The sequence below is a fragment of the Camponotus floridanus genome, unplaced genomic scaffold (assembly GCF_003227725.1).
Source record: "Camponotus floridanus strain SB8 unplaced genomic scaffold, Cflo_v7.5 scaffold1, whole genome shotgun sequence".
Lineage (NCBI taxonomy): Eukaryota > Metazoa > Arthropoda > Insecta > Hymenoptera > Formicidae > Camponotus > Camponotus floridanus.
The window spans coordinates 4,427,024-5,574,557 of record NW_020229214.1 but is presented as its reverse complement, the minus strand read 5'-3'; the positions used below and the strand labels follow the sequence as shown (position 1 = coordinate 5,574,557).

The following is a 1,147,534-nucleotide window of genomic DNA, read 5'->3' as shown; positions in this document are numbered from 1 at the left end:
AATGAAAAATAAATCATACATTTTTGCTTATTTATGTGCGAAGGGTAAATATTTTGAAAAATTTATAATCCAATTTTCATTTAAATAACGAATAATGTTTAGAATTCAGAATTAAAGCAAATCTCAATTTTAAAAAATCCATTAAATAAAAGTAATCTAAAATTTATTAGTTATAATTAAAAACTTTTTTAATTGCTCTTTTAATCCATCTGCCTGTTCTCGTATCATCAAGCGCAATTATTAAATTATTTATTAATTACTCGTCAAGTGGACAAATCGAATGACGGCGAGCTGTTAAGCGACACGCGTGCTTAATCGAGTGCATCGGCGAAACGATGCGATCAGAAGGCGAACGCCAATCTTGTCGCATCCACACCTGCATCCGTTGCATATGCACACGATTTATGATGTCCATATTGTCGTCGTGGGCGCGACAAAAAAGTGCTCTACTTTCGCTTTTCCATATTCAACTCTTTGTTACATCAACCCGATACTCATACACAACATTGCCCTCACCAGCCGAATAGGCTCGTGCCTGTATCGATTGGACATTAATAATTCAGCCAGTGAATATAGGAAACTTTTACTTATTCATCGTGTGACACTTTTTCGCTCGTCTTTGATTCGTCGAATGATAAATCGGCACTTCATTCCATTTCTTACAAGAATATATATTAATAAAGAAGAAGAAAAGAGAAAATATGTAAAATTCATATAATCAATAATAACAATTTTTTTGATATGATAAATAGTATTCCATCTTATTATAAAAAATACAGATATAAAAATTAATTGTACAAATGCAAATCAATTTGTTTTAAGATATGGCATATCGATTTGTGTGTGATTTCTTTGTAACACATAATGTTCGATATATATTATATTATATTATATTATATTGAATATTTATATATTTTACATAACCAGATTATGTCGAATCTTAAAATGAATAAAAGGAATTGAATAAATTGGAAAAATGATTTCAGTATAAAAATATAAAAATTTAAAAAATATATAAAAATGATTATTGTTATTAATTATTGATCTTTTCATTGCTATTACATATACATGTATAATAATTTTTTCGTACTCCTCTCTTTATATAATTATCATTTGTTAAAAAAAATTCGATGACAAAAACAATATCTATTTATGCTGCGTGAAAAAAAATTGTTCTCTTTTTTGTAAACACAAGAAGCCGTTTACGGTGAAGATAACGTCTTCTCATCCCTCAACGTTAAACATGACAGAAGTATGTCAAGAATTTAGCCGTGGGCTGTTTTCTCTAATAGTATACGATAATTACTTCGACACACGTTCGTTGCCGCGATTATGCCACGAAATGATGCGTGTCAAAAACGCAGACTGTTACGAATTATATGATTTTTTTTGTGTCGACCTTGAATCAATAATGATGATGAAGCCACGATCAATTGGGCAACAGATAGAAAAATAATAACAGATATACGTACATTGAGGAGAAAAAGTTGTTAACTTGACTAAACCATTCAACTAAATTATTATTTTTTTAATTGAAATATTTAAATTAAATAATATATATTAAATCTGATATGACATCTATTTAACTTAAATATTTAAATATTTCAATTAAAAAAATAATAATTTAGTTAAACGATTTGGTCAAGTTAACAACTTTTTTTCTCAGTGTATACACTTCCAAATTGCATACACTTTCGAATTATCATGTCCGATGTATGGATTAACAGTCTTTCTATGCATATTTCTAATCAATAGATATATAATCTAAAATACAATAAAATAAATTTAATTAGATCCATTAACGCAATAGCTAATTCTAGCCTTCTTTGCAACAGCGCGTTCCACTTGATAAAAGTTAGATATACTATCTGATGATGCTTGCGCAACAATCATGAATGATACGGAGTCGATGTATCGAATGACGGGAACCGTGTCTTACCGAAGGCTTTCTAAACTACTTTTTCTCGAAATCAAGCCTCTCTATTCGAAATAATGACGGCACTCGAACTCGCATTGGATTCATCGCAGAGCGCAGAATAAAAAAAAAACGTGAGTGCACTTATTCATTTTCTCGGGACGTGCGTCATTATCAGAAAAACCCACTGATAATGAAAAAGCAGGAGATAGGACGAAAAATATCTCTCGATAAAAATATTCGACACAGAATTAGATCTAGAAAAAAAATTCATATATTAAAAAATAGAAAAAAAGAAATGAATAACCACAAATTTATTATCAAAGATAAATAATTAATATATCAAAGTATACATTACACTTTGATTGACTAACTTTCAAAAATAACGATATGAAATATATAATAAAATTTCTACTATATTTTATTATTTCACGAAATATATTTATTTATTTAAATATATATTACATTTATTTTATTTTTTATTTTTATTTTTTATCTTGTAAATTTTAACGTTCTTCAAAATAAAGTGATGATAAATTGCGGCATATAAAATATCCTATCTTGATAAGCTGTTGTATAATGTAAGTACATATATAAAGTCAGTTTGTGAGTATAACGAGGTCAAAGCTATTGCGAAATTTTGTAAAGATTATTAAAATGAGTGCCTGAGTCGTTAGAGCTTGTTATTAATTTTTCTTTTTTTATCTTTCTTTAGAACTTTTTATAAAAGATATAACGTTCTCTGTCAAAGGTAAGTAATGAAAGTTCAAATTGCTTTTCACACAGGTACATTCACACTTACACACACGCGCACATATATACACACAAGTACCATTAATGTAATTTATTATAAGGATTAAAGTGACCTCATCATAGTGATAGTTATCCAAATTTAACCGTAGCAATTGAGGGTTAAACTAGTTGATTCTCATCTACAAGCACGACGAAACAATATGCCGCGTTTCCGCAACGCTCGAGAACCGAATGTTATAAACGGCCGATTCGAACAGCACGCAAGCCAGTATCAATCATCACAGTAGATCATATCATTCATCAGGAAAGTCAATCAAAGCTTCGCCAACGCGAGTGGATGCATAGTGAATCGATAAATCCTGAAAATGTCTCGATTAATAAACAACGTTGAACCTTTTATCCGAGGTAAAATTTGATAAAGATTCGTAGGACGAAGAAAAATAATTTTAATGTCAGTTTTAACTCTGCCGATGTTCATGTTTAATTCGTTGAACGAGATCGCGATCTAAAGTTGCACTCAATACCTTAAAAAATTCATTTCAGTTCAAACAGATATTTTGGGTATTTCAGTAGAATATTATTTATTAATTTTTTTCATTCGGTGAATTTTCATGAAAGAAAAGAAGAAAAGTTACATTATTTATTTAAGATTCTTTGACATTTTTTACGCGGCAAGGTGATCAAATATCAAAGAGAAAATAAGAAACGAAAGATTGTGAGGCGGGCTGAAAATCGAGAAGATTTTTTCCTTCTTTCAGAGTTTTAATCTCTACCGAAAGCTGGATATCATCATATCTATTCATATCTATATCATCATAGCTATTCTAATCGCGACGACAGCTGGCTTAAGCGGGTCATCGAGGCTAATGAATCGTTCGGGAAGAGATCGACGACGCGGAAAAAGAAGCAATCCGCCATCTGGATCGCTGATGATCTTATAAGCTGACGTGGTATGCGTGCGTTAAGTCATCGCGTTGCGTGTCCCACGATCAGTAGAGCCCGCGGAATCGTATGCGAAATGCGTGCATTATTTCCATACGATAAGACTTTTTGACTCTTCGAGGATTCATAGTGAAAAAACAGTCTGTAATTAAATTCTAAGTGTTCAGAAGATACTTTGTGACACATCGAACGTGCACACGATACACATATACAGAGTGCTGAAAAAATTATATATATAAAACAAATTGTATTTGCCCAAATTTTTCACGATTGTTTCTTTCTTACTAAAAAATATGATTTAAAATATCGTCGATTTATACTTTTTTAATTTTCGCATAAAATAAATTAGTAAAATTCAACGTTTTTTATTAAAATTTTTTTAAATAAAATACACGTAAATAAATTTGTAAATTATAAATCATTATGAAAAAGACCTCTTAGATTTACATTTAAAAAACCTTTTAATCTCCAATAGAATATTAAAGTTTGTATATATATAATTTTAATACATTTGTTGAACAGAATGATGCGCGTCGAAAATTCCAACAATCCTTTTGCATAAATTTTTTCGTTTTAAATAGACAGAAAATTGCAGTAATTGCGTTTACTCTCGTGGTTGAGAACATTAAGGTTTTCATAACGCGAGAAAAATGAAAGTGCAATTACGACGGATAAGAATTGCGTTTAGTTTGATAGTGCTGTTATCCATATTTGAGTTTTGTATGAGCAACAACGATACGAGGATCAGGAAGATGCGCATAATCAAAAAGTTAAAGAAGGATTTCCGAAGGCTGAAGAAGCAGGAGGGAGCTCTAAAGCTGATAGGAGGCGAAAATGGCGATTACGAAGGTGCTGCAATTAATTAGCTTCATCTAAAATTTAATTTGTGAAAAATTCAAAAATAAAGTGACAACGAAAAATATCAAGGGAAAAATATTAAGGGAAAAACTCATTTACAATTTATCTACTACTATCGAGTTATCTTATTGCGCGAATAATAAATAGTAATAATAAAAGTAATAATAACGGGGGAGGAGAGTCTATGGGGTATGTGAAAAAAAAAAGTTTTATCGCGCGTCGCATAAAGTTACAGGCGGAACAAGAGAACTTTATTGTGCAAGTTGGATCAATTGATGCGCCAATCAATTACGTACAGCATCCTCTCGATTTTTCTTACCACGACAGATCGATGCGGCGAGTGTATCGATTGCGTGCACCAGTGCGCTGCTTCGCGACGCATCTCATCCCGTAAATCCGGCCGGGATAAAAGCTCGACTCTCGTTCGGGGTTGATATTTTCCCCGCGATAAAGCGCGACTGCAATATAAACGGGTTATAAATCTAACTCTACCTCTCTCTCTCTCTCTCTTTCTCTCTTGCTGTCTGTCGCGAAGATAAAGAACGAAGCGCGAGTTTTATCGCGTGGTTGTGCAAGTCTCGCGCGCGCGCGCGAGCACGATGACGATTAAAAAGGGGTCAACTCGAGGAAGATTTATATCAACGACTATTTGTCAATGCGATACCCGGAATCCGTTGCCAGATGGCATGGTCACCGTAAAATCAGACCGTAAAATAGGGTCGCGATCCGTGACGCCGATCGGTTTGCCGATTTATATTGTTACTCCGCATATATTGTTATTATTGAGACAGAAGGCCGCGCGCGTTTTTCCACATGATTTTCTTCCTAATGCGACTTTTATTAAGTCGAGCATATCTCGGACATTATGTAGTTTTCAATGCGCGAACTGTTATAGCTAAAGTTTGTTATAACCAAAGTATTCAAACCAGCCAGACATGATCGAATTTAAAAATTGATAATGATGTATATTAAAGGAAATTATTTCTATCAATATAAATATACCTATGTAAGAAATGTTGAGCATTCTTTTCCTTTAGTTAATTTATATCATTTTTGAAATGATATGTATATACTTATAATTAAATATATATTATTAAATATATATATATATATATATATATATATATATATATTATAATTAATATAATATTAAGAGACAGAAGAAAATGTATAATTTAAAATTTATATAAATTGCATGTTTATATATATATATATATATATATATATATATAATATATATATTATATAATATATATATATATAATATATATATATATATATATATATATATATATAATATAATGCAATATATATTTTAACTTAAAAACTAATATATAATATAATATATGATATAACTTAAAAATTAATATAAAAAATATATATTTTAACTTAAAACTTAAATATATATTCTAATTTATTTAAAATGTGTTAATTTTTTAAAAGTAAAATATTATTAAACTATTAAGTAAAAATATTGAAATATTAAACGTTTTATAAATATCTTGATATTATGCTATTGAAATATAATGCTTTCCGCGGCAAGTCGGAAGTTTGTAAATCGATCATTTCCTTTCTGTTGGGCCGAGTTGCCGCAACAGGAAAAACGTAAGCACGAGATTTCATTGCTATATATGCGCAGGAAACGTGGAAATACTTCACGATGGAAAGTGGGGCGGTATATGCGATGACGAATGGGACGACTTGGAGGCACGTGTGGTTTGCAGGCAATTAGGCTTCAACGGGGCAATTAAAGCGACAACATACGGCCACTTCGGTCAGGCCAGAAGTGAGAGACGAGACATTATTGTCTTTTCATTGTAAAACGTCTTTCACGGTCGAGTGCAATCATTTGCATGTATCACTGATCTTCACATAACAAGCTGTTCATTTATTCCAATTTATCTGCAGACGCATGTCACAACTTTAGCGTTGGACATCTTTTTATTCTCCATAATAATAATATCATCTACATTATATCTCTTTTAATTTGTCTCAATTTAATTTATTTTATTCTTCACTTTATCTATTTTCCTTTACATCAACGATTAAATTCGAGCACATACACAGTAAAAAATTGCGTCCTTTGTTAAAATTTTCTTATGTTATCACGTTTTGATTAGTACTTTAATGTAAAATTAACATACAACTTATATGTTATTATTTTTATAACATTTTTATGTGTTACATTTATGTCAACTTCATAACTTAATACTTTATATATGTCTCTTAGAAATGAAATATTATTTTGAGTATTTTTAACATAATCATTTTAAACAATCAAGATGTTTCAAAGTTAGTTTAACATTCCAAGAAAAGTTAAAATGAATCTTCAAATAATTTTGAACTTTGACATACAAAATAATCAAATTTACTAAAATCAAATGTTTCTATTATAAATAATTTAAGTTAAAATAATTACTATTATATCCTACAACAATTCTTACGAGTTATTGTAACTATTTTTCATGTAATTTTTAATTAATTTGTATGTTATTTTTACATTACACTTAAAGTCACAATAACAAAAATAAATGTAAAGTATCGTGTCAATTATTTAACATTTTTAGTTTGTCAATAAGTAACATATGACGAATGAATTATTTTAATTTAAAATTTAAAGTGGACTTTCTGGGACATGTGAAAAATGTTAAAATTAACATTTTATTTTTTACTGTGTAATATGTAAGCGCATAATTTTTTTACATTAAAAACACCTCGAAGGAAGATACTGGATGGACAACGTTTACTGCGACGGATCGGAAGACGAAATTGCAAAATGTCGTTTCGACGGATGGGGTGTCTCCGATTGCGGTAGCAACGAAGCGGCCGGCGTCATTTGCTTGCACGATGAAAAAACGGAAGCATCATCGTCACCGAGCCCGCAGGAAGAATTATCGAAGGCTAGAATAAAGGATATATATGAGCAAGGTATGGCGTTACGATTATCCGGAGGACGCGTGCATTCCGAGGGCCAAGTGGAGATTAAATTAGGCAATAAAGGTAACGCGACAAAATTGTAAGATACAATATACAAGAAAAAAAAAGAAATTAATTGCAACTATATTTTTTAAATAATATCTCTCTTCATCTATTGTAAAATTTCCGAGACTTTCACAAATAAAACGAGAGACTAACTAATTAAAAAAAGATAAAGTTACATAAATGGATGAAAAAAGTTTTCTCTCGCAAATTACAACTGCTGTCGCATTTTTTTTATCGCGCTTGAATTACTGAAATAAAACGAAAAATGATATATGATATTTTTAAATTTTTTACTCTTAAAATCGTGACTGTTAAATGTCATTGACGAGAGAATGAACTCGACATGTTTAAATTTTCGCGACACACGTAAAGTTGACACGGCCACGTAATTTCAGAGTGGAGTACCGTCTGCGGTGACAGTTGGTCCATTCTCGAAGCTGCTGTGGTTTGCCGTCAATTGGGCCTCGGTTATGCTTCCGACGCGATACAGACTAATTTTTTCGACAATCGGAAGTCAATGCCGATATCGATCAGCGGAATACAGTGCAATGGAAACGAGGAAAATCTGGCTGAATGCCAGCACGACAAGATTGTAGATTGCCCAGGTATCTCTCTAACTCTATTTTTCACAAGATATTTATAAAATATTATTAATAATATATTTATGTGTAAAAGATGATTATAATAGTATTATCATGAGAATATTTATCTTATTTATAGCATGACAATATAAAGTTTTCGTAGAAATCAATAGCAGCATTACAAATTTCAATTATAAGAGATATATTTCATGAATATATGTATAAGAAATAAATGAGAAAAGTTTGCGAAAGTTGAATCTTTGCTATCAGATTTGCGTCAGAAATCAGTTATGACAGAAAAAATGTAAATCCTTAAACAAAGCAGAAATGTTCTTTCCAATCATATCATAATCCATTTCTTATGAAAATTATTCTTATGGAAATTATTAAACATCTTTAAGCATCGTATACAATGCTTCCTTTTAAATATGCCACTATAAATGTACTATAAATGTAACACAGTAAATAATTGTACCTCCATATGTTAAAATTTTCTTGTGTTACTACATTTTGATTAGTACTTTGTAAAGTTAACATACAACTGATATGTTATTATTTTTATAACGTTTTCATGTATTACATTTATGTCAACTTCATAATTTTGTTCAACACTTTGTATATGTCTCTTAGAAATGAAATATTATTTCGAGTATTTTTAATCATTTTAAACAATCAACATGTCTCAAAGTCAGTTTAACATTATAAGAAAAGTTAAAGTAAATCTTCAAATAATCCTGAACTTTTTCAACATACGACATACAACACAAAATAATCAAATTTACTAAAATCAAATGTTTCTATTACAAATAATTTAAGTTAAAATAATTACTTTAATAATTACTTATTATATGTTAATGTCCTACAACAATTCGTGCGAGTTATTGTAACTATTTTTTCGAGTAATTTTTAATTAATTTATATGTTATTTTTATACTACACTTAAAGTCACAATAACAAAAATAAATGTAAAGTATTGCATCAATTATTTAACATTTTTAGTTTGTCAATAAGTAACATAGGGCAAATGAGTTATTTTAATTTAAAATTTAAAGGAATTATCTGGGATATGTGAAAAATGTTAAAATTAACATTTTATTTTTTACTGTGTACATACTTGAGACAAAAAGTCATGTGACATATAAAGCGAGTATAAATATACTTTACTATATTCGTATACGTAATTATAATTACGATATTATGAAAGTTGACGCAAAATGACATTAATGACGATTTTTCAGGGACGGTGCAGAATGTGGCGGGGGTGATATGTCATCGAGAGATGGCCGATCTTGTGTTCGATCATATCGAGCTGATGCGCACCGCGCATCTTGAGGATCGTCAGCTTTATTGGCTGCAGTGCGCGATGGAGGAGAATTGCGTGGCCTCACAGGCCTATAAAGTGCAGCAGGAATCTGCGAATTGGCATCTAGAGACAAGACGATTGTTGCGTTTCACAGCGAGAATTTTGAACGCCGGCACCGCAGATTTCCGTCCGTCAGTACCCAAGCACTTGTGGGAATGGCACATGTGTCACATGTGAGTGATGCCATTGATAATGGCAGAAAATCGAGCAGAAGATCATTGTTATCACGTAAACTTTAATGAGTAATAGTGATACAAAGAAGATAGATTAGAATCGAAAAAATTTGTTAAAAGATTAAAAGGGAAAATTTTCTAAAATAAATAATTTTAATTAATACATAACAGTTAGATTTTCGATAAAGATAAAACATCCTGCCTAAAGTAAAATATAAAACGAAAAAATAGATTTCACAATAAACGATTTTTTAATTGATTCGTTTATTATTTAAAATATTGAAATTAAAAATTCGACAGTAATATTTTTAATTTAAGTTTTTATGAGACGAATAAAAATAAACTAACATGTTTTCCCTTTATAGGCATTATCACTCGATGGAAGTATTTGCTACTTTCGACATAATCGATTCAAGCGGCAATAAAGTAGCCGAAGGCCACAAAGCATCCTTCTGTCTCGAGGACAATCAATGTATGCCCGGTGTTCAACCCAGGTGAGAATCCTGATGGCGCATAATCAATCACACTTCCCTTTTTCACATGACACACAATTTATATATTTAATTTATTTCACTTTGTCATCTTTTTCATCATCTTTTTTTTTGTTTGTAATTGCATGATTATGTGTGTCTGCAAACCTTAATAAAGTTTATAATTTGAAACGGCGTTGCTATTTTAGATACAAATGCGCCAATTACGGAGACCAAGGTATTTCCGTTAATTGCAGTGACATTTACAAGCATAATATCGACTGCCAGTGGGTGGACATTTCCGAGCTCGAGCCAGGACATTACACACTCAAGGTACGGTAATAAAGCTACTTTCACAAGCACAAGACGCAAGAGATTCTCCCAGCTCTCCTCCTTTCTCCGAATAAATTAGGCATATCGCGAGTTTTTTGAATCCGGAAAATTTCAAAGAAGTTTTCTTATTTCCAGGTCGCAGTGAACCCCGAATTCAAAGTTGGCGAGATGTCGTTCGATAACAACGCAGCGATCTGCCGTCTGCTTTATACAGAAACTTTTGCAACAGTCCACAGTTGCATAATGGGACGTCCTTGACACGCTGCGCACGATTGCGGGGATTTTTCTAGTAGGCAATCCAGGGGGTGAGATTAATGCTGGCGTTGGCTGCGTGGACACGATGAACAAAAAGCTAGAATGCATCATGAATTTAATAAAATATTTTTGCAACGTACACAGATTTTCTCGTCCGCGCGCGTCAGTGAATTTAAATGGATTTCAGACAATATGCAAGATACATCATATGAGATTTAAAAAATAATTTTTGAAATGAATGGAAGAAAACCGGATTGTTGTTTTAACATTGTTACACTACTTTAAAAATTCATATTTAGGAATATGTAAAGTATTGTTATAATATATTCTATGACAAGTATTTCTATAAAAGATTGTACAAATTTAAAAAAAGTAAAAACGCAATTTTTATTATTATTATTCTTGAACTGTTACAAATAATGGATTTAAATCTAGCGACATTCTATTTTATTAATTATATTTCATGTTAAAAAAAGGTACTATATAAATCATATAAAAGATTATTTAATCTTTCATGAGATGTTTTACAATTTGTACCTTCTATACTTTACATTTCTTGAATACGCACGATGTTATATCGTATTTCTTTTCATGATTTCTATCAAAACCAGACCATCGACGATGCTGCAACGATGGTAAATCTTTGAAGAGGCACTCTTGGTGCCCATTGAATTCCTGACTTTCTAAACCCTATCGTCTCCATTCACGCGACTTTTCGAATAATTACAGAGCGTCGTGAGGCAGCCAGAGATAATTACTAGCCCAGCCTGCGGTTACAGGGGCATCTAGACTTGCGCCTAGCGGAAAGCAACCGGGTGAGCAGATCGAAGGTGCTTCGTTCGGCCACCTCTTCGAATAGCATGTTGGCCGCGTACGGAATCTCAAGTTTTGGAGTCTAGGACCGAATTTATAGACGTTCCGGCCGCGAACGTGGAACCGCTCGTCGCTCTAGATTCCCGCGAAGGCGACCGATCGCGAAGAATCCCTAGATGAATAGATGAATTTTCGAAAAGAATGGTTCGATGTGGCTTCGAAAAGCGTTTACGTTCTTCTTGTCTCTTTTGGGCATTCACTCGAAAGAGATCGCCCAATCTCGCGTACGTGAGACATTAATTATTCGTAGGAAAACGATTCGCAGGTACATCGAGGATTCCAAGCTCACACTCTACTAAACCGGGTCTAGGATAGGAGTCGGGTTACATCACGCTCGAGTATTATGTCGGCTATCTGCTACCTGTTCACAGGTATGCAGGAATGTAGCTAAGATAACTATATTTCATTCCTGTCTACAGGGTGTCTCGATATTACCGCTCGTTACAAAAATGATGAATTAAAAAACATATATAATAATCTCACACATGTGAAAAAATTAAAGTTTTCAGATTTCTACTATCATCCATTTGAAAAATAAAAAAAGAACGAGATCGATTTGCAAACAATTTTACGAATTCAAACGTAATCGATCAAAGTACGAGAAAAGTCAAATAAAATTAGATCAAAGTACGAGAAAGTTAAATAAAATTAAAATGCAAAATGTTGGCTTTTAAGTTACAACAAGCTACATAGCGTAAAATGATATTTTGACGATCAAATTGTCATAGAATAGATAAATAAATAGCATTAAATACTAAAATAATATTTATTATATATTAATTAAAAATAATATTTATTATATATTTATTATATATTAAATATTTATTATATATTAATATTTATTATATATTATATTAATCGGATAATATAATAATTAGATTAAACGTAAATAATCAGAAAAATAGTCTCTTGTTATGAATTTTGGGATTATGATAAAAGCCTAATGACATATATTGATCTAATCTTGAAACTTGCTTCTATTTAATTCTTTCGCATCTCAAAAAAACCTATTGTCGTTTATACGTCACGTCCAATGGCAACGTGACCGATCACGTAGATAATTCGTTTAAAAAAATATAGTAATAGCCTGACAGAGATATGGCTTCCGTCGACTTCACGTCGAACATCGCATAGTGTCACAACAACTTTTATTTCATACATCGCGGAAAAAAGGGTGCGAGATTTTGTGATAACCTTCACCTGGGGACCAAAATTGGGGAAAAATGTTTTGACAAAGTATCAAGAATTATTAACGACAACAGATTCGAGTGATAAAATTGTTTGAAACACCGAAACGAGGGGTAAAATTTTTTAACGACCTTGTCCGAAGAATAATCACTTACAAGAGTCTCGACAAGGATCTCATTCGCAAAGAGTAGAACTTTTTCGAGTGGCAAAATGTTGTTCAAGGGAAGATCGATAACGGACTTAGGACTTCTAATGCTTTAAATCTGTCACCGAGTGCGAGATAGGATGTTCACCGGTAATCGTAAAAATTGGAAGAGGAAGTGACAGAGGAGAGGAGCGCGTGTTCCGTGCTGATTATTAAACACCGAAGTGGCGTTTGTCACGCGATTTAATAAATACAATCGAAATTAATGGCCAAAGGAGAGCGGACGAGACTTACGTGAAGAATGCTCTGCGTGCTAAACGACGCTTTGCGCCCTGACATGACGTCACACGCATCCAGAATCACGATTACTAGATATCTTATCGTTCACAAAATCAAAAAACAGTTAATCATAGAATAACATTAATAAAGTAAATAACATATAAAATAACAAAAAAATTAACATATAAAGAATAATATAAAAAAAATAAATAACGAATTAATGTGTTGAGTGTCTTCTATTTAAAAATCTTATTGATATAAAATTACTAATTTATTTATCAGTATAAAGGGAGAAGGTCGCAATAATATAATTAAGTTAAATAAATGAAATAAATTGAAATTCATTAAAGAATCACATGAATCACATAAGATAAGAAGATTAATATGACAAACTAATATGATAAAGTAACAATAATTGATAATGACAATGAAATGTATAAAATAAGAACGAGAAGCGAAGAAATGTCGAATACATATTCTACTTGTCGGAGTTTATAGATTATTTAATTATACTTTACAAATATAAATTAAATGATGATGAGCAATATGCTGATAAAACTTTTATTTTTGTTGAGCGTCATTTTGTTAACTTTGAGTAAGAGCGAGCAGATTCTATGCTCTGAAAATAATACGTTATTGGAGACCATGGGTGACGCTATTTTAACAGGTAAGTCGTTAATTAATAAGATTCCAATCAATTTGACCAGAATGTAAGAATTATGATGCATAATTTATATTTACAATGAAATTAGTTTTCTATTTGTAACGCATTGTATAATTTTTAAATGATAAGAAATAGAACATACTTAAATAGAATTTTAAATAGAAATTAAATAAATAGCAAATAATTTAAGCAATTATTTGCGCGATCAAGATTATAATTATTTCTTTGACAAATTCGATCTCATTCCATAAATTTAAACTCTTATATTTTTACGTATATGTCTTTTTTATAATTCCAAGAATTTTATTTTAAAACTTTTTATTTTAATCAATAAAAGTGATTGGAAAGAAAACTTTCCATTAGTCTTTCGTGATATCTAATTTTTAATGACAATCATTGGTATTTAATCAGTCTTTGTGGACGCCAATTACGGACAATATTGCAATATATCATCACCCAAAGGTCTTCAGCAAGCCTCGACGGCATTACACGTAGTACAAACTTTAAACAAATATGATCACGTACCGAGTGTAAAATTGGGTAAGCAAAAAATTTTACATTTGTATTTTATATCTATTTGTAAAAATTAATTGTGTATCATACAACAAACTGCACAATACAAAATAACACAAAGAATATTACACATAAAATTATAATCAGTTAAAATTTATTATAAAAAATTAATAATTATTATAACATATATTGAAAAAATAATAAAATTTATTTATTAAGAACTCATGTTTATCGAATGCATTGCTACAATTTTTTTTATTCATGTATTTTTACACAATTGATTGCAACCATTAAAAATATCCGACTAAATATTAAATATCAAGTATTAAGAATTAATTTTCAAATTTGAGTTAAGAAATATAGATATAAATAAAATTAAAAATTAAAAAATATACTATATCAGTTATAAGATAATTTCAATATTATGTCATGAGATATAAAATTATATTGATATATTTATACACTTTATATACAGTGTTAAAGTATTTTAAGATATACTTCTATACGAATTCCCTCTAAATAAATACGTTATCTCTTTATGTAGGGATAAGAATACTTGATACATGTCACAATAGGATTATAGTGTTCAAACAAGTCTTGAGAATGATACATGAACAAAATTGCGCATCAAATTACGAAATGGGTGTTCTAGTGCCCTTCCAATACAGTTCCATGGTGAATTTTTTTCACGATTATGACGATTTGCCGATTGTCACTTATGGAGAACGAAATTTTACAATACCCGCAATCGACATCTTGACGCATTATCTGAGCACCGCGTATGAGGTCATCGATCTAGTTCACGCCAACGTAAATTCAGTTTTCGAGCGTTTCCTGGAAGTCAGCAGAGATGCTGGTGTGTGTGTAAAGCGACATGACAAACGCATCGAAGATGACAGGACTGAGAACATCGCGGAAACGGTGATAGTCGCGATCGGCGAGAGAGATGACATACAACGATGGCTGGGAGAAGGCGAGGACTCGAAGGATATCAGAAGGAAAACGTGGCTCCTGCTACCGCTCGATAATTCGAATATTGATGGCAAGTAATTTTACGTATCGACAGACGAGACGATAGAGATATTGCACGTACGAAACAGTTTGATCCCTGTGCGGATATTTTATAAAACGAAAGTAATATCTCTTTCCTTATTTTATTTAAACGAAAATTTAAACGAAAATTTTATTTTCCGACGTCTCTATAATTTTACGAAAGTGGCTATCTATTCGTTGTAAATGTAACAGTCGACCATTGCTTAAATTACAACTACTACGTTTAAAAGTCGCAGTCGGAGATCAGGTTTCTAACAATAGTTATGTTATTCAAGTTTAACATAGTAGTTAAGAATTAAGAGGGTAGTTTCTCTCCGACATCGCTAAAGTTCTTAGCCTTAGTTTGAACGACCCTTTATTTCTGTCCACAATTATTGCTAAGTCGAAGTAACGAGGCGATTAAACTATAAAGTCAACTAATGTTGTTGAAGCCATTAATGTAGATTAACTACGCGAATTTTATCTAAAACCGCAAGGAACTTTTAATAAATGCGTACATAAAAAAATCTACACTTTATATAAATCTTTTCGCTTTAGAAGATTTTTTAAATATAAATATTTGATTTAAAAAAAAATAACCTTACAGCAGCTCAAATATTAAAAATCTAAGCTAAAACTTGAATATCAAAACAATAATTAATATTAATCTAAATTTAGAGTTGACAACGTCTCTTAAACTTTTCAGATCTCATACCACCCGGATCGTACATCATCAAACCGGAAACATTTGGCTTCGGTCTCGATGAACTATCAAGCGTGAACGAATTCCTAGAGAAGGCCGGAGACTCTATAAACCATTCACCGTATCTCTTAGACATCGGCAAGGCCATTGTTGGGTTGACAAATGTTCTTCAAGAAGTCCAGAAAAAAGGTTGTCTCACCGATGATGACGATGATGGGAACTATGAAAACTGCATTATGACACAATTTCATCCGCAATCACACCGAGAAATACGCGATTCTGATGTCTACGAAGCTCTACGCATGCAATTGAAATCGTATTCGGTGAAATACGTGGTCGCCATGAAGACGCAGCAAGAGTTCGTCGATGTTGCTCTCTATGAAATCGAAGTGTCCGAGTTACGCGTATTTCCGGCGAAAATGACGATCCAAATGCCAGAGCTCTGTCTGGAGAATCTCATTGGGAATTGCGAGAATTGCATGAATTTTCAGAAACAAGAGATCATTACGAAAGGTATAAATAATATATGAATTTAATATGAATTTTTTTTTAAACTCTATTTAAAATTTATGAGACGCTCATTCAAATGTAGAGAAATATAAAAAGACGCAGGAGAGGAATATAAATTGTATATAGCATTATCTATAATAATGTGAGATGTATACGGTGCTAGTTATTTGTATGATATCTACTGTTTAAGAAATCTTGATGAATTTGTAATTCTAAATTAATTACGCATTTATTAAAAACCTCCTATATATTTTTCGCAATTTATTAAAATTTTTCTTGTGTCTTTTTATATTTATTTTATTAAAACCGATCTTGTGTCCTTTTGTGAATTTTACACAAGATTCAATTACAAGATTTAATTATATAATGCAATTTTTTTTATTTAATATCAACAGCAGTTATCAAAACATATTAAAGCATATATGTCTCTATAATGTGCAATTTCTTAAAGAAATAATTGCGCAAAAAGATCAATTTGATCCTCCAACAGACATCATCGGCAAAAACATCTTAAAGAATAGCGTCTACGTTCCTATTTTCCTGATCGCCGTCGTTTGCGGCACGTTTGCGTGCTGCGTCATCGTGATCTTCATCGTTCGTCGTTTCACGACGGAAAAGAGGTTCGACGGCAATCCGACCTTCACGATCGTCCTCGTCTTGGCCAACGTGTTTACTCTGTTGACGGTGCTACCCTTCTGCATGACGGATGATTATTTCGGCAAGACGAATCTAGACGCCCGAAAAATCCTCCACACCACTCTCGCATTCGGCTTCACATTCTCGATCATGCTCTCGAGAGCACTCTTTCTGGCCTTGTCTACGGGCGACGTTTTCATCATTCACATCAACGGATACTTGCACAGCCTCATGGCGTTCTTCATGTCCGGCGTCCAAGTCGCCATATCTGTCATGTATTTCGTTCTGAACGCGAAAAACTCGGTTGTGATCACCAGAAGCCCCATATTTATTGCATTGCTAGGTACATTGGCATTTCTTTTATTGATTTTAAACTGTAATAATATATATAATCCTTGAGTCTCTAAATAAATTGTAATATATTATTCAAAAAATTACAATAATTACAATAAAAAATTACAATAATTTATCTTATAAATTGCAGTCTCTGTTTACTTAAAAAAACTGATTCAATGTGATTTTTCTTAGTATTATATATATATCTTTTATATTTTGATATTTTATTTTACATCATAACAATTTATTAAAATTATTTAAAGTTAAACATGTGACAGCATTAATCTCTTGAAATTAAGATTCTTCTTCTTTTTAATATGTTTTCAGGATATGATATATTTCTATTGATCTCGTTATTCATCGCTTCTTGCTTCATCACCAAAATACAACGCAACTATTATGAAGGAAAATGCCTCTTCGGTACCTCTACTGGCCTGTTGGTAGTATGGGCGATATGGCTAATTTGTTTTATACTGATGCAACCAGAGAATCGCGACACAGTTGTCTCCTTTGGCATAATTGGCACAACTTACTCTATAATCTTCGGCATTTTAATACCAAAAATTTATTACATGATCACACACCTATCCAGAAGAAAAGATCTCGGACAAAGATTCAGTCCTGTCAATCTACCGACAGATTCGATTGCTAGGCAGGTTAGAACACTGCATGTTTCTATTAATTTTTGAAAATAATTAATAAAACGAAGAAATTTATTTCTTGCATTTGCGATTAATTATGTGAATTGTCAAATGTCACAATTTTAATTAAAAATTGAATTAATTTTTAATGGTTAATTATTTATGAGGTTACGAATTTAATACATCAGATAATTTATTTTTATCAGTAATGAAAAAATTTGCTCTTTATAGTCATGTAATGAATTTCATATACAGAATAATAATAATTTTTATCAGTAATATGAAAAAATTTGCTCTTTTTTTAGTCACGTTCTTCTTATGAATACGTTCATCCAGTTCAAGAAAACCAAATTTTACGAGTATCAACATATTCAGATTACGGCAATCCAAATCCGAGGTCACAACGTCTCGATCGATGCGAAAATTCCTATCACTGTGAAATGTCTGGATATGGTAATTATGGATTTCAAGCGGAAATGAAGGAGATCGATGTTGCTCATGTCGTGCCACAAATACACGTCGAGGTCTGTGTGTAAATAATCATTAAATTATGCTAGTTTAATCAGATATATATTTTTTATAGGCAACTGATAAACATGGTTTGGTAAAAAAAAATTAATAAAAATTGTTTTCTTATAACAGGTTTAAAAATGTAAAATCTCAAAATATAAAAAAATAATAGTTTATACACAATTACATATTAATTGTTAAATATGTGATTGCTGAATGTTAATTATTAAATTATATATAAAAATATTGCAAATTTAAATATATAATTTATATATACAGAATTGTTTTAAAATTTCTGTAAATTTCTAGTCTTTAAGAAATTTCGAAGTAGCATCAAATGGTGCCATCTACGAGCAGCCAAGGATCTATGGGTCGCAGAGGGTAGTTTTAGAAGAAGAGAACAACGTAGGAACCATTTGTGATAGAAATAATTCCTCACCTACTCTCAGAATATACAATGAAATTTATCCCATGAGATACGCCAGTCCAACAAATATGATAAGGGAGCAAAGGATCGATGAGGAGGACGAGAACGAGGACGAAGAAAACGAGGAGGAACAAAAGGATCGGTTAGACGACGAAGGTCTCAGCAGAATTACCCGTCTTTGAAATAAATATATATTTAATTTAGCGTTCATCTTGATGTGCTACATTATATTAAATTTATACAGATTTATAATTTTGCATGAAATAAATGAGTAAATTTCTAAATCAATTATTCTTTAAATAATTTGTCGATTTAAAAGGTTTCGAAAAATTCATGTTGTGTTAAACAAAGGATAGAATGTGATTCTTGTTATTCATTAAAAATCTTTAATAACTTCGAATTTTGTTAAATATTGAATTTTATAATAATTTTATGAAATTATTGGCGAGCACACTGGCCAATTCGATGACCAAAGTTTCTCGTTACATTAAGCGAGGAGGGGCATGAGCAGAAAGCTGCGCCGTGTGCGACGCAGAATCAATTTGGCATGTACCTCAACGCCAAAATTGCATTATGGTCGATCGTAATTTCGCAAGCAGGGCACAGGTGTATGTTCCGCGGGAATATCGATGACGAAATAGCGAGATAGTGGACACACAACAAAGGGACTCGCGAAAATGAAGTTTGCGTTCACCGCAGTACGACGTATGAGAGAACAATTCGTATGGATGAATTATATTATACTTATTTTATTTTTTAATTTTTATCTTTTTAAGGTAGTCGAATGTAAAATAATTTTCATTTTTTTTACAGAGATATCCGAGGATGTATTATTGTCTCTTTTAATAATAAATTGAATTGTATGTTATATATAAAATATCAATATATCATATAATATATTATCGATATGTCAATATATTAATATATTAATATATATATCAGTATCAATTTTATATCAAGAGAAATTTACGACGATAAAGATGTAAAAATAATATATATAAATAATTTTAATCTAGAGCAATCTTACATTACGTTCATACAAGAAAAAATATGTGACTTTCGAAAATTCTATCAAACGCGCGCAGTCCCTTCACCGATCCCGTTGACGACGTTCTTTGATGGTTTACGACCACGTGCGCCATGGTTTATTTCCACATCATAAGATCACCATAAAAACCGCTAAAATCAAACCGGCTGGCGACGGCCGATAAGCCACTATAATGGAGATAAATCGGAAAGTGCATCGGTTCGTGAAAGGATGCGCCATCCGAACCAATCTTCGCGTTGCCCCCATGAAAAAGCTTCTGCGCAAGGACGAGCTTCAAGCGGCTATAAAAGCCCGTACGAGACTCGTCCGCTTTCCAGTCACGTTTAGGGTCGTCTTTCAAGTGACGAAAAAAAAAAAGAAAAGAGAAATACGAAGGGACTACTTGAATTACGTGCGCTTATCAGGCCGACAAAAGGAAGGAAGGAAAGAGAAAGAGAGAGGATCAATCACGGAATTTTTTTCGACGTTTGGAAAAAAGATTCGTCCTAAATTTAGATAGATTAAAAAATGTAGACTGTTATGAATAGCACTTCTGAAATAACTAGGCCTAATGTGTTTAATTTGTATATTTCAATCTTTCTCCTCTCATGAAATCTATATTCAAAATTTAATCATTAAATCATTAAAGATTCAAAATTTTAATTTATATTTTATTCTTGCGTGTGCTTTATCTCTCCTAAACTATTATCTGATTATAATTGTACCAAGATATTCATTTATTATCGAGAATTAATAGAGATTACAACATAAATTTTCGCCAAAGAGAGGTCTCTCCGTTCTCCGAATATAGTGACTTGCTGTGTATTCGATCTCTCTTCGCTCTATCCATCGAGATCGATGATCAAGGATGAGGTTGGGCGACCTCAGAAACAGTCGAGTGATCACCGTCGTGATAGTCTATTTCAGCCTCTTCCTGGATAATGTCCTGTTGACGGTAGTTGGTAATTAACATGAAAGAGAAAAAGAGGGTCTAGGACCAGACAACTTGCTGATCCAGACATGTTTCAGTGCCGATTATTCCCGATTATCTGTGCACGCTCGACGCGAACACGACCGCGAACGCCGAGAAGGACGAAAACGGTCGAGTAGGATTACTATTGAGCTCGAAGGCTTTGGTTCAATTAATTTTAAATCCTGCCGTGGGCACCCTCACCGGCACCTTGGGTTACGCTAGACCTTTATTTCTGGGAAACCTGAGCCTCTTGCTGGCTGCTTTACGTAAGTTATGGACAACTTTTATCCGTGTCGTTATCCGACGAATAATCGGAGTCTTTTCTCATACGTTTTAAAAGAGATGTTATCAAAATAAAAGATAAAGTTTTAAATTGAATATGAAAGTTTTAAATTGATTATAATCGATTCATCAAATAAATATTTCTATTAAGTTCTAAAGATTTATCAAATTAATTACCCAATTATTTTTAATTGGTTATTATATTATTATGTTATATTATTACGTTTTATTATGTTATTTGTACGAGTTTATATTATTATAATAAATTATGTTCACGAAACCGTTTGTTAATTAAGTGTGTGACAATAGTTAAAGGGGTAAAGCTAACATAAACAGCGCTACTATATCTTCGTTGTTGTCGCAGTGTTCGCCTTTGGACAAACGTACGAGATACTGTTCTTGGCTCGGAGTATTCAAGGTATTGCCTCGGCATGTATAGCGGTCTCCGGCATGTCTCTGGTCGCCTCTCAGTATTCCAAGGAGGACGAAAGATCCAAGATCATGGGTTTCGTTCTCGGCAGCATCGCTCTTGGCGTCCTCCTGGGTTATCCAATCGGCTCCGTACTTTACGATCTCGAGGGCAAGATGGCACCTTTTCTATTAGTGTCTTGCTTCATCGTCGTAATAATTTGTAAATAATTTTCCGAAATTGAAATTGTGAGAAAATAATTTCTTCATGAGCAAGAATATAATAAGTTGATGATAAATAAATGTTGTTTTCAGGTTTGCAAATCTTGATGTTGGACGTTCAAATAACCGCCGAAGTGAGTACATGACTATTTTTTAAATATTTAATAAATAAAATTCGATTCAATATTATTAAATTAATATATGTTATTAAATTAATATTATTAAATTAATATATGTCAAAAAATAATGATTAACTTTAGTATTTCATGAAAATATTGTTGATGCATAAAGTTAAATTGTTTAATTAAATTTTTTTCATTTCATGTCATATTAGCCAAACGAGCAACAAAATACGTGGATGCACTTATTATCTAATCCACATATCCTTATCATCTCCGGAGCTATCTGGTGTTCGACATCACCAATGGCGATACTAGAACCTTGTCTACCCATCTGGCTTCGAACCCACATAAGACCCAAGGTTTGTACAATAAAGAATATTATTTTAAAATAAAAAATATTAATGAAACAAAAGTTTTATCAAGTTTGATTACCGTAAATTATGGTGTATAACTTTATTACTGTCTACATCATAATCATTAATGCGATCAATCTAGTTAAACAACGATTAAAAATAATTAACGCTGATTTGCCAAAGCATGAGAAAGAAGTTAGAATTCCAATTAAATCGTGATCGAAACCGATAGCATCGATTCCATAAATTTTCATAAAAAAAGAACATAAACTTTTAATTAATTTTTCTTGCAGAAATGGCAACTGGGCACAGTATTCATACCGGATAGCGTGGGCTACTTAATCGGGACCAACTTCTTTGGCGTGATAGCGTATCGTTACGGACGTAGTAAAGTGGCGATTCTGGCTGTGTTTGTGGTCGGTGTTAGCGCCATTCTCATCCCGTCAGCCAACACAATGTCGCAATTGATATTCCCGCATCTAGCAATGGGTTTGGGCATCGGCGTCGCTGATGCAGCTCTCGTGCCGCTGCTGGCCAGTTTGGTGGATCGAAATGGCAATTACGGACCCGTTTACTCGATTCAACAAGTAGCTGTCAGTTTAGCTTACTCCTTAGGTAAAGTAAAATTAAAACGTTTATTGGTAATATAAATAAAACTGAAATAAATAATGAAAAAAGGCATAAAATGTACGAGGTAAAATCATCTTTACATGCGGACTATTTACAATTAAAGCCAAAACATTAAAGAATATATGTCATACGTATCACAACCTTTTTCAAGGGCCCATCGTAGGCAGCGAAATGGTCAGAGCTATCGGATTCCCTTGGGTAATGAGAGTTGTGGGCATCGTGAACATGGCTTACTGTCCATTGCTGATATACCTCACGTTAGAACGGAGAAAATTGTTGACTAAGAAAGAAGAAAAGAAGGACTACGATACGTTCCCAAGATCCATCGCGACATACGAAAGATTTCACGATTCCGACGACGATCTTTGACAGTAAATAAAACATTAAGCAACAACGATAAATAAATCATTTAGCAACAATCATATATATAAAAAAGCTTTGTAAACCTTTATACACATCAACGTTCTATTCTTTGTATTTCAAGAGAGATATTGCGTTTGTCGATCATCAACTAATTATCGTAAGCCATTATTTCCGTTTCAATAGACAATCGCGTAGCGTTAAATATCGTTAAATCCCCTTTCAGACACTTCGGGCTAGCGTCTAGTAATATTATTGTGTCCCTAATTAAGCGCGCTATGCACCGGGTCCTCGTTGTAACTGGTAAACCAAGTGAATTATTGATGGAACAGCATCCCCGGGACCATCATCCGTGGTAACGTTCCCCGGATCGAAGAGCAGAAATCCGCTGAATTCGAGACACAGAGAATACGACAAGAAACGCGCACTTCCGATAATGGAAAACGACGATCGATCGATCGAACGATACGACGTAACCCCCTGAAAGCTTATTAATGCACTCAATCTACAGCGAAATTCATTTACGTTGCATTAACGATCTTGCCATCTGCCACAGGCATTGAGACCCCTCATTAGTTTACGTAGATCGCAATAGTACTTCATCAAAGCGCGTCTCACGATCCGTTGAATTCAAACGAATGTAAGAAGAATTCGAGCATGGAATTTTGAGAATAAATCTAAAAATAAATAATTTATTTGCATCTGCAAATGCAAATGAAAAAATTCTACAAAATTGTACTCTTGATATTTTAATTTCTTGTATTTAAATTTTAATATTCGACTGCTCTTTTAAAGTTTTACAGTTTTAATTGCTCATACGAAGTTTTCTTCCGGAAATATTCATAGAAAAAAAATCATTTTATATAAAAAATACATATACCCATACACACATACACGCTTTCTTTCTGATATAACATTTCTCCAAGATTATTGGAATTATTCGTCACATAATGTAGACTTGCCCTTTCGTTTATTGTTATTTATCGCTCGTGAACTTAAACATTGCACTCTGTTATCGGTATATAAATTGAATTGGATGTTATTTCCGATCTAAAGTGGAATTTTGTCCCAGCCGTGTTATCCGCCAAACAGCCTAATGATTTTTCGGTCTGTCTGATAAAGAAACGTAAATATTGATCATAGGAAAGTTCGAACGCATGGATAAATTCCAGTTGTTTTCCTCGAGAAAATCGGAAGCAGCAACGTAAACAGGACAAAGCGATGGTGCCATCGAGGAATTTCTAAATGAGGAACGAAGCGCGAAAGGAGACGAAATGGGGCGTAACTTTGCGCCCTAGGGATTTATTCGGTGAACAACGCCGATCATCATTAGCAAGGGTGTTGGATTAATCGCATCGTTGCCTCCGCCACCGCCGCGAGGGAAGTTAAATACGATCCCATAAACGTGTATGTGCGTACGCACGCGAATCTTTCTAAAAATGAAGTGTCCCCTCCTTGGGAACTTTGTACATCAATCTGGCAATGTTGAATTATTAATAGCGTAAAATTAATCAATGTTCAGTTATAATCAAAAAATTTATACGCCATAAGAAGCATTATCAATCATTTATCTCATTAATCTTTCAATGTAATCGTTCCCTCTGAAAGAACGGACGTCTATTTCTATTGCAAAATAATAAAATAAATTAGCGATTTTATTATTAAAAAAATATGAATATAAAAATAATTCATTGCGTATTAAAAATTGAGAAAAAATAATAACTAATATAATACAATTCTTTGTCTCTTCTTTTTAAAGTTATACATACAAGTCACATATTTGTTTTATTCTTACTTTACCCAAATTCATAATACTTTTCAATTTTGTATAAAGTGAATAATGATATACCTTTGCTGTGGCATCAGATTTCTCTTCAAGGATGATGAGAATATTCATTACAAAATAGATATTTACTCTTCCATTGATTACTTTCATTGTTACTTATCGTTTGAGAGCTTACGCTTCACTCTGTTTACAATCAATGTTGATAATAGACATACTTCCTTAATTGAAGAAGTCAAATCCCGCATGGTTCTCCGAATGTCCCAGCGAGTTAATAATTAAAGCTGGTTAAATTATACCCTATAGATAGAAAATCGATACGTGTATCGTGTCTGGGTGACTCTAATTCCGCACGAAATAAAACGCGTCAGGCAAAGTGCGTCGTACAAAGTATCTTGGCTGTGTTGTTAGTAGTAAGGTAGGCAAAGAGAATCATGATAAAAAAATAACAACGACGAAGAAATGTCAACAACTGAAAGAACGATAAAGCGTCACCTATATTTAATGGAAGAGCATAGTGATGATCCGATTTTCGACCACCTCCACGCGAAACATTGATAGTCTTCGTCTAGTGACGCAAAACTTCGGAGCAATATCGAGACAACTTGATAAGATAAATATTATGAGATATAATCATCTCATAAATGAAAGAGATGACGATCTTCTTTCTTGTGTAATCTTCTCAATATATTTTATTTTTAATAATTATAAAATAATATAGTAGTAAATAGGTATTTCTTATAAATAATTTGTATACAAAATTCGTATTTATTTATTTCGAGGTCTTAAAAAATATTAAGAGCTAATTTAAAATAACTATTTTCTCGTTCTTGTCATGAAAAGGCTTATAGCGAGGTGCGTCGCGCTCGTTTAACCTTCGCGCACGATGTCTTCATTATCTTTTCCTCCGGTGAAGGAGCCTTTTCAAGCTTTAAACATCCATTCCTCTCTCGCGCGCTGCCCCAATTCCGGTTCTCCATCTTTGTATTCGGTGATGTGGCAGAGATTAGTGGTGCGGCGTTGCATGAAAGATCGCGGAGTAAAACCCGCGATAAAGCGTGCCAGAGCCCTCGTCGTCGACCCTGAGCGAAATTTAATGCCCGTCCGTCCTCCGCCCGCGCAACTCCCGACTTTTTCTCCTCGTCATCACTAACGAGTCATTCAGCGCCCATCAAATCTCGATGGTCCTTCTCGTGTTTTTTTTTGCCCTGTTGTTCTCTCTCTCTCTCTCTCTCTCTCTCTCTCTCTCTCTCTCTCTCTCTCTCTCTCTCTCTCTCTCTCTCTCCTCTCTCTCTCTCTCTCTCCTCTCTCTCTCTCTCTCTCTCTCTCTCTCTCTCTCTCTCTCTCTCTCTCTCTTTCTCTCTCCCTCCGTTTCTATCCCATTTTCGAAACCATAATCCTGGCGGGCATCCAATGGAACGAGACATTTCTCCCTCCGTTTCTACATGATATCGGCGTCCCTGACATTTTGTCCACCTACGTCGGCTATGCCGCATATATTTTGCCATGATACGCAGCTCCGCAGGCTCGATCGGCCGATACGCACAAATCCAAATTGAACTCGGAATCCTCGGGATACCAAATTCTCCTCTGTATCTTAGATTAATCGAGAAAAAGGCAAAGAAAATGTTAAGAGGACGCAAGATGCGTATTATGTTTCATTTGTTCAAAATGAGTGAATCATCATTCTGTTGTAATCCAGGAAAATCTTGCGTTTTTAGATAAAATGTGTGAATTTTTCAAAAAACAATTACATCTTTAATAACGAATCTTGTACGTCAACATTATTTTTACTTTAAAATTGCGAATTTTAATTAAAATTTTAATTTTCTTTTGTTTGTTTTTACGTAAACTGGTTTGCTTAAATCTTTATTCTTAAATTAAAATTCACTTTTTTCAAAAAAAGGAAAAATAAGTATAAGATAAGTGAAAAAATCTCCTTTTGTCTTCGTAAAAACATAAAAAATAAAATAAGTATGTAAGTAGGTTTTCAGATAACGCAGGAGTTAATCGTCAATAAACAAGCACATAGTTAAAATTGTAAGTCTACGTTTGAAAAATGAAAGCGACATTAGATCTAAAGTAAAGAATGTTTTTTTATATTTTTATTCATTTATTCTTCTTGTGCGCACTTGCAGTCGTATTACAAAGTGTTTTCGCTATATTAAATCTGACTTTTAAATTATATAATGTTGTCGCGAAACAAAGACAAAGCAATCTTTTTATTTTAATATAAAAAGTAATAGAAAATATCTTGATATAATTTTACAAGTAATAATTAGATTTTGCAAATTCTTGTAAGGGAAACTCTTTGTCGAGCCTTTATTCGTGTCATCTATTGATTTCCATAACGTGACGGAGAGCAATCTCGTTGTATTAATTCCGTATATTACAAAGAAAATTAAAATCCAAATTAAAATCAAATTACAGACAAACTACGTGGATAATAAAAAGGGAAAAACAAAAACAGATTTATAACAGATGACCTCGGGGTGTCTGTTATGCGCAACGACTCGCGCTTTAAATCGAGACAGTCAATCGCCGACATTGTTTCAAAAAATATCTCGAGAAACGGAAACATAGAAGTAAACATAGAAACGCGTAATTTAGTTTCTCATTCCGTATAAATGGATATACATAACCACATGGATTTCGACGACGACATTACGTCATACAGATCTCGTCATAACAAACTTGTAAAACGTAACGTCAAAACATCGTTGGCTCGATCTATTTTCATTTTAAAGAAGCAAGATATATTTCGTTAATTATCTTAAAATCTCTCTCTCTCTCTCTCTCTCTCTCTCTCTTTGCGAGAATAAAAATTTTAATTTACAGGTAATAATAATAATAATAATAAATATGATAATAATAATAATGATAATAATGTTGATGAGAAGCCAGACTATGCAAACAGTGTTAACTGCATAATCTTTATTACATTTTATGCAAAATCGCTTTAAGAAAGAATATTTATTTTTTCGATTAGCATATCATTATTGTTTGAAAAAGGATTACGCCGAGTGTGAAAAGCATGCATTTTCTCGTAATTATTGTTTGAATTTTCGAACAATGCATAAATATTATATTTCCTCAGATAAATTTTGATGAGAAATCTAGATTAAAGTATATAAGAGATAAAAAATGTATTAATATTTAAAAACTAGAAATTAATATTTAATTGCAAAAGATAATTTTGATCTTTTAGTGCAAAGTCATCGGCACAAAGTTAATTAGAAAGCTTTTTATCAAAGTGTCTAATAAGTTGAAAGTTATGATGCTTTATCCGGTAATAATTCTAATTTATTTTTTGCAATTGAAAAAAAGGTAAAAACAGCAATTACATCTTGAAGAATGTATAGAGAAAAATGTGCGACACACACCTTATATGAAACATTGACATAATTCGATTTTACTTTTGTGCAATATACGTGTGTTGCATAATGAAACATGGAATATTAACGCGAAACGATTGCCAATTAGCATTGCTAAGGGCTTCACGTGTAATACCGGATGATTATACGATACCAAGAGCGACGAAGACACAATAGTCGATGCAAGTACAAAGAACATACCAATGCTGCTTATTTTGTCGACAATAGCAGAACTAATTAAAAGTTCGTAATTTACGTAATTTACTTTTAACTGTCAATTCATATCTATTAAAATAGATTTTGAGAATTTCTTTCTAATTTTCCTTATTTTTCATATACTCTTTACGATATTAGAAATTTTCATCAATATGTCCATCGTAAACGCAAGATCGAGAACCTAAGAATCGCCTCTCGCTTAATAAAAAAAAGAATCAACATTTAAGAGGCCATTACAAAGGATCTGTGGCCAATGATTACGTCGAATATCAAAGGGCATACACGTGTGTAAAGAAGTATCTCATTAATTTTGACACTCCAATATCAATACTCGATGATATCGAGTGGCTGCGGCAACTGCAGTTGAATTTTACAAAAATATCATTCGAGGGCTCGTCCTCGTCAATGTCGGAGGGTTGAAATCCACCACTATCGCATTAATAAACGTCGATACTCGTTGCAAATTTCTCGATTTACGCATTAGGCACAGGTGTTCGATTATCGGGGTATCCGCGCTCGTTAGCTTCCGCGAAGCGCGCGCGGGTAAGCGAGAGAAGGAAGCGGGTCGATCGATCGAGCGCGGCATCATCGGCATCAGCCTCGCCGGCCGGCGCTCGCGAAATTCCGAAGCCGAAAATCTGTCGCGCGCGGGCGGCAGGGGATGCTGCCTGCGTCTGGCCTGTTCGCCTGCCTGCCTGCCTGACTGCCTGACTGCCTGACTGCCTGACTGCCTGCCTGCCTGCCTGTCTGCGTGCCTGCTTGTCCGGGATACTCGCTCTCCGCCGGCCGTTATCGATCTTTCCCGGAGGGTTGAGAACGCGCGCGAGAGAGAGAAGACGTCTCCTCGGTATTCCTGCCGCACGTGCGCGCACACACACATACACCCGACGGAGATGTACATACACGCGTAATGTACGCGCGCGCGCGCAGCTTCACCCACACCAGCTGCGGGAGATAAGCGTCCGTGAGCATCCGCGCACACGCGCACATCGAGCGTGGCCACCTTACCACGAAGACGATGAGCGTTGGTGTGCGTCTCGCCGAGAGTGCCGAATGCACGAGGGAGATAATTCGCGAGTACGTAGCACTCGCACCACGATAAACGTCACGTGTCCTAATAGAGAGATGTACGGAGTACACGGGAGTATGATCGCGGGGATAACACTCGGATGAGCGTTCGATGCGACGATAGTACACCCCAAGACGATCGACGGACGACGCGCGCGGAGAAGAGAAACCGTGGGAGGCTCGAACGCGTAGCCAGCCGCGCCGCTCTCCTCCTCGAACCTACCCGCGTCCGCCTGACCCGAGAGGAAGACTTCAGTAAGCTCGGAGCTTTCGATCGGTCCGCACGCCATTCGACGTCCTCGCCGACCATCGTGTCGCGTCCCGGCGCGAGACGCAGCCGTCACGCGATTAGTGCTGCGTGATCGTCCCGGACTCCCGGTTTCTGTCGAATCCTTCCCGGGGTGTCGGGACGAGTCTCCTGAAATTAGAATGAAGATCGAGTGGTGTCTCGAGCGGATGCAAGTTGCGGAGGGTGTTTGCGAGCTGATCTTGAATCGTGACATTAACAAGACGGGCTGATTCTTCGAGGGGATGATGTCGTGAGTCGTTTGCCCCGTCGAGCTAATCGAAGAGATCTCCTCGACTTGTCGCTAGACGTCGATTGCCAGCCAACCAGTGCGAAGATCTAGAAGCCTCGTCTCTCTTGCGCGAGAAGTGGTTCTGTCGCGAGAAGGAGAAGGATGAGGAAGACGAGTTCGCGAGGAAGATGTACCGGTCGATGCGGTTTCGAGCTGATGATCGCGCGTTGATTCCGTTCCGCGCGAGAGATCGGAGCGATTCTACGATAAATAACTCGTGGGGAAGGCGCGGGGGAAGGGCTTTTCTATTTGCGAGGCCGACGACGTGGGGACGATCGAAGCCGCGTGCGGAGGAGGCGATGATCTCGCTCCCGGAAGCGACCGGAGATCCTCCCGTTTAAAGCTCATCGATCACGCGTGATCGCGACGATCCTATGGCTATTTTGACGAGGATGATGATATAGAGGGGTTCTAATCGGTCGATCAGTTTAATACGCTGAAAAGAGCAAAATGATATAGCAAAGAAATTATAATTAATGCGAAAAATAATGCAATGAAGTAAGAAAAGCACAAATCGATTGCGTCTGTCGTCGAGCGTGAAAACTTGCGATGGCAAAAGCGACGCGATAGAAGGACGATGGAGAACACGCCGTGACGGATATATCGAACGGCGACGAACTTGAACGTGAAAAAAAATACGCGAGTCACGAGTATGCGTCTGCGTGATCGCGCGGCGACGTTTCGCATCTCCGAATTTCTCTAAACGGCGGTCGCACTTTCATTCGACGAGCTTCCGTTCGGTCGATCGCGATTGAACGCTTTCGGAAGCACGTTGCGTTCGCGACGGATGCGACGAGGAAAACGTAACAAACAAATAGTCGACGTAATAAACAGTCATCTCTGACACACGCTTGCAAAGAAGGATGTTGACGCAGTGACAAGGGTATGTCTAATATCAAGAAAAAATTAAAAATAAAAATGAATAAAATGTGCGACTCGTGTGTACTTTCGTACGTTCGATGACGCTTATTTTAAAGATAAATAGTGACGGATTTCTCTGGGAAAGTGGTTGTAGTCTGATGAAATAATGTCCCTTGGATGGATCCGTAATTGTCGACGAAGGACTCCCGGTTGTACGTGAAGGGAGAGCTTTCACGTGCGAGAAACTACGAGTGACATTTTGCAGGAGTGATGGCTATTTCGGGCCAGACACGCGGGTGTGCTGCATTTATAAGACGATCCTCGCGAACGATTTACCGCAGGTGAGCAATGCAGGTGGCTGTGTTTGCGCTGATCGAGTTGGCGTATTTACTCTTGGTAGCGTGTAAGTAAGCAATCAAATTCGCGCACCAAAGATTTCTTCCTCGCAAATTCTTAAATGTATGAAATGTATAACAAGAAAATATGTAATATATCTAGAAAATATTACATGCATGTATATTTATATTTTTTGCGACATTAATTTGAGAAAATGGTCCTTTTAAATATAATGATATTAAATGTATAAACATACCATATCGAATAAATGAGCTATACATTGTAACATGTGATCCACTAATAGCTTTCGAGAGTTATAAGTTACTAGAGGTAAAGGGCTTTTATTAGATCCAACTTTATGACGCAAATAAGCTACGAAACGTGCCTTATTCGTCATTTAAATATAATTTTAAATATAATTTAAGAAATACCTGTTTATATATCACATATAAAAACATATATTTTTGTTTTTCAAAAATTCAGTAAAATAATAGTATAAATTCAAGGCACGTTCGATAGTACGTGCTTTAATTATAAAAATAACGATAACATATAACTTTATTTATCGTAATATGATACATGCGACGCATTTCATAAAAAAAATAATCATGATATACTGCACGATGTGCTTGAATGTAATAATACATTCGCAATATTACATATCTACGCATGACATTCCAATTATCCGCAGTCTCGGTTCCAATTTAGCGGGTAAAATGTCGGAGTCACGACAGCGAGAGATGCGCGCGGGAAGGATAATCATCGACAGGAAACATATTAACAAGGGACTTAATGCGAAGCGGTTATTCTCGTTGAGAATAGCAGACGACGGCGGCGGCTGGGCGGCTTCTTCATGAATATTGAATCGCATAATTTCATAATTCAGTGATTAGACGTGGATTTCCCCGGTGGGTCGTTGCCTTCGATCCCCCTCCCCCTGCCGCCCCCTGCTCTCCCCCGCGAGAGAGGACGAAGTAAAAAAGAAAACGCGCGAGGGGAAGAATTAATGAGGGAGGGAAAAGAGTCCCAGCGTACGCGAATTACACGAGTCGTACATGAAATATGAAATTTATGTAATCGCCCTTTGGGCCCTTGAAATTTGTTAACGACATCCTAAACATTCACGTATCATGAGGTCCTCAAACATTTTCTAACAGTCGTTACAGCAATTCGAGAAATCGCGAATTACATCAGCGTAAATTATGTTAATCAAACGCAAAACGATAATATGAAAGGTTTAATTCTTTACTTTACTATCACTCTGTATACATATTCATATATTAAAAACCGATACGAATTAAAGAGCATTCGTCTATAAATAAAGCGTTATAGCGGCTTTGCGCTATAACAGTGACAATCATGTGGCTGAATCTTTGTTGACGCGTGTAATATTGCGAATTGTTTATTTAAATTAATCTAATTCTCGTTATTCGATTTATTTTTGTCTGCTGATAAATCACAAAGAAAGGAAGAAAAAAACATCACGAGCTCATAAAATAAAATATATATAATAATGAAATATAATCGAAGAAAGAGATTTCGCGTCACGCAGAAATCGCGAATTTTTTTTCAGATACGAATTTTCGGGACCCGCAAAGTTAACGACGGAAAATGATGAGATGTGAAGCTTCTTCACTTTAGCACGGCTCTCGCGACAGACATAACTAAACGTTCCTATTACGCTCGATGCATATAACATTAAGCTCAAGGTGATATGGAAGCGGAAGACGAAGTGGATGATGAATTGTCAGAGACTGCCGACACGGAAGTAATTAAACAAGTAGCATTAATCTTTTTTGTCGTCATAATTATACAATTTTTAATAATATTTAAATAAATCAAGAATACTTTGTGAAGCAGTCCGAATATTTTAACGAATATTAATAATTTAAAAAAAAAACATATAAAAAGAAATGTTGAAGTACTGCTTTAGATACGTATTTTATAGAAAAATAATTCAAAAAATATTTATTTTTTTTAAGAAATATGTAAATCTCATAAAAAAGAGCTCTGATATATAAAAAAATTAAAAATTATATATGTTTAAATAATAATATCCAAATAATTAAAGAAAAAGAATAATTAAAGAACTAATATGTAAATATCTTTGAAATTATTTTTGAAAAATATAACCGCGAGTTCTGCTCACAAAGTAACAACATAAGCCAATATTAAATTCAATTTTTAAATATTTCTTATTTCTTATATCGTAAACTATATCGTCAGCTATATATCAAAGATAAGATTAAAAAATAAATATTATAGTATATAAACAGATAATTTTGTTATAATATTTTTTGTAGGCAAATCATAACAACAATCTCGAAAATTTCGAAACGATGAAGATCTCTACGAAACCGGTGTCCGATAGGACGCCGGAGAAAAACGACTGTCCTTTAGTGCGCTCCTCCAATCCTGAGCAATTGGAAAACATCGATTCCATCGATGATAGTCCCGGAAAATTAAGAATGTCTGCGCGACCAAAATCAAAAATATCTCTAAGTACAAGTACAAAGACTGACATGAAAGAGGTTGAGATCGCTAAGCTGTGCAAAAGTAAGAAAGTCAGCTGTCAGGATACTATACACGAGTACGATGAGGATGACAACCTCACTATGGATAGAGTTGGAAGGTAATTAATTCATATTAACTTCTTTAGTCCCCCCCCTCCCAACAAACGACAATATTATTAAATTAATTATTTTTAAAGCTTTCTAAAAAAAATTTAACATTAAAAACACATTTAAACGTTGTCCATATATTAGATTTAATGAATTATTTCAAATTATTTTATTTTTTTAATTATTTATGCAGACATATTTATTATCATTAATGTTATATTTAAAAAAATAAAATAAAAAGATTCATTGAACTTGACATTAATAAAGTTTTACGTATGGAAATTTGCACATATAAGTTTTCGCGTGCATTATATAATCAAATTTTTGAATGACAAAGATATCTGGAGGCGAATCCCGCTCTAGCCGAAACGTGGCTGCGGGAGAAAGCGAGCGTCCAACTTCGGCAACGATTGCAGAATACGTGTGCAAACAATAGCATGCAAACGATAACACCAAGGGTCCCGCGAGTACAACAAGAGGAAAGTCTTCTCAATCGTGGGAAACGCAACAGCGTTACATCCGATCTCTTTCAAACATGGTTGGCCTCGAGCTCACCTGCGAAGCGCAGCAGGAGCCCCAATAGGTAACCCGTGTAATAATAACGAAATAACGTATCGTAGTATCATACCTTCATATTACACAATTAAATCGTATTATATTAAAATAAATTGTTATATATTGCCTACATTTTTTTCATACATATTTAAATGAAATAATGGGCGTTGTTTAGTATTACAAAATTTTTTTGAATTTTGTAATACTAAATAATGCCCATTATTTCATTTAAAATTTTTAAAATTTTCTCTATGGCGTCGTTTTGCAATTAGAATCATGTACTATCATCTCTTCTAGGACTCATAGCTCGCTGATGGGTCGTCGCGAGGAACTTGGCAAGCTTGACGAGAGCGATCTGTTCATGGAGTTGATAAGAGATGTTGCAAACGAGCTGGATATAAACATCCTATGCCATAAGATCTTGGTGAATGTCGGCCTACTTACTCATGCCGATCGCGGCAGTCTATTTCTAGCGAAGGGACCTCTGGAAGATCGGTATCTCGTGGCAAAATTGTTTGATGTCAGGCAAGACACCGAGCTCGAGGAAGCCGTTCAACGGGCGAAGAACGAGGAGATCAAAATACCGTTCGGAGTCGGTATCGCCGGTTACGTGGCGCAAACCAAAGAGATTATCAACATCAAGGATGCTTATAAGGTTTCTTACATCTTATACGTGCCCTCCGGTTTTATCGATTCGCCCCGAGCCACTGAAGCCTTTTGATTTAATCTTACGACGTTAAAATTATTACAAGCGATAAAAAATAATCGCAATTAATTCTCTGAATAATTCCGTTTAACGGCCAATTAATCGACGATGAGTCTTACGCCTTCGATGTTGTTGAGATTAAAATGGATTATTCTGTTGACATTTATCAGGATCCGAGATTCAACAGCGCCATCGACATGCGCACCGGATATAAAACGACGTTGATCCTATCGATGCCGATCTGCAATTATGAAGGCGATGTCATCGGAGTCGCTCAAATCATCAATAAGACAAACGGCAACAACGAATTTACTGACAGAGATGTCGAGGTGTTTCAAAGGTAAGTATAAGAGAGGCGAAATTTACTGTAGAAAATATGTGAAGAAAATATGTAATCGTACTTGTAATAATAAGTATATCGGATGCTTAAGCAGACTCGTTTAGAGCGAAAGCATTAACTTGTTACATAATGATGCAAGGCCAGTTACAAGACTATGTTGTAATTGCCTAGTACGCAATTATAATCGGCGCCGCGCGCGATCGATACGTTTATTAATACAATCGCGCATCTAATTTTATCTAACGTATCGATTGTCATAGATACCTCACGTTCTGCGGTATCGGCATACAAAACGCGCAATTGTTCGAGCTGTCCGTGCAAGAATACCGGCGCAATCAAATCCTCCTCAATCTGGCGAGAAACATATTCGAGGAGCAGAACAATCTTGAGTGTCTCGTTACAAAGATCATGACCGAAGCGAAGGAGCTCCTCAAATGTGAGAGATGTGCTGTTTATTTGCTCGATTTGGATTGCGGTGAAGCAGTAAGTGTGTTTTCCATTAGTACACTGAGAAAAATCGTTTGATTGGACCAACAAGATCTGTATCTGATAGAAAGCATTTTGGTTAAACCAAGCAGAATTTCTAGTTATCATAATAAGACTCAATTTCTTATAACTAAAACGTTTAGATTTTACTACAAGAATTTGGTTAGTATTTTCTAGTTGGAATTATAAAACTTCTTGTTATATTAACTAAACACGGACATCATGGATACACATGTGATGCCATTTTTGTTGTAAGTTTATTACCAAAAAAATTTGGTAAATTTAACAGGAAGAAATTAATCATACTCATTTGATAATTTCTAAAAGAATTCTGATTCGTCCATTTTCCAACAGACATACTGGTTGAATCTATCAGATTTTTAATTAATGCAACCAGATTTTTTTCTCAGTATAAGAGAGATTTTAAATCCTTGTGGAATATACGTCATTGTTGAATTGAAATTTGAAATTCCATGATAAGTCACCATGGAAAATCTAGAGAACGAAATTAACTACGTGTATCGAAAACAGACAGACGCGTTCAATTAGCTGAATATTCGATTAACCAAACGCGTGGCTCGCGTGGCTATTAAAAGCACAATAAGAGATGCAAAGTCTCATATTTTAGGGGCATCTCGAGAAAATCGTCGAGCGGCCCGGGAAATCGGTGCAAGAGAGCAGAAAGCCGTTGTCGAGAAGAGAGGTGAGTGGCACCGTCACGTGTTACTCGAATTCGTAAGTCTGATGATCTTTTTCTCTTTCCTGGCGGCTCAGAGCAACAATATCGACATGGAGGACATTTTTCAACAGCACGTAAGTGATCCGATCGATTTTACAAATATAAATATAAATCAAATATAAATCAAAATGTGCAATTGTTTTTCAGCACTCTCCGATGAAGTAAACCGATATTTCATCGTTCCTTCGATTTATTTGCGTCACGTTAATCAAATTTATTTGAGAATTGAATTTTCCTAACAGCAGAAAATAAATTTCAATTAATTAAAATTATTAAGTCTAGAAAATATTCATATCAAGTAATTTGAGAATAATGTTACTTGAAAAAACAGCATTAAAGAGATATAAAAATGAAGTTAACGATTGAAATATGTTGCTCGATCATTTTTTTTATATTATCTTCGTTTTCCTCAGACATTGACCGAAGATACAAAATTCACTATGGTCTTCGAGATGGAAAACGAAACGCAGGAGGCTCGGATCTATCGGCCAAGCAACAACGACCTATCGAGTCCTTTGGGACAAATCGCGAGATACGTCGCCGCTACAGGTCAAATTCTCAATATTGGTGACGTCGCCACGTGGTTGAAGAAAGACGTAATGGAGAGCAGAAGAAAACCTATCAGGAGTATCCTGTGCATGCCGATTGTTAACGGACAGAGGATTGTCATCGGAGTTGCTCAATTGATCAACAAGGTTTGAACTAATCTCCTTTTCAATTTCTAATATTATAATACTCCAGAATAATCGTGAATAATCTATTATAATCTATTGTTGATAATTCGCATCATAGATACTTTGCATTTAATCTTTAATAATCCTTAATATAATATGCACGCTGCATATAACATGTACGCGATTATTATGTTATTGGTTTTTTGTAAATATGTTGCTTAAATATGCAAATCGCTAAGTATCAAACAATGATAATTTATGCACGTATGTTTTCGCATATTTCGAAAGAGAGAGAGAGAGACATGCAATTAAAATTATATAAAATTAAAATTATATAAAATTAAAATTATATAAAATTAAAATTATATAAAATTAAAAAAAAATATAATTTAAAATATAATTAGATTATTCATGTTTTTAATACCAATACTGCCAAAGAGATAAAAAAATATACATTAAAGAATGTCATATAAATATATCATATATGTATAAGAAGATAAAGCTATCTTCTTTACAATAAAAAAATCATTGCGAATGATTAATTGTTAACGGTGAAAAAAATTCCTTGCAGGATAACGGTACGTCTTTCACCGACTCGGATGTGTCGATATTCGAGGCATTCGCCATCTTCTGCGGCCTCGGCATTCACAATACGCAAATGTACGAGTCCGCATGCAAGCTGATGGCGAAGCAAAAGGTGGCTCTCGAATGTTTGAGTTATCACGCGACCGCCAACAACGAAGATGCTCTGCGACTCGTCTCCGACACCATCCCCTCCGCGGAAACATATAATCTTTACAGTTTCACGTTCATTGATTTCGATCTCACCGACGAAGATACGTGTCGCGCTACCATTAGGATGTTCAAACAGTGCGATCTCATACAGAAGTTTCATATACCTTACGACATCCTGTGCAGATGGATACTCAGTGTAAAGAAAAATTATAGGTAAATATATATATTTCCATCTCATTTTACACCTTGCAGATTTTTTTAATTACATTCATTATGCTAAATTCAGTTTTATCGTTTAAAATAACATTTTTAAAGATACTAAAGTACATAATAACATCATTTCAAATAAGATTATGAAAGTAGAAATTATTTTCGACAGGCCAGTGAAGTATCATAATTGGAGGCACGCGTTAAATGTCGCGCAGACGATGTTCGCGATGCTGAAGACCGGTAAAATGGAGCAATTCATGACCGATCTGGAAATTCTCGGTCTTCTGGTCGCCTGTCTCTGTCACGACCTGGACCATCGCGGCACCAACAACGCATTCCAAACGAAAACGGAATCTCCATTGGCGATTCTGTACTCGACCAGCACGATGGAACACCATCACTTCGATCAGTGTGTCATGATATTAAATTCCGACAGCAACAATATTTTTCAAAGTCTATCGATGGAGGATTATAGACGCGTGATGAAGGTCGTGGAAAGCGCTATCCTGTCGACCGATCTAGCGATGTACTTCAAAAAGAGGAATCGTTTCATGGAGGTGATCGACGAAGGTGAATTCGATTGGCAGAGCGAAGAGAAAAAAGAACGTAAGATTCTTTGATGTTCTATTTCATATTTGATTTATTCCCTAATTTTTTCTTTATCTCAAATATGACTAATTAATTAATCTTGATTGTTCTTTCGCAGTGCTATGTGGTATGATGATGACAGCGTGCGACGTGAGCGCGATAGCAAAGCCTTGGGATGTGCAGCATCGCGTGGCAAAGCTGGTAGCCGATGAGTTTTTCGATCAAGGCGATCTAGAGCGTCTACAGCTCAACCAACAGCCGGTGGCGATGATGGATCGCGAGAGACGGGACGAATTACCACAGATGCAGGTCGGTTTCATCGACGTCATTTGCCTGCCGCTCTACAAAGTCATGTCGGAGACATTCCCATGGATACTGCCACTCTACGAGGGTACCATGGAGAATCGAAAACATTGGCAGGACTTGGCGGAAAAAGTCGAGATGGGACTGACGTGGATCGATCGCGACACAATCGAGGAACCGGTAGAAGAATTCGTCTCTTATGAACCTCGAGATATCGAATTCACGGTTACAACGCTGAATTGTGCTCACGCTGACAAGAAGGAACAAGTACCGGAGAAGTCGACACTCGGTAGATTCGCTTCATTGAGGAAGGGTGGACGTACGTTAAGCAAAGGAGTCCGACATCGTATCAGCAGGTCTCTCTACGCTAGAAGCAGTTCGGAGGACGCCGGCAAATCGAAAGCGTTGCTCCCGGAAAGAAAGAATCGGAACAAACTGTGCCTGCTTATTTGACGGCTAACTTCAACAACGCTCGAGAGCATTCCCGAATGATGTCATATTAATAAGCGATGATTATATTTGGAAATAAACAAATATTTCAATGCGCATTGCGGTTTCTAGAGATCGTGGAAAATAAAATTTGCCGATGCGATTGTCTGGAAGCTAAACACATTTTGATGGATGAACCCATGACTGTCATTAAAAAAAGAGCTTTAGGATGAATTTCTAAAAAATTGCTCTTAAGAAAATAACATTATTTGGTCTAATGAAGTCATCGAATTACTCTCGAAATTACTCTCATGAATAACTAATGCCGGAAAAGTTATTTAAAAATATTTTAGCTACTGTTGCAATAGCGAAATATTTATAGGAAATGAATCCTTTCCGAAAACTCTGAGGAAAAAAAGAACATTGATATTTGTAGAAATTGTCATATCACGGCTACTATTTAAAATTCAAAATGATTGGTAAGATTTAAAATTAATCAAAATAAAAAAGAAATAGGAAAAAAAACAACAGTGAGGAGAAATAATGATTATAATAAATGTCACAATTTAAAAATTAAACACACAAAAAACGAGTTTAATTAAATTTAGAAAAATTGTGGGAATACTGATGAAATATTGTCAAAAAAAATTACAAACTAAAAAATATCTCAAAAGATTAGTTAAAACGAAAGAAAATTTAAATTTTTATTAAAAAGAATTAATCTTAATTTTTCATTCATGATTTTATACTCGCTTCATAATATGTATGAATATAAAAAAAATTAAATATCTTGATATTATTTAATAGAATTGAACACAAATTCAAATTAAGGTATTCAAAGAAAAACTTGACATTATATTAATGCGAAATTTATAATACGTGAAACAAGAATATATAACAAGAAAAGAAACAAACATATATATTAACATAATTATCGAGGAAGGAAATACACAAAGATGTCTTATATTGACTCTGACTACTCTTTATGCCATTGTCGGACGAATCAAAATCCGCAGTAATAACGTGACGAACTTTCGCGGTACAAAATCGACGAACTGAACCTAAGCAAAAAAGAAAATAAAAAAAAAAGAAAAAGAAAAGAGAGAAGGGAAGAATATTCGAGGTGATGTCTCACGAAAAAAATCGGATCCTGAGAAGACTGTTGTTCGTAGAACTTAAGGCGATAATACATAGACACTGTATTACGTAAACGTGTACATTTAGTCGATGGCTAGGTAACTAGAGAACTTGACGGTCGGTCGTTGCACCTCACAACGACATTGCTCATAATCGCAATCCCGTAGAGCGCGAGGAAGTGTGCTACATGTGTGCATGTGACTACGTTGGGCGTCGTCAGATGATAACGATGATGATGATGATGATGAAGAATTCAATTTTGACAATCTTTTTGTATGACATCTCGATGATATTCTAGGCTATATGTATTGTTCGGCGGACAAAGGGATCGATGACGTGATGTTTTGCAGATCGAGAATGTGCTAAGTCGGACTCGCGGACACGCTGCTCCATGATATGCAATTTAAATTAGAAACGAGTGCAATTTTTAACTGCTTTTGTTATTTTAGCTCTCCCCTCGCAAAGCGATCTCCGCGATAATAAAGATGAGAATTAAATTGATATGGTTAAGATAAAAAAAAATTGCTCAAATTGATTTCTTAATTTTAATCAAATCCGTGTTCTTAAATTTTTTTAGCAGAGTTTCGAGTAAATAAATTCAAAATATTTTAAATTTTGTAAATAGAAAATCTCGAGTAAATGCATCTAAAATATTTTAAATTCTGTAAGTAGCGAAGAGTTTCGCATTTACAATTTTGTAAAAACGAAATCTGAAGTAAGTAGAATTAAAATGTTTTAAAATCGTGTAGATAAAGAATTTTAACTCTAAGCGCAAAAATTTCAACGATTTTAAATTTTATAAAAATATATAAAGAATATATTTTAAAAAAAAGGATAAAGCATACATACAATCACGCGCAATCTTCAATTTCGTATGTGAGGAAATAAAAAATTTTCTTTTCTTTTATAGAACTTGTATAGCTAATTTGCATATATATATATTTGCGAACACGATCGCATATTCATCATTAACTCTCTCGTCATATATATGTACATAACGAGTCATATATAGGTGCATAGCGAGCGGCGGCACTTTGGTATCGCGGTTAATCAGCGCTCGTAAACGGAGGCAATGATAGGATTAAATCGTGCACGAATGCAAACCGTACGTAATCCGTGACGCAAGCATGAACGCGAGTCCACCGCGATTATTTCCAGCTCGAGTTTTGTACATTGACCTTTCGGGAGATCACGACAGAACGCGACTATTACGTTCGCTCATTTTGCATTTCCGTTATTCCGCATCATTACGCGTGTCCTGATCGAAGGACGAATCCGGGACAATTTCAATGCGCGGAGATAACATTTTTTCTTCCTCTTTCATTCGAATTATCGCATCGATTAAATTAAATGACAGATATCTCGGATGGAAAATATGCGCGTACGAAATCAGTTCTTACGGAATTTCTCAAGCGCATTGCGTTTTCGGATACGAGTCTGAAAGTTAAGCGACACGAGAGTGAGACTGGTTTCTAGTCTTTTGATATAGCTGCGAATCAATATGCCTATCAGAAATTGTTGCACATGGTCAAATAAAATCTGGATGTGCTCAAACAGCCGCGCGAATGTGCCGAATTATTTTAAAAACCCCTTGAGAATCAAAGTAAAATATGATTCTTACGAATACGATTCTTATAAATACGCTATTAATATTTAAATCTTGTTTTAAGCTGAATATTATACAATATTCGCATTATTTTAATACAAAAAATTTAATATTACAAAATCCGAAAAAATATTGTTAAGAAAAATTCATCTTAGGAATAATAATTTGTTTCCATTGTCATTATTTTAATAAAAAAATTAAATATTACTATCTGAAGGAAATGTCGTTTAACTAAAAAAAAATATGAAAAATTAATTGTTAATTTTTTCCATCATTATTATAATTCAATTAACTTCCTAAGAGCTTAGATCTTAGTTAGTCTAAAAAGTATCAAAGATAAAATATTAAAAATCCCGTAGAGCTTCCCATCAAATACCCTTTCTATTTTCTTTCAGGGAGAAAAGCTTTAATATCACCAATCATCGAACTTAAATTTGATTTCGTATAAACTTGAGGGACACTAGGTTTTTCACAGTTTCTACTCACGGTTTCAAAATGCTAATATTATAAATGACGAGATATAGAAATATAACACATACCTGATGATGATACATACCTGGTGTATTCATTGCGCTTTCACTACACATGTACTTCGAGGAAGATGGAAAGGACAAGAAAGTGATTTGACGATGATTTCGAGCTCGACGAACTCCACTCTAGGATGGCACGCAGAAGAGGATTCCGATGCTGAAATCACGATACCAGATAACAACGATAAACAACGACGGCGTTTAACACACGACACATCAGAGACACTTTACAAGAAACATTCGCGTTAATCTTTTGTGCGTAGAAATTCCCTTCGAAATCGCGAGAAAAGTATGAAGCGAATTAAAGACGCATATCATGGTATTAACTGTTATTCAAAGATTCGATATTGCAATTCTCGGAAAATCGAGACAAATCAAAATACTTCAAGCAAATCAATAACGAATTAGACGAAATAATGAATCATTAGAAAAAAACATAATCGTTGCAGTTTAATATAATGATACCTTATTTAATGAGATCCAAGCTTGCAGACTCCAGTTTGGCGGGAAAACATGGCGATGAAACGATACGTAACATCGAAGCGGATCGTGGTTACCGAGATCGCAATACGTATAATAACGATCGCGAATAATATTCAAATTACAAAAACACTTTACGAGACACTTCCGATAATAAATTCTTCGCGCGCGAGATTCACTTTTATAACGATAACGATCGCGGGAAATGTACAAATTTGTTACGATCCGCCGTGACGCGTTCCGTGACTGACTACGATTTGAAGATAGTCGAGAAGTACTGCTTGCGATTTTCAAAGTATCGAAGTGATTTCACCTACTTCCTCCAAGATACTAAAGAGGGCGTAGCGCATGATTAATTTTTCAAATATTATGAGCGGGTTTTTTAAATATATCACAGACTATGTTTATATATCTATATAAATAATCTATATAATAATCATATAAATATGAATCATACATATAATGAAATAAATATAAAAGCTATATTATATATATATATATATATATATATATATATATATATTCCTAAACAAAATTAACACAATTTTTTTTCACTTTTTCTTTAAAAGCTGATTGAATTTAAATTTTAACGAAAAATTTTAAATAAAAAGTGAAAAAAAATTATGCGTTAATTTTGTCCAGGAGTATATATAATATAGCTTTCATATTTATTTCATTATATGTATAATATATAGATATATAATCTATATGCATAATTACATCCTGCAATTTGTAATTATGCATATGTTATACATATGTTATATAGACTAAATAATATGCTTTACATCATATTTAGGTGCTATTATATATCTCCAATAATGCTACAAGCCAAACTATCGGCGGGGAATTAAAGACAGCCTTAAAGCAAGATATGTATGAGCTCTTATGCCGTTTTAATTATTAAAACATTTAGAAATTACACTCGTAACACGATGGTGTCCTTTACATTTTACGGATCATCAATCCAATATTGGTCCTACTAAATTAAATTAAGTATAAACAACGATTTGCTTCCTTTTCTTTTTCGTGTGTCGATGATTAATCCGCTATATATACATTATATGCAACATACGCATGTTGCATATAGTCAGAGCACCGTGTACGTCATATTGCGACGTGTAAAAGAATTAGGCAATAAAAAGAAAATCTTTCCATAATACCGCTTTCTGTTTCAAAAATCATGTTTCTTTCATTTGGAAAAATCGGCGGGTCTCCTTCAGTCATCTCTCTCTCTCTCTCTCTTTCTCTTTTTCTTCGATGTTCTCTAGCTCGTACGAGATTTCTTCTTCTACACACTCGTCCATGCTAGGAAATCGTACCCCAAGGCAGTGACACGCTGATTTGGCAAGATTCTTTTAGCAATACGTCGCATTACAACGTTAAACGGGCGCTCCGCACGCATTGTGACCAAGAACGAGAGAGATCGTTCGCCATTTGTATGCGATACCGCAATAAGTATATCATAAATCGCAATCTAAACTTGGTTCGACGTTCGCGATCTATGCCAATGCTTGATCAAGTGTAATGCTGTGTTAAAGAAAAATATGTGTTTTTCCTGACAACATTTGTTGTGACACTTTAGGCTCCCAAAGTGCGAGTAAAAGAAAATAAATGTGGACATGGTGTTGCGTCGTTGTATCGTTTGAGATCATCATTTACAACTAATTAATAGAGTAGAGAAAACATTCAGTATATCGCGAACGAATCTCGAGGACGCGCAAACGGAGATCGGCAACGATAGCCAACGGGCTTTAGTTTTCACTAAGAGAGCGGGCTAAAGTGACGAAATATCTCGTGCTGCATCGCAAATGGTTTCGGCTTATCCTTGATCACAATGCCAATCAACTTGAATTCATAATCTATTTTTTGCATCACCACGTTTATGCATTTTTTCTTTTTTCTCTTTAGCCAATCCTCGGGTTTTCCTATAGCGCAATGAGTGCTTGTGTCAATAATTTCGATCGAATTCTATTTTCTTTTGTCATCGAGAGACATCCATTCGCGCCGAAACACCACAACCGATATATATACGTAAGTATGCGAAATGACTTATGTTTTTTTTTGCACGCGAATACATAAGCGCAATGGAAGATACATCGCGGAAGATGAGAAGAATTTGGAATCATTTGTTTGAGCGTTCATCGAGAACGGAATTCATTGAAGTTTTCGGCTAGGTTTTTCGGTGGAATCTCTCTGAACAAAACATACGCACTGTAGAACTCGAATGCCATCTTTTCGTTAAAAATAATTCACGCAAACACGCATTTCATTCATGTCTTGTTAATTAAATGCAGATGATACGATAAAGTCATAAATGAACAGTAAAAAAATATGTAGACCCCATTGTATATATGACGAATGTTGCGGCTCGCGATAAATAATTTAGTTGTTTACTCACGTATACGAGTGCAAACAACAAGATTACTTTCTCCTTCTCCGCAACCTTTGATTTGCCATATATACTTCATATATACTTTCGTATGTTACATGTTCTGTACGCAGATAGAAAATTGAACTTATAGAAGTGCCACGGTTTCGTTACACATCCACGCGCTTCGATGCATACTTTCTCTCTCCCTAGAGAAGAAGCTGCCATTTAGGATCGAGACACCACGAACGCCAATGAACACGAGACTCTCTCGTTGCAATTAGGCCAACTTTGTGTAAGCTTGTTATTCTAATTAGATTGACAGGTAAATCTACAACAACAATAAAATCTCCACAAATTAGATTCGCTCCTGCAATATCTCTTTTTTGTGTGGATTTTCGCGCACGTATTTTATCGTTATTTACGATATTTTTAGGACTAAGTACGACTAAGTTCGACCCGATAGCAAGAGAGTTTCAGCTCATTGCGCGTATATTCGGCAAGATAAATCGTGCAAGATGCACCTGAGGCGACCTGCGGCTTGCAAGATACCACCGTTGATTCCTTCCAGTTTCGCAGGATTCCTGCACATTTCGTAACCGGCTCAAACCAACCGGTATGCCCCGTAGTCGTGCCGACAGGCACTCACGAGCGCGTGCATGTCCGTGATTCTGACAAGATAATGTCCAGAGTGCTGCGCGGGGGGTCACATGAAGAACTCCCTGGATCGGCTAATATGCAGTCACGACGCAGGTCTATCCAATACCGAGATCTCTATTAGCCTAAGTCCGCGGGTCGTTGGATCTGTCAGCAGGAGGCCACGCGGCTTGTACACCCGATCATTTTGCTCGCTGACGAATTTAGCGACTTTGCGCAGACATTTCTCATAATGCGTCTCGGTACATATGCTTATAAGATATCCCGTGAGACAATATAGGCAGCTCTCACAGTAGGTGGAACAGCTGGCACGCTCCGCTTCCGCGAAATAGTTGTTCAACTGATTGATTGTGTACTCGAACAACTGTCTGTCCAGCTAAATCGAGAGATATGTAATAAGTATTTCTCAATCATCTCTTTTCTGATTTTCGAAGAAAGTTTCGCATTAACCACGATTTTTAGAGATTATAGAGATCAAAATACTTGAGTCATCTCAAATACTCACTCTACTTTCCAGTTCTGTCGGAAATCGGGTTTGAAATTTAACCATCGTTCCTTCGCTGTAGTCACGCTGTATAAAAACCTTCTGACAATTCTGAGGAGGCCCTCCACCTGCCTGCCCTCGTCCTGCAGACATGTCTTCCAATGGCGTGAGGGCAGCATGGTTGCTCTGAAAAAATGATACAACCATGTATATTTTGATCTCATATTAGAAATATATGATTAAATCTGTTTTACTATTTATCTATTTAATCTACTACTTGATTTTTCACGCATATATAATATATGTATATATAAATATATATATATATATATATATATATATAATAAATTTTTATCCATATTAACTAATAACAAATAATAAATATTGATACTGCATATCATTTTTGATTTTGATAATAACGTTAATATTAAATTCTTTTGTACACTAACGTACTTTTTTCTCGTGAACAACATCTTCAGGCAGTACACATAATGACTTCTTCGAACTTGTACTCTATAAAATAAAACGTAATATTGATGTATCATACAATTCATCTTCAAATCTTTTCATTTAAAGATTTTATTGCTTTAACTTATCCCCATTTTTTCACAGACATCATGACATATGCTTCATATCTTTTCATACATTAGCTTCTACCAACTAATATATGCATACAACATTGTATGTACATTGCTAATATTAAGAATAGTCATTATTTGACATTAACATCAGCTCGCATACATTGACATACTTTTCTGACATTATTGACCCATTTAAACTGTACTCCTGACAAACTCTTTAATCTTGTTGCGCACGAAATACAACTTAATGATAACACTTGGAACTTTAATTTCTCGTTCGAATTATCTCATATTTCCTTTTATTTTTCTTGGAGCTAACCACAAAACCGCACCCAGGTCTGGTCTGGAAAATCGCGAAGATAAACAGTCGCGTTCTCGCTCGTCGATTAAGGATCGAATCGGCGGACAACGGAAAAATTTGTGAGGAACGAATCGTCAGGAGCAGACGAATGTTGAAAGAAAAAGCGTTTTCGGAGGATTTGACAGCCAGGATACGGGAAGCTTCCGAGCGAGAAGGAGCAGAGGACGGAGGACTCACCAGTGGCATTTTGAGCTTCGTCTTGCCGGCTGTGCTGTACGCTTTAGACGAAAGTCGAGCTCGACCCTTGTCGTCGCGCTCGAGGATCGTGCACCCGGTTTCTCAGATCGACGATTATCCGCCGAGGTAGTCGTAGGACCAGCAGCAGTGCACACGACGGATCCACACGACTCGCGATCGCCATTGAAGGATGCGCGCGCAGACAAACCATATAGCGGCCAGCTGTGCGACTCGATTCGCTTGCCGCTCCTTTCCCTCCTACGGCACTTTCTTATTCTTCGCTCTTCGTTCAACTAAAGAAAAGAATGAGAGTCATGGCCTGCTTTTAGATGATTCTAGAGATCCTAGGGTCTCTAGATGATCCAGATGATCCCCGAAAGATACGCCCTCTGTGAACAAAAAACATGAACATAAAGTCATTAATCCACGAATGTTTTCAGTGGGTAATTCATAATAGACACAATTTTGGTTGTGTTCCGTGCCACGTGCATGAATGTCGGTAACACATGAATGTTATAAATATAAATTATTGCAATGTAATGACAGAGAGAAGACTGAGAGATGTCATGGACCACTTTTAAAAGATCCCTGGAAGCGATATTTATATTGTGGACATTAAAAAACTACAAAACCAATGTCCACGAATGTTTTCAGAGGGTAACATATATGTCCCTTTGATAATATAAATAATCTAAATAAAAATATAAATAATTTAATTAATAATAATTTATTACTAATACTAATCTATTACTTTTCTAGACGCGATCGCGATCAACATCGAAAAATTATTTGCTGTATTAAAATATGTAAAATAATATAATATAAAATATATAATATAATATAATATGATATAATATAAATATGTATCGTTTATGTCAAGGTCGGTATTGTCTGTTCGTCATCGGAATATTTTACGTACTTTAACATATTTATATTCTATTATATTATAATTTAAAATATAATATAATATAATACAATAAAATATAATACAATATACTTCGATATGACGAACGGACAATAACACGATGTTCGGCCTTGACGATGTAAACAATAGCGCGCTAGTCATACGGTGTTGGTATTATTCACACGGCGACACTCGAGCAGTAAAGATCGTAGTGCGAAATACGTTGTATATTCTTAAATTAATTATTCATTAAACGATTATTATATCATGACTTTCAATTATATTAAACTTTCGATTCTATAATTCATATTAATATACATGTACTGCGTATATATTTCAATAATGAAAACAACATTTGTAATGAATTAGTATTTAATTTGATATCATAAAAACGTCGAGCGAATCATACTTCTCTATCCCTTATACGATATATTAAAATGGATTTCTCGTATTTATTCCCCGATCGGGAGTGCCGTGCAAAATGTCTCGCGATCGTTTCTATATATATATATATATATATATATATATATATATATATATATATATATATTCTATATATGTTCTATAAATAAATAATTTTATAATATATATTCTATAATTATTATATATATTTTATAATTTATTTTTTAATTAAAAGGCAAATTAATCGGGATTTGAAGCTTGTTTTTTTAGAAGCATATCTGCATCTTTCTCTTTTTAATCGAAAAAAAAGAAAGATGTTATATATAGATAATTTTTTAATTATAAAATAAATTCCTCACAAATTATACATTATATTATAAATGTATATAATCCACCTCTGTATGGGTACACCTTGACGCGGTGGGGTGGCTCAGTACTTGGATGGTGCCTTGAAGTTTATTTAAAATTTTTTAATTTAGGATAAATCTCCGAATTAGTTAGAATTGGATCGATTGCTCGGAATGGTCGTCAATGGGTTCCTTCTCTTTGCTCGTCTACAGCCACACGCACTACGTGTGTTAACCCTGTCGAGGAGTCGAGTGGATTCCCCTAAGCACGATTTTTGCTCGATAAAAGGGGTTGCCTCCCCATTTTCTAAATTGCTGAATGTTAGCATTTAAAAAATGTGGGTATCCTCTTCTTTTGCCGTCTACCAGCCTGGTGTAGCCATATCCTACAATCGCGAGAAACTTCGTGTTCCGGGCGAAGCACCTAAAATCGTGCTTAGCGAGTCCAGGTTCGATACGAGATAAGATAATTATGCGCGAAAAAGAGTTGGTGAACTTCATTTTTATCGTACCGAAATAATGCGGGAATGCCATTCAATATCGCGCGGAAATAGCGATATAAAAATATCGCGAGTGCGGGAGTGTCGTTAAAAGTATCGCGCGCCAACAACATGAGAGAGGGAGGAGACCTGGGAAAGGCATCTTACATCGGCGGAGCAACCTGATGGTGAATATCTATTATTTATATATTAATTGTTATCTTCTCGTTAACTTGTTATAAACGAACAATAATTCGATCTTATTATTTAAATGAATTAAAGAGAAAAATTTTTATAAAAGTCATATAGAATTTTCTATTTAAAAAACAGTTTCAAAAATTTATAAAATTTTTCCATACGTGTTTATCTGCTTATTGTTTTACACATCGGATATAAAATTCCACGTGATAAAAATTTTTTTAAATATTAATTGCATTTTGTGAGCATTATTATAAATAAATTTTATATTTGTATGTTACAGATAACTAGCTTCGATAACAACATCTCCGCTGTTGCGCATCAGTGCCGGTGAGTGAAAAAAACTTTTATTTAACTTTAAGGTAACGGATTCATAGAGATTGTAGATGTAGATGTAGATTGTAGATTGTAGATAAATCCGTTGCCTTAAAATGGATGAGCTAGGATGGATCAAATTAAATAAATTAAATTAAATAATTAAATTAAATTAAATAATTTTAATAAGTTCGAAAGAACTTATGCTTTGCATCTATTGCGAAAATATATTGAAATATTAATTAAAAAAAGAAGAGATTAAGAAAAGATTTTTTTGTAAAGATTTTGTCTAATTTATTAAATAAAGGACACCCATTAACAATTATCAATTTTATCAATTTTTAATGCTAATTTATACTTATAATACGCACTTATCTTTTAATTGCTCATAGCTCATCCATCGTAGAATTTGTTTGTATATATTGTTTTTAAACTTTACTTTAACTTAATATAAAGCCAAATAATTAATTAATTAAATAATTTGTAATATGATAAATACACACATTAATTTTATATTTTATTATAAAATATAATTTGTAATAGAAATTTGTAGTAATTTGGCTTTATTTCAGTTAAAATAGAGTTATATTCAATATTTAACGAACGATCGTGAAATCGAACGATCGTTACTAAATGAGCGTAAATATTTCACGCTCTTTTGCCGGTAATTAGTAAAAGAAGGAGTAATTATCTCCTTCTTTGTTCTCTGATTCGAGATCGAGAAAGAAAGCGGCCAGGATCAATGAAAGGTAGGTTCAACTGGCCTGAAAAGTACGATTATAATACGCAGTTAGGGCACGTGATTAAAATATATGATTAGGTGCGATGATAATTAGAGATAGGTTCCTCAAATCTCGAATAATTTTAGTTAATCAGGAAGTAGGGTTGTTATGGTTATTAAGTAAAATCATTAGAATTCTTCTATTAATATTAGGGTCGTTAGGTCGAGAATGAATTTCTCGTTCCGCTAATTGTCGGTTAAGTGTCGTTGGACATAGCGAGATGTTCGTGTCCTTTTCCGATGCGTTTTTTGTGTCCGATGCAACTTTACTTACGTCTTGTACCGTTAGGAGATTCATAGATCGGACGTGCGATTAAGATGGTCGCGTAATGTCGAACTATTTGACTGTATTTCACTGAAGAAGGTTCGAAAAGAGTCCGAAACATATGACTGATCATCAATAAAATGTGGATTATGGAAGTAGGTTTTTATTGCTTCATGCCTTACATCTGCGTTGGCTCGATATTGCCTAATTATTTAGTTAAATTTATATATTTTATACTTGAGTCGTCAAGTTAATTAATTTATTTTATATGTTAAATGTTAAATGTTAAATGTTAAATGTTAAATGTTAAATGCATAAACAGTAGAGTTTGTTCAAGTAGATTACTACTTATATTGCATAGTATTTTTCTTTTGATAGTTGGAGTGTTTCTTGTCATGCACATGTATTCCATTTATTTGGTTTTTTTCTATTCATCAGGACAAAAGTTCATGCATTCTCTCAGAATGCTATTTCTGTTTTTTCATAGACTTCACCTGCCTTTTAAGACAAAAACCGGTTTACTAACTATGTTATTAAAGCTAGCTGGTCTTTCTAGTATCATGTTGATAGGATAAGTAAAAAACATATCGATGGTTGTGAAAAGATATAAGTTATTATTTATTTATGTGTCAATGCTATATGTCAATTATGTAAAAATATCATATACGGTAACAAATTATTTGAAGATTAAATGTCCTAAAATATAAATTTAAAACTTCTAAACAAGTATCGGTATTGTAATATCATTTCTAACTTTTCTGTAACTTTAGATGTCAAATGACATATATTGTTAAATAAAAAAGAAGTATACGAGAAGGATTTTTCGTGATTCAAAAATTAAGATACTTTTTAAGCATTTTTTATTTTATCTGGAAAGAACTTATTTACAAAATTTGACCCAAATCGGAACATGATTTCGAAAGAACAGCCGATAAATGATTGCTACACAAAAAGCATAATACATATCATTTGACATCTAAAAGAAAGTTAGGAATGATATTACAATTCCGATACTTATTTAGAGGTTCTAAATTCATATTTTAAGTTAGGACATATTTTAAATTAGAAATTTTGAAATAATTTGTTACCATATATGATATTTTTACATAATTGCATTGACATATAGCATTGACACATATAAATAAATTATAAAATGTACTTTTCTACAAATATTGATATTTTTTATTTATGTTATCCACAAGATACTATAAAGACTAGTTAGCCTTATTATTAGCATATTAACATATATAACATATATAATAAATCGATCTCAATTCTAAGAGACAGGGGAAATCTATGAAAAACAGAAATAGCTGAATGCATAAACCTTTCTCTTTATTAATAGTAGAAAATCAAATATATCTTAAACAAAATATTTATAAGCACATTTATAGAGGAAAATTGTTTTCATGCGTTCCTAAAATTATATTTTAAATTAGGACATTTAACACATCCTGAAATATTCTGCATATATAAATATACATATATACATTTAATCTTTATATATATATATATATATAAAGATTAAATATATATATATATATATATATATAAACATACATATATGTACATATCTAATCTTCATGTATGTAAACATACATATATACAATACACATCCACAATGTTTATATAATATAATCCTAGAACAAGAAAGAGAGAGAGAGAAAGAGAGAGAGAGAGAGAACCAAAAGTAAGATTTATGTTGATTAATATTTTCATTCATATTTATCTTTTTCTTAAAATGACTTGAATTTTATTGAAAAATTTGATTTTCTTTCTTCAAAGATAAAGTAGATAAAATCTAACATTAAGTTAAAAGAATTTTAAAAAATAGCAGAGTGAAAATTATCATTTAAAATATAACATCAAAATTATTATCGTATAGAATCTTATAAAAAAACTGCATTTTAAATCAAAACTTATCTAATTTTTTTTTAACTGAAAAATTCTTGAAATCTTTTATGTGTGAGACTTGCTATTTCAATAAATTAATACATTTACTTTCTAATCTGAAGGACGCATTATGTAAATTGTGTTTTTGAATTTATTATAGTACGATTGGGTGGGGAACACATAATAAAAGTGTCCGCAGACAACATCCACAGCATAGTAGCAATATTAATATAATATACTATACTACAATTTTGTGGTTATCATTGTTCAATACCGTTCAATAATGTAATTTGTAAGTGATGTGTAAATTGCATTGGCAAGTATCGTCATAAGTTATTTAATTGTCACCGACAATTCAAGATGAAATAACTTATGACGATACAATTAACACATCACTTACAAATGACATTATTGAACGGTATTGAACAATGATAACCACAAAATACTAGTATAGTATATTATATTAATATTGCTACTATTCTGTGGATATTGTGGTCTTCTGTTAAAACGATAAACACCCTGTCTGATACAAAAATATTTCCGCTTATTGGAAGTGCTTATTATTTTCTTCGGCGGAATTTTGATGGTAATAATAAAAAGATAAAAATATTTATTCGAAAATTAATTATAGTTAATATTAATTATAATAAAATATTCATAAATTACTTTATATGATAAACCATAAAATTTATTTTTTAGAATTTTTAAATGTTATAATTAAATTGATAAATAATTATCCATCTCCATTTAAAATATTAATGGGAAACAAATTATTAATTGTTATTATATATTCATACATTGTCGATCGAAATATTAGCGTTAATAGAAAATTTGAAGTTTTATTAGACAGATATTCGATTTTCTATCTCGATATTTAATAGCTCTGTTCCATTATATAATTATCCTTAACACAAAGAAATGATGCTAACTTTCTAAATTAATTTTATAAAATAAAATCTACATTAATAAAAATCTTACTATATATCAGTAAATATTATAAATACCATAAATATCTAGAAAAATAAAGAAATTTTAGAAATTAAAGAAAAATAACATAAAAAGTGTCTGTTGAAGTGTCATCGTATGTATATATTAATATAGCTAATAATAAACAGAAAACTTCATTAATTTTGAAAATTGTTATTTTTACTCCCGACTGCTGCCAACCTACGGTTGGCAAAAGATGGAGAGAGTATGCGTTTCACCGAGCCCGGATCGATATTTACCATTTTTCTCGATAACAATAACATAGTTTGGTGTCATCTTTTACACATCAGTTTTTCATTAACCAAGGATGGTTTAGAATACATATAATTAGAAATAATAATTATATATATATACATATATATATATATATATATATATATATATATATATAGAGAGAGAGAGAGAGAGAGAGAGAGACGAAATAATACAATCGAATTTTAATACACCGTTTTAATTAAATTTAATATATACTATATAACATCCATTTGTTATATAGTACATTAAATTTAATTAAACAACAAAATTTCGAAACTTTTTATCCATCTTTTTTTACAATATCGTATATACTTCTTTCTTTTATATTGAATTATTATTTTATCTTATCTTATTATATAGATAGAATATATCATTTATTATCATTCATTTTTAGTTACACTACTAACTACAATAACATTCAATTGTTTCTTAATCAAGCGAAAAATGTTTCTTACCTGCGTGAAATTTAAATTCGGATACATGGAAACACTTTCTTTTTGGAGGCTGTTTGAAGTGGTATAATTCTTTGGCGTGATAGTTGCCTCTGTCAATACTAAACCTTTCAATAAAACACATAACATTGTTCCAAACATAATTTGCATTTTTCGTAAATGTTTGCACGCAATCAGTTTCCGTTGAATCCTCAGTTAGTTGTTTTTTCCACTCTACTAACTTCTGATGTGCTAATCGAATTGATATTAATTCATATATATATATATATATATATATATTTTTTTTTTTTTTTTTTTTTCGATAAATTCTTTAAAACTCAGTTTTAACGAATTGCAAATTATTATTTTCTAATATTATGTTTTTAGATTTCTCTTTATTTACGCGATCACAACATATATCTTAAAATTAAATTAGGAAATTTTTAGTAAGTAGATAATTTTTATTTTTTTAGGAGAATAAATGACAATTCAAAATGATACATATTCATTTGATTGTATCGCAAACACAAGAATATAATTATTATCAGCTTTCCTTTTTCATTAATATTATAGTAGAAAAAAGCAGTCGATAAAAAGATAATAATCGCAAACAAATTACAATGATCAAAGAAGTTATAGAATTATAGATCTTGTAGCATTTTCAGCCATATTCAAGCATACGCAGAGTGTAATTCACTTAAATATTTGCTATCTTTGGTTTTATTAAATATATAATTATGATAATTCGTTTGTACGATTATGTTACTACATGCTATGTTTTTTAAAATCCACTATTTGCATACAATTACACGTTTTCTATATTATTTATATGATGTAATTTGAATCAAGCGATAAATAACGCAGAAGTGTTTTTCGACTAGCGATCACAATAGTAATTGACTTCGAATGATCAATCTGATCATGTGTTGTCTGACGTCTTATTAGCGGCATTCCGTTTGTAATTTATTTTTCTCTACGGAGATACTCGGCGTTATTAAGAATTAAAATCTTTAAAATTATTTGATGAAGAAGTTATATATGTATAAAACAAAAATAGTTCCATATATAAATAAAAATAATTATGTATATATAACTGTTTAATGAATTTTATTAAACTTCTTATATTAACTTATTTCTGAGTATCTTTTCTTTGGTATACTTTCTTTGGTTTACTATATAAAAAGTTTACTATATAAAACGTTTACTATATAAAAAGATATTTTAATTATAAGAAAAGTAAGACTGTAAAGGGAAAAGAATTCCGGTCAGTTTAAATTAATTCAATTCTGCGTTTCATATTTTTTTCCTCTACGCAACGTTGATAAACAAAAAAATATATCAGAGTTTGCAATGTTTACAATTATATATAAAGAATTTATAAAATGTTTTAAATGATTTTATTTGATAGAACTATTCAAATTTGTGCAATTAATAAATGTTATCGGTATATAATCGATTATTGATAATTGATTGGATATATTGGTAACATTTCTTGTATAATGAGAATGCATAAACATTAGACACAGAATTGCATGACAAAGGGATAAAAATTGTAGAAAAAAGTGTAAAGATTATGTCTCAGTTTACAATAAGTTAATTTTCAATATAAAATATCTCAGCTTAGTAAGTCAAATATCTTCGAAATATTTATTTTAACGTAAAAAAGAATGCAGTAAAAGAGTAATTGTTAGTTGTTTTATTAGATACAATTCTACTACATTGCATTATATAATAAATTATAGAATAAATAAAGCTACAAATTTTTTTTCATTACAATTTGTTGATAGTAAGATTAAATAAAAATATATTGGTGAATTAACTGAAATTTCGATAGTCAATCTTTGAGTGACAAAAACGCTGTGAAGTAAGATACACCCATCCGTATTACCTTAAATCGAATATAGGGATGCGTAAATTGTTTTACATATAGACAATTTGTAAAATAAGAAATAAATATACTGCAAATAAATTTATAATTTTGCTATACTTACTGCCGCATAAGTCGCTATCGATAATGGAATTATATTACCTGCCTTTAATCCGCACGGTATATTGCTTCTGTAAAGAATTATAATTAGTAGAGATTTTAATCTAGGCGAGAAGTCGTACCATTTTGTTGCATACCTAAACAAAAGTTCCATAATTAATTTTAGTTAGATTTTCAAAAAGTTCTTTTTATATTTAAATTAATAAAATTGAATCAGTTATTACAGTTACATGTATTATAGTAAGACAGATATGAATAAATTTTTACAAATTAATTTTTTGAAAAAATTGAAAGTAAATCCTATGTTAGAAATGATTTTTATATTATTTATGTTTTTTAAACTACGATTTAATGAAACTAATCTAATCAATTATATAAATTCAATTAAGTTTTATATTGAGTTTTATATTTTTTATATCTAATTTATATCAAATTCGCTGATAAAAATTTTTAACGCATCTATATATATGTATATATGTATATTATATATACAGAGTGTCCCAGTTATCTTCCGTCATCTTTCACAGATTCCTGGGATCATTTGAAGCCGATTTTTCCTTAGCGAAAATGTCAATGAAGGCCATCATTTTTTACATGTTCCCGATTTTTGTCATCATATATCTTTGCAATTAAGTCTTAAATTAAAACTCAACTAAAGTAAACTCTACTTAAAATTCATCAAAGAATGTGGTTTTGTTAATATTTTATTTCTACGAAGCTTAGTTTACGAAAAACCCTTTATTTCCAATCACTTATAATTCGAAAATTATTAGTGCCTCGACATTTTCGTTGAGGAAAAATCGTCTTCAGATGATCCTAGGAATCTGTCTTTGAAAGATGACGGAGATAACTGGGACACCCTGTATATATATACATATATATATATATATATATATATATATATATATATATGTAAGTACATGTAAGTACATGTTAAAAAGTATAAAATAATAATTATTACACTTGATAAAATACATTCTGGCTTTCATCCATTAATTTCTGACCAGAATAACACACGATCAGCATAGAGAAAAATGCTCCGATAATTATGAATGCGAATCTTGCTACTTCTCCCAATTGATCTAACACATAAACAATCTAAACATATTAAAAATATGTAATTATCTTGACACAAAACATTATTTTACTATAAAATCAAAAATAGTAAGATTTTTATCTAGGAATATTAATTAACTGTTATTAGCATTGATGATGTATATTTATTTAGAATCAAAACGAAACTAGAGAGGAGAGGAGAAAGAGAGAGTTTGGTGGGGAGAATCTAACAGAGAAAACATATTAAATTATAAATTGTAAACCGAAGTCAAGAATAAACAAATTAATTTTAGAAAAATAAAGAATATAAAAATCTAATTGTGTATTATACAATTTATTACCTTAATATCTTTTATTTATATTTTATTCTTTAAAGATCATTTATATGAAAAATTTTATTTAAATATTTACTACTACTTACTCGAATTCCAGTTACACTTAAAACTCCAATAAATAATATTAATGTAACTAATGAAAGCTCTCGACACGATGACTCTAATATACTAACAAACCTATAGGATAGAAATGTTATTAATTTAGTTTCTAAATGTAGATACTAATATTATTACCGAGACATATTAGACATATAATTTTATGCATTCGATACATAAAGAAAATTGAGAAGTAACATAATTGAAAATGTCAAAATTGCTTACTTTATAGCAAGCTGATGTTTCTTTAAACACGTTATATATTCTCGATATACTGTTTCCTCGCTTGATGTGTCAAATGTATTCATGTAATATCCACATTTTCTGATTTCATTCTTATTACCTGTTTTCACAACTAAGCTCTCAATTTGCTTACTGCAAATTATATAATGCAAATTATTTTATAAAAAGTATATAAATATAAAATTTTATTTGCAGTACCTACCTAACAGCCGCAAATAAACTGCATGCATGAGAGGTGCACGTGATATGCATCGCGTCTACACTCACTACAATATTCATGCCCACTATAATTATAGCGGTAGTGTAACAGAAAATTGGTAGAAAATACTCATCTTTATTTATCCTAAATTCAACTTCAATGGCAAGAAATCGCGGACGTGACTTGTTAAGAGGCAGCACAATATCCAAAAACACCGGTGTTAATGGTATTATTACAAATCCCGATGTCAAAAAATACATCATTACTGTAATATCAGAAGAAAAATAAGTTGCTTATTCAATAATATCAATTTACAAGAGAAACTATTATCGGCTTTTTAACTAGATTAGAACGAGATACATGATTTTATTAAATATTATTAATTTCATACAGTATGCAAATTTTTAGAAAATACCTTAACAACTTAATTTTATTTTACTAAAATCATGAACTTTTTAATATTACATCATACATTTTCTATCAGCAGGTAATACATTACTCTAACAATATTATCACATATTGCTTTATACTCACTCGAATAGTATTTCGTAAATTTTCGCGCTAACGTAGAATAGTCTTTCAAAACTTGAATTTCTATATCACTCGTAAAAATGTCCCAATGCTCATCGATGATTTCATATAATCGTCGCAACTGATCGCGACAATGAAAAATCGATTTAATTAAACATGAAAAAACATTTTTAAAAAATTAAAAGATAGTGACACTTGTAGTTCTAATAACGTCATACCTTGTCATGGTTAAAGAACTCATTTGCAATTCTCATAAGAAAAGTGCTCGAAATGGCCATTTGATAACAGCCTTCAAAAATTGTTTGCATATCGTCCCAATGATCGTATATTAATAATATCTATATGTATATAATATTATATATATCCATAAAATATATAAAATATTCAATAAAATATATTAAAATATACAATACCTAAAATTCGTACGTGACCAATTACATATAAAAAATTATCATCATTTTATTCGATCAATTAAAAATCACACGTATCAAAATATATTTTGATAATATTTTATAACAAAAATATATTGTGAAAATATTTCATGATAAAAATACGCACTACATAATGTATAATAATAGACAATATTTTAGCTTGATAAGAATTTTTAAAATAAACATTTAAAAAATCTCAGATTAAAAAGTTGTCGATCGCATTACCTCGAACGGACAGTAACTTATTTCGACTAGAAAGCAGAAAGTCTGCAATGAATTTCTCGCGAGCTTATTTTGGAATGGCCAAAGACCTGTAATTGACAAGAATAATCGGTTGATATTATATTCTCGCAAAAAGTTTGCTAGCATGATGGAACTTATTTCTCGATCGAAAGACCGCCGCATAATGACACGTGTCGCGCATATGTTATCCGGTTCTTTGTATATAGTTGCTACGCAAGAAAGAAATTATAGGATGTCATACATCGTCAGCGTCGATATATCATTTGATGAGAGTAGATGAGATAGAGTGTATCATTTAACATTCAAAAAAAATGATCGACACAGCTATTTAATAACAGCCTTCAAAAATTGTTCCAAAGATCGTATAATAACATCTATAACATCTATGTATATCTACTTTTCAAAATTGAACCATCACTTTTCCCATCTATGAAATAATTAATATTGTAACATTGTTGAATAATATTGTTGGATCTTATTGTGGAATAGTGGGTTACAATAAGTATAGTGTAAAATCGGCAGAAACTTGAGGGCAAAAATAATAACGCTAAAAATACGCATTGATTTTCTGGCTTTACGATGATTATCTCTCTTCTATTTGCAGAGTATTTTTCAGTCAATTTGAAACATTTCTGGTGTTCGAATATATTTTTGAATGTAGGAAATAACGGATTAAAGAAGTAAAATTTACTTAGAAAAAATTAACTTTGGCGGAAGATATGCTCACAATCAGTTATACTATTTATAATCAATATTATACAGATTACTTGAATATATATACAGATACTGATCTTAATAATAAAATATCACATATGATGTAGAAAATATAATATTAAAAAAGGAATTGAAGGGTGATGAAAAATTCTTGCGTTTTTGCAAACGTTTTGGTACTCAATTGTCTTTTCCTCAAGACTCTCCTCTTTTGTGTTTCTGCAAAAAATTGTTCTAATAAAAATATAATATATTCGCAAGAGAAAAAAATCTCTTCTCATCTATTTAAGAATTCTAGCGTACCATTCTCTTCTCTCAAACAGCTCAGAATCTCGGAGACGAAAACATGTCTGCAGATGAAGATACGTCCTGAATTAAGGACTCTCGAAACGGATGAGCTCAGATACATCTTATTGTGGACAAACTCCGCATGTGGCCCTCCTCCAAAAGATCAGGTGGCAAATGCTCGCGACCTGGTGGTGGTCCACGTGGGGGGCTCGATGAATACCGTTCCACATCAAAGAACCTTTCAAGCTCCTCTGAATCGAAAGTAGGATATCTGTAAGGCACCTTGCGCCTCGATATATCGCGCATACTAATTTTTATCCTGGACACGACCGGAATATCCTCTTCCTCTTTCCAGGATATGTCACTCTCGCGTAAGAACTCCTCTTTGAATGGCACATCGAAGCGTAAATCTTCCGGTAACGGCTCCCTAGCGACTCTTTCGAACTCTTGTTCGGTTCTGCGAGCTGTCTCGCGCGCCCTGATACCGGCCATGCCCCTTTGAGCGAATTTCACAGGCTACGACACTTGGATGTTCCCGGCCATATTCGATACGGAACATTTCGCTCTCAATATCGGAGACTCTGCATTAATAGGATATTATTTTTAACTTTAAGACTAATGCTTTAAGACTAACTATCTAGAAAAGCAGTAAACGCATTTTCGGAAAATTTCTCTCTTATTTCTCTCTTATTTCCATTAATTTTTTATTCATTATTATAGATGAATAGAGAGTTTCTTTTCGATTGTTGCGATCTTTACAGACAATAATTGTTATTTTAATACTTAGAGTCAAGTATATTTCATCCGATTGATTGTGTCGCGCGCATTCGATATATCGAACTTATTGATACATATATCGTTTCGTAGACGCAATAATATATAAATATTTATCATTCATTATTTATTATAAATAAATTATTTATTATTAGCATATTATAAATCAGATAAATTTAAGTAAATATGTAATCAAAATTTGAAGGATGAAATTCCTTCACTTTCAAAGAAAAAAAAAAAGACTGTAGAGAGAAAAGAATTCCGATCAGTTTAAATTAATTCAATTCTGCGTTTTATATTTTTTTCATCTATCGTTGATACACAAAAAATATATTAGAGTTTGCAATGTTTATAATTATATGTATATAGAGAATTTATAAAATATTTTAAGTAATATTTTATAGAACTATTAGAATTTGTGCAATTGATAAATGTTATTGGTATATAATCGGTTATTGATAATTGATTAGATATATTGGTAACATTTCTTGTATAATGGGAGTGCATAGCCATTAGATTGTGATTACGTTTACACGACTTGATTTACGCCGAATTGCTAACATTGATGTTATAACTACTGACGTTAGATGCCGTGTAAATGCTCTTTTACGATGAAGTTATTACATCTTTGTAGTAACTCAAAATCATTTAGCGAAAAGGCTTAGCGTTATTACATCGACGTAAAAAGGACATGTAAACGGCCGCAGTGTAACGATGGCAATAATGCCAATCGTTAAAATTAAACATCTTAACTCTCTCTCTTGTTTGCAAATTTAATATCATTTCCTGGACTCACTTCACTCGAAAGTTATTAAGTTATTTTAGCTTGGTGGAAATAGGATAAGCTTGAAAGTATAAATACAACTTACTTTAAATAGGAGTTATAACATCAGCGTTATTAAATCGAAGTTAGAAGCCGTACGTGTAAACGTATAGTCACTGATTCGAAGTAAACAGAATTGCATACCGAAGGGATAAAAATTGTAGAAAAAAGTGTAAAGATTATGTCTCAGTTTACAATAAGGTAATTTTCAATATAAAATATCTCAGCTTAGTAAGTCAAATATCTTCGAAATATTTATTTTATCGTAAAAAAGAATGCAGTAAAAGAGTAATTGTTAGTTGTTTTATTAGATACAATTCTACTACATTGCATTATATAATAAATTATAGAATAAATAAGCTACAAATTTTTTTTCATTATAATTAATTGATAGTAAGATTGAATAAAAACATATTGGTGAATTAACTGAAATTTCGATAGTCAATCTTTGAGTGACAAAAACGCTGTGAAGTAAGATACACCCATCCGTATTACCTTAAATCGAATATAGGGATGCGTAAATTGTTTTGCATATAGACAATTTGTAAAATAAGAAATAAATATACTGCAAATAAATTTATAATTTTGCTATACTTACTGCCGCATAAGTCGCTATCGATAATGGAATTATATTACCTGCCTTTAATCCGCACGGTATATTGCTTCTGTAAAGAATTATAATTAGTAGAGATTTTAATCTAGGCGAGAAGTCGTACCATTTTGTTGCATACCTAAACAAAAGTTCCATAATTAATTTTAGTTAGATTTTCAAAAAGTTCTTTTTATATTTAAATTAATAAAATTGAATCAGTTATTACAGTTACATGTATTATAGTAAGACAGATATGAATAAATTTTTACAAATTAATTTTTTGAAAAAATTGAAAGTAAATCCTATGTTAGAAATGATTTTTATATTATTTATGTTTTTTAAACTACGATTTAATGAAACTAATTTAATCAATTATATAAATTCAATTAAGTTTTATATTGAGTTTTATATTTTTTATATCTAATTTATGTCAAATTCGCTGATAAAAATTTTTAATGCATCTATATATATGTATATATATATATTATATATACAGAGTGTCCCAGTTATCTTCCGTCATCTTTCAAAGACAGATTCCTGGTATCATTTGAAGCCGATTTTTCCTTAGCGAAAATGTCAATGAAAGCCATCATTTATTACATGTTCCCGATTTTTGTCATCATATATCTTTGCAATTAAGTTTTAAATTAAAACTCAACTAAAGTAAACTCTATTTAAAATTAATCAAAGAATGTGATTTTGTTAATATTTTATTTCTACAAAGCTTAGTTTACGAAAAACCCCTTATTTCCAATCACGTATAATTCGAAAATTATTAGTGCCTCAACATTTTCGTTAAGAAAAAATCGTCTTCAGATGATCCTAGGAATCTGTCTTTGAAAGATGACGGAAGATAACTGGGACACCCTGTATATATATACATATATATATATATATATATATATATATATATATATATATATATGTAAGTACATGTAAGTACATGTTAAAAAGTATAAAATAATAATTATTACACTTGATTAAATACATTCTGGCTTTCATCCATTAATTTCTGACCAGAATAACACACGATCAGCATAGAGAAAAATGCTCCGATAATTATGAATGCGAATCTTGCTACTTCTCCCAATTGATCTAACACATAAACAATCTAAACATATTAAAAATATGTAATTATCTTCCCACAAAACATTATTTTACTATAAAATCAAAAATAGTAAGATTTTTATCTAGGAATATTAATATTAATTAACTGTTATTAGCATTGATGATGTATATTTATTTAGAATCAAAACGAAACTAGAGAGGAGAAGAGAAAGAGAGAGTTTGGTGGGGAGAGTCTAACAGAGAAAACGTATTAAATTATAAATTGTAAACCGAAGTCAAGAATAAACAAATTAATTTTAGAAAAATAAAGAATATAAAAATCTAATTGTGTATTATACAATTTATTATCTTAATATCTTTTATTTATATTTTATTCTTTAAAGATCATTTATATGAAAAATTTTATTTAAATATTTACTAATACTTACTCGAATTCCAGTTAAACTTAAAATTCCAATAAATAATATTAATGTAACTAATGAAAGCTCTCGACACGATGACTCTAATATACTAACAAACCTATAGGATAGAAATGTTATTAATTTAGTTTCTAAATGTAGATACTAATATTATTACCGAGACATATTAGATATATAATTTTATGCATTCGATACATAAGATTTTATACATAAAGAAAATTGAGAAGTAACATAATTGAAAATGTCAAAATTGCTTACTTTATAGCAAGCTGATGTTTCTTTAAACACGTTATATATTCTCGATATACTGTTTCCTCGCTTGATGTGTCAAATGTATTCATGTAATATCCACATTTTCTGATTTCATTCTTATTATCTGTTTTCACAACTAAGCTCTCAATTTGCTTACTGCAAATTATATAATGCAAATTATTTTATAAAAAATATATAAATATAAAATTTTATTTGCAGTACCTACCTAACAGCTGCAAATAAACTGCATGCATGAGAGGTGCACGTGATATGCATCGCGTCTACACTCACTATAATATTCATGCCCACTATAATTACAGCGGTAGTGTAACAGAAAATTGGTAGAAAATACTCATCTTTATTTATTCTAAATTCAACTTCAATGGCAAGAAATCGCGGACGTGACTTGTTAAGAGGCAGCACAATATCCAAAAACACCGGTGTTAATGGTATTATTACAAATCCCGATGTCATAAAATACATCGTTACTGTAATATCAGAAGAAAAATAAGTTGCTTATTCAATAATACCAATTTACAAGAGAAACTATTATCGGTTTTTTAACTAGATTAGAACGAGATACATGATTTTATTAAATATTATTAATTTCATACAGTATGCAAATTTTTAGAAAATACCTTGACAACTTAATTTTATTTTACTAAAATCATGAACTTTTTGATATTACATCATACATTTTCTATCAGCAGGTAATACATTACTCTAACAATATTATCACATATTGCTTTATACTCACTCGAATAGTATTTCGTAAATTTTCGCGCTAACGTAGAATAGTCTTTCAAAACTTGAACTTCTATATCACTCGTAAAAATGTCCCAATGCTCATCGATGATCTCATATAATCGTCGCAACTGATCGCGACAATGCAAAATCGATTTAATTAAACATGAAAAAACATTTTTAAAAAATTAAAAGATAGTGACACTTTGTAATTCTAATAACGTCATACCTTGTCATGGTTAAAGAACTCATTTGTCATTCTCGCAAGGAAAGTGCCCGAGACGGCCATTTGATAACAGCCTTCAAAAATTGTTTGCATATCGTCCCAATGATCGTATATTAATAATATCTATATGTATATAATATTATATATCCATAAAATATATAAAATATTCAATAAAATATATTAAAATATACAATACCTAAAATTCGTACGTGACCAATTACATATAAAAAATTATCATCATTTTATTCGATCAATTAAAAATCACACGTATCAAAATATATTTTGATAATATTTTATAACAAAAATATATTGTGAAAATATTTCATGATAAAAATACGCACTACATAATGTATAATAATAGACAATATTTTAGCTTGATAAGAATTTTTAAAATAAACATTTAAAAAATCTCAGATTAAAAAGTTGTCGATCGCATTACCTCGAACGGACAGTAACTTATTTCGACTAGAAAGCAGAAAGTCTGCAATGAATTTCTCGCGAGCTTATTTTGGAATGGCCAAAGACCTGTAATTGACAAGAATAATCGGTTGATATTATATTCTCGTAAAAAGTTTGCTAGCATGATGGAACTTATTTCTCGATCGAAAGACCGCCGCATGACACGTGTCGCGCATATATTATCCGGTTCTTTGTATATTGTCGCTACGCAAGAAAGAAATTATAGGATGTCAAACATCGTCAGCGTCGATATATCATTTGATGAGATGAGATAGAGTGTATCATTTAACATTCAAGAAAAATGATCGACACAGCTATTTAATAACAGCCTTCAAAAATTGTTCCGAAGATCGTATAATAACATCTATAACATCTATGTATATCTACTTTTCAAAATTGAACCATCACTTTTCCCATCTATGAAATAATTAATATTGTAATATTGTTGAATAATATTGTTGCATCTTATTGTGGAATAGTGGGTTACAATAAGTATAGTGTAAAATCGGCAGAAACTTGAGGGCAAAAATAATAACGCTAAAAACACGCATTAATTTTCTGGCTTTACGATGATTATCTCTCTTCTATTTGCAGAATATTTTTCAGTCAATTTGAAACATTTCTGGTGTTCGAATATATTTTTGAATGTAGGAAATAACGGATTAAAGAAGTAAAATTTACTTAGAAAAAATTAACTTTGGCGGAATATATGCTCACAATCAGTTATACTATTTATAATTAATATTATACAGATTACTTGAATATATATACAGGTACTGATTTTAATAATAAAATATCACATATGATGTGGGAAAATATCATATTAAAAAAGGAATTGAAGGGTGATGAAAAATTTCTTGCGTTTTTGCAAACGTTTTGGTACTCAATTGTCTTTTCCTCAAGATTCTCCTCTTTTGTGTTTCTGCAAAAAATTGTTCCAATAAAAATATAATATATTCGCAAGAGAAAAAAATCTCTTCTCATCTATTTAAGAATTCGAGCGTACCATTTTCTTCTCTCAAACAGCTCAGAATCTAGGAGACGAAAACATGTCTGCAGATGAAGATACGTCCTGAATTAAGGACTCTCGAAACGGATGAGATCAGATACATCTTGTTGTGGACAAACTCCGCATGTGGCCCATCCTCCTGTTCCCAAAGATCAGGTGGCAAATGCTCGCGACCTGGTGATGGTCCACGTGGGGGACTCGATGAATACCGTTCCACATCAAAGAACCTTTCAAGCTCCTCTGAATCGAAGGTAGGATATCTGTAAGGCACCTTGCGCCTCGATATATCGCGCATACTAATTTTTATCCTGGACACGACCGGAATATTCTCTTCCTCTTCCTAGGATATGTCACCCTCGCGTAAGAACTCCTCTTTGAATGGCACATCGAAGCGTAAATCTTCCGATAACGGCTCCTTACCGACTCTTTCGAACTCTTTTTCGGTTTTGCGAGCTGTCTCGCGCGCCCTGATACCGGACATGCCCCTTTGAGCAAATTTCACAGGCTACGACACTTGGATATTCCCGGCCATATTCGATACGGAACATTTCACTCTTAATATCGGGGACTCTGCATTGAATAGGATATTATTTTCAACTTTAAGACTAACGCTTTAAGTATCTAGAAAAGCAGTAAACGCATTTTCGGAAAATGTCTCTCTTATTTCCATTAATTTTTTATTCGTTATTATAGATGAATAGAGAGTTTCTTTTTAATCGTTGCGATCTTTACAGACAATAATTGTTATTTTAATACTTAGAGTCAAATATATTTCATCCGTGTGTCGATTGGTTGTGTCGCGCGCATTCGATATATCGAACATATTGATACATATATCGTTTCGCAGACGCAATAATATATAAATATTTATCATTCATTATTTATTATAAATAAATTATTTATTATTAGCATATTATAAATCAGATAAATTTAAATAAATATGTAATCAAAATTTGAAGGATGAAATTCCTTCACTTTCAAAGAAAAAAAAAGACTATAAAGGGAAAAGAATTCCGGTCAGTTTAAATTAATTCAATTCTACGTTTTATATTTTTTTCATCTACGCATCGTTAATACACAAAAAATATATTAGAGTTTGCAATGTTTATAATTATATATAGAGAATTTTTAAAATATTTTAAGTGATATTTTATAGAACTATTAGAATTTGTGCAATTGATAAATGTTATTGGTATATAATCGGTTATTGATAATTGATTAGATATATTGGTAACATTTCTTGTATAATGAGAGTGCATAGACATTAGATTGTGATTACGCGACTGATTTACACGACTTGATTTACGCCGAATTGCTAACATTGATGTTATAACTACTGACGTTAGATGCCGTGTAAATGCTCTTTTACGATGAAGTTATTACATCTTTGTAGTAACTCAAAATCATTTAGCGAAAAGGCTTAGCGTTATTACATCGACGTAAAAAGGACATGTAAACGGCCGCAGTGTAACGATGGCAATAATGCCAATCGTTAAAATTAAACATCTTAACTCTCTCTCTTGTTTGCAAATTTAATATCATTTCCTGGACTCACTTCACTCGAAAGTTATTAAGTTATTTTAGCTTGGTGGAAATAGGATAAGCTTGAAAGTATAAATACAACTTACTTTAAATAGGAGTTATAACATCAGCGTTATTAAATCGAAGTTAGAAGCCGTACGTGTAAACGTATAGTCACTGATTCGAAGTAAACAGAATTGCATAACGAAGGGATAAAAATTGTAGAAAAAAGTGTAAAGATTATGTCTCAGTTTACAATAAGGTAATTTTCAATATAAAATATCTCAGCTTAGTAAGTCAAATATCTTCGAAATATTTATTTTATCGTAAAAAAGAATGCAGTAAAAGAGTAATTGTTAGTTGTTTTATTAGATACAATTCTACTACATTGCATTATATAATAAATTATGGAATAAATAAGCTACAAATTTTTTTTCATTATAATTTATTGATAGTAAGATTAAATAAAAACATATTGGTGAATTAACTGAAATTTCGATAGTCAATCTTTGAGTGATAAAAACGCTGTGAAGTAAGATACACCCATCTTTATTACCTTAAATCGAATATAGGGATGCGTAAATTGTTTTGCATATAGAAAGTTTGTAAACTAAGAAATAAATATACTGCAAATAAATTTATAATTTTGCTATACTTACTGCCGCATAAGTCGCTATCGATAATGAAATTAGATTACCTGCCTTTAATCCGCACGGTATATTGCTTCTGTAAAGAATTATAATCAGTAGAGATTTTAATCTAGGCGAGAAGTCATACCATTTTGTTGTATATCTATAAACAAAAGTTCCATAATTAATTTTAGTTGGATTTTCAAAAAGTTCTTTTTATATTTAAACTAATAAAATTGAATCAGTTATTACAGTTACATGTAGTAAGACAGATATGAATAAATTTTTACAAATTAATTTTTTCAAAAAATAGAAAGTAAATTCTATGTTAGAAATGATTTTTATATTATTTATGTTTTTTAAATTACGATTTAATGAGAATATTTAAGCAATTATATAAATTCAATTAAGTTTTATATTGAGTTTTATATTTTTTATATCTAATTTATGTCAAATTCTCTGATAAAAATTTTATACGCATCTATATATATGTATGTATGTATATTATATATATATATGTTAAAAAGTATAAAATAATTATTATTACACTTGATAAAATACATTCTGGCTTTCATCCATTAATTTCTGACCAGAATAACACACGATCAGCAGAGTGAAAAATGCTCCGACAATTATGAACGTGAATCTTGCTACTTCACCCAATTGATCTAACACATAAACAATCTAAACATATTACAAATATGTAATTATCTTGACACAAAACATTATTTTACTATAAAATTAAAAATAGTAAGATTTTTATCTAGGATTATTAATTAACTGTTATTAGCAAATGAAGTATATTTATTTAGAATCAAAACGAAACTAGAGAGGAGAGGAGAAAGAGAGAGTTTGGTGGAGAGAGTCTAACGGAGAAAACGCATTAAATTATAAATTGTAAACCGAAGTCAAGAATAAACAAATTAATTTTAGAAAAATAAAGAATATAAAAATCTAATTGTGTATTATACAATTTATTATCTTAATATCTTTTATTTATATTTTATTCTTTAAAAATCATTTATATGAAAAATTTTATTTAAATATTTACTAATACTTACTCGAATTCCAGTTAAACTTAAAATTCCAATAAATAATATTAATGTAAATAATGAAAGCTCTTGATACGATGATTCTAATATACCAACAAACCTATAGGATAGAAATGTTATTAATTTAGCTTCTAAATGTAGATACTAATATTATTACCAAGATATATTAGACATATAATTTTATGCATTGGATATATAAAGAAAATGGAGAAGTAACATAATTGAAAATGTCAAAATTGCTTACTTTATAGCGAGCTGATGTTTCTTTAAACACGTTATATATTCTCGATATACTGTTTCCTCGCTTAATGTGTCAAATGTATTCATGTATCCACATTTTCTGATTTCATTCTTATTACCTGTATATTCACATTTTCTGATTTCATTCTTATTACCTGTTTTCACAACTAAGCTCTCAATTTGCTTACTGCAAATTATATAATGCAAATTATTTTATAAAAAGTATATAAATGTAAAATTTTATTTGCGGTACCTACCTAACAGCCGCAAATAAACTGCATGCATGAGAGGTACACGTGATATGCATCGCGTCAACACTCACTACAATATTCATGCCCACTATAATTACAGCGGTAGTGTAACAGAAAATTGGTAGAAAGTACTCGTCTTTATTTATTCTAAATTCAACTTCAATCGCAAGAAATCGCGGACGTGACTTGTTAAGAGGCAGCACAATATCCAAAAACACCGGTATTATTACAAATCCCGATGTCAAAAAATACATCATTACTGTAATATCAGAAGAAAAATAAGTTGCTTATTCAATAATATCAATTTACAAGAGAAACTATTATCGGCTTTTTAACTAGATTAGAACGAGATACATGATTTTATTAAATATTATTAATTTCATACAGTATGCAAATTTTTAGAAAATATCTTGACATCTTAATTTTATTTTACTAAAATCATGAACTTTTTAATATTACATCATACATTTTCTATCAGCAGGTAATACATTGCTCTAACAATATTATCACATATTACTTTATACTCACTCGAATAGTATTTCGTAAATTTTCGCGCTAACGTAGAATAGTCTTTCAAAACTTGAACTTCTATATCACTCGTAAAAATGTCCCAATGCTCATCGATGATCTCATATAATCGTCGCAACTGATCGCGACAATGAAAAATCGATTTAATTAAATATGAAAAAACATTTTTAAAAAATTAAAAAATAGTGACACTTTGTAATTCTAATAACGTTATACCTTGTCATGGTTAAAGAACTCATTTGCCATTCTCACAAGGAAAGTGCCCGAGACGGCCATTTGATAACAGCCTTCAAAAATTGTTTGCATATCGTTCCAATGATCGTATATTAATAATATCTATATGTATATAATATTATATATCCATAAAATATATAAAATATTCAATAAAATATATTAAAATATACAATACCTAAAATTCGTACGTGACCAATTATATATAAAAAATTATCATCATTTTATTCGATCAATTAAGAATCAAACATCTCAAAATATATTTTGATAATATTTTATAACAAAAATATATTGTAAAAATATTTCATGATAAAAATACGCACTACATAATGTATAATAATAGACAATATTTTAGCTTGATAAAAATTTTTAAAATAAACATTTAAAAAATCTCAGATTAAAAAGTTGTCGATCGCATTACCTCGAACGGACAGTAACTTATTTCGACTAGAAAGCAGAAAGTCTGCAATGAATTTCTCGCGAGCTTATTTTGGAATGGCCAAAGACCTGTGATTGACAAGAATAGTCGGTTGATATTATATTCTCGCAAAAAGTTCGCTAGCATGATGGAACTTATTTCTCGATCGAAAGATCGCCATATAATGACACGTGTCGCGCATATGCTATCCGATTCTTTGATATATAAGTAGCTGCGCAAGAAAGAAATTATGGGATGTCATGTGATCACATGGTCAGCGTCGATATATCATTTCACTGATGAGAGTAGATGAGATAGAGTGTATCATTTAACATTCTCAAGGAAAATGATCGAGACAGCCATTTAATAACAGCCTTCAAAAATCGTTTCAATGATCGTATACTAAAACATCTAATAACATCTATGTATATCTACTGCTCAAAATTGAATCACTTTTCCCATCACTTTTCCAATCTATGAAATAACATAATGTTGGATCTTATTGTGGAATAGTGGGTTACAATAAGTATAGTGTAAAATCAGCAGAAACTTGAGGGCAAAAATAATAACGTTAAAAACACGCACTGATTTTCTGGCTTTACGATGATTATCTCTCTTTTATTTGCAGAGTCTTTTTCAGTCAATTTGAAACATTTCTGATGTTCGAATATATTTTTGAAGCTAGGAAATAACGAATTAAAGAAGTAAAATTTACTTAGAAAAAATTAATTTTGGCGGAAGATATACTCACAATCAGTTATACTATTTAGAAATATCAATATTATACAGATTACTTGAATATATATACAGGTACTGATTTTAATAATAAAATATCACATATGATGTGGGAAAATATCATATTAAAAAAGGAACTGAAGGGTGATGAAAAATTTCTTGCGTTTTTGCAAACATTTTGGCACTCAATTGTCTTTTCCTCAAGACTCTCCTCTTTTGTGTTTCTGCAAAAAATTGTTCCAATAAAATATAATATATTCGCAAAAGAAAAAAATCTCTTCTCATCTATTTAAGAATTCGAACGTACCATTCTCTTCTCTCAAATAGCTCAGAATCTCGGAGACGAAAACATGTCTGCAGATGAAGATACGTCCTGAATTAAGGACTCTCGAAACGGATGAGATCAGATACATCTTGTTGTGGACAAACTCCGCATGTGGCCCAAGGATCCTCCAGTTCCCAAAGATCAGGTGGCAAATGCTCGCGACCTGGTGGTGGTCCACGTGGCGGACTCGATGGATATCGTTCCACATCAAAGAACCTTTCAAGCTCCTCTGGATCGAAAGTAGGATATCTGTAAGGCACCTCGCGCCTCGGTATATCGCGCATACTAGTTTTTATCCTGGACACGACCGGAATATCCTCTTCCTCTTCCCAGGATATGTCATCCTCGCGTAAGAACTCCTCTTCGAATGGCACATCAAAGCGTAGATCTTCCGGTAACGGCTCCCTAGCGACTCTTTCGAACTCTTGTTCGGTTCTGCGAGCTGCCTCGCGCGCCCTGATACCGGCCATGCTCCTTTGAGCGAATTCACGGGCCGCTACGATACTTGGATGTTCCCGGCCATATTCGATACGGAACATTTCGCTCTCAATATCGGGGACTCTGCATTAAATAGGATATTATTTTCAATTTTAAGACTAACTCTTTAACTATCTAGAAAAGCAGTAAACGCATTTTCGGAAAATTTCTCTCTTATTTTCATTAATTTTTATATCGGTATTATAAATGAATAGAGAGTTTCTTGACATTAATTATTTTAAATTTCCTGTAATTAATTAATTTTTTAAATTTCAATTTATCGTCTTTCAAAAATTGACTAAATTTAATTCAAGATTAATATTGATTTACGTTACTTTATATTGATTACATGTTTCAATGTAAAAAATTGTAATTTTTTATCTTTTCTCTTTTTCAAAATATTTTAACCTGTATATGTATCTAGGCCTCTCTTCCTCCGTAAGTTGCACAGCGTTACCACCGACATTTGCCACTGCCATCACGAAGTCTCGTCTCGCTTGTTGCAAGTCCTCCAGCTTGCCCTGGACCGTAGCCGCTTCTGCTGCATCTTGCTCGTCAAGACTCTCGCTATTGAACAATATTTTCCATTAACATGTTATGTTATTATTTTACACAAGAAATAAATAATTAAATATATATATATATATATATATATATATATATATAAATTATCTAGAAGGAATAAACTTCTTAATATTTAAATCAAAAATTTAGCATCAATAGACATGCTTGTTTTTTGAACTAATTAAAAGTATGTGATATCGATTCTTGAGAAAATATTGAAATATATCTCGAAATAAATTCTTTTATATATTTTACATTTTCTTTATATTTAAACTAAAAAAAAGAGTCCAAAACTCTTCAATTCCATGGAAATAAAGTCACCTAATCACTTTGACCGAACGGTTCGCCACTTCGGATATCGGCACCTCGGCCGCAGGCGGTTGCGGGATGCTGACAATAGTGGTGCGATTTTCATTGACCGACCTCGGCGGTATCACGACACTGTCGATCGGACCCTCGCCAACCGGTTCGGCCTGGATCACCTGAGCATTCATGGACCTCGCCAATTCTCTGGTTCTTTCGGGAATAGCGGGAAGTCGTTCCGGCGGTCGTCTATCCGGTGCGACTCTCCTCTCCATCGGCATAGGTCTTCTCGCCGGCCTGACAGGCGGAGACGGAGCCCGTCTCGCGGGTGGAACTCTCTCTCTACCAAACCTAAGTAGGTAAAATAAATATATGAAAAATTGTAAAATGTTTAAGATACTAAATGTTTGCAAATTTGCTCCAATTATGTTTATAACGCGCAAGATAAATGACCATTCCAGATGGATTTTAAAGATCTTAAATAACGCAAAGATAATGTATAATTTTGAAAATTCACCTAGGATCACCGCCGACCGGCGCGGGTGTCCTCCTCGGCATCCTTCGCGTCGGAATCGTTTCTTCACGCTTACGCTCGTACTCTTGCTTGAACTTCTCCGCCTGTTTCACCCGTGCTATCATCGCTTTCGTCATGGCCGGTCTGGTGAACTCGACCTTTTTCGGTTCAGCTGGGATATATCTACGTCTTCTGCCTGGATCTATGACAGGCTCTGGCTGCCTCTTCGCTTCCTCTTTCCGCTCAATCTCTTTCATCAAAGCAGCACTCCTCGCCTGTCTTAGTGCCTCGGTCTTCGTGAGTCGCGGCCGGCTCGCCATCGTCGTTAATATCAGGTAATTCTTGACATTTAATAAAATTAATACGTAATATACAATTATTTTTAATTTCAATTTATTAAAATGTTATTTTACAATAAAAATATAATATACAATCGTCATATTTCTCTCTATTAACCGTCATTATTTTGATAATAGAGAAGAATCCTTGACAAATTTTTTTTTAATAAAAGCATTGAGTGATAATTTTTTGGCACCTGATAACTGCAAAGTAACTGAATGTTTATCAAGAATGCGATATAAAAAATTGAACGCGTTTTGATATATTGCGCTAAATTGATATATAATATGTATTAACAATAGAAACGATGATTAAAACTTATGACACACTTTGCACTAATATTTCTCAAATAGTTTAAGGTAATTTCAGAAAATAAGCCAAAATAAATAATGACCAGGATAAATGATTTTTAAAAAAGCATAAAGAACCTTTTAAAAATGTATTTTCTAAAATCTCTGAAGAATAAACTTTTTCGATCGATGCGACGATTTTCCTTGGCGCTCGAATAATGGATCCAGTACTTTTTCATTTTTCAAAAACTGTGATCTTAATAGCCCATTCTGGAGTATGCCCGGCTCTTAATTAAGGCCAGGTTAGATTAATTCGTCATTATTAACAGGAATTTTGAATTATGTCAAGCTTGAAGAATTTGAAAAAGTCACCGATGACAGATGTGGCAGCTTTTGTTTCGCTCTTATGAATTAGTCGAAAGGAACGAATCTCTGAAGTTGGCAAGAAAATCTTTTTTTCTACTATTTATATACTAACATTTAATTTTTAGAGTGATTGGGAATTTATAATGTTTAATTGAAATATTTATTTTATTTAATATTTTTGAAATATATTTCTTACTTTGACTATTCTAACTAAAACACATTTATTATCGTAGAAATGAGCTTTTACATATATATATTTACAATGAATACATAGGCCGGTATTCATAGTCCGATCTTATATTTGAGATCGTCTTAAGTTCGAGCTTGAAATGCTACGCAGCTATTTGATTGGTTGAATGAGGTCTTAAGTCAACTTCGGACCAGACTTAAGACAATCTTAAATATAAGATCGGACTATGAATACCGGCCATAGAAACTGTTTTATTTAAGACGTGCTGTTTAATAATCAGCAGCATTGCTGGCCAGATAATCGCGACGTCCGATATTGGACGCCTGTTTGTTCTGCACAGCTTCCAGTTTCGGACACTCTGTAATTCTGTGTCCGAGCCCGCCGCAATAACTGCAACCGCGTTCGTCTGCAATAAAACAAGAAAAATATTAAAATTTGCAAGAATATAAATAGTAACGAGGAATATAAATAGAATATAAATAGTAACAAAAGAGGAAATAAACATCAAGTAAAAGATAGATAAATTGCTGAATATTATCTTACCTCCAAGGTTCAGATATTTTTCGTTTTCTGAGCAAAGCTCCAACAAGAATGGTGGCACCTTTTGCTTTGCTTCCATCAATAGATGTTTAAGATCAAGTAATACTGACTCATCGTTCGCTTTATTGATAAAAGTCGTCGCTATACCGGTACGTCCAGAACGACCGGTTCGTCCTATCCTGTGCACTAAAAATATATAATACATTAAATATTTATCTCATATTTTATTTATTCGATATTATATTTTATGTATCACAATATATTACCATAATTTTCTACATCATCCGGCATATCATAATTGATAACGTGTTGCACATCGGCGAAATCAAGACCTTTTGATGCGACGTCTGTCGCCACAAGTACATCTTTTCGGCCTCCACGAAACGCTTCTACCGAACGTGATCTTTCTTCTTGATCTAAGAGTTTAATAAAAAATAAATAAGAAAGATATATTTAACATATTTAAATATTTTTTCGAAATATTAATACGATTTATTTCGTAATTCTACCATATTTTTCATCATAAAACTATATTGCATGACATAAAATTATAAATATTAATGTTTATAATATATCCAATAATTTTAGATTATATGTTATGGTTAAAAAAATATTCTTTATTCGTGAAATATATTTATAATTACCTATTCCTCCGTGTATCGCGACAGCTTCCACTCCTTTTATGAGCAGATATTCATGAATAGCGTCCACATCGCGCTTCTTCTCCGCGAATATTAAAACTGGTGGCGCAGTCTTCTGAAGGCATTCTAAGAGGTAAACAATTTTTGCCTCTTGTTTAACATATTCTACTTCCTGTATTACGTTCATTGATGCAGCACCGGCACGACCGACATTTATTGTCACAGGTTTTACTAACGCCGAACGCGCAAAATTTTGAATTCTTTTTGGCATAGTAGCAGAGAACAACAACGTTTGCCTTTGTCCCTATAACATGCAATTTATAGATAATTTTTATTATTGTAATAAATAAAAATATTTGATATTTTTTCGCTTGTCGCATAAATATTGAGATAAATAATAATTACTCTGAAGAATGAAAATATGGTCCGCACATCCTCCTCAAATCCCATATCTATCATGCGATCTGCCTCGTCCATGCAAAGGTAACGGCATACACTTAAAGTGACCATCTTTTTATGTAACATATCCATCAGTCGCCCCGGTGTCGCTACCATTATGTGCACGCCTCTATAAAATGTAGAATTTCTGTTATAGAATTTATGTTATAAATTTTTATGTGGCATGCATATATTAGAAATAGAAATATCGAAAATTAAATAACAATAAAAAAATATTAACTTGTTGATTATAGCTAATGATTCCGAAACCGGTACACCTCCAATCGCCAAGCAGCAACGTATTTCCGGACAGTCCACTTGTCTTAAGCTATTGGTGTAATGTCGAATTATGTCATAGGTTTGTTTAGCTAATTCCCTTGAAGGACATATTATCAAGCCTATAAATCGAAAAATATTAATATTAATATAAGAATATTGTATATTGTACATGATATTTGTGATATATATGTGGAGTATTGATATTTGTCAATTAAATATCACTCTACCTATTTACTGTCATAAATGTTTACCATAAGGTCCCTCTTTCTTAATGAATGGCATGTCGATTTCTTGTTCCAGGCAAAATTCAATGATAGGTAAAACAAACACTAATGTTTTACCACTACCAGTGGAAGCTATACCAATCATGTCACGACCAGACAACCTGTAATTACATAATATTTGTACTTTCTGCTCAATATATTATATAATTCATTGACATGATTATCAATATCATTGCAAATGAATTAATTGAAACATGAAGACTAACACTGTAGGTATTCCTTGAACTTGAATTGGAGTTGGCTTGATAATGCCTTTTTGTTCTAATCCATACAAGATCCCCTTGTGAAATTTCATTTCCTTAAAAGTCTTTAAAGGTGGTGGTACTTCATCACCCTCCACAAGTATCCTAAGTTTCCTTCGTACTCTTTCATGACGTGCCTCGCCAAAGCTGAGTATTATTCGCGGTGGTTGCCAATTGGTCTTGATAGGATCTTTATATTGAATACCCTTGGCTAATTCAGCCACACCCATTAAAGCTTTATTCTCAGCAACGCTTTCTAGAATTTTCTCTTCTTCCTTCAATTGCTTTTCCATAGCACTCTCCTTTTTGGCTAAAATATTACAATAAGAGTTTTACAAAACAATGTCCTTAAATTAGATTATATTATTCTTTGCTTTATGTATTTTATTAATAGGTTACACACCTTCAGCCAATTTCTTTAATTCGGTATGTTGGTCAAGAAGAGAAATGTTAGATTTTCTCCCCCAAACTTGTCCATCATCATTATCAGCATCATCTTTTTCATTCTCGCTGCTACTCTTTCCAACACCATTGGTAGCTTCTTCTTTCAATTCTCCAAGTTTGCCCAATTTTGCAAGCAATTGCTTTTTACGGTGTTTAACAGATACATATGGTACGTAATCATCATCTGTATTAGAACTCCCTTCTTCTTCCTCTCTTCTATATCGCTGTATCAGAAATAATTGTTCAATATAAGTACGGATATATAGTGACCACAAAAAGTATATATATATATTGTTTTTCAAATATATATATATACTTTTTAAATATATTTTTTAAATATATATATATACATATATTAAAATATATATATTAAATATATATTAAAATTTAATATGAAATAGCATATATTATAAAAAAATAAACTTGAGTTGACAAAATGTATTTAGGTTAACTAACCTTCATTGGAAGCTCGTTGTTATCCATTGGAGAGCCGATAATCTACTATTAACTATTGAGTCCACTATTAAGTTTTTTTTTAGCTGAACTGGCTGCTATAGAAAGAATCTAGAGGTTATCTCGTTTCTTCCAAGATTTCTTATTGTTTATTCATTTTTTCACTGTGTGGAAGTCTGTGTCTATCACAGGACAAGATTCGCGGAAATCCGTGGAAAACGAAGCTTCTTCTCTCGCGTTGATCGCGTCGTATATGTGTATTTTTGGACAAGTTTCTCGCTGCTTTAATTCGTTCGATGTTTCCAAGATGATGCAAAATAGTTGTTTATCAAGTTTCATTGATTACTAATCGAAGTGGGAAGAAATAATGTCTGTGGGAGCAGAACGACCAGCTCCGATGCTCTTTCAAGATAGTCAGTATAACTGGACGGATGATTTGCCCGTCTGCAAACAATCCGGTACATTTTTATAGTTCATTATTTTGATGATCTAGAATCAATATTTAGAAACATTAACATTATCGACAGAATTAATTTTTTGAAAAAAAATATTTATATATATATGTAATAAGGAATATATTTTTTAATTGATTAAATTACAACAATAAATAAATCTTTCAAAAATAAATAAATCTTTCAATAATAAATTTTTTTATATTTGACACTTTACAACATTGAAAATTTATTATAATTTGATGAATATATATTAAAGTATAATGACATAAATATATAGTCTAATATATAAAAGTTATTAAAATTCAATGATATTTCAGGAGTAGGTTTTTCTACTAATCAAATCTATCGAGAAAGTGGATATCGACAAGAAGAGCATCCATTTGAGGATCGTAGCTTTCATTGCAGATATGATGACTCCACATTTCTTTATGCAGTATTTGATGGTCACGAAGGCACTAAGGCAGCCAATTTTGCTATGCAAAGAGTGGCTGCAGAAATTCTGCTCGGACAATTGAACGGCAAATCAAGTGATGAGGAAGTGAAGGAAGTTCTTCGGTAAGAATCCTACCAATGTAATATATCATACAAAAAGCAAATTTCATGCAAATTTTATGCATATTTTATACTGAAACAATTTAAATACATTAATTATGCAAAAATTCTAAACATATTACAGTTTTATTTATATATATGTATATAAAGTTATAAATTATCTGCATGCAAGGTGTTTATTTTGCAGACAGGCTTTCATAGCAGTTGAAAAAGGGTATCTGGAATCAATTGGTGATTTATTAGCAGAACGGGCTAGTCTACAATTTGATCTACCCGATGGACTGAACTCTTATGAGACTTATCAAAAATTTCCAGATCTAGTTAGTTGCAAAATATATAAAATTATAGAACTATATTTTCCTTTTTTTTCAAATGTATATATATATTTTTTTTCAGGTTAACAAGCTAAATGCACTAAATTGCGAATTATCAGCTGGGACCAGTGCTGTAGTTGCCTTGGTTTATAGAGGAAAATTGTACGTTGCGAATGTTGGCGATAGTAGAGCACTGTTGTGCAAAACAGACAGCAATCAAGTTTTACGAGTCGTACAATTAAGCGTAGATCATGACTTGAGGAACGAAGATGAGCTTTTACGATTATCTCAACTAGGCTTGGATGTCGAATCAATCAGACAAGGTATATCTCATTTGCTAGCATTTATTTATGTTATTTATGTTATTTATGTTAAAAAGATATTCCAATAAATAAGAATATCTCAGGTTCTCATCTTGGAAATCAGGAAAATACGCGCTGTCTTGGCAACTACCTTGTCAAGGGAGGATACAGAGAATTTGAGGAGTTAGCAGCTTCCATAGCGGAACCGATCATCGCCGAACCAGAGATTCATGGTAGTATCGAACTGGACGATTCTTGTAGATTTCTATTGCTCATGTCACGCGGCTTATACAAGTCATTGGAGGAAGCGACCGGTACCGATCAAGTCAATAAGGAATTAGCTTTGATAGCCGTCGAACAGGTAATATACTTTGACTTAAATAATGTTAGATTAAGAAGTTTCCATGTACAATGTCACTTCTCTTTGCTTGCCTTAGTTTCGAGTACAATCAACTTTAACCGGCGTCGCTCAAGCGGTCGTCGATAAGGTTGTGAGAATTCACCATGATGTGAATATGAGCAACACGCAAAACACCATGATCACCAGTAAACGCGACGACATTACTCTTCTGGTGCGAAATTTCAACTTCCCACTGTCGCACGCCCTAAAGAGTCCCACTGGTCAATCTGTTAGATTCAATCCCGTGGTGCAGACCGCGCCGATCAGTATACCAGACGAAGATCTCTCGAGTACCAGCACTGGCATCACCGACGAAAACTTTGACTCATCAACGACTGAAACATCAACGACATCGGACATGTATCCGCCTGGTGCCAGAATAACGGAACGAAACGCCAGAATCAAGCCTTACGTAGATTTCTCGGAGTATTACGAAAATGTCGAGAAGAGAAGAAAAGAGGGAACTCTGCCGGAAGGTATAGACTTCTAACATGTTTTACTTATTTCTTATAGATAAGATATGTTTTACTTTATTTATTTTTTATAAATTAAATACTTTATAAATAAAGTATTTAAATTATCAAGATTGATATAGTATCAGTCATGTAACAAAGTTATAGTCATATAACATATAAGAAGTAACAAATATTTTTGTGCTGTAATATATGTATATTTTTAAAGAACTTTTGACAAAAATACATCACAAAGAATAAGACTTATTAATTTATAATACAATAAAAGTTTTCTCATCAAAATATATTCATTATTTCTTCATAAACTTATTTAATTTAGGATGCTTGTTACGTTTCAAAAGTAATTTATTATTTTAATTCATTTGATTCATTTAAACAATCTAATATTGAAAAAAATTAATATATGTATTTATCTTTAATTTTTGGACGCGGAATATTTATATATAATTAATTTTCAACTTAAATTAAAATACATGCTTTCTACTTTTCTTATGTATGAATTTAATACAATAGATTTAAGCTATCACATAATTCAAATATATTTACATATCACAAACGTTACAGATATTTTGTTGGATTAGATTTCAAACGATCAAACGCAGCCTTTTCGAGGCATTCTCTATGATCGGGATGCGCAATTTGAATCAATGCATTCGCCCTTTGTCGTAAGGTTTTACCGAAAAGATCGGCCACTCCATGTTCCGTGACTATGTAATGTGTGTGAGCTCTTGTAACCACCACTCCGGCTCCTGTAATAGATTCGACGACATATCAAAATTTTATCAAACAAATAAATAAATTTTATCGATTTATTGATAAATAATTATTTATCAATAAACTGATAAAATTTATTTATTATTATAATTATTATAATAATTATTTATCAAATAATTAAATAATTTTATCAATTAATAATTGATTAAATTATGTTACTAAATTGTATTACTAAGATAAAATTTATTCGCAACGATAGTTTTAATCTAATCTCGACCGTACCGAGTTTAAGCACTGGTTGTATTTTACTCTCTCCTGTGCTGGTAACTGAGGGAAACGCGATGATGGCCTTTCCACGACCGTCCTGACTAATCGCCGCGCCTCGAAGAAAATCCAACTGGCCGCCGAAACCGGAATACATCTTACAGCCTAAACTGTCCGAACACACCTGGCCAGTAAGGTCCATCTCGATGCAAGAGTTAATAGCCGTCATCTTTGGCTGCATCGAAATCACTCGGGGATCGTTCACATAATTGAGCGCTAACATCTCTAGCGACGAGATGATACAATTACAATTACAAAATAATGCAGGAACGTCTCCTTTCAATCAAGATAAGCCTATTGTCATAATTACCGATAAACGGATTGTTGTGCAAAAAGTCGTATAATCGTTTTGAGCCAATTCCGAAAGAACCAACCATACGTCCTCTATGCTTGATCTTACACTTGTTTGTAATGTTGCCGTGCTCGACAAGATCAACCATCGCATCGCAAAGAATTTCCGAGTGTATTCCTAAATCCTTGTGATTGACTAGGGCGCAGAGCACGGCGTCGGGAATATTACCGATGCCGAGCTGCAACGTCGCTCCATCCTCGATCAAACGCTGCGCGATGATTTTGCCAATTTCGACCTCGAGATCATTCGGCGGTGGACAGACCACGCAAGCTAAAGGACAATCATATCTCACTGCCCAGTCAAAATGGCTCGAGTGGATCACTGTGTCGCCGAAGGATCTTGGCATGTGCTCGTTTACTTGCGCTGGAAAAGGAAAAACATCCTTTTAATAATTTAATATTGCAGTTTTACGATTATATATGTAAGAAATTATTTTATTAAATGACACTTTTAAAATTATCGCTGACCGATAGATGTGTCAGGAAAGTATTCATCTTGTTATTTTAATATCGTCATCTATCTATATCTTAATTATCGTTATTATATGATAAATGATTCGATACCGATGAGAACTTTGGCGGTGCAAATCGCGGCGCGGGTGCAATCCGCGCTGACGCCGAGTGAACAGAATCCACGTGCGTCCGGCATGCTCACATGGATCAGCGCGATGTCCGGCACGATTCTCTTCTCATAAAACAGCCTCGGCACTTCGTGTAAAAATACCGGGATACAATCCGCCCGCCCCTCGTTCACCGCCTCCCTGAGATTAGTACCCACATACAGGCTGATGGACCTGAAGTGCTCTTTAATGTAACATCGTCGTAGGATATTATTTTCCATCATCAGATATCGTGAAATGGAGATTACGGCTATTATACGAATACCGTACTCTCAAATTCGGGGTTGGCGAACGGTGTATCTCCCTCGAGGCTCATATGCAACAACCTGACACCCCGCAAATTGTTACATACCCCGTGCTCGGTCATGGCACGCACGAGCTCCGTCGGCGTGGCCGCACCACCTTGTATGAAAACCAAATGTTCTGGAAAGAGAGATGATTTGTAAAGAGAATCTTTGCAGTAATATGTACATTCATAATAATGATTTATATTCGTTAAGTATTTAATGAAAAAATTATTTTGCTTTTTGAAATTTTCTCATATATATATATATATATATATATATATTACAGGTGCGATATCTTTAGAAAAATATTTTAAGCTATTATTTATTCACATATTAGAAAATAAGAAAAAAATTGAGTTAAGTTAAAAACATTATATATTCTTTTTTTCTTAATTAAGTTGAATTGATTAAAAAATTTATGAACCAATTATATTTTTTCAATAGAAAGTACAGAGAGTTTAAATATCGGTCTATTAAACTATAATAGAGCTGTAATAAATACCTGAATTTATGATTTTTACCGCATCTTCCACGCAAACCCATTTTGGACATCGTTTTAACGGTTGAGAGGGTTCCCTCAAACTTTGCAAGTATCGCTGTCCGCATAAATGGAAAGGTTTTGTCGTATTTTGTTGAATTTTGCCGAAGACTAATCTCAGACTTCGGAACATTTTTTCATTGTTCCGAAACTGACAACACCAAATTTGACAAGCTTTTATTGATGATACGGCAATAAATGTATAATGATCGTATAAAAATTTACGTGACACATAATAAAAAAAAAGAGATCTCGTTGACCGTATACGTCAAACGATACGAATCGGTTACCATCTCCACACTCCATACATTTGAACATCTAATTTGGCAGCGTTCGATTTTTCGAGATAATATTTATATAAATTGGCGGATGTACTATCGATTTGAATTTTTGTAATATATTCATAATTCGAATATATTTCAAAAATATAAATATATAAATACAAGTACACTCTAACTATTTCTTTTAAAAGAAAGAAAATATATCGAAGATATCGTGCACAATGAAATATCAACAGTATCAGTTCTTATTTTATATCTATATATTTTTATGCATATTCGTATTTCAAGAACTCGTCGTTACAATAGTAAAATACGGGAAATTATACAAAGAAACATTGATAGATTTAATATAAAAAATGCTTACACATTTCATAATGGCACTACGTAATGCTATTTTTTATTTGTCTAAAGCGCGTGTTTTTTTCTCTCTGGTAATATAAAATATATGTGTATGACTTAATTAATATTTATGTATACGAATGCAACCGATCGCATTATGAATTCTTCTTATATATACGTAATGTTACAATTTAGCATCTTAAATTCTCAATCTAGTTAATTAGCACATTATTCTCCATTTCTTTTATTTTAGGAAGAGGCCGACGAATTGTCTTCTGGTAAGAGAGCGCATATATCGTATAAGAAGAAGACACTACGTGACTCTTCGACTGTTGGTCATTGTACACGTGACTAGAACACGCAAACGACCCATTGTAAAATGCTATTGAATATGATTTTTCTGCTTTATTTTCTGCTTTATTTTATGGCGCAGGCATCATTTTCAAACGTTCAAATGCCGACTTCTCGAGCGCTTCTCTATGATCTGGATGAGCCACTTGGATTAATTCGTACGCTCGTTGCTGAAGACTTTTGCCAAACAAACTGGCGATGCCATGTTCGGTCACGACATATCGCGCCACCGCTCTGTTAGTAACTACTCCAGCACCTGTTAATATAATGTAAAATAATATAGCGAACGTATTGGATCACTACACAAACGAATTAATCCAAAATCTCATTTGATACGAATTCATGTTTAAATTAAAAAGCTTACTAAGTTTTATAATATGTTAAATCACTAATATACTATTATAACGATCTACATTATAGACTTCTTGTGTATATTTCAGCATAATATACTTATTAAGCAATAACTTCAAAAGTTGCCATATAATAAAATCCGATTATAATGGCATCATTTCACTTTATACAATTACATTTTTATTGCATCAATCGTTCAATTGTGGAACTCATGGAATTATGAATAACAGAAATCATTTGGATATTTATCTACTTACCTGATGTTAAAACTGGTTGTATCTTGCTCTGACCTTTAGAGGTGACCGACTTAAGAGCTATAATCGGCTTTCCTTGTCGATCCTCGCTCATCGCAGCACCCGTAATGAAATCCAGTTGTCCACCGAAACCGGAATACATTTTCGTACCAATACTGTCCGAGCAGATCTGACCGGTAATGTCCACTTCGATACACGAGTTGATGGCCGTCATTTTTGGTTGTTGGGCAACTATTCTAGGATCATTAACATAATCCACGACCAACATTTCTGTTAAAAACAAGTAAAAAATAAGTCATTAAAGAAGAAAGTTAAGATTACTGATATGAATTTCAATAATAATTTCAAAGACATGATAAATGCGGACGCAAACTGACCTATGAAAGGATTATTGTGCATGAAATCGTAAAGTTTTTCCGAGCCCACACAAAACGAACCGACAATCCGGCCCCGATGCATCGTCTTTTGATTATTTGTGATACAGCCTTTGTTCACGAGGTCCACTACGCCATCACTGAACATCTCGCTGTGAATTCCCAGATCTTTATGATTGGCCAACAATGATAGTACAGCGTCGGGTATACTGCCAATACCCAGTTGTAATGTGGCACCATCCACTACCAGGTTCTCAGCGATATACTTGCCGATCTGCTGTTCAGCCTTACTCGGTGTCGTCACCGGATGAACCGGTAATGGTTGATGATGTTCCACAGCAAAGTCCAAATGGCTTTCGTGAATAATAGCATCACCAAAAGTCCTAGGCATATACTTATTGACTAAAGCTGCAAAAAATTATTCTCTCTTTAAATTCTGCCTTTATATGAAGAAAAGCGAAGTATTCGCGAGGTTTCCGAGATTTACCTACGATACATTTGGAATGACTCACGGCGGACCGAACAGAATCTATGCTGGTACCAAGAGAGCAGTAACCCTTCTCGTCTGGCGGAGAAACGTGGATGAGCGAAATATGGGGCTTCAGGTAACCTTCTTTGAAGAGACGCGGGATTTCGTGCAGGAAAATAGGAATGCAGTCGGCGGTGCCTGCATTCACCGCGGCTCGTACATTACCGCCAATGAACAAGCTGATAGATCTGAAATGTTCTGAATATGCAAACATATTATAAGATATACACATTTGTGAAAAAAACAAATAATATCAGCTTTTCTTGGATTTTCTTTCATAATTAATTTTAACTAATTTTTTTAGAAAAAATGCAATTTTTTTAACACGTATCTCGCAAATTAAACTTTTGTTAAAATATAATTAAAAACTTTTACAACTAAAAGACAAATAATTTAAATACAATAATTATAATTTTCTATAGAGAACAAATTATGTAAAATAGATTCTTAAAATAGAGACAAAGTTGGAAGCGAGTCATGCGGCGCAAAAGAGCGCGAGAACAATATGCAACATATGACGAGTTGTTATTCAGATATTTTGAAAGAGAAAATTACGTCGACGTATGTACACCGTAACGTACTTGCATATTCTGGTTTAGCGAACGGAGCCGCTCCTTCGAGATGCATGTGATATAAACGGACATTCCTCACATCACATCGTACCCCGTAGTCGGTCATCGCTCTTAATGATTCAACGGGTGTCGCTGCAGCACCCTGGACATACACCAGCTGATCTGCAAATATATAATAAATCGAAGATTAAAAAAGAATTATTCGAGATAAATTAATATTAAAATTAAACAGAATAAAAAAATTTTGTAATCTATTTGCATACGTTAGGTTTAAACCTTCTGAAGAAAAGTTTTTTCTCATTCCTATTCCAAGAATAAATTTTTTATCAGTCTTTTCTTGTGACATTTATATAAGAAAAGATGAGTTAAATTGTTTATTTTTACTATAATTTAACATAATTTTAATGCTATTGCGATTTATATATAGCAATAACAATAACGTCTTTTCAATTACATCTTTGCGATAAATCATATGACGAATAATTAATTTTATTCAAAATATTATTATATTTACGTTTGTATTATGTTTGTGACTATATTATTATTCGGATATTATTTATACATGTAATGATATGCAATTACAAAAGTCAAGAACCAAGAAATTATTTTTTTTACTGTGCTGATAAGAACCTAATACATAATTCATAAAAGAAAACTTTGTACTTTGTACTTTGTAGAACATGACAATAACATATTGCAGAAAACGTTGCCTAATATTTACATGACTTATCACAATGATATCTTATGTAAATATTAAGAAATTTGTATCTCGATAATATTTATCTCATTCACTTATCATATCTAAATTTTATTTTAGGCCAGAAAATGCATTTTTGTTTAATACATTTTTATCTAGCTTAAAATAAAATTCCAAAAAATTTTATAGGCAGCAATTACGAAGTGTTAGAGTTATCTATATGCGAGAAAATACATCTATTTAATCAATTTTAATTAGCGAATGCTGCTCTTATCGTATGCATTTTATCTTATTAAACAAAAAGAAATCTTATTCTAAAGAATTCTTATTAGGCACGAGGAACATAAATATTACTACATTATTACATTATTATTATCAAATGAAGACATATATAAACATAAACGTACAATAATTATTACCATGATCAAATAAATGTTCTAAAATAGCGATTTTTATATTATTCATTTTATAACTATAATTCTAACTTTAATAGTAATTGCTCTTTCAATTCGCATAATATGACTAAAGAAATAGTTTAAAAAACGCCATATATAATTTCTAAAATGGCATTTTTAAAATCTAGAATAATATATAGAAATTATTGTAAGCGCGAACATTATATATATATATATTTTTTTTTTTGTATTATCCCGTGTAATAGAAGATATTTTTAGTCTGCGATTTATCTTATTGACGAAACGTGATCGTTACATACAATATGTTATGTGATCGTCATATGATATTACATCTCTCATATCCATACTATACAATACATTGTAACTACAAAATAACACATACATTGTAACTACAAAATAATACACGAATTTATTAAGAGCGTCATAAAAAAAATTCAAAAATTGAATATAAAAATAACAAATTAATTCGTATAAAAAGTACATATACAATTTTTTTATATAAAATACTGCAAGCGTCAATATCAGAAAAGAATTTAACGCAAGAAAAATATTTACATAAAAAAATCTTCATCCTAAATCTAATTTAGTGTGTTGGCAAATTTTTAGTTGTTAATAGTGGTGGACTATATTTAAACGAGAGCTAGATTTTATGATACGTATATGTATATATATGTTTGTAGATTCACGTATCGAGGTCAATGTTAGTTATCTGCTCGTTTGATATCATCTGCACAACTGTGAATTTTTTTTATCAGTCCTATCTAAAAAGCGTATTATAAAATTGCTCAAGCGAAACGAGGAACACACTTATAAATTTAGTAATGAGAAGTATGGTAAGGCAATTTCAAAGATAAGATTAGAAAGCTTATTTAACTTTACGGGAATCATTAGACGAGACATTAAGAATGACAAGGACATTTTACATCATTCCACAAAGCACCATATGCCAGAAGGACGACAACCGGTGTCATGGATGAATAATGAATTAATTTTACATAGCTTGCATTTATATAAGTTTTTTTAAGAATTTCTTTCTATAAAAATTAGGTTACATATAAATAAATTTTAAGCTACATATTGATTTATATAAATTTATTTTTCTATGTTTTTTTTTATAATGCGTATAAAAAAATATAAGACACATTTTGCACTTAATCACATATCATTAACAACAAAAACGTCAGTCAATTATAGGCTTCTTTTATCAGCAAAACAAGTGTTTTATTGACTCTCATATTTCTTATAATGAATAAAACAGCATTATAAAACGATGTATGTATCGAATCGATCTTTTCGATCTTATTAAGTAATTGTGTAAATATAATATATCATATACTTGTATAATGCAAGTAAATTTCTACTTCAATTTGTTAATCGAAAAAGGAAAAAATGTTGAGATATTCGATATGGCAAATCAATTTAAAATAAATTAGAAAAAATTGGTAAATGATATTTTATATTTTTGAGGCTATTAAATTTTCTTAAGGTTTAATTATCCTTGAAAAAATTTTAATTTTTCTAAATATATCTTATTAATTTTTATTATCAATTAAATGTCCTTAATATTTATATATTGAATGATATCTAAAATATACAATTCTGAAATTTTATCGTAGTGCTCTTAAGAAATAATTTTTTTAAATTTGATTTTAAATTATTAAATTTAAAAACTTATTAAATAAAATCTTTTTAAAGCATACGTTATACATAATACACATAATATAAACGGCGACATAAATTTTAATTCGCAACAAATACTAATTTGAAGCACATGAAACATCATTTTGCATGCTATTTAAAAAAAAATGTTTATTACCAAATTCCACATCGTTTTTCAAACATATTGCAAAATATCGATGCACGCGAAAAATAACATCGTTAACATTGAGCGTATTTATCGACATGTTTATTTATGAATAATTCAATAAGAGAATTGTGAAAAATACCGCGAATTCAAAGCGATTTTATTATAAATATATGCATATTCCTGGTTGGTACTAGCAATCAATTATTTCACAAGTGAGGTCTTGACGCGATGCGAAAGTTGGCCAAATATAAATCGATCAGCCACAATGAAAGCGAAGTAATAAGAGCATCTTGAGCTAAATTTTGCGCTAAACGCACAAATTCATTCGATTATTCGTCTATTTTAAGATTTAAACATTTTGTTTTTTATGTAAAAAATGTAAATATAATTATAAATATAAAAATTGTATTACGTCTACATAATTTTACGCATATTTGTAGCCAAAAAATTATTCTATATAAAAAGCTATAAAATGTTTGCTTAAAATTTGCATCCAAATCTCCGAATCAAAAACAAGAATTTGTATAAATGCTTACAAAAACTAGAATATATATAAAAAATTCCGCAGTACCTCATCGCATACATTGATGATATAAGCAGCTTGATTAGGAGGAAGTGCAATTTAATAGAAATCGCTCTTGCAAATAGATGATCAACTGATAACGTTATCTGCATAACTGTTCTGGCATTTACATTAATAGTCTCCAGGGTCCCCAGAGGTTATTTCATTATGAATATTTATGAAAAAAAAGATATAATGCTAAACAACATGTAACTCAAGCGTTATGCAAAGTAAATCTTATTGGAACAATAGACGAAATAAGTGAAATATGACAATAGTGTAAATATCATAAAGATTATAAATATCATAAATATTGTAAAATATCCGCAAAATTACATTTTCAAATAATTCCTAGATTGAAAAATTTCCAGTCTCATAACGAAATGATGACACAAATCTATTAAAAATCGTACGTCACGTAGACCTATGATCAAGATCTAATTGCATCAACAATTCGTGCTGTGCATATCTGATTCAGCGATTTTCTCTTTCTTTTTTCGTGTTATATTCATGTTATAATCTCACCTATGGTATTGACAGAGTGAAAGTGGCATAATATTAAATTAAAATTGATGGAATCAGCCGTGAAACTCTGTAAATCCGTGAAATATCATCGCATCGCTTTATTTGACCAAACAGACCGTCATCGATTACCTGAGTCGAGTTCGGCCTGTTCGATAGCCTCGTCGGCGGTCTTCAACCAACAAGGCTGCTTGCCGGGGATCGGCATGGATGGTTCATTCACGTAGGTGAAGTAGGTTTTTTTCGCGGCGCGATGAAAACAGGGTCGCGACGTGGACGTCGCCGTCGCCAGCGCCCGGGTTAGGCTGGTGATTCGTTTGAGAGCCGCCATCACTTGCTCGACCGATTTGCGTCGAGAAAACACTATCCTATTTGTGGAAAACGTAACCGACCACTAGCCCACCGCCCGCACCTGTACTGTCATGGGAACTGTCAGCGGCAAAGCCGCGTGAATGTAGCGTTATACCGCATGACTCGTGCCTGACTTCACGCGATAATTGCGCCACCTGCTGGCAATGCCTCAAGTTAATTCTTGTATCTATTGCATATATATATATATATATATATATATATATATATATATATATATCAACATTTTTATCTATATTTTAATAAAAGCGTCAATAAAAATAAATGTATATTTTTATATTGCGTACAAATATAAAATTATGTAATGTAAGAAATATTTTTAGGAATATTTGACGATTTTTATTCAAAATATTGATTTAATAAATTATCCAAAAAATCAAGCGTAATTAATTAATTATTTTGATTAATTATTATGATTAATTATATATTGCTATCAGATTGCTAACAATGTTGTATTACCTGTTGTCAACAATTCTTGGCAACAAAACAGCAATTTTATAGACAGTTGGCTATCTAAATATTTAAAATACATACTTGTATTGCAATATAATAAATGCCAATTTTCTCTACTACGAGAACAATTTTTCCTTTATAATATTATTAAAATTCAGGAATTAGACGTCTATCAATTGCGTTGAAAAAGCCGTCATTTTCCATTTACTCGATCTTAAGAAGCACTAGAAAATTGCGGACATTATTTCAGATCTTTGTAAGTAACCTTGTACCTGTCGACACTTTCCTCAATCAAATATATTTTCATTTGCGCGCCAAATATAGCTCCTTCTTTCGAGCTTCGAAGTGAACATTCAATGATTCACGTAGTCCAAGCCACGTGATTGCACGTGCCTCGTCTTCCATCCTTGTCTCCCTCTCTCGCGTGTCTCGCGCCTTACGATTTTTTCACAAATTGCTCCAGAAGCGCGCGATTTATTCCAAGACGCGAATCTTTGTCGAGAAAAAATCTCTTTCTCTCGTCTCGCACTATATATTTTTCGTTTTGCGTGTATTATATTTTTCGTTCACCGATATTCGGCCGAATCATCCCTCCTCCATCAATTGTCCTCCTCGATACGTTTCTCTTCTCTCTCTCTCTATCTCTCGACGTAGCGGCGAGCCAGTATCCTCTGCTATTCGTCGGAGTGAGCAGTGACAGCGGTAGATAACGTGCGATTGTAAGCTGTGGAGAAGTACAAGCCGACATGTATTCCAAAACCATCAGCAATCACCAGGCAAGCCAGGAACATGTGCTCGCCGTGTCCCGGGACTTCGTCGCGCAGCCCCGGCTCAGTAAGTAACGTTCGACGACGGAGATCGTGATGAGAACTCGGGACTCAATTGGGCGTAGCATCTGATCGATCCCCTGACTGCATCAGCTGATCCCCGAAATTCTCAATGATTCTTCCTACGCGAAGGATTTTGCGGGACAATAACGTCATCTGCAACGCTTGTAAATCCTTGACGGATTTTCTCGACGAGGAACGAGAAATTGTTCCCCGAAAACGTCCTCGCGAATTTGTCACTCCCGAGACCGAGCTTGTCATGTGACTGCAGACGACAATTCGTGTTTGCTCGAATGGTTTTCATAAACGCGCAATTTTGCTTTTATATGTTTCTAGAAAATATGTATTGAGGTAGTTTCTCGATTAATATTAAGAATTATAGATATGATTAAGATACAATTATTTAAATATTTGATGATGTTTGCCTACGGGCGTAACCTATGTCGGCAATATCTGGGAGATTATGACATAATATGGTACAAAAGAGATATATAAATGATGAACAATATGTGTGATCATCATATAATTTGTTTAAAGTTTTGATCAAATTAAAATAATGAGTTTTTAAAAGTCATGAATATAAATAAAAATTATTATACTTCAGAAGATTATTTTTTATTTTATTAACATAATTATATGAAATGTAAACTATATAGTATTTTTTATTCATTACATTCAAATGCATGTATCATGTAAAAATTTCCTTTCTTATTTATATATGGAAAAAATATAAAATTAAAGAATTATTTGGAAAATACAAATATATATAATCTTATATATTTCAAGGTCTTATATATTTCAAGATTTTCTTCATTTTCTATCAACCTTGAGAAAAAGTTGTTTAATATAATATATATAAAATTCTCTAACATATATGTTCCTATATTTTTTATTTAAGATATTTATAATTCCACTTAAAAAAATATGAACAATGAAAAACATTGAATTTTAATAAATAATTAACTTGCTATCGTTTGCTTTCCAGCTTATAAGACAGTATCTGGAGTAAATGGTCCACTGGTAATATTGGATGAAGTAAAATTCCCAAAGTATGCTGAAATCGTACAACTGAAGCTCGCTGATGGCTCTCTACGTTCTGGGCAAGTATTGGAAGTCTCTGGTTCCAAAGCTGTGGTTCAAGTCTTTGAGGGCACATCTGGCATTGATGCGAAAAACACTCACTGCGAATTCACCGGTGATATCCTGCGAACGCCAGTGTCCGAGGATATGTTGGGTCGTGTATTCAATGGATCGGGAAAACCGATCGACAAGGGACCACCGATCCTAGCGGAGGACTTTTTGGATATTCAGGGACAGCCTATTAATCCATGGTCACGTATTTATCCAGAGGAAATGATTCAAACTGGAATATCAGCCATCGACGTGATGAACTCTATCGCCCGTGGTCAGAAGATTCCTATCTTTTCCGCCGCTGGTCTCCCACATAATGAGGTATTACGATATTACTTATATAAATTACGCACAATTAATTTGTATAATTATCAAAATTGAATCATACTTTTTATAGTGAAAGTTTTTCTTTTCTTGATATTTTTAATCAAAATTTCATTCTTTGTGACAGATCGCTGCGCAAATCTGTCGTCAAGCAGGTCTCGTAAAGGTACCCGGTAAATCCGTCCTCGACTCACACGAGGACAACTTCGCCATTGTGTTTGCAGCCATGGGTGTTAACATGGAGACTGCACGTTTCTTCAAGCAGGACTTTGAAGAAAATGGTTCTATGGAGAATGTGTGCTTGTTTTTGAATCTGGCCAACGATCCGACGATCGAAAGAATCATCACGCCGCGTCTCGCCCTGACGGCAGCCGAGTTCCTGGCGTATCAGTGCGAAAAACACGTGCTGGTCATTCTCACGGACATGTCATCCTACGCCGAGGCGTTGCGTGAGGTATCGGCAGCTCGTGAAGAGGTACCGGGTAGACGTGGTTTCCCCGGTTACATGTACACCGATTTGGCCACCATTTACGAGCGTGCTGGCCGTGTGGAAGGTCGCAATGGTTCCATCACACAGATTCCCATTCTCACTATGCCCAACGACGATATTACTCACCCGATTCCCGATCTCACTGGCTACATCACCGAAGGTCAGATCTACGTAGATCGTCAGCTGCACAACAGACAAATCTATCCGCCCGTGAATGTGCTACCATCCTTATCGCGTCTCATGAAGTCCGCTATCGGCGAAGGCATGACGCGAAAGGATCACTCTGATGTATCTAATCAACTGGTGAGTCATCATATTAAATTGTGAAAAAAATAGAAATTTATTATTAAATTGCGAAATTACGAATTATGATATTCTTATATAATATATGTATCTTTTTTATATTTTTTATTCAATTACATAAATATATCTTTTTAGTATGCTTGCTATGCCATTGGAAAAGATGTCCAGGCGATGAAAGCCGTCGTAGGAGAGGAAGCATTGACGCCGGATGATTTATTGTACTTGGAATTCCTGTCAAAATTCGAGAAGAACTTCATTTCGCAGGGTAGCTACGAAAATCGCACGGTCTTTGAATCGTTAGATATCGGTTGGCAGCTACTGCGAATCTTCCCCAAGGAGATGCTCAAGCGAATTCCGGCCAGCACTCTTGCGGAATTCTATCCGCGGGATTCCCGCCATTAAACGCTTTTTTTATTTATGTGTCTCGCCTTACGCGTAAGCTTGTTCCAATTACTAATTAAATGGTGAAAATCACGCGTATAAGCTCGATATATCTTTTCATCGCCATTAATTGGAATATAAACACCTCTATTCTCGCGTATTTACAAAAAAGATTGACGTAATGTGACACGAGAATAATTAAAGAGAATAATTTTAACGTATATATAATGCATTGAATGAAAAGAAAAAGAATGGAAGAGTGTAACGCGTCTTGTTTACATACTATAAATATTAATGTTACAAGCTTACAAGGATCGTACACGTTTTTTGATGTTGTGCAATGAGAGATAAAATAAATAGCAATGATATTGATATGTAAAGTAAATTTAAAATTATAACAGATTTATTATGGAATCTTACGCGTGTGCATATGAGCAAATCGCAGATTCAAAACTACGCATGTTATTTATCATGAAAATAAACACTGTGAATATATATTGTTTCAATATTTGACGCATATAACATATATCTCTCGTTTTAAAACGACAGTGTTCACTCACACCAAACGACCATTGTAAAGTGTAATATATCATTCAGTATTAATGTAGACAAAAAGCATAGAAAAGTATCTACGATCACGTTGTATTTTTGCGTTCCCTACATTCCATTGTGAAATTCATATATAAGATTCTTTATGCATTGATGAATCAATTGAAACGAGAGAGATTTAACACAATATGTACAGTTACTTCTAGAGAATGTTTTGAGCGAAATATTATCATGTATTGTCTTGTGAAAGGCAAAATGTATATGTTAGAAATAGAAAATTAAAGAAGAATTGTTGTTTGAACCACTTTGTTTAAATGCTATTTAATCTATCATAAATATGTTATTCTATTTGATTAATTATTTAGTATATTAGATAATCTTATTTCATTATATTTTCTCTGTTCTTTTATAAAATTAATATCTTAATTTTTTATATTTTGTAATTTTAAGTATTTTTTTTCTTTCAATGTTTATATAGATACTGATAAACAAAGAAAAGATTTTCCTTTAATAATGTCTAATTTTCACAAACATTTATTATCGAATGATTATTATAAATAAATGATTATTATTACCGATTGAAATAAATAAAAATAATGTATTAGGAAGATCCTCAAAATGATTGAAGAAAATTTCAATCAAATTTGATTTGAATTTAGCGCTTATTCACTCTCGTATCGCTGGTAACTGCGTTCAAAAAACACAACACATGTTACATCTAGTATCGTTTTGTAGTTAATGACCATAATTTAGTCGAGGTTGGTTTTATTTAGCGGTTCGCGCCATTTTTGTATTCGATAAATTACGAGATATTTTGTTGATTTTCCAGCAAAATGAACGTTTAAAAGTGAAATGGTACTGATAATTGTAGAATATTTCTATTTTGTTTGTTAATATAATTTTCTAAAAAATATTTTTGTCAATATATGGAGTATAAAATTGTCATTCACATCACGTGTGTTTATATTGTATTTATAATTCATCGATAAAACGAATTTGATTTAATTTACCTAATAAAATGGAATAAAATATACAGTTTTATGAAAATAAGTCTAAAATATAATAATAAATATTCTTTCTTTATGTGTATTCAAGATTCGATCATTGGCACCTAGTCAACGAGGGAAACGTCCTTTACTTTTGGATATACCGCAGGATATTGCAGCAATAACTCTATCAGAAAATTGTCCTCCAGAATCAAAAAGAAGGACTGCCAAAAATGTCAAGGACGTGCAAATATCGGAACGCAAGGCTGTTCTTCTTTCCGATGATGGCATCAATGCGATGCAAAAGATAGTATCTGAACATGTAAGTTTATAAGAAATCTTATTTATTAGATTTTTGCTATAAAAATATAATGATATATGTATGATATTAATCAGGAAGAAAGAGTGAGGAAACTTCTTAGCAAACCATTTAAAATACCAGTGCCTGGTTATCAATTATCTGGGCGAGTTCTTGGATTACGTCTGCCAGGACCACGTAGACCATTGCACGATCCTAATGATCCTAATGCTTTAATTGTCTATTCGCCACCAGAATTATCTGAACATGAAAGATTGAAAATTGATTCGTATGTATATATATTTAATATAACATATGTTCAAATATTTTTAACCAAACCATTATGATATGTTTATTTCTTAAAATAAGATATAATTACATTATATATATAATTTTTGCAGGTGTAAGCAACTTGTACATGTAGTTGTAGATCCAATATTGTGCAATGTATTAAGGCCGCACCAACGTGAAGGAGTGAAATTTATGTATGAATGTGTAACGGGTAAACGTATAGAAAATGCATATGGTTGTATTATGGCAGATGAAATGGGTCTTGGCAAAACACTGCAATGTATAACATTATTATGGACATTATTGAAACAAGGTAAAAAAAATATCTATATAAAACTATTTAAAAAAATTAGGAAAAGATGAAAAGAATACAATTAAAAAATGTTTTCATAGGACCAGAAGCTAAACCATTAATAGACAAAGCAATTATCGTTGCACCTAGCTCTTTAGTGAAGAATTGGTATAATGAAATCAATAAATGGTTAAATAATATAGTTAACACCCTTGCTATCGATGGAGGAAAAAAAGCAGAAATTGACACAAAACTCCTCAGGTTTATGAAAACTTACGGCGGTAGATGTGTAACTCCTATTCTCATTATAAGTTATGAAACATTTCGCCTACACGCACATGTACTGCATCAAGATGAAGTAGGTCTTGTACTTTGTGATGAAGGTCATCGTTTAAAAAATTCTGAAAATCAAACATATCAATCCTTAATGGGTTTGAAGGCTAAGAGAAGAGTATTGCTAAGCGGGACGCCTATACAAAATGATCTTCTGGAGTACTTTTCCCTTGTACACTTTGTTAATCAAGGATTATTGGGAACTGCACAGGTAAATATGTATAACGAGGAAAACTAACATATATAATTTACTAAAAATTATATATGTGTTTTTAACTTTTATTTGAATTATTCTCTCAGGAATTCCGAAGAAAGTACGAAACGCCTATATTACGTGGTCAAGACGCAGCTGCGACAGACGATCAACGTAAACTCGCTCAAGAACGTTTATCTGATTTAGTATCAGTCGTTAATAAGTGCCTCATTAGACGTACTAGCGCTTTACTTTCGAAATATTTGCCACTGAAACACGAATTCGTAGTATGTATAAAAATGGGAGAGCTGCAAACCCGTCTCTATAAAAATTTCATACAGAGTGAGAGTATAAAAAGATCTATGGAAGGTATGTTTTTTAAAATTATTTAATTTGATAATTTTAAGAGCAACATATACATATATGTGTATGTATAAAATATATTTTTTTATATCCGTACATTTTATATAGAGGATGATAATCCAAAGAAAGGAGGCCATTTATCCGCTTTAGCTGCCATAACTCTTTTAAAAAAACTATGCAATCATCCCGATTTGATATACGATAAAATAATGGAAAAGTCAGAGGGATTTGAGAAAGCTGCACAATTGTTGCCATCGCATTACTCCACAAAGTAAGATTAAATTTTACTATGTTATGAAATAAAAGGAAATATTGATTTGATGATAGAGTTTTTGTTACAGACAATTGCTGCCAGAATTATCAGGCAAACTAATGGTTCTGGATTGTTTGTTGGCGTCCATTAAAACTACAACAAACGACAAAATAGTATTAGTTTCTAACTATACACAGACCCTCGATTTATTCGAAAAGCTGTGCAATAAACGTTCCTACAATTATGTGAGACTCGATGGTTCGATGACTATCAAGAAAAGATCGAAAGTAGTTGAGAATTTTAATAGCGATACTAGCAGCGATTTTATTTTCATGCTCAGTTCGAAAGCCGGCGGATGTGGCTTGAATCTCATCGGTGCGAATCGTCTTGTCATGTTCGATCCTGATTGGAATCCCGCAAATGATGATCAAGCGATGGCTCGAGTCTGGAGAGATGGCCAGAAGAAAACGTGCTTCGTCTATCGTTTTCTTTCTGTCAGTAATACAAATTTTACATTCATATCAAATAATAAGTTAATAAAATTATTTTCTGGAATTCATATTTTTATCATAAATAATATTTTTAAATTTTATATATATTTTATATATTTTTTATATTTTTTTTCAGACTGGAACAATAGAAGAAAAAATATTTCAGAGACAGGCTCATAAAAAAGCATTGAGTTCTACAGTGGTCGATCAAGAAGATGATGTAGCAAGGCATTTCACTATAAACGATCTTCGCGATTTATTCAAATTAGAACAAAATACTGTTTCAGATACGCACGACAAGTAAGTGCAATAGAATGATTTTAAATATTTCAAGGTGATTCTTGGAATGAGAGTAATATTATTTATTTAGGTTCAAATGCACACGTTGCGTCAATGGAATCGAGGTGAAGGGTCCACCGGAGCAATCCGATTGCAATTCCGATCTGTCCGAATGGCGGCATTCACATAATCCGCGAAATTTACCGGATATATCGTTACGACAATGTTGGGCTAGCGGTATTTCATTCGTTTTTCATCATCGCTCACATGAACATATAAAATAATCATGATTTGATTGATAATTTATTAGCATTTTGTTTCAAACTGTATTTTGTAACGGTATTTTAATAAATTTACAATACTTTATTCATCAATGCCATCAATGAAACAGCATCAAATATAGAAACTGCTTCAATTTTTTGAGAAACTTGTACAAAATTTATTTACAATAGTTTTTTTTTAAAATAAAAATATGAGAAATGTGGATTTATTCACGTACATGTAGTATAAAACTTTTTATTAAAAAGAAACAATGTTTATTTCTACATATAATTATTATAATCAAAATGGAAAAGACTGTTGCAAAACACATTTTGGCTTCAAAATGCAATTACAATGTGATTGATATAAATGTGCCTTATGTTTTGTATAAATTGTTTCATTTATAATATATTTCTAAAAAAGAAGTTAGATTATACATATATATATATATAAAAGATGCATATTTATTAAATAACTATTTTTTAATATCTCTAGGTGTGTAAATAAAAAAATTTTTGAGTAATAAAATACCTAGGATGTTAAAAAATTAATAAGTATTTAATTTATTGAATATAAAAAAATTCAGATATTTATTCATTAAATTATCAGAATTATAAATTTTCTAGCAATTAATCATTCCTTTTATCAATATATTATATTTTTTTCGTAATTTAATATTGTCATCTTTTACATTGCATACATGTAAGCGCTTATCTAATCAAAGAGAAAACAAATTTATCATCACGAGCACCTAATAATCTTTTTAATTATATAAAAGGAAAAGCACACACGCAAAGTTTATTTAAAGTTCAAATGACAAGAGCTACATCGTCATACGATCAATACGAGTAAGTAATCAAGAGTAATTTCATGGCGAGTATAAATGCTCTATTTATTAAAAATCTTTCGAGAAGACATCCCGCGCGCGCTCGAACGAGCAAATTGTCAAATCGCGCATCTTCATTTAAAGAACCGGGCCGGACGTTTTCATCACGGTTAGTAGTCTGCGCGTAATATCTTTCGCACGAGTTTCGCAGCATTCCTACTGTATCACGGCGAATATCGAGAAATCTTGTTCGACGAGAGAGAGAGAGAGAGAGAGAGAGAGAGAGAGAGAGAGAGAGAGAGAGAGAGAGAGAGAGAGAGAGAGAGAGGAAACGAGACGAGCGGTGGAAGAAACAATGATGCGGACGGTGGGTCGCGCGTCACGTGACCGAGCGACGAAGCGCCCGGATTGGCCGACGAGCGTCATTTTATCCCTCCTGGTCCGCTGCTAGCTTGTTCGCCGCCGCCATCGAAAGGTTTGCGTGACGGGCGTTTGGCTCACAGGCTCAGAATAGTTCCAGATGTGGCCATGTTTAGTTTGATCTCCGAAGTTTCGCTCATCGTCATATAGACTGCTACATTTTTATACTACCTGCTGAATAGTAAATACGCACCAGAGACCGATCGCGTTACTCTTCGTCTTTGCTTGCGGCTACAATAATCTCAAAAGTTTTTCCGCTGCATCCATATGTTGTTTATACCGAGCTCTTGCCGAGAGATCGAAATCTCCGAACGACGCGGGGACGCGTGCGAGAAAGAGAAGCACGCGTTCGTTGTCTGTCGTTGCCGCGTTGGCTATTGACAGAGGGAGGGTGCGTCTCCGAGAATAATTCGGTGAATATCCGGATCCAGTCCCGTATTCTCGGAGATTCCTCGAAAAAATTCTCGTTCTCGTTTTGCAATCCGCTCGTTCATCGATCTCTCAGTAAGGGTCGCGCGCATTCAAGCATCCATTTCGCTCCCTATCTCTGTCTCTCTCTGAAAAAAAGATAAACGTTATCGTCGTCGGCCGAAGAATCGTGCGGTTAAAATCGCAGGAGTGAAAGCGTCGTTATCAAAGAAGGGCGGGGGGGGTCGGGGTGAAGAAGAGAGGAGGCAGGCCTCCCTCTCTCTCCCTCTTGCCGCTCGAGGAATCGGGTTTTCTTTTTTTCCCCCCCCCCATTTTTTCCCAACGGAGGAGCACGCACGCGCGAGCGCGTTCCCATTTTCATCGCGTCGCACTTCCGTTTCGGACACGACGGGCGAGACGCAACCGTCGCGCGCGCGCGCACACGAGGTCGCACACGCAACGACGTAACACTCAGACACACAAACGGACGGCACGGGGGGCGGACGAGCGAGCAGGCGGATAGGGTGGGTAGGTAAAAAAGATAATCGCTACGCGGGAGAGAGAGAGGCGCCCACGACGAGCGTTCGTCGCCTGGGTCAGCCATATGCCACGTCAGCCAGAATGACGTCGTTCTCGCGACGGCGAGAAAAGGAGGATCGCGCGATCTGACCGAATTCCATTCTGCTTGTTGCGGGCTTTTTGAGAGAGAGAGATCGCGAGGTCGCTCGCGCGAGGGAGAGATCTCGCGCTATAGTGAAAATTGTATTCGCCGCCCTCTCGGCGAGGGAGAAAGAGAGAGAGAGAGAAAAGGGTAAAGGCAAAGTGCTAAACACTCATATCTCATTCAGTTCGGTAGGAGAAACTTTTCGGGAAAAATCCCGCCGAGAGGACTTCAAGGTCCTTTTGTGAAAAAAGAGACAGAGAGAGAGAGAAAAGCTCGTTTAAAGAACGTAACAAGGGCGTAACTGTTTTTTTCGGGATACGTAGAGAGAGAAAAGATCGTCGCGGTTAATCGCGTGAGAAAACGGGAGGAACGGAGACACGGAAAGACGGAGAAAGGGAGAGAAAAAGGAGACGTAGTCTTTCACAGAGTACGTTTCTACACGGGGAGCGTTGATTAAGCTCTCTCACAAATGCTAGCATTCATTCGGGCAGCGCGATTATTCCGCCAGAGCAAAGACCTGTCGAGTGTGGTCGGTCGAATCGATCGTACGATCGCCGTCCCGGCCGATCGGAAGGCCGCATAGTGCTGATATATAGGAAAAACAGACTCACTTGTTCACTCCGGGGTACCGAGAGCGAGACACGCACGTCGCAGATCGTGATCGATCTGCGGAACCGAAAGCGAAAATGGCAGTAGAGAGTGTTTCCGCGGCTGAGACTCTAATCCAAAGGTTTGCCTTCCTACATACTATGTACATATTACGTATTCTCTTTTATTCGCTTTACCGCCAATCGGACGGAAAACGAGAAAGGAGAATTTCGCGAGTGACTATCATCATTGACAATCATACGAGACGGAGGGACATACGTATACACGTACGAAACACGTAGCTCCCCTCGCTCTCCCTCCACCAGCATTCTTTTCTTCACCATGCCCCTCTTCCCCCTTCCCTCCGCCTCCGACTGCCTCTCTCTCTCTCTCTCTCTCTTTCTCCCTCCCCCTCTCCCTCCTTCCACCCTGTTTCGACCGATTTCACGAGACCTGGAAACTGGGAACGAAAAGAGCATTCGATTTCGAATACGCGTTCGTTTTTCCGAACGCTTCTCTTCGTAATCTTGTCTCTTCACCTGGCTTTAGGAGATGGGATATAGATTTCTTTTCGTGCGCTTATACCAAGCGAGAGAATGAGATGGACAGGAGCCGAGGCTGTTATCTTTCATGACGTTCGTCAAAAATGACGCCGCGATTATTATCGGAGTCGATTCCGCGGGAGTCCCGGCGAATTATTTTCAGAATTGGATCGCGGATGCAGTTTTGGCGAGAGAGAAAGAAACAGGTGGGCGAGTCGCATGATTGCGCGCGCACATAATTCGGCTCTTTCCTTTTTTTTTTTTTATTTATAGAAAATTGCTGGGACGAGATTAAGGGAGAGATATTTATCGGAATAGAATACTTCGACGAGCTTGGATCGCGAGAAATTATATTTATAAAAAGAGCCATGTGGCTCTGAGACTTTGATTTATACTAGTCTTTGATTTTGATTTATATTAGTCTTTGTAGAAACATAATTTGCATCGATCTAAAATTAGATTTCCCCATTTGAATTTTTGATTCGCGGATGCACACGAATCGGGACGATAAATGCCGCGAATCGATCTACTTTCGGTCGAGACAGGAATCTTTAGCTTTTTTCCCCTCCTTTACGACAGGTACTTAGACTGATTACATTCACGCACACAATAATGGACGTAAACAAGACGAAAGAGTATATATTCTTCAATTTTTTCTCTTGTGACGTGTGCCATATACTAGGTGTCTCGGATCTACCGCTCTTTTACCTTTTCGCGATGAATCCTCTTATTAAAATTAACAATTCTTTAAAAAATATATATTAACAGGTGAGATAATTTTGAATATTAAAATTAATCGATATAATAAATTAATCGATATAATAAATTAAATTATTAAAAAAATTAAGGATGAACGACTTAATATTTCGCTTAAATTTGGAGCAAGTCGTGATTAAAATCTCATTCTTGTCCGAGAAATGAATTTTATTTCAAGAGAATTTTTTTAACTCTGAATCTTAATTATCGAAACATCTAACACTAAATTCAATTTAAAAAAATCAAAAACGATATTACATATAAAAAATTAGAAAAATTGTCTTCACATTCTACGGAAAGGAATACTTTTCCACAGAGGTCATCGGAGGTTGAAGCGTGGTAGATCTGAGTCACTCTGTATACACGCTCTCTCCCACGCAGAGACAATCAGACGCTCGCGAGACCTTTAGTCTTTTTCCCCCTTGACACGCGAGACACGCGCGTCATGCACTTACGCACGCAACGCATACACAGCAGACAGAGAAAGAGAGAGAGAGACCCTTTGATGAACGAGAGTCGACACGCGAAGAGCTCTTGGACGTAATGTCCCCGTTTGACATCATCGGCTTTAATGTCACCCTTAAATCGACAATGCTGCAACGACGACGATGCTGGAAATGTGATGGTTTCTTCAATGCTATGATAATACTATGATGATTATGACGATTCGTCGTAATGATGATGAGCATGATCTGATGATGATAATTATAATGATAATGATGTCCCGATGAGATGCGGTAAGGCAATCTTTTATTTCCATTTCGAGATCCGCCATTTTTACGCGGCGACGTATCTCTATGCTCTAAAAAAATTGAGATTCGATATGATTAATTGACAGTTAGCAAATGATTTTTTGCACTATGTGAGTTTAAGAAAGAGATCGAGCATGATCTCGGTGAGTTCAATCTCCGATGCTGGAGGTAAACGAAAAAGAGGCACATCGTGCCAATTCGTTTCTCGAGAATTTTTCGCTCCATAAATAATCGTGTATATATATACTTATGATTTTTGCTCCATAAATAGTCGTATATATACTTATTATATTCAAGTTATATACTCTTACAATGAAATTACTTCAATTACGTTGATCGAAGGAGATTTTCTATCGCGGAAAATCGCTTCTCTTTTATTTTCAGAGCTTGAAACTCTTGAAATTTTTTTATCACTACGACGTAATTATTAGACTTTAGATCCTCGATTCTTTCTTAGCACGTTAAATATCGTCGATCGGAGTTTGAACTCGTCCAATTTGTAACGATATATTCTGTTTTCATTTTTTTCTCCTTTTCATCTGTTTTTATACATATAACCGAAAATTATATTTATATAAAAAAAATCCAAAGAATCTATTATTTAAACTCATAATTATCTAATATCTCTAATATAGATATATATTCGTGACATATAATTTTATTCGTGATATTTAATTTGATTTGTTAAATATAAATATTACAAATATGATTCATATATGATTCATACACGACTTGTAAAATTGCAATTGATACGACGTCTTTATATATACGTATAGTTGCATGTTTTCCTGCTGGGAATTGCCATCGATCGGTTTCTACCGGGTGTGCAATTGATACGCATGTAGTCTCTTTTTTCTCCGACTCATGTTTTCGACACGATCAGTAGCTTCGGATGCCGCCACGTTATAGTCCATTCGAGTCAAGTTTCTCGAGAGAGTTCTCCACCGTACGACGTACATGTAATTCGTCGGCTGCTTGCTATCAATTCATCCTTGACGAGTCCGTCCTCTTCATGATCTCCCCTCCGCTATCACTTTTAGCGTGTTTTTAATAAAACAACACGCATGCTATTTCGATAAACTATTATGAATCATGGTGATAACGTAGCGTGCGACTTAAGGATTTCTTTTTTATTTAGAGCCTCGTAAAATAAGATTGTGTTGATTTAGATGATTCTTTGCGAAGAATCATAGCTATCATTATCTCAATTTTGAATTTTAATGAACTGACTAAAAATATGTTTTCTCGAATGTATTCTTCATGTATTCTTATAGGAATTTAAAAACATCATCAGATCTAGCTCAGCTTTATGTCGTACAGCGATATTGAATAATATAATGAAACAATAAAAAAATTGTCTTTTATCGAAGACTACATGTTTGTTTAATAATTAATTATGCATAAAAAATCGTATATATATTGCAGAAACCATATACATATATCTAAATTAATAATAATGTAGTATATTAAACAAACTTATTGCACATTCTTTAGATGTAACAAAAAATAATAATTTGATATATTTCATAGTAAAAAATATTGAAAGTACAGAAGAGTTTTAAATGTATATATGTGAAAATAGTATTATGTCTTCGTTGCAGTCATTGAAGAAACAGAGAGAGAAAGAGAGAGAAAACACCTTGTTGTTTAAATCCATAATTATGTGATTATATTAGATATTAGAGTTTATGATTTGTAAAATACATAAATATATAAGTAGTTTTTTATACGATTTGTAAAAATTATATAATATTATTAATATCATAAAAATTAATAGAAAATAATTTAAAAATTTGCAATGTTTTTATAATTCTAACAATATTTTTTTTTAAATATGTACAGCAGTAATGACAATGATTTGGAAGATGGAGAAATTCCATCAGACGAGGACGACGAGGCAGTCGTTCCTGCAGCAAATGATGCAGCAGAGACTGCTAAACCAACTCTTAAATCAGATTCTGCAAAAAATAAAAATTTTGATGCAAAGTTTAACAAGAATAAAAAACAACAGTCTACACAGGCGACTGGTAAACATTATTTAAGGTACAAAAGTCCAACTGAAGATTGGGCTGGAGATGTTCAGAAAGCTATCAAGGCTGCAATGGAAGAGGATGGAGGGAAAAATCAGGAATCCAAAACAAAGAACAAGAATAACAGGAATAAAGCTCGGAAAAGAAATCGTGATGAGAAAGAAGATGATCGTAATAAGGATCAAAAGGTAATATACACATGAGATAACGAGTTTTATTTCACGAATGCAAATTAAAAATTATTTTTTCAATTTAAAAGTTACTTTTAAAGCTGTAGACTTAATATTGTCAATAATATTTATAGAAACGAAAATTGAGCGATGATGAAAACACCAACGAAGATGAAGACGAAATGCTTTTCGTGCGAGGAGCTTCCCCTACTAGAAAGGATTCTCAAGAAAATAATAATTCTCCTAAACGTACAAGCGAGCACGAAAATCTTGACAGCAATTCGGATTATGAGGAAAGACCTAATATAAATCGACATAGAGAAAATGAGAGTAAACGCGGCACTGGACGTGGAGGAGGGGGAGGGGGAGGGGGAGGAGGTACAAAAAGTATACTTTTATTTCTACTTTACTTAATTATGATTATATAACTAAGATATATTATATATGTAATTCTTATTTTTATTATACATGATTAAAGTTATTTAATTTATAATTTATATACACTATATTAATTACATTCGATTGTATTTTTAACTTTAACAATTTTTGTATATAATAGGGCGTCGCGGTGGCAAAAATGAACGTGGTAAGAACAAAACACGGAGTCAAATCCGAAACGAACGAAATAATCGTCGGCCACAGAATAATGATCATAATCAAGATGCAGATACAATTTGTGTATATTATATGCAAGGAAAGTGTCATAGGGGGGACGATTGTCCATATTCGCATAATGCTTTACCACCCAGAAAGATGGAATTATGCAAGTTTTATCTTATGGATTGTTGTGCTAAACGTGATAAATGTTTGTATATGCATCACGATTTCCCTTGCAAGTTCTTCCATACTGGTTTGAGATGTAATCAGGGCGATAATTGTAAATTCTCACATCAGCCTCTGAATGAACAGGTACATTTAATATAATCATATAGTTGCATATAATTTATGTTATCTTTTTACAATATATATTATAAGTAATATTATAATGTTAATAATATTAAAATATAAGCACATTTAAATTATAAGTAAAATAAAATAAATTGTGTTTTAAATTTATTGCTATTTTATTTAAATATGTTTCTGTTTAGGTAAAGGGTATTCTTTTGAAACACTTAGAAACTGCGCCAAAGGAAATTCTTGGTGATTTTCCAAGATTAAGTAGAGAGGGTGCAATAATAATGATAAATAAAACAGCACGTTCTTTGGCTCAAGGTCAAGATATAACAAATCAAAAGATTCCCAGTCTTTTCGAATTGAATCTATCAGCACCTACAGAAAAAATTGATGAAAAAGAAGACAAAGGTAATTATATATAAAGAAAATTTAATATATTTTTGTTATCAAATTTTTTTAAATTTTCATTTTGTTTATTTGTTAATCTTTATATTAATTTAAAATTGTTTAATTAAATAGAAGAACAAACAAGTCCACAAAAACAAGCCAACCAAGATAAGAGGGAGAGGAAGCCTACTGGAAAAAAGACACGATGGGGATCCGACGAGGACAGAGTTCCCTATGAGCATATTATGCTACTACAATCGGCAAATGAACTTGGTCTTCAACTTCCAAATGCTGCATTAGGTTTAGCTACGCAACAACAAGCACAAAAACAACCTACTGCACCATCAAATTTCTATAGTGAAAGAAATGCAGAATCAAATAAAACTGTACAAAAAACGAAAGAAGATTTTACAAAAGATGTAGGAGAAGATGATATACTAGACGAGGTATAACATTATATATGAATTTATAATAATAACAAGCACATTATATATGTGTATTATATATATATATATATATATATATATATATATATATATAATAAATTTTATTAGAAAATTTGAATTAAAAATATCTTAATATATTACGATTCTGTATCAGAATCTAGATATCATCATATATTTTGATATATGATCTTATTTTATTACATACAGACATTTGATGATATATTTTATTTATAAATTTGTAGTCGAAAAAGAGAAAAGATGTTGACTTAAGGCAGTTACTGAATGCAAAGAAACCACCGCCTGTTTATAGTATAGCTGATAAAGTGGCGAGTCTTACGAAAAATAAACTCGATGACGAGAGTGATCAAGATGAAGAAGCGGAACTCGTTATCGAAGTACCGACGGAAGATGAGGATAAAGAAAAAGAAAAGCATATTGATAACGAGCAAAGTAAGAATAATTATATTACATACCCCTTATATTACATGACTCTCTTTTTTCTTTTTTATATTCGATTTTATAAAGGATTTAATAATGTTTAAAATAAAAAATGTAACTTTATATTTATTTTATATCTCAATTTTGCTTACTATTTAGTAGTGTTTTTTATTTCTTATTTTCATTTATATAATTTATCTAAAAAATATATAACATAAATGATCAAAAAACTTAAACATGATATAAAATAATGACACAAAATAATTATTATATACTTGTCTTTAAAACAGGTGATCAAATCCACGACGTTTACTTTTCATCTACGGACGAACATGAAACGGTGCCGTCTCATTTGCCGAAAAAGGCGCAAGAGTTATTCATGCGAATACAGCAGCAGCAGCGCGCAGCACAGGACAGTTTCAAAAACATGGATAATGATTCCAGCGCACGTGCCGATCAAGTCGTCGAAGATTGGTATTCGGATGATGAAGACGAAGATGACGACGATGACGATGAAGGCGGCAATCTTACTATAGTGGACAGTTCAAAGGATGAGCTCGAGATCATCGAGAAAAACCAGAACGTCGTTGTCAAGGAAGAGATTCCGTCGCCGCCACCCACGTCCAATGTGCCCCAACCGGCCGCTATCGTGGATAAATTAGGCGACTTGAGCAAAATCGATATCAGTGCCGAAGTATCTAAGCTATTATCCACTATAAAAGCTCAAAGCTCAACGAGCAGTAAAACACAACAAACGACTAACTCGAATCAAGACGCATCCAAAACTAAATCAACACAAGATCCTAAATCGGACAACGAAATGTCGTCGAGTCCGAGACAATCACCGGGATTGAGTTCGGTTGCCGCACCAGTATCTAGAGATCCGCGCATGTCCCGAGATCCTAGGCAGCGTCGAGAAGTAGAGCAAAAGCCGAGCAGTCCAAGCATATCTGACGTTAAAAGGGAATCGCAGAAACCTCTTAGATTGGAAACTAGCATCTATAGTTCCGGTATTACTGCAATGGACGCGAATATGGACACCGATCTCCGAACAAGGGCAGATCAAGATCTCAGACGGCAGGATATGGATTTTCGGCAACGTTTTCAGACCAGCGAATTTGGCGACACAGATCTTCGCGTAAAATCTGATGTGGATCTGCGACAGATATTAAGTTTACCATTTAAACCGGCGCCTGCGCATAAGCCATGTACCGAGATCGACGCGAGTATCGCGTCGCATCCGCCAATGCCGTACAAAGTTTATGTGGTGGACATACCCAGACCAGACTATACCGGTCTCAAACTAACGAAGGAGGATGCGCAGGTCAAGTACGATCCGCGTCTTCGTAAGATCTTCCGTATTGTTCAACCTGAACTGGCCGACTCACCGATGTCGCCGCCACCGATCAAGCAGGAGACACCAAAATCGCCACCACAATGTACAATTCGTATGGATCCACGACGGAAGACGCTCGAGGCAGCTGCTTCAAATCAACAGTCCTCGCAAAACGCAATCAACGCTTCCAAAGGAATGCAGCCGCAACCGATGGAAGCTATGGGTCCCAATATGGGTCTTAATTCGGCCGGTATGCAAGTAGGACCGCCCGGTATGCCTGGACCACCACCCGGCGGCATGCCAGGCCCGCAGAACATGATGGGACCGATGGGTCCAAATTACCCGATGAATATGGGCCCCATGAGACCCATGATGAACCCCGGATCTATGCCGCCGCCCATGGGAATGCCACATGGTGCCGGCGGGATGGGTATGAACGGACCCGTCCCGATGCCGTCCCAGAATCAGATGAATTTCGATCCGCGTTTCAATGTGCAGCGTAACAACGGAGCTGGACTGTTGGGTCCCGCGCCTGTTCCTTCTTACGAAGGAGGTCCTCCTTATCCTCCATGTCCTAGCAGCTACAATAATTTTGGAGGACCTGGCGGCGGCGGAACTAGCGAGTCCGGCATGATGGGATTCAATCCAAATGGATCAAACGGGCCCAGCTTTGGACCGATGGGAGATGATTGGGGTCCGGGCAGCAATAGACAGCGTGGCGGTCGTATTCGCCGAAGGAACCGTAATAGGACCAATATAGTGACTAATAATTGAAAAAAACAGCAAGAGAAATGAATATATATATAGACTGAACACCTGATAATAATTCTCACGAGCGATCAAACTGCATATATGCATGTGTATTATACATATATACATACATACATATATATGCAACATGCTCGAGTGTATATTGGAGTCTTTCCAGTTAATTTTGATGGTATCGCTATAAAATTTATAGATTTATTATCACAAATTTATTTTTAAATTATAAATATTTATGTAAATATATATGAATATTTCTTATTCTCTTTGCTATTTACTATCGTTTATAAAGTTAAATCTGTAATAATTATTCAAGAAAGTTCTTATTTTGACGATTATTGTATTAATAACGAATGCGATCGACAATTGCAAATTGCAAACTAGTGACGAAGAAAATCGATAGCTCGCATCGTATGTAATTCTTTAATAAACGCAGTAGGAGAAACTGCGCTGCATGTAATGCTCACACGCGTGGTTCGTGTAAAAAAATCCATCATGATCTAAACGTTCGAAATGTATCATCACTGTTGAACGATGATCCATCACTCTAACTATAATTTGTCGCATAAAATTCTCAACACGTCGCTAGTGAAATATATAATCCGTCAAATAAAGAGTATAGATATATTTGATGCGTATCCACTAGTTTATAAATAGCCTGTATGAAGAAAAGACAGTATACAGAACGTAAGTCATGCCGAAATAATTAATTCGCAAACAAACGGAGCGAACGCGATGATAAAGATGTTGATTAAGTTGATAGTTTCTTTGTCTTCCATGCAAGTCGCAGAATGACTACGGTTTTTGCATACACGTTATCTCTTTGTACGACTCGCGAATCAAATGACATGCACGATCTTTATCCATATCACGGAGAGAATCTAATACGAAATGCAATATTTTATAAAGAAAGTAATATTAGTGCGCGAGAAATTTTGCGTCATATATGACACGAGATACTTTTCTACATAAAAAAAAGATATGTGCATGTAAATTCCGGCATTGTATCGATTTCTGTTTGAAATAATATAATGTATTATGCTCATTCTCGCGGATCTCCGATGCAAATTATTACTTACAGCTTTATTAAATTCTTACAGATTTGTGTGACTTTGAATAATAATAATAATAATAATAATGATGATAGATTCTGAGTAGACTCTGTGAGAAAACAATTTCTATAGGGTTGTACGTATATTTTCTTTAGGATAAATTTAAAAATAAATACGAAATATATTTAAAAATCCTTATTGAATTATTTAGATGTTATTCAATGTTAATCTATGGTGCGATTATATTTTCATCTATCACTATATTATAGAGCAAAATTACATTTGTAAAGAATAAAGTTTACTATTATATAGTAAGATTTTTGTACAGATGAGAATTGTTTTAATTGCAAATTCTTGCTGCTTTATCTCAATGATGTAAATAATACTATATTAAATCTACGCACTTTTTGAAATACAATTATATGTTACATATATATATATATATATATATATATATATATATATATATATATGCATATATATATATATATATATATCTTATATATAAGAAATGGAAAATTTTTATACGATATACAACTTGTATGAAGAGTTGTATTCTTTTCTTTTTATAACGTACAGTTGCTTTTATTTTAAATTTCGAATGAGAATGAGCGGCAATTTGAATTGCAATCCCAAATACGTTCGTCAATGTATAATGGAACTTAGAGGATCAGCACGTATCGCTGAAAGATCCAATCGTGCATCCATCTCATCATCTAATTCGCCTACTATCGCTCTGAAAGAAAAAAACCTTTATAATTAAGTAATATTTTTTACAAATATGTTTTATGTCCGTTATTTATTTTCTTACAAACAATGCAAAATAAAATTATTTTTCTATTTATATTGTGAATATAGATATATTAATAAAAGAAATAATCATGTTATGATGATTATTAAAGCTATTATTTGTTATTTCAAGAAATTATACTAACACATTGTCTCCTCTGATAATATGTAAACCTAAGACAACTTGTTCCACTCCCTGCGTTGTACTATATACCCGTTCATGTGATTCATCAAGAATTATGTTGATTGTCTGATCAAAACCTTTTAATGTGCCCTAAAATAAAACCTTGATTTGAAATTAAGCCAAATTATTAATCATATGAAAAATGTATCTCGATAATAATATTTTGATATGTGTAGAGTATAATTACAATTAAATTCTTTAAATATAAAATAATTGTTACATAAAATAAAATATTATATTAAGAAAAGAATAAAAAGATTATAAAAGAATTATATTAAGTTTAGCAATTATAAAATGCAGGAAAACAATGTAAACACAACATTGTAATGTATGCTTGTAATTGAAAGTATACCTTTATGCAAAGGCAGTTTAAACTATTTATTGTGTATTATTATAAATTCGTGCTGTCGCATAATTTCACAAAATTCGTATACTTACAATAAAATTTCTACCGTCCGACGTGATAATCGAAACCGTATCTAGATGGTGTTTAGGTTAATATATTTGTTATGCTTTTGAAAGGTAAACAATATAAAAAGGATACGATTCATGTAACTCTCTAATCCCGACGCCATTATTTGTTATCAATTATTTAATAAAAGATCGATATAAAACTGCATAAGTCAGTGAATCATCGGCTTTTTCGACACATGCAAATTAACGATTAGTGACAGTCATAACAAACTCCTACAGATATACTGCAGTGTAGACAGCAAACTGCATTCAAATCGCAGATCGCAGTCATTTTGCATGATTACCAAAACTGTTAAAAGAAAACTTAAATTTCCCTTTGATTAAAGTCATATTTACATTGGTACGTTTAAACGAGTGACATCCTATTGACCACGTCGCCAATTGGCCAATTCAAAATAGGATTCTCTGATTGGTCGTTCAATCGTTGCTGGTTACCCTAGGCACAGATCGATATAATTGGCTGTGCAATCGCAACGTGATCAAACAGGACGCTCCTCCTTTAAACTTATTGGTTATTTTTAAAAAATCCAAAAGGCGAATAGCCGGCTTTTAAAGAGATCTGATTGGTACACGTGTGATTTAAAAGTTACACAATCGTTATTCAAAAATTACACATCGTATACTGTTTTTTACAGTCTGATGTCGTTAATTGAGAAAGATAAAGTATGTATAATTATTTTTAGATTAAAACAAGAAACTGAAATTTAAAAAAAGCAAAATGTAAAGATTAGGATTGGATTAGTTCGTTCATTCCGACATTTATCGTCGTTTTTTTGCTTTAGCACAGGATATAACAAGGAAATCTTTGTCATTAAATAAACACAACTTTTTAGAAAAATTCAAATAATTTATATAGGGGTCGAACGTGTATCATTTTTTCATAATGTAAATGGATATCGTCGATGAAACAGACTCGAATTAAATTTTTATCTATATAATTATAATGAATAGATTAGAAGAAGGTCATATTAAAACTATTGGATCGTCGTTTTACAAAAATGTATCTTTGCTTACGCAAATGGAACCCCCGTTTATCGAATTTCAGCGATATTTTAGGCAGGTATAGAAAGATACATAAATTTTTATTTTGCTAATTTTATGTTATAACGTAAGTTATAAATTTTTGAGCATTTTTTTTCTTTTGAAAGGGCATGTTTGACAAACCCAATACGGCTGGTTTCTTGCATGTATCTCATTATCTATCAATCGTGTACGACGCGACACTTTTTAAGCAAATAGTCAGATGGCCGATCTCGTGTAAAAGGGATGAAGTGATGTATCGTATCGACATGAGAAACTTTCTTTCCATTTTATCGCATGATAATCCCGACGTTAACTTTCCACCAATATTGATGTCCCACTTGATTCAGTCGGGAGGTACCAAGTTTCTGATTATTATGTGGAAGCTATCTCAAGTCGCACTTAGAACTTACATTAAAAGAGAATGTAAGTAATATGTATTACATAAAAAGACAATAACTCTTTCTATTTCGGTGCAATCATGATTTATTCAAGTCAGATTCTTCAGTTCAAGGAGAATTGTGGAATGCACCATGTCCAAGTCCAATGGATCATTTAATTGTAACATACTTTAATAATGTAATTGCCAAAAAACACAGTATTATAATAGAAACTTACAAGGAGATACAAAGAATTCATGATACAGCAATTATCTTTCTCAAGTAAATTATTTTCATTTGTGTGATAAATGATATGGATGTATCAATTCATTTAACTGCATTTTATATTTCAGCAACGAGAATGAAATATTAAATATATATAAATCAGAGATTTTCGATAGGAAAGAAAATATAGAAAGATTAGTTCTTTATACACCAGTTCATCCATTAATTCAAAAACGACTTATAGATGTGGAGGATATAAATGTCATAAATTGTTAGTGTTCAGTAAGCATTTCTGTATATAAACTTTATAAAATTGTTAATTTTTACATTCTTTCTTCTATATTTCAGTATGGAAAAAAAGCATTCTTGAAAAGATACAATATATACGTAGAAAGAATAAAGAATTAAATGAATTGGAAGAATCTTGTAATTGCTTGTGCAAACTTGTCTTGAGAATAAACACAAATTCAGGAATACTTGATGCAAATAAATTTCCAAAAATTAATTACAATATTTTCTTATTGGAGGTAAGATAGAAATCATATAGAAAAATCTCTCTAAATTATGCAAAATTATTTTTTTTTAATTTAGCAAAAATTTAGCAATACAATCAACAACTTACACATGGATAGCTCCATCAATTCATTGTCCACTTTACTTACATTGCTCTATCTAATATCTGTACAAATGTTATATCATATAAATGCTGCTGATTTCTCAGATTTATCGCCATGCTTATTATTTATTCAAAATATTTGCAAAGAAATAAAATTTCAACAAATGCTACTTATGTCATTGAATACTAGAATTAATTATACATTTAGAAGTGAACAATGTGTATGTGTATGTAACTCTCAAGAAAATAAAAATGCTTATGCCAATACTGATATAGGCAAATTATTACGAACAAATTATAAAGTATTAATGCAATCTCCCAAAATTAATTTGAATTTTAATAAATGTGTGGATGATAATCTTTTCTATGAGAAATTGTGCTCATCTCTGACAGAAAAAGGTATTGTTTATTAGAATCTTATTTTTTCTCAGAATTTAACATCCACATTTGACAATTATTAATAATTCCCAGGCAAACATAAGGAGCTATTTAAAAGATACGCATCATCTCACAAGTTGTCTGCAACATTATCAGATGTTAGCAGTTCTTGGAGTAATATGAACGGATGGCTATCTCCTCGTCCACATTCCACTAAATATAAGCAGCTTTTGTTGAATGGAAAAGAGCTATCACCTTTTTCTAGATTGCTCCATCGTTCTAAATTGAATCTAAAACGTTTCAGAGGTTCTCTCTAATCTTTAATATTTTAACAATGAAATTTTAATTGCTCTTTTGCAATTTAAAAATAAATAGCATATTTCCTTTCAGAAAACGTATCATGCAGCTTGAGCGCAAGCTATGAAGGACTAAATTTAACACCAAGAAACCATCATTCTAAACATATAACAATGCAAAAATATGATGGAAGAAAGAGAAATTTCTTTAATTCTACTGCCACATCGTCTTTGTCATATGTATTCTCGGATTCAGAAAATTAACAGGATATAAATGTTCAACAAAAATTAGAATTCATAATATTAATATTGAATATATCTCCAGTTACTCTAATGCTGGAGAAGAAAACTGATAATATAAATTGTTAAAAGTGGACAATGTTAGCTATTTGAACTCATTAACGTTAATTTATATATTTATTTCGTTATGTATTCTTTTAAATCTTAAACTTGGAAAACTTAAATTTAAACTTAAATTGAACTTGAAAAACTTAAATTTTCACACACACACACATACATATACATACACAGAGCTATTTTTTTAAATTTTAGTCTTGCATATATAATACAAATGAAAGAGAGGTGAATAAATAGTTTGTAAAATTGCTTGGAAAATATTGGAACTCTTGAATCTGAGAAATATCTTTTATCAAACAGCGAGATTATCGCGTAGGGCCATAACCCTTCAATATTTCACACATGTCCACCAGAAGATAACCTTCGACCTATTCCCAGAGTGCGCTCGCACTTGTCGCCAAATTATTCAGATGTTCGAGCCTTTATTCTCGGACACATTAAAAAATTGGCGCGGTTAGAGATCAATCGCAATTTCGCAATGACGTGAGATCCGAGTAGGATACCGCAGTATGTTGCACATGCACTGAAGGAAAAAGAGACTGTGGGAAAGGAGGAGAAGGAGAGAGACGGAAAAGTGCATACGCGTCGCGCAAGTATGGCGGTAATCCTATCAGCTGATAGCGTCCGTCGTTGGGATGACGGACCAGATTTTGGTTAATCGGATTAGATTATAGCAAGTACCCCTCCTCCATCGCCGTAGATGACCGCAGGTTGCGTGTGCTGCTATTTTACGCTACGTATCTACCAGTATATATGAATACGAATGACGCATAGACGCATAGGATGCTGATGCACCTCGCATACGAGACACTACGACACCAGGAAGGAACCGACAACAAGTCAGTCACGTCGTTGACAAGCGGTGGAGAATCCGCGGGAATGTCGCAAGGTGTAAACAGGACATCGTCGAGTCGGAAACTGAAAGGTTAAGAACCTCGACCTCGACTTGACTACGTTTGAGAGAGAAACCGCGAGAGCGAGTCCGCTTTGATCGCGGATCAATCTGTGATGAGCGACTCCGAACAGCGGCAATTGCACGTGCCTTATCGAGAGTACCACAGTCAGAACAATACCAGTCCCGCGGTCACTCTCGTGGAGACCGATGCGCTGGTGGATCTGTCCATCGGCAATCACCATCAGCGCCTATCGTCGCAGAACGAGCGACAGTCGCCGGCGGCGCCGCCGCCGCCACCGTCATCGGGGGACCTCCTACCCGACGTCGAATTCATTCCCGGTTTGAGCAACGACCAAACCCTAGCCATAGATTCCTCCGGGATCGACCGGGAGAGCCAGCCTCTCCTCGGTCGTTTGGAGCTCGACGTTACGTTCAACAGATTTCCAGGTTCGTCGAATTACGCCTCGGTTCTCCTAACGCAGTTATTCGCAGCTGTGTCCTCTTCTAGTGCACGTTCGATCGTGATTCATGATCTAGTGACGTTCCGAGAATCCGTGATAGTGTTACCTTGTACATGGTATTATATTTCTGTATGTATTGTAGATGATCCACAGTTCACGGAACTGGTGTGGCAGGCTGAGTGTGCAATAGACAATGGGGTTTATCCAGAGAGGATATACCAGGGTTCCAGTGGTAGTTATTTTGTCAAAAATCCTGCAGGGGTAAGGTTTATTTATTTCTCTAATCTTTTTGCGATAGTAAGGAAATTTAGACTCCATTGTAGCTTTCAATGGAGTCAGTGATGCAAGTGTCATTGATCTTGTACTGTTCTCATCAGAAAATAATAGGTGTATTCAAGCCAAAGGACGAGGAGCCCTATGGCAGATTGAATCCAAAGTGGACAAAATGGATGCACAAACTTTGCTGTCCTTGCTGCTTCGGCAGGAGCTGTCTCATTCCAAATCAAGGATACTTGAGCGAAGCGGGAGCCAGTCTGGTCGATCGTAAACTAGGCCTCGGCATCGTACCAAACACTAGAGTAGTGAAACTCGTCAGCGAGGTATTCAATTATCCACGTCTGGATCGTCAAAAGGCACGCATGAAACAGGCTATCATGGATCAGTTTCCTACAGTGGGATCGCATTTCAATCGTATTGGTTTGCCGCCAAAGGTCGGTTCCTTTCAAGTCTTCGTAGACGGTTACAAGGACGCTGACTATTGGCTGAGGCGATGGGAAAACGAATCCATGCCGGCGCACCTGAGTCGAGAATTTCAACTTCAATTCGAGCGGTTGGTTATTCTGGATTATATCATCAGGAATACAGACAGAGGTAAATTCGATTGAGCCGTTTGCACTTGCTATAAGTTATACGCATCTTATATACACGCAACGGGATAATCTCGCTCTCGTAGGTAACGACAACTGGCTGATCAAATATGATACTAGCGTCAGTAAAAATGGATCTGAGCAGGGTGAGGTGAAGATTGCAGCAATCGACAACGGCCTGGCTTTTCCTTTCAAGCATCCGGACTCTTGGCGGGCGTATCCTTATCATTGGGCATGGCTGACTCAGGCAAAACAACCGTTTAGCGAGGTCACGAGAGAACTAGTTCTGCCGCAACTCTCGGATCAGAACTTTGTACAGGATCTTTGCGACGATCTATATCAATTGTTCAAAGTAAGTTACATTTATTATTTTTAGAGATTATATCATGTGTATGTGTATGTCTCACACATGCAACAAAGTATAATTTGTTCATCTATTTCAGCAAGATAAGGGCTTTGATCGTCATCACTTTGATAGGCAAATGAGTGTGATGCGTGGTCAGATCTTGAATCTACAACAGGCCTTGAAAGACGCCAAAAGTCCTGTACAATTGGTACAAATGCCGGCTGTAATTGTGGAAAAGTATATATTCTTATTTATATGTTCATTGAAAAGTACAACAAATTATATTCTGTATTAATGCATAATGTGTTTGTTTGATAAAATTTCATACGCGTTATTTTATTAGGGCCAAAGGAAACGGCGCTCCTAGGTTGTTTTCGTTCTCTGACACGTTTACTCAGCGCTTCCAAAACAAGAGTCCATTCTTCTCCTGGTGTTGAAGATAGGAGTTGAATCAAGTGTTTGTGAATCAGTGTCAGTCAAATGATGGAACTGTCCCATGCGTCGCGCGAATAATGTGTAATTAATTATTTTTCTAAGTTTATTGTATTACACATTTCTACCTCTCTTTTATTTTAGTGCGACTGCAGATTAATCAAGAGGAGATGGTTATCACATTTAGGCTGTATTTATAATCTCTTTTTTTCCTCAGTTTTTGAGATATAAGATATTCGTACAACTATATATTGTATACAGTAAATACATATATATATATATATATAATGTTAAACCAAATTCTTTTAATGAAAAGAAAATGTAAATTAGGCGCGTTTAAAATTTAGGTATATATATATAACCCATGAACAAGGCATAAGCCAAGTTGCACGCTTTGAAATACATCTCTCGTGTCTTCCACATACACGTACACATTGTAGCTTGTGCCAATTGGTGAAAAGAATGCATAGATCAACGCCTAGAGAACAACTAATGTCATATAGCTACAACTTAGAAAAGTCGAGAAACAAAATATCTTATATTCTTTTACATTTGAAGATATACGATATTTTCCTTTTTTCATCTTTCATATAAAAATGTGACGTTAATTTGTCACATATAAGAGGTATCGATTATTAGATACTTTAAAACGCTGTATACAATTTTTTAAAGTTAAACTGTGATCTTTCATAACACATACATCGTGTCACACATATATTGGTGAACGGAAAAATTCCAAGTAGTTATAACGCTCTACCCATTAAGTACAAATTAAATTGCTACTGAAATACATGAACGAAATAGAGTTTCTAGCAATTTTTATAACATTGTATTCTTGCCTATTTTCTCTTTTATACAAACATCGTTTGGAGAAAAAAAAATCATACGCGATCATATTTGAATCTAAATTGATATCTCGAGGAAAAACTCGATGACTCGACGATAAATTTTTCCGGCGAGAATATCACGAACTTAGTTTCTATTCTATGTCAGACGTATTTTATTAGATTTTTTACAATGTTATAAAAATCTGACTCTACAAGATATATATTATTTTAAATATTTTGATATTACAATATCATTTTTATGTAGAAGATCATTAGTGCATCGTTCATTGCATACATATATGTGTATGGAAAGAAAAGGGAAATTTAAAGCTGCAATATGGAGGTTGTCGAATCTTGTTCGAAGAGGAAAGCCTTATCATCTGCCAAAACAATAAAGTGTCCATGCAAAGCTAAAGTAATGTTTATCTCATCTTGTAAACTGAATTATTTTCTAATGATTTTTATATACAATGAAATCCATTATCAATTGACACCTCACCTGCAGTATTAAACTTTTCATTATAATAATTTAATTAATAAGTTGTTTATTCAAAAGTCATTAATATATATTCATAATTTATAACTGCTACTGGTTATTATTATTGCATATTGTAATATAATATACAATTCATTATCTTATATTTATGATTATTAATATTCGTACGCGTATATAGTATGCCAAAAGGTACGTGCAGCCTCCGCGTGCAAAATCCTTTGCACCGGAGCGATTGTACAAGGTGCCGTCGAAACAATTCGAGACCAATACAACTTATCACTTATCGTATCTAAATGTGGATCAACGTTATGCACGTTCGCAACCGATTCGGCCTGTCCACAGTCTTCAGAAAAGTACCGGAAAATTTGTCGATGAGACAACTAATCAATTATCCTACAAGCCCGTGTGGCAGATTGTTAAAGCAGAGCCTATTATACCGAAACATAGGTAGGTAAGAAAAAAGGATAATCTTGGATCTCTTTGTGCCATTAATATATTTGCAGTATGTAAAAAAAGGAAATTATTTTTTATACGAGCGTGAATAAGAATGCCAAAATTATATTTTTTGTACTTTTTACGTAATTTTATACCTTTTACGTAATTTTATACTTTTTACGTAATTTTATATCTTTATTAACTAATAATCAACTAATTAATAATATAAGTTTAATTAATACTTATTAAACTTGTATAATAATTATTAACTAATTTAAGTATAAAGTCAAACAAAAAAATTATTAATTATCCCGATAGGAAAACATCTATAAAATTACATGACAAATCTAGCATAAAATTTGTGATTTGTTTTATATAGAAATTATATAGAAATATATAGATATTATATGGAATTATTAATTATATAGACATTATATAGATTTGAATTATATAGAAATATTTTAAAAAATAGATTTAAAAATATTCATCTTTTATAAAATATTAATAACTGTTTGCAATTAATTTCTAAATAGTATTTCAACAAAATAATAACAGTGAATCATTTGCTAGTGCAATTATGGAAAAATTTTTTGTAAAGTCATGATGTCATTATATTATGTAAAATGTTTTCACAATTTTCCTATCAGAGTAATAATAATTATATAATTAATTTTCTAAGCACAAATTAATAATAATTCTATTTTAATAATAATATTCTAAATAATAATAATTAATTCCTGACAATTTAATTACGTTAATAATTATTAATAACTTATAATAATTATTATAGGTTATTTTCAATAAGCTACAAATAAAAATAAAAGACAAAAATTATTACTTATTCACCAATTATTACTAATTATGATTAATATTATTAAAAAAACTGAAGTGTATTAATACCTGATATCTCTGATGTTTACTACTACAGGATATAATTATCTCCGGCGTTTCAATTCATGCTTTAACATATACTTTATTTGCGCAGGATATAATCATCTCTGACTTCTCAATATGCTTCGGCGTATAATTATGACGTTATTACGATTTCCATTATACTCACACACAAAGTTATCATTTTAATAAGTAAAATATAATTATTGTGTGCTATAATTTTGCTAATGTAAACGCGTGACTTCTCTTTTTACTTTAAGAACTTGTACTTATTAATCTATTGAAATAATTAAAATTGAAAAAAGACTTATACACAAACATACATATATAATAATTATAATTTATATGAATCTATAGTCTCTATAATCTATAATATAATCCATAATAATTAATAATAATAAATTATTATAAATTCTAATATAAAAATAAAAATAATGACACATAATTATTAATTATATAATTAATGATAATTATTCATAATTAGTTATTAATTAGTCAAATTATTAATTCTAATATAAAGATAAAAACAAAGTATATGCCAAAACATGTTGAGAAGCCGGAGATGATTATATCTTGCGGAGTATAGATATGAGTAGTATCATGTATTAAAATACTTCAGTTTTATTTTGCTATCATAGAAATTAATATTAACTTTCATAATTTTTATTATCTAAATTGAAGTCAGTATTTTAAATAAAAAGAGATTATATTATTTCAAGGTAAGTTATTAAAGAAAAATTATTAATAATTATTAATTATTGATTTATATAACTAATTAAGTTTTTATAACTTTGCAAATTATATTCCAACTTTTAACTTTACAAATTATATTCATCATTTATTATTTTTTTACTTATTGTTAGAACGACAGTTCGGGGTGTAATGGAAACCGTAACAACGGTTCGTCGCGATTATACGCCGAAACATGTCGAAAAACCAGAGATGATTATACCTTGCGGAAGTATCCGCACAAGTTCAGCGCCCTTAGATGACAAAACGATGATGAGATTATCATATATTTCTCCTGGCCCTGTAGAACCAGCAATTAATTTCAAGCCGATAATAAAATATCGTCCCTCGAGCCAGCCGCTACTTAGTGAGACAACGCAGAAATTAAGTTATCAACCTTTTATTGTTGATAAAAAGGAACCCTATCCCTGGATAGAGAAACGTACATATAAGTATGTACTGCACATAAATCTGAATATTATATATATTTTGTGATACTGATGATATATATAATAATAAATTAAAATACTGCTTTCAATTTAAACAATAAAAATTATTCTACATAACGTTTATTTGTGTTTTAAAAAATATTGCTTCAAATTTATAACTTTATTTATATATATAATATAATTAACATAACTCTAACTTTATTTATAATATAATTAACATAATTCTTGAGAATGTATAAAATAAAAATTAAATTCTATATAAATATAATATTATAATATAATATTATATAAAAATATATTTTCCTTGTCTGTACGCTTATTTTGTTCTCTCTTTCTTTTTATTATATGTGTATCTACTTATATAATATAAAAAACAAAATTAACATATTTATATTTTTAAGATCCCCGGATATTGCAATGTGCGGTAAAACCACTTATTCCGAGAGTTATATGGAGAATGATATGGTTTCGATGGAAAAACCTTTTCTTCCTACAGCGACATATATATTTCCTTACGGCGCCGAATTCGCGAATAAAACGATCTACAAGGAGAGCTATTTGCCGGGTGATGCAAAGCGTGTGGAACCGTTTATTCCCTGCAGCAGTATCTCTATTCCTGACGTAAAGATGTCTATCGATACGACCAACAAGGTGAGTTCTCTCATTATGCTTGGATAAAAACAAATAATAGTTTTTATTCTAGCGTGATTTTTATTCTCTAATGAGTCATGTCACCTTGCAGCTAAGCTATCAACAAGTCCATGCCGAGAGACGGAAGCCGTTTGTGCCGTCACGTTCTAAAGGTATAGCAGCTGGTAGAATGCAATCGGAGACAACAACTCGTTGCGAATATATAGCAAAAATGACGTCGCGTCCGGATCTTGTCATTCCAAGCGACAATATTCGCATCGTCGACGTACCATTTGAGGGAAACACGACCACCGGGTTGTCTTATGTAAAGCTCGACGCAATAAAACCTGTTTGCAGTTACAAGCCCGCAATTATGCAATATCGTAGGTAAGAAAAAGCGTGAAGATATACATAAGAATAGACACGAAGCGTGTTAAATCAAGTATGACTATAAACGACTAGTATAAAAAAATCTATCTGTCTATGATATAAAAAAGGAGACTTTTAGAAAAGACGAGAAGAATCTTTTTCCTCTCGAAAGAAGAAATCTTTTCATCTGGTCTAACTTAAATAAATGTTTTACCTATTTAGCCTATTCTGCGAATTGTCGCATCGATCCTGCAATATATTTTTATTTTGTTCGCAGACCGGAAATTAAAATAGACTCTGAAACGATAAATAAATTATCGTATCAACCATGGACGTCGAAATCTAAAGAAGAACTGCCGTGGGCCCAGAAGAGTAAATATCGGCCACCCGAACATCCCATGACCAGTGATACAGTCTATCACATGAGTTATCCCGCACCAGGTCGTTATATCGAAAACGATACGTGCGTAGAGTGCTTGTGTCCAATTGACGAGCAAGATGACACCTCTGCATCTATTCCAGCAACAGCAACATCTTAAACACTCTTGAATTAGATGCAATATATACTTGTTGATATTATACGTCGCTTTAATTCATTAACGATCTGTTTTGAAGACTTTATATATTAGATAAGTAAAATTATTTTAGAGAGAATAAAACGAAAGATTCATTAAATTTCTTTATATAAATTTTCTAAAAAAAAAAATCCACGTATGTTCTCTGAATATATTAAGGGTTTCCGAAAAGAAACATAGATAGTTATTTCAATTAGTATTAATTATGAAATTCTTTACATATGTTAAAAAAATTTTAATGAGTTAATATCAGAGATGAATAAAAAGTAAGATTAAACGGGTTTATATTTTCCTCTTCAAGAATCATATGGTGCGTAATTTTATTTCAACAATAAGTACTCAGCAATAAATAGCCATTATTTGATTTACAATGTATTTTATTGCGTACACATGCATGTTATGTCAAATTTATGTAGCAATGTAGTAAACAAGGAGATGTGCATACTAGTAATATAATAGTTATTTCTCGCTTAATCATTCTCGATAATAAAATAAACTCTAATCTTTGATAAAAAGATCAATAGATGATGATGTCTATATCTATTCGAAATACACATTTTCGTACACATATAATAATATAAGGACGACGTTGTATGTGTATTCCTATTTACACGACGGATTCATGTTTTACATTATGAATACATATATAATAATTGACAAATTTTCTGTTGATAAAATATATAAGATATGTATATATATATATATATATATATATATATATATATGTATATGTATATATATATATATATGTCTATGTGTATGTGTGTATAGGGAAGAAAATAGACTATAGTAAGTTAACTTTAAGCTTAAAATATATATGTATACGTGTGTTGAATCTGTTCTGTATACATCTCCTTATTCTTTATACATTCTCTCTCTTTTCTCTCTAAAAATTAGATTATTCGCTAAATAACGGATATGAATCTTCGCGAAGAATCGTCTTCTCGATAAAATCATACATATGTATATATAATAACCTAATATTGCATGATAATGCTTAAGATACAAAATAAAAACTAATTAAAAAAATGTTAAAACTTATCTTCTTAAACCTGTGGCTAACATTTGCCGAAAAATTTAAGAATACAAGGTTTAAAGAACTATATAAGGCACTTAAAAGATCGTATCAAATTGTACATTATTACAATGTAGTCTTCACGATTTGACCTGATCTTTCCAAAACTCAAGTAGAATACAATCACAAATCAAAGATTTTTAATTGAATGAAAATTTTTGTTTTCATTCGATATCCTTTTCAAATCCAAAACACACATTCAATTGTAACTTGACCATACCATCATGTATATGAAGATGATTGTCTATTTCTTTAATAACATCTCTTGTACTCTCAAAATCTCTTCGGTGAATATCTAGCTTCTATATATATATCTAATTCTTAAATATATTTAAATTTGAAGATGATAATAACTTTGTTTTTCTTCTCTAAAGACGTCTCTAAAAAAATCAATTTGCGACTATCAAACATCGTATGAATTATTATTAAAAAAAAAAAAAGAAAAGAAAAAATGAGTACATTTGATAGATTATCCGATAACATTTTTTTTCTACAAAACGATGTAAGCATTTAATAAAAATAATTCTTATATGTACATAAATTTATATATATGTATATGCCATACAATGTCTAGACATTAATTAAATCGCTATTCTTACATATAAGTGTGCAATTATATTTATAATTACACAAGCCCTCTTAACGCTTCGTATATCGTAGATAATAACAATCTTTGTACGTGGATTTCTTTATATCCTACAAGAATTTAAATTAGAGTTAAACGATCGTTAAATGATAAATGTTGGAGGTGACATGAAAAACTTAAGAGAAAACAAGATTCGATAAAATATCATCAAAACATCAACTGTAGTGCGAACACAAATAAGTAATTTTTGGTCGCTTTCTCACTAGTATAAATTCAATATATATATATAAGAAATAAAAGATTAGGAAAAGAAGCATTTGACCGAACATTGAAGAAGAGTCCCCTGCTTTTCGAATCAGAAAGTTGTATTTACAAAGAAAAGAATTCACACAGAATTTCTGTTCCAATAAAATATTGTGAAAAAATAAACGTAAGAAGATATTTTCATACAGTCATGCTATTAGCATGTTTTGTGCAGAGACCCTCAAAACCTTATTACACTTATGCACGATTTATTTATGTGCATGATCAACAAATATATATTACTATTTTATATAAATGTATAGTGATTCCCGATTGTAAATACATATTGTTCAGCCATTTTTTTATTAATAAGACACCGGGCTTATTTAATCTTCAATAATTGCTCATTTTTAGCATCAAAACTTAAACGTTTAAATAAACTAAATAATCGGCTGAAGCTTTAGAATCACTCACAGTCAAAAATCGAATCGTTTACTTACAATAGAATTAAGAATCGTATTTACAATCAAGAGTCTCTCACTATATATAAATATAGATATGCGTAGAACACGCTTCTAATTCTGGAATGATCGAATTCTTCTTTTATTTTGGAATCTTCCCTCAATTCTCCCACTCTAATGGCACATTGCAGAACGAAAATACCATCGTTCTGAGTCTTTCGCTAGCTTTCTCACTCTAAGCATGATTAGATGACGAATAGCGGGAGAATAGAACAAAAGAAAAATTCCAAATGATTCAAAATGAGATGAAATTCAGAATAAAGATGATTAAGAATAGCGAGGTTCTAATAATAATTCTTTGTTTTTTATAATTTTCTAAACATACAAGAAAGTCATTTCTTTCTTAATTATATGTATGTATGTGATGAATTTCATTATAAAAAAAAGAGAAAAAAATAATTAGTTAACATATTTCACTTTAGGATTACAACATTAATTCCCTCCTTGTGTTAAATAATTCGCGCATCACTGATGCACGAAAATTGATACAACAATGATATATATATTACTGTTGCATCAATTTTCATATAAATCATTTGTTTGTGTAAAACAACAGACGTAAACAGAGATCGAAGAAAGATAAAAATTGCGCTTTATGATAATCATCATTCGTCGGATCTTTGCCAAACGATAAAGATATATTTCGCATACCTCTTACTGCAGCTTATTAGCGTTGTACGATATGAAGTCAAAGTTGAAGCTATTCAACGGGTCCAAGATTGATTGGTTAAGATTATCATCAATTGGCTGCATCAGTTCCAAGTCCAAGTCCGAGCTTTGTCCGATGTTTGATTGGCCGAGACCCGGAGCATAACTATCACAGATCAAAACACATCCCCAATCACTGGCAATTCGCTGATAATAAATTATCACAAACTTAAAAATCTCTTTCTCTCTTTCATATTTCTTTTCTTCTTTTTTTTGAGAGAAGTGCGTGTGCATTTATCTAATATTTTTTTTTTCAAAAAGATGACCGATTACAGCCGGTATAGCCGGTACAACACGGCAAAAAGGGGAATACGAATCATAAGAGTCCCGTCCGAGCCGAAATAGTTAATAGATATCGGTCATATTCTCGAGAAAAGCAAAAGAGGAAGTCGTGCGAGTGGTTTGTTTTTTTCCTAAATTCCTTGCGACTTGTGCATAACACAAGGCAACAAAATGACGATACATGTATATTTCGATGAGTTTGCAAATAACGACTTTACTCAATTGCCAGCTGCGAGTGATTGGAGCTGTATTTCGCAGGATAGTATCAAATTTTTTCATTAGTGTTGTAGCGGCTCGCTCCGGCTTTCTCGGACACAATTGTTATACTAAGATTGATATTCACTTATCCCATTCGTGATAAATGTGCATTTTTTTCAACATACGAACGTTTACACTCGTACACTCTATATACACAACTATGAGTTAATAATACGCAAAAATTCGTAATACAAAAGCTATATATTATATATTAAGCTATAATAAGCTGTTGTATTCGAAAAATGAGTCATAGAAAAATACTTGGCAGTCGAAAAATTAATTACGCATTAATGATATTTTTGATTGATTCACAATTGAGATATATAATTGTATCATAAAAATTGTTAAGATTGAGATGTCTCGTATAACAATAGAGAAATATAATCGACTTTTTCTATTCTATGTACATACATACGTGATACGTCATACCAAAACTGAGCATTTCCTCTATTTTAAAACACTCTCTCAGACACTACTTTTATTAATGATATACAAATGAAAAAAAATGTCGTTAGAAGAAAACCGCTAATTTATAATAAAAAGAGATCTAGAGGAATATTAGAATAGAAAAGAAATCGATTGCAATCCGCAAAAAATAACTATCTATCTTTATAAAGATAAATTTAAGGAAAAAATGAGAATCAAAGAGATTAATGAGAATCAAACGCAGAAAACAGAGTGCGAATCATTATCTTGGATAAAGAGTGTGAATCATTATCTTGAAATAAATTATCTCTTCTTTAATTATTTAGATAAGCGTTTCGATCTCTTTTCGGATTATCTTTAGTAATTAAATAAATGAATATCATCCGGACAAACATTATAAAAATTAAAAATTGAATACATGTGTAATATGTTCAAAATCGTATATTCTTACGTCCAAACAATCTCAAAGATTTTGATAGAAAATATAAACGTGGCAAGTTTTTTTATCCAGTCATTAGATACAACACTTTATGGTCGCAACAATAAATCATTGCAAAAATATCATTATGTATAATAATGCTAAAGAAATATGCTTGTAAAGAAAATAGAGAAAGACAATAGGAACGAGAAGATGATATATAACAAAATCAAGACAGAAGGAAAAAGATAAAGAATATAATCGTCAAAGATGTTCTAATAACCTTTGACATGATACAGCTCTACACAAATCATACATATATAGATAGATGTTGATACATAGAGAGATGACGTACTGTTTTGATTATAAAGTATTGTATTTAGCGATACTGGAATCAATGAAAGACTTACGATGTGTTCCTTTTTATTAAAATTATTGAGATTGTTTAAAAGTCAAAGCATACGCGATTTGTAATATACTATGTATATCACATGTGTATATCATATTCAATTTTCAAGTTTGTAATGTTTTTCCTCTCTGTATGAGATATATTATTTTATTAATAATTACGAAAGATAATTTAAAAAGGAATTAAAACATTTATATCTGAATAGTTAAAGAAATTTGTTAAAGATTATTATTCACAATCTGATTTTTCTATACTTAACTTTTTTAGCCAGTTTTTTTTTGCTCTTATATTATTTATTAGGGCCCCACATTTTATTTTTTTATATAATAAATTTATTTAGAAAATTGAATTTTCTGTTATAATTCTATTTGCTTGTACAATATAGATATTATAGTTATTTGATACTAATATGTACATATATTAATGTCAAAAAATAAACAATAAAAATTCGAGTAAAAAACAGAGATCGAACTTTTAATACCAATTATAAAACTTAATGCATTAATCGCTAACAATATCTAAAGTTAAAATATAATTGTATATAAAGGCACTTATTTGTAATATTATAGAGAATATATATATATGTATACTCTTTTTTACGATCAAATACTACGACAGCATCAGTTTGATAAATTAATATTTAATTTAATATAAAGTCACGTTATGGCACATGCAAAAACGTAGCATTAACGCATAAACAATAAGCAAATTGATTTTAATTGCTTGATTCAACGATTTATTTACTGTTTACGGCTTGCTGCATTTTTATGTGTACCATTGATTTAATATAATGCCCTTTAATACTAAATTTATAGATAGTTGGTCCAATTACTGTGATTATTGGATAAAAATACTGGAACAATAAATGTACACATATATATCGTAGGAAAATATCACGAAAATTATCAAAAGGGAAAAAGATGAATATTAGCAAAATTTTTTAACATGATTGTCATGAATGACCGGACCATCCATATATTCACACGTATTTTGATAAGTTATTTTTTGAATTTACTTGCGTTCTTCTGATAAGACTAGCAAGGAATAATCCAGTATCGTTCAATATACATATACAGTATCATTCACAAAATCAATTAATATTGTATATTTTGATGCATATTGATTTCTTCTGTCGTAGCTGAATTATGAAACTAAATATATCATAAAAATGTCTACAAAAATTATCTGCATGCTCGTAGTCGTCATTACATTTCTCTACAAAGCTTTATGTAAAAAAATCTTTATGAAAAAAAAAAGAAATAATACTGATGATTTTTATTCATAGTAGGAGATCCAGAAATATGCAAAGTGTGAGCTAGTTATAAGGAATGTTTATAATTCTTATTCTTTTTGAATTTAGTAATTGTGTTTTTAAATAAGTTCATATACATCTTTGTCCTCAATACTTATATTCGATAGAACATTCAATAGTCACATTCGTATTTTGCATATTCTGATACACATATAAAATGCACCTTAATAAAATAAAATAAAACAAAAAATAAATTTTTCAAAATTTTTGTCAAAATAAAAATAATTTATAAACAAAATTTAACAAACAATATAAATTTAATTATACTACACATTTTTGGAGCTGCGATTCAAATTTTTCTATCTTAAATTATAATTCACAAAATACAAGTAATGCACAGCATCCGAAAAATCGTACCACAAACATCAAAAAGAAATGCAAGAAAAAATATAGAATATCTTTTCTATTATCCGAATAAAGAAAACTAAAGAAAAATGATTTTTCTCGAAAATTATATGATTAATAAAAAATCTGCTATACTTTTATTTGATTTATCGAACATGTTATATAATCTGAGATTCGTTTTTTTTTTCAAAAAAATAATGAGATATGAATGCACTTCAACGAGCATATCTAGACATCTACACGTCTTAGTATTAGATTATCAATATGAGTCAATTTGAAAGATTTAATCAAGATTGTCGATTGGATATCATCCAAGGGACTGACCTTGATGCTACAGAGGCGGTGTCCCTTACAGAAGGATCGGGGCTGTGCGTTTGAAACATGGTTTGCGGGGTGGCAGGATAGCTTTCACTTGGTCTAGTTTGGATGTTGTTATTTACGCTCGCTATGGAGGAATGAGACGGCGTTTGTCCACCGAAACCGAGCGCGCTCAAAGCTGGCACTTGTGTTACTAATTGCGGCTTGATGTATCCATTAGGGTTCGTCGATGTTTGCTCTAAGAAAATCAATTAATTATTACTGATTGACTCACTCAATAATAGATTATATTAATTAGTTCATTCAAAATTCGATCCTTACCACTAACTGGAGTAGTGTATTTGTTAAAAACCTCTATTTTATTAAGAGTTGGATAGAGATATTTCAAGTGATGTAGATCGAAAAGGCGATCCGCCAAGCTACGAATAGCGAAATCTTTGCCCGTAAATGGCTGCAGCATAAAAATTTCTTTATTATCTGGAAAAACATTAAGATATAAGAAATTAATGATATGACATCTCAATATAAAGATCACATATAATATAATACTTTGATTTTTGTTTCGATATTTTACCTCCAACCCATGCGATAGTAATACCACCGAGTTCAGAATCGGAAAATCGCATCAAAAAAGTGCCCGATTCATAATCAGCTAGTATTTCTTCCGCTTGTTTCTTCCGAATGAATCCAAGAATACATCCGTCTATCCATGGATTTTTTAAATGTTCCCTGGTCAACTTCATGATAGCATAGAACCATTCCCAAAAAGTAAAGCTTCTCTCGGGCAATGGTTCCTTACAAAACTGAGCCCAGCTCAGTAGTGTATTCGAGTAATCTTGCGGTACAGTACCGCGAAATGCCTTTTCCGCAAGAAATTTAAGATGCTCCGGGGTCAAAGCGCGACCGGTAGCCGAGCGAAACTTCATGTCTAGAGCTTCTGCAACTTGTCGCCATTGTACTTTGTCGGGTACGAGAAACGGCACTCTACCTGCTTCAGAGAAAGCATTGTCCCAAGTAACTGTGGCCCAAGCATGCGGTTCTTGATTTCCATGTACAATTACAACTACGGGCAGACTCAGCGTCCAAACTTGAAATACTAATTCGCCGCCGCCAATAGTAAATTGCGATTGAAATAACAACGAGAATTTCTCATCCATTACAGATTCTGTGCCTTTTTTTTCAGCTCGCTTAATCTTCTTCAACTGCATGTTGCGAAAGCTCACCGAAAGTTGTCCAGCTGTCTATACAAAATAGCATTACAAAAATGTAATATTTTTAATTACATGACTAACGAATTAAGTAGTTGCTTTATATTATTCAAGATGTCTACTTATATCTTGTAAAAAAATTTCCTAGTCTTCCAAGTGTTTTTATTTAAAATTCTAGATAAAGAGAATATTCTGAAGATTTTGTTATGCAATTATTTAATCTATTAAAATCTATTAAAGTAAAACTTTTTATTGTATGTGTTTTCTAATATTTTTTTATTTATATAAAAGAAAAACACAGAGCCATTTAAGCTTTAAGTGTTTTGCATTTCTGCAAATATACCGTAAAAAAATTGAATAGTTTTCATTGAATTGAATAGTTTTCAGATATTTCATTTTTTTTAAATTCTCTAATAAAATTCTATAAGAATTCTATGAAATTCCCTGATTTTCCTAAAAAAAATTCGTGAAAATTCCAGGTTTTCCACATATCTAGAGCATGCTATTATTCGCCAAAAAAAACCATAAATAGATCTTGTTAAACCGAACCAAAAAGTCATATACTATTTTGAAAACCATCACGTAAAATTTCGAGATATTAATTAAAGAAGATCGACCAATCCGTGCAAGTATAAGCGGCGGGTGGGGCACTCTCCAAAACATGATGGCGGCGTACAGCACTTCAGCATTGCGTTGATGAGTAAGCCCCGCCTACTGCTTCGCCGCGCGCTTAGGCTGCGTTCGTTTTGACGCTTTTAGCGCTGAAACCATCGCTTTATCTTTGTTTGATATTCAATGTGCAATAAAGACAGAATGATGCTTATGAGCGTGCAAAGCGTTGAGCATGCAGCCTTGTATCAAGTTACAGTGGGACGGCTTTTCTCGCCACGTGCTTATTGGCCGATCTTCTTTAATTAATATCTCGAAATTTTACGTGGTGATTTTCAAAATGATATTACTTTTTAGTTTGGTTTAATGAAATCTACTTATGGTTTTTTTTTGGCGGATAATAGCACAGACGCCCTGTATATATAACATCAAATTTATAATATAAATTTAATATTAAATATTCTCACAAACCTGATGATATTCCATCGAACCAGTGTTATTTAAAATCTCGCCGCTGGCGTCGCCGTTTTTCATTTTATCGTTTTTCAGCAAAGCATTCGCTTGCAATTCGCTGATTATACTTGCTTTTACTTGCGGCGGTGTCATATGAACATTCAATTTGGTACCAACAAGAAGGCGAACTGTGCTTGTGAAACGAGTATTGGTCTTCATGACTTGCGGCGGTTGTTTCTCAATGATAAAAGTACTCGTGACTAACGAACTGAGTAATTGTGTAATTTGAGAGTTTAAAGTTGGAAAAATATTCTGTAGCATCGTCTGTGGTTCGAATGGTTGGAACTTGCTCTTCAAACGTTCCCCGTCTTTGATGTGTTGTCGAGTTGTCCAGATTATATCAGCAAGATTCTCGCACCAGTTCTGAATGAGGTCCAAATTACTGGTAAAAGTTGCTCCATTGCCCGCTAACTGTTGATCTCTCTTCCAACTGAGAGAAATATTAAAATCATATCAAAATTTGACAAAATAAATATATATAAACATATATATTTTGTACGTGTTAACATTTTACCTGATAAGTTCCTCATCGAGGATTCTTGATTGTAACATACTCAACCTATGAATTGTATCTTTCATCTTATCAACAGATTCCACACGTAAGTTGAATATATAAGCTATTTTATTATTCAATGATTGTTCTCCATGTTCTTTTTGTCTGTAATTTAAATAATATATCTACATTCACCCGCAAAAAAAAACAGGCCACTAAATTTTAATATAATTTTTTAACATCTTTCAATAGTAAAAAAATCATTGTATTGAGATGAAATAAAGTTCAAAGCTTGAACATTCCTCTTAAAAACCAAAAAAAAAAACCAAATTTGAAAGATATTAAGAAATTGTGCTAAAATTTAGTAGCCCGTTTTTTTCGCGGGCAAGTGTATCTAATAAAAGTAATAATAAAATTTATAACAAATACTTTGCAAAATCTTTTGACAGAGTAACTGGATTATCTTACCTTTTGAGTTGTTTTTTCTCTGATTCTAAATTTTGATGATTCTGTGAAAGAAGTTGTTGCAAATTAACGGTCACCTTTGTGCAGTCATGATAAAGGAGAGCAAAAGCTTCTTGCTGTTCTTCAATCATTCGTATAAAGTTCGCATTCGCATTCACATTTTGCCGCAAAATTCCAAACTGTTGTTTTATTTCTGTGCCTGAATTGTTTATTATACTCATCTTATCATTAGTCATGAATGTATTACCTAAATTTTCAACTTGTGCTACAAGTTTCATCTCTGCTCCTAAGCAATATCTAATTGTATGAAACAGCCTCATTGGATCTTCGCCATATTTTTGCTGTAATATAAGTATAATCATTTAAGAGCATCTCGATTTGGTTAAATTACAAAATGTAACACAAGATGATATAAAAAAAGATATATATAACTTACACGAAATAGTTTAGCAGCCTCCATCAACTTTAATTTTGTCAAAAACATTTCTCCGCTTTGTATATTATTTGCTTTTGTTTCTAATTCTTGAATCAGAGCTCCAATTAGATCAGATATATACTGTTCATTATGTATATTCGATTCTACAATATTCCTAAAATATAATTACTACATTAATTTAAAAAATAAAATTAAAAATTTTATAAAGATAAATAAATGTTAAAATTAAATATTAAAATGTATGTATATGTGTACAATACAAACTAAATAGAATAATTCATTTTTTTATTAAAATTGAAAGTTGTAGTAATATCAATATGTAAGATATTTAAGATATTTTAATATATATATCATGTATACATACATATATACATAGTATACAGTTACATACAAATATAAATATATTAATATAGTATATAGTATATAATATATATGTATATAGTATAAATTAATATATAAATTGTATATATCAGTGTAATATGTCAATTTACTGTTTGGCAGGTGTAAATAAGAAATGATACGAAGAAAAGAAGGCTGCAATACACGATAATACAGATGGATATGTGTGTGTATAAAAAGAGAGAAATATAAAAGATAGGAAGGTTGACAAAGATGAGATAACAAATGTAGTACAAGAATATAAAAGGACTACTACCTAAATATCTCTAAAGAAAAGATAGAAGGAAAACAGGTGGAAAAGGGTAACAAGTTTCAAAGTGGGAATGAAATGAGGGAGAGTAGATCAGTTTCAAAGTGCTGAATTTCCAAGTGTATTTAAAAATGATTTCTGTAAAATAAACATGCATATTCAATATTTTATTGTTTAAATATTGGCTAGCTCTATATATATAGCCAATATTTAAACAATAAAATATTGAATATGCATGTTTATTTTATTTTAGAAATCATTTGTATATATATATATATATATATATATATATATATATATATTTATTTATCTTTTGTATTTTATCTATATTCCAAAAAAATATGGAAATTCTCAGCTGTTGTCTTGTACTTGGATAAATCAAGGAATATTTATGGAATTTGATTAGAATTTAGAAAATATAAAAAAATTCTCTGGTCATTTTGCTGTTATATTGTAAGTAATCAAAAAATTAAACAAAAGTTATGCGTTTCAAATATATTTCTCAGGTTTTCTAAGGAATACATCCTCTGTATATAAATTTAATGTTTATAGTCTATACTTACAATAATTTTTCTTCTATCCATACTGACAAATAATGCCGTACTTCAATTGGAAATGTATTCTCTGCATACACAGCACGTATTTCTTCAAGTAAATCTTCCGGCAATTGTTGTGCTCTCGCCCACAACGACATACTTTATAGTAATATTAATCTGTGTTTAAAAAGAATAACTATTATGTTACATCAATTAAGTAATTTATTTTTGTTATATACACAAATATAGTCTTGTCATTTAGTGTTTGAAAGTTATACAAGATAAAATGTAATAATAAATGTAATACTAAGAAAGCTTTAAACAAACACTGTCCAAACTGTAATTAATTTATGTTAGCATCAAATTGAAAAGTTGCAGTTCAGTGTAAAATTTGGCTCACTATTTTGAAAAAGAAAGAAAATATGTATAAGTACAATTGTTTGACTCCAATGAAAAACGAATAGCATTTTTATTCATCCTCGAGCAAAATTGCAAGCGAAATACTGAGAAAAAAAAAGTAAAAAAAGAACGGAAAAAAGAAAGAAACGAAGAAAAGACTCGGGAATCTAAACGTGATTTATCATTCGTCTCATGTTCATCGGGATGGAGGCACGTCGGCGCGCGAAGTTCGCGATAGATGCTTGCTGCGTACGAGAATATCTGCTCCGAGAGGAGCGCTCGGAGATGCGCAAAACTTTGACGCGCGCATTTCACGCGATGCGGGATTCGAGATTCGGGCAGAATCGCTCGGGGCTCGTGAAAATTCGCGGCAATCGGGCATGTCGCGTGCGTAAACTCGCTCTTTCCTAAAGGGGAAGGGAAAAAAATCGCGTAAAACGCAGATAGATAAGAGGGAACGGAGCGGAAGCAGCAGAAGCGAGAAGGGAAGGAGGGAGGAAATAAAAAAGGAAGATGGAGAAGAGACGGAGCGAGCGAGGAGCTGGCGATGACTATCGCCAATTATTCTAGAAGTTGACGGACTTTATCCGCTCACCTTCTCGCTTCGATTTCGTAATAATCTCCGGCGGAGAGGTAACACGCAATTGCGTGTTCGCCACTGCCGCCACTACCGCAGGTCGATGTCTTCCGCCTCCGTCGTCGTAGTCGCCGCCTGATGTCTCCTCTCTTCCTGGTACTCGTCCTGCTGCTTTCGACGAAATGAACTCGCTTAGGCAATGACGTCGGTTAACCCCCAAGTAATCACGAAGCAACTTGGTAATTAGGGGAGGCGGTCACTTTCGCGCCCGCATTCATCCGCATCCATCAATAAGGTGCTCGGAAACACGTCCCTTCTCCTACAAGTTGTCCTTACCACGACGTCGTTCTCCAATCTCCGATGTCAGTTCTCGTTCTCCAATCGTTTTTCACGCTCGCGAAGCGCTGCGCCCGACAGGCGACGTGGGTGATGACAAAATGAACGGAGCCGACAAATTCCCGGAATCCTACTACCGTAAATGGCGCCGGTGGAGGGGTAATCGAGGAGTGGGTTGACCACGTGATCTACGGGAACATGCGCACTTGGCACGCGGACGTGATTTATCGATAAACAGCGACGACAGGTCAGTTCCTCTCGGCCGCTGTCTCTGTTTCTCTTCGCTTCTTCCTACTCCTTTCTGCGCAGAAACCGAGGGCTGCGTTTACGCTTGACGCGCAATCGGAGTCGCGAAGCGTTCGATTGGCTCATTAGTGCGAAAAAAAAGACTCTCTACCCCTTCCATTCTAACTGGTCAATTAAACGCTTCGAAACTTCCGTAGCGTTGAACGGAGCACATTCTGACAATGAGATAAATCGACTATCAGCGCGCGCACGGTGAATTAATTCCAGGTAAGGACAAGATTATCGACGTATCATTCATTGATAAATCACGACGGTGGGATTCCGCTCTTCTGCGCAATTCGTGTAAATATCAGTCTAATTTAGCTTTCAGGTTCCGGAAGATGTAAAAAGTATAATTACAATAAATAGATCTTGAAAATTAAATCGAATGTAACATTTATATAATACATATATAATAACAAGTTATGTATGAAATATATTTGTATATAATAATTTTATAAAAACTTTTTTTATAACTTTACATATAAAATCATATATGTGTAAATATATATAAATATCTATTTTTCATTCAAAATGAAAAAATATAAATGTAATATCCACTAAGAGTGTGATGTCCATTAATTAATTAATAATAGTATAATTATAATTTATATATTACTATTATAGCTACTATGTAGCTACTATTGTATTACTATGTAGCTACTATATATTATCTTTAAAAGGCAGCAGAGGCAATAATATATAATAAAAATACTGTCGGTCAAATAGGAATTATTTAAGATAAAAAGACATGATGAAATTCTATTTGATTTCGTCAAATATTATAGAGTATGCATGCCATGCAAAATGAGCGGCGGTAATATGAGAAATAGAGCGCCGATTAGATAGGTCAAGGTACTTCCAATACACCAAAATGCTGCAATAGAAACTTAAATGCATTCGAGAAAACGAAATCGATGAAATAGAAACATTTTCGCGCGAATTTCTATACCTGAAGATGCAACGATAGGTCCGCAAGCACGAGCTAACGCACCGAGAGAGCGAAATGTACCAGTAATTACACCTTTTTGATGTTCAGGTCCAATACGCGTTACTAGAGTCATCATACAAGTAACAACCATGGCAGTAGCTGAAATAAAAATAGTAAAATAATAATTATTGTGAGATGTATTATTGCGTATCGCGTGCTTAGCGATAAATTAATAATAAATTCGAGTAACTTGTGTGATACAGACAAATAAATAGATAAATAAATAAACATAATGCTCACAAACTGCAAAAAGAAAAATCCCGACACACAAAATCGGTACACCAGTAGCGATACCGATACATATAAATGCAGGAATTATTAGCCACAAACCCTAAAATAACAAAAACAATTTATAATAAAAAAATATTATTTGTAATATTTAAAAATGAAAAATTTACAGAAATGATTGTATAAATTAGAGTTTTCTACCAGTTCACTGATGGCTTTCGTTCTGTTTGGGGGGATATGTCGCACCCAACCACCTTGTAAGATTGCCATGATCAATCCAATTCCAAGAAACATCCAGCCCTGTTCCATGCTTGTAAATCCAAATGTATGATGGGTCAAGAATGTCAGAGTGAATTCTAAGCCACTATAGATAAACAGATATATAAAATATGTTCGACCCAATATTTTCAAATCTTGCTGATCTGAAAATTATACAATTATTCTAAATAATATTAATAATAATTAAATAATTATTAATAATTATTTAACTAGTAACAATAATTATTAAAGCTTAGAATTCTTATACTATTTGTATAATTGAGATGCGACAAATATATAAATGTTACAAATCAATTGATAAATGTTATAAAAATATTAATAACATTATTGTGCTCTGCTATGAAATATGTACAAGGATACATATGGTATAAGTTGTTTTTTATACCAGAAATATATACCTTGTTGACTCAAGCTGGACACTCCATTAAATTCAAAGAGATCAATAGGATTAATGTATGAAATTGCCCCAGATAATCCTTTTCCCAAAGTGGTTGCTCTATGTTTTAATTGTAGACTCTCTTCGAGATAATAAGCAACGAAAAATAAGTCACTTAAAGCCAGGAAAAATGCGAATAAGGCCGGTATCACATACCATGTGCCTTCCCTATTACCACTCGAGATCCAAGCAAAAAATGCTCCTATCATTGGTCCCACTACAAAACCTATGGAAAAAGCTATTCCCACAAGCGCCTGCAAAAAGCAAAAGAAAATAATTTAAGTAAATGGTATTAATTTTATATTTATTTATTGTTTTTTACCATTGCCTTTCCTCTTGTTTTTGGAGAAGTAACATCACTGATAATAGCCATGGATAGACTGATGTTTCCTTTACTGATACCACCTACGAATCTTGCCAATACAAATATACCAAAATTTGTGGAAAATGCCCACAATAGATATGATAGTGAAATGCCTGTGAGACATAAAAGCATTAGAGGTTTTCGTCCATAAATGTCAGATAGTGCTCCTATGATCGGCGATCCAAGAAATTGCAAGAAGGAATACATAGAGCCTAGAAAACCTGTAATAAAATTGGTATTTTACATCATATTTAATATCTCACAAAAAAATATGATTTTTAAATAAACATATATTACTTTACAGATTGCTTTTGAATAAAAATTTCTTGTGTTACCAACCTCCATACAGAACTGTACTGACTTTATCTGGCGCATCAAAAAATACTTGTATGCTCTTTATATAGTTAAAAATAGTAGAATATAATCCATGTCCATTTTCTATATCTTTGTAATGATCCAACAGAGCTGGTAACAGTGGTAGTATCATTGTAAATGCTAGGAGGTCCAGCAACAAAGATAGAAACACCACTCGCACTATATTATTTTTGGTTTCATTCATATTTGTTAATATTCAATATATTGTATATATATTTATTTTATAAATTGTATATAAATTTCATGTATATAAAAAACGATTTTTTTAAAGATTTATGAATCGTTCGTGTCTGAATAGAAACGAGTTTCGATGACAAACTGTTACGCAAATTTATCTAGGATTTCCCGAAGGTCTCAGGAAGTAGATTATGCTGTAATTTGCGAAATGATGACAGATGCTCTCGCGAACTTGAGTGGCACACTTGTTGTTGACTACATATTTAACAAACATTGTAATTTGACGTTTCTCAAGTATGAATCTTGCCCTATATGGAACATGGGACGCGAGAAAATAACGCTTTCTGGTCCTGTCATCGCGACACGAGATTGGCAACACAGATTCGTGTCGCCCAAAAGAGAAAGGCTCTAATCAATTGCACAACATCAGCATCCCGTTAGACACATGTACGTTATATACATTTAAACGTCCTGCAAATCTGTTGATAACATTGGATCAGGAATCTTGCGTAACTACGGTGAGTAAAGTAGGTAACGTCTATATCTAACGTCGATAAGTATTATTCATGTTTTTCCATCCGTCCGATGTCTCTTAATTCAATCTCAACGATTGGGTGAAATGAAAAAAATTCCAATTATATATCGATCTGCAAAAGTGCGGGAGAACCGCATCGCATCGTCGAAAGAACACGCCATGGTATTTTTCTGGATCTTCCTGGAATTTTCACCATTCACAGGTATTAAAAAAAAAATCTGTGACGAGGAAAGGGGGCTCATTTAGGGTGAAAATCTCGGCGGAAAAGGTGATTTTTTTTTAACGGAGCGAGTCGACGCCGCTTCGCTAAAATCCGAGATCGTTATATTGTTTTATATTTGCCAGTGAAGCGAAAAATAGCCGTCGAACGGGCGCACCCAGCAGGAGCATTATGTGCGTTTCGACTTCCGGTAGCGCGCCAACGCTTCGCTCACTCACACACACACACACACACGTGGGCACACATACGCACGTGGGCATCTCGCGCGCGCGCGCGCGCGGACAGACCTACTTCCTCCTCGCTCTCGAGACGCGAACAAAGCTTTTTCAAAACTCGTCCCGAACTGTAACATCGCCTGGTCGCGCGAGCGATCGTTTCTAATACACGATGCTGCAATTCAATACTCTGGACGCTATTTTCCCTGTCCTCCGTCGCTCTTTGACCACGATGCACGTCTCCTGCAAGATTCTCTCTCTTTCTCTATCTCTCTCACCGCGCGTTGCATATGCACGTGGAAATACGAGTTACGCGACGCGGCGGAAGGGAAAAAATCGAAGCGTGAGAAACGGTCCGCGTGCGATTGATCGGAGAATGCGGTTCTCTTTAGAAAAAATAAAAGGATTCCGCCGCGACGAAAAAGGGGAACCGTCTTCGAGAAGACGGATAAATCCCGAGCGATAACGTGCTTATCATCGATAATCCGTCTCTTTGTATTACATTATGTAATTTTTGTATTATACAGGGTGTCTGGAAAAGTAAGATCAATCGAATTGGAGGTGAAAGAGGAGCATGAGTAGAACACATAATGTAAATAAATTTTTTTCGTATTCGCTATGGTTTAGAAAATACAGCGCTTTATAGGGGTGCATAAAAAATGTTGAAATCCCTTAACATTTCGAAAAGTACGCATTTTCGAGAAAAATGTTTTATACGAAAATTGTAGGGTTTTAAGTGTAGCATTACACAGAAAAATTAATATGACTTTTCGAAATATTAAGGTGTTTCAACACTTTTTATGCATCCCTATAAAGCGTTGTATTTTCTAAACCATAGCGAACACGAAAAAAATTTATTTACATTATGTGTTCTACTCATGCTCCTCTTTCACCTCCTATTCGATTGACCTTACCTTTCCAGACCTTTCCACACCCTGTATAATTATTATCACCCATGCAACACAGAATATTGCAGAAATATTATTAACATTGCAGCAGTATTGCAATATTGCCGCAATATTACTGCAATATTCTATGCTGTATGGACATATATATAATTAAATATTATATTATCTTAAATAAATTAAATAAATTAAGTCCATATATATCTGCAAAATTAAGATAATAGCCGATTATTTCGATCGATCGCGCAAATATAATATTTTAAATGTGAATATCCCTCTCGCACGTGATAATAAAATAAAATTAATTGAATAAAGAGACAAGAAAGGGGAAACGCGAATGGAGAAAATTTGTAGAATTTTCGAACCATACTTTGAATTAAATATAATTGATTAGATGCGATTTATCATCGAAATTCTGCGCTTCATTCTGTAGGAAATCGTGACGTTTAACGAATAGGCCTGGCCTCTCTACGTGTCGAGCAGGTGGCATGGCACGGCACGAGGAGCAGCGCGGCGTCGTTGGTACCCGCGGTCAAAATTTAAGCAAGGGATCGGGCGCTTGCCATCTGTAGGCTCCTGCCTACCGTGCAAAGGTCCATACGGTGCATTGACGGTGGTACCCTGGCCATCTTGCCGTTGCCCCTCGAGATTTTCGAATAACATAAAGCGATAAGGGTCGGAATTGTAGGTTTTTCGATGTAACTGTGATTATTCGATACAAGTTTCATCGTTTATTAATAATTCGCTGTGAAAAGTCACGAAGTAACAATAGTACCTGTCACGTGTAATTTTTTTTTGGATAATAATTAATGTTATATTACGCAATTTATTTCACATAGTATTTTTTCGTGTCTAAATTTTAATGGAAATTTCACGTGAAATTTATATTTTGTACTTAAAATATACTCGATATACTTAATTTCGTCCCTTGGTTTAAAAAATATTCTTAAAAATATAAGCTTCATGATTACTGCATATAGTTGAGCCTGCGAACGAAAAGGGGCACGCGCCGATGACATTGAGCAGGTGTTGACATTGAACAAGCTTCACTCACCCCATGCTTTTCCTGCGTTTTCTCGATATCGTTCGATGTCGTTTTTTATTTCGAGCACATGGGACGGTTTTACTTTACTATTCTTTAATAACGTCGACTTGAGATAAACATTTTCATAGTTTTATATTTTTTATATAATTCCTTAGAGATATTTTTAGAAGATGCGAACCTTTTGTAAAATAACCTTGTATAAAATAGTACCGACTCACCCATAATAATGGTTTATTGCCAAGGGAGTCCGAAAACTAAAACTTGACAATAGTATCGGTTACGGTAACTTTTAAAAATTCTATAGAAATTGAAAAAAAAAGAAAGTTTAAGACCGAGAGGAAATCATTAGTTACAGGAAGAAATAAAAAAGAAAAAGAAATTTCATAAGTCAAAAAGATGTCCAAAAATGCAGTTATAATATTCATTGTTAGTTTTGTCAATATATACGATAAATAAATCATCCCAAGGCTAATTACATAAAAGAAGACGAATAATCTTTTAAATATACATATCTTCGAATTTTGCAACGAAATTCGAAATATAAACATGTATTCGACAACATTCGTATTTTTTTTTATTCTTGCATCTCACTTTATTCTGTATTATGTAAATTTGTCAATGTATATACAGTTAGAACGAATAGATGGATAGATAAAAAAGAGAAACAGGCTTTTCGAATCTCCATGGTGTAAAAAGTGCAAAAAACAGCTGTGTATAATATCATACCAGCAGCTTTCCTGCAAAAGAAACGGAAAACTCTCAGGGCACGCAAATTCCGGAGACACGCTCGTCGTCGATTATTGATGGGCTCCGTTCGGTCAATATAATCCAACAAAAACAGGCATGCTATAGGGTGTTCGAAAATATTCATCTCTCGTATCTAGAATTGTAAAACCCCAATTTACGAGAGTAATCTTTTTTTGGGAAAAATATCACGAAGAAACTTATTGCAAATTCATTATTGGTTTAATTCATTATTGTATCATATACTAGTAAAAGGAAATAAATTGTACATAATAAATAAGTATATAAACGTATTATGGAAAATAAAAGAAAGATAAGAAGAGAATCTGTTGAAGGAAATTTAAAAAATTTACACTTAATAATGATATGTTTGAAAATTGGTGATAATTTTATATAGGAATATTTATGATCTTTTAACTTATATAAGTCAGCATAATTTTCTGTATAATATTGTAAAAAAGATTAGGAATTTTCTTTTAATAACTTTCGAAATCGGTTTTTAAAAAGATAATTTGTTTTTTCTAAGTACTTTGTGATTAATGATTTTTATTTTCAGAAAACACACACACACAAACTTTTCTATTAGATATTTGACAAGTTTCAATTATTCAAAAAAAGAAATATCTCTAAACTGTCCTGAAGACGAAAATTCAAAATTCAAGCCAATATTCATGAAAATATCGTATATTGAATATTTTCATAAACTTAAATCATGTCTTGGTCTTGAATAAATTTTCGTAATAAAGATCTCGTCTTGTATTGTCTTGTCTCGATTTTATTAATAATTTTTATCTAATATTGAACAATTATTTAAAATAATATTTAACGTAATCTGTACAATATTGTTTATTTTGTTCATTATATATAATTATATCTAAATTTCTTAATATGAATATTTTTATTTATTACATAAAACTTTTTAAGTTTGTATAATATGATTTTTTTTCATCTAATTTGAACAGATATTTTAACTTTTTTTTTAAATCAATAATCTTGACAATCTTAGTTTGATATAATCTTGACAACTGATTAAAAATCTTGTCTTGAGCTTGTTTTCAATTTTGAGAAAGACAAGATAATCTTGAAAAAGATTGACCTTGATATATCGAACAATTCTACTTCTGTTTATTCTCTTAAATCGATTCAAATATTTTCAAATATAGGAGACTACTGTAGAAATATATGTACAAAGAAAATATAATTCTCTTCTCAAGATTGAAAGAAAGAGTAACATATATACATTTCTGATCCAGAGTTTTAATCCTCGAAACTTCTAAAAATGTATCGAGAAGCATCATTATAGTTAAGGAAAAGTTCTCTCTGGATCCATTCAAATTTTCGCACAGAAAATCAGGAACACACTATACACGGAGAGACAAAGGACTGCCCGCTGACATGATGGCGAGAGGGTGCCTGCGGAAAGCACGTGCGCGAAAGAGAGGAAACGAGTGGAGAAAAAAAAGGAGTGAGATAGCAAGAAAAAAGATACAAGAGGAGCCGGCGAAATCCAAAAATTTTCTCGGAAGCATAGACCCGTGAGCGTCACCATGAAAATCCTACGAACAATAGGAACAAAGGAAATTTTCGGCTGTGTACCCGGTGTTGTATACCGGCTGGCTGGCAAGCTGCACACCGCACCACATACCACTGTATTGGCGACGTGCGATGCACAAAGTCCCGCATAAGCCGCACGTTGCAGCAGGCCAGGTATACATATACAGGGTGTTCCGCAACCGTTAAAAAGAATTTTTTTAAATAAGAAAATGTTCTTTCCGAGGAAAGAAAAACATTCCTGATTCTTCCATATGAAAGATATTCAGAAGATTCTTAAATCTCAAATTTTAGGTTCGATTATCAAGATATTTTTCAAAGATATTTTCAAAAGATTTTAGATGTTGAGAATAAATTCTAGTTTGAATTGTCAAGAAATTTAATGACAATTCTAGTATAAAAGAATTCTAGGGTCTTAATTATTTTTGAATATTTGATTATTAAGAATAAAAAATAAATTAATTATTATAATTAATTATTAATACTGGTTATTAGTATTAATTGTTGAAAGAATTTTAAGAGATTGGTAAACGTTGTTTGAAATTTTTCTTGTAGGAATTTGTTTCGAATTAAGCTAACATCGCATTAACCATCAATCTCAAACATTACATAAACATTTACAAGATGTAGTAAAATTTTTATGTGAGAAAAAGAATTAATGTTTTGCATACAATTTCTAATAAGAGATTTTTTAACTTATAATTTTATATTTTTTTAAGATTTCGAGAAATCTTAAGCAAATTCCAAATAAATTTAAAAATAAAAGAGAAAAAAATGACATGCAATAGTCATAGTTTAATTTAAGACTTCAAATCCGTACAAATCAAAGATAACTTTAGATAAACATTCTCATAAAAGGATAAAAAATTTATTATTTGTCGAAATTTGTTAATTATATTAAATATCCTGGTGGATAAAAATAAATTCTTCTTACTTAACATTAAATATTACTCCAGTTAACTCACTTTTCGATTATTGTTAACATAAGAGATTTATCAGTGCTGTTCTAGTTTTCTTATACATTTATCATGGACACGCGTGCACGTGAGATATCTATATGCAATTCCTGTAGGAAAAAAAAACTAGGAAGAGATTTTTCAAATAGAGTTCAAAAGCAAAATTGAATAAAAGTTTGTGACGTTTTAAAAACTAAATTATGAATTATTTCGGCTTGTTGTTGGATATATAGTGACATCATGACATCAATTATATGTTTAACGATTTTACAATATTGACAAAGGAGAAAAGTACTTTTACACACTATGTACTGCTACTTGTGGCGAGTAATTATTTTGAAAAGAAGATAATATTTTTCCTATCTCACAATTCGAGAGTCCGACACATTGAAGGAACTATTATCGATTTCTTACGATTTTGTAATTTTCATGTATCTCACATTTTATTTTTAATAATTTTTTTCAATTATTTTCTTATATTTATTTAATATAATTATATTTTATTTAATTATATATAATTCAGCTAAAAAGATACTAATGAATGTCGAGATGTCGCACGTTTCTATAACGTTATTAAATATTAATTGAGCTTGATATATGTGTCATTAATAATAATTTTTAACAATTTTTCTATCTCTCACGATGGGCTTTTATTAATCCTATAAATTCTTTAAATATTTTTTAAATGTTAAGTTTTTTTTCAACTCTTATACATTTAAGAGATAATTTTAATCATATGTAGATTAAATTATCTCGATGTTCTTTCGCGAGAGAATTCTCATGTCGAATTCAGATCATATCAAATTCAGATGAGACAATTTGCCCTTGAACTTTCAATTTCAGTTGCGAATCACCCTATATACACAAAGGGGCTGCATGAGAAGGCTTTCCGAATGAAAAAGAAAAAGGGAGGGGGATGGAGAGCACGACGGTTTATATGCCATAAACGACCCGAGGTCTTGTTTCTTTCTGGATAGACGAGGTACCAGTTTCTCTTTTCGGAGTAAGAGGGATGCTAAAGGGCTCCGTCAACCCTCCGAATACAGGGATTGGTACACGTGGTATTCTCTGAAAAAAAAAATATATATATATATATATGTTCTCTCTCTCTCTCTCTCCCCTCTCCCTCTCTCTCTCTCTCTCCTCCTCTCTCTCTCCTAAGAAAAGGTTCACGCGGAAACGATATTTGCGACCAGTCTCGAGATGGTCAGTTTCAAATTTAAACGAGAAAGAAAAAGAGAAGAGAAAGCGTGCAGTTGAGATATATGCAGTTCCTGTAGGAGAAAAACTGTAGGAGGAAAAGATTTTTCAAACAGAGTTCAGAAGCAAAAGTTGAATGAGGTAGTATAGTTTATGTGATGTTTTATGGCATAAACTACTTTATAATACTTTATAAAGTCAAGAGAATAATAATAGAATCAAGTAGATACAAGAGAGTAATATGGCCTTTATAATATAGTCATATATATTATAAGGTACATTCTCTCTTCTTTAGGGGAAAAAAAGGGGGAAAAATATATACGAAATTAATATGCAGAAAAAAGGATAGGATAGGATTTATTGCGAGCTATATTTATTATATTGCGAGCTCTCTTTATAACATACACATTCTAAAATTTGCTTATGAAGCCAATAAGAGGAAAACACGAGGTAAGTAGAGAGGAAAAATGGAATAAATGAATAAAATTATCTTGGTAACGAAAAAGAGATCACCCTATAACTTTAAGAATAGCGAGGCATAAGATAATTACAATAAAACTCGATGAATTACTCACATTATTACGATTGTGTGTTCTAGAAAAATATGACGTGTCGAGAGAAGTAGCAAGAAGTTAGAGAAAGAGAGAGAAAGAGAGAGAGAGAGAGAGAGAGAGAGAAGAAAAAAAAGGGAGCGAGGACGATCGAAGAAAAACAGAAAAGAGGCATGAAAATACAGAGAGGAAAAAAAGAATGACGTGTAGGAGGAGGTCTCTCTCTGGTGTGTTTGTGCATGTAAGCGTACTTCTCTCATCGCAAGTAAGTATATGTGAGCGCGTGCCCGCGCAACCGGCAGCAGATGCGCTCGCAGAGCGCAGCTGTCCTCCTACAAGTGGTTCTCAATCATCCCTTTCCTCGATTTTTCCTTCCCCCTCTCCCCCCAGGAGCGCGCGAGTTTAGGCACAAAGGGAATCGCTGTGCGACGATTACACTACGTATCGATAAACGTCCGCAGCTGATAGATTTCTTTCTTTCCTCCTTCCTCGCTTCTACGATGGGACGCGAATGCTCTAGAAAAAGATAAGACAAATATGATGTATCTCTCGGGGTGAGACATCGCACGCGAGAGACGCGTGAGATCAAAGGATAATATATATGTTACGTATTTCTATAATAATCATGTTTCTTCCAATGGAAATTTTGTTTTGAATATTAGGAAGAATAACGGGAGTAAAGATTTTATGTAGATAAAATAAATGGACAAAAGAATAATACATTAAACATTTATAATATTTAGACTTTCATGAGAAATTCAGTAAATTATTACTTTTTTTCTGCGAGTCACTAATGTTTATTTTGAGAATTAGATTAGATAACGTTATAGATAGTAAGAGAAAATTAATCTTTTATAAAAGCATATTCTGCAAAATATTTTGTCTGATAAATAGAAATTAAATAAAATAATATAAAAACTCAATCCATAATAAAAATAGTAAATGATAACAGATTTTTTTTATAATAACTAGATAGATAGATAGATTCTTAGGATTTTTTCTTTTAAATCGGATCAATATATTCGCGCACAATCAATTTAATAATCAAATATTGATAAAATATTATTAATACGTAAGATTTGTTAAATAAGAAATGATAACGCAGGACAATGTACCGAAAGACGTTCTGCTATAATGTTGAGGAGCGTGCCAACCTGTTACAAAGTAGAGTCTACGTTTTTAATGACATGAACACGTGGTGAACGTAAGTTTCAGCTGTTCCAGGTGATACCGGGACGTGTGGTACGCGCAGCCTGACAAAAGCCGAACTGTTTAAAATCGGTATAACCGCATAATGTAGCTCCCGATTGCCGAGTGTGTCACCTTTTTCCCAGATTTACTTACATATTATTTCATCATATTTGCAATTCGTTAAGGAATTATTTTTTATATTAATGCTTGATTAATTTAAATTTTCTTTTACAATTTATTTTTACAATTCATAAGAATATACGGTATAATTTAGATTGATTGAGAGAAATTCTGAATTGATTTTTTTGAGAGGAAAAAGAAAACCATATTTGTGTCTTGTAAGTTTGACATTAATTTTTTAAGTTGAAAAAATAAAGGATATATTTTGTTATATTATGTTCAAATCTCGTCGAATTTAAATTGCTCCTTTAAATCTGCTTTCTATAATGTTGTATTTTGCAATTAATTATTTCAAAATTATTGTTTTATAATTAATTTCGGAACGAATCATAGATGAAATTAAGATAAATTTCTTATCCTGTCATCTTTTGGCTAGAGATGGCTGTATTTTATTTACATATATTTATCAGTGCATAATCAAATGTAGCAACTCAACGAGCATGTATACATTCTCCGATGCGTAAAATTACTAAGTAAACAGGACTAAACACCTTAGCGAAATGACGAGGCAACTGCGGATTACAAAGCATTATTTATAAAGTAGTAACGCAGAAGGCGTTTCATTTCCTAGCATGACAAATCAGTCTACGTTTTATCGCACGATAAAAAGAAATTTACCGGAAAAAACGCATATTAAATATAATACCAATAATATAATATTCTCATTGCGATTCGATGAGAATAATATATTGTGATTTATTACACTTTCAGTTACTCGCTTTAATATTTCTACATAGATTCTTATGCAGTTTTTTATTGAAAAATGTTATATATTTTTTAAGAAATTATTTCACATTTAATTATACATTTCTATTTATTTTCATATTATGGTGCATTTATATATAAATTTTCTTTTTTCTATTTTATATTACGTATTTATTCATATTCGAGAGAGAGAAAAAGAGAAGAGAGTTTCGTGACGTCTTACAACAATTAATGAAACCGAGTGGTCATTTGATCGATTCTCCTTCGTTCAGTTTCAACAATGATCTCGACATTTCAATAGTCATGATATATCTTACATTAGTTCACAAAATCTTTGTACACGTTATATATTGCAAAAACATTCGTCAAATCATTCGAAGCTCTTGTCCCGAGAGAGATTCTCAATTCTACCCCGGTGATAAATCACAAAGCGTTTAATCCTGTTCCGTTGAGGAGAGCGGACTTCCACCCATGGCACCCAGTCGCGCGGAAGGAAGGAAGGCAGGCAAGCGCAGGCAAGCAGGACGACTCGGGAGGACTCGTCCTGCCGCGGCGGATATCTGTCACATTCGTCGTAAATCACACATACACGAGCGAAACGCAAACCGTCGTTGTCGTCGCGCGCGTGTATAATCGCCGAGCGTTAATTATAATCGTTGCCTGATGCGCCAGTGGCGAGATTTCTCCCCCGGATCTTTTCCATACGTTGCTCTCCGATCTCCCATTGGTCGCCGGCCGCCTGTACCTGGACGGAAGAGCAACCTGGACGGAACTTGGACGGTGGACCTGGACGGAAGAAGAACAAGGGGCGGTCGTCGATGTTGGTGTGCGTCACGCCGCTGAAAGGAGCCGCAGGCGGAATCCAGGACAGCTGATACAATTTTGGCGGGCTCCGGACGACTGATCGCGGAACAATGCGAGAGAGACGGAGAGAAGGGAAAGGGAGAGAGAAAGAGACGCGCGAGGGATAAGAACGAGAAGAGGAATGGGAAGAGGGGGAGAGAGAAAGAAGTGAGAAGGGAAAAGAAGAGAGCCTCGAGAAAAGGGAGGAAGAGAGAGTCTCTCTCTTCGACATTCGGGATTGCGTTGCCGGCGTCGCTCTTGCGTTGCTGTTAAATAAGAATAAGTCCCCCCCACTACCTGGGGCCCAAAACGAATAAAGAGGCGGGACACCTGGCCACGGCCGCAGTTTGCTCGAGGTCCTCGCGCGATCCGGTCGGCCCATCGGTCTCCTCGTCTCCCGAATTCGCTTCGCACCCGGTGCCATTCCGTTCTTCATTTCATTCTCGTTCGCTCGGTATTGTGTTGTGCAGTGGAAGAGGAAGACTGTATAGAGGTAACATTCCTGATGAAAATCGATGAAGGAAGAAAAGTGTTCTACCGCGAGTGATGGACTATGATTCGCCTCCCGGCGCGGAATCTATCATCGCATCTGATTTATTTCCTGCGTGTGACGCACCTCGATCAAGCGCGCCGCTCGCCGACACGGTGCGTCACGTGCCGAAGAATCGACGAGGATCGACGAGGAAAAAGGAGAAGAAGAGGAGGCATTGTGCGAGGATTGAGAGAGAGAGAAGCGTCACGGCGAATTGACACGGCGATGATTGTCGGCGGCGTCGATCCGCATCTCCGATCTGTACGTCTGCTCGAGAAACCGATACCGCATGAGTGACGAATGGAGTTTTACCACGAGGAGGAAGCGGAAGATCTCGTATATCGTGTAAGATCGTGAAAACTTGCTTGGTCTCTGGGTAAGATAAAGCCAATTTCATTTTATGATAAATATATTCCCGTCTCTTGAAAACAGGATCAAAATTGATAATAAGACAGTTTATATCGTTAATACGAACAAACACTATAAATAATAGTTACAGTATATAAATAATAGTTTGAATTGTTTGTTTCACATTTATTGTTTGTAGCGCTTTGTTTTTCGTTCTTGCCTCGCATCTTGGTATTTGGGATCACGAGATGGGTTTTTCAAATCTCGACTATTGATCAATCGGAAGAGAATTGTATAGATCCTTCGAGAAGGTTTTTGTGAGAGGATTTCGATCGTTCCCGACAGTATTCTAGCGCGAGGTGCGAGACATTGTTTACGTTATACGCACCGAGTGTCGCGATAGAGGTCGAGTTACAAGTTACGGAGAAATGAGACATGGGCGATAAACAACATTATATGGACGGACGGACGGACCATTTTTGCGCGACTTATTTGTTCCATGTGGAAGATCCAATTTCGAAAATATTTGCATTGCACGGATCCTTAAAAAAAAAAAAAAATAGTTGTAGAGATCACGCATTTCTGTATCAGTTCCCTTTCAAAAGCGTGCTACTTTGAAACGAACGGATCGCGCGCGAGTGCGTGCGTGTCGCGTGATTGTGTGTGCGAATATATACGTATACAAGAAATTAGCGCGAGGCTCCGGTTTCTCGTTTCACAGAAATTCCGGCGGTGGGTCCCTATGGTTCCTATGGTCCCTATTTCTCGACGAGAGGCCCTATTTTTCGGGGACCGGCACGACCTTACGGTCCATGAGAATAGGCGACCTCGGGCTATGATTTGTGATTCGGAGTAGGTATGTTGAAGGCTCTACGATTTGGAGACTGACCGCCAAGGCCACGTCGGAGAGCCCCCTGTGCGCGCGAGCGAGCGAACGAGAGAGAGAGAGAGAGAGCGAGAAAGGAAGAGGGAGGGGGAGAGATGCGCGCGCGCGCGCACGCACATTTCTCGCCCTCATCAATGGACGAAGGCGTGTTACGCCGCGGCGTGCGTAATCTCTCGCGTAATCTAACGAGTTGTGCGTGTCGCGCGAAACGCGAGCAGACTGGTTTTCGCGCGCAATTTCCGGTGCCGATTGTCGAGACGTTAACAAAGTTCGTTGATATACATTCTTTTTTCTTCCCTTCAATAGTTTTCTTTCAAGGACCGCGCGCGTTTCATGATTTGACGCTTCGCGAAATCATCGACTCGAATTTATTGGCTTCGCACGTGTAGCACGTGCATCGTTTCTCTTTGTTCTCACCTCGTTATTAAATTTTCAATCAGAGAGACTTTTACCCGAAAAGCAGGTGTACGTGATTTTTAATTTAAATAATTTCTAAAACTTAATTTTATTTTCCTTTTATCGTTTAAATTTTAATTTTATGTGTTCCTTAGATAAAGCTTTCTTCAAAAAATTTTGAACTTTTTGAAATCTATTTTTCTCACTCTTTTCTGCTCTATTATTGAAATACATCCTTCTCAAGAGTAATTGTACACGTTGAACATTTTAATTGTGCATCACATGTGTATATGTAACTTTCTGTAATTTTTGCATTAAAATAGGCCAAGTCTTGTTTAGAATTGCTATTTTTTTTACAGTTTCTACAGAAAACCGAGCACGTGTTGAACACGAGACAACGAGAATCGCAACCAGGTCTACGGAGCCCTTTTAGACAGGTTCGGCCCTGGCTTCGACTCGCACGATCCTGCATCGCAAATTGGAGCGGAATGACTACCGTCGAGTCGAAAAGTATATATCGTTGTCTGTTCGGGCGATTCATCGACGCCGGAAAAGCCCCGTCACATTTTGCATAGGAGATAGGTCGAGATTCGTGTCAATATTTAGTGAGAATACAATATTTCAATATTGCACTTGTCCCGGCCTATCGGGATGCATTGTGTCCCGTCGTGGAACTTGAAACAAAGGGATCGACTGACGGCGGATGAGAGAGAAAAGAGGAGGAGAGAGAAAGAGAGAGGAAGAGGAAGAACGCTATTCGGCAGGATTTTAGCTTCTCGAGTAGTTCGAGATAAAGATCTTCGAGGATCAGGCAGGTAGGGATGAGGGCAATATTTGTCGATATTTGCTTTCATATTGCACTCGTCCCGGCCTGCTGGATTTGCTCGATATATCAACGTATCATCTAACATTAATTTCTGATAATGTATTTTCATCAAGATTCTAATAAAAATGCATCGCTGATGAATTTAGATCAAGATGCTACAAACGCGCGAAAATTTGTACATTAAGTTTGTACATTAATTTATTACACGTTTTACGGAAGAAAATGCTAATTTGTTGGATTAAATTTCCAGTTTCCAGTTTTACAGATTTTAAAACATTTTTACGATATTTGATAAAATATTTATAAAAGATTAAAAAGTATATCGATGTGTGTATAAGACTTTAATTTTATCCTTCTTCATTTCGAATTTTTCAAAGACAAAATTTTGTAAAATTTTTCATATTCGTTTGTATCTTAAATATGCTATAATCTTTTACGATTTTCCGCATTTTATGTAAAAAATGAATATGATATAAATTTTTACGCTTTACGTCTCAAAGAATAATATAAGAAGATATAAGATTATATGTATTATTATATAAATTTTAATTATATAATTTTATAACTTAATCTATTAATTATTCCTGAAATGTTTTCATTTATAGTATCGAGAATTTAATTCATCGAAATTAATTTTTACGCTCGTTTTTACGGTATTTGTTTATGAAATGGAAGCATTTTATAGCGTAATAACGTCTTAATAGCTAAATACACGTTTATATCAATGAAAATTAAATGTAATATATGATTTGATTGACAAGAATATAGCACAGTAGTATTGTAATTTCTTTCTCTCATACTCTTAATTTCATATCTTTTTACTTATATAATTTTTTCGGAGTAAATTAGATATAATTTCATATGTATCTATGTATACATTTTATTATAATTACCAAATCGTTGGAATCAAAAACCGCACGCGATTTAATCTGTGTGTTAATAATAATGTTATTATCATTATTATATTATTTTTAATTACCTAAATCTATTAGTAATGCCGTATGTGTTTAAGCTGCAAAGACAAAATAAAAAAGTGTGCCATTTGTAAAAAGTGCGCAAAAAATGAGAAGCAATAAAAATTTAATGATATTAGAATATATAATACCTAAGATATTAAATCGCTATTTACTTCTCCTTTTAATTTCTTCCATTCCTTTCGTTCGATTACATAATATTTCTCAAAAGAAGAAATACAAATATCTCAAAGTGGAAAATTGGATGATTTTTTTAATCGGACAAAAAATTAGAAAAATCCATTTTTCCTGCTGTAAAAATCATTTTTAAAAAGCCTTTATTTAATCATGAGGAGATCGCTGTTATATAGAAATGTCAAGATCCGCATTTCATTGGATTCGTAATAATACCAATACACATTTGCACTGCAATACGATTCTCTTTGAAAGAGCGTTTCTTCTCCAAGGTGTCGTCGATCTTTACATTTCCGGCTGAAATTCGAAAGAAAAGTAAATAACGTTCGCGCCACCTTCTTTATTAACGTTCGGAACGCACGAATTCGGAAGGAAGAAAGGGGGAAGAAAGAGGAAAAAGAAAAAAGGAAGTTGCGTATCTCTTTGTGCGACGTGGTGCTCACGTAACCGTTTCGTGAAACGGTCGCACGGCACAGGAAAGAAGGAAGAGGCCAGAAAAAAGGAAGGAAGGAAGGGGAAGGACGGGGTTCTCCCCACAGGATCTCCCGCTTACCCGCGAATTTGCGAGAGATGCGGGGATTCGGATTTCCTGTCCGCGAGAGAAAGATGTGCTCTCCTACAGATATAGCACATTTCTCTTTTCCTCGTCACGCTCTCGCCTCCCTTTTTCTCACCCCGTTCCTTTTCACATATGCCACGTGTAAAATGTGCCCCTGAAACGCCGCAAAGTGTTTTATAATACTCTCTCGATGGTACAAAGAAAACAGCGGGAAAAAAAGAAAGAGGAAAAACCCGATATATCAAAGAACGAAGGGCAAGCAAGAATTCGGCAAGGGAGAGGAGGAGGAGAAGGGGGGAGGGTTACGTTACGTTCGATCGAACAAGGAAACACAATAAAAATAGTGAGGTCCCCCGAAGCGTGGAGGGACGCGAATCCTGTTTTTCATTCGCCCTCTCCGTCCCTCTTCTTCCTTCGCTTCCGCGAGACGAGTACGCGCGCGCTGCGCGTCGCGCAAAAGCATCCCTCTTTAAGGAGAGAGTCCCACGGTTTGAAATAAAACACCTGGCTTCTCGCTCGCCTGCGTGTGTGCGTCCATGTACATGGATGCACGCGTCTCGGCCGTTTTTAGGCTGCCGGACGCACATCACAATAGAGCTCTAGTTGCCTAAAGGAATGTTTTTACTCTATCGTTTTGTATTCGACACGCATGACTACTTTTTTTGCGACATTAATAAAATATAAGTTTTTTAGTTTTACTCTCTTTTTTCTTGACACACACACGCATATATATTGATAAATTTAAATCCGTGCTCAATTTTGCGAATTTCAAAGAAAATTGCTTTACTCGCAATTGAAAGTGAAAACAAGAGACAGAAAATTTAAGTTATGAAAAAGAGAGAGAAAGAGAAACATAAGCTGTACAATATGTACAAATTGAAATAAGATAAGAGCGAAATAATTAATCTTTGTCATTTATATGTAAAATATATTAGGAATATAAAATAGAAAATATTATTTTTATCAACTATATTTATATTACTCGATACTTTTATTTTAAAGATAAATATAATACAAGAAAGTTTATACTACGCTCTAAAAAGTAGAACATTTCGTATTGAAATACGATATTGAGACATAAAATATTCTGAAAAATATACTCTATCGCAATATATGAAATATTGTGTTAAATTTTATCAAGCATATAGCTCTTACAGTTGCTTTATGAAAATAAAACGTTTCTCTTCGAGCACTTCTGCTCCCTATTGATGTGCGTAGAGTTGCTTAGCTTAAGGTACATGTTCTCACGACGAGAGAAGAAGGACTCGCGCGAGCTTTCTCTCTCCTCTCTCGTTTTTCTCCAACCGGAGACCCGGAGACTGGTTCCCTTCGGGCTTCCTTATAAACTTTATTGAATTCTTTGTAATATGTCAAAGGGTTCACCATGTGTGCAACCGTGAACGCGCGCTCGCGCTCGCACCATTCATATGCTAAACAATAAATTCGTTGAAAGAAACGAATCTCTATCTACCGTTCTTTCTCTTTCCTTCTCTCTCTTTCTTTTTGAGAGAGGAGAGCAGCTGGTACATACCTACATCGTCGTCCAGTTAAAAACCAAGGAGAGGATGATACCTTGAGCTATTTAATGAAGGGTGCAAGATGTACCCTCTGCCTGACGGCGATGATGGTGACGGTGATAGTGGTGGTGGTGAGACCAGCTGCTGCTAGAAAGAAGGAACAATGCATTCGCCAATGACGCACGATTCCGAACAAGCGCGTTTGTAAGTGGGTCATCGGGAATTCTAATATTATGCAGTGGGAATTCAATCTTTTTTCTTTTTTAACGAGATTAATTTTCGTGTCGTCCCGTAACATGTTATCATTACTGACGTGTGCGACGATGCACAGGTACGATGTTAACCCATCAAAGATAATAATTATTAACAACTTTTATGTTTTCTATACATATTGTATATGTAAAGAAAAAGTTCTTTATATTATAATTCAGTTTTATATTAAAATTTTGTACACATACATATTTAGATTGCATATGATTACAATAATTGCATTAATGCATACATTGTGCAAAGCATAAAGAATATATTTGCGAAAAATTTTAAATTAATTTTTAATTATAGATTTTTTGACAAACAATCGATTTGACGAAATGTCAAGACAATCTTTATGTAACATTATGTATCTTTATATAAAAATTCTGAATTCTGTTAAAATAAAATCATTTGATATTACATAAGAATATAATTTTTAGTAATTTTTTTCATCATAAATATTTTATTGTTAATTTTATTGTTAATAATTATTCAGAAAATATAAGTGCCTCAACAATTTCGTCGATTCGAAAAATTCGATTTTAAATTAATCGAAAATTTTTTTCTATCAGTGACATTTTGCATGCATTATGCGATGATATATATACATTTCTGTTACGTACTTTACACGAAGCAAACCCTGCAAATAGGCAACCAATTATGTTATCCCAGGATTGCTCTACTAAGGTTCGTCATAAGTTGATCGGACGATTCGTATCAATGCGGACTTGTAAATGCCAGATGGAATTAATATCGTGGAATGTAATCTGTTAACAGAAAAGTGGAAATGTCTGATGCATCGATTCTGAAATTCAATCATATGTAACGAATATATTCTGCGCGATATAATATTGGAGTTTAAAATTTCTTGTCATGAGACTTTTTTTTCGTAATAATGAAAATTAGTTTTTCTAAGAATTAAAACTAAATATCAGAGAACTACGTAAAGTTTATTCGATTCATTATAAAGCCATTATAACCCTAACAACACACATCCAAAAGATGTGCAAAGATCATCGAGAGGACATCTGGAGGACATAAAATATCCTTTGGCTGTCCTTTAGATATTCTATGGACATCTTTTGGACATGTGTGTTATTAGAGAAATTTTTTCATATTTTCTTTTTTGACATTTTTAAGAAAGGATATTGATATATATTATTACATATGCATATGTAAAATATTCGCCGCAATTTTATTTCCTATACGAATAAATAAACAATGTATATTAAAAAGACAAATTGTCGATTTGCACGGGTTGTTTATGCGAGCAATTGATATCAAAAATTTACATCAACTAACTTGAAATCTCAATTAACAAATTTATATTAATATATATTATCGATTAATTTTACCAACACATACCTAATTATCATGGAAATACATGCTTGTGGCATCAATTAAATATATAAAATACTGTATTCAATTCTGTGCACCATATTGTAATCCATTATTCGCCGCCATAACATAATTATGGATGGAGTCCACTTGTCATTACAAATGCTTCGAAGTGGACTGCGTATGATTTTGCGCATATATTTAATCCTAACCAAATCTGACTTAACCTCCAAACCTTCTGCTATAAAGAGGTTAAATGTAGACAAGAAATTGAGGGAAAATTAAATTTTTTTATTAAAAAAAAAGAAATTTATACAATGAATTCTTTAACGAGAATTTCAAGTAGGTATGTAACAAGTTATGATTCTCATTTGGTTTATCAATTAAATTATTTTTTGCAAATAAAATCACCAAACTATTCGAATATCATTTATCGTACAAATAACATTAGAAATTGACTTATTATTTTCCAAACAGATTAGAAAATAAATTTTGTTAATTTTAATTATCTCACGTGATTTACTTCAGTTTCAGTATTATTTAACTCAATCAAACATTGTTGATCCATTCAAAAACATATTTATATTTAAAATAATTTTGAAATGTTTACGAATGTGTAGAAATAAATTTTATTCTTACTTTAAATATTTGCAGGAAACTATGTCGAGAGTTAATAAGACTGCAATCAACAACTGCATCATCAACCTCGTCCTCGGATATTTATATTCCAAACAGAATAGAACGTAGCCCAACAGATATTTTAAAAGTGAGATAAAATTATACTGCACTTTATTTTACTATTGAAATTATATATATATATATAAGACTAAATATATTCATACAATGATATTTTTCCATCCATGATATAAATGTTATATAATTTATCTTGTAGGCTCTTGAGAGTACAATATCCAGGGATTATACAGCACCACATTATAAATTTCATGACGATCCTTACTTGACACCTCTGTCAAAATCACAGATTCGCAATTATGCTTTAGCAAAAGAGTCTGGAAAGAAAACTGCAATGTGGATTCGTGAAGAACATCATAATTTGTTTCAGCACAAAGTAGCAGATCCTGAAATCAAGGTAATATGTTAGAACTGATTCTATTATTCAAACATATGCATTAATATCTGATTTATCAATTTTTATATTTTACATTTATTTATATCAACAAATTATTATGTTCATATCATGATAAAACTTACCGTTTATAGGCATTTGTACCACCTCCTATTTATACGGAAGAGAGTAAAGTAACAGAGGAAACATTATTATATGAGATATCAAATGCACATGTTTCCAATTCTGTTTCGATATACAATTTATTAAAAGGCGAAGTGACAATACCAACAAAGCAGGCTCTCCTGGAATTGTTGTGTTTTTACAATCATGATGAACCTGCTAATGTTGAATTACTAGAGTCTCGTTGGTTTCAGCTTAGGGAGAAACGCATTAAGAATACATGGATGTGAGTTTATAGAAATTGAATATATTATTCTTTCCATGTATATAATAACTAAATATTCTCATATATAATGTGTTAAATTATATTTTTATATTTTATTGTGATTTGCAGAAGTCGTCCCGAAATCGATATATTGTTCCAATTTTTAAAGGAACAAGAACCTGCAGTAGCAGCCGCTGCATACAACGCAATGATATGCGGTTTGGCTAAATACTACAATGTAAGATATTTAGATTATGATCCTTGAATTGAATTATTATCCTACAGTACAACTTAATTAAAATGAATGTGTGTGTACTTGAATTATAGTAGTGATTAGTATTTTGAGTATTTTGTGTATATAGATTTATTGCAAAAATATTTTTTGTTTATTTATTTTGTTTATTTTTTGTTTATTTAGGGAGATAAGGTATGGCATATGTATAAAGAATGTCAAGAAAATAATATACCACTATGTATCGAAGCATATAATGGTATAATATCGATGGTGTCAATATTAAGAGAAGGAGAGGATAAAACAAAATCATTAATAACAGATATATATAAAGCAATGGCCACGAACGGAATTACTCCAAATATACATACATTTAATGCTGCTCTTAGCGCGACGTCTATGTTAAAAAACAAACGAATAATTCTCGATTTGACCTGCAATATATTCGCCGATATCGCAAAATTCAAACTGAAGCCGACATTAACTACGTATTATTATGTGCTACGAATTTTAAATAAATTCGGTAACTATATAATATTTTTATTTCGCAAAATGATTCCACGATAGATTGATAATATATAAGCTTATTTGATAAAACAGATGATGCGGCCTACACGCCGTTTATAAAAATTTTGAAGTCCTTGAAGGAAGAGACTCTTACCATTCAAAATGCAAAAGATTTATATTTCTTCTTTGTTGCGATGGAAATGGCTTCGAAACAGCTTTGCGAACGTCAAGCAGGCGAAATGGTTAATGAGCTTCTTCTCTCTGGTGACAATTACAAATTCATTGGCGATAGCTACAAAGTAAGTATTCTGAAATAAATCTTCACAATAGTAATTTCTATCCAGAAAAAATATATAACAAAATATATATATATATATATATATATATATAATATATATATATAATATATATAATATATATAATATATATATTGTATATATTCTTTAAAAAATTTGATAATTTTAATGAATTTTTTTTAAATAACATTATGGATAGAATTTGTGATATTTAACTGTATATATACACACACACACACATACACTTTATATTATGTATATTATAGTTATTATTTTCTTGTCTCTCAGGAAAGTTTATATTATCGAGCGTATTTAGAATTAATTTTGGCGACGGAAGAATTTGAAACATTTTACAAAATCTATAGCAAACTCGTACCACATGTGACTATACCGGAACCCAGTGTAATGAAAGCTATGCTAGAAACTCTTCAATTATATCCCGCGGAGACCGCCATACAATATATACCAAAACTCTGGTCACACATGATTATGTTCAATCATCTGGATACGCAATATTTATTGGAAAGCATATTGCATTTGATGAGCGTACATTGTAAACCTGTGTCTGATTCTTCACTGAATGCACAATTTGCAGAGATTGCACTCATCATCTGGGATCATATACAAGTAATTAAAAAATTAATTTTGTTAATTATACAGGCTGTTCTTTACAAAATTCACATTAATATAAGATTGATAAATTTAACATTAATTTTTGTTTAATAAAAAGTCAAGACATTAATATTAAAAATGTAACAAGTATAAAAGTATCATTATTTTTTATCTTAATCAATTTCAAGTAGATTTCATTTTAATAGAATTTTAATTTGAGGCTTGATGATCAAAAAACAGAAAATGCAATAAATGTGATGGTCTTCTTTAATATTTTCATTAAAATTTTATTTAAATTTCAAATTAATTCGTGAATTTGTAATTAAAATTAATTTTGTAAATTATAGAATTGTATTTTTATAATAAGATATGTTAAAGTGATATTTTTTTATCAATACAGACTCAAAATGCTAAAAAAATACAGCATATTATAATGTCCAATACAATAGTGGGCAATATTATAGTGCTGCTTCTACGCGGAGGTAACTTCGACAAAGTAAAAGAAATTTTGTCATTGTTAATTGAATCGCCGCATTTGATAGTCGGTATTCTTATGGAGGATTATGTACACGAGATATTCGAGCTGTGTTTAGCGCAAGCGCATACACCGATAATTTTCGTAAGTATATATATATCCTTTTTTTATTTAATTAAGTTTTATTAATCGATTTATACCATATTAACGTTATTGCATCTATGCTTCCAGAGTCTCTTAGAATATATTACCTCTAACCATCTAGAAGGAGCCGGTGAAATGGCTAGAAAGTTGGAAAAAACTATATCTCTTACGCCCACTCAGAAAGACATGTTAATTAACTTAGTTGGTAACGACATCCTCGAATTACAGCTCTCCAACGAATTAAATGAAGCCAAATGAAGTATAAAGTACACTTGGTCCTTGATTGCAATTTTGTAGTTAATACAATGATAGCACAGTGTAAAAATGAGCAGAGAAATACACATTTCAGACATTAAAAATTATAACATAAAAAAATATCCATAATATAAATATATCTTGAGATATATAAAAATATATCAGTCATTTTTTTAAATGTAAATTGCTCCCTAAATTGATACTCGGTTACTTAAATATATAAGATTGCTTTTAAGAATATTTATGTATTATAAATATTCTTTATACAAAATTGTAATACGTATATTATCCTGGAAGAGAACTTACTTGACAGAAAGCTTTTTGCATTATCATTATTTCGTAGCGCATTGCGTTTTAAAAAATTAAACGGGGAACCTTTAAACAACCAAGCATGATTGACATGTATTAATGTCCTTGTCTCTTGAGAGTTGGGGCGAAAATCATTAATAAATTAAATCGGTTACGGTGGGAGGCGGCAACCCTGTAGTCACTCAAATACTCATTTCCTGTGTTAGACTGCACAACTCTTCGGTCCACTGTAAAGCATAGAATGTTAAAGTTAGCTCTATCTGGAAAAATCGAGAAGGTATCGTCAGTATTATCGTCATAGAGATTGGAATTTCCGACAGATCTTTATTAGGATGATGGATAGCGGCGGCGATGGTAGCAATAAACTCACGCTCGACGATGTACGAGAGTTAATTATCAAAAATATCGAGCCTGATGTAGAAATTCATAGTTTAGACGAAGAACCAGGATCGGGAAGAGGAGACAATTATACTTCGATGTTGTACCGGATCCGAGCGAAGGGGCGTAAGCTGTTGAAAGAAGAATGGATTAATTATGAATGCACCATCATTTACAAGATTTTGCCGGAATCTAAAAAACGTCGTGAAGCTTTTAAAAGCGAATTGTTATTCAGAAATGAAGTCGTATTCTATAAGCACGTGTGGCCCGCATTGAACAGACTTCAATCGAATGATAAAAGGGTGTTTAGTGGAATACCTAAGATATACGCTGCTAGAGCCAATCTTATCGCTATGGAAGATCTGAGAGAGAGAGGCTTCAAGATGGCAGATAGACGGCAGGGGCTGGAAATGGAAAATTTGAAATATGTATTGAAGGCTTTAGCGGGATTTCACGCCCTTAGCTTAACGCTAAAGGAATCCAGGTGAGTACATCTGAAATTTCTGTAATTATAAAAATTAATAATAATAATAAATTTTAAATTAAAATAATTCGAAATAATTAATCAGGTTTTCAAAGGAATAGCATAGATGTGTTTGAGAATTAACTGCTGAAATTAAAAATATTAATATAAAATAGAAATATTAATAAAAAAGGATTATTTTTTTTTTCATTAACAAGCACGAATTGTTTTATCTCTTATTCTTATCTACTTTTAATGCAAAGAGATAAATTACTCTTTGAAGGCCAGAGGAGTTCGCGAAATTAACAAATCCGGAACATGATCAAAGTGTACGTGAAACATTTTTTCGACGAGACAATGAAGATTGGTATCGACAGTATTATCGTGTGGCTGTGAATAATGCTATCAAAATGGTGTCCGAAGCACTACCTTTGCATATGGATCATAGAAGAGAGGAGATAATGACGAAGCTGCATGCTTTCCTAGACGAGGACGTATTTTTTCGCACTATGAGTGAGCTCGTCTCGACGCAAGGACCTCTCTCTGTATTTTGTCACGGCGATTGTTGGACCAATAATTTCCTCTTTCAGGATGAACCAAGCTCAGATACGGAGGTGAATCTTTTATTTTATTATGAAAATGCGAAAAGTGTGAGCATGCATAGCATATTGCATCCTTGACGTATCTACGATAAAAGATTGCATATTCAATGAAAGATAATTCATTAAGAGAAACGATATTTTGTTTTTATAGATCTTATCTTTGTGCGAGATAACGAGACCGTTTTTGTTCCATATACACTTTTATTATATAAATTTATAAGATTCTTATATATGATTCAAATGCTTCTTTTCTATGATTTTATTAAAAAGACTCCAGTTTAGCGAAATTGGTCACACCTAGACTCGTGTAGCCGCGCGCGCAAAGAAAAGATTCTTGCATTATGTACAATTACAATTAATTTCCGACGATTTTCAGATAAGCATAACATAAAATTACATTCAAAAATATGAAAGTCAAGAGAAAATGTATAATGTACATTTTATATTTTTTAGTTTTTAATCATTCCCTTTTTCTACTTATCCCCTTTTTATACTTATAGTTTATTTTTCACTATTTAATTTCTTCATTTTCACGTTAATTCATAAATAATTTCAAACATCGATTTCAATTTCAATTATCTTAGAAAAATGAACTACGATATACATTGCAAGAATATTTATCTCGCGTTATAGATCGCAATTTATAAATCATATTCTGACATGTTGGCTGGCACGAGAGTGCGAGGTGCACCTCACCGCGAAACCTCCTAGACTTAACTTTTAATACTGTGCTTCTGCAGGCCGTTTATCTTGTCGACTTTCAACTAACGCGGGTTGGCTCCCTCGCTCTTGATCTTGCGAACTTGCTATACTGTTGCACAAGTGGTGTTGTTAGGCGGGCTTACATGACACAGCTTCTCCAGCATTATCATTCCCATCTGATGTCCTCCTTGCGTGTCCTCAATCCAGAACAGCCACCAAAAGATCCATCTGCCGTATGGGAATTGTAAGTAAGAAGTTACCGAATTGTAAAAGCGATGATTATAGTTATTATAATTTGGTTCGTTCAAAATCAAAGCTTATTTTTCCAAATTATCTTAATCTCATATTTAAAAAAATAAATATGCTATATAAAAAACTTTTCCCAATAACTAACCATTTTTATGAACTTGAATATAAATTGAAACAATTTGAAACAGTACATTAATTTTATTTATTTTAAATTCTTCAATATTATTTATTCAATTGATTATAGATTGAACGAAGAGATGCGAAGATGTGGTCGATTCGGATTGGGATTAGCATTGGATATGTTGCCGATTAGTACATGTGCTAGTCACGAAGCGCCGAATTTATACGAGACGAGTAGCGTGGAAACTAATCATAGCGAAGAGAAATATGTTATGATAGAACCACCACCTGGAGGCGCCGAGTGTGCTCGACTCATGACTGACTTAGTATTGGAATTAATAGATAACAAAGCTTTGTAGATTAAAATATATCGCATTAGCTTTGGTAACAATGCATATGTAATAATATGTATGATGTATATTATACATGTATACGTCTTACATTATTTTTATAAATTGCATCACTCTTATGATGTATCACTTCAGAAAAATAATATAAAGAATTATATGAAATTCAACATACATGTGCATGTAATGAAGAAAGAATGAAGAGAAATAGTTTTTCACTAATTGATCTAATATATACATCTATATAATAAAAATGAAACATTTAAATTTTCCTAAAAGATATGAAATCGTTCTGCATATAGATATAGCGTAAGGTAATGAAAATGACCTGTAGTTCAGAGACAGATAACCATTATATATTAATTAAAAATGGAGAAATGAGAAGGAATTGAAAAATAATAATGTAAAAATTAATTGATAACGTGTCGATTCTTCTGTAAAAGTATTTTGACAAAAGCATTTATATAGATTTATTATTAAAAAAATGTTAAACTCACGACAGAGTTATGTCTGTTGCGGCGGTGTATGCGGTGGCGGCTGTTGTGCTTGAGACTGCGGACTCGGAGGTTGCTGTTGCTGCTGTTGCGCGCCAGGTGGTTGCCAAGGTGGATGCTGTTGATTCTGTTGTTGTTGTTGTTGCTGTTGCTCTTGAGCCAATCGCTGGTGAGCCTGCTGCCGCGCCCTAAACTCGGCCGCCTTCAACTGCTCCAAATGGAACTGTTGTCGCTCAGTGATAAGCTGCTGCCGCTGATATTCGAGACCTTCGCGCTCGCGCTCCATCGTAGTTTCTAATTCCTCGAAGTGACGCAATTTGATCTCTAGCTTCTTCATCTGCGTTTCAACTAGTAATGCGACTAATGATTTTATCTTGCGTTCCTCTACAGCTGCCAAATGTTTAGCTTTAACAGCTGCAGCCGCTAGCGCCGCTGCTGCCGCGGATTGAAGCTGAGCATCTCTTACAACCTGTACCGAAAAATAAGATTTAATGTGTTACAATGTCTGATCGTCTAAAAATTTTAAAATTTATTAAAAATAAAATATTTAAATTTTTTTCAAGTCATGTGTCACGATGCCTTACCTTATCTTTCTTTTCCTTCGCTTCCGCAGCTTCTGGATCGGTGGTGGACTTTGCATCTTCTTCATTCTCTTTCGATTCGTCTTCCTTTTTCCCAATGTCCACCTGAGATGGTTCAACGTCCATTGCGTCTTTAGGTTTCTCTGGTTCTTCTTTCTTTGCTTCAGAAGTTGGCACTGCAGAGTGAGGCGAGCTAACGTGACCTGTCGTAGGAGTCGCAGCAGATGCTGTGTCATCAGGCGGTTCGGGTGGCCCTGTACCAGCGATGCCTGATTGTGCCAAGCCTGCTGCTGGATCAAATTTACCTATTAAAAAAAAATAAAAAATATTTATTTATTATATACATATATTTCGCACAAAATTATTTGCATTTTATTCTCTAAAATAAATCGTAGAGCATATTTAGACATGATATATGATTAGAAAAAAAAGAGTTACCGTCTGAATTAGCGCTAGCTTGGACGTTTCTTAAATGCTGATCCAACAATGCTGCTGGCACTTGGTCCTTTATCGCAGCAAACTCTTCCATGGCAGCCTTTGCCGCGCTCGCTGCTACTCTAGGATCAACGACCGATGCAAGAAAAGCAACCGTGCTCATGACAGGATTACCAGCTTTCGAAAAGGGTACTGGTTGATAAGCCAAAGGTCCCAATCCCTCAGGTCCACCTTCCTCCAGATACGGATCCTCTATAGGTAGACGTAAGAAGTGCAAGATACATTCGTCCTGTGTTCTCGAACCCACATGTTCGCATACTTTGTTCCAGTCGTCCTTATGCAGTTCCAATCCCTCCAATAGCAGAAGCGTCTCTTGTTCTGTCCAATCGCGTGTAGCGCCCGCCGCTTGCTTATTCTTCAGAACCGCCGGTTTTCTCGAATACTGATCGATCTTCAGACCAAAATTCGCCATCGCACCTGCCGCAACTTTTTCCTCCGGGACCGTCCCGACCACAGGTTTTTTCTCCAGATCAAGCAACATCTTCGCGGCGGACGGCTGTGGTGTTTTCGGTGGATTTGGATTAACTGGTGCCAAACCGGACGGCGTATCTGACAGAACATGGAAATGCGACGTAGGCGGAGGTCCCATGGGCGTTGGTCTAGATTCCGCGTCTACTTGATAATTGATGAGTCCCCATTGCTCCAAGAACGCGTGAACACGCATAATAGCGCATACATCTCCGGCTAAATTCCGCCTATAAAAATATACATGTAAAGAAACTGATTTTTTTTTTATTCATCGATAAAACAATTACATTAATATATTATAATATTATATTTTAAAGTAAATTAGTAAATTATATGATGAGTTGATATAAGTTACCTGCAAGCGGTCGATGTAATATATTCCGTTGGATTTAGTCGATAGGTATCAATCATAAAATTCCTATATGCAAGATAGATTTCTGGAGTTTTGGATTTATTTTTACCATTGAAAAATTCCGACAGAGCTCTCTTCTCGATAGTGTGAATCGAGTTATAATCGAACCAGGCAGAATAACTAGGAACAACAATGTGATGTGTCTGCTCTGTCACATTATCTTCCGGTTCATCGCCTTTGCCACCTTCACCCCTTTCTTTACTAGTATCTCTCTCTTCTCTGTCTTGGCCTCCTTGAGAACTACCTTTGTCTCCTATGTGATGTAAGTTTTTATAATTCAGAGTTTGTTAAATTAAAAAATATTTCTTCATGAATTATTGATTTGTCAACATTATGATAAATTAATGTGAAATACTACATTGCAAATTTGAATTTAATTTATCTAGATTTTTTACACACCTTCCATTTGTTCATCAAGATCGGTCAAATTGCCGGATTTGAGAGGTTGAAGCTCGCTATCTTGCTTTTTACTACCAGTAGATGCCAAAGTAGAATTTCCTGTTGTTGAATTACCCTGGCCTGTAATTGGTAGATTCGTGGGTGTAGCAACTACTTCAACGATGCGAGGCTCGGCTGGTGGATCCTCCATTCCCTGAGTTAAATCTTCCTCTTCGTCGCCGCCGCGTGATTTCTTCGGAACTGTTGCCGATGACGCGGACGCGCTTTGAATACCCGATGGAGCTCTGCTACTGTAAGTAATAATATAAAGTCAAAAATGAGAAAAGTTCTTGTTAAGATTCGAATTTGCTGTGAAAAATTTTCGCACCTTTTACGTTTTCCGAGCTTTGGAGGTGGGCTGGGTGATCGTTTTCTCTTAGGTTTCTTTGCGGGTGGCGGATGAGATGGCTGTGCCATCAAATCTTCTACAGAGAGTCTGTACTTGTGTACTCTTTTCTGACCATTATCATCTACCTCGTAATCTTCCTCATTCATCCACTCGTTATATTGATCCAAATCTAGAGCCCATGTAGCCGATACTTTGTACACTGACCTATAGAGAACAATTTACAAAATTTCTTTATTTAACTATATATTAAATAATATATAAATATAAATATATTTTACTAACAATGCTTCAAATTTAGCAATATTAAAATAACTGTAACTTTTCAGTCAATTTGTTAAAAAATTATTAAATACCTTGAATTTGTATTTGTGTAAGTTCCTTCAGGATAATCCCATGGAAGATCTAATGTTGACCAGGAATCATAACTGTCTGGAAAGTAGTACCAATGAATTAGAACCGATCTTTCGCGTCTCATACAAGGACGCGCATATTCTTCTTCCATTGGATCCACTGGAGGATAGATAATATGTGAAGCATCTGCTTCATTTTCAACAACAGTTCCCTGATGCTTTCTAACTATTTCTTTGACTTTTGCAGCTGTGTTTTTATCAACATCCGGTCTCACAAAAACACTTGGTACAGTCATACATCTATTCTGTATTAAAACACGTTCCGCTGCCATCAGCATATCTACTGTACGGTCCATACGCGATCCTGACTGTAATAAAAGTTTTCTAATTACTTTCTCTCTCTCTCTCTCTCTCTCTGTATATATGTTTTTTTTCAAGTTCTACATATTTTTATAAATTCTAAATATTTCTAAATATTCCTTACATATGTTAATAAGATTTCAAAAATAATTGTTAAAAATATATTTAGAAAAAAAGAAATTACTTTTCCACCAGGGAAATCGAAACGCCGCCATCCTTGCTCCTGCTTGAAACGATATGCAGTGGCTAATATATGACACACACCACCACCAGGTTTAAAATCTAAGAAACATTTCATCTGCAACAATTAAATTGTCAATTTAAGAGTACACAACAAAAGAATACTACTTTTATTATCTGACATTTCACGTACCGGAAGCCTGGTCATAGGTGGCTTTGATACATTTTTTCCTAGATTATCTTCCTGAAATTGCAGAAGCTGCACCACTAATGTAGCTAAACTCTTATTGGTGGGTGGATCCGTTTGCACGTACTATGGAATAAAAAATTTTTTCTTTTTAATGAACATTGTACAAAGGTATAAGAGAAGAGTATCAAACGTCAACTTTACTCGCAGCCAATACAGGTTAACAAAACATCGTTTTACGTTACTCCAATTTGCTTTTACAATAACAATCTGCTTTTCCCCTTAACGTTACGTCAATTTCCCGTTTATTTTACGCATATCCATACATGAAACCAAAGATAAGCGATAAATTAACGATCAATTAATTCCACGACCGCGTACAATTACGAGTCATCGAGACGACTCTCGCATACGCATTAATACTGTACGAGTTATATCGGCGCATATCGTGAAAATTGTCGCGAGATTCTTCGAAGAAACGTCGTATTTCAGCGATACGCACTGATTATCGGATAAATCGCGATCGACGAGAGAACGTGCGCCGAGAATAGAAGGGAGATAGAGAAAAGAGCGAAGCCGCGACGAGTTTCCGACGCCGGGTCCATGTTCGCACGAAACGAACGATACCTTTTTGCAATTCTTGAGAAGCCACTGTTTCACACCATCAAGCTGGGTAAGAATTTCCTGCGCCTCGAAGAACTTGGCGTTGGGTCCACCGTCCTTTTTCGGCCCTAACGACAGCATCTTTCATAGATCTTCGACGATGAAACTCGACGAAACCGATCGGGAAGTAACGCGCCGAGCGCAAACATGACACGCCTCTGAAGTTGGCTGTGCTTGTTTGTCGGGCGCACGTTTACCGCAACGAAAACACGTGTCACTATATATATGTATATGTAACGGGACGTATCGTGCATCCGATCTAGAGGTACGCGCGAGATTTTGTCGTCGCTCGTGCGATTTCGCGACGTCGCCTTCGAAAATTGAAGAAAATATTGTTATTTTGACGCGAAGCGAAGCGCGATGGTTGGTAAACGCGTCCTTAAAACATGGCTGCCATACGAGAAGCGCACTGCAAATGCTCGAGAGCCGAGTCGCTATTGGTCGCCACCGTTGGCAACAAGAAGGAGAGGAAGTGAAGGGAGGGGGGGGGGAATTGAGCGACAGTGCTGCCCCGAAATTCCGAGCCGATCAAGCTTCCGGAGTCTTATAGGGATATTCTTGAGAAGGGGGGAGCGCGGGAGGACACTTCAGGATGCGTTGGTACCAATGCACAACTGCCATTTGCAACGTGATGCATAATCGACGTCGAGAAGTCTGTTCGCGTCGCGATCAATCTGCTCGAGGGAGAAGGTCCAACTAGCACGGCAGGAAACGCCAGTCAACCTTGAAAATAACCAAGTCTATTTTTAATTAGCCTCTCGTTTTTTCGCTCGTTTTTATGTCATGTCTAGGCAATAGGAAAATGTTGGATCGATATTGCACTGTTCGCGTCACGTGTCGTGAACGTTTTCCGCACTTTTTGTTCTCGAATGGAGGCGACGCGAATACGTCGCGACGGGAAGGAAGGTGTAAACAGGGTGTATATAAAGTGCATATAAACTATTAACGTCCGATAGCTTCGCTATCGATATTGCATTAAACACGTTACATAAATTTTTCTCCATCGCAATCGAAAAGTTCCCCGCTTTTATTCACCGTTATTTTTTTCTTTTTATATCGCTTCGCAAATAATGCATCTTTAATAACGCCACTTGAAATCCCTGTTACGCTTGTATAATTTATCATTAATTAAGCGCCATAGTTATCTCTGTCTTTGTATCGTATATCCGTTTTTCATTGAATATACGAACCTAAATATAAATATTTGTAGGTTATTTTGTATTCGTTACATGTTTACGTATCATTCGTTTGTTTTTCTATTTTACAAAAAAAATGCGATATGAGAATTTTATATGATATTAAGTAGATATTATGACTATAAAATATGAATAAAATATCGACAGGTATTTAATGAGTAGCATTTTTCACTGCAGGTACTTGAATGACGCGATGATTATTAATTACAATTATGCATATGCTGTATAACAAAAAATATAAGCAAAAGAAAATAAATGATTCATTATTTAATTATTCTCGAATGAATAACAATCGCAATCGACGTGAGTGATGTTCGAGTTAGAGGGGTAATGGCGGAAATTCGTTACAACAACTTCCGCCATCGCGAGTGTCTCAATCCATAAAACTCAATAATACACACTCGCATAAATCCGATGTATATCGTATTGATTGGACGGGCTGAAATTACTTCCACTACATCGATGAAATTCAAGTCTTGATAGTAGTTGAAAATACATGCAAATCGCGAGATCGTGGGGTCAACGTCCTCCAACGCTTACAACCGGCTCGTGACTATTCGACGTTCGTCGTGTATATGTGATTATTTTTTTTTTTTTTTACGTAATCCTACACACTCGCGTATACATATGCATATACACACATGCGCGTCGCGATAAACCGCTCAGATTATTATTAATATCAGCGTATCTCGTGTTTCTCCTCTCGGTATTTATCGAGAGAATATTCACGTTTTTTCCAAGATACATTTATCGACGCACGCTGCTCCCTCGAATGAGGCACGCAACGTGCAATAGTCGTCCGCCATTGCTCCTTGTCGTTGGCGCCAAATCGCCGATCGCTCGATCCCGCGCGCCAAATTCCTCCGGCGCGAAAGATCCCGCTCCGCCTTCGCCTCCACCTCGTCCTCCTCCTCCCCCGCACGGCGAGGAGAGAAGAAGAGGAGGAGGAGGAGGAAAGGAAGAGATACCCGTCCGCGTCGCGATATCCGGCTTGGTTCTCGCGAGACAAAAGGACGATTTTTCGATACCGACGATACGCGGGCGATCTTTTGGCGGGAATTCGTTGGCGCGCTCCGATCCGCCGCTCTAGTGGGGGGGAGAGGCGCTCGGGACGGCTCGACGAATCGCGTCGCAGTACATCGTCGTCGGTCAGTTGCGCGGCTCCGTCACATTCTCCCGGTAAGTTAACTTCGTATATACGTGCGTGTGTGTGTCGCGTAAATCATAAGCGTATGTATATCGACGACTCGACTTAACGACGAACCGCCGCCTCCCGACAATAGAGAGCCCGAGGGAGAGAGCGAGAGAGTCTCTCCTCTCCGGAGAAACGGAGTAGCGCACATCGCTGCCGGCCGGCCCAGCGTCACGGAGGCAAGAGTGGTGGAGCTGTGTAGTATTCGGCGGGGCGTACGAGCGTACGTGTACGTGTATGTGTGCGTGGTACGCGCGCGCTTCGTATGTATGGCGGAGTGCACGGGGAGAGAGATAGAGAAAGAGAGAGAGAGAGAAAGCACAGCGGCGCCTACTAATATACGGCGATACGGCGGCGAAGCGAGCGAGAGTCGGGAAGCGTGCCGAGTGCACCGCATAACGCGAGTAGACGAGCGAGAGCGAGTAGCGTTTCGTAGCTAGAGTGGTGCGTTGGTGGAAGCCGCAGCATCCCGCGCGATACAGTACGGTTCGGTACGACGCGACGCGACGCGACGCGAGACGAGGCGACGTGACGTGACGTGACGTGACGTGACCGCGAGACACCGTCGCTGCCGTTGCCGCCGTTGCCGCCGCCACGCCACGACGCGTGCAACCAACCGGCGAAGCAACCGGAGCGCGATATCACCCTTTGTTCTCCGCGGGGAGGATTAGTGTCTGCCGTTTACGCGATATTTTCCCCGTTGACGCGAGTGAGGTGAGTGTGATGTGCGTGCAACGCCGCGTATCCCTCGCGCGCCTCCCTCGAATAAATTTCTCCACGGGACTATGGCTATGTATTTATTAAGGGCGATAAGCGCGCGCGAGACGTGAAAGAACGGGCCGGAAGATTGGCCGGGTCCGCGGAGGATTTTTCGGCGGCTCCCGCGACCACGTCGGGTCGTTACTTGCAGAGATATCGGCGGATGGGCAGCGGGCTCGACGCGCGCCGCGCGCCTTCCTACCGATCGGGAGAGACGCCGCCGCGGAGGTACACGCACACGACTCGCGACGCCATGATTCGCGCCTCTCTCATGGCGTCCCCGGCGAGCGCGAGCGTCCTGTCGCCTCGGGTCTCCCGGGGTTTCGCCTCTTGCCGCGCGGGCCGGCGGTTCCGCGGCCGCCAAAAATTCGGGAAAAAATCGCCGATCGCGAGGAACGCGATTTCGCCGCGCGAGACGCGCGACGTGACGTCGCGTTCGCGACCGCGACCTCGATGCGGCCGTTTGCCAAGTTTGAAAATGGCGGGCGCGGAACTTTTGGGGAGAGAGAGGCCGTCGCGTGACGCCGTTGCCTCTCGACGGTGCTTCGATACGATCGCCCGCTTTTCGCCCGCGATTCGTCCGTTTGACGCCGAGCGATTTTTCACCCGTCATCGTGGACGGTTTCGCGGGACGAAAATAAATCGTTGTCGGATTAATCGTGAGTGCGAGTTGTATTTTTTGGATCCCATCGGTGCCGCGTGCGCCATATCATTCGCGGCCACCGAGACCGTTTTTACAACGCAAATTATGCGCGCCGCCCGTACCGCGAGACGCGCAATTGATAGTACTGATTTTCGCGGCGAGTTTGCGCATCTCTCTCTTTCTCTCTTTCTCTCTCTCTCGTCGCGATCCCCAATACTCGGAGAAGCGCGCGAGAAGAAAATATCGGAAGATCGATAGTCATATTTGCTTTTTTTTATTTTGTTTGCTGTTTTTCTCAGATTCGGAGACTCATTATCGCTCGTATTTCAATAACAGCGATACAACGCGAGTTTGTTTTCTCGCTTCTCTCTCGCTATAAGATCACAATGTACCTTTGGAAAGATATATTTACATACATTTTGATGATATATATTTATTTTCTTTTTTTTTTTCTATATATATACGATATACGGCACTAATTTTGCAAGAACAATTATTCGCGAATAAAATCACATCTCTTTAGTATCTTGATAGAAATTAAATAAACTACTATTTTTTTACATTAATTGCACACATAATATACGTAGATGTATACACAGATGATTCGGAATTTTTTCACTTTCTAGTTTATCTTATTGGAGACGATACGATCTGAAAAGAGAGAAAACATTGCGTGAGATAATCGATATTGTTCTTATTTTACAGTGAAACAGGACAATAAATATGTCAGACGACAATTCGCCTGTGGTAGAGGAGCAAAAAAAGAAGAGGGGTAGGCCTGCCAAAGCGGACAAGAACGCAGTTAAAGAGCCCAAAAAGAGGGGTAGGCCCGCAGCAGAAAAAAATAACGCGGTACGTCCAGCGAAATCTGATAATGAGGACGATGCGCCACCTGGACCTGTTAAAAAAGGAAGGGGTCGACCTAAGGGCTCCCACAAGAAGAAGGTACATGGCAAATACTAGAATGTTAACACTTGCGTATAATATTTCAAAGAATGTAAATGCGCGATCTTTTCATATTAACGATTGGTCTATATTTACAAAAAAATTGTATTAAATTTACAGCAAGGACCACCAAAAGGCACAACTACTTCGCCACGTGGTCGCGGAAGACCGAAAAAAACAGAAGAAAAACCCGAGATTACTGGCGAGGATGAAGATGAACAAGAAGAGGAAGAAGAAGAAGAGGAAAATTGAAGAAGCATCTTCGGATGCAATAGGGGAGGATGAAACTAACACAGCTGACCTATCCTTCGAAGATCTTTAAACAAAGTCGTTTTAATTAAAGTTAAGTTCTTTTAAACTCTAATTTCTTGTTCTAACTCGGGAATTTTTGAGCAAATCGAGTGGTAGGCACTGTTCTATAACCAATTATTGGAATTTTCTCTAAGAAATTCTATAAAATATGGTGTACATTGCCACACGCTAACAAATTCAAAGAGAAACGTAGGATACAAAAGTTGTGTTACGCGAATTTATTAAGTTCTTTTTATATTTACTTGACATTACTACTATTAATAAATAATGAAATCATACTTTTAAGTGCTAAGACTACGTACGTGTAACTTTTTTCAACAGTAAAGGACTGGATTAAAATACAGATCTCAAAAACTTTTTTTAATTGACACTAAAAGTGAGATTTGATAATCTTATTAAAAAAAATCTCACAGTATAGATAGTATTGTCACATATTTGCTACCTCCTTTTCTCCTACATATGTGTATTACAATTCATGAAGCCAAAAGAAAAAAAAGAACTTCATACCAATCTAATATTGTAAGAGATAGAGAAAGATAAAAAAATACTTCTTGTATGTAACATATGCAGGGACTATTCTTTTTTAATTAATAACACTAATATTGTATTAGTGTTCTATTTCTAATTAATACATTTTCTTAATGAGTGTACATTACTGTCGTTTTTGAGGCAAGCATATGTGTGAATGTCAAATTTGTATTAAAGTAAATAAACTCAAAGTACTCTTATTAATTCTGTGTTTATATTTTTCCAAAAATTTTAATAGAAAAATTTTTTGATAGTTTGCAAAATTGTAGCGATACTTTATATAAACAATAATAGATAATTAATTTTCAATTATATACATTATATTTGTGAAGGACATTGTTTTTTAAAACTTATTCGTGCAAAAGAAGAAATTTTGATGGGAGAAAATAAAATGCAAAAAATGATACTAGGAAATATGAATATGATTAAAAAATATGTTACATATAAATAATAGAGTTGTGATAAATTTTATACTTGTATATTTTACTGTAATAATTACTGAAATAGTTGTGTAAAAATCAATATCCATGTACATAATATTGATTGGTTAATACTTCAAAATTTGCAAATGTGTATAATACTTGATATGACAAGATAGTAGGATGTGCGTATGGTCTAAATAAGAGTGACTAAGAAATGATTGAGGAATTGGAATTATTAAGTATATTTTTAATATATTATTTTTTTTTAATAAAACTTTGGTTCTTTTAAAGAATCTTTATATAAAAAAAATGTTTTTTTTAACTTCAAGTCATAAATTCCATTAATGTGTAAGAACTGTAGTTCATATATAGAATAGTAATAAATATTAAATAATTGATATTTAGAGTTTCTATGGTGGTAGTCATAGAGCATAAAAATGATTCAAATGCCATGCAAAAAATGTACTATTAATGACCACTGAACAGTTCTGCATTCTCTTCGGTATCCATGGATTGATATCCTTGCTGTAAAATTAATCAATTCTTATTTTCAAAGCACTTGCATGAATTGCAAGTGAAGATAATCTTACACACTCGTCTCTGATGTGTACTGTAGCATTCGTCCAACAGTTCAGTCTCCCAGTCATCCTCTTCCTCTTCTCCAGGATCAAAGTTGTACATTGGCATAAGTCTATGTCTTAAACGCTCCAACTTGCGCTTCCTCGATATAATCAATACCTTTAAAGACAAAGTTAAAGATAAGTTAAATAACAAGAAATCTTATTTATACCTAACAAAAAAGCAGGATAAAGCATTGTTAAAAAAAATATTTTATTGAAATTGTATAGTTATTAGTTGTATAGTTTATGTCTTGCATTTATATGCATTCCTTTCTTATAAAACAATATAGAATTACAACAAAAAAATTGTTAAAACATGTACATATTTACAATAATACGTGTCTCTTTAAATTTCTAATGATTAGTATTTAGAATGTTGCATTTAGAATGTTGTATGCTATTTTTCTATATCTTTCTATTACTAGTGTGTATTTATAAACAAAAATAGGGCAGGGTAAAAACGTCACGAAATAATGACAAAAGTGATATCGCTACCCATACCACAGCTGATAATATAATAACAGAGACGACCACACCGAGTGGCACAAAAATATATTCTACTCCTTCCGGTGGACCAAATTCATCGAAAGATTCAGTTGTTGAGGTGTATATTGCAGTACTTTTAGAAATATTAAATGGTATTGCTGTGGGTCCAGACAGTGAAGTTACAGCAGTTTTAGATAGATTCCATAATCGTTGGTTACTCTCATTTTCCTGCGTCAATTCTGCATATGTTGTCGTGGACGTGTTTTCATTGTAGATTGTACTTGCCATGTTTGTTGAGACTGTCTCGAGATCGTTTACCAATATAGTGTACAAAATAGAGTCAGTAACATCCGTCGCATTGAACTCTCTCATATCATTTGTACCATTATTCTCGTACATTTTATTATAGGAGACTTTGTTGTTAATTGTTAAGCTGTTAGAATTAGTCACACCGAATAATCATAGAAAACTCTATAGATGTGGCACATATTTACAATTTACTCCTGCATTAAGACATGTTGTTAATAAAATCTATATATAAAAGTTCTTTTAAGTTAAGTAGTCATGCATATAAAATAAGAAGCGTTTTCTCATTACGCATCGTTATTTCCCCGCGATTGGTGTTATATATCATTGGACTATCGTGTATTGAGATAGGTCTACGTACGTAATCTAGATTTTGTGCAAGACGTAGATATCACAAGTCGATTATCTATCAAGAGACACACTCTGTCAACAGACACGTGTACACTCAGTGTATTCTCCGTGACCACCTGCGACCAGCTACACATATCATGATCGCCGTAGATACTCTGTCATTCTTTGACTATATGTATCGATTTACGTATGTGTCGAGGAAATGATCATCGATGTCAATTCGTTCCAATCATACCTGATGGACTTATCAGTAATTGTTCGCACTGCAATGACAGACAGATAATTCGGAGATATCGGCTTTATTATCGTTAAATGGCAAGAAATCGCATAAGATTTTTCACAGCATTCTTCCAGATTGTCAGAGATCAAGCTCCATTGCGTCGCAATTATATTCTATCTGAATCGATACAATGATCCACGAGTTGTTCTACTACCGTCTTGGTCGTCGCTGCATCGTCGAAGGAGATGTTCTCGTTGGCGTTTCCTCGCGCCTCCATCAACGTCGCACACATCTCGACATCTTGACACTTCGCACTTCGGAGTACCTACGTATTTACTGCTGCGTACGTCGGTCTCAATTTGCGCATGCGCGGAAACTCCTCCGTGTTCCTCCAATACCATCTGACGTTTGCGCGTGACGACTATAAGGTGACTCGTTTGACAGGTGACTGGCCGATGCTCTCTTTAAATGCACCTTCATTTTCATTCGCTTCTTTTTATATGACTCTCTTATGTAATATATATGATATATATATATACATTATATAATTTATATATATATATATATTCATTTACTTATAATTCATCTCACTTTGAGGGCGCAAGATTTTTCGAATAACCTTGATAGAGCTAAATGGAAGAATCTGAAGAAATAGCGATATGTAAGAGTTTGAGAACCACTGTTTTTGAAGGCTAGGATAATTGTAGAGGTTAGGTTTGATTCCAAGAAGCAGACGACGGACTGATCGTGTAATATATGTACTATACAAAACACGTGTTTTCTTGCCGGCTTACATCATTTGTTGTGTCATGTCATCATGAACGATACATATTTTGAAGGTCACGTACGATCCAAAATATTCAATATTTTATAATAACTATAATACTTTATAATAACTGTGATATCGATCATCATGATTGTGCACGAAGTTTTCTACACCGAGAGATTTTAACGCACGACACGAGGTAGTCTTTTGATTAGAGATCACTTTTCACCTTATCAGCTCGATGACGCTTCTTGAAATCCCTGTGATCGGATCGGACGCCGAAGTAAAGTATTACATGGGGCAGAAATGTTTCACGAACAAGAGGAATCTGCTGCGAATCTCTCCAAGAGAAATATTTTGCTCACATCATTTATCGTAAGTGTCGTTTCATCTATTACTGATTATCCGTAACTTGATGTTTTACTATCTCTTGTGCTAATCTTGTATATTGACTTATTTATCAGATGTGCACCTTGCCTTGAATAAATTGTATACATCTACCATATATACTTTGTATAAAATAAATAATTATATAAATAAATTTTTATGAATTAAGCTAGTTATGTATTTTTTTGTGTCATAAATAACTTAGCATAGATATGTCATTTGTATTATTAAAGTTTCAAAATTTTATAAATCTTTTTAAACTTCTAAAACAAAAGTCAGTTTTTTATTTAAAAATAATCGCTATTTGATGTCAGTCAGGTGCTCTTGCAGGGATCATTTGTGACGTGACGCTTTATCCATTGGATACCCTTAAAACAAGACTACAAAGCCAGCATGGATTTTTCCAATCTGGTGGTTTCAAACAACTGTACAAAGGTGTAGGACCCGTAATATTAGGTTCTGCTCCATCAGGTACAATTTTGTATTAAAATATAGAATTATATATATTAGCAAAAAAAATTTTATTTAAAATAAATGAATATTGTTATTAGCTGCTATATTTTTTATCACTTATGAGGGAATAAAACAGTATTCACAACCATATATACCAGATCAGTATCACTCCTTTATACACATGATTGCGGCATCATCTTCTGAAGTAGTAAGTTATTGCAATATTAATCATTAGTAATATAATTGGAAAATTTTAACTTATTAAATTTTTGCTTAACATTAAATGATGTAAATATGTATTATTAGAAATAGCATTTTATATAAATTATATAATTTTAAAAGTATTACAAGTATTAAATATATCAAGGATTACTTAATTTCACTAGACTGCTTGCTTGGTTCGGGTACCAGTGGAAGTAATTAAGCAAAGAAAACAAGCGCTCTTATCAGACACACATCAGTTAAGATTAAAAACATTGTACCGCGGTTATGGAAGTACCGTTCTTCGGGATTTACCATTTGGCGTGATTCAGATGCCATTGTGGGAATATTTCAAGCTTTGTTGGACTCGACAAGTAGAGCGAGAGTGCAATCCTTTGGAAGGTGCAACGTGTGGGGCTGTATCGGGTAATAACTTGATGAAATAATTTTCTTTGAAAAGTTATGAAAAAAAACTTATTATGTGTATAATATTGGTTTTTCAGTTGCTATATCAGCTGCTTTAACAACCCCATTAGATGTCGCGAAGACAAGAATTATGTTGTCGAGCACTTCGGCGGAAAAAGAAGAAGTTAAAATATCTACAATGTTGAAAGATGTTTACAGAAATCATGGTGCTAAGGGGTAAGAATTGAGTAAAATATATATATCTCTCAGTCTAATCCTTAATATCAACTTATTTCCAATCTTTTAATAAAACAATTTTTTTTAGGCTGTTTGCAGGTTTTCTCCCGAGAGTAACCGGTTTTACTATTGGTGGTTTCATATTCTTTGGCGTTTACGAACAAGCCAGAGAATTTTGTATATCCTACTTTTCAAAATAGTCATTAATAGATTAACAAATTTGAAGTTAAATTATATTGATATCTCTAACAAAGATTTTATAAATACATTTTAGCAATTGAGCTTTTTTATTCAACATTTTCTGGGATCAATTTCAAAAGATTACAAGTTAACAAAATTGATTAAAGTAAAAATATTTTTTATTTAATTATTGTTAATATTCTGTCTAGTAAAATTAAAGATTAAATCTAATAACTATAAGCGATAATAGAGATATGATTGAGAGATGAAATATTACTTTTGATGACGAGAGATTAGTTTCTAAATTAAATGAAGATTTTGTATATTTAAGAATATTTTTTGTTATATATTGTGCAGCACTTAAATTATACATTTTTTACATACATATCTTGCACAACTTTCTGAAAATTTACTGTTTGTTCAGTATTTAATCCGGTTTTATAAATTTCCAATACTATGCTGATAATTAGCAACATTGCGATACAAAATTTTAAGCTAATTGAAAGTTATTAGACAAAATAATATCACATTGGTCTTTAACAATTACATTAAAATCTATTTTAATATTACATTATATTTATGTGTTACATTATATATAATCTCAGTGGGATAATTATCTGATGAAAAAATCGTATAACAATAGAAAATCAATACTGATCTTTTTAGATCACTGTACAACAATACCTTTTCTCAGGTTTTCTGCTTAAAACAATTGCTTCTTCCACTTGTTGTAAATTTTCTGGATTGGATACAAAATCTTGCACAATTTCGTCGAACAATTTGTCTGTAAGAAACAAGAAAAAGAAATGAAAAATAAATTTAGTTTTTTCCAAAAAAGGAAATATTTATTAATGATGCATCCTCACCTACATTCTCTCCCGTCTTACTGGATGTTATAAAAAGTTTAGTCTGTGTGCCCCTTGCATATTTTTCTACAGTATTTTGCAAATCTGGATCATCTGATACAAAACCTTCGTCGCATAAATCTTTTTTAGTAGCGCAAAGATATACTTTACAATTTTCCTCAATACTTCTGAGTTCTCTCACCCAATGCTTCGCCCTTTGGAATGTGCTAAACTTAGTAATGTCATAACATACTATAGCAGCTTTTGCACCACGATAGTATGTTCTAGTCATTGCATCATATCTAATAATTAAAATAATATTAACAACATATAATCTATATCATTTTCAAGTGTTTGAAAGTTTCAGAACAAAAGTATATATATACATATAATAATTTCTAATATACACTTACTTTTCACTACCCGCAGTATCCCATATTCCCATAACAAGAGACACTCCATTCACTTGTACTTGCTTCGCTGCAAACACAGTGCCTATTGTCTGCGGTATAATTTCAACTGCATTAATTTGTATATGATGCCCTCCCTTCCATTTAGAGACGATTCTCAGTGCAAATTATAATATTACTTTACAATTTTCTTTCCATAATGGCATAGACTAAGAGAAACAATGCGCCTTGTTAGTGCTCACAATTGACTAGGTCTATTCTTCTTAGCTGCATTAATAGATGCAAATAGGCTAAAGACGCCCATTAAAATATATATTACACATACTTTTCGTCAATGTGTCATCTCTTTCTCTTTCTTCAAAAATTTATATAATGTTAAATTTAAGCGAGCTAAAAAGAATAGTCCTATTATCGGGGAGGATTCTAAAAATTTTATAAAAAAAACTACCATTCTTCTGTTTCTTTTTGTGTGCTAATTGTTCCTTATCTCGAATCGTCTTTTCCTTCAGTGTAATAATATTCTAATCAAGGTACTTACGTTTTGATAGGGTCTGTTGCCGTTAAACGAATCATGTACGTATCGTTGCATAAGACTCGTCTTTCCCACCATTGCGTTACCCAGCAATACGATTTTTAAATCTACGCGATTCATGTTTACAGCATATGTATCACGAGGTTAGGCGTAAACCCACTTGTATCGACGCTGATTCAAGCGAAGGCTGAAGGACGCTGCTTGTCAGGCTATCGTTGATTGTTGATGAGTGACTAACTTTAAATGCGCGCGGAATGTAACTGAACCTAACTTTACATACGTAAACATGAAAATAATCCACTTGGCTAAATAAAATATTTTGTAAACTGTAAATATTTAATTTTTTCATTTTTTGTAAATATATATGTAAATATTTTTGAATATTAGATTATGTCGGCAAATGTTTCTCGATATTTACCAATTTATTTTCAGGATATTATTAAGTTGGCCGTCTCATGAATAAAGAAAATACGAAAGTTAAATATAAAAAAAATAAATAAATAATAATAATTTAACTTGAAACAAATAAAATAATGTACGCACAAAAATTTAATTACAAAAATAAGAATAATAACTGTATAAGAAAAATAAAGGTATAAATGTATAAATCTTGCTAAAAACGAAAATAAAGTGATCATATATAACATAAATATCTTTTCTTGAAAAATCAGATTATAATTAGTTGCGATAAACAATGATATTCCCAATCATGCTCGTGCATGCAGAAAACATTGTAAATTTTAAATTGCAGTTTGCCAAGAAAAGATATTTATGCTAAAATTATATTATTTGCTCTCTGCATTTGATAATTAGTTTTTACTATATACAGTAATAGAAATAGAGTATATAGAAATAATATATAGAAATAGTAAGAAATATTATATAAAAGATGAAGTCTTCCCTTTGCAAACAATTTAAAAGTTAGAAAATAGACTTTGCTATACAATAGATAAAAGTTTGTCAGATATATATTAACATGGATTACTGGCAGATATATACTACATGCATACTGGCAGTTATTAAAAAATAAAAACTGAAAAAAAAAGAGAATTAATTGAATGAATGCTATTTTTCACTTATATTAACAAATATTCAAATTTCTAAATACATGAAAAAAAATGCAGGAATTTTTAATTACGAATACTTGATGTTTAATAATCTGATTTATATATGTTTTATCAAAGCAAAAAGATATAAATAGATTTAAAACACAAACTTTTAAGTTTAATACATATATATATTTGTCTCTCTCACAATGGAGAACTAAGAATGTATCTATCATTCTTTTTTCAGTTACATTCTGTCGCGAAAAATCTAAGGATTAATTAATATAAATACTTTTAACAGAGTTAGATTAATACACTTAATAAATATACTTTTAACAGACATGTAACAAGTTCTTCAGAGATTGATATATAGATGTTTCTCATTTTAATAATTTATTTTGCCTTTCCTTGTGCGGCGACTGCAGCCATTGCTGCTTTAACCGTCTCTTCGTCACCCAAGAATTTCATAGAAACAACAGGCTTCAAGTTCTCATCCAATTCATACACAAATGGAATACCAGTCGGTAGATTCAATCCCATGATTTGATCATTGGTCATTTCTAAAAATCAGAAAGCATGTTTGTAAATTCGTACAATTACATTGATACAAATATATCAATAAAATTTCTTACGATCGAGATGTTTTACTATGCCGCGTAAACTGTTTCCATGGGCGGCTATTATAATTTTCTTGCCTTCCTTCAACTGAGGAATAATTGTATCGTTCCAATAAGGTAACGTTCTCTCGATTGTTAACTTGAGAGATTCAAACTTGGGGAATTCCTCAAGTTTAGGACCATCGGCATAACGCGGATCCTTTACTATTGTATCGTAATACTTGTGATCCGTTTCCATCGGTGGTGGTGGTACATCAAACGATCTCCGCCAGATTTGCACCTGCTCCTCGCCATACTTGGCAGCTGTCTCCGCTTTATTCATGCCGGTCAAGCCGCCATAATGTCGCTCATTTAAGCGCCATGTCTTTTGGACAGGTAGATCCTCTTGATTGATCTCCTTTAGGATTGCCTTGAGAGTTTCCTGCGCTCTCGTAAGCACCGATGTATGAGCTATATCGAACGTGAGGCCTGCATCTTTGAGAGCTTTTCCCGCAGACACAGCTTCGCTTTTACCTGCAAAAAGTTTCAAATGTCAGAACAATTTTTCCATGTGTGTATTTATGTACTGTGTGTGTATATAAAATATTTTATATTTCTAACAGTTTTCTCATGTCATAAAATATAGAAGATTTCAGAGGATATACAATCATATTGTCATTAATTCAAATTCATTCAATATCCGAAGCTCGTAAAATTGCGCGACCTTTTGCCCTTGAAAATGACGGATCAACCGGGCGAGATTCACACACCTTTGTCCGATAGATCGGCATCGTACCATCCGCAAAAGAGGTTCAACTTATTCCACTCGCTCTCACCGTGGCGAACCATAACAATCTTGTATTTCGACATGTTTTTTGTGAAATCGTGACTATTGCAGATAAGAAGATCTTGAGAGCGAAGTGTAAAAGTCGATACTCGTACTCAGCTGTTGAATTCTTCCCACTCCCGCTTCTCGAGAGAAGTCTAGCCTTTTTGAATTATTCTTACGACCGATTTATAGCGTTTTCGACTTGTCGGGTTCAATCGCTCCAAGGTAGTTTACTAGACGTTATTGACCAATCACAGTCATTCTTCAGAAGAATGTATGATTACATTCTTCAGAAGAATGGCTGCGATTGGTCATAACGTCTAGTAAACTACCTTGGAGCGATTAAATCCGACAAATCAAAAACGCTATTGGCTGCGGTCAGGGGCGCTGAAGATGCTTAGGAGCGTTTGATTAACCAATTAGGTTGAAGAAAATTTTACTCCTTTACCCTGATTGGTAAATCAAACGTTTTAAGTATATCCTATCATGTGGTATCCATTCCGATAAATCATTTTTTAGAGATCTTGCACGAAATATCACTAGCCAAACTCCCTAGAAAAGAAATCCTCCTATTGGATACCAGTCGCAATACGAATCCGGCAGAACAAGTTTCTGAACAGTCACCATTGATTGTCATCAACGTATTAATGCAATATGTGTGTGTGAAATATAACCTATAATTATGAATTTTATACATATAGATAACGAGAGATGTTAAATTTCAGACGTCGCACTTATAATATTAATTGAGATAAAAATTTATCGCATTCTTTATCTATAAAAATCATTACGCACCGAATAAAAAATTTTGTTACAATCTGTACTGTTTGACATTTGTGTTCAGCGTTTCGAGTGTTTGGTTAGAAAAAGTGTTCTTCGTGCACAGTCCTTTGAATGTCTAGTACAACATCTAATAAACATAATAAATATTGCGTAAAATAATTCATAGAAATATATATACTGGACATTATTTGAATCTCTACTGTCGAGCTCTGATGTGTAGCGTGATGTGACAGTAAAAATTCCATTGGACAAAATGCGGATATTCGCAGGTAGATTCGCGAGATTGCAAAATATAGTCGTTTCGTTCATAAAAAGGTGACTATCGATTATACATTTTTTTGATCATTCGAACATATTGGAATTATGGAGGTAATAAATACTAGAGATACTAGCGAATCACATACTTCTCTTTCCACAAAGCATCATGAGAATTCTATATTGGTTTCCTGCAATTGGCAGATTACCAATAATAAACAATTAATTGATGTTATCACCACTGCATCATTACAGCATGCACCTGCAAAGTAAGCGAATAAATTAGAACAAATTTATATATGTAATTTTCATACTATGGACTTTTAAAATAACAGAAGTAATATTGAAATGATTTATATATATATACATGTTTGTTTACAGAATAAACTGTGAAGATGTAGCTTTTCTGGATACCTGTATTGCTCTACAATCATCAAACTTTGAACCATGTATGTTGGATATCAAAGTAACAAACTGCCAAAAAGTAGCACGCATTGCTATTGTTTCTGAAGGCAATGTTCTAGAAATCTTTAAACAATATGGAGAATACGAAACAACGATACTTGCCGAATTTATAGATGAGTATGAAGAAAATGTTGTTTTTCTTGGAGACACAATGATACAACCTCCTACAACAGAAGCTAGTATTAAGGTAAGGTGATATATATTATTCATAATATTTTGTTTTGACATCATATAATAATTTTGTTTTTACCTTAGTTTACCAGAACAAAAAATAAAAGCTCTACTATGTGGATATATGGTATAAGACTGTTTTTGATAGACTCTACAAAAGAGGCAAAACCCAGTGCCTTCAACCCTGACATTATTCAGACTTTTCTCAGCAATTGCAATGGCAAGAAGAGTCAAGGGGCTGAAATGGCAATGAAATTACTTGGATGTTATAATAAGCAAGAAATTGTGAATGAAGAGCCATTTTACCCAAAAAAATTGGAATATTTTGCTTCAAACTCTGAGTATTCCGAAAGCAAAAATGGAATTGGAAGAAGAGATGATGAAGAAGACTGTTTAAACTGTGAAGATAACTATAAAAAGTCAAATTCTATTGAATGTAAAAGTGAAATTGAAAGGAGAGACAATGAAAATGAATGTTCAAATTGTGAAGATTATAAGAAACCAGATGGGAATATTGTAACTTGTATGAATAGTGAAGTGAAATCTATAAAAGAGGCAAAATCGGGTGCCTTCAATTACAAAAACTTTATTCAGACTTTTCTCAGTAATAGCAATGGCAACGTAAGTCAAGAGGCTGAAATGGCTTTAAAAATGCTTGGATATTATAATAAACAAAAAATTGTAAATAACGATGAATTATGCCAGGGAAATTTGAAAACTCTTGCTTCAACTCTTGCAAATTCAGAATATCTTGGATATGAAAGTACGAATGGAAAACCCAATAGTGAAAAAGAATGTTCAAATCATAGAGGTAAGCATGAAAGGTCAAATTCTTTTGAAAGCAGAAATATAAGACGAGCTAATAAAAAAGATTATCCAAACTGTGACGAAGATAAAAAATTTGATATAGATATTAAAACCTATATTGATAGTAAATTCTATGATATGGAGAATAAATTGATGCAAAGAATAGAGGAAATGGAAGTTAGTACCAATAAGAAATTGAATGCCATTTTGGAAAGACTTGAGACATTGAAATTATAGTGTAAATATTTTTTGTTAGGATTAATTTTTGATATTTAATAAAACAGAACATGAACACACACACACAAAGTAGAATCATAACAGGAGAGTAATATATTTGTTATAAATGCCTTTTGATTTTTATCTAAGGAAAAGAGATGAGCTATCTTAACAAAATATTTCATCTTTTTATGAGCTTTTTTTTTACTAGATAGAGATAAGTTTATATATTTTGTGTATATTATTATACCATCTGTACATCTTGTATCAAATCACATATAAAACATTGCATTTTTAGTTGGCCAAAACTTTTAATTTGTATGAATCCAACTTATCCTAAACTGTTTATGTAGCAATGAAAATTTGTAAACACTACTCCAAAAAAAACATTAATGTATACTTATATTATTGATATATAAATTTTATATTCATTAATTTATATAAATAAGTTTTCCAAAATGTGGTGAAACAAAATTACATATATAAATGGAAACAAAAATATTATTTCACATAATTTCTACATTAATTATTATATAATTATTTATATTATACAAAAGATATATAATGAGGTTTTTTTAAACACTCTAGAAATGATATGTGAACAAACAGTATAGGAAATAATGCAATTGCAATATAAATTAAAGAAATAATTGGCAGCATTTTAATAAAATAATTTTAGTATTTTTTTAATCAGCCTTGTCATTTTCCTGAGGAGGATCCCAAGAATGAAGTTGTTTTCGCCACAATTTCACCATACCATCCCAGCCTCTCCTACTGTATTTTATATATTTTGGTGGTGTCCTTGGATGTTCTCGTGTACGTTTCTCTCTGAAACAAAAATAAATAAATATGACATTTTAGGTTGGCACAAAATGCAATAAATCACATAGTAAACTCTTTGCTATCTTCATCTTTTATAAATTTAACTTAAACTATCTATGTAGAAATGGAAATTGCATCGTAACACTCACTTGGGGATTAGCTGAATGTATCTGTCGTATCCAATAGTGTTTTTGCCATAATCTATTTCCTTTTGTCTACGTGCTAATACAATCGGATCAGTTTCGAACTCTATGTGCTTTTTACTCTCTGACGAATTCGTGGTCGTGCTCGAGTCACTGGAATCACGTCTGGTACGAGATATCTTAGCATCTTCATTATCCATACTGTCTTGCCTCGTTCTTTTGCGCAGCGTATATGAATTCTCCGGCTTATTCTTTACATTGCCCTTGTACTCTACATATCTAATGTTGTCCTTATTTTTTCTATGCTCAGTTCGAGTATCGTCACTTTGTGCACTCGAATTTTCATAGTTTTGCGCGTTTCCGTAAACTTCTTCATTTATTTCGTCCTCATACCAAGGACTATTGTCTAAATCATTTCTTTCCACTTCATGTCTCGATTCGACAATTCCCTCATTATCCATACATATCACTATATCGAACAATTCGTCGTCCTCATTTATTTCCTTTTTTATTTCCACTGAAGAGTCACACGAAGGATTCATCTTAATGGATAATAACTAATTTTGCACTTCGATGAGCAAGAGGACTATCTAAAAAGATAAAAACATAACACTTTTTAAAAACAATCACTCTTGAATTTAATCACTTCGAAAATGCGATAACTTGTTCACTGTACACGTACAATTTTAGTCAAATATAACCTATTGTGCAGCCTCTGTTTCGCTTTGCAATTACGCGATATAAAACGCCTATTTACAATTCACTTTCATCAGCTGCCTCTGTTGATACTATTCATATAATTAAAGAATAAGAAAAAGAAAAATTCTCTCGTTATCGAACAAAGTGAAATTATACTTGTCAGTCTTCGAACATTTTCAATTCTCGTTCTCACTTCGCCCTGCGCGCCTTTTTGACTACTTGTAATTGTGTAATTAATTGCGATACATCGATGATCTCGATATCTCGATATTTCCTCTTCGATAAATTTCGAATACACTCGTGCGCGATTATATGAATTAGGCGAGTGAAAGATATATAAAATATAAAATTAATAAAATAAATCATTCGCAATTATAATATAATATATAATATATTAACACGGTATATATATATACAGGGTGAGGCATCTAAAACAGGCCACCTGAATAACTCCGTTGGTAAGCCGAATACAAAAAAATTGTTCAGACAAAAGTTGTATGTTTCAAGGGGGACATATGATGGTGTCATTAGTTTAATCTTGAAGAGCCACCCGAAGGTCACGTGAAGGTCAGCTCCAACTTTTTAAATGGGACACCTTATATGCGTTTGCATATTCTTGTAGCTCATCTCAAGAGCTTTCCAAAACACTACAATTATGTTAGTTTTCATTAAATACTTTCCAAGTTATGAGGCTTGAAATCATTTTTTAATTTTACATAAACCGTAAAATATCTTGTAAAATATTCATTTTTCGATTATTTTACCTTAATAATTTTATGTACAAAATAATGAGAAGAATCAATTGGTGTAAAGAAAACACATAATTGCTTCGAACAAAAAAATGTAATTTGCAATTAACAATTACATTTTTTTGTTCGAAGCAATTATGTGTTTTCTTTACACCAATTGATTCTTCTCATTATTTTGTACATAAAAGTATTAAGGTAAAATAATCGAAAAATGAATATTTTACAAGATATTTTACGGTTTATGTAAAATTAAAAAATGATTTCAAGCCTCATAACTTGGAAAGTATTTAATGAAAACTAACATAATTGTAGTGTTTTGGAAAGCTCTTGAGATGAGCTACAAGAATATGCAAACGCATATAAGGTGTCCCATTTAAAAAGTTGGAGCTGACCTTCACGTGACCTTCGGGTGGCTCTTCAAGATTAAACTAATGACACCATCATATGTCCCCCTTGAAACCATACAACTTTTGTCTGAACAATTTTTTTGTATTCGGCTTACCAACGGAGTTATTCAGGTGGCCTGTTTTAGATGCCTCACCCTGTATATATATATTCATGGAATTTTTTCTCTTATAAAACATCATGACATATCAAATATATTTTAATTATATACGTGCACATATAATCATTATTATACATCAATTATCGTAATTTTAATATTACTTAATATTAATTTTCAGAAATTTCTGCACTTAAAACAAGTTAAATATATATTCGAGTATTTTAAAGACAGAGAATGAAAAAAGTGTAAGAAAGGTTGGGTTAGGTTAGGTTGCATTAAAAGCATGTGCGATGGCTAACATCTGATGCACGTGACAAGTGTTGACACTCAAATCGAAACGAAAACACACATCGTTACCTGAAAAAATTTCTCCCGCGAATGTTGCGTATGATTAAATCAAGTTTGATTCAATCCGACTTTTGAGTAATTAAGATCCGAAGCCACACAAGCAAGTGGAAGAGGAAGAAAAAGAATGTCGAATGTGATCGTGCTAAGTGATTCGGACGAACCTGCGTCGCCCGCGTTTGTTGACAAATGCAACAAGAATGGATCTGAAATTAACGAAGAACATCGTTTCAACATTACAAGTGACTTCGACTTTCCGGAGGTACCGTTCTGTCGCGAGATCGCAGAAAACTCGACGTCGCAAAGCGAGGAGGATTCTCCCAATTTGAATGTTGACAATGGCTACAAGTATCCTGGACCATCGCATACCATGTCCGATTCTCACGACTCGGAAGATAATCGGGTCGAAAAGCCTTCGCGAAAAGCGACTACGCGTAAAAAAGATAAGACGACATTAAAGGAGGAACGACTGAGATGTCAACAAGCGCGAGCGAGAGAGAAGGCGTTGAAGGCGATCGAAAAGAAAAAGTCTAAAGACATAAAGCCCGGAGAATGCTTGAAATTTATGGAAGTTAATCTTGATCGAAATATTGCGTTTGCTTTTCGTACAGAAATTGAAAGCGCGTTGCAAAGTGCTGATATTAAAATTAACGTAACTACCGAGTTAATTCCAAACAGTATTACATGGCAAAGGAACATCGAAAAGAACTATGTCAGTGAAGATAATGAAGTGCATTCAAACAAAAGTGTACAGACAGAAGAATACGTTATCGTAATTTGGAACAATTATGAAGCAGTAAAACATGTGGCAGAAGGTACTGTCTGCACTTCCATCTCACGTATTAAGTCTCTGATTCCAAATTATAATATGACTCTGGTTATCTTTGGCATGGAAGAGTATTTCACGTATCGGAAGAAACAGAAAACGGATCAGAATTCTAAAAGTAAAGGATCGAGATATAACAGTAAAAGTAATCAGCATTTTGAAACATTCCCAACTATATCGAGACAGCAGTTGGAAATGTGCCTAACTGAAGTTCAGATAGTAGCCAAATGTAGCAGCAGATTAATTGAGAATGCACAGGATCTAGGTTTAATGGTGTATCAATATACAAAGTCTATTTCGGAAATACCATATAAATTACAGAAGAAGGAAAGTCAGGTAGATAAATTTGACTGGTATGTTATGGGAGACAATAAGAACACTGTGCGTGTGGACAAAGATGGAAATGGATTGAAGAGATTATGGCAGCAGCAGTTGTGCCAATTTAATTTAAGTAGCTTGGAAACATCAGAAGCGATATGTACAGTTTATCCTAGTCCAATGCAACTGATCAAGGTATCGTTAAATTTTACAATTAATATTTCATTTTACTATATTGCTAGAAAAAGAACTTTTCTTACTTTAATAAATATATAAGTACAATTTTTATTTTTATTCTTTTTTTTTAGGCTTATAGAAATTGTACACCTGACGAAGGCATGAATTTATTGAAAGACATACCAGTAAGTCTTAATCTTCCTTTATATATTGACCAATTAATATATAAAATAATAAAGTTATATTAAACATATATTTGAATTTTTTTTTCTTTATAATATATAGACAATTTCTGTATGATTTTTATCTTAATTATATCATCACATATACAAATATAGATTTAATTATTATATTTTATACACATACACATGATAAAATTTATATAAAATTATAAAATTTCTTCATATAAGCGCTAGTACTTTAAAAAGATAGTATAATTACTCACAATTTAATAATATAATAAAAAAAAAGTCTCGTTCTCTTTATAGATTAGGAGAGCAGTGGGACCTCTCACAGCTGTACGTAAAATCGGTCCTGAATTAAGTAAAAAGATATATGTGATGTTTACCTCGCAAAACGGAGATGCTCTATTAGGAACTGACATATAGGTAACTGCAAATTTTTATAGAAATTTTATTTATATTTATTTCAGTTATATCATTTCATTTGTGTAATTCTTGATACATTAAATATAAATCTATAATCTTAAAAAGTATTACATTCTCTATAGCTGAGATGTCAGTTCTGAGACATCTTTTCTACTACCTTAACTGTTATCATAATAATTTCAATACTTTAATGATAGATTTTTCAAAAGTCAGATTTCCATGTAATATTTAAAGCAGATAATATATAAGATAACTATATACATTTTCATTTTTAGTTTCTTTTTATTTTTCTCAAACATATACGAAAGAAACGACTATGTAAAAGAAATTAATTAAAAGAAATTGGCACAGTCTAGAGATACAATTTGTAAAATAGTGGCGTTTTTCTATTATTTAATATTATTTAGTTTTCGTTTTTTTCTTTCAAATTCTTTGGTTAATTTGGATAGCATGAACACTATATGTATATATGGAAGAATTTTATAATACTATTAAGCATGCATATAAATATAAACATAAATATATATATACATATATATGCATGTACATATATAATTGAATTAATAAATATATTTTTTAAGTTTTTATGTCTATATACGCACATGTCTTTTTTATACTATATGTATATACATAAAATATTGCACATGTAATACATAAAACCTTAAGATTGCATTATAATCTCATTGTAACAATAAAATACGTATTAATTATCACTATTAAAGCTTAGAGACCAGTGTGTGACTCATATAATAATGAATAATGTATTATTACTATAATATTATTGTATTATTCTTATAAAAATTATTATAATTAATATAATAGGAATGTATATATATATATATTTTAACATATTAATTATAAGTAATATATATATATATATATATATATATATATATATATATATTTAAAAAGATAACATAAACGCCTTGGAGAGATTTCACAACATATATATATATATATGTTGTGAAATCTCTTCAAAAGATTTATACTATCTTTTTAAAATAATATAGATGTTTTTTTATACGTTTTCTCGCAAATTGCACAATATATCATCAAGAACTTACGTCACATATCTTATGAAACAATTATGTATTTTATTGTATTTCATTGTTATCAAAAATGGACTGTTCTGAGTTGTATTTTTTATCGTGCTCCAGCTTCGTGTCGTCTAAAATATTGCAGTTGTCATCGTCGAGATTTGCAGATGACATCATATCAATCGTGGACACGTATTTACGTTCGATGATATTAGTCTTAATAGCGTCCTCGATTTCGAGTACGTTATCCATTAAAGAATCATCATAATTTATCGATGCTTTGGAAGATTGTGCTTGCACATATTTATGCTCGTCTTTCTCGAAAGTCAGAATTTTAGGTGTATTAACGTTTTCCGTAATCTTTGTTGTTACAACCATCTGTTGTTCACTTTTCTCGTTCTGTTGAGCAGGTTGAGAGCTTCTCTTCGCCAGAATGATCTTGGTATATTTTACAGCGGGTTGTATTAGTCGATTTTCTATCGGTACTCTGTTCTTCGTTGAGACGCCACTATTCTGAGATCGCGTTTGCAATATCAGCTGATTTAAATTTTGCATATTGGGACATATAACAGGTTTATTTGGCGTTTGCTTATCTTGCTTATTGCTAATTAAAACTACTTTAGTGGTGCTGCTTAATTTGGGTCTCTCCTGAGGTTCCTTAATCGATGTTGCTTGCGTTACTATCGGTATTTTGTCGATGTTATTTAAATTATCATCATCTTTGGCGAATATTATCGGTATATCCAGTATATTTCCCAGATCATCATCAATATCGTTTGTAACAATATTTTTCTTTTGAATATTTTGAACGACTTTCCCTTTTTGCAGTCTTTGTAAATTGTTGGCATTGACCGTGATCTTCGGCATCGTCTTCATCGACTTGTGAGAGAGCTTCAATTTGTTGGACAAAGGCAAAATGTTTCCAGAGTTTTGGCTGTTAAACGGAACTATTACTGATGAGGACGCGCTTCTGTTGTGAAGGGAATTCTCGACAATGACTATGTTACCGCACGATGTATTATGGGAATTGTCAGTATTGTTGGATGAGCCTCCTTGTCGTGGTAAATGTGTCGACTTGGACATCTCCAATAAGTGAGATTCACTGCTCATTCCCATTTCCTCCATCGCTATAAAATATAGATGTATGTATTTGCCTCAGATTCTCTCAGAAAAATATATAAGTATATATATATATATTATTAACATGCAAAAATATTCCAGAGACATTTCCAACACTATACCACGCAACACATTCACGTCTGACATATTAAATATATGAGTGTAAAACACTTTTATATATTTTTGATACTTAATCTGTGTTAAATATTTTTTATTAACAATTTTATATCTTTAGTTTAATTGTTCATTTTAATTGTTCATTAACATTTCATTTTGTGCATTGAAATGATATATTATTTTAACAATCTTATAATACTATTATTATTTTAATAATCTTATATAATTATATCAATAACATTAATATTAATTAAATGTGATGGGAGAGATAGAAATTTAAACTAAAAGAATTTTTATCTTATTAAAAACGAAAAATTCCAGCAAAAAAAATATAATATTAAGCAGTTCCTTTTACATCAAGGCCCTATTGTACTGAGTGCTTTTTTAAACCTGATATAATAAGCTTTTTTAAACCTGATATAATAAGTAAAGGCATTAATTAAACATCCCAAAACCAATTATGTTTTTGTTCACATATCTAAATTGATTAATGGTTTATATTTTATTCAATGGACGGGAATAATATAAGGTTGGGAATTAAACAAATTCGAATTATATATATATCACAAAAAAATATTTATTGAATACAAAATAAAAGGCAACCTGATATTGTATCTACAATATTCCTTTTTAATACGTACTTAAAGATCCACGATGATGCTTATCCACAAGTGTTAATAGCATTTAGGATATAATATGCATATATGTCTAAATATATTAACTATTTACATTCATGTTACCGATTAAGAGATAGATTGAAAATCCCCTTAGTTCCATGTATTTGAAATTTTTTATCTGAAGATAATTAAATAATTGAAAGTAATAGAAGCACATGGTCTTGTTAAACCCTTTTACTTACTTAAGCTAGAAAATTAAAGAAAATATATGAAGAGAGTTTCTACTAAATAAAATAAGTCTACTATCAAATTAATATTAAGCAGCTTTAGGAAAGAGGATATTTTGGTTTTATATAGGGAAAAATCATGATAAATGTGAGAGAGACTTGAGTGAATAAATACTTATAAATTCATAATCCGTATTATAAATTTAGAATCTATTTGTTATATATGATTCGTTTTCTTAATAATACACTAAAAGAATTTATTTTTAAAATATTTACACAATAATATTATATTAGATAAACGAAATCCATAAGGCTCTGAATATTACGAAATAAGACGAATAAAACTGAGCTAGTAAGAGTTAAGCACGTAAATAGCGTGTAAATAAAATAAAATTTCCAATGATCATTAAGCAAATTTATTAAGACATTTCGAGCATACTTCAGGCCATTTAGTTAAATAAATTTAAAAAATCGTACGATCGTCATTATATGATCGGAATAATGCGATTTTTTAAAATCACAGCAAACCTCTGGTGTTTTCTAATAGGTCCAGCTATTAGAAAAACAATATAATATACAATATATACAATGTGTTGCATTCCGTACATATTATAATATATTTTATATGTATGATTTTTTTGTTAATTTATTTAACTAAATAGCCCAAAATGTCTTAATTGCCTAATATAACTAGGCAGTTATATTAGGAATTTTATTTTATATCCACATTGTTTACTCACTTTGGTCTTATGAGCCCAATTTTATTTTTTTGCCTTATTTTGTAATATTATATTTAGTATTCTACTTTAACAGAAAAAAGTTATAAGCAATATAATCAGATATAAGTAATATAAGTATACATATGTGTATAGTTTAATATATATATATATATATATATATATATATATATATATATAGGGTGTTCTAAAAAGGTATGTCAAAAATTTAAGGAGATATTCCTCGCATCTGAAGGATGAAAAAATGTTATATAGATGTAGGTGCGGAAATGCTTATTTCAGGAGTTATGTTGAAAATATTGTAAAACCAAATGTAAATAAGCCTAATTAAACGATTGTTGTCTACAATAATTAATCCTAAATTTTTCCTTGTGTAAAAGTAATACAGCTAACAGTATTTTCAATATAATTCCTGAAATAAGCATTTCCGCACCTATGTCCATATAACATTTTTTCATCCTTCAGATGTAAGGAATATCTCCTGAAATTTTTGATATACCTTTTTAAAACATCCTGTGATATATGTGTATATGTGTATATATATATATATATATATATATATATATATATGTATATACACACACATATAGGTGATAACTTTTAACCCCTCTCTTTCCTATATATGTTGAAATTTGAAGTCTGTAAAATTTATCATAAAAAGATACTATTTAAATAAATTGTATGTAATACACAATTGTAATATATATATATATATATGTAAAAATATTTTATTACATAATATTTTAAAAAAAACTTCATAATAAATTATATTTTTTAATATTTCTTTCATGTGCTTCGTTTTAATGTTTATAATTTTATATACTAAATTATTAAAGATTATAAGAAACTGAGAGAATTTTTAGTCTATTCCTTTTAATTAATACAGTTATGTACTAGAATTACATGTAGTATCGCATAATTTTGAAAATTAAATAGTTTGTGCGTTTTATGTACAAGTGTAAAAATTTGGTATAAAAATTTATTATCGGTGTTATATATCTATATATAAATAAACTTTGCTGAAAGACAAAAAAAAGGAATGAAATTATAAAAAAATTATGAATTTATTAATCCTATACGATATTCATTATATGTAGATGTCACGCACTAAAGAAGTATCATAAACATGTAAATTTGCTTATTTGTGTTTGAAAAAATATAAATAGAAGTAAATTCTTAAAATTAATGGTTATATAAATGTAGCAAATATATTAATTATTCTCATATTATTAAGTGTATAGTGCCCATTTTGCTAAATATTCTTATTTGTATTTTAAAGTTACCAATGTTAAATGTGTATTATAAACTTTATATATATATATATATATATATATATATATATATGTATATATGTAAAAATATTTTATTATATAATTTTAGAAACTTTATAATAATTTATAATAAAATTATAATTTCTAAATTTTTTCCTTTCAATTTTCACTTTTATTTTAATGATACTCTAACAATACGCAGAATAAAAAATATCGTTTTATCTTTCGATCGTTTTTTTCTCTAATATGGTTTCATGATCACATGATAAATATATAAGTAATAAAAATCGCTAGAGAAGAACACCACTTTATAAGCAGATATCACTATATATGAATATTTGACTCTATAAGAATCAAAATTCTAAATAGACCCATAAAACAAATTGTAATATTAATTGTAATATTTGATATGATAGATCCATAAATTTTATATAGACTATAAATAAATATTTATCGCTATGTTTCAGATAAATTATTTAATAATTGATTAGATAATAATAATCTACCTTTTGCAGGAGTCGTTGTGGAGGATGTTATGCTACTCGCCAATGAATTGGTAGTCGTTAGTAGAATACTGGAAGCCGATGATACACGGGTGGAAGATGTACCACTCGTGAGCGCAATCGAACTCTTTCCACTTTGTAAAAGATTTGACAATGTGCCAGTTGTCGCACAGGCAGGTTTACTACTTCCCGCTATTTAATCGAGAAAGGAAGAATGTAAGTAATAAACACTTTCAGTTACTTTCCCCATATTCTAGCATAAACTAATTACAACATGTATTTTACCTGCGGTAGCTGTATTAACTCTAATTTGATTTCCTGCAGTAAAAACGTTCACTAATTTCGCGTCCCCACTCTTGTCAGCTACGTTGACTTGTCTATAATTATTCGACATTACATTCGAATAAGATTTGTTAGCAGACGCTATTTTCATCTTCGTAACATTCTGTAGTGGCACATTCGAAATGATCTTCGGTACTTTGATAGTCGCGGTCGCAGTTGCAGTTTTGGACATGTTAGTTGTTTTGGAAGGAGTGGTCGCAGATTGATTCACCGTAGTAGGTGCTAAACGTATCGGTCCTATCGGTGCTAAACTTGCTAGCGTACCTATATTGAGCGTTATGCCATTTTCTGCGTTAATATTTGTCTGTAATAAATGATATATAATTAATTAGTATTGCGATATTTGAAATGTATTACAATGCATTTATAAATATTTCAAGAAAGATTGCCTCGTTTTTTTCTTAGAATAGTCCAAGTGATATTTGCTAATCAAGTATTATTAATTATTTTAAATGTGTATATTATAAATTTTAGTTTTTGTATGATAATTACCTGTCCAGCAGGAAGCTTAGAAGTCTTCGGATGTTCTGCTAATTGATTTTTCTGATTGATCGTAGGTCGCTTCCGTTTCAAAGTGGAGATATGATTTGCGTGTTGTCCACTCACCTGCACAAGGTTAGACTGAGTACTGAAGGTACCAATTTTGGAAGGCGAATTTGTCGTCGTGTTTGTCGCAGCTGATGGCACAGAGGATACCGGTGTGTTTGGCCGGGATTTTTTCACGGTTGGCGAATTAGGTTCGCTTTCCATGGAACTACTCGTCGAGTTTCTTCGTTTATGAGATTCTTTTTTATTCTTGTTCTCGCAAACAGTTGGCATCGCGGATCGCAACGGTTGCGGTTGCAGTAGAATGCTACCGATAAAGTCGCCAATTTCGTCCAATATACATCTATCCACCATGCTCTGTGTGATACCCTCTAGTACTTTCTTGGACGTAGATATTCTGAGATAATCGTCGGCCGTACCTACGATCACTAGACTCGTCTCCACGAGCATCTTTTCCCGGAGATGCTCTAAATCATCTGGTCTAACGAGAGTGGCGTTTTGTCCGATAATAAACATAATAGGGCAGCGAATATCCATCAACATGTCGTCGGGTGTACCACGTTTTCCTTCGACCGTCGCGAAAGGAAATCCGATACAGATAACAGCGGTTACATGTTCCATTTGGGCAATCTACACCATGGAATAAGGAAAAATTAATAATAAGAAGAGAGAGAAAGAGTAAAATACATAAATGGAAAAGGGTAAAATAAACTTACCTGACAAGCAAGTGCTGCACCAGTATTGAAACCTACGAGGATGATGGATCTACCAGGACAATCGCTCCTAACATCTTGTATCTTGGCTCTCGTAGCTTGAACTAATTGATCAATGCATACCATCATGGTCATTCTGTTAGCTGCCAATCCCATTTGAGTATGAACAGTAGCAACCGTGCCTAACGATCCTAACTGCGTGATCCATTTATGTTGACGAGAAGAAACCATCGATGTGATACCAGAGGGTACTATTATCAAAATCGGATTTCCAGGCAGTTTCTTCTATAATCAATTATATTTGTCTTCATATATTAGAGCAATGTAATATAATATACATTAGTGATTAAATTATCATATTTACCAGTCGATTTCCGTTCAAACTCGGCGCAACTGGATCCCAAGATCGTTTCAAGAGCGATCCGAGTGTTTCCCATGTAATAGAACCTCCCCTAGCATTAATATTCGGTTGTACGGCAATCATTTTATCGATTAGCTGAGGAATTTTTGATCTCAAGGTCTGTAAGATATCGAGATAGATTGCCAAGTATTCTTGAGGGAGATGCTCAAACAATAAATTGTGCAGCCATTGAGCTAATCTCCAATCCCATCCAGTCGATGCTAACATTTCCCGAAATCGTCTTGCCGCGATATCGATGGATGTTCTTCGGAAGATGGGTTCCATTGTACTCTTAGCCTTGGCCAATCTCGCGAGTCTTTCTGAACTCAATATCCGAGTCACTTTGCTGAATATCCGATTTTGAACTGAAGACCATAAGGTTTTATTTATATTCTCCTCCCAATCCTCCTCCTTCTCAGGTCGTGCAAAACTTGCTAAACGTTGAAATTCGTCCATGAGATGTCGAGTTCTATTTAAATCAAAAAGTGGTATCGATGGTTCGCTGCCAATATCTTCCACATCAATTTCTTCATCCTTTCTATGTTTAAAATGTAAAAAATAATATAGTACAATAGTAGAACAATTTTATATTACATTACTTTTAAAGATTAATTTAATCTAGATATTATCGATAATCTTACTTTGTTGGAGTATTTTTTGAAAAAAATAACTTTTTTACAGGCTTGACATAATTGTTTTCTGGCTTCCAGTTCCAAGGTCGAGTATAACAATGATCTTTGAATATTACGTCAATGTCCATCTCACAATTTCCAGCAAGTTGATGTAAATATACTGTTATTTTATTTGAACTGTCATCAAACGTGTCAGCGGTTGGACTTGGTAGGCCAGAACTGCCTACAGAAGTAGATGGTGTCACAGGTACGGATGTTAACATTATGCTGTCTTCTATTTCCGATACTAAATTTATCAGCAGTGCTAAAATGAATAAATAAATTTTATTGACTTCTAAACATTTTATTGTATAATAATATCATATAAAAAAACTAATATACACATTGGTGGAACAGAATTCTCTGAAATGAATATTGTCAGTGATATATACTGTGTGCTAAAATAATCAGCTAACTGATATAAACTTATTACCACTATACCAAATAATTATATGTATTAATGCTAAAGTGCTATACGTATACATTTACACCTTTCTCTAAATTAAATTAAATGTAGATCTTTACACATCATCTGAAAACTAACCTATATCTACACCACGTTAGATAACGTTTAACGTTTTCTGAGTCATCAGTTTAATAATGGTCAATTGCTACCATTTGCTGCAATTTACTGAATATATTGCAGTTCGACATATTCTGGGACACTTCAATTGTATAACTTATATATGAATAAATCTTATTTAGTAGCACACGCAATTAAAACAGTAAAAATTAACATACATAAACATATGTATCTCTTTTCGAGTATCTCTAATCGACAATGATCGAATGATCCTTGCTTATGTGCGTAATATATATACATGAGCATGTATGCGAGTTTTATTACTTTATACGTGTACGTAAGCACATGTGGCCATTGTGAATTTACTCGCTTTAGCTGCACTTTTTTCATTTATAAAAGTGCACATAACTGAAACAATATCTTTACAATATCTTACACTTTCTAATCCATGATGTAAAAAGGAGGGGAGAATAAATAATGCAAGATATATAAAGAAATACAAGGGCATTTTTTGTAAAATAATATAAGAAAGATAGATGAAAATATTCACGTTTAACTGGAAAGGGGAAGAATACAGAGTACATATAGTCGAGATTTAATCGATTACGTTCGACTTGCATGACGATGTAATATCGACGTTTCATTTACCGGGTGTCCTAAATCCGACTGCACTTTCGCGTCGACGTTAGTCGTGTTATTACGATGAATTGTTTAAGTTTAATATTACGATTTATATCCTTTGTTTACAAAAAAGCGTGTGTTGATCTTAGTTTAAATGTGTAACGTGCTGAGATGACTAACGTACGCGGATTTAAGCTTTCGGCGGGAGTTTGGTTTGACGTTCTGCTACGTGTCTTTCTGGCAGTGCTATTCGTGTAAGTTGACATTTCGATAAGGAGTAATTATGTGTAATCATATGTAATAAAACACTTAAGCTGCTACACGTGTCATTAGACATATCATTAGACTAATGTTTACATGGGGGATGCAATTAATATTAATTAACAAAAATTGTCTGCAATTTTATGCATATTACATTACATCATTGCACAGGAACATTTGCTTTTGGAGTAATTAATATTTTTATTAATATAAGACATACATCATTAATATGATTATCAACAATTTTTCATTTTATCAATATTTTTTTCGAAAAATGAAAATCTGGTATATATATTGTATATTTATTTTTTTGACATACAATTGATAAGCAATTGCTTATTCTTTCTTATCATAGTAGTGTACTATTAATCAAGTGGAATATTTTGAATTTCATGACTTTTAGGGAGCTGGAAAAAGCAGAACCATTTACAAGAAAAATTCACGAAGATGAATTATGGTTGTACAAAAATCCAAGAACAGATTCTTTTGTGCCAACCACAGTATTATGGGTATATATATTTATAGATAATATATATATATATATATATATATATATATATATATTTATATTTATATATTAGAAATAATATATATTAAATAAAATACTTTTTTTTTAGCCTCTTGTATTTATGATGCCGATTATTGTTATTTGTTTCTTTTTTATAATGCACAAAGATAAAGTTGATCTTCAACAGTCAGTATTATCTGTAACATTAGCCCTAGGATTTAATGGTCTTATTACAGATATTTTGAAACTTATAGTAGGTATGTTAAATGATTAAAATTATTGATTATTTGAGAGAGAGTGAGAGAGAGAGAGAGAGAAAGAGAGAGTTGGATAGATCTATGTTAAATCAAATTAAAAAATTTTTTTAATATCAGTTACTTCATCATTCACTACTTTTAGGTCGTCCAAGGCCAGATTTCTTTTGGCGTTGTTTTCCAGATGGTCAAATAAATCCGGGATTTAAATGTACTGGAGATCCAATTGCTATTAGAGATGGAAAGAAGTCATTCCCAAGCGGACATTCCTCATGTATGTTAACACATCAGCAATAATACTTGCAAATATTTCCCTCTGTTTTGAATAAATTGATATTCATAATTATATTTGTATAAATGTATCAGTTAATTTGTTAAATAACATATTAAGATAACATACATTTCCTAATTAGGATGTTTTATTTACATAATTTATCTTCTAGTTGCGTTCGCTAGTTTTGGATTCATCTCCTTGTATCTAGCTGGAAAACTACATACATTTAGTCTGGCAGGAAAAGGACAATCATGGAGATTATGTATGTTCTTTCTACCATTCTGTATAGCTCTTACTATTGCATTAAGCAGAACCTGTGATTACCATCATCATTGGCAAGGTAAACTTTTATTTTTGAGATATTTTTGAACCTATCTCTTTATTGATATGCAATTTTTTTTTAGACGTAGCAGCAGGATCAATAATAGGTTATTGCTTAACATATATTTGCTACAGACATTATTATCCTCCGTTAGATTCACCATATTGTGATAAACCATACATTGCGCTTACGTTACAAATTCAATCAGACATCAAATATAAGAAGAGTGAAGAAATTAAGTGGATATAAAAGTGGAGTGTATTTCTATCTGTTTGTTGTATAAAAATATCTTAATCGGTATTTAACATTTTATTTAAACTCTTTCAAACCTGTATTTTATGTTGATATACAAAAGAGAATATATATATATCTCTATATCAGTGAAGAAACAGATTCTTAAATATATTGAAATATATTTGTATATATTACACATTTGTTTGTTTCGGTTCTATCATGTCTTTTTGTCTTTTTGTTTTATAAGATTTATAAGATAAGTTTTATAAGATTTTACTTTTTTCATTTTCTAGAAGAATTTCTATGCGCTTTTAATTTTTTCTTTCAATTATAGTTATATCAATATTAATTCTAAAATAATATAATAATTTTAATTATAGTATATGACAATAGTATTTATGACAAACGATCAATATAACAGATTTATTTTCCATAACTATGTGTTTAAATTTATGCAATCAAAATTGTAAAGGGAATTATCGTAAGTTGAAATAGGCGCCATTTTCGAGCTGTATTCGGAAATCGACTGGAAATAGAGCAGCTTCTGATCGACCAATCAGAATTCAAAGGAATTCTGCGTTCCTATTGGTCAACCGATTGCTCCTTTCCTCCGACGAGTAGGTTTCCGAACTCAATCTTGGAGCAGTCGATCGCATCGACGGTTCGCTGACGCATGCTCGCGTGCTTAATTGCACCCCAAGCCGTTTCTTCACGCCGTTTCCGACTGCAATCTCATCGCGTCGGCCAATCCTACTCTTGGCCATATCGAATTGCGCATTCTCGAGTAGCGTCTCGCGCGGCATCCGTGATCGCCCGTTTGTCCGTCCGTTTGTCCGTCTCTCCGATCGTTCGTTCGCTCGGCCCAGTTTGGCACTGTCTGTGCCACGAGCAAGTTCATGGATTGTGGTCTCGTGTCGACGAGGGAAGGAGATTGATATCTCATGCGATCTCGAGAGGAGATCCCGATACGTCATCGCAACGCGACGAAGAACAGAACCGAGAGACGCCCGCTGCTACCCAGGACATCGTGTGACATAGTTATTTGCGAGCTGTTGTGTTGGTGAAATGTTGTCCCGCCGACTTCCTGCGATGCATGGCGAGGACTCTTAGCAAGCGTCATCTGCCGTCATCTTCGTCTGTGCGCGATAAGCGGTTAAACACCTAGGACGTGTTCGGATCGCCCATCCTCTCGACGTGCTCGGAGCCTCTCTCGGCGGTCGGCCATTCTTGAGAGGGACTCACGAACACACATAATTGTCTGTCTCCTGTACAAGAGCCACACGCCGACTTGGTGCGAAACGCGTACGAGCCAGCGGCCAGAAGTTGCCGTAAGTTGCACGGCGGACGAGTTGTCATACGAGTGAGATGATCAACATGGAAACGGACAAGATTATCGACGACACGAACACGAGTCAGCAGGTGAGAGTGACTAGGCAATCTAGGTGTCCGCGACGTTTTCCCCTCGTTTGCGAAAAGAAAAAAAAAACTATCGCCATCTTGTGCCTCCCCGCGACCGACCGACCGAACGAATCGCCCGTCCGTTGACTCTTCCCTGCACGTGTTCTACCTCCGAGATATTCGAGGTGAAATTTGAATTATCGGAGCGTCGCGCGCGATTGTCCCTTGTATCGAAGAAAGAGAGAGGAGAGAGATTTAGATAACGAGATGAGTTTCGAGCGGACTCGAGTACACCTTGAGCACCTGTTTACGCCTGTCAACGTGTGACATTTGTCTAAATCGTTTCACATCACGATCTCCACTTTCGTGGTGAAATTACTGTCAGGGTTGTAATAGAAATTCGCGATTGACAAGCGCGTTTATTAATCCTTGAGATGTTGAATCTTTCAATTCTAACATCTACTTCACACATTTCCCTTCAAGTGTAGAGAAAAAATGAAGTAAATGAAATAAACGGACTCGTGTCTGGATGTTTACGTGTCGATCGACTTGAAGGACGACGTGAGGTTTAGTTGTCATCTCACGTGTAACGGCTACTGCAAGCGCGGATGCAAATTGCGAATCTTCGCAAAAACTCGCGTTCTCTTCCCTCTCGCTTTCTCAGGGTTTTTTCATGTAAATCGGCAATGCTTGACGCGACGCCTTTTACAGATCGTACGATCGTATGATATGCGGATGACGTATGTACATTAGGTGTTATAATAGATGCCTTGACATTCATTAAAACGACTTCATTTCGTTATATCTATAGATCGCGATACCGATCGCATAAGGAAAAATAGCCAATCGTGCTTCGTTAAATGACTAACCGCGGATGATTATTTATATCCAGATTATTGCTCAATCATTATCAGATTAAAGGTTCTTATCGGTTCTTATCGAAGAGGGATTCACGGAAAGATGAAAATTTTCAATCGCACTTTTTACGTTCGACTTTTAATCTTCCTCCCCTAAGATTTAATCGCGCGTCCGTATCTTACATGAAACGTGGGGAGAAATAGCAATAATATAGAATAAATCTAATAAAATGTCTCGCGAGTGACACATGTCTGATTAGCTAGAATCCGATTATCTCGAGCGCGCTACACAATCAATGTTTTAGCTCTACCCCTTCTTGTCTCTCGAGAGGTCTAATAACGCCCCTCCTGTCCTCCTCGATTCGATCCGTCATGACTTTTGACTTCGTCCATCGCTCCCTTATCTGCCTTTTTCACTTTCCTGGAAAAAAGGTGTCGATAATATCAAGAAAGTCTTGATATAGCTCCGACTCATGTTAAGTTGATCGTCTTGTCTTATACAAGGATAGAAACACTTCTCGAGTCTTGTTGTACAAAGGCAATATGCAGTCTCCCTTACTTCATTAATTTTAATCTGTCTATTATTTAAGGAAACATTTAATGAAAAGCAGACATATACGGATAATTAATTCTGCCTTCTGAGCTTTTTATTAAACATTTTTTTATTTCTTTATTTTTTATCTCTTTCATTCTAATTTAATGTGACAATAATGACAGATATATATGCATATGTATATTGTTATTGTCACATTAAATTAGAATGAAAAGAGATAAAAAAGAAATAAAAAAATGTTTAATAAATAAATAAATATATATATATATATATATATATATATATTTATTTATTTATTTTATTAAACATTTTTTTATTTCTTTATTTGTTATCTCTTTTATATATATATATATATATATATATATATATAATAAAATATATATATATATATGTCGATTATTTCTTATTTTATTTATTTCCCAAAGTTTACTTGTTTCTGTTTACTTGCACATTTAGATCCTAACGTGCGCATAACGAACATTAGATTAATCAGCAATTCAATCGTTCGCAATTAATCTATATGCAATCCACAATGCATCTCTGTGAGTGTATGTATGTGATAGTTTTGCGAGCGTGTGGACTCTTATCAACTGTGCACAATAATAGTCGTTATACATCGTAATTACATACGTTTGTTGCAACACGGCGCACCGGAAATGCACCTACGACTTCTTATCCCGTCCTCGGACGATGGTCCCTCCTACGCTCATTGTGCTCATAAGTCATGTATCATTCTGAATGTATTACATACGTTCGTATATCTTCCTGTATTGGAAAATACGTGTGAAAATCTTTATTTTACGAATCTTAAAGAAAGGATATAAATACAATTTAATTTTATATAATATACAAATATATATATTATGTATAAATTTTTATTTAAAATTTTGTAAAATTGTATCCAATACATTTTATCCAATTCTCTTCTCTCTCCTCTCTATATCTATATTTATGATTATGAAAACAGATCGAATATCACATATGACTTTCGTTTCAACATAACTAGATCTTTTTGTGTAATTAAAAAATATATTTTCTAAAATATATAAATTAATAAAAGACATTTGCGATATTTTAACATGTTAATTTTTAATCTCAATTAACTCGATTCCTCTACTTATGATAGATTAGCACATATGATTTAGACTAGCACATTTGTAATTTCCGCACATTTCTCAATGATGGATAACGCTATTTTAATAGAGAATACCAGCGGACAGGCTTTCAAACGTCAGTCTGTCGATAATAGAGATAAAAAGAGAGAGAGGGAGAGAGAAACAGATTGCGATCCTTGAGCGAGAAGGTCGCGCGAATTTACCTACGTCAATATTCACGGATTCGGATATCATTACTCTGGAGTATTAAAAACGCTCGCTGTAACAAGCAAATATTTCAAATTGAATGCTTCCGTAATCTTACTGATGAAATATATATATATATATATATATATATATATATATATATATATATATCCATTCTCTACTATGGATAAATTACATGGCATTAATCAATATAAAAATGGAAAGCTATACAGATAGTGTATCAGAGAACTTATTTTATTTATCAATGAAATTAATATTGTGTTTATCGTAATTTTTGAAAGAATTTTTCAAGGTAATTTATCGTACAAGGAGAAAATACGCGCGCGCATGCATACGTGTTTGTAATAAAATATTATTATTCTAGTAATAATGTACATAGTTATGCAACACATAGTGCCATTTCAAAAACTGATTCTGAAACTTTATACAACTACCTTTTAAAAAGATTTTGCTCCATTGATACCATTACTTTATACAAAATTTTTTCTTCTAAAATTTTATTTATATCGTAGCATATCTTTTATATTAGACAATTATTAAATATTAAAATATTAAAAAATATAATAATATTATACAATTATATTTAATATAATAGTATATAATTAATATATTAAAAATGAAAATTAAAACTAAATATTAAAAATTAAAATCGTAAAATTAAAATCGACTCCAAAAATAGACTCCAAAAAGTTTACTTTTTTAGTAATATAATTAACTCCGAAAAGCATTCTATTCTGAATTATAATAACGCCGTTTATACTCGATGTTAATGAACTTTACTCTACGTGAGAAGGACGAGAATAAGCGTCGAAAAAAGCGCGTTCATGATAACGGTAGTGGACCATCCACCGTTTCGCGAGTGGAGCGGATTTAGATTTTTACCTTGTCCGTATCCATCATCGCTGTTACCGAGACGGAAATCCATTTGCATCTCACAATCGGTGAGAGAAAATGAAATAAATAATAAGGAAGTGCGCACACATGCGCGCGCGCGTGTATGTGTGTAAATGTGTAATGGATATAAATTCTCGCCCTTCCGAGACTTTTGCGTAATGACGTGCGCGTGTAAATCCGCGTGCGCGAGCAATGTCAAGCGGGAGGTGCCTTTCCTTTTTAGGCGTCGCCACAACGTTTCGGTTTCGTTGCCCGAGATAAAAGAGACACTGCGAAACATGGTATCTGACCCTGTAGTCGTGGGATCGGCACAGCGAGAATATCGATTCTTTGTCCGTAATAAATAACACCTCTCTGTTTTCCTCCTCGAGTGATTTTCGCAATCTAAGTAAACATTTTCAAGTTGATTACATATACTCCTGGACAAAATTAACGCATAATTTTTTTTTTCACTTTTTCTTTAAAATTTAAATATCAGCTTTTAAAGAAAAAGTGAAAAAAGATTATGCGTTAATTTTGTCGAGGAATATATATCTCTTTTCCGGATTGGAAGATTTGCTTTTAAATTACTTAATTTTTGAGTCTGATTGTAAAACTGTAAATTTTTAGGGATAATTATTTTTGAGATTTTTTAGAATATCTCTTGGGTTTTTTCCTTTTACAAAAGATGTCGAAAGAATTTTTGAAATTGATGATATCTGACTTCGAGATTTCACAGATATTTGTGCAATGTGTCAGAGAAAGAGAGAGAGGGGAGTCCATTGTTAATTTTAATGTTCTCTTTACGCTTTCTAACGTCACGATCTCCGGCGGTCGCTTCTCTTAAACCTTCAGAAGTTGTCGACCTCTTTGTGCCAGAATAGATGAGTGAATTCGCAAAGCAAAAACTTGTTTCACGATTCATTCTGCGAAATCGTACATTTTGGTCTTGCGACACTACTTCTCTTGTAAACGCATTCAAAGCATCAAAAGAACGATCAAGTTTCTCTGAAATAAACCCATGATTGCCGCAATCTATTTAAAATATACCGAGAATATAAACATAATATGCGTCATTCAACATTTAAAAAAATTGAAAAATAGTATAGTTACATAAAACAAAATAATATTTGCAGATTTCATTTTAATTGCAATGTGCAAGATATTAAATAATAGTGTGATTCGTGGAAATTTTTGGTTAAAATTGAAATATATCTTCTTGAAAGATATACTGACGTGTAAATATTTTCTGAACTATAAATAACCGAAAAGAGAGAGAGAGAGAGAGAGAGAGAGAGAGAGAGAGAGAGAGAGAGAGAGAGAGAGAGAGAGAGAGAGAAGGATGCAGATATAATTAACAAATATAATTAATTTTTTATTATTTTTGGATATATTTTGAAAATTAACATTTTTTGAAGAGGAAAGCGATTCGCGTCACATTTATCAAGAATATTATACAAAAATGATTTGGTGACAAAAATGATTCTATTCGATAAAAGAGAGAAATCAATCATATCATCAGTCTAATCAGTCATCGTTCGGACACCCGGTATATGTATTGCTCGCTTTAGCCGTGGCAACAGGCGCATGAGGACGACATCCAGGAAGACAAAAGAATCAGGAGAGCGTAGATTCGACACGAGTTCGCGATACCGTTAACCGGGAGCACTCGAAGCGTTTTCAGGTGATTGCGTCGCGCGCGCACCGCTAGACTCGTCTCTCTTCGTGTTACAATAACACAAGGGACAACTACCACGAGGCAGTCTGCCTTTCGATAGGGGATCGCCATACAATAGATCGCGATCATAATGTACCATATAGTGTAGTTCTTGTAACATCAAAGTATTTATTTTTCAAACGATTTTTCGAAAAGATTTTCAATACTGACTTTAATTTAATTTATGTACAACTCTTTAATTTAAAGATATATTTCGGTTATAAAGATGTAATGTCTTATGGTATTTTATTGTTTCTTTTTAGGAGAAAGGGGCATGCATTTTTTGCTCGAAGATAATAGAGAAAATTGCCACGGAATTCGAGATTTTATTAAATAATGATTATCTTATATATATATATGCTTTTCGATACATGTATCGAGTTGTCTTTAAAGACGTAAAGTTGCTGTTTATTTATCAATCTCTAGCCGTAAAGTTGCTGTTTGTTTATCATTCTTTAGCCGTTTTTGTAATGAAGAGATTTTATAGTCTTCATTAATGAGTATTTAACACGATATGAGTCTTTTATGATGGTTTTCACTTCCTGGGGTAGGGGAGACGCCGTAGCAAGTAGGTCAGACGCGAAATATACGATTTCGCAGACTACAAATCGTTGCTGGTCTTAGAGTATAAAACGGGATTTTCCTGCATATCTCATCTGACACACTTCTACTGTATATGACATACGGCTTTATTACAGATAAAGAAACATTCAATAAGGTATTTTAGAATCGTTCCGGAATAGCACACGTATAATAGTATATCGGTTCTTATGAAATTTTAAATCAATCTCGATAAAAATGTCGACGGCATCCTTTTTTCATAACTTTTTTAAGCAATTGGATCTTAAAATTCAATTAAGAATCTAGAATGTATTTCATTATTTATTTCGTTGTCCTCGTTTAATTCAAGCATAAAACCTTTCATTTTCGGAGATAATAATTCGAAAGATATCGAAAGCACTTTCGCTGGCAAAGAATCAGAAATTTTATTCAGAATAGGTATTTTTCGCCGATTCTTAAACATTTTGTGGAGACTGTTACGATAGACAAAGATGAGAACGCTAAAATCGACGCGTCATTTGTATAGTTTTTCCTCTTTTTTTTGACAATAAATATTCGCTCTCAATTGTGTGTGCGTTGAGCATCCTTCTGACGTGGCATTCCCTGTTGCATTTGCGGATGCACTTTCTCCGCTCGCGCAAATATAATCTATCATTTATAAAAATATCGCCCACTTGTGATTTCGCCGTATATATCTATGTATATATCTATGTATACTTCTCGATTCAGTGATAAATTCATCGCTATTCTGTTAATAAGATTCGTTACAGGGGGAAAATTATGTAAATTTACGTGGGATGATAAACACCGATAATGTTTTTTTTTGCTCAATCGACTGCGAAAGGCTTTTCGAGTGTTAGGAGGAAAGAAAATTAATGCATAAATTAAAGTAGTATAAATTAAAAAAAAAGAATTAATGTGTAATATTAAAAAAAATCAGATATACATTAAAGAAATAAATTCATAATCTAGTGGTATATAATGAATATTTCAATAAAATAAAATTATTTTTAGCAATATTCCTAGCAATTTGACGCTAAATGTGGTATCCTTAAAATTAGATTAGCACAATAGTGTATTATTCAAATTCATATTTATTTAAATTATCTGATCTAATCGAATCGAATTCGAGTATAAGGACGATAAACTCTGATAGGCAAAATTTTGATAAGAAGTTTAAAGTTGCAAAAGAAAGAAACAATATTTTCTATCATATACATTTTTAATATAAAATTTGTGTATATAATATATAATTTTTTATATATATTTATATATATTTATATATTAAATTATATATTATATATATTTAATTTTTTTCTATATATATTTATATATTTTATTATTTTTTATTTATATTATTTTATATTTATTATTTTTATATTTCACCAAAATATATATAATATTTTTAATATATAATTTTTTAAAATACAATACACGTTATATATTTATGTTGTTAATTTGCTTTCTTTTTTTATTTGAATAGAAAACACTTTGAACGAAAAATATTATAATAGAAAGGATCTCAATAAAGTGGGGACTAGGTTTGATCAATACGTGTTCTTACATTCTATTCTTATCTATATCGAAGAATGTTTTTGATGATATCCCTTGTGGCTAACATTATCGGACATCGACAAGTATCGACAATAAGGATAATATAAATAGTGAAAGTGCAAAGTGTTGTGACACTGCTTTCCTTCACGAAAAGTGCATCTTATGCGCACTTACGCCATATGCCTGAATTTCTGTAAAATTCGATTAGTCATACTTGAATAGCATACGTCAACAATTTTAATACCACGTGACAACTGCATAAATTTACTTCGCATTCTGTTGGCGCTACACTATTTGCTCATATAATCGTATTTACATTTATGAATCGACTACATTTCAATTAAAATTTATAATAAAATTTTAAAATTTTTATCGAGGTGATTTCTCGCTAAATTTGGAATATTCGTGCGTTGCTTGAAATGTGATCATCGACGATTACGATATTAACGAAGAGTTGCTCGATATAAATCAGATGAAATGTAAAACGAATTAATTTATAAGAGTCCCGTATGAGATACGAGAGGTCAAGAACCCAATACTTTGTTCTGTCTCAAGAGACGTTCGTGCTTCTAGCAAATATATGAACTTTACGCTTATTTATTAAATCGCTTTATAAAGTCGACGCGTACTTTTTTGCAGAATTTTAAAATATAGTCTACTTTGTTTTTTGATCATTATAACTTTTCACTATAATATGTCTTTCCTTATACTTGAAAATGTTTCTAAATAATATATCTATTTTAGAATTTGTCTTTGATCGGTTGGATGAAAGCTGGATAAGCTATCTAATGATTTTTGCGCTATCTGAGTGGCGTATTGTGACTTTCCAGGTTTATCTAAATGTATCGTCATTTCGAGTGAGATAAATGAGATTAAAAAAATGAGACGTTGACAAGAAATCGATTATCTTTATTTGTTCAAGTGGAAAAGGGGAAGCAATTAACGTATATAATTAAAAATTTTTATTTTGCATTTTCTCGTTTGTACTATCGACAATATTGCTAATTTATGTGAAAAAATAAAGTTAAAAGCGACTCTCACTTCTATATTCAATTATCTATATTTCTCACTAGCGCATTTTTTTCTACATGCATAAATTATAGATTAACTGATTTAATTAGTGGGATAAAATGCAAATATTTTTGTTTTAAATAAAATATTTGTTTTATTTTTTAAATTTATATTTTATATTATTTTTTATATTATTTATATTATTTATATTATTTTTGTTAAGAATATCAGGTTATGCAGTTGACTAAGTAATTGTATTGCATATATAATGCATACAAATTTCATTTGCACAATAACTTCAATATCTTGAGTATTTTTCTCTTGGAAATTGCGTATTTGAGCGCGAACGCTTCACACAATTTCCATCCAATGCATGCCGTTTAGGCGATTAATCGAAAACAACAATGTATATACTGATACGATAATGCACATTATATGTCGTGATATTTTTAGTTACATTTATTTGCGTTCCGATTACTCGGAATATCGGTAACACAGTAAGAATAAATATTGTTATATGCACATATGGAAGATATTACTAAAGGAATTCAAATATATGATACATTTTCACGATCCATAAATAATAAATGAATATATGATAAATAAATGTATGATATATAATAAATGAATGTGATAATAAATAATAATAAGTAATCAATCGTTTTCGTCTTTATTAAATAATAATAAGTAATAAATCGAATTTCGTCTTTATTTTAATTTATTGTTGATAATGAGAAAGAGATATTATCATGCAAATTACATTTTAATCTCTCATAAAACGCGATTGCGATATACAATCAAAATTTTATTTTAAATTACATAATATATGAAAAAAAACGTATATGAAATTGTTAATAAATATTCTGTTACAGTATCCAATGACGATATTGTACGATCCAAGTTGCAAAAAGGAACCATCTACAGGAGTAACCACACAATATGGACAGGAAAAAGAAATTTGTATGAAGCTATTCGAAAGATGGAGCGAACCGGAACAAGTGCACTTTGTCGAACAGCTGTTAGCGCGAATGTGTCACTATCAACATGGACACATCAACGCGTATCTTAAACCGATGCTACAGAGAGATTTTATCTCTCTTTTGCCAAGTAAATTTTTACGCTTTGTCTCCAAAATTTTATATTTATAATTATATTTCGATTAACAATATTGAATATTTTACAGAAAAAGGATTGGACCATGTTGCAGAAAGTATTCTTTCATACTTAGATGCTAAATCACTTGTTTCTGCAGAGTTGGTATGCAAGGAATGGCATAGAGTAATTAGCGAAGGAATGCTTTGGAAAAAGTTGATTGAACGCAAAGTTCGGACGGATTCAGTTTGGAGAGGATTAGCTGAAAGAAGAGGATGGTGAGCAAGATTTATGAAACATAAAATTTAAAACTCTCGGCGATGATAAATATATATACGCGTAGAGCACTTTTACGAATCGTATGATAAACGTATAAATATATTTCTTTACATTTTTCTATATATCTTTTATAATTTCGCTTTCAGGATACAATATCTTTTTAAACCGAAACCGGGCGAGACATTTCCCAATCACAATTTTTATAGATCTCTTTATCCAAAAATTGTTAAAGATATTGAGAGCATAGAAAACAATTGGAGAATGGGTCGATTCAATCTTCAAAGAATTAATTGTCGCAGCGAGAATTCGAAAGGTGTTTACTGTCTACAATACGACGATCAGAAGATAGTTTCCGGACTTCGTGATAATACGATTAAAATCTGGGATAGAAATACTTTACAATGCATTAAGGTGTTAACGGGACATACAGGTTCTGTGTTGTGTTTGCAATACGATGATAAGGCTATAATATCTGGTTCCTCGGATAGCACTGTAAGAGTTTGGGATGCTAATACAGGCGAAATGGTTAATACGCTAATTCATCATTGTGAGGCAGTGTTGCATCTTAGATTTAACAATGGCATGATGGTTACATGCTCGAAGGTCAGTAGAATAAATAATAGATTTTTATATATTTTTTTAAATTTTATAATTAAATTATATATTTATTGATAATAATTATTATTCACAGGATCGTTCAATAGCGGTTTGGGATATGACGTCACAGACGGAGATTGCATTGAGAAGAGTTTTAGTGGGACATAGGGCAGCAGTGAATGTGGTTGATTTTGATGAGAAATACATAGTTTCTGCTAGTGGTGATAGGACTATTAAAGTATGGAATACATCTAATTGCGAATTCGTGCGAACGTTGAATGGACATAAGCGCGGTATAGCTTGTTTGCAATATAGGGATCGCTTAGTAGTTAGTGGTAGCAGTGATAATACCATACGACTGTGGGATATCGAATGTGGGGCATGTCTACGTGTTTTAGAAGGACACGAGGAACTAGTGAGATGTATTCGATTTGATAGTAAACACATTGTTAGTGGTGCTTATGATGGGTACGTATATAAAAATCTTACATCCTGAATTTAATTTTGTTTTGAATAATGTGGAATCAGCAATCCTTTTAGCAATTGTGTAGAAAATTTATGATGTTTACATATATACTCGAAGATTTTTATTTTTATAATTCTTATTTTTCTCTTTATATAGAAAAAATTAATAAATTTTATTTATAATACATTTTTCATATATATAAAAATATTTTCAATAATTTTATATTATGAACATTATTTGACATTATTTGACATAATTTTTCAAACATGATAAGAAAATGATATTGTATTATTTAATTTATATTTATTATCGTGTGTTACAGTAAAATTAAAGTTTGGGATTTAGTAGCAGCTTTAGATCCTCGTGCTGTTGCTAGTACACTATGTTTACGTACCTTAGTGGTAAGACATCTTTTTATGTATTTTGTGTATATATACATAAAATATATATATATATATATATATAATATAATATTATATTATATTATATTATATTATATTATATTATATTATATTATATTCATATTAGTAATATTTGTATTAAATTCTGAACAATTGTATTTTTATAGGAGCATACTGGACGCGTATTTCGCCTTCAGTTTGATGAGTTCCAAATCGTCTCATCCTCTCATGATGATACAATACTTATTTGGGATTTTCTTAATTATAATCCATCAAGTGGAAGTGTATGCAGTGGACGCTTACCAATGGATGGAGCGCCAACTCAAGCTGATACTAGATCTCCTTCCCGTAATACATAATAGATTTCCTTTAATTTTGCTATTAATATGGCTTTTAATGTATGTTAATTATTAATATGGCTTTTAATGTATGTTAATTATTAAACAAAAAATATTAAAAATACTTTTCTTAATAAAAATACTTTTCTTATTTATAGCATTTGAGTGACGCTATTTGAGAGTCAATATGGAGATTCTTTTAATGTGATATAATTGTAAGTATATTATATAAATTATTTATTATTCATTAAAAAACTTAGAAACATTTAATATGGATAACTGTACCATTAAAGAAATGTGTTAAAAGCGAATCATAAATCTTGCAAAATTTTATATTTTAGACAAGTGGTTAGTGAGTGAATTCAATGTGTTCACGATAATGTACACAAAGATTGAAATATTCAATGATGAGTGTCCAGTGTGAACGACAATTAAATAATCACAGTGACATCTGAAGGAAAAACTTGATTGGTCAATGACTTTAATTTATAGTTTGCTGGAACAACAAAAGAAATTTCCCAAAAAATAGGGAAGTAAAACCGACTGATCCTTCCTGTGTGAAACTATAAATTATAATTTATATATGTGCTTTTGACGCACTATGTTCAGGAACGAACAATATGTTAAAAAAGCCACATAAATACATCCCATGGATGTAAATGATGATTGTCGTCGTTTGCTTTGGTCATATCTGGAATTCTTCTACGCTCTGTGACATGATAGAAGTCGAGACCATTTTCCTAAGGTAAAGACAAAAAAAAAGAAAAAGAAAAAAAGAAAGACTTATAATACATAATAAATGAAGCGTTTTTAAGGAGGCTGGATATTATATATTTAATAAAATGTTAGATGTGTTATAGTAAATTAATTTTTTTATATAATTAATTTATAAAAAGTAAGAAAATATTGTAAAATGTTTGATTGGAGTACTTATTTTGTGTGAATGTGTAAGAGAAAATTGTTAAACGGGAAGATTATTGCACCATCTTTGGCGAATAATAGCAAACTACTACATATATCTATGTTTAGAATTGCAAACAATCATTAATTGTAAATGTATAATAATTTTAGTAGATATTTTCAATCTTTGTGAAGCTTGCGTTATTTAAAAAAGGAGTGAGGAACCAACTATCTTTGCACAGCCGTTTGATACAATATCATTTGCATTTAAATATAAAAATCATTACATCAGAATGTAAATATTATTATTATTATTATTATTATTAATATTATTATTATTATTATTATTATTATTATTATTATTATTATTATTATTATTATTATTATTCTCATACAAAGACAAATGTAGTGTTTGGTTCTAAAACAGCTACTAAAAAAGAAAGAAAATCTATTATATCTTAACTATTGATCTCGTTTTAGATCATTTTATTCACATTTTTGTATAATATTTTCGTTGTTATATCTCTCTAATTGTCAATTTATTGAAAATATGTATGATAAATATTATTTCTCATTCTGATAATATTAAATTTTAATGATTTGGTATTTCATTAAAATTTCAAAAAATATTCTTTAAATTTCTTTAAATTTAACAAATATGCAATTAAGCGCAAATATATAAATAAAATGTATTGCTACTCAATATTTATAATTATGTACATAGCTGAGTATATAAAATAAAGTTCATATGTAGTTGAATAGCATTGCTATGAAACACTCCAGTAGTTGTGATATTACGGAATAATTATCTATATTTTGTAAATATAATATATATATTAAAATACATATATATATAATATTATAAAATTATACATAATAGTATAATATACATAATAGTGTAATATTATAAAATTATATATAATATCTTAATATTATGTAATACAATATTATTAATATTTGCAAAATGGTTAAAACTCCGTGATATCACACAATACTTTGAGTGTTATCAGATATTTGATATCACAAATAGCTACAATGTTAGTAATTATGTGAAAGTGAGACACTGGGAAGAAAGTGAAATACCGAATTACGTTTTAAATATTTTGTTAATAATGGTCAGTAAAAATGCGCTCTAATATAATCATTTATAAACATTTATCAATATTGGGTTATACAGAATCGAATTATCATGGAAAATAATAATACATATTTCAAGATGTAACATTATAACCATTCAAATATTTCCAAAGTCCTATAATAAGATTTCCATTATAGAAGAAAGTATACATTTTGATTTCAGTTGCATATATGTATACATTAATTTCAGGTTTTGATACGAGCTATGTATACAGAATATAGTTTATATATTATATTAAGACACATGGAAAAAATAATAAGACATTATTAAAGTAAACATTTAAAATACGAATGAAATTTCTTTACTCTTATAATGTATAATTAAAAAGGAAAAGAAATATGTAGATTGCGGATATTTGTACACAATTCGTTTGCATTATAAATGTTTCTGGACAAAGTGGAAATGAGATAAAAATAGAAACTTAACGAGTTGCACGCGAACTGGGTACAAAGATTGTGATTTTTGAAAAATTAATACAATTTGATGGAAATTTTGTATAATTTTGAGGTATGTATATATTTATATATATATTATAGATATAGAGATATACTCTATCAGTATGCAAAAAAGCATACTTTTGTAGAATATTATATGGCATACATATAGTCTTTGAGTTTGTGACTCGTTTCAGCAAGTAGGCGAAGTAATAGTGATCGTAGTTAGGCATTAAAACGTACTCTTGCATTACAAACATTAATGTTCTCCATCGTCCTTTCACTATCTACAAATATGCATATGTAGGTATTATCAAAAGACATAATTGTGTGTGCGTGTGTGTTCTGTGTCTTCCTTACTGGGATATGGAAAGATCTTTTTTTTTCTTCTTTGCTTAAACTAAAATCTGAGATTTTAGTTGAACTTCTATCGCATCTTGTATAAAAATGCCGAAAACATCGTATCGAATTATTCTTCGATTGAACTGAAAACATAAATAATGTGAAACGTGGAGCTAAATATTTAGAGATATGTAATGATTAAGAAATTACATGAACTTATATCTCTTTCAAAATATACCACGTGCTACGATTTGATCGTAAAATGTGGATGTGTGAAAAACTATCGAAAATACCAGTGGAATATCCTTAAGAAGATATTGTGATGCTTTATTGTTAATATCGACATGAATCTTCGTGTATGAGAATAACTGAATAGAGAGGATACAAAGGCTGTGCAAAAGCTATATTCGAAATATAATACCTACACAAGGATAATCTAGATTTTAATGGATAAAAATTCATTGTGTTCCTTTTATCCTGCATGCAGTGTATACATATATACATTAATCACTCTATAAAATCGTGTTGAATAATCCAAGTGAAAATAAGCATGCAAAGTTACTTAATTTTTTTGATGATCATAATATGTAATTAAAATTTTGAAGAGCAATTTATTTTTATTGAATTTTCAATTTTATTATTGCGCCAAATTTATTAATAAGAATTTTTTTAATTATATCTATTGATCATTCCTTTCTAAAATACATATACATATATACAATCTGAAAAAAAAAAAAAAACAAATTACGCAAATTCTGCTAATTAAGTGTTTGAAAAAATGGACGATTATATTTACGATATAATTATATAATTGCAAGAGATTGAAGATTTTTAGAACATGCAAGTTTACGTACTTGTTTCCTAATATGTAATGATAATATAAAATATAAAAAAGCTTTTTATGATCTCGAAGAAACTATCTTATGTTCTTTTAAAATACGATTTAATTTATTCTAGTGATCTTGCTGCGCGCGCATTCTTGTGCGCAAATATTAGGGGATTTGTGATCCTAGATCCATAAACTGAGTGTATTTTAACATTGAGATAGGAAAGTCGAACCTGTGGCTCAACTAGTCGATACGAATCAAATGGAGCGCTATGATTGGTGCGGCCATGTTTGCCTCATCGAAACTAGAGGGCGTTCGGGGCATAATCTAAATACGAATATGCGTAACATCTAAACATTTGTGCATTTGTGGTTTGGGATTTTGGCGCAACGCTTCGATGCTTCGATGTTTGTAAGTATAAATCAAGAAATAAAAATAGTTTATGTGATATTAAATTAAGAGAAATATGATTTTGCATTGTTTTTCTAATCAACTGTCAGGATGCATGTCCATTTGTTTCGATTTTAACGTACATTTTCATAGTACGTTAATTTAAGATTCAATCGGAAAGCTGGTTCTTTTGCGATATGCGATCGATGACTGCGCATGCGCGACAAATTCATAGATCCTCCCTCTGACATTTTGTCGTTCAAAGTATTTTATCACGTACGAAAATTCGAGGATTCTGATGTTTTTTCGGTCGCTAAATTTCGAAACTTAGTAAGTCGAGTAGTATATTATATATCGAAATATATTAAAATCTTAAAATCTTGACAAAAAAACAATATAGGAGATTATGCCGGTATCGTGTAAAATTTAAAGAGATATATTAAACGTTTTTTACTTTGCCAAATTAATTATTGAAACTGCGGTACGCACTACAAATCTAAAAGATTTTAAAAATAACAAAAGATTCTGTATAGAATGTAATATAATTCGGTTTTATCTGAAAATTGTTTGCCTTATCATATCTCTCGACGAGCTTATGAAATATGAAAAGCGAGAATATTGAGAATAAAAACATAAGCATTCTTGCAAAAATTATATTCCAATTTAATGTGTAAAATGTTTTACTTTGTTATACCCATGAATATTTTGTTTATATACCAAGCATTTTATTTATTTCAAAAACTGAGGTATACTGAGGGACAGCAATATATAAATAATATAATTAATTTTTTATATTTTATTTTTTATTTATTACTTCTATATCATTATTTTTGTATTTTTATTTATTGTTATCCTCTCAATATTTAAGTTTATAGTGTATTTTCGTGAATATAGCAAAAAGTAAAATATTTTTCACAAATTCAAATATATACCCATATATATATACCCAGGTAGCAAGATAACGTCTAAAGACATCTTTAGACGTCATCTTGCTACCTGGGTATATATATATATATATTTTTTTTTTTTTTCAAATTCAAATATACATATATATGAATGTACGTATGTATGTATATATGTATATACGTATTTGTGTATATGTATAAAATATTAAATAATATTAAATGCAGAAAATAATTTAAGTTGATATTAATATTCATATTTTATAATTATTAAATATTTTAGATACATGCATATGGATTATCATAAATGAAATATCATCGAAATGTTTGGTGGAAAAGCGTCAGACGGCGGACAATCTTTCAAGTGAAACGTTGCTTGACATGGTCCTTGCGGAAATTCGATCCTGCAGAAATAATACGGCAACCCCGACGGGAGGGAGTAGACATATGAGTGTGCACATTGGAGCTTTCGATAACTACTATCAATCAACGCGTGATATCCGCGCGATAATACGGGGCGGCGAAGTGATAGGTGCGTGTTGGTGCTTGCTCGTCAGTCGGACAAGACGGTTCGCGTGATCGAGGTGCCAGTTTGTCCCTGGCAATCTCGATGTGAATCGCGATCTTTCGCTATCAAATATTCGTAGAATTGATGACGCTTTTATCTATAGTCTTAGTAGTAGTCTCTTATATTTTTTTGACTCTCTAAGCATTTGATTGCATCATGAAATTTGCTTTTTCTCCCCAAATATAGTTTGATGAAGCTCGAAACGTAACGCGTGAAACGATTTTTGGTACCTGTGTGCATCATCCAAATGCAAATAAATTGGCGAATTTAGATTTGGCAAAGTTTTGTGATAGCTTACTCGTAAAGATTTTCCGCATCGCATGTTCACTGATAAAATGCTTGAAGTGTTTGAAGATGCCGCACGATATCCGTTTTAAAAATATTAGCCGCGATATGAAGTGCTAAATAGAAAATTACGTTATGTTTTATGTTGGCATTAATTATAACGCCATTATAATTATTTGTAATTTTTTTCCATTTTTCAAAATAATAAATAATACATAGTAAGTTATGTTAGTGCCAAATAAACGCGTTATTTACAAGAATCTGTAAAAATAAATCAGAAATAATTGACAAATATTAATTTAATCAAATTATATTCTTATTTACAAAATTGACAATTAATGGTTCTTTTTTTTGGTTTAAACTTAATTGCAAATTTTATATTTCAAAGTTAATTTTTTTCTAACAACAAAGAAATAATCACATATATAAAATAAATTCTTTCATTTTTTTAAGATTATTATTGAACATATTAATATTGAATATAAAGATAATAGAAAATTATATGCAATTTTTGTATTTTTTATATTTTTTTATTATAATAAAGACAATTGTATAAGGTACGATAACGTATTTGGATAATCCATTTGTATAATTTATTAGAGAATAATTTATTTGAAAAAGCGTATGAAATTACTCGCTCTCTGCTAAAGAAAGCTAGTGAAATAGCTGTTGATATAGTCCGACACATTGTGAAAATGAATAAAAATGCATTACATAAGTGAATTTCAAAAATTGCAATACGGTGACGAGTGAGCTTATGAATCAGGATTTTATACGTATGGAGCATCTCGCGATGAGAAAAATACTTATCGAGTGATTGTGACAGATAGAGTGTTGTTGTACATAATGTCGAAACAATAATAATGTCGAAACAATAATATTTCGCGATTTTCGATTGGAATTAGTGAAAAGCCGATTAAAATTGTATCATTTTTCCATTCGTATCCATGGGGTCCTGTAAGATCGTTATGCTAGCGATGTTTTGGTTAATGCATCGAGTGGGAGGCAAAGTGACGTGTCGCGAAGTACAATTGCATCGCGATTGCGAGACGTTATGTAGTACAAGTCGCAATGGTACCGTTTCTTGCGAGCTGAGAGTTGCTGTTCTTCTACCAGCAGACCCAAAATTCGATATTTCATTACCTAAAGTTCTTCCGGTTCTTGGTGAGATTATTCAAACAAACGTTGAAATCAGCTAATTGCGGGGAGTTAAATAAAATCTAGAGTTTCGCGTATAATATTCTACAAAGAGTGTAACTATTGTTAGTTGTCCAAAATTTTCCTAACTCAAAATTGGATTTCCTTTTTGACCTAAAATAAAATTTATGACGCATAGAATATGCAAGCTTCCACATAAACCCAATTACCATTTTTAATATTTCCTTATAAAAATTTAAATTTAAATTTGTACCTTTATAAAAAATTTTTATTTTATCGGCCCTTTTCTTTGGATCGAGGTCCAATTAAAAATTTGTATATTCGTTAATTTACATATACTACAAGCCTAAGCACTTTTTAATTCTAATTTAAAGTTAAGTTTATAATACGTATAATTATAATCAAATTTTAGATCACATTTATTTTGTCTGTTTTATAAAATGCATTATATAAATGCATAAATTTATGTTACAAAGATTAGAAAAAAGAGCTATAATTATATTATTATTATTATATTTTAAATGATAAACAAAATTGAAATAGATGTATTATTAAATTATACATAAAAATTAATACATTAAAAGTTATGCATAAGAGACATTTTTTTTAATTTAATAAAATATTAAAAAAAAGTGTCGTGTTTTTTTCACAGATTTAGCGGTAAACGAAGCGAAATCGCGTAATTTGCTCCCTTCTTGGTTGAAGCTGGAATTTCTGCCGCAGGACGACCATTGCGATGCAATGTATGCACAAATCGGTGCAATTGATAGTTTTTCGCATTGTGTGCACTTATTTCTTGGGCCAGCGTGTGATTACTGTGTCGGTATGTTTAATACTTTAATTCCTTTTCTGAATTTTATTTTTTTTTAAAACATAATTATCCTATAAAAATGATGATGAGCCGGAAACGCTCTATTTGAAAATAAACGATCTAAAATTATCTTGATATTCTTCTTACGCTTTAATCTACATATAAATATCACATCAAAACTGTGAAAGCTCGTGTTTTATTAGATATAATATATATATATTGAAACTGTTATAAAATGATAATTAAATAATTTTAACACTGCAGGTTTTATACGAAGAATTATAAAAATTTTGATATATCAGAGTAAATATATATATATATATATATATATATATATAATATAAATATATTATATATATATATATATATATATATATATATTTACTCTGATATATCAAAATTTTTATAATTCTTCATATAAAACCTGCAGTGTTAGAATTATTTAATTACCATTTTATGACAGTAAATTTATTTTTTTATGTTTTGTATATTTTTTATTTTTTAATTTTCTTACACTATTTATTAAATCTCTTTCTCTCTTTTTCTATCTGTTTCTTTGATACATTCTTATATAAAATTCAGTAAATTCATATTTCCTATGGATTATATTTCTTCTCTCTGTTCTGTCTTCATTAATTGAGAGTTTTTTTTTTACGCAGCGGTTGTTGGCAGAGTTGTGAAATTCTTTGGAGCACCGTTAATTACCACAGGAGGTTTTACTTTCGATTTTACCGAGAAAAAAGTCGAATGTAAAGATGAATACTTTATGACTACAAGAATAGGAAATTTGGCCTTCAGGGACATCGCTGAATTTTTTGTAACTATAATGAATCGGTATGTATAATTCGAGTTTTAAAATAAAAAATCTATCCATTATATTTTATTGCTGTGTACTAAATATTTTATTTTTAATATATATATTTTTCCACATAATTTCATTGACTATTTTATTACAAATATAATTAGTTCTTGTACGAATAAACTGAAATGGCAATAAATCAACTTTTATGTAAAAAAAACTTTATTTGAATAAACAATAACAGAAAAGTATACACACGAAAGTTAAAAATTATTAATACATTATGTATGATAATGCATTCTAAATTCTTTATTTATTTATGACAAACACCACGTTTCGATCCATTTCGGATCCTTATCAATGTCAAAACAATGTTATAAATTTTACAAAAGTTTTTTCATAAATAAATAAAGAATTTAAAGTGCTTATTATCATACATAAAGTGTTAATAATTTTTAACTTTCGTATGTACACTTTATGCTTGGTCCAAGAAGCCTTCTGTTATTGTTTATTCGATTTTAATCTTACGGACCTTTTCACTGTTTAATTGGTTTTTGATAAAACTTTTATTATTTCTCTTTTTTGTGAATTAGGTACAACTGGCATAAAGTGCATCTCGTTTATGCAACGAACGGACAAAGTCAAGTTGCTGGTAGGCATACATGTCAGCTTATGATGAAATCAATGGTAGAATTTATCAAAAAAGACCACCACATCACTTATGGTACTTTCGATGTCGAAGCTACGACCCCCAACGATTATCCAGAAGCTTTAAGAGATCACGTTGGCAGTTCGTACGGTGGTGAGTGTAATTTTATTCATTAACTACATTATGTTATTAGTCATAAACTCCTTGAGAGTAAAGCAAAATAATTATTTATCAAATAATGATGCATTCAGAAGATATTTTAAAACGAATATATAGATATATATGCTCTATATAAATAATTTAAATTAATTTTTCATTTTTTATTATTTTATGTACATTATTTTATTCATTATAAAAAGATATATCTCTATGTAGATTTTACATATATCTTATTATCTATTTTAGAAATATTTGTGTGTAAATATTTGTGTGGAAGTATTTAAACTTTATTTAATAAATTATTTATTAATCATATTTATACACAAATATTTCCAAAATACATAGATAATATGAGATGTATAAAATTTACTTAGAGATATATATCTCTTTATAATGAATAAAAAAACATATATGTAAAATAATCACAAATGAAAAATTAAATTAAATTTTATGAAAATTGCAATAGAATATTTTTTGATTAATGAAAGCATATTGACATATTATAAACATTATATAAAATATATCAATTGATAAATTGATTAATACAATATTAGCAATGCAAAATAAAGTAATTACAAAGAAAATTATAAAATATAAAAAAAGTTTCATAAAAATACTTAAAGATTAATTATTGGAATGTATAATCATTCATATAACAATATAATTATCATATAGCATAAAGAATGTCATTGTTTCTCTTATAAAATATCGCACTATCGAATTCAGATTAAAAAGATAATAATCATCGTTTCGTGTTTATCCGTATTTATCGCATACTTCTGTTTTAACTGATTAAATCGTAGACAACGACGCTCCAAGTTGTAAACAAGTATATTTAAATATAATTATCATTATTCAAAATAATAATCCAATAGTAAGAGAATCCATCATTGTTACTTACATTTGCTTATCGATTTTTTTAATGAAAAATATATTATTGCAGTCGTATAAAAAATAATAGATATCATCTGATGAACAAACAATTCATAATTATAACGTTATAATTGATTTCCAAATTATATTTGCCATCTGACATTTCTCTAAAATTAATATGCATCTTATCAGAAGCTTATATGACAGGAAACAATGATTTTTATCTTGAAATGTTTTTAAATGCATTTATATATTTTTCATATATTTTTTTTGGAATTTTTTGGAATTATCAAATGAGTATTCATATTTTATAATAATAATGTAATAGAGATATCTTTATCAACAAATTATTAATGTTAATTACTAATTATATAATAATTAGTAATTAACATTAATAATTTGTTGATAAAAATATCTCTATTTTTATCTTTTCGAATCGCTCCATAACGTTAATGGCAGTGTTGCTATGAGCACTCACTATAAATTTGACAAGAATCAATATATCCCGAATGACGTGAAAGAAAGATGATACATTTCGTACATTAATCATCTCGAGAGGTTTTACTACAGTTATAATTTTCATTCTGTTTTATTTCGATGTAATCGTCCTTTTCTTAATGCCAAATTTATAATATAAATTTTATGAGATATAAATTTTGTGAGATTATATAAATATATTTCACAAGAATAAAATTAATTTTCCTTTTATAATAGCATTGAAGCTTTAAATAACGTTATCATATTATGAAAAATTTATTGATGCCAAATTTACTGTAAAAATACTAAAATATAAGTAAAAGAATTCATTTGTGTGGTATACGTGAAAAATATAATCTGTTAATAAATGACTTCTCGGATATTGTGTTCATTTATAATATTTTTAGCGAATAAGAAAGTATTTGCGTAATTTTTTGTTTAACTCTCTTTAATCATTAGATGATCAGTGTCTTATCATATCATTTATCGTTATCGTGTAACTTATCATGCTGGGATATTTCTATTATTGATATCTTCTCACACGGCTTTATACGTCACTACATCTATATTTAAACATTTCCTTAATGAACTTAAAAGATTACCGGTATCTATTTAAAGTGTTACAAGGATTTTCGTCCGGGATTATTTTTTTATTCGAAGATGATATCTGTCATATTTACGTCTGTCGTATGTACACGAAAATGTATTGTGAATAATGTATATATATATCGCGAATAATATATAAAAATTAATTTGATAAAGGTAGTTTTCCAGAAATAGCTATATAGTATATACTCGCATTTTGTATGTTGGATCAGTTTTATTAATATATTTCACCAGTTAAATATTTTTATTCGATATAAATTTGGCAGTATATCAGTGAATATTAATCAATATTTCGAATGCCAATGTACTTTATCGATTGTTGAAATTATCATCTCTTATTACATAAAATTCACGAGGCAAATCTTATATAATAAAAATTATTGGCAATAATTAATGCATTTGCAAAAACAAAATTAAAAAATTAAAATTTTCTAAAATTTTTTTTTTTAATATTGAGAAATGTTATTATTATTAAATGTTACATATATGTGTAGATATGTATATTTATATTTTCATTTATATATATTTAAAGTAATTTCTAAGATTTATTTTAAAACTTATATCCGCGCAACTTTACTTTGTAAAGAAAATCGTTCCAGTGTTTTCCGATTATTTTTAGGAGAAATAGTACTTAGATTAAAATTCTATAATTTCAACTTTTCTATTGTGCGTTTTATATTACATCATACAGAAAGTAACAATGTGCATAAGTTGTGCGAGAGACAAGAGATTAAATGTTTTCGTATACAGTTTAAAAATTGGAGAACTTTATAATGTGTAAAGTGGACGCGTCACTCGCACTCCTATGTCACCTTCATACAAAACGAGTATATATTTGTGAATGTTGTCGATAAATTATGCATAAAACGCTTATTTGCATGTGCTTTTAATATCGAACTACATCGTTTGATATATATATGTACTGAGAGCATATGTAAATAAACGTTTATGACAGTTTTTATGCTGTATAATATTGCAGTTCTACGGTATATATAGCAAAGTTGAATGTCATAAGAGCATTAAACTCGGGAGAGCAAGTACCGTCAAAAATGACATCTTTGATGATAAGGACATTAGCGAATGCTTTTAAGTTTTTCTGACTTGTCGGAAGAAATGGAGTCTTAAGAAAAATCCTTAATGACTATCAAATGAATCGTAATGCATCCACATGCTCTGATTTGATCGAAAAATATAGTGTTTTTTACATGACATTTTACATCTTCCATTTATATGACTTTTTTGATGAATATAGGACTCATTATTTTTCAGCAAAAATTTATATTTATTTGAATAGTTCTTTTTTTTTATATTTCTTTCTGTCGCATACGCTTTTAAATATTTTTAAAATCAACTATTAAATGTAAACAAACTGTACAGTTTTAAAATATTACACTTTTATTTTATATTTTTTAAGTTTTGTTTTTTTTTTATAAATATTCTGTATATAAATATTTTTAAACACTGTATTGACGATTGATTTGATTTAATCACATCGAATATATTTTAATACCGCTTATAGAGCAGAAATGTTAATAAATTCTTTCTCTCTCGTTCTCAATCCAGTTAGAAACTATTTTTAAACGATAAAAGGACTAGGCAACTCTTGCGTAAATGTTCAACAGTTCTTTCACTTTGTAAATCAGAGAGTTGACCTTCTTATATGATGGATGGAAAGAACATGCGACATTTGAAATGCATGATTACGAAAGTGTTTAGTATAAAATCGACAATAATTTCGGACTTAAAAAATATTTACACACACATTTTTAACATCTAACGAAATGAAATTACACATAATATTATGATTTTTTGAAGCATATATACGCTTTTTATTTCATTAAATGTTAAAAATCTGTGTGTAAATATTTTTTAAGTCCGAAATTATTCTCGATTTTATACTAAACACTTTCGTAATCATGCATTTCAAATACATATATACCTATACATATACACATATATACTCTTTACATACATATACATATACACATATATACTCTTTATGATAATAATTTTATTATACATATCTAGTTGAATACAAGAGCTTATACTTATTTAACGGCATTTTAAAATAACAATTCTTTATATATTCTTATAATTTTGTTTTTTGAAAATGTTTGATAATATCGTTATGTATGTTTTGCAAAAGTATTTATGTCGGAAATTGATGGGTAATAGATTTATTTAGGAAGGAAGTACATACACGCAGGAGATTGATGGTTGCAATATCCGATTTATCGATAATTCCCACCGAGTATTGTCATGTATGTGATTTCAGATCATATTGTAAAAAATATCTATTTCTCCATCAATATTTACAGCCATGCAGATAGAGCAGGTTATCAATAAAAGCGTGTTATACGGAGACATTATTACAATATTTTTGCTGAGATATTAGTGCTCTCCAAACTTTTTTTCTCACTTTTTAAAATACAAGATTTAGATATTCGTGAGATAAAATTTAATTAGCTAGTGACTATGACATCGTCTCGACCTATAAAGTTTGAATACTTTAGGAACATTACATAATTTTTAGAATAAAGAAATAGAAGAAAGAAAAGAATCTAAAAATTTATAGTACGACGCTACAAAATATTATAGAATACTGTTTTTTTTTCTATTTTATATTTTAGATTTCCTGAAAAATATTGTAGAATTCAGATTCTATCATGAGTTTGTGTGTAAGAAAAATTGATTTTTCTTTAACAAAATGTTGAATGCTAGTTTATTCACCGCTTTTTCACTATCAGCTTTGTATTTCTTGGCGCGAGAAAATTCCAAATAAAAATTCCAACTTCTTATTAAGAATTGCAGTTACTTAAAAGATCAACCAAATTGCGTTTCTAAATCCATTTTTAAAATCTAAAATTTGCACAAGTTTTTTTCTATTTATAATATTAACATGTGTTTCCAATCCTACCTATAAATTTCACATAAAGTTTATAAAATTTTTGTTATAAAAAATTATAACACCCTAAAGACTTTTACCCTGAGGTGATTTTTCATGAATTTAGAGATATATAATCACAGATGCGTATATTTTTTAAAAGAAAATGAGGTGTAAGAGATATGTAATATATTATCACTTCGAAGATTTAAACAGTTTGTCCATGCCTCGCGGCGATTCGGTACGGAATGAAAGGTGTGGTGCGCACGGGGGTATGCACAGAGAATCTCGACGCATGCGTTTCACTTCCTCGTTGGTTACCTTCGTGGAGGTTCACAACGACATCCACCTACACGATCTCGGAATGGCATATCTCGTGCTCGCCTAGAGCAAGCTGGCTGCGCGCGATGTGAGGGTGTGATAAAGAGAGACCGGTGGCAAAGATAGATAGACAGACAGATCAAAAGATGGATAAGGACAGAGCAGAGAGAAGAGGGCGGCGGGATCGAAGGGAGAAAAAGAGGGAGAGGGAGAGAGAGCTGGAGGCAGGAAGAGAGAAAGGGAGAGCGAGAGAGAAGAGAGAGAGAGAGAGATAGAGAAGATGAAACGGAGAGGAGGAATGATCGTCGACTTCGGTGGGCGATCCGGAGCACGGTGCTTTCCTTCGGTTCGCTCTCAGTTTCAATCGCGCGCTCCGAGCTTACTCCGAGAGAGCGCGAATCGAGGACCGGGGATCGAGATAACGATCGATCGAATAAAAAAGATACCGTAGATCGCGCTGGTTCGATGGACCGTTCGGAATGATAAGTTACTTCGAGATATGAGCATAGAGAGATTGGGAGTCACGATCGGCATCGATCGATCGCGATCGCGAAGCTATCGCCGGTCCATCCCCGGGACCGGCTGTCTCCGAGAGGTATCAACGCGTGCAACACGTGCTTTGTAATTAAATAAAAATTTTGCGAGATGGTGACGTTCGATTGATTCTATTTTCAAAGTATATAGTCGGATTATAGTGAGGATTACTTCTTGTCAATGAATAAGCTGCTAGAGAACGTCATGTACGAAAATATGATTTTTATACCGACCACATCTTACAATCGTGAAGGATGTGATTCGATATGCGCGTATTTTTCGCCGTTAAACAAATATCAATTTGATAAAATCTAATAATGATAGTGTGAGATTTTCTTCTCTATCTTTTTTATGGTAAAAGCATTGAAACATCTCGAGTTCGAAATTGCTTATCCGTGCACGTAGTCGTTCCTTTGCCGGCTCTCTCGGTCGAAAAACACGTGACATTTCTCCGCTGAACGCCTTTTCGTCTATATGAAAAAGAATCTGGATCCTTGATCTGTGTACGACTTGACCAGTCTGCTCAATTTTCGATTATCGAATCTTGTAAAGAACAAACAAAAATTAGTCTTAATTAATTGTAATAAAATCTTGAACTTTTCGTCACGAAATAATATTCAATTTTCTTTTTCTTTTTTTTGTAGAAAACATATCTCGCATTATTACAAAGAATTTAATCTCGTCTCGACAGTAACTATAGATTTAAATTAGAATTAGTTATAATTGAAAAATTTGAAGTAAAAATAGATTAATCTGTAATTTATAAAATTTAATTATAATTCACGCCAATTATATTATAAATTATATTATTTTAAATTTAATCCTTTAATTATATAAAAAATTCAAAACGTGAACTCTAAATAAATGTTATAGTATGTTAAATAATGCTAAAAACTTATACAATTTATATACAATTATAAAAAATACATATATTCAAATTCTTTTATTATAATTCCAAAAAAAACTGTTGATTGACGCATTAGCTACTTTCACGTATCAACTTTTACGATCAAACGGTATTTGAAATCGCGGTCGCGTTCGTAAAAATTGTTCTGTTTTTCTTCTCAGCAAAATTAATCAGGAGAATGAGTGTCAGGTCATCGTGCGATGTGAGTCGTAAAAAATCGTGCTAATGTTCCTTTCGCAGTGTTGTGAGTTGACGTGAGAACAGCTGCTACGATAATAAATTCTCAGAGACTTCTCTTACTTCTTGCTTTTTTGACGCTCATATTGGCAGCAGAAGTGAATATATTCGTATACACGTGATAGCTTTTACTTTGCTGCAAAATACCTTTTTTTCATCGCGATAAAGCGTGCTCCGAACCGATCTCCATTGATACGCTGAAGGGTTGTCCATTATTCGAATTTTATATGATCCTATCTTTGCCGCATATAAAAGTTTTAAGGTAGTTTTGTCCTGCAAAAAGATTAGTTCGTAACTATTATACGTAAAACAAAGAGTTATAACACAAGAGGTATAACACAAGAGGTATAACACAAAGTTCATGTTGAACTCTGTGCTTCGCATGCAATATGTTCAACTATTAGAATAAATCAATGAATAATTAATTAAAAAATATCGTCGAATAATTTATTTTATTTATCAGTCATTAAAAGCATAAATTTTGTTAACTTTACACAGAAAGTTTGAAATTAACAAATTTGAAATTAACAAAAATTAAACGAGAGTTAAAGGTCATTAAATGATAAAAACGAGAAAATAATAAAAACCAGAGTTAATGATTATTGATTCTAGTGTGTATGCGCATGTGAATTATTTATTTTACAACTCTATATGTATAATAATAAAAAACAAATGATATTTATATGAATGAGAGAAATTAGTCATTAGATCTATCTTTAAAAAAAATTCTGACTTTATCTTGAACATAAAATATCTTTTTCTCAGCAATAATTTCCAACATTGTACATTCATTATGTAATGCTGAGATGTTTCGTATTATGCGAATTTTATGTAATATATATCGCTTTGTAAACGACAACCTATAAGGCCGCTTAACTTACCTTACAGAGAAATTAGTCGGTACGTGCTTTCCGCAACTTAAACGTGATTATGTCATTCGAAGCTTTCAGTCCAATGAACGCTGCACTTTGAATGCAGTTTACCAAGTGTTGAGTACATTCGGATGTACACAGTCGAAATCTGATTGTCGGCGTGATCAAATTAATCAAATGAGCAACATTGTTCATAAATCTTAAAAAAAAGGCGATTCAATTTTTCACGAGACGTATTTTCTCCTGGATAAAATTTCCTCTTGCCCTAAATTTTAAAAACAGCCTTATTTGCGCTTCAATATGAAACTTTAAAGATTCTGTTATACATGTCGATTATAGTAAATTTTATTAAACGCATCCTATACATCTGGGAGTTTTATATGCGGACGTGCGCATGCATAAAATTAACTGTAAAATTGAGGCACGATCATATGTGCAATTCGACGTAACGTGATTTTAATTTAATTCCGATTCATGTGAATCTCTTATCTACTATATCAAAAATACATTTTCTTTGATGGTATACAAATATAAAAATGCAAAAATATTTCAATATAATTACGAGTGACACTTTTTATGTCGCGAAAGTAGTAGTTCTTCACGTTTCTCGTTTTCGACATGTATTTCAAAGAGATTACGGAGAAAACGGTAATAATGGCAAAATGTCAAAGTTACAATGATACCCATGTCGTTATTCCATCTTGTCGCGAGATCAGCCGAACCATATAGTTAGTCGAGAAACCCCGTCTTGCATTCGCGTTGCGTGTTATATAGTAAATGCGGACACGTGTAAACGTTGGGACGCAATCTCTCGCTCGAGAAATACGTGTGTCGAATGAAAATGCACATATACGCACACATTTATACATGAAAATGATATATGAAAATGATATAATCGCAAACAATTATAAGGTTCGCGTATTTGATAGACTCAGAAAATGCATGACGTAGGTAGAAATTGCTGCAATCAAACTGAAAAAAAAACGAGAAAATTCTTACAATTAGTAGTCTTTTTGCATTATTATCCATATCATAAGACAGAAAAATAAAGAGTTTATAGAAAAAAATGTATTTCTTCTTTGAAAAGATTACAAAAATATTTTAATTAACATAGCTTTTATTGATATTCTTTGATGAATATGCACAGAGCATATATTTGCTTTTCAGAAAAGTTCTGAGAGAATCACATACACACATGCACACATTTATATATATATATATATATTCTTTAAAAATCCTTATATTACTTGATTTAGACTCTGAGGAAAAGTGCTTTAGCTTCTTGTATTTATAAAAGGATCATAAATTCGTAACATCGTAAATTTTATATGAAAATAGTGGTTTCGGTTAAATTGGCTGAAATTGAAATATGTTGTAGTTTAGGTAATGCTGATTAAAAGTTTCCTCGGGTAATAAGTCCGAAAATCAAAAGTATAAAAGATACGATGATTTGAAGTGAGTGATATTGAAGTTTAAATAACGTTTGTTTTAATTATATATATATATATATATATATATATATATATATATATATATAATTTTATTATAGATATATAATTTTTTTTCAAACATTTATATATTAATTTAATTTATGTAATTTATGTTCAAAAACAGGCGTTTTTAAAACTTTAATATCACTTACTTCAAATTATTGTATCTTTTATACTTTTAATTTTCGACTTTTTATCCGAGGAAATTTTTGATCAGCATCACCTAAACTACAACATATTTCAATTTCAGCCAATTTGATGGAAGTCACTTTTTTCATATAAAATGCATGGAATCCTTTATATACACTTTCCCTTGTTAAATAACGTAGTAGATTAAAGTGTTCTTGAAATCTCTGCTTAGGTTCTCCATATTTGCATGCTCTTTATTTATGTATTTTGCGATTTGATATATGCGATCATTTCTTTTTAATTTGTCAATGGAAAATTTATAAGTTATTTTAACGAAAACAAGAAAATAACGGATATAAAGGAGCAAAGCATCCCTAATGTTTTGAAGCATATAAGATAAGAATATATAAGATAAGAATTATATATAATTTTTATTTTAAAATAAATTAAATGCGAAAAAATATGCAAAAGTCATATCTTGTATTTTCTTGTATATATTTTTTTGCTAAAAAATTTTATCTGTATATATATATTTATATTCTTTTTTCCCTGATTTCCATATTTATGAAAATTTCACACCAGATGGATCTTTTTGAATGTAAAGCTTTTACCATATATACGTTAATTTCTTATTATGATTTCTATTAAAATATTTATTAAATAGTTACATATACAAATTAAAGAGAGTTGCGTGTCTTTAAATTTTAGTTATTACTTTTTAGCTATCGTTAGTAAATCAAAGTTTTATATGTTTTTCTTCAACAGCAAATATATTTTCTAAATATATATGACATCGATATGATATCGAGTTAGTACTCAAAGAAAAAACATCTCATTCGCTTTCGGTTACTCAGTTATATATGTGCGTAAAGAGAGAAAATTCTTTTAACTTTTAGAAAATATATCCTAATTATATGTATATAACAAATCGTTATAAAAAAATACAAGAATACTTATATCAGGTAATTTAGCATGCATACAAAAATAAAAAAAATAAATAATAACAATTAGTATATAATTTTCTTTAAATATTAATTAAATAATATATAATAACAAATAACAAATATATATATATATATATATATATATATGGGCAAAAAAATAAGAACAAAATATGGTTTGTGTATGACTGAAAACTTGCGCGCCGATTATTTTTCAGAAAACTGAATAAAAGTTTAAAACGACATATAAATTCTTCAAATTTTTCTCTTCAAGCTATGGTATCGAGAACATGACATTTGCAAGTATTCCCCGAGTTTGCTTCATAACATTAGATATTTGCTTTGAGACATCATACATAACGACTTGCCGAGTACGCGACGAAAGATGACAGAACATTTGCGAGTAGAGAAGTTATTGAGATACAGGCGCGACAGATACGAAGCCACAAAGTTGAAAAAGATGGGATGGAGTCATCCTCGAGTATGAAATTTTTTATGGAACTGTAAACTCGAGTGTCACGCATTTTTCGGGCGATTTTTCGGCGTATTTTATGATAGCGCGACGGTCTATGCTAAAAGCTATCTGTAGTTTTCGAGCATATCTCGGGAATAAATTCGTTCGTCTCGTTTAAGTGCGCATTTAAATTGCATTAAATTGCACGCGGTGTGCATCACGGTTAATGTGACTAGGTATGAAATTAAATATATCGCGAATAATATCGATATGTACTTGTATAGGTATTTCAGAAAATAATGATATTATTCAGTGTAGCAAAATTGTCTGAACAACTTAATTAAAAATACACATTTTGCGGTTGAAAAGAAAGCTATCAAAATAAGATATAAAAATGTTTTACAACGAATGTTTTAACTCGACATATACATGATTCAAGTAGAATGATACTTCGAAATTATTACTGAATTGTTTTAGATTCGTAAGCGAGTTTCTATCGAAGCATGACGGGTTCAGACCCGTCAATTTAGACTTTAGACGATAATTGACGATGAAAATGGTTCTGTAAAATAAAATCGATAATAGTAAGCATTTCCGGAGCTCTATGCATGTCTGTTGCTTACTTTGTGTCGACGATGCACATTCCGAATGCAAACGTGCGCGAATGAGTATGTCATTCAAACATTGTTCAAAGCTTTTGACGATTTACACATTTGATATTCACACGATATATGAATAAAATTCAGGCGAGCAGAAGCGCATAAAGCGAAGTAATGTTCACAAGCTTTACAATGGCAATCTTTACGTGGCAGCATCGCACTCGGTTTTGCCATGCAGTTTTGTAAATTAATATCCTATTGACATTGAACGTGCAGTTTGCTTCGATTGCATATTGTTTCGCGAGCCGTTTGATGAATCATGTTCCTTTGCAGACAATAGAGATTTAATTAAATTTATTAATGAAAAACACCGATGTGGACACTTTTCTCTTCGTGATTGCGTTATTACGATTCCTCGATAATTGTAATATTTACTTTGGACGTTTCTTGCGCATCCTCGTTTCCAGGGAAAAACATAAATTCCGACAACGAGTCTTTAATAAGATCCGTCAACCGTGATTTAATCAAACGACGCATTGCCTGGCAACTGCTAATTAACTCGCCCGTTCGCGATTTCCGATGATCATTAATCCGTCGTTTCTCCCGCTTGAACATTGACAAGCAAGTCCAGCAGTTTATGCCGAGAATACGAGAGCGATATTCGACGATAATCGCAAATGATGCCGTATGAAAACTATTTTATTCCCAAAGTATAAATCCGTGTTATTGGCAAATAACCTCAGAATATAAAATCAAGTCTACCGACAGTATAATTGTGGCGTAATAGTGCGGATAATTGCAATCTGCAATATTATACGTAATTATCATGATCCTTTTTATCTTTATGTATACATATATGCATATATACGTGCCATTACATATGCATAATGCGATTATTATATTTATATCGCGATAAATACCTTTCCGTCACGAGCACAATGATTTTAATGCGTCCAATCGGAATTTTACAGCACGATATAAATTATATACAAAGCTGTTTATATTAACCACATCGCTCGTTCGGTGTAAATTAATTAACTGGCAAATGCAGAAAATTATTAATAAGGTAGGAGCCGATATCTATAATAATATTTACTATATCTCGATATGCGCAATCGTTTACCATATCAAATACATGATCTACATATATATCGTTATACGGATCATTTTACTCGTTAATAAGTTTCTTGAAAGTTTAAGTTAAATTGTAAATTTATCAAATCTGTAGATAATAATTACTTCGGAACCCTATTTGCATTTTCTCGTCATCAAGAACTTTGCATTATTAGTATGTTAAAACTTAAAATTAAAATTTTTATTCTTGTTAAGGATGAGAGAGAAACTCTTTTTGAGCGTTCAATTCCTGCCATCTTTTTCTTCTGCCCCTGATATTGGTTCTTGTTTCCAAAGAAGCTTACTTTTTGCCTCGCGAATTTAACTCGCTCATTTTTCTCGTCACTGACACTGGTTTATATATTTCAAGTTAAAATGTTTTCATATCTTTTATTCAAAATTGCTCACGGCGAAAGATACTAATCAAAGGTTAATTATAAGTTTTTTTCTTCTCATGGAAGTTCTTTACTAGGACAGTAATATTTCATAAATTGATAAAATCTCAAAGAATAGATAAGAATTACAACTCGTTAAGTGTGCCACTTGTTGCAGCATTATTCTTTTACAAACTTTATGAAAATTTAATTAAATTTCAAAAATAAACATACACGTTTATTCCACTTTTCTTTGATGATTTTACAGTATTTTTCAATATGATTCGAATTGTTCAGAATATAAAATATTTCCATCTTCTCCGTTAGATTTACTTATCTCCGCTCGTAGGTTCTATTTTTAACTCTTTATTGTTCATATTATTTTCTTTTATATACAGAAAGGTTTTAAGAAAAACATTTCAATTTATAGAGGAAAATACATGAAATAAAACAGTGATAGTGCACATACATTTTCTATGTCTCGTGTTTCTCTTAAGAATTTTCTTTCTGAAATATGCAATATTTTACGTGTCGTTTTGTAATCTTCTTTTGACAGTGCGAAATTATTCAATTTAAGGATCAACTTTGATGCATTTCTCTCACGGATACTACTTCTTACAATTAATTCCGAATAAAATCAATGCCTGTTTCGACAGGATAACTCGAATCGGATTCGGGTTTTTGTCTATCTGTGATTAATTTTCATTTACAGAAGGACGCCCAACTTGTAATGAAACCATTATCGGTCGTATTAGAAACTTAGTGAGCTCTGTTTCCGCGCGTCTTAATCTTAATTGCCGAGTGAATATGGAGCTTGCGAAAGTGCATCGCTCTATGTCGAGATTGATCAATGTCCGTTTCATAAAATGCATGAGTGCAGAATTACTTACTACACGAATCTCTATTGAACGCTTAACGATTATTCAACAACAAAACGTTAATACTTTTAATGTAAACTGTAACATATTATACTATATGTTGTCAATATCGTAAAATCATTTATCAGATACACGAGTGTAACAAATTTTATATAAGAAAATTTTTCACGTGATATATTACTTGGTATATCGATTAATTCGCATCATTCGAAATGTATCCTGAGTATTGCATCTCTCGTGAATACTTGTACATTTTTATCATGCAAAATCTATGCATAAAATATATGTAGGAGATTGATCGTACCGTGGCTGGAATCAAATATTAATGGACAGATGAAATTTCTGTTAGATTATGTAGAATGTAACCTGTTCCTTTGGTTTTTTCTTACATATTATGTGACTAAAATAGCAATATAATCTTATTATTTATTTTGCATTTGCGTTTAATGCGCGTATATCTAACGCGAACTGTATTATCGTAACATAAACAAAATATAATGCATAAATTGCAGGATATCGTTGTAACCAAAATAAAGTCATTAATGCTTAATTAACTATCGCAACAAAATATAATTTGCGTCAATAATGTTAATGTTACACAATGTGTTATAATATCTATTAATGTGATGACTTGCTGATGAACAATTTCTATTTTTTTAAACATAGTTTAAAAAACAATGTAGTTATACATACATATATATATATATATATATATATATATATATATATAACATTATAAAATCATCAAAAAATAAAAGATTTTATTATTTTTTTATACTTTATAAAACATCCATATTTAAATTACAATTTGCCATAGCAGTTGCGAGTTAAAAGGACCATGACGCACGTCCATCGCAAATGGAGAAATTTTCGACGTGCTCAGTCACGTACTCGGTTCCGTTCATCCAAACTGTCTCTGCCTCGTGTAATAATATTCTTCCATCCCTAATTCAAAAAGGTGCGTTCCATTCCGTAGTTCTGCTTTTACGCTCACGCTAAGAAAGCCCGGAAACTAAGAGAGAAGACGCAGAGACGCTTTATCTATCCTCATTACTTTCCGCGCAGTGAAAGGTCTGTCGTCGGCTTTCAGGTCGCGTGTCCTATTTCGTTCAATATAAGAAAGCTACCCGAAAACATACAGCCAATTGAATTGCCACTTTACAATTTCATGAGAACTAGCTCAGTCAATTTCGCGCCAAAGACATGTTAATCAATTATTTGTATCATGTCGGGTTTTTTTACTGCACATTGAATCATTGATTTATCAATTATTTTAATCAAATCAGGTATATAAGCGTTATATGAATATAACGGATTTTATTCAATTATGAATGCCTTGCATAATTTAATACACTTTATGTGAAAATTCTTTAAAATTGAATTAATCTCTATAAAAGAATGTAGCTTTTAGAAGACTCTACATATTAAGTTGATTGCTTTAAAAAATTATTATTATCCGGAAAAGTAATGAGAATATGTACTTTTCCTTTCTGTGTTCTAATTAATATATTCGATACAATTAACATTAAAAATATTTATAATTTTTCGAGAGAAAATAAATAAAAATTATATAAATATTAAGGAAATACGGTACGAGTTAAAATTAAAAGAGATATTTTTCATAGTATAAATGTGCTAATTTTGATTTGAAAATTAGAAATTATTTAAACGTGCAATTTATGGAAGAAGACTTTGGAACTGCATTAAAGAAATCATTAAAACATGACTTTACTCTTATCTTTATTAGAAACGCAGGCACGAACTCACTTACTCTGCTAAAACGCCTGGGAAACATTAGGGTCGTACGTGGCAACGATTTGTTGCGTTATCAGAGGGTTATTTCCGCCGCGCATTTTCTGAGGTATATTCCCCAGGATAATACGGCTAAACCGCGCTAAATATGCGAAATAAATTTTTGCATATAGTTATGTATACTTTTTTAGATAAGAAAGGAACGATCTTTTCTTTTAATTTTGCGATATAAAAACTTGATGTTATCTTACGATTTTTTTTACAAACTAAAATGCCTCCTGCGAGACTAAATCAAGTGTAATGGGATATTATGTATGTAGGTTAGGCTAATCTGGACAAATCTCACTTCCTAATTTTATACTCGTTTCACAGCCGAGCTTCTAAGGAACACGTGTATTTTATAATTAATAAAGTTACGATGCTCGGGATTACTAATGATTATCGTTGCATCGAAGTTAAATTGGAATGCACCGGAGACTGTAATGGACCCCTTTGATGGAGGATGATATCTGGCACCTCGGGAGAGAGGCGAAATTAGCTGTTAATTTTCGTATAAAGTCATTAATGCAGTGTCATTAGGCGCATGTTGCGTACATCATGCGAGTGGCCGCAAATGAAGATGGACATGCATATAACGCGTCTGTCAAAATCACAATCGGACGAGCAATGATCTGTGTACTGTTCCTTTGGAAAAAATATTTTTCACTGTATAGAAACAAGAAATACGAATCACGCAAGATATTAAATAACTTACAATATTTTTATAATCTTGTTCCTTGTTATCGCGTGTCAGACGTTTAACAAGGAAGCAAATTGTGTGAATTAAAATGTGATTAGCCACGTTGAAAGCAAATTATCATGAAACGTATATACAACGATTAAAGAGAATGCTTAGAGAAAAGTGGAAACCGAAGTGCGAAAAACAGTTAGCCCGTAAGCAGCCGCGGGTGACTTCTTTCCTCTCGTGGTGTCGACCGCATTCCGGCAAACGCGTCGCGATGTGTAAGAATTAGAGATAGAAATAATTGCGACGAGAGATAGAAGGGAAGAAGATTTAACGCGGTCGCGATGGCGTCGCGGACGAGAAAACGATGGTGCGCGAGTGATGTTCTAGTGCGATTGACGCTGATTCTATCGGGTCTGTGCATCGGTCGTTGTGCGGATTTTGACACGACGACGATGACATCGATGACGTCCACGACAATGATGACGATGACGACGATGACGACACCGATGATGCCGACGACATCGCCGACGATGTTGGTATCAGTTGCTGGTGCGAAGGAATGCGTCGATAGTACACAGACAACGCAGTCCGAGCGCAAGGTTAAGCTAGCGGTGATCGCACCAGGTGATCCTCACCACGAACAGAGCTTGCCGAGGGTATTGCCAGCGGTGTTGCTAGCGGTGGAATACGTCAGTTCACCCAAGGGACCCTTACCCGGATGGATCATCAAGGTGGACCATCGCGACTCGCATTGTTCCAGCACTTATGGTCCCCTCGCCGCATTCGAGTTTTACATCAACCAGACAGCAGGTCACAACGCACGATGCGTTTTTCAAACTACTCTCTCCCTCTATTTTCCCATTTCCTTCGCCTTTGCTTCTTTTTGCTCTTGCTTCCTTTTATCTCTCCATCTCAACGTAATCGAGAGACCCGGCGTATACTCTACTGCGATATAAAGTTTTTTATATCCGACCGTAAAGTTTATGTGTTAAGTACTAAGTTACTTTGACTCAATTTTTTAAGTTTATCATTAAATTGCAATTGATTCGATGATGTGACACAAAGATCATGGTAATTTGAAATATTTGAAAAGATTGAAATAATACAAATAATATTTTAAATATGGAATTCTCGATTATGTTAAAAAAATATTTGAAATTAAATTTATTAATTTTTAAATATCGAGCTTTTTCCCCTCGATTCTAATTAATATAATATATTATTGAACACACAAAAATTTGAAACGCTTGCGCTTTTACTAATTGATATTTTATGAATCATATGTATGCTTGAGAACGCTAGATTTAAAAATGAAAATATGTAGATTAAAGTTTGATAATTAATCCTTAAATAGTCACATATGAATCATTTTTGATATTTTAATAATAGACCATTAATCGAAATAAAAGGGTTTTAATCAATAACAAAATGTTTAAAATTTTATTTTTTAATTTTTCTTGTACATAATCATTGTTTATAGAGATGTCAATGAATATATATAATTTTTTTTAGATTTTTTTAAAGTACTTTGAGATAGCTAAAACTGCGACAAGACTTTATGACCCATATGTGACTAGAGCAAACAAAAATATATGACCTATAATCGTTAATGGAATGTTAGTTGCGCTGACAAACAAGCACAGCACATGACGTAAATAAGGTATATAATATATCGCGTACAAAGTCGGGAGGCCCATATATCAAGAAAAGCGATCCGCAAAGTTGTTTGCATTCGTTGCACGCTTAGCTTGTCGCGGAACACTCAGGTCACCAGTCGCTAAATGCATTTGCTCAGGTGATTGCCTGATGATGTATAACGTGATTTTATATTGTTTATTGCCAGCACGTCGAACTTCTAAAATGTAAAATATACGATAAAGTTTATATTACAGCATCGCTAGCTGTTTAAATCTTCAATAAAGCCCTGCCGCTTCTTGACAGCCAACCGGCTGTTTGTCTCGAGAGCTGTTTGTTTCGCATTCGAAACTCGATTGTCGATATAAAGAACAAAAAAGTACAAGAGGAAAGAGACAGGAGAATGCGAAAAGCACTCTCGATTCGCAATACAGTTGAATTTTCAGAGAAAAAGTCGATAAGGCTTGCTCGCTCGCTGAGACTTGTGTCTCTACTTGTGCGTTTCAACAGTCATTTTTTTCTTTTCTCGAATTTGAAAAGCGGATTAAGACCGGCGTATGGAAGTATAATTAATCTATTTATCCACCGCTGATGAGATTCATAAATTTTCTTGCATTGAGAGCATCTCCGGATTTGTGTAACAAACGGATTTCTGTTTTATTATGCTTAAGTGGATTTTCATTTCACAGAAATGAATACAGTAAGATAAGACAAAATATAATATGAATACAATATATATATATGCAACTTTAATGCAAAAATTGGAAATTGGAAATGTATATCTGTTATCGACATTTGTTTATAGTAGCAAACTTCGAAAATATTATTATTATCATATACTCATGCATACATTGCTATACTCATTTCTATGGATTCTAAATATTTGAACATTTTAGATATTTCATTATGAATATCTAAAATGTTCAAATATTAATAATATTATCTCGATAAAAAAAGATTATGAAAAAAATTCCTCTTCTTCTTTCCCCTCTTGGATAGTAAAAAAATGAATCTATTCTATATAAAATACATCGAATATATATGAAACATGCACAGAATTACAGGGAATATGTTTTAAAAATATATATGGAAATATATGTGAAAAAATATATATGAAATTGTAAAATTTTTTTCCTCTATTGACTTTTTCTACCAATTTTTATAATAAGTATTTTTTTGTAAAGATTTAATTGAAAACAAGTTTTTTTATATACATTTATTCGTATTATTGTAAAACATTCGTTATGAATTGGTTGATATAAATTTGATGGCTTAAAGATGGAATGTGCGAACATTAATTAGATATGGTTGTGACGAGCGATCGCATCGTAGAGACGGCGCATCGACCCCGCGATATGAGATTCCAAGGATCGTGCCTTAAAGCTCGCATCATTAATTGTACCAATTAATCGGCGACAGTGTTTCTCTAAAGACTCGTACGCGGCATGTTTTTAATTGGACCGTCTATCGTCGTTAAAGTCGCGCGGCTGTCGTCTTAGCAGAAACGCGCCTATTTTTATGAGGGGCTGACGTCAGCTACTGCCCGCTACTGCCGTGTCAATTTGCAGCTGCAAACTGTCGAAGCTGATACGACGGGAACGAACGAACGAACGACGATGACGACGACGAATTGTCGGTCAGTCAACCAAAGCTGACTCGCCGCGTCTTTTTTCGTCGAGTTCCCGCTTCGCATTTATGCACATCCCAGAGTCTGTTAAATATCGCTTTAATTCGGCTTAATTAATCTCGTTCGTGCCGGTGGCTCGCTCTTCTCTTCGGATTAATTGACCTCGCGCCCCCGCTCCTAAGCGAATCATTTACTTTCTCAGGAGTGCGTGCAATCGTTCATGAAAAATGTCACGTCTTTGCAGGGCTCCATACCCTTTTTTCTATTATATATAATAACAGATATGTTTAACTCGAAAAATTGTTAATCGTTAATTCTTTTCATTGAAGATTATAAAAGAGATTATAAAAAAGATTATAAAAAATAAATCTCAATTAATCTGACGAAAAATTTTATCTATTGATGAGTTATCTTTGTTTCATGTGATTGCGTAAAATTGAAAAATAAAAATATTTCTTAATGCGATCATGTCGTGCGTCTGTTACGCTTGCGATTAATATATTATAAAGAAAGTGCACCGATCTTCTCTATAAAAAAAAATGATTCAAGAACGAAGCGAATCGTTGCAGTAAAATTTTCAAGTGTCGCGTAGCTAGTCGTCACGATAATTTCGGTGAACGATGCTTAGGAGAGTTCTGTAATTACTTTCGTAATGAAAATTTATTCAAAACGTTGAGAGCGTATTTTCCATCGATTCCGTTCGATACTCGATTGGTGGTTCATTACAGCTTCAATTCTGCCAGTGTGATATTTTTAGAATTAATTTAATGCAAGTTGAAGCCTTCTTTCTTTTGACTTCGGCACGAAATTGATAAAAATATTTATAGTTAACTTTTATTTTTTTTCCCTTTACTCTTTCTCTTCGTGAAATTACTAGGAAACTTTTCAAATTTCTCATAATATCGCATATCTATGACTCTCTCTTCGATTTCAGTTAAGAAACTTATTGAGAAATGAATTTGAGCATTAACTTTATTCACTGATAAAAGTTCAGAACTTGCTTGATTGGTGTAAATCTGTCATTACCAATCCACTTCAATTTGAATATAAATTTTTCTTCGCATTCGTGAGTATTCCTGTGTAAGAATTTTGAAACTGTAAAACATTTCAAAAAAGAAAAAGTAATTATCTCTCTTTTTACCACTTTCTTCAAGCTGCTTCTTAATAACCCGTGGACTATTTAAAATGTACAAAGTCGAAATGTTTATTCTTCTCCATTTTAATTCAATGTTTAATTACCAATATCATTAAAGTTGAATGTTAAATAGTTGTAACAAATAATAGCTTTCCCTACTAGACGATTTTTGTAATAAAAAGTTGACTTTTCAAATGCTCTCTTCTTAAAATTAAACGTTAAGCGTTTCTGCGACATTCTGTGAAAAACTAACAAAATAGTATTTAAGATATTTCTCTGACTATATATTACAATATATATAAAATAAATTAATATATAAAATATATAAAATAATATATAAAATAAATTTGGTATTTATTTTCATACCCATATGGATCATGCATTATAACATTATAATCTTATAATTTAATTTCTTACATTTATACGTGTGTATTATATAATATATATTTCTAAATGAGAACTTATAGAAATAAAATACGTAATTTTAATTTCTGAGTGAAACGCATCGTCGATTTTGAATCTCAAAATGTGTAATAGCTGCCAAGTTAACGGTTTTGTTATGAAGGAAAAAGATTAATTCCATCGAACAGACTTCTCAATTATGCTAGAGAATTTAATCTTTTAGCTTTTTCATCTTTTTTTAACAGTTACTTATTACGTTGAGCTTGAATTGTAAGTTTAAAGTCGTAAAAAAAGGAGTAAAAAAAGCGCGAATTTATTTATAAATTTGCCGCTTGATGACGCAAGTTTATAATGATACTTTGAAGATAGAAGGATAAAGATTTCTTTTCTTGAAAAAAAATTGCTCGTAGATTCAGTGTATATTAGGCTCTTGTATGATAATAATTTTTTTGCAAATAAATTTGTGTGCTCGTAATATTGGCATGCGATTACTATTCACGGCGCGTTGCAAATTTACGAGATTGTAAATAATGTAGATCGAATCGCGTGAATGCGCTGTAAAATGCATTATCCGCTTACTGCGAGAAGAAGATAATATATGATGATATGCTGATAAAATAGTCACTCACTTGTTGATCTCGTCAAATACTATTCCTGAATAATTGTTTGCATTTAATGCACTTTACAGCTTTTACATTCCGTTTGAAATTTTGTTCTCACAAGACCAAGGAACAGAGAGGTGTCTCATTTTCTATGCCGTGTTTGAAACGTGCGAGTAATTCGTCTCTATAGTGAATTCATGATGATTATTTATGATCTCTTTGTTGAAGTGATCTACGCGTTTCGAGACTCACCAAGAGAATTTTTATTTTCCTTGCACAAAGAAGATAACGTATTTGTGTGTGTTTGTAGATTCTGCATAAAGTATATGATAAAAGGTCGCATGCGAGCTGCGGTAAACGAATCTGCTTTCTTATGGCGTTTGCCGGAGCTTTCTCGCCTTTCCTCGCGTTATAATGCGAGAAAGAGAGAAGAAAAAAGTGTCGGCGCTTCACGCTAAATTGCTCTCGGAATAACGTTCTTCTTTTCCTTTTTTTTCTCCCTATCTGTCCCTCGCGATAGTTTGAATTCACCGATTATTGCGAAAATAACGAGATTTTGCGTCGTCTGTCAAATTGGCGAAAGAAATCCCTTGCTGGATAAATTCAAGCTCGCGTCCAATATTTTTTTTCCTTTCTTGTTTGTGGTTTAGCGTGATCCGTCAATCAATATAACGTTGTTTTATACATATTTACTGAATGCGTTTATTTAATTTTTTGCGAAATGGATGGATTTATAAATGATGTGCGTGATCTTTTAGAATCTTAAAACCTTAATAATTTGCATATTCTACTCTTGATATACATACACATGGTACACAATATACGGATAAACAATATCTTTTAATTAATACAAAATTATATTATATAATTTAATGAATCACACACGAGAGTCTTAATATTTTAATCGTTTGTTTTTTGCAACAAATCTCTTGCAAAAGGGGAAATTGCTCCAGAGAACATCCTATGTAAGGCTTATCTCGTGTATTTCCTCTTTAATCAACATGATTGCCGGTTTAAATGGAAAAAACGAACGATTTCAATCGGCACGTTGCTAAGTGGGTCGAGGTAAAAGCGGAACGAAAGGGAAAAAAGGGAAGTGAAGTAGGAATGGTTTTAATACGGACAAACTCAATGGCCGACGACGTGTATGCGTTCTCGATGAAATTACTTCCTCGGCGTTCCGTTCCACGCAGAGATGCTCTTTGCTGTTCTCGCACAAACAACACCTGGCGGTCTCTTATTTGTCTTATTTTTGAATTTCGTTTCGGCGAAAAGATTTCAACTCTTACCTATTTACAACGATCGAACGCTTCTAGCGCTCTTTTTACACTGGGGTGTTAAACGCGTATATCGCTTTCGACATGTGTTTCTTGAATAGTTTCCGGGATTCGATATCACGCTGTACGCGGCTCCATCAAATTAAGTTATCTTCAATTTTCTCTTCGAGCGGCGAATCGGCCTCACATTATTGTTAAAAGTCACGATATATTTTATCGCTTCTATTTTCTCGATTTTACACGAGGAAATATGTATCCTTCGCAAATGTTCCAAATTTATTCAGTAAAGCTTGCGTTTCCTATAAAATTTTCGCTTTAACGTCGAATAAATAGCTCTCTTTATGGTAAATCATTCTTACTCATTTAAATAACAGTGTACAAACAATTCCAAATTGCAAATGTAGGCGAACACGATTCATGAATACAGTTAAAATATTTTATCCGCAAATATTAGTAAAGTCAAAAAAGCATTTTTTACTCTTTTGCGATTTTAAACATAAACCTTAGTCTTTAAAATTATAATTAATATAATTGACAAAACCAATCATCAAGATTGTTGTCTCGCAATTCTGGATTATCACTTGTGGTTCTTGCGGATTGTTGTTTTTCTTTCTATTCGCGCCCTTTTTTTCATCGCGTGCAAAAATTTTACGTTGCGATTCTGACGGTTTTATTACGCCGTGTGGGATATAATTTATTACAACGCTGAAAATAATTTTCCTACGCGGGAGGTGAATTCGTGTCATTTTATCGAAGTTATTCCGAGCGCTTGTTGCGCCTGCAGTCGCGATGCACTACTGTGTTTATGCGTTGCGCGGCAATAAATCCGGTTTAAATCGAAACAGGCGGAAGTCATTAGCGATCTCGACGCTTCGAACTGATGTCCACCTGGTAATAGACGATGAGTTTCCACGATGTAGCTTCAAAAGCGGCCTACTTTTTCCAATAAAATCTAAAAGCTACAGAAATGCTACAGAAATTTAAAACATCATTTGTGAGAACGATTCGATCAATAAGATTGCCGATGTAAATGATCAAATTTTGAAATCGTCATATATGTAATATATTCTGCCTTTCTATTAATTTATGTTTACGTCTTAAATCTTTATAAATCTATAAATTTTTTTTATATTAGAAGTTATATATGATTACTTTATGAAATTTATTAATTTCTAATTTTTTGCAATAACAGTATCTAATAGAATTTTAACTGCCTGTAGGAAAGATTTAAGTTTTAAATTTTATACAACATAAATTGTATGTATTGTACATTTTGCATTTAATATTGGTCACTGCGTATACATTTTCCGATATAACCTGTGAGAGATGGAATGGATGTAAACATCATTTATTCGATTTACCGGTAATCGAATAAAAATGGCAGTAATTTTATAATAATTCCCTACAAATGTTGGAGTGAAATGTTGGAGTGAATTCTTCGTGATTTTTATGACGGATGAGCTTACTTCTGCGAAGTATATCTCATTTTTCATTAAATTTAAAAATAAGCGTAGTTTCTTCTATAATTCTAAAGTTGGGATATACATATGTAGGTCACGTCAATGAAAATAGATAAAGTTAAAGCAAGCCATTGAATTGCGACTGAATAAAAACACATAATAATTGTGCATACATATATTCGAATAATGTACGGTATGTTTTATTTTTGCATTATGCAAGGAATAATCCTAGTGTCGTGATGCATATACAACATGCTTGAGATATTTTTTACACCAAAAAACTAAATTTTTCCGACAGTACCTTCTCGTTATAATTTCGTTATTATTAGAATTATAAATTCTAATAATATGAGGAAACAGAATAAAATAGAGATAAAATAATGCATCCAGTTTTTTCTACTTGAAATTAACTATTAAGCTATTGGTTTTTTCTTATATATATATATATATATATATATATATATATATATATATAAACTTAATATTAATATTATCTTAAAATATATTAATTTAAAATATAATGAATACAATTGTATACATCAAAATGATATTGTAGAATATTTTGGATATTTAATTTATCTGTATATTATTAATCTTTTTATCCTCTTAATTAAAAAATATTAGTCTCTGTATATAATAAATTTGTTCTCTTATTAAATATTTAACATTTCATTAATCTTTTAGATTTAAAATAAAATTGTATATGGAAAAATACTCAACAGTAATATTATGTATTAATATCCTATGAATCTTTTATGAAATACTTGGATACACAAAATAATAATATTCGACATCGTGCTTTAAATTCCGTGCTCGACCTCGCATGAAAAATATTAAGTTTGACTGAATTTATGAAAAATATGCACGTAATCCGAAGATTTTTTCACGAGAATAGATTTATGACAATTTTTATCATACAATATATACGTTACGTCTAATATTATGTAAAAGCAACGATCATTATTTTACAAAAACTTAAAGGTAGTAGATTTAATTTACTTATGGATGAAAATTCACGTCGATCTAAGTAGCATTTTTCTCATTGTTCCACATCTGTTTACAAGTCAGAATGAAAGAAAATATTCTTATTGGTTCAGAAGAGACGTATAAGTCTTTCGCTTTGAATGGCATTCAAGAATGGCATAGGATGTGAATATATACAATGATCGATAGGTGCAATGCCGAATACCGTGTACATTGTGTACCATGTCCATTATCTTTTTTTCGGTGAATACGCTGCTCATATATGACACGTGCGCATTCATTTCGTTCGGTGAATATGAAAGTTTGGTTAATGAAGATGAGAAAGCATATTTTAGATTCTCTCGACTCTTTTGTTTGATGAAATTATAATGCGAAAGAAAGTTGATAAATGTAAAAGTATATCAGGCATTACCTGATAACTAAAACATGTTTCCATTTATTTAACATATTTTTTTCTGAAGGATCTTTCTTTGTGATTTTTTAAAACTTGTCGGATATTTTCTTTAAACAGACTGCATCCATAATAAAACAACTAAACTCTATTGCGACTCTTCTCTCTTGTTTTACGCAGAATCTCCATTTTTACTATAGTGTTCGCAAATAAATTAGTTCGCGGTCTTGGTGTCGCCTTCGAATTCGAAGAATAGGAAAAGTCTTTTCTAACCCACTCAAAGGTCGAGACTCTAACTAGATGCAGCAGAGAAAAGAAACTTCCTTCTTTTCGTTGAAGTTTCTAAAGTATCATGCAAGATTACGGAAATTTATTCGCTAATCTTGTTTCGAATGTGATTGTGTTCTTCTGGTAAATTATACAACTTTACCAATTTCATTATTTTATGTAAATGTTAATTTAATGACGAAGTATATATTATTAGATATCTCACATTTTTCATTGCCAAAAATGGAACAAAAATTTAATTGTTTATTTTCTTAAAACTCATAATTTTGAAAATAATTACATTTTATGATCTTATTTCATCACACTTGTGTAGAAGAAGAGTGCATAAAATATCTGAATAATACATATATGATATACACAAGTGTATTTTTCTATGCTATCGTGCTTGTTGAGGAAGAAAGAAATATCGTGAATTGAATCGAGAAACAACCGTGAAAGATACAGTAGTAGTCTTTAATGAGATGTGGTCTCACGTTGCACGTTCTTTCAGAAACATCCTTTCACGGTTCGCTATTCACTTCAGGAACTTGGCATTTCATTCTCTTGCTTCTTGTTTGTATGTTTTCTTCTTTTTTGACAAAATGGGAGCTGGGTTGCTTTTCACTTTATGTACTTCTCTCAAAGACAGAAGAGTATCAATGTATATATGTGGAAGACGTGGTAATATCTATTGTCTTTTTTCATCTATCAGAATAGCAAGGAAAACAAATTTTCTTAGTCAATATCTTAGTCAAATTCAGAATTACTTTTAATGTTGTTAATATATTAATGGATAACATGAAATTTATTACAATAATCTATTCGTAATTCTCGTTCATGTGTTTGTTGTAGCGAAATAATTATTTTATCTTTGCTATTGCAACATTTTCACAGTAGAAGCAGAGTGCGCTTTCATGATTGCAGTATAGATCGCAAGAAGCATGAATTCACATTTGCAAGGATTTTAAGAGCAAAGTAGATAATGCAACATGAGTGCATAATTATTCTAAAAAACGAGAAAATTCTTTCATAAAAAGTTAATACGAGGATATTCAAAATCGATAGTACTTTTCAGAATTTTTTCAGAATTTCATTTAAAAATAGAAAACAAGAATATTCTGAAAGAATATAAAATTCTTTTTCCTTCACTTTCGTAACAAATACATTATACAAATTAAATTCTCATGTCAATTATTAATGTATAAATCAATTATAAATGATAGCTACACTGAAATATGATAATTGTTACAATACGATATTTTCCTATCCATTTACATTAAAATACAAGTAATAGTTTTATGCATAAAGATAATAATATAATAATTGTTAATTTTGCTAATTAAAAGTATTATGCAAATGATATAAGAAAAATTTTGGTGACTACATTTTTTACGCCGCAGTCGGGGAGAAATATAATTATTTTCTGCCACTGCATTGCAGTCATGCTATGGAAGTAATTGCGCAGTGATAATCCGCATGATATTATCTCTTACTCAACAAAAATCACGTAGAGACGTCGAGCAAGAAATAATGAAATTAAGTTTTCACATTAAAGCATATACGTGACGAGATAATCTTATCCCGAAACCAGTCGAGTTTCATAGACGAAACAGCACTTCCTCTCCCTTTTCTTTAGTGTAACGTTAACGGCGAATTCATTCCGAATATATCTACGCACTTAGAGGGTAGGTAGCCCTCGTATAATATAACACTTGTTGCTCCGTTCTGAAAGGCTAGGCTCGGAAAGCTACGAAAAAACGTCTGCAAAGGGAGATAAATCTGTCTTAATAGTATAATATATCATATGGTGTTTGAGTTCGATCTTTGAAAGTATTACGAGTCATTTCCTTTAATTTCAGAGAAAAGTTTGCGAAAGTTTTGATTGCTTTTTTTATAATTGTTAGAATGACACGATTTCATAAATTAAATTAATTTTGCACATACACACGTATACGTACACATATACATATACATGTTTTTATATATTATATTGCGTTTCTTAATATAAATTAAATTAAAAAATTTAATTTGAATTCTTATCTTCATTAACCGTTTTATATAACTACCCGCAGCTGTGATTAATTTATTTTTAAACATAATAAAAATCATATCTAAAATTACTTATGCTCTCATTCACATTTATCTTCTCAACTTAATATAAATTGTAGTGTAAAATTTTTTACTCGAGCTCATATTAAACATATTTCTACGTTGTAAATTTAAAATCTACGTAAAATTGTTGTCAATTTGTATAACATAAAACTATGTATGTTTACATGAAAATATTGTGGTATACCAAAATGTGCACGCGACTGCAATAACTCATGTCGTTGGAAATGTACTTCGTCATTCGCAGCTTAATTTTCAACCGAATTTATAGCTGAGTCATGTTTTTACGCTCTCACATTTTAGAATCGTGCGGGACGAGTTTTTATTCATCCGACGAAAAGAAAGTTCCAACGAATTGCTTCTAAAAAGTGCGTTTCGCATCAGACAACTGTTTACGACAAAATATTGTATATTTATATAAGAAAAATAAACTTTTCTAAAAAGAAATAAAAACCTGAAAGTATATATATATAAAAAATTAAGTCTAAATACTATTTATATGCAATAAATAGAAGTTAAAAAATTAAGAGGTATATATATTTTTATTTCTTTGTTTTTATTTATTACCTTTTTTAAAAGGGCATTTTTATAAAAATTAATCTATATAAATAAAATTCTTAACAATAAAATATCTAAAAAATAAAATATCTTGTCCATATCTATTATTGCAGTTCAATTTATCGTATGATGTAGGTGTCGTTTATATCACAAAGGATCATACATATATGTCATCAAAATAAATATAGCATTTTATTTTAAAATATAGTTTTTTCTTTTTTATCATGTAATATATAAATCATATTTTCAGAAAGAGAGAGAAACAATTTAAAATTATAATAAATTCAGACCTTTTTAATATAAAATTTTATTCTAAATATGTTTAAAAGAAATTTTAACATGGTTGTTACACTGCTGTTTGAGATTTAAGGCATTGCATCTAAGATAAGTCATATATTTGTATCTATCATATTTTTATGTGTTGTTTTTATCGGATCATATATCCAAACATATTATTTGAGATATAATTCTCACAAATCTATTGCTATAAAAATGAAAGTTTATCACCGAGCAATATGCAACAGTAGAAACTGTTTTGAAGTTATACTGATCTGTAGCATAAAAATAAATCTAAATTATAATAACAAATAATTATTTAAAAAATTACTACTGAAAATTTTATATTCGATATATACAATAATAAATAGATTAGTAAAATAATTTTATAAATTTTGAAAACTTTACTAATAATTTTATATAATAACTCTACTAATAACTCTATATATAATAATCTTCTAAAAATAGAAACTTTTATTTTTACTTTTGAAAATTATTGCTTTCAAAAGTCTTTCCTTCTCTCTTATTAAAATTATCTAAATACACATCTTATTAAAATTATCTAAATACACAAATCAAATTATGCAATTAATTACGTAATTTAAATTGTGTACGCGCGATTAATATATAAATAATTAACATACGAATAATATATTACTCACTTTAGAATTACTTCGCCGACTGCCGATGTTTCCTAGATTTGCTTCTCAGGTTGTCGAGATGATCAGTTGACGTATATATACGATATTTTAAACGGCATCCCCGCACTTTGATGCGCGACACTTTGCACGGCACTTTCGAATTCTTCGATCGCAAAGCAATATCCTGTTTCGCGTAAAGATTGCACTTCAAAAGTCGATGGGATAATTTCGAACAGAAAAATGCGACTACTCAGATGCGAAACTATCCGCGATATATCGAAAACTGATAATACATATATTTTGGGTACTTAGCTTTCCCTTCAGGATAATCTTCTAGGTACTGAGCCCTCCCATCAATGTCAAGATGTACCCGTTGAGAGGGTTGTATATAATTTTTATATAATTTTTTATGAAATTTAATATAATTTATGATTTATTTTATAATTAAAAGATTAAATTTCTGTCTATATTACATCTTTTTTTCGACACAGGGATATGCAATATACGAGTAAATATACTTCAAAAAACGAATACCGAATAGCAATTATTTCGTTCTTCCATTACAAAATATTTTTTTAATTATATAATATATATATATATATATATATATATATATAAATCATAAAATATATATGCATCATAAATATATGTTATATAATATAAATACCGAATGTTTCGTTCTGTGCATTAAAAATTAATTATTAATCACTTGAATCAATTGTTAATTGCGGTACGATATATACATATTTAAATAATGAATATAATCGCGATAATTATTGTAAATATTGTTTTAATACAATAATAATTTAATATTCCCATTTCTTTCCCATTTCTTAATATTCCCATTTCGCTCAAATTCCTACTTCAATTGGGATAAGTCGTATGTTTATTCTACGATATCGTATATTCTACGATATATATTAAATAAATAACCTTACCAAGTACATAAAAAGAGACTGGTCGTGCGATTATATCACATATATGTCACGATTATGTCGTCACGACGATGTCACATATATGTCGAGGCGTTATTAAATAATAATATCTAATGCAATCTTGCAATATATAAGTTTGAGATCAACTTATCTTTAACAATCGATACGAGAAGTTCGTCACGTTTATTAAATATTTTAATTAAATTAGTTTCGATGCAGAATATTATTAAAATTAAAATAAAAAGCTAAAAAATTTACTGTAAAAATTAAATTGAAGTAAATATACATATTCAGAATAGTCTACTAAGAAATATATATAAAAGAAAGTTAATATACATTATCCGTGGGCGAGATGAACTTATAAGTTCCCCGCGGAAATCTTCGTATGTAGTTGCCATAAACTTGACGGCAACTTCGGTAGTTTGCCCGGATAAAAGCGACCGCATGCAGAGTTGCGACATCGGTGGGAAGGGGCCGCATGCACGTTAATCGGCCGTAACCGCTTTACCCTGGAATTTGCAGCCACAATGACGCCGGATAACCTAACGCAGTTATTATCATATTAAACGGCGCGATCGATGAAGATTGAATGTCCCAAATTGGGCGAACCACGCGATTGGGAAGACGTCAGAGTAAATAGATGTTAGGCTTTACACGCAGACCTTATTGTTCGGCGGCTATTACGCGGGCAATGTTTGCCCTTATGCGGAAACTGCAGCGACGCAATATCACCTGTGATTGCTAATTAGAGCCGCGAGTCCATAGAAGCGCATTGCTTGCGGGCAAATAGAGAATCGGATTTAATGTGCTTTGGCATGGATATGCCATACAAATATAAATGAGACAAACATAAGCCTCTATGTACAAGTCAATTTAACTATGCGGCGAAAATACACGACATCACGTTTTTCTTCGTATTTTTCTAAGTTATTTCGCCAAATATACGCAAACTTTCGTATGCGTGAAAATGTTTGAAAAAAATCTGCCTCATTTGGAAAATATTTGTTTCGTTTGCGTCACGTCTCGTATGAATGTTTTTTCGCTAATTACGAGACACATTGTTTAGAAAATAATCGCTTTCGAAATACTGCAAAAAAAACAAGCGTATGTTTTTCTCATGTATCAAGGCAATCACAATCTATTTAATTAGGTAACGCATCTGTTCTATCATCCTCATGCGGTTTTGTATACACGTTGCACGTGTTGCATTGTACCTGGCCAACCGCGAACTCGCGATATTGAGTCAGTTAGCGGAATTTTAATTGCGCGCGTATATCCGAAATATCATATTGTGCCTGTGCATGTGTGCATGTGCACACACGGCAGAAACGAGTCGTGAAAATCATAAACTCCACGTGTAGCAATATAAAAAATAGCTATTTTCAGATATTTGTTTCGCGATATCCTATAGATCTGTTTTATACAAATGTCACGTATCAGAATTACATCAAAGACATCCGATATTATTAATTGATAAAAACAGGGCAGTTTATCGAAAATATACGTATCGACATATCGATACGTTGCGGTTTGATTCAAGTATATTCTCAGTAAGCGTGTGATGTACCAGCTTAATTTAATTGCTCACATGTACCACCAATCGATACGTTAATCAACCACGTGAACCATGTACATTCACCGCGTCTCTTGTAACCCAAGTTCTCCTTGATAAACAATAGACTTGTTATCGGCGTATCAGATTATAGGCGATCGTGATGGGATTATAACACGGAGTAGCCAATATTCGAATTCGCCGATAAATTCAGATTTGTGTTATCTATTTCGCGCACGTGGTCTCTATCTCGTTACGTTTCTCATCACCTCGCTCCGTCAGTCCGTGGACTCTAATTTATGTTCGAATCAGGCAAGAATTCTGCAACAAGAATAAATAATCGCGCAGATCTGATTTATATTATTTCTGTACGTATTTATATTATTTCTGTACGTATTTATATTATTTCTGTTTCAAATTAAACTTTCAGTTCAATTAACTTTCAGTAACTTTTCATATGAATGTATCTCGCGACAAAGAGAAACAGAACGCTTATTCGCGATGAATATACAAATTTATATACATACACATACAGAGTCTAAACAATAAAATATTAAATCTCGGTCTTAAAATGTTTTTGTAAAACGATGGAAAAAATCTTGATGCGATGGGCCTCCCGAATCTTGCGAGATCTTGAAAGAAAGCGATCAATTTCCGAACTTTTCTTCCCTAATTGCGAACAGACGCCTTCCTGGGTCCCGTGTGCGATTACGTGATCGCACCTGTGGCCAGATATGCGGGTGTATGGGGTATACCTGTGTTAACCGCGGGCGCACAAGCGGAGGCGTTTCGTCACAAAGGCGAGCATTATCCGACGCTAACCAGGATGATGGGCTCTCATCGCTTAGTGGGCGAAGCATTCAGACATATCCTACGGCGTTTCGGGTGGAAAATCGCCGGCCTACTCTTCCACAATCACGCAATGGCCAGCAGCAGAGGCAATTCCGAATGCCATTTCACGCTCAGCGCTGTATTCACGGCGCTCAATCAAACGCCCGTGCACAGAAGCTTTAATCAAGAGACGACCACCGCCGAGGATTACAGAAACTTGCTCACCTTCGTCTCGAAATCTGCAAGAAGTAAGTCTGTTCAATTTCGTGCGTATCGATATCGTTAATTTTTTATTCTCTTTATAATGTAAGGCACTCAAAAAAGCATATGTCAAACGTCAGAAGATATTGCAGCTCTGATGAAGTAGTTTTTGAAATAGTTTTATTCTATTCTATCATAAAAGGAAAGAATTTGGCTAAGTTGGAAGGAAAAAGCAGCGGAGAATATATATTAGAAGAACATATGTTTAGTTATGCCAGTACAAGGGAATAATATTTTTTTAAATAATAATAAAAATATTAAAAGTATTAAATTATTAACAAAATATTAGGTGAGTTGTTATTGTGAACAAGATTATTTTAAGCGCTCTAAAACAATGACATTATCAGGACTTAAAAAAGTATGTAAACTTTCAAAATACTCTGCTGTAAAATTAACCTGGCACATTTTTCTCCTAGACGCTTCATACTCTTGCCCGCGGGGATGAAAAATGGAGATGAGATTCTTATTATATACACAGATTATTTAAATACGCGTTAATATATAATTTAGAAAATACATTCAAAAAAATCATTATATGTAATAAAATTTTTAAAATCTTTTTTCGGAGAATTATTTTATATTTTACTAGTAGAAATTTAAATTGTTTTTCTCTAGCTGTACTATCGTATCGTAAGAGAAAAACACATCTCCTCTATATTAATATCTGGTTTTCTAATAGACATTCAAGACATTGAAGACGAATTCTGTAACGTTATTAAGCATTACTTAAGTAGTTCCGCATTGCGCCTTCTGCTTTGCGCAGACTTTGCATAAATCAATCAACCTTTATTACAGTCGACAAAGTGTGTAACGTATACCATTAAGGTACATCGTGTTACGAAACTGTGCTTGATAATACGAACGGTGAAACTTCGACATCGTCATTTAATTGATACCGTTTACGAAGTTTGCTTCTACAAATGCGCCCTCGTCTTTCATTCGTTGATCGCGTTTAAGACCATGAGCTCGTCAACCAAGTTTAGACGTGAACACCAAATAAATTTTCATTAGCAGCTTCATCCTGTGGGCAACGCAACTGTTGGCGAAAGATGTTCCGACAAACTTTAATATTATATCTCAAGAAAGAATCAAGAAACATACATTAGGTGCATGCACGTTATTTATCTTAATTATCGTATAATTAATTATTTTACATACTTTGCGAAAATTGGACATGTTGCAAACTGCATAATTAGGCGGAGAAACTTCTTACATGTAATTAATTAATTTAATATATCTCAACTGGATGTCATAATTGAGTTACGTTACAAATCACGTTAATTGAATCATCGTGTGTATTGTTACAAGCAAAATATCGAGCAGGTAATTTCCTATGTGAGTCGTATCTTGAAAATTTCTCTGCGTTCGTTTTCCGTTTATCTTTCCGTTTCGCTTTCAACGCTTCCGAATCGTATTACGTAAAGTTTACGGTAGACTTGTCTTCAATAGGAATGAAACAAGCTGCAGAGCATGTCTCTTCAATTTGATTCTATCCGCCAAACGTGCCCGTACTGTATTTGCGATTTTTGAGATAACGTATAAATATTTTTGATCCTATTACCAAGTAATATTTTGAATTTATCGATTATGATAAATACAATTAAGGAGATTAGTTTTTCTTAATAAAGTACTAAATATAATTAAAGGAATAATTTTTTTCTTATTTCTTTGTAATTAAAATTATTCTATAAAGAGCGATTCTATAAAGATATTTGCACATTTCAAAAAAATTAAGAAATTAACCTGAACTTTTTTTAAAGATTCTTTAAAACACAGTTACATAAAGAATAATTTTTTGGAGATAAAAATAATAGACAAAGTAAAAAAAATGCATATTTAATATATTTTCTGTGCATTTTTGCTTCGTAAATCATTCCCTATTATTAATGATTTATCATATGTTTATTATTTATATATTATTGCTATTATTAAATACATAAGATTATTAAATTGTGTTGTATTATATCGTATATGTTAATTACTTGTCTGATTACAAGATTCTTGGAACAAAACCGCGAGGAATTCGCGGGCGAGATCGAGACGCCGACGCCAACCGATTTTCGAGAATTCGACATTAACTCGAGACCGTGGCGTATTGTTATCAATATATCTATCAAAATTACTAGTAGATGCCACAAATCGCCGATCGATTGAGATTCTCAAAGTTTCGCTGTCTCGATATGGACTTAAGCTGTTATCGAATTTTTGTCATTATCCGCTTCGCGAAAAATGCGATGATTCAGATTCTTGCTGTCTCATCGAGTTCTCACGATTATGTCAAAAATAATCGAGAGACAATAAACTGATCCGATAAAAGAGGTATCTGCTTCATATTTAATGTCGCTTAGATATTAACCTCTATGTATTGTATTTAAAAAATGTTAATCTTAATATTACTGAAATAAAATCATTCAGAGGCATAGAGAGCTGGAAATTAATATTACTATCTATTAATATTACTGATCTGAATAAATAATATTAATAGTCTCGGAGAATTGATAACGATATATTAATGTTATAAATAGTATTAATATGTCGTTATTAATTTTATCAGACGTTTTGCGTAAGTGATGCAATGATATATGATTGTATTTATGTTTTTTTTTGCATGTAGGTTTATGTCATTTTAAAATAACTTCAAATTATTTTACACATTTAATATATATTATTATTATAAATATATATATATTATTTAATATATATTAATTATTGCGAGTAATTATTTTATGCATTTTATGAATATTAATGATGCGATTTTATAAAAACACCAAAGGGAAAATTATATACTAGCTCTTTTTTAATACATTATATATTAATGAAAAATTGTTTTTATTATAAGTTTATTTTTTTTAGAGAATATTATTTTATTAATAAATTATTTGTATATTTATTTTAGTAAGAGATTTTACTGCATTTCTTCAATTTTCTCGAAACAGATGTTACTACTTAGACACTCGTCGCGTCAGAATTATCACATTATCGTACCTGGAAAGAAAATTACACGACGAGTTTACATTTAACTCTATTCGAATGTCGTCTTGGAAACTCGTGTATCTCTGAGTATCGGACGTGAAAGACGAGCTATAAAAAAAGACATAGAAAGATAGTTCGATCTATGTGATAATGAGGCTATTCCCGATATACAGACGTGCCATGTAACATCGATCCGCCCATTTTACTCGCATCGACGACTGATATATCCGGCTTGTCCTTTCGTTTTACGCCTCGACTACTTTTTACTATTGTTCACATTCTCAGTCGATATAAGATGTCACGTTCTCGATACCTTGATCATTTATTAATTTTTATCGCAACTGGCTCAGCGATTGTTGAATTAAAAATTCCTTGCCAGCGATATTCTCTAGCTAGACTGCCCATTTAAAAGAGTGAAAATTCCTCATATTTTAATTTTCTTATCGAGTAAGTTCAAGATACTTTTGCAATTATTATAATGAATCTCTATGTATATAAAAAGAAAAAAGGAAAACATATTTGAACTTATGAATATTTTATGAAAAATTCTAGACCTCAAAAGAATATCAACAATGTTTATAATCGATTCATGTCAAGCTTCTTAGAGTTAATCTGTATTAAAGCCGCCTAAATCCGAGAGGAAGTACAGGGATAATGTACGACGAGATGCCAGATTACGATCAATATTCGCAACAATATTCTGCTATAATAGACGTTGAGGCATCAAGAGACAATGAAATACTCTATTGTCATCCATCATATATCTTGTGTATTCCACTCCAATCTCTACACGCTCTCATAATTGTATTTCCGGCTAATCGAAACATTTTAAACGGGGTAAGGAAATATGACTGCGAGTGCTTAAGTCGACGTCTTTGCGTTGACAGGATGCGTTCACATAATGGAGCGAACTTTATCCCTTTGTATCATGTAACTCTTGTTAGTCGTTGTCGGTGGCAATGGCGGGGTTAACTACAAGCGAGAAGCATCTCTAACGAGACAGCGAGTGGAATCGACCTGTAATAATGCAAGTACGACGTCATTTCGCATCTTATTGTACGCTTGACGCTACGATATAATGCATTTCGTTCGCTCGCCGTGTTCACAAATAATGCATTAGTATGACAGAACGCATCCTACGTCATAACAAATTTATATTTGATAATGCCAGACTAATGAGATGTTTCATCGCGTATCGATAAACAGAAAATGGAGCAATATATTTTGATAGTGAAAATAAAACACAAAGGTATCATTTTGATTGTCATCAATAAACTTCCTTACATTTATTATTCTTTTTTTACATTCTCTCTCGATCAGGTTTTCAAATTATTTTAAAAACTCTCAATTATCTTTTTCTTTTTTCCATTACATTTATTAATTTATACTTAATTATTTTGAAATATTGAGAAAGATGTGATAATTGCGCAAATTAAGCAAAATTAATTTTCTTGACCGGATGCAAAGCGTTGCTTCGGTTATTAAATTTTGTGAAATTCTTTAAATTGTGTCAAGATGCTTATGTGTCGCGTATTACATTCTGATAAATCGAGTTAGCATGATGTGTGCGAGCATTGCACTGATTAATGACGTGTATTTGTGACTTGTCATAAAAGTTACGACTTTGCTCGAATAAACGTTTATATTTCGCTTGGCGTGTTGCGGTACGAGCTATCGTGAATTGTTTCGCGAAAGCGTATTTCGTATTTATGTGTCTTAGAATTTATTTCCTTATCCGTTTCAAAGAAGCAAGATCTATTTATCAATATTCTAATACTCTTATTTTGACGATTTGACGAATTATAAATTCTAGTATATTCTAAATTTTAGTAGTTCGCATTAGATATTTATGAGTGAATCAATTCCTGAGAGCGCCGCTATTTCTCTTTAAAAAATTTAAATGGTCAATAAAACCGAGCATAAATCCGAGCGTGGATTTTACTTCGATTTCCGCGAAATGCGTAAAATATTGTCTGAAATGCAAGGAGGAAAATTACCTAGATTCTGTTTGATTTATAATATGTCTTTAATTTATTTAAATAATATATACTTTTCTCTCCTCGACAAAAGAGAAGATTATTAACTTTAGAAATGACGGGCACTTGTATAATCCTTTCAATTTATACTTTCAAAGAAAACTTTGTATATTTTTAATACAAGTTTCCTTCGCGCGCAATATCTTCGTTTTATGAAATTCGGGCAGTTTTACGGGTTCGCAGTTGATGTGCAAGAAGGAAATGAAATGTTCGTAGAACTCGACTGTGTAGAAGATTTTTCTGGATTTACGCAGGATTTTATCGCACTTGCGATATAATACGGATACGCTAGGGGAACATTCATCTTCGTGTTACTTGCAATGTTTGCAAAGTTGAAACTTCACAAGAAGATACATTTTGACGAAGCAGATAGAAATATTCGCACGTGAACTTCAGAGTGACTTTGGAACATCAATGTACATTCGATGTATCTCCCTTTAAAGCGAGATTGAAATTTCTTTGTCTTTTCCCATCTACTTGTATGTACATTTCTCCGGATACTGCGTTAAACCGGCTGGGCTTAAAGCTATTGAGCCAGAATAAAAATGTCAAAGTAAGATATATACGGCGATTATAGATCGCTAAAGTTGAGCTTTATGCACAGCATAATTTGTCATCTTTTTATTGTACCTAGGAAGTTTTATAATTTTACGTTTTATTTTTTACGTGTAGTTCAAAAATAAATTAATTTATCTATCTAATTTGAACAAGTGCATTTGGAAATAATTATCCATAAATTAATCAGAGTGAGCGATCATTCAATGTGATCATACTGACCTCTATGATTAAAGTTTACTCAATAAATAATTAACTGAAGTGCAAAGTTTATATAATTAGCACAAAGAAAAGAGTGTGAGAAAAGAATAACTATTTAACAAAAGCGTTCAATTATTTTTAATTGATTTACGATACTATTTTTTAATCAATCATTTACTGATACAACTAGACTATTTATCATTTATTTTTAGAAAAAATATTGTTATGTGTATATTAACGTATATTAATGTTTTCGTATTTACAGAAAATTATATAACCTTGCACCATATTTTATGTAGCAAACTCTCGATGCAATTGAATCGATCGTATATCGTCAAGTGACCTGACGGCAATAATATTTATACAGATCATATCTCCATCTATTTCTTTCTTTCTCTCTTTTTATTATCCTTTTTCCTACAAGAAACCTTTTTTCTTTTTTATTTCAGTCGTTGTAATGTGCGCTAATTCAACAACCATCCGGGAAATATTACTGGCTGCAGAAGAGCTCGGAATGGTGGACTCAGGAGAATACGTGTTCTTCTCTATAGAGCTTTCCTCCAGGTAAGTAAAATAAACTTGCAATTTTGTCGTCATAGGTAATTGCGTATGTTATTTGTTATGGCGCAATTAATGTCCCTGCGCAAGTTTCGTAAAAAGTATTGAGTAAAAAGTAAAGTAAATATATATATAACTGTGTAAAAATATCATGTGTGTGCAGTTAAATATACTGCATGTAATATATTACATGAAATATATTACATGTAAGATAATTATAAAAAAATTCATTAAAATTTAACACATATAGAAGTAAAAATTAAAAAAAAAATTAATCGAATCATGTAGTGCATTCCGAATATAATTATCTTTGTGTGTGTAATATATTTATTTTTCTCTTTTTAAATTCTTTTTATTAGATAGATAAATTAATTTATTTTTGATCTACACGATTTATTTCAACTAAAACATTCCGTATATTAATATTAAATTAATATTTACATCTTGCTTAACTATTTAATTCAGTCGTGTGTTATTTGGAAAATCTTGCACGCTACAAAGTAACGAGATAATGCATATACGAAGTCTGCACGGGAACAAGTCGCATGTCGAAAACTAGGACATAAATAATGGGCTTGTACAATAGCACGCTCGGACATTAAAGCCATAATTATAATTGAAACGAATGTGAGTTGTCAGTGCTACACAACTCGACCTTATGCAGAAGGCAGATTGACGTAAAATACATCGCGTCTATTTTCTCTAAAATTCTAAAGGGATAAAAAGCAAATAAAAAGACATTAATAAAAGATCTAACAAACATGCAGATCGAAGAAATATTTATTTTCTATGCATAAAAGAAAAGAATTTTTTTTTTCTCTAAATAGCTAAATAGCAAAAGCAAAAATAATTTTTCTATAAAAATAGATATTTTCTTTTATTAATTAATCACAGATATCACGATATATCTCCTTTAATGAATTATTTTGGTTAAATTTTATTTTGATTAAATATTCAGCACTAACTTCTACGGTTGTCCTAGAATAATATATACTAATATTAGTTTAACATAATACACCAGTGTAGTTACAATAACCGTATTTATTTTACTTATTTCAGGTTTGTTTGAAGATATTCTATGCGCTATTGAATCAAGTTTGAAAGAGCATTTATAGCCTAATTCAATTTAATTTATTCCTCGCCGCGCCGTCGACGTAGTCGTTTCACGATAAATTGTGAAGCATTCTGCTCGCTTAGATAAACTGCGTTTACGTATCTACTGTATATACAAAGGGCGGGTATTGTGCCATCGCGTCGTTTAACGAGGTCTTGAAAAACGTCGTCCCAGAAAATTGCTAATTTCAAAATGCGTCGTCGTGCGCGTAGTACGTGATTCCTCGCGGTCGTAAGTTTCTTACGATCACATTTTCGAATGCTGTCTTATTTTCTTGCTTATCTTATCCGCGGTGGTGATGGTCTTGTATATTTGCAGCCAAAATCAAAGCGGAATCTTGCATTTTAACGATTCCGAGATGGTACAGAGAGATTGTGCGTCATAAAAATATCTGCGCCTGTGAGTAAAAATGGTGTTATCGCATTCGGTACGATTCCCATTATATAATATTTTTGCTTCCTTCCCTGTTCTCATCGTTTTGTTTTCGTTAATAAATGATATCGCGCGATTTCGAATCAAGTTGAATCTCGATTCATCGTATCGTAAACCGCAAACCGCGATCCTTCATTTAGATTACAGTCAAGCCGGGATAGACAAATGCATTAATCTATCATCATTCACATAAAACTATTCGCATTGCGACCAGGACATTGGTAACAAGGAATTGATAGTAAATCTGCTTTTGGAAGAGGAAAACCGATAAATGAAAATTTCCGCACGAGTTTACCGTAGTCGTGGATCTTGTAAATTTTTCCGAAGTAAAACGATTTCAGTTTAACGAGATTTCCATGAGAACCCGATGCAAAGAATGAAAACTAGTTCAACTATCTCGTAATTTGAACAGTGATTAGCAGTGACTCTAACAGTAATTGGAATTTTTATTCAACCGTCTTTCGGTAAAATTAATCGAGCAGCTTTCCGATAACAGCTTGTCACGAATGACAAATGCGGAGCACGAAAAAGAAAACATCTCTTAAAATTACGCTCATTATGTAAAGAACTTTCTCTTGATTCTTTCTTGGATAATCGAGAGAGTACTCTTCGATACTTCTGTTGCAGATTAAAAAGTCGAAGAATTTCTAGAATGTTAAGAAGGAGAGAATTTTCTTGTGTGACTTGTGAGATTACTTTTGAGCTGTATTGGCTTATTTACTCATCTCAACACGGCAGAGAAAGAGAGAGAGGGAGAGAAAAAGAGAGAGAGAAAGAGGGAGGCGGGGGAGGCAATAAGATGCTGAAATAAAAAATATAATATAAAAATATAAGCAGTATCGTTGATGCAGGAATCATGTTGGCGATATATATATATTTATATATATATATATATATATATTGTATATATTCCAACATCACTTTATTTAATCACATACTTCGCGCAGACATATCGCTCCTCGGACATCATGTTTTCTGATTTTCGACAACGAATTTTCGCCCCTTTTGTAATTCGAGCGTTATACATATAGAATAGATACTTGCGGTTCCTATACGTCCCAATTATAACGTAACGATCGGTCATCATAAAATGAAAGTTATGATCTCTGGCACGGTATAAAGTCGAAAAGCTGTTCGGTCACAGCACATTCGAATAATTAATGTTTTATCGGAACGTAAATTAATTGGGTCGTTTTACGATATGTCATTTTAATATCAACAATTTCAGGTAATTGTCGGAGAAACAAAATATATACATAATGGGAACAATTCAATAATGATTTTCGCACGTGTGCGTCCCTCTGTATGAGAAAAGCTATATTTGTAGATTCATTTCATTCAAATGCAGAAAAATTAAGATAGGACAAATTGAAAATCATGAAAAAATTTTTTGCTTTTTATCTTTAATATTAAATGTTCTATACTGGTGCACATTATAATATGGCTTTTTAATATAAAATTTATATTTAAAAAATATATAATTATATTAAAGACTATATGACACATTCGATTTTTTTAATATAAAGATTTTTCTTATTTTCTTCTATTTTTATAAATTTACTGAAATTTAAAAAAATTTAAACATTTCGCAAAAATCAAAACATTCTATAAATATTATCGGTTGGGAAATATTTACTTCATAAAAACTGCATAAAATTGAATTTTGTGAAATTCTGCAATAATATCAATTTATTTTCTTTATAATAACGCACATTTTTATTGCATGAAATCAATGGTGCGAATGCGTTTCAGTGACAACGACTCTACAGAACCATGGAGAATCGATGGTGACACCGACGAGCGTAATGAAAAAGCCCGTAAGGCTTATCAGGCCCTAATAACAATGACGGCGCGTACCCCGGATAATCTGGAGTATCTAAACTTTTCACGCGAGGTCAAAAGCTTGGCGCAGAGCAAATACAACTTCACTTTTGGAAACAGCTCGGTCTCCACCTTTGTAACAGCATTTTATGACGCTGTGTTGCTTTATGCCCTTGCTCTCAAGGAGAGTTTGCCGGAGAAACCGTGGGATGTCAACCTGGACGGCGGTAATCTAACTCGAAGAATGTGGGGAAAGAGTTTCAAGGGTAAGCTTCAGTTATTTTTCTTTATCGTTACTTATATTTATAGTGAGAGAGAAAGTCGTGTCAATTATCTGAGTGAAATTTTAATTTAGACTTTTTTAATGAAAATGGAGAGTCGATCATCAAAGGGGAATTCTGTACTTTACGCGAGAAATTTGTATTACATTATTTTACTGCTGCTACATTAATTACATTTATTTATAACTAACTCGAACATAGAAGTACAGAAATTGTGACACGACAATGATAGAATTCTTTCATTGTGTACTTTCGATGAGATTGCTCAACAAACGCGTCATTAGCAGCACCAGTTTTTCAGCGAAACGTACAGTTTGGATTTTCAGAGAATTTACGATAGAAGTATGTTTATCGGTGGAAAATCGCGTTATCGGTGGTTTTTGTCGCGCCATCGCGTTGCAGTCGTTTATAATCCACGTCGAAAGTTAATCCTCGAACGAGAATTAGGCGTCAGCATTGTTGAAAAAGTGATGACTGATGATTTCGTCAGACATTGTTTAATTAGATATGTTTTGAACAGAGCCAAATTGATTATCTCGGTAAATTGTCATATCGGAGATCTGTCACTAACATTATCATGGCTTTTCAACTTCTGTAACTAATGATATCGATTTGCGTATTATTATCGCTTTTCTCTCTTCCTTCAAATCTCTTCTCAAATTTTATCCGAGCGTTTATAACTTATATTATAATTGTTGATATATTTTTAGTTTTTACAAAGATTTTTTTGTTTTAAAATTTTTTAATTAATTTCAAAGCGAATGTTTTTCTTGAATCATTTTGGTAAATAAATGTTTTCTGTACGGAAATAAATTTAGATTCTTGAAATATATGAAGTAATCTGAATATCTTATTTGGTTTTTATTTCGCAATATGAGACTGCAAAGTTGAGCTTGGCTCTTTGACTTTACATCTCATCTTTCCGACAATCTTTGAAGCATCGCGCACTTTGCCCTGTTATATTATGCTACTCCGTTTCAACCTTCGCGATCCTTGATTTTTCCGCAGGAAAACCTCACGGTCTCGATATAGCTGATGTGGAACGCGAGATTGCTAGTTTATTTTGTATTTTAATGCGTCCTTCTATGTGCGTAGAAAATTACATTTTTATATCGGTCATCGGAGCTCTCATCCACGCGAGATTTTATGCTGGATAAAATATGGCTTTTCTAAAATTAACAATCTCATACCTGCTTACTAGCTGTAATCTTCAATTCTAATAACTGCACGGAGTAATTTGAAATATATAATTACGTATAACGTTTTATGCTTTCGCATAATTATTAAATACGATTAATTCCAGGGATAACTGGCGACGTAAACATCGATGAGAATGGCGACAGAATCGCGGATTACTCTTTGTTGGATATGGATCCGGAAACATCCAGATTCGAAGTAAGATATCCTCAAGATTCTCATATTCTACAAATTCTTCATATTCTACCTCTAAAATGATGTAACTTTATCCAACATCTCGTCGTAGCAGCTCAAGAAATTTAATCCGCGACATTGTACGATGCTAACGTATTTAGCATGTCAAGCTAAGATTGAGTAAAATCTTACAGCACTTCTCTCTCAAGCGTGTCGTTTCGCTTCCATATGTTCGCTTGTATACATGCTTCTCATATCTTTTCTATGCTTTTCATCTTATTTGCAAAATAATTTTTCACAGATTGTAGCACATTATTACGGTGCGAACAAAACATTGGAATATATTCATGGAAAGGATATTCACTGGGCCGGAGGTCGTTCAGAGCCACCTCCAGATACGCCTACTTGCGGATTCGACGGATCGTTATGTCCCGATAATTGTGAGTTGGTAATACTTGTACAATCCATTGTAAGTATATATCAGTTTAAAAAAATAATATATTTATTAGATACATTATATAACGCATATAACGAGTGCGACAGAAATATGCAATCTCAGAGATGAGAAAAATATTTTACATAATTTAATAATTAATATTAGATCAACTGAGAGATATAATGTATAAGTTTTCTTTCTTATAATTATATTGACATAATTCTGTGTGCACTTTTTCTGATGCACGGAATTGTTTGACTCTTGGAAAGTATAATATTTTCTTTTATTAAAATTACTAATGTCTCGATAGCTCTTCCAGGGTACGCTATTCTCTCCATGGTATTGAGCTCCATTGTAGTCGTTCTTGTCGTTGGTTCAGTACTTGTTTATCGGTAAGTGAAATTTACTTTTTGAGTAGTAGCTAGCTTTTGTATTTCTTTACACCAATGTATTTTTGTCGGTATTAATAGAGTTATTGAATGATACGAATTGATGTTTGGATATTGAAAAACCAATTCAATATTCAAACTAGATAAATATAAATGTATTTGTATGCGAAAAGAAAAAATAGATCCATGGAATCGGTGCATTGTACATGTGCTTCAATAAAAATCGGCCAATAACAATTTTCACTTCAATCACCGACTGCGAATCTTTAGTTTAAATTATATGATGGTATAATAGCTGCTTTTTCTTTCTTTTTTTATCTCTTTTTCATTTTTAATTAGTGGAATTATTTTTTATTAAAAATTATTTTTCCTATTGATATAAAACGCTTCCTATTTTCAATCCCACACAATAATATATATTTACATATTGATCCATTAAAATATTTTGAAACAAGAAATGAAGATTTTTTACAAATTAATTATATAATGGCTTAATGGCTGATGGTCATAACTGACATCAAGTCAGATTAATTAATGCAAGTCTTGTATTAGAAATGTGCACATTTAGTACTTAAAAATATCGGTCGACATTTACGCTGATTCACGGGAATTGATATGCACATTAATTAACGTGGATTTACTGAATTAAAAATTTAAAAGAGTTTTTTTGCGCGAGAAGATTATCTCGATAATCTTCAAGTAGCATTCATCAAGTACATATACATATCAAGGATGAATAGCTGAAGCTTCTCAGCTTCCTCGAGTGTGCTACCATTAATAGGGCAAGGAGAGGCTAAAGAAGGTAGAAAGGAGTAGAGCGAGGTAACAAGGTAGACACGAACGAAGCGAGATAATACTTATCTGCGGTAAAATTCTAGCGTATACTGTTAATCGATTTATCTTGCCTGTCGGTTCTGTTATGCGACCTCTTCAAGTGTCTTTATCTATATGGCTTGTTGGTCACAAAAGCATTTCAAAACGCTTAAACGAAGTTGTTTCCTTTCATTTCGCAAGTGAATTTGGATCAATCGTATTGTTACGACATGATCTTAAACATCTTATGGGTAATAGTAATGGTCTCGAATAAATTGGTATACTACAACTAGTTTCGTCTATTTGATTGGCGATCTTCTGTCGAGTTACTACATTATTATTACTACATTATTTCGAATACAACTTTATTTTATACGCGTCGTATTTCCGCAAGATCTTAATTAGAGATTAATTGGAAATAGCGCAGTTGCTGCACGCTTTTAAAACTCCTTTAAGACACATTAAATTTGTCTATTTAATGAAATAAATTATTTTTGGAAAATAATGTCTATTTTCCAGCATATTGATTATTTTTGAAAACTTTTATCGAGCTTTCAACGAAAATCTCAATTTACAAACCTAATCGTAAAACGAATAAAATTATTTGCATTTTCTATTGAGGTCAATTTAATTTATGCGATATTAATAGAGCGCTGTAGAAATTCCGCGAGATAAATTAATCTTATAATCTGCGATGCGCGATCGAAATATATTTTTGGTATGATTTTGATATTCAGAAACATGAGCGAAGTGCAGAAAGTAGTTAAATTGCATTATATAATTTGAATTTTGTTTTCTGCTTTATAGGAAATGTCTTTTCATTCAGCAATTACGCGAGTGTTTTGCAATTCGCTTTGCACAATTTTCTGTGTACTCGAACTATGTGTAATTATTGTAAAGAAAATTATACAAGGAAAGAAAGAAAAATTATCATATACAAAGAGAGAAAGAGAGAGAGTGAGAAAGAGAGAACTACTTTACTTTTTTGAAAGTCAAACATTTTCACGTTTACATACTCGTGGAAAATGTAAATGTAAATGAAATTATCTCAAAAACAGTATACTTATTGCGAGAGAGAAAATTTCTTGATAATTTGCTAAATTATATAGAAATTATATATCTATGAAAATTTCAACAGCAACCACAGAAAATTATCAGCAATTATCGGCAATATTTTCTTGCGGCATATATTGCATTATTAGATAATTGGCGACACAAGTCGGATATACATTTCTCGATGCTATAACAAAAGAATCTGCTCATTCGCGAAAATTTGCATAAGATTGATCGTTCCTCCGAATCTATTAACATCGATAATGAAATTCGGTAATCACATTCTTGAAATTACACGTCACGATAAATTCCGAATGACGATTGCGTTTTCGTTCGCTTCGCGAATACGTGCTTCCGCGGTTATCCTACCCGATATAACTTCTGTTGTATATATATCAAACTCATTTAGTTCGAGAATTCCGTACAGGGAACCTTTATATACGGAATAATATCCCGTATAGGGACTGATAGGCATGCGGTTATGAGATACGCCAGCACGTAATTACCTCTTGCGTTGTTTGACGCACGTACACATCGACACACAGGGACTACGAACTTGTTTAGTTCGCCTATACAACTTTACGTATTTGTAGATATTGGAACATACGACATATGACATACGACATACGACAGTTTAACGAACTGATTAATTGCATTTCCGCAAAATATTTTCTTGTGATAGGATAATTGACGTTGATAAAAGAATGTCATTAATTAGCGAGAAAAGCGCGCGAAGATATTCTTTGTTGGAAAAAAGAATGAATGAATGACGTTGAAAATAATGTCTGAAATTAATTCGCGGCATGTACGCGTACAATTTATCATGCGTACAAACTGCAAAATATAACGCAAAATTTTTTAATAAGATTTCATCCCCTCTTTTGCCGATAATAATGCTGTCGTTTGTTGAAGCAGACGTTTCAAATTGGAAGCGGAAATTGTCTCCATGACGTGGAAGGTGCATTGGGACGACGTAATCGTAATACCGAACGCGAGGACAAGAGGCTCCATGTACTCTCTGGTTGCGAATAAGTTTCGCGGCAGCCAACTGGTAAATATGAGAGAATGCAATTCCCGCGTGAAATCGTTATACAAGACCCTTAATATAATTTTGTTAATATAATTTTGTTCGCGAAATGATAATTTGATTGCCCGACATTTCAAAAAGAATAAATCGAACAAAGGCAAATGTTTGCTACGCGACAAGCTACAATGGGTAAGATAAACAACAGCGAATCAACGCGACAACGATAAAATTTTTATTCCGCACATTTATTTCCAATAGTGTTATGTTTATTTCGACGATTCTGTTCTCGACGCGCTCATATCTTAACAGTTGAAGTTGGAAAAGAGAAAAGTGAACAATAGTGTAAGGTACCATTTCGAGTATAGTGCTCTCTTACCTACTTCCGAAATATTCACTGTTCTTTACTGTAGTGGAATAGTAAAACTTTTTATTTCATTTTACGTTATTCTGCATTTCGTATCGTTCTTTTATGATGTGCAAAAGCGAAAGGAAGTATCTTATGATTAAGTTTAACTTCAAAGCTCTTATATTTTAAGCGAGAAGTAAATTCCAAAAAGATTAACAATATGATTTAATTTTGACTTTAAATTTATTTGCATGGTCAAAATATTTTGGAATCTTCGATCTTAAACGAAATTTAACGACAGTTCTTGATCAGTTTGCAGTCAAACTTTGTTTAATGAGATGGTATATCAAATAGTCTTCGACTTTAAACGATCATGAGTGAAGATCTTGCTAACATGGTTTCAATATTATATTGAGTAACGAGTTTACTTTAAATTCACCCTTGCTTAGTTAAACTCACCTTTACTTTTAGTTAAAAGTTTGATTAACTGGAACACATTTAATATTTAGAGTTTTAAAGGAAAAGAAAAATTTTAGATTTGTCAAAAAAGCTGTCTTTCTGTAATATTTTCTTGCAATTAAGATAATTTGCTTTATGTATAGTTTGTCTTGCATACAAACAATAGTACAAACAAATCCATACAAATTATTTAAGGAATAATTTTTTCTTTCAGACGATGTATTCCGAGGATAATGCAAGTATGCCGGATGGTGTTGATAAAAATGTGTACGTTCCAACGGGATTTTATAAGGTTAGATTATATTTCATATTTTTATTTAAACGTACAATATTTAACTTGACGCACATAGTGTATCATCAATTATGCTAGATATAATTTCAGAGATTTAGAGAAAATAATGCGTGCATTACATCTGTAAATATGTATAAAAATATATATTTTTCGAGTCAACATCGCATTTTTCAGTACTGATAGGATTAGCCGGTATATATTATTCGCAATCGGATTACATGATAGAAGCGTCATATATGCAAGAGATTTATTTTGTTTACATCTACCAATCAATATTCATTTCAGTTTCTTCTAGAACAGAGATATTGCTTCAACATAACGATATATAATTGCGTGACAAGTGCACGTGAATGAAAAAGTAGCAACATTTTTAATCTATCAAATGATTTCATTTCTCGTATAACGAGCGCGGCTGTAACTTTAAAAAAGTTTTCTCATAAAATTTTCTATCGTGTCGCAATTGTCTTTTATCTTTCAATAACTCGAGCTGTTTCCTTTAAAGCTTCCGTACGTATACTACCGAGTAACAAAAAATTGTCGGATTTTATCAATATTCAACGTTGATTCAATTTGTATCTCTAGGCGTCGTTTTTTATAGAGAACGATATATATATATTTTTTTTACGGACAGTTTTCGAGGCAATCGCGAAGAATTGTCAGTCAATAATTCCGTTGACTGTAAAATCACAATTTGTTTCAGAACTCAAAAGTCGCTATAAAACATATACCGAGAAACAAAGTCGAGATCTCCAGGCCTTTATTGCTCGAATTAAAGCGGGTAAGTAAATTGCATTTACAAACAATGCTCATCTTTATGAGTTATTGCATGTCAATTTTAATATATACGTTAAACGCAATCTTTTGGCAGAACTCTAGAATATATTTTTCTCTTAATAACAATTCTCGATAAATCATCGATAAATCTCGATAAATCATCGATAAATCTCGATAAATCATCGATAAATCTTGATAAATCTTCTTACATAACTTCTTATCTAGTATACGATATTGCATGTAATAGGCTATAATTCATATGAGTGGTGATTTTGGTGACTTTCGCAGATGAAGGATCTTCAGCATGATCATCTTGTACGATTTTACGGTGCCTGTCTTGAGCCGCCGCATTGTTGCCTCTTAACCGAATACTGCCCTAAAGGATCTCTTCAGGTGAGAATCGCATTTCATATTTTAAATTAAAGTTTTGATAAGTTATTAAGAGGATTATATTCTGTATATCACTAAATTGAAACGAGATGGGTAAATGTGCATTCCTGCTGAATGTTTCGCAACTCGGAATCTTAATTTTAATTACAATGTGCGAATTTTCAAAGATATCAAAGTATTGTTTTGAATTTACAACTAATCGGTTTAATTAATTTTAATTAAATTTTAACAGGAGATATTAATTGGAAGTTTATTAAATATACTATAATATTTTAAAAATGTAAAAAAATAATAATTTTTCTTTCAACTTTTAATATTAATTGAAATATTTATAATTTATTTGTTACATGAATCACTGTAATATTCGAATCCATAATATCATATATTATCTATATAATACTAGGAACAATGTGCGACACATATAGGTGTTTTAATGCTCGAAAAGAAACTTGCAAGCACTGGCAAGCAATCGCTCGCACACCATTAATGCGTTTGTCTGGACAGTGTATTCTATATACGGAACAAAGGGTGCTCCACTTTATTGGATATCTGTTTTGTCTTATACTGCAACTTTAAGTGCTCGATTGAATCAGTCCATTTTGCCCGAAAGTGCAATTTCTTCTAACTAGAATAAAACTTGTATATAATACAATTGATAAAAGAAACTATATATATATATATATATATATATATATATATATATATATATAGGGTGTTTCTTAATTAAGGGGAGTTTTTCATATAAACATTAAGTTTCATATAAACATAAAAGTTCTAATAAAAGTTCTAATAAAAAATTGAATAGAGGTTGCTAGTTTCATCCCCATATAATAATACAGGAGGCTGAAAAAATATTAATAAATAACCTTTTTACTATAGAAAATATCCACCTAATTTCATTTCTTTAACTTGTTCTAAATTTGAGAAAAAAATAAAAATCTAATTTTTACGGCCATTTTTGAAGGAGTGTAACTCCACAGTGAGAGATGTAGGAATATATGTTTATATGAAAAATTCCCCTTAATTTTTGACAAAAAAATCATCTTCTAAAATTTTTCGTACTTACTAAGAAACACTCTGTACATATACAAATATTTTTTTGAAATATATAACACATACCGCGTATTCAGATAAAACGTATTTATAACAATAATATTTGAGCCCGTGTTGTATTCAAAGTTCGATCGAGATATAAAATTATATAGTATTCTTGCGCATTTCTCATCGCACTTTATTATCTTTATCTTTTGTCTGAGCAGGATATACTGGAGAACGAGCAGATAAAGCTCGATCGCGTGTTCCGGGGATCCCTGATACACGATATCGTCCGCGGCATGGTTTATCTCCACGCATCGGAAGTCAAGAGTCACGGTAATCTTAAGTCTTCGAACTGCGTAGTCGATTCGCGATTCGTCCTGAAAATCGCCGATTTCGGTTTGCACGAGCTCAGAAGAACAAACGTGGAAGCGGACGTCGATAGAAACAGCTACGCTTATTGGAGAAGTATGTGTTTTTATGAATCGAACTGTACGTTCCAACGCGCGTTCCATGATATTTTTGTGCTGCAAACGCAGTTGTAACGTTAAATATTTTCCAAGCACGTGCGGAATAACGCGGGCAAAAAGAAGAATGTGTGAAAGAACGCGAGAAACGAGACAATATTTGGAATAAACGTACAAAACTCTTGATTGTGCGATTGAACAGTATTCGAACAGTGATTTTATTGCGGGTATATACACATGCACATAGATATTTATGATAAAGTGTACGTATTGTGAAAAAGATATTGGTTTAGTCAATGAACGTATATCAGGAATTTTGAATGATGAATGTTTTTTATCTTTACTTTATTTTCGTCCAAATATTTGTGATGTATAATATCTCTGTTGCGCAATAACAGTTAAAACGTAGAAAAAGCAGAAACGAAAAAAGATTAAAAAAAAGAATAGTTCGGACACTCTGATTTTTCTTTTTTTAGAGCAGGAAATTTGGTATTTGCAGAACAGCTGTGGACAGCACCAGAGTTGCTGAGGATGGAAAGACGACCACCCGAGGGTACTCAGAAAGGCGATGTATATAGCTTTGCTATAATCGTTCACGAGATCGTGATGCGCCAAGGGCCATTCTACTTGGGAGACAATAACGATCTTTCTCCGAAGGGTGAGTCTTTAACGTCATTCGGGGCAATCGCGGGATACATGCAATTGCCTTTTGTCGTGTTTCGTTTAACATGATGGCGTTGCAACAAAAACGGCCTATTTTAATATCGTACCATAATAGTTTGCATCACAGTTACTAGAATCAAGTAGAAAGATAAACTTGATCATGCAATATATTATCTAGAAAAGATGATGCAATGATAGAAATAGAAATCGATATAATTTTGATAAAAATTATAAATTTTTTTTGTTATAAATAGGAAAAAATGTATATTACGTCAATTACATAAAGAATCTACGGAGTTTATTTTCATGTGTTTATAAAGAAATTGAGCTAAATGATTGTGATCTCATCAGAGCAAGAATGATAAAAAGCGAAAAGATAAAATGTTTTGTTTCTCATGAACACAATAATGCATTGTTTTGCTTCATAACGATGGCGCAAAGAGAAGCCTTGATAAACAATGCTTAACAATGCATTTCACTATTTATGGACGGAAATGAATTAAATGACGGACAGGATAGATTAAACTTGAGGTGATTATTTCTTCGATGTACCGGCAATCATTTTTGCAATCATTTTTCAAGTGCTTTCGCGTTTCGTTTAACTTTAGTATTTTAGTATTTTAAAACATATAATCACCGGAAAAACTTTAATCTCGTGCACAATATAAAATCATACTTATATTCCATCGCACACAATATTGACTTTTTGTGCCCTTGTTTTTAGAATCAGAGTGTGTTCCAGAGCTTAATCACGAATACGTCGCGTGACGCGATTGTAATGGTTCGCACGTTAGGATTTGACTTACAATAATCTATATTCTAATATATAAAGAGCAATGTATAATCCTCTCAGTTTTTGCATTATGCGAATTAAACAGCGGAAATAATAATATTTTCTTATGTACTTCGATAAAATTGTAAACATTCTATCACACATTGAGACTTTATTTATTTACTATTTTTCTGATTTTTTAAAGAGATTTAATGATAAATATTTTTCTTTTAAAAGCTTCAGATTATGCGAGAGAAATTATATTGTGTTTCCATAAAAAAAAAATCTTTTTATATAAATTATATTGACTATATAAAAAATCTTATTATATAAATTATATTGATGAATTTTTTTGACACAATCTCGCCAATATAATTCGAATTTTTTTACTTTCACAATTAATTTTCCAAATAAATTTTTTGTCTGCTGATAAGTGAAGTTTTTTGCTTACCGTTTTATCGGCCGCCAAGCGGATATCAAGGCTTGCTAAAGTTTTTCAAGAAATTTTATTGATCGAAACAGCGAGCTTGCAAGCTCTCGTTGGAATCTATATAGTCTGTTATCAACAGTCGAGCACGTGATAAAGAGAGAGCAAATGGCATATGCTATTTAAATCGTGTAAGGCAATGTATCCATTGTCACGCAGATACTACATTTTATTAAAATTCAAGAATATTACAAAATTTAAGATTATTGCTCCATGATTCATCAAACTTTTATTTCTTATCTGGATTTGACTGCATAAGACTTAGAAACAATAATTTCGTTTTTGCAGGAAATTGCCAACAAATTTCTATTGATAAAATATAAAAGAGAGATATTAATTTCATAATTCATAAATCTTCCAAAAAATCATCACATTGATATAAATATCTTATCGGGTAATATGATAAGAAGTGAAGACAAAGCTTGGTAACGCAGTTTGTGTCTTAGTCCGAGGACTTCTTTTCCGGAAGGTAGCGTCGATAAACCGATATCATATCTATGATACCAAGATCAAACTCGCAGTAGTTGTCGATACTCTATGATCAGACGGGAGAACCGAGTTTTACCGTCGAAGCTCGGGCTTCGAGTTTCCCAGGTAGAATCAACGGACGAACAATCGGTAACGATGCTCTCGCAAGCTCGCAAGCTGTCGGCTTGCCCACGAGGATCGATCGCAGGATGGAATGTATCGCGAGTTCCGTAGGAACATGCCGAAAGCTCAGTCGAGACTCTCACGCGTCCTAGAACGCACGCGGCTGTCGCGCGCGCTCCGCCGAGATTCTTCTCGATATCGCTTTCTCTCTCTTTCCCTCTTCCTCCTTCTCTTTCTATTCATTTTAATATATAAACCGCATTCTCAGCGAGTGAAACGGCAACGGGCATCACTTATGCCCGAGTTTACGGCCTAATAACGGAGTCGTACGTGTTATTTAAACCAAGGAAGAGAGATTCCTTGCCGAGCGGCATATCCGACAACAATGTGCGTGCATACCGTGCGTTGTGTTTTCTTCCCTTCTTTCTTTCCTTTTCTTTTTTTAATTATCTGTGATCACATGAAACGTGACGTTGCGTGAATTGCGAATCATTTGCATAATTTATCATCGTTTAATCACCATCGTCGTAATATCGATTTCGAAATACGAAAACAGAGTCTGCGGAGGTCGATGTACTTTTGTTTAATATCCGCGTTGCAGCCACGCGAGAGCAATTACTGTTCCATCGCAGCGGAAGGTGAAGAAAACGCGCACAGAATAAATCCCGGTGACCGTATTAGAGAAAAGAGGCCGGTGACCGTGTTAGAGGGTTCTCGCTAGAAGAAATAGAGCTTTAACTGTGTTAAAGTTTCACCATTGAGGGGAGTAAATTTCTGAAAGGGTTGGAGAAGAAACTCTGCTAAAGGGGAAATACATCTTTAATTGTGTTGGAGACACTCTATTCGAAAGAAAGAGAAGGAAAGAAGCGATTGTGTGTAGAAACGAACTCACTGACGAAGTTAAAAGTAAATCTTTGATGATGCCAGGGAAAGTAACTCGATGTCTTTCATCGTTCTGGTAGATAAAATAAACCGCTAAATGTCGCGTAAACTCTCCGCGGAATTAAAAGTTTACTTCCAATTTATGATGTTTCCGATATCAGCTTACGACTTAGCGCGAGTCGGATCATCCGTTTACTTGAATCACTGATCAAATGTAGCTTTATGTTCGACTGTCACGTTATACGCTGTGCGATCGCATCGATTAGGTGAACATGATCTACCGATAGATTTAGGAGAGACTCGACGCAGATTTCTAGGAGATAGAGCTCGTAATGATCCGACAAGTGATGCATCGTATAACCGATCAGACGGCTCGGAGTAACGGAGTCTCGCGTTCCACCACATTCGAGTTCACCGGCCGCAAGCACATTCCAGCATTTTACATATTTCCGGATCTGATTCCTGTCATTCTTGCGCATGTACAATATACGGACGAAATTTTTTTTTTCTTTCGCCCTGTATATCGCTCTAGATATACATCTGTATCTCTGTTTTTGTTGCGATAGAAATTCTCCATTTATTCTCTCTGCTGTTGCTATGCGCGTTGCCATGCTTACGATAGTGTGAAATTACAATGTACTTCAATGTCCTGTTTCTTATGTCCTTCTCGTATCTTTTTCCTCCTTTATGTCCAAAGTTTCTCGTCCGAGTTTCTTATTTATGCAACCACGATGAAAAGAAATACTTCCGAGCATTTCCTCAGAGAGAATATAAATTTCTTTTTAAGAAGAGTATTATGCACTTATATAAAGTCGCGACTAAATTTTTTATTTGGATAATAATGATTTTTTTGTGAAAAATTTTTAATAGAGTATTTGTAATTTTTCATCGCTTATGTTTAAATTTTTGTATTTGGCACTTTAATATAAATATTCAGGATTTTTTTAGTGAAAATAAAAGAGCTTAAAACGTGTGTTTGAAAAGTGTGTGTATTAAAAAAAATCGATATTTTATACATGTATATTATATAATAATTATAATTATGGTCGCACTTTAACGAGATGTCGAACGCATTTTTCTCGTACTTTTCTCGTGAATATTTCACTCACATTCCGACTTTATTTCCTGCAAAATAACTAGGTGAAGAGCATTTGCGCTAATTCGCTCGGAAGTGGAATCGAGGTTACGAGCTCGTAAGCTCCCGGTCATTAATTCGGCAAGACGTTCGAAACCGACAAAAGCAAAGCGAGGGAAACAATTTTCTTTTCCTCTCATTCTTAAACGATTTGTAATTCAGCGGACGCGTGTCGTATGGAAAATGTCGTGTCGTGTGTTATTGACGATGCGGCCGAAGTTAAAACTCGATGTTCGTAGCATAAGAGCAAAATTCGATGGGATCGATTGTACCATAAAGGCAAAGACCCGGAGTGGACCCGGCCAGGATGGAACGACAGAAACGCGCGTGTGCCCTAATGCGTCGAAATGGGGAGGAGAGGGACAGAGAGAGAGAGAGAGAGAGAGAGAGAGAGAGAGAGAGAGAGAGAGAGAGACAGCTGAGTTAGCACTTAGATTTTATCGGAAGCAACGATCGAATGATCCGCCTGCGTGACTTCCGGAAAGTTTCTCGCTGTTAACCGCCTTAACCGCGGCGAAAGGAATTATTTGCTAGTGTTACAATCAAGCGGTTACCCTCTCTTCGAGTTTGTTCGTTTTCGAAAATGCGTCCTTTCTCTCTCTCATCTCTCTTGCTATGTACGACTTTTAGTTATTTTTTAACTATAATATTTCTAACTTTCGTATTTCCATTTAAAGCTAAAAGTGTGAAAAGATCTATCTTCTTTTAAGTTTTCAAAGATGGTAAATTAAACAACGCTTATGCAATTTGTTCTAACGATCGCATTCACTCACGAAAATTGGCGCGTCTTTCTCAGCAAAATATCGAAAGCAATGACCTCGTGAACTCAGACGAAAAAGGGTCGTTGGTCGTAAAACGATTGTGTAGATATGTCGGAAGGGAAAAAATCAAAGTCGAGAGCGACGATCCAAGGCCATGAAGACTTAACTTTCCGGCAAAGTTCCGTCACATCAATTACTCTTATAATATCATTATACGCGATTTAAACTTTAAGATTATCATTACGCTTATTTCATCCACGAGCGCTTCGAGAATGTCTTTCGGGTAACAGCTTCATTAATTAGGGGATTGTATATAACATAACTTCTATAAATGAGATTAGTATGTCGCGTGGAGTAGATTTTGTTCAATATTAGATATTACATATATATTTTTAGTCTAACAAAACAATCGCTTTTCGCGGAAATGTCAGTTAATTTCAACGTCAGTTAATGTCAGTTAATTTCAACGTTTCCATTTGCTAATTACTCATTTATTTTAATTGTTGTCAGAATTGTCATTTGCAAAGTGTTTTTGATCATCATAAAAATAATAACGTGCAATTATAAGCAATTATTCAGTAATCAAAATTAAAGAAGTTGAAAAGAAATAAATTGATTTTTAAAATAATGAGAAGAAATAAAATGCAAGATATCTTATAAATATTATTTTAATTCGGAAAGTAATGCAAGCTTTTAAACAACACAAAGTAAATATATAAATATACACTCTTAGAAGAAAACAATATAAGCTTTTTAATAGTCCGAATACATTGACACTCCATTTCCCTTTGTATATATTATAAATAGCAAAGAAAATGAATTCTGCACATAAATATGCTTCTGTTGGATATGGAAAATACGTCATTATGGCCGTTAAGACATGTGTACTTGAATTAAATATATTTTCAAAAAGTGTGATATAAATTTACATACCGATGTTTTATTGATTCAGACTTGTTAAATTTTATATATATATATATATATATATATATATATATTTATAAACAATACATATCGTGTGTAAAAATACAAATACGCGGGAAATATTATTTATACACACAATAAAATCCGCAAAATTATTGTCTAATAACATGACACATAACATTCATGCGAAGATATACAACCTGTAACCATCTATATTTTCTATATTTGTTCTTGATGATATGGTCCAAAGGGCGCAATGCCTCTCTTCTTTATTTATATTTATATTTTCCCATTTCAACGCACGTCACAATTGGAAAACATTTTTTTTATTATTTCCGTTTATTAAAAAAAAAAACACGATACGATACAATCACAAGTTAAGTTTCTATTAACGTGTTCAACCATGCATATATTCGCAATCTCACGATCGCGAATACTATCTAATTCTGAAAATGTATTCACGCAAGTCAAGTTCTTTCTATCTTGTATGAAATTCCATCGTATTGTCGGATATGCCGATTCGTCGAATGTACAATATAATAAATGGCTTTCGCTGCGTGTGTGCGTATACGCGCACGTGGCAAAATAAAAAATGGAGACAAGAAAAAGGAGACAAGAGAGAGAAAGAGAGATTCAAAAGAAAAATCGCGACGATAAATTTTCAAGGGCTGTCCGGCGAGACAGTTTGGTTCTCCCTTGATCGACGACCAAAGGACAAAGACGGAATGGCAGAAAGGAGTAACGCTTCGAGTACCAGCAGTCTGACTTTGCCACCGATGCCGGGGGCGAGTCCTGACGGTGGGGCCAGTCCCAGGAGGGCCGTCAGTCCCCTGCTCGAGGTCCGCAGGCCTCATTGCACCCTCAACTGCGAGTCTTGCAGCTTGTTTCTCGAGGACATCTACAGGCACAGTACGTGTCCTTTGCGACGCGGATTTAGTTTCTCGTCTATAGCAGCGTCGCGTCGCGATCGAATTCGATACTCAATCAATTATATCTTGAGCGTACTTACGCGGGCACCACCCACTCGAGGGCGAATCCATCGGAGTATAACGCCTGATATTGACCTCGGGTAAAATTAGACAGCTTTGCAATGCTTTCGAGTTCCGTCATGAGAGATATTTCGGGCGAAATGTACACGTAAATATTACAAATTTATGCCGATTTTATATTATCAGGGAGAAGTTTCGCAAAATATGCAATGATGAATAGTGACTCTAATTATAATTGCACGGAAATGAGTTCATATTGCAATACTGCAATGTTTTGCGAATTTCAATGTATTTTTGCTACTTTTAATCAATGTCGACGTATTTTACATATTAAAATTCGTTAATATCCTTGTATATGTTATGAAATTTTTTATAATTAAGGGAAATCAGTTTGAGATATATATTATTATTATTAACTAATTATATTACATACACATGCCATACATATTATTTGTATTTTTTATATTTCACTATTGTGTGTACATACAATTATTGATTACTAACAAAATTATTTTTTAAACATCTTTTTTTAATCTTCCTTATCCGATCTTTTTTTGAAATGTGATATCATTGATTTCGCAGATGGAAATTTATGATGCGTAAAACGTGATGGTAAATGATATGTGAGAATCGAACTAGAACGTGCTTGGAGATTTTATATGTGTGGAATAGTGCTTAACAAATATTCCCTTCTTTCAGACTATCGAATCTCCTTAGTGAAATTCGAAACTGTGTAATTTATATATTCTTCATATCCAAATAAATAAAATCCAAAATAAAAATTTGATAAAAACAACATATTATTTTTGCTTTAGATAAAAATTTAAATTATTAAATATGACAAAAAACTAAGGAGCTAAAGAAATATTAGTTAACATTGAATAAACAAAAGTATGAATTGATTATTATATGTGTATTTTTATAATTGCTTATTTCAATTATGACAACTAATTTATGGATAATCTGTCAATTAAATAATAAGATTAATTTTAGTTTTAATAAAAAATAGCTCACAATCAGATGTGTGTGTGTGTGTGTGTGTGTGTGTGTGTGTGTGTGTGTGTGTGTGTGATGTGCAAGAAAAATCTATTTTCTCTTCTTAGGTACAAGTTAAATATAAATTCCGTTATTACCGAAATAATACACACCGTATTTTCTTTTGTCTATTAATTTATCTTGATTTTATTTCTTTGTGTACGTGATACTTCAAAATTATTTAGCTAATTCCACAATTCTATAGAATGGATATATCGATGTTACATCAATAATTTTGACAAGAACGTAACTATCGTGATTGCATTATTATAAATTGATATCTTTATCCCGTTCCGGTAAAATTCCTGCTTGTCATAAAATCGATGTACGTGACCGGAAACATAAATCGTATTATTGGATTAAATACATGGATTCGAATGTCCGCGGAATGTTTGATATTTTTTATAATTTGATTTAATCGATGATTTTATCTCAAATTCCTGTTAATTACACTCATTAATTTTATTCTCACGCATATATATAACCGCGCACTGTAATATAACTTTTATGAAAATAAATTTATATCGTAAAATACCCATATAAATATACACATATAAATTATACCTTGAGCAAACAAAGGACATTTAAAATTTAAAATCAATCTCTTCTTCTTTCTTTGACGGGAATAAAGATTATTTTCGCGATAAAAGGAAGAGTACAGATTTCACGATTTATCGAAATGTCTATAAATCTATAAACGTATCTTATTGAAAAATTTATGCTGATTTATATAGATGCAATAAGCTGTTGATATACGATATTGTACTCGAAAAGATCAAATGGTGATGCTTGTGTAACCGGCTATTTTTCGAAACGATATATGTAGACAGTAGTGAAGCTCGCTAGAAGGCGGACGAAGGAGAAAGTTCCTCGGGCTAGGCGGACCGTTTGACGTAACGTAAAGCTGTTTCACTGATTCCAGGATAAAGTAGGTTTACACTATTGCGTGTAGAGTTACTTCAACTCTGAGTAATTACAACTTTGCGGAATATTTCACGGCATTTCATTAATTGTCCCTTAACACGTTATCATGCTGCCCATAGCGAGGGCACGCCGTAATCGATAAATATTCTCATGCTCGACGAGCGAATTATTCTCCGCGCTCTTTACGAAGATTTTTCTTTTCACATTACTTTGTGAATTTTGATATCACGCGACACACACTTCCTCTTTGTTGCAGAAATAATAGAAGGCGTTAGAAGAGGTGGCGGTTCACCTTTAAGACCTGTAATTGACGACACTTCCGTTGAAGAAGAGGTAAATATTCTACGTAACAAGCATTCTAAATACGCTCGCATATTTGTATTTATATTTCGGTATATCTAATATTTATGCGAAATTTATCTACATATAATAATTAAATTAATATTATCAATCATCGCATTATTATCATTAAATAGATATCATAAATAATTGATATTATTCGCGAATTAGAACTATTTTTTCTCTAAAACAGTTTTCAATGCGAAAGCATAAATTTTCAAGAATAAAAAATCATAAATTTTTATTTTATAGGTAGCCACATTAATGAGACGATGCTGGGCGCAAGATTCCGCCGACCGACCGGATTTTCCTGCGCTGAAGCAGACCATTCGTAAAATTAATAAGTAAGTAATCTTTTTACCTGAATTACGTCGCTTGCGTTATTAATTTCTGCGATTTAATAGACAGCGTCGGTTTTTAATCACGCTTAAATCGATACTGACATCAGGAATGTCACGTAATTTGGCTGGCAATTTAAAGCAGAACCTCGAGCGAATTTTAATGATCCACTCTCTCTCTCATTAAGCTAAAAGCTTGCGTATCCAAGCCCGATAAAACAAACGCATATATCGTTCTTTAGAGTACCGATAAACTTCGAGCCCGAAGTGTAACGATAACGCGAACGCCGTAAAACTTCAACTATATCGTTTGAACTATCAAGAAAATGCATTAACTGCGTCATCGAGGTATTGTCCGTTTTACATTATTTTCATTTTGTCGCTTCTATCATGACTGCCAATTACGTCGACGCGAAATGTCAATGTATATCGGAAATATCGATAAGCGTGACCGTTTTCTTCGATATCAGCGGAAGTGACGCGTATAGATTATTCTTATATAATCGCTCGGATATCAATGCGGTCAAATAACACTCGTGTCTTTGCTAGATCTAGGATGATTTACGGATGTGATTTAGGTCGAACGAATTGCAAGATGGTTGACTGCGATCTGCGGTACAGTGATATCGTACAGCGTCGTTATTTATATTCAACTTGGCAAATTGTAAAGGTTATTGTGTCGACATAAAACGTCGCCAAAGAGCAAAACTCGTGATATCTCCGAGTATTTCTTTTTTTCTTCTCCTGGAGGCGGCTAATCATTTTTTCTTCCTCTTTCTCTCTTCTTTTATGTTCCTTTTCTCTCTCTTTCTCTCATTCTCCCGATCAGATATTGACATAGATGTCAACCTTCCGGAAGCTGTGCATGCATTATCTCATATTCGTCGAGAGAGAAATCGAGTTCAGGTGCACTAACTCGATAGGTCAATAACTGCACGCAAACGAGTGGCTTCCGGATGGCTGAGCGCGTCCCATGGAGGAATAGTAAACCGAGAAATAGGCGGAAAAGGTAAGAGGCTGAGTAGAGCGGAAAAGGGAAAGAAAAGAGCGCCAGCTGGAAGAAAATTCGAAAGAACCGTATTACCAGTAATCGATTACCGAGAGCGAAATTTCGCTCGACTTGCTCTTCTTCTCCGAGGAAAATTGCGTTCGCTTACAAGGCTGACTCTTTTCAGAGATTTATATACATAAATTGCGACTGAATTATCCGCGAGATTATCTTTTCCAAAGAAACTATGGGCTGAGCATGAGCGTGTTCTCTTAAAGGAGGTGAAAAGTTTCAAATTCTCGATCGTTGTTTTGCGATCAAAGTCAACGGTGAACTTGCGAGAAAATGTGTAAAAAAGGAAAGAGAGAGAGAGAGAGTTAAGAAAAGGATATAAAGAGGATGATATCGTTACTTAGCATAATTTTTATAAGCATAATTTTTCTCATCTTGTTTCCACCGTGCGCTAAAATTTAAATCGAATTCTCCAATCTCATGGGAAAACGATTTAATCGACATTCATCCAATATCTTCGACGGACGGCTGTTTCCACTGACGGCTTGTCGCCGTGGCTGATCGAGAGCTTTCGATCTCATTTAACTTTGACGTAGTTTTAACTAAACACTCGACAATTTTTATTTTGTTGATGATTTTACGCCTGAATGACTCATGAATTAAATCGACGTGACGATCGGTGATCGACTTTCATGAGAATTTTAGAACTTTGAGAACCTTTACAATATTTTTATATTTTTATATTTTTCATCTGATTTTTTTTTTAATATTGCGTAATATATTCGATCTATAAAGTGACATATTAATAAAGATATTAAATTTTATTAGAGAGATATTCACTACTCACAATTAATCGTTATTTTATGAAAAATGTAGCTTACCATATAATACACACACATACACACACACACACACACACACACACACACACACACACACACACACACATATATATATCGTTTAATAAGGATTAAATTTGAATATTTGTGCTAAGATTTGATATGTGTATTGTTCATGAAAGTTCCAAAGCTGCAACATTGCAAACTACACAGGTTCGCAGGACTGTGAGAATCTACTGTACTGTGAGAATCTCCTTTAAAGTTCCTATCTAAAGCTTATTGCTGATTCAGAAATGGTCGCGAACAACATGTTAAAAAAATCTAAGACGGCACTTTTTGATTAAATTTTTTATAACAATAATAAAATTTTTTATTATTATAATCCTGATTATATCATATATTAAATTTGAAGCAATATAATATAAATAGGATTCGCGAATGCGTACTCAAAACTTATTGATATCCGCAAGCCATTAATAATTACTGCGTGTACTTCCATATACATATTAATATAAGTCAATTCGTGTTAGTTGTATATTTAATGCGTAGTAAGCTTTTCGATACAATACGAGATTCTATAATATAAAGCCTTTTAACAATCATGATATATTTCGCCAATTTCAATTCCAATTTCATTGAAATTATAATTTAATCAGAATAATCATAATCATATTGCGAAGGTGAAAATGATTTTAGAATTTTTCAGCATACGAAATCTATTCCCATCGGTTGAATTAGATTATTTATTGTTTCGCGCACAATATGCAAATGAAATGTTAATGAATAATTTCAAACTATTTTCGCATAAATATAAATACATTATAAACGGAAGATCGATCAAAAATGGAGCGCGTCATTGCGGATTAATAATTGAGCAATTAATTGCCTTTAACGAAACAAACTGTTGCATATTGCGTAGCAATTGATTTAAAGTTTATAAAACAGGGACACAAACACAGGACAGGATCACAAACGTATGAAAGAGACAGAAAGGAAGAGGAAAGGCGAGAAAATTCATAACAATTGCAAAATACGTCCTGTTCGTGTAAATTCGAAATATTATTTTTGTCGCCCGATATACTTTTACGCGTGCGAATTTTACGACGCGCGTATTTTTCCAAAGAATTTTCCATTACACTCGCTTATTTGAATTACGCTTAGAAGAGAATTTCCATCTCACGACTTTCCGTCCCGTCCGAAATGCTGTAAAGCCGAATCCCGCACTCGATTGAAACGCATCACTCCGTACAGCTCTCGAGTGAATATCGGTGTAAAGACGATCGGATATATATGTATAGCACACGAAAGGCATTGAGCGGCTTCGATGTTCAATGCTGCTGCGAATAGTGTGATTGGCAGCGGTAGATTAAAGCGGCCGATAACGTCGTCGAGATTAGTTTGCTCATCAAAATGTTGGAAGCTGAATTCGCGACGACATCGTTCATACAAATTTTTTTTTTATTATTTAGACGTTCTGTCACGAGATTCTGTCGTCTCTTTAAAACATCATTGTTATGTGTATATATAATCAAGTGAGGTCAAACAAAATGCGTTAAATAAAAGATTACCCTCTCTCCGATAACGAAGCATTTCCTTCGATCAATGTATCGAAAATTATTGAGGCCAGATGAAAAGACAAATACGTCGCGACAGCGTCAACTCCATATATGTTCTCCATATTTTTTTTTGCATTATATTTTTTTATTCGCGTACATGCGAATCTATTTCCTGATATGAAATATGTTCGCTTCTCTTTTTGAGTTTATTCACATGAGTTATTAAATTACTCTGGTGCAGAAAGAAACAAAGGATCAAAAGGTAGAAAAGATGGAAAAAGGAAATGATTTCTATATAATTTTAAAGAAATAAAATTAATTAAATAAAATTAATTTTAAAGCACGAGAGAAATGAAAAGAGAGACGGAAAAGATGATAAATTGGGACATAAATAGAAATTAAAAAATTCAAACAACTTGTAAAGCGTACATGAGAGAAATGGAAAGAAGCGCGCAGGAAGCCAGTATCATCGATCAAGCATCTGAGAGGAATTTCCTTCGTTTCTTGAATGTCGCCAGACTTGCACAAAGTATGACAATTTAACTAAGCTAGTCATCTAAGTACATATGTACTTAGATGACTAACTTTGCGCGGTAATGAAGAGTTACTGTCGATATTTTTGTTTTAAAGGCAGATCATGGTTCTCAGGAACTTTCCTTGAGATTTAATTTCTGTCCACGAATTCTTTAAGACGAGGATTGACTCCCACGTAAGAAATCTTAGGGTTTTATGCATAACTCTTTCGTGCCGATATTACATTATAAATCTCGTCATATTCTATAAAGCTGCGTGGCAATGTGCGTGCGAGGAATATCTAATACCTTTTCACACAAAGGAGGACTGCTATAAACTCGTGTCTCTTGTATAATATTATTTCCCGAGCTATAAAATCGATATCGAAAATATTTCATAACATTTCACAGAGAGTACCTTACTACCGACTAGAAACGTTAATCTTTTTTTTATTTTTTCGCGTACACATGTCACGCGAGAATCATAAATTTTTTCCGATTAAAGGTATTTTAATAGAGAATATTCAACCTGAATAAAGGATCGATATTTTCTTAGCAAGAATTTTCAGGAAATGCATTCCAAAGATATTTGAGCTCGAAAGAGCTTTTCCGCCAATTATTTAAGTTTAAAAATTTTTTAAAATTAAAGTAAAACAAAATTTTTATTTTTTTTTAATTAATAAAAGATCTATTTGTTAAAATAGAAACTTTGATTAAGAAATTCCAAGAAAATCGAAAAATAGCAGCAAAAATGATAGTTTTCTCATGACAAATTTTTCTCAAGGAATTTTCATTTGTGAGATATTTTGAATCAATTTAGGAGAGGCATCCTTTACGTAATACTAGCATTTAATTAATGAAATAACATAGTGTGATCAGTAGAAGACAAGTTCCCATCGATTTTGCTGCAGCACAGAAACCGTGCTTAAAGAGGAGCGATTGATCACTAAGCACGTCTGTGTATGTTCTATTCATTAGGTTTTTTCTGCTGATTAAAATGTAGCTCGTGCATCAAATAGTCGCTAGTCTAATGAGGACAAAGAAGATTCGATTACGTTTCGGCAATTTGATACTCTTTGTTTTTATGAGCTTGAAAATAAATGTCGTTTCGTATTTTGAATCAGTGAGAAAATTACGCGAGAGAGATAGACATCTCAGTTTATCGGCGCATATATATGCATACGCTTCATGTTGTGCAGACTCTATTCGCTGTGCAATGTCAAACATCACTTTGTTTCTCCTTCGTATATCGCAACACATGCGTTGTTCATGTTTAACTTCAATGATGAGTTATAACTTTGAAAGTTAGTTATAGTTGGTGGTCATACTCGCTTTTCTACACAAAAGTTTCAAAACCGCTCATTGTATATTGCGGATTTAATTGGAGCCCCGTTTTTGAAAACATCATTAATTTCGATTCTTTTCATGAGAAAATATGCACATTCGCGGACACACAATATTATAATAAATATAATTTTAAAAAATGTTTATTTCTTATTTCTGTCGATTATGTCTTTCAAGCTTTTAAAATTTTTTTTATTCACATATGTTTTACGACATCGTAGTTACCATCGATGAAAATGATCATAAAATCATTTTGCGATATTTTTTGCAATAATTGCATTTGAGTTTCATTCTGAGAGCGTAGAACACCAATTTCTCTAAACTAACATAATTACGGTGTCTCTTTGAAAGACGATTATGTAGTGCGACTCTCTACATACGTGCACGTGCGCTTTATACGATAGGTTCGGCGTTAACATTAACGCACATGCGCTACGCTGCAAGTCGCAAACTAGATCGAGGGAGATAATTACGTTCAATATTTTGTAAAGGAATAACGAAAATAGAGGCTTTTTCCTGATATTAAGATTGTAAAGTGAAACGCGAGCCTTCCGATACTTATCGAGAATCTTGGATTCTTTGGATAACAAAATGACCGACATAATTTCTTTCCTTTTATTGTTGTTTTCAAAATTATAAAAAGAAATTAATAATTGCATAATTTATATTTAATATTATGATCACTATCGACTATGTTCCACTCGATTTGATTTACTATCAGTTTCATTAATGAAAATATTTACTAATAGTTACAATGGTTAATTGAAGGATTTTGCGTACATACAATTTCGCAAGTAAAGAGATTTCCCGCAAAATTTTCCGTCTCATAAATTATATAACTACTGCGACAGCGCAGTGAAGCAATTTGCGTATCATTTCAGTCACGGATTACGAGTAGGGCAGCAGGTTCTCTCGCTCTCGGTTTGGATTTATCCATCCACAGAGAAAATATCTTTCTTTGTAATAAAAAGCTATTTTTACAGTAAATTTAAAACAATATATTATTTTAAATATAACATATAAATTATATAAAACAATATTAAATATTATTTTTAGTTATAATCCTAGATAATAATATCGATTATAATATCAATTCTCATGCAACCCTATTGCATATTAATTTATCATAGGATTATTGCTTAATTGTTTTAAATAAAATATATGTTGTAAAATATAAATTGTTTTAAATAAAATATGTTATTGATTACATTACTGATTGATTATATACAATCGATCTTCATGATAATAATTATTTTTTTCAAATGATATTATGTGTGAATGCAAAATACAAATACAATGAAGAATATCAATTAAATGGAATATAGAGCCGTGTGTACTAAGCAAGAAAAAGAGATTCTTTTGAAAGATTTTAGAATTTTTTTCTGAGCAAAAAAGATTAAGAAAAGAAATAAAAACCTTACATGTACAATTCTTTTGAAAATATTGTTGAAAAGTACATAGCTCATGAAAAAACTTACGGATTTATTCAGAATCTCAGAAAAGTGATATTGTACAAAACGAATTTTGCCGCTTGTGTGAACCATGCAAAAAGCTACCTGCGCACTCAGCAATATGAATAATTAACGTTCAGCAAATTAACCCGTCGAGGTCTAAATCTCCTAGTTCCATAATTATTAATAAAGTTAGTTCATTTAACGCGCCGTAAATTTTATATCGGATAAATTTAAGAGTTCTTTTTTTATATTTTATAATTTTTAATAAAACGCGATTAACTATTATATATTGCTATAAAAAAGAGATACTCTATTATAAGCTTTAATTTTTCTGCTAGCAATGAAAAAGAACTTAGGATATTTTTAAAACAAAATTTTTTTAAATATACATATATATAATTCTATTTATATACGAAAATAATTATAAGACTTTATCTGATTTGCGGAAATAATTATCTCTGTGTGAAGTGATATCGATCAAATTAATTCTACATGCGGAAATGCTTATCATGTTTTATTAAAACCACCAAGATTAGATGAGCAATAAAAAGAATTTTATCAATATTTTATAATAAAATATAATCTTCAATTTTTTGATTGTATTATCCTTCTTATGTTATATTCTTTTTTGAAATTGAAATTGAACTCAAATTGAAAATATTAACATGTAATAGTTGTTATAATGTTTTCTTTGAACTGTATTGATTAATATCTACAATATATTTGTTGTTTTATTGCGCATCTTATTGTAAATTTCAATTTTAATATATGTTACTTGAAATTTATAAAAAATAAAAAATAATTATCACTCACCGATATGATGCCTGAGTGCTTCAGAATTGCTTCGTTTTCGCCTGATGCTTTCTTGGATTTTCTCTTTCTGGTTGGTTTGGTACTTTTTCATGGCACTTACACAACACTCGCGAAAAGATTGTTATTTATGATCACACGAGACTTTATACGATATTCCTGTGGCACGGCGGGAATCTTATTACACACAATAATGATACTAATAAATATATTATACATTCACTATAACATAAGTGCACAAATAAACAAATTAAAATTGAAAGTGAATATCCGCTTATTCGAAAATATAGTTGGATTTGTAAACCATTCGCACAGATTTCGATCAAATAAATCTCGCATTTTGACAATTTATAACGATGTACATACATTAAATTTATGGATATTTATATTTATTAGTTAAATATATCGCTCGACTGAAATCAATCCATCCTGCGTCACTTTATTAACAACCGAAAAATATATGAGAATGAGAGCGACTTTTTATCCTGATATCATACGAGCCGAATTAATGGTCAATTAAGATGCGCGATGAAACGTCAAAAAATACGTAATTCAATATTGCAGTATATATTTCTTAAACGCATATAAATCCTGACAATTTATTTTTATAAAACGAGAATACTACATCACGAATACACATCATTTTTCGATATTTCGATCATTCGTATTACCACACTTCGGTGAAGCATTATTAATCACGTGAAACATCTAGCAAATAGTCATTATCCCGACATATTTGTGAGTCCACTAATCGCGATATTTAATTAATTACGCTGATTATTCCTAATTGTAACGATTGTAGAGCATAATCGTATTTCAAGTGATAATACGCAACGCGGAATTTCACGACGCTACCTGCTTGCTCGAACTTCGTCGCACAAGAAACAAGGTCAGAGCAAGTATAAACAATAGCGCGCTATGCGAAGGCGAACATGAGAATATTTTATACATTGTTTCCTTCTACGCGAAATATTTAACGTACGACAGCATAAATATATGTGAAAGATTCTATTCTTTTAAATTGATTATTAAAAACAGATTAATTTATCATAATCTTTTTTTACTTGCATCTACATGTATTATTACGCGTTCTCAATCCTCAATTAATTGACATATTAAATCTCTGAAAATTTTTAAAGCGAAATATATTCGAACGAAAACATCGTTAAAGAAATTATGACATCCGTAGAGATGATAAGAAAATAATAATTCGTAACTTGTAATTCTATATCGTTTTGACTTACAATTAGAGTTGAAATATACATTTTAAATCGTTTGAAAATGAAATAACTACTTTAACTATTAATTATCGCTTCGGTTTAAAAATCGATACTTTAATTGTTCGTATAAAACAATCGCATTTAGTATTTGTCGCGATCATATTTCGACAGATAATACGATGAAGCACGGAGCGGATCACATGTTGCTCATTTGACTCTCATTGAGCGACTGATACGGCAAGTAAATATTAGCGCTGTATACATACCTCGCAAAGTTCGATATTTGTTTGTATTATGTCGCGTCTTATTAGGAGTAGGGGGATGAGAAGTCTAACAATTATTCCTTACACAATTATTCTCTCTGCAATTGATCATTCAAGAATATAGAGGCGTCGGCTTTTATCAAAGTAGTATTTTTCGCGATTTAATTATTGTAATTTTTTCAGACGATAATTATTGTAATTTTTTCAGACCATAATTATGCCTTAAAATATATTTCAAGTCTGATATATCTTGCATCAGTCTCTCTTATTTTTTCATCTACTTAAATATAATATGTCTTATTTTCAGATCGATAGATATTTTCGAGTTATTTATTAAACTCATTTATGTCGCGCAGACATATTTATAAATGTGATATTTTTTTATCAAATGGGACAAATTGTTTTCTTTTTACATGTTACAAACATTGTAAAACTATATTATTTCTTCTATTATATATCTTTTCTCGCAGTTTTGCAATAAGTAGCTTACTTTCGAAATAAAGCAGGCACGAATTTTAGCAGTAGCAGAAGCGAATTTTAAACATTATAAAGCAATAAGTTAGAAATACATATATTAAGTAATGCGGAGTATTGATTTAAGCAAATTTTTCAGAACAGGGTTTATATTGTGAAAATAAATGATTCAAATATATATGATGTTTGATAATATTCTTCGCCACGAGAGTTAAATAATGATTGTTAAATGAAAAGAAGATTGTTAAATGAAAAAGAAAATACAATTGCGTTCTACTTTTCCATATCATTCGAGAAAATAAATTACGCTCATCGATTATTTGAATATTCGTCACATTTTGTAATCCTCTTACTAGGAGAAATTTACGCTCACACACACATCGCATAAGCTATTGCAGAAGAATATTTCCATTAAATTCGTTATTTTATCAAGTCAAATTCGGTCGAAGAATCGATAGCCGTCGTCTACTAAATGATATTCTAGTGAAAACCGATATTTCATGCGTTCCCTTTTCATTATCCTCAAAAATGCGTGTCATATTATGTCAATTTATTCCGATCACCTGAGAAGTAGAATTTGTTATCGAAAATAGTCGATCTATTCGTTCTTGTATAAAAATGAATGAAAAAATCTTTCAAACTCATACATAGCGATTTTCAACGGAATCAATATCTCTGTCGATGCAATCGTGGTTAGTTTTTAATTAAATAATTCTAAATAACAAAAATTACATTTTCCATGACATATTAAAATAGTAAAATTTTATTTAGTCATTTTATTTGTTATCATTATACTTTTACTTTTGTATTAATATTTTTTTATCTTTTATGTTAATATTCTTCCAATAAATAATTAATTTTTATAAATTACCTGCAAGTTTTCATTAATAATTTTTAGAAAATTTGTTTAAAACTTGTTAAAATAATTATCGCGTAATTATGCTAATGCTTGTCTAAATTCTTGTTGTATCTTAAGATTTTTTGACTGAGTATACAAAGTTTTTTAATTATTTGATTTCCTGAGTTTTGCGTCAAAAGGAATCTGAACTTAAAAACAACCCGTTAATTCTGCATACTTCTTAGTAGAGATGTGATGTTATTTCTAAAAAGCATGGATGCCTTTCTTTCGCAATTTTCTTTTCGTAATTTTCATTTTGCTAAGAAATGCAGAGTTTTATTCCGAAATGATGGTTTTTTTATCACGCTGCAAGTTGTATTGAAATGTGTGCAAGTACAATATTATATATGTCGGAAAAATGTAAAACATTTTCTTTGATTGTATAGGGTCAGGATAATTATTCAGTATATTTCAGTATAAATATAATTTTTTTATGATTTAAACAGGATGAATAATCTCAACATTTGTAGATTGTCAAAAGATGCAATATAATTTTCGAATGATTTGATTTTCAATAATCTATAAGCAAATTGGTTACTTTGGTAACGACTTTCACAGGAGTCGATTATCAGGAGATTACAAACTGTTCTCGATATCGGTCTCTCATACCTGTTTGCGTGATACAGGCATGACGTTTGTCCGACCGCAATCGCGGCGATTGGATTAATTGTCTTTGTGATGGCTCGCTGTGTCTCGATTGCGGTTTATCCCATCCTCCATATATCCGATCGTGAATGCTTCTCTGAATTGAGCGATGTAGGTATAACTCATAGATTAAATCGAAGAAGCTGCCACATCATTGTTCACGATTGATATTCCGTTCTATCGATATTCAATATTGTGGCGGAAAAATTTAATATCACAATTTGAGTTTTTTCGATTCACTACTTGTTTTTTTAGTCTTTCCTTCTTTGCAAAATTATGATTAAACATGAAATATGTTTGGTTTGCTTGTTCATTTCAGAGACTACGAGAGCAGCAATATCTTGGACAATTTGCTGTCTCGTATGGAGCAATATGCCACGAATTTAGAAACATTGGTGGAGGAACGTACGGCAGATTATCTCGAGGAGAAACGTAAATGCGAGGAGCTCCTTTACCAGTTACTACCAAAGTAAGTTACATGGAACGTAAATAAAAAGAGAGCTGTCTTAGAAAGAACAAGATTATTCTGTCTGTATTTGTCACGGAGAATTCATTCCGAGTGTACTTTACGTGTTTGGTAGAAGGCTGTAAATATCAGATAATTATATTATACAAACACTTTGGACAAATTTGATGTAGATACCTGATTTGAAGAATATTTTAATGTCTAAAAAGAGAATGAATATTTGAGTTTCATTAAAGCGATTTTACTATTAATAATTTTGCTTGTTTATCAGATTGATTTTAACAAATTGAACAATTAAATTACATTCGAATTTATTGCGATCAGTTCGAATTAATTTTTTATTTGTTTTCGTGTCAGCGTCTGCGGCAACACTGCGGCGTTTTTCTCACGTAAATTATTTATTGGGCTTTATCGGTAGAAATATGTTAATTTAACACTGCACGTAAATTAGCCGGATATAAATCAGGCAACGCACGAAAGCTTACTATACACGAACATTAAACCGCTAATTACTGCAAATGCGAGGAATAATAATCGAGGTATAAAAAAATATCCTTTACATCAAAATGCGAAAACGCGATATAACGATATAAATTAAAACGATAATAAAACAATATAAATTAATGATTGGAGGAATCCCTTCGTGTTCCAAACGTGGTGTAAAATTGTGCGACGGAAATGGCCCGAATATGATATAAATCGACCGGATCGATTTGCTTCAATGACGGAGCATGATTGAACGATAAGAGTTATCGAAAATTGGTCAACCTTGAAATTGAAATTGATTTGGAAAAAATGCGATAAATAAAATAGAAACGCGTAAAGCAATAAGAAAATGGACGGAATAGTTTTCTGAGAGCGCAGTCGAGAAATATAATCCGCGGGACTGCGATGAGATTAATTATACGAGAAATTGCGTGTCGTTTTAATTCATTATATGTATTCAAGGCCGTGCGACGACTAGGATAACGCAAAACACAAGAAGCTTTGAGATGATTTGTTAACACGATGCAAGTGGCATGTCATCCGCATAATTATTATACGGTCGTTATAGCGTAATACAACGCTGGGTTTTCCATTTTTCTGAAAACGTTACGTAAGCAATCGGTGGTCGATCGAGTATACCGTGATATCGATGCGAAAACGTCAAAAACATTTTCTCTTCAAAGATTTTTCTTCAAAGAATGGATATACGCGATGGAAAGAGGCTTTACTCACTTTTAAAATGAGAATATCTCGTTTTACGCGACGCGGTTAAACATACTTTGTGTAACTTTTCGCGAGCAAGTGGGCGAAACCTTAATGAACTTTACGAAGATAAAAGAGACGCACGAGAAAATTTTGTTGAGAGCTTTGGAAACTTTATCATCGCTTGTCCCTTGTGAGTGATAACTCTTTTGTCGAGCGCCAATAATATAGTTAGCGAACCATTCCATCGCATTTAATCGATATTACATTATGATGCATTATTGTGTCGCACAAATCGATTTTTGCGAAATGATTCGAATTGCGCTTTTATGTGATTAATAACATTTTTTTTGTTTATTTTGGTGATATCGATTTTTATTTTTACAGAACTGTACAAGTAGGATCTATATTATAACACACACACACACACAAAATGTATTAATTTTTATTATATCATGTACTATCTATAATTCCTATTAATTTGCGTTAATCTACATATATTGATTTTTTAATCTGGTCAAAGGAAAGAGTATATATGTCAATTAAAACTTTTTCACTGCGTTTTAAATCTAAAATCTAATAGGAACGTGTGGGAAGCGCTAATCTCGCTCATGGTCATTTTTTTAATTAACTTTTGGAAACTCAGTTTTATATCGTGTGTTAAAACCATCATGTGCCATAAAATCAATCTTTTCTACAAAAGTTGTTCGTGAGAAAAAAATATTATGCTTTCCATATCTTAAAAGAAAAAGAAAACAATCGAGTTCACAAAAATTTATTATCAAAATTGAAATGACCAGAGTATTTTAATGCTATAATGTTATAATATCCAAATCATTTTATCACATTAGCCTCCTCGAAATTGTCTATTATTCCTTCGACCTTTTTCCCCGCCGTCTATGAAAGGCACATGTTTGTTTTGCAGATCGGTGGCGTCGCAGCTGATCCTCGGACAAAGCGTAATCGCTGAGACATACGACCAAGTGACAATCTACTTTAGCGACATCGTGGGTTTCACGAGTCTGTCAGCTGAGAGCACGCCTCTGCAGGTGGTCGATCTGTTGAATGACCTCTATACGTGTTTTGACTCCATTATCGAGAACTTCGATGTCTACAAGGTGAGTAGTATTGACTCGCTTTAACCATATCCGGGAGAGCAATGGAAATCATTCGATCCCTTGGTCGAAGGGGTGAATATTTTAAACGGGAGTACAAAGTCACGACATCGCACTGACTCGTGGAATAAACTTTCGTTGGTTCGCACGCGAACGAGGTATCGTCAATGGCACGTGATATACTCGCAATATCCAAGTTTTTCCAGCGTAGTTTTATCAGAATGATGAACAAAGCGTTGATCGTTTCGAGTTTTTCCCGTTCGCGAGTGAATCTGACTTCTTCAATTAGGAAACTTGGTTCCCGCTTCGACGGTTCTCTTTCCCTTTCTTCCGGTCTCTTTTTTTTCTTTATGCTTCTACGCCTTTGCTTTTTTCCGCTTTTTTTCTCAAACTAAAGATCATCAGAATAATACCGCTCGAGCAATATACCGTATTTCTCGTTAAAATCAAGCCTGAGAAATCTTGATTCTATATTTACAAAGTACTCCACGTGGCGTTATTTGGAATTTATCGTGAGATATTCGATACGTTAAGGTCAACGCGAGAAAAATAAAGATAAACACAGTAATTCCGGAAGACAAATTGGCCTTGATTCGAGCGATTTTCTATGAAAAGAACGAGATTACTGCGCGTGGAACTGAGAATCTTTTTATTACTGATAAAATATTCAAGTGCCATAGCGTCTGTGATAAATTAGAATTAGAACGATAGAAACGATAGAAAAAGTATCGCATATGATACATAAAAATTTAATTAAATTAAAATTTATAAATAAGCACGTGTAATATATAATATTTACGTAGGATAAATTCGCAATAATATTTTATCGTGTGAGCGAAAGAATATCTTACATATTATTTAATTAATAAAAAAAGAATAGTTGCATTAAGCGAGTCCGAAAGCACACGGAATTTTTGACCGATAAAAAAACGCTAGTGTCTTAGTTTCAGAGAACATTTTTATAATTTTACAGTCTAAAAAGCACCCCTTAGTGAAGCACGCTAGCCGGTATATGATTATCGTGACTATATATACCTATCCTTCCTACAGCAGCTTTTACCTCTTTTACTTCTTTTTTTTCTACTTACAGATTAAACAAATATTCTCTATTTTTTTAGAATATTAAATATTAGTGTTAATCATAAATTTTTGCTTATTATTCATACTGTCATGTAATATTTCAAAACTATTGTTTTGGAGAAGAGAATTATATACTTTTTTGTACATACTCTCAGTTTTAAATAAATTACTATTATAGGTGTACAGTTATAATAATTTTTAAAATTTCAATTATTTTACAATTATATTGACAATTGTAAAGATTTTTTTTAAGATAAAAAATCTAATAATTTTTGTTTATTTTTATAATATTCTTTTGTGTTTTATTCTGCAATACTTCTACATTTAAACTTACTTTGATCATCTATTTCTCTTTGATATTAAAAACTTTTAACATCTTAGTGTCCTTGTCATACATAAAAATGTTTCGCAGTCTTTTCTTCTTTTTTACGGTCTTTTCCTCGTAATTAATTTATTAATTTCGAATAGAAAATATAATAAACTGAGATAAATAAATTTAACGTGGAAATGTTTCACATAAAGGTATTCTCGTATAAAATAGATATTTTATTAAATTTAATATAAATGACGATGCTCAAATCGATGGATCACATTCGGAAAAACAGCCTTGAATTTTTTTTATTAAAGAGAAATTTCTTTCGATTTCTTTTCAGGTGGAAACGATAGGGGATGCTTATATGGTTGTATCGGGATTACCAGTGAGAAATGGCATGAATCACGCCAGAGAGATTGCAAGGATGAGTTTAGCTCTCAGGGATACGGTAATGACGTTCAGTATTCGCCACAGACCAAACGAGCAATTGAAGCTTCGCATTGGCATGCATTCTGGTGAGTCAACACTTTATCACATATATCTCTCCGCTTACGTAAAACGGAAGAAGATTAGTCTTAACATGATCCTAGGTTTCGTGGCAATTTTGACTCTTTCTATGGTTTTGTATACCACTTACATATACTGTTTTTCAGAATTTTTAACTTTACTTTTAGCGACAGATCAAAAGTTTGACAACAACTTGTATTATTATTTATTTTCGAGGATCAAATTTTCTTCACATTTTATTGTTCATTATTGTTTCGTAGATAGATTTCCTAGTTCTCTGTTATATATCGAGAATATTTTCAATATATTTTAAAAAACGATATTATAAATCGAAAGTTTTCACTTTTTATTACAAATTGATTTTCGTTTGCATGTAATGAAGGTTGAAGCATGAGTTGCACAGATTGATATCACACGAGTAACATGAATTAAATAAAAAACGGAGCACGATATTTTGAAATAACTTTTAGCGAAAATTTTTTCTAGAATTTATTTGTTTTTTTTATTGAAAATATTTTATGTGATTGGAACGATTGGAAATGGATTTGTTGAAAAGTCGACAATTATATCTGCCACTACGAAAGATTAAATTATTGTGTTTTTCCGATAAACAACATTTTTGCGTTTTTCAAATTTTATTTTCATTAATTTTGAAAGTCACAAGATGGTAACTTTTGAGAATTTACACTCGGAATATTACGAAACGAAAATCTCTATTTATCAGACACTATCCAAACTTTTCTGTACAATTTTTTTCAAATCGTTATCGTGCGAATATCATTTCATTTTTGAAATGCACAAACATTCTTCCAGATTGTATAAAACTTAGATTACGCTGTTCGCAAGAAGAAATAATTCTGTATGATTTACGTCAGACAGTTAGTTGGTGAAGTTAATTGCTTTTTAAATGGACTTAAAATGCAACGCTGCTTTCGTATCGCCTAGTGAATAATCATTCGAGAAAATAATTGCTCGTTAAAGTTTTCTCATGGTGAATAAATATAATAAATCTTTTCAGTATTGTTAGTGAGAACGAAAAATGGTATAAAACAACAAATTTATGTTAAATTATGTTTTTTTCCAAATTTATGTTAATGATAAAAGAAACCGAAAGATATTTTTAAATGCTATTTAAAATATATATGTTTTACAAAATCTTTTCTTCAAAGGGAATCTGAAAGATTAAATTAAACTTTGTTTATTCTAAAAAAAAGAGAATAAATAATTTATAGATAGAAAAGAGAAAAATTTTCAGATGATTTTTATACATTTATATTTCTTTTTCTAAACCACGTGTCTTGTGGCCAATCTTAAATTAATCTGATGCGATGCCAAAAGTAAAATTGGCGTAGGCGTAGTGGGTCGTACACGTGTTTGCTTACAGGACCATGTGTGGCCGGTGTGGTTGGTCTTAAGATGCCTAGATACTGCCTGTTCGGTGACACCGTCAACACAGCCTCCAGGATGGAGAGTAACGGAGAAGGTAATTAACAACTCAATCATTCTCTGAAAGGGACGCCGGGGATTGTAATAGAGAAAACGTGAAGGTACAAAGTTATAGACGTGCGCGGTAATTAAAGGGGAAAAGTAAAGGTGCGGCGACGCAAGAGAGCAAGGTCGAACGCTTAAGAGAAAATCGACTCTGGTTCAAGTGTTTCCATAGAGATCCGACCTCGTGGTTACCTCATTTTCAGCCGTAAGCGCAACCATAAGTATTGATTAGCCATAACCACATGCTAATCTTTCTGGTAGCAATTCCTGTATAATCGTTATAGTATGTCGATTTAGTTTAATATATTCGACGATTATAATTCTGAAATATAACTTGAATGATTTAGAAATTACTTTTTGATCGATATTAAGCATCGTTAATATCTCGTAGTGGTTTTTTTATTAGAAAAGAAATTGATCGATCTGCCCTAATAGCTTTTTATTAGAGGAGATCAATTCATTTTGAATATCTGCCAACGAGTCCAATAATTTCGAGTACTTTTTCAATCGGATCGGCGATAACGATTTCGATCGCTGCTTGACGAGGGGCAGCACACAACGATGAAATTGATTGCATGCTGTATCTTGTTTATCGACACGCTCATGATACATGCACGAGTGTATGGTGTATCGTTTAATGCCACGTGGGCGGTGATTCTCCCTCGCAAGGATCTCTAGGTGCCGGCGTCGAGGCAAGGACGCACCGCAAGGCGCCACGCGGCTGTTTATCGAGTTTCTTCATATAGCACGTTTTGTGTGCGTCGCGAGAATTATATCACGCACGTTAAAAAGAGTTTTCCGAGCGATAGATTGCATAACGACGCGTTTCACAATTTTTCTTTTTTTTTTGTTTTCGAGATTTTTTTTTTATTTCTTTATGCTGATCATCGAACACGCATTCAAGCACGAAACGTGAACGTGACAGTTTTTCAGGCATCGTGTATTATTGTGTTATTTACACAAACAAACGGATTATTCGATTATAACTACTAGTCTTTGTAATGCGGATTTTCGATCGATCGATTCTTTTACGTAATCGAAAGAGATTGACTGATTTTGGAATTATAAAAGATAATCGAAAAGATTGAAAAAGGACTTTCTGAGAATGAAAAACATTCAATATACCTTAATCTTATTGTTTATTTTATTTTCTTTTGAAAGAAAGTAAAAAGATTTTCAGAGATAAAGTTTTAAAAAGCAATTATAAATAATACTTTACTCTCTCTTGATTCACTTTAATCTTAATTTTAATTTGAGTTTAAATAAATCTTACTTTTTTTTTAGAATCCTAATGCAAAGTGATTTAATACCGTTTGTGTTTAACTAGTCTGGAAATTTCACTTACGCATAAATCCAGTTTAAATTAAAATTTAAAAGTAAGATTGTATGTAAAATGTATGTGATTTCTAGGATATTATGTAAATAACATATATGGAGATTTGAAATATAAAACTCTGTAAATGTTACATCTCTAGAAAATTATTTTTGTAAAATTCCCTGTTAAAGCAGAAGCCGACACAGTTTTTAAATCATCCACTTATAAGGACATTTATGAGATAAAAACACACATAATGTTTTCTTTGTATACTTTTTTCCAACTAAATAAAATATTATTCTCCTCCAGGGATTTTTAACATTTACAGTATCTCACATGTCAAATCTTCATCTAATGAATATCATCGATGTGTTAATGATTATTGATTGATTATACAGCAACATGTCTATTGTCCAAACGCAATGTATGTGAATACGCGTACTTGATCAATTATCATTCATTTACGTACTTAATCAATTATCGTTTCATCTACGTAGCGCGGAATATTTATTACGTAAAATAATTGACGTATTATATCGCATAATAGATCCGTTGTAATAAAGTTATATAACTGATTTAAAATAAAGGATTTAGTGCTATCGATCGCACAATCGCGCTATAATTTCTTTTTCCGTAGAAAACGCAATCAGGTTGCTCTAGAAACAGGGCGAGATCATACGAAAATTATACGTATATCGGATTAGCATATTTGTGATCATCCGCTCTGGCCGTTGGCTGTATCGTAATCGAACTTGCGCATCCAGTCACTGACGACGGAAGTTCCAATCAACGCGCGCATAACTTTATTATCGCTTTAAATTCCATTAAAAGTTCTCTCTGGACGAGCAGCTCGAGAAAGTACGATAGTGCGGATTTATTTACTTATAGTCTAGTTACATTGTTTACGGATCAGCTCGATTTATTTCTTATATTTTTTATACCTATTTATACCGATAATATCTTATGATTAGCAATCTTGAGATCCGAAGAAAAAATTTTCCCGATTTCTTTTATATATTATATTTGTTATATTTGTTTTTAATTTTTATGAATAACTTGAATATGTTCCTTGTTTTCAATGGAAAGGAAATTGGCAATATCAAGCTCTATCTGATTTTTCTATCTTCGTGATTTTCGATCAACTTTAATTCTATAAAAAGCGAAACTGCTGGTAACAACAGAAAGTTTTTTGGTAATCTTAATTGGTAATTTAGATATATGAAGTTTACGTGTCAAAGGACTTTAAATTTTCCCTTCTCATCTTGATGCGTCAGTTGTTCATCGATGCGTCAAAATAAATCTAGTCGTGTTTTAAGTCGTGTTTTAAAGGTCACGTCGAACCGCGAAATTAATGAAGGAGCTGTATGACAGTTATCTTCGTCATTCAGAACACAAAGTGACATTTCGTGCTTCTCCTGCTTGGATAATTATTACAAATTGCAGTTTTTTTTCGAATAATGAATAATTTATTGTGCTTTTTGGGCACTCTCGCTCAAGGGGAAAACGAGCTCCTATTTTGTTCGCGCAAATTGCTTATTTTTCGCGCATAAAATTTTTTGCGAATTTACAATATGCTTTTCTCTGCTTGAAATTTTATTGAACGTTATTCCTCGTGGAATTGGTTGAGTTTAGCGGTATGTTTGTGTGTGCTGTGAAAGGTTAATTTACATTCAGGTAAAAATTAGAAGAGAAAATCTAGAGTAAAGCATTATTATAATAATTGTTCTTAAAATCTTTATTAATTAAAGAAAAGGATCTTTCTTTTAGATCCTTCATAACTTGATATATTTTAATTCGATTTATATTAAATATTTGACATATCGATTACAAATAAAATTGATCTTAACACTAAAGAACGGCATTGAAATTAAAATAGACGTTTCTGAAACATTTTGTATTTGTAATGTCCAGTAACATAGAAAATGACCACAGAACAATTGTGTCAGCATCAAATGTACATGGAACTCGTGTCATTGTGCGCTGTGTTGAAACTACAAGGGATACAGCCGTCTACAAAGTGCACTATCATTGGAAACTATTGATTCAAAGCTTATTCGCGTTACGTGCAGTTACTTTGAAAAGCTACCTTGAACGCGAATTTTAAGCTGACGAAATTTATTTATTTTATTTATTTTTTTTTCATGCCCGCCGGTCGTCAAATTTCAGTATTTGAAGCGATCCATAGGAAAAGGGCATAGTATGGCCTTTCATCGAAATTAAATGAATCCAAATAATATTAAGTCACTGTTTTTAAAGCTTAAAATATGAGAATACTTTAAAATATGAAATTTTTAATCAGAAATATAAAATATATTATTTGAAAGAAATTAAAAAAAAATTACTCAGTATTTTGCAAAGTAATTTATCGAACTATTATCTAACGTTCTTTAATTGGCTGTTTAATAATTACTCTTTTAAGAAGCGTTCTAATTAGCGTTCTAAGAGGTTTTATAAGGGACATGCGTAAAAGAAGTTGTTTTTCTTTTGTCTTTGCGACAGCTTTAAAGATCCACGTCAGCCCGAAGACAAAGGAAATTTTGGACACTTTTGGTACATTCGAACTCGTCTGCAGAGGAGAGGTCATATTAAAGGTACGTTCTTAGTCCATATTGTGTAATTTTCCTCATTTTTTTTCAAAATTAATGTGTAGTATTATGTATCTACTTGCTCGGCTTCTTATTTCACAAATCCAACTTCTCGTTTCCTTCCTTGGGGATGAATGAGAATAAGAGGCCATGCAAGTCACAGTTAAGACGCTTTATGAGATTGTCGAATGGTTTTTCGTGTCGCAAAATCATCGAGTGGCGATGAGGATAAAAAGTGGGTGACTTTCGCGATTGGCATTTCGCGACAGAAAGATGGATATAGGTGATTATTACGATTATATCTTATCTTGCGGATCTCGCGATATACAATATTTTGCGCGAATTTTTTTCCTGTACAATTAAGCGATAGTCGAGTTTCTCAGTGGAATAAGTACGCACGATGCTCTTCATGTTTCATTAATTTAATGACGGGTATTTGTATCTTTAGAGTATATACGATGTCTTGCAATGACTCCAAGTACATTATTATTTGCTGCAACTATTTAAAATGTTTCTGTAATTAATTTTGTATTTTATAATTACAATTTATATTAATTATATTAATTATATTTCTATTAATATTTATTAATATATTTATTAATATATTTCTATAAATATTTAATAATATATTTATATTAATTATATTTCTATTTTATTTTATATATTTTTCCATCATCGAATGTTAGAGTGATAAAAATTCTTGAAGCAACATTGAAATTTTTTCATTAAGATTTTTTCTCTTTTAATATAAAATCTTTTTTTATTCTTCTAGTTATTATATTAAGTTTTAAAATTTCCCTTCAGTTTCAAACGTATAATATAAGCAATACTCTTTCAACGAGAGACTCGACTTTCTCAACTTTGGCAATCGCAATCCCTAGAGTCAGGAATTGTAAATCGCGCAATTGCAAACTATGCCCGACGCAGTTGCTCGTTTCATATATAGAAGATCTATTCACAGATGTTGTACCGTAACCGAGAGCGTTATATTCTCGCTCGATATGCATATGTCGCGTCGCTAACATTGCCTGTTGTCCGCAAATGCAATCTGTCTCCGTTTTCCCGGAAGAGAATAATTCGCATAAACGCGTAAACCGACGGCAGTCATTTCAGCAGCGCCGAAATTATTTTACCATCGTCGCGACAAAGTAAATAATACGATAAACACGTAATGGATTTTAGAAATGGGACGAATGTCAAGGTAATCATTCAACTACGTTGAATCGTACGATCTCGTTAATCCTCACGTAGACGTTAAGTTCCACTATTACGCGAGCCGAGAATTATGCGATCGGTTTATGATTACCTGGTCGTGCGACCGTGAAACGTCAAACGTCGTCATCGCTTGTCATTAGATGATCGATTAAATATATCTGCTTGAGTGCAGACGTTGATGATGACACAGGCACGAGTGAATCGTTTACCGTGCAATTCGGGTCAAAGTTCAGCGCTCGCGCATGAGAGAGAGAGAGAGAGAGAGAGAGAGAGAGAGAGAGAGAGAGAGAGAACGGATGCAGCGGAGGTATGATAATTAATTAGTAGGAGAGCGCCGGCAGGAACTTGGCTTGGCAATTCGTGCGTACATCGAGCTTGCCTGCCGAGATTAAAATTCAAGTACCACATACCATCGGACAATATACGTTGCCGCTTGTTTGAATATTCACGAACGTAACTGAGTTAAATGCATTCGCTGATCGCCATCGTGTAACAAAGCGACACAATAGTTGTATTACAGTCAACTCTATCACAAAATCATCTCAATTAAAACTTTGAAAGTGCGTAGTGATTTTACGCGCTATGATTTTTAATCTAGACTACTATAACTATAATATAATGTGATTTTAATTTAATTGTTTTATACTTTGTGTTAATAGATTTGATAGAATTAACGAGTTTTTTATATGATTTATTTTTATAATGTATAAGAGAAAAAATATATATATCGAAATAATATAAAGATAAATTGTGCAAAATATTCTCTTGGATTTTCTAATTGCACATGAAACTTGAGTAAGACCGGATCGATTTTAACTCTCGAAATAACCCCTCGTTTTTGCCAACATCCGCAGGGTAAAGGTCCCATGACTACTTATTGGCTGATGGGCGAAAAACCGACGAATAACAATGTGCAACAGGCGAATCCCACAACGACATTCAGCCAGATATCGACTCTGCAAGATCAATCTCCTGCCGGTACCGCTCAAATTCAGATGACGCAGCCGAAGCAACTGGAGCAACGCCCGCTTCCACCCACTGGCCAGCACAAATTTCAAGGCCAGTCGGATCAGCAGTACTCAGCTCAACAGCAACAATCGATTCAATCGAGGAGTCAGGAGCCTCGACAGCAGGGGCATCTGGGTCAACAGAGGCCACAAGAATCACAGCACCCGGGTTTAACGGGTCAACCGCGAGGCCAAGGCTCGACTCAGACCAATCTATCGTCCGTTGCTCCGAATCAGCTTCAGCCGAAAACCGCAATAGCCATGAATCCCACTTGTGGTCTCGCCATGACTGGGAATGGTGCGCCGAAATCGACGATAGCGTCGCGGACTGTCGTCGGCAACTCCTCGCCGTCTCGCAACCGGTCGAGTGGCTCATCCAACGCGAACAACTCCGTGCACCAAGTCTATCCAACGGCCGAGAATATGCCCAATCACACTGAAAGCGGCCCCAACGCACCGCTTCTTTTACCCGCGGGCGCGATTCCCAGGGTCTAGCTCTCTTAAAGTGTTCTCCGCTGGCGGCATTCGCTTTATCAGTTACCGAATCTTCAAAGGATACCGCGAGCTTGGAATCGATACTTGGATACATCGATCGGAATTTTGTTTGATCCGTTACTCGTGAGAAAGAATTAGACGAAAGCAACAGACTTATAAGAGGAAGGAAAATGAAGAATTTTTAATGCTGTCAAAACTCAGCTTCTACGATTCAAGAATTAGATCTCTTCGAGACAACAATTATCTCATTCAATCAGGTTTATTATGCATTTCTCTTGCGTAATTAATTTTGTAGCTTTCTGAGAAATATTTGTTGAATCGCAATTGTAGTTAATCAATTGGTAGACATTTTTTTTGACACATTATTCACACTCTTAATGATAGATGTAGCTGACAAGGCGAGGCTCTACAGAGTCAAGGACCAACTCCAAATTCGCAGAAAGTGATCTCTTTCTACAAGGTATTATGGAACCAAAGTTTACCGATAACAATTAGCGCAATTTAGAACAAATATGAATATTGCGATGATTATCATATCGCATGTAAGAATGGATAGCGAACTCAGATTTAAGCAGAAAAAACCTGAAGAAGGAGCAATTAATTATAGAGGGATACATGATCGATGATATGCTCTTGCCGAAAGTACTTATGGTCTCTTGCATATGAACACAGTATTATTACCGATCACGTATGCTTTTTATTTATTCAAACTAAAACATTCGACGATTCATATGCAATGACACATAAAATGCAATGCGCTTAATTTAGCGGCAAATTTCTCGTGTTAGCCGCGATTGATCCCCGCCGAAAATCCTATACATGGAATTAAATAAAGAACCACGGATATGCACAATTTTAAATTCTCTTTTTGAAGGATTTCAAGAAACTTATTTTATCAATTTCGAATTTCAATTAACGCGATTATTTAAATTTAATTTCTAATTTCATGATTATTTAAATTTTTTTATTGATATTATTAAATTATTTAGAATGGGACAGAGAAATAATTGGACCGAAGTTATAATTTATTAACATTGGTGTAGTTGACTTAAGATTAATCATAAAAAAATGAATTTTTTCGATCTTATTTATATATATATATATACTTTTTATAAAAATATTTGTGCGAAAGCTCTTCTCTCAATATATTTTTTCAATTTTTTTCTATTGACATATTTTTTCTCTTTTTCGGAATTTATCTGCGAACAAATATCACAAGGCATCTAGATCAGCCACAGTGTGTTTGTCGTTGCATGCGCAATATAACAAATATACCGCTCGTAATGCGCATGTACTTACAGAGCGCAATATACGACACAGAGAATTTATTACATACACACATACAAAAACATACACACACACACAAACACACACATATTCAAAATGTTATACATAAATATATAAAAGAGAGAAAAAGAGATATATATGTATACACACACAGATACATGTATATGTTACGAGATTAGATTATATATATATTATAGATGTATATGGCTGCAAGAAAGCAAAAAGTTACCAGTAGCAAACATCGATGTTTAGAGCCGCTCGTAACGAACGGAGGCTGGGCCTCTCGCGAAACGAGTCTATGAAACGTGTCTGAAATATAATAGCGAGAGTGCGAGTGCATATATCTGCGACACGAATACACACATACAAACATCCGTACATATAGGAGAGCAGGTATATGCACATGCGGTCGCAGTTGTACACATGTGTTTAATGTATGGACAAACGGTGCAGGTGGTTGATGATTTTTCGTGGTTTTGCTGTTGTAAACATGGTATGCGACGATGCGACGAAAGAGAAAGGGAGAGAATACACACTCGCATTCGCGAGTATGAGGCATCGTGAAGAGTGAAATTCTATCTGTGTCAATCTCTCTTTTAACGATGTACCAATGAATATTCCGAAAATAAAGTTTAATCGTTTTCAAAAAAACTGTCTGATTAGCTCGGCGTGTCCCCTCCGTGTAACTTATTAACGCCGCACACGTTTTTACTTTATTCTGCATTGTAATAAAAGGAAAATTGTTTTAGTAGACAGTTTTTATTGGACACGTCATACATAAAAGTGCGATAAAAATCTTTAGATATATGTATAAAAAGATAGAAAAATCTTTGGTACATATGAAAGATCGGCGGGAAAGGGGAGTGAACGGGAGCGGGTTTCAAAATATAACGTTCAAAATACGGCGTTCGCGAATATCCAATCGAGGTAAGAGCTCACGCGGGTGTATATCCCCGGGAATCCAGGTTCACCGCAACGGATTCCCCAGGATACTATTCCGATGGTGACCCACCTGCCGTTGCCAAGTTGATGTAGCAATGGACCGCCTGAATCACCCTGAAAGAAGAGACTTATTGGACACCGGGGTAATGTATTATGTATAGATCTATTTTTTAAAACGCGTATCCATCTTATAAGCCGTCTTGAAATATTAACGGATCCTCTTTCCCTTCGGAGATAGGGTGGCATTAAGGATAAAGACTTTCAGATTAATGCGCATTTTAACATTTCATCGCACGTCTGCCACTTTGTTTGTAGTGAATAAATCATTGCCTTACTTGACAGGCGTCGCGACCACCCTCGTAAGCGCCGGCGCACAGGGTACTATTCGGGATGCGTTGCGTAAAGCTGCGAACGCATCTTTCCTGAGGCCACACCGGCACTGCGGCCTCCATTAGTACTGTACTGGTAGGTCCTCCGTAATATTGCGTACCCCATCCTAATATAAACATTTTCTCAGCAAAAGTTACAAACATAATCTATACATTTAACTTTTTTTTACGTATCGTATTATTTATACAAAATAAATTGTGAATAATATAAAAAAAAAGGGATGATTCCTCCTTGTGTAAAAATAGATCGAAAATGCAGAAGAAAATTTTTTTGTAGATTCTGTTTTTGAAAAAATCAAAAAATTTTATTTTATTTTCGACTTATCTTTGCACGAGAAATGATCTCCTCCTCGATTATATCATGTTACATTTTCTGATCTTGTATAATAGCAGAGATAAAATAAGAGAAATGATTTTACGGGAAGTTTGCAGCTACGATTAAAATAAATATCCACAGAGTGCAAAAAATAAATAATAGAGTGAGTAAGCTCTTCATCTAATGTAATATTATTTAAAAAATAACAAATCTGTTATAGAATTATAATAATTTGTCTTTTAACAAATTTGTAAAAAGAATCTGAAGAAAAATCAATAAAGTTTAGCGCATATAATTTTTTTCGTTTAAAAAATAATATATATTTATGAAATTTCCGACCTGTGACGATGGCGTTCTTATTCTCGAACGATTGTTGAACCGGCGGGAGGCAGATAGGCCAGATGTAGCTATTAAATGTTGTGGGTCGATTGATTTTAATAATGGCAATGTCGTTCTCGTAAGTGGTTAACTTGAAATCCCTATGTATTCGTATTTCCGAAACCATGAAATCCAATGCACGCGTTTCATCGGATTTGGTAAAATCGTACTCGCCGAGTCTCACCGTGATGTCACGCGGTTTGTACCTGAACAAAACAATGCACACGCGGTATAACTGTAATTCGCGTAACTGTTCATTTCATGGTTACGACAAACGGATGTCGTGCGTATATATCACACGTTACAGTCTCGGAACAAAAGGTACATAAGTGTGCCGACACGCTAAGAACATTATAAAGTCTAAGCGCGATCACCGTCAAACACCGGGGCCGCGAGAATATGAATGTCTTGAGCTTGAAATATCGTCCAGATTATAATCATATTATTAAACTTTAAGATGTACGAAAATATAAATGTCAACAAAAGTTTCATTTTTTAGTTTCAATTTTATCACAATATTTTTTTTCAGAATTATAATTTATAAATTAAACTAAAGAGTGGCTCCTATATAAATTAATAATAAATAAACGAGCTTAAAGAAGCAAATATTAAGAACATTAAAGTTAAAAACAAAGTTTACAAAACTAAATTTAATATGTAGAAAAAGCAATAATGACACAATAGATCGCTGTTAATATTATAATTTAAGTTGTAGAATCATAATACACAACCTCGCAACACAATTGATATCTCAAATTAAAAATCTTCAAATATGATATCATCATAAATTAAAAACCTTCAAAAAAACGTCAAACTTTCAAATAAATCTGAGATGATATCAATTGTGTTGCGAGGTTGTGTATTATGATTTAACACTACAACTTAAATTATATAATATTAACAGCGATCTATTGTGTCATTATTGCTTTTTCTACATATTAAATTTAGTTTTGTAAACTTTGTCTTTAACTTTAATGTTCTTAATATTTGCTCCTTTAAGCCCGTTTATTTATTAATTATTAATAATTTATAAATTTTATATACTCCTGGGCAAAATGAACGCATAATTTTTTTTTCACTTTTTCTTTAAAATTTTTTGTTAAAATTTAAATATCAGTTTAAAAAAAAAAATGAAAAAAAATTATGCGTTAATTTTGTCCAGGAGTATACATAGAAAGAAAAAAATATTCAAATAGCATAAAATATTTAATATTTTATGACACAATGCGCGCGCTTAAATAATGGCATTTATTAAAAATTGAAAGAAATTTTACACTCACATACACACATTTCACACTTTCAAGTTGAAGTAACATTAAACTTTTTTTTCGAAATTCGTTCGGTTTTGCGTTGCAAGGGATTACACGATATTACAAGTAGTTTACCTGTAAACACAATGCGCCGCGGTAAGAACATGCCTATCGGTGATCAATACACCCCCGCAATACTGAATCGCGCCTTGTCGGAGAAGAGCCGCCATCCACGGCCATTCTTTAGGATCAGCCGGCTGGCCACCCGCGATTCTGATCTTCGTTTTTGTGGTCGTGCCACAACCTCTGGGTCTTCGCGATTTCCTCATCGCTTCCTTAATATCGGACAAAGTCGCGTTATTCCGCGAAATTGCATCCTTGTCGTCAGTGGATGGCTCATTCTCGTTCTCGTCCCATTCCTCCTTGTCATCGTCAAGATCTACGGGAAAAATGAAAAATTTGAAGAATATACGTTTCTTGCGTACGTCACTCACGTACGCAAACATGCGGATGTCGTGAGCATTGACAAGTGTGCGTTTGATAGGCAATGTTTATGCCTATCACAACCGCCTATGTTAACCGAAAAGGTATACGTGTGTTACGCTTCCATCAAAATACATTAGATGTTAATCGATAAAGGCATCTCTTACAGGTAAATATTGCGCGAAATCAATCCTGTGATTCTGTTATTCAATTTACAGAAAATTTTTCGTCATTGCAGTATACGTGAGAAGAGAATCTTTATAAAAATTTTCCACAAAATTACAATAAATAAATGGTAGTATCAATAATTGATTTGTAATTGTGGATTTATTGTAATTATACGAACTTGCAATCGCTGGTAACACGCTGGCTAAATCATCGTCGAAGGTTTTATCCGATCGAGTTGTCACGATGCTATCCGGACAACACACACCGATGTATCTGCGACGAAGAAAACATTAATATGGAAATGATCGCTGCATAAAGTACAATATTAGCTTACGTTTGCTCAATTATGCACATATAATCCATAAATCGCTCAAAGTTCAAGCGGAATTGCTCAAGGACGCATCCGCTAAAATGTTTGCAGTGACCCGGCTGATTGCCCGGCGCGATACAAGCTTGATGCGTTTTCTATGAAAACATTAATTACTATTATTTATTAAATATCTTTTTTTTTCATCATATTCTGAATTTATAAATAACACCATGATAACATACTTGTTTGCTTAAAGTTCCGGGACCCAGATTGATAAATCGTTTGCCGCGAAAGTACGGATGCGAAATGTTTTCTGGAAATCGGAATAGGTTTTGATGCAGAGGATGTTCCCATTCTCGGTTCCTTACTATCGTTAGATCTGAGAAATATGGGATGCATTATATGCAAATATCGATGAACTCGTTTGCGTTATCGCATGCTATGTTTATACGTGTAAATACATATATAAGTACGTGTATTTGATACACAATGAAATTTAATGAGGACCATCGAGGATAGAGCGTCCGGGAGATATATTATCAGCATAACACGATTCGGTTATTTCCGTTGAAAAAAAAAATATCTTCTGAAATTTTCGAGACGTAAAATGAGTCTCGATTTGTCACCTATTTAATCGCGATTCACAATAGATGTTAATTATTATGCTTATTTACATTTAATGCATTTCTGAAAAATATTGCGGTCAAAGTGCGTGTATTATTTGCTAATTTTATAAATATTTAATTTTTATGAATGCACAGATATTAGTGTATTTTATAATTTATAAAAAAATACTGATATATTTATCTTTTGCACAAGTTGATTTTATAAACTTTATATATATATTTCTCTCTTTACTTTAATAAACATCTAAATCTTTTTATGTTCTCTTTTTATGTTATTAAAAACAGAGTATTTTTACTGATTGCTACATTACTACTTATATATTTATATTATACAAGAGATACGGCTTAAAGTAATTTAAAGTTTAAGCTTGAAAGTGAAATTTATTCGCAATGTTTTAATTTGCATTACAAAGCAAGAATAAGATTTCATTTAATATACAATAATGCTTACCTGTAGCATTTTTGAAATCGGTGGGAAGGCATCGGTAACATTGAAGGATGCACAATAAAGAGAGTAGCACAAATTGATAGACATTAGTAAACGTCTGCATTTAAATTAATGTCGATGTCGGCTTTTCTTGAATGACAACAGCAGGAGCGCGACGGTGGCTTTTTAGACAGCCTCGACTAGAGAACGGACAATGACTTTGACATGCGGAAAGCCGCCACTTATATACACACTCGCCTGCGACATATGGAACCCAGCAAACGTTTCCTCAAGTTGGATGCCTTCCATTAGGCGTTCGAAAACTTGAAGATTACAAGACAAGGAAAACTGATAATATTACTATCATTATATCTTTACTGTTATTATACAGGCCGTAATAGATTAATTATTTAATTTGCACTCGAACATACCTAACATATTTACAGAAAAATAATTTTTAGGAATTTATTGGGATAAAAGAGGAAAGAGAGAAGAGAGAGAGAAAATAAAATCGAAAATTTTAATAAAATGCCTCTTAAATTGAAAAAGTGGATGTTTAATTAAAATTTATTTGCAATTATTTCTCACTCGTTTCAACATTCATTCTGTCAAATTATTAGAAGTGCTTTGTGCCGTTCTATCGATTCGACACACATCGTTTTTATGTGGCTCCGATCATTCAATAAACCCATCACGTTAATACGGCCTAATTGCCACAAAGAGTAAGGTCGCGGATCAGAAGTTATTTCAAGGAAGAGTGGAGGTCGGGGAAGAAATTACGCACGACCTATCTGAACAAAGATTAATTCATGCGAATATGCCGACGCATATACTTGTCGAAGCGACGGAGTAATGGACGACCGGTAACTCGAGAAATATTCGATTCCGTTTGACGTTTCATTAAACGCTCAATAACGTAAACCCCGCGCTGCTGCAGGATCTCGAGAGGCGGAGAAGAAAGATGGAATCCAAAGAATACGATGAAAGGAGCGCGATGAACGAGTCGTGGATAAATGCACGAGAGGACGCAAACGAAATAAGAATGCTCCAAAAAAAAGACGAAGCTTTTTCTTTCTCTCTCTGTCGAGAAACCAACAGATAAAATTCAGTTATCTTCTGTCTTCGTTTCTACATACTCGAGAAAATGGACATCACCCACATACATGTCTAGGCCATTGACTTTGTCGAGTCGCGCGCATACACGCACAAAGTGCATTCATCTATGAGAGATGCACCTGCATGAAAAGTGGGGATTTTTTTGGGATATTTAGGTGACCGAGATGCAATATTCGCTGAATAAGCAATGAATTTCACAGCGAATAATTGTTGCTCTTAATTTTCGTTATTATTTCGCTTTTGTATTGTGTATGCAGTATCCCTTTAGGCTACATAGAATTTAAATAAACATGTCTAATATGGCATTAAATGACAGATATGGGTTTATCGGTTATTTCAAAACTTTTTAAGAACGGTCGAACGGAATAGAAGACTGCGATTGAGAAACGCAAAGTCCAATTTATTTTACGCAATATTTTGCGTCCAGTGTGTTGGCTATCTATTTATGCACGCATCATTAATCGTTTTGAATGAGATGAAATCGACTGTGCTGATAACGGGTCCCGCTTGTCTCTTACAGCTTTTCTGTTTTGGAAATCCGAAAAGTTCGCGAATTTTTTGTGCAACAAATATAAATGAGAAATGTAGAGAAAAATTTAGGAACTGCGAAACAAGAAATATATATATAGATTAGTCTTTAATCTTTATAAAATCAAATAATCTCGTTTTTTTAAAACACAAAATGTGCTAGATTTCTCTTTTATGACAATTATTTACGACTTGAACGAAGCGTCTCGTGAAAGAGGAGAATACGGTTAAATCCGCGATGCTTTGAGAGAAGCGACATCCTCGTACTAGGATGATGTAGTATTTTGTAAAAAAGTTTTTAAATGCTCAAAAGCCACGCACGTTCTCTACGCTCATTTTCTAACATTACACATTCGGTGTGTAGCTGTACAAAAGACACGCTCGACATTGAATCCTTCGAGTGTTTGCGAGTGTTTGCCGCGGGCATTTGCTGCATTGTAAGTTTAACAGTAAATCTGTCATGCCACTCATCGCTCGCGTTCCAGAATCCGTCTTCAGCGCTGCATCAAGGAGGATGTCATCTCTCAGATATAGTTCTTTGTAGTCTCAAGAAACTTGGCGTTTTTACGAGGCTTTGCGTGCAACCGAAATTGACTCGACGCAATTTTACAAGGGAACAAGAACGTTGCAAATTTTTAAAAAAATTCTTTAAATAACGAGACAGAATTCAATATTTTTGTAAAAAAAAAGGATGTGTGTACGATAAAGAATTGAAGGTGGGAAGAGAGATGTTCGAGTATCAAAGTTGGACGCCACGGTAAGAAATTGTCATCACCCACATGCGCGGCACGTCTCACCGCGAAATCTTCCGTAGACTTGCTTTGCTATACAAGATCGAGAGCACAGATCTCCATCCTGATTCGTTTGTGAGTAAGATTAATTTGACGTCGTATCGGCAAGCCTTTCGCATTTACGATTTTGAACGATGATGGATGTGCATAAAGTGATGCTTGCGATATGTGATTACTTCTGAGAAGATTTTTAGAACTTGATTTATTCTCGTTCTACTACTTTCACCGCGCATGTCATTATCTTTTGATATATCGTCTTTGTGATTTCGTGAAAATGTAAGTGGATGTAATAAAGAGAAGTTAAGTTATTGATTTCTACAAACAAAGAATGTGTTATCCAACTATGACTGCCAAAGACAGGTGACGATGGATACGTTTAAAATAATATACAAGGGACTTAACGCAACCTAATTTCTCGGCGTCACATATCAATTTTACGATCTTCCTTCGAAGATATTCGATCGTAAGATACCTTTACCTCGATAGTTACCGTAATAAGAAGTGAGAGACGCAAACTGCGCACATACTTCTAGAGGAAAGTGACGAAGGAAGAAGAGAAGGAGAGAAAGACCAGCTAAGAGAGAAACAGAACGAAATCCGGAGAGATGGTGATTGGGGGCAAACCCGGGGCATTACCATTTAAGGTACCTCGTATATATTCCTTTTTTGCTCCGCGTGTCACTTTGGCACGCATAATCGTGTAACACTTTGCGCGTCGTTATCTACCTGTGTTAAAGGTGCCTCTTCTACGTGATACATTTTTATTTTTTTCGTGTTTGGATGGAAGAGAGAAAAGATACAATCTAGGGTCAAATAACAAAGTAGACAGGGTTAATAAGTAAAGCTTCGTTAATAACTCGTCGTTTTATTATGCATGATATTTGTAGAAGCGGTCGATAAAATTTAAACTTTAGCCACTTTAAAATATGATTTGTCTTAGAATATATATTTCAATAATCAACTTTTTTAAATTATATATTACGCATGATAATGAGAAGATAAAAAGAGAGGATACATTTCTTTCATCTCGTTTGATTACACCCTTTTTAAGCTAGGTATTCCAAGGGATTGTTATCAACAAATCAATCTACAAATAGAAGAATCGACGATATTTCCAATCTTGCAAATGTGAGATATCTAAAAAAAAAAATTGGAATATAAAAGGTCGACAGCGTTTCATTGCAATTCCATTCAACGCTTTAAAGAGCAAGAATCATTTTAACACCAGGCAATAGAAGTAAAACCTTTTTTCGCAATCTCGATATAAAATCGGCAATTATCTTATACCTCGGCAGATTTAATTCCGACATTGGCAATTATGAGATCGCGTGGACGCTCTGCTTTCTTCAGATGGATTTTAGATACGATTCTCGTTGGAATTTCAATAAACGTATCAATACATGTTAACGGGACACGTTCGCAGCATGTAAGAACCGAATACAACAGTCAGCATTCTATGGGATAAACGAAAGGATCGATTTTTAATTACGATTGCTTCGACGCTCATGCGACTGTAGTTAAAGAAAACTTAGGTTCGTTTTATTGCACGCTCGAACTCTGGCAAAAGAAATTGTTCGCGAGGTACGAGGAAGTTTTTTCACTTCAATACATCGCAGTGCTCTCTAATTGTAGTGTTGTACATGGAACGTAATGCAATTAGTTAATGCAATTAATATATAAAACATGTTATGTATGTTAATTAATTTTTTATGAAAAGGTATCGCTGACCATTCGTTTTTTATTTTCGTCTTTGAATGAGTTACAATTTGAACATGGCAGATACGCTTATCCGTCAGGTTGTAGTCAATATTGATTTACGCGAAATACAAAGTATCACTATGAAAGCGCGAATTATTATAGCAAATAGAGATAATATTTAGTTACTTTTGTACGGCAAATAGAGATAATGCTTATAAAAACCGTAGTCCCACAGAGTTATATACAAAGGACATTTGAAAAGTATATTATGAAAGATCGGAAATTGTGTTATATTTTGATTACGTGACAAAAAGATGATTGGGGAGTTCTTAGGAACCACCATCTTTTGGAAGATCAAAGAGAAGAATGTGCTAAAGAAGAAATATAATAAACAAGAGCAAAGCATTAACGAGATTTGGGCCCCTATCTCTCACGTCGCCCTTTCGATTCTCTGGACCTAACTAAGCGCTAACTTAGCTAAAACCGATGGCTAACAACGAGAAAGATTGTGTTTTAGGTTTTTTTACGAAATGTTGTCACGTATTCGAATCAATAATCATTACAATTGCTTATAATCGCTCAACTTTAATTAGAGATAGCTTAAAAGAAGGTGATCCAAATAGCTGTTAAATGAAGGATTAAATAAAATTTGTAATATCTCTTATTAATTGCCAAGAAATATAAAAATAATCAAATTTATTCAAGGAAAATTAAACTTGTAATAATTCAATTTTCTTCTCGAGAAGTCTCTACAAATAATTAAAAATGCAAGGAGTAAATATAATTCAAGTTTGCAAGAGATTAAATATAATTCGAATATAATTAATCTAATTTTGAAGTTTGAAGAGAAAAAACGGTTGCTTGGTTGATTGCCCATATTCATTCTGGATCTACATTTACATGTCGGATTGAAAATTTTAATAGACTCGCTTTTAATAAACTCGTTTATAGCCGCGGGTTCTTTTCGTTTATAAATTTCATCTGGGAACGAAATGAAGCTCGCAAGAAGTACGGCACGAGAGAAAAACTAGGCGCGCGTTGTGCAAGTAAAAATATCGCTTAAATGTGGAATATCCGGAAATAGAGAGCCGTAAAGAAGTTAACTCATAAGAGCCGTAATAAAATCGGTGTCTGCCTCGCGGGACGAATGTTCTACTATCTCGAAACTTTATAACCCCATCGTGCCATCGTAGATAAGAAAGTACGCGATGGAGAGTGGTGACGCCCTTGAGATTACGTTCGTCGGAAAAAACAATTTGTCTCCTTGCGCTGTAGACTCGTCCATTTCCGCAGGAAACTCCGGCACTTGACAATTTTTCCTGCAATATTCACCTTCCGCTGGTATATCCGTTTAAGTTTACTCTGAAAGTTTTAATCTTTATTTTCATCCGAACTCAAATATATATAGAAGCAAAATATATAGCAGCTGAAATGTCTAATTTTATATGCAATTTTTTTGCTGCGTGAATCTCTTTGACAGACTTTTCTTTCTCTGTTTATTTCCAAATTTATTTCACAACGCGATTATTAGCAGAAACGCTGATTAACTATAATGTACAATATAATCTTTTTTAAGCATTTGTTAAACGATAATCATGGATTTTAAAATTACGAGCGGTGATGACTATAAATGTAATGAAATAATTAATTTTAATTTCGCAGTTTTTGCTCGTATTTCGAATAATATATTTTCTGATCACGTCTTAAACATTAGAGAGCAAATTCGTATTCCGGTGAAACATCACCCTTATTAGCGCTTAATGACACAAAAACTACCCTCGTCACGTTTGTGAAAAAGTAATAAATAGCACATAGGTGGAAACGAGGGACGAAAATACGATCAGAGTTGATCGGAGAGGGTGCTGAAGATACATTGCCTTGTAAATTAACGAAACATCGAAGCGCAATAATTTGACCATAATTCGCGACGGGTTACGAAGTAAAACGATGTCGCTTTTGAAATCGTGCGCTTTGAAATGGCATAATTGGTATATAAAGTAGAAATTAAGTTGGTAACTGCACGCGACGGAGTGAAACTCCGATCTGATGGTCGCGAGAGAATCTCTCGAAATTGAAGAACCATATCGGGTTATTTACCCGTTGGTTTTTTCGTCGGTACGCCTGTTTTCTGAGGGGCCGTTAAATTACGACATCATAAAGTTTGTAGGCGCGCGACGATAAAATCGCGAAAAATACGATCGCGGCACCGATAATAGCGATGGTATTAATAAGCGCCAGGAGAAATATCTGTAGCGATTATCTGATGCACATGCCATAACAAATAAGCGCCAACAAATTCGCAACAAAGAGACATATAATTTTTTCGCACAAACGCCAGGATGACCCTGCTTCGTCGATCGATCCCGAATTTTAAAGTGAGCCTGCGTTGAAATATCCCTTGAAATAACTTAATTTTTTTTATATTTTATTATCGCATATTATATATTTAAACAATTTGAAATTATTCAGTAAACGTAGCCCTTTTATTCAAATAATCAAAATATTAAAATTATAATTTAATAAATTTTAATCAATTCTAAAGAAACATGATATTTCGCGTTCATTAAATTAAATTTACTTTAAAATTTATTGTTTATGCAGAGAGCATCTGGAGATGCCAGATATTTACTTAATTAATTTTTGAAATGCAATAATTTCGAACAGTTTTGACATTTTGATCCACAAAAATGAGAGCAATAATTATGTTTATTCTTGACAAACGCGTTTATTTGTCATAATCAACATAGGCTATATTCTGTATAACATATCAAGAGAGTCAAACTTTCTCGAATTAAGCTTCTTACAATCTTACCTTGAGCCCAATCTTCTCGTCGGTGAAATTCGCGCGCGATCCAAAATGCAACAGAAAGATAAAGAGGGAGAACGAGAAAGAGAGAAATAGAAATGAAGAGGAGTGTCGAGGCTGCACTCTCGTAAAGTAACGAAACGTCGAAACGGTAATGCGCTGCATAATTTCCAAAGAGTTACGAGTCGCACGTCCACGCAACTGCTGCGCTTCATAGCGTTGCACACACAACTGACATATAAAATAAAAATTAATATAGCGATGGAAATGCGAGTTTCGGTAAAATTCTAGAAAGAATCGCATCTGGAGCAAAGATGCAAAAAAGGGAACAAAAAAACATTCAAAAAAGGGGAACAATCATGTGTACGCTGTTATTATCTTGGAGACCGAGTCAGTTTGCATTCGAGATGACAAATACATACGTGTGTGCACGCATATATCTCTGCAGTAATTAGCGCCGCTATCAAGGCATTTCGATGTAAAAGCTCTCGTGAAATGAAGACATTGTTCGAGTCATTATCATATCATCACGTAATCATCGCGTAACCGTTAATTAATACAAATATCGAATCAGAAAAAAATTATTTTATTAGTAAGTGAATTTCTCTAATAACTTTTAATTTCCGAGATTTTTTTATGGTGCAATTTATATATATTTTATTTAGACAACATTATATAAAATTATCTACACTCATTCTCTACATCAGATGAAAGATAAAATTTAACGTGTCATAAAATAAAACTATTTCACTTGATTTTATATTTTAAAATAAAAAGATATTTTTTTTTAATCGTTTGAAAAGTGGTCATCTTCATATTTTGCTACGCATATATTTCAAGAGCGAGTACGAAGCTGCGGCAATTTCTGAGCCGTCCATATTGATGAGGAAATCCATATTTCAAACGTTGCATCTTCCAGGAAACCCTCTCCTCCTCCGCGGGAAGAACTTTTTTCTCTCTGGATTTCTTTTCCGTTCGTAAATCAAGATTCTACCGCTTCGCGTGGAATCCTACTTCTCTTCTCATCTCGACGCTTCCGTTTACCACATGAGATGACCTCTCCTGCGGTCTTTCCACGATTACCATCTGTAACGATGTATTTCGGGGACCCTGTGTCACCGAGCCTGACAAATTAGCAGCCTAACGAGACGCTCCCGTCGTAGAGATTTCATCTCGTTGAGTTTTTCATCCCGCGAGAGTCATGCATTTTAATGACTTACCGCGAAACTTTAACTTTACGAGCGCGCGGAAAGGGCACGAAATCCTTGCAAGCTTGCTTTTATTCGGATAACGATTTTCCGCATCCCGCGATTCTTATTTCATTCCTCGTTCACCGATTATTTGAGTACAGCACTCAATTCGATTGAAGACGGGAATCTTGCTTCGGAAAAGACAGGAAAGCATGTCGCCGATAAACAGACGGAAGAATAACTATTTATTTCATGCATCTCCTGAAGAAATCTGCGCGTCGTCCAATCGCGAGGAAATTACTTGTGGAATGCAACACGGTTGTTCCATTTCTCGATGGGGTAAAACGCGAGTCGCGAGAATTTATCATTTATTTATGTTTTCACGGACGATATAAATAATATTCGATATCTGGAAACTGGAACATACATTTTAAAGCATCAACGTAAAGCGATACACAAGTGTTTCTCTTGAAATATTTCCTTTCTGAATATACGGAAAGGGAAAAAGAAAAATAGATCGATATTATTGATGCGTCATCATTTTCAGAGATTTTCCGATTTTTATTTTTATCCATTGTAGAGTACGTATATTTTCTTAGAGCCTGAGAAGGAGTTATGGAATCGAACGTAATATATCGACACTCTGCAGTAATCAAATTTTAAGGGCCAAGTTAATGTTTGGTGATCCCTACGATCTTACACCCACGTGTTTCATGGTTGTGGTCACGCGTAGACAATGGTCCCACATGCATTAAAAGAGAAAAAAAAATCGAACGATCTCGTACTCAAACCAATGTGGGAGTATCCTTTCTCGAGAGGCGCGGAGGGAGTCTCGTATTACGTATCCCTTTGTATGCATGTAAATCTACCGGCAATGGCGTAGAAACGAACGCGAAACAACGGCAAAAAAGAGGAAAGTGTGTTCGTTTACTTTCTCTAAAAGCTCACGTTCAACAATGAGCTGTGTAAACTCTACGACTTTTGTTTTTATTATATGTTTGTCATTGCATAATTTATTACTTGTGAGAGCAAAAAATATATATTTTGATACAATTCCGAGCATCATATGATTCAATAATTACTTTTCATCTATTTTCTTGTAGCAAGGCAAATATTTTAAAAAAACATTTTCTTTGTATTGCTAAAGTTATCGAAATCTCTTTCGTATATACAGGCAAACGTGTATATTTGTGTATTTATTTTTCATAATTTTATACTGTTTGTTAATTTATTTGCAATTTTTTCTACTCCTCTTCTATGCAAATTATATCTCTATTATGGAAAACTTTGCGAACTAGCGCGTTATATAAGAATTTATATAAGAATAAAGTTTTTGTTTGAAAATTGTTTCGTGATGGACGTCACTTTATGACAAAACGTGAAAATGAATAATGCGGTGTTTTTGTAGTCTTTAATACGGCTTTTACGAGCACGTTAAAAACTTCTATAAATATGATAATAAAGTCTCACGAGACGAAATGAAAGTAATCGTCAGACGATTATAAAACTATCGAAAATATAAACACGAAATGTGCAAACATCTTTATTGTTACTAATAATATACATTTATGAATGTGATAACGATATTTTTATTGTGATTCGGAGAATTTCTCGACGCCATTGTGAAATAATAATATATATGTACGTCGCGTTTGTATCCCATACGCGTATACATTTTGTATGTGCGTCGAAAGCACGAATCGTTCCCCCTTTCTCCGCCTTTAAAATTTTGTAGCCGTATATCGTAACAAATGATTCTTTATTGGTCAAATCTCTTTTTCGTGTAAATTTATCTCGTTTCTTATTCATCCTTTTCTTTCACGCGTGCCTCATTCAATTGAAAAAATTCTCCGGTACTTTATACATATAGTATATTGCTTACAAATTTCGGTATATATTAAATATATACATAATACATTTTATTTATAAAATGTTTTAATATTAGTACGAAAATTTTCTCGAAAGTGCATTGCCATGTTATCATTTTGTGTGCAACAAAAAGCAGTCAATTACATTATTCATATACATATTGAGTTGTTTCGTGAATATTTACTTTTAATATAAAATATTTGATTAAAAACTGAAGTTGTTTTGTATTATTATCATTATTTTATAATGGTACTAAACTTTTAAATGGTATTAAACTTTTAGATTATATTACTAGCTTTTGTTTAAAATAAATATATTAGATCAGTTTTAAGTTTATTAATTGTAATCAGAAGCAGATAAAAGTACTATCAAATTTTGCATTGATTAATCGAGAAGAATTGTTTACAATATTTATTTATTCATTTTTAATATTACAATTGAATTAAAGTATACAATATGGAAGACTCTTCATTAATATAAATGCTTATTTAGTTGTACATAATATGAAACCGCGATACACACAACATAAATATCGAGCAAACATCGATATCGCAAAATCCATATTATCAGCGCATATTTTAATTGAAAGTTTATTTATTATTCAAACTCTCTTACAAGACCATTATTAAAAATTTTCTATGCTTACTTTATCGGTTCGCGCAACACGATAATTGTATGACTTTTCTCGTATAAGTCATAATTTTACTATCGTACTTTACGATCAGTTTGCGTTCTCACTGGACTCGCAGATAACGATATTCCGAAAAATTTGCAAAATTGTAGGCTTATCAATTGTAGCTTATAAAAAAATTGCAGCATAATTATATCATTTTAATATTCAAATTAAATTTAACATTCAAATTATTATATGAAAAAAACATATTTTTCTAAACATTGTATGAAATTCCAAAATAGAAATTCAATGATATAGAAATTCTAGGAATTTATTATGAATCAGAATATATTCTTACAAATTATCTAGACCACTATCTTATCTAGCCTAATCTATTTAATTATCTTTTCTTAATTTTTACATTGCTATTTATTAAACTGTTCACAGCGCGTTAATGTGTTTCTTTTATTGACCTAGCAAAATTTATTTAAAATAAGATTTATATATAAGCGAAACATAAATGATATATAATAAAGTATAGGATATAATAATAAAAACAGAAAACATATTGCTTTATTTTTCATCTTTCTTTGTATCCGTAATAATTTCCGGCTTGGCACCTGGAACTGCGAGGTTCAATTTCCAGGCAATCGTTTCGGTGGCACCAGTTTTTGGATTCAAAATAGTTTCATTGTGATAAAGCATATCTCCTATGCGTTTCTCTACGACGTCACGTACATATGGTTCTCCATTTGGTGTGCGACCACTCGTGACTATTCTTGATATACCATCAATATAGGTAACAATTTTCGTGCCATCAGTACTCGTGGTTATAATACTGCTGTCATTAACGCTTATTATGTTTCCTTGTGCATCTGTGAACAAATTTTGATAAATTTTTTTCAACCGTCGATTACAACCAGCTGCATAAATAACATGCGGTCTTAGTATTAACAGATTAAATGACTAATTGTTAAATGAATAATCGTTTATTCGTGACACATATATGAATCTTTCGAAAGTTAAATTGATCAATATGATTAATACATGATTAGTGTTTTAGTAAAATTAAAAAATTTATAGAAAGTTTGACGTGTCCGAGTTCATATATTTAAAAAAATATGATATTTAAAGAAATGCTCGGAGAATTTTGAATAAATGATAAGACCTGACACAATAAATAAAATTATATTTGAATCGGACAATATAAAGTTTTAAGACACCTTATACATTCGCTAATTAATTGCCCTTAAATTACAGCATCATCAACATTCGGTGCTTGATTTCAAAGATATTACGAAAAATGTAATTTTTTCCGGTACTAATCATTATTAACGCGATTTGAAATGCTTCGGAAGCTATATGGACCAATGCATAGGTAAAGGTTCTAATTCGTGGAATTAAACGTCGTAAATATCGAATTAATGAACCGATTGAATAGAAGAAAAGGATTCTTGCCTCGAGACTTGAAAGAGAATGCAAGTGTGTATTCCGTATCTCGGTTGATAGTGAAAGGAACGGCTGTACGGCGAATGAGATGCGATTTTGAATGCAATTCTTCGCATCTCATTTTAAACGCTTTATTTTTATTTTAACACGAAGAGTATTGCTAGCCATGATTCATGTCTGAACTATTATGCAAATTCGTCGACCTCTCTTCCGCTCGCGCAACAAGGATGAAAAATATATATTTACATAGTACACATTGTGTGTGTGTGTGTATATATATATATATGTATGTATCCCGGAAAGGTCAATATCTCATATATATCTCATATCAATATCTCATATATATATATATATATATATATATATATATATATATATGAGATATTGATAACTTTTCCGGGATATTTTGACAAAAAAAATAACTGATTAAAACAGACACAACAAAGTGTAATTAAATAAAATAATATTAAACTATGTAAAACATTAAAAATTAAAAAGATAAAAATAATAGAATAAAAGTAATAGAAAAACGATGAAATTATTTTGTAATGCAATACAGATTCGAGAGATTGATTATATTTATATTTCAGGTTTGATAAACACAAAAGATATGGTGTAGAAATATTTAACTATTATTTTAAGTTATTTATTATTATTTATATAAATATAATCAAATCATTTATATTAATATCAATCAAACGAAAGCTGAATGAAAGTTAAATATAACTATTCGATTTATCATAAATTAGTAAGATTATTTTATCGTATTGTGCTCTTAAATTTTTATATTGAATAGATACCAATTAACAATGTATTGTAAAGTATCTTACCTCTCGGTAGATTCTGAATTGTTTGCTCAACATTTTTTTGAATATTTTCGGTGAGATGTGTCACATCTTCATTAATTTGTGCCACCTGTTCATTAATTTGTCGATGCATGTTACTGAGATCACGATTGAGATTGCTCGTAAAATCGTTAACCCAATCGCCAATCGTTGCGAAGCTTGCTCCGTCAATGACACTGCAACATTATGTATACAAATTTATGAAAAAATTATCAGATAAACAATCAATTATATATTTTATCTATATTCGCGCACAGAACAATAGCTTCTCCAATGATGCTTATGCGATGATTCAATACACACATGTCCTTCGACATATAATGGCGCATGTAATGATATAAATAGTTCAATGCTATTATCATATCTGCTATATACGTCGTAGGTAAATCTCGGTGCAAATGAAAGCAAGTTGCCTTATTCGGCCTTACAATTATTAATTCGTAGTATATCAAAGTATGAGCCAAATAAGATTGCTTTAGTAGCGATGATTAATATCACCTTGGATATGATAAGATGCATAACTGACCTGATCAACAGTGTAACAATCAGTACGAAGTGATTGATTTGCGTGGCCATTTTCGCTCGCGTTCTTCTTTAAATCTCTCTCGATTTTTGATTCGCGAGATAAGTGTATAGAGAAAAATGCCTCGCTTTCTCACAATCGTTGCACTGAAGGAGAACCGCAATGAAGGATCCGGTTAGATACCGTACACACCTTATTTCTTAACGAAAGGCACTGGCGACTCAGCAACACATATGGCACTAGCGCTGGTAACGTTCTGTCGTGCGGCTCGTCGTTTCTCTGCACTTATATACACAGACATTCTCGTGCATGATGTTATCGAAGTTGCTATAGTTATATATTGTACGTGTCATACGACACACCGATAGTCTCGACCGAAACGTGAATCAAGCCTAGAAGGAAAACCGTCTCAATATCCTTGGATAACGTCATACTACGTATGAACTACTATCGATATTAGAGACGAAGGGAGACATTAAAAAGCAAGAAAAAGACAATTTATATGGCAATAATTATTATCAATAATGATATGAGAATACATAAAAATAAAAAAAAGCTCTATATTTTAAAACAGAAATAAAAATATTGTTCTTTTTGTAATATTCAATAACTTTAATATTATTACAAATATTATTATATAAATAAATATTATAATTATTTTAATATAATATCTATTTATATAATAATATTAACATTGTAAATATATATTATTTTTTGTTGATAAATTTTAAATGATATTTCAATTACAATATTTTATTATTATTTATTGGTGTGTGCATTCTTAATATATATGTGCAATTTAATCTAAAACATTTTTTTATATGTTTAATGATGTTATATAATAATTTTTTATATATTTAATAACATTATATGATAATTATGTATGTAATTTTTTCAGTTGCAGCCATTTTTTTCCTCAAAGCATAATATAATATTTTTTAGAGAGACCTTCAACCATCGCGATCAATCATCTTTTCAATCAGACATGGATAAACGAATAACACGCGAGGTGTCAAATCGAGATAAATCGCGTGTATCAAATTTTTCCTGAATTTCACAAATTTTAACGACACGGAAGAAGGCAATGTGCTCGGTGAAATTTATCGCGACATCTTTCTGACCACTATAATTCCATGGGTCGATCGACGATTTAAAATTGTGCGACCGCGTGATATACGAGCTCTCGTTACACTTTTCTCGCGCCATAAAAAGAACAACCTTTGCACGGTGTCGGCCAACGAATCACACACAAGCACGTATCTCACGCGTGTTTCTCGATTACGTGGCCGTACGGTAAATTAACATTTCGTCAGCTTGAATTAATGATGGAAACCGATATAAAATCGAGCGAGTTCAAAATGCAAATAATTAGGAAAATGTAGCTGCGATTATTATTTTAAAAAAGATGGATTTTGTTGGGCAAGTATTCATTAAAATAATGTAAACATGGATGTCATTTATGAACGATCATGTCCGGTATTCTGACCTTGTCCGAGTTTGTCGCGTGCCGATTGACGTGTGATAAATATGCAATTAATTTCTTCGAGGGGCTCTGTATCACGGGAATCTCTGCAGACATTGAACTTATGGTTCCAATTCCCCATTCCTGGCTTGAATCGAGAGATTTCGCTACGCGATGTTCTTTTTATTATCTTCACACGGTCGCTGCGCCCTAATCGTCCTAAACGTCGTGGGTCGCGACGCAAGGTAACGAGATGCTCGTCGTGAAGCCGATTAAAGATGAACGTAAGAGGATCGGACGCGGGCGGTCGTAAGAAGACGTGATTTATTTTAGACAGACGTCAGCATTTTTCCGCTCGCCGCAATCTAGAATGATACGTTTTTTTCTTCTCTTTCTTTCTTACACACGTCTTATGATAAAGTTATAGCGTTCCAGGTTGCTTGCAATCTTCTGTAAATTTTTTAAACGATTAATGTAATTGGCAATTAAAAGATATTATCTAATATACGTACTCATACTATAATGTTACATCACGCTTGTTCGAGCGCTAATAGCGCTCTAAGTAATAATTAATTGCTAAATATAGGATATGACAATTTTGCTGGGAATTTATTCTCTTTATATTCGCGAAAAAAGTGAGAAAAGTTAATATCTTGAGGATTAATTAATGATGTAAAAAAATAATTTATTTACAATGTGTGCGCATATAATGGATTCAATTTTTACTGAATCTATAAAAAACTTTAAAGCAAAGTGCACGTTTAAATCATCATCTTTCGAGAGCGATGTTTAGTATATCCTTTTAATATATTTTTTGTGCATATTTTTTTACGTTTTTCTGCTGCATATATACATGATGTTGCGAGATGATGAGAGAGAAGATTGCCATGCGCTGCGATCAATCTGCAACAGTACGAAATTCTTTACCCCATTCTCATTCGACGTAAAACAAAATTCCAAGAAAATTACTTTCAGTGACGGAGACTCTAATCGCTTACCCATCCATCACTATCGATATTTTTATCTCACATCCTTGTTATGCGCAGTCCGCAAGTGCAAACTACATCATCTTGCTAACACTCTGTTATTCTTATTTCGCGCTGCATCTTCGTTAAGAAAAAAAACCTACCTCCATGAATTATGCATACTCGATCTGTAACATTAAATCAATTAGCTGTGTGAAAAAAGGCATCCATTATTGAAGAAAGTATATTAAAAATTATCATATATAAGCATACTTTTTATATTTAATATAAAAAGTTATCTTGCGGATGAAATAACAAGATAACGTGAAATGTCGCAACATCATTTTTCGTCAAATCCTGATAACTTCTCCGAGAAGATACTTGGCTTCGAATCACATTGCGATGAAATTTAAAAACGTTTAATAAATTTTGTCGAATTGGCGAACGAAGCTTCGAACGAGAAATCCTTTGTTCAGGAATTGCGGGCAGGCGCCTTAATTATTCTGATTCAATTTTACGTTCGGACTACTTTTACTGAAATACTGAAAACGTTATTATATCGGCTCCTTTTTCTACCTACCTTCTCCGACCTTGTGGGACACGGCCTTCTCTGTAATTATTTCTATCTCTCTCTCCTCTTTGTGTTTTTTTGATCGCTTTCCTGACAGAGAACCTCGACAGTGTGGGCTCTATCCGCACATCTCCGCAGAGCTTAATAGATTCCGAAGATACTTCGCGCTGGAGTCTAACAGATATTAATCTTCATTAGAGCTGTCTCCGACATGCACGATATTCCTGAATTGGTCGTAAGATTAAGCTAATCATTTTGCATTTCTGATATTGCTAACAGTTACCTTTGATCAAGTTTGAGTGCACTGTTGTATATTAATATGACATCGTTTTATCTATCTATCCATCTATCCATCTGTCTATCCATCTTCATTCAATCTCTTTAACGTATCAAAATTATTCAGAGCTAAGGATGACGCAGACTGATCGTTTATTAAACCGAAATTTAAGATAGTAAACAAGATTTCATTCTTTGATTTTTGGCACCAAGTTTTTGTTAAGTCTTTTTAAAATTATTTTATTTTATTAGAATTATAAGAATTTTAGCAAAAAATAATTACTAAAATAAATTTATCGTATCACTAATAGGTTTGTCTATGTTGTATCATTTATTGTCGTGGTCGCATATATGTATACATTGGTCGACGTTTGTTACGTCAGTGTCAGAACGGAGTTCGGTTCACCGATAAAAGGCCATAAGGTCATCTCTTACAGTGAGATGCTTAATACGAGAAGCGCAATTATATGATTGCTGGTCTCTGAGATACACACTGGTGAAAGAGAACTTTGGGATAATCGCACCTACAATGTGCTTTATTTCGCTTACTGTATAATTGTCCACGATTAGCCTCGGATCGTTTGATCTCAGCTCTTTATTTATGATGTTACTGCTATATATAATAGGATCTATGTGCATTAAATAAAAGTAATTAAGTAAGAGGTATTAGCATATAGTACAATAAATTCTCATTGCGTGAATTTTTCTGTTTTTTTAAGTTTGTTTGTCAAATATATTACGTATGTAAATATAGCTACATTATTCATGTAGATATCTTTAAAGTCTTCAAGTATCGATATCTTTAGAGTTTTCAAATAATAATTGCATACATATTTTTTATTGCAACATTATATTTACATATTTTTTCCATATTAAAAAATTTTTCATCCATTTATTTATTTACTATTATTACTATTATTTTTTCATAATTTTAATACTCATATTGTATTATTTTTTAATATTTTTTAATTATTTCTTGTATTAAAAAATTTTTTAAATAGTACTTTCATATATTTTTTGTTTTCTTATATTTGCTTTCATATATTTTTTGTTTTCATCTTTCGAGAATTTGTGATATGCGATGTTGTAGTTATAACATAATAATTGTTTATTTTTTATTTTTTATTTTAATTTAAAAATTTATGACATAAAATTCTTTTTCTCACGATTATTATCATTGGCGAATTATATAAGCATGATACGCGAACAACGACCCGCATTATTTGAATGATACTCGACGTGATATTTAAAGAGCGGCGCTTTGTTCCTCGCTTCTGTTCTAAAATTTCATCGTACTAACGACCGTATCGTAAATAATAGATCTCGATTTTCTCTTCTTTGACTATCAAAGCACAATTTTTCGTTAAGAATCTCTCAAAGAATTCGCTCGCATTTCAAACGCTGTGCATTGAATTGTAAAAATTGAACCGAGGAATTTGCATAAAAAGTGCATCTCTCGAATTGATTGCAAATGCTAATCAGTAATTAACATACATTACACGAATGTAGAAAGTGAATCGGATGGAAGACAAGTTGAAGAATTGCAATAAAGTGATTTAATACGTCATTTTAGTACCTTAAATTATATTCGTGATGAAAATTACAATACCTCCTGCAGAGAATGATATAGACAAGGCTGTCGAACGTCAACTTGTGCGCGAGAGTTTTCTTTAGATCCGAATAATTACACGTAAGAGAGCTGCTAATTGATTCGTCGCGGAGTAAATTTCAACACACAGAAAACTGCATCCCGCGGGACGTGATTGTAATTTACGCCTGGAGAGAAAGTAGAGACTAACTGCGTTGCATCTACTGCATTTTTTAATCTTACGAAATACCAACCGCTGAGCTATGTTTGTAGATTTTTAATTTGATACAAAAAATGTAGAATACGCTCTTTTTTATTCTCTTTCATTAATATCATCTTAAAAATTTGATAAAAATATTTCTTTTAAGAGAATGCGTTTTTTTATCATGTATATAAAATATTTTGAAAGATAAAGAATTTAAAAAATAATTATATCATAATTTTTTATTTGTGTTAGAGATCTACTCCATCTTATAAAATATTTAATCTTTTAAGGAAGGAATTTTCTTTTATTATGTACATAAAATATTTTGAAGAATAGAGAATCATATCAAAATGTTTTTGTTTGTTTAGAGATCTACCACATCTTATAAAAATAATCGTAGACTGTTTACATTCTTAAAATCGACGTAAACATATCTGCGAGTCATCTGGTGCATTCACATCTTTATGCAATACTTTCCGTTTAAGCTGAAATTTGGCGTTTCGGACTTTTAGAGAAGGTTTTTTTTTCTCATGTATATAAAATATTTTGAAGGATAGAGAATTTAAAAAAGAATTATATCAAGATTTTTTGTTTGTTTTAGAGCTCTACCACCTCTTATAAAAATAATCGTAAACTGTTTACATTCTTAGGATCGACGTCAACATATATGCAAGTCATCTGGTGCATTCACACCTTTATGCAATACTTTCCGCTTGAGCTGAAATTTGACGTTTCGAACTTTTAGAGAAGGTTTTTTTTTCTCATGTATATAAAATATTTTGAAGGATAGAGAATTTGAAAAAGAATTATATCAAGATTTTTTTGTTTATTTTAGGGATCTACTACATTTTATAAAAAAAATCTTCTTAGAATCAACGTAAACATATCTGCGAGTCATTTCGGTGCATTCACATATTTATGCAATACTTTCAGCTTGAACTGAAATTTGGCGTTTCGGATGGCATGCAGGATAGAGTCATAAAACTCGGGAAAATAACGTAACTACCGGCCACCGGGCACTTGACACCGGAGTTTATACACGGGCTCTCGATGGAAGTGGCTCGTGCATCTGATCGGGGCCCTGCGATCGGACGGATCGAGGAAAACGCGGGGGAGAAAGGTAGGATGTAGGAGGATGTTGTTGTTGACCCACGGGGCAGAAACAGGTTTCGAATTCGGATTATGCCGACCCGAAACCGCTCCTCCACCACACAGTCACGTTCTTCCTACAATCGTTCTTTACAACCGCACCAAAGTGTGTATGCGAGTGCGCGCATCGACCCCCCACGCAACCTTTCATATAGTAAAAGTGCTGCTCTCCGATTCTCCTTCTTCGTCCTTGAACCCTCCTCTCACGTCTCTGCCTCCGAGGTAGCTCACGCGAGAGCGGCTATGTTATGTGAAGTGCCTTCGCACACACAGGAACTTCTCCCGATAATATATATTCACCTTCGACTCCAGCGAAGCGGGAGCAGGTAGCGCGGGGAGCCCTAGATCGTAAACGCGTAATCATCCTGTTCACGAAATAAGACGCACATAAGGATGAGATCGGGAGGAAGGACGAGAAAAGATACAGAGAGAAAAGGGAAGTTTGCCTGCTTGTTCTCTCTCTGGTTTTCTTTCTCTTCTTCTCTCGATCGGATCCAGTCTGAACCGACTCCAGTTTGCGGAGGGTTATCGTCCTTGAAGCGAGCCTTGGAACGGGACGTACTCCGTCACGGATGACAGGTCCCTTATCCCTTGGTCGCTTATCTCGCTCCTGTTTATCGGCGGCAAGAAGATGGCAGAGAACGCTCTGAACATGGAGATCGGTCGGCGAACAATTTTCCGCGTGATGGACACGAATGAAGGAATAAAAAAGTGTTAATAGCATTATGTATTTTAAGGTATTTTATTTTTTATATATATTCAATTTCGAATGAATTCCTCCAGTTCTTTGATGCTTAATTTTTAAAAAATCATAGATTCCCAAATATTTCAAGAAAAAATATTTCTTTTCATTGTAAAATAATTTTTGCATTTTTACAACTTTCTATTTCTATATATTTTTGTATACTTTTTTTTCTCTTTTCTATTTCTAATAGAATTTTATTTCTAATAACTACCTAGATCATTTTTTTATTAGATAAATAAAGAATTTCATGTGACTTTTTCTTTATAATAATAATTCACAGATATAGAAAACTTATTACTCAAGGGAGTTTGCGTTTAATTATCTCGGATTAATTATATAAAGCGAGATGCGCATTTCCTTCTGTTGGAATGTGCAACTTGACTTTAATCCATATTCGCTACAAATTTTGCCGAAATACACTCAAAGAGGATTATGACCTAAAATAACATACTGATTTCAAAATCTCTCATAATATTCCTGCGCATGTTTCCAGGATAATTCAAGCAGATTACTAATTTAGGAATTATCCATTTTGTAACACAATATGTCTTCTTTGCGAAATATTTTTATGATAAAGTAACGAGCAGATGTCAATTTCCGGCATCGTGTTAATAAGGCGAGCTCTCTTAATATGGTAGGGACGACTAAGAGAGCTGGATCTCAGTTGTACTCTTGAATCGCGCTTCAAGGGGTCTTTTCTGTCGCTCGACGACGATTACTTCTTCAGCATATGTACTTCAGGTTTCTCCGTGTACCCGCGAGAAATTTCTAACGGTATGCTGCACGTATGTATACATTAGAAATTATTTACGATTATTTCGCGTGAGGTCACTCATGGAGTAAATGGAACTTTAAATGCCGAGAATATTTAATAAAGAATATTTTTAAATAAAGAATATTTAATAACAAATATTTAATCAAGAATATTTTTTTAATAAAGGATGTGTAAGATAATGCTTTCCTTTTGTTCTGAAAGGTAAAAGATATCACACTTTAATGTATTTATATATATATTATAATGTTGTAGTTATATTTTTCTGCTAATAAAAACTTTTTTAATTATGATTCGAACGATCTTGCGTCTCTAAGCTTATAATGTAAAACTTAATTGACATTATATTTTATTTGCGAGTGACACAATAATTTTATTATATTTATAGTAGAACTTGTTACATAATATCTTAAAAAATAGATATAAAAAAATCGACATATCATTTTGTTGCTAGCTTTATAAATTGAAAGTTGAAAATGTGGAATTTATATTCGCAGAAAAGAGTATATTTTTTAAAAGATTTGCTTTAAAAGATACGAGTATATGATTGTTTATTATTTCATCTCTATTAATTTTCCCATTTTATCTTTATACTTCTTTTATCTCTGTTATTTTCTGTGCGCGAAATATTCCCATTCGTTTTCTATTGATTCATGCTAACGAGTAATGTAATATTTCTTTTTTTATCCTGCAAACATTCTGTCAGTTTCTTTCTTTTTTAAATTTTTTTTTCGGAAGAATTAAACTTTTAGAACGGTATATAAAATATGTTTCTATATTTTTTTTATTATATAAATAGATTTCCGAAAGCCTAAAATGTATCTATCCAGTCTTTAATATTCAGTATTCAATATTAATCCTGTTTCAATTATTTTTATTTTGAGATTATCTTATCGACTAAAAAAATAACGGATATAAAGTATTGTAAAATAAATCATTTATGCTCATACAAATATAATGTGAGACAGTAACTTTTTAAAAATAAAAATATATGCCGAAGAGAGAGAATATCGAAGGAAATAAATAATAATGAAACGCAAATAATATATATATGATAATAATAATAATAATAATAAATTTTATACGTAATTACTTATGTAATTATTGTTTTTAAATTCGTGCGGTTTCGGATTAGAGTGTATTTCCTTTATATTTTATACTTCTTATCTTTTATTATAAAATGATTTTCCCAAATTCAAATTACACACAAATTGTATCACACAAATTGTTTAATTGTTAGCTAAACTAAAATTGAATTTAAATCTATTTAATTGCTAGAAGTACAAATAATCGATAAATGTAACAATTACATTATATTAATCGTCTCATTGGAATATATCTAAAAAAAATGTAACGTGTTATTAGGAACACTACATTTTTTGCGACGCCATCGCGTCGACTGGCGCCAACCTAGCGGCGACTGCGCGAACCTTAAACCGGCTTCTACTACTCCGCCATGTTAGTTGGAGAGAGACCGCGCGAGGCGACGCGTGGAATAGTCGCGTCGTACGCGACTCGTGCTCTCAGTCGGCTTTCAGACCTCCGAATGGGAGATTCGGTCTCGCTATTTTTTTTCGCGTATGTACGTAAACAAACGAGATTCACGCGCGTCGCGTTGAGTTTCGTACACAAGTGAAACCTTCCGTCGCGCCTGCTCTCATTAATCAGTCAGTGTGATTGCGTTGGATCGCCGGATGGACATTTTCTACAAGGATATCCGACGCGTTTCGAAGAAGCAGTGACATCGTATCGCGACTTTCATGCTTCGTGCATCGAGTACCGGTTCGCAGGGCTTGATACGGGGCTCGCTTGCGCGTCGAGGATCAGCGTAGCTATGGAGCCACAGGATTGTTAATTGAGCTTTCTCTCTCTTCAAGTCGGTGAGTAAAACGACTAACGTGTAATGCATCGATCGGGCAACGCGACCGATCATTAGCGCGGCCATTGTGTATACCCGACACCGGGATTTATCTCGCCGGTTTCTCCTTTCGTGCGATCGCAATCTTCTGTTAATCAAATATATTCGTGTTTTCCTAATTACGTGTACCATGTGCCGTGATTCGTCGTTTTTTTGGGAGATAAAAAGCGCGCGAATTTAGCCGCGCTATGACGTCGCGCCTGATCGAGCGGTCTGAAGGTCGCCGCGGCAGCCTTTTTTTCTTTGCGTTCAAATAAGAGTCAAGTACTTTACGATAGCAATTATTACTGTATCTCGTATAAGCATTTTTTCCGGATAATATGTTACACAATCCGTAGACGATAGTTTTCGTAGTAAATGTCGCAGTGGGAATCAAATTTACATCGTAAATCGAATGTACGACGTCATTGATTTATTCCCACTGGTAATAAAATATTTGTTGTTGATTTTTTATTAACGGCCTCTAAAATTATTGCGCGAAGTGATCGATAATTATTGACGTCGTTTTATACCGCACATTGATATTATTTTTATTAATCAGTGTTATCAATATTGTTTAACGTTACGGGTACATAAATAATATTAATCAACATTACCATTATTTGATATTATTAATGCTTTATTGTGTAATAATATTACGACGTTATTTAATATCCATAACACGCGTTTGTGATATTTTCGTACAGACGATTTAAATATATCATGTGCCATGCGGGAATAAATAGTCGAGTGTCAAAAAGTAAAAAATAATGTAACATTCGGCTCAACACGAGACGCTTGTATTTTTTCGTCAATGTCGTTCTTGAGTAAACATTCGGGACGAAGGGTAGATACACTATTTTCACATATACATATATATATATATATATATATATATATATATATATATATATATCATATCTTTCATTAGCGCTTTTACATTCTTCGCGTCATCGTTCGCGCGCAAGATTCCGTCGTATACCGGGTGTCCGATACTCGCGGAGCACGCTCTCGATATACAATATCGAGCGAAAAGAGGGCGAGAAAAAAAAAGAACACTGACATTTAATGATCCAGTTAGTCCGATTCCCTTCGGTCACTTTGTTTATGGCAGTGTATTAGAGAGCCTTGCCAGTTCATTGTGCATCTTTCTTTCTCTTTCTCTCGTTCTTTCTCGCTTCAAACGAAGCCGGGCCGCCTTCGCAGCGGTACAAATCACGAACAACGACAGAGGTCGTAATCCCGAGAGCAATGCGAGAGCCTCGAGGAGCGATATATATTTCCTCGCAGGGCGTGGTGATTAGCACGATGGTAATAATTTTGACGCATAGTTAGGTGTACTTAATGTTGCGGTCGTATTATTCGCGAGTTGTTTTTTCGAGTCACACGGTATACGAGAGAACGTGCTATCCCTCGAGCATCGGGATCGTGTTATTCGACGATCGAAAAACTGAATGTGAATAATGATAGCACGTCATCGTGTTTTTCTTCTTTTTTTTTAATAATTCTAGCCTGAGATTTACTCGAGCAACAGAAGATTAAAATTCGATCCGGAAATTAACGAGACTTACATATATCTTTGCTATTGTTAAATCTTGCCGAATATTTATCGAGACGCTTGTATTTTCAAAGCAAATGTGATCCGGAGATACTTGACATACATCGATATATTTTCGATCTTATCTGTCGTTAAATTCGAAGACTACATTTTTTTTCTGTGTTCATGATATATGATTATTATTCCATAAACTGTAGAGAATATATTTATAATCTTCTTTTACAAGCAGTATATACATTGAAAACTATAACGTTAAAATTATCTTCCTGTGCTTAGAATAGAAATTATTATTATTAATATATTTAAAAGCGTGATTTAAAAAAAAATATTATTGGAATTAAATAATATTGTAATCAAGTATTCCGAGAGAACACTCGCTTTGTTTTTTACATTAATTATTGATAGTAACAAATTATACGTATACACAATGCATCGATCGATCGATACGAGGAAGTCGTGGTCGAAGACGTAACCTCCTCGTTTTCTGCACGACCTATAAAAATTTATATAAAAGTCTCTCGGACGCAGCGCGACTTGTCGTGAGGTCATGAATAATTTATCGAAGCGCGTCCCCATCGTTTCGTGCAAGGAGAGAGAAGGAGAAAGACGTCGAGTGCCGTTTATACGATCCAGAGGTCTGGATTTCTCTGGCCCCCTCTATACGATCCTTTGTCGTGGAATAACAATAACAGACGTGGATTGCGTTTAATTGGTGCCACAGATTACGAAACGCGCGCCGCGTAAACGTAAGCTTTGGGGTGGTTGTGTTTTAGTCGTAAAGTATACTATAAACAAATCTTTTACTAACTGTTAAATATGATGAGAAACGCGAGATGCGAGTTATCAATCTTTCACGGCACGAGAATGTTTCAAGCATGCGTGTTGTATAATTATACGTCATATATATTTTAAAGATTTATATAAAAAAATTTTATTAGAGGCGATTGTCTTTCTCCCTTATTTGTTATTATTTATAGAAATTACTTATAATTATTATTATACTCTTCGTTTATCTGTTATTATTATTTATAGTGATTTGAAGTCTTAAGAATTTGCAGCATTTAAATTGATTAATTAAAATCAATTTATATAATTAAATTGATATCGATTCATCAATTTAATGGTAATTATGCATAAAAGGGGCCTCTTCTCCGATTTGCTTTATTTTTAAATATGTATTTATATATAGGGGAGATCTTTCCGAATCATTTCGTATACATATATAAGGGTCGGACTCGAATAGCTTTGGAGATATAGGCTGAAAAGGGATAAAAATAATAAATACAAAAATTCGTGTGGAAAGTCGCAAATGCAAATATTATAATTTTACCATATCATATATGTTTAAGAAGAAATATATTTTATTAAAATTATTTTTGTATTTTTGTATATTTGTTATTTTTATCCTTTTTCAGTCTATATCTCCAAAACTATTTAAGTCCGACCCTTATATATACGTACGAAATTACTGGGGAAGATCTCCCCTATACATATTTAAAAATGAAGCAAATCGGACGAGAGGAGGCCCCTTTTATGTATAAATACCAATTTGATTATTTCATATTCTTAATATTCCAAATTATTGCAAATAAAAATAACAAATAAGCTATAAATAATAATAATAATTATAACTAAATAATAATTATGATTTATCGCAATTTAGAATCTTAACAATTTGAAATAATTAAATTGACTTAGTTAATCAATTTAATTATTTCAAATTAAAATTCTAAATTAAGATTAAAAAAAATTTAAATTACTATAATAATAATAAATTACTATAATAATAATAATAATTATAGCTAAATAATAATTATGATTTATTGCAATTTAGAATCTTAACAATTTGAAATAATTAAATTGACTTAGTTAATCAATTTAATTATTTCAAATTGTTAAAATTCTAAATTAAGATTTAAAAAAATTTAAATTACTATAAGATTGCTATAGATAATGATACAAGTAAGAAATGCAATCGCCTGGTGGAATCAGTGACATTGAAATTCGCTTCCAGAGTCCATCTACGTACGTTTGTGCGTTAATCGAGACATTTACGTGTTAATCTTTACGAGTATCTCGCGGACGTCGCGCGCGGAATACGTGAGGCCAGATACAATGTGAAACGACCCAACGTGAAATCCGCGCCGAGATACATGCACAATTCGCGTGCAGCGTGCTCGAAACACGTTGCACGTCGTGTCGCACTCGGTCTGCATGTTGCGCTGCTTTAGCATTACCCGGCTGTCTAGATGTAATGGCCTGTCGGACTGATGGGTACACGTAACGGCATGGCGGCAGCGCGAGATAAAAAGGCCATAATTTACCATTCGCTTTACACATCCGTTTATTAACGCGCCTGCTATATCTCTGCTTGCGTTGTATCCGAGCGCGGAAGACCCAAGGATAGTTTATACCGTTGAATAGACGAAAATCAAGACACGCGCAATGTGTGTGCGTTTATGGAGATTATCCTTTTTATCCTTCCCGAAAGGAGCAGTCACATATGTTTTGAATTTAATATCGTACGAAGGGTAGTCGTGAAAGATTTTTAAGATAGTCCTGAGAAATATCAGTAAATTTTAATACGTTAATAATGAATGCGTATTTTCTCTTGTAAAATAAGTTTTATATAAATTTTTGTAAAGCATTCTCAAAAATTCTAGAATCTGTGAAAAACTAATGCCTTGTGTATATAATCTTTTAATATTTTTTGCGACTTATTGCAACATACATAAAATATTAAATTGAAACATATAAACCCGAGCAACCCCACTTAAATATATATTAAATATATATTACATTAGAAGCCAGTGAAAAAAAAATGAGATATAGGTTCCATCGAAAGATTGAAAAATGAAATATTTATCCATCGAAGGATTGAAAAATAAAATATTTATTCGACGCGTGAGAGATAAATAAAAACCCGATATATTTATTTATATAAATCTTATTCGGATTTTATAGAGAGAAAGAGGCGATTTAATACCAATGCAGGTAATTTTACGACGAGGGATGCGACGCGATGATAATTTCTCCGCACGGTATCGCGCGTGCATAAATTTCTATCGACGACGAGGCGAGCTAATCGGACGGTGTACTTATCGCGGAAAAAGTAACGGTAAGAGAGCGACGAGACGAGAGGAGAGAGGAGAAGAGACCAGGCGTGTCCAAAGTTATCTCCCCATGTCGAAGAAAGACTTTCGCAACATGCCGTTCTCACGACATAAATTAAAATCCGCCACGAGTCCTTACCTATATCTACTCACCTTACCTTACCTTACCTTCTTTTACCGCTTCGAGTTTTATAACCGCCAACACGTTGCATACAATCTGGCCAATTCCTTCATGACTCGTGCCGATCCTAATCTTCGGTGGATAGACATTATAGGAGCACTTCAGTATGCTAATAGGATTATACAAGTATTAAGAACACCGCGGGGACAATGTCTCCGAGCATTTCCCTGCCCTGCCCTTCTCTAATCTCGGTTAATCGGGTGCTTATCTACCTCAATTTACGCGGAGAAGAGGGTTAGGTCTTATTAAAACAAAAATAAATATTCTTATAAATTATAAGTTATAAATTCCTCATATTTTAGATTATTCATCTTACACATATTTATAATAATTCGGGTGAAATAGCCTCATACAGCACAGACTAGTGTTGCTATTGCAGCAATATTGCTGCAAAGTTGTAATTAATTATATATCCACAGGGATGATTCAAACTTAATCATGTTAATCTCGTCGCGATTACAGAGTCCTTAAAATTGTATTACGTTTTCCCACTTCTGAATCTCGTAATTTCTAAATTTGAGTTGCACCCAATTAAGAGACTTCGATATTTTATACACCCCCGCGTTTTAATCCCGTGCGGATCATGCCGTAATTACAATCCATCCTCGCATTTCTCGAGGCCGAGGGAAATATCTGGTTTCTCGAAATCCCCAGAGCCGAAGTTCTTCTGTCGCGTTCTGTTGCGTAGAACTTTATCTCTATCCCGCCTAGATTAGGCGGGTGTTCACGCTGACGGTACGATGAATTCGAGACGATCAAAGGGAAGCCGGTGTGTCGTGACGGGTATTATATTCCTCCAGAATGACGTCGAATCTCTTATATTTGAGAACGCGCTGGGTCTCGAATACCGTGGTGTCATGTAAATTTAAAGCCGTACGAAGCTCACGCTCTCGACGATAATTTCGCTGACCACGGGGACGCTAATATATTCAGCGTTGGAAAAAAAACATATTCGTAAAATTGACGCCTCATTAAATTACACGCGATAATTACGAGTCACGTTGAACGTAATTATTTCGCCCTCGATTTTAAGAAGTTTGAAAAATTGAGAAATTACACAACACACTTCTTTATGGGTATCGACATTTTAGGACAAGACTCGACAGCGATCTTCGTGTGATTAAAGAGCAAATTTATAACGATATATCATCTACTGTTTTCGAGATACATAACGAATTTATATCACATTTATAAATGCTAGAAAGTTTACTGACATTTCCTTATAAACTTTCATGTTGTATATCTTACTGTTCATACTTTTTAAATTTCTATCAGCTATATCGTAAAGAGTTAACATAAAAATCATCGTAAAAATATATTATTCTATTCTTCGGGAGACCCCGAGGCCCCCGACGTAAACGTTGATCGAAATCGACTCGCTCCCGCCACGTGATTTAGTATTTGTGACCATTGTTGCAGCGTCTACGCCACTGCGGTGTCTTAAGACGATATCCAGGCTTTAGCGAAGACTGTTTTTTTTTATTCCGAACGAAAGCTCGAACGTGAGATCCTCGATGTTCGGGAACCCCCGCGGTCAACCATTGTCGAGGAGTCTGTCTCGGACGCAGATCGAAATTTTAAAAAAGCCGCGCTTAAGCCACCTTCGCCGCGTGGTTCCTAACGAGGGGGAAATCGTAAAACGCTGGCGCATCCTTTCGAAAGTTGTGGATAGAATTAGACAGGTGCGTCTAACGAGAAACTCGCCAAAAATAAGAAAAATAAAAAAAATAATAAAAAATCTTCATCTTGTGACATTCCTTAGGCAAAGGTTAGTCCGGTTAATCACCATAATTTTGCTTAACTTTGTATATCTAACCGCTCTTTTCTTTGTGACTTGTTTTCGTTTTCATCGACGTACAATTTCATTGAAGCACGAGAATCCTGACAATCGTTAATTCTCGTAGAACGAAAGTTTTTTCTCTTTCATTTTTCTCAAAAGAAGTGAAAGACATATATTAAGAGTGAGAAATTTGACTTTTTAAATCAAAGAGATATAAATAACAATCACATTTTTTCTTGACTATATTTACTAACGCGTCTTATCCAGAAAAGTTTAGAATGATAGATAAAAAAGAGAAAGAGAGAAAAAGAAATTAAATTTAAGATTCATTAAAATGACTTTGACAAAATGATTTATTGGCCTTAAAAAAAAATTTCGAATCTTAATATTTTCGCAACGTGTGATGTTTAAGAGAGAAAAAAAAGAAAAAAAGTATACTTACACGTTAGAGTTATTTAGTAATACCCGAATTGTGAGGATTGAAAAGACGCTGGCTTCATTGTAATTTTACAATAGTAAACCGAAAACCATAACCGATTGTTTGCCAAGGTAAAAGGTACCGATATAAAAGTTTCCGTTAAGATTCGGAACCGTTGTAGCATTCTCCGTTTTTCAAAATCGTTGAAACGACTCGTCAGTATCCGGACCTGTCCGTGAGACGTTTTATTTTGTCTTATTATTATTGTTAGAGAAACATTTGTGCTCACAGTACGTACTATATATTTTGAACATCAGTGATCGATAAGTTTTTACTATAGGCAATGTCGGCGCACATTTGCAGCAGCTCTAGAAATACAATTTTCTCCAAGTGTACATCTGGCTTCTTCAAGGGCTGTTCTATCCTTGTCGCACTGTCTAATAGGCAGTGGCGTATCTCTGGAGTTCAACTCTGCTCGAGCTCTACGCCCATCATGTGCCGACTAGAAACGATCTTCCATTGATGTTTTGTTCGCGCACGAGCGCGTAGCGGAATCTATTATCGGATTTTCGAGCGCGAACGACCGCGGCGTATTTACGCGCTGAAATCGTCGTTGTTCGGTCACGCCTCCGTCCGAACGCTCGTAAATCGTTTCCCCTGGTCACGCGAAACTCGACTCTTTGCAGAATGCTCGTTTGTCGCGGCTCCGATAACTCGCATACGGGTTTGAGACTTTTTTCCAGCTCGTCTCATGCCACCCCTCCCCCTCCCCCGCGTTTAACATCACGGTATCTTAAATTTCGTACAGGTTTGGCACGCGCGAATATTGTCTTACGTATAAAGCTGAGAGATGTCGTGTGTCAGTAAAATACGACTTATGATTGTAAATGTTTTGCATCGTCTCACTTTATTTTTCGTACGTCTAATGTCTAATGGAATATATTTAGGATTCACGCGACGTTTCATTTAAGAAAAAGGAAAAAAAATATTGTTTTCACTTTCATTTACGTTTAAACTTATTTTAGTTTTCGTGGTAAAAAAACCATGTGCTATATCTAAAGTAAACCTGTATTTGGATCTAGAATAGCAAATAGCTAGATAAGGGAATTGTTTGGTTTCTAGGAGTACGTTGAGATAATTATCGCAGAAACATTTTTATATAAATATTTTTCAAAGAATTTTATCTTATGCAAGCACTTCGTCGTATCAATCGCTGCTATAGAGCGTTCGTAATGACGTCTCGGTTCTGGCTCATCTTTTTCGATTTCGCGCGTGCTAAGAAGGGCCAGAAAAACCAGTTTCCGAATTCACCCACACTCGCCCAAACACGCCCATTGCCTCGCCTGTATACATATGTGCGAGTGAGTCCGTGATTTAAATTTTCCAAGGTCGAACGAGGGACCTACGAGACTCGAGAGAAGAAGAAAAGGAAGAGCACGCGGGGTAGAGATGGGGAAACCGTACACGTGGTTCGCATCTGGCTGAGCACGCACGCGCCGATAATAAGGAGCGAAAATGAAATAAGAAATCTTTTATTTTTTTTTCTCTTACATCTGCCAAAGCATTTCCTTTGCTTTTTCTCTTCTTCCTCCCTCCCCGAAATAGTCTTCGACCTCGCCTCTTTGGAATTAGTACTGTGCGTCATTTTCGACTGATCCCTATTTGTTTTGACTAATACGATAGTAGAATGTCTGGGATGTAACGATTTCCTAATTCATTTGTAAGCGCGATATCAAATCGATAACGACAATCTCTTCCATGATTTTTCTTATCAGTGATAAGAGATATTTTAAGAGATATGTCTCTTTAAATGCCAATTGCTCCTTTCTCTCAATTATTATTATATCTAGGAAATTATATTTTCCCTCTCTATCTTTTTCTCTTATATTTAGTTTGACACGATATTAATATGGCGAGAATTTTTGACGTGTTACATTCAATTAGGCAACAAAAAATTGGTAAGTCTCATAGACCGATTTCCAAGGAAGGTTGTTCTCTGCAAACTGACCGTCGCTCGCATATGGGACATCACGACCCGTACCGGTCCTCGCGTTTCTCTCTTTTGGGCCCGAGCAATGGTCAGAGCAACCTCTCCTCATCATGAGCCGAACGAAGGATCCGTATATGGTGCTGGCCTACTACCTCTTCGGCACGCATACCGACGCACTTGCATACGTGTGCGCGTTGCTATATGGGAATAACGCGGCAGAATTATCGGCTAACAGAAGCTTCTTTCGGAGATTATTATTGAGTGGAACAGTTTATCAAAATAAGCAAAATAAATTGGTGGAACGCATTTATTTGAAATTGATAAAAAAAAAATATATATAGGTATTTTTCTCTCTAAAATATATAAATCTTCGATAAATAATTATGTACTATAACTTATAATTTAAAATGATTACTTGAAATGATAAAACAAGTTTATAAAGTTACACAATAACATATAAAATTTGTATACTTGTATAATATATGCAAATATAAACTCATTAAAATAATATACGAATAATATGAAGAAAATTGCACACACGATAATTACAACAATGAAAATTGAGTTGTGAACAAAAATTTTTTCCACACACAAAAATAATAATAGAATATTATAGCTACAATATAATTATGATAAAATCTCTCTCTTTTTCATGTTTTATGCATAAAAACATGTATAACGGAGGGAAAATCTAAGTACAAAGATACATATGTATACTCGGATTCATCCTAGGTCATTTTATTGTTTAGTTCGTAAATTAGAAAGTTTAAGTTCGCGTTCGCACGGAGAAATTTTTCGTTCATTCGCTATCGACTTCTTCGCCCGATTCGAGGGAAGATATATTGCTCATTGTGTGTGACATTAGGTGTTTATGCATGACACGAAACGATGCGAAAGTCTACGAGACACGTTCACATTACAGATTATCATATTCGCCATTTGCTTGATCGTTAAAGTATCTGTGCGAGGATGTTAACACGTGTACACACGTGAAATTTTGCACGCGAAAATCTATTGAATGTTATCAGCGCGCGTAAAATTCTAAATAAATGTTCAACGCCATTACATACATCACGTGTAACATTACATTATTTTATCTTTATCGCGGAATTAAATGTCGATATGAAATTTTTATTTATTCCTTAACTCTTTATCAGAGCTATCAATTTTCGATATTGTTAAGTCGAGACCGAGCCAACGTATCTCAAGTCGGTGAAAGCACAATATTTTATTTTCGAAATAAATGATACATCGAGCGAAGACACATTTAATGGCTCTGTAACGAAGGGGTTAAAGGGGGCGAGGATTAAAATAAACGGTTCGTATATATGTATGTGTATGTAACGCTCTCGTATCCTATACTTGTAACGCACTACACTTACTATATGTGCACCACGATACTTTCTCGCCCGCGGCAAGGCAGCCACCTTGGCTGCACGTATTGCGATCTCGGCGATCCTTTCTTGTGAACGCGACAAAATCGTTAGTACACAGTAAAAAATAAAATGTTAATTATAACATTTTTCACGTGTCCCAGAAAGTCCATTGTAAATTTTAAAATAGCTCATTCGTCGTATGTCAAACACTTATTGACAAACTAAAAATATTAAATAATTGACACAATATTTTACATTTATTTTTGTTATTGTGATTTTAAGTGTAATGTAAAAATAACATATAAATTAATTAAAAATTACAAAAAATAGTTACAATAACTCGTAAGAAATGTTAAGGATATTTAACATGTAATAGTAATTATTTTAACTTAAATTATTTATAATAGAAACATTTGATTTTAATAAATTTAATTATTTTTGTATGTCAAAGTTCAAGATTATTTGAAGATTTACTTTAACTTTTCTTATAATGTTAAACTAACTTTGAGACATGTTGATTGTTTAAAATGATTATGTTAAAAATACTTAAAATAATATTCCATTTTTAAGAGACATATACAAAGTGTTAAGTTATGACCTGTTATGAAATTGACATAAATGTAACACGTGAAAACGTTATAAAAATAATAACATATAGGTTGTATGTTAATTTTACATTAAAGTACTAATCAAAACGTAGTAATACAAGAAAATTTTAATATATGGACGCACAATTTTTTATTGTGTATATGGTTTTAACGATAATGATTCTCGTGGTATCGATTTCGCGATTTTTTAATTAATCGCCACTCTTCTCCTTTTCGTAACAATAATAAATGTAGCTCACGTCGGAAAAAATCATCATATCTCGTGTACTTTTAACGGAACTATCTGTTTACAGAAAAAAGGGAGGCATTTTTTATAAATATTCTTTTAGTTACATAAGATAATGCTGCGAGATAAATGAGTCTCTTGATAACACCTATCGACGTAAGTGAACTTTCGATCCTTGTCGTTTTGATTTATCGACGCTTAGTATTTCAGAGTAAATACTCGAAATGAGAATTGTGTTTTCCTCGTGAGAAACACAATTCGTTGAATATTTTATATATGCTTCATCGTGATCGATTTATTCTTATTCTCGACTTTCCATCCCGGAGCTTACATTACGTTACAGTTGCATAGCCATAAGGAGCAATTATCTCTTTAGCTCGTTAACTCGAACAGATTCTGATTTGATCTCGCCACAGTCAAGCCTCTTCAATGTTAGCTAATCTTTACGGATGTTTTTCAGTGGAAATACCGCGTTACGTCTAACACGAACTTGCTGACAGGAAACGCAGGCGAGATCCTAATTTGTTGGCACATTCGGTTTTTCCCTACTCTCTCTTCCTCTCTCGGTTATGCGATCCACGGGCTTAGCACGGGAAACAGTGGTTAGCTTATTACGCTTTACGGGGAGAACGATCGCATGAATATGCCCTTTATATGCTAGCGTACATAAACCGTGCATAGAAACGTGTACATTTTGCCACGTGTTCTTTCTCCTCCCTATACTTTGGAGAATGTTTAACGCCTCTTGTTCAAGCTCTGCTCGAACGATAGGCAAAGATTCTTGCAAAATTCTGCATGGAGCTTGCATGTCGTAGAGAAAAAATTCAGAAGTTTCTACGCGCATTTTTCAAATTTATTCAACCGACAACCGGAAATCTACATATTTAAAATTAAAAAAAAAAACATTTCCTTCCGAAACGAAAAGCTGTTTTAATTAGCAATTTTACTGTAAATTTCATTAAGAAATTTAATAGATATTATTAATTTATTAATAGAGATAATTAATTTAAGATAAAAGAGATATAATTGATTTAAGATAAAGAGATATCTTTAAATCACTATATATCTTACAAACAAGGCAGGTAAAACGACCTTTGAAAAAATTTCGCAATCTTATCAATTCGTCCTCGTGTATGTCGAAGAACTCGCGATAATCACTAGAGAGTTTAAGATTGTGTAAAGTTCAATATAAAAAATATCGATATGAAAAAAAAATATTGATAGTGATAAGCGATCATCTCGACAATGCAATAATGATGACGCATTCAAGTAAGCGCGACAAGCAAACGCGAGCAAAAATGTAAATGGCAATTGTCTTACGCCGTAATTGCACTGTATCGCGTCATTTTGTTTCGCGCTGAAATTACATATCGCTGACCTCTTGTCACCGATCCATCGATCATTTTCAGCCGACTCACGCGGATCACGTAACACGATTATTTTGCCATTTCGCGATGTATCGAATAACGGAAGATACACTTGCTCGACGACGTGTCTTGTTCTTTTTCACAAAGAGAAAAGTCATTATTCGTTTCAACTCTCCAGAAGTATAGCGTATGTCGTCATCAATCATGTCATTTTTATTCTCTTCGCCTACTTGCTGTTATTATTACATTATTAATTCAATAACGTAATTAGGTCTTGCATCATATCAAATTAAAACTTTGCGCGCGAAGGAACAGGTGGAAGGAGGCAAGAAGGATGTATTTTTATAATTTTACGTCAAATTATATACATATTATATTTTTAATTTTTCTTCGCGTTTTATTATTTCTACTTTCTCAGATAATCAATTTATAATCCAAAATTCGTTTTTAATATCGCAATTTATTACATGTATAAAATTTAATTAATAAATACTAAATATTAAAATTGCTATTTAATAGAAATAGCAAAGAGGCTCTTTAGCGTACATATGTCAATATATATTAATTAATGTTCGATATATCAATCGATCATCACAGTTATACATAAATATATTAATGAATTATAGTAACATACATTGATTAATCTTCGATCGATCAATAATCATAATTTTACTTTCGCGATTCGATAGAAAAAGCTTGAGAGATTCATTGATTCGACACTTGTTCATTCACTCGACTCATGAAGGATAATCTCGCGTCTTATTGATCCCGGATCTTCCGAGAACTCGTAATCCTCGTGGAGTCTCTAATTCCTAGAAAGGCACACTTGAACGAGCACCCTCAGTTTCCGCGAACTCCTAATATACAGATAAAAATTGAAAACAAAATATACCGATACTTCTGACAACTTTCAGCTGTTAAAGTCTCTCACATTATCGATTAAAGCGAGATATGATTAAAGTGACCGATTAAAGTGAAAGATAATCGCTTATTTGCATATCCAAATTGTCATTGAACATCTTATCGCGCGTTACATCTCAATTGAATCATTCATACAAACTCATTCGTACTTTTAATCATTTACATCGGCGATTATAACGTCGATGCAGCGTAAAGAAAGGAATTATCGACGTTGCGCGCCGTCTGGTCGATGGCGAATATATTTGCGTGCTTCGATCGATTCGTTATATTGTTGGAAAGTGTGCGTTAACGATTTTCCACGCCTTTCTGATTTGTATCTCGCGTCGTGAAATATCATCGCGATTTACCGTGAAGTTCCCCATCCGTTCGCCGACGTTTCACAGGCGAGAACGCATCATTTCCCGCTCCTCGTCGCGGCTGCGGTGAGAGATCGACTTTTTGCGATATGCGTTCTCGTTGTACTCTGCACAAGAGATCTAGAGAGAGAGAGAGAGGAGAAGGAGGAAGAAGAGAAGATTCGTACCGTTTCGTCGGAGGCGAGGAATCCGATGCGTGACGTAGGCACGAGCGAGACCGCTTGACGCCGCTTTTGTTATCTGGATTTCGCGCTCTTCGGTCAAGTCGACCTTGTGCATATGCCGTACATATGTTCGGCGAGCGGCACATATGTCATCGTGTACACAACGGAAGTATTTGTACGCGGCAACGTAGCAGCAATGGTATCAGGGGTGTGGGATGTGTGTATCGCTTCTGGTAAATTCCCCTCCGTTGTACAAAAATAGACGAGATTAACGCTATCGATGCCGCGTGATTGCCACCGTATGTACTTACTTTTTTTTTTTTTTTTTTTTTTTTTTTTGGATACTTGGAGTGCCGATATCGATAGTATATTTGCAATGTGCTCGCCGTAAACGATAGTTAGTCGGGAGACACTTTGTCTGGGAGAGCTACGCGAGTTATTCGAGAAATCTGATCGGAATTAGCGGAAATACTTCGCGCAGTGAATTAAGTGTCGCTTAACCCGGAGAAAATCGCACGATGCAGTCCATTTGTACGTAATCAAATCAATTAAATTGATAAGCAATACATAATAATATTTTTTAAAATTTAGGGAATTTTTGCAATCGCACCAAAGCATTTTACCACAATGCAAAGTTGTATTTGCTGACGTGAGATCTCTATATTTATTTATGAATCGTCACGTCTGACATTTATTGACAGCGTCATCTTCTGAGGATTAATTTTCTATCTAAATTGTTTGACATTTGCTGTCAGAAAGTTCATCACCATTATTGTTTCTTGCGCTATTTTTGGTACTCTCGGAAAATGGTGTATCGTGTTTAAAATCTATCAACCCTCGAGTAAGTTTTCGACACTACGGAACTAACGTTTCTCCATTATATCGCCCGCGTAAAGCTTAGCTGTTAAGTGTCCGTTTTGTGTTTATCGTAAAGTACTCTGTATGCACTCTGCATGCGCAATAAACGATGGTAAAATAAACTGTGTTCGGTTGATGTGACGTATCCGGTGTTTGGATAATCCGGCTTCATCTTAAACAAGCATATCATTACGTATCTAGCGCTAATTGATTGCACGTTACACATTCGTTCATTATTTTACGCAACAGAATTTAATGTACAAGCATCGAAAAATAATTTACTTACTAGTCTTAACAGTCGACAATGTAATAATTTTATTTTCATCGTCATGTTGCTCTCTTGGAATAACAGATATTTTCTAATATAATAAATTGATATATGTTATATGTGTAATAATTGAGATGTGTTATAATTTGGGAATAAAATATAGACAAATATACAATTTTAAAATGTTCCGAATAATCGCTTTTTCGTAGCAAATCGAGTAGATCGAGTTTTATCAGCGATAGCAGGTCGAAAAAAAATGACGAGGCAAAATCATGCGCAATTTCGCGGACATACACGTACGCACGCAATACATGGTGTTATTAATTAACACAAACAATCTCGGCCATATGTCGAGATCCGCGACGTTAACGGAGAGATCGTGATTTATTTACGACAAAAGTGTGGCAGCAGACACACACCACTCATCTATGATCCCCCCTCCATGATTGCTTGCATGCGAATGAATCATCGCACCTCGCCATCAAGAAGACCTCGATAGATTAAGCGGTCGAGAGGATCGGAAGAGAAAGAGAAATTCGCGAAACAGGATCGAGATCCACAAAAGAGGGAGATAGCAAATAATTTTCATAATGTGAATACAAACGAGTTAGTCTCCCATCAGAAACAGCATGGCACACTTTTAAAGAAAAGTTCGATATTTCTTTCGTCAGTTTTTTAAAATTAAATACTTAAAAAATAAATGAAACCCACGAAAATTTTTATCAAAATAAAATTTGCTTAAAGATAGAATCATATTTCGCGTCGCATAAAGATATTAATTTTTAATCGTCTCTAATTCAACGCAAATTTTCATGTGAAAAATTTAGTCTCGTATCAAAAACAGCATGGCACATTTTTAAGGAAAAGTTCGATATTTCGTTCAATTTTTTAAAATTAAATACTTCAAAAAAAATTAAACCCACAATAAAATTATTATTAAAATAAAATTTGCTTAAAGCTAGAATCATGTTTCGCGTCGCATAAAGATATTAATTTTTAATTGTCTCTAATTCAACGCAAATTTTCATAATGTGAAAAATTTAGTCTCTTAACAGAAACAGCATGGCACACTTTTAAGGAAAAGTTCGAGATTTCTTTCGTCAGTTTTTTAAAATTAAATGCTTCAAAAAAATATTAAACCCACGATAAAATTTTTATCAAAATAAAATTTGCTTAAAGCTAGAATCATGTTTCGCGTCGCATAAAGATATTAATTTTTTCTAATTCAACGGAAATTCTTTTTATTAATATGTGTTTTTCTCCATTAATATCATTTCTAAGATAACGAGAACACACGCTCGCGAAATTTTTCGGCCCATTTTATCTGCGTGTATAACATCGCGTGCTCATTACCGCGGTTGTCACCAAGATCGCCCGTGTCGAGAATTTAGAGATAGAATCCGAACAGATGTCCGCAACTCGTGACTCGCACACCCGAGTTATTACCGCTATAAATCAGGAATCCTTCTTTTTTTTCCTATTTGTCGTCCACTCTTGTAGAAGAGTCTACTCGATATTGATGGGATTTATACGCAAAGGAGAGTTATATATCAGATCGGATATGCGGTTATCGATAAAAGGATTTGCATGAGCGAAATGTATGTTAAATTAGCATGATCTGAGACAGTAAAGAAATCTCGACTCGTCTTATCCCGTCTTTTTTTCTTCGATTAGTGAAACTTACCAATAAGTATGGCTTCAAATTCGATTATCTCTTTCATTTTGATACATATTTTGGAATTTACGAAGAGTACATTACCAGTTTGCCAGTCGGAAGTAACTTTGCGCTACAAGGCATAAAGATTGCCATAATTAATACTCAGAGTAATGTACACGTAAAGTTATGTAGAGATATTTAAAGTTATTACTGTTCCGGCATAATGTAACCGTACTTTACGAGATTGCGCAAATGTTTCAAAAGATTTTACAACTTCCATCACCAGCACACAACATCGACGAAGCAGCTACGTTCGTAAATTAAGAGAACGTGTATTCCCGTCCCTTGTAACGTATAACTCGGGAGAAACTTAACTCGAAATCGCGTGGAGCTTCCATACGTGTGTCGAATACCGATCTCGTTGAATAAACTAACTTGCTAGACTAGACAAACTACGCCATTTCCGCGGAATGTCGACGTTATCTCACGTCAAACTTGCAAGTCAAAGTACGCGCGAAATTCATAAATTGCGAATCTCGCCGGACCATCGATCTTCCTTCTCCGCGCGATTTTACTCGAGCTCGAAGCTTCGACCCCGCAATAATCGCCGCAAGATTCCGAGGCTGAGGTCAAGCCGGGAGATAGCCTATTATCGGTAAAGGAGGGAAGAGAACAGAAGGAGCAAACGAGGCGATTCCCGAACCACCTGTTTTTCCGATCAGCTGACTACTTGAGCGCGAATTTTGACGTTTCTTTTTCTTTTTTTTATGGTATCCCGCGACTTTGACCGGACACCCGCGTGTCTCTTAACGATCCGTGGTGGTCTTGAGTATACATATATGTGCGATCCTCCCCTCTCGCAAACCCGCCGGCAGGAGTTATTTTAATATCCGCGATGTCTGTGGTCGCAGGTGCGCCACGAGGCGGTAAATTGCGAGTCCGTCATTAGACATCCGCGATTACACGCGCTTTATCCCTAAGCCGCACGCAAATTAATAATAGTAATTAAACGCGCGAAATGCGCGGCGCGAACACGTGAGCTTCCTACCGCTCTCTTCCCCCCCCCCGCCCCCGCTCCCTCCCACCCTCTTCGGAACCGACCCCTTTTCATCGGAAGCGAATTTCTCATCCTGTTCCCCTTCACTTTATACTCTACCCGACTGTAATCATTCTTATCACCTTTCGTTACCCGAAGGATTTCGCTACCATAAATACCGTTCACCATTTTCTCTCGCCATTTTCTCCGCAAGAAAGTTTTTCGACGCTAATACAAGGGCGGAAGTTTGGGGATGAGTCTCTTCTTCCGCGTTTGTTTACTCGGGACAAATTACAAACATTCTCTTTGCATTTTCCCTCGTTACCTGAGACTCTTCCGCGAAAACTTTTCTCGCATATACTCGATCCCGCGAGAAGTTTAAGAGCTTATCTAACTTTAACGTCATCCTTATAAATATTTTACTCGATAGGAGAAATTTTTCTCACACCAGACGCACGAGTTAGGCGATGCAGACGCGGATAAAGCTCGACATTGATCGTTTCTCAGTAATCGGATATTAAACATGTAATAATCCGTTGACTCGTTATATGGTAGCACGCAGTCATTACGACAATAATAAGCTTTTTACCGCGAGATATACCGGAGACTATCACGTAAGTAGGAAGCGTTTTAGTAACCGCGGAAACTTCGTGATCCGTTCGCGGTCGTATAGACACGCGCGCGTTTCTCTCAGAGATACACGAAGGGAGGCCTCTCCGCGAGAGGTGAGTCGCGGGCATGTTACCATGTTTGGCGACCCGCTCCCATAAAACTTGCCGCACACGCGCTCCAACGCGTGCACGTGCACGCCAGCCACCGCACGCACACCGGCGTGTCGCACCGCGGCTCTCGCCGTATTTCCAGCCTACTCTCTCGCCGTGTGGGTAAGATAAATCGCATCGTCCAAGTTAACGCGAACGCGAAGCGCTCGCAACCGCGACTGCCACACCTCGCGAGGGGAACGAAGAATCCATATTCGGATGCCCTCGAAATAAGTGGAAAAAAGTTACTGAAGAACATAAGCATCTTATCGTGATCTTTGACGACAAAATTAATTATAAATTAGTCTAGCAAGTGCAACTAATTAATTAATTTTAATTTTAATTTTATCCTATTATGCGTGTAATCCGACTATAACTGACTTATTTGAGAAAAAGATTTTTTACTAATTAATTGTTTATTTTTTTAATTAGAAACTTGAAATCTATGATTTGCTTTCAGTTGTCTATGATTGATATACATCAGGATGTCCCTTGTTTTTATCGATTTTGGAAATTTTGTGCCCTCACTTCTTAAAAAGATTCCAATATAGGTAAAAGAAGTTTTAAATTTTTTCAATTTTTTTACCTACCAAATTTGAAAAATTCCACTTTTTTAAATTATATTTTTTAAATCAAATTTACAACCTTTGTTGACACGGAAAGGAATTAATGTGATGAAAGGCTGAAATTTATTGCGTGCGATTTTTACATCAATATAACTTTCACACTGAAAAAAATATCCGGTGAAAATTGAACGGAAAATCCGCCCAAAAGGTAACAAACGGATATTACCGATTTCTTTAATCGGAAAAAAATAGCGATGAAGGCCGAAATAACCAATCAAAAATATCCGATCAGAAAGTTCCGTTTAGAAAATATCCGATCTAAAATATCCGTTTGTTACTTTTTGAGCGGATAGTCCGATTATATCATATTCAATCAATAGATCTAACTCTTGGTCGGAATTTTCCTATTAAATATTAATGAATATTTTCAATAAATTTGCTCAAATTACCCTAATAATTGGCACCATAACGTTCATGAGTTGATAATATAGAGCTGAACAGAAAAATCCATATAATTATTTACTCAAGTTATTGAGATATTAATTATAGAAAATCGGCGAATAAGTGTCTTCGAAGATTTTTTTTAATTAAAAAATTTCAATAATTATGGAAAGAAGCAAAAATCGCGAACAAACTAGGACTTTCGACACTTACACTGTTTACAAATATACACTGTTCACAAGTAATACTGTATTACACTGCACGACATACACGCTGCTTCGACGAGACATGAGACAATAGAGTACAAGCTCGTGCATGTCTCATGCACAACTATCAGATACATTCTGAACGAATAAATTGTATTTCATCGGATTTATTTTAATCGAAAATAGTACATTAGATCGGATATTCAGCTTGATCGGATAAAATACTCTGTTTTTATCCAATCAAGTGCAATGTCCGATATTGATGATCCATATTGTATATTAATTTGAAGGATAAATAAAACGCGGCATTATCCGTTCATGTTTCGTCGGAAATTACATTTCATCGAATAAAAACATCCATTATTTCATCGGATAGTCCAAGATCCGTTCAAAACCGATCGGATAAAGTGTTCGAACGGTTTTTTCCGATTAGAGAACTGCTGGATATTTTTCTCAGTGCAGAAAAGATTGAAAAAAAATAGAAAATTTCTTTTGTCGCGTATAAATAAGGAACATTCTAATATACACCACACTCTTCACGTACAAATTTTGAAGCGACTTTTGAAATATTTATTTAAATATAACTTTTGCAGATAACTACTAAGGTGTAGATTACAACCCCGAGCAAGCTGATTGTGAGACAAGATAAGCAGGTTTCTTAAATCGCGAATTACATATCTCGAGCCTACCGGCATCATCCTCTCGCAATTGGTTTATACTTTCTCTATAACTTGCGCGCGGTTAATATTGTGCGACCGCGATCGTGAATCAATTACGCGGAGTCGTCAAGCGTGTTCGATATAACGCACGGTACGTTCCCAGCGAGGCTTAATCAGCCTTGCAGCGGCGAAGATCGATTATCTGTCGGCTTATCCGCGGGTGGAACCGGCCGGAAAGATAGCGGAGAGACTTATATAGGGGGAGAGATTTAAGAGTGGCCGTCTCGCGCGGCGGAGATAACTTAAAATATAAGAAAAGCCGGACAATCGTCGAGATTTACGACGCTACGAGCGCAATCTTACTTATGCCGTTCTCTACGCATGACGCGTATATCTATCCGCGGATTTCATTTCGCGGCCTGCAACCGCGAGAACGTTCTCCGAAGACCGCAACGACTCTATGTCGAATCGCCGAGACCAAGGGGGAAGCATAAGCCGAGTTACCTGGACCGGACAACTGAATGGATAGATTTATCTCGTCCGTGGATCTATCCGCGCGAATCGATAAGGTGCACGCGAAATGACGATATAAAGCGTTTTAAAGCTCAATGAATTGTCGGAGACGCGGAAATCGTAAACTATAGCGCCGCCTTTTAAAGAGCCCTATGAACTTTTTTTGTCGCGCGAATGCATTTTTACTACGACATTAGTCAAACGGCGACGACGCGGACGGTTATAAAAGCGACGAGGGTCGCTTTAACAGAGAAGGCAGGTGCCAGCACCGGAAGTGCTTACGATGCTCCGATAATATCGTACCGCCGATATTTGTTTGTACTTGTCATTGATATTTTTTAATTTTATTAATGACATTGATATTTTTTAATTTTATTAATGACATTGACATTTTTTAATTTTATTTATACGAAACGTAGAAGCATTGTTATAACAGGGAGAAACGAGATTGCAATTCTTTTATACTATTTTGACAACCTCGCGTAGATCGATAATTGAAAGCACTACACTTTCATAACATGTACATTAATTATTTATAGCGATCTTTGTCGATCTACAATAGAAGCGCTTCTGTTCTGCATTTTTTTATTATTTTATGGAAAAATTTATATATTTTTATTTATATTTATTTGATTGTAATCGAAAAACGAAAAAGAAGGCCAAAAACATTTCTGCTAAATTTTAACATGGTATTATTTTTAGATGTTATCTTTTCATCGGAAACAAAGAAAACGACTTTAACCGAGCTTCTTAACCGAGCAGAATCTCTTTGAGCCGTCTTTAAAACATGACTCGAGAAAATCGATATCTGACGTCTCGCGGAGCCGAAGAATAAATACGTTTTCGGGATCCGAGTAAAAAAAAACAAGCTCCGGGGTATGCCAACACGTTGCATTCTCCCCTCCCCTGATATTTATAGGCACTTTTGTGGTGGTACACTAAGAATAAATCCTATCCTTCGCGAAAGTGGTCCGATGAAAACACAGACGAGTGAACACGGTTCCGAGAGTGCGATTCTCTCCCGAGGATATATAATTTGCATGTTTAGAATTTCAGTCTCGATACAGCATCCATCTTTCACTTGCACGCCTAGATCTCTCTCCTCATTGAAAGTTAATTAATAATCGAGAGTGAGATATGCAAAATTTCTCCAGAATATTTAATAGAAATAGGAACAATAATTTACATATCTCTTTTTTTTCCTCTCTTCTTTATCGTAGCTACTTTCTATTCTGCGAAGCTTTTTATTCGCGTGACTTTTTGTTAAAATTACTCTGTTAAAATTTATATTAAAATTACTGTGTTAAAATTTATATTAAAATTACTATGTTAAAATTGCTATGTTAAAATTATTATGTAAATATTTACTATTATGCTATTGTTAAAATTATTAATAACTATTTTCGAAAATGATGCGGTCGGACGTGAACCACTGCGGATGAATGATCTTTATTTATCGCGCGCGGAGTATCGATGGAATTATTTAAAAATTCCGAATACATTATCGACTTTATTTATTCTTCGGGAGAAAAGTCTTATTTACCCTAATCGTTTGTGGTAGTCACGTTATGCATACAGTCGGCGCACGTATTCCCCTCGCACACTAGCGGCTCCATCGCCTCTCGCGTCGACGTTGGAATTAATCGTGCGCGTGATTACAGCCTGACACACTCTCGTACACGCCTACGGGCCCAGTCAAAATATTATACCCGCGGGGGTAGGGCTAACAATTGGGCTCGCGAAATAAAACAGCGCGAAATCGCGCTCCGGTGAAACCTTCCTCGCGCGATCGAGGTCGCTTGCCCTCCCCTGGCCCTCTCGCCAATTATCGGTTTACGTCTAATTACGCGTGTGTACGCACGTATCGTATACGAGATCGAAAATGACGATACCGCGGGCGCGATTAATCATGCATTCCCCGCGATCTACGAGCGTGTATCATTACGTCTATGCGTTTCTGAAAGCTGCGAGATGAGAACGTCTCGCTCGCTCGTTCGGTCCAACTTGTCATCCGGCTACTGATTAATGAGAAATTACTCGGTGAACTGATATATAGCGCGTCGCTTCTATTTATCATCCGACTACTTTGAAAAGCTGATGTCGAAATTTCGAAATCGGATCTATTTCAAACACCTATCATTCCATCAAAATTCTAGACAGACGTTAAGAAAGACATAATTAGATATTCAGACGAAGAGAGAAAAAGAACAATCTATTTAAACGAACTTGCTTATTCAATTTCGAAATTTTCTCTATTAATCTTAATTATTCGTTATAGAAATGACATCAATTGGAAATGTCTCATCTATAAAAATTAAAAAGGGGGAAAGGAAACAGGAGCTTTGGATCAATTTTAGTCAGTTTAAATCTGCAATATTTCTCGCTGCCGCGTACATTTTCATCCTTCTTCTTTCTCTCTGTGTGTTATTTCAGACGCGATCGCGAATTTGGCGCGTTCTGCTTGGCAAGCCTGGTTTATAACCGTGCCCGGTTTATAGTCGACCCTTTGTTCGGCGGTTAACGCGCTGGCGGTGGTCGTAATGCGTAATGTGCACCGCAACTCATTATTTTGCTTTCGCTGCATAGAATTTTTGCCATATGAAGTAATTAATTTTGCATATAAAATCTATAAATATATTTTGGGATAAAATAAAAATATTTTTATTTAAAAAAGGAGAATTAGACGATACTACTCATATATGTGTATGCACTTAATATTTTTTAATCCTCTTTTTTTCTAATAAAAATATTTAATAAATAAATAAATAAAGATATTTAATAAATAAATAAATAAATGAAAGTGTTTAATAAATAAATAAAAACAAATATTTAATAAATAAATAAATAAATATATACTTATATTGTATAAATTTTTGGACTGTAATATAATTTTTCGACTTGTTTCACAGTAACATTATACGCACTTTTGATTTATGTTTTTCATCTCGCGGACTAGGAAATCAATCTGCGGTCGTATCGTGCACACACAAAATAATTCCGATAAAGGGTCGGCGCTCACGAGTCTCGGGTTTCTCTCGCGACGCGAGAAAAGACGACGGATAATTCTCGTCCTTATCTCGACGTTCATTCAATTACGTAATAAGCATGCGCGCACGATCCTTTGATACCAGTACGGATCGTTTTGTCTCTCGTCTCTTGTTCCCTTCTCTCTTCCCGAAACCCGGCGTCGATCGTGCCCAAGTATCGGTCACGGCAGATCACTTACGCTCGCATGCGTGTTCACGCCTAACTGCTGATGAAACTGCTTGTAGCCTCGTCTCTAGAACTCATTTTACTTAGGATATTAAATGTAATGATCGTGCGACCGTGACACGTTTGTTGTTGTTCTTCGTTGAAAGAATTGGATTTTTATAGTAAATCCGGACGTTATATTCGCGATAAAATTCGTTGCGATATTTTTTTAAATTTTATTTAATTCAAATAGAAAAAAAGTATCAGAAGTATTTGATTAATGTACAATTTAGAAATATTTGCTCTGTTTAATTTAATTTGCTTCGTGTCTTACAACATGTACATTATTGACTCGAAACCTTTATGCCCTCACGAATATGTCACTGTCCAACGAAGTCTTAAAAAATTGAAGAACCGATCGATTTCGCGTTATCTTGTCCGTTTCTAATTATATCTACGATAGCTTTATCTGGAACCAGAACGAGAGTCGATCTTTGGCCTTTACGAGAATAGCCTACTCGTCTAACAGTATCGTTCGCGTGGCTTCCATTGTCATCTTGGAGTTCCGCTATACAAATTTCTTTCCAGTCACGTGTGACGAGATATCCTACGTCCGTTGCATTCTCGACACTTCCGGTCGTGGATAAGGAGACGACTATCGGTCCATATTAATTGTCCTCCAGCCATTGTTCTTTCTAGCGCGAGCGTCTCTTCTGTCCGTCTTGAAAATGAACGACTCTCAATTCACTCGACGCGGATTAAATCAACCGCTCGAAGATCTCTCTTCCCTCTCTTTCCGATAATTTATTATGTCGCGAGTTACGACGGCGATTTATTCCCTCCAAGTAACTATCCTCGGTTCATTGAATTGGTATTGGTAACGAATAGCGTACGCACGTTAAATCATCCCGCGCGTGCAGCCGATGAATCTTCGATTCGCGCAGTTTTGACATGAACGCGGCGTGTTTTGACACATTGATTTCGCGGCGAGTGAAAGCGACGGTATTGTATGTCCCTGGGACATATTACGTGCCATTACAATCACTTAGAGAATCCTTAATTTATTCCGAAAACGGTTTCGCGAATCATTTCCCGCAAATGCACGAAATTGCATTCATTAAGATATAAAGTTATCTTTCATTTTGTTTTTTTATAAAATAAAATAATATTAAAAAAAAATCCTTTTCATTTTCCGGAGATTGGTTACTATTTATACATCGATAATTTCTTGATATGAGGATTCGGAGACTTTCAGGGAGGCCGCGAAAAACGGCAGGGAAGTTTCTGCATGACAATCGATCGCGTCGTAACGATTTATACGTGACCCATCGATGCCGTATTTATTTCCCGCAGTTCACGCGAATGCGTGGGCGGACGTTCGCGTGTGTCTCGCGTGTAAAGTAGTCCCCTCCACTCGCTCATCCTTTCTCGACCATCCAGTCTCCCTCTCTCCCTCTGCCTTCCCTTCCTCCCTTTCTCTCTTTTTATGTATCTATCTTTCTATCTTTTTCCCTTCATTCCTCTCTCGCCTAAACGCCGCCGGTGTCTTTCGGATGGTGCCTGCTTCTGAGAGGCAGCAGCCTCCATCGGGAGACGTGTTGCACGCGCGACTTTCCACGGCGGTTCTCTCGCCATTGTGAAAACCGGCTCGTGTTTGGAGCTGCAGACAGTGCCACCCACTTGTCTTTGGCGAGAGCTCCTCGCTTTATCCTCCCTCGCCCCGTTCGTCATTCGCGTTGCGAAAACACCTCTCGTATGTATTACGATAAAGCGTTTCGTGCCGATGCCTACACCACGTGACGCGCGACATCGGACACCCACATAATCGCCGCGCGATCGACCGCTGTCGCCTTATTTACTGCGCCTTACATCGCAGTAACGGAGTTACTAACATTTGCGTGTTGAAGAAAGAAGACTTGATTTAAAGTCTTCACTTTTTTCGAGAGAAAAGTATCATGTTTTGAATCGATTAACAATTTTTTACACCCTCGCTTATCTCGAATTGAAGGATCCTGCCCTTGAATTTTGATCGAGAGACTTTTTAATAAGATTAAAATTGAAGTTTCTGGGACGTTGTTCCACACATAATGTCAGGCTATTCGTAAATTAATGCAGGCGGCGGAAGTTCGTAATTTCCGTCGCGATCAAGCAAGAGTGATTCGCGAGATGGTATTGAGCTAATGTTAAAATGACCGCCAAATTGTCCGCAGGAGCGAGAATTTGCCGTCTTTAACGACAGATTCTTATAGAGGTTTAGTGGTATAATTATTATGTCACGACTGTCTCATGAAAGAATTCATTCGAGCATTTTGAAAAAAAAATCCGACCGTCACTCTGCAAGCACGTTCAGGAAAATAATGTCGTAGAAAAAATTCACGCGTTAAAAAGTATCACGGAAGTGTGATCGTATTATTGACACGATAACAGATCGACTGTCGATTCTTATGAAGGATCAATGATTTTTTTCATTTCTTTGTCGCCAGTCTTGACGGCTCCTTTTTGCTTTACACGGTAGAGAATTGCGACAAATTTTCTTTTCTTCCCTTAATGTAAGAACTTTGTAAGATGTTGGGTTTTATCGATGTTAAATTTTCCGCTTCGTCGATTAATCTAATTGTCAGTTGGATTGCCTTTTTATCGGCAGACGTAATTGACACACGGTATAATTGCGATTTCTCCGTCATTGACAGACGTCGCTCGAAGAGACTGTCGCAGTAAATTAGAGATAAATGGTAATGCCGCTTACGTTAACTTCAGAGATCTAACGGGTAACGTGCTTATGCATGCAACTTAACATTTTTCGCGCGGGCAAATTCCCGGATCGAGAAGTGGAATTTTCATTTTTATTTAATTGCTAATATCTGTCCTCGCGGAACTTGTACTGATTTATTTTCCTAGATTTATCCCGTCATCAGAGATGCAATAGCATGTCTAAATATGTATACACGTAGAAACTGATATTACGTTTGCACGTTTGCCGTATTATCCCATATTATTTTGCATCATTATGTAGAAATCTCGCGCGTTGCTATTTTCTCGAAATAGTAATAGAACTTAAGAGCACTCGATCGAGAGAAACAGAACAGATCTGTGCGAAGGAATGGCATTACATCCTATCTGGAGACTCTTGTCGATGATGCTCTTCATTTTTTGGGTCAACAGACGCGTTATATCCGACGCACTCGAGCTATCGATACTCTGGGTACTCAGACCGAAAGATGCCCTTCGGATTGAAGATCGGGCGGAGTTAGAATCAACCGTAATAAATATCGACCGAAATTTTCATTACACTCATAAAACACAAAATACAGTAAAGTTACGCTTACAAATTGTGGAATATGAAATCTCACGAGAGAAAAACAGTATACGTAAAAGATATTTCTGTGAACAAAATCAAATAAAAATGTTTATTTCAATTATGTTCATATTTAAAATATATATTGGAAAACAAAGATTTATGCTGCAAAATGAGAGTAACAAAAATGGACGAAAAGAATCTTCAAGATTTTTTTATTTGAAAGTATAATATTTATGATTTTTCACTTTACAATTTTATTATTTCTTTTATTATAAAATTTTAAAATAGAATATTTCGAAACATGATACGAAACATCATTAGTAATGCAACGTAATTTACATAAAGATATTCTCTCGTTGAAAGCCCTTTCTAATTGAGACAATGTCGGTTTATTCTTTGATAAAAGTATATGGGATAAAGCACATATTATGGCGAGATATTAATATTCGAAGAAACAACCGCGTCTATCCCTTTAAATCTTTCGGGACCACTGTAGCGTTCGTGTATTATTGCACGGATCTTTTAAAAGATTCGGAGACCACCGCGATGTCATCCAGAATATTTTTATAGGAAGGAAGGAAGGCACACAACAGGAATTCGACTCCTTTCATCTTTCGCGAAAAAGCGAATCGATTTTTTCTTTTTGTTTTGTCAGACAGACATTTATTAAAACACTTTACTTAAGATCGTATTGTATTTGAACACTACACGGATAAAACATATTTTAAATTAAAATTTATATAGAGATGTTCTAACTTTATCGGTTTGACTTTATAATTATATCATTTTTACAATTGAAAATTCTAATTTTCTGGGAAATTTATATTACGTAACTTGAGATATACGAAGTAAAATATTTTTTTACATGGAAACATTTTTTAATCGCACTCTAATTTAATATTTAATAATTAATTTAAGAAAAATATTAATTAAGAGGAGGAGATACTATTAATTTCAACACAAACTTATCATTTTTGATTTATTAATATCAAGTATTTCACTTGTTCCGAGATATTTCTTCAATAATGTTAATCATTTTTATTCATCGAATTATATCGATTTGATCCGTCGATAGATCCGTCGATACGTCTGTATAAATAAACGTAGGTATCGAAAGAGGTCTTCTCCCTCACGCGTTGCACTCGGAATAGGTAGGTAGACGCATATACATATATCGTCGTTTTAAACCACGTGGGTCCGCCTATACCTCACGTCTCGTGTCCTCCTTTATGCCGCTATCTATTCATAGACGAGAAAGCAAGCTGTCACGATGACGGACGTTGAAAGACAAAGAAGATGCGGGAAGAGGGACGCATGTCGTGTAGTTGGATTTTTGTAGATTGCCCCGTTTCTCCATTTGCTGTACAGCAAATCTTTCGGAGCTATCGAAAAAGATCGCGAAACCGGATTCGTCGATAAACTTGGAATCGTTTTTTTCTTTGCGATTTCAAAATTTTCTGTATTTCAAATTTAAATTGGCTTACACTTCAATTAATTATAAGAAATTATTACTCAATTCAATATATTATAAACGCGCCTTTATATAAATTTAGTCTTTATAAAAAGCCCATATCTTTTATAAAATACTGTCCTAAAAAGGTTTGGTATTTTAAAAAAAATCTTTCTTATAGAATAATGATTTCAGAACCTATCTATATATATACATTTCTTTATTTCTTAAATTAGGATCAATCGTTTCCCGCGCGTTAAAAATAGGTTTTTCTAGCTTCAAGTTTTTATTGGCGCCGACCACAGCGACCCAGAGGGAAAACGGAGAAGATAAATCGATCATTCGCGACACTATCGCGATCATTTTCGCAACGTCAGTCTCGGAGTCTCGATCCTGTACAGGACCAGCTGCTGCTGGGGTATCACCAAGTCGTAGGCGAGGTCGTCGACCTTGCCAGTCTCTACCGTTCGCTGTCGTCCGGTGCGGTCTGTTCCTCACGATCCACGACGACCACTCGCGTAGCAAGCCTATGTTCGTGTCCATCGTATTATATACACCTGGATATCATCGTATATAAGGTGTCTATGATCGACCGCATCTTCTTTTACCCTAGATCTCACGCAAGCGAATGGAACGTTTGTTTGAACAAATGTGATGTGGGTGAATAGGAAATAATTACAGTTAAATAGTCACGATGAATTATTTTGGTGCGATCAGGATAGAAATATTCTACGAAGATATCACAGTTATTTTCACTGTATATATATATGATTATAAAGTCGATATAGAATTATTATTTCATGCTGGTAATCTTCTCGCTTTTCCTTTTATGAAGAACTAATATAATTTTATTACCATCGCAATTCGTTCGTTCTCATCTTCAATATTTATAAATTAGATAAATAGTGAAGAGAGAAGAAAAGTATACTATTCATCTATTTTAAGAATTTTAAGAATTAACGATAATAAATCGATTATAAATTGATTATAAAATCGATTTAGTCATATGTTGCTTTATATTTTGAAATATATTAGTATTTTTTATGCAGATTATCGTTAATTCTTTATACTTAGCGAAACAAACTTGACAAAACTTATTCAGAAAGTACTTGAAAGAAAATTAATTGAAATAAATATTCAAGAAAATTTGACGATTTTTTTGTATGCAAATTATCATTCATTCTTAAAATCCTTAAAATAGATGAATATTATACTTTTTCTTTCTCTTGACTATTTACCTAATTTATATAAATATTGAAGATAAGAACGAACGAATTGCGATGTAATAAAATTATATTAGTTCTTTATAAAAGAAAAAGCGAAAAGATTACATGAAATAATAATTCTACAAACAATCAGGAAAGAATTAAATTGCCAACACTTAAATAAAGTATACTTAGCGAAACAAACTTGACAAAATTTCAGAAAGTACTTGGAGAAAATTAATTGAAATAAATATTCAGGAAAATTTGACACGCCCACGAATTTTTCGGACTTAAAGGACAATTATAAACGGCGATACTCTGAAATATATTAACGATTTTTTTATGCAGATTATCTAATTTATATAAAAATCTAATTTATCTAATTTATATAAATATTGAAGATAAAAACGAACGAATTGCGATGGTAATAAAATTATATTAATTCTTCATAAAAGGAAAAGCCAGAAGATTACCAGCATGAAATAATAATTCTATAAACAATCAGGAAAGAATTAAATTGCCACTTAAATAAAGTATACTTAGCGAAACAAACTTGACAAAATTTCAGAAAGTACTTGGAGAAAATTAATTGAAATAAATATTCAGGAAAATTTGACACGCCCACGAATTTTTCGGACTTAAAAGACAATTAAACGGCGATTTTTTGTATGCAAATTATCGTTAATTCTTAAAATCCTTAAAATAAATGAATATTATACTTTTTCTCTCTCTTTACTACTTATCTAATTTATAAATATTGAAGATAAGAACGAAAGAATCGCGATGGTAATAAAATTATATTAGTTCTTCATAAAAGGGAAAGCGAAAAGATTGCCAGCATGAAATAATAATTCTAGAACAAGCAGGAAAGAATTAAATTTCCAACACTTAAATAAAATATACTTAGCGAAACAAACTTGACGAAATTTATTCAGAAAGTACTTGGAGAAAATTAATTGAAATAAATATTCAAGAAAATTTGGCACGCGCACGTTATGCAAGAGCCTTTTGCACTTAAAGGACAATCATAAATGGCGATACTCTGAAATATGTTACCGATTTTTTAGCACAGATTATCGTTAATTTTTAAAATCCTTAAAATAGACGAATATTATACTTTTTTATCTCTCTTCACTATTTATCTAATTTATAAATATTGAGGATAAGAACGAACGAATTGCGATGGTAATAAAATTATATTAGTTCTTCATAAAAGGAAAAGCGAAAAGATTGCCAGCATGAAATAATAATTCTATAACAAGCAGGAAAGAATTAAATTGCCAACACTTAAATAAAGTATACTTAGCGAAACAAACTTGACGAAATTTATTCAGAAAGTACATGGAGAAAATTAATTGAAATAAATATTCAGGAAAATTTGACACGCACACGTTACGCAAGAGCCTTTCGGACTCAAAGGACAATCATAAACGGCGATATCTCCTGTATATTAGCCGGACCCGGAGGTCGTACGTAAAACGGTGAACGATGTCGCATGACACGAGAGGCGGCACCCCGTTCAAACTCGTTTGCACGCTCTGCTCCGAATGGTTTACACCGATCGGCCCATTGTGTTACCTCGTGTATCATGCAACGCCGGCTTTCGGATTGCGTCGTCTTTCTGTGTGGTCCACACGCCGGACGTAAAGTTTTACGAGTTTACCTCGCGGGATAACGCGCCTTTTATACTTGGTGTTTCGGGGATAAAATATAAGCCATGAAATATACAATCTCTCTCCCTCTCTGCCTTCTTCTCGGGTATACACGCATTTTACGCGTGTATACGCATAAATAGGTTACTGGATAGATAGGTAGGTGCAGTCGAGCGAACACAAAGTGGCGGGAGATCTCGGTACGTTGCCGGGTATAGAGACTAATGGCATAGACATAAATGTCCGCGTTGGGACGAGAGTAAGGTAAACGTCGCTCGCGCAGGCATTCTTAGATAGGCGAATAGAAATGCGGATGGATATGTGGACGTGTTACTCTGCTACTCGGCGATCCGAGTGCGATACAGTTGGATGCTGCGAAGGAAATAACGGACTTCGTAATACATATTGTAAGATACGGAGAGGATAATCGAAGAATTCATATACAAATATCGACGCATGGTCTCGTAAACAAACGATAAAAAAATGATTATGGCATGGTGATAACGAAAAGGGAGACGCGATTAGATTGCGGGGACAAAGAATACAGTGATTGCTCTAATCGGCCAGTTTACGCGCGCTTACGTTCTGCGAATAGACAAATGTTGTTTATTGCACTGTATGAAATCTCTAGGGGACTCGATGAATTTTAATGCTCGTTACTAATCAGTAATGACACTCGGTAATGGATGGTTTATGAATCTCGAATGGATCAATAAAGATTAGAGATTAAGACTTTAAGTATCTGTTTCATCATTGATCTCTTCTCTTTAAGGATAAGATAAATATAAATAGTAAGAAAAATATATAGGGTAAATTTGATTTGAAATGGAACGAATAGATACGCAAGATGTTAATCTGTGATATTTCAATGAAAATAAATATTTTTTCTTTTACGTAAAATACTATCTTATCTTTGGAGAAGAGGAGATAACTTTGAAATAATAAATCGTGTTTTTTCTCTCTTATGGTAGGTAAATCACATCGTTATACATAAATAGTTATGCGTACTTTTACTTTGTATCTCACACCGGTTCTCATGAGAGGCAGATCCACAAGAAACACGGTTTCCACTTGACATTAGCATCCGAAGCGCTGAACTTATAGTCTAACAAATTATCATGCGTACACATACCACGTTCATTTATCAGTTTAATTAGCTAGATATTTCTTATTCATCGTGTAAACGTCATTTCGAAAATAATCATATCTATCTCTCGGATATTTCGTAGGTTCATTCATCATCACACGAGCGCGATAAATCCTCAGATGTACATTCGATAAACTTATAAACCTATTTGCCATTGATGTTCGCTCGATTTGCAAGGAATCGCCAAACATGTTCCGTCGAGATGTGAAATATCGCGCGATCGATCTAAATCTAAATTCGTTACAAGTCACGGAAATTCCCTAGTCTATCAATGTTGCATTAATATTCTATTTGTATTCATGGAATCAGAATTAGAGAGGGCTCTCTGACGATACTTAATATATATGTATATATTTTTATACAACAAAAGTTGTAAAATTCCGCGTAAGTGGCTCTGTCTATTAGACAATCTTCATCAGCGATCGAGCGGATAATAAACGTCACGAGGGAGATAAGACGTAAGGTCAATCTGTCAGAATCGCGCGCGGGCCCGCTGTGACATTTATGAATATCGATGCGTGACGTATATAACAGACATACGATGCAGAAGGAGATGAAGAGAAAAAGACAAAGAGAGAGAGAGAGATCTTGCCATAGAATATTCGCTTTTGCGTCTCACAGGCGGATCTCACGACCGACGCCAAGACGAATAAATCATCTCGTGATGTGTACGCGCATCTGCATTCCTCGGGAGCCTCGCGTGCATTAAGGCCGTTCCGATCGCTGCCGGGGTGTGAATGCTCGCGTATGTACGTATACGTCCGTCTGTGCACCTTTTTCTTCCTCCTTTTCTCGCCGCCAGGCCTGGAACGAATTGGAACGCGATAATCGCGGCTGACCGTTGTAAAAGGAGAGAGATCGGCCGAATTATCGGATAATCCGGGGCCATTTTTACGCTCTCGTCGTCCCGGGACGAATAGAATCACCCGTGAAACGTTGAGGTTAATAATTATGTACTCTCTCTTTTCAAGGGACGATCTCTCGCGGCGACTCTTTTATATCGTGATTTATTTATTTTTTTTTTTTATATATATATATAAATTCCCGACGTTCTTGTACGAAAATAAATAAAATCGCCAGAGATATTTTTATTCATACGTGGACGTACAATGAAAATAATGTATGTGGGTAAGATAAATTATCGCGACACCCTTTATTTATCGATGCTATCTGTTTCTTGTCTTGCGCTTCCGTACAAGGGGGACGCGATGTCTTTCGCATGTTCGTTCGCTAGATAGAAGATGACATGTTTTTTTTACGATTGAAGCGAGTAACAAAGGTGGACGTTAATTGACGGGACAGAAGCGTCATTATCGATTTGAGTGGCTCGAGTCGCATAATTAATCACCGGTCATCGAGAGGAGGGTGATCCCAGTCGTGCTCGATCGCGATTTTTGATCGATCCCAAGGCGATCCGGTAATTATTCGACGTAATGGTACGTCGTAAGAAGAGCCGGCTCTTCTCTGACGCGCTAACTCGGCCAATCTTTAAATAGTCAGCCAACGATAATTGGATCGTATGTCGGGAGGGGAAGGAGAGGGCTATTCTTCGCGTTCCGTTACAAATATGCCACGCTCATGTCGTCAATTAAGGTTTTTTCGCTTAAATATTCTGCTGACGAAAGTAATTTTCAAGCTGACGAGAGAAAAGAATTTCGACGAAAAGAGAAAGAGACAGCTTCAATCGTAAAGAAGTTTATTGTCGGCACATTTGTCAATTAATCTTGAGGCGAACTTAATTACAATAACGCAATCTTGGCATGTTTTCGCGCTTTCATACAGAGGTTTCTGTTGCAACCTTCCAGCTGATTTAAGTTCCTCGAATTTATTTATTTTTACTCGAGAGGGAGTCCCTTAAATCGCAACGCATGGTAATTTAATCACCGCGGACTTGATCGTCGCGATTCTATTCCCATTAACGGTAAACGAGACGAGAAGCGAAAATGATCTCGAGGCACCTTCCGGGCCTTGAACGAGTCGTCGGTGGCTTAATTGGCGAACATTACGTGACATACGGCGAGGTACACGACTCCCCTAGCCACGTCGGTGCCGGTAATGCAATCGTTGCTAGCGGAATCGTCGTTCGTGGATTGCTCGAAACAGTCGATCGATCTTAATCGCGCCATCGGTAACCGCGCGCGGTTTATCTCCGCTCAATTAATTGCAACGTGTCTGCCCGTTCGTGGAAAATGTTCAAGGCCGTTCAACGGACGCGGCACGAGTACGCAAATGTCAAGGAAGTGGACGAAGACGAAGAGCCTGTTACTCCGTCTCTGCTCCTCGCGTAAATTTTCTCTTTCTCTTTTTCCCTACTTTGTTTTTTTTTCCCAACCATCCCGCCATTAGTCAGGCTTTCTCATCGATCCCGGTAAAGCGCGTGTTACCCGCGATGCCGCTGCTTCGCGTCCCAATTAGAATCTCTCGATAATCGGTTCCGGCTCGATGCCATCTGACCCGCCAAAGTTTACGCGAAAATAAAAAAAGGATACGTGAAAATAAAAAAAAAATGAAAGGCTACGTGAAAATAAAAAATGAAAGGATGCGTGAAAATAAAAAAATGAAAGGATACGTGAAAATAAAAAAAAAATTCCCGATTCAGCGACTTCGCTCCGATATTTTTCTCGTCTACATCTCTTCAGGGGGATAAAGAGGGGTTTTATAGAATTCTCAAAAATGAAAATCTATATCTTGGTATATATATATACCAAGTAAAATATATGTATATATGCCTTGTGCACGTTTAAAAATTTTCGCGAACAATTAATGTTTAAGAAATTTACGCACTATCATCCGCGGTAGCTCTTAATCGCTCATTTCTTGTGTATCGTGTTGTTTAATACATGATAGAGCTTAATTCTTTATTAATTTATTAATTTGTTAAAAAAATGCTTGTCATGTTGCAGGAACCGAGGATCTCACGCTGCCAATATGGAGCGATGGATCGTGTACACGTTGATGCTGCAGGTCTTAGTTGCCATCGCACGAGCAACCGAGGATTTTCGGCACATCTTGTACGAAGGTAAGAAATTAATGGAAATTTATCAAATGCGTGATAAAAAAATCCGTAGCACGATATCCGTGGATTTTTTGTGATTTATTGTGAGAAATGTTGATGTTTAATCGCGTTATCTTTGAATTAGACTCCTAATCGTATTGACGGAAGGCTCTCTTATCACGATTTAACCGAATTGCTTGCCGCGTATAAAATCCGATAATTGTAATGGTTACGGGGCAGCTCGTCGAGTTTTTGCGCATAATTCGAGCGAGAATCACAATCTCGAATCTCGCTTACGTCGTTCCGGATGCGATAACCGCCTGATATTGATAATTTCGCGTTCCCGTTAATTGCTTTATCGCGATTAATTCGAGTAATGGACGGTAAAACGTATACGCGCGCGACGTGGATGGGGAAGCGATGATTCCACGCTGACTTGGCATTACCTGCGAACAGGATCGACGAGTCTCTAATCGCGATCTCGAAAACGGAAGCACTCTCATAACGGAAGGATAAAAATTCGCTTCATTCATCTAGATGCGTATTACTGCCATTAAAAACACGGCTGACGGACGTGAAAATGTTGCCCGATAGAAACGTGAGCTCTTGCACGTAACATGCGATCGATCGGGACTTTTAATCGTAAATTGAGGTTCTGTACATGAGTTTTGATAAAGTTATCAATCTGTTCAATATGTGCAAGATGTTTCATCATTATCACTTTATCTATATATATAAGATGATTCATAAAAAACATTTTTTTTTTTTTTTCAAATACAAGGACAAGATTTAAAAAAATTTTTCTATAGATAACATGATTCAATAGAAAAAAATCTTTTTTTCAAATATAAGGACAAGATTTTAAAAATTTTTCTATAGATAATACGATTCAATAAAAAAAATCTTTTTTCAAATACAAGAACAAGATTTTAAAAAATTTTCTGTGTCGATTATAGTTCATAAGATAATTTTGACAATAATTTTTAGAAATAGGAATTTTTCCAATACGTCGCATAATTTTCTATATCTTTAATATTTTGTAACTATAATATTCTAATACATTGTAACTATAATATTCTAAAATACATTAAAATAATCCTTTTTGTAACTTTAACTTTCTCAAACGCGTGAAATCATGCGTGATGCAGTGAAAAATAGGATTGTATTTTCAGTATCAAAAAACGAGAAATGATTAGTCTTTTTTGTATGGTTTTTTTAAATTGTAACAGATATTTCGATAGGATATATAATAAAAAATAAATATGGAAGATGAAATATAAAATAAAGAATAAAAAATAATTCGACTGCGCACAATAGATATTTTAATAGAATAAAAAGTAAAATTGCATAGAATATAAAATGTATATAATAGAAATATATAGAGAGAGATAAGATAGGTAAATAGAAACAAAATTCGAGACAGAATTTTATTTATTTTTCCTTTGTTCACAATTATAACGAAAAATTTGTTAATTAGCGATCGTTTACTATGATTTTAGAATTTTCAATATTAAATTATACTCCGAGGAGTCAAGCAAAATTTACTTGAAATTACTGCAAAAGTTAAGTTTCCTCGCCTTGCATTCTTTTAATCTAATATACAGCAGGGGAATAATTTCCGGTAGTAAATAACTCTATAATCATGCTTTCCATTAAGTTCGGAGGAGAAGTCGATTTCGTCAAAGAATGTTATTAACGAGAAAGCATTAAAGAGAAACGTTTCTTTATACGTCGTATCGATGATGAGGGATCGAGAAATAAATGAAGCGATCGAGATCTCCGCGTGAAATCATGCGTAATCACGAGAAGTAGGTGAATTTCCCCGAGAATAGTAACCGCCCTCCAACCGCACGATTTCCGTCCCGGAAGACGCGCATAAATCCGTAGCGAGCGGATCGAGCGACCGTGGACGTTTATGCAAATTTAATTTCGTCCGTAACCGCTCCTCCACGTCGACGTGTCGGATATAGGCATGGCTAATCGATAAAGAAAATATATCTCTACGTACGCATACGTGTACGCTTTTCGTCCGTGTATCGTGCGCACAGTGTCCACACTCGCGAGAGCAGGCCAGCCCATTAACATCTGGCAAAAATGTCGGACATTCAGGGCGCTACTTATCACAAGCAATGACCCACAATGTACAGTTACACGTAGGCGAGCTCGCGGCTCGATTATCGCGCGTTCGCGGCCCCGGGAGAGAAAACGCAGATCGTGTCGAAGATGTGGGACGTGTGGTCACCTATATGGAGAACAGATGCCACGCCCGTCAAACGGAAACCGCGCGGAAAATCTTACGCTCGACCCCGACTCAAATCTTAATGAGCTTAATGGATCGTTTCTGCGCTGAGAAAATCGTTTGATTGTACCAACAAGACGTCTGGTAGAAGACATTTTGATTGAACCAAGCGGAATTTCTAGTTATCACGATAAGACTCGATTTTTTTATAACTAGAACGTTTAATAGAATTTTGGATCAAGGATTTGATTTAGTATTTTCCAATTGGATCTATAAAACTTCTTGTTACATTAACTAAATATGGACACAATGATGTCATTTTTTTGTAAATTTATATAATATTTTATAGTAATTTATATAGTATTATTGTTCAGAAAATTTAGTAAATTTAACAGGAAGAAATTAATCATACTCATCTGGTAATTTCTGCACTGGGAAAAAAATCTGATTGCATTAATTAGAAATCTAATAGATTCAATTAGTATGTGTGTTGGAAAATGGACGAATCAGAATTCTTCTAGGAATTATCAGATGAGTATGATTAATTTCTTCCTGTTAAATTTAAAAAAAAATTTTCTTAATAATACAAAATTTACTTAAAAAATGGCATCACTGTGTTCATGTTTAGTTAATATAACAAGAAGTTTTATAGTTCCAACTAGAAAATTCTAACCAAATCCTTGTAGTAAAATCAATTAAACGATATAGTAAATGTAGTGAAATCAATTAAATTTCTAGTTATAAAAAATCGAATCTTATCGTGATAATTAGAAATTCTGCTTGGTTTAACGAAAATGTGTTCTATCAGATACGTCTTGTACAATCAAACGATTTTTCTCAGTGTAAAGGAATTCTGATTCGTCCATTTTCCAACAGACATACTGGTTGAATCCATCAGATTTTTAATTAATGTAGCCAGATTTTTTTCTCAGTGTGGTATATCCCTGGTAGCGAATTTCTTTCTCCCATGCCTTTTCCTTTCCTTTTTTTCGCCTAATGACACCCGGGAATCGTGAGAAGAAAGATATCTCTGGCACCGTATGATTTCCATTTGCACATAAAGTACTTCCTCGACGGTTTGTGCGATTTCAGAGCCTGCGGTCGCGGATGCTGCGACAGTTTCGCAATAATCGTGAGGTCTATATTAAGCTGCATCACGATTTTGTTACGGTTTCCCGCGTCTCTCCCATGGCACCGTCACGTTTCGCGTCGCGCGTCGATCGGAATGCGGAATACGATTGAGGAACAATGCTTTGTCCTTCTTATCGATTTAATTTAAATCATAAAGATGACAGCTCAAGATAATTTTAATAATTGAATTTACATAACACAATAATAATAATCTGCATCGTATATATCATGAATATGATAGAATATAATTTACATATATTATTAACATATTATTACATATTATTATTACATATTATTAAAATGTCATACATATTATTATTACATATTATTAAAATGTCTTCAAATCATTTGCTTAATAGATTATTATTATTAAGATGCGTTTGCGCGTGTATTTTGCTGCAATAGCGATTAAAGTAATCTAGATTGCGCGTAAAAATCACGTCGGCGTAAAATCAAAGATCGCGTGTTTTCCTATTGAAAATTAAGGTTACTTATCATCGTTTTCCTTGCACAAATGCGCATGCAGCATCGATGATAGCCTCGGAATGTCGTTATGATAATTCGTGAGGCGAATCATTTCGCTTGATAGAGAGAGAACAATCGCCGAGAACACAAAACAACGGCCACATGTACGCTGATAATACCTACGTAATATTATGCGAGATACATATTTCCCTTTCCGCGAGTTCGCGATTGTCTTCCACGCGCAATCTGAATTCCTGGGGATTTGAATCTCTCAATTAAGGTTACTTATCATCGTTTTCCTTGCGTAAACGCACGTGCAGCATCGATGATAGCTTCAGAATGTCGTTATGATAATTCGTGAGGCGAATCATTTCGCTTAATAGAGAGAGAACAATCGCCGAAAAACAAACGGCCACATGTGCGCTGATAATACCCACGAATATTATGCGAGATACACATTTCCCTTTCCGCAAGTTCGCGATTGCCTTCCACAATCTGAATTCCTGGGGATTTGAATCTCTCAATTAAGGTTACTTATCATCGTTTTCCTTGCGTAAACGCACGTGCAGCATCGATGATAGCCTCAGAATGTCGTTATGATAATTCGTGAGGCGAATCATTTCGCTTGATAGAGAGAGAACAATCGCCGAAAAACAAACGGCCACATGTGCGCTGATAATATCTACGAATATTATGCGAGATACATATTTCCCTTTCCGCAAGTTCGCGATTGCCTTCCACAATCTGAATTCCTGGGGATTTGAATCTCTCAATTAAGGTTACTTATCATCGTTTTCCTTGCGTAAACGCACGTGCAGCATCGATGATAGCCTCAGAATGTCGTTATGATAATTCGTGAGGCGAATCATTTCGCTTGATAGAGAGAGAACAATCGCCGAAAAACAAACGGCCACATGTGCGCTGATAATACCCACGAATATTATGCGAGATACACATTTCCCTTTCCGCAAGTTCGCGATTGCCTTCCACAATCTGAATTCCTGGGGATTTGAATCTCTCAATTAAGGTTACTTATCATCGTTTTCCTTGCGCAAACGCGCGTGCAGCATCGATGATAGCCTCAGAATGTCGTTATGGTAATTCGTGAGGCGAATCATTTCGCTTGATAGAGAGAGAACAATCGCCGAAAAACAAACGGCCACATGTGCGCTGATAATACCTACGAATATTATGCGAGATACATATTTCCCTTTCCGCGAGTTCGCGATTGCCTTCCACGCGCAATCTGAATTCCTGGGGATTTGAATCTCTCGCTTAATAATAGTGGCGTGATATACAGATTTATTGTTATTCGCGAAAGTGCTATTCGCGTTATTGCACATGTTTGTTGTACGATAAAACGAGATTAGAGAGTCCGTCAACGAATATTTTGTTTAATTCAGCTCGATATTCAATGACCACTTGTGTGAAATATTTATATTCTTTTTCATGCAAAGGAGGGAATAAAAGATGAAAGCGTTGAAGTAACTCGTCGTTTTTATAATCGTGCTCGTAAAATATGAACTCTTGCCCAATGCCGGCTTGTACGAAGACGCAAACGATTACTTATTCTTACTTATTAGCCTTTGTCTTTTCTGTTGTAAAATTCAATTGCACTGACTCACGCACGTTTTTCAAAACAAACGATTCGATTGTCGAGAACTTCCCGCGAGAGAGTTTTAAGTCTCTCGGTCTACGATAATTTCTCCCACTCGCTATGATCAACGCGCGAATAATAGTCGCGATACGCTCTCTCTTTCTCTCGCCGAGTCGGCGATGGATTTTTTCGTCGTCGCGTGGGTATCGTCGCGGCTAAACGTCATGTAATTGTCTACATTATTGTACGCAGAGTTGTTTATAACGATATCGAGCTGCTAATTCGCGTCAGCGGCTCGAAATATCAGATCTTCAAAACATTTTACGCGAAAGAAATTGTCGGAAAATGTTCGTACATTCGTTAAAACACCTCGCCTCAAAAGGCAATGACATCGGTTATATACGATACGCTTATGCGGGACGTCGTAACGGTATTATTTGCACATCGGAGAATAGCAACGGTAGGAATACGTGAATGTGGTAAAATATTCATCGACTCGCTTTGTATTTGGCAAAGGACCTGGAGAAATATAAAATGTGTTCGGAGTTATGTAAAAATCAGGATCGCGTGATCGCGTGTTTCTTCTAAGATGGAGATATCTCGTAACAATTTTGAGTCAGAATCTTTCTTTTTTTGCTCTCGAGGAAAAAAATCGAAATAGTAGAAATGACGTTGTTTCTCAGCGTGAAACATAATAATTACGTCGCAGAATGCGAGTCTTCTCCTCGGAAAACGCAAGGCTCTAATTAAACTTAGACTACACAGGGGCGCAGGTTGCAAACGAGCTCGTTAAGTGGCCTATCGCACGTTGAAAATGACAAAGCAATTCTTCTCTAATTATCCCGGTACAAAAGCTCGTCGGGAATAGCACATTGTACGCTCTCGAAGGCGTTTGCTTTCGTTCCGCTCCTGAGAACCCGATGGCGATTGTTTGCGGTTCGTTAAATCGCGGATCGATTCGCGTGGAAAACAGTCCTCCTAACCGACCAAGTCCTCTCTGTCTCTGGTATCGACCACGATATCTCGATTACGGAAATCCGATTCGCTTAGGTCATGATTACGTAAACCTTTGTACCTTTCGTAACGCACGTTTATTCGCGCGAGTATAACATATATTACGACGCGTTTCACAGTATTCCGGTATATAAGGTGTAACAAAAAGATCGAGACACTGGATTATCTCGAAAAATGTGAGTTGTACAAAAAAACATTTTAGATAAAAGTTGTAGGACTTGAAATGATCTATTTCCTGATCTTATCAGTTTGACCTTGGATAGTGTTACCAAGGTCAGAAAAGGGCATCTTAAATTTTTTAAATGGAACCCCCTATTTTTTATTACATTTTTATTACATTTTTATTACATTTTTGTAGCTTATCTCGAGAGCTTTCCAAAACGCTATGGTTAAATTATTTCTCATTAAGTACTTTTCGAGTTATGAGGCTTGAAATAATTTTTTAATTTTACATAAACCATAAAATATTTAATAAAATGATCATTTTTTGATTACCTTAATACTTTTATGTACAAAATAATGAGAGGAATCAATTGGTGCAAAGAAAATACATAATTCTTTCGAAGAAAAAATATGTAATTTGCAATTAACAATTAGATATTTTTTCTTAAAAACAACTATGTTTTTTCTTTACACTAATTGATTTCTCCTCACATTATTTTGTGCATAAAATTATTAAGGTAAAATAATCGAAAAATGAATATTTTATTAAATTTTTTATGGTTTATGTGAAATTAAGAAATTATTTCATGTAATAACTCGAAAAATACTCAATGAAAAAATACTTTATTATAGTGTTTTGGAAAGTTCTCGAGAGTTATAAGAATAAAAAATAGGGGGTTCCGTTTAAAAAATTAAAGGTGATCTTCATTAAATCTTCAAACGACTGTCCAATCGAATTGATAAGATCAGTAAATAGATCATTTTACCCTACGACTTTTATCTGAAATATTTTTTTATTCGAGATAATCCGGTGTTCCGACCTTTTTGTTATGCCCTGTATGTATGTAACAAACAATTTCTTATCGAGATAATACGCATTTCGCGAAATTAACAACTCGTATATGAGAGATAAAGTTCAGTCTATAAAGGGTGTGTCTGGATCCGCGGGCAATGCACTCAACGATGTAAACAGAATATAAAATGGCAATTACATTTACTGACGGTAGAAAGAGAATGAAACGTCGTCGGGGGGACTATCGGGGATGTTGGCAAAGAGGACAATCCAATCTTATAACGCTAATGCCTTAATAATGCACACACTCGATCGTTAACGTGAATACGAATTATATGCAGTTTAATCGGATAATGATAACATAATTATGAGAGTTGAGTAGTCAAGATTTAGCAGCAGTTTTTTTCCGTTTATAGATATTGCAGAATCAGATAATTCGCACAATTTTCTCATATGGAATGTATCATGAGTCGCGTGTAAGTCTCCGTAATTCTCGCGAGGACAGGAGAGCCCCGAAGGCCGATTTCCCAACAGAATTTTCATCGCAGGACATGGAGATTTTCCCGTCACTCCCACTCGCACCCCTCTTGCTCGGCTCGCCGCATCGCCTCCGGGGGTTTATGGCGTATAAATTTCAACGTATACGTACTCTCTGTGTCGCGTGGCTCGGCTGGTGCGAGCTGGCGCCACCGATAATTACCATTTTGCCGTTTACAGCTGTCGCTTTGCATCGGCATTCGGAATATCCACACGAGAGAGTCGTGCGGCAAAGCGTATAAACCGCCGATTGTATCCGTAATTCTTTTCGCGTCGCTGAACGAAGCTGCCACGTCGAATCGTCGGATATCGATAACTCGCAATTACGGTTCGATTTTTCTCGTTTCGCTTCTCTCCCCTTGATTGCCACGCGACGATCAGAGCTCGATCGAATCACACGCTCACGTGACGCGATATAAAATCCTCGTGTTCCATCATTTCCGTTTGCGGCGGACTCGAAAGCGCAGAGATGCTCCGTTGATTGCGGAGGTATGAATAAAAAAGCGTTTTATATACCGCCCCCGTAGTGGAAACCTGCCGGGAATGAAATGGGACGTGTATTCCTGTGTATTTGTTACATCGACGTCGAAAGCGGAATTGAATTTCGACCGGCGCTTTGAAAGAATGTCACTCACGAAGTATGTTTCCGTCTCTCTTTTCGCTTTTGACGTTACGAACTTTTTCATTCGTGTACTTTTAATATTCACAAAAGCATATTTGCTGTTGTTAGCGAATTAATGCTTGAATGCTTTCTTACATGATAAAAAATTGTGCGTCCACATGTTAAAATTTTCTGAGTGTTATCACACATTTTAATTAGTACTTCAATTTAACATACAATTTATATGTTGTTATTTTTATAACGTTTTCACGTGTTATATTTATGTCAATTTTATAACTTAACATTTTGTATATGAAATGGAATATTATTTTGAGTATTTTTGACATAGTCATTTTAAACAATCAACATGTCTCAAAGTTGTTAGTTTAACATTCTAAAATAAATCTTGAAATAATCTTGAACTTTGACATACAAAATAATCAAATTTACTAAAATCAAATATTTTTATTACAAATAATTTAAGTTAAAATAATTACTATTATATGTTAATGTTCTATCAACATTTCTTACGAATTATTGTAACTATTTTTTCATGTAATTTTGAATTAATTTGTATATTATTTTTACGTTACACTTAAAGTTCACATTGACTAAATGTGAAGTATTGCGTCAATTATTTAACATTTTTAGTTTTTTTTTGTCAGTAAATAACATACGAGGAATGAATTATTTTAACTTAAAATTTAGAGTGGACTTTCTGGGACATGTGAAAAATAATTAACATTTTATTTTTTACTGTGTATTTGTTCTCTATTTTCGTATTCTTTCATTTTCTTACTTGAGATTTATATTATTTTTTTTTCTCATTTACTTTATATTTTTATGTTGTTAAAACATTTTTTCATTTAACAGTATCAAAATACACAGGCACAAACACACATATCTATGCGCTCACGAAATTTTAAAGATGCCTAAGATACGGTAGAAATTTATGGCGGAAAACCGGTACATATCGTTTTCTCGAAAATACTGCTGTACGTGCGCGCGAAATCTTGCCGGTAAAATACACCTTGTGAAATATTTACAAAGGAGATTTTACATCGGAGAGACAGAGAGAGAAATGTTTGTTGAGAAGGCGAGGGCGTTGCGATTTGTAAGACGCCAAAACATCACGTAGACGGTGCAAATTTACGGAGTGGTTTCTTTTACAAATGTGTAAGAGGCATATTGTCACGTTTTAACTACATTTAGTTACTTTCCGAGATTAAATATAGAATCGCAACAAAGTTAGTACAAACTATATCACATATGTAAGCTTGACACATTTACGATTATCACAAGATTTTATCATGCAATTCATTAATTATTTTTTCGTGGAGCATAATTGTAAATCCAATTTCCTTAATTTCCCGTGAAAGTAAAGAATTAATGTGGAGAGAAAGAACATTTGTTTAAAACCTTCGTACCATTTAAATATAAGCCGCAGTTAGTTTAATCGCGGTTTCCAATCATTCGCTCGTTCCCCGGTAGAACAAACTGCATAAAACTGTAATTATCTCTCGATCTACACAATCACGTACGGCTCTCCTCATTTATAGCGACCATTTTTTCGCGAGATTTCCTGCAACTTAGGAAATGAAAGTTAAGAAAGAGTGAGGCAAACGATTGCGCTACTCCCATTTTCTTCTCGCGGTCGACCAGGGGAGCGGCTAACAACACACGGACAGAGGCCGCATCGACGAACAAGCCGTAAATCTTGGCGCAGCACGGTAAATCACGTATTTATTCTCGTTCCGCGCGTCCCGAGGAAGCCCGCGATATTTTCCAACGAGATGGAGAGAAACCGCGTTGTACATCTCGATGCACATACGAGCTTCTCGTTACGCGCGCCTCTCGTTACAGCTATCGATGGTCATCGACCATTTCACGAATCCTGCGAACGATGAACGATGAGCGACCTCGAGCAAATGGAGATGCGATATTAATTGAGGGAAGCGATTTATCAAACGACCATTTGCATTTTTCTTACAGCAATTGCGTATATTAACACAAGCGTAAGAGAGATATCGCTTATCTTTTTCCTTCTTTAATCAAGTCTGTCTTTTAAATTGCACGCTTCTTGTGGATGTTAATGAATTTCTCTTCTTCTTTCTTTTTTCTTAGAGTAGGATGTAAACATTAATTAAGTATTGATTCTGATAATACTTATAATATAGAAACTAATATATCGATATCTTAACGAGATAATATATAATGTAATATACGTTATAGACAATCTCACGTATCTTTTATATTTTTTTTATTGTAATTTTCTTTATTGCATTTACCGATAATGGACGCAATCTTTCGTAATCGTGGCCCATAAATGTGCGAGAAAAAATTACAATTACTTGCTGCTCTTTACAAAAGAATTGGTTCCTTAACCGATAACATTACATATTTTATTTTTCACTAATATTTAAATACATTTAACGATCGCGATATATTTTTTAAACTTTAATATATTTAATATATTTATATATTTTTACTTTTTTACTTTAATATATTTAATATATTTATATTTAATACATATTTTTTTAAATAATTCGCTGCTGATGACGCTCTTATTTATGTAGTAGAAAGAGCGACGTTACGCTATAAAGAAACGAACCATTCTGATTAATTACAAGTCCTTTCTCTTTCTGATCGAACAAATGAAAGGAATAATTTAATGTAAACAGAGAGAAAGAAGAATAATGCATAACGACGTTTGTATAAGATCGGAGGAGAAATATTGTATGGAATTGCATTGCTTACGAATTGCGGTGTCATAATAGAAGTCAATATTGCGAATATGCTTATCATTCGGCTAGAGAAACTATCGCGAGAAAATATACGATCCAACATTTTACACCGATTTCGAAAAAAATTGCGTAGCTCGTATGCGTGGGCCGAAAGGTTCGGCACGCGCCGTAACGCATGTATCGCCTATCTAAAGTCGATTCGCGATTAAGTGTGATTGCCGTGTGTCGATCTGAACCGGAGAATTCTCGTTTCTATCTTATGGCACGCGTACAAACTTATGCAAGGTAATGCAGTGACTGCTGGACTCTCGAGTGTTGCACAGAAGTGTGCCACGGAAGCCGCGCTCATTTCACGCAAATTAAGAAAATACAATTTCGATTCTCCCTTCTGCAATATTGATTGATGACGCGCGTCACAAATTAATTAATGCACTTAAAAAAAAGCATCTTACATGCCAGAAAGTTAATATCGAAGCAATTAATACCGCGGGAAGGAGAACGTCCTAGCTTTGCGATAGTGTTAATTAAAATTTCTTTTCTAAAGGGAACGAGAGAAACGCGCATCCAGGATCGAAGATAGGAAATCTTTCCGCGCGTGTCGCACGTGGGCGACGCTTATGGCACGCGCCGACGCGCGCGCGTACGCGAGTCGGCCCCCTTGCTCCCCCTCGTCTCCCTTATGCGCGTTGCACACCGGGGGGAAAGGTATTCCTCTTGTCGGGGTGTTCCCCCCCTCGGAGCCGCGTATCGCACCGTGATCATTCGCGCCGGCTTCGTTTTGTGCTCACCACGCGTGTGACGCCCGCGTCTTTGCGTCTCTCGTAACCGCTTTCTCGAATGCCCCTCACGCTCATGATGGCGCCCGTTTGACGACGACGACGCTGAATTTTCCTGCCTGCCGCAATTCTCTTCTCTTCTTTTCTTTTCTCTTCTCTTCTCTTCTCCTTTTACTCCTCTTCGTTCCCAGGATTAAATAAAGCGGAATAAACGAATCGAGAAGATTCTTGGTCAGGTTTCTGCCCGAGGGTAATTCATGTTTTATTTGTGGAGAGAACGACAGAGAAGGACGCGAAATTTGCCTCGTTGCTATCTTAATTAACTCTGACGCGTCGTGAAATCTTTCACACCTCAGCTGATCGTGCAGAGATTTCCATAATATAATTTTGAATAAAATCTCCCTGTATTTGCTTGGAAGTGAAAGAGAGACTCGATCATTATTTAATTATTTTCTTTTAAATAAGGAAATTTAAATGTCAAATATTTGCGTGAGATAAGTCATTGCACATATGTACATTATTAAGCAAGATGTGAAATTTAAATTTTCTCCATTTTACAGTATTTTTTTATTAATGTTATTGCACTCGAGAATTATGATCGTCAATGTCCCACGTTCGAGCTGAACCTCGAAGGCAGGCGTTTTCTTTCAGTGGGTGGATTTATAATCGCCACGGGTGGCGCAGTAGGAAATCGAGTCGATAAATTTGTTGCAGCGCTTGTGGCTCGCCGAAGATGAATGGTGTACTAGGGATCGACGAAGAATCTCTCTTTCTGCATTGTCGCGATGAACGATATCGTGCAATAATTGCGGTTTATCATCGTTCACGATAGTACCCATCATCAGCTTGATTATTTATTTTTTGGAATATATATCAATTTTTGCGAGAATACAAATTAATTGATGTAGGATATCGATTTCATGATACGTGATATTATTTTTATATCTTATAAATAATTCTAAAATGATAGCAAGATATTTTTAAAAATATTTAATGGTACAATGTGTGTGTAAGTTATTATATATGTATCTACATCAATTTAAGGATGTTTTGTACCTATTTTCAAAATATTGAGAATTTAATGAAAATTGTACAGAATGTCCTTACATATGTTTAGAATCTTGAGTACAATTTTTATATCGATTCACTAAAGCGTTCACAAGTTATAAGGATTTTAATTTGCACCGAATTAACATGTGTTCTTATGGGAAACGTATAACCACGTCGATTTGAATGGCAAAAACACATGGAAATAATATTCAGAATTTGTTTAAAATGCAAAAGTTTAGATACAGAGGAAATATTTGGTCAAATAATATTATACAAGTACTAACTGATTAAAAAGATATTAAATATAATTCAATGACGTTAACCATGTATCTGTCACAAAGCGAAATTCTCTGCCAAAGCTAATCATTTCGATTAATAAAATTCAGAATATTTCAGTAAAAACGCAATAAATATTAAAAAATACATCTCTGCCCCGTAGCTCAAATATCAAATTAATATTCCACACAATTTCTTATTCAAAATACACCAAAAGTGGATATATTCGTCAATATTGATTTTCAGCTACTTTTTGCTGGGATTATACAAAACATCTTTAAACAATTAAGTCATTTTTCTCTTGATGTGTCTTTCTAATTTTCGCCAAGAAACCTAAAGAGAAGCGAACGTTAAGATGAAAATTACGAAAACATGAAGATCGGCGTATATGATTACTCTATAATTTAATTTCACCAAGCATTTTCAACGGGTATCCTCCCGGTGTCACGAGCATCAACGACTTAATGAAAGTAATGAACACCGGGGGCGGCCTGCGGGTTACAAAAATGTTTGTAACGTAATAATGGCGCAAGCCGTTTTCTCTCTCAGGCAGACAGGCCGTCGATGATTCTTTGTTTGGCACGCCTCGTGATTACGATTGTATCTTTCTATTCCTCTGGAATCGACTAGGATTTGCCACGCGTTGAACGTGGCTCTCGCGACCTTCGGTATCCACCTACGTCACCCTGTACAAAAGCGTCTAATTGCGCTTTAATCGCGTTGCCTCTTTTCGATGGTATCGGCAAAGTTTTTTACTCAGGTGCGGTCTCAGCTGCGGGCTCGTAATGTGTCTCGCGAAAAAAAGGCTTCGTTAACACGTCACGAGCATTCTCCGAAAGGAACTCGAACCCGAAACCCAACTGTGAAGCCGAAAAGAGCCGCTATTCTTAGTACGTTGATTATTCATTGTCACGTGACAGAATCGATCCGATTGCACGCAGCAATTTCAAATAATTGTTTCAACATTCTTATTTGTCCATTAATTTCTCGAAGTATCACGGTACATTCTGGAAAAGAAGCTCATAAAATCTTTCTCGTCCTTTTTTCTTGTTCTCTTTTCAAAAGATAAATATTATATGTACACATTTTGTGATTACTTTATATAAACTTCCAATTTTTGAAATTAAGTTTTCTCAAGCGACTTATGTGAAAAATGTATTTTATTAGAAAGAGGAAAGGAAAATATAGAGATACACAAGATCCCTTGTTTCTTTGGCGAAGACTTCATTCAAAAGAATGCAAATCTTCCATGAGAAAAATATATATGTACGTCTTCCATTTCAAGTTATATTAGAACTACTCGACGTCAACTTGTAACGTGCTTCGTTAACATCTTTGAGACGGCATCTTCCTCGAAGGGAACTCGAAGCGACAGGGGGAAGTGTAAGGGAAGCCGTCGTTCGCGGAACAAAGACAATGATTATCGATTATCGCGCGTGCGGCGCGAATCGATATCATCCGAATCGCTCGAGGTGATTCTCTGTCCCCCGATTGTCTCTGTTTTTCTCTTTCTCTCTCTATTGAGCTATCACACGTAACTCGCCGACGACGCCCGCGCACGTGAGTCTCGACTTAGCCTCGAATTCTTTACATACATACGAACGCCGTGTGCCATGGACCAACGTCAATGGTTGCCGCAAGCAACACCTTCGCGTCTGCGATTTAATCAAGCTACTCGAAAGAGGCGCGAGATATTCCGAGGTCGCGTTTATTAACATGTCCGAGTTTTACGATACCACGACGCAAAATTTCAATCCCGGCATAAAGACTTCGAATGTCGGTGCGTGTGAAAAAAGTCTTCCGGCGTTATTTACAGATGTAAATGCAAGAGCGTGCGGAGATAAAGGAGCTCTTCGAATCACTCGAGTTAAGAGAGTCGCCAAGGAAGCGCAGCAATATGTAAAGAATGATTTCATCATTCATTTTTTAGAGAGCGAAGAGAATTCTGCTTAAAGGTCTTAAAAATATTCCTTCTCTTTTTACACACGTACACACCCACAAAATATTCCGACAATATTTAATTAAAATAGTCAATGGATGATAGTCCTTTAAAGAAGCGTGCTTAACTATTCATTCTTTCGAAAACAGATTTGCATTAGACGAATTCGTTTTATCTCGTACGTGACGGCCGCCATATCGCAAAGTCGTTATGACCATAAATGCGTTTCTTCCGCGCGTTTTTGCGGGATAATCTCGCTGTATCGTTCGTCCATCGCGAGGCGTGCCCACGTCCGACACGGACGTCCATCTTAGCTTTATGCGACTTACGAGAATGATCTGCCCACGCGATTTAATTTCGTGTCTCTCCCTCTGTCCCCTGCCTGTTTTTCTGAGTGAGTCGCGAGACGAGACCGCGATAAATCGTTCCTGGACGGGGAATGTTTTTGCACACGACGCACACCCCGTGGCACCCCATGGCCGTCCCTACATCATAAGGGCATTGTGCGCGACCGATCACAATAAGAGTGGCCTCTCTCTCTTGTAAAGGGCCCAGCTACCAAGTTCTCTCAATCGCCGTCATCTATTTTCTCATCTATTTTCCTCGGCGCGTGTGCGCGAGTGTTATATAAAGAGTTCCCCTATATTCTTTTATATAGGCACTTGTTTTTTTTGTATGGTTCGCTCACGGGCATCTGAGGTTTTACGGCGCTTTTATGTGTTAGAAGCAAGCCATGTATTGCTAAAAAGTACGACGTACTTTGGCGCATTAATTAATTATCGTATTTTTAAAGCGATGCTCTGCTTTTAACCGACTCTTTAATACGCTTACAAAAGTCCGTTCTTTTGTGTTCTTCAGTTTTCCTCTTCCATTGATGCTTCCTAGATTATATGCTGTTAAATTAGCAGCTGGTTGATTAAAATGCATTGGATAATTTTGAGAGAGATGGTTGAATCTCTTTCTGTTTGAATTTTTTATCATCTGACGTGTGTTTGTGAAGAGAGAGATTGCGTTATCTGCTGATAGAAAAATCGAATGCCATTAACTTGGTAAAAAGATATTCTTTACGGGAAAAAAGGCAAACATAAACTGATTCGACTGAAACAATTATTTTTTTAATATAATCACGATTAATTCAAATATAAACACGATGCAATTTCGATCTCCGATTATTTTCATACGAGATATTATTACGTCACGCGTGAAGCATCGAGAGAAAGTCTGTCACATTTATGAGAGTCTTGAACATATCCGAAAATTTTTATGATCGACATGATTAACGCACGTTTTTATGATCGACATGATTAACGCACGTTGCTAATAACAAATAATCGAGCTGACACGCATGCTAGCTTTGTCAGCGATAATCATAAAATCGTAATGATCACCGAGCGTGTAGTTATCCGACCGTTAACGGCCTTATAAATGACAAGCCAAGGTCGCGAAATCTGCAAGGTACGCGATATCCAAAGTGTCATTCGTTGTCGATTTCTCCCACAAATGGCAGGATACGGAGATGTAATACATATGTTATATACTCGATGTTATATAGTCTCACGCTTGTTTCCCTCGTGATCGCTTGAGAAGCGAAGGAAGATTTATGCCGCTTGAACCATCGAAATGGAAAGAGCAAATGGGGCGAAGAAGATAGAGGATTCTTGTGAAAATGGGGATATTTTCATGAACATATGTTTTTATTCTGTTTTCAGCAAGTATGATGATGAATTACACCTCGTATTTTGCGAAAAAGTGTACTTAAAAGGCCCTGCAATTTTTCTTCTCTTCTTATTCAATCATTTTGGAACGATTCAGTTCGTTTGAACATCTTGTCACCCAAGATCTAACGTTAGTTTGATCTTTGCCATTCCATTTCCGACACATCAATACTATCAATTTAAGCGTACGAAAGTTTTGATAAAGTTACTCCACAATCGAGAGGCAATATTGCTTCGATCGTAAATTGAATTTCGAAGTTGCAAAACAAATATTACGGAGCACTTTCATCTACCTGTATCTTCGACCATCGTTAAATTTCCAATAGCAAGGTCTGCAACAGTTTGCCCGCGGTTAGCGAGAACTGATCTTATTCTTCGAATTGGGGAGAGAAAGAAAGAGAAGTAAAGAGAGAGAGAGAGAGAGAGATTTGAAAGCTGCTTACTTTGCATGATCACCGAGAGCTTCGTTGGGACTGCTGCAAGACAACCCCTTTCTTCTCGGTCATCCTTTTTATTTTCACTCGTCTATTGTTTCACGATTACTCTTCCCTTCGTCCCCTCTTTGCTTCTCTTCTGCCAGATATCGCTCCTTCTTTCTATTCTTGCTCTCGTTCTCAGAAACTCTCGCACGAGCGACAACGCGCCCCGGCAATTAACCTATTCAATTACGCCGTCGACAGGCAGAATGCTGCTTTGTCATAGCGCGTAATAGTAAGTGCTGTCGAGGATGCTGCGGAGATTGCAGCGTGATAAAATGGGAACATGTGGTTTGGGATTTACGCTTTGTGCGCGCGTAATCGTGCGCGTGTGTTACTTTTAGGGTTTAGTGCTTCTTATTGTATATTGTAATTAATCATTCTTAACTATCTACGCTGGTGACCAAGATAGATTGTCGAAACTCTCTTTCGAGAAAAGAGGTCTTCGTATCTAATAATATTCACCGAATATAAAATACGCAGTCGGAAGAAACTTACGAGCGAAGTACATGTCGAGACATATACAGATTGCCACAATTATCTTCCATAATAGATCATATGTGTCTCGATTTCGCAATATTGCTTTTTGATCCGCAAATTATCCTATCATAATGTCGTAATGTTAACTCGAATATGCGGTGATTTCCTTCCAAATGCAATCGTGAAATCGTGCAAATATTCAATCATACACATATGCCATGATATTAAATAAATGTATCTATAAAAATCTTTATGATACTATAAATCCGCTTTATGGTATTTTAAATGGGCTCGAATACAAACATCATGCTTTCCTTCTCTCTCTTTCTCTCTTATTTGAGACATGTATTTATATAGCTCAGTTCTAAACTTCAGAGCGATCGTTCATGTAATTTTGCATGTAGAAAGGTAATGCTAGATTACTTATGAGAGAATGAATGTAATAAATGAGCAGCGCAAACGTGAATATCCGCTGTTAAAATTGAGAAAATGTGTACGTGAACACACTAATTAGATTAAATTAATATTCGATGCTCGTTCGGTTCTTCCACTAGCGATAGCATATCGATAAAATCTTTTTAATTAGAATTAATTTCATTGTTTGTTCGCTCGAGTGTATTAACGAATAATACCTCGATTCGCGTAAACGCAATTTACGCAGGTTTTTGCGAAGCTTACGCGGCACGGATTCATCGCCGCGGGTAGTAAAATCGATTGCAAAATTGTTGCGATTACGTGCTCGCGATGCAGAGAGAAGAGATAAGCGGAGGTTTACCGTAATCACGCTTGCGACGTGTCAACGCGAACAGACGCACGCATTCGTGATGCATTCTTTCGGATTTGACGGACTTGACATGAAAAAATACATGAAGGAGCAACCTGCGGCAATTAAGATGCTTATACAACTGCCATTTCCGCGAACGATCATAATTCGCGAATGCTGTGAATGCGAATTAAGAGGAGAGTCGCATCGCGTTACATCGTCAAGCATTAAAGAGAAATCCTAAATGCGAGTAAATTTATATTATATTTTTTTCTAAACGAAGAATATTACATCGTATCTTCACAATTGATGTATATATTTACACTTAATAAGATATATGCAATATTTTATCACTTATAGAAACAGGAAAATTGTTATTTAGATGAATAAAAATACATATAAATATCAAATTATATTTTATTACCGTTATTTTATGCTATCGCAAGAATACTATACATACTTCTCGACAATAATTTTTTTTAAGTTATTATTATTGATATTTGATGCCAGCTTGCAAATATTCCCACAATTATTTCTGATTAATAAATCTTATTTTTTGGACACTTTTATCAAGATTAGCCCACATTTCTATCAGATTAAGATCCATAGATGAAAGGGCCAGCGAGACTATTTTGAAGGATCAAAAACTTAATATTTCTGTTACTATTTTTGCTATAATTTTTTTATTCTTACGATATTTTAAAACGTAAAATAATAATAAAATATATAATATAAATTGATAAACATGTTGATTTATATATGTATGTTTTTTATTAGAACAACAACTTCCTTGTTTCTCTAAGTGATGCAATACGAATGTTTATATATGCGAATGTTATAGGTGCAACGTGAATTTATAGCAGAATAGAAACGCATAATTTGCTCTATGAACTATTCTATTGAAAAGCAATACAACATCGGCGGTAAATGACGGATAAAACGGGCCGCACGTGATAGAACGCGCGTGGATTTCCTATTAAATCGTGGGAATCGAAAGCATCATCGACGACGACGATATCGACGTCGGCGTTCCGTACAAGAAAGCGGACTGAAAGCGCGACAAGCAAAGCGCGCACGCAAACGCGCGAGCGGCTATAATATATTAACCAGGTTTTTATTTAATTACCGGCCTGTCATGGCATCATTACGCTCCTTAATAACTTCATCTCCGACGGGTTTCGAGTTAATACCAGACGCGCGATTGCAGCCGCATTTCCTCGCAATCTAGAAAAAAAGGAAACAGAGAGATGAAGAGGGCATACAACAGAAATATTACTTCAGCTTAGCATGGATATTAAAAATTTACGCACACACGTTAAATGTAATGGTTACGTTCGCGCTGCGATTTTCAAGCTTCAAGTCCGCACTTGTTACATTGAATCTTCTCAATTATCCTAGTATTCATGTGAGGAGATAGTGATTAATATTTCCAACATACATATAGTGGAAAAAGCGGCAAAAGATTTGCGTGTATGTAATCAGTGAAAATAGAAACATTTTTACATTGAATTGTGGAATGGTTTATCACGAAAAATCCACTTTTGTCCCTAAATCAATTCAATTTAATTTTTATTTTATTGCATTCATTATCTTCCCGATTCAGCGTTCAAATTGAAAGCTGACATCAGGAATTCAAATTTAAAAGAATTAAAGATTGTCTCCTATTTTCTTTTCCATTTCTGTGAAGAATAGCCAGATCACAGACTGGTTGACTTATTATCCCTAAATCATCGAATTTAAATTCAATTTGATTTTTATTTGATTTTATTCATCGTTTTCCCACTTCAATGTGCAAATTGGAAGTTGACACCAGGAATTCAAATTTAAAAGAATTAAAAATTGTCCCTTATTTTCTTTTCGATTTCTGTAAAGAATGGACAGACTACAGACTGGCTGACTTATTATCCCTAAATCATCGAATTTAAATCATTCAATTTGATTTTTATTTTATTTCATTCATCATTTTTCCACTTCAATGTGCAAATTGGAAGTTGACACCAGGGATTCAAATTTAAAAGAACCAAAGATTCTTCCTTATTTTCTTTTTCATTTCTGTAAAGAATGGACAGACTACAGACTGGCTGATTTATTATCCCTAAATCATCGAATTTAAATCATTCAATTTGATTTTTATTTTATTTCATTCATCATTTTTCCACTTCAATGTGCAAATTGGAAGTTGACACCAGGGATTCAAATTTAAAAGAACCAAAGATTCTTCCTTATTTTCTTTTTCATTTCTGTAAAGAATGGACAGACTACAGACTGGCTGATTTATTATCCCTAAATCATCGAATTTAAATCATTCAATTTGATTTTTATTTTATTACATTCATCATTTCCTCGATTCAGCATGCAAATTGAAGGTTGACATCAGGAATTCAAATTTAAAAGAACCAAAGATTCTTCCTTATTTTCTTTTTCATTTCTGTAAAGAATGGACAGACTGGCTGACTCATTATCCCTAAATCATCGAATTTAAATCATTCAATTTGATTTTTATTTTATTCCATTCATTTTTCCGATTCAGCGTACAAATTGAATGAAGGTTGACACCAGGAATTCAAATTTAAAAGAACTAAAGATTCTCCCTTATTTTGTTTTCTGTTAAGAATGGCCAGGCCACAGACTGACATATCTCGAAAATACAACGCCATAAACTTTCCTCACGAATTGATAGCGTCACAATCATTGCAAAGCCGCGCGCTCGTAAAATTAACGAGCGTTCCATTTATTGCTTTAGGCGAGCATATTTTTCGTTTACTCTCACCCGTATGAGAGTTCTTGCTCTCGTTCCCCTTCGACGATTTTTCCAACGGGCGACATTACCGCACGTTACATTTTCTTGCGTTCGCGATGGATATCCGTAAAAGAGGAGATGTTACGCGTCGGAAATAAAACTACCTCGATGAGTGTAAGAACGTTCAAAGTTGTTTTTATACGTGAAACATTTAGACGTTATAATCACGATGGAATTTTTCACGAAAAAATTTTTCAAAGATGAAATACGCGTCTCTGGATGAATGATACATTGTAAAAATATCTATGAATCGATATGCAATAATTTATTATTATTGTAATTACTATAGATCTCTCTCACAGAGATAAAAAGAAGACTCTCGATAGGAATAAAAACTAAAAAGTAATCTTTTTCATTAAACATGGCTGCAAACGCGAGACGATACATACTTTTTTCTCGCTAATTTTCGCTTTCTCTCCATAAACGACTCGCTGTCGGTGGCGAGTATAAAGCCTTTTGCGATCGAGTACAGTCTTTTTCCCTTTGGTAATCTTGCGTAGCGTTTAATCGATCGATCCGATAAATGATCATCGCGATACATGTTGACCCGTCGACTTCTTACATCTCGTAAATAATTACAACGCCTTTTCGCGATTCGACAACCGCGAGATCGATCGATCAGCGAAGAGTATACCGGGAGATCCTGAGATTCTTAGGATTTAGTGGTTTAACGAGTTCAACGCCGTTAATGAACAAGCGCGCTCGTTTGAAAAAATGCCTAGACTCGTTGCGTATAAACACATTCATCACGTTTTCATGGGGGGAACCGGCGTGTAACCGCCGACAACTTGGGCATTTATCTGCCAATCTGCGTGCTTCGGGCGTAAACCAGTAGAGACTGTCCCGTGCTTTATTACTACGTACATAAATCTCCGAGCTATTTTCAGCCAACCGCGATCTATCTTTGGATCAATTTCCGATCAGTACCGCGTACACCGAAAGAGAGAGAGAGAGAGAATGTCAACGCTATATTTATATTGAAATTTTCATATCGAGGTGGCGCCTAAGCGAGTAGCGATTTTTCTTTCCATCGCGAATACGCAAATTTTCTGTCGCTGAATAACTTGCTGAGATATTACGCGGACTACGTTAATATTTATCGGGGACTTTAACTTATTGAGAAACGTCATTTTGATATAATTACACATAGTAGAAAGTTGATGGAATCCCGCGCGGAATAAATCATCCATTTTTATGATCTGGAATAATTTCTATGATTTTTATCGAAAACGAAAATTGTGTTAATTAAAATTGTGTTTATTATTACCCGGCTTTAAATATTATGTGGAACAAATATTACACGTGCTCTTGTGAAACTGTACAATTAGAAAATTCATCAATTTTTGACGAAAATTATAAAAAATTTTTTAAAATTATGTTTTATAAATTTAATTCTAATAATGTAATTTTTGATACGAAGGTAATAAAATTTCGTTATTGATATTAAAAACTTGGTCAGATACTTGTCGTTCTTTAGCAATCATCCTTAATCTTCAAAATCCAACGACGGAGGCGTCGCAGACTTTGAAGCGACCGACTTTGCTGTAACCAATTACGCCACTTAATTAATCGCCATGCGTAATCTGGTTCTCAGCTTGTCCACTCGTCGACGGAGTAAGCTGAAACGTGTTAAGTATGTTCGTTTTCACGCTGAGTGGATTGCTTAGGCAGATAAGGCGGCAAATTTGCGAGCGGTTATGTTATCCGGGCATATAAATGCTAATAAATCTCCAGCTTGTATATTAATTTGTAATTATACTAAACTTCATGTGACACGTTATAATAACACACGGTGTAAAATATATTCTAATCTAGATCAAAGGTCGGGCGTGAAAAATTTCTGACCAGTTGCGAATGTGACGCTAATCATTTCCGATCTTAGTGTTAATTAGCGAACCTTCAATGCGTCTTGATAAACATCTCTGGCGCTACCTCATTTTTCTTTTCGTATAATATAATGTATTATAACATGGAAAGTCTATAATAACGTAGGAAAGTCGCGTATATTATACGATGATTTCTACATTTATGGACCGCGGATGACGGGCTTCCTTTTGCGTCTCCAGGAGGAAGACGCGCTTCCTCCGTTTGGATACCTGTCCATCGTCGTGTCGTACCATTTTCCACGTCGGTAAAGCAACGGGGTAAGGTTCGAATCATCTAACACGTTTACGAGCTGGATGGCAACCGGTGGTTTTCTCTAAAGTAAAGAAGCCGCGCACGCTACCTACGCAAGAACAAGCCGCGTACGTGCGATGCATTCTTTGGGCGAGCCCGCAAAGAGAGGTCGAAGACCCCCGCTGTTCCTGGCAAACTCCGCGTCGCACTTGAGTTTTGACTGTCACATCGAATACAGCATCGATTTTGACATTCAAAATATACATATGATTCGAAGATAATAAAAATTCGGAGCTCCGGGAATAAAAGCGCGAATAATTTTCGACTGCAAAAATCATTTTAAGCGACATACTTGAAATGAATTATTTTAAACATTAAATCGAAGTTGGCACATAAGAGCCACAGCGCAATAGTTGGAAGTTGCAGAGAAGAGAAACAACATGTCCTTCTTTTTTAATATTAGTTTATTACAAAAGTTTGAGTTTTGTAATAAACTAATATTAAAAAAGAAGGAAGTGTTATTTCTTCTCTGTGCTCCAACTACCGCGCTGTGGTTCTTATGTGCCAATTTCGATTTAATTTTTAATTATTCGAACCATATCCTTAATTATTAAGATGAATTATTTTTTTAGAATTTATCATTTTTCTGTTTTTTTTTTTTTTTTAGATTTGTGACAGTAATGATTCTTTTCTTTCTGTAGCAGTCTTGAAATAAAATGCTTTATGTGCGATTTGTTCTCAAATTTTTTGTTACAATATCTTTCAGATTTTATTTTATTGAATTAAACGAAAATTTTTCATAATTATAAAAAATCATAGATATTTCGAGAAGCAAATATTTATGCATGATTATGGTGCGTGCGCCATAACTGGCGATTGCGTATCGAGATGCGCTATTAACAGATCACCGCAATTAAGTTTATGACGCGGATTATTGATTTAAAAGCGTGCTGTATCTCAGAAATGTCTGCGTTTTTAGAGCGAAAGCCCTTCGCGACGAGGGGAGCGAAACGCGATGTATTCGCGAACAATGCATCGATGAGGTTTGTTCTTGCATAGACGATACGAGGATCCAGCTTGAATCTGACAGAATGGAATGCTGCGACGACGTCTGGAGTCGACGTAAAAACGATCACCAGGAACTCCTCTCGCAGCGCTTCGAACTGTAGGAAGAAAGTTATGGAACGTCAATTATTGCAGGATTACAAGCGATCGATGAAGATTTAATAGTATTATTTGAAAAACTATTTTTTTTTAAGAACATGAAGAGATCGAGCTATAAAAGCGATTCTAGAATCTACGTATTATTAATCTTTGATTAATAATAATATAATTAATTAACGCAATATTAATCTTCGATTTTATATTTCGATCTATTCTCTTCCTTCGATAGCTTCCAAAAAGATCAAATCTCTTTGATTACGACGACTTGCGATAAGAATTACGATTCGCAGGATTTGTTAAGCCGCGAAATTAAGACCGAAGAGATGCGACTTGAGCCGCCTTGAGAGTTGGTTGCGAATCGCAGAAAAACATAAAGCTGAAAGACCGATCGATACGCTCTCCATCGCGAAGACTTTTGCCGCTTCTGGCGATCTGCACGCGGACAAGAAACATTCCGCGGTTTAATCCCGAGAATTATATGGGGAACCCTTGACCGCGTCGAGTCCCACGAGAACATATGACGGTAAAGGCGCCCATTAGCGTCACGAACTGTCAGAATAACGAAAATTTTCATGGTTTATGGCGGGCAAGTGTATCGCAACCTCATCCATTAAATGCTCTTTTCGAAACAAAATTTTAAAATCCAATTAAATACATTCTCTCTTTTCCTTTCTGGAGTAATGATCATGATATGCGAGCGATCGCTTAATAAATTTGACAAATATCTCGCGAACAGCGAATCAACCTTGTGCGTCATCCATCTTCGCCTTTTCAAGGATAAGTGTCGCGAACACCGAAAAGCGTTTTCGAGCGTTCTGTGGAGAGGATTAATGTGGATCGCGCAAAGAGATCTTCGAGAAGGATATCTTTCCCACGTAGCGGAAATCTCTCTTCCTTACCGAGGGGAAGAACCTTCGGTTTACGCTTCTCAAAGTTAAAGTGAAAAGATCGCGGCGGGGGAAATAATTTCTCGCGAACCGCGATCGCGGGTGACGCGGGTTTCGTGAAAGGCGTCCATTAGCGTCACGCATCTTCGGGATATGAAGGAGAAGGCGAAGGACGAGAAGAGAGGAAGGAGAGCGGCCACCGGGAGCAACACATCACGCAATGCGTAGCGGCCCATTAAAAAAGGAATAAAAAAATCAAAAAGAAAAAACAACCGAGAGAGAGAGAGAGAGAGAGCGAGAAGGAGGGACAAGAGATGCCACCGGAGGTGGCAGATTTCGTCCATAATTACAATGTCGCGAGCGAGATCTCGCAACTCTCCGGCATCCTGACGATCGAGGCACAATGAGATCGCGGGACGACGCCCGCTTATAAATATGCGAATGCGTCCCCATCTCGAGAGGTTCATTTTGTCAGCCGCACGTACACCTATCACCGGTGACCTTCCATTGGTCGAGACGGCGGAGATGGCGGAGATCGGCGAAACGACAGCGGCATAAAGATGAATGAAATTTACGACCGCTCGTCTTGGCCGAGTCTTTGGAATTTTTCAAAGGAGTTATCGCGGTGCAATTTCTTTCTACGATTTCGCGGTTCGTCTCATCGCTCGACGACCGACGTAAAATGAAAGAGGTGTAATAATACCGAAGTGTCTTTCCTCTCCCCTTAAAGGCGTCGCTGAGGCGCCGGAATACGATTCGGAGTTTCTCTCGTCGTTCCAGAATCACGGAGTTGCGAATCGGTCAATGATCCCCGGAGCGATCGACGAGAACGCGTTGCTCCACGTACACGCTTCTTCTTATCTAACTCGCTGGTTCCGCAAACGAGTCCACGGTGCTCATCGACTTTCCGCTTTTTCTCCTTGCGTCTCCTTCATCCTTCTCGATCGTGTCTCTCTCCCTCTCTCCGTCGCAGCTGCAGTTATTGCAATCGTCGTCGTCGTCGTCGTCGTCGTCGCCGCCGCTCTGTTGTTGCCTCTTTCTTATTCCCGGCAAAGTCACCGCGCTCACGTTCCGAGAAACCGGAACGCATTTTCATCGGCGATCTGGTGCACAATGAGAGGGACCCTCATCCCTCTCGTCGCGATCGAAGATCGCCGATTCCGATCGTAAAGTCGGCGAAGAGCCTCGTTTTTACCTCGGCCAGGCTCGTTACTCTCGCATTGCGTGGAAAAATGTCAATTGGATTTTCAACCGGTGAACTATAAAAATTGCAAAGATCACGAGATACACGTAAACGACGACTTTTAGCGATATACAGCGTGCTTCATCATACGCGAAAAGGTAGATGAAAAACACGTAGACCTGTCAGACCTCTGAAGTGGGTTGAACATTGATTCATGTTATTTATTTTTAGACGAAAATTTCTTTTAGCATATTAATTACGTATATTATAATTTTCATTATAGGTCAAGTAGAATAATATATATAATAATTATCGTTAATCCTGGATTTTAGAGTACAATTTCGGTGCAGATGGAATTTGATAATCTTTTAAATTGTGTAATTTAATTACAATTAAGTGGCTTCAATTAACAACTTGGATCTGTTCTCGAGATCTTTCTTGTACAGACATGAGAAAATGTATGTTTGTTTAACCTGTAACACTGGTTGTGTTCGTGTTGCTGCTGTATCGAAACACCGGAAACAGGCTATTTACGTGGCACGCACGTTTCACGCTCTCCGACGCGGTACATTTTTTCTCCTCGCAATTATGCGAGAATATACCCGGCGACTTAATTCAGAACACTATGCGCAAGTCGATTGACCGTTTCTCTGGCTGATTTCTTTCGCCCTGTCTTTTGCGTCTTTCTTCTTTTTTCGCAAAAATGAGCGAATAGTAGCTTCATTACTTGGCCATCAATCTCTTGTCTCTCCTTTCTCTCTCTTTCTTCCCTCCCTCGTTCTTTCTTCTTTTATGTTCCTTTGCTCAGAACGGATGATAGGGAGGGAAAGTCGTGGAAGGAGAGGAAGGAGATGGAAGATACCGGAGGGGCCTTCGAGATCAGGTTATGCTAACTGGGCCTCCCTCGTCCCACACGCGTACTCTCTTATAAGCATATAGACCACTTGGACAAACGTGCGTGTAATTTTCTTCGTGTACGTATACCGCACGCATACGTCCACGCAGCGTAGTACGTGGAAAAATGCGTGGAGTCGCTTTTGCGGAATCGATTCTCCGCGAAAAGAAGACGACGAAGAAAAGGCAGGCGAGGTAGAAGGACGACGCGATACACAGCTTGGACTATCGCGAGCATATAAGGGTGTCTTGCATCGCGAATGCACTCGCGCATGGTGCCTTCGTGTGTGCGAATGCGTTAGTCTCGAGAAAGAGAGCGAGGTTGCGAGGAGAGATGAGGAGCTAGTCGCACACCGGTTGCGCAGGCGATGCACTCTACGCAAGATGCGTTCTACGATGCGTTAGTCTCTTCGGCCTTACCTCCCGATTGCGTCCTGATGAGCGGCTCTCTGAATCGCAAATCGCGATATCGAGCAATCTCGAAGGCCGCAGCGGGATAATTGAAGTCCCGTCGAAGGCGGCGGTGGGAGGGAAATTTTCTCAAGAGAGAAATTTGCGACTCGAGGATCCGACTACAGTTAGGCGCGTAAAATCACTTACGAGTAACGTCGTAAAATACGACGATGGATTTAAGGAGAATGTGCATCGTAATGGCAAACGAAGTTTTAAGCGGGGAATATGTGAGACGAGAACGTCAGCGAAACAACGCTGACAAAAATAAAAGTATCCTCTCTCCGAGGACTTTTAAGTTTCCTTCACGATAGTATCTGAAAATTTAATGGGAGCCTAATGCCTCTTGGGAAAGAAGCATTAGGTAAAGATACTAAAGACAAATTTTGCCTATGCTGAAAGTTTTTAAGTGTTATTCCTTTGACAGGAGCGAAAAAGATAGGCGAAGCGAGAAGAGCGAAAGTATGCGCTTTCCTTCCTTATCGCAGTACGATTTTTATCAAGAGGATGGAATTCGAAAGGCCTTAGAGAGCCATTAGTTTTTCATTGGCGCTAAACGTGCGAATTTTTACGAGCCTATATCTCGCTTCGAGATTTATATTTTATACCTAATGCGAGATTAAGTTCTCTCGAGTCTCTAAATACTCCGTGTTTACGCGATTAATAACTGACTCGATCATTTCCAATATGACAAGCAGATCTTTTACGATGTCTTGAACGCGGATTAGCAATGTCACGAGGCGGAACTTAATATTTTGTTATGCAAAAATCAACTACTTCGTCTGTCTGTATGATGCTTCTGTATGATGCTTCAGATTTCACGGAGGCTGAAACAGTTAACAGAATATTCATTGGCCTTCGTCGTTTTTTTAGATAGATGAGTCACAGATGAGAGAGCTGCCATAACTCGTGCATCTCTTTAAGAAGAGATTAAAAAAGGGAGATAATGTTTCTTACGCATGTTATTTGCATTTTTAGCAACGCGACGCAACCTTGAATTCTCGAATATAAAAGAATCAGCGGATTTGGATTACCATGAAAATAATCTCAAGGATCAAGAATGTCCAAGCATTTTCTGTTTCTTCTATTCGTATCATTTTATTTATGATTTTTTTATCTTAATAAAGTAAATTCTTAATATGGAAAAGTAACGTAAAATAGAATATTAATATTTTGTATTCAAAATGTTAAATAGACATACAGACAAAAGTAATATTTGATGATAGAGTGATATTTATAATGGTTTCTTTATTCGGAATATTTTTAAAATGAAATTTTCAGTCATAAAACTCTCTTTTTCTCTCTACGCGCTGATTTAAATTATATTTTAAATTTAAAAAATATTCTTTTGACGAAAGAGAGAGAAAAAGATTGTATAATAAAAACGGCATACATTTTCACCTCTCAGATAAGAGAACTTGTCTTATTAAAGATAAAGTTTACGATATTTCGGCAAATTATGCAGGAAACGTGACTCATGATTTAAATCAGAAATAAGGACATCAAGAAAAAAAATATCGCTTGAGAAAGATTCCCTTTTTTATCCGTCATATTTCGAGATTAAGAAAAGAACTTTTTACGCGACAGAAGATTGCGTAATAATTCTCGGTAAGTTATATTATAAACAAAAACTTGCCTTATTAAGGCCACAGTTTGCGCGGACTCTTGGCAAATTATAGTAGAAAACGTGACAAAGTCTCGGCAGAAATTGAAGGATATTGAAGAAATTATCGTTTGAGGAAAATTTCATTGGACCGCTTCGGATACGCGGAAGCGTCCTCTTAGAAAGTATCCGGCACGTCGAAAAGACGATATCTCCTCTGGCGAGGACGATCTCGCGATTCGCTTTTCTCCCGCTGCCGGAGATTGAGTCGTATTGGACAGACGGGAAATTCAGACGTGATACGATTATCCCGGATATTGAACGTAGCGAAACGCGCACTCTGGCATGCACACGGGACGTGCAGCGAAAATTCCATCCCCGTAATGCGGAATTTTTCGTTATGAGTTCGGTCGCAATGCCTCTCGATTCTCTTATTGCATTGACCCCGCTCATATTCTTACGTCATATTCTTCATATTTCAGTAAATATGACAACGCGAAAATTTGAGAGTCGCGCCTTAAAAGTGCAGAAGCCACGGGAGATAGAAGTCTAATAATTATCTAATGACTTGATTATGTCAAAAATGGATTTTGATCGCGAATTTGAAGACTCACTCTATCGAATCAACATCTTATACAGTGATGTCAAGCTTTATATCCACATTTGTAATAATAATTCTCATTCTCTCGAGAAAGGAAAATAAATTCCACGAAACGAATTCTCTGTCCTTCGTAAAGACGTCGCGTTATAAACGTGGAGACATGAGGAACGGAAAAAGTAAAAGTGCAGAAACCACGGGAGGTTGAAGTCTAATAGCTATCTAATGACTTGATTATGTCAAAAATGGAATTTTGATCGAATTTGAAGAATCAATCTATCGAAGCAACATCTTATACAGTGTCAAGCTTATATCCACATTTGTAATAATAATTCTCATTCTCTCAAGAAAGAAAAATAAATTCCACGAAACGAATTCTCTCTCTTCATGAAGACGTCGCGTTATAAACGTGGAGACATGAGAAACGGAAAAAGTAAAAGTGCAGAATCTACGGGAGGTTGAAGTCTAATAGCTATCTAATGACTTGATTATGTCAAAAATGGAATTTTGATCGCGAATTTGAAGACTCACTCTATCGAATCAACATCTTATACAGTGATGTCAAGCTTATATCCACATTTGTAATAATAATTCTCATTCTCTCGAGAAAGGAAAATAAATTCCACGAACGAATTCTCTGTCCTTCGTAAAGACGTCGCGTTATAAACGTGGAGACATGAGGAACGGAAAAAGTAAAAGTGCAGAAACCACGGGAGGTTGAAGTCTAATAGCTATCTAATGACTTGATTATGTCAAAAATGGAATTTTGATCGAATTTGAAGAATCAATCTATCGAAGCAACATCTTATACAGTGTCAAGCTTATATCCACATTTGTAATAATAATTCTCATTCTCTCAAGAAAGAAAAATAAATTCCACGAAACGAATTCTCTCTCTTCATGAAGACGTCGCGTTATAAACGTGGAGACATGAGAAACGGAAAAAGTAAAAGTGCAGAATCCACGGGAGGTTGAAGTCTTAATAGCTATCTAATGACTTGATTATGTCCAAAATGGAATTTTGATCGAATTTGAAGAATCAATCTATCGAAGCAACATCTTATACAGTGATGTCAAGCTTATATCCCACATTTGTAATAATAATTCTCATTCTCTCGAGAAAGGAAAATAAATTCCACGAAACGAATTCTCTTTCTTCGTAAAGACGTCGCGTTATAAACGTGGAGACATGAGGAACCAAAAAAGTAAAGAAAAAAAGTGCAGAAACCACGGAAAGTAAAATCTACTAATAGCTATTTAATGACTTGATTATGTCAAAAATGGAATTTTGATCGCGAATTTGAAGAATCAATCTATCAAAGCAACATCTTATACAGTGTCAAGCTTATATCCCACATTTATAATAATAATTCTCATTCTCTCGAGAAAGTAAAATAAATTCCACGAAACGAATTTTCTGTCCTTCTTAAAGACGTCGCGTTTTAAACGCGGAGACATGAGGAACCGACATGTGGCGGCTCGAGTAAACAGCCGTCGCGTCTTATCTGCGCGCGATTAAGAAAGGTATATCTCCGGTGAGGAGATAAACGTGAAACGTGCACGTACGTTAGGTACACGCACGTACGACAGCGTGCGTTCTCTTCGTGGAACGCATCGTTCTCGTCGTGTCCTCCTCGTACGCGTGTGTACATAATGCCATAATTAGCTCACTTACGCTCGCTATCACCCGAGATCGTTCCCGCCCCGAAATTATACGAGGTAAAACGGATGCAACCGCAATTGCAGCGGGCAACGGTTTTCCTGGTTGTCGCAATTTCGCAACGATAGCGGCGATATCGCGATATCAGCCGATTTTTACGAGCGCGAACGAGACGACCGTAAATTTCAGCACCTCGCTTCGTTAATCATCTAATTTATTGCGGATGATCGTAAAATCGCTCGCAGCTCGTACGCGACTAAATGGGATACACGCGGCCTCCTGTCGCCTACAGAGGATCCGTTACGATCGCTCGTAATACATGCTAGCTCGAGTTTTCGAAGAGTTTCCGACGAGAGGAATATCTTCTCTTTTCCCCGCGAGAGAGAAAAAAATAAAAGATGGAAAGTTCCTTTCCGTTTTCTCTCTTTTTTTCTTTCCTCTCTAGCTATCTCTTTTTTTTTTTCGTTGCGACACGCTTCATTCGCCCGGCACGGTCGGGCTTTACGATTTACGCGCGATTTCACATTTTACCGCCTCCTCGCGACCAATTTCGAAAATTATCGGTTCCCCGCGAAACCACCCACGTGTTGCTCCGCCGGCGTGAACGCGAGAGAAAAAAATCCGCGAGGTAGAGGAAGCAGAAGAGAGAAGACGGACGATGAAGAAGGGGGGGGAGGGAGGGAAGGACCGGAGGAGTTTGAGAAGGTGTACGGTTGCACGCGCGAAGGCATTATGCAAGATCGGGGACCGTCGACGCGTCCTTATTTGCAGAGGGCAATTTTGCAGAGGATATCCGAGCGAGAGAGAGAAAGAGAAAGAAAAAAAAATGACGAGAGAGGGCGGGGATAAAAGGGGCAGAAGGGGCAAATTGACGGGGATTATCGCGGGACAAAGTCGAGCCACCCACGTGGTCGCAGCCAAGTGCGCTTAAACGGCCACGTGGATAATGGGACGAGACGGGGCTCGCATCGCGTGGCGATCATTGATAATGCGCACGCGATGATTGTTCGCGACGCGATCATCTCCACCTACGTCGCGCCGTCCCTTAAATTGCGACGGAGATTCTCGACAGACCAGGTGTACGTATTAACATTAAGGGTACCCTCTAGGGGTACCATAAATTTCGCGAGACTTCGCAAAGGGCGAGGGTCTTCTATACGATCTCATTCAAGGAGATTCATTAAAATTAAGAGATTTATTAAGGAGTGATTCTTCGCGACGCGCGCGATCCATCTGCGTCATCCAAATTGTTCTCTTGTAAAGGGGACTCGGCGGTCAGTGGACTGGCTATATTAATCCTTTAGGTATCATAAATTTTTTTAAGCTTTTGACACGGTGGAATTCCTGCATACATGATCTCGTTTAAAAAAGTTTTTTTTTTTTAAATTGAAATTGAAAGATTGCGCTGCAATTAATATTGTAATAAAATATTCAAAATAAAACTTTGCGTATATTTTATATCAGTGTATTTTATATTATAATATTATAATTTTATTAGTATATTTTATTATAATATTAATTGTAGCAACATACTATGAGATTTGGAAAATCCTACACTATCTCTATTGCATAAATTTATATAAATCTTTGTAATATAAAAAGAGAATTAATTGTGGATTATCATCAAATTAAATATTATTAATTAATTTATATTATATTTTTCATTGGCTACTGGACAATAAAAATCACTTTTTACCGTTAAGATTTTTCCTTCAAATTAGTTATCTTAAATTTATGAATGGTGAAAATTCGTTATTCTTTAGAATAGAAGAAGGTCAATAATACTTGGTATCTTTGTTGGAAGATGTTAAAAATAACACGTGGCACTTTGCATTGTTGTTTCACGAACATTGAACTTTTCATTTATCTAATCTTCTCGGCTCATTACGCGCAGCAGGCGCAATCGATTTGTCCGGCATTATGGTTTATAAAAAGGTCAGCTCGCTGACGTAAGTTGTATCGGAGCTAAATAACGGCTTAGACGGCTGGGCGACGAGCCAACTCGGACGCCAACAGGAACGTACAACGACTGCGAACGCAATTAAGAGATCGCGTATCGATAAAGACTACGAGGGCCAATTAATATTAATATTCCGCCAATCAGCCGAAGCTCGCTCATCGACGTTATAACGGTGTTACGTTCCTTCCATCGTTCAACTTCTCATCCGACCACCCAGGCCTCACCGAAACGATCGATCTTACGCGAATGCACATTCCGATTTAGACAAACAGATAAGTTTTTTTTGGAGATCAGACTGAAAGCGTACGGAACACGTTCGACGCACATTCGACGATCGAACAGGAGAAACCTCGGTGAAATCTCGGAAATTTTTTAAGGCACTTACGTCTCTCTTGTGTGATAATACTCGGCGAGGATGCTGATATTTCTTCCCTTTGAAGTCGACGTACGTCAACATACGTTAATACGACGCGTGACTCGTCTCTTTGATCTTTGACCGAGTAAATAATTAAATGCATCGAGGATGCACGAAATTGTATACGTGCTCCACGAGGAGCCTCTTTTATGCAAAAGCAGTCTCTCCTTCCAACCGCGAAATTAATCGATTTAATTCTGTTTTCGATGAATGGATTAAATACATTGGCGCTTTAATGTCGCTTGTGCCCCCCGTGAATCACGTGCTATTTCGTAAGAGTTCCAGATCTACGGAAGATTCCGCCAAAGATCCGAGATGACGGAGATTACGCGAGAAATATAAGTTACGACAAAGCGGCAAACTTGTAAACGATAAATTGCGGGATCTTGATAAAGTTCTCCTCTCCCTAGGAGCGAGGATACGCATTCGCACGCACCCGCGTTTCCTCGCTCCTAGGGAGAGGAGAACTTTATCAAGATCCCGCAATTTATCGTTTACAAGTTTGCCGCTTTGTCGTAACTTATATTTCTCGCGTAATCTCCGTCATCTCGGATCTTGATCTTCGGCGGAATCTCCCGTAGATCTGGGATTAACTCTTACGAAATAGCACGTGCTTCACGGGGGCATAAGCGGCATTAAAGCGCCAATGTATTTAATCCGATCATTGGAAACAGAATTAAATCGATTAAATAAGGCGTGGCGCTATAGACTTTCGTGCGATCTTCATTAATGATGCATGAAGTTTTAATTATCATTCAAAAAAAAAAAGGCCAGAGAATGCACAGAATATTACGCGTTCTTAAGTGGTTATTATAAAATCTAAATAAATAATAAGGTTCTGAGGTGCAATAATTATACACTTTTTTATCTCATGTTTTATATTATAATTATTAATAAAAATTATGTTTTTTCACTTCACTTTTGTACTTAATAGTATATACATTTGAGAAATGCATACCTATTAAATTTTTTTCATTTTATTAATGGTTGGATTCTGTCCACCATTGTTCCAATGTACGACGCTCCATTACATTGATTTTTATATAGTATTATATTATTTTAATTATATATTTAATTTTAATTATATTATTTTATATTTAATTATATTATATTTAATTATATTATTTTATTCTTTCATTTAGAGAATTTTTTTATATAGAGAAAGAAAGAAGGTATTATACCTTTTTGAAAAAACATTTTATGCAGTATAAAATTTTATTATCGTTTATTATCACACTTTCGAGAAGATCCTTCAATCTTTTGATGCACTAAAGATTTAATATAGCAATTTCGCTTTGATCGCACGTTGTCGCCGGACGAAGCTTTGTATCGCGGTAATTTAATAAAGAATTGCGTCCTTGCCTGCACACGTGGTGCGTGATTGCAGTGATGAAAGAGAGAGAGAGAGAGAGAGTTCGCATAACGTAATTATCCGTATTAACATAGCAAGCCCGGTGGTCCACATTTGCAGTAGCGGTACGTTGGGGATCACTTGAAGGTGGTAGTGGTGGCAGTACTCAAGGTGGTACAAGGTAAGCACGGCACGACACGATCGCTCCATCCTCACAACGATGTAATTTCGTCTCCCGGAGCTGTATTATTCCCGTCAGCGCGCGGAAGACGGAAAATTGATAAAGCGGAGTGAGAACGCTACCTGCTGAAGGATCGCTACAAGTCGCTCTCGGAGAGATCGGGCGACGATGTGTTCGCGATAAATGATGAGCATCGAGTAATTGATATTTCGCATCGTTCATTCCGCGACGCCAAGTGATATCCGATCGGGCAGGAGTGTTGCTTTATTTAACGCAACGGATGAGTAATGACGCAAAATTGTAACGTTTCGAGTAGCATGAATTGCATTCCTCTGGTCTAACTCGAAAATTAATTGTTTCGAATATATATATTGAAAGGAAATTGAAGGAAAGTGTGTTTCAAGAACATTAAATTTTTCAGACAAAGAGAGCGTCAATTTTTTCATTAATTAATAGCTATCAAAAATTGGCGCTATCTTTTAATTCGTTTAATTCGTTCCGTGAGACTATCAAGGAAGCTGTAGGAAGTTGTTACGAGATCCATTACATTCCATATTACTCATTTACCTGAAAGAATGCATCGTAAAGTCGCGCTTTCGTAAAGATAGATGCGCAGGGCGTGGTTAGCGTAAGCGAAAACAGCGTGAGTAGAGAATTAAAGGCGAGAAATGGCAGGAAAGGGACGGAGAAAACAAGGGGAGAGAGCTGTAGAGGAAAGAGGAAGGATCCTCCCGGATCGTTAACCAAAGGAGGAACGCTCGGCATGTTCTTCGCGGCCTTTCCTTCTCTCAGCATCCTCCGTATTTTCGCATTGCCCTTTGCCTCTCTTCTCTGGCATGAAGATCGAAGGCTGCTTTACGAGGCAGTCTTGTAAGTCGATCGTTACGCCTCGATAGTACACGTAGTCGAGTGCATGTGTGAGGCGTGTATGGAATATTACGGCGTGACATCGCGGGACATAAAGTTGCTTCTTCCCTATCCGACTCGTTGGCGATGTCAAGAAAAAAAGAAAAGAATTTCAAGAAGAATCGAAGTAAATCGTGCTCTACGAGCCGCCAGTCGTCATCGTGCAGGGTGGTCCGCGTTTCGAGGATTCTTTTGCATGTGCTTGACAATGCCGAGAGAATTTCTTGAGGAATGTACATGATCCTATTGCAATCAGGATAATAAGGAATAATTTATTCATTCGTTTATTAGCAACTTTATTTTCTGACAATTATTAAATTTTATATCTTAATTTATGATACGCGCAAAAATTCAATCATTGAATTTGATATATTTAAATTATATTATATTTTAAAATAATATATTTTAATATTAAAGTAAAAAAGACTAAATAAAGTTTTTAATAATGTGTATCTATATTAATAATATATAAATAAATGATACTTTTACAGAAAACATAATAAATAATTATGCTTTATGTTATAAAAATGTATAGTGCCGGCTTGGCATATTATGACTTATGACTTAATACATTCGAGCTTAACTGATGCACGGAGATTCTTCTGGCGGCACCCATATCTAGGCCGTGTTGGCCTAGGCTGAATTACGAGTTGCTACCGGTAAACACACGAAAAAGAAAGCCGCTTTCGACACGCTCGATTCCATAATTATGACACCTTGTACCGACTTTTCGCACCTGTTCGTGTACCGGTTCTCACCTCCCAAGTTGAGGATTGAAAACCCGTATATATCTATTGTAATTATTTAATAATTTTCCCTTCATCACATTTTGCATAACGATTTTTTGAAATATGCGTTCTGTTTAACAAGAAAGAATGGAATATTAATGATTTTAATATTGAAACTTGGATAGTCGAAGGGAAAATCTTTAAAATTAAAATATTTCTCAAGGAAAAAATATTCATCGATCTTGGTTTCATCAAACAATAATAACGTCTTTGGCTTCACCTAAGTAACTTGTATCTCATTATATTGTTGCAGATTTAGCGGACACCAATATGTTCCGACAAGAAGGAGTCACGACTTATTCTCAGCTGCTTTTCGATGTGGCACGGCAGCAAGTCGTTGTTGGTGCACGGTATGTATTTTCACGTCGCATATTTTTCTTCCATTACCGAGCTAATCCTCTTATGATACTCGAAGCTGCGCGTGTATTAACATTGTTTAATTTGAAAATATTTACAAAGCTGTTTTCCTGAGCTGTTTTCCGATACCTGAACATAAACGTATCGCTAGATACGAGTTTCTCCAACGCAATCACATTACAACGAATTTAGATGAGTTAAAAATTTCCAAATTTGAATCTCGATATAACAATAATAAATTAACCAACATGCTCCTCGAAAAGTCAGCCTCTTGCAATAAAATCGAAACTGTTATGAAACTACGGATATTAGAAAAACCAAAGTCGCAGATTCAATAGTGGAGTCCAACCAGTCTTCTCGATAATAACGAGTTTTAGAAAGTGTTTCGCAGAGATCAGAATTTAATCAGAAGATATTCTCGGACGACCTACTGCCTTCGATAAATATCACCTCTTCTCGATTACCTCGAAAAAAAAAATTCGATCGCGTATGATTGTCACATTTTGATACGATAATCATGATTTTAGACAAATCAGAAACTAATGATCACATCGATTTTTCTTTCCTAATATTTTATAATTATTATTATATTTTTTATTATTATTTTTATTATTATTTTTATCTTTTATTATTATATTTATAATTATTATTTTATAATTATTTTATAATTATTAATTATAATTATAATCACATTATATAATTGTAATCCTAAGGTTTGTTTCACTTACATTTAAGATTAGTTTCATCAACATTGATTAATTTTCACGAAAATTGGATTATTTTGCAACATGAGGAATCGAAATAACAAAGTATAAAATACATATTTAACATCTATATCCTTCTTTAGGGAAAGTTCGACTCGAATCGATGCAAGAGCTTCCATTCGACTGCTCTTTATACGCAAACTTGGAGTAAACCGTCAGGGAGCGATGTGGCGAACGGAAATAAAATAGAAGACGAAAAAGAGAAAGAAAAGGCGAGCCATTTCGCGCGTTGGTTTAGGACCGCCCTGTTATAAAACGTCGACGCGCTCTTTGACGCGTGACGACGCCATAGATGCAACACGACCCATTGAAGGTAGAAACGCGCTGACTCCCTCGTCTGGCGATTTTCAGCGAGATGTCCTGGCAGTTCGCCAAATTGCCTAACATACGACGCGGTCTCCCGAAGGCCCCGATCCATTTTCGAGCCAGACGAGATTCGCGTCTGGTCGATTTAATTCCCTCGTCGCTTCACAACATGACTCGCGATGAGAGGAAAACGAGAGAGGAAAAAAATAACGTCGCGTCTCTCGTCGATGTTGGATAAATCGAAAAAGTCGAAAGATCGCCAATTCACGATGCGACGAACGTAATTGAGTCCTATCGCAACAATCTTACGTTACATGACATCTAATTTTGCCTAAAGACTAATTTCGCGAATTTTTTACTCGATTGATTTTAAAGATTCGCAAGACATTGAAATTGTAATCGACATAATGTGCCTCTTGAAATCTTAATTGACGGATTACAGCTTATATATTATAATTACCGCGGGATATTGCGATTTCGAGAGAGATACCGTGATTATTCTACTTTTTGCGATACGGCGCGAGCTTATTACGTCTAATTAAATCGCACCGCGTGGGATCGAGTTGCAGATGACGGGGGAAACTACGACGGCGAAATTACTTTGGAAAATCATTGCCGGCACGATTCGTGCCCGCGCTTAAGTAAACGCGTTTCTCCCGCGATTCATTTACTCGCGGCGGGATCGAATGACGCGAGACGTGCCCGCCGGTCGCTCTCGTTACATCGCGTTAGCAGGGATCGTTTCTCCACGAAACTATCGGTTCGGGAACCGCTTATATGTTATACAAATTATACGGGCTCTCTTATACGGTGGCGAGACTGATGGCGCGCTTCCACGGCTGGCGGGACCTTTTTTGCGATACTTTCTCTAGCCGATAAACACCGCTTCATTATAAGCAGGAAATGACGCTCGATATATGTATATTTGACGAGAAGAAAGAGAGAGAAAAAGCACAGAAAAAGAGAGCAAGAGGAAACGAGCGTGTTGAGTGACCTGCGTATCAAGTGGGCGATACCTGTCCCACGAAATAAATAAATATCTTAATGCGTCTGTCATTAATAATAATCGTACATATGGCATTTTATCGCGTCTCGAATGGCTCGAGATTGGGACCGGCAATCGGCGAAAACGATCGAGAATCATTTCACGTAGGAGACACTGAGTAGCAGGCGAAGATCTGGGAGCTACTACCGGTTATTTCGATCGATGAACCTTGGCTAAGGGGAGACGTTTCTTCGAGGCTGCTCTCGTACTTTGTCCCGCGCCCGCGAGCTTCGAGAGGATACTTGAATTATATACTAAACTAGTTTCGCGGGACTGGTAGGTCTTATCTATATCTTGCGATTGACAGCAAGTTAAGTGATTAATTTAACTTAAGTGGTTAATATATAAGTATTCTTCAAACAACAAACAAGAAACACGGGAGCGAGAGAAGCTCAAAATATTCCTTCAAATTATATTTAATTGAGCGAGTTGACTTTCTTTTCTCGATTCCTCATTTATTTGCAAGCAGACGACATGTGCAAGATGTGAAGCGATTTAATTTGATTACAGACGAACAGAAAATTATATTCCAGCTTGATCTTTTTAAACTCATAATTTTTATTACTATAAACATTGAATTAAAAGAAGAGATATTATTTTCGGTCGAATTTTGATTTGATATTTAAATGTCGAAATATTTAACATCGAATTTCTAATTCGTCGCGGAACATAAATTTCACGGCAATAAATATGATCGGCAATCTTCCATTATCAGATTGCAGGATGACATTCGAGTCGAGCTGATTAATGGATTTAAAATTAGCACTGTTAATGTAGTTGTGAGCGCATATGCCCGACCAGTCAGTGCAAAGTCTCGCGCAAAAAATGCAGTCCACCCACGCGAAGTAAGTGCGATCGTGCATACACGCACGATACGAGTGTCGTGAGATCGAAGCCGGCCCCCGATCGATCGATCGATCGATCGATGGAAAAGGGAGTACGCCCCCGTGCGCTTTCTATTAATAGAATGTTAGTTATTAGCCGCTACCCACGCGTGGCCACGTCCGTGCAATTTCTGCAAAATACCGATCGCAAAAAAATACGGAAAATGCCCGCAAGTGCGTGCATTACAGGTCTTGCGATCTTAATTTTAATAAATTGATTTTTTGCCATTTTCGAATACAAATGTGTGAAAGACTTAAATAATTAATATTTCTTTTCTGGAATTTTTTTAGATATATATCTTACAAGCTTGCAAAAAATATGAAAAGCTTGGCTAATTTATTTTTTATTTTTGCTGGAATAATAGCGAATAAATAATGATGTAGCAGCGTATTCGTATTTCAATCAAACTTTTCAAAGAACGTGTACGTATATTTTTTCAATATTCACATTTCCATATTTGCTTCCTTTATTCGACTTCTGAACTTTTACACAGATATATATTCTGAAAAACGACGAACGCGAGATGATATATACGATGGTAAATATCATCGTGTGTCTCGTGGACGGAAAGTATTTCATCGGGAAATTTCTCGCAGCGAGATTATTTCTGCCACGCTGAGTTTCTCGTTTTGTTTGCAAACGGGAAACGGGATGTACTCGGAGATGTGGATAAAAGTTTTCGGGTTTATGCGGCGCGAGATTACTCGTGACAGCCGGTCGCAGGTGTCGGGAATTTCATAGACGGCCGCTAACGTGGTCGTATCGTATTTATGATGTTGCTCGAAGGTGCGAGGTGTGCGTGATACCATTCTCGTCTCCCCATATTACCAGTTTTATCTGTCGTTTTCGTATCGATACTCGGCCGCGAAGGAACATTTTCTCGTACATTTTTCTTCCGCGATCTAGCGAATTTCTTTCTCTTTATTTTACTATAATCCGCAGAGATACGCCTATCTGTCTTCACCGTTATATATTTAATTAAATTTTCTAAACGCGCACATTTTCAATACAGGATCTTTCAGCTTTCACAAGCTCTTCTATCAATATTTTTGCAATTTAAAATAGATACGAGAATCCTCTTACTTATTATCTTATATATACGTGCGAATTTTTAGCTTTTAATTAAACTTGATATTTTCCACGGATCTCTTAAAATTAAAGAAATCTTATTACATTTTACAAGGGAACGAAAATTCTTGGCGAGCGAAAATTATTATTATTTTAATGAAACGCTTATCTCTACCGACACGACTAATTTATTTCCGTCTAGATTTCTTTTCAGCACGTGTGACGAAACGATTTCACCGCGATATCTCGCGCGGATAAACATATATATGCACGTCGCCGGTTCGAAAAGTCGGGAGATTTTCGCGCGCGTATCTCGCAGCCTCCCCGCGCTCGCGCGCGCTCCCGTGACAAATCGTTACCGGGAGATTTATCTTGTAGCAAATAAGCGGCCTTATTTATAGGACGATGTCAATCGACGTGTCCGCCGTTACAGGTTGTCGCGTGAGATCTCACCGGCCTACCGTTACGCCTACGAAACCTGATTTTGGCGTCGCGTTTTTGCACGCCGCATATCTGCACTCCTCCTTTTATTATTCCACTCGAAGCATTACTGCTTACTTACTAAGGAGATGCTGTGGCAGGGTAACGGGCCACGTATCCTTCAACGTGGCGCGAGGTTGTCAGCGGCCGCGAGTGAATATTGGGCGCATTTTGAAACAGCTGACAGTATCCACCGGGTATCCACCATAGAGTACGTTACATTATACCTCAATAAAATCATTTGATATCTCGCGTGGAATTACGTAAAACGCATATATAACGCTGGAGAATTGCATTGGGGAAAGATCGTATTCTCTCAATTTTTCGTCACATTTATCTGTTTCACCTGACCCTTATCTCCTTTTAATATCTTGTTCTAAATTCACCTCTTTAAAGCAAGTTGCCAAATTTAGAGCGAAGTAAAAGTCGCGGTTCGAATTGCAGAAAGAGAAGAAAAAAGGCAAGCGTGAGGAAATAACAGAGACATTTACTGCATCACGCACGACTCGGGCATAATGTGGATCAGGCATAATTACGGGTTGGGATTTTTCGAGCACACCGAGTTTCCAGGACGGTACCGCGTGTCGTTTCGGAAGGTCGAGTGGAAGGAAAAGGTACGCGCTTGAGGGGGCCAAGGGGGACCAAGGGGATGGTGAAAAGTGGAGAGAATGTCACAGGCGGCGCCAGAATGTCCTGTGCGTATACGCAATAGCCGCCTCGCTTGCTATCCGTCAGCCGTGATCGTGCGTAGAGGCCGTATATCTCTGCGTTTACGCGCGCAGAATGCGCATGGTTTATGTAACGCGCGCAACGACCGGTCAGCGATGGAAAATGGGCGTGAAATACGCATTACGATTTAGCTCGATTACGTCCATCAATTGTGATTACTTGTGCAATTGTTATACATGCTCGCGCGAATGAATAGCCGCAGAGTAATATTGCAGCCGCAGCGAAATATAGTCCCGCAAGGGTAAGAGGCTGTTCACCTGTAGAGCAAAAGTATTCGCTCGAGTCACCTTTGATGCATAATAGATGAGCCCCTAGCTTCCGTGAGTCAATTCTGTACCGAGGAAAAACATGGGGCGATGTTTCCAAACGGGCTTTTTTTCCAGCGCATCTGCGATATTCTCGTTGTTGTCCTGTTGTGTTTGTAATTTTATAACGTTTCATTTCTTCGCGAAAGAGTGTTTGCGCGTTCACTAGACAAGAGGAATGAAATATTTTAATTATAAGAGTGGCTATAAGAGTCTCATTCTTCAAATAAGAGAGCGTTGTGAAACGCTTTTCATGAACTTAAATAAGATATTAAACTTTATTCTCTTTATTAAAAGTTTCTTTTTTTTATTATATTAAAATTAATCATTTTTATATGAAAGATACATATTATTTCTTACTTTGTAATTCCAAGGAAAATTAAGTATTCGTCTTACTGAATATTCATCTTTGGCTCAAAATTAAATTGTAAAACGACGTACTTCCCCAATGGGAGAAAGAAATACTTGAAAAGAACGAAACTTTATTTTTGAAAGATTCGACCTCATTTAATAAAAACGGCTACGTCCGCGTTTGAAAGTTATTCCACTCATTAACCCTCCTGCGTAAGAGTTTTCCCGGACTTTAATTAACGTTATCAATATGCACGAGTTTTTCATAAAGGGTTGCAAAGTAAACGCGATCATTTTCTAAGATTTCTAGGATCGTAGATTACGAATCTGAAGTCAGAAAAGACCGTAATTACGGGTTTTTACGGTTTTTTTTAATCGTGTACTTGACCGCTATTTTGAATTTTGAGATTTTGACTTCAGAATCGTAATCAGCGACCCTAAAAACCTCTAAGCAAAACTATTCAGACCGATTTGTGTACTTTCAGGACAGTTTTGTAAAGATGAAAAATTGGAAAATTATTACATGAATTTTCTCTTTTTTCAATTTTCAATCCAAATTTTCGCAGGCCTCTTTAAGTAATTTCGTTCAGGAATTAGCAAAGAAAATATTTGGACGAATATACTCGTCATCGCGCATACGGGATCAACTCAGTTTAGACGAATATACTCGGGATAATGCGTATGGTGGTTAAAGTGGTACGGGAGTGTCTTATTCAGCTTCTCTTCCGCTATGTTTTCGGAATTAGAGAGGGCCTCGGAGCAATTTACGAGCACATGGAAGACGTCCGGTTCTCTATCTCCGAGAGATGATGCTCGCTTTTTCTCGCTGGGGAAAAACGAGCCATAACAAGACTCGTATATCTGCGGCGAATGAGGAAGGGCCGAGGGTACAGTGGACGGATAACGACGGGTCTCGTTTCGACGCCGTTCACGTTTACACGACGCGGCGAAATCACAGATTCCGATTCGGGATCACGAGCGACGATCTCGTCTAAACGGCGATAGAATTTATTATTCCACGCGATGTGCCCAGTCGTCGCTGCGACGATCGCGTCACGATCCGCCGAGGAAACCCGTCGCGCTGCCTCGCGCCGCACTTTCGATGCGCTCGACGTGTCTCGCATCGCGAGAGATCTCGTCTCGGATGCTGTTGTTAACTCTTTCGCGAGACGAGAGGGAGAGAGGAGAAGAGGCACGACTGTCTTTCCGTCTGCGGGGCTTCGACAAATATTGAACGTCTGCGATATCGGGAGGATTACCGGTATCGAGACCCGGTGCCGAGAGCGGGTTCTCTTCTTCAGACGTCCAATTTTGTACTTGTCCTTCGAAGCCCGAGGAGAACGGACTTGTGCGTAAAACGAGGGCAGGTTAATATTACCACTCATTACTCTCTCTCCGAAGCTTTCATAAGATCGAGAATAATGGAAAAGGGCTATAAACCTACTTTTGATCGAGAACAAAATACAGTGAAATCCTTAATAATATCGTCTATGATTTTTTGTTGTAAATTTTTAATTAATAATATTCACTAAATTAAAATTGTACCCAATATTAATATCATGATTGTGTGATCTTAAACTCATATATTCCTCGTAATATAAACGTATATTTTGTGCATAAAATATTTTCTGAGTTATATATATTCTTGAGTCACACTAAATTATAAATTTTCTCGATGTAGGTATCTTGTGATATTTATGTGCGTATGATTAAATGTCCCTATATACTCGTAAAATATATTTTTAGTTTTTAGCAGCGTAATATATTACGCCGAATATTTCACGGGATTTTATGCATATACGATGGCAGAACGCGCATGGATCCCAAGAGCGCGGTGAACCACTACTCATGGGTATCGCTGATAACATCAACCTGATTTCACGACTGAAATTCGCGTCCATTCGTTGCGATCGATAAAAATATGTGTTCTTATCTATGCGGGCCTGGCGGCATGTGTAACTGTGGGCCGCAACGCGGCCCACGGATTTTCGCGATCCTTCGAGATATTGCATTGAAGTGCATTCGAGTCCTTTTCAAGGATTACAAGCAACAATGAGAAAAATGCATCGACTTCGACAAATTAATATAAAAATTAAAAAGCACGACGAGAATTTTTTTTAAATTGGCCCCAATTTTAAAGCTGGGAATTGTAAATAAAAATTGGAAATGAAATGTAATATAAATGTAAATACGCGTATGAATAAAAAAGAGATTATATTAAAGTTCTCAGAATATTATACATTTGCATAAAGCGAGATGTATTTATTTAAAAGAGATTAGGACGAACAGAAGTTATTCAGCGCGTATCTGAAATTTAAAATTCGACTCGCCCTCTTCGATCCCATTCACTCGCCGTTGTAGCTGTGCACGTTTCCAGCTCGTTCCCTCCGGCACCCCTCAATCGCGCTTTCCATAAATGCATACCGAGCACGTGCATACGTGCACTCGCTCCTGCCACTCGCTCGCTCGCTCGGCGCCACGATTTGCATTCCTACTTAATTCCCGTATGCGCCAATCCTGACGTCATTCCGTCCCGAAGCTTATCGAGCGCTCTCTCGGCCGCTGACAGGTAATAGAGAGGCGTATCGATGGATTGGCGACCGTACCTGGGTCGGTGGTCGTCTCGAGGGCAACCTTTTTCGTATCACGCGATAAAAAGAGGTTTATGCGAGGACGCGTGCGACAGGCATCTAGCTCGTCGTAAATAATTATATTTATCGCTGCTGGGTCGCCTTGCTAGGTCTACTCGATATTTCTACCTCAGGTGATGTATCGCCTGTACGTAATCTTTTTAGTCGGACATTAGTTAAGTCCGCGTCGCAATCGCGTCTTGGCATTCTTTGCGATGCCTCGGAAAAACTTGCAGAAATTCCGTAGATTGCTCGCGACCTGGCGTATATCGATACTCAACATGAGCTTACGCTTAACTTCGTAATCTCGGAAAACTTGGAATGACGAGAGTTTCTCATCGATAGCTACCAACCACCTTGGAGATCACTTGATATTTGAACTTAATCAGAACCTTAAGTAAGCTTATCGATTTCTGATATGCCCTACTATCTGATTGAAATTTTAATATTTAATGTAATAGTACAGCTATGCAAATGTAATTCAGATTTATTTATCCAAACAAACGTGCCTTGCCCTCTCTCACATTATGTAATTAATTTTTTCTATCTCCAATAATTAATATCTCATCTTTATCATATTTTTATATGTGATCATAATTTTCGTAGATTGCATATAAAATTTAATTACTGTCAATCAATACTTGACATCAATACTTGACAATCATTACGTAATAATTATTTCGATATCTGATGTACAAGGTGTTTCATTATAATATCCCCAGACAAATATTCGGAAAATAATGAAAATTCGAAAAAAATGTTTCAGACTGTTAATTGCAAATTACATATTTTTTCTTCGAAACAACTGTGTGTTTTCTTTACACCAATTGATTCCTCTCATCTATCTATTTTACGGTTTATGTAAAATTAAGAAATGATTTCAAGCCTCATAACTCGGAAAGTATTTAATGAAAACTTAATTATAGTGTTTTAGAAAGTTCTCGAGATGAACTGCAAGAATATGCAATAAAAAGTTAGGCGGTTTTCTTTAAAAAGTTGGAGGTGATCTTCACGTGACTCTTCAAGGTCAAACACTAATGGCACCATTTTATGTCCCCCTCGAAATCATACAACTTTTGTCTGAAACATTTTTTCGAATTTTCATTATTTTCCGAAATATTTGCCTGGAGAAATTAAAATGAAACACCCTGTATATAAAATAAATCAAGATGAAAGTTGATCTTTCTCTTTAGATCTTAACAAGATAGCGGATAAAGTTTCATACCTTCATCAGAAGAAAAGGTGCGTCTATTTCATGGATTGTTTCAATGGTTGAGAACATTGTTAAAGTATCTCATCTTAATTAACACGGATCGTAACACGAATTAAGTATCATGACCGAAATTATCCTACCGGAGAGATGGTTGACATTACTTAGACGGTCTCGGATTGCTTCGATATTTTATGAGCGAGCTAAAAGTAGAAACCGCTTTATTATCCAGTTACTTATCGCGTAATATTTCCTCGCACTTGCAGGTTTCGCGGGCGATTTTATCGCGATGGTGTATTCGCGGCAATTAGCATTTCCTCGAATCGAGTTGCGATTTATCGGCAAACAGCATCCTTAACTTGTGTACCGCACACACGTACACATATTGGAAAGTACACAAACTACATTAAGCCGATTTCGATTTGCCTTGTACTTACACACTGATTAAGTAGCTCTTTAATCTACGTAAAATACAGCGCTAATTAATATAAATGTATTAATGAATAAATATATAACACAAAATAACAATGTAAAATATCGTCGTCGTGCGCCCAATATTTGTAAAATTTACATTAATTGCAAAACAATTAAATTACTTGCATATCATCGTACTTTATATCATGTATATATTTTATAGCGGGCATTATAGTGTCTTTTATTGATTTATGAAGCTGTATACATAGATAAAGTTTGAGTAATATATAATAAAAAGTTGTATGTGCCGCATTTATTACTTAATTTAAATCGCTTGACGGCGAATAAATTTCAATATTTTGCAGCAGAATGAGATTCTTTCAATATCGCGAGAGGGACTTCAAACGGGACGCAGGATTGACGGGAGCGAAACGAGGGCGCATGGAAAATCGATCGGGTAACCGTGCTCGAAGTTAATCGTCGCAGGAGCCATCGCGCATGTTCATCCTCCGCGGTTGTCACGTCGCATAATGAGTCGATTATTATGAAACAACTGGAACTGGAAGCCCCTTTCTCTCTCCCGCCTCATAATTTTCTCAAGGCGCGAATTACGGTCGCGTACACACAGTACGATGGCACGACCATCATCATCGTGCTCGTCTACGAGAGGAGGGGGCCGAAGAGGTATTTGTCCACTGAGCAGGAAGTAATCTGTTTCAATGTGGCCACTCGGCCAATAAACAACATACGGAGCTATGTACCTACCTACTTACGTTCACGACTCACTTAGATTTATCCGTGGGATTAAAACGATAACAAAACTCTTCTCTCTCTCGGAGACAAGAGATATCAAGATGCGAGGAATTTAAACGAGAAGCGGAGCCGCATTTCTGTCGACGAAAATTTTCGAATAAAATTTTCCATGATTGTTTTAACATAAGTTAGAAAGACGCATCACGAAGAAATTATTTTAATTACTCTTATTTTTCCGCCGCTTTTCTTTTTTGACGAAGAAAAGAAGATTTCACGTTTATTAGATCACCATTATATTTCACACGTCGCCCGATATACGAGTCATTTATCTTGAAAGTGGTATAAGTCGAGAGCTTTGGCGATCTTGTCGAGATAGATATATGAACATTATTTATATTCGCATCCTATTTAAATACATTTATATTGCGAAACCAGTCGCGCGCCACTCTCGGAATAAACGATGCGTATGACAATACCAACTTGTATCTCGTTTACGTCCTCGCGATCGAGGTGTCTCAGCGTGTCATACGACGACAGTAACATCGGTTCGCTTTACTGCCCGCCTACTTCGCACGCGGGATCCCATGTTCTAACAAGAAAATATGAGAGACATTGATTGACGCCCGTAAAACTCGGTGCGATATCCAACCGCACCGTTACCGTAAAATTGGGTCCGCGCGAATCCCGTTGCACGTGATATAGCAATGTAATACAAAATTGATTGCAGTCTGGCCGTATCTTCAATAAGGGAAAAAGAAAAGTCGCAGCGGCCAAGTGCTGAAAAAAAATCCATTAACGAAGTTTCTTTCATAAAAAAAAAAGAAACTAAAAACAAGGATCATTTCGAGAATTACGCGAACAATGGAAACGACCCTGCTCCTCTCTGGCGCTTGACGATGACAAGGAGCACTTGTCGCTTATCGAGAATACTAACTGCATCTCGAAGACCGCGTTTCATATTCGCGGACACGTAACACTTTGTTTCACGAGGAACAATCTCCCTCGTTCGACTTGGAAGGAGACCCCGGCTTCTTTTCCGCGTGATATAATTCACTCTTGCCGCGCCTGACGGCCTTGTGGTGTCGCCAAAGACGCGAACGAGAACATATCCCTTTGGCGAGAGTGTCCCGGTCCACGAGGTATTACACGATTGCCTCACGTAGGTTGCCGATATACATAGATAGAGCGACGGTGCCGGCTTATTAATTGGCATGCATAACCGTCGCCCTGCCCGCGCTTGTACTCCACTTAAATAATAATTACCTGGTCCGAAGTATCACGGTGCCGCGACGCGGGCGCCCACGTAGGCGCCGTTTATGCTTCGTTGCCGGGTCGCTCTCGAAACAGCCGGTGCTTGAAAGAAGGGAAAGGGTTTCGTGTCGCGGAATACGAATCGTTATACAGGGTGTTTCCGTGCTCTGGAGAAATATGCAAAGTTGAAAATGTCATCGAAGATGAAGATTTAGGACTTTCAAAAATCAAGATTTATAAAAGATTGCATTGAAAAAATCTGGCTGCATTAATTAGAAATTTGGTAGATTCAACTGGTACGTCTGTTGGAAAATGAACGAATCAGAATTCCTCTAGGAATTATCAGATGAAAATGATTAATTTCTTCCTGTTAAATTTACCAAATTTTCTTGCTAATGATACTAAATTTAAAAGAAAATGGCATCACTATGTCCATGTCAAGTTTTATAGATCCAACTAAAAAATATTAACCAAATACTCATAGTAAAGTCTATTAAACGTTCTAGTTATAAAAAATCGAGTCTTATCGTGATAGCTAGAAATTCTTAATTAAAATGCCTTCTATCAGATACATCTTGTTGGTACAATCAAATGATTTTTCTCAGTGTGCACAAGTAAATAATATAAATATTTTCTTTACTCTCGAGTATAAAACATTTTAATGATATTTTAATATTTCAATATTTATTACTGATAAGCGTATCGTTGTTATAAATTACACTCTCGGGGAGAGAAAGTGCTATTCTGTATTATTCGGGAGAGAAAGGGATTCATTAAAGCATCTCTGTCTGAGATCGAGAATATTGATCAAGCGATTGAATGGGATTGATAGGGGAGTTTAATGAATGGCGCGAAATGTGACCCGGAGCATCGAACAAGACGCAAGACGACTGTTATGCATGCATGTCGAAGCTAAAGCGCGATAGATTGCAAGCTGCAACGCAATAATCATGAATAAATTAAGTCCATCGATTTGACAAAAGGTCTGTGCGGAATATTGAGTACGTAATTATCGACACGTCCAATGAAGAAATACTCGAGCATTTGTATTTCCGATTGACGATATATGCGTGCGAAAGCGGTGTCCCTTGAAGAACGAGGATCGCAGATTGCAATGTCAGAAAGCGAAAAGGTTGTTGGAGGCAAGATTTTATACGTGTAACAGCGTCTTCCGTCCTCGAATTCTTATCTGTCAAATAAATCAAAATTTATATATTTTACATAGACACATAGATACAGCTTTTAATTAAACTACATATATTACAATGTCAGTGGGAAGATTTTGATATATACAATATTCGAGAATTAATTTTAAGACTGTAATTAATTCGACATCTGATAGTTTAGATATCGTTTATACGCAAAGAATTTTGTTTATTTTTTTTTTCATTACGAATTATTACTGAAGCGAAGAAAAAAAATTGCTGGTTAGAGGAACACGAGCGAGAATCGAGTCCAATCGAATCCATCAATAATCTATATTATATTTCCTGTTCTTGTCATGATCCGTTCTCCTCGCCTCGAAAAGAGACAGGATAATTCCGCATGTACCATATCTTCGTTATCGTTTATAAATCGATAATTTATTTATCAAGTTTATCTCGAGGCGATCGATATTGCGATAGTCCTCCGGCACCGAGCTATTTTACATGTACATATGAAAACTAAATGAAAATTGCATCATGATGGAGTTTTTTTTTTTCTTAGTTCGATAACTTGAATTTTTAAACACTTGAATAAATAAATTTTTTATAATAGTTCTTTACTATAACTAACATAAAACTAGTATAAAAAAATTCTCCAAGGGAATTTTAAAGGAAAAAAGGTCTATGTATCTCAAGGAGATCTATTCAAAGATTCCCTTGAGAGAGGGTTGGATTGAATCTGATTTTACGTAGGAAAAGTTTAATCTATCGATTACATATGGAACATGTTCACCGAGTGATCTCTCGATCTCGCGTACTCGACGGCAAAGTACGTCGTGAACGTATGCGTGAGTATATGAGTCGCATCTGAGTCAAGTGGGCTGCCGTGGAATGTCGTCCGAGGAGTTTTCGAGGGCTCCTCGAAGTCGCTGTCAAACCCGAGTACGCCTCCGTGACTGCCACGAGTGTCTCACGCGAGTACCTCGACGAGATCGTGCCGCGAACCGCTGCAACACCCCGCGAAGTGAATACACAGAGAACGAGAGACGCTCTTCTCCGACGTTTCTTTTCTTCTTTTTTATTTACCGACCATCTTGCCTCACGTCACCTCACCTTTCGTGAACGGTCGCATTCCGCGGAAGGTAGTCGCACGCATCTTTTGCATGAAACCACCTTTCTCTCTCTCAGATCGGTTCTTCGTTAAGGATGTCTTAGACTTCTACTCTTATAAATCGCTAATCCAGTTTTCTTCTTTTATGCATTTAAAGTGTTTATGTAGATTTTTTTAAATATTCGTTAAGATATTTTGTATTCAAAAAAGAAAAAGAAAGAGAGAGAGTATGTGAAGAAATTTGATATATAAAGAATTATGCTATTGAATTTCTAAATTTTAAAGACCTAAGGTTAAGTTTATTTGAAAGAGAAGTAACTGATATGTGAGATATATATCTATATAACTTTGTGTCAATACTTGTGCAAATAAATGATAAAAGTTAGACTGAAAGAAATAATTATTCGTTAATCTAATCGCTTATGTCTCAATTGTTTACAATATTAAACCGTCTTATCTGCAGCAATAAATAGCGAAAAATATCGCGATGCACTTAAGATATAAAAGGATTAGAGGTTTTTCTCACGAATCGTGTTAATGTGATAAGCAATATCGCGAGCACCGATATTGCTTGTAAATGCACTCTCATTTAGATGCAGAATACGATGCGTGTTTATTAGCGGATATAATTGGAGTGGCGCAATCAAGCGTACCGTCGCTCGAGGAATTCATGAATACAGTCGGCATCGGGGATCGCGAGCGAACGTTCGCGCATAGATATCTCTCGGAGAGAGGCAGCATCATTTTGCGGCGACCATCGTTGAATACGATGATGATGCGTGTGTCATTTCTACGAGGGAAATCGTCGTCGTCACAGCTATTCTTCCTTGATTTAAAATTGAAATATGCATTGAAAGAGAAATATTGCCAACAACAATCCTTATTATCGGTCGCTACGTGATTTTCAATGAGGCGATCTAGTAATTTCAATGAAACCCATCCAAGGTTGCGAAAGTTGAGTCCAGGTCGCGAGAGCCTCTTATGGAGGTCCATTAAAGCTACGACTTTTGTTTCGAGAAACTGCATTTCCGATTCTAGATAGAATTCTAGATTGATTTATTTCATTCGATCGTAAAGAAGGCTGGTTGACAAGTGTCCAAGAAAGTTTGACGGATGTCGCTACCAAAAATGTCACAGAAGCGACAAGCGGAGACAGCACGGCGACGTCTCGGCGACGTCAGTGGACTTTTAATGGGTTAATAGCGTCTGGCTTCGCGTATGGGACGCGCTTAACGACACGCGGAGAGCACGCGATGACGGAGATGTAAATAAAGTGTGTCTTTTCAGAGATAATTTGTACCGCTTGACGCTGACGTCGCTTACGGACCTGGAGCACGCCACGTGGTCCGCGCCGGAGGACAAGGTCAACACCTGTCAGAATAAGGGCCAGAGCGTCGAGGATTGTCGTAATTACGTCAAGGTGCTCCTCAGCAACGGCAAGAGCCTCTTCACCTGCGGCACTTACGCCTTCAGTCCGTGGTGCGCCTGGCGAGAGGTACGTCTTCGAAAGGAATTCGTCCGATCGGATTCGGACATCTCGTCCGTAATAACGAGCTCCGTGTTATTTTTTTTCCTCGCATCGTCGCGGCTGTCCTCACATCGGACGATGTCAATAAGATCAGATTACCGTCATTAGGCGCGACATTATGCTCGATGTGAACGGTAACGGGAGATTGCGGGCGTAGTTTTTTACGGTAGCAATTATGATCGCAGATCGAGAATATAACGAGCGTGACCAGCGAGATGGCGGGTGTGGCCATGTGTCCTTATTCACCGCATGCGAACGTCACGGCGCTTCTCTCGAGAGGTCCTTCCGGCGGCCTCTTCGCCGGCGGGTCGACCGACTTCTCCGGAGCCGATTCTGCGATCTACAGAACGTTGGCGTCACCGAATCTCAGGACACGACAATACGATTCCAAGTAAGTTTTATACAGTATCGCTCAAAAGTATTGCATCGCTTATAGAAACAGGAAAGAGATTATTTTAATGAACAAAAAACACATATTAATATTACAAAATTATATTTTATTACTATTATATTATGTGCTTTAATATCATGAAAATTAAAAATTGACAAATATTAAATTAAAAAATTAAATTAAAATTAAAAATGTTCAATTTTAGATTTTTCAAAATAGCCTTCTTTTATTTTCAATATTGTCTCACATACTCTTAGTGTTCTTGAAGAAATTTTTTTTTTTAATTGTCACTGAGATTTTAGAATATTTGTAAATATTTCCATAATTGTTCTTGACTAAAAGTCTCATTTTTCGGATATTTTCAAGCTCGTTCCATAATTATATTATAGTTTTATTGGATCTTAATCCGATGATTGATAGGGCCTGATAGGGTAATTGATTTTGAAGGCTATTTTGAAGAAACGACAAGTTAATATTTCTGTTATTATTTGTTATAATTTTTATTTGTGCGATATTAAAGGATAAAATAACAGTAATAAAATGCAAGTTAACAATTTTAATTAACAATAATCTTAATTTTTATAAATATTCCATTAAGATTTTTTTAAAGGATAAATGAGAGATTATATGCTATCATTGTCCAATTATATGCTATATTGCATGTTTAATCTTATTTATCGCGCGATATTTATCGTTCCGAGATCATGGTTTCTCTCAAGCTTGCGCTTTCCTTTTAGATGGCTGAATGACCCGCAGTTCGTCGGCAGCTTCGAGACGGAAGATCACGTGTACTTTCTATTTCGCGAATCCGCCGTTGAGTACATCAACTGCGGCAAGGTAAGATCGATTCCGTGAACAGAGAGCAAATCCGGCGTGACGTGTTTTCCATCATTCAGCGAGACACGCGAGGAGCCGTTTCTCGCAGACGATTAGCGATCTCGTCTTCACTGACTTGCGTCAGGCGTATATAATTAGCCGCTTACGGTGTTTGTCGAAACGAGCGTCGCATCGCGGATTTTTCTCTCCCGCGGCAGAAAAATATCATCTCCGGCAATCGTGATCTTAGTTCGCGCGATGTTTATCATTTTCTCAACCTATCGCCGCTCAAATTGCTGCCTAGGGGAATAGCTTTAATAAAATATTCCGCATCCGAGCGATGCTATCTTGATCGCAAGCGCGGGGTTAAACTCCGCTTCAACATGATTGGATTAATTTGTTAAACGCTACTTGAACGACACAAAGTTTGAAAGATGATTTTGAGATATTGTTACAAAATTTACTAAGAATTTTCTGTTTGATTAAAGAGATCAATACGACGATAATGCATTGTAATTGATCTTTGTCTAGGCAAAATTTACTTTAATCCATCATCTTGATATTACGTTGTGATATACGATTGCAGAAAATATACTCGAGGATAGCGAGGGTTTGCAAAAATGATCGAGGTGGACAGATTATGATGAAGGACGTATGGACGACCTTCAGTAAAGCCCGTTTGAATTGCTCCCTTCCCGGCGAATTTCCATTCTATTACGATGAGATTCAAGGCGCGGTTTATCATCCGGAAGAAGGAATCATTTACGCGACCTTCACCACTCCTATGTAAGTACTTATCATTCAGCGATTAATTCGCTGATGCATTAATTGTCATCTATGTTTATGTCTGTGCACAAACTCCAGGGAGATGCAAGAGACGGTAAATGACAAATTGATTATGCGATTTCGCGAAACGAATTTTATTTTGCACTTGACGCAAGTTGCAGATTAACCAGCATCACATTCATTAAAATTACAGTTTAAAATGATCGAATTAATTTTAAGTGAGTAATTAAAATTTAATTATTTAATATAATCTTATGAGTTAATGTAAATTGTGAATCAACAGTTTTATTTTGTAATCTATGCAATTTATTAGATTTTTACATGCAGAAATTTACGCCAATTATAATATGTTTAACATTTTTTTAATATTCAAAGTTTATCGAAGTTTTACTCCAGTTCTTCATGCTTGATAACACTGGAATGTTTTTTGAACATGAAGGCTGCAATTTCTTTCCCGGTCAAGCGATCGACTTTAATGGAATTCTTTTTTTTCCTTTTTTTCTCCCACCACAGTAACGGCATCGCAGGCTCGGCGATCTGCGCGTACAACATGTCGGCGATCGTCGCTAGTTTTAACGGGCCTTTTAAGTATCAGGAAAATGCGGGCGCCGCCTGGGAAAGGAGGCCGGTCGCGCATCATAATCGACAACGCTGCGGCCCTCTGTCCAGCACCGCGTCGCATCAGATCATGGATAATCAGCAGTACCAGTTGATGGACGAGGCGGTCCAGAGCACGATGCTGGGTCCGCTGCACACCGCGACCCTCGAGCGATTCACCCATATCGCGGTGGACGTGACGCCGACTAAACTGCACCGTAGCGTGACGGTCCTCTACGTCGCCACGGCGGCCGGACTGATCAAGAAGATCTCCGTTCTGCCTAGAACGCAGGAAACGTGCATCGTCGAGGTTTGGGGGCCTTTGCCCTCGCCATCGATGACGTTGCAATTCCTCAAGGACACGCAGAGCCTCTACGTCGGCATGGAAATTGGCCTCTTACGGTAAACATTTCTTATAGATGGTAGAATTGAAAATTTAACTGTCTCCGTTTATATTTCAAACGTGATTGATGTTACGTGCATATTATTGTAAATATAGATAACGTAAATCGATTATGAATCACGTTCAAAAGAAATAGAGACATCATTTGAGCCTTAATATAGTATATGTAATAAACATGTGTGCTTTTTAAATGCTTTGCTTAAACCGCATCATAATATCTTCCGCCATTTAGTATACCAGCAGTTCAATGTTATCGTCATCGGAGCCGTCAAGCGTGCCTGAATGCCCAGGAGCCGTATTGTGGATGGAACGAGCACCTCATGAAGTGTGCGCAAGCACCGAAACAGAATTATCTCGCGAATCATTGGCATCAGGAGGTCACCAAATGCCCGGTGCTCACCGATCCTGTCGACGGAGGCTGGAGCGCGTGGAGTTCTTGGTCGCCCTGTCAACACGGTACAGAGGAACAATTATCCGGACACGGTCACGCTCACTCTCACTCGCATAGCGAATACGCGGAGGTTGGTGTTCACTCATCAGATACATAGAGGATATCTTTAGTCTCGTTTAAAATAAGATCGAATGACAGTTCATTGACGTTTGACATAACCGAATGGAGCTTTGAAGTATCTGTACTATCTTTCACAAGCATTGTTTCTATCGAAAATAACGTTTAAAATCCGTTCTACAGAAGATTGACACGTGCCAGTGTCAGACCAGAGAATGCAACAATCCTCCGCCGCAGCACGGTGGCGAGAGCTGCACGGGTGCGCGCATCAGAGTAACAAATTGCACCGTTCACGGCGAATGGACCGCTTGGTCAGCATATTCAGCCTGCACTCAGACTTGCGGTTTCGCGATGAAAAGTCGGCGACGAACTTGCACAAATCCAGCTCCTGCGTTCGGCGGGCGCGTTTGCGTTGGTTATGACCACGATGATACTATGTGCATCGATCTGCCACCTTGTCCTGTTCCCACTAAAGTCACCCCGCCGCCTCAGAACGGACAGTGGTCAACCTGGGGACCCTGGCTTGCGTGTTCGCGACCATGCAATGGCGGTGAGTATCTTATAGCAGCATAATTATATAATAATATCCATACAATGTAAGAAACTAAAAAGTTATTAACAAAATATTTTGAAGAATTACAGATTTCTCGATATTCTTTAGATAGTTGCATTATTTAAAATAATATTAATGTAATTTATAATTTATGCTCTTTCATAACATGAAAGTTTAAAAAATTAACAAATTACATTTTATAGGGGTACGTATTAGAAAGAGGACCTGCGACAACCCATCGCCAAAGAAAGGTGGCGTTGAATGCCCTGGATGCGATTTTCAGGTAAGTTTCGGTGTCTCGGTGAAAAAATATTTCTTTATTCGCTGATATAGCTTTAAATTTTTTTAAATATATCAAGTAGAAATTGTTTGACGAAAGCGAATTTTTTAGCTTGAAGAATGTAACACTCACGAATGCACTGAAACGAGACGGTATTCTGGATGGACTCCCTGGTTAGCAGTAAATGCCAGTTTGCAGAGCGTTAATACGGGCTATCTGGAGAAACGTTTCCGATTCAGTTGTCGCGCACAGACGGATGATCCGTCAAGCGTACGAGTGCAACTTGCTAAGGAAGAAGAACGCTATTGTCGAAATGATGGATCTTGCCAGAGAGGAAAAGATGCGGAATCCATCAATGAGAGCGGCTGGAGCGAATGGTCTTCCTGGGGTTCATGCGATCGTTCTTGCGGGCGAGGTACCCAGCATAGAGTAAGTATTATTTGTCACAGTTGTTGATGTCTTCCAACATATAAACATAGTAATGGTATTTTATGAAATTATTGTTTGATTTATCTTTGATTAAATTATAAAAATTTTATTTAAACTAATAAATTATTAATGCAATTATTAAGGTATATCAAATTTAGACCATTGTTATTACATCTAAATACGAAAGCATATATTCTATGTTTTTACAGGTAAGGCAATGCGAATCGCCACCATGCGAAGGTGGTCTCTCTGCACAGAGTAGAATCTGCAACCCGCATCCGTGCCACGTGAATGCAGGCAGTGGCAGCACAGTGGAAGGGCAATGGTCATGTTGGACAGAGTGGTCCGAATGCTCGGCAACCTGTGGCATCGGTATACGTACTAGGACGAGAGAGTGCCTCGGTCCGGAGAGCTGCAACGGTCCTCGATTGGATAGGGAGACTTGCGAAATGGCCAGTTGCGAATCACTGGTCGGTTGGGACACGTGGTCACGTTGGACCCCGTGTGATGGTGACCATCAACAACACCGAAAACGAGCATGCCTACAACATGGATCCGGCATGTGCGAAGGGCCGACTCGCGAGACACGCGATTGCCTTCCAGACTGCATGGACAACGGTGAGTTTATTGGAAAGTTTAAAAAATCTATAACGATATATAAAAAAAATTATAAAAATATACGTTATCTTTATATTTCTCTACGATATTTCTAAAATATAAAAATTTTATTGATGTATTGAAGTTATATTGAAGTATTTTTATATTGAAGTATTATTGGACATGTTTTTCCAGATGTAAACGCTTTGCCTTCAAGCGTGGAGAACTCAAGCGTTACGGTGGGTGCAGTAGTAGGCAGCTGTGTAATCGGTTTTGTCATCGGCCTGACATTAACCGCGGTTCTGTGTTTCTTCTATTTGAAACGACGCAAACCGCGCCTGCCAGGAAATCCGCATTATATCAGCAAACAAAATCCTTACGTCACTGTGCCATTGAAAGAGGTAAAAGAATTGAAGGAGCGCACTCGTCTGGATATTTGAGCATAATAACTCTAAATATCCTTGACATGAATACTCAAAAGGAGTTAATTTTTACAGGTGAACGCAAAGCGACAACCTAGCTTTTCGGGTAGCACCAACGGAAACGGGACTCTACGTGGTAAGAATAATCCCAATGTTAACGGTCTTGGTAGTCCCAAACTATATCCGAAGAGTCTCGATTATGAATCTGCTACCCTAAAGCGTAACAGTCACGGCCAACAACATATTCGTGCCGATCTTGATCAGGACAAGTACTACTGAACGAGCCATCCACATGGAATCGTGCAAATAGTGCGTCGTTTAATTTGTGCTCTGGTCTTTCCGATCAGTAGTGTGATCCTCGTGTGATTTATTTCTATGGTGAGTCATATATAACGTTGCTCTGACCCCGAATGTTAATTTATTCTCGCATTTGGCAACTGCATTTTTATTGATCGATTAGCGTTCGATTGATGTTAAAAGTGACGCATGTATGACTCGAGGACTCGACGGACTTCCACGTTATAGGAAGAGTATATCTACTTAATTAAATTAAGGCGACGAGATAATCGATCAAAAGAGCGCCTGTCGACAAGACTATATTCTTAATATTAAGATTAGTGATATACATATTCTCTAGCGCGTTCGAAAGTTAGCGACAATGCTGCGATTAACGGCGCAAAAAAATTTGAGATTGTTGTACAGGTATACATTTGTCATTTTAATCGATGACCCCGAATAACTTTTTTAATTTTGATTGTAGAAAAAAATGTTTCAGACAAAAGTTGTATGGCTTGAAGGGGGACATAAGATGGTATCATTGATTTTATCTTGAAAAGTTGTTTGAAGGTCACATGAAGGCCACCTTCAATTTTTTTAAAAAACCCCCTATTTTTTATTATTTACTTTTTAAGATAGGATTCTTGTAGCTTATCTCAAGAGCTTTTCAAAACACTATAAGTATTTCATTGAGTACTTTGCGAGTTATGAGGCTTGAAATAATATCTTAATTTTACATAAACCGTAAAATATCTAGTAAAATATTTATTTTTCGATTATCCTTAATACTTTTATGTACAAAATAATGAGAGGAATCAATTGGTGTAAAGGAAAAACACAGTTGTTTTTAAGAAAAAATATGGAATTGTTAATTGCAAATTACATATTTTTTCTTCGAAATAATTATGTGTTTTCTTTACAGCAATTGATTCCTCTCATTATTTTGTACATAAAAGTATTAAGGTAGGATAATCGAAAAATGAATATTTTACTAGATATTTTATGGTTTATGTAAAATTACGAAATGATCTTAATGAAAACTAACTTAATTATAATGTTTTGAAAAGTTCTCGAGATGAACTAAAAAAAATATGCAAAAGCATATAGGGTGTCCCATTTAAAAAGTTGGATGTGACCTTCACGTGACTTTCAGGTGACTCTTCAATGTCAAACTAAAGACACCATATTCGGGGTTATCGATTAAAATGGAACACTCTGTATATTGAACGAAGATAAAAAAATTCGATAAAAATATTTCGATAAGAACAGTGTATTTTCATAATAGCGGTTTTATGATAAAAATAAATACGCTTCATAGTCGAGCGACATTTCACAATACATCGTTTCCAGAGCGACGCAATAGCTCAGAGAAAATCGTTGTTTCGAGAGATTTTATAAGAGTTTATTTTTGTTTCTGTATCATATATATATATATGCATATCCTTTCTCCTAAAAAGAGATTAAGAACGTAAACGAAATCGAGAATTAATTTTGCTCATGTCTGGGCATTCGACTCTTTGATTCATTTGTACAAAGTTTCACGATTCATCTTAATGATTGTTTATAAGTCATATACTCTATATACTTTATATATGAACTAAGTTTATTTCTGCAAGAAAGAGGAAAACAGGGAAATATGTTTATTACGCTGCTATAGATAAACGGTTGATTTATTAAGGATTGATTGGAAGTTGTACAAATACAAAATGTGTTTTATATATATATATATATATATATATATACGTCTTGAAGAAAGAAAGTCCGTCTCTTTTATGTTTTTATGTTTTATTTCGAAGAACTATCGAATATTTTATATCGATGTAGTGCCATGATACGGAGTTGTATATAAAAATGCATCTTCTTAAACGTAGTTTTATGACGATGGAATAAATGTGTATATCATATGCGTGTATAATAGATGTGTAACGATGAACGGGAGCGTCCCGTTTGACCACGTTGCGATTGACCACAGCCAATTATATCGACTTGTGCCTTAGGATAACTAGGAACGATTAACCAACCAAAAGTTCTATTTTGAATTGGCCAATTGGTGACATGGTCAATCGGATGCTACCCACGATGAACACATATGTTGCGCCACGATTGCGTTTATATTGGCTCATATTGAGTCGCGTGTGCGACCATTAGCATAATTTACCTGTGCTTGTCGCAATAAGTAACATTTCTCATTTGGAATTTAGAAAAATGTCTTCCAGGACACCAAATTAAAAGTTTTTCTATCGTGTGTTAATTACTTCCTATGAGACAATTATGTAATGCTATGGAAGAATAAGACAATATGCGAGAAATGTAGAGATTTTTGACATAACGACATTTAATATTATCTTATATAAGATGAAGTATCATTAGCAAGGTCACGTGTATATGCGATTAAATACTGTATGCAATGCATTTATCCGCACACTCGTTTGCAATAAATAAATATTCTTTTTAATAATTTTAGAAATTATACTAATAATGATAATAAAAATTGATACAAATATTTTTATATTCTCGATGGAAAAATGAGTTTAATATCTTGTACATGAATTTCATAAGCAGAAGAGATTAAGACAATGATTTATCTAACTCTAACGCAACTTTTTCAATTTCTTTAATAACATAATCCATGGACGATTCCGTGGGCGGTGGTTGACAGGTGACGACCATGCGAAGGAAGTTGCCGCACTCCTTATGCAATAAAGGTGTATAATTGATCATGACTGATCCGCGCAAAGTCAGATATTTTTTTATCTCAATTGTTATATTGTATAGCTGTTTCCACCAATTTAAAGTTTCTGGCTGATCACGCATTTTTGGTGGTATATACCTAAAATGAAACTCATCGTAACATCGATCGCGAATTTCACATTTAATCATGTAAAGTTATTTACCAAAAGCAAATAGTGCACAACTGATAATCAGACTGCACCAATCGGAAGCCAGGAGTTTCTCGAATCCGTTTCAAGAAATATTCCACACAGCGCATTGCATTATCTACTAATGATCCAAGGCCTATCGTGCCGCGAGCTTTCCACATTAACCAAAACTTCATTGCATCGACCTTGACACATATTATTAAATCATAAATATTAAAAAATGTGATTTTTTCAATCAAATATTGTCTAATTGTTTATAGAATATTTTAATATTTCAAATTTTTTTTTTGAGAAATCTTTTAAATATTTCTTTTATATTATATATATGCGTATCACGAGTCAAATATTTTTAACTCTTATTCTAACATTAAAGACTATGATATTTTGAAAAGGTATGGTTTGTAATATAATGGCTTGTAATCACCTTTCTGCCGCATTGCACACTCTTATCACCTGTGTCCCAGCTGACGTCATAAAATTTATCTTGTTGGAAAAGATAATCCGCATTGGAACAATTCGCTTTATACAATGCTTTTTCGCCTTTGACCAAAAACAGGGAACATTGCAGCGGTGCTCCAAGCATCTTATGACAATTCCAGGCAACCGAGTTCGATCTAAACCGATCATGTCAGAGAACAGTATTTGATAGAAATAAACTGATACGTGCCAATTGAATAATTTCAAGCTAAATGATTTTTATGCAAGAGGAAGGAAAGTCTTTGTTTTTTCTACTTTTTTGATTGATAATAAAAATTGCTTAACATTTCCTTGAAAGTAAAGTTCTTTCCAAAAATTCGAATAAATCATGCAGATAATATTTATTTACAATTTACTCGATTTCGATTGCTACGTAAATTGTGAACACAAATTTGATCACTTTCCTTCTTCGATAATGTTAAATAAGAAAAACAATTACAAACAATTCGATGCCACGTAGTCGGCTTCGATATTTCTCCGAAAACAGCAAAGTACCACCGAGGCAAGCCTGCAAGAAATCTCTGATTCAATTTACGTTGCCTCTTAAATTAATAACTTGCAGTTACCATACAATTTATACGAACATCTACATGTAACCAGATGTTCTCTCTGCGACAAATCTCGGCGATTTCCTGCAATGGATCAATAGCTCCGAGCACCGTAGTACCAGCAGTGGCGTTCACAAAGAACGGTACATGTCCTTTATTCTTTATCTGCATTATAACTTCCTTTAGATTATCCGCTTGCATGCAACCATACTTGTCCGTCTTTACCTGCGAAAAAAATTTACAAAAATATACTCTCGTACAATCAGCATAGTTACAAAATCTACTCTAAATTTGATTCAATTATTTTTGATCAAAAATAAAAATGCTTTTTTTATGTTTAGGAAGCAAAATTATCGCAATACTTTTAATTCGTTAAGAACATTTTTCATTCGATATACATTTCTCATCACTCGATATATTTATAGGACATAAATTGTAAATTTTTAACATTTTTTTTTCAACAATTATTCTCTTAAAAGATAGAATGATTATATATATATATATATATATATATATATATATATATATATATATATAAATGCATATTGTATATTGTTGATGTAATATTTAAATTAAAATAATTGTACCTTATAAACATTATCAGTGCCTATACCTAGCCAATGAGCAGCTTTCAAGATTGAATAATGACTATCTTGACTAGTCAAACACGTTAAGGGTTTGTCGAGCCAAGAAGCGCCCAATTTCTTGATTTCCGGAAACATCTTGTATCTAGCCATTATGAGCCCATACATATTTGCCATACTACCACCTGGACACATTATGCCATCGGCATGCGGCATCGATGGATAGCCCACCAATTCCAACGATTTTTTTATTACTTCATGTTCTATCATAGTAAATACGGGCGCAATTTCATACGTGGCCCTAACAAGAACGTATTCTGTATATAATTGTAATTAATTATTATTTACTTTTTATTTTTTTTAGATATGTGGCAACATTATCTACGGCTCATTAGAGAGCATTCAGATCAAAAACAAATCTATCTGATATTTTATTTTTTAAATGAAATAAAACTTTTTTGAAGATAAGAATTTAACATGTATTATTTGCGATTATGCGATAAGTCATACGTCATCTGAGATGAATTATCATTATTAGATGTTTATGAGACAGTTATTAATATTAATGAAATATTAGTTATTAATATTATTAATTTTGATTATTTATCACATTGTCTCGAAAATAGCAGACAATGCTATATTTTGCAAATGTAGAACATATATTATTCCTAATATAGCATGATATTATTCTTACTGGGTAGTATTCAAGGACTCTGTTAACCAGGAGCCCATTAGCCCATACTCGTCGATGCCACCATAGAGTTGATTATGAAAATTCAGACTGTTTGTTTTTACAGAATATCGTATAACCTGACGTATCAATGTCTCGAGTTGTTCCTCTTTTACTGGCTCTTTATCCAAAGAAAATGATATCTTGGCCTACAAAATAATATTTTATCAGAAAGGAATAATGATTATTCTATTGTCAAAATTACTATTTTATTTTAATCAAATTTTTATAATCCAATATTTATTCCAGATCTTCCGTTAAAGCTGTAAATAATCTAATTTATTATTTGAGATAATCACTCCAGTCGGAATATCGAATCTGTCGAATTTATAAATTCATTAATTCAGAGAAGCATTTTTCATTTTTACACATTATTTTATTAATAAGTCAACTTCGAAGAATGGCACGTTGCCATGCATCCTATATGAAAAATATATTAAAATTCCTTGAGAGATAGAGACAATTCGTCTAGTCAGCGTTGCAGATGATGATAACAATGATATTAATATCACTCGTTGACCTTATATTTATATCGGAAACGTTTATATAATCGTGTATCGTAAATATTTCTCAAACAAGTAATCTGTTATGCATTGTAAAATATTTTTTTTCGCCAGAATGTATCATTATCTATGTGGATTGCATCATATTGTTAACAAATATTTACCTTAGATATATGCACAGAATAGATAGTATCGTAATAAAATCTATGTTTTTAATTAATCGTTAACGATTTTTATTAGGTATTTAATTAACAACAATTAGATAGGAAAAGTTTCGAATAAAGTAACATTTGAATTAATAAGGAAACAAATATAATCTGTCTAGAGAAAATTTTCGTCTAGAAAAAATTCACTATAAAATAAAAATTCATTATAAAATGTGAATAATATCGAATTTTTTTACTTTAAATGCGACTATCAATATTATTGTAAAATAATATTTATTATTTTAAATTAATATCGAATTTAAAGTAATTGATTGTTTTTCTAATTTTTATTAGAACCGTTATGGAAAAAATGTTAAAATTACAAAAATAATTGACAATAAGAATTGAAAATAAGATCCACTATTATGACATCTATATGTTTAAAATTGAAGCAATTTTTTAAATAAACTCGTCTCCTTAATCAATTATTTGCTATATACATATATCCATTGCAATAAATTGAAAATTATATAAATGGCGTCGTATTTTATCTTATTTATATATAATATATATATAATACTATATGATATTAAATCCTATTAATTATTTATTAGATTGATAATTAAAACGAAGAGATAACAAAAATATAAGAAAAAAATATTTATAATGTATAAAATGATAACAGTGATTGGCCTATAACAAAAATACGAATACAAATGTATTAATAGATATAATATTAAGATGTAAAATATAATACATCTCATTGTCAGCATAAGTATAAAAAAGATTAATAAAAAAAAGGTCGGATGCAACGTGGTCGAATAAATATGTATGCGACTGCATGAGACTAACTTTCTAATGTGACAGTTCAAACTTGTAATATTCACCTGTAATTCTTTGGGATGCAAAAATTGTATGACACGTTGATCCTCTGAACGATTGAAAACATGTTCTTCTTTGAGAATTCTCAAGAGATTCTCCAGCATTGTGGTAATATTGTTAGTTCTTGGCTCAGCCATTGCAAAGTGTGCACTGAAATGAAGTGAGTGTGAGACTCACTAACCGACCAATCAACAAATCCATCAGACCATGTTAGATCCCTTCCATTTCGACCATGAGCAGATTCTTCTTTGTCACGTGAAACGATCGTTGAAGATACGTCATATGTTTGCAAATCTCGGCAACCCATCGTTTCATAATTAATCTTCACCAAAAATCCATTTACACATACCAATTACATTCATCTGTTACGTACATGTTAATGTAGTTTGTCTTATCTTTGAATAAAAATGCAATAAAAGTGAGTAAATCTACGCACAATAAGCAATCTAAATGTTTGGAACAGTTAAGTTTACGGACTTATTATATAATTTGATTGCTCTAATAAATTATTAACAAATTATTAATATAATTTTTGTAATTTTTATTTTATAATTCTGACCATATTCTCTTTCATGTTCTAAAGAGTTTTATTATGATCACTATCATCATCACAATAAATATAATAATTTTTTCATTAATTTATCTTATCTGAAAGATACGTATATATATATAAGATATGCTGATTGATTTTGAAGAGTTTTATTTATTCTTAGACAATCCTCGCAGTATTCGGTATATCTTTATATTTTATAAAGAGTTCTAATCATTAGCATGTTAATTAACTTTTTCATTAATGGATTTCATACAATGCAATGAAAAAAGTATATTTTTATATATGTACTCTCTAAAAGTGAATCAGTGTATTATCACTGAAAAACAGTAATAGTCACTGATTACAAACAGTTATAAGTACAGCAGCACTGTAAATCACACGGTAAAAAACATATTGTATTTCTATTAAAATTTTCTCGTGTAAAAATTTTTGTGTTAAATTTTTAATATATTCTTATGTTAATATAACATATTATATTGCGTTATTTTGACATTTCTGCGTTGAGTTAATATTTAGTTTCTAAGAGTTAAAACAATACAATTAATATGTAAATCCATGAATTTTTGATGAAATATGTTATATGTTAAAATGAACAGATAAGTTGTGTTATTTTTCTCTCTATAACAGTTTCCATACGTTAAATCGACATATCTCTTCTGTTATTTATCATAAAAATGTAAGAATAACATTTTCTTTTAATTAAATTTAACATTATAAATATGTTAATTTAATATAAATTTTATTTCCAGATAAAGTTTAAGTGTTACACTTTTGTGTTAATTTTTAAACATATTACTTGTGTTATTTATTTACTTGCTTTCTGTTAAATTAACCTTAAAATTAGAGTGGATAAATTGGGACATGTGAAATATGTTAAATTTAACATAAAATTTTTTACTGTGCAGTGATAATACACTGATTGACTTTTAGAGAGTACATAAGACGATTGGGATACATTGACCGATTTTGAAAACCGGTTTTGTTTAAAATAAACTTTTCATTCAAATGGAAAAAGTAAGAAGGTAATCTTGAAAATAATTTGCAATGACGCTCTTTTAATACAAAGTAGTATTTTATGATTGAATATTTTTATTTGATATTATCATATTTTTATTTGATATTATCATTTTATAATATAATTTAAATTGTATAATTATAAATGTTATAACTTACATTGTATGTACAATTATAATGTACAGTTATAGTACGAATATGTTTCATTTATGTTGCATTTTTATAGAAAAAATATAATCAAGGACAATGTATATATCATTGAAAGAGACTTGTTATAATTGTTAAATGCTTAATTATAATATTACGTAACATTCTAGAACATTCTTCTATGCTTCATAGACGATACAAACTCATATTTAAATTTTTTGTTTTTTATATTTACGAACATTATTTTATATATATTATGTTATCAATATTTTAATTAATATACATGATAATTTTTTTAAAATTCTTTTTATGTATTTATTCAATGTATAAAACTGTAAATATAATGTCAATTGCACAAAAGTTTAGAAATGAATTTTTATATTTGCTTACATTTCATTTTAAGATCATTGAACTACCATAAAATAAAAATAATTATTCGGAAATGTAATATTTAATCAAATTATATTAAAATTATCCCAAAATTATGTTAAAATTGTGTCTTTTCTGACTTCACGCGACGTAATGAATGGCATTAAAACATCGAGAGGTAATCGTGGTACGATACCCTTCATGGAAGCCCATTGACCTTCGCAGAGTTCGTGAAAGGTCAACCGCAGCAACGACTGTCCATCTAAAATTCTAGGACCTCTACATGTTGCACCAGCTCCAAATTCCCAAATACTCCAATTACCTGTCAAGATCAAAGCTTGTTGTATCTGCAACGAATTAGTTAAATTCATGAAACTGGCGAATCTTCTGCGCAGCCAAGAGACGATATAAGAGGCACGACAATCGCAATGCCAAGGATTTCGATTCAAACGTATCTGTTGAATCATCAATATGGCATCCAAACTGCCAGCTGGCAGAAAAGAGATGTCATTTGATTCCAATTGCCTAAAAAACATGATATTATATAATAGAAAATATTGTAGGATGTTATTTAAAAGTAGGATTTTATTTAAAATAGTATATAATGTGATAATGAATCGAAAGCACTTATAATATATCCTACAACATTATATCTCTTATTAATTTAAATATGTTTAATTATAATTAATTATAATTTTTGTTGCAACAAATAACTAAAGTGGATGCTCAAATTTTTATTTTTTATAATAGACTGAAATTAATATTATTTTTTATAATAGACTGAAATGATATTAATATATATAGAAAGAAATTAAACATTGAAGAAAGAATTAAGATTAATACTAATTTAATACTAAGTTGAAAATTGTATGTTTATATAAAAATTATATTGCGACTCACAGTTTCTGCAATCTCGGCGTATCCTCGAAAACTCCTGACTGCACCACTCTTAATCGATTAGATTGCAAGAAAAGAGAGGTGACATTAGATAATCCACGAAAGACACCTCTTATTAAGATTTCTATACGATTACCATAGAGGATAAGACGTTGTAAAGACATAGAATTGTTGAATAATCCAGGTGGCAAGTATTTTATATGATTATGTCCTAGCCGGAGTTCTCGAAGCGCTGTCATGCTGAGAAAGGCTCTTGTATCAATCTATTGCAAAGATTACAATTATTTATTAATATCTAAGGAGAGATAATCTTCTAAAAACATTAATCAATATTAATTTTTATAATATTATAAGATATATTATAAGATATATTTTTCTCTTATAAAAAAAAATATATTTATACACTGTAATTAACATGATTTTAAGAATAAAAAAAACGTAAATATAAAATTTCACAATATTTACACGAGATATTCTATTGCTTGATATTTCCAGAAGTTCTAGTTGTACAAGGGCTGAGAATAATCCTTTAGATATATCTGTTAATCGATTATCTCTCATATCTAACTCTTTGAGAGAAGTTAGATTTCTTAATATACCGTTAGGCAGCTCTTTCACACGATTTTCTTCGAGTGCAAGGCGTCTCAAATTAATCGTGTCTTGGAAAATTGGAATGGGTAATCTGATTAGCCGGTTTTTACTGAGCAATAATTCTTCGAGATTCCCAAGACCACGAAATATACTGGGAGATAACGATGAGATGTGATTGGACGAGAGATCTAATAAAGCCAAAAGTTTATTGCTCAGAAAAAGATCTCCCGGCAAACTACGAAGTTTGTTCGATGACAGATCGCTAGAATAAAAATAGGATATTAAATTATTATTAAACACAATCTCTCTCTAAAAAAATTTCAATATACATATTTACAGAATATATTTAATATTTTAAATGTTTCCAGTCAAATTGTAAGGCAATATCTATTTTTCATTATTTTATAATTGATTTTTGCTAACTGTTATAATTTAATACTTTAGAAATTTTTACAAATTTTACAATTTTTAAAATTTTAAAATTTTACAAATTTTACAATTATAAATTTTCAACACATACATTTTCATAAAAATTATTTTTTCTATTATTGAATGTTTAACGTACAGTATTCGAAGATTTGTTAATCCGATGAACTGATTTCGTGGAATTTCCTTCAAGAGATTGTTACTAAGCCTGACATTTGCGACACCGTGCAGTGGCAAGAGTAAATTCGATGCTAAATGCTCGATAAGGTTGCTGCTCAGATCTCTATAATTCGTTATCTCGTTAGAATTCTCATCTGCCGGTCGTTATTTATATCACTTACAAATGGTACAGCTGCGTCATGTTTTTAAATGTGTCTCTATGTAGAATACTAAGTCGATTACTTCCAAGATCCCTGAAAGGGCATCAAATCACACGATTTCCACTTTTAAAGCATTTATATTGAGATTGCAATGGTCTATAAAAAAAGTCTCAAAAATATTTGTTATAAAGAATCGCAATAAAGAAATAGAAAATTAATTTTAAAATATTTCTTTCATTTAATTAAAAGTTAGATCGTAAGACGCTTACAGTTTTAATACATCGGCGGGAACCAGTTGCGACGAAGGTAGGTCCAAGAGATCGTATCTCCAACAAGACACTGATTTCACTTCCGGTACACATTTGCATGGTCCTTCCGCGCAAATCTCCCAGTCCTCTTCTCTCAAGCTAATCTGCCAAACTTCAAAAGCATTGAGTATGTTTTTATATGTCCACCAAATATGCGAATTATAAGACTCTTACCTGGCTGTTCGACCGTTCGCAATTTCCGTTCGAGGCTCGACAATCGGTTCTCCATTTCTTCGAAAATAGATATCGATTCCGAAGATGAACGTTCTGAATCTGCAATTATATGCATATTTTATTTCAAAATTCAAAGTCATATATTTTAAATCGTATCAACAAGTAGCAGGAAAGATGATGTAAAAAAATTTTATGCATTTGATTTAACCTCTTTTTAAAACAGACATTTATTTTCTCAGTTTTAGAACTTTGAAAAAGCGTAATTTTCGGAGACAAAGTGTAAATATATACAAATAATATTTCACAATCTCTATTAATATTCAGCGGCATAGCATATAATTGTCGACTTTATGAGATTTCATCAAATTACTTCTCGCATTTTTTAATATCGATTTCTGTCCAGTTATCAATAATTATTTGTTTCGCGATTGATTACCTGTTAATGTTCGCGTACTTGCAGTCGTGCAAGTATACGAAACTAGAGAGTACGTTTTCGTCTCGCATAACGAGAATAGAACAATTACGCAATAAAGTCTTGAAGATAAGTCGGTCATGTCACGCATCACCAGGACCAGATGATGACACAGCGTAGGTGGAATAAAGTGACTGAGGATGCGCGGCCGGCTGTCATTCTTCATCGCTCGCGGTTGCATCCTCATTATCTTGGGCATTGATTTAAAGGTAAATTCGTTATAACGAAGATTGACGGACAATAGCCTCACCCGTACAAATTACGCTCTTTCATGCATATACGCCGTTCATATATGCTTAACAACACAATGCTTCTGAGATTTATAAAATTTATAAGAAATAATTTTTATCGAATCTTTTTAAAAAACAATTAAATTTAATGTAAAATCACTCTACATAGCTATAATAATGTATATAATTTTAACATTATATAGAGTAAAGTACATGCAACTAATTAATTAATTTTCTAGTGTTGTGATATTTATTTCATTTTAATATAATTAATTAAATTAACAGAAATAAAAAGGAAGGTGAAACAAGACATAAATAAAATATAAAAGATATATTAATTCAACTTTGGCCATTTCTTCACCTGTAATTTAAATTAATATATCTCTTTATCTTAGCCCTCTAGAAGATAAATTATAAAATTATTATATTTGTTTGTCAATCGATAATGACAATTTGTCTAGAGTGTGCCGACATCATTTAGCATAATGCAGTTGTGGAAAAACAATAGAAATATATTATATAATATTGTATGTATGTATTATATAATATAAAATATATATATTGAAGAAAGAAAAATAAGCTAATTATATCATATTTACATAATCACATTTCCTTTTTTTTATAGTACATATTAACATATTATTATAACTCAAAACTAATAGCAAAAAATCCTCTCATTTATCTTTAATATCTTAAAGGAAATTCTTTAATTATTATTTTTTATTATTTAATTATTATTTATAAAGGAGAAAATCGAAGGCAAATTACTTTTAAAAAAATATTTTTCACAAAGTATAATGTAAAATAAAGATGGTAAAATATCAAAAGTGTCTTGGAATAGAATATACATACAATATGTAATTGATTACGTTTACATAACTGCAAATTGTAAAAAAAAAAACAGAAAATAAAATAAAGCTGTTACAAATTAAATAATCTTTTTGCTCTTGAGGATTAAGAATACATTTAATACATTTAACTTTGTGTTTATGTTAGAACAGATTATAGTCACAATTAGAAAATCAATTCAAATGTGTACGCATATACATATACTCAAAATATAATATCCAGTATATTGATTTACATAAATTAGAAAGTACATATCAGAATCAACATTAGTATCTCAACGCAGAAAAGGAAATGATTACGAGAAACAGAATCAATAGTTGCTCATTATTAATATTTATTAGATAGATACACATTTATTAGATAGATACTTTGACTTTTACATTGCATAATCATATATAGCATGTAATTTGGCGACCAATTTTATTGTCAGAGAGACTTTCTCACGTAATTATATCTGGCGTTTTCTTCTCTCAGTAATTTCGTCTAGTCTATAATCATGAAAAAAGTCGCATTGGATTATAATATGATGTTGCTCAAACTAAATAAATTTGCGATAATAAAATCTAACGATTGATTTGACGATCTACTTTGCAATTTCTCGATGATCTCTTAAAATCGAGCGATTGTTTAAGACAATTTTACTCCGCCGGATCCAGGACACTCTCCTTTACTCTTGACAGCTAATTCTGTGATATAAAGATAATTATTATGTATGTATGATATTTTAATTTTTATTATTTATTTAAAAAATTAATAAAATATCATCTTCTTAGTATATTCTTACTCATTCCCATTTCGCAGTTGTGAACATCCAAAGCGCATTGTGTGCCGAAAGTCCTTGGTTTGAAGTTGGAATCAGCAGGATCGTGAACGCAAATAGGATCATAATCGTTCCCGCATTCTCGAGCGCAATCTTTCTTATTCTTCTTCGCCTCCTTGGCAGCCTTGATAGCATCCTTTACGTCCTTCGACGCGGTCGCTGCTTCTTTTATATCCTTAGGTTCCTTTATTTCCTTGATTTGGTCACTGATTGGTTTTGCGTCATCAGGAAGAGCATATGTGTTCTCGCAGAACGTGAACATGCTAAGGAACGCAAATCCTAAAAAAAATTTAAAAAGAGGGGATATAAAATTTAAATTAATTTACAAAAATATGTTGATCAAATATTTTTATAAATTAATTTCTTTTTAAAGTAGTAGAATATTTTTTTACAGTCGCAATTTATACGAAATTATTCTAAAATTTCTCTCAATAAAGCTGTTGATAATATCCTTTAATGATAACAAGAGATTACTCTTTTCATTATTATGTTACTTGAATGATCGATGTCGAAAATTTCGAAAATTTTTCTCATTAACAAGTTGTGGAGAACAGTATTACGTAAATCAGTTGATAGTGACTTAGCATCTCGTTGGGATGCTGCGTGGCCTTAATACACATCTTTATTGGATGATTATGTCTTTATTGAAATCAAGGTTTATTTTACATCGAGATCAACCCGTTCCTTGCGAGATGATTGCGACGTTTCTTTACTCAAGGATACTTACGCCCACGCATATTTAAAAAATCTTCATTAATCTTTTGCGCTCAAAAATATCTTTGAAAATCGTAAATAAGTTTAACATGAATAATAATTTTAATAAACAATTAACTAAAAAAAATATAAAATTGCACTCTTTATTATTTTTTTTTCGAATGATTTTAATGATGTAACATTGCGGTTGAGATCGAGGAGAACTGGATTTTAAATTAATGCAAGACGAAAGATATAGTTCAAGGCAATAACAAGACTTTATTATAAATTTTAATTTCTTCTTTTTAAACATATATATATTTGAGATTTATAATTGTTTACAAACTCTAACAAAAATCGTGGAAAAATGACAAATTTATATAAAAGTAAAATCAATTCATGAAAGAATTATAGATATAAAATAATATTTGTATAATACTATTTTATATCTATAATTCTCTCATTAATTGATTTTATTTATTTAAATCTTTTAACATTTTTAATATATACACAAAAATTACATACAAATAAATGATTAAAATAAGTTATTTAATGAGATTTTTAAATATGTATCTAAACGATTTTAATAAGTTTAAACAATTTTAACATTTAAATTTGATTAATGTAACCATAATATATTTAATTAATTGCGGAAATTATCGTAATAATTTTTACTACAAAATCTTAAATAAAGCTGGTGCAGTTTTCGTACCAACTATGATTGCTACCTCCATCGTTCCGGTTGATCAGTGATCTAGCAGTTGAAATTTCTCGGTGGCGATTTCTTAACACGGCGAATGGCAATCAAGAGAAGACTGGCATATCATGTCACCATGGTCTACATTTATAACCAAGTTAAATTCACATCCCCACCTGAGAGGAATTGAGAGTAGGATGCATTATGCCTGAATCATGATTGTCGAGTTAATCATTTCATATGTGTATAGTACCTGACTTTTAAATGTAATATACTTGTTTCAATACAATAATGAAAATACAAATTGTAATTAATCAATTGAACGTTTAGACAAAAAAATGTTGCAAATATAAATGTATATTCTAAATTTAAATTAAATTATATAAATTTATATACATAATTTAACCGAATATTGCTTTTACACAAATTAATATCTAACTTTTATTCTATTTTCATTAAAAAAATATATAAAAGCAGTTTGCTTTCTGATGCGGATAAATAAGAAATATATTAAACATTTATCATTATGTTAATACATTTTTCCATCTATTTAATGATCAAAAAATGGAGAGCAAAAATAATTTGTTCAAGAAATTGTTTATAAAATTTTATTTTTCAGCATACTTGTGCATTTTTATTTACAAGTAGTACGTAATGGCACCGAATAATTCATTGAAAGAAAAAATCATTTCTGTAATCTCTTCCAAACACGCGCGTGTCGGATGATGTCGATTACAAAATTAATTCAATGATGTTCCACATTTGTAGCATTTTGTAAAAGATTTTTTCATGGTTAAAAATATGATTTTTAAACTATTTTAACCATGTAAAATAAAAAATTAGAAGCTAAATTAAGTATTCAAGAGAGATATCGAGAAAATATCTTTTTTAAATAAAATGTAAATAAATAAATATGTATAAATAATTAGAAAGATGATGCGATGATATTCGATGATAATGTTAACTTCTCAGTGATCTTTCCGTTCTGTTAATTGCCTCTCTTCCTCCACGTAGCTGTTGAATAAATTCAAATAGTCGTACCAAGATTCGTGGAAAGTTTCGTTGATGCGACATGTAAATGTCGTACATTTCTCTGTCGAATTTAAACGACTACTATTTTGCGTCTCATATTTCTCGACAGAATTTCTTACTATGCCTTCGAGACTATTTAGTGTTTCCAAACTTATGTAAGCTAAAAAATATAACATGTCATTAGGTAAGGACAGTAAAAAATTAAAGAGATATAAATCTGTGAACCAATGTTTTAAATTACAAATTAATTCATTCTAATCCAATTAGTCACTGACATTTTTATAATTAATTTTTATATTTAAAATCATAAATTCAGCGACGCTCTGTAAATCTAACAACTTACGCGATGATAAATTACGTTCTTCATTGTTTTCATCTTTATTAGAGACTTTCTTCTTGATTATCTCGAGCTTCGGTATGAAGAGTAACAAGCAAATTATCGCGATAAATTTCACAATCATCTTGAAGATCACTAACTTTAATATGATTTTTGCAATGGTGAATGCATTTAATTTGAGGGCAAATGGTAATCCCAGATCGAAGCTCGGTAGGAGGGAAATGTGAGATACATCCGGCAGTGCGTAAGGCGCACCGTAAATCGGAGTTGGAATGGAAGTATGTACAGAAGGACCATATCCTAAAATAAATCAGGAAATAATTAGTCAACTAATCACAAGTCATTAAGAAGAGCTAAAAAAATGTAATAAATAAATGTATAAATTGAAAAAAGAAATTTTTGCTAAAAAATCGATCTTGCATTAGTCGAATAATACATCTGCAAAACTTACATCGATTATTGTATAAACATATATAACATTTGCAGATTATTATAAATTATTAATTATGAATAAAAAAATAATTATAAATTATTAATTATTAATAAAAAATAGAGAGAAGACAAAGAAAAAAATAATCAAACTTTTTCTAAAGATATATTTATAAATTTGATTAAATTGTCTTATTTAATTAAATATAATGTAAATTCACTTAGCAAGAAATGCTTCGACAAATGCTTTCGACAATACCTTTGATCTCACCTTGCTGAGATGGTGGATAAGAATTCGCGGGAGGTCCATACGAAGGAGTCTGTGGATAAAACGAGGGACCATCTTGCGGCGGCCCGTATGAATTCTGCGGAGGACCGTAAGAATTCTGCGGAGCGTTGTAATGATCGCTGTAACTCATTGATGGTTTGAAAGATTGGGGATAAGAGTCGCTAGGGCCCCCGTATGTGATTCGCGGGTTCTTAGATGCGTACGACGATTCGGGCGAACCGTATTCCGTATCCTGCCTGTAAACGGGCCCCTGCACATATTCTCTTCTATTCGTCTTCGTCTTTAAGTCGGTCTGCACGATCCCTTCCCGCGGATCATCGCTGTTACGCGAGTGTCTCAGTGCTTCGAGATAGCTGTCTCTTTTCCAGGCAGTCTTTGGGCCTTTACTGGCTTGATAACGATTGTCAATGATATAAGACCCTCCAGAAGTCTCAGTCTTCGACATTGAGGGTTTCCGAAGAACGTTATTGGCACGTTGTTCTCCGAAAGGTATACGATCGACAATCGTGGAACCTACAAAGGAATCAATCTTTGTTGACGCAACGTCATTGGAGTTGCTAGAATTAGCGATAATCGACGCTCTAGTCGACAAAGGTGGGCCAAGAACAAGATCCTTTCCCAAAATTATCGATGCCTCGGACTCTCTAGCTTCTATCTTCAAGGTTGATGCATCCGGTGTACTCTGGTGATTCAGAGGCACAGCTTCGTGAGATGAAACCACAACGAGAGAGAGCAGAAAGATTCCTAGAATCCAGCCGAGTCGATGCTTTCGTGTTTGATAACGAGATATCATTTTGATTGTAAGTTATCGTTGACAAAGAATGAAGATCTGCAAAAAAAAAGAAAATATATTATAAGCAATTAAACTCCCAAACAGGCTTTTATTAGTACTTTATAATTAATGCTGTGTGATAGAAAGAAAGCATCAGGTAATTATTCACTCATATATTTTATAGAATTAACGACAAATATAAATAATTAACATGAATAACTTTATTAAAAAATTTATAAGCATATCTTTTTTATAAATCTATCTTTAGGCAACGCGACTAATTATAGATTTCTATATTCTAGAAAATGATCTTTTATGAAATCGATGTTGTTTTAATTAGGAAAAAAGAATGGGCAAGTAGTACAAACAAGCACGACACGAGATGCCTTCTAGATGAGCAAAATATCCCTCTTGAATACGAAATGCAAGCGATTGCGACGCATACTAAGTAAGTAGCGGTCTTCGCCCCTTTTCAGCGGTCATTCCAACAATGACCCTAATTCACAGATACAGAACGATAAAACAGCTGCAGTTTGCAGCTCTACAATGAATATTCTTGTATTATACTTGTATATGTCTGTAGTCTGATATTATTACTATTGCATATCTCTCACTAATAATTAAATCAGTTATCATTTAATCATTATATTTTAATTTACATAAAATTGCTAAATAAATAACATTTTTAAACAATTATCATTATATTTTAATTTACATAAAATTGCTAAATAAATAACATTTAAACAATTATGCAAAGGTAATAATAATAAAATTGTTTTAGTGAAATAAACATTTAACAAGGCTAGAATTATTAATCTATAATAAATAATTTAATTCTCAAATATATGTAACTAATAAAAAATTTTATTAATTTGTATACAATTGCATTAATAATAATTAGAAGAATTCTAAAAGGCTAGTAATATTATTTTATTATATGTGCAAAGTTTATTTAGTATTTTTATTTATTATTTTTATATTAATTACAATAATTAATTTATTTCTTTTTTATTTCTAATAAGTAATATCTGAGCTAAGGGTTAAAAGTAACTAAGAAAAATGTTTACAAATAATGCAATCTTTTAACGAATATACATACAATAACTAATTCCACTTAAAGAAAGATTTCCACTTTTGAAAATAATGGCGAATTTTAGCTGTTTATTTGTCTCTCATCCGGTTTTATAAATCTCTTTCTTATAAATTTACTCATTCGTAAATCTTATTCACCCCCGCACTAAACACAAAAATCTATTCGCTACAAAATGTCCTGACCGAGTGACAAGTTCACGAAGCTCTCTTCATCCTCTTGGCAGACACTCACGTCGATCAACGTTTGTGAATAAAAAATCATCGCCTTCGCTTCCTCTATATATGCCGTTCGCATTCGGAAGGGGCATGACATTCACGTTATTAGGTTACTATTCCACCGTGCCCCTTTGACACCTCCATTTTAACCGTTGATCGCTGTCGTCTGCCGAAATTTTTTGCTTTTTGGATCAGAAAAAAATGTTCTGGTACCGTATATTGCAAATAAATTCTAAATAATAAATAATTTTTCTCTTATTATTATATTAAATTATTAATAAAAACATTTTTATATATTTCTTTTTAAAATAATAGATTTCTCATATTACTATTAATAACTAAATAAATAGAAAAGCATCTCTGATTAATTTTTTATGGTAATTGTATTAGAAACAAGAAAATTAAATTATGTTTTAACATTTTTATTTATCAAAAGCGTATTTTTGTTTACAAATTAATTAATATTACAATATTAATTTACAATATTAATACAATATTAATTTTATAAAATTTTATAAAATTATTAAAACAATGCGAAAATGCTAATAGGAAGTTTAAAAACATAAGATTTATTATTATATGTTAGATGATACAGTCTACAATGGTGACACTATTTTTCAAGCCTTCTTTTAATACTTTGATCCGGTAACATACTTTTAAATAGCATTAGTGGCATTCCTTTGATGATTCTATTATCTTCCGAGGAAGTATGCAAATGTTTTGCCCGATGAAAGTCTTGACAATCATGTATATTCATCCGCACTTCTTCGGCAACCAAAACACGTGCGAAAATGAGCAAACATTCTAGTATATTCTAGTATATTATAGCATTCTCTTAAAATAAACCCAATCAGTTTTTTTTAGAGTTAAACCAAGAAAAATCAATCTTTCATATATAAGTTTACAAGGAACATTTTTTAGATAAATATTTATCAGAAAAATTAGGAAAAAAAATTTATTTATATTTATAATTTTCATTAATTTCTTTCTCCCAACAAACGATTTACATAATTTAATAAATTATAAACAACTAATTTCTATAAAAATATGTCAAATAAAATTGGCTCTTTATGAATGCATTATAAAGATTGTTACATATAGTCTCTACGGCCATTCGGATCGATACACTAGCTTATTTGGGTCTCTGAGCAACCAAACACTGGTTACATGTATGCAAGATTTACTTACCGTACTTATCGTACTTACCGTACAAAAGTGAAATTATAACTGAGATAGTGCAAACAACGAGAATTTCCTAAATACATTAACAAATTAAAGAAAATGAATCTTTCGATAACCGAAACAAAGTGCGTTTCGTCCTTATAAATGTGTGTAGTACGGAAATTAACTGTAACTTTTTTATAATTCACAACTATGATTACAGGTGGGTGAAGTTTGGGAAATCTCATGACTTTGTTTTCGTTGGAAAGGAAACCATTGCAACGGCTTCCGGCATTTATGTGAATTTTTTGGATCTGAATACGAGAGAAAGGCGAATCGAGCGTTTCGACAACAAGGAAAGGGGTGATGGCGCATCATGTTTGGCTGGACATCCGGTAATACAATTATTTATAATATGTTTATTCATTCAAATTGAATGTCTGAAAATGTAGCAGATGTATCACATTTTTGCTATCTATTTTTTAATGACATTATTTAAAATTTTGCAGACAGTTTCCATGTTTTCCGTAGTCGAAAGAAAATCTAATCCCAAGATATCGATATTTATGTACCCCACGCTACAAAGAATTTCCAGATGCGTACTACCCGACAAAAACAACTCTTATTTATCCTGTTCTTTCGCTGGTACAGAATATCTCATAAGCTTGACTAGCTTTCCTGATTTCCGACTGATTGTGTGGCTTTGGAAGACTGGCAAGCACGTCGCTGTGCTTAACACGAAGATTAACGATCTCGTTCAAGAAATTTGGTATTAAAATAAATATGACATAAATTTTAGACCATTTTTATTTTTCCAAAAATGTGAAATTGATCATTTTATTAGCTGTTCGCCAAATCCTCCGTATTTGATATCGCAGCTCGGAATCGTCGACGGCAAACTCTCGATTTGTCAAGTACGAACATGCTCGAAAATCGTGAGTATACATCATGTGGACGTGCCAGTTCCGGAACACAGAATTATGTCTTCATCCTGGACGCCGGAAGGAAACCTATTTGTCTCGGACGAGTTCGGCAACGTATGGCTCATGGTGATAGATGCTAACAAATTGTATTCGGTAATAAAATCGAAAACGCTCGAACCACCGAAAAACAGATCAATCGTCATTACTCATAGAACTGGCGTAATAGTTGTGAATACCGATAGTGAAATTACAGTGCGTATATTGATTCGATAAACTCTCATTTGATAGAATTAATAATAATGCTCTTTTTTCTCTCTTAAAATAAATAAAACATATTTAGAAAAATTTCTTTTATACTGAGATATATTTATAATTTGTATCTTTTTTATAAAAATATAACTATTATAATATTTATAATTATTATATTTTATAATCATGTTATATTATTATATTTATATTTTAGTTTTACAAAAAATTATTGGCAGATTGGAACGTGTCATGGCAATTTGTATGGTCGATTTCGACTTTCCATTCAATTCAAATAGGAAGACAATATTATTTCAAAGATGGGATTTTGTTTCACTCCAAAAGCGGAGAGATTTTTGAGATCAGTACGCAGTACGACAACGTTCCTCACATAGAAATTATTTATACAGATGAGATAGAATATAAAGCACTGTTTTCTATATCTCAACGCGCAGATCACGTTGCGGCGATAGATTGGTTAGATCGTCTTTGCATTTTTGAGATATTGACCGGCAAACTGACAGCGAGATTACCTCTGAAACATCATGGTGAAGGTAAAATCATATATATATATATATATATATATATATATATATACATATATAGTGTTTTTTATATAAGAGAAATCTGAAAGAACATGTGTCATCCATTTTTTAGGATAATATACGTATAATTTATTTGATTTATTGTTTCAATTATATTAATCGTTCAATTTACTTAATGTATAGAATAATTTACTGATAAAATAATTTTCTCATATCTTTGCGCGACAATTAACTGGTATATTATTAATTAGAATTATATATTAATTCCAGTTATTCGTGCAGATTCACATCCTACATTACCAATACTTGCGGCATGTAGTGTTGCTGGCAATTGCATTTTTATCGATATTTCATCATTACCTAAAATCTTTAATTGCTTTCATCTTCACGGAGATATCTTGGACAGAATAAAATTCTCGCAATATGGGGAACTTTTAGGAATCGGCAATTCCCAAACTGGTAAAATATTTATCATTGGCAAACGATTTGAACAACAGCCTGTGGATGTTCTTGGACTTATTGAAATTAATGGATATGTAAGATAATTAATATAATATAAATCATAGAGAGAAGCTAACAATTATATGATAAATCATAAAAAATATAGTTGCACAAATCTATAAATATTTATTGAAAAAATATAAGCGAGAGGCATTATAAGTTTAAATATTTTTTTTAGATTGCTGACTTTCTGATATACAAGAGGAATAATAATCATTTCGAAATCTTAGTTCTCGCAACAACCAATCCTTCCATGGCTTCGATTGGCGGTAACAAAGTGGTCGTGTACACTTGCGAGATCTCGAATAATTTCTACACTCGTACCGTATGTGTGATAGATTTATCAAGACCTTTCAAAATGCTGTATCACGGGATGAATAAGCCTCTGAATATATTGGGTATACCCTCTTTATCTAAACAGTTACATCAAATGGAGATACAGGTACAAGTTATTATCATTTTTTATTACTAATAAAAAAATGATCAACTATTTTTAATTGAATTTAAATTATCTCAAAATATTCAAATTATTATATATTACATAACAAGTTTTCAAGAGAACCTAGACTCTATAATCTTTATTTTAAAATCCTTTTTACATTTTCTATTCAAATCTTGAAAAAGAGAATTTATCAAATTTTCACAGAATAATTTTCAAGATGTCATCCTTATGGAAGCACTTTTCTCGATCCATCAATTGAGAAATATCGGAATGTACGTGACTGATTCTCGAGTCGTAACATATGGATACGATGGTTTAATCATAATCAGAAATAACATGGAACTTCATAAAGTGATTGCGATTTTTATGCCACACCATCGCAGCAAAGGGGGTATAAAGTGTGCAATTTCTTCGCGTTTTGGGGAAACAGTTGTTTCCCTCGGTAGAAACGGAGATCTCGTTGCTAGTCGCGTTCGGTATTTTTCTTTTATTTGTTTCTTACACAGTCGTATATTGAAATTACTCAAAAAAATAATACATATGATTCATTTTTATGCGAGCAGGTTATCGGAAACAAAAATGAACTTGGCAGAAAGCAGAGATGTGAGCGTACATTTATCGATTGAAGATTTTGCTTCCAGTCCAAACGAATTGTACGGTTTAGCAGGAGAAACCTGGCTGGACAATACAATCGCCGCTAAATTGAAAGCTGAACGCGATGAAGCTCTATCTCTACGAGCTTCCATCATAGTCGATTTGGAGAAAATAAAGAGTCAGGTATGTATGTCTTTTTAATGCTTTAGAATTAAAATATTTATAGTTATAATTTAAAAAATTTTTTAACAGATACGCGAGCTTCTCGATAAAAATGAAAGCAAACCAACAGATGCTCGATTACCGATCTCAGTTTTTGATTTGGATCACGAATCTCGGCAGCGAAAAATAGAAGAGGCGCGACTTGAACGAGACGAAGTGCGTCGAAAACTTGAAGAAGAATGCGCTCAACGAGATCAGATAACATCGTATATCCGCAAAATATTCTGGGATTCGCTGCAAGTAAAACCGTGTTCTCTTAAATCTATCAGTGGTGATGCAATAGTTCATAATTATCCTCTTGTTGCATCGACTCGGAAAATGAATGACTTTAAAGTATGGGATAGACTCTCTTCGGATGCCGATGAGTTTTTGTATAGGTAATTTCTTCTGTATTTTTTTTAAATATAAATAATTTTAATAAAATATTAGATATTTTAAAATTAATCATCTGTTTTCTTAATATTCTTTGAGATTTAATGATAATACAAGAATATAATACATGCATATGTATTATGCGGAATTTCTAATATGTAGACTAAAAAATAATATTTTTAGTTATGAGGTGTATAATGAACCAGTAGATGAAGAAGACGATTCAAGACGAGGATCCGCAGTATTTGATTCCGATCAAGAATCCTCGACGAGTAGCCATGACGAAATTAAAATACACGAGATGGCTAAAACGTGGTATACATTAACGGATGAAGATGAAAGATTATGTACATCGGGCATCACAACGCATAAATGGATTGATGATGAAAGCATAGCTTCAACGCATCAGCTATTACTCCCTTGCGATAATAATCTTAACACTATTCTTAAAAAAGATACTATCATCGAAAATCGAGAGCGCAAACTAAAGGTGATGTCTACTACAAATCTATTGAAATTTATTTATTATATTAATTTATTTATTATATCAAAAACACAATAATGTTCAATCACATTTCTAATCAAAATTTGATATTGAAATTATTTTTAAAATTTTTCATTAACACATTAGAACCATTTCAAAATATTTATAAATTAAAACTTCCTCTCCTAAATAGATATATTTTAATAATCTTTTCGAGGAAATGAGACGCGCGAAAGAACATAAATTGAAATATACAAAGGAACGCATAGATAGACTTCGATATTGCGTTTCCGAATTAAAAACACTGTTTGGAATAGACTCCGTTCTGGAACCGATTGATACACCGATCTGGGATGTCGAAGAGATACCTGATTACATAGTCACTGTAAAAGATAACGAAATATTTGAGAAACAATCATGGCGAAAAGTGTCTGGAATCGCATTTAATGAGAGTCAAAAAGACAAAGAAAAAAACGGAAGAAGCGATGATTTTTATGAAAGAACTCTTGAAAGGATGATGGACGGTGTATTGGAATCTAAGTGAGTCGATCCTTGACAAGTAATTACGTAAAAAAATGATATGAGTAAGAATTAAATTTTTATTAAGAAAAAAATCAATACACGAATATTTCGCAAAATTTAATACTTTATTTCAAGATGGGAAGACGAAGTTAAAAAGGAAATACCTGTGCCTGAATGTTTAACTGCAAAAGATCCTTCGAAATATACCGATGAAGATATCGCAGTTATCGAATCGTACAAATCCAAAGTGGAAGCACTGAAAGAAGAACGAGAAAAATATAAAGCGACATTGCAGGCCGAAATCATTGAAACAAGAGGTCAGTCAGAAGCATTAAAAATATGGAACAACAAATATTGAAAACAATTGTGTTCATAAAAATAATTAAAATAGAATAATTTTTTAAAATAATCCTCAAACATTTTTTACTAATAAATTTTTTTTATCAAAATCATAAGATATATGCATTTCAGAAGCCTTACAAAGAGATATCACGGAATTCAACGATCAGTTAAAGGATCTTGAGTTGAAGAAGATGCAAATTGAATGCGCAATCCTGCAGGAAAGATTGATGAGGGTACGTGCGATCCAAAGACACCGTTCCGAGGTCGATGGCAGGCAAAAAATCATCCGTTTTACTGACGATGAACTGATACCGGCGACGCAAGAAGCACGCAAACTTGCTGAGGAATGCAATTCGCTCGAGGTAGTCGTGGCAGAGTTAAAGTTTCGCTACGACAATCTCAACAAGGCAGAGAAACGATTGGAGGCCAAGTTTCGTAGCGAATTCGCAGACTTGAAACAACCAATAGTGGAACACTTACTCAGGCATTACAAGAAGCGACCCAGGGCAAGTCGTCTCATCACCACGTCCGTCACGTATCTGACGGAGGTGGCAAGATGTGTTATGGCCAGCGAGAAGTCGGACATTTTACCGCGCGAATGCCTGGACTTCCTTAGAGGCATGGATGCGTTGGATACGATGCCCAGAAACCTACCATCACAGATTAACATCAATCACTGGAAAACAATGTGCAAGTTGAGAAGAGCAAAGATCGAGATGGAGACGAAGGTAAGGATAAAAAAATGCAAAAAGTAATTTATTTATATTAAAATATCATAATCTTATATAATAATTATGTTATTTTTGACTTAAAAAATTATTACATATGAAAAGTAAAGAATATCAATAATATCTAAAAATAAAATAGAGATGCGTTTTTTCCTTTTATACTGACCATTTTGAGCTGATACTATTAAAAAAAATATAAAAAAATTATAATGTTGTTAAAAGCTGAATATGGGTATTAAAGGTAAGATGCTGCGCGGTGGAGATGGCCGAGGCGGAACAAACGCTGTCATTTTATCAGAAAACGATGCAATCAGCTGAGAATATCGTTGCGTGCAAGAAAGTTTCCCTGGAGAACATAGAAAAATCCTTGACGCAACTTGCTGAGGAACTGGAGATCCAACTCGTCCTGAAAATGGGTCAGATTGAAGTGCCATTGCAAGGTTGTCCATCTGATTACGAGAACACTGTTCTCGTGTTGCGTGAAGAGCTCTTGCGTGTCAATGATTGTATCATCGAAACCGGAAAATGCAAGTTGGCGGCAATGTATAAATCCATGCACTTGCGAAAAGTCGTGTCCCAAGAGGAATGGCAACACGCACGTGCGAAGATGGTACTGGACGATTTGCAGCAGGAATTGAAAGATGTTCAAAAGTTCAAAGTTGTATTTAATCTCTCATACGCACACATTCAATCATTTAATATTAAGAAGAAAGTACATAATATACTTGCATGTTTCAGATCACGAGAAATGTACTTGAATTCTTGAACCGCGATCCCTGCAGTGTAAATCTAGAAAAAGATTATGAAAAGATACAAACTAATTTGAGAATATTTCGAAACGTAAGTATCTATATATAATTACGTCGTTGTACAACAGATGATTTAATGAATTTAAAATATTTCAGAAATTTCGCGAGTTGTTGTCACTGGAACAGGCAAGTCTGAAGGAAACGAAGCGGCTGATGGCTAAATGGAAGAAAAAGAATGACAAGATATCGAAGGAGATCAAATCTAAATCATCAGACGTTGAAGAGTGTCGCAGGTTGCTTAACGATCCATGTCGCAAGAAGGACGAAGAGTCTCGTAAGATGAGACTTGCCGCGATCGCAAGACGTACCAAACTTATCATAGAAGCGGAAAACAATTACGAGCAGTTGTTAATCTTACATGCTCGGCTAGAAGTCTTAAAATTGCGAACGTATCCGACCTTGCAAATAAAAACCGCGTAATAAAACCGCACAAGATTTATAGCTGAGGAAAAAAGATTATGAGGAATATCGATTGCAAGAAAATAATTAAAAATATCTCGGAATTAATTGATAAAGCTGTCTGTTTTTCTACTAATAATATGTATTTATATATGTATTTATATATGTATTCATATGTCGTCAAATGTAAGAAAATGTGAGAAAGAGAGATATATCTGATACATATCAGATGCATTTTTAATTAATCATCTTGCTGAATTACATATGTTTTTTTACAATTACATGTTCGATTGTAATATGATATAACTTCGATTACGTTTGTCTATCCAATGTTACCAATACTTATTATTCCGACCTCGATCTTGCACGTGCAATGAAGGAAAATTCCTGATTCTAAGAAGGAAATGAGGAAAATAATATTACTGTTGATTATCATTATCTCATTCTAAAGCCTAAACATTTCTTGATAACTTGAAAATAAAAAGAGCTAAGCGATACTGCATTTAAAAATATGATTCCTTCTTAAAAATCGTAAAGAAATATTTTAATTGTTCTAGAATTAATTTAAAAAATATGTTAAAATATGTTAATAATATTATTTGTCTCGTGTATACATGTATACTTCAGATTTTTATAAAATACTTTGACTTTTCAGAATAATTCAACAACTCTGATAACATACGTTAACATGATTATTAAAACATGTTATAATTAATAGTTTTTTACGAGATATTATATTTAGTATTTACAATATCTACCACGAAATAAATTATGACAGATATCATTATCGTTTAGCAAAACTAAATGATAACACTATTACAGCACTGGAATTTCCATTTATTGGTAAAATTCATCATGAATTATCTGCAATAATCTATTTTTCCTTCAATAGTTTATCAAAGAATATCTTGATACTTTAGCACATAGTATCAGATATTTATAAGTAATAAATTATAATATTATATGGGGAAATCCTTAAAGATGCATCTTTATATTTCAGGGTCAATACTCATTTTTTGCGAGCTAGAATAATTTTTTATTCTATTAATTATAATTCATCAACAAGAATTTACTAATTAATCAGCACTTATCCTATTGATAGCTTTTAACATCGGTAACGTGTACGATAGTTAAATTATTTTCTAGTTGCAAAAATAATATTAATCTGCGGAGCATTAGTAATTACATACGAAAGAGTTATATATAAATATAATTAAAATTATAGAGAAAAAAGTAGATTTAAAGTACTATACCAACAATTTTTAACAAACTATAATCAGCTAATAGTAAAATTAATAAGAAATCAGAATTGCCAGAATTTAAAAACTTTTTTAAACGATTTGAATTTGACACGTATACAAAAAATTTAAAATTCTTGATTAAAATAATTTCATGTAAAAGAATCTTCTTTTTGAGTATTCACTATTACTCCAAACGACCTATTATTAACGTAATGCGATATTTGGTTTGACAGATAACAAATAAATTCATAATATGCTGATAAAATTATTTTTTAAAAGATTATTTTATTGAAATACAAAACAACTATATCGCGTTTTTTGTTGAATATTTCTGATTATTTATATCGAGCTCATAGGTTACATATTTATCAGACGCTGTTTTGTAATGACGAACTTGAGTATATTCGGGCTATTTGTTCAGCTTGCAATCGATGATAGAGGAAAAGAGAGAGCTGTGGAATCATCGTGTGACCCCAACAGGGGAAATCACCGTCGGTACTTTTCTCGTATGTCAACAAAGGTCTACGCGATTCCAACCGCGTGATGTACATACTCGTACATATATTAACACGTTCAATGAGACGTGCGTATCGCATGCGTATGCGTGTGTCGCATCGCAAGAGCAACCGGAACGAAGGACGCGAAAACGTCGAGGACACGAGTCTGTTAAACTTGAAAACACGTTGAAGCAGGCGAGCTAGAACTGGATTGATGGAAAAAAATGTCCTCAAGGATTTTTATCTGTGATATTACTAGCGAGGGCGAGCGAAAATCTTATGCTGGAAAATTACCTGGAGAATGTTAATGACCGTTATTGATCCGAGTTTAACGATAGATTTAATAACATTTAGCTTTTATATAACTATTTTATAGATAACATTTCACATTTCATAGAAAATTGTTATTATTTCTTCTCTTCCATCAATTAATTAAACGTTATGACATCAGTCTTATATCATTGAGATATTTAAAGATTCTCTTAATAACTAAATTTTAAGTTAAAAAAATTTTCTATTAAATTTAGTATTATCTAATCATATTCTTAATTCTTAATAAAATGCTTAATAAATGCTTTCATAATTGTTTTTAGCTCAGTTATTTATCTTAAAAATCTATCAAATTTTCATATTTACATGTTAAGCAAAAATTATTTCAATTATTTTTGACTTGCATAGTATTTGTTGTTAAACGCCTTATATATCGATCAAGCTAAAACAGCTTACATTTGCATTTTATAATCAATATTTTTAAATATTGATAAAAGATTAAAAAAGAAAAATTTGTCTTTTTCTTAATGCGCGACAAAGGAAAGTACCATTGCTAGAGGAGAGGTGAAGAATGAATAATGACGATGATGTCATTACGTGAAATGAATTGAGAAAAAAAGAGAAATAGATAGAGAAAGAGAACGATGGCAGAAATCGTTAAGCACGAGAGAAAAAGAGACGAAGAAGAAAGAGCGACACTCCCCCTCTCTAGACTCCGAGATCCGAAGAAGAAAAAGACGCATTTATATAAGAACGTACGTAGACCGCGTCTCTCGACGGTCTTGACAAGTTGTCGCCGAAGATCTGTTCAGCTTCTTACGTCTCCGCTTTTTGGGTCGACATTCGTCTCGCGATTCTTTTTAGAAGTAAAAATCGCGCTGTACTGTAATCAGCGTGGTGCAGTAATCAAGATGCTGCACAGATTCACGGTGCTCGCGATCTTCGCGGTGGCGGCCGTATCCGCTACGAGTCCGCCACGAGTGTGTAAGTATTTCACAAAGTTTTGACAAAATCGATTCACAAAAATATAAAAATCGCTTATCGAAAAATAAATATAAAGATTTATAAAAATCTTATCTTTGCAAAGCATAATAAAAACTATTTTATATTTTTATATGATTCATTGATAAAACTGAAATGAATAAATTACAACGATTTAATTATAGCAATTTCACCATTCTAATCTCATGATTTAAAATTTTGAGTCTAATCTCAAATATCTATCTTCAGGTAAATTCAAAAGTGCATTTAATAAAAATCATTGAATTATTAACTAGATTCTTTATTTATTATTATGCGCGCAGTCACGATGTGCATCCCTGAGAAATACGCGAAGGAATGTGCGAAGATGATAGAAGACTCAGCCAGCAAAGGATACCCGATATCGTGCATTTCCGGACGCGATCGATACGATTGCATCGAGAGGGTTGGTAAGAAGGAAGCGGATATTGTCGCCGTAGATCCGGAAGATATGTATCTCGCAGCGAAGAATCAATTAGCTGAAAAAGCTGGATACAATGTCGTTGAACAGGTAATATCAGACTTGAGATATCTAAAAATTAGATTTCTAATAAATGTAATAGAATTTATAGATACGCACAAGAAATTTAAAAATATTATTTATAAAATAAGAGAGAAATTCTCATAGAAAAAAAAAACAGACTAAAATAGTATAATTAAATAAAAATTTTAAGGATTTTAGAGATATTATTTTTAAGCTATCTTGGAAATTTTAGATTATCATCCATTGATTTAAAACGTACATATTTTATGCACTCTCGAAAATAGGATATAGTATTTACGATCAAATAAATTTTCAAGCAGAATGAATAATGTATGACATGAATTCCTTCTCTTTGCGTTTGTACTATCAGGTCAGGACAAAGGAGGAACCCGACGCGACATATCGTTACGAGGCAGTAGCCGTAATACACAAGGATCTGGACATTCACAATGTTCAGGGCCTGAGGGGTCTCAAGTCCTGCCATACAGGTGTGGGTCGTAATGTCGGTTACAAGATTCCACTCACGAAGCTAACCGCTATAGGCGTGTTGACCGATATCAACAACCCGGAATATTCCGCCCGCGAAAATGAGCTTCGCGCTCTGAGCACGTTCTTCGACAAAGGTTGTCTAGTGGGCAAGTGGTCGCTCGATCCAGCAATCAATCAGAGACTCAGTAAGTGATGGCAATCTAAAGAACTTGCGTCGATTATGTCATATAAGCGAACTGCCAGTAAACAGTATTGTTAGCTGCGCGCATCCAAAAATGCACTATTATTTTCTCTATTTTTCAGAGGAGACGTACAGCAACATGTGCGACCTTTGCGAGAAACCAGACGTGTGCGATTATCCAGACATATATTCCGGATACGAGGGCGCGTTGCGTTGTCTAGCTCACAACGGCGGGCAGGTTGCATGGACGAAAGTCATCTACGTGAAACGCTTCTTTGGCTTGCCCGTGGGAGTCACCCCGGCGACGCCGACGCGCGAGGATCCAGCCAACTTCCGATATTTCTGTCCGGATGGTAGCAAAGTGCCCATCGATGCCCATACGAAACCGTGCACATGGGCTGCCCGACCATGGCAGGGATACATGACCAATGGGGATGACGCCAATAACGTGGAAGCTATTCAAAGAGTGAGATTTGTTTCTTAAGAAATTATATATTTGATGATTTATTGAAATAAAGATGGCACTTTGCGAAAAAATTATTTTTATATCTACGTAATAAATTAATAATTTGAAAATATAATATTTTAATCTATGATAAATATGATTTAAGTATAATAAATGAAGTCAAAAATTAATTATATATTATTACAAAAATTTACCATTCTAATAAATATGACAGGTGGGCCATTTATCACTTATTTCATTAAAAAGACAATTACAATGGAAGATTTAATTTAAACGATTTCCTTTGTACGACATCGATATTTTTTAATCGAGATAGTAATTTAATTTTAAAATGTTTCAGGAATTAACACAATTGGGTCAACTTGGAGAGAATGAGAAAGCAGATTGGTGGAAGGATCTTTTGTTGCTCAACGAGAAGACCTTGGCTGTCGCTGCACCGCCAGTATCACCGGAAGAGCATCTGAAAAGCGCAAAATATGTAGATGTAATCGAAAGAAATTTCGGAGCGCCGGAGAGGGACGCTCGTTGGTGCGTTTGGAGTCAAAGTGCATTAGACAAGTGCCGTAGTCTCGCTAGAGCTGCGTTCTCCAGGTACATACATATACAATTGCACATGAAAGGTATCAATGTTTTCAATCAGACAATTCAAAAAGAATTTTGCTTCAAAACAAATTTAATTTATTATTATTATTTTTATTAATTTATTATTTACTTTTATCGAGATATAATAACATAAAAGTTAAGCAAATTTTGTCAGTTACGTCTCAAAGATACGTAAAGATAGGTGAAGAAATCATGATTCTATCTTAATGAAAATTCTTCAGATTTAATTATCATACACACAAGATATTTGTTGTTGACGAAAAGATGCAGATATTACATTACATTCATATTACATTATGTTACAAACTATATAGGGATGCCAGACCGAGATTTGATTGCATACTGGAGAAGGACGAGATTGCTTGCTTGAAGGCCGTCAGGGACAATGGAGCAGATATAACTGTAATTGACGGCGGATCGGTGAAACTCGCAATCAACAATTATAACGCGAAACCGATCGTCAGTGAGGCTTATGGCGAGGGATCGACGCAACTCAACGAGATACCGGCAGTTGCTGTTGTTAAGAGAGGTTCTTCCATAAATGGATTAGGTATACGAGTTTATGTATTTAAAATGCAAACATTCTACATCGAAATAAAATCCCTACATCTGTTGTAAAAATACTAAAATATATTATATTCTGAAAGAGAAAGAATTAGAGCTTATTTGTATCTTATATTCTGAAAGAATCTGAATTAGAGCTTATTTGTATCTTAAAAACTGAGATACTAAATTAATATCAACACATATTTTTATAAACTAAAATTTAAAAATAAAGTGAATTTCGAATTAAAGAAAGCCTTAAAAAAAACTAAAAAGTCCAAAAGAGTTTTTACTTGCAAGTATCTGTTGTGAATTATGAATTTTGTCAATAATTTCCTGTTACAGGCGATCTCAGAGGCAAAAAATCTTGTCGCAGTGGCTACGTGGGCGATTTTGCTGGTTACTCCGCACCGGCCCACATTCTCAAACAAAAAGGGCTTATTAACGAACCGGAAGAAATAGATACCTTCTTCTCCGAATCTTGTGCACCTGGCGCACCTCTCAATTCCAAGTCTTGTCAATTGTGCGTTGGCAATATCGAATCTGGTGACGATCAAGTGAAAGAAGCCACGAAATGCAGACCGACGAATGTTGAACATTACAATGGCGGAAAAGGAGCACTCAGGTAATTTTGTGTAGCTCATTCATCGATAGGGCACATATTTTTCAACATTGTAAAAATAAATTTAATGTATGATCTTCTCCCATTATTATAGAGAATAAAATTAATTATACGAAACAATACAAAGTTTTTTTTTATAATTCAAAAACAAAAATATGTATCTTACATTTAAAATATTGTATTACCTTTTAAGAATTTAATTTGCATCTTCTTCTCCAGGTGTTTGAAAGATGGTAAGGGAGACGTTGCGTTCCTACCTTTGACGGCTTTGCAACAGCTAGGTAAATACAATTTTAATTAAATAAATTTAATTTAATTATATTTATCATTTCATAAATATATATCATATTTTAGATAACGAGAAAGATGGTGCAGGTAAACGTGAAGATTATGTCTTGCTTTGTCCGAATGGTGGTCCATTCCAAGCACCCATCAATGAATGGGAGCGTTGTAACTTAGGATTAGAACCACCACAGATAATCGTCAGTTCGGCAGAAAAAGGCCCAAACGCCTTGGAAGAGTTGAAACACGGCATTTTAGCCGCGAGCACCTTATATTCGAAGCAACCGGATTTGCTGCGTCTTTTTGGCGCTTGGGATGACAAACGCAACATATTATTCAAGGTAAGAAGATTATCATTTTCTCTATTTGATTAAATTTAATCAGTAGTTTTCTAATTAGATTATTTTTTATTCATATTAACTGTAGAAAGCCAGATATTAAATATTGTAGTATTCTTATAAATAGCATTTAAATAAATATATTAATTTATTAAGCAGAAATATAATGTAAAGATTTTAATTGATTAACTATAAATTCATTATAATATTATAAACAATTAATTTATACATTTTTCTCATAAACAATATTTTCACTCAAATCAGATGATTGCATAGAATTTTAATTTAAAAAGATTGTTCAACTATATATTTTTTAAGTAAGAAATATTGTATCCTTTTTAGGATAACGTGAAAGAATTATTATCCATCGATAATAAATTGGACAAATGGGACACTTGGGCAAATATTCAACAAGACTATGGCAATCATTAAATCATTTCGTACCCGAGAATTTATAAGAATAAAAAAGCACCTGATTGTATATGATGGATGTCGTATTATGTGATATTGGTTCTACTATTATTGCTGAGAAATTATCTTTATTAAGTCATATATCAATGACTTATCAAAAGGACTGTTAGATAAATAAATAGTTAATAACTTCGCTGTTTATGTATATTGCCGCGACAGAGATTACGGCATTTTCAATATCAATATCAATATAAGAAACTATAATTTTCTTGAAAGAATTTTCTTAAAAGATATTAAAAATATATAATTTTCCGAGCATACAACGTGTATTATTTTATGTATATCCTACTTTCTTCTCATTATATAATTTTATAACATCTTTTAAAATAAATATTAGAAATAGTAGTAACCTTCGTCTATTTTTGTACACGCACTTTAAAAATTATTCAAAATAATCATGTTAAGTGATTCATCTTCTGTACTAAAATAAATTTTCTATACATATATTTTATTCTTAATATATATTCTACTCCTTATTATACTCTTGTGTTAGAGGAACGGAAGAATTATTTTAAAAAAAATGAATAAGTAAAATATGTTAACAATGTTACACAAAAGAGACATATCTTGCAATTTGCATTTTTTAAAATATTTTATTTATTCGCGCATAAATTTCATTTTCCTCATGATTCATTGATTCATTAATCTCTTTAATATATAGATAAGTAAAATGGACGAGATACATGTTCAAGATACAACAAAATTTATTTTATTAAATAAAATTTTCTAATAAAAATCTTTTATACAATCAACATTATAAAAAATTAGTTTAACAATAAAAATTTTTTTAAACAAAAAATAATTTATATTATAGTTTTATTTCTTTAAAAGGCAAACACTTTCGAAATTTTTTTTTATAATCATCTATATTCTATTAAATACAAAATTATTTATATAAATATATATATATATATATATATATATATATAAATTTATGTATTGATTTTTTGATAATTTTATTTTACTTCTATACGTACCAAATGTAATTGAAAAAATTAATATAAGAATTGATATTAAGTATCTCATATTTAATATATTTATATTAACTAATTAATATATTTAATATTATAATGCTATTATAATTAATTATATACTATTATAACTATTATAATTAATATATTATATTAATATATTTAACTAACTAATATATATATATATATATATATATATATATATGTATAATATACTGATATTAACTATCTTATATTAATATTGATCAGTTAATATCAATTCTTTATATTATATTAATTTTCACATTTGGTATGTATAAAAGTAAGAAAATAAAATATTATCAAAAAATTAATAAATAAATTTATCTGAGAAAAAATATTTACATTTTATATATATAGACACACACATATATTGTATGTGTGTATATACATATATATATATATATATATATATATATATATAATATATATATATATATATATATATATATATATATATATATATATATATAATATTTTGTATTTAAAAGAACAAAGATGGTTATGGAAAAAGCCTCGAAACCTCGAATTGTTTCTACTTTTTAAATAAATAAAACTATAATAATATATTTATATTTATATATCTTATATTTATATGTCGTATCTAATTTAATATCATGTAATTTAATATATATGCAATTTAATATTTAATATCTTAATCTTTCATGAAAGAAGCTTGTATTACATTTTATTCATCATTAATATAATCATATAATTTTTTCATTTTATCGAGGAGAAAATTGGAAACTCTTCCGCGTTTACTACGCAAATATTTTTTATATACAATATTCGAACCAAATTTATCAGATTCCAGAGTTTGTTGTATTATATTCTGTTTCGTAAAACTTATCGCCATCTCTTCCCATCTAAACAGATATTTTTCGAATTAATACAAAAAAATTTGTGAAATTTAAAATTAATTCTTTTATATATATATAAATAACGTATTACAAAATATTTTCTGAATTATAAAAGTAATAGACACTAAAACATATATTTTTTTTATCACGTAATAAACTAGACTATTAAACATTAAGTGCTCGTGAATATTTTCCTTAAACATTCCTTTCTCTTGTTCTTTTATAATGTATAAAAATATAAAGCCTTTACCGTTTCGGAAGATACAACTAATACATCTGTTTGGAATTAAAAAATAGAACTTATTAATTCTCTTACTCTGTGAGCGAATATTTATGTTTCCGTAATTCGCACCATATATTCATATTAATATTATCAGAATATATGCAACAAAGTGATATTTCAGCCGCAGTAATGGCCAGAACACGTACTGGCTTATCACATAAATTTTCATTTAACATAGATATATCAAGCTATAATGTAAAAAAGAGACTGTTTATTTGCGTAGAACTTACCGTACTAAAAATTAAATCGTATATATGAAAGAGAGATTTACTATTTATATCTATTCTCTTACCAAATAACTACCACAGAAATAAATGCGTGGAATATCGTTTGAATTAATATTATGCTTTTTATCTTGTATCATTTCCAATATATAATAGATAAGCAATGAGAAGGGATCGGCAAATCTTAAATTGAAATTAACAGCTGATATAATCTTCATCTCATACATTAATAAATCTTTTTCTTGACCTATATATAAATCTTTTGCCATTTGCACTATCGTAGTCGCCTAAAAAAATAAAATATAATACACATTTATATTTTAAAACTGCAATATATTATTTTATTTATTTAATATTATAATAGTATATAACCCCTTTTTAATTATTTCTCTGAATAAAAAATTCTATTACCGATGGTATTTTATAACTAGTTAATTCTCGCTTGAGAGTAATCCAAAGACATGTCAAAGCCATTAACTGTATATTATCTGTTTCTATTAAAATTCTGTCAACAGCGAGATCGAACAGTTTGACAGTTTGATAAATAATATTTGATGAATATTGATAGTGTATCTAAAAATTGTGATTGTAAACAATTAAAAATAGAGTTCAGTGTATAATTTAAATTTATTTCTTCTTTCAAAATATCATTATGACAAATATATATTTCATATTAATGATTATTGTTGTATTTTATTATTGATAAGTATTAAAAATAATATTAAAATAGTATTAGAAATAAATTTTTATACACTTATAATTACAACAAAATACGAGTTTATTAAAATCACACCATTTCAGTTTTTGATTTATATATGTTAGTTATTTATATTTGTAATTAAGAAAGAAAAAGAGAAGAGAGAAGAGTCACACACACATTATACTTACTCCAAGACGAATCAAATATCCTACAATGATTCTTCTTTGATCTGCGTTTACATTTTGCTTCAAAAAATGAAAAGACAGTTTAGGAGTATTGCTCTCTCTTTCATGTTCTACATATGGCACTACATCCAAATAATCATATTCGTATGGATGAATATCTTCGAAATCTTCCTTTTTGGTCGATAATTTGTTATCATGCGTCGCTTCACGTTTCAAATAACGTACCTTTTTAACAAACATTTTTTTAAATGCTATATCGAGCAAATGATTTAAAACTATGATCTAATTTGCTTTACAGTTCTTACATATACATACACAACAGTCTATAAATTGATACACATATTAAATTTATGTGTTTTGAAAAATTGATACACATATTAAATTTATTTTGTATTAACATATTAATAATAATATATATAATAATGATGCATATTGCCATTACCTTTGTCGGAGTTATTGGTGGGACCAAAGAACCATCTAGAGGTGTTATGGAAATCATAAGACTGGTTCGAAATCCAGTGTTTAACTGATCTCGTTTATCATATTCAACAATATTGCTTGTGCTAAAAAAATGTTTGTAATAATTCAACATAGCGTAAAGTAACTTTTCAATTATTCTACAGTCGGAATCTATAATGATTCATAGAGATGATTTTTGTGATAATATAATGATACTTAATTAATAATTAAATATTTAATATAATATTAATAATAGATCAATTTTTTACAATTAAATATCTACTTTATTTCTATAAATTGTTTTTTTTATTACCTTGTATTAATATTAACTCGTGTATTTAATAAATTGTTATCTTGCAAAATTGACACGATTTCGACGTTTGGTAAATGTTGGATTTTAGATGTCGTGATTTTTTCATTCTGCTTAAACATCCGATCTATTTTCTGTGGATGATTTAATGATTTTTGAGGCAGACTTTTGGGACGTTCAGAACTCTTTCGTAGTTTGATTTTATTATGGGTTTTTTCTACATTTATATTAGGATATTTGGTCGCCAAATTCTTAGGCACAGTACCAGCTAAAAAGATCGCGCGAGTGAAAAAAATTTTTTGATAATATTTATAATACATATTTATAATATATATTTATAATTTATATTTATAATACATATGAATTCTTTGCTTTCAAAGCAAGATCTGGATAGAAAATACAATCGATTAATATAGTTACAATAAATATTCTCATGATACTAACTATTTGATTTCCTCATCTTATTTTTCCACATTTCAATACTTGTAAATGTTCGTTTTTTAACTTCGACTGAGAGATGTTTAGTTTTGGAAATCTGTGCACGTTGCGATTCTGTTCCGACGCATTGTGCATCCTGTAGCAATGTTTTTCTACTTTCAGAACAAGATCTAGATAGGAAACAAATAAATGTAATATACGAAATGTTTCTTAATTACTCGTGTATCAATATTCCATCTAAAATTTAATAGAAATACAAAACAAGAAAATTTTATATAAGAGAACATGATATAACTATAGATTGTTTGAACTCTTTATTTCTTTATTATAGAAAAAATTATAAAAAATGTTTTAAATATTTTTCACTTTTTTAAACAAAATATATAATATTTATTTTTATTATTTTCAATCAAGAAGCGATTGGAATATTGGTAAATGATATTAGTAATTATGTAAAAGATCAAAATTATTTCTTAAGTATATATTATAAGAAATAAATATATAATAATATTCTCTAATTCTCTGTAATTTGTTATAAAATAAAATTTGAACAATTTATATAATAAACATAATATTTTTTGCATTTTTATTTCCGTGCATATAATACTTTTCCATTTTTTTAAACTAAATTTTAATAAATTTAAAGATCATATCTTGTATTAATTTAAAAAAATTACTTGTATGCAAAATTACCTTTGAAATAATTTGCTGTTCATGTTCTTTTTATCTGAAGAAACTTTGTTTCGGCAGTTGCTTAAAGAACGCGCTCTAAAAAATAAATCTTTTTTCTTCTACAGGACATACATAAACTTATCAAAACTTTATTATATTTATATTTTATTTATTTATATTTTGTTTAAACATTATACACATCAATTTCATGTGTCTTTAATATTTCTATATATCTCTTTTAATTTTTAATTTAAAAATATAAATTTTTCATAGAAATAAGAAAAAAAATATTAAATTTAATGATCCTTACATACCTACATAAAACAGTTGTACCTGATGTATCTCTTTGCAAGCGCGGGCGTGATCTGGAATTTTCTTCATTATCGTAATGAATTTTAAATTTAGTTTCACCCAGGAAAGGTTTTTGCGCTGAAGGATTTGAAACAGAATTCTTCATTTTTAACGATAATCTTTTGTTAATTTTACAGCCATTCTTATTTTTAGCAAGACTGTTACTTTTTTGTACTTCCATATTCTCTTTATTTATAGACACGTGGTCTTTTACATTTAATTCCTTGCGACTTTGCGCCCGAGGAATATTTTTTGGCATGATCTAATATTATTTAAATATATTTATTATATGTATAAGCTACATATATATTTTACACACTCACACACATATATACGTATACGCATTTACATTCACTCTCACATTCATACACAAATATATATCTAATATAATTAAGTACTTCGATTAATAATGAGAAAAACTGTTTTCACAAATTATATTCACAAACTATATTTACAAAGATATGAATTTGAATAAATAAGATATTGGATGATTTTAATATGACATGTGCGCGTTATTCCTCCGGAATTTTGAACGTAACTGCCAGAATAATCGACATTCTACGGTCTGTGTGTTTTTGTGCTAGACATCTATTCGTCCTACTGTGTATAATCGTATACATATTATAAACACGAAACCACCAACATCAGAAAATAATATGATGAATTAAAATCGTAGAAATATAATCTGCATACTATTTATTCTCTGTGGGAATTATTATATTGAAACTAAAAATATTAAAAATTTGATATAGAATAATATTTCAATAAAATATATTATATTTGTAAATATATATTGCAGTAAAATATTATATTTTATATCTAATTTTTAATATTTTTTTCAGTTTTGATATAATAATAATCAGAAATAATAAACAGCATGCAGATTATATTTCTGATTTTCAATCATCTCATGTTTTAACGTTTATGATTATTATTACACGATTAATTATTTACATTATTAGATGCTGTATGTTAACAGGCTAAAATCGGCAGATCATACATATATATATATATATATATATATATATATATATATATATATACAGGGTGTATCTTAAAAAGCTCCCACTAAGCAAATAGCGTTATTCCTGATTAAAAACCTAGTCGAAAAGTCCTAAACCATTTATATATATATATATATATATATATATATATATATATATATTAGACAATTTTTTTATAGAAGATTTATTATATTTTATTAAGCAAAATATATCATGCCATAACAGCAGAGCTATGTATGTACATATATTTTCTATTTATTTTTTTAATTGCGTTTTCGATTATGATTTATCGATTGTGCTTGTTTCTTTATTGGATGATTTATCGATTGTGGTTGTTTCTTTATTGGATGATTTATCGATTGTGGTTGTTTCTTTATTGGATGTTTATCGATTGTAGTGTTTTTCGAGTCTGATTTATCGATTTTAAACTTGACCCGTTTAAAACAATTTTTATAAATGAAATGTTCTATAATATAAACGAGATAACTGATGAACAAAGCTATAGCTATGAGAAGCAGCAATGGCATTATATCACCAATCTCGACTGATTTCCACGATGATGCTGACTGCAATCGATAACAAGTATTAAATTAAGTATTAAATTAAAAATACAAATGTACAATATATCGAGCCATTATTACAAATATAATTAATAATTTTCTGCAATATTTATTGCCTTACTATTTTACTATTTATTGTATTATTTATACTTACTGTGCCTAACTGGACCGACCATTGCGTTTCCAGTAATCGTTGTAAAACTCCACTGTCCCTCAATAGCAAGATACTACAATAATATTAATAATGCTCAATTAATGAAATAAAATAAATAATACAAAATTCGAATGTCTAAAAACACTTCTTATACTTAATTTACGTTAATAACTTGATACTCACTGTGTATTAATGATACCACGATACGGACTGTTGCGCTGAACGGCCATGGCTATAGTAGCAGGCGTAATGACATCCAATGGCTCCAACTTGCAATTAACTCTCTGTTGCAGTATTTCTGCCATACTATCGAGTGTAACAAAAGCGTATTTATCCTCTCTGCAAACCTTCTCCAGACCTTCCACGTAACTCGTTGGCAATTTTTTTTCTTTCAATATTAGCTTATTAAATAACTGGCTCATTACTTTGTCTGTTGTATGCTGCCGTAACAAAATTATCATATAAATTATAAAATTTTTCATAAATAGTATAAATAGTATAAAATTCTCCATAAATAAGATTTTCATTTCTTTAGCTATATTACTCGGACAAAATGTTAAATTAAAATATGTGTTATCTTTTGCATGACATAATTTTTTGATATAATTATATTCATACATAAAGATGATGAGTACATACATATTTAATTAATTAATACGTAATAAGCTGCTACAGAGTGTCTCAAACAACATCTCTAAGATCCTGATAGTAAAAAAAGAATTTACCTGAAGAAAGGCATAATAGGCCGAATTAGCAACCACGCCACAACCGTAAGACCCATCTTTTAAGAGCCCCTCCATAGTCGTGAAAGGCATAACGAATGTCTGGACAGTAAGAAAACTAATCAAAGCAGCAGAATACGCGGCTAAGATAATGACCGCTGTTAAGTAAGTTACTAAATGCACCATTCTTATAGGATCCAGCGTAGATTGTTCCATACCTGACAAGATATTATATCTCATGATAATAATCATATATTTAAAAAATTACGCACAATTCTAAGATAGGACCATTTATTTGAAAAGAGAATGACGCGAAATTACCTTGACCGCAAAACGCCCCTGTGATAAAAAATAAAATCTCTGTAAATCTTGATGGTGCATTATCCTCCCGCAAATGTATGACTGCAAAAAGTTTTTGAATAAACACGATCGATACGCTGAGGATTATTATGAAAAGACCGATAGCCCTCCAAATATTCACGGAGAAAGGCGCCACATAAGCATCCCATTTTACTGTGCTTATTGATTCTGGTCTTTTAACGTACGGACGGACACTAATAATACATACACGGAATGTAAATAATTAATCATCATAAACATAAAATACGAGACTTAATGTATTACATTAAATTTAACGTATAATAATACTGAAAACTAATTGAATCAAATAAATTGCTCTACTAATAAAAAAATATATTATATGCTCTAAAAATATATTATATGTTCTAATAAAAAAATATATATATATGTATATTATATTATATGCTCATATTTTTATATTGTGCATAGAATGTTATGTAGAATGTCCCCGAACATCTTGAAGCTGTCTCCAAAATATTAGATTGAGACGTTTACTGCATTTAGAATATTTTATGAAATGAAAATATACTTGGTCGAGAAAATGGGTGTTGTAAAACTGACGAAGTTTAATCTCTGTTTAGTCATCATGAACTCGGTCGCCGCGAAGTCAATTTCATCATTTTTTAACATTCCTATTGCACCCGTGCAGGAACCGTTTGGAAAACACATGCCCCACGATCCGGCTTCCTTGTATGTAAATCTGAAATAAGTGTTTAGCATATAAATAATCGATTTTTATAATTAGCTCTTAGTGAATATATTGTCACTACTTATCTTAAAAAAAAAAGAATGATCAAATAATTTCAAATGACAATTCTGTAACAACTTCACAGTAAAAGCTGTCAAAATCATGATTAAAATTATGTAAAAATTATCGATAATTTTTATTAATCAACATTAATTCTCAATAATCTCGGAACGAGCACGAGACTACAGGATGAAGAACCGGTGATGACGTCATGCTGCGTAATTTTGCTATAAAAAGAATTAGTGTAAAAAGGATGAAGACAATGATGTAACCCCCGTTCTTTAATGACATTATTAAATATTTTTATCAATCTGAAAAATAAGTGTTTAAATATCATGACGACTAATATATCCTATTTATTTTATTACTGATTATATAAATATCAATTTAATATAGTTATTATTTATCAAGTCATTGATATTTATTGTGGCGATATTATATGATATACTTTTTTCAAAAGAAAGCTTTTAATATTTTATAATAAATACAATAGAGATATGTATAATTAGGTATTATCCATTATGCAACTCGAGAACGTATTCGGAAAGACGTCGAAGAAGCGGTGATGGTCGAAAAAGAGAAATTTTTGAGGAAAAAGGAGCAGCTAGCGAGGAAGAATACTTTCGAAGAGAAACAGCCAGGCAATTAAAAGAGCTCAAAGAACAGCAAAAACAACGTGCGGAAGAAAAGAAAAATAAAATAGCAAACGAAAAGGATAAAGCAGCGGAAAAAGACAGTGAGCAAAAGAAACGCAATCAAGTTACAGACAAAACTATTTCAAAGAACTCTGACAAAAAATGAAAAAAGTCAAATACAATAAATAATAATCAATTATACAACGTTTATTTTTTATTAGATGTGATAAGTGATATTTTTCTTTAAAATTACCAATTCTTAATTAAATAAATTATTAATTATTGAATTTAATGCTTAACAAGCAATTAATTATTGAATTAATTATTAAATTTATGCTTAACAATCAGATAATGTGTTTATAATCAAATATATATATAATAGATATTTCTTTTATCTAATGGTACTTACGTGCAATTTAATTCTTCCTGCAAAAGCAAAATTATTTCGCCAAAAAAGCCATAAACCCCTATAACTTCATTCCGTTCGTTTCGACGAAATTGACTGACAGGAGGATCCTATAAATATAAAATGTCGAAGCGAATATTATATTACTTGAGCTCAATTATATCACTCATTCTTAATTTAAATATATTATTAATATTGTTTTTTTAAGTATTAATTTTAAGTATTAATTTTAAGTATTAATTTAATTTTATATTATTTATTATTATGATTAAAATCTTTTTTTAGAAAAATAAAACAAGCGATCTTACCTCGAGCGACGCAACGCGTAAGTTATGGCCGAAAAGATCGTTTCTTCGTAAATATAAGCCATATGGAGGACCTTTCAAACCTTCCTTCGCATCCCATACACCAAACTGATTCGATCTCAATTCTTTATCTTTATAAACTTGATAAACTTCAGTGATGATCTCTTTGCCGGTTTCATTGATGCTGCTTTGAGCCACCATAAACTTACAATTGTATGGTATATAAATCTCGAAGAAGAAGTCCGCCAAATTGGTCTTGTTATTGAAGAAGACCAGCCAAGTAGGATAAGCCATTGTGATCCACGTAGAGACCTGCTGCATTTTAGTAAGTAAACGTTCCACTTGTCGACATTTTCTCAAATTGTAAAATTTAATCAGATACGAAAAAGTAATAATTTGCGACAAAAACTTCTGTTATAAAAGAAATTTTAACATAAATTTATGTAAAAGTAAAGATTTTATTGCGTTTGTTAAATTTATTTGATTTAAATATATTTATTACGTCAAAAATTCAGGTAGAGAAAAACTCTTTTGTATTTTTATTAATGATTGATTTTGTATAATAATAAATAAAATAATATTACTGTAATAAAAATCCAAAAAGATTTCAATAAGTTTTAAAATCGTATCTTTAATTTTTCCAGATATAATTACATTCACAAAATTATTCCTTGTATTTTCATTGTCGTTTAATAAAACGAATAAAGGCCTCTTGATGTGATGATAATTTTCTCCGATCTGCAACAAACAAATCTTTTCTCTAGTAAAAAATAAATGTATTTCCTTTTTAGTAAGATATTAATGCTTTTGAAAAATTGTAACAGATTATCCAATAACTTTATGTATTAATATATCATTATAAATATTACTTTAAAATAATAACAAATCTTATCTCTCAATGATCGTATGCTAATATTTATATAATAAAAGATATAAATTATATGTATGTATGTGTATGTGTATAAAAAAATAAATTCTAAGTGCTTACTCGCATTATAAGCATATGAAAATCCATGATTGCGGTATGTATATGAAGAGTCGAACTCAGATATTTTTGAAGATGCAGCAAGCGATCAGCTTCCATAAGTCCTGCAAAGTAACAACTTTCCGTAAGCGAAAAATCGATTCTGGTAAATAAAATTTTCCGTCTCTCCATCTGCTTCTCACCCTGCGTTTCAATAGGATTCGGATTAGAATGCAGGAGTATAATGCATGTATTATTGAAGTAGGTGTGAATATCTCTGATCAAACCCTCGTACACGTAAATTGGTCTAATCAATTGACCCCACACAAGATCGAACATCACTATTATCCATATGATCAAACTTGAGATCAAGAACATATTGAACTTGTGAAACATTCTTCGTCGCACTGAAATTTAACAGATCTCACGAACCTTGACACGATCTCGACGTTTTCAGATCTAATATATTTTATCGTCGCATCAATACTGTGCCTTCCGCCGATCGCGACGGGAGGCAACCAATTTAGATATCAGATAAGTAGCATAATAGCAGAATAATCAAGTGTCGCACGATTTTATTCGTTGTCTAGTCGATATTAAAACATAACACATGATTTCGTTCGCGCCGATCGCGCTTCATCAATTGTTAGACAGAGAAACAACGGTTGTATAAATAACGATTTAACCAACGATTCGTTTTGCAGATTCGCAGCAATTGAAACGCGAGAAATTAAACGCGATTTTGTGCTTGTATGAGAAAATTTAAAAAATGGTAAGAACATGAGAAACCGAGTAAGCGAGAGATCGACTGGCAGACACATCGATTCCGCGACTCTCGAATAAATTATATGTTTGTTCTCTTCACGTATTTGCTCTCCTGTTTGTGCAAATCGGACTAAGTCGCTATTCAAACAATTCTCTGTACACGGTCGAGGTACACAGCGATGATTTTGAGCGGAATATTGTTTATTAAGTGAAATAATTTATAAACTTTGCTGGTAAATTTATACAAATTAAACAACTGATTTGTTTGTTGGATATTCTCGTCGTAGGAAACGACGTCAATGGGATATTTTGATTTAGATTCAATATAGTTATACATCGTGGAATCTAGATAATTTATAAATAATACTGAAATAAACGGAAATTGAATTAATGTTTAAATTATTATGCAATATAAAAACGAAAGATTAGATAATTATTGGGATTTATTAATACGTCTTGTTTATCAGTATGAACTTTTTTAATTAAAAAACGATTAACGTAATTCTATATGTTTTATATATATAACATATATAATTACGTTAATCGTTTTTTAATTATAGAAATACGTTAATCATTTAGATTTGTTTATCGTTAATCGTTAAGATTTGTTTTTAAAACAAAACATAAAATGAAATTTATAACACAACAACACAACACGAGCATGAAATATTGAATAATATATGTTTTAATAGATGTTATAATTGACAATTCAAGCAAGCATTAAAGTATAAATGAATATGTGTGTATGTCATTAGATTTTAATAGAATTAACTATACGTAATATGTGTAATAATGATGACACATAATGTGCAATAAATGTGGCTAATATAAATAAAATAACAACTTAGAGAAGAAAAAGAAGAATAACAGAAAAACGATTTTTTTTACTTATATAATATGAAAAATCATATTATTTAATGTCAGGAAAACCAACATATAAATTATATGTTATATCACTCGTAATAATCGAAAGCAAAACAAATAATGAGAACTGGCATAAGAATACAAGAATAGTGATAGTTCCGCAACGTATACGTAAATAGTCTCTAAAGTTATGTTTGAAAAAAATTATGTTGAAGCTACTTTTGATAATGTTTTTACATAATTTAAAAACATTTTTTCTTTTTCCAAAAAATAAAAAAAACAGTAAGTTGTAGTCAAAAATGTCTTATTAATATGTTATTAATTATAAACTTGAAATTTATTAACATTCTTTTTTTTACTCATATCAGTATTAAGTAGCCTTATATCAATTTTAGTAGCATTCATTTTCAATTATATTTACATAAGATAAAATTTATAAATCATTTATGTACTCTACTTTAGAATTTTTTTCTAAAAAGTCTCACAACAAGACAAGATCGATAACATATTCATTAAACATCGATAATTTTTAAAAATTTATTGTTACTTAAATCATTAGTGTACTCTACTTTAGAATTTTTTCTGAAAAATCCTATAATGAGATAGAATCAATAATTACAATGTTATTATAAATAATAATTATTATAAGTAATAACATTGATAATTTGTAAAAATTTATTGTAATTCAAATCATGATTCATATTTTATAATACTTTTTTGCAAGGATTTTTATTTAAGTAGTGTGTAATACTTATCTATATGTATCTATATGTTATCTATATATATGTATCTATATGTATCTACATATACATGTATTTCAATATCATAATGTATAAAAATATCGTACAAGTGTAACACTTAGTTATTTTTAAGAGACTTCTTAAGAGAAGTGTATTAAAATATATTTAAAAAGCATCATGTTGCAAAAATCTATTTGTGCTATTCTTACAATTTTCGTTCTAATAACGATGCTACAGGCCAGTCGTAAGTATCCAAATATAATATATAAATGTGATTATAAATAAAATAAATATGTCATATTATTTTCCAAAACATGGATATAGTAGTAAGTAGAATATATATTTTATCTTACATATTTAGAGAAACTATAACTTTTTTCTGTCTGTGTACTTATTTTCTGATAAATTAATTTGTTAAATTTTAAAACACAGATTTATGCAATGTATTAATATACAAACAATATTTAAAAAAATTTTAAATATTTTAAAAAATACAATCGCTATTATTTTAAATTTGTTTCAAAATATAAGCTATCTCTCGACTTTTGATTATTTATTATAGTGTATATTATATATATATATATATATATATATATATATATATATATAGATCTTTAAATATAAATCTCTAAAAATAAATTTTATATATATATATATATATATATATATATATAATAAATATATTAAAAATATAAATATATTATGTATTTGACTGAGAGAGACAAATTTTCTGATTTACAGCAGTAGCTGCCGAATCTGACAGCGGCCTATTTAGTAACATCTTATCTAACATATCTCCACTATTACCAACCGATCAAATTGCAAACAAATATATAAATAGTATATTAGAAATGACACAAGGAGTACATTTACCATGTATGATATATTCCATCTTCCCATGGGAATTCAACTGTACTAAAGCCGAATATTAGTGAGCCGAAATTTATTTTCTTCTTCCATATATCAAATATTTGAATCGTAAACATCATTTAAATAAATAATAATTTAAATGACATACAATTTCTCTTATAATAAACTTTATATAATGTATTAGTAGTTTTATTAAATAAAAACTCTGCAACATTTAATTATATTTGTTACATAATGCAATATATATGAAAAAAACTCTACAATGTGGAAATATTTTTTACAATATTGTTATAAGTTTACATAAAGTGCATTTAATATTAAAAAATAAAATTTTTTAGAGATTTGAAAAATCTTAAGTCACTTTACGTTAATAAACGTAATATTAAATATTTTATTAAAATAAATGTAGATACGTTTACTTTAATAAACATATTACATTTATTTTAATAAAAAAAATAGTACAAAAATATAAATTTCAATTAGACTAATCACTTGGCAATGGCTCTATATGACATATGGTGTAAATCAAAATAAATAAAATAAATATAAAGGATAAATAAAAACCAGACAAGGATTTAAATCATATAAATCCTCATCTAGTTTTCATTTATTATTTATATTTATTTTAATTTATATCATATGTTGCCATATGTTACCTTATACACACACATACTCACATATTTATATATATTTTTACACTCATCCGTTAATAACATTAAGTTTTATGATAAATTTTAATATGATATGAAACATATAAAGCTATAATAACATATAATAGCTATAATTACTCCACTACTTGTATGTAGATATGAATTATATATTATCAATTATTTTTTCTAGCAAAATATTTTAACTCTACTAAAATAATATAATAGACTATATTATTTAAATTTCCTAATTGAAAATAATATTCACTAATAGAAATGAGCAAAAAAATCGACATTTTCAAAAATTGACAAATTGATAACTAATCGTCTGCTCCTGTGTGAAAAAGCATCTATATATGTATAGATGCTTTCTTGATTTTCAAGAGGAATGTTCAAGCTTTAATTTGAGTTTTGTTTCATCTCAATACGATGATTTTTTGCTGATTTATCACCATTCGAATAATCTTCTTAAAAATCAAGAAAGCCAAATTTGAGTTACAAAAAATGTTTTATAAAATGTCGGACATTGAAAATAGACTTTGAAAAATGCAAAACAATTTTTTTTTTTTAACTGCGTTGCGTTGCTCAGGAGAATCAGTTCTCAGATACAAAAATGTATAAGTTTTGAAGCTGATTTATTTCCTAACAAATTCATATTTTAATCAATTATCTACTTTTTTTGATAAAGTTACACTGTCTTGAAGAAAATATTACAAAATGGACTTTCTCTTGTAAAATCTGCAATTTAGAAATAAGTTATCATGGAAAATTTTTCCAAAGAGAAAATTAAAATGTAAATCGAATCAAAATGTTCCATATGGTCAGATTTAAATTTTGTGTGATTGTGTGCATGTATGTACGTATGCATATGCATGCATGTGTCTGCTCTTGGCGTTATCCAATAGAATCAACGGCGTAGCAGAAATCTGATCCCATGTGTGTGTGTGTGTGTGTGTGTGTGGGTATGTGTGTACATGTTGTATGTATTAATGTTTAGTATTGCCTCCTTTCGTATTTATTAATTCTTCGATTCCTTGGCACACTCTTAATCAAATTTCTTATTTCTTCCTGTCTTAAATTGTTTCTCCATGCAAAGCGTTGCGGAATTACTAAACATCCATATACACACACACACACACACAAAAACATATACACAGACACACATGTACATACACGCCACACACACAAGCACGCACGCACATGGATTTGATAAGAAATAAATGAACTTCAAAACTTACACATTTTTGTAGCGAAAGCCGAGTCTCCTGAGCAACGTAATAGTTAAAAAAAAATTTATTTTGCATTTCTTAAAGTCTATCTCCAACACCCGCTATTTTATAAAACATGAGATTTCTACTATGTCATTGATTATGAATAACGTCAAGAACAGGACACATGCATGCATATATACATACACTCGTACTTACACAAAATTTAAATCTGATCATGTGAAGCATCTTAGTTCAAGTTACACTTTAATTTCCTTTTTGAAAAAGTTTTCCACGATAACTCATTTCTGAATTGCAGATTTTACCAAGAGAAGGTCCATTTTATAACATTAATAAAGATCATAGAAAATTGATTAAAATATGGATTTGATAAGAAATAAATGAGCTTCAAAACTTACTCATTTTTGTAGCGAAAGCCGATTCTCCTGAGCAACGCAATAGTTAAAAAAAAAATTTATTTTGCATTTCTTAAAGTCTATCTCCAACGCTCGCCATTTTATAAAACATTTTTTGTAACTCAAATTTGGTTTCCAAAAAGAACGTTTAAGCTTTAATTTGAGCTTTATTTCATCTCAATACAATGATTTTTTGCTTTATTACTATTAAAAGATATTAAAAAATTATGCTAAAATTGAATGACCCGTTTTTTTGCAAGTAAGTGTGTATATATATATAATATCGGAAATTTTCTTATGTCCTATTTTAAAGAATATACAATAAATACCTATCAATTTTTGATATCATAAGTAAAAAATCTTTAATAATCTTTCATAATTACGTCACACGCAAAAAAATGCGAAAATAACAGAAAACAAGTAGACTGCAAAAGATAAGTAAATATCAAGGATTTTTTTTCCATATGAAATTACCATTGATAACTATGCGTCAATTTTGTCCGTGAAAAAATTCGTTTGTATTATTAGTTCTGCTTATCTTTCCGAGCCAACAGTTAATGCAAACCTGAGTGCGCGATCATACGTTTATTGAAAGAAAATAAAGAAAAAATATTTATATAGATAAAAAAGACATTTATATAGATAAAAAAACTTGAAACACAAAATAAATTATAAATTATCAATCACTATTCGCAATCAAAATTGGTATGTATAATTATAAAGTACAACATTTGAAATATTAATTCGACACATTATGATGTCTTTTTTAAATATCATTTGCCATTTTTATCGTACACAATTTGGACTAATTTATGCTAGAATGTCAAGCTGTCAGAAAATTGTATTAGATTAATTATTTCTTCTGATAAATGAGGGAAAAAATGATAAAAGAAAAATTGCGCATCCGAAAAGGTGTCTAAAAGAAACTTTGACAAGATAAGAGACAAGGCAAAAGTATAAAAGAAAATTTTTATACTTTCAGTTAAAACCAATAATTCACAAAATGAAGATACCAATTCTTGTTTTCTGTCTGACTGTAATATTTGGAAATATATCCTGCAGGATATATAGTAACGAAAATGTCGATTTAATAGAAGGAACTGCGGGTAAGTTATATATCATATATAATTTCAACATTATATTAACATTATATATAAAAATACTTATATAACATTTAAATATTTGTAAAATACTATCAAAATATTTTTAAATAATATACTATGTAACAATAAAACTATATAACATTACTATTTAAAAAACATTTCGATCTTTTTCATGAAAATTTGTAATATTTTTAATTAAAAAATTATTATTTACGGAATTATATTAATATAGCATTGAATACGGAATTATATTAATATAGCATTGAATAACGCGTTATAATACCTAAATAATATTAAAATCTTGAATGTCGTCAGTAGATAAAATAAAATAACGTAATTTAAATCGACCACACACACACACACACTGGCAATTTATTGAGTGGTAAAGAATCACAACACTTCGACCATAGGTTTTGGCTCTTATCAAGTGAAAATATCTTTTTTTTTCTTTTTTTTTTTTTTAACCAATATATAGTGAAAAAAGAAGGAATCACATGTCAAGATCGTTATGTAATTCCTTCTTTTCTCACTATATATTGGTTTAAAAAAAAGATATTTTCACTTGATAAGGACCAAAACCTATGGTCGAAATGTTGTGATTCTTTATCAACCAATAAATTGCCAGTGTGGTCGATTTAAATTACGTTATTTGATAATACCTAAAGTTTATCCAATGTTACACAGTGCAATTTGTTGTTAGATAATCTTTTAAAATTATTCTTTTACATATGTGTGCACGCTTTTTTAAAATTTATATAAGCTTATAATCGAAGAAGAGCTATTTCATGTAAGGATATTAAGTAAAAAGTTAAGTAAAATTATTATAAAATTTTTCCAGGTGATGAGAATTATGATATGAATTATTTCGATGTACCTTCGGAAAAATCTCTCTCGAGATACAAAAGAGCCAGTACGCTATCTCCAATTACGGATACTTTAATAGATACGATAGAAACTGATGTAACTGATTTAATTCAAAGTTTATCAAATTTAGTCAAATTTATTGAAGGCTTATTAACTGGACAAAAAGGCTTATGTCCAATGGGAAATTTGTCTGTCGAACAGTTAATTAAAAAGTTGTTCGAAGAGATAAAGCATCCGATCCAAGCAATCGAAACTATAATTTGCTTTATTTATAATAGTATTGGAGAAGAAACGAGTTCAATAGCATCCACATTATCCAAAACTATATCAAAATTTACATGCACGATATTTTTACCAGGACTACACAAAATATTGGGTGAAATAGATAGTAATTCTAATTTGCCTGCAAACATCAAAACTCTGATCTCGCTATTTAATACATTTTATCCGCTCATACAAACAACATGTAATAATAAATAAACAATAATACAATGTAATAAACAATAATACAATGTAATAATTAAGTAAACAACATAATAAAATTTAATTTCAATGAAAAATGGAAAATAAAAATGTATCATTTATAAAAATATATTTAAAGACTTGTATATTTAATTATCTTATAAAAATTTTCGATTTCAAAATAGCATCATTGTTGGAATATCTTATCACAATAGAATTTTAAAAGAAATTTATGATGTTAAGAAGTAAATTAAAATTAAAATATATATCAAAAATTATTAAAATTAAAATAGATAAAATTATATAAATTAAATAAAGAGAATAACTTAAACATTATTCACAAATTAAGAACATGAGTAGTGTATTATAATATACTTTTACATCTTATAAATATATAGAATATATATTAGTTTTTCTAATAAGTAGAAGGATATTGTAATTTAAAAATATTTTAATAAAGTCTATGCTACATGATGTACAATAAAAATAAAATGATTAAACTAGTTGTAAAAAGATTTTAATTTATATATATATATATATATTACACACACATTCTCTTTTTTTCTTTATACATAAGAGAAACATTATTAATGAGATACATAAATCTCATAACAATTATTTCACAGAAATACACACACACACACACACACACACACATATATATACCCAGCAAACACCAAATAACATTTATATAATTGTTAGTAATTTCTCACTCAACAATATAACTGTTACATGTTATGTAACTGTTACATACATGTTTCCGAGAAATTCACACAGAAACATATTTAAATAAAGATATGATCAAGAAATTTACATCATTTCCAATTTCTATTTCGCAATCTATTTAAAAAAAATTTTATACAGAATTCTGAATTAACTTATATAAACAAAAGATAATTTTTTTATCTATTATTGTCAAAAAAAATAATCATTAGAAAACAAATATAAATTTCTACATATTATTGAATCCTTATTTAAGCATTTATATTTAATAGTCATCATCATCATCATCTGTGTATTCGTCTTTTTCTAAAATTTTCGATACTTCTTCTTCGTGCTCTTCAATCTCATATTTAGACAAATGTGGTTCTCCTTCCATAAATTTTGCAAACCTGAAAAATTCATACAGTTGATGAAAAGATTTATTTCCTATATATATTGCTATATTAAATGTATATAATTGAAATTATATAACCTTATAGGATCTTTTAATCTTAAAACTGTCTTCCAAGGATTACATTCTGGACTAGAACAATAGTTTTGTAATTCTTTTAGAGATTTCCTAGTATGCCGTATTCCTTCTTGATAATATTGATCCTCATTTAATAATTTTCGCTTTTCCGGAAACACAGTTTGCCTTGTTTAAAAAAAAAATAAATAAATACTAAGCAATATTATCTTTTTGTGTTAAAAAAAAATTAAAAAGTATATAGAAAACATTTTTAAAATACAGATAAATGTAAACATACACGATACATAATTTATTATATCCATATATTTTAAAAATTTTGAAAGTATTATTAAAATTAATAGAAATTATTATGTATCAGACCAACTTAGAAAATATTTGTAGCATTTCTTATATACTTATACTGTTGATAATAATAATATTTTTGAATAAAATTTAATAATTCAAAGATCATAATATGCGATCGATTCTCTCATATTTTTTTAAATAAAATGGATAAAAGAATTAACACATTTTATTGCAAATTATAAATATACACAATTTCTATATATACATATCATATAAAAATGTATCGTATAAAAAATATATTCAGAAAATATGGAATAGAAGGTTTCATTATAGAGAAACCAAACAACTTAAATAAAGCTTATTAAAAACCTGTTAAAGTAGTGCATGTTAACAATAAGCTTGTTTAAGTTTGTGCTTGCTTAATTAACACTAAGCTTGTTGAAGTTTTGCTTGTTTAGTTAAAAAATATATAAAATAAAAGCTGATAAAAATAAAATTACATATGATTATATAAGGCGTATTAATTATTACTTACACTACATAATATTCTTAAGTATTAATTAATACAATTCGCACTGATATGCTATAAAATATCTCTACAAAATCATAAAAACTTATATGAAACTTATATGAATCTATCAAAAAAGCAACATAAGCAGAAAGGATAAGGTATGTGCATAACAGATTTGAGAGCTTTATTCAAATAATTCGACAATAAAATTTTTATACAACAGCTCTGTGAGATAGTGTGCGAATAACTGATTGCAGAAGCAGAATTATTAATATTCTAGTCCTGTATTGGTCGTCTTATATGCTTACCAATACCTCTTTCCTCTTTCGAGCGCTGCCTTTGGAAAATTATAAAGAAGTACGAGTATAATGCAGCATGAAAAGGATGCTTCATAAAAGTGACTGCTATTATATACCATTGCCAATCCTATAAGCTGTATAAATATAAAGTTATTTTTATATCAATAAATGCAGAATAAATTCAAAAATTATATCAATAAATAAATTTAAGAAACAAGTATTTTACTGTATAAACAACATACCTGCAAAAACCATTGTATTATTTGTTTTGTTCTTTTATTGGTAACTGGACCAAAACGATAACAAATTACAAAGCTAATCAGAGAGGTAACAAGAATGTACCACATAACCCATTCTCTGTATTGTACTATAATTAAATGCGTATTTTCCCACAATACTTGAGCAAGATAAAGACTCATTGGTACAGCAAACATTAAGTACATAACTTTTCCCTTAATGAATAAAAGATAATTTAATAGATATTTTTATAAAGAATTATATTTCTCTTCAATAAAATATCATTATGTTAAAATAATTACCCGTGGTATCAATTTTCCTGCCATATATGTTAAAAGTATAATCGATAAAGTGACCCCAAATATTATGCCACAAGCATAATAAAATAATGAATTTCGACTTAATATATATGCGTACCAGAAAATAATAATACCTATTATCATCATTGTCAATCTCCAAACATTGATACCTGATAAAGAATAAAGATTATTAATTATGTTAATACAAAAAAATAATTTTATCGTTAGATTCAGATGCTTACGTGTTTCTGTTAGATTTGTTATATATCCAGATTCATTAGAAGATTCTATGTAAACTCCTATACATGTATCTTCAAAAGGGTTGATTTTTAATTGTTTATGTTTTTTTGTATCAAACAAATTAAAGTTCCATGATTTCTGATTATCATTGTGTTTTTGATGAATTTCTTCCGGGGTTTTGCCATCATACAAAGTATAGGAATCTGAATTAATATCCAGATGCATCTGGAAAAGATTTATGTTAGATATATATATGTATGTATATATGTGTATAAAATTTTTAATATTATTCGTATTATTAAAATTTTTTTACAGTCATAGTTCTCCATATATGTGCCAAGTACTTTGATGTAGCAGTATGGCAATATGTTTTTAATCCAGGATTATTATTTTCCACAGTATCACCTGCATTGAGAAAATGTACTTCTGCAACATTAAATCAAATATATGTTAAAATATTTTCTTACAATTAAAATATTAAAAATTAATATCTATACAATTATCTCGCTCTATTTTCAAGGAATAAAGTTTCTAATTTTCTTGTTCTTATTGAATGTATGTGTTCTATTTAAATGTATAAATTGTATTATAGAAAAATTGATTGAAAAATTTGGTATTACAATTTGATAAAATAATAAATACTTAAAAGTAATTGAAAAAGAGTTGCAAATATAATATGGAAAGATTTTTTTCAAATCAAAATTAATATTTACATATTTTAAACTCACAGTAATTGAATGACACATGTCAATATTTATTTTATAAATTATTAATTTATGTAAAATATTAAATATATCCATAATTAGTAAACAGATTCCGATAATAAAACTCCAAAAACCACTCCAAAATATAAAAAACTTGCATCGTACCCAAAACATTTAAACATATTGTATGACATATTGATACATGGCATTATATTACAATTAATATTTTTGATAACATATTAAACAGAATGTAATTCTTGTGTGACTTTATTGACAACGTCAGATTATTTCAAACATATTTTTTTTAATTGTACGGGTTATATAGGTTAGATAGACTTACTCGGTTCTTCGAGAATACGCGCACAAAAGCAGCAATGAAGCAGACAGAGATATATGAAAATCCATTTCATTAATACGGCCGTTTTATCCATTTTTCTAATTATACAAACTTCTCCTTCATACGTGCTACATCTATTATCATGCTACGTCTATTATCATGCTGATCGCATGCCGACAACACGAAAATAGTAACAAAAAATTTGAAATATGTCGATACAAGAGCAAACGTTTCGCGAGATAATCGACTATCGAATATCGATCGATTGTTGTAAAATCTCGTCATTAAATTTATGTAAATAGGTATGTAACGTAAAATAACGCATATGTATATATTTTTAAACGGAATTCCATATTTTTCTTTTATTTTTTTTCTTTCTTCTCCCTCTCTTCCTGCAAACTACAAATGTACAGTGTAAAAAGTGTAACGTAATGTAGCTAAAGAGAACAGATTTTCAACTGCGAATCGTCAATCGTTTTTCGATCATCCTTGGATCCCACCATTCACCGCGGGCTCGCTTGACATACACAAAAATAACAAATGTTTGTAGAGGGAAATAACTTTTATTATAGAAACTGTCACAATTTGGTAAGAAATAATACACAGTTTAGAGATTGTGAATATAATAATGAGCCAATTTATTACAGTACAAGGTAAATATATGTAATCTTAAGTCATGATCGATTCCAGCATGTATAGATTGAAAACCAACAATATTATAATTTTTTTTTATATTTTCTTATGTGAGTATGTTTTAGTTGGTCAATGCGGGAATCAAATAGGTTCAGCTTTTTGGCCCTTAGCCTTACACGAATATGGTATCCAGACTACTAGTGGTGGTGTAAATTTGCTCAAAGTACAACGAAATCATGTCAAACATATTAGTGATCTCTCAGATGCATTTCCTAGTTTCTTCCACGTTCCAGTTAAAACAGATAACTTGTACTTTGAAAATGTAGCTGACTTAAGCAAGGCAAAAGTTAAAGCTAGAGTGAGTACATTTTTCTCTATATTCAATTGCTTAAAACTATTGCAAAATAATTAAATCGTTTCTTAAATATAATTTAATAAAATAATCATCCAAAACAGGCTCTTTTGATAGATATGGAAGACAGTGTTGTATCTAGATTTAAGCAAGGTCCATTGCGTCAGTTATTTGACCAAACATGTATTGTAACAAATTATCCAGGATCTGGAAACAATTGGTAATTATAAAAAGACAATGTTTATATATATATATCCTAGATGTAATTTAAAAATATAATAAACAGAGTAACATGAGATTTAAAAAAATTTATTTCTCTTCAATAGGGCAATAGGATATCATGTTCATGGTAGAGAATATCATGATCGTATAGAGGAAAGTATAAGACACATGGTTGAAAAATGTGATCGACTTCATGGGTTTTTATTAATGCATTCCTTAGGAGGGGGTACTGGATCTGGACTAGGCACAGCAACCTTAAAGCTATTAAAAGATTATTACTCTCATGTAGAAAGGTGCTTATTGCGAATATTATATATGTAACATTATGTAAACACATAATGTTACATATAATATATATAAAAATTAAAGATATACAATATTTTAGGATTGTATCATGTATATATCCAGCAAATATACAAGATACTGTAACTGCTCCTTACAATACTTTACTTGCAACTCAAGAACTTATAGAACATGCTACATGTGTATTTCCTGTAGAGAACAAGGCTCTTTTAGATATATGTAATAGTCAAATGAATAAAAGAGAAAATACAAATCAAATAAATTATAACGCTTCATGTAAACCATTTCAAGATATGAACAGTATTATTGCCAATATGCTCTTGCACTTGACCAGGTAATTAAGTTTTCTCAAACTCATATATAATAAATTTAAAACTTGTAAAGACAGAAAGAATTTCTGTTTTAGTGGATCCAGATTTCCAGGAAGTTTAAATATGGATATGAATGAAGTAGCTACAAATCTAGTACCTTATCCTCAATTACATTACATATTTAGTAGTGTCAGTCCTATAACTTTATCCGCTCCAAATATGTGCACCATGCAAGAACCAAAGTACATAGCACTTTCTGCCTTTAGTTTTTATTTTAAAATTAAGATTTAGAAAGAATCTGAAATATTAATACCAATGTTTAGGTTGCAGGATGAATTATTTACTAATGCATGGTCGCGAAATAATCAACTAATTAAGTTAGACCCTCTTCAGTCTACCTCTGTAATTCTTGCTGCTGCACATATTGCAAGGGGAAATACGACTTTAACTGATATAAAAAGAAATGTTGAAAGGTACTTTTTTCTTAAAGGATTTTAATTTACATATTTTTAATTTATTAATTATTTTATATTTATACAACTAGAATTACTCTTTGTTCATAGATTTCAAAACAAATCAAAGTTTACCTCATGGAGTAGGGATTGTATGAAAATAGGATTATGTTCCATTCCTCCAGCAGGACACTCTTCATCATTATTGTGTCTTCTTAATTCATCTACTATGTCTTTGTTATTTAAAGATGTAATTCAGGAGTTTTCCAAGTTGTATAGGAAAAAGGTACATAATGATACAAAACTTAATTTTTTTATGAATAGACACAATTGTTTCCATTCTGACTTTTTTTTTTAAATTTATGAATAAATGATTTTTTTTAAATATAAGTTTAAAGATTGCATGATTATAAAAAATATAAAATGAATAAATAAAAATTATATTTTTTTAGGCACATATTCATCATTATACACAAGTACATGGATTTGAAGAAACACAATTTATTGAAAGCAAAGAAAATATTCTCCATTTAAGCGAATGTTATGCAGAAATACAGAATATGAAAGAGACAAACATTTCTAGATTACAAGTAATTTAACAAATTTATAAAAGAAAATTTAGAGAAATGGAACATAAATGTTACATCATTTATACATATTGTAAAGAGGATTTTTTTTCTTGATATTATATCAATATCTATTTGTTTTTTAAACTTTTTATATATTTATATATACACAACATAATTTAATAAAAATAAGTGACTTTAAGGATAATAACAAAAGCTTATTAGTATAAAATGAAACATATGTGCAAGATTTGTCAACAAAGCTTTAGAACATTATCTACATCGCAGGAATATTTATTAGAAAAGCTTCATGTTTTTGTATCCTATATCTTTCAAGATTCACATATCTTTGGGCATGTATGCAAATATATTTTTAACTTACATTATCTTATTTATACATTTTTTGTGCTCTTAGCTAGCAGGTATTTGTGGCAAGCCAAACTCGTCCACTGGAACGCCATCCTATAAACACATAAATAATCTTATTACATCAATAGTTTTTATTTTAATCTAAAAACTATATATCTTTTTTTATTGTTATGCTGTTTTAGCTATAACGTTATTCTTTAATTATACAAATATTCTTATTAAAATAAAGACCTTATTTTTGACAGAAGCTGCTCCAGGTTCTTTATCTGGAGCACTAGGTGCTTTAATAGCATCATCTAAGAAACTAGTATCTTCATCCAAAGCAAGGTCATCACCAAGAGCCTCCAGTTCTGCTGCAAGCTCATCATCATCAATTTCTGGCATCCCATAACTACGACCCATTGCTTCTTGAACTTCATCAGCTTGTTCTAACATATCTGCCAAATCATCTTGTAAATCCTACACACAAAGATGAAAAGATATGTATTTAGTAAAAATTTCAATCAACATTTGTATCCCAACTTACTTCAATTTGATCAATATTGATATTTTTGAATTCCTTTTGCATTTGTTTGACACCGTCTTTCATAGCGACTACAGTTGCCTGGGTATCTTTTAACGTTTGAGTGGCATAGTTGGCTTGCTCCATGTTAAATGCCTGCTGGCGCAGATTGTCTACTTGGGCTTCATACATTTTCCGCTGTTTCAGTACACGTAGCGCCTTAGCCTTCACCGCGTTCTTAGCTGGTCCATCTCTCATCTTGAGCATCTGATCTTTGTACTTTTTCAGCTCCGCATCTAATCTGGCTATCTTCTTCTCTGCAGAGTCCGCCCTACTGTCAACCTTGATGAAGGTATCATATATTTACCAAACAAGTTTCTCTAAGTCATAAAATATCTGGTATCATAGTGTTTAACATAAATTGTATAAATTTTCCTCGATATAAATATCAGAAATAACATAGTGTAAAGCAGTGAAAAATAAGAATGTTGTTTTTCTAACAACAAATTCACCATACTTACCCCTGCAATGCAGTCGGTGATGCTAGGTGGTGGTTCTTTAGGCTTGCCACGTCCGAAAAGTCTATTCATTTTTGCGAATTAGAGTTATTATTTCCAATGAGACAATCTTCACGGGTTATATCTTTCGATCTGTCAAAACGTGAGGTCTGGTTAATTACTCCGGTAATTCAGATAGATAGGACAAACGCGTAATGCGAAAGACGGGACTCTAGACGAGCTGCTGACGTCTCTGTAGACAAGGATACATTTTCCAATAGTGAATCAGCTTCTATAGTGATTTTTAAGTCGCAAGCACTGAGAACGTTCGATTGACCAATCAGGACAAAGTATCCTTTATTCCGATTGGTCCACGCGTTTATAGCGAAAGGAACCTCGGCTACTTTCGGACTCGTTTTAAATTTTAGTAATCGATCTGTTTATTTTCACATTCTAAAAAAATTAAGGACTTAATTGAACTATTATCGATCCAAACGCAATTATTCAAGGAGAATTTATTTCAAAACGATATTTTTGAATACAGGGTCTAGAATAGACGAGAAGAATGTTAAAATCATATCACACAAGTAAGGTAATGCAATTATAACCAATACTAAATTCATGTTTTTTTCCACAGATCCATCTTTATATTCTACTTTTTTATTTCACTTTATATCGCAGAGAAATTCAATATTCAAATATATACCCAAAGATTAGAAAATGCAAATTATTCCTCAACCAAATAATTCAGATAATTCAGTTCTTACGCACGAATACAATTTAGACAAAGTCTCCGAAAAAAAGATCAAAAATGCCGATTTTGCAAGGAAATTAAATTAATCTCGAGGCTTTTATCATCGTTATCAGCGATAGCAGAAATCTCGACAAAATTAGATTAGATTACCCTCTCGTTTGGCGGAAACACCATATCGCTATAGCATCTAATATACACAAAGTTACATAAGTAAATAAGCATAAGAATGTGCGTATCACGAGCAATGTAGGCCGCATCTGTGGCCATAGTTCGCATGCCGTAGCTAATAATGGGAGAGATTTACCGCACATCGCGCAGCCTCCTGACAAGACAGCTCGTCGCGATACCCCGGGTACGAAGACGCGCGAGATTCGAGTGTAATTACGACTCATACTTTATTCTGTCTCGTTCTGGGATGCTCGCGCGAGATGCTTGTTATCCGCAGCTATAAATCATTCGTCGCGATATTTTTATTTTACGCAGCCAACTTGCAATCTCCCGTATATACCATAGGCTGTCTCATTTCTCATTCTTCCCTTAGTACGTAACCGAACGGCTCTTATCAAGCGACCGCTTATCAAGCCGCTCGCTCGCGATGCTTGCGTTAATTGTTATTGGGAAAAATTCGAATAAAGGTATATAGTACATTTTACGATCATTACGAATGACTTTTCACTTGATAATATTGAGATTTGATTTTGCCTTTGCGAGCATTTCATTTTGAAATTTTTCACCAATTTTTAAGAACGTCATCTATCCTATTTATCTTATTTTTTTACTTTCTTTTTAACTGTTACATTGGAAAAGGAAAAATTATGATTTATTTTCTTTTAGATGCAATTTCCAAAAGTTTAAATTAATTTCGTCCTAAAATTCATTAATTTAAAAATAACTTAAAAATAATTTGAAAAAACTACTGCAAACTTAACGTAAAACTTAACTAAATATTTAATAATTTTAGGACACTCTGTATAACCAGAGGGTCACGAAGAGGAGGGTGGCAGCTAGGAGGTGTACACGGGATATGGGGTGACAGGCGTCGCGGTGGTGGTTTCGGTGCGGCCGCGATAGCGATGGCGACACAACGTCAACGTCAGGGCGCCTGCGTCAACAGAATCGCCGACGCAACGGCGGCGACGGCGACGGCGAGGACGACGACGACGACCACGACCACGACCACGATCACGACCACGACGAGGAGGCCGATCAGCAAGTGCACGGACGGCCGGGCGAATATCGCCGAATGCGCACGGTTTGACGCGCGAGGTCACACGGCGACTTATACTCGAATACAGGGCAGTGGCATGCCCCGATCCGCGGCGCGGCCGCAGTGTTCCAAGAGTCGGCACGACGCACGAATCGCACCGCTGCGGCGCGCGCGCGCGCGAAAGGCACACACGACGACGACGACGACGACGGCGACGACGACGACGAGGCACCAGCAGCGGCGGCAGCAGCAGCAGCAGCAGCAACAGCAGCAGCAGCGGCGACAGAGGAGAGACCACGAAGTCGCGTCGCCGAAACGCGTTCTGCTGACTGGAGTTTTCCGGGCCTCCTCCTCCTCCTCCTCCTTCTCCTACTACTACTACTCTTCTTTACAGCTCCATCAATTTTCCTCTCTCTTTCTTTCCCCTCTGCACTATTTGAGCGCGGTCGACGGAGGCCCGAGGGCGTACGCGCGACGGAGAAGATACAGAGGCTAGACGACGGTGAGACAACGGTGTGTCAAGGGAGGGAAAATATGCGAACCGATCGGGTGGCAACGTTAGACCGTCGCTAGCACCTCGTAGAGGAGGAGGTGGGAGAGACCGACGTATACGTGTGCGGTCAGAGGTGGTGCACGGATATCGTGTGTAGGCGGATCGGTGGTGGAGGCGGTGGAAGAGGCGAACCACAGGTCGCCCGCCGCGCGCGGACACCGCAGTGTGCGAATCCGCTCCGATTGTCCGCTCCGATTTGCCCGGGTGGATACACGTCGTAGTCGACGGGCACGGTGAAGTGGTAGTAACCCTGACCTGACCCCCGCGCGCGCTACGCACCTCGGACTCGCGCTCGCGTTTTGTCATCAGTATCCCCGCGAGGCTCACGGTGTGTGCGCGTGCAACAAACACATCGCCGAGCTCTCCTCCGTCCGCGTCGCGCGTTTCACGTATGTAACGGGCTTATTGACGATCGATCGATCTCGCGAGCGCGACACCGATACGCGTCGCGTAACAATCGGTGATCGGCGAGACGAGGAGTAGTACACGACTATCGTTCCGCGAGTGCCCGCGAAGAAATTCCATGGATTATCATCGTTCTCGTATCAGTCCTCACTCATCTCGAGGAAATCTTGCGAGCTTAGTGTGACGGTCGTCGGCGAAAGACGCGAATCCGTCATTTTGTCGGGTTCAGGGTGGAAAAACATATCGTGTATACGCTCTACACGCTCTTCCTTCCTCCCGTCCTCCACCTTCTCCTGCTCCTCCGTTTCTGCGATACGATCCGCGGAGCGACCTCGCATCGTCGTGTGTGTGTATGTGTGTGTGTGGTAGTGGGAAGCAAAAGGTAGTCGCGCGCGCTGCGTTGCGTATTTGGGAGGATTCCAAGTGGTCCAGCGGTGTGTTTCCGTCAGAGGATCAAAATTATGTTCGCCAGGGGGTAGTTCTCGGACAAAACGTATACGAGGACGGTGGTCGAGCGAGCGAACGAACGCGGGGGAGGTAGTCAAGAGTAGCTTCGTAACGAGCAGCGCTTCGCATCGGAGCGCCGCGACGACGATGACAACCCGCGTCGCCGAGTAATCTTGGCTCTTCGACAACCAAGAGGATGCCACGGGGACAGAGTCGCTGCCGAATTGTACCGGGGCGACGTGACGTCAGCGGGATCTAGAGAAGCGTTTCCGACGAGAAGCATACGGTTTCGTGATAAGAAAACGCGGAGACACGAGAGTGAGACTACGCACCGTGGACTCTCTTGAGGAAAAATAGACCGAGGCGGTGAAAATAGAAGGTGGAACAGAATAGAAGATAAGAAGTCGGACGAGGAAGAGAGAGAGAGAAAAAGGTGCGGAGAGCGAGAGTGCAGAGGGGCAGACATACGACGAAGAGCATCATCGCGCGACGTGGCCTCTCGGTTTCCGGGGTCTCTCTCTCCGTGGGTGTTTTTACGCGTGCGGCCGTGGATCGATAGTTTGTCCCGCGAGCTCGTGCTGGACAGAAACGACGACGAGTCGCACTACGTGGAAGAGACCCGCGCGATTCTCTCGCGTTCAACGACAACGACACCCTCGTGCCGCGAGTAACGGGACCCCTGGGAGACGAGTAGAGAAGAGGAGCGAGTTTCCGAGCGGGCCTAGCTGAAAGTGCTGCTTAACGCGACGGTTGGACGCAACGTTTCGCGGTGATTTATGGGGGACTACAGCACGACAAGTCTCTTTTCCAGTATTCTGACCAGCTCGAAACCCAGCGCGACCACAAGCAACAGCGGCACTGGCAACAATAGCAGCAATAACAACAGCAGCAGCAGTGGTAACGCCATCGGCAGCGCCGCCGTCACCGTAACAACATCCACGATGCAGGACGATCTGCTGATCGAGAAGCAAGCCACCGGCAAACCAGCTCCGCTCTCGCCGAGCAACGCTCTCGACGCAGTGGCCGGACAAGACAAATCCAAGGACGCGATCGAAGCGGAGAGTATCGCCATCACCCCGACGACGCCCTCGTCGACGGATAAGGACATTACGTGTAGCACGACCTCGGCCCTGCAGGGCTTCGCTGATCCCAGCAGCCGCGTACCCAGCCTCTGGTCCGCGCCGGATGACAGCGGCTTGCACGCCGCGTTACCTGTCAACGGCTCGATCGCCGCCTTTCAGAACTTTCCGACTGGCGGGCCCGCGGGCCTGTTCGCCAGCACCGGTGCCGCTGCCGCCGCCGCTGCCGCGGTGTCGACCGGTACACGTCGCGCCATCACAGCCAGCCACAATTTTCCTCAACAACAACAGCAGCAGCAGCATGGTAACGCGGGTGCACCCACGGGCGCCAGACACGGCGGTCTGCAAGTATCGTCCGCCCAACAGCAGCAGCAACAACAACAACACCAACAACAGCAGCAACAGCAACCGCCGCCGACATCGCATCCGGGAGTCTACCTGCCTGGTAAAGGCTACGCCGCGTGGTCGGGCGGGCCGCAGGCGCCTCAGCAATGGGGCGCGGGCCCGCAAGCGGCCGCGGTCGCCAGCCCGGGCCTGTCACCTTGGAATCGCGGCAGATCCGTGCCTAATCTACCGCCACTGCACTCGTCCCTGCACGCTGCCGCGGCGGTGGCAGCCGGTCTGCAAGGCCGGAAGCCCAGTCCGACGTTTCCGGGCCATCCGGGTCCGGCAGCAGCGCATCCCTCTTGCATCAGCCCGGTCAAGTTCCGTCGGAGCACCTCGTATCCCGGCAAGGGCAACATATATCCGCCTCAGCCGGCACCGACCTTCGAAGTCACCGCCGCCGAAGAGAGGGATTTGCTGCAGCTGCCCCCGTTCCAGCAGGTAAGTCGATTTTCAAGTTGTCTCGAGTTTAGGAAGCGGTGCCCAAGTTACCGCTTAGTAAGATATTAATAAGCAGGTGGACAAACTTTTCCAGAATTTTCATTTATTTAATTGATTAATTCATTTTTCTAACAACTCGGGAAAATTAATGGAGATGAAATTGAGACTTAATTTAATTCGAGAAACAGAATATTTCAATTTTAAAAAATTAATTTTCGAGTTCTGAAAAAAGCGAACTGGAGCAACAATGAATGTCCTAATTTATTCATCTCCGGAATGAGAATTTTTCCACAATCCGTTGGAATGAAACACTTTTGCGAGGACAAACAGCTGCTCGACTGAGTGCTCAATTTCCCAAGGATTTTTAACTAACTGGTTTTCTCTTGTTCTTTTCTCTACTTAAATAAACTCCCGCCCATCTCTAATTGATTAATGAATTTAAAGCCAGAAGTTAAAGCCAACATCGCATGTTTAATTATCAACTCCAGAAAAATATCTTCGGATATTAATCACGTGCCAGTCACACAGGAAGCTAGATTACACTCTTTTCCCTGTACTCGATAGTTGCGAAGATCGCGAGAAAGGAGGAGAAAAAGCTCGAAGAATCGACCTGCGGCTTGTTGTTTCGCTCGATTCGCGGGCGCACCGATGGCACAGACGTTGCCACGACTTTTTTAGCCGAGTAGCATTGCGTTATCGATCGTGGTGGAGAGCAGGTAGTATAGCCAAAGGTACCCGCTTGTAAAACTGCGCCGGCAATCATGCGGTCTCGCAGGCCGACGAGGAAGGCACGCGCGCTCCGACTTCCGCAGTTTCGCGCTCGTTCGGTGTGTGCCACGACACCGCGCCACGTGTTCCTCGTAGCACCAGGAGTTATGCAACTCTTGGAGAGAGAGACGGAAGAAAGAAAGAGAGAGAGAGAGAGAGAGAGAGACACTTCTCGTATTTAAATTTAGCCGATACGTTTCGGCGATTAGTCATGCTACTTACGACGTGACATCGTGGTCTTTAACGGCGTGATAATGTCGCACCGGACAGTCGTAAGCGAATGTAACCTCAGGGCATAACGTGTAATCGGTGGACGCCTTTCCGAGAATGTTACGCAGTCGAATCCAGGTTATCTCTCACCTCGCCGCGCCGCCCATCATTTCGCATATCTATTCGCGTGATAACGAAATTGCGCGTATAATATATATAAGCACTGAAAGAGCAGGTTGAAGCTGTACCGATAGCGTTTCGGAAGTCTTTCTCTCGTATTTCGACGCGATCATATTTTATCGTAATTCATATCGTTGAATAAAAATAATCGATAGCGATATAAAGAAGAAATAAATAATGATATGAATGATGAAAATATGGGTTAGCGCGTTTTTGTTTTCTCAATTCTATATATTTCCACACCTCGCCCCATTTACGTCCTATGCGCACTGACGTTATGTTACGTTTCAAACGTGATATTGATCTTAAACGGAAGCTTTCATTATATGTATATATCTTTCATGCAATATATATGGTTAGTGAATGAATAAATAATTTCGTTTATATGCGGCCACTGGCTTTTTCGCTATAAGAAGCTTAATTCATATAAATTTAATGTAAAATCAACGTGCACGTGTATAATATTACGTTGATATATATTCTAGTACATTGGATGAAATTCGTTTATATTGTTATTACTCTTATTATTTATTATGCGCTTTGTGATAAATCTCTTTAAATTTCATTCAATAATTTTCCGTAATATAATTTTATGAATAACAAAATAATATCTGAATAAAGAAAGTTTAGATTAGTTTACACACGTGCGCGTTAGATTGTTTTATTAAATTATTTCAAAGTTATTTTTTTGAGGATTGCATTTATAAATATACAAATATTTATTTCAAGATAATTTTACATTTTTATGATATGGAACACACACAGTATAGAGCGAGTACAAAAGATAACTAAAAATATGTGTGTAATTATTTATTAATGGTCAAATTATCTATATATATATATATATATATATATATATATATATATAATATATATATAATTATCTATATATAACCATAATGTTTTAAAAAAGTACCATAATGTTTTAAGTTTGACCAAACACTTTTTATATAGCAAATAGGAATTATCAAGGTTATCATTAATAATCGATTTCACTTATTTTTTGTTATCTGGTCGCACTATCGGAAACTATTTCGCTGATACTTATTTTGTCGTTCAAGTCTGACCTAATTCCTTTCCAACGTAGTAACAGTGTCTAGCAGAAGTTTAAGCTCAGCTATTTTAACCATCACTCGAAAATAGATCTGCATACTATTCGAGAGAAATGGCGGATGTCGTCATGTTGTCAGCTATTAACTCCACGCACCGCGTGTTCTAACACATTTATATATTTATATATAATATAATACTTTCCTTCACATATAATATTTTCCCGTATTTTCTTAACGATTTCAAATAATGTGAAGCTTATGGTATAAAATTGTGATAAAGTATCTATAAAATATTTAAAAATAAATATTTTCTAGTATCTAATAATATAACACACACAATATAAATATCTGTGATATATCCGCACTGAAAAGTGTAAATAAATAAATTTTTAACCTTTAGAGATTTCAAAATGTGTAATTATATGTACTGATATTATATCTGAAAAGTATTTTAAAATTCTTCCAAGTGTTATATAATTATTCTAATCAATTTATTAACAATTTATTAACGCTCTATACTTTTATATATGCATTAAAATTCTGTTTTTATTATTTCATATTTTAATTGACAAAGAATTATTTTGACATTTTTTGGCTGATACACAAAAATTCGTCATTTCGTCAAATTTATATCGGTAGACATCTCATAACTGCGTTTCAAGGAACGAACAGGTGAGCTACAGAGCGCAATGCAAGATGGTCGTTTATCAGTAACCTTAATATCGTTGATTCGACTATACATCGCCACGAACAATTAGCTCATACACAAACAAGTCGTGAATATGCGACCCATACATCGATTCAATTAAACTTTACCTCCAGTAGAAATTACGGTATAACCCACGCTTCTCTCTCGAGATATTTTTCTGAAATTTTAGTTATCATGTTAACATTTAATGTTGTAAAACTATAATTTATTCTATTGAAATTCTCTTTTACATGTGAAAAGTGTTATATGAAGTTAAAAAAATATAATATACATTTTTAATTTTATATTTATATTAAAATTATTAAATTTTATATATCAAATTCATATTTCTTGTTCATTCTTCTTTAAAAAATTCCGTTTTAAATATTTCAGAGGGTGAATAATGAAAAATATTTGCATAGAGTTTAAAGCATTGCCTTTTATCGTTTATTACCATGAAATATAACTCCTTTTTATGCGCTTTAATCAAATTCGCATCATTTACATTATCCATCATATAACTATAGCAATTCATATTGACGTGAACCATTGTATTCCAATCGTAATCAATAATAGTAGGAATTAATATACGATAACACGAGGAGCGCAAAAATAACTGTATTTTTTCGACAATTTTCTGATTTGTGCCGCGGTCTCGATTCACGCGATCCATTTCTGTGTGGGAACAGTCGATGAATAATATACGAGCACAAGTATCGCGGATTATGGAAGGTGCGCGCGCACGCGCCCAAGTAATACGCCTAACAGAGCGAAGAAATGTTCGAAGTCCGATAACTCATTGCTCGTCATTCACCTTGAGAAGGGGAATCGGAGCACGTGTAGTAGGTCGCCTCTAGCCGATATGTCGAGAGGACCAATCGCCAATGAATACATACACATGCATACGATACGATCGCTCGTGTGGGTAATCGCGTTGCAATACGTAAAAAAAAAAATAAAATTGTAACGCGATGGATGGTATACGCGTAGAGATAACGATTTTTATTGCCGCTGCTTTTACTTGTGCGGCAAACTTGAAACGTCATTACGAAACGTGGCCTCGCTGTTGAAATGGGTCTGACGAAACGCGAAGAATCAGAACTTCGCTTTGGCTGGCCCGCACGTGTTTCCCGGCCAATAGCGTTTCTATTTACGGCATTTTATCATGCAACTGGGCTAAAACGATGTAATAACGCCTACGAAAGTGTCATGTGGCTGACGAGTCTGCGATCGTTGGAAAAAACGGAGAGGCGGCCCGCAATATGTCGCGCGAAGGTCGCCCTCGTTCCGGGGTCGAAATTGATCTCCGATAGATCGAAGGTGCGCGAAGCTAATTTTATTCCGTGTGCACGTCCGACGGGAAGAAACACGAAAAGACTTTCTTAGGAAACTTTTTATCCGCATGCGACAAGTCAGCCGCAGCTACTTCCAAAGTTTCTTGTGTGCATTCTGCCGAATAAATTTAAAGAACCCTGTATACATGTACTGCCTGCCTTAGATTTTTTCCCGTGTTTCTCTTTTGTCTACAGATTCTTTGACAAGTTGATGTGTCTATTCTGTAAAAATGCTCTATAACGCTGTATCTCTATAAGCTATGTAGCACTGTAGAGTAAAAAAGAAAGAGCGAAAAAAAGAAAGAGCTAAAGAGCTACAGAGTTACAGAGCTTACAGAGCGAAAATTTTCTTACCGAATATACGACTAAGTTTTTTATTGCCAAAAATATCGAAATATATATATACTAATAATTTTAAAACTGTGATAGAAATGGTAGAAAAAATTTTTAGAATTTTTAAAACATAAACTTGAGAAAATTATTCTTTATAAAATAATTTTCTTAATTAATCCACACCGAATACTCTTGGAAAATTTGTATTTGCAGAATTAATTATGTATGTGTTTTCGTATTAAAAGGTTGCAAAAAGAAATGTGACGTTCAATCTGATTTTTCTGAAATGATTTATTATTCGCTGCGGTTTTCTTTTTCTATCTTTAATGATCTTTATTTTAATGCCTTTATCCTGTATCTTCAATATAGTTAATGTTAATTGCCTTGTTATATTATCTTAATATAACGAGTACAAGTATTTTGTCTAATTTTTATTTAACTATTCTTGAAGAATTATGATAAAAAATAATTCTTTGACGAAATAAATCGACTATCAGGCATGCAAATTTTTTTGCATTATATGAGGCTAAATCGCGTGCTACATTTATACACAATCAAAATATTAAAGCAACATATTTTGCGTGACTTGTGATTTGAAAAAAGCAACTGCGGTATGCATAGCATGTCGGTTGGAAGTGTTAATTGCGTTGCGCTCTGACAACACGATGCAAATTTGTCCTTGAAATAGGTACTAGTCGAGGGAAGATAAAGACAAGGTATTCCTATGGCGAATGAAAATTACGTTCGCCCGATATCTCGATAATAAGAAGAACATCGATAATTTGTAAATAGTTTTAATCGATAACGCGAGAATTTTCTTGATAACAATTTTTAATTAGAATATAAACAAAGCAAATGAAATTTTATATATTATCTATTGATATTTATGATTAAATAGCAACTCATAAACTCATAAGTTTAAGTATCATAAAATTTTTGTAGAGTTTTAATAAAATTATTTATTTTAATATTACTTTATTGATCTTCATCTTAATATTATTATATATTATTATATATTATATATTATTATATATTATATCTGCTGAAATAAAAACGGTAAAAATTAAAGTATATTTTTCTAAAACTTTGATTCAATACACTTGAAAAATTTCATTTTTACATATATTTGGGGCGTACATTGTTCAATCTTTTTATGGTTGCTAAATCAAACGTTGAGGGAACAGAAAGTCAGAGAAGGGAATTTTTCAAGCATGCCGTTCCATTATGCCGTCTAGATGTTAACCTAATTTAACCACCAGTCCTATTTGAATTCCGGACTGCGCCGGTGCGAAGTGACCCAGTACGGGGGTTTATAGGTTACTCCGGTTTCCTGCGATATAGATTTTTCGCGCGGGGTGCGTCCTTCCGCATAGCAGTTAACCAGATACACACATACAAAATCTTCGGTTATATATTTTCTCGTGTAACGTATATAATATAAGAAATGATTATTTGTCCTGTTTGCTTATTATCGATTGTTCTTTGTATATAAAGAGTAAAATACGCGGAAAATGCATGCGAATAATTAGGTTGAACAAAAATACCAATGATACGATAATTTAATTCTACAAGTTTAGAAAGAAAAGGCAGCATCTTACAAATCATCTTGTAGAACACTTGTAGTTACTTTCTTTAATTTTTATCTTTTTTACACTTATCTTAAAATGTTTATATTTATTTAAAATAATGGAAGAAGGGAGAGTGAACTCTTATTCTCTCTTTTTCTGTTATAATACGATCTCGTATTGACAAGTTATTGCACACGCATATTTCATATTGAAAGCTTGTGCCTTATGTAATGAAATGCGGCTAACCGCTTACAGACGGGGGTGGCCGCTCGGTATTGAACGCTGGGAGTTACGACGGCTGTTTACCCAAGTCTTCCACTTACATTTAACTTGATTCGTTCGATATCTTACGTAATTTCGTTGGCCCGATCCGCTTGCCACGAGGTATGTTGCGGGCTAAGCCTCTTGGCATTTACGCGAGCATGATTTTTTGATAATACAAACCGACCGAGATAACATCGTCAGTCTGTCGCGATACGGCATTATAGATGATCACTGAAAATCCAGATATGAAAAGTTATTATATAAAAAATTCTGAGTTTTTTGAAAGAAGTCTGATTAAAATAAAAAAGATTATAAAAATATTTGCAAAAAAATTTTTTTAAAAAGATTTTTTAGAGGCACGTTTTAGGTTCTTATTATTTAGTTATCTTTGATAATAATCTTTCCGCTAATTGCGGAATTAGAAAGCTATGCTAAAATCGTTTGCGCAAATAATTGAAATTAATTCATCCAATCCATATTAACGATTCGCTATTCCTTTCTAGATTACAATTCCACAAGGGAAATTCAATCCTGTATTGCATCACGATATATTCAACTAACCAATCAAATCATATAAAATAGTGATATTTTATCATAATATTTCTAGCTTGAAATTTTAGCGATATCTCTCATTCTGAACTAAATCGAAAGTAAAAACAGAGAAGGTTGGATGGTCAGGATCACCGTTACCTCGCATTCTTGTATTCTAGATATTTCGTGCACACGTGCATTAGACAATGAGCACTATTGTCCGCAACGATCGCGATACAACGATGATACCACGCCACATTCTCCACCCTTTGGCCGCCATCGCGGCGCGCCGATGTTGCCGTCTCTGTGTGTATATGTTTCGCTACGCTACCCCCTCCCTCGTAGCGAGAGCTCCGCTCCATGGAGGTGACCTACTTTGTGCTAGCCGGCTGGAATCGTTGCTTCCGCACACGCCTCGGGATTCAGGTTATGTTGCACCCTCTCCGCGTGCCATCCGCACCCTTCGTCCGCGTTTGCGGGACTGGGGGAGAATAGGGGCAGAGGGGGAAATATAATCGGATCGGATAACGGGTGACACTGTTACGTTCATAAGCGAGAAAAGGATGCGACTGCAGAAAGTCGAATTTTTTATCGACCTTAAGATTAGAAGGTTCACCCAAACTCTGTTGGCCCTTTTCTCTAGATAATTAATGTGATAATTATATTCAGGTATATTATAGAAAATATTCAAATAATTTAAAATACGTAGTGATTAAATTTAGATGATCCTGTTTCACATTTAAATGATATCAGTTATGTACTAAAATAGAGATAATAAAACGGTCAGATCCGTTTTATACAATGCGATTCGTTTGAAATATTACAGCAGCCGAATTAATTAGTCTACATTATGCGAACGCAAAATATATTCACGCGTGATATACGTAATAAAATACATAACTTCCACTTTGGGAAGTACATCAAGTGCCAGATATGTATATTGTACTTATATAAACGTCCGAAATAAAATAGTAATACACCCACAAGATATACTGACACTGAAATATTGCGTCTGGAATTCTTCGTTTCATCCCCCCCACGCGTTATTATTTTCCCCACGCCATCGACCATCCGTTAAAATGTGACGACGACAGCGTCACGCTCAACATGATAATTACTCGTTGCGTTCAGCTCCCTTAATGGATTCCGACGATTACAATGAGGATGCATTTCAATTGTAGAGCGCAGACGTGCGAGTGTAAACGCAGGTAAAATAGCGCGCGCGAAAGCGGAATGTAAACAAGCATTTGCTGCACCGAAGTAAAGAGATACACCGCACGAAATGTACGGGGTAGGAATATTCGCGTCCTGGATGGATGCGCGATGAAAATGTAAAACTTAGAGCCGCCTTTATACACTTGTCCTTTCTGTCACCAATCCCTTTGTATTTCGTCCCCTTTTTACTTTTCTACTAATCTTCTATCGGCCCTTTTATTCCTTTTCCATTATAATTGCCGGCCTGATCTACTTCCAAATATTATCTCCCTTTGTAAATTGCTTGATTTATTTACGAGTAATTAATCATATGATTATCATTAATATCATTAATATTATCATTAATATCATTTTTACCTAGGGGCCTAATAATGTGCTCTTATCTTAATGAACATTTGATGGTTTATCAGTCTCCAGTTTTCGTGCGTAGATATCATTTTGATATACTTTCTCCTCGTTTTATTTGTTAATGTAGATATTTCCATAATGTAAAATTGCTCGTATAGGAATATTATGTCCTAAAGTATACGAGGCGAATATCGCGCGTCTTGAAAAGAACGCGAGTAAGATGAAGCGGGTCCTCACCTTGTGTGTCACATTTCGAAGATAATCCTTCCGTATATCACGCAAAAATATCGCGGATGGTACTCCTACGTTGAAAACAAATGGACGAAAAAATTCTTCCGGGTTTCTCGAAAAACGTTCTCGAAAAACCGCAATAGGAATGCGTGTCGTATCATGCGAACATTACGTCACGCCTCGCCCATGTGGAGACTGCGCAAAACGGACTGACGCGCGATGTCATCCCTCTAGAAAATTTACGCGTTTACACCCATGTTTCCCGGACCATTCCTGCATTACATTCAGCACCTCTGCTCCGCTCGCAATAATTCAATCCCCGATTAGACCACGATGTCCATGACAGGTCACGGATTATTCGCAAACGCGAGGTCAGCAGAGAGCTCCAATAGCGCACACGTGGAGCACTTGTACATACACCCACACACATATATACACACACACACACACACATACACGGAGTAGGAAGTAACGTCGCTTTTTACGAGCCGCCAACTTCGGAACTGGGCCAACCGCGACCGCGCGTCTCGCAACCGTGAAAGCATGCGGAGTTCTCTGGGTCGAATGGAATCCTCGTAAACTGATGTAGAGAATTGATACGTGTGTGTCTTTAAGCAGGAAAGATTGTTATGTGGATTCCGTTGAATTTATTGTATTTTCGTCGGGTGTGTATTCGTCGGTATGAGATATCGCGAATTGCTTGGTCGAAAGAGATGTAGATACATGCCTCTCGCACGCGCAGATGGGATAACGAATCGCTGGCGGTATTTCCGAAAATACATCTCGGTGATGTATAGCCCGTAGTAGCACCGAATCCAGCGTTTCCTGACGTGTACATACAACGCTGCAGTGTTTTCTTCGCGTCTTCTTCCGGATCACCCAATTTCCCAGCAGTTTTCCTCTCTCTCTTTCTCTCTCTCTCTCTCTATCTCTATCTCTATCTCTCTTTCTCTCTCTCTCTCTCTCTCTCTCTCTCTCTCTCTCTCTCTCTCTCTCTTTCGACCCGTATACCTACTCCGCGATGGTGGGGGAAGATTTGCGCAGTGGCCTCCTACCGAAGGGGTGGTTACCGAGATAGTAGTGGCAGTCATGGTCAAGACATTACGATTGTCCCCGGAAGACGGATGTTCGGTATAAACGATGGCCAATAGAGAATCGCGCGACTTCATAAGAAACCCGTAACTATTGGAAATGAAAATTACATTGGGAATAACGAGAACAATACTACGAGCGATGGCAAATAAAAACGAATAGGGCACGGGGAACCGAATTGACGGGAGAGAAAGAGAGAAAGAGAAAGGGAAAAAGGGGGGAGATGGAGGGAGAGAAAGAGAGGAACTGCGAGAGGGTTAACGGGATACAGAGGAGAAGGGATACGCAGAGAACGGGACGGCGAGTAGGGGTAGTGGTACCGGGATGGAGCCTGCACAGAGGTTGCTGTCGACGCCCTGCCGCTGCTTCCTGGTTTCCCTATATTGATTTTCCACCGTGGTGCGAGCCAGACAGAGACGGAACGGAGCCGAGAAACATTTCCCCTCTGCGTTTCTGTGTACGTATGGTACGTATATGTGTGTAAACTGAGTGCCTGTAGAGGCGCGTGGGTGAGTGCGCGCGCGCGCGCGAAGCAACCCTAGAGAGGGAAGCGGGTTGGTGCCTGGGTGGGGATCCGAAGGGCCCGCGCGGTCGTACACGAGGAAGGAAGGAATACCAGGACCAGGGGGTTATATAGGCGACGCATTTGTGGAGAAGGAGGGGCCACCTTTTGCACTTCCACCGGCGTGGAAAGATGGGCACGATTATTCGACATCAGGGGCCCACCCCTTTCTCTCCTCTCTCTCTTTCTCGCTCTCCCTGCTCCATTCGTGCGATATATACTCTGGTATCCGTCTTTTCTCCTTTCCCCCGTGCTCCACTGTGTTGACCAAATAAGTGTCACGGCCGTTTTATTCCAAGGCGGCTCGAAGGCCGCGCTCGCTTGAGTCAGTCATAATTTTCAATATTTGTCTAGGATGAGCAGGACGTGTGCAAATTATCACATGTTTTGCGAGAGATTTATATAAATATCGCGTATCAAATAATATTACATGCATCAGATATACGGTTTATTAAGCAGTAGAATTAAAGCAGTATGATATATAATATTATATGTTTGTATATTCATTATCTTAGAAACTTTTTATATTGAAATAAAAATTCTTTTCGACAGATTCGAATCAGTTTTTCCTTCCATTTATTTTGACTAAGCTTCTTGCATCGCTGAAACTTTACGTTGTTTGAATCATATTTCACAATTATTTATAAATACAACGAGAACTTTTAAAAGCAGAAAAACGGAACGTTAGAAATTCCAGCATCCGTTTACTCAGACATGCTCTAAGAGGAAACATTCCGTTTGCGCGAGTAGACATTTTTCTCCTGCATCGCGCCCGTTATTTTTTGTTACATCGGCCGTTCTTCTCAATTGGTCACCTTCAAAGTCTCTCCTCCGTTATCGTTCTCACCCATTTCTTTCCCCTATAACTCCTCGTCTACTTCCTTTACGAGATGCTAGACGCGTAGAAAGAAATCAGGACAAAGGAATTGCTCGAATGAGAGAATATAGAATGGTTCTTAATACAGACCTATCAAGCAGGGTGGAGAAGATTTTTTTTCATTCGAGAAACATAATTATTTCCAATGTTTCACTATACTTTGAACATTTACAGAAACGTGGAAAGTCAAACGTGGAAAGTCGTATAAACTGCAAAAGATTAATTGAACGACACTATTATACTTTGATAAATTGCAACCATTTGAATCTTCTTCAAATAATGCACACTGAAAAAAATTTTGTTTGAATATTGCCAAAAAAATATTCTGTTGTAGTAACTGTACATCATTGTACTGAACTCTCTGTTTTGATGATTTGAATAAGCCTTTTTTACATCAACAAATTATTTCGGAATATTTTAGTTATATTTATTTGAACGTATCGGACAATATATTTAGTTGGGTAAAACAAATTTTGCCTTTTTCAACCAAGTTTTTTTTTCAGTGCACATGTCGATTAAGATCCATAAATGACATTCTAATCTGATCGCCGAAAGATTATTAATTTTCGGAGGCCGACTTTTTCGAACTTTCTGCGCGAGGAAGTCGGCAATTCCATGGCGTGACGTCCGAAATAAAAGAGGTCGTCAGGCTTTATCAAACTTTCGTCGGAAACACGGCATTTCGGCCGCGTGATAGCCAAAATAAAAGAAAGGAAACGGATGTGCATTAAGGGTGTGGCGACGACGACGACGAAGAGGATGGAGGGGCGAGGATGGCTGGAACTTTTTGAATGTACCCCGTTCTCTTTAACTGCACCCCCCGATTCGTTACAAGTGGTCTATTATGGGCTTTTCTCTCGCATCTTTCGCCCTTGTATTTCTTTCCTGCTTACGCGAGTATAGTATGTTTCCTTCTGGCGGAATCTTCTCTCTATAACACTAAGAACGTTATTTCTCTTATCGTTTTTTCAACCTCTTCCGTCGTCTTCCTCTCTCGCCAGTTTATATATCCTATCTCACGGTACATTCGCTTCACGCTAGAAGGCTTTTTTTAATCAGAAATAAACGAATCTTCTTATATCTCGAAACGGCTCGCCATGAAAATTGAAAATCTAAAATTTATGGACTTTTGAATGTAATTTTTTTTATATATCATGTAGCGACTAATGATCGGTTTTTATTTCGAGACAATGTGAAGATCTGAGTATCGTCTGTGAAATTGTAATTTAAGTGAAATAGACAAATATTTTGCTACTAATACATTTCGAGAGAAATTAAGAGTTATATCTGTCAAAAAACATCAAATTCTAATGATGTACAATTCTTAGAATATATAATTGCCAAAACTTTATATGAGTTATATTAATTTATGACAAAGATCTATATTATTGAATTGTTTAAAATAATTTTTAGTATTTAACTAACTTTTTTTTTAAAAATCTAAGAAAAATTAAGTTATAAGTTATGAATATGAGATTCATAGTCCTTTTTATGTTTTTTAGGATCGTATGACGGCTAATGGAAATTCACCATTAGACAACATGAGGACCTTGGAACACTATCTGAGCGATATTATGCGAGCCAGCGCGGCGGATACTCCGGAGCATCTGAAAGGTATGTCTCATATCTTGCTCTAAGCTGCGCGCAATTGAAACGATATACAACGCGAGCATGCAATATCTGCGGTCGTTCGCAAAGTAACGGCTCAGGATTCCGCGTGTCAACACCGTTAAACCGAAATGCGGAGAATCCCGCATCGCAATTGCGAGAAATCCGCTCTCTTTTGCGTTTACAACGGTTGGGAATGCGTCGAGAATTCAATGAAGTATCTTGCGAAAGCTATCACATCCCCGAGATAATCCTACTCTCGAATCTACGATGCGCGAATATCGAGTTTGACGCGTTAGACGATAACGTAAAGAGTTAGAACAAAACAGAGAGACATGTGAAAAGCTGCAAATATTATTGAATTATTTTTTCGTTTTAAAAACAAAAAAATAGAATAAAATAAAATTCAATCTCACAACTAGTAGATCCTTTTCAAACAAAAATATATATATAATTCAATAAATGATGTAAAACAACGCAGACTTTGTATCCTCCCATAAATTTTGCTTTATCACGCGATAACAAATGCGATTCCCATGATTTCATAAACAGATTATAAAAATAAACATATATGAGTGCAAGTTGGATACGACGTTCCAATATATTTCTTGCTATAGACTTATATATCTTGATTACACGTCACGCAGCAGGTAAAACGTAGGTACTATCCACTACGTTTTACTTATTTACATTGACGCAACGTTTATAATCATAGTGCTATATATATGTATATATTCTGCACATCGATCTCTAGTCGTAACGTTGCATTTAATGCATCGTTTGATTACGTCGCTTCGAGTCTATGTCTATTGCATCGAGGGTGTACTCGAGGTCGATCGCCTCAATGTGAACTCTCGTAAACCGTCCGATACGAAGCTATTGAAATTTAAGAGCAATTAGTGCACAGAGATATATGGAGTCTAAATGTAAAAATATTTACTAATACCGTTCAAATACTGCGATATTTTGCTAAGATTGGATGGAATTTTTATTCCAGGCCAAATATTCGAACGATCATGACAATCGATAGAATATCATCAATATGAAAAAATTATGAAAAATGAATTTTCATGTGATTAGTATGATGGCATTCATTTCCTGCGTGACTGGTGCTTATAAAGTACTATTATACAACGTTACAACGTGACAGTACTACCGATTCTTATATGAATGGGCCTCGAGCCAGCCACCAACCTGATCAACCCAACTCCAAGCGAGACGACTACTCGACGCATTCAAGTCCAAGTACTCTGCACCCTCCACTCGACGCGACTCTATTCGCTTTACGTCGGCACGTAAAGAGACGATGCACGAATTACGCAGTGTGTACGTACGGCATGCGTACGTACGGGTGGACGCACAGAGCGTTGGGGAAAGCAAGACGGCGTAAGCGGCGGAAGCAGGATAGCATGCGTCTCGTCTGTGTCGTTTCTCTCCTACCCCTTTCGCACCCCATTTTCTTTTTTTTGGCGCTTACCCGACCTGTCTGCTGGTAGAAAGAGGGAGAGAGAGCCGGCAAACCCCTCAGACGAGCATTCTCGCACCCTGTAGTCAAGGGCAAGGGTGCCATCGTCGAGCGTCTACTTCGTCGAGCAGTCTCCGTGCGATGAAACCGTATGCCAATCAAGGGAGAAAGAGAGAGAGGGAGGGAGAATAAAAAAAGGATGAACGAAGTCGAGGGTTAGACGCTCCGATGCAAAGTCTCGGATTTTTTCCTAGCGAACTTCAAACGAGCCTACCTATCTATCTACTCGATCCTGAAAGGGTCTGCCACGAAACTCTTCTTTCGTTTCGAAACGCGAAGGTAGGTGGTCGTCCAAATTCAGGACAGTGCTGAATTCAACGGAGTGTCTATAGTCCGACGTCGTCGTTGGGATTTATCGATCGCGCTAGTGCTTTTAGAGTAGACAATGCGAGGCTCCGCGGTAGCTTTTGCTGGCAGGTCGCAGAGAAAATAACCTGGATTATGTGGGTGTACGATAGTCGAGTATCTTTGTTTCTCGCAAGTGCATTACTGAGGTCTTGTTAAAGATATTTATCAAGAAATTAGGACAATATGATAGGGAGTTGATGTACTCTATTACGATATTTCATTAAAATCACTCCTTTTTAGCTTTAATGCTGCTATAATCGATGCAAGAAAATGAAACTTTCTTTTAAAAATTAAGATCGTTAGCACTTGTGCTCATTTCTTCCAATTATTTTTCTATTGTAACGCGATAATGACTCTGCTCATTAAACTCTGTCCATCTTTTTTCAGAAATCAACCTTTTTATTAAATTATATCACACCATCGATGGAGAAAGTATAAAAGATTCAAATAAACTTGGCGTCTTCGATAGATTTGAATCTTTAGATCTTCATTATTTTGCATTATATTGAATTATTTTGAAAATTATATCGCGATGATGTGATTTATGTCGACTATCTTTGTTTCCTGAAGTTCTTTTGTTTTAATCCACTGCACGTCTGATCCGCAATTAAAATCTGATTCGAGAATAGAGTTAAATAATGATGCAGTATAAAGAATGAAGCCCTCATCAATCGCAATAGAGAATATCAACTTTTTAAAAGCAGAAATATAGAGAAAAATGAATAAGATTTAAAAAAATAGATAACACAAAGAAAGTGATTGATGAAAGCAAAATTTCGAGAGACAGCTTTCGAAAAAAGATATTTTTACGAATAGAATTTTTTTTAATTTACAATAATTTAAAAAAAATTTGTTCCTGTCATTAAAATTCCTAAATACTATAAAAAATATCAATCATTTTGTTATCTATTTTGTTTGGAAAAATAGCACACACTGTATAGTAAATGTTAATAATATACGTAGCTAAAATTATTATCGCATTTTAACTTTGTCATTTAACTTTGAATATTTTAACAGTGTATATCCTTTAGATGCGAAGAATTTTAGGAATTAACGATCCTCGCGCGCTAACTTGTGCGAAAATACAAAGTAACCGAGTTAAAGTAGCATCTATCTCGCGGATTATAAAGTTTGAAATTCGTGAAGTTTATCGGCGCCTCCGGTTTTCGGTACGGTATATCTATTAGGAGAAAAGTTATTTGAAGTTTTACGGCAGGATAGGTTGAGATGAGTCGCCCATTTGTTTTTTTTACGGAAATGGTTATGCGAACGAGACAACTTCATCGGTCGTAACTGCTGTTACATCCGGATTTTCTAACAACTTGACCTACTGCTGCAACGTTAAAGCGCGATGACATTTTTTGTAGCGGCAAGTACGCCCCCTCAACGCTACCTTACAATGCTCCTAAAGAACGGAGAGCTTTTTAAAAGAAAAGGCTATTCTGTAATTATAAAACTTGTCTTTGCACTCTCTTCGCTCCGAAGCATTTATCTTCGTGTATCTTCTTGCGCAAAAAAAAACAGCTCTAATCTATCATTTACATAGATATTTTATCCTTATTTCCGACTCTCTCGTTATATTTTCTTGGTCATGTTTATTTAGAAAGATAGAAAATATCCAAAATTAAACGCATTATTTAATAGACAAATACTCGAGTGTTTGTGATGTATATATATTTGTCTATTTAAGTATGTAATGCTTTTCATTTTGGATATTTTATATTTTTCTAAGTAAACATAAAAATATAGCAATATATATATATATATATATATATATATATATATATATATATACGTATAAACATTTCTGTTCAAACAAATATTTACCAATAAAATAGGACTTAAAGAAACTCCAAGCAACATACAGAAAGATATAGTACGATGCAAACCTGTTTGTATGTTCAAATTGAAACATCAAATAGGAATAAATATCTGATCCACAAAACCAATATTTCTTCGAGCTTGAAGTAAATATATTTGTTATTGTTATTGTTATTTCACTTATCTCATATGATATATCTTATCAATTGAAAACTACTGTGATATGTCATATAAAATGCAATGCGTACAAAAAATCAGACAAATTTTGCTTCTTTAATAACAAATGCATTTTCATTCATGGGTACCTTCGTACGGCCACTTCTGAATAAACCGCGATGCGAGACGTTTAATACGCCCGCTTCGCATGCCCTTGAACAGTGCTGGCTTTATAATTTCATTTTCTGACCTATATATGACTATCATGTAATTAGTTAGTAACACGACGGGACTGAGAGAGGGTGGTTTTAACTGCCGCGTTCTCCAGCTACCTAGGGTTTCATTGGATCATACATTCTACTCTCTCTCATTCGTTCTCTTTCTCTCTTTTTCTCTGTCTCTCGCTATACTTCCGGCTTCTCTCCCTCTCCTCTTTCTCGAATCGTACATAAGTGTGTATATAATTGAAAAAGCTGAATGGATAACGAGGGTGTGCTCTGCACATATACGGGTATATCACGACCTTGAAAGAAAACAATTAATACTAACCAATTGTAATACTCATTTTAAAATTAAACATTCTTAGCCGATTAAAAGCCGGTTTTGTAAGGTGCTTTATAAAAAAATCCGTAAAGAGAAACGTGAAATATAATATTTGGATTTGAAATCTACTACTTAAAAATTTTATTATCCAAATAAATGGCTGTCTTTTTTAATACATTATATATTATACATTATATAACACACATATAGATAAAACTTCAATATTGCATTTGAATAAGTGATAAAATAAACAAAGTACAAGGAAGTTCTTATCTTGAAATTAATTAATTTATCAATCTTTTCGCGAGATATAATAGAATCAAGCTTTTATATTTAATGCGGAATGTGCATGATAATATTTCACCAGAATTATTAAATCAGAAAATATATTGTATTTTATTCTCGAATGTATAAAATGTAAAGTAAAAAGTTTTAGTTAGTAATATTATAAAATTGAGCTTTTTATAAGAGAGGAAATGAGGCCATTTAAAAAAACTGAAGCTCACAATATAAAAGAGTATTGAATTTTTTAAGAGATATATAGCTTATACATATATAATGCGTTAACAATTTTCAAAAATTTTATCCGATATTTATTAAAAATAAAATCTAATATTATCGTTCCACACGAACACGTGTTCTACTAAGCGTCTTTATCGATTTTACAAACTTTGACTGGGTTCCAAGAACATGTAGATCGTAGAAACGCGGAAGAGTCAATGAACCTCATTCTATGATCCATCGTAGACTCGATGCGCGTTTCGGTGCGCGATTTTATTGATTTTTCACAATCTGACGCGTTGCTTTTTTCAGTTAGCGGAAGTGACTATGCGCTCTTCCGTTGTTACCTTCTTTCTCTTTAAATTTAGAGTCTGAGAACGTATAGAAGAAAAACGGGATTACTTTAAAATATCGAAGTATTTATAGTACTAAATACACTATTTTGAATTTTGATAATTTTAGGAAATTTCCACATACATTTTTTATTATTATTGGTTCTCAAATTAATATATCTCTAATTGATATATCTTTATCTTAATTCACTCGAGAGATAAAAAAATTAAGAATTGTTTCTACACATTCCTTTTTACATTCGTCTGTCAAACTCATCGTAACCGGATCAGTCTCGAACCTTGTACTTTCTTTCGGAAAATTGCGCGATCCTTTTATCCTTTTTCTCGCTTAGACAGAAGAACCTTTCTTACCAAATCACGAAGAGAATCACAGATTAGGATCGCACGGCCGTTTCATCAGACGCGCGGTGTGCCAGTCACAAAGTGGCGCCATCCAGATACGATATTGGCCGAGATTATGTGAGGAGTCGAGGATGCGGGTGGCTATCGATCGTAGTCGATATGAGAAAACTTGGCGAAGCTAAGGTAATAGCCGCGCCGCGGCCGGTTTGATAGAGCCGATCGGTAGTCGGTCTCTTTGGTTTTTCCTTCAGTTCTCGAATCCTCGTTACTCGTTCCTCTTCCTCGAGATGTTTCTTCGGGAAGAAGGAAAATATTGGATCCGTTTGTAAAACGTCGTACAGATCCTCCTTTTACGGATTCCGTTATCCGCGCCTCACTGAAAACGATAGAAACTACTCGCGCTTGTCTTCTCAATTGCAAAGAAAATAATGTGATTTTCTGAATTCATGGTTAATATCGCGTTTTTGATTGATCCCTTACTTTAGAATAATATTTCTATATCTTTATTCTATACTTTGCTTTTTATCGTCATGTATCCTTCACAATTTCTGTAATGTCTTGTAATTTTGTCCTTTTTCATTTTTTTGCCATTGTATAGTTGATATAATTTTCAAGATTGCACAACTTTAAATTCTCAATTTAAGCATAAAGAAATTATATTTTGTATTTTTTTCAAATTAATAATAATAGCCATGTCGAAATGTTGCAACACATTTGATTTTTTATTTCGACAAGCTGCATTTCAGTACATCATCAATTTCTTAATTTTTCAAATAACATATCAATAGATTTTTTAAAATTATAATGATCCTAAGAAAGTAACTTTTTTGCGAAGCCACGAAAGAATGAAAATAATAGCTGTTGTGATACAGAAATAATACAAAAAAATTATTCAAGAATTTAGTCATCGTGAGTATTTTAGCTTCTTTAAAATTTAATTAGAATGTTTAATAGGTAATTGATTGAATGACTATTCCATTTTTTTGTCTCTTCACAATCATTAGATTTTATCACTATGTACATTATATTACATATCATGCGTTCTTATCAGACATTACCTCATTTTCTTAAGACCATTATCTGATATGTTATATTTGACATGTTGTTCTGCGAATCGTAAAAAGGTTGAATAATTCTGTTAATCAGGCCAGTTCATATTCTGGAATTTGTACATCATTTTTATATCGATAATTTGGTGATATCGACGAATGTCACGCAATCTTGCACAACAGTGAATATAAGTTTTTTTTTCTTTTTTTCGACTTTATGTACGATTTTTATAAAACTCGAAAAAAATTACTTCTTTTCTTGTGTATTTATTTATTACTTATAAAAATAGTTAAAATTATAAATCACGTTTTATGATTTATTTATAGTATAATTCAATTATATGAAACAAGAGTATATTTCATTATCTAATCGAAATGAGGACGTAACTAGAGCGATGCATACGTAATCGCGTAGGAATAAATATACATGCCATGTATGATGCATGATATGTATAATATTATTCTTACGTATTCATTCCCAAATATGTTCATTCCTAAATATATATATATATATATTCATTTCTAAATTTATACAATAATCAATTTTCATGATTGCAATCATAGTCGAAAAAAATCAATTCCAAATTAGATGGAAGGAATCTATCGTTAAAATTAAACGTCTATTAAACTTTGCACGTCGAATCAATAAAATCTTTATTCGATCTCTCTTCGATTTATTCGATTCTAAAGAGCAATGTAATATTCTTCTTAAAGTGCAAAAGAGTTCTAATCGAAACGATGTCGTGCATTCTTCTCTTTTCGATGACTTTTCAGATTTCGAATTTAGATTTGCATCTTAAGAAGCATCGCGTTGTTTGCCGTGTAATCTCGCCGGAGCGAAATATCGATCTAAGAGTGCCTGACTGAAAGATTAGCAATAGCTATGTGACGGTGCGTAATTAGGTCGCCTTTTGTTAGGAATCGAGCTCGTGCTGTTCGTGTGTTTCCCCGACTATCGACCGAGCGCAGGTAGCTTCCAGGTGATGGACGAGTCAGAAAGGAGGAATGCTGCCATCTCTGAGAAGCTACGGAAAGATGACACAATCGCCCGACACGTCGCGGCTTTTAATTAAATACTTTCGTGAGATAGCAAGAGAGAGAGAGAGAGAAATTACAATAAATGAGCTCTTGCAGTCGTTTATTATTTCCGCGTGCGCGATTTTGTTCCACGTCGAAAGCGGCTGATCATTTCTCTTTATCGGATAAAAAGATGGTATCGGAAATGGGACGAATCGGCGAAATCGTAAAAATCGAACGAGATATTCGATAAATATATAACAATAAGATACAAAAACATTTTGACGATTTTTATAAAGAATTTTTACAAAATTATATATTTTTCTAACGCGAAGAAAGTCAAATTATGACAGTATTAAAATAATGAAATGAAAAACATTTGCGCACTGTTCTTGCATTTTTTTCGCAAATTACGTTTGCGATTCTCCTCACGCGAAATGGCACAAGGGCTTATTTAGAGATTGGGATGGAGTTGGCAATGCGCCTATTGACCGAATGCCACCGTAAGCCGCATTGCAGTGACCTGCGACAACATGCCCTAAAAATTGTCGAGGGAAAGAAAAACTTTTAATTGCGACGATTTTACGAAAGTTGTTCATGTTGCTTTAATTTATGTCATCGGATATATATTATATTATTAATAAAATAATAAATCTTAAATTATTTCTGATTTTTTTTTCTATAACAACGATAGCAATACTGTTATCAAAAATAATCACCAAGGCATTAAAATTTAATCAATTAATCTGCAATGATAATATATCGGCACGTCACAGATATGGATCTGTCTAATTTCGCATTCTTTTTTTCTCCCCCTCCTTTTTTACTTCTCTCTCTTTCTCTCTTCCTCGTAATTAAAATGTATAGACATAAAATAAATTTTGAATATTTTTTTTCAATTTTTTACACCGACAAAATTCATTAAGTTAAAAGTTGTTGCCGCATCAATGTAACATTAATATGTTCTCATCGAGAAACATTAACGCATTAATCCATAAACAGTCTGAGTTTAAAAGTTTTATATTGGACACATGAGATGCGTTTGTAATTAATATGAAAGCTCGCATTAAGGGAAACAGGACGTTGATTATGTGCGCCATTATTCGCTATATATTTTTTAGACCACGGACAAATTATAAATAAACATTTGACGATATATTCGGGTAATCCCTTGTATCTTTCGTCCCTGCGCCATTAGCGACGTACATTTAAGCTGTTATGTAGCCCGACGTCAAAACAAAGCTCCGCAAATATCCCCGGAGGACAAAAGACCTCGTATCAAAGAATAAAAAAAAGGGTGGAAGGATGACGGAGAGGGAAGGAGAAACGATGGAGGGAGGAAGGTGAAAATGGATGAAAGCACTGGGCAGACGAATGAACGACACATACTCGAGAAATGGGAGATACTTCAGGGCGGCGAAAGTCCTTCTCAACCTTACGCTTTCATGTTATCAAGGTCAAGTTTGAGCTTATAAATTATTCCAATATTTTCTGTCTTTCGTATACGATCTAATCGCGATATAAACTCATGTCCGCGCGCGAATACTTATTTCTGCGTAAAATCGAATTTTATTTGATTCTGTCAAGCGCATTGATCGCAAGAACCCTCGTTAGAAAACAAACCTGTTAGTTGCGAAATGAGTTAAAGACGAACGAAACACGCGGCCGTATCTTGTACTTTCTCTTCAAGCGCGGAATTTATTTTCGCATATTTATGAACGCGTTAAAATATTGACATTCACTTCCCAATCACAGTAAATTACACTAACAACGTCACGCCCTTGTTATACTCGGCTCGCGATGATCAGCGGGTCAAACGCTCGGGCGAAAGTCACGGCACGACTTATTCTCTCGAGAGTTTCTCGACCTGTTTGAGAGACCGCAACATTTATTTCCGCGGTCCTGCAAAACCGCAGCAGAAAAGTTTTCGCGTTCGTGCGATTCGCAACCGGTAAAACATGAACAGTTACAGTTCTTTTGCGAATAACGTACAGCGTGTCTATTCGTTACTTTAACAATTTTCAGGATATTAATTTGAGGTATACATTTGCGGTTAATGCGAAAAACATGGAGAAATTGAGTTTAAATCCGCTAAGAATCTTTAATATTAAAATTATTTATATTTAGATATATAACGTTAACTGTTTTATAAGATTTTATGTATTATTAACTCTTTAATTAAATGTTGTTATACCAGTATTAGCTATTAATGTAAACTACAACGTGATTATCCGTTTCGTCATGTTCCAAATTGATGTGTACTTTACGAGGATGGCGATTGGAGATCGGCGGACGCCGAAGTTTCAAAGCTGTGCCTGATTAATTGACACTTAATCATTCGATTACGTGAAAGAGCCGCTATATCTCGACCCCTAGCACAGTGAATTCATTAGGGAAATTAATAAGCAGCATCCTCGATGCCGCGCATTTGCAAATAGCTTCTTTCCCCGAGCACTCCGCGCCACAATCAAATGCCCGGCGGGATCAATCTCTATCATTTGCCGTGAACTAAATCGATTCGATTGCGATCGTTCATATAGATTACAGTTCGAATAAATACACACAAAAGATATACATACATAGCTTTTAGATATAAAAATTAGATAAAACATAAAATTTTTAAATATTCAAATATATTTAAAAATATATAAAATTTTGAAACAAAACATGTGTATAAAGAATTAAGAAGTCGAAAAAATAACAATATAAAGGATATAATCATAAAATTAATTGCTATGTTGAATCGATATTATATCTTACATAAAACTGCATAAAATAAATCATAATTTTATATCATAATTTTATGCATAAAATATTTAATAAAAAAAATAAATAAAAATCAAATTAAATAACTGTTATGAAATTAGTTTAAGAAATATATCATACATAAATAATTTGTTAATATATTATCAAAACGCGTAAATATGATAATTTCATGTTATATTTTCTCCGAATAACGTAATAATAAACTCGAAGAGAAGACTATATAAAAATTGGATATAAGAAAAATTGATAAGGAGGGAGTAAAAGAAAAGTATAAGAACATCTCGCATTACAACCTTCAAGATTTTCGCTTTATCAATTCGACGATAGTATCTAATGTTGCGAGGGCATAAACGAGAATCAGAGTGTTTCACCCAATCGAGGAGCAATTAAGACTTTTTTGCTGTTCCGAACGAATCCTATCCTTTTTCTTATCCCGTTTCTGTTTCCCATATTGTATTTCGACGTCTCCCATTGCCATTCCTACGCTCCATTCTTTCCTTCCCCATCGCTCGAGATCGATTCCTTCGCGTGAACGAGTATTTTTTTTCTTCCACTGTCCCTTATTATCTGCGCCGTCTCTAATTGTATTTTTTTTCGTCATCGATAATCTATCTTTTAGTTTCCTCGATTGCCTTTCTCAACTTCCGTCTCTTCATTCTCTTCTCGACATTTGCGAGTTTTGATGCCGCGATCAGAAAAGTTTTAATGCGTTTGCATCGCGTTACATCCCATTGGTACAGTGAATGATTATAATATTGGTAAAAAGCTTTCCACGATTGGAATTCCCATCTATTAACAGAATCATTAAAATTAAGATCGAACATATATACTTATTAACATATATATTTCGCTTTATTCTCAATATAAATCTTCTAATTGGATGTCTTTCTATTATTTAATCTTTTCTTGTGACATGCTTATCATTTTTCTTTAAGATTTTCCGCAAGACTTTATGCGAAAATTGCATTGCAAGGATTCAAGGCTCTATTTCTGTACTCTATTTATAAAACTCTAACAAAGTTATTTCGTTATCGCACCGGCAAGAAATTTAACTTAATCAAACGGATGCCACGTGCAATCTTAGCACATTTAGTGTTGCATTGGCGAGTAGTTTGCATGGCACGCATATGTTTGTAAAAAGACAGTTATAAATCTACCGGGAAGGGGAAGAGGAAGGAACACAGTATATCTCGAAGCAAAAGAGGCAAGAAAGTAGAAATGCAACGGTGTAAGAAAGGAGCGATAATCTTAAGGGGAAAGGAGACGTCAGGGGATGTTTTCAGCGATATCGAGGTCAACGTAAGATGCACGATTAAGTTAGGGCCGGTAGAGTGGTTCGGTAGGCTGTAGACTCATCAATCACCCCTGCTCCTTTCTCTAGCACCCTTTCCCCCCTCACCCTTTTCCATGCCCTGCACCATAGACCAGATCCATCAACGACGTCATTTGCGCGTATCTAGGGGTGGATCCGGCCGCTGGCGCAGAGCATTGACCCCCTTTAACGTGACTCTCCTAGCCCCCTTCTCAGTCCCGACATTCGCCCCCTCTCTCCGAGTCTTGCTTTAAGGCCGTTTATCGCCCCCACGTCTCGGGGCCGCAAGAATGGCTGCCTTCAGGCACGACCAAGTTTTGTGCGCCTCCAGAGAAATTAGTTTGTCGGCAGTCACGTTATGTATGAGTGTCACATAAAGGCCGTATAAGGGCTGAAACGCAATGAAAATAAAAAGAGATGTTAGGGGGAGGCTAAAGGAATAATTTAATTTTACTGCTACCTTCGTTATTTATAAACTATCATATCTTTTTTTTTCTTTATTCTTTTTCTTGTTTAAAAATAAATCCAAGTATCCATTCAATATGTTTCTTCCGTTATTTGCATAACAACGACAGACAAAAAAAAAGTTAAAACGAAGAATTTTTTTCAAGACATCTTTTCGCTTATCGCCACTTGCCTGTATGTTTATGCGCAAGATAGATATTCAAATATATTCAAAAAGATATATATTCAACTATACTGTTTTAAATGCACTACTTTATATATCATTTACATTCCCCAGTGACTAAAGATATGTAGTTGGAAAATCTACTGCGGGTACGAAAAAGTTGAAAATCATTAAATTTATAGGCTCGATATGACAGCAAATACAAAAAGCCATGCTATCTTTCTATAATTCAATATTTTTATCATACGAATATAATTTACATATGATTTTCATTCACATTTTTACCAATCTATCACGATGGAAGATAATTCATTGAAGGTCGAACTGGTCTGCTTATATCGCAACGTTATGTAACTTCTGCCAAGATACGCGCAAGACATCCATAAGGTTTCCCAATAGCGTAATGCTTTCAAGATGCTGCTGAGCGCTTTCAAAACGTGCGAAAGTTTGGCTACATCTGATACATCAGAGTGCACTCAACTTTTCCACCCGGGGCAATCGTTTCAAAATTCAAAACACGCGAGTTTACTACTATTTTGCTAGAGGAAAAAACAGATAAGAAAAATATTATATGTAAATTTTTTCTTCTTATCAACACTATAAATATGGAATATTAATGCACAAAAAAAATTAATGTACATAATCGGAATCGATTATATATGTACCAAATGTTTTTATTAAATTTAAATAGTGTTGTATGTGACTATACAATATTTTTGAGTAATATTTTTGATTATGAAATTATCGCGTTGATATACATACAATTATTTGGGAATGGAAATAATTCACTGAAGATATATTCCATTGCTCAGTCTTTGATAGAGAAAATAGACATGTCATATAATAGGAGAAGACCAACAAATAATGGAGTAGTTTCCAAGGATAATGCGCAGTATTCTAATTATATTCCTTTTCCGACGAAAACATTATGTGGGTGAAACTAATAAGGCTCGAATCCCGGAAAACACGATAAAACGAATGAAACAGATAATGGATGCGTAATAGTAGTTTATCAATATTGCCTATATTGATATTTCACTGGTTAAATTAATTAATTGAAATGCAATCCTCCCCTAATATCACATATAGATTTAAGCTTTTAATTAAATCTATAAAATATTTCACTTTATATTATAAATTATTACATAAATTTTTGATGTAAAAAAATGAATACTACCTTCAAAATATCAAACAATTTCGTATTTGTTTCAATAAAAAAAAAATTTTATTAATTTCTGATCTCATGACTGCTTCGTCGACTGCCTTGTTGTGCTTCTTTCCTTCTTGTGCACGCAGTTTTTTTTAATTGATATTTACTAGCGAAAATATGGTTAATTAATTGCACGTGTATTAATCGTCCGAATACGATGAACGCGCGCCACTTTATGCAACATATCCGACACTAATCGCACATGCCGTGAATCTTATTGTCTATTATTGTATTAATTAAATTGGTAACCTTATTGTCTAGTAACAATTAATATATCATGCTTATTCATTATTTGAATCTTGGTGATTACCTCGCACATTATTTCGTGCTTATTCATTATTTGAATCTTGGTGATTACCTCGCACATTATTTCATATTCTTCGAGAATAATGGACAATTAATAAGGATGGAAAGAGAGAACAAGGGAGATGTATGATACACACACAAATATATTATTATACACTTGTGTCCTTCGAGTTTTATTATGTGAATGATAACAAAACCAATATAAACAACAGAATTAAGGTTACAGATGCCAAACGAAGACAGACGTCGAATAACAACGTACATTGTTATATCGTTACAGTATTATTATCTATTTGTATAGAACAGTATTATCTATCGAACGGTCGCGACAAGTGCTAGAAGATTGCGAGCGTGATTAATCCACTTTAACGATTGATAACTCATAATAGTATCTTACTTTAATAAGAAACGACGCCTATTTATTAAAACAGATATGTGGTAACCACATATATATGTTTACCTCGCGATACATTAACTTGAAATAATCGTAGGAATCGTAGCTAGAAAGAATAAAAATGATTGTTGTTCCATTTTCCGATATTTATGAATGATGACTATTTTTTAAAACAATAGACGAGTGTATCGCACTTTAAATTTGTATAATTAATTAAATTACAATATGCCCTTCATTTTCGAATTGAGAGTTGCTTGTTTTAAATTAATTTCTATGAGATAAAATCGCTAATATACTCTCTGTCTAGAGCATCGATATTTGAAGAGAGAGTGTATCATAATTTCGCAGTCTGAGAGTAAAAGGTCTCAACCGCAATCTCAATATATATTATCGTTCTGCGACGCTAGGATTCTATTAAATCGTTATCGAGCCGCGCGGGCCATAAACCACAGCGGTGCACATGTAGAACGTTTCGGATTAAAATGCGGAGATAACGCGGGGCCGCGTACAAATGGATCGACCCGAAGCCACGTTCGTTATAATTGACGAGTGTATGCGAGCGACGACATTCCGGGTCGAGTCCGCTCGTGTGCGTGCGAGCCGTGTGGCCGCATATAATTCACCGATATCAGTTTTTGGGCGTATTTCACCTTATCTGTCCGGAATAGTTTTTTATCCCCGAGTGACGTCTGTTTTCCTCAATAAACGCGTTTAGCGACCGGCACGGCCTCTCGTTTTCCGCCTCGAGCGTGGAATTTACACCGCTGCCTGGACGCGGATTGCAGCTGCGCTTGTATAGCGACGACAGCTTCCCTCGTTCGATTCAAAACGTGAAAATTTCGTCCGTTGAAAACTGCCGTTTTCCCGGAAATATGTGGCGAAACTTTCCTCTCGTTTCGCGTTGAGTGGCGGGAGAAATATTCACGGAAATGCAACGAGAAGGCGTAGATCTCGAAAGTTTGTGTATAAGCGAAAATGCGTCAAAAAAAGAAAAACCGCGTCTTTCCTCCGTTTTAGAACGTATTTTTGCTTGTACCTAAAAACTGAGTGCTAAGATTCTTTTAAGGTTTTCCCTTAATGTCGCACTAAATTAAATTCCCATATAAAAATTGAAGAATAATTTACAGAGATGTGCTATGTGTAAATTTGATAAATTTTTTAACAAATACTTTGTTACGATACGTATCAATCTTGATATATATACTTTGTGTACTAAAATAAAGGCGAAAACTTGTTGGGAAATTAAAAATAGTATATATATAAATGAAAATTTCTTTCTCTAAAATATATCTTATAAAAGAGGATTGCAAATTACGAGGCAGTGCTTTATGTGCGTTTTATTCATTCGCGTTTATTTTTTTTCCTGCGTGATGTTTCACATTTTCTCTTTATGCTATACTTTTATGTATACAAAAATATTATTCCTAATGTCGTAATATAGCACACTTCTAATGCTAATTAATAATTGAGTATATAACAGAAATAAAATATCGCGACGAATTCTACATATATAAAAAATGACGCAAAAGTTTAATTAATTAAATTTTTTATTCAGATTTTATATTTGCAAGAATTTAATTTTACTAAACAAGATTTAATTTTTAAATTATTTTCATATGAGTAATAGTAATTATCATATTAAATAATTAAATGCTTACAAGCTTTTTCATTCCACAGTTGGTAGTGTCGAAATGATTTATAAACGCAATCTTGTATCTCTCAAATTAAAGTCTTGCCAAATCACCGCGTTAAAACTTAAACGATTAAATATTTACAGCAACGTGTCTTGCATAAAAACATGGTTCAAATTTCTCGTCAGATGATACGGATCAATCGTGACGCGATAGTCGAGTCCGTTTCGAATGTCGGACAGCTAAATCAGCCGAGGCTAAGACCTCGGGCCAAGCGCGAGGAAGGGATCAGTAACTATAATGCATCGCGCATCACGCTACAGATGTTTTGGCAATCAGCTGGTCCTCACACGCTTCTCCTCGTTACATTGTACGCGCACGGTCGGGTCAGGTTAACGCGTGAACTCTTGGACGTGTGCGTGTATGCGTACGCACGCGACGAAATATGCAACAACAAGGCTGAACGTAATAGAGACAGGCTGAAGGATGAACACACGCCGCGATAGTCTAAATTTAGATCCCCGACTCGTTACTTACTTCCGCTTATTTTAGTTAAAGAGGTCGGCGTTTCGCCCGAGGGATCTCTCTCTCCCTCTCGTCTTGATTTTTCTCTCTCTCTCTCTTTCTCTCATTCCTGTCATGGCCTCGCTTATCCTCACGCGATTCTTCGCAAACCTTGCAAACGGGTTAGCAAAAAAGTGTCAATCTCGAAGCAAGAGCTTGCTCGCACATGGTTTGCTCTATCACTTATTTAAGTCGAATTAGCTTTGTTTAATTTTGTACAAGGAATTTTTGAAAATTATAACGTGTGTTGTATGTAAAAAAAAATCGAAATGGTTCTCAGAAGTATATCCAGGATGTAAATTAGGAGCGGTGATACACATTCTGAAATTGTGACGTTGTGTTATTTTAGCTTTACGTAACCGTCGTTCCACAATTGCAAAGTCATACAGCGCTCGTTCTCTACCGATTTCTTTGCACCCGTTTGTGTTGCAAAAAGCTTTTTTTTAGATCGTTACTCTTGTATTTAAAGATTTCATTAACAATTCATGACCAACAAGTCATTACCAGACCGGTATTATGAAATACGGAATACATTTTATTATTATATTTGATTTGTAAAACTCATTGAAGAAGATATAAAATAACAAGAGGAACGTGAATTTAAAAAATTCTCATTTTTAATAAATCTCTCTAATGAGCTCCTTAAAAGTCATATCTTGATACAATCCACCGCGTACCTTGTTGCCCTTCGAGAGAAATTTATTCGTTAACATTTTATCTTATTTTGAAATAATATAAGCAGAGAAAAGGTTTAGAGTTTAAAAGACTTTAAAAGAGGATAATTTATAATTTATAATTTCTTCGTTCTCTTAAGATTGATATTTTCAATATGAATATTATTCATTCGGAATAAGCTTTTAATTGAATTATTGAAACGTATAAAATGATTTAAATTTCATAAGATGAAAGACTTTATTTTCTATCCCGGTTCACACGGATTTGAAACAGTCTTTTCGAAAGCTTTGTGAAAGTATTTTCAGGACACATCGATTAAGCATTTAAATAACACATAAGTTGGTCACGTCAATTAATACAAGAGATTAAAATTCGATTAGTCGAGGAAGCATATTTCTCGAAGAATTGACCTGTAAAAACGTCGGGGTTTGAATTATCTTAACGAATTAATTAGACGTTTTTGGATATTTTATATTTATTTTTCGAATATTTTATTATTCATGGATTTTTACAACGAGATAGATTTTTATTGCACGCACATTAAGCTAAAACTGGATTATAAATGCTGACAGAAATTTCAGAAAATTTATGATGCTATTAACCGCAGTCCGCTAATCGATATCAAAAAATACGTCTCACGGATCGTGTGTAACGTCTCTTCGGGCTCGGGACGGAGGAGGACAAACTGTTAAGATTCACGAACCGTCTCGAGGACGAAAAAAGATCCCGCTATACTAATACACGTGAGAGATCTCTCTCGCATGCGGCGCGCATGCAAATTTATGCAGTTGCGCCGTCTCGGCTCGTCCGTGACTCGTTGTATCGGCGATTTTTTCCGCTGCCTCTCCTTGTTTAAGGCAGGAACGTTGTTGCACGTTGCACAGAATTAGGAACGTTACCGCGACGGAAAATTATATCTCACGGATACTTAACTTAAAACGCTCTACGCGCTCGAGGCAAAAACGACGCGGCGATTTTGCCGATCGCTTCCTCACCGGGTTCGTTCGCCTTCGCCGGATGAAACGACCTTTCGAAAGGCATGTGGAGAACCTTCGTCGAGATGTGTCGTTATATAGATTCACAAGCGTGATCCGCTCGTCATCCGCATTATATAATTCGTAACGAACCCAGAACTCGTCGAGTAGTATCGTCACTCCCCCTCTCTGTGTGATTCATATTTATGTACAATATGCGTAGTGATATTAATTAACGGGGCTTCCCTCGCAGGTTCATTTTACGACCGAGCGGATTAGCTGTCGGGCGATAAAACCGAGAAAATTTCGGCAAAGTTTCGCGTTATACAAACATGCGCGAGAAAAATAAATCGCACTCATTATTTAAAAAATTTAGCAACGCGTTTTAGGAAGATAGAAAGCGAATTGCTCGCATATTTTTAAGCAAAACGAAATATAATGCTCGAATATGCGTGAACGTAGACTCGCGTGAATTTATTTACACCGACGCCTGAATAACTTATCGCATAAAAATTATCGATATTACCACTGAATATAATTTATCGCATAAAAATTATCGATATTATCACTGAATATAATTTATCGCATAAAAATTATCGATATTTTTGTCGAGGCAAAATATCAACTTTAATTTAGTGTAAAAATGGTTTAGAATATAAAAAGAAATATGAAAGAAATCTAGGACACTTCGTATATGCCGACTTGCGGTAATTAATATTGATCTCCCAGCTATGAAGACCGTTTATAGATAGCTGCCATTTATAAAAATGTCATTGAAAGAAGTCGCGAGTAAAGGGCAGCGTGCTTCTCGCCTTTAAACTTTTCGAACGAAAAAGGAAAAAGAACAAAAAATATATATTATATTATATAATATACTATAATTTATATTAAAAATATATTATATAATATATTCTATATTTATAATATATTATATATTATATATTTATTATAATCGAACAATTTGGTGCATCAAATGGCCAGGGTACTCGCGATTCGCGCTTGCAGGTCTGGCCCGACACACCACGTCATTATGTAACGGGTGTGCGTCACAAAACACACACACACACACGCGCGCACACGTATCAGCGCAACGCCGCCCGCCAGTATTGACACGGACTCGAGTAAGCGAACGAACGAGTGTCGCAATGAGCGCGCGCTAATAATTGTGCCGCTTAACCTTGGACATTGATTAAACCATCCTTCATATTGGTACACCTCTCGCGCGTCCACACGCGCTGTACGCGCGCGTGCGGGCGGACGTTATTATACGTATCGCCGCCCTTGTGCGACGCGGTTACAGCGCGTTTTCTCGCGAGAGATTCCTCTCGGCGGCCTGGAAATAAATCTAGGAACTTTCCGCATCATGCGACCGCGTCGCGACGTTTTTTCTCTCCGCTCTTCGTAGGACGCGCGCTTCGAGCTGAAGGCGGCTGAATGTCACGCGGATACGCACCGGGGTATGTTCCCCGCATGTACGCGTTATGCGTGCTCTCCGGGTTTAATTATTCGCGATAGTAGCCAACGTTGCGTCGTTCATTATCGAGCAGTACGAATTACGGCGCAGCGTCGACGCGTAATTTCACGCTCGTGCGTTCGCTATATGAGCCGCGTATATAAGCGAGCGCATGCATCATATTTTGATTTAGGGGGCCCCGAATTCTGCTCAACGCAACAGCCATCGTCGTTATCGTCCGTTGAATTTACAATCGGTATTTACGACGTTTCGTAAACGCGCCAAGTCTATAGGAAAATCGCGGCGAGCATGATTAATCGATTTCACTATTCTTGCATCATTAGACGTAATATCGCGTCATTCTTCTCATCGTGTAACGAGTCTAATAATTGCCTAGAAATTGTCTGTAAACATTTATCTCTATAAATATTTATTGCAACTTTCGCTGTATAATTGTAAATTGCAAGGAAAGAAGTTGTGTCATACGACTACGTAATTGATAAAATCAAATGGAGATTATTAGTGTGCGTATTTTATATTTGTAATCGATACGAATGAATAATTTTGATGTTAATCCATTATATTTACTATAATCGATTATTAATACTAATATTAAATTTTAAGTTTCCCAAAAAATGAAGAAATAAATAATATCTTGATACCGTATATCAAACGAATTATCGTTAACGCGTTCTGAATGTAAAACGAGAGACAGATTAAAAATGTTTCGTCCTTTTCGCACAAAAGATCTCTCTAGGGGGAGAAAAGTCGCGATCGCGTGATGTTCAGACGAATGTCTCGGCTTACTCCTAATACCAGGCTTTTTTTTACCACTCGGCCGATGGGGCCGTCTTTCTCGAACCCCTTTTTGTACACGCGACAGCGGCGTCGGGGTTTCTCGAAATTATTACGAACGTGTTGGCGAGGGGAGGGGAACGACCGGACAAAATGAATAGAGCGGTGTGCATCGCACGCAGGGGTGGCCCTGCGAATACGCAGATGCGTTAATGGCTCGTGATTCATATTTCTCCGTGCGGTCTCTTTTTTGCTCATATTCGGCGAGTGCGTGCGCGCGACATTACACGCACATCGCGCGCGGCAAATATCTGGTGCGTTTTCCTCCTTCTCCTCCTCCTCCACCTCCTCTTCATCGGATGATATATCTCCGCGATGTGTCCGCGAAACTGTCGAACATATGCGACGTTGTTTCGATACCGAGAGTCCCGGTGGAGCGAATCGCCTGCTTGTTATGTGGGTAATTTGATATCCGATACGCGCGATGTGCTCGTATTAAGGTAAATTATGCACGCCACATGTAATGAATTTTCCATTTTTTTATATAAACTTTATTGATAATTATGCAGTTATTTAATATGATATATATAATAGGAATTAATTTTTAGATTATTATAATATGATTTAATTAAGAGAGTAAGGAAAAGAGCACATATTTATATAATATTATAAATTTTGTCCAAACCTAATTTAATTATATATCAATCGTTTTATTAATCGTGATGTGGTTTTGTTTATTTAGTTACGTTTGATTACTTATTACATGAGGATTTTCTCGAAGATTATCTCGCTGTTGACACATAGATGTTTGTAATTAACTAAACAAAACATGAAATTTAATTACAATACCAGAAATAAAGCGCACATGCGATCGATACACGTGCGTGTTTTATTACGTTGTACAGTAGACGCAATGACGAGTATTTACGAGATACTTATTGCGATTATGTAGTTGCACCTTAGTTTAGATAAGAAGTTGTAGATATGACGTACTGTTCAGCATCAAAGACACATGCTTGTACTAGTATAAAAAAAACGCTAAAGTATCTGTTATCGTTAACAACGTTAAAATACCTCTTATCGTTTTGTCAGCAGAATTATGCAGAAAGCTATTCTATTATTCATACTATTCAATAAAAACTCATGCACTCTTTCATTTAATATTTAACACATTCGTATATCTCCATCTCACATTACATTTTATGATAAAAGTCAATTTGCTTAATCCTTTGTAATGAAACAACATTTAACGATGAATGTATTGTCCGTACTTTGACGCAATTATATCTATTGTGTCGATATTCACTCTCTTCCCTCTCTCTCTCTTTCTGTCTGAACTTTAATAAAATTAGTTACCATATGTCACATTCGTATTTAATTCATGTGTTACTATCGTAAATTTTTCTCTTGGTTTTTGTTATCACGAAATATCGATTGTTTCCCAACTCTCGAGAGATCTGTTTCCTCGCGTCTTGTTAAAAGTTTACTTCCGAAGCATGCGATTCCCAGATCGCGTCTGTCGGGATAACATTCACGTACACGATGTTCACGCTTATGCAGAAACGCGCGCATAAACGGGCACATTCGCGAGCAGACAGCCTTGAAGACGTTATCAGGTTGCCTCGCGCACTCGTCGTCGTCGTGATCCGCTTGCACGCAACAAGGTGCTACAACATTTTTGTTTTCGTCCGTGTTTGCGGTTTCACTTTTCGCGTCGATTACATCCGCGCAATCCAAACGCGAGTTACACCTACACGATCGTTAATTAGTTAGCTCTGAAACCTATTTATTAATTGGAAAATTGACGTTAATTAAGCTCGCACATATGGCTTTGCGTGTTATAATACTCACAAGATTGTGCGATCAGCGTATCGAATCAAATAAACCGCACAATAGCTGTCTAATATAATGATTATTAGCGGTAAATGATATTTATCTAAATCATGTTTGATTATTATATTACAATATTTCATATATTCCGATCGTTATGCAAGCTATTGATTCCAATTTCCGAAAAAAAACCTGTTTTAAAACACAACCGCAGTTGGCCGCAGGCCGAGCCTTCAATTCAGCCAGCAATTCTCATTGAAATTCGCACTTTGCGCTAATTGCAGAGCACTACAATGTACAATATAATCTAATAATGATCCTGACTGCCTGGTATTCGGCATTCGAGGGAGAAAGAGAAATTCGATGGCGCGCTCGGCATTGAATTTAATTCCAGCGCACGCAACGTTCAATTTCCGGGATCGTTCTAACCCATTAAATATTAGTGCCGGTTAATCCGTGATTCTGATTTTAACCGGTGTCGAAAAGACAGATATTGCTCGTATGATAGTATCGTTCGCGTGCGCGCGTATTCAGCTTTATTTCCGGAAAGCCCTGACATCGAGAGCGAGATCTTTATATATGCATTTCGGTTATTTGTGCCGGTGTTCCATATATTTCCTGTATGTAATAAAAACACGTTTTAGGTAGTTTTTTGTTTTTCAAATTCGCGATGAAACAATTCGTCGCGTCGGCTTTATTTTTAAATGGCGAATTTAAACAAGGAAGGGGGATTCGTGCGCGTCATCACGCACAATTCAAACACACATGTTTCGAAAACGTAAAAAAAATATCGAATTTAACAAATCAGGATGGAATATTTCGAAGCTTATGTTTGCTAAATAATTTTTCAGCAAGCATTTCAAATAAACTGTTTAAATAAATTTCTTTTTCGCGCGCATTGCATTAAAATCATACAAAAAATTCAACTTTATGATACATTTTTTTAAACGACATAGGCTTGGATTCTTCTCAATTTTAATCATATCGCAAAATTTCGCAGTATGCGGTAAAAACTCGCAAAAGTGAAGGAAAGATTTTTCCTATCGATATCGATCTAAAAAATAAATGTGTTACGTTCTCGCTATACCTGAGGACGCATATACTTTATTACATTGCGAAGCCCATCGATTCCTCAACAGCTGGCCAGCAGCGCGCGCTCGCGCACAATCGGGCATCGATACCCGGGAGGAAGTCTAATTGGCGACCATTTAAATTCGCGTGGAGAATCGAAATCGGAAGAAGGGGCACCCCTCTCGACGGGGGTTATACGGTGGTGTGCGGACACGCACGGGGCGGATCGGACGTTAGTTGGATAGACGTAGATATTAGGTATATATGCGCACTAATATTACCGGCAAGACCGGCGGGCCACGCGTGTTTTTGAGTCATCGCATTTCAACGCTGTGCGTGCGCGCCACACAGGTACACGTATTGCGTATGCACGCGCAATTTTTAGCCACACGCGTGTGCATGTGCCCGCGCCCGTGCGACGTTCTCGCTCGTGCCCCGATACGCACATGCGTATAACAGGATTTTCTATCTTTTTTATTTCCGCGCCCTCTCCTCCCCTCGGCCCCTTCAACGCACCCCACCTTAACCCCATGGCAACTACGAACGTAGACCACCACTCGAAGACAGTGACGTACCACACGATTTCGTATGACACCCGCTAGTAATCCAACGGTGTAAGTTAATTTAATTTCGCAATAATATTAGTATTATATTTCGTCAAAAAATTTATTAACTTATTGTTAGATCGAAAAATCTGGTATTGGAATAAAACTAATTGATTTGAGTGGAACTCGAATAAAGAATAATTTTTTGTACATATTTCTTCGATAATTGTCAGTCATCTTAAGTTAGTATATATAAATTAATTTTGATAAAATCTTGATTAATATGATTTTTTTATTGCATTTTATTATCTTTTTTAGATTATTATTATTCATATCACATACATATCACAATTTATATCTCTCAGAGTACTTTAATGATTAAAAAGATTCGAAAAAGATCGCGCACTGCCTTGGACAATTTACAAAAATGAGTGGACCATCGCGCAAATCGCCATATCCAATTTACCTGCTAATAAAGCTGTAATCAATTAACGAAGCATATCGCGCAGTATCCTCGAGATCGATTTACGGTCCTGAAATACATCTCCCGCTTCGTATAGCACGACCCTGTCCTTCTCCCTGATTCTTGCCCCATCGCTCCGCTCGTTCTCTCTCCCTCTCCTCCTTCCCTCCGACTCGTTCCCGCTGGCTTCTCTCGCGCCCCGTACCCATTTACCCATCGCTTCCCGTTTCTCCTCTATCCTTCTCCCTCGCTAACGCGTATCGGTCTCGTCTGTTTCCGTCATTGTCTCCCGCTGCTCTTCTCTCCTCGACCATCTTCCACGCGTGTACGTACACAAACACGCGCGTACGTACGTCACGCACACGTGCGCAGCCAGTCGCTGGCGCGATATAGAGGCTCTGCTTTTTTCCCCCACCACGCGCCGCGCCCCGCTACCTCCCACGCCTGCGGGCCGGGGACCATCGCGGAGCGGCCATTCCTTCACCGAGCTCCGAGTAGCGCGCATCGCACGACGTTTTCGCGCCGCCGGTCGCAACCACGCCTTTTTTCGAAACAACACAAACACGAGGAGCCCGCTTCGCTCGGCGAAAAGTGACAACGGTCGAGGACGAGCGACTCCACGTAAGACGAAGAGAGGAGAGAGAGAGAGAGAGAGAGAGAGAGAGAGAGAGAGAGAGAGAGAGAGAGAGAGAGAGAGAGAGAGAGAGGTGGAACACCGTGCGAGAAGGAGCACTAGTCAGTCGAGCGCGGCCAGCCAACTTCTCGCCGTCGGTTCCGGTCTTATCCCTCTCGAGTGAGGTAACCTGCCAAGGAGCGGCGCGGTGGCAACAAGCCTTTTTACGTTCTCAGCCGTGACGTCGACGTCTCGGCCGATCTCTCGCAGTCTCTAACGCGCGCTCGTTGTACGCGGTCGTCGTGGAAAAAATCGCCGCCGGCCGAGGACGGGTGGACGCGCGGGTAGCAACGCCGCGAAGTGAGCCGCTTTGCGTTCTCCTCGAGTCTCCTTATCGCACGCTCGTTGACGATTACATCGAGGTGCGATTGCGCGCACGGTAGACGTCGAGGGGATCGGGGAAGAGAGAGAGATAGAGAGGTGGCGGCCGCACTCCAGCTAGCTCGCATCCATGACCCTCGCGGTGACTTGACGGGATCGTGAATGTCGCGATCGTCGCGGGCAACTTCACGCTCCACCGGTAGGCAACGCAGTTGTATTCAGACCGCGTCGTCGAGCGATTCGGTTCGCGCGTCGAGTGTCTAAAGTGTGTGCCGAGTACATCGTTGTTTCGCGACAGACCACGGATGTTTTGAACGAACCAGTTGTGTACGCGAGTTGTGCCGACAGCGAAGTGAATACAAAGTGCTCGAGCAAGACGGACGAGGGAGAAACGAGGAGGAGAGGGATTCAACGATCGACGAACGGAGTGAAGTGAGGAGCGCGGCAAATCGTCGGAGCCAGCGGGTGTGCGAGAAGGAGGGACGAGGAATCAAGCGTCTTCGTCGACCCGCTCTACGCACTTCCGTCGCTCGTCGACGGACCGGAAGCACCGAGGACTCTGCTACGTCTGCTTAGAAGATGTTTCGAGCGTACGGCACCGCGCCGGCCGAGACACCTTCGGGCGCCGATCTCTACTCCTGGACGACGCCGATCTTTAATAAAGGTGCGTTCCGATCCATCATTTGACATTTCCATTTCGACTTATTTATTCTTGTTCCGTCTGCTCGTGGCACAATTTCGCTCGCACGTGACGCGGCGTAATTTCGCCTGTCGTTTCTCGATCTTGACGTGACGTAATCGCGACGTGTAGTCGATCCGGCCGTTTTGGGGCCGAGGGGGGAGACGAGGAGGAAGAGGTTCACGGCGACGGCGTGTGTCGCGAACACGTGATCGTAATTTTTTTCCACCATCCGTTCGTCGGCGGCCTCTCGCGAGACGAGAGCGATATGACGACACGGGTGCAATATTGCGCCGCCAGCGATGGCGACGTCGTTTTTCGAGCACGTGACACGTCCGTCCGGGTGGGATCCGCGAGGCCGGGTGGAGGAGAGCGGAGGGGGGGGGCGGGAAACCGCGCGAGGCCCCCGGGACGGAATTGTTGTTGGAAATTGCCTCGCGGCGTACGGCTCTGGCCTAAAGCGGTTTCGCGTGGCGGATTTCGCGCGGAGGTGTATCGATTTCCGGTCTGCCCGCCGGGCGAACGTAAATATCGTTGAGAGAGGCGAGAGGGGGAGGGCTAAATGAGTTGCCGAGGATGAACGAGAATTTCGAGAGAAACTCGATTTTAGGCGACGATAATCCCCGATACGGAGAGAACTCGATGATGCCGCCTAAAAATATTCCGTCGTCGTCCTCGAAAAATATGTACGACATAAGCGGCTATCTTCGCTGATTGATTTAAAAGTTAATGGATTTATATGCGCTGAGATAAATTCTAGAAATTCGCGGTCACATTTTCCCCCTTTTATACTCTCTTCCATCGTTCACGCGCGAATATAAAAGAGGAAAATTCTTGCCGTCCTGGAATCCGGAAGAATTAACGCGTATATTTGAGAACATTGTTATTCATAAATTACCGCTTGTACGTCGGGAAATATTGCTTAATCGAGTTAGAGCGCGTAGCTCGAGTACTTTATGAATGAATATTCGCGTAATTAAACGTTCGCTATATTTTAATAGATTTCACGTACGAGAAGGAAGGTAGGCAATGACACAGGTGTTACATTATTCGTCGTAATTAATGGACTATTTGTTTCCTTATGCTGTTTTCGTTTCAAATACTCGCCGCAGCAATAAGGCTGCAAATATTTATAATACATATCTCGTTTGAAACACACATTGCATATTATTACACGGTGTCTTAAATAATGATTTGTCATACGTAATTTGTTCAACATTGCGTCACGTCAGGGTCACCTTGACGTCATCACGCGTCGCTCGCGTCAACAGCGACATACTAATTTACGAGCAAACTAAAAAGAAAAAGATATCGCACGCGCATTTCTAATACTATGCATACACAGAACAATTGTAGAGAGATTTGTATTTATTATTTCTTAGTAATAATCAATACGCTCTCTCAAAACTGGTACAACCATATTTAATTTAGCGAATACTCCATTTGAGGAATTTACTTCAATATTTTGCGATATGATCTAAGATTTAATTTCTTAAAAACCCGCTCATTTTTCTTACTTTTCTTTCCTATGTATTCTTTATTAAATCCGTCTCTTCTTATCTGTCCTATTCTTCCAGTCTTTATTCGATATCTCTCAATTTTTCTCCTTCCTGCGCTTCATAATCCCCCGCTTTTCTTCATCTTTCTTTCTCTCATCTTTTCTTTTTCATTACTGTTTTTTTTTGCTTCTGGTCACTCGACTCGTATTCGGATTATCGATTATTTCCGTGCGATAGAGTTGCGAGCGCCTGCGCTCGAATCTTTTTTGCGAGTCGCGATCTGTCATCGAGTAGAGTGTCACCGAGGGGACGGAAGAGCCTTGAAGGACAATCGCGACCCTCCATATATGAGGATTCTTGTCTTTTATGTAAGGTTGGGCTCTTTAAACTTTAAAGGTATTCTATACTGCTACCCTCCGGTAATCAGGTGCGTGCACTCGGTAGCCACCTGTCTTAGCCGCACGCATTCCTGTCACGCAGTCCGGTTACAACCCTCGACCCGATCGGCTTTCTTGTCATTTTCAAACAAAGCAAATATACCCCCGGGCTTTAACCTAAACGCTATTCTTAATGTCTACTTCAGATTCTGAAAATTATATAGAAACGAAATACATCTGCAATTTTCTTCCAAGTTAAAAGCGTGATTTTTATTCTGCGGTAGAATTTTTTTATTTCTTTTAGTATTTCTTTCTTTTACATTTCCTTTTTGTTTCTTTTACTTTTATCTTATGACAGATTTTATCTCAAAATTTAAATTTAAATTTATTAGTTCGTTTTCATTATACGTTCGATAAATTTATGTAATCTTGTTGCACATTGTTTGTAAGCGAAAATATAGATATTATTTTAATATAAAATATCAATAAAAGAATTTCAAACAAGTCATGTAAACATAACGTATGTATACTGCATGTTTCAATTGCAAATATATTCATGAATATATATTCATGAATATATATTCATAACATAATTTTTTTTAAATTTATAAATATATTTATAAATATATTTATAAATATATATTTGATGTATGTTGTATATCGATATCGGGAGATGTACATATTTTCATAATACATACATTTATCGTTTGTATTTGTCACATATTTGATATCGCGGGATTTGATGGCTTGAGATTTTGCTTTCATCTCGACGAATCGGCATATTTTATTTCACCGTAAAAAGACGGTCATGAATAACGGAAACTTGCGAAAGAGACCGACACCTGATACCTCGCGCAAGGCTTGTTGTCATCACTACGTGCAGCGTTGAGTTCGCACACGTGCGTAGATACGCGTACGCGATGGGTCCACGGAACGCGCGCAGAGCTAGGTTGGGTTGGTCGCTTGGTTGGTTGTTTCGTTCGTTGTGGCAGAGAGTGCCTTGACCTGGCCTGGCCTGACCTGCACAACTTTGCACCCTACCCTTACCTACCTACCTACCTATCTGTCTACCGCACCCCCTTCTCCCTCCTCGTTTTATCCGCCTATCCCTTTTCCCCTCTAGTCACGATGCTCCCTTTCCAGCGGTCGGTAGCCCGTTTGTACCCCTCGGGAAAACCCACCCTCTTCACGTACCTACGCAGCGTGGAACGTGGAGCGATGTTCCTACTGGCTCATCCTTTCTCCGCCCTTCGTCATCCTGTCAGTCTCGCAGTCCAGGAGCGCTTGTCTTACTATACTATTATAAATGTGCAATAAAAGTATCTAGACACAGATATGTATTTATCATTTATATCATATGTGTTTTTTTTCTTTTTTTTTTAAAGAAAATCATTTTGTTCCCGTCTCTACAGAAGAAAAACATAATAGTTATCTTTCTTTTTCATTCTATATATAATCAAGATCCCGTAAATTTTTAATCAAAAAGCAAACAAAAGTAGATATCGTAATTAAATCAGCAGTATAATTTTTAAACATCTAGAAACAAAATTATATTTTTTACATAATATACATAATATATGTACATGATTATTAAATATCTAGATTTTATGTGAAATAAAGTAAGTGAATATATTTTATACAAAGGACAAACTGTATTTATATAAATCTTAATTAAATTTTAAGCCACATTTATCTATGTATTATATATATAAAAAATATAATTTTGTATTTAAATGTTTAAAAATTATATCGCCAATTTAATTACATCTATTTTTATTTGTCTCCATTAAAATTTTAGCCAGGATCTTGATATATAAAAAATATTATATATATATATACAAAATGTAAGGAGAAATAATTACATGTTTTCCTTCTGCAGCAATGAGAGAAGAGAGTAAAGTGATTTTCTAATAGCGAAACGAATTTCATTTTGTTGTACTTAGGCGTTCCGTCGTGGAAAGTAATTGCGCGCAAAATTTCTCATTAATTATGACAGAATTATTTATAATGGCCAAGACAGATAGCTCTCATTTAGTATTTGCCAGCCGTTGCTATAACGAGCATTTTACGTGCATAGCGCGGCGGAACCTGATTAAATTTTTACGCGTGCGACTAGCATTCTGCATTCTCAGTATGATGGACGTAGAATCGAGAATGGATGCAAATTTGTACTCGCATTCTCTCGCAGAACTTTTTTTACCAACTTAAAATTGATATTTTTTCTTTTTTGCAAAAATTTGAATATGATCGCTGCGGCAATCGCATAATGCGCCGAAATAAAAAAATATATATTTTTTGAAGAATTTCAGAGAGAATTTTTATTCGGTAAAATAGGCACAATTTTTTTCTTATTTTAATTCTATTTTTATAATTGATTAATTATATTTTATCTACTTCAAACATTAATGATATTAGTAATTTCTTTTAACTATTTCATAAAATTGCGACATTTAATAAATTTTATTAGTTCGACAAAGTAGTAAACCTCTCTAACGTATTATTATTAAAAATAAAATACCAATAAAACATTCTAAATTTAAGTATATAAAATTAATCTTAACATCATTCTTATTAAACGATACTCCATGTCATGACGCCATTTACAACAAAATCCGCTGTTTTATACGAATCTCGACGAGAACAGGTGCTTGTTTAATTTTAAAAAGACAGTCCAATCACTTTCCCTTCTTTTCCTCCCTATGCGTGCTATGTATTGTATTTTTCACCCTTTAGTCTCCCTCTCTCTTTCCTCTCTCTCGTATGCTTACGCTCGGCATGTGTACCTCTCCATTGTGACGTCGATGAATACGCACGAGAAGGATAAAAAATGCGTAGATGGTACGCACACACGCGCGTAAAACACGAGCTCGCTGACCAGAGTTAGAGTAAAGAGGCTATGTCGCGGCAGCAGCCCGGTAATCGATAGCGTCCTGGCATCGTTTGTCTATGTCCACCATCACCGAGCTGCTTGATAGACAGAAATGGGACGTGTTTCTCTTTCGCCGGACGCAACGCGGAGGGTATCTCGTGGACAATTGAAAATGTCATTGCTATTGCCGCGTGTATTTCTACCTACGACGAATTGGAACATAAAGAGGACGGAGCCGTCGACATGCACAATGCTCGCTTCGCGTTGTGTTATTTTTACGGATTACGGATATAGCGGATATTCGGCTCGATTAAAGACGACACATTTATGCCTGGGAACATTTTTTATTTAATAATTAATTTAGATATATGTTTTTTTTTAAATAAAACTTATATAATAATTAATAGATATTAATCATTCTTTATCTCAATCTTACTTAAAATATAATAATTTTGGAATAATATATTTTTTTTAAATTGGAAATGATGGATTACTATGCATTTAATGTTGTATTATTGAATATTTAATATTTATAGTAAAGCTTCTCGTGGAATGTCTCTTATCATAGATTACGATAGATTTTTGGTGACGCCGAATTAAATCTCATGTCACTTTGAAAAAAATTAACATTATCAGAAAATTGTACATTTGGTTAAAAATATCGTGTTTTTAATATTATACAGAATGCATCCATATTATTCTTCTATAGATACTGTCACAATGATTAACGATTTCATGAAGTCTTGCTATATTTACCGGTGTAATTTCTCGATAACACTGATAAGTTTTATCCTGTTTGTCTCGTTTTTAGCAGAAAAATTTTCAAGAAAATATGTAATTTTTTTTTATATTATCTCTTGTCAGAAAATGCCAGTCTCTCTATCGAGGGAAATATTTTTTCGTTATTAAAAAAAAATTGGCGAAGATACAGGATGCCGCGTCATCGATCGTATGCAGATTGCCGGCAGGTAGGACGTCGCATGCGATCCGCTCTCGCAGCGAGCAGGAAATCTGCAAGAGTTGCAAAAGATAAACTGGCATGTATATTTTACGAGGATTTTTTGACGTGCGAGAGAAAATGTGAGCGTGAAAAACTCTGCGACCTACATCTATCACGTTACAATAATTAGTATCGTTCTTTCGGAATTGACCGTTCTTCTTAATCGTCCCGTTTCATTCGATGTTATATGATATTTTTTCGATATTAGATTTAATTGGAGATCGTGAATTTTTGCTTTTTCAAACATGCTTTCAACATGAATTGTTTGGACTCAATCTATCCGTATCGATCGAAATATTGATCTGAGTCCTATATTCGATCTCGTAATAGCCAATTCATCACGACGATAAGACACGCGTGTGTGACTGATTTTAAAAGCATTTTGTCACAGTCGTATTTTTTCGAATATATGTACGTGTTAAAATGCAGTGACAATTATTTCTTTCTGCGAAGTGCGATGAAATAATTGTCATGCTGCAAGTTATCAAATTATTAAATATTTTTGAAAGATATTAATTAAATGACGTTATTATTACGATAATAATTAAATTATACTAAGATATGATGATTAAATTTTCAGTGGATATGTAACAAGTACGTAATCTGATAAAATTAGTAGCACACAATTAAATGAAATTTCACGCGCGTGGAGTTGGAAGATTCAGCTCGGAGGGAGGAAATCAGTGGGATCCGGCGATACGTGCAAACATCAAATAAGAGCTGTCCGGATTTCTATACTATGTGGCACTCGCGTATCATGGGAAATGACAGTTCTAGGTCGCGTTGCATTTTAATGACGTGACGTAGTAACACCGTTTTCGTGAAAATTATAGCTTGCCTGGGAAATGACACTTTTAGTAGATAATTCTCACTCCAGGAACACCAAACGTATCATTTCACTGCTTGCTTTTTTTACATAGTAACACAATCGCGTGCGCTTTGTGCTCGCGAATAATGAGACAAATTGTAACTTTGATATTTTTTGCCTCGTATGTATAAATTATCATTTTACGTTGATCATATATATTATTTTTCGTCCATAAACCAGTAATGTCTCGTGATTCAAATCGCAATTTCCGGACGTACGTCACGGTCGTGATTGTTTATCTCGCGAATGCACGCTTATGCCTAATTTATCGGAATCGTGCGCATCGATTGGTCATTACCGTTGGCATAAACAATTCTTTCCCATGTCCCGGTATTTGCGTTTGCCATACGAAGCATTGCGCTCTCGACCGACATAGATCGATTGACGTCAACAGGCTGCTCTGTGATGACATAATAGCTACATCACGAGATATCCTGCGCGTTGGAATGACGTTCGTCGTGAGTGCAGCTCATTTCTTACCGACCTATTTTCTTTTGCCTCGGTAATTTTTGCCATAAATATTTTCTTCAAGGATTCGATGTGATAAATTCAGACGAAACATCGTTTTCTTCTAACATGCAAATATGGAGATGCAAATAGAATCATTACTATTATTTTTGCAAAATTTCGCGTGATAGTAAATTTGGCGTGGAAGATATCTCATAATTTTTTATCTCGCATTTTATGCGTATCGTATATTCAAAGATTCGATATCGCTGATGGATGACAATTCGATAATGTCTACCGCGATTCGAGCTGGGTTAAAAAGTTACGTGATAAACGTGATCCAAAAAAGATCGTGTATCCGCATAATGTATGTCATTATGTAAACGTAGCTTCAATGACGCTTGACCTTTTCAAACAAAATTCAACGAGATTTCGAATTTGCTTTGAGGCGCAAAATTTTTTGGCAATAGGGCAAGTTTCTCCTTTTTATTTACGTTTATCGACGACGAAATTAATTCATGACTGCGATTGATTTAAGATTATATTGCAGATATTCTTTGAGACTCTTGAAATAAATAAGTGCGATGACACAATATCATTTACAATTTTTTGCAAGTGTTAATCTTTTCTTTTTCTTAAAGTCACTTTATAAAATTACACACATTGGAGAGTCTCGATTCTAGAAATACTTTCATACGACACATATCTGTTTCTTTATCGAGGCTTCTTCCTAGAATAATTGACGTTATTTTGCGCCTTTGATATTATTGATCGGAGTCGTAAACTAATAAAATTACAAACTTTAATCGTTACGAACCTTCGAAGTTTCGCTCTTAGAAACTTGATCGTCTCTAAAGAATGCGGCGTCTTGGAGGAGAGGTCGACGTTATCGCAAAACTTTGATAAGATATCGATTTTAATCGGCGCTTAGCTTCAGCCTCTTTGTAACGCGTAATAAAATGCCCGATACAGTTTGCTAATTATTTATATATTCCATTTCTGCGTATGTAATGCCAGCGTTACATTCATTATAATGTTGAAACGTTCGTCTTGCGTGGAAAGAAAACGCGAAAGCCTTTTCCGCCGATTAACGCGATACGACACAAAAGAAAGGCACGCCTTACGGCTTTCATAATTCGCGGAAAACAACATATTCCTCTTAGTGCTACCGCGCAATTTCACCGTCGCGCTCTATAAAGGCACGTTAACGGCATTTTCGTGCCGCACGTTAAGAAAACTGCGATATTATGCGCGCTAAAATTATCCCGACCAAGTCTGGGGGGTCTCTTGGAGGACTTTTAAATCGCGAAAATCTCTCTAAATTAGAAAATAAACATTGAGTTTTACTGCGATTTTTTTTCTTTTGAAAGAAATGATTTATCGACGGAATTAATCGATGAAATACGCTTAATCATTCGATGTAAAATTTTTCGTTAATAAACGTACTCTCATAATAATCTTATTCAATTTCAACAATATTCGGCTATAATCGCAATACAATCCCAATTAATTTATTAATTATCGCTTATAGTGTTACAAGGCATTTTAGCTTTTATATATCGGTGATTGAACAATTGAATAATCGACCTTTCGATATAAATTTCAGAATGACAATTATACGAGTACATCTTTATTCGATTAACACGAGAAATAACGAATAAAAACGAATAAAAAATAATTGATAATACACGCTCGATTTATAGTTGGATTAATATTTTAAATAGAAAAAAATATAAAAATATGTGGTCATGAGGGTAGAAGGCTTCGATAGCGTGGAAATCGCGTTTTACGCAGATACGCGAAACTGCCTCGTGCGAAGAAAATTCACCGATTATTTCTATCCGACCGCATCCGATACACTCGCTTTTCTTTCCGTCTCGTTGATTTCGTCGATGTATCGCCGTGAAAATTCTCTCCTTTCCTCACCCCTGCCTCTCCTCTTCTAATTGCATACTCGAGATACGATCGCTTTTCGCACGAGCGTACGACACGGATGCAGGAAGGAAGGAAAGAGAACCGAATTGGCGAGGGAAGGGATGAGAGGGGGAAGAGGGCAGGCAAAGGGACGCCAGAGTAGGAGGAAGAGTTATCACGGCCGGGCTGTGTAGGAGAGCAGGCAGGTAGGGGATACGCATGTCAACTGGAGGGCATTCAACTATCGATCGCATAGTTTCCGCCACCCTCGAGAAGAGAAGGGAGAGATATACCGCTCGTCTTGTCTCTCCGTCCCTTGCTGATACTCGCATCCTTCCTGTCTCCTCCCCCTGCTCTATCCCGCTCGATCTCCTCGCGCTCTATCGCTCGCTTCTTCTCGCTTTCGTTCGCTCTTCGAGAGTCCCTCTCTCTCTCTCCCTCTCTCTTTCTCTCTATCGACTTCTACTCGTTCCTCCGGTTCTATCGGTTACTTTGGCCTCTTCGATTATCTTACCCCTTCTTATCTGCTTTTTGTCACTCTATCGGAAGGTTGAGGGTCTTGGTTCTTCTGACGCGCGAAAATAATCTCTGTTAGTGTTAAAAATTACACGCACTCTAAAATTACATGTATTTATCAGTGTTGCAAGATTTTTAGATTGATTATCTCCAAATGCAACAATTTTTACATTAAATATTCTTTCCATTTATCAAATTATCGTTTCGACGCTTGCATTCTGTACTGTGTTTTTTTTTTGCGTTTGCTTGCGTGTTTCTATCGAGCACGATGAGGGAGATAGAGCGAAGAGAATGAGCCGCCTGCTCGCAAGCCGCGCAATAATTCCATTGAAGAAATCCGCGTGTTTGTACTCGCAATACATGACGCCGGAAGTTTCGCGCGTTTTGACGCAAGTGCGCCGGAAAACGAGACGCAACGGCGGACGCGAGGCGTATCTGCCGCTCTCGCGTGATTGTGACGTCGAATTGCGGTCGCTCTTTCATTTCTTCGTCGGGGAAACGCGATGCAGCAGCATCGACGATTGCGTTTCGATTCACCCGATACTTAGTCGATTGCAGCTGCCTGAAAAGTATTCGTGCGTCTCGTGTTTGTGGAATCACGGAAGTGCCTTCCGCACGCTTTCCACGCGAAAACGTCGTGGAGCACGCGACGGTTGCAGGCAATGCTTGCTCGATAGACATCTCTTGATATTTCATGCATCTCGTGCCTGGTTGATGCCGCAATGACGGGTAAAATGATTGAGCGAGCGGGCGTTCGGTGGTTAAGAGATCGGTACAATAACGGTCTAAATTTAGATTTTATTACTTTGCGGTCAATATCTGCAACACCGCATGTTATATCGATTTTTGGACGAGTATGAAATTTCTGATACACTCTGTACACACGTCTACGTGTGAGTATAAAAATTAATAACGCTTAGACAATTATTCCTCGTTCATTCATGATAAAATCACATGCATGTTTGATTTAGAAAATTATTTCGAGGTGTTTCTACTCCCTAGGAAAAAACGTGGAAAACGCGGAATTCTTAGGGGTTTCCTTTGTCCCTGGAAAAAGGAAATTCTCATGAAATTTTTAATAATTTTGCCTTCGTATAATAAAAGCAAGCTAAATAAGTATATTATAAATATATTATTAAAAAATGAAATATTTATGCATGTAAAAAATTCTTACTTTAAAAAAGTTATTCAGTTTTTCTTCAGTACATTCTTAGCACTTGAAACTTGAGAGGCTCTGTGTTTTTCCTTCATGAGTGAAAAATATTAGAAAAAAGTGCTATAAAAAAAATTATTTTAGAAAGTTGAATAAAAAAAACTTTAAAATATTCTCTTTCTTCCTGAAATTTTGAACCAAAATACCTGGAAGACTAGGGAATTTTTTAACAAGATTTTTACAGTGAACTTACAATAACTCTGTATTTTTATGCGAAACCGAGAGAGAGAGAGCGAGAGAGAGAGAGAGAGAGAGAGAGAGAGAGGAAAAGAGAGAAGCAGTTACGTATCGCGATAAAAGAGTACTTCCGCAAATATACGGGCATAAACACGCGCGTTGTACTCGCAGCGCGTTAAATCCCGCACACGGTCGAGCGCAATCATGAGCAACCGTAATAACGTACATAATGACGGCGGAAGGGCTGGGAGGAAACGTAGCAGGGAGGAGGGAGACCGCGCGTTCCCTCTCGGTGGGGTGAATTTTAAAACAACCTTGGAGAGCCGTGCGACCCACGCGGCGATATACATCGACATGGTTTGGGGACAGAGGGTGACAGATACCGTGAAACGGGCCGAGAAATCGGTCGATCGCGGAACGCGGGGAAGAAAGGGGGTCGTCGCCCCTCTCCCGTCCTCCTGCGCGATGCGGGCCAGCTGATCGGTAGGACGCACGTGTAACATGCGCCGCACGGCCCACACGTCCGCTCGTCGTCGGTCCGCCTGCGGATGCATTTCGTTAATGATACACGAGACGGTATATTTAAATTTAGCCGTGGAGGCCCCCCCGAAGGGGCACCCGCATCCCCTCGTTCGCTAACTGCGATCTACAAATCGGCTGGAGGCGTCGTATCGGCGACCACGTGGCGACTCGCGCTTGTTTCGAGGTGTCTTTCACTTTCTCGCCCGCCTCGCACCTGTATCCTGTTTCGCTCTCTCGGGCGATTGTATTTCTGCAGGTCTAAATATTTATATTTCTCTCTCTTTCGGTCTCTTCCCTTCTCTCTTTCTTTCGCGCGCAATTATATTGATCGATTCACAATTATCTCAAGTATTTTAGATTTCTTTTATTGTATCTGTATTATATTGCTTCATAGTAATGCAAACTTTAACTTACATCAGGTTGCGCAACTTGTTGTACGAAATGTCAGTATCACAATTAAGCACATTCTTCATTCCAGGAACATGAATCATTACGCAAACTAAAAGTTTAATCATTAAAAGTTGAGAAATTATAATGTTTATTAACATTATAATATATATTTCTCAACTTTTAATGATAAATAAAAGGTTCGGTAAATAAAAGCAAAAAATGTTTATTTCTACTTTATCGAGCAGTAAAATGATGTATTAAATTAAAAAAATACATACATGTTACATTTTTTAAAAGATATATACAACAACAATTATGCACAATGGGAAAAGTAAACTTTGCATGTTGTAGAAAGTTGTAGAAGAAATATCGAGTTTGAATAGGTTCGCGTGTCAAGATTCTCCACGAGTAGTAGAATCTATCTTAAAAGAGATGATTACGTATTTGTATTCTGAGTTATGAGTACGTGGTCATCGTGTGCGTTGTGCAATGTAGCGTTTGTCGTCCCACGTGCAATTTTATTGCGTTATCCTTGTACGCAAACGTGTCATCCGCAGAAAAGTTAATTGTCTTTTATGAACCATCGTGTCTGCATAAATCTCATTCGGTCTCGGCGAGAATAGTGTTATAGGTGTTGCCTAAAATCAAAATACCATACAATAGATAATTTATCTTTAATAAATTTCAATTTCCTCGTTTATATTTTTGTCACATGTCTGAACATAGCTTGCATCGAAACATTCAAATTGAATCTGTACAAATAATGTATCCTTCATTAATTTTCATACTCTTGATGTATATATCCTCATTTTCACGAAATATGGCGCAAACGGAATATATATTGAATTACAAAAGCTAATCTGCATTGCTCTTCACACATTATATGCTCTCTTGATAGAATTTCTTTCTGTAGTAATTAATAATTTGCATTTTTATGCGACACCCATCCGGCTTTTATCACGTTGCATCCGCATGATGCAAAAAATAGCTTCCTCGATACACTTCGGCATGTAAATGATTGACAAGGACGGGAGGGTCGTAGCCCTCACAGCAGCAAAAGTTTAACGAAAAGTCCGAACTACACACAGGTGTAGTTCCTTTTATGGTGGTTTCAATCGTGTCCCGTTCGTTTGTATGTACGCGAATGTGTACGCAATTGTGTCCTTCTCTTTCTCTCTCTCTCCCTCTTCCTCCCTGTTGTTGGGTAAAACGTGGGAAGGCCCATTGTGAGATAATTCTACACTTGCTAACGGTTAGAAGCGCGTGCTCATACGGCACTTCCGTTTGACCGAGTTCATCCCGAAGCGCAATCGTTCGGACAATGCAGGCAACCGAGCAGGAAATTAAATTACACGAAATCTCCATGTCACACAAGCGCACGGTCCATATTTCTCGCGGCCGTGATATTGTTTTTGTGAGAGAGAGAGAGAGACCGAGAAAGATTGTTTGTGTCTTTGATGGGTATTCGTCGACGGCTGGTTGCTGCTGTTGCGGCTGCTGCTGCTGATCGTTACGCGAAATCGCGGATACGTGCCGCTCATAACATCGTGTTGCGCGACGTCGCGGTTGAGCAAGACGAATGATATTGTTGTCAGAGCGCATCATGATTCGCGATACGTGATTTCTGATAAACAGCTGATTCGTCGATAAATCATTAGATGTTATATTCGGTTTCGGTTTTATTCTTGATAGGTACTGAAGAAAATTTCTTTTTTTACGCATACATTACGAAATACGCACTGCATAATTTGCATCAGTATTAAGGAATATATTGCATTTCTCAATTGACGTAATAACGGATAAATTAAATTGCTAACGAGAGGTAAAATTAAAAATCGACACGAGGGGAAGAAATTCGTCGGATAATATCGCGCGAATTGCTTTTCCCGTTATATTATGATCGATAAACGAAAAAGGAAACGATGGTAATGTCTGTATCGTATCGATACACGTGTCTCTTGAACGTCTGTTGGAGTTCAATGAAACTGCGTATTGATTCATATAAAACACATCATTTACGAAAGAAACGGCCGAGGAAAATTGTCGAGCGTCGTTGAATGCGCGTTCGCGATGGAAACTTTACAGCTGACCAAATCGAAAAATCGATACTACGGTAGACCGATTATAGAGCAGCGACGATGGCGAATGGTCTAAGAATAAAGTTTACTATTCGTCGAGCTAGTTTCGCGCGCTGTGACATTGCGTGCTCGTGTATGTACGTGTATACGCATGTGTGCGTGCACCGGTAGCGGTAAGCGAGTCGTTTAGTCGTTTTTAGTCTTATGGTCAAAGCGGTGGAATGACTTTCTACGTGAACCCGCGTTCCTCTTCTTCTCCTTTCCCCGCCGTCCGCAGACCAAAGTGTCTCTCTCGAGTATAATGAAATTGTAATTCCCAAGAAGACATTACACAGGTCGAATAATCGATCGTGGTCGGTGACGTAACGTCGACGAAGCAATACCGCGCGACGTGCGAAAGTAAACGATGGTTGCTCGGTAATGCAACGCAATTTTCAAAACTGGTAGCTCATCTGCGCCCCAGGGCAGATGAAAGAACTTGGCGTTGGCGATAAATCAGCGCGTGGGAATTACGCGTCGTGAATTATGCCGTAACGTGACGAGTATCACGTTAATAATGTTAACGGTGGTGTAATTTTGACGGTTTGATGCGCCTCGTAAATAGACGGCTGTAATGGCAAATTCCAGCCTCCGTTACATTAGTTCCGCACAGTAATACATTAGTTTTTATAAAAGATAAAAATTTTTGAAAAAGATAATTTTTAAAAAAAGATAAAAATTTTTATAAAAGATAAAAATATTTTATACGTATATATTTTTAGGAGGATATTAATTATATCGATATCGATATGATTATTAGATACAATTATTATATATAATTATTAAATATTGCAAACATATAACATATGGAAGATTCCATTCGTGAATCGTTGATTAGCCGGCGTTATTTAGCTGTATGTTTATCATTGTCTGTCAATGAGAAGACGAGCGAACATTACGGACCTAGCACGATTCGCGTGGAAACACGTTTCTATGTCTCCTTTCCATTTGTTTATCTTCCCCGATTCGACCGAGGCCACACCGCCTCACTCGCGCTGGCCTTACGTACGTGCTCCCTTCGTTCGTGTAATGCCTTGCACGCATACATGTTGACGTTGCATTGCAACGTCGTACGTGATGCGCGTCTCTTCGCCTCGCGCTTTGCAAGGACGGGAATAGAATCGAAACCGGCTGCAAGCGACATAAGCGCGCACGTCCGTCGATGGCTTTTTCCCCCTTTTCCTCTCTGCCTCTCTTTCTCTCTCTTCTCTTCTCTTTTTTTTCCTTTTTTCTTTTTAAAGTCGCGTCCAGTGTCGACGAGGAACGAGCGAAGTGGCGAGACGAGAGCTATCCTGTGAAGTAGCAACGCCGCCCGTATTCCCGTGTCAAACGGGCTGGATCTTCCTCGTCGCTTTCTCTCTATTGTCGATTATGCAATACCGATGCGATAAATTGTCCTTAAGAACCTCGCGCATCTCGACGAAGACACCGGAATCGCTATAGCACTCGAAGCCAAGCGCTCCTCACTTTACTGCAATCGTCTTATCGCGCTCCGGTAGACTCGACATTTCGTTATCGATCACGATTATTTCGTATTGCCCCGTTTTATTGATTCCGAATCAACAGAAGCTGTGACGATAGCGCAATTTCAACGGATGCAATTCTTTCCCGTCGTGAAACGATACGAATAATTAAATATACACAGAGAAAAATATCATTCTACTGCCAAGAAAAGCGATTATTCAGTTTATTTTTCTTTTTTTAAGTAATAGTTTTCTTCAACAAAGAATATATTCTTGATAATAATCTTCAAATATACTCATCACAAGTGTTAGAAAATCTCATTATCATGTACTCAAAAGAAGAATTTATTTTCTCTTCAAGAATATTGTAAAGTTGTATGAAAGAAAAATCAAACGTACTTTACGTCAACTCTTGTAGTAAGCAAACCAAATTTTTGTTTAAATTTAATATTCTTGACTAAAATAGTGCACTTACTAAAATTTAGAAAATATTCAATTAAATTTAATGAACTTGTGATGACTTATGATATATTTGCGGATATACAAACTTATAATTACTTAAAATAAATAATATTTACTTGAATACAGAATACATTTTTCTCTGTATACGCTTGATAAATACGGTTCTGAGGCACATTAAACTATTATATCACAGATTGAAACGGATATCTGGAGCATTTTTTCGCGCATCTCTCGTAGTTACTCCTGATTAAGAGTATGGTTAATTAGCGGTGTTACTTTGTGCTCTATTTGCTCCCGCGCGATTACGGTATAATCATCCGGCATTACATACCGACACACCGGACTGCCGTATCGCTGTATTAATTGCCAATCGTTCCGTGCCTTTTCCCTCCGAGGTTAACGCGCGCGGCTCTCGCGGAATCTCTGTTGAAATACTCGGATCTGAACTTTGGCTAACCGTGATGCGCGCTCTCTTCTCGTGTGTACATTAGACCGGAGATTGTGATTACTGACGTAACGTGTTATTTCTGCGATATCTTTCATATGGAGAAACGTGCGCGTGAGCGGTTGCACGCTTTTAAGATTCCGGGCTCGTCGGCGATTCGCTCCAAGGGATGTACACGCGAGAGACGCCAGCGGAAAATCCGTGATATCGGTACATGAAACGGGTGTTTACGGAAGAAAGCGCGGTCTCTCTCGACAATAGCATGACACGATCCAGGTGCTCGGATTTCGCGCGAATCGAAACGACGCGCTTCCATCGACATTTCTCTCGCCGACTCGCGAAACATTTAAAAGAGCGGCGCGTCTGAATTTAGTTTCTACCTGCATAATTCATCACGATGCGACCTGACGCGGAAATTACGTTGATATGCGGTTTGACAGTACAATTGACACGACAAAATAAAGAAACTGTGATCGAGTGTCTTTACATGAAAGTCTTCTGTGGAGAATTCGGCTTCCGGCAATGAGTCATGTTTTTGCATCCAATGTTTGATCGAATTGAAGAGATTTGGCTGCATCCCGTAGCTCTTGTCACGAGTTTCTAATTATAATAGAATCACTATTAATCTTATATAATCTTACATGTGCGTTTGATTGTTAAACTTGAAGAAATTATATAATATCGTTTTATCACAAGTTTCTTGCCGCAAAAATTCAATTTTGATTTTCTAACGGATTATTTGTCATAGTGTTGGTTTTGGGCAAGAGAGGAGAAACGTATGACGTAAACTTGACCGTGATAAGACCAACGATATCGCCGGGCAACACGATTCTTTATCCGTCACACTTGGTAACAGTCACGACGAGAATAATATCTTTCGAGGAAAGTATTAAGTCTATAGATATTCCAAGATGAAAGGACACTTATGCGTGAACGAATATCGTCGTCGCGATTTTACGTAAGGCCTCTTTACAATAATAGCCGGATTACGTAAAAGACAGGGCGTGCGTGTGCGCGATGAGGATAATAATAGCGTCTTTTTTTGCAGAATTAATCGCTGGCGCACGTAGTGGTGTTTGTTGGACGCGGATTATTCTCCTATTTATACGGGTTAACAATCTCGAATCGCCGTAACGTGAACTCCACAGCACGATCGTTGCCATACGCGAATGTTGAAAGCGATAACGATTGCCACTTATAATGCAGCAGACAGTAACGTGGGTCCATTTCTCATATTCTTCACTTTGCACCGCTATTATTCACTTTTGTTTCTCTATCTTTTTCACGAGAGGATCCTCTCAGGTTGCCTTTCGCTCTTTCATATCCTTTTTTTTTTCTTTTTGGAGCTCCTTTTCGATCTTATTAGGTATCACATTCAGTTAATTTTAATATCAATTTTTTTTATTCTAATCTATATTATTTAATATTGCATTATTATTTTTAATTAAAATATTTATTATATATTAATATCACATATTATTTTTTCATTTATTTTGTGTATATATTTATATTAATTTCTATATGTTCTATATTTATTGCGCTATAAATTTTTTCTTTTTGCTGTTTTTAGAAATTTTTCTAGAACACGATAAAAATAATTCTATTTTTTTCTCTCTTACCTCTTTCCTTCGCGCGTCTCTGTCTTTCCGATTCGAGTTCTTGAAGACTTTCGACGTTGTCGTTGCTACTATTCTTAGTCGTTCAGGCTCGTCTTTTCTTTCCAGCTCTACATCGTTCCTTTCTTGGTCACGTTTACTCGACGAATGTTTTCGTCGATTCAGCTTCGATAATCGCGTTTGACGTACGCAATTTTTGACGACATAGGATTCTTGTCTGATCGGGTTGACAAATTCCGCAAGTATAGTCAACTACCGAGAATTATATTTAAATTTATAATACCGAAGGGTAGAAAGAGAGAGATAGGGAGAAGGGAAAAACTCTTGACTCGTTCGATTATCTGAATGCTATAAGGTCCATCTTACGCGGCATTATATCACATCGTATGCTGTTATGACATCGAATGTCGAGTCATTATGAATGCCATGACATTGACTAATACTGCATGCTAATATGAGAACTTCTCTCCCAATGAGTCGACGGTAAAATTTTCAATAGAAAAATGCTACGTACGTTCTCGGGAAAATTCCTTTATAAATCTCTAATTTTATTCACAGAATAGTCTTTTCTTTTTAGGAAAAATATTAGATATAATTCAGAATTTTCAAAATTACAATATGAAAGAGATTATATATTTAACTTGATTCAAATTTTACAGCATTACCTTGACCTTTTCTACTTAAGAATTTATTCTCCCAAAGGGATTATGGAAAGTATATGGAAATTATACAGAAAGAGAGCTCGAAATATATAAGTCACTGTTGAAATAAAAATTCTCACTTTTCTACCGTACAGATATTTGTCTCTGTATTATTTTCCATATATTTCTCTACATTTTCTTTCCTCTGCGCGGACATTATTTCGAATTTCCCAGCTACAATTGTCGCGATATTTTGTCACGTAAAGATTTTATAGCTGCGTAAAGTTTGAGATATTAAAACCGCGCTCGGTGTAATATCCATTATTGCGCGATTGCAAAAACGCGCGACGTATATACCCCGAGCGTGCGTGAAAGATTTCCTTTCTTTCCTAATTACACCGCGCCGCGAAGTCGCAACAAAATTGCATCGTTGGAACACCACATATACACACCGATCGTGCACAAATTAACCGTAAAAGGAAACGTTCGTCGTGAAATTCCCGCCGTCCGCCCCCGTAGCCAGCGTCTCTCGTCGAGGGTTTAATCCCGTATTTTGCTGATTATGCGAATTGCGTCATGTGTCGCAATGCTCGGACTCTCTGCTGGCGCGGAGTTTCCATGTCAGGCTATCCGAATTCGAATTTCGGTGATCCCACTTGCGCCTGTAATCCTATTGCGACTCGATTGTGTCCCGACACAATCGGCATAATCCCATTTCAAGTTTCTGCAATCCGACGCGGCTTATACGGGATCGGGATGAAATTTCGGATTTGACTGATCTGAGCGACGCTTTTAATGCAAACGGGCAATATTGGTCATATCCCGGCGATCATTAGGCACTCCTTCTCATTAATGCGTGCATGCGACAGCCAAGAAACCGTGCGATTACGCGTAGGAGTATGCGTGCTTTCGTATGCAGATTTCATCGCGCCGCGTCGAAAGCAGACGCGAGGATGCATAAAACAATTTTGAGCACCCTCGTATTGTTATGTCATGGCAAACGGTACGTTTCTTCAGTTGCTTGAGAAAATTCCTCCAATTTGCGTTCGGATTTATTCGCGTTGTGCAAGGTCCGGTACCTATGTGAACCTGGAACCTGCCTTTACAAAAATTAAAAATTAATAATGTAGTTCGTTTGTACTTCGTTTGTATCTGTTTGTACCTGTTTGTAAGTTTTAATTTCATTAACACCATTCGATAGAGAATTGTTTGTACCCATTTGTACCCGTTCGTACCTTTTTTCATTTCGTTTGTACCTCAAAGGGACTGGAAGTACAGCATTTTCAAAATATGCTTAATATTATTGAATAATTCGATTTTTTTGGGGTACAACAAATTACTTCTTGAGCATATTTTGAAAATGCTGTACTTCCGGTCCTTTTGAAGCACAAATGAAAAGAGGTACAAATGGGTACAAACGATTCTCTATCGAATGACGAATTTAATGAAATTAAAATATCTTAAAGTCGTGTTCTAGTCATTTTTTAAACATTTTGTATCTTTTTGCTCTTTGAAATCCAAACGAAATAAAGTGCGATACAAACAGATACAAACGAAGTACAAACAAACTACATTATTAATTTTTAATTTTTATAAAGTCGGGTTCCAGGTTCCCATAGGTATGTCCGGTTGAATTAAGTACGTATCCGAGATATTTTAATTATAAATTAAACTTAGGAAGATCATTTTTGCTACATAATATTTGGACATTCTATAATATATTTATCCCGGTATGATAGGCGGATCAAAATCAATGCAAATTCTCAAAAAATATTTAAAAAAATTATTTTTCATTTTCTTATGTCATATTTTATTACACTTGAATTTTCCTTTTATTTTCTATGAAATTTTAACGCAGTAAAATAAATATTTTTACACTTTATTCAGGTAGAAAAGAAGATCAAATATTATTGATATGGACGCATTTCCATATCGAAACTCTAATGTCTCGCGTAGCGTCAATTTGAAGAAGAAGTAACCATGCATCTATCAATAAAACATTCGAGCGCAAACTTCCGCGAAATTTCTTAAAAAATTCGCATCCGATGCGCGCGTCCCGATAGAAATCATCGGCGCTTTTACCTGGTTAATATGCAAGTAGCCGGGGACGCCGCGTCACATCGTTGTCACATAGAAAGTCGCAGGAGAACGTTTTCAAGAGCATATATGAATATTAAAAAAAGAAATTAATTGCTATTCGCCGGCGAATGTCTCGGAAAGAATATACGCTTCTTCTTCTCTTCTAGAGATTGTTGCCTTCGACGACAGCGGACGATGCTATCGCGAGGTTATCAACGATCGTTCGATTCTCGCGTCAGAAAGTGTGCAATGCGATGCTTCGGTGTTCCTTTCTATTAATAATAAGCGCACCTTAATCGCGCCGGTAACGCTTAATTGAATGATGGCTTTATCGTATCAGATGCCTTTCATCGAAAGTACTGTCGATTCTAAGATAACTTCTGTTTCGAAAGAAGCGTGTCGAGTCTTGTCAGGCATTCTCTCCTTCTCGCTTTTCTGCTCGCGAATCAATAGATGCTTCCTCGATTTTTTTTTCACATTTTAAGGCGAAAGCGTCATTCTTGCGTCGTCGACAATTCGCGAGATTAACTGAAAGGCATTCATGCACGATCGCATTTAAATCGCGATGAAAGCGTGTTTCTCATCCCTTTCGGTTGTCCCTTTTCACATCGCGCGATGATTAATAAATTTTTCTGTAGAAATTTCGAATTTTTCAAATCGTTGGATAAACGTCATAACGCCTTTTTAAAAGTATAAGCTATTTTCATCTTTTTACACGAGACTGGAAAAATTAAAGATATATCGAACAACATAGTTAAAACAAAAAGCTTCAAGTGTCTTCCGGTGATTAAGTTTCATATCAACTTACTGCACTTGTACAAAACCCTCTTCCGTTATCCATTTTAATGATTGACATCGCCTGCAGTAATATATCATACATTGATCATATGTACCGCAGCTAAGTGGGTCAATATGCACATCCGTATCATACATATCGTAGTTATGACACTGATGACTGCCTAATTGAATGGACTATGATCTACCGGGTATCTTCAGATTTAATAACTCGATATTGAGCATCGTATTGTGCCTTAAACAGGTCTGTATCGAATTAACCTTTTTGTTGTTGAAGATGCAGTGCTCTCACAATATGCATTTTGTACTCACTGTACTCGAGCACTTTAGCAAGCGTAATCAACCGAATCAAATGGACGAATTGTAGACTGTCATGTATACATGTGTCTGTCTGTGTATACAATATTATATTTATATATATATATATATATATATATATATATATATATGTTTGACGATATAATTATAAAACGCGTAACATTATTTTACACAAGAAATTTTGATTAGCGTTGAAATATACTTTAGTTAGTATTTTATATTTATTATTCAATAATTTTCCTTAATGAGAAAAAGCCGTTAGCTTGATACTCGCGTAAAACATGTTGGAAATTTACTCTCGCTGATACAGTGAACTTGTACATTATATAAGACGCGTTATCGATAATCGTGAAAAGAATCAATTAACTCGGCTCGGTAAAAAAACTGGCGCGACGACTTTCATTGCGTTCCAACGAAACAAAAAGTACGAAAGTACGCACGAAAGTAAGGTCACTTTCGGCGGTCGGTTCGGTGACACACACACATCCGTGCAACGAAACACACATGCAACCGTGAAGTAGTCCATCGCGAGTCGTGTTTCGGTAGGTTTCTAGCACTTTCACCGGTGATTTGTTTGACACATTAACGGATCCAGATTCTATTACGATTCGCTTCGCAGATTTAATTCAATCTAACTATTCAACCGAGCGAGCCATTTATAGCCGTTTGTCGTTTTTTCATTACTTGTTTTAAACTATCTTATTATTTATTGTAATTTTATCTAATAACTCATTTGATTTTATTTATGAATTTTACTTTTTTTTAGAATTAGCGTCATCGAAATCTATTTATTTTTACGACACGAATAATCTTATTGTTAGATATAAGTCAAATAATTCACTGCCTTTGATATCTATTCTTTTCGAGGATAAAATTTATTTTATCGTATTACGAGACAGAAAGTTATTTCAGGATTACTTAACGCAATCATCATTATCTAGAATACATTACAAATATATTGCTATTCCACGCATATGTAAATGTTTTCAGACATCCCCGATGCCTCGAGCCATATATAATAGATCGATATACATACTCACTATATACGAATATCTACTGTCTCGCCATACCTAGCATTAATAGCGAATTACAGAACACGTGGACCGCGTGTTGGCACGTGACTGATGCCTATCGTTCGAAAGTGCAACACCTGAATCATCCGCTCCACAAACGATTGATTTCTTAACCGCACATTAACGATTTAAACGAATCTCTCTTCGATTCGATCGATCAAACTAGAATTCACTAACAATTACGGGCGAGATATCTTTAACCGCGGTTGACGTTTTCTCTTCCAACACCTTGCGTTTCCAATCTCTTTCTACACTAATTTACCTACAAATCTACATTATTGTCGATTTAATTACATCCTAAGGCAGTCGAGAAATCGTGAAAATAATTTACATCAAGTTTGTTTCGTGTTTTCAAATTCGAAAACAATGTGTTTCTTATTTCGAACCATTAATACATCATTACGAATGATGGAAACATTTTTTTTAAATTTTGCGTGTAAGCCAATTTCAAACGAGCTCAAATCGGTTTCCATGAACGCGCATATGAACGTTGCCGCTAATTGCTTTTGCGAATTGTGCTGTAAGTCGACTGCAAGCGTCAAGCCGCCGGCAATCCGACTATGCAACTATTACAAGGTTTCCAGAGGGACCTTTGCCATCGTGCATTAACGTGCGCCGCATGTAACAATCGCGGAGACGTGCAACGTGCGTATAACGAGATATGCGTTATAACCTTCGATCGGAATATTGCACCGGACCGGACGTTGGTCATCGATCGCGTCGCGTCCATTGTTGGCCTTATTAATCCGCGCCAACAATCAGCGCCAGCGTCAACTTTCCCGCCGATAATTGGCTGGGCAAACGTTACTTGCCGGGTTAAGTTTTGCTTATTATTTTAGTCTCGCTTGATCGCGTTTCAAGTCGTTACAAAGCACGATGATTACGTGTAGTTGGAAACCCAGCCAAATGTACACGCGAGCAAGATAGTACGACGGAGTGTGGTTGTTATCGCAACTATTGCTACATTCATGACCACATTTGTACATACTTAGGCTACCGTCCGCGGAACAAATATGGGAATTTATGTCGAATGCTGGAGAGAGACCCTGCGGTTAATTAAAATTCAAATCATTCGACTGCGACTGCGCGACGTGTCAGGCCGTAATTATTATTATATACGCTGGTAATAAATTTAATTAATCTCGTAGTAATTAACGCGATACACTTGGAGAACGAGCAGCACATTTAAATTATCTCTATAACGATATTGAGTTAGTTGTAACTTAAGCATCTTGATTTTCGAATGAATATATGTAACTTTCTTTATGTAAATTCTTTTTTGGAGTTTATCGACGATAGAATCTCTCTATCCTGTATAAACTATTTTAATAAATGCAACGGAAATCTGAGCAAGTGAACCAGATAATCGGATTCTACAATCACATATTATCTTAAAAAAATGGAACCGTGATCTAGATCATTACTCGCGTATAATTCGCCCAATAAATAAAAAGTGAGAATGCGAAGAGAGAAGTTATTCGGACGAGCGTGAGATTTCCGCGACCGTCGATTTCGCGTTAAATAGACCACATCGATGCACCGTTTAATCTTCGATCAGCTGCCAAAGTATCATTGGCGCGTTCCTTTGCCAGCTTAGCCGGCGCGAATGGACACGCTCCAAGAAAAAACGGACTTAGAGAAAATACAATTGTTCGCGCAAACTCATTGCGACAGGCATGCCGAGTGAAAATTGATTACAGTGGAATTTCTGCCAACGCCTTTCTATTTCAATGCCTGCAGATAATACCCCGTCATTGCCAGTTTGGGATTAAATCCATTCTGGAGAACCGAGAAACTCAAACGCGAAATGACAGTCTCGGCGACAAATAAGTTTGACCGAAATATTCGTGAGATAAGATGAAAAAATTTTCACCAATGAATACATATTTTTTGATGAATTCGATAGGATCGGTAAAAATTTGTCGAAAGGTTTACTCTTTAATTCTAATTTTTATTTTTTAACTATCAAATTATTTCTAAAAATAATAAACCTTACATTGTAATATACAGGGTGTATTTGAAATGATGCACTAAATTTTAAGAGCGTATTCTAGAGGTCAAAATAAGATTTTTTTCTTATGAACATGAGTCCGCAAATGAACCCCCCTCTGAGCTAAATTCAAAAATGTGTGAAATTGACCAAATACCCGCAACGCAAATTTATCTCTCAAGAGAGGGTGATACATAACGTCAAAACCTTTTTTTCCTGAAATACAGCCAATTTTTAATTTTTTCTCCAAACTTTAGTGGCCTCCAGCTCGGAGAGGGGTTCATTTGCGGACCCATGTTCATAGGAAAAAAAAGTCTTATTTTAACCTCCGGAATACGCTCCTAAAGTTTAGTGCATCATTTCAGGTACACCCTGTATAATATTTCTTATAAAAGGATGCGATGCCAAAACAATCAAGGAGATTTATGGAACATTGCACTGACCCGCGACGCTTGACTGTCGAGAGAAAAAAATCGTGTCGAAAGATTATTTCTGTTACTCTCTCCCTTTACCCACCAATCATTAACTTTATTCGACAAACAGCCAAACTGCAACAATGGACCATTGTATTCGTTGGCCATTGTACTCTTTGTTTTCTCCGTGCCAATGATCTTTTTCTTACCGCGGCGCACCGTAAGCATCATAGGGGTCTCGAAGACGTGGAGGATGAAGAGAGAAAAGCGAAGGAAACGCGATTGCGTGCATGCGTGCATGCGCGATGGATCGGCGAGGAGCAAAGGAACACAATACAGGAACTGCCGCGAGATCGCTCGCAGGAGGTCCGCGACTCTCCTCGGCTAGCATCTGTCGTTACTCGCGAGCGCGCTATTATCGCGCTTAGAACGCGCTGCTGGCGAGCCTTTCAAGCACATGTCGGCCTTCGTTTGTCATCGTGACAGTTTACGGTGCTCGCTTGCGATTCGAGAACCCGCGTCGTAGGATCTCGCGCGCGAATCCTTCCGTCTTCTTATCGCTCCGATCCTCCGACTCTTGCGTGTCATTGTCTTTTTTTTTTTAACATTCTACGTCTCATCTGTGCGGCCACGTGCCTTCGACTCACTTCCGACACGTTTGCTCGGTCTCCGCAGATCTCGACGAGAGATTCCTCGGTGGCTTGTGTCTACCCACCACATCTCGTCAGTTTAAAGTGTTCTTGATTATCGCACGTTGGTGATTATACTTGTTCGATCCGAGTCGGCGACGAGAATAACCGATCTAGCCGTTTGACATTTCATTAATTTCGAATGCGACGCATCGACGTTGAATTCCAGTATCGATTCACGTAATAATAGGTATCGTGACGTGCATTAATCATTCGAAATATTGCCCTACTTGTAGCGAATTTATCGTTGTAATCCATTTATAAATGAATAATGCATACATATCTTGCGCGCTAAATTGCACATTTTGCCAATTATTTTTTTTAATATCTGTCGCATCACTTGTTTTAATTGAAAGGCATTTACAATCTTTATAATTTGCGGTAAAATTCGAAACAATTCTATATTAATAATTTTAAATGTCATTTTACTTTTAGATAGAAACCACATTTAATAGAGACATACATACATAAAATACGTATAAACTCAGGATACACATATACACTAATATATGCAGTATATACATAAAATCGTAAATAGATTCATTTCGAGTTTCATCGTCGATTGTAGATCGTTCAAAGCGAGTGCTTTGAAAGGGGAATTTAACGCTTCAATAGCTCTGACGCTCTCGTTGTTGACAATTTCACGTCGTTGCGACAACAATGACTAATCTTTGTCATACCAACGTACAAACATTCGCTGATAAGAGATACGTTTCTGACGCCATTTCCTTTTCCTATAGCTTCGTTTCTCGAGAAACGTAATCGGCTTGTAATTTACCGTTTCCTCCGTTATTTTATCTTCCGTTCTCATCGTACCTTCAGAAAGTGTTTGTTTAAGTCGAGAATAAACACTCGTTAATTATTTCGAAATCACAACCCATATCGCGAATGAAAATAATAAAAGCGCGACTTGTGCGAAGATTTATATTCGCTCGTGCAGAGAATTGTCGGCTGATTTGCACGTAACGTAACGACGCCCGGTGTTCGGCTCCTCTTATCTGTCGGTTGCATCGTCGGTGTCGCTTCTTGCTTCGAGGATTACAATTTTTAATCAGCTTCGATTGCGGGAAATACTACACACGAGTAGAAATACCACACACGAATACTTTGTGATCCGGCTCTTTTTCTACGATTCTTAGCGCGACGATTAAATGATGAATGTCGCTTTCCACGCTCATTCGAGAAATGTCAAACGTTGCATTAGCGACATTCCTGCGGACGCGACTGACGGTTGTCACAAAGTATCGGATCGAATGAACGCGGATCCTCCAGATAATGATAACGGAATGCTGCGCGTTTTGCATCGTAATACCTATCATTTTTGAGCGAATACATCGGTTATGCATGTCGATGATTGCTCGCGCTTAAATCAGGGGCCACTTTAATGAAAATCCATATTTGCAACTAAAACGAAATTTTTTTCTCTTATTAAAACGTGCAATTGACTCCCCTTTAATAAGAAGTAACGTCAGATAACTCGGCTCGCATTTTTGCCGCCGATCACGAGCTTATGATAGCGTGTTTTTATAGGAACGACCAATCTATCGTTTATCGGAAGCATAATCTCGAGTATACGAGAGATACTTCTCACATAGAATACCGGAAAGACGGAGCTTATCCCCGAATACGATGATAGCAAGCGAGACCAAGATATGAATGTTCATCGCAGAGGTCGGATTTAAGGTCGCGACACCTTAAGAAGAACGTCGAGCGAGAAATAATTCTCACGATATGAGTTGCCGACGAAGAAAGAAAGGTAGGATTAATAGGTAAAAGGTAGAGCTAAAGAGAAATTAATTTGTTATCGAAGAGAGACGCAAATTATTACTTCATTTTCCGAAATTCTACAGATATCAATGAAAACTTAAAACAATGATGAATATATTGTAATTATACACAGAGAAAAATGTATCCTGTATTCAAGTAAATATTATTTATTTTAAGTATATTATAAGTTTATATATCCGCAAATATATCATAAGTTCATCACAAGCATTAAATTTAATTGAATATTTTCTGAATTTTAGTAAGTGTAGTATTTTAGTTAAGCATATTAAATTAAAATAAAAATTCGGTTTGCTTATTACATAGAGTAGGCGTAAAATAAGTTCGATTTTTCTTTGATACAACTTTACAATATTCTTGAAGAGAAAATAAATTCTTCTTTTGAGTACATGATAATGAGATTTCTAACACTTGTGATGAGTATATTTTAAGACTAGAGTATATTATCAAGAATATATTCTTTGTTGAAGAAAACTATTACTTAAAAAAAGAAAAATAAACTGAGTAATCGCTTTTCTTGACAGTAGAATGATATTTTTCTCTGTGTATAAAAATAACGATAAGTTTAACAAGCGTACAAAAAATGAAAGAGAATTGAAAAAATTGAAATATTAATAATAAAAGTAATTAATTATTTAAAATATTAATAATAAAAGTAAATAATAAAAATTGGAATATTAATAATAAAAGTAAATAATAAAAATTGGAATATTAATAATAAAAGATTTTTTTAAAGAATCGGTAATAGAATTGTTAAAAAACGGCAATAACTAAGGATTAGAAGAGAGAAAAGACACTAAGGTAGCAAGAACTTTCTCATCTCAGATCTGTGCAGTGACAATAATCGTCATATGAATAAAAGATACATTGGTAAACGGATAGACAGAAGAGCGTGACACCCGTGATTGGCATGATGACTCTCGGTGTTATCGCCAAAGGCGATATCCCGTGACTGAGACATGCATGAGTTTTCGAAAGTGATGCATAAACGGTCCGTATTGTTTCAGAAAACTTTATTTTCGATCGAGAAAATCGATTCGATGGGAGAAATTGACAAACGAATAGGTTTCACTATATCTTTCAAAGATGAAATATATGTAATAGAAAGTTATATATAATTTTTATACATGTGATAACGTACTAAATTTGTTATTGTACTGCTTTCAACGAAGAATATATACGACAAATATGTACAATTTAGTACGCTTGTTAAGCGACTCCGCTTATATGCAAACAAGGAATAAATTACACTCTGCGGCTAACAGCCGGTAATCGCTGCCAGCGCGCTAATGAGGGAATTTATCGTCAGTCATCGATGTGTCAAATCGAACATGTTCGAGTATCCCATGAAACGCGGCGTTTCACGTCGCAACGAGAATCCTCGCATCCATTTATTGAGCAACGGTGCCTTGTTTGCCGGCGCAAACGATTAAATGGTGTGTACAGCTGCGAGTGGCGAATGTACAAAAATTCGCTAACTCGGCATCGTCCATGGCAGGTCATGGCTCGAATCCGCGATCGGGAACCGTGATTCGCGTTCGAGATAAGCGCGGCGTTTATTACGTTACCGCTAGTTTTACATCTGGTCTCGACGTACGTGAAAGGCTCGTAAATCCGCGAAGAATCCGGTAGCGTTTTACTCCCGATCGTTTCCGGTAGTTGAATTGAAGACGAAATACAATATCGAAAGCAGCATAAAAAATGCGACAAATTAGCGATGTAAATTTGAAGACGCGAGAAAAATACGTAAAATATTAAGAAAAATAATCACAAAAATATTTCAAGAAATAAAAAAAAATCATTTTAAACGTACATTCAGTGTTTTATTATATTTTATCAGCAATAATTTTTAGCGAATCACGCGAACCGCGATACGAATTTAATAACTCGTTTAAAAGCACGAAAGACCTCCAGCTGCGGCCCTGAACGTGATCTTATAGCATCGTTGGTCGTCGATCGAGCTTCCGCGTTCGAAAGCATCTCACGATCGCAATCCATGGATGAATCCTGACGCGAGGACCTTAATAAGTTTCGTACTTATTCGCGGTGGGACAGTCTTGCTCGTTGATTCGCCGAAGATTCGCCAACAATCACCAAAGAGAAGATTGCGTCTCATTAAATTAAAATCTCAGCATGAAAATCGAGATTGAAAGTACGATCGCTCTACTTTCTCATTATTTTTTTCTGTTTTATTGCTAGCGAGTTTTGCAAGTAAAATTCCCTTAAATTTCTGATAAAATTGTTAACTGTGTCAGCAAGATCGTTTTTTAGATTAAGTCGAGGCTATTAATAAGATCCAAAATTTAAAGCACCTGCTTCAGTTGTTGCAATAAAATTCGAATTATATTGTGTTTGCCGCGACACGATGAGTAATAAAAGTATCAAATCTCATAAATATTTGTTTATCGTCGATAAATACAATTTAATATCTACAAGAGACCGCGACGTATCTTAATTTACATCGAACGATCGAAATTTATATCACTTTCCTCGAGTGATTCACACTTCGTGCGTTACTTCGCCTTTTTTTTTATAAGAGATCGAGCAACGCAAACAATTCAAAGTCTCTTGCATAGTAATTTCGGCTGCTCGCTGTTCTCGACGACCAATCGAGCGCGAGGAGAATAAATCCGGAAAGATTTTTAGTACATCGAAGGAGAAAGCGCTCGGAAATTTTATTCAAACGGACGGGCGCGTCGCGGGGGGCAAGATCGTTTGGCAAAAAGTCAAGTCGTCATGGTTTCGTGGCTCGGGCTATTTTTCCGTCGAACGAGGAAAAAGTGAGTCATTGACTCGTGCCCCGTTTATTTTTCGTCGCCGAGATCCTCCGCGAGGAAAGGACGGAAGAAAAGGGCATCGCCCTGGAGATAACGCATCGAAAAGCTCATTACACTCGGGATTTCGTTTGTCCTTTATCGTTTGCTATCTACGAATATTCGGAGATTCGTTTCTATCGACATATATGTCTGGAATAGAAAGACACGCGATAGGCTTTCGATGTGAATGAGAGTTTTATAGGTTCGGCGATAGGATGAAGGAAAGGAGAGAAAAAACGCGATAAATCGAGAAAAACAGAAAAAACTTGGCTATTGGCCGGATTGGCAATCGAATCGATTTCTCGAATCGCTAACGCTTTCACGTTGACGAAAATGCAGGAAATTGATGAGGCTATGTAGTCTCTGGATTCATCTTGCGCATGCAAAGACAGAGAAACAGAGAGAGAGAGAAAGAAAGAGAGAGAGAGAGAGAGAGAGAGAGAGAGAGAGAGAGAGAGAGAGAGGGGGGGGACATGTCACAATTGTAACTCTTCGCACGGGAATTCGCTCGTTTCGCGAGCGTTTTTGCATATTTCATAAGCGTAATCGCGTATCTCTGCAACGAGAATAACTGCAGCTTTTCCACGCCTGTACTTTCGGTACTTCAGATAATTAGGCGGATGGTAACGTGTATTAATTTACGCAATTGAAAGTTGTTTAAGGTATGACGCAATTTTGTCGAGAGATCGCTCGAAAGTTTCGAGACATATATGTGTACATGTATGTGTGTGTGTGTGTGTGTGTGTGTGTGTAAAGTACCTTCCGCGAGTAATCGAGGAACTGGACTGTTGAGCTTAATCCTCGACGAGATCCGCAATCGTAAGAACGCGAGCGACATATTACTTTTATTATATTATCGCGGGATAAGTATTTATCAGCAGATAAGAAATTTGTACAAGGAAAAAGAAAATTAAATTAAATATTGTATCACTTTCCGCAAGTGAATTCACTTAGCAGTTTCTTGTCAAGGACTTGTTATACAGCGTGAAAGCTGCGCGAATTATATTGATAATATGGTAAGTACACGAATATGTACGCACTGATTTCGCGTTATAGAATTGAGGAAGTTAGATAACTATTCGTAGGAAATTTTTATAATAAATTGTTTTGTTAAAATGTATTTATTTATCCTCCGATAGAATACATTATATCGCCTTATTTCTGGAAAAGTTAGGAAATTATAAGAAAAGCTTTCGTAAAAAGAAAGCCTCACTCTTTATCACTTTTTTGCCAGAATTGCGAGATTTTCCACACAGCCAGAGAAAAATCGGCGAGATTTCGTCAAGATATCTTGCTGAGAAATGATAATATCTGTGAGATATCCCACATAAGCACGGGATATATATCTAGAGAATAGTATATCCTTTTGAGATATTAATGTAACTACTTGTATACACACATATACTTTCATTACAGCGTTCAAGAGGTAATCGCAGAATGTCCTTTGTACTATTCATTTCTCTGAGATATTTCAGCAAGAGCGCACTTTGCACCTCTTTATGTACTCGTGATATGCTAACATTTAATAATATTTTACGAAAATGTTTGTGCTGATAAATAAGGATGATTTTTTAAATAGAGATGATATACGACGCGGGTTTCCGACTGCTTTTTCTGCGTCTGAATATCGATAGTAGACAATAGAACGATTAATTTGTACCGTACATCTCCGAGCTCGAAGCGTTTGCATTTCAAATTGTCCCTCTCATTCCTTGTAGGAATAATCGATCGTACTTGGATGCACGGCACGTGGGCACGTAATAATCGCGTCGGATCGAAGCGCGATCATTAGATTTCACATATCCCATTTTCAGAGCGTCGACGTTCGGGAGAAAGCTGCTGCGCTCCTATTTTTTCTTGTATCTTTTTCATATTCTCTTTTCACACTCTCGCGATAGCTGTTTTCGATGCGACAGAGACAAATCGGGCGTGTTCCAGACAAGGACCGACGATTGAACATTGCGCAACAACATTGCGACGAAGTCGTGTGTTTTTACTCATGTTGAAAGAGACACTCCCGATATATGTCACTTATCTCTCGTAAATACCTGCCATTTTTTATACGAGCCTCAATCATGTTAGATATACTGAAATTTAACGAGATATTAATGTCTTTGTTTATTATATTGTACGTTAGATAAGCCGGTTATTCATTGTTTATTCCGGTAGTATAAATATCTGTAACAGTTTATAGCATCGATATAACGAAAAATATTAATAAATTAATATTAGGTTATAATTAAATTAATAATCATTTATATCAAATTATATCATATAATATTCATCACATATCAAATGAGATTCGCGTAGAAAACATTTTATTTTTTCTACTCTATAAAATCACTTTTATTCAACGCTGATTGTGAAAAACGATCGTCTAGTTATCTGAGAGATTAGATGTTGATACTGCGATATTGTGAAAAATTGAATATGTCGTGAGTACTCCATATTTTTTCACGCATGCATGGAACGTGCGAAACACAGTACGGCTATCGGTGAAACCGCGGCGTGATAAGGTAGCTGCTATCGCAACCGGCGACGATGAAACCGGAGGTAGCACGAGCCCTACCGTCCACGCGAGAACATCGTCGGCTTCCTTTCCGCATGGCCACACAACGCGGGACTCGTTATCGACGAGAGCTACCGCTCGTCAAACTCTCGAGACTCTTGGGAGACTTCGCAATCAAACGTATCTTGGGATTCGCGCATCCGGAGCTCTCGCTGATTGCGGATTAACAATTAATTTCTTCCCGTTTGAAATTTACAGCTCTCTTGCAAAAAATTTACGGTATCCATAAAGTGTCATTAATATTCCTAAACATGATGTTCTCGCGTTTTATTATCTCGTTCGTTATTGCGGTCTGTTTCGGTAAGGATCGTGTGAATTTCTCTCTGCCTTGCGTACAATTGCGATAGCTATCGAGGGAAAACGATGATATTCAAATATTATTATAGCTTACAGGAATAATAAAAAGGGATTTTAATAAAACAAACATTTGTTGCTTTTCGCATCCGATAAAAATAGCATAATAATAGTTATTAAAGTAGATTGATAAAGTAAGTGGAAAGTACAAATGAGCTCTTGATACTTTAATGACAACTTTGCGTCGCATTTCCGTGGTGGTTAAAGCTCGGTTTCAATTTTCCAATGATTTTTTTCCAACTGGGAGCCGCACATAAACGAGTTTACGCGCGCACGTGCTAATCCGGTCGTCGATAATAGCGATCGATACACAGGAATAGATGCATCGTGAAAGTAAGATCTGTGAGGCAAATTGAGGAGGTATAATGTTATTTTCGCTGGCACGAGTATGGCAGGCGGATCTCTTCTTTTTCTTCTTCTTCGCGGTAAATCAACCTTTAAAGAGCACATAGTCGCGACGCGATTTCGCAAAATGTGAAAACGAAGCTTTCCGCGCGTCCCGCGTTCTTCCCCTCTTCTGTCAAACGCGCGATCGTTGACAGGTCTCTCTTTATTAAACGACTCTGAGACAATCAATATTTATTGTCGATACTCGGATATCTACGGTACCTTTCCATTTCGTCGATTGACAAATAGAACTCGACTTTCTCTCGAGAAAAATTCGATTACGTCTTACTATTATATTTCGCATTCAACTTTGCATTCAAATATTTCTTGTCATATCAAAAATTAAAATTATATTTAAGCTACATTTTAAATTAATTATACGGTTAGAATGCAGTTTGAATAAACGTTAAAAATAGAGTACAGTTATTAAGATAAGCGTTAAAAGAGGAAGAATAATCGAAGAATGAAAGTCTCGTTATATTCGTCTATATATTTTTTTAATCGTACTTAAATCACGCATATCCGTGCAATCTTGCAAATAAAGGATGATTGACGTTTCGATAATCTCGTTAAGAACGATTTTCCTGAAAGTTTCCGTAGCACACGCGACGTGGAATAGTATCACTGCTTTATTTGCCATGCGTAAGTTCATCGACCGGCCGCACGGAAAATGTTTTTGCGCTTGCGCTTGCTATTATTGTAACGGTGTAGAAAATTAGTCACGATGCCATGGCCTGCAGAAGAACACTGTCGAGCACGCGCTCGGTGCAGCATACTTGCCATAGTGCGACACGCAATCTTAGAATTCAAATTATGATCGATTGCGATGCTACAATTTATTCTCGTTTAGCCTCAAGCCATAAATATCGATCGATTGCCGAGGGAATGGATATGGATAATTTGTGACGAATTTTATTATCATAAAATTGATTTATTCTAATGAACCTATCAGACGTAGAGTAATTTTTCACAGATGGAACTGAAAGATATCTTAATCCAAGTGTTGTAAGAAAATTGCATCACGAATCTCTCAGACACATGAAAATTGCAAATCTGACGGATAATCTGTATTCTTTCCACTTTCCGTTATATTGTTTGTATATTTATCATCTCTTCTCGATATCCGAAAATGTTTAATATTTACATATGCAAAACACTTGCGAGATTAAATAAATCAGTATCGCTCTAGATATAAGGATAACTTTTACGTAAAAAAAATTCCGGTCACGAATCAAATTTCCATCACTTTTCATCGAGAGATCTATAAGAAAAATTACTGAGTCCTCTGTATTTAATTTCACGGTTCAATTTTTTATGACGTGTTAATTTTGGAAAACATGTTTCAGAATCGATTCAATTAAAAAATCGGTTTTCCAATGCTTTTTCTCCTGATATTTCTGCCAATTGAGCCATCGCGAATATCCTTTAAACAGAGGATAATTGCAGGAAAGGTTACATTGTATGTATACCAACGTTGCGTGACTAGATCTTTAAAGCGCGTCGCGCTCTTTACGGTAAAGCCGGCTCGTTCCTATTCAGACGAGAACGATTAAGGTGAGGGCACGTTGATGACATGCACGGATTGCGGAACGTGTCGCAGGTATCTTCTTAGAATTGCACGCGTTACCGATCGCCGCGATTATCGCGATTTGTATTCACCACCCATTCGTCCGATCCGTAATTGTAACTTTCCTGTTGTTACGCGACCGCGAGATATTCCTCGCATACGTCGATAAATCCCACGTTTCATGGATCACGCTAATCTTATCGCGTACGCCACACAAACGGAACTGTACCTTCTCGGTCAAGATTTTAGACTCGAGACTTTATACGACGAATATATCGAGTCAGATGAGCGATTTTAGAAGTTGGAAAAAATCCCCGAGAGTTGCTTTCTACTTTTTCTGAGTATTTTAACGTTTCAAAGTCTTGAAAATTTTTATATTTGACAAATAGCACTTGTCATAAATTTATCATTAACTATACGAAATATTAGCCGATATTTGATATGTGAAATTTCTATGATCCTTGGCTACGTATTCGTTGGCTGACGTATAGAAAGTTTCAAGGACTCGGCATACAAGAGCGTTTCTATAGACTCGAAAAATTCGCGAATCAACGGGCTATTAGCATGTTTGACAGAATCGCTCGACAACAATTACGATACTAATCTTACCGCGAGATTCCTCCTCCTCGAGCAAAACATGCGTTAATTAACGTGAAAGTCGCTCCGATCGAAGCGCTCTAATTCTCTTGAAAGAAACATAAAAACAATTTTAGAAATATATTAAGATTTCAAGTTTCTTTTATCGTCTGGTATAGAAAAAGCCACGGGGGAAGCGTTACTAAAGAAAGCGGAAGATCAGGAGAGGTAGGAGATACGGCGACATTCCCCTAAATCACAATGTTCCATCACGTGTGAGTGAGCTCGTGCGAGTTGGGGCCCGACCAGTGTGACCGAGGGCCTTGTGAGTTCAAAGGTTATCTTACGTCATGGGAATGTTTGACGAGGCCTATACATACCGGTGTTGAATTTCATGTTGAGTTACGTGAAACCTCATACGGTATTGTTTAGGCGTGAACAACTGCGTGTTCCGTCAAATTTCTCGATTAATCTCTCGCGAATGTCATCGGGTTACATGTACATCTATTTTCTTCAAAATTTTCAGAGAGAATACGGGATAGACGTTTGAACTTTCTTGAGAAACGTGTTGGGAAGGTCGGATTAAATAATTCTTTTTAGCTATCAATTCCAGTATTCGAGATAATAATAATGCGATAATAAGAATTAATTGATCCCCGATAAATTGTCAGTTGCGAATATGTCATTTTGCAATTTAATTACGGTGTATTCTACATATATGCTCTATTGCGACTCTATTTGTAACGCTATCGTGCAATTTCTAATAGAAGTTCGAGCGCCATGTTATTTTGCACGAGTACACCTGTAAATTTCTACGCATACGCAGCAAATTAATTTCCAGTACATTTTCATTTATACAACGCACACTACTTTCACTATTGCACAGCGCATTTCGCAGATACTCGGTTTATAAGCAGTATTATATATTATACTTATATTTTGCGAAAAACGTCAAATAAATTTATACACCGTGAGAGCTCTCGATTGCACAATACAAGTAATTTGCATGCGTGTGAGTTTTAGAAATTAATTAAAAAGTCATTGACTGCCCTATTGACATAATTAACAATAAGGTGATCAGATGCAGTTGTGTAAGACCAAGAAAATTAGATTATATATATATAACTTTATCTTTAATCTTCAATCATATGCCTTGCGATATCTCACGAGCATAAGTCACATAAGCATCTAATAAAAGTCAAATTAATTTTTCACGTCGCTCACATAATCACTTCATTTAATAATTAGATATCTGAATATTTTATAACTATTTTTAAATATAATTGTTTAAAATATAAAACTTTTTAATATAAAAAATTTAATATAAATTTAAAATATAAATTAATTTAATATAAATTTAAAATATAAATATTTAATTTAATATAAATTTAAAAATTTTTAATATAAAAAAAATTTAATATAAATTTAAAATATAAAGAATATTTGTTTTTAACAAAGAACCTTCTACTTCTGTTTCAGGATTCATCAACTGCAATACCGCCAACACTCTGCAGTCACTCGCGCAGTTACATGGTGGTGAGTGAAAAACTAGTTAATCCCTCTTCTTCCCTTTCTTCATATCCGTCGTTCGGGAGCGCGTTACGTTTGTATTGCCAGATTATCGCCGAGGGGGAATAAGATTCGGCAGGAGAACCCGCGCGGCGCGGATTCAATTAAAATCTGCAGTTACGTAATGTGTCTGTACACACGACTTCCTGGCGCGACGACGGCAACCGCGGCCCTCCTCCGCGACGTTCACTTCCTCTTTCTTCATCGTAATCACTATATCGGGGAGGGAAGTTCTCCGGCCGCAACCGGTATTTTATCCTCCCAGAATGCTCGGCTGCGGCGAAATTCCTGTTTTCAGTTCGGCGCAAGCGTCTCCTGAAATTTCATGATCCTTCAGCGAGAAGGATCCGTCGCGTTTTTCTGCTCGCAAAAACAAACCAAAGTTTGATCCAACTTGTAGTCTGATATATTCATAAGTCCGCTAATCATTACGTAAGACGCTAATCTGACTCATTTTCTCGTTGTCGATCAACCGTGAAAACACAAAAACATATTGCATTATCGTTTTTAATAACATCTGTTTGTATTTGAATCTGTGGCGTTTGTGTGCACGTGGTGTTTAAATAATATCTACGTTTTATACGGATGCTTGAATATCCGCGAAAGATAGGATCGTTGCACGAAAAGATTGTTATCCGAAAAAATACCTCCGACCGATCGTTTCGGTTCTTACCGCGATATCCCGCTGACGTGTTTCGCTAGAGAAAATATGCGCGCGGAGAACGAATTTTCTTAAACAGATTGCGTTACCTCCGGGAGAGGGATCGGAGAGGGAGGGGGGAGGAAGGGCTGATAAATATACATCGGGCACTTTAATTAAATCTCGTAATGTGTGTCGCTCGCTCGTGTCGTTGATCTTGAGCGCCGCGCGCACCCAGACTCTCTCGGCTCGTAAAGATGTCCTCGTGTAATTTCTCCTCGAGGTGTGTTGGTCATTAACACCACAAAGGCTTATACCGGGAAGAAGCAGCCGCGCGCGAGTGCAAGAATTTATTTTTGTGACGTCGCGAATCCAAAAGTAGCTGTCACGCTTCTCGTACTTATGGACGAGTCGCAGGCGTTTCGAATTTCATTCTCCGGTCTAAGGGAATGTCAAATCCGCATAAAACTCTGCGGGTGTACATACGTGTGGTCGTATAACGTATAACGCGACACGCTTAGCTTTTTATTGACCGACTTTTAAGAAACTTTTTATGTCTTCGTGAGCTCTTAAAAACTTTGGCGATATCAGTTTCAAGGCATTAAAAGCCAAGAATAGGAAATGTATGAGAAGATTTACAAAGCAAACATTTTCAATTTGTCTACGTTATAATAATCGTTAAAGTTTGTAAAAACAATCGCTCGAGAAAAGATAATGGTGTTTTAATTATATTTTCTGATGTACAGATAATGAATTTTTATGCATCTTGAAAATCTTTTATTATTGTAATATATTATAATATATAATATGTAATATGTAATATATTATAATATATAAATAATATAATATATATAATAAATATATATAAATATATATAAAATATATATAATAATAAATATATAATATATATAATAAATAATATTTTAGCATACAGATTATTGAAATTTATATTTAATACTTATTATTAATACTATTAATATTTATATACTTAATACTTATTCGGTATATCGCAAAGGCATTTGTGTTTTTTTTTTATAGTTCATTACCGATGCATCGGAGCGCGTTGACACGTATCCGAGAAATCTTGTCTTTTAGGGTCGAAATTAATCGAGTTCGTGTCACGGTCGTATCGTCACTTTACGTTGACATAAGCGAGCAAAAAACACACATATCCAGTATTTCGAACAGAAATTTTTCGCTCGGCATGAGACACAAACGCGATAGAGGTTAATTAACTCTCCACCACAGCACTTTGGGAGCCGAAATAAACCGTTGATAAGCCCGCATTGTTACGTGCTGCGTATAATTTGGTTATCGTGCATACGATTTTAGCAACACAGGCCGAATGAGATTTTCATTACATTTTACACCGATTGTGCTAACGCAGAGAATGGATGAACATTTTATTGTCGCGTCGAATCGTGTTACGTGAATGCGATAATTAATCATCACCTCCGTCGAATCGTGCTCTACAATTCTTGGAGGAAAAAGGGTGTCGGAGTATCAATCAACTTTTCTTTCGGTTTATCATAATTATCGTAATGCTAGGTCTCTCGAACAAGACTGTTGACTGTCATAACTATACATATTCTTATCTTAATTTCTCGGTAATGTTACGTAGATAAATACACGTGCACGTGTCTACGATACGCGTGTATAAATATTCCATAAGCTACGACGCGTAACATGTTTATTATACGTGCGAGAGAGAAGGAGAGAGAGGGAGAACTCACGTTCCTCGCGCATACATAATACGTTACGAGCGCGTTGCACGTTAAGTCGCCTCGCTACCTGTATAACCGACTACATTATCATATATATTGATCCAACCTAGAAAACGCGCCCGTAGTATCGCCAGACGTTCTCCTTCTCGGCGCTTTTTGACAATGTCGTCACCGGTTACACTCCTCGGCTTTTTTTTACGGTCCGCGAAGTTCGCCTCGCTTTTCTGTGTGTCGCGTTCTCTGACTCGACATTAAATATAATACACGTCGGTCCTATTTGTCACAGAGTTCCTATGACAAAAGTACCGTTCCTACGCACAATGCAATTAAAAACCGTAACTTTTATCCTAGAATCACGTTATTTTTCACTATACTATAAGCGTGGACATTGGCGTCTACCATGTACGAAATACGCAAAGTTGCAAATCTATTATTTTTTGTACGCTTATAAAAATATTTCCCTCCATACGTATTGTGAAAGAAAGAGACTTGTTTTTTTTTAATTCGTTGCATCGTAAATTTTTTTCGCACACGATCCGTGATTTTTTCTATTTTGATCGAGTCCTGTTATCGTATATTTATATATTAATAGCATTATATCGGACGATACACACATGCTCCCCGAGAGCTAATGAAAGACACGTGTTGTGTTATCGAGTAGTAAAAATGGCACGTCGGTCAAGTGTTAAAAGTGAAATGTTAAAATCACTGCGAATACGAGCGGAGTCTTCCTTCTCTAGGCGCGAATACACGCGTGCTAAAAGAATTTCGCTGATGACATCGCGTTTCGCAGGTGCAGCGCAAATTCCTGTCGCCGCAGATGGTTGCATAATTCGCGATTCGCGTCCGGTTTTAAACCGGAGAGCTTTGCATTGCGTTGAAAAAAAAATGTCAAAATAATTTTTATTAAGTACTTTTTTTCCATAAATTTGCGCAGGGAGACGAGTGCGAGGATGAAAAGTGCGATGTAGACACGAGAAATCATTGCTTGCGAGAAATCATTTATTATACGAAGGGAACGTCGCGACGGAGAATCTATATTCGCAAATGTGATTGGCATACGAGGAAACTCAATTAGTATCACGGTACCAAGAATGATTTCCGATGCAATTTGTAATCGCAATAAAAGCTGTTATAAGCTCTACGAGATACGGAAACTTTCAATCTACAGCGAGACGTTGCGACTACTCGTTTATGTTAATCGTCCTTTATGCTCGCTGAGACATGAATTTCAATCTAAGCGAACCCGAATATTAATGCGCGCCCATAAATAAACATTACGTGTGCATTATTTCGAGATTCCGCGTGTATATATTCGTCAAAAAATTGATGCAATCGAAATGTGACATTCTCGAGAAAATAAAATTTGGATATTTTTTACAAAATTCCCGCGACAATTGGGATATATAATTGCATAATAATACAACCATAATTCTACAAGACATCATGAAATCATTTTGGTTTAGGGAGAAGATCACACACGCTCATCAATCATGCGCAAAATTTTTTAATATTAAATATTAAATATTATATATTTAATATTGAATATTAAATATATAATATTTAATATTGAATATTAAAAAATATTAAATATTTTTGATTTTTAAATTAAGATTCGAGTTGGAATACATTCTTGGTACCAGGTGGAGTTATATGTATGTCGGATGGAAAATTCAAGTCATCCCGCGAATCTATCGTCGTGACGTTCTTTTCGTTCTACCGTACGATAGCGACGTTATCGTCCTCTTTCGTGTGTTCCTTGGAGAGCGCACGCCAAGAATTTTCTATCGACGTTTCCCGGCGGTGCTATACTTCTTGCCGTGGCCTGAAATTACGCGAGCATGCACGGGGAACCACATGCGTGACAGACATGCCCGAGGTCCTCCGGTGATGGGACGACGATTGTGTACACTCTTACAGCATGAAAGACACAGCCGCGGAAGAGGAAAAAAGGGGGGAAGAAACATTTCGTAATTAATACACCGTTTTTGATCGGTCTCTCTTCTTTTCTGTATCTCTGTCGAAGATGGGGGACAATCGCCTCGTATTTTCGCGTCATTTCATATCCGTAGATTTAAATAATTCATGAGTTGACGTGCAAATGAATTTTATTATCAACAAAGATATTTTTATTTTCGTATCTTCGTAACTGTATCGATTTTTCACATTTCTCTCATTCTCTTTTTCTTCCTTCTTTCTTTCACCTCTTTTTTTCTCTCGCGTTTGACTTTCGTCTACCTCACGTGCTCAGTTTCGCACCTATGCGCTTTCGAAGAATCGAGTTTCAAAAGAATGGTCGTTAGAGACTCTCCACACACACACAATAGCAACCGCGGGTAATTAACTTCCTGACCGGATCCAGCGTTGCCTCGACTGAACCTAGAGCGGGGATGTAATATTGTGCAAGAATGTGCTTTTGCGCCATAAATTGAACGCGAGCCTCCTTTTTAAAATTATAAGTTAAATCAAATTTTGCAATAATCCACAAAAAATAATTGTGGCAACAATTTCATAATCTTAAAACATACGAATCGTATAAAAATGAAGAGAGTTATAAATAGCTAGCGCTAATTTCATTTTTTTGCGACAATTGCAACAGAGAAATTATATTACTTAATCATTACATTTTATCACATATATTATATTCTTGCAGACACGGATTATCTCTACCATTATCGCAAACTCTCATTATACCGTCTGTTTAAATTGTACATCTTTTTACATAGCAAATTTTCGCGATTACATTTCCAGAACAGACTTCAATTTTTACAAATTGGCATAAAAATCACATTGAATTGACTTCTCGGAAGAGATTTGGTATTCTATTCTTGTCACACACGTCAGTTTTATTAGACTTACAAATTTTTCGTAAAAATTACAGTCATTGTGAAGAGTCGTGTCTTTTCTTGGAGAAGACTTTTATGATTCGCAGAGTGGTTTCCGAGAGGTCTCGAGCTCCTCGCAACTCCTCGTTGTTTTCGCAACGACTGCATAACTACCGGTGGAATGTTACGCGTCCGTCCAATCGCCGTGCAGATAATCGGTGCGAACAAGGTAGCGCATACTCGCTAACAATCCAAGCCTTTGACCTTTAACACAAGGCGTAAACTCGTAAATCACGACGTTATGCGACTGTGCAAAATCACGTGTCTACGTGATTCGCGAAGCTGTCAAAGAATCAAGAGGATGACACGTCGTTCCTCCAGTCGATGGTCGTTCGATAATGATGTTCACGGCGGTGAAAACATCTCATCCACTGTGATACAAGCTTTTTTTATCATCTCATCGGAATATCAGAACCGAGAGGTTATAACCGCGGTTATTATCTCAACGCGTGCGCTTGTTCCGAGAGGAAAATGGACGGAAAAGTCGACGAGTATAATATTTGTAATGTCCCACGGTTATCGGCTTTCCAATTTTGCAACATTTCGCACGAGCCATTCATCGGCTCATCATCTGCTTCCAATAACTCTCGTACATATGCGCGCGTAATCAATGACAATTCGCAAAATGTATTCAGTTATTCTAAACGTCAATTTTGCGTTATTTCTCGCCATTTTTTTAAGGATGCTTTGTACCTATTTTTAAAATATTGAAAAGTTAATGAAAATTGTACATAATGTTCTTACATATGTTTAGAATCTTCAGTACAATTTTTATTCACTAAAGCGTTCACAAGTTATAAGGAGTTAATTTGCACCGAACATGTGTTCTTATGGGAAATATATAATCACATTAATTCAACTGACAAAAACACATGGAAATAATATTCAGAATTTGTTTAAAATTTGCAAAAGTATAGTTTAGATACAGAGGAAATATTTGGTTAAATAATATTATACAAGTACTAACTGGTTAAAAAGATTCTCTGCCAAATGTTAATCATTTCGATTAACAAAATTCGGAATATTTCAGCAAAAACGCAATAAATATTAAAAAATACATCTCTGCACTGTAGCTAAGATCAAATTGTAATATTCTACAATTTCTCATACTCAAAATACTTCAAAAGTGGATATTCGTCAATATTGATTTTCAGCTACTTTTTGCTGGGATTGTACATACAAAACATTCTTAAACGTCAATTTTGCGTTATCTCTCGCCATTTTTTAAAGTTTCTTTTGGCACTTTTTCAAAATATTTCCACGGAAAATATTACACCTTCGAAATATTACGACGGTATCAGAGATCAGTGGATTTTCACGTGCAACTTCCGCGAGGTGGAAAACGTTTCAGGTCACCGCCCCGCCCGTTTCCGACCCAAAAATCGAGGGATGCCAGCGTAATCGCCTATTGCCCCTCTTATCTTGTATCCGGTTGGGCCGCGGTCTTTTTGTGTCGCGGGGGAAAGTCGATAGATATGCATAGGAGCCACGAGCACGGGTTAGCTTAGCGAGTCCTGGGTCGTGGACATTGCATATTCAGCGGATGCAGATTCCGGCGCACGGACCGCAGCCGGTGAAACAATACATTAATTAGCCGGTCTTTCGCAGAGAGCGAAGGGCTCTCTCGCGGTCGAGGGAGAGCCTCTGGGAGTACTAGCGAGAGTACGGTTTTAGGCGGACACCCCGTATAACTTCCTCCTTCGTAACCGGGGCGTTCTCCGGTGCGACCATAAATCCGGACGACGTTCAATATTTATGGGTGCTGCGGTGGTGGCTCTGGCGCGCTTACTTTAATCTCTACTAGCCAAGCGAAATGCCCAACCCCACGACAGATGACTGCATCTGGATGCCTGGATAGATATATGCGGGTCTTACGATATGAATCCACGTGGCAGCTAACTTTAAAGTTTCTCCGCTTTTACATCGCTCGTATACGAATACTATAAAGTCACGGAAATGAAAAAAATATTCTCCAACTTGCATCGATCTAAATAATTTCAGATAGCCATCTCCCATAACACGCGCTTACGAAATATATTTAAATAGCTGACATTTTCCTTTCGTATTTAAATTTTGCAGTGCACAGAAAAAAAATGTCAAATCAAAACTTGTATATTTAAATTAACGCGTTTATACGCAACAATCTGTAATCTTCTTAGGAGAATTTAATAATTTTAAATTTCAACATTATTATATCTTATTTCAATATTGCAATTGTCATCTCAAAAATATATAATTATTTAATTCTATTTTAGAAGAATTATACTCTTTGGTTTAAAAATGTTATTTTCTATCTAATATTGTGTTTCCTTTCCATTCAAGAAAATTAAATCTTAAATCATAAAAATATATTTTTCTCGATTAAACTATATAAAATGGCTTTATTCAAGTAAGCAATTATATTTTTCTTTAATTAACGCAATATAATCTCATTTCAAGATTTCCATGTTAAAACTAAAGATATTTTCGAAACAAGAATGTTCTTTTTTTCTGTGTGTATAAGAGATGAGGTGAAAAACAACAGTGGAAAGAACTCCAGAAATTGGAATAATAAGACAACTTATGAATAATTTATATGTGCTACAATCAAATTGATGATGACGTTTAATGATGCTTGGTGAAGATGTGCTACGTAACGTGACGCAACACAAAAGTCGTACTTGTCATTTCGAAAAGATCATGTTGTCTGTGCTCGATTATGTTCCGCCGTATCGCAACGAGTTTATTGCGACAGTGCACGGAAAGACACCGCGTAGTCGCGGTGAGATATGAGAAGCGTTATGTTATGTGGTCGTTTCGGTTGCTCGCTGGAAAATCTCACGTAAATCGAGATACGCGATTGACGGATTGGCCGTGCCTTAATATCGACCCTCTTGCGCGCGCGACGCTAAATGTCACGGCATTTATCGCGTTCGCGATGTTCGATGTCACGATGCAAAACCGCGAACATATGCATGCGCATCTTGTAAATCGCGCACTCGATTTCTACTCTTCATAAATGTAAGCTACGCCGTTCTAATATAGGAGATCGCCGAGCTATCGCAAGTAACACTTCATTATTCCGAGTGGAGTGTAATGAGAAGTCTAGCCGCGATGGTAAATTGCAATGCAACTCATCGACTTGATTAGAGTCCGAAGTAAGAAAACGCGAGACTCGCTTATACTTCGCGTAACAGCTAGCTCAGATACGCTTTCAGGCAGATGGTGATTAACATGGCGGACTGTTTAATTAAATCGTCAGTTTTATCTCGCTTGGCGTCCATCGTCGCGTCATAGGTATCATTTATCGCCCATTTACTCTATAATTAGCGCTCTTGATTATTTACATTTATTACGCTCTAGACGTGGTACATCTATATTACTTACATTTGTAGATTTTAAATATTACTTGGTCAGTAAAATCGTTATCGGTAATAATACGTTCTTACGGCGGCCCCATAAAGCGATGAAATAAGTTTTCATAAGTCACAGATGCTTGATATGACGTAAACGTGAAGTAGACAGTAAGGCGAATAGACTTCCAGGCGAAATTTCAAGCTTATTAGTGTCACGATATCGATCGGAGATTTTACTTGGATTAATCGATAGACGTCATTGTAGAACCCGGCTAAGTCAAGGTACAAAGTTTCCCTTGTGCCACATTCCCCGTATCCTTGACGAAGTTTCTCGCGACCGGTGTCACTTCCTTACACAATACATATTTATCTACTTATTATCTGGATTCAGCGGTGAACATTAGGCTATAAAAGTGTTGTCGCCACAAATGATTCATTCTCGCGTGTTTCATTACGGAATGTATTTTCACTCTAGTGACCTGAATTTTTTATCAACAAAATACTTTTTCTCGTATGTATTAGTTTAGTGGAGAAAATTGAAATTGACGAATCAAATTTACAAATGATTTCACACATCAAAGTCTACAAAATAAATATTTTATTTATCTCATTAATTGTAAATCACGTGTTCAAAAAATAATTTTAGTAAATATATTTTTATTTGCGGTATTTAAGGATGTTTTGTATGTACAATCCCAGCAAAAAGTAGCTGAAAATCAATATTGACGAATATCCACTTTTGGTGTATTTTGAGAAATTGTGTAGAATATTACACAATTTGATTTTAGCTACAGTGCAGAGATGTATTTTTTAATATTTATTGCGTTTTTACTGAAATATTCCGAATTTTGTTAATCGAAATGATTAACTTTTGGCAGAGAATTTCGTGACAGCTACATGGCTAACTTTATTAAATTATATTTAATTTCTTTTTAACTAGTTAGTACTTGTATAATATTGTTTGACCAAATATTTCCTCTATATCTAAACTACACTTTCGCAAATTTTAAACAAATTTTGAATATTATTTCCATGTGTTTTTGTCATTTGAATCAACATGGTTATACGTTTCCCATAAGAACACATGTTAATTCGGTGCAAATTAAAATCCTTATAACTTGTGAACTCTTTAGTAAATCGATTTAAAAATTATACTGAAGATTCTAAACATATGTAAGGACATTCTGACAATTTTCATTAAATTCTCAATATTTTGAAAGTAGGTACAAAACATTCTTAAAGTGTAATGCAACGACATGCGACATTTTGCATTCAGAGAATCGAGACACAAAACATATCGATATTATTTGACGTTAAATTGCAATTACGTATTGCAAAAACGGAATCGCGTCGATGCGAAAGCTATTATTGGCAGTCTTAGAAATCGAGTCCCGAAAACGTCAATGTTACAGTGCATCGCGTGAATAACACAATGTTTTGCGTGACGATTGTTATGACCGAGTTGCAGGAAGGAGATTGTAATGGATCTGCAATATGGCATCTAGATGATCCAATCGCCCTCTGAATTTAACTCTGACAGACAAAATGAATGCCATACGTCGCGTGCATGTCTGACTTAAAGGAAACTCGATCGGCGAGCGCAATTTTATTAAAACGCGGAAATTGCCAACGTGTTACGTTATAACGTGAGTTAATTAATCTCAAAGATATTTTCGTGTAAAACATGCATTGATGACACTGCATTGATGACGAAGCATTTTCAGAATAATTTATCATAAATTGCAAATATATTTTAAATGCAATTTTTTAAATTGCGAAATTATAATTATGAAGCATATACTATTATTAATTATTGACATATTTATAATTAATGGATCACATATAAAGGAAAGTTATCGATCAATTTTATTAATATTTACGGATGAAAAAGCTGACTATTATAAATCAATAGCTCCTATTTAAATGTCTTACGCTTCTCATAATTAATAGTCAGTTTGATATCATCTATCATATATATAATAATTATATTATTGGAAAGCCGGTCAGTGAATATATTAGAATAAAATTTTTCTGAGATATCGTCGAAAGATATCTTAAAATATAATGAAGTTATAATCTTTTTTTCTCCCTCTCTCTCTTATTTTCTTTAAGACCTGATTAACCCGCTTCTTCAAGGACGATAAAAACAGACCTATGGCCAATTAAAATTGACAATTATAGCCGACTTTATCACACAGCGACGCAATTAAAGTCAATTACCGCGCGTCCTATTCGTGTCGCCAATCACGTGACACAATTTGCATCGTGAACTACTTTTACGAGAGAATAGGCATCTTGGATGACGCGTGGTGCCGTAATGCGCCTCGGGCATACGTATGTATGTGGGAAACAGATGCATAAGCTTCTGAATTGTCTCGGTTTCTCCCTTCTCTCTTCTGAATCGAAGAATGGTTTCTCGATACTATACTATCGACCTTGATAACACTTGTGAAACAAGTCGTATCACTATGTCAAGTCTCTCTATATGCGACGAAATCTATTCATATTGACGATAAAATGGTGTTAAAAGGAAATCCTTACAAAGTAGTCAGTCAAATATAATTGAGAAAAAAAAATTGAAAGCATTATTTAATTTCAATAAGTTCAATAATCATACCATAGGAATGAAAGAACAGAATCTTTTATTCTTATGTTTATTCTTGACGATAAAGATGTATTTTTGCGCATGTCTATAACATTGAAAATTGATCGTGTCAAAATTCTGTCCAGTTTCAGTTTCTAAACTAATATTTTTGTGTAAATAATATAAATTCTAAAAAAAATTATAAATCATGCAATAATATCTCGTACAATAAAGACAAAAGTCTTCACGGTGAATACGGTGAATATTAACCATTAAATTAATAATGGACTATCCTGAAGGTTTTAATTAAAAAATGTTTAAAATTTATTTTTTATTGTACATAATCGACAGAAACATTTTTGTAGATTTTTTCCAATATTTTGAAACAATTAAAACTACGATAAGACATTCTGACTCATATATGTGACCAGGAACAAAGTAAAAAAATATGATATCTACAAGGCTATTATATATATATATATATATATATATATATATATATATATATATATATATATATTCACGTAATGCTTATATTATTAGTATTCAGTTAGCTAAATATGCGTGTGCATATATGAAACGTTAGGTTCATTGAGTTAGGGTCAAGTTTCGGGTTCAACATTTTTTTTGCATACATTAAGTGCAACGTGAAATCTGTAACTTCCTGCCAAAGACTTTCTTTTCTTTAACTGGTTTACTGGGTGGATAATCAGATGGATAGCGTATAGATCGCGCACTTTCTTCCTCTCTAGCTTTCATCTTCTTTTATCTTCTTCCTCTACTTATGGTTTGATCTAATGTCGAAAGATGGTAAGCAAGAAGCGAACTCGGCACTTTAGTCATTTGATCGGTTCGGATGAAATATGCGGTAACGGTACACTGCTTGAATCGTTTGTACTCACGATATTTGCAATCGTAAGGATATAATGGAGCTCTTACGACACAATCGTCCGATAGACAAATAATACATTCGTAAGTATATTTCATGTCTAACGTTTGCGCCGAAGAAAGCGCGCTTCTCCGAAGCGAATAAAAGAAACTTAAATCGCATAAAATTAAAATAATTGATAAATTATAGATAAATTATATATATACAATTAAATTATAGATAAGTAGAAAGAAATTTTTGAAATTTTATATCACAAAATTATAAAAATACAATATAATATTGATTATCTTTATTCCACAAGATACTGTTTAGGATAGAAATTTTGATATATCCTGATTATGATTGCAATAACGTATAATTGTAATATAGTTGTAAATGCATTTTTGAATTTTTTAAATTCTTTTATTATTTTCTAGTTTAAAATTTATATAATTGAAACTGATAATCGATGTACTATTATACGTATACGAAAGTAACCGGCGTTTTGCAACGGCTAGTCATTCTATTTTGATTTAGTCATTACTTTCTCGTTTAGCAAAAATTGGAGAAGGAAGGGAAGAGAGGACAAAGCTAGAGAATAATAGGGACTAGTCAAGATCTGTGTGAACAAGTAACGAGATTCGTTCACAATATTAAGATCATTTTTGCGCCCGAAAAGAAGTTGATGCTCTTTAAATTGCAAAAGAAAGCTCTATAATCGACGAGTTCTTCACTCATCATATGTATGATTTGACGAAATTAGAGAAAGTCGCATCCGCGTGAAGTAAATCTCACATATCTTATCCAAGATACTTTCCGCATAACGATTGTATCATGTTTCGATTTTATCTAAACAAAAAAAATCACTTTGATAAATCACGCGATAATTGTGACCTTTTAACCATCATTAATTTTCAGCTTAGCAATAATTTAAATTTTTCAAATTATTTTATTATTCAAATTTCCATAAAGTCAGTTTCAATTTCGTTAAATAAATGATGTAGAAATCTACGGAAAATACTTTCGTCTTGCGGCCTTTGTCATGATCAAGGAGTGGCAGGGAAATTCACTCGATTCCGAGCGCACGGTGCATCTCGGGGTCTCGAGGGTGAACGGATGTGTTCGTAACCCCGGAGTATCGCTGAAATGTCGCGTCCCGCCCTTCTTTCTTTCCTCTCGATGCAACGATGGTTACAACCGCACGCGACGCTCCGCGGTTTCGGTTGCACAAGACTCTCGAAAAGGTCAAGAGTGCAACGCGCACGCCACAGATTCCCTTTCTTTACGATACACGAAGGCGTATCCACCTGCGCTACCTGAACTAGAAGAAGAGACAAGAAATGTAACATAGATTTGAGAGAATTAATATTCTCTAGAAAACTTGAATTTTTCTTCGCGATTTTACTCGAAATATATATAGCTTTTCCTTCTTACTAAAAAAGTTAATGATCTCAATTATCTCAATTATCTATATTTTTATTTGTGTGTCTTAATTAAAATTAAATTAATCCTTTATTTTAATTTAAGATTTAAATAATTTTTCATAGACTATAGTTCTAGATTTTTCTTTAGCTCCTTCTTATTAAAGAAGTTTGAAGAATGATTTTAATTGTCTCAATTATCTATATTTTTATTTGTGTGTCTTAATTAAAATTAAATTAATCCTTTATTTTAATTTGAGATTAAAATAATTTTTCATAGACTATATATGTAGATTTTTCTTTAGTTCCTTCTTACTAAAGAAGTTAATGATTTTAATTATCTATATTTTTATTTGTGTATCTTAATTAAAATTAAATTAATCCTTTATTTTAATTTGAGATTTAAATGATTTTTTATGGACTATTCATGTACATAGGTTAAAATAGTACACAAATTAATATTGTTAAGTAATAGATTTGAAATTAAAATATTACCCGAATAATAAGATCATTGAAAACTTTTCTTTCGTCATACGTGAATTTCAGATTAAGAAGTAGTTTTCGTTGTCTTATTCACGCATATATACGTGAAAGTAAAACCCGAGAAAATTATTTACCGATGATCAGACCACGGTAGGAAAGCTGTCTTCGAATATAATCTCATTACAAGGTAGTAGAAGAGTTAAGGATGTTTTTCGTTAGCTTTTGTGGCGAAGTGTTGCGAACGTGACGGGTCATCCAAGAGAGTCCTCCTGCAGGCGGAATATTATCCTCGATAGCGTAGGCCTGTCGGCCGTCCGTCAAACGATTCGTGTTTACTGCTGTTTGTAAATCACACGGCGGACAGGCAATTAGCGGGCCTCGCGAAAAATCGAGCTTCATCGTGGGAACGCTTTATTAATCGCGACACCGAATCGTTAATACTGCGATAATACCACGACTATGTTCTATAACACGCAACGCTACATTGCACTATCATCGTTAGGCGATTCCGGGAAAGTCATCCTTCTGTCGCGACAAATAATCACACTTATTATCATTAAAAATAGTTAATTGGATTTTTTTTTCACGGAAGTTATTGTGCGTGCAACGCTTGATAGGAAGTACAAACGTCCATGTACAGTCTTGGAATTATTTTATACAACTGTGAGTTGTTTACTTAATAATTCATAAATTGTCAGAATATATAACGAATTTTTCATTATAACAATAAATCTTATGTGCAAATCCAATTGTATTTATATGCGTATGAGAATTATAATAAATAAATAAGGAAAGTTATTTGATATTTTTTTAATTGAAATTCGATTGGTACAACAAATTAAATAATATACAAGGATGTCTAAACAAAACGGTACCTTTGATTATACGAATTTCTTTCATTGTTCATTTTATGGCTTTACAAAGGTAGGGTTTTGATAAAAAGGATAAATCGAAAGGGGATGAAGGAACGCTAGGAGATTTTTAGGAGATCAGTAAGTGAAATTGAATGGAAGAAAAAAAGGTCCTGTCTCTATTTAAGGTTGTTCAAGAATTTCTATTGATTAAAATATTATACAACGCAAGCTGTAATGTATAGGACGATGTATTATTTAATGATATGTTTTTTTATTTTTATTTTTCCGAACTTTTTAAATTATGTAGCTGCAGTTCGTTATAAATTTCGCTTTCCTGATGAAAAACAAAAAGAAAAGAGTCCATTGCTGTAGTAACGACGGACGGAAATGCAAAACGAATCAGATTTTAAATTAAAGACTCGCTCACTAATTTGCCACCACCCGTTTCAATTTATTCCGCCGACTCCCTCGGTCGTTAAGGAGCAATACTTTATTCCGACTTACTATGTCTTTCTCGTAGCAGGATTTTAACTTTAAATCACCGTGCTGTTATATTTATTCATCATTAACGTACGTCCAATTTACTCGAGCTTTCAATACAGAACTTCCTTATCTTGGGAAGTGAAATTGTCTTTGTACCTAATAAGTCTATATTTATTATACTTATAGAAAGAAGTAGGACAGTTTTTAATTTAAATTCAGTATTTTTCTTTTTTTTTTTGCTTTATTGATTCTATTATTGAACTGATTTAATTCTAATCTGATGATCTCTTTGTCGTTGAATAATTACGTTTAATTGCGCCATAAATAATTACATTAATTCCGCAGTATCAATTTTTGATGTTAATTCTATTCACCCTTCGCGAGACTTCTTACTTATTCGTCGTTAAAATACTTCTAATTCTCTCGAGCGAACGCGTCGACGACGTCGTAGACGAATCACACAATCGTACAGCTGACGCAGCCTTCTTGTTGCGACATGACGGAAGAGGGGTGGCCGTGGAATCATGGTTGGGGGAAGTACTTCGTCTAGGCCGGGTAAAATGAGAAGGGTGAAAGGATCGGACGGAGTCGAGAGAGAAAGAAAGAGAAAGAGAGAGAAACGACGACAACCGCGACGAGAGATGCGAGTACCTCTCGAGACGCTCATTAATCCTCAGAATTTTCTAAAGTTGTTGATAAGACCATAATTACAAATTCTCATAATCCGTGCGGTTGTCACGACGAAATCACGAGGAGGTGGTTTCGCGATATGGTACGTCGAGAAGCAAATACGTGCCTCGTGTTGAGGGAAAAAGTGGCCGATGTCGCGTCACCAGTAACATTTTAATTGCCGCCTCGTGCCTTTCCCTTCTCTTCCCCTGCGCCATTAACGCTAGGTCGAGCGAGATCTTGGAACGACCAGTCTAACGTTATTACTTCCTTAACCATGTCGTTAAAAAAACTTCAACCGCACCTGGCAGAGATTAATTAATTGTATGTCGCACTTTAATCAAGCCCACCCTCTCTTCGTATAAAAGAGTCTTTCTCGGCGTAATATTGCAAACGATAATTTCGTTAACTGAAATTTTAGGTGCGGCAGATGTCCCGCGGTGCCTAAATGGCAACCTCAGTCGCATCGTACATGTATTGTGGTAACCGCAAATATGGATAGGAAGGTAGCTCCCCGGGGAAAGTTAGTGACCGGAAAGTAAGTTGAAGTGATTGGAAAGGACAGAGTTGGTGTGTGATCGACTTTTCAATCTATTTTCAATTTATCCTTCGATCACATTCACTAGCTATTATACATTAATCTCGTACTAAATAAAATTCGTTAAAAAATGCTGAAATTATAATCATAGAGCGTTTAATAATTAATATGAAAAATTCATTCAATAATACATGATTGATCGTACCTATTTTACTATAAACAATTTACAATACATCAATTTCACGCGCACAATGCAAAATTTTACGTGGTTCGTTAATTAATTGCGGATTACGATATAAGCGATTGGGTCGTTTATCGATCAAGATTGTCACCGCGGCCATTGTCATCGTTCTCATTGTTCCACGCGTACCGTTATATCCGATGTTCTTCTTCATGCGAACACATAGCCATTTCACATAGCCATTCGCTCTTCCAAGCGTTATTCTCAAAGACGACGACGTCCGTCGTCTCGTTTTTGAAGGGAATATTTTCCGCCTGGACTACTTGCAACGCGCGAATTCGTATTCGAAAGGAAGCAAACTATTCCGCTTTTCCGGTTCACGGTATTTGAGTTCTCGGGTTCATTTGCAGCATCATGGACTCGCGTAAAACGTATCGAATGGCTGCGAAGGAAATCCCGAAAAATCCTAATGCACCACTCAAATATGCACGCTGCAAATATTTTTTTTTCTCTTTGGCGATAACGGTGACCCCGATATTCCGGCTAATTAATCGATGGGAGATATCGATCCGGTTAACATCTAGCACGGAGCGAATCGATGTTCGCGCGTGACCGTCCGTGCTCGACTTTGGATACGTTCGAGATGAGCGATGATGCCTGTAGTTTGGCGTTATTATCCAAGTCTAAATTATCCGCGGAATTTTATCATGCAAATTACTGCGTTGCATTTCATATAATTTCAGATTATACGTTTAAGATTTTTAACATGTCGAAATCGGCCTTTTAATTTGTTACGCGATAATATTATATGTATGTGGCTCGCGTAACTCGAAAAAATCTACAAAAATTATAGCGTTTATATTTTTATTAAGTTAAATTATCTCTTAAAATTTTTATTAAAAATTTTACTCGAATAAAAATTATTATAGATACACATGATCTGATTTCATAAAAATATGAATGCTTTATACTTATTTATCGATAAGCAGAATTTATTTTTAATTATTTTAACATGGTAACGTAAAGATAATATATTTCTTTCTCCGTTTTTTTTTTAATTCGGTCCTTGCCCCGGTGTTATCTTTTTAGTGCAATGCTTATCCCGCCCTTCACGCGTCACAAACTTGATTCGTCTACAGTCGAGGGACTTGCTCGGCCGTTTCGACGCGCATCGTCGTACCGAGTGTTTTTCGCTTTTTCCGCCATTCGTTGCAATGGTCGCTATAAACGGAAAACGACCCCTCTCACGAACGCTTTGCACGTAGCTATCGTGGAGTACTAGCTAAAACGTTGTCTAGTCGTCGTCCTTCGCGCGTCCCCATCCCTCGATCACTTTTTATATCGCGCTGATATATGAATAGAGTCGATTTGTTACGATCGGATAAAAAATGAGAGAATTTCAAATCGTTTCGATAAACAATAGTCAAGATTGATCAGGGGTACCGGAGATGTGGATCGTAAACCAGCGAGATAAAATCAACAGGTTGTTGTATATATATATATATATATTTAATATTACAAATATAAATAAATATTCCATTCAGATATTTATATTGGAGATAGAATAATATATGTATGAAATTTCCACCTGAAGTGATTCAATGAATGAACAGTTCAAAGCAAAATCGCAAAGTCTACTATTTGTAACGTTCATTTTTGGTGGGAATTCGTATGTAAAGTGGAGCCTTTCTAAAATCTTTGCGAATATCTGAATTGTCAAGTAAAAACAATTGAAAAAGAGAAATTCAAAAGAAATCACACGAACAGAAATATGTATTATGCGCATGCAGACAAGTTTACGATAAGATCAATTACGCTACAATTTTAGAATCATATAAACGGGACAAAATTGCCCCATCTTCTGCGATAAGCCGTTTCCGTAAATCGTCGCGTTGTCTGGCAAATTGAATTTCTGATGTCACGGGACACAAGAGACGAGCAATCCATTTGACGACCGGCTGGCTCTGGTTAACAAACAGGAGGACAGTCCTTGAGAAGTCAATCCCTTAAAGCTTATCTAAAATTAAATCGGTAGCCGAATGACAGAAAGAGGGAAAGAGAGAGAGAGACAGAGGGAAAGAGAAAGAGAGACTAGGGAAAACGGGGGGCCAACAAGTGGAATTCCGGGATGCTATGTCTTCGTAGGACAGGAGGGACACAATGAAAGAAGAAGGACGCCAGGCGTCGTCTCCATGAGACAACATTCATTATATTCCCTCAACAATGGACGATTATTACGATAAACCGGATTCTCTCTCCCCCTCTTGCTCTCTACTTCAAATTGGATTAGCCGCATCGTAGCCTTGATCCTTGCACGTCGATACGAAGCTCCGCTCATCTGCCGCGATTTCATTCTACGGCTTTTCTGATGGGAACGAGGAAATTTTTAGCGCCCTTTATGGAGATAAACAACCGGGCCTTTCGGCTCCGACTTGGCGCGGAACGTAAATCGCGTTATATGGGGATTCTTTTACGGTCAGAAGGGTCTAACATATCATATGGGCAGTTTTATTCTCGAGACGCAGTTAATTTAGTTTGACGATCTGAGAAGAAAAGCGACGCGACGTAGGAATTGAAATCGATGAACCTGACCGATTAATACCGACTTTTTCCCCCCAAATCGAGTTTTTCACGTGTACGTAAAAGTGAATTTTGCAAAAAAACAAGTTATTAATGGAAAAATAATTTTCTCTCGAAAATTGCAATAACGAGAAAACGTTCCTCTACGTGACAATTTCACGTCGGCAAATACGCATCGTTGATCTAACTCGGTGTTGATGAAATAGCGTTGACGAAAGCGTCATCGGCGAAATTTTTGTCAGCAATTTCGGAGCGATCCCTCTGGGAAATATACAAATAGCCGTATCCTGTGAATCAAACGTCACAGTGAAGTGCGACGGTGCAATTTGTCGCGCGTCAGCCGATATAACGAGCCAAGTCATTCCATCGTCGCGTGAATAACCACGAGATCGTAATTGTTTTTCGAGCCGATCGACCGACGACGACGCGTCGTTCGGTGGTTTATGACGCCGGTATCAAGATGGGAATTTGCGGCGTCTGCGGATGGGGTGAGGTTGAAGGGGCAGACAGAAAAGGGAAGGGCGAGAGGAGAGCAGAAGGATGGGGTGAGTGTATCACGTAGATGTGTGGGGCGCGCATTTGCATGCGGCTCGTAAAAATTCGCGTGACCAGCTGCCCGTCTCCGCCCTCGAAAAATCAGTCGCTTCGAGCCGTCTCCTTCGTCATTCGATCCAAATGACTAAGAGGGTTGCGCCACCCAAGTTTCTATTTTTACTTGATTAAGCCACCCCTTTCGAACTCGATGGCGTTCATAAAATCGAGTATCCTTAAAGCAAACCTTAATTTCATGCTCATGATCAGTAATATTCTTTTTTACAATTTGGATAAATATCTAAGTAAGATGAGATATATATTTTTATTTCGAGAGGGGGAGAGGGGAGGAATTTATTTTTATCGAGCATAAAATATTAAAATATAGAGATGCGAAATATAATAAAGCGCGCTAAATTTACACTTCCGTTGAATCACGAGAGACATGACATTCTTCTTTTTATAATATGCTATATCTATTTGGATACTTGTCCTTTTATAAGACCATAGGTCGTCGGTGAAACCGCTTTTGACGTCACGTAACCGAACCGTTTGAAGAACAATGACAAGCGCTTTAAAATCGATCGGATTTTTCGAACTTTTGGAGAATACGGTTAATTAATCATACGTCAATTGGACATTCGACGGACGTCAGTTTGGCGACGATGGTGTTCAATTACGGGGACCGTGTATTGATGGCGGGAAACGCGATAATTCCGTCGCGGAAAAGGCGCACGATGAAATAACGCGCGGCCAGTCATTAATGAACTTACGAGCCGGCGAGTTTGCAAGGGGAGATGGCAGAATGGGGACGAGTATTGAGAGTGAAAGGGAGGAAGCTGTTACTGCTTTGTGTTCATTCCGATGCGGGGAGTGAAAATGCGTCGGTTGTCAACCGAGGAACAATTCAGTCGTATTCTCGTCCTCTTGAAACGTATATTACGTCGAAATACTTTTCGCGCAATAACTGGTCGCAGCAGAGACGTAGCTATCCTAGCAAGTATATGAAAAAGAATGCAAGAAATAAACTAGAATTTTCTATGAATATCGAGTATTTTTTTTTATATATAAAAAGAAATAAGAATAAAGGGTATATCATTTAAAGAAAATTTTCTGTAATTTTATAATTTACGCTTGTATATCTATAATTTACGTAAGTCCATAAGTTAAATGTGACAATTCAATCTATATACTTAAAATTATTTAAAGCAATGATGTTTGATGCTAATATAAATAAAGAATCAATGAGAGATTGTAACAAATTCTAATTACGAGCTCCAATTACGCTCACTGTGTCACTGGCATTAAAATCTGTTGCTTTCCTTCACTTAATTAAATAAGAATTAATGATTCATTCTATTATTTACGACGTCGTTAATAATTTCAGATGTCCCCGTTGAAGCATTTGAAAGAGGGGTCGCGCGACTTTCCTGGGATAAAGCGCAGGCCGCACTAATTATTCTCGCGTAATTACGAGCGTTACGAATTCATGGTTCGTGGGCACGTTTCACCCTTTCGACGACTTCGCGGAACACCCTTGAAGCTTACACGAAACACGCTAACCAACCCCTCCCTGTACGTTTATACACATGTATGTGTATGTGGGATATTTAAACCGCTATCGATACTTCTCAGTACCTTTCCCTCAATTCGCGGCGGAATTATGCGCCCGCGATACTAAATATTCGCCGGCGATATCTGGGCGAGATTTCCTCGAGAATTTACCGAACGCGATGCACGTGCCGCGTTTATCAGCTTCCGTGCAGTGCCCCCGCGATAGGTTAACGACGTCGTACTCCATCGTGCTCGCTATACACGCGTGATACAGTCGCGTGATGCACGTCGTAACGGTCGTGAGAAGAAAGAAGCAGAGGAATGGGAAAGGGACGAGAAAAAGGGGAAGAAAAAATGCATTCGTTTACGTTCTACGATCTTAAATTCTCGCTATAATAATACATGGCACAAAAAGAACAAAAAAATCGAATGTCGTAAGAATGCAAATTAATAACAGTACAATGATACATTGTTTATATGAAGGAGATTTCAATTTAAATGAAAAGAAAATAAAAAAACGATTATATTAAAATAAAGCAAAATATAAGGGGTTAATGTGAGAAGAGATGGAAATATAGTTTATCAAAGAAATTATTTCGGAGATTTTTATTATTCAATATTTTTTATTTAATTATTTAAGATTGTTATTATTGCATACATTTTTATTATATTGGACAATTGTTTTATATTATTCATCATATATTACATTTTATTGCGTAATGGCCACTACTATTGCTAGGAAGAAACATAAAATATTATTCTTCCTTATAATTGTTCAACGTAGAGATTTTACGTGTCCACCTATTTATATTTCCATTAGGTTCGAATAAGCTCGCGTCGTTTGAACTGGAATAAAAGACAAACGAAGAAGAACGAAGAAAAACAGGATCTAACCGTAACATAAAAAATTAGGTATGCGCGTAAGGGGGGGACACACAGAAGAGAGTGAACGCAATGCCGGCAGGGGCGCCGAGACGCTAGGAAAACACGATGGGGTTAGCGGGGGTCGCGCGAGGGGAATCGCTCCCCGGAGGGGATAGATGCCTGGAAAAGGGCATTCACCTCGGTACGCGCACGCGTTTCCTCTTCCATGCTTTATGTACAGCGGTATACACATACATATACACACGTATACACATGCATACATTACGCTTATGTATGCAACGTTGCTCGCGCGCGCAGCACTATTCTCTTTCGGCCATTACATATATTTCGAGTGGTAGTAGTGGTTGGTCAAATATTCACCCGGCGCATCTCCATCGAAAGAGGAAGAGAGAGTCTTTCTCGTTTTTCGTGCATACGCTTCAATATCCTCGGTTAGGCTCCCGAGCATCCCCTTTCTTTGCTATGTTACTTCATCGAACGGACTGTGCGCATCCCTCCGATCCTTCGAGGCCTTCCGTGGGTTTGTTTTGCTCGTATGTACACGAGGTCGAGACTATCTTTACGTCGCTAGTCGATCGATTTATCTTGTTTCAGAAGGAACTTCTCGAAACTGCCGAGAAATTATAAGAATGATATAACAAAGGTAAACTTGTTATTGTCGAGAAACGATAAAATTAACGCGATAAAGAAAAAAAATGCAACTTATTTCTTATACTTATTCATTCAATTTTACAAACATTATCATTATATAAGAAATATCACGAGCAATATTACGTAAAATACAAAGATTTTTAGAATCCTAAACTATTATAAAAATAATCCTATATAATCTAATAATAAATCCACTAATAAATCCTATTATAATAATGCTAAATTATTGCGTGAAAATTGGTTCCATGTCTTCCCCTCCCACAAGGAATATGTCGCTGGAATTTGCGGAGAGACTATCTCTCTTACGCGCGCAAAATATCTCTATGGGGCCGTAAACCACTAACACATATTCGATGGTTTCCGCGACCCGCGGGATAAAGCTAGACGTGACATACGCGAGTCACATACTACTCGCTAATGGAACACCCAGCACGTAGGAGCGATCCTTCATCTCCCGGTGTGCGTTTTTCTCCCGTTTTCTCCGCGCTCGGAGCAGATAAGAGGGAATTAAATGACGGCCTGCGCCGCCCTCTCCCGCGGCTGATATCCGCCCCCGATTCAGCTGCGAATCCTCTGGCCGTCGTCGCGCTAACGGGTGGCCGCGGAACGGCCATTTATTTCAGCCGCGCACGAGCCGGCGAGATCCCATTAATCGTTCTCGCGAAATCGGCGACGTTGACGAGTGGTTTACGTTAGCGCGATTTCCCGCAGCGTCTGCTTCCCGCCTGCGTCTTATTTACACGCTTGCGAGAACGCGAAGAACGAATCTCGTAAGTCGCTCATAAAAGTGATAAATTCCTTCTGCGTAACTTATCACGGTTTATCTCGAGATAAAAACCTTTTTTTTTGCCACACATACATATCGCGTCTAATAATTTCTGTATCTTCTAATTTTTGATATCTTTATTCTCTTATGATGTACAGATAAATTAAAGCGATTAAAAAATTTATATAACAGAGCTCACAAGTAATAAAACATACGTGTAAGTACAGTTGCGTGCTGTTATATGGCACGTGAATTACCTGTAAATTACGCGTTCGATAATATTGCTTCTTTAAACCTCGGAGCCTCGAAATTACGTTGCAATTTGACAATAATAATCGTTAACTCGTCGACACCGATGGCTGTAATTTCAGAGAGGGGGCTCGATTATCTTTCGACCTATTTCCATATTTCAGGCAGCAAGTCCGGTCGAAGGAAATTGGCGGTTGTCGCAAAGAAGCGCGCAAGAGGACTAAAGTTTTTCGCGAGTGGAGAAAGAGAGCTTTCGCGGTTGCACGAATTTTTATCATCACGCACGCGCCAACTTCGGAATGATACTTTCCACCATATTTTTGATCCGTACACGTAACACACAGGACGAGATCCTCTCGGGGCGCCAATTTCGCGCTCGCTCTGAGGTTTCTTAATAACGTAACCGACACCGGCGTTTAAGTGCACGCGCTCGTATCTCGCCGCGTTGCGGCCAGTAGCACGTGCTCGTGACACATGTTAGCCCCCTTCTCCCTCCCCCCGCCCCGGATCGTGCATAACACTATCACTCACACGGCACGATACGCCCACGTATCAGGTCAACTGGCTGTATCATCTACCTGCTCGGCTTTATCGGTACAGACCGTGTCAGAAAAGGTGCACTTCCTGTTTCCTTCGGTTTCTACGAACGACGACTATACTAACTGGACACTGTGTGTTGTTATTTTTAAAGAACTTTCGTCGTTAATCTCTAAACATTGACATTAAAAGGTGGATAATACCTAGAAACATGCAATTTTAAAATAAATTTAATTAGAGTAATTTTAAAATAAATTTAATTAAAGTAATTGACATTTAATACGAGTTAATGAACATTCTTTCGCAAAATTTATTTAATTTCCAACAGCGTTATTACTTTAACACGTACAGTGTATTTTAATTTTTTAATAGATAGCAATCTATTTTGATCGCATATCTAATGTTTCTTTCATGCGTTTCGCGGCTATTTGCCAAACGACGAGCATTAAACTGCGTACATTAGCGAGCGTTTTGTAATGCATTTAACATGCGTGTTTCACCTGAAGTGTAGCCTCTCACGAATATTCGTGACGATTGCGCGATCGCAATCGTATTGTTTATTGCGCAAAAATTACAGGCTACATACCGGGTGACAAAACTGCAATACGTCGTGCGTGATGCACCCAGATGCACGTGAACACGCAGCTAGAACGTGTGTGTGCGCGTGTGTGTGTATATGTACTTTACCTACCTAGCTACCCACGCGAAGCCGGGTATTACCGGGTGTTTGAGGGGGGAGGGAGGGCGGATCGAGGAAGGGCGGAAAGCGCAGCGCGGCGAAGGGGTGCAAGGGGGTGCAGAGTACCGGGGAGTAGAGAGAGCTACCTGTAATATTGATCCGAAGCCGAGCGTCCCTCCTCCGCTCTGTGTGCGTGTGTGTGTGTGTTGGAGGGATGTTCCATAACTGTCGTTGAGCGTTGAAACGAAAATATCGCCTCTTTCGTGCGTATCACTTTTACTTTCATAAACGGCGGCCTTCCGGACCCTTTTTCCCCTTTTTTATTTCGGGGCGACACGCCGATGAGACGGTAGCCGAGCAAAGGATGGACGCGACCCATGGCGACCGTCGTATTCGCGATCGGTCTCGTGAAGAGAGCGCCGGTTCGATAAAAAGAAGAGCTCGGAAAGTTTGTCTTTTCTCTCTTTGGGAAAAGAATACAGCCTGATTTAACATTTTCCCCGCAGCCACATATTTTTCACAATTAAACGCGATATGTGAGCTTATTTCTCATTGGATGATCATCGCAGATGAAAATAGTATTTTCCCTTTTGTTTTTATAAATCTGCTGTCAATAATATTATCATTATTAGAAATATTTGTTTCATGTAGGAAAAATTGCAATAAAAATAAAATAGATTACAGCAAGTAACAAGTCGGTATTTATTAAAGAAAGAGAGAGAGAGAGAAAGATACAGATGCTATGAATGATAATTACAAGAAAATCGATTAATTATTTTTCTACAAATTTTCTTAACGAGTTCTTGAGGTGTAAAGATACTTTTTGCAGTTATATAAATAAGAATTTAACCGATTAAGAAAAACTTTCGACTTTTATTTCTCTTATTTATAATTAAATTTACAATCGCAATTTAATTGTCTGTATTTTAAAATTCAGGAATAGAAATACTCGCTTTCTCTTTGATGCGATTGATTGAATTATATCGACGCCAATCTATTACGAGAAAAGAGAAATACATATGTCCACATCGTTCACATGTCACATCTCGCTATCCTCGTAAAGTTTTATTACACAGAAATAGGGAAGTTATAATCTATGCCTCTCACTGTTGCAATTATAATATTCGCGATCGTTCGTACAAATACGACTGATTATAGAAACTTCTCGTTAAACATGTGACGTCAAACTGCTGATACGGCATAAAGGTAAAGCCTCGATTGCGAAATCACTCACGGCATCCTTTCCCAGAATTGTGACGATTGTCCGATGCTATTCCGCTTGTATCATCGAAACGCACGTACGTAGCTTTCCTAAGACGAATTATATTTGCGCTGACGTTAATCGCGTTTGCGTGTCTTCTTCTCGTGTAAATTAACTGTCCATTTACTTAGCGAGAATTATATTACAAAGAATTATAGTACAAAGGGTAAGAAACGAGAGAAAGATGATGTCGGAATGTAAAATCCTTTCGCCGCGTCGCAAAAGCGTCTGAGAGACGTCAAGACTCGGGTTAAAATGACGAACGGTAACGACTGCCTGGAAATAGCCTCGCTCTTTGACCCGTGGACCCGCTCGACGTCGTAACTCACGCTAGGCAATCGATCGCGGCGAGTCGAGCGCGGGCGAGGATGCACCCCGTGCATCTCCGCCGCACCGCGAGAGGACACCTCTCGATAGCCGCATTAGCATACAATGTCTACATCGCGTTCTCCTTTTCCTCCCCCTCCTCTCTCGCTTCTTGCCCGACATGCGAAAAATTCAGACCCTCGTACGATCTCCCGCGGCCAATTAGCGACAATTTGCCCTTCGCCGAAGCTTTCCTTCTATCCGAACGTTTTTGCGAATTATTTTAATTATTATTATCTCTGATCCCCCCTGATAGCGGCGGTAAGAAAGGAGAGAGAATATCCAATAGCTTTTCAATCAAATTTTTTGTTATCGTTTTCCAAATTTTTTCACTTCCATAAACGTTTTGAAAATTAGTTCCATGTGCGAGTTAAATTTTTACATATCCATGTGTGTTTCATAAGAGATAGAGAGAGATCGTTGTCTTATAAAGAGTATATATATTTTCAATATTAAAGTTTTTTCTATAAATAATTTTTATATTATTTGTAACTCTATTTTCTGCAATAATCAATAAACGTTCATATACTATTGTAATTTTTGCAAATCTCTCTTATGAGGTCACAAGGCTATACTTATAATTATTCTTGAAATTGAAAGATATGAATTAACCCACCGTGATTCTCTCTTTCTCTCTCCGTCTCTCTCGTAATTGATCGATCGAAGTTATATTCCGCTTCTCGTTATCTCTTTTGGATTTGACACGTTGTATTTTCGTACATCTATTCCGCGCTATAAATGTCATTAGCGAGTCGGGATCGATTTTCGATAATCTCGAACGAAAACGAGTTCAAAATTAACGGCGTTAACAATGCTTGAAACATTCGCTGGAGACACCAATTCATTAAAGAACGCGTGATAAATAAACATATGCCAGCCACCGAATGCCTTTTACTCGAGAGTCCTCCATTACATAGTAACTCAATAAATTCCCCGTACAAATCGCACGCGCCTCTTCGCTGTTGAGAGAAAGAGAAAGAGAGAGAGAGAGACTTCTGTTTTCACAACAACCGGTCGTCCTTAAGAGCCACCTTTTCAGATGTAATTCCGCGTGATGAGGGCACCCGCTATACACATAGACGAGAGGCCGTCAATCGCGCATCTCGACTGGGGATTCACTTTCCTTCGCTTTTTCACGGTGTTCTTGCGAGACAGGCGCCTGAATCTTTCTCTGCACAGGTGCGTACGTGGCACGCGTGCACGTTAAAAGCGCGTGCTTAACACGACACGTGCTCGCCAACAGATTGACAGCGCATTACGAGATGTTTTTACGCCGAGAGTTTCCGGAAAGTATCCCCAAGTGGCAAAAGTCCTCAAAGGTCGGCGTGGATTATCGCAGTCGCATTTTGCGTTTCTTATTTACGACGAGCAACGCGTCGATGAAAAATCAGCGTCTCATTTATAAATCGTCGAGAGAATCTGCGCATTATCTGGAACGACCATTTTTTAAAAGTCGTATTTATGCGTGCTAATATTTCTTTGCACACATCATAATTAAGAAATGCGAAGTCGCAAGAAATAATATTAATAAAACAGATGCTTTAAAATATATAAAGAATTTTAACAAATTAAGATGGAATAAAATATATCTTAAAATTATCTTTAAAGCTAAATAGCAATATTTATAAAATAAATTAGCAGCATTATGCTGAGTGTTATATAATTTGTCTGAATCTGAATTACAACGTGTTAAGTTGACTGAATTTTAATTACAACATTAATTAATCGTCGTTATTAAATTATTTATTAAGATCTTACTTATATACATAGTATTGATATATATATTCATCTCTCTTTAGTTCTCTTTCTTAATTTATAGATACAATTTATGCCATTCGATTTATGTAATAAGATGATTCTGACTCTTAACTTCAAATTAATTGCGTACAATTTTTATCAATCGTGACTCGCAATTAAATTAAATATGCGTTATTTAAATTTGATCAGATGGAGACTTTATTAATTTAAATCGGCAAGCAACAATCTACAACGGGTGCCATTATTCGGACTATGTTTATTTTTATAACATGCTACATACGAGAAGAAAAAGAGAGAGATGAATTGAATTAATATTAAATAATTTTACGTTGAACAATGAAAACGAGATCATCAAAGCCTAGTCATCCCAACCCCAAACGATATTTCATCTTTTCATCTGAGAATATATATCTCATGTTGAAATACGAACGAAAAAGCGGTCTTGGCTAACCCTTTCCGAAAAGCTAAATATTTCTCGCCAATCCTTTTAATAACTCCTTACTTCTATTCCTCCTCTGTATAATTTCATTTTTTCGTATTCCAATCACGTGTATGTGTATCGATTCGGGTTTGCCTCGATCGGTCGATTGTTGAGATGACTAGAAGCAGCTCTCGCGCTAACCTGTCCAATCATAGTCAATCCCCATGAGATGATTCCCCTCGAGCATGGATTGAAATCGCGAGGGGCGCATTAGTGCCGTTACCTCTTATCCCTGCTTATTCCCCCTCTCTTCCGGTCTCCCTACTCGGGCTTAAGTTTCTCTCGATGTTAAAAAATTGGAATTTAAATACGCGGATTATTTTTAAACTGTGTGTAGTTATCTCTAAGCTCGGTATCAGCGAAGATTCCCGCGAGGTATTATGCTCGTAAATTAACATAAGAATTGAATCGCAAAGCTAAGTAGTTTATAATAAAACAACAAAAGAAAAAAGTATTCCCGTTTGTAATCTCTTTATCTTATTCATATCGTTGATAATAAAGTAATAACCAGACGCTTTGCAGTCATGTCAAAGTTTAAGTACTTAAAATATCGCACATCTTATTCGTTGCAAAAGAACAACTAATGAGATTTTATTACGTAACATTGTACATTTACGAATTTAATTGGGAAAAGAGAGTATTAAAGATTTCCTATAAAACATATCCTACAAAAGTGAAACCGCCGAAATACGCCAATAACGAGCTTAATCGGCTTGGAGACATCGCGTAGTTTAAATCAGCAGGATTACATACAAATACTATCACATTTGTGACGTTAAAAAGATGTTATCGTTATTGGTATCGACACGAGACCCTCGAATGTCTAAACCGATCGTCCGTGATTTCTCTTTTGCCTTTCTCATCTTTCTCTCGGATGGAAAATCAGAGAGATTAACTAAATGAAACGTAACAACGGGACCAAATTCCAAATATATATATTGGAAAGCAAAATGTATGATCAGCAATCGCAGAAGCAGATCTGATCTGATTTTGGGATCCGATCGTTGACGAATGGTACTATTTCTAATCGGCCGTCCAATCTCTTCTACGAACATTGATAAAAGCTCCTAATCACGTACCGTCGAGAAAAACGATGAGAAAAAGCTGGAGATTTATGGAAACACGTGTGCATGGTCTGTCAAAGACATTTCTCTTCGGCGTATCAAATAATTAGATCATAATCATTCGTGTTCCTCCATTTTTCTCGTTTCCTGCGAAAAATTTTTCTCTTTGTTTCAATGAATCTCCACTTCGCGAAATACAGATCTGATAAATTTTAACAAATCGTCTAATCGACGCATAATAATCAAAACAATAAATTCTTTAGATATTTCATCGGTATATTTTTTGTAGCGTACATTATAATTCCTCATAAAAATTTGCAACATCTTATTATTTGTCAATCATAGCTAGTTTGGTAATTACATTTTATCGTAGGGATACCATCTGGAGAACGAGCCCTAACTTAACTTTATATATCATGCATTTAAAACAAAGTTTCATCGAGCGAAACTTACATTCAAAATTTTTCGAATGAAAGTTAAATTGGTTCATAGATTGTTTTAGTAGCAAGATACTGCAAAGATTTATAAGATTAATAAGCTGAATTATATTCCATCAATATTTGTTTATTTGGATGATGATAAAATACTGTTCGCGCGCGAAAAATTTTCTCTTTCTCTCTATCCTCCTTTCTTTTCATTCGACAACGTACCTTTCTGTTGTCACGGAACCAACACGAGAGCACCGGGCTTTTGCGAGTCCGGCGGCGATGATGTGCAACGTACCAGCCGACCGAGCTGCACTCGGTGCACGGGTAGATCGATAGAAGACGGAAGGGGTTGGAGGGAGGGATTGGGGTGGCGATGGCGGGGGAAAGCGGGTAAAGGGGGCTGAAAACCGGGTAAAGGCGCCGGGATTAGAGTGCCGAACCCCGGGCTCTAAAGTCTCTCCCTAGCTGCGCTCTGTCTATCACGCGCACGTACGAACCCACACTGTGCACCGGAGACACTTCCACGCTCTTCCCCCTGTTCACGCGATATCCTCCTACGTGTTTCCTCCCCCTCGTAGGTCGGCCTTCGAACGAGAGCGTGCGGCTCTCGTATGTCACGAGTCTTAGAGCCACTCGAAGCCACGGTCTGACGCTGCTCCGACATTTTTCACTCGAGTTAAATTCATGTAATGCAATATTTTTTGCAACCGGATGTTGGAAAAAGAAAAATCTCTCGTTTTTTTAAACTTCTGAACACGTAATAATAAGTACAATTTTAAGAAGAGAATTTTAAAGCTCAAAATTCTTTACGTGTACAATGTATCGTTTCAATTTTCGTTTCATCAATCTTACTATATTTTTTCCTTATTTTTTTAAGTAAATATAGATGTAATTGTATATTATTTAAACAAACTTAAAGTATTTTTATATCATTGTTTGCGATTTCATTTATGTATATTTCGTATAAATTTGAGAAAAAAAATTTCATGGTCTTGTCATGAATTTCTTAGGTGTTGCGCAATTATAATGACGGAACAAATCAGACTCGTATTTAACTCGGCACAAGTGCGGCCTCGCCCTTGACGATCGAAGCTCCTGTCGGAGTTACGGGATGATTGATGGGAAACCGAGGCCCGGGAACCGAGCCGCGGGCCTGGGCCCCGGTTACGTTCGTCGTATACATCTGATCAATACCAGCCAGCCAGTGCTAGTCACGTTTCTCGTGCCGATATCGCGAACGCTGGTGTGCGCGCCCTGGTATGCGACCTACAGATCCGAATTTGTTGACCCGTGATAGAGAGGAACGCGTTCCTTAGTCCTCTCTCCTCTCGCCATCGATCGCGATCGAGGCTGTTCGAAATCCTGTGGTTTGCGAGGAATTTGGTGTTCCTGGTCGCGATGCGACTCCTGCCTTCGACTGCGTAGCGCAGCAATTGCAGTCTGAATAGAGTTGTCGGAACAAGAATTTGTTCGCAAATTGAATCAAAGTTGTAAGCTGTAGTTTAACCGCAAATGGAAATTTAACCGAGTTTGAGGAGCATAAGGAACTCTCGTGAATATCGCTTAATTCCACCTTGTTATAAAATAAATCCCTACGTTAGAGATTAAGTTTCATTTTATAATCGTTTTAACGGTTATATTTATGATGAGAAAATATTCAAACATTCGTCTTTTCCTTCATTTTTATACGTTGCATCTCTAAATATGTATAGCTACGATGACTCGTTAAATAATGCCGCGTTTAACTCCAAGTATTGCCTCGCTAAGTACTTCTGTCAGGACGCGATAAATCGCGCACAACTTAATCCGTTGTTCTTAAGTGTTCTTTGATATAGACATATTTGGAAAGTTGCTCGAATAGTATTACTAATAAATGGGAGGAATAAATTAATTCCGGCGAGATAAATTAATTAAAAGCGATTAGAGACAAGTGCGGTCGAAGCGCCAAGTTCCTAGCCGCGATATTTCTCCGATCACTTTCACGTTATAAATCTGATCGAGAAGAAAGAGAAAGATGTATGTGACCGCAAGGATATAATTTCCCTTAACCCCGGATCGAGTGTTCGCCGCGAGTATTGATGTGACCTATATCGCGCTGACCGATATTGCCCTCCTCCGTCCTATAAATAAACGATCCGAACAAGTGCAGCCGCGGCCAAGCGACTATTCGCAGGGACTATTCGCATGCACGTGCATTGCAATTATTATTGCTCTGCATGACGCGTGTGTTTGGTAACAATATGTATATTTAACGACATTATAATTTAAATGTCAATCCGATCGTTGTCGCAATCGTTACGAGATGCACGGAATTACGCTAATTGTTTATTCAATTACCACGTGTGTTGATTCCAATTGCCTCATTTTACCTTTGACTTTAATTTCTCGGCGACGTTTGTTATTTAATATCACGTAAACAAGTTCATATTCGTGTCCAAGTTATAACGCAAGTGGATCCGTATCCGTTTTAACGAGTTTTATTATACTTCCTTATAAAGAGAATTGTAGCCTGACGTTCGACTCATGCCAGTACCATAGCATTTTTACGAGATACGGTAATCTTTGTGCGACCGAGAAAGAAGAGTGCTATTTACAAATTTAATTTCATTACTTCGATGACGACGCTTTATATCGTCGCGTTGACAGAACGAGAGAGAGAGAGAGAGAGAGATGAGGGAGCGCGTGCCTTTGTCGGTCGACAAAGCATTCTAAAATTACCGCCGGCAACGGTAGTCGTGTCCCCTTCCCGCAATCGAGGCTTCCGCAAAAGTTGCGGAATGATTGATGGCGGATCACGAGAGAGGAGCGGGAGAGAAGTTCCAGACCGTCCCCTCGTCGTATCTTGGGGCACACCGAGTAATCGATCCCGCGCATGACGACGAGGTGAAATTGTACGGTGAAGAAGCCGGATAAATCGTGAGCCCATAAACGCGGAAACTGAATTACGAGACGTTTCGCGCTTGAAAAAGCAACGAAGAGTCGCCTGTCGCCGGATAATCGAGAAACATTTCTGCATGTGATGTAATCAACGCGCGCCAATAATAATTCCTCGATTATAATTCTTTTCTCAGGAATTATCCGTCGTCGGAACACACGCGATTAAACGCGAAGCGCGAATTAATTATACGTCCTCTCTATACATAATTAATAATATTATTTTTTTTAAATATAATTACATGCAATTTGCCGACACGCGTACGCTTTAAATTGAATATTGCATAATTAAAATGTAACTAGCGTGAACTCTGAAATAAATCGAAATTGCTCGAGATGCAAACGGACGCGAGCGACGCCACGTGCGCGAATAAATTACGCGACAAATCACGCTCTCGGCAACGATGATAAGAATAGCGTTACATGGCCGCGATGTTCGCAAGTCGAATTTCGCGTCGCGCGCTATTAACGTCGGACTTATTCTTTTCGGAGAATCGCAAGGTTGCACTTTCTTCGTCCGATTGGCAAGAGACGCGTTGCACGCGGAGCCCGGATGGCGTCGCGCGCATACAAATCCAATCTCTAACGAGACAACCGACTCCTCGGCTGCCGATTTTAGATTCACGCGAGCGACGCAGCATTATTCAGCACGGCAAGCGTTGCGTAACCGTACGTCCGAGGCAGAATTTAGAACGCATTGTGTGCGCTCCGCGCGCAGGCGGCGTTCGAGTTTAATTTCTGTCGCGAGGAAATTATGCAGGGAGTCCCCGCTCTTCAATTTGCACGGAAAATTCTTTGAGACCGTCCCTTAACTGAAGCGACTGCCGCCGAGGTACACTGGTAGTTTTTGAATTATCAAAGACGAGGCTATTCAATTTGTAGGCACTCGCTTTCTCGTAAACTGTAAACTTTGAAAATGCGAATAAACGTCAAAAGTTTCATCCGCGCTTGGATTCGATTTTAATTATCCAGGTATTTAATTTAGAATATATTAAAGATTGCGATAAATACATTTCCTTCTGTATTTTCCGTAAGAAAGATCGACAGAGGTAGCGTCGACCCAAAATTCTGACACATATTACGGTATCCTGCGGTGTTACTTATGTGAGCCGTTAGGTAAATTATGACTATGCAATTATGTTGCATCTATTGATATTGGCGTGAACGGTTCTCCGTTAAATTATATAAATTTAACACGAGCGAACGTTCAATACCGTCAATTTGTATTATTAGATTACAACTTTACTTTTCTAATATCATCGACTAGTTTTTCTCGACAGAGGGTCACAGAACACGCATTTTCTTCCGAGCAATATTTAAATCTCATTTCGGTAGCTTAAGATGAACCGAGAGATTAAGAAGGCTGCATAATTTAAACATAATCTTACTGAATCGAGAAGATAGGAAGCGGGGTTCGCGTCCGCATCCGTAAATCACGAAACACCGTTGTACAGCTCCTTTATTACAGAAATATATCCAAATACATAAATGTATATATCATAAATTTTTTTACGAAACTTGATCTTTCGCTCAAACAGCTAGACTTATATTATCATTTATTGAGCCAATTATATATATTATAATGACAATTATATTATTATAATTATATAACTTATTAATATGTATTAATATATTAATATTTAATTATTCGTATAGTATTGCTAGCATTTATTTAAATAATTATCAATAAATTACAGATAATATGTAATTGCACTTGGTGCAACGCGCGTGGAAATTTAATTTTCGAGCGACGCAATTCATGTCTCATCGAGGGATGAACGCACCTGCTGCTAATCCAAGCACGTTCCTCCTACGCGCGGAGGATAATCGCGCAGTGTCTCTTGATCATTGTCATACGAATCTTCATCTCTCTGCGCCGAGAGACATACCGAATCCACTTCACGGGCGAGAGACGGCAAACGACATAAATACCCCGATCTCTCCCCCTCTATATCTCGACGAGAGAAGTCCCTCTCTCTCTCTTCCCGCTTTCCTCGTCGGCAATCAGATTGAATGCGCGTCATCATCGTCCTCGTCGTCATAGTTGGCTTCCCGTTCGTTCCCGGATTATTCCCTTCTTACTGTCCCTCGCTCTTTCTCTCCCTCTCCTTCCGTGTCTCCCTTGGTGACGAGAAGGTGAAACGGCTAAGGGAAGGAGAAGGAGGGAAGTCTGATTGCGAGCGACGAGGGGAAGTCGGAGCCATGCAAATTTATGAGAATAAAAAAAAAACGAGAGAGCATGAAGAAAAACAGCTTGTCGCGTTTTGACTGGCGGCGAGCCCCACGGGGAAAGATATAAATGCAATCGCGTATACACACAACCGCGCGCGATGGGAAAGTCATTGATCCCGGCAGTAATTGGACGCGTGTCCAGGGCGAAGACAGGCTGGCGGCATCGAGCTCGATGGGTCAGTTCTCTGGATAATTAGACGATTTATGCGGTACACAGGGCTTCCGACTAATTTGTAAACTAGCGAGATACGCCGCCGGGTGAGAGGATCGAATCCTCGCGCATAGTTTTCTCGAATCAGTCTGCGAGGACTCCAATCGCCTCTTGTCTGGCTTCGCCAGGATACTCCGTGGCTTCCGTTTCGTCCAGAAGTTGCTAGAGTATCGAATAGCTTGTATTCTCGCGTATTTTTTCAGGTTAATCTAGGATGCGTAAGCTGTATCTCTGTTCCTCTGTTTTTTTGCGCTATTTTTTTATCGAGATATTTCTTGCATTTTTAAAATTTGTTCTGCGTAATTTTTATTTAGGTCTCACCCGTAATTGTTACCTGATTTAAACATCTCAAAATTACACCTTTTATTTTAATTTTTGCCAATCTTCATTACGAGGCTATGTTGAAAAGTTAGTTCTACATTTTCGCGAAAATTCGCGTCTCAATTTTGTCACGAAGAATCAGTTTCTAAAATATTTTTCAAATCTGAGGTATTCTACATGTTACATAAAAATGCATCGAGTTTTTAAGATACTTTTTCAATCTGAAATACCCTGTGCGCCGCATAAATGCATACGTATCATACATATTGAAAGCAGATATGATTCTGGATTATTTCTCTCGATTTTGCATTTTGATGAAATATGAAAAGCCGTGATAACCGATAGAAACCGAAGAGTATAATATTGTATTACGAAATTGTTTGAAATTTGAAGAGATGAGTCCGAAGCTTCAAATCTAACGTGCATATAAGATAATCTAGATATTAAAATATGTTACTTTCGATAATAATAATAAGTTCCAGTAAGTATCGTCGTAAATCTACGTTTAATATCCGTGAATTCAAACATCTATATGTTTGCATCGGCATATTTTTACGCTGTTATTTTGATTTCGCCACGCGAGCCTCGCTCTTAAAACTGCCACCGAAGCGCCAGAACGATTGACCTAGATATCATGGTCCGAATGGAGTTTCCTTTACGGGCAGCGAAATCGCGAAATCAAAGAAAGAATTTCGAAACGCTTCGTCGAAATGTACACACTCGTCGCAATAAAGACAATGCGCTGACGAAATTGACGAGTAACATTTTGCGTAAACAAATATTCCTAAAATTAAACTTTCGCTAAAAAGAGTTATCAATTCGATCAAATCGAAAAATAGACATTTATACATCAAGACGATCTGTGATATCATAGCACCATATAATACGCGCAAATTAGAATATATAAATTAATTATAGTGCTGTCCGAGCTCTAAAATATCGGTAAAATTACCGTGAAATATTTCGGAGCACATTCGCTTATCCTCGCATGCGAGTTCATAGGGTTCATTTACGTGTTATCGATATTTCACCAGTGAATTATAGATTGCGCTCAAAATGTTATTTATGTTAATGTATGTAAGATACAGAGTCGAAAGCACATACCATGTTGCCGATATCATGACACACAATGTAAAGTACTATTCACTCAAAGAATTAACGCCGCGAATCGGAAACGCGGAATTAATAAATCGAAATGTATAAGAATTATTTATAAGAAAGGTAATAGAATTGTTTTAACTTTTGTCTCGATGTACAAACTTAATACTTGTCAATAGAATAACATAAATAACAATTTAATAATAATTTAATCAACCTACAGAAAGACACAGATAATTTAAATAATATTTACGATAAAATAATAAAGGTCACATAGTCCCGTCTCATAGCGTTTGTTTTTAGTCTTTTGACGAAGTCTCTCACGGACACATCAATTTCTCTCTATTTTAAATCTTTTAATAAATAACGTTTTTGTTAATGTGATTTGTGCAATTTATAAGATCATCGTCTATGCCGGTCTCCTGATTTATGGCTTCGGTATACTAACATTGTTACATTTTAATTTGTTGAGCGTGTTATATATTGAAACTATCAATTAATTTATCAATTTATAATCTTTGCAGTATGTACTTGATAAGGACCACAACCATATGGTCGTAATAATAAACTAAATTTCTGGCTAGTTTGGTAGACTACATTTTTTCAATAATTCTTATAAATAACAAATTTTAATCGACTCAAACATGGAAAATAAAAAAAATTTTTTTAAAATAAAAATAAAATATGCAAAAAATTCTGATAAGAAAAGAAAGAATTTTTTTCTATTGCAGAGTGCTAAGTATTCCTATAAATGATGTGCAGGAGATATGGCTATACAACAATAAAAATTCTGTAGCACAGCTACACAAAGTCATAAAATAGCATCATAAATTCTTATGCAAACGGCACTGAAGATGCATGGATGCGATGTATTAAAATCGCGGAGATCCGATCGGATGGTGATGCGGCGTGTCTTAAATATCTTACACGTGAAATTACGGGTGTAAATTGTATACGCTCGCCCCCGTACATATCGATTCTTACGTAATTCCTCATGGCCTCTTGCATACGAAAGTTAAAGTTCGTGCCGCAATTTCGCGGCAATAATTTCGTCCGCACGTCGAGCGCGCATTAAACATTGACGTGAAAAAAAAGTCATCGGTTGATTGTTACCAGGGAATATACAGGGTATGTTCCGCCTGTACTCCGAACAATTTCTGCCTGTATTTTCTTCCCCTCTACAAGTCCCATAAATATCAATTAATGCTTCATTAACTTCAACTGATATATTTATGATAAGGGTCCCGTAATTTTCTTCTCCCCCTTTGATCCGCCGAGACGTATCACGTTCGACGTGAGACACCCTGTATATATACTGACCCGTATATTCCTATCTCACATGCGTGATTACCTACATATATTTAAAATAATTATCAGCTCGTGTAAGTGTGTATAACAGACGGCATTATATATACATAATACTGCTGCATTTGTAAATAAATAAAATCCCGGGGTCATGCTTGTCGCCGAACCGAAATACGCAAATATTAAACCCTACGAGCCCTTCGTATTTATGTTTCCGGTTAGATGCATACGATCGGAATGGCACGAAAAAAAAATGAGCACGCTGACGACGCGGTTCGCTTGTTTCGGCAAAACCGGCGACGTGTCATTTAAAGTGCGTTGCACTCTGTTTACTGTTTTTCCTTTTTTTTTCTCTCTCCCCTAACGACGAAACGGGAGAAACAAACAGCGCCTCCGAGAAGCGACAGACAGATAGTGCGTCGAATCTCGCGAATATATCGGCTCGCGATCTCGATCATCGCGACGATCGCGTCGATGGCGACGTTTATCAGGAGAGCGAGATTTCCCATCAGGAGGAGATACAGTGAGTCCGCTCTTTTTTTCTCCACTTCTTCGCTTCGCGATGATCGATGAAGGCGACTTTCCTTTCCGCGATCGTTCTCGCTGAATTTATCGAGCTCTCGGCGATCTGCTCTCCTTCGCGTTTGTCGACTCGCCGCGATTATCCGCGCGAATAATTAATGACCGGCCGTTGCGCGCGTGATCTTCCGCGTGCATCGTGTTCACGTGCATCTGTGGTGCACGCGAGACCATTTTGCTCCGAAATGGACGGGCCCCACGCGCGCAGTTGCCGTCAAATTACCGATATTTACGATGTCAGACTCTGAGTCTTTCTTTCGAGCCCGCAGCGCTCAACTTTCAAAGCCCTTCCCTCTTCTCAAGAAAATATATAATTTAATAATTATATTTAACTGTAATTCGCGGCAATTTAAGAAAACTGCATACATATAATTATGTATTACATAAAGCTTAAAACGAGGGAATTATTATATCAGGGGTATATTTCTTCAAATAATAGTCATATCACGTCTAAAATAGCTAATGCTTCTTTAAAAGTTTCTTCTGATATGCAAATTTGAGTTTTGGTTACAAATAATTTTAAAATGCGTAAACACTCATAATGCTTTATCTTTTTTAATCATTGTAATTTTCTATTTATTTTGATATAATTTAGTTTATATTCTTTTTATTGTTATTATTCTTTTTTCATTTTTATTTATTTTTAATTAATTTATTTTTAATTGATATCTCAAGTTTCTCAATCTAAAGAAACTAAGAGCCGCGAGCCTATCGTTGATTGATTTCTCAAATCGATGCTAAATATTTATAACGTTGTTCTTTTCAAAATATCAAATAACTCATTCGTGCGGTATTTTAAAGAAATCCCCTATTTGTCATCGAGAGCGAGAACGTTACGTAAGCGGTATTATGCTTTTACGAGGCTGTATTTCAATTGTGCAACATCAAAACTTCCGGTTTCACAAAAAAAAAAGAAATAAAAAGATGTCAAAATCTGTTTCCATCGTTTTCGTCGCGCGTATATAATACATAATTCTCTCCCGTAGCTTATTATGTGATCCGCATAATTGCATAATGAAACATCCGGGAGAAGGAATGTCAGATCCGAACCTTGATTTCCGCGGACGATTTATAACGATCTTGCGTTTCACGCATGCCGTCCGATCGTTAATTCAAATTCACCGTTCCATGCATCGCCGTAAAATCTCATATTTATTATCCATCAATTATGTCCTCTTTTATGCTATTCTTCCCCTCGATTATCCGTCAACGCGTCTCGCTAAACCGTATCTCCTATCAGCGTGATTTACATGTGTTATCGAGTACTCTGAGTTTCGCGAAAATTTTTCAAAATATCCAAAATTGCTCACGTGGAAATGTCTCTTTCCAGGTAAATCCCCGTTCTTCCCGAGTCTCGAGGAGCAAAGTGGCACCTTGCTGGAAGATCCGAACGCGCCGAGTCAGCTGGACGGCGTCGGTGTCGGAGTTGGCGTTGGAGTCGGCGTCGGCGTAGGCGGTGGCATAACGGCATCCCAAGCGGCGCCGCTCTCATCGCCAAGTCGGAGCAGTCCTCACAGTCAGGGCAGCGAGACTGGCGAACGTTTCTCCAGGAAAGTCTTCGTCGGCGGGCTGCCACCTGACATTGACGAAGGTACTTGGATCGCATCATATCGAGAATAATTACGTAGAGAAGATTATATATATATTATATTTATATACGCATTTTTGATGACAGATGAAATCACAGCCAGTTTTCGCCGCTTCGGTCCGCTGGTCGTGGACTGGCCACACAAGGCAGAGAGCAAATCTTACTTTCCACCGAAGGGCTACGCGTTCCTGCTTTTCCAGGTATATTATATACGATGCTTTTTCCGTTTCTATTCTTCATTTTTATAAAGATGGTCGAGCTCGTTATAAAAAACTTACTCGAATTTCATAAAATGTTATTCGATATTTCAGGACGAGGGCTCGGTGCAGCAGTTGATAGACGCCTGCATTCAGGACGAGGACAAGCTCTACTTGTGCGTAAGTTCACCCACGATTAAGGATAAACCTGTGCAAATCCGACCATGGCGATTGAGCGATGCCGACTTTGTGTTGGACGCCTCCATGCCGCTCGACCCGCGAAAGACGGTCTTCGTTGGCGGGGTGCCGCGGCCGCTCAAGGCCGTTGAGCTCGCCATGATCATGGATCGACTTTACGGCGGTGTCTGTTACGCTGGCATCGACACCGATCCTGAGCTCAAGTATCCCAAAGGAGCCGGTCGGGTCGCCTTCAGTAATCAGCAAAGCTACATAGCTGCCATCTCGGCCAGATTCGTACAGCTGCAGCACGGCGACATTGACAAAAGGGTATGAATGCGAAAAAGTTTTAATAACTTGTAATGTTTTTAATAACTTCTTTTACTAGATGACTTGAATAAATAAGATCGGTACGACAATGATAATTTAGAGCACGAGTGAAAGAAGCAAGTCTGATTTTTTTCGTTACATTATTTATGAAGCATACCTTTTACAAATTACAAGAACTTGCTTCCTTCTTGTTCGAATCCTTCCTCCGCTAATCGCGATTTTTTTCAAACAGGTCGAAGTCAAACCATACGTTCTGGACGATCAAATGTGTGACGAATGTCAAGGCCAGCGCTGCGGAGGCAAATTCGCACCGTTTTTTTGCGCCAACGTCACCTGCCTACAGGTATATTTCAGTTACCAATTTTGTAACATACAACTCATCATTATTATTAAATAAAAAAAGCTGTAAAGTATAATTATATTTTCGATTAATCTAACAATAAGGCTAAAATTTTAAGATTCCTGCATGAAAGAGAACTTCGTTAAAATCAAATTTTATAATTTTTAAAATTTCACATTTCTATTTCGTACATTTCAAAATTAAAATCGTCATTTTTGCGCGACAAATTAAGCAGAAGAATTTATTTTAAGAAATTATTTTAAAAAATTTTTAGATACAAATATTTCATTAAATTAATAAAAAAATGTTTTTTTTCCATTCTACGTATTTATTAATATAAACAAATGATGTATGAAAAAAGATATAGACTGTGTCTAATCTATATTTTCTGTTTTCAGTACTATTGCGAGCATTGCTGGGCAACTATCCACTCCCGCCCGGGTCGGGAGTTCCACAAGCCGCTGGTGAAGGAGGGCGCGGATCGGCCTCGAGCCGTGCCTTTCCGCTGGTGTTAACCCCAGCTGCGTTGTCCCTAATTATCTCGCAGCCCTAGCTAATTAACTACCACCTCTACCAATATTCCCCACCCTCCTCTCACGTGCCCCAACCAACCCTCACCTCCCCGCCTTTCCCCCTTCATATTAATTACTTATTTACCTACAACAAGAACACAGCCTCAAAACCGCTATTATTACTACGCTATTACCACTCGATCGTCACGTATTACCACTACTCTACTACCACTATTACTATTACTACTATTACTACTACTACTACTACCACAACTACTATTCTACTACAAATTACTACTACTATTACTACTTCTCCACTGTGCTACTACTTCAAGTTATACCGATTATACTGGAGGAAGAAACCAGCCGCTGCTGCCCGCCAGTCGATGCAGGTTCTCGGCGTCGCTCCGTCCTTTGATCTTACATCTGTAATGACATGCTGACGTGAACGATCGCATCGGTGTCATCGTCGGGTTAAACTTTGTCGGCTTTGGACAGTCGGAACAAAGAGTGAGAGAGAATGATCGGAACCACGCCGAGCCAATATCGTCGAGCCGGAAGAAGAAGAAGAGAGATATACGCCGAGACACAGGATTCAGAAGGAAACGGACACGAATTCTCAGTATATCAATTATTCGTACACATATAATCCTATCTGTCTGCGCTGTAAAATGCACCGGTTCTGTCCGAGAGATCGAGTATCTTAGTTACCGTGAATCTCTCGAGGAGCGAGCTATAGCGAGCGAGAGGGCAGCCGCCGCCGCCCTCGAACCCCGCGTCATCGACACCGATCATCGCTCATTCTCCTCGAGTATTTATCGAAATCGTGCCAGCAGCGTGATTGCGATTCGGATCCGCCTCGCGCGTCTCGATCCGCTACGAATCTTCTCTTCCGGATTCGATTGCCGCAAATCGAGAGAAAAACGAAGGAGTCTGTATCGTCTACCTAGGTTAGTGGAATTTCTGGTTTCCGATCTAGGTGGACGTGGACGAATAATGTTTCGTCGAGTAAGACTCGTTTTCTCTGCGAAGAGTTCCGAACAAAAGTGATCTCCGTGATGAATATTCATAAAAATCGCGAATATCTTAGTTGACGCAAAAATGTATTGTCAGAATGGACGAGTGAGAGAGAAAGGGAGTGCGAAAAGAGGAGAGAAAAATGTGAATGATGCATGCGATGAGAGTGCGATAGAGAGAGAGAGAGAGAGAGAGAGAGAGAGAGAGAGAGAGAGAGAGCGAGAGAAACAAGCGCGAGATCGGAAACGTATAAGTGACGAGCGGCGATAGAAAACACGGAAGAGAATGATAAGAGAGAGGATAGAGACGACATCAAGAGAGGCGAATCATTCGCATTGGATGTTAATCGATAATGAAAAAAGCCACGCTTCAAACCGCTGTGTATTAGGTAATTCTCTGTATCTCACACACACACAGTCTCCTCTAGTTATTAAGGACTTATTAAAAATATGTTACATAGGTGCGTTGTGTAATACGTTTCTCGTGCGGATAACGTAACCGCGCGCTCGTAGGGAGGCACTTAAGAAAATGATTTTTTACTAATTAACTTATTCAAGTGAGAGAGAGAGAGAGAGAGAGAAAGAGAGAAAGAGAGAAATAGTATAGAGGAAAACAAACGCGAAGAAGAAACATAAATGACGGGGAAACCGAGGGTTTAGGGGGAAGGAAAAAAATATGTCACTTAGACGACAGAAGAAGGGTTGTAAACAGAAACCGTTGAAACTGATGTAGTTCAATTTTTGATGCGCGCGCGCGCGCGTGCTTCGGGTGTTGTCCGGGTCTGTCTAGCCTAGTCTAGCCGTATCGGATTCTCTGCCAATATTTTCCCAAAACCGGTGCGAGCGACTTTCAACGATTCTCGATGGGAAATGAAACGAGCCTCGCGCGCGCGTCCGCTTGCAAAGAGAGTCGGAGGCAAACGGAAAAAGAAATCGGCCCGCTATTCGCTCGCGGAGAAAGAGGAACAAGACAGCGCGAGAGTGTATAGGACAAATTTTACATCCTGACTTTACTACTTTACTTTATGTGCAATAAACGACCACTCTCTGCGCGATATTCACGAGAGACGATTAGCGAGTATTCACGAAACGCGTGCGCGATTCTCCGACAACGTTCGATAATAAGTGGAACGTATCGAATATCCACGTCTATGAGCCCGTACGTTCCTCTTCCTCGGGAAACGAGCAGCGTACCGCGCGGATCTTTTTTAAGATGGAAGGGGGGAGGGGATATCGTTTCTCGAAACCAAAGTAGCGATATAAAAATCGTGATTCGCATAAACGGAAAATTAAATCAGCGATATATCTAGAATGATCGTACCTAATTACTCTCTTCATACGTCCGATAGATGATTGGAAAGTGTCGCATTTCGCGTGGAACACTATTAATAGATTCGTATATTATATAGAGCCGTATGTTGTCACTCCCTGTACATACATACCGAACTCCCCCTCTTTTAACCAAGATTAATCAATTAACTGGCGTTTATTAATCGCGACCGCGAGTGTGCACGTTTCTTAATCCCTTTGAAAATAAACGAACTTCTTCGCTGGGTGTATATAATCAAATGCAATCTCGCCGTAGTTCAAATAGAGGGAGAATGAAAGAGAACGAGGAAAGCTCTCACCTCAACCGAGATGCCGTTTATCGCAGATTATGTTCTCGATGATTTCGGTATAAGGGAGTCTCTTGGGCAAATCGGAGGATCTCTGTAATTTTATAAGCGTGACGCTTCCTGACGCGCGTCCTTTCACCGAATTCGACAGTGACCCGGGCAGATCTAATCGATGGGGTTTTTCGATTCGTTTTACTCGCGAAACACAGCTTCCTGAATCGATTCGACGCCATTAGAATCGAAAATATCCCGATCACGATATCTTTGGTACATAACGTAGGATACTTTTGATAACTAAGCAATAGAAAAGGAGGAAGAAAGCACGTTTGGCGCTTAGATACCGGGTGTTGGTCAACTTCGAGTGACGCTTTTGTTGTGCAAAAGAAGCGTGTCTCACACAATAATACTTTCGACAATAGCCGGGTCATTCAGTCGACAGTGTCTCTTTCTAGAGACGGTCAAAGATCGAGGGCTGGGAAGCGTTATGCTCGGGATTAGTATGCAAACGTTGTTTGTTCCGCTTCGTAGATGACAAAAATAAAAAGCCACATTCTGTAGCAGCAGCAGCAGCAACAGTCGGAAGACGTAGTTTAACCTCGCATGACGAGTCTCTCTCGCGATACTCTTTTTCTGCACACGTATCGGACTTTGTGCAATCCACAATATGCAAACATGCACGCATACACGACACACACATACACACACACACACACAAGCGATGATACGACCAACGGATCACGAATCACGTCGCGTGCGAATCTAACGAGGAAGAGACAAAAAAAAAGAAATGTAATTTCCACATCTATATATACACATATATATTTATTTTTTTGGTACTCTTTTTTGTATATATCTTGTCTCGCCGTGTTAGAGATTAGGCGGCGTTTATTAGGGCACTGCGCGCGTGCGGGGGGGAACCGCGTTATCATATGTAAGGTGATGAAATGGTGCGAAGGCTACTAAGAAGCGGCCGCGTTCCACGACGACCCTCCGTCCCTTCGTCTAAAAAGAAAAAAAACATGTCAATCGATCCGCGAAGACGTGCGTTCAATGTGGACAGGAGTCGCGTATAGTGAAAAAAAGGAAACCTATTAAGATAATAAGGAATACGAGCAGTAGAGAGAGGGGAGGCAGGTATAAGCGATTAAACATTGGCAGAGAGACGGAATTTGTGTCGATGTATAGAGGCTATACGTGGGAGAAACAACAGACAAAATGAGCGACAAGTGAAACTGCGGTGCGATAGAGCAGGGGGGGACCTCGACCACGACTCGTCGAATGTGTCGCCTGCGGCAAAGGTTTCCGGGGAAGGGAAGGAGATTGGCTAAAAGGACAACCACTAGGGGTATATAATTGTACACATATAAATTAGTTGATATAGAGCGAATACATTGAATTTTTCTATCCGTTACTATCGCAATATTCTAAATAGACACAATTGACCTTTTTCTCTTACGCACTCGACAAAAGCTCGAATCAATGCGAAACGGAGAACGGAGATCACACGAGGGAGAGAGAACGCGAGCTGGGAGGGAGCGAAGAACGCAATGAGAATTAGGTGAAAAAATGAATGAAACGAGCAGGTAGTTAGTGCAATTTTACATACGAGTCACGTTCTCGTAAATCGTGCGAAAGAGAGAGAGAGAGAGAGCGAGCGAGCGAGCGAGAAAGAGAGAAAGACCGAAATAAGCAAAAAAAGAGAGAAAGATAGAAAGAATGAGTAGGAGAGAAAGGGAGCGAGCGAAAGAGAGAGACAGTGACATAATCTGTGCGACACTTGCGGAGAATGAAATTTGAGTAATAAAATTGAAACGCGGGCCGCGATGGGGCATATCGCGTGTATTTATCGCGGACAAATTCATATATACATATATATATGTATATATATGAGAAACATGTCGATGTTATTCGTGTGCGTGTGCACGCGAACCGGCGCATATATATTAGGCGAAAAATTTTCTCAACCCGCACCTTTCGCGAACACGCGAGATTGAGGACGCTCGTGCACGGCCACACACAGACACACACAGACACATGCTCGTACACGTAGAAAGTACATATACATACACATACGAAAAGACACGTACACACACTCCACTAATCGATCGATATAATTGTGTAGCGAAACTTACCTAGGTACCAATTCACCTAAATCAATTGATAACTAACAAATTATATATATTGATATATACATATTATATACATATAAATATAAATATATATTATATATAGAGAGTAGCGTCATGTTCCAATACTTGAGCGAACGAGTACTTGGACGAGGACCGAGACCGATTTTTCTAGACAAATTTTTCTATAATGTTCAAAAAACGGATAAAACGCGCGAAAAAAGAAATAAGTGAGCGAGAGGAAGGAGGGACAAGACGTATCGCGAAACATCGCTTCGGATTCTATTCCGGAAGTGCAAACCAATGCGCATACGCGAATAAAGTACACTTAATCTTGACTTAAAAATTTACACATGATAGACATGTTCAATTACAAGTTGCAAAGACCCAGCCTCGAGAGAGTACACGATTTTTTATTTTTTAAATTACACTACACACACACACACACCACACACACACACACACACGAAAAGTTATAACACAAGTATATAATCATTTTTGTGTCGTACACAAATGCACAAGAAAATCCTAAAGAGATTTCCACGAGTATGCAATCTTTTTTAAATCACAAATACATCCTTCGCACGCGCGTACACATATACACATGTAAACTTTACACTGTGAGCTACGGTCGTGTCTCTATGGATGTCTAGCTAAATGTTCAACCTTACTATGTACTCGGGTCGTTTCGCAGGTTTCCAATCCTCTTTCGATCCCATTCTTCCCGCCGATTGATATTCTCCCATCCTTTATCCGGCATCGTGTACCTCTTTGTGCGAAACACTTATTTTTGTGCTAGCGATATTTAAGGCGCAACGAAGCGAGGGAAAGAAACATTAGGTGTATTCCGTGTTAAAGGCGTGTTAGTGACATGTCGACGCTCGCCTTTGAGATTCTCGGGAATCGATTAAGATGATCCCGCTCAACTAATGTGAGAAACTGTATTTACGATCATGTATCCCGAATTTTTACGAAAACTTTTCCTTTCCTTTAACATAATAGACTCTCAATTCACTTTGACAGTCGATATCTCAAATTGAAGATGGAAAATACGCTCGCTATTACATCTGTAAAAATGATTAATTTCACGTATTTTCGTGCGAATTTTATCGTTTTATACTACGTCGGTTCCCGCGGATCTTTATTCTAAGCTGTCGTCGAATAAACTTTTCAAAAAGTCAAGGGTTTGGTGCGGCAACATTCAAAGTACGCGGGAACAAATTTCTTTCTTCGTACTTGTAGAAATAAAAATTATGCCAAGATGTAGCATAAATTATATCAATTTTTGAACAGACGGAAATTATGAAAAATAATTTCAAGACGTCTCTCTTAAGACATTTTGTAAAATAGAAACTTTAAGAGATTCTTGCGCTAGACCCTTCTCTTACAACTCGTGTCTCTACGGCGTAAAACGTCCAATTTCATTCAGAGAATAGTTTTCATTCGACAACATTTCTCATATCGAAGGAAAAAATGAAAAAACGGAAAAGGTGTCCGCATTTTTCGAATTAGTTTGAAAGATGGACACGTGGTTAAGTGATTTGATTATTTCCAAAGGAATCGCACATTTGGATATATCTCGCAAAAAAATGTGAGATTACATGCATATTTTATTTCATGCATATGCAATCGCGCGACACGAACATATCAATCTACCGATGGATAACGATCAATGAAATTGGACGGAAATGTTATCGGCGAGACCGGGACATTCCGGGGAAATTTTTGCATATTGTTTATATAGATGTGATATGAGTCTTGATATCTTTTCTTAAACGAACGTTTTGCTAATTAGAATCTGTTCTATTTAATTCAGTTTGTAAATTAAATTGCTGTATTTTATGATATTTAAGACGCGCTGTTACAGTTAGAGTTTGAACTGCCTTTGCTTTATTACTTGATTATCAAGCAATTTCAGACTTTTTTTCTCTTGACGTACGCTTTAAGAAAATACAAATGATGACTGTGGCACTGCTAGAACACGCCAACTGGAAAAATCTAGCAGTGAATTACGCGAAAATAACGTTGGATTTATAAACTGCTAGTTTATGAGAGATTTATTTTATACGAAATAAAATTTCATACTTTATATATTTTTTTATTTGAATCGAATCGAGGAATTATTTGTGATTAATACCTTCAAACGCGTTTTCTCACCGTAGAAGCAACTTAGCAGATTTACCGAAATTCCGATTACCGTAGAGGCTCAAAAACCCGAGTTCGAGTTTTCGTGCGCGGCGAGGAAAAAGGCGAGGAAAAGAAAAAAAGAGTAATAAAACCGCGACACTGATGACGTAACATTGTACGCGCATACATATACACGAACATACACATCCAATTCGTATACACAAAAAACACACACGCACACACAATCAAACGCCCTTGCGCAATGAATAAAAAAAAAACAAAGTAACCGCAAAACCTACACCCGCAGTACGAAGTTAACGTTTGAGGTATGCCAGTAACAAAAAAGTAACAACAAAATAATAATAATAATATGTTAGGTGTGATTCTTCACCTCCTTTGTAATATGTGTGATAAAGCATAATATATATAATAATATAATGACAATTATATAGATTAAATATATATTATATATATAAAAGTACACTAATATATATATATATATAATTGATAATAACAATTGAAATATATCTAATATATTGTGACAGACTTTGAAAAAAAAAAGAAACGGGATGTAATTGAAATTAGAAAAATGGATATTGCGCGACACGACAGTAAAAAGCGAGAGAAAGAGCGCGCGCGCAAGTGAGAATATAGAGAAGGTATGGAGAAGAGATGATCACTTAATTAATCAGACACGTAACGCGCGTGATTGCACACGTAGAGTTGCGATTAGGCCGATTTCGGTTTACTCGATCTCAAGCGGACCTACTGTCGTTCGAATAATGCGCGTACAATTAAAGATGAGCGTGAAAAAAATATACATTGATAAAAGGAAAAAAAAACGTGGGAGGAAACGAGTAACAATGGTAGTCATTTACGATAGATTTGTATTTTTCAGTGTTGAAAAATTTTTTATACCGCTGTTATATTCTTGTCTAAATATCTTAGTTCAGAGATATTTGCGCGAGTGCATGTGTATGTGGAGCGTTTCTGTGTATCTTCATGCGCGAGTCCGTGTATGTTGTTTGTAGATGTGTATATGTGTGCGAGCGAGGAGGTAGCGTCGCGAGAGAATGCAAAAGAGAAAGAGAGAGAGAGAGAGAGGGGATACAAGAGACGGAAATGATCTAGCGAGAAAAGTGCCGAGAAAGAAAGAAAGGTGATTTATCTGCAATCAACCGCAGAATCGATGAGAATACATACATCAGCGACAGAGCGTATGCGTTAATTATATACAATAAGTTTTCTATCGAAACGATAAGTCCTGACGCAAGGATTCGTGTCGTCTAATTTCGAAGGAAATTAAGAACATTAAGAGAGAAGAAAAAAATATGTGATTTAGAAATTTATCAAAAAAGAAAAAGATTCGATTTTCACGAGCCCTTGCGTAGGACCTTTCTCGAGACGCGTCTTTTCGCGAGCTTTGCTTTGCACGAGAGAGATGATCTCAAGAAACGATAAAATAATTATCGAGAAGGATTGAAATCTCGCGAAAGAAAGCGAGAAACGTGCATGACGCATACGTAGGATTCTATACTGCTTGAATCGTTCTGCGAGAAAAAAGAGGAAGAGAGAAAACTGTAAACCGTGTACACCTCCTGCTCACTCTCTGATGTACCGTTTTCCGAGTACGATTTAATTAATTTTTATTTTTTTAAATAAAGTTATTATTCTTATATTTTACGAGATGCTATTAGATAAATCTTATATAATCTAGTGTTTTGTAAATAAGCGATCAGATCACTTTGCTCTTTTTTTTTTATACATATGCACACATGATCATACATATACACAAATGATCGAGTCGGAAAGAAACATACTTTTTCAATGTGCGATAAAATTAACTTTCTTATAAAATCGTGCATTACCAGCCATTATAAAAAAATCACCTATTATTTACTTGATTATATGTACACGTACATATGTATGTATATGTGTGTATGTGTGTGATTGATTCAATGTGATGACAGTAGATAATTGACAGTAGATAATATTTCACTTGTTGAAAATTTGATAAAATTGATCTTGGAACTAAATTATTATTATTAGAACTAAATTATTAGATTAATTTCCTCGAGTTCTCGAAGAAATGGATTAATCGCTGTTACACTGAATCCTTCGCGTATTTATGTATACAGGCGTAACGTAAAGACGACACACACATACACGGACAGAATCGAGATCAACATCTCGCTGTCGACCGGCGCCAACGTGGGAGGCGATGGGCGAATCCACACACACATACACACACACACACACACGGATCTATCGCGTTTCGACGATGTAAAGTGAATTTTGTAAATTTTTATCAAAACATCGCCCGTCTCTCCGCTCTCTTCCACGTGCACGCGAAATCGCGTCGGACCGGTTTAACGAGATTTCGGTTTCGAGCGCGTAGGTGCCTTTTTTTTTATCCGCCTCCGACGAGTCGAGAGACGCCGCGGAGTGCCTTCGCCTTTTCCTGCATTATGCGAATTGATGAACGTCGTTGACGAGAGAGTCGACATTAACCGCTCAACGACGACGGTCGATTCTCACTATTAGTTCGAGATATTATTATTCTGCAACTATATCGATATTGCGAATTTATATACTGCGATTTATCATTACGATTAAGATTATTCGTATTATTATTACTATTAATATTATTATTATTATTATCATTATCACTATTATGATAGAGTCATTATTATAGACGTTTTTCTTACGTACCAAAGAAGTAGAATACATCGGAATCGTATACACCGAGTATACATACACATACACTCCCAGTATCATACACACACACACGCACGCGCGCAGACTCAAGACGAATATATATTCGAAGGTCGAGCAAACAATCGTGACAAAAGAGAGCTTTGTCGGCATCGGAAATCTCATCGAAAACACGTACGCCGGTCAGTTTTTGTTGCCCGAACGACCCGAACGGCCCGAGTCTTGAGCGCGAAGTCTTGGAGATAAGAACCTATCGGAGATGAGAGGAGATTATGCCATCCTGATTCGATGCTTGGACGTGCTAAGATAATGCAGTCGAAGAGTTCAATACAGAAATGAGATATGTCCGGGATTCATAAGGTCCGTCTTCGGTACGATCGCGTATTCAGAGTGGACTTAATAATTATTATAGTCTTCTTATATGTATTAAACTCTTGAAGAATGATTCCGAAAGACGGTGTAAGGTCTAAATATCGCGTCGATATAAATGTTGACTCTTGAAATTTGATTCATCACGCGTCTTTTTGGATCCTCGCGTTATTCGGCATCATCAAAATAGCGAATATGAAACTTTTTATTCTTCTTATTCTTTTATCTATTTCTTTAGATTAATCGATTATAGTACATGTTGAGAGCGAGGCGAGGCCGCCCTTGTGTTCGCGGCTCAGCCGATTGCGTGCTTAGTATAATTCGAATTAAAATATGTAGACGTAATATACAAGAGAGAGAGAGAGAGAGAGAGAGAGAGAGAGAGAGAGAGAGAGAGAGAGAGAGAGAGAGAGAGAGCGATAAGCTTAAATAAATATTAAACGGAAAATTTCTTGGAGCGTGAAGGTAACGCGACAAGAGTACGCTATTTAGCGAGCAGCTGGGCGTAGTGCAATGAATTGTGTAAAACCGTAATAAGGGGAGAGCGAAGTGCACCGCGCGCGAAAAGGCGACGAAGGATACGACGACGTTCGTCCCTATTTTCCCTTTTCTTTTTTTTTCTTTTTTTTTTCTTTCTCGAAGACGATAATTCCACAAAATGGATGCGCGCGAAAGGATAGCGAAATCGAAGCACCCTAGTGTCCCAGAGGCGGGCAAAACAAAGAGCGATGTGCTCTCGGAGAAGGAAAAGAATCTGGGTAGTATCTCGATCGAGATTCTCGGGGCCGGGGATTGCACCGGGTCAAAGCGGTTGACCCTCCCTTCCCATCCCCCTCCTCCCCGTGTATTAGCGATTCGCTGTCCCTTTCTAGATGATAACAATCCTCTCTTATCTCGTAGCACGCAGAGAAACGGAGAGAAGGTGAGCATTGAGTTGATCCTCGGGTTCGTCGGCGCGAGCCCGATTAGTCGAATTACTTCTATACGAGGAAAAAATGAAAAAAAGCAGATATAGTGTCCCTTAGGTGCGAAAGTAGCATGTTTTTTAATACTAATCTCGAATTTCTACGAAACCTCGATTATAGCGAATCCTGTACCTGCATCAACTAGAGAAAAAAAAATGAAAAGAACTCCCGCGACGACGCGGGCGGTTTTTTTTTTATATAGAATTATGCCGCGTGTCGAAAGGGAGAGCGAGCGTTTCGCCACCGTGTATTTCGTCAAGTATTTGTAGAATCGGCTTATTGTTACTAATCTTTAATATATATATTATATATATAGATATTGTCTTAAGCGTGTAATTGTGAATACGAATATTTCTATGATCTTGTAATATATAAATTATATATATATATGCAATTTTACGGGGAAAAAATCGGAGATGCAACTTTTACGTAATGAGTTACAAGTACAATAGTTACCACCACGCATCGAAATGATTATCGCACTGCACATGGGCTAATTTTCAGGATGTTTGTATGCATGTATGTATGTTTGTATGTGTATATGTGTGTGTGTATGTTTCTCTCAGTGCGTGAGCCGTCAGGCTCGCTAATAAAATGTCTTATTAATCTTCCGCATGTGACACAACGTATGTGTGTGAGTGTGTATCTGTATACATATATATGTTTTGCCCACCTCTGAGTAACCTGGCTATAATCTGTCCCGCGAACGTGATTCTCCTTTTTTTACAATATCTTCTACATTTCTTAAAAGAATAAATTGATAATAATTAATTTTAAAAAAAATACGAGAGAGTGAATCGGATAACAAGTTGCTTATCTCTCGCAATAAAAGTTTATAAACTCGCGCGTTTACCTTTTTTATTACAACTTTTATTGAGCATTGCAAGTATATATATAATTTTCTATTTAATCTTCTCCTACGGAACTTTGTATGACTTAAACATATTTACAAAAATTCCATCGAGCGATAAACTTAATTATCCATTACACGTTTTCCTCGATGAATCAAGTTTGAGATTGCTTTCTATTTTTCATAGCAGTTAAAGTTTTCTATAATCGATATCACATTCTCTCCGTTTGCACCACCAAACGATACTTTCTCGTGTTTTGCATGGTCAATCTTGTTTCGACGTGATTCTGAAGAATAAATGATGTAACTAAAAAAAATGTTCTTAAGAGAAAAAGAAGTCTACGCGGAAACTTTTTAAAAATCCAGTATTCAAGAAAATAAACTCTTACGATTAATTAAATGTTTTCACGAGATATATTTCAAATCTTTAGGGAAAAAATAAATGATATTTTCCCAGAGCATTTAAAACATATAATATAGAGTTTCAAAATTAAAAGTTAAATGTTCAAAAAAAAAAAAAAGATAAACTATTACGATTAGTTACGTTTTTCACGAGATATTTTAAATCTTTAGAAAGAATAGACGCGATATTTTTCTCAAAGCATTTAAGATTTAACTCTACTCTCAATAAGAGATGGAGTCTGCAAGCTCCAACGAGATTCGATGGAGATAGCAAAATTATCGCGGGATCACATCCGAGAGATAATCCCGTGGATGTAGCGAATGAAAAAATGTCTTTTAGAGAATGTGAATCGTTGCGTGCGATCAGTCTAGTCGCGACGATTTTGCGAGACAAAGAGATCGTCTCTTTTTACAATCGATCGATATATTATTATATGTACACGGAATGCATGTACGATATACATGACGGCGAAAATATTCGCGCGTGTTACACAACCATAAACACATTCCCGATACATTCACGACACACCCACATAGAACATGGCACTCACGTGTCACTTCTTATTTGAGTGATATGACGATAACTAACGTAGTAGGCTCTTCGTTTTTTTAACGTGTACATTTTCAGAGGATATTTGAAATTTTGTGATTACGCGTATTATAGAATACGAGGCATAAAAGGGGAGGAAGAAAGAGAGGGATAAGGTGAAAGATAAACACAAGAAGATGAAAGAAGAGATTTGGAAGGGTCTTGAAGGGAAAAAGTATGCACGATGCCGATTTATTAATTATCTTTAGCAGCTAGCGTGTAGCGTATCGATATTGATATATAGAGATACTAAAATGATAAAAAGAAATCACGAGCGCGCCCGCGATCTAATAGTAGAGGAAACAAAAAAAAACAGCGGGGATCTATATAATAAAAATAAGAGAAAAAAAGAGAAACGCGGCGCGTGATCTCGTTGCTAGCCAATTTGCTCCTACCGGTCCTTTTTGTACCAATTCTTTTTTCTAAATAATCTCTTTATATTGTAATATGTATTCTACATATGCTTAGAAAACGAGAGAGACTTTTGTATTAAACACGTGACACTCGATGCGCGTCCATTATGACACACGAGTTAAATTAGTAGCGAATTTTTTACGGCCGTCAAGACGATCGAGAGATTCTCGTCGGGTCGATTGATGATCTTAGCTCATGAACGTAGGCGTTCCTTCGATGCTACAATCGCGACGAATAATAATAATAATAATAATAATAATAACGATTATAATTATATAAATAAGAATAATAATGATCATACATACACACAACACACACAATATGCAATATTGCATGAACCTTTGAACAGACGAGGATAGGATTTCGCGCGTTGTCAAAACGACAATTCGCTATTGATTATCAATGAGATGGCCGTGAAATATCGCAAATCAATTAACGAGCGGCTCGCTCGTTTAATGAATAACGCACGATATTTACGGACAGACGTAATTTGATTTCACGTACATTTGAGGCTCGAACAACACAGATATCTCAAGAAAGATGTCCGGAAAATTAGAATGTCTTTTCTGGCATTTCTCTAAAAGTGTATTTTCATAGAACTCTGCTCTATGAAAATAATATTCTCGATAATAAATAAAAAAATCTAAGAGATACATAAGGCAAAGAGAAGACATGTATACACATACAAACACACAACACACACACACATATCCGGTGAGCGCATTTTCGAAGCCGCGCAAAAAAGCCGAACTGTTTTTTTTTCAGCAGTTGAAACCGTCGTAATTTCTCATCGCAAAATTTTATCTACGCGTGAAATAGCGATTTCTTTCATTTACGAGAAATTTTGTAGCGTGTCATCTTCAGAGCTCTCGCCAAATCGAATTTTGCTGATAGGAATCGATTAACGATACTTTTATTGTATTATCACTCGATTCCATCATCTCGCAAAATTTGATTTTCATAGAAATTATGTTGCTTTCAACCGCTGATATTTTTCAGTTCACCGATATTTCTAACGATGAGGAAGAAAAAGAGCGAAGGGGGTGGGATTTGGAGAGTGTCGAGGGGAACAAACGAAGCAGCCTTTTTCGTGCATTAGATATTTTTTTATAACCGGTCGTGCGTTTTGCGAGAAAACACTTGCGCGATTTCTCGACGCTGTTTTTCGGGACAATGAAGGGGGATAATGAAGAGGATCTTACAGGAAGAACCGGATGATATGATGATGGAATGATGTGGGTGTATATGCGTGTAAGAACGAATGCGAAGCATTGTAAGAATGAGGAAGAAGAAAAACGCGATAATCTAGGATGATGATTTTTTACCTTTTTCTAAAATATGTCAATCGATTTAAGATGTTAGTAGCACATGTTGATGTTCGATATAATCGCGGATGTTGAAAGCGAAAGCATGTTTGGTAGAATAAAAAGTTTCATGCAGCGTGGATAAGGAATTCCGAATAAAAGAAAGGGATGCATGCAGAGCGGAAGCAGGAGAATGAATGTGAAGAGCAATTCTCAATTAATCGTGCACATACGTACATAGCGAAAAAATATGTCACAAAAATATATGTTTAGTTTAAAAATATGGGGAGGAGGGGATTTTCACATCTAATTACTAGTTTTTTTATTGTAGCGAAACGAATAAATCTTCCGGATCTCATTTTTCAAAAAGTGATAATTTTGATTCTTCATGATTCTTCTCTCTGTTTTGTGTTCACGTTCGTAATCACGAATTTATTTCGTGAACGGAAGTGATGGAAGTGACTTTAAAAGAGAATCAGACAATGATCGCATTATTCAATCGTGCAAATAAGTGTAGCAATTAAAAGCGCTCTATATTAATATATTTCTCGTATACGAGACGATAGCATTGCTGATACATTTTTTTTAGAAGCTTTATGTTTTAGCATTTTACACTGTCACGTATATATATAATGGAACTGTAATAACACCCACCGTGTCAACATATTGTATGAATACAGTAGGCTCGATGGATTATATGGTCGTGTGCGTATGTTGTGTGTATGTGTATATATATGTGTATGGAGAGAGAGAGAGAGAAATTATTTTTTAACTTTAATTTAAATCTATATCTTATATCTTTTTGTTATCGAAATTATTATTTTTGATAGTTGTATTAACGGGCGCTTTAAATGATTATCTATTTTTCTGATTAACAAGTATTTTTATTAATTTAATAAATAAAATACCACATAAATATCTCACAACACACTATATCTATAGTAGTAAATAGTAGAAGAAACTTTTTTTTCATCTATTTGTCGTCACATTGTTGTTTACTCTTGATGTTTGTATTAACATGCGATCTAAATCATTATTTCTATCTTTTTAATTTTAATAAAACTTTAATAATTTAAGTAATTTAATATATATATAAACGGAATATTATATAAATTAACAATTATATTTTATAAAATAATATCTATTTTTTTAATTATAACAAAAATACTTTATTAATTTATATAATATATAAACAGAAATACACTGTGTATAAATTGTCGATTATATTTTGTAAGAATATTTTATAATGTAAAATATTTTTTATTTGTACAAACTATATGTTACATAAGACACGAGAATCTCGTGAAATGGAAATAGAGATGCGTATATTATATCGTGCGACTATGTAATTTTCGAGCTCCCGTCATTGTTAACTATAGCGCAGTATTATTTACTCATAGAAATGGCCATCTATTCGCATACTCTTCGATCGAGGAATCGTGCAATTTGTATTATCGACGAAATCGTCAAGAGACAAACCATTTGCATCCCAATTCAGTCAGACGAGACCTGTTTTATATTAATTTTGCAAATTTTTCACACTTTGTCGATCGCATCTTTTGATCGCTCCTGTCTCAACTATGCTCAATTTACCCAATTAACTTTTTAGCGTCGTTTTGTACTCGTTGTTGGCGTGGAAGCGAAAACACAATCTAGTAGGGATACTCTCAAGCAGCAATAGAGCAAACACCCTTTTCCGATTTTTTCCGCGTTCCCTTCCGCTCGCGTGTGTTTAGATTCGAAAAGGACAGATCCTCTCGATTCCCAATAATCAAACATGGATCTATAGATTGATCTGGCAAGTCAGCGACTCGCTTAGCGACTTTTCGATTCTCGGGAATATAATACAGCGATTTTTGTCAACTTTGAAGTCTCTCGATCTAGATTGAGAGGAATCTCTTGGATCTAATTCTAGGTCCAGAGAGAGTCGAAAGATCTAAGGTCAGAAAAGGATGTAAGAAAATAATTTTAAATTAAAATCGAAGAGAGAGAAAGAAAAATAATCGATGTTAAAATATTGAATTTTTAAAATCACAAAAAAATTTTTTTACATTATAATTTGCATCCATTTTCTTTCCGTATTTAGATCTTTAAGATCCATATCTACACTGTGATGCACAATTTTCTACTTCTTCGTACTATGATTGACTTTTCGCGAGAATCATGAATAGTCCACAAATAATTGGAACAATAGATTGGAAATCCGTTCGTAATACATATACACGCTCATTGACGTGTAAATAAACGTGATTGAATCGCGAGCTAAAGAAACGTATCTTCGTTTCGACAGCGATTTCTCGTTTTTCTTCCTTTCCTTCAAAAACGGTCGCTCGAGTCTCGTCCGGAGGAAGACGTCCTCGACGAACGATAGGAAATATTAATAGAAAATTGATAAAAAAAGAAATAAGAGAGAGGGAAAACGTGCAAAATATCCTACGAGAGCCACTGCACCAGGCCAACAAACTAAGCAACCCACGCAATACATATATATCTCTTTCGGGGTCGACAGAACCTTCGTAAATGTAAAACATAGTCGTAATCGTTTGATAATCGTAGCTTAATTAGCGTGTAACACATAATAGAGTTTATTTTTTGGTCGCAGAATATTGTTATAAATATATTAACCGAGAGCGCGAGGAACATTTATGTGTGTATATGTATGTGTGCTTGATGCATATTCGCGTGTATATGTGAAACGAAAGAAAAAGAGAGAGATACTCGAAGACGAATATAACGGAAGCGATCTGTAATCCGGACGTGCGAAAATAACGTATGATGCTGTTGAATACGTGTTTCGTGCGTGATGCAACGGACGAGTGCGCGCGTGTTTCACGTTTAATTCAGCGTGTGCGAATGTTGACAACTATTAATTGCGTGTGCGATTCCGCGCGATAATGTAAAGCAGCCGATTCTCGCGACCGAGATCTTTCGCAATAGAGTGTTTGGTCCACGATGAACGCTAACGTCAACGCGCGCGAGTGATAATGAAAAGAATCGGGGGATGAAAATATACTGCTAAGATCAAACTTTAGCGTTCATTATGTACGAAATACGGTATTGCTTTCGAGAGTTTTACAAAATTCCTTAACGAGAAGATGATTGACATTTCTTACAGCGGCGACCCGACGATATTCGACTCGGAATTTTTTCGAGTTGATCACGGATCGATTTTGATTAATGAATGTATTTAACAAACGCTCGTTTTTAACGAAAGAAATCGTGTTGACGGCTCTTCACGTTAACGATCATGCTCGGCGGTAGTTGGCGAATGTATTCTCCGGTCCCGCGTATTTAGCGCTAAATGCGATTTATCTCTGGCTCGCGTACACATATATCTAGCAATTTTTCGCGTTCCAGATAAATAAAGCGCGGAACGTATTTCGTTAAATACGGAAGAAACGTGGACTTTCTCTTCCCTACGAACGCGAACGTTTGCCGCTCGCTCCAGCTGATCGTTGGAATCGCGCGGAGGATATATATCGTGGCATTAATAACGTTAAGATATAGCGGGCATATAAAAGCGAGAGGGGCCGTGATACGTGCGGTTTCGCGTAGGATAAGTTCAGCCTGCTGTAATCGCATCGTGCGAATCGTATCTTACGATGTAAATGCTTTTTATCGAACGCCCTTTTGAAAATTTTATTGAATTATGTGATCTTCGCGAAAGAGATGGAAAATATATTTCTCTCGCGCAATCTTTGTCGATGATTTGTTGCGAGAAATGTCATTGGATTTTTATTAATTTTTAGGACTGCGATCTCGCGTTATCGATTTAATATATAATGGTAATATTTAATAATTTTCTCAGCTCTTTTCTTCGTAGCTAAAGCGATCCCGACATGACACGATGCGGTTACAGTAGAGCAGAAATCATCTTTGCGCTAATATATATGCGTATACATAAATGTATGTACATATAATGAAATGTATAAACTTACGAAAAACAGATTGTGTGAGAGAGAAAAGTGAGAGTGAACGAGAAAGACAGAAAAGAAATGCGAATAATAGAGGAACGGAAGAGAGAACACAGTTGTCAAATGCATGCACAAGATAGACCATTATCACTTAATATTTTGTTAATGACGGATGCGTTTAGAAGAGAAGGAATTTGGATGAGAAATTCTACTTTCAAAATATTGTTATTGCATTAATTTATTTGTTGAAATTTGAAAAAATTTATTACCATTATCTTTATTAATAAAAGAACTCGTTAATAATCGTGTAAATTTTAGTTTAATTTCTTAGTAGATTTTTAATAGATTTTATATATAACAGTGATTGATTAGATAAATATTATCGATATTATTAGAGAATCTATTGTATTTAATTTTAGAGAATAAGTTTTAGAAAGTCAAGAGAATGCCATTAGCTGAATAATCAGTGATAATGGGATATCCAGTGTTCGTGTATACGTAGGCAACGATATTAATATTTATTAATTATCGGCGCACGCGACATCCTGTTAAGATGGTTTTCCATAAGGAAAAGGACTCTTTTGGGAAGTCGTTCGCAGCGACGCGTTCCGACCCGTCTCGTTGGAACAATTTATCAGTAGGCTCGTACTTTTTCATGCTCGTTTCTCGGTCACATATATACACATACACTCACACGTAAAAACAGACACTTACACACACATACACTATTATAATTACTCAAAAATAACTTGTACTATGTAACTATTACTATTTTTATGAATTTTTGTACATTTTTCTAATTATTTTGTATAATAATCGTTAGCGGAAAGAGAAAAAATGGCAGAGTCTGGTACCCACCTCCCCAAAAAAGTGTTCAAAGCGGAGAAAAGGAGCTACATCGACGACGAAAAGAAACGTAGAGAAAAATGATTTAAAAAAAAGAGAAATTTCGGTATGTGAGTGTGCGAATGTTTATGTGAGTCGTGTGCGAATGTATGCGCGCGATCATCGTGTGCGCATGTATCTGTGAGTATGTATGTGAAAAAGAGAGAGATAGAACGATGAGGAATGCAAAATAACAAAAAAAGAAATATGCGAAAGGAAAAGAAAATAGCGTGCGCGAAATTATGTGAAAGTAGAAAAGAAGAAAAGGACAGAGAAAGAGAAAAAAAGGAAAAAAAGAGAGAAAAAAACCGCAACTGTCGACAATGTAGTCCATCGTTTGTCTGTGTAATCTTGTCTTAATCTGTCTCCTTATCTGTCTGTCGGTTTGCCTGTCTGTCTGTCCGTACTGTGTTTTACCAGGAAAGGAGAATTCGTTAAGATCCTAAAGACGTAGTGTTACTTTTTCTCTGGATCTGATGCGACGACGATAATGATTTTTATGTTTTGTATCAAAAGAAAAACGTGCGTGCGCACGCGATGAAATTTCTTCGCAACAAACTTGCTAAAGATACATACATAGAGAAAGGGGAATAGAAAGAGAGCGATACCGACCGAAAGGAAAGAGAGAGAGAAAACGAGAGAATGAGAGTGAGAGAGTGCAAAAGTAATATTGGGAAAATATGATTAAAAAAAAAAGAACAGTTTAATGATGTTCAAAATGATAACGATAAAACAAACAAAAGGAAGAGAGAAACGGTAGAGGCGGAGAGGATTTATTTTCGCGGCTCTCATAAGTACAGGCGCCGCGAAAAGTCGGAAAAAAGATGTGTGGAGAAAAAAGATCTACTTCGTATTTGACGACGTGTTTGTTATAATTATAAGAATCACCTTTTCTTTTTTTCTCGAAATGAAATGCTATAAAATAGATCAATTCTTTCATGGATACGGAGTCTCCTGTTGTTTTCGTCCGATCCGTTTCTATTCCACGAGAAGTATTAATCAGCGAAGGGCTCGGAGCAAGGTTGGCGTAAAAAACTCGTCATTAGTACGAGATTTGTGTCTGTGGTACGATTTAAAATAAATCGTGCGAATTATAGAGCATCTATTTGTTCATAATTATATCAGATTTAATTTATCGTTGCTTCGAACCACTCGAATGTACTTCCTGTCCTCGATTCCTCGACGAACGTTTCCGTAAGAACATAGTGCCTCGAATGCAAAGTCTCTGCGAACCAAAAAGACACGATCGCGCGCGATATAGTTCGTACTATCAATATTCTACTCTTATTACATATTTATGTGCAACTTTTCGATTTTGTTTGTTTCGATCCCTTTTAGTATTTTAATAAATGAGTTTGTTAAAAATAAGTTGATATTTTATTTATATATTATAATTTATGCGTTTTTCTTTCTCTTGCTTTTAGCAATAATATTATATTGCATCGTTTTCTAAAAATATTATGTTAAAATAGTATAATTATATATCGCAAAATAATGTTCTGATAATTACCTAGGTGTATATTCGGCACATCTACATCGCTAAAACTAAAAGGTAAGTAATATTAAATTATACAATTAATGAAAAAAAATCATTTTATAATTCTTTTTAAATTGAAAAAGAATTACATTTGATTTACATTTAAGCATGACATCGATCCCACGATGTCGCGTACGTCATGCACGGTCACATGCTTCGCTTACAGCCACGTGACTGAGTGATCAGCTGTGCGTAGTAGAGCATAGTACAGAGATGCCAGATTGCAGACGCAATAGCACGCTTACAGCTGTTTTTGCGCTACAATTTGGCAACTCTGGTGTAGTAGCCACGATCTCTTTCCTCTCCCCTCCCAACCCTAGCTGTCATTCACTAATCGAGCGCGTTCGTCCGCGTAATTTTGCAAGCGACAATAACTCCGTATAAAATCGACATTACAGGTAGTAATTCGTGACATAGATAAATTTTTAGATCGGACATCTCATGAATATATAGTAACAACTAATGTTATACATGTAATAAAAAGGATTATAAGTAATTTACTTATAATAATTAAAATTTAAATCCTTTGTAAGTACACAATTATTTTTATATAAATAATACAGTGCATTTTTTTTAATGCTTTTATTAATTAAAATGCAATTCCGAAGAAAAAATTATAAGATGATACAATTCTAAGTATATTCATAATTTTAATGCATTTTTATAAAATTGCATAAAATGAAATTTGTAATCTTAATTAACTTTAATTTCGTCTAAGATTATCCTCTTAAAGATAGTATAGTTGAATATTATAGTTGAATATTATAGTTGAATATTATAGTTGAGATTTTTATTCTTTGACATTCGTTCTAACCTCTTATTTATATTGTAAGCAGAAACATCAATTTTCTTATTTTTCGCTTTCTATTACAACATTCTTGTTTTATAATGAAAATATTTATAATTTTTGTTACAGCAAGTTGAAATAACTGGCCAATTTTACAAATCACAAAGTACCTTAATTAATTCTTTGACTTGTAAATATATAAGAAACTGAAATGAATCTTTCACTTATAAATGATTATTTGAACACATATTCTGGCAGAGATAAAATGTTACGAACCCTTTCTTATTCGGCAAAGTTACTTACTGTATGTACTTCATCAAAGAATACTGAAAGAAAACTCAAGACTTTTGGAAGCCAAATGAGTGAATGCAGAGTGATGTTGCGCTTATTAGATGATCTTCCAACACTTCATTGCATAATGTCATATGGATGGGGAAAAAAGGTAAATTCATGTTTATTTATACAATAATGTGAGAAGAATGTTTTGTCTTTATATTGTTAAAAATTCTCAATTGTCCTCATATTGTTAAAAATTAAAATATTATCTTGTATAGTTGAAAGTTTTATTCGACGAATACTGTACGGTAGATTTATCTTACACTCTTTTTCTAAAATCATTAAAATTTCATACATAATCTAATTATTATAGGAACCTGACTGGTTGATTAGATGGAGTCAAGTGATACAAAATGTAATAGATATAATTTATTCTCCTATAGAACATATTTCTTGGGCTGGTCACCACAATATCATATCAATCAATAATGACAAATGGGACCTAGTTACAATTTGGTTTTGGATAGTTTCTTTAAATCTGTCTTTAATTAGGTAAATGAAAATACATTAAAATAATTTTTTTGCAAAGTATAGTTTCATGCATAATAATTATTAATACGCATCTTATAGGTAGATGCAATTTTATTATTATATAATAAAAAAATAAAATAGCCTTATTTAACAAAATATTATTTCAGGTCATTGAGACTATTCCAAAAGCTTCAAAAATATAAAGCAAATTTGGAAAAAAATAATCTTGATGTAACATCACAGTAAGTATTATATTATTATGATTTTTTAAATATTATTCTGTATTTACGATAATATTACTAAGAAAACTTTGAAAAAAAGTAAACTTTATATATTCCTTCTATTGAATATATAGAAGCACATTGAAAGAGATCAACGAGCAACAACAAAGTACAGTATTGATATGCACACGTCTTGCATTGGATATTACTTATGCGGTTAGTTACTTACCACCAGGCGTATTTTGGGGAGGCCGTTTAAAAACATGGCATATTGGTGCACTTGGCACAATATCATCGATAATTGGGCTTTACCAAGCTTTTAGTCAACGACTGAAAAGTTGAAAATATTGTTAGATAAACTTTTATCATCGTTTGTAAAAAAATGTTACACTGATTGTAAAAAATATGGATTATGGGACTGTATATATAATAACATAAAATTATCAATTATATTAGGTTTATACATATTTTACTTATATATATTTCGTCGATAAATGTAAATTTTACTATAAAAATAAAATAAATATACAAAATGTTGTATATATATATATATATATATATATATATATATATATATATATATGTATAATAAAAAAATTCACATGCTAAAGATGTAACTGATTGATTTTGAATTTGATTTTTTCGATGTGATATTAATATATTTCAAAATCAATACAACGATTGAAATATATCAAATGGCTACATTTTTAATCAAACGTGAACACTGAATAAGATTTAAATTGCACATTAATTGCATAATGGATGTATCTTTTATTGAAAAATATGTACCTACCCAGGTAGCAAAATGACGTCTTGCTACCTGGGTATATTAATTTTTTGTTTAATTATATTGGCTATATCAGATTTATACAAGTAGCAGAGTAAAACTTTTTAATTTATATATTAATAAGAATGTTATATATCAATAAGAATTAGTATATTATTTTGCAGTGATTAATTTTTAAACGTCATTAATAAAAAAGCTACAGAATAGAAGAGACACTTCTTTCACCTGAGCTTAAAATAAAATACTTTAAATCTATCGATGATATAATCCACAAATCAATTTAGATTTTATTATACTAATATTGATCGACTATAAACTTAACAGTTTATATAAAAAATAGCTTGTTTTAAAATAAGCACTTTTATTGAAATATAATTATATGCTTAGATTAACCAGTGCAACATTTTGTCTAATTCCTTTAAAAGCTAACATTTTTCAAACATTATGTGACAACAATCTTTTTCCCTAGTAATCAAATTCTGTCACATATTAATCATTCTATATTAATTAGAATAATTCCTATATAGAAAAGTAAATATATAACATTAAAAAATATTCTCTAATGATGCTTAATTCAAAATCAGTGAAAATAATAATATATTATTATACTGTTTAAATATATCAATCATTAAGTAATACAATATTAATCGTCTATTAATCGTCGTTAAATTAATTAATGTCGTTAAAAAATATATCGTGATATCATATTTATTCTCTCGTACTATCATTCTCCAATTGATGTTACATGACCTAGAATTCTTTAGCATACCTAAATGATAATTGAACGTACTTATACAGTTTTCAGAAAGAGCTTCATATTTTATTAATTAAACAATTTATCCTAATAGAATTCAAGCATACAATCTATCAATCGTTCTCTCAGAATCAGTCATTTAATTATATAATTATATATATATAAAATTTGAAGGCTATTGGGCGTAGAACGCACGCATAATTGGCACTTACCAAAGAGATTCGGGTACTTACATATAGCTAAAAAGATAATTTATATCTGCCATGTGAAAAAATTTATGAGAATTATGTTGAAAGGCACGACTCATTAAAACCTTTCCAAACAACATACTATAGATTATTAAAATTTGTTTCCGGATAAAATTTCTTCTGTTGAACGATTAATGCTGTCGTTGCACACATTGATTTATAGATTAATCGTCATTGAAATATATTCAAAACGCTTTGAGAAAGCATGTATGTATATATATATATATATATATATATATATATATATATATATATATATATATATATAATACTTTTATCAGTATATATTTTAAAGCACTTTTTTTTAAATAATTGCTTATATATGTAGCAACCACGTTATCATTCCACACATCAGTGGATCATATACATGTGATATATTTAACGGAGCATATATATGTATATGTAATTATATCGTATATATATTGTCGAAATGTTTCTTGGAGAATATTAGCTTTATGCTTAACTGTGACCAAAATTCATTATTATCACTTGTTAGATGAACAGTCTTAAACTTCTTTTAGTAATGGATCTTTACATATTTACTGCAAGGGAAATTGCGCGCAGTTGAATATATAGTATCAATCTTACTTCCATCGATTTAGATTTTATTTTCTTCTTAATAATTTATCATTATTAATTATCGTTATTCGCCGATCAAATGAAACAGGCACACAATTAAAACTCAAATATGAAATAGTTAAATATTGTTCCAATATTTTTAACGCAAAAGTAAACGAATTAATACGAATTAATCAATAAGATCAAGAAATGTGTGTAAAAGATTGTTTCAACTATTTCGGTCTTGCAGTCAACGCATTCTTTTCTGTTTAGTGAAGATAGAAAGATTAAAACAAAGTGTAAAATATTATTATACTTAAGTTAATTTTTTTTCAATTAATTAAAATGTAATAAGTTAGATTAAAAAATATATATATATATATATATATATATATATATAATTATACTTAATAAAATATCATCAATGAAAGTATGATAATCGAAGGAATTTTGTATCAATACACTCTCTTGATGATATTTATCACTTGCAAGATTAAAACAATACTTGATAAATTATTGATAATTTGTTATAAAATATGATAGGAAAGGCATGTCCATTCTTGCAAATCTAAAGAATGTTGCATCAATACATTGTCTCGATTCACCACTTATAAGGCTGAAACAATTATTGACAATTATTATGACAGAAGAGAAAAAATAAAAATAGGCATCAGATATTTGCAAAAATATGGCCTTTAATTCAACAAAATTGTATCAAAACGGGAAAAACGCGAGTAAAGGATGAACTGTATTTAAAGAAGAGAGCTGCAACACAATTATACATATTATAGTAAGAAAAAAAAAGAAAAAAAAATAAAAACGAATTCCCTACAATCCGCGCCAGAATCGTAGACCATGTACTTCTCCATTTCGTCAACCGTTAAACAGTCCATATGAGCGAAATATCTATGACAGCCGCTCGCTTCGGCTAATAATACAAAAATTCAATCGATTGCGCGTCAGTAATCGCAACACACGTTTACTACTGCAATCGAATATAGAGATACATTGTAATCTAACGTAAAATTAACAATGTTTAACGTCATTGACAAGTATCGTAATGGAAAAACGATCAGCGAGTTATACATACTGTCTCCCGTTATATCACATTAATATCGAATATATATTACGCGCGCAATATAATAATGACAAATAATTACTAGATAATTACTTTCGCCACTTTTAGAATAATTTTTTTAGCATTATCGTTAACAGTTCGTATTGAATTAAGCGTAATACTTTAACACGATAAACGCATGATGACGATACTATTATAGATTTCCTGAGAATTCTATGCGTTTCATTGAGCCCAGCTCAAATTACCATAACGGAGCCCTATTGTCTCGCGTAAAAAATTATTGTCATTGCAAAAGCCAGAATGCGACTCTTATGACTTTAACAAAAATGTGTATACGCTATATGTCTGTTATATATACGTATATACACGTGTGTATGTGTATATGTACGTATTCTTATAATGCACAATCATGGCTATAATCTAGCATCTACTGTACTTGGCACGATAGTATTATTTCGCGGTAAAAAAAAAGAATCGGTAAGAGAACCTGTCTCTCTAAGTGAACATACATATATACTAAATAAAAGTACATCATTTGCGTTCGAACGTAGTAAGAACTGCGTTCGCAATAGGAACTTTTTTTTATAAACATGATTTTTTAATATTTATCTTGTCCTTTCGCACGCACGGTAACGATAATAAACCAATCGTTGCGCATCCGCAAGCTTAATCAGCGGTATAAATCGGCATGTGTCCCCGTATCATTGGAGTAGTCCTAGCTGTCCATGGCTCCGCGATAAAAACTAAGTCTGCACCCTGTTACCCAATGTTCTAGATCAGGTGGCGCAACGTCGGTTAACCGAAAAAGTCAAAAAGGAACAAAAAAGAGAGGAAGACAACGAACGCAAAGCGAACGTAAAGCGCATGTACTAAATTGTGACCGCGTGTGTACAAGACCTTGTCGCTTCCTTTGGATCATCGTCCGTATTTGATACGGAGACATACGTTAGTTGTTTATTCCGAAATTCGGATTCAACCCTATCACTTGATTAGTCTTTGAGTTCCTTGTCAAGGGTGTATGATGTGACATTGAGTCCACGGAATGTTGCCATTGCCAACAACTGCGGCAAAAATACCGGAAACAAGCCTAAACACATAAATGCATAAATTTAAATAAATATATACATATACACGAAAAGATTTAAGTTATAAAAATTAATTGTATAGAATTTATTAAATTGTTTTTACCACATCACGACAGAAGTAATGTCCTTGTTGTACAACACATCCGGAGCATATCGATTCTTCGATGTACGGGTCCACTTGTACCTGAAAAAAAACATAAATATAGAAATATATAATCTTTTTATACATATATAAATTAAATATAATCTTTCTTATATATAGTTTTGGAATTCGACATACCTTTTTCGTAAATTTGTCAGTCTTAATTTCTATGAATGAAGCAGTGATCGCTTTAAAATACGATTGTTTCGTACTGAATGTAACGCGGCCAGAACCTATCGGATATTTATGCTTATCGGTATCGATTCCTACAATAATGAACTTTATTAGTTTTTAACGTAGGATTATATTTGAGGTAATTGTGAGGTGACATATAAACATATACAAAAAATATATAAAATATGTATAAAATTTCAAAAATAATATTTAAACGAGATAAATGATAAAATGATAACAATTACACACCCGCATAAATGACTCCATGAAAAAGATCATCCATAACTTTTGCTAATCCTGCAGCTGTTAGCATTCCGTGCAGCGCACCAACGAAGACCGTTTTATGCGCATCGAGTCTTTGCGATGAAGATTTAACATAGTTACTGTTCTCAAGGATCCATGGAATCACTTGTACCTGAAAATTGAATATATACATATATAGTTATAAGAATTTAATTTTAGTAATATATGTTTGAAAAAATATACAATTAACGTACATCTTTTGGCTTTGAACGCTTGGATATAATTTTATAATACCATCTCTTTCCATTGGTAATATCATGAGTGCAGCAGGACAACATTGCTCTGACCTGAAAGAGATATATTAATTATACAATCTTTATATTATATCCAAGATCAGTAATCGAATGTTGATAACCGCACACCTGTTTCTCAGATTCGAATATAATATACGCGTATCCTTTTGGCTGAGCGGATGGCGCCTTTGTCGGCCATTCGACGCGAACCGGTCCGAATTGTTTGAATGTTGAAATTAAAATGGCTTCCGTAACATCCCATGGTACACCTCCCAGAAATACTTTAGGTGAATAAGCGACTGGTTCCTCAGTACTTTGTGGCAAAAAGCCACTCCATGTGCATGTCGGATAGCAATGTGCTGAAATATATAAATAAATTAATATGATTGATTACGGAATTTTTTCCCACAAAATTTGCATCTACATCTTAGTAAAATTTTTTTTACTTATAGAGTCAAAATTTCGCAAAAAAATATCATTCAAAAAAATTTACGATATTTAATATTTAAAATATATCTAGATAATTATATTTAAAGTTTTATTATAAGATATTTTAAAATTAACAAATTATCTATTACGTGAAACACGGATGTAAACTTGTCTGCAAATTTCGTATGATTAATTTGGGTAATTTGTATCATATATTCGTGTACAAATAATGATAATAATAGTAATTTCAATAATTTCTTGTACAGTACAAGTAGATATAATATATTAGTACGTACCTGCAGCATTTCGGTGGGATCTCGCTACTCGATCGAGCGACACTGGTGGAACCAATCTACGCGCGGCGCTTCCAAGACTAGTACAGCAATTTTTTTCGTGATTTAAGAGAGAATTGAGAAAATTGCTGCGATTTTGCCCGATTCCGTGATGATGCTGGTAATAATGCGAGCTCGTTGGATTTTGTTGTAACGATGACAAGTATTTTTTTACAGCCATACGTTCGAATGCCGTTCTATTGTTGGGGCACGTGTTTGTCTTCGATATTATAGAGTCCAAGGATGGCGGAAAGCAAGAATTCGATGAGGAATTCAGCGATAAACAATTCTACGAACAAGAATTTCGAGTTACCGATATTTAGCAAAAATAATGTACAGAATCTTAGGCAATAAAAACAGTTTTGCGAAAAGAATAATGCTCTCTCTCACCATTATTATATCAGATAAGGAACCATCCGCACTACCAATACCGCTTGTCTCTGAATCTGCCGGTGAGTTGGAACGCGAGCCGTTACATCCCAGGAAATGAGAGAATTCTAGTGTTGGGCTGCCGCAATCACTAACGTCAATAAATTATCATTTGTGGAATATACGAAATATATATGAGAATTTAATAATCATTCAACAATATTTCGCATATGTAGTCACAAAATATAATACATATTCACAAAACATATAATTTGATTAATAATAATTTATTATAACATTCTAATATTTATTATAATAATTATTATAATATATAATTATTATAATATTTAATAATAATTTATATATTTTATAATTAATAATAATATATTAATATATAATTATTATAATATTTAATAATAATTTATATATTTTATAATTAATAATAATTTATTAATTGATAGAATTAATATATGCATGTGTGCACACACAATTATATATAATTTAAAATTAAATATCAAAATTTAATATTAATTTAAATGTTTTTAGAAAAATTATTTTTTGTACTCGAAATAAATATAATAAATTATTTTATATCGTGCACATTTTATACTTTTGAAATACACACAATATAATGTTTCATTCTTGCTATCTTTATCTTCTGATTCTTTTCTTACCTGTATGGAGTAGAGCAACCTCGTATAGGACGGCCAAAGTATGATGAATCGATGGGCGATGATGAAGAGCCGGGATATTGAAACGATAATCGGCTAGTCGGTGAAGACGGCGTATTTGTACTATTACTGGCAGTGGAAGAATAGCTGTAAAGATCGGACGTGAAGCTGCCGGGTGTGCTCGGACTGCCGGGAGTGGCCACCGAATTCGGCGAGCTCGGAATATCAAGGCCAGATGAATTCGAGCAAAAACCATGATTTCGATGGCACTGTAAGTAAGTATACGTAATTAATACAGTAATTGCACAAGTTACCAAAAGCTGCCAAAATCTTTATTCATTTTATGCTCTCTCGTACATCATAGAATAAACATAAATCATTTCTCTCAAAGTCAACGTTATGCAAGATAAAATCATCGATATCTCGGTGAGTTCAGAGATCTCAATATATCATATATGTAAATATAAAAATAATTTCATCTATATTTGTACCATCGAAAATTGAACTTGGATATAATACGTTTCGTGCTCCAGTTAAGTAACATATCTCGGAATTTGCGAGGTACTAGAAAGAAGTATGGAATTCGCTTTGCGCACATGCGTTTCAAAGTACTTGGAATATGTCCAAATTGAAACGAAGTATTATGCGATATATGAGAGGACACGGTGTCTTGAAATGGCAGCGACTTTACGTCGGCTTGAATTAAAGGGAAGAAGGGCGTTCTCTCTAATAGAGAGTCGTTTGGCTCGCATGAACCAGTCTCGGTCATCGAAACTATCCTAGCACTCTATTCATTTTATCCAGATCGTTATTTATATATCTTGAGTCAAATTATTAGAAATCTGTTTTGAATTGTGTTTCGCGGAATGTTTGAAATGTATATTCAAATATTTTATATGTATATTCAAATATTTTATATATATATTCAAATATTTTCTAATTGATAATTAAAGAAATATAAGTGATATAAATTAAATTTAAATTTTAAATTAATAGAAAAATTGTGATCTGAAATTTGCCGGAACACATATCGTTCGAGAATAATTCTGATAGGCATTTAAAATATATAATGCGATATGATAAATATCGATCAAGTTAAATTTTAGAATCGGGAAACTCGAACAAGGAAATAAGATAGTTGGAATTATTCCAATGGGATAATCATTGTTGGAGTTATTGCACCGTCGAGGAAATTCTTCCAGCACAATATGCTTTATGTTACGTTTATCATCTTTATTGCCATTCTGTGCGTAAAATTTCTAGCTTGCTGAAATTATTACTGCAATCGCGTTTTCTTATCAAATCGTTGTCAAATGTGTCCTTATTTTATAATGGAGAATAATCTCTTGCGAGTAATAGCAACAGTATAATTTTTTCGTGAATAAACGAATTCTCAAAAATATTATAACAGAGCAAAATATAAAATGTGAAATCTAAAGTATGAAATAAAATAATAGTTTTGAATTAACTATATTATGAAAATTTTTATTTGATTACACTTTGCAGTTTGTCGATATTAAATTGCGTTCTTATTTGTCAATTAATAGATTACGTTATCTTGACATAAAATGCGATTTCCATTTATATATAATATTTTACATTTCGATGATATAAGTTTTATCACAATGCGCCAATCGAATATTAACTCCTACTGATCCACCTCTCTATTGCCTCTATCCAATTGTAACAAAAGCCGCGTTAAGTATCTTTCTCATGCATAATTTGTTGCGTTATATTATTAATCAAACATATCCTCGCAACGAATAAACTTTCTCACTCTTAATAAACTTTCTCTTCTCAACAATGTTATAGAATCTTAAATTTTCATTGGAATAAATCTCAATAGATAGATATACGTATACATTTTTACCTCATGTTGCTGTTGTGAAGAAGATCCCTGGGTTTGATCATAATTGCCGAATTGATAATTACGATAATTCGAAGAACCAATCGTCAGTTGATTTCCCACCAACGATCCTCGAGGCAAACCCAGTCCGAACATATCCGAAATTGCGCTGTCGCCTGCGTGTTAAAAAAAAAGGAAATAATACACTCACTCACAAGGCAAAAAATTGCACAATAATAAATCTAATAAAGATCCGGAAATAAGTTTAATCGTTTTGCAAACGAAGGGATAAAGTTAAACGATATCCAAAGATAGATCAAAACTTTTAAGATAATTCTTTAGACAATTTTTTAGAGTTCTTTATCATCAGTTTTCATCGATTAAACTTGAAGAGTACACCTAAGTGAAAGCAAGCAGGATAAAAAATGCTTCATCTCACCATCAATGCTGACGTTCTTATCGGATTGGGAAGAGGAAGAAGCATCCTGCGAATAATTTGGAAGGTGCGTAGGCGACGGTGGTGGTGGTAGATCGATCAATAAATTGTTGATCGATTGCAACTGATGCAATCTCTCGCGCTCTTGGTCGCGTTCCTTACCGCGCTCTCGCTCGCGAGTTTGACTCAGTTTGCGCAGTAGCAGCTTGCTGCGTTCCCGGTTCTGCGTCGCATCCTGATGCAACGGATCCTGATGATGCATCGATAATGGCTCTCGATCGAATTCGACGTCCGTTTCGTCGCTCTCGTCGCTCAGAGAAATGTCCGTCTGCAAAATCGATATTTACTAATCAGTTTCGGAAGCCTCTGATATTTTACAATCGCATATTTTTAAAACAATATCGAGGTATTGATTATTTTTTTTAATTGTTCTGAAAAAATCTCTTCAATACAGTCAGTGAATTTAAAAAAAAAAAGATCGAAAGATCGTTGAACTACTTTAACTAACAAAAGCTGTAAAGATATTTCATATGTAAATGAAGAATTGACTAGAAGGAAGTGGTTTTTTGTCATAATCTGACAAAAGAACTTCAGCTGGAAGTACAAATACGCGCTATTATCTTCGTAGAAAAAAAGGGAGCACTCCTAATATATCTTACATAGTTCAAATACTTAAACTTCTATTTTAAAAAAAACTCTTATTTTCAAAACCCGTGGGTAGAGCTTTCGAGATTTCGAGATTTCGATTGTTTAAAACTTGAAAATTATTTTCGATTCGATTCGCGATACGAAACGTGGTATATTCCTTACGGTGTTTCTTGCCGGCCGATATCGTTTGTTCCGGACCTCGTGATCGTAACAACGAGCAAGGAGGCCTAAATTCGCACGCGACGTTCTCGCTATGAACGACGCCGATCGACTGCGCGTCGCGATCGACGAACGAAAACAGCGCGCCTCCTGAAGGACGCCACGATGCCGGCTGTGGCGCGTTTGTGGAATTCGCAAAAAAAAGGAGAGAAAAAAACATTCTTTAGAGGAATGAAGTGGGGAAGAATATCGGGAAACACACATTCCATGACTTTTCCCAGAATTTTGGCTTTTCAATGACGAACCGAGTATATCGCCGTTTACTTATACACGCGATGATTCCATCATCGTGTTTATACGTCACCAATGACGCAATCGTGAAGTCTTTTACTGAAATAATTTTGCAAGATTCTCTCCTATTGTGTGCGTGAAATCTCAGGATTATCGTAATATGATGCGAAAAATAATAATATTAATAAAAACGATAATAATCTCTTATATTAATATTGTAAAATAAATTACATGTTTATGAACTTTTTAAACAAATCATCACTTTTTTTTTCGAGAAATATGAATGAGAGAATAAAAACTTGAAATAAATCTCTAAAATGAATATTGAAACTAAATTATTTAATTATAGTAAAAATAATTCTAAATAATAATGAATAAATAAGAGAAAAAAATTGCACTGCTTGAAAATTTATGCGATAAACTCGAAAATATACATTTTATCGGTATTTCGTTCAAGATTTGTAAATCCAGAACACGTGTCCATTATCAAACTCCGCAATTAACTCACCCTCGTACAAATCGATCGACCCAAAAATTTTTGGCAATCGTGCACGAATGCATCGATCCCATTTTCTTCCATGAGTATCACAAATGTATTCGAAACAATATCTCAGAGATGTATCGAATATATATTCGCCAGGAATATAAAATTCTCTCGCGTACATGTACGTATATTATAGCTTCGATATGTATGTCGCCGTGTTTATTTACATTTGCTCGGGATAGGACATTCCTTTACGATATATACCTATCTATGTCGTCCATGTAGCGCATCAAATTAATAAACGAGCATTTCCAGCACATTAAGAGCCTAAAAGAAGAATAAATAAAAGATTTTACAATCATCGGAGATAAAAGTGGCAATTGAATTCACCGAATAGCGGAACCGATCGGTTTTTGCTTCTAACATCCTTGAAATGTCGTGACTTTGTTCAATTCTCTATCTACGTATCAGCACTTACAGAACAATATAATTCGCGGAATAATATCACAATAAGTATGATCAAAAATGTATATATCAGCGTTTTTTCCTGTGAATTAACAGGAATTATTTCATGTTAAATGAATTTAAAGTCGATATTAATTATCCAGATATAATCGGGTCTTAATCTTGCGGACAGATAACGAGACTTACCGGTTGCATTAGTGTGGGCATGTCCGTGGGAAAAATTCGTCAACGGTCCTGTTGCGATTTCCGAGGATGCGTAGATTCCGCTGATGATACACAGCTCGTTCCCACACGAATTCCAGAGACACGAGTGAGTGAGAGCCGCCGACTGTCGTCCGCCACTAATAACAACGCGCGATAAGCTTCATGTGTTGCACGTCTCCCGAGAAGTTACGTGCGAATGACGATGATAAACAGCAGCGGCGGCGGCGGTGGCGGCGAGGGATGATTCCTCAGGACGAAGGATCCGCCCGGTCACGGTGGGAGATTTTAACACGTCGCGGGAAGCGCATTCGTCGCGCTGTCCGTTCGACGTTCCCTGCCAAGTCTTCCCGATCCTTTACCATTCACTGACGATGGTACAGCAATGGAACGCCCATTCCTCCGTGCTATACCACCCCGAATGAACTAAAGATTTCTCCCCGCTCGTATTTTCTCTCTTTCTCTCCCACTCTGTCTCTTTTCCCTCGCACGCACGCTCCATCGAAGATGGTCGCTCCGCAACGAATTCGGAATCTCTGATATATCGCGCCTAGCTTTATTATTTTTATTATCTTTTTATCCTTTCACATTCTGTCATATGCAGAACCTAAAATTTAAAACAGCGAAAGAGCTAAAAAAATAAGAGCTTAGAAACTTTTCCGAAAAAAAAGGAAGACATGAAAGAAAGACACTCAATTTATATTTTACGACACATTCGTTAAATCTGAACTTAATTATTAGAATTGTCTTCGCATCCTTTATTTTTCAAGCTAACACATGTTTGATATATGTAAGTTGATACAATATCAACGAAGCAATGTATCTTGCCACGAGAAATTCGCACATATAACTTTGTAAGATGTATCAAAACTAGAGTATATAAAAAATGTATATACATTATTTACATTATCATTTTAATACGCCGAGATTACATACTACGGAGAATAAATATGCTTTAAGCAAAGCTATTTGCTTCATACGTTGATTGCATAAGAAAGAGATTTATAGATTTAATTATATTCTATATGTGCGGTCGACGAATCCAACATCTCGACCTCGGAAGTATCGCCGGTCGAATAATTAACGGCGTCTCGTGTCTGCCGTTCGAGTTTTCCAGATGTACTATCTTCTCGGATCTTTCCCATTTTGCCGGAATTTTCTCCCCAACTGTTGGAGAATAGAATCACTCTTAATTTATCGATGTCTTGACCATTTGAACTATTGCCCATATTGCTGGAATTTTCCGGTCTAACTTCGCTGTCCTCAGATTTGTATTTCGGTATTTCCGTAGGCGCATCTGAAAAGTTTTTATTCGTAAATAAATTCTACGATTTTATCTCGAGCTTATGATGTAAAAAATTGAATCGCTTATTGTAATAACAATTAAATTCTTTCCACGTACCAGGATACGGTGGTGCCTCATCAATCAACTGTTCCATTACGTAACCCAACATAGTTGCAGTAAATGTGTCGTCCCTTCTGAGACCGAGCGCTCTATGAAAAGCATCCACTGCTTCTTGAATGTTACCCATTAATGCGTGAATAAAACCAATCGATGAGTAAGTCGATGGGTTTAATGAATCCAAGACTAACGCCTGTTGATGATACTCTAATGCCTCGTCGTACTTTTTCATTTTTCTACAAGTGTGCCCTAAGTTATTCAATAATGCTTCCCATTTACTGGGCAGAATCACGTTTCTTACATCGCCCTGAATGCTTTTCATAGCTTCCTTAAATAATCGTTCTGCATTTTTGTAACTGTGTTTAACAAGAATAATTTTTGATAATTTATATGGATAAATTGAAGATTATATCGTAATTTTTCAAAATTTATAAATGATAAAACGCAATGATATAGAATATAAAAAAAAACCAGAAATAATACTTACTCTAAATTGTAAAAACATATAACGCCCATTTCATGTATCACAAACGGATCGTTTGGTGCTATTCCTTGAGCTTGTTGAAAGAATTTGTCAGCCAGTTTTAGATTATTCGTCAAACCACACTCTAATCCAATATACAAAAGTGGAAGATGACATCCTTTCATTAGTTGTGATGCTTTGAAATAAGCAGCCATTGCTTGATCGTGTTCATTTTCTACTGCAAAGGAATGTCCATATGCCAACCAAGCAGGACCAAACAGTCTGTCCAGTGCTGTAGCTTTTGCTAAATATCTTCTTGCTTGGTCGCTTTTGCCTTGAATATAATATTGTTGAAAAATTTCTGTTTTATTCACAAGCATTTATTTAAAATTCTTACTATCGTTTTTTATTTCAATACTTTTCATTTAATAATATTTAATTATATTTTAGAAATAATTATTAAATAGTAACTAGGTACCTATGGTGTAATAATAACATCCAACTGCAAACCATGCCAAAGCCATTTCCGGATATAGATCAACCAATCTATGCGCCAGATAAAATAAAGCTAAAGAAGAAATAAATCTTGTTAACAAATTTAAATATTAACATGTCTTTTATAATAAGATGTAAACTTACCATTAGTTTTTTTAAGCTCGACTAAGCAGGCAATATGCACTGGAAGACACGAGTTGTGGTACGGATCCTTTTTTAAAATTCTAAACATTAAAAATGTCATGTTGTTTTGTATACAAAAATATTTCATTATAGAAATATGTTACTTACATCTCTGTGAGTGAGAAACATTGATGATAATCACAGTTATAATATAATCTTTCAGCCTTTGCAACTTGCATATCTAAATTGTCTGCTAATCTGTCAGTGACGCAAATTCCCATTACATTACATGTAATTAATGATTGTTTTGTATTTGGTTCTTGATATTTTTTTAGTTTACTATCATACAATAGTCGTAGAAGTTCTGCTTCACCTTTCATGCATTGTTCAGCAAATGGTAAGGATTCCAAGAGTTCTCGTTCTAAAACAATTATTATTACATTAATTTACTTAAAAAAATAATAATAAAATTCAATTGCACAATCAATATAATACCTTCGGAGGCTGAAAGCATTTGATTTTGTACTAAAGCTTCAAATGCTTCATATGAATAAACATCACATTGTAAAGCTTGTTTATAACATTCTGTTGCTACTGCTCTATTATCCATCGCTTCATAAACTCTTCCTTTTACATATAATATCGAACTTTGAACCTACCAGAAAAGATTATGTCATCTTAAATATTTATATAACAAGTAACTATAAATAGTGTCATTATACTATTTTTTTGCAAATATATATATTTATCTATATATATATATATATAAATATATAAATCTATTTACATTTTTTGGAGCATCTTGAAAAATATCCATACGATCCGTAAATGTAATGCCAGCTTGTGTTATATTGGTGCATATTTCAGATTCGTTAATAACTTGAAGAGCATCAGTATATTCCTTTGCTTCTAATAAACACCTCACAGTTAAGTAGTGACACATAACATCAGTCTGTAACAACAAAAAGATCATTGTTTAATTCAATAAGTTATATACATGTCTCTTCTAATGCAAAATCATAATTACCATATATTCTAAGAAATCGACAATTACTAAAATTACCTTCTCTAATCCATATCTTTTTATGAGATGCGCAGCACGATGGTATTGTTTCATGAGATACATACATTGCGCCAAAGTGCATACATCTTTTGGATCTTCATTACTCAATGATACTACTTTGTCAGCCCAAAACAAGGCGGCACTGTACAGATGCTAAAAGTATATATGTCAAGTTAGATATACGCTTTATAGCATAGGTATTTACTACCTCATTTAATAAAGCTTACCAAATCGATGTACGATCTAACTAATTTCCTACAATTTTCCAGATCAATACTCTTCTCATCTAACAAGTTATGCATGCTATCGTTATCACTATCGCGGTGTGACATATTTAATTTTAAATTTAAACGTATTTTTTTGTAGATTTTGTTTTCAACTCGAAAAAGTTATCTATACAAGGGAACTAGGTTAGGAGTGACACATTTGCCAGATAATTAGATTTCTAGTAATAGAAAAGGAATTAGGAAAACTCAAATTCCTCTTCAAATAAATTTTGTTCGTTTCAATAGCACTTTTTTGCATTTGTTTTTAAAATGCGTACACTAATTCTTTCGAGAAAAAAAGATTAAAAGATTAAGAAAACAGCTGATCTCTACTCGATCAATTTTATACTGATGGGCTAAAACTTTATCTGGCACTCTCTTTCTTTTTCTTTATTTCTTGAAAATGATATAAACTTCGGAGAAAGAAGAAAGATATAAAGTAGATAAAAAGTGCAAGCAAAATAAACAATTCAATTATTATTTTGAACAGCTGATTATCTCAACTATACGCTTGCGCGTTACGGCTACATTTGTAACCAATCATCGACGAGGAATTGTGAGTACAGTGTATGAATAACATGTTAAATTAAATTAATTATGGCTGCGCTCAAGACTGCACTATAAATGCTCCGAAACATCATTCTATCTTTATTCTCATGGAATGTAGAACAAAGATAGAATGATGTTTCAAAGCATCCAGAGCGTCTTCCCGACCGCAGCTAATATTTTACGATATTGAAATCGCGCAATTAATTAAAATTTAAATAAATAAAATTTTATATATAAATATTATATAAAATTAAATCTCATTATATAATTTAATCATACATATATTTTATATAGAAATAAAAAATTAAAATTTTGAATTAATTCTAATATTTGTATGTATACGAATAATAAGATATTCATATATTTAATAATCTTATTGAACTGGAAATATAATTACAATTGTTAAATAAAACATCAAAGTTTTGTACCATTTATATTTGCAATATATTAAATAATTATTAATTAGATACACAATCATGTGCGATATAGTAATTTAAGGTCATATCATTTTTATATACATTTTTTTTTCTTGTCCTCTTTCTCTTTACTTCTTCCATTTTCGTAATATTTTTAACAATTTTTTCATCATTGAGTCTTAATTATTATGACACGGGTTTGCACAAGATGCATCAGATATACACATAAAACATTAGTTTCCTCTATTATAGCTTTTCTCGCTTTGTGTATCATTTGTCTCACAATCTCGCATTAATTATACAAAAATGGGCGATTATCGCGTACAATGTTGAATAATTAGTCAATATTTAATTCTGTCCATCTATATATAGAGATGTGTAGCATCGGTAACGAAATCTTCAAGATCTACGAATACTTAGCGAATGCAAATAATCGAAATTAATCGCAAAACATAACAATATAACGTAAATTAATAAATAACACGTAAAAAGTTGTTTGCAATCTAAAGCTTATTGAAAGAAAAAGTTTAGTAATTACAGTCCATTTTACGTATCTTTTATATATGTGTAATACATGATCTCTATTTTCTAATATATTCCTTTTCACTGATAAAAATTTTAATTTAGATTTCACATCAAGAATTGTACGTTTATATCATCATAATGTCAGTGCATTTATTGATCATCACTTTGTATGTATTCAAAAGTTAAAAAAAAATGAATGGTAAAATGCCTAGAATAACTGACACAATTATCGATTGGCAGAATAGATTTAGCGAAAAAAAATTTAATCAGGCTCATAGTACTTTTTTTTAAGTCGATTATTTTAAAACTATCTACTCTCAGTTTCAAAGCTCATTAGGTATATAATGTGACTCGAATGCGTTTACATATTCGATGCAATTATATACTTATTAATATTTCCGTAATTATTTTCTCCGCGAGTCTTACGAAAAACTTTGGTACCCGCTCCAATGACTTTTATTGACGAGTATTTAATTCACTATTAAATGTTACAATGTATAAGATGCAAAAAAGGCGCGCTATAAAAAATAACTACAAAATCGCAGTTTACATTTAAACTTAATCGAGACAATCTAAATAGCCAAATTAGGTATTCATTTCTTCGCAGTACAAAAAGAAACAGAACCGCTAAATACAGAATACTATCGTTAAAAGCGAGAGATTTTGTGAGAAACTCATGATAACATGTGCGTATACATACATCACATGGAACGTCGACAAGCCAATCGATATAATAAATAGCTAGACAATAGAAAAATAGATAATGCAATAGATAAAATACATAAACGTAATAACGTAGTAAACGATAATTAATATCGATAACATGCCCTTTATAGGTAACCTAAGGGTAGGAGGAACATATATATAATATATATAATATATATATTTATATATACGTGCATAAGTGTAATTCATACATACATACATATTTTGTGTATATGTATGTGTATATATATAAATGTATATATATATATATATATATATATATATATATATATATATATATACACAAAGGTGAAATTTCGATAACTTATTTAAACGTGACTAAGTTTTTCTTTTCTTTCTTTTTGCGATACAACAGCGCATACATCTCGTATAAAATTCGAAGACATTTTTTTAACAGATGGCTAGTTATCATTCTGCTAAAGTAAAATACTCTGCGAAACAGTTTTTTACAGGATGTTGAAAAATTCGTTTTTAACAAAACACTATAGCGAAAATCTTCAAACTTTTTCGCAATAATGTATTAAAACGGGACTTTGGACACTCTTGCGTATGTATGAAATACTTTTTCCAGAAAAATGTATTCCGCCATTACTTTATTACATATATCGTGTCCTAATTTAATGTTAATAAATTATTATATATCTCAGTTAGTGTGTATATATATTATATATATAAATTTATATAATATATTAATATATATCAAAGTATACATTAATATATATCACATTATATATACATATTATATATAATAGATATATATATATATATATATATATATAATATATATAATATATATACATATATATACATATACACACGAGCATGTGGCCGTATCGTGATTACACCGCAAAAAATTCAACTATTCAGCATGAAAAAATAGAAATTAGCGTAGTTGGCAATGGCAGTACTTGGAAGAATAGAGATACGAATTCTCGGATACTTCTATCGACTATCACAATGCTTCACGATACTAATACCATAATAACCCTCGATAAAATTTGTAATCCACAAGACACCGAATGACCAGTGTGTACAGGAAACGATTCACTTCACACATATCGCAGTTTCCTTGCACCAGGTTTCGTATACATTCAATGGATAAACGATTCGAGTACTTATTGAATACAAGACAGATCGGACATAGAGCGTTTTAACATATATCCAAGGTTACATGTACACAAGTTCTTAGCAGATATAGTAACAAAATCGAAAAGCGTAAGACAACAATCGAAATATCGAAAGCAGTATTATTCAAAGTTCTTATTACATCTTACTGCTTATTTTACTAGAATAAATATTGTATAGAACCAAAGATACACATCTCACAATACCCTGAAAATGAGACATTTTTACAGTCTAAAGATATATATTACTTGTTTCACAATTACGTATAAAATCAATGATGTGTTTAAACATCGCAAAAGTTTCATCTACAATGTATAACGAGTCTATATCTTTTCCGTATTTAATTGTGATCTTTCTCATCATTATATTATAGTATCCGTTGAAGGTAAAATTTTTGCATAGTCATTGAGTGTTAATATCGAGATTATAATTTATACCTAGATATCTTAAATTGTCATTAAATGTTTGATGCTCGCAAGTATATACGATCTTTGATCGTCGTAATTTTATAATAAAACAGATATATGTGTTAATTATCAGATGAATTGGAAGTTTATTCAACTAACATAAAATCTTAACTTTAAAGCCTTGCATTCTTTAGGCTTTTCTTTTAGTCGCGTCGGAAACTGTTTAGTCTACAATATGATCCCTGATTAGTAATCCCTGTAAAACGGAATTTTTCCCGCGCGATTATATATATAACCAAAATTCTTTTTACATACATATTAAAATTTCGATTTTCTACACTTGCAAAGAGTTGTAGCAGATAATCTTTGGTTACCCAAAAACATCTATCAGTATGTTGTTTATTTTCTAGTGTAATCTATATTTCTGTAAGGCAGAAGCCGTATGTTATTATTAGTAATATCTCTAAATCTCATAATTTTAAATAATTGTGGCTATACTTTGGCCACTATTAAACCACATTTGTCATAATTTGTGAACTATATGTATATATATATATATATATTTATATATATTAATCACATTTATATTTTTCATATTTTAAAGTTCTATATCTCTCAGTTTCTTCATTTTTAGATCGAATTTAACTCTCTCAAATAAACTTATAATCTCGCAATGATATTACTATTTTAAACCAAAGTAATCAAGCGTGTAGTAATTAAGCACTTTAATTCTGCACTGCACTTATATCAAGTGTATAAAGCTTTATTTAAAATATGAATAAGTATATAAGTATATGAATAAACTATAAACAATTATAAATTGAATTTATACGTAATTGTTATAGAAACACAAAAAATGAATAATGTAATGAGTAATGTAATGCACATTAAATTATAGATTTGTTAAAAATAGTTTATTAAATTAAGATACTAAATCTGGGTGACAATTATGGATATGCTTACTATGATTATGCTTCTAATTGTCCTATTAAAAATTCAATTTAATTTTGTAAATCCAAATAAATCTTGAAGGATTAATTATACTGTAACTTTATGTTACATAATAAAATTTACATTTGAGAGAGTCAAGATACGATACATAGAATTGTTGCATGCCAGATTCTTATTTTACTAATAAAATACTTATTTTTGTGATTAGTGCATATTGACGCACCTTTGTATAGAATTATATAGCATTCATCAGAACTCGATAAAAGAAATAGGAAGCTGAAGTTTCTTGCTCATTTATATCTGACTTTGAAACAATAAAAATTACATCCAATTTTGTAAAAGTGTGAGATGTAACAACAAGAAATTGAATCATTACATTGATGGAAATAGCGAAAAATAACTTTCAGTCGTTTATAAGATAGAAATAGGCTATTTTAAGGATACCATATATACGCATACTTGGGAAGAACATCAATCCGGTATATAATAGCAGAACTGTTATTTTCTTAATCGGAATCCTCTTCAATTGATGGAGAGAGTACAGAGACATTTTGTACGCTAAGCAGTCCTTTAGAACACGCATATTCCACTAGTGCAACATGGCAAAAAAAGTACTGGTCTGGCATTTGAATACTATAGGCCCTCTGTGCTCTGATTTTCTCAACAGTTCCTCGTATATCCACAGTTCCAGTGTCCTCAAGTCGCGATATGCAAATGTCTAAGGTGCAAAACGTACCTGGAAATATGTCAATATTGAAGTATATCAAGCGTGTATTAAGATCTTTTTTTTCTTTTGTCCAAGAAGATACAATACATATATTCTGGATTACAATTTTGCAAGTATTTGTCTATCTACCTGTTCTTCCAATGCCTGCACTACAATGTACAACTATAGGTGGTCCTCGAGGATGTCCGGCCCATGTATCTCCTCTGCTAGCGAGTAATTTGCTTTGTTGCTGTCTTACTAAAGATAAGAACTGTAATAAAGCTGAAGCAGACTTAGGAACACCATAATCTGGCCATGCTGTGTACAGCATATGACAAACCTCTCTCGTTTCATCAGTCTAAAAGAAAATATATATGTATAAATATATATGTATAATATATATGTATAATGTATAAATATATATGTACAAACATATATGTATAAATAAATATAACCAGTACCAAATATAATAATTAAAAGAATAAAATTACACATGTACCTTTGTGTTTGTGATAAGAAGCATGGATATTGTGTAATCTCGATTTTTATCAACTTCAAGAGTGGTTATTGTAAAGCCACCCACTTGTACATCATAACCTGGTTCTGGATTCCAGTACTGTGTACACTTTGTACGCCCTCTCTCTACCACTCTGAAAAAGAATAAAAAATAATAAAACTATATAAAATTACAATGTTTATATAAAATTTTTATAATAAAATATATACAGGGTGTTTGACGCGCTTATTGATCGCTCTTTTTTAATTAATATCTCAAAATTTTATATAATTGTTTGCAAAGTGATATAAGACTTTCTAGTTTAGTTTAATGAAATCTATTTGCATATTTGTGAAACACTTTACGTCAAACCCCCTGTATGATAAAATATATATAGTCAAAACTTTATATTTATACGAGATGTCAAGTTCATTATTATACTGAAAATGTACAAGTAAAACAATGTACCTTGTAGTCATGACAATGACCAGTGTTTGTTGTTCCCAAACCATCCTCCAGAAATCACCGCAAGTTTTTGGGAGAGGACCCTGAGTACTAATAAACGCATTCTTTTGTTTGTAACCATCGACGAAATTTGCGTTTATATAATCGGATGTTGCATCCCCGTCCACTTGCGAAAGGCAGACTCTGCTATGATCATAGCAAAGCACATCGGTATAACGATTCTTTGATTGGTTAGATTTTAGCCTAGAATAAACAATACAATAATATTAATTCAGAGGAAGAAGAGAGGGGAGGAGGAATATTTTCGCACAAATACAAAAATATTGCTATTACGCACTTTGCATTATTAAATGAACCATCCGGTGGTCTCTGCCTAATTTCCGCATATTCCGCTATGAGGCCAGCACGTCCTCGTGCTTTTAGATCTGCTACAAGTTGTTCCATAGTGAAACTCTGAAATCCAGAAGGCTCGCCATGAAGGCTATCATCGTCGCTAAAACCGGAACTAGCAGAGGACGGAGCCTGAACCGGGGATGGTGCCTCATCCGTTCCCGACCAAACTATCTCACTATTTGCGGTGGTGATTTCGATGTCGGCAATATTCGACACACCATTTTTCATCTGTTTGTTTTTATCAATTATAGGACTAGCCGGAGTACTGTGCGTTGCAGTTTCACTGAGATTTTGATGAACCATATCTTCCTTTGTTGTGGGCGACGTGGGTGTATCTACTCTTGGGGCGACCTAAAAGCATATAATTTCATTCAAAATTATTTATTGAAATAAATTTAGAAGAGCTCGTCGTATATCGATACGAAATAAATGACGTACAGCTAATTTGAAGTTGTATCAAATACTGACCTCACAAAGTTCACCCCCGCCTCGGTTAGTCATGGATTTAAGACAATGAAGCAGCCATGCTTCATGCTGTATCTCCAACGTGCCGCCTAAACGATGTGGTAATGATTCTCGTGGGATATGCAATGTCAATTGAGGAATGGATACTGTAAAGACTCGGTCCCTCAATTTTTCGCGAACGAATAATCGGAGGATCTTGAAGGGCGCTTTGAACCACAACGGTGCCGTTACGATCAAGACCTTTTTTAGTTTTGCTGGATAACCACCCTAAAATAATAGAGCATAATATAAATAACATGCTGTTTTTGTGTATAAACAAACTTGATATTTTATACATTTTTTTATCTTATAATAAATATTAGTCTATTGTAATCATAATAACATTAATTTATAATTAAGAGAGTTTGATTTTCTTCATATAATAACACATGAAAAGTAATAAACAGATCATATCCCAATAAATTTAAAATTATCTAATTTTAATTTTAATTTTAATTTAATGTAATTTGATTTTCTTAATTTACAATAACTTATTCAGGACATTAAAAATAATTATTATTGGAATATTCGTCAATTTTTGACAATAATAGAAATAGCGAATAATATTTCAAATCACAAATAATTATCCTGAAATAATTTCTAAAAACGCACTTGTGCGCTTGACCTTTCAAAGACATAGCAATAATAGAACAGCGTATATTATACATTATTAAATCAGCTGCCAACTATAGACTAACTTTGAATATTTCTTCGACGTTGAGGAAATGTTTTATGTGAAAAATGCACGTAAAATCAAACGCTTCGATTAGATTATCAGATTATTATTAGGAAAATTAGAGCGCTCTAAAAAAAGATATTTGCCTCTTTCTCATCGTAATTTCTCACATTAGTCGCAGCAAATTGCCAATTAACGATAAATACAACAAAGTGAACAAACGCGCGTTTTTTTGATTACTTGGTAACACACACAAGATTCAGGAAGAGCCGAATAATTTAACCCCCGTGTACGGCACAGAGGGCGGATGTACTGTAACGTGTCGACGACGTCAGCAGTTCACTACCCCACCACCACCACCGTAGCAGACGTAACAGTGGCTACGTATACAACAAACGTCATCGAGGTAAGCGAGAGCGTAACGAGGACAAGGCACACTGACGTTGATCTTATTCCGAGAAGAAATCTCAGTTCCGCAAGCGAGACGCGTATAAATTTAGGATCGCGATTTGCGCGAGCGCGCAAACGTCTCGAATTAGCCGAGACGGACGTCGTATATTGCGCGGGGTCGCTCCACCACTTTTTACCGAGTCGAGCTACGCAAAACACAATCAGACATAATCCGCCGGGCCAGATGTGCTAGTCGGCCGATCGATCGATCGACTGACAGTCGAAATTTACCGTGAGCAGCTGTCCTGGAAAGCGGCAGGGAAGATCGCAGATCGCATATCAATAGTCGCGAGGCATCGAGGGGCAGCAAATCATCTTCGAGGGTTGACGTCTTTCCTCTGGCGGAGATGATCGGGGCATGTGACGATTACCCAAGCACCGGGGCTCGAAATCACTGCCGGCACTCGGTCAGTTAATCGATAGCGCGAGATTAGTATAACACCGTCGAGGCGCTCACTTGACAGTTCGTAATCTTCGTTCTTCGTCGATGAGGAGGCGAGGAGAGTTGACGGCGACGTTGTGATCGTCGTCGTCGTGGAAAAACGCTGGTCTCGCACGCGAACAAGGACGCGATCGAACGAACGAGAAGGGGAGGAGAATCGGGTCGCTCGTACCGTATCCGACGAGATGCCGCAAGGGGGTCACGATGATTACTGACCGCCAGCGTCGCGACGGTTATCCCGAGCGAGGGGACGCATGCGCCGTCGTCCGTTCTACACGCGACCCCTTCTTTTCGCCACCGACATCCCTTACGCGAAATCCTTTTTTTATCGCCAGCAGCGGAGGTGCAGCAACCGGTGACGTATTGCCTACCAGTGTCTCTCAATTGCGGCTTCGAGCCGACCGAAGCATCAATCTTGACGAAAAATTCATGCAGCACTTTGTATAATTGATCAGTTAATATTGATGCTAGCTATAAACATTTCTACAGAGATTGAATCTTGAAATCTCATGTAATTATTCGATAATTAATGCGTGTGATTGCTATTAGAAGAAGATATCCAAGTGGCAAGAGTCTAACTTTTATATGATTTTATACGCACATTGAATTTTGATAAATTCATGAATGAAATTCTTTCTTCTACTCTTTTTCTCCTATCTTATCGCTTTCTTATCTTTTGGCTCCTTTTAATGCGATACTAATTTTTTTCTTATTGAATATACTTTTCGATTTATAAGAATTTGCAAATTCGCTTATATTATTCTATTTATATTGCACTGCGCTATCAAATTCAACCGTTATTCACGCGATCTATAAATGCGTGGGAAATGCGTGAAGCAATTTGTTGCAAGTTTCGCGATGTACAAATACGTGCAAATGTCACTGCGTACTGAAACCTTTATAAAAATCGTTATTAAGCAAATCCCTTAGAGAAGTACGGTTCATTGCGCGATTAGAATCCGATTAAATTGCATGGCGCGTGAAGGTCTTTCATACCTTCGCACTCTTTTGATAATGGACGACAATAATAGCTCTTCTCAGAGGAAAAAAAATGAGACTTGTCTCGCGTAACCGCCCCCACGAGTTATTTAATTAACGATTAATAATAAATTATATTTAACGATGACGTTAATGATATATGTACGTACTCATACTTTATGACGTCACTAGAAAAGGAAGTTTCTAGGAAACCTTTGAAAGTCACCCTATATGCTATATGCTACTTTGATGCGCTTCGTTGCGTAATTGCAAATCCACTTTTCGCGAAGCATGAACACCCTTAAGCCTTGCTGTTCTTTGAGCTGCACATCCTCATATGCTAAAAGCCGATTCAGACTTTACCGCTTGTCAAGAAGTGGGGAGTCTCGGAAAAACGAAGCGATATGATGAGCATCTTCCTACATAATTTTAAATAAAAAAATTTTTTTTAAAGAAATCTTATACATCAGAAGAAATAAGAATCCTCATTCTTTTTATACATAAAAAACGATAAATTATTTAACATTGAAATAAGAAAATAATATATGAAAGTGTGTAAAAATCGGAGTAAGAAGAAAAGAATGTCACGACTTAGTCAAATAATGACGGTATTAAAGTGACATTGCGTATTCGGAGAGATCAAGAGAGAATCAGATACATCACGTATGACACCATTTTTTACGTAAGTGGGCTGACCGCATCAAAGCATTAACGCGAGACTATTTCGACCGACCGACGATGACTAATTGGGTTAACTTCAGCGATGGTAATAACTGTAATGCCCCTCAGTCGGACGAAATTGCATATAATGTTGAATGTTAACCGGACCACGCATTTTAGAACATGTTAAAGGCACTTCATGCTCACGTAATTCGCATAATTATTACACTCCTCTATCCGGAGAAATTTTTCAGGAGAGCGTACTGTCTATTTCATTCATTATACTACACTATTTATACTTGCAAAATTTTAGACCGTAAATAGAACGATCATTTTGCAAATTTGTAATTATCATATTTGTATTTATTTAATACGAAAACGTATATATATCTTCACAATCATATCAACTTTTCATATACATTCAAATATATATTTGATCAAATATATATTTTCTATCAATAATATAAATTATTTTTTATTACAACACTTACAATTTTTTTATATATGTCAATCTACGCAAAATAAAGTTATTCAACGATGTTTACTAATTTGCAAAATGGTATATCTAAGCCAATCTTCTATTATTTCGCATTTTTCCGCTTGAAATTTAAATAGCGCAGTGACTTTCATTCATGCATCGAACGATATTCTACACGATTAAACATTTTTGTCGCGGTAGGGATGAGAGAAATGAGACCGTACTATACATAATGAATATTCGTTGCAAGACTTACTCTCTTCTCACTCTCGAATATAATTTTTTTCTCGCTTTCTAATTCCGCTTGACAATGCTCCGCTTCGCTTGGACGAACACTAGTTGTTATACCGCTTAATTGTGTCGCATCGAAAAGTATTACGCATATTTCGAGAGAAAACAGTGCGTAAATCGATGTGTAATATACGGAGAAAATATCGATGATATTTTACTATTCCAATAATTCAATAAAATCTGACGTGTCTAAGAAGAAAATACGAGATTCTACACAATACTCACGCGTAGTTATTTTGCAACAGGAAGCAATCGAGAAATGTTTGACGTTATATTATATCGTCGGTGAATGAGAATAAGCGGAAATAAGCTTCGCGCTTCTTGATTATTTAGGTAAGTCACATATAGTTGATTGTTTATACATTCTCGCTACTTAGATTTCTATTCGCGCCTTTTCTCAAGCTTCACTTTTAGATTGCTTCACACATTCGTAATATATTCATTCTTTTTTACTATCATTATTTTTTTAATATGTTCCTTTGCGCATATGTTGATTATAATTTTTATTATTTTTAATAAATACGAAAGCTATAGAGCTAAGTCATTAAACAATTTTGAGGCTTATTTCATGCAAATATTATGATCCCTTGATATCTCGATATCAATAATAAAAAATGTATTCGACTTACCTTCAAAAGTGTTAAAATTTTCTGGGATAAGTCATAGTCAAAATTCTGATACTTGCTGTCAGACATATCATAAATAAAAATTAGACCATGCTTCTGTGTTTCTGCACTTTCTAGAGCAGCATCTAATTGATAAACAACACCCTGAAAAAAATAACAAGTTCGTTAGTTTACTTTATTTTAAATTTTATAAAATTATGTGATGATTGGAAAAAAATAGAAAATAATATATATATATATATATATATATATATATATATATATATAATAAAAAATATAGACATCATAAAATACTTACTTGTAGAGTTGTTTGATGTGTAGTGTTTTGTGGAAGATGTAAATGTGCGGTAAAAATAGCTATCGCTGCACCTGTTGCATCTCTAGATGGCTGAAATAATTTATATATTAATTCATTATAAACCATACGACAACGAACAAGACACATGTGTCAAATGTTTTTTCTGTCTTACCAAAACGGTAAATTTTTCTGTGCGTAGTTCACTGAGTAAAGGTTCCTGAGTAGGATGCAAGATTGCCAATCCCTCTCTTCTTCTAATAGCTTCGTGCTGCTCATACAGAGCTAAAGCTCGTTGAACTTCAAACTTTCGTGCCGCTAAAAATTTTAACGCTGTGCTCCAGGACACTGGCCCAGCTCGTCTTCCAGCTCTGCACTTATTCACAGCTTCTATAAATTCCTTTGTAGCCTGAAAAAAGATTAGGATATGTACATGTGAATATTTATATGTTAATATTTGAAAGTTTTTTGTATGTGATAAATTTTAATTTATATAATACACAAAAAGAAAGAGAGATTAATAGATATTTATATTATCATCAGATCAAATATTTTGTATATTTTTATATTTCTTCATAATTTTCATAAAAATTAGAATGTTTATATAAATAGATATAAATATTACTAATTAACATAAAAAAGATTTCTTTATATAACATCAGAGATATATTCTTCCAATATTTTTTTAAAAGGCACGTTTCTATTTTTTTTATCTTTCATCTTTATTATTCGTCGCATTTCGTCTTTGTTGTTACTGTCGCAAAAGTGAACTGAATGTAATTATTCCATGAATAAATTATCACTTGTTGCTGAAACACCAGCATGATGGATAATGTCCATTGGGTAACAAAATCCCTGTCATAATCACTCGGCATCTTACATACATCGTTGCACAATGTCAACCTTGAAAACGACGCTTTGCGTTAGCGGCGCGCGCGAACAGGAAACGGCGAATTATAATCTTTATCAGAGCGACCCGATCGATGTGACCCGAATGCAATGTGCGTGCAAATCTCGAGTATTCATCGGCTCATCGATTCGTCACACATGGTCTCCTAATAAATCGCAATAAAAAAAAAGAAAGAGAAAAATACTTTCAACCTATGAATTCCGAAACCGATATAATTTCGACTTCAAATTTCGATGATGTAAGCACAAAAATGATCTTTGCGTCTTTTTACAACGAAAACGCTACGCTCTACCTGCAAAATTATGATCGAACTCGTATCGAAGTTATGTTCGTTTTTATAGCCACATAATCGATCCTCGCTTTTCAGTCGAAGAAGATACGTAACGAAATTACGAACTGTCGAGACGATAAGACGGGACGAGACGATGTAATTGTCGATACCGTCGTAACGTGTGGCGACATATCATTTTTACACTATTAAAACGTGCAATGACCGTGGGCGATGGTGAGCGTATATATACGTATGTATGTATACTACCGATACAACTTCCGGTGTCCGGCTACCTCCCCATCGGTCATTTCCGCTATATACCAGCCGGTGGGGATCAGCCGGTACGTTAAGTGGTATAGGTCGGCCTATGTATTAAAGAAAGAGAAAGAGAAAGAGAGAGAGAGAGAGAGAGAGAGCCGAGGAATTTAATATACTATAAACTCTGATATACACATTTCTGCAGCTCGATTTTTTTTATGCGTTCATTTACCGCATAACGAGGAATGAATAAATGACGTTTATTTCATTATGATATTATTTCTTTCTTTTTCTCGCATATTATTGAATGGATATACTTAGTACTTGTATTATATAATCTTATATATATTATATATTATATATAATATATTATATATTATATATAATATATTATATATTATATATAATACAGTAAACAAAAAAGTTGACGATGAAATTTTCTTTCGATTAAATTTGCAATTGTAGCGTAGTCATAAAATTTGTAATTATATCATAATCAAATAAGATAACAAAGAAAAAAGTAATTTATATATTATATATTATATATTTATATATATAAAATATATAATATATAGTATATATAAGATTATATAATACAAATAAATAAATAAATAAATTTAAAATTGATAGTTTAAATATATATTAATTAAATATATATTAATAAAGAGACTAGATCTCTCTCTCCTTCCCTATTCAACATATTTCAAGATGTTAGAAAGTCGCCGTTTCGGAAATTAATTACACAAATTAACGTTAAATGTGATTAAGCGAGCTTTCCGACATGAATAATTATAGCAAGAAAGAGTTCGGAATCCGTAATCAGTATTAATTAATCAAGGCTACCGCCGTAATCGATTCTTAACGCGAAACGAGACTACTATTATTAAAACGCGATGATTATTTATCTCCATCGTGAGAGAGCTCGTTCGCTAAAAGTGTATGAAGCTTTATATCTGACAGACATTTAATATCACGGATCGATACACGAGAAAATCTCGTTTTCGGAGAAACTTCGTTGTAGCTGCAAATCGAGTTTACCGAGAGTTTGTTACACGAAATTATCCGCGTATTGATGCGATGCCACTCCGTCATCAGTTAAATAGACTCGATTGAGTTCAATAGCAAACGTATAAAATTCGCATTCCATATTAATTTTTTTCTACATATTAATAAATTTAATAAATTTATCGACTCTGTGTGTGTGTATGTGTGTGCACGCGCGCGCGCGCCAGAGAGAGAGAATATTTACTATTGATTTAAAGTCAGTTTCAGCTGGAGCAATTTTGTAAATTACAAATTGAATATTTGTTTAATCACGAAATAATAATTTTTGCATCGTTCATTATAAACAATTTCTCTGGTGATCAATAATAAAAATGTTCCCAATTTTCCCATGAGAAAACAAAATCAATGATCGAGTTCTTCGCCAAATCGTGATACCTATAAATATAATTTTAACAGGAAACGATAAGAAATCTCGTTATAAAGTCAATTATCGCGCGATTTAATATTATTTGGATATTTTAAGCGCATCCTGCGCATAGAATTTAAACGACTCACTGGGTATTACACCGATGTGAATTTTTAAGCGGCGGAAGTAGACGCGAATAAAGCACCGTCGGCTATCATCGACTCGCGTCGACGCTACGTTCAATAGCGGTTTAAAATAGTCGAAATTTCCCAATCGGGACGCGTGGGCGTCTCCCCCCGAAAAAAACCGGTTACCGGAAACATGGGCCATTATTAACACCGTGTTGCGTTAAGACGTTCCAATTTCCGGCGAGCGATCGTAGTTAATTTATCAAGCGTTTTCTCGTTCCGATGATCGAAATGACGGAAGAGACGATGATTGACGTGTGGCGTGTTTACAATCCTTATCGCGCTATCTTAAAATGTCCGCGAGATAACAACGGGGGGCAAATCATGTTTACATTCTTTCGCGCGAACGCGCCGATTCGACTTCAGGAATTTGATTCGGAAGCCGATAAACCAAGATTGCAATTGATAATATATACCCCGGGATCGATCTTTCCAACGCTAGACGAAAGAAAGGGAACGCCGCTGAGGGTCAGGTCGTCCATTGTCACGGATAAACACAGAGATCAATTTCGCGAGACACGGGGGGGATCCGAGTATCTTCCCCGGGAAGTTGCCGCGCGGTTCGCGACGTCCAGAGTCGCTTCCTCGAATTCCGGAGTCTCGAGACCCGGGACGAGATAACAGCCGATACGGACCAGCATTTATCGGTTTGACAGTTCGTGCGTTTGACAGAAATTACTCACTTGCTCCTGCTCGACGGTTAACGTGGCTGCCATTTTGGCTCAATACACTGATATGTACGAGGTGGTATCGCGACACGGCACGGCGCAGCGCAGAGCGCGTACTTGTATCAGTTCCAGACCCGGCGCCGCGTACGTTCGTCCGCGAAAGCGTGCATCTTGTTGTCCACCAGTTGCGCGACGCACTGCTACTAATCGTTACAGAGCACCACCTTCGATGTCGGCGATGACAACGGCAGCGGGAAGCGATAAACAATCCTGGCACGCGTCCATCATCCTATCGTCCCGCGCGCGCACTCACACGCACTCGCCGCAATTGTGACACGCTTCACTCGGTAGCCTAGCCTAAAGTCCCTCTCCCCGAGCGCCACCATCTTGAAAGCACGTGCGCGCGCACACGAGACAGTGCGCTGTTCCTCGGCGCGTATGCGCGCTCTCTTTTAATTAATAATTGACATATAGACAATAGCCCTTGTCTTTCTCTATTTACGTAGTAATTCTAGCGAGAAATTTTTTTGATAATAAAAATGGAATATTATGCAAGAATTATTTTGTATGAAAAATCGTTACGTTCGATAAAGAACGAAGAAACGACAGAGAATATTTAATAAAATTCTTAAAGATGAAATACGTCGATCATATAAAAATATGATCAATATATATTATATGATATTAAATATTAAATGCATTAAAAAGTTACATTCAATGTTATTGTTGTACGATATTATGTTTAATTTAGCAGACACTAATGCCAGTATTTTTCTCCGCTGTCAATGTACACTGACATTATACATACATACACACATATATATATATATATATATATATATATATATATATATATATATCGTTCGTTTGATATATCAATTTGACTGATATGTTGCAAAATTGAATTTCGTTGTAAATAATTGAATTCAACAGTAAATGTAAATATAATTAAATTTAATTATAAGTAAATGTAATTATCCATTTTCAAATAAAGATGTTTGTTAAAGATATTAATTAAATCTGTTAAATTATTTTTCCTAACGTATAAACAAAATGTAATTTCATTCCTCAATAATATGAGAAATATTGACAATGAAAAACTTCCGTTTGATATGTTATCATGAATTTTTACTTTCTCTTTCATGTATTTTCTCTCTGTAAGGATAAAGATTAATTTTTTATCAGTATACATTTCACAACTTTATCATTATAAATTTGAGGTTTTTAATAAAGATGCAATTAAGTGCTTTTATCAAACAGAAAAATTCAAAAATGATAATATTGAAATAACAATAAGCACTTAAGCAATTATCTTGTATAATTAATTAAAGTAAGGATTTATAAGCAAGTTAAGCTTGAAAAATTTTCACTTATCAAGATTTATGTAATAAATTTAACAAAGTCTCATAACTCTCTTAACTCTCAGTCGAGTATAATCAAGTATAATTAATTAATTAGAATAATTGATATTTTTATTAAAAGTTCAATTCAAATTCTTTCTTGCATTTTTACGAAAAAAAAATGTTTATGCACCTACGAAAAATACTGTAAAACTCATCCATTCGTTTCACAGATGACATTTACACAAGGGTTGAGAGACGCAATGATTCAACGCCGGGCGTTTCGTATAATATAAACATTTTTCTTATTCAAACGTATGTTCTTACATTTACACAGTACAAAAAATTATACTCAGACCTGCCGGCCCGCGGTTCATAACTGCTATGACTGGGGGCGACCGGTGGTTGATAGGAGGGAGGAGCTCAGGAAAAGTAGATAGGTAAGTAGGTAGAATGGAATTTTTTTCAGGGATGAATATATATCTCGCATAGGACTCATTCGGAAGGTCTGTACATTGTTATACTATCCATTCGACTCCGCCCCCAATGCACGGCCCCATGTTCTCTCAATCTGACACATTTTCACTGAATTAGCATACACCATCATGCAAACATTTTTTTCTTTCTCTCTCTCTTTCTTTCTCACCACGCACATTCTTTCTGTTTCATCTCCTTGCTGGTTTAAGCATCATTAACTCTTTCTCCTTCAATCTTCTCTTCTTTTTTTTGACCATTTACACTCGCGCGCTCGTGCTCATACTCCTTTCGGCATATATTTAATAACATTTAAATATTGTATTTGCCGTAATAATTAATCGTAATAATATGATAATATATAATTATAATAATGGCATAATAAACTATCTATCTACGCGTGTGTATAAGGTGTAATTTTTTTCGTGTCTCGTAAAGATTGTGTGTATTTCCTTATCGTAAGTCCTAGACTTCTTCCTTCTTTTTCGTATTTATATATGTATACATATACGAATGTATATATATAAATGTATGTACATATACATGTAGCAAGAGAACAAACAATAGCGTCTCGTCTGCAGCAATAATACACGGAAATACGTCTTCCTAAAACTTTATACACTGCCATTGTGGAGTTAGTATTTTTGTTGTTGTTGTTTGTAGTTTACACAATTCTTATAATCATTACTTATCGACACTAAGAGATATTTAAAAATTTATTCGTTAAATATTATTTAATCAAGTCGTTGTATGCTAGACGAATGTTGAGATCAAAGAACTTGCAGATTTTAGGATTGCCAGTGATATATTTTTATTTTTTTTCTGTTCATTCTTTTTGTTTACACGCTCGTGTTTATTATACCAACCGTATATAATAAATTGATGATCGATCGACGCGCATAAATCGCACATACTCGACAATTATATTCGAATCGAGAATTGCTGTCTTATTGTAATTGTCATATTTCAAAAATTATGAACGCAAGTATATCGAAAACGTTCTCATCATAAATTATTCGGGCTATTAAATTCCGCGAAAGGAAACGGAAACGACAGCATTTTTCGAATCGTTAATGACAGTACGAATAATCGGAAATACTTCGTGTCATTCGCGCAAACTATTATTACGATGATAGGAACTTGGCCTGTCATCTCTGCGAATTTTGTGACTAATTATTTTTCTTTTCTTTGTTTCTTGTTTTTCTCTTTTCTACTTACCCATATATGCTTACACAACGCGTGTATACTTAAATGTCCTACGTCGTTCAACATTGGCACTTAAAAAGTCGTTATTCTTTTTTATTTTTTTTTTTTAAATGTTACTGCAAATGTGTTCTTATTTGTTTAGCGTCTCAGCGTATTGTTACAATATAATTACATTATCGCTGTCTTTTGTCGACTTGTATACGCTTTGACAAAAATAACATGTTCATCTTATTAATATCCCCGTTTACATTACACGCCGGGTAGTCACTGGGTTATGACAGCAATAAAATGTTTAATTCAACGATTTTACACACATCCGTCGGTATATCTCGAAAAGTTAATATCGAAGAAATTATTGTATTTTTTCTCTCGTTTTGATGTCTTCTATTTCAAGTGACATACAAAACTTGCAGCAATATCCCGCCGCTCACATAACCGATACATATATCGCCATTGGAAAACAATATGCCTCTAAAAAACGTCAAACGCGAACAATACGAATTATCTACTAAAAGTGCGAAAAGGTTTATCTCTTCCATTATCGTCGAACCGATTAGTTAGGCAGTGTTTTTATTCTTATGCCCTTGTCGCGTGGAACATAAGAAACTTAAACGCGAATACGTATCGGCTATTTCTGGCTGGGATTTTAATGAAATACCGAAAGCACCAGATCATCAGAGCACACGATTAAATGGATCCACAGTTATCGCTCTGATCCAGCTACATAAGGACATCTAATTGCACAAAGACAAATCCTCTTCTAGACAGAAACTCCCTTCTTTTCTCTCTGGTAGTTGCTAGCAAAATTCATACACAAAAATTCATACACAATATTTCACAATTATCTACATTTATATAATATAGACAGTGTGTGTTGGATACAGGCACGATATAATTAATTACAAATAATGTATACGATTCAAAGTCCATCTGGTATCACAAGTAATGGACGCGGCGTTTTATTTATGCGCAATCCGGCTCACGATTTATTTTTTTTTCCACTTACATGGTACAGCTCGTCGGACTTCATGTCCACAAGCGTCTCTCTTGAGAAAAAAATGCGGGAGAGCAAAAAAAATATGTATATAAGAGAATTCAAATGAAACAATGTACATGTATAACTAATGTTCATTGGCTCAACCAACATCGCAACTCAAGTATCTCTCTTCCCGATTAAAAAAAAATTTATTAACATTATTATATATTTTTTATGTATGTATGTATGTATATATCACAACAAATCCTCGCACCTTCTCAATGATTGTGCCGCGGTGAGGACAGATTCTCTTCTGCAAATTCTCCCGGTTTCGTCAGCTTTGCTGTATTCGGGAGTGCCGACAACGATTAATCTCGCTTGCATGACGAGATCCAATCAAGGAAATTATCATCAAAGGTCTTATGACCGTACCGAAAGATTTACGGCTAGGTCTCTTCTTTTATTTTTGTCTCATTGTTAGCCTTGGCGAGCTTGGCTATAGTCTCTTCTTTAACGTTGGCCAAAACAGTTAAAGAATCCTTCACGGCATGATAAATGATGTTTTTGATCTGTAGTTTGTCTTCGTGATTAGTATGCGTGTCGGATAATGCACGGAATTCTTGGGTCAAATGGAAGCAGTGCGAAACGTTTTCCGGCGACACAAAATCCTCGGCCACCTTTATGCAGTTGTGAAGATTACGGACTTGATGCGGTGCGCCGGCTGGAACGAATACTGCGTCGCCTAGACACTGAACAATGGCATATCTGCAAATATTTAACATTGTTTAAGTATTACCTTTTAATCCGTAAAGTGTACAAACATCGTAATAAATTTTTTCAAAAATCATTTATACGATTATAAATATTGTGAAAAATAACACTTACCCTTCCACACCGTATTCTCGATACAATCGTTCGCGCAATGGTCCATCCAGATAACAACTCTGATCATGTATGGGATCATGATGCGGCTCCAAGCGAGCTCCGCGTTCTAAAGAAACAGCATTCAAAAGGTCTCGAATTTTGTCTGCATCGCGTGCTGCATAAATATGCCATAATGCACCGGGTGCCTCGGCAGGATCACGAGCACGTCGACGAGTCAGAACATCACAACCTGCTTCATCTATTGCTTTTAACGCTTCTGTAATGACAAACGTCACATAATGATTATTTTTCGAAAGATCGATTATTATTTCAACATTTGAACGGATGCAATCCTGTGATTAGTCATGCGGAATTAAATTCAAAACTTAAGAACATACCTTTGATGTGCTCGTCGTTATCGGCATCCTTCGGAATCCCCACATATACCATGACATTCACAGCGTCCGAGATATCGAGATGAAGATTAGTCGTGCCTTTGCTGGGATGAAGAGCAGAACCATAAGCATTGTACATCTTTGGGCCCAGATCCGGTCTCACGAAGCAATTAGGCAGACGACTTGCCAGATTTAATCTGCCATTCCTATGCGTGTATTCAGATAATGGAAGAACCTTCATTAGATCCGTGAATCTCGATGGCAATAGTTCAGCGAAATCTTCGCCAGGTGGCCAATCCTTCAGTTTTAACAACATAGGATTCCCTCGCTCGTCCTTTAGCCGTTTGGAAAAGTTCTCGAATCCCTCCCAAAACTTGCGCATTGGTTGATTAGGCACCAGATTCCCGGTCATACAATTAATGAGATCATTTTTCTCATCGCCAAAATCACGGGCAAACGAATCTGGATGCCAAAGATTCATGTCCAGCGCCTTGGAAACATCCGATACGATCACCGGCTGCCCTCTCTTCCATTGATCCTGGAATATTCTGTAATTGTTGGGATTATTCGGGTCGTTTAACCTCAATAGTTTACCGTTGCAGAGCCAGGAGTGCGGAACGTCTGGATAGAGGCTCTTACTTTCCGTCAATGTCATAATTCTGATTGGTAACGGCTCTCGGCCACGTTGCGTCCACTTGTAGCGTCGCACAAAATATTTCAATACTCGTGGTTTCGCGTCGCCCAAGCTGATATCCTTCTTCACGCTATGTTCAATCACGCTAGATATTACTTCATCAAGTGTATCCATCTTTGATTTTTTGCCGGACTTGGTAACATTATTTTGCGTAGCGGTGTTACCAGTCGCGCTGGTAGCGTTTACACCACCGCCCGAATTGGTCGTTGGCGAATTCGATCTGGATCCACCGCTACCATTTGACTTGTGCGACGGTCTAATGAGCAATTCACGCAAAGTCGAGTAATTACCCTCGCGATCCTCATCCGAGTCCGAACTCGAACCGCTTTCGTTTTTGTCCTGATTCTGCAACGCTACATCCGCCAACCAGTTCAGCGGCGAGTTTTTATCTTCGCCGTTTGTTTTGCTTTCCGATGCGCCGTTAGACTCATTCATCTTCTTTTCTTCCTTTATCTCCTGCTTTACATTTCCATTAAGAACAGGCACGGAATCGCCCTTGATCAGATTTCGAAGAACTTCGTTGGATTGCGTCGAAGTTACGAGAGAGCAAGCACAATGTTGAAGGATTCCCCATTCCGCACGACATTCGTGCAGACGTTGGCCCAATCGCAAAAGACTGTCTCCAGCGATGATTTGCGTAAGCATGAGTCGTTCTGGTTCGTGTGCTTGTCTATTTGTACATAGAAGCCATGAGAATTCGTCCCTGTCTTTTCCACTTTCGCCCCAGATCTTGATCGTTCCATTTTTACGTCCCTAAAATATCATCATTTTTAATAACATTTTCTTTTTAACGGAGAAAAATCAGCAAAAATCTTACATTAACATCAGTGTTAAAAAGCTCGAAATAGAATAATATCACAATAATATCAATTGAATTAATGTTTTCATCATTTAGTTTCTAATATTTAATTGAAAAAATATATATATTTAGTGTAATATTTTACCTTATAACAATCGATGCACACAACGAAACCGCACTTGCCGCAGGCCCAATGATAGTTGAATAAGGTAGTCTCACACACATCGCACATCTCTCGAACACCCTGGATCACTCGTTTCCACGCTACTGTTCCGTCTACAACCCCCGAACTCGCTGTCAAAAGGTAATCATAATCGATGCGCAAAGCGTTAAAACATGCGAACAAAAGAAATTATGCAAGCAAACATGCAGCTTAACTAATTATTTTATAATTTTGCAAATAAGAGTGCCAAAATAAATATCGAATTAAAGTTGCAAATTTATATAAAATATTATCTTTACGCTCTGATTGCATGATTATATGTTTTACACAAAATGTAAAATCGTAATATAACATAAAAAATCAAATGAATTGAAAAAGGAAATATTTAAAGTATTGATAATATCAATTTTAACCAATCAACAATTAATACATGCAATTTATTTATCGATTATATGTATAATATTTTTACGTTAATACATGAAAAAATATACATGAAAAAATAAACATGAGAAAAAAAATATGGAGATTAATTTAAAAAATGCGTTTCTTCAATCGAATAAAAATTTACCTTCGGCCATGTGCTCTTGGAGGGCATCTTTCTCTTGATGTAAAAGGTCACAAAACTGATCGCCAACTTGTCGAAGCAACCGATGAGCCGTTTCCAAATCTAAGTCTTCTCGATCCCCTTTGTCCTTCTCATTTTTCTCGGATTTGTCATCCTTTCCTGTTGTTTCTTGATTATCTTTTCCTGGTAACCATAATCGAAGATCTTCCTGTAACATTGTAATGATAGTTCTTGTGTGAGAAGCATGCACTTTAAATTGAAAGTTAAAACTTGAACGTTAAAAAAATCGTGTAAAATCGTTACAATTTAAATGCAATTATCACATAATTAGTCACTTATTATTAGTCAATTATCTTGCAAAGAAAATTTACCTCGGATGCATCCTTGTGTGGGTCACTGAATCCCGCTATGGCTAATTGTCCGTTTTTGGTATAACGCAGTCTGCGAAACGCGTAAAATCTGCAGAAGATATTTTGAGGAAGGTTCTTGGAACGTTGATGCGGCGTCCATCGGCATTCGCGGCACTTGGCCAGCTTTGGAGCCACTTCAAAACAAGCGCCATCCTGCAACCAGCTTTCCCCAGTTTTTTTCAATTGCGATATCGGTGGTTTACGAAAGGGATCGCCTCGCCCGCCACTTCCGCCCGGTCCATTGTTACCACCGCTCGTACTGTCGTCTCTACGTTCTTTTTTCTGACGAGGCTGTTGATCCTCACCTCCTACTTCATTGCCTTTCGTAGTCTTTGGTCTTCTACCACGTTTCCTAGGTTCCTTGTTATTTCCTGCATAATAAATCATATTCTGATTTTATCAAAATATCTAAACCGTCACTCTAAATCGTGTGTTTAGTGCAATTCAGTGTTAAAAAGCTCATAATAATAATGTATCATAGTGTTATCAATTGTTTTATATTGTCATCATGTATATAATAAAATAGGAATATATACATATATTAGTAATGTAATTGGGGATCAGGGTAAGTGCGTGAGATCGAATTATAAAAATTTAAAAATGGTGAACTCGAAGAAAACGTAAAAGATCCAAGAGCTCTTTTATAAAATTTCGTTTTCTTCTAGCAAAGATGGAATTCGACGAATTATTCTACATAATTCAATCTGTTTATCAATCACTCTTGATTCTCTTGAGTTCTCATACAGCTCTAGAGATAGAAATAATATACGATCATGGAACACGAAGCACTTACCCTGCAAGTGAATAGTTAGTTCACCTGATGGGAAGTCCATTTACAAGAAGCTACATCAACTAACCGTTTCCCGAGGAATTGTTGGAATTGGCCGTAGTATGTCGAACCCTCGAAGCAGGTTGAATGGTGCTCAATTGTTCGCTGGTATCACTGGCAGAGCCTGCCTCGCTCTCGTTGCTAGACTCGCTGCCTGCACCAGCTCCGCCGCCTTGCTTTTCCTCTTTCCGCCTCCGCTGATCTTCCGCGGCCGTTTGTTGCCTTCGTGCGGCGCCCTTCTTTCGTTTTACCTACCACAGGGCATAGATTATTAAGTAGTCAGGAAGTTCATGCTCTTGCCGCATCTACTAGCCGAAGCTACTAACTGGTCACACTACTGCTCCGGCACTACCATTCGGCACATAAAATCCAAAAATCTATATCAAATCTAAGCAAAGTTAAAAATTATGTAATACTACTACAGACAAACATGACTTAAGCAGCTGTCGCAAAAAAAAACATGTAACATTTATCCTCCAGTCTACAAAACTTTTGTATTTATTTGTAATATTCTATTATAAAAATCTGTTACCAAATTTCACACGACACAAAGAAAATGAAAAAAAAAAATCAATATGTAACATTGATAACGAAAAAGAAAATTTGAAAAGATAGCTTTACCTTACAATAGCTCAGATAAATTTTATTTTTTTAAATGTATAAAAATAAAATTAACATAACTACTAGATTTTTAAAATTATGTAGCAAGTATCTCTTACAAAGTATTATGTTTGACGTTATTTGTTCGATATGGAGAATCTTCTAATTTCAAGTACGCAACATATCATTTCCCTTGCAATTTCACAAATTTATTTAATAAATTTGTTCAAAATTAATAACAAAGTTCAAAATTATATTACACTATTATAATATAAAATAATTTAAACCTCTATCGTACACATACAGCATTATATTAATATTATATTCTTCAATTCACAGATAAATTTATTTATTTCAAATTTTATTTAAAATTTCAACGTTACTTTTGACATTTTTATAAAATTCACGATTCTCTAAATAGAAATTATAACTTAAAATCATCTCTTGATTTATATCTTTGTCTTCTGAACAAGAGTTCTCATTTTCTTTGTCTTCGTGCCACGTGAAATTTTTCGTACAAAGTACAGTAGGATTATTTTTTCCAAGCGTTCGTTTTTTTTTATTTAACATTCCAATCAAAATTATTAAAATTATTACAATCTCGATTCGATTGACTCTATTATAAAGTCTGCAGTCGAAACTAGTGTGGTTTTCCTCATCACTTTGCATGAATCGAGGTTAGGTTGCAATCGTCGCGATGGAAAAATTAATAATAAAAATATATTTACCCCTCTACGATACTTGTCCATGGAGAAATTGTTTGTTATTCGCAATCGACGTTAAGACGTTTAATCGCGCGATCGAAAATTATTTCACTAACAGTTCAAAACGACGAACGAGGAAACACTTGTGAATACGAAACGCGCACATTGTCCGTTACGTCCGTTACAAGTGTGATTCATACAATGCACGCCTTGCGTAGGAAAATGGCGCCTCCTGCATGCATTTAAACTTAAAATTGTGTCGTGTGTGTTAAACCCGGAAATTACTACTTGAAAAAAATGGAGGTAATTTTTGAAAATTTGAAATGATCTAACTATATCACATCAATATACAAATGTAGATAGACACGACGTATACAACTAGAAATATATATTTGCCAAGACAACATTTCAGAATTTTTCAAGAAACTTGTCAAATATTTTCTTTCTCCGAATATTCCATTAAAATATTATTTTCAAAATTACTTAAATATGAAACAAAAAAAGCAATATTCGGACAAATCTAAATTAATATATGATATTTTAATTATGAATTTAATTTTCTACTTTGATGATAAATGAAAATAAAATTTAGAAAAAAAAGTACTCATGTGTTCGAATTTAATTTGCATAATATATATATAATTATTTTTATCTTCTGTCATAACATGGAATATTAAATATTTTTTTCTTAATTACAATGTGCAGAAATTTTTAACCATCAAGAATACCTTGCAACAGTTGTAAGCTAAAGAACTGCAGCATAGCGAAGCTACTATTTATTCATGCTTCTATGGATTTCTACTGACGAGAACTTTATTATAAAGGCATCTTATATTGATACAAATCATAAATGCCAATTTTATCGATTCCAACAAATTATTAAACAAATGATTAGCGCTAAATACTTTCCAGTGAATTTAATGTTTGTGATTATTCAAATAATCATTTATATAATTATTCTCTCGTAGTTAAGAAATCAAATAAATAAGAAATCAAAGCATTCTCTGAAATAATTTCCAAATATGTTACACTTTATATACTAAGATGATTATCGAGAAAATATTTAAATTATAGTTTAATTTTAACATAAATAATATATTATATTAAATTTTTTTCAATAATATGTTGTCAAGTAGATTCAGATCCAATTTGCTCTTTTATAAAACATACTACAACAAATATTCCTTAAAAAATTAACAATCTTTTAATCGACAATATAAATAAGGCATACTTTAAATATAACAATATAAAAAAATATCTAAACTAATAAATGCCAACTCAAGTAATGAGTATGCAAAAAGAAAGAAATTTCCAATAAAAAAAAATATATATACATTTTTTTCCTTATCTGATTAAAATTCTTTCTTTTTACTCACAATTTTGAACGTTGATTTTTGAACCAATTTAATAATATAATAGTAAGTTCGACAATAAACTTTCCTTGCACATCTATTATTACAAATTTACGTGCACTTTAAATTGCGGACATAAATTTCGATGACAACAATTTCTTGACAAACTAGGCAAGCGAGAGTACTATAGGCTAGCAACACACAATACGCATTTCAAAGTAAAAAACAAAAATTTTTAAAAAACAATTTTTAGCGACAACTACGACTACCGTAAACAATCTGTATAGATAGATACCTTGGGTGGCTTTCGTTTGGGCGGCGACTTCCTTTCCGGGTCGCTGCTGGACGAATCCTCCTGCGGGGTTTTGCTGGTGTCTGTAGCGTGGCCGTTCAGTGATTCTTTATTCGCTGGTTTTCGACCGCTCTTGCCGGTCACTTTGCTCTTGTTAATGCTGTTTACCGCCATGCTACCGATATTGTGAATCGAATTTACTGCGCTGGGTAAGCAAGTGATCGGCGCACTGCTGTTGTTTGCATTCACATTTGACGTATTGCTGGTGTCGCGATCCTTGCTGTTGGACGATGACGTTTCCCGGGAGATAAGGGGTAATGAGACCGTGCTGACCATATTGGTGGTATTCTCGGTGCCATCCTCGCATCTCGAGTGTCTCTGCAGCCACGCCTTCTTCAACTTGTGACCCGGGTAACTAGTACTGCTGGGCGGTCTCGGCGCTGGACTGTTGGACTTCTCGCTATCCGCGCCGGTGCTAGGATTTACTTTGGCGGGAGTACCAGGCGCGCTGGGTGCCGGGCTGGGCGCTGTGGATGGCGCTGGACTGGGTATGGGTGCTGGACTCGGTGCCGCGCTCAATGGAGTGGGATTCAATGAACATACGCTGCCGGTGCTGGCGGGTCGTGTGGAACCATCGCCGCTGGCAGTACCTGGCGCCGGACTCACTGCCGTTACCGTGCGTTGTTCTTGCGTCGTCTGACTATTCGACTGCGCCAATAACGCAGTATTGACAACGGTGGTGATGGACGTGGCGGCCGAGGCAATGAGCGGACTAGGCTCGCTTACCCTAGACAAAACAGGCTGACCAACGCATTGCAAGGACAATGGTTGTGGTTCCTCGGTTCTTCTCTTCTTACAGACTTCCAACGATACCGGCTGACCACTTGCGTTATCGCATAACAATGGCGTTGGTGCTTTTCTCTTGGGTGAACCTGACCTCTCCACTCCGAGGTCAAGCGGTTGCGTCTGGAAGGCCGTAGTGATCTGGGATTGCGCGTGCTGCAACGTCTGACCAGACTGCTGATGCGGACTGGTGCTAAGATGCGCAGGATGAGCGGGATGGGCGATCGGCCTTGAAAGCGGTGCTGAGGCGGCCGTTGGCGGCGAACCGTGCAACGGTGGCGGCGGCAATTTCGCACCCGCCAACGAGCCAACGAAGCGACTTTCATAAACTCGACTATGCGCAGGTGGCGGCAGCGGCGGCGGCGCCCCGTGATGATGAGGCACTTGCTGGTAAGGCGAGCTGCCGGCCTTCGAGGTCAACGGAATCGGCGCGGCGACGGGAGGCTCGGAGGCACGGCAGACCGGTGTGCCGGTCATGATGCCGGAATTAGGCTTGCCGTAAATGTGCGGCGGCGCCGGGCTGCTCACTTTCGGCTTGGAACCGGCCGGCGGTGGCGTGGGGTAATGCGACGACGGCGTCGGCGAGGCCGTGGGCGGATGCGGGTACGAATACGTGGACTTGGCCGCGCTGTACGGCAGACCCGCTGGTTCCGGCCTATTGAGATAACGCGGTTCAGGTGGCGAGGGATGCGGCGGCGGGGGCGGTTGGTGCGGGTGCTGCGGCGGCGGGGCGTGTGGAGATTGACGAGGATTATGCGGGTGCAGACGTGGTTCAGGCGCCGGAGGCGGTGGTGGATGGCTATGCGGACTCGGCAGTTGCTGCGTCGTCGTCGTTGTCGGTGCGCCACTGCTGCTCCGGTGATGGCTCGCCGATGAAGCGATGCTTTTCGCCGCCTGTAGACCGTCCAAGTGCGCAGGATGCAGATGGTGCGGGCTCTGCGTCGGACTTCTGTACGCCTCGTATGCGGACGACTTGTGTTGCGGCGCCACCGGTTGAAGGCTCAAGTAACTCCTCGAGCTGGACGAGTGTTGCTGCGGCGCCGGTGCTTTCGCCAGTTCCCTACCTTCGTTCTTCACGATCACCGAGCTTTTGTGATCCGGCAGCAGAGATGGTGGATTCTGCAGTACCTCTCTGCCGTGATGGTCCCTCTCGAGATCGCCGGCCAGCCCACTCTTGCTCGGAAGAGACTTTGGCGGCGGTTGCCGTAGCTCGTTCTGAATCTTGAGGTCGTGCATGTACGGCGAACAGGACGGTTGATACGTCGATGAATAATTGAATAGATTCACATTCGGCTCGGCCTTCGGTAACGAGCTGTGCGATGGGCCCACTACCGATGGTTTCTCGTGAAGAGCACCGACTGGCAACGACGACTTCGATGTCCGCGAGTGCGCCGGCGGAGGCGGGTACTCGACTTTCCCGGGCACGCTCGAAGGTCGAGACACCTGAAATACGACATGTATCAGTAAAAAAATATACGGTTCATCGCTACAAATTAATTGTCTACCGCATATTAATTAGTGTTCTATTTCTTAGATATAAATACATAACTTTAATGTTTATTTTATTACAATTAGAATATATAAAATATATATATATGGGAATTTCTCAAGAGTAAATCACGAAAAATTATATTGCATCTTTTCCACACGCTAAGCCATTCTCGAGTAACATGAATAGAGGTAACTGTCCAGGCAGCAATGCACAGAGAACTGTCGGTGCAATATTTTCTCCCGGCGACGTAGAAAGAACACGTTTGAGTAATCATCATGTGAACGATACCTTCTACGACCCTGAATATAACGATGGGAGTGAGAGTAGCCTCGTTACGGTATACCAGATCCCCGTACGATCTACTCTTGAGAATTTCCAGTATATGACGTAAAGACAGACCTGCTGAGCCGGCGATGTCGCGTAGTAAGCGGCTCTTTGTTGCGCAGCAATGTGATCTCTCGTCTCGATCTGACGCACTTGCCTTTCGACTGCCAAAACTGCGTCCCGTTCGCGAATTTCTCGTATATCTCGCACTTTGTCGTATTCCTCACGCTCCCGCTGCTGCTGTTGCGCCACGGATACAGAATGCGTGGTGACAGCGGCGGCAGGGGCTCCGCCTGGTGTACCGCCGAGATGACCAGGATGACCGCGATGACTCGCAGCGGCGTGCGCCGTCAACCCTGAAGGGGCCCCGTGGGTTCTGCTTGCCGGGTGCGTCGGCGGAGGGACGATCGGCAAGAAATTGTTCCATGAGGCTATAGACGCAGTCTGCATATTTCTCTGTAGGACATAAGACACCTACTTCAATCAATACTGCCAATCACTTTCGCCACTTATCACTAATGATCAATGATTTCTATACATAACTGGATACGGCATACGCTAACAGTTTACGCTAATAGGCCAATCAGGGCGAAAAGCGAAAAGTCAAGCGCATTTATTGTAGAAAGACTTTTTACTTCCTGACTGCTGCCAACCTACGGTTGGCAAAAGACGGGGGGCGTTTCACCGGATCTCGGATCGGTTCTGATCGCTATTCTCGATAACATAGTTTGGTGTCATCTTTTGCACAGTTTTTGCAGTTTTTTATTAACCAAGGATGATTTATCGTTCTATACAGCATCCAGTTATATAGAGTGTTAATGATTCCTTCATCGTACGAGATATTCGTTACGATGAACTTTCTAATATTTTACACGAAATTTTGAGGATGTATATCTGTAATATAAATAATATATTATTTTTTGTTTTTCGGAAACTGTACAATTGGGGAAAACGATTTTTTGACGTTCTGTAGTGTTTTATTAGCGTTTGGGTCAGCTTTTTTTAAGAAAATCACGATTACATTCTGGAGACACTTTTAACGTAAATAGTCTATCAAATTTATTAAAAAAAATTTGAACATAAATTTGCACTTTACATTTCTCGTGTCCTCCACACACGCTTCAAAGTCAATGTTTATCATTATATTCTATTGTTATGTAGATATGTAGTCGAGACGAAACGTCATTCAATTGTCAGGCTCTGCCAATAACAAACAAAACACAGACAAGACGTAACATTACATGTATGCAACAATTATTATTTTTTTCACTCGTAAAAGGTGGCGCGATAAAAGACATACATAATTAATTTTAGAGCATTATTCTAATGACGTAGCTTCCAATCGCGATATATGCATTTGTGAGAAAATATGCCTAACGGAAAGTCGCGCTTGCGTGATTTCTGAGATATCACGTTTGCGTGTTTGCTTCAACTTTTATGTCACGTCTTATTACCATAAACGATAGACACACACGGTTTCTATTCGCGGTGCAAACGAAATGCAGTAATACACATAATTGCCGGGATTTTCCACGTATGTCGATGACACACGTGGGTGCTTAATCTGACGCGTAAAACGAATAAACTCGTTTTTTCTCGCGTGTCCTAACGTCGTGCATAAACAGGATTACAATCGGACAAACACGCGTTCGCGTTACAAAAAGTAATATTGCATTTCCGTGTAAAAAAAGGAGCACGAGTTGAATATAAGAAAGAAAATTCTTTTTTATTATCGAATCGAAGATTTGTAGACACGTGGCTCATAACTGCGTGGATGGAGAAATAATTTATTGGCGAAATTCGTGTTACTCGTCGAAAGTTTGATGGAAAACGTACGTAGAAGTTAAAGCTATAAAAGTTGAAGAGAAACGAATTAAAGCACATTTATAGTATTACTATGAGAAAGAGAGATATAAGATTTACACCAGATTAACGTCGCGCGAGATTGTTCAGACCGACTCTGACTTCATTAATGCTACGGTATCGTAAAAGGCCTTCGAAAATACCCCTCGTTCGCGAGGAGCTAGCGAACGAACTTGGACGTTTAACTAAGTAACTTCTCCGGGAGGATCAAACAAACAACTTCCGCTCGCTGCTGACGCTCGTCGATTAAACTCGACAGAACTCGTTTCTGAAGCGACTGGAAGACTGTAAATTAATGTAATAAAGTAAAACCGAATCGTCGAAGCTGACGAGGAAAGACGGTAAATATTGTGTCGACCGTTTTCCTGTTTTCCTTGGGACTCGAAATTCCAGTAAATACGTCAGTTACTCTGAAGTTGAATATACTTTCCAAATTCGTAGTTACAGAAATTTCTCCGGATATTTATATATAATTTATTGAACTAATTGAAATTTGTATATTTATCGTTTCTTTTTTTAGTACTAAATAAAGCATTAATTATATGTATTTCACTCCTGAAAATGTATTCATTAGTCTTTAACATTTATTTGTAGAAAGTTGAAGAAACTAGTAATATAAAAAAAGAAACGTCACATCATCACCTTTGAATCACCTTCGAATTATTTCCTCAATTTATAAGAGATTTCCAGTAGCCTACACATATTTAATAAAAACGTTTAATCTTATTAGCTAGTACCTTCTCAAGAAAATATAATTTGCACCTTTTCCCTCAAGTAAGGATCATGTCAAAGCTGTTTCAATGTCTCTCTGAGATGAGAAAAGACTCGTGTCCTCGCAGGACGACAAGATTTGACGAGATCGAGAACAAGAGCTCGCAAGCTGCGAATCTAATTATAGGCTTGCGAGAATAAGGTTTACTATGCTAATCGAGACGCGAGTAAATGTCAACCCACGTTCTGTTTACCTCTTTGCTCGCGTCATCGCGCGCTTTATGCGCGCACGTTATGTAAGTGTATGTGTGTGTGTCCTTGTAAAAGAAGATGCAACGAGCGCGAAACACGATACAAAAGCCCATAGTCTTCCTATAGTTTTAAAAAAGCTCGACAAATGTAACATACACGTATATCTCTCAAGTGGATCCACAAACTGTCACGTTATATCTCCAAAAGATGCTTGGTTAATAAAAATTATATGCAAGAGCTTCGCACACAAAAGAAAAAAATAATTATTTATATTTATTTTTTATTGATACGTGAAAAGATTATTGCAATACATTATATATATTTATAAAATATATATATTTATAAAAAAATAACATTTTATAAATATTTTATATATATCTTTTCTCTGTGTTTCTTTTCATTATTAACAGATTCATATTCATAATTTTGCCCGGAAAAATATGCCACGACACTTTAGTTAGGACCTCTATTAAGCTAGCAGGACCAAATTAGCAAAATCAAATCAAACCTATCAGATTATTTAGTACCTATTTTGTACTAATTTGTACCACTAATAATAATTTTGTACTCTGTGCAGTTTCAAAAAAAACCGTGACACTGCCACCTTAATATTAAGTCAGCAGGGCCACAATAAAAAAAAAATTAAAAAATAAAATCAAGTACCGAATTATAACAGGCTGAATTTGTACTAATTTGTACCACTAATAATAATTTTGTATCTTGCGAAATTTCGAAAAAAACCGTGACACTGCTAGCTTAATATTAAGCCAGCAGAACCACAATATGAAAAAAAAACAAAAAAAGAAAATCAAGTACAGAAATATAGCAGACTGAATTTGTACTAATTTGTACCATCAAAAAAAACTTAATATATTCATCCCTTCGGCTTCAAACAACCCCCAATTGAAGTTCGCCTTATCAGTCTCAAGAATAAAGTACTCTACCCCATCGGCAGAATCAATCGCTACTTACACACTCGACGCGGCATAATTTGTACCACCAAAATATAAAATTTCAGATTTTGTACCCCAGCCGATTACTCAAAAACTACCCCCGACCCCGATCAGTCTCAAGAAATTGTGATAGAGTTAAGATTCTTTTCTCATGTCTTTCAATAAATTTAATTTGTTTCTAATATAAAAATTCGAAATTGTTGTTTTTACATTCCTAACCATTACTGTTATAATTTTATTGAGAAGTTAATATATGGGGTAACTGTATTTTAACGTGGATATTAATATGGTTCTTAGTTTCACGCATACATATATATGTTTAATTGATATTTGTATATATAGAATCATAAAAAAGAATAAATTCTCTTCCTAAATGTAATTTTAAAAAAGAACAGTTTAGTACAAAAAATGGAACTTTATATTTTTATAAAAATTGAAACTTTATATGGAGGTCGAAAATAGTTTTTGAATAATCGGCTGGGGTACAAAATCTGAAATTTTATATTTTGGTGGTACAAATTATGCCGCGTCGAGTGTACAAGTAGCGATTGATTCTGCCGATGGGGTAGAGTACTTTATTCTTGAGACTGATCGGGGTCAAGGGTAGTTTTTGAGTAATCGGCTGGGGTACAAAATCTGAAATTTTATATTTTGGTGGTACAAATTATGCCGCGTCGAGCGTACAAGTAGCGATTGATTCTGCCGATGGGGTAGAGTACTTTATTCTTGAGACTGATCGGGGTCAAGGGTAGTTTTTGAGTAATCGGCTGGGGTACAAAATCTGAAATTTTATATTTTGGTGGTACAAATTATGCCGCGTCGAGTGTGTAAATAGCGATTGATTCTGCCGATGGGGTAGAGTACTTTATTCTTGAGACTGATAAGGCGAACTTCAATTGGGGGTTGTTTGAAGCCGAAGGGATGAATATATTAAGTTTTTTTTGATGGTACAAATTAGTACAAATTCAGTCTGCTATATTTCTGTACTTGATTTTCTTTTTTTGTTTTTTTTTCATATTGTGGTTCTGCTGGCTTAATATTAAGCTAGCAGTGTCACGGTTTTTTTCGAAATTTCGCAAGATACAAAATTATTATTAGTGGTACAAATTAGTACAAATTCAGCCTGTTATAATTCGGTACTTGATTTTATTTTTTAATTTTTTTTTTATTGTGGCCCTGCTGACTTAATATTAAGGTGGCAGTGTCACGGTTTTTTTTGAAACTGCACAGAGTACAAAATTATTATTAGTGGTACAAATTAGTACAAAATAGGTACTAAATAATCTGATAGGTTTGATTTGATTTTGCTAATTTGGTCCTGCTAGCTTAATAGAGGTTTAGTTAGGTTGGGAATCTGGTGCTCCTCGACCTATACCCGAGTACGACATACAGCGCTTTGTTAATACTATACTTGAGCACGCCACCGGTTATGTGTCGTGAATGATGTAGGACGACAGCGAGCGGAATCGAGGATCGCCGCGGGGAGGAGAAGGAGGAGACGAGGGAGGAACGGAGACGGATTATGACCGATTGCACGTAATAAAAGCGACGTACCATTCAGAGTCAATCAAGTACCGCTCGCTATTGGTTCGTTGACTTTCTCCTGCTCAACCCCGCGCCGATGAACTTATCACGCGAGGCGCGTGCTTTTTCACCGTCTCGTTCGCACGAAGAGTATATATGTGCGCCTTGCAATCTCGCTATTATTTACGAGAGAGAGAGAGAGAGAGAGAAAGAGACTTTTCGCTATATTTCATTAAAAGAGATACACAAGGGGGAAGGTTTCGCAATCGCGTAAAGGCGCGTGCGTGGGACACGGCAAACGCTCGAGTCACGTTTACGGTGAATGGTATAATGTGTAATCCAGCATAGAAACTACCGCGGTAATTCACGGTTCGTTCCATGAGACATTCGCGTTCGCAGAATATCCAGAATACAATGCATATTGTGAAAACTTTCTAATTATCATCGCGCGTGTGGATTTATATTACATTGATATTGCCAAGACACTGTACTAAAATAAGTTTCGATATCGAAGCAACGTTAACAAGATTTACACTTGGACAATATATATATCATATAACTTTCATTACTTTAGCGTTATTTGAGAATGATTTAATATATGATAAATTATCCAATCACGTGATATAATCAATCATATATTATAAAGCCCAATGTTAATATATGACGCACCTATGTGTGTAACTATTTGTAAATATGATAATATTCTGGAAGAAAATTTTCATTATAGCGATGTATTAAGTAAAATTTGGTTAATTGTTACAGTATTAATTAAAATTTTATTAATTATCACAGCATTATTAATAATTAAAATGGTGTACATTATGACGATAATTCAACGTAGCCTTCTGCAATTCTCACATCACCATAAATTTCTCTTCGTACCTTCCTTCGTGCCATCGCTTCAATTATTTCGCTTATCGCGCGCGCCTTTATTGCGTGTGTTATTACAGAGAGGAAATGATTTGCGCAGATAGCGCGGGCTGAGTCATATCCAAGGAAAGCTTAGGTCGTCTCGTAATACGATCGACACAATAATAATTGCGTATATCGCACTCGTATAACGGATCTTACGTATCGCGTCGAAGGTGTCGTATGCATCGGGAAACGCGCTCCATAAACGTGATCGAACTTTAAACACGTTCCCGGAATAATTACCAAAGTTACATCAAAGTACAGTTTTTGCTGTCAAGGATGTTCATCAAACGGTACGGGATTAACGATTATAACGGCAGTGTCTCGGTTGATTATCCACTTTTACGAGCGTATCTGAAAGTAGCATCTGTCCTTGAAGCGATCGCAAATATACACCGATATTAATAGATTACGGATCGCGATTAAATTATTCGTTGCGCATAAGAAAGGACTGGACGGAAACAAAAGAGAAAAATTGGTGTCGCTATTTTCTCTCTCTCTCTTGCGATGCGAAACAAAAATTTTCAATGTTAAAATATACACCGCTCTCTTGCGATAATCTTTGTTTTGCTCAAATTCCTTTCTCTTGTTTTCAGTTCTCATAAACATCAAACAAGCAAGGAATAAATATTCACGAAGGAAATAGAAAGCATAATTAGACTCGCTTTTGTATAGAGTAAAGAACCACTTGAAATATTCAGAAATATACAGATGTACAAAGACGACCCTCGTAACCCTCTTCTTTTTTCATCCTTTCGTCCTAGCACTTTTCTCTGACACAACACCCTATTATATTGTGTAATACCCTTCATCATTACTTATTGTGAGACTCCATGAATAACCGCAACATGATGTAAGAGTTGATGATGGACGTGCCATGAACGATATATAGATCTTTTCTGAAATCGTAACTTTACATGTGCCGATTTTCCATTGTTACTTTTTCATCTTGCAAAAAGCACTTGCGCGTTTTCTAATATTTAAATTTAAAATCTTCTAACAATAAAATGCATAAAACAAGAAAGAAAATGTTTGCATTACATATTTCCAAGAATATCACATGTGTATATATTTTGAAAGTTCTTTCGCAATGCTATGATTTTGTAAGATTTTTCTCAATTTTGAAATTTGGAATCAATGTAGTTTTTAAGTACGATTGCATTGTAAGTGTAATTGTCGTAAAAAATTTCGGAAACACGAACTTTGCAATTTTTATCGGGATAATTAAACGTGGAATTTATAACGTGAAAATCTAAAAATTCGATTTATCCATATCGAAGCGGATGAGAATCGCATCTATCATTATCACACAATGAGAGAAACTTTCGTCAGTCACTAATCAGTCATCGAACGATCGATCGCCGAAGACAAGATAAATATTTGCGCGCCTTATCGATGACAACAACAACGGAACGCGCTATCGCATCATTAATTTATAATATTGCACGAACAGATCGATAAATCATCGCGTACAAATATCAAACACATTCTATCGTGAGAATTCGTGCTGTTATAGGCAACATCGATATTAACGATCAACAACGCGAACGCTCGCGGGGATTCACGACACGAAAATCTTTATTAAATCGTTCATCGATGACTCTTGTTATCTTGAATTATGACTGAATTATCTCTGATACTCGAAGCAGAGCTCGAAGACGATTTTGTAAGAGAGAAAAGCGGACGGAAGCGAGCGAGGATTTCATCACGTCGAATAATTTATACGATTGATAAACAAAATCCTCCTACCAGAGGCATTAAAAATCGTTCGATCGATATGGTAATGTTATGCATATGAGAGGAGGTGATCCGTGTAAATTAAGAGAACGCGCGTCTGCGTGATGCGTGTATGGCGATGAATAATGTATAAATAATGCACTTGGAACGTAGCATATATACGGCTTGAGAAAGACACGATCGAGATCTCGCTTTCCTTGAGCGGTTTTTGCGGCGCTCCGTGCACAGAACTCGCGGCATAAATTATTCCGAATACCTTCGCATCGCTATTTCCAACGCAAATACACAGAGACAATAATAATACCAGTTTCCACACGGAGGAATGTATACCCTGGTCAGGATTACCGCGATACCCGAGGGGCAAGACTCGAGAGTACACGCTCGGCAGAAACTCTGTATATGAGACCCTGTATATAATTTCGACGGTATCAAATTATATTTTCCGCAAAATTCGCGCGAATACGTAAAACTCAATAGTGTACGAAATTGAAAACGCGGCCGGTTTCGCGGAAATTTTCTGCGCGCCTTGCGAAAAGTCGCGCACACAGAAACACGTGTTATCTTATCGTCTTATAGACAGGAATATTACGCCGCGAGCAAACAGATAATGGCGAGATAACTTTCGATAAGACACGGCGAAGAAGAAGCGGAGTCATTTGGCTTATTTTTATGACCATGCAGACACTCGCATGTCGAGGAGATAAGGAAAAAGGAAAAAAAATCACACATACCATACATGCCTTTCGCCTGCATACTTTCATCCATCGATTATACTCGAGAATTGCGATTCGAGTATCAACGAGAGAGCATTTGGAACTCGATACCGTAATCATACATACACGGTCAGTTTAATGAAGTTGAACAAATGTTGAAAGCAAGATAATGAAAAAAAGATTTTGAAAAAAATGTTCTCGCCTCATATCTCTCTTTCAACGATAAATATTTTATCGTTACAAATATTCTCGAGATATATTTGCTTCAGATAAAAAATATCTAGACAACATTTCATTAATAAGATATACAGACACATACGCACATTAATCATCGCGCGCATGAATTATCTCTATTTTTAAAGAATATAATTAAAAGCTTCTAGAATCCAAAAATACATGACATATTTCTTTAACACTTGACGCATACAAAAAGTGTTTATGTGTGAGTGCAAATTAAATTTTTTATTAAACTTCTATCGTAAGAATTAAAAACAATATCGATTATTCTTAATTCTTAATATTTTGTTCGATGTATCCTTTCTCTTTACCTTTGCGCGCAATATTCAGGAATAATTTCAACTCTGTTTTTCGCGCACAGTGTAATTGAAAGTAATACATATGCAAATTTATCCATTTTTCGACGTACGACACACATTTCTCACCGAGCTCAAAAGGAGCTGTGCCAAGCAATTCGTAAGAAGCTAAATCCGCTGACGACACCGTCGAGGAAGCCCAGAGGCTTCCTATGTGCTTGATACGCAGCACGAGGAACGCTGATTACACACTTCTACTGTTATATCGCCTTCGCGAACTTGGCTATCGTCCCCTCGCCGGTTTACATACACACAGACAAGGCTTTGTAAGCTTTGTATCAAAGTTCAGAACGTATCCCGCGATAAATCTGTAGACTATTTTGTTCAGCAAAAACTCGATTATCTCTGATCGTCTTTTCTGAATTAGGTATTGAACGCCCTCATTCCGCGTCTCACGACCAACTCGCGCTTAACACGAATCTCACGAAATATCTTATATATTCAGATCGCATAAACATGATCGGGAATATTTTATATATTATTCTCGCGACTTTTTATTCGCAAAAATCTAGGATACCAGACGGTAGTAAATAAAGGATAAGCTAACACAGATCTCCCGTGTACGTGTGCATCGAACAGCACGCGCACAGCGCTATTTATTCAATGCCGGATGCTTAACGGGATCTTTGAATTTCTATTGTGCGTCTCTATTCAGCGTCGGCACAATGGTACATAGAGCGATTATTGTACGAGTTTTTGCGTACAGTTGCAGATACGAGCCGTAAAAGAGAATTCATCTTGCGTATCTGACCTCGCGATCTCGGGACGCGTAATTACGACGACACTAACTGCCGCATATCGCAAGTAATTAGCGAAAGATGGCAATTTTGTAACGATAATGAACGAGACTCTACATTTCCCACCGCAATATGTATCATCGCGACCAACGAAACCTAAAGCCTTCTAATTCCTATTCTTCTTACGTAGTCTTATTTGCATTTAGAAGAAAAATTCTAGATTGCAAAATCACATTACATATCGCTAAACAAACACGTTCACATTTGCATTACGTACAAAAATACGTATTTGCATTTCCGCGAGAAAGAGAGAGAGAGAGAGAGAGCGCAAGCTTAAAAGAAATTCTCTCTTCGATATTTAGACAAGTCAATTTCGATTATACTTTTGTTTTTCATCTCTCCGGGATTTCTGAGAAAATAATCGAGATCATAATAATATACAATAACACATATTGTATAAATATTATTACAGCAACATACTGAGGAAAATATTTTATATTTTTACCGATGTAAAGACGTGATTGAAAATTAACGCAATGATCGAATCTACGATGCAAGGATATTCATTATCTTATCCATCTTTTTAATTAATCCTTTTTATTTTTCTTATCCTTTCTCTCTCATTTTTTTCACTCATTCTTGCTTCTTTTTCTCATTAGTGTCATTAAAAATGAACATCTCTTTATCTGTATCTATCTTTTGAGTTTCAAATGTAAAACTACTCTTTTCACATAGAGAAAATTCACATGATCATTATCATTTCTATCCGCGCTATTATACCATCTCATACACGCTTGCGCGTTTTCGTTTAATTGCTCGGAAAGAATTTATCATGAGGCATAATAGACTCTTCACAGTAGACTAAGAATGAATTCAGGTAGATCGAACTTCTTTCTCCCTTTTTCGCTCACTCTGTCATCCCGTCCGAGTTTCCGAGGGAATCCATCTTGCATCATTTTGATGCATTTGCGAATAACAGTCAAAAGTAGATATAGGTAACAACATCCGTGCGATACGCGACCTTGCTGAATGCGTTGCATCGCGACGGTGTCGCCGACCAAGGAAGCGTCCCACGAACGGATATATCTAACGGATCGCCCAATTTACGTCCGACCTCGTCGTGCCGTGCACCAGAGGAGAGCCCACCCCTCTACGACGGTGTAACGCGCGATCAAACGAGATTAGAGGCTACGCATTACGTGTGTATGCGTGTGTCTATGCACTCGTGCATCCGTAACTCGAGCTAATCCGCCTAACACCGTAACGTCGTACAGATGTGTGTGCTCGCCGCATTGGTATTACGCCATCGTGCGCATACGTCGCGAGTACATATACATACGTATTAAGTCGTGGCACATATGGTTCTACATATATCGCGTACATATGTACGCGGATGGCGTGTGTGACCCCCTTTACACGAGAACAGCGCGACTTGCTTTCGCGTATATTACGGATAACTGTACTGCCGGACTGCACCGCGTAGACGTGGATGATACACGCACTGCACGCACATGCGTGCGCGGCTAATAAAAAGGAGAAAGAGAGAGAAACGAGCGCGATATTCATGTGCGCGTCTAGGGAGGAAGACCGGAGTAATTTTTATGCGCATCTTCTATACACGGATATATACATCTATGGACGATGCGGTAATTAACTTTGCACGGGATTAGAAGGCGTGGGTACATCGACGAGCGAATTCACGAACGCTGAAGCGAGGGAACGTGTCGAAATTCCGTGCGCGGCTAGAGAATGTTCCTAGAGGAAAGCAATTGCGAATACATTACGTTGCATAGTTCATAGTTCGTCCCACGTTGCGTGGTACAAGGTTCTTCCCGTTGCTCTTTCCGAGCGTCAATTACTTTGCGCAGATGACAAGTGCTCGGAAAAATCCGCGATGAAAAAAGATTGGCAACGAGAAATTTGAAGCATTGAGATATTTTGATTTCTCCGAGACACATAAAATCTCTATCTATTTAGACACTTGACATTTTATGAGATATTATTTTGAAATCTGCTAGACTAAAAATAGCTGCCCTATATTTTGATGCCCGTATTAAATTCAGGGTTGTATAAAAATTGTTTTATGTAATTAATTTGCACTCGTGAATTAATTAATAGAATACTAAAATAAAATTATTTAAGATATTTAGATTACTAATTCAGAATAAAAGATTGTATTTGTAAATATTTCCCACGAACAGAGGAAAAATATCGGGCTTCTTTCAGGATTCGATTCTTCTAAGACTTCTCTGTTGGCAACTACTTTATCTGATTATTCACCACATATCATTGTACTCTCTTTGCTCGTTTACACAATACAATCGCTTATTCATCCCCGAATACTTAATAATCATCATACTTCCCTCCGGGAACTATCACCTTTCTCTTGGTTTATTCAGAACTTCTAAGAATCCTTTTTTCCTTACTTTCAACATAAAGTTGAAGAAATTCTTTATAGAATCATTCTTACTGAAGACATGAGAAAAATATAATTAAAATCTATGCTGAATGCGCGTATTTTCCGAGATTCTATTATTACTGCGCGTGTGTATGATTAATAATCTCTTTGTACCGACGAATTTTGCATTGCAAATGTCACTTACGACGCAACATACGACGCTCACGTACACGTGTGTTCGGAAAGTGTAGAGAAAGGTAAAGGAAGAAGACGAAGGGGGGCTTCTGACGATAAACAGCGTGAAAGTTTTGGTATCGCCAACACTGATGATCGACGCGATCATAACTTTGCGCATAACTTATTCGCATATCGCTATCGACGGTGACCTCTTTTTTCCCCACTCGATATGCAAACACTATCTATCTGTGTCTATCCATTCATCTTCGAAAACACCTTTCCGCGCTGTATAATTAATTATTAATATTTTTGCTAAGAATGATAATTGCATCATTTACCGTGTCCACAAAATTTGTTCACACGATCTTCAAGCTACACTTTTTTTTAAGCTACAAAATATGAGCATGGAAGTGATTTGAAAAATGATTCTTTAAGATTAAAATTAAGAGATCTGAAAAAATTGGAAAATAGAATTATATGATTAATTATAATAATTGACTCGCGTATATCCACACATTGTCAGAAACATATAATAAATACACGTCGCGTTATCATGACTATATAATTAATACATGTCGTTGTGATTATACAATGAATCGTTTAATTAATATATTCCGTTCTTTCTCGAGACAACTGTGGAAAAATGCTCTATAAGCGTCGTAATCACAAAGATTAAACTTTCTTTTATTCATGTATTATTAAATTGTTCACTGAGAATACATAATCTCAAATTGCTGATAAATCTCGTTCTCATTATCATATTGTTATTTTCGCATTATCATTTTACTATTCCGTTCTCTTTCTCGTACGTGTCTTACATGAGGCCGTAATCTATTTTTTAACGCACGGGATACAACCTCGAACACGTGTGACTAATGTGATAATGTGACCAAGTCGTAAACAGAATTTTTTAAATATTCGTAGCAAATCTCTACACTTTTCGAAAATTAACTCATGTAACAATGAGAAATAATCACGAAGAAAAGTAAAAAAAACGTGCGAGTCTTTGCATTTCTCAAAATTTCTCATTCGATACTCGTGTTCTTTTCACGATCATCCCACGTGTTTTTCTGGAAATGTCAGCCAATCTGGATGTGTTGCACGCACGCTACGCCTGTCTGCGATAGCTTGGCGAAGTGCCAAGGTCGACTACAAAGATCACGAAATGAAACTGCTATTATATTCCGAAGCACGTTAATCGCATTCCTCGCACTTAGCGAACAATAATATTTCGAATGTGTGAATTGTACTTAAAGAAAACATTTGAAAACTTTATCTTGTTTTGCCAAGTAATAAAAGATCCATTTCATAGAGTTGAAAATAATAATCTTACCAATTCGCAAAGCAAATTACTTGGATAACGCCGCGATTTCACACGCGATTTCCACCACGTTGACACGAATGACATAGGACATAGACAATAAGTAGATGATAGCTCGAATTGTTGTATCGCTGATCTTTGCATTTGCCATTGTGATAGAATCTGTTCTTTTCGCACGTAAATTTCTCTGAATTGTCTTTTGTAAATCTCTTTTTGATACTTTATATGGAATGATGAGGATGATTCTAAATTTTGCTCGAGAAGAGGTCGTTGAATGGCACGATCGTGCAATCTTTCCACATCATTATTTATATTATTTGCATTGTTGTTCATAATTATTCTAGTTTATGTTAAACGATATTTGGAATTAAACAAATGATCATTCAAATGAAGAATATAAAATTCAACATTTGTTTTTAACTTCAATTCAAAGATATCCAGAGTCGCGCATAATTTTATCGCGTAAACGATAAATATTTACTTAATAGCTGGTAATTACAAAACTCGCACTGCTTTTGACACTTTTTTCAGTTAAAATATTTAAATATTAATGGAACTCGATATCTATAAAAGTTCATGTGGTCGAAATTAACTGAACAAAAGACCTTTAAAGACAAAAATATGTCAAAAAACAAACAAAACAAGATAAATGGCTAGGTTGAAAAAGATCGAAACTTAGAGATGTTAGCTTTATATATATATATATATATATATATATATATATATATATATATATATATATCATTTCCATCGCTTCCTAAGGAAATTTTAGAAAGCTTAGAAAGACACTAGAAACTAGATTTAGATTAACCATCACACAATTTATTGATTCCGAGTTGTAAGGATCCGAGTTGTAGTCGTGATGTATAAATCAAATCGCGCCGACAAACTTACGTACCATCCGATCTGCAAAATCGAACTCAGCAAATTATGTAATGTATAACGGGTCGCATAATCTCTCTCATTTCCTTGCCTACCTCTGAATAGGAATGGCAAAATAACGATCTCGTTGTGAAACAAAGAGCGCATTTTTTTTTAGGAAAACTCGAGTTTCCTCGTTATATTAACTTTATTAGACAAATAGGATACTGCTGATCTCAAAAATAAAAGACAATGGATGGAAGCAATAATTAGTAAGCATCTTGAATGCACGTCAGCAATCAAAACTTTGCACGAATTAAAAAACAGGAGCTTCTCATCTCTCAGGCATAAATATCGAAACAGACAAAATTGTAGGCGTTTTCCATCGTGATATTAATTAAAATACTAATATTCTAAATATTAATTGATTTCAAGAAGCTGTTTCGATCATTAAATCCATGAGAAAACGTTTATAAAATAAGTACGGGTATTTTATTCCCAGTTTCGATTTATGAAAATTATTTGAAATTCGTCGAAATTGATGAAGGACATTTCCATGTCATTCTTTTGTGAATAGGTAAACCATAAATTTACGCATTATTTTTAATATCATTAACTTAATAATAATTAAATTCACTAATTTAGGAGGATTTTAAATTTCCATAGCAGATAAGTCTGGCGTTATAAGTGTCTCCATAATGATTCGAAAGAAAACATTATTATCAACCGATAACGAATAGTAAAGCGTGACTAACCTTTTGTTGTGCCAACCTGAAGGATTCCTCGAAGTGCTTATGAACCGCCTGTTCAGCCCTCTGTTTCTCAAGCCTCTCCCGTTCCATCTTGGCCTTCTCCAACTCGCGCACTTCCGCTTCGCGGCGTTCTCTGTAACAAACGAGCAACGAAAACTCAGTCTCGTCATTATCACGCGATTATGCGAATCGGTGCGTATAAATTAGCCCACAGGTTTACGAGGTTATTGGCAATTAAGAACGGATTTGTAGGCACTTTACGAGCGCATCGTCGATGAACAATTTCCCATTCTTAAATCTCAAAGCGCACACATGCATAGTTTTAGCTAATTAGCTCTAATGGCTCGTAATCTCCATCAAGCAAAGTTGAAAGTTAATCAAAATATAATAGTTGTGTATTATTGTTTTTATTATTATATTTCTTATCGATGCAACTCGTAAAAAATCAAAATAAATTTCAAATATAAATTTTATTTGGATTGTCAATCATAATGCAAATTATGCCAAATATCGAAATTCTAATAACTGATTCAATAACTAATATTCTAACTGAAATATAATCTTCCAAGTAGCGATAAAAAATAATGCCATCTCACGCTATGGTCTTTGACCATGAAGCGTGATTGTCCTTATATACTGCTGGTTGTTATACGACAACGATGCTTAAACGATATAGATATAATTTATACGCGCGTAATTTATACGATCGCAAAGAAGAACTCGACCGTTCTCATACTCCTTCGCATTCGCGTCCCTTATCGATTTATCTCCGCCCTACGACCTCGGCTACATTTGCTCAGCTCGGCGGAAATTCCAAATAGCGTAACGCGAGGGGAAAAAGAGAAATGCAGTGGTTACATTCTCTCTCCATTTCCTCTAAAGGTAACGTGCGCCGTCAGCTGTTCTCGCTATCGTTCCGTCTGCGATGTTTCAACGAGATATTTGCAATCTTATAATAATATAAATCAAATCTCTTTCTAATTTCTTTGAGAGAGAAATATAATAAAATCAATTTCTATAAATCCACAAGTTCCAGAGAGAAAATATATGATTTCGCGTCAAGATAATCATATATACGGGAAGCGGCACATCTCGATCTTTTCATTTATTTTCGAATCGTTCTACAAATTATTTCACCCAACGCTTCTTATTTCCACGGGTTCAGAAAAAAAGATTCGCCCTAGGGTATGCTAGTTCCTCGCTTCGTAAACGAAGAAATTCGCTCATCTCGCGTAAATACGGCGCGAGTCAGCACGCGTGCGCAACGACCAAGATAATAAAACGCAATGCCTGGTATTATCTATCTCGCGACTTTTTAAGGGAGAGGAGAGGGGAAGCGGAGAGAGAAAGAGAAAGAGAGAGATAAGTATTCATTAACGCTTGCGCAAGTTATTTATACTGTTACGTGCGCGTGTTTATCTGCACGCTCAGTCGGCGGATCTTACAATGCACGCGCGGGATCCGCGAGCGCGATAAATACATCCGCACGTATCTTTTCCTCGTCTCCTCCTCTCTCGTTTTGGCTCGTTGTTCTCTCTTCACTCCCGTACTCTGACCATACTGTCCTAAAAGATCCGTACACATATGCAAGTATCCTTTCTTCTTAAAAATAAAAAATGGAAATGAAGCAATCGCGATATTTTTAATTCATCTATAAAAATTGGAACAACTTTACACAGATTTACAATTTACAGAAATTTATACAGTTACGACGATTTATAAAGTTATTGTAAGGTTTTACAGGCTCAAAGTTAACGATATGTATACGTTCACAAATGAATAAAAATATTCAAAGTTCGTTGACGTTAATGAAAGAGGCGACGTCCTTGATCTTTCTCTGGATCTTTGTTCTATTTTTGAATTTCTCTCTTTTTTTCCAAGCTTCCTTTCCAAGTTTCTCTCTTTTTTTTCACCTTCAAGACCTTGAAGGTTATCATTCATTCTCTTTCTCATTCATCTGTTGGCTGTTAAATGAAGCGTCAATCAATTAGAAGAATAGAAAAGTAAAGTGTAAAAGTATTCGAATCATGAGATCCTGTCACCAGACAGATCTTTTGCTTCTTCGATCAACGATTAATCGATCATACGTAAATCACTTTAAAATATGACTTTTATTCTTTCAACAACGATACAAGAAAAGAATTTTTTTAATAATTTCTTTTCCATCTCTTTAATAGTTTTACATATAAATTCTTACTATATGGATCTATTTCTATCGATGATTCTATAAGTTTATGTTATATATTTTCAAATGTCATATTTTCGAAGAATGATAATGCAAAATAAAATGCAGCTATCAAAAATATATAAAAATAATATTTTTACACATACTTACATACATTGTAATGACACGTAATAAATATTTTTTATCACACATGTTATTTATAATACTGGAATCTCTCAAGAGTAGATTATACAGAGCTTTGATAACTAGATTCTCATTTCTTTAGGGCCATAAAAGGTATTATTTTACACGACAGTTATTAGCATGATTTATATGAATGTGTTCTTTCACTGTCGGAAGAGACCTACAATTCTGTACATTGTTGTTGGATCTCTACTCATATTGTCTACCAAGTAACTTAGAAAGAATGCAATATTTAAAAGTTTACTTTTGAGAGATGGTCTCACAAACTTATTCTAAAAATATAGAAGGATAATTACTGAATAGATGTACAAGAGCTTGAAAAATATCGACTCATCTATTATTTTTTTTAAATAAAAATAATTATCAATCTTTTCGTATGATTTACACGAAATAAAAAAAATAGTAAAAGTTTCAATTAAAAAAAAAATTTTCGTTTAGTCATTTCTCGATTATCAACGACGTGTCAACAACGCAACATGCGCGGCTCGCTCTGCGTTTGCACTTCGACATTTACGACATCGATTGCTGAAATGCGTTTAAAAACGCATATCACTGCAGTTGTGTAAATGTATAGGCTTATCTCTCGTTTTTCGCTGACTGCATCATGTTTGACATCATGGCGCCGAAACGCAATTACGCGCGATCGCGTTATTGCTTTTCGCTTGCTCGTGAAGTAACTTAACTTCGTTATCTAGCACTGCGAGATTTTTTTCGAGGTCGCGAGGATGTAAATAGCCTCGTTAACTTTGACGCTATTTAATTGAGTCGGATCGCCTTGATGTCCGATTTTAGCGGACGGTAATTGTATTTTCTCTCGGTCTTGTTAGAAAAATATAATGCCTTTAATAGTTTTATAGTCGACCTTTAAATTTACGACAATTCTAAAAGATCAAGTTCACAAACAGAGCTCTTATCATTACGCGCGTGAAAGTATATTATCGAGTAAAATATATGACGTTTAATAAACGGCGAATCAATCCTTATGAAGGTATTCCTTGAAGGAAATTATAATTAAAAATCCTAAATATCGTCAAATAATTTCAATCAAAAACTCGAGACAAAATTAACGGATTACATTAATATTAAAGAAGGCACTATTAATATTTTTTAAGTATTAAATTTCAAAGAATACACGTCTTATAAAATATCAATGTATAGAGTTTCTTTTCTTTCATTTCGAGAAAAGGTAGATTCCGTTGATACCGTTGAATCGAGTGTGCTTGTTCTTCACGAGAGAATTGCACGACGACGACATACATTACTCGCACGACATAATGCAACTCAGCAGCACGAGTGGTATAAAGCTGGCAAAGCAGAAAGAAACGAGACGAAGCACTTCCAGGAGATCCGCACTCGTGGAAGCGGATATATTCTTGGAAGGTATACGGCCGATATTACATTTGTCGTACGACAGATTTTTTAAGGATATTGGTTGGCTGCAGGATAGAAATTCCTTGAGCTTCTAGATACTTTCTATTTTGTAGGTAATCAAGATTTAAAAAATTCGTCATATGATAAATGTAATATCAACGTAATGTTTTTTTTTTTTATTAAAATATACTGTAGAATCCAAACTTTGTATATATATTAGGAAAAAATATCCTTCTAGATATAAATTTTTTGATAAAACAATTTTTTATTTCAAACTTTTCTCGAACAATAATAAGCATCAAAGAAAAATATCGTGCATTTGCTATTTTTTCCTTTCCAAATTGAAATACTTTTTTTAATTTTATTAATAGCCGCGCAATTTATACATATGATATCTGTATAAATATGTCTCGAAAATCGTTGAAAGGTTCGTAAAAATAACGTGAGATTATAAAGTGATAAATCATTCCTTTTTTTTTAAATAGAAGGCGATTAAAATTATCCAACTTTTATTCTAAAAATCACAATTAGATAAATGTTTTCTCTCGAAATTTTTCTGTTTGTCTTATGAAAATTTACATGACAAATCTGAATTTGTTAACTTATATGACCAAATGATGCAACAATAGAAAATATTTTGCGAATAGCTTTCGCTTCCGATAAAAAATAAACATATAAGCTTATAAAATGCAAAGATATGTCAGACGTCTCAGATTTCTCTTGTTCAAATATATGTAGTACAACGTTCAAACAAATTTGAATGTTACAACTGGTATAAAACTGTTTGCAAAACTTTTTGCAATTTCTAAAATCTCATTAGCTCATTAGCAAAAAATCATATAGGAAGAATATATTTCTAAGTTATTTTTTCGCTTGATTAATAATTAAGATAATATAATTTAATTAATAATTAAAATTATATTATTTATTTACCTTAGAGATAAAAGCACGCAGAAATGAAGAAAATGAAATGGAGAAAACAACGGCATTCATAATCTAAAGTATTAAGAAATTATGACCTAAAGTCAATTAGTTCGGAGCGACAATATCAACGTTTCATTTTACCGAGCGCGCGAATAACACTGACTTTGCTGCTTTTCCGCTTTGCTCAGCCAAAACAAAACCGTTTTTGCGTAATGTTTACATCAAGGAATTATTCTCGGTACAACGCTTGTGGAAATAGAAATTTCGCCGAATCCCAATATGAATAGCTCGTTTGGAATGTTCATATGCGTGACAAAAGCTCGAGCAATGTATGTATTTACAAACGTAGCGAGGAGACAACACTTTCATTATTATCCGGTCGTCGTTCGAGAAATCTCAAGGACAACGAAATCACCTCGACGCGTGATGATAATTTGAATAATAAATATATATATATACGGTTGCGTCAGTATCGTGATACTCGCTTTAACGCAGTGGCATTTAATTAAGGATTAATCGCAGAGTCGCGCGAGATCGATCGATCGATAAGAAAAAATATAATCGCCACGTATCTCTCGTCGCTTATCGATCGCGGCGCGATATTTCACTCTCGTCTTGACGGACGCGCTTCGATTATACCCATCCGATCGAATCGCTTCGCGAGTCTCATGAATTTTGTAGAACGCGTCCCGAGGATTTCTTACGTGCCGTCTTCGTCCCATGAATGTTTGATCTAAATTCTAATGCGGTCAAGAACCAAACGTATAATAAAAAAGAGATTGTAAGGAATTACAAGTACCATTTTCTCTAATTGCGCAATAAATTTCCTGCGATAAAATCAATGGCATTGTCGCATTTTCACATAATAATATTTTTGATAATAATAATTTTTATATATATATTTTGTGTGAAAATACGAAATATATAATTCCATTGATGCGATGTTAATTACACTACTTGATTTCGTCACTTTCGCTGTTTCACCAATTTACTTTGATGACTGGTCGCGTTCTGTATTCTCGTTTATAACGAGATATGTTTCACACGTAAAAATAAGAATATTTTCTTCATTACTCATGACTTTGCCGCATGACATTTTATGACTGTGCACTTTGCAATTTTGCCATGAAACGTGATTCCGAAGAACGTTTGTCGAGCTATCTCTGTATTCCTTCGACATAGCAGTCCTTGTTCCAGTGCCTCTTTATTCCGCCGTGCGAGGTGAACGCATTCGAGAAGGAAGCGTTAATTTTCCCTCCACGATCACGTAAATCGCATTTCGTGCCGCGTTTCGTAATACATTTCGAGCATGACGGATACGTACGAACTACGAGCGTGATCTAGAATTTTAAAACGATGTACATCTACCCCAATTTCGCCGTTGATCATGATAATACTATTTCAATAATACGCAAAAATCCAAACATTTTTCTATATATTTAAAAAGTTAATTTTTAAGCTTGAAAACAATATTTCGAATAAAATCTTGAACAAAGATTTACTGTGAATTAACATATAACTGAGATATTGTATTACGATAAAAAAAAAAAAAACAAGCACGAAAGCAATAAGAGTAGCCGCGTGTGTGTACGGAGACATAAACTTCTGTCTTGTGATGTAAATTTGAGTAAGGAAACAAGTGACGTCTATACGCGGAGCTGTACAAAGCACGAGACAATTTGCAAGGTAAATTCAACAGACGCGTAAATAGAGCCGGCGACCTTCGTCGAGGCAATTTTCAATCTCCGTAAGTCATTCCGAGCGCGCGACGGAGACACGCCGTGAATAAGGTAATAACGGATGTGAAAAAATCACTGGCATACAAAAGCCGCAAGACTGACCAAGAATTTCGCGTTGCGCAACGCGATGATGATTGCGAGGATCAACGATTTCGATCACCGTCATTATTACACAGTTCTTTTTATATCACGTCGATAGGATAAATAATAATATTTTGTACATCGATGACAGAGATCGAGCATTTAACGATCGCGCAAGGATAATTGATGCGCGGTGATTAATATAAATCACGAACATTCGATTAACCGCGTTAACGATCGCTAGGAAAAATTTCCTTCGTCTCCGAGCGATGACCCACTTTGTACGCTATTAAACGCAGGTGTAATAAAATCTCTCTCTCCCACAAACCGTTACTTGAATTTTGGGATAAATCGTTAAAATGTAAAAAAACTCTGTTAGAAGAATAATAAAATCTTTGATTTAAAATCTTGCCGGGATAATAAAAATTCTCCAAGATTGTAATTTCCCTCGGAGCGGAGCTGCTTTCGAAACTCTTGTAAGATTCCTCTCTTTACGACTTCCGTTTTTGGTTTTATTTTAAAAGAGATATATGTGCTTGACTTTTTATATACTTTGGAAATTTCCAATATGTATATAAATTTCCACGACACATTTAAGAGTTTGTCGAGACGCGAGAAATGAACGACGCCAAAGAGAGAGATACAATTTTCACTAACACGAGCATATCTTCGATCGATCTCCATTTCGTTTCAGGGATCTACGAAGCTTCGCACGCGCGAAAAAAAACTCGCTTAACCGATATTCCTTCTCCCTCATCGCTACGAGAGGTATTACTTTACGTATCGCGCGGCAAATTAGCGCTTGCATTCCTACGCTTTCTGCACCCGCCGCGTGATTACCGTGATTTCTACGTGACGTAATTCCACCGCAGACGGAAACCAACGGGCACGAATATAAAGAAGCGGAGAGGGAGGAGAGAAATGAAGAAAAGATAGGATACGTAGCGGATGGGTGGAGGGAAAGAGGGACGGAGGTGCGATCAAGACGGAACGAGTTTTGCGCGTGCGTTTGCACACTCACGTTTATGCACTTTCCTCATACGTACGTGTGTATATGTACGAACGTGTGCACAGACGCGCGTCTCGGCCAATGCATCATTTAGATAGCCCGAGTTAGGTACGGCGAGACGGGCGGAGAGAGAGAGAGAGAGAAAGAGAGAGAAAGAGAGAGATACGTCTTGGCATATAACGGCCATGTCTATCGGGTGACGCAGAAATGGCCACGTAGACGCAGCGTCTCGCGGAGCGTGTTATTCGCAGCTCGTGGGAACAATGCGATAGCTCGCGGTAATTTATCACGCATTTGCATCACGTCGACTCGAGACGATCGTAAATCACGCCGGTCATACTGTAAAATAATACGCCATGTTCGAGAGTTCCCGGGGAAGGCCCCGTGACCATGTATAACGAAAAACGAATGGTCTTGGTCACAAAAAGATCGCCTTATTCATTCCTAGATCATTAGCCTTAGCTCGGGATACAAGTGGAGAAGTCTATTAGACTATTAATGATGTTCGGAAATCGAATCTGTAGACGGCAACGATTCTTGTAACTACTCGTCTCTTTCTCACAGATTGCAATCTATTCTATGCAAATGTTTAAGCAAGAGAGTATTGCGTTATTTCTCTTAATACAAAATTCGGCATCTTATAAATTACGACTCGATTGTAATATTAAGGATGCTTTGTATGTACAATCCCAGCTAAAAGTAGCTGAAAATCAATATTGACGAATATCCACTTTTGATGTATTTTGAGTATGAGGAATTGCGTGGAATATTACTTTGATCTTAGCTACAGTGCAGAGATGTATTTTTTAATATTTATTGCGTAATATTTTTTACTGAAATATTTTGAATTTTGTTAATCGAAATGATTAACTTTTGGCAGAGAATTTCGCCTTGTGTCAGATATATGGCTAATTTCATTGAATTATATTTAATATCCTTTTAACCAGTTAATACTTGTATAATATTATTTGACAAATATTTCCTCTGTATCTAAACTACACTTTTGCAAATTTTAAACAAATTCTGAATATTATTTCCATGTGTTTTTGTCATTTAAATCGACGTGATTATACGTTTTCCATAAGAACACATGTTAATTCGGTGCAAATTAGCATCCTTATAACTTGTGAACGCTTTAGTCGAATCGATTTAAAAATTAAACTGAAGATTCTAAAGATATGTAAGGACATTCTGTACAATTTTCATTGAATTCTCAATATTTTAAAAATAGGTACGAAACATCCTTAAATATACTGGCAACTTCAATGCGCTGAATCCTTCATAGAAAAATGATCGATAAATGTCCTCGTTTGGTACACAAATGGGAGGAAAAATTTACGTACCTCGTTTCCTCGGTCTCGCCAAGTTTCGAGCTAAAGAGGTCGGCGTCCGAGATACGAGCGGAGCGGGCAATAAAGCGCGACGACGAGTACAGTGCGCGCAACTTTCGTTTTCGTCGTCTTATTGGCACACGTAACCCAGAAATGAGCAATGACGCGCCCGCGCGCGAAAGGAAGTGAGGTACGATTGTGATTTCAATGAAGGCGACCCGCATAATAACGTCGCGTCATCGCGAGACAATCGAGGAAAGAGCGCGCGCGCGCGCGCGTGTGAAAGGGAGGGAGGGGGGCAGCCACATATAAAGCGATACTTTTGTTTCCCCGCCGGCTTGCCACTTTGAATGAACTGTGTCATGCGCGCGTACATTTACGGACGACAAAACTAGTTCCGCGGTGAACAACTCTAACGACGGCCACGGTGGTCTATAGAAAGCGCTCGCGCGAGAGAGGTTGCTCTCTCGGTAAATGTCACTAACCTTATAACGCTACTTCCCTTTACCCATCCCCACTTTGTCCGTCAACGCGCGAACACCTGATGCTACTCGTTGCCATGTCGGAACTTGTGTTAGTATCCGTCGCGCGCGAATGACGTTCCGGCGTATTTGCACGTCGCGACTTTGATAAGTGGTTCTATATTTGATTATCGATTACGTGACTTGGGGAGAGAGGAGAGCGAGGATGAAATGTTCCGGACCGTCAAATTGTGACATCTCGCAGACGAGACGTGAAACGTGTTTTTTTTTCATCTGTCATCGGAACGCGTTATTCTTGATCTCTAGCTATTTTTCCCGTTTTTTCTCCTATTCTGTAATTAACTCGCGTCTACTTTATACGTTTCAGTTCCTCGAATATTATTTCTTCAAAAATCAATGTGTAAAATTAAACGTAATTAAATATTCTACCTAAATAGACTTTGGTAAGATATAGTCTTGGAAATTATTTTAATCTTCAAATCTTTGGTCAATCGTACAATATTATATGACATTCGAATGACATTTCATGTGTCAGCTTCAGTCAGCTGTTACATTGTCAACAACATCGTAAATTAATATGAAAGTGTAATAATTTATAAACTCTTGAAAGGTTCGACGCCTATAAAAATGTAAGTAAGACGGCGTGTCGGATAAATGGTCGTACTAGAATTCGCACTCTGGCGCAGCCGGAATATACACGAGCGAAATCGACGGTCAAGCTCCGACGCGCGCTTAACGTCTGCAAAATTGCTCGTGCAGAAAGCAAGGCGTGCCAAAACGCCGCGCTCTATTTTCGACCGAGCACTCGGAACGAAAACGAGACTGCTCGGTGTGAGTATTATAGCGTAACGTGTATATATCACGGAATAATCGCATATATTGTAAAGTTTCGCGATCTTGGGCTCGAATTTAGAAGAGTAGCAAGAATGTAAAAGCGCTTCGCTTTATTCATCGTTCGCTTAAAACCAACAGTTTTGAAGATTCTTTGGCAGGCTTTTTGCGAGAAGCGACTGTAAAATATTCAACTCCTGTTTCTATTGTAATATTTCTCCGATAATAAATCATATAATTTAATATGCATAATTTTTTCTCTATAAGAATGCTTTATAAAATTAATAAACTTTAAAAAAATTTAGATAAAATATTAATTACTATTTATTAAAAATATTTGTAACGAGTAAATATTCGAGTCGAAATTTTGATTCTATTTTCAACTTCTATTTTTCTCACGTTAAATTTAAATTTAAAAGCCCCAAACAGTTATTCTCATAGCGCCGTAGATAAAAGAATGACCGAGTCTTTCACAAAAGTTCTAACAAAAGGCGAGACAGGTATCTCTCGCTGTTTGTGGGTCTAAAATATGGTTAGATAAAAGAATGATTATTACGCAATGAAAGCCTTTTAAACTGCCTTAGTCGACCCATTTGAAAATTATTTACATTTTATCTAAAATCGAGAGGAAAAAGGAAAGTCTCTCGATTTAAACTAAATTGACAAAGTTTTACATGGAGAAGAAACGTTTTACGATCGGTTGAACGGCACGGTTCGCAGAGGGAAATGAACGATAAGCGTTTATGTTACGGACGAACCAAGGGTGCATATATGTGTTTGTATGTGTATGAAACGCACCGCATCACCGGTATCGAAGCGGAAAGCTAAGGGGACGATCAATAAATCCGTGAGGGAAACCCAGACACGAAAGGTCGAATGCTCGCGCGAGGGTGGCTTCCGAGGGTTGATGTGGTCGATCGATTCAAGGGTGCTTTTCGGGACACTCGGGATAATGGCTCGATAGCGAGGGAGAATTTAAATCGCGTAATCGACCTGTGAGAACGCACGCTGCATCAAGAACATTTGCCAATGTTTTGTTTTATATAAAAAAAATTAAAAAGATGCAAAATTTTGTATCTTTTAATTGTTCGAGAATCGTCAAATAAAATTTGTCATTGTTATTAGAAGCGATAAAATCTTTACTAATTAGAAATTGTCAATTGTTACTAAGATATAGAAGATAATATAAAGATATCAAATAAAATGATGATCAAAAGTTGAGATATGATTCTGATTTGTTCCAAAAATATATTAAAAATTTATATAATTCGTATATTAAATATGTTAAAAAATTCGTCACACTTTGCTGAATATCTTTGCTGAAAATGATATTTTACAGAAATGTCCATGACCTAAGATTTATAAAGATTTTAGTTTTAATAAGTTTTAATAAGATTGCAAAGTGAAACTTTATAATATACTTAAAGACTAACAGGACGGAACAAAACGAGCCGTTATTTTTAGATGAAACTTATCACGTGACGAACTATCTAGTTACGCTCGTAATAAACATAAGAAGTGGAGCTCGTGTAATGAAATTAATTTTATAATATATTCATCATTTATATTCGCATAATTAGTCAAACTTAAGATGAATCATTTATGAAAAAGGAATATCTTTACAAGTGTAAAGAAAAATAATTCCTATTAAATATAACAATTTCTTTTAAATTGTCAAGAATAATTTTTGAAGAATAATTATAATTGTACTATTCTTTTATAATAATCATGATATTTATAATATTTTCATTAAAAGGGATTTTTACAAACCGTAAACAAATAATTTTTATACGAAATTTGAGAAAAATAAAAAATCGTTTAAAACAAGTATATTTTTATTATTTAATAATAAAATTACGTTAGTTATAAAACTTGTGATTTAAATCTAGACAAATTGTGAATAAATAAAGAATTTGTTACGTAACCATCTTTTAAGGGAATCTCTTTGCAGAGAGTACTCACTCGATACAAAGAAACAAGTATCAATTTTTTAATAAGATTATAATATTCGTAAAATATATAAGAAAGATAAAGAAATCAAAAACGTCTCTATAAATTATAACCAGTATAAATATTTTCGTAGATATTTGAGTACGTGTATTGGAAAAGGATTAGCGTAGAAGAATTTATCGGAGTATGACGGTACCTCTCCTTGAGTTTGATTTCTCGTCTGTGACGATTGTTTTGGAACGAAGTCAACGCGCGCTATGTCGTCTCGAGAGAAGGATAGCGACATTCTCTCCTCTTTTCTCCCCTACTTACTCGACACATGCGTATTCTTCCCGTTGGTTGAAATATAATTAGCGGTGGGAGGGCAGAGAGGGGCAACATGGTGAGACGGTAAATCACTCGCGACGCAAGTAAAGATCAAGGGAACGACAAACGGCCGGCCGGGTTACCGAACTCGTTCGGAAATTACATGACGGGAATTACAGGCTAGTCTCGCACCACCCTGGCAATCTCCTCCTACGCTGCCAACGACGGAGGCAACACGGAATAGACTTCAAAAATAGTCGGATCGCGCTTCTAAGTCAGTCGACTTTACGAAACCGCGCGGAACGAGTATGGCTTCCGGGAAGCCAACTCCTCTGACGTTCTCTCTAATGCCAGATCTGAGATAGAGACCGACGGAAAAAGGGCACGTTTCGTCGACGAATTCGTAACTTCTTGAGGGAAAGAGTTTGGAGGATCGTAACTCGAGAGATAAAATTCTGCAAAAGCGGTGCCACACAGTTAAAATTCTATCTTTGAATCAAGAGTTTTGATAATTTGAAAATTATGCAATTAATAAAATGTTCCTTCAAGGATTTTGAAAATAGCTTATTAATAAAAAGGAATAATATGTAATTTGTGAAACTACTATTCACGGTACTTTTAATTATTCTAAAATGATGTTATAATTAAAATATTGTTATATAAATAAAAATATTATAATTGAAAAATAAATTATTAAAAAAATTGTGATTATTTCTCTTTCTTTACATTGAGTGTTTCCCATACAAATATTTAGTTATTCTGTGCAAGTGGCATAATTTATCACATTCATAATGTAAATTATAAAAAATGATGCATTTGAAATTAAAGATAATTTTTTCTCGTTATACGAAGATATTAAACTAATGCAAACAAGTATACATTCGTTATATTCGTTACTAAATTTTATTATTTAGTATTTCCCGCGATATGGATCGTCAACAATATTTACATCAAAGACTATCGAAATTGTGTCATCTTTCCCAGCAAAGCAGCGGATGTTGCAAGAAGATAACCCTAATGCGAGCAAAATTTCACTCATTATCGTCATCGAGCTCGCTGTCATCATTCGAAACCCAATCATTGTGACGTCAAGAAATGAGCGGTCGCGATTAACGAGCGATTCGTGCCGCCGAAAGGTCGCCACGAGAGAGTAATCCACTTTCGCAAACGTTCCTTCCTCCACACGTTTCTTCGGCATGTCCGCTATATCGCGTTTCCATAAACAAGTCGCCATTTATAACTCCTACGATCCGTAGATTCGTGATTCTCCTTTGTCTTCCTAGCTCGAGATGCGTCCGCGAATAAACTCGTCTTTAACTCGCATCTCTTTATCGCTCTCCCCTTCCTCTACCTCCTGAAATTTCCGTAAACATGCACTTGGCACACGTCCAATCGTGAAATAAACGCATTATATTGCGAGAAATTTCAACGATTTCAACGAACGAGATATTGTTCTTTCTCGTGTTGGACGTATCGGGAAATTAATTTGCAATTATTCAAGTAATCGATAGACGCAATTCATTGTGTATGTAAAAACGACGTGAATGTTTATATCCTCGTCTGTTATTGTTTTATCAGTGCTTAGTGGAAGCTTATATTGGAACAGTTTACGATTTCATTACGATATCGAAAGAAATTTACCGCAAACGTGTAACACATAAATCGAATAAACTCGCGGCGTGTTAAAAAATAATGCCAAAGATACAAATACATCAAGAAACGATTGTATACGTAGGACACATTATTATGCAATAATTATTACACGAAAGAATTTGAAACTGATAGAATTACTTGTCATGTCGGAATAAAATTATTATTACGATTGTGAAATAATCTACTGTGAATACGTAAACAAAAAATATTCTTCTCGCAATTGATGTAAAAAAATCTTGCAATTTAATTATCAACATCAAAACAAACATTTACATTTGCAATATTTTATAATTTATGATAACGTTATATTAAAGAATATATATCGTTGAGCATTGAAGTAACGAAGAGAGAAATATATAAATTAAATTGTCTTAATACCTCTGTTATTAAACGATATAATATTTTTGATAAGCATTATATATGCAAAAACAATACGAGCACGAGAATTTATATTAAAATTATTTATGCGCGTGCATTAAGCTCAAATAATTATACATCTCGATTCTCAAATCGTATCAGAATTATCGCGTGCTATTTTCAAAATGCCAAAAATAATGTTGTTTGTATATAAATTTTACACGTTGGCAAGTAACGTCCAATTTGCAGATTAAAACGTTCCAAATGAGAAGAATGTGATAAATACTTTATTACCTTGCGACTCGTTTGGCCGCACAAATCATTTGCGTAAGACTAAATAAAATAAGAGGGAGATCGTCGAGTCGATGAACGTTTATCTGAGTTGTCATTTTTAAAGTAAAACTTTACAAAAGCTTTAAAAACACGCGACTGAGAAATTCTGAGAAATATCTTGAAAGATGAAAAGTTTTAAAAAAATTATATTAAATATATAAAATGTATAATGTACCTCAAAAATACCGAGAAGAAATTTGGCATTTCTAATTGAGAAATTTCATTAAATTGACGTGGCAATTCTAGTCTGTCTGCACATAATCTTGTTAACGAATACATGAATATTAATACATCTCGCAGTTCGCTCGAAATAGCGATTATCGCGGGTATGCTCCGAAATAAACCGCGTGCGAAGCAGAATTTGAAATAAAAATCGGTCGATAAAGTTTCGAGGATAAAGTTGCCTCTCGCTAACGAATCGTCTCGTTCTCGAGGGTAAATGCTCTTTCATAAGATGAACCCGAGGTCGCCGATAAGTTCTCTCGCCGCGAGAAATCGGTGAATCTTTGCAGATTCTCTGACCCGAATAAAGGTCTATCGAAAGTCTATCAAAAATAATCCACGCTGGAAATTCACATGCGGAATTTATAAATCATTTTTTTCAGCAGCGGAAATAGATAAATATGCATTGCAATATGAAATACATTTTCTGCTCTTTAAAACACGGCTATTACATTACAGAAAGATAAATTCATGAATGTTTATTTTATGAATATTTATATATATTTTATATCAAATTCATCATTTAAAAATCGAAAATATTTCTACCTTTAATCTTCCACTAGTAATTATTAAAAATCACTAAAAAAGATCGAAAATATATTTCATCGAAAAGTTCACAAAGTTTATTTACTTGAAATATTGTATATGCGATTTCAATTGAAATCGCTAAATAGAAATGATTGAGAAAATACACCGGCGGACCGGATAATAAACGTCTCTTTCTCCCACGCTCTCGCGCGCGATATTCCGAATGTGAGATTACCTCGCCCCCGTTTATACGTCCGGAGCCAGCTGGGATCGAAGCCAACTTTGAGGGCGTACCCTCTTCCACCTTCTTCCACGAATTTCGCGGAATCCAACGTTAACTCGTCGCTGTCGTCGCCGTTTCGGCTGCGTTGTAAATCGCACGCTTCCTTTGTTCGAGGTCAAAAAGGCCACCAACGAATCAATAGCGAGCAATAAACACGGGAAAGAATCAATTATTAATTCTAATTTCAGCGCGATTATTTTCGCAAAAGCATTATTAATGAGCGCAATACGGAAATGCGTCACAAAAACATAATCAACGCAACGTAATGTATCTTAATGACGTAATAGTAACAAAAATACGTATAAAATTACTTTTCCTCGAAAATTAGTTTGATAACACTCTCGTCAAAGAGATGTATCGTTACGTCCAATAATACACGCTTGTGTCGTGCAATTATCTCGAAATTATCATGAATAAAAATGAAACATATTGAAATGCTCGGGGAATATAAAAATAACCAAAGACTTCTCGTATATTTTATCTCAAGTCAATTTGCAGAGACAAAGAAGGCAGGGGCGCGAGTGACTTATCGATGACTTATACGATGTCACGCTACTATTTCAGATACATATATTTATGTGCATGCTTACGACGCACATAGTTATACAGTCATTTTATTCTTAATCGAACAGAGCAATCGATTGCGTACAATTCAGCGCGAGATGACGCACTTGTTCTATTTTCTCGATGCTTGTTTTTAATTTTCTTTCTTCACTCGTGATAATGCAACTGTAAAGATTTATTAATGACGTAAATGAAGAGCGTTTTCAGCTTCCAAAAATTTCCAACACACTTTGCCGCATATCGCAAACTGGTTTCTCGCGCAACTATTTCCGCGATTGCGCGCGCGTTCGCCGATAACGGCTTTGGTGCAAATGCAAGGAAAGGGCGAAAGGAGAGACGGTGCACGGAAAATGGAGTGACAAACGCACACGATAACGATACGATTGGACTACCGCCTCCTACCGCCGTTTCGATAACGCAGGCTGCGCGTAACCGATAAGATAACGCAGCGAACAGCCTCTTGGACGTTATCGATTTTTGCGCGAGGAAGAGTAAACGCGGAATGCGCGAGCAATAGAGAGCGAAAGATAGAAAAGGACCGAGTACATATAACGCATCGCTTCATTCTCGAGATACTCGTCGCGATACATCGACCTTCGGACTTCAGTCACGCGCGCGATAACGAGAACGAATTTGCGCGCCGCGGAAGTAGCGTGGATTATAATTATACCGGATCGTAGCTAGATTGTGAGAGAATTAAGAGTGCAATTAATCGCGCAATCGCGCGCCACAATTCCACTTCTTCACATGCCGTGTCTGTAATTAAAGCGAGCAATTTTTCAAGTCGGAACGGGTATTCTCTCTCTCTCTCTCTCTCGTGGAAGAAAAACCTCCCGCAGTAACGTGATATTATTTACATGACGCAAACAACTAACGAGAGGAATATTTGACGTTTCCTCCACGTTTCCTCTATATTTCTCTACATTTCGTGTGAAAGTGTGAAGAAGACGTTGGATATTTTTTGTTATTAGCAACTTTTAGAATCCACGCTATATCGATAAAATCAATATGTTTACGGTCGCCGTATCTAATGTACACAACTCACTCTGTCGTAACGCGTTTTTATATCTCGCGACGCGAATCACTTATTTATACATTTGCATCAATTCTCAATCGCACGACTGTAATTGCGTAACGTGCTTTTTTTTAAGAAAGGATCGCTGCTCGTTAGTCTCGAAAAGTTCACGCACTTTGACCAATCGGAAATGAGCTATGGACTTGTGTATTATCAAGCACCCATTGATATATCTCGATGACGGCCTCAAATTAACATGAGCGAGATTCATAATTTATGACGCATCATCATTATGCAAAACGTTGAAAAAAATGCTAAAAAAATTTTATGCTATATATATATATACATGTATATATAGATGAATAATTTAAATTATCAAAGCATCAGCATGTTTTACACATCTCTAAAAAAAAATATGCGTACATGTGTAGATTTTATCCTTTAAATTAAATTTTTCGCATCTTGCATATTTAACATAATGATAATTTTTTGCTTTCACGCACGCTGATCGGGTGTCTATCTTTGTTTAAACGCTATTAAAATATGTGTACCGTTATTTCTAAATTATTTTAATTTGAAAATAGCTGTGCATGCCAATACATGCTAATTATATTTGTATAATCTATATGTATATTATTATCTAAACTATCTTTTCATTCAATCTATGTAGACGATGTATAATTTAGCCAATGTCAATAAGTTGCGATTTCTCCATTTTTGCTTAAAAAATGTAATTATATTTAAAATTAAGAATTTAATTTCCTTCTTAATAATTATTTTATTTTTTTTAATTAAAAATATATGTGAAAAAGTAAATACTTTCTTTTAAAGAAAAACAAGCAATGTGGCATTTTCGATGTTATTTTATCTTAATGATCGCGTGATGTATGCGAGTGTGTTGATTAAATATCGCTTTCAACGATTTTGTAACAGTTGTATTATACAACTATGTATATATATCCATTGGCTCGTCTAATAGAGAATATATATAATACGGATAGACTAGATGCAATTTTACAATCTGCAATTTCGCTACAGAGCGCATCAAATCGCAGCCGAGAAGAGAGAAATCCGAGCTCTCTATTGACCTAGATCGTGGCCTCGACGAAGAGCGCAACATCTCGCCATCGCAAAATACATGGAGAGGAACCGAATCCTCTTCCTTCATTGCGGTCTCTTTTCTACTATTGCTCTCTTTTCTCGGTCGATCTTCCTCCGTCGATTTTCCTCGCCGCTCTTTTCGAGCTCCAAGTGCGAGGGACCGACTGGTGGAGCCAGTTACCGGAGGAGGATATTTGCGGTTGTGATTCAGCGTTGACTCTCAAGAGAAACGAGAGGAGAGAAAGGAAGAGACTCGGAGAAGGGGAACCACAAATCGAAAAAGAAAACCGACCGCAACGTCCGACCAGTACATAGGGTGTCCAATTTCAACGAACGACAGATTCTTGTAAAGCTGCAGTATTTGAAATCGATATATTCTTTCAAGAATAATTGTAATTTTTAATGTCGATTATTGAACATTTTAAATCTCGAATTAAAATTGTGGGAAACAGATATGACTTCAATAAATGATAAAATTTTGTCAATTAATCGCGCGTCAATAATTTTTCTCCATCTGATATTAGTAATAGTTTATTTTGATTTTTTTTAGAAATGACTGACAATCGATTTCGAAAATTCTATCGTTAGAAATAAAATGATTTGCAATTCCGAGACATGCGCAAGGTCATTTGCACAAGAATCCATCAGCTCTCAAATAACATTGTGAGATGCCTCAATCAATGCACTGAAAGACAATCATAACCACAGTTATTACAAGTTACTTCGTCTTTGACCGCAGGCATTTCTAACTCATGAAATTCATATGATACAATAACTATTCTGGCAACAATAATATACGGATTGTAGAGATCGGTCCGTAAAATGTCAATCGATTTTTAAAAATATGCTGTCGATCTTAAAAATGAATATTCTCTTGGACATTTTTTTATGTTTGCGAACCACAAGCATGCACACACGCATCAACCAGTGTATTGTGACAGCCGCCAAAAATGTGCGCGTTCGGCGAAAGCTTGTGAAAATTAATACAGCAGGAGAACGAGATCGGAATGTTTTCGCTCGCACGCAGCTTCTGCGAGCGAACAAAAATAAACCTGTTTTTTTAAGAACGCAGAACGTGCAGTGTGTATCGAGAGTATCGACGCGACGCGATATCCTATCGCGCACCGACCTTCGAATATCGGTGATATGATGAATCAGATAGCATGTTTTTTTTCGCGAACCAACGTACCCATCTCTAACGATTTTATTATTTTTTTCTCTGATAAATGACAAAAAAAAAAAGAAAAAGAAATAAAATTACATTTTAATTTCGCAAAAAGTTTGAAAACTATGATTAGAATATACAAAGAAATATTAAAAGAAATTTTTATTAAATATATAAAGACAAAACAGGAAATAAAAAGTTACGAGAGTTACGTGTAACGATTATAATAGTAATATGTGTAAAATTATTAACGATGAAGAATTGTATCTCTTTCGAGATGAGTGTACTCGAGTGATTTGTAGAGCATTGTAAAAAGAATTCGTTGAATGTGCCTATTTTTTCGGCTCTCACGATTCATTTAATTACAAACATAATCATTGTACTTATAAAATGAAATATCTCGTAAACTTTATTCACAGTCGATTCGCTCGACAAATAGTCCTATTGTGTAAAGTTCGAAGCACAAAACAACTAAATCGAAATTCTAGATTTGTATTCAAATGATGCAACTCATCATTCTTGTTCATTCTTGTATTTTCCTTGTTCGATATTATTCGATTTTCTATTCGAGTTTTCCTTACAAAAAGAAGGTCAGACTTGGGACCATTTTTATTTTATGCAAATTTTAAACTGCAAAAATCTACAAGCTTCAGTATATATTTTATCTCACGAAAAAATTTTTTCAAACACATTAAAAGATTCAGTTTTATTTCAATATAATGTAATAAATTCTTATCTTTTATCTCTTCAGATAAAAAAAAAATGTTAAAAAGCAATTCTTTCGTATGATATTCTGAAGAAATCTATTTCCTTTATTTTGCAAAGAAACATTTGTAAAGAATGACCCTCCGGATCTTTTCCTTTGAAAAACATCACATAGATACGATTCTTTGTAGTTGCATTTAAAAAAACCCTAATGCATTTCAAAAATGAGTGAGACAGATGTTAGAGAAAGAGAAAAAAAAAGAAAAAAATATAAGAGATTGAATAAAGAGCAAATCTAAAATTCTTTGTGAATCGATTTTTCTTTTGTGTATCCGTCACTTCATAGAAAGAAGTGAGTCTTTAGTCACTTCTTTAAAATTGATTGCGAATTTTTTAGAGAATACTTAAAATTTATTTTTTTTCAAATCTAAAGCAAAACTAACAAAGACTTTTTCGCCCTAATCACACTCTATTATGTCAATTTATTCTATTTTATGACGTCATTATATCTTGAGCAATAAAACGAGAGAATAAAATTCATTACTTAACGAATGGTAAGAAATTAGAACTAATTTGCAGAAAAATTTTCTGAGTTGTTGACAAACAAATCTTGTCCTTTTTCCTAAAGACAAAGTTAAAGAAAATAATATAACTCTCTCTCTCTCTCTCTCTCTCTCTCTCTCTCTCTCTCTTTCTCTATATATATATCTTGAAACGAAAGACTTTTAAACATGTCAAATATCAGATATTAGAGAATCAGAAATGTGTAAGAGGATTTTGCAAGAAAACTGAAATAGCTTATAAGAAATTTAAATAGCACACAATAAAATTTTCAGTCGGGACAGTCTACTTAGTAAAAACAACCGCGGATAAAAATATTTTATCGAGTCACCTTATATAATTGCTTCAAACGTTTCTCTTTCCATATTTAATCGCGAGAACGAAATGTGACCTCGACCGGAAAAAATTTAAGGGACTATAAAATTTCTCCCCTCTAAATAAAGCTGCTCAATTCGTACATGTTTTTCAACTAGTCATATCCGCGAGAGTGATATTTTGAAGACGGTGCTTTTAAGATTGCGCGAAAGACTCATCGGCTCGAAAACGAAAGGTGATTAATTAATCGTGCCCGGTCGAGCCGGTCCGGGTTTCACTCGGCCGCTCGCCCATCAAACGTTTTCTCCGGTTCAGGGTCGTCGAGTATCGTTCCGATCGATTACCCGGCCGAGATTCGTTCCGTGTGAAGGCGGAGGGGGAGGAGAAATTACGACCGTGCAACACGACGGAACTTATCTTCTGATCGGCAGCTCTTTCGAGAGTTCTGTTACGCCACGCTCGAACAGGTAGTAGTAAATATCTCGAAACCCGTCACATGCTTCACTTCCCTTCCCTCCTTTATATTACCGATCTTTATACACGAGATACCTGGATTTATAGCGAGATACGAAACGCTAAATGTGTTTTTCTCCGATCGATCGGAGATCGTTAGCTCCTGTCAATTCATCCGACCCATTTTTATTACGCGTGTGCCGGATATATTTTTTAAGTAATGAAATACATGAATCACGTATACATGTAAAAAAACAGAATTAATCAATAATTCGTAATGTTTAAGAATCCACTTTAGATATCGTTAAAGCGTCCAAATATTATGCAACAATCTTTTACGAAATTACGAACTCTGACCATTTCTCGATCTAGACGCTTCGTGTATATATTTTTATGCGTATATATCTTATCTCATATTTTCAACTTAAATTACACCGATACGGAAAAATTTCTGTATACAACATCAATGAACGATTAATCTGAAAGCATTAAAAAAAACCTAGTAATCTTGCGAGAAGATATTTCTCGACCCGGCGTAACACAATTGTAAATATATTATGAAGAAAACTGCCGGTGTGTTATCGCCGAGAGAAATGCCAGAAATGCCGTTTATCGAGCGAATACCTGTTTGCGGTAAATGGTAATGCAAATTTCATGCGCAGCAGCCGCCAACGAAACGAGCGTACGAATCACGGGAATTCCCGAGGAGAAGGAGGAGGAGGAGGAAAAGGAGGGAGAGAGAGAGAATTCGCTTCGATTCCGGGATGTCCGTACGTCTCGAAATATTTGTCGCTCCGCGTCGAATGCAACGGATTCCGTTTAATTGCACGCAATGACGTACATACGCAGTCGGATATAGCGTAGATTGTCGCACTCGAAGGTTACGCAATAGTCTCGACAACATTGCGAACCGAACCTGTTTGCAAACATCTCGTCTTTTTCTCTCTCTCTCTCTCTCTTTCTCTCTCGCATTGCGTGCGACTTATTATTGGTGGTTTAAATTATTGAAATCATGAATAATCGTCTCTATTAATACGTTCCATCTATTCCATATTGCGTGTGCTATATGGATGATGTAGAGTATTGCGAAGCGAGTACACAATTTACAAGATTCGATATAACATTATATTTTTAATGCGACCTTGTACCAGTGCGATTTGTACGAAATAAACATTTTCCCGTGTTCTCGAGGGAAATTTTATCCGCTTAATTAATCGAATATTTTCGATAAAAAATATTTTCATGTGATGCAAGATGAAAATATTTCGGAAAAAACCAGCGATAGGAAAATATATAAAAAAATAGAAGCTATTAAAGTATGATAATTCAAAGAAGAAAATGCGGCGATATTAAAAAAAGTAACTCGATTTTTTGCAACGATATTTTTTAATACAATGATCGTGACTTGGAGCTGTTTGAAATTCTCGCGATCTCTCAGATATTCGGGAATCGACCTTGAGCTCTTTCCCTATCTCCCGAATTTCATTGACAAACACAAAAGTTTTTCAACATTTTACGTATACATATGTTCGTAGCAATATTTATCTCCTTGGGCTTTTTCATTCAAATTCCAAAGCAAATCACGTTTCCCGCGTGTGCGACCGACTTGGTCGAAGTAAACAATCCTTTAAAGAGGCCTCCTCGAGGGAAACTCCGTCAAGCGAATCGCGACACATTATTGTCCAGAAAACCGATACTTGTCACGAGTCTGACATTTTCATTACAAAGTTGTAAACATCTATTTTAAGAGAAAATTTATAACTCGGGACAAAGTTACCGGTATCTACGCCAATGTTAAACTTGAACGAGGTAAACGAGAGTGAGAGAGCGCTTTACTCTCCCTAGTTATCGGTAATTAATCAACAAGATTACCACATGAAAAACTCTCTACCTCAAAGATGCCACGCGCACCTATGCCTGCCCCGGTCGTTCACCCCGATGCAAAATAAGACGCGTGCGTAATAACGGAACGATCGGGGAACTCGAGATCGCGGGAGAGACGTTTAAACGAAGACGTCGATCAACTCCTCTCGTAACGCTTCCAGCGGATTTGCCCGCGATCCGCACCCACGTCACCATTATATATACACTCTGTTTATCTCTCGCACGCCGCTCCAATTCCGCGCGTCTCCGCTCGATGCGAGCCGATTCGCGCCGCCGCGGGCTCCATTTTCGCTGACGTGACAAATCGGTTGCCTCGCCGCCGGTCCACACCTGCAACCCAACGAATGCGCGTACGCGCATACCTCGCGGACTGCCGTTCGTTCCTCGATCGCTATAATTTGCGGCGCGTTTGCTCATCGCGCGCGATCAATCCCCGTTGCTTCGTAAATTATTACTCGAGAGAGAGGAAGATCGGCGAGAGCGGCCAGGAACGCTCCCGCAATTCCCACAATCGGCCCACTTCTGCGCAGCGATCCGTGAAAGCTCGGTCGATCCTCTAAGGGGTCTCTCCAGACTCCAATCGACTTGAGGGAAACGTATCGCGGAAATAAGCCGTTATGTGTGTATCAAGATTGCGTTGTAATAGAAGACCTCGATGTTGGAAAAAATATAAATATAATAGCGTAGGCCTCATTTTTTAATTGCTAATTAATGACTCGGGGAAAATACGAGGAGGACGAATATCGTCGAAAAATTCTGACATCGTCGAAATATTCCGAGTATCTAAAAGTTGGAATAGCTCCGAGCACACTTTGCTCCCGATATTCGAATTGACACCGAGTATATATATCCGTGAATAGAACTATCCGCAACTCCCATTTAAACTTGCAACGACTCTCGTCTCGAATCACGGGAGGAAGGAGGGGGGGGGGCAAGGGCCAGGCAGGCACTTCCAGTGCCACTTGGCGAGAACTTGGATTTGCAATTCCCACGCTGACTTCGCCTTCGGAGAAGTCGCCCGGAAAGAGATATATATTCGCGTTCGCGTGCGTGTATTTCGCGCGCAGGAATCCAGTAAAAAAAAAAAGAAAAGGAAAACCTTGACAGCCGCGATTACACCTGCGGCGTCTCACTTTCCCCCTCCCTCTCGTTATCGTTATCGCAAAGTTTGCCAAGACACCCTCCGCGGCAAGGGAAATAAAATTTCCGTCTCTCCTCTTTGTAAAAAAGAGAGAGAGAAAGACGGAAGAGAAATTTGACGTCGCACACTTACAGGACTAAGGACGCGGTGGCCGCGTTTCCTACGTCGGCGGGTATAAAGCTGCTCTGCTGAGCGACGGGCTGATGATGATGGTGATGATGATGCGGTTGCGGCGGCGGAGGTTGCTGCTGCTGCTGCTGCGGCGACTGCTGCTGCTGCTGCTGCTGCTGCTGCTGCTGCTGCTGTTGATGATGATGATGATGATGATGTTGCTGCTGAAATCCCGGCTGGGACGAGGGCGAACCGCCCGGCGGCATCAGATTGTACGGTTGATAGAGCAGCTGCGGCTGAGCCTGCGTGGCTGCGGCACCGCCGCCACCGCCGCCACCACCACCACCACCACCACCACCAGCGGCCGCGGCCGCGGCCGCTGCGGCCGCGAGTAACACTTGCGTCTGTCCCTGGTTTACGTGGTGGCCGCCGTGATGATGATTATTGTGATGGTGGTGGTGCGGGTGATGATGATGGTGATGAGGGTGGTGATGGTGCGGGGTACCCTGCGTCGCCGTCTGCGGGCTTACCGGAAGGACCGCCATTGCTGCGCCTCCTAGCACCGGTGGCATGCTGCCGTCGATCGCGTCGCGTCCGCGTCCACGTCCACCGTTCTCGCCACCGTTCTCGTCGTCTTCGTTTCCGTCGCCTTCGCGCACAGGGGACTCCTCATCGCAGGAGACGACGCGATCGCGACGCTCATCTCCCACGACTGCGTCGCGAGATCCGATCCTGCGCGAGAATCGATCCTCGTCACCACGCGTATCCTTCGCTCGACGAGACGCGACGTTCGCGTTCACGTATCCTATCTTCCTCCTCTTGGCGCTCTTTCCGCCCCGCTCTGTCCCGATCGATCGGCGATGATGCGCGACGACGATCTCACTCGCAAAACTGCACACTTCACTAGTAGCCAGCACTCGTACTCGCGACTATATTCGCGCACTATTCGCGCTCGTCGTTCCGCGAAACCAGGCGGACGATCTCCGGGGATACGCGGAGACGGAGCGCTTATACGCTCGACGGCGACGGCGACGGCGACGGTGCACGGAGATTGCCGAGCGCTCGCGAAGCTCTCGCGGCCGTTGATCGACCGACGAGCGATGAATTTTGATCTTCCGTTTCTCCTTGCCCTTTATCTCTCGTCTTCCTTGTTTCGCGACCCCACCTCCCCCGCTCTCCGTCAGTCCGTCGCCTCACTTTCTCTCTCCGTCTCCGCTTTCCGCAACTTCCTTTTTCCTCGGTCACGCGCCACCTTTCCTCGACCGAAAGTTGAACGCTCGCCAGGGAGCGGGTCGACGACGACGAAAAGCACGACGAGTGGTATCGCCCACGCGTCGTAAACCGAGGGAGGGAGAGAGAGACGAGAAACTAATGTATAATTTCAAATGGCACCACTCTCCGTTCTCGTGACCTCTGAGCGCGCGCGAGCGAACAATGGCGTTCGCGACGTCGCCCGAGCCGAGCTGGCACCGGCTGCCGTGCCGTGCGACCGTTCCCGGAATCTCGCAGAAGCGTAATTATCACTCTTATCGTCGCGCAACTGTCGGAAGACGGACGCGACGATGACGAATATATCAATCTGTTTACTGTTACTCCTCTCTCGCCGGACTCCACGTCACCACTACACTGCAAATCCGATCGTAATCTTGCTGAATCCTGCTCCGGGACAATCGTACTCCACGTTCGTTTGATCACGAGAAGGAAGTATCACTGTGTCGCGAACAATGTCGAATGTAACCCGCGCGCAATTTACGCCGGGAGGGGAGGGAAGGGAGAAAAATTAACGGCGAAAAGAGAAGAAAACTGCTAGTTTCCCAAGGGGAACGTGCGACGCGTACACATACATACATTCACATACACACACGCACACTCGCGGATATATTTACAATACGTATTTCGCGATGATCTCTTTCGCGCGAGACGTTCGCGCGAAATAACGCGGACCAAGATCGGATCACGTCGAAGGCCGCTACTCTACTGCCGCAGCGAGGAGAGCTCATCCCCACTCCCACCTCGCGAGATTCCCTCCTGCCGCTCCCCTTTCCGCCACACATATTCGCGCGCGCGGCGCGCCCCACCAGCCGTCGCGACGGCGGTAACCGCTGCGGCCGTCGCCGCCGCCGCCTCGTCAGCTCGCGCGCCCCCCCGTCTCTCTTCATCCATCCCCTCTCCCGCTTCTCGCGTAGAAGCGCTGCGCGCCCCTCTCGCATCCCGGCGCCCGTCGAACGACTCTCCCTCCGTTCGATCTTCCCTGTGCTCCCCTCCCCGTCGCGCATCCACCGCGTATCCCCCTTCGTGACCGAAGGCGACCGACCGAGCGGCCAACTCAAGCACGACTACTCTCCGCTAGGCTGCCGCAAAAAATACCCGGCGTGCATTCACGCACACGTGCGCGCGTTCCTTCTCGCTCCCTTTTCCCTCGTCGACCGATGGAACGGCGACGAAGCTCCTTTTCCCTTTTTTTTTATGTTTGCTTTCTTTTCCTCTCCGCTTCTCGTTTTCTTTTGTTTCGTCGGTGTTTCTCCTTTCCTTTCCGTGCGATCGCCCGCGGCGTGGACCAAATGACGGGCTCGCGTGCACGTTTCGGAGTCACTGCACTGCCGGCCGTCGTCGGTCCAATTACGAGTGATACGCGCAACTCGGGATTCATGCATATGTATGTAAAATTCATCTTATCGCGCACATTTGTCAACAAAGACGCGAATAAAAAAAATGTGAAACGGAATTGAAATATAAATTGACGTATCGATGTTTCATCAACGTCAATATTATCGTCACTATTTACGGCTAAAGGCAAACATTCTCGACTTTTGTTTCTTGAGTAAATATTATGTCGTATCGATACAGGATAAGAACAATAATAAGCTAAATGTATGATCGGCACGATTAAAGAACAACTTTTTTTTTTTAAGAAACGCGCGAGAGCGAAAAGTTACGTGACAAGTGTAAAGTCCGAAGCCTTCGGTCTCGTCTCCAAAACTTGAGCAATAACGTGGCTTGGATTGTCAGTGTTGGAAGCGGTGAAACCAGCGTGAGTCTCGAGCGAGAAGACTCGGTCAGCGCGAGAGCTCTTATTGGGGAAGTTTGATCGAACTAAAGTTGCCTCTAGTCCGCATCGAAATGAGGCACCAGGGGCTCTCGAGATTACCAATTTCCGCCACAATGCAGTTAGTATCTCGGTAAAGCGGACTCGTTATTTTCGCTATAAATTCTACGAGAATAATCAGTGTAAAGTATCCAACTTTAAGAATATGAAAGAAATCTCGTATATTTTCAAGAGCCCCACCAGCCTTTTAAAGTTTCCCTATTACATTTAATTAATTATCGCTTAACGTTCGTAAAAAAAAAATAAATAAATAAAAACGCTCATATTTCGTTCCGAGCGATTATTGGCCGGGTTTCATAATTAGAAGAATTACGAGAGGCAAATTTCCGATGCTCAAAGCAACGTTCGAAACGACAGAGTCCCAATATTTTCTCTCGCTAATATTTGCGATGCCGATAACGGTGGATTTAACGCAACGCGGCGTGCGATATCGAGTTTTCGTGCGAAAATACCGGGATTTTTCAATCCGCGGAAACGCGACGTGCAACACGGGGCAAGAGACGTGACGTATCGCGCTTGACGTATCGCGAATTTCGATTACTCGTTTGACGAATCATTCGCGCACGTGTGTGCTATAGCTTTGTCTCCAATTTCTCACGAATGCCAATCTCCGTGTCCGAATCGAAAATATTTCATCTCGAGAAGAAACACGCACGATTAATTGGACTTTGAAAGAAAGACAATCTACGTCGCTTCAAATAACTTCAATTAATATCATTGAGCGTTTTATGTACGAGCTATGTAAATATCTCACATCGAAACACGCGGATAAAACGTATACTTGTTACAACATATTTCATGCCACGAGTTTGCATCATGAAACGTTCCGGCGCGATACAAACTCAGGTAGAGCTTATTATTATCTACTACTATCGCAATGATGTATACAATGTTATGATTTCCCTCCCAGTCTCGCCGATCAAACAGGTATACAAGGTGTCTTGAAATTCTAGATTTTGTATCTCACCTTGCTGGAACTATCCCACGATAAACGAATGAATATAATATATAAAATATATAATATTTTAATATATATCCGCGAGATTCACAATTTAAATTAGAAACATTTTTACAGCGATTCGACTCCATCTAAAAAAAAAAAGATTCCAATTTTTCTCAAAAATTGCACGATTTACCTATTTTACAGTTTCGATATCTTTGATATTGTAAAAAGATAGAGAGAAGTAAACACGGCATTGTTGAGATTTTTTACCCGTCTCCGACGAGATCGATTTAAAATTCTGCCGCACCCTGTAAGAAAATTACTCCGATTTTCGGAGGCGATCTTGGCGGACGTGCGAATATAATTATCTACGTGTATCGTCTTACGTAAGGCGAAATTGTTTTCCACAGAGCCGGTGCTTTAAGTAGAGATCGCTCCGCTCGGCATCTGTCGGGTGATTGTAATAGACGCGGCGATGGCGGCGGACGATTTAATCGCGACCCGCGGAGAAACGTGGGAGTCACGCATGACGGATAATTGTGCGATTCAATCTGCCGTCGCACCGACAAAAAGAGGAGAGAGAACGAGGGAGACGCGCGTCGGGGAGAAGGAAAATGTGACACTTTCCGCGCAAGAAACGCGCCGTTTCGCAAACTGGAGGCCGCCGTTGCTTGCGAAGCACCGACAGATACAGATCGAGGCTCGCGCAAGAGAGAAAAGGTAGAATTTCGCATATAAAAGTGGATTACGTACTAATGTTGCCGCACAATTACTCGCTGTATATATGTTTCATCCCGCTGTTTGGCATCGATCCGTAAACAAAGGTGGCCTACGTGATTTAGTTTACCCTAAACTATCACTTTTCCGACGTTAATCCTCAAGTAGACGCGAGATAAAGCACGAGTGCTTACGTATCGTTTGTTTACAGTTAGATTGCGTATCGGACGATTTAATTTAGATATTGAACGGGTATGTTATAGATAGATGATCGATATTGTTTTTTAATTTTAGAACGTTCCGAATATTAGACAAATAACGTCGCACAAATGTTTTATCAATGCCCATTCAAGCGCATTTTTACGTCCAATATAAATATGCAGCGAGATATAAAATCTCTTCCTCGATAAATGATTTTTATTTCTTGTCCATGTGGTCTTTATCGTTTGTAAAGAATCACATGATTGATATGTAAGAGAAAAATTGGGTTAAATGACACCATTGTGTCATTGGATAAAATAATATCGATCGATCGATCGATCGATGTACTTTGCATCGGAGCAATTATTTAATTCAAAAGTTTTATTATCAGTCAACAAGACCAATCGGAATCAGTCACGTTTGTGTACCGTGCATCGATCATTCCATGTACTTATGATATTGAATTCCTATGTGATTCTCTCATTTTAATCATTTCAAGCGTTAGCCTCAAATGAAATTGTGTGCGTCGACTTGAACGTTTCACAGAGATAAAACGCATATATTTTCTTATCGACGACAAGCGTTATTTATCTTCCCACATCCCACATTACATATGAGAAGCAAAATAGTATATTCCTGGATGTTACTGGAGAAAAAATACGTTCAAAGTCTCACGATGCCTACCGCAAATTTAAATCTCTTTTACTGACAAGGATGTAATTAAGGTAAAAAAAAATATATATTTATATATATAAATATGTATAGTTTCTTGCATAATTAGATTTGGAACAATTAAAATTAAGAGATTACTATCGAAGGAGAACAAAAATGTATCCAAGAATACGTGATGTAAACTGAAAAGATTAAAATATTACATCAATGGAACATAACAAAAAAAAATGTATAAGAAGCTTTACCTCTCTAAGAGATAAGATAAATGGAGGAATATTATCAAGCACAATCATTTTTGCAACGAGAAAAGAAACGAGGAATTAATCAATTGTGCGATGCAAATATATATACTTTCACACACGCGTATGACAAATCGCATGCCGGAATCTAACGCGATGTTTAATCGTCGCGACGGATCGCGAGAGAAAAAAATCCGCTTATCTCGTCCTCGCGAGCGATAATTTGTCACTGTTTTAGCCTTGTCGCGGCAGACACAATTTGCAAATTAGACGAGCAAATACGCGCGACGCGCTAACGAGGCGACTATTTCGTCGCGAATATTTCGCCGAGCGACAACCTTTCGCGGAGAGACCTCGCGCTCGCAAAATCGATGCACGTCGGCTCGTTATTACGGGATGACTAATATCTCGCGTCGATTAGTCACGCGTCTCCCGTGCGCGCAAAAAAGAAAGGCGCACGTTGACGAACCGTGTACGAACGCTACGCGGCTGGTAATTGCCTCGTTAACGGAATAAACAAGAATTTCACGGCGCACGTTTCTTGCTTTACCGCGCGCGGTATTCGTCGCCTCGATCGCGAGTACGCGCGTGACGTAACTGCATCTCATCGCCTTTAATGCGGCCCGATAACGGCCCGGCATCGTCCAATCTCGCGGGAGAAAGAGGAAAGCTCGAGAGACACGCAACGCACGACCGACCGTCCGCCGACCGTCCGCCGACCGGTCGTTTGACCTCTATACAACATCGTCGGATGCAATCGTCATCGCCTCATGTTTCTTCCATGCGCGCATGTATCACGCATGGATAAATGTGGAACTCGATGAATTTCAAATGCGAGGGCACTCGCGGATCTATTCCGAGAATCTCGCCTTCGACGCGAACGCCGAGCCGTATTTTCCGCGTTATCTCGCGCGCGATAACAGTTATCTCGCGAATAATTAAACCGTAACGATCGATCAACTTTCTCGCCTCGAAATTACAAGTCGCGTCATCGATTGCACCCAACTATCTTGCATACGTACATATTTATTGGCGAATTTAGACATCATCTTCAATTAAATTTAAGAGACAATATTGCATAATGCAACGTTATTCTCTAATGAAATTTGAATAGCGACATCTTGGCTCGCAAAACGTCGAGAAACCGAGCTGTCCCGAATCGTGTAACCAAATTGCTCGATAAATTCTAACTAGTTTCCATTCCGTCTCGCTACCTGAGATGGCTCGATAGAGAATACGGCGGTGACCTCGTTCGCGGCCACTGATAAGCGGTATCACACGGGGAATATGCCTCGCCGATCGATGATGTCACGGCGCAAATTCAGCAGACGCCACGACGCGCCATATGGAAATGTGGGTCGTCGTCGATGACATGACGTCGAAAGCGCGGTTCCACTCGATCGTTCCTCGAGCGAAATACTCGCGTCTAGAAAGTGAACGTACGTTCATTGTACGTTCGCGTGCGTCACTTATGATAATCAAAGAAAGCGTTTCCCTTGCCGATTTGCATCGTGCATGTATCCCGGAACTTTTGGATTTTCCCTCGCTCCGAAAGTAATTTGTTTAACGTCGAAATATCTATAATGATTCGTAATGATTGTAGTTGAAAATCTCTTCTGCTCGTGATTAATGATACCCGATAATGACCTCCGGGCATAAATCACGTTCGGACAAAAATGGTCTAATGGAGGCATTTATCTGCATTGGTACCAGTTCCGGAAAGTACGAGGTTGATCTGCCGTCGAGAATGAGTTGACAGATTTATTCTTTTTTTTTTTTTTTGGCTCCAGAATATTTACTTTTCAACATTCGGATAATTAAGATATATAATTTCTTTCAAAGTATAAAACTTAAAAAAAAAATGCCAACTAATTAAAAAAGACAAAAGACCGTTTCATCATTTACTTTCGCCTTTAAAATGAACTTAGTTTGAACTTTTCAAACTAATTTAAATAAATTGAATATTCCCGCAGGTTGAAGGTTGTATAAAAAGTTGCCGAGCCAGAAGAGCCGACTCGAAAACTCGTCGAAGAATTCGTCGAAGACCGACACGGGAAATAACTCGATAGTTTCGTAGCATGCCGTACACGTGTTGGGACCCGACGCTTTTGTAATAAGCGATCGAGGCGAGTTGTGGCCCGAGGAGTCTGCTGTTTTATGTAACGTTGCCAAAGAGGGACATTAATGCCGGTTTCGAGTGTCCGCTGTCTCCCGCATTCCCGACAGCTGCTCGCTGCCTGCATTTCTCGCGTGTGCCTCGCACATGGACACGCATGCTCTCGCGGCAACATGCATATATTCAAGGACAGGATATCCGCGCGAGCGCAAATTTCAGAGGCCATTCCCTAAGTCCCTTACAATTATTTTCCCTTTTTATTTCATTCGACGCTCGAATCTCGAGCGCTCGATCCGCCTCGAAAGATGCGTACCGAGAAAACAATTTTCCAATGATTGCTGCTTCGAGTGGATTGAGAGGAAAGCCGATAGTACACAGTTAAGTCGCAAGAGTATATATTTTCGTACATTTGTGTGCATATTTCTTCGTATAGAGAAATTCTACTCGATATCCGATATCTTTAAATATCTCGAGAATAGAGGAAGCGATGCATTTTTTATCCGAGGAAGAGGCTGATTCAATTACATATAATATTATCGATAACTTTCATATATAATTGCGATCAAATTTTCATATGTTATATAAAGTTATTACACATATACTATGTATGTACAAGAGTACTTTATAAAATGAAAAAAATAGTTTAAAATTATTTATGAAAGTAATAAAAAGCTATTTTTCAATCTTGCTAGAATTGCATCTTTCTCCGTCTCATTTCTACGTTTAAATTCCATTTCGCATTAATCTTCGTTATCGGCGTGAAAACTTTCAAATCCAATATTGTCGGCCACATGTCCACACGTTGAAATGTGCGAAACACGCGCGATCGCTTATCGACCAGGCTATGCGATAGCCTAGCGCAGCCGTCGCTTTTTACGGGGGTTGTATAGCGCGCGACCTTGTCGCCCGTGTCATATGCAACCGAAGCGCGATAACTCTCTCTTTAACGAGGATCGATAAGCTGTCCCTCCCGTTCGCCCTCATTCGCACCTCGAGGGCACCTCTTCTTTTCGCGAGAAAAAAATGCGACTCGTTATTCGCTCGTCACCCATCGTGACATAATCGCTGAATGGCGCACGATCGATGTATATATCCGAAGCAAAAAAAGATACGGCGATAAAATGATATCTTTTCCTTCGTGCCTCGGGATCGTTTTACAGAAATTAACATAATAGCAGAACTGTGTTACGCAAACATCTCAATGAAATGCTAATGAAGTCAAAGGAAACGAGAAAAGTTATGTATCCTTTGTTATATCATAATTATTCCTTGCCTGTTAAAAATCTTGACGTGCATATAACTTTTTAACAAGTTACCGATTTACGATAGCTTTGATGCGCGTTTTTTCGCGTAGCGATAAATTCTTTTGTTCTTTCGACAAAAAAAAAAGTTTTCTCTAAAAATTTCTCTTTAAAAAGGTTGATTGTTTCGGTTCGAGCATTTACTTTTCATGCGCCGAGCCTTCAAACGTTGTCGGACGTAAAAATACGTTTCCCCGATTTCGCGCAAACATTACCCGAAACTCAATGCCCCAATTTAACTTTTAACAAACGTTCATCGGAAAGCCCCCAAGACAACATCCTGGCGTGTATACGTAGCGTCGAAATTCGAAGCCAGAACGAAATTCTATCGGGGCCGGTCGATTCCGGATATAGAGCAAACGTTTCGGCCGCGGCTCGCACACGCAAATAAAATCGACTTGGTCCGACTGCGACGAGACTGCGCACGAAAGTTGGCAATCGGAGAGGCGTAACGCGCATATATCGCGAACGATATCCGCGCGTGGTCGCGAAGCGGAAGAGAGATGGGGGTGCGGATGCCGAGGGAAGAGGAGGAGGGGGACGACGAAAGGGGGAGGGAACCGAGTAAATTGGAATCACGTCGACCCCGACGGGGTAAACAACGAACGGCCTTGATCGAGGCTCGAACGCGGCGGCGCGCACACGACGAAGCGAGTCGCGTGTGGACACACGTGTCAGCGGAGCGCGCGCGCGCGCGAGCGCACACGTGCAAGTTGGCGCTATCGATCCTACACTTCCCTGCGTCGACCCTTCCGAACGAGCCATCGCGCTCCCTCCCTCCCTTTCTCTCTCTCTTTCTCGGGGGGGAATATACGCATTCCTGTCCCTTCGGTCAAAGCGGAAACGAGAGGAAGGCGCATACCGGCGAATATACGGATGTTCGCGATGGCTTCCTTCCAGGGCTCGGGATGTGTATATGTGTACGGGCATTTCCCGAACGAGGCCGTATATAATACCATACGCGGCCGTGTAATAACTGTAATTACGTAAGCCTTTAATGATCTTATGCAGCACGTAGCTCGGTAATACTTTTTCGCGGATGATCGCCGTATGTAGCGAGCATTATGCCCGACGTATATATACGTTCCCGTAAAGACTTCCGTATCGCTAATTTAGCTATAAGCTAAATAATACAGGGATTATTGAAACGGACGTCTGTAATTTCGATTGATTCGATTTTCAAAATTATCGAAAAACGAATATCTATCGACATCATCAGTTGTATTACCGATAAATATCGGAATCATTGGAATTTTAAAACTGCAACAGATATATTTTCATATATACGGTAATCGAAATTCAATTATTCAAAATTAAACGAGATAATACAAACATCGTTTTACATCTATTTTAGATGAAGACATGTTCTTAAAAATTTCTAGCGACTTGAAATATTTTATGGTAGATAGTTTTCTTTTATAAAAAAGAGATTATATATCATCGCAATTTTGTGGCTGGTGAAAAAATCCACGTGTCTTATGTCATCGTATTCAATAGAATTTCATAATGCTCTCAGAATTTATTAAACGCGAAACACATTCCTAATGAATTCCCGAATGAATTTGATTCGTAAAACAGGCTGAATAGCTTGTTTAAAGTTCAATAAAAGCACGGCAGTTGACAAAAGTATACATAAAATGAATAGTGTACGGAGAACAAAGAGAAAATCAATTCCACGAATTAATAAAGTGAGAGAGACATAAATTGTACAACATTCTTTCGATCCACTCGAGATACTTGGAAATATAAATTTAATGTTAATAATATTGATTAATTTTCGACAGGGAAAATCATTTTTAACGTTTTATTTTTAGATTCGAAAGAAATATAATTTACTACGTTATAACCATTCGTTAATTTTTCAACACACGAAAAAGTTTAATCGAATTATCGATAACTCGATAATTTGACGCAACTAAAATTGCTAAAGTTTAATAACGCAAAACCTTGGGAGTTTCAATCAACAACGTTTCACAACCGCCTTGGATCGAACGTCGATCGGGGAGATGAACGACTTCCTTCGCGTATCTGAACGAGGCCATACGATCGTATAACTGTAGACGAGAAAAGGAGAAGGGTCTCGAGGACGAAAGGAAGCAGGGCGGGTTGCAAATAGACGGGCAGGCTTCTCTCAACCGAAGCTATCTGATTCTCCAAAGTTGGCTCGATACGAAAGGGACGCGTTGTGTTGGTGAGGTCATGGCACCGAGAACCCGGGCAACGATACACATACTCGCTCGCTGCCGCCACCGTCTCCGCCGCCGGCGTTGCAGTTGTCTCGCAACTTTCGTGGAACTTCCACCTCGTCGGATCGACCTTCAAGGTCGAAAGGCTCCCGCGACTTGTCGAATTTCCACGAACCCCTTAACGCTCAAGGCAACGAACTTTACAAAGAAATTACGAGCAATTGGCGAAATGAGTTAACGAGCTTCTAATTGGACAGAGTTTGACGAAAAGAGACGTCCGTGACACTTTTTTTCATTTTTAATCTCGGCTCAATTTTTAACGACAGAGTACGTTATCTTTCAAATATTTAAACAATAATATCAGCGTGAAAATGTTATTTACTTTAATTTTTGCTCTACTTTATATAAGTCTGGAATAAGAATAAATACGTATATATTTCTTTTATAAAATTTTGGAAGTAAACTCGCGAATGTATATCGATTTCACAGAGAGATTGTACTATTATACGATCACCATTGAACGTCAATTTCCGACTGTTTGCCGACTCAAGGTCGCGTTTAAAGAACTTATATTCCTCGTGCTTGAGGCGAGTTTGACGGGAAAAAGAGAATCGAAGCTTCGTTCCTCGAGAAACTTGCCTCGCGAACGAAACTTCTGGCGGCAAACGATTCCGCGAATTTCCAAGTTTCGAAACTTTGGGGAGGGGAGGAAAAGAGAGGAGGAAAGTCTGGCCGATGCATCGCTCTTGGAGGAGAATCGAAATAATTCGCGCGTGCATAAGTAATTGCACACTGAAACGTGAAGCGGTAGCGTACGTTACCGTACACACCTATACAAGCATACCGAAAGTGTATCGATTGTGCTCGACGGGTCTATGCTATTGTGCTCGACGTAGTATATAATGACGGCGCGCATTTACCGTCTATCAAAAAGCGCCATTCGGAACCGGACACGTCATGAGCGCCCAACTTTGTTTACCGTAGCTATTCTCAAGATATACGAGCACGATGCGCGCGAGAAGAAGCGTTCCCCTTTCATCGGAACAAGTAATCTTTTAACACACGACCGGAAGTTGAGGCCTATTATCTGAAAACGTCATTGCTGCTCTGAATATAAATGAGATGTAACAGCTGTTGCCTCCAAAAGTAGCGATAGAGACACTTTCTCTTTTTCTCATCCATCATTAATATATTTACCAAATATTCATGTAAAAGAGACTCAAATATGTTTATCACCGACGGATTGTAAACACATTAAGCTGATTAAATCATACTCGAGTGAGAAGAAATAAACTAGCATAAATTATTTTACTCCAACTTGAAGCGATCCATAGGGGACAGTTTCTCTCATCCAGTTTCTCCCTTCAACTATTATTACGCGTACTAAGAACTTGACAATCTCAAAGGAACATCACTGCGAGATTCCTCGTTCGCTTTCTCATTCAAAATTATGCTCACATCCTCTACGAGAGATCTGTATCGGTATACAACATCTCTCGGAGAAGTTACGACACAAGAGAAGGGAGGGAAGGGGAGCCAGCTGCCGAGTCTGAGAAAGTATCTTCGGAACGCAATTATCGAATCGAATCTTTCCGACGACACGACGGGGGCAGATGCGCGCGATGGATCCTTATTCCAGTAACGCGGCCTCCGTTGTAACGTGACCTCGGATGCGTGTTTGCGATGGCAGGGATAATGTTACGAATCGCCTCCTGCGCGGTTTGCACGAGCTATAGCGCGAGCCGAGTCAGTTTTCTCGCCCTCGCATACTCGCCGTACGCACGCATATGCGTGCAACGCAACGCACCGCGCTTCTCTCGCGTAACACGCACAGTCGGGTGATTTAAAAATAAAGGCGAGGCGATAGATGCAGGAGGGAGAGAAAAAGGGAGGAGAAAAAAAAGTCAAATAACGTTACCGACTCCTCCTTCGAGTCAAAGATCGTTCCGCTCGAATGTTGCCGTTCGTTATTCGCTATCTCTTGGAGATAAAACGCTTCGCTTCGACGTTTAACGGCAAGACATACTTCCCAAATATAGCTCCGAAAAAACGATGTTAACTAAATTTTAACTTAGACCGTCTTAGATCTTTAAAGATTGTCTCGTGTATCGATAACACTTGTTTATTTGAAGACTTTACGGAGAAACGATCCTAGTAAAACACGCATCGATATTCGTGAGACGCTGTCTTGGAAAATATGGCGCGAAAAAAAAATAACGAAGAGTGTAAAGTTGCGAAACGATGGATCACAAAGTTTCAAGTACACGCCAGCTTACAACGACGCATGTATCACATTGGCGTACAACGCGATGTGTTACGTGTAACGAGATGCGTGTTCGAAACTTTTAATGCGATTTGAAAGCAGGTTCGTCGCGAGCAAAACGCGCGCGAACTTTCCCCGTTAAGTAGCAACCGCGGCGGCTTTTGTTACAACCGAGTGCTCATCATCGCGCAAGAGGAAAATTAGAGAGAGAGAGAAAGGAAAGCCGTCGGGCGGGGGGGGGAGGGGGGAGGACAGCGCCCAGAGGAGAGGTAATGGGAGAAGCGCCCCGTCGTCTCCTGTAAATTCTCAGACGCGCACGCACACGCTTCCTGCATTGTTGCTTGGTATGGATCGCTCGGCGTGCGAGCCCCTCTTATTATTACCATTTGTTGCCGCGTACGTGTTTCCTGCTACGCGGCTCCTCTAGCACGACGGCGTCTTTCCCCGCCCTTGCCCTCTATTCGCTATCAACCGCGTCCTTATGGTTCTCTCCTATCTTCCCTTCCTTTCCCTTCCGCCGACTCGTTGTAATCGCGCCCTTCGTATCGTTCGTGTTCTCTACGACATTCCAGGAAGAATGCCTATCCACGCCATTCCACTTGGGAAGGAAATAGAGCGAAAAATAACTCCAACTCTAATAACAGTTGAAGGGAATTTAATGACGTGTATTTTGCCTTCAATATCTTCATTTCTTTGAGTAATAATATAGAATCATATATGTAAATATTACACTTAATCTTGTTTCTTATCTCTTTTGATATCTTAATTTAATGACATTTCTCGCTCAATCTTTTGACCTCGAGTATAATAATTTCGAATCGTGTATGTGTGTGTAAATCTTGCTCAATAGCGGTTTCACTTATCTCTCTATCGTGTAGAAAAATTTTCCTGAATGGATTAAAATTTGAATCGGTCGCGATAAAAATTTGTCGCTCGTCAAATTGCGTTTTTGCCGATCCCTCTTTCCATCTTGGAGACCCGTTGATGTCTCGTACAAGTTCGCGTAACGTCAAGCACCTTTCCGGAAAGCTCTTCCGGGAATTTGTCTGCATTACGCACGCTCGCGTTCGCGACGGATTGACATAAACGACTTCTCCTCCCGGCGTAACGAATTGCGCCAACTTCCCACCGTCGCTTTCCACGTCTCACTCGGAGCACTCGAGCATAGTACGACGACGAACACCAGTTCCGATCGGCGAGCAACGTCAACCGAGCGCTCGTTACTCGTTCCCCTGATTATATAACAGCCAGACAGGCAACGTGAGCGACGGAACAAAGGAATTCCTTAGCGCGGATTCGACATTGAACGGGTTGCGGCTTAAGAGGAAGAGAGGAGCGGAAACGACACCCGTGTCCCTCCCATGACATTAACACATCGCAGACTCGAGCTAACCGGTTCAGACAACTCTGTAATACGGTGTTAGTATGCATTTTTTATTGGCGGGAAATGTCATTTTAAATCGCATTACGTTTTCACAAATTCCTCCATCGAGTCGCGATACATGCGTACATTCCCTTGAAGAGTTTCAACTTGAACAGTTTTTGCTTTATCGACATTTCAATTCGATCGAATTACGAAGACAATTATAAAATTACACAGAGAAAAATATCATTCTACTGTCGAGAAAAGCGATTACTCGGTTTATTTTTCTTTTTTTAAGTAATAGTTTCCTTCAACAAAGAATATTCTTAATAATAATCTTCAAATATATTCATGACAAGTGTTAGAAAATCTCATTATCGTGTACTCAAAAGAAGAATTTATTTTCTCTTCAAGAATATTGTAAAGTTGTATCAAAGAAAAATCAAACTTACTTTACGTCAACTCTTGTAGTAAGCAAAGCAAATTTTTTGTTTAAATTTAATATTCTTGACTAAAATACTGTCCTTACTAAAATTCAGAATATATTCGATTAAATTTAACGCTTGTGGTAAACTTGTGATATATTTGCGGATACACAAACTTATGATGTACTTAAAATAAATAATATTTACTTGAATACAGTATACATTTTTCTCTGTGTCTCAGAATTTTTCATCGGGAAAGTTGTGTGAGTATCGTTTGACAGCTGAGAGAATCGTCGATTGTCGGGGTACGTGGATATGGATATTACTCGCTGCGACTTGTCTTTGCGTTACCGCGCGCACGTTCGGAGGAAGAACGATGGGTTAGAAGCGTGGTAGAAATTGCGGCCTAACCGCGGAACGATTCTCCTAATGCAATTCCTCGAATTATGAGGCTCGGGCGCACGATGCGAATAATTAGCGGTGAGTAATGGCGAACGCTACAATTACAGACGACGACCTGCTGCCTACGCACGCACACGTTCCGCACACGTGATGGAAGCGCGCTCTCGGCGAGCCGTAACGTTTAATAAAACACCCGTAAGAGAGGCACGTTGCCTCTCTCGGCGATGGCGCCACATCGAATAATTATGCCGCGCTTTTTCCGCCCATGGATCGCGAAAGGCGGGGAGGGGGATGAGGGGAGGGAGCAGGAAAGTAGCCTTCAATTATTGACACACGCTCTCGCTACCGCTATAACGGATATAAACGAACTCTGGGTAAAACATGCTAAACTTTCTCACCGGTCTTCTCGGAGCCCGGGTGTCTCGGAGTCCGTGAAACGGAAACAAAACTTGGACGGGGGAGAAGAAAAGTCTCTCTCAGCCGGCTATGGAGCGCGGCATGAAATTCAGGTCAGATCGCGTGTACGAGCGAACGAGGCGAGCGGAGACTCGAGCTCGAGATCGGCGATGGTTGTTTCCCCGGCTGTTTTATCGCCGACAGGTGCGTCGAGGTACCGGGGATAAAAACGCCACGGAAAAGTTTCGTCGCGATACGAGCAGTAATACCACGTGGATAGGCTATATTCTTCGCCGTAAGGTCATTGAAACCGTGACAAAGTGACGGGGGAAAATACAAAAGGAGAAAAGATGAGAAGATAAAGAGGCAAAGATTGTCGAGTATACAAAGTGAGAAATGGAATAATTAGATATTTCTTTCTAAAAGTGTGCGCGAATGATTCTTTTATGTATATTTATAAAATTATAATTAGTGTAAATCAAATCGAATAATTTGCATCGCAAAAGCTTCCTCCTCTCCTTGTTTAATTCGAAATTTTAAGCTCAATATCTCCAGAATATGTAATTTTTTTTACCTAACACGTATATATAAATTATTGCATATGTACATATCACGTTTAGAAGTGGATAAAAAATGACTGCCCCACAGGCATTTATCTCTTATATAGAGATATCGCGTATCGATGATACTTTATAGACTCCAATCCGTAGATAAGCAATGCGGATAAATTAATCGCACGCGCTTGAAGCAGCAGCGATTAGGCGGATGGCAAATGTCTACCGGTGTAGCGAGGATAATCGCGCGAAGCGGGAAGAGACCGAGATACGTATGTGGAACATGTCGGAAAGGAAGAGGAGTCGAACGATGAGATAGGAGAGGATGGGCTGGGAAGGAAAAAAAAAAAGAGGCGAAAAAGAAAGAAGGTAAGAAAAAAGCGGCTCGTTAAGACATGACCTTTAGCAGCGGGAACGTGGGAGGTTACAATACACTTAGTGCACGGTTTCGTTTATCGTCGTCGACCCGAGCAGTCGCGGAGGTTTTGTTGCGGGATGAATGCAGGTCGTAGCAGACTGCAACGTCGCCGGCGGGGGGCGGGGGGGGGGAGAGGGGAGAGGGAAACATCGGGAGATGCCGAGGGGACGGAGGGAACGGTGGCGGGCGCGGTCGAAACCAGACGAGCAGACAGAGAGCAGAGCGGAGAGAGAGAGTCGATGGAGGGGTTTCGCCCGGATTCCCGCGTGTGCGTCCGTGTGCGCGGGCTCTCACGCGCGGAGAGCGGAAGGGTCGGGATGGGGGAAGGGGGGGGGAACCGCGGTGCAGAAAAAGAGACCCGGATGAGTTAGAGGGAAAGGAGGAATTGAAAGATGAGACGCGAGACGAGATGGACGAGGAAAGAGAGGGACAGGGAGAGGTCAAAGGCCTCACCGTGCAGCGCCAATGTGCCACGAGTAACCACCGACCGAGCCGTTTTCCACCACCAGCGCGTCAGACCTACTACCACTGTTACCCGGCACCGTTCCACCACCGGCTTCTCCTCCTCTCTCCCTGCTCCCCCCCTTTCGTCTGCCCCCGCTCAATGATAATGTATTCCACTGACACACACGAACGTCACGCAACGTGCGCACCCGAGTGGAGTGCGCCAAGGGGAGCGCGGAAAGGAGAAGGAGCGGAGGGGGGAGGCGAGGGGGACGGTGTCCACCTCCTCGACTTTAGACGGACACGCATGCGTGTTTGCACGCTCAGCGGCGCATTTAAGCGTCTCTCCCGGGATATGCACGCACGCCGAGGTATACGCGTGTGCGTGAGCATTCGGAGGAGCTGGCATCCAGCATTGGAAAGATGGAAGACACGCGAGGGGGGGAGGGGAGGAACAGTCCCGGCGGGCAGAGGCGACGGGTCAGAGGGGAGGAGCAAAGAGAATAATACGTGTCTCGACCCAGCGAGCAAAAATGAAGGCAAGAGTGTTTTCTGGAGAAGGTTAACGTATCGGGCACGAAGGAGACGCGCATGCCGACGAATAATGGCGGCCGAAGGTCGACGATGGTTACCAGCATCCTCTCGTTCTCTCTCTTTCTCTTTCGTTCTCATGGGTCACGGGAAAACGTGCGAACGGATAAAACCGCTCGGAGTGACAGCTGTTCTAACATGTGCGTGCAAATGAAAATTAATTTATATCGTAATGAAAATGATCAAAAGTATGTCGCGCCCGAAATCAACCGGAATAGATTGAATATTAAATAGGTTAAAAGTGAAATAAAAGAGATATAAACGTATAGAGAAAATAAACAAATTGTTAAATACTAAAACGAAACAAGAAAATAAAGAAATTGTTAAATACTGAAATGAAACCAGAAGCGATACTGTTGAAAGAAAAATTGAGAAGAAGCAAAATGATAAATTTCTCAAGACAGTTTTACGATTGTGTAAATTCTGACTTTAATTAAACCGAATAAACCAGCTCCGCTCACAAGTCGGAAATAATGTCTCTATTCATCTTTTCCCATCGACTAAGACGGTTGTAAAACAAACGTTTCGAATTTCAATGCTACGATCTTGGCGATGTAATTAGGAACACGGATAATAGCTCTCGAAAGGTGAACATTTGACATTTCCACTGTCGCGAATTAGTGGATTCACGACAGAATTCCTTCCCGTCCTGTGACTATCGTGCCGGATAATTCGCGAAATTATGTTTAGACGCCGTTAGTCAACAGCGAGCGAGTTGTCGGACTGGAGGCGCGCGAATGTAATTACAACTGTTGGATACACGCGCGTTCCAGAGAGGTGTACCAGCCGCTTAATGACGAATGTAGATCGGGTTTGTTCAATGCACTCGGCAATGCCGATTGCACATGCGGCAAGACCGCAACCTCGCTGCCTATTGTTTAAATCATCGTGTTTCATCGAGACTCGATTCTAGTTGACAGTTTTGCGTATAATTCGGAAATCGGCAGCACTGTTACGAGAAAGTATCTCTACTGCTCCAACAGAGAAGGAGAGAGCGCGCAATAGATTTTTATTTGGAATAAAATTTAATTTTTAATTTTGCGATATATCTGTCGAGTATATAAATTTTTTAGAAAAAATTAATAAATATTTAACATGTGTATAACTTCACACATTTCATTCACAGATACTTGCTGAATTAAGATATTTTTGCACTAATTTTTTTCTTATATGCAATAACATGCGCATGAGTATATAATTTTAAATATATTGTTTCCAAGATGTTTTGGGAAAACATTTTTTTGCGTCGATAAATAAATTTCTTGACAAATCCATTCAACTTTTATAAGAAGGACATTAAATACAGAAGAGAGACGTAGAAACAGAGAAATATAGAACGCGTTCCATTGACATTATCCAGCAGCGATCCAAGGTTGACCGACGATAAGTCGCGCTTCCCCAAACACCGAGACCACGGTCGTCATTCCGACGAGAAGCCACATTATTACGAGACATAAACGCGTAGAAATAACAGTTTCTTCGGTCTACGGTTGGCCTTCGAGCCTAAAACTAGCCGCACGCGTGCGCGCGCGCTTTGGACCATCTGGCGTAATAAACAATCCTGCGAGGAACCTTGAACGACGAGGAGTGCGTTGACCCGCCCGTTGAGCATCGCGTCGAGGCGACACACGCAGGTGGACTCGATAACGCTCGCGGAATTGTTTCGTGGCATCATCGCTCCCGCTCTTCTCCTCTCGTTTCTTTCCTCGACGCGTATTAAACGCGTTCCACCTTAAATTGCCAAACGACCCACCAGCACGATTCGCGCACTTTTGTCGCGATTGCTTGCGTGCGACTGCGTTTGCGCACCAAGTTGCAGCTGTCGTATAGCGTGTCCTCGCGAGTTTTCGTGAACACGTTAAAACGAAAGAAAAGAGATACTTATTTTTTTGACGACATAAAAATTATCCGACGACGTTTCGTTTACAGCTATATAATATGCTCGCATCGTAATTTCTCCCTCTTTCTCTCTCGAGATGCTGGGGCATCGTAGTTTATGGTACAGATAGCGATTGGTCGACGCACACGAATCCAGTCCTTTCCTAGTCCTTTCTCTCGATGCAGCATGCTGTGCAACGGCGTCTCGTTATATACCGTTAGAATAACACCGGCGACCTAGATCCTTTCGGAGAAGGGGCTACCGCGTTCTCTTCACTGAGGATTTTCCTACCCGAGGCAGATCGAAGCGTCCGTCGGTGAAAGCATAATGGATCGGAACGATCCGACGTTCCCGGCTATAAGTTCACGTATACACGTATACGCGTCTATAGATGTACGATACAAGTACGATACAAGTTTGTATAGTCGGATAGGAATTTTACCTGAGTCTGGATTTTGACAAGTATCCACAATTTGCCGAATTTCAAGATCGAATGAAAGTGAAATCTTAAGAAGGTAAGAGTCCTTTTCTCAGAAAAATATGTCAAATTCGCGAGAATATCTGAAATTTTGCAAGAAAGAACTTTGTCTACTTGAGAAAGCAAATGGTATTTCTTTAAAAAACAAGTTAAATTCTCATGGAGGATTAATGTCGAGTTGGACACTAATCTTACGAGATTTTAATCTATTCTTGCAACGGAAACGTAAGGATTATAAGTGTTTAAAAAACAGAGCTGCTTCTGAAAAAGAAAAGAAGATAATTCAAATTTTCAGAGGGATGTAAAAATATTAAATATCTAATAGCAAAGAAAAAATATATATCGTATAACAATTTCCTGCAGTTATCGTATATATTTCTTTCCCTTTCTCTATTTATTCAAAAAAAAGTGCGAGAAAATTCCGAAATATAAAAACGAGTTCGAGACTTTGGTTCGGTCGAGAGGGACGAAAGAGAAATGGTTGCCTGCATGCGGAAGGGCGGCGATCTCGTTTCCAAACTAAACGTTCTATTCATCCGCCGGATGACCCTCGCTTTTTTTTCTCATCCGCCGCTCATCCATCCACCCGCGCTTTTCGCGCATCAAGCGCCAAGGGAGACCGTGAGAAATGGTTATTTATAACCGTTCCGATCGTTCCCGGCTGATTTTACGGCAGGTACGCACGCTCGACTCGCCTTTCCTTTGAAAGACGGAGCCGGTTGGAGAACCGGGTCCGTCTCTCTCGTCGGCACGACGGTGAAACTCGACGTGTCTGACCGCTCCGCGGAAACCTGCGAGACGAGCCGGGTTAGGCTCGATAAGCCCGACGAAACTGGTTCGATGAGTGAAAAACGGGCCGAGAGCCCGTCGGATCTCGATAGAGCGGGCTTAAACGAAGCTTAACCAACGTTTTGGATACATAATACATATAGAGATCTGTTCATGCGGGCAGCTGAGAGCTCTTGCGACACATTGCTCCCGCTTCCATAAATTAATCGTATCCGAATATCCAATACGCTCGTAGCACATTTTCAAAGTTATCAGAAATTTAACGACTTCTTACCTAAATCGTGGATGAATCTCTATCGTCGTGAAAAATATAAATTTCCGTTCAATCTGATAATTTTCAAGCCAAGTAATTTAATCTCTCGAGATTGGACGCGATCGCGTGATGGCTATATCTCATTTTTATTCTTTTTTAATGCGCGCAATCGTTAATCAATCTCCATCCTCCTGTGTGATTAATCTGATAATATTAAATTACATTTGTGTTCTCGGTACAGTCGATATTGATTTGTACATGTGATAAAAAGTATCGTGTGCGATGTGTAAAGTCGCTTTTGTCGTCATTTATCAGAGAAATTTATCGAAAAAGGATGTTTCTTGGAAGATATCAATTTAAATATTACATTTAATATCGATAACGAGGTCGACTTGTAATCAGATATTCACCGACGATTAACTTTTTCAGTTGACAGATAAACATTTCGCCACAAAGAGTCACGAATGAGTCTTTTGAAAATTTTGACATCGGGTTATCAGCTTTGTAACTGCTTACACATGCGTTTCATGTTATCAGGCAAAGATAAGCTTGTATACGTAATATTACGTTATGCATGCCGTTGTATTCTTGTTAAAAACTCGGTTACTTTTATGCACGAGAGTGTCGTCGAAGACGACTGCGGACGAGAAAAATTTACAGTCGGGGATATTAAGATCGCTTCTCACGTATACCAATTTACGGGCCGTGTTTCGCGAAGCGAGTAACCGTAGTTGAATCGTGTGGAATTAATATACCATTATATATCACGCTATTGTACTCTCTCTATTGTATGCTATTATTAATGCCCCGCAATCAAGCTGATCACCTAAAAGCATAATTACATTTTATCAAAAAAACAGCTGTTTTAATATAATCTATAGAACGTCTAATTAAATAATTAGGTCGTATATATAGTGGAGTAACATTATAAAAAAAAACAGCGTATATATAAAAGCACCAACTATAATATATCGCGGTAAACCAAGATCGATGCCGAAAAATCTTTATTTATTTCCCTGCTACACGTGTGATGTAGTAATTTGTTTACCGAGATTTTCATTATCGGTACAGATATTAGGCGGGTTCGAATGTGTTATCTGTCCAAGTGACCAATTACTCGCTCAAAAGTGGCGTGTATAGTGGTCCTTGTATCGTCTATTGCGATCTTCTACGTGTTTGCGGCAAGTAACGGCATGACTTGCGAGTAAAATATTATTCTAGGAACACGCTCGTTAACCGCCGTTAATGACGCTTGTGAGATTCGAGTTGTTTGATTAGTAAATTTCACGAGAGACTCGTGAAAAATGCAAGACAGCTGAAACCACTTCCGGGCTGATCACCTCAAATAGTAGTCACACAAAAATTTCCAAAACGTATCTCTTCTCGTAATCGAGAATAGGTCGAGCTCTTCCTCGAACTCGTAGAAACTTCATCCCAAGCTCCACTTTATACACTTTATACATAAGCTCCACTTATCGCGCAGCGACAGAGCTCGACCTTTGGCCCACATCTTGCTCACTTAATCGACTGTGAGAAAAAGAATTGGTTTTCTCAGAAACGACGATAATTTTGGATGTTATCGCTCGTATATACAAATGTCGCGATGTAATACTGGTGCCCGTATAACAGTCCCGATGGCTTATCGGCGGTTATTTAAAAATTTACCAATGCGTGTAATATTTATGACAATCAAAAATGTTTCCCCTCACAACACAGCAGGATTTTCTCCGTTTAAATTTTATAAATTATAAAAAAAGTCGTAGAAAATTACACATATTATAATGATTGTTTCCGTTAATTTTAAAAGTGAAATTTTTTAATCAAAACGAAAATTTGCCAGCAATGATTTATGAAAGTTAAATGCATTCTATTCAAAAACAGTTGCTTAAAAAAAGGGATTATGTATACATATTATTTTCCTTGAATAAAATTTTCAATTATAAAAATCAAATATCTCCGAGTTATCAGATTGACTTAAAGGATCAATTTCAAACCTGACTTTTATTACGAATCGCGTCGATAGAGTACTCGATAGGTTGCCGCATAATAAAAATTTAATGTCGACTGCTCGAAATCGATGGAAGCAACGACGAACGGTGAAATTCTTCATGCAAGAGCCAGCTGTGCCGGCTGAAACGAAGCTGCGTATACAATGGCACGCCAAAGCGACATCGAAGGGTGGAACATCGGGCAACGACTTCGAAAAAAAAAAGTAAAAAAAAATGCGAGGGGAAAAAAGGGAAAGGGAGCGGACGATCGGAGGACTTGGCGCGATGACGTGATACATTCCAGAGACGAGGGTGGTCGGATTCACGTGTCCCCTCTATCCTCGTCTCTTCCCTCTCCTTCATAGAGTCTGGTTTCTCCCTTCCTTGGCGCCTACATACTACCATACAACGATTTCTGCTACCTGCCACCCTTCTCCAGATGCGCCCAACCCAGGACACACCTCTGCTGGGATAGAAACCTGATCCCGGGTCTGCGCTACTTTTCCACCCGGCGTATAAAGGCGCGAGAAAATATTTCAGTCCGCCGTCTGAGTTTTATCTCGGCTTTTCTCGAGCGATACAGGTGTCATTGGACTCACCGCCATTCTTCTTCCTTGCTTTGTCTGGAATTTGCTTCGGAATTGAAGGTAACATAAATATATCTTCCTATAAAAAAGAACACGACGATGTCATTCTCTTTTTATTATATCGATAGAATCGCAAATACGAAAAAATTAAAGTAGTAGGAAGAATTACAAGAGAAGAATTATTATCGATATATACATGCTAATTAATATATATATGCTGCAGCATTACATTTCTAATCAATAATTAGCAATCTTTTATATTTGTTCATTGCATAATCGATTTGATTAATATAGAAATATAATGACATGTAATTTATTACTTGAATGATTTGATATTAATATCTAATTTATAACTCAATGTGGAAATATAACATTTCGAAACAAGTCAAAAGTCGAGTTAAATAATTTCCTTATTAAACCAGCTATATTTTCAAATTTATGGACAGCGTAAATATGTTAAGTATTTTTTTTTTAGTAAATATTTTTTTTTTCATTAGCATTTAGTAAATATTAAACTTGACAGACCTCTGGCCTATAAATATCCATACACTACAACCAACAATTTTTTATTTTATTGGACGTCACGCTGTTTATGCAAGTTTACTATAATATACAATAGTCGTTGATTGAAAGAAAAGTCTTTAACGAAAAAAATAACGGAAAGAATAACAAACAAGGGGCTATCGATGATCAATTGCATAAGCAATCCTTGACTTGAAGGCTCCAGATCTTGAACAACAACATTAACTATCTGCAAGGTTCTTTACCGTTTCGAATGAGCTCTTTCTTCGTTGTTTCGATCTCGGATAATTCAATGGTCGGTTTTTGTTGGTTGTCTCGAAGTTAGGAACTTCTATTTTCAACTTCCATTTTCTCTCTTTCTCTCTCTTACGCGCGCGTGAAATCAACGAGATAGAACGAACAAGTTCTCGAGTCACAGGGAGAAGAGAGGCTCTTGCCAAGTTGGAAATCTGATTTGACTCGAAACTTTCCGACAGCCACCGGTTCGCGACGCTCGAAAGAAGTTCGACGGGTGAAGAAGCGGGTCTTTTCCGCGACCTTGAAACTCGAATACCGCGGAAGAAGAAAGTGGGTATTCGGGACCGACGGAGCTTTTCGATATTCTTGAAGCAACGAGCTTGATACCCAGGAGTTGAGCCGATATTGTCGATGTGACGAGTGTTCTAAATTTATCGAAAGTAGATTACGCGAGGAGTTTCGATAAATCATCTTATCGAGTCAGCCTTGACGTTTATCTGAGACGTATGGGACGCAAAAAGTGAATTCAATATAATTAATTCTATACGAAACGTCTCGTCTGGCACAATCGCTCATGAAATAATCTCGAAGTCTAACGAGTTGTTACTTTGTTTCGAATAATAATAAATATTCAGTTAATATTCTTATAGTTTGTTAAAAATACTCACTTATACAACGAATATAAATGACTATTTACGACGAGATGATTTACATAATTGAAACTGAGAAAAAAAACAATCTTTTTACATCCTTTTACATATATCCGAGTTATTATATTAAACACAGCGCAATTATTTGCGTTATATCTAGTAATAAATCTTATAAGTAAAGTAAAGTTTTAAATTAAAAGCGGATATATGAGATCATGCATATTTCAAATATATGAACTATTTATCCACATGACAACTCGGTCATTATGCTATCTCATTTATCATATAGCTCTGGTTAAAACTGTCCTTGGCGGTGATTTTCTGAAAAGAGAATCATCGCGTGGGATCGGTTTCCTCGTAAATCATTGTGGTAAGCAACGCCGAAAGGGACAAAGGCCCGCGTACGCTCGTTGAAATTGAAATTGTGCCAGTTGGCATCGGAAGAGATTCGCTAATATCGATTCTTGCACGTCGCGTTTGTAATTATCTCCTAGAGATCAATAACAAACGAGATCAATAACTTACTCCTCTTGCGCATTCGTTTTTTGGAAACGGATAGCTATTTTAGTTTTTTAAGTAAAAAAAAATTCAACGTCATTTTATCCACTCTCGACTAAACATTTTGGATATCTCTGGAAATATTCAATATTTAATATTTTTTTGTACGAGAAAGATTGCGCGCTATATTTATTTCTTCTAGTAATATGAATGAGTGGATGAATATAGTATAGTAGAGAGAAATAATATCGTACGCATGTAATATTGTTTGTTTCTTAAATAAATTATTCTCATGATTTAGACTATCGTTATTTGCATCGAATTTTTGTGTATATAATTATATACCAATATTACCGATTTTCTAAAAAGTCGATTGAAATTATTTATCAAAGCATCGAGAAAAGCGAAGAAAACACACCGATTTTACCTTTCGACCGTATTTTCCTTGGCAATATTAGACATCCGGTATATGCCTCACGGAGAAGTTCGTGCCGCATTAATTCGGTAGAAGTTGAGCAAAATCCTTTCGCGAAATGTCCGACATTTGTTTGAAGTCAGATATGATGATTGCTAGAGACGACTAACGGTAAGAAATGGTCGGGGAAGAAAAAGACACGATCTGTCATGATTATCGACCAGAACAATGGAAATATCCCAGTTATTCTGTTGGTACGTCCAGCATTGTCGTTATAGATGATGAAGTTCTGCGAAGAACTTTTGATGAATAATGGAATTAGATCCATAAAGTCAGACGAAACTCTAATCGGAAAAGTCTATTTATACAGCTTTTTATTCTATGATTTTTAATTACTAAAATTTGCTATCAATTAATTTTGATAAATAATACGTAGTCAAATAATTATATAAATGTCTCTGCCTCTACGTTACAAAATTTATTGCGACTATAAAATAATTGTGTATAAATTTATCCTTTAAAAAGAACAACACCTATTAAAACTAATATTGAAAGCATAAATATAAATCCAGAGATGAAATCTTTGATTTTTGTACGTTTACAAAATAATCTGAATTTTTATTCTACTGTGGAAAATAGAATTTATTTTAACGATAACTCTTGCGTATTTAATACCACGAAATGTGCAAACTTGAGTGTTTTTTTCAATGACAAATGTTCTCTAAAAAATCTTTGAATATTATTCTTTTAAATTATTTTTAATACATTTAAAAAAGATATATTTACTTTTATGAGGTAAAAATTCTTACCAAATAATTATTGCGGTAAAAGCGATTTCTTCTTTTTATTAAGAAATTGTGTTGCTTTCATATTGTAAATACGATTAATGCTTGATGATAAAAATGAAATATAAATGTGGATTAAATTTAATTACGACATGGTCCTGGGAAGAATTAGCTTTCAGATCTTTTATATATCTGCCGATAGGGTTAAGAAGATTCATACAACCGCCACGGTAGAGAAAGGGCATAAATGCGTCGAGTGGAGCGGGTTGCACATGTCGAGATATCAAATGACAGAGCGTACGGAGGAATTCATTGGCTCGTTAGTCGAACGAAATTGAAAACCGAGAGAGATTCGTCGCTGGAAAGGAATGACCAAGGAATACCAAATAAACATTTGTGCGCGTGCATTCGCATAAGTGATAAATGACGCACAACGACGTGGTATAAAGCAGCTGGTCAAAAGGCCAAGGCAAAAGAGTTGACAAGGAAACATATTCAAATTTTTCTTTTTAAGAATGTGAAGTTGACGAAACAATAATAATGCTAAATAAATTTAATAATTCCAACTAGCTTGACGATCGAAAAAAAAATATAATAACTCGCGATATAATTAATACTCGCACAACGCGGGATTAATGCTCGCGCGGAAAAATAACGAGGACGAGCGAGATGCATCCTCGAGCTTTTTTATTTACCGTTATTATTAAGCGGCCGCATAAAGGCGCGCAGATAATAATGCAATCTAACGCACTGCTCTAGACAAGGTGCGCCGCGCGCTCGCCGATTATCTAAACTTTCTAACGGTGTCTATCCGTCTCTCTTTCTTTCTCTCTTAAAATATCGCGAAATTACGCGCTCGCGGCTTATGTGTGCTTTCTCCCGCGACGTAATATCACGCGAACGAACCACGCAACACATGCGTCCAGCACGCTTCAGCTGTTGAAGTGTTTTCCGAGGGACTCGTAGCAGGTGCAGAGCAATGTACTTTGAGCCTAATACGAGTGGGAAACTAGTCGGAGCGATCCGGACTATTTTTATTCGGTATACGTGTATGTGCGCGAGTATACGTCGATTGGATAATTTCGATTCGTCTTTTCACGTGTCACCCTGTCGTTCTAAAAGAATTTCAGGTACAGCTTGTATCCGTTGAATGTCCGAGAAACGTGTGCGACGAAAGAGGAGGGAAAGAGGATTTAGCGAGAGAGAGAGAGACAGAGAGGAATCCGCTTTGAGATGTAAAGGGGTTAAAAGCCGTAGAGGGACGGAGGAGCCAAATAAGGAAAGCTAATGCCGTACAAAGGAGAGGAAACGTCGGATCTCGTACGTGAACCACAAACACGCGACGCACAGACGTCGAGTTTTGTGCGCTTTGTGCGTCCGACAACCACACGTTGCGGCGGCAACGTGTTCGTGTGTGTTCGTAAGCGGAAAAGGGGGTCGGTCGCCCTCTGCTCTCTCTCTTGTTAGGCAGGCTGTGCGCGAGACAAGAAATACGCGCAGGGCCGAACGGGGTCGGGGGGTCAGTTCGCCGGCGAGCAGCAGGAAGCTGCGGGCCCCTGCGCGCTTTCGGATAATGGAACGGAATTATGAGACGCAATCGAAATTCGCGCCGGAATTTGCCTTTGCCGGCAAATTTCTCTCTCGCAAAGTTAGCGTCAGACGCAGCCCGGAAACTTTCCGGAAGTTGGCCGCAATCTTCCCGCAGGCTTCATTATGCGCCAGACGGCTCATGACGACTAATTAACTTTTGTCGCGTTTCGCGTTATGACTTTCCTCACTCTTGTCAAATTTCTTTCATGTTATCTTATATAGCATCTTTAGAAATATCAAAATTGTGTGTGTGTATTCATATTACGTATTATGAATGCAAATTGTACAAAGCATTTTGTGCAATTTATGCGCAAAGTAATTGTGCAAATAAAGAAACTTTTCTTTGCAACTCGCAAAGTTATTACAAGAAATGGATTTAAAAGTTCTCCTCTCTCTCTCTCTCTTTCGCTTTTAAAAGCTTCATATTGAAAGATGCATTACAGTTGACCTACTTTTATTGCTACATTATTGATCAGTTTGATTCCAGTGGTTGCTACCGCGAAATAACATCGCCATTTTAAACTCTTAAATTATATCCGATTAAGTTATGTCAAATAATATCTATAACATTTTCCTTCATATCGTATGACATATTTCAAATGTTTATTAGCGCTGTTCTAGAGAAGATTTATAAAATATTTTCCTGGAGTAAATTTTAGAATTTTTCAAAATTCTATTATAAAGAACTGACAGATTGCTCGTTGAATGAAAATTCGATTTATCGATGCGTTTAATTACACCGATAAAAGAAGAATGGCATAACATTTATTTTGAAACAGAAAAAAATTTCCGAATGGAAATTGGATATTATCACTTCTCGATGTTCACAAACAAGAACTTTGGACTTGAAGTTATTTTTCAGGTAAGTCAAAGGGTCGATCTTTATTGTAAGTACTGGCATACTGACACTTTGTGGTTCTTTCATTAAAAGCATAGTCATATAGATACAATGAGAGACGAAAAATACTACCGCATTATACTCTATTGATATAATGTAAAATATGAGATAGTCTAACGTGCGTTTCACCTCAACAATGGTGCATTCTTTCCACATCGCTTATCGTTCTTTTCGCATCTACGGGTATCAGGTACCACGAAATATACGATCGAAGATGGACGATGATGACTCGCATTCTATTGATATACCCGCCAACATTGTGGTCGATGATGACACAAGATTCGCAACGCAACGGGAAGTACGGCCCTGAGCACAAATCTCGTAGTTTGAGCCAATTCCCTCCTTCCCTCCGACCCTTCTCATCCTCAGTCACGAAGAGCTGCGGGTACAGAATGACGGTCGATGCTGATGGCGATGGCCGTCGATCATCGGCTCGGAGGAGGAGGAGGAGGAGGAGGAGGAGAACATGGTCGGAGAAGCACGAGGGCAGAGAGGGAGGGGAAGGGTACGCGAAAGGAACTATCGGTCGAAGAAGAAGAAGAAGGAGAAGACGGAGAAAAACCGGTTCGACAGGTTCGAGATCCCATTTACCTGACCATGTAGCGCCTGCCTACCTGCCTACGTCGATCGTTATGTATTATGCAGTCCCCCTGTATGTGTAACGCATAACTACAGCGTGTATCCGCGGCGAGGGGACACGGAGGAAGAGGAGTACGGACGAAGGAAAAAGTGGACGAGGAAGAGACGGAGAAGGAGACCCGGAGTGGACGGAGGAGTGGCAGAAGAGGGAAGCTGCAAAGGGAAAGAAGCGGACCGCAACGTGCCGCATGATGAAAGCGGTCCCCCGTGCCTGACCTCTGCGCGATCTTCACTCTCGCGTCCTGCGAGACGTTATTACGCCCGCCGAGAATATCTCCGCCTCGAGATTCCCGGCCCGGCGAGATCGAAGGGGACCGGTTTATTAGATCGTTACGTTGTTGTGTCGTGAAGAAGTGTAATAATAGCGGACGGACGGATGGAATATAACGCGGCGAGAGTGTAAAGACCCACATATAGAACGAACGATTCTCGAGAGCGAGGTCGGACCACCGTACACGTACGCAAGTATACATTAGCGCGATTTTAATTTCGCATATTGTGACGTCACGCACATCCCATTGTCGCTATTGTCTACGTGTTTAAATATGTATGTTTGAACATTGTTCCATTATACGAGATTAATTATATTTAATGTTTGTTATGCCAGGACGTATGTTGAAAAACAACTCACGGCTTTTTCTTTTATATTTAATCTCCAAATCTTATAATTGTTGTTACGAGCTGCATAATAGGCAAAGTTTTTAATTGCGACAAAACTGCGCGCTAATGTTCGCATTATACGAAAGTTTAATTAAAACAAGAGCGTGGATAAATTTAACTTGAATCCAGATTATCGTTTGGCGACGATATAAACGGCGTCCTTGTAAAATATAGTACAAACTTTAATAGAAAGAAGCTGAAAACTTGCTAAGTTCAAGACACACACACCCACACAAGCTTGCCGTCGATCATCCGTTCTCGTGCTTGCACTTTCGCAAGGTTTTACGTAACGCGACAACCATACAAACTTCTCGTTGAATCCGTTTCCACGTTCGCGAGGGATTCCTCCTTATCCGACCGGATGAAATTCAACTAGCGATAAAAAAAAAATAAATATATATACGTCGGTTGGCCGCGAGCTTTTTACACGCGAGACCGCACGAGCTAGCATGAGTCACGGAAAAGAGGTTTATGTTCCCGCAGACACGACCGTTGCAAAATAGTCGCTCCCGTAGATGTCCTTGAGCGGAAGGATGGAGGTTACAGTCACGAGTTCACGAGTTTCTGAGATCGGGCGTCGCGTTAACGTATCTATGTCACGGAGCACCTTGTGTGTGCCGTTTGGCCGACGATAAAACTCGCCTTATAATTTATCCCTACCTCCCTCCCCCCCGTCGGGTGCGCGCAAAGCGCAAACTTTCGTGCCGTTTCATCTATAATATAATGCACTCTGCGCGAATATATATTGCCGCGATGCATAACTTTCGCTGCCGGTGTTATGTCCAACTTTGTACACCGAGCACGCTCCTAAACGGAGTATCGATCTCTGTCGTGTAAAAATGGAACGTTTTCAAAGACGATTTTATTACGGGTAATTTTTAATCATTCCTATATTTATAGTAATTTCTATTTCCAAGAAAGTTGCTCGATAAGACGGTTTAGAATATTTTTCAATACGTGCATATTTTTATCGCCCTTGATAATTCCATAAAACATTCCATTTATCTTTCTGCGATACTAACTTTGAAGAGGATGAAGAGCAGTTTTAATAGGCCGTATATCAACACTTAATTCTCGTATAGAATTTAAAAAAAAAATTGTATTCAATTAACTTGGGGAAAAATATTTTTTTAATATTCTCGAGAATTTAATACGATAAATTCTTTTTCGTGATCAAGAGAGTTTCGTATAATCAGGCACGTACACGCGTACCAAAGTATCGCAAATGCTACAAACATTCGCGATATCGCGTCACGTGAGACAATCGCGACCTTCCGGCGTGCTTCCCGGAAATGGCATCGCGTTCTGAAAAATCCAAAGAGATGCTCGTCTATCAAAATGCGACACGATAAAAATGCAGGATCCATGCACGAAAGCAAAGAAGATAAGTTCGCTTGGTTTACCAGCCGACACGGATATATCGTTTCCGTGACCAAGGAACATACGGCCTCTTTTATTAGTCGATTCTCTCGAAGAGGTTTAGTTTTACTAAGAACGCATTTAAACTTTTATAATAGGTTTTTAGGTTTCTCATTAAGTTGTCGGACATTTTACTTTTTCAATACCACCAATATTTTCGACATCAAATATTAATTAGCAGTCGACAGTTTCTTCCTTTCCTCAGAAAAGCTAAATAATTTGTATACAAAGTGTAGCGACTGGGAAATGTACCGAATATTTAACGTAATAACATGACGTAAAAGCGGTAACTCTCGCGACTATTCCGATACGGACGGAAACTCTAATTCAAAGTTTGTCGTGCATAAACGGGGCTTCTCTCGTGAGAAGCCATCGTGCTGTTCGCCAAATGAAATCCGCCCATCGATTCAGGAGAGAAGAACGATTAAGAAATTGTCCGATAAGTAACCCGGCGCAAGAGACACTTCGCTCTATTCGTCGATCGCGAAACTCTCGGCACGATTCACGCTTTATCGTTGACTCCTCGTTCATTGAAATTAAGAAGCGCATCCATCCATCCAGGCCTCTCCCGAGCGCGTCGGCCGTTTTCTTATAAATTAAAGATCGGGCCGTGTCGATAAGGAAACGCCGTTACGTTAATTGGCACGCGGCGAGTAGAGTGTTACGTTTCAGGATTAATTTACTCGAAAACGATAGCATCGCCGCACTCGCGCACTCCAATTACAGCCGACGGCGCGACGGGCTGTAATTTGCTGCACCTCGTCCATCTAAACATTGTCACGAAGCGTGGCAAAGGTCGCGGGTATCTGGAGCGGTCGACCGATTGTGCCTTCCTCCTTCCCTCCTCCCGATCGAGAGCTCCGAGTCAAACATGATGGACCTCTTTAACCCTATCGCCGTCAAAGTGCGCGTGGAACGTTCCGACTGGAATTAGAACTCTGCGAATAACGGCGCGGTACAGTCCTGAAGAACAATTCGAATGTCGTATCGCGATATACGGATATATCAAATCCACCGATAATAATCGTCTTCTCTTCGAGGCGCCTCTTACGTTGAGATGATTTTTTTCTCGAAATTCAACTCGAACAAAAACGCGACGAATGACAGTCCCTGTCGAACGTCAACTAGAGATGCGACGCGCTATACTTACCGAGAGCCTGGGTACCCGTCACTTGGTATTCCGTACACAGCGGTGTTCGCGCAGGCATTCCGCTGGAACGTGTTAGGCATCGCCCCTCGAGTCCCTCCCCCCCCCCCGTCTCTACGGAGCCCGCGACTTCCCACCCTGCCCGTCCCGCTCGCGCGAGGGTTGCGAAGAAATTCTGGATTCCGAGCGCGTCCCGAGCTTCTTTCCTAAGCGCTGCTCGTACAGGCGGCGATCGACCGGGGAATGGATTAAGGTGCCGGACGGAGCTTATAAGACGCGTCGAACGCTCGCGGAGTTCCCCTAATTTTCGACCTTATCAAAAGACGGGATTGCGCCGCGCGAAAACTTTGAAGTGTTTCGTCGCGACGACCGTGGCAGCTTTAACCCTTCGACTCTGAAATTACGACTTAACTCGAGAATTACGATGCGATTACGACGGGGAAAAGTTTAATGGACTATTCGCGATAGTTTGCTTCTCCGATTTCATCCACGTTTTAAGAGGGGGTGAGTTGAAGCCAGTTTATATACACGGTGCGTCTCGAAAATCCCCTACCTTTCGCGAAACCTTTAATCAACTTTGATGAAATTTCAACTCGCTCGATTGTTTCGAAAGTGAACAAACTCGTTCGGATTTAGTTGCCGAGGTAATTAAAAAATTAGTTAGCACTCGATTTCTTCTTCAACGATAAGTATAATATGTATATTTCCTCGAATCCCGTAAACGAAATTTGAATAGGTCCGTTGTCCGTTTACGACGTATTCAAGCGCGCCCAGACTTCATAATCCGGTAGCTAAATCCTACGAGCTAGAGAATTTAAACCCAAGTTCGCCAAGTCTGTGCTCAAGAATGTGTAAACCGACGATGCCTCCAGAAATCGTCGCGACAGCGAGTCGGGATGCTAAACTCTCGAACTTGTTTCTTAGAAGAGAGATCGAGGGAGACAGGGAGGAAAGTTTGCGCCGAGAGAGACGCTCCGCGCGAGTCGAATAACTGGTCGTTCCAGTTTCTGGCGTTACGCCTGACGCCGGATGCCTCTCCCTCCTCAAACTCGTCGTCCGCAAACTGGTACAACCGGTATATACCGTGTGCACATGCACACACGTATGCGTATCTCTCAACGGGTATGGTCCGCGTCAGCAGTGTCATATATTTTAAATGCTAATACGCCCCGATCGATCCCACCGGCTGGTAAATCGCGTTACGCGATCAAAAGCGATGGAGGGAAGAGCGTGATGCGGTAGATTTTTCTTATGCTCGTTTGCAAATACGAGTTCCGGATATCACTCTCGAAACCGGCGATACTATCGCGCGTATATTTACAATTCTAAGAAAAGAGTCTCGGAAATCATAAAATCAATATTCAGCGAATAAAATGTCAATAATTATGAACATTCGCGAATAGTTGCGAATAAAAAAAATGTTTGATATAATAATGTTACAATTATAAAACCTCCGATAATACTGTCAAGCGTTATCTTTGATGCTAAAAAAAACAACGTATCAAAATGATCGCAGAAAGAATATTTTATATCGGAGCTGATTTAATCGCACGATTTAAGTTTAAATATATCTAAAGAGACAAATAAATATTGATGATTCTTTAACGATATCAGGAGCGATATGATATCATCGGCAGGCTCTAGATTCGTGAATTTACACTGTGACAGACGCAGTCGTTCTCCTCGCGATTTTCCTCCATTGAATATTTCCGCTCCCTTCTATTTTTACGACGCGATGTATAAGGACTTAATCGTATCTAGCATTGATTGAGCGAGGTTTCCTGAGTGAGAGGATTTCAAGTCGTTATATTCGCGGAAATAGCGCAATTTCATTCGTTTCAATGTGTGCGCCACAAATATTATATCGTACGGTGTCAGAAGCGCCGTGTCTTATCGATTTAAAGAGATGCGGAGAATACGCGGAAATCGTCGCGCGTTCGCGCGACATTAATCGACGGATGGAGTTCGCGGAATTGAGATAATCCCGAATCGCGTCATTGTGACTTTGCGCCGTTGGCATTACGCTAAATCGCGATTCTCACAAACATCTCTTCGGACGTAAGGGGCGAACACAATTTTGCGAACCGCGCCATTTCGAGGAATTTGATAGATGTATATTGCGTAGCGAGAGATAAGAGAAAAGCACACGCGTCTTTCTCATATTTTCGCTTTATCGCGGAGATTCACGGAAGAGTCTCGTTTCGCATCGAGAAGATCGTCGATATTTGGCGGTAATGTCGCGTTAAATTCTGGCGCGAGATCGTGCCAGCGATCAATTGCCAACTTGCGTTCACTATACGTCAACGTTAAACGCCGATTTATATCGCGTTATCTTTGCAAGTGTCACGAGGCTCGTCTCTGAGTCTTGTTTATAAATGGACGATCTTTGGTATATCGACTTTGTATCTCGACGCGATAATATGTCGTATGTGCGCGTAATTCGGCGATCCGTGATAATGACACGAGTCTTGGCATTGATCGCGAATGTTAATGATCGCATGCCACACTTGATGCCAATAGGCAGAAACGTCGCCAAGTATGCGCGCAAAAGTAATCCGTATACGCATTACTATAAATACGCCGAGTTATGTTGTCGATCGAACGACGCTGTTGCAATAAACTGCACGGCGAGGATTTTTGGCAGGGATGCTCTCTACGCGAGACCGTACAATTGACATTAATAGCGGCTCTAAACGTTAACGCGGTGTATTTTTGAAATACGGCGCTGCATTTCTCCGAGGATCGTATTGCATTCGCGCGTCAATTTAACTCTCGCGTGTCACTGCGGTTAATTTTGAATGAACCCCAACGAATAATGCATTAATCCGTTTCCACCGACTAGGAGTAGTATTTCCATCACCGGTAGTATTTCCATCACATTGTCAGATCCGAGACATTTATTAAATAAATCTTCATCTTTTATCAGCAAATTTATCGGATTTGAACATTTGTGGACATTGTATGCGGGGGAGTCTTTGAAATAAAAATGTTAAACGCGCTATTTCGATTAATTTTACAATTTTAATTTTTCATAGAATATTGACCCATTATTTGCTCACGATCAAATTACGCATACGATATAATTGTAATATTCCAAAAAAAAGTTACATGTACGTATGTATGTGTATGCGTAAAAAAGAGTCTGCTCTAATTAATTATCTCTCTCACGAGTCATCACCTTAATTCCTCGCCTGACAAAGATAAAGATTCGATAAAGAAGCTTAAGATTTCCCTCGCAAAGAACAATGTAATACAACAGCACCTCGACACGCCTTGATTACAAGTAGCTGTATCTAGAGGTAGAACGTAAAGTATAGTTATTCCCCGGCTATAATCTTAGGCGTAACCTTGGCGATTTTTCCAGCGCGAACAGGTTTCCATCTGCACTTTGGCGTTGCGGTTCCAATAATTTCTACACGTTCGCTTCCACCTACACACCGTGTTGTTTCAATAACGTCTAGATGAGTCTCGGTGTTTTTCCCGCGCGACGATCGTCTCTCTCTTTCTCCCTCTCCCTCTCTCTCTCTCTCTCTCTCTTCGATCGCGCCTCGTTCGCCCGTGACGACCTCGATGCTGGGCTGCGAAGCAGTCGGTATTTTTAGAGGCGACTCTAAGCTCGCGACATATAAGACAGGAGCACGTCGTGCCGCCTTTTTCCGCGGTTCGAGCGCATTCGAGCAAAGGGATTACGGTCACAATCATTTGTGTTAACGACGGATTTATCGGAGGCGATAACGCAAGCTTCTCGCCAAGGAACATCGTTTCCGATAACACGACCTGGCCATTTCAGCTTTATGCTTTCGGCGTCTACTCTGTACTAACTTACGAAAGGTTCAAGGTATTCTCGGAAGACGGTCTTTACTAACGTGGATACTGCTGTCTCGTAAAGAGATAATACTCGAACAATACTATGCGATCTTTAACTTCGTCATCCTTTCGTCAATTTCGCGTTAAATGTAACAAAAAGGAATTTCCAGCACTTGAGTAAAGCGCTCGATTCACTTGAAAATGTGAGAAGCTGATGTAAGCTAAACCAGGATTTTGCCTGGATGAATAATGCTGATTCAAAATTTTGACTTTTAATTTTGCGCACATAGACAATCATGCAAGATTGTAAAAACAAAATTAGATTGCCGTTGTGATAATTATCATTGAAAATTTTCTTTTTAATTTATGAATCGTTTCTGTTAATAAGTAAAAAACGGATTTAACATGACGCAAAAATGTGACGCAACTATTATATTCCGCATTATTCATCGCGACTTAAATACGAAGGTCCCTTTAGACCGCCCGAAAAGTCAAGTCACCGATCAAGTGGCCTATGCAAATTGCGTAATTAATCAGCTCATTGAATTGCAAGTATGATCTAATAATACCGCCGCCTTTGAACAGACAAAGAGACGTTAGATATCGCTCGAGATTGGAGCAGTCAACATCTCATCCGCGACCTATACAGAATGTCAATGCGTGACACGTTTCCATGAATTCTCGGAATGTCAGTGCCGCCTAGATACGTCGGTCGCGTCAGGCCTTGGATCGCGCTTCGAAGACATCTTCGAGGACGACGAAGGAAGCATAAGACGTTATATTGAATTTTCCGAATCAACGGAACGCGCTCTTCGCGTCTAAAATTGCATAGTCGCGAATTTGCATTCGAGAGCCCGTTTCTTCGAGATGATCGAACGCTTTCTAACAAAACAATTATTACCTCAAAGAGTAGCGCGCAGATGGTCGATATCTCGTCTCTAATGCATCTAATAATACTTCTCAATATTTACACGAAGCCAATAACGATGTAAATTCAATAATAAACTCTACCCGCGAACTCCACTTCCTTCGAGAAAAGACAAGGTGTAAAGGATTCGCTTTATCCGCGTAATTTTCTATTACAAACGGATTTGCATACATACGAGTCACACATTACGTAAAGCTCTACGCAAACGAAATTTTTATCACGATCTAACTGACGATTGTCCTTATTCTCGAGAAGCTTGGTTTCGTTCTAAGCACGCTCGTTTAAATTTCAAACTCAGCTGTCATGTCGTAATGCTGCCGCATTAAAAGTTATCTTTTATGAGTCACGTAAGTATGCTCTTCGGATCGTATGTCTGTATGAGTGTGTGTATTATCAGTTAATTTATGTTAATAAAAATACTAGACTCTCTTGTGCGAAGAGACTTGAATATAATTCTTCATAAATTTTCATAAGAGCGCGATTTCTCGTTCCTAACGTCTCATATTAAAATTAAGCAAATTAATATTCATAAGAAAGATTAATCAAGCCGCAATTATACAGTCAGAATAATCTCTTATCGAGCATTAAGAAGATATTTAACGACAGCCGTTAAACGTTAATTCGTTGTCGTAATTATCGGCGTAAAATTCATTCACGCGGATTGGGCTACGTGGATAAGCTTTATATCGTCGTCCGTGAACATCCTTCACGTCAGGTAAAAACCCTCCTCCCTTCCTCCCCTTATTTGGCGAGAGGGGAATAGTTTGCGGCGACGCGAGGAATTTTTATGACGAAAGTAAAACGGAACATAAAACCGGACGGGCGCGATTCCATCTCTCTTCGGCTTCGCTTCGAAGTCGCATAGAGTTTGCAACAAACTTCCTCATCGCACAGACTTTAGCATCTCTCGTCCCTCCTACCCTCCTTTCCTCTCTTATTCGCTACTTTTTCGCTCGTGGGCGAGAGATCCAACCAAAGTGATCGCGTCGGCGAATACGAGGTAGATAGCTGGCACGTTTTACAGCTAGAAAAGCGCACCGCTTGATAACTTTTTAAAGCGGAACGATCAGTCTGTTTTTACTCGCCACCGGGGAGCCAATCTTTTTCTATCGAAATTTTCTAACGTGAATACGTCACATCGATAAATATAAATCACATATAAATTATTAGAGGAAATTTTTTATCATTTAAGCTATTTATTTTCTATATTTCTAATGTTTATCAACAACAATAGATTCTATTTTACATGTGCGATGCTGCAATTGATTTTTTACAGTAATTTCAAATATCTGTCGTTTATGCTATATTGACAATTTTATACGTTACCGTTGCTGTTTTAATAATTATTGATAATCGGTATCACGTAGCATCAAAGTCCAATGAAAGGTCACATCCCCTAAGGATACTTTAATATTGGAGTATAGCTAAATTCCGCTCACGTAGGCAAATCGTAGCACCAACGCGGACTAAATTGGCGTCCCGACTATAATTCATGGGAGCACCAAACTATTTTCCAACTACAGCTCGCTCGACTGTAATAGGAAGAGGACAAAGTTTGCGACTCCCAGTTTCTAACTAGATTTCTTTCGCACGAACGCGACAATATTACTACCATAACTTAACTGTCTACGATCTACAGTCTCTTCAAAGCAACGTGGATGTGTCCTTTTTTTAATGTTATTTTTTTATGTTGTTTACTACAACGGCCGTCATGATTTATCTCAAACTTGATTAAAGTTAAAACGTAAATCTGAAATTATATTGTAAAAAAAAAATATATATATGTATAATCAAATCCTTTTTTAACTTTTGAGATATATTATTTAAAACAAGAAGTGATAAACAGATAATAAATTGAAAAGAATACTGCAAATAATTTATATAAATTTTAAAATTGTTTTTCTTCTAATATTTACGTATACTTGTTTATTATTCGCATTATTTGAAATTATAATAATAATTAATTTTTTGAAACGAAGCAAATTCTTTGAAAATTTCACACACATATATATATTCTTGATACATAGAAGTTTAAAATTTTGAATAAAATGCGTAAAATTCGCATCGTCGTACCGTCGATATTTCTATTTCTGTGCTAATTCCTATGCGAGAAACTACGTCGTTTTTGCTTTATGAAACGAGGGTGAACTGCGCAGAAGTATATACTATGTACTCGGGGATATAAATACGATTCATCGCGGGTGCATACTATCCGGGCGGGTGTCTTCGCGTGCGTGACGTGCACCTGGTGTGTCACGTCAGGCAAAAGTCATCGTCGTCGTCGTCGTCGTCGTCGTCGTGGTCGTCGCTCGTCGACGCAACCTGCAACATGGCGTGTCGCACGCACTCACGATCTTCTCAGTGGCGTGAGCACACAAATATATTTATTACTTTTCTCGAAAAAATAAACCACATGTAATGCCTCTTCTTATTTAAAACGAAGAAAAAAAATATACAGCACGTAACACGTATCTATAAAAGATAAAATTACACGATAAGAATTTTTGAAAAATGGACCAATGAAATAATAATATAAAATTCACGTAACATTTTCAAAAATTAACATCGATATTATAATTAACAAGTAGTATATTTTTTATCAATCGAAATAATTTCATAAGGAATAATTCACTGCCAAAGTTACAGTGATTTGTAATTGTGCAAAAACCACAATTTGGGAAAATAAATTTTAATAATTCATCTTAAAAGTGACGAGAATACCGGTCGGACGTCTCTATCGGCGGCATCATCCTGTTCTTTCTAAGAGCGGCGCGAAACCAGTTTCGTTTGATTACGCTATTGGGATCTTCGTGAATGTACGAGCGTTGCACAAGATGGAGCGAAGCGAGAAGGAGAGGAGAGCACCGAGAGAAAAAGAGTTGCGGGCTTGCATGGTGCTCGGTAGTAATTATTAACCCGCAGTGACTCACTAGGTTGAGGACCTTTATGATCCACGCTAATGGGTCCGCCACTCGAAGCACCCGGAGTCACACATACGCTCGCAGATTTAATATGTACACGCGTGTATAGGATGCCGCTCGAGCGCGTACGTGTGAGTTTGTGGATGCGGATGCACGTACGACTGTATGTATATGTACGACACTTATGGCTCTCGGCCACGCAAATCTCGTTGCGCGTTCCTCCACGCCTGAAAAGCCTCGACCTACCCTTCTCTTTGGCGAGAAGAGCGTTAGTCACGAAGGCGAGCGAGCGTTCATCCTTTTAATGGATTTCTTGAATTAGAAACGAACGCAATACAACGCAACGCGCGACGCAACCAACCAACGAACGAACGAACGAGAGCCTCGTTTTGTTTCTTGTTTACGCGCCGTCACGCAATCCCGGAAATATATCGTTATTTTCGACGCCGCCCCCGGTCGTAATTATTCACGGGCCAAATTACGGGAGTACAAAATTGTTGGAATTGCCGTCGTGCCCGGGCGCGTGCGTGGGCAGGTTCACTCGTTTACCGAGAAATTGAGTTATGGTTCGCGTCCAACTAGTTACTATAATATCAGATTGTGTGTAGAGTGCGTACGAAACCCGAGCGAAATTGTGTCGTGTTGAATTTATTCGCGCTAAATCGGGTCGGTTAACGTCTCTCAATTTTGAGGCAATTTTGCTACGCGACAAATAGAAAGAAAAATTAATTACTCGCTCGTTAATATACACATACATTTGCGAGAAATCAGATCGAATATAAAAAATTTGATGAAATGGTCACAATTATAAAGATCGCAAACCAATATAATAAGTGATATATATTTAGTTAATTAAATTATAATATTAATTGAATAAATTAATATTTTTCTTTTTTTAAATAAAATAATAAAATGTTGGGAAATGAGAGATATAAATTTTTATAATTTACAAATATGTAGTAAAAAATCTCTATAGTCATTATAAATGTACTGAGGTCGCTAAAAAAGATACAAACATGTCTATTGAATTACGTGAATCATACGTAAATTATGCTTTTCGGCTATGTTAAAATATATTTTAAAAGATTGCGGAACCAGTTTCCAAGACATTTACGTGATAATGATGACTTTAAAAGCATAATGAACAAAGCCATTCGACTATGATGAACTATACGAGAGACGCGTATTCGCGCATATGATTTCATTGAATCGTCTATTCTAGTCCGACTGTATAATGCCACGTCACGTTCGCTATATTACAGCGACTTATTATGCGACGTTCTATTATACGACTGCGCCGCACGGTCGTCTGTCGTGTCTGGTCGATTTGGCGCTACGAGGACACATTCTTGCTATTGGATTCTAGTCGACGCCGGAGAATCAGTGACCCGATTAAAGCGCACGAGAGAAAATAGGAAATTACCATAACACGTATCAAGTCAAGTCGAATTGACCCCTCGAAATTGTGTCGCGTTAATTCGTTATTCGACGCACGATATTCTCCTGCCGATGAAAATCCTGACAATTTTTGCAAGTTTTTTTACAAATAAATTATGGCACGTGTATGGCAGTGTTTTAGTGTAGAATGAAATTTTCAGATATGGGTAAAAATCGAAATAACTCGAAATAATAATCATCTTTTCGATTATAGATAATCCTTTCAAGATAAAAAATATCAATCAAAAAATAATAACTTTTAACAAAATCCTCCCTTTTCCCTGATAATATCATAATAAAGTATATTCAAAACTATACATACAAAGTTAAGATTATCTCTTTATCTCTAGAAGCTAATATTAACTTTCACCATATCAGTACTATAAAAAACATGATAAAAAATAAGGATATAATTTGATAATGATTGAGTTTGAAATATTAATGCTTTTAATTATGACTAAAAATCTAACTTGCAGAAAGTTGATTAGAGATTCAGCCATCGGAATATTTAGTCTCGAAAATAAAAAAAATCATGGCAAATTACGAACCTCCATCATGTACCCGCCAGCATCGATTTCAAATTTGTCAAAGAACCTGCGGCTGAAAGCGCATCCGGTGCAGCGGCGAGATATCCTGTATAGACAATACGCTATAGAAAGCACCTTCTGACACATTGTCGATCAATCGGCCAATTCGCGAACACGCGGTATGCGTCTGGTTTCGACCCTTTGACGGTACCAATGCTGGTATTGCCGGTTCGCCACAAATGCACAAAATTTTCCCCAGGCACCGCTCGCCTATCGATACGCAAAATTCGAACGCTCTATGATGTCACGGACATGCGGCTCGCAATTTGCGAAATAACCGGGCGTTTTGTAGCATCGAACAAAACGAACGCTGAAAGCTATTTCATTCACGTGTCACTACTACTCGGCGTAGTTCTGTTCATTTCATATTGTGGCCAATGACAGCTGCTTGGTTAATCACCATTTTTATATAACTGATTAATTATATAAAGCAAATGTAGACACCCACGATTTCAGTCAATATTGTATAAGAGTCCAAAAGATCGAAAAATATTTCTTTTTACACGTTAATGTTAAATTTAATATTAAATACGTCATAAGCAACTTTTTTGGCAAAAAGCCCGTTTCTCGCTTGAAATTATTATTATTAAAATTATTAATACATTTTACCAACGAAATATTACGCTGCTATTAATTTGAAATTATTACAACGAATATTATTATTATTAATGATGATATCATAATTATCCGATGTTATCAAGAAGCTGGCTAGAATATTAATGAGAGTAAAATGAAGCTTCGACCTTGGATACTCGAATGCCCAATCGTACGCCACAAGGATGACTTAAGTTACGACTCTTTCGTTGCGACGATTACATACCGAACGAGCCAGACAGAGGAGTTACATCATTCTTCTTCTCTCTGCCTGATCTCGTATGCCCTACAAAGTCCTCTGACTTCGTTGGATTTACTGTTAGCACAGCCCACGTTCGCTCGCTCGCCGATCTTCGCACACGAGTCCCGCCTGGAAAGCGGGTTCACTCCGGATGGTGTAGTACGTAACACGAGACTAATGTACGTATATGTTCGATAGCGTATGCGAACTCGTGAGTGCGCATCCGCGAGAGAGAATAACGAGACGCATAGGCGTCAGATTTCAAAAGGCACGTGTTTCGAAAAAAAAATGACAAATATAAGTAATTGTGCACCAACATTATTTTGTTTCACGAAAGGTTGATCGAGATGATTTATTCGTAGTTTTTATTCCTAACATTATTCTCTTTATATAAATTTTAGTTAAAAAAATATCTATTCTAATAAGTCTATTATAATATCAAATAAAACAGTGATATTAAAAAAATTCTCTCTCCTCTCCAGAGATAAATATTATATTTTATTCAATATATTAAATATAAATTTCTCATATAACAAAGAAAATACAAATGTATAAAAATCCCTCGAGTTTTCAACAGAGCCGTGAAAAATTCCGCTCGTGCATTTCTTTTCAGGAAAAATTTTCACATCGTGTCCGGCGCGGCCTCGAGCGGCCGTCACTTCCCGAGGCGGTATCTCGAAACGAGACGCGAATTCTAATCTCTACGCCGTTGCAATCGTAGATAACGGCGGAGGGGAGATATCTGAAGATACGAGGGTGTGCGTATTTATCGTACATACACAACCGCGCGCGAGCGAGTCATCGCGGACAGATTCCGAGCGCGCGCGCGCGCGCGCGCACGTATGTGTGCGTGACGGGCGTGTAAACTGCCCGGCGAGCTGATGGACGTGTGCCACGTGAACTGCATAATGAACAGTGATCATTGCCCGTACCTCGCCTACTCGAACGCGCCCCCGGTGAGAAGATAACGCGATGACCTCGAGATAAATTGGTCGTCCGTGTTGATCGTGGCGATCGACTCGAGATGAACGACGGTGTCGTCCGAGAATGGCGTCAGTTACATTCCGATCGAGACGGAAGAAATACACGCGACGCCGTTTTGATTAATCGATTCATCGATTCGCGCCTTATGAGATGTCTCCGTGAACTTTACACTCGATTGAATATGAGATACGTGCATTGGCAAAGAGCGTATTATATACACACATATATATGGGAGATTAATTTTAATATTTCGATTGGAAAGCACGCGGAATATATTTTTGATTGTATATAATTTAATGCAATTTAATTTCGCTATTAATTTTGCAATTATTATATTTAAGTTCACGTGATGTGGAAATGTAAATATTTCGAGATAGCTATTTTATGGTATATTAAAAATCTCAAATGCAATATTTCATTTGTTTTATCAGATTCAAATAATTTTTTATAAATCATATCTTGTTTATATTTCTCGCCACGTTTCAATTGTACTGTATACAGCGATAAGATAAGATAAAATCGAGCAATGCACACTAGGATTAATTTCAAAAACTGTAGAGAAACGTTCGCGTATAGAGATATACACGGTGGCCTTGAACGACGACTGCGTGCTACGTCGCACTAAGCGAGACTTTCGATTTGGCGGTAAAACTGGGTGAATCGCGAGATATCCAGGAGTGATTCAGAGTAATACGTGACGCAATCCAGAGGAGTTGAAGGCACCGACGAGATTTATTTCCTAGTAAACGTGTTTTACACACCTCTGGCGAACACGGTTACCGGAGTGTGACCGCAAAAGCGACAAGCATTGTCCTCGAGATAAATCGGTGACGAGTAATTGAAGGCGATTTTTACGAGAGACATTCCATAGATACAAAACTATTTCTACCTGGTCATTTTTAAAAAGCTATAATAACAGCGCAATAATTTAATCGCTCGCAAAGATTTTCACGTATCAATGTAACGCTAGGTGAGCAATAAAAATATTTTCTATCGAGTGAAAAAAAATTGAAATATATTTCGTAATGCTAAACTCCATTCTCGTGCATTTTATCAATTTTTAATCATTTGGATCAATTATTTCATGTGTGACGTCGCGGTATATTTACTCTTCCATTATCCTGTTGGACGATATTGCGATGCGGACACGCGAACGAGTCGTTGAGTGCCCGGTATATATTTTTACAGCTTCCTGCCGCATGCATTTCTGCTCGTTCTTTTCTCCTCCCCGCTCGTACCGGTTAACAAACGGTCTCGGACGAGGCCACAGGGGAGGGAGAAGGTTAAAGAGCAGAAGGAAGGAGAGACGAGAGAATGGATCGAGATAGGGTGCGAGATAGAGAGGAGAAGAGCAGGAGGGGGATGAGGGGGATTTGAGAGATAAAAAGAAGCTGCGCGTGACCTTGTGCCCAAATGCCAGTTTCTGATGCCGCAGCCAGCCGATTACCTCTCTCGGAGAGGCCGGGCTTGCATAAGCGTTAAATCGCGGTCGTTACACGCGGAGCGAGGAGCACCCGACGAGGAGAGAACACGTAATTGAACGTATTTGGAGCAGAATAACAGCGCGAACTGCCCGTTAGAGTCTCGTCTTCTCGACGAAAGAGAGTAAAACAGCAGGCGACTTTTCGTCAAGGGTATTAAAAGACGTAATTAATGATTATGCAGATGCGGCGCAGAACTGGGAGGATATCTGAGGGTATATCGAGCTACAGCTAGTTGAAAATATTTTACGGACAAATCAAAAGCTGAGGTATATTATTAAAGTTATCACGCATATCATGCTCCTTGATAATGTCTCTTTTATGAAAATTTTATTTAAATTGCTGCACTAAATAATTTTCCTTTCGTGTAAAATGCTTCAATTAGTTGAATCGATGCATCAATTATTCCGTTAATAGTCCATTTAAAAATATGTAAATTCCTAGCGTGAATTTTGAAAAGAAAAAGATGGATAGATTAGATCTTATTTGCATCTGAACGGTAATCTTCTTCGGTACTGTTGTTCCGTTATCGCGCCGCATAAAGAAGAGCATCGAAACGAGTAGTATATATGAACTCGTGTCTCCGGGAAGTAATCGTCTCGGCGACGTTTCCCGTTGCAGGAAATTCCAGGAAGTTTCGAGCCGACGCGACGACTCGAAACGTAGGCTCGCGTGATATCAGGTAAATGCAACGTCGCGTTTCGCGACGTCGTCTCGTGCGGATAACCGATCGCCGCCGATCCGTATCTCCGCTTTATCGAGTTTCCAATTTCACCTGTTCGTTATACGGTAACGAGCGATTACTTCTCCCGGCTAACTCCGTAACAACATCCCTCATCGATATCCCGAGGAAATTTACTGTTTAATTTGCCGACAGCTTTCACAAAGCAAAAACCGATAACTCGCCTTCCTTCGTTAATACGACGTTAGCTCGCAACGTTATCGCGTTAACAATATAAACGTGCTTGAATTTGCCATTTCGGCCGGTAAAATACTGTACAAGAAAAAAAGGCTAAATTTTGTTTATCTTTTCTCCCTTGTTCTGTATTTATATTTTGCGATATCTCTTTAAATAAATCTTTTTTCAAAATTCCGCAACCTAATTAAACTCTTGGTGTCATTTTTTGTCGACTAATTTTTAGCGAGCGGAACCACCGATATCCTTTCTAGGAACGAGAATAATTTCGTCCGCGCACGATTGATCTCAACCATTCCTTTGTATTCGGGAACGCATTTCAAGTCTCGCGTGACTCATCGCGGAGGCCGGGATTGAACAGAAAAACGATGCATCGATCAATCAAGCTTTAATACCTCGTGATCGAGTGCCACCGGCTCCGGTGGGATCCCAGAAGAGAGAAGATGAGGCGCGCACAAGAACGTGGGATATCGATCGCCGAGGGATGGGCCGCGTAGTTAACCTTCGTCGCTACACGATGGTCATTAGGGTAACTCTCTCACCGCGCTTTCCTTCTTTTTGCTACACTCCCCTCGGTCGATCCGCTTGTTCCTCTCGACGAGAAAGGGAAAATCGTGAACGGCCGCGGATGCTATCGGGCAGCTTTGGCCTTGAAAATCGTATCTCGAGGATACGAAGACGATTAATTTGTCTGGGCAAACTGTTGCTTCCAATTTGATCGGTCATTTCTGCGGAATATGTCGCGATTCGTGTATATTTTCGATTTTAATCGTCACCGTTACGTGAGACGAGCGATTACGCAACGGAAAGCCGAATATTATTTTTTATGAACAAAACTTGAAGGAGATTTTATCCGGGTTTTTGCACGATCGATCTCTAATTTGGTGAATGTATTTCTGATGCTTGTATAAATGTATTTTACATTTTTATTTTCCAACAAAAAATTGACATTTGCGCGATTTCTACTATTTTCCTCTGTGCTGTTATCGACCAGATTTCGGCGACAAAAATCTATTTTTTTTATATTATGAAAAACGCGTATGAATTATTTTACTTGACGATAAATAAATCGGAGACTCACTTGGACACGCGTCTATTCGCGAGCGAATATAACGAGATGATTGAGAGTTCCTACGCCTCTCTCTCTTTCGTCTGAAAAACCGCGTCATAATATAATGTAGTCAAATCCAACGTTATAAAAATACTCGGGAATGATATTTAGAGAGACTTGGCATCAACCTGATGTAATATATTGTCAAGTCATCGCGTGTCTTCCCGGGCGTCCCCTCTTTCGAACACGAGCAGCGGCAGACGTTGTAGGAGGTCATCATTGTCGTCTAGTAGCTTGCCAACCCAAACCCTCCGCCACCTTTTTCCGCCTGGGCTCTCTCGAGAGAGAAGCTTTAATATCTCAGTCATGCTCTCCCGGTTCACGAACTATTAATTATCCCTACCTAAATGCTCGCTGAACTCATCGCGTGGGTCAGGTCGATGGATTTGTTACGAGGATTAACTTCAGTGACGCGTTAATAAGCAGTCGAGATAAAAAGAGACGCGGTTCTCTCGTTATATCCGTTAGTCAATTGTGAAGAATCCAAAGAATAAAAAAATATCCTATATAAAATGAAAAATTGACCTGTACAAGATGTCTTAAAAAATATGTGGACTCGATGTTATTTTAAGACAATCGCGACATCGCGCGTCGAAAATATAACGGTTATATTTTTAAGAATGAGAATGGTGTGTATTAATGTTTTAAAACATCAAGATATTAATATAGTTCCTTTTTGATTTGTGGAAATAATCTTGTCGCGCGATAACGGGTCTTATATTTAAATTATTCATAATGCAAAGTTTATAATCACTTTGAAACTTTCAGTAACTTTAGCATAGAATGTACACGCCACTTGTTTCAATCGATACATCGCTAAAATGAAATAGATATGTGATCACTGACAGACGTGAAGTCACGGCCGACCAAGTTTCCTTTGTTACTGATATCAGAAAGGGCATAGAAAAGTTTTATGTAACTTTTTACGCGTTAAACTTTAACTGTGGATAACTGCAAAATGAAACTGTTTGCAAGAAGAATTTATCGATTGTAATAACTACGAGACGATAAAAAGTATCCGCAAACTGCTACGAGATAAAAAAAATCCTTCAAATATTTTAAATTACCTTCGATTTTTTCAAATAATTCAATTCGATTCGATCAAGCTGCTTCGATTTTCAAGAAAATTATCATTTTTCCTTTCTATTAATTCCTTGAAACAATTCGTCCGCGCGAGACATAAAAACTGAGACATCGAAATTATCGGCGAGCGACACCGAAAGTTTCGGCGGGTGGCCTTCGGCGAGGTCAAGCAAGGCACCGCGCACACGAGTGGCAGGGTCATCGACACGTGCCGATCAGCGACAGCGTCGGTGTGTTGGTAAGTGTCCCACCGGTTTATTTATACAAGCCGAAGAGCGACGGTTTCGGGTCACCGCCTCGTTGTCGGCGTGCCGAGCGAATGATGACTCGATTACTCAAACGAGCCTCGCTCTATCGCGATAATCCGGCGGAAGTCGGAGGAGCGACTCGCAGCTGGCGCCCGGAAACGCATGCAAATACACACACGCGCGCACGCACGCTCGAGAACCCGTCCACCTCTTTCTTTAAGCGCGTCTCTCCGCGTGCCTATCTTCTTCTCTCCGCGCGCACGGAAAAACGAGAATGGCGAATATACACGTATGCATGTGCGTATACGTATATAAGCGCGCACACTCGCTCGACGTAGTCACGCGAGAGCGGATCGAACAAAGAAAGTCCGATGGCTAGAAGCGACGACGAGAAAGCGCCAAATGCAGCTGCTTCAACGGTCGGACATCCACTTCCACGACAGTCTCATTTCCTCGCGAATCCACCGGTCAGCTGGACATTTCATTTGCGAGAACACGCGAGCGAAAGGTAAATTATGCTCGACGATTCGCTTATTTCGAAAGATAATTAAAAGATCGAGTATGAGGACGGGACTCGCTTCTCGAGCGACATGACTTGCGATATCAAAGTGCCTTATTTCCGCGTGATTTCTATGTCGAGGTTATCGACGAGGCGCGATTAAATGAGCGCGAAAGAAAAAAAGTCGCGATAAGACGCGATCGTAGATCGCGACGAGCGACACGCGTCGGAGGAGAATTATGATTAAAGCTTAGACAAGATTATTGACATAACGTGGTCACGCTACCGTTCGCGCGGTCGTTTAATGTATTTGATTATTGCGCGCGTATTGGAAACCGCCCGTGCATGCGCCAGAGCTATTAATGGCGCGCGTAGTCGAGCGGAAAAATAGCCGCGGTGGATAAAAACTTTTTATCGTCGTTGCATATCGCGAACTATTGCAACTATCAATTGACCGAGCTGATATTATAGCACACGTAATAAAACATCGAGCCTTTTACGGCGCCGTTTATCGAGACGCGAATTTTACTTTCGATTCGACGTACTTCGAAACTCACAAACGTGTACCAATGTTTGCATTCTCGAGTACTTTGCGCGCGAGGAATTCATATTTTTAGCTCGAAATGAAAAACAGAAAAATTAATTTGAGCCAATTTTTTCAGAAACCATTTCCACTTAACTGAATATCTGATCTTGAAAATGTCGATATTGTTAAGTCCATTTAGAGGAATAAATAGAGAGATCCACTTTATCTTTATTTGAGGTTGTTTCACCGATATTTTCGTCAAATTAAAGTGTCGGAGTCCTCAATTTCAAAGATTAAATAAAGTGAATTTTAAAGCAGGTTTTTTTTTTAATTCGTCTATTTTTCAGCGCATACGCGATATGTCGTCGAGTGAAAATTCCTCGACAATTTTCCACAGACGATCGCGCATTCAGAGCAATAACGAATGAAAGAGAAGACGACTCACCGCAGCAGCCTCTCGTGACGGTCCCTCTCGAGCAGCTCCTCCGGGCTGGGTTGCTGCGGTCCCAGGAGGGTGTGCGATAACGGCGGATAGGTCCTGGACTGGATAGGCCTCCAGAGCATGTCGGACGCGACGGCGGCGTGATGACCCGGAGGCGCCGGGCTCTGATAGCCGACCGGCGGCGCCGTGGCTGCGGCGTTCGCAGGGGCGTTGGGCGCGCCCTGGGGATGCGCCATCAGCAGAGTCGTGTGCTGGATGCTCTGCACGTGCCAGACTCTGGCCGGGGCGGCGGACGTAGTTATCGACGCCGATGGCGTCGAGGACGACGTCGTCTCCTCGACGCTGAGCGCCGAGCTCCTGCTGCCGCTTCTCTCGTCGCCGGAGCCGGCGCTTCTCAGCGAGCTTACCCCGCTGTCGGAGCCGCTGTCGCCGTAAGTGCCGGCGATGCCGCCGCTGTTGCTGCCTCCCGACGCCCGTATGCCGCCGATCGCTGTAGACACACCAGCGAGTACGCCCGCACCAGGTATACCGGCCCCGGGCTCCACCTCCATGAGGCCGCCGCCGGCCTCATCGCCACCCCTCGATGTGTGAGACTGTTGTTGCACCTCGAGGAGGCCCGACGGGGTCAAGTGGGTGGGATGATGATGGTGGTGTTGATGCGAGCTGCTCGTTAACTGATGATGATGATGATGATGATGATGATGCTGTGGCGGCGGCGGCGGTTGCTGCTGTTGGTGGTGATGGTGAATCACCGGACTACCGGCGGAATAACGCTGCTGATGGTGTTGCTGGTGATGATGGTGATACTGTTGCTGTTGTTGCTGCTGTTGCTGATGCGGCGGCTGATGATACGGCTGGAGATGATGGTGATGATGGTGACCGGCGATCGGCGGTGGCGGCTTGTTCAGTCTCTCGGCAAGGATGATCGGACTCTCGTTGTGCCGACTGCGCTCCTGCTCCCGCTGTTGTTCCAGGAGCAGGCTATTCTGCCTGCCGGGGCCGCCGCCGCCGCTGCTACTAAGCGGACTCAGCCTCTCCAGCACGGAGCCTGAGTCCTGACTGCTCGACTCCAGCAGTTCGACGACCGATTCGACGCTGGCCGCCCTCGCGCCGCCGACGCTACCCACGCTATCCTCCGTGCCTAACTCGGTGGTGGTCAGCTCCGTTCGGCGCGACCGCTGCGAGCCCGCTTCCTCCTCGCTGGCGTTCTCGTCGCGCTCGTCCTCCGCCGCCGCCGCTGCCGCTGTCGCTCTCGCTCTCGCTCTCGCGTCCTCTCCGTCCTCTTCCGCGAAGCCCTTCGCCTTGGATCGAGTCGTCGACTTCAGCAGCGACGGGCTGTCCTCGCGAATGACATTCGTCTTGTCGCTGACCAGCGGCGAATCGACGTGCAATCCATTCACGACGAACTGCGGTGGCTGCTGCTGGTGCTGTTGTTGTCGTTGTTGTTGCTGTTCCTTGCGCTCGCCGATCTTCGCCGCGCCCCGATCGATCGCGCGACCGTCCTTTTTCGGTTCTGGATTGTTATCCGGCTGTTGTTCCTCGGAAGCTGGATTGCCCCCGGGATCGACTTTATCCGGAGGTGGCGGCTCGGGTTCTCTGTCCCGTTCCCTGGATTGGCTCTCTTCGTTCTCCTCGAGTTTGTCGACCTCCCGTTCAGCCCGATCGTGTTTTTCCACACCGGCCTCCTCCTCCTCCTTGTCGTCCTCCTCCTCGTCCTCCTCCACCACCACCTCCCCGGCCCGATCCGCTGCAGCTTCCTCGGCGTTTTTGCCCTTACTACTCTCGGATCGGAGCTTTCTGCCGACGGGGCTTGTTCTTAGCCGCTTAGTCAATGGATCGCAACGTTCCGGACTCTCCTCGTTCTCCCTTTCGAGAGCTCGTTCTTCCTCCTCCTCTTCCTCCTCTTCCTCGGATCTGCTACCGAGACGTTCGTCCTTGTCGGCTCTCGCGCCGCTTCCGGTACGATGATGATGATGATGATGCTCGACGGACTCCTCCTCTACTCCTGGCTTGACTTCCTGGCCGCTCCCTGGCCTCGGCCTTCTTCGTACCGGTCTCTGATGCTGCGCCGGACCCTGATGGTCGGCGGTTGGACTCTTTACCGCGGCGCCGCGTCTTCGTAGCTTCGAGGCGCTTCCCGACGCGCTATTCGCCTCTTCCAACACTGGCCGAGCTACACGGTTGCTGACCTTGCCCGACGGCGGCCCTTTATTCTCTCGATCTTCCTGCTGCCGCGTGGATAATGCCGCTTCCGTCGACTCTTTTTCGGTCTTCTCGCGACTAGCACCTTCGCTCACACGTCGACGTCGATTGTTGCGAGCGTTATTCTTCTCTGAAACACGAAAGAACGAATCGCAAATGTAATACAAGTAGAAATAAACATTGAAAAGTGAAATTGATATTGCAATTGTTTTTATTCATAATCGCGAGTACGGTTTCGAAAAAATACATATTAAAATAGGTTTACATGTAAAAAATATATAAACACATATTAAATCTCGTTAAAAATATCTACTATAGTTGATACATCCTCCATCTATGTCACATTTGTAAAACTGTAACGTAGAAAAGAATAGCGAATCGTTAACATAGCTCTAACAACTTCTTTTGCTTCATGCTCTACTTTTGTAATCATGATAGCGTTATAATATCGTTACAATGCACTTTTATATCAGCGTAATTGGTAACTGTATATTATTTCTATTTTATAGAACCGTACGACAGGTGGATATAACTGATGAGAGAAGTGACCTTTAACGTAGAGTTTTTAAAAGAGCATAGATGTCAAAACTATTCCTCGTGCAATCTTAAACTAACATCGTGCGACTCTTTTTTTTTATTCACGATTCTCTTTTTATATATCCGCGAATAAAGAATTCCTGAACATTGCGTGTACGTATTTAATTTCCGATATTACGCGACGGAAATTGCTGATTATACGCGCAAAGAGCCGTCGCAGATCGGCGAACGAGCCGCATAGCCGCTAATTATTGAAATTATTGACGGTAGATTATCGCGCACTCGATATCCCTGCGCACGAAGGTTATCTCGATACCCTTGATCGGTCCGCATAATTGTGGCGACCGATCGATCCCTACAGCTGTCCAGTACATCGGCTGTTCACCGTGTAGAGAGATGATGGGGCTGATTTACCGAGGTAATCCCTTTGATGTGCGCAATCAGTGATTCGCATAACTCGGTAACCCTAGGACGCGCTATATAAAGCAGTCTCCCTGGCAACTTCTGCGATCCCTCTCCGCCCCCATTCCATCCGTGCTTGGCATTCGTCGCATGTATATCAACATTTGCATATTTAATATAATTTTTGTGTATTTTTTTTGCAATCATATATTTTGCAAACCCCGTACAAAATGTTAATTATAGAGTAGTCATTAATGTCATTGATGATATAAATCTTGAGACAATTATTATGAATTTTATTTAAATGGAAAAATGAGTTATGTAAATTTAAAAAAAAAAAGACAAGAGAGCGACGATTTTAATTTTTTCTTAACATGAAACATTCTAATTAACGATGCTTTAAATATTTCTAAATATCATTTCAAGTTTTGACGTTAAAATAAATCATGATAAAAAAAATATCTGAGTTTATTTCCTCTATCTATGTCACATTAACAGAAGCGTAATATAGAAAAGAAAACGAATCGTTAACTCTATTTAATGATGATCATAAAAAATTGACATATAATAATCGTCATAACAGCTCAAGTCCTAAATTACAAGATTATTATTTAGCGTTGTATATTTTCGTAATGTATTAAACCAAATCTCTATTAGCATGCAGTCATACACCATCCCAGATATTTCGGAAGCTAGCGAGCTCGGTAAAATGATAATGTATTATCAATCGCTGTAATAAATCTTCTCACTGACCTCGATCGAGAGCGATGCGCGCACTGACAAGGAGCATCATTACATCCGAGGAATCGTGCGGCGATTCACCCGGGTTTCCGGCTCCCGTCGCGTCAATCCGGCAAGCGGGTTCAAGGGAGTTCAAGAGGGTCTTCGATTAACCCAGTAGGAACATGACCGTTAGCATGGGAGCAATTTGCAACAATGCACATCATACACATATATCCATCCCGAGGAGAGGCGAGCGAATAGAGATGCATGCTCATGTATACACGCATGCGTGCCTGTATGTGTGTGTGTGTGCGCGCGCGCGCGCGAGAGAGAGAGCGATAAAATGGGGAGGCGGACAGGTAGAGGAGGAGCATAACACGCATAAGCATGCACGCACACACGCGTGTGCAGACAGACGAGCTGAGAGAAGGATGACGGGGCGGGGAAGGAAGATACAGAGGAGAGGGATTTATTACTCGGGATTTACTGTTATTACCCGGAGGGGGAGAGCTACTCCACAGCGGGCAACAGCGATGCATACGTGGGGTGTATTTATCCGATACGTGCAGTTCGCGCGCGCGTGCGCGTATGTGTGTAAACGGCACACACGGATATGCGTTGCAACGAGCCTCGACGTGCATCCCGTTTCCTAGCGACTGCGGTTTGTCGTTCTGTCGTTGCACAGCTGCGGCGTGCATTATATCGGGCGTAATTGAACAGTGATCGCGTACTTTGTTTCGCGCTATTGTTGCTCGCCACATGCTACTTTCGGACCGAAATACGATTACCTGGCGTCCTATTAATGCTCGGAAAAAACGGCTAAACAAGACGTTACACAGTATTAAAGCATGAAGACGAGACGTCAAGTGACAGAATTGATGACTGAGACAACTTTACGGTGATTTACATCCAGGTATTGTTGTGGGATCTTCAAAAGATTGTTCGAAAGCCTTGGAACATTTTTTCAGATATTCTTCCAAGTATGTATTTTTTATAATTGGGCAAAATTGAACATTTCTACGAAAGAATCTTTGTCTAGCAAGCTGTGGGACAAGCAACAGCTTGTCCCACAGCTTGCTAGACCCTCTAGCCCCCCTGTGGGGGGGGCAAGCTGCCGATCTTTCCGAAGAAAACATTTAACAATTTGCTACGCGAAATGACAGAGTAAATAATCCTGGCAAAGAAATTCCAGAAAGAGGGTTCTCCCTTCTCGAGAATCCTATCAAGATATTAAAAAGAAGGATTATGCGACTACGAGAATTCGAGAATACTTAAAAAATATATCGGAAGGCTAGCGTTTAAATTTTTTTATATTCTTATTTTTCGACCGAGAACATCTTCTTTTATCTGTTGTATCGTAAAATGACAATTGCGTAATGGAATACGCATATTTACATTCAAATATGATAACGTCGTAAATCAAGGCACGTTATCTTGTGATTCTCGGAACATGCGATAACCAGGTTATTAACATGCAACTATCATTTTGTAAAAACATTGCGAGATTACATTATAGTGCGAGATAAATGATTGTTTTTGTGTGCATATGACAGATTAGATATTTATATCCAACGAAGAAAAAAAAATACTTATACTGGCAAATGTAAAGCATAATGTTAATCATTGGATTGTTTTCTCGCAGCACGTTGCATTATGTAAGACCTGCACGTGCGGTTTATTTGCATGTAAATTCTTATCGTGTGTACGAGAGCATGACAAATTGCTTTTGTCCTTTGAAACAAGTATGATGAAACGAAGTGAGTATTTTGTCACGAGTTCCACGTATCGATGGAGAATAAAAAATTTACAACAATAACATTATTAAGAAAAATTTTTGCATTTATGTAATGTATAAATAAATTTTTAAAAATTAATAAATCATTGTGTTTAATTTTTTTTATCATTACAATATCTTGTTGCAATCTCAAATAAAATTATTCGATATGTAAAATAAGTGCGACTCAAAAAATGAAAGTTATTTTACCCTTTAAAAATTCGTTGGAACGAATCGTATCAATCAGAGATAAGATCTTTTACGAGAGAGGGTCTCCAATCTCCATGGTCGAGAGCTGTTTACATGACCTTGCATACTGCTCGGCCGAATGGAAAACGCTTTAAAGGGCTTTAAAAGCGCATGTGACCCTTCAAAGGGACCAAGTCGTGTGAAAAACAACTCCTACGCCGGCGCCGATGCTCTTTGTCACGAGGGACAATGGTGCATCCCCAGTTTGATAGACATTGTCAGCTTGCCCCAAGTTACAGGGGTATGGAATTAGAAATGCTTGAGCGAGGCTAGGCATTTAAACCTTTGTCAAAATCAGCGCTCTATGCAGCAGACAGGCAGGCAGGCAGGTAGCTCTTCGAGTTCTCTCTCTCTCTCTCTCTCTCTCTCTCTCTCTCTCTCTCAATCTCTCTCTCCGCGGTTAACAAAACATCACCATTTCCTCCTTCCTCCGATTCTCGCCGCTTCCCTTTCTCTTGTACGTTTACTATCGACCGTGTTATGTTGAATCCGCATTCTGTATGCGCCATTAGTTTCAAAGCGGGTATCAGTCACTGCCATCCGCTCTATTGCCTCTCTCGAAACTTTGCATTACCTACCTACCTATTTATGAAAGGAGCAGAGAGGAAAGTGTGCCATATACAAGTTGAGCCAGTAATAAATGCGATAAATAAATTATTATTTTTGGATATTGTCGCATAGAGATAATTTTGTATTCGCGAGAAATAATTTCTCCTCGATAAATTTGAATCGTTTATTCGTGCTTCTCCATTCGTATTAATTTAACCATACTGAATTTTGCATCCGTTTTACTAACTCGTTCCCTAACGGTTCCTCAAATTTTCTGGCGTAATATCCAGATCCAGGATGTTAAGCGCTTGACGTACCGCGTCCCATTCGCGCAATATATCGCATGCGAACCTCGCATGAATAATGGATTAGAATTAGACAATCGTTAAATACGCGGCATGAATACGACGTTTTATACGTATGTTAATAGAATCACTGCGCAATTTTCAAGATTGCCGTTCGCGAAATGTTAGAAAAACACACGCACTGCAAAATCCACTTTGCATTCCGATTTTAGAATTCGGATTTTAATACGCAAGAATATGCAGAGAGCAATAAAACGCCCATTGCAAATTATATACGGTAACTGATTTAAGTGCGTATATCGCGTAGCTTTATTTATGCGCGGAAGCGATTTATGCGTCGATGATTATGCGGTACTTTGATAATCAGACTGATCAATTAAGCGCATTTGGGGAAAATGCCAAATAATCGTTGCGGGACATGCGCCGATGTAACTGATTACGTAGAACAATTAATGCACGCAAATATTAAAGGACGGCGCAAAAAATGTTTGCGAAAAAATCGCTTCACGGTTTTTCGAAAACATATTTTTTATTAAAGCTAATTATGCGATATAAATTTATCCGTTTGCATTCGCATAGATTCAAATTCCGATTATTTATATTAAAATATCATTATTATTTTTCATAAAATGGAAAAATTTTTTATTTGGGTGAAATTAAAAAAATTTTTTTTTCCAATATTGATACTATAAGGGAGAATTGATAATTGTAGCATCGTACCGATAATATGCGTGAATGAAGGAATTGGCCAAAGAGCCGCGATCTCTCTCTTCGCAGTCGCGCGAAGATCCGTGTGTCTCTTCGAAGAGACGCGTCTCGTCTTCCACGCTTATTTTAGGAGCCGCTATTTCTGCCGATGCTCTCTACGGCGATGCTATAAACCAAGATCTCCCGCATCTTCGCCACGTTTGCTGATAAATTTATTTCCAACATTGCGGAATGCGAAGCAAAACGGAATGACAGAAGCGAAGGCAGAAAAGGGAGAGAAATCTCGCGTCACGAGGTCGCGGAGACAAGGAAAAATGGCGAGATTGAGAATCTGGGATTCGGGATGAACGTGAAGAGAGATGGGAGAAGCTGGCAGAAATAAAAATACTGGCGTGCCGCCAAACTTTCCTGTCTCTTTCTTTCTCTCGATTCTCTTCTTCTTCTCTTTTTGACACTACCAAATCCCGTACCAAGACGCGTGGCGTCAAGCCCACCTAATTTACTTACAAAGTCGATCCTGACGGAAGTTTGATACAGTTGGTGAGATTCAGACACGGTACGCCAAGCGCGAATGGACACGCGACATCTCGGAACGTCATAATAGTGAAATAAAACTTGCGGAAACTATGATTGATATACATTGCGAAAATATTATGTCTTATAATCATCTATTATAAGATAATGAAAACATTTTAAAAACTTAGCGTAACATTTAGTATCATATTTAATCACAATCTCATTCATTTTAAGATAAAAATCGCGTTCAAAAATAAAATCCGTTCCATCGACCTCCAAAGTCAAGGAAATTATAAAAGTGGCACAAGCAACAGAGTCGAAATTTCACAGAATTTGTCGTCGTCTCGAAATAAAATTTGTTTCTCTTGTACAAAATATCATGACTTATGCAAATCAAAGAGTACATAAAAAATTGCAAATGTGCTCTGTCAAAATGACATCCGTCTTGATATTATTAGAATAAATTTTACTAACTTAAAGATAAACTCGCATGACGATTTGGCTTTGGATTGCTTTATATTCTTGTCAAACACACTTATATAAGAGACACGATGGCAGCTGTTATAATGCAACCTTGGGACACTTTACGATCGCGAGAGAACCGAGAACACAGAATCGCTTCTTTATCGCTCAACCCGCATTATAGTATCTACATTATCATTTATTAAAGCAGCATGTGTCACGTGAACATGGCAAACATATCAACAGCTCCTATTAATAAGCAAGCAGGTACAATAATTTGCAATTGATATTTTCCGTAAAGTACATAATCATCATGACATTAAGTAGCTCACATTCAAGGTCAATATGCAAGTATTTGTATCGCAGAACATTGGCATTACAATTAAAAAAATTAATTCGTACTCGATCGACGATTTATCACGGAAAGCAATGCGATATTTCCGTTCGTTCGATTTAAAGGGGCACATCTTCTCTAAAACGTTACTAAACTAGGTCGAGCTGTGGCAACCGAATTCGATTTCTTTCGATTATTGTTCTCGCATTGAAATATTTATATTGTTCCCAGCAACCTTACGGCAATTCATTGGCATATAATTTTCCTAATCTCTTATAAAAATATAACTTGACGTACCATTTGATCAAAAATAAACATTTTCTTTCGACTTTCGCTAATCCAATCGACTTTAGTGGATAGACCGTAAAATCGCAACAGACCGTACATAACGCATTTACTTTAAAATGACATGTCATCATCGGTGTGTGGCTGACGTGAGTTCGTTTCTGCGCTTCAATAGACAATACGCGCGATTGTAATAGAGCGATAAATCGAGATTGATTGCGCCCGATTTAGAGAGAGAAAGAGAACGGAGGAAGTAATATATATAGAAGTGCATGTACTCTTTGTGCACCGATTGTATATGTGTTGTCGATAATATCGATATCGCGCCTCGTCTCGCACGATCAATCGTTTGCAAGCATTATCGTCTGGAATTGACCAGCCGGAAAAATCGGGAGCGATCGATCGATCCATACTTTTTTACCCACTTTAAACGACTTCTGGCGTGCATGCATAAACTATTTTTATTTTATTCCTACCATTTAGTAATTTGCATTAATACGCATGCGCGTATATGTATATGTGTGTGTGTGTGTGTGTAGAATTTTCTTCAACGATAATTTGGATGCGATAGCTTTTAAATATCTTAATATTTGAACTCTAATTTGAGACTCGTTAAATTAAAATTTAAAATTTAATTCTAAAATAACATTTTTTCATTTATGCTAAATCTGTGTTAGAGGTTTTAAAACTCGATTCGCTAAAAATATTCCTTCAATTTTCAGTCAAAATTTATTTTTTCAAGTATAAAAAGAATAAAAAAAATTAAAAAAAAATTTTTAAACGATGATAAAATTTAAACAAGAATAGATGTAATATGAAAAATTTATGTGGATGTCTTTATACGATAAAAAATGTATCTCAATTCTATTTAAGTCTCTAGGATGTCACAATGGACTGCCGAAAAAAGAAGTACTATCACCGGTGCATTTATAAAATCAAACATTCGCTATAAAAGGTTACGTTGAATCGTTCAAGAATTATACATTCCGATCGCGCGAAGAGATCGTAAATCGTATTACTCGTTTGTGCGGTAACGTTACGTAACGCGACGCGGGGTGACATTCTACAATGTAAATCATAGAACTGAAATCTATATCACCGAGATCGCAACCGTATCAAGCCGACACTAGAGAGAGAGAGGGAGAGAAAAATGATATAATTCGCGATCACCAGTTAACGCCGGGCGAGGTCAGACGAGTTTCTAACCCCACGAGAGCGACGCTTTAATTAACGCTCCGAGAGCGGCTTTCCATCTTGCCATCGTTCCGTCTCTCTTTATGAACCTGATCTCAGCAACGGTGACGAGTCGATACGTGGGTCAACCTCCACGCAAACGAACCGCAGCGTTTCTGCTCCGCAGAAACGAGAACTAAAACGAGAATGATCGTCAAAGAGAGAAAGACGGAAAGTATGATCTACGAGGCCCGAACCCCGGGAATTCGTCACGTGTCGACCATAAGGACCCGGCCTACCCGCTTCACTTTTATTATATTTCTTTTCCGTTCCCGCACCTCTTAAGTTTCCACGTATCTCTTATGTATATGCCTTAGCGAGCATCGTCGGTCCGACAAGGCAGAAATAAGAAAAAAGCATAAAACGAGAGAATCTAAAAAAAGAAGAGGGAGGCTGTTAGAGAGTGGGTGGACGCCCACAGCATCCACGGTGGCCTGGACCCAGAGAGGACCACGCAGCTGCGCGCCTTTCTATTGTATCTTTATGACGTTGAGACAGCAAGCCAAGGCCTCGACTTTTCGTCTCTGTCCTACCAATTACATGTCTACATCTTCGTCTGTCTCTCTCTTTCTTACACACCTTCGTCTATTCGCACTCTTCTTTTACGCGCGATAAAAGTTTCGGAGAATCGTCCGAGCTTGTCGGAGAGACGGCCATGATATGCGGCAAAAACTTTTATAACGCACTTGATGGGATATGAAGATGGTTGAGTACATTTTCGCACCTATCCCATGCCGCATTTAGTGCTAAATAAATTTTAAACTCGATTTATCTCATTGACGTCAATGTGAAGCAAAACTTGGAAAATTAAGTTGCGCCAAGATAATGAAACATTTTTGTGATGAAAGGTTTTATTTTTAATTATTTAATTATATGATATTCTCCCTTTGTGTATCTTTTATTAATTATAATATGGATCTCAATCGCAACACGAAGCTTTTATTTCAAAGTTTTATTTCGAGCGACAAAAATAACTTGTGCCGTTTGTCAAGCATATATATTTGTTTTATATTATTTTCTGTACAAATATCTTCGATTGTTCGATTCGATCGTCTTACGTGATGTTGTGAAACGATTATTATGCGGAATATCGATGCCGATAACATCGGCTTGAATGAATCGTCGAGTTATACACCGGATATTCCTCGGCGCTGCGCATAATTGGCCGAGTCGTGCTCGTGACACTTTATACACGCAAGTAATAATACATACGCGTGTGATTGAGTGGGCGCGCGAGTATATGCGCATGTAGCCGATATTTGCACGTCGGAGAGAGGAGAGCAGTGCTCGGGCTTTATCGGTCGTAAACACACGAGTAATTATCGTCCCTGGCCATCTTGACCCGCGGCTACGTCACATATCCGGTCACTGACCATTCAATCGTTACGATTCAGAAGCTGCGAGCCCGCGGCTACGATTAATAAATAATTCAGGAACAATGAGAAACGCCTCGGTTTCCCCCCCCCCTCCCCGCCTCTCTCTTTCTCATTCTCTTTTGCAAGGTAATCCGACACGAAAGAGACAAACGTAAGCGCCGTGCCGTTAACCTCCATAATTGAGAAAATTATTGAATGAGACTTCGCTATGTGCAATTTCCGTCTCATTAGGCAAGTTTAAGACTTTCGCAAAATTACGTAAAGTATGTGTGTGATTATCGTATAAAGGCATTTTAGAAATCTTGATTCTGAGAAAATATTCCCTCTTGATTTTTATGATGTTATAACTTTAGTTAGAAAATTGACGTATCGACAAAATTAATTGAAACCCTAGTGTTTGTTTATCTCTTATATTCCAAGTAAATAATAATAATTATCATAAATTAAAACAATGAGAAGCATATTTTTTATCAAGATTTTAGAAATCTTGATTCTGAGGAAATATTCTGTCTTGATTTTTATGATCTTGTAACTTTAGGAAATTGACGTATCGACAAAATTAATTGAACTCTAGTGTTTTTTTTATTTTTTATATTCCAAGTAAATAATAATAATTATTATAGATTAAAACAACGAGAAGTATTTTTTATCAATATTTTAAAAATCTTGATTCTGAGAAAATATTCTCTCTTGATTTTATCTCTCTTGATCTTGTAACTTTAGAAAATTAACGTATCGACAAAATTAATTGAAATTCTAATGTTTTTTTTATTTTTTATATTCCAAATAAATAGTAATAATTTAATTAAATTATAAATTAAAACAACAAGAAGCATATTTCCACAAAGAGTTATTAATACTTTGATGCACCGTATATTTAGACCAATTCACTGTAATGCCTGGAAAAGCGGGTTTAAAGAGCGCCGCGCGTGCGCGCGCGCGCGCGTACAGTAAAAATAAGTGCGGCAATAAATAAAATTCACACGAGCGTCCATTATAGATACGCCTGTCTCGTGCACAATGCAGCGCGCCGCAATATCGAGACCTTGAAAATCTAACAGTACGTGCAATTTCACCGTCAGTCACGCAACAACGATTGCAGAATTCTTACTCGCACATCGCTAACTCGATCTAACACTGGTGGAACGCGCGAAATGGCGCGATTTAAAGCACGCTCTTGTTGCGTATACCGGGCAGTACGATTGGCGAGAGTTCGCGTTCGATCTGGGGCAACGATACGCGTTCTAATTGCACGAGCGATTAACGGGTCACTGTCCCGGGCGTAATGACGCCTGGCTTCATTTCTATCCGGGTCGCGTCGATTTACTTCGCTCGTTAGAGCCACACTCGTTTGTCGCGACTACAGAAAGGTCCGGGCCATTTAGAGGATATTGTAAACGCCCGGCCAGTCATGATGGGCTTTCGGGTTTATGAGTCGTAAACGCCGAATGAGCCACTACCAACGGTACAATCGGATGAGCGGGTTATGACCTACGTATATCTGCACATCATGACTTATAACCCCTGGTGTAGCTACCGGGAGAACCTAGAACAATTTAGAAGATATCCTCGATCTCTAGATTTCGTTTTCCTAAAAACAATCTCACGTGCTCTGAATAACGAATCGAATTTTTGCAGCAAATATATATTCGAATCTGTAATTTCTAAGTATCTGATAATTGTTAATATTTAATGTTCGCATAATTATGCATTCAATACTTGATTCGCATTAAGAAAAATTAATAAATATATTTATAACATAAATAACAATTCAGAAAATAAAATCGCGTTCTATATATATATCTTTGTTTAAATCGAATGACGACTTGAAAATGTAAATAAAGCGATTGAAAAATTAATGATCCGAACAAAATAATGAATACATTAAAATAACATTTGAATAAAAAAACGCGGTCGAGTACGATAATGTTAAGAATAACGCTAGCAAACACTTTGAAAAATTATCTCTGAATAGACTCGGCTATCTGGAAACAAGACTTTTTTATTAGTATTGGACGACGTTAATTTGAATATCTATACTGTTGTTTCGAAATTACAATTCGCGTGATATTTTGAATATTCCGCACATTGATTATACATGTATGTGTGTCCAATACCGGTTTCCATCCAGTCGTTGATAAAATATGTATTTAATGGAACAAGTGAGCGTGAATAAGCAAACAGTTATTTCTGTTCAAACTTCGTTTTTATGATTCGTATGTTGTAAGAATTTAAAACCGGTTTTCTCGCAGGTAAATTTATAGTTAGGTTGTATTTCTCGCTATCTATTAATCAGTTAATTATCCGCAGTGACTTCATCTGCCATAATTTATCACAATTTTAAATTTTTGCACGATATTACTTTCAAGAACTGAACCTCTTGTAATTTAAGGATTAAGATATTATAGCTCTCTGCATATACATAAATCAATATCAAATCACTTGTCATTAAAGTAAATAAAGTAAAATAAAAATAAAAATTGATTATTTCCGGATTGCTTTTCAAAAATACTTCACCTTTATAATAAATTGATAATTATATATTACTTATGTTTATATTTTTGAAGAAGAATCCTTTTCGTATAACGAAACGCAAATTATTTACAAAGTAAAAGCTAATGTGAGACTCGTGCTTTAACTATACTAGCAAAGTATCGCTTTCGATGCAGCGTAAGAATCCTCGAAGTTATACATTGCACTTCGTCGAAACCCCGAAAACCTTGAAAAGCCTCATCGCTTCGAGTATTTATCTATAGTAAATCGCCGAGATCATCATCGTTGACAGATTACATCTCCTCTCGCGTATCGAGACATAGACTCGCGAGTCTCTTACGCACAAAGTAAAAGCGCTCGTTGAAGAAAAGCTGGCTTTTAAAGAGATAATACGGCGAATGACGAAACAAGCGTGACTGAGAAAGAGCAATCTTAAATGGTGTCTGCTTTGAGTCACGATCTGGTCACGTGTCTCGCTTAAACTCGTCTGTTACATTTGATTATGTTGCGACGATGACGTCACGATCAATTGACTTCCCTCGAGGCCGTTTCGTGAGATTAACGCGAGCCAATAGTTTCAGGGAGTCCATGCGAGTTGTTATTCCTGGACAAGACGGCTCCTGTCGTGACAACAAGAAGAGGAAGAAGAGCAACGAGGGGGAGGGAGAGGCGCGGCTCAACGTTCTCGACGCCGAAAAGTCTCCCTTGTTTTTTCTGGAAGCAAGCCGACCGAGAATGCAGCTAGTCGTTAGTCTCAAAGACTTCTCAGTATTCGGCGAACGAGTGTTCGCATCGTGAAATGCGTCTTTCGGCAAGAACTCGCCCAGCGCGCGCCAGATTAACTCCTCGACGCTAATATATCTTCGACGGGTCATTAGATGATTATCGCGACTCCTCGCACTGATCTGCTCTTGTCTTCGGGACATTTGCTCGCTTTCCGTCAAATTCGGAACGTTTACAATGACCGGCTTGTTGCATTTTCGTCCTAGACTTTGGATGTTACAAACGTCGAAATAAATCGATACACACACATCCATGTTGTTCATTAAATAACCTCGGATTAAATGAAAAACTGAAAAACGAGCTTAATAAAGTAAATTAAAAATTCGTTGAAAACAATCGATTTATAATTTTTTTAAATCGTTTAATCGATCGTAATCATCTCTAGAGTTATGTTAAAACTTTCGATCATTACGAAGCAGTTACGCTCGATTGCTATGGTTTCTCTGGTGCGTGACTTTGTCATTTTAATTCCGTTCGCCCGTCATGGATGGAATTCAGTCCACACCGTGTAATCATCGTCATTATATTCCCTCTGCCTCCGTCAAAAGCTCTCCAAGACTCGGCTCACGTATCTCAGAAGTGGACGAGCCACGGCTGACCTCTCCGCGACCTCTGATCGATTCGTGCGAGAAACAGCGAGATGAGTCATTGCGCTTTCATCTAGGTGGGCTGATGACGCGTAGCGGATACCTGAACTCGGTAAGCGAGTCATGCTTCTCTTCGCTAACTAAACAGTATGCCAACCACGTACATATATACTGTCTACTACCCACAAGCAACCGCGGTTGCCTTTAATAATACATCGGTAAATGAAGGAAAGAGGAATGGATAAAGATAGAAAATATAAAGAGAATTTCAAAAGACAGAATTTTTCAATCTCCTTTAAACAACGAAATACCAATCTACGATACAGAGATTCGCACAGAAGACATCTATTAAAAAAAATAAATTATTTGAAAAATATGAAGAAAAATATTTTTCAAATTTCTCCGATCGTGATTCTTATAGAAAATTTTGCAAAGTCTAAACAATGCGCGTGAAACAGCACGTCTGTTTCGCTGGTTGAAAAGCACCGAGATAGAATGCGAGAGACGTCAAAAGAACAAATCGTCCAACAACATGGACCATTCCCGTGTCGGAGGGAAGTCGCCATATGGCGGCGACACATATGCGACAATTTTGACTACTACTTTTACCCGACGGAAACTTCCTTGCGTGCGTCATTCAAGAAATTGACTTCTCAGGTTTCTGACCTCGCTTTGCGAGGATAGAAAACGATCATTCATCCGTGTCTATATACTCTTTGTTCGCTGCCAAACTAGTTTATCCTCATCTTCGACAATGACAATGTTTTTTACGGAAATTCATGGATGACTAACTTTACGAACGACCAAGATCATCATATTCGCTAATTATGTCATTATACTTCGACTTGGTCGCATACGACTATTTTTCTTGCAAAAATATTATTGATAATTTATTATTGGCGATTTATCTGTTATTTATATAATATAAGAAAAAAATATTTTTTCTCTATGTAATTTCCTCTTTGTATATATTTATCTGAAAAAAGGAGCAAAAATATTCTTGAAAAAAGTATATAAAATTTAGCACTTCCGTCAGTCGGCATTTGTCGACGGGCACTTCGCGTAATACATTTAAGACTGACTCGTCAGGTTTTGCAGTTTCTTGGTCCCTCATGGGACAAACAACAGAAAGGGAAAAAAAGAAAAAGAAAACGCGTGTAAAAGGAAAAAAGAGAAGGAAGGAAGGAAGAAGGAGAGGAATGCGAGAGTAAAAAGACGCAAAAAGAACAGATAATCGTGGAGTGGGTCAAGAGAAGAGAGGCGCGCCCTTAAGATGTAATTCACGACCATACTTCGCCGTCACAGACACACACAAAGGAGTCTACGTGAACGACCGCGAGAGGAGAGTGCTTGGCTTCCTTCCTTTCGTCTATATACCTATCCTTCTCGCCATTTTTCTCATCACATCCCTTTCTTTTGAGCGCAAAGTATAGTGGAGTGACAGAGTCGGTGGGCATTGTGAGATGGTGAAAGACAGTGAGTGAGTGAGTGAGAGAGAGAGAGAGAGAGAGAGAGAGAGAGAAAGAGAGAGAGATTAGGTTCCCCAGCGAGTCTATATCATGACGGCACTATTAAACAGGGGCGGATAATAATACAAGTCCCGTCCCTCTCACTCGTACTATAATTCTCGTCTCAGTCGCTGTGGGTGTACTCGGTTAAGGGGATCTCGCGCACACATGCGCGACATTCGCACACCTTCACACGCTCTCGATCGGTCACACACACATGGACGCACACATATTCACAGAGAAGCGAAGTGCCGGTGATCCGTGCTTCAGATATGCATCACGATTAGAGGAGGAGGAGGAGAATGACGAGGGAAAAAGACAGAGACCGACGGACCTCTCCGCTTCGTCTCCCCTCTCCCTCAGTCCTCCGCGCGAGAGGAGAGAGAGAGAGAGAGAGAGAGGACAACGTGACCGAACGCGGAGAACTCGCTGAACCGGTTTGACGGACCTCGACTGGTTTCGTTAAACCCCGGTTGTAATCTCCTCCTCCTTCTCCTCCTTCTCATGTCCATTTCGTCCTCCTTATCCGTCTCGCATCTGTGTGCACGCATGAACGCGGCTAAAAAGCGTCGTGGCGGCTGCCTCGCTCTTGCCGGAGTCAAGGATTGCCCTTCTCTTTTTCCTCTTCCTCCTTCCCGGCGATAATACGGAATATGCGAAAAAAAAAAGACGAGAGTCGAAGAACGCGAAAGGAAAGTCTCTGGTAATTGCTTCGGTCCCGTAATACTCACACTCGGCGACCCGTGGAGGGCCTGCGGTCCTGCAACCGCGCCTTCTCGACCGTTTCCTTGCTCCTTTTGCAGTCGCTGCGACATGTGCGTGCCTGCCTGCGTGCCTGCCTGCGTGCCTGCCTGCGTGCTTGCGTGCGCGAGTGCGTGCCTTTCTCGCGGAAATAAAACGACCGTTGTAACTCCGCACGAGTTTTATCGCGACTCGCACTCTCGCATGTACACAATCGATTACGACGAAAATTCGCTTTCGTTGCTCGCAGCGTTTTCTATTTTAAATCGCTCGATCGTAAATCAACATTTCAAAGAATAAATCAATCTCCCGATAAAATTCTAACGACCTTTCGTACGAGTCTAATTCGCGTGTCTTTGAAAGCAGTCGAAGCTCTCGGTATTGGTTTTTAAGAGAACAATATTTGATTTCGCATAATTTACAGCGTTAATATCGGCTTTTTCGGTCAAGTTTAATTCTCGTAATCGGATAAAATAATAGATTTTGCTTGGAAAAATGTCAGATTAATATTTCAATGTACACAGCATGTACGTGTCTGAAAAATGCAAAAATTCTGTTTCGCCAAAAAAGCAATTCATAAATCTCGGTATTAAAAAATACCGTAATTACACGCTGTATCACGTGGCTCGTACACAGAGATTAAATATTTCTTGCGAGGAAAGACCTTGAAGACCGCTTCTTTGGCGTTCGCCCGGACGCTAAATAACTCGGACGTTATTTTATGGATATTCGCCCGAGAGGAAACTTACGCGCGCATTCTCGTCTCTGATTCCTCTCTTCTCCGTACCCGTTTCGTTTACCCCTTTTTCTCTTTCTCAAATGAAAGGATGTTTTGCTTCGGAGTAACGGAGAAAAAGAGAGAAGGAGAGGGTTGCTCCAACGAGGGATTCTGCGAACCGTGAGACTGCGAACCGCCGGATCAATACACTGTCGAGTAATTGCGGTGTAACGTCCGTGGGCAGCGGCCAGAGGGAGACTCCATTCTCCTTCCATTTCTCTCTCTCTCTCTCTTTCTCCTCTTAAAACGAGTTGATATGCATGGAGCTGCGACGACGGCTTTACAGCACGAAAGACTCAAGAGAGCATTATAATTTCGCTGTTAGCACGTCAATTTAAAATATACAGAGTTATATTGAAGCAATCGTGCGCACTCCCTCCTCCTTAGGTTACAAATAGAGATATTCCGACGAATATCGAGTTTATTCTCTCTTGAAAATCTTGCGAAGAATATAATTACAGCTGTTCAATATTGGAGATTGAGCAATTCTGATGGATTCAGAAATATACATAAGTTTATAATAAAATTTCTCCCTCCTCGAAGATTTTTAATGTAGACTGTGGCTTTGGGATACGCTTAAAAATATTTAGCGATTCTTATTTAAGAAATATTTTTTTCTTAAGGAATTAATTTTCCATTGTCTCATGGTAATTGGGAAAATACTTCACAAAGTCTAATCACACGTGTGATTTATGTTTTCCTCGTGACAAATTATGTAGTTTGAAAGTAGCGATCATTTTGTCAGATGCATAAAATCCTTCTTGCATTCGACGTTGTCCTAATCGGCCAGGCTAGAAGAAACGACACGACTAGTCGTTGCAATCTTTGCGCAATGAAGAAAGCGATTACTGCCGGGTAAAATTAGTCGGATACGAGTCAACGATTATACGCGGGTAGTTAATCATAATCGCTGCCGTTTCAGAGATCTTGACCATACTCAAGGATCGCGCAGATGCCGGCAAGTACTTAAGCTCAGTCTAATTGATGTAATGACGCGTTGTTAAATTAGAGAGACGTTCCTGCGACTGCCACTTGAAGATGCTTAAATGATTACTTCTCTCTGAGAAACTCTCAAATCTCTCTCGAATCAATTCGCGAGCAGTATTTCGCAGTCGTTTTGTTCAAATATGGATCTGTATATTATTATGTAGCTCGTTGATGTCTGCTCGAGGAGAAAAAGAGAGAGATCGAGAGAATTACCAGTTTTGTAATTGCTCGTATTTACATAGCGACTCGTGAGATCGACGTGAGTGTAAACCGCTTCGTCCGAGACGGGATTAAATGAGAAGATCGAGTTAACGATTTGCTAAACTACCAGAAGCATGCTTCCCGATAACTGAAAGTAATGTGCCAAGTCATTAAAAGAATTTAGTGTTCTCTGCAGCTTTCGAATTTGTTCGCATCTTAATTTATATAAAAAAATATTTTCTCTCGCGTAGTCAACACGACTGAATCATTAAATATCTTTTTATACTAAAAAGACTCTAAATGTTTGAAAAATAGGTTGCTCTTTCTTTAAAAAGATATTTATGAACTTTTCAAAATTATGTTTATACATAAAGTCTTCCTTGATAAATGAGCTATGCATTTACTTGGTCTTATTTGGACAGACAATTGTTTGTTTCGAGAGTAAATAGCGATAAAAGATAAAGCTAATTGGAAAGAAAAGAATGAGGTTGCGTGAGATCTATTCAATTATCACTATCTAAAAGACTTTTTACAGATATTAATTAAATAATGCACAGAAAAATCAAAAGATCATTATGAGATAAACAATATGAGATTTAGATTGTTACGTTCTTCCAAGTTTTCGCACTGTTGCGTCAATGCAATCTTTTCGCGTTTTTTATTCTCTCAATAGAAGAATCTCGCGCAATTTAGATTACAAAAGTGAAAAGAAGTTTAATGTACTGAAAAGAGTAAATAAAAAGCCATGAAAGGAGCGCATATACATATGCAAACCATGCACACAAGCACGCTTCTTTTATTTCTTTTTCTTTTATTTCTATTTCTTCGCCTTATTTGTTACACTCGATATATATATATATATATATATATATATATATATATATATATATATAGACACACACACATATGTATGTACATATGTATAAATAGATAAAGTGGCGAGTCGTAGGAAGATAGAGGCGACAGAAAATCTTGGCCGTTGGCCAGACATCGCGAGATAAACAATTTATCACTATCGTGTAAACGTGAGGAGCCAGGCCAGCTGGTACGTCCACGTCGCACAACCACTCATTCCTTATTGTTCGTTCTCTCTCTTTCTCTCTCTTGCATTTTCTTTTGCCTCTTTTTCACGTCCGGATATTACCGCCTGCTATTAAAATAACCGTTGCGACGTTCCTGCTGACCGCAAAATACTCCTTTCGCTTTGATTGCATGTCTACCGATATGAATGGCCGCGGCAAAAAACGCCCGACAAAAAGGTCGACGGCCATCGAGGGATTTTGCGTTTTGCTGAAATTAAGGCGATTCTCTCCGCCGACGTGTGATGGCTGCCTTTTTCGCTTCTACTCGCTAAATTCCTTTCTTGCTCGTTTCGCAAAGTATGACCAATCAGATTTCATGTGATTAATCTTTACGCGTTGCCATTCTCATTATTGTGCAAAACGTCGATTGTTTGCGCGACTAAGCGGAAAGTGGACCAAGCTGAACGGATATCTTCCCTCCTTCTCTCTCGAGAAAGAATCATCTATTCCACTGTAAAATATTGTCCCTAATGAGAAAACTAGGTTAACGCTAACATGTCTGAGATTTAATGCAAGTCAATATTGACTTAACTCTCTAGAATTAACACGAAGCTAGAGAACCGATAGATTAACTGACGAAGCTAAAACGTTGATAAAATGTCATCAGCGATAAAATGTTATCAAAATCAAATAGTAATAACTCGCGTGCAGATGATATTTCACACTGAAATTACATTAGAAATGTATTGAAAAATAAAATTTATAAAAATTTATATATGGATTTATATATGGATACATTTATATATGGATTTAAGACCATGTTATATCGTAATAAAATATGTAAATCACATTTCGAAAATGGAGTAAATCCAATATTGAAAATAGTATTTCGATACGTAGTCACTATGTAGAGAAATATTCGAGTTAATTGAATATATATAAAATTTATATAAGACTTGAATATAATATATTTAAATGATATTAATAAATGTTAAATATATAACTTTCTCAATTTCATAAAATTTATAATTCAGCTATTTTAGTAAGAAACATACAGAGGTTTCTAGTTTCAAAAGATTGCGATAAAATTTCAATAAAAATCGGATAAATTGTAAATAAAATATTCGAAAAAATAAAAAACGAAATATAGTAATTAAGAAGTATAGAAATGTAGTAATTAAAAAGTAATAAATACCTTGTGCACCATCTATATAAATTTAAAGACATCGAATAAATGCGGATACTCGCGTTTAATATTGAAAATAAGTCCAAAGAGAAATCAAAAACTGTTTGTATGCGTCCAAGATAAATGTCTAGGAAAGCCGTCTCAGTTTCAAAGAAGAAATATTCTCCGTTTCGCAGCAAGACTGCGTCGGTGATGGCCTGTTTCTAAAAACGGTACGTAGAAAATATCGCCCTAAAATCGTCCGTGGAAAATTGATCGGCGATATGTTTGCCCGCCGACGTTTGTCCGCGGCCACGATGCACCGAGAAAACCGGAGCGCGTAATGACGACGATAAATTAGTCGATCTCGCGTAACAATGACAAATCTCTCCAGCGTTTCTGTCGAGAAGAAATAAATCTTCCATTTCCTACTTATGCGTGTGCCAATAAATTCGGGAAAATTTGCAGCTAATAATATGTAATAATATATCGCGATCAACTTATTTCACTCTGCTGCAAATAGCTCGATAATGAATTTGAATCATTTTACTTGATATAAAAAAATTATAAATGTTATATTTATTATTATATATGTTATATGTCATATTTTCTCTCTTGACAGAAATCTAATACGCTAATATCAGATAAAAAAAAATCGCGATTGCAGATATTTGCGGCAAGATATTTATGCTGGTAACCAAAATAAAGATGGACAGTATCTTTTCTTACTTTTTTTCACGTGAATAAATATTTTTTTTAAAAAGTAGCTCTTTGCGTCCGTTATTTTTGGCACTTAAAGTCTTTCTTTATTTATACGAATGCTTTATTTCTGAGAATGTGACGAAGCCGACACCATATGTTGACGTTGTGTTTCTTTTACAAATCAAATCTAATAATTCGCACTTTCTGAGTAAGATACGGTGACACGTTGCAGCGAAAAAATGCATAAGACAGCAACATCTCGTATTCAATCTTACAAGACATAAGGAATGTGTGTGTGGTAATCGCGTTTCATTTTAATAATCGAATCACCGACTTCCTTTATTCTCTCTCTACGTCTTAGTTCAGCAATTCTCATGAAAAAAAAAATTGCGAGAAACGAAATCGAGTTGATATATGGTTTCATTTTACATTTTCACGATAAGCGTAAACCGAGAAATCTACGCCATACAAAAATTCAAGACATCATCGTTTTGAAATGCACACGTCTGCAGAATAAGAATATTTTTTAAAAATTTATTCATCACTTACGATTCGATAATTTGAATTCGCGACTACAACCACCGGAGTGAACCGTAGGAAATGTCTTCTTACCTGAAACAAAAATATATATTGATTAGAAAAACCTCAAGAGAAAAGTTTTATACTTATTTATTTTAATTATTTTTGTAAAGCAGAATTAATCGTCGAAGAATAGACAAGGATTGATAATTAATTTTTTCGAGCGTTCATTCATCTATTAAAACATTTGATGGACGAATCTGCTTATTGTCGATTATATTGTTTTTATCATTTCTATCTCATCCCTTTCTTTTTTATTATATACGTTATTTAATTCTTTGAATGTCAAGAACGATCTTATTCCCGAGCTTTGATAAGAATGGCAATTATTCGACGTGGGATTGCATCTACTCGAAAACTGCCATCGTAACTTGGCTGCGACGGCACAGTTGCATTCAGATACTTAAACTTAGAAGGAAGGAACGCGAGGACAAAGTACAATATATATGTGGGTCGGCGAATAAACTGGAGAAAGGAAGGAGCAAGAAAGACAGGGACGGAAAAAGAGTCATCGAATCCGATATAAAAGTTCTGATAATGCGAGCCAACGGAAGATGCGAGATCGGAAAGAGATGAGGAGAGAGGTGCGGCGCGGTAAAATGAAGTAAGAGAGGAAACGAGAGATATAGAGGCGGAAGCGTCTCCTATGGATGGAAGGAAATGGACGACGAAGGACGGGAGAAAACGGCGGCAACAGAAACGCCACAGAGGGCCATTAACAAGTTCGACACGAGAGTCGGAAAGTTAGCGAAACTACCGGCAAGTGGTGTCAGTATATAGCCCGGTTTATAGCGGAACTTCCATTGGCAATGTACAAGCTCTCTATATACGTGATTATGTTGCGCGCGTGTGCGCGCACGTGTCCGTGTGTACGTGTGTATACTCGTATATATCGAGTGGCATGGAAAACTTGGCGAAAACTCGCCAGGCTCTCCGGCGCGCGAAACTTTTTAATTGATTTTATTCGCTCGTTGCCGCGTCGTCATGGTAGTGGTGCTGTGTGCCACGTGATCTATTCACCGTTCTTGGACTTCCCGCACGAGAGAAATTACCAGCGCGATACATACCTCTCGCAACCTGTTATCTGATTAACGTAGCCCGACGGCCAACAATGTAATTAGGAAAATTCTTGAGGAAGTTGCAGATTATCTTCAATCGTAAAATACTTGAGACGGGTAATCTCTATCCGGGTATTTATCTTTTTAATTGTACTCTATACAACTTCCTTCGCTCTTAGAAAACCTGACCTTCGATCTAACATTCATTTCCAGAAAATCTGGGGCAATTCAATAAAATGAAATTATTTCGCCGATTAACGTCCGTCAATTTCTAATATCAAATTGTACAAGTGCAAAGAGATTTACGCGGTAATCTCGCGATATATAAGTCTGCTGTAAAATGTATTATATATAAGAAATATAGTCGAGTAACTTTTATCCTAACTCCTTTTAAAACTCTAAGCAATTGAAGAAATTTCTCAATCTAAAGGATTCATATCCGTGGAGCTGATAATACCGCTTCAGAGAGTTTTTCAGTGTCGAGAGTCACGGCAAACGACGATTTAATTCTCAGTTGCCCCCTTCTCGACATTGGTCCCGGTAATATTTCAAGTAACGTTCTCCATCGATTTGGAAAAAACTTTGCCGAGAACTTTGACGGAAAACGACTATGGCGCGATTCGACGGAAGGAACTTTACCAAGTCGAATTAACGGCGCTTCGAACTCAAGCGGTTCTACTTTCGAAACTTTCAGAAGACCCAAGATTACCTAAATCCTATGGTATTTTTCCAAAAAAAGCCGCAAAACTCGGATTCAAGCAATAAAACTCGACACAAAGATTAATCGTTTTCGCGCAATTTGCAAAAATTTCTCTTTTAATTATTAAAACAAAAAATAGGGAAAATAAAATATTATTTTCTACATATTTGAATAAATTATATGCTAATTATTAACACTAAGATCCATTATAATAATTTTGATTCAATCGTACGACCTAGAAGTTGACGCAAATTACTTCATGATCCTATCATTACAAAGTGTATATACCTAATTAAATATGTATCTACTTTATGATCTACTTTTTGAGAATTCGCGGAAATGCATTTTATTTGCACTTTTTTTGTTTGACTGGCCGTGGAATCGTGCACGTTGAAAGTAATCGCGTGATCGACGGAATCTGGCACGCGATTGCTCAAAGCAATGATTTCACTTCCAGCTACTATATGTGTGAAGATCGAGGCAATCACAAAAGATCTTTCTGCTTGTTTTTCAGGATAATAGTAACTCGTTTCATATTGCTATACAAAGCAAGACATTAATAAGAGCGTGCAAATATGTATCCAATATCTATATTTTTTTCTCTCTCTTTCTCTTTCTCAGATATTATACATTGATATTTTTCAATCGCATTTTCGATGATATTTGCTTAGCGCGAGAATGTAATTGAAAACCATTATTTATGAAATATATCGTTAATTATAAGTCGTATATATACTTTCCAATTTATAGGAATAAACAAAAATGCTAAGAAATATAAATATCAATAAAATTTCATAAAAGATTTAAAGGCGCAATGGTAAAAAGATGCGAAAATAAAAACGATTATATTAATATAATAAACCTAATAAAACGTTTATTTGATTTAAGCGACAAACGCTGCGTTTCGATCCAATTCGAATCCTTTTCAATGTCAAATCACGAAATAACAGTAAAACATGAAAATAAAATAAAAATAAGATCAAATTAACAGTCATCAGTAATGACGGAAAGACGCAAAACAAAATAAATAATAATAGAAGAGTCAAAAAAGTCGAAGTAAATTACGCAAAATAACGGGCAAATTCAAACGAACAAAGAAGCGCAACGCGTTGATAAGCGGATAAGCAAACCCGTATTCCAAAATCTCGGTGTGCCACGAAAAAACAAGCTGCTTCCTTCGATAACACATGCCGAAAGGAAAAACCCACAACCAGGTCCACATACATCTCAATAATAAAAAGCCGTCAAAGATGCATAAGTCGATAACCAGCCGAAAATGTAGTGGGGCCTAATGTGTTTGGTTAAAACCTTGATTAGGATGGCAACTTTTTACAAAAGAGAAAGACAAAAAATAGACTCCTTAATAAATAGCATAGAAAAACGCTCCGAAAATTGATACAGGAATTAATTTATCAGAAATTAAAAATTAAAAAAAGTTATAAAAAAATAAAATACAAAAATAAGATAGAGAATAGTATGACGTAAAACAATTAAAAAACAATTAAAAATGCGTACCCGTCTAAATTGAAAGTAAGTAAACTAAGAAAATCCTTCGAAGGGAGAGCAAGATAGGAACAACGTAAACGCTCTTGTCGATAGCGTCGAACTGAGAGATATGAGAACGCAGAGAGGCACCGTGAGACCCCAGAAAAGAGGGGGAAAGATATAAATATAAATATTAATATTATTAAGACAATCCATTTGCTCGCATCAATTTGCGTAATTACATCTAACCGCGTTATTAACGAGTACATCACGAAGTCCGCTTATAAATCTATTACAATGCATTCATGAATAATTTGCGCGCTCTTCTCGGATATCGCGAACTTTCGCGAAGTTCAAGATTATGGCAGACGCCGTATCTCTTGTGATGGAGACGCGAGCAATCATTGTTTTACAACCCGCGGGAGTTTTCGGTGTTACGAGGTCGTAAGACTGTGTGCGTGTATATATATATATACATCTATATATAGATATCCGTGTTAGGTGCGTATATATCTGCCAGGTATATACACAACTATGTTTGCCTACGGAACTGGCACACAATTCCCCGGAGGGAAATTTGCATGTACTTTACGCAACGAGGCGTACACTTTCCTTTACAATCTCGCGCGCGTAGCACGTCCAACTTCGCGAGTAACTATCGGGAGTATCTTAATACATCGCAGTCGACTCATACACGATCACGGACATTGCCGTTCTTCGTGGGAATATTAAGGCAAAGGTCTCGCAATATATCGCCTTAACCTTACAATGTCTCGCAGCATGCGAGAAGCGCGAGCCATTGTCTTTCGCAAGCGTCGCCATCAATTCGCCGAGAATAAATTTTAAAAATTCACACGCGCACAATACAAGCTAATTTTCCAGAAAATACACCACGCTGTTGCAAATGTTGCTACAAGTATACGCACTTTTTTTTATCTTAGAAATAAATGTGTGTATTCTTAGAAGGTATTTTAATTATCCTTGTTGTGTCACAGATTCTCGCATGTCTCATAAATAATTAAATAGATATTTCTTTCTTGTAAATTCTCTTAATTTAAAATATTCAAATTTAGAAAGGCTACGAGGTACCTGAGAGAGAGAGAGAGAGAGAGAGAGAGAGAGAGAGAGAGAGAGAGAGAGAGAGAGCGAGAATGTAGGGATATAGCACAAATATAACTTGTAAATAACTATTAAAACGCTTCCTTCCGCGTATTAACGCGTGTATCATCGCGAGACCGAGCGGCGCGAATAAAGTTCATCTCGAATAAAGTGCGAATAGTTATCTCACGCATCTCCCGGTGGATGGAGAAAGAGAGCTTCCCCAACTGCATCAGCAAATCCCACCGGCACTTATGTCCACGGATTTCTGTGTGGGTCGCGAGCCACGCCGTCGCCCTACACACGCGTCGTCGATGCATATGTACGCGCAGTCGGCGTAATGGATGGCACGTATGTACATATATGCCCACGCGCGTACATAGGCGGATACATATGTCCCCCGCTCCCCTCTCCTCCTTCCCGCGCTCTCTCTTACTCTACAGTGTGCTCGTGTGCAGATACAAGCACGGTTCCGAGTAGCGTGTCTGGCATCTTCGTATATAGCATCGTGGCGTGGGCTCGCGCCTGGTATGCATTATTCACGAAGTAGTCACAAGAGCCTAAGCCCCACGTTTCCTCTCCCGTCTCGCCCGGTTTCCCTCGTCGTTTCGCGAGTGCATGTGTCGCCCCGTGCAAACCAGCTGGATCGACGGGCCTCTCCATGACTACGCGAACGGTCTTTCGTCCTACCGACGCCGCCCTGCCCTCTTTCAGCACGTATATTTACAGCTGCTGGGAGAAAAAAATCGAGAGAGAGAGAGGGAGAGAGGAAAGATGAAACGGTAGAGCTAGCTCCCTGTTACACGATCGTCGACTTAATTATACTAATGAGGACGTTCCGATCGAGGTGGGACTTGCCTCGAATCCAAGATACCCACCGACACTGTCACTGACCCTGCTTTCTCTCTCGCTCCATCGGCCTATCTGTCGGCACGTTCCGCTGGTCGATCGAGTTCTAAAGTGCGCTCGAGAGTATCGAACCCGACAATTCCTTCGAGAGCCATTCAAGCGAAGGCCAAAGGATATCGTTAAACTCGAATGAATAATAATGAATATCCTCGGAGAGACTAACATAGGGATGAGAAGATAAAGAATAGGACTCTGAGATTTCTTTTACGAACAATATTTCGACAAACGTTCGGTAAAAAAAAAATACACGAAATTAGCAACGATTTTTCATTGAATACGAATTTCTGTTAGTCTTTACGAGACGGTCCGACCGTTATTAAAGCGCAAAAAAGTAATGCAATCTCCGTTTCTCGCTAGTCCAGGGGCGTAAAGTTCGCAAAGTCGGCGCTTGAATTTCCAAGTTACTTTCCAGGACAGTGCGCTTCGAGAGGAAGAAGAAAGCCCGGCGGCGATTACGCGAGGCGAGGAGAAAGTTGCCGCGGCAAAACGAACGAAAGGTTCTTTCAGCTACGTCGTCGTATCATCCTTCCTTCTCTCGTCCTCTCTTTCTCGCGACTTATAATCGCGATGAACGGCGAGAGAGGAAGACGGCGGGGGGAGGAGAGCGAAGGAAACGAGAACCGGTTTTCCGTGAGGTCTGTGTCTAATCGCGACGCTACACCAGCGTCAAGCCCATCGCACACAAATCCGTGCAAGAGTATAAAAGCGCGAGCATCTGGACCAATGGGACGTTACGTTCACTGTGAACTCGAATGCGATACTCTCGTGTGTCTCATTTCGTTTTCGCGGTAGGCTTACCTTCTTACGCCACGATTTGCACGCTCAATTTTTCTTCTATTATATATATAAGCAAATAATAAATAAATAATAAATTAATTATCTCTCCAGTTTTGCTAATATATATTAATTTCAAGCATATTTTGTTAACATGTTATGAGCAGATGTTTACGTAAGATGATACAAAAGACTAATTTATATAAAATTTTCAAGAGAAGAAAAATAAAAAATATACGATGAAACATGGTTCCGGAGTAATTTAATTTCCTCTAATTACAAAAGATTACAGTCCTACGACGGACAATATATTCAGTAATCAAACATCTGATAAACTCAAATATGCTGTGTAATAAATTTTACCAGTTAAAACACTCATACTGGCAATGCAATGTTTGTATTGGCTTGATAAACGTTTTATCTTTTGTAATATATATATATATATATATATGAACGTTTCTATGTTTCGCATTCAAAAGTAACTTGTCACGTATATGAAGGTAAACACATAATATTACCGCATGTAATGCATACATATATATACATAGTATAATTTTATTTTCTCATCTATCGAAATTGCAAATGATTTTATTTCTATCGCGAGTGATTAACGATTTAGCCTTATAGCTTGTATTTTTTCTACTTCTCAAGAAAACATTCGAAATTGCTCAATTTATTATTAATTTTGGAACAATCGTAATATTGTATTGTAACACTCGTAAATATGAGTTAATAATTAGTAATGAGTTAAACTCGACTAAATTATGCTATTAATCGTAATTACCTCGCGCGTATTTCGCGATTTAATTAAATCGGTATACATATATATATAAAACATTTAATCGAAATCTATTGTTCTTCCACACGTGTATGTGTAATTATATTAGCAGTATTAATTAACTTGCCAGCAAAACACCATTTTTTGCGTTAATTTTACCTTTTGCATTAATTCCACTTTATTGGAATGCATTTTGATGGAGCGATTAGTTTGAAAGTATAACTTGGAATATCAAATTGTATTATAAAAAGTTTTAAAAGAGAATATGTGTTTTTTATAAAAATGACGAGGAAGATAAATTTTTTTTTCGCAAAAGCGCGTAGTCATCCCACTGGAACATCCGTTTTGAATTTTTTCTCTGCCTGGATGTATCGCATGTATAAAATAGAATATAAAAAACCAAGTTAAAATCGCTCGAGTTATCCTATTAATAACATTTTTCGATTGTCGGAAAACTACGTTAATTATTATTATCTGTCACCGTTATCCACCGTCGTGATAAAACTCCATTGAAAAAAAAATGTTCGGCCAGAGATAGTCGCGTAAGCTCTCGCTAAAAACTCGCAAACAATGAGAGAATGACAACGGTGCGCGCGATCGTGGTTTTTCTTTAATCTTGGAAAGAAAAGCTCCACGTCGATATCGATGATACCGGCGCGCCGCTAATCTTCGTCCTGCCGTTATTATTCTCACGCGCGGATGGCGCATTCACCGTATCCATCTCCCGCACGAAAAAAACCCCGCAAAGAAACGACGCGACACGCTTCATTTAATTAAACAAGATAAACGTTTACGGTGGATATATATCTGGCCCCGCCATTGTTATATTTTCGGTCTTTATTGCAAAAGTCGATTGAAATATACTCTTTACTGTTTAAAAGTTTATTGTTTGAGAAATCCATAAACGTACAGAAAACATACACACATGCTTCATGCGGAAAATCCCAAATTCACCAAAACATGGTGCTATTTTTTCTGCACAGATAAAATCTTTAAAGAGAAAGACAGACAGACAGACAGAGAGAGCTGGAATATGTGTGTTAATTCTTAAATTATACAAAAATTAAACGAGCTAAATCTCAACGCGATTGTTTTCAGGAGATATGTATATAAATTAATCGTCTTAAATAATAGAATTTTAAATTAAAAAATTAAGAAAATGATTATTAAGATAATTTTTTCGGAATAATTTTAGGTACGATTAAAATTAAAAATTTAATTTAATTTTTAATAACGTTTATCAAAATAGAAAAATAATTACATTTATGTCATTTGTCTATCGTTAATTTTGTAGTATCTGTGGATTACATTAGCTTCGAATTCATGGTTCATGCTCGCGATAAAACTTCCACATTTAGATACGTTCATTATACGTTAGAAATTTTTTTCTAAGGGAAACTATGTCGGTACCGGGGCCTTTTGGTGTATACTAAAAGGCGATCTCGTTACCAAGCTGTATCGTGCAACGTTGAAGAATTCAAAGCGCGCCACGTCACGCCGCTCCGATGTATTCACCGTATCCTCGTCTCGGAAATATCCATCTCCATTTTCTCGAAAATTGGTTCCGCGTGCGCGAACATGGTTCGGATCGCCGCAAAAATAAGTGGGCGCGTGCTCGCAAAAATACCAGAGAGTCGCATCGCATATTCATGGAATAAAACGCGAGAGAAGCGTTGCGTTGCGAAATGGTCGTTGAAAAGAAAGTTGAAAATTGTGCATATTCCATGCTGAGACTAGATTCTCATTCCGGAGATCTGCGACGGAGCGTAGCTTTTGTCGGCACGTCTCTTTCCTATCCAGGCTCGTGTCCTTGAGCAGAGTTCAAGGCTTACGAGCGAGTGTATATTCGCAACTACACGACGATTACAGACACATGTATGAATTGAATTGAGATTTCGGTGAAATTCGCGGTATCTTTCGCGATCTTTATCTTTCAAATGACTGACACGTTATTAAAAATTCACGCGAGTATCTTTTATTTCGTCAGCATCAACAGGATCAAGGATTTCCGAGAAGAATTTCTGCCGGGAATTCAATCGTGAAACTCGGTCAGTTTCATGCGAGATGTGGCGAATTATTCGGACGAAAGGTCAACGCGTGAATTATGCAAGGAAAAGAATCCGTGTCGTCCACATTTTCCTGTGATCTCCAAAGGTCTCCGATCGACGAAGGTTTCAACCGACAAATGGGGAACGAGTAATCATTAATGCCGTCTATCGCTTTTTCTCATATTTCTCTCTAAAAAGATTTTATCGAGCTAACGGAGCTTCGGAAAAAAAAGTAAATCGATCAATCGCGGGAAAGGTATTCTACGTATCGTATTACGGAAAAAAGTCGAGAGATTTTATATCATCACACTTCCATACACGTGTTTCACATGAAATTCAATGCCGATATTTTTCTCCATCGAAAAAGAAGAATATTATTTTTTCTTGCATTTTTAAATATTTCATTCTACAGCTCTGTAGTAAAACTTTAAATTAAAATTCTATTAACCAGTTCACTGGTACACCCGAAATCAACGTTTTGTGCCAAAACTGGTGAGAGCAAATAAATTCATATTTTACATGAAAGTTTATTTCTAAGGGGTTTTTTGCGTCGCTGGTGACGAATCAGGGGTCGAAATTGCAAAATTTAAACTGGCAGATCCAATATGGCGATTTCTATTGATTAACTTTGATATTCCATTATGGAAATATATCACACTCGATACGTTTTTTGGTCGCAGATAACGGATTAATTCAAGGCATTTAAACTTGAACATATCGAATTTGAATCTTCTCTAATGGAATAACAAATATAATAATAGAATAACAAAATTCACCATACTAAATCCGCCATTTTAAATTTTCGATCCCAAATTTGTCATCAGCGACCCGAAAAATGTGGATGTATCAAGTTGCATGCAAATCCGTTGAAAATAACAAAGTTATTCATAGTGGACATATATGGACCATTATCAGTGAACTGATTAAAAAAAATCTGTTCAATATTAAATGAGGAGAATAAATCTTGAGTTATTTATTCGCATATTGCTCCGATTTAAATTAATCAAATATAATTTATTATTTGTTTCGAGATTAAATCTTTGAATTAAACTATAAATTGACAATTTTCACAATTTATAACTTGCCAATTATTCAAATTTATTCAATTATATCATTATCTCAATATTTTTGCTAATAAACTTTTGTTGTGAAACAAAATATAAGGAATTTACAAAAAAGAGCCTTTTATATTTATACGCCTATTTATGATATTGTCGGATTATCGAGATCGGTCTCGAGAAAAGAAGCGTCTCTAAATGGATAGTAGGAGCCATTCGATTGCTCCTGCGTCAGTTCAGATAGTCCCTCTCCTCTCACGGCTTTTCATCGAATCTGCACCTAACCGAACGCCGCATAAGGATTCATGGCGAACCTGCCCATAAATCGAGGATAACGACTGCTCCGTATACGCGTCGCGAATACCACCGCCATTAAATGCCAGGAGAGCGTGCGAGCTAGCTTGTGTTCCGCAATTATTTCGCCGAAGGACGACCGCTTCTGGATTCGCCCGGAGGACCTATGTACGTGATGCAGAGACGCGACCGAGTTCGAAATTCTTTCAAAGGGGAAGAAGAGAGGGGGATATATATATATATATATATATATATATATATATATAGAGAGAGAGAGAGAGAGAGAGAGAAGGATGATATAGTGCAGAGAATATATGCTTCTTGTATACATTACATAATGAAATTCACATCTTGTTAAAAATCACGAGTAAAGAGGCGTCATAAAATAGTTTATTTTTTAACATAAATCTATTCTCGTGATTTTTTTTGTAAATGACTTGATTACACGAATTTATATCTTCTATGTCTTGTATCTTCAGGAATTTATATCTTCAGGTTATGTCTTCATTAAGTTTACTTCGCTGCAGAATTTGATTTACACAGGCAACCAGATAAATGGTTAGTACGGAAGAGATTTATCTCGCTCCTCTTGCAAGACAATTAAATCGATATTAATTTCCTTCATTGTATCAAAATATTTGTGAATAACTTTGATAATTTAGTAAACCATGTATAATCAATGCACCAATTTCGAAAATATATCTTTAAGATACGTTTATATCTTGTCAGTAAAATGAGTCAGCTTTTTACCTTTTTAACGAATTTAGAATATTGAAAAACAGTTACGTTATTTTTGTGCAAATACATTCACTTTGTGCAATTTCAAATACCACGCACTTTAAAACACAAGTTATCTAATCGCACCGTTTTGCAATGTTAAAAGATATATATTATTATCTCGATATTCTTCGTAGAAGCCCGTTTTTCGATTCGTTGCACCGTTTCGTTTCACGTTCGCAAAGTTACTGAGGCAGACGACCGAAAATAGCCGGTGTGTGCTTTTTGGACGATAGATCGAACAAAACGCGATTGGCTAAGATATTCTCCTTTGTCAGAAGTTGCACCACCTGCTGCAACGCAGCACGAGCATACACGTATACCCGCCCTTCTCCCCCTTCCCCGCAACGTAAAGGGATTGATTCTCGCTTTAAATCCCCGGGGCTGTATTTATTTTGTGCCCCATCGAGCGCGCGCACTTAATTCGCAACGCGGCGAGTCTCCATTCGATTACAATTGAAAGTCGATCGAATATCACGCCGGGCGGAAGCAAGCCGATATTCCTTTTCATATACGAGAGCCGGGAGGGAAATACGTGATATAAATTCCACCCTCTTCGACGAGCGAATGAACGCGGGAATAACGCCAGCGGAGAGATCCTGCGGGGGGAGGGGATGAATGCAACCGCGCGACGCGAAATGGGGCTTGTCGTCGTTTATCTTTCGCGGGCCGCGGCCACGCACTCATAAAAAGAACTCCTCGCTCCGCGCGTGCTTTCCCCCCCCGTGAAAGTTTTAATTTTCAACGATGCAACAACGTGCCCGCGTAAATAAAAGCATGACGCGATGCAGGCTTTTCGAGCGTGAAACCCCCCCCCCCCGCCTCGCGGAATAGTTTTCCATTAAACGTCAAACTCGAGGCGGATTCGTGAAGGACGCGCGCTGTCATTGACATTACGTATGTAAGAGAAATATTTGATGAAAAAAATTTTGTTACGTGTGCGAGCGGGAAAATAATACTTGTTGACATCTTGAGTTGTATCAACGATTTAAAATTTAATAAATGTCTTTTATTGTGAGAAAAATTTTGTTTACAAATGAGTTGTAATGATTAATAATTTATATATTCAAAATGTTATCTTGCGAATTAATATTTTAATTGTATATTTACGATAGGAGAATAAAAAATATTTCTTCACCTGATATAAATATAGGGTATTTGAATGTAAAATTTCTCTTTAAAATTTATAAGAAAATCTTATTATTAGGTAAATTTTACATGCATACTTTATTTGTAAATTTATGATAATTGTCTTTCGAATTCTTTGAAATTCCGCTCCAAATTAATTTTCTTGTACATACATGTTTCAAGATTAAATCTTTAATATAATAAAGTATACCGACATGTGAAAATATATTCTGAAAATGTAGCAAACTTCAATGACTTAAAAGTTGCGAAAAAAAAAGTATCGCGTTACAAAACACTTTCCATGTTGTAATCCGTCTCGGTCATGCAATTAACGTAAAGCTAAGCGTTGCGAAAAATGATTCTTACATAACGATATTCACACCAATTCCTAATAAATCGCGTGATCCTTTCGCGTCTCGCGCGTTATGACCTTGCAACTTCGCACGCGCGCCATGTTTTGCACGAGATATGGGAGCTTCGTTTCGGAGGCTTCCTCGGCGCGATTTAATCGGATCGAGCGGGATTAAAGAGTCTCCAAAGCGTACGTTACCTGCTGCGAGGAGCTGCGTTGTCGTCCGACTGCGACGAGCGGCGACGACGTGTAATCCATTTTCATCGACGTAATCACCACGTCACAAAAAAAAAAGAGAAAAAAAACAACCAGCTCTCGCGACCGCGGCACACAATGTATCGTTCGCGAACACTCGGCCCGAACACTCCGCGTAGCCAGGGTCGACCTTGGCGACACTTCGAGGCGACGAGTCTCGTCGAGGATTAAGCCAGGATTGTTAGACGAGTGCGCGCGATCGTCTTAACGAGTAAATACGTCGTTAATCCCGGATACGAATCGCAGACCCACCGCGATCGCACCATTTTGTACAAGACACTCCGCGCAATCGGACCGCTTGAACGCGGCTGGCGACTGCCCACGAACGCCGGCGAACTCGCCCGAAGAGTCACGAGGTGGCGCGAGCGCGCCCGAAGCGCGCGGCGCGCAACGACCCGATCTCGAATAGCTGTAAGCTAAAAATCGCAAGCTTTATCGGAAGTTTCGTTGAACGAGAGGGATCTCTCTTCCCGTTATTTGTTACAATCGACAAGTTTGAATCTTGCCATTGCGCGACTGTATAAAAGTGCGTGTGATTAGACGATTAAGTACAGTAGGCGCCAATAATGCCTTAACATATGAAATTGATCGCATTCGGGATTAATAATGACTAGATATTATTAAGTTATTATTAGTCTCGAATTAGTCCCAATTTTATGTTAAGGCGTTCGTGGCGCCTACTGTACATTAATGGCAATTTCGTTAAGTGTTTTTAAGTGTTAATATTTAATCTACGTTCTACGTTAAGTTTGAGCAGCAATTTCAGTGCGTATTTATCACGTAGTCGTACAGAGAATTACAAGTGATTTCGTTTTGAATTTAAAAAAATAGATTGCTTCGTAATGATTAAATTTCCGGAACAAGACGAGTGTCAGGAATATTTAAACGAACGACGGACATAAAATTTGTCAGTTAGATTATCGAAGTGAGCATTTCTTTTTTGTGTGTTTCTTCTCGTTTGTGTGACTCAAATATTATGTTTGTATGAATCGTTGCCAAGATGAAGAGAGAGAAAAAGTATCTCGTAAGGAATCGTAAGGATTTAGCGATCAGACTGATAAGAGAACAGTGAACAGTGACAGAACAGTGAACTCGCAGAATTCGCACGCAACCATGATTCGATACAGGATGAAAAAGGTAAGATTAGTTATGAGGCGATATTTTTAAATTTATGACTTTTTTTTAAATAAGAAATATTGAATTTCTTTCAAAAGAAATATTAAACTCGCGTCAAAAATAATGTAAATTGCACCAAATGTTTTAGAGATATAAAATCTGACTTGGAAAAAATGTTAAAAATAAGAGATAATTAAAAAGAATTAATATTGCAAGTAATTAACGTTGAACACATTTTTAAGTTCATATAACACGTTTATTAAACGTATGCTGTTGATTAACCTGCATTTTCCGAAATATCCTGTATGCAACTTTGTCTTCAATTTACAAAGATTAAAAATTAACCATAATTCTCATGAAATCGGAGCTGATAAATAATAGAAGAATGAATACGCTTATATCGATTAGACAGATGTTATCTTTATACGATGAGCATACATTATTCCCGCATGCAAAACGTATCGAGCTAGATTCGGAAACAACGGGGGAATCCTCTCTGATTGGCGCATTACTAATTGAATCGTGGCTGGTGGACTACACGCGTTCGATTTTGCGACATCGGATACCACCGTCGAACACCTTGTAACGCTGTAATGCTGTAACCGATATCGCGAGCTTTACGAGCCACGATCGCAACGGGATACGCTCGTTTGCCATAACGTGGGTGGTCAGATAGAGCGGTATCCGCTGTCATGCTTTTCAGGAATTGACATTAACACGCGGGATCTCCCTCGGTAATGGCCACGACAGGCAACGCTCTCTTCGATTAATCGGACATTGTAATCCGGTAATGTCGAGAGTTAATGGATCGAGCGAATCTGGCTCTTTTAAATCACGACATTATTGCCCCAAATGTTAACGTAAACGCATGTCGGCGAGTGTGAAATTTTCAAACCTGCATAGATACGCGCGATGCTGAGGTAATTTGATTAATCTCGAAGAGCGGGACAGAAATTCCGGTTCTCCGGTTTTACCTCAACACCGCGTACGTGGGCGACACTATTTTATAGTCTCATAGTTATCGTACGTCGTTAAGAAAAAAAAAGATTGAAGAGAAAACGAGATATAATGTTACACGTCACGCATTCGCGCTTCTCATTATGCGCGCGCGTGCACGTGTTAGACGTTGCGTGTCGGACCGGCCTTGTCTCAGGCGAGGTCTCGCTCCTTCTCGGGCCCTGCGAGAGGGCCCTCGATGAACCGGTAGTGGCGTACACCCGCCGACCTGCGAATCGGACTGCGGGAACGAGTGGTAAATGACCGGGTCCAACCCTCCGCTCGGATCAAGTTCCGCAGAGGCGATCTCGCGGCGGCTACTTCGTGACTCGGGATGCAGGATTTCCCTCCTCCTCCCCCCTCCTCCCGCACTTCTGCTTATTCGTCCTCGCGTCAGGTACACGACCCAGGTACTAAACCCTCCGGTCGATCCTCGTCCTCGTGTTTCATCGCACGAACGCCGGCCGGCGCGTAAAACCGGTTCCTCGACAACGAACGAGCGCGAGTATCCAGGCGGCCCCGTTTTTGCCGAATTGGCCTTTGAAAGCCCTGGACCCGAATTTCTCGGGATCCAGGGCCCTTAAGAATTTTTGTTTCTCCGACCGGTCGGATTCCGACCGCCCGCGATTCGATCGATCGTGATTCCGGAGCAGGCCAGCGGCGGAGAGCTCTCTGCCGATCTCCTCTCGAGAAGGAGGCGATCCGGTCCGGGTCCATTGTCCGGTCCATCATCCGGTTAGGGAAACGGGGAGGGAAGGACATAGGCGGTACCTGCGGCGATGATCAGATCCGTAGTTCATCGATCCGTAGGCAACATTTTAACGACGGCGTGGTCCGGTTCGATCCTGATGCCTCTCTCTGTTATTTTCCACCGCCGACAGGGAACTTCTCTTTCACGTGCATATCTCGGGAAATGGGATGGTTCGAATTCTTTTTTACGACCGTTCGTCGTCGTTACAAAGTTTTTCTACAAGATTATTTACTGGGATTATTTTTGGACTATGAATTAGATAAAGAAAACATAAGAGATGCGAAATTTAAATAATATACAAATTTAAATTTTATTATTTCTATTATTAAAAACTTATATTAAAATCGATAACTAATCATAAAATCATAGAATCTAGAAAAATAAAAGAAAAGTTTATAAACTTTGGTCTAATTGGTTTAAAATTGTTAAAAATATTAATACTAATTTTCAAAACTAACAATAATATCGCTTCTCCAAGAAAATAACGTAGCACATATAAATGGATAAATGCGAGGAAGCTTCTATCGTTCAATTTCGATGACCAGGATATTCACACAGAGAGAGAAGAAGATAATGCAAAAAGAAGCACAATATATATACGCGATCCGATCTCCGAGTGTCTCCGAGGAACTGTCCGCCTCTCTTTTGGTCCCGCTCAAATCGATCCCTCGAGTGGTAATTCTAGACCCCCGGGTCTCTGGTCAGCGGACCGACAGCGGTCGACATACCTTGTCAAGGTTAACTCACTCGTTCCGTCCTGAAATTCCATCCGCGGAGAAAGACGTGACGCGGATTGCGGAGGCAGAAGGAAAGAGATGGAATCCACGTGTGAGGAAGCAGAAAGAGAACGATTTCTTCTCTTCTTCCTCCTACGTCCTCGTGGAATTCTGGGTTAATGGCACCGCATTACGATCGCGTGACTTTACCATGAGATCCATGCGCGCGATCTGGATCACAGTCGAAGGAGGAGGAGGAGAACGAGGAGGAGGAGGAGGAGGAGGAAGCAAGAGTAATGCGGAGAGATTTGAATCGATCTTGAATATAAAATACCTATGCACGAATACGTGTACGTGACACGGAGAGGATAGAGTTCAATCGATCGAACGATTTGCCAGAGAGGCAATTATGTTTTTCCATGACACGTGTATAGGTATATTCGCGCGTGCGGCACGTGAGCCGTCGACTTTGCACGTAAATTAAGAACAAAGTCACGATTTCTACGTTTGAGAGACGCAACGCGCACATACCGTAGTATCTTCCCAAAATAATTCGGTTCGAATCTATAGATATAGAATCTATAAATATTGCAGCGAATAGATAAACGGAATGTCTTTCATTTCTATCTGCTTCCACTTTATCAAATTAAAACTGATTTTTTCTTATCATGTTTTATCAAATTGCTTACCTTTAATTTTTATTATCTATTATCTACTATAATCGCCTATTAATAATTAAATAAAATAATAATTAAAAAATATAATATAATATATAACATAATATGTAATAATTAATAATAATTTTAAAAAAATGTATAAATAATTTAAAAAACTCTGATAATTCTGAAGCTTATATAAGCAGCATCAATATATAAAAGATTCTAAAAGCATTCATAAAAGATTCTGGATATTCTGTACGCCTTCTTAGCATGAGTCACTACACTCTCACTGTTAAAAGCCGCAGTCGAAGATTTAAATTGAGAAGAAAATAAACCGTCCATTACATCTGTCAAGTGCATTTAGAAACACGTCACTAAATTAAGTTCCTTCGATTGCCATCTTTATCAACGTTAAATCCGATCAGAGAAAGCCGGTTAAAGTCTCGCATGTCGCGAACTTTTATCGAAGGTTCGACGATATGAATGTAATCGCATGTTTAGTAATGTTAGTGTCTGAATACGCGAATGGAAATTCACCAAACGGTCGACAGATCCCTCGCGCGTTAATCAATAGCGATGTGAACATCTACATCGACAATCAGCATCGAGAAGAGACATGGAAAACAAGACGAGACACAGGATCGAGATTCAATGGGAACGAGGTCGACCTGTTAATTATCTATTTTTGCGGAAAGCACGTCGGTGATGTACTCGGATCGTATCGATCGCGCGAGAACATCGCGATCCGAGTTATTCTTATCGCACGCGAGATACGCTCGGAATACATTAAAGCGATTCGTCAGTGATTTCTATATCGAGAACGATTGGAGAATTAAGTTCGCTCTCTGAGGCGGCGTATATCAATTCGTCTTAAATTCATTTAATTTGAATTTCCCGATATGTGGCTAAATGTCGAGACGCTTTTGACACGCGAGATTATACCGATTAATTAATTGAGGAATGCAATTAACCTGCCGTTCTCGTCAAACGATCGCTCATATCTTCTAAAACGAAAATATCGACCATTATTTCTTAATGAATTGTATTTTAACTCTTATACGAGAGATAACGGAATAAGTAAATATCGCATTTAGAGATAATCTAACATGGGCGTTTCGATGAACATATGGGTGTTTCGATAGACGTATATTCCGTTGTGCTCCACATCCGTGCTTACGCAAACCTCGAGATTATTGCCCTCCCATTACAACTTCCTACGTCCCTACAACGAAGGATATTCGAGACACGCTGGGCGCGATCGTGTTTCCCGCACGTGTACGCCATACAACGAGGATATGTCGCTCCATCGCTCGATCTCATGAATTGTCCGATGGGATATATACGTACATCAAAATGACAAGAAAATAAAAACTTACTTTTCTCTAAAAAAATAGCTCCTCTCGAGAATCATTATATTATATTTTAATATATATAAAACATTTCTTACAGTAATTATAATCTCGATTAATAAATCTTGGAGTGAGAATATTAATACTTTCCTTATCATTTATATATATATATATATATATATATATATATATATATATATATTTGACAATCCTTATTTCATATGATATATTCAATGAAATGAAGTGATAATGTACATTAATCATGGACATGTTCTTAAATAAATAAATACTTAATTAATTAGAAACCGATTCTTCTTTAAATTATTTAAATTGTATATTATAAATATAATTTCTTTTCAACGTTACATAAGTTTTTGTGATAAACAAGTTAAAAAAAAAGATTTTATTAAAGTAGATTCCTTCAAGCCAGTTTTATGTAAAAATACATATAGTATAGTACAAATTGATATTCTCCAATGTATGTTTAGTGATATATTACTCGGTGGAGATAACAAATTATCTTTTTCATTTCTGCGAACTGTACAAACAACGCAGAACTGTTCCGAAATTTACACACGGCTATCGATGCTTGTCAATGGCATGAATCATGAATCTGTATTTCTCTTTTGCTCGTTTATCTGCGCGAAACAGGCATAATAAACGCGAATCTTCTATCCTCTCTTTGTATTCAATCATTACTAAATGAAAACTACTGATAAAAGCATCTTTATGAAACAACATTAATTAATAGATGCGCGCGCGATTATGATTACAAAGAAATAAAAAAAGTATCTAAAATATATTAAAATGTATTAAAAAATTATGATGGAAAATTATACAGAAAACTCAATATAGTAAATCTGTGGAAGATAGAGAAAATAAATGTTAATATTATCAAATAATACCTTTTATACCTTCATGTTACTCGTCAAAATTCTTAAATTTACAATATTAAGTATCTTTATAAATTATTGTTTGATCTGAAATAATTTTTATTTTTATAAACACATGATATTTTGGATACTGTTTTTCGTATGTGGAATCAAAAGAAATAACGATAAAATGCATCTCATAAAAATATCTCTTTTATATTATTTAATTATAAATAATTTTAATTACTTTTTAATTACTTTCACTTATTAAAAAGGGAAATATTACTTTACTTATGATATACATAGGCCAGATTTTTTTATATAATATATATGCGTCTTATAATTGGACCCATAATTCGCCATTTGCGAATTTTTGCTTTTGAGAAACTACCAGCATCGTGCATCTCGTTTCAAAGCCCATATCCGAACATATCGTCTACGAGGTTCACAACTACATTTCTTCCAGGTCTTTTCCCATCCTCTTCCCTCTTCCCTCCCTCTCTCTGTCGAGTCAGGGAGGAAATAATTACGGCGCCTATTTAAAAACTGGTTTTATTCCAGCTCCTTTTCACCTTCCCTCCATTCCTCTCCATTCCTCTTTGACAAGAACCGCCGTGCCAACGCGAAGAAATACCGAGAAGAAAGAAGCGGGGCGAATGAATAAACCAAGAAATGAAAGAGGAAGGTTATGTATTGCGAAAACGAGACAAGGAACAGTGAATAAAATCGCAAGGGAGACAAAAGCCAATGGGGTGCAGGGTCAGAAGAGAGTGGGGGGGTTGCAGCAACCCGGAGTGCTATTAACGAAGAAGAAGGAGCGTCGTTTTTAAATGCGACTGAACGGACAAAGACAGAGTCCATCAAGGGAATCGCCTGTCCATGAGAAATTCCAGCTTTTCGCTATGATTATTACCGGCTTTCATGGTTCGATCGTTCACTGCGTCATCTTGTATCTATTCGACAGTCCGTTCTTCGTTTTATCCTCGTTTCTCCGGGAACACGACTTGAAGCAGAAACGCGATTATTGTCGCGACGAGCGAGTTAAAAATTTCCGGATATTCAATATTCGAGAGCAAGATAGAGAGCCGGTCTTATTTTTTAATAACATGGATGAGAATAATTTGCAACTTTTTCTTCCTTTATCGCGAAGGTCTTCGGCTCGTTAGAAAACACGCGTCGAGTTTTCCTCCTCAGGTTTTTTTCCCTCACGAGCGAGCGAAGGCAAGACAGGTAGATAAGTAGGTAGGTAGATAGGTTTGACTTGCAAATCACTCCGCGTTCTTTCGTCTCGGTCTGCCTCTTTTCCGTCCTCGCCTACGTACGCGAGCGCGGAATGCAATTACCCTAATTGCCAGCACTCTAAGCACGTTGCGTAAGGGCGGTCGGTCGGTCGGTCGTTATCGGTAACTACGAGTTACATCGTTAAGCTAGCGCGGTATACGCGGTGTTCGGTAATACGGACGCGTTCAAGATTCAAACAATTTGCCCTTGGACGCGTCGAAAGGTCGATAGTTCTTGAACTACAAACTTGGATTATAAATCGAAGAAAGCACAGAGTCGATTAAGAGATGCAAAATGGACGATAAGATCCCCGCCTTCGCTTAATGTCAAGTAGAATTTACTTTAATAGCAATTTAACTTTATATTTAGTTACCTCGAGGTATTTAAGTAGTCTTTATCGAATTATTGTTTGAAGAAAAGCTTACTTTAAATTCATTAAAGGAATACAATTATTTTTAAAATTAAAAGTTAAAAATTTTTAAGTGTTTTGCAATTATTTAAAATTATTCATCCATTTTTCTTTTTTTCTCCCTCTCTAATTTTAAATACATTATAATATTATACATATTAACATTACATATATATTATATAGATAAATATTTTCCTCTTCTTATCTTATTTGAGCGAGTTTTCACTCAAACCAACGATATCAATTATATATTTTCTATCATTATAATATATTTTATATTATTTATAAATGTAAATATATTAAGTATATTAAATATATAAATATATTTAATAATATATCAATCTAATCATTTATTTACATTTATAAAAGAATAATGAATATATACCGTTTTATGCGCGCTAGTTTTTCCAAGGCCGCAAAGATATTTTGAAATCGTTTTAATCCACAAGATGCGGACATGTATGCGTGTCGAGATCAGATTATACTTTATCCTCCGCGGGTCAATTCGTTTGAGGAAAATAATTGATATACAGAGCATCGTCACGCATAAATATTTACACACGTGAGATATAAGATATCGGGATTACGTAGAAAATGACTGAAAAAACTTTATAAAGCGCATCGTCCAAAGTTCGCAAACTGCTCGCCAACGTTATCTGCACCTGATTTTCCTGACCATTACAAAGTGTGTCAACAGAAATAGGGAGCTGCCTAGTTTCCAGGCCGTCTAAATTGAGTCGACACAGTCGTTTTAGTCGATGTGCAGAATCGTCATCATGAGAGTTGCTTAAGAAGCTCTAAATTACCGTAAGAAAAATCGTTCTTCATCCTGCGAGTGTTGAGTTTTCACGTTTTAAATCAACAAAATCGACGGATGAAATCGTTTCCATTCATTTCCTGTCATCGGGAAAATTATTTTCTGAGACGGCGAACTTTTGGCGAAGTCAATCCGAAGAAGTTCCCCTTCGTTTTAGCACTTTTACTTCACATGATTTTTTTCAAAATTACAATCAAAGTAAGAGCATTAATCTTTATTTTGAAAAAAGCTCTTATACAATCTCTCTTTTTTAAATTATTTTTCCTTTAATTTACATGTGAAAGTTTTGCAGCATCGTTTGTGAAACTTGAAAATAAATTGCTATTGCATTCAAGTGGTATTCTCTCATTCTGTTAATTAAAAAAAATTTATATAAAATAATTTCTTTAAAATAATTTCGTTAAAAATTAAATTTCTGAACAGGTCTCTTTTTTAAATATATTAAATAAGACTGTTAAAATTGGCGAAGAGACGCGGTAACTCCTTCGAACGACCACGGCTTCGATCCTTGGCGATGATGCTGAGCACCATCGCCAAGGTCGACGGCTCTCACCTAGCTACATATAGGGCGATAAAAACGACTGTTTATGAGTCGCTTGTTGAGAAGAGCCGCAAGATGAGGATTAACTGCCGCGTACACATCTCGGGATCGGGGAATAAGCTGGAGGCAAAATGAAGGAGAGGAGAAGGAAGACGAGTCGCATTAGGTGCAGACATATTACGGACCTGGCGAGCTGCCACGCGGCGTTTCAAGAGACTCGTTTCCAAAACCTGTTCTGCATTGTGGCCAGCCGGATTCTTCCGCGGCATCATCAGCATCACGGTGCTTTCGCCGTGGGAAAAGCTCGCGATGCTGGAAACGGTAGTCTCGCGAGGGCGTTTAAATAGCCTTAACAAAGTAGATTACACGCTGTCGACCGCGTGTTGAGACGCGCGCTCGATCGGTTTTAGCGCGTACCTTTTAACGTGACCTACTTCTTCGCGACCGCGCAGAATGACCATAAATACCAAACATACAATAATAGATTATTGTCGGGTGAATACATTTTTTTATTGAGTAAATATTTTTACTAGAAAATTAAACACATTTTTTTCATGCAAAAACTTGGTATCACAATTTTTTTTTCTAAAACTTCAGTTTCTGCATTTTATTAACGTAGTTTATAGCGTGACACGAGTGACATTCAAAATCTACAAAATTTATTTCTCCAACTTCTTCGATATAAACTTAACATCTTATTAAAGTAAAATACACTTTAAATTAATCAAGAAATACGATTTCGTTATTTATTTACGTCAATAAAAAGGGGATACTTCAGAGCGCACATTCATGAGATATTATAGCTATCATGCCGTTGCGTGCAACTATAAAAACCTGTCGGTAACATATGCGCAATGTAACGTATTGCACTTTGAAATATCGATTGTCCATGGAATGCCGACGTGACAGGAAAGTCTGCGAAACTATTTGCCATGAAAGGGAAAAACAGAAAGAGAGAGGAAAGGGAGGAAGACTGACATTTTACAACTAGGCTGCTTTGGTTTACAAGAGCGGCATGACGTGTCGCGTTGCCAGTGCGAAGAGACCTGTACCTGTTACAGAACAGGTTCTTTTGTAAAGTGGTTAGTCCTACTCTTCGTTTTCCCTGTAGCGTATAAAAACGTAAAGAATTCAGACTTTTATATAGAACGAATCAAATAAACCGATGGATACGTTTTGTAAACGCTCTGCCTTATGTCTACAATAAAGAAAGAAAAAAAGAGAAAGAAATTTATCCATAACTGGCTTCACCAGTGCGAAATCTGGTTTGACAGCTTTTCTCTAAAACGGGTTTTAGAGAACCCAAGATACGTGGAATAGAAAAAGACGAACGATATCGATCGTCAGTGGAGAACATAATGTCATATGCAAAATAAATTTTTATTCATTACGTTTTTTTTTTCAAATGTCAAATGTTACCTTCACGTTATTTAGTATATAGAGTCATAAAATTGATATATTGTCTTCGTATAGTTATACGATGGATCAATAAATAGGTCTAGAAAGTAATAAAACGTTCACGTCTTCAAAAGAAACCGGTTCTTCCAAAAGAGTCAGGCGACCGCGGGTTATTATCGTAGCGATTATCGGTGAAGCGATTATTCTAAAAACGTTACATCACACGCGTTATACTTTCTAAAAATACATGGTAACCTTGAGTGGCCTTCCAACGCCTACCCTGATTTCCTACTTACGGAGCAAAGGATTTACGAGAATATTGCAGCCGTTGTGAGGCGGTTTCGATCAACACATGCAACAACGACGTGACGTTAATTGGCCTTTACAATCATCTTGTGGCGGACGGTATCTGCCTCGTCTACGACGATAATGCTCTCCGAGTGAGAGAAGTCAACCGCTCGGAGATAACGGATGGTTTCTGCGTGCGCGTTAGTGAGAGTCAACGTACTCGCGATAACACGGCTATGTGCCGTCTGGATAACGATAACACCATGATTACGAACCACGTGCGTGTTGCGACCGTGATGAGATATAACACGATCGCGATTACCCGCCAGAACTGACCGAATTATAAGCGAGACTGTCCATCCTATCTATCCGGAAAAATATCTTAACTTATCAGACCCAAGTATGTATGTGTATGTAAATTATTTTGTGTGGAAAATTGATAATATTATATCTTGGAATAAATTAATGAAGAAACCAGATACAATCTTGTGATTTTTATTAATTTTGTTATTACACTAAATCTGATTGAATTTTTGGTTTATTCATTAGATATCTTAATGTTATAATATTAATAAATATTTTTATTGTGATTAAAAAAATAAATTTTGCGATGCAAACTCGCGTATAATCTTTCGCTTCATGAGTGTGATATATCATTTTTTTTAATTTTAAAACTTTATGCTTACACATATTTTTCTCGCGACTCGACAACATGACTTTGTCAGTGAAACTGCAATAATAAATGTATTTACATACGCAATATGTTTGTGTGGCAACGGAAAAATCTTCGTTTCGCAACGAGATCATGCGTTGTATGTTACCCGGAAACAACGAACTTCATTCTCGTCGTTCGCCCCGATCGACGATAACCCCGTATGTGTATACCGATACAGAAAGAAGAATGATGTAGGGTTATCATGACGATAGCCAGGTTCATCGTACACAGCAAGTTTGTCGAAGCGATGAAAATTTAAGAAAAAAAAGAGGACGCAATATATTGTACTTGCAGTTGCATCGATGAATCAATAATACGACCAATACATTCCAAATGTTTTGAAAGATTGCGCGCTAAAAAAAATTAAAAATACGTACAGAATTTAAATATTTTTTTCTCATTTTAAATTCTTCCTGACATGTTTATATGTACAAATATGTACGAAAATATATGTAAAAATACAGCTAGTGTATGTTAAAATTCCAACAAACAAGATTATTTATGATACAATAAAGTATAATAAGATATGTCATTCTTGGTTTTACAACAGAACACTGGACAGCTACTTAATCATCCTAATTTGAACGCGGAAAATATAGTTATTCTACACGTGCGACGAAACTTTTGTCGCATCCTCGAAATATTTCCGCCGACGACTATATCTGCAATATGGAATATTCAAAAGTTCAGCAAAGTCGTGGATAGTTAAACAGAAACAAATGTGGCTCCATAAATAATGCAGCCGCGCGTTTACATCAGACGCGTGTTTAGCGTTTTCTAAAGCTCGTTATTTATAGAAGAGACCGCGATATTTGCATGTTTAACCTGTTCCTCCTTTATAATTTCTCATCAACGAACCAGGAAACAAATAAGAGAACGAATTTGAATATTATATTTAATATAATTAAATATCTTGCTAATTTATATACTGTCAACGTAAATTCTTTCACACTTGGAAACATTTAAACTCATTTTACTCTGTAAAGAGATATCTAAAGTGTAATTTTCATTTAGCAAGAAAAAAACTTGTAGAAAAAGAACTTTGTTTAATTAAATTTATAACCCGAAGGCTACGAGTCATGACATTTTCGAAGAGGAAAAATCGACTTCGCGTTGATCAATAAATAGCATCGTCAGCACAAAAAGAATTTATATTTACCATAGTTCCGCTATAACTGCGTTCGCGTGTCGCGAGCGATGGTCAAGAAAAACTACTGGCAATAAAATGCAATGTAACAACGCAAGAAAAATAACGGGACGAGAACCGGGGACGACAAAAATGGACGCAACGAAAGCGAAATAAACGCGTTTGAGGAAAAACAACAGCAACTTATAGCATCAGCGTGAACCACCACGAATATGAGAAAAACCGTACTATGAACGACCGCTCAGATGAGAGAAACAACTTATGTACGCATATGCAGGTATGCGTTTGTTGGAGAAACGTGCATTTACCACCTAATCGCGCGATGAATCAAGCAGATAGCGGTGGGCGAGTCGGAGAGCGAGCATAATTATTTCCAAGGAAATTAATTTATCGTCACGCGAGAGAAAAGAAACGTGGGTACCGCGAGATTTTGCGCGATCGCGTTTTTAGCGACGCTCTTATCTCGCGACATCTCGATTTAAAAGCTTGACGCTCGCAAATTTGCGTTTTCTTTCGTCTCGTTTTATAAATAACTGCCGTTTATTACGTCTATCATCGATATACACGAGGGTTATCGTTCCTCGACATAGCTGGACTTTGATTTTGTAATAATTTCTATGTTCACGAAGAGTTCTTTCACTGCACTGTAAATTGAGAGTGTCTTCTCTCAATAAATTCTACTTGATATCGCTTCATAAATCGAGTCGAGATAAAATAGAAAAATAATGTGCGAGGAAAAGTTCTCTAAGAAAGTTGTTAAGCAACTTGCAAAACGGATATCGAGAAGAAAATAAGTTCGACTTTTTCACTTTAATGATTTACGATCAAATAATTAAACTAGTCATGTCGTACATTCGCGTGTTATATGTATAATATTGCTTGAAAGAACGAAGCTCTCATGAGACTTACCATGGCGGGTCACTAGTAGGTGAGGAATGGGAGGCAATAAGCACGCTGCATATTTACCTGAAACAAAAGACATCGTTAATGGCCTGGCATGTTGGTGGGCGCGACAAACATCGCGCTGAATAGTCCGACAAACGCGCACACTCGGTCACATAATGACTTCGGGTGGCTAGTTGGGAACAAAGGTGGTAACGCTAACGGCATGATCTAAAATTACACGTAAACGCATCGTTTAAGTATCCGATTAATAACGCATCTCGTTCTCATTTCAATACTTGGTCAGCTGTAATCAATGACATAACGCCATGATTGACAGCGATAGAATTCTTCGGTTTTGGAAAATAGAAATTAAAAAATATTATTAATTTCTATTTTTAGCAATTAAATCTTAATATGAAAAAATTAATGGGAAATATACTTAGGAATAACACAAATCTTAAAAAGATATATATATATATATATATATTAAAGTAGATAGAATAAAGTGAGTGAAATACTAAACGTCTCTTCATTGTCGTCACTTTTCGAAAGCAAAAAGAAGGTCGTGGTCATTAAAGGTGCGATATCTACGAACGGATACAAAAACGTGTCGCCAGGTGCGCTTTTACAAAGCAGCGGCCAGTCAACCATTTACGAGTGTGACCGGTGTTCCGATTTTTTCTTTGCTTGTCAAGGCCTTGGAGAATCGACTTGGCGAGAAACGCACGTGTTTAGCATTTCGAAGCGGTTTCGTCTTCTTCTTAATTTCTCTCGCCTTAGCCGCTCGAATAAATGACGCCCGAATTAATTTATAAACGAAGTCGAAGGTATGACGCTCCAGATGTTTACACACCTGTCAGCCTTTTCTGTTTGCACACACGGATGCACTATTTTTAAACTCCCATCCATCGATGGAGTCGAAATCTAGAGCAACTTCCAGGCACCATTACATCACGCCGTGCATTAAATGCAAACTTTATCCTTTTGCATTAATTTTCAACTAATAAAAGTACTCCAATTTTATAATTTTATAACAAAAAATAAATTATGAAATAACTATCATTTCATCTATAAAACATCTTTTTATTATAAGGATAATTCCATTTTTATATCGTCGTCACGTTAAAAATGCACTCATCAAATATTTATATATACTTTCGGGCGCATATTTATAATCTTGGGTCTAGTTCGTAATTTATCTCACTGGTTCTTTTTCTTTATGACTTACATCCTGAGTTGATGATGAAGTTGTGGTTATTAATACAAACGTAGCTTCTTCTAGCCATAGCTGTTTGTTGACCTCGACGTTGCGACGAGTCATTAATTTATCGTAGTCACCGTCGGAAATACTTTGCGAAGAGTATTCTCGCTCGTTACACAACAACCGCAAATTACGTCAGAGTCATGACCGATTCGACTCTGATGTATTGTACAAATATTTACGGATATCATTTAAATTTCAATAAAATGCTGCTGGCCTTGGCTATGTTTTCGTTTCCCATTGAAGCGATTTTCCATGCAACGATTGTGCTTTGTTAGCTTTAAAGTGCATTACCGATCAGATTTTTACCTAACGATAGAAATTTTTAAAAATAAAATTATTCACGAATTAAAAATGTATCATTTTGGCGCAACAATTTCTGTTTACTATTCAAATTTTAACATTATGATTACGTTTGTTTTATATTATAAAATAATTATAAAAATAATTATTATAATCATTATAAAAATAATTATAATAATAATTTATATTATATTATATAAAATAAAATACAAAATTTTATGTGTCCACTATAATCATATATGGTAAAAGAATTTAATTTTCCATAAATTAATATGTTAAATCTAAACAAAAGTTTAATTTCGTCCACTTTTATATTTCTTTCTTCGCACATTTATTATTTCGTATATTTATTTATTCGCATATTTATTATTTTAATTTTCATCTAAATCAATGTTTTAATATGACAAAGTTCAATTATAGCAGACCAATAGAGAAAATTGCAGTAAAATTTTTTGCTAAAATCCAAAAGAAATGGCCAGAATGTCGTAACAAGTGATCGCGATCGATCGATCGATCAAATACAATCTAATATAAAGGGGGCAGGATCGTCTCGTGTGCACAACTCTTTGTGCAGTTTCTCTCCTTTTGTCGTACAGCGATTCCTCGGCGAATTTAATGGTCATCGATGCTCAATATACGCGAAGTCGCAAAGTCTGTTCCATGGCCTCCCTTTGCGATCCTCCTCATCTCCGTTTCTTCCTCTCCCGCCTCTCCTCCGAAACTACCTGCCTCGTTTACCCGTTCAACACGTCATTATCGAACCGGTTGCTGCACTTTGCCGTTTGCTGCAGCTGGCAATATCACGCTCTCTCACGCTCTTCCCCGGAGTGTCTCTCATTCGGCGCGCCGACGTTCGACGAAAGATCGATCGATCTTCGTGTCTCGATCGTCGAGACATATTCGCCGAGAGCGCAGGCTCGATCGAGCGGATTATCTCGAAGCTGATGCACAAGCTCGTTCCTCCGGCTTTCGCCAGTTGCGGCCAAGCGAAAGAGTACGGCAAGGTCATTAAATCAGCAATGCGAGTGTAATCATCGAGGCATTGATAGTGAAATTGCGCAAGATTATGCATCGCGTAAAACTTGACTCAGATTGAGAATTAAGAAGATAAGAACTTAATTAAGTTAATTCACTCGATATTGATTTAATTTTGTCACGACACTTGCTAACGTTATAAAATGAGCCAAGTGACAGCACTGTTGAGTGACATTATCTTGCCAAAGGAACAAATATGAAATCATTCGATCGCGACTTAATAATTCATACAAATCAAACTTTTAAAAGGAGCAAAATTAATAGAAATATTTCTTCTTCTTATTCTCTCGACACTCTTTCTCGCACTGGAAATAAATAATCCTTTAATATTTTACTTTGATATTCAGAGCGATAAAAGATGGAAAAGTCGCAAAAAATAGAGATCACGACAAATTACGGGAGCGATGTGCACCGAGCTAAAAAGTCATTGAAGAAAGAAGATATTTTCCATGTTAACCCGAATGAGTACGTAACTCGGGTGGAAGCACATAAATCAATCGTTTTTATCCAATTTGATGGCATAGTCTGGGAAGCGGTTTCTCAATAACTATCAGGAAACGCACAGAAACGAGAGATAAAAACTGGCAAACGATAATGACGATTGCAGCCGAGAATACATTCTCACGCGCGATGATTCATTGGGGGGAGTCTTCGGCGAGTTCCAATTTCGTAACGAGAATTAATCAAAGAAGAGAAGCAGAAGAGGTCACGACGTCTCGACCGACATATCGCGCGTTCGTGCGCGAGAAGAGAAAAAGGAAGCAGGTTAAGCCGCACGTCGATTGACAAATGTTTGCGAAGCGTGCTCGGCGAGCGTTTGCCGAGATTCTCTCCGACACTTTCACCTTTTTATCGATAATACCGCACGTTTGTTTCGATTCGATTCGGTTCAATTGGAATCCTCGCCTTTTACCTGACGTTTCCACAAATCGAGTCTCGGGAAATACGCTTCTTATGCACGTCTCGCTAAAGCAAGGATTTGCCATACTTTCCATTGGTTCGTATTTTTTCGAATATTTCTTCTGCGGACGAAATATGATTCGTAATAATATCTCGCTTCCCGAGTGTGAAAATCGGCGCGTGAGAAAATACAACAAAGATTCCCGACGCGATTTCAAACGTGCGCGATGAAAAATATATTACTGTTAAAAATTCACAATGAAAAAGAATTCAAAAAGAATTGTTATTTAAATTTTATCGGTATATAAAATTTGAAACTTATTTTCTGTTTCATTCATTTATTCGATGCTGTGATATAGTCTATCAAACAAACCTCGTTTAAATAATCAAAAATTGTCGAAAATGTTGTGTGGACATTAAAATATCAAAATTTATGTCCTTCAAATTATTACGGTATCTTTCGTTATTCGTCAACTATTCTTGGCAGAAATAATTTTATCCTCGATAAGCATCTATAAATACCGACGGTTATCATTTGATCGTTAAAATCTAGCAATCGTGACATTTTCTTCTTTTTCGTTTCACTCCAAAGACTGATCTAATAAAGATAGATGAAGAGACACGATCGTATTTCATCACGCGCGGACTGACATCCAACGAGACGTGGTACAAGATAATTCATCTCGAACAGCAAACAGTGTGTAACGGATGAAGGGTACGAGAATAACATAAGCCGCGCTAAGCGCTCGAGAAAGGATGAGCATGAAGGAAAAGCATCGTGACACGCACAACGCACGTCGTGTATTAGCGGCAAGTCGGTTCCCCGACTGACGTTACTCCGACTTTCACGTTACTCGGCGCGGATTTAGTTTCCCAATTTTATTGCTTTTACATCGCGCAGACCATATTTCGTCTTTTACGATCTCCTTGCCGTTGTTTTTCTCGAAGTTTGTTGTTACGACCTGTATAGCAACCTTCGTGAATCAAGATAAAAAGCATTCGCAAAAATCCGAGTCCGTGTGACGTAAGCATTTTTCGCTGTCTCGTAACAAACCGTAATATCGCTGCAAAAAGTGCACCATGAGAATCTCATATTTCTCTAATTCTTTTTCACCGCATAATTTTACGATGGTGAAAAAACAGTAATAGTAACAATAATGACTAAATTATTCGAAAGTTATAATGAATTATGTAAGATGCAAAAAATCTAACAGATTATAATTGTCAAAATTCTCCAAATTAACTTTTCAAATGAGAAAAGTTTCTCGACAAATAAATATCTCCCTCTCTCTCTCTCTCTCAATCATGCACAATTCTTAAGAGTTTGCACTTTTTTGATATTAAGCTAGACAGGGAAAATAAAATCTTTTTCTCTAATTTGACTTGGTTTCAATCCACTTTACTAACGAAGCATACCAAGGTCCACTTCGACACATTCAACGAATCGATACGTTCGACGATCAAGTAATAAACTTACGACGGAAACGACGTCCAGATTGAGAATGGCGTGGGACAATTTCATGCGAGTTTGCGGGGAGATCGATCCTACTGTCCGGATAGAATCGGCAAAACGAGCGAGAATCGAAGCGGCAAGATTGTTTTTCGCAAACCGAGCGCGCGGCGAATTGGCCGCCGGCGCCGCCGCCGCGATTGTCGGGAACTCGATTACTCGATTCGCGCGTAACAGAAGAGGGGCGAATCTAAATCCGATTTACCAGCGAATAAGTCGATTCGCCGCAGAATTTCGTAGTGTTCTCGATCGAGGAGCGAGGGGTCGAGATTGGCGGTCGACCGCGAACGGTGAACCGGCGGCAGCTTCGATAATTTGGCGTTTACGCCGTAATTTCGCTCACGGAACCCGTCGAACGAAGTGAACCGCGAATTCCAGGCAGACAAAGAGAGAGAGAAAGAGAGGGAGGGAGTTTCTCGCACGCTCGAGAAACACCCCTCTCGAACACGAAAACGCATCTTCCCGGGATACATACGTCACGGTAGCTAGGTAAATGGGAAGGGCGCGAGTGAAGGGACGAACCTAGGGCGTTCGGGAAAGTTTCCCCGAACTGACGAGCGAAATTAACCAACACGTAGGGAACGACGAGGGATCGGATGGATAGTTGCAGTTTTTCATTTGCGAAACAGTTTGCTGACTGCTCAACTCGCACCCCTCTTGTATACTTCCTTGTAACTGAGATGAGAGTATCTCAAGCGTCGGTTCAGTTTAGCTCGATGGTAGTTTGTTCGCGTTAATTCTGCGATGTGCTATCCAATTTTCGGGCTGACCTAAAAGTTCGCGTGAGAAAATTACGCGACGTAATTCAATGTATCTCTACAACTATTTCCTCCCTGATAAACCTGACCGTTTAAATGCATTAGAAGAAGAATTATCAACGGTGCACTAGATTTCTAATCTCATTCCAATTCCGATAAATTAACTTAAAGACAGAAAAATGATGCAATATTTTTAATAAATGTTTTTTATAGAATTAGTAATATAAGAACACTATAATTATATAATGTAAGGAATAACATAAAAAAATCAAATCTTAAATCACATTATTCGCGAGAAAAAGCAGAGAATTTCATTTTTCAATTATTGACTTTTATACAATTAACCTAATCGTTATAATTACAAAGAATGTTAATGTTTATAATTGTATGGAGACGATCGATTATACAGAACAACAAGGAAGAACAACAACTTTGAGGAAGTGGAAAAGCAAATTTCACGTAAAGTATTTACGCGACGAGATGTGGGAGACGCGGGGCCCGTCACGTCGGGGTATTTGCGAGGTCGCCGGCAGCCCCTTTGATAAACACAGAGCACCCATCCATCCTGAATGAGCGCGTCCTCCACTATCCCCTTCTGCTTCGAGACCCAGCACGCTTACCCTTCTTCGCCACCCCTCCGGTATCCACAGGCTCTCGTGTGCGCCAGTTACAATGCTGTGGAACAGGCGAACGCGGGAGAGAGAGACGAATGGCGGGGAGGGATGGGAGGGGCTGGGGTTGTTTCGAGACGACGGTATCGACCGCTCTCCAACCCCGCGGCGACCTTAAAGAGGAACCGTCGTAAACGCTGATGCCGCGCCTTTAAAATCCCCGGACAGAGTCACATTTGTCAGAAAGGCAAAGGCGGGAACTTTTTTATGCCATTTTTTATCATCGAATGTTGCGCATATGACGCGCATTCTTTCGGAACAGATATTTCTAAATTGCATAGTTTTTGCTTTTAAACGTTACGTCCCGTTTTTTTTTTAATTAGTCTGTACATTTATTTTCCAATATTCAAAAAAATTAAATTTTATTCAGAAAAATCTTTCTCTCTGCGCATTTTCCAATAAAGCGACAAAACGCTATTCTTTTTGTTTACCGTTTGCAAAATTGCAATTTCCCCGAAAGAATCGCGTAAATGAGACCCTAAGTATACAAGTTGACCTGCGTCTCTTTTACTTCTTCCACCCACTGTATTGTCGTGTTTTATTGTTGGCCAAGCTACCGCTACTGGTATTGCTGCCGTCGTTTTCTCGAAAAAGCGGACAAATAAATTAACGCGCGAAACGACGTTGGAATGACGCGTCGGCATGCCCGGAAATGTGATTTCTACGTGACGGCTGATGGACGGGCTGATATTTCGAGCGCCGTAAATAATTCGAGGAGTCCGCCGGTCCTCGAGCGCGCGGTAATTTAATAGGAGAGAAGAGCGCGATCTCGTTCGGAGATTTATTATTGCTGATTGATGGCTTGTATCGCGCGCGGCATCGATTAGCGGCCGGATATAATTGTCCGGCGAGAGACAGAGAGAGAGAGGGAGAGATCGAGTGGCTGAGATGCGAATAATAATTCATGGCTGTGGACACAACATACATACATACGCACACAGACGAACGGGGGGTTTATCATACCCCGTTGGCCCCTTTTGAGCAATTCGAGCTTAGTATGTATGTTAATTAAGCGAAATGACGTGTATAGATAAATGAATATAGAATAATCCAGGGAGTAAATTCAATAAATATTTTTCAACATTTTCAGTTATTATCAATAGCTCTTAATTAAAATTCTTTCCATGTTTTTTTCTGCATTTATCATCTCATGTTTGAATGATTTCGTTTGTTCTCGTCTATTCAGCATGTTTCTAATTAACATTGCGGTTAATCTCTTGCGAGAGCCAAAATTTGCGGTCAACAACAATGAACGATGACAATGCGTAGTATAAATAATACACGTACGCACACGCAGTCGTTATCGTTTCGCGCATACCACAATATAACTATTGTGGCTGACCGAAACAAAACCAAACTCGACGGCGTCTTATTTAATTTCGACTACGAGAGAGCCGGGCCCTTTGTGTCGGGCGTGCACAGAATTATTCCCGGTGGGACCAAGTCGGAGAGCGCGGAAATTAATTAATTCCACGGAGCACTTTGACGCGTATACATTTGCGATGCCGAACGAGAGCGAGATTGTTGCGAACCCGTAGCAAAGTTGACGGAGACCCATCGCATCGCGGGAGACCGTGACGATTATGCTCTCGTTTACCATTGCCGTTCCATCGCGCGATGTCCGCAGAAATGCGAACGTGTAATGCCGTATCACGTAACGCAAACAGACGGTCGCTTGTTACCGAGAGATATACGCGGTGGTATCGCGTCGCCGTCCCGTTAAATACGACCGACACAACGCGACCGAGTAATTACGCTCCCTGGCCTACACTCGGTGTTTCTCTTGTAATGAGACGAAATATGTACTACCGGCGACAACGTTGTCCCGACCAACGAGCTTCGAAGCGGAAAGTTTTTGAACGACGCCAAACTTTCGCGGAAGGGAGTCTGGGAAAACTTGGCGCGTCTGACGCAGCGAAACGGACCAAGTTAAGATCGATGAGGATTAGATAAAGGAGAAACTCTGCGCGCGAAACAACGATGCAAAATGATGTACACAAGGTTTTTCTAGCGGTTCACGGGGCAGGCGAAACTTACGAAAACTTTGTTCAGCAGCGCTTGTTCTTAATCTCGATCGGAGCCAGATCGGAGCCAGATCGGAGCCTTCTCTTTCTTTCGCTCGATATTTGATCAAAAAAGATCATTTTTGATGGTTAAATAATTCACTTGCCACGCTATAGGAAAACATTTAATATCTTCATCAAGGTTATATTCGGATTAAAATAATATCAAAGGCTTTCCATTCTTATCAATGTAAAAGCGATGGAAATTGAATTCGTAAAATATAAAATAGCATACTGATCCATTAATTACATTTTCAAAAGAGATAATAAAGTATTTTTGTACAAAAATCTGATATGATATGATCTTTTATTAACGTCATCGAGATAATTTTTAACAGATAATAACGTGCATTTTTCAGAAGAAATCGTAATCTAATTTAGATAAAACTTGAGTGCAAAACAAAGATAATAAGTCACGCCAACAGATAGACTTGTTGTTTTTTACGGCTTGTCGGAACCTATATTTTCCGCTGCTTACGATCGAGGAAAAGAACGAATACTCGTCTATCCATATCGTGACATTTCCGTATGTTTTCTCTCTTTATCGCGTGCGAAATCGATTTATTCGTCGCGAAAGAATGACCACCGCTGTTCTTCGTCTCGCAGACAATCGGCTGCAATGGGCTGACTCACGCCGATGCAGGCAATTAGAATAGCCTTTTGCGTACGAGAGGGAATATGTGTGTGTGTGTGTGTGTGAAAATGAGAAACGCGTGGAGAGAAGCTGTTCTCCTAGCCATCGGAAACTATCATTCCTGATATCTTGTCCGGCGTCATTAACTCTCGCGGTGTTGTATTTTAAACCGTATTAATATATAGATAAAACCGATACGTAAGAAAAATGTGGCGCAGTTATTTTCTGATTCTAGAACGATAATACAGGAAGCAATTCTCTAGCCATGACGAGGTCTAACATGGAAGGAGCGACGGAATAAGGACGCTTCGGAGCGCGATATCTCGGGTGTAGTATTGTATATAAAGAATTAAATTGATAATTTATAATTCAGAATCTCGACGAGAGGAAAAAGAAGCGGCGATTACAAACGAAGAATATATATGCGAATATATGTACATTAGAAAAACGAGAGAGAAAGAGACATAGAGAAACAAAGGAAGAATAGATCGTGAACGTGGGAGGTGGCACGAATCCATGTAACGAACGCGAAATTACCGCAAGAACACTATACTTTGTGACATCGAATTAATTACTTGTTACTTATATTACCAGGATTTCCGGTTTACCTTATTGAGAAGGTAAGTGAGATTTAAAAAGAGAAAGAGGGAGAGAGAGCATGGGAGAGAGAGCCGCTGGCCCGCGGCGTGACTTGATTAAAGCACTAAAAATATATTACCACACTGAAAGCTTTAATTAAAACAAAATGTCGCTTAATCTCTCAAATTGTGTTTCCTCTTCACGTCGACTCTTATTTCAGTTCTGCTAAATAAAACCGAAAGAACAGAACCTCTTAAAACAGACAATCAGATAGAGAAGCATAGACTTGGTATTTTAATTTTAAGACATAAACATTCGCTATAATTAAATCAAGTCGGAATTATTTTACACACTTCGATTGATTATAATGATAAATTTTTTAATAAGAGAGAAAGAGATTATAAAATTCGCAATTTTCGTTTTAATCAAAATACCTTTCGAATAATATAAACGTTTTAAATAAATGTATTCTCCATTAAAAACTAAGCAGGCTTGAAAATTCACTAAATTTTTAATTTTGAAAATTAAATAGTTGCAGGAGAAACTTATTATTAAAATGAAATTCAATAAAGAAATAAAACGTATATTGTATATTCACGTTTATCGTATATGTATATTTTATCTAACTGTTCACCATTTGATTAGCAAACTATTTTCCGAAAACAAAATTGTTTATTTAAAAAACGGATTTTCTTCCGTACAGCGCCTCGCAAATGGAACGGAGTGAAAAACAATCGAATCAAAACCTGCAATCAACTGCGAATTCAGCGATGCGCGCGCATGGAAAATAAATTCGTCGAAATCCAGCTATTCTGAATATTTTATGCAATGGAATTTTATTCGAACGCGGAATTAAAAGCGCGCCCGCCGTAACTATGCTAGTTTTCAATTTAAACGTCGAAGCGTTTGAAATATTTGACAGCAAATTCTTTTTATCTACTCCGTCCGTTCGATTTCAAAAGTATAATTCCTGCAAAGATTTATACACACACATATGTATACGTTATAATATATTATTAAATATATCGCGTACATCATATGATCCTTTTCGCGGGACTAGCGACTGAAAATAAGTAAATTAAAATGCAGCTTGTCTCTCGCAAATGTAAAATCAGAGCCTCTTCTATCCGTGAATAAAAAATCGCGGTTTTCGAGCTCATTGCCAATAAAAGGATCAGAATAGCTCACGCAGCAAATATTTAATTTCGCCCGTGGATGAAGCTAAATTATAATTCAATTATTGATACAAAAATTATTTGATCCTGTGCAATGATTCGTGCGAGCTTTGTAATTATTACGTCATCATTATTGCCTCTCACGGCGGTCAGTGTAATTTAGTAGAAAGAGAAGAAAAAGATAAAACTTTTTATCTCGTCTAAAATTTTAATTAAATTAATATAGATAGGATATATCTATATTTTAGTTCCTTAACGGATGGAGAAATTATAGAGCAAGCAGTTATTAACATCAAAAATATTCAAAAATCAATTAAAGAGATTAATCTTTCACAACTGTGCACAAAAGGTTATTATAGCTCCAAAATTTTTTTCTATCGATAATATTTCAAAATTAAAAGTTTCGTCCGAATCTATTGCATAAATCTGTCGATTCTTCCTTTAAACGTTTAGCTCTAAAAATCGTTTGAATTTATTTACAAAATAACATGTTTTTTCCGCGTGCTTTCATTTTTTTACGTATATATATATTTTTAAATTGCAGATATTTAAATTTTGCGTGTTTAATGAAAATAGTTCTCATAATCCTGTTCTTATATCTGTGAAAAAATTACTCAGGGTTACTCTGACCCCATGTGTACTCTGTGGAATTTTAGATAAGTGCACATTCAAAGAGTTAATTTCTCAAAATCTTGTATTGTGAGATTAACTCAAATATAAGAAAATATTCGTGTACAAAAAATCTGAAAAATTAACTCAATTTTCATTTTTATGTCAAGTTATTTTCAAATCTGAAAAATTAACTCAATTTTCATTTTTAGTCAAGTTATTTTCTCACAATCAAGACAAAGATCATTTTTTGTTATTTTTAATTTGTGCACGATATACTCGTACATTCGCACAGTACAGCATCGAGCGTTCAACATGAAGCTCAAAGAACACGACGATGATAGAGCAGGCTCTTCGACGAGGTCGATGATTTCGACGAGTCGCCGCCTGTGCGAAAAGGATAGGCGTGCCGCGGTCGCGCGTCGTCGCCTGGCACTACGCGCATAATAATAACCGCGTGTGCGTGCTCACACTGCGATGTGCGCGTACGCAGAGTGCGTTTAGGTGGGCGACGATGCGCTCGTTAATGACATAACGACCTATGATTGCCGGGAAAGGCGAGAGATCCGTTCGCTCCCTCTGATGACTGTTATCGACCAGAAAAGACACCTATTAAACGATCGTGCGATTCCTTCGAAGGAATCGACCCTTGCCCTTCATAAACCGCGCATTACACTCCACGGTGCTCAATGACGAAAAGAGTGTCGAATCACGTTGGCTTAGAATTTATCGCGCGGCAGGATAGCTAAGTCATGTGCGAATCGTAGAAAGCGGGGTATCGCAAATTGAGTTGGAACACGTTCGATAGAGAACGAATCATCTTGTATATACATATAATGGAATTAGCAATTTATTCTCGACTGCATCATTCAATTTTCATCTCATGTAAAATTGCTATGCATATAACACAATTTATAAAAGATTAACTAAATTTCATATTGCTTTATTATTGATTTTTAAGACATGTTTCTTGCATCGACTTTCTCTTTAAATTTTGAAAAAAAAAAATAGAATCATTATTTATGTATATTATCCAAGTTACTTTTTTGTATTTTTATTATTACTTAACATTTTCCTGAAAAGAGGTTTGGGGAATTGCAAAACGATATAGTGCGATTCTCGTGTTTTGTATCGCACCCCTCATTAATCGTTCCAAAATTTGTTCTCTGTTTTTCGGGTTATCGTCGTCTCTCTCTAATTTACACAAGAAGCACGCTCTTAATAAATAATCTCTCGCACGCTCGTCCGGAGCCAAACAATTATTTTTGTACGTTCGTTCAAAGTCGATTGCCTTGAAATTCACGAGACAGCGGCTGCAACGTGCAAAAATAAATAAAATGATCTGCGAAAGATAATTACAAGTGCCAAATTTTGAAATCAGACTATTTCTATATAACAATAGAAGTAATGGCTTCTGTTAAAGCAGTCACATTTGATAGAGTGTCATATTTAATCAATTTCATGCATGTAATGTTTAATTTTATCGATGAAACATTATTTCAAATTCTGCTGCAAAAATAGAATTTATGTTTCTCAAACAATGCTCAATACGTATATATCAATAGAAACATTACCGTGCTAGAAGAAGCCAAATCCTCGAATGAACTGAAACATATCCGGGTCAAGAATCGACGCGCGAGATCTCCTAAACGAGATTTTCGAGTTCGTTAGCCCGCGCTAATGATCTATCGCTCCTGTCACAGGCGTTGCTACCGATATATCCGTCGGACCAAGACCCGGATGTACGGGAATAGCGCGAAATTCTGCGCGCGCGTGTGTGTCTGAGTGCGCGTGAGAGGCGCGATGGCAACAAAAGCACGAGCTGGCGTACTCTTCCGGGGGTGAGGGCAGAAGAGGGGGAGGACGCGCAGACGGCGAGACTTGGCGCTCGGCCAGGCAGAACGGAACCAATCTCACTTTCGATTCCGTTGCACCACGTACAGCGAGATGGCCACCTGTGCAAATTAGATCGCGCGATCGCGAACGATATCACGCCGGAGCATCGATTTTCCGGGTCAGTCGGCGGAATCCGGCCTCGTCAAACAAAATTACAGCGATGATTTCACACGAAGGCTAGCTTCGGTGAAACGGACCTTTTAAAGTTACAAATCGAAGCCCGTATTAATTTATCGATATGCGATATTGAAAATGAACGCGTTAAAGATATGTCGATTTAAAGAGATAAGTTCTTCGATATTTCTTTATCTTTAACAGTATCTAAAAATGAACATTTTATTCTATGTATTCCTTTGGAAAACATAATTAAAAATAGGTTAATTATAGATGCAGCACTTTTAACTTGATAAAGTGCGAACAAGATAAGTACATATAATACTTTATATAATACTCCCCATGTGTGTTCCTTTATTATTAATAAATATAATCGCATTAAACTTTCTTCGATAAATATTATTTTTACAATCGAGTTGAAACTTTACTGTGACATTAAAATTATGATATATAGCGTGAAACTTGAAACACATTTTTGCTATTAACAGTCCAGCTCTTTATAGGTAGATAGATAATCTCTATTTTTAAAGGTACACGCTCGATAGCATCCAGCAACTCGGCTTGGCACGCTGCCATATTGCCGTTTCTTGCTGACGAATAGTCTTACAATTTTTAGATATTTCGTCAAAGGCACGGTTGTATAAATACATGGGAGACGGAAAGAAGTAACTTTTTTTTCTTGAAAGCCGATAAACCTGAGACCTTGAGAACGACGAGACAGTTCGAGATTTTGCGTCTCAAGGCAACGCGATACCTGTCCAGCAGGCCACCTGCTGGCCAGCAGTACCAGCAGTGTATTCGACCATCAGGTTGCACCTGCGTGCACCCTTATTCGAGTCACGCAGACGAGAGTGCGGGCGCGAGCGCGCGTGCGCGTGCACGCATGCGTGCACGTTGGAATTTAGCGACGGACAGCTGCGGCGAGGGACCAGCTTTCGGCTTATTCACCTCATTATGCAATCAACGAGGAGGAAGAAAGGGGAGCGAATGTACGCGCGGCCGGTAGATGCCATTTAAATCGATCATGCCGCGTGTCCCACGGGAATGCGTGCATAAACTTGATAAAACGATAAGATGAATGTTTCAATATGGTATGTCGGGGAATGACAGACGCTAAATTTCGAAACTCCAATTTAATACGAGAGCTAAAAATCACGATGGAATTTTTATTTCACATTTCTATGCGGAATTTCATAATATTTACGTTAGAATGTAAGATAAAACGTTTAATTTTGGAAAATAATAAAAGATATTTAAAAGACAAAATATACTCGAAGAAAAATATCGTTTGTTTGACCGCACAAAATAATTGTCAATTATAATAATTTTCATCTTATATCCTATACTCTAACATTATTCATATTTAATGATATACCATCGAACATCAAGAATTGCATTGCTTTAAAACGATGGTCTTTTTTGAAGAATATATTCGGTATTTCCAAAATTCGAAACGATTTGTGCTAACAAAACCATTAGCGATAATCTTCATCTCTTTTTGATCAAGCTATTTTCGGAGCAAGCGAGAATCTGAATCGAGGGTGTGCTTTTCATGGAGAGTGATAGTTTTTTTTTTACGAGGATAGGAATCTCACGAGACCACGGATCGTTCTCCATGTCGTATATTTTTCCGGCCGGTCCTCTTCAACGAGGATCGATCCTTCCTTGCGGAGACAGATTGCTCCCTCATTCGTCTTCCAAGTCGTAACGTCACTTAAATAAGAGAGGAGGATCAAGGCCGCGCCTCGGAGGAAAAAGCCTACTGGAGGTTTTATCTTTTTTGTCCCACCTATCTGTCTCCGTTTTTCCACGTTCCTTTTCTTTCGACGAGCGTTTTATTACCGCGCCGGTAAGAAACAGCTGATGCTTAATTTGCGTTGCGTTAGTGTCCCCTTTCATTCCACGATCATCTCCTAGAGAATTGAGAAATACATACTAACAAAAAGATGACGATTCTTCGTTTTCGCAGAAATGAAGCACTTTTGGAAAGACTGTAGTCAAGTAAAAGAGAGAAATCTTTTTATCATTTTGAGCGAAATTTTTGATATTTTCGTCAAAATAAATTGTGCTATATTAAGAATATATAATTTCTTGTGTCTTTGATCATTAATTCAAAAGTCACTATTGATCGACATTTTAATAAAGAAAAAAATCAAAATTTAAGAATTTGCCGTCTCATATAATTCCAATTAAACTTAAAAATAAATATGTAATTATACAGTCTTGCAATAATGACAGATGTATGTAAAAATGACTATGCTTTTTACGAGAGCAACGAAGAATTTCAAATAAAGATAGTTTCCACTAATCGCAATTAACAAATCTTTTTGGATTAGCTCAGATCCTTTGTGGAGATTTGATCCCTAGTGGAAAGCAACAGGAAGAGCTTAATGAGAAAAGTCATCGGAACTGTTCGTGCGGCATCGAAAAAGCTTCACGCCGCCGTCGGGCACGTGCTGTCTTTACAAGAGTTCGAGTTGCTAATGCAGAAACTTTCCTCAAAGTGCGCGGAAAGCAAGAGCGAAGGAGAAAATAAACCATAGTACGTGGTAGCATTCTTCGACGACGTTTCTCCGGTGAACGAGAAAGAAACAAGGAGAACGAAGACAGTTGAAGATTCGAAACAAAGACGCTCGAGAAGGAAACGATGAGAGACAGAAAGAGAGAGAGAGAGAGAAAGAGAGAAATGTTTTAGAGGATCGTTAAGAAAGTTCGCGGAGTCGTGCACACATATCGGTATATCTCGAGACGAGAAGAGAAACTTTACACTTGGCTGAACTCTCGAGCGAAAAATACAAAGCGCGCGCGTCGTGTGTACGTATGTATGAATTCGAGTCCGGTAAATATGTATTGGAATTCCTTTCCTTTTCCTCCGCAATACAAGAGACAGCTGTACTCGCAAAACTGAAAAGCCAAGATCTCTGAATTCCGAGAATGGAGATGTCCGAAATGTCGAATCGACTTTTTGCTCTTGGTAGGATTACATGGTGTCATTGACCTGTATTTTCGTTACATGTATATTTGCCTTATAAAATTCACGTGTATATTAAAATATATATGTATAAGAAATATATATTTCTAATTAAAAAATAACTAACATATCAATATTTTTTAAAAACACATAGCAATAAATTGAAACGATAGCAAAAATGGTATGGAAGGTATTTCAAAGTTATGAAAGATGAAACTTTTGAAGATACATTTTGCACGTAGCAGAAAATATAATTACTGAATTTCTATGTTGTGAAAAAAATTCCAATTCGAACAAATATTTGCACGATGCCTTTGAAATTCTAAAATTTTTATACTATCCGTTAATTCGAATATTCAAATAATTGAATCGTAAATAAAAATACAATACATAGCTCTAGTAAAAAAAAAAAGTAAATACACAAACACATGGTGCACAATAATTGTAATTAAAAATTTCAATCTCTGCTGTTCGTACCGTTATATTTAAATTATTTTTATTTATTCTCTTTAAGTTCGTACTGTTATATTTAAAAGAATATTTCGTTCCAGTTAAAAGCTTGAGATTAAACATGAATGTACAAATATTCATATTCAGTATTCGCTATACATGAAAGGCAATGAAGTATTTATTTTTTATCCTATGAAAATACGATATCTTTACAATCCAGGAAAGCATAGGGAATCCAGTACTCATGGTAGACGGAGTTTTAGATGAATATAAACGCGCTCAGAGCGATAAAGAGGAAATCAAGCGCACGCGGAGCGGAGCGGAAAGTTTCGCAACAATAATTATCCGAGAGTTTCTGCAACTAGTGGGCAAAACGAGCGGGTCCGTGCTTAAACCGGAACGAACGTAGCTGCCTAATTACCCGGGGACCGCCGCCCACCTGTGTACAAACAAATTTGCTACGGTGTATTGTGCGTTGACCACCATGTGAAAATACGAACGTCGCTTCGGTCTCCCAATTGTGCATACATAGATAAACGCTGTTCTACTAATGCCAGTATTGTCACAATGTTGGGATTTCTCATGCGATAAGAGATATTTTATTTGATTAAAATTGTCCGTGGGGAGAAAAATTGTTCGTAATTTCAAATTTCTGGTGAAATTATCTAACATAATCTACGTTGAAATATTACATTTCCCGTATTTTTTAACAAAAATATTTCATTACACTTTTTACTTACATATTTTTATTATATTAAAATTTTATTACATGTAATATTTTTTTAATTCGTTAAAAATTTTAAAGCAATTTTTTTTAACTTTTAGCTTTGTCTTTCACGTGCGTCATTAACTATTCTTGGTTTAATTAAAACAATTGTTTTAATTAATTATCAATTCTTAATAAAATATAATATATAAAACATAATAAATAATAATTATACATAGCTATAAAATATTAATAGAATTTTCATAATATATATTAATTAAGATTAATCACATCAGGAAAATTCTGACGATTGTAATAGGAAAAACAATATTGGTGCGGAAAAGTCGTTATCGTTAAATAAATAAAAACGTGAAATGCATCGAATAAGAGAACAATTTCGTGGATATTCTAATATATACGAAAGTTCATTATTGACGCAGTAAGCGCTGTAATAATCGAAATCGTATTATCGAAAGCGATGATTAACGATATCGCCGTATAAACACTTTCCGCGTTCGAGATTATTTTTGGGCGCGACAATTTATTTGCTTTTCGATACATTCGCACTCATCAAAGCAATCTTTCTATACGAATGCTAAGATACATTGACATTTCTTACATTTCCGTGGCACGCATAAATATATAAAGATCGTTACATATCCAGCGTATAAATGAATGATATCTCGTTAAAGTTGACCGATCGTAGTCGAAAATAAAATCCGTGCCTCCAATGTGTGGCAATTTTTTTCAAAAAATATTGTCAGATGATTCGATTTTGTTTCGTATACAGTAAAAATGATCATCGGAGTTATCGGCCTATATCGGACACGCATATCGCCCGTAATGCAATTATAGGACAGACTGAAATCATTTTAACGGGAGCGTATTTGCTGGCCAACGCTACACATGCGCGACATGTTGCATATGTCACTCTTTCCATTTTATATATACATATGATTAATAAAATGCTTATTCTCGAAGCATACATATGGCACGCATGATATTGGATCGAATAGAAAAAAAAACAATTCCAACAAATTCAAATAACAAGATTACTCGATAAATTTATATCTCAGCGAATGTGTATCGCAAAACATCGAAGATGATTCGGGAGGATTTAAAAAATTAATTGTCAAAATATTCCAATGTGCGCGCGGGCGCGCGAAATACGCATAGCGGTAGAAATCAATAGTGCGCGCGATTTACACACAAAATATAAATTTATACACAAAATTCTCGCGAATTTAACTGCGATGGGCTCGATATAACCACGTTCAGTATTCTGCCTCCCGGATTTCAACGATCCGCCGTTGCCGGAACACTTTAATTACCATTTACGATTTCAATTAAAGCGAGCGACAATGGGCGCGGCCCGGCTGATTAAGGTCGATATTAAAACCGGTTTATTGCGACGGTATTTCGGTCGCGCGATTTCACATAAACGTTGCGCATATAAAGTAAACGTGAGCATAACATGCTGACATTACGATTTGAACTGACTCGCGTGATCGACGCTATAATTTTGTTACGTGCTGAACTGGAACGTGTATAAAATATTCTGCACAACTCTTACAAGGAATTTCAATCATTAAAGAATTTGCAGATAAGGAAGTTTTTATCGCTAGATATTATACAAGGATACCCGGGAAACTTCCGTCCGCCTTCATGTTACAGTATGATATTTATTATTTTTATTCTGCAATTGAAAAATCAAGTTAAATTGAATTTTAAACTAAATTTTAGCCTCCCTCTTTCTCTCTCTCTGTAAATTTTAGATTTAGAATAGTGGAGAAATTTCTATCGCAAACATTCCACCACAGCGCGTGATCAGACGAGGAAAGCAATTCCGAGCTATAAAGGTTTACCGCGTTCGGAATGTAGGACCCAATAAAAGCCGACACACGCGCCGCTGAATTTCAATATAACAATGTGACCGCCCGTGTCGAAACTGGTTCCCCCCTGGCGTCCGGCTCGAACGAACGGTAATTAATTCCAAAGCGCGCGCGATTTATCAGCCGCAGGCTCCGCCGTGATCGATGAGTCATCGCGACGCGACGATTCATTCAAAAGTCGCACCTCGTCGCGCGTGGGCGCTTGCGGTCATTGTATCCGACGCGGGCGTCGCGTCGCGTCGCGTCGCGTCGGTGCACACCTCTCTTTCTCTGTCTTCGATCGCGCAATATATGTGCGATGCCGATATCGATCGCGAAAATCGAAATCGCGCGTTTCCTACATTCGGCTTCGAGTAGATGTGGACGCTACGGAGCCAACACTTTCATATCAGTAATGTATCATAATTAACGAGCAGATAATAGTAGCAAAGTGGGTCACTGAAGCTAACAAGTGATTAAATATTGAAATGGATAACAAGCATTGCGATGAGAGTTCACGAGAAAAGATAAAAGTCGTCATTTATAACGAGAAGTTACACATTTCTGTGTGTTTTGATATAAATATTTCTTTAAATTTAGTTTGCGTGACCTGTTTCGAATCTTTTTGGATTATCATTAATAATATGTACATTTTTATATCAGCCACAAATTTTGTCCACGTCATATTACGAAAGCAACGAAAGAAAATAGCGATATTCTGGCTAGACTATCGTCATGATCTTCACTCGCGTTGGACATGCGCGTCGCATCGACTAAAATTAACCGTTGGATGGGAAGCGGAAATTACTTTCGTAATTTAGTTACCATCGAATTACAAATTACAGTTACAAATTGCGTTTATAACCATAATTTGTGAGCCAATCAGTTATAAGTTACGGCCGCCGGAGGGGTGCATTAAAGTGTGTCGCCACACAAGAGAGCATCGACTAGCGTGCGTATCAAACGCGTTTAATGTCTCGCATTATTGGACATGAGCGGAAGTGAACAACTATTTCAAAAGTCATCAATTCCAATAGTTTAAGTTGGAACTTTCAAATATTACGAACAGTTCGAAAGATGATTTTGCAATATTACCGAGATTAAAAAAATGCTCTTTACGTAGATTAAAAGAAGAATACATATAAAAGAATAAAAACATAAAATATGAAATAAATATCTGTCATTTGCTATGCGACAGATTCACGATTCGTATAAAGAAATTTGCTTGTCAAATTTGACGAATCCTTCTATCCGCACTATTCATGAATTTATAAACAAAATCGCGAACACATGCAATTTAACGCGAGCATAACATGTGTTAAATATGCGCATCTATTACACAATTATTTTGTTATTCTCGAAATTTATCGAGTTTATTCGCTAAAATCTACCTTTCGAATCTCTCATATTCTATCGTATCAACGATAAACCTGAGAGCTGATATTACAAACTCGATATTACGAGCGGAATCCCCCGACTTTCAGCGAGTTCTCGCGTTAAAGCCGCGGGAAAAAATAACGTCGATACTCGCGCTCGTCGGTTCATTTTACGACCGGCGTTTCGCTTTACTGCCGTGCAAGAACGACGTCCATGGCGTTATCGTTCATACACGTGTATGTACACTCGTGCGTGCGTGTGTCGCACGATGTGCGTTCATGCGAGTCGCTTGGAGCAACGCTTAAAAAAGCGTTTCCGCGTGGCGTTTCCCTAAAAGCGTTTACGTTTCTTTCTCTCGCCGCTGTTTTACATGTAAAATATCATTCCAGTTCGTAATGTCTATTCCGGCGGTGAATTCCTGATGTGTAATCCTTATTCAATGCACGTTTAACAGTCACCGCATAATAGTATCTTTTTTTATTACGTCCATAAACTATCACAATTCTTATTTACCGAGTGAATGCGGAATTAATGTGTCATCCCAGTAAATACGAAGTCGTACGTATGAAAAGGAAAAAATAATAATAATAACTATATTATATATACTAATTAATATACTAATTAATTACATATATACCAATTAATTACATATATACTAATTAATTGTACAATAGACATAAAAATGTACGTAAAAGGATGAGTACGAGCATGCACGTTGTCCTAAACTTAATCTAAATAAAACATTCTTAATTTAAATAAGACGAAAAAATAAGCAAAAAGAAAAATGTCGTAATTGGATAAAATGAGACGCGATAAAAGACAGTAATTTGAAAATAGAAAAGGGAGTCGATATTTTTTACAACGTTGCATGAAAATGGAGTTATACAGACGATAGCATTGATTGATATTAATCGAGTTTAACGGAAAACTTATCGATAGAATAACACGATCTCATGTATATGAATTGTATCCATTTGTAATTCCATTAAAAAGAAAAACTCGAGTTGTAACATTTGTTAACACATTCTACTGAATATTCGCGTTCGTAGATTATTCCACAGACGTACCTTTAATCGTTTAAATATCCCGATGAATTTTAGAGATAGTTAAACGAGAGATCCATAGATTGTGTGAGTTTGCAATTTTCAAATTTAAACAATAAATTCTTATAATTAACACGATGACATGCGATTCGTTCAAAATTTTTTTTCCGATGTTAATTTAACTTTTCAATTTTTACGTACATTCATCCGTTCTCATATTCATAATTAACAGAATCTCCCGATTTTGCATATTCGCATTCATAGCGATCGAACATGACATTATTTTCGATGCAGTCGTACACTCTAGTGCTCCGGAATTTTATTTCCCGTATTTTCGAACAGCCGAATCGATTCGATTCGAACAAATCGAGCGATTAATTTTGTTCAAGCTGCCTAAAATGCCCGAGCATTTCTATGCTATTCTACTCTCGAGGGCATGTGTGTCGGTCAACAGATACGAGCCACGCTGGCATGTATCGCCGTTCAATGCAGACGCGCCATAATGTTAAATGTATGTATTACGGGAAACGCGACGCCCACGTGCTGCCCGACAATGCTTTAATTTGCCGTTCGTTCGCGATACACGCCCTCACCCTCGCACGTGCACGGCACACCTACACGCGATCCTTTCCGCTCGAAAGCAAGCACAAGCGTGTGCGTAAACGCACTTTTGGCACGTCGGCTAAACAGCATTTTCGCAGCGATATCGAGGCGCATGACTTGTTCTCTCGCCATAATTGATTTAACGTGTGTACTTATTCGATTTATGAACACGAATGTGTTTTCATAACGAAGGGAATTAATAATTATTTAGAATAATATATTCTAAATCCGGAGACACCGTGTACATGAGAGAGACGCGAGAGAGACACATTTTATTCCGCAGACGTCATCGCGATGAAGGATTACAAATTGACTCCTTGACTCTTTGCAATTTTAATTGTATTCACTCGTCCGAAAGTTGGCTTATGAGAATACTTATCTACATCCTGCGCGTCGGGAGATAACGCATTTGCGGTAGCATGATTATTGGTATCAGGTGCGCATCGAGCATTATGCGCATCCACGTATAATTAGCATAGACACTCGCGTTTGCGGTGCATTCGTGCGTGAAACCGAAGTGTCGACGAAGGCGCAAGATAAGGAGAGAGTGATACGTGCGTTGGGAAACGATGCCGGTTACATCGACCCAGAGGAATCGACGACAGACAGTGGCAGTGATGAATTATTCTCGCAGGAACGTGAAATTGATTGCTTACAATGCTGTCGTACGTGACGCGATTTTACGAATACATCGATATGCCGAAATGATATCGCTTAATCTCGAAAACAATCCCGACAAAATCGAAATTTAAGTCTGCATTGTTTATTTATCGTTTGGGTTATCGCGCACAAAGTAGATATGCGCATCACAATTTATTATCTACAATTATTTCTCTATTTGTGCGCGTAGATTATTATTATTATTATTTTATCATTTATATTATTTTGTTATTTTTTGTTGAATATAAAGATTCAAAATTTAATCGAGGTTGAAAAAAAGCCGCGTTTATTAATATTCCATTTTAACGTCGGTAAGATTTCATTTACCCTCGGTCAAATATGCAAGAAACGTAACTGCGTTTGGAATTTCAACGAACTCTCTATATTCCTGTCGTAAAGTTACCTCAGGATAAACACTCGCTTTAAAAGCGCGCGCGAGACAATGGCTTTCAATGTGTTAAACCATCTCGCGACGTCGGATGCAAGCGCTGAATATTTAAGCGCACATTGTGCCTCCGCAACGTTTTTAAATTCTGAACTCACGTTCATCGAGAAGCGTCAGGATGATCTCTGGCGATGTAATGCAAACCGAAATGAGTCAAGCTAGTCGATCGATCGCGACGGGACAAATATCGAGAGCGAAAAGGACGAGGGAGAAAGTGAAGAAGAGGCAAGAAGAGGGAAATGAAGAACGTCGCGCAGATATGGGGGATAGAGCGGAGGAGGTGTAATTTCCTGAGGAACGAAGCCAACGAGGTTTCGCGTAATTGGTTCGAGGGGATGGCGTTTATATATGTATACATAACCGTGAAGCCGCATCTCTCGAAATGTGAGATGAGACGATACGATACGATACGAAAAGCATGTTTTGCCAAATACGTATACGGAATTTCCATGTAAATGCCACGCGCGACGTAACGCTGTTTTGCCTTACCTCTGGAACGATAACAATTCATTTCCCCTCTCGTGCATCCTCTCTCTTCTTCCTCGGTCAACTAATGAATTATTCATATTCGCTTCGGATACATTGTTAAACTCGCGAGTTAACAACAATGTTCTCGGCAACATTTAACGACCTAGTAATTTCGATATTACAAGTTGCCGCAACAACATTCAATACCAGAAATTAATTAAAATGTAATTGCATATATAAAATGATAGAAATGTGTCGTACCTTTATCGTTATCGTTTATCGATAAGAAAGCTTATCATGCCGCAGTAAATACAATTAAAACGAAATGTATACATTTCGTTCTAGAACTTTTTTACATAATTATAAAGTATTATTATCGAACAATTTAATAATAAAAAAAAACATATATGTTTTTTTTTATTATTAAATTGTTCGATAATAATACTTTATAATTATGTAAAAAAGTTCTAGAAATTATTCCTTAACAAGCTTGATTTATAAATTTAACAGCAATTTTGCAGTATAATGGACACATTTCAAGAATGTAAATTGGAAATGATTTCACTCAAATGAAATATTATTTGACAAATCCATCTCTCTCCTTCTCTCTCCTTCCTACTGTTGTTTTATTTTTCCAGACGTAATTACCGTGAGACATCAGCGCTCTTGGTGTGCTGCAGCGGCTCGAGGTTGTATTTTCAGCAATGTGTCACCCGACACGCGCTTACGCCAGCCGTTTATTTTTGCAACGTATATAGCCCTTGTAAAAATAAAAAAGATTCGAACGCGGGAACGGCGGGATGTCGAGGAGGGTCCAGGATGCGAGGAATTATACCGACGACCGCGAAAGAGTGCCACTTCAAAGAACTTTGCGAGGTCTCGTTATTTTATTACCACGAGGTTGGCGCACGCGGAAAGAAAGATCGGCTCTGAATCTTTTCGTTCGCATGGCAGTTTTTGTTTGCAAACGTTTTCCGAAAAATTGCGAAAAAAATCGACTCTCCAACTCTTTCGAGATGATTTCTCATATGTATAATATGTATTGAGACTATACGAGTACATTATAAAATGATTAAATATGTAATGAATCAATGTTAAAATAATAACACATGATTAAAGATATTTAAATGATTAAAGATATCAAACTGTAAAATTGAATCAATATTGAACTTAATAAATTGATAAAGAGTTGATTATTAATATACGTGATGAAATAATTGTAATAATGAACTTGCAGCTGATATATCGATAGATAAATTTATCGTCGATATTTATTATTATTATTATTATCATCATCATATCTTCTATATTTGAGTATTCAAAATTTTATTGTAATGCTAAATCACGTTAAATAAGTGAAAAATTATTAAGATAAATGCTCCTTAAGTTTTCAAAGTTTGACATTTTTGAATTCAGACAATAAAGAGACAATCATAAGTCCAAAAACATTCATGGAAATGATGGCAAATGACCTCACTTGATTTTGCAAGGTCAGAAGTCATTATGTGTTATTCCGAAATCGCGAAAAACTTATTATGCGCTAAACGACAGACAAACTTTCTGAATTATTCACGAGTCGTCTCGAGTTGAATGTTATTCCGGTGCTGCAAACTTCATCGATGACAATCTGTTATTCGTCAATTTGGACTAAAAACGTGGCGTTAATCGAAAATCCGATAGCAACGTTCCGCGACGCAATCGATTTCGCGACATTCTCTAACTGAAATTTAATTCGTCCGCCGGCCCATTAAATCAACTGGCGCCATAATCACGCGTAATCGATGCGCGTATCATATTAATATTTATTATATCACATTATCATTCGCATTTAATAATGCATTGATATTTCGCAGTATCAGAATCAATGTATTAATATTAGTCGACAATCGGTGTATAATATGTATTAAAAGCAAAGAATGTTTTACGATTATACTATCTGCTATAAAATAATACCAGATAGTATTATATAATTTTAGATTATAAATCCTAATTTTGCATGCCAATCAATATTGCAGATAAAATATCGATGCTATGTCGAGCTGAAGTAATTTTTGTTCTAGTACAATAATTTATTTAATATTAAAAATATTACAATTAGAATTTCTCGACGGAATCCATACATGTATACGAGTATATGCCTCTAGAGATTATTAGAGTATAAATATCTTAAATGACGTCATGCGAAATACGAAAGCAAAATACCGCATACAATCTGAACCTGTAAACAACGGTTACGGTCGAAGATGCAAAGAAATTATAATCGATCGGAATGAGGGGCGGCTTGTCGGCGAATCAGGAAGAACAACAGAATGATGGCTCGTAATGAGAGCTCGAGTAACCCAGAGAACGAGAGAAAGGAAGATAAATAGACGTGAGGGAGGCTGCGAGGCCGATGGCTCGAGAAGAGAGACGAAGCTAAGAAACGACCTCTTGAAGATTAGAGCGAAATCCCCGCGGACAAAGACCGTGCAATTCTTGCTCCTCGATCTGTGTTATGCCTGTTTTACACGACATATATATATTTAGAAATTCATTAATTATTTTATAGATGAATAGACTGAAAGAGCCCGAGATTTTGTCTTGTAATGTAGAATTTTTTTTCATAAAAATAAGTATTAATTTTTACATAGAAATTATATATTGCATTTTTGTGGCTTTCTTATATCAATTTATGTATGCTTACATGTAATTATTCATATAATAAAATTATTTATACTATAAAAATAGAATATGATTACTTTTTTTATAGACATAAATTTCATCATGTACAAAAATATTTTATGATATTAAATCGCGCGTATAGATCGTGTAAAACAGACTTTACAGCCGGCGGGAGGTTACTGGCCTCTTCCTCTATCGGAATCACAAGGACCTTTTCCTCCCTCCTGAGTCAGCCTTTCCTCTTTTCGCCCCCTCCCGCATTCCCGATACGATTCCTCTTATTTCTCTTTTCACCCTTCTCATCCCACGACGATTGCTCGACGGCGGTTCAGGCGATGCCGGCAACGTGTCTTTTGTCCGCGGACCGGTTCCTGCTGGTTCCTCGAACCATTTATTTCCCTCGCGTCCCGACTATATACGACTCCTTCTCCTCTCATCCCGCTCTACTCTTCTCGCGTTCTCTCCCCATAACCCGTTCTCCCAATCCTCTCTCCCCATCCTCTCGTACTTGTCCTTTTTCTCGCCCCATCTCGTCGTCCCTGTCGTCCGATCGTGTTACATCTTTTTTCGGTCGATTCTTTCGCACTCGAAATAACGCCCCGGTTCCTGGCAGCATCCCGAGAGTCCATGAATGAACGCGGCCAAATCGCACGGAGGAGTCACCGGCTCGTCTGACCTTCGCGCGGGTCGATTCGGCGCATCTATCGACAACGACAGCGAGGACAACAACGACGACGACGACAGCAGCGACGACCGCGTTTGACCTCGCTTCATCGACCATACCAAGACTTGACACTGGGTCGACGTTGGGTAGCTCGCAATCACCTAGACACTTCCGCCTTGGCATCGGTGAAGGGACGTTATAGTTACTGTTTCGATATCGTTTCGTCCAACGCTGTCCCACGATAATTTTACAAATTTTATATCATATCGCGTATTTTCCTGAATCAATGCTCTTTCCAAATAAGAGAGAGAAAAAGAGTTTTATTTTATTAATTAAAAAAATTTTTAATTAAAATAATTCTTTTATTATTTAAAAAAATTATTTACTGATTTTTAAAGCATCCTAAAAATATAGAAAAAATTCAAAAAAATATTTGAGACTTTCAGATATATATTAGATGCTTCATTTTGCGAATCAAAATAATATTGTGCGCATTACTTGCAACAATCGACTTTGGAGCGTTTTCCGCATCCTGACCCGCGATGTTTACGAGTGCTCGCCAATGTACGACACGAGCGCGATATCACGATTCTTTTATCGCGCTTTTATTATGATACCCGAGACGTCGGGGATCCAATTGTTAAATCGGAATTCTTTTCGTTCGTTTGTTACACGGACGAGGACGAGATTGCTCGAATCGATCGATCGGCGAAACGATCCAACGACGAGCACGGGCAAGAATGGCACGCCAAGTAATACTGTGACGGCTATCGGAAACCGAGAGTGCCGGATAAGCTTTTACTATCCGATAACGATTAACGACCGTCGGTCGTCCGATTGTGCGAGCCCGACCCAAGTATCGAGCAACCGATCGGTTCGTCGACTTTAAAAAGGTTTATCGGTGCGCGGCGCCTGCTTCAAGTTCGCCTCTCAATGAAGTTGAAGAAAACTCGGGAAATGTTACGAGCTCTACGTTCCCCGAAAGTTCGCTGCCTTCGGAACACGATTAAAACTATATTCATCAGCGCGCGAGCACTTCCGCTCCAACTAGAAGCGAGATTAGGGGCAGACATTCCGCGAACCGACTAATGAATTTCGGACAACCAAGAACTTTGCGTAGCAGAGTTTGGCTCCATTTACGCTCCTATTAAATCTCAATTTCAAATGGCACGCCATTCATGATTAGCCAGTCATTCCAGAAAGTCGAATTTCTCACCTGCTGTCGGATTCGACTGGATCGTCCGCGAAAAAATCCGAATACACGAGTAAAGAAATTTAAATTTTCTAAACTTTGGAAATATTAATATATGTATATTTAATTACTTCACACAGATACATTATTCTTTGCAAGCGCATGCCTCTTTCGCGGTTCTTATAATGATGTTAATAAATGTTTATGTATGAACATTTATGTCACTTTTGACAAGGTACGATCATCTGATTTCTCACGGATGATAATCAATTACATTTGCGCGATATTTTGCAATTCATTCATATTTCGCAGGCTTTCTAAATCCGACAATCCTATGCAATCTCATGATGAAGTAATTAGGAAAAGACGTAAATTGTGCGAAAGATTGTAATCACGCGTATCTCGACATTTCATGCAAGAAATTTAGAAATTAAAATAAGACATAAAGGTCGCTTACCTTTTTCGAGATGCTGAGATATCGGACTTTGTACCCTTGGAGTTGCCTGCAACTGCGCCGCGTTTCCCGGTCGTCTTCGAGGCCTTCTTCCAGGTCGGGGCTAAAAGCAAACAAATCAAAAACATCGATTAATCATTGAACAGTTGGGAATAGAGACCCTCTAATGGCTCTCTAGTTGGGAAATATAAATATATGTTTAGAATAAAAATTGTACGTAATTAAAAATTTCGATTGCTCGGACATATCTTTGAATTGTGTACTCGTTTGATGTATTAATATTTAATAATGTATTATAAGAAAACACAAGTTTTGAATAATAAAAGTGGAAATTTAAATAAATATGATTATTAATCTCATTTTTAACAAGAACAAATTGCAAACATCACGATCATCGGATGTTAATATACATCGCGTGCAACAAAATTGTTTTCATGCGCTTTCTTTCAAAGTCAGCTGATGCCGGATTAAAATGAACGATCGTGCCAATTTATTACAACGCGACCGATCACATAGATTACAGGCATATTACGAGCACGCAAAATTGCAACTAAACTACAATATAACCATATACTGCAGAATCGATTCGTATGTGATTACGACACGTCAAGTTTAACAAGAGATATTGCGATAATAAAATGTCTTTATAAAAATAAATAAAATAATAAAAAATAATAAAAAATAATATAAAAATGATACAAATCACACACGAGTTTTTCTCCGCTCAGAAAGTATCGTTTTTAATATCCATTTAATTTTAAAATGCACATGCACATAAATACAACGTTGGATCGCATTTTACGCAGCGGAAATGCCACGAGACGCAATCGCATCGAATATCGCGATCGTACGGCGTGAATAAGAGTCATTTCGCTACATCTTTTCGAGTCGTTGGCAGCACGTCGTCTGCGATATCGCGCGAGTCTCGCATCATGATGAGTCGCGCAGTCGACCGCGTTTTATGGAGTCTCGATGATTCCGGGGTTCTCTATTTCCTTGCCGCATCGTCATCTTTCGCTATCCGTCCTTACTTGCGCTATATATGCCCGCTACATATGTACGCGTATACATACTCGCAGTCAGATAATCGTAATGTCCCGGCTCTTTGTTGCCGCTCGTAAAACTCGCTCGCACACGGAGGAAGCGCGGAAGGAACGAGAACGGGAGAGACGAGTTTATACCGTCTTTGTTTAACTGCCGCATTTATTACCGCAGTGATAAACGGGAACGCGCAGAGAAGCGAGGATGCTCCGAGATAAACGCGAGCGAGCATTTCGCTTGTGTCCCACTGGCGACGACCTAAATTTTAACGATTGATTTCACGACAAACTTGCAGATTGTTTCCTGCGAAAATTTCGTAATTTAATACAACCCAAAGTGTGAGTCTAAATGAACAATAAAGTTTTGTGAAAGCTTAGGAGAAAGGTTCTTATCTTCGACTTTGCAACTCGAAAATCATGTGTCTTCCATAGTTTAATTAGGAAAAATTCTTTATTATTGAAACTAAAATCATCGAGTACAAAAATGTTCCATATATATTAAATATATTGTGAAATAATATAACGCATAATTATACAGCACGTAAAAAAAAATAGGAATAAATACAGACTAAATTACAAGTGCATCTAGTGCCAAGTATTCCAGGCATTTCTTAATAAAATCCTAAATTTCCGCAAGAATAAAGTTAAGCCTTAAATGCTTTGCTAAATTACTAAAATTTTTTTATCTTAAATTTTCTTTGGGATGCACCATTTGAGGTATTGTAATCCTTTTTTCGTATATCAATATGGTCATTAGTGAAATACATTACATACATTATACGTATCGTACATGTTATATAATACAAATATAAAAATGTAAAGGAGATTAATATCTTTCTGCCATATGTAACAATAATCTTGCAACAATTCAATATCTTACCAAACATTTATTAATTATGGTATTTTCCATTTATGGTAATATGCTTCGAAAAAAATTTTGATTATTTTATAATCTTAAAGTGCATCAATATATGTTGTACGTAATCAGTAATAATATATAAAATACGCATTTTAATTCCCATCAAATTATTTCATTATCTGTTATAAGAAATATTGTCACATCAATGTTGTACTTTAAAAGCCGTTTTTGCCACATATGAGTGCGACTAAGACAAAAGATTCTTAAAGTCACGAGTCGAGTCAGGAGGAATTTCTCAAACTAATGTTACCGAAAAATTTATTCGGCATACCTCGCGTGCGTATGATACACAAGTCATTCTTTGCCGACTCTCCTTTCGTATTTTTGCAGCAGAAAAGGGAGCGAGGACCTGCGAGACACACTCGCCGCGCGTCCGGGCGGAAGAATCCACCTTCTGCTCTCCCGTGTGTGTTTTATTGCAAATTGAGGTTAAAGTCTCTGGCATGGAGCCAGGCATTTCATCTAGGCCGTTGCATTCCGGCGAATACACACGAGCATTATATGTTTGCCTATGTGTCTCGTGTACGCGCGCAAAAGCACCTTGATCGCATATATATATATATATATTATATATATATATATATATATATATATTTAAGGGAAAAGCTCTTATGTACAACCTGCGCGCTTTAAAGTACGATTCGCGTATATAATATATGTGTCTGGATATATAAAGACTTTTGAATTGAAAGTACATTTTTTTCAATCAAGGTATGTCAAGATGCCACTTGTTTTTATATTGTGATTGGAAATAAAAAGCTTTGTGAAAAATAAATTCACGATTGAATTGTATAATTAAAGGTAAATTAAATGATAGATTGCATGATTCATAACATCGAATTAATTCTACAAGTTTAAAATTTTAACTCAGAGTTTTAATATTAAATATTAAAAAATTGCAACAAACGATTTCTCTTAAAATTCTCCCAAAATTTTCTTAAAATTCTCGTTCTTCGAGTAATAAATCAAAGATATTTTAGAAGACAAAATTACTATGATATCTGAGATCGTAAAATAGAACAACAAAGAAATAAAGGAAATTACAATTTGCATTACTTGCTATTTTTTTCGTAACGTAAAGAAAAATGAAATATCACGATACTCTTTATGAGAATTCGATATAAATAGTTAATGCATATGCCAAGCAGGAAATAGTTTAGCATATTCGAGTATCACGTTAGTCGATTTTATTTTTACTCACGTCTCGCGCAAGCGAAATGTAATAATCGACGACGACGGATGATATCCTATAATGGTATTAACGTATCGTCGAGATAATGGCATCTTCACCACCGGCGGATATAGGCGGACGCATTACGTGCGCGGACAGCATCTTTTCCCGACATATGCTAATCTAATTAATGCTTACACGAGAACGTGCGCGCGTATGATGAGAAGCAATGGCGTATTTATTACTTCGGAGTCCCCTCGAGATACGCTGCCGGACATTTAAAATTTCAATTTTTGAATTTTGCGTGTCAATTAAATTTAAAAAGTAAGAAAAGATGTGCATGTACGTTATTAGTTTATTCGATATTAACTATCAAAATAGAAGTTACATATTTCAGAACCCATATTTTTATCGTCAGAAACAAAATTAAATATAAAATTTAATTTGATAATAAAACACAAGTTATATATATCTTTGATTCTCTCTCCTATCAAATATGTATTTTGAAAACTTTATGATCTCTTACTATGTGTAATTACACAATAAAAAATTAATGGAATCGAAATCTACTAGTTCGTTATATTATCAAATAATTTCATTAAAGAGGTCAAATCGAACAGAATAGATTTTATAATTAATTTAATTTGTAACAATTACAAATTTTCTTTTTAGACTCTTTATAACTCTCTTTTAGACTTTCTATAAATTAAACTAGACTCCAAAATGTGTCATTGATTAAGAGACATAAGCGGAAGATCTGTTCTCGAATTACGAGATCTCTTCTTAATTGTAACAAGTAATGCAAAATATAAATAAAACTGGATTAATCGGCGTTCGATACTGATACGAGCCAGTAAAAGACACAAATCGTGTTTCATCTACAAAAAATTATATGAAAACTTAAACAAGGTAACGTGACATGAATCGTTTAAGAGATAATGATTAAGATCGACTAATCTAAAGACTGAAAGTAGGCATAATGATAAACCATGTAACATACATATAATTATTATTCCCTGCGTATATATTTATTCGCAATAAGATCTGATAAAATAATTTTGCCTTAAAAATTATTCAATTTTTTTACACACGTTGCATGATTTCAACTCTTTTAATCGCCAGGAAATCACTAATTCTGTCCGCTATAATTTTCCTGAGATGCAAATATTTTTTTCCTTTAATCCGATTCACTCTCGTCCGGGTCTATTACATCGATACCGTTCTACTAATTTATTAATCTTATCAATCTCTCTTATTTATACGACGTTTATAATGAGATATATCACGTTATAAGTGACATTATAGCAAGTTTGTGCGAGATAAGCAGGAAATGGCGATGTTACGCCAATGACAGGTATACGCGATACCGCACGTATGTAACGGACTACACGCATTGCGTTATATTTTACGCGCACATTTGCTCGTAAGTGTCGCGATAAAATTTAATGGACCAAAAAGTCTAGCAGCCCGTTTATTTTCCGTGGTTTTGTATCGTTCATTTTCGATATTATCGCGACCAATCGATTCGGGAATTCCGATTCTCCTCTCCTTTAAGAATCGATCTATCGGTGCAAGAGTGACCCTTTAAGTCGATGCGGCTTCGTTTATTTGTCATTCGTGCAAATTGCCACACATTATATATATGTTTGTAATGTTTTTGTTTAAGTAAAATTTCAATAGTGCAATACATATCTTTAATTAAGTGAGCGCTTTAATTAATGCTTTTCGAAATATTCACGATTTGGCATTAATTACAATTTTGCATTTGTAAAAGAAAAGTATTTACTTTTATCAAACAAAATTTGGACGTCTAATGCAAAAAGAAACGATAGCAATTTTCGGAGTAAACAATTTTTCACGAAATTCGACTCAAACAAATATTCGATTATTTAATCTTTCTACTTGAGAAAAAACAATTTCGTTTATAATGATCAACTTATCATGAATTTCGAACTCTATAACAACGTCGTTTTCAATGAAAATTAGCCGTTATCGGCTGAAAATCATTTCAGTACCAAAGAGAAACTAAACGCATCGAGATACATCGAGATACACGTGTACACTAATCGTGTAGGGAGAAGAAATTCAAGTTCGAGAAATGCGGGAAATGCATTCTCCGAGCCCCATTATACGATCGCGAGTAAATCCACGTAACTCCTGCCGGCGTTGTCACCATCGCCGTCGTTTGTGCGCTGCACCCTTGTTAAGCGACAAAAGCCGGCCTGCGACAGATACGCCGTGGACGTGCCGCGCGTTTTATCTATGCGTACGCCCGACTCGCATGCAAGTCAAGTATCCGGAGGAACATATTGACAGAGACAACGAGCCCTGCTTGACTTTGTCGCCGTGCCACTTCGTCATGGCTGTGCGCGCGATTCACGTCGACGCTGCCATTTTTCTGCGAGAGAGAGAACGCGAGGAGCTCGTTACTAAGGCGCGAGAATTTATTATCGCCCCTATATAGCGTGCCTCGTTAACGCCGAGTTTTAATCACTTCTCACTGAATCGCGCGGATGCGAAGATTACGAGTAAAGAGGGGTTATTAAAATTTTAGGTGATCAATTTTGAAAGGCTTGCGAAGGGATAATCGCTCGATGGCTATTGTGAGTTAACATCCCACGTGGATAACTCGTCCGCGAGTTTTCTGCGGCTAAATTTCTTTCGAAATTTTTAATCAAGAGTTGATTAAAGAGAGATTTTTCCTTCACAAAAGTTTCGCGAGAATGATTGAGTTTTATTTTAATTTCCTTAATATATTTGAAATTAAATATCTTATTAGATTAAGCTTCAAACTGACAACAGACCATGAGAAATTGATATATAATTAACTTTTTCAAACATCCTACATACTTTATGTGTTACGTGCGATATTAGGAAAATAATCGTTAAAGCTTTGATGAAATTTTTATTTTTTTATTTCCGAGAAATTATTTTTTTATTTTATTTTTTTATTTCCGAGAAATTATTGAGAGAAAAAGGGAAGAGAAAGAGACAGCTTTTTTTAGTAAGTTTAATATACTCGGTAGGTAGCATCTTGATATGATTTTCACGCTCATGAATAATTTCCGGTGCGATTCGTTGGAAATGCTGCCGTTTGAGGACGAGCGCAAGAAGGCTGCGAGGAGCAAAACGGGGGACCAATTAAATATGAGCGAGGGTTGCTATTCACGTCCGCAGTGTTCGCACCAACGGTCGAGAGATCCATCGAAATTTCACGTTCGAAAGATAATCGCGTGCGGTGACCCGAAATAAACGCGGATTTCTGAATCATTTAGAACTCCACCGTGCCATCTGCAATATTAAATAGGCCGCGCCGTGTGTTGCCAGTAATACGCCCGTAGAGAGAAAGGCGAAGCGTACACGCGTCGCGCGCTAAATGAGATTCACGTTCCGAAATACAGCTTCGCGAGACCATTCATAATTTCTGCGCCGGATGAGCGAGCGAGCGGACGTTGGCGTGTCTCGTTAAAGGCGACATTAGCATCCGCGTCAAGAAATTGAAGGCTCGCATTAATCTCTTAAATGTCCGCTACCGACCAAGATGTCACTTAATAGCGAAATTTCTTCATTTCGAGATGCAAAACCGCTCAATGCAACGAGAAAAGTATCGATAATTAAAATTTTGTTCGAGTATAAGAGGCATTTTTGTGCACGAAATTTTTTAATTTCTAAAAGATTAAAATAAGCAAGATATGTTAATTTTATTCAACGTCTTGAAGTATCTTTTCTAACGAATATAATTTATTGCGCTTCGCGTTAATATTTCGTGATATAAAGATCGAGCACGAGCGGTAGATCGAAAAAATGCGATCCTTTGACGACCCCTCTCTGTCGGTCCACGCGAACGGACGGCAGCATCCGTCGACTCCCGCATCTCGCTGCAGTTTCCCTCTCTTCCTCTCGCGCACTTCCATCTCCGCGCGTCGCAAAGTTCCGCCGGGAATAAATCCAGCCCGGACCATGTATGTGCACGCATTCATGCATAGTGCATGTGCGTTCCTCCCGTCCGTTCGCCAAGTCGCGCCGGCAGACGCGTCCCTATGTAAAGCCAGAGTGTACGTGTATGTGCGCGCGCGCGTACGAGCAACACACACGTTCGCCCGCACATAAATCTGCATATATGTGACGCATACCTGCGATGACATATATAGTATATATATATATATATATATATATATATATATATGTATACATGTATGTATATATATGTATACATGTACGTATATATTTGATATGCGTATGTGTGTGGATGTATGAAAGCGTGTCTCTGCGCGCCGTGTATATAATCGCGTTTCCAGGTACATAAGCGCGTGTTTCCCTGTGTAAGCGCGGCGTGTGTACAACGCCGACGGAGCGGCAGATATTCGCCGATCGATCGTACCGGGTTATCTGACTGCCAACGAGAATTCATTTTCCCTACCACTTCTCTCTTTCTCCCTTCCGGCGGCCCTACCTATCTACCTCGATCCACCCTCGCTGTCCTCGCTCTACCCTTCCCTCGCGCTCGCTCTATCGTTATCCGTCTCCCCTTTCCCTGCTCCGTCCATCGCGGCTCCCTTTTTCCCCTCTCTTTCCCTCTTCCGCCATCGTCTCCTTTCCCTCCTCCCCCGCGCGTCATAATAGATCTTCGCCCTCGTGCTTCTCCACCCCGCCCTCGTTCCATTCTCCCCTCTCTTTGTTGTACATCTTTTGTTTCCTCTTTTTATCTCTCTCCTTCTCTCTTTCCCTCTTTGCCTTCTCCGCTGTCGTCGTCTGTGACAATTCTCTCGTGTGCTCGTTAATCACATTACGCGTGTACACACGCCCGTACTAAATAAAAAGAGGCGAGCAACAGGGGAGAAGAGAAGTTGCGAGAGGGAAAAAGATGAAAAACAATAATCGAAACGCTAGATAGGAGGGAAAGCGAGGGTGAGGAGCGCATGGTTACCGGATATTCCGCCCCTTTTTCATTCTTCCGCGACTATTATTATACGTTTTATCGCCGGAACCGAGCCTCCCGCGAAAGGTTCAAGTAAATAGCGGCCACTTCGCGACCGAACTATCCGCGGAATGTCCGCGACGAAGCTACTCCCGAAGTAATTTCAGCAACGCATGTGCTGCTGAGCACGCCTACAACGCATCTTTTTAGCATGAGAATATTTTATCAACTAGAAATCTTTTGGAGCACTACAATAAAATATCAATAGCTCGAAAATTGAATAATAAAATTAATGCGTCACATTTCAAAGTAAAATGGTGTTTTCACGTGTTACTTAAACATTAAATATCTCAAATTTCTATTCCTGTCTATAGAATTCTCTATAGACTTTCTTTCATATCTTTTGAAATTTAAAATGCATTTTGATGCTCCGTGTGTAAAATATATTGTACACGTTTGTAAAATGTTATTTCTATAATTACAAATATAATTACGATATTATGGCAATGATAAAAATATCTAGGAGAAGAAGCAAAATTATGTTTAAAAATAATTTCAGAAAACTGATGGAAATTATTATGTATAATCAGTCTCGAAATATTCGCTGTCTCGATAGTTTACAATATGACTACTTTCCCATTCTTTTTTATATACGAAATTCTGTTGTAATAATTTTAGAATTGCTTTATTTAGAGAAGCCAAGACTGCAGGGTTTTTTATCTTTTAGAATGTTGTCGATAGTAAAACCTGCCATTCGATCACTGAATCGAAAAAGGTTCGATCGTCATCATGGCAAGTTTTTATTATCGAGAGTCGTTTTCAGAGGATTGATGTAAGATCTTAAATTGTTTGTCCAAGTGAAGAAAATGGACGCCTGTCAGAGCCAATTGGCAACAGAATAATCTTCAGTTTGGCAAGGCATTGAATTCAGATGTAATTCAATCATATCGTTTGTTTGAAACCTAAAAAGTTCGTGGCGTGCCGCAATTTCAACTATGCTAACAGTTAATATCAATAAGTTCTTTCCGGGATAACAAACTTTCTCGATTACGATAATTCTAGCAAAATACCGGCTGAAATGTTTTCACATAATTACTTTGGTGGAGATCCGATCGGAAATACCAAAGTACGCTCGGATGATCGATATAGATCGACCAGTTCAACCGCGATTTCCGACATTTCTTAGAATCGCTTCGAATCATTATTGATTGAGTTTTATCATGCAAATAGCTCGAACTATGTTGCAAATAAATAAATAATCCCACTGTCGTCCTTTGCTAAATTGCATACTACTAGCAACTCATGTGTTCATGTTTGCTTCATAAGATAAGCAAAGTATCGGAATTAAGTATATAAATATTGAAATATATATGAGATTTTCTAGAAAGAATTAAAATTATCATTTTATAATAGATGATTTATGTATAAAGTAAAATATTCACATTTCTTTTGAAATTAGCATAATCAATGAACTTTTCCGGCTCGAAATAGATCGAATGTCCTGGCAAGTTTAATAAATTCTCTTCTGCAATTTATTCTTGAATGGCATTAGTTGGCAAACGATATTTCATTATATTCATAAGAGGGTCTCCTCTTGCACAAGACGAAACACAAAAATCACGAGGCGCATATTTCAAAAGAAACGGGCACAAGATGGATCACGTCATCATCGAGCACTTACGTCGTCCGAGGTCGAGGACGTGAGACCAGTTCAGGCCGGTCCGTCACTGCAAGCGTTTATCTGGGAGGCGGGTAGAGACCCGCTGTGATTTGACTTTCACTGACTTGACACAGCACACAATCATTCGCCGGGCTCTGCGCGAGGCGGCGAGATCATTAACAATCGCGCACGGGACGGATGCAGCACAAAACTAGACTGTACGTGTAATATCGTCCTTGCGTCAGGATCTTCTTCACGGGCTGGATCGACGACGATGGATTTCTCGACTAAAAAAATCGTATCGATGTACGCGCGCGGCCTCCTCCGTTAACGACTTTCGGAAGATTCGTGGCATCGGATCGGAGCGCGATTCATTATAATATCGGAGCAAATAATCGACGAGCGCCGGAATGAATCGGTGGATAAATTGATTTATCCCAAGCGAAGGATTAGAGCGGAAGACTCCCGAGGGGGGAAAGTTGGATCGTGACCTCGTTCAGCAGAAACGAAACTCATTAAATCCTCGCAAATTCTGTACACATGAACTTTGACTAGTTTCCAAACAACAAAAATCCCTTCCTAGAATACGAAGCAAACTTACGAGCCAACTTTATAAACTAATTAATGGAACACAATTTAATTTTATCGATATAGGCGAATATTAGTGGGATGTATAAAGTATGAAGATGAAGGAAGATGCAAAAATATACACACAATCTCGAGCATGAAATCGACGAACAAAGTAAACCAAATTGCGAATATAATGACGATTGCAAACTTTCTTTAGATTTATTCCATTTTCGAAATATTAATTGATAGCATAGTTAATCAAATATGTAAATTAATATCGATCGAAAGGCAGCGAATTGTTCACTTCATTCGACCGTAATGCAGCTGTCAATATTCCGATACAAGAGAAATGTCAGTTTTTCAGGCATATAAATTGAGATTGCGCGTATAACGCGTAATATTGATTGTGTTTGAAAGAATTGGGAGATTCGCACTTTAATATGGAAGTTGAGAACACGGGTCAGTCCCGACTAGTTTTTAAACACCGGAAACAATCGTTTTTCGAAAGGCGAAAGACGATATCCACTGTGTAACCGCAGCAATCGGCACCGCTGTTATCCCGCAGCGCAGTCCCCGCCCATGGCGGAGGAAAATTCGACTCGACGAAATTCGCCGAGCGAAATTCCCTTCTTGAGCTATCACGACGATGTATTATCGAGCAGATATCGATACCACGAATCCTCCTTTCCACCAGAGAACTCCCGATTCTCCGTTTAACCAATCGATGTCTTCGTTCCGGCGACGTTCTCTCACAATCACCTCTTTTTCCCTCCTCCCCCTCTCTTTCTCTCTTTATTTCCGCCGCGCTATCCGATATCCCTTGCGATCGCACTGTAAATCGCGCGCTAATCTCAAGGGAAGAGAAACGCGGGATAAAAAGCTGGACCGACGTATATCCTCGGTGGCGTCTCGCGCGGGCCGGTCAAGACCACAACAATAGAAGAACCACCTTGGCGAACGGTGGGAAGAGGGGGACGAGAGAACGTCCGCGCGCGCGCGCGCGCGCGCAACACGAGAGATGCGGGGTGGAGGACGGAGGAAGGGGGATCGTCGGGCAGGCACCTTCACCCTCGAGACGACGGACGATAGGTCGACCAGGCGGTTAGAGACAAAAGCGCGTTGCTGACGATCGGACGCGAACTGCGATACGCCCGGGCCGCAGTGCTGCCGTCTACTGGCGCCGAGCTTCGCGGAATCGTCTGCCTCCCCCCCCAAGCGAGTCGCCCGTCGCCCTCTATTCAGGTCCCCTCTTCTCCGTCCCGATACCAGCTACCACCACCCGACCAGCTCGCCGACACCGCCGCCGCCGCCGCCAGACTTTTCCCCTATCTGCACGAACAGCGGGGGCCGAGCCCTTCGATCCCCCCTCCGACGTCGGATCCTAGACTATAATGCCACCCCTGTCTCCCTCCCCGCGCTCGCACGTTCGCCATTCCCGGTGCACGCTCGTCATATGAGCACGAGTGGCGAGCGGCAGCCGCCTTCGAGACCAGAAGCGTCACGCAAGTGACGATAATATTGCAAACTCAGCAGCCACGGTGATGCATACGCGATAAACTGTCGACCGCCACCATCTCTTTCTCTTCCCGCGTCGCTGCTAGTCTAGCTCTTGCTGGCTTTATTTACCGAATCATCTCGCCCTTTTCTCCCTCGCGCACGTGATATTTTCAATCTGTCTCGACTGTTTGTAAAAATCAATGTGTTCATGCAATTCTTCAAATTCCCGTATCTTCTCGTATATTTTTTATCCATGATAGATTTGATCGAAAATAAATAAAGATAGCTTCTACGAAAACAACTCGCACATTTGAATGACGTTTCTCGTGCGTAGAATCGGCTGAGAAGTCTCATCTTGTATCTTTCGCCAGCCAAAGGGGAGGCCTTTTTCGAACTCGAACAAAAGTTACTATTCGAGCACGATCGCCAAGTAGTAATTAATTGGATTATAACACGCGGTCGTGTCGTGGAATTCGTCGCACGTGACCTCGAAAGACCATCGCTGCTTCCGAGAGACAATTACGCGCTTGCATGAGCGCTTATTTTATCGAAAATTACATAAATCGTAATGCTGCTTTAGCGGAGAAAACATGTCCCCGAGAAATGCAATCAAATATCGATGAGGAAATTGCACGCGAAATGGCGTTTGAAATATTTAAGGGATAATTTCATAAATATTATAATACTAATCCTTTTTTTTAACTTTGACACATTTGAAACTTTGTTTAAATATTCGATATAACTATGACCAATTAAATAATCGAGATATTTTACTTGTATATTTAGGATATCAAAGAAATTCAAAAGATTAACTAATTCCAAATTTTGATCGAAAACTTCAAATCAAGTATTGATAATAAAGTTGCTGAATTTAATTAAATTTGCGTCAAATATTCATCTTTGTGCATCTATATATCTTCTAAAGCTGAACTCGTCAAAGTTATATTGAAGTTTTTAATAAGAGTACATTTTATACCGCACGTTTGCAAATTATATATATCTTCGAGCATCGAGCGTTATCTGAAACTAGTAGCTAGATATACTGCAGTCCGCTTTAAATCGGGCTTGCACAGCACCAATTTGTGCCAAATTATACTATCAGATAACAGACGACATATGAATAGTGGTTTTAAGTTACAGCTTGACGTTCATACGTTACTTAATGATCGTGCAGTAAATCACGATGCGACAAGAGGCATTTTTTACTCATTTGATGCGATTAGTATCATATTTTAGGACATTAATACCTTATCTCTCATAGTTGAAAGTTATACTTCATTCTCGTCAAAGCAACATTTAAAAATAGAAAAGTTTAATCGTCGCAAGTATCATATTCCGCATAGTCGTCATTAATATTCGAATGCGTATGAAAACAGAATATAAATTTATATATGCAAAATATTCGAAAAAATTCTGTTATATCCAGCATTAATAATTTTATTAGTTACATTTCGACAGAAGCCCTGAAAATATAAAATTTGCTCGGATTTAAACAAATAAAAAGTCTTTGTTGATTTAATATTCCCCTATAATTTAATTCGTGAAAAAATGTTCATTTGCAATTTCCTTCTCTAAAGCTACTCGCTAATTCATTTTAAAATTATTGATATATTTCAGTTTTGTTTAAATAAAATATAAAATGCTAATATTAGAGAAAAAAATCTATCAAAATTAACATTTTTATATTCTGTACAGAAATCAAATTTTAGTATCATTGCACAAGCTAAATTTTTTTCGATAAATCTTTTATTCATCCTTCTCTCTTTCTGATATTAAATTAAAAAAGTTAAGATAATAAAATAAGATCAACCACAGGATAACAAAGTTTTATCTCACTAGATAAAAATATACAAGTGTCACAGTGGTTTTGCATTTTCCTGATTGTAGGTCAGGATCGGTTCCCGCGAATATAGCGCGTCGTCCTTCGTATTATATCGAGGCAATAAGAACTCAGCTTCTTCGAGTCGGCAAAGCGGAGCGAATATCGATTTCAACCAGGGTGGCATTCGAGTTTGCCGAGTGGCTAAAAACTTTGCAATTTTACGGCGTGTTTCTTAATGCGATGCGCGCCGCAGCGCCTCTCTACACGATGATTCCGATTTATTCGACCGTGAGACTCGATCGGCGAATTTCAGAACCACCACATGAAGAGTCGTGTTGGCGTTATGTGCATTCAAAGAGTGACTGCCGAATTATCGGCTTCCGATCACGGTCCTTTTACATCCCGCATATAACACGATTCCACGAAAAGTTTTAACATTCGAGTAATATACGATGCCGTATAAATCTCGTTTCGCGTTCCCCGAGGCTGCAATTTATTTAAACATTACGAGTTCTGGGATTCGAGCAATTTAGTCGAAATTCGGAGCGCATCTTTTATTTCTGTGCTTGGATGATAATAAAATTTTAATATTATAAAAAAATTTGCACGGAATACGCGAATATGTGTGTGAAAGTTGGTTAAAAATTTTTTTCATTATCCGTCGTATCTTAATTTATTCGCGAAAAATTCTGAAAAAAGCTTTTGAAAAAAGCAACGATCCAATTTAATCAAGAAATAATCGACAATTAATAAACAATTCAATCGACGAAAATTACGTAGCATTCTCATTTATATGTTATATAAATAATCCCAGAGATTTTTAAAGTTTAAAAATCAGGCATCGATCAAATGGATGATCTGAATTGATTTTTGTGATATTGAATGATAAAGCATTAAAACGTTGTACGTTCAGTTTAGCGCGGGCCTGAAGTAGAACATTGCCAGGATAAAGGGGAACTTTCCTGCCTGCGGCAGGCAATCTGCACGACGTACATTTACTAATTTCTGCGCCATGTGTACGTGAGCAGAAGCCAGGATTCTAGGCGGAAACCCATTGTGAATCGACGAACCATGAACGAAATGGCTACCTTTACGCTTAGTCGAGTATGGCTACGCGGAATTTATCGGTAATCAATATTGGAAGAAAACGGGGGGAAAAAGAACAGAAGACAGAAAGAAAGAAAGAGAAAGACGAAAAAAGAGAAAAAATATATATATATGTGTGTGTGTGTGTATGTGTGTGAAAGAAGAATTAGATTTGCGTCTCATTTATTCCATAATCTTCATCGAAATTTTGAAATATTTCTTATCTCGATAAGTTTTTCATCTCAAACGATAATTTTGTTGATATTCCAAATTCCAATATTAAATACACTTCCATGGATAGATATTCATCAGTACGCGTAGAATAAAAATGATTTACAAATGGAAAGCAGAATATTTTAAAATTTTTGAGAAAAAATTGATATAGCATACTATGCTTTTGCGGTTATATGAATAATAAATGTTAATTAAAAACGATCAGACTCTATAATATTTCTATATTATAGTCCACGAATAAAATATTTAAATTATCGCTTAATGAGGAATTTAAGTTAGCAGATGACAAAATGTAATTGTTACGTGTATCTATCATCTCATCATGAATGATGTGTGTTATTTAAAACACACTCACACTACTAATTTAGATATTTTAGATATTTAGATATTTTACCTAATATATCACTTTAAATGTAACTCTATAATTTTAAATGTATAATTAATTAAATAGACGTGTTATTTAAACATATTCAACGTTAATTGCAGTGCTCCAAAATATAGAAATAGAAATAAAATAAAACTTCATTTATTCATTATTATATTATCTTGATTATTATATCATGTATAAAATTAATTTTGCAGAAATCGTGTCTTTCCTTTATAATACCTGATTAAACATTATCTTGCTAATTGTGCAGCAAAATTGTTCCTATTCGTTCTTCAATAATAAAATTACAACCATCTCTCTTTGTCTTCTTTCTTTCGCTTTCATTGTTTGTTTTACAAATTTCTCTTTTGAGTTCCCTGGCATACGTCGTTTTCGCTTTGTTACCATAAAACTGCTCCAACCGCTATTCTATTCCCACAGAAATCGACGTAACCGTCATACTTCTAAGCATCGACTCGCGACGTGACCTCTCCAGAAACGCCACGATTCCCAACTTTTGACCAAAGGCGGGAAGCCAGCATAAAGTCGCAACAATAGAGAAAGAGAGAGAGAGAAAGAAAGGAAGAGAAAGAGAGAGAGAGAGAGAGAGAGGGAGAGAGAGAACCAAGCAGCCGCGCACGGTGTGGCTTTATTTATGCGGCTTACGAAGTATCGATCCTCAGAGTGAGAACGCGACGCGCCGCCCGTTCGCGGCAATAGTTGGGCCAGCCGGGAACTTTGTTGTTCGACAACTGAAAGTTTCGCGGGGAAACTCTCGGCACAAACAGGTGGAACGGGCGACGAAGGCCTTCTGGCGCCAGCCGCCGCGTAACACTCTAGGTGTGCGGGACTCTGTATGAATATACATGCGAGAGTATGTGTGCACGCGCGCGCGTCAGCTTCCCCAGGAGTCTCCCCCAGAATGAGGATAGATGCGCGCGCGTGCCTGCACACGTACACAGATACACAGGGAGAGCAAACGATAGACGCTCATGTGGAATGTATACGTATTTGTGCCACGTTCCTGCTCGCGCATCAACAATATCGCGAATAGAATGACACAAACAGTTCCCCGTAGGATTCAAGGAGACGCCACCAGGGTCAACCCCTTCCACGCGCAGAAACCGAGAAATAAATGATATCGGTTGCGATTCACGGGAGAATTCGATCGGCGCAAATCTCTATCCTCACCAGATAAGTCGATTGTTAAATGATCCGATATTTGCCTAAAATCATATTAGATGATTTTAGTAAAAGCAGCTATTTACGTCAAATTCTGAGAAACCTACTTTGAAATTTTTTTTTCGTTTAAAAAAGCATTTTGAGACCATGGTTGATAATTCATAGCATGAAAATGTAAACTGTTTAGTCTACTTGACGAATTAACTTTTAACTGATCTTTTAATTTTAGAAGTTAAATTTATTCGAAGAGTCCCACATTTATAGCAGGTGTTTTGTCACACAACTATAAATAGCTACATCGACAAAATCAATTCAGGAGAAGCTATATCGACAGAAATAAATCACGTTTTCATATCGGGCGCATCGATTTTTTAACGCGCCAATCTTAACGCAAGTACTTGGAGTTCTCCGCGCAATTAAACTTTCACCAAAGTTTTTACCAAAGTTGGATTATCTTATATTACGGACGCTTAAACGAAAGTTGCATGGTAACGGGGCGTGTTTGTAGGACACGACGCAAAACCCAGTTTTCGCGACGATTATGCGCGGCGTTAATTAACGCTCGCATGAGCGACAGTTCGCTCGCGTCCGCTTCCAATCGTCGATAATGCGCGTATCAGCGAAACCAGACGCATGCCGATCGATGCTATCTGATGAATTCATCTACTCGCCGCGCTGGGGGCTTTAACGCTTTATACCAGACGGGGTTAATGTTCGGTGCTTTAACGATTTAACCGTAAACTTGGAGATGTATTCTATGACGCATACTTCTTCCATAAAATACCGTTATTATCTTTACGCAAGGAAATATTACACTGTTTTATCTTTATTCTTTTTACTTTGATAGAGAGTATCTGTCGAGTGACTTTTATTTTATTTTTATAAATTTCGTATCTTTGTAAGAAGAGTAATGTATTTTTATAGTTTTGTTGCTATTATATATTTAAATTAAGAAAAACATATATTTTATTCTCTTGATAAACGAGGCATAAAAAACTAGACACGCATCGATTAAACTTTTCGCAACGTCGAACATATAATTCGTCTATATCCTCGACATTAATACGTAAACAGAATGGAAGGGAAAAGACGGAACAGGCTGTCTAGAATTCACTTGGCGCGGCAAACTGGGGTAAGAACGACGAGCAGGCGAGGCATTCTGAAGAACTGCGAGAAACTTTTTCACTCTACTCGACGGGCAGATCTCTATGATGGAGAGGAGAGAGAGGACGATAATCCGTGACACGAAGTCCTTGGACGCGTTTACACTTGGCGGGATTTTCTCGCAGATTCAACGCAAAATTAACCAATTTGCAGGGTGATGTTTTGTGTTAGCCCGGATAGATAGGTAGGTACGTAGGTAGGTAGATAGATAGGCAGGGGTGTGTTTCGCGCCAACCATCCGGCATTGCTCACCCCCAACGCCCTTCCGTCCGTAGCCCTTCGCGCCGCCACCATCCCGGCGGCGCCGGTGGATGGTCCCCACCCGCGTGACCTGCCCGAGAATCAATACAGCTACCGACCGCCGCCCCAACCCCATCCAGCCAGCCAGCCACCCCCTGCCCCACCTACCTTCCACGCTACGCATCCTCTTACACCATTCTCGGATGCCGATTCCCATTCTGGGTTCGCAGCACCGAGCCACGCCGTCGTCCCCTCCCCCGAATCCTCGGCTGTGTTTCTCTTTCCGTCACTCTCACCCTCGCAACCCCACCGTCGCACTCTGTCTCCTCGTGCCATTACCCTTCCTGTTTCTCCTCATCATCCTTCCCTCTGTCCGCTTACATCATTCGTTCGTTATCCCTCTCTCTCTCTCCCTCTGTCCCTGTCCCTCCCTCAACATACCGCAAAGTTTAGCCGTTTCCCTTGGGTTGGTGTGCAGACTCGGCCAACCACCCCTATTGGCCAAACGATCCTCTAAAGCGGCCGCGGCCGGGAAAGCGTAAAAAGAAGATGAGAGGGCAGGAACGAGAGCAGCCAAGGGGATGGAAAGAGAAATCGAGAGAAAAAGAGAGAGAAATGCGGGATAAAAGGAAGCGAGAGAAAGCTTACGAGTCGATCATATCAGGTGAACTTGAGCGAGTCCGAGAGAAACTGGCGACTAGCCAACTGCTCCGAATCAGAGAGGAGGAGGGAGGGTGCTTGCCCGATATTTACTGGTTCGAGTAAATCGAATCTCCCTGCGAGAAGTAGTATCGAGAAACAGTGGTGTAGTTGCGCGCGATTCCCCTCGTTGAGCTTTAACGAAACGAGAATCGAAGCAATTCGCGATCGCCATCCTTATATATTACATTATTTATTTACTTCTATTTCTATAGGAAGAATTCCGGTAGAGAAAGTAATGTAAAAAAAATCCATCACCCGTCGCGATCACAATTAATTAATGTGGCTTGACTCAATAATTGGAAAAATAACAAACATTTCAAATTCTGTCATATTTTTATTCATCGAAAACAGCAATTAATTTAACAAATTTATTATATAATATTGTTTATCTCTCTCTCTCTCTCTCTCTCTCTCTTAAAAAAAACAATTATATCCAAAAATTATTCTAATGACGTTCATATATTCGTTTATCATCTTGTTTGACTCTATTTATTATGAGCAAAAAATAAACGATAATTACATAAAAAAGGGGAAAAGGAATTCCATTGGGACGTCCCTGAAAATAGTTGTCGTGAAGGTTGGATTTGCCCGGGATTTCTGGAGAGCGCGAAACTTTCGCTCGCTCGCGGGACTTGTTTCGAGGATTTAACCGCGTTTGCGAGAGAGTCCAAGAGTACGCGACGACGAGTACTACCGTTTATACGAAAGTTGCGATCGCCACGGGAACGCTGTTGCGCACTTTGCGGCGCGAGGACGGCTCGTAATTGAAGCCTCGATCCGGGTATTCATCCAACGCGGAAAGATGTTTGCGAGTTTAATGAGAAATGAGGGAAATGACGGTCGAAGAGAAATTATGGAAAGATCCTCTTCCTCCTCCTCCTCTCACTCTCTCTGTTTCTCTATCTATCTCTCTCCATGCAGTAGACATGACTTTATCCCGCTGCGAAAGTAATCGAGGTCACGACTCGAGGACGGAGTACGAGTGGCGCTAATAAAGGAAAGGTACAAAAATATCCCAGTAGGATAACGAGTTATAATTCGCAAAAAGGAGAATTTTATAATTTAAAACAAATACTCATTTTTCTTCAACCACAAACATCGGTTTTACGAAATTTTAAAGCAGAGATTTAATTTTTACTCGAAGTAATTATGACGAAAATATGTAATTTAGAGATTAAAATTATTTTTAATCAAGAAATTTGTCCTCAAATTTATATCGAAGAATAAAGTATAATATTTAAAATCACATTTAAAAGTATCAGAACTCTTTACTAATGTAAGATATTTAATCATCATCTATCTCCAATCATATTATTGTCAAATCGATTGTACTCTTCACTTGGCGGAATTTAAGAAAATTGTAAACAAATTTTGGGAACCACCAGAGACAAAAAAAAAAACAAAGTTACGATGATTGATATTTCAAAGTTTTTCCTCGTTGGCGCGATCTCATCTCGTAAGCTTTTCTAACGATCGTCTTCAAAGAACACGCCTCTCTCGCAAGCGAGTTCTATTACGTGACAGTAGTCGCCAAGGTTTAATCCCTTTCCGCGAGTTTTCGAACTCGTATAAGCCAGCCTCGAACTTTCCAGCGTCGCGTCGCCCGCGGACCAAAGTACTCGACATGACTCATGAATTCTACCACGAGCGAGACGAAAGTTTACGCGCAGCTTACGATGTTCTTGTATGCATCGCGAAAATAGACAAACGCAACGGAAAGTTTATAAACGGACGTTTCTCCTCGATTTTATTTCGCGAACTATTACAAGCAGCTCGCAGAGTAATTACTCTTTCCTCTCATCCAATAATTATCTAATAAAAAATATAATCTAAAATAATCTCATAGTAAAGATCTATAAATCCTATAGAAGTTTATATAAAAGTTTTATACTTTTATAAATTCATAGTTTAAAGTTTTTTGAAAAATTTGTAGGAGGAGCTACATATATGCATGTAACTATAAATCACTTAGCATGTGTTCGATGATTTATTATACAAACTCAATATCATCAATCTGAGATAATAGACGGCAATGTCAAATGAACGTGTTATTAAAATCTCATTTTCAAAAGTGATTAACATTGCATGAACCTCGATTATGTACGAGTATGCGAATTTGATACGCGCGCGAGAGGAAGGAAGAAAAAACATTTCTTAATGTTTGGATAATGCGTAATCTTTAACGCTTCACTGATGACTGGAAAGCTGCAAAAATGCGATTTAACGTAGCAAATTGTACGAGACGTAAAAGATCTAATCGCGGAAATTGCGACGGCAACTTTCTCGCGCCGGCGAGCAGAATAATCCATGAAAACTCGTGGATACATCGCAGACTTCGTACCAGACGATAGTGGAAAATTAGAAACGGCAATCAGAAGTTGCCATCGAATTATTCGGGCTTGATGGCCGCTTTAAAAGAAGTATCCGCCCGCTTTGACAATTCCGAACTTTCTATCGTTAATGCGCGATTCTCTTTCAACACCCGATTCTCACGAGTTTGCGAAGCCGCCTTTCGAACAAGTTATTTCTACTTCCTAGATTTCTTCGTACTTTGGGGAAACTTGGAGGAAACTTTGCGCGAAATTCGCTCCCTTCGATCTTACAATGCCTTTTAATGCCTGCGAAAGGGGCTTTCGTACTTCCTCCCCCCACCCCCCTCCTCCTCTCGTCTCGCTCGTCTTTCAGGGGGCGTTCATAAATCATTTTCTTTCGTCGCGAAATCCATCTCCGCCCTATGATTATCCTTGCAACCGGAGCAAGGTGGAAACCAGCCGAGGAATTACTTTCTTTCGTGACCTTTGCCGTATGGTGGAATATACCAAGCCGCCGATGAATTGCGCTCCGCTAAATCCCGAGACGAATGAACGAAATGTCCGATACGAAACTAAATCGAATCCGCTTAAGCGAAGAATACAAGATGTTCGAGGATTACTGAACGTTCTTTTTATTGTTACGGCAAATTCAATTTCTCTTTACGGCTTTACTGATTTTTCTTTAATGAGAACCGAATGGACAGCCATTACTTCTCGCAATTATTTCTAGCGCTATAAATACGTACACTGTTAAATTTTACCATTAAATTTCTATCAAAATGATACCATCTAAAAACTTAACTGTAAATATAAGAATAAATTGATCTTATATATTGTACCCTCTCTTTCTTATATATTACGTACATAATTATTACGTTACTATATTAACGCATTACTACGCTTAACTTACGTCTAGTGCAACGTGTTACAGAGAGATCTTTCCACTCGGATTTAATGGATGTCTGTATATATGTAAGAGTATCTCTTCTAGAAATGTACCGCGGAATAAATCGATACAAATGTGACATTCAAGTGGCGTCGGTTATTTTCGCATGAGATATGAGATTATAACGATGTATTATTTTAAAGTATACGATTTCACATCCCACCATAAAATCGGAAAAAGACGGCGCCACGGCACTGCTTAATTATATCTCCGGAGGCAGTTGATAACGATTTTATGTCAATGCAGAACGCGGTTCCGGGCAGAATATGCAATTACGATTGCCGTTATTCTCGTCACACTCGTGTCGTTGTAGATAGCGGAGGTAGCAGATCCAGCCATCGAGGCGATAAATCGCGAGATTTATGTCGACAAATTTGACAACATAAGCCGCGGAATAGAACTGGTTGATCCCGGAGAACAATGCCGAATTGGCATCTGATTTGCATTCGCGAAAAGGGCAAAATACTCGTTCCAGCCGTATTAATTAACTCTCCATAGCAAGAGCGAGAGAGGGAAAGAGAGAAGGAGAAAGCCGTTATTTTCAGCGAGTAATAAATCACGGAATTCCATATAGTACATTATCGTCGTATATTTAGAAAGATTGCGAAATTTGCGAAAATTTTAAGCATTTTGCAACAAGACAGATATTACTTTCAAAAATAGATATGATTTCATGAATGTGCACAAATTGTTTTATCACATTATCATTACATATTTCAAAATAAAACTTTGAAATAAAATGTCGAAATTAAACAGTATATACATTCTACATTTCTAGATTGATGCTACAAAAAAATCACATTGAAATGAAATTTGCCAATGGATATTTAACGTTTTCTTCACTGGTAAAAATTTTAAAATTTGATACGCTCGATAATTCAAAAAAAAAAAAAAAAAAAAACATTTGATTTTTGCATAGTCACTTAATATATCTCGAAATTTTGAAATTCGACAAAATAAATGAATTATAATACGATTCTGGACTATATGTTTGTGAGAAGAAGTATTGCGAAAAGTAGAGCGTGATTCATCGACGAGATGCACTCGCGAAAAAAAAGTCGGCAAACAGGTATTCTGGTATCAGAGCCGCAACCTGACATCCGTTCGTCTACTTCGACAATCACGTTATCTAGAATCCGAAAGCGCATGTATATCTCTCGCGAAGAGAAATTCAGCACGCAAGTACGACAACTATGTCCTCGATTGCCGCCTCGGAAAATCGAACGAAGGGAACACAAGAGATAAAGAGAGTGAGAGAAGGGAAGGGGCGAAGAGGAAGAGGGAGAGAGAGAGAGAGAGAGAACTAGGAAGGTGGAGTATTCGCGTACATGACGGAAGTCGGCCGCTAAGGTAGCAACGGACTCTATTCCGGGCTTCCCGATTCCTGAAAGCCCGAGGGTGCTGCAAGCTCGACTCTATTGATTTCTCGCGTTAAAGGGAAACGCTCAATACGCGTAGGCATCGCTTTGTACACCGAAAATACAGACAGGAAGCTTGACAAATGTCTCCTCGATAACTTGTAATTTGACTCGCTTATACTTTATATAAGATACTATATAGAAACACGCTATTTAAACAGGCTATCTATATTTAATGTCGAAATTAATTAATTATTAATCATTGCGCGATGCTTATATGTCACAACATTTTTAAATGGTTTACTTTTAGAAAGAGAAAACGTTTTTAAGAGATATAAAATTTTATCGCTTAAGCATACTTTTATACGACAAGTCAATATTTCTGAATATTAAAATACTTGCAAATTATTTGGTTTTCTTTTTCAAGCAGATACAGAAGTGTTTAAAATTTCAGAATGAATTTCAAGTGAGATATTTAAAAACATACCTAGGTTGTACCTACGAGTATAACAGAGATATCAAACGGATATTATTATCTTGACGTATGATTTCTAACTATAATGTTACTGAATTTCATTGAAAATACCTATGTAATTGATTATCGATACGTCCCGTATACTTGTTCATCTATAAGCTCAAGTAACATGATAATCTTTGATAACATCTACACAGAGATGACATCGATAATAATATATTATTCTCTCCCTCTCTTTCTTTTCATAAAAATATCTCGATAAATTATTAAGCATCAAAAATTAAATAAAAATGCATAAAATTGCTGTAGTAAATATACCATTGGTAAATATACCATTTCTCCGCTCAAATCTCAAGTATACAGCAAATCAGTTAACGAGAGTAAAACGTGATCGATGATGCTCAACTGTAATGTTCGCACATCGACAACATATGTCGTGATATGTATGCAACGAAGTACATGTTGCGAGAGCGCAACATCGAGACGCGATTACAGCTAGCGGTTTCCTTTTAAAACGAAGCATCGACCCGATTCCAATTACGGTTTACCACGTGACAACCGCACACTAACGTCACGCGCGAAGATGTTTGCCTCGCAAGAGATTATCGCGCTCCTTAATTCATGACTCGGTCGTGCGAATCATTTCGTCGTTATCGCTGATATCGACCGTTCAGCAAAACATCCTCTGCCAATTAGCGATGCAAAGATTTCAATTAGCATCAATTTGATAAACGCCGTGATAAATACTGAATTATATCGTAAAGCGCATTAGCATAAATATTGGCACAAATTTTAGTGTTAAGATTGGCACCGATCTGATCTAGAGAATACACGTTTTGCAGAAAAATAAGATTTTTGAGAACTCTTTGCAACGTGCAAAATAATTGCTTTACTATTTAGACATTGTCGAAGAACCCGTTTCTAAATATAAAAGTAAATTTATCTTCTAAAGTAAGACATTACGTAATTTTCTCAATTAAATAAAAATACAACATATATTTTTAGAATCTATTAATTTTATATAACGTAAAAAATATAAGTTGCGAATATATTAAAGAGGTTTTGTTATATAAAAGTACGATTAGATATATATGTGTGACATAATATGAGAAATATGCGTGTCAATATATGTCTATAATACTCGTTGATCGTACAATATATGCAGAACGTTTAATAATAGAACGAAATTGAATTTCACTCACCACCACGAGCGCGTGCGTCAGAGCAGTCGATGACCTCGACCTCCTCGGTGTCATGCCGACGACCTCGCCCCTCATGATGCTCTCGACGACTGCATAAGAGAGAAAAAAAACGAAAATAGATTTTAGTACCCTTCGCAATTTTGTGTTCCACTTATTCGACAATATTGTTTACAAAGCTAATCAAATATGCATTAACGCAATTTTTGAAAAAATGAAAAAAATTTTTATATTCGCGATTATCTAATTAAATAACATTAAACGCAACACATACTCTAAAGATATACAATGTATATTCGATAAAATTTTCAATATTATTTTTTACATTAACACTTCTTAAGTAACATAATGATATAGTATCAATGCTTTTATACTAAATTGAGATTAAATATATATAGTGTCCGGTAGTACTGTCTCGACGAAGCATTAATTAATAATCAAGCGTTTAACTATGTATTATATCTAGCAATCGCATAACAGTAGAATGCATGCTTATGTGCGAGTTAATTGATTTTTTTCACATTAATTTCTCATTAATTATTCTGAAAATTGCGTAAAATGGCAAAGGATTTTTCTATTCGATTTACCCACTCTGCAGATGAGAGGTAGGTATTATTATTACCGGATATCCTATGTATGTATAATGAAAATTTTCCGATATATAAATTTAATCGCTACTTTTTATCAATTAAACGCATATTTTATTCTCATATTAAAGTTTCTCACCTCCATCGCCAATCAGTCGCATTTGTACTAAAGTAGGATCCTCGTTGTGATCTTCGAGGACCGTGTCGTCGGTGACAGTCAAATCCTGAAAATATTAATAATTGGATCAAGAGAAACACATGAGTTTTATATTAAACAATATACGTACAATATTACGTACATAAAAAATGTGTGGTAGTTACTTTCAACGTACTATGAATAATGTTCTCCGTTCACACTTAATCTTTCGTATAACACTTCAATAATTTAAGACTGATTCAAGAACGTCTTTACCACTGGCTATCCAGCTAAAGTGAGCATAGGCATGAACATTTGATAAAAAAACTTGATGAGAGTATGCGAACACGTTCTATTCTACGAATATACACACACACACACATACACTTTTATTTTGATTTCCATTCCAATATATACTACTTGTATAAAATATTTGTTTACATATCCGCAGACAATAGACTCGGGTATATTGTCCGCGCATGTTGCCCTTGAATATATGTTTCTAAAGAATACATGTAAATGTGTATTAAAGAAGTTGTTAGAATTTTAAACTATTTCAAATAAAGATATTTAATTTAAAAAATAAAAGTCTTTCATTTTCGAAACATCTTGCGATTATCTATATTTTCTATATTATTTTTTTTATTTCTCCGTTTATATACTTTTTCATTAAATTCGACAAATCATTATAAATATTTATTAATGATGGCGATACGAATCGAGAAATTAAATTTTCTAGGTTCGTCGATCTCGAATCTAAGAATTTTATTCGTAGTTCATCAAAGATCCTATGCATAATATATGATCATTAATCGTTTTTCATTCTTTTGAGAATTTTTGTGATTCACTCGGCAGATCGCGAAGCGTTTGTCTGTCAATTCGTCTGTATTCGCGGGTCAGAGATCGATGGTCTGGCTTCTCGTTAAGAGCCATCACGATCGACGCCTCTTCTTGTCAATGCGCTTAATTGATCAGCGGCGAGACAGAATGCCTGTGTTGCGAGATACGCGATGAAACGATTGGGTTCATGCCATTTGTATTCACGTGGACTTGATTTCCGAAATCAATTTTTACTGTCTCGGTTATTGACAGCATATTTATGGCTATAAACTTGAAACTCTTGCAGATGGATATAAAATTTAAACTATCAACATTAAACAGTTCATCAAGATTACTACTTTCATAAGATTATTATACAATATAATTATTATACAATAGTTTCAAAGAGATGTATTTATTCGGAAAATAGATTTTTTTTAAAATTATTTTTATTTCTGAAAGTTAAACCACATAAAATCAGTGACATAAGAATATTCGTTTAATATGTGTGTGTGTGTGTAATAATTAAGTAAAATTTACACAATTTCATATTTATATTAACATTCATTGTGCGCAATGAATGACAATATACGTCTTTCATATACTTTGTATTCTTTGTTATTTCTTAGCAATATTTCATTAAAGTCTTTATCCGTGAGACAATGTTACGATGAAGAATATTCGAATAAGCTTCAACAGGGAAGCGACTCGATTTCGCCAGCACTCTCGAGGAATATTCGAGGCAGACATATATACAAAGGAAATAAAAAGACGGCAAAGAAAAAGTGCGCGGAGCGACAAAAGCTTCCTCAGACAACCCGATATTTTATGTTCCTTCGCCCTTCGATTTCTGCACCTTTCATGGAACGTTTCCTCGTCCGACTATTTCAGGGATTTAGTTTTCCAATAGGAATGCTGCGACAGTGCCAGGATAAATTATCGGAAACTTCCTTGCGAGGCAAGACGAGGAGGATTATTTTCGCGACGATGCGAGTCTGTCGTTCATTCCTCTATCTTAAGATGTTTAACGATAAAGATGATGAAAATATCGGACAAAGAAAAAAATTTAATCGTTTGAATCCTTCCGAGATATTGTTACATCTTTCTTTAGCACATTATGACAAATCGATGCAAATTTATAGTTTTATCAGCTAATCTATTTGTAGAAGATTATAAAAAAACTATTAAAACTGTATTATTTTATTAATAATAAACAAAACATTTAATTTTATGAAATAAATGTAGTTGTGGAAAAAGAATATTTCCAAATGTTACACTTAGTTTCTTTTATAATTTTTCACGACAAAAATATATAGTTGAACAGTAATTTGAAAACTGATGGTTTTAATAACTGATTACGCGCTAAATAATTAATTATTTAATTGCAAAACTGTTACTAAAACTGAAACTTTCTTTAAGTTTTGATCTGTTATTGATCTGAAACGAATAAATTGGATTGATAAGAGTCTTCGAAAATAATATAATTTAATTTCATATAAAAATATCAAAATTTTTAATCCCTTTTTTGACTCTAATTCGTTGAAGCAAAACCAAATTTATAAAAGTCGTTAAAATAGAAACTTCGAAAATAGCTAATATGCTGACCTGGAATTAGAGATTTATTCAAATGACATTTCTATCGTCGCAAATCAGAACATTTCTCGCAAATATTATATTATATATTCGTATATTAATGTTGTCAAATTTAAGACTGAACTAGAAATCGCGAGTTGCGAGCCTTCTAAATTGCAGGGACAATTTTCATCTATTGATAACAGAATCGCCATAAAATTTATTATCTCGTCGGTCTTACCTTAGTGGACTCATTATAACCGACGATCACGGCAGTATACCATTGTGTGGTGCCTTCCGCCCGATAAACTTCGACCCTGAAACCAACCAGAATGCTAGGCGTAGTCAGCAAGATCCTCTGACCGTCCTGCATCTCGGCCCATCTCCTAACAGCATTTCTCCAGGGCATCGTTCCCTTAGTCAGCTCCCAATCCTGCTGCAAAGACGAGCAAAAAAATCCGAGATTAAAGCTTCATTCGTAAAACTTGATTAAGAAGAAAAGCGGACTATTCCTCTAGTTCCAGAAGCTGTCCGTAATTTTGGAAGAAAAAAAATGAAGAAAAAGTAAAAATTCATGTAATTTGAAAAAAATAAAGATAAAATTCCCTGAGAAACTGAGGCCAAGAGATCTGTTTTTCATCTAAAAAACTGATCTCGCGAGACTTGTGTACTATGTCTTAATATATCTTATTTTCAATTTTAGAAATAGAATCTATGAGTATTTAATAAAAGCAAATTTAAAAAAAATTAAATAATAATTTTATGAATTTTAAAGAGATTTTAAATATATTAATATTTTGAATAAAAAATATGGAGAACAGTTGAAAAAGATGACAATGTATTGTACATTGTTCTCATCTTAACACATTATAAAAGATATATTCTTTTAGTTAATATAATAAATGGTTTCATATATTCAGTTACACATGCAAGTATTATCTTAACGAATACACTTTCATCAGCTACTGCATAACGTTATTAGTACCGTTAAGTGCTAAACAAAGAGGCCGTACACATTCAATCTTATTCGTACATCGTTGACTCTGTTTTTATCTCGTGTGTTAATACGATTATGATGCTTTGCAGGGATAACGGAAAACTCGCATGCTAAAACTCGAAATAGCAAATCAGCTTAGGTGGAATCCAGAGAAACGTGATATTATCATGTTCATTACGCGATCAATAATCGACGTGAAAATGTTTTATTAATACACGTAAGAATGCTGTCTGTCGAGAAATTAGATCCTATGAGGTAGAAATTAGCGTTCGAATATTTAATATTCCTTTATTATCGAATCTATGATTCGATAATCTTCAACGTGTGCACACATATATATACATATGTACATAAATTACGTCAATGGAAATATAATATTGGAAAATATTAGTTACTCAACCAGTTAGTTTCTCAAGTTAAAAATCACCAAATCATAACTAACCATAACTGATATTATTAGTACGATATGCAAAATAATAATCTTCACCAAAATATATCAACATTTTCTATGCACGATTTCTCGTACATATTTATAAATAATATCAATAATATAATAGAAGTTCTTCTTGAGGATAAAATTACATAGATTCAGAGAATACGATAATGTCAATTTTCTTTTTTTTTCGACGATTGCTTTTCCCGATGACGAGTACGCGTTCGAGCGAGTATATCGCGTTACGTCACTATTACACCGTTACGTCAGACACGCGTTATGCAATCGCTTGCACAGCGTGACGGCACGAGGCGTGTTAATAGCAGTAATACAACGGCAATTAGAACGTTATTACCAAAGCGTCGAAAGCACTTAATGTCCGCACAATGCTCGTGAACGCGATTCACGAGATATCTTGTAATATATGATGAAGTCCTGAAGAAGAGTAAGGTCAATCGTTTTTCCTTTCTCTTTTTGACAGATTTATTCTTCTTCTTAATTTTAGATTAAATTCGAAATATTGATCTATGACGTAAGATATTAAATAAAAAAAATTAATAAAAGCATAGAATTTACGACAGATTAATTTGTCAGCGAAAATGGAGCTTTATCGAATTTTTATTGACAAGCAATCGTCTTTAGATTTCTCAGACAGTCTATAGAGAGAAACGTAATCGAGACACTCGGTAAAAAGGAATGACCGCGACCTCGGGACGAAGAGCATTATGATTCGACCAGATTTAATAACATAAGCTTAACTTTGTTTCCGAGCCGTTATTATCTTATGTCCTTTTATGATCTGTGTATTTTTCCAACTTTTCTCTGATTATTTCTAGAGTCTACATTATTTTAATGAATCGAACGAAATAAATGCTTGAGAGATGATGACAAGGCAGCTTCGTACAGTCGAAGAGAATTACGCAATTATGCGAATAATAATTACTTTGTAAGACTGGAAATATAATGCACATCTCTCAAACTCGATGTACTTTGCAAGTTGGTATCTCCAACATTAATATTGTAAAGTGCATCGTAAGCTCTTCGCAGAGAGTGCTAAGTATTATAATTAAAATTACGTCAGTTTTATCGCGTTTCATCCTCAATGCTTTAATATATATTTTCATGGAAACTTAACACAAAATAATAAAAGACTATTAATTAAAAATATTTTCTTATAATTGTGTAGCGCTTAATATATCGCGTGACATATCGCAAAAATGTTACAGACTTCAAACATTAAAGCATTATTATCATCTTCATTATCTCGTTTAATAAAAATTAATATATTATATTAATAAATTTATATATTAATATATTAGCATAACAATTATTAAATTAGTAAATTAGCCTTTTTTCCATCTATTATTTGCCATCTTTAAAGCCAGAAGTATATGAAGGAAGCATTAAAAGAATATTGATTAAAATAGCGCTTATCTCAATCATATAATTCTCAATATTTTCGCTAAAATCGCGCTAATAAACATAATGACATTCATGTAAAAATACTTTTAAGATTATGCAATGCACTTAGATAAACAAATATATACATACCATTTTTTCTACGTGTCTCTAAATTATTCAAATTATCTTTTCGTACCAGATCTGTGTAAACTTTTGTATATATGTGTACGTGCATATCCATTGATAGCTTTTACCTCTCGTAATTTTCTCGTTCATCATAAACGAAAGTGTTCGCATGTAACCAGCAACTGCTGTCCAACCTCAGTATCGTTTGTAATCATTGTAAAGTCATTCCACGTGCTTAGGAGAAGGCTCGTTTATCGCACAGCATAATCGGTAGAAGATTTCGCGCAACATATGGCATCCCTATACAAAGTATACTCATTGTAGAGTAGCTCACAAAACATATTTTTCCATTCAGCTATTATTGTCGTTGATATCGAATAGAAATAACGTTCGTCTGAATCGAATTCGAACCGTCGAATAGAAATAATGTTCGTCTATATCAATTTTAACGTGAAAATGAGAGACAGAATTCGTTCTCACCTCTGTTAAATTAGAACTCTATCAATTTTATCGAAATTTCGAAAATAAGCTGCTATCTTCACAGAAATATCGGCTTAAAATCAATGAGGTTATCTATCATCGTGCTATGTAATCTTAAAATTCTCAAAAGTTTATTGATTTTATAATATTTTTATGTTTTATACATAATAGGTTTCTCTTAAATACTAAATCTTGCAAAAGTATATATGTTAAAATTTCACAATTATTCATCTTTTTCTCGAGTGAACTCCACCATTGTCTCACACGTACACATACATAATCGAGGCCAAATATCTCTCAAGATGAAAATTATCGGTCGAGAAATCACGGGCCATACTGTGTCGGCTGTTATCGTTCTATCACGCGCGGCGGATCCTCGTTAGCAGTTACCGCGGCAGCTAATTAATTAAGGAGTTCTTTAATTAAGAACGCGCTCGCCATTAATCGCGATGCGTTCACCGTATAATCACAAGGCTGAAGTGGAGATAAAATGGCAATAGGCAAGTGACTATCGTTACAAATTGAAGATGCGACAGATGCGTGTACCATTCGCGCAATAAAATTATTTTTTCAACCGCCACCCGTTCGATAAAATCGACTAGATAATGAACGCACTGTATACGATATTGTTTAATTTCTTATAGTCGATATCTAATCGCGTCACATTAAAACTATGCTAACAAAAGAGATACAGTAAGTTGTTTGTAACATTATTTAGGAGCGAAACTATTTCGTAATGAGAAATTACATGAATATATTACAAGTTTTGGAGATAACAAGTTCTTTGCACAATATACAATGTCCTAAAATTTTCATGATTTATTTTATTAACAAATTTTTTAAATTTAAATTTATTCCAGAAATTTTCAAGAAAACAAATAATTTTACATTTATTACATTTAAAAAAAATACGTATTTTGATAATTAGATTGGTCGAAATATTAAAATCATGAATTATAGATTTGTTGAAATTTAATTAAAAAATTGCATTAAAAATTCAATCTAATTAATTGAATTCCAAAACTTAATTAAAATAAATCAGTGCAATTAATTGTTTTTCAATATTTTTTTTTTTTAAATCAGCGAACAGTCAGCTTTTACTTAGTTTGAAAATGACATACATATTTAGTTAAATATAGGATTATAATTTCCATGATAAAAGAAACAATACATCCTTCTTTCTCTCTTATTATTCTTCAAGATGAGCAAACGTCTTTCACGAAACAGCATAGACAAGAATCCGGCGTTTTTTACGTCTTGCGAGAATCGCGTGAAGGGATATAATGCCACGCTGTCGCGTTTACCAAGGACCGTTAGGCAGAACGGGAATATGTTGGCGCCTCGTCTTTGGCCGTTCTCCAACGTTTCTCGCAGATCGTGCACGCGCGCTATCGAGTCGCCAAACCGGCAGGCGACGCCGCCGGCAGAAGGCAACGACTATCATCACATGGGCGTCGGCAGGATCTTTCTCAAGAATATAGAGACTTTCGCGGTTTTACCGCTAAAATTCACTTACTTTTCCCTTCGTAACCAAGCAATGGATTTAGAATGTCTCGAACTCAAGATTTAATTTCAGGTTTGGAAGAAATAAACTATATTAAAGTATATGTGTGTATGTATAAACATATACTTTAATATATTTTATTTTTCCTCGAAGGATCTCAAATTATATCTCAAATTCAAGATATTCTAAATTTATTATTTCATTACAAATTGATCCAATAATATCAAATTAATTTTCCTGTGGTAAAACTCATGAAATAATTCACTATTAATTAACACATGTATTAAACCATAATATTATAACATATTTGATATTCGAGAGCTATAAAATATGGGTGGGCAAGAGACGCTGTTGCACCCCTTCGTGGCACCGGGTTGTTCACCCAACGAGAGCAAAGCAAGAGGGACGTCACGCGCAAGTGCACGCGTACACGTTTGATAGAGATAGGTATGCGACGCGATGCTGCGAGGAGAAAGAACCCGTTGCATTTATAGTTCAGGGTCAGCACACTCTGCGCGCGACTTCGCCTTCGGACGAATTCGGTCCTCTCTCTCGCACAGTTTTTCCATTTCTTTTATTTTTTTTCTTTACATTTAATCCGTCGACTTTCTCCCTTTGCCGACAGAATGCAAGCACATCGATTTGCAGCTTAAAGCAAAAATCTATGGCGAGCAATCATAAATGGCTGAATCGGTGGAAAGAGATTTTTTTGTATTAAGATTAAAGAATTAATTTCTCGCTCTATAAAAAAAGATGCTAGCTCCGTGAATCGTTTTGTTTGTCGAAATGCAGGGAATTTAGGGTTTAAGATTCTGTATTGAAAAATGTACTTTCATAATCAAAGTTGTCTTAAATTAAAATTCTATAAAATTCTACCGTAAATTTAAAGCAACAAATAGAGTCTACATGTCACTGCTGTAATGCGCAAAATATCTAATACGCGTTATTAATCACAAGGATAAAATTTATTTTGGTTAAAATGAATCAAGTCAGCAGGTAAAGAGCGAACCTGAAAAGTAAGATATACCTGAACCTGACCGCTGCCAGTCTGAAGGTTCTCACCGCACGTAAACGACTTACAACTCGCCCCGCCGCCGCCACCGCCACCGAAGCGGAGAAAAGTTTTAACGGTAAAAGTTTTCCGGTAGTTTAATTACTTGGAAACAATTCCACCACGCTCAACTCTTCCTACCCTATGTAATAGAAGTGCTACAACTTCTAAAGTAGTTACACACACACAAACACATGTACGCACACGCACTATCTCTCTCGAGGAGAGATCGATTTATTTTCTCGGTCAGGTGTCTTGTGTTTCTCTATGTTCGAAGGCCGACATATATATGTGTATATTTGTATTTTGCGACTGTGTGTGTTTCTTTCAATTCCGTCCATTACGTTACGAAGTAATAAGATTTCAAGGAGGAATATTTTTCGCGTGAAAAGTTCTGCCGCGTTCGCAATTTCTGCACATACATATGCGAAAGTGAAACGGGAACTCGAATCAAAGTTCGGCTGCTCGTCTTCCAATCAGTAAGTTCGTACTCTTCCGCGTAGCTCTTACGAGAAGTTGAACAACAAGAGTCTCGTGAAAGATTACTTACAGCAGCAGCGACTTGAGAGAGCTCGCGCTCGCGTCCATCGTTTCGGAGAGGTGTCGGATGCGCCAATGGCTCCGGGGAACTTGTCGTCCCCTAACTAAGTTCCAACGTTCCTAACGAAGTAAGTTTGCAGTCGTAAAGCGGAAGTGGCCACCGTGCCGCGTCATTCCGTGTTTGCCAAACTTGCGAACTCGCGTGGACTCTTAGTCGTGCGTGTGTGTTCCGGGATCCTTTATCGCATCTCACGCGTGAAATGTGCAAGACGTTTACGAGGAAATTAGGGAAACGAGATAACGGATTGCATCAATATACCTTGGTCAACGAACATGCAAATTTGACGCTTTTCATATTTTTCGCTTTTCTCTTCAAGACCGACACACATGTGAATGATTAAAGAATACTATTCAATTATTTACTCTTTTTTATTTAAACGAAAACGTCGTAGGTTTAGTTTTCAAATAAAATTTAAATATTCCGATTGTACACGTGTGTGTGTGTGTATTATGAAAAATGATATAAAATTAATACAAAAATATCAAATTAATAAAAGTATAATGCAAAATATTTATTAATTTTGATAAATTATGGATTCATGTTGTGTACTTTATAATTACGATATTCATGAAAAATTAATATCGCAACTATATTTTTCAACAAAATAGAATTATATTCTATGTAAATTATAGATATAATTACAGAGTCAACGATTATTCACTACATTATATACAATGTTAAAATTCATTGAGAGAAAGGGAGGAGACGAGAGAGAGAGAGAGAGAGAGAGAGAGAAAAACAAAAAGATCGTGATCTTAAGTGATTTAAATCAATTTATGATACTTACGGTGAATGGCTTCAGCTTCGAATAGTCTACGAAGTCCAGTTTGCGATCTTGCATAAATTCGATCGGCATGGCGTCTTCGTGCAACTCAGCGCGTGCCACGAGAGGATAGAAAGTCTAGAAACAAACATGCGGGATTCTCGCATTCCACTTTATTTAAAATAATTTTACTTGACGTCATACCTTTTTACCGTTCAATATATAATAAACTGTATTTAATTAAACCAATTTATTTATTAATTTAATAACCAATTTAAATTATTCCATCAAAAGAAAAAAAAGCTAAATATATTATGTTATATAAACAACATAATAATATGTTACATAAACGTATAATAGCGAAATTTATATCGAAATACTAAAAAACAAAATATTTAATTTATTTATAATAATAAATATTTTTTTTCTATATGCAAATTTGATTCTATATGTTAATTTTCGGCTAACATATTAATTAAAATTCCTAATTTTGAGAAAAATAAGTATCTAGTATATTTAAATTAAAAAAATTTATAAACAATTTTTTACTTGATATACCAAAGTTCAAGAACACAAAATTAATTACTATTCAAATAAGTGGAAAAAAGATGTTGATGTTTACATCATCGTTATAATCATATTAAAAATCTTTTTTTATTATATTTATAATGTTGTACTCAGGGTTTTAATTTTAAAGTTCACAAAAAACCAGAAGGCAAAAATTTTAAATTATATAAATGTAATTACTTTTGCGTCATTGAGCCTTCGCAAAATAATTAAGCTCGTTCAATCGAAGCATTAAAATTTTAACGAGCAAAAAAGCACCGAACCAATGGAACGCGCTGTTTTATAACGGTCGAATTGTGTCGATCGTAAAATTTATTCAACAGGAATGGAGAATCGGATATTTCATTAATTAACCACGGACTGATTAATATTCGAATAGGGGATTGCAAGCATTCTTCAATTATCACTGGTAAAATATGAAGGATTTGCATTAAAAATAGTAGCCCGTCGAATTATATACATTTTTATGTAAAATTCGAGGGAAATCACATGGTTAATAGATTTCTGCGGAAATTTCACGTATATTATATCCGTGATTAAAATAAAATTTTTTTCAATAATATTGTATAGGTCTGTATAATCTATGAAACATTTCTAAATGAAATTAAAAAGTTCTTGTAAAAAATATTTTCATATGAATGAAAAAAAAAACTTTAAACAATGAATATAAATATTCATATACGCTAGATTTTTTATGTTTTATTTTTGAATAATTTCTGATAGCTCTAATAATGAGTTTAATAGAAATTTGGTAAAACATGATTGTTTTTTTTTTCATTCAAGCTATTATAATATATTTTCTTATCTAATTTAATAAGATAATAAAATAAGTTAATAAGATAATAAAATAAGTTAAATTGTAAAGCCACTTTATAATTTTTGCAATATCTCGATTTTTGTTACAGAAGGATAAAGTCTTAAAATCCACGAGTACAATAATTAATTTGTACTCACAAGAGCTGGCCAGGCAACGGTGTCGGCGACTGCCGTGGCGCCTCTGAGCGGTTTCCCGTTAATGCGGTGCTGATGGTGGTTATTGTTCGCGTGATTGTGATGATCGATGGGGATGAGACTGGCGTGTCTGGGGTCAGGTCGTTCGGCCCAATAGAGACCTCGTTCAATGAGAAAGAAGGAGAATACGGCATCCCTATGAGGCGACAACCACTCCCTCCTTTGCCACTCTACGTCGTCGTATTCTACGAGGATCTGCAAACATAGATCAAGGACATATAGTATATATGTACAATATACAATGTAAGGAGAGCGATTCGAATTTAAATTAAAATAATAAAAAAATTTATTTCAAAAACGCAAAATTTGTTTGTCAACTTTTAATAAAAATGAGTTAACCAAAAATACAGAGATTGATAATATATCTTTAAAGTGAATTATAATATTAATTTTTAATTATAATAATAATACGTTATAATTGTTATAATTATACTGTAATATGTGCAGAGCTATTTTTCTGAAAAATCAAAAAAATTCGCAAATAATCTTTTCGATTAGACGGCAATAGAGTCCTCTATTATACCGCTTTTTAAACTCGTAATATAACAATGTATTCCCATCCGAGGCTTTCGAAACAGTAAGTATTATATACGAAATATAAAATCTCTGTGTAGACTCTATTTATTCCATGGAATCGCGAGGGATTAAGGATTAAATTGCTCTGAATAATGAGCGGTTATCATGCGAACTAGGCGAGATCCCTTCAGTTATGCACGTAACAATCATCCGGTTAATTATCAATGTCTATTATTATGATATTCATGCGTGTTAATGTGTTATCGAGTTTCTCGTTGATTGGCGTTTTTCGATCCTGCAGGAATGCATATAACAAATTGGTGTGTCGATGAAGAGATTGTCTCGAATTTGCCACATATATTTATATAGAGAGAATAAGATATACACGGGACGAGCGCAATTAATATGTATTATTCATAACCTCTGGCTTGAAGCAGAAAGTGCAGGCTGCGCTAGGATAACAAAGGGTCAGAAGACGAGATATAGTAGGATACGCACGCTCGGTTTACTCTCAGGCTTTGTCAACGCGACCGGATTCAATACGCAAAGCGCGTTGAATTGAATCACGGATGGTCATTCTGTGATTCGTAGTTTCTACGAAAATGTATGTCCTATTTTATCTCAAACCTAAATAAACGTTTAGAATAATTGTATTCTCTATAATAATCTTAATTTTATTCCTTAAATATATTTATTCAATATTTACTCCTCTTAAATATATTTAAGAAATAAAATTAGGATTATTATAGAAATTAAAATTACTTTTTAAAAAATAAAGTTTATTCGAAAATTAAAAAATCTAATCAAAAGACAAAATCTTGTTATCTTATTGTAAGAATTTTTGTAAAGTTTAATTTGTGCAGAAATTTATTATTTTAAATTAAATGAAAATATGTTATATATTTTTATGATAAGAAAAAGAAAGAATAAGAAAAATCTGTTTGTTTGTACAAGCTCAATGCAGAAAGATGTGCGTGCAATATATTTATAAGATGACATTTCACAATTAAATCTCTTTAAGTTGGAATATTCTGCGATATGCAACCCTCTCGTTTGTCCGGTCAGACCGGGGTCATCGTAATCGTAAGGGAAGCGCGTGACTCGATGCGGTCACGGTGTGTCAGCCAATTAATTTATAAATCAGCATTTACGAGCGGAGCGAGCTAGAAATCACCGCGCCGTGACTGGAGATACGTGATTCAGAGTGTCTGGCCAATATCATATATTATTTGCAATTGTTCTGGTTGTAGAAGGCATATCATGTAACGATTCAATTCCATTTCTTAAAGTATAAAACAATAAGAAAGGGACTTGTATAAATATAAAAACATATATAAATTGTATCATTAAAACAAAAGGATTTCAAAAATACATAGAAAAATATTCTTTTAATATCAGAAATAATAATTTTATTTACCAAAAAAAAACAACAATTTATTTATTTATTTTGTAATCGTTCATTAACACGTATCAATTTTATTATATTCATAAATCTTCTAACATCAATTTATTTTGTTCTTTCTGTAATTAAACATGATAACGCAATGTATAAATTTGTCTGGCCGTGGAAAATTAATTGATGTTTAAAAATGGTGAGTTGTGGACAAACTCTGTGATTTCGGTACCCCTATATCGTGTCACACGTCACAATAATAATTCGTGGTTATTATTAATCGAATAAGCAAGAACCCTGAGATGAGATACAGGCGGTTCGCGCGGTTTCCGGGTATACGAGTGGAGCGTGACGGCGCATAATTGCGAAACGTTAATCGGTTAATTAATAAGTAAATATCTACCGGCGCAACGGCCGTTAATAATTGGTGAGGGACGCGCCGCGACGTGCCTCGTAAACGATATACGAGTGATTAATAATAACGCAATCTCACGAGCACGCCCGCGTTTAATGGCGTTGTGTCGCTGGTACGCAATTTCGATGGGACATTCGGCTGGACTATGTCCGGAATTGTAATCCATTTTCGCAGGAATCTCTTAGATATATTCCTATGTCCCGCATCTGAATTATATAGAATGTCAACGACCGAAACACAGATCTTTTATCAGATTTATCGATAATTATTAATATTGAGTTACAAAATCAATGATTAATCATAGCTGATGATAAAAAGGTATATTATTTTTAGAAGAGCAAAGAAGATGATTAATCATAGCTGATGATAAAAATATATATTATTTTTAGATCATTATTCTTCGTTTTATATATTGAAAACAATAAATAACTTTAAATAAATTTACTAAAAAAAATAAAAATAAAGAAATGTTCAAAATAATATTAAATGCCTTCAGTCATCAAAATCAATTGTAGATTGTTAATGTGTACCATTGTGAAATTTACATCAATACCAAAGTTTATACCAAAGTGATATCAACTAATTTGTTACCTTATTACAATTATATGCACAAATAATCTATGATTTGTTAAATCAATTTTACTAATTATTAAAAAAAAAATTTGCTTAAATGTAACTCACACTAAAACTGACGATCAGAAAAATTCTTATTTTTCATTCATACTTTAATAATGGCAATCATGAATTTTAATAATTCGATAACACATTAAATAAATGAAATAAATAAAATAAATGTACAGTTAGTACCATCTATCGAGATAATTTTCACATCAGCAATATACCTTGTCCCTCAGAGACAATTCGAGCGAATGAAACGATCAGCTTTCGAAAGGGACGTATCAGGACAACACGCTAGGTAATCCTAGGACCATTTCAGAGTGCGAGGACTATACCAGAATACAAGGACTCATCTCTCGCCCATCACATCCCAGGCGATCCCCGGGGGTAGTGGTGATATTCCCAGTATCGAGGCTGGTTTCAGGGGACGTTTACCAGGTGGCAGTATCTCTCGGAGTAGAGAATCATAATGGCCGCCAAGACCATCATGCTCCGCCTCTTGGTGAACACCAGAGCACCGCCCAGATGGTTTCCTGGGCAACCATCAGGTCGGCCATTTTGCTCACGACCTACCACAATTTTCTCCAACGACCATGGACGAATGGTCTTCTTCTTTACTGAATTCCCCCCTTTACGTTCTAAGCGGCATTCCACCCTCCTTCCCTCGATCCCCTTTCTTGCCCCCACTACCAGACAGCTCCCAGCGTGGTACCGAACTCGCGCTTGTTCCAGACGGAGATTAGGAACTGGGCGACTACGTCCCACTAATCATCGCAGGTCCGACGATGCCCGATAATTAACCATAATAATAATACTACTAGAAAAAAAGAGATATGCAGTAGAAGGGATTTAAAAATGACTTAAAGACGCTTGAAGCTAAAAAATATATTCTCAATAAAAATATTTAACTCAGTTCATTTTTAATTAAATAAAAAATTTCAAAATTATATTTTTAATTAAGAGATTAGATTAATAGACAAAGTAACTATCTTTTCTTGCAAAATTATCAAAATTATTCACGTTCAACACGATTAATGAATAAATAAAAATTTTCTGATAAGATATAATATTATTTGACTAAATTATAATCGATTAATTAAATTATTATTTTTCTTTAATTATTATATTTACGCGAAAGAAATAAGATTTCTCATTATTAATTGCAAGAAACAAAAAAATGATTACAAAACAAGTAAAAAATTCTTGTTATCAAATTAACTTTCATCATATTTTTTGTATTCGTCATTGTATTCGTCATTGTAATATGTTTTTAATTGTTTTAGTAGAATTTATTAGCCAAGAATTTGAAATTTTATATTTATTGATCATTTTAAAGAAAACACAGACTATGTTTTGATATCTAATATTATATCTTGACCACAGACGCGCATATGTGTTAAATATAATAATACAACGAATTATCATTAGCAATAACTGTTATTTACGATAAAATCAATACACGTAATTGTATATTTTTACTTTGGTTAATTTCTAATAATAGAAAAATTAATTTAATTAATTAATAAATCTTAATTTCTAAATCGTTATTATTCAGGTACACTGCATTTAGAAATTTGACTATAACATTAAATTTAGTATTAAATATAATTATATCATTATCATAACGCTTTAATATTATCAATATTATATATAAATTTAAGAAAATATATTATTACTATACACAAAAAAGATATTTGTAATTTATAGATATATTAATTTTTTTAAATTGTTTTTTTTATATTTATATTCTATATCTATATACATATATGTGTGTGTGTTTAAGGCTATATTTCGAGAGATAAACGTTATATTAATATTATACTATCTTATAAAATCTTTATTAATAAAATAGGACACCTTAGCAGAATTTGTCACAATTTTCTTGTGACAAACGTTTATAGGTCTACGGGGATGACGCGCGCGACCTTGTTCACACGCATCGATTTTTCCATTTTGGCCACGAGTGAGAATGAGATATGCGAACGCGAAACTGTCCAAGCAGAATACAGACGAAAGAGAGAAAGAGCGAGTATCAAATCAATAACCTGTCAAGCGCCGCGCGTGTGCACGTATCAAATACGGTCGACCGGCTTCCTGTTATTTCGCCGGTCGCAACAAACATCGGTATGCTGATTCAATATTCGATCCACGAGGGACGCGATGACGTAAGTCGCGTCTTTCTCTCTCTCTCTCTCTCGTTTCCGCACGCTACCTGCCACATAGCGGAACCGATTTTCCTTCTCACCGCGAGGGAGAACTTGCAGTGGAAACGCCACGCGTTTGTCAGACGCGTCGAAAGAAGCAAACTTTTCTTCAGCTAGCTGTCCCGTCAAGTTCACATAGCTTTCGGACAAATTCATACACGCTACTCTCTTCTTTCTATTGATCATCCATGACGCGAATCGCGTCGAATTATCGCGTCGAATAAATAAATTTCCTTACTAAATTATTTTTTCACGTTGTACTATTCAATTCATTTTCATCTCTTCAATAAGACCCTCGTAAGTTTGTTATATTTCTAGATATGTATAATCAATTCGAATTTTATGCTTTTGTACATTAACACGAATAGAAAACGATTCTATTTTATCAGCTTTTAATAATTTAGTATCATACATCCATATTATAACATATAACGTAATATACGAGAAAGTATTTTTGTATAAATGTGTAATTTTATTAAGTAATATTATAATTATTTGTAATATCTATAGTAAATTATTTCGCCATATAAATAATTCAATGTCATTACTCTCATCCAATTAAATATTCCAACGTAAATTATTCATTCAATTTTATCATACATCTAATCCTATTTTTCAAAACTAAAAATAACAAGTAGGTGACCTAAAATGTACTTATATGATTTACTTAATTGTATTATATCACGCAGCTTATATTATAATTTAATATGTAATTTAATATCTTCATCCATGCTAAAAATAAAATTTCCTGATATTTTTATAAATTTCACTCAAAATAATGATTTTTTTTTATACATGTTATTTTGAATAATTTCGATTTAATATCTATATATACGAAAATCGAAGAGAAAAATCAATAGCTTCTTCCCTCATTAGAGGTGGCATTATTTATGTAAGTATAGAATGTTTTCTTTTTTGAATAATCTATTCAGAAAATATAAATAAAAAATTAAATTTAAATTTATTTTTTCTTCATTTTCCTCCTTTTTTGTTTTGAAAATCCTCTCGTTAATTATTCCAAGTCTATTCTTGCGTTTTCTGCGGTCTTATCGTTAACTACTAAATTGGAGGACATGTCAGTCAAAAAACTGACTAGCTGTCCACTTTGTCGGCTCTTAATGTTGAGTCATTATGCTACTTCCTTCGCACGTAAGCCGACGATACGAATAGTCAACAACTATGATGACGTCATAAACACAATTTTAAAAAGTCGCATTTTCAACAAAAAAAGATCGCAGAAACGAACAATTTGCTTTGCTAAAAAATTGTAGATAATTGTATACGATAAAAAAATGACCTAAATTGATGCAATTCGGAAGAAAGTTAAAACAGTTAAATGTGTTTAGCAAAATAACATCATATTATATGTAACATTTTTAAGACAAAATGTTGATTATTGCAAACACTTGTAATTAAAAGACTACAGATTTTACAGTTAGCAAACCTACTGAAAATGAATTGAACTATTTGTTGTCAATAAAAAAGTCACGAGTTTGTCAATGTAAATGATGAAAACATTCCGACATTCAATACTCTTCTATACGCGATTTTGCGAATAAATTCGTGCAAATCAAACACGATGACTTATGTTTTAAATTATCATGAAAGAGATTGAGCAATTTTTAGCAGCAATATTCATCACGTTACATTACGCAAATATCAAGAGTATAACAGACATTTCAATCAATTCGTTTCAAGTAGTAATGAAAATAATTCGATCAACGTGCATAGACAGTAAAACGCCGCGTAAGGTTATTAAAACGAACGACAGACTTTTATTCGGTTAAAATAACATGTACCCCTACACTCGAGTGAGAGTCGAATCAACAAGTGGAACAAAAATTTTTCCAACATGCGTGAAACGATGTAATTATACCTTGTTGCAAGTAAACACACTCAGTGTTGGCGAGCGTGAAACATTTAGTATAATTTCAACAAAAAAATGACGAAAAATAACAAAGGCATTATATTAAAATATACAAACAAGCACTTGATATATCTCGCAGTTATCTATTTAAACCAACCAAGTGTCAACATATTCCAATATTCTCTTAATAAAAATAATTCGATTAACGTGTCAAACGATCAAAATATAGTCATTAATTTATAATTGAATGATAATAGGATACTGAATGATAATAGGATCTATTATAGATTGTAATATATTAATTCCAGAATAATTCTAAAACTCTATATCATATCAACTTCTTAATAAAAGACTAAAATTACAATGAGAAATTTTTCAAATCATAATAAAAATGAATAAAATTTAAAAAAGAGTTTATCTCATTTAATCTAAAAGAAAATATCAAAATCAACGGTTTCAGTGAATCATATGATTTAATTTGATCGATCTCTGTATCTTCTTTCTTCATATAATAAATAGGGATTTTTTGCAATCACGTCGCGCGCGTTGAAACGATGCAGCCGTTGCATCACGAATGCAGACAAGAGGCGGCCAGAGTTCGCGGGAGTCCACGTTCTCGGCAACTCGCGTCCGAGACTCTTTTCTCATTTTATCCAGCCGACACTGACAGTTATTCAGCAGTGCCCATGTGGAACCGTTACCGTCCCGAATCTCTCGCTGCGTCATTAGTTTTGCTCTTATTCATTCCGCGCGCAACCAAGTAGAAATTCTTGAATGCACGATTGGACGCACGATTGGAGTGGCATTTTTGAGCAGTTATATTGAATTTGGGAACGTTGGGAAATATATTACAAGTGGAAATTTTTATCAATTTGTTTTACAACTAATATGGAAATATAACGACATATTAATGATGTCTCATTAAATTAGAAAATGCATTCTTTAAATAGATATGTAAAATGTATAAGTTAAAAAATAAAAATTATCCCATCGATTTTATATTACTTTTTAAAATGCTTGAAATATTTTTTCGACGTTTCAATAAATAACACACATTTAGGATCATATTTCCGCGTCTATTACAGGTCGGTATCTACTGTAATAAAGCGATTTCGCAATAATCGAGGTATATTTATTGCCATTCGGACATACATACATAGGATATATCGCCGACAACGTCGATTATAATTTACGGAGCAGAACGCAACTGCGCACATCAAAACGACGATAACAGAAGAATGCTTTCAGCGAGGTACATATACGTTGGGTTATTTACACAAAAATCTCCGTCATTTTACCGGGAACAAAGGCCGCGCTCGTTCTATGCGAGCCCCAAAATGGAGTCTCGGCGACGCAGAGCGAAGATATATCTCGCCGCGCGGTGAGATCTCGTTTTCGTCGGGGAAAAAAAAAGGAAAGAATGAAAATAGAGACAGCGACCGTATATTTTCTCGGGGAAGAGTAACGCGCGAGAAGACGCACGATCGGATAAAAAGCGCGCGTGCTCTCTCTCTCTCTCTCTCTCTCTCTCTCTCTCTCTCTCTCTCTCTCTCTCGTCGTTGCGTGCTTCATGTGAAATCTACGTGTCGATGGGACCGCCGGCGCCAAGTGCATCGAGATACACCCGCGCGTGCATTCGACAGGTGCGCACGCCTGTACGAAGCGTGACACACGCATATATACGGGAGGGAAACCGACGAGTACGTTCTTGAAACACAAGCTCTATCTCTCCCCGGAAATTACGAGTGGATGAGAGAGGAAAAGGCCACGTATGAGCGAAAGAGAGATAGAGAGAGAACGATACACACAGAGGGAGGAAACCAAGTACGTGTTTCTTTATGAGAGAATTTTTTTTCCACTCTGATCCTCCCTCGACATCTCTCTCCTTCTGTATTTCCAGTTTCCTCGCGGTCCTTTACCTTCACGTTCCTTTTTACGTTTGTTAGATATTCTATTTCTTGCGAACTCCATAAAAACTACATAGAAGCTATTATTTATATTAAACGTTATTTTTCAATTCTGTCTGCAATTATTGTATGATCGTTAATGTAAAAAATAATATGTCATGTGTTTTAAAAATTTATCGTTTTTTTTTTGTATTCATTCATCGCACGATCGCATTAAACTTCTCATCTTCGATATTTAATCTCACGCACATCGAATGCAACATTTGCCATTTTTGCTCTCACTACAGAATAATAAATCCTAAACTCTTTCTCTCTTTTTTTCCTTCAATTTGTCCCTGTACTTTCTCGTACGCACGCCTTTGAAGCAATGCCGCGTACTTTAGCGAAAATATCTAGGCCGCGTGGAGAGAAGCGGTTATGGACTGTACGCGGAGAGTAGTTGCATCGGTGAGTGCAACGCTCGGCGCGTGTGGTTTCGTGAGAGCAAAAGAGAGAGGGGGAGGAGGAGAAAGAGAGAAGGAGAGAGGCGCCGAGAAATGAAGGCAGCGAGGACGAGAACGGCACGATGCTAGCTAGTGATGGTGACCTCTTTCTGGACCTGCCTGTCAGTAGCAAGTAGTTGCGCGATGAAATGCACGGAGAAGCGAGCACGAGTGCTGCAAAAAACTATTTCTTGCCCCGCTCGCTTTTAGGATTCTGAAGATTGCGCGATGCATACGTGGGATTTGCAACTGCCGGATGTGATAGTGAAACGGAAAACTATAATGCGATAAACTATTCGTAAAGAAGCTCATTATTTTACTTCGGTGGACCGTAGAAAAATAATGAGCTTAAGATATAACAAATACAAAAAAGGCATACACGCGCGGAACTATCCTTATAATTTTAATAAACTTTATATTATTTTTTTATAATAAATTAGATGTATATATTTTAAAAATTTTTTATACGATGAATCGTAAAAATACAATATCTATTGCTAACATGATAGAAACTCCGTTTGGAAATAGCACGAAATTCAATCTTGCTGTGAATATAATATATATGTAGTTTTATATTTTATATTTTATATATTACATGACACATAGTATTATATATACATCACCCCCCCTATCGCGGATAGAAACAAAACCAGGCCATGGCAGTCACGAAAATAAAAAAAAAACCTTTTTTGTTTGAGAAAAATATGTAAAAACACATATACCATGCATATTGTTGGTGTTTGTTGCATGTTTTTGTTTTGCACGATCTCTAGAGATGTTTAAAATGTTCAATTAAATGCTGAATGGAAATCATGCATCATACATGTGAAATAATTGCTGTGTTGGCAGAATATTTCAATTATTATTACTGAATAATTTACACAGTGTACAAAAATATATACAAAAATATATTAAAATGTATCGTATATGTGTGTGTATGTATATATTAATTATTTCTCTCTTTCCTGAATATTCTATTATATACAACCTACATAAAAAATATAAAATATATGATATTTTTACTAACAAAAAATATATAGAAAAAAATACAACCAAAGAGAAAAACTACATAATTCTCAACAAATCTGGTCACTTTCGTGAACTACGAGACCTGAATGTATTTTTGCAGCACAATGAAACGATTCGCGCAAAATCGCTTTAGATATGAATTCGCATGGAAACAATAGTTCGTCACTCAACGAGACACCCCGCCTCTTTTTACCATTCCATCCTTCCCTTTCGACCATCTCGCGCACGATACCTATCCAAATCAAACTTCTAGTTGTACATATTTCTATGGTGCTTTTCTACCTGTCAGTACTTCGGTACATCATACGTGACTCTCTGTCATCTCTCACCTGTCAACATGCGTACCCATTTTCAGTGTTATTGAGAGCTTTGTTATGCGTTCTTGTATCGGCGTTTACGTTCGTACGGTTCGTGACTCGTTGATGTGAGAGAGAGAGAGAGAGAGAGAGAGAGAGAGAGAGGAGGAGGAGAGGAGGAGGAGGAGGAGGAGGAGGAGGAGAGGGAGAGAGAGAGAAAGAGAGAGAGAGAGAGCGTCAATGAGGAGGAATATAGAGAAAAGGAATAGGCTACATGACAAGAGAGGGGGTGTCCTCTTTTCCGTCCGCGTACGTATGACGGCGTGCTAGTGTGTATGCGGGGATACTACCACCGGAAGTTGGAGGCCACCGCCTGACCTTGCGTCGGTCGGTCGGTTGGTCGGTTTCAACTCTGGCGAGCAGCCCCGTTCAAACACTCGATTACATATCGGGTGTCTCGCGAGTGTCGCGTTGATGCGAGCCTGTGCTCCTTGAATTTATCGGACATGTCGTGACTTAGATTCGTGAATTTACGAAAAATATTTGGAGATTTTAAATTATTGTAGTTGTGATGAATAACAAGTTTTACGAAAGTGTATCATTAAAAATGTCAAATATTTAAAATAAATAATATATTATTAAATAAATAATAAATAACGAGTTCGCAACAATTGTCTTGTATATTAATTATAATTAATTTAGAAATATTTGTAGATATGTGTGTGCGCGTGTGTGTAGGTTTTTAATTATATAATATAAATAAGATTTCCTAGCATTTTGGAAATATATTATCTTTTGTGCATCTTTTATCGTTACATTAAGAATTGTCAATAAAGGAATTGAATAAGATATATGCATAATTAAATATTACGATTATTTATCGATTTAAATTATTAGTATTTATATCGCATACGCAACACATATAAGTGATATCTGGTCTGCAAATTCACGAAACATATTGATTTCGCGGAAAACAAAGTATCTTTAGCTCACAGTTAACGAAAATTGAAATCTTTAATACAGCTGTGTAAGTATTGATCGTCTCGGTATCTGGTATATTTTTCGAACTTTCTGCGTAACATTTCGAGGACGTTTCGAGACTTTTGCACTAGCAACAACCTGTCGCGGTGAATCGAAATATCTGACACGGATTTAAACCGATATGTGGCAAATTCGATGGGGAAGTAGGTCGTCCTACTTGAGAAGATATCGATCGATACAATTTCGATTGCTATATACCTGAGCACTCTTATACACGGACAGGCGAAAAGTTGGTCGCTGTATAAGATTGGATGTGGACCCCTTTAACAAGTTGGAACCGTAATATAGGGCATTCAAGCCGATAGCACAATATTTCCCTTCTCTCCATAGACGATTGGATCTTTCCCGTCGCAAAAGGAAAAGGAAAAACTTTCGCCGTGAGGATTAGTCAATTAAATGAAGCAAATTTATCCAGAAATCTTTAGCAGTAATCAAAATTTTCTCTACAATTTGTTTTCTTTGTCGGAATTTTTAATTTAATTATGTTATCTTTAAAACGTTAACATGAATTATACAGAGACAAGGAGATGATTTATGTACGCATAAATGCATAATACTGATATTTTTGAAAAGTGGGCGAAATAAATTCATGTCAGAGTCTCTTGGCTTGTAAAATTTTCTTTTTTCCGGTTATCCTAAAATATAATAAAATTTAAATGTCGATGACACAAATCATTTTTAAAGCTTGATCAAATATAAACGAGTCAAATTTATAGATATTTTTAAATCATAATTATATTAGCCACTTTGAGTAATATTCGAGAATATTCGATAAATTTAAATTTTAAGAAACTCTAAAATAAATATATTAAAACAAGTATAATAATTTCAACTTGAGAATTAGCTTTTCGAATTATTGATTACCAATCATTATGTTTCAGTTATAATCTGTTAATATATTATAATATATTATAATCTAATTATACTTTATAACGTTCTAATTTAGAAACTCAGTACATTATAATTAATTTCTAGAAATTAATGATTAGCTGTAAAGTCAAAATTCACTATATTATAATCTCTCATATTTTTATATCGAAAAAAAGGAACAACAATAATTCTTATAAAATTATTAAAGGAACTACAATAATTCTTATAAATCCACATTGTTTCATACAATACATAAAATACATATATTATGCATTTGTGCATTTATGCATTTTCTATTACGTTCGTCGCAAGAGAAACCAATCGTGGTTACCATCTGCATTCCAACGAAGAAAATAAAATCTTGCGCGATTCCCATGTTATATATATATATTCGGATGTCGATTCGAAATATATCACGTCGGCCCGTAAATAAATAACAGCTCGTGGAAACTAGGCTTTGGGGAGCAATCGATAACCGCAGGCATGTATCCACGCCGCGTTTTAACGCTCGCACGGGCGTCGCCGGATTACACGAGATTCCCCGTGTGCGAGCGTGCACCCACGCGTTATATGCGCATCATATATACGCGCATACACAGCCCACACACAACTTGTTCGCGCATAAACATCGTCGAAGCCGGTGATGTTGGGTAGCCACGTTACGCGAAGGGCGTAAAGGCGGCGCCTTGAATAAATCACTCGGGAAAATGCAAGACGCGGCCGATATATCGCGACGTAACACTAAACCGGAAAAGCACCAAGCGAATAACGTGATATTCGTTTTGCTCTTATGCAGGTCATGTAACTCTTACTTCGTGTGTTTATTAAACAAAAACGGATGTCGAGAGCACAGTTATATCTTGTGATATCTCGTAATCTAATGTGGGAATATGGAGTAAATCTATTTTCAATATGTACTCTATAAACTCGATGAAATATGTTAAGGATGTGATGCAGACATCTGTATCATCTTTTAATCCGTTATATCTGAATAAAAGAATTGTTTTATTACACCGTATTAATTTAATATACATATTGTAGAGAAATGAAGATGAACATAGATCGTAGAATCATAATTAAAAAAATTAAAGAATATGTATCCTAAATTATGTAACCATTGATTATCTTAATTTTAGAAATTTGATTGTAATTTTACTTGTAATGAATATATAACATTTATATTTTCTTTCATTATAAAACAAAAGAAATATATAGCTTCTTTTTATTTTATATATTGTTTCCTATTACATGTATTTGAAAGATTTTCACTCACTATAAAATAAAGATATCATTCTATTCTTTTATGTAAAAGACATGTTCAAATATACATTAACTATTACATTAACAAGATTATGTTACTATATTATGTAACTATTTTATTAACAAGATTATGTTATTATAAATATGCCGTTATTTATTCATATTTCTACATTTATACATTTTCTGCATTTATATTTAACACAGTAGTTTTAACAGAAAGAGAGACGTTAGCCATTATGTATTTAAATGACAGCATGCGTAGGGAGCGAACGCGTAAACATGCTGGCTAAAGCAACATGTAGGTCGTGCGCGCGATCGGAGCTGTCAGCTATAATTAAAGGCATTTTCATTAATTTTGTGGCGAAGCAACGTGCTGGGATCAAACGACGAGAACTGCCAGACTGTTCAAAAGGGGCGGCGCGCGTCAAGTCTCAACTGTCTTACTATTTTAATCCCACAAAACTTGTATCAAAACTCACGATACAATATCATAAAAATTTTCCTCATTTCTAAGTAAAGTTGGCCCTTGTCATTATTGAATTACTTATGTCTTAAAAATAATTAAAATATAACAAATCAGCTTTTATATGTTCAATCGATATATTACTTTTTCAATTATACTGATTATTCTCTCTTTACACAATAAACAAAAATTTTAATTAAATTATATACCGGTATGTTTTACAAGCATTAAAGGTTTATTAGCAATTTCCATTAGCCCTCTAATTATCTCTCATTAATTTTATTAATTAATATTATTTATATTTTCTGAAGACTAAATATTCTCGTCAAATGCGCAGAAATAAAATCACGGCTAAATAAAATCGAATAAATAAAAAATAATCCAACTCTCGAAAATATAAAGTCCTATACGTTGGCAGACTAATCCGTTGCTAACTCGTGCCGAGTTTCAGGGCGTTGACGATTAATTACCGCGCTCCGCAAAAAGGACACTTTAATGCGGGCGTGCGGACATAAATGCACACGCGCGAACCTCGAGCGGAAGCTCATTTGCCCAACGACGATGAGGTTCCCTCGACCGGCAAAAACGTCTCGTGTCGTCGCGCGAGTGCGTGTGCGCGAAAAACGGATTACGCGAGGAATCTCGTTAACGATGCCGTTAATTAATTTAATGCGATTTCCACCGATAATCATTCGAGTGAATTAGCGCTTCGCGAGGATCGTCCTTCCACCGCCGAGGGTCCGTGGCTCATTAATTAATTAAATATATCGTTAGTTTCCTTTTAAAGGTTTAAATTACCATTTCTCTCTTTCTCTCTTCCCCTCTTTGCCTCTCTCTCTCTCTCTCCCTCGAGAAAAATCAAGATAAATTTAAACAAAGATAATTTTAAAAATAATATTTTCTGCAAAATTAAATTATCTTAAATTAAATTTTTATTGATAGTTAATTTTTATTATGCTTTATTTTGTTAATTGTATTCTTGATCATATATAGTTTCTTATATAAGTTCATCTCAACGTTCTGATATCACTAAGGAATACCTGATGTAAATATGTTTGTGACAATTGAATGATGGAAGGTGGGAATATGGAAATCCAAAAATAGCAACCCCGCGGGTATGCTGACGACGCGGACATTCCCGACGGGGAAGCGAGGGGGAACGGGGGTGGAGATTCGATATTTCAAGCCCTACGCCCGTATCTGGGCGTTGCCCGATAAACCGGGTTGTCGCGGAGCGCGTGACCAGGAGCTATGGATGAGAGAAGAGAATCGACGACGAGTATACCGAGTAATCGCGAATAACTGCATCGATACAAAAATAACCCGGAAACATTTAAAAAACTCGTCGATTTTGGTGACAAACTTTAGGGTAATTTTTTAAGAAATTTTTAATATTTATACATTTTTCGATAATTAAAAACAATTATATTTAATTGATTAAAATTTGACCTAATTTAATTAAAATTTAACCTACATTAAAATTTGATCTAAGTAATAATATGGAATTATATTTGTTGTACAATTAATTTAATTAAATTTAATATTAACGTCAAGTGTTTTTAATAAAATTAAATCCGTTTATATAAAAAAGTGATTATTATATGATTATTATTTTATATTAACAAGATACGCATACCCTTTGACAATTATAAATATTTATTTAAATAATTTTAAATCCTTCCCCCCTCCCCCCGAAACAAAAATACTATACATACTATACATACCATATATACTATACATATGTGTATTATATTATTTATAAAAATAATGATTCATAAATGGTTACATTTTTTCGTCGAAATGTTGAAACAAACGATAAGTCATTTTTAAAAATAGTCTAAAGAACATTTCAAATAATAATTATTATTTATGTACTTGCAATTATTTTACATATTAAAATATTGTAATTATTTTACATATCAAATATTACTTTTAATTTACTATTTCACGCACCGAACGAATTAACTCTCTCTCTCTCTCTCTCTCTCTCTTGCGTTAGATAATAAACATCCTTCGATATTTCATGCAAAGATACAAATGCAGTCATTAATTGAGAATATACTGAGGAAGAAACGTGAGTGCCACAGTCGGATTCGTTTTAATTAAGCTTCTCCGACGAATTAAGGACTACCCTCTCTTTTTAGTTATATATAGCACTTCTCAGAGCTGTGAATATACCCTTAGATTCGGATATATTCCCTTGACAGTCCCATAAATTCGATAAAGAATAATAACGCCAACATGTAGCTCTTCAAACTACTAATAACTTTATCCCGACTCTTGACTTCTTAATTGACTTATATGTTGTCAAACTTATTTATAGCGATATTCATAAATTCGTAAATGTACGTTTGTTTAATGAATAATCTATATTTATATAATACATTTTTAAAAAGCAGAGCTTTCTTTGTCCTTCTTGCATCAATAGTAGACACATTTCAAAAAAATGCAAAAATTTAATAAAAATATTATTAAAAATGACGTTACATTTTTTCCTCAAACTGTCGAAACAAACGATCATAAATCATTTTCTTATCGGTTGAAAAATGTTTCTTGTCAATATCTGTCCAAGATATCTGAGCTAATTAAAGATTGATTTGTTCACATTTGCGAATTCACGCGTATGGCTTTTTTGCGCAGATAACCTCGTGCAACGTCTTGAAACGGCCGGAAGAAAATTTTATTGCTCCAAATTGCCGGCGCTGAATGTTCGGGCTCAGAAAATTACGCGCCAATTACGTTCGTTGACAGGTCGGTTGCATCGCGGATAAATAGAGCTGTCAATCAACGACGACGAGCTTTTTCTTGCCATTTACTTTCGCGTTGCTCGTTACGGTTATTGAGCAAACAACGTCTCTTCTTTACGTAATTAGAACATACGATAAAGAATTTAATACATTACGACTTTCTAACCGCATGTTCTTAAATTATCTTTCACCGTTTAGATGGTAAGTAATCACTGTGCGAAAATGACTTAATTAAGTAATCCAAGCCAAATCATTATTTAGGATACATTTTCTATCAATTAGTTGTAGTGAGCAAGCGTGTGGTTTGGTCGACTATAATTATCATCACGTTTTATTATTAATTACGGTGCTTTCTCTCCAATGATTTGTCATTGTCATCAATGCCGCTCCTCTTCTGCGCTCATATGCGTGCGGGACTTTATGTCAGAGCGTGACAAGGGCGTAGGCCAGTTGTAAAAAATGTAGTACATCACTTTTAGGCAAATGAATATACATTGTATTTGCAATAAAAGTTACATCCGACTCAAGAGATTTAAAAGCGATAGTACTTATATGTAATATGTATCTTAAATTTAGTATTAAATTTAGTTTTAAATAATTTAATTAAAATAAATTTAGTTTTAAAATATCTTATTCTAAGCATTATAAATAATATATACATTAAATTTTTCAATTATATCTTTCTTCCTCATTCAATGAAAATATTGTATAAGATGTTATTATTATTGTTTATTATATTATTTATTGTATTATAGATAAATCGTATATAGTGATAATTGATAAATGATTGATAAATCTTTCGCGTTTTATTCATATTTAATATATAAAGAGTATACAATATGAGTACCTTGTTATAAAAATTTTAATATTCTGATTTGCTTTCTTATTAACTTATATTGGAATATTTAATTAAAATAATAACATAAAAAAATTTATTATCTATTCAAAAATTAATGCATTTTTTTCTCTATTCTCATAATATATGGATTTAATTCTCAAAAATTAAAATATTTCTAATTAATATTATCGTAATGCTGGTCAAAAATTAATAATAATAATATAAAAAGAATTGCAAATTAGCTTATTTTCTGTATTAAATCACTTTGCGGAAAGCAAATTTTCGCTTTAAAAGAATCTATTATTAGTTAAATAAACTAACCGGAAAAGAATTAATTAATATATATTTACATCAATGATTATAAATATTTAAAATCGAATATTTAAAAAAAAAGATGTGTTGTTTCATTAAGAGACGAATTAAATTTGATACATTAAATTCACGCAATATTTAAATAAGGCATAATAATATTCTGATTAACAATATTGTAAGAAATAATTAAATATGATATAATTAAAAAAATTTTACAAATGAGTATGAATACAATAAAAATATAGAAAAGCAATAAAATAATAACAGATTGATAAATTCATAAAATAATAATAATAATAATAATAATTTATATATATATATGTATGTATTATTATTATTATTTTATGAATTTATCAATCTGTTATTATTTTATTGCTTTTCTATTTTTTTATTGCATTTCTACTCATTTGTAAAATTTTTTAAATTATATATATATATATATATATATATATATATATATATATATAATATTAATAATTGTAAAATATATTTCAAGAAAAATATAACTGCAAATAAGAATACACAGAAATGTATATTATGTGTTTTTAACGATATCGACAATGAGAGCGGTACTATATAACGAAGATATCGTGTTACATCCTCTTTAAAAAAGCGGAGCTCTAGGTAGCGAATACGCGATCGTTCACTGTCGTGAAGAGATACGTCACATCGTTGTATCCCCTTTAAGCACTCGTCTAGCTACGCGAGCGCACGCTCGCTTGTTCAATCGAGGCGAGCCCACATTTCAGATCTAGATTACGGAGAAATGTTGAGAAGTAATTTATCAAGAAATTACCGATGGAATCAATGTAGTTTTATATTAAGAATTCTCATCTAATATAATCTTTTTAACGCGAGAAAATAGAATATATTCGATCTTGCGTGGATATGTATTAGTATTTTTTCATTGCCATTATATAATAACAATTTACAATTTTAAGATAAATATAAATCAATTAAATATAAAAATGATCATCAAATATTAATTGTTTACGCGCAATATATATTATGCATATTGCATGTACAAAGTGCAAATTACAATTTTCGGATATATCTAAATTTATCTAAAAACTAATAATCAAGAAGAATCTTTATATATTAAATAATATATTTTTAAAAAACATTAGTCTTAATGGATTTTTTAATACATTTTTTATTTATCTCTGCAGACATATTCTGTATCAATGATTTTAAAACATAAATTATATATCTTATACACAAAGATATCTTTCATACAAGCAAAAAGAAAGAAAAAAACAAATAAAAATTCTTTTATCTGATATTCGTACATCCATAATTATTGCGAATGCTATCAATAGTAATATAATATTGTCATTTAAAAATATTGCTTACAACATATATAACCGTTGATAATTGTGCATGATTTTCTTAAACGTAACTAAAAAGTCGTTCGCCCAAAATGGACTTATGTGCGAACATTAATGTATTTTAGTAAAAAAAATGTTCGAGCAGTTTTTATTATTGCATATAGAACCGACTTATACGACAATTATTTTTTATTATCTTCGTTAAATTATTCGACGAGAGACGTTATTGCATTTAGAATGACCACTGAAAGCACGTGGCGCGATGAAAAGTAATTTAGTAACTCATTATTATTTCGACATTATCCTTATGTATTTAAATAGATATAGTATTGTACAATTTCAGTCGAATTGTCAATTATTGTTAACATCGTACTTAAATGTGTATAAGAGGCATGTAGAAATGTAAATCGAAACTGAATTGTACAATTGAATTCTAGACTCATAATATCGAAATATGTAATAAAATTTAAAAAAAAAATCGTTATATATTCCATAAAATTTACTTTGATCGGATAAACATAATCTGTTGAATAAAGAACTATTATTGATCATGTCCATTTTCAACATCTAATATTCAACACTTTCAAATATTTTTTTCTATCAAAACAAAATACAAATAGATTGAAAAACAGAATTTTATCATCAATTAAAAGTTTCTGGCGACTATTTATATCCTTTTCATAGCAAAGCAAGGGCAACGCAAGTGAATGAAAAGATAGAAAACAGCTGATTTGTTCCCTCGAGAATCACGGAAGGGACTACATACATACGAGTCAATGGAGAGAGCATATCTCGCTCTCACTAATGACACATATAGATGTCTCGACCGGATATGCGCTGTGTGTCGACACGTGGTGACATGGTGCACGTGTACGCGCATAGCAAGGGTCGAGCCCGTAAACCAAACTCAAATTCCAGAGCAGGTGACTTGGAGTGCTAAGCATTCTATTCTGAAACTATCATACGTTAAAATGAATTCTTTAATCAAATTAGGATTTACGCACAAGATTCTATTATGTTTCGAATACTATTTTCGAGAAATATAATAGCTCATGAATCATAATATTAATATTTTATTTTGATGGTAATTAGATTATCTGGAAAAAAGAAAAAGATATGATTGGACATTAATATTTCTTAATAATTTTTAAATCTTAAGTGTTAAAAATCTATATGTATAATTTTCTTTAAGCTTTAAATTCAAAATTATCGAAATAATAAAGCTCTATTATTTATTTATTATTTATTTATAGCTTATATATATATATATATTTATTTATTTATTATTTATTTATATATTTATTTATATATTTGATTTATCAATATCTGAATTTGACAAATAAAAATTTATGAATGTTTCTTTATTAAAACAATCATTATTTTTTTAATGATACATATTTATCATTAAATATGTGTTATGTTTAATATACGATATTGCACATATAAATGCATAAGACAGGCTATCGGTATTTTACTCCAGATGTTATTAATCCAGATGTTATTAATACCTTGCAAACGAGCAATTCGCATAAAAATTTATTAATCGTTAGACGTGAAAATTGATCATGACTCATTCCGCATGAATAGTAAATTTATACGATTAACCAATATATCTATCCATGCTCAATTAAAAGTTAACATTGATTCTTTCGTAAAATGAGATAAGATTCCGCGCATAGTAAATGATTCGGCGAAGTGCAAAACATGCCTTGATGACTACTCAGCTGAGATTCTGATTTAAAATATTTTATACATTTTTAAACAAAATTTGATATATCTTATTTCAGGCAAAAAAGTAAGATATTTTCGAAAATTTACGCTGAAATTTTCAAATTAAAGAATTTTATCGCATTAAATTTCACAGTCTTTAACAAAATAGAATCATATTTTTTTTGTTTATTTGTATATATTAATAGTTTAATATATTTTAGTTTAATATATATATATTAAACTAAAATATATATATTAATATATATATTAAACTAAAATATATTAAACTAATTTTTTTAATTTGTAATTAAGATATTTTAAAATTAGAAATGTGAAAAGTTATAAAAAATCATATTTCCATATTTATTACATAAAACACATTCTAAAAAATATGTGCAAACCATCATGACTTTCTATATTTTCACGATTCTCCGACATAGTCTCTTTTCGCAACATTTGAGAAGCTAAAAATCTTGGAAAAACTAGCTGGAGAAATTAAAAATGTGAAGTTTAAAAGTTTACATTAAATGTTGTCAAGGAGAAAGTTTTACATGGCGCACATACTCGGCAGATCTGCGAACAACGAGAAATGTAAATTTCATGATAATCAAACTATAAAGGATGATATTTCGATCGAACAAGTCATATCAAAATAGTTGTCAATAATAAAATTTTCGTCAGTAATTTCTAGACGATTAATGCACGTATTTTAATATTTAAAATACTTAAGATAAAATTTGCATTTCAAATATATACATATACATATGCATTTAAAATATATACATATACATATGCATTTAAAATATATACATATGCATAAATATTTTTGATAAAAAATTCAAATTTCTAGAAATCTGCAATTTTTATACACAAATTACGTAACATTATAAATAAAGTTTCTAATTTTGAGCAATTTGTTTTTCGATCATCGCTCGGCGTGGGAACTAGCATTAAGCTCCAGAAATTAATTACTAATATACTGTTGGATAAACTGTTGGATAAAATTAATGTATTGTTTTGCCCATCGTTAATCATCGTCCATGACATGACTACCACTTCTACTTGTCAGACTAATTTTAATTAATTTGACAAAATAAAAACACCTAAAAATATAAAAAATACTTGTTTTATTACTTCGGGAAGAAGAGGATTTTTGGATGAAAATGCGCAAAAAAGAAAGAGATAGAGAGAGAGAGAGAGAGACGAATTAAAAAGAAAAAGAAAAGAGCACGCGGGCGAAAGGAGAAATGCACACGTGCACACTGTCCGCCTCTCTATTTTTATATGTAGCAAAATGGCCCTCCACGTATGCTGCTACGTGGGTGTTCTCCTGCACCTTTTTCCTTTCTCTGCCTATGGTGAAATACTCGTGTAAAGTCAAGTAGAAGATAATTGGATAATTGCCGTCTGTATTCCCTAATTTCATCTTTCACAAGTCTTCTCGATTCGGGTAATATTTTCAACACGATACAAGAATGCAGGGAGAAAAAGCAATAAATGGAACGGATAAAAAAGCAATAAATTGCAAAAAATATCCCTCTCCCAAAACAACTATCAATATTTATAGCATGCTTTACGTGTATGTGTTTTTTTATTAATCGTACATGCGTATACATATATTAATATGCTAATAAAAAGCATTTACAAGCAAAACAAAAAAATCACGCGTGTGTGTGTGTGTGTGTGTGTGTGTGTGTGTGTGTGTGTGTGTGTGTGTGTGTGTGTGTGTGTGTGTGTGTGTGTGTGAGAGAAGCAAATGATAAGAAATAAATTCTCGCGGAAAGAAGAGAAAGAGTATAGCGAGCAAGAGAGACGAAGAGTTGCCATGGTGACCATCAAAGGCGCCGATCAGACACGAAGGGGGTGAGGTTTCCCCTTTTATCGCTGACTTTGTCACGCAGAAGCCGCCACCGCGGAACCGAAGAATACATTCCCTTTGCGTCACGTCGCCCATTCATCCCTTAACTCTGGTCCTTTCGAGTTTCACCGGAGTGGAAAGTATTTGCGGGATTGAAACGAGCATGCTCGCGAAAAAAAAGAAAAGTGGCGCCGTGACGTCTACAATGCAACTGAAATTGTCGTACATTTTCAATTTTTAATTTGCAATAAAAAAAAATAATTAAAATAGAAAATAAATAAAATAGAAAAATAATTAAAATAGAAAAATATTTTATACCAATTTTCTTATTAGGATTAAATAGCTTTCCTTAATTCACTACAAATAATTAGTAAAATTAAAATTAAAATTTTAATTTCTTACATTCGAGTAAAAAGGAATCATTGTGTCGATTTGTAAAAGTAAAACAATAGAAAACTACACAAGACATATGTATCGAAACTTGCGCTTTTGCAACAATTACGATACACTATCGAGATCCGAGATTCAATTACATTTGCCGAAGAGCATCTGGATCGAATTTAATCGAGAATTCTTTCCGGTGACAAGATCTTTCTCCGCCTCAAGAATTTTTCGTTTAAAACGAGACGTTTCCTATTCTTTTCTATCCAACTTAACTGGAAATTCCGGTTAAATGTCAGCAACAATTAAAAAACACAATAGATAGAATAGAAAATAATCTTCGTATTTTTGTTTTTGCGACGATTAATGCAAAGTGCATTTTTACAGCGTTTGAAATTTAATTCTATTGAATTAGCATTATATTACGAATGCAATTAATTATTTAAATTAGTTAATTAATTATCACGTACAAACGTAATTCGATTCACGAAAATCAGAAACAATTGGCATCACGCTGCCGGATAATATATTTCCCCGCGTTCGCGAAGCTACTATTGTCACAATGAGAAAACACAAATGCACCCAGGATCAGTTATCGCGCTACCCCGTATATAAATCACTCAGACCGCCACCGTAAATTATATCGAGCTACGCTTCGAACCAATAAATTTGGCCATTTGCAGGAGTACACTGCGCGGGTTAACTAAATAGCCGCGGTTGTTTACATCGTACATTGGCGACGATGTAAATTAATAAATATACGCTGTATGACGTGCCGTGCAACGCAATTTGTGGTTCATCTAACAGTTCCCTCCTTCCACTTCGCAAAAATTGTGCGAAATAAAAAAATAGAATTAATAAATATATAATGAAGATGCAGCTAAAAAAAATATGGAAATAAAAATGTATAAAAGTTTTAAACTATAAGAAAATATCTACTTCATGCTGAAATCTAAATATAATGATAATATAAGTTGTACATACTATTGAGTACTCACTATTGAGACTATATATAGTATATATACTAAGAGAACAAAAATATGAAATATCTCAGAATTTGATTACTATTACTTGATTACTAAAACAGACTTTAATTTAAAATTTACTACACAGAGAAGTAAAATATTGCGTATCAAAAAATAATAAAAAAGTAAAGAATGTTTAATAAAATATCCGCTACGAACGAAAGCGAATCGAAGTCAGCTGTGCGAGAGAACTTGAGAAAAGAAGAGGGTTCGCAAAACTTCCACTGTGTTATGGTTAACCTAGTAGTTGTGTGACGGAAGAACGCGAGACTCTAGATAAAGTATACAATATAGTAGTTGACTACAGATTACAAGCCAAGAAAGCGATTGAGAAAGAAGCAAACAACAAGTATTTCCACGCGAATGCCAAAAAATGAAACAATAAACAGAATGATCCGAGTTTAAAGCGAAATTCACTATTAATATATCATGTTTGGTTTTTTGTAATATCGATTATTTTACGTAAATGATATATCACATTTTTTTTTAAATATAATATAAAAGAAAACTTATTAAGTTTTATTTTTTAAAGAAAAAGAACGTATTATTATTGTCACTATTTGTATTAAAAAATTGCAAGAGTACAAGAATTAATCACGTAATTACTCGACTAATAACGTAATTAAATATTTTTAAACGTCCAATGAACATTATTTATAAATCTCCGATATCCTTTAGTATCGATTATTCGAATGTCGATCCCCTTTTTCAACATCGCCCATTCCTAGTCGCGTCGTTTCTCGGATGGTCGACCAAGCTGAAATATTAATCCGCGCGTTCCTTGGAATGAGACGACGACGACGACGATGACGACGAAGGAAAGCAAGACGCGGGTGGAAGGGAGATGAAGAGGGATTGTATAGGCCTAACGCCTCGGCGCCAGCGGCCAGCGAAGGGGAGAGAGGAAAATTTATTGATCTCGCCAACCCTTTGCCCTACATTCCGAACTATTTCTCGCTCGCCGCGTCGATCGCGTCTCTCGCGCTCTTCCTCGTCTAACTTTTTTTGTCTCTTATACAGCTCTTATAGCCCGCGCCTGGCCATCCATTTCCCCCCTGTTTCGGTATATGCGATGTTCCAAAAACTCACCCAGACATCTTTCAATTATTTTACTGCAAATTTGGATTTAAAAAATTCAATGAGAGATTATTAATCGTTGCGTGCAAGTTTAGAATATTCAATGTTAATTATCTGTCATATTTAAATTAAAATGTATCCTTCAGAATTTAAAATTTTAATGATAAATATGACAATAATAATAATATATGTATTTTCTATTTTAAGCCTTTCTGAATATATTATAGAGAGAGAAAGATATATATATGTACATATTTATAACGATTTTATATAAAATTTATAACATATATGTGCTAATAATTAATATTTTATTAAATTGAAAGGAATTAGGCTCTATATGTATTAAACACAGCGGTAATGCCTAAAAATTCTTTAATTGTACGCGAAAATTTAAACGAGAACGAGATATATGCATATATTTTACTTGATGCATTTACATACCAAGATATAGATTCTCATTTTTGAGAATAATATTTTATTGTTTTCCTTTCTATTAATAAAATATCTTAAAATATTTAAAAAATTAACATTTGTAATGCTGTTTTATGATAGAGAAACCTGAGACCTTGTGATTTTCCTTTTACTTTAGTTTCTAGCATCTATAAATGAAATGCAAAGACTTTGGAACATATGATATACTTCACCTTACGTTCTTTCTCTCTCATTGTCATTTTTGCATGCATTATCGACGTAAAAGCCTTTCTATTCTCACGAACCATTATCTGTTGCCGAAGTCTCTTTTACATCTTGGTAACATTCACAATAATCTCTACTACTCTTTCTCTACTTATTTAACTGCAAATATCCATTATTCTCTACCTATTTCTCTCTATCTATTTCACTATTCAACGATAAATCTTGCTCAAAACGCACTTCCGTTTTCTTAACTATAGTTAAAACATACTAAATTATACCAATTGTAAATTGAAGCACAATATTGCAGATACAATTAAAAGTACAAAATTACCGCACCAATAAAAAAGTCAACGGAGTGTATTTTCAGTAGAATCGATTCTTTGTCTTCAATATTAAATATTTTAATAATTAAAAGCTTTTTATTAAGATATCAATTATACTTTAACAAAAGTAATTGAATAGTAACGTTTTATCTGTTTTTATTTAAGACTGTAGAAACTTATGTCATCGGATAACAAATACTATATTAACTATTAGTCAAAAATAAATAATGTTCCAGTTATTTTTTTCGCTCGCTTTCTAATACATGCGTTTAGGAGAAAGTTCGTAATTACTAGAGCACTATGTATACATTAATCACGCTCGTAACAGAGCACTCTGCGGACGAATTCGCATAAGGTTCACCGAGCGACGTAAATCTCACCAGCTCGATGCAAGAGGCATATATATATATATATATATATATATATATTTTTTTTTTTTTTTTTTTTTTTTTTCGAATGCCTTAAAACATAAATTCAAGCGTCCTCCATGCCTTGCAAATCATGCAAATATTCTTTTCCCTCAAAAATATAGGCGCTACGCATGTAATACTCGTATATTCTAAGCAAGAAAAACGGAAGGAATAGCGCACGCGAAGGATACAAACATGATCGCCGTTTCATAAATCGCGATAGAATTGCGTATACATATGAAGTGAAACAATCAATCAGAGAAATACGCGGTTCTCTGAGCAAGCAAGGCGATTATTTCGCAAGAATCCCGCGATGTGCATTGAAGTTGATGTGCAACGCACCATATCGCAACTTTTTTCCGAGCATCAACATCTGTACGCAATCATTAACATCCAGTTGCAATCATTAATATAATTTTTTCTTTGCTTGATCAGAGGATCTCTCGTGATTTATAGAATTGCAAGCTGGAGCAACTGATAGAATTGTTTAAAATTGATTGGGAATTTCATTTCCAATTTTTTTGCAAAATATATTGTTTTTCTTTATTACCATTATATAAATTTTAGCAGACATCTTTGATTGATATATTTTTTATAGCTGTAAAATCCTAAAATATTGAAAATATTAAATCGGAAAATAAAAAAACTAAATATAATTTTCCGAATATAAAAATTTTGTTATATCCGTATTATCTTTCATTTTTTCATTGTTTTAGTTTAATGATCATGAATTTCTGCGCTTATTATAAATTTTAATTATAAATTTTATAAATTATTTTTTAATATCGTACATATCATTCCATTTTTGATAAAGTAAACACTGCGTTTTTCATAATTATCTAAAACGTTAATATACATATACCTATATATTGTGATATGTAATATAATAAAATCTATTAATATGTATGTGTGTATAATAAAATCTATTAATTTGTGTGTGATATGTAATATAATAAAATCTATTAATATGTGTGTGTGTATAATAAAATCTATTAATTTGTGTGTGATATGTAATATAATAAAATCTATTAATGTGGGTACACACACACACACACACACACACACACACACACACACACACACACACACAAACTCTAAAATTACATCAACATTACATAATACATAATACATATAATAATATGCAAAAATTATTAATGTTAATAAATATAGTAATTAATACAGTGAATATTCATTGAATAATGCAAACTGTCAATACATTATGCATTCTAAATATGATAATAAATAAGTTAAAAATAAAGTATTGTAATAATATTCAAATTCGACATTATCAGATATTCTTTCGAAAATATTATTTCTAGGATCTTGAACATGTTAAAAAAATTATGAATTGCTCAATACAAGCTATTTGTATCGCAAAGTTACATTTATATCTAGCAAAACACCGTAGAACCAGTGAAAATTAGCTGTCACACCGAACGTGACTCACTTGCCCTGACACTTTCATCAACGCCTTCATAGCTACTCAAATAAGCGAAAGTGACTAGCACGCCGCGAATTTCTGCGGTGACTTAACACTAGGTCGCACTTGCATAATATGCGCGCATAGTAAACAACGGATAATCGCATGATGCGACAAACATACAGCATTGAGATTCTCGATTTAAGATGCGATACAATTGAAAGATTGTTTCTCCAAATAATCGATGAAAATATTCTTTTAATCATGTATACTTTCCGCTAGCTGCTTATATGAAAGCCATAAAAAACACTATAGAGATACCAGAGTAATTGGAGCAGAGCTCACGGTAAATGTACGCTTCTTAGGTATGTCAGATATTTTGATTTTTACTTAAATAAGGATATGCCTTTCTTCGTCTATACCGGGTAGTCATCATTAAATATGTATATATATTTATATATGCGACAGATTATATCTTATTAATTGAAATTCCGCAAAAATTCAAAGATTAAATTAAGAAGTATTTTTTATCGTATTTCATAACATTTTGTTTGTTTCGTAATTAATATAATTGACTTCAAATAAAAAAAATTGTTCATCGAAATTCAATTAAAATCATCATTTGTGACAAAAGTTTTATTATTCTTTCTGCAAGCAAATATTTTAAGTAATAAAAATTAATATAAGGCTCAAGTTATATAAAACACGAATAAACTAAAAAGGACAAATATGAACTGGGCAGATAGTGTGATGAAAATTTAAGTAATTTGTCTTTTATTAAATATCGATTATATTTATAAAATTCGTCAAGAAATAAATACGCGAAATATTTGATGCAAAATCTAACAAATGCGTTTTGCTTACTTATAGTTTATAATTCTAAATATTAAAATAATAAAATAAAAATTATTTTGATATTTAATTAATAAATATAATTCCTGTTCGATAGAGAGACAGAAAATACATAAATATTTTACAAATAACTTAAAAGCGCGCGTATTCGTTTTATGAAAAAAAATATAGATATTTTTTTATCTCTACTACATGACCGTTTTGTATAATTAACTTAATGAAAAAATAAGAGATATTATTACTACTATTATTATACTCTATTATTATACATGTAATTATTCTACTATTATACATGTAATTATATTTCATATTAAATTATGTACATTATGCAAAAGTATGCTAAACCATGCAGGAATATAAACAAAAAAGATCTGAAAAGATAAGATCCTCTATCTCTGTATCGGTCGAATGAAACTGAGCATGATACGCAACCGTACGCCGAATTTTTCGTGGCTCTTGGCGGACGTGCACACGGAAGTTGGAAAATCGTTGGTACGCTTGCTGCACACGTCAGGATCATTGACCCCGATACGCGGTGTGACATAATACGAAGCATTGTACGTATGTACACGTGACGGGTGCAGATACCGTATACTGCGCGCATACACATATGCATATACGCGTGACCGTCCTTCCGTCCATGACCACGTGCACGTAAACGGAACCCACACGTTCTCTCGATTCGGGGTGCAACCCTCAACAGTACGCTCTCGTATCATCCGATGCATGCGGCGCACACTAATGTCTTCAAAGAAATAACCACACATATATTATGCGTGAAAAAGAATTCTCTTACGTCGGTAAGAACTCTTGTTATCGGCGAAAGAGTATCAATGATAACGAGATAATCCGCGTATTCTTTACTGAAATAAATCAAAAATAAAGCACGAGTGATAGAACGACGTAAGATACAGCGAGAGAGAAAATGAGAGAGGAGAAATCATCGCGATAACTACTTCAGAAGTAGACGTCTTTGATGCGAACGTGAAAGTGATTTTATCGTCTCGTACGATTCACCCGAAGGATATTTTTAAATTTAACGGTGACGGCGAGACTTTTCGTTGTGTTAGGTGCTAAGTGAATGCGCTCGCTGCGTCATGCGAATTCATACGTTCTGTTTATTTGCTGTCAATGAGCGTATTTTGAAGAGAGAATACGAAATGTCGAAAGGAAGCATCGTATCTCAGCGATAAAAATGCGAAGTTGTATTATAAATATATAGAGAATTGCAGCAAAGCATCTATTCGAACGAATAGATATACAAATAACATATAAATTTATATTTTCGATAAATTATTCCTTTTTCAGTCACATTGTAAATGTTTGCATATCTATAGTTACAAAAATTTTAGTTGTAAAGATGTGAATTAAAGGAAATAAATAAAATATTCATTTTCATTACAGTATTTAACTGTAAATCTTATTAATAAAGAAAACAATTTTATAATTTACGTAAAAATTTGTACATATTAAATTATACAAATTTTTCGCTAAATATACAAATATTTTTATTCCCACGCATAGAATTTTCATGCTTGAAGCATCTAAACGTGCGAATAAAAATATTTCACGAAAATGTGCTTAATCAGAAACATAATATTAATTATTATAATTATATCATTACGTTTGATATTCGTAATTTAAAATTTATGTTACTGTTAAATAATTACGAAACACATATTTCTCTCCATTTCATATGTGAATATTATCTATATCCGAATGTGTATTACGAGTTTTATGTATCATTTATAATATCTTGTAATTATTTTGCACGGTAATTAAAATCTCAAACCTGGCGCGGCAACATCGAGAAAACACAACAAAATTCAATGAAAATACATTCGATAATTTTCAATGATCCATAATTTACGCAAGCTTTGGGAGATGATTATTCGACTCTATCATTCAATATCTCCCAAATGAGCATAGATACAAAGATATTGTTAAAATTATTGAAATTGTATTTTTCTTATATGTGATTGAATGCCGATGCAATTGGAGATAGATCGGGGATCACAGAAATAAATTATGATAAATCGTGAAGAGGGAGAGAAAGAAAAGAAGAAAGGAAAGGGAAAGAGAATATCACAAAACAACGGAATCGACAACTTTGAAGACATATTTACGTCGAAGACTTGCAAAATGCATCATCGCTGATAATGACAGCCCGGAAAAACAGCACAAGCCAACAATGGAAGATAAATTACACAGTTGGATGCGTTCAGATCGAAGCGAAGAGCGTTCGCGATCCGCGATGGCTAACGACAGACGATAACATCTCGCGGATGATGCACTCTCAATGTAAAGTTTACGGAAGCTGCAGCGATGTTTTCGAAAAGAAAGAGAGAGAGAGAGAGAGAGAGAGAGAGAGAGAGAGAGAGAGAAGAAAAAGGCAACTATGCCGTTGCCTAGTTACATGAAATTTATGTTCACGTCGCGATAAAATTACAAACCGCACCCGGAAGGCATATTTCAAAAAGCACCGGTGTTCTCCCACTTCTTCCTGTTCGCGTTGTCTGCTCGAATTTTTTAAAAAATGACGTCGAATTTCGTACAAGTTGTGCAGAGAGATATGTATAGATGAGCGTTGGCGTATCTTTTTTTATTTTAAAATCTTCGAACGCGTCCACAAGGTCGACTAACTGTATCCCGAATACCTGTACGCACACTTAAAATCGCGTTCGTATAAGCACGAATACATATATCAACATTTCTTATCCCAAGCATTATTACTGATACGACTACTGACAGATCGGACTCTACTAATCTATACTCAAAAAGATTTCTCGTGAGGCTATATTTTAAAAAATTCTCAATTTGTACGTAATAGATATTATTATCTTTCATAATAATAAATTTTGCAATAATAAAAAAATGACTGACAAAATATTTAATAATGTGACTGCTATATATCTTTGATAAAACTTTAAACCATTAATTTTATTATTATATATAATTTTCATTCTCTTTTCAAATATATGCGTTATTATTTTTCATATCTATCAAACGTCATGTCTGATAAAAATATCACGTCTAATACTCTGCCTTTATAATGAATATTTTTATTATATTATCAGGATAATAATTTTTAATTATCAGGGTTATAAATTTAAGCATTTTATTTATCTGTGTTCATTATTTCAACTTTCATTATTACTAAATTATATCTTCGCGTATATTTTCCGCCAAATAAAAAACAGCCTGTAATCGTTATCTAATGCAAGTATAATCGTTCGTATAACTCTCGATGTAAAATTCTTATTTTACAACTAAATGGTACGTATACTTGGCGTCCCGAAAACCTCGTTTGAACACGCGCGCACCCGATCACGCGGCAAAGATTGCAATGCCGTTCATCGGTGACCTCGTAACGCCGATATGAGCACCAGCTACGTCACGTCATCGGGTCGTCAGCCCAAGGACGTTGAATTCGCGAAACACATGCGGTTAGCAGGAGAGGAAAGGTGCGGAAGTCGTGCCGGGAATGACAAAAACCACAGTAAAGTCAAATCATAGAAAATATATTTTCTTCTCTTTCCCTCTCTGTCTTTCTCTTTTATTCTCTTTTTTTAAATTAAAAAGAAAATGGCAAAAATTCTTTTTTTTTTATTTTCATATTTGTGTTTAATTTTGATGTTATTTGTAAAAAAAATATTACTTATATCTCACTCGATTAGATTCAATGTGGTTCATGTATTTTTGTCTCGCCGATCCATTTACAGACATAAAACAAATATTGGCCAATCGACATCCCGTATACGGTTTTCGCGATCGCAGACTAGAAAACATAATTATATTATTGTGCGCAAAAATAACAGTTCGACTCGTAGTCACTTTGTTTATTGATAGAAATATGATTTGCGCATGAAACATCGCTTGAGATACGTACACAATTTTTTTTTTCACAAAAAAGATATTTATATGTACATATCTTCAATTACATACATTACTTTTTATGCATACTATATTTTATATCTTGCATTACATACAGAAAATTGATTTAATACTAATAATTATGTTTTTGTTATAATCTAAAGATAATTCTGAAACGTTAGTAAGTAAATTTTTTTAGCGTAAATATTAATTAAATGATCAAAATATTTTTAAATTAATCTAACGATCGAATATCTCTGCGAAAGATTGTTTACTCTAGATTATTTTCATGGAATCACCCTATGCATCCCATGCACTTTGTATTGCATTTGTATTTGTATTGGTATGCAGTTACTGCATTATTGCTGTGCCAGGCGTGACGTACACATGTATATGTACATATTCTAGACGTGTATTTCGTGCCTTCGGCGAGCACATGTGAGAGAGGGGGGGGGGAGGGCCAACGCGAGGTACAATGCGCGAAAAATACGCGGCACTTAAGCGCTCCAACGTCACGGCAACGTTAAGTGATGTCTCTAATGGACCACGATGCTCTCGAGAAGAGAAAGAGACAGGCGGAATACCTATCGTGTTCCCGGCACTAATAGCACGACCTATTTGCCAAGGAGCGCTTCCTTCAAGCGAGCAAAGGTTATGTGAAAGAACGGACATTGGACCCGACGCACGAGTGAACAGAATAGTAAATAGTATAAACATACACAGATAATTGTATTGATATTTAAACATTTGCCAGACAGTCTTATTCTTTCGAGTGCAAAAACTTTACTCATCGAAGATATATAGATTTGCGAAGATATATGTAGATTATATGTTCGGACGATTAAGATTCTTAAATAGATGATAAAATTTAAAGAAGTATCGAAATTAGAGATTTGACATGTACTTGATTGACGTATACTTGGCATATACTTGACGTGACCTCAAATTTATTTTTATGTTAATCGAATAAATAAATATTTATATATATATAATTAGTTTTGACTTATTCTCATCATAAATTTCAATCATATTTGCAATCATCATTTTATATATTTTCGATATAATTTAAAAAAAAATCAATAGTGTAAATGTACAACGAGAAAACTAATATGATTAGAGAATAGACACATAATACACACTCAAAAAAAATACTGGAAAGCCAAAATTCGATCCGAATTTTAGAATTATCCTTGATCTAATTTTACGTGCGAGTGTAATGTCATCGTAGTCCCCATTGTAGTGAAAAACGTGCTTAAAACTATACATTAAAAGACGCACATTTTAGATTGGAAGTTTACAATCTCGCGGACGCTTCGCGGCATTATTTCGCCATTTTCAGAAGTCACGCATCTACGCAATTCGTGAGATCTCTGTCTTAACGACGTCGACAACACAGAAGGCGCATAAAATATGAGGGCAAAGAGGTCGACAAGATAAGTTAAACAACGAGCGATAAGTTATCGTTATCGTAGCAGGTCGGCGCGGTATTTGGCACGCTTTTAGATAGAGAGACAAATGAAATCGAGAGGGTTGGCGACATAAGATTTTGTGAGATTTCACGGTATATGTAGACTGTACAGAGTGTATTAATTCGATATAAAAAGATTCAAGCAAGTAGCAAACTATGAACGATAATGATTCAATTCCGAAACGCGCGCGTTTTTTTCGCCCTATCTGCATATAATCTAAATTTTATTAAAAATAAATTTATTATGTAAAACAAATGATAAGGGAAAATAATTTCTCGCTATATATATATACATATATACTCGAGGATATATATAATTATGTTTGTAAAAGTAAATTTGACTTACAAAATATCGATTTTTGACGTACAATAATACATAAGTAAAAATATTAATTTAATTATAAATAAAGTAATTTAATTTAATAAATTAATTTAATTATAAAACTGTACGAATTCTCCTATTTAAATAATTAATTTTTATAAACTTTGCGTATATCAAGCTTTGATCACTTTAAAAATCAGAAAAATTGCAAATACTACGTTGAAATACATAATTAAAAATACGTATTTTATATTTTAAATATGCGTGCCGATTAAATCCACATGCCGATTTAAATCCACGACCCACGTGGATTATAATTAATTATTCATAGAATCTGCATTTTAAATGTATGTCTGTTTTCATTCAAGCACGATCGCAATTGCATCTCTTATGTATAAAATCATCGTGCTTTCTACAAAAAAGAAGTTTACATATTAAATTTATGCCAGAATATGCTTAATCTGGTCGTCCTTGATAAAAGCACGTGTATTGGGATAAGGCATTGGAAAATCCACCTCTATTAAGCTAGCAGGACCAAATTAGCAAAATCAAATCAAACCTATCAGATTATTTAGTACCTATTTTGTACTAATTTGTACCACTAATAATAATTTTGTACTCTGTGCAGTTTCAAAAAAAACCGTGACACTGCCACCTTAATATTAAGTCAGCAGGGCCACAATAAAAAAAAAATTAAAAAATAAAATCAAGTACCGAATTATAACAGGCTGAATTTGTACTAATTTGTACCACTAATAATAATTTTGTATCTTGCGAAATTTCGAAAAAAACCGTGACACTGCTAGCTTAATATTAAGCCAGCAGAACCACAATATGAAAAAAAAACAAAAAAAGAAAATCAAGTACAGAAATATAGCAGACTGAATTTGTACTAATTTGTACCATCAAAAAAAACTTAATATATTCATCCCTTCGGCTTCAAACAACCCCCAATTGAAGTTCGCCTTATCAGTCTCAAGAATAAAGTACTCTACCCCATCGGCAGAATCAATCGCTATTTACACACTCGACGCGGCATAATTTGTACCACCAAAATATAAAATTTCAGATTTTGTACCCCAGCCGATTACTCAAAAACTACCCTTGACCCCGATCAGTCTCAAGAATAAAGTACTCTACCCCATCGGCAGAATCAATCGCTACTTGTACGCTCGACGCGGCATAATTTGTACCACCAAAATATAAAATTTCAGATTTTGTACCCCAGCCGATTACTCAAAAACTACTCTTGACCCCGATCAGTCTCAAGAATAAAGTACTCTACCCCATCGGCAGAATCAATCGCTACTTGTACACTCGACGCGGCATAATTTGTACCACCAAAATATAAAATTTCAGATTTTGTACCCCAGCCGATTATTCAAAAACTATTTTCGACCTCCATATAAAGTTTCAATTTTTATAAAAATATAAAGTTCCATTTTTTGTACTAAACTGTTCTTTTTTAAAATTACATTTAGGAAGAGAATTTATTCTTTTTTATGATTCTATATATACAAATATCAATTAAACATATATATGTATACGTGAAACTAAGGACCATATTAATATCCACGTTAAAATACAGTTACCCCATATATTAACTTCTCAATAAAATTATAACAGTAATGGTTAGGAATGTAAAAACAACAATTTCGAATTTTTATATTAGAAACAAATTAAATTTATTGAAAGACATGAGAAAAGAATCTTAACTCTATCACAATTTCTTGAGACTGATCGGGGTCGGGGGTAGTTTTTGAGTAATCGGCTGGGGTACAAAATCTGAAATTTTATATTTTGGTGGTACAAATTATGCCGCGTCGAGTGTGTAAGTAGCGATTGATTCTGCCGATGGGATAGAGTACTTTATTCTTGAGACTGATAAGGCGAACTTCAATTGGGGGTTGTTTGAAGCCGAAGGGATGAATATATTAAGTTTTTTTTGATGGTACAAATTAGTACAAATTCAGTCTGCTATATTTCTGTACTTGATTTTCTTTTTTTGTTTTTTTTTTCATATTGTGGTTCTGCTGGCTTAATATTAAGCTAGCAGTGTCACGGTTTTTTTCGAAATTTCGCAAGATACAAAATTATTATTAGTGGTACAAATTAGTACAAATTCAGCCTGTTATAATTCGGTACTTGATTTTATTTTTTAATTTTTTTTTTATTGTGACCCTGCTGACTTAATATTAAGGTGGCAGTGTCACGGTTTTTTTTGAAACTGCACAGAGTACAAAATTATTATTAGTGGTACAAATTAGTACAAAATAGGTACTAAATAATCTGATAGGTTTGATTTGATTTTGCTAATTTGGTCCTGCTAGCTTAATAGAGGTGGAAAATCCGTACAACTTATTAATGACTTAATCTCAATTTGAACGTGCTTTGCGTAACATGGCACAGATTTCATTTGTAAGATAGCAATAATATATCGATATTGATCGAGAAGATTATCCAAGACAGAGTAAGAAGAAGATAGAAGATCAATAAATTTATAGATTTCGTTAAGTGCTCCCAGCACATATTACATCGTACTATTACGTATATATACGCGCTATTCAACTTTAATACAACAACAATGGTATACACGATCCTCGTTAATGCTCGCATAACGTATACAGGTTCACATAATGCATAGACTTACTTGATTCTAGAGTCACGCTCGCGCGACATTTAAGGTTTTGAGCCTCGCGAAACGAAATGTCACGATAATATCGTGGACTCCTCACATTATTCGAAAGAAAGGGAGAGAGAAACATAGTGAAAAAAATTAAATATGAAAATATAATAAAAAACGCGAATATAAATATAAATATAAATATATATAAAATTTAAAATATGAATGAAATATGATGTCTCTTGTATATATCGTATGCAATACAATCGTTTCGTCCTGCGATGCGAGGAGACAACTATGAACCGTGTTGTATTCACAGTGACATTCACAATAAAATATTGATCGACAGAAAGAGAGAGAAAATAGCGAGGAAACAAAAGATCCTCGATTATTTTTATTTCAATTTCTTCCTTTTCGCTTTACACGATTTCAGAAAGAAAAATTAAATTTTGTACTATGTATAATATATAATACAAAATAATATATAGATGAAATAATATATAGATCGAGTTTTATATATATATATATATATATATATATATATATATATATATCTCGCTCACTCTCTTTCTCTTTGTCGAATTCTCTAATGATTCTTTTCAAATATATAAAGAAAGGGCAGGCAACTTTATAGAGGTCTCGATGAATGATTTCCAGCATATTTTCCAACATTTGTAACTAACACAATATGCAGCAATGTTTTATAAAATTATTTGATTCTTTTGTTTTAAATATAAATACAAGTACGTTTAAATATAAATATGTTAATAAAAAGTTCAAAACCTTCGAAATTGATTTTAATAACAAGTTCTTTTGTTGATTTGTAAAAACACAATTCTCGGTAAATTTAAATAAACTTTACTCTTTTAAATTTTTATAATTCGAGATTTAATTGCAAAATTATTATATGGTAAATGTTAAAAATTATGTTAAAAGAGAGAGATGTCATATTTAAGACTTTGTCGAAGGAGAATCTGGCCCATCGAATACATCAAAGAATATCATTGAAATTAAAATCAGAAGCTGTAAGACATTCTTGCTGAAGCAAAAACATAGCTTTTCTTATGCTAATATTAAGAATTCTCACGTACCATCGAAACTGCATATGAGATTTCGAAGGTATTTTCGCCAGACCACAAGTGTCACAGAGATGTTATGACAAGGCGATATCACTACATTCCGTTTTCCCAAAGCCAGTCAAAGCTTGACAATTCAACATCACGACAGCACCTGTCTCTACAATGCCACGTGAGGATGAACCGTCACGAGAAATCAACGCGAAGGCGAATCCACCAGTCGCAACCTTGAAGAGGGTCATGTCTCGCAGACATCGTGTCATCGGGTTTTCTCTGTAGCACGTATATTTCTCTTCCTCTCTCTCTCTCTCTCTCTCTCTCTCTTCCTCTCTCTCTCTCTTCTCTTCCTCTCTCTCTCTCTCTCTTTCATTTTCTCTCTCGTGCCAATTTGCGTTGTCTTCGGTGCCATGCATGCCGAAGATCGCGGTGAGTTGGCCTCGCTTGTCAGAATCTTCCAGATGCCGCGGTGCTTCCCGCGCCGAGGTGCAAAAGCAGAACAGAAGAGAGCGAGAGAGGGACGGGGGAGCCACGGAAAGAAGAAGAGCATCGCGCTAGAACGCAGCAGGACGGGATGGTAAAACGGGCGGAGGATGGACGGTGTTTGGTTGTTTGTAGAATCTGGGTGAGTGACCTGGGTCCCCGGCCAGCGGTTGGTCGTCGGGTATGCCAGGGGAACCTGTTTTCTCGGCCATCTCCGTCTCTTCCTCTCGCTCCTCTCTCACCCTCTCTTCCCGATGCTCTCTTCTCGGTCTGCCTCTCACTCCGTTCCTCCCGATGAGCCGGCCGGCCCGCCGCCGCTCGCTATACGCTCCGTTCTTCGCTCTCTCGCGAGCTGAAAACGGGTCGCGAATTGTGCCCGACTGCGATTTTCACGGCATTGTTCGCACGTGTGATGGAGATGTTTGATGTTCGGACAAATTTTCCGCCAGATGTATAAAAACAGAAGGGGGTGCGGAGAGAAAGAAAGGAAAGGCACTCCGCTCCGTTAGAGAGACGCGATCATCTGGGTCGTGATGATCCGGGTGAAAGTGCTGAGCTAACGGGAACGGTTCTTCCCTCCTAGATATCGATAGAACGAGCGAAAACGCATGCGGAGTACGATTTAACTCGCGGAATATGCTGGAGCATATCAGAAAATAAGAAAGTATAAAATTTGCTAAAGAACTGGCGAATGTGAGAATGAACAAAACTTGTAACAATTAAAAAACTAAGCTTGATTACAAATAAATCAAATAAATTTATTTACTTCAATTATTTTCTAAAATAATTCTTTAACCATTTTTATTAATAAAAACAAATTAAAAAGACTAACAGATATTTAAAGAACAAAATATATTTTAGATATTTATATATTATTTTAGTTTTTATATATTATATATTATATATTATATATTATATTTATATATTATATTTTTTTATGTAAATCTATTGTAAATTATATATTTAATTTAATGTATATGTGTTAATGTCTTTATATAAAATCGTAGATAAAAACCAATATGATGCAGATTTTCATATTATATTGAGCTTTCATCAAATTATGCTATAATATACTTTTAAATATATATATACTAAACGTAAATTATAAATCGTCTGAAAAATTTCATATAATAATGCACTTTTTATTGTATTTTTACTTTCTGAATTATTGCCTGGAAAATTTGTCGATTTATTAATTTATCAGTCTATTGATCTATCAATCTATTTATGCATCTATTCATAATTAAATATCTTATTATTGTCATGTAAAAAAATGCTTTATCCAGAAAATTCGAATTTAATTTTAAAATAATATATTTTTTTCTCTCGTTAACATGCTACAAAGGAGTTTGAGACTTTCGCATTCCTCATCACGATATCAAAGAACCTTTGCCCGAATCGGTTATGTATGTCCGGCGGCCAATTCTATAGTGGTATGAGTCCAGACGAGTGCATGAGTATAGGTGACGCATATACAGGTGTGTAATCCGTCTGCGCTGTCTACGACATGCGAAGTAACAAATGCATATACCGTGTACGCGCTTAAGGATTATGCAAGCGAGTCCGCTTTCTACGTGGGCTTAGAATCTGGGTCGGACACGAAGTCATTGTTTACAACAACCGACCATTGGATAGATAGATTCGCGCTCGCAAACGACTGTGTCTTTCAAGTATTTCGCACGAAAATCACAAATTCCCGATTTTTCAAGTACAACGCTGATGATATCAAATACATAAACTATAAAGAAAATAAATAAATTATATTCAATTTGAAATTATTCATATTATACGCGTTACCTTCCTTTATTATTCAACAAAATCTCATTCAAGATATTGTTTATGTTTTTTTAAACGAAAACTAGTAGAGCGTCACGCGATAGGGTTAAAGACCCGTTGTCGCGTGATTCTCTGTCAGTGGCTACTCGCGATGATATCGATGTTAGACCACATGTCCAAATAACTTTGACTTCTCGTTAATCCGCGGTAATCTGAATTAATAAGTTATGTTGTTTAATTTAATTATTGAGTCGCGTTTTTTTATAATAACATTATATACAATATAAATGTAAGAAAAAAACGATAATCAATACTGAATGTAGTCGAATCTTTAGTAGTAATATCACGTGAAAAACTTTCGCGAAATAAAAAAATACATACTCACGAAGAAACGCCGTTTTTTGGAATTGATCAAGTAGGAAATCCGCCGAAGAATTATTTCGAATATATCGAGGGAGGAAAGTGGCAATATAGTCGCAGCGTGGGCGATTCATTGCATAATAATATTGACGAACCACAAAGCGAAATATTTCTATTGCACAGAGATAATCGCCTACAAAGCTAAAGAAAGAGAGAGAAAGAAAGCGAGAAAAAGAACAAAGAAGATATGTTTTTTATTTCCTTCTCTCTTTCATAATTTATTTGACATAAATTAATATTGTATTTCCTTCTTCCCCTATAAGCATATATTTATTTTTGTGAATTTATATGATACATTATACGTTATATGACAAATTCAATTTTATTCAGTTTCTTAGTTTTCTTCTTTTTTATTCAAGATAAAAATTTTAATTTAAAAACAAATAAACTTCTGTCCTTATATGAAAAATAAAAAATAAAAATGTGTAATAAAAAAAAATATATATGTGTTATGTTATCATACATAATGTTCTCTCTTTTTTTATATTAGAATATTTTTGTTTTGTTACGTCATTAATAAATATAGAGATCTATCTCTGTAATATATTACTCTCCTTATATAATGTATTACTCTCTTTATTTATTTTTTATTTTAAATCTTGAACCTCTCGAATGTGAAATATATATCTTTCTATTCCGTGTGTTGATAATAACGCGAATCCTATAGGGCGCGCATCGAAGCGCGTCTTCTGGTCGTATCGCGGCCATTGCACTCGTATTTTAATATTAGAATGTGACTGATAGCGATAGGGATGCAATAACGGGATTGGAACCAAACAGCTACTCGACACGACGAATATTTGTTGAGAGAAACTAATCGAATATTTGTCAGCAAACACTAACACATGCGACATCCCGCGGAAAGAGTCGTCTAAAATTTCTTTATTTTCACATTTATAATATTCTTAATCATAAGCCTACTAACTTGTAAACTTTCTTTATTTCATTTTGATATCAAATCAATTTTTTAATAAATATTTTCTAAAAATATACTATTTGACTCAATTGCATGCATATAAACTGTTATATACAATTGTTATATTACAATATTATTTGAGAGAGAGATATTAGAATTATATATAATATCTAATTAAAATCTAGATTAATTGTAAGACCCACTTCCTATATAAGTCAGTGACTGGTTTCTCAATCTTTATTTTATCTTTCTTCGTTTTGTGACATTTAAATGTAAATAGTTTTTACTTAACGTACGTACATGGTCTTACATTATGCAGTTTATTGATACTAAACGTAATGGCAAAATAAGAAATGTGGAGTGTATTTTCCCCGTATTTTAAAAAATCAGATAAATAAAATAAAAATAAGGTATTGCTATTTATACTATAAATTAAATTTAATGAGTAATGTTATAAATTGTATAAAAATAATTATTAGAGAATAAAATAATTAAACAATACATATTCTTTGTTTTTCCAATAAAAAAATATTAGATTCAAGAGAATATATTTCTTTTCGTGATTTCTAACAATCTGGCGATCTGACACGATCTAGTTTTGATTAATCCTATCAACTGATCATACACATGGTACACACGTCTCTCAATCTCGGTAATTTCGACATGTTTCGGCATAGATCGCGGAACGCTGCCAGAATGATTATGCGAGAAATGAAGACACCGATCATTTGTCAGAACGCATACGCAGACTGCCGTATATTAAGCACCTGTGGTCCGCGAAAAACTCATCGACTGTATCTAATTGTATGACGCGGTAGATGGACAAATTGCGGGATTACAAAATAGCGTCCGGTAATGCGAACGTGTATGGTGCAAATGCTGTTTATTATACAGTAGCGCAACGCATCTGTTGTGCCTTTGTTGTGTCGTGAATTTTAAGGTGTATACGATGCAAAGAATCGCCACATTTCATTATGTGAAATCATTCGCGACCGATCGCATCCGTGAGTTTCGAATCGCGATTTAATTCTATGTAAATAATAATCATCCTATGTAGCGAAATGCAAGGAGAAATCCGGATGCTTGCGGAAGCGGATTCGCAATATCGTATGTAAGTTACCTTCACGAAAGAGAGAGAATCGTTTTTATTCATTTTGTAAAAAAAACTAAAAAGAATAACTAACAATATTGATTGTTTAACATAATCGAAAAAAACATCAAATGTATTTTCATCTGTGAATTTATGTGTTTAAAATTTTCATACTTAAAATTTACATATAACTGAACTATATTTCAAATATGAATTATATTTTTACCAGTCTTTATTTTAAATATAATATATTTTTTTATTCTAATCTACAAATTTAAATATTAAAATATATTCAATATATTTCATGCTATTAGTTTAATAATATTAAATAGCACACTTAATTAATTATGAATGGCATTTTTTTATAAAACAAAGAATATACGTACAGATTTAGAAATAAGATGAGCTGTACAAAAGTAAAATAATTAGAACCGCGTTTTGTTATGTATTATCTCTCATAGATTTATTTGAAAATAATCTAAATCTGTGTCAAGATCATATTACACACATAATCGTAGGAAAAAATATTTTATCAATTATCTATTAACGAAATGATAAATTCTGATAAATCATTCATGCGCATGTCCATATCAGTAATGCAATTTCAAAAGCCTTAATAAGAATGAATATCGAAACTGGTGAGAACATGATTGTCAAAAAGGGAAAAAACTAAAGCTAAAGCTAAAATGCCTAATCAATGGCGAGCACTATTTTTGCATTCAGCAATTTTATTTATGCTTTTCGAAGATTATTTTCATAAAATCACGTTCCATGAGGGCTTTTGCAAAAGCTGGCATAATTGAATTTTCCGTAATATTTGTGCTCAAAACAAATTTTTCATGTAGATATTTATCTCAGATTTTTATCATCTCGGCGATAAGAGCTTAAACAATAAAACTAAAAGAATCTTGACGTTTCTTATAAAAGTTTAGATATTATCCTAAAATTACTATTGTTAAAAAATATTATAAAATTAAATTAATTATAAATGTGCGCTGTATATTAAAATGAATAAAATGAATAAAACAATAAAATAATTAATTAAATAAACTTTATTAGAAAGAGAGCTCTCTTTTCTTCTTATTCTGTTTTTGCATAATTTAATTTAAAATAAATGCTTTTTTGCTCTAGTCTAATTTCGATTTCTGAAAAGAATTTTTAACTTTTTCTTTGAATAAAAATCCGAAAATAACCAATACGTTTTTCATTAAAATTATAAAATCAATCCTTCAGAAAAGAAAATGTAATTTCTTTAAGACAATCGGAACTCACATATACGATCTCAACTCATTTTTCTACTGTTGCGATCTATTCATAAATTGCACAAGGAAAGTGCAAACAGTGAATAACACATCAAGCTATTAAAGCGATACAAGGAATTCCATGCGAATGGTATGTCCATGACTTTACTGACTCTTTTTCCGATAAGATAAGATAGAGTGCAATATGCGACCGTGAAAAAAAAAAACATTTCGTAACTCAAAAATAGTCTTTGCGTATAATATATACAGAGAGCGATACATATGCACGATGCACGCGCAAGCATGCGTTGATTTCCGTTGAAATGCATGATGGGAAACGTCATTTGTTCTACAAGCGATGACAATTAGAAAAGTCGAGAATCTCGTTTGCATCTCATCAGCAATGCCATCAAATCTCTCATTTATAAGTTTTCAAAACCGGAGACATATCCTACTCAAAATAAATAATAAATCTTTTGAAAATTTCATCGGGGCCAGTTTCGTACGTGCGAGTGTTATCGTCGGTCGCCGAATTTACCTGGCACCCCCGTCAGGTTTGACCCGAAATTTCCCCCGCAATTTTCGACGGCAACGAAATATCACCCCGCTATAGAAATTATGCGAAAGTGTTGGGTACGTAGTACGTGGCACGCGGTTTCGCGAACCGCAAATTTTAGGGTCTGTAGCACGATCGCGAGTTCTCGATAATTCAGGGGTATCACCGCTACGTTTCTGGTCCCTGTAACAGTTCTCCCCTCATCCCTGGCGGTCCAAATTTCCCCTCGTCTCTCCCGGAATTTCTCCTTGACCAATGCACCATCCCGTAACCACGTTATCGCGCTGTCTCTCTCTCTCTCTCTCTCTTTCTCCAGGCACTTCGTATATTTCGTGCACGAAGTATAACGGTGCTTCTTCCAAGATGTGGCAGGTGTACGAAGGAAGCGGTATCAAAATAATAGAGGAAGAGAGAGAAATTTTTATATCAAAATTATTGTCATGATACATTTTCAAACGACAAAAACTAATTCTTGAATAGACATTTTTCGGAAAATTGTTCAATATAATGGAGTATTTTTCGGAAAATAATTGAAATAAAGCTACAGAAAATACATTTTAATTATTAAAAACAGGTTTGTGAAATAACGAAAATAATAATACAACGATATACATCAATGATACAATTCATCAAAAATTTTAAACTTTTTATATATAAAATGATATAAATATAATATCTGAATAAAAATAGTAATTAATAATTCTTGATAATTTTTCTCTCCAAACAGATATATATTTATAATTTTTAGTGATCCACAAATCACAATTTTATATCTCGAATGTATTAAAATATTCATAAAAAGCTCAAAATTTCTTGAATGCTATGCTAACTAACTTTATGAAATGATGCATAACTCAACAATGCACTATAAAACGCAGTCGGAGACAATAAAATGTGAGAGACGTTAGTATGTAATCATGTAAAATAATTTTTTATTTTACTCAACGATTTTGTTTGAAATTATATACATCTCTCAAGAAAATTCATTTCGATGCAATTCATATAATTTGAGTATTTATAAAAAAATTTCCTTTATCCATAAATGTTTTGGGGAAAAAGGGAAAGCTCACATTCATAAAATTCGTATTCATAAAAAGCTCAAAATTTTGAGCTGAATACGAATATATGAATTTTCTTGAGAGATGTATATGATTTCAAACAAAATCGTTGAGCAAAATAAAAAATTATTTTACATGATTACATACTACGTCTCTCACATTTTATTGTCCCAGACTGCGTTTTATAGTGCATTGTTGAGTTATGCATCATTTCATGTCTAAAGTTAGCATAGAGAAGTTTCAAGGTGACGAGCGTGCGAGACTCTCATACCAGGACGCCCTTATCGATAAAACACCTATTTTCTACGCGTTCGATATTTCAACGACTTGTCAATACTTCAAGGCTTCTCTTTATCGTCGACACTATCAACATATATACAAAAGCAGAGTGTGCGAGAGGGAGAGAAAAGAAAAATAAAAATTTTTTTCTTCGAGAAAAACTATTTTACTTATTTCGGAGACCTCGCGCCATTAAAAACGATGGCTCGATAACTTTCACCTCCGTTGAAACCGAAGCTTTCATTAACCACAAGATCGCCTACAAAGCCGGAAAGCGCGAAAGCACTTCTCGAAACGAGAAAACCGGAAAACGGACTCATCTGCGAGTCCGCGCGGTGATGACCCCGGAATATTTAATGGCATTTGTAGTCGTTGACCCTTTAGAGCGGCAAATACTAAACAGATGTCAACTAAATTCATTCCGGGTGGCGTCCGGATGCTCCTTGGCGCCGCAATAAATTCGCAGACGCCGCGAGAGCCATTAGGGATAGTTGAAACCGGGCGACCGTTAATGAGTCTCGCGAATAAGTACTGGTATTATTAACTCCGAGTGTCGGAGATCGATTGCATCGCGACTGACAATCGGTGTGGAATTGGGTGAATGAAATAGTTTACGGGAGGAATATTTAAACCGTGGAATAATGCATAGATTTTTAGTGTATAATAATTAATATTTATATATGCAATATTAATTTAATATACAATTTTAATATGTAATATTAATTAATGCAATATTAATTTGTTAAATTTTTTAGAATTCTTTTAAAATGAAGAAATGATATAAAATATATAACTAAAGTAAGTAAAACTATCAAGTTCTTTTTGTTAAATTTTAAATTTAATAGTTTACATTACCAAAGGGTCAACCACTATGGAAAAGATTGTACATTTCATTAGAAATAAATTGCGGCAGTACTGACAGTGAATATAATTTTAGAAAATACGTGTTTTAGAAAAATATATATTGAAATAATACTAGCATATGTAAGAAAAATAATATAAGAACAAAAGTAATGTGCACTAGAAATACTCTTGTGATTCTACGGCAGTACTGACAATATTGACAATAAGATAATAATATTGACAATAAAACAATAATATTGACAATAAAATAATAATAATAATAATAGGAATACTAACATTATTAACAATACAGGAGCAATACAATAGTAATGTAAGCAATAAAATACTATTGTATTGTCAAGAATCACTGTACATTTTTTGAATAGTGATTGACCCCCCCCCTCCGACATGCATATATCATTGACAAAAATTATTACATAATATGAATATGACTCGCAAGTAAAATTTGTATAAATTTTAATAGTTTATCTTTCTATTTGTTATATATCTACTTAAACATAATATATACAGAAGGACTAATTTTTGTATATTAAAAAATAATGATTGCATAATATATTATGTATTTAGTTAAGACTTTAGATATTTTGCATAATATATTATGTATTTAGTTAAGACTTTAGATATTTTGTGTAGATAATTTAAATGGAAAATTAAAGAAAAAATAATCTCGCTGATATTTTTTATTTAGATTAGATATTTAAATTACGTATCAGATAGTAGTCATCATCAGTTTGAGTATTTTAGATAGGACGTTATTATACGTAGATAATAAACTGTAATTCTATATACATATATATATATATATATATATATATATATTTTATATATTAATACACGTAATGTATTACAGCCATTTGAAATAAAATTTGTCCAGATATTCAATTGATACTGATAAAATATAGAAAGATTTAATTTTCTCTTGCTCTCTTATTACGTTAAAATATTTTAATATAAATATTAGGAAACAATTTTTTCAACCATATTTCTCGTAATAAATGTTCTCAAACTATAGCAATCTTTCCTCACCAAAATACTAACTGAGATTTGTGAAAATACTTTTCTGCGAGAATATCTCGATAATTATGCTGATTATTATAATAATACATAAATAAATTAATGTTATCGAGATGATTTCATTGATCAATGAGTAGTCCGAGGGCAGTTGTTTCTTTTACGTAAGAAATAAGTACTGCCACCAAAGTAGTACTCTGAATTAATTTTGCGCGCGGGTATCTGAGTGTTCCGAAATTTGATTCATTGCGTAACCAAATCGCGATGATGACTGTTTCAACACGCAATTTATTCGAATCGAAATCCAACATCATAAATTTCGGTGTTGTAAAGCAATGGAAAAATCGGCCTGCAAGGTTGAGATTTTCCGAGACTTTACGCTTCACCGGCATAATAATCTGCGGCCTTTGGCTAAGGTATAATTGGCAAATATTACTGGCCAAGTAACGCAAAACATGTACGTCGAGCGTGTACAGATATCACGTACGTGAATGTATGAGTCTCGATGTGTAAATGGCGTTGATACATAAGTTGCCAATGTCCTCGAAAACTGAAATAGTTGTGACTCGATTTAAAAAAAGAAAAAGATCTGATAGATAAATTCGCGTAATTATATTAACCGACAATCGCGAATTCTTCGAGCATAAATTCTTTTGTTTGAGCTTCAAAATTTGTAATTTGTAATTATAAAAAACTACGTCTATATGAAATATTTGTTTAAAATATGTACACTCTTTGTAAATCACGGAATTTCAACAAAATTTTATTTTAATATATTGCCAAAAAAAAGATTCTATCTAAAGATCTATTTTTAAATTGATCTTTTTTCATTATATCGATTAAAATATTGAAGAATATCGATGATAGCGACTATCATATAGAAATTTACTATGTAGACATTGCAATTGAACGAAACCGGTCTCTAATAATTATGTTTCCACATGTTAAAAATAGTCAAGCATGATGATATGTAATATTATATTATATGAATAATATATGCAATTCTATTGTATGAATTATATATTGCATGAATAAAATATGCAATTCTGTGATAATATAAATTTGAGATATATCGAAATTTATATAATATATAGAGCACATATTATACTTATATTTGTGAAGTATTTCGATATAGATTAACGATTTTATACCTATTATTTAAAATACGTGACATCCGAAGAATGTTCTTCGAAAATATGCAAACATTTATATACTTTTATATATATAATAGCATTAAAAAATATACACATAAATTTCAAGCAATCATCGCATCAACCGACTATTTCATACTTTCAAGAACGTTTTTTCAATTTATTCGTCTCGAATGTGTTTCTTGCTGAAAGGTAACAAGAATCCCCAATATTATATTCGCAAATATTAATAAAACGATTATAATTCTTAGAAATGTGCAAAAACATTCGTGATATATATTTAAATATTATTCGCAATTAGGAATTTGCCTTTTCATCGTCTGCAAATAATTGATTCGAAACGTTACGATATCATTGTATCATTTCCGAAAGTACAATATTACGAACAAAATAAATTATATGATGATATATTTTATTTTGTTCATAATTAAAATATATTAAAACATATGATTAAAATATATGCTCATATGTATATTAGTTTAAATATAATAAAATTTTGATAAGAAAGAACAAAAAAGAAAAAGATTTTCAAGAATTACGAAAATGATATTGGCGAAAACAATATTTGTCTATTTAAATATATTCAATCTATTTATATAATATTGCGTTTGCCCGGATATTTACCATCGAATTCTGCGGAGTGGACGATGAATTCCATTTCCCGTAACAATACATGTCTAAGGTAAGGCGAGCGATACGTTGGAGTAATCGTCGAGAGCCGGCGAGCGTACTTGGGGTATACAACGCACGAAAGGTCACGCGCTGATGTAAACACAAACGGCGCGGCGCGAGACGTCGCACGCGTGACGTCAGATCGAGGAATGTACGGCATCGACGTCACGGACGAATCTAAGATAATTCGTTTCTAAATAAACGTTTTCGCGATTCGAGACATTTTCGACAGAAATATGAGAGATGTTTTTTCACTCACCTGAAGATCATGACAGCCGTTATCCCTATGACTGGCAGCACGTATCACTCCCGCACGCCAACCCCACTCACTAATCTTATTCACCTTCAGCTTGGTGAAATCACTCACCGAGAGAAACCTCTTTCCCACGATCTCCTCGCGAAACTTGTACGCCATATTACGATCGGTACACCGTGGCGTGCCGAATCCGCGACTTCGGATCGCCACAGCCGGGTCCGCCAGTCACCCTTTCCCTCGTACGTCCCCCTCCCCCCCTTGCCGCGCCAGAGTAGGCGCCCCCTGTCTCCCACCCCCACTGTTCCCGCTCCTCTTCCGTCTTCTCTCTCGCTCCACTCGCTCTCTCGTTCCCGGCCCCCCTGTCACCGACCCGGTTTTTCCTTCTATCCTCCGAGGAGCGTGCCTCGCCCCCAAAAACAAAAGAAAAACAACAACGAGCACACGCACCGTACACCAGGGCCGGGGCCGGGGTCGGAGCAGGGGTAAGGGGGAGGGGACGCAACGGCGAACACTGTCACAAACGATCACTACTTGTCGATGGCAGCGGGCACCGCTTCGCGGCCGATCTCTTCCTGCCGCGCGCGATCACGAAGGGCCATTAAACAACAGAGCCATGAGGCGACGGCCGGTCACTCTCCCTATCTCGCTCCTTCCTTCACCAACGCACTATCCGATCCGCGTAGCCACTCCTTGCTTCTCCTTGCGTTCGGCGGACGCGCGCGCGAGAGAGACTTCTCTCCGTGAAAACAGCCACGAGACTCGCTCGCGCACAACTTCAAACGTACCTCTCCCTCTCTGTCCGGCGCGATCTTCGCCGTCTCGTTCGCGTCTTACTTCACGGTGTTTTCTCTCCGCTCTCCCGGCGCGCGCGCGTTTCTCCGCGCCACCGACCGTGCGCGCGCACTTTTTCGTATTATCGGTATATAATATATCCTGATGCGCGCGCGATCGGTCCAAGACGACCGATGTGACAAAAGACAGAGGGAGAGAGAAAGAGAGAGAGAGAAAGAATGACAGCGAGCACTCTCCTGCACTGTTGACGTCCGCGCACAGAGCCTACTCGAACCGGACACACTTTCAACTTCCGGAACGCACACCAGGTGTAACACTATCGGACATCACACACTACGCGACGGTGGACGGTAACGGCGGCGGTAGCAATACCACCAACGCGGTTAACGAAGGACTCCGAACGGTACCAATGTGAACGTGAGAGTGACACACACATGACCGACCAGTGATATCGCGTAGCGCGCACTGCGGGCGGACGGCAGGGAGGCACAGCTCCTTCCCGCGGCCCGTACACCCTTCCCCCGCCGCGCGCGCGCGCTTCTCCCACCCGTCTATCTCGCCTTCTCCCGCCCCGACACGTTCCCCCACCTCCGGCCCCTCGTAGCCGACCGAGCGCGCGCTCTCACTCCCCTCTACCCTTTTTCTCGGTTCCTTTACCCCACTCCGCGCCGAGGCGCGGAGCGTCGCGCCTCACTTTGCTGCTATCCATCGCACGAGACTGTCACGAAGGTAGGGTGTTTTAAACCCGTAGTACCAACTGCTAGACGCGTGGGCTCGCGCGCGCGGGTGGCAAGAGAGAGACACCGTTGCGGGGAGGAGGACGCCTGGGGGGAATCGTTGTTGCCTATACCTTCTCCCACCGCGTGTGCGACACGCATATTCGCGTTCTGCACTGTTCTGTACTCACTTATATCGACGTACATATGCCGCGTATAACCCCCAAGCGTTTTTTTCACCGTTTTCTGTTTTTCTTCTTTCTTTCTTTCTTTCTTTCCCGACGCGAATATTTCTCTTGAAAAACGTAAATTTCTATCTTTCGATAACAGGAATAATTTTCAGCTTGGTCTTTAAAGCATTTGTTATACCTTAACATTTGTTATATTTTGATTAGATAAATGTCTAATAGAAAGATTATTCTACTTATTTGCAAGATATTTTATTCCTAATATCAAAATTATAATTTGAATGTGATAAGATTTCTATACTCATACTGTAATATGTATAGTTATATACTGTGTATAATTATCGTAATATAATGACTATATGACTATAGCATTTACAGTATTAATTACAACGATAGTATTAGTTATAACTATTGATTCGATAATTTCACGATGATTAAATCTATATCATAAACATCTCGATGTGAAACCCCACGCGATACGTAAACATCGCAATTTTATTCCATAAGAGTTACTCCGATCCTGTTGTAGCTATTTCCAGTTTCGTTAAAATTAATCTGATTCCAAAGTTTCCAAAATATTAATGCAAATGTAATATAGCTAACTTTCCTATTTACAATATATTGCGCGATTATTTGTGCCACTGGATTTATTTAAGTTGCAGATATAATTACATTCGAGCATCATAAATATTGAAGAAACTAAATAAATTAATTAAAGAATTTGATTATTTGATTTGAATTAAAGAATTTCATAGAAATTTATACATATATTTTTATATATTTTTATATATTTTGATTCGATTTCCATGCCTAAAAGTATGTAAATTCTTAAAAATTGGGAGAGAAAATTCTCTTATGTTCTTTTATCTTGAATCAAAATGTATGTTATTCTTATTTTCAAGTTAGATAAAATAATTTCTAAATTTATGAGTTTTTAATTATATTTTAAATTTTGTTATTAATATTTTATACATTGCACTAAATACAAAAGCGTTCGATATTCACGATATGAATCAAATTCTTTACTCTTTTATTTCGATACTATTCTTCTTTTTTGGTGGAAAATTTATGAGAATGCGGGTACACGAAGACAACCTTTCTTTTATATTTTGTTGTAGTAAGATTTACGTATAATTATCAAGATTTTTAGTCAACATTTACTCCTTTTTCACCGCAGGATTTGTGTTTGTTTGCAATCTCGTGGTGAACCAGAAGACGTGTTGCCAATGGAATTTCCTTGTTCTTTTCCTTTCTTTTTCTATTTTCTTATCCTAGTTTTTGTTTTCTTATTCTTTTCTTTCTTGCAACTGGAAAATTAGTGTGTTTACGCGCTTAGCGGATTGCTGGAAAAGGTTTTATGCTTGCAATTTTTAAAATCGGTAAGATATGTGGAAAAATCTCATTGTCAGTGAAATATATTGCATGATATATAAAAAGAACTGCAATTAATCGTACTTCAATATAGCATATCAATGAAATTTATAATAGCTTAAAAATTCATAATGCTTCCAATTGGCATTTAAAATTTTTTCAAATTAATTGAAAATAACCTTTTTACTTGTTTCTTTATGCTTATTTATTACAATTGCTTATTTATTACAATTTATTACAACTTATTTATTAAAAATTGTATTTTGAGCTATTATAATAATTAATTAATGATAACATAAATTATATCGAGATTTGCAAAAAAATATTCGAATATAATTCTCATTACAATATATTTTCGAAACGCATTTGCTTCAAAATTTCGATGCAAGATTGAAAAGTTCAAATATAAAAAGATAAATGAAAAATATAAAATCAGGATAAACAATGTTTGTTGGCTTTTTCGATCGAACACGTAAAAAATGAAAGAAAAAAAAGAATAAACAAAAACGATTTAATTCACCTAATATTTATCATCAGAAATTTACTAATATCATTGTCGATATATCGCATTTGATTAAATTCGCGATCTATACGGGACTGACGCATCACGTGATCAAAACACGCCGTGACGTCACACGCGCAGCAGCAGCCAGCCAGCTGCCAGTCCAACATGGCTGACCTGTGAGCAGCGGTGCTACAGACGGCCGTCCGCATTTAGTCGTTCATTTCTAGCCGTTCACGCGCGTTCCGCGGAGCCGCAAGATCCGTTAATATGATATCGTCCATCGTCTCGCGTCTCGTTATGTGAGTATACGACTCGACGTCCGGCATAGCCGGGAAAAACGTCGCATATCTACTTGGGTCGACTTGTACGACCCCGAGCCATCGCCATCGTCCGCCGTTCGAGAAAATCCGGTGCAGAGTTTATTTTTACTCGCGCGGCGGCAGCTGCACACGTGTCGCCTAATGTGACATCGGACGCGAGATGTTCCATCCGATTCTCACGTATAGTGATCCCGTCGCCTACTCTGTTTCCCGACCGTTTGCTCGATCGGTGGTCTCTATAGATACCGCGCATATATACGTTCTTTGTATATCTATCCCTCTCGCTCTCTCGTGTCGCTCGCTTCCGACAGTTCGCTGTCATGACAAAGAGAACAAAATACGAAGGCTGGAATTTGAGATCAGCTGACGAAGCGATCGGATCTGTCGTTGAACGGCCATCAGGGAATTCTCTCTCCTTTTCTCTCATCCATGGTGGAAGATTGTGTCATCGCGTCCAGATATCGACGACAGGCATTCCCATGTTTGGTAGGACCTTCGACAGCGGGATCCTCGTAGTGGATACGAAGGAGTGTCGTAAGAGGCCGGAGAAGTTTAAATCCAGAAGGAAAGAAGGAGGGGAGGAAGAAGAAGGACGTCAGTCAACAGTGATCCGGAGTAAAGGTAAGATAATGTCACTAACATTTTTAAATTAATGCACAATTAATGCGAAACGAGAACAAAGAATATTAAATCGGGAAAGAAATAAGAGTTTCTCGCGTGAGTGATGATACAATTGAAATCCTTAATTAATGCGTATCGTTGAGTCAGCGTCACAATGAAAGCAACCGCTTGCAATCTATTGTGTAAGGACGTAACCTAACCTAATCTAACCCAACGTTTCTATCTATGTCAAAATATACGCAAATATTACAAATGCGATTATCGATATTACATTCGCTTGTGAAAACCAAAACAGTACACAAGGACGAACCTGTTTTATTAAGTAATATTTTATTAAGTTTAATTGTTGAGTCGAAGCATTATTTAATATTTTTATACATAGATATTGTGCACAAATGGATGGTTTTTTATATATTTTTACATGTTGATTTTTACATGTGAATTTTAAAAAATTATATAATTGATACATATATTTTTGGATGAAATATGTGTAGGCAAAATACAAAAATGATAATCTATATTAAATAATATTATTATCAATGTTTAAAAACAATATATATTACTGTTATAAATATAAGAATATTAACTTGAGTTTTTTCTTATAAAATTTTTTCTTATAAATTTTAAAATTTATAATTTTACATATTTATTAATCTCATGTATCTCTTCTAAAATATTTTTTGTGCAATTAGAAAAATGATAATGCTTTGTCATACAAGGAACTTGACGATTTTTAAAATATTGATTATCTTTAAATTCGTTAGAATCTTTTATAGAAAATTTATACATAGCAAATTTTAATAATTAGAGATTATTAGACAATTTTACTTAATAATTTTTTAAAGCTGTCTTTTATGTCAGAAGTAATATTTAAATACATTTTTTAATATTTAACATACATTTTTCGTGCTACGACGATATTTTCAAGAACGCATACATTCTTTTATAATCGGAAAATAATAGAATAATAGAATAACGTAATCGTTCGAGCGAACTGAATGTCTCTAAACAATCGCGCGCGCGATAAGCGAACGATGCGTTCCGCAGCGTCAGCTGATCCGAAAGCTACGTCATACAATAGCGCAGGTCGTTGTACTCTTCGCTCTCCCTCGCTAAGAGGCACGTTTTGTTTACAGTGTGTCCGACTCGCACATTCACGCATGTTCCCCGCTCGTGCAACAATGTGCGTGAATGTCCGTCTCGATCGTCGGCGGCGGCTTGTCATGTGACTCACGGCCGCACGTTGCACTTGATAATAAATTAGAACGAAACGGAGAAACGCCAGTCCGAGATCTGGCACAAGATAAATGGTTATCGGGAAATCGCGAAATTTTTTTGCACGATGTAAAAAACCGAAAAAAGTTCTATCAAATTTTTTAAAAACACGTTTACATTGAAGAAATAAAATACGATAAACACATTGTAAATCTCAATTTTATTAGATTTAATACTAATGACAGAACGCTGCCAAAAATGATATCTTAATTTTTTTCATAAATTTTAAAAATATAAAGACTAAATAAGGTGATAAAATCTTTTTCTTTTTTTAAATAAAATTAATAATAATTAGATTTCAAAAGACAATTATACCATACAAATTAATCTTGAGTGTCTTAAAATACAAAATACTAACTCAAAAGTATATAATGCAAAAGAAATAAATCATGATTTGACCGAATATTAAATATCATTAATACACATATAATTTTAAATTGGAAAATTTGTCTGTATTTTTACGCGCAAAATATTCATAAAAGAAAAATTCTCAAGTAAAATAAAAATATTTCATATTAAAGTGCATTCGGTTTATCAATTGCGTTTCTGCTATTCCGCAACGCCATAACTGCTACGTATACATTTTCTATAGTGCATGTACTCCGTGTACTCTATATTTGCACGCGTGCTGCATGGTGACTTTATAGGAAATTTAAAAGCATGCCTTTTTCGGATATATACGGGATGTATCAAGAGTAAATATTTGCGAATGACAGTCGATTTTCGTCTCAGCTGTTGAAACTTTCAGAAAAAAGCCAACTTATTAAAGTTTATGTTAATTGAAAAATATAGTTTTGCGCTCATTTTATTTATAAATTCTTAAATTGCCAAAATCGTTTAATTTTAATAAAAATTTTTCACTGAAATATTTTCCTTTCTTCCTCTATGAATATTTTCTCTGATTTTAAATTTTATCAATTTGAATACATTATATGAAGCAAACTAGATTTTTGTCAGTACACACGGTTGGAAAACAATCGAAAAATATTCTTTAATCTTTTAAAATTCAAACGGTTTTGCTCCAAAATTACTTTTTCAAAGTCGGATAGAGCTTGGATAAAATAGAGGATTTTCGAATCGAAACCATTGGCTTCAAAGAGTTAAGTTTCTCTCATCTTGCTCTTCTGTACATAGAACGTGCGCATTTCGATCGGTACGAAAATAGCACTCGACATCGAGTACATCTGCATCTAACAATAAAGGTCGATCTTTCCGCAACAGTTTCTATATTTCCGTGCTCTTTCCGCGCATCTCTTGTATTCTTGCGAATCCTTTCGGAAAAAAGCTACCGGTGGATAGAAATGAGTACACCGAGAGAGAAAAAGAAAAAGGGAGATGCTCCTTGACAAGAAGAAACTTGGTCGCTCGTTGGATCGATGCCCGGTTGGCAACAGGAGGGTAGTACTTCATCGTCGTACGAGGCCCATGTGCAACCGCATATAGGTTTTTCCATCACTTATCTTAAATGAAAATTTCTTTATTTTTAATTTTTATTTTTAATAAAATAATTTAACTTGAAAAAATTTTAATTCTATTTTATATACAACACACACACAATGATAGTTTATTATTTTTTGGAAAGAAAGTGTGATAGGAACTTTATATATTTATATTTTCAAAATTACAAGTTGAATAATTATTAAAGTATTAAGAATGCCAATATTAAACAAGATTGATAAATATTAAATAGATATTTAATAAGTAGTCTTCACTGAAGTTTTTCGTGCATAAAAATTATGAAAGAAATCGAGGATTTTAGGACATAAAATATAGAAATCCAGAGTATGTAAAATATATATCTATTTTAGATGCGACTTTATAAATTTAAAATGAGTTTTATGTATTATAAACATAATTTACTTTCGACTACAATTATCGAAGAATTGATTTTTAAAATTTATATATCACTGCTTTGGAAAAAGAAAATATAATTTTTTCAATTACTTCACTTATTCTCTATTAATCCTCCCAGGAATATAATCTGAATATAATCTGAATTTTAAATATTCTAAGCGCTTAAATATTTTCAAAATTAAACTATTAATAAGAAGTAACTAAATATTGGAAATTTTAAGCTAATTAAGTGTTGAAATTTATAAATTTAGACAAATGTTTAAAAGTAATTAAACTACTCAGAATTAGAAATTTACAGCAAGCGTTCGTTTCCCACGAGATTTTCATTAATAATGTACTCTTTAACTCTTTAAAATATTTTTCTGATGACATCGGAACACCCTTTGCGATACATGTGTGCATTTGCGTTCGTCTTTCTTGAACGTGTACCTATGGGACTAGAAGGCTTCTAACACCGGTGCAAATCAATATTCCGTACACCCTTGTACGAGAGATCGCGTTAACCTTTCTCGCCCTCACACAACCCCGTCGTGGCGCCCTCGACGTCTACTCGACCATCGCGTGAAGGGCGACGGGAGCTTGTTTAGCTCTCCCTCCGGTCTTGTCCTACCCCTCTCGTCGAGTTGATGAGAGCAAAATAATGGAGGGATTGCATATATTTACGACGAACTGCGCTAAATTCTCATAAAAATGCGACTCTTATTTAAATGATATGTTAATTAACATTGAAATCGATAAATATTTTAATATATCGTAAAATTATTCTATTTTGTTTACTTTATTCGTAATCTTGTTAAAACTGAAATATAAAGTTTAATAATAATAATAAAATCTCGTAAAATTCAAATTTGATTTAAGGATTTACTTAAAAAATATAAAAAGTTTCATAGCTTTTAATGCAAAAAATTTTATTAAACATACTTAAATATATATACTATTCGAATTTTATGGAAAAGAAGACATTTAAAAGAAAGTTCTGTTTCATCGAATGTGTTAAATTTCCAGAAAAAGATCATTATTCATTAAAATATCGCTAATTATTAAATATTTTGGATATTAATTAAATTGATCAAAAGTAAGATATATTTAGCCAAAACAATTAACGATATAGAAATATATTTTTCATGAGATGTTTTTGTTTTAGTTGATTGTACAGAAATGTGTTATTCGTGTTGTGCTTTAAAATTTTAGTTTTAAAGCTCATGTGATTAAAATAAATAAATTTTAGTTTTAAAGCTCATGTGATTAAAATAATAATAACAATTGTAAGAGTTATGAATGTGCGAAAAAATAAAAATGCATAAGAGATAAGCGGGACCATTATATCATTAAACTATAAGCTACATTATACATAATTTATCATTTTCGCCCGTAAATGGTTGCCGGACATCGTTGATCTCATAACCCGCATTCCACGTTTATTTCTACTTTGCATATCAAGAATAATGACCGCGTTATTACCGCACGTTGCATTCGGCCGTGCGGCGACTTTTGAAGTCGCGGATACGCACATATCGTGACACGCACGCGCACGCGTGGGTGGACGTGTGTGTGTCAGAAATCTCTAAAACACAATTGCACCGTCAATATAATGCTATTTTTTTTTACTGCGCTCTCATAACAAAGGAAAATCCGCGTGAAAAGGGGTCTCGAGTATTTAAAGACTTCTCTTGCAATGACGTTGGAAAAAAAGAAAAGCTGGAGAGAAAAGAGAGAGAAAGAGAAAAAAGCAAAAAAGTCGTGATGCGACGCAATAATATTTCTAGGTGATTTTACTCCGGAATTCTCAGAGCGCAGTCTCGTGACGTCATTGCCCTCATTAGAATAATTGAGAATGCGCCGCTCGCTAATTACGAGATGCGAGAGTCCCCCGGCACTCGTGACGCATAATTTTTTTCCGTTGTCTCCGACGTCGAATACGGGAACTCGGGGCTTCCGCGCTGAAAATAAGAAGGAAATTTCAACGGGATTTTGTCGTCTCCTTAATTATGGCGGTCTTTAGTCTTCTAGTAACACGGAAACGGGAAAAGTTTTATTACGATCAATGCATATATACAGTTCTTATATTCTCGACAAAGAAAAAAATAAACTGGAGACATATACATTAATTAAATTGTTAATTACAAATAGCATTTGTAAAATAAATGGAACAATTTTAAAAATATAAAAAAAGAATATAGGTAAAAAAATTAAAAAAATAGAATATAGGTAAAAGATTTCTCAATTTCAAAATATTTTGTAAAAGTATCTTTTCCTGTATAATTTAAAATATTTTTTAAAAATAATTTGTAACAAAATAAATGTTGTATATCTTATTTATATAAAGTATTTACATGATATTTATACATTTATACATAAATTATGCAAAATATGCAAATAAATTTCTAGGATTTTGAAAATAATCAAATTTAATAATAACATATTTTTACTGATGCTTTACAATTATCAATTTTCTTGAACATAGCAGCATTTATTTATTAAGGCTCGTGCATATTGATTGTTCCATTGCGAAGATTTAAAATTATACGTTCGAATGGCTAATCTGTAAGTACAAATGTAAATTTACAACAACAAATAAAGTAGTACGTGGAGCGGTTTGCAATTTTACGTGAACATCTTATGATGTGCAACCCGTCATTAACGATCGTAGATTAATATTAAAATCCATTTATGTATCCTGTAGGAAATTTTATCATCTTTCGCGCTGACCGAAGAAGCAATTATTCGCAAGAGCCTCATCAACGTTAAGGATACTGAGATTGCGTTATGATTTGCATCTCGAGATCCTCTCTCGTTCCAATTTAATGAAAAATATGTCATAGTTCGAAGTGGATGCTAGTAATAATCTTGCGTATGATTACATCAACTCTATTTCACTTCAATAGAGAAGTTATCGCATCTCTCTTTCTTCTTTTTTATATGGTTTGCATATTCTTTTCGTAATAATATTAATTTTTTAAACTAAAATTTTATTTGCAATGCACATACAAAACAATTGGTTATCGTTTACTTTTATCTTTGACTATATTTTTATATCATATTATTATATATGTATTTATCTTTTTTAGTATATTTGCTATTATATTTATTTTATCAGTTTTTTTTACATCATTATTTTATTAAATAATAATTGATAAACGATAGTTTTTGAAAATTCTACATATTTTAAAATTTCTATGCGGTATTGTGCATCTTTTACAAAAGACAGTGACATCGTACCGAGCTCATTGTACCCGCATCATTGTATGATCCACGGAGCTTGAACCTCCATCGGTTGTCAGTCACGTTATCAAGAAGCGAGTCACGCGAACGGCTCCCTTCTGAAGTGACGCCATCATAATGAGGAGGATATTGAACCACAAATATAGTTGCAGCAATGCTCTCGCGTCATTAGAAGAACGATACGACTGAAGGGAAAAAGCTTCCTTAACAAGATTCAAAAACTTGTATATTCTTGGTTTTAAAATTCAATAGAGATCAGTTCCTGTTTCTATAGACGCATATGTAATGGTTCTAACGAGGCAAGCGGAAAATAATTTTTCTAAATAGTACAAGTGTTGCGAGAGCCCTTAGCCTTCTTAAAGTTTTCATCTTTTCCTGATTCCGTAGAAGAAAAGAGAAAAGTTCTCGGAACTCTTTTTCGAACCGTGTTTTCGGCGGATGCGAGACCCCTCGCCGAAGTCTTGCACGCCCCGTTGCTTCCTCGCCGCCGTGATTTACGCGTCCTTCCTCTCCTTCTTGCTCTCGTATATAATTACGCCATTTTCTCGCGGGGCGAATCGTATTTCTTCGTCCCTGGAGACGCGCCAGGGAGTAAAAGTGCACGTCACACGGGGGTGCGCTGTTAGAGTATGAGGAAGATGGAGGGGACCAGTCCAGCGAAAGAGAGGACGAAAGGCGAGAGAGGGAGGAAATAGAAGGATGGCATGCACACAAGCGAGGAGAAGGGGTTTGCCACGAAAGGGTGATGACCCCTTGGGCGTACCCCGAAACTCTACGTCCTGATATCGCGGCGATGTTCTCCCTCACACAAACAAACACACACAGACCATCTCTCTCTCCCATATATCACGCTTTCTCTCCTTCTCCGATCTTGTATTTGGCTCTCTTTTTTTGCTCCTTCGTTCAGCCTAGATCTCCTTCTTTGCTCCTTCGTCCATTTGTCCTTTTATCTCTTTCGCGAATGGATGGTAGTTCGAGCGCGTGGGCAGACGGAAAAGAAGGAAGAAAAGAAAGAGGAGGAGCTCGCAAAGATTCAAACGGCGTGCTGGAACGTCGAGCATCCGAGATGCCCCTTCGGGGATTCCCTTTCCTCGACGAGAACGCATGTGAGCGTGACGAAACGAAAGAAAGGCACAACGGTTTGCCCTGCAATATTTATCGATGGAAATCGAACGTATCTCTACGCGGACAGTGCAGACTGTAAAGATTAATTAATTCATATGCAAGCATTTCGATTGCGTTCAATGTGTGCGCTTTGTGTTTGCAAAACTGATTATTAAACGTAATAGTTCATATATTGTACGATGAAACATCGACAAAGATACTTAATTAACTAAAATATTTTAAATATAATGTGCCTCAAAATGAATGATATATTAGCTACATGTGCGACTATGAATTTTCTTTATTTATAAAGTATACTTCAATTAATGTTTAATTGTTAATATTATTATACCGATCTTTGTTGAATTATTGAAACGAGATGCTTTAAATTAAATGGCATATAATAGTTATTGCCTATATTAATAATTCTGATTCTAATAATTGAGCAATTAATTGCAATGATAAGCGAAATTATATATACATATTTCGTCACAGACTGTCTCGCTTTCTTCGCGTTCCAAATCGTTAAACGTTCATTCACCACGTGCGAACTTTCCTGGGTAGACCGTTTAAAGTATCGGATAAATGCGCATCAGCGTGGGAGGTCCGCGATTTTATGGCGTTGATATTTATACGTTCTTTTATTAGCATGGATTTTCCGACGCTTCATAGCGTGCATTTTTGTATATTGTGCTAAAACGTCGCGAAAGAAATGTGACAGAATCAAACCACATTAACGATAACAAAAAGAAAAAATCAAACATCTTTATTACACATATATAGTTACCATATTTTTAAAATTGATATAAAAAAACAAAATATACGAGAAAAGATATCGAAAATATTCAAAGATGATAAGCATAAAGTACGATTTTCCTCTGAATTATTATGCAACCGTCTCACCTATTTTATCGCGCGCGCCATACTTTGTATATTTATATACGAATTCTATTCGCCAAGCTTTTCTTCTCGAATAATATTTTTCTTTTAAACATCACCGCATATTTTACCTGCGCCAATATATCACGTGTCTCAGAAATTCATTTCGCAAAAGCGAACATTTTTTTCCTTCAGTCTGGTATTTCTCTCGGTGTATATTTTTTTCTCTCGTTCTTTCTTCTCGACTTTCTTCTCGCTCGGTCGACGCATCGGAAAAGACGATGCGTCGACGTCGACATCGACGTCGTCGTCAGCGGCGCTCCGCTGTTTAAATATAAACCCAAGCGTAGAAGTGGCCGGTTTCCAGTTGGGGCGTCGCGATGCTCGTGAGATAGACATACGAGACAAAAAGCTCCCACTAGCCTCAAGAGAAGTGCAAAGAAGTTATACCTCAGTTCGTTGTGCGTGTGTTAGGAGCGCAATTTCTTGGATCACTTCCGTGAGGATATCTTACAACGCAAAAATTGCCAGCAATAAAATTGTTACGAGATATTAACCGAATCACGGATTCACATCGATCGACTACGATTTGCGTCTGCCGCAACCTACAAATTTTACCTGGAAACACAGATCTTGAGAATAGAACTTCTATAGACTATTTTAAGAAGTTGCTAAATCCAATCATGCAAGCAAAACGTTAACAATAACATCCGAGTAAATTAGGCTGTGAGGATATCATGAGACTTTTATTTCACACACGGTGCTCCAATTTCAGAATTTAAAATAGAATAATACTGTTCTCGATTACCTCAAGAAATCGCCAGTTACCAAGCTTGGTAATAACAAGCAAGAATCTACATAAATAGCGTTCGAGTTGATAAATCTGAATGATTTTATATCTCAGATCTCAAGATTTAAAATAGTAACATTTTGTGTCCTTTTGAAGTACAATGATACCCAAGACAAGACTGTAAATTGTCATTGAATAGAATAGAAGAATCTACAGTGAATATACCAGATGGTGGTGGTATTGGTGGATTAAAACGCGGCTGTCTCTCTCAAATCGTCCGTCAGATTCTCGCGAATGTTCGATCGGCATGGCGACGCAGGCGATTAATCATCGTCATTATCCGATCATTGCATCCGAGAGCCGAGAGAAAGGCGATGCTGCTGACGAGGGAATCAACGCTGCCGTTGACGCCAGAATGTCGTACCCTTGATCCCGTCACGTCGCCTCGGTGAACGGTTTAGCGCCTGTTGAGATCGTGAATGGAAGATTTATTAACTCGCATCGTATCGCGAATAATCTAACGTACGATTTTACAGAAGTGATGAGATGTTGCAAGCTTGAAAAAAGGAATCCAGGAATAAAATAGCGCGACATCGTTGAAATTTATCTTTTATCCACATTTGACGATCATCGCAGTTGGCAACATGTCTTCCAGAGTCAAGCAACAGATTCGCATAACGATCTTCTTCGACGATGGCACCGTGGTGATTTACATCTGAATCGGCGACGTGGTGACGCAAATAAAACCAAAGCGGGATCAGCGACGACGATTGCGGAGGGAAGAGAGGAGACTCGTGAAAATTCCAAGGAGCAAGGACGTCGAGAGGGAAAGGAAAGAACACGGCAAAGAAGAAGAAGAGGAAGAAAGGGAATCAGCGGAGGAAAGGCGAGCGCCTCCCTTTGAATCGCCACTTAGAAAACGTTAGTCGAATCACTTAGCCGGTCGTTGCACCACGGTCGGGACTGGCCGCTCCGACGTGACGATAAAGGAACCGATCGGGCGTGCATAGGATCGGCCAACCACGAAGCGACTGCGCATAAAAAAAAAACGCGGTAGCGAACTAGCGCGACAATCGGGTCGAGAGAAAGTAAACTCGTGCGAGAGCAAGTCCAAAGGATACACTCCTTGTAAATTTCTGTACGAGAACAAAGACCGAAATCGACAAGTTTAGATTCTTGCGATCGTATATATATATCGTACATATATATTGCGTTTTTTGATTATAAAACAAACTAGAAAAGATTTGAAATTCATTACATAGAATACTATATTACATAATAGCATAATTTATCACACTCTCTCTTTTTAATTAATAAATAAATATTATATAAATTTTATATGAATAGTTAAATTATTAGTATTCGTATGATTAATTTTTTTTGGATATTATATGACAAACCAAGAGAATCAAATGGCAATGTTTTGCGCTGAGTGCACGATAAATAAATCCTATAGTTACATGTAGCACTTTTATACAGATACACTACCATAAATATCTTTTATTGAATTATGGGAATGTTATACTAACAAATAAGATATGTTCGCGAAATATAGCTGAATTAATGAGAATCGGTGAGAACGAAACAGCAGAAATATTTCAGATGGTTAAGATGATTAATCACTCGATGTATTTAAGATAAATCGTACATCCAGGAAAATCAATGAGAAGACGATGCTGATAAGAGAGAGATAGATCTTCCAGAAACATTCTAATGTTGCTAGATTTAGCGAGCTACTTTAGCTGGATGAAATCTGTACTTTCTAATCTAACTTATGCTCTGTCTCCGCACTGCCTCTTGTTAATAGATGATCAGCTGGTGAACGGTTCAAACGGTTGCAATTGAGGTCATTGTTGTGTGTGCGCATTGCTTTTGCACCAATTCCAAAGAGCATTTTTACGAGGCTTCTATCTCAATTTTTCGTTTGTCTTAACAAGAAACGTCGCTTCCAAGGCACATTCAGATCATTATTTTCTTTCTTTCTCTCTCTTCCTTTTTTTCTCTTATGAGTCCAGACTAGAAATCTCGCGCGTGTCGAATTGCCTTGACGTTTCTCCATAGTTTTTGATAAGATTTTGCTGAACGAACCAACATGACATGCTTCTTGCCACCCAAGCGAGCCACACCTGTGCTCGTTCCAACGGTGGTGCATTATTCGCGCAATTTCCACGCGCCGATTTTTAAGCGGATAACAGTCGTTAACATGGTATCCGTGGTTTTTCTACCATCACCTTTAAAAATTGTATCCAAGTCATGAGAGCGACTGGAAGAAAATGGACGATTCTCAATTGCGAATATAGCTATTATATCGTATGAATGATTTCAGCGAAAGAATTATTTCATGATAAATGAAATTAATATCTGTGATTTTCTCTCGTTTTTATTTTTGAAAATTTTATATAAATTATAAGACGATAAAAGTATAAAAGTATAAAAATTCTTAATTTCAAATAGAAATGTTATACAATATATTTAACATAATAAAATATATATTAATCTTCTTAATATTTTTACATTCTTGGTTTTTTGAATAAAATCTGAATCGTAAAATAAACGATCAAGTTCCTAATCTCAAATATACTGTTATATTCTTTAAAATAAATTAATAAATTACAATATATTGTACACGATAAATAAAATTGCATTTAAAAACAAGCATTGTAAGAAAGATTTTCTCGATTATTGAAATATTTTATTTAAAACATATAATGAAACGGGAAAGAAAGCAGATGAAATACTTCGCACTTTTTGCATTTCGTAATATGTTGCAAAATATGTTATACTATATTTTCTATTTTGAATATTTTCTATTTTTGTGGAATTCAATTATTAGATATCTGAAATATATGTATGATATAAATGTGAAAATACATCAAAAATCATTTTAATATATATATATATATATATATATAATTGTTTCAATATAGTATCGATATTGAAAAAGTAGTGGATGCGAAAAGTTATTTGTTATCAGTTATTTGTTAGAATAAAATTAGCGTTCGTTACATTTATATATAAATATTCCTAAGGCCTTCGATTAGAAAAAAATGAGGAAATTGTTACTTGTTCTTTTTGTTTTGTTTTACCGTATTTTATCGTGTGCCTCAAGGTTAATGAGTTGGCTGTATAATAGCATTTATCCCATGACTCGTTGCATTCTGAGTAGGTAATTCGAATGCGCGTTTCACGTTTTGGAAAAATTCCAGAAAATCTTAATGCCAGAAATTCTCACTTTAATATCCAGAAACATTTTTTCAAATTACCATAAAATAATTTAATTAAATTTGCCGTAATTATCAAAATATCAAAAAAAGGATAAGACAGATAATAAAAATGATTGTATTGGCTCGTTGATATTCAATTGCCTAATTATCACTATAAAGTCCGTAATATAAATCAAGTTTACAGAATTTTCGTTTCGTGTAATAGAGTTCAAGATTGCATATTTGAATATTTAATTCAATTTAGTCGAGAAATGACATATTTTATTCAATATTTAAATTACCTAAATAACGCAACCAGAAAATTATTTAAATCCAATTAATATACATTTGGCAAATAATTAAAATAATATATCGATATATACATGAAAAATTTTCCTTAATTCGTTTACTTTAGACATAATTATATATGTTAGTTAATATTTAATGAAATGTTAATAAGACTTGATATTATTCTTAGCGCACTTTAAACGAGCTTCCTGAAATAAATCATTGTCATACTTTTATTATTAGATTAGGTTGATCTCTTCGTCCTCGTCCCAAAATAACTACGCATGTCCTTCTTACTGCAATTTTGTTGCTTGTCTATCAATACCTTAGAATCTAAAATGAATTGTCTCTAGAGTAGTTACATACATATACATCTGTATAAAGCAATTAATAATGCATGATTAATGCAGAAGTGCTTAATACAGGATGAGTCACAGTATAATACTAGAAGAATGAATATTTGTCGTTATCAATAATGTCTTAAAATATCTTCTACATGAATTTTATTATAATAGAAGTTTTAATTATTTCTCGAACGCAACAAACAATTTCTGTTGCGAAAAATTCAGTGTACTGAATTTATTTTACTCGTAATAATTATTATAATGGTTATTTAATAGCGGCAAATACAAAATAAATTTTATTTGACAATATAAAGCAATAACCAGTCTCTAGATTTTACACACACACACACACACATCGCTCCATTTACAGTTTGTCAATAACCTTACACATATTTCTTGCAAGGTTTTTCCGTGCACTAAATCTATATAGCTATATTTTTATTGTTAGAATAAAAAAAATTGAATAGAAAGAATATTCGTTTTCTTGGTTCAGTAGACATATAAAACCGCTAAAAACATTTAAAAACAACTAAAATACTACATCGTACGATATACACGTTTGATATTATTTTAATAGATACTATTATTAGATTTTATTATTAAATTTTATTATCTTATTATCTTATTATTTGATATTATTTTAATAGATTTATTGTATTATTTCTCATAAAAATTTAATCATAATTTTAATGTACTTTTATTCCTAATTTTGTATAAAATTTTATGTATTTATAACTTACTTATACTTAAGACTGCCGAAATATTCTTAATTGAAAAGCGTTAAGTAATAACTTTTTGCATCAATATTTCGCTACAATTCACATATTGCAAATATATCGAAAATTTATTTTTTATTTAGTTATTAAAATTTATAACGCATTTAACACGATTAAATGCGTTTAACATTAATGCGTTTAACATGTGTTTAATTTAACATGATTAAACACTTTGTACAATATAAAACTTTCACATAGAAAACAGAATATCGAAAACTTTAGTATCACGTTAAATCATAGTACAGATTAAACGAGGCATAACGGAATTCAGATTATGCGCAAATGAACGATAATGATCTTGACCTCGCGATACATATGAATAATCTTATTCTCGCAACCAAGACCACCTTGTTTATACCTATATTGCAATAGAAAAGAGAAGTTACATGTTGTCGTCATTAATAAACATGAAAACATATGGCTTTAGCAATATAGAATCATAATCGCATAATTAACTCGACGTTCTATATGACATGTTTCAAACAATAAGTTTGAATCATGTTCCTAATTTCTTTCAATCTTTCGCAGATGCCAGTTTCAGAGCTCAATAAATTATACAATATATATATATATATATATATATATATATATATATGTATATATATATATACACATATTTATTTATTACTAAGAATATTACAAAGTGTACGTTATATGCATATTATTTATTTTCTTATGCCATATATTATTTGATAAATCCCAAAAATTAAAAACAAAAATGTTTGTACATATAAAAGTGTAATCATATCTCCATAAATATAACATATTCTGTGGAAAAAACATTTTTTTTAATTTTCATTTTTTTCAAATGTGTTATTTTAAAAATAAAAAGCAGGCAAAATAAAATGCATAATGTTGAATATCAAAGATGAGGGCAATATTTTATTTCATTTATTTCATATGTTAAAAAAAATTATATATAATAATAATCTATAAAAAAATGAGTATATCACACATACGCACATACACAATTTAACTTTTTCAATTTTAATCTCTTTAATTTCTTTCTTCTAATTACATTAATATACGTTTACATTATAAATATACATTTTTTCTGAGAAAATTTATGAAATTTCTTACTCAGGAGATCCTAAAATATATACGAGTTGTTTTTAATAAATAGAATTTTTTATTAAATCGATCAAACTTTTTGACCATTCTGTATATTACATGTATTGTAGTTTATATAACTTTTTCAAAAAACATAATTTTATTTAGAAAAAGCACATTTTGTGTAGTAAAATCTAAGTGTAGCATCTCTATGTAAGATCACTTATGTAAGATCAGTTAACGGAACAAAAGCTAGCAATTAATAATTGTAGTCACGCGAACGAAACTGCACAAACTGCACCGGTATTTGTGAATCACTAATATTGCAAATAATGATAGCCATATTCGATTGGAAAGTTTCAAGTATTGTACGATCTTGAATAAAAACGCAATATTGCAATGTTGTTTTTCAGTATCAAACAGATATACAAAAAGCAAAGCCGATATCATATAATATATACAATAATATATTCAAAGTTAATCAGCGAAAGTAAGTTTGCGCTAAAATAAGAGAAAATCAAATCAATCTATTCGATACATATCTAAGAAAATAATGAACAAGTTACATAATTGAAATTTAAATTTAATAAGAAAAAATATGTGGATAAAAATATAACTATATTTTCAGAATGTTCTCTCTATAGATATATATTAAATCAAAAATCTATTTCACATCGCGAATATTATCTCTCGAGTGTAAAGATTAAAGGAAGAGGTAATAAAAATTTTGACAAACTCCCCGGAATGGAAATGTACGGCTGGAAGAAGCGAACATACATAATAGTGAAGTAGAGACAAAAAGGCGGGACAAAAGTAGCAGGATCTTCCTTTACGAGATATCCAGTCGATAGATAATCTTACGGTAGAACTAGTAGGTGGACATTCAATTTCGTAAATGGCCACGGTGGAATCGCGACGGTCGTAAATCGTCGCCGTCTTATCGCGCGATTGCCAGTCGGCTAACTTCTTCGTCCTGATACGCCACGAACGAATCGAAAGGATGACTCGCGTATCGTCATCTCGCCTATCGGAACCGGAACCGGAAGCGACCGGGCGTGAATAATGCGCCGCGAACGATTGTGTTCGCGCTGCGAGCGATGCGGACTGCGCATTAGATACAATCAGTTACGCAACGACAGAGAGAACGACATTGGTGACAATCATCGAATTACCTGCGACTGCAGGCGATCGTCCGCAGTTTCGTAGGATCGCGAGTCGAGGATTTGCTCAGTTTTTCGCACGATGTCATCATGGTAGCATCGATGTCGAACATGAAAGAACGATTCATCGATTGCGAGTGTAAAATGTATTTTGCATTGTGTTAGCGATATATATTTATATATAAAATATTGTCGGTATTTTAATTATTAAAGAAAAAATATGTCGTAGAAAATTAACAGTGATAGTGCGAGTCAATGTGACATCAGGAGATAAAGAGATAAAAAAGATCTTGCGAAATATATAACATTATATTTATTGTAATATTTTTCAAAATTTAATATAATAATCTAATGATATAATTTAAAATATTGATAACTATTTTTCTCTTTCTCTAATATAGCATAAAACGAAAAGAATTCTTTTTTGAGGTTTTTTGTGACAATAGTGAAATCGAGTTAAATAACGTTAGATTACGTTGTTAAAGAGAGGGAATGCATTCTTCCGGTATAGAAAATCGCACTCTCTCTATTATACCGGTTCAATTTTTGTCCTCTCTATGGTTCTCGTGATCTGTGAATAATTGATACTAACGCGTTAATTTAATTCACTCGACTGACGAAGTGACTTGGCAAGTTGCGTTAATGCTTCTATTGTTTTTCTGCGTATAAGGAAATGTGTACTCCGATTGAAGGGAATTAAACACGAGCAAATATCGTTCTGCCAAATCTCGCTTTATATAAAATAAAACTTGATTAAGCAACAAATAACGTCGAAATTAGTTTCTAAAGTTATAAATACAAGTTATAGCTATTATGCATTATGCGCTGTTTAATTTTATTCTCCACAGACTTTAGAGGCCTCCAGAGTGCTGTCGAAACTTTCGAGAGAACATCATATATTTGCACATGTCGTGTTCAGGAGAAACAATGTTCACGTTATATTTCCCACATGACTTACGTGTTATTCTATATATGTTTAAAACGTGCGATATTTATTAAAAATATTGATAACGACTATAATTACGATCTAGTTTAAAGAAAACGATATCGACATATTAAATTTACTCGCAAATTTTATTCGGCTAAATTCGAATATTTGTTAAGAAAATTAAACACTCACGATTCTTAATAACTGATATAGGTTGACCGACACGATATTTAGGTTGGCGCATATAATTAACTCGTTGCTCTCTGGCGCGTCCGGAGATGACCCACTCGCGGGAAAACGACCGGACACTTTAAATACATCGTGATCATAAGCACTTTTAATTCTTTATATGAAAGACATTTCAGGATCATTTTTGAACTTTTTTGATGTATTATACAGAATATCTCAAGTTTTTCGCGCTCTCTTTTATCTTTTTTATGTCTTTGAAATCAATCATATATAATGTAATCGGAATAGAAATAAGTCTTAATAGATCAAAAGCGTTTTTAAGAAAATCTTGAAGTTAAAATAATTAAAAACTTAAGAATTTGTATAATTGAAGCTTAAAATTTTATGTAATGAAAATGTAGATAATAAAACTTTAATTTCTATTTATTTTCGGATAAATTGCAATAAAAATTTCATTTGAAATTTGAACATGTCAGAAAGATTATGAAAATCCATAAATATTATCGGTCACAAAATACTCAATAAATCTGTAGATGACTATAGAAATCTTGGAACAGTTTCTGTTTGAAAATAATATTTCTTAATTCTGTTGATAATTTTTGTTTACCTTGATTTATAACGTATATAAACACTTTTGACCTAAAAGATGGTTTACCGAACGAATGCGGAAATTAGTTTCACAGTACTTGTGCCGCAAACATAGGTGAAGCATCATGCGAGAAAGTCGTGATTAACCTGAAGTGTTTCGGATATCGCGTCGCGTTGATTCAGACTGCAAGCGTGACAACGGCTTAAGATGCGAAAATAGAGTCTCTGCAGCGGCTTGCATTGCTCATCGTCGTCGTCGTCGTTGACGATGTTCGAACGAGCGAGGCTAAGCGTTTAGTCTCGATCTGGAAGCAATCGCGAGTAGAGCGAGTGACGCGGTGTACTTGGAGTTTGACCTCAGATACGCGCGAGGAAATAATTTCGAAAGAAAACAGAAAGCAAGAAAAGACCTGACAGAATTCAATACAAAGGAATTGACAAATCGTCTTGCATGCAATAGGACGAATAAGCAACAAGGAGACGAAACACGGATGAATCTGACGGATGAACTGATTAGATTGTAAGAACGAAGCATTATATTTATTAAAAATCATTCATTAAAAAATTTTGTGAAATGTGAATAGAAGAACTTATTGAAGAACTTTTGATATCGAGTTATTTACGAACAATAATATTGTAATTTACATGACGAATTGCTTAATTAACATTCTTGTTTAAGAATGTTACTTAAGCAATTCTAAAATTCTTAAGAAAGTTTAAGAAAGTTTCTAATCTCTTGATTAATGAGCAGATAATTGAAGTTTATAAGTACTTTAAATTTAAAAAAAAATATTTAAAATACGATGAGTATTGTTGATGATTTAACAGTTTAATCTCTCTCTATTTATCTTTTTTAATTTATCTCTCTATTTAATTTTTTACTGTACGTATAAGATTTATATTTATTATAGCATGTACGATCATACTGTAATATTATGTGATGCAACGACAAGAAATCTAGCATAAATAATGCTAGAAAACATAAATAAAGATAGGGACTAATTTCTGTGTATTCATATTGTGAATTATATCTAATCTCATTTCTTAAAAGATATCGATCTTTTAAAAGATACGGATCGGCGATATCGCGTGTTTAATTGGTTCTCCATAATAAGTTTCTTGCACAATCCCTTAAACGAGGCCGCAGTAATTGAGGCAGACCTCAATCGAATGACTACGCTTGAATCGAAAGCGCTACTTCGGAATCCCGAGTTCGATCATAATTTCGTGATGCCATTATCGAAAACCGCTAAATCGCTCGATTAAATGTTTTATGATACATGCAAACATTAGATTTTAATAGAATGCAAAATGACATTTGAAATTTTAATGAATATTTGATATAAATGTGATTTTATTAATTATATTGATAAGCTATATAGTTCCTAATAAAATGCGAATATAAATATTTTGCAGTAAAATTTTAAAAATTAAACCTAGGATAATAAATACAAAATTAAATACCAAAATATACCTTTTATATTGAAAACATAGTCGATGATTTTTATGTACATATTCAAATGTAATTATAATACAATATGACTTCTGATTGAAATATGTATATTTATATTTAAATATTCGTATTAATATTAATAAGTTGATAGTAATTTTGCCAATTAATATCTGCTTTTATCAATATTTTAGCCGAAGAAAAACTACTGTTATCCTATAATTCGAATTCATTCATTGAATCCTTAACAAATGCGAAAGTCGATTTCATTAAATAGATTTTGAAATATCGACTTCATTCAACTAACTGTTTCAACCATTCACCATTGAATCTACTGTATTGCAATTGTATTATTAACACATATATTGACAATTCAAATAATTTTTTATGTTGCAGCTGGACTCGTCATACTCATCTGACGATCGTCGCAGAATCTCCGGAAGAATTCAAGATTTCGGGGATAAAGAAACGTTATCGTCGTAACGCGAGGGAGAAAGAGGGATAGAGCGAAATAAATTGACAATACGATGGAAACGAGACAAGACCATCGATCGACGATAGAGATCTTCGAGAAAAACGAATCGCGATCGGACGAATTGCCTATCGCGTTGATCCATAGAGCTGGAATCTGTGATCTTTTGGCGAGACAGACAATGGCCTGGTGTCATTACTGGCTGCAAACATTTCCCATAAGAATGACGTTGAACAACGTCGGATTGTTGACGGTGCTCCTGGCGATAGTATCGCCGCGATCCTTAATTTACAGGCTTGTTTATCCGATTTTCAGATTGGTTTTTGGCACCCTCTACCCAGCGTACGCTTCCTACAAGGCGGTGCGCACGAAGAATGTTAAGGAATATGTAAGAGAGAAACTATAAATAATAAATAACTTTCGCGCGAATATGATTTTAACCTTTAATGCTTGTATCTACCAACGTCGTTTGATTTTAATCTTAGCTTAATTCATTCTTTGTCTCCTTCTAACTGTTCCTTTAGAAAGAGACAAAGAATGAGTTAAGCTAAGATTAAAGTTAAGCGGCGTTGATAGAAATGGCCATAAATCAAACATCCTCTGCATGAGCTTAATTAAATAGATATAATAAAAGTAGATTTTGAAATTCTCGCTATATTCTTATCTCTTTGAAATAATGATATGAAAATAATAATTTGATTAAAATTAATATACTGCGGAGATATAAAAATAAAATATGTAAAAAATATATTATATAATCTTCATGAGCTGTTATTACTTAAGTAACTCTGACGTCACAAATATTTTATATATTTATTTTATTAGTAATCTGTCTAGAAGAAATATGCAAAATAAAATTTGATTTAAAAATTTAATTTTATCTAAAGTAAATTAATTTTTCTATTCTTAAAGTAAATTAATTTTTCTATTCTTTGTGGATAACGATTAATATAAATTATATGGATTTGTATTTTTATTCTTTATTTTTTATCACTTTTATTCAATTTGTAATATTTTATTTAATGTAAAATAAGATAAATCAAGAATTACTTTGCTGTTTTTTGCAATAATCCATGTTCTGAAATCTTTCTGGTTTCAGGTCAAATGGATGATGTACTGGATCGTATTCGCACTATTCACGTGCGCGGAAACATTTACCGATGTCTTCTTTAGTTTTTGGTGAGACTTTCATTACTATTATATATTTATCATATTATTTTTATAAATAATGTATTTTACAATTTAGCCAAATAATTATTCATGTAATATTTTTATATTCGATTTATATTTTATACTATGATTTAAAACTATTATTATGGGCATTATTATATATTAGTCTAACGATAAGTATGATAATGGAAATATTTATAAGAAATGAATCATTTTTTCTTTAAATATATGAGATATCATACATTTATTAAATATTTCCGATGTTTGTAAACTTCATTGAAATCAATTATCAAAATTGTCTTCGTTACATTTTTTTTTAATTCGTTTACTTATCAATATAATACATTAATCCATTTTCCTGTTCATAGAGTTTAAACTTTACATTATATATTTATGATATTTTTAATTATTTTATGGTGAATTTTTTTATATGACAAAGTTTGATAATAATTAATTAATTACAATGTCACATATAATGTCAACAATACAAATTTTATTTCGAATATGGAGAATAAGGCTTTGCGAAGTATATCTAAAAAAGGAAACAGTATAAACATTTTTCATCAAATTTCATTTCTCTAAAATATCAATTTTAACTCAATGTTAATATTTGTGGATCATCGTTTGCTCTTGATTTATATATCGAACTTGACTCAGAAGACTCTAATATATCGAGAGTGTGTAATTCAAAAATGATCTCAAGTTAACCATCAATTCCTTAAAGAGTACCGAAAGGGCATGAAAATTGAAACACGCTTTAGGAAATAGCAACGCGTTGATTTGATAGCGACCGTGTGTACGTAGCATAATACAGCGGATATTGAGATGAATCTTGGAGTCGTGGCGCGAGGGCAAGCAAGGGGCCAATAAACCAGCTGCGAACCGCGCGGTCTGAAAGCCGCGCTCTCATCACGAGGAATTCCGAAAGTCTAATTTCGGATGAGATAGATATTGGCTTACATGCACTTCTGAGGATTCTGCCCGCGCGCCTTTTCCTTCCCGTTCTCTTGCTTCTCTTTGTCCTACTCTCCCATTCTGTCTCCCCTCCTTATCGTTGGAGAGCATCTCGTGCCAGATCTCCCTTCATACTCGAATTACCACCAAAAAGGAAACGAGTGCATATTCGCATATTTCCAGCATCAAAATGCCTGATACTCTCTTGATATTTACGCTTTTCTCCAAGCCGCCCTCACTTTCACATTCGTGATGAATTTTTCGCAGTGCGAATTGAATCAAATAGATTACAAGCATGTAACAATACGTTGTATGTACGAGATAGATCAGCTATTTTTTAATTATCATTATTACATAAAAATGTTTGTTTGAAAATCCTTATAAAAGCGTCGCTGTCAAACTAATGGTTTTAATATCTGTGTTTTTTTTACTAATTTAATAAATTTTGAATTTTTTCATTATATAAATGGATGTTTTATAATATTTTGTACATACAAATATTATTATAATTATATAGTTTACAATATTAATATATTGGAAGAGATATATAAATAGATAGATGATCGAATAAGAGAAAGAGAAAAAAGTTGCATGAGCGCATCGGCGCTGCGACACTTTACACTTCTCGACGTCTGTTACGTAGGTTCCCATTTTACTATGAGATTAAAATCATCTTGGTACTGTGGCTGCTGAGCCCGGCGACTAAGGGCTCCAGTATCCTTTACCGACGCTTCGTGCATCCCGCGCTAATCCGTCGTGAAGCCGAGATCGACGAAGCCATAGCACGCGCGACTGAGCAGGGTTATACGGCAGTGTTGCATCTTGGTACCAAGGGCGTCAACTATGCCACCACGGTCCTCATGCAGACCGCCATCAAGGTAAGATCCCACGTTGATCATCGGAAAAAATGTATCGTACAGGGTGTTTAGAAATTATCATTATTCCTTCATCTGAAGATTCCTTCATTAATTTCATATTGATTTTGAAAAATTGGATAGAAGATAAAATGATAATTTAAGACACTCTTAGATATAAATGTAAGAACAGCTGGCAGCTTTTGAAGAGTCTCATTTTGAAAAAATTTATTCCATTTAACATTTCAATTATCTCTCATATAAAGAGAATAGAAAAGTTATAAAATTTATATATAAGAGTTCTATTTTGGGAAAAAAGGCTGCCAGAGAGTATACAGGAATGTTTTATCTTGTTGGATTTCGTACTTTAACCAGCCTCTCGCTTTCATTGATCATGCATAAAATTATATCGACCTATCCCTGATTACCCACTAATGATTTTACGTGTTTTTGATTTTTTCTGTTTTCGTTCTCTGTCCCGTCCGCGTTCCCGCACGTCGCCGCATCGCCGCCTTACTGCCTAATCAAAAATCGAACAAAAAAAAATAAACAAACCGATCATCGCCATTCGCAAAACAATGCACGACAAAACATCGAGCACCTAACCACCGTCCAATCAACGTCTTAACTGCTGTCATTGCTTGTCAAATCTGAATCGCCGCCGATAAAATTCTGACCACTGACCTGTAACAACAATAATAATCATCAACACGAATACGCCGATTATTGCTGATCGATCAAAATGCAAAAATTAAACAAAATGCGATATCGGCGTCACATGACAGAATCTCCCGATCGTATTCCCGAACACGACGAGTGCACTCCCCGACCGCCAATCAGACCCGGCGATTTCTAGCTTAGCCAACCCCAGAACGACGCGGTTAAACAACCAGCAGATGGACGGGCCGGATTGTCCGGACGGCAACGTGATCTACAATCAACATGCTAAGTCCGATAATCTCGTGATGGGCGATACAGATGCATTGTCCATCGACTGGCAGCATCGCGATTCGACGGACGACGACGAAGACATGATGCAGGAACTACCGACGACAGACACGGATCACGAGCTACCGAATGAAGAGCCAGTACCGTTTAAAATGCCTGAAAAGGAAGCTCCGCGGAAGACGCGGAAGTCGAAAAAGGGACGTGGCAGTACCGAAGCTATTAGGCGCCAGAAGAATCGTGCCTGCAAATCGGCCTCGATGAATTATGACATAAATTTTAGCGACGATGCCGAAATCAATTAATTCGAGGAACGAATGATTCCGTATAGAGATGGTGGAACGAGATTACCGAAATTGGTTGCCAAAAATTTGACCGAAAGCAGACCAATGAATCGATATATTGGGAAGTATCGTCAATTTTATCAAAGATAAGGGATTACAGCTGTTTATATAATTATGAATAAGATAAGAATGAGTAAAAATGAATAAGAGATTTAATTATACGAAAGTTAGTGCTTTTGAGGAGCGATGACAGAATTTTCTGCACATTGTGCATTCATCTTGATATTTTTTTTCATGCAATTTATTACAAGTTTTTCTTTTACATATTTTTTTATGCGCGAGTTCACGAAGCGGAATTTTCTGTTCGCGAATTCATGAGAAATTTTCATTAAATAGTACGAATAAATAATATCGTACGAATAAATATATTATCTTTCTATTAAATAAAAATCTCTCCGTAAATATACAAATTGTATTATGTGTGATTGTTTAATCGTGGACAATATATATTAGCCATAAAAAATTAATACTGATAAGATAAGGGACATAAGAAACGTAGACTTTATATAATTTCGTATTCTTTATTTTAAAGATGTAAGAACTTTACAACCCCTTACATGTCCTTACAATGAATATAATATATATGAACAATTTCTAATTGTATACACATTTCTTTTCGATAAAAATAAGACTTGTTAGTTATGTCCTTGTATGCCTTATTTTATGCGTACATTATTTGTATTTTTCCACGTAAACTTTATTCGATTCCAGAAATCATAAGAATTGTGTATCCGATCGTCTTATATATAACTGGAATGTAAGGTAATCTTAAAGTCACAATGCTATTTTAATATTTTTATATTGCGCACATCATATTGACGTTAATAATAATGTCAGTTATTAAGGTGACGACCTTCAATACAGGCTTAAGAGTTACTATTTAAAGAGAGATCGAATCATATTAGAGAAGTTCAAGAAAAAAAAATATTAACTAAAAATTTTATATAATAAATACATCATATAAGAATTAAAGTCATATATAGAATTAAATAATATATTAAATAATGTATTATTAATATAATGTAGTAATTAATACATTATATAGAATACATTACAAGAATCAATTACATATTTTTTCATATCATTGTCATTTTATTATTTGCAATGTAGACTGTAGGCACATAACAAATAAATATAATAAAGCCATTAGGACAATTAACAAGCACTCGAGAGAGATTGCATCGACATTAATTAATACTTACTTTAATTAGATAAAATTTTTCTAACTTTCTCTTTAATATATATAATAGGATTATTATTTATCAAAAAGACAACAATTCTCTAATTTAGATTATTTCGATCTACACTGTTGACACAACCGAGACTTAAACATACGTCTCATACTCTTATGAATTATGCTACATATTTGATATATCAGACGTCTTGAAAGATATATTTTAGAAACTCAGAAAAAGAAATTGTTAGTCTGAAATTAAGAATCGAATAACGTACAACGAAATGGGCGAATTATGCGCTATGGCAGAGTCATCATTGTTATCATTGTCATCGATAGATATTGTGTTATTTGTGTGTTTGTGTATTTGTATTCGCGTTTCATGTACAAAATTATCGATGAACATGAATTTGCGTTAGATTGCACGTGTCTGATACACGCGCGATATACGCGCACGTGGGAAAAATACAGCAATAAAGTTTATGCGTTGTCAACAAATGGATGATGGACGTATCCTGTTGCTTCGGATAAACTAGTCCAATAAAAATGTCCGTCACTGTTTGGTATAACTTATTTATAGAAACGCATAGACTAAAAAAACACGTGTAATTTTTTGCAATTTTATAAAAGTTAAATTACTTTTATACTTATTATATATTATACATATATTATATAGTAATTGTTTGTCTCGTAAAACAACTACAATTATGACAATTACAATGAAACACTTGAACGTGTATCTCAGTTGTTGTGAGTTGATAGAATCGAAGAGCGTACAAAAACGGTTTAGTCTTTGTCTTTGCGACAACAAAGATAATTTCTGAACGTGCAAACCTCCAGTGCCTTCTTATTGCTGTGGTTTTTTCTACGCGCGAGCTCTTGTAGCGTCGAGAGCTGTCTTAGCGAGTAAGATTTTTGTACCCGATCCCAAAGATTTCGATTATTATGAGTTGTTTTTTTCAAATAAAAGCATTATTTGAGAGAGTCTTCGATTCTCTTCGTTTCTGTTATACATCTCGTCGTAGTAACCGCGTCCTCTATCCTTTACTTGCCTACTGTATTTCGAACGGAGAGATTTAATTACAAGCATTTAATTCTCTTTTGCCAGGCGCATTTTTTCAAAAATATAAATTTACGTTAATAGAAACTAATGCCGCTTATACGCGTTATATAGATATTACTCACGCATAAAATGCACCCATTATACCGTCTACAGTCGTGTGCTTTTAGACAACGCATGTCTAACAAAAAGATAGATACAAGTAAATACAAGTGTCTCGATATGGAAAAAAGCAAGAAATCGCTTTCGGATTGTCGAAATTCGGCGTAAAGGGAGTTTGCCTTCTTCATGACCGGTGACGGCAGATAACACATTAACATTCTTTTGGTTGGTAAGATTTTTATTTTGTTTTCTTCATTTACTCAATCAAAATATTTTGATGACGATTCTTTTTTGTCGCAGTAGGTAGGTAACATGCTGGCCGCATCATTTCTATGAAACGATAAATATTTCACGAGCGATTTCTTTTTCCAGGGTGGCGGCGGACTGGTGCAGCAATTGCGAAAAAGTTACAGCCTCAGTGATCTAACCGGCGAAAAGGAGGACGAAAATAGGAACACATCCGATGCGCATGACGAGACAGACATGGAAGGTAACCGACTTCTAGTATCATGTAATTAAATGAAAACATAACATTTAAAAAAATATAACGATTATATTTAATGAACGCAAAAATGTTCAAACATGTGTTTTTTCTTTTTCATATTTTAGCGCTTATTTATGTTTATTTAAAACTCACAGTCTAGATCAGATTCGCATTTCTTAATTTCAGAATAATATCTTGTTTCGATTTAATTTGATTAATAAAATTAAATCGAAACAAAATATCCTAAAAAAACTCTAAATCATATTATTTACAAACAAAAAATAATTTCTTTTGTAGTAGAACCTCGTCGAAGAGAGCATGCCGGTAGAAGAGGCTATAGTCCTCGTAGAACCCAGTCCAGCAGCAACGCGTCTCGAGTAGACTTGTATTTTTCCGAAGTAGATGTCGACGTCCGACAACCAAGGCCTAGGGAACCCATAGCTAGTTTAACGTGTGTAACATATTTCATATGAAATTTTCACATTATTATTTACATAAATATCGATAATAACTAATTTTTCCTACGCTCATAGAAATATAAGGTCTTCGGACGACATATCTAGCGGTTATAGTAGCGGTGAGGCATTGCAGTCTCAGCGCATTACTTCTCAGGTTGACGCCTTAGTAAGAACGTCGAGCGTCGGTGCGAGAACGCGCGTAAAGCCTCGTTCTACCACGAAGAAGACGCCAGAAGTAAGCCGATAAAGTATATCGTAGAATATAATAATAATAATGGTATCATTGTCCCGATCATTGCAAAAAAGAAATCACGGATCATTCTCCGATATGCACACTCGTCGACTCAGTTAATGATACGTACTTTTTTTGTGGTCTTTGAAGGACAAGGGCAAGGATTTCAACCGCATCGAACTTCCATCTCCTGAAAATATCTCCCTTCCGTCGTCCCTGAATGCCCTCACTCCCGAACAAGCTGTCGAACTTCTGCTATTGTTTTCTCAGATTAAGAAATTGAAAGATTGCTCGATCACTGAATCTACCGCGACTCATATCGATGAATCCGCGAATGAAAATCTATCTGCGAACGAAAATCAATCCGCCAACGAAAATCAATCCATGAACGAAAATCAATCCATAAACGAAAATCAATCCATGAACGAAAATCAATCCGCGAATGAAAATCAATCTGCAAACGAAAATCAATCTGCGAGCGAAAATCAATCCGCAATAAAAATAGAAGACAGCGAATCGTCATCGACAGAGTCGAGTGAATTTGTAGACACAGATTCGACTCAAATAGACTTACAAACGGTGCAAACTATAGAAATTGAGAATATCTCGATGGAAAAGCTATCGATTCCGGCAATAGAAAACACAGATAAAATAAATGTCGATAATTCGATTAACGAACTTGATTTTCAGCAAAATGAGTCTCAAATGCAAATTGAATATATCGATGAAAATTCAAAAGAAGATCAGATAGATTCTTCCCAAAATCCCGATATCAATGCTGATATTGAACAAACAACTAACGAAATATGTCAACAAAAGTTTAATGAGTTAAAGGAATTGTTAAACGACGCACATAAAATTGCGACAAGCATCGTATCTTCCCAAGAAAAGTTGAATACACTCGATAAAGGTAAGGAACATGATGTTTCAGAAATAAAAATTGATGATTCTCTAAATAGGAATAACGATACCATGATCCAGCGTTCTGTGACACCGATTTCAAGTTGCAATTTTGACGGCGATAATCGCGCAGGGAAATACCATAAAAAACCCGCTCCGAAAACTCCATTAGATATTGCAGCAACAACAAATAATGAAAACATTGACGAAAACATTGACGAATCTCAAAATGCTTTGAAGGCTACTTTAATTATTAAAACTGGAATGTTAAGAACTGTTCCAAATGCGGACGCTACGAAAGAGATTTTTTTGCCCACGGATTTGAAAAAGAAAAAGAAAAAATCTAACAGATTACGCGCTAAAGAGAGTTTTTCCAAATTATTAACGATCCCAAAGAACATCTTTCACAATGCTTTTCATAAGGACCAAAGCGAAACTTCTTCCAAAGAGGACGATTCCAGCTCTACATTCTCCGAGACCAGCGAATCAGCATCGAGATCGGGTAGTATTGGGTCTCAGGTGTATGTGGACGCATCCGCGAAATTATCAACTTCGAAACAGGAAATAGATATGGAAGAGATTTCACTAAAAGAAGAGCATAATGATATTAAAAGTTTTTATAAAGACGTCAATTCTTTTGCCGATAAATCAGATACTTTTATTATACCATTGAATGAAACAGATCTCAATGAAATTAAAAATAATAAGATTCGAGACGATACAAGAAATATGGAAAACTTTGAAAATTGTGAAAAGAATCTTGAAAGTAAATCCAATTTTGAGATTCGTGAGATGGCACAGCCGTTGCCTCACAACAGCAAAACAGAGATAATTACTGATATTAATTAAATTCATTTCATAGAAAGTATTTAATCACTACATGTATTTGTTTTTGCAAATATTCTTAAGATATAAGAAAAAAAGCTTGTTCCTTCTGCTATCCTATTTTCCCATATTTCATAGATATTTTATCCTAATTCGGGAAATCCGGGCAGAAGAATTGGACTGATCCGTTAAGATCGTATGGACTAGTTTCTGAGTGTCTCTTGTTAATCCATAATTAACTCCATTTTCATTAATCATAACACGTAACAGTAGCCTTGCATGATGTATTAATTTCTGGAATTCTAATACAATTATATGTATATATAATCTATGCATTATATATATATATATATATATATATATATATATATAATATTAATGCAATTAATACAATTAACTCTCTTCCGAATCACAAATAAATAATTTATTTAGTTTATTCGTTTTTATTTGATTGATCAGAAATCTCCAACTCTTAAAATTTAAATTACCTCATGATTAACTTAATATAACTGATGAGATGCTTATCAAACTAAATTTCAATCTAAACTTTTAAACTTCTGTTTAAAAGATGTGTTTAAATGATGTGCTCCTTTTTTTGGACCAATTACTGCTCAATTTCTATCAAAAAAAATCAAAATAATGGCAAAAGAAATTGACAATATGCCAATGTTGAATTTCATAATAAAAGTAATAAGACACAATATTTTCATGTATTTCAGATTACGAGTTTCGCTACTTTGCCTCGCAGTAAGAAGACCAGTAAGAAAAAGGTGGCATGAAACTTATCTGCTGCTGACCGTATTAAGGAATAAGACTAAGTCTCTTTTCTAATAGAAGCTAATTCTCTTCATCGGCGTGCGAATCTAATTTTGCACGGAGCCATGTTTAACGGGCACATGCTATTGGTCAGCAGCCACTATCGATTAGCCGAAACACGTGATGTATACAATTAAGTGTCTCTAGCACCGATACTTTTTAATTTTTAATACTTTTTAACTTTTTAATCATTGATTTATATTTTATCGATCGCGCGCATTAATATTTATTATTCGAAGAGAAACTCATTCTTTTCTCAAAGTTATTTGCAAGGAGCTCGCTAGATATATGCAAGACACAAACAGAAATTCTATCTTATCATATTTTCCCAGGAAACATACATATATAAATAATATTTGTATTGATCATATGTTACACCGTTGCTCACAGTCATCCGAAATGTTGTACACATTAATATCCTGGATAATTTCCCATATGTATCTCTCTCTGGAGAGTCTAGCTTTTATATACTAACGTTTGGTAGTGCTGTTATAGTAAGGGGGACTTGATACATATTGCACGCAGTATATCTGCTTTAATAATAAGCTTTGATTATACGTAACGAAATTTTTGCCATACCTGCGGTGTAGCCGAATGACATAGAAAAGTTCTCGTTACCCAAACGGAGAATCAATGAAATGTTGATTCTTCGGCGTCACGTACAATAAAAGAAACTCTACATCCTGCGAAACTATGTAGAATGACTTTGATATTGCAAACGCTATTGTAACTCGAACAAACTTCTAGGGTCTAGTCAATAGAAAAATCTGAGTAGGAACTGAGGCCATACTGAAATAGTGCCACGCGATTACTCCTCCCTTCTCCCTCCCCCTCCCCTCGTATTCTCCTTTTCGTTATCAAATAATAATGTTTGATGGACTGTGTCTAATTATGATTGCGTATACAAAGTATATCGTATGAGTATAATTGAATAGCTACTCTATCCTTTACGGAATCTGAAGTTCGAGAAATCGCACGAGTTTCTTAAAAACTCTAGATAATTATGCGATCCTGCTTAAGGACCAACATTTGTCTATTAAATTGTGACAAATTGTAAGAATATTGTTAACATTTCGTGAAATCGTTTTCAATTTTTGCACATTTCGATGATTCAAGGATAGGATACGTACACTTTGATAACGAGTATTTTATGACGCTGGTTATATTCTTAATTTCACTTTTATGCGTTCATAGTTTAAGATATATCTAAATTTGTGTGTGCAATTTACAGCTTATTTAAGTATTTATTCTAGTATCCTTTTTGGATTATAATTGCGTTTTTCGTATCGATATTCTTTTACAGCGAACGATTTTCGTTCGCTCATGAGACTTACGCACAAGTGCTATTGATGACTATTTTAAATTAACTGTATGTATTAACAAATTCATATATATATAGTTTATTGCATTGTAATTTAATGTTCATTGCATATCTTAGGAGAAATTAACATATTATGTAATTAATGTAAAAATTAGGAAAAAGAAAGAAAACGTAAGAGGCGCAGCGTTAATTTATTAGTTAAAAGCTCGATAAGAGCAAAATATTTGATTTGTTACTCGATTGACGGTTGTTGATTTTGCGTATATATATATATGTTGTACGCGAGATTCGCAAACAATCAATCGAGAAAGAAAAATGTAGCAAATGCTCATAACTCGTTTCATGGAGTATAAATAAATCATGTAAATGCAATCTACGAAAAAGAATGTAGAATAATATATCATTATATAATACAAATCTATATACAGAATAGATATTTTTATGAAATTCAGATATTTGCTTGAAATTGAAATACATTATACGCATTTGCTGCATTTTGTCTGCATCTTTGAACACGACTCATTGGAAAACGTTAATACGTATTCATCTCGAACTTTATATATGCGAGCATATGTGATAAGAAAGTGAGTGTGAGAGAAAATGCTCAATTATGAATCTTTATCGGTATTAAAAAAAACGGTCAGTTTCCTAGATCTTATAGATATATACACATATATCTCTTGTTCTTTATAAGTATTTACGCCTCCGGCGCATAAATTGTGTGTCCTGAGCTCTATTGTGGTGCTGCGATCTTTGTAATTTGTTTTACAGTTATGTATATATATCTCGATAGTATGAAAAAAAAACAAAATTGAGGATATGTTCAAAACAAAGTTACTCTCCGCGCGTTTTTAGAGTTTCCCGAAAAATTATCGAAAATGCTGAGTGAGATCGATTAACGGTTATTCAATTCAGACACGTAGCATAGAAAATAAATGACATTAAAGTACGATATTTGGTGAATACTCGCACTCCTAATTAAAAAATACTTATATGTTATTTATATGCATTATTTAAGAATTTATTTTTACCTAATATGTTTTAAAAAATGATAAGTTTTTCTTTTTCCAATCTTAAGTATAAAAGTATATCAAATGAAGAGACAAGAGATAGGAAAGCTTATATTTGCGTATATTAAAAAATACTATACATATTATCTTTTTACATCATAATATAACTGCAAATAATTCCATCATAGCTGTATAAGAAATATTTTTGCCGGAAATACATTGAGAACGGATTCTGACATTGCGATGTTATATCTCATTAGAGATGAGAAACTATATCAACCGGAAGAAGTAATGTTACGCATTTGTCTGACTGCAGCCACGACACGAGCATTGCATCCAGAGCTGCCATTCTGATAATCCTCCGGAGATAATCTTAACAATAAGGACATGTGTTGAAGATTTTCCGATAAGCACAAACCGAGCTCCTCCAATACGTTGCCGAGATAATCTAATAACATGTATAATTTAACCGTTTATTCTTCTTTATTATTTTGTTGAAAATTGTAAAATTAAAAGTAGAACGAAAAACTTACCGATATCAGTTGCGAGCTGTTTGCAAGCAACAGAGTTCAATTGACAAATACCCAAGGTCTGATCCTGGAACATTTGGCATGTTCCCCGAGCAACGATGTCCAAGAGTATACCGGTAAAACCAGATTCGGTCAATCCTTGAGCATATTGCGGGTCGGCTGCCTTCAACGCTTGCGTTAGACTCGGATTGTCTCTCAACAAAAACGGTTCCAAATGCTGCGGTAACGTCATTAAATATTGTCCGACCTGCGTGATGTATTCTTGAGGTGCGAAACTGTAATCTGGCAGATCTGAACTTAGATTAGACATTTTGTTGGCATCCAACGACCAGGCTGGAGCTTTTTGTACTAATAACAGTTGAGAGAATATTGGAGCAAAGATAACTTCGTACGTCGTGTGATGTAAATCAGAGCAGAGTTTCTGGATAGATTTTATAATTGAATCGAGAATTGTCTTGTCTTCTGCAAAACAAAATTTAATTATTTGTACTTGTGTGTGTTTCATCTCATAATACCATATCGCGTTATGTGACATTTACACACCTCTTTGGAAAGATGTAACGAGATTTTCTAAATCGGCGCATCCTGCTGAAGTTAAAAGTAATTTTTTATATTGACAGAAAACACTATCGTTTGTACTCTGCAATTTGTTATTAGCTTCTGTAATGTCAATCACGAGCGACTTCTCGAATTGTTGTACTTGTTGCAAGAGATCGCCTGTAACGAGATTGAAATGACTGTCTTACAATGTCACATGAAGCATTGATTGATGATAATCACCTATAGTTTGCATCAAAGTAAGACACATTTGGAATAAGCTCCAGTCTTCATGTTTCACCTTCTTTCGTTCGAGTTGTCTCAGCCCTTGTTGATATTTCTCGAGATATTTATTAAAATAAATCTACAAGAAAAGAGAGCGATAACGAAATCTCTTCAACGTAAAAAATGATTTACTATAATTGCATACATATGCACCGAAATCTTTAGTATGCACATACGTTTAATGATTGCAGTAAACCCGGATATCCACAACCTTCTGTAAAGAGCTTACAGCGTTTATTGGCTTCATTGGCATATCCTATAATCCGTGAAATACTAAGAGAAAGGGAATTAATGATATCACTTAAATCGTCATGCGAACGATCCAAGAATTGGAGCTGTTGTTCTAGCTGTGCAGTTTCAAGCGTTTTGTACTTTGCGACGTAAGGGATATACGGCGCATATATAGCTTGCGCTAGCGACAGTAATTTTTCATTCTGCAATTTCCCGCGAAACGATGTTTCGATAGCGCCACTCAGATTTACAGCAAAATGTCTCGTCATTTGTTTTAATTCAAGTAATAAGGGCAACTGCACCGCGTTAGAATGTTGTTTCAAAACTGCCTCTATACATTCTGGAATACCGGGATCGAGACTCTTCAAAAGATCAGCATAAACCTCGATGAGAATATCTATCGAAGTATTGGGAAATACTTGGTGGCACCATTTCACCTTGCAAATACATGATATAAAAAACATTTGCAAAGTAGCAATCATAATATTTCAATGACAAAAAGATTTTGTATATGTACCTGTTCATGCCAAGAAGATAACAACTTATCATAGTACGTATGCAGCCAATAGGTAACATTCTCATCTTGTGCTAACTCGATAGTACGTCTCCATTCTTGCCCTAAAGAGACTTTTAAGCAATTGTGATAATATTTAAGGAGCTGAGGCAGACGTTCCATCTTGCTAAAAATGTCCACGTAAGTTTTGGATTGCTCTAAACATAATATGACATTGATCAGATTTATCTTGTAAATAGTTTAAAATCTAGATTTTTAAAAGCCTTACCTAAATTGGCAGCGGTAAAGGCTTGGACTAATCGTGGACTGGCTATCGCCTCGAGACGATTTTTCAAGCCTTCCAATTGCAGCTTTTTATCTTCATAATCGACTACATTCGCGAGCATAACTAAAGATTTTTGCATGCTGAACAATTTGTTTGATATAGCTTCAATATCACCAGATTCAAAGACCTATTTCAGCAGATAGAAAATTACATAATTAAATTTGATATGTATCATAGCGCTATGAAGAAACGATTTGTGAAATTTTCATATACCTCTTCCATATCGTTTGCTAATACAGTCCAATTGTCAGCCTCGTGTAATCCTTGTTTAGCAGTTTGTAACTCTGTTTTTATCCTATCAATCTTCTCCAGCATTGCCATGGAAGAGGCTGTATCTTTCTCAACCTATTTTTTTGGTCATGTATTTATTATAATATATAAAATGCAAATAGTCTAAAATAAATTTGATATACCTTGGCAATCTCTTGTTTGACAGCAACCATTTTCTCTCGTAATGCTAATGTTTCTTGCTGCAGGAGTTGAGTGTCTCTTAAAATTCTCGGTAAGCTGGACAGAACTGATTGACTAGTCTCTTCTAAGGCACCATTAACTTGTTGTACGTACAATTGCAACTTCATCACCAATGATGAGACAAAAGCCTATAAGATCAATCATAGTGAAAAGTTTCAATGGACATGTATCTCGTATACATAACAGAATTAAAATACAAAGTAAGATTGATGAATTTTTAACTATTATATCAATGGTGTGAACAGTTGTAACGGCCATTTTACTTTATTAATATAAATTACTATGAATTATATTTATAATATATATGACATTGAAATTTATACAGCAATAAATTACCATCCAAACGTGTGCAAAGGAAAATCACAATATTTGCACAATAATTTATTTACTTAAAATATGTATGAATAAAAAACGTATGTAAAATGCATATGTATGACGCGAGATTGACAGAACTCTTATTGTCCGACGATAATGTCTGGGCGTAATTTTGAGCACGAGACCGCGCGAGCTTGCAAAATATTATTCTCTGGTTGCTTTTAGCTGAAAAACCAATGTAAAAAGGGATTGTATTGTGGAAGCCGGGCCACAGTGTCATTGACCGCCGCCGCGCGCGGTGGAAGCCGTCAGTTTGGCGGCCGACGGGCGTCGCAATGACAGGCGCGACTTGAATCCGAGAAAGCGCGTCGCGAAGACGGGGACCCGCGGGGGATGGCGGCCCGCGCGACTCACGTCCTTGTTCTCCTGCGCCTCAGCGGACTTGAAGGTCCGATTGATCCATTCCTTCACGTCGAAGCTGTCCTCGGAGAACGCGGAGACGTCCTGAAAGGTGAATTTTGAGGTTAGAAACGCTCGACTACGCCGTCACCCGTCCCGTCCCGGCCTCCCTCGCGACGTTTTCCCCGACATTCGCGAATCGCGAGCGGTTCGGGATCCCTAGCATCGTATTCCGCGTGAAACGTATCGATCGCGACCATAAGCTCGTACGTCACGGCGAGTCGGGAGAGAGCAGACGAAAAGGAAAAAAAAAAGGAACACCTGCATCAACGCCGCTCCGTCGTCGCGCCCGCTTACCATGGCAAGGAGAGAGAGACGAGGACCGAGAGAGAATCGCGTTATATCCCGGCCAGTATTCCGACGTTGGCACCTCACCGCCGACGGACGTCGCGCGGATTTGGACGAGACGATCCTGGAACACCGGCCTCCCGCACCGCGCCAAGGTCAGTCTTTATTTCCCACTCGGTCGCTCGCGTCGTTATCGTCGGCCGCTACCCGTCACTCGCCACTGCCGTCGTCGTCGTCGTCGTCGCCTTGATATCGCGTCGAGTGGCGCACGGTACCGAGGAGTCCGTTTGGCCGTTGTGGTCGTCCTTTCGCGTTAGACGACCGTCGGCTCCGCGATATTCGCCGTTAATAATTCCGCCGTGCGTGCGTGCGTGCGTGCGTGCGTGCGTGCGTGTGCGCCGCGTCGCTCGAGAGCGAGGAAAGGGAGAGAGGCAATAAATTCTCGCGACGGATCGATCGCGCAGTGCATCGTGCCACGACGGCAAAGGACGACGATGAAGAAGACTGGAGGAGAACGAGGAGGCTGATCGCCTCCAGCGGGGCTTTCTAGGTTAGCGCGTCCGGCTTTTTGACGTCCGATCAGGGGAACGGCGGCGTCCGTTCTATCGTGCGTGGTGCGTCGGGAAAATGCGTCGAGCAGTCTCGATAGTAAGCGAGAGAGAGAGAGAGAGAGAGAAAGAACGAGCGCGAGAGAGATAGGGTGCGTAAACGAGGAGTGAGAGATGTGTATGTTTTGCGAGAGATGAAAAGAGAGAGAGAGAGTGAGTGAGTGAGAAAAAGGGAGTAAACGCGACGAAGACGACAAAGCGAGCGACATCCCTCTTAGCAGCAATTGTGATAAAGATTGTGTCTCGGATTCCAGACGCTCGTGCCATTTGCTCGTCGAGAAGGGCTTTCCTTGGATGTCGCCGTCACCGCCACCACCACTACCACCACCACCACCATCATCGCCACCACCACAATCACTACCCTCCTTCGTTTCCACCTCCCTCCTCGGACGATCGTGAGTCCCGCGTTCCCGACTGGAGCGAGGCACGTTAACTCGTTTATTCCGCGGCCAGGCTGCTTCCTACTCCGTAGGTGGTGCGTAACGAGGCGGCGAAAAAAAAAAGAACGAAAAGACCGGGGATAGAGAGAGAACAAGTGAGTGAGAGGAAAGGAAGGAAGAGAAAGAGAGACATAAAAAAAGGGGTATGGGAAACGGCGCGTTATCGGCCGTTTCCGGGCCCTTTGTCGATCGCCACGCCTTCGAAACTGCGTTTGCGCCACGCTATTTGCGCAACAGTTGGAAGTTGGAATTTTGCCTCCCCGAAAATCACCCCCGCACGCGGCCCAAGTAAGGAAGGGAGAGGAATTACGCTGCCTTTTCATCGTCGTGGACGAATATATCCAGGAGAGCGACTCGTTGGCTGGCTGGCTGGCGGGCAAGCAGGCACCCATCCACCCTCCCCCGCCTCTTCGTTTACAAGAGGGCCGACCATCGTCGACATCCGTCCGTGAATCGTGCGCACACATGGCCAATTGTCGTACGTTACATACACTTATACGTGATGTACCCGAGGCTGCGTTCTTCCTTTGCGGCTAAGCGAGGCATCCATCGTTATCGGGCAAACAGGTGTGGGAAATTAATTCAATCGTCGATATTTTTGTCAAGTTAAACATTTATAATTATAACATCTCTCACGTTAATCTTATTTGTATATACAGATTGTAAAAGTCGATTCTCATCGAGTCTCTCAATTATGACCGAAATAGCTCAAGACTCCTAACGAAACTCGATGAAAAAGCTCGTAGTCGGAAGGAAGCACGCGATTTCCGGGCCTTCTCGTATATCGCGTCAGATACATACATGTATAATTGCTTCGCGAACTAAATTTAACAGCTGATCCGATCAATTAACAGAGATCGAACGAAGGCGTAGTTGCGTGACACGATGCTCGCTCGTTGCTTGGATCTTTCGCGGCGTAGTAAAGTTTCGTCGTAGTCGAGTTTTTATTTTCCATTTTGCAATTTATCGATAAATTAAAATTCAATCGTGAAATGTCCCACGTTGGAGCATCGTGCCTTACGCAACGCGCTGCTTCACGCTACGCACTTTGAGATGCATCCGACGCATTCATGCTGAGATCCCATTTTACGCATTGTTAAACGACGCCTTTTGCAAAATTATGCGAGTTCTCTTATCGAAGAACGATTTGGCCTATCATTATGCATCAATATACCGATTGCACACTTGGCGACAAAATTGTAAGATTTTTTTTTCCAACCTGCTCCAATCTGGCATCGTAGATTGATGATCGGCTTGCTATCCTGATCTCTATTCGACGAACGCGCTTGTATCGGCGTCGTCGACATGGATCGATACGCGAATGATAGATAGTAAGAAGTCATGGAAAAAAATCGCCAGCAAGAATGGCAGCCCTTTCTCCTCCTATCCTGTTACACGAGACTGCGATACGATGCAATGATATTCAATGGGCATTCTTGCGTATGTCCCTTGATTATCGCACATATATCCAGTGAATATCTTCAAGTCCTGTTTATCTAGACTTCTGAATATTCGCTAATATCGCGTACGAGGACAGATTCGATTCATTTTATTCTTGTCGCTTGAATATATGTGTATGCAATTTATGAAAAATTTATCAGTATTGTATATTATTTTTCAGGAACATAAATTTGCGATAAAGCGATGAATAATGACGGTCATATGTTATCGAGTATTCAGAAATTCGCAGATGTCGGTGCAAGAGTATGCACTGGATATCGTGCCGGCTCGGCAGCGCCGATCGACAAACACTCATTTTCCTTCGTCCGTCGGGTTGTGAGAGACCCGGCAATTCCGCCGCTTCTTCGCCGTCGCGCCATTCGACAATCCGATCGAAGCGCCAGCAATTTTTCCAGAGCGGCGGAATCGCGGAGTCGCCACCCCGATTGCTGTTCTCCGCTGAGCCCCGCGCGCGGCCATGTAGCGCACAACACACTCGGGGCCTGTCGAGAGAAGGGCAGAAGGAGTGAAGCATCAGCAGCGGCCTTGAGGCTGAGTAGCAGCCAATCCCAAGCCCCCGCACGCTAAAGGAGGTGGCGCGGGATTGGCTGAACGTTCTCCACGATACCAACCGCGACTTCCCGAACTTGGCTTCCGGTTGGGACCAACAGGCCGATTCCCCGGCAGGGGCCCCTGGTGAGTTCAGCGTGCAGGTAACGCCGATTATTCTCTATTTCTTCTTCTTCTTCTTCTTCTTCTTCTTCTTCTTCTACTACTACTACTTGTACTTGTTTTTCGCTTCTCTCGCAAGCACTGTTCTCCCAGCACTCCGTTCGAGCAGCAGCGACAGCATTCGAGAATTGCAAGTAGGTGTGCGATTTTCCGGCGAAAATCGGGATCTCCAGAGTCGACGATCGAAAACCGACATAACTTCGGTGAGTTCAATCTTCGATGCGACAGATACGGGTAATCGAGCCTGGCGCTCATCAACCATCGACCATCGCGTTTCAGTCGTCACGAATATCACGGTCGGTTTCACAGACCAGTTATTTTAATCCAATCGATTCTTCGTCTTCTGCGGAGGGAAACGAAGAATCGGCGAGATTAAACGGCGAAAGACAAACTGGTCGCTAGCGAGATGGATCCACGAGGGATTATTTTCGCGCGTCTGCAGCATCGAAAAATTAAACTCCCCGAAATCGTATCGGTCTCGGTCCTTCGAGATTACGCCATACACGTACGCGAGTGCGATAACTGATAACATCTCCTTCGATATTCCGCAAATATCGAGCGAAATGTCCTCGCACGATCGACGGTGGTTGGCTCGCGACGTTGCGCATCGCAAGTCGACTCGGGGCATCGAAATCACGGTATAATCTCGAGTTCAATTTTCGATACTACCAATGCGAAAAAATATTTTCGCGCACGCTCGGCATCGAAATATGTCATCTCGACGAAATTATATTCCGGTTCCGTGAAAAAGAATACAATTGACAAGTCCATTAATCGCGGCATTTAATAACGAATAACGAGATTCCGAATGCAACTCGACGGTAGCTGTGCAGCACAGGAAATCGATCTCTTGTTCTCTCCCCCGTCTATTTTTCTTTTTCCTTTTTTTTTTTTATATCGTCGAAATGCCACTCGACTTGGCGACTTAATGTACACTCGGCTCTATGTATTGCGGCACAGGAAATCGATCTCTTGTCGGCCCTTTTTTTTCTCCTTTTCCCGTACGCGGAGAAACATGCAGCGTTGCCGATTGCAGGGTGATTTTCGTTGCGATAATTATGAACTGCTGATTCGCTGTTATCATTTTCCCTTTTACAACACACACGCACACATACACACTGGCACATAGTCCGGTCTTCGACCTATAGTGTCGGCCCCCGATTTTTTTCTCTTTTTTTTTTGAGGCTGTGCTGTGTCACATTCTGCGGCTGCGATACGTTACATTTGGTCCAGCCGATACACACACATGTATATGTTTCTTTCTCTCACTCCGGTTTCCCCAGCGCACATGAAACCAACGCTTCGGCTATTTTACTGTCCAGCTTGGTTAATTTTATCAAATAAAAAAAATAGACCCTCAGACAATTACTCATATATACTCAGGGGCGAGTACTTGTGGTTAGGGTGCTGTATTGTATGATACATATTTATTATACATATATATATGCAATAATTACCGTTATATATATATATAAACATGCTCCAAACTGTGCACGTACACTTTCATTATCGGCACTCCCTTGCGGAATGAAAGCCTCCTTAGAATATACGCTCTTTGCTAAGTAGTGCCGTATCTTTAATCATATCGACCTGAGTTTACGATCCAAGAGTGTGAGCGCGATAACTCAGCCCTGTTGCGTTTGTACTAACTATCGATCGTAAGACGAAATCCTTGCGATTTTCAACTCGACTTGAAAGCAGGAATCCGATGTATCTTGTCGAGTTAATTTTTTATGGGTATGCGAAAATACGCCGTTTCTGTCGCCATCGAATAAGCATCGAGATTGATTTTCACGCTTCTACAATATTATAAATCAAAGCTAATCAATTATTGGTTTTGTATCGTTATATTTATAAGCAGCTTTTATCCGAGAGTTTGAGAGAAAATCGAACCTCATTGAAGATAAAAAAAGAAGCATTTGTCAGAAATCACGCGATTCTCCGTTTAATCCCGTGAAACTTCCAGAAGGTAATCATTGGATCTTGATCTAATACTCTTTACAAGGTAAACGTTTTGGGAAGCAAGAGATGAAACGAATAATTTCCCTTTTAATCTCATTCGTTCGCGGCTTCTAGGAGGCGATCCATGAAAATCGCCGAGCGCACGATTTATTTCTCGTTCTCTCCGTCCTTTCATTTTATCCTTCTAAGCCAGTTATCTTGATAAGAGAGAAACGCGACATTTTCCCCTTTATAAAGATCAAAGAAAGATGTATCAAACCAGAATTTCTTGTTGCATTCTTAACCTTTGGAGAATCAAGCGAATTCGCACAGCTTTGAGATGCGTTTTATACGCTGCGATTTATTTTTTAGATAATATTTTTTTTAGTATTCTCTTTGCTAAAAATACAAAATATATTTAAGCCACAAATTATATATATTTAAAGAGATTATATATATAATAATTTAATTGATAATATAAAAGAAGCTTGTTGAAAAAGAAATTTTATTTCCTATTAAAAGTGATAAAACAACAATTTTGACAATTTTATTATAAAATTTATATAAAAGATTGTGGGAATTATACATATCTCTTGAGGCGATAATTTTAATTATTTAAAAATATATCGGTTAATGATTTTTTTTATTCGAGTAAAAATTGTGAATTATTTTTCCTAGTTATATTTTATTTAACGTGACAGTCAATGAAGACAAAATGCATTAATTCTCGAAAATCTGCATATCAAAATGCACACTCCTTGGCCTTTTCTCAGAATCTCGCGAAAGGGATCGAGTAATATTGCCTCGAAATGTCAATTCTAAACGCGTAAAAAGAGCATCGGGCCCAAAGTAGAAAGGTGAAAGCGTATGCGAATCGAACAATCGAACAGAATCCGGTCGCGATATCTCTCTCTGGCCCGATTGCAGCCTTGATTGGCCAACAACTTTGCTCGACGATTCAGAATCATAATTTTAATCGGCGAACGGAATGTCGATCTAATAATGCAACGAAGAATGTTCTGCGAATTTGAAGTAATCAAAATGGTTCAAAATGCTCCAAATTCATCGACGCAGATGTCCTAAAATTTCAACATAGTTTTCAATCTCACCGTCGCGAATGCTCAACCTTGAAATTAAATTCCTGCAGCGCGTAGAATAACATCGCGTTATCCGCTTACGCTCTCGAAGCTTAACTACCCACTACAGTTTTCAGCGCTGAATAATTCTCGAGTGACGCGTGGTCTCGCTAAATAAGCGAAAGACCACCGAAAAGACGGTTCTGGCGTTATAAAACGAGATGGACATGAAAAAAGAAACGTCATGACTCGCGGGTTGAAGCGGATTTTCGCGTTGTCCGACCAGATCTCTCTCTCTCTCTCTCTCTCTCTCTCTCTCTCTCTCTCTCTCTCTCTCTCACGAGACGCGAGATTCCGCCGCATCTTCGTCAATTAAACGCGGCCGAGATGCGAATTATATTGTTCAGCCGAATATGTAAAATATCGTTAACCCGTTTAATTGCGCATTCGCGCATCGTGCATCATGTACGCGACGCGGCATGGGATAGGAAATTGCATACGAGGAGGAGGAGAGGAAGATTCGCGGGCGAGCGAGCGAGAAGAACGTCTGAATGAATTTATTCGGAGGTAACGGGAGAAGAAGAGGCAGAGACTATATGCCGAGCGCGCTCGCGCGGCGTGTTTCTGAGAAAATAAACTCTCCCGCGCCTTCACCGGGCTCTCCTCGCCCAGACTTCCTCCGAGACGAGTCCTCTTCCTTGAAACCGATCGGTCTCTTTTTTCTCTCTTTCTCTACATAATATCTCTCTATATTTCTCTCGTCCTCTCTACCGACTGTTCGCGATGTCGGATTACGAGGGAAAAAGAGAGAGAGAGAGAGATGCCGACTGCGCACGATTCGCTTCGCAAGAGAATAACGGGGAAAAAAACGAAAGAAAAACTGGTAGATGCATCGGGGAGGGGGGGAAAAAAGAAAAAGAGCCAGGGCGAATGGGATATCGAATATTCCTTTTTTTTTCCTTCGCTTCGTAGCCCCTTCTCTCGCCTCGTCGTACGCGTATATTGATTTTTAGAAATTCCTCGCGAGACGGGCGAACGGAGCGAGCGCGAAGCGCATCGGCCGAAGAAGCAGAGGCGCGAGAAGAGCCGGAGAGGGAAGAAACGATGCGCGAACCACCCACGGCCGCCTTGGGGCGAGCCGGCGAGCGAGCGGAGAATATCCTTGATATATGCGAGCGGGTCTATTCGCGGGAATGCATCGAGACGGACGAAAAGGGAACGTCGCCAAACGATCGCCTCGTTAAGCCTACTCCCTCAAAGTTTCGAGAGACGCAAAAATTCGCGTCGTCCGTCGCGACTATTCCTAACTATATTACATCGTTAAAAAAAAACGATATGCGTCACGTATGTAACAGCATCGTATCAGCGCACGCGACGCGAATTGTCATATTTATACATACATAAATATATATGTGTATATATATATATATATATATATATATATATATGTGTGTGTGTGTATGTGTATGTATATATATATACATGTTAAGTTTAATTTAGTCTTGATTTTAATAAGAGGGAAAATTCCGACGCGTTTGCTGCGCTAGACGGCCCTGCTTCGGCGATCGGGACCAATCGGCCGTAGTCGGAATTACCCGAGCGCGCAGCTGTTGAACAGAGAGGTGGTGGGGGTAACCGCGCTTCCCCTATCCCTACTCGCGCGGCGTCTCCCCCCACTCAGTTGCAGCCGAGCCGCGGTCTCTCTCGCTCCGATTCGTTTCCTCCTATTTTTCCACGCTTCTTCCTTCTCCGTCTCGCTCGCTCCCTCTCCCATCGTCTTGCGCCCATCTCTCTCGCGCTTTCTAACCGTTCTGTTCCCCTGTTCGGTTCTTAACATCAAACCACTTAGAGCCGCAGACCTCGACAGTCAGTCGATCTTTCCTAGTGGTGGCATTCCGGCATTTTCCACCTGATCGCGTGTGGGCGATCCAGCACGCCATTTTGATCGTAGTTACGTCGCCGTTACCGTCGTCGCCGCTGTCATCGCCCACTCACGCGTCGAGAGAGTGAGATAGGAGTCTCGTGCGTGAAACGCATGAAGCACGTTCGCATGTGCCGCGTCGCGCGTTGTCCTCGTAATACCTGACAGTTTTACTAAAGGGGAAAAAAAAGAAAGAAGGACGATACTGCGCGTTCGTGTATACTTGTCGCGCACTAGCGCGCATTGTTGGTGTCAGTTTTTTTTTCTTTTTGTTTATTCGTTCATTCGCCGCTTCCCGCGTCGGGGAGAGTGAATAGAGAGGGAGGAGAGAGAGAGAGAGAGAGAGAGGGGAGAAAGGACGAGTAAGCGTGCGAAAAGGAGAGAGTACATCGCTCCCGTGCGTTAGACGAGGAGCGGGAGACTAGAACGGAAAAGGACGCCGGGTGTTGTTTTTCTGTCGCGCGGGCGAGAGACAAGTTGCGCGCGGAGCGGAACGAAAAGAGAGTGCGTGACCCCGCGTGTGTGTATGTGATCGTCGTTGTTGTCGTCGTCGCCGCCGTCGTCGCCGCCGCCGCCGACGTCGCCGACGTCGTCGAGTTCCATGCCTTTCCGCTGTAACATCCTCCCGACGTCGTGCACGTAACGTGGCCGGCCTGCGTCGACGATCTCACCGAAGAACACACTACGAAGGCGGAGGCACGTAACGCCGCATGAAAAGCGTGAGTACATACGCAAATCTACGCAATTGTCGAGTATCGCGTGTCGGTGCCGCTCTCCATCCCGCCCCCCTCCCGCCCTGCCCCCCTTACCCTGCGCGACGCACACCACGCTCGCGCGTTTGCTCGTATTAAATCTTGTTTTTTTCCGCCTGCACGATATCGCCATGTTTGATCGGCGTCTCTCTCTTCTCCCTTTCATTCTGCTTTGTGTCCCTGTGTATCTCTCTCGTTTTCCCCTTTCTCATTCTCCCGTATGACCATCTCTCTCATTATGTCAGTTTTCCCTCTCCCGCCCGTTCGATCTCCCTTCCGCTGTATCTTTCCCCTATCGACGGCTCGTCGAGTGTGTGCGAAATGCGTGTGCATAGGGGGATCGCGAATTTCGCTGCTGTTGCGTTGCGTTGCGAGGCCGACGACGAAAGACGAGCGGCGAGCCCGACGCGGATGACAGCGAGGCCCGCGTCGCTGTCAAGCGCGGTTCGACCCTCCCTCCGCTTCGTCTTCATTGACGCGCTCTCTCGCGTGTTGTTTATCCGCTTCTGCAATTTGTGCATGCGCTCGGCAAGACGGGGCGGAGGGGGAGAATATGCGAGAACGAACGAGCGAGCGAGCAAGCGTGGAGTGGGGAACGCGCGCCGAGAGAAAAATAATACGGGTCAGGATGTAACGCGCGCGGTGCCCCCGAGGCGCTAATTGAGCGTGTGCCCTGTGTCCGCGTTTCGGCCAATTTCTCGCGCGTTTCCCGTTTCCTTTCGTAGCCCCGCGAAGCGGGGTCTCCCCTTCGAGGAGACTGCGATAGCGGGAGAAGGGTGAATATTGATATTTTATTTATTTTTTTTTTGGGTGCGATTTTTGCAGCACGAGCGGCGTAATAATCTCTCTCCCCTCTCCGTGCGTCTCTAAAATCGCTTCTTTATTCCGGGAAGCGGACGACGATTGTCACATATCGCGCAATTTATGTACTTTGCTGCGAGACGAATCCGAGAGAAATTGTTTCCCGCCAACGCAATATATCGATCTGTGACTTTAACATTTATTAGAACAATTACTCCAAAATTATAAAACGCGCAAAGTTACACGTTTTGCTACGAAAATACGAGCGCTTTTTACTCGCGATGCGAGCACTGCGACTTTTTTCTTTTCATATTTTTTATTCGCGTTAAATATAAGAATATGTATTTATCAAAAATGGTAGTGTTCGATATCGAATCCAACTTTGATAAGTTGAAACTTTTGAAAGACACGACGATAAAATCTATTTGACAAATCTATTTGTACTTTTTACGTATTACTACATCCGGTTAGGTATTTGCAGGGAATAAATATGTAAAGATCCGTTCGTAAAGCTGTTCATTATTTTGATGTACAGTCGAAATGCAATCGAGACAAATGTGCTTTGAAACAAAATAAAAGATTTTACACGTATCATTTTAGAATCAACAACGTCGATTATTAGCGCGACGTTCGATATTCACTTTTTATTTATATCAAAGTATCGATCGTGAAAAGGACAGTTATTTAAATTAGTTAATCGAGAGGGCAACAGATCCTTAAAGTCGATTGCGCGACGTACGCTACTGACGTTACCGAGAGCGCTAATCGTTGCCGACTGAATTTTCCTGGCCTATTTATATCGCAGCTAAACCCACAATATAAAGAGACTCCGAGACTGGTATTCTCGATATTCAAAAATGTCAATAAAATATAAAATAAGGTACATAAAGAATACAAAGCGTAACATTTGAAGCATGTATGCTTTTGAACAATACATTATCGGTTAATAAATATAGAATGTTAATAAATATAGAATGGACAACCAGTACATGTGTTGTCAATATTAGCTGGATAAAATATAATGTTGCATCATGCGGTTCATTTAAATTCAAGCGGAATTTATTTTTGCAGATTTAATCAGATTCTTTTATCCTTCCCCATATTTAATTACGATATTTAATATCGAGTTTAAAAAGCCGCGTGGTATCCTTTGAAGGTTCGACGTGAAAAGGTCTACTCCAAATTTGTCAACGTCGTCAAAATTTAACGCCACGCAAGTGGGACATCGTTTATTTATTCCTCGTTCCTAACATCTTATTCTCGTGTTTCTCAGTGTTCTCTCTAATCAACGTTAGTTAACCGGATCCGTCAGTACGGCCGATCCTCTCTCTCGTTCGTTCATTCGGATAAGTGGCCTAATTTTCTTCGAGCCTCGCAAGCGCGAAGAGAAATTGAAAAGCGACTCGATTCGTACAATTTTTTTTCCTCGTTTCTTTTTTTCGAAACGGAATATCATTTTGAGAGGTGATTCATCGCGGCGTCGCACATCGAAATTATAACGGCGTGGCTTTTCCACGAAATCCGCCACGCAATAAAACTGCGAGAACGTTAGTTAACACGGCGATTATTTTTACGCGTAGATTTTTACTTCCGGGAAAAATGGCGAGACCTATTTTTTTGTTTTGCGAACGACGCATAAATTGAAGTCATAATAATAATATCTCGTTACATTTTCTGTTTATACTTGATGGACGACAAACTCGTTATTCTGGAATATCGTCTAATATTGATCCAAGAATAACTTCGACGCAATAATAATGCGGGAAAAAAGGATAAAAATATTCTTTAACAAGCTCCATTTTTCTTACTTTTGTATTATTTCACATTCAAAACTTCATCTACGAATATTTTAGTGTAAATCTCATCTCGATATTTTTTAAAATAATTTTATCGTTCTGAAAATAATCGTGATGTTTGAAGTTTGAAAAATTAAATTTTTTCCGTTTCATTGATTTCTATTGAATCGATGAAATTTTTTATAGCATTTTTTTTTCAAACGACGTTTATTCTTGTACAGTATTCTTAGATATGCTTGTCGAAAAAACTCACCATAAACGGTAACAATCAACGAAGCCAACGAACGTAATCATTTTCTATTTTTTATTGTTTTTTTTACGTTCTGCAACATCATTTTAATGTCGCATTGTAATACAACACGATTACTTCGCGTCAACACTGAAAATTGATTAAATCGCTTTTCATCGCCGGGGAAAAAACTCTTTCGACCTCTTTTTTTCATACGGATTGCGTTACCGTGCCTTGCGTCACGACTATGGTTGTGACTGCAAATTGGAAAATGCTCTGAAAAGTAGTTGACGTCATTCGCGATTATTTATATTATAATTTAATAAATTATATTATATTATTAACTTTCTTATCACGCAAATTACATTGCAATTCCATTCGGCGTCGTGTCGAAGCCGCGAGGTTTTTCCAAAAATAAGGAAATAAAAAAGAGGGAAACACGATTGATCGGAATAACATAACTTTTTGTTATCAATAACGCCGCGCCAATATCATCAAACAGAGAGATTTCCGTGTCTCGGTAAATTTTAATGCCCGTAGTTTTATGCAGCCTATAAATGATACAGTGGCAATATGCAATAAGGAAAAAGAAAATCCTTGCATAAAATCCAAAAATATTTTTTATTTTAATTTTACGTACATTTTTATTTCGATATAAGACGTTATAGCTTTCGCTTGAGTCGAGTTTTCAATCGTTTTAAGTTAATAAATCCTGAACGGATCGCAAAGTATCGATCGACGACGAAAGAGGTGCCTAAACATCCTAAGGATTGTCGATAATCGGCAAACAAGCGGATAATGGATGGTTTCGCATATACCACTGGCTGTAACTCGATTACGCCTGCAGGATATAATTGAAAAACCGATTGGCGGTAATCGGACACGATTATGCTTTGGAACGTTATATCCGTTACGCGTTAAATGTTTACACTCTACGATGGCATCGAACTGCTGTTGTTGGAGATATTATTGCTACGCTGTTATGGCAAAATGAGCAGTGGTGTAGTAATATCATATGGCGTTATATGACGGTGCTTAGTTTAAAAAAAATGATGTGTATCCTGTTTTGAAACCTCATGAATATTTATGAAATGCGAATGTAAATATCATTCTGATGTATTGATCTTGGATTTTCAAGTTGGATATTTTAAAAAGTGATAGATTCATATACGTATATATATTCCATATGAGTCACATAAGCACATATTCGTGGAAAAGTTTCACTTTACAGTTGCGTAAAATTTAGCATTTTACAGAATTTTAAGAAATTATTAAGATGCAGCGCTTTTATGAAATTTCCCATTGCTATAAAAATTTTAACATTTAATTGCTTACATTTTTGCGATAGCATCCAGCAGCAAATTCTAGATTGACGATAAGTTCTTAAATCGTAAAAATAAAATTGCAATTTTCCGTTATGTGGAAACTAGAACTCTAGGAACGATATCGCTACCATATATTACGTATACTCAAATCTGTCAATTTATTCCGCACACGTATCCGCTTTCCTCTTGCAGCCTCTCTTTTGTACCAGTATGCGCATCCGATGAATGCACGACAGTTATTTTACAAAATCAAACAATCTAGCAATCCAGGCCAGGCCAGGCCACCTATCTTTATTACACGATATGAAAATAATCACCGACTTGTTTCTCTTAAAATATATAATTGTATTATATTTTTTAAATATTATATTTAAACCAAATTCTTTTTTTAAACTTTATAAGTAATGAAAGCGGAGGTCAAAGTTGCTCAGCTGTGATAATTAATATCAGATTAACGATTCATCATTCATTTGTAGGTCACAGTGCCACCTCAAAATAGAAATACAATGTCATATATAGACATCATAGACTTATATGTGTACCATGAACACTTGATATAATATTTACAACACACACACACACACACATATATATATATATATATATATATATATATATGTATGAGACACAAATAAGGCGATAGATGTAAAAATCTCAGAATCAGCTCTGCAAGTGGCCTTCGGCATCGCCAAGATTTCTCGATCGAGATAAAACAATCCGTATGTGATATCCGAATGGATCGCGATGGACGGGCGCGGGCTCGACGGGCGGCCGCCAGTTTAGTAAACTCGGTTTTACGGTGCAGTTGGTACCTCGTTACGCGTTGCTTGTCCGAGATCAGGGCCGCGCGCACGAGAGGAGGGGAGCAACAGCCGCGCGACTCTGACGCAGTCACGCGGTTGTGAGAGGCGCGCCGCGCGTCGCGTCGCCTCGCGTTGCCTCGCCTCGTCTCGCCTCGTCTCGCCCTGTTCCGCCTCCCCTCGCCTCGCGGCTGCGCCGGCATATTATGCCGGCTTGTGCTCGTCGTTGCCGCCGCGCGGTTGGTGCGAACGACCTCGTCTCGACTCGACTCGACTCGAGACTCGACTCGATTCGACTCGACCCGACTTAAGCCGCACGCCGGAGAAAAGATCCGCTCGGCACCGCCGATAGCGATAACCCCACGTTCGAGGTCCTCGGACGAATCGCCGCTTATTGTCAATATTCCGACATTGACATTATTCGCGATGAGAGCGAGTGCGGTGACCGAGATCGCGCGATCGTGTATTTCTGTTTTAGAAACGATATTAAATTTTTGACGGATTTGCCGTGATTTCTTCCGTTGCGAGAAAATTTTGATATAAAATGTCTGAAAACTGGCTTTATGCAAAATTAGAGTTTGAACAAAATATTTAACTGCAAATCATGATGAAAAATTCTTCATTTTCAATCGCTTATAATTATTAATATTTTCGATAGCTTGGCATTTAAGGAGAAAAAAATAATTATTGATTTATTTTATTCGGAAATTTATTATCGCCTAATAAATTTCCGAATAAAATAAATATTTATCGTCCGCATCCCCCTTGTGGAAAATCGAGGACTATGCATTCTAGTTGCTGAAAACAGGGCATTACTTTATAGGAACATTGCACTCTCGATTGGAGGGGGCCGTGCAATATATCGCGATATAACGCTGTTTTGATGCCGTCCATCGTGAATAATGAATGGCGGAGGCGGTCGTGGGGCAGAGACGAAGAAAGAGGAAGAGAGATAGAGCAACGAGAAGAGAGGGATCAATACGATGATGATCGAGAGTAGCGACATGCCTCAGCAGTGACTCTAAGTTCCTTAGAGCCGCCATGCTTGGCTTCGTTTTAGAGCGGTTGAACGGCCGCCGGTCGTATTTTTTCGCGGATATATTTTTTTGCGCAATCGTTGAAATTACATATATATCATTTTGAACATGTTTGCCGTGAGCTACGATCATTGTGACGGATTTGTTTTCTCGCGAGGATAAAAATCGCGCGGGCACGTAAAGAGAGAAAACGCGCGAAGTAAATATGATAAAACGACTAGACGTATGTAGAGAAATTGTTTACGCACGTAGAGAAATTTTCTACATACTTTAATAATATATCGACTGGAGGTTGTAATTTCAAATGCGCGATTGCAGGAGAGAAAAATATTCTTCTACCCAATTCGTTCTCTCTCTGTTAAAAAATTAGAGATTACATAATTATAAATCTCTCTATTATGTACATAAATATTCATCGATTACATATATGACATTGATTCGGAATAGTATTCGTGAATGTTTATAAATATCCGCGAAATTTCATCATTGATTAAGCAAGGTCATCGACATTCCTTCCTCGAAACTGGTATAACGAATTATATTTTCGGAGAGCTACGCACAAGCAAAACTAAATGATCAATGTCAACGTATCCGTATTGTGAGTTACGACGTTGTCTCTATCATCTCTGTCGAGTTGACGCGGCGATTATTGTCGGGAAGCTGGAAACATGCTTACCACGTTGGGCAGGTCAGGGTGTGTCTGATCCCGCGCGTGCTTGGAATACTAGCCGAGATAAAATCGATCGCCGCGATCGATAATTGGAACGCACATGGTGTCGAGAAGTTACGAGAGTGCACGTATCAAGATTCGTTCGAGATAACTTGCGCGCCGATCGGTGAGTTGACAATTAACTGAAATATTTTATTCTCTCTTAAATTGGGGTATCGCATAAATAACAGACGCGAGAAACACGCAATCTCTCTTTCGCGATAATATATTTAAATAACATATACCGAGTAATTGTTTATTTAATAAATCGTTAGTATGTTGTAAATGTAAAATAATATTTGACGGGACCGATGTAAAATTTCTTGTTAAAACATTCTTTCCAAGTGACGTAAGAATGTATTAAAGTTGGAAAGAATTCTCTGCCCGACCGGTATCTCGATTGATTGAAAAATTACAAGAGTGCTTTTGATAGATAGAAATATTGAAATAAATATATATATAATCGCAGAGGAGAATCCTATTTTGCAAGAGATAATATTAATTAAGAGAAATAAATTTTATTGGATGTTTAAACGAACATGTTCAGCGCGATGCGACGCGATCGTTTTAGAAGCGCGTTTCTCGCAGCGGGAAAAAAAGAGAGAATCTTTCGAGGATCTCTCGTGAATGGAATATTATTAGTGCTTTAACGCGCGAGTCTTTTGCCATTGTTGTCGCTCGCGATAATTGGCCGCTAATGTACTTTCTAACCGAGCAACGTGACGGTAAAAAACACACGACGCGAGTATTGTTAACCAACCGATTGGGTTTCGATTCGCGTACACCTTTCCACATTTTATTCCGGCAAAATGCGAGACTCAAATTGCTGGGAACGCGCCGTCGTCGAGCGGAGATTTTCTCACGCATAACGGATCACTGCAAGCGCATGTTCAAAGTCGAACGCGTAATTAGCGATTGACAGTCCACATATGATTGATGCGATTGATAATAGTTATTGTCGCTACATCGATATTTTATTTCTTTAACATTGAAAAATATGTGTTTTTTATTGAGAAATATTAAAACAATTTTTAACATTTAACAAAGAGTGAGTTGCATTTTTTTATATCAAGCGGAATATTTCCGAGATATTAATCTTATTCGCACTTTGTGCGGGATAAACATAAAACGTCATTATTGTCATCATTGTAGCTAATATAGGATGTTTTGTCGGGGAATTAGAGTTAACTTAAATTATGGTCAGTTTCGAGAGAAACATCATTGCATAAAGTAGACACGACATGACGAAATTACGTCAAGTAGATCGAATTTCAAAACGCGCAAGGAGCATAATAAGTCGCAACTCGTGCGGGTCGCCAGCTTTCTCTCCCTTCATGTTCGTCGCAAAAAAAGCTTCAAATTCCACGACCACCGAGATACCTCCCGCGGGCGAAACCGCCGCTCATGATTAATAACCGACGGTGACAAAACTAACGCTCGCCATTCCCGAGTATTGTAGCGCAGCTCGCCTACGGAAAAGCGGAATGAACGAGCGAGCGAGCGAGCGTGTGACAAAAAATCGCGGCGCGGGATGGAATCGAGAGAAATCCCCGAGGCACACGCTCGTCGATTTATCGTGCGTGAAAGTTACCGGGATAATTTCAGAAAGTTTGAAATCGTTATACGTGTCGCGTGTGTACATGTGCGTGTACGCGCGCGCGTGTGCATGGACGAGAGATACTTAATCTCGATCGAGAAATGTTAGATTAGCTCGAGTCGTGCGTTTGATCGGATAGGGGGTTTGGTAATCCATTTGCATGACGCAAGTGGAAAATGTTGCCTCGTCGCTCAGCGATTTGCAAGCATAATTTCTTTCTTCGCGAACGACTTGATTTTGAAATTATTATACTTGCGATAAAAAAGTTTAACAGGCAGTCATAGTTATCTTCGATACATATGCGCCACTTTTATTAATCGATACACAACACACACGTTCGTAAGTAATACTTTGGTTAAAACTTTGATTGTAAAGCATTAAAAATCAAACAATTCTCAGAAATAAAGTTGGTTCTGCGAATCGATATAATTTGCGACAAGAAGTTAGTACTTTCTACAGCCAACAATTGTCAAAACATTCTGTGTAGATTTTTTTTTTCAGTTGTAATCTTCTCGGACTATGAATCGATATTCTTCGCGAGATAGATTTATATTATTTTTACGATCTTTGCTCTTTGTAAAAATAATGGCAATAAAAAAGTCATACCAGCTCTATGCCTATCTACATGGAAAAAAGCGGGTATATAAGCGGCATAAATTATATTCCATCTCCGCGACGGTGGAATGTCGTTAATTAAAAACGCAAATAGTGGTCGATCGATCTACTCGACATCGACGGCATACGAAAGATTAAAGGCTCATAAAGGCTACGTAACAAAATGGCACTATGCGAGAATTGTCTAGTAGCAACGTGACTAATTTCTCGAAGACATAAAATTGTCAATTTAGATAAAGACCGAAATATGAAAATAATATTTCAAAAATTAAAAATTTATATTTATGACTATATAAATATTAAATGTTTGTATAATTTTGTTTTATAGTTGTTTTATAGTTTTATATTACGGTAAATAATATGTATTATGAAAGTACGCGTATCCATTACCATACCAATCAGTTTAATTAGTATCATGATTTATATTATCAGTATAATTAAATTTTTCATATGCATATATTTTACAAGAATTTATATTCATATATCTATGAAATTTTCATAATGAGAAATTTTAAGATTAGAGAGAGCAAATTAACTCAATATTTTTTACCCTAGGAAAAAAATTATTACATAATTATTATATAAGTTGTTTAGTAATAATCGTCATTCATCGTGTGCTGATAAAGCGAATTAAACCGAGTAGAAAAGTTCTTTATCATTTTGCGATTTTCACAATAATTATTACCACTCTGTACATGGTGTGTGTAATATATTTTTCTAGAATAAAAAATATATTGTGTTAAAATTCTCCTTCTAATCTTAAAATTTCTTGTAATTTCCCATGATTATGTATTTACATATATGGAACATGAATGCATTTATCTTTAGAGAGCAATTTTTATTTCTGACCTTAAAATCTATATTCATATTTAACATTTTTCCTTTGCTGAATAAATCGATATAAAACCGAATAGAATAAGTATATTGAGGGCAATTACAAGTCGCTATGTAAACGAAATATTATACATTATCTAACTTTAACGCTATTTTAAAAATGTATAAATGAGTCGGACGATATTACGGTATTTCTAATGTCACCTGGAACATGTTCGCAAACCAACAGTTGTGGGAATGAAGATCTAGATTATGACTTCGATTATGGTACTCATTATACGACGCGACCTAAGAGGTATTGTCGCACGGTCCGGGATATACGAGAGAGATCTCTCGAATCTCTGCGGCTCGGAACAAAGTTAATTCGTGGTTTCTAATTGCCACTAATTGCACACGTATGCGTTCCATATGAGCGGAAGATTCACCGTTTCTCAGAGCAAAGATTGCGCCGTAAATCCGCGATTATACCACGATGGCGGGAGATCGCACGAGCGTTCCAATTACTAATAAACGACGTAGACTTTGGTGTAATTAACTAAAGCTTAATTCGGTCACGTTTCCGCGCCCGTTGAGATATTTTAGGTTAATGTAGGATGTCCTGGAAGCATCTAACTTAATTGTAATCCTCGCATTCTTCGTGCAATTTAAAGGCAATATTTAATTAAATTTAATTGAAGTATCAAAACATTATTAGTAACTTGTAAGCAATAAAGATGTAAGGTTTCTTACATTGATCTTCTAAAATTCATTGATAAAGTCTTACCTATGTAAAATTTACCCACCTGCCAATATTTGAGAAAATTAAATTTTAATACGTCAGTTGATTGGACATTACGTAAATTTTTTTTTTTAATTATTGCATAGTTCTCTCTCTCTCTCTCTCCAGAATAATAATTATTAAAAAAAATTGGAGAATTAATTTTATACTTCCCTGCAACTTTTTAAAATTTAATTTCCAATTAACTTAATCAATAAATTTTTCGCTTGCATATTAATGTCCAAGTTGAATTTTCGTTTGCAAATCTTTAATAAGTTTTTAAATAAAAACTTTAAAGAAACCAACTTATATTTACGATTAATCGTTATATTAATTTTTACAAAATTGGATTTCGGAGTTCTTTATCCGACATCTTTGTGTTATACCGAATGAAAAAAAGGGTATTTGGTATTTCGTAGCACTTCGGGACGAAGAAGAGTAACGATTTTACCGCATATAAAACGAAAAGAAGAAAAAGTCTTTTCTGCGTCGCGTATATATCGAGCTAAGCTGAGTCGTTGTTGCCGTCAGATTATCGATCGGCACAAAACTTTTTCCTCGATTCGCTATATCTGGCCAGCCTGAAAACTCACTCGATTCGTCTAGGAACGACTGACTCGTGCGATATTTCTCCAAGTGCGCCGAAAGAAGGGATTATCAGCGATCAACGATAAGAAAAACATTATTTTATTACAACAAATTGACTTTCTACGCGGAAACTCATCAAGTCATACGATTAACTTTGTTAATTACATTTTCCAGTGGAGAAGAATTTCTCGGTCAATCGTAAAATTGTGTTCAGTGTCGCGCATAATTTTAGCGGGGAGCTTGAAAGAGATCGCGGACCAGAAATACCGCGGTGTTAATATTTGAGTCCTTTGAAAGTGGCAGAGAGATTAAGTTTAGCCGAATTAGATGGGATTTCGAAAATTGCATTAAAGTAGATACCGTTTTGTCTCAATTCTTTTTCAAAGTTTAATCGAAACTTTTTTATAAGCAATGACATTCATTTATATGTTATCGATTATTTTATAATTTTTAAAGGATAAAATTGTTTTTGGTAGGGGAAGAACGTTTTATATTATTGAATGTAAGAGCGAATCCCAAAATAACAGAATATCTCTATATTTTTGTCTTACATTTTATATTACAGTTTCGAAAAGTAGGTCATGACGATCGTGATCATCCGTAATTAATCACTTAATATAAAAAATAAATCTCTCTGATATTTTTTCACGCGCTATTTCCTGCTACTTTTTATTCTTCTACACAACTAAAAATTTTTGAAGTATATTTCAATTTGCTTACTCTTCGCGATGATTTCAAAATTTGACTGGTTTTTATAATATATGTCGCAAGATTTAAATAAACTAAGAAATCGCATCGTGCGAATAATAAAATGCATGGTCCAATAAATTATAAAGTAAAGACATGGAGGGGATGTAACATTTTTATGAAAGGACAATTAAAAATATTAAAGATGCATTATAAAAAATAATTGCATAAATTATTCGAATATTTAAAATAATTTTTTCTTAATATTACAAAATCAACCGGAATAATTTATTTTTTCTCTCTTACCTTTTTTCTTATGAAGAATTTTCAGACATCTTCGCTAATTTAATACTATTTATCAGACACCATGTGCAGATATATAATTGCTTTTTTTTTTAAGGATCAGGATTATAGTCCGGAAAATGATGCAACAATCACAATAGGGAAAATAATCGCCAAATGCCTCTTGTACCATATCGTACCATTCGGTCGCGCGATATCTGGCGCGTGGCTCCGATTGGAATTAATTCTCGCGGGATGCAACGTGCACGCGCGAATCCTCCGGAATCGACAAAAGAGAGAGAGAGAGAGAGGAGCACCTGTCGATCTCTCGGCCCACTCTCGCTCGAAATGCTCTTTCGGATAGATCGCGCGACTCAATTTAGCGCGAGCGAGTGCTGCACGGATTCATTTGTGTACCGGATGTATATGGTGTATGCAGATGTAAATAACATTTCGAAAATCTTTGCGGAAGATGTACATTGTTGTTTATATCCCGAATGGTATTAATTTTTTCATCTCCAAATTCTACCGAGAAATTTATAATAATCGTTAATAATACACGCGCACGCTGAAGAAAACTAAGCATGACATGAGATTGTTGCTATAATTTAGTGCCGTAATTGTGACAAATGACAAATTCAGTATTCATTGTATAACATATTCTTATTTATCTTTTTTTTGTTTTCTTGTTTCTTTCCTCCTTTTCATTTCCTTTTGTATGTTCATTTTCTTCTCTCGTTTCCTCGCTTTATTTTTTTCCTTTCAAATTATATTAATATTCACAGCGCAACTTTTAGTACGCTATAGCAGAATAAATTATTATTCTCTTGTAGAGTAAATTGTTAATTTATTCCTTTATTCTATTACCATTTTATATTTCTGCTTTTCTTTTTCCCTTTCTAGTCTCGAATTTTTTTTTATATTTGATCGACTTGGCGATACACATTTCACCGTTCCATAGGCTCTTTAATTACGTCACTGCGTATATATTGTAGTTTCCGATCTGTGTCGAAACGCGCACGAGCTTCATCTCCAAAATATAACGCGTAAGCGTTTTAATTAAGGCACATGATGCCGATATAGATATTCCCGGGTATCGACTGCGCGTCCCGAGAGCTGTCCATTAAAATATTCAGGATCTGCACTTTTTGGCGAACGCGAGAGAGTCCCCCTCGTGTCCCCTTTTGCTGTCGAAAAATCAATTTCGTCGGTTGTGTGACGTCAGCGCATCGAATGAGGAGAATTCGTCGGGATGCGTTGTCGTTTGTTCGGTTGTATATGTCGGCTTCGGAATTTAAATTTATCCCGGGGGGGTTGCGCGCGGTCAAAACCGGGGCGACAATGTCGACAACGACATACTTTTTTTACTCGCGAGAGACCGCGCGTTTTTCTTAAGCATCTATACCAATCCCCAAGATCGCTCTATTCTTTCTATAAAAATAATTTATTTTTTGCAATTTTAATGTATGCAACTGCTTTTTCAACCGACTCAAGATTTTTATACGAAGAATAATAATGAATTTTTTCAACACACATTTATCTCTTTTTACTATCATCTTAAGAAAAAAAAGATTAAAATTTGTATAAATTTTTTTGCAAATTTTTAATCATTAATATTTCATAAGAGATAAGGAATAGAGTTAACGAATAAATTTAATAAATCTAGTAAATGATTTATAAAAAGGCCAAGTCTTAAATATAATCGACTTATTATTTCACAATATTTTAGTCATTCGATGCTTCGATATTTTATTAAACTTAACGTGTAGCGATATAAATCGAACATACAAACCACATATTAGAAACAGATACTCATTTATGTTCGCTCGCATTTGTCGTCTGATTGGTTGCTTCGTGCAGTTATTATCCTGTCGTGTGTGTACGTGCATATATATCGCGGCAATATTACATTTTATTACTTATTCCTTTTATCTTACTTTTATTGCTCGTCGTTTTTCGCCAGTTCCCATCGAACCCACCCTTTTCCGCGGACCCTCTTCCCGTCCACGATCTCGTCGCGAATTGGCTCGCTAAAAACGAAATTTCTTCCATTTAACCAATGCCGGCTCGCGACGCCATCCACGACGATAGAAAGCCCGTAAGATTTACGTAAAAGCGCAACGTCTACGTCAGCTTTTGCGAGGCAATAACTCTCCCTCCTCATCGGTCGCTTCGTGAAATGCAGCCGAGAAATGTATCTATCCCATCGAATTTCCGAAGCTCTTCGACCCCCTTCTTCAAAGTATGTTATTCTAAAAAGACACGAACCGTGTAACGTGATTATAAATAATTTTATTCGCATTATCTTCTAGTCAAAAGCATCTCGATATCTGTTATAATTATAAAAATGTTCCCCCATCTATACGTAATCCGTAGATACATTAATTTTTCTTGAAATCGGACACATTACCGTATTTCCCGTTCGCTGAAATGCTATATTAATTTCGCTTCCTCAATATTGTATTAATCTGTTTTTCGCATCTTTCATTTTTAATGTATAAAACGTATAGCTCAGAGATACATGTCGGTATTCATTTTCCATATTACGTGCAATTAAAACGGTCGCCGGAAGTTACAAAAGAAATGCACGATGTTCGAGTTTATATTTACACGCGTTGTCTCGCATTGGATGTACACTCGGTTGCGATCAATGGCACAAATTAATATCGCAAATTTAAAACGACGTTAAATGAAAAAGCGGCAAAAAGCCTTTTGTCGCAAGCTAATATCATAAAACCGCTGATAAAGTAGCCGCAAGCCGGGCACTCGTTCGCTTTATCACGAATATATGTCCGCCCGCTCGATGTGCTTCCGACGTGTTACATTTCGAGAACATCCCGATTAACACTCGCGGCCAACGTATGCTCAAGTGCATTTGCCAATAATTCACGGGCACGTAAGCGAGTCGACGATAATTTGCGCTATCGAAAGTATAAGTAGAGGTCTCTCCTCGCTCTTATCGACTTTCTCGAGAATTCAAAGACGTCGCGTCTGTAAAATTTAATGAACCCAAGAAGCGCGCAGTCGTGATCGTCGCAAAGGTCGACCTAGACGAATTTTGTATAAGGTTAATTTTGACTTCGATAGCGAATATATGTGTATCACGAAATAGTATATGTATATCGTTTCCTTCTAATCATACGATGGAAAATTATATCAAGTTAAAGTTAGCCAGTTTAATAATTTTAGTAATAAATTAATAAATTAAATATAATTTTAATAATAAATATAATCCATTTAATAAATTTTCGTACAATAATGAAACAATGAAATATTTTAGATCGATAAAACATGAATATAAAAAAAGAGTCATAATCATAGCCAGCTTGCCACGTCATTGGTCTTTTATCGTGCTCTAAAAATTTTAGTCTTAAAGATTCGATAGAAGAGATACATAAACTTTTCTGCGGTTGTGTTGCCCGAAAATTTGTTAATTCTACTTCCGTCGTGTAAAATAATCGCAAAAGGTCGCAGTTTGCGATCACAAGAAGCAAGGATAGAGAAACGAGTTGCGCACGGTCGCTGTCGACGATACAACGAACGTACACGGTGGGGATGCGCGGGGGAGGAGAATGATGAAGAGGTGGCGCGCGCTCGCGAAACGGAGTAAGGGAGGGTGTCTCGACGGAGGAAGAGGAGACGGCAGTCGATGGTGGAGAGCACCCCGGCGAAAGAGGTGGCCGTGTATGGTAGTGGTGGTACGAGCCAACGCGACGGTGGTGGAAAGGGATTGTTTGAGAGCATCGACGAGGCAGACGGGGCCACTTGCCTCCGCTCGACACCCCTTTACACACGCCTACCCGCTCTCTTCCGCCCTCTGTCCGTCTCTCTTTCTCTCTGCATCTCTCTCCTTCTCCCGTCGTCGCTGACGTCACTAGGCGATACATACTTTTAAACGAATAATGCGAATTGATTTCGCGATTGTCGTCGGCTCGACTCGCCGATACGAGATTTTCTGTTCTCCTTTTTTCTTTATCGCGGGCTCTCGTACGGACGTTGATATGTATCGAGCGATTCTTTTTGAAGCGCTATAGAAACAGAACCTAGAGACAACGGAGAATTAGTGATGCAATATTTATTAAAACAGGAATCAATTCTTCGTGAAAGAAAAAAAAATGCAACCATTGTGATCGCTCGCTCTTGAAATTGAAATTGCTTGAAAAGTCTCTGGTTAATAATGGAATAATGTTTGACACATAAATTTGTGTTTTAGGATTTTTCTAACATAAGATACCAAGTGAAAAATATTTATGTATTCATACATTTAATCTTTCAAAAACTAATTCGAGTAGGAATAGTGTTATTGAAAAATTTACCAACGGAAAATTATATCATTATATAATTTCTGTATTAGAGGTCTAATTAGCGCAAATAGGATTTTGCATGTTACAATTTAAAGTCTAGCAAACATGTACATATAATTTAAGTATATAAAAAGATTCGAGTTATATTGAATCTGCAAAGTAAGCATGATTACGATTCTAAGAATGGAAGTCGCTTTTTTTTTTCTTGTCGATGACACGGCGATTCGCCATTTCATTCCGCTTTACCGCGATATTATATATCACTATCGATGACTGTTGTCAGTTACACGCGTCGCTAATTAAAAACGATATAAATCGTCCGATAGGCAAAAGTAAAGCGTCACGGCGATAACATTGTGCTACGACCGAAAGCAATTAAATCGCCGCGTATAACATACTATGTTACTACTCTACCGTGACTTCTCCACGTGCGCGCGCGGGCGGGGAGTTTGTAGAAGCATTTGCTCGCAACGGCAGCGGCAACGTGCGCCAGAAAAACCATTCATCGCGCAAGCTAGCCGGCTCTTTTGGCAGCTCGGACATATACGCGATATACGTGCGCCGGAAGGCCAGAGAGCAGCGACATGATTCATTTTCCTCTTTTTTTTTTTTTTTTTTCCACCTGCCTGCTCATCCTGCCCGCCAACCCACCCGCTCTTTTTTTTCAACGGGCCCGACACACAGTTCACTCTCGCTCTTTCTCTTTTTGACGTGCACCGGCGATATGTAAACCGAAGTGCACGCCGAGCGTGGGAAGCGGCATGCCGCATAATCGTTCTTCATTAATTCTTCGCGCGCGCGCCGCTTTCGAGGGCCACGTGCTCACGTACGCCCTTAACCCTTTCGTGGCCGAGATCGCGTGAGACGAGTAGTTGATCTTAATTTTTATTTTATTTTACATATCTCGAGATGATTCGTTTTTTCGATAGAAATTTCATGAAAGGCCACTTTGTCTCGATGGGACTATTGTGGTGATGCTCGATATTAAATAGTTAAAATTTTGGGAAAGTAAATTAATAAGATAAAGAAATGTATATAACATTTTGAAAAAGTAATTTGAGAGAATTTTAGGAAATTAAAGATTTGTAAATATTAATAGTTTTTCTAAATACAACAGATTGAGAAAATTTTGCAATCTTTAAATACTTGATAGATCCCGTTAATTTAGCGCGTATTGCAGTAAAAATATAAATCCAATATTTTTAGCAATATTCAATTGTGTCTAGCAACAGTCAAGGTATTCAATTCGACTTCCTTTATTTTTTTAAGCATATTGCATAAATAATATAGACATATGTGTTATTTATTGTAGGTCGAGGAACGTTCAAATAACTTTGTTAAAATCCGATGGAGAATTATCTCAAATAGACTCGAAGTTTAAAGGCGTGACACCGATGACGTAATTTCCAACTAGTTTAAACGTTATGCCAGAGACTGGCACACACGTTCTCTTGTATTCCTTGAAAATATTGTATATCGCGTTATAGTTATACATACATTTCCTGTTTCTCCTATTAAGTATGAGAGAGGAACAAAGCATCATTCATTTACTCTCAAAGTTTGAAAATAATCAGACTAATTTTTTTATAAACTTGGAGTATGTATAAAAAATTTAAATTTGATTTTATACAAGATATATTATTCCGATTGGAGCACTTTCCAAAATATTTTTAGATTAAAAAAGTTTTTGTCATATTAAAATACGTCGGCATATTTCGCTTTTATAATCGAAAAGTCCGACCGTTCTGGTTATTCGTTTTAAAAAGGGGGACCGATAACGTCGTTACTCGTCTTTCCTTCGTACAAACGGCCGATGGACGACGTCGTCGTCGCGGATGGGTTAAATAGATTAATCGCTTATGACGCATCGATCGAGTACGACTAGCGCGCGCGCATGTCTCCGCTCCTTTTCCTCCTCGGGAAATTGCTATCGCTCTTTGAGAATTAAACCTAGCCTCGGCTCACCGCGCCAAAGTGGGAAGGACAAACGGCAAGAAGGTGAATTCATAAACGAGACGATGCTCGTTGTAAGAGAGAAAAGAGAAGAATACAGGCTGCTTTGCGAGGTGCGCCGAGGATGCTTGAAACATTAATTTCGAAATTGATTTTTCCTCGATAAAAATTTATACGATGCGATTTTTTGTATCAAGTCGAGAATACTTGACAATTGAAAATATTAAAAATTTTGTTACTTTTAAGACCCTTAATACATTATTAATATTAATGAGTTTTTAATAATTTGATGAATCTAATTCGTAAATCATCTCGTATAAGTTTCCTGTTTTAGATATGATTCATATTTGAAATAAGCGTTATAAATTGCAAACATGCGTCATTCCTGTTACAGCGATTCTTTTTATATATTTTAACTGAAACTTATCAAGAGAGACATTTAACATCAGAAATTAAAAATCGCATTTATCAAAGAGTATTCTTTCGAGATTCGATTGAAATCTCCGAGGAACGTGAGCGGCACAAATGCAAGGGAAAATGATGCAACTCATTCTTTCCGGTTTTAATAAATCTGTCTTTGCCTCTCTCTGCCTCTTGTCTGTTTTCAATCTTTCTCTTCAGTTTATCCAGTTAGATTCATAGTTTGTTTTTTTATCTTAAAAATTGTAAGTATATATATTAAGTTTTTATCCAGCCAATGAAATAGTCACGCAGCATTTTAAGGCCGTACTTAAGATAAATATAAAAACAAATTGAATATGGGCCTTACTCTTGATTCCTTGATCAAAGCATATCGGAAAGAAAAAGATTGAACCAATCGTACTGCAGCAATAAAGAGGGGCCCAACCTACTACCTACTTCGTAATCAAAATTCCTTTTCTTAACGCGATAAGATAACAGTGTGTTAACCTAACGTGTGTTCAGTAACGCCGATCCAAACAACCAAAACGGAGAAGGCGATGGCGTCATTTCATCACAAGGAACAACGTTCACGCACTTCAACAAACGCTACGTCATGTTTAAAAGTATCATTCGAATTAATGTTAAAAGTTGCAATACTTCTATATTGAAGTGTTATGCATTATTATAATCATATGCAATTTAAGACTCCGATAATATCTATTTGGTTTTTTTTACTGTTGCATTTTTCGCTTCTGTGTCCTTCATAGTCGATCGATTCTTGTAATTTTAAATGCAAAAAGTGAATTAAAATGAATAAATTTATAGAATAATTATATATTATATGTATAATGCAGTATAGAGAGAGAGAGAGAAAAAGAGAAATATGCATGCAAAATCTAATAATAAAACTGCACTAACCAGTAAAATTTCCTGATAATGCTACTTTAATACTCGAGTAAAAAAATAATTTTTTACAAAAAAAACCTTTCAAATCTTAGATAGAGAAAAGCATTCATTTTTTATGTAAATAATTCTTTAGAGTTGGTAATCCATGTACGAATATTTTTTTGATATCGAACAAAGAAAGTCTTATTTCGTATTGAAATAAATATTGATTCTTTCGATACTAAAAATTGATATTTTTAACGATAATTTTTCAAATTTTTAAACATTAACAAAAATATAGAATAAAATAAAAAGTAATTTTTTAAAAAACATGTCAAAAATATTTAAAAAACACATTACATACAACACACAATTACATTAAAATCACGAAAGACAGCATTAAAAAATAATGAATTGAAGAAGAAAATAATAGTATTTTTAAATGTCGTATTACACATACCGTGTAATTAATTTCAAAATTAATATTTTAATAAAGATATTCAAATTTAAAAAAATAATATTAAGTTAACTGTTGCTATATAAATCCATTTTCAACGAAATATAAAACAAGATATACAGGGTGTCCCAGACCACTACACCCCTTTTAAAATGAAAATAAATGACTTTTATAAAAAATCACGAACAATTTTTAAGTAAATCGGATACGCTCTATCAAATGGTGATATTTTCAAATTTTGATTCCGACCGGAAATACGCCTTTCGGAAGTTGAATTTTTTTAGAGGAACTGGTACTTTTTACTACAGATTCGAATTAAAAAGTACCATGTTTCCCTAAAAAAATTCAACTTCCGATCCGGATGGCGTATTTCCGGTCGAAATCAAAAGTTGAAAATATCACCATTTGATAGAGCGTACCCGATTTACTTAAAAACTGTTCGCGATTTTTGATAAAAGCCATTTATTTTCATTTTAAAAGGGATGGTCTGGGACACCCTGTATATCAATACATCCGTGTGAGATACAGCAGTAGCGACAGCATCCGTAATTTTTCGGCAGATGAGTAGGCGATAACATCAGTTCGAAATCGATCGTTGCCTGACGATTGCACGGATGGCACAGTCGAGTTTCCTTTCGATCCTTTTTCCTCTGTAGGGCTTCAACTTCGTGACGGCGGAGTCGGTGAAATCCAACCCAACCGAGGATCCTGAAGTGGCTTCCTTCGTTCCGAGGTTCTTAAGGAGACGATGGAACGCGGAAATAACGCGAATTGACCCTTTAAAAGGGCACGACAGAGTGCGGTGGGTTTTTGCGAATGTTTGATTAGCGATAGCACGCTCTGTAAAACATGCACGAACGTATACGTAGATATAGCGTGTTTTTTTAGAAAATAATATTTTCTTCGTAACGAGATAAGAGCGACGTGATTCATTCTTTGTATTCTTCGAATTTTTTGCCGTTAATTCTTTACACTTTACACGTTCAACGTGCCGAAGGAAAATAAAATTTTGACGATGTATTTAGCCGTTTTTCCCGGAAAAAGCATTTTAAGCCCGTAGTGTTAGGTGCGTGTTTAAGAAGTCAATATTTTCTATGCCCTATTGGGTTTTCATTCAGGGTTGCGCCAAGGGACACCGAGCTTCCTTCTGGGAAACTTTAGAATCAACAGTAGATACAACGCGTCTCTTTATTATTAGAACTGCGTGGAATTTGTTCCCGTCGATATACGAAAGGTTAAAGATACGTTCAATTTTAAATGCACTCTTATAAAATGAGAGTGTCTTGAGTAATCGCGCTTGTTGCTTCGTTTTTTTTTTTCGAAAAAGGGGAATTTGTTACGCAAAAGTAACGATGAGGAAAGATTCTCTGACGTCATAATGAGAAGAAAACGTGCGAGTCTTCAATGGTTGAATCTCTTGAATGGTTTCAACGGCTCGGAATTGTACGCTTGTAAAGATCAAAGAACGTACTGACAACGCGACAGCGCGAAAGATTATGAAGATTGGCGTACATTACACGAACGTATCGCGCAATTATGTATATATGTACGATCGTATATGTTTGCACATATAGTGTCATGTACGTAATCGAGCGAGCGATGAACTCGTATTAGCGTTTTCCCTCGATTAATCTCACCTCTGATCCGATCGCGCCGTCCATTAATCATTTTCTCTTTCGCAATCTCTCTCTGCGATTCTCAATTACAGTTTACCGTGTGCACGTTTACGTACGCGACGCGCGTTGACGCGTTACATGGACGTAAGCGTCGTTGTGTCGCCCTGGTAAATCGGCAATTAAAGATCCGTCCGCGACAGGGAAAACTCGGTTCCGTCTCCTCGTCGTCGTTGCTGTCTCGAAAAGAAGCATCGATCCATCCCGTCGACCCCTCTTCTACCTTACGGAAAAAAAAGCGAGGCGCAAAAAATTGGAAAAAGGAGACAAAAAACCGAGTCGACGAGAGAGGGGCAAGGAGACTAGGAGAAAGAAAGAGGGGTGCGGCGAGTCAGCGCAAGATGGATTTCCGCAAAGTTCGAGCGGGCCTTAACTCGCGAAAAATGTCAAAGCGAGTAGAAGAATAGGCCGAGGATATATAAGACGGAGGAGCGGGGGTAGTACACCCGGTAGACGAGGCGAAGAGGGTGCGCGAGGGGTGCTCGTTGATCCGCGTGTGTGTAAGTGTATCCATGTATTTAAGATCCGGAGGATGAGAGGCGTACAAAGGGGGACGGAGCCGAGGGGGAAGAAACGCGAGCCGGGTAGGGCGGGAAGGAACGAGAGAGGTTCCGAGGGGGCCGCCCGGCAGGAATCGCATGACGGAGAGGGCACGCTAGTTTCGTTGGAGGGGATGATTGTCAAAACAGGGCTGCAAGACGCTGCGAAAAATGTTCGTATTTATGGCACTATTTCCGCCGCTTCGAGCTCTTCCGCTCGGTCCCCTCCACCGTCGACGCGCCTCGCGACGCGCTCTTCCGTGCCCCTTTTCTCTCCCCCCTCGCCCCCTTCGCCCCCGTCGCCTTCTCACCCCCGCCCGGATCTTCTTCTCTACGTCCCCCTCGCGCCGCCGTTTCGCGGAGCGCGCGTCGGTTCTTACTTCCTCTCGCTCGTCGTTGCGCGTCTCCGGGTATCTCTCCCCCTTTTCCGCCCCTCCATGTCCTCTTCGTCATCCCCACTCGATCACCCCACTTCGTCCGCGGTCGAGAGGGGGGCCCCACCACCGTCGGGCGCGCACAGCGGGGCGCGATTGCCCCCACCGCCGCGGGCACCACTTTAATGTTACATTAATAAAAAGCAACAATCAATATCTTCCCCGTAAAAAATTTTAATCTATAACAGAGAGAATTCTCTGCCCCCCTGCCTCTATCCTCCGACCCCTTGCGTCTCACCCCCGGCCGCCCGTCCGATCCCCTCTCCTACGTGTCGCGCCTTCTCCCGCGCCTCTTCTCCCTCTTGAGGAAAGCACCGTCGGCGTCGAGCCGCCGCGGCTCGCGGAGGTCCTCAGTATCGTGCCTAGGCTCTACGCGTACCCCGTGACTCTCTCCCTCGTTTTGTCTGTCTGTACGTTCGTCCGTCCGTCCGCCTGTCTGTTCGCCCGTCTGTTCGCCCGTTCGCCGCGCGTAATCCGAGAGATCGCACACGCCGCGCGTTTCTCGTTCGTCGCCCTACCGCGTCCCGAGCGTCTCGCGGGAGGCGGGAGGGCGCGTTGTCGACGAGAGAGGTTGGCCCTCGCTGTCGCCCTCGCCCTCGCCCTCGCCCTTCTCGCTCCGTTCAATTGCACGTGCCCTTTGCTCGTAGTCGTCTCTCCTCGATCCCGCATCCGCGTCGACTTTCGTTTTTCCTCTCTTTTCTCTTTTCCGTTTTCTGCCTTTTCTTTTCTTTGCATTCTTGGGATTCACTCTCGTCTCGGGATCGTCTTTGTCTTCGCCTTCGCCCTCCCCCTCGCTTTTGCTCTTTGCCTTATCGCTACTTAAGATTTTTGCTTTAACTTTGCGTCTTCTCTTTTTTTCAGCCAGCATTATTATTGGTTTCGTTATTGGTTACAGACTTATATCGGTTTCATACAATGATTATTGCCGTAGGGAATTTGATCCCGGAGCATAAAAATAAATTTGCTCTTTCTCTCTTTATCTCTCGCGTTACACACTTTTCGCACTGCTCCCGTATGTGCCGATGCATACTTGGTCTCGATAGTCTTATCTTATCACTCTACACGCGCGCCTTTATATATGTATATATATAAATGTATGTATTTTATTTTTACTATATATTACTTCCTGTGTTGTATGCGACAAGTTCTTTATAGAATACAATAAAAAACTTGTCCTATCCATCTGTCGTCATCTCTATATATATATTTCTACGCGTCTTTTTGCTGTTTTTTTTTCTTTATCTGGCATGCACATACGTGTGCCGTTCATTGAAAGTGTGACGAGGGCGATGCGTGAATGCATCGCACACTCGCGGTTGTTGGGAAAACTGCCACTTTGAGAGATCTCCCTTTAGCATAGGTCTCTCTTCTCTCTTTCTGACTCGCGCGGCCCGGACTCGAAGTTCAGAGGAAATACGCAACGGGGACGAGGGCATGAATAGCAGGCATTATTAACGTTTGCCGCTTGTTTTTCGCTGAATATCGATGCTCGGAGAGTCGTTCTTTCGAGCAATTTCACGCGCGTTTGTTCCTCGCTTCCGCTTCGGCTTTTCGTCGCGACGTCGAAGAAGCCTCGCTTCTGTGAAAGTTTCATGCTCGTCAATATCGATCGATCTCGCGGTGAAAAAGACGGGGATCGAAATAACCGAACCGATGTACAAGGCTTACCACGGCCTCAATTAAGCGTGCTACAACAGGATAGCCCAATAGTTATCCCTTTTAATTGCGATCGTATACGAAATAAATTTTTTTAAATCACTATAACAATAATCGTATCGTGCGAATTCTATTATTTCGCGACACGTAAAATTTTATATTACGTGGATAATTTTATTTTACCGTCTAAGATAAATTATTTCGCAAAGTTCAAAAGAGGGACTCTTTTTTTCGTTCCTCGAGTGTAATTATTATCTTAATGTTGCTTTGATCATCATTAATGTTTGTTCAAATGTCAAAAGGAATAAGCGCTATTCTCTTGGAGCGGTCTATATAGCTGGCATAACGGGTGCGATAAAATCGCAGATTTCATACTGCCTAACGGCGAGGGCACGAGCTCCTCGACCCACGTTTCTTTTGCCGGGACAAAAGGATACGGGAGAGACGGAGAGAGCAAAAAGATATGAGCGAAAAGACAGAGAGAGCGAGAGACAGAGAAAGAAAGAGAAAAAACAGCTTTCGTCGTTCTTCGTCGTTCGTTTCATCGCGAGGACAATCGGCTTCTTTGGGTCTCGAGAGACTATAGTTGGCTATTTTAACGTATCTACTACGGAAAACGACTTGTCGGCTTTTCCTTTCGGAGCAATGTTTTCATATCGCGATAGCATCTAAAACGATAAGCATCTAAGATGATAAATTGATTTTTCTAACAAAGCTAAAAATACCATCACGTTTATCATATTTGTATTTATTTCTCTCATGAAAGTAAAATGATTAAAATATATTCCGTATTTATTATAAAGGGCCCGTCCAAATATGCTTAATCGATCGAATTTCGAAAATTTATATATTTAAGGGTGTTATAATGGATGATAATGCGATAAGATATATATACTTGTACATCCTTGATAACACATACCACATCTGCCATCTGTTTACGATAAAAAAATTCTAGAATTCAGTGGACTATAAAACTGAAACGCATAAAAAAATTATCAGTGTTGCGTGCCACTCTTTTTCCTTCTCTTGGATATCATTTTTTTGTGCTCTGTATTATACATATTACGAGTTAATTTCATATTTTACGCATAGAACCTGTTATTTTTATTTCTTAACTCTTTCCTATAATCTTCTTTTTTGCATTAGAGACACGAATACACGTCAACGTGCCGCGTCGTTCGCATAGTCCTCGAGTAATTCTTACTTAATCGGAGAACGCGGCTGTTGTACGACGGTGATTCAAATTGATTCACGTAGCAGTGCAATTTAATAAGACGAGAAGTGGTTTGCGTGCGGAATCACGAGACTGGCGTTGGTGAGCTTTCCGGAAACGAGTCACCGACTGATCCACCGCATCGTTCACGACTCTCTCACGAGCCGGTTTCCAGCAGTTCGAGGAACAGCATATAGGTAACTGCATGCCCATCGGGTTTCTCTCAATTTGTCACATTACGCTGTAATTCCATTTAATTTCTATTATAACTTGCATCTTTGAAATGACGATATGGGTTCGGAAGATATTCCCGGTCGCTCGTAAATAATCAAATTAATTACGAATTAAGAAAGTCTGCATTTTTTCCAATGTATATTAATGTATATTGAGATATATATTTTGCTTATACAGCTCAAATTATAATTAAGTTTGTTAGAAGTCTCTGTCGTCAAAGCCTAAGATACATGTGCGTTTTGTAATCTATCCTCGCTTCTTTATTTTTGTATCTGCAATTTTTTGAATTCTCTCGAGAATATTTAAAAGAAAATAAAACATCTTGCCCAGTAAGTGGAACTGAAAACCTAAAGGACTCTATTAGGACTATTGTGCCGCGCAAATTTGCATCCCGACATAATAAAAAGCACTGGACGGACCGTCCTTTAAGCAAAGACGATCGTCGATGGTCGTTTAGGGTCAAAAAGCGAGTGACGATCGTCGTTTAGGGTCGTTGATAAAGATCCGTCTGGCCTCGATGGAAGAAGGTAGCCGAATCCTCTTTTCTCCTTTCCCATCCGCTTCTCTTTCAGTCTTCCTTCGCCGGTCTTCCAACACCGGATAACATTGCGTCGGGTTCTCTCGCCCCTGGCCATGCCTCGCTCGCCTAGGTCAGGTTAGAAACCTGTACGAACGTTTCCGCGACGCACGTTGCTCCGCATGTACGACGCAAGCGAGCGAGCGAAAGAGAGAGAGACGACAGAAAACGCCTTGATGCGAGAAAGACACGTTTCGCTGAGCGCGACAGAGAGAGGGAGCGAGGGAGCGAGCGAGAGGGAGATAGGACGCGATGTGGATAACGTGGTAGTAACATTCGAGTCCGTTCGGGTGACTGAATGGAATGGGTCGTCCGTGGACTGGCGGTGGGTCGGGACGGTGAGAGTAGTCGCGACGGCCAATCGCGCGCGTTGTTTCCTCGGAGCGGGGCGAGAGAGAGAGAAAGGGCGAATAAATGGTCAGAGGGACGAGAAGGCGAATAGATCCAACACACGTGCGGTCCCTCGGCGGCCACGCTACGCGTACGCGCGTTGCGTTTCACGCAGCGACATTGCACACATCGAGGGCTACGTCATACGTGCATACAAACGAGCGCGCGCGTGCGAACGGGAAAGAGCACACGCACGTGCGTGACGCTGCACGTTTATATATACATACGTATGTAAATACGCATTTGCGTATGCGGCAGGAAACCAGCTGTGCGAATCGATCGGGCTCGCCGTGATTCGATTTTTTTTTCCTCCCCGCCGATGTTAGAAAGCGAGGACGTCACGTGACGCGGTCAATTCGTCGGAGATTGGGCGAGGGAAGGAAAATTTTCAAGCGACAAGTGGGAAGAATTATGCGTAATGATGATAAATCATGTCGAATTGCGTAAGATAAAAATAATAAAAATTCATGATTCTCGAAATTAATATTTTTTAAGTAAGTACAATAAAACGCGGCATAAATGTCTTAGATATAATAATGTTAATTTGTGGAAATATTTAATTAAGGGAAAAAATAAGCCATTAAATTCATAAAAGTTCGAAAACATTTTTTTTTAATTATAATGATATAAAATAATTTCTTCTTATAATCTTTCCGAATCCGCAAACTGATATCTTATCTGTTTTGGTAAATGAAATTTTCAAATAGTAGGAAAAGATATATCGTTAAAAATATTAAATAAATATCTTGATAAAATGAAACATAATTTCAGAAAATTACAATTGCAAAAAGAAGAAAGAGAATAAAGTAAAGCATATCTTATTCAAATTTACGATTGCATGAAAATTTTACGAAAAAGTTAAGATGCATTCTTAATGATTAAAATGATATACGCGATAATGACACGATATAAAGAAATAATTACGAAAGGAGTAGAGGATAGAAAAATGGGTAGCGACACAAATATTAAAATACAATAGAATATCAGAGGTTGTAGTATTATCGGGCCATATAACGTTCGCGTTTATTCCCACGTATCCATAATCTTGCCGATTGAAATTCGTCAGATAAGTATTTTCAACTCAAGGATACATGTAGCCATGGAACGCTGGTAACAGCGTCTTATTACCTGTTTACGAGGATACTGCATCGCTTTTCATTATACTCGTTTTGATTGCGTCGTATAGTATATACGAGCGAGACGTAGCGAATTGTATATCGTATATCAGGTTAGTGAAATTTTATGATTCGCTGACGATGGAAACGACAGTTGCGACTGGCGCAGTGACAGATAAACGGGTCTACAACCGAGATTACAAGCTACCATAAGCGCGAGAAGGGTCAGTTGTACGCATCAAGGAGCCATTGACATGTTTGCGCGAATCAGCGCGCTGTATTTATCTCCTATCTTAATTTATACACAATCGTATTTAATTATGATAAAACATGAGTATCTAAATATCTGAACATTTCGCAAACTTTTCGCTAAACAATGAAAGTGTTCATTAAAAAAAGAAAGAGAGAGAGAGAAAGAGTAACCCGGTTACGCGACGAGATTATTTTGGAGTTTGATACGAGATTAAATTTAAATTTTTTAAAGATTTATAAATAAAATATATATAATTTATCTTTACGTTATTATTTATCTTGTGAAAATTATATACGAGTCAAGAATTGAAAAGCGAAGTCATTCGCTATTCAATAGCATGAAAAGGGCGAGACCTTGATCCGCTCGATGGAATGCTCTGCAAGATCGAGAGGACTCGGATCCGTCCCGTCTCGAAAACCTGTTGCATTTTAATGGCACAATCGATTCTCCGAAAATCAGTTTAACACGGCAGAATAGAAATTTCTAATTTCTTTCGTTGGAGAGATTTCGCGCGCTATTATTTTTTTACTTACATGAGACGAGACTATTTTATGTTTGATACAAGATTAAATTTAAATATTTCAAATCGCACATCCGCTCTCTCATCTCGTTATAAATATCTTGCAAGCGTGCTTTAATAAAAAATCTCTTTTTCTATAAATTATAACATATTTAATTGCAAAATTTAATTTTAAAAAATCGTTAAATTGTGCAATTTTTACATTTTCCCAATTCACTATTACTTTTACTTCGCGTTTTTATTTCGCGTTGAATAGTCTTTGAAATTTTACGCTTCCGTTCGTCGAGAAATATTTTTAGAACGTGACCAATTTGCCTCCCTATCGAATCTTCAATCTGATTTCCCGGGGAAAAATCGTTAAAAGCGGCGAAAAGATTTTATCACTCGGGCCGAGCAAGAAAGATTGTCGCGTGCAGAAATGCATGTAAGAAGACACCGGGAAATTGGAGAATCGATCGATTGCGAGGCAGAGTTCATCCACTGGCTATAGTCGACCGCGGTGTGCTTACACAGATGGATGACACGAATAATAACGGTAAGGGAGAGAAGAAAAGCGAGAGCGCGGGCGACGCTTCGCCTAGCACGGTGCATAAAATATTGAATGCAACCGCGTTCTTCTCCGCGGGGGAGGGAGGCCAGAGACGGGAAGTCTGATAGTGTCAACGAACATGCACGCTTATACGCGTACACTTTTCTAATTACGGCGCATTTGTACGTCGACAAAGGGGGACTGGCGGCTTGAACAAGTGGGCGTCGTTGAACAAGTTGCCGTGCATAATAGCGCATGCGTGCGTACCGGTAATTCCGTACCGGAATACGGTGCGCGGTTAGCGGTAATGCGCTATGAATAATGCGCCTCGGAAAAATTGAATCCTTCGCGGACGTTAAAAATCAGCTGTCTACGAGCATGGCATACCACGCGATTACGCTTAACACGTTCAGCCCACGGAATGAGCCGTTTTCAGCGCGTCCAACAGCGGTTTTAATCATGTTTCTCGTTTCCGAGACAAGTTCACGGGAGAGCGTGTCTAACATAACAGATCCAGTTACATTATTTAAATGGTTTGTTCTGTTATAAGAGGAGACAAAAAAATCTCGAAATTTTCAGGGAAAGTTTACAGTCTTTGGACGTTTGGAAAACAACTCGATTACCCACGTTTTCTCTTTTTCTGTTTACTCAATGATACACAAGTCAGAAATATGTGACAATGTTTTTTTCACTCTATTATCTTTTTTATATTTACTTATGTCACATTTTTTTATCATATTTTGTCTACATTTTTATTCTTATCTATAGACATTCTTAATTTATTTCTCAACATTTTATCTTATTTGGTGGATTTATAAAGATTTGGATTTAAGATACGATAAGATAGATAATTTCCTGGAAAAGATTTTTTTATATTTCCAAATCTCTAAATTTCCATCGAAAAGCGAGAAAAATTTATCACGTGCCAGACGATAGCCCGTGTGGAAATTTATCCGGGCGTCCTATATTCAATACTTAATGCCTATACGGGGCCAGTATTATTAAAGCATTCAAAATAAGAGCCTGTCAAATTCAAGTCCATTTAGAACCTAGTTAAGACCTAGTTTTCATTTTTTTTAAATGTTATTTCGATTTGTATGCTTAGAACCTGTCTCGGGTATGATTAGGTTAGATAATGTTTTCCTCAAGAACTGGCTCCTCTGTAATAGCTATAGTTGGACATACTTAAATTAAAATGTCTTGAGGAAAACATTGATGATCTAATCAGATCAGAAAAAGACTCTAAGCATATAAATAAAAATAATATTTAAAAAAAAATAAAAAACTAGGTCCTAACTAGGCCCTAAATGGGCTTAAATTTGGCAAGCTCTTATTTTGGATGCCTTAGTAATGCCCATACAGGGCCAATAATGTACTTACAAAGTATTATTTAATTATATGAGAAATATATAAAATATATTGATATAATTTAAAATCACTGTATATTTATTTATTAGAAGAATCGTCACTTAACACGATTTCAATGAGTTAATAAGGAGCTTATTAAAATTTAATTCACGCAGCAATAATATATTAGCAATAATATAATATATTATAATGTATTATCTTTTATATATACAGGGTGTCTGCTAAATATGCGGCAAAAATTCAGGGGGTGATTTATTGGGTTATTTTAAGACTTTTTTGTTATCTGATGATTTTCGAAAAAATGCTTTGTTTCGAAAATAAAAGCAATAAAAGTTTTTTGACCAATTTTTTATTCCATAGATAACAGGCGATACAGGTTTTTTAACAAAATTATTGAAAATTACAAGAAAAAAAAAAAAAAAAATTGGTCAAAAAACTTTTATTGCTTTTATTTTCGAAACAAAGCATTTTTTCGAAAAATTGGTCAAAAAACTTTTATTGCTTTTATTTTCGAAACAAAGCATTTTTTCGAAAATCATCAGATAACAAAAAAGTCTTAAAATAACCCAATAAATCACCCCCTGAATTTTTGCCGCATATTTAGCAGACACCCTGTATATATATATATATATGTTGGCTTTGTAAGTCGGGCCCATATATAATGTGTGTGTGTGTGTGTGTGTGTATGTATATATATATATATATATATATATATATATATATATATATCACTCAAAAAAAATGATCTTACAACTATAGCAAAAATTTTCTAGGTGCGAAAAATTAACTGAGGGAGATAAACGATTAGCAAATATTGTATTATTGTATGTATGTTGCACGTAATCAATCTAAATGACAGAGACAGAATTTATATCTGAACTGTTTGTGAAATTTAGAAAGAAAGTTTTTCTGTGGCGTCTATCCATATTATGATCAATCCATACTTGTTATAAAATTTGGCTGTAGTACACAGAAAATACTAGCAGCAAGAACAAATGAATATATAATCCTAAATTTTCTAGCAGATATTGCTAGAATGTTACTGCTATAAATTCTAGCTGTGACAAACGATATTCTATCAGATACAAAAAATAGCGATAAATTTTGGTTGCGACATCTAGAAATCTACCTACATTAGCAAAACATTTTTTTGAGTAATATGGGCCCGATTTACAAAGCCAACATTGGCCCAAGCCAAAATTTTTATATTGACCCAAGTTTGAAAAGCAATAAGGACCCCAGATAAAAGAGCGTGACATCTCGAGATTGGGCCAAGATGGGCGTCCTAACTCGGGCCTCAAATAAAGTTAGAAAACCTTTATAGGGCCCGGTTATAGCCTGTATAAAATTTCCACACGGGAGATCGTGGAAACTCTCGCGGTGCGTTGGTTATGAATTGTAATCGCTGCAGAGTAGTAAGGTCTCCTCTGCTACATGACGACTGCGTAATGTTGTAAAACAACGCGTAGGGAAGGGTTAGCGGCGCGTTTTCACATTCGCACGTGGATTCTCGTGTTGCCGGGTGTCGCGTTTCGCGCACGACGCGTCTAGAGATCTCACGTGCGCGCGACATTTCGCGCCGTATTTTTGTAAACAGCCTCGCCACCGGAAACCGGACTTAACCGGCGATTATTACCCTCGCGCTGCGTATCCGAAAGGCCGATCTTTTCGCCGGTTCGTTCACAACTCGGCAATCTCGAAAGGGAACAACGCCGGCGATCGAGTGCAGCGGACAAGGTCGTTTCGACATGCGCTTCAGTGCTCCGAAGCACGCCGCTTCCGCTCTCGATTCTTCCCGTCGTGCAAAAACGAGTGTAAAACGTATAATCGTTTGTATCTTTACATATACATATTTGCACGGAGCAAGCGTCTTATGCCAAAGGAAGCGAGATATTAAACCGGAGAGAAAAACTGCATTTCTCAAGAATTTAAAGATCGACAGGAATCCTTCGAGATGGCGAACGAAATAATTTATAAGACGAATCGTAAAAGTTATTATTTTCCATTTGAATGCGAATACGCGCGTTGTAGTCGCTCGCGAAGCTCGAGGTTGCCGAGGAATGCGCTCGAATCGCGCCGGAAATTCCCGCACTTTTTCCCGCACGAGCTTTGAACCCACGGTAGAAACGACGAGGCAAGAGGTGGGAATAAGGAGAGTTTAGATACATCGCTCGGATATACTACGCGATATTCACGAGATCCTGGAAAGGACAATCCACGTGTCGTTCTCTCGAGTTCCGGCGAAGCTAAAAACTGGTATAACACTTGACTCGACTGACACTTGAATAGAATTGCCTCGTATCCTGGAGTAAAAGTTTTTTTAGGAAAAATATTTACACGAACGTTAATTTTCTTTATATTAACGTAATGATATTGTTGCTGTTTTGAAGACGTATACAAAAATTTTGTCGTCACGAGCTGGAAAATAAATGAAACATTTATAATTATTCAATTTTCAGAGAGAGAATCTTATCTGTCAAATAAATTTCTAATTAATAAAACTGTTTATTTATACGTTTTGAATCATTAAAGATTAATTTATTGAAATGCTAAAATTAATTGTAAAGTTAAAGCTTTTACAAGTTTTATCCTTCAGAGTCTGCAGAAAGTATTTGCTCTAGAACGGCTTCTGTAATAATAGATAGCTCGGTGCATCTAACGAGTTCGCTGAGAAAGGTTATCGCGTGTTCTATTATTTTCTAAGCTGGTTATATCCAACGACGAAAACTCTAACTTATCGTGTATCACCTGCTTGACGTGATAAATTAATATCCTATAGAATTCGATGGATGTGCAAACAAAGTAAGTCATTCTTTATTAATTGCTTTACTCCTCAGCTCGGCTGATCTTTTAGACGTTAAAACTATAATTTGATTCTCGATAAACTTGACGTGCTATCTAATTCTTTATCCGTAAATTGAAAAGAACTTCAATGTTTACATGTTTTTTAAATCTGATATCCTGGAATCGATCTCAATTAATATTGCTAGGATTCTATGAACGATAATTGATTTAATAATGGCTAAATAAACGGCTTAAGAAAATATTCTTTAAACAATATTTCAAACGATTTGAAAACTATTTAGACCGTCTTTTGTATCATACAATTGTGCGGTTTTACATCTCTATACATTCGCGTTTGTCTCGCACAATTTCCAATAACTCGTCGTTGAATTCTTCATCTGGCGCTTCGCAAGAATAAGAATAATATATACAGTTCCTCGGTCGCGCGCTTTCATGACAATTGACGTCGATGAATAAAGATACAGGAACGAAAGTTGGCCGGGCAAGTATCGAAAACTTTAATAAGAGAGCAGAAGGTTTTCGCAACGTTGCCTCTCGTAGCCGGCTTGCTTCGGTTTTTGTTGGCGGCTAAATTGCGAAATGAATTTTATCCAACTTCATCGGCGCCGCCGTACGACACGAAGCTCTCGGCCAAGTTTCACAGAAGTCGTTCTTCTTGGAAGCGTCCGGAAATGCGAGAGGCGGCGACCGCACTTCGTTACGCGGAAACCACCTCTCGGATGGTAATTTTGCGAGGACGGGCTTGAAAATCGTCTAGTCCGCTCCCTTTTTCTCTCTATGTTCTTTTCGGGATCTCGTCCGGACGAAATGTACGACCCGAGCGAGTCGAGACACATTATTCTTCGGGAGAGTAGGATATATTAAGATGCAGTTTTCATATCTCGCTTATGAACGTTTATAAACGCGAACGGATGAATAATGTGTCCGTTATAGTCCAGGATCTTATAAGGTTCTCTCTCCGAGAGTTATATATCGCGATGCAATAATACGACGACTAGATTAGAGCGTAAACAAGCTGCGAGTGAAAAATCGAGAACATAAATATCGATAGTAAGAAAAGCTAATGAAATTTATATTTACGCGGAATTTTACATAATATTAAATTTTTCGTTATTTCCTGATGCGAGAAATTGGAATAATTAATATAAAATTGAAGTAATCGTCAATTCTAAACAACGGCTTAGCGCGACACGAACGTTTTTATTAAAACATTTATTAAAGAATCAATTTTTAGCTCTTTTATCCTACGATATTCGTAAAACGAATTTTTCCGCCAAGCTTGTTATTTAAAATTTCAGTATATTTCAGCGAAATAATTTTCAGTCGGATAAAAATTCTCATGATTGCGCAAAATGCTATTAATTATGATACCGAAATCCTCTCGCGGTATTTTTTTAGCCGAAAAGAGTTCTCTCTTCTCTTCTTTCTTTTACTGTATCACTTTCTGCAATTGTACGTGACAATATGTGATTATTCATCGCATACGCGCCACGGAACTCAACAATGTGCCCACTCGACGAATCATCACCGAGTGCGACATAACGCAAGCATAATCCTCAAGCAACCGGTTGCGGGCTGTGCCCTTCCTCTCGGAATTCGCGATAACACGGCGACGTGTCCCGGCGAAAAGGGAGGACGAAAGGGAGAGGGGAAGAGAGAGAAAGAGAAAGAGAAAAAGAAAAAGAAAAAGAAAATCGAGAGCGACTGTACCCGCGTTCCCATCATATTGGAAATTCTTCGCCGCGATGGCGCGATATATCTACGCCGCATATCCGAGCGTGTACAGCAAAACACCATAGGAGAGACGGGACAACGAAGAGTTAAAAAGTGGAGGCGGAGGAGGAGAAGGAAGAGAAGAGTAGACGGAGGAGGTAGAGGACGAGGAGGACATAGAGGTGATGGCGGCGGAGGAAAGCGGGGAAAGAGGAGAGGGAGTTTTTACAAAAAGTCAGGCAGAGAGCGCGGCCCCTTTCGTCGACGCGACCGACGCGGCGGGACGGGGGAGAACGGGGGAGAACGGAGAAGAACGGGGGTGGCGAGCGAACGATGGCGCGGGGGGGTGACGGCGCGCGAAGCGGACGAGGCGGGAGAGGGCGGACGACCTCGGCGATGATACGACAAAAAATCAGATGCACGGCCATTGGCTGTTCTCAATTCGAATTATTGGCTTCCCCGGTCGCCGTTCGTCAGAGTCTCCCCGACCTTCTCGATACTCTCGTTCCATCTCTCTCTCCGTTTCTCTTCTTCGCTCCCTCCTTCTCCGTACCCTATCCGTCCCCCCGCGCACCCTGCTTGCCTTCGTTGCCGCTGCCGCTGCTGCTGCTGCTGCTGCCGTTGCCGCCGTTTCCTCCGTCGAGCCTCCCTCGCCGCCGCCGCCGCCGCCACCGCCGCCGCCGCTGCCGCCCCCCCTTCTCGGGGGAATGGGCGCCGGCGAGAAGGGCCGAAAAAACTTCGAAAAAAAAATCCAATTTCGTTGCCATGGTGACCGGCGTGCGTTGACTTTGATAAAGATCCCCCGAACGAGCCACCTCCGCCGCCGCCGCCGCCGTCTCGTGCTCCGTCCTCTTCGTTCTTCTCTTCTTTCACCCCCGCTCTTCCGCCATGGGACCGCGACGCCGTCGCTTTCGCAGTTTCTCCGATTGTATGCGCGCCCCGCGTGTGTGCCCGACTATTGTATCGTACGTGTATGCGTGCGTGTAACTATATGTGCGCGGTGAGTATTGTGTGTTTGCACGCGAAAGGGTACAGGGGCGGATTCGCCGGCCCGGAGGGCCCGGGGGTGGCGCGCGGTTTCAGTTTGACCCATATCGAGGGGGGTTGAGGGGGGGAAGAACCTGGCGGACGTGCCACTCGCCAACCCCGATACGCGCTCGCTCGCTCGCTCGCTCGTTCGTTCGTTCGTTCGTTCGTTCGTTCGTTCGTTCGCCCGGTGGTGGCGAGTGGTTTGTTTGTTTGTTTCGCGAGAACGAGCGAGCGCGGCGGCTATCGGAAAAAATTTTATTTATATGATAGAAAAATGTTTCTCCCGCACGAAAGAGCGAACGGCCCCGAAGAAGACGCGGCGAACCGCCCCATCGCGTCCCCTCCTTCTCTCTCTCTCTCTCTTTCTCTCTCTCTCTCTCTCTCTCTTTCTCACCCCGCCGAGTGGTTCTACTTTTTTTACTGTACCCCGGCGAGCGAGAGCGCGCGAAGGGGGGTAGCTAAAAGCTTCGTCGGTCGGAGATTAAAATCGGGTGGAGGATTTTAGGGTGGTAAGGCGAAACAGTGCGTCTATGTATATGCATGCATGTGTATATGCGTGTGTGCGCGTATATGGCACGGACGTGTACGTGTGTGCGATGGGTGGAAGAGAAAGAGGGAGGGATGACGAAGAGAGCGCGATTTCCGTGGAACGGGGCAACGTCGATCGTTGTCGTTCTCGTTAACCATCGCGAACAAAATTATTTTCCTCCCGAGAAAAAGAACGTCCCCTGGCCTTTCCTATGTAGCCTCCGGTTATCCGGGCCACATTGATAATATAAATTGGTAATATACGTTTCTACCTTATTTTCGCGTTTTTGAATGCACGACGATACATAGCTCTATATTTCTTCTTTAGCGAGAGACCTTTTTTGCAAATTTCCTCGTTCGATGTTAGGGATATATATTATAGAATATTTCGACAAATGAAAAAATAAAAAAGTGTGATGAAAAAAATTGAGAATAAATGACATTAAAACTTTAATGAGATTAAAGTCACTTGAATTTTAGCGAGATTAAAGTTTCGATTATTTAATAATATTTGATGAATTTTGCATTATAGGAGTGATCTATAACTAAAAATTGCAGTACCATTTCAATTAAGATGAAAATTCACTTTAACCTCATTTCCAATATACATGCATATATATATTCTATACAATTATTTATAAAATTGATTAAATATTTTATATTAATTAAATATGTCATATTTTTTTATACGAAAACGAAGACGAGAAAATTAGAAAAACGAATATCAAATTTTTAAAATTACACATTTTTAAATAACCTTTTAAAAATTTTTCAAAGCACTCGGCCTCATTTTTCTGACGTAATAACAAAATTTATATTTTTGATATTACCAGATTCGATTGCAATATCCGACTTTCGAATGCGTCCTTTAAAACATATCCTTCAGTACGATCGTTGCGAGCACACAACTCCTCGAAAGTACCTTTGTGCGCGTGTACACGCGGGTTGAATCTGTGTCTGTGCATCTGCACATGTGCGCGTGCTACGAGGGAGTCTGATTTTTATTTCGAAAAACTTTTTTAATAAAAAAGTTGCACGCTTCCTCCCGCCATTCCTCTCCCCCTCCCTTCCTCCCACACTCGGTATAACGACGGGTTCTCGTACAGGCAGGTGTATATCCTATATAAGGGGGAGGCGAGGTAGAGCGCGAACCAGCTACACCGGACCGCGGCGCATTAAAAGTTTCGCTTGCTGCTCGCGATATTTCATAACTTTTCTCTGTATTTCGAAAAACGTGCAGCACCGAGCGCGGCCGAGCCGAGTCGAATGCGCGCGTGCACGCTATTCTTCACATTCTGCACGCGCGCATCTCGTGCACTTGAGCCCCATGTATGCGCTCCCATTATGCTCGCGCGTTTTCGTCCGCGTGCGCCCTCCGCGGAATGTTGAATTCGCTGAATGCGATACTCTTCCTCATCGAAAATAAAATAACTCTACCAAAACGTAATTGGACGCTACTTTTCGACGATTTTTGGCCAAGCTTTAACCTTTACCGTCTAAAATTAAAATCCGATACGCCTTCCTCGTGTACAGACGTCGAATCTGACGAACAAAGGGATATATCTCTCTTATCGGACAATATTAAAATGATAATCTGTCTTTACAAAAATTAAATACTACGTTTTAAGGATCGAAAGTTTCAATACCAAATGTCTTGTAGGTAGTCGAATATCGAAATTTAAAAATGTAAGATTTGATTTTGAGACATTCGGTACATCTAGTCGGGGTGTCTAGTGATAACATCGTTTTATCACTCGCATAGAGCATCATTCGATAATGTAACGCGCTTGTCCTGCACTTTTTATCCGCATACTTTTCAATCTTTTCTCCCTTCTATTTCGTGAATTCTATTCTTCGGCTTTGATCAACTTTCTCGTTCTATTTTCTATTCTGTTTTTTTTCCTTTCTTTTAGTTTCGCTGTCCTCTCATCCCACGACCCGCTCGTTCTCTCTGCGTACCTCGATTCGTTTTCTCCGGTTACACAGCACACAAAATGTAGTTAAAATAATTTAAATATCGATAACAATTCTCGACCAACAGTTTTCGAGTCGAGCTATTTACGTCGAAACATGTAATGTGTATTTGGCAGAATCATCAGATACATATCCCTATATGTACTATATAAATTCGAATTTATATTACATGTATTATACAGATCGGCATTATTTTTGTGATATTCTTTTTATACAAATTTTCGGATCAATGTTTCTTTGCTAGAAATTAATGTATGTCATGATATTTTCATTAAATTTAATTAATTTCAAAATATATTAAATATTTTGACGGAAAAATCGCGAACGAAAATGTAAATTTTATTCAATTAAATCTTATTTATAATTAAATGAATAAAATATTACGTCCTTTTTTCATTTTATATTAAAATTTAATTCGTGTTATTTCAATTTTAATGTTATAGTCATGATTCACTAATTATTTACTCTTTTGAGAAAATCGAAAAGAAAATCAAGATAAATCTATCATTGAAGGAAAATACAAAAGTTCAGACGTTTCATAATATCGATTTAATATTTGATTAATAAATTTATAGACAATCTTCTCTTAGCAAAAATTTAATTAGCTTAATTGAAAAACTGTCTAATACGAGGAATTAACGATGATTTACGCTTTAAAAGCATAAATAAGTAATTAAATACAAAAAATAAAACTTCATTTTTCAATTAATTTAAAACAGACTTTATTTCAGCAGAAATTTAATTTGAGACGTCATTACCAAGATATTTAACGTTGAAAATGAACGAGCTCTCTACGAGAAAGAGATAATTATCTTAATTTAAGAGAGGCTAAATTAAAAATACATCTATATGTATATGTTAGCATTTTTTGTACGTTAAAAATCTGCGTCCTCCAACAATAGATTTCACTCTTTATTGTTCTAGAATACATTTTACATGTGTTTTTATTTTGTCAAAAATAAATTATATCAAAAATACATTGTAAATATCACTATATTTAAAGTTTTTAGATTCAATTTGCATATTTCTATTATTTTCTCCTTCTTAATAAAAATAAATTAGCTTAATATAAATATAATATTCTTTTTAATACACGTTGCGAGATACTTCGGAATGCGTATGTGCGATACTTGGAATTAATCTCGGAGCATAAAATATATGCGCGCGTTATATGGTTTCTGAGATCTTATTACGTTATTGTCGTCGAACACGACGGCGAATCGCGATATGATTTTTGCGCGCCAACACGTTTATCGATTATGTACATACATATACGCATACACATGTACATCGAGAAATAGCCTGGCAACAGAATCCGAACAAAGGAACCCGAATGTGCTATTAAGAGATGCGCGCGCGCGCGCGCGCGCTTTCTAATTAATCGAAACTCCGACTCCCTATTAATAATCGTCGGCAATAAAAATCCGCAAACTCTGTAAATCCGTTTCGTTGGCGGTTCGAGCGAACGAGCGCGGCTTTTCAATTACATTCGCTCCCGTCGCGTGTGTATTGATGTCGATTGAATACCGTCGTTCGCGCGCGTGCGAGTATCCAATCATCATTGACTTTACAGTGTGATGTGCCGCGGATTCGCGTCGAACACGTTCCTGTAAATGGGAAGCTCCCCCGCAAAGTAAGTTTCTCTCTATCTCGGTCTCTCTCCCATACACTTCAGGCTTTAACCAGACACTGCAAAATGTAAAAATAAAAATACTAGAACGTTGAAGTAAAATGTAATATCGTCGATACACAATGAGGTACGAAAAGCGAGCAATCGGAAGGCAGATTCAATAAATAAGAATCTGGATATTTTCCGTGCTGTAATATAAATAAAATCGAATTTTTAGATGTGCGCGCGCGCGTGAAATTTGATTTGAACCACCTGTAATTTTTGTATTCGAGCTTGAGAGAAAAATCTTTAAAAGAATCATTAAACTGCATCAATGAACGAATCTTATTAATATTACTTGATAAATTATTAGTCGCGACATTCTAATAAATTTCAACGATATTGCCAATTTTTTACATAAATATTTTTTATTCCATTTTAAGATAATTAAAATAATTCCTCGTTTTCGTTTTCTAATCGAGTTTTAACCGACTCTTCCGTTGTGTCAAGACCTCTTTCCGTTGGAGACGTGATATCTCGCTCGCATGCGCGCGATAACTAGTTCGACCAAGTACTTTACGCTAAATATTCGAATGCATGAAACGCACTCTCGTCCCTTCGTAGGATGGTACGATGCAGACGACGGAATATAGTTCTGCTCAATTGTTTCATGGCAGCATAATGGAGCGCTTCTGAACCAGTGCCTATGGGTATTCGTCCGCTGTTGTACGTCTGCCTATATATGTTACTCTAGTCTTGCGTTTAGCGCTAAATGGTTCTGCCTGACGCGAAAGCATTCGCAAATGTTCGCCTCAGATTTTAACGCGTTTTATATATTATTTCCTCGCAAAATAACGACAAATCATCTCATAAATATTTTATTAAAAATTGAGGAAAAATATAAAGAGAGGAAGAAGATGACAAATTTAATCTCAAAAATGTAATTAAAGAAAAAAATAATCTACGCATAGAGAATTAACGTAATAATTATTACATCGATTAGAAAAATAACTCTCTTCGCAATTATCTTGTTTCAAACATTTCGACACGTAATCCGATTTCAAATTGAAAACAATTTTTTTAGGGTCTTTCTCATTCGGACATCTCAAAACTAAAACTCCGTAGCTTGACTCTCGATGTTTTTACGGTAAATTCGCGAATGGATTCGAAACAAGAAACGCTGGAAAAATTTGTAAATGCAAAACAATCCGGCGGATAGTTCCGGGACACCGTGTATAATTTAGATATTCACGTAGATTGCACTTGACGGGTGGACGGTCGGCCGACGGCGCTTGCCATGTCGACAGCTGCGACCGACTGCTTATGTTCTCATCAGCGCGTATTAAGACGCTGCCACCGGTCATTCGCATTAGCGTACCAGGAAAATGAATGACCGCGCTAGTCTTTCTCATGGACTCGCATGGCATTTTTGCGCAATTCTCCCTTCGCCGTTGGATTATTTCCGGACTTTAATCGGAGAAGAATTATCGATTTCTCGTTTCGAGTTAATTGAAATTCGATCGAAATATTTAATTTATCAAACATCTACCCGCGAATTTATACTTTTGTTAAATGAATTATTCACATAAGCGATCGTTAGCGACAATTGTGGACGCGAATTTGGCTAGTTTAACCTATTTGAGAAATATTTATGGCACGTAATAGAGAGATCTTTACACGTGACGCAAAAACTACGAAAGGTAGAGTATTTTTTATCGTTCGTCCGCCTAAAAGCTGGCTTTTGTTATTGCCTCTCAATGCAATCGATTAGCTTTAACAATTGCAAATCGAATTTGACTCTGTTTTTTTCTCTCTAAATCGTGATGCTAATTATGACAGCGTTATTTACTATACCGTAAAGTGTTAGATACACATAGCGTAACATATAGCGTCATATATTACGTAATGCCATACGCAGAGAAATGAAATTTCATTAACCGCGCTCGGTGCTAACCGAGCTCGGTAAAACCGGCTCTAAATCACTTGTCAAACGCAGGTTCGGATATCTTTAGCATTCGCCTTTTACACGAATAAGACAGGCTAAGGCTCTCGTTGTAGTGGAAAGAAAACCGCGATAATCCTGCTCGGGGTTTCCGATCGAGGTTCGAGACCCTCGATCGCGACCACCGATGTAAGACAATGCTCTTTTATTTTTTTTAATTCGTCTGGCGCAAGTCTGGTCCCGGCTCCGATCGGCCGGTCAGCTAGTTGGTCTCCTCTCCTTAGATATCTCGCCAATTTTCGAGATAGTTCTCGATCCTACGAGAGCAAGGGGACTACTCTCTCGAACTCATCGGTTCCCCTCGTATCGTCGCAATATCGTTTTTCTTTTTTCTTCATCCCTCCCTTGCTCCGCTTCTTTTGCAGGCATTTCACCTCCGCTCTCGTATTCTCTCTCTCTCGCCCTTGCCATTTTTATGTATAGCTTCGAGTCGACTGTAGAAGATTCACGACTAGCAGTTCTCGGGTTCACAGCTTTGCTTCGTGCGGCCTTCGTGTATTTCTTTGCCTATCCAGTACGGTCCGATCGATTTTTCGAACCGTCTCATTCTCTCTTTTTTTTTACCTGTGCGCCTCGTTGTGTTATTCCGAGTCGGACGAGTTTCTTTGGTCTTTCCTTTTTTTATTAAGCGATGCGCCCTCGAAATTGCGGGAATAAAAACGTTGTATAAGAAGAACGCACGTTTGAATGGAATCTTGTGATTTTGAAGGTACGAGAAATCAACATATGTTTTGTATTTGTATTTTTTTAATATAATTTTTCATATACTAGACATATACTATTTATAAAAAAAGAAATGAATTTTTCATATACTAGACATATACTGTTTATAAGAAGAGAGAAGTGTAATAATAATAGGAATTTTTTTTAAAAAGATAATATAATTTATAGGAATTGTAATTGATAATTAAAATCTTTTTGATGAACTAAAGGTGTGCAAAGACAAAGTCTTAATTAGTTAATTTTACTTGTAGAAAATTTTAATTAGAAGTTCACTTATCAAAATATTTAACGTAGGAAATTAAAAAAGTTACGAAAAAGAACAGGCGGTATCTAATTAAATTCTTGTTGGAGAAAACTCTCTCTCTCTCTCTCTCTCTCTCTCTCACTCACTCACTCACTCACTCTTTCTCTCTCTTTCTCTACTCTACTCTAGATTTGGCTAAGAAAAAATTTTCAGTCGAGGGAGAGAAAGTAGCTCCTACATCCCACGCATTGAAGAATCGATGCTTTACATCGGCAATAAATATCGCTTATACAAACGCGAAACTAACTCGTCTCCCCTTTTGCCTAACAAAGAAAGTCAGGTTTCGCGCGTGGAAAGTACAGAGATGGACGAGTGCCTCTCAGCAACGAGACGATCGAATTTCACATGCACGAACTGTAACTGACCTTTCAGCAGAGAAAGCTCAATCTCGTGTTCAAGTAGAAGCCACGTTTAGCTCGTGTTTTGTAAGTAAATAACTCGGTTGGCGAAATTAATAATTCTTAATACGGCTCAACTCCCCTTTTCACTTTTGTAATTTACGACTATGATTATTTTATATGATTATTAAAATGAATCTCGATTGCTTATCTTGACAATTTATATAAATCGTATTATAATATTGTCATAGTATAACTACTATTATTTCGTCAATCTTATTATGAATCAATTATTTTTTTACGAATACGTATACCTTATGTAATTTTCTTTTTCGGCATATATGACATGTTTTATTATCGAAATATTCTCCTTTATTATTACTGAAAATATTAACTTTAGCACATAATCTTTTATGAGTCACAAAACTGCGTTGCTGTCGCGAAATGTTTAAACAAGATCGTCCTATATATCCTCCAGATCTCTCTCGATCGCGGAAGTGAAATTACTAGTCCGTTACCGAACGGCAGACTCTCGTAATCCACCGTTTAATAAATCGGATCATCGATCTAGATTCCGAACTTGCCGTTTCGCTCGACGAACTTTCTTGTTTTCGCTTAAATGGGCCTTTAACTTTTCTCGTTCCGAGGAAAAAGATTCTAAATCTCGTTGTAACAAAATATGATAAACTATGTTTACTACAAAGAATACTGTGCCACGTATAATGTCGTTTAGCAGAAAAGTCTCGGGAGAGATTTCACTTTATTTCTCATTAGACGTAAAAGAATAATGTACTTCTCGATTTCAAATATTGCTGGTGCTTTTCTTAGATGTATCAAATTTTTATAGTAATAATCAAGCGCAAAACGTTTCTACGGATAAAATGTCTGAAATCAATAATAAACACAATATTGTGTGCCTTATAAAAATGTTTCGAATATTCCGGAGAATAATTTTTCCCGCGAATATCTTTCATATATTTGATATTAACCTCAAAATCCCAATATTTTCATTTAAAAACGTATTTTTTACATGCCAAAACAGTGTATTCTCTCTGCTAGAGAAAAAATAAAATTATGCTTTAATTAGCATATTAATGAACATTGAGCAACTAAAGGAGATACTCGTTCACTGTTGTACGCATCTCTATCGAGAGACAGTTTTTGCAGAATATTATTATTAACAGCTTTTAAAATCAGCATTGCGTATGGGTCAATTTCGTACATCCGGTAGCTTTATTGGTTTACCAAGGATACACGATGTCGGGAATAATTGTTGTGTTTCGGTAGCATCGAATACACACCTCGGCGATCGGTCCCGCTTGCGGAAACGAACCGCCGTTTTCAGACACGAATTCACGGTCACCAGGTACAACGGCACGATCCAGTGTCATCGCACGAGAACGGCCGTGTACGGTACGACGCGTTGAGTTAGGACAGGTCATGCCTCGGTACACGCTCGAACCTCCGTACACAGCATCTCCCCTTTCCCCTCCCCCCCGCCGCCCCCTCTTCCTTCTCTTCCTCCCCCTCTTCCTTTCTCCTTCTCGCTCTTGCTCTCTCGAAGAAGTTGGCGCAGCCCGTTCGTTCGCCGGTCGTTAAACGAACGCGAGCTCGCAAAGCAGAAGACAGGAGGAGAGCTTGGGATAGAGGGGGCGAGGAGGCCCGAAGGAGGCGAGGAGGCTCGAATTCCTTCGAGAGATTGGCGAACAAAGAAGCACGGCTCTTTGTCTCCGTTTTGTTACCTACCTTCTACCTTTCCCTCGCCTCTCGTCCTTTAGACTCCAGCGGTTCTTTTAACCAAGGGTATGTGACACCCTGACGTCCCCTGTTGTATTCTTTTGAGACAAAATATGGAAAAAAATATTGTTACGCGCATCACGATTACTTATATACGAGTGAATTATATGTGTAAATATAAAATTATGAGGTAATTATACATACACTTGTCGTCACAAATTGTTTTTATTCGAAAGGAATCGAAACAACTAAAAAAAAAAACCTTGTTCGCATTTCCCTTCACAGACGCTTATATTATATCTAAAATTATTTTCTAATAACCTTTTCCCTTAATGAATCGCATACGGCAATAATTTTTTTTTTTCACGACAATAATATTTCTGTCTCTCAACCTATTCGTTTTAATAAAAGTTTTTCTACCACTTCGAGGGCGATTCAAACCGAGACATTAAGAACGGCTACTCCAACTTCCTCGGTGGGTAGCCATGGCAGAGGAAAAGAAAAAGGAATTCGTAAAAAGACTAGGAATGCGACGAGCTCGTTCGTACGTCATTCTGTCTACGAGAAGAGTATTCCCCTACACAGGCCATTTCTCTCTCTCTCTCTCTGTTTCTTGCTCTCTTCCCCCGCATTCGTCTCTCTATCGCGCGCGGCTTCCGTGGGAGTCTGTGAAATTTTCGCCGAGGCGAGGTTGCGATATCGCGCGCGAAAACTGTGCGAATGCACGCGAGCGCGGTGCGAATCCCGCGGGCGACGTGATCTCCGATTCTCCTCGCGCGGGAGTCCTTCTCTCCTCGGCGAGAGATCGTTTCAAGATTGGCGGCTAATGATAAAAGGAACGATAAATGAAACGAGGACGCGAGGCGCGAAGCCCGGAGCAAAACTGTGCTCTGCGAAAGGGAACGCGAAGCGATATTCGATTTTGCGCTAGAAAATTGATCGAATTGCGACATCGGAAACGCATCATCGCAGTTTTTTTTATTAACCGGTAATGATATCATGATATATTGACTTTATTAAATATTTATCCATCAATCATCGCTACTAATGAGTCTGAATCAGTTAAAGGTGCTCTGTCATGTTTTTTTCTGTCGCAATATTTTTTGTTTTATGTATTTTCTGATATTTTCTAATGATTGTGTTAGGAAAATATTGAAAAAGTTGAAGAAACAAAGGAAATATCACGGAAACAGAATATAGGGAAAGTCAGAAAACGAGAGAATAGATATATCTTTAGAGAATGATGGATACATCTTTAAATAATGAAATATTTAGTTTGACACAACTTAATTTAAAAAATGATTACTTATCTTTCACACATGAAATATTAGTTATTAATCATCTACTTTCATCTACTTAAAGTCATTGCTTGATTGAAACGATAGAAAATCCATTGATTTTAATTAATTACTAAAATTTCATTTATTCTTATTTTATTTATGTATAATTTATATTATATTTCCTATCTATTTCTATTATATTTATGTTATTTATCTTAATTATTATTATTAATTTACATTATTTTTTCTCTATTTCTATTATATTTAAACATAAAAATTATAATTTGTCGCGGAAAGATTCTACGAGAACACGAGAAAAATATCGATTTAAATTGAGGTAGACAAGGTGTATCTGAAATGATGCACTAAACTTTAGGAGCGTATTCTAGAGGTCAAAATAAGACTTTTTTTTATGAACATGGGTCCGCAAATGAACCCCCCTCCGAGCTAAAGTTCGAACATGTGTGAAATTGACCAAATACCCGCAACGCAAATTTATTTATCTCTCAAGAGAGGGGTAACGTCAAAACCTTTTTTTTCTGAAATACAATCAATTTTTAATTTTTTCCCCAAACTTTAGGAGCCTCTAGCTCGGAGGGGGGTTCATTTGCGGAACCATGTTCAAAGGAAAAAAAAAGTCTTATTTTCACCTCTAGAATACGCTCTTAAAGTTTAGCGCATCATTTCAGATACACCCTGTATATCGTGTTAAAAGTCGGTATCTCTGGCTTTACTCGCCATCAACACTTTTACCTTCGTTACCGCGATGTAACTCGACGAGGAACAACGTCGTCGAGGAACAACGATCGTTCACGTCGTCGTCGTCGTCGTCGTCGTCGTCGTCGTTGTCGTTGCACGGATATTTCCGCTGCCGCGGAGGCAAGAGAGAAGGTGTGCGCGTTGGGACAGAGAGAAAGGGTGAGAGGTAGTCGAGGGTGAGCCGGACGGCGGCGAGAGAAGCCGCGGAGAAAGGCGAAGCGAACCGAGGGTGGAGGAGGCGTGGGTGCAGGGAAAGGCAGGCAAGGCTCGAGAGGGTGAGCGCAGTCAGGGTGAGTCACGGAGGGGTGCCGCGAATCGGGAAAGGACAGAGGGAGGAGCGGGTGTCTCTTTTGAGCCGGCTGAACTTTGCCAAGTTCGAAACCGTCCGAGGCCGATGGCGACTCCGTCTCCTCCACCCCCGCTTCGCGTCCCTACCCTCTCGCCCCTCGTCTCTCTCGCTCTCTTCCTTGCCGCCCGCCGACCCTGCCGACGTACCTTCGGCGTACCCTCGCGTCCGCCGCCGCCGCCGCCGCCGCCGCCGTCGCGGTGTATTATGGAAATTTTGAACCAATTCGAAAATCAATAGCCACCCGACGCGGGGGGAAGAGCGCGCCGAGACGGCCTGCGTCGCGGCGGGCGCGCCGCGCCTCCCAAGCTCGGCTTTTTCCGTGTCTGAGAAATTGCGGGGGGTCTTTCGCATTCTATTCTCTCTGGACTCTCGTTGTAATCTACCACCGATACCGGTATCGGTTTTAACGTTCGGGCGGATCGCAATTTTCTGTCCGCTTGAAAATGGCAATTACTAATGAGCCGGATTCGCCGTTCCCTTTGCATTTTAGATCGACGATATAAATTACAGTCGACGGCATAAATCATGGTCGACGATCTTTTCTTTAATACGGCTTTACCTGCCGCGTGAGATCCTCTCTCTCTCTCCTCGGGATCCGAATACAACTTTCGCTGCGATACTCTACTCGCTTTGTGCATCACCTCGGAGAGAATCGAGTATGCATGTGCGATTTTCTATTTAATTACGACTCAAGTCCCGATATTAAACGTCAAAGATTCGCATGTCAAAAACTTGTTGTAAATTTTTGTTTTGCAGAAAGAAAGCGATTATTATTGATTTTCTACCGAATGAGGTCCGATAGTTTTTGAAAAATCGCTACTTCTAATCGCGATTAAAGTTGCAACAACGACTTTTTCGGCGCGACGACATTAAATTCCAATGTCTCGAAGCGCGCGCGCGCGCGCGCTCGGAATCGCTTCGGCTCTCATGAGTCTCGGCCGCGCCGAGGATAAAAGGGAGGGAGAATCAGAAGGGAGACATAGAGAACGGGGACAGGGGAGCGTTCCTGGATGGCGGGGAGAGCTTTTTTCGTTTTACAAACTGGTTCAATTTTTTCTCAAAAAGCGGGTGAACACCACGAGAACCGGTTGTATCTACGCCGAGAGCTGAAACAGCGGGACGAGAGAAAGAAAGAGAGGTAAGAGGCGGGGGCGGGTGGAAGGGAGGGAGGGGGTGAGACACGGTCTTCTCATCGCGAGTTCCAGGCCCGTATCGAGCATTCCGCTTCGAATTCGATTAACCCTTTCTCAACAAAGGAGATGTCTCTTAGAAAAACATTCGTTCATTTTTCTCGTCGAAAATAAATTATTAAAAGTTTTAATGTTATTACGTTTTTAATTACATTAGATTTCAATCGTTTTTGATATTATAACTGCCATAGCTTATGAACACCCATAAAATTGTATTTTTTTTTTAATTTAGTTTTTAATTCATTTTTCATTCAGTTGAGGCATAATTAAAATTTTTTATTACAATATTATTCGAACATTTGAAATTGAAATAATATAATTAAATTTTTAATAATGTATGACATAAAATATAATTTATAAATGCAAAATTTTAGACCAGACGTGTAAAATTAAATAACATCTCGATAAGAATATTAATATTAAATATTAATAAGTTTACAAAAGAAAAATTATATAAAATATTTCACTGTTGCTTTCTTGCATATGTTACTACTGCTATCATGCTACTGATTATTAATGCCGTGACTGTTAAAATCTAACGTATATTGGTAAACATACACGTACTAAGCATTATTATCACTGTAGAATAACATGAGACAAATCGCGCATTGCATTAGTAAGAATACTCGATATCGGGGACACGAAATTCCGCATCGATGAGATTCTCATTAGCCGTGCAGAAGAGTCGAAACATTTGCGTTTGTACGCGCTTTGAAGAGTATTTGCGAAGCGACGTGTGCCGTCGTCTAACGCACGTAAATGTTGGCGGTAACTTTATGGAAATTTCCCGTGGGGAGAATTTTACGCCTTAAATTACGACGTGATAAATTGTTGTCGGAATTATAATGCGTGGTTCTGTCTTTCTCTCTTTCTCTCTTTCTCTCTCTCTCTCTCTCTCGTTCTCTTTCGTTCCGCTCGTAATAGTGTTCTGCGATTCGGGACGATTCGGTCGCTGGTTTCGTCGGTCGACGAATGATTTAATAATAATGAAAATGTCGCGTTTTAGTAATGAGGAAAATACCGTCCAAAGTAATCGCAACCGTGAGATCGTAATATCATTGACTTTCAATTGCCTTTCAATTGACTTTCACACGTTGATCATTTCTTTTTCCGCGATAAAACATTTCTCAAACTACAAGTTTATTTTAGAAAGAAAATATTAATACACATTTCGAAAAAAATTACATTTAAAAGCTTTGATGTTGAACTTTTTATATCCTCTTCTGTCAGAAAGAGCGCAAAAGTATAATTTGAAAACAGATTCTTTGAAATTATTTAGAAAGCGGAAAAAAGAGAATTTTTTAGCCGAGAGATTTCGTATATTTTTTCTCTGTATATCTTTTCTTTGAGTGAGCTCATTTAATTTTCGCATCCTCGGTGATATCGCGATTGTTATGATAACAAACGGCAGAATTCTAAGGCGATTTGAAAAAGGCTTTTGTGCATGACACACTTTTCTCTATCGTGAAACCTACTCCGGAGAAGCCAGCGCGAAGTGGGTTTCCATTAGCAACTACGTATTATTATTTAGCAAGCACAGTCCGAGAATCCAGAAAAGTATCTTTTCAGCAATATGCGTCGTGCAACTGAAAGGCCTATAACGAGATTATAAATCAATTATATTTCGCATCGACACGAATATGATAATATTACGTCGACGATCACATTCGTTGATGAAAAAATTTATCGCTAAAATTAAGATTGGCAGTTAAAGTAGGGCATTCGGTAGGATAAATTAGATTATTGCAAATTGAGATGAGCTGTCACTAAGAATTAAAGATGAATTCTAAGTGATGAAAATGTATTCGGCACGTAAAATTCGTCACGTTAGATTAGCGCGCTCGACAGGTTAATTATCATACCGATTATCGTTAATCATGTAAGCCACCATTGACATTGGCGGCGTGAAGAGCGTTATCGGGCCGCTAAATGCGGACGTGTTACGGTCGCGTTATTCCAAAATTGGTGGAACATTTGCGCGGATAAAATTATACGAACTTATACGAATTTAGGAATCTAGGGCGAGTGAGGAAATTGATGAATCTCGGGTCTCAGCCTTCGCTCTTTGTCGCGGTTGCTCAGTCGGATTCGAGAGATCGATTATTAATCGTTCCAGAAAGGTTCCGTCATAATATTGAAAAATTTATACCCGTATGATTTTTCGCGACTTTCGCGTGTTTCGCACCACCATCAATGCGCGTGATCAATTATCTCTTCAAAACGACAAGGTCGAGTCGCGAAAAACAATTTAACGAACATTTTATATTTCGTGAGGGCTATTTCATCATGGATCAAAAATAGATTAATTCGCGAAATTTAGTAATATTCTAAAGTTCTAACGCGTCGATAGAATACGATTTCATCGTTAAAAATTGATAATATGTTTTATTCATTTTTTCAAAATTAAAACTGTTGATTTTGAAATGGAAGAAATGTGTCCCCATTTTGGAGAGAAGAAAAAGAAGAGAGTCATATAAAATACAATAGGAAAATAATGTGCGACTTTTCTTTCTTAATTTTACATCTTTCTGTATAAGCGTGAATTTTTTATTTAATTTTTTTATTTAATTTAATTTAATTTAATTTTTTTATTTAATATTTTATTTTCTATTTAACGAGTTTTTGTACTTAAGATATACGTATATATCTGCCAATCTAAATTTCTTAAATATGATTTAACATTTAAACTTTCTCTCTCCTTCCTTCCCTCTTTCTCTCTCTTTTCAATTAAAAAAACGCCTTTAATGATAGATTTATTTCTATTTAATTCGTCTTTTCAAGGAATCAGGTTAAAGTGCGAAATCGTGTAATTTTTGGATAATCGACTTTAAAGCTTGAGATATTTCTCTACAAAATTTAGTTCTTGAAAGGTTAGACTATAAAATACGATTTTTAACGTTATCAGCATCTTAAGAAACTTGCAATTTTTAATCAGAACTTTCCTTATATTTTCTACCCTCATTTTTCCGCTCTTAGAGACCTTAATCATCTTTATGATATTATTTTCCTTCTAAAACATGTTACGTGATTCTAAAATTTTAAAAAATTCATAAGCAGAACATATATGTACCTTTTTAATAAAGAATAATTACATTCAGGATTATTAAAATCCATTCTTTTATATTTTATAGTCTTTTTAAGGATATATTCATATCGTACCTCATTAATAACGAACATTTAATAATGTCATTGAAAAATGCACCTTATAATATCGAACGCAGCGCTCAGTAACTAAGAGACGGATGGAAAAATAGATTTCAATAATCCAGACAGTGGCATCATTATTAATGGCGTTTCAAGATTAATATGACTTTGATAAGACAATTGTAACGTATTGATCCTTACATATACCTATTCCACGAACGCAGTTCAAGTTTTATCGATTCGCGTTTCTTTATTCGTTCACAAATCTAGGAAGGATTGATTGCAATACTTTAACATTTAATAATTAAGTATTTTGTCTAATTAAAATATTCTTGAATCAACTACCATTCGCAAGTAAATGAAGAAATTGAATTGTTATTCGCTTCTCGCAATTATAAAATTCCAAATAAAATTCCAAATCTCTTTTAATTCGAGAAAAGGATTTAAACATTTTCTATCGATTATAATTTTGGACTTTGTGATTGAGAAATTAAATCCTTCTTCATTTCGCAAACATCTCATCAATTTATAACTATTTATAAACATTTTTAGAAAAAAAACAATTAAAAATTTAAATTTTTTCATCATATCTAAAAAATGCTGGTTTATTTTCAAAATCGTATTACTTGGTCAAAAAAAGTCGTAGAAAAATTTTTAAAAAAGCTTTTTGTAGGGAAAATCTTATAATTTATAGAAGTGATTTGAGTTGAATTTCTCGAGAAAAATTTTTTTTTATTAAGTTGCGGCGTGTTAAAAATATATAATTTTAAGGAACTAAACAATGTGTTCTTTTTTAAAGCACACAATGAGGAAGATAAAAAAATTTTTAAAAACCTGCGCGTTAAAATTGAAACTTCAAGCTTCAAAATGCTTTTTTAATTTTTTGTACGATGATTTTTCGACGAGTTTCAGCGGTTTGAAAATAGCCCAATTTTTAGAGTACAAAAAGTGTTCTCTATTTTTTTTTGAATAGTGTATATAATTTTAAGATTTTAAATCACACAGCGATAAATCTCTCATCGTTGGTTCACACTAAAATATTCCATTCTTGTCATGAAAGAGAAACAAGAGTGAGGCTGCTCTCTCTTCTCGCGTTTTATCGCGCTCTCACGTCTTTTAATCGACTCGTATGTCATCGTAAACAGAAAAAAGTATCGTACAATTCGTGCGAAACTCGATGGCGATGATCCAGAACGGAACAGATCCCGCTGTGCGAGACGACGACGCGACGTTCCGAATTGTTCGCGTACGCGAGCGAGTTTCTCCTTATCTGGAATTCTCGCTTTGAAGCGCGAACGAGCTCGTGGACGAGTTCTCGACGCATTGTCCCTCTATCAGAGTCCGCCGGCGAGTTTCGCGAACAGTCCGAGAGCTTCTCGCGAATCCACCCAGCGAATTATCAACAATCAGGACGTGCGTCGAGTTGACGGGGACGAGAGTTTGCGTAATATGTTGTAAAGCTGCGCGCTAAGAGGATAGCAAGCCCGTATCGAGTCGAAATATTCGCAATTTATCGCGAATCTGACGAGATATATAAAGTGTAACATGTTTTTCAATATTTTACAATCTGTTTGTCTATATTTCTTTTTTTACATGTTATTCCCGATATAGCAACGGTGTTGCAAAAACTCGATTCGATAAATTATGATAATACTTGACTTTTTATCAGCGATAAAACTCGACGCTTACCACCCATAAATTATACTAAATTGAACTTGATTTTTCATGTTTGATAAATATAATAATAACTATAGATAATCTAATATAATGAAATATACACGCATAAAGCAGATGAAAGTATATTTCTACAAATACATCGTTAATCTGTATCTCATTTTCGTCGTTTCTCGAACGAGAAATCGGTGACACCGAATGTGAAAGCCATTTTTTTTTATTTTATTTTATTTTATTTTATTTTATTTTTTTTTTTCAGTTAAATAAGTCGTCGCATACGAAAGGTTATCATCAATCTTCAATATGTTCTTCCATGATTGAACATATAAATGATAAGATTGCAAAAAATTGTTGTCGCCTATATTCTGACTTGTTTTGAAAAATATTTTCGACATTTATCGAGCGTGGAGAAGAGGCGCGGGGGAGGGGGGGAGGAGTCCGCGACAAAACGGTCGGCCAGATTAATCCTTCATCCTACATTAATCGCAGTACGCAAAGTCCATCGTCGTCACGTGCACCAAGCGTAAAACTACATCGATTTTTTGCCGGTCTTTTTTTTCTTTTTTTCTCCTTTTTTTTTAAATATAATAGCCGCGATTTATGACGCGCGTTACATTGTAGCTTTGACCCCGCATCGCGTGCGCTTTTATTTACGTTTACTAGCCTGTTACGTTACGTCGAGACGATAATACGGCCGCGCGCACGGTAACAAAGTAATGTTGCTAATTACGATAACACATGTCTGACACTAATAGCTACTTAGATCGCTGGCTTATCTTACAGGATCGCAGTGAATTTATGCCGCAACGGTTACCGCAACCGTTCTGAGGCGTGAATTCGAATTTTAGTTACAATTCTTTAATTGGTCGTGTTAATGAGAGACACGAATAATCATATAATATTCCGTACAAATTTTTTAATTTCCTAAAAATCTTACCGTAGCTCTCAATTTACAAAATTTCACCGTAGTTTTTAATTTTTTTCGAATCACGATATATGCTTTACAAGACGTGCCTCCTCGCTGTTTAACGACAAATAAGCATCTAACGTGATTCTCTCTTGATGGCAATAGACATGGGTACGTTCCTGGCGGCGTGTACTGCCGTTACTTGGCGAGGGGGCTTGCGGGGGCACGAGGTGGGGGTGGTGGTTGGCGAAGGCCGATTCAGAGAGGGGAGGCCATCGGCCTAAGAAGGGGCTGCTATAAGGGGAGGAAAAAACCGAAAGGAGGAGGGATACGTTCCACGAGCGGTGGAAAAGGCGGCATGCAGCGGCGGGGGTGGTGAGAGGGGGTGGGTGGCGGCGAGGAGGAGGCGGCCAGAAGAGACACACGGCGGTTCCGCGGCATTTGTAGCATTGTAGGTCGTTGCGTTTTACAAAGCGCCGATCCTCCTTAATTTCCGCGACCGGTCGCGACGTGCGTTACGCATTTACCACTGTAATCTCGCCGTGGTCGCCGTCGCGTTAATGGGATTATGCGTCGTCGAGGACGCATCCCGCACTTTTAGCAACTTTCGCAGGTGCGAAAGATTCCAAAGCGCGTTTGATTTTTTCTTTAAACCCCGATTGTGATTTCTCGGCAAGTTATATTGGTAAGTTGCCGGAGTAAAGAGCGGAGGAATATCGAAAGATTAGAATTGCAAAAATTATTATTTGTCATGCTATTTCTTTTTATTTATGATTTATCATTCAACGATGTAAAAAGAAACTTACATACTAAATATTTATATAGACATTAAGATGTTATGCGATACTACATGATATATAATTCTCTTAAATATTTCAGATTTTCTGAATTTTTCATACACATTTTTCTAATTCACAAGTTTTTTTTTCTTATATATATGAATATTTTCCAATTTAGTACTCGACAATCTCCGCTCCTGCTGCAGGAATGTGCCAATTTATTCTATCGTTTCTTATCAATTGAACCCAGTCTCTCGTATTCCACATGGACAATTCCTTTGCTGCCGCGCGAATTCACGAATATTCGAGATCAAATTCCGCGATTTCGTGTCTTTTAGTAGATATATAATTTTCGGAGGGAACCAGGATCGTGTCGCTTGTTGGCACACACGCTTCGTGGATCACGCACCATCTCATGGAGGTGGTGGTGGCATAAAGTTTGTCGAGCGGAAAGTTGAACTGAAGCCGCGCAGGCTTCCGACACCACGTCATCAGCGATGACAGTACGTAGTGTTGTGCGAGATTGTCGGGACGACGTAATCGAGATACGGAGTCCTGTTTCGCGTCTACACGTCGGTTAATTAATAACAAAGTGTCCGGTGTGTCGGTGATTACGTTTTGCATGGCTAAAGGAAAATCTATATCTATCTATTGTGTGATGATGATGGTACAATGTACCGAAAATTTAGTATGCAAAAATGTAATTCTCTTGAATGAACAAAACTAAAATGAATGGACTATATCAAATCGTCGCTGTTCACATTATGTGCAAAATGTTTACCGGGCACGTCGAAAGGATGGCGATATTGCGTTAGTCTTCGATCAAAAGTGTACCTTTTATATTCAACTGTGTTTAATAAAACAATTGCGGTGAAAAAAACATAGGAATGATAACATTGGTAAAGTGGCAGTATTTATAGTGGAAATGAAACTGACCAAACAGAAAAAAATAGGGAATCACTAATTATGCAGTTTATACAATATAAAAAATATAAGATACGATACAAAAATATAAGATATGATACAAAAATTTAAAATACGATACAAAAATATAAGATACGATAAAAAAATATAAGATATTTATTTAAATGTTTCGTATTTGTAATTGTGTGCCGAATGCTATTTGTGTATTGAAAATTATATAAACTGATACATGATGAAATAAAAACCGAACATTCTCTAGCTGTTTGGGTTGCGAACTTTTTAAATATTAAAGGCTATCCAAGTAATCAAAATTACTTAAAACTGTGACACGGTACGATCTCTAATATCATATACTTGTGATAATAGAAACTTTTTCATCTAACATCAAGCAATATTAAAAAGTACGGTCAAGTTCCCGTCAAGGTCTCTGCTCGCAGGCATTATCAACATGACAGTGAGATTACACAAATTGTTAGTTTTCACTTAAAAATAAATATTTAAAAGAAAACAGCTATTACATTTATCTGCAAAAATATATCAGAATAATTTATTTTCCTTGTATGTTTAATACACTACATTTAATTAAAAACATATATTTTTTGATAGCGAATTGACAGCAACGCGTGCCACGTGCATGCTTGAGGAAGAATTGTCATACACGCCCCCTCTCGTGTGCGCGAGAAAGAACGACAGAAAGATAGAAAGAGAGAAAGAAGAAAAGGCCAGAGCCCTTAAGAGAAAAAGAGACAGACGCGTACGTTCCGGAGTTTATCTAGCGCGATGGTTTTCGCTGGCCTTCTTCGAAAGTAAAAAGATGCAACGCGATGCGACACAAATATTGTCAACGCGAAAATCCATCGCTTCCCGAAGCTCTCGCACTTTAATCTCGAGCATATCGTCCACCTTTCCGTCATCGCGCTCGCGTTAAGACACGCGGTACATTGTACGGACAAACAAGTTCTTTTTTCCCCCAATGTTGTAAAAAGCAATAATATATGTTTCGTCAATCATGCTGCGAGATGATTTTATCGGCCTTGTTTCTCTCTCTCTCTCTCTCTCTCTTTTTCCTTTTATTATCTATCTCCGCCAACAAAATGATAAATCGCGATACGCGTCTTGCCCCCGCTCGCGTGCAGTCTCCGTCATCGTTGTTTTCGCGGAAGCGCTGCAACACACCGGCGAGAGAAAAACGATTGTCATTTCATGGGAACGCGGTGACATTGTGGCATTTATCGACGTTGAGCAGTTGCTGGCGTTTGAGGAGATTGCAAAACACATTAAGTGCGCTTTATTGCGACGCGAATGCAAATCGAGCACGAGATATATTTTTCTAACATTTTTCCTACGTTTTTATATTTATTTATTCTTGGAACGAACGCGTCCGCGTAGAGGATGTATAATGTAGTGGATGTATAATAAGGTAAAGATACGGTGTTAATTAATATATGCAACGCATTACATATTTATGAAATGTGTGTAAAATTACGAAAGTAATTTGTTTTGTTGCAGGATTAACCGATGTTTCTATTAGTCTCAATTAATCGTGACATATTGCTTCTGTCAAAGATATCTTGTCTAGATATCTGACTTAGCACTTGCCACACATTTTTTAATCAAGTACGTAAGAAGTGGTAGTAAATTTATTTTATTACAAACGCAAATATGTAAATGATATTTTTTTATTAATTTTATAGGCATTCTTGTGTTCGATATTCTCTAAATATTAATAGCATTCTTAGTAACTTTGCGTTATTACGTTATCTTAAAATCGATATTATTTCGTACATTCTTGACATTTTTTGTCGTGAAATTGACAAATATTGCAAATTATTGTACGAGATATTTATACGCTGAAGTAAAATATTTAATGCATAATAAGAGTGCTCATAAGAAATGCAACACTCTTAATGAATTCAATTCACGACTAGTATCGAGCGATCCGGAACATTCGCAAATACCGGATCGTAACTAGAGGCTAATCTCAAAGCTACATACATATTTTATTAGCAAATCCAAATTACCAGCTTACGTGTCATGTTATGTTCTCTTATCTATTATAGCACAAATATTTTCTACATCCATTTTTATACTTGTTTGGTCTCTTATTTACTTCTTACTTGTACAAACTTGTACTTGACTCAGCTATAGTTATATATAATCCCCCGAAGGATACAAGATGCACGATTCTAAAAAAACAAGCATTTAATTTGCTGTCGAAACTTTTACAACGAAATGTTCCGAATTACGTATCGCAAGAAAATTCCGTTATTCAAGCCTTATCGTTGTTTTCGGGAAATATCGCGATGATGACGTCACAATGCACGATGCACAACCTCGCAGGATGCATCCTGTGTTCTCGCGAAACAAACTGGCGACCGCGGAACCGTTATACCGCGAAGCTTCGTTATTTCTATATATGCGAGATCCTCGTGCGCAAACATCATCGGGAATCTGGCGGGAGGAGGGATTCACGCGGTCCGGATAACTACGTCTTCTTAACGGTAGACGCGCGAGCGCTCGTTAGGCGGAAGACGAACGCTTAACGGATTCGCGAAAAAGAATCGAGCTTCGAAATACGCATTCTCCGATGCAACAGTTACCTCGGTGCATTCCCGTTATTACGTCGCGTTATCGGAATCACGCTGCGCCGAGCGACCGTGTTGTAATAGAAAACATTCCTTACGAAAGAATTCTGTGTAATAAACTATGTATATTCACGCCGATAATATATTCGTAATTTCTGACGTAATATTTCTGGCGATTAATTAGCAGGTCGAAAATTTTGGATTGCTTAAAATAAATAATACGCGCGTATAAAATTATTTATGTGATTTTATATGTGCATATTTATTCTTGAGATGATTGTCTTATCTAAATAAAAGCGGCAATGATATAAACGCGACATTATATATTTCGTGAGAAAAAGTTAATGTGTGCATTAATAATGTAGTGTTTTATGATAGCAAATGACGATTTTATATTCATTAAAAAGGGACTAATATCGCTGCTAGATAATGTTTTGGAGTTTTATTGTTTATTAACTGTATTTTAAGTAAATTCAAGCATAAATAGTGAGTGACATTAAATCTCGATTGTATTTTACATTCGTATATAAGATAACGGAATTTTAATAAAATTGTAATAGAAGTATTATTCATACGTTATTATTAAAAGACGATGGATGAATATTTCTTGAGACGAAGACGAGATATTTAAGACGAACAGAGATATTTATTGCAATGTGGTCATCTTGATTGTGAGCAATTTATTAAAAACGAAAATTCAAAATTTTTTATCGATTTTAATGGCAGAATCCTGTCCGGATAGCATAATTTTATTCTTAGAAGGAAGAAAACGGTACGATGTGCAATTCATCAAGCTACTTCGTGCAAAGAACCATAATAACAATAATATTTTTATGCTTGAGCTATTTTTGCAATCGCGTTTTATGCAGATGTGCGTCTATTACGCGAATTATAACAGTATCTTGCGGACATTGGAGACCGTTCGTCGATGATGTTGATGCATGGCGATGAACGTAACAAACCTCCGGATAATGCGATCGAAGGATAGGTCGATCGTGTAAAAACGTGGGCGATTAGAAGCGGTTGCTCTGTAAAGAATCTGTATATGTTCACGAGCTAAAGAGGATGGGTATTGGCTCGCGATCGACGCCACAAGAGTTGCAAGGTGCCATTCTTAAAATAGCTTTACACGACTATCGATTAATATTAGAATAAAAGTACAGATAATCGGCACATAATTATTAGATTATTAACGTAAATGCAGTCATGTTGATTATTAATAAAGTAACAAAATACAAAAGCGGCGTTATTAACACTGCTTTTTAAAGCAGAATTCTGTTTTAATGAAGATAATTATGGTATTAATTAAATATTAATATTGTAATAATGGAATCGAATATAATTTTATAAAAGATTGGAAATATGATTGGAAACAATTAAAATCTGATTATTCAATCAGAGGAGTTAAAACAGAAAATAATCATTTAAAAGTTATTATTACCATTCGACAATCGAAACGTGGAGGTCACGAAGTAACAGACTCTCCGGCGACAAAGAAAAATTGGCTATTTGAAGAATCGTAAGCCTAATTTCGAGCGTGCTATAATTTGCAAAAAAGTGCGCTATGACGAAATTATAGTGCGGGTGCTATCATCATATCAAGATTGGTTGTATCCCCATGAGAGAGGGGGGGGAAAGGGGAAATTGTGGACGCGCGTAGCGGGAGGATGCTGCTGGGTATCGAGAAGGAGCGAGACATTTTCTCAGCGGCGGCGAAAGGTACTTTAATGCGATCCGTAAATACAATAGAAAGCACTGAGGAACCTAGGATACCGAATGAAGGTCTTAGTATTTCCTTGCATTTGCTAGAACTTTAATACCTGCGCCCTTTCAATATCTTCGCAATCCTTACTAACTTTATCCAGACAAAAATCTCTGATATCTCGCTGGTCAGGTAGAAAGAAGACCATTATTACAAAGATACGATCGTCTATTTGAGTTTTCCAAAATACAAGAATAACATTAAAGGAAATTATCAAAATTTCTGCACAACACAATATATTATGCTATTTTAAAATTATTTACCATTCTGAAAAAGTATTTAGAAAATTTTGAAATGTGCGATCTACAGACTATAATTAATTTAGCATTGACGAGATAATCGAACTTTCTACCCAGTGTACTTTCTCTTATCAGTGTGCTCTGATAAATGGAATAAAATAAAAAGCTATAAATAAATGTTTTGTAAATGTACATGTGATAAGAGCAAAAATACATGGCACGCATAAATATTTTAGCAATCAAGAGTCTCTGAGAGAAAATTATTGAATTCTTTAATATAATATAAATTGAGCATAACATTAAAATGTAATATTTAATATTATTATTTAATATTTATTTTTTATTTTATATTTTTTCGGAATAAGTTTCAAGAAATGATATTAATCTTTAATTAACAAAATAATGTCGTCGTGTTGCTTTCTCACGATCTATAGAATGAAACTTATATTTTCTAACGAGTACATTTTCTCGCATTATTATTATTATCGGGAGAAAGTACATGAGATATTATACATCGCCGGGAATTATTCGGTTGACTCATGCATCAGGTTTCATTTGCTTCTATACAGACAACGCGACGTATAAAAGAGTTATTTGAAAACCGGAGTCGAGATCTTAATTCCGAGCACGAGTTATCTCGGGACGTATATTCTCCCTCTCTGTAAGATCGTGTAGCGCTTATACTTTTACGATACTTAGGCTCTCTCTCTTTTAAAGTCGCCCGTTTCCCCCTTTTTACGACTGTATATATTCGCATTCTCGTTTTACCGGTGACGGACAAACGACGCGACCAACTGTAATCGACGAATTATCGCGACGAGCTCGTTCCTCAATAATGCATCGTCGCTCCCGTCGGTCAGTTCCCATTCGGAGTCACGAATTAACATTCTGGCAATTCTCCGTCAGTGTTGATCGACGTCGCTACTGTTTTTGCCGGGCAAACAAATTGGAATTACCAATTGTATGCGCGAAATGTAAATGCAAAGCGGTCACATTTTTTCGCTGTAGAATTAATTTTCGGAGTACATCTCCGCATTTGGTTCTTTTTCTTTCCTCTTCTTCGTCCTTTTTCAGAGAACCATGCATGTGTTTCAAAACTCTGTAGAAAATTACACGAATGACAAGGTAAACGTGAAGTAACCACACATGTTTTTTTTCTCTTTTTTTTCGAGACGAACGTTGGAGAGAAACAAATTTTGCGTTGATTATTTTCGATAATTGTTCCTTCTTATTTTTCCGAAATAGACGATGTATTTTTTTGTAAAGAGTTAATACTTTGAAAACACTTTATTATTTCGAAGTAAAGTACATGCACATTAAATACTTATGAAATTATGTTTCTCCTGTTTCGCGTAATTAAGTCTTAAAGTATCTTTCTTGTTTATTACATACATTTTTATTATTAGAATACCTAGTTTTCTTTTTTCCATCTTTTTTTTAATAATAGTATGCGCATTTTAAAATACATTGTACAAGTCATTATATAGAGTTGTGTAGATTTCAATATACGGTGTGTTTGCGCAATACAACACAGAACATTGCAAAGTAAATGTACTTCGCTAATAAAGTGTCAAGGATAATCGCACAATTACAAAATACCGGATTTACAGTATCAAGTTTTGATTCTAATCGATCTTAATCACTCTTCGTTATCTGTTATATTGGTTGTACTGAATATTTTAAGCGACAAAATTACGATAGTGTCGACGACGATGTAGCGGATGACAAACGGCTGTCGATATCTCACCCGATATTCGCGAGTCATTCCTGATATTTATGTTAATCGATACGATGAAAAGTGGACTTAAGTTTATATGAAGATTATAGATCACAAAACGTCGTATCATGTTCGTATTAAAGTTGCAGACATCATTCATACATGACATTAATTATTTGTAATGAACACGTGCGCGCAATAATGATCTTCAAGTATATCTAATACAAATACAAATTTTTATTTCTTATTTATTTTTATTTTTTGAGATTTTTTTTTATTTTTTTAAGTTCTAATAATATATAATAATAATATTAAATAAATATATATATATATATATATATATATATATTTAAAAAATATATATTTGGTTTTTAATAATGTTAAATTAGGTAGATATTCATTCAAATATCATTATTTTTCACGAACGAAATGTTTGATATAGCAAATATAGTTAGCAAAGAAATAAAGGTCTTATATGGAACTTTTTTATAATATCGATACTACAATCAAGGATATTGATTAATTGATTATTCCGACAGGATGCGACTATATTACTAAAGTTTCGAGTTTGATTGAGTATTGATGTAGCCTCTTCCCTCCTCTCACAGACTTCAGCTAAAACAATTTCTTCATTTGTAAAAGAGACAGTTTAGTCAATAATTCTTAAGAAAATTGAGATTTGTGAGATGAAGAGCTTTGGAAACTTTTTTAGAAAATATTCATATCTTATTTACGCGTCTCGACGTCTCGATCCTAATACAAATTAGGATTTATCGTTTACTTAATGAACTCGTAAGTCTGCATTAAATTCATCAAAGCGAATAATGTTAAAAAATTGTCTTTGGGTTTTTTTCCTCGAAGCAGACCACATTATCTCGAGGTCTATCATTATTACAGCCGGTCTCATTATTTCCACTTTGCTCTTCGAAACCTTTTTTTCGACATGATAAAATTATGAATGTGCTCGTCGATTTTAAGATACACGATCAAAATTATCTTTGATATTTTACAGCTAGAAAAAAGAACCACGAGTCATCGGCAAAGATCAAAAATACAACGCGCCAAATGTCTTTCAAAAAACGTGCACTCATGCGGGAAGCTTCTTTCATATAGGCAATGCAAAAAAAGAAACCGCTTTTTCGAATGATATTATTTGAACGGTAAAAATTAACGAATTTGAAAGTCGAACGTGTCATTTTTGAATCCGTATCCGAGCAATAATGACGCTCAATGCGAATAAAGGATTTATTTTCATCCTCCCTTTGTGAAAGTTCAAGCAGATCGAGCGGATAGGAAAAAGGAACTATCGAAAATTCTCATAGAAAACGCGGCAGTGAAAGCTTCGCGGCGTAAGTTATTTGTCAAGGTTTCTCACCGTTGAGTAGTTTCTCCGGTCATATTATTATAGCAAATGTGGATTCCCCCTTCCCCTCTGTAAAAAGTACCGTCGAGTAGAATATAACGTGTGTACGTATACAGCGCGATCGACGAGTTGCCACGCGGATAGAAATCGATTTAACAGTAATTGCTGGGAATCGTTATCCGACGCGTTGTGCCGTTATCCTCGGTAATCGAGATACGTTGACACCGCAGAAAGGATCCGTCCGATTGCGCGTCGCTCGCCCCCGAAGCGCTCTTGAATTTCTTATACCTCTTTTCCCGGATCCAGTAATTGTTCGCTTAACCTGCGAGGTAATTTGCAGCCTGAATTTCCACGCTTATGTATACGAGCAACAAAACAGATAATTCTTGCGACACGATTACAAAAAAATTAGTTTCCGATATTTATAAATATTTAATTATATATATATATGAAAAGAATATATTGTATTAATATTTTATGTAAATATCACACGATAATAAATAAATATAAAATAAATTTAAAATAAAAAATAAATAATAAAGAACAGTAAAAATAAATAAAAATAAATAAATAAATGATAAATAAGAAAGATGAGTAATAAAGAAGAGTAAATAATGAAATAATTTTTTGATGAAAATATGATAATTTATAGAACTTTAGACATTTTTTTAATGAATTTTTTATTAAAAGCATAGTGGTTTTTCAATTTTATATTTCAATTTTAATGTGCTATATTGCGAAACTAAGTGTTTGTTTCTTGCGAGTGTACTATCGAAATTTTTATCATCGCGTGATTCGCAGCGAAATCTATCCGACCCAATCGTGCTCGTCGAGATTTAATATTTACCACTATCATTCGTCTGAACGCGACGAATTATTTGTCAACGTGTATCAATTTTAATCCCGTGCTAATCGACACTCTGTGTGACTCCGTTAATAAAATGTATGCCTTTGCTATTTGTGTTTCAGGGAAGTGAACCGGTAGCGAGGAGAACAAGTCGAAGGATCCTCATCCTCGGCGACTCGCGCCGATTTATACGTAAATGTTACGGGAAACCTCAATCAAACCGACTTACGAGTCGCTCTAATCCTGAATCAGAACGAGCTTAAAGACTTATTTAGTAAGTAGGAAAAATGAGCAATCATCCGTAAAAGGATATTTTCAAGATATATATATTCATTATACATAAGGCATGTCAAAGTAAAAAATAAATATTAGTATTAATAAAATTAATTGAAAGATTTGTCTTCGTAAATCCTCGTTGCTTAAATTACATATATTAAAAGTCTAAAATATTTCGAAAGGGACTCGAAATATTTCTTAACTTATAATTATTTCTTAACAGTTATATGAAATTTTTTATATAAAATTTATTCTATTATTTAAATTTTAAATAGAAAATTTAAAAATTAAAATTTTTGTAAATTAAATTTCAAAAATTAAACTTTCATTAAAAAATCTGTGAAACTTAACTTTTATTAACGCACTACCATCCGCGGTGGCTCTTAATCGCTAGTTTCTTATCGTGTTGTTAAAATACATAAAGAGCCTAATTCTTTTCAATTTATTAACTTTAATTATTTATGTTTTATATATTAAACAAATAGAATATTTTTACTATAGAATATCTTGTAGAATACAGGTAGGTAACAATACATATAAGAAAGTGATACGCTTTTAAACTTAAATATTTTATCAGAATGAAGACTGAGGAACGATAGTGCGATAAACATTCATGTACGATCATATAATCCGATTCGTGATGGGACGTCTTCCCTTCCTTTGACGATGATAAACTTCCGGTCAGACCCGATACCGATGTGGCAATGACCTGTCAGAGAACGAACGCGTATTTTGTGACGAAAAAATTTGTTCGTACATATTTATAAAATGTACCAATTTTCTGATTATAATTATTTACATCTCTCATTTATTTTAATATTTTCTTTATCCTCCATAAAGATTTTTAAGAATAATTTTTATGTGAAAAATCTAAGGAAAAAATTGAAAATATCTCGATAATAAGAAGTGAATCACCTTCTGTGACATCGCGCGGTGTTTTTAAGTCCGTAGTCCAAAGACTCTCTCTTTTGAGCCGAGCTCTTCAAATTTCGTACAACGGTGCCCCAGGTATGACTCACCTATTATCGCGTGGCATCCCACTCGACCCCTTTGACGCGGGGACATCTTCGATGTTGTAGACATTGGCGGGGAAACGCCGGAAGCGAAGAGGGCGAGCGACGTGAGTACGGTGAACCCCGGAAGCGAACGCAACGGTGGCCGGCTCGGTCGAGGGGGGAGTTTGCACGGTGGTGCCAGGCCCGCGCATGCTTCAACAACGAGGTTGTTCAGCACCCGCGCTCGCTACGATCACCAGCTCAGCATCATCGTCATCGTCATCGTCATTCACAAATACCACCATGTTCCCGCAACAGTACTGCCTGAGATGGAAGTACCATCACAGCAATCTACAGACCATGTTCTCACAGCTGCTCGAGCGACAGGCCTACTGCGACGTCACGCTCGCCTGCGAGGGCAAGACGCTGCGAGCGCACAAGGTAAATAGAGCGGAGCGTCGCGATGCCATGTCACTGACGATGATGCTTTCCGCAAATACGCGATACGCGTGTCTGCGCTTATTCGACCAGCGGGGATCGAGAGGTCGGATTCTGATGATGCGGATAATAGTCTCGATTTTTAAAATAATTATTGTCTCTCTCTATCTTCAAAAATAATCTTTGTTAACTTTAAGATCGAAGGGATAAATTACTTATTCCAAGATTTAAATTCGCCAAAGTTATCACGTTTTTCGTCTATTAAGATCTATTTTCAAGACATAATGAATGACCGCGCTCGATAGCTCGTTTGTGACATAAACACGAATAGATGATGCATTAATACGGCGTTCAATAATCCGCTGCGCATCAATCCGATATGCATCAATTAAAAATCTATGGCACAGAAGGTTGTATTTGATATGAAAATCAGCGATATAAGAAGTTACCGCGAAAATAGAGAAATTAGTCGCGAATGATTCAGAATACGCGGAAACTCGATTTCCGGAATTTCGCTGTAACGTGAAATTGGATTTATGACTGAAACTCGATAAGTGGAATTTCACAATTCGATTTACGGGAAATATATAATAAAATTGCCATTTTCCTCGATATTTCATCTCGAATCCGGCTCGAAACGAGTCCCTCGCTACATCGGGAGAGTTATCTTGTCAATTTTCAATTAAAATAATCGAGTCGATATATATATATATATATATATATATATATATATATATTTATGTGTGTGTGTGTGTGTGTGTGTGTGTGTGTGTGTGTGTGTGTAAAAGCTGCGCGGAACCATAGCATACTTGCGCACGTATGCGACGAAAACTAACTTCGTCGTAGCTAATCGGAACTTTGTTCTTGTGACTTCGTCCTCTTGTCAAAACTCGGTTAACGTGACGAAACGTCTAACTCAGTTTTCGGCAAGACTGGAGAGACTAAATTACACAACCACACTACGCCAACATCTATTCTGTATTCGAAATCTTCGTTTCTACTAAGTAAGAGCTCTATCTCCGGAACAAGTTTTTCAACCACGGGTACATGTATATAGGATGTTCCGCAAGTTGCCGGTCACGCTTTCCCTGAGAAAAAAAAATAGTATTTCTCGAAATTAGCGAAACCGTTTTCAAAATACTGCGCTCGGTCGGCAGATACATCGTATCGTATACTCCGGATATCAGATTTTCATTTCAAAAGAGCCGCTGCAATTTCGAAAAGTGGCATTTTCCCTCTGCGATTCTATAAAAGCGCTCCTCTACTAATAAATCGTGCCTTTTTTCGATGCGGTCTTTGATGTATTTCAGGTCCCCAATATGATTTCTTTTATCTATTATATTCTTCGGATATCTCGGAGAGATTTAAAAAAAAACCATCATAATTACAAATCTTAATTTTATATCAACGTAATTTGGGAATTGCAATCTATTTTAATTAGTAATTAATGATAAATTGGTAATCGTAATATACCTTAATTTAGGAGTTAATTAATTCATTAATTCATTAATTCATTCATATTTTCGCGTTTCTAAATTTTTAAATTAAAAAGAATTAATTGAACACTACAGATTTGAAATATCTTAAAAATATTTCTGCAACATAATCTCTAGTCTTGATTAATTCAGAGTACATTTTGTAATACATAATAACTGTTTATTGCGTAATTAGATATTCATTATATATTTATCGTTAATGGAACGATTCACGCTTCATTGATCGAGTACATGAATTCGATACGCGTTCTGTTAGAATCAGTTATCCAGGTTACGGTTGGGAAACCTCGATGACTTGTCAGTTAAAGTCACACTTGTTTAACGGTCAACTGCACCGAAACCCAAACAATTCGCCTCGGCGAATTCTTCAGACGCCGTTGATTCTCCTCGTAAACGAATTTGCATCGAAATCACACATTACCTCCCTCGTAATCGTCGTCCCGCCATTGCTAACTATAAATTTGCGATTAGATCGCACGATGATGAGGTCGTCGAAGTTGAACGACGCGTGTTATCTCCGCGTCTAAAACTCGGAAACCGAAGAAAAATCGTAGTAAGGGCATCGCAATCACCATCACAAACCCCCTCCTCCTCCTCCTTTCTCCGCGACCCGATGGAGACGATCCGACTCTTGATAATTGGATTCTATTCCCAGCCAAAAAACCTGGATGATCTGTAGCAGACGACGAATGCAATCCCGTCCGGTTTCCACGGACCCCGGACTCTTGCTCTTTTTTTCGCGTACACGTGTCTCTCGTTCGCTCTTCTCTCGCTTCCCTACCTTTTCGCCCTTTCCGCTCGCTCCGCGCCCTTTTCCTCCCTCTCGGTCTCTTTCGCGTTTTTCTGCGTACCCCCCTGGTTCTTTTCCCATAGCGCGTCGAGTAGAATTTCCTCGATTCGTCTTATTGTACGTCGCGGCGGAAGGAAGAGAAGAAGCGAAATATGTCTGCGGCGAGAAGAACAAGGAGGGACCGGAGGATGGGGAGGGAAGGGAGAAGAGGGAAACGAGAGAGGAGACGGACGGACAAACGGACGAGTCTCGCCGGCGTAGGAACATAAAACTTAACAAACGATCAATTTTCTGTTCTTTGTTTCTTACCGGGGTGGAACTACGGCATTTCGCCACACTCTTTTCTCCCCGGTCCTCCTCTCCCCCTTCCGTCCCCCTGGCGCTCCCGTCGGTCGGCCTCCCCTTTCCTCCTCTTTATTACTCCCTTCCTCTGCCGCTTCCACCCTCTTTCTTCCCTTCGGTCGGTTCCCTCTTTCTCGTTCCCCTTGCCGCCGTCTCCTCCTCTGTTTCGTTTCCTCGCGTCTCCCTCTTTTTCTCTCTCTCGGGCGGCCTGTGCGTCGAAACGAGCCGCGCAGAGGAGAGGCACTCTATCAAAGTAGAGTACGTTCGGCTTGGTTTATTTTTTACTTTGGGAGGGGTCCAAATTGTAAAATCAATACTTCCTCCTAAATTTAGAATGCCGCCGCCGCCTCCGCCGCCGCCTCCGCCACCGCCACCGCCGCCGGCACAACGCGCGCGGGCTTTTTCGCTTCTTTCCCCCGCGCCCGCATCGCGGCGACTCGCTTAACTCGTGTCTCGTCCCCTTTTCCCGCCGCCGGCGAAAGCCGGCCGGCCGGCTCTTGCCGCGCTTCCGGCGATACCACCGGGGTAGGGTCGCGGTAAAGGAAGTCGTCGCGACCGAACAGAGTATCGATATTTAGCACCAGCGATGTGTAATTGGACGTACGAGAGTTCTTCTTTTGTCGGACGCCTTTTTTTTTTCTCTATGGCCATCTAGACTATATATTTTAGATTCTAGCGCCTGTACATCCGTAGCCGGGTAATGCGAGTAAAATATCTTGCGCACCTCCGCCTGAAATTGGTGGAAAGAAATAAGAAAAAAAGAGAGAAAGAACGAGAATCGCGCCTTTATACTTCGTACCTTTGAATATGCGAAAACTGCGAAAATATGCAGATTACAGACAGAGTTACTTTGAAAGTTACAAATTGCATTATTCTCGACATGACGAATATTTGGGTGAGATGAGAGTATATTTAATATCCTTTTTTTATTTCTCTCATCTCTCTCCTTATAAAATAAAATATATGCGAAAAGTAAAAAAAAAAAACGAATCAACTCCACGTGTTGCGAGTACTCGAGATTAAGGTATCGAGGCTGAAATGTCGCGTAGCTACCTTGCGAGATACCAGACGACGACAGCGAAACGAAAACGAAAGGGATTCGAGGCGACAGAAGTTCGCGTCGAAGGGAAAGGGAAACGGACGCGAGGGGGGAAGAGCTTTGTGGACAGCTGTTTCCTCGTCTAGCACCACCTGCACCCAGTTTGCCTGCGCGCGCGGGACACACACCACGAAGGAGATAGCGCGCTCTCGGAGGCAAAGCTCGACCCTCGATGACGCGACTTTTTTGAGGTCTTTGCTCTCTATCTTATACTGACGTTATGAACTAGTTAGGCCGATAACCTCGTTTAACTTTGGACAGCGATTACTTCACTCTTTCGAAGTAAACAGCCCTACTTTACGCACTGTGTTATTGAAGAAAGAAAATTCTGTCAAAAACAGTTTTACTAAAAATTCACGGAAACCTGTGTATTACATCGACAGTTTCAATTAACTAATTGGTTCTTTCTGCTTTTCTCCTTCGATTTCAGAAAATATGATCATTGAGAAAAAGGAAGAGGAAATTCACAAAATTTCTCTATCCAGCTGATAATACTGTTATATCATTGCTTATTATTAATCTCGTTTAATTCTTTCTGTATTCATTTTATACTTTAAGCTATTGCTAATCTTGTATAATTGTCTCTTGCTACTCATTCAACTCGAGCTATATAACAAGGAAAAGATTTATTACATTCATTGCCAATGTATCGACCGGTTTTTACTTGTTGACAAGTACACGATGACAGAATAGACTTATATAGCTACAGCTCGTCCGAGGAAAAAGATTCGCTAGGTTGCAAAGGTTGTAAAGGATCGATCTGCGATAACCATAGCCACCGATCGTATAGACAGTAGCCTTATTTCGAGCGACGTGAGAAAAAAAAGATTCGCGATATGGAACTTTTGTAATATCGAACTTTGGATCCGGAAGTTTCGAAAGTAGAAGATTCGTCCATCGCGACTCCTTTCGATACGTAGCGTAGAATTCGCGGCAAAAACTCCCATGTATCTCTCGAAATAGGAGAAATATACTTTATATGGCGATGGTTATCGCGCTGCGCAGCCTGTATTCCCATCGGACCGAGCTCCCGGAAAATTTCTATCCCGCGCGATTGCCCGGCAAGAGCGAAAAAGAAAGAGAGCGAATGGAACTTTTGAGATGCCTCTTAAACGACGCTCCGAATGTGAAAAGGAGGAAACGCGAGCGCGCGCGTGGCTGGAACAAGAAAATCTTATATTCGTTCGCGATGACTCTCTCGCGTGTCTTCTCTCGATTCATTCGCGCTGATATCGCGGACTGCAAGTACCTATCTTGCACTGATGTGCGCGAAGCACGATACGAACGAGATACAGTGAGAATAATTAATTTTGCTTTTCTCGACCCAGGGATTTAGAATCTCCCCTCGCTGCGGAGGAATAAATGAATCCCTTGGCATTGAGCCGTTTGCGATTGAGAAACTCGTTTCGCGTTCATTTATCAGATATTTGACTGACAGTGCAATATTTTGTAAAGATAATTTTCAGCAGCATATTTTTATCCTTTACCATGATAAAGAGAATTCCATTGTATCGCAAAAATCTGTATAAAAATTATTGGATTCGCGTTAGTTCTTCTAAACTGTACAGTTCTGAGATAATCGTTCGGTCAAAACAACGCGTACATTTTATCATACTATTATCAATTGTATTATGTTGCGAAATAAGTTGCAGTGTCATCGAAAAAGAGTATCACCCGATTACGCTTCGAATCTCGAGAACGTAAAAATACCAGTTATCATTTGGACTATGCAACATATCTCTTTTTCCGATGACTGTGTCTTGTTAATCGCTGTGTCCCTCACCCACAAGCGTGATAACGTTTTCCGGGATTCTTCTTTTTTTAGCGCGAACGATTAAAACTTGAAGTGATTAAATTACACAATGTCTGAGAGAGAAAGAAACAAGTGGATTTTAACGTATTTTCCTCTAAACGTGTGTCATAGTTTGACGAATCGGCACTTGTAATGGATAATTATCGGTCTCACGATCGATAATAAATATTTCAAAATTACGTCTTTAAATTCTTTGCTTAAATTTGACTATTTTTCACTTGTACTTTTATAATATTCAAGCTCGAGTTCGGTCTCTCTCTTAAAAATAATCGTTCAACTAAACATGTTCTTCCAGTTTTCTTTCTATTAGAAGTAACTTATAAATAGAATATATTATTTCTGCGTATAATGAGGATTTTCTTTTTATAAGAAAACAGAAAAAAGAGAGAGAGAGAGAGAAGTGGAATAAAAGATTTTATCATCACTTAAATAAACTTGAAATAAACGATTATTCCTGAAACGTTCAAAACGTTACAAAAAGTGAAGGACTTTATAATCATTCTTCGCATAAATATGCATTCGTTTAGTTTTCAAATAATGCGAATGCATGATATGTAATTTCCGCAACGTAAACTTTTATTTGCCCGCCGCTAACCGCGTGTTTATTACAATTTAATTGCCCTCCTTTTGATACTCAATTGAAGCGCGAAATAAACGTCCGCGGGGAAAGAACTAATTTATTATGATAGCATTGTGGAAACACATTTTTCAACCCCGATCATACCATCGTGACAGACATGGAAATTAATTGCGGTTTATAAATATTACATCGCGATGTCAAAGAACACGTTCGAAAAATCCTAAACTGAATTAATTATCATTCGCGAAAAACCAACAACTTACTTTTATATTTTACAAAAACACGCGGAGGTACACATATTCACGTACACACACGTGAAGTTACATTAAATTTAAATTAACACTATTTCACGCTCGCAAAAAAACAAAAATTATGCATTTATCCATCGCTATCACAGAGAATTATATACTTTAGATACCACAAAATTATGCATTTTTGATAATATATTCCAAAATATAAATGTATTTTCTGTTATATCTCTCTCATCGCATGTGATTTGATGAAACACATTTTTCTACTTAAATCATAAAATTAATATAAATAAAATTAATATAATGTTAACATAAAATTAATATAACGTAAACATAAAATTAATATAATGTTAACATAAGAAAAATCTTGTAAGCAACGCAATAATATGCAATATGGAAAAAATATCTTTCAAATATGATATATCTCAAGCAAATAAACGTATTACAAATTTTCAAAGTAAACTCCTCACAAAGTAGAAGCTTCCTTTTTTCTCATTCGCTGCTTAATCGATTGACATCACGATACATGTAATACTTAAAACGATAATCACATGCCGACGTAAGGCGGAGTTCGAGTTCGATGACAAGCGATATTTCAGACATCTGGAGACGGAAGAGGGAGAGGGAAGTTTAGGCTAGTTTTTAACCAGGATGAGTGTTAATGTTAGTCGGATATACTATCGATCAAGTCACGCGGCGTGAAAAGAGAGCGAGAAAAAACGACAGTGGGATTCCACGCGTTCTCGACCGTAACGATATCCACGTCTCTCGTTCTCAAGATGCACAACGGGTATTACCCTGGTGCGTTGCGGGTAATTATGTGCCTCCAGAGTACAGAGGGGCTGCCAGGTGCTAAGGTCGTTAAACCCGGACATCCTGCGTTCTAAAAACGCGACAGGCCTCTCTCTCTAATTGTACAAGTAATAATACGATTTGACGTTCCTTCTCGCAATGTACTCTCGAATCTCAGGATACTTGCTTGAGAATCGACCTACGAAAGATCGAGTATATCTCGCATCAAATCGACGGAATAAAATTCTTCCTGAGAGGAGTTAAAACGATTGTTAAATGCACTTTTCATTTCTTATAACGGTATCAAGTTGAAAGTCTAGCCAGGTAAAATTTACTCAAAATTCTTCCAAAAAATAACATTTATCTAAGAATCTAGGAATTTGTATTCTTCAGGGAATTTTACGAATACTTTCATTCTTAGATATTACGAGGAATATTTAGAATATTTAAAAAAAAAACGATTATCCCTCTGAGAAAAGGGCGGCACCTGGAGCGTTACCTGTACAAATTTTTGCCCAAAAAACCAAACGAGCAGCGCCGAGAAGCTCTCGCACGTGCGCTAATAGGATTTTACGAGCGACGCGTGGCGGAGGAGAAATCGTTTCGCGAAATTAACACTCGTCGGAGCGAGTGAACTCGTAAAAAAGTATAATCGATATTTTCGTACGGGCGTGAGTACTTTTTCCCGACTACCCCTCCGTCCTACCCATTTCCCACACGCACCCACACATATTCCCGTCTCACTCGTTCGCTGACTCACTCCCTCATCCATTCATTCCCCGCTCTTTATCTCCCTCTGCCCCGCGTATACTATCTTGCTCTGCTCGCTGATGAAGTACACCCTCCGCTCCTCCCAACCTCTCGCTCTTTGAGGACTGCCATTACTGAGTCACACTATTTCCCGCGTGCCTACGTATAATCGCGAGCATTCACTCACACGTGCGTAAAGAACATTAATCTCGTATATTTGTATCTCTCACATGTGTACGCTAATATTTATCAGGGCTTAATATTTTTCATTAGATTTCATCGTGCACATCCCACTTGCCACGTTGTTCTCCTCGTTGCTTCGCGTCGACGTTCATTTACATTACGCGATGCGCGTGCGACGCTTTGTTCCGGCCACCGATGCGAAAATCGGGATGGCCCATTAGTATGCGCGAAAAAGGTGAACCGCGAGATATGCGAGAATCATAAACCAAAAGTGTAGAGGGCAATATAAATATTAAAAAGAAGATAAAAATATTCCGAATCAATTGGGAGAGATGCTGCATACACGCGAATGTTGTAGAAACAGAATTCATTTTCAAGATTTCTGAAATGAGATTGAAAATATCTCTTCCTGTAGATTTAATTAAATTGGCTGGATTTGTATGTAAAAATTTTAAGAAATGCTAGATATGTGTGTGTATGCTATTTCTGCTACACATTTTCACCCGGAAATGCAGAGAGATGTAGCAAAATTGCATTTGTAAGTTAATACCGTGCAAAATTAGAGAAACCGTGAGAGTTTCTATTTTTCTTATACAATAAAAAGTACAATTAAAGAAATTTTATATATATATATATATATATATATATATATATGTATGTATATATGCGTTTCTAAAAGAAGATAGCATAACGTTACAAGTAGGTTATTTAAAAAAAAAAATTATAATATATAAAAAGAGAAAAGAGAAATTTTATATAAAAACTTCTTGCAATTATATAATTTTCATATTACGTGCACACGACTCTGCAGAATTTTTTGCAATTTTAAAATATTTAAAAATGATTAGAAATAATGAACTATTTTGAAATCTCGTCTATACAAAAAAATCGACTTTGTAATTTTATTAAAAAATTCATCGTTAAAATTAAAATTCGTAATATTATTTTAGATTGTTTTATGTGCGTATATATTGTATGTATATGTACGTGTACACACACACACACACACACACACACACACACACACATTTCTATGTCCGTTACCACAGTTTTTTGAAAATCTATTTAGATGTTTCATAAAAACAGGTAAAAGCCGAAAAGTAAAATTTGGGAAAAAAACATTGCTCCGTGTACAGATAGGGAGTTCGTAAACTTCCACTTGGACCCATTGTTATTTTTTATACATGCACTTCGGGGTTTGTTCGCTCTAAACACACGCGGTCTCAGACTCGGCGGCGTATTTTCTTGCTCGTTAAACTCATCGGGCATGACGCGTGGCAAAACAACAAGATCTGCGTGCTGCATTATTAGAAAATTCCCGCGTGACTTACGTGCGGCAGATAAGAAACTTTCTTACGCCATTTCAAACGGATATGCAAAAAGAGACATCAAACGGATATGCAAAGAGATTTCTTTCCGAAATTAAAGAAACAGTTGAAGATTGTTATTAAACGCTACAATTATTTTGCCGATTTCTGATAGAAATTATTTTTGCTCTTTGTGTGTGTGACTTATTTATTTTATTTTCATTTATAAAACTTTTATTTTCGTGGAGTTTTATTTTAATATTTTTTTGTGTCTACGTTTTTGGCAAAAATAATCAGCTGTCGCAATCTTAATGATAATCTCTCAATTACATAAGTAAAAAGTAAATCATAAAGAAAAGTAAGAAATTGAAAATTTTAAAATCTAAGCGAGAACTATATAATACGAATAATAAATTGTTGCAGATGTTTATCAGGGTATAGAAAATATGTAAAAGATATTGAAATATGTAATACACGCGTGTTCTGCGTTCTATTCATGCATGTACGCAAAGAATATCGCATTATTTCTTTTCTTTCGCAATTCCGGTTTCTCTTGTCTGTCTCTGTTCTTGTCTCTCTTCTTCTTTTTCTTTATTATCCGGTTGCTTCTCGAAAAACGACAATGGTTTAGAAATTTAAAAATATTCGTCTCTGCTTTTCATCGTGATTCACTGTGGTCTTCATGGTCATGGCCTTCGAGGGCTTGCTTTCTTAGAGATTTTTAAATCGTTTCGCAAGCACGTCGACATCTGTTGTACGATGTACGCCGGCACAAATTCAACTCGAAGAACGAGGAAATGAGCTACAGCAGCGATTGTGTTTCCCGAGACCGCGTACACCGGTATCCAACCCTCGGCGCACGAAAACTCGTTTCGTGTTTAGAGATTCCTGGAATAAAAATACGTCGCGATATAAATGTTGTTATGTAATTCCAGGAAATCGAAGTTTGAAATTCCGTCTAACAGCCTTCCGCAAATGTGAACGCAATTTCGCGGCTTGCCGAAATTTCTTAAAACGAGTTACATCGCGTATCGATCCATAATTTCATGCATGCAAAGATATAATCGTCTGCCAGCAATCGTATGTCGCTTCCATCTTCTCTTTTTTTTTTCTCTTTCGCTTCTTGAATTTGTATGGAAAGATGGATTTCGAAATTAGAATTATAAACACATATAGATATAACCTTTAAATTTTTATATGATCGAAATAGCTTTTTCAATTTTTATTTTCTTTTTTTTTGGAGGTAAATTTTTGTAGCAATAATCGTTTTTTAACGGCTAGTAATTTTTTTCATCATCCATTATATCGATAAATATACGAGATTTCGTCGCAATATTAAGGCCTGATTGTACCAATGTTATTTTAAGCGAGACTTAAATACATGTCTATCTTTATCTTTCTTTCTAAATAAATAAATAATAAATAATCTTCTAAATAAATAAAAACAAACATATATTTAAGTTTCGCTTAAAGTTGAAATAAAGTTGGTGCAACCGGGCCTTAATTCTTGTCTGAACGAACATGAAACATGTAAAAAATTCTACCTGCCAGTTCATTTCCAGTTTCGTCTTTCGTCGCATATATTAGTATGACGTAATACGATGATTCCTGCGAGGAAGATACTGACCAGCCTTTAAACTGAACAAATCGTGTCTATAAATATATTATTTCTAGAATTATATAAGACTGTTTTTTTATATAATACATCGAAAACACGAAAGCGAGCTCTTCTTTATGAGTTTGAATTTTTTCCTGTCACGCGTAGTAACTCATCTTTATTGAATGACAATCATCACCAGTGCGAATATTCGAATATTTTAAATCGCTTTCGAATTTTCTGAATCTTTGTTGTTGCTGGATGAATTGCATTTCCAGACTGTATAATATGATGCAACGATATATATTTATTATATTTATAATTCGAGGTAATTAAGAATCAAAAGATACGTATATATTATTAAAGCACGCATATATTATTAAATTATAGAGAAGATATCATGCATTATATATGATCTGTCTACACACACACACACACACACACACACACATATTTGTGCTCAAGAACGATCTAATTACGTACATACATATGATTGACGTTTTAAATTGATTTTTCTTGTTAAAAATTTGATGATACACCATCTTTCTTAGCAGTTTTTTGATTTATTAGTCTTAAGATTACTTTAAGTAATTGCTTTTAAGTGTCAAAGTAAAATCAACTTAATATATCTGCGCGTTTCTAAAACTTAATTTTTGAGAAATTCGTCCACAATTCAAAATCTACCGCTATTTCGATATTTTCACGAAAGAAGAATTGATCGCAACTTGCTCGAGCAGCTTCACATTTATAGACAGTAGAACACTCTGTACAGAGTGTGACACTTTTTCATCACGGCAAGACAATCGCTCGCAAAACGAATTTTTACAAAGCTCTTCGAAGTGAGCTGCAGGAAGGATCGGCGCCTTAAAAAAGGCGGGTTCGTTAAGTTTCTTGTTTCGATTCTACCCTCGCGTCAGACACAAAAAGGGGTATCTCTTTTTTCTTTCGTCTTGCCTCTTCTCTCTTCGTTCTTTCTCTCCGTCTCTCTCTTTCCTCTTCTCTTTCTTCTTTCCACCCGCACTGTCGTTCGTTGGCCAGAAACGGGAAACGCCTAAACTATCGATCGAATTACGTAACTGCAAGCGAGGGGCCAGTAATCTCGTTTTTATAACGAACTTCGCCGCGCGAGTGAAATGTCTCCGGTATCGTTATATACGTTATGAGTTATGACTCCCCCGGACGATCGAAAGCGCGGCTCTTAGCAAGGAGCGTCGATATTAATTTCAATGCTGATTGTGAGTATCGACAAGTATCGGTAATTACAGCAAGATATTACAAAACTTGACTTATAAGAGATGCGATACTTATAAAATAATACGATAAAATGATACGAATAATAAAACAATGCGTGTAAAACTTGTGTTATCTTGTCTTTTACTATTTTTTACTATTATTTAGATAATATTTTTTTCAATATAGGCGATAAAAAATTGACATATCAATCTGTTTTGATTGCGGCTGTACGGCTTCCTATTAAATATTGCTGTAGAAAATACTCTCCTCGACGTCGTGTAGCATAGATATATTTCATACCTCACAATGAACGGCTCTATTCTCGATTTTATAGCAGGATCAGATATTTATACTATAACTTTTTTTACTTCCCAGGATCGAGATATTTCTCTTCGTGGCCTCGATATTTATTTGATACCGATTTTGATATCAATGCTTCTATTCTTTGCTCAATATGGAATTTTCCCCCGCGATAACGCGTCGCGTTTCTCTTATCTTACGAGCGCTTTCTGGGACTTTCTGAGCTTTTTGAACTCTCGCGCACTTGCTGATTCATGCCAAGATCGGCATAATTCGCGAAAGACGGAAATTCCGAAAAAACCGCTGCGATAAACGCTATAACGCAATATATACATTAATTTTACTCCACATACGAGTGAAAAAGTCGATTTTCTGTTGCGCGCAAAAGTGGAGTATTATTCGACTTTTGGAGATATTATACATATGACACAATTATATGCGATTTTTTTATATCAAGATTTTTGCCGTGATATGATAAGATTGTCGTTTTTATATCGAGTAACTGTCTAATTGTAAAAATAGCGCGGAGATCAAAATTTTTAAATCAACGTGTGATTTTTCACAAATACCGATTCGCGTTCATCGACATTCGCGTCGCGGGCAATACTCATCATTACGTCTCCGTTTCCCCCATCCTCCGCTCTCCTTCTCTTGCCGATATGGTTTCGTATCGATTCATATAAATAACTGAAATAATGTCCGGTCGAATAAATATTTATTGCGCGCCATTACAAATGTAAATTTCCGTCGGTATTCCGCGTTTCGCTGCCGTTTTCGCCGTAAAGCGTCTTGGGATCGATCGCGCGCTTGTCATGCTTTCGCGTTCGCCGTAAAAAAAAAAGTAGCGACGGCGGGGGAGAGCGGTCAGGGGGCGAGGCAGACGAGGGAGATCGACAAATTTGACGAAGCACCCCTTTTCCGCGCAGACAGGAGGGGGTCGTTCTCTCTCTCCGCCGGTTTCTTCCATTTATATATTCCTTTTTTTATTTTTTTTTTTTTTTTACTTTGGACGAAAGACGAAGCGCCGTTATGCACGATAAAAAGTTTAATGTCAGAAGACGTCGCGGACGATGGAAGGGGTGGCGGGTGAGAGGGAGGGAGGACGGGGGGAAGCCAGTGATGGAGAGAGGGAGGGGAGGGGGTGAAAGTGCCCGAGGATCGTAATGACTCGATATGAAACCCGGGCAGTGCAATTTCTTTCTTCTTCTGCCCTTTCCTCCCGCCCCCGCTCGTCTCGACGTCTTCCTCTTTTTTTCATCGCAGTATTTCCCCATAAAAGCGCCCCGGCATAATAAAAAGCGTTATATAGCTGGCACTGAAAAGTAACGCGTCTATGCGTCTCTCTCTTTCTCTCTCCCTCGCCCCCCCCCCCCATCTATGCCGTCTCTTCTACCCCTTCTTTACCGTTCCGTCCGTTCGCGAGACGATCTTTACGGCCTTATTTGCGGAGACGTAAAAATCGTGAAAATCAATACGGAACTTCTAACATTAAATATTCAGGCTATTGACTGGGCGGGGCCGAGTCAGACACTCATCGTTCGCAGCCCCTTCGCTCACGACAATAGAAATGAAAAATTAATAGAAAAATTAAGACTCGACTGATTAACGAAGAGGACACCCGACGAATACGCGTGGAGAGAATAAGAGGGATAGAAATGAAACGCAAACGGGGGGAGAAATACGAGTCGAAACAAAGAGGAATCGCTGTCCATGTAGAAAGAAGAGGCTAGCCGTGTCCGCTTTAATGTGTCTATTTTTATCTCGCGATCATTATTTCGAGTTGAAAAAGCGTTGCCGAGCTTTAGAAACGACGAGGAAAGAAATTTTCTTTATGGCAAAATAAAATTTACGTGCGAGGGAGGAGAATGTTTGTTACCGCAATCATAATTACATACGTGTGTTCTTCAAATTGGCGTAATTGAGAATTTCGTCTCGACTTAAAAAGTCTTGTCTTGTATTTTTTCTCTCTAACGACGACGATGCGCTATTATTAGCGAAATGTTGAAAGAAATTCGCGCAACTGTCCGGAAATTCCCACGACATTCGCGCGCGCTGGGTCTCGCATCAATTTATCTACTATCATTCCGCGACAATATGCGCGACATCGGCCAATTAACATACAAAAGAGGCGCTATTAATCGAAAGTTGTCATGCGACGACGGCAACACACGGTTAAATAAAACAACGACCACTCGAAATATTTGTAAGACAAGAAGCTGATTGAGGAGGGAATAAAAACTCTCGACGAGATTTTTCTCAAATATCTAGAATGACGATGCATCTTGCGAAAAATTTAACATTCTGCTAAGAAAGCAGAGATTTGAAACCTCGAAGAAGATAGACGATCGGCGAATTAATTAATATATCGCGATACATCGGCTTTGCGATGAATCTTGAAATCGAGATATTAAAAATCGATCGATCAAGGAGATACATTACTTTGTGTAAATTTTCATCGCAAAAAGAAATCGCCTCGGAAAGAAGTTATAAACGATGCCGAGTCGCGAACGAGAATTCTTATGAACAAGTATGAGGAACCTCATTGACTTTCATGCTAGATATTTACGTCGGTAAAGGAGTCGGTGGAGCACGGGAATGGTACTGCAAAAATCCTCGGAGAATATGCGGACAGGAATTCATATTTTATCGGGTGATGGCCGCGCGTTTTCGATCCATATATTAACGTTAGTCGCGCGCTTATTACGCGCGTCAATGCGACTTCCCCGAATGGATAATTTCATTTCGCTGGTAATTAATAATGATCGACGCGCTGTCGTCGCGCTCGTCCTTACTTGCCGAAGCGAATAAATCGGATCGTGTTTCGTAATACGAGACTAAGTAACGTTTACCGCGGATTGCAAAAAAAGAAAACAAAAAAACAGATAACATTACATGTTTCTCTATGCTGATTGTGAATTCGATAAATTGATAGTGTATCCAATTCAGTATCGGGTATCCACTGTCAACTGATACGAATTAATCAAAGAACATTGAAATTGCAGCTATACAATGATTTTTTTTTTGTAAATTATATTACAATATTTATCGTAGTATAAGAAATTACCTCTCGATGAAATTTGATCTCATGCTGCACGGTGTATTACGACAACTTCAAGTCCTATGAAACGTCGTTTCATATTGTGCAACCTGCAATTAATTCACGCTTATCAGGATTAAATTTTGAAAGTGTAATTGTGTGATAGAGGCAAGGTTGATTCTAGACTACGCCTAAATAAGTGACGTAATAATTAATGTTTGCAAATTAAAAAACATATGAGTGCATTTTTCATTAATTGCATATAATATATATTTAAAAGAATAATAAATAGTTATAGAAGAATAAAATGATAATAGACAAGTCTAATATAATTCGAGAAGAATAAAATAATACAGAACAGAAAAATATACATATATTATATGTGTGTGTGAAAGTGTAAAATATACATGATGCAGCATTTTTTGTTTGTAAAGTGTTTATATTAAGCGCAAATTTCACTGCACTATAATTAAATTGTGTCTAATCGACGTGTTCAATATATAATGTGTGTCGTTCAATGTATAATGTAGCGCGTTTTCGTAACATGTGCAAAATTCAAGTTGACGTAACAACGATGGTTTACTGCTTTCGCGGAGATAAAATCGTCGCATAAATGATTAACAATTGCGCCAACTTGCATGTTCGCAGGTTGTCCTGTCAGCGTGTAGCACATATTTCGACACAATTTTATCACAATACGAGGAGAAGGATCCCATTGTCATCATGCGAGATGTCAAATTTTCCGACATCAAAGTACTCGTCGAATTCATGTATAAGGGAGAGATCAACATCGATCACGTAAGTATCACAATTATCTATAAATGATTTTTTTAATATCGTATCTTGTCGATTTTTTAAATTTCGAAACCTGCTCGAGAAATTTACGGGGAAGTTTAAAAAATAATTGTAAGCGATATTTTTCAGGTTATCATATTTAATGAATATGCACGAAGGGAAGGTAAAATTTGTGATGAAGCGAAAGCAATCTTCGCGGAAGGAATTAGAGAGATAGAAATTATGAGATTTTTAATAGGATTAAGAGGGCTAAAAAACTCGAGACGCAACATTTATATCTAAAACGCTATTTAAAACGCTAATTAAATATTATCGACACAATGTGGAAATTTCTCGTTTATAGATATATCTTAAATATATTTTCACTCGGTGCTCATTAACGTTGCTGTTTGCGGCGGGCATTTTATTACATCGCCGTGAAATAAAGTTAAGCAGTAAAAACCCGGGACAATAATTCTTTGCCTTCTTCAGCACTTTTCCAATAACAACAATTTCGCGTAGATAAGAGTCACCGTGCTGTGTGACAGCTATAGTTAACGAGAGAACTTTACGGTGCCTATTATCTTGCGAAAAGCTAACATTTCTCACTCATACTGACGACGACCGTAAGTTCGAATGCGCCGCGACATGTTATGACAAGACCATCGTGTATATACAAAAGTACGTGTCGAGAATATCGACCTGTCAAAATAAATTCTTATAGTCCGGAAAATCAACAAAAAATAAAGAAGTAATGATATTCAAGCCAAGAAATCAATAAAGATATACGATTGTGCCTGATACTTTGATGAATTTAAAATTGATTTTTTTCTCATATGAAAATATATTTCGAAAAGAAAGAGATATTTATAATAACATAAAATCAAATTTTTTAATTTAAAATGGATTTGAATGGAAATTTGAATAAATGTTAATTCTTAATAGATCGCATATAAATCATGTTGATCTTTTATCAATATTTTAATAATAAAATATCTCGAAATTCTTAATCGACAAAAAAAATAGAATTTATTTTTTAATATTTATTGTACATGTCATTTTTTACAGATGTCTAGGAATAAGTATATATACATTTTTATAGATTTTTAAAAAATATTTTGAGATAAAACTGCGACAAGACATTATAACTCATATGTGACTAGAAACAGCAAGACAAATAACAAGGATTAAAAATCGAAAAAAATGTACGCGTGTTAAAAATATTATGAGGAAAAATCAATTTCGAATCATTAACGAAGATTTATCGTATGAAAACTGATATTGTATGAGCACTGATAATACATTACTTCTACATATTTATATATATTTATAGCATGACAAAAGTTCCTAATTACATAAATTGTTTAATAAATTTCGCTAATTGTTTTATCGTAATCCTTGAAAGACTTTTTAGCCGTGGATTATGGAGAGAGCTTGCACTTGGCAAATTTAATAATAAAGCTACGGATGCATCAGATAATCCATGAAAAGTTGCTTATATTTATAAGTTATTGCACTTGCATCTGGTTCTACGAACCAGACATTCCAGCATCTTTTGCGATATTATTATATTTTCCTATGCTTTCAATTTTAAGATTGTCCAAAGTAAATATTCAATGAAAATTGCTTTTCTAAGATCTATTTCCCTGAGATATATCTTCAATATTTCTCTTGTCTTTTTGACATAATAGTTTAATCCATTTAAAATTGTCCATCCTCTTTCTTCTATCTTATTGATTAATACTCTTCCTTCTCTATTTATCACCTTGTCTCTTGAGTTTCTAGATTCTCCCTCTTTTTCTTTTTTCTTATCTTCTCTTATTAATCCTCCTCTATTTCCCGTTCTTGCATTATAATCTCCTATTACCAAATGTTTTTCTTTCTCTTCTTGTATATATTCCGTTAACATAATAATTTAATCTATTTGACAATTCTTTACTATGTTTTCAATATTGAAATTTTCATAAATCATATATTTATAATACATGTGTTTCTTTGGGATTTTTACCAAGAATATCTATTTAATTTTCGAAATATCTTATAAACTATTTATTTCAAACATTTCACATCAAATTTATTTCTAACATTTCTTCATGCATTTCTTGTTATTATTATAATTTCTTTGATATATCTTGATTTTGATCAAGGTATATTTTTATATCTTTTGATGTTCAATTTTCAGATATTTTGTTTACAGTAATAAATTACTTATTATTTTTTATTTTTATTTTTGAAATAATTTAAAGTTTAATGATTTAATTATTTAAGAAATTTTTAGAAATACTTTATTGTTAGTCTTTTAATTTTCAAAATCTTCTATCTATTATACATATTCAATATTCGATAGTTTTGATACTTGAAAGCTCTCTTGTATTTCTCTTCCTCTCTTTTTCTCGAAGCTAATGATTTTTTGAATCTTTAGATATAAATCTGTGTTTTAGAAGAAAGAATTCTTCCTTGATTTCTAATCGTGATGATGCAGTCGCAGTCGCAGTCGCGCGAGCTTTCTCCGGCACGTTTTGTGTCGCACAAGCCTAATCGCGAAAAATCGCCGAGTGAAAATGCACGGAGCCCGATCCCGGATTGAAGATTGGCGGCGCGACGATTTAAGCTCTCCATTTGATCGGAATAAAGCGCTGTAGAGGAGGGGCCAGAGAGATTTTACACGGTCTTAGATCGAACTTTTGCGTCACGCGAAGCACGCCGTTCTTTTTTTCCCGTGGTCCCTTTTCTTATGCTCGTTCTTCGTTTCTGCGCAAACGAGAAATGAGAGAGAAAGAGAAGGAGAGAGAAAGCGGCGATATTTCTGAAATACATTATTTCACGATGGCGGTAGCGGCGATGCTGACCCACATAGGCATTTTTCCAATTCCGACCGTGGCCGATAGAAAGCCGCGCCGCGCGTTTGTAGAAAGTTCCCATATTATTTAGCATTCGGTCGCGAGCGTGTGCCATTGCTATTGCTTTTGTCGTTGAGAAGCAAGTAATAATTAGGATTTCCCGTTCCTGCAAACCCCGATATGTGCTCACGATTTTTTTTCCGTTTGATTTGTCGTGCGAATTTTTCTACTTCTGCAGACGAGAGATATCCGTACGACGTGTACGGATATCTTTATTTCCGGAGAAAAAGGAGAGAGATCCGGAAAAAAATCTGTGAGAAAAAATAATACTCTGGTGAAAATAAATAAGCGGTTTATGCCAGCGACGTAAAAATAATGGATCTGCCTTTCATTTTTATTTTTCCCCTCTTTACGTGTTTCAAATTTATAAAAAAAGGGAGAAAAAACACGTTGTCTAAATATATATCTGTCTTTGTAATTACAGAATAATTAAACATTTCTAATAACAACCCAGCTCATTTTTGCGTAAAGTATTTTATACGATAAAATATTTCTATAGAAAACTTTAAATTTATATTAAATTAAATTTATATTAAATTAACATTAAATTTATATTAAATTAAATTCTTCTCTTAAATTTTACATGTAAATGTAGAGTATATATGTGTACGTATTATACATGTAGTCACGGCGGATGAGTACGATTACGAAGAAAATCGGTGTCCAAATGAAAAACGCGCTCATTTACTTATTTCCGCTCATTTCAACCTTACCGTTCTTTCCTTGTAAAGAAGCGTTTATTCTTATTCCCCATTGCTTCTTATTAATATCATTAATATTAACGACATCCGTATAATTATCATCTTAATATTTTATCATTACGTTTGCCATTATTCACGCTTTACTATATATGTAGTTAAAACACTTTAGTACTTGAAATGTTAACATTCAGGCATTTAATCGATAACGTATTGTTAACATATACATACATATACGTTAACGATAACATATATTTTTATATATGCAACGTTATAAATATTTTATTATGCGAATTTATAAATAAGTAATTAATTTTTTTCTACAACTAAAACAGAATTAATGAATTTCGCAACACTGTATAATTCGCATCTATTTACGTATCTGCTTTATGCTTTTTTTCCGAAACATCAATTTTTATCTTTAATTTCGCTTATTCTTTCTTATCGATATTCATGTTGTAAAAATTTTAAAAATAATAATTATAATGTTAATTATTATGTTCTAATTTTATACTATAACAATTATAATGTATTTTTCATACTATGCAAAATATTACAATAGCGATAATAATTACAATTATAATTATACATGAGAATAATTTTACTTAAGTAATTATGTTAATTATGTTAATTACAAAAATTAGAGACGAGTGATAACATTCGATATTTGTTTATTTATTTATTTATTTATTTTTTTTAATAGACGAGGCTGTCGTCGTTACTGAAAACCGCAGAGGATTTACACATCAAGGGGCTCGCCGAGGTGAGCTGGCGCAGTGATTCCACGCAAAACGACTTGAACAACACTGGTCACAGTCCTGGCGCCGCTACCCCCGGTGTTGAGACGGTCCTACGGGAGGGTGAAGAAGAGCCGCCACCTCCGAAACAGAGACGCAGAGGTCGTCCGCCTCTGGACGACCCACCCTCGGCACACGACGTCTTCACGCCTAAGATCACTTGCATCACCGGAAATGTACGCAATTCGAATCTCTAAAACACTATCGCGGGCTGTGCGCCCGATGCCTGTGTAAGAATCGGTGCAGTTATGCCATAATAATTATATTGTAGCATTTAGTGAAATTCTAATTTATATATTAATTAAATGTTGTAATTAAAAAATTATTATATAATATGTATATATGTATGTATGTGTGTGTGTGTGTATGTGTGTGTTGTTATAATTATAATTTATTTTATTACGAATTTTTTCTTCAAACTTTTATGCGCGTATTTCAATTGACAAAAACTTTTGTTGGTTCTCTCTTCTTTTAAATAAAAGAATATATCGATCAGTATAAAAATGTCACGAGAAATAAAACATTGACATCCTCTTTGTCTCGTCACAATTTATTTAAAATAATAATAATAATAATAATAATAATAATAATCTCATTTATAATTCATACGTAGATTTAATTATTTATTTAATTATTTTTATATTTATATTTAATCTTTATTTTCATTTATAATTGACCGATATTCTAAGAATTACATCGCGAATGAAAATCTTAAAAGTCTTAGTTTATAAAACTCATGTTAATAACAAAACATATGTTAATAATTCAAAACTATTTTATTGATTGTTGTGTAACGTAAATATAAATTGCCAATTTTGTCTTTTAATTTAGACTTTATTTTTTGCACAAAACAGGCGGACGTGTGTTGTCAGATAAATTTCTGTATCATGTTACACGAATCATTTTACATCTATAATGTTTGTCCGATCAAAATTCCTAAAAACCAGAAATACTAAAGTATTAATAAAGTTTAGTTTTGATTAAAAAACACGATTCAATATACATAATGCACGTTTAAAAAAAAAATCTATCGCTGCAATATCATTTCGTTGTAACGGCACCGAGCCTTACGCATGCGAAATACTTGAGATAAGCAGATTTACGGGCTGATCCTTGTCGTGAATGTAGAAATTGGAAAATTTTGTTAGACTCGCAGCGGCGGGTATTACACATACGCGGGGATACCCACGCACGACTCTAATGTGTCACGTCGAACCTTTTCCCAGGAGGAAATGATGAGCGAGGGCGGCGACCATGAGAGTTGGGACGACGAGATGATGATGAACGAGAATAACGAAACGCCAGTGCCGGTGGTAAGGCCAATTAGATATGATTCTTCTTTTCTTCTTTACTTGGATACACGCGCATAATTAAATCAGGCAATCATCAAGAGAGATCTCGTTCTACTTTTTTTTCCTACTGATTAGATTATTTGCGTAAATATTCTATTCAATGAATTTAACGATGTTTTTTATCCTTTTTTTAGATATCCTACATGTCCAAGGATGATAGTACATCTGATCAAGAAAAGAAAGGTACATAATTTTTGTACTTGTATTTTAGCAAGTAGCGTATTTTTTTCTATAATTGATTGGATTGATTCTAGTGTAGACCTAAAAAAAAGCCTATTTTTAAACAGGTTTAATATATATGACTTACTATTTTTGCAATTTCTTGAATAAAAATTCAATAAGAAAACTTATTTTTTTAGGAATTCAAAATAGCAATCTCTCTTTTTCTATACAAATATAAATTCTATCGAATCTTTTAAGAGAAAATTGTTTTGACTTTCTTGATATTATCATATTACACATCATTCATTTTGTCGGTTTCGCGGTTAAACAAATATTTGTTATTGCAGCGCCTAGCACTCCATCAAACTCCAACGCCTCGAATCTGTCGATTCCCGAGCAATTCCGGGACGTGGTAAAAATGAACGATTATCTGACAACGGGACGCCGACAAGAGTTTTGGGAAGAACCGTTCACGCGACGTGTTATGGACGCCATCAAAAGCAAAGAATTAGAGATGAAGACTGCCGCCGAGATCCTCGGCGTCTCCTATGGCACTCTCTATGGCAGATACCGCGACAGTTATGGCTGCCTTAAACATCCATACAGGTAATAGACACGTAGATGAAAATCAAATTATAAAATAAAGGAAGAAATAACATTTTCACAAAAAAGCGCGATAATAATGCAAAGTCAATCTTTTAGAGTAAGGGATTTCTGGTCTGAACCGGGCCCTGCTGAAGTGTTAGCGAAACTGCGGCGGAAGGAGATTACCTTGTTCCGAGCTGCCGAGTTGCTCAATGTGACCGTCCATACGCTCGCGACATACTTGTCGACCCTGCAAGGTCCAGACAGGATCTCGTTGGCCGGTGATTTGGCATCCGGCGGTAACATCGACGGTGGCAGTAGCAACAACGCGACGACGATGGAGTCGGCGGCAACGGAAAACAATGAATCCGTCAACGACATACTGCAGAAGATCAACGCAAACGCGGCGACCGCGGCAACGTTGACCGCAACTACGACGTCGATTAAACGCGAGGGTGGCGGTTATATCGAAGTAATGTCGACAACAGTGCCGAAAGCCGCGACGTCCATGCTGGAGAACAATCCGGACATCACGATCGTCAAGTCAGAGAACACGCCGCGCAAACGTGATTACGCGAAGATGCCCAACGCGGAAAATAACAATGCGAAGCTGATGAGCGGTGGTGCCGTCAGTGAGGTCAGTCAACAGCAGCAACAACAACAGCCACAAAAACTCGCTGATCCGTTGTCATTGAATAACGATAACAGCAAACCCTAACTATTCAGACCATATCTAATACCCACGACAAATCACCATCATCACCATCACCCCCGCAGTGCAGCGCCGAACAATGCCAACTACAGATCCGACCTGCAGTGCCCGCGCAGTTTCTATTCCAACATGTTTACGCGTTTTCTCACGAATTTTCATTTGAAATAGATAGGAAGGAACACCGCTGCTCCGTGCAATGATGCCAGAATGGATACGCCGGTAACTGAGAGAAAGAGAAGTAGAGAAGATGATGCATACGAACGAAAACCGTATATGTGTGAGCTCAGTGAGTCATCTTCGCTCGTGTGCGTCACCTTCTTCACTTCCCCTTCTCTCAGTTACCAGTATATTCATTCCTGCATCACTGGCTTCGCGCACGTCCGATTTCAAAAAAATAATAGCTTTAGACAATCTCGTGTGTAATCAATTGCGATTGATTGATGGGGAGTCATGACTGACGTTGGAATGTAAGAACAAATTTCAAATCTCATCTGGCGATTTACAAGGAAATCTCACGAACTGGAAAATTCTGATAAAATTTTAATAAAACTTATATATAAGGTAAATGGACTTATATATATAAGGTAAATGGAAATATAGTCGATATATCGCGAGATTGCTTAATTTATTTAATTTTAAGAAGGCTTGACGAAATTATATCCGCTGACGAAGTTATAGCCATTTACCTTATATATAGAAAACACACACACACACATACACACACACACACACACACACACACACACAGAGAGAGAGAGAGAGACAAGGGGAAGGGAGGGAGAGATAAATAAATGAATTTAGAAATTTTGTTGCGACCCAAAAAAAATGATTATAAGAAATGAAACCATCATATGTAAAGCTTTTTGAGACTGGAAATTTTTAAATTTGTCTATTTACTCTCGCTCTCGACATATAAGTTTCATTATAATCAGAGTTTTTCAGTTCACGAAATTCTCTTGTTAGAATAAATAAGAAAGAAATGCCATCGAAAGTATCATAACAATTTCGATAAAACGGTAAGAGCACACTTTGTCATGCTTTTGAATCGATTTCCACCGACATGATCATGGCTTTATCATGTATTTTCCATGTGCATAAAAAAATATTATATTGTAAAATATACTTTTAAATAATTAACACTCAATAACGTGAATTGATGCAAAATTTTTCCTTCCATTTTATCTTCAATAAATCAGTTCACTTTGATCACACACATCGGTAGCGCGCGTGCAATCTTGGCCTTCGTGAGGAAAAAAAAATAAAGAAACAAAAGAAAAGCGTATAATAAAAAGTTCAATCGAAGTTCCTTTTGAATAACGATGTAGAGTGTATTATCGCAAACAAAGAATGCCTAGACTATTTTCTGCCGCATGTGTCTGTATGGTAGCACGTAAAGAGCGACAATATATTCACCACAAGTAGATCCATCATAGTATAATACACATCTCCTAGAGAGCAAAAAGGAAAGATAAAACAGAATGTGACAGTCCTTTAACGTAGATATGTTCCTCATGCGATTTATCTCAGGATCGCGTTAGGAGCACATTTCTTTTAATGTTAATTATTACGAACATGAAAATTTAAATCATAATGCGTATACTATTGGAAGAAGTGTCTATTCGCACGATATGGAAGAAGATACACAAAGAGATTCTCTCTTCAAAGAGAAGACGATCGTAGATAGTATTCTCAGCCGACGATATTTGTATTTAGAAAAGTATTTAGAGAGAGCGAGAGAGAGAAAATCGTCGTTTTGTTAGACTGCACGTGCCCAATAGTAAATCGTTTATGATTTAAATAAATTTTCGCAATGAGCCTTAAACGTTAGAGTACCGGTCTCTCTATGTTGATTTGCCGAGGATTTATTTACGTACACCATCGGATTTTTTGGAGAACGATCTAGATCAATTAGGCAGAATAACTTGAGTTTTAAGAAGGCGCGATTAACATAAAGACATTTGCAGTTAGCGGCAATTTTCGCGCGTTATATGAAAATTCAGAAAATAAATCGCAGCAGCTGCCTTGTTTTTTTAATAGTATTCAGAATATGATTGTCTATTTACATGTATACAATTTTATTTTGTTTCTTTTTTATATCAGTATGTAACGCTGCATAGCACGTTTTAGAAACAATTATTATGTTTATTATGTGTATTAAATGTTTTCTTTGTTTTTTTACCAGCGGGAATATTTTTAGTGGTTTTTATTTGAATAATAAATATCGACCGATATCAAAGATTCAGCAATCGATTGAAATAAATACAAAATATAAACGTCCATTGTAAATATCGGTGCAATATGCAGAGAAGATATCTAAAAATTAATATTATTTAATATGAAAGAGAGAGAGAGAGAAGTGTCCGAGCACTATTTTAAAAAGAAAAAAAAAAAAGGGAAGACTTTCCTGTTTTGTGCAATCACGATCGGTAAATTATTGTAAAAAATAACACGGGAGAACGATATTGATACGATAAATGGCATTGTCAACGATGGCTAAGGGCACTATGATAATGCCATGGTATCATCGTTCTCCCTATTTATTAATACGACCCCTATATGAATTATGAATCCCTATATGAATTATGAATACGATTCCGGTTTATTTTATTTTGATTCTAAGCAATTCGTAAACGCGGTGTTTATGTTAAGTTAGATAAACAAATGGGAAGCTATGCAGAGACTACCGCGCGCTATACATATATATATATAAATATATATACATATACAATAATTGTACTCTACGAGATATTGACTGGAAATGAGTATTCCTTGAAATTCGCTGAAAATAAAACTAAGTAAGAAGACTAGTAGTATAATAGAGGTATTTCTGGATGATATTTTTCGATGATATAAGACTTAGTTGCATTGAGAGGAGATTTATTCTCGCGGTGGGTACTTGTAAAGTAATCCAAATAGAGTAATCTGTACGTGGTATAGATGAAAGAAGGAAATAATATTTCTTTTCGTCGTCGGAAATTTTAATATGACGAATAGAAAAAAATGGATAAAAAGGAACTATATATCGCGAGACGTGTAAATATAACGGTGTATAATATATAATACAACAGTGACGCGCATTCCTTGTATGCGAATGCAAAAAAAATGTATGTATCTCTCTCTTTCTAAATGAATCCCGAAGTCGACTGATTATTAAAATAAAACAAAAAAATAAAAAGAAATGGCATAGTGATAAGTACATTGAGATTCTCAATTAAGTATGAGGCGCATTCGGACATGAAATATACATACGAGCATACACACACACACATACACATACACTTGCTATTCTGTATTTTACGACAGAATATATTTCCAACAGACGCGTTGATAATTTAGGGGTTGAATAAAAAAAATTATATATTTAACATGAAATAATTTTAGACATTGGAAGAGTTAAAGTCTTTCGATTACTTTACGAGTGCTCCGGACCGATTATTTTTATCATACATAAATATATAATTTTATAATGCAATAACGTTTTTACGATAATTTTATTCGTAACTTCTTAAATGACACAAGAGATAAAAAAAAAAGAAAAAAAAAGATCTGTTCATTCTCATCATTTAATTTAATACTTTTCTCATTGTACTTCTCTCTCATCAAAACTTTGTATTAAGTGAAGGAGTAACTTTCTCCCTTTTCTCTCTTCTATATATATTTTTTCTTTTTTAAATAAAATAAGACTAAGACATACCAAATGAAAAATGTAAAGGTGAATTATTAGGTTAGTATCTATCGCATATCAAGAAAGCAAAAAAATACATGCGCTGGTACACACTGTATTTGCCTATGGCGTCCAGATATATTTATATCTGGGACGCGCGAGACCACTTTTACTCTAGCGAGAGTATACGACTAGAAGTATTAATATTTAATAATGATAATTTACACACACATATATATACATATAAATGTGTACATTATATATATATATATATATATATATATATATATTATATATATATATACACACACATATATATGTATATTATGTATGTATATTATGTATGTATGTATAAATATTGATATTCAAATGGATGGTCATGTTTTTGAAAATTATCCTTGAGCCACAGAACAAATAAGGAATATTTTTAAATCTTTTTGGAGATATTTTAATTTTATTAACTTTAGTATTATTATTTATGTTTTGTTATATTATTATATGTTATATGAAGCTTTATAAATTTATTATTTATCAAATTATATAAATCTATTATATAAATTAATATTAATAATAAATATTAATGTTATTAATGTATATTATTTATGTATATATAACATTATATAATAATCTAATGTATACAAAATTTGACATTTGCTATGAATTTTCATTGAAGTACAAAATATATCGGTTTTCCGATGAAAAATGAACTCACTTTTTAGGTATCATTATATAAATTATATGTTATGTAAAATCGTATGTTCAAAGACTGATGGCCATTCATTTGGAGATTCTTGTTTCATAAGCACGCATAGAGTGTGGAAATGTTTTTTTTTTCAAAAAGAATGAAAGAGAGAGTGTGTGCGAGTCAGTGTAGAGTGCGTGACTGCGCGATCACATATTGTGCGAGATGACAGGACAAGACTATTATTATATTAGCCTATTGGCGAACGACGCGCCTGGAATGTGTGCCCTGGAACGTCGTACCATGAGACTAAAAAAAATCGATATATCATAATTATGTGTCGTTTGATATAAACGAGTATAGTAACGAATATAGTATGTATCATCGTTTTATACACAATCTAATTAAAAGATATCTCAACGTACACTATGTACATTCCTAGTACACACACACACATACACACACACACGCGCGCACACACACACACACACACACCCACAGGATGTCTCAGACCACCTTTACACCCCTTTTAAAATAAAAATAAATGGCTTTTATCAAAAATCGCGAACAATTTTTAAATAAATCGGGTACGCTCTATCAAATGGTGATATTTTCAATTTTTGATTCCGACCAGAAATATGCCACACAGAATTCGAATTGTGAAAAAAAAGAACTTTTGTATCAAACGTTTTTTCCTGAAAGTGCCTCTGTCAATCTTAAAATTGATATAAAAATTGACCTTGAAAGTTTCATCAAAGTTACTTTCAAGGTCAATTTTAAGAGCACTTTTTAAAAAAACGTTTGATACGAATTGAAAAGTTTCTTATTTTTTCATGTACAATTCAAATCTGTAATAAAAAGTACCATGTTCCCCTAAAAAAATTCAACTTCCGATCCGGATGGCGTATTTCCGGTCGGAATAAAAAGTTGAAAATATCACCATTTAAATAAATTTAGATAAATTAGATAACGTTTAGATAAAGCATACCCGATAAACAGAAACATTTAGATACAGCGTACCCGATTTACTTAAAAATTGTTCGCGATTTTTGATAAAAGTCATTTGTTTTCATTTTAAAAGGGGTGTACGGGTGGTCTGAGACACCATGTGTGCATATATATATATATATATATATATATATATATATATGTATGTATGTATGATGTATGTACGTATGTATGTACGTATGTATGTATGTACGTACGTATGTATGTATGTATGTACGTACGTATGTATGTATGTATGTATGTATACATAATATGTATATGTATATATATTACACACACACACACACACACACACACAAGTTTTTCACTGTCATACACGTTGCATTACACGTGCATAAAGAGAAGAGGACGCATGGACCTATTATACATGTATACATGTGTATATAAATATAAATATAAATATATATATATATATATATATATATATGTATATGTATATATGTATGTATGTATATTTATATATATAAAAACATATATAAATATATTTATAATTATAGCTATTCCAAAAAAACGGACCACCGCGATATCGACGTTTGCGAATGATCATTAAATTAATGCAAATGAAATCCATCGACGATACTTATATGCGCATTAATCATCGGCATTATTCATTATCGTCATAATCATCGGTAATAACGACGTCATGTCAGAGCGTATTTCGTTGAATAATACGCCTGGTTATACGGAGTGTCTCATGTATAAACGCACGAACAGCGAAATCTATCGATCTGTCTGCATAAATAATATTTCTAATAAACACACACACATTCATACACACGCATACATTTAAACGCAATAGAGAGAGAAAGAGAGAGAGAAAAAAAAAGAGAGAACAAAATATATAAATATAGTTTTACAAGATGGCTTCGCCAGCCACCCCCTTTAGTTTTATACCTGAGACACAGAAAAGGCTGAAAAGCGATTAGCCGATAATACTAAATGAACCTTGAGATATCCTAATGTAAAGTACATTCTTTCACCGATGAACGGACATTGTACACATAAATACATAGCACGACATTTGCAAAAACAAATACACACATCTTGTCGAGCTCATTTATATAACTCTCAAGACTTTGTACCAATTTCTCTTTATTTAGTTGGACATTTCGAAATTGGAGAACGCGATAGCGGATCGAGCCGACGTCGCGCTCTAAAACGCGAAATGTCAGTCTCTTAGCCAAAGTTAGAATTTGCGTTTTTTTTTTATCTCTTAGTATCTTTTCTTTTTTGTCGTTTCCTGTCGACCCTCCCTTTTTTTCTTCTATCCCTCTACAAGTTATACGTACATACGTACATACATATATATGTGTGTGTGTATGTATGTATTTATATTTGACACTTTTTTATCATGAATGCTATTAATTTTAATTATAATTTCTCTAAAGTATATATAGATATGTATACTTATCTTTAATAATCGTGGTAATTCTTAAACTTAGAAGAACAATATATTTAGCGGCTATAGAGATTGAAGTATACATACATAAAAGTGAAGTATATATATACATATATATATATATATATATATATATATATATATATATATATTGATAAAATAATTAAGATCGCAAATTAGAAATCGGGATCGAGCGCATGTAATGTGCCGTAAGGACAACAATCGGTATATTTACCGTAAGAAATATTAAAGTCTGGTGTGTATAGACACCACATACACACGTACATATACATATAAGCAGCCTTGTATAGCCGAACGGTATTCGAGGGGCTGTTATCTCGCGAAGAATATTCATTGATTGAACAAAAGACGAAGATCAGTAAGTGTAAATGTTTGTAAACAAATTATGAAACATTATTTGTTCAGTGCCTACATATTTACACAGTAATAATAAAGATGAAGATTAGTGAAAAATCACTTGAATCTTTTTAATTTCAACTCCTTTCTTTCTTCGATATAGCTTTGTTGAAAATTTAAAAACCTATAAATAAGTTTTTGATGAAAAAAAATTTATATCCTTATATATTTTATAAATGTTCACACAAACTTGTGCAATTTAAGAATAATTGATGTGATTACACGGTATAATGATCTAGTGTTTCATATATATTTAGCATAAATATATTCGAGTTTTGTTCATTAAGAAAAGTAATGTGATGTATCTTTCATAATGTATCTATTGTCTTCGAAAAAGCAAAATATTAGTTTTGATCATCATGTTGTTTCTTATCGTTGCGTTTTACGCGGAAGCATAAAAGCAGCTAAATTTAAGTCCTTCCCCTGTCTCTCCTTATTCACTAACTTCTTCCTCTGGATGTACTATTCTAAGGATATAGTATCACAAATTGATAACGCCTAACAAAATACAAATAAATGAAAACGTATCAAAGAGAAATAAACGTGTTTATAATCGCGATAATCTATGAGTTCCCTCTTTTCAACTTTCATTTTACAATCGGGCAATGGCAAGATTGGCTAGCCACTAAAATAAAAATAAATTTGTACGTTAATTTAAAATGGAAAATCTCGTTTCTATTTAAAAATAAAATATAGACACACATGTTATCTTATTGCGTCAAATCCTGCAAATCACTCTCGTATTTGATCGATGCAAAACACGATTGAATAATAATATTGAAAGATATCGAAAACAGTGTGTTATAAAATGTATGTCGGAGATTGTAAAAGTGAAGACGAAATGTTCACGTGCTCGTTTAGTGTCAAAGATCGCTTGATCGATCATCATCGACGCGTGCCAATCCACCTGGTACGCATTTTCGTCGGCGTCTTCTCTTTCCAGGAAACGCCGAAACGCTTTTATCGTGACGAGGTCGTAATAAACAAAGCGTCGAATCGGCAGTTTTGATTTGTAGCACTTCGTCTCTTTTTTCTTCGCCGCAACATTTTCCAACGCTCGAGCCTGTCGCTGATACGTCGAATACGAGAGAAGAGTCCCACTCTCCCACCACTCGACTATGAGTAGGGGCACTTGACTTCGAGGCCTCGAGGCTCGAGCTCGAGTCCCTTTCTCAGTCTTATCGGTATCGGTATCAGTGGTAGACGGAGAGTCACCAAACGTCGGTTGGTATATTTTGCTCGCCTCGCTGAAGCTATCCATCCGCAAGAAATACCAAGTTCCTTAAAGTTCGCGCAATAGAATCGGCTACGAAAGCGTAGCATATTAACGGATCATGTGCGTCATGTTGCCAATGCTGCAGGAAAATTCTTTATTCCCGTTTAATCCCAGTTTGGACGAAGAGATAAAGCGGCTGTTCGACATCGCCATAAGCAAGAGGCCACAGCCGAATGGTATGTTGTATCTTATTATTGTTGATCTCTGTATTATTTATGTATAAATATCTAGAGTTACTGAAAATCTGTGCTATTGATAACGGGGTTTTAGGAACGTTTATAATTTTATAAATTTTTCATTCTCGCCTGAGAAAGTTTGATTTTAGTAATTCTTGTTGTGACTATTTGAAAGTTATATATTTAATCTATCTATAATCTACTTATAAGCTAAATGCTAATTAATAATTCTTTATAGTAAATGTTTTCTTTTATATTTTGTATTTTTTTTGTGTAAGAAAGAAAACAACACTCCAACGCATTTATTATATCTCAGGTATACTTTTAGACTCTTTTCTTAAGAACACTTAAAAAGAAAGAATAAACTGTGAATGTATGTGTTATTATTTTTATGGTATTTTATGATCGACTAGAAAACAAAAATTTCAAAGAAATACCCTTATATAACTTGAGAAAAAATTTAAATTTTTATATTGGCTGTGCATTGAAGATCTTTTTTTTTCCTTGCATCTTTTTGCAGTTATGCGTTAAGAATTTGAGGGACATATGTGTTTTTCTTTTTTTAATTCTATTTATTATAGTTGGTATCTTTTTCTTCGCTTAAAACTTATATCTTATAAAATTATTTTATTTTAAATACGATAAGAATATAATCTCGAATCAAAAAATTTTTTAAAGTTTCTGGAGATTTTTAATGCGATAAATAGACAACATCGGTAACAAATTTAATGATATAAAAAATTAGAAATTTAAATTTGTCTTGTGCGGCAAAATAATTTAGGATTCGCAGTGTAATAATAAATGTGAAATAGTACATTTGTACCTTTTTACCGTTAAAAATATTTGTTACCTCACTTCAATATCATGTGTCATTTATGATTCATCATCAACTTAATAATCGCATGAAATTTCGATGTGTCAGTGGTTTTGTTTAAATAGACATTTATACTATCAAATTTGTCTCGACAGAAAGTCACTAATATTTACATAAATAAGAAACCTATAAAGATTTATAAGGATTTTATTTGACAAAACAATTTCAAAAAGAAAATTTAAATTTAAATAAAAAATGACGTGGAAATCAAGATCTTTATTTTTTCCATATAAAATATATCTTTACTTGTACATATATGTTTCTTAATAGTTGATGTCGAGATGAATTCCACGATATGTAAAAGAACACAAGGCTGTCGTAGATCATTAAGGTTAAAAAAAGCAACATGTTATTAACTTCCAAAAGCAATATTTTCCAAAACAGTCTTGTATAATATTGAAAAAGTAAATTTTATTATATTTTTATTTTCCTAGAAGAATATTCGGCTAACGGTTATATGTGATTTTGAATGCACATAAGCATATAATTAGCTCTCATATTATTATGTCTCTACTTCCAAATATTTATTGAGTCTATTTTTAATCTATTTACTGGTTTTGTCTATTAAAGAATTTATTTTTCCAGGATTTTTCCATGACTCTTTACTCTGGAACTAAAGAAACCCTGTTTCTTTGCAGCCTGTATTCTTTTATTTGTGATCGTCGTCGCGACACACGGATCACGATTACGCCGATCGTAATCTCTTATCGTATCTCGCGCGCGTGCATCTTTGTGACAGCGATCGCCGGTACTCTTTGTGAAAACGGTCCGGCCGGCACCGGCGAGTTTTTATTTCACCGAGACGATGAGACAAAAGTTTGATTGAAGTTGTGCGCAAAGATGTGTTTATCTTTCGATACCGATCCCCAGTGACGTCGACGAATATTGTGCCCGGTAACACTTACAATTTAGAAACGTTCGGCTTGAGAAATGCCGTGCGTGTTTACAAATCAACGGGCGCTATCGAATTACACTCGCTTCTGCCTGCATCGTAGAAAATAGCTCGAGACTCTGCTGTTCCGAAACAAGGGACAGGATAAAAGACGCGTTTGTTGTTTTCTTTTTTTTCTTTATGGACTACTCGCCTCTCATCGTACGTCGCATTTCGTTTATTAAGAATTGATCCTTGATCTAACGCGGTTATATTGAGGGCGATTATAATTTGTGATATATATATATATATATATATATATATATATATATATTTATTTATTTATTTATATTTTTGTTCAAATTTTTAACATTTTGTTCAAGATTCTCCTTCTGTCGCCTTAAATTTAAAAAAACACTTTTGAAAAAAATCAAACTAAATCTTGCGTGTAATAAATGTAAAACAGACATTTTGTACACTGATATTGTTATAAATCATTTTTTGTTATAGAAATAGCTGTGACAAATATTTAAAAAAAAAAAAAAATTTCTATGATAATATGTTTATGCGAAAGTTTCTTTTAATTCTGGGGAAATGTTGACCTAGGAAACTGGCATAAAATAGAATAGATTTTAGGATAGCATTATCAATATTTTAGGATGCTTTCAATATTTAATATGTTATCAGAATAAAGAATGTCTCATTTAATGAGATTTTTTTTGTGAGGAAAAAAATTCTAGTTTATACTTCTTGTTTTTATTTACATCTAATAATTGTAGTCTTTTTCTTATTTTATAATTTTATAATTTATTTAATTATTTTATAATTTTTTATTTATTTAATTGTTTTATATTTTTTTTATCTTTATTACAGTTGAGGAAGTGATGGAAGAATTTCGACATAATGGCCGTGACTACGAATATTGTCCAGACCACGAAGACATAACGAAACAGAGTATACCGCGACGAAAGAAGAACAAAAAACCCTTACCAACAGAATGCGTCTTTTGTAGAAATAATGGGGAAGAAGAGGCATACTATCGAAAACATCTGCTAAAGGATATCGATGGACGTGTCATATGTCCCGTTCTTAGGTATATATAGTTTAACAATGCTTAAATGCCGAATACTTTGAATTTTCAATTCAAATTTTGAAATGCATAAAGCTTTTGTTTTTATTTCGGAAAACACATCCCACATATCGCATAAGGCACAGAAACCAAGCATTTTTTGATTGATTCGTAAAAGGTAAAATGTTGATTATTGATAAGATAAAAAGAAAGAAAATTATGTTGTCTCTCTTGTCGTTTTTTAAACCTAATGTATATAAGCTTGATTATTTAAGTCCAGATTTAAATCTAATGAATAAACTGTACCCTTTGTTTTTATTGAGACGAGAATGAGAACGATTTTCACTCTTGATCTTTCGCAAGTGATCATTGTCATTCCTACATATATCTCAAATTTGTTTCGAATATATTCCTAATACGACAAGACTTTGTTTCGACGAGTTTTGAGAATAGAAGATAAATTTTATTGTTTCTAGTACTTTTTGTTCACGAACTTTTAAATTGAAATGAATTTCATGTAAATGGTAAAACATATATTTAGTATTTGTTTACAGTGCTATTTGTGTTTAGGATGTTTTCAACCAAAAATAATTTTTCAGCATAATATGTTTGAAAATTATCATTTTTTCTTCATGTAAAAACTAAAATTTTTGATCAACAGAGCTTATACATGTCCGATTTGCGGCGCAAGCGGCGATGTAGCACATACAGTTAAATATTGTCCAAAAGGTCCTTACAATCCCTGGGGAATGAGTATGCCGAATACTTTCAAGTTACTGAGAAACTCTGCGGGAAAACGTCGCAGCAAGTAAGATATGACATTTTCTATGCGGGCGATGGAATATTTTCTTATTTTTAGATAACTTTTATTTGTATTATTAATAATTAGACTTTCAGGACTTTATAAAAATTGATCTCTGCAGATTAATACCATAATTCTTAATCCAGAGTTTCTCCTGATATAAATATTCTGATATAAATTGTAAATAGATAATAATGAACATAAAAAATGTTCCAATAAATTTAAAAATAATTTAAGTTAAAAATGATGATTTCAGAAAATGTTCCAATAAATTTAAAAATAATTTAAGTTAAAAATGATAATTTCATCCAAAATAATTTCTTTTGTTTTTTATAAAATTTCCAAATAATAATATTGCGTTTGTATTTTTGCTTCATATATTAAAAAGAAGTGAGCTATAAAAAGTATTACATTTAGAAAAGATGATGTGTAGAAATTCATGAATGTACGTACTTATGTATGAAAGAGAATACCTCGTGTCACTTTTACATATAAAATTTATTTTACAGTTCTAATTTATTATTAAATATCATTTTTAAATAAAAAATAAAAAAAGAGGATAATTTTTTTTTTATTTCGTAGTTCCATCGCCCAAGCTTGAAATATCTCACGAACAATACTTTCTAAGCGCGAGATTTTCAATAGGAAGGAATAAGAAGCGGGCGTTCTTTGAGTACACATCAACTGCTAACAGAGGCTATCCTCGCATATGTCCAAATGACATCGAATTCTTAAGATAATCTATAGATTTTTAGATTTCTCTTATATACTTTTGTACCTAACATTTACATTCGTCTGTGCAGACGAGTATTGACACTCGACATGATCTCGCATCCTCGCGAATACGCTGAAACATCAGATCTAAATCGAGATCGAGACGTGACTTTAGTTAGTTTTGCGTCACCCTTCCGCATTCTTTCTGTATATTTATATAATTTATACCATCTCTCTCGCATTCTTCCTATTTGTAATATAATTCATTCCATATCATAATTCATAATAAAGTGTTAAAAAACTGCTCTGATAAAATTTTGGTTTAGAAGAAAATTTACGCGTATTTCAAGAATCGCGTGATTGGACAAATTCAGCAACATACCTAACATCAATTTTGCAATGCGTCATGATTTTAAGATTAAACGCAATTTTTTTTACATGCGCGCGATATATTTTGGCGGTGACTTCTTAGGCAGTAGAGATATTTAGAATTCAACGTGACTCAATAATATGTCATCGACGAACAAATACACGGATATTTTTTTTTTGTTAAGATGTTAATATCCTTAAGGAAAATGTGTATATTGCCTGTTGATCTATCGATAACATATAAAAGTCACATTGAAAGAATCGTGTAAGCACAAAAGAAACTAATTGCTTTTTAAATGATTACAATGCTTTTTAAATGAGTTTATTTCGATATATCTCTACCCGACTTACTTTTGTGATGACTTCTTAAGCAGTTAGATTTATGAGATTATACATTCCAAAGATCTTCTATACAGATATTTGAAGAATTCATAAGAAGAACACAATAAATCCATAATTTGTAAAATTTTAGATACGATCTCGTCGTATTTGAAGTGAATATTACAAATTATGTAGATATATTCTTATGTATTGTATGATTCTTTTTTTGAATCTGTCATTTATATTTTAATGTGCTATAAATGCGTGCCATATATTTCTACTGCTCTTCTTGCCAATACGAACAAATCAATATGATGTCAATATAATTAGAGTAACCTATAAAAAATATGTTAGATATTTTGGACGTATATAAAGATATCACGAAATTTCTGACGTTTTTCCTTCAATTTTGGAATTTGACATTTTCGAGCGCGTTTCATTGAATTATGGATTCATCTAAAAAAAAGAGATTGCAAAAAACAATATGATGGCTTAGCTTCAATATATTTGGACGAGAATTTTATATACGATTTGTTAATTGCACGCGTTCAAGTAAGAACATTCATCTCGAGTTCGAGTTCGAAATGATGAGAATAATGTGATTTTTTAAAGAAAGTTCTTATAGTTTTGTTGAAATATTTCAGTATTATATATTTATCATAGTACATTAGCCTCTCTTATATATTTTCTAATTTGGATATTTTCTCTCTCCATAGTTTAAAGATAATTAATATCAAATTATTAGTAATCAAGAATAACGTATGTTTTTATTTTAATTTATTTTAATTTATTTTTCATTATGCGACGTTCTCAACAGAACGTTTCGATTATATGATTTATCATAATTGCATCGAAATTTACCATTGTTATTTGAATCATTATTACTTAATTGTAACACTCGATTAATTTTCAAAATATTATTCATTATTTGTTTCCTTTTTTTTTTCAATTAAACGTTGTGATGATAACATGTGCCTTGTGAGATATTAAGTTTTTATAATTTTACGATATAGGTTGATGAGACATATACACATAGTTTAATACGTAATATAAAGATGAAAAATAACTATTATATAAGCGCATTTCATATGCATTTTTACGACATTTGGAATGTACATTTCGAAAAGTCTTATCGACCGACATCGATTGTTTTGAATAGGTAATAAGAAAGTGATCGATACTCTTCTACGAGCATCGCATGAGCAATGATATTAATTTAGATATCTTGTAGTATTACAAGATGTATATTTTATGAGCTTATGAATTACCATCGTAATGTTTGTTATATTTTTATACGTGTGCGAAAGCGTGTCCTTATGTGACATCAAAAATTTGTAGCAATAGTCTATAATAATTGTAAAAAATAATTTTCCCTCAAAAGTTATCTTACATGTTTAAATATACTTCCGTGATTATTTTATTTATTTTGCTTTATCAATTAGTACAAAACGAGATTTGTTCTCAATTCTATGTATTGTATGTGTTATTGCCATATCCAGAGAATATTTGGAACTGTTGTCACTGTCACAGTCTCGCTACGATCTTGTCAAGGCCATCGAAACAAAAGCTGTTATTTCTTTGTGTTTATATGTTAGGTTTTTGCTTCGAAGGTTTTGATAATTCGTAGAAGGCGCGTATGTGCTTTTTTTTGCAATGTTGACGCTTCTTTCCGATATTTCTCAAAAATTCACAAAAGGACACGCTTTCATATTTTCTCGGCATGTATATACATATTGATAAGCTTTATAAAATAATTAAAAAGAAATGATATTTGTTGAGTTTTAACAATTTAAAAATTTTCCCGTGATTGAAAAATAAAGAAATCGACTATTGTGTATCTTTTTACCGCATCAACAAATATAATAAATCTGTACATTTATTTTCTATTTAATATATAAATATACATATAATCTCTGTTGTAATATTCCTATGTATATATCTTTTCATTTCTTTTTAATAATTTTAAATAGTTTATCAATATATGTATACGAATTATATGAGAAATTTTCGCGAGAAAAATGTCAATTTTTCTTTGATATTTTTTTTTATAACTCTGTTATAAGATAAAAATTTAGTTATCGTTACAGCTTAATACTTAATATTGAAATTTAAGTTCGAAGCTTTCCTATTTTTTGTTATTCATACAGTAAAATATCAAAGAAATGGAATACAATAAGATACAGAATATATATATGTACATATACGTACATATATAGTAAATTGAATTAATTCAGCGTTGTATGCGTCAGAGCCTTTATTTCACCAAGTAAAAGCAATCAATAATTAACAATAGTTAACGATTTAATAGATTACATCACGAAATAATTAAAAGTTATTATTTACGAAGTTATGATTCTCAAGACATTTCAATCCTTGAAATACAGTTCATCTTTGAAAGAATTCTATTAATCAATTTTAATAATATAGCACTAAAAATTTTATTCTTATTATATAGTAGTTTCTTTATTATATAGTATAAACCGAATATTTTGAAGAATATACAACAATTATATACATATATATACTTGAAAAGGGTAAATTTTCACAGCATTATGTCACTTTTTTTTGATAAGTTTTTTTTTCAGGGATTGAAATGTTTTAAAAATTTAATATCAGCTGGAAAAGAAAAAGAAATAGGATAAAGCACTCGAAATTATGAAGGACGGTGCAATAAATACTTCCAGTTTTGTTTTTTGCCGAGAATTAAAGTATATAAGAATTGTTTATACTAGAAATTACGACATTACGAATTTGTTCCTATTAGAAATTAATATAATATAGCATACATAAGTATTATATTTCTAAAATTTTTGAGTGTATATAAAAGCACACATTTGTAATTTTTACTTATAAGGCATACTATTTAATAGTGCGAATAAGTCCTTACTTTTGTAAGATATGATGCGCCCTTGTACCTTTACGGCATACATTGCCAAAGCTTAAAATTATATGCGCAATTTCTATATGCCGTGCCACAACATACCGACTGATTCAGAGAGCGCGAGATGACTATAGTAATCTGAAACCGTGCAACGGCATTCTCGTAATTAATAGCAGCAGCAGGTGATAACGATTAAGGTACCAAGTAAGAAATAAATTTCATATGCATAGGCAGGAGAAATAAGCAGAAAAACTTCACAATACCAGGTTCACAATCATTTAACGTCCAGTTGCACATTTTACAGAATTGTACAAATAATTATTTTGTCGCCTTTGATGTTTATCGAGGCTCCTCCGATTAAACGTTTTTGCTTATGAGCACATAACCCAAATGATTACACACCAAACCACGAAATTTTTTGATTGGTATGATGAAGTCTTTTGGATTTTTATTTTTTTGTATCGCCGTATCAAATTTCCACTTGTTTGGAATGAATCTTGTGCATTCTGGACGTGCTTTTTTATAATCGTTTGTATTTTAAGTCTTGCGCATATTATAATTACCATTCTAATTGTATTAAGGATAATTATTATTTCTTTATTAATATGTATTATTTAAGTATTTGTACAAAATTGTATTATGCTCAATAATGAATTATAGAGAATATATATGCATTTGTGTGAATAAATGAAAATTTATTTACCTTTTGTCATATTTAATCTCTCTGACCTAGCAGCCCTACTTTGCTGGTTTATGCAGCAGAAATTCGTGATAAAGAAATTTGGGGAACCTTAATTGAAAATCTACAATAATAAAGAATTTAAGAAGTCTTAACTAGAAATTCGCGATAAATTTAGGGAGTCCTAGCCGCGCAACGTATCTTCTGGCCCTATTTATTCTGACTCGATTTCGAGGGGTTCAAGCCAGGAAAATAACTCCCGATATTGCCGATTATTGTTCGATAATAAGATTACTAATAGTTTGTTTACAATCGTACAATATTACGATCGTTCTTTAGACGCGCATGTCATTTAGAGAGTCGTCAGAAATCAAAATATATGCTGTTACGCATGTATAGAATATAATCAATATGCATCTTAACTTTCGGTTGGCGGATTATTAAAAATCTATATCTTTAAAATTGTTTTTTAAAGCTCATATAATGGAAATAAATATATATGTCTATCATAAAATGCAACAAAAATATCTTTATTTTAGAAATATTTTTCTTTCTACTTTAATTTTTATTTTGATATAATTAATATATTTCTCTTTATAAAAATTTAAAAATATAAAATTACAATTTATTCTTTTTATATAAGTTTAAAAATATAAATTTGTAATTTAGTATAAAATTTTATTTTAGAAATATAGAATATAAATACATATAAAAGAAATTTTTTATGATTAAAATTGATTAAAATTTGCACATGCGTTCCGCTGTTCAAGAGTTAAAAGCAACGGATTTATCTACGTGCACTTACAAATCCATTGTTTCAAAATAAAAGTTCATCACTCACCGGCACGGGCTGATGCGCAACAGCGGAGTTAACATTAGAGGAGCTACGTTGTCTATAACATATAAATATAAGGTTCAAATTAAATAGCAGCATAAATAATAAATATTTTAAAAAATTATTATTGTATGTATTGTATTGTATTGAATTTTATATTCGATGCGTACAATTATAAGTAAGCATATATAATATGAAATAATTTTATAAATAAATTAATTTTTAAGTAGAAACCTATAGAAAGATTTTATAAGAATTTTCCTAATTTTTTAAATTTAAACCATTCAAATAAATGAATCAAATTAATACATGTACTCAATTTATATATAATAAATTAATATAAATAACATCATCAGGTTGCTTCGCCGATGCAGGATGCCTTTCCTAGACCTCCTCCTCCTCTCAGATCATCAAGGTTGTTGCATCGATTTATAATACATATGAATAAAAAGATCCAAATTATAATAGCGTTCATAATAATTAATATTTTAAAAAATTATTATTGTACACATTAAATTTTATATTCCATACACGTAATAATAAGCAGATTAATAAAATAATTCTACACATTTTTGTGAAAAAAAAACAATAATTTTCTAATAACTTTATATAAAGGCTTCTACAAAATTATAGTTTTTGTAAAAATCTCAGATCCTTTTCTCTCTTTAAATCATATAAATAAAAAATTAAATTACGCGATTAATTGCTCAATTTAAATTGCGCGTATACAATTATAATACATATTTAATATAGAATTACTAATAAATTATTTACCAGAGGTTGCTTTGCCGGCGTCCGATGCCTCTCCTAAGCCTCCTCTCACAATTAATCTTATGTTAGACGCGCGATACTTTTATCGGCACTCCCGCACTCACGTGCGATATTTTTATCACTATTTCCGCACTTTTACGCGCGATATTGAACGGCTCTCTCGCACTATTTCGACACGATCAAAAATGTTCTATTTGTTCGCGCAATGTACATTGTATATATGTATATTCAACGCATGAAATGCACATGCTACATATGAGTTATTGCGCGACTCGTGGCAATGCTGTGCAATACTTAGCTTCCTCTTCAGGCTCCTTAAGGTTTATCCTGAATAAAAAAATTTAACATAAATCTCAAGGCACCATTCAAATAGCCACCCATGGGGGGTTGTGTTGTATAAATTTATAATATAATATAATTAAATATCATATAAATATAATATAATTTGTAAGACAGAAGAAGAGAAAAATTTATATATAATTTTATTTAATTGATGTGTGGAATTTATTATATTATTCAATAATGTAATTTAATAATATAATCATTATTGCGTTTTTCATTTTTATGTCATGTATGCAATAAGTGCATTTAATTAAATTAAAGTAACAATTTTTTTTCTCATTTTAATAATTATATTATTATGAAATATTTCATAAAATATTGAACTATCTATATAAAAATTAATTAATATCAAAAATATTTTATTATATTATTTGGAATATTTTAAAATAAAAACTCAAAAAATATTTTTTATACACGCGTTATATATTAGATGATAATTTAAAATAAATCATTTTCGAAAAAATGAAAAAGGAACAAGCAATATTGAAAGTAATAAGAATGATAAATAATTTATAAATCACTCACCGCATATTTTCGTTGTTCCGCATATTATGTTGCCTGATGCTTTTCTCAACCTCCATTTTCTCTTTTGTTCGTCCTTTATTATTTCTTCATGGCACTCACACTCACTTCCGAAAATATAATTAATAATGATTAGTAATATTATATATGGAACAATCGCGAGACACTTTGTACCACACTTCCGATCGCGGAATAATTACAAGAGAAAATGCATTTTTTAACGTATCGTAAGAAATATTATAGAAAATACTATTCGTTAGAGAGAACTGTTATTTGTTCGACATTTATATGAAGTTTCAAATTCATGCGTTACTCATTACAAATGCTCTATTTTATTAATATTATATTAACATAAATTATAAAATCGAAAGATTAATTCTATTTTATTGAAAGATTAATTTTAATTGAAAATCATGATAATCGTTCAATTAATAATAAATTCGATAATATACGAAGTATCGTTTCGCATTATCTTGCTCGAATATTACCGTGTGAATACCAAGGCCGTGGCATGTAAACATTAGCGCACTGTTGTTTACGCTGTCAAGGCCGAACACTGTGTTATTGTCCGTTCGAAATATTTTACGTACTTTGACAAATATGTATATACGCGAAATATTTTAAAATATAGAAGTTTAAATTTTAAATGATATAGATTAATTATATGATTATTTATTAAAAGATTAATATATCACAGAGTCTTTCATTATGTTAAATATTTATATTTACGATTCGATCGTTTTACTGCGCGATCTCAACCGGAATTATATTTAAATAACCAAAAAAATAACCATAAAAAATAGATAAAGAGTCGCGAATGATTTACATTTTACTCTAAATATCATTAAAGAAATAATTTTTGCTCATAAAAATCAATTTCATATCGAAATGATAATTATTATTTTAGATTTTTATTATCACGATTCTTACTTGAGATTAAAAAAATTACGCGAAATATACGATTCGAGAATTTTCGTAGCAATAAGTATTAGTTATGCGTTTATTTATAAAAGTTAATTAATCATATTATTATAAATAAAATAATATTCCAATGTTAATTACGATCGCAATTTAGAAAAGAAATTTAACGCCTCCCACTACTATCCTTTTTTAAATTCGTTCAGCAATGATAACATTAGTCTGACGTCAAACGTCATCACGACCGAAAACCATGTTATTGTTATTTTTTTGCTGAAACATTTTATGTACTATGGCATACATATACATACAAATAAATATTTCAAGGTTCTGTCGTTTCGTTAAATGTAGTTACACATTATTAATGAAAGATAATTATCATTAATCCTATATTAAAAATGTGATGATATATCTTTAACATCCCCTTCCCGAGTGATCGTAAAATCATAAAAAAATTATTTAACGCTGTTAATGATTAAAACTCTTTACAAAATGAAAGAATAATGTTCGGACTATAGGAAAATTATAATATAATAAACTACGGTTTCAAAAATTTTTTGCGCAACATTTCGAAAAAATGTTTTAAAAATGTGATGATATGCCTTTAACCACAAGTAGTTATAAAATTATGAAAAAATTAATTATCCCTGCTAATGATTACTTATAACAAAAGAGAATATATATGGTGCAAATTGTACAAAATTATAATAGAATTTATATTCGAAATCGATTATTATACGTATGTATATTTAATTAATTTGATACAATTTAAATTCTCATAATTTAAAACAAAAATTAGAATAATTTAATATTAAACTTGCATTGATATTGAAAGAGCGATTTAGTATAAAACACAAGTCTTAAATATTTCTTTAAAACTGTTAAAATATATAATTGCAATTATATATTTTATTTTTGAAAAGATAATTAATATTAATTCTTGTTATATTATTTGATGGTAATTTTTTGTGGTTGAAAGAAATTTAGTCCTAATTCGCAGAGATTTAACGACAATAAATAATAATGAAAAAATTACCTAATATACTAATATACTATAATGATTATTGTTAAAATTATTGCAATTCTCTATTTTTTTACAGCATTTATATTAATAGTACGCCTTTAATAGATCGAATTTAAAGAGAAAATACTCAAAATCATTATAAACGAATGTGTAAGTAAGTGAAATATATGAAATAAATTTGTGTGAATAATTAAATTAAGACATAAATCTTGTACATGATAAGAAAGTCGATGACATAAATCGGTACATTATTTTGGTCTAGTCTTTATTTGCGTATCAAATTACAGTAGGTAAAGCCGAGCTTGCTCTTTAAAGGCAATTAGAGATAAAGCGAGAGAGAAAAGGATGCGAGAAAAAACACGAATAAGATGCAAGATACTTCGGGAATTGACGAAATCCGAGTTTTCTATTGGATTTAAGGATAGAGGAACTATGATTATTGGCTATCGATCAAGTCCGCGTGGAGTATTTGGCTCCGTAGTCCGCGCGGATTATTTAGATCAGAAAAATTCGAGATGCTACCGATATATTGAACATCTGATGCGAATATTAAATACAACATCACAGATCAAATACAAATTAAGTAAAGATATATTGAATTTTAATATTTTTATAATAATTTTTAATAAATCAGTATTATATCAATATAATATTAATTGATAATTAATATTATACCAAATATAAATAGATCAGTATAACTTACTGCCGAGATGATTTATTTAATCATTAATCTTGTTAATATTTTTTAAATCAATGCATTAAATAAATTATTTTTTCCTATAAACTGATTACTATTTCATGATAATGGTTGTTATCATTTAATTGATTATTGTTGCTAAAATGTTTTTGTAAAATTCGATCTTTATTGTCATTTATAAAGTTATAATTATTTAAAAATGCAATTTGTATTATATAGTGAAATATTTTAATTATTCCAACTAAAAGATATTAATATGTATTCGTAAAAATTTTTACCACTTGGTACTTTTATCGGCTAGTAAGTAGGTCGCATTCTTTATATTTGCCTGGTCAAACGATTCAAACGTCCTTCGCATACTATAGAGAATTGTATTATTTATATTGTGAAATATTAATTTTTAGTCTTGATACGTCATTTATACGTAGTCTTCGATCTAAAAATGTTACTACTTGTTTATGAAATTTATTATTAAACATTTGTTATTTTTAATGTAAATAAGGTCATCTCTTTATATTTCGAGATTAAACTTATGTTTAATATTTTTTGATTCTTTTCAATGTGGAATTGAAATCATCTTGATTAATTTAATTATTGATTAAGTTGCAAGGTCCACCTTTTGGAATAGCAAAATTTTTATTATATTTTATATGATAATAATATTATTAAAAATTTGATATTAATCATGCGAGTCAACAATTAAATTTGGCGAAATTTAATTAAAAAGTAATGTTAGAGTTACAGACATTTTTAATATAATTTTTTAAAATTATACACACACATATACATATACATATATTGTATATGTATTTTATGTAATGTAATATAATTATGTATAATGTATTCTGTTTATATAATTTATTTCCTATATACGATTTATATAAGTAAATTAGATTTCTATATTATAAATGTTTCGATAGTTTCTTTTGTTTTTTATTCTCTATTATTTATTAATATCTTTCTCTTTTTTATATTTTGCAACATATGATGACGTAAAACGCGCCGCTATTACATTTTACCTTCGAAAATTCGGTGTAACAAAAGATAGTATGTTATTAGCGTCATATCTGCATCTGACATTCCCCATAAATCGGGCAACACTAACACATCCTGCATACATAAATGCGCGCTGGTGTAAAAATCGCTCAATAGACATCCAGTCACCGGATAATAACGACTCATCATGCTGCGATTCTATGTGCTACTAGTGAACGTTATTGCTGTCGCGATGATGATGATGATCGGCGTTGCATTTTCGGAAGATACGAATCACGAATATGTTCAGATTGAAAGACCGATTCGAATGGATAACGTCTTCTTCCCTCAAAATCGGAATGCAATGTCATTCATCGACTCTTCATCTACATTTCTTTTGCATCTCCTCAAGTATAAACTGCATAAAGTGCAGTATCAGAAGTTAGATAAGATCGCTACTACTACTACCACCACTACTACCACTACTACTCCTTCTTCTCCTAGAAGTTGCATCTGTGTACCCTTTTATTTGTGTGATAATAATCAGACTATTATCAATGATGGTGCAGGAATAATTGATTTTCGGTAAGTTAATTAAGATTCGTTAATTAATCGATATTATTGGCTAGTTTATATTAACATTGATAGATTTTAATTATTTCTCTAATTTATTGTTTCTATTTAATTAGTTAATTATAATTTTATAAATTATATATACATATTATAATTAATTATTATAATTAATTATATTTAATTTTATTTTATTATTCTTTTTATTTTACATAATTTAATTTTTTTTATTGAGATTCAATTAAAATTTTATATTTAATTTTATAATTTTTTAAATTATTATAAAATTTTATCTTTTTAAATTCTCTAGAACTAAATTCTATATTCAATGTTTTACTTGCTTGCTATAATTCATATTATTAGATAAACTAAGTTTCAAATTATAATTTATATTAATCTAGAATTCAAAATATAAATAATTAACAACCGTATTGCAGCAATGGGATATGCCCTGGAATCTTCGAGATCTGTTGCTTTCTGCGAAATGTCACAATACCACCTCCAACAATACCTCCGACTACTTCGACTACTCCTTCAACAACTTCAACTACTCCTTCAACAACATCAGCACCAATAATTTTCCCGACCATGTTACCGATTCCTACCGTGACCATACTTCCAAACTGCATCTGTGTGGAGAGATCGTTGTGCGATCCCAATGGAATAGTCACCGTTTTTGGCGAGGATGTAATAAACCCGCGGCAACAGTATGCTCTGTGTCCAAATGCCAATCAAGTCTGCTGCAGAATATTGACGACAACGACACAGCCACCAACAACGAGTTCTTCGACGACAACGACGACAATGATGACGACGACGACAACGATGACGACGACGACGACGATGATGACGACAACGACACCCGGACAAACACTACTGTGTTTCGTATGCAACAATACTATTCAATGTTTTACTTGCTTGATCATTGCGCCAAATAGCAGCGTCATAGACCCCAGATTATCTCAGATCTTATCGGGAGGAGATGTTTGCGCGTTGACAACTCTATTGTCCTGTCAAACTAGTCCACCCGCTTCGTCAGTTCCGGATTTGCTCGGTCCATTGAAGAATCCAGGTACTCCGCAAGCTTGTTACTGTGTGAAAACCTGGTTGTGTTCTGAGGGAAACGTGATAAATCTAGACGGTTTGGGTATAATCGATCCAAGATTCACAGCTTGCTCATCGGCGGACCAAGTGTGTTGTCGACTGGTGGGAATTAATCTTCAAGGTCTTCGTAACGCTTCGTTAAAAAATCTTGCTGTTGGACGATCTGATCATTTAACTTCAGACATTTGTGGTACACAGAACAATAATTACGCACCGCGTAAGTATAAACTTGCTACATTTGCGTGAACTTGCATAATAGATGAAAATTATATGAAATATGAGCGAAAGTTATCTGTATATAAGTGAAGTATAATAAGCTATAAAAAATGATCAATACTTCAATGATCAATACTTCAATGATCAATAATTAAAAATAAATTTATTTAAAACGCGAATTTTCTATCTGTAAGTTCAATTATTTTTGCATATCATTAAAGAAAATCTAGCCGAATAAATGTTTATATTAATTATTATTATATTGTTATTGATTCTCTTGATTAATATCTGCATTGATAATTAGATTTAGTTACAATTAAAAACAAAAAAATTAGTTACAGTTAAAATTTATTTAATCATTGATATATAATATTTAAGCGAAATATAAATCGAAACCGACGTCTAATTTGAGTTGTAAAAAGCTAATTTAAAGCTGATTTAAATTTTATTCAAATGATAAAAATAACAATCGCTAATTGTTACAGCGCAGCCTGCTTCTGCTGACTCCGGAAAGACTTATTTCGCCGAATTTCCATGGATGGTTGCGCTTCTCACAAAGCCCACGACCGGTAATTCTTACGTTTTCCAATGCGGTGCTTCGATGATAAGTAACGAGGCCATTCTTACTGCTGCACATTGCGTTATAAAGTATGTGTTATGACAAATTAAATTATTATTTGAAGTATGTGATATTGTATCATAAATTAAAGGAGAATAAGAAGCCATCAAAAAGATATCTAAGATATCTAGATACGTTTTAGTTGTTTGAAACGTTTCTAGAACTTGTGTATCGATTTGATCAATTATTGATAATATCTTTCTTCTATTCTTTTTTTAATAGTCAGAAACCTGAAAATTTAATGGCACGTTTCGGTCAATGGAACATAGAAAATAGCGTTCAACCATTGCCTATTCAAGAAGCGAATATTCGTGCGATAGCTGTGCATCCGTCTTATTACAGCGGTGGACTATTTCACGACATAGCTGTTCTTGTTCTGGAAAAACCAATCATCTATAGCATAAATATCATGCCGATTTGTCTTCCTGAACAAGGTGCGGTTTTCTCCGCTAGGAGCAAATGCTACGGAATAGGATGGGGTACCAATTTATTTGGTAAATTTCAAGAGTAGTTTTTGCAGTTTTCTTATTATTTTTTTTCGATTTTTAATATTCATCCGCGAAATCATGCTTCCAGGACCAGAAGGGAAATATCAAGCCGAACTGCGAAAGGTCGAGCTTCCTATCGTCGATCGAGAGGATTGTCAGACGCGTTTACGAAGTACGAAATTGGGCCAGTATTTTCAACTGCACGGATCATTTATCTGCGCGGGTGGCGAAGCGAGCAGAGACACATGCCGCGGTGACGGCGGTGGACCTCTGATTTGTCAAGCTGCTACGGGACAATTTTTTCAAGTAAGTAAGAAATCGATATATGCTTTTTTCCCATGAAAAGTTGAATTCCTAAAAGATTAAATTCTCTTTTAAAAATTTTAAAGTTTTTAAACATTTTTTTAAACATATCTTTTAGATTTTGCAATTTTTAATTTTTAAACTAATTATAATTTTTTAATTAAATATGTTTGATTAATGACACTTTTATTATTACTTTTCAATTCTTATTTACTTCATATTTATTTATTATTATAATTATATCCGGAATTAAATTAGATTAAAATCCATAGACATATTTTTATATTGAAGAATACAAAAAATATGATATATATGTATATAAGTTTGATAAATTATATTTCAGGCTGGCATTGTATCGTGGGGTATTGGCTGTGGGACTTCTAACATTCCTGCGGTATATGCAAGTACATCACAACATCGTCAATGGATAGATCAACAGCTCGCAACTTTTGGCGTATAGTAACGCAGAGAGTGTTTAATATTTTTATTCTCAATTGCCTTTGACGTACAATTATATAGTTACCATGATCTTTTCATTACGCTAACGTGAAAATTATAATATAAAATATTATATATTTATTACAATTACATATTTATTAATGAAATATCGTAATATATGTATATATGTACTCCTTCTCCATTATAAAATATTTATAAATTATTGTTCCTCGTATAAAGTTAATAAATCATTTACTTGTGCATAATATAAATAATTGCATATTTAAATAATTAACCTTCAAAAATAAATCATAAACAATAAAAAAATATTATCGTGACTGTATGATATCTAAAAATCTATTCTAAAATAAAATTGCGTTAACAAGAGGCAAATATATAAATATTTAAGTTTGCAATACCGTTATCTGATAATAAATAATTAGAAAATTAACAAAAAAAGCTTCCACCGTGACAATGTTTGCACATTGCCGTGACCAGGATTCGAACCTGGGTTACTACGGCCACAACGTAGGGTCCTAACCACTAGACGATCACGGCTACTGGAAGAACTGATTGCACGGTAGAGAATTAAGCATAATATTCGAGCCAATGATAAAGTTTTCATGATTTAATAAGCATGTATTTTAATATCGTAATAAATGTAGATATACTAATGTATTTGTAATGAGATAATCAAGTATATATAAAATAACCATAATACATAGAAATCTGAGTTTTAAAAAATTAAAACATTGAGAGATGATGTAATATATAAAATATCAAAAACATTTAAATACGTGCATAAGAGATTAACCAATAATAAAAATAATTAAAAAAAAAAACTTCCACCGTGACAATGTTTTCACATTGCCGTGACCAGGATTCGAACCTGGGTTACTACGGCCACAACGTAGGGTCCTAACCACTAGACGATCACGGCTATTGGAAGAGCTGACTCCAGAACTGGAGAATCGAGTAAAATAATTATGAATAAATAAATTATACTGTAACAAATTTTAAATCATTAAATATATCTCGTTCGATAATATCACAATATAATACAAAATCTAAATTATTTGCAATAAATGCATGTATTAAAAAACAATGTAAAATTTTCAATTTATTAAATAGTTTATTCTTGTAAATGTATGAGAATTGTGTTTAGACTAAATAACATAATATATGTGTAATAAATAAAAAATAGTTAAATTGAATAATAAATTTGATTCTTAATTCGCAAAAATTAACTTGTACATTTTTTTTCAAGTAATTTACACAAAAGTATATTTTCTTAGATAACAATACAGTATTTACATTTTGATAGAGGATATAACTGTTTAATTAAATTATGGTATGATATGTATTCATGACTTCGTGCTAATTAATTATAATTATTATTAATGATTACATCTTTTGTAGAAATCTTTTGTTGAAATAGAAGAATACCTTAATGTGTAGTTCTTTTCAAATTGTTATCAGATTCCGAATAAACTTCGTTAATTTTGAAACTTTCATGAGAATAATTATGAGAATAATTTTTGTGAAAATAATTATGAGAATAGAAAGATATATTTTTTGATATATTTTTTGATATATCTGTGATGAAAAAGAGATAGTTCTGATTTTAAAAATAAAGATTTTATATTTTGCAAAGTAGATTTTTATAAATTCTTTTAATTTACCTGTTTCCTACAAAACTTTTCAAGTGATAAATGCATTTGAAATGATTTGTGAAAAGTGATTTATATTATCTTCCGCGTTCAATGAGAGAACGGATGGCAATAGATATAAATGTGATAGATAATTGATCATAGCTGAATGAAATAGTGTTGCGACAGCTGATACCTGTCAACGTCATGTGCACGCATGCAAACAACGCACGGTAAAGTACACGATAATTCCGATAATTAATCATCTATATATCAACGTACACGTCATTTATGACAATTATACATATATATACATATATATGTAAATGACACATCTTTTATTGACCCATATTTAACATGCTGGTTTTCTTTGTAACTTTTTAAATTAAATTATAATTCAAATATTTTTTCTTTCTACAATAAGCTGTGCAAAAAAGGGTCTGCTCGAAATATCATAGCAAACAAGAAGTTGATTTTAATAATGCATTTAAAAAATGCTTATTCAGATATACTTGACCTTAACATTAAAAATTTGTTAAGCCCTTGACTTCAACATGTTGGATATATGCAAAGACACGGTGAGTATATCGCAATTTAGAAAGAATTTGCTGAATACCTAAATCATATTTGATCTGTCCATTTTATGTGCTTTTATATTATTATAATTTAGTAAAATCACTTTTCAGCTTTTAAACATATGCGTATGAAATTTCAAAATGTTTATTGATTATATGAATTTTTGACTTATTGATTGGTTATATATTTATTTTATTTGATTATATATATCCCAGGTAGCAGAGTACCGTCAAATAACATCTTAATAACGTTTTAATGACGTCATTATACGTCATTAAGACATCTGGAAACGTCATCTTGCTGGAATGTATTCACTTATTGGTTGGTTATATATTTATTTTATTTGATTATATCCCAGGTAGCAGAGTGACGTCAAATGACATCTTAATAACGTTTTAATGACGTCATTATACGTCATTAAGACATCTGGAGACGTCATCTTGCTACCTGGGATATATATATATTCACTTATTGATTGGTTATATATTTCACTTATTGATTCACTTATTGATTGGTTATATATTTATTTTATTGATTATATCCCAGGTAGCAGAGTGACATCAGAGTCAAATGACATCTTAATAACGTTTTAATCTCTCTCTCTCTCTCTCTCTAGTTCTAAATCAATAAATAGATTCCTTATTCATCACAAAATTCGCGACGAGATTAAATCTGAATATAACAAAAACCAGTGTTATCAAGAGAAAAAATCTGGTTTGTTTACTTATTTTGATAAAATTCCTTGCTAGTTGGAGGACATCGACATGCAAAGACCCTCGCTTAACCCTTGAACCGGTTTAATATATGTTATATTGTGCGTCACGGAGGAATAAGGATTTCGTTCCAAGAACAAATATGCGAATTCCTTGGCTGAAACTTCTAGGAAAACCGCATCAAAAATACCCAGGGTCAACGCATGAGTGGGAAATGCCGGTTCTCCAATGTTACAATCTCAGACTGGTAAGGATGGTAGAGTCGGTATGAGACAAGAGCGAGGGAGAAGGTGGGGAGAATACGTGATAAATACCAGAGTAGGATTATACGAAAGCATCGCGGTTCTCTACTCAGTGGTGTATTAATCGGGCATCGCTGTTCCAAGTAGAAGGTGCTCGTTCGTCGTTTCTTGTGTTTTCTTCTCGGTGAGTATCAAATTAATTTTTGTGCTCGATCAAAAGATAATTGCAGATAATTGCTTCTCAGGAATTTTTTAAATAAGAATTAGTAAAATATCAATTTGTCGTTTATCTATGATCAATATCTAAATATTCTGTTTGCGTGTGCGTCTGTGTGTGTATGTATATACGTGTATATTGTGCCTATATTTGTATAAACTTCTTATATGACCTAGATGATTTAATTATATAATTATTCGACAATAATGATGATAATGAATTTGATATTCTTAGTGTATATGATAATGAATAATGTAATGATGATAATGAATTTGATGCTCTTAGTGTGTGTATTTATCGAATCAATTAATATGCAATCATATAAATAATGATAAAATCATATAAAATTATTATTTTCTATAATATATATTATTTTATTTTATAATATGATATCGCAAAATACACATAAAAGTTTCAATTTTTGTCATTTTTTATAAATCATTCGAAGTTATAACTAATGTTAATGAAATTATTTAATGAAACGTTATGTTGATAATACGCGGTTTGTGATCGTGTCATTCAATGCTCAGCAAAGGTCAGTGGCAAGCAATTGTGGATAAATATATTGAAAATTCTTATGTTAAAGTAGTTATATAACGGAACGTTAAACGCGTATAATTTCAATGTTTTGGAATGAAATTTACATAGCAACAAACCTCGAATATTTGAGATAACTGGTGAAATATTTTCCATTCTTATAAACGAGAGAATATTCTATTATAAAATTTCATCATGTCTGAAATCTGTTTAGAAAATGCTATCTTGAAAGCGTGTTTATATGCATAAATAAATTAAGAATGTTTTTACATGATGACGCATATATGTACATTTATCTTCATCGCAGAAACGAAGATAATGTTGATTATATGAGAATATAAAATATCCTGAATAATTATGCGTTAGAATTATAGTGTGTTTTTTTCATAATCATATATTGAAAAAAATTATGAATGTTCTTTTGTAAGAACATCTTTTTCACATCTGTAAAATAAAAAATTTAATATAATATTACTATTCTTATCACAATAAATAGAATTTTTATAATTATATTAACATCATGTATAACAAAGAAAAAATTGCCCTTTACGATATAAATTTATATATAAATTCTTTTTTGATGTTCATATTAAATACAATATATAATATTAAATACAATATATAATATTTTAGTTTAATTAGTGTAATATTAAAAAGCAATTTTTAGCAAATTAATATATGAGAACTATTAGCATCGTTCGTTGTAGCAATTACAAAAAAAAATTTCATTAAAAAAATTTCATCAAAAATCAGTGTTTCTATTTTTTGAATATTTTCATTTAATATTACGGTTATTATAATAATATTTAATTACTATAATTATAAAATGATTTGATATGATATCTCGTATTGTTCGATAAGACAAGAAAATAATTTTCTTTGAGACGGAAAAAAGTTATCAAAAAGTTTATTATTTTTTTTTTATTAATTATTATTATTCTATTAATTATATTCTATAATTGTTATAATTCTGAAATCTAATTTTTCTCTTAATAAGAAATATTAAATACACGAACAAATATTTTTTCTTCAATTGTATAATACACTGAAATATAAAATATTTATAATATATAATATATAAAATATTGAATTCTTTCTGTTTTACTTTATCATGTTTTCGAACAATTTACAGAGATATATTTAGAAATATGTTAACATAAATCTATATCTATTTTTCATTCGGTTATTTCAAACAGAAATATTTTTTACAATCGTATTTTGTTTGTTCGAAAATACTTCTTGATAATAGTGACGAGAATCACCGAAGGCTAAATTGTCTTGCGTTAAATCGTAGGAAAGGCGCGATTATGGACTTCATGGATCGCTGAATTCTAGTTCGCTGAATTTATCTTCTTTGATTTTTCTGGCTTATAGTGACCAAAGCATCGCTGTGTCATCGCTATTTATAATCTAAAAAAAAAGAAATATATGTGTCTGTCTTAATCGTCATTGCGAGATTTCTTCGCTATAAATTGTTCGAGGACGACCGCGTTCCACTTGAGTGTACTTGGAGTTATATTACACTACTTCATCGAATCTGCTTCAGGTAGACTAATCCTTGGAATAAACCATGTGGCGATTGGTTCCTACGTTGACCTTGGTCAGCGTGGCCTTGGTAGCAGCATTACCAGCACCGCAACAAAATCCAGGTAGCCTCAGCGATCTCATCGAGCAGGCTTTTCCCGAAACTAAAACCTCCACTCCTCCGTCGGTGCCCCAGATAGACGGCGATGCACTTGACAGCCTGATCCAGGACTTCTATAAGAATGGAAATGTTACCACTACTACGGCGAAAAGTATCATTCTCGGCACGCAAAATACACCACCTCCGAAACCTGACAATTGCGAATGCGTGCCCTATTATCAGTGCAAGGAGGGCAAGATCCTGGAGAACGGAATCGGCATCATCGATATCAGGTTCGGTGCTGATCAAAATACTTCTTCCACTGGAAAGATAGATGTCCATGGGTGAGTTTATTGACCAAAGATCGATGTCTCGGCCGGTTCTCTATCGGCGAATGGATTGCGGCATGCTGTGAAATTTTTTCTGTATACGAAATCTGCTGATTTGTTGATTAACGTCAGATCAAGGTTGGAAAACTTTAACAATTATGGTCTGGATATTCCCATAGTTTGGTATTCCCAATGATAACTAGTATGACATTCTCTTATTCTCATATAAAAGTTTACTCGTATTAATTTCTTTTTCAACTAAATTTGGTTATGGTATTCTATAACTATATAATATCTTTTAATTATATAGATTATGTGTATAGATTTATATGTATAGATATATAGATATATAGTGTCTCTCTTTTTTCTCTCTCTATACGCTTCTAAAATAATACTATACATATATATATATATATATATATATATATATATATATATATGTATATATTATTTATAATTAAATATATATCTAAATTTTTTTAAGTTGTGTAAATTCTATTTTGTACTTAAAAAATATCGTTAACTTGACTAAATGCGTTTATTTGATTTTCATTCTTTAGTTGGAATATTTAAGTAATTTAACTTAAATATGATGTATTTGACGTAAATATTTTAATAAAAAAAAATGATATCTAAACATATTTAATCAAGTTACAATTTTTTTCTCGGTGCGTATATCTTTCGATTTAATAATAGTAATAATGCTTAATTGTCTGTTTTATATAAAGTAATAATCTATAATATTATAAAAATATTTAATTTCCTTTCTTAAAAATTTAATAACAAATATTATTTTTAATAACAAATTTAATTACAAATGTTATTTTTTATGTATAATAAATTATTATTATAAAAGTGCTTTTAGATAATATTTTTGAAAAACGTAATTATTTTGTTACAATTTTTTTGTAAATTGACAAAAAGTGTCATATTATTTATCACTGTATTTGTGTCTTTATAATGAATATTTATTGAATGCGTTTATAGCAAGATAATTACAAGTGATTTCAGTCACACGTGGAGGATAATTACGTTAGAAGGAAAGCGGAAGTAATAGTGCGTCACTGCTAAATTAGAAACGGTTTACGATTTCTTTTGTTGTACATGTAATGTTCAACTCTTGATACAATATTGTGCATTCATAAATGACGACATAATTAAATATATATTCTACACAGTGACTATTACTTATCGAGGACACAACGTTCGAAAGGCTTTCTAATTATTATAACTATGAAGTAATCAAAGTATCATTTAATTATAATAAGTTGATATTATAGAATTGAAGAAAAATATAACTTTGAATTATTTACATTATATACGGTATCAGAATTCATTATTTATCATTGCAGTTTTCAATTAATTAAAAATGTGCATAACTTGAATCTGCATGTACAAATAAACGTTTTCGGCTCGCGAATCTATGATAAATATTGTGATTGATTATAAGAAACGTTATTGAGAAGTGTCTTTGATAAACAGTAATCGCCGCGTAAATATACTTAAATATCAAATGTATTGTAAAATTTTCAATTTTAAACTGATTAATTGTTTTAAGCATGCCCTCTTACTATTTATGCCGCATGAGACTATCTTTGGAAAATAAAATTCTCATCTCTGAAACTGCTAATAAATAATAATTTCTATTATTAATTTAAGTACATATAATTCAATAGGCAATTAAATCGTGCGCAAAAGAAATGATTTTCAGAAAATATTATATAATTACTCGTTTCTCATAATTTTTTGTATTGTATATATATATATATATATATATATATATATATATATACGTACATATAATGATAATTTAAAACTTAGTGATTGCCTAATATCTAAACTATATTTTATATAGCGAAATTTTCAACTTATTTAATCTTTTGATATACAACAATAATGAATTAACGTTAACAAAATAAAAAACATTGTATTTAAAGATTCAAGATTTAAAAAAATAGAAATAACATATTTTATTTATCTTTCTTTTTCTCTTTCTCTTTTTCAGCTGTTGAAGCTCTTTTCAAACTCTTTTCTCTTTTAAATTATTTATTTATATGCGAATAAATGCAACTATTCCTAAAATTAATATGGAATGAACAATAATTAATTCCGACATTTTTGTAATTATTTGATTGAATATTTAGAGCTCTTGGACCATGTGACAATTACTTGGATGTTTGTTGCACACCACCGAATCTACAGCCACCACCCACACCTCCACCGACGACTAGAGTCGGATGTGGTCAGCGACATGCTGAAGGAGTCGGTTTTAGGATCACCGGCCAAACCGATAATGAGGCTCAGTTTGGCGAGTTTCCGTGGATGGTGGCAATCTTGAAAGAAGAAGCTATCGGCGAAAATGGCCAAAAATTGAATGTTTATCAATGCGGCGGTGCACTTATCCATCGACAAGCCGTTCTCACTGCAGCTCATTGCGTTAATGGGTCAGTAATAGATTTGTTATAAATATGATAACAAATGTCATATTTGATAACCTCAGAAAAATTTTAAAACCATTTATTTTCCAATCGTGGTCTTAACAAGATAGTATTAAGCAAAATAGAAGGAAATATAATTAACCGCAACTGACGTCGCGTTGACGCAATTGAATGTCTCAATATGAATTAATTTAAAATGGAGAAATTACAGATCTTGACGGATCTGATAAATCTTTCTGTCTGGCAAGACTGTAAATTGCTTATTTATATGCAAATGAACGACGAATATGTTTGACTAGATTGAAAATGGAAATTACTTTATAATAAGTTTTGTCTCAAGTATGAATGAAAATGTAGAAATAAATTAAATTATTTCAAGTGTAGAAAAATAAGAATATAAATCATTTTTCTCTTTCTTCATTTTTTTCTCTAATTTAACAATATATTTCGATCAACAGAAAACAGCCGAACGAACTCAAAATCCGCGCAGGAGAATGGGATACACAAACGAAGAACGAGATTTATCCGCATCAGGATCGCGACGTTGAAAAAGTCATAGTTCACGAAAAGTTTCATTCCGGCGCGCTTTACAACGATTATGCTATACTGATTTTGAAGACTCCGGTCGAATATGCAGAGAATGTAGATATCGTGTGTCTGCCGGAAGCGGGCACGAATTTTGACGAATCTAGATGTTTTGCCAGTGGATGGGGAAAAGACGTATTCGGTAAGCAATGTGTAAAAGTATGAAAAAACGAATATTGATCGACTGTCTTAATGTATCTTTAATATGATACATTAATTGCAATCTCTAATAAGTTATACTTATACTCTTAATAAGTTATACTTATTTTTTTAATTGTCAGTGATATAATTTAATTGATACAATCACACATTTTTAAAAATATATTGTATATACCAGAGGGACTTAAAATACTATTATAATTTTTTATCTTTATTTTTTTATCTTTTTATCTTTATATTTTTATCTTTTTATCTTTATATTTATAACTTAAGTTTATTGATGATTGTAAAGAATAATTTCGATTAACTGTCAGGCGCGCGTCCCCGCGAATTGTGACCGATATTAATGATTCAGAGATTAAATTCTAGATTAATGTAAAATGCTATAATAATTTCGTTAATATTTAATTATTTATAGGTAAAGAAGGACGTTATCAAGTGATCTTGAAGAGAGTGGAACTTCCTGTGGTAACCCATGATACATGTCAAAGTACTTTGCGTACTACTAGGTTGGGGAAATATTTTGTTTTGGACTCAAGTTTCATTTGCGCAGGTGGAGAAGTAGGGAAAGATACTTGCAAGGTAAATTTGAGACATTTTTCATGAAAATGTATTTGTCATTATATGTAATATTTCTTTGTCATATATATGTCATATATATGTCATATATATGTAATATTGATTTATATAGAGTTGTTTTATCAAATTCATGCCTTATTTTTATTTTATATAATTTTACGTACAATAATTTAAAAATGCAAGATAACAAAAATCCGTGCAATATAACTCTCGATCTAATATTTTTATTTTTTTATCTTCTTGCATTGGATAATTACATCTTGTTATAATTTCCCAAAAATGAAACCAAAATTGGAGCAATATTATTATAATTATTTGTATATGAACGCTTATTAAATTATGCAAGTTTGAATTATACAAGTTTTTTTTCTCTTTTAACAATTTTCTGTAAAGGACGTTTTTCTATATTTTATATTTTATATTAGACAAGGAAATGATTATTTGATTTTCTTTTTTACAGGGTGACGGTGGAAGTCCCTTGGTGTGTCCCTTAAAAAACGATCCAAAGAGGTACGTTCAAGCTGGAATCGTGGCCTGGGGACTTGGTTGCGGTGAGAGCGGAACTCCCGGCGTTTATGCTAATGTAGCCTATGCTCGCCGATGGATCGACGAGCAGTTGGCCTTCAATAATTTAGATAACACCGTTTATCAGTATCCCAATTAATCATCATTCTTATGCGATGATCTACCAATCACGCATGGATCATACAATTTTTCTCTTTTATTTTATCACACTCACCTATTACGGATAGTGTTAACTTTTCCTCGTACTGAATTTTTTGCGTTGAACAACTTTAATCGAGAGCAAATGTAGTGAAATATTAACGAATCATATTATAATTAATTTAATATTCAGATGATACAGGAATAGAATAAAATTTAATAAATCTCTTCAATATTAAGAATCTTCCGTGTTATGTACTTTATATTTATAGTTATATATATTCGAAAGTGATCATAGATTTATATGACAAAGGAAGAATAATTCTAATATATGGCATTTTATATACGATACATGAGTGAATAATACATTTTTATTAAAAATAAAACAGTGTCAAGTTTATTTCCTTTTGAAATCTTTAAAATATTATAACAATTTTTAATTAATCAGTCTATTAATTTGTTAATGATAAATTTCACGATACAATACTAATCTTTTTTAGTACTCAATATTACACTATATGTCGAAATATATTAATTTTTTTATATGCTTATACTATTCATGTTCAGTAGCATAAATTTTCAAAATATATTAAACACTCCTTTTTTATTTGTTTCTATTCATAAATTAATAATATATACTTCAATAATTGATCTATATTTCTAATAAGAATTTATATATCTATGATATTTGATCCACAAACTAGCTACATTTTTATTATTTTTATTAACCATAAATCAAAGAAAGGTCCTAGCATATTTTATAAATCTATGTTATCAATATACAAATATGATAGTGATATACAAACTAATTTATTTTGGCATATGATAAATAAAAGATAAGGAAAAAGTTTGTATATACAAGGTGTTCGGAAATTCAACCGATGAATTTTCAGAGATTGTCGGGGATACCATAAGAATCATTTTTTACAAATGAACCTGAGGTCGGAAACATGTCATTATATCGCTACGGCATGCGGAGTATTCGAAAGAGTCGGGACATCGAAATATCACAAAAAATACAAGTTTTACGAAAAATTGTTTCAAACAAAAGTTGTAGGGTGTAAAAAGGTTCAATTACTGGCGCCATGTGTTTGACCTTGGATGGCGTCATCAAGATCACGACAAGGCCATCTTGAATTTTTGAAATGGAATCCTCTACTTTTTATTGCATATTCTTGTAGCCCTTCTCGAAACCTTTTCAAAGCACTATAAGCATTAATAATTTTACCAATTTTAAGTAAGCCGTTTTGAAGTTATTGAAGTTATAAAGTTTTTCTTGATAAGTCCATAACATATCTCAAGAAAAAAGCAGCAAAACATTTGTTTTTATACTGTTCTCTAATCTTTTCATCACATGTGCTTCTTTAATATTAATGTTTATGCGCAATACCTTCGTGATGCAAGGACTTCAAAGATCAAAGATACAAGGAAAATCAAAGATAATTAGGCGAACTGGCTTTTCTGTGAGATAAAAATTCAGTAAATTATCTTTATAAATCTTATAAGAAAATAAGAAAATCTTATATAAATGATGAAAATAATATGATTATTAGTTTTAAAATTCTCTGGAAAAGAATTATATATGATAAATTTATATAATGATTACGAATATATAATATTCTTATAGTTTATCGCAAGTATCTTATAGTTTAATGTAAGATATAGGTATCTCTCTCTATGTTATGATAGACATTTCAGCTGTGTTCGCTTTGACACGTCCGTTATGAGCATCATTCTGTCTTCGTTGCACATTGAATATTAAACGAAGATAGAAACGATGCTTTCAGTGCTAAAAGCGTTAAAACGAACGCTAAATTGTACACGTGTATTCTACTGTTTTATTGCGTAATTGTCTCTAGGAAATCAGTCATTTATTGTCATTATACTCATGAATGGATGGAAAGAGATATTAATCCTTTTTTATTGCTCCTCTTATATTCATAAAATCTATTTAAATATAATATTCATATGCTATATCCGTTGTGGTTTTAATTAATGATAAATATATAAACCATTTTCATATATTAATCAAAATCAAATAAAATCTGTTTTCCAAATATTTATATTATTCGCATGTTTTCAAAAATCTCCATTTTTAATATTATGTAATTTCAACAAAAAATTCATAAATAAGTAAATATGATTTCAACAAATAAAATATGTAAATAAGTAAATATGATTTCAACAAAAAATTTATAAATAAGTAAATATGATAAAAGTGCAGATTATGCAAGTTATGAAAAAAATTGTGCAGAAAAAGATTCTACATATTAATTTCCGCTTGCAACGAAATTCGCAAAAAGTATTAAATTTAAATAACTTATAACGTACTTATAGCGTACGATTTATAATGATGAAGCAAATTAAAAGTGAATTGAAATGTTGACGTGCTAACTTTTTTATTACAACTGTGAAAAATTTTTAATTAAAAATTCTAATTTACATCCGAAATAGATTGTTAACGTGTTATACTAACACTTATATTTTTTTTTGTTTTTTTATTTAGGATATATGATGATTCCCTTCTCGGGATACATGTTCTGTGTTTTGCTTACATCGTGTTTTACGTCTACACCTTTTCTATATTAATTTATACACTTATTTCTTGACTCAGTTGCTACTAACACTTATATGTTTACTTCTTTATTAATTAAAATGCACCTCTTTTCCTTCTTTTATGTAAATTTTATATCTGATATTTTTTATCAGATAATGTAGGATGTATAATTCATCGATCATACATTTTCATTAAATATTTCAAAAATTATGATGATTCATGATATCATCAAGATATAATCAAGATGATATCGATCATTAGTGATTGAAACAGAATTATGCGTGATCGCAAAGTTCTTCAAAGATGCAAAGTTCTTCAAAGATATACCTATATTAGAGTTTTTTACCGTGAGCCTTTTACCGTGTCTTTTCTCGCAACAAATTTTTTTAATCTATTTAAAATCGATTTTTCCTTAAAATAAAACATCAAAACACACTTATAATTTTCAAAAATCAAATTTACAATGAGAATCTGTTCTGTAAATATTAAAAGAAAAAATAATAAATAGTGTACTCTATTAATTTTAAACATTTCAGAATAGTGTACTCTATTAATTTTAAACAGTTTTCTCTTTAAAGAAAAAACATCTATAAAAGTCTTCTACTATTTTATTTTCCAGTTTCAATCATTTGCAATTAAATGTTTAAAATAAAAATTTTTAATCGAAGATACTCACTAGAAATTTTCTAACAGGTTTATTAAAATTTTAATAATATTGTAATAAAATTGTAATAATAAAGTTCTCATATTTTATGAATTACTATTTAAAAATAAATATTAAATTATATTGATGAAAATACAGAATCAATCAATCAATTTGTAGGAGACAACCATTTTGCTATCTTTTAAAAGAATTGAAGTTTAAAATAAGATTAAAACTGAGAATTATAAAGATATATAATTTGAATAATTTTATTAGTTACAATAAAAAATTTATGATATAATTAAAATGTTTGATATATAAGATAATTAATTTATTAAATCTTAAATTAATCTATTACTCAAAAATATCATGGTAAAAAAAATATACAAGATATTTTATATATATGTATAAGAATTGTTGCATATCATTCATCAATCAAGTATTCACATCGTTCTATGTCATTAAATGGTTGATTTAAAAAAAAATAAGTCACTATACAATAAGACAATAACAATTTTTAATCTTTTCGTAAAAATTGTTCTTTTAAATCACAGATACATGCTTGCTAAATATTCTTTATTACAATAGTAGTGCTAAATTTTTATATTTGTTAATTACAGTAAAGGGCAAGATAAAAAGTAAACCTAATAAATTTTTAAAATATATTAAATTTTTATTTTTAATAGAGTAAATTGTGTAAGCTAAAATTAATATTGCCACATGTTACTATATAAAAATAAAATTATAGAAATTTTCACCGAAGTTTTTGAAAATCAATTCAGAAAAATATAATAAAAAGTAAAAAGAAATGTTAAATAATGTACTAGATAATTATATATTAATGATAAATCTGATGTTTGGCAAATAAATTCAAAGGTTTCAGAGAATATAAAAAAGAACAGGCTAGGAAAAATTATTGTTGACAATAAATTGAAAGATATTAACATTGCTTTGCATTAGATTAAAAAATATTTTTAAAAAATTTGCTTAATCAGTTAAAGATGTATCGTAAATATTTAACATAATTGTCTAGAATCCAATTTTTCATGAAATTATTATTTTATGATATTCCTAACAATCAAGAGATTTAAAAATGATATATAAAATAATATTTTTACGTATAGTAATGTGTGATAATATTGTAGCTTACAAAAGTTGTAGGGTGTAAAAAGGTTTAATTAACTGGCGCCATGTGTTTGACCTTGGATGGCGTCGTCAAGATCACGACAAGGCCATCTTGAATTTTTGAAATGGAATCCTCTACTTTTTATTGCATATTCTTGTAGCCCTTCTCGAAATATTTTCAAAGCACTATAAGCATTAATAATTTTACCAATTTTAAGTAAGCCGTTTTGAAGTTATTGAAGTTATAAAGTTTTTTTTGATAAGTCGACGATTGTAGCTATCGTATTATTATCCACGAATGAAGGTAGAAGTGATAAATGATGGTGGATCTACTTTTATAACTGACCGATGATATTTGAGTCATTTTTTATTACAGACACTCGAGCAAATAAAAACCTTCATTTTTTTGTAGACTTGAGTTTGTATTCCAAACAGTACTGTTGTGCACTGTTGTTAAAGCACGTATCTAATTGAAATTATCATTTAGAAAATAAAGTACTTTATTTCTGATTTCTGATATTATTTCTTTCTGACCGAATGCGACATGGAGCGAGTATGCTGATATGATTGCTGTTTATGGAGAGGCCTATTATCACGGGCGTACAGTGTCAAGGATCTATCAAGAACGTTTCTAGCGGACGGCGCATTATCATAGTACTTTCGCCCAGGTATTCCAGCGCCTCAAAGAAACTAAATCAGTAGATGTTCGCAGGCATGATGCTGGACGTAAGCGATCTGTCTAAATACCAGAGATGGAAGAGAATATCCTGTTCTGTGTGGAAAGAAACCCTTCGTCTAGCACCCGTGCTGTGGCTGCGGCTGTCGGTACAGCACACAGTAGTTTGGGAAGTCCTGCATGAGCAGTTGCTACATCTTTTACACCCTACAACATTTGTTTGAAACAATTTTTTGCAAAACTTCTATTTTTTGTAACATTTCGAGATCCCAACTCTTTCGAACACTCCGTATACCGTAGCGATGTAATGACACGTTTCCGACTTCAGGTTCATTTGCAAAAAATGATTCTCATGGTGCCCCTGACAATCTCTGAAAATTTGTCGGTTGAATTTCCGAATATCCTGTATACAGGGTGTCAGAGCAGTCTTTTCTCAAAAAAGCTCTTATAGCTTATCTCGAGAGCTTTTCAAAACATTATAATAAAGTATTTTTTCATGGAGTATTTTTCGAGTTATAAGGCTTGAAATAATAATTTTATATAAACCATAAAATACATATATCTAGTAAAATATTCATTTTTTGATTATCTTACCTTAACACTTTTATTTACAGAATAATGAGAAGAAAAGAATATATAATTTGCAATTAACAATTACATATTTTTTTTCAAAACAATTGTGTTTTTTTATGCCAATTGATTTCTCCCATTATTTTGTACATAAAAGTATTAAGGTAAGATAATGAATCAAAAAATGAATATTTTACTAAATATTTTATGGTTTATGTAAAATTAAGAGATTATTTCAAGCCTCATAACTCGAAAAATACTCGATGAAAAAGTACTTTATTATAGTGTTTTGAAAAGCTCTCGAGGTAGAGCTTTTTTTGGGAAGAAATTGCCCTGACACCCTGTATATATTGTATATCTATATGATCTTAATATCTATATGATTTGAAATTATCATGCGTGTTTCAGAAGACAGACAACCCAAGTAAATTCATGTTATCCTTTTCTCTCAAGAAACATCCCGCACTACTTTATAAGCAGTCTATATTAATATGTCTGGGTAATTTCAAAATGGTTAAGTTAAATAATTATCATATTTTTATTATAGACAAGAATCATGTTTTAAATCACGTAATAAATCCTATAAGAATGTAACATATACATAAGATAAGATAAGAGATATTTTTAGCAATAAAGTACTTTGATACAAATGATTTATATAATAATGATTGATTGATCGTAATATCCTTGTTATAACAACACAATAATTACGTTACACGCATATATTCTCACTATAAATTGTTCTTAGGAAATCAATATTAGCATGAATCGTATTATCATGCATAAATAATGCACAAAATATTCATTATAATGTGTTTTCTATTTTGCATATGTAATATATTGAATAGATTTCAATTAATCACATTTATCTTAGAAATAATATTCCAGTCAAAAATATACGCCATGTTTTAATTATAATAATTATATAATTTATTCTTATGTCAATCAAAATTAAGTTGTGCTTGAGATAATTGAATATTAACTGCATATTTTTTATGAAGAAAGCAAAGTTTATCTTTAACTACATATTTTTTACAAAGAAAGCAATGTTCATCTTTAATATTGCGTGATTTTTGCCCTTTAGTAGCGAACACATAGAGGGATTAAAGCTCACATAAAATTATATAAAGAAAAGGATTTTTTCACTTATTCATAATCTCGAAGCGAAATTTGCAAAAAGCATTCGATTTCGATCATTTATAAGATAAGATTTATAATTATGACTTAAAGCGAACCTCAAGAGAAATATTCATCGAAATATTGGCTAATTTTTTAAAAATTGTTATCATAAAATTATAATAAGATGATAAATAATTAAGATAATAAAACTAATTTATATATAAACTACATATCTTTAAACAATATATGCATTTACAAGGTCTTTTCTTCTTGTAATCAGAAATTTTTTGACTTTATTTATTCACTTATAAAAATAAATATTCAAATGATTATGAAAAATATTTTCATTGGAAAATTATAGTCTATTACGTTCGAAATGCCTTGTTGACGCACAACATACATATGTTATACGTTCTCTTGCTAATTAAATCCCACTTCCAGTTTATCTCCTTCCAATTACATTCTGCATATAACATTTTTTATCACGGCTGACACCTATAAATAAAATGCACGATCTATCGACCATTTAGTATCTCTATTACAACTTATTGAAAAGTGATAACTATGGCTCGTCTAATCTGCACGATCGCGATCATTAGTATTGCACTGATGTGTGTACTTGCGGAGGAAGAGAAATACGAGGATAAATACGACGATATTGATGTCCACGAAATACTTCAGAATGCTAAACTACGAGAACAATATTATAAATGTTTCATGGTAACAGGACCATGCGTAACAGCAGATGCGAAATTCTTCAATAGTATGTTTACAAAATATTTTACTTCTATCGTATGATTTTTCTTCTTCTTTAACAGAGAAAAAGAGAGAAAAAAATTCCTTTTCTTTGATTATATTGAAATTTATTTTTTTTTAATGTTTAATGCCGTAAGTCTCTATAATTTTCAAATAACTAATAAATCACACATATTAATAGAAATTGTTCTGTAATTTTTCTGTAAATATTAGAAAAAGAAATAATGATAAAATAAAGTTCCCAATTAATTTCAAGCAAGTACTTTACTTTAATAAAAGATATTTGAGGCTTATGAGGAAAAATGAGTTAGAAAAATATGTATACATGTGTGAAATTTATATAATTGGAATTATATAAATACATAGAAGAACACACAAGATATATGTACAGATACATAAGAAAAAGAAAATTCATCACAACGACATGTTTTGAATATTTTATAAGAGATAGATTAACTTTATATATATTAATCCGTTATTCAAAAATAATGTGAGAAATACATAATGCATATTTTGCATATACAAGAAATGCTGCACATTATTTATTAATTCAGATATTATTGTTGTTTTATATTTTCTTTTAATAGATGATTGATTTCTTCTTTCTAGGAATGTAAAAAATAAAATTAATATATATTAATATATTTGATCCTTTTCTTGTATCCACAAAACATATATTTCAGCTTTTTATTTTATTTTAAATTTCTACTACAATATTTTTTGCTTCAGCAATCGTATTAATGTTCGTAGATTTTATATATTTATTAGAAATAAGATTGATTATTATAGATTATTATATACGGAGAATTTATCAAACCTATATATTTAGAGATCCTCAGTGAGGCTTTACAAACTAAGTGCAAGCTATGTACTGAAAAGCAAAAGTATATGTTGGACGAACTAAGTGATTGGTATACGAAAAATGAGCCTGCAAAATGGGACGCACTTGTTGCAAAGAGTTTAGAAAATATGAAGAAAAAAGCTAAAGAATAATTCCTGTAACAACCTGGCAAGATCAAATAAATGCTGACAATACTGATGTTAAGAGATATTTACTAGTTAATTACTAACAAAATTATCTTAGATTTACATTATTGTCTATCGCTTAAGTTTTCGTAAAACGATATTACTATTTGATATCTTTAATATAATTATTATAATTCTCAAACACGATACAAAATTTAACAAATAAAAAATGTTAGAACATAAAACTATGTAAAACTATGTAAAAGTCTATGTATTTTCAACTATAACTTGTTATTAAATTTATGGTTTATTGTACATTTTATCAATAATTGTTTCTTTTTATAATTATTTGAATTTATCTTAAATAATTTTAACTAACTGTTCTATTAACTGAATATTTAAAGAGAAAATATTAAATACATAATAAATTTTTCAAAAGATACTTATACTTTTCATGTTATTATAAAAAAAAAGATCTTTATAACATCCATGTTTATTCCACTTTTGTGATAAAAATTTTAAATAAAAATAGTTATTATATAAATATACATATACATAATTTTTTTCCTTAAAAATTTTCCTTAAAAATTTTTCCTTCCAAAAATAGATTTTTCGCAATTTTTCAGATGTTAAAAATTAATAAAATTTATTTATTTTTAATTTAATATTTAATTAAAATTAGGCGTAATAATTTTAACATTTAATTACAATTAGGAAGTGTAATTGTGTAGTAATTGTACCTTCGATGCATTTCGTTAAGAAAATAACGTGAAATTTATTTCATTTTCGATCGATTTCGAATGCATAAAACGACATTTTTTGTATGTAAAATTATAATATTAATACATAACAATAACTATTATACATTAGTATTTTATACACAATATTAATATTTAATAATTCGATAAACAATAATTAATTTTTTGCACATAAGATTTTTCCATAAACAATAAAAAAGTATCGAGAGGAATACTAGCAATTTAATGTAATTTTGTAATTGCGATGATATCTTTCATGTGCATAATACATATTAATAAATACTATACAGAAATAAATTAATGTATACTAATGTATACCATATATAAGAAAATAATGTTTCGTTTTTGAACAAATTTTTTGTTCTTTCTCATCATAATATGATTGGATCATAATATAATTGGCTTTCTCATAGAAAATATATTGTTAGATTAAAAAAAAAATAATCCGAATAAGTAAATGATAACGTAAAAAACAGAAAAATTCTTTTCATATTTCTTAGTCCATTAATATAATCAATATTCGAATATAAATATGTGACACACATGTTAGTTATTTTTATAAAATATTAATTTAAAAAAAATATGTGTTTACTTATATAATTTTAATTTCTGTTTTTAAATTTGTTTATAAAATTTTCGTGAAATATTTAGAGTTGATTGTGCATCGTAAAATTGTTCCAACAATAGAAATTATGTAATAATAAAATGTATAATAAAATGTATTGAAGATTGATGTGCATAAAGCATAATAATTGTATTCGTATAAATTTATGTTTGTGTGGTAATTTGAGATAATGATAAAATGTATTTTAAATTAAAAACGTTTCTATAGAAATTTATTTTTTATTCACATTTGCCAAAAATTATAAGATATTAAATCATCAAGTTACTTACGACATTTTTTTTCAAATCCATTAATGAAGTTTAACACACTATGCTACTGTAAATTATCAGTTTATCATTTACATCACATTTAATTGTGCAATATTGCATTCGTGATATATATTTTGCTGAGATTAATTTATACTTTTTATGTTAATATATAATAAAAAAATATATAGCTTTATAAAAAAATATTTTTCAGTAAAAAAGAATGTTCAAAATATCAATGTTTTTATTTCATATTAATATTGATTAATTTTATCCAAAAAAGAAATTGTTTCGTAATATCGTCAAGCAATTATTTTTCGTAATTGCAAAAATTGAGAAAGATTTTGGATTTTCGAAAAAAGGAAGAAGTAAATTTTCTTAAGTTTTATTGTCTAAACTAAATATTAAATTATACAATAACTTAGAAGTCTTTATAAGAAGAAAACTAAGTAAATAAAATAATAAGTAAGTCCATAACATATCTCAAGAAAAAAGCAGCAAAACATTTGTTTTTATACTGTTCTCTAATCTTTTCATCACATGTGCTTCTTTAATATTAATGTTTATGTGCAATACCTTCGTAATGCAAGGACTTCAAAGATCAAAGATACAAGGAAAATCAAAGATAATTAGGCGAACTGGCTTTTCTGTAAGATAAAAATTCAGTAAATTATCTTTATAAATCTTATAAGAAAATAAGAAAATCTTATATAAATGATTAAAATAATATGATTATTAATTTTAAAATTCTCTGGAAAAGAATTATATATGATAAATTTATATAATGATTACGAATATATAATTCTTATAGTTTATTGCAAGTATCTTATAGTTTAATGTAAGATATAGGTATCTTTCTCTATGTTATGATAGACATTTCAGCTGTGTTCGCTTTGACACACGCTATGAGCATCATTCTGTCTTCGTTGCACATTGAATATTAAACGAAGATAGAAACGATGTTTTCAGTGCTAAAAGCGTTAAAACGAACGCAGGCTTAATTGCACACGTGTATTCTACTGTTTTATTGCGTAATTGTCTCTAGGAAATCAGTCATTTATTGTCATTATACTCATGAATGGATGGAAAGAGATATTAATCCTTTTTTATTACTCCTCTTATATTCATAAAATCTATTTAGATATAATATTCATATGCTATATCCGTTGTTGTTTTAATTAATGATAAATATATAAACCATTTTCATATATTAATCAAAATCAAATAAAATCTGTTTTCCAAATATTTATATTATTCGCATGTTTTCAAAAATCTCCATTTTTAATATTATGTAATTTCAACAAAAAATTCATAAATAAATAAATATGATTCAACAAAATATTCAACACATTAGGATATGTAATGATTTCCTTCTCGGGATACATGTTCTGTGTTTTGCTTACATCGTGTTTTACGTCTACACCTTTTCTATATTAATTTATACACTTATTTCTTGACTCAGTTGCTACTAACACTTATATGTTTACTTCTTTATCAATTATCATTTTTTAAATCTAACAATATATTTTCTATGAGAAAGCCAATTATATTATGATCCAATCATATTATGATGAGAAAGAACAAAAAATTTGTTCAAAAACGAAACATTATTTTCTTATATATGGTATACATTAGTATACATTAATTTATTTCTGTATAGTATTTATTAATATGTATTATGCACATGAAAGATATCATCGCAATTACAAAATTACATTAAATTGCTAGATATTCAACAAAAAATTTATAAATATGATAAAAATGCAGGTTATGCAAGTTATGAAAAAAATTGTGCAGAAAAAAATTTTACATATTAATTTCCGCTTGAAACGGAATTAGTATTTCGCAAAAAGTAAATTTAAATAACTTATAACTTATAACGTACGATTTATAATGATGAAGCAAATTAAAAGTGAATTGAAATGTTGACGTGCCAACTTTTTTATTAAAACTGTGAAAAATTTTTAATTGAAAATTCTAATTTACATCTGAAATAGTTTGTTAACGTGTTATACTAACACTTATATTTTTTTTTGTTTTTTTATTTAGGATATGTAATGATTTCCTTCTCGGGATACATGTTCTGTGTTTTGCTTACATCGTGTTTTACGTCTACACCTTTTCTATATTAATTTATACCCTTATTTCTTGACTTAGTTGCTACTAACACTTATATGTTTACTTCTTTATCAATTAAAATGCACCTCTTTTCTTTCTTTCATGTAAATTTTATATCTGATATTTTTTATCAGATAATGTAGGATGTATAATTCATCGATCATACATTTTCATTAAATATTTCAAAAATTATGATGATTCATGATATCATCAAGATATAATCAAGATGATATCGATCATTAGTGATTGAAACAGAATTATGCGTGATCGCAAAGTTCTTCAAAGATGCAAAGTTCTTCAAAGATATACCTATATTAGAGTTTTTTACCGTGAGCCTTTTACCGTGTCTTTTCTCGCAACAAATTTTTTTAATCTATTTAAAATCGATTTTTCCTTAAAATAAAACATCAAAACACACTTATAATTTTCAAAAATCAAATTTACAATGAGAATCTGTTCTGTAAATATTAAAAGAAAAAATAATAAATAGTGTACTCTATTAATTTTAAACATTTCAGAATAGTGTACTCTATTAATTTTAAACAGTTTTCTCTTTAAAGAAAAAACATCTATAAAAGTCTTCTACTATTTTATTTTCCAGTTTCAATCATTTGCAATTAAATGTTTAAAATAAAAATTTTTAATCGAAGATACTCACTAGAAATTTTCTAACAGGTTTATTAAAATTTTAATAATATTGTAATAAAATTGTAATAATAAAGTTCTCATATTTTATGAATTACTATTTAAAAATAAATATTAAATTATATTGATGAAAATACAGAATCAATCAATCAATTTGTAGGAGACAACCATTTTGCTATCTTTTAAAAGAATTGAAGTTTAAAATAAGATTAAAACTGAGAATTATAAAGATATATAATTTGAATAATTTTATTAGTTACAATAAAAAATTTATGATATAATTAAAATGTTTGATATATAAGATAATTAATTTATTAAATCTTAAATTAATCTATTACTCAAAAATATCATGGTAAAAAAAATATACAAGATATTTTATATATATGTATAAGAATTGTTGCATATCATTCATCAATCAAGTATTCACATCGTTCTATGTCATTAAATGGTTGATTTAAAAAAAAATAAGTCACTATACAATAAGACAATAACAATTTTTAATCTTTTCGTAAAAATTGTTCTTTTAAATCACAGATACATGCTTGCTAAATATTCTTTATTACAATAGTAGTGCTAAATTTTTATATTTGTTAATTACAGTAAAGGGCAAGATAAAAAGTAAATCTAATAAATTTTTTATCGTAAATATTTTATCGTAAATATTTAACATAATTGTCCAGAATCCAATTTTTCATGAAATTATTATTTTATGATATTCCTAACAATCAAGAGATTTAAAAATGATATATAAAATAATATTTTTACGTATAGTAATGTGTGATAATATTGTAGCTCACATCGCTATATTAAGTTTGCTGTATTAATTTTCTATTTATTTCTCATAATATTTTTCTGATATTTCATCAATTAATAACTGCATTTCTATTATATTGTTTGAACTGCTTATTGGCTGTGATATTTGAAAAAGAAAAAATATATTAAAATACGGCGAATATTTCTAATCCAAATGTGTAAATCCCCATAATTAAATATCTATCATTTTCTGTTTATTTTTATAATAAAAATTTTATTATAAATAATTTCTTAAACTAATTTCAATAATAAATAATTTATTAAAATAATTTCAGTAATAAATAATTTTTTTTAAACTTTCCAGAAAACCTTGCAGAAAATATCATTTCTCTGCAAAATTAGAAGAAAGATAAGATAAGAATTTATTTTTAATAATTTTTGAGCACATATCTTTTTTTAATAAATACCTGATTATGTATATGCAGTATGTCGATAGAGTACTCGTGGGATTTCAGCGGGGAAAATAAGATAAAATATGTCTCGATTTCGATTTCGAATATAATACGAGGAAATAAAGATGAAATATATGTCACGATATCGATCGATTCCGAATATTTCTGGAAAACATGGAAAGATGCACAGATAATAAAGATAGATTTTTCGAATTGCAAGCTAGTAAAAGTTACGTATTTTCAATGATTCTGATGCATACCTGAATATTTATATGTAATAGTTGTGTATTTTCGTATATTTTGACGAGACTTGAGATGTGCTACGTTGATCAAGTACGAATATATAGACGCGAAACATGCACACACTAAACACTCAACGGAATCGCAATATTAATGTAAAATAGCAATTGCACACAGAAACTGATTACCAATATTTGACAATTTATGAGAAACATTTATAATATTCGTTCGCGCGCGAGATCCCGTCGCAAAAAATAAAAAATATCGCAAAACATACAGGTCGATTTGAATGCGGTTTTACAGTTGTTTTGGCGCGTTCCGTAAAATATCCGACTTCGAGAATCGCAATATCGCAAATTGCAGCACTCGAAGTATCGAAACATTGAATATGACAACGTCAGACATAAATTCTGTCACAGATTAATAGATTGCATTAGTGCGGGCATGTTCCAAAATTCACTGTCAGCGCTGAAAATCTATAGTTCACGTTACGTATATTATATATTTTCAGCGCTGGCAGTGAATTTTGGAACATATACCAGCAGTGTAGCTAAAAAGAACAGGCTTTCTGACTTCACTTCAGAAACGCTTACCGCGAAATTTCAAATTACACAATTCATTATTCTTGATTTAATCTTTATTTTATGTATGAAATAATAAAATATTAATGATTTTATCCATATCAACAAAATTCAGCTATTTGACAGATTTATTCGTTAAATATATTTTAGTATTAAATAAATGTATATAATAGATAAAATGCAATAAATATAAATTATTAATTCATTATTAAATATAATTATTAATATAATTATAATATAAATATAATCATAAATTATATCATTATAATTTTTAATTTATTTAAATACGAATTGTATTAAAATCCATCCATTATTTTTAGAATGTATAAGCAAAAGTTATAATTTTTAATATTATTGATAAAAAAATAAAATTCTAAACTTATCATTTTTAAACTTTAACATATATAACAAAAAATATAAATCATTAGTCAATTCTTGTTTTCAAAAGCCTAC

General features: G+C 35.2%; 62 protein-coding genes, 2 long non-coding RNA genes, 4 other non-coding genes and 1 pseudogene across 134 annotated transcripts; 34 read left to right on the top strand and 35 right to left on the bottom strand.

The window, feature by feature from the left end:
- Nucleotides 1-2,886: 2,886 nt before the first annotated feature.
- LOC105252841 (lysyl oxidase homolog 3) lies at nucleotides 2,887-10,930 on the top strand. Its single transcript, XM_011260437.3, has 10 exons — nucleotides 2,887-3,073; nucleotides 3,427-3,825; nucleotides 4,133-4,459; nucleotides 6,108-6,254; nucleotides 7,190-7,468; nucleotides 7,846-8,055; nucleotides 9,270-9,567; nucleotides 9,933-10,061; nucleotides 10,247-10,370; nucleotides 10,506-10,930. The coding sequence occupies exons 3-10, from the start codon at nucleotides 4,261-4,263 to the stop codon at nucleotides 10,626-10,628; spliced, it is 1,509 nt and encodes a 502-aa protein (XP_011258739.1). The 5' UTR covers nucleotides 2,887-3,073; nucleotides 3,427-3,825; nucleotides 4,133-4,260; the 3' UTR covers nucleotides 10,629-10,930.
- Nucleotides 10,931-13,601: 2,671 nt separating this feature from the next.
- LOC105252840 (protein bride of sevenless) lies at nucleotides 13,602-19,797 on the top strand. 2 transcript variants are annotated; one of them, XM_025408404.1, is made up of 9 exons: nucleotides 13,602-13,777; nucleotides 14,186-14,314; nucleotides 14,832-15,329; nucleotides 16,026-16,535; nucleotides 17,023-17,511; nucleotides 17,832-18,160; nucleotides 18,451-18,669; nucleotides 18,965-19,238; nucleotides 19,575-19,797. In XM_025408404.1, exons 1-9 carry the CDS (start codon nucleotides 13,642-13,644, stop codon nucleotides 19,667-19,669), a joined length of 2,679 nt encoding a protein of 892 aa, XP_025264189.1. In that variant the 5' UTR covers nucleotides 13,602-13,641; the 3' UTR covers nucleotides 19,670-19,797. The 2 variants fall into 2 exon arrangements, with proteins under 2 accessions (XP_025264189.1, XP_011258738.2); XM_011260436.2 differs by lacking the exon at nucleotides 19,575-19,797 and having other exon boundaries at nucleotides 18,965-19,264.
- Nucleotides 19,798-20,977: 1,180 nt separating this feature from the next.
- Nucleotides 20,978-24,114, top strand: LOC105252839 (synaptic vesicular amine transporter). Its single transcript, XM_011260435.3, has 7 exons — nucleotides 20,978-21,071; nucleotides 21,139-21,348; nucleotides 21,729-21,995; nucleotides 22,088-22,128; nucleotides 22,329-22,475; nucleotides 22,763-23,084; nucleotides 23,251-24,114. The coding sequence occupies exons 1-7, from the start codon at nucleotides 20,978-20,980 to the stop codon at nucleotides 23,466-23,468; spliced, it is 1,299 nt and encodes a 432-aa protein (XP_011258737.1). The 3' UTR covers nucleotides 23,469-24,114.
- A 5,666-nt stretch (nucleotides 24,115-29,780) lies between these two features.
- On the top strand, nucleotides 29,781-40,508 carry LOC105252838 (cGMP-specific 3',5'-cyclic phosphodiesterase). Of its 2 annotated transcripts, none has more exons than XM_011260434.3 (13): nucleotides 29,781-31,680; nucleotides 33,249-33,443; nucleotides 33,979-34,307; nucleotides 34,634-34,879; nucleotides 35,149-35,506; nucleotides 35,728-35,897; nucleotides 36,158-36,380; nucleotides 37,012-37,086; nucleotides 37,158-37,196; nucleotides 37,536-37,817; nucleotides 38,368-38,744; nucleotides 38,911-39,347; nucleotides 39,448-40,508. In XM_011260434.3, the coding sequence occupies exons 2-13, from the start codon at nucleotides 33,390-33,392 to the stop codon at nucleotides 40,083-40,085; spliced, it is 3,228 nt and encodes a 1,075-aa protein (XP_011258736.1). In that variant the 5' UTR covers nucleotides 29,781-31,680; nucleotides 33,249-33,389; the 3' UTR covers nucleotides 40,086-40,508. The 2 variants fall into 2 exon arrangements, with proteins under 2 accessions (XP_011258736.1, XP_019883579.1); XM_020028020.2 differs by having other exon boundaries at nucleotides 29,781-31,742.
- A 4,176-nt stretch (nucleotides 40,509-44,684) lies between these two features.
- Nucleotides 44,685-48,720, bottom strand: LOC105252837 (golgin subfamily A member 7). Its single transcript, XM_011260429.3, has 4 exons — nucleotides 48,443-48,720; nucleotides 47,777-47,836; nucleotides 47,345-47,509; nucleotides 44,685-47,215 (listed from the first exon to the last, which is right to left on the bottom strand). Exons 1-4 carry the CDS (start codon nucleotides 48,449-48,451, stop codon nucleotides 46,925-46,927), a joined length of 525 nt encoding a protein of 174 aa, XP_011258731.1. The 5' UTR covers nucleotides 48,452-48,720; the 3' UTR covers nucleotides 44,685-46,924.
- An 8,784-nt stretch (nucleotides 48,721-57,504) lies between these two features.
- LOC109609750 (odorant receptor 63a-like) lies at nucleotides 57,505-60,973 on the bottom strand. 2 transcript variants are annotated; one of them, XM_025408184.1, is made up of 9 exons: nucleotides 60,803-60,973; nucleotides 60,365-60,484; nucleotides 60,150-60,267; nucleotides 59,619-59,880; nucleotides 59,399-59,548; nucleotides 59,164-59,254; nucleotides 58,648-58,784; nucleotides 57,691-57,823; nucleotides 57,505-57,587 (listed from the first exon to the last, which is right to left on the bottom strand). In XM_025408184.1, exons 1-9 carry the CDS (start codon nucleotides 60,944-60,946, stop codon nucleotides 57,534-57,536), a joined length of 1,209 nt encoding a protein of 402 aa, XP_025263969.1. In that variant the 5' UTR covers nucleotides 60,947-60,973; the 3' UTR covers nucleotides 57,505-57,533. The 2 variants fall into 2 exon arrangements, with proteins under 2 accessions (XP_025263969.1, XP_025263971.1); XM_025408186.1 differs by lacking the exon at nucleotides 60,803-60,973 and adding an exon at nucleotides 60,560-60,591.
- A 2,837-nt stretch (nucleotides 60,974-63,810) lies between these two features.
- Nucleotides 63,811-67,327, bottom strand: LOC112637763 (odorant receptor 63a-like). Of its 2 annotated transcripts, none has more exons than XM_025408172.1 (9): nucleotides 67,157-67,327; nucleotides 66,721-66,840; nucleotides 66,505-66,622; nucleotides 65,974-66,235; nucleotides 65,754-65,903; nucleotides 65,505-65,595; nucleotides 64,983-65,119; nucleotides 64,015-64,147; nucleotides 63,811-63,911 (listed from the first exon to the last, which is right to left on the bottom strand). In XM_025408172.1, exons 1-9 carry the CDS (start codon nucleotides 67,298-67,300, stop codon nucleotides 63,858-63,860), a joined length of 1,209 nt encoding a protein of 402 aa, XP_025263957.1. In that variant the 5' UTR covers nucleotides 67,301-67,327; the 3' UTR covers nucleotides 63,811-63,857. The 2 variants fall into 2 exon arrangements, with proteins under 2 accessions (XP_025263957.1, XP_025263965.1); XM_025408180.1 differs by lacking the exon at nucleotides 67,157-67,327 and adding an exon at nucleotides 66,914-66,945.
- A 2,852-nt stretch (nucleotides 67,328-70,179) lies between these two features.
- LOC109610096 (odorant receptor 63a-like) lies at nucleotides 70,180-73,518 on the bottom strand. Its single transcript, XM_025408171.1, has 9 exons — nucleotides 73,059-73,518; nucleotides 72,623-72,742; nucleotides 72,407-72,524; nucleotides 71,885-72,137; nucleotides 71,632-71,814; nucleotides 71,397-71,487; nucleotides 70,883-71,019; nucleotides 70,366-70,498; nucleotides 70,180-70,262 (listed from the first exon to the last, which is right to left on the bottom strand). Exons 1-9 carry the CDS (start codon nucleotides 73,200-73,202, stop codon nucleotides 70,209-70,211), a joined length of 1,233 nt encoding a protein of 410 aa, XP_025263956.1. The 5' UTR covers nucleotides 73,203-73,518; the 3' UTR covers nucleotides 70,180-70,208.
- A 579-nt stretch (nucleotides 73,519-74,097) lies between these two features.
- Nucleotides 74,098-76,303, bottom strand: LOC105254542 (serine/arginine repetitive matrix protein 1). Its single transcript, XM_011263295.3, has 4 exons — nucleotides 75,977-76,303; nucleotides 75,478-75,810; nucleotides 75,001-75,159; nucleotides 74,098-74,676 (listed from the first exon to the last, which is right to left on the bottom strand). Exons 1-4 carry the CDS (start codon nucleotides 76,291-76,293, stop codon nucleotides 74,169-74,171), a joined length of 1,317 nt encoding a protein of 438 aa, XP_011261597.3. The 5' UTR covers nucleotides 76,294-76,303; the 3' UTR covers nucleotides 74,098-74,168.
- A 976-nt stretch (nucleotides 76,304-77,279) lies between these two features.
- LOC105254539 (ATP-dependent RNA helicase abstrakt) lies at nucleotides 77,280-80,669 on the bottom strand. Its single transcript, XM_011263291.2, has 10 exons — nucleotides 80,483-80,669; nucleotides 79,986-80,250; nucleotides 79,547-79,892; nucleotides 79,308-79,441; nucleotides 79,019-79,175; nucleotides 78,745-78,907; nucleotides 78,343-78,643; nucleotides 77,965-78,114; nucleotides 77,702-77,884; nucleotides 77,280-77,564 (listed from the first exon to the last, which is right to left on the bottom strand). The coding sequence occupies exons 1-10, from the start codon at nucleotides 80,507-80,509 to the stop codon at nucleotides 77,428-77,430; spliced, it is 1,863 nt and encodes a 620-aa protein (XP_011261593.1). The 5' UTR covers nucleotides 80,510-80,669; the 3' UTR covers nucleotides 77,280-77,427.
- Nucleotides 80,670-80,771: 102 nt separating this feature from the next.
- Nucleotides 80,772-83,725, top strand: LOC105254540 (TGF-beta-activated kinase 1 and MAP3K7-binding protein 1). The gene is made up of 7 exons (XM_011263292.2): nucleotides 80,772-80,937; nucleotides 81,252-81,489; nucleotides 81,674-81,806; nucleotides 81,883-82,123; nucleotides 82,207-82,463; nucleotides 82,540-82,978; nucleotides 83,540-83,725. The coding sequence occupies exons 1-7, from the start codon at nucleotides 80,847-80,849 to the stop codon at nucleotides 83,554-83,556; spliced, it is 1,416 nt and encodes a 471-aa protein (XP_011261594.1). The 5' UTR covers nucleotides 80,772-80,846; the 3' UTR covers nucleotides 83,557-83,725.
- LOC105254541 (4-hydroxybutyrate coenzyme A transferase) lies at nucleotides 83,406-86,210 on the bottom strand. The gene is made up of 6 exons (XM_011263294.3): nucleotides 85,774-86,210; nucleotides 85,255-85,407; nucleotides 84,929-85,168; nucleotides 84,324-84,728; nucleotides 83,972-84,238; nucleotides 83,406-83,724 (listed from the first exon to the last, which is right to left on the bottom strand). Exons 1-6 carry the CDS (start codon nucleotides 85,940-85,942, stop codon nucleotides 83,534-83,536), a joined length of 1,425 nt encoding a protein of 474 aa, XP_011261596.2. The 5' UTR covers nucleotides 85,943-86,210; the 3' UTR covers nucleotides 83,406-83,533.
- A 132-nt stretch (nucleotides 86,211-86,342) lies between these two features.
- LOC105254538 (4-hydroxybutyrate coenzyme A transferase) lies at nucleotides 86,343-93,324 on the bottom strand. The gene is made up of 6 exons (XM_011263290.3): nucleotides 92,997-93,324; nucleotides 88,870-89,022; nucleotides 88,247-88,486; nucleotides 87,763-88,167; nucleotides 87,389-87,655; nucleotides 86,343-87,036 (listed from the first exon to the last, which is right to left on the bottom strand). Exons 1-6 carry the CDS (start codon nucleotides 93,193-93,195, stop codon nucleotides 86,852-86,854), a joined length of 1,449 nt encoding a protein of 482 aa, XP_011261592.1. The 5' UTR covers nucleotides 93,196-93,324; the 3' UTR covers nucleotides 86,343-86,851.
- A 778-nt stretch (nucleotides 93,325-94,102) lies between these two features.
- Nucleotides 94,103-97,992, top strand: LOC105254536 (V-type proton ATPase subunit B). The gene is made up of 4 exons (XM_011263289.3): nucleotides 94,103-94,520; nucleotides 95,499-95,965; nucleotides 96,096-96,761; nucleotides 96,897-97,992. The coding sequence occupies exons 1-4, from the start codon at nucleotides 94,433-94,435 to the stop codon at nucleotides 97,161-97,163; spliced, it is 1,488 nt and encodes a 495-aa protein (XP_011261591.1). The 5' UTR covers nucleotides 94,103-94,432; the 3' UTR covers nucleotides 97,164-97,992.
- Nucleotides 97,993-98,412: 420 nt separating this feature from the next.
- Nucleotides 98,413-101,897, top strand: LOC105254533 (DNA repair and recombination protein RAD54-like). Its single transcript, XM_011263282.3, has 10 exons — nucleotides 98,413-98,546; nucleotides 98,787-98,999; nucleotides 99,074-99,264; nucleotides 99,377-99,579; nucleotides 99,660-100,102; nucleotides 100,192-100,453; nucleotides 100,556-100,718; nucleotides 100,789-101,194; nucleotides 101,328-101,491; nucleotides 101,562-101,897. The coding sequence occupies exons 1-10, from the start codon at nucleotides 98,544-98,546 to the stop codon at nucleotides 101,752-101,754; spliced, it is 2,241 nt and encodes a 746-aa protein (XP_011261584.1). The 5' UTR covers nucleotides 98,413-98,543; the 3' UTR covers nucleotides 101,755-101,897.
- Nucleotides 99,085-105,008, bottom strand: LOC105254534. Its single transcript, XR_889453.2, has 3 exons — nucleotides 104,661-105,008; nucleotides 99,836-99,959; nucleotides 99,085-99,236 (listed from the first exon to the last, which is right to left on the bottom strand). It is a non-coding gene; the product is annotated as an uncharacterized LOC105254534 (long non-coding RNA).
- LOC105254535 (protein suppressor of sable) lies at nucleotides 102,516-113,354 on the top strand. 6 transcript variants are annotated; one of them, XM_020028534.2, is made up of 8 exons: nucleotides 102,516-102,579; nucleotides 108,530-108,905; nucleotides 109,022-109,274; nucleotides 109,447-109,796; nucleotides 109,976-110,189; nucleotides 110,301-110,614; nucleotides 110,857-111,064; nucleotides 111,343-113,354. In XM_020028534.2, the coding sequence occupies exons 1-8, from the start codon at nucleotides 102,545-102,547 to the stop codon at nucleotides 113,160-113,162; spliced, it is 3,570 nt and encodes a 1,189-aa protein (XP_019884093.1). In that variant the 5' UTR covers nucleotides 102,516-102,544; the 3' UTR covers nucleotides 113,163-113,354. The 6 variants fall into 6 exon arrangements, with proteins under 6 accessions (XP_019884093.1, XP_025264663.1, XP_011261588.1 ...); XM_025408878.1 differs by lacking the exon at nucleotides 102,516-102,579 and adding an exon at nucleotides 104,591-104,779 and having other exon boundaries at nucleotides 109,022-109,265; XM_011263286.3 differs by lacking the exon at nucleotides 102,516-102,579 and adding an exon at nucleotides 104,591-104,779.
- A 1,385-nt stretch (nucleotides 113,355-114,739) lies between these two features.
- On the bottom strand, nucleotides 114,740-115,910 carry LOC105254532 (U6 snRNA-associated Sm-like protein LSm8). Its single transcript, XM_011263280.3, has 4 exons — nucleotides 115,723-115,910; nucleotides 115,617-115,657; nucleotides 115,141-115,268; nucleotides 114,740-114,941 (listed from the first exon to the last, which is right to left on the bottom strand). The coding sequence occupies exons 1-4, from the start codon at nucleotides 115,751-115,753 to the stop codon at nucleotides 114,851-114,853; spliced, it is 291 nt and encodes a 96-aa protein (XP_011261582.1). The 5' UTR covers nucleotides 115,754-115,910; the 3' UTR covers nucleotides 114,740-114,850.
- Nucleotides 115,911-116,538: 628 nt separating this feature from the next.
- On the top strand, nucleotides 116,539-118,936 carry LOC105254543 (annotated as a pseudogene).
- A 478-nt stretch (nucleotides 118,937-119,414) lies between these two features.
- On the top strand, nucleotides 119,415-122,144 carry LOC105254531 (phosphatidylinositol 4-kinase type 2-alpha). Of its 2 annotated transcripts, XR_889452.3 has the most exons (7): nucleotides 119,415-120,266; nucleotides 120,423-120,541; nucleotides 120,658-121,150; nucleotides 121,233-121,498; nucleotides 121,590-121,729; nucleotides 121,836-122,008; nucleotides 122,069-122,144. XR_889452.3 is itself a non-coding variant. In XM_011263279.3 (6 exons), the coding sequence occupies exons 1-6, from the start codon at nucleotides 119,933-119,935 to the stop codon at nucleotides 121,927-121,929; spliced, it is 1,446 nt and encodes a 481-aa protein (XP_011261581.1). In that variant the 5' UTR covers nucleotides 119,415-119,932; the 3' UTR covers nucleotides 121,930-122,107. The 2 variants fall into 2 exon arrangements, 1 of the variants encoding a protein (XP_011261581.1); XM_011263279.3 differs by having other exon boundaries at nucleotides 121,836-122,107.
- A 221-nt stretch (nucleotides 122,145-122,365) lies between these two features.
- Nucleotides 122,366-127,389, top strand: LOC105254530 (stabilizer of axonemal microtubules 2). Its single transcript, XM_011263278.3, has 6 exons — nucleotides 122,366-123,166; nucleotides 123,426-123,694; nucleotides 125,437-125,754; nucleotides 126,153-126,402; nucleotides 126,494-126,768; nucleotides 127,028-127,389. Exons 1-6 carry the CDS (start codon nucleotides 123,089-123,091, stop codon nucleotides 127,287-127,289), a joined length of 1,452 nt encoding a protein of 483 aa, XP_011261580.1. The 5' UTR covers nucleotides 122,366-123,088; the 3' UTR covers nucleotides 127,290-127,389.
- Nucleotides 127,390-130,124: 2,735 nt separating this feature from the next.
- On the bottom strand, nucleotides 130,125-140,543 carry LOC105254529 (signal transducer and activator of transcription 5B). Its single transcript, XM_011263277.3, has 10 exons — nucleotides 140,130-140,543; nucleotides 139,163-139,312; nucleotides 137,951-138,104; nucleotides 137,518-137,855; nucleotides 137,071-137,214; nucleotides 136,515-136,986; nucleotides 134,801-135,467; nucleotides 134,548-134,703; nucleotides 134,233-134,464; nucleotides 130,125-130,564 (listed from the first exon to the last, which is right to left on the bottom strand). The coding sequence occupies exons 2-10, from the start codon at nucleotides 139,291-139,293 to the stop codon at nucleotides 130,405-130,407; spliced, it is 2,454 nt and encodes an 817-aa protein (XP_011261579.1). The 5' UTR covers nucleotides 139,294-139,312; nucleotides 140,130-140,543; the 3' UTR covers nucleotides 130,125-130,404.
- A 794-nt stretch (nucleotides 140,544-141,337) lies between these two features.
- On the bottom strand, nucleotides 141,338-144,042 carry LOC105254528 (major facilitator superfamily domain-containing protein 10). Its single transcript, XM_011263276.3, has 7 exons — nucleotides 143,370-144,042; nucleotides 142,989-143,251; nucleotides 142,629-142,920; nucleotides 142,153-142,373; nucleotides 141,964-142,054; nucleotides 141,685-141,822; nucleotides 141,338-141,609 (listed from the first exon to the last, which is right to left on the bottom strand). Exons 1-7 carry the CDS (start codon nucleotides 143,587-143,589, stop codon nucleotides 141,515-141,517), a joined length of 1,320 nt encoding a protein of 439 aa, XP_011261578.1. The 5' UTR covers nucleotides 143,590-144,042; the 3' UTR covers nucleotides 141,338-141,514.
- Nucleotides 144,043-162,459: 18,417 nt separating this feature from the next.
- On the top strand, nucleotides 162,460-166,337 carry LOC105254527 (protein PTCD3 homolog, mitochondrial). Its single transcript, XM_011263275.3, has 10 exons — nucleotides 162,460-162,571; nucleotides 162,880-162,991; nucleotides 163,118-163,315; nucleotides 163,447-163,700; nucleotides 163,809-163,917; nucleotides 164,098-164,434; nucleotides 164,512-164,717; nucleotides 165,003-165,341; nucleotides 165,727-165,945; nucleotides 166,033-166,337. The coding sequence occupies exons 1-10, from the start codon at nucleotides 162,543-162,545 to the stop codon at nucleotides 166,201-166,203; spliced, it is 1,974 nt and encodes a 657-aa protein (XP_011261577.1). The 5' UTR covers nucleotides 162,460-162,542; the 3' UTR covers nucleotides 166,204-166,337.
- Nucleotides 166,338-166,750: 413 nt separating this feature from the next.
- Nucleotides 166,751-169,620, top strand: LOC105254525. The gene is made up of 4 exons (XR_003122537.1): nucleotides 166,751-167,371; nucleotides 167,634-167,964; nucleotides 168,693-168,898; nucleotides 169,148-169,620. It is a non-coding gene; the product is annotated as an uncharacterized LOC105254525 (transcript).
- On the bottom strand, nucleotides 168,140-174,788 carry LOC105254526 (SWI/SNF complex subunit SMARCC2). The gene is made up of 11 exons (XM_011263272.3): nucleotides 174,312-174,788; nucleotides 173,691-173,810; nucleotides 173,502-173,615; nucleotides 172,961-173,325; nucleotides 172,587-172,811; nucleotides 172,220-172,509; nucleotides 171,764-172,073; nucleotides 170,884-171,635; nucleotides 170,449-170,750; nucleotides 169,868-170,333; nucleotides 168,140-168,882 (listed from the first exon to the last, which is right to left on the bottom strand). The coding sequence occupies exons 1-10, from the start codon at nucleotides 174,426-174,428 to the stop codon at nucleotides 169,875-169,877; spliced, it is 3,054 nt and encodes a 1,017-aa protein (XP_011261574.1). The 5' UTR covers nucleotides 174,429-174,788; the 3' UTR covers nucleotides 168,140-168,882; nucleotides 169,868-169,874.
- A 1,754-nt stretch (nucleotides 174,789-176,542) lies between these two features.
- On the top strand, nucleotides 176,543-179,739 carry LOC105254521 (high mobility group protein HMGI-C). Of its 5 annotated transcripts, none has more exons than XM_011263262.3 (3): nucleotides 176,543-176,722; nucleotides 178,843-179,082; nucleotides 179,203-179,739. In XM_011263262.3, exons 2-3 carry the CDS (start codon nucleotides 178,861-178,863, stop codon nucleotides 179,332-179,334), a joined length of 354 nt encoding a protein of 117 aa, XP_011261564.1. In that variant the 5' UTR covers nucleotides 176,543-176,722; nucleotides 178,843-178,860; the 3' UTR covers nucleotides 179,335-179,739. The 5 variants fall into 5 exon arrangements, with proteins under 5 accessions (XP_011261564.1, XP_011261567.1, XP_011261565.1 ...); XM_011263265.3 differs by lacking the exon at nucleotides 176,543-176,722 and adding an exon at nucleotides 176,762-176,958; XM_011263263.3 differs by lacking the exon at nucleotides 176,543-176,722 and adding an exon at nucleotides 176,762-176,964.
- On the bottom strand, nucleotides 178,567-182,657 carry LOC105254522 (uncharacterized protein C3orf18 homolog). 6 transcript variants are annotated; one of them, XM_011263269.3, is made up of 4 exons: nucleotides 182,118-182,657; nucleotides 181,460-181,953; nucleotides 180,935-181,082; nucleotides 178,570-178,788 (listed from the first exon to the last, which is right to left on the bottom strand). In XM_011263269.3, exons 2-4 carry the CDS (start codon nucleotides 181,847-181,849, stop codon nucleotides 178,760-178,762), a joined length of 567 nt encoding a protein of 188 aa, XP_011261571.1. In that variant the 5' UTR covers nucleotides 181,850-181,953; nucleotides 182,118-182,657; the 3' UTR covers nucleotides 178,570-178,759. The 6 variants fall into 6 exon arrangements, 5 of the variants coding, with proteins under 5 accessions (XP_011261571.1, XP_011261572.1, XP_025262935.1 ...); XM_011263270.3 differs by having other exon boundaries at nucleotides 178,572-178,788; nucleotides 180,939-181,082; nucleotides 182,118-182,655; XM_025407150.1 differs by having other exon boundaries at nucleotides 178,572-178,788; nucleotides 180,939-181,082; nucleotides 181,466-181,953; nucleotides 182,118-182,654.
- On the top strand, nucleotides 182,636-185,111 carry LOC105254520 (S-adenosylmethionine mitochondrial carrier protein). Of its 3 annotated transcripts, none has more exons than XM_011263257.3 (7): nucleotides 182,636-182,771; nucleotides 183,331-183,468; nucleotides 183,795-183,951; nucleotides 184,032-184,141; nucleotides 184,320-184,560; nucleotides 184,638-184,776; nucleotides 184,865-185,111. In XM_011263257.3, exons 2-7 carry the CDS (start codon nucleotides 183,400-183,402, stop codon nucleotides 184,974-184,976), a joined length of 828 nt encoding a protein of 275 aa, XP_011261559.1. In that variant the 5' UTR covers nucleotides 182,636-182,771; nucleotides 183,331-183,399; the 3' UTR covers nucleotides 184,977-185,111. The 3 variants fall into 3 exon arrangements, with proteins under 3 accessions (XP_011261559.1, XP_011261560.1, XP_025262922.1); XM_011263258.3 differs by lacking the exon at nucleotides 182,636-182,771 and adding an exon at nucleotides 182,862-182,988; XM_025407137.1 differs by lacking the exon at nucleotides 182,636-182,771 and adding an exon at nucleotides 182,996-183,166.
- A 402-nt stretch (nucleotides 185,112-185,513) lies between these two features.
- Nucleotides 185,514-187,029, bottom strand: LOC105254518 (ras-related protein Rab-24). Its single transcript, XM_011263255.3, has 4 exons — nucleotides 186,750-187,029; nucleotides 186,215-186,303; nucleotides 185,823-186,103; nucleotides 185,514-185,740 (listed from the first exon to the last, which is right to left on the bottom strand). Exons 1-4 carry the CDS (start codon nucleotides 186,861-186,863, stop codon nucleotides 185,619-185,621), a joined length of 606 nt encoding a protein of 201 aa, XP_011261557.1. The 5' UTR covers nucleotides 186,864-187,029; the 3' UTR covers nucleotides 185,514-185,618.
- A 930-nt stretch (nucleotides 187,030-187,959) lies between these two features.
- Nucleotides 187,960-189,396, bottom strand: LOC105254517 (phosphoglycerate mutase 1). Its single transcript, XM_011263254.3, has 3 exons — nucleotides 189,156-189,396; nucleotides 188,422-188,919; nucleotides 187,960-188,349 (listed from the first exon to the last, which is right to left on the bottom strand). Exons 1-3 carry the CDS (start codon nucleotides 189,253-189,255, stop codon nucleotides 188,183-188,185), a joined length of 765 nt encoding a protein of 254 aa, XP_011261556.1. The 5' UTR covers nucleotides 189,256-189,396; the 3' UTR covers nucleotides 187,960-188,182.
- A 430-nt stretch (nucleotides 189,397-189,826) lies between these two features.
- LOC105254516 lies at nucleotides 189,827-192,311 on the top strand. Its single transcript, XM_011263253.3, has 3 exons — nucleotides 189,827-190,521; nucleotides 190,634-190,904; nucleotides 190,973-192,311. The coding sequence occupies exons 1-3, from the start codon at nucleotides 190,361-190,363 to the stop codon at nucleotides 191,930-191,932; spliced, it is 1,392 nt and encodes a 463-aa protein (XP_011261555.1). The 5' UTR covers nucleotides 189,827-190,360; the 3' UTR covers nucleotides 191,933-192,311.
- Nucleotides 192,312-192,492: 181 nt separating this feature from the next.
- On the bottom strand, nucleotides 192,493-193,781 carry LOC105254515 (histone RNA hairpin-binding protein). The gene is made up of 3 exons (XM_011263252.3): nucleotides 193,559-193,781; nucleotides 192,883-193,466; nucleotides 192,493-192,739 (listed from the first exon to the last, which is right to left on the bottom strand). Exons 2-3 carry the CDS (start codon nucleotides 193,416-193,418, stop codon nucleotides 192,598-192,600), a joined length of 678 nt encoding a protein of 225 aa, XP_011261554.1. The 5' UTR covers nucleotides 193,419-193,466; nucleotides 193,559-193,781; the 3' UTR covers nucleotides 192,493-192,597.
- Nucleotides 193,782-195,048: 1,267 nt separating this feature from the next.
- LOC105254513 (crossover junction endonuclease EME1) lies at nucleotides 195,049-204,454 on the top strand. Of its 2 annotated transcripts, XR_003123588.1 has the most exons (5): nucleotides 195,049-196,513; nucleotides 196,627-196,680; nucleotides 196,984-197,103; nucleotides 202,744-202,947; nucleotides 203,631-204,454. XR_003123588.1 is itself a non-coding variant. In XM_011263249.3 (4 exons), the coding sequence occupies exons 1-3, from the start codon at nucleotides 195,302-195,304 to the stop codon at nucleotides 197,101-197,103; spliced, it is 1,386 nt and encodes a 461-aa protein (XP_011261551.1). In that variant the 5' UTR covers nucleotides 195,049-195,301; the 3' UTR covers nucleotides 198,969-199,205. The 2 variants fall into 2 exon arrangements, 1 of the variants encoding a protein (XP_011261551.1); XM_011263249.3 differs by lacking the exons at nucleotides 202,744-202,947; nucleotides 203,631-204,454 and adding an exon at nucleotides 198,969-199,205.
- Nucleotides 198,122-206,489, bottom strand: LOC105254514 (KAT8 regulatory NSL complex subunit 3). Of its 3 annotated transcripts, none has more exons than XM_020028535.2 (8): nucleotides 206,145-206,489; nucleotides 205,374-205,668; nucleotides 204,697-205,270; nucleotides 204,336-204,617; nucleotides 203,566-204,249; nucleotides 203,017-203,377; nucleotides 202,735-202,923; nucleotides 198,122-199,267 (listed from the first exon to the last, which is right to left on the bottom strand). In XM_020028535.2, the coding sequence occupies exons 1-8, from the start codon at nucleotides 206,314-206,316 to the stop codon at nucleotides 198,198-198,200; spliced, it is 3,627 nt and encodes a 1,208-aa protein (XP_019884094.1). In that variant the 5' UTR covers nucleotides 206,317-206,489; the 3' UTR covers nucleotides 198,122-198,197. The 3 variants fall into 3 exon arrangements, with proteins under 3 accessions (XP_019884094.1, XP_019884095.1, XP_011261552.1); XM_020028536.2 differs by having other exon boundaries at nucleotides 204,336-204,614; XM_011263250.2 differs by lacking the exon at nucleotides 206,145-206,489 and adding an exon at nucleotides 205,948-206,136.
- A 65-nt stretch (nucleotides 206,490-206,554) lies between these two features.
- LOC105254512 (phospholipid phosphatase 5) lies at nucleotides 206,555-208,466 on the top strand. Its single transcript, XM_025414226.1, has 6 exons — nucleotides 206,555-206,801; nucleotides 207,212-207,317; nucleotides 207,426-207,573; nucleotides 207,716-207,844; nucleotides 208,014-208,184; nucleotides 208,249-208,466. Exons 1-6 carry the CDS (start codon nucleotides 206,719-206,721, stop codon nucleotides 208,413-208,415), a joined length of 804 nt encoding a protein of 267 aa, XP_025270011.1. The 5' UTR covers nucleotides 206,555-206,718; the 3' UTR covers nucleotides 208,416-208,466.
- Nucleotides 208,467-209,020: 554 nt separating this feature from the next.
- Nucleotides 209,021-222,180, top strand: LOC105256506 (beta-TrCP). Its single transcript, XM_025406632.1, has 9 exons — nucleotides 209,021-209,819; nucleotides 219,119-219,353; nucleotides 219,430-219,616; nucleotides 219,764-220,220; nucleotides 220,309-220,682; nucleotides 221,003-221,081; nucleotides 221,249-221,429; nucleotides 221,578-221,634; nucleotides 221,761-222,180. Exons 1-8 carry the CDS (start codon nucleotides 209,766-209,768, stop codon nucleotides 221,586-221,588), a joined length of 1,578 nt encoding a protein of 525 aa, XP_025262417.1. The 5' UTR covers nucleotides 209,021-209,765; the 3' UTR covers nucleotides 221,589-221,634; nucleotides 221,761-222,180.
- A 4,693-nt stretch (nucleotides 222,181-226,873) lies between these two features.
- LOC105256501 (atrial natriuretic peptide receptor 1) lies at nucleotides 226,874-316,902 on the top strand. Of its 5 annotated transcripts, none has more exons than XM_025411207.1 (23): nucleotides 226,874-226,884; nucleotides 229,016-229,186; nucleotides 229,834-230,008; nucleotides 230,567-230,775; nucleotides 270,107-270,221; nucleotides 273,514-273,848; nucleotides 275,167-275,258; nucleotides 275,536-275,674; nucleotides 275,981-276,062; nucleotides 278,841-278,976; nucleotides 279,972-280,049; nucleotides 280,750-280,827; nucleotides 281,112-281,216; nucleotides 282,473-282,716; nucleotides 283,215-283,373; nucleotides 292,135-292,211; nucleotides 292,470-292,561; nucleotides 303,890-304,039; nucleotides 306,150-306,342; nucleotides 308,073-308,247; nucleotides 309,624-309,722; nucleotides 313,545-313,636; nucleotides 315,700-316,902. In XM_025411207.1, the coding sequence occupies exons 2-23, from the start codon at nucleotides 229,105-229,107 to the stop codon at nucleotides 316,345-316,347; spliced, it is 3,555 nt and encodes a 1,184-aa protein (XP_025266992.1). In that variant the 5' UTR covers nucleotides 226,874-226,884; nucleotides 229,016-229,104; the 3' UTR covers nucleotides 316,348-316,902. The 5 variants fall into 5 exon arrangements, with proteins under 5 accessions (XP_025266992.1, XP_025266961.1, XP_025266935.1 ...); XM_025411176.1 differs by lacking the exon at nucleotides 226,874-226,884 and adding an exon at nucleotides 226,939-227,028 and having other exon boundaries at nucleotides 229,022-229,186; XM_025411150.1 differs by lacking the exon at nucleotides 226,874-226,884 and adding an exon at nucleotides 226,939-227,028.
- A 1,335-nt stretch (nucleotides 316,903-318,237) lies between these two features.
- On the bottom strand, nucleotides 318,238-323,129 carry LOC105256502 (proclotting enzyme). Of its 2 annotated transcripts, none has more exons than XM_011266455.3 (8): nucleotides 322,948-323,129; nucleotides 322,113-322,249; nucleotides 321,895-322,025; nucleotides 321,739-321,833; nucleotides 321,045-321,348; nucleotides 319,621-319,865; nucleotides 318,912-319,072; nucleotides 318,238-318,690 (listed from the first exon to the last, which is right to left on the bottom strand). In XM_011266455.3, the coding sequence occupies exons 1-8, from the start codon at nucleotides 323,045-323,047 to the stop codon at nucleotides 318,529-318,531; spliced, it is 1,335 nt and encodes a 444-aa protein (XP_011264757.1). In that variant the 5' UTR covers nucleotides 323,048-323,129; the 3' UTR covers nucleotides 318,238-318,528. The 2 variants fall into 2 exon arrangements, with proteins under 2 accessions (XP_011264757.1, XP_011264758.1); XM_011266456.3 differs by having other exon boundaries at nucleotides 322,113-322,183.
- A 10,976-nt stretch (nucleotides 323,130-334,105) lies between these two features.
- Nucleotides 334,106-336,630, bottom strand: LOC105256500. The gene is made up of 3 exons (XM_011266451.3): nucleotides 336,355-336,630; nucleotides 335,814-336,004; nucleotides 334,106-334,409 (listed from the first exon to the last, which is right to left on the bottom strand). Exons 1-3 carry the CDS (start codon nucleotides 336,402-336,404, stop codon nucleotides 334,108-334,110), a joined length of 543 nt encoding a protein of 180 aa, XP_011264753.1. The 5' UTR covers nucleotides 336,405-336,630; the 3' UTR covers nucleotides 334,106-334,107.
- An 8,970-nt stretch (nucleotides 336,631-345,600) lies between these two features.
- LOC105256499 (semaphorin-5A) lies at nucleotides 345,601-442,347 on the top strand. Of its 2 annotated transcripts, none has more exons than XM_011266447.3 (15): nucleotides 345,601-345,964; nucleotides 381,852-381,967; nucleotides 419,913-420,009; nucleotides 435,751-435,958; nucleotides 436,177-436,382; nucleotides 437,120-437,219; nucleotides 437,785-437,984; nucleotides 438,498-438,983; nucleotides 439,217-439,505; nucleotides 439,676-440,042; nucleotides 440,249-440,328; nucleotides 440,437-440,754; nucleotides 440,964-441,372; nucleotides 441,547-441,752; nucleotides 441,849-442,347. In XM_011266447.3, the coding sequence occupies exons 2-15, from the start codon at nucleotides 381,877-381,879 to the stop codon at nucleotides 442,050-442,052; spliced, it is 3,261 nt and encodes a 1,086-aa protein (XP_011264749.2). In that variant the 5' UTR covers nucleotides 345,601-345,964; nucleotides 381,852-381,876; the 3' UTR covers nucleotides 442,053-442,347. The 2 variants fall into 2 exon arrangements, with proteins under 2 accessions (XP_011264749.2, XP_025262153.1); XM_025406368.1 differs by lacking the exon at nucleotides 345,601-345,964 and adding an exon at nucleotides 360,384-360,570 and having other exon boundaries at nucleotides 441,849-442,052.
- Nucleotides 442,348-443,701: 1,354 nt separating this feature from the next.
- On the bottom strand, nucleotides 443,702-448,990 carry LOC105256498 (acidic amino acid decarboxylase GADL1). Its single transcript, XM_011266446.3, has 8 exons — nucleotides 448,804-448,990; nucleotides 447,232-447,416; nucleotides 446,541-446,838; nucleotides 445,990-446,178; nucleotides 445,849-445,913; nucleotides 445,353-445,542; nucleotides 444,944-445,113; nucleotides 443,702-444,879 (listed from the first exon to the last, which is right to left on the bottom strand). The coding sequence occupies exons 1-8, from the start codon at nucleotides 448,933-448,935 to the stop codon at nucleotides 444,618-444,620; spliced, it is 1,491 nt and encodes a 496-aa protein (XP_011264748.1). The 5' UTR covers nucleotides 448,936-448,990; the 3' UTR covers nucleotides 443,702-444,617.
- Nucleotides 448,991-450,956: 1,966 nt separating this feature from the next.
- Nucleotides 450,957-454,256, bottom strand: LOC105256497 (leucine-rich repeat-containing protein 15). The gene is made up of 8 exons (XM_011266445.2): nucleotides 454,034-454,256; nucleotides 453,598-453,696; nucleotides 453,385-453,535; nucleotides 453,137-453,208; nucleotides 452,935-453,078; nucleotides 452,244-452,631; nucleotides 451,782-452,041; nucleotides 450,957-451,406 (listed from the first exon to the last, which is right to left on the bottom strand). Exons 1-8 carry the CDS (start codon nucleotides 454,254-454,256, stop codon nucleotides 450,995-450,997), a joined length of 1,749 nt encoding a protein of 582 aa, XP_011264747.2. The 3' UTR covers nucleotides 450,957-450,994.
- A 1,206-nt stretch (nucleotides 454,257-455,462) lies between these two features.
- Nucleotides 455,463-457,510, bottom strand: LOC105256496. Of its 2 annotated transcripts, XM_011266443.2 has the most exons (4): nucleotides 457,374-457,510; nucleotides 455,933-456,247; nucleotides 455,736-455,834; nucleotides 455,463-455,636 (listed from the first exon to the last, which is right to left on the bottom strand). In XM_011266443.2, exons 1-3 carry the CDS (start codon nucleotides 457,393-457,395, stop codon nucleotides 455,776-455,778), a joined length of 396 nt encoding a protein of 131 aa, XP_011264745.1. In that variant the 5' UTR covers nucleotides 457,396-457,510; the 3' UTR covers nucleotides 455,463-455,636; nucleotides 455,736-455,775. The 2 variants fall into 2 exon arrangements, with proteins under 2 accessions (XP_011264745.1, XP_011264744.1); XM_011266442.2 differs by having other exon boundaries at nucleotides 455,463-455,834.
- Nucleotides 457,511-458,277: 767 nt separating this feature from the next.
- On the bottom strand, nucleotides 458,278-461,551 carry LOC112637197. 4 transcript variants are annotated; one of them, XM_025406422.1, is made up of 4 exons: nucleotides 461,493-461,551; nucleotides 459,416-460,274; nucleotides 458,734-459,027; nucleotides 458,278-458,550 (listed from the first exon to the last, which is right to left on the bottom strand). In XM_025406422.1, exons 2-4 carry the CDS (start codon nucleotides 460,236-460,238, stop codon nucleotides 458,327-458,329), a joined length of 1,341 nt encoding a protein of 446 aa, XP_025262207.1. In that variant the 5' UTR covers nucleotides 460,239-460,274; nucleotides 461,493-461,551; the 3' UTR covers nucleotides 458,278-458,326. The 4 variants fall into 4 exon arrangements, with proteins under 4 accessions (XP_025262207.1, XP_025262202.1, XP_025262215.1 ...); XM_025406417.1 differs by having other exon boundaries at nucleotides 461,317-461,502; XM_025406430.1 differs by having other exon boundaries at nucleotides 459,428-460,274; nucleotides 461,317-461,502.
- LOC105256505 (cilia- and flagella-associated protein 43) lies at nucleotides 460,523-470,023 on the top strand. Its single transcript, XM_025407777.1, has 17 exons — nucleotides 460,523-460,665; nucleotides 462,910-463,081; nucleotides 463,196-463,455; nucleotides 463,531-463,861; nucleotides 464,073-464,409; nucleotides 464,683-464,936; nucleotides 465,080-465,343; nucleotides 465,548-465,819; nucleotides 465,907-466,120; nucleotides 466,190-466,536; nucleotides 466,715-467,021; nucleotides 467,209-467,555; nucleotides 467,673-467,854; nucleotides 468,009-468,607; nucleotides 468,849-469,265; nucleotides 469,346-469,447; nucleotides 469,513-470,023. The coding sequence occupies exons 1-17, from the start codon at nucleotides 460,523-460,525 to the stop codon at nucleotides 469,834-469,836; spliced, it is 4,872 nt and encodes a 1,623-aa protein (XP_025263562.1). The 3' UTR covers nucleotides 469,837-470,023.
- A 2,562-nt stretch (nucleotides 470,024-472,585) lies between these two features.
- On the top strand, nucleotides 472,586-477,454 carry LOC105256494 (transferrin). The gene is made up of 10 exons (XM_011266438.3): nucleotides 472,586-472,807; nucleotides 473,128-473,354; nucleotides 473,698-474,001; nucleotides 474,120-474,463; nucleotides 474,804-475,054; nucleotides 475,381-475,616; nucleotides 475,955-476,234; nucleotides 476,451-476,512; nucleotides 476,586-476,854; nucleotides 477,194-477,454. The coding sequence occupies exons 1-10, from the start codon at nucleotides 472,735-472,737 to the stop codon at nucleotides 477,281-477,283; spliced, it is 2,136 nt and encodes a 711-aa protein (XP_011264740.1). The 5' UTR covers nucleotides 472,586-472,734; the 3' UTR covers nucleotides 477,284-477,454.
- A 6,606-nt stretch (nucleotides 477,455-484,060) lies between these two features.
- LOC112637644 (probable glutamate receptor) lies at nucleotides 484,061-489,047 on the bottom strand. The gene is made up of 11 exons (XM_025407768.1): nucleotides 488,855-489,047; nucleotides 488,676-488,776; nucleotides 488,342-488,425; nucleotides 487,691-488,002; nucleotides 487,386-487,492; nucleotides 486,123-486,293; nucleotides 485,555-485,787; nucleotides 485,237-485,451; nucleotides 484,695-484,951; nucleotides 484,512-484,584; nucleotides 484,061-484,363 (listed from the first exon to the last, which is right to left on the bottom strand). Exons 1-11 carry the CDS (start codon nucleotides 489,045-489,047, stop codon nucleotides 484,061-484,063), a joined length of 2,049 nt encoding a protein of 682 aa, XP_025263553.1.
- Nucleotides 489,048-491,159: 2,112 nt separating this feature from the next.
- LOC105256493 lies at nucleotides 491,160-496,635 on the top strand. The gene is made up of 4 exons (XM_025406461.1): nucleotides 491,160-491,264; nucleotides 491,762-491,951; nucleotides 495,144-495,267; nucleotides 496,103-496,635. Exons 3-4 carry the CDS (start codon nucleotides 495,165-495,167, stop codon nucleotides 496,606-496,608), a joined length of 609 nt encoding a protein of 202 aa, XP_025262246.1. The 5' UTR covers nucleotides 491,160-491,264; nucleotides 491,762-491,951; nucleotides 495,144-495,164; the 3' UTR covers nucleotides 496,609-496,635.
- A 903-nt stretch (nucleotides 496,636-497,538) lies between these two features.
- Nucleotides 497,539-500,895, bottom strand: LOC105256491 (nuclear envelope integral membrane protein 1). Of its 2 annotated transcripts, none has more exons than XM_011266436.3 (8): nucleotides 500,698-500,895; nucleotides 499,967-500,079; nucleotides 499,656-499,878; nucleotides 499,417-499,583; nucleotides 499,120-499,329; nucleotides 498,893-499,011; nucleotides 497,786-497,947; nucleotides 497,539-497,702 (listed from the first exon to the last, which is right to left on the bottom strand). In XM_011266436.3, the coding sequence occupies exons 1-8, from the start codon at nucleotides 500,786-500,788 to the stop codon at nucleotides 497,579-497,581; spliced, it is 1,209 nt and encodes a 402-aa protein (XP_011264738.1). In that variant the 5' UTR covers nucleotides 500,789-500,895; the 3' UTR covers nucleotides 497,539-497,578. The 2 variants fall into 2 exon arrangements, with proteins under 2 accessions (XP_011264738.1, XP_011264737.1); XM_011266435.3 differs by having other exon boundaries at nucleotides 498,887-499,011; nucleotides 500,698-500,894.
- Nucleotides 500,896-501,027: 132 nt separating this feature from the next.
- Nucleotides 501,028-503,631, top strand: LOC105256490 (tubulin epsilon chain). 2 transcript variants are annotated; one of them, XM_011266433.3, is made up of 9 exons: nucleotides 501,028-501,347; nucleotides 501,453-501,685; nucleotides 501,784-501,899; nucleotides 502,006-502,194; nucleotides 502,287-502,538; nucleotides 502,611-502,757; nucleotides 502,839-502,988; nucleotides 503,079-503,253; nucleotides 503,420-503,631. In XM_011266433.3, the coding sequence occupies exons 1-9, from the start codon at nucleotides 501,323-501,325 to the stop codon at nucleotides 503,564-503,566; spliced, it is 1,434 nt and encodes a 477-aa protein (XP_011264735.1). In that variant the 5' UTR covers nucleotides 501,028-501,322; the 3' UTR covers nucleotides 503,567-503,631. The 2 variants fall into 2 exon arrangements, with proteins under 2 accessions (XP_011264735.1, XP_019884703.2); XM_020029144.2 differs by having other exon boundaries at nucleotides 501,443-501,685.
- Nucleotides 503,632-503,939: 308 nt separating this feature from the next.
- LOC105256489 (charged multivesicular body protein 5) lies at nucleotides 503,940-505,167 on the bottom strand. The gene is made up of 4 exons (XM_011266432.3): nucleotides 504,926-505,167; nucleotides 504,429-504,746; nucleotides 504,134-504,361; nucleotides 503,940-503,995 (listed from the first exon to the last, which is right to left on the bottom strand). Exons 1-4 carry the CDS (start codon nucleotides 504,992-504,994, stop codon nucleotides 503,945-503,947), a joined length of 666 nt encoding a protein of 221 aa, XP_011264734.1. The 5' UTR covers nucleotides 504,995-505,167; the 3' UTR covers nucleotides 503,940-503,944.
- Nucleotides 505,168-507,082: 1,915 nt separating this feature from the next.
- On the top strand, nucleotides 507,083-632,963 carry LOC105256488 (cytoplasmic polyadenylation element-binding protein 2). The gene is made up of 8 exons (XM_011266431.3): nucleotides 507,083-510,171; nucleotides 522,927-523,038; nucleotides 586,404-586,460; nucleotides 626,959-627,219; nucleotides 627,304-627,416; nucleotides 627,528-627,920; nucleotides 628,153-628,263; nucleotides 628,659-632,963. The coding sequence occupies exons 1-8, from the start codon at nucleotides 509,044-509,046 to the stop codon at nucleotides 628,773-628,775; spliced, it is 2,292 nt and encodes a 763-aa protein (XP_011264733.1). The 5' UTR covers nucleotides 507,083-509,043; the 3' UTR covers nucleotides 628,776-632,963.
- Nucleotides 632,964-649,702: 16,739 nt separating this feature from the next.
- LOC105256487 (peroxisomal membrane protein 11C) lies at nucleotides 649,703-651,844 on the top strand. Of its 3 annotated transcripts, none has more exons than XM_025406448.1 (5): nucleotides 649,703-649,999; nucleotides 650,518-650,830; nucleotides 651,038-651,216; nucleotides 651,363-651,437; nucleotides 651,551-651,844. In XM_025406448.1, the coding sequence occupies exons 2-5, from the start codon at nucleotides 650,600-650,602 to the stop codon at nucleotides 651,756-651,758; spliced, it is 693 nt and encodes a 230-aa protein (XP_025262233.1). In that variant the 5' UTR covers nucleotides 649,703-649,999; nucleotides 650,518-650,599; the 3' UTR covers nucleotides 651,759-651,844. The 3 variants fall into 3 exon arrangements, with proteins under 3 accessions (XP_025262233.1, XP_011264731.1, XP_011264732.1); XM_011266429.3 differs by having other exon boundaries at nucleotides 649,703-650,129; XM_011266430.3 differs by lacking the exon at nucleotides 649,703-649,999 and having other exon boundaries at nucleotides 650,630-650,830; nucleotides 651,108-651,216.
- A 2,577-nt stretch (nucleotides 651,845-654,421) lies between these two features.
- Nucleotides 654,422-663,564, bottom strand: LOC105256486 (cytoplasmic polyadenylation element-binding protein 1). Of its 4 annotated transcripts, XM_011266427.3 has the most exons (13): nucleotides 663,095-663,564; nucleotides 662,708-662,770; nucleotides 660,865-661,189; nucleotides 660,450-660,601; nucleotides 658,583-658,848; nucleotides 657,930-658,059; nucleotides 657,504-657,828; nucleotides 656,908-657,137; nucleotides 656,740-656,832; nucleotides 656,492-656,657; nucleotides 656,207-656,334; nucleotides 656,030-656,110; nucleotides 654,422-655,928 (listed from the first exon to the last, which is right to left on the bottom strand). In XM_011266427.3, exons 3-13 carry the CDS (start codon nucleotides 661,121-661,123, stop codon nucleotides 655,788-655,790), a joined length of 1,971 nt encoding a protein of 656 aa, XP_011264729.1. In that variant the 5' UTR covers nucleotides 661,124-661,189; nucleotides 662,708-662,770; nucleotides 663,095-663,564; the 3' UTR covers nucleotides 654,422-655,787. The 4 variants fall into 4 exon arrangements, with proteins under 4 accessions (XP_011264729.1, XP_011264727.1, XP_011264726.1 ...); XM_011266425.3 differs by lacking the exons at nucleotides 662,708-662,770; nucleotides 663,095-663,564 and adding an exon at nucleotides 662,468-662,620 and having other exon boundaries at nucleotides 657,930-658,047; XM_011266424.3 differs by lacking the exons at nucleotides 662,708-662,770; nucleotides 663,095-663,564 and adding an exon at nucleotides 662,468-662,619.
- Nucleotides 663,565-663,806: 242 nt separating this feature from the next.
- Nucleotides 663,807-667,400, bottom strand: LOC105256485 (cell division cycle protein 16 homolog). The gene is made up of 10 exons (XM_011266423.3): nucleotides 666,883-667,400; nucleotides 666,656-666,808; nucleotides 666,380-666,544; nucleotides 666,088-666,247; nucleotides 665,761-666,013; nucleotides 665,614-665,693; nucleotides 665,453-665,542; nucleotides 664,999-665,308; nucleotides 664,512-664,867; nucleotides 663,807-664,406 (listed from the first exon to the last, which is right to left on the bottom strand). Exons 1-10 carry the CDS (start codon nucleotides 666,985-666,987, stop codon nucleotides 664,120-664,122), a joined length of 1,959 nt encoding a protein of 652 aa, XP_011264725.2. The 5' UTR covers nucleotides 666,988-667,400; the 3' UTR covers nucleotides 663,807-664,119.
- Nucleotides 667,401-671,581: 4,181 nt separating this feature from the next.
- LOC105256484 (tyrosine-protein phosphatase non-receptor type 9) lies at nucleotides 671,582-683,152 on the bottom strand. Its single transcript, XM_011266422.3, has 10 exons — nucleotides 682,802-683,152; nucleotides 679,256-679,489; nucleotides 679,084-679,173; nucleotides 678,789-678,929; nucleotides 674,149-674,412; nucleotides 673,625-674,031; nucleotides 673,291-673,530; nucleotides 672,826-672,976; nucleotides 672,477-672,684; nucleotides 671,582-672,356 (listed from the first exon to the last, which is right to left on the bottom strand). The coding sequence occupies exons 1-10, from the start codon at nucleotides 682,832-682,834 to the stop codon at nucleotides 672,127-672,129; spliced, it is 1,998 nt and encodes a 665-aa protein (XP_011264724.1). The 5' UTR covers nucleotides 682,835-683,152; the 3' UTR covers nucleotides 671,582-672,126.
- Nucleotides 683,153-684,650: 1,498 nt separating this feature from the next.
- LOC105256483 (probable JmjC domain-containing histone demethylation protein 2C) lies at nucleotides 684,651-956,473 on the bottom strand. Of its 4 annotated transcripts, none has more exons than XM_011266416.3 (18): nucleotides 955,223-956,473; nucleotides 904,753-905,004; nucleotides 903,256-903,369; nucleotides 896,117-896,311; nucleotides 893,488-893,572; nucleotides 892,765-892,853; nucleotides 867,903-868,002; nucleotides 788,975-791,303; nucleotides 712,616-712,745; nucleotides 697,184-697,582; nucleotides 694,453-696,735; nucleotides 691,530-691,752; nucleotides 690,634-691,043; nucleotides 690,266-690,470; nucleotides 689,680-689,828; nucleotides 688,045-689,488; nucleotides 687,668-687,923; nucleotides 684,651-687,547 (listed from the first exon to the last, which is right to left on the bottom strand). In XM_011266416.3, exons 1-18 carry the CDS (start codon nucleotides 955,376-955,378, stop codon nucleotides 687,229-687,231), a joined length of 9,138 nt encoding a protein of 3,045 aa, XP_011264718.2. In that variant the 5' UTR covers nucleotides 955,379-956,473; the 3' UTR covers nucleotides 684,651-687,228. The 4 variants fall into 4 exon arrangements, with proteins under 4 accessions (XP_011264718.2, XP_011264722.2, XP_011264721.2 ...); XM_011266420.3 differs by having other exon boundaries at nucleotides 689,680-689,810; XM_011266419.3 differs by having other exon boundaries at nucleotides 697,184-697,564.
- Nucleotides 689,555-689,632, bottom strand: LOC112638037. Its single transcript, XR_003122868.1, has one exon. It is a non-coding gene; the product is annotated as a small nucleolar RNA SNORD36 (small nucleolar RNA).
- Nucleotides 824,830-904,876, top strand: LOC112637234. Its single transcript, XR_003122469.1, has 3 exons — nucleotides 824,830-825,412; nucleotides 825,635-826,023; nucleotides 904,704-904,876. It is a non-coding gene; the product is annotated as an uncharacterized LOC112637234 (long non-coding RNA).
- A 2,469-nt stretch (nucleotides 956,474-958,942) lies between the features above and the next one.
- LOC105256481 (TNF receptor-associated factor family protein DDB_G0272098) lies at nucleotides 958,943-991,895 on the top strand. Of its 7 annotated transcripts, XM_011266410.3 has the most exons (10): nucleotides 975,228-975,823; nucleotides 977,470-977,902; nucleotides 979,229-979,692; nucleotides 980,404-980,483; nucleotides 982,072-982,306; nucleotides 986,280-986,397; nucleotides 986,689-986,842; nucleotides 986,925-987,084; nucleotides 987,232-989,002; nucleotides 989,526-991,895. In XM_011266410.3, the coding sequence occupies exons 3-9, from the start codon at nucleotides 979,360-979,362 to the stop codon at nucleotides 988,828-988,830; spliced, it is 2,679 nt and encodes an 892-aa protein (XP_011264712.1). In that variant the 5' UTR covers nucleotides 975,228-975,823; nucleotides 977,470-977,902; nucleotides 979,229-979,359; the 3' UTR covers nucleotides 988,831-989,002; nucleotides 989,526-991,895. The 7 variants fall into 7 exon arrangements, with proteins under 7 accessions (XP_019884701.1, XP_011264715.1, XP_011264713.1 ...); XM_020029142.2 differs by lacking the exons at nucleotides 975,228-975,823; nucleotides 977,470-977,902 and adding an exon at nucleotides 958,943-959,090 and having other exon boundaries at nucleotides 979,620-979,692; XM_011266413.3 differs by lacking the exons at nucleotides 975,228-975,823; nucleotides 977,470-977,902 and adding an exon at nucleotides 959,128-959,732.
- Nucleotides 991,896-992,040: 145 nt separating this feature from the next.
- LOC105256479 (conserved oligomeric Golgi complex subunit 7) lies at nucleotides 992,041-996,109 on the bottom strand. The gene is made up of 11 exons (XM_011266399.3): nucleotides 995,918-996,109; nucleotides 995,576-995,665; nucleotides 994,789-994,974; nucleotides 994,589-994,720; nucleotides 994,319-994,502; nucleotides 994,054-994,247; nucleotides 993,482-993,973; nucleotides 993,264-993,384; nucleotides 993,027-993,200; nucleotides 992,487-992,945; nucleotides 992,041-992,401 (listed from the first exon to the last, which is right to left on the bottom strand). The coding sequence occupies exons 1-11, from the start codon at nucleotides 995,918-995,920 to the stop codon at nucleotides 992,229-992,231; spliced, it is 2,208 nt and encodes a 735-aa protein (XP_011264701.2). The 5' UTR covers nucleotides 995,921-996,109; the 3' UTR covers nucleotides 992,041-992,228.
- LOC105256480 (zinc finger and BTB domain-containing protein 20) lies at nucleotides 995,484-1,095,661 on the top strand. Of its 13 annotated transcripts, none has more exons than XM_025406954.1 (11): nucleotides 995,484-995,672; nucleotides 996,771-997,523; nucleotides 998,813-999,092; nucleotides 1,069,781-1,069,932; nucleotides 1,071,014-1,071,370; nucleotides 1,087,586-1,087,735; nucleotides 1,092,013-1,092,282; nucleotides 1,093,255-1,093,419; nucleotides 1,093,593-1,093,641; nucleotides 1,093,968-1,094,226; nucleotides 1,094,323-1,095,661. In XM_025406954.1, exons 5-11 carry the CDS (start codon nucleotides 1,071,140-1,071,142, stop codon nucleotides 1,094,921-1,094,923), a joined length of 1,725 nt encoding a protein of 574 aa, XP_025262739.1. In that variant the 5' UTR covers nucleotides 995,484-995,672; nucleotides 996,771-997,523; nucleotides 998,813-999,092; nucleotides 1,069,781-1,069,932; nucleotides 1,071,014-1,071,139; the 3' UTR covers nucleotides 1,094,924-1,095,661. The 13 variants fall into 13 exon arrangements, with proteins under 13 accessions (XP_025262739.1, XP_025262730.1, XP_025262734.1 ...); XM_025406945.1 differs by lacking the exon at nucleotides 995,484-995,672 and adding an exon at nucleotides 995,876-996,063; XM_025406949.1 differs by lacking the exon at nucleotides 995,484-995,672 and adding an exon at nucleotides 996,309-996,458.
- Nucleotides 1,095,662-1,103,257: 7,596 nt separating this feature from the next.
- LOC105256478 (protein nanos) lies at nucleotides 1,103,258-1,108,735 on the top strand. Of its 2 annotated transcripts, none has more exons than XM_011266397.3 (4): nucleotides 1,103,258-1,103,539; nucleotides 1,106,158-1,106,377; nucleotides 1,107,015-1,107,161; nucleotides 1,107,801-1,108,735. In XM_011266397.3, exons 1-4 carry the CDS (start codon nucleotides 1,103,422-1,103,424, stop codon nucleotides 1,107,808-1,107,810), a joined length of 495 nt encoding a protein of 164 aa, XP_011264699.1. In that variant the 5' UTR covers nucleotides 1,103,258-1,103,421; the 3' UTR covers nucleotides 1,107,811-1,108,735. The 2 variants fall into 2 exon arrangements, with proteins under 2 accessions (XP_011264699.1, XP_011264698.1); XM_011266396.3 differs by having other exon boundaries at nucleotides 1,107,738-1,108,734.
- Nucleotides 1,108,736-1,118,411: 9,676 nt separating this feature from the next.
- LOC112637634 lies at nucleotides 1,118,412-1,122,013 on the top strand. Its single transcript, XM_025407738.1, has 6 exons — nucleotides 1,118,412-1,118,788; nucleotides 1,119,211-1,120,094; nucleotides 1,120,579-1,120,741; nucleotides 1,120,935-1,121,206; nucleotides 1,121,289-1,121,506; nucleotides 1,121,847-1,122,013. Exons 1-6 carry the CDS (start codon nucleotides 1,118,412-1,118,414, stop codon nucleotides 1,121,961-1,121,963), a joined length of 2,031 nt encoding a protein of 676 aa, XP_025263523.1. The 3' UTR covers nucleotides 1,121,964-1,122,013.
- Nucleotides 1,122,014-1,122,427: 414 nt separating this feature from the next.
- On the bottom strand, nucleotides 1,122,428-1,122,499 carry Trnah-gug. The gene has a single exon. It is a non-coding gene; the product is annotated as a tRNA-His (tRNA).
- Nucleotides 1,122,500-1,122,809: 310 nt separating this feature from the next.
- On the bottom strand, nucleotides 1,122,810-1,122,881 carry Trnah-gug. The gene has a single exon. It is a non-coding gene; the product is annotated as a tRNA-His (tRNA).
- Nucleotides 1,122,882-1,125,159: 2,278 nt separating this feature from the next.
- On the top strand, nucleotides 1,125,160-1,132,301 carry LOC105259359 (phenoloxidase-activating factor 2). Of its 4 annotated transcripts, none has more exons than XM_025406247.1 (6): nucleotides 1,125,160-1,125,305; nucleotides 1,127,426-1,127,843; nucleotides 1,129,973-1,130,272; nucleotides 1,130,725-1,130,993; nucleotides 1,131,429-1,131,592; nucleotides 1,132,050-1,132,301. In XM_025406247.1, the coding sequence occupies exons 2-6, from the start codon at nucleotides 1,127,446-1,127,448 to the stop codon at nucleotides 1,132,251-1,132,253; spliced, it is 1,335 nt and encodes a 444-aa protein (XP_025262032.1). In that variant the 5' UTR covers nucleotides 1,125,160-1,125,305; nucleotides 1,127,426-1,127,445; the 3' UTR covers nucleotides 1,132,254-1,132,301. The 4 variants fall into 4 exon arrangements, with proteins under 4 accessions (XP_025262032.1, XP_025262039.1, XP_025262034.1 ...); XM_025406254.1 differs by having other exon boundaries at nucleotides 1,125,161-1,125,305; nucleotides 1,127,426-1,127,792; XM_025406249.1 differs by having other exon boundaries at nucleotides 1,125,171-1,125,305; nucleotides 1,127,422-1,127,792.
- Nucleotides 1,132,302-1,139,473: 7,172 nt separating this feature from the next.
- LOC105259358 (putative odorant-binding protein A10) lies at nucleotides 1,139,474-1,140,833 on the top strand. The gene is made up of 2 exons (XM_011271246.2): nucleotides 1,139,474-1,139,705; nucleotides 1,140,528-1,140,833. The coding sequence occupies exons 1-2, from the start codon at nucleotides 1,139,507-1,139,509 to the stop codon at nucleotides 1,140,689-1,140,691; spliced, it is 363 nt and encodes a 120-aa protein (XP_011269548.1). The 5' UTR covers nucleotides 1,139,474-1,139,506; the 3' UTR covers nucleotides 1,140,692-1,140,833.
- The last annotated feature ends 6,701 nt before the right edge of the window (nucleotides 1,140,834-1,147,534 follow it).

Bases quoted from the DNA above. Each gene is read 5' to 3' on its own strand.
- LOC105252841 (XM_011260437.3), top strand. From the start codon at position 4,261: ATGAAAGTGCAATTACGACGGATAAGAATTGCGTTTAGTTTGATAGTG. The intron at 6,255-7,189 runs GTGAGAGACGAG...AACACCTCGAAG, and splicing joins CCACTTCGGTCAGGCCAGAA to GAAGATACTGGATGGACAAC. The intron at 7,469-7,845 runs GTAACGCGACAA...ACGTAATTTCAG, and splicing joins GATTAAATTAGGCAATAAAG to AGTGGAGTACCGTCTGCGGT.
- LOC105252840 (XM_025408404.1), top strand. From the start codon at position 13,642: ATGATGATGAGCAATATGCTGATAAAACTTTTATTTTTGTTGAGCGTC. The intron at 14,315-14,831 runs GTAAGCAAAAAA...CTCTTTATGTAG, and splicing joins CGTACCGAGTGTAAAATTGG to GGATAAGAATACTTGATACA. The intron at 16,536-17,022 runs GTATAAATAATA...ATCCTCCAACAG, and splicing joins ACAAGAGATCATTACGAAAG to ACATCATCGGCAAAAACATC.
- LOC105252839 (XM_011260435.3), top strand. From the start codon at position 20,978: ATGAGGTTGGGCGACCTCAGAAACAGTCGAGTGATCACCGTCGTGATA. The intron at 21,072-21,138 runs GTAATTAACATG...GACATGTTTCAG, and splicing joins TGTCCTGTTGACGGTAGTTG to TGCCGATTATTCCCGATTAT. The intron at 22,129-22,328 runs GTGAGTACATGA...ATGTCATATTAG, and splicing joins ACGTTCAAATAACCGCCGAA to CCAAACGAGCAACAAAATAC.
- LOC105252838 (XM_011260434.3), top strand. From the start codon at position 33,390: ATGGAAGCGGAAGACGAAGTGGATGATGAATTGTCAGAGACTGCCGAC. The intron at 35,898-36,157 runs GTAAGTATAAGA...CGATTGTCATAG, and splicing joins GATGTCGAGGTGTTTCAAAG to ATACCTCACGTTCTGCGGTA. The intron at 37,818-38,367 runs GTTTGAACTAAT...AATTCCTTGCAG, and splicing joins TTGCTCAATTGATCAACAAG to GATAACGGTACGTCTTTCAC.
- LOC105252837 (XM_011260429.3), bottom strand. The intron at 47,510-47,776 runs GTACGTTAGTGT...TCATTTTTTCAG, and splicing joins ATGTTGTTCACGAGAAAAAA to AGCAACCATGCTGCCCTCAC. The intron at 47,216-47,344 runs GTGAGTATTTGA...CTCTCGATTTAG, and splicing joins CGACAGAACTGGAAAGTAGA to CTGGACAGACAGTTGTTCGA.
- LOC109609750 (XM_025408184.1), bottom strand. From the start codon at position 60,946: ATGCTAGCAAACTTTTTGCGAGAATATAATATCAACCGATTATTCTTG. The intron at 59,549-59,618 runs GTAGGTACTGCA...TATAATTTGCAG, and splicing joins AGTTTATTTGCGGCTGTTAG to TAAGCAAATTGAGAGCTTAG. The intron at 57,824-58,647 runs GTAATAATTATT...ACTTTTGTTTAG, and splicing joins CAGAATGTATTTTATCAAGT to GTATGCAACAAAATGGTACG.
- LOC112637763 (XM_025408172.1), bottom strand. From the start codon at position 67,300: ATGCTAGCAAACTTTTTACGAGAATATAATATCAACCGATTATTCTTG. The intron at 66,623-66,720 runs GTATGACGTTAT...TGTCGCGATCAG, and splicing joins AGTTCTTTAACCATGACAAG to TTGCGACGATTATATGAGAT. The intron at 65,120-65,504 runs GTAAGTATTAGT...TAATATGTTTAG, and splicing joins TAAGTTTAACTGGAATTCGA to ATTGTTTATGTGTTAGATCA.
- LOC109610096 (XM_025408171.1), bottom strand. From the start codon at position 73,202: ATGCTAGCGAACTTTTTGCGAGAATATAATATCAACCGACTATTCTTG. The intron at 71,488-71,631 runs GTAAGCAATTTT...TCTATCCTATAG, and splicing joins AAACATCAGCTCGCTATAAA to GTTTGTTGGTATATTAGAAT. The intron at 70,263-70,365 runs GTAAGTATAGCA...ATTCGATTTAAG, and splicing joins CGATAGCGACTTATGCGGCA to GTAATAAAGATGGGTGTATC.
- LOC105254542 (XM_011263295.3), bottom strand. From the start codon at position 76,293: ATGGCGAGCCGGCCGCGACTCACGAAGACCGAGGCACTAAGACAGGCG. The intron at 75,811-75,976 runs GTGAATTTTCAA...TTACCTACTTAG, and splicing joins CCGGTCGGCGGTGATCCTAG to GTTTGGTAGAGAGAGAGTTC. The intron at 75,160-75,477 runs GTGACTTTATTT...ATTGTTCAATAG, and splicing joins CGTTCGGTCAAAGTGATTAG to CGAGAGTCTTGACGAGCAAG.
- LOC105254539 (XM_011263291.2), bottom strand. From the start codon at position 80,509: ATGGATAACAACGAGCTTCCAATGAAG. The intron at 79,893-79,985 runs GTGTGTAACCTA...GTAATATTTTAG, and splicing joins ATTAAAGAAATTGGCTGAAG to CCAAAAAGGAGAGTGCTATG. The intron at 78,115-78,342 runs GTAATTATAAAT...TTAAACTCTTAG, and splicing joins CGCGATACACGGAGGAATAG to ATCAAGAAGAAAGATCACGT.
- LOC105254540 (XM_011263292.2), top strand. From the start codon at position 80,847: ATGTCTGTGGGAGCAGAACGACCAGCTCCGATGCTCTTTCAAGATAGT. The intron at 82,124-82,206 runs GTATATCTCATT...AGAATATCTCAG, and splicing joins TGTCGAATCAATCAGACAAG to GTTCTCATCTTGGAAATCAG. The intron at 82,464-82,539 runs GTAATATACTTT...TGCTTGCCTTAG, and splicing joins CTTTGATAGCCGTCGAACAG to TTTCGAGTACAATCAACTTT.
- LOC105254541 (XM_011263294.3), bottom strand. From the start codon at position 85,942: ATGTTCCGAAGTCTGAGATTAGTCTTCGGCAAAATTCAACAAAATACG. The intron at 84,729-84,928 runs GTATCGAATCAT...TTCCTTTTCCAG, and splicing joins CACCGCCAAAGTTCTCATCG to CGCAAGTAAACGAGCACATG. The intron at 83,725-83,971 runs GTACGGTCGAGA...AATCTATTACAG, and splicing joins ACAACCAGTGCTTAAACTCG to GAGCCGGAGTGGTGGTTACA.
- LOC105254538 (XM_011263290.3), bottom strand. From the start codon at position 93,195: ATGGCGGCTCTCAAACGAATCACCAGCCTAACCCGGGCGCTGGCGACG. The intron at 88,487-88,869 runs GTACGTTACGGT...TTGCATATTCAG, and splicing joins CGCTAAACCAGAATATGCAA to AACATTTCAGATCTATCAGC. The intron at 87,037-87,388 runs GTAAGTAGATAA...TTATATTAACAG, and splicing joins ACAACCAGTTTTAACATCAG to GTGCTGGAGTAGTTACTAAC.
- LOC105254536 (XM_011263289.3), top strand. From the start codon at position 94,433: ATGTATTCCAAAACCATCAGCAATCACCAGGCAAGCCAGGAACATGTG. The intron at 94,521-95,498 runs GTAAGTAACGTT...TTTGCTTTCCAG, and splicing joins CGTCGCGCAGCCCCGGCTCA to CTTATAAGACAGTATCTGGA. The intron at 96,762-96,896 runs GTGAGTCATCAT...ATATCTTTTTAG, and splicing joins CTGATGTATCTAATCAACTG to TATGCTTGCTATGCCATTGG.
- LOC105254533 (XM_011263282.3), top strand. The intron at 99,265-99,376 runs GTATGTATATAT...TAATTTTTGCAG, and splicing joins GAAAGATTGAAAATTGATTC to GTGTAAGCAACTTGTACATG. The intron at 101,492-101,561 runs GTAAGTGCAATA...TTATTTATTTAG, and splicing joins GTTTCAGATACGCACGACAA to GTTCAAATGCACACGTTGCG.
- LOC105254535 (XM_025408774.1), top strand. From the start codon at position 106,381: ATGCACTTACGCACGCAACGCATACACAGCAGACAGAGAAAGAGAGAG. The intron at 106,476-108,532 runs GTAATGTCCCCG...TATGTACAGCAG, and splicing joins CACGCGAAGAGCTCTTGGAC to TAATGACAATGATTTGGAAG. The intron at 109,797-109,975 runs GTACATTTAATA...GTTTCTGTTTAG, and splicing joins ATCAGCCTCTGAATGAACAG to GTAAAGGGTATTCTTTTGAA.
- LOC105254532 (XM_011263280.3), bottom strand. From the start codon at position 115,753: ATGGCGTCGGGATTAGAGAGTTACATGAATC. The intron at 115,658-115,722 runs GTATCCTTTTTA...AACACCATCTAG, and splicing joins ATTAGAGAGTTACATGAATC to ATACGGTTTCGATTATCACG. The intron at 114,942-115,140 runs GTTAGTATAATT...TTTTTCTTTCAG, and splicing joins ATTATCAGAGGAGACAATGT to AGCGATAGTAGGCGAATTAG.
- LOC105254531 (XM_011263279.3), top strand. From the start codon at position 119,933: ATGAGCGACTCCGAACAGCGGCAATTGCACGTGCCTTATCGAGAGTAC. The intron at 121,151-121,232 runs GTAAATTCGATT...TCGCTCTCGTAG, and splicing joins CATCAGGAATACAGACAGAG to GTAACGACAACTGGCTGATC. The intron at 121,730-121,835 runs GTATATATTCTT...TTATTTTATTAG, and splicing joins CCGGCTGTAATTGTGGAAAA to GGCCAAAGGAAACGGCGCTC.
- LOC105254530 (XM_011263278.3), top strand. From the start codon at position 123,089: ATGGAGGTTGTCGAATCTTGTTCGAAGAGGAAAGCCTTATCATCTGCC. The intron at 125,755-126,152 runs GTATGTACTGCA...TATATTTTTAAG, and splicing joins ATAGAGAAACGTACATATAA to ATCCCCGGATATTGCAATGT. The intron at 126,769-127,027 runs GTAAGAAAAAGC...TTTTGTTCGCAG, and splicing joins GCAATTATGCAATATCGTAG to ACCGGAAATTAAAATAGACT.
- LOC105254529 (XM_011263277.3), bottom strand. From the start codon at position 139,293: ATGTCGTTGTGGGCGAGAGCACAACAATTGCCGGAAGATTTACTTGAA. The intron at 138,105-139,162 runs GTAAGTATAGAC...ATTATATTTTAG, and splicing joins TGGATAGAAGAAAAATTATT to GAATATTGTAGAATCGAATA. The intron at 137,215-137,517 runs GTAAGATAATCC...TTTAAATTACAG, and splicing joins GAGAAAAAACAACTCAAAAG to ACAAAAAGAACATGGAGAAC.
- LOC105254528 (XM_011263276.3), bottom strand. From the start codon at position 143,589: ATGAATGAAACCAAAAATAATATAGTGCGAGTGGTGTTTCTATCTTTG. The intron at 142,055-142,152 runs GTAGAAAACTCT...TTGTTATTTTAG, and splicing joins CGAAAGCCATCAGTGAACTG to GGTTTGTGGCTAATAATTCC. The intron at 141,610-141,684 runs GTATAGAAATTC...TTTCTATTGCAG, and splicing joins ACCTATCGTTGCATCTTCAG to CATTTTGGTGTATTGGAAGT.
- LOC105254527 (XM_011263275.3), top strand. From the start codon at position 162,543: ATGAATTCTTTAACGAGAATTTCAAGTAG. The intron at 162,572-162,879 runs GTATGTAACAAG...AAATATTTGCAG, and splicing joins TTAACGAGAATTTCAAGTAG to GAAACTATGTCGAGAGTTAA. The intron at 164,718-165,002 runs GTAAGTATTCTG...CTTGTCTCTCAG, and splicing joins TCATTGGCGATAGCTACAAA to GAAAGTTTATATTATCGAGC.
- LOC105254526 (XM_011263272.3), bottom strand. From the start codon at position 174,428: ATGCTGTCGTTAGGGCCGAAAAAGGACGGTGGACCCAACGCCAAGTTC. The intron at 173,326-173,501 runs GTAATTTCTTTT...CTTTTATTACAG, and splicing joins TCGATTTCCCTGGTGGAAAA to TCAGGATCGCGTATGGACCG. The intron at 170,751-170,883 runs GTAACTCTTTTT...TTTTTTTAATAG, and splicing joins AGCTAGCGCTAATTCAGACG to GTAAATTTGATCCAGCAGCA.
- LOC105254521 (XM_011263262.3), top strand. From the start codon at position 178,861: ATGTCAGACGACAATTCGCCTGTGGTAGAGGAGCAAAAAAAGAAGAGG. The intron at 179,083-179,202 runs GTACATGGCAAA...TTAAATTTACAG, and splicing joins AGGGCTCCCACAAGAAGAAG to CAAGGACCACCAAAAGGCAC.
- LOC105254522 (XM_011263266.3), bottom strand. From the start codon at position 181,849: ATGTACGAGAATAATGGTACAAATGATATGAGAGAGTTCAATGCGACG. The intron at 181,083-181,459 runs GTAGCGATATCA...TTGTCTTTAAAG, and splicing joins TATTATCAGCTGTGGTATGG to GTATTGATTATATCGAGGAA. The intron at 180,870-180,938 runs GTGTGTAAGATT...TTAATTTTACAG, and splicing joins ACAGTACACATCAGAGACGA to CAAGGATATCAATCCATGGA.
- LOC105254520 (XM_011263257.3), top strand. From the start codon at position 183,400: ATGTTTCACGAACAAGAGGAATCTGCTGCGAATCTCTCCAAGAGAAAT. The intron at 183,952-184,031 runs GTACAATTTTGT...TATTGTTATTAG, and splicing joins ATTAGGTTCTGCTCCATCAG to CTGCTATATTTTTTATCACT. The intron at 184,777-184,864 runs GTAAGAATTGAG...AATTTTTTTTAG, and splicing joins AGAAATCATGGTGCTAAGGG to GCTGTTTGCAGGTTTTCTCC.
- LOC105254518 (XM_011263255.3), bottom strand. From the start codon at position 186,863: ATGAATCGCGTAGATTTAAAAATCGTATTGCTGGGTAACGCAATGGTG. The intron at 186,104-186,214 runs GTAAGTGTATAT...TTTAATTATTAG, and splicing joins GATACTGCGGGTAGTGAAAA to ATATGATGCAATGACTAGAA. The intron at 185,741-185,822 runs GTGAGGATGCAT...TGTTTCTTACAG, and splicing joins TAAGACGGGAGAGAATGTAG to ACAAATTGTTCGACGAAATT.
- LOC105254517 (XM_011263254.3), bottom strand. From the start codon at position 189,255: ATGTCGAAATACAAGATTGTTATGGTTCGCCACGGTGAGAGCGAGTGG. The intron at 188,920-189,155 runs GTGTGTGAATCT...AACTTTTTGCAG, and splicing joins TGCCGATCTATCGGACAAAG to GTAAAAGCGAAGCTGTGTCT. The intron at 188,350-188,421 runs GTAAGAAATTTT...TCTGATTTTTAG, and splicing joins CATAGTAAAACATCTCGATC to AAATGACCAATGATCAAATC.
- LOC105254516 (XM_011263253.3), top strand. From the start codon at position 190,361: ATGGAGGTAATAAATACTAGAGATACTAGCGAATCACATACTTCTCTT. The intron at 190,522-190,633 runs GTAAGCGAATAA...GTTTGTTTACAG, and splicing joins TTACAGCATGCACCTGCAAA to AATAAACTGTGAAGATGTAG. The intron at 190,905-190,972 runs GTAAGGTGATAT...TTTTTACCTTAG, and splicing joins CAACAGAAGCTAGTATTAAG to TTTACCAGAACAAAAAATAA.
- LOC105254515 (XM_011263252.3), bottom strand. From the start codon at position 193,418: ATGAATCCTTCGTGTGACTCTTCAGTGGAAATAAAAAAGGAAATAAAT. The intron at 192,740-192,882 runs GTGAGTGTTACG...TTTTTGTTTCAG, and splicing joins TACATTCAGCTAATCCCCAA to AGAGAAACGTACACGAGAAC.
- LOC105254513 (XM_011263249.3), top strand. From the start codon at position 195,302: ATGTCGAATGTGATCGTGCTAAGTGATTCGGACGAACCTGCGTCGCCC. The intron at 196,514-196,626 runs GTATCGTTAAAT...CTTTTTTTTTAG, and splicing joins GTCCAATGCAACTGATCAAG to GCTTATAGAAATTGTACACC. The intron at 196,681-196,983 runs GTAAGTCTTAAT...TTCTCTTTATAG, and splicing joins ATTTATTGAAAGACATACCA to ATTAGGAGAGCAGTGGGACC.
- LOC105254514 (XM_020028535.2), bottom strand. From the start codon at position 206,316: ATGAAAAAAGTGCAGCTAAAGCGAGTAAATTCACAATGGCCACATGTG. The intron at 205,669-206,144 runs GTATGTTAATTT...TATTCATTTTAG, and splicing joins AAAGAGATACATATGTTTAT to CACTGCTGATAAATTTAGTA. The intron at 202,924-203,016 runs GTAAAATACATG...TCGATTAAATAG, and splicing joins AGTTAATACAGCTACCGCAG to CGGGAAGTAGTAAACCTGCC.
- LOC105254512 (XM_025414226.1), top strand. From the start codon at position 206,719: ATGACTAACGTACGCGGATTTAAGCTTTCGGCGGGAGTTTGGTTTGAC. The intron at 207,318-207,425 runs GTATATATATTT...CTTTTTTTTTAG, and splicing joins TGCCAACCACAGTATTATGG to CCTCTTGTATTTATGATGCC. The intron at 207,845-208,013 runs GTATGTTAACAC...TTTATCTTCTAG, and splicing joins CCCAAGCGGACATTCCTCAT to TTGCGTTCGCTAGTTTTGGA.
- LOC105256506 (XM_025406632.1), top strand. From the start codon at position 209,766: ATGATCAACATGGAAACGGACAAGATTATCGACGACACGAACACGAGT. The intron at 209,820-219,118 runs GTGAGAGTGACT...ATTCTGTTACAG, and splicing joins ACACGAACACGAGTCAGCAG to TATCCAATGACGATATTGTA. The intron at 220,221-220,308 runs GTCAGTAGAATA...TATTATTCACAG, and splicing joins TGATGGTTACATGCTCGAAG to GATCGTTCAATAGCGGTTTG.
- LOC105256501 (XM_025411086.1), top strand. From the start codon at position 247,291: ATGGCGTCGCGGACGAGAAAACGATGGTGCGCGAGTGATGTTCTAGTG. The intron at 275,259-275,535 runs GTAAGATATCCT...AATTTTTCACAG, and splicing joins CGGAAACATCCAGATTCGAA to ATTGTAGCACATTATTACGG. The intron at 282,717-283,214 runs GTATGTGTTTTT...TGGTATTTGCAG, and splicing joins CAGCTACGCTTATTGGAGAA to AACAGCTGTGGACAGCACCA.
- LOC105256502 (XM_011266455.3), bottom strand. From the start codon at position 323,047: ATGCAGACGTTTACTAATGTCTATCAATTTGTGCTACTCTCTTTATTG. The intron at 322,250-322,947 runs GTAAGCATTATT...CATATTTCTCAG, and splicing joins CGATTTCAAAAATGCTACAG to ATCTAACGATAGTAAGGAAC. The intron at 321,834-321,894 runs GTAAGCTAATAT...TCTTCGTCGCAG, and splicing joins ATGTGCATAATTGAGCAAAC to ATACATCGGTGTGTGTTGTC.
- LOC105256500 (XM_011266451.3), bottom strand. From the start codon at position 336,404: ATGGCCACGCAAATCAATCACTTCGTACTGATTGTTACACTGTTGATC. The intron at 336,005-336,354 runs GTCAGTTATGCA...ATAATGTTGCAG, and splicing joins ATTGTTACACTGTTGATCAG to TGTCATTGACGGAGCAAGCT. The intron at 334,410-335,813 runs GTAAGATACTTT...ATTTGTTCACAG, and splicing joins AATTCAGAATCTACCGAGAG to ATGCACAAGGAAACATAATA.
- LOC105256499 (XM_011266447.3), top strand. From the start codon at position 381,877: ATGGAGCGATGGATCGTGTACACGTTGATGCTGCAGGTCTTAGTTGCC. The intron at 435,959-436,176 runs GTACGTCTTCGA...TTATGATCGCAG, and splicing joins CGTGGTGCGCCTGGCGAGAG to ATCGAGAATATAACGAGCGT. The intron at 440,329-440,436 runs GTAAGTTTCGGT...CGAATTTTTTAG, and splicing joins GCCCTGGATGCGATTTTCAG to CTTGAAGAATGTAACACTCA.
- LOC105256498 (XM_011266446.3), bottom strand. From the start codon at position 448,935: ATGGCTGAGCCAAGAACTAACAATATTACCACAATGCTGGAGAATCTC. The intron at 447,417-448,803 runs GTGAATATTACA...ATTATTTTGTAG, and splicing joins TGCATCCCAAAGAATTACAG to GCCAAGATATCATTTTCTTT. The intron at 444,880-444,943 runs GTAAATAACTTT...GTTTCATTTTAG, and splicing joins TTGTGCACTATTTGCTTTTG to GTATATACCACCAAAAATGC.
- LOC105256497 (XM_011266445.2), bottom strand. From the start codon at position 454,256: ATGAGGATGCAACCGCGAGCGATGAAGAATGACAGCCGGCCGCGCATC. The intron at 453,697-454,033 runs GTAATCAATCGC...ATATAATTGCAG, and splicing joins AAGTACGCGAACATTAACAG to ATTCAGAACGTTCATCTTCG. The intron at 452,632-452,934 runs GTACGTTAAACA...TTTTTATTCTAG, and splicing joins TTAACAAATCTTCGAATACT to CGATCTGTCATCGAACAAAC.
- LOC105256496 (XM_011266442.2), bottom strand. From the start codon at position 457,395: ATGGAGGTAGCAATCATAGTTG. The intron at 456,248-457,373 runs GTACGAAAACTG...AATTTTTTTTAG, and splicing joins GGAGGTAGCAATCATAGTTG to GATTTGCGTTCCTTAGCATG. The intron at 455,835-455,932 runs GTAAGAATATAC...TTTATATCACAG, and splicing joins CAACTGCGAAATGGGAATGA to AATTAGCTGTCAAGAGTAAA.
- LOC112637197 (XM_025406422.1), bottom strand. From the start codon at position 460,238: ATGATATCTCGTTATCAAACACGAAAGCATCGACTCGGCTGGATTCTA. The intron at 459,028-459,415 runs GTATTGTCGAAA...GATTTATTTTAG, and splicing joins TCAGCAAGGTGAGATCAAAG to GATATGGTCCTTCTGTACAT. The intron at 458,551-458,733 runs GTAAGTTGTTAG...TATATTTTTTAG, and splicing joins AGAACGTAATTTATCATCGC to CTTACATAAGTTTGGAAACA.
- LOC105256505 (XM_025407777.1), top strand. From the start codon at position 460,523: ATGATCTTTTATGAAATCGATGTTGTTTTAATTAGGAAAAAAGAATGG. The intron at 464,937-465,079 runs GTAAGATAATTA...TATTTTTTTTAG, and splicing joins TTATTGAAATTAATGGATAT to ATTGCTGACTTTCTGATATA. The intron at 469,266-469,345 runs GTTGTATTTAAT...TGCATGTTTCAG, and splicing joins AAGATGTTCAAAAGTTCAAA to ATCACGAGAAATGTACTTGA.
- LOC105256494 (XM_011266438.3), top strand. From the start codon at position 472,735: ATGCTGCACAGATTCACGGTGCTCGCGATCTTCGCGGTGGCGGCCGTA. The intron at 472,808-473,127 runs GTAAGTATTTCA...TTATGCGCGCAG, and splicing joins TACGAGTCCGCCACGAGTGT to TCACGATGTGCATCCCTGAG. The intron at 476,513-476,585 runs GTAAATACAATT...ATCATATTTTAG, and splicing joins GACGGCTTTGCAACAGCTAG to ATAACGAGAAAGATGGTGCA.
- LOC112637644 (XM_025407768.1), bottom strand. From the start codon at position 489,047: ATGTTTCACAAGTTCAATATGTTCTTGATCTCAAGTTTGATCATATGG. The intron at 488,777-488,854 runs GTGAGAAGCAGA...GTTACTTTGCAG, and splicing joins GAATCCTATTGAAACGCAGG to GACTTATGGAAGCTGATCGC. The intron at 484,364-484,511 runs GTAAGTATAAAT...TATCGATTGCAG, and splicing joins GGTCGGTCCAGTTAGGCACA to TCAGCATCATCGTGGAAATC.
- LOC105256493 (XM_025406461.1), top strand. From the start codon at position 495,165: ATGAAGATACCAATTCTTGTTTTCTGTCTGACTGTAATATTTGGAAAT. The intron at 495,268-496,102 runs GTAAGTTATATA...AAATTTTTCCAG, and splicing joins TTTAATAGAAGGAACTGCGG to GTGATGAGAATTATGATATG.
- LOC105256491 (XM_011266435.3), bottom strand. From the start codon at position 500,788: ATGGATAAAACGGCCGTATTAATGAAATGGATTTTCATATATCTCTGT. The intron at 499,584-499,655 runs GTAAGCATCTGA...ATTCTTTATCAG, and splicing joins AACAAATCTAACAGAAACAC to GTATCAATGTTTGGAGATTG. The intron at 499,330-499,416 runs GTAATTATTTTA...TTATTCATTAAG, and splicing joins CAGGAAAATTGATACCACGG to GGAAAAGTTATGTACTTAAT.
- LOC105256490 (XM_011266433.3), top strand. From the start codon at position 501,323: ATGAGCCAATTTATTACAGTACAAG. The intron at 501,348-501,452 runs GTAAATATATGT...AGTATGTTTTAG, and splicing joins CCAATTTATTACAGTACAAG to TTGGTCAATGCGGGAATCAA. The intron at 501,686-501,783 runs GTGAGTACATTT...CATCCAAAACAG, and splicing joins AGGCAAAAGTTAAAGCTAGA to GCTCTTTTGATAGATATGGA.
- LOC105256489 (XM_011266432.3), bottom strand. From the start codon at position 504,994: ATGAATAGACTTTTCGGACGTGGCAAGCCTAAAGAACCACCACCTAGC. The intron at 504,747-504,925 runs GTAAGTATGGTG...ACCTTCATCAAG, and splicing joins TCACCGACTGCATTGCAGGG to GTTGACAGTAGGGCGGACTC. The intron at 504,362-504,428 runs GTAAGTTGGGAT...CTTTGTGTGTAG, and splicing joins TCAATATTGATCAAATTGAA to GATTTACAAGATGATTTGGC.
- LOC105256488 (XM_011266431.3), top strand. From the start codon at position 509,044: ATGGGGGACTACAGCACGACAAGTCTCTTTTCCAGTATTCTGACCAGC. The intron at 510,172-522,926 runs GTAAGTCGATTT...TATGTTTTTTAG, and splicing joins AGCTGCCCCCGTTCCAGCAG to GATCGTATGACGGCTAATGG. The intron at 523,039-586,403 runs GTATGTCTCATA...CTTCTGTTTCAG, and splicing joins TACTCCGGAGCATCTGAAAG to GATTCATCAACTGCAATACC.
- LOC105256487 (XM_025406448.1), top strand. From the start codon at position 650,600: ATGAATCTTTCACTTATAAATGATTATTTGAACACATATTCTGGCAGA. The intron at 650,831-651,037 runs GTAAATTCATGT...TAATTATTATAG, and splicing joins CATATGGATGGGGAAAAAAG to GAACCTGACTGGTTGATTAG. The intron at 651,217-651,362 runs GTAAATGAAAAT...ATATTATTTCAG, and splicing joins TTAAATCTGTCTTTAATTAG to GTCATTGAGACTATTCCAAA.
- LOC105256486 (XM_011266424.3), bottom strand. From the start codon at position 662,539: ATGGAAGAAAATGGGATCGATGCATTCGTGCACGATTGCCAAAAATTT. The intron at 656,111-656,206 runs GTATGTCGAATT...GTTTTTTTTCAG, and splicing joins CTGACAAATTTACGAAAAAG to GTACAAGTGGACCCGTACAT. The intron at 655,929-656,029 runs GTAAAAACAATT...TTATGTGTTTAG, and splicing joins ATTACTTCTGTCGTGATGTG to GCTTGTTTCCGGTATTTTTG.
- LOC105256485 (XM_011266423.3), bottom strand. From the start codon at position 666,987: ATGTCACACCGCGATAGTGATAACGATAGCATGCATAACTTGTTAGAT. The intron at 666,248-666,379 runs GTAAATAGATTT...CTTTTCTGGTAG, and splicing joins TTCAAGATGCTCCAAAAAAT to GTTCAAAGTTCGATATTATA. The intron at 665,543-665,613 runs GTAAGTTTACAT...TTTCTTCTTTAG, and splicing joins CGAGCTTAAAAAAACTAATG to CTTTATTTTATCTGGCGCAT.
- LOC105256484 (XM_011266422.3), bottom strand. From the start codon at position 682,834: ATGGCAGCCACGTTAACCGTCGAGCAGGAGCAA. The intron at 674,413-678,788 runs GTAAGTCGAATA...CTATTATTTTAG, and splicing joins AAATTTTAACACTTTTGAAG to GGTGGTTATCCAGCAAAACT. The intron at 672,357-672,476 runs GTAGATAGACAA...ACATATTTCCAG, and splicing joins TGCAGGCATTGGAAGAACAG to GTACGTTTTGCACCTTAGAC.
- LOC105256483 (XM_011266416.3), bottom strand. From the start codon at position 955,378: ATGGCGTACAAGTTTCGCGAGGAGATCGTGGGAAAGAGGTTTCTCTCG. The intron at 892,854-893,487 runs GTGAGAAACTTT...TCTCTTATGCAG, and splicing joins GCGACTGATTGGCGATGGAG to TCGTCGAGAGCATCATGAGG. The intron at 791,304-867,902 runs GTAAGCGACCTT...TTCGTGTTTCAG, and splicing joins ATCTCAGCATCTCGAAAAAG to AGAAGAATAACGCTCGCAAC.
- LOC105256481 (XM_011266413.3), top strand. From the start codon at position 979,360: ATGGAAACGAGACAAGACCATCGATCGACGATAGAGATCTTCGAGAAA. The intron at 979,693-980,403 runs GTAAGAGAGAAA...TTCTGGTTTCAG, and splicing joins CGAAGAATGTTAAGGAATAT to GTCAAATGGATGATGTACTG. The intron at 980,484-982,071 runs GTGAGACTTTCA...TCTGTTACGTAG, and splicing joins GATGTCTTCTTTAGTTTTTG to GTTCCCATTTTACTATGAGA.
- LOC105256479 (XM_011266399.3), bottom strand. The intron at 993,974-994,053 runs GTACATATACAA...TGTATTTGCAAG, and splicing joins TATCTTCTTGGCATGAACAG to GTGAAATGGTGCCACCAAGT. The intron at 992,946-993,026 runs GTGTGTAAATGT...TTTGTTTTGCAG, and splicing joins CGTTACATCTTTCCAAAGAG to AAGACAAGACAATTCTCGAT.
- LOC105256480 (XM_025406954.1), top strand. From the start codon at position 1,071,140: ATGCTTCAACAACGAGGTTGTTCAGCACCCGCGCTCGCTACGATCACC. The intron at 1,071,371-1,087,585 runs GTAAATAGAGCG...GCATGTTCGCAG, and splicing joins AGACGCTGCGAGCGCACAAG to GTTGTCCTGTCAGCGTGTAG. The intron at 1,094,227-1,094,322 runs GTAATAGACACG...TCAATCTTTTAG, and splicing joins TGCCTTAAACATCCATACAG to AGTAAGGGATTTCTGGTCTG.
- LOC105256478 (XM_011266396.3), top strand. From the start codon at position 1,103,422: ATGTGCGTCATGTTGCCAATGCTGCAGGAAAATTCTTTATTCCCGTTT. The intron at 1,103,540-1,106,157 runs GTATGTTGTATC...TCTTTATTACAG, and splicing joins CAAGAGGCCACAGCCGAATG to TTGAGGAAGTGATGGAAGAA. The intron at 1,106,378-1,107,014 runs GTATATATAGTT...TTTGATCAACAG, and splicing joins GTCATATGTCCCGTTCTTAG to AGCTTATACATGTCCGATTT.
- LOC112637634 (XM_025407738.1), top strand. From the start codon at position 1,118,412: ATGCTGCGATTCTATGTGCTACTAGTGAACGTTATTGCTGTCGCGATG. The intron at 1,120,095-1,120,578 runs GTAAGTATAAAC...TAATTGTTACAG, and splicing joins GAACAATAATTACGCACCGC to CGCAGCCTGCTTCTGCTGAC. The intron at 1,120,742-1,120,934 runs GTATGTGTTATG...TTTTTTTAATAG, and splicing joins GCTGCACATTGCGTTATAAA to TCAGAAACCTGAAAATTTAA.
- LOC105259359 (XM_025406247.1), top strand. From the start codon at position 1,127,446: ATGTGGCGATTGGTTCCTACGTTGACCTTGGTCAGCGTGGCCTTGGTA. The intron at 1,127,844-1,129,972 runs GTGAGTTTATTG...TTGAATATTTAG, and splicing joins GGAAAGATAGATGTCCATGG to AGCTCTTGGACCATGTGACA. The intron at 1,130,273-1,130,724 runs GTCAGTAATAGA...TTCGATCAACAG, and splicing joins GCAGCTCATTGCGTTAATGG to AAAACAGCCGAACGAACTCA.
- LOC105259358 (XM_011271246.2), top strand. From the start codon at position 1,139,507: ATGGCTCGTCTAATCTGCACGATCGCGATCATTAGTATTGCACTGATG. The intron at 1,139,706-1,140,527 runs GTATGTTTACAA...CTATATATTTAG, and splicing joins AGATGCGAAATTCTTCAATA to AGATCCTCAGTGAGGCTTTA.